Source organism: Equus asinus, chromosome 27 (assembly GCF_041296235.1).
Source record: "Equus asinus isolate D_3611 breed Donkey chromosome 27, EquAss-T2T_v2, whole genome shotgun sequence".
NCBI classification, from domain to species: Eukaryota; Metazoa; Chordata; class Mammalia; order Perissodactyla; family Equidae; genus Equus; species Equus asinus.
In genome coordinates, this window is record NC_091816.1 from 25,764,961 (window position 1) to 26,918,393 (window position 1,153,433).

General features: G+C 39.0%; 2 protein-coding genes and 2 long non-coding RNA genes across 23 annotated transcripts; 3 read left to right on the forward strand and 1 right to left on the reverse strand.

The window, feature by feature from the left end:
- The first annotated feature begins 107,160 nt into the window (after nucleotides 1-107,160).
- Nucleotides 107,161-134,056, forward strand: DCTD (dCMP deaminase). 2 transcript variants are annotated; one of them, XM_044760572.2, is made up of 6 exons: nucleotides 107,161-107,316; nucleotides 108,943-109,057; nucleotides 109,461-109,596; nucleotides 129,518-129,634; nucleotides 131,257-131,353; nucleotides 132,663-134,056. In XM_044760572.2, exons 2-6 carry the CDS (start codon nucleotides 108,950-108,952, stop codon nucleotides 132,739-132,741), a joined length of 537 nt encoding a protein of 178 aa, XP_044616507.1. In that variant the 5' UTR covers nucleotides 107,161-107,316; nucleotides 108,943-108,949; the 3' UTR covers nucleotides 132,742-134,056. The 2 variants fall into 2 exon arrangements, with proteins under 2 accessions (XP_044616507.1, XP_014694956.3); XM_014839470.3 differs by having other exon boundaries at nucleotides 107,302-107,566.
- Nucleotides 134,057-151,339: 17,283 nt separating this feature from the next.
- LOC123281407 (uncharacterized) lies at nucleotides 151,340-155,571 on the forward strand. The gene is made up of 3 exons (XR_006520865.2): nucleotides 151,340-151,760; nucleotides 153,991-154,096; nucleotides 154,850-155,571. It is a non-coding gene; the product is annotated as an uncharacterized lncRNA (long non-coding RNA).
- A 49,402-nt stretch (nucleotides 155,572-204,973) lies between these two features.
- TENM3 (teneurin transmembrane protein 3) lies at nucleotides 204,974-784,740 on the reverse strand. 19 transcript variants are annotated; one of them, XM_070499641.1, is made up of 31 exons: nucleotides 784,608-784,740; nucleotides 628,724-629,030; nucleotides 607,834-608,112; nucleotides 383,243-383,480; nucleotides 358,970-359,208; nucleotides 333,450-333,572; nucleotides 317,872-318,086; nucleotides 312,387-312,597; nucleotides 311,854-311,955; nucleotides 311,468-311,662; nucleotides 310,178-310,378; nucleotides 304,046-304,231; nucleotides 282,132-282,158; nucleotides 280,540-280,557; nucleotides 279,481-279,627; nucleotides 267,318-267,534; nucleotides 266,188-266,307; nucleotides 265,352-265,613; nucleotides 260,427-260,694; nucleotides 258,920-259,063; nucleotides 254,278-254,527; nucleotides 253,551-253,571; nucleotides 245,059-245,291; nucleotides 243,821-243,975; nucleotides 242,174-243,048; nucleotides 225,538-225,713; nucleotides 223,976-224,211; nucleotides 216,150-216,446; nucleotides 211,419-213,030; nucleotides 208,594-208,724; nucleotides 204,974-206,523 (listed from the first exon to the last, which is right to left on the reverse strand). In XM_070499641.1, exons 2-31 carry the CDS (start codon nucleotides 628,953-628,955, stop codon nucleotides 205,768-205,770), a joined length of 8,166 nt encoding a protein of 2,721 aa, XP_070355742.1. In that variant the 5' UTR covers nucleotides 628,956-629,030; nucleotides 784,608-784,740; the 3' UTR covers nucleotides 204,974-205,767. The 19 variants fall into 19 exon arrangements, with proteins under 19 accessions (XP_070355742.1, XP_070355743.1, XP_070355741.1 ...); XM_070499642.1 differs by lacking the exon at nucleotides 784,608-784,740 and adding an exon at nucleotides 784,023-784,160 and having other exon boundaries at nucleotides 245,059-245,288; XM_070499640.1 differs by lacking the exon at nucleotides 784,608-784,740 and adding an exon at nucleotides 784,023-784,160.
- On the forward strand, nucleotides 784,324-836,853 carry LOC139042252 (uncharacterized). The gene is made up of 7 exons (XR_011498760.1): nucleotides 784,324-784,450; nucleotides 804,210-804,303; nucleotides 804,459-804,562; nucleotides 809,784-809,822; nucleotides 812,888-813,057; nucleotides 835,749-836,065; nucleotides 836,157-836,853. It is a non-coding gene; the product is annotated as an uncharacterized lncRNA (long non-coding RNA).
- Nucleotides 836,854-1,153,433: the final 316,580 nt, after the last annotated feature.

The window sequence follows — 1,153,433 nt, forward strand, 5'->3', positions numbered from 1 at the left end:
TTTAGTGGGGAATGGTATTTAGAAATTAACATCTGGGCCTCAGAACTCACTGCTGTTGGAGTGTCATCCAGGCCCTCTTAGTAGACACATTTACATGTATATCTATCTATCTATCAAAAACCATGAGTTCACATGAATTCCTTCAGTTCAATCCAACACCACAGCGGTCATCCTGGTTCTGTTTCCTTTCCATCTTTGTTATCTCCCTCCTCCAACAGGGAGAAAGCTGACTTTCTTTGTCCTTAATGTATTTCTGCATTTAATCAATCCCCTGAATGTAACCCTCCTCCCAAAGCTGCCACTGAGCCCTCTTCTTCGCCCCCGCTGGCCTCCGCGCCTCACACCTGGCCCACCTCCTCACAGAGGCCTTTGTTTCCCTCTGTGGGGTCCCACACCTGGTGCTGGGCCACACCGCTGTGAGTCCTTCTCACCCCACTCAAGCGCCAGTGCCCCATACCAGGGCCCCCTGCCCCCTGAAATAATGATCACTCGTCTGATCCGGTACTGACACCCCGTGCTGGGCGGCGTCTCCATGGGGATGCCATTTTCATCCTGCTTGTTTACTCCCCACCCACACACACACTATTCTTATCGGTCTTGGGCTCTGAGACCCTACACCATGCTGCCCCTCTGTTGGGGTGCCCTCCTCACTCTGATAGGGCTCTGACTCTCCGTGCTGGCTAGGGCACCATTTCTTAAACTGTAGTGAACACAAGTGTTTCTTGATGACCATGCTAAAAATGAAGGTTGCCAGCTCCCCTCCCAGAGATTCTGATTCCATTGGCTAAAATGAGGCGTTGAAATCCACATCCTCAACAGGAACCCCAGGTGCTTCTGATGCAAGTGGTCTGAAGGACAGTTTAAGAAACTGCTTTCGTCTGACGTTACTGCAGCAAAGGATAAGCACATTTAATATTTCAACATGTATTGCAAAGTGTGTGAAAGGTTGAACCAATTTACAATCCCACCAGCAATGGTAGCAAGGCACCATCCCAAAACTTTCCATAGCTTCCCGTTGCTTTTATACGTATAAAAGCAGGTGCTTAATGAATGTTGGGTGGGTGGATGGAGGGGTGAATCCTCTTCCCTGGGCCTCAGTTTCCTTCTATAAAAGCAGGATCTTGGATTACACCAGTGTTTCCAAACTTGCCTGATGATGAACATCACCTGGAACTCTTATTTAAAATTCAGATTTGCAGGCTCATGTCTATTGCATCAGACTCTCCAGGGGAAGGCAGTGGGAATCTGTGTGTTTAATAACAATCCCGAGCTGCTCTTGGATAAGTTCTGTGTTACTCCTTTGATTAAGTGAGTTTTGTAAATATCTCTCGACTCCAAATGTTCTCTCTGGTTCTATAATATTTTAATTTTCCCTAACTATACAAGACCATATTTAATTATGAACTAACAGCCATGAACTTTAAAGGAAAAAGTTCAGGCTGTATACAGAGCAGCTATAATGCTCAGATGAGATATGAACGAATGATAGATTCAGAACACATCTTTTATATCTTTGTCAAGGCTAAATATTTCAGATTTTTTACATTTTTAAAGAGACTGCCACTGCAACGATTTAAAATATTACTAAAATGTCAAGGTTGCATATTGATACTTCTGTGCTGCTTTCTCACTGGAAATATTAAAGTGCTGGAATACTACGTAATAAAATAGAAACTTTAGACCCGAAGAAAGACCAGACTTTAAGAAAAAAATAAGCTTCTCAGTGAAAAGGAAATAAATCCAGTAGAAAACAATAATAATGATAAAAAAGGATTGAAAGTAGATCTTATGACACCACGCTAAAGGAATGATGTGTAGTTTGGAGAAGTTATGGTTAAAGGGTTTGCCACAGAGGAATGTATTGATTCTCATGGAGTGACTATTAAACTGCTGAAGATTTTCCATACTGAAATGATTTTTCTTTATGTATTCCATTGATGTATAAATCAGATTTACAAACTCTCTTAAAATTTAAAGTCATCAGGTCACTATTGGCTCTTGGATATTTTGGTCAAATAAATCTTCCGGTAAGGACTTTTTAAAAAGTTAACAGGGGCCGGCCTGGTGGTGCAGTGGGTAAGTTTGCACGTTTGGCTTCAGCAGCCTGGGGTTCGCCAGTTCAGATCCCGGGTGCGGACATGGCACTGCTTGGCAAGGCATGCTGTGGCAGGCGTCCCACATATAAAGTAGAGGAAGATGGTCACAGATGTTAGCTCAGGGCTAATCTTCCTCAAAATAAATAACTAATTAATTAAAAGTGAACAATTATTGAGCACTTACCACGGGCTAGGCATTACTCTAAATGCTTTATTTATATAGACTCATTTACTCCTGCCATCAATCCTATGGAGTATGCACTATTAGGACTCCTTTCTGAGAAGTGAGGAAACTGAGGCACAGATCATTTAACTTGTTCACCCAAGGTCACACAGCTACTAAGTGACCAAGCTGAGACTCAAACCCAAGGAGACTGACTCCAGCGCCTGTGTCCTTGGCCATATCACAGCAGAGTAGTGGTTAGTGTGGGCAATTGTTTTGAGAAGCACATTGCCTCTTTACTTTCTGTTTTCATTCAAAATTGAGTCATTATTATTAGCAAAGGTTTAGGTAGACCTTAACCAGGTTTCCCACTGTCAAAAAAAAAAGTTACAAATAAGCAAGGGGGAAGTCTAGAATGAACTCTATGATGTTAGATTAGTGTTGGAGACGTCAGTATGAACTCATGTTTAGTTTAATATAGGCAGATAGGTAGATAGATGATAGACAGATAATTAGAAATATGGGTGTATCCATAAGTTTGTATACACACAAGTATTTCTTAGTTTGTCTTCTCAGAAGGCCTAGAAATGACACCTCAGTAGCAAGGACTATGCCCAGCATCCAGATCTGGGTTTCTATTACCATTCTCCAATAAAAGGAGCCAGAGCTCCTTGGAGAAATGGCTGATTCTAGGATTAGAGCAGGGAAAATACAAGATGAGCCTGGAGGATCTTGTAGTACCAGAAAGCAAAGAAGTGCTCAGACAACAAAGGGGCACAAGAGCCAACTCTTCTGTGTTTTCGTAGATTCTGTATTTGCCTGTTTGGCCTCCAGTAATCACGGGGCCAAACCAACAGCCCGGGTTGTTTACATCTTTCTTGTGATCCAGCTTTTGTGGGTGTGTGAAAATCATATTACAAACCCTCCAACCAATCCCAAATCTATATCCCCAACCACCTCCTTTATTGAACTCTCACACAGCAAGCCAATATTTCCCCAGCTCTATATCAACCCACAGCTAGATACCAGACAACCAGGGGCAGCTCCACCGCTCAAAGCCCATGGTGGAATTATTCAAACTAACCAATCCTCAACTGTTGGCCCTGCTCTGCCTTGCCTTTCCCATGGAAACCCCAGTGAAGGCTGTAGCCTGTGCCTCCCCTCCCTCCTTCCCCTGCCTCCTGGCCCAACCTGGTGCTTCCCCCTGTGGCCTCATGTGGCATAATGTGTTCCCTTCTTTCAGAAAACGTGAGTAATAAATTCTTTTTTCAATGGCATTAGCCTCTGCTTGTTGTCACTTAGTCACCTCCATAAGTTAAAATCCCACAGGTACGTTTTAACACAATTGGCAGGATGAGCAGGGCATGCCTCTAGACTGCACTTGACTTGCTACCTGGACTCACCACACAGCGAGGGCTGCCTGGGAAGCCATGCTGGCTGCTGGGCCACTTGTGCTTTAGCTGCCCCTGCTTTATGCTGTGTCTGCCCTACGTTGCCACTGTATTCCAACCTAAACTGTAAGAGGAGCTTGAAGGCATGCGCCTCTACAGCCAATGTCACTTAGTCTTAGGCCCTGAAGTTTAGATTGGCAGTGGCCATAATTCCCTAGTTGGCCCCTTACATTGGACAGCTTGGTCCACTGGGTCAAACCTGGTTTCCCTGGTTCATACACCTAGGTTCCAGGCAGTGACCCCAAGGGTGATTAAGATAATTGGCTTATAAAGCAAAGGCTCCCCCACAAAAGGTGCTAGGAGAGGCTTCCTCCAATGAGGCTATGGAGGATGAGTCTGTTCAACGTGCCCAACTGCATTGAAGTCAGCAGTGGGCAATCGCGCTCTCTGTTGGAGTCTCTCCTCCCTTTAACCGTGTTGGCCTGCCCTTCTAGAGGGTGCCCTGGTGAAGAATCCGGGCATTGGCCCCTGGTTGTCTATAGGGATCTGCTGGCCATGGCGAGAGGCATCCTCCTCTCAGAGAACCGCAGTACCAAGTAAACATAAATGTGGTTTCAAAGGTCAATCTCTTTGTTCTTACTTGCCTTACTGCTGGGGCGATTCTGATTCATCCCTGACCCAGTGGGATAGAAGGGATCCCATCTTTGGAGACAGGTGGCTCAATGTTTAATAAAATAGGAAAACGGGAAGGAACACTGTTCTGCTCCCCCAAGACCAATGGAGGTTGCTCAACTGATTTGAGACGGCATGTCTCCTGGTCGATGTGCTTGTGCCCTTTTTGAGTACTGCTGCCTATTGACAGGCTAAGAGTCTCTTCTTTAAAATCAAATTGTCAGAAAGCAAAGAATTAAAAAAATAAAAAGCAGAGGTCACTTTTGCTCTCCTGAATGTAGACCCTGGTTCCTCTGAGGTTGACTGGGACACCCTAGAAAGGGGGACCCACTGCTCATAACAAGGCCGTGAAGGACAACCAGGAGCTTATCAGGTAAACACTCAAAGGGACAAAAGGGGGGAAACGGTTAGGGATGGACAGGAGCCAAAAAGGGGAAAAATTTTACCTGCCTAAAAGATTTTGTTTAAAAGGAAAAAAAGAGGGAGGAAAAGATTGATTCTGCTGTGGACAGGGACCTTCCCAGGGAGACCCTGCTGCTCAGAGGCATCCCCCCTCCCCGCCCCTTTTTGTCTTATCAGGCACAAACAGACACTAAAAACTGCGGCTTCAGGCAACTGAAAGCCTAAAACAGAAACAAAAGAAAAGAAAAGAGAAAGACAACAAACAAAAAAACCCCACCATGGTTATTTTGTTTTTTACCCATGGTTATTTTATTTTGATATGGGGGGAGAAAATAAAAGGTAATTAAATAAATTGTCTTTGCACACATATATAATATTTAATACAAATATGTAATAAATAAATTACATATGTATATATAATACATAACTAAATTAAAACAAAGGTCCATAATTTGACCCTATTGGATATCCAAAATTTATATAGTAAAATTTCATATACTAAATTATATGTAATAAATATATTAAAACATGTATATACTAAAAAGATTTGTATAACAAAAAGATAAAAAAGATGGTGATTGGGTTTTGCCTCTGCAGCATAAGTTCTCCATTAACTTTAGCATTTGCTAAAACGCACCGCTTGACAAAATTTCATGGACTTAATTGATACTGGGGCTCAAACCATAGTTGTACCTGGAGATCCCATAAAATGTAAATATTTTACTCCTATAATCTTCGGAAAGTAGTTAAATATAAAATAGAGAACAAAATAGATATGCCTCATTTTAACTATAGCCTTGCCAAAAGTTCCCAAAGTCATAGCTCCCATTCCCCTAAAATATTCTATATTGGGTATAGACCCTCTAACATAATAAATAATAAATTAAAAGTAAAATAAGTATTTGGCACTTAAAAAATTAGCTTGATAAAATGAGAGCCCATGGACTCCCAGCTGAAATAGTTAATAAGGCCCTGTGTAAGCTAAAACAGTCTTCAAGGACTAAAACTTATTATATGAAACCTAATTAATAACGGAGTGATTATTCCCACTTGACAGCCCAATTTTGCCCATTCTTAAATCTGGAAAAAGTTAAGTGTACCTCATGGTGGATTACTACAACCTTAATGCTGTGGTCCCATCCGTTAGGGCTCCCATACCCAATATCCAATGTTATTAAAATTACTGACACTGTTCAGTCAACAAAAGGTAAATATTTTACTCATAGATTTGGCTCACATGTTCTGTTCAGTGCCTGTTTCAACAACCTCTCAACTACGGTTCACCTCTACCTCCAAAGGGACGAAATACCTTTTCCAAACTACCTATGGGGTACCTCAACAGCCCTGCCATCAAACACAATCCGGGCAAACAAAATCTTCACTGCATCCACCTTTCTCCAGAAGCACAGGTATGACGTTACATTAACGACTTCCTCCTTCAAGGAGAGTCATTTGACACACTCATTAAGGACATACAACCCAATAATTTTTGGTCCCTTTGGATTCTGGTGGCAATATATTCCTCATTTACAAATTTTACTTCCACACTGAGGTCAACATTCACTCCCAATAGTGCCTTCTGGGACTCTTATTAATAAAACAGTCTTTGGCAACCTCTTCTCGTGCCTCCTAGAATCTCTAAACCATCTCTGATGGCCACTGGGTGCTCAAGAGCTTCTGATGCAAGAAACTGCCCCTCTCAGCCTCCTGCTGTACACTATTAAAACAACAGAAGGCTGGCTACATCCTGGGCTCTCCCCAAAACAGAGGCTCTCACAGACTTTGAGCCTGTGACTCAGCTGCCCATCATGCACTGGGTCATGGAAACAGCATCCCACAAGCTTGGCATGGCTACCAAGGTCTCCTTAAGACAGAATGGAACCAAACCTGGACCCTATGGCATATTCTACCTACAGAAGGGAGTGGCTTCCCCTGTTCTCACTTTCTTGCCAAATGTCATAGTGCTGGAAGAGGTCAACCCTCTCTCACATCTCCCACTCAAAGAGCCTCTTGGGGATTAACTGAGTGACAGCAATGGGAGTTCATGGACACTTTCAATGGCACTGCCGACCATTATGCGTGATGGAGCTCAGTGAAACACTGCTGCTTTGTGTCCCTTAGCCAGGATGTCCCTAATAAAGGATAGAACCCCAAATCAAAACTCTTGGCCAAACTTCAGTGAGTGATCTTAGCATTGGCTGCTCCAGCTAACAAATGTTTCCATCTTCACATTTATTATAAACTATCAGACCATTACCTAAAAATTGTTCTCTTTAAAGTAAAGGACTCTGCGAATCTCTCGCCTCACAGATATGCAATACATAAATCAAAATCATACATGTCTACTAAGGCCACGACACAAGCCCTTGCCAAAACACTCCTTATTCCTTTTGGAGTCACAGACATTATGGGCTCTTGGAAAGGAATTCAGGAGAAGTTTTATGCCTCTGATTGGTCCCAAATAGCCAGTTTAACTGAGGGACAATAGTCTCCTCAAACCACTCCTTTAAAAATTCTAGTCCTGCAAATAAACCCTAAATGAGTCTTTATCTTGACCCAGGGCTTAACCTATCTTTATTAATGTTCAACCTTGCTCCCAAACCATAGGAACTGGAGGAGAGAGAGAGCTTCATGCTCTCCTGGGATCCAATAACCATAGATTGTCCCACAGGCCAGACAGCTGCTCATCTGATATGGGGCCCATTTGACCTAAACCCCAAATCCACATCCCCAACCGCCTCCTTTATTCAACTCTCACACAGCAAGCCAACATTCCCTCAGCTCTATATCAACCCTAGGCCAGGTGCCAGACAACTAGGGATAGTCCCTACAGCCCAAAGCCCTCCAGAATTATTCAAACTAGCCAATCCTAAGCTGTTGGTCCTACTCTGCCTTGCCTTTCCTATGGAAACCCCAGTAAAGGCTATGGCCTATGCCTTCCATTCACTCTTGCCTCTGCTTCCTGACCAAAGCTGGTGCTTCCCCATGTGCCCTGCATGGTGTGGCATGCTGCCTTCTCTTGGGAACTGTAAGTAACAAATTCTTCTTTCAATGGCATTAGCCTCTCCATGTTGTCATTCAGTCACCTCCATAAATTAAAATCCCACAGGTACATTTTAACACACCAACCTAAAATAGTCTACAATGGCCAAAGCTGAAACCATTTGAGCCATCAAACAAATAACATAGTTTTGGATCATAACTCAAAATAAAATGTATATGAGCCCAATAATAAGGAAATGATTGAATAAATAAATAAATGCAGAGAAGGGACAATCTCCCTTACAGAAGAATTCCAAAGAATCCATGTGGTGAGTTCTCCCTCCAGGACATGAAACCTAATCCCCTCCCCTTTGAGTATGGGCTGGAGTTAGTGACTCATTTTAAAAGACCGAGTAGTAAATAATAACTTTATAGAGGAAAAACCTGGGAACACTAAGTGATCCAGGTTAACATTACTAGTGATGCCACATCGATAGCATGTACCCCTGGTGTGATGCGATGAGAAGGGCATTTTATCCTCTGGTATGCTTTCCCCAAACCCCTAACTCCAGTCTGATCATGAAAAAAACATCAGACAAGCCCAGATTGAGGGACATTCTACAAACAGGTCATGAAAGACAAGGACAGACTGAGTCCAGAGACCAGACTAGACCAGAGCAGACCGAGGAGATCTGATGACTGGGCGCTATCTGCTTGGATCCTGGAACAGAAAGGACATTGACGAAATCCAAATAGTTAGGAGTTTAGTGAACAGGGATGTACCAATGTTAATTCTTAGTTTGACAAATGTACCATGGTTTTGTAAGATTTTCACATTAGGGGAGGTTGGGTGAAGTGTGTGTGCGAATGGTCTATACTACCACTTTTCCATAAATCTAAAATCATTCCAAAGTAAAGAGTTGACTAAAAGAAAAATAGCTTTGGTAGACCTAAGACAACCTCTTTTCTGAGAGGTGAAATATCTTACTGGAACAGGAAATCAGGTGATATGAAATCTGCCTCTCTGGAGGCACCCTTAAATGTGCAGACAGTCACTGTCCTTCACAGGAGGTAGGCTGGTCTGCCTCTAGGGGAGGGGGCTGCACCATTGCTATCTCGAGATTTCTTCCAGATCTACTCTTCCAACTTCATAGGAATTCCATTTAATTCCATTCATGCAACGTTGGCTAGTAATCTATGAATGCCCAAGAAATAAACATCACTTGGACTATTTTGAAATACTGTGTATTTCCTGTGTAACAACCTTTATTGTATTATACAATCAAACCTCGTGAAATAACATTTTTTGGTACAAACAAGAATAATTAGAATTTTTTAAAACACACACACAAATCTTTAAATAGTACTAATTCTAAATCATTTTTCTTGCTTTTCTAGTTTATGTGAACTGATAATGCCTTTAAAAATCCCATATTCTTGGGCTGGTCCAGTGGCATAGCGGTTAAGTTCCCAGGCTCAGTTTTGGCAACCTAGGGTTCGCCGGTTCCATCCCAGGCTTAGACATACACACCGCTCATCAAACCATGCTGTGGTGGTGTCCCACATACAAAATTGGGGAAGACTGGCACAGATGTTAGCTCAGGGTCAATCTTCCTCACACACACACACACACACACAAATCCAATATTCCTGAATGGCTGTTTTGTGCAAGACATTGCAGTACTTTTGGTGAACTGGCAATAGTTACAGATTAAATGCTTAAAAAATACAATTCTAGGGCCGGCCCCGTGGCCAAGTGGTTAAGTTCATGTGCTCCATTTGGGCGGCCCAGGGTTTCACCGGTTCGGATCCTGGGCGTGGACATGGCACCACTCATCAGGCCATGCTGAGGCGGCATCCCACATCCCACAAGTAGAAGGACCCGCAACTGAAATATACAACTATGTACCAGGGGGTTTCGGGGAGAAAAAAGGAAAAAATTAAAAAATCTTAAAAAAAACGATTCTAAAGACCAACCACATTGAATTATTTAAGATATAAAAGTGAGGTGCATATAAAAACCTATTTGAATATGTAATGCAACACATCTGTGCACAATCCTTAGATAAAGCTTTTTTGTTTATCCTGAAAAGTTCAGTGTGATGTAGAGGAAATAAAGTCCAACTGTTCCGACAGCCAAATAGCAGATGAAACAGATGGACTCTGAACTGCCATAAGGGCCAGAAAATTCTCCCGACTCTTTTGGCTCTTGGATTGTAACTGGCATGAAAAGTCCATTTTTCTGCCACTGTGGTTGTAAGTTGCATAGCCGTATGCTTTTTTGTTCTTATATATTGGCCCATCAAAGTTTATATCATAGATAAGAGAATAATAATTTATAAAGCATTTGCTCAAAAATAAATAGGGGAGATTGAACACCATAATACTGATTTGGGCTCAATGCCCAGAGAAATCGCATATTGAGATGTTCTTGACTTAGATATACTCACTAGAGCCACATATTAACTAAATCTCTTGGTGGATTTCCATTTAACTCCGTGAAGGCAGAGAAATGTATCACAGGGCCAGTATTGATTTACACTGAACTGTAGAGCGGTTGTCCATACTACAATGATTTCGTACACAAAAATACACAAGGCAATATACAGGTGTGTTTGCAAACACACAGTTTAAAGTCATAGTCGTCCGATCACTGTTGACTTCTAAACAATCTGGCTGGTCCTTGCTTTCTGAGTGAAACAGCTACAAAGTTCACTCCTATGTTTTGCTCTGGTTTCTCAATGGAAAAAAAAAAAAGGTGTGTTGACAAGTGACAACAAAAAGTGTGTTGACAACATCCAGAGGCTTTTCCTTTAAGCAGACAGCACTCTTGGCCTCTTTTCAAAAGTCCAAGGTGCAAACTGCAAGGTGTTCCCTACAAAGGGGTGAAGCGACCTCCTACCTATTGACCAAGTCCAGATGTTGGCTCTATTTAAGGTTTTCTGGGGGTGTGAATGGCTTTGATATCCTGGCTCCACTGAGAATCAGTAACTCCCCTGGCTGTTATGTCTCAGCAAGCGCCCAGGACCAGGACCCGGAACACACAAGTGCGGGTATAAAGAGCTGTGGAAGAATTACGCAGGACAGACTAGTCCTAAGAAGGAGTGACGCCCTGAATCCCACAACCCTGGGACGTGAAAAGATGCACCTAGAGAGCTTGACCATTGTTTCAGAATCTGCTGAGTTTCTTCCCTTCTTACTTCTTTCTCTTTCAATGAACATGGAGATCATAGACAAATGCACAAATATGGAGATATGCATGTGTGCATTCCTTTTTCTCATTCCTTTTCTGGCTGTATTTCTTTAGGTGTATGTATGCCCAGGAACTCTTTTTAGGAGCTCCAGATGCAGCTACAGTAGCCCAGAGGAAAAGCCTGGACTTTGGGGATCAGAAAGATCTTGGATGGATTCCTGGCTGCACCACATACTATTTGGGTGACCCCAACAGTCACTTTACTTTGAGCGCTGATGTTCTTTTTTCTTTTGTTTTCTTTCTTTTTTTTTTTTTTTGAGGAAGATTAGCCCTGAGCTGACATCTGCTGCCAATCCTCCTATTTTTGCTGAGAAAGACTGGCCCTGAGCTAACATCTGTGCCCATCTTCCTCCACTTTCTGTATGTGGGACGCCTGCCACAGCATGGCTTGCCAAACGGTGCCATGTCTGCACCCGGGATCTGCAGCGGCGAACCCAGGGCAGCCAAAGCGGGATGCGCAAACTTAACGGTTGCACCACCGGGCACGCCCGAGCTCTGATTTTCTTATTTCTTACGTGGGAACATAAGCACTTGCCTCGTGGAATTGCACCGAGCATTGAGATAACGTGTCTACTTGCGTCCAACGTAAGGCAGCACCACCGGAATTCGTGCACTTGCCCGTCTGCTTCTTCGCCCTCTTCCAGCCTCTAACGGTCTGTCTCTCTTTACCTTCCCTCTCTTTATCTCCTTACCCCAACAGGTAATTTGCATCACCTTGGGAAGAAAGTATGTTTTAAAATATTTTGTCTATACAAGTTTCTAATTTAGAAATCTGGTGAGGTCAAACTTTCCAGTATTTCTGACAATAAATGTTTTAAAATTGTAATGGACTTTTTCTTTTTTCCCAACACTTGAGCCCTCTTACCTAAGCTGGGGTACAACCCCGCGTGGGAGCCTTGATGGAAGGCAGGAATGCCCCCAGTTAGAGAAACCAGGAAGGGAGTACAGGTGGTACGTCAACGTAGCTCAGCCAATCAGATGCTCCCAATGTGATACTGACCTGGACTCAGCCAATCAGAAGCTCCCAATGGATGTGACCGTGGGATGGGTGATTCAAAGAAGCAAGAAGGAGAAAGGCAGCCGCATCGCCCAGGTGCAGCGCTGAGGGCACGCTGTGCATGTGATGGGCCAGGCATTCAACAGTAGCCGCTGCTCTCTGCTCAGTCTTTGCAGAAGAGGCCCCCTTCACCCTCAGGCGATTTCATTCGGGCCCTCGTGGCTTCTTGTTCCAGGCAGCTCCTCTGGAGTGGGATCTAAGATGTGAAGCGTGTCTGAGACCTGTCTAGAGCCATTTCCGTCGTTTGTGCCATTGCCTTGGGAATCCCTCTCCTAGTTTAAAGGGACAGGCTCCCAAGCTTCTCTCAGGAACCCTTAGTGTCGTGTGCTGCTGGAAATTTAATTTTAGTAACCTGGTTTTATTTCTTTTCCTCTCCCTTCTTTATTTCCGTGTGTACATGTTTGTTCGCTCTGTATATGTCTTAGTATGTTTCTTTCTTCTTAGTCTTCTCATGTTCAAGTCTAACCCAGAGTCCAAAGGGGTCACAAAGTTATCTCTGATGAAAAACCAATAGAGCCCAAATCAATAGAAAATCCAGGATTAAAAGATGCTTGTACGTACCATGAATTTTAAAAATCTTTATTTGAAGCATCTAAATGCAATGTCGGATATTTTCTCACTGCCTTTTACAATACCTTCTGGGACTACAACCCCAAAGGTAAAAGCACAATTTAAATAAATGTACAGTCATAATAGAAGTAATAAATTTGAAGGCCCAATAGGGTGGTTTTCCTTGCATTTTCAACCTGAGGCATTTAAACTACCTATTTAGTTATTGTTTCTTTCCCTTTCTTCTCTAATTGCTGCACCTTGCTGCCCTAATTCACCTCACACCCCGAGAAAGCCTGCCATCAGTGTCAGCTGATGGGAAAATGCTTCTGTCCCACTTGGTACTTAGAACATCACTACTTCTTCCGGTCTCTGCTGCTGAGAGCAAACTAAGGAATCACTGACTGAAGTCCACTTTGCAGAAGCCAGGCTCACGGGATCTGCCAGCTCTGTGACCTCGGGCAGGTTCTCCCTCCGTGCCTCTGTTTCTCCATCTGGAAAAAGAAGTGATGGTTATAATAGCACCTACTTCACAGAGTTGTTGTGAGTATTAAAGGAGCTAATACATGTGAGGTGCTCATGACTTGGCCCAGTGTACAGTGTGTCCTCAGTGAGGGTTGGCTGTGGCCATTCTAATGCATATCCCTTAGTCCATCACTGAGGAATTTTCAGATCTCACAGCCTGTATGAGCTGAATTGTGAACCCCTCAAAATTCATATGTTGAAGTCCTAACCCCCAGGACCTCAGAATGTGACTGTATTTGGAGACAGAGCCTTTAAAGAAGTAATCACGGTAAAATGAGGTTATGTGGTGGACTCTAATCCAATGTGACTGGTGTCCTCATAAGAAGAGGAGGTTAGGACACAGGCACACACAGAGGAAGACCATGTGAAGACACAGGGAGAAGGTGGACTTCGACAAGCCAAGGAAAGAGACCTTCAGAAGAAGCCAACCCTGCCAACATCTTCCACTTGGACTTCTAGACTTCAGAAGATAAATTTCTGTCATTTGAGCCACCCAGCCTGTAGTGTTCTAGTGCTTTGTCATGGCAGCCCTAGCAAACTACTACATGGCCCAGTCTAAGCTCTGTCCTTGAAACTGGCTCGGTCCTTGGATCCCCTGTCCTTGAATCCTGCTGATTCTCCCCTCTCCCTGGATACTCCTCAGGCCTTCTCGGTTGGTTCCTCTGGCTCTTTCTCTGTCCCAGAAGGTAAATGTTCCCTAGATTCTTTCTCGGCATGCTTCTCTTTCTTTCTATGTTTTCTCTCAAGGGGATTATCCACTTTCACGGCTCCAACTGTGGCCTGTATACTGAAGAATTCCAAATCTGGACCTCTCCTTTCACTCCCCCTGAGATCTAACAGACTTTCCAAATGCCTGTTAGACATCTTCACAGCTTTACTTACCAATAGTCCCCCTCACCTCACCCATTGTCTTTTCATCCATACGTTTCCCTCCCTCCCTTAATGACTTTGTCTTCTTAGTGACTCAAGCTATGAAATTGCTCAACCATCCATTATTTCCTTCCCTCATCACCCCCATGTCCTCTAGCCCCATAACTCATTTTCCACAAAGTTTCTCTTACTTTTCGCCTTCTCTCCATTTCTAGTCACTACGCAGATCCAGGACTCATCATCACTGGCCTAATATTTTGCAATTCCTTCCTGATTATTTCCCCTACCTTCACTTTCAGATTGCCGTCCTTCAAGGAGTTATTTTAAACACAAATGACATTATTTTCCTCTTGAAATTTCTCAGTGGCTCTTTGTTGCTTAATTTAACAAATAAAGCCCAAATTGCTTCCATTGACATTCATGATTCATGATTTTCTATGATCTTTTAAACATTCTTCTTTTCCAACTTTAAGGGATATTTGAAAAAATTGTGGCTTTCAGAAAATCACTTTACATTGCTGCCATATCAGACTGTTTCAGAATCAGTGTAGGTTATCGATCCTGCAAATAGCAATCATTTATATTCTGCAAATATATTGCCCTGGTCTTCCGTAGATTATCAGACTTACCTTCAAAGTAGATCTCATATGGGAAATGAAACAAAGGAGAATGCTGATTTTTTTTTAAGTAAATGCTATTTTTAACTTCCTGGACCCTCATCACGTTTTATCCACATTAATCTGTAGAGCAGAGGATAATAATTTAGGTGCATACATTCCTTATTCATATTAGGCCTATTGATAAAACTTTAGGAATGAGAACAGCCCTGTGCCCACTGTTTCAAATAGTCAGTGTCCATTGCCGCTCCTTGGAAAATATCAGGAGTGCAAGACCCAAGTCCATTGCAATCAAATACATTTCCAATGAGACCAGCAACCTTTGCATAAATCTGAGCATTCTTGTGTGAAATCCTGCCTAGTAATGAAACGGCAATGGACCTCACTTCAATCTGATTCTTGGGGGCTCAAGATCCACAGGTTTCCAATGACAGACGTTCGTCAGACAGAGTTGAACCTTGGTAGAGAAGGGACGGGCTATGTGAGGAGTGTGATTTTGAAGTTTTCTGCACCTGGGAGACAAATAGAACTGCGCCAAGGATGCACCGTTAGCCACAGCGTGCACGAGAGGAGGGTCTGAACCTTCAGTGTGTGCACAGAGAAAAGAGAATTCGCAAGAAGTGATCCCAATCATTTGGAGCAAGTGCTTTAGCAATCAGCGCTGAGAAAAATGAGAGATTATAAAAAAAGGGCATATCTTTCACTTGTGTTTTCTGTCTTAAATTTGCCCAAATCTTTGTCAACACGTTCAAAGAACATTCTCTTTTACTTTCTACTTACTTGCTTTAAACTTTCAAAACTATTTTGGAATGATTCTCTAGCCTGGGCAGAGGGCAGGTTTTTTAAAAAAGGGCTTCTTTGGGGACCATTAAATATAGTTTTTAATCTGTTTCACTTGATTTTTATTTTAGTAATACCCAGAGGAATATTCATGCATGAATCAGCCTGAAACAATGAAGCTAGGAATAATTGTATTTTTGAGAAATAGGTCAGTTCACAGCTTTCTGAATGTCGGTCATCAAAGCTATTGCTATGTCACCCATTCCATGTGTTTTAAACTTGATAGTAATGGTCAGACTAGATAGTAATGTAGTTTTGGGGGGCGATTTTTGAAGAACAATGACTTCAGGTTAAAATATGTGGAGAGTGTGGGGCCAAGATTCCATCGGTAAGATAACTTCACCTGGTTTGAGAAAGCCCACATAGGTTCTTCCCATATTCTGAACACTCGACTAATGTACAGCCATACATAAAAATCCTGTCTGTGTAGACTGCCTCCTACTCCTGCCCGCCGGGTTTTACCTGGGAAACCTGGGGGGGTCACGAGATGATGCTGCCACCTGGTGGTCAATATTGGTAACTAACATTTACCCCAAACTCTTTTCTGCCGGGCATCCTACGTCCAGCTCAGTTCAGTTCTGCTCCGTGCCATAACCATTTCATTGGCCTTACATGACGGCCAGACATAGTGACACTTACTCAGAAGACAGACTTGTCTCTGGCTACTTTTCCTTTGCTTTTCACTATTTATAATTCAGTTTATTTAATCTCAAGCAACTGCTATCTTGGGAACAGACTCATTCTCGTTAATCCTCTCTGTCCTCTTTTTCTCTAAATTTTTGCTCAGTTTCCTCAGAAGTGGTTATTTCTCTTCTCCTTTTGTAGGTTCCATTTATGCACCAACAATGACACCATTCATGACAAAGCGAAAATGTTATGCTGTTAGACATTGTTCCATCAGGAAAAAGGAAATCATAAATTTTATGATTTTTCCACAAACTTCTAAAGGCCTCAAAAAGGCCCAGAGTTCCACAAGACTCTTATTGTCTTCTCATCTAATTGTGTCTACGTCATTTTTACGCTTTTCCTGAGGCAACAACGTTAAAGAAAAAGATTTATAATTTTCCCCATCCATTTCCAAATTTCTAGCAATAGTAAATGTTGCTTTTTACTAGTTTTTCATCATAAGTAGAGACCATTTCAGTTCATTATGGGTTAAGTCAGCTTCCTTGAGATTATTTGTAAACATAATCATCATTAATAAAACTGTTTTTAGATAAAGTTCATTTTGAGTTCCGAGAAGTAGCTAAAAGCTTTTGAAATGCAGTCCACCTCAACATGCAAATTTTTTATAATTAAAAAACAGATATTGGGGCCAGCTCCATGTCCTAGTGGTTAAGTTTGGCATGCTCTGCTTCAACAGCCCAGGTTTGGTTCCCACATGTGGACCTGTACAACTCATCAGTGGCCATGCTGTGGCAGTGACCCACATACAAATTAGAGGAAGACTGGCATAGATGTTGGCTCAGGGCGAATTTTCCACAGCAAAAAACAAAAACAAAAACAGATAAATGAGGAGCTGTTTTGTTTACAATATAAAAAGATTTGTTACTTTGTAGGTTAATTTATCATGGAATCTCTAAATAACATGGTCTTGCCAATGAGTTTAAATTGTGATTTGATTCTAAAACATTTAGAAATAGGGGTAGTTATAAATCCAGTGGGGGTGAACACAGAACCAGTAAGAACCAAAGAATTTGGGGAAGATTACACCATTTCAGAATTCTGTTAGATCCACTAAGTGCATAAATATCTGAAATATCGTTATTTGCAATCAAAACAATTGGGAAGGTTAATCACAATAGGGAATAGGTAGCTTTCAAATAAATTCCTAGAATTCCTGGTGGAATTGTTAAATCAAAGGGTAAGTACGTTTGTATTTTTGATAGCTATTGCCAAATTTCCCTCCGCAGAGATTAGACCAATTATGTTTCTATCATTTTTTTAAATCCCCAAAGACATCATTATTATTGGTTTATCCAGTCAGTGTTTATTAGATTTACCCAAACATTTACAATTTCCTTTGTTCTTTATTCCTTCCTCATCTCTGGCCCTCCAGATGGGATCATTTTCCTTTTTGAAAGTACGTCCTTTAGAACTTCCTGTAGTGAGTTTCTGCTGGTGGTGAACTCTCTGTTTTGTTTGTTCTGAAAATGTCTTTATTTGCCCTCCTTCCTGCCATAATTCTAGGCTGATGGTTATTTTTTCTCAGCACATGGAAAATCTCATCCTCTGTCTTCTGGCTTCCTTTGTCGCTGTTAAGAAGTCAGATCTCGGTCTGACTGTAACTCCCTCCAAGGTAATTAGTGCTTTTCCTCTGGCTGCTTTTAAGATTTTTCTCTTTGGATTTTTGAAGTAATTGTTATTGTTTTAAGATTTTCATTTGTTCTGTTTCATTTGCTGTGTCTAGATGTAGATTTTTGGTTCCTTGTTAGGATTTGATGAGCCTCTTGAATCTGTAGATTTGTCTCTTTTATCAGTTATTAGTTACTATCATTTAAAATGTTGTCTTTTACTTATTCTTTTTATCTTCTCTTTTAAGATTCTCATTAAATGTATATTAGGCCTTCTTAGTCTATTTTCTATGTCTTTTATCTTCTTTTCTATATTTTTTGTCTTCTGTGCTGCATTCTAGATAATTTCTTCTGCCCAACATCTAGCTCAGTAATTTTCTCTTCAACTCCATCTAGTCTGCTGTTAAACCATATATGAGTAATTGATTTCTGTTTTTCCATTTTAGAAGTTCTGTTTCTTTGTTAATGTAATGTCTATTGTTTCTGGTTTCCTGGAGATATTTTCAAGCTAGCTTTTGACTTCTTAATACATAAAAGTAGTTGTTCCATAGTGTGTGCCTGAGAATTCCAATATCTGAGGTGTCTGTGTGGCAGCCACGAAAATGCACCTCTCAGATCTCTGGCTGCAGGGAGCACAAATGGCTGACGGAGCCAGCAGCTGCGCTCTGATGTCCATTACCACATTCACCCAGAGGACGTATCTCCCACAGGCTGCTCCTAGCCAGTGACTGAGCACAGCAAGGACCCTTAGGGATCCTTGTTTCTGTGAGACATGGGACTCCTCTGACAGGTGACTTTGGCTTAAGGTCTCCCCATCAGGCTTGACTTTCTTAGAGCTGCATTGAAGTTAAGACTCTTCCTTCTAACTTTCCTTCCTTCCCTCTCTCCTTCACAGAGGCCAGAACTGCATTGTGATATGATCCTCCCCCACCATTCCCTATACTGCCTCCTCATTTTCCTTCACCGATATTTCCTCTAATAAATTTTTGTACGTCTAATCTTGTGTTGGTGTCTGCTTGCTGGAGGACCTAGATTAACACAAGTTGTACCAGGAATAAGCCAAGACAATAGGTGAGAAATGTGGATTGGAGGTCACTCCATGCACTGCCAAGTGGGCCAAGAGGATGCTATCCCGGTTAGTAGGTGGGGCGTGAATAGTCCCTGGCACAAAGTGGAGGCTTAACGACTAAAGAGTTCACCACTGGCGATCTGAAAAAATGCCCCAGTGAAGGGGTTGTGGTAGTGTTGCAGGCATTCAAGCACTATGAAGGGAGCCATGCCTACAAAAACAGCAAGTTGGCTGGTTACTGCTAAATTGTACTGTTGCCCTGCAGAAGCATAATGAGAAACTGAGGGCCATTAACAAGTGGTTGATGGCTAAGCCTGAGAGCCTCAGTAGTACCTTACAAAGGGGCCCTTATTTCTTGCAACGGAAGAGCAGCAAGCTGAAGACAGAGCTGTCAGAAATGTTTGTATGCTTAGTCAAGGCAGGCCTGTCACACAACGGTCATGGCCCTGTTGGAGAGAACCTGAGACTCTGAAACATGAGATGGGGACACCTGAATGAATGCCCTATGGATGCTAGCTCTGTAACTCCATCCTCCAGGCTTACCAAGGTGGTCCACCCTTCCGCAGTAAGAGTTACCACTCCTGCTATATTGGAAGACACTGCAGAGACCTTTCTCCCATAAGGCAACAGTTGTCCCACCTCGGGGGTGTGCTGCCTCCTCTCTTGGCTGCCAGGAAGATAACTAGGGTTAAATTCCAGTACAACCCAGCATGATAAGGAATGAAAGAGACCAAATACCAAAAGCACGACAAGAATTAGCCAGCATGCACTGGCAGGAGCCGGGGGAGGAGATCTGGAATTGAATTTTAAGAGTGCTCAATCAAGACTAGCGGAATGTAAGGCTGCATAAGCAATTTCTTAGGAGATAGGATTTAACATCCTGGCAAGGACTCTGGGGGATGGGGCAAACACCTTGTTGAGGTGGCTCTTAAAAGCCTGGAGAAAGGAAAGACCAATGTGAAACTAAGTGGAAATGCCTGAGTTGCCCTGGCAAATGGTAGAGTCTGAGGCAGGGGAGTGTGCTGGGATGGATAGATTTTGTGAGGCCAAAAGACCCACTAGTGGATTATGTTCTACAAGAGGGCCTGGAGGACACCCCCTTCACTGAGGCCATTGGAGGTGCACTCAAGAGAGGGGCTGGTGAGGGGTTCAGTGGCGGCTCTCCTCTGCAGGCCAGGGCCAACGGGAGGTGCTGGGTTCCTTAACAGCAGTGGAATGATGAGGACCCAAAGTAATGGAGGCTAGGTGGCAGCCCTTACACACCGGAAGCCTGGGGACTGCAGTTCCTGTGACCACCGCAAGATTAGAGGAGAGCCAAGGAGTAGTCTGCCCCACCAGGAGATAAAGAGATGGTAGAATATGTCATCCCTGGGGCAAAACAGGTGGGCAGACAACAGATTTTGCTTAATGGCTGTACCCCAGAAAAGAGGCAAGAATGGAGGAGCAAAAGGCTAAGGGTCGTCACCCCCATAAAAAGTCACAATCCCTTGCTCAGATCCCAGACCTGAGCCAAACTTCAGACCCGGAACCCGTTGACTGAAGAGGGGTCAGGCCTCTAGGAGGAAGGACTCTGCAACACTATGTCAAGCATAAATGTCAGTTCTACGATTATTTCCCCAATCTTTCCCCAGAGGGACCTACAGCCATTTATTTTGGGGGACTGAATATACAAAGGGACAATGGCCAGACCATATCTAACAATGGAACTCAGACCCACAGCAATTGACCCAGAATGATCAGGACATGGTTGATGACAGCCAACTTTTCTGATTTGGGGTTCTGTTTCCAACTCAGGACCAAATAGAGAAAGCCACATATGCACCCCAGCTAATCCCATGGCAGTCCCGTTCAGTCAACCCACATGCAGCCTCCAGTCAGACACACCTGGAGACTCCCTTCTTTTCACTATAAAGCTTTTCTCCTCCTCTGCCTGCCTTTGGGTCTCTGCCAAACCAAGTGACGGTGGCTGACTCCCTTGCTATGGTAAGCTCTGGGTAAATAGCTTCTGTTTGTTCTCATTTGGGCGGTCTTCATTTCCTTCCACAGCTTGGATGTCTGTACACCAGAGGAAGGGGAATGATCAGACATTTCTAGGACTATTGGACACATGGTCTGAGTTGACATTGATAACCCAGAGACCAAAGGGTCATCATACCCCACTCCCCCCGTTAGAGTGAGGGTTTATAGGGCCCAGGTAGTAAATGGAATTCTGGCTAAAGGCCATCCCACAGCAGTCTCGTTAGGGTGGCAGACCCACCCAGTGTCATTTACCCAGTCCCTGAGTATATGCTTGGCAGTTGGAGAAACGTCATTGGGTCTCTGGCTTGTGGAGTGAAAGCTATCAGAGTGGAGATGGCCAAGTGGAAGTCTCTGAAACTAGCCCCTCTCTCTGATCCATAGAAAAGAAAAGCATCCCACGTAAGACTACAATGATACGTTACATGGACCATATCATTTCAATGGGATAGGAGGAGCAAGAAGTCTTGGTGAGAAACACGTACTCCAGAGGTGTAAATAAAACCAGAAGATACAGAAGCCTGCCATTTGAGAGAAGTTTTTAGAGTTCAGAGGTCAGGGACATACTGGGATATCTCGTCTAAAGGAAAAGATAAATTGTCACATCCTGCCTGCCCTACCACAGAGAAGGCAGCACTCTCTCTGGTGGGCTTTGGGTTCTGGAGGCAACACATTCCACAACTAGGATTACTGCTGCATCCATATTTCGGATGGCATGAAGCCTGCCAGTGTCGAGTGGGCAGGAAAGGGCCCTGTAGCAGGTTCAGGCTCTGGTGCAAGCATCCTTACTCGTGGCCCACATGATCCAGCTGACCCCATTGAGGTGTTGGAGCTCTCAGTGGTGGGACAAGATGCAGTACACGGCTTATGGCAAGCCGCAGTGGGAGAATCACAATGCAGGCCACCGGTATTCCAGAGCAGGGCCATGTCACCCACAGCAGAGAATTATATGGTGCTTGATAATGTCCTTCCTAGTATGTTACTGGGCCTTGGTGGAGATGCAATGCTCGACTGTGGGACACTAAGTGGCCATACATCTGGAATTGCCCATATGAGCTGAGTTCTGTAGGACCCACCAAGTGATAAAGTTCAATGTGCCCATCAGTCATCTGTCATTGGATGGAAACACACATAAAGGATCAAGCCAAGAAGGACCAGAGGGCATGAGTAAGTTGCATTAGAATGGAATTATCCCAGACCCCCTGTCACCATCTCAGCTGCACCAGTGCTCCTCCTCAGGCTGGCACCTATGGTCATTTGAGGAGTACCAGAGTCCAGATGAAAGAGGGGGAAAGGCCCAAGTGTGTTTGTGGGTTAGCAGAGATGGTATGTGGGTGCAAGCTGAAAATTGAGGGTGGCTGTGTTGCAGCCACATTGAGGGACGGTCCTGAAAGCCAGTGGGCAGGGAAAACCTTCCCGATGGACAGAGATGCAAGCCAGGCACACAGTCAGCTACACTGTGTAGAAGGAAAAGTAGCCTGAGAATATACTGATTGCTGGGTAGTGGCCAGTGGCCTGAAAAGTAAAGGACAAGTGACAAGGAGATCTGGGGCAAAGGCATTTGGATGGACATAGGAGAGTGGGCACAAATTGTGAATTTTTGTATCACATATTAATGCCTACTAGAAAGCATCTATCATGGAAGAGACAATGAACAACTAAGTAGAAAAAAATGGTCAACCGGTTGATACTAGCTGGCTTTCTCCATCATGTGTCCCAGCACTGGGACATGAATGGAGGGGCCATGGTGGCAGAAACTGAGGCTATGTCTGTCCACAGCATGAACTCCCACTTACTAAGGGTGGTCTAGCTACTGCTGCCTCTGGATGTCCAACCCGTTAGCAACAGGGACCCACACTGAGCCCCTACTATGGCATTGTTCCTCGAGGAGACCAGCCAACTCTTTGGTCTGACTCCATCAGACCTCTTCCATTCTGGAAGGGCCAGCAGTTTATCTTCATGGGATACACTTACTCTGAGTATGGGTTTACCTCTCGTCTGCAGAGACTCAGTCAGCATCACTATCTGGGAGCTTACAGAATGCCTAATCGACCAGCATGGGATCCCACATGACAGTGCATCCCATCAGAGAATCTGCTTTTACGGTGATGGTGCAAGTGGGCCCAAGACTATAGGATCCATTGGTTGTATCCTATACAGCACCACCCAGAAGAAGCTGGCCTCATAGAACACTGGCTCAGCTTTCTAAAGCAGCACCTGAAGTGCCAGCTAGACTGAAACCTTCTGAAAGGATGGGGTGCCATCCTTCAGGATGTGGGGTATGCATCAAAATAGAGACCGCTATATGGTGCTGTGTCCCCAGTGGGAATGGTATGTGGGTCCAGGAACCAAGGGATAGAAGCAGGAGTGGTCACCCTTATCATCGCTCCCAGGGACCCACTGGGAAATACTATGCTTTCCATTCCTGCAACTCTGGTTTCTGCAGGGCACACTCTTGCCAGGAGACCCAGCACGGGTCTCATTGATCTATAAGTTACAGCTGTTGAAAGGGCACTTGGATTTCTTATTCCCATGGACCGTAAGGCAAGGTTATTGACAGGGGTAATTGACTCTGATCAGAAAATGAAGATATGGCTGTCTTTACATAGAGAGGGCAGAGAGAAATATGTGTGGACCCACACGATCCACTTGGGGGCATCCTGGCATTCTCTTGTCCTGTTGTAATTGTAAATGGGTCCATGCCAGAAGCTCAGCCTTAGAAGAGTGCCATTATCAAGGGCTCAGACCCCACAGGAATGAAGGTTTGGGTCACACCACCAGGTAAGCCACCAAGACCTGCTGAGATGATAGCTGAAGATGAGGCTAGTTCAGACTAGGGGAGATGAGGAGTAACAGTTCCCTGATATCAACTGCAGTGATAAGGGTGTCATGCTTTCCCTTCACCTCCTCCTTCTACGTTTCCTCTTAGAAATAAATGCCCATGGGAACCGAGGAGGAGCCACTTCTTGAACCTATATGGAGAAGTAGATTGGTCCAGTCCAAGGGTTGGTGGCTGAGAGAATACTTCTCAGAGATCTCCAGTTGTGGGGAATGTAACTGACGGACGGCCTCAGCGGCTGTGCTCTGAAATCCATCACACTGCCTGTTTGCTGCTCCCAGCTAATGACCGAGCAGGGCAGGGATACTAAGACAGGTCGATTCCTGGGAAACACAAAACTCTTCTTGATGGGCAGCTTTGGCTTGGGGATTCCTCATCAGCCTCGGCAAGCTTTCTTAGAACTGCACCTGCAGTCTAAGACTCATCCATCCAACCGTCCTTCCTTCCCTCTCATCTTCCCAGGACTCAGACCTGCATCACAGTCTGACGACTCTCCCAGCCTCCCCTGGCTTATGCTTATTCTCCCTCACAGGTGATTCCCCTATAAATCCCTTGCACATTTAATCCCGTCTTCGTGGCTGCTTCTTGGTGCAGACTAACAGACCTGTTGTTCTCACTCGTGGTGACTTACTTCCTAGTGTTCCTGGTTATCTTTGACTTAAGTTGGTCACTGTCATTAAAACGTTATTTGTGGGGTTTCCCCAGGGTCCAAGATGAAAGTTTCCTGCCAAAAGGATTTTCATTAGCTTCTTTAGCTGGGAACACCACTGGTCCAGAAGCACCTTAGATCACATTCTTGGCTTCAGGTTCCCAGGACCTTTCAGGGCTGTTTATCTGAGGCGGGGGGCATCGTTTACTTGATTTTTACCCCTTCCCTGAAAATACAGCTGTGCATCTATCCTCCCACCTTGTGCAGACCTCAGGGCTTCCATTTCTTTTCTCCTTGTTCCTTCTACTTTCAAAATGAAAATGCACATTTGGTGGGATCAGCAGATACTCTCTGGGCAAAAGCGTCCTTCATACTCCACATACCCTGCTGGGTTTCTACTTTTTCCTCCAATAATTGCATGGTGATTCCTTATTATCATGTCCTAATTAAAAAAAAATTTATTTAGCACTTTTAGTTGCCTTCAACTGGAGGGTTGGTGCAAATGGCCTAGCCCACCACTACCAGACAGCAAAGGTCTGATGTCATTGTTTGTCCATGGAAATTTAAGAATTGACTTGTCCGATTGTCAGAAAATTTCCTATTGGGTTTTATTGTTTTCCTTTTTAACTCAAAAATGTTAATTATTTATAGTTAATTAATTGCATTTATTGACATAGTTTATCAAATTTTGTGTTCACTGTTGTTTCTGGTAACTCGTGCTTTTCCTTTGGGATCAGATTTCTTTGCTGAAGTTCACCTTTCAATACTTCTTTTTTTTTTTTCCAGTAATTTCATTGAGATCATAATGGTTTATAACATTGTGTAATTTTGGATGTACATTATTATTTATCAATTTCTGAACAGACTTCATTGCTTACCCCCAGTAGTCTAATTTTTATCCATCACCATATAGATGTGCCCCTTTACCCCTTTTGCCTACCCCCCAACTCCCTTCCCCTCTGGTAACCACTAATCTGTTCTCTTTATCCATGTATTTGTTATCTTCCACATATGAGTGAAATCATGCAGTGTTTGTCTTTCTCTGTCAGGCTTATTTCACTTAACATCGTATCCTCAAGGTCCATCCATGCTGTTAACACTTCTTTTAATACATGCCTGAAAATGTCCTTAATTCACTCTCATAGTTGAGAGAAAGTTTAGCTGGGCATAAAATTGTAGCTTGATCATTCTTTTCCTTCAACCCTTTAAAGATAATCCTTTATTTTATTCCGATGTCTACCTATTCTTGCTGCCAATTTAATTATTGATCTTTTAAAAAATAATTTATCTTTCATCATTGATATCTTTTTTTTAAATGCGAATTTATTATTTTTTTTGAAGTATGCTTTTTTGATGAGGAAGATTGGCCCTGAGCTAACATCTGTTGCCAATCTTCCTCTTCTTTTTTTTCCCTTTTCTCCCCAAAGCCCCAGGACATCGTTGTATATGTTAGTTGTAGGCCATTCTAGTTCTTCTATGTGGGACGCTGCCTCAGCATGGCTTGATGAGCAATGTGTAGATCTGTGCCCAGGATCCAAACTGGCAAACCCTGGGCTGCCAAAGCAGAGCACACGAACTTAACCACTTTTCCACAGGGCCAGCCCCCACTGGTAGCTATTGACACTTACTCATTATCTTCATGTTCTCTAATTTCATTTCAGTGTGTCTTAGTGTGAATTGACACTTATCTTGCTTGTTACTCAAAGCTCACTTTTAATGTCGGGTCCCCTCACATCTTCAGTTCTGTTTTTGGCTCTTCAGATGTGTTTTCCTACTGTTCTTTCCATGTTCTTCTTCTGGAAGGTATGTTGGAGCTTCTCAGCTATCTTCTACAATTCTTAAGTGCTCTTTCTCTGTTTATCTTATCATGTATATTTTTGCAGAAGCCCCCACTTGGCTCCCCAGGCCTTCCATCCCCAACCCAAAGGTGTTTCTGGTCTTATTTTGCAGATCTGGTCTTGCAGGGATGTTGAATTGCACATTGTATTAGTTTCCTGGGCTGCCATAACAAAATGCACAGACTGGGTGACTTAACGGAAAATAGCTTTTTTTTTTTTTCAACAATTCTGGAGGCTAAAAGTCCAGGATCAAGGTGTTGGCAAGGTTGATTTCTTCTCAGGTCTCCCTCTTTGACTTTCAGACAGTCATCGTTTCCCTATGTCTTCACATAGTCTTCCCTTGTGTCTGTCTGTGTCCAAACTTCCTCTTTTCAAAAGGACATCAGTCATATTGGATTAAAGCCCATCTTAATGACCTCATTTTACCTTAATTACCTCTTTAAAGACACTATCTCCAAATATAGTCACATTCTGAGGTACTAGGGGTTAAGACTTCAACATATGAATTTTGTGGGGAACACAACTCAGCCCGCTACAAATATTTAACCCTTCTGCTTAGTCCATATTTGATGTGTTAGTCTCCTAGAGCTGCTGTAACAAATTACTTCAAACTGGGTGCCTCAAAACAACAAAAATTTATTCTCTCACAATTCTGGGGGCCAGAAGTCTGAAATCAAGGTGTCAGCAAGGCCATGCTCTCTCTCTGAAGGTTCTAGGGGAAGATGCTTCCTTGCCTTTCCAGCTTCTGGTATCTCTAGGCTTCCCTTGGTTTGCAGCAGCATCACTCCAATCTCCATCTCCATCTTCACACGGACTTCCTCAGTGTGCCTCTGTCTCTGCTCTTCTTCTTATAAGGACACCAGTCATACTGGATTAGGGCCTACACTAATGACCTCATCTTAACTTGATTACATCCGCAAAGACTCTTTCCAAATAGGGTCACATTCACAGGTATTGGGGTTAAGACTTCAATGTATCTTCATAGAGGACACGGTTTAACCCATAACACCTGGTCATTAGGGTTTCCATGACCATCTACCTCCTTAGGTCTCCAGTTTTCCCTAGGCTTGCTCCTTTCAGAAACCACAGGCGTCTCAGCCTGGCCCCAGCTTCAGCCCTGAGCCTGGCTTAGCTGCTTTACCACTCTGGAACCAACCTTCTACCTCATTGCCCTCGTCTGGGTCTGGAGCCCAACTAGCGTATTGCTTTGCAGTTCTGTTCTCTTTTTGGTCCACCACGGCGTTTTCTTGTTTTTGAGTCCAGTTTGCATTTTGGGTTTCCATTTTTATGTTTTCTCTCTCACTACTGTAAGATTTGAGAAGAGGGGTGCGTCAAAGCATGAACTCAATGTACCATCTTGACCGGGTGCGTGGTTTATGGTTTGGATGTTGATTTGTTTGTTTGCTACAGAGGGAGCCACCAGAGCTTGACCATATGCTTCCGGGAAAGGCTGAATCAAGAAAGAGAAGCTGGGGGCTGGCCCCGTGGCCGAGTGGTTGGGCTCGCGCGCTCCGCTGCGGGCGGCCCAGTGTTTCGTTGGTTCGGATCCTGGGCGCGGACATGGCACTGCTCATCGGACCACGCTGAGGCGGCGTCCCACATGCCACCACTGGAAGAACCCACAGCGAAGAATACACAACTGTGTACCGGGGGGCTTTGGGGAGAAAAAGGAAAAAATAAAATCTTTAAAAAAAAAAAAAAAAAGTTAAAAAAAAAAGTTTAAAAAAAAAGAAAGAAAGGGAAGCTGAAGGAGAAAGGAGATTGTTGGCGCACTGAGCTTCCTGAGAGAGCGGGAAGAGACGGGGTTGAGGGCATGCGGGAGGACTGCTCTCTGCGTGGAAGGGAGGAGGGGAGGGTAGCAGACCTGCACAGCTTTTAGTCTGGGTGACAGGAAGGTGAGGTGGTCCCCACACGGCGGTTATTGCTTGCCTTTATGAAGCAGACATGAGGCTCTCAGCTGAGAGGAGGAGGCGATGGGGCGAGAGGGAACAGACATTTGCAGAGAGAGGTTCTACAATAGGAGTTGACTCTTTCAATTCCTAAAAACCACTTGCATGCTGAAGTTGATTGACAAAGCATAAATGTGTAACGCTTTGAGTACTCTACAAACAAAAAGGGTTTTGAATGGCTCTGTGTTATTCATGAGAAGCAAAGATATTTCCAGCATTATTTTGACTTTTAGTAACTCTTCCAGTGATCTAACACTGGTTGTGTCTCAGAAGAGTGGCCATGGGAGAGATTTGTATTTCTTTCTATGAGCTTTCGTTGGAAGAAATTCACAAAATTGCATATAAAGGTTAGATAGCTTGAAGACTAAAATGATTTGTTTATTTCTGGTTTCTTGATTACTTTTATTTGGTTTTTAAATTTGACTTTAAATGATTTAATAATTGCTACAGAGTCAGCTTGCCTGGGAGTGAATTCTGGCTCCTCTATTTATCAGCTGTGTGAAATTGGGCAAGCAATTTGATATCTTTGTCCCTCAATTTCGTCACTTGTAACATGGGCCAACTAATAATATTTACCTCTTGGAGTTATCGTAAGGATTAAATGAGGTGATACATGCAAGGCACTTAGAACGGTGCCTGGTACCCAGCTCAGTAAAGGTTAGCTGTTTTTGTCATTTCTCTTCTTTTTTTTTTAAAGATTGGCCCTGAGCTAACATCTTTTGCCAATCTTCCTCTTTTTTTTCTCTTCTCCCCAAAGCTTGCCAGTACATAGTTGTATATTCTAGTTGTAGGTCCTTCTATTTGAGCTATGTGAATGCCACCTCAGCATGGCTTGATGAGTGGTGCCATGTCCGCTCCCAGGATCCGAACTGGTGAAACCCTGGGCCCCTGAAGCAGAGTGGGTGAACTTAACCACTTGGCCACAGGGCCGGCCTTGTCCTTGTCATTTCTAATGGTTGAAAAATATTTCACTGTATGGCAGTGTCATAATTTATTTAGCCAACTGCCTGTTGATAGATATTTAGGTTGCTTCAAATTTTTTTTTAACAAAATTTGGGAAATACATGAACATGTGAAGCAATGGGTTTTCTTATGTACTGTTAGTGGGAGCATAAATAGGTATAAATCCTTTGGAAAATAGTTGGACACCAGCCCATAAAGTTGAAGACAAACACACCATGTAACTTGCTAGTTCCACAACTAGGCATATTTCCTAGAGAAGCCGTTATGCGTCTGTGCCAGGAGATATGTATAAGAATGTGTATAGCAGCATTGTTCTTAGTAGCCCCAGTGGATAGGACCCAAATGTCCAACAACAGCAGACTGGATAAATGTGGCTGTGGAAACAAATGAACTACCACTAACGCAACCTGGGAGAAACTCATAAGCAAAAGTTTGAGCAAAAGAAGCAAATCATATCCTAAAATTCATAGGGAATCTCAAGAGACCCTGAATAGCCAAAATAATCTTGAAAAAGAACAACGTTGGAGCTTTCACACATCCTAATTTCGAAACTCACTACAAAGCTATAGTAATCAAAACAGTGTGATACTGGAATAGAAAGAGACATACAGACCAATGGAATAGAATTAAAAACCCAGAAATAAACTCTTACATATACGGTCAAATAATTTTTGATGAGGGTGCCAAGATCATTCATCGAGAAAAGGATAGTTTCTTAAGCAAACGGTCTTGAGAAAACTGGATATTCACACGCAAAAGAATGAAGATGGACCCTTACCTTACGCCATATACAAAAATTAACTAGAAGTGGATCAAAGACCCAAACGTAACACCTTAAGACTACAAAAATCTCGGAAGAAAACATAGGGGAAAAGCTTCTTGACATTCAATTTAGAGATGATTTCTTGGATATGACACCAAAAACACAAATAAAAAAATAAAAATTAGGTAAACTAGACTACATCAAATTTAAAATGATGTGCGTCAAAGGACACAAGTAACAGAGTGAAAAGGCAACTACAAAATGGGAGAAATATTTACAAATTGTATCTCTGATAAGGGGTTAATATACAGAATACACAAAAACTCCTACTACACAACTACAGAAAAGCAAATAAGCCAATTAAAAATGGAAAAAGAGCTTGAATAGATATTTCTCCAAAGAAGATATGCAAATGGCCAATAGACACATGAAAAGATGCTCAACATCATTAATCACTAGGGAAATGCAAATCAAAACCATAGTGAGCTACTGCCTCACAGCCATCAGGATGGCTACTTTTAATAAGAAAACAGATAATAACGTGTTGCAAAGGTGTGGAGAGATGAGAACCCTTCCGCACTGTTGGTGGAAATGTAAAATAGTGCAGCTGCTGTGGAAACAGTATGGCAGTTCCTCCAAAGATTAAAACTAAAACTACCAAACGATCCAGTAATTCCACTTCTAGGTATATACCCCAAAGAATTGAAAACAGGGACTTGAAGAGATATTTGTACATTCATGTGTATGTCAGTGTTATTCACAATAGTTAAGAGGTGGGAGCAATCCAAGTGTCCATCAATGGATGAGCAGGAAAACAGAATGTGGTATGTACACACAGTGGAATATTATTCAGCCTTAAAAAGTAATGAAATTCTGACACACGCTACAACATGGGTGAACCTCGAGGACTTTATACCAAGTGAAATAAGCCAGTCACTGAAGGATAAATACTGTAGGATTCCACTTATTAGAGGTACCTAGAGTAGTCAAATTCAGAGACAGGGGGCCAGCCCGGTGGCACAGTGGTTAAATGTGCACATTCTGCTTCAGCAGCCCAGGGTTGGCTGGTTCAGATCCCAGGTGCAGACATGGCATCAAGCCATGCTATGGCAGGCATCCCACACACAAAGTAGAGGAAGATGGGCACAGATGTTAGCTCAGTGCCAGTCTTCCTCAGCAAAAAGAGGAGGATTGGAGGGAGAGGTTAGCTCAAGGCTAGTCTTCCTCAAAAAAAAAAATTCACAGAGTCAAAAGTAGAATGGTGGTTCCAGGGGCTGGGAGAGTGGGGAATGAGGAATTCTCGTGTAAGAGGTACAGTTGAAGTTTTGTAAGATGAAAAGAGCTCTGTGGATGGATGGTGGTGATGACAGCATGATAATGTGATGTACTAAATGCCACTGCACGGTATGCTTAAAAATGGTTAAGAAGGTAAATTTTATGTTATGTGTTTGTTTTTACCACAATTTTAAGAAATCATAAACTAATACATACAATAAAATTCTGCTTATATGAAATCTAAAAACAGGAAAACCATGCTTTCATGGATGGTAAGACGGTAAAGAAAAGCAGGGAAGCGATTCTTAGAAAAGTCGAGGTAAACGGTTATTGTCTTTACTGGGGACAGAAAGGGACGAGGGAGGGACTTTTGGGGTGCTGCCTGTGTTCTGTTTCTTGGTCTGAGTTGTTATGTGGGTGTTTGCTTTATTACTCTAACTGTACGTATATTTTAGGTATTCTTTGTATTTGATATATTTCACAGTTAAAAAGGAAAAGAAAAAGTTTAAGGCATGTTACCACTAAAGGTTATTCAATCAGACAATACTGTGGAGAAAGCAAGTAATGGTTTGCTGGCAACCTCACAGCCTCCCGCTGAAGCAGCTCTAGGGTTTCTCCTTTCCATTCTCCCGGGTGGGTTTCGAATTGGCAGCTCTCCAGCAGCCAGCATGGCGCAAGCCTAGCCAGGCACGTGGGAGGAGGTAGAGGAAGCTGCAGGGACCACCAGCAGACCAGTCTTTGAACTGGATCTGGGACCTGATTTTTATTTCATGCCTCTTCATGACACCACTACATTCACAATTTTTCACTTGTTAAGAAGCATTAGGCAGGGGCTGGCCCCGTGGCCGAGTGGTTAAGTTCGCGCGCTCCGCTGCAGGCAGCCCAGTGTTTCGTTGGTTCAAATCCTGGGCGTGGACATGGCACTGCTCATCACACCACGCTGAGGCAGCGTCCCACATGCCACAACTAGAAGGACCCACAACGAAGAATATACAACTATGTACCGGGGGGCTTTGGGGAGAAAACGGAAAAAATAAAAAAAATCTTTAAAAAAAAAAAAAAAGAAGCATCAGGCAGGGGCCAGCCCCGTGGCTTAATGGTTGGGTTCACTGCGCTCGGCTTTGGCAGCCTGGGTTTGTAGCTTTGGATCCCAGGTGTGGACCTACACCACTTGTCAGCCATGCTGTGGCAGTGACCCACATACAAAACAGGGGAAGATTGGCACAGATGTTAGCTCAGGGTGAATCTTCCTCATCAAAAAAGTAAAAGCCTCAGGCAAAAATTTTTTTTAACTTTAATAATTCAGTTCAGTGTTGAAAAGAAAGATGTGCTTTAAAAATATCTAACTCTAAACTCTGCTTTTGGGGCTGGCCCCATGGCTGAGTGGTTAAATTTGCGCCCTCTGCTTTGGCGGCCTGGGGTTTCACTGGTTCAGATCCTGGGAGTAGACATGGCACTGCTCATCAGGCCATGCTGAGGTGGCATCCCACATAGCACAACCAGAAGGACCTACAACTACAATATTCAACTATATACTGGGGGGTTTCGGAGAGAAGAAGGAAAAAAAAAAAAGATTGGCAATAGATGTTAGCTCAGGTACCAATCTAAAAACAAAAAAAACAAAAAACCTCCCAAAAAACCAACTCTGCTTTCAAATGTTTCTGGTGACCAGCCAGGCCTCATCTGTTATCACCCACAGGAATTTGCTGACCACTCACTATGTGCCTTATCTGAGATGAGTGTGTGATCACTGTGCATGAAAAAAAAATGATGTTTAAAATATTATTCATTAGTGACCAAACAACTCTGCATTGCAAGAACTTCAAGTAAAGTATAAACAACTTCAGATTCTCTTGAGTGTGAAAGACAAGTAATATACCATATGTGTAAAGTATTTAAAGAGCTGGATTGCACCCGAGGGGTTCAGGGGGTTGGGAAGCACAATGAAAATGTCGAGAATTTGGAGATTATTGTCATAAGACATGGGGGAACAATAGAAAAAGTAAATAAGTCATGCTGTACTCATACAGTGATTACTATAGAGCAGAGCTAATGAATGAATTACAGCTACACATAGCAAACAGATGAAGCAATTCAAAGGGGAAAACAAGTCGCAGAAGAATACAGACATCCTGATTTACTTAGAAGTCCACATAAAGTTCATAAATAGGCAAAACTCTTCTGTATTGTTTAGAATGCATACATGGGGAAAGTATGAGAGCAGTGACCTGGATGGGGTGGGGGGACAAGGAAAGGCACATGGCACAGAGCTGCTCTGTGACACCCATCAGTGACTATTTCTTGACTTGGGTCCTGGTTATACCTGTTATTGTTTTATAACTGTTCATTAGATTCTATGTTTATATCTGTTATATTGCTCAAAGCAAGACTAAAAAGCACAGTGGAACAGCTCTGCATATGGCTGTTTCACTCACTGTGGGAAACATCAAGATGGCTCCCACAACAGTTTGCTAGGGTGGCTTTCCACAGAGTGGAGCAGACACATCTGAGATGCTGACTTCCATGAACTAGAGAAGCGTTTTCTTTATCTTGGTCGTAGCAAGGGCACATCAATAAGGCCGTTGGAGAATGCTCCTATACATATCTTATTGCTAAAGAAGAGATCTTCTGGAAAGCAATTTATATCTTCAGTGTGGTCAGGAGTTTGTAATATATTCCACACAAGGGATGCTTGGTTCTTGGGAAAGGCATTTGCCAGGACCTATGCCTGTAAACTGTTGGCAGTCTGCCTATCTAGTGCAGAGACATTTCTGTGAACTGTGCTGTAGTTTAAACATTCATAGTGAATCGATATTTCACAAGAGTGGCAACAAAACTCTCTCTGAAGTTGTGTCCATGTAATAAAAGGAAAAGCGTAATAGAACCTCATCAATGAAAACAATGACCTCCTTATCATTTTTGAAGGAATGAGACGTCTCACTCAGTGTAAAAGTTGTTATTAATAGTTATTTTTAAAGACTTTAATATAATTTATTTCAGTATTTAGTTAAGTCTTTTTGGCGAGAAAAGAGGTGCTTTTGATGGTATCATAGAGAGAAGCTTGATTTAAATATGATCCTGGTCAAGAAAGGAAATTTTGTGTGTGTGTGTGTGTGTGTGTGTGAGGAAGATTGTCCCTGAGCTAACATCTGTGCCAGTCTTCCCCTACTTTGTACATGGGACACTGCCACAGCATGGCTGATGAGTGGTGTGTAGGTCCAGGATCCAAACCTGTGAACCCTGAGCTGCCAAAGTGGAGTATGCGAACTTAACCCCTACACCACGAGGCTGGCCTCAGAAATTTTTGGTTTTTTTGCTGAGCAAGTTTTGCCCTGAGATAACATCTGTGCCACTCTTCCTCTATTTTGTATGTGGGTTGTCGCCACAGCATGGCCACCGACGAGTGGTGTATGTCCGTGCCTGGGAACTGAACTCAAAGTGCAGCAAACCAGTCTTCACCACTAGGCCATGGGGCCGGATCTGAGAAAGGAAAATTTTATAAAGTGAGCTGTAGATTTAAGACTTGTGTCTTGGCAGTATGGTGGACTTAATCTATTGAAAACCCAAGTCCAAAGACCCACAAATATTGGTAAAAATAGAACAAATATTCTCCAAAATGTGGAGCTAAGTGCTCAAGAAAGCAATACCCAGAACTCAAAACCAGAGCTGTGAGCACATGGTCTGAAGTGGCGACAGACAAGTGCCCCTTCGACTACAGGGCTTGGCTTGACTTTTGTGTAAGCACAAGAGATGGGGCCTTGAGCCTGCTGTGGACAGCGGTAGGAACTGAGATCCCCACATAAATCTGGAACATTTGAAAGGCAATAACCTCAAACAAAAGAGGAGATTAGGAAAAAGCCCCCGGTCCAAGCCCAAGGACACCAGTTTGTTTTCATTTCTTGGTGTGAGGCTTCCTGGACCACAATGATGTATTTACTTTAACAGACTCTTACTGAAAGAACCACTCAATTTTCATCTTCGGGAAGAAGAAAACTGCACTCAGAAGGAAAGACCAAATTACAAGAACAAATAGAAAGGAAACAATTGTATAAACTTTTGGCTAAATCTGAAAAGCACTAACTACATAAACTAATAACTGCAATAATAATGACGATTTTGAGGCTATGTAAACAGTGTTGTCACTAAACTACAGGAAAAGCTAACATATAAGGTGACAGCCATTTAAAGATGTATTTTGAAATCTTAGTGATGTTTGAGGAAAGAGTAAGGATATAGATTAACTTTGGCTTTAAGTCAAATATACATCATGAAAATTTAAACGTAACTCCTAAAAGAATAAAAGTAGAACACACAACTCACAAATGAATTGAAAATAAAAGAGAGGGATGATGAAAATGATTAATTCACTAGCAGGTGGGAAAGGAGAAATAAGAAGCAAAGAGTGGAAAGTAGCATGAAAATAAGATCGCAGCAATAACTCCAATATATCGGCAGTCCTAAAAACATAATGGATACGGTAGCAGTTAAAAATTGTATTTTAAAAATTCATGCTATATTCTGTTTACGAGGGATATACCTAAAACATAATGGCACAGAGAGGTTGAAAGAATGAAACCAAACATATACTTTCCCAAACCAAAATAGAACAAAAAAGAATAAAAGTTGTGAGCTTTAACAGTATTCGGCATCAAAGAGTTGAAGGCAAAAACCATTATTGGCGATAATAAAAATAGTTAAATCATGAATAAGGAGCAACTCTAAAAATATCATTCTGAAATTGTATGCACCTAATAACACAGCCTCAAATAGAAAGTGTGCATATTGACATACGAGTGTGAGAAATATACAAAAGCACCACTATAATGAGAGATTTTTAACACACCACTCTCTGTAATTGACAGATCAAGCAAATAAAAATTTAGAAAAGACACATAAGGTTTTAATAACACAACAAGGATGATCTAATGATTATATAAAAATCCCTATGCCCCACAGAGAATAGATATAATTTTTAGGCATACATGCAACATATTTTAGGGTTGCAAAGGAAATACCAACAATTACCAAAACATTTTTATCATATTGGCCACATTCTCTTACCTCAATGCAATTAATTTGAAATTAATAACAAATAGACAACAAAGTTTCATATTTGAGGAAATTTAAAAAAAGACTTCTGAAACATACATGTTTCTGCCCAAGAAGGGGGCCATCTGCCTGCCACGAGACATGCCAATAGTTGACAGGCAAGGAAGTAAGAGAGAAAGGGTTTTATTACAACTTACTAGCAAGGGGAAGATGGCTGACTAATGTCCAAAAGAACCATCTTACTGAACAAAGACTATGGGCCAGTTATATAGGGGGCTGGTCTCCTGGTGGAGGAGGCATCTGGTCTTAGTGCCTGATAGTCTTTTGTTTTACTGGATATGCATCAGAGACTGGAGCAACACCTTATACTCTGATCTTTCAATTGTCATTGATCATGGCTATCGGCATTGACTCTCTGCCCGAGGGTCATCACATTCCTAAGGAACTCAACAGAACAAAGTTATCATCTTAATGCAGCTGGGAGGGGCCAGAAAATCTGCAGAGCATGTCTGGGTTAGTTAATTAGAGGTCATTCAAAGTTACAATATGATTGCTTTTCTACAATATGGCTTCCCTTGTGTCAACCTTGTGTTGAGCTGGTATCATAAGGAATAAAAAAATCATAATGGAATGATAATTGCTAACAGTCATTGAACAATTACTGTGTGCCAGGCACTCTTCTATGCATTTTATGCGGATTAGCCAATTTAGTTCTCGTAACAACCCCATGATATAAGAACCATCAACATCTCCACTTTACAGAGAATGAAATTGAGGCACAGACGGATTCAATAACTTGTCCAAGAAGCAGAATCATCCTCTTTATCACAACCCCAAATTGCGTCTTCACTAAGAAAATAAGTAAGTAGGGCCAGCCCAGTGGCACAGAGGTTAAGTTCACAGACACTGCTTTGGTGGCCCGGGGTTCACCGGTTCAGATCCCAGGTGTGGACATACACATCGCTTGGCACACCGTGCTGTGGTAGGCGTCCCACTTATAAAGTAGAGGAAGATGGGCACAGATGTTAGCTCAGGGCCAGTCTTCCTCAGCAAAAAGAGGAGGATTGGCAGCAGATGTTAGCTCAGGCTAATTTTCCTCAAATAAGAAAAGAAAAGAAAAGAATAGAAAAGAAGTAGCTAGATGAATGATCATGAAAATAAAACATATAAAAATGCGTGAGGTACATCAAAAGTGGTAGTGAGTGGGAAAATTTACAAATTCTTATATCTTAGTAAAAAAAAGACAAAAATAATGAGATAAATACTTAGAGTAAACCTCAAAATAGTAGATGCAAGGAATTAAGAGAAAGCAGAAACTGATGAAACAGAAAACAGAGGAACCATAGAAAAGATGATAACATCCAAAGCGGTTTCACTACAAAAACTAGTAAAATGGAAAGGCCTGAAGCCAGAGTGAACAGGAAAAATTGAGATAAAGCCTACACACAAAACACACTAGGATGAAAATGAGAGATATTGCCAAAGAGGAAGCAGAGATTTTGAAAACCAGAACAGAATACCATTCACAAGTTAGTGCCAATAAATAGGAAAACAGATGAAATGGACAGTTTCCCCAAATAAACGTAACTTATCAAAAGGGACTCGAAAAGGAACAGAAAACCTGAACATATCAATAACCATGGAAGAATTTTATCAGTGGTTAAAAGTCAGCTCATCAATAAACTCAACCCCAGAAGTGCTAGGTGTGTGGGCCAGCCCTGTGGCTGAGTGGTTAGGTTCACACACTCTGGTTCGGCTGCCCAAGGTTTCACTGATTTGGCTCCTAGGCGTGGACATGGTACCACTCATGCAGCCTTGCTGCGGCGGTGTCCCACATAGCACAACCAGAGGCACTCACAACTAGAATCATACAACTATGTACTGGGGGGATTTGGGGAGAAGAAAAAGGGAAAAAGAAGATTGGCGACAGATGTTAGCTCAGGTGCCAATCTTAAAAAAAAAAAAAAAAAGAAGTGCTAGATGTGAAACAAATGGTTATCTGAATGACATAAAAATTCTTTTTAAATAGAAAAAGAGGAAATGCTTCCCAACTCATTTTGTGAACTAACACAGTCTTGACCAGAACAGTACAAGAAAAGAAATTTACAGGGGCCAAACCCGTGGCTGAGTGGTTAAGTTCATGTGCTCTGCTTTGGCGGCCCAGGGTTTCACTGGTTTGGATCCTGGGCACAGACATGGCACCACTCGTCAGGCCATGCTGAGGTGGCATCCCACACGCCACAAGTAGAAGGACCCACAACTAAAATATACAACTGTGTACTGGGGGGATTTAGGGAAAAAAAGCAGGGAAAAAAAAAAAGAAGAAGATTGGCAACAGTTGTTAGCTCCAGTGCTAATCTTTAAAAAGAAAAAAAAAGAAAAGAAATTTACAAAGGAATCTCATTTGCGAACATAGTTACAAAAATTCTAAATAAAATTTGGCACTCTGAGCTTCAGCAATATGTAAACAAAAGAATATATCATGAACAAGTTGGATTTATTGCAGATGCAAAGATAGTTTAAAGTTAGAAAATTGTGTTTATGTTATTTGTCACATTAACAGATTAAAAGAGAAAAAATGAGAGCATCTTGGAAAGCACAGAAATAGCATTTGATAAAATTCAACATTAGTTCATGATAACATTATATTTTTACTGAAACAGGAATAGAAAAGAACTTCCTTAGCCTATTTTTTGTTTACCAGGAAAATAAAAATCCAAAGCAAATTTGGCAACATGTCGAGTAAAGCTGAGCAGTGGGCCCACAGGTGTTTGTAGTGTAATTCCCTGGAACTTGGTCTTTGTTTGTTTTGTTTTTGGATCATTTGGATGCTAAATGGAAAAAATAATTTAGATAATAGAGGAAGTAATTATGTAGAAAATTCATAAAATTGAGACACTGATGAAAGGACACAAGATGAATGATCCCCCGAAAAAAATTAAATGAAAGAGAATAAGATGACTATTGTTGATACCACATTTTAGATGACGTCTTAGTCTGTTGGGCTGCTGTAACAGTACCACAGACTGGGTGGCTTACAAACAACAGAAATTTATTGTTCACCGTTCTAGAGGCTGGGAGGTCCAAGATGAAGATGCTGGCACATTTGATATCTTGTGAGGGCCCACTTCCCGGTTCCCAGACAGCTGTCTTTTCACTGTGTCCTCACATGGTGGAAGGGCAGAAGGGGCCTTCCTGGGGTCTCTTTTATAAGGGCACTAATTCCATTCATGAGGGCTCTGCATCTCCTAAGGGCCTCTCCTCCTGATACTATGACATTGGGCATTAGGTTTCAACTTATGAATTTTAGAGGAACAGAGACATTCAATTCGTTGCAAATGGTTAAACAATAAATATATAAATGGCTCAAAGATTTGGGAAATAGAAAAGAAGAGGCGAAAACTTATGAAGCTGGGTATAGAAAAGAAGAGGTGAAAACTTAGGAAGCGGGGTACCTCAGGGTTACTGCAAATATTCAATAAGATTGCCTTTCAACCTTGTTAGGAGAAGAAGTTAATCTTGTCAACTTGCTATTTTCCTGTTTAACCTGGGGTGTAACTCAAGGGTCACAAGGATTTATGAGCTGGTTTTACAGAATAAAGAGAATGCCTTCCAAGATCACCAGATAACCAGCCCCCAGCTGCCGTTGATGCCCAGAAGTCAGACTGCCAGGGGCTTAATCAGGAGTAAAAGAAACACAGATTACGCCTTTGTTTCTCCTAAATGCTTCCTACCACACCCCTTAGCTCTATAAAACCCAGTGCTTTCTTCTCTTGTTAAGGTGGATTTGAGAGAACCCATGCTCCCTCCTTCTTGTCTTGGTCATTTCCAATAAAACTTTCTCGAGCTCCAAGAACTCAGTCTCAGTGTTTGGCTTACTGCGCATCCAACACACGAACTTGAGAATTAAGATGTTCGGTAAGTCTTACAAGAAATACAAACAGGAGAAATAGTGAGAACAAAATAAGGTGATCTAGATGGAAAGTGGAATGAAACAGAATGGCAATTTGAATCTAGTAAAATAGATTTATGGGAGCAAGAAGTGTTCATTTTAAAAAGAATGAGGAGGGGCCAGCCTGGTGGTGCCCCGGTTAAGTTCACACATTCTGCTTCAGTGGCCTGGGGTTTGCTGGTTCGGATTCTGGGTGCAGACCTACACACTGCTTGGCAAGCCATGCTGTGGCAGGCGTCCCACATATAAAGTAGAGGAAGATGGGCATGGATGTTAGCTCAGGGACATTCTTCCTCAAAAAAAAAGAGAAAAAAAAGATGAGGATTGGCGGCAGATGTTAGCTCAGGGCTAATCTTCCTCAAAAAAAACTAAAATAAAAAATAAGAAATAAGAAATAAAAATAAATAAATACAATAAAAATAAAAAATTACAAAAAAATTAAAAGAATAAGGAAAAAAAAAACCCCATCCACCCTGATAATATATTAGACATAACACTCCCTTTAGGGGCTCAGGGTTTTTCTCCTCATCTGCGATAGAGGGCTAACTGGTGTGCTCACATCATGATTCTGTGGCCATGACGTTTTCGTGGAGTCAGAGAGCTGTCAGCTAGGCAATATTTCTAATTAGGGGTGCAGGCAGCCAACTGTTGGTTGTAATTTGGGGGCAAAAAAACCCAGATGCATTCTCCCCAAAATATCACATGCATGGCATGGCATTAGAAATTAACGTTGGTTAAAAAAATAAAGCATATGAAAATGCTTTACAAATTTTAACGTGCTCTATAGGTGGCATTACACCTAGCGAAGGTAAAGTAACACATTTTATAAGGATAAGATGTGTTAGTTTTGCAATAACACCTTATCAGGCATTAGTACGCAGCAGCCTTTATTAACGTCTTTATTCCAAAGTCTTTTTGAGTGCCTGCTAGAGATGAATGAGACAGTCTCTGCCTTGTGGAGCTTGCAGTGGTTTAGGGGTGGTTGGGTACTCATACAGAAAACCAGGCAGGTGGAGGTGAGTGCCGTGGGAGCAATAATATGTCCTATTGGGGTCAGACTTGGTCAGCAGTGGGCATCTGGGAAGGCTCTGAGGAGGAGGTGGCATCCACCTGGACCTTGAAGGACAGGGAACACTTGAATATGAAAAGATGGAAAGAGGGCTCAGACAAAAGAAGGAGTTCTCTTTCCTTTCACACAATATTTAGATAATTTGCCAGTCGTCATCCCTGCCTGGAGGAAATGGACATCGGTCAGGCACATTTGGACCAGGAGAGAAGAGGTACGAGTCTGACATGGAGAACCCCTTAGGGAACCCCGGACACATAGGATGAGCTGGAGTGCGAAGGAGGGTGCGGGTGTCCAGCTGAGTCCCTTGGTTAGGACTGTCATGGAATTCCAAGTCTCAGATCTCTGCAGTCCTTTCTTCCATCCAGCCTCTGGCAGTGTGTATGCAGGACACAAGGAGGAGTGGTACCTGTCCAGCCTCTGCCCTCCAGGCAGATGAGGATGCTGATGGCGTCAGCTTGGCTCACCACCCAGTCACCCTGTGCAAAGGAATTAATCTAATCACACGGCAACCTCCATAGCCAAAAGCAGTCTGATGTATTTGTGAATAATTTGAAAAGGCAAGCAGAAATCTTTTACTGGACTACTTCAGAATCTTTCACAATACAGAGTCCTTCATTTCCATCATCGGAGTTTATGATATCCTTCCATTTTCACACGTATGACCAGTCTCAACACTTAGGTTTCTCAGAGAGCCAGGACACCCACTTCTCCCAATCAGCACTGCGTGGTCCGTGATAGGCAGGAATTTCCAGGGTTCAGAGAGATTTCCAGTGGGAAGTTTGCCCTGAAGGACAGATTTCCCTGAAGAAGTCAGTGCTAAAGCACTGACAATAAGTTATGAACATGTACTTCAGAGATGCCTGTATTGTACAAGCCAAGGTATATAAAGGTGTTGTTGAATATGAAACTCATCAAAGGTCTTTGGTGGCTGGTGGTCCGGATCTTGTTACTCAAAGTCCTTGGACTAGCAGCAGAGCATCTCTCCATAGAAATGCAAACTCAGGACCCCTCCAGACCCAGACCCCCATTTGTACGAACATTAACCTTTGAGAAGCCCTGGCTGAGATCACCTTGAGAGGGAGCCATAAATCGCCCTACCCAATCCCCTAGTAAGGTTCCCACTAGAAGGAAGCTCATCATTAATATCTTGTTTATGCCAATATTAGCGTTGATATTAGACAGATCAAACAATATCTCAATTATTTCCCAACAATATACATGATCCCGCTAATTACACTGTTTCCCTTTAGTCCTCAGAAAAAAATGGTGAGGAAATTTAGTATATTTAAATCCAAATTAAGCTCTGGTTTGCAATAATCACACTATGAAAGTGTACTAAGTCAACACAGTGCTTCTGATTGCATGATTATTAAAAGTAAAATACTACCCTAAATGGGCCTCAGCTTGCCATATCTTATTTTCCTCATATAAGATCTTATTCATTAAATGGCTGAATGTTTGTGAATAAATATCATCCCTATTTTTAAGATCCAAAGACAGATAATTAATGAACTATACTGATAATTACCGAATTTTAATATTTATAGACATCTGTCACTTTCCATCTTAGGATAGTCTTACCATATGTGCTGCTTTCTTTTAATTCCAGTAATTAAAGTTTATGAACATATACTGTGAAAATGTAGCTGTAACATTGTCAAATTGATTATCAGGAGGCTTTCTTACTGATAAACTGTCTAGTTTAAAAGGGGAGTTATTACAAAGGTTAAACTTATCCCAGAATCTTGTTCCTCTTTTGTTAAAAAAAACTTTTGTGCACCTTTGAAGTCTCTTAAATTCAGCCTAAAAAATGCCCTACAGCTCTGGGTATGCGGCTGTACTTAGTTTGTATCTCTACTTGGTATCATTCGTTAATGTGTGACAAATCAGTAATTTGCTAGAACTTCCGCCAAAGGGAGAAAACTTTTCTCATTCGCATCTTCATTAGCTCTCCAGTTTCTCCTGAAGCACCTCTGAAGACACCACACAGGCTGAGAAAGGCCCTTCTGGCTGCTTTCATTCCCCACCAGGTGCAGCATCCGAACTGATTACAGCGTGGTTGATGTGGGTAGAGTTGATTTTCCCTTTTTGAGCTTAGCTTAAATATCTCCTCAGATTGGACTTGATTCTCCAAATTCAGATTGGATTTGAATCAGTCCTTAGGCATTACAAACACTAGACACATTTTTATTTAGGTTTTAGCAACAAAGACAACAATTTCCCAACTATTCTTGAAAAGTCTATCTCTCGATGTGGGTTAGGGAAAGGAGGTTCAATCAATCAACTGAGAGACGGAATATACAAACCAACAGTGGCCAGAACTTATGCAAAAATAGAACTTTGACTCACAACCTGCAGCCACGAGCTCAGGAAGCCAGCCTGATGTAAGTCAGACCTGGAGGAAGTCAGACGACTCTCTGGTAGCAAGGCAAGAAACCAGAGGGCAATCTCTGCTCTGTACCACTTGGTCCAAAATGGCCAGGACTTAATTAATAATTAATAGTTTCCCTAATTTTTGTTCTTGCTGTCAAGCTAGGACCAATCAGGGAAATCTCAATATGCAGCCCTAACCGATCGCATAGGATGCCCTGCTCCTACCTAGCCCACCTGCAGCTTCCCCAGCCAACAGCCTCCGACTGGGGCACGCCTGGAGCCTTCCCTTTTTTCCCTCCTCTGCCTGCCTTTGAGCTTCTGCCAAAACCAAGTGATGGCGGCTGACTCCCCTACCATAGTAAGCTCTGAATAAGCCACCTTTGCTTGTTGTCATTTGGTTGGTTTTTGTTTATTTCCACACAATCAACACATTAAGAATATATTGAGCCTCCTCTACAAATGCGCATTCTGGTGGAGGAGACAAGACCTGGACCCAAGAGAGCAGACAATCTAGTTGGGAAGCTAATACAGTGAAACAATAATGTGTAAAACTGAAGAGTTTTTGAGGGTATAGTATAAAATAATGAAGCTGATTGTCATAAACTGTGACTAATTTTTGCTATGCCATGAACTCCTTTGGGGAAAACACCATGACTATATCATTTTTAATTTTTTTAAATTAATTAATTAATTATTTTTTGAGGAAGATTAGCCCTGAGCTAACCACTGCCAATCCTCCTCTTTTTGCTGAGGAAGACTGGCCCTGAGCCAACATCCACGCCCATCTTCCTCTACTTTATATGTGGGACGCCTACCACAGCATGGCATGCCAAGCGGTGCCATGTCTGCACCCGGGATCTGAACCCACAAACCCCGGGCCACCAAAGTGGAACATGTGCACTTAACCGCTGCGCCACCAGGCCAGCCCCTGACTATATCATTTAAAACCATTCTCAGACTGGTTGAAACAGAAATGAGAAGCTACTGTCTCACAAAACTGAGATGTCCAGTTGGGTATGACTTCCGGATTGGGCTGATGGAGAGAAGAAACAGTGTCAGCAGCATTCTCTCCTCCACAGTGCTTCCTCGAGGTTGGCTCCTTTCTCTGGTGTTTACAGTGGGAACTCCTGACCCGACTTCCAGAAGTCTGGGCTTCCCCATCCCAGCTGCGAGATGCTGCAGAGGTAGATCAGGTAAGCCTCGCATCTTTGGAGCCCAAGTTCGATGGAGTGCCAGCCTTTCCTTCCCAGAAGCCTCAGCCAAGTGTCTCCATGTCCTCTTGGCTCCACTTGGGTTAAATCTGCACCTCTGAAGCTGTCAAGGGGCAAGGAAACTGGGAAATGGTGACTGGGTGGAAGCTGTACGAACCTACTCTTGCAATCAGAGGTAGGATCAGTCTCATGCATATCTCATAAATAGACTGGAACGGTTTTCCAAAGGACGTGGGGAGCAGTGCTTCCAGAATGAGAGAACATGGAGACTGGACAGCAAACATTACATGTCCTCTACAATGATTTGCATTCATTTACTCAACAAGTATTCCGAGTTGTACCTTCTTGTGCTGTTCAGACAACGTGCTGTGCTTTGGGGATTCAGATACAACATAAACCATTCCAACCACTGAGGAATTTATAATCATAGAGTGGAGGCCCACCGAGCTGGTTTCTATTAAATTTCAGGTTTTCAGGAATGGCAGCGAATTTTGACGGTTTGTTGGCTAGTTCTGCATATTAAGATGGAACATAAACCTGGAAAATATGAGGAGCTTTGTTAGCTGAAGTCTATGCTCACTATTCCGTGGGATGCTAACCCAGAAAGCCTGTCAGTCAAAGCGGTAGGACTGAGAGTTTTGACTTGGGAGATAATAGTAAATATATTCTGATTAAATTGCCTGTGACAAGTCACTGGAAATCATAAAATGGTTGTTATGGGTATGAATGAGGTTATGAAAATTGTCTAAGGACTTTGAAGTCTTGTGTGATCCTTTTCCTTTAAAATACCAGTGTACCTCAGTGTAGAGAAGCAGCCCACGCTCATCGTTGTTTTCTTCACACAGTGTGCAAAGCGGTGAGAATTTGATGATATTTTCGTATTTCACTACTTCTTTCAACACTATTGATTCAGATTGAAAGGCATCTTTTTGTCCACCAACAGTTCTCCTTGAATAAACAGTGAACACGTGGGAAAACTGTCATTTAATTGGTTAAATAATCGTTAACTAAAGAAAATACCTGTTTATGTAGCGTGAATTTTCAGAGATAAATAGAATCAAAAGCCACAGAGAATATCGTTCCTAGGCATTTAATGCACATATGCTAGGAGAAGACTGGAGCTCTGTTCCTCTGTGTGTGCATGCAACAGGAAGGAGAAATGTCTGCCAGCAGGAGGACATGGTAACAATCACTCTTTCACCTTGGCTGCCATTGATCTGGAATGATGTCCACCAGCAGACTTTGACAGAAGCATTTTGCCAAGAGTTGTTCTGTTTCCTCTTAAGCATAATATTGGTCATTAACTTCTGGGCTGGTTTTTGTCCCTTAATGGTCATGTCACTGATACCTGTTACTGTCACTACCTCTTCTTTGCCTTTAGGGATAAAATTAATCAGTTTCCTACTTTGAAAGCAATGTTTTGCTTTCATTCCAGAAAACCTTGTATGGATGCTAGGAAGGTCACTGACTGGTTTGAAAATGATGCGAAAGTTGTGATGGCTTCATGTCAATATATGACAAAATTTCAATACAGACAGTGCCACCAGGGACAAAGAGTGAATGGATCACTTGTCGAATAAAATCCATTTTTCAGATATTCACCATCATTCATCCTATTGACACTTCTCTTTTCCAATGCTTCTGTGAAACCATCACCTTCACAGACCCACTTGTCCCAGCATGCACAAATTCACATTCCTTATTTGCTCTGGAGTCTTGCGCATTATATATGTGTATGATGATGTTCTGAGTTGTGAGGTGTGTATGTTACTATTTTATTATTGTTTTTAATACTCCAATAAACCATCTTGAGCCATTAATCTACTTTTGTGAAATGGAATTAAAATGTAACATGTGAGAAAAAATGAAAAAGTGCGTTTAATTAATTAAGCAGTACCATGTAAGTGATTTGTAAGCACATAAGCCAGGAGGTAGCAGATCCTATTGACTGGATGATGCTCCCTCCAAAATGATCAGCACAGTTTATAGTCATGTGCAACCTCTAAACCCATAATATTTTTAGTGTATTAATGGCATTTCTGTGAAAATCATAGTTTATCTTACATTTAAAATGTATATGAACAAAATTGGTTTATAGCTTTTCTACTGCAGATGGCTGCAGGCTGCTTGATAGACTGCTAAGGACAACCTGTGGTCTGTGAGCCACACTGTTCTGTGGTTTCTGTCTTTCCCACCCTAGAGATTATATAAATCTCTGACTACATTAAAAAAATTTTTTTTCACAGTTTCATTTTTTTACATGTAATTCTTTAATTCTCTGGACTTTATTCTGGCATGTGAACATGTTACTGAGCAAGGGCTCAATCTGTTCCCTGCAGGATAAAAGGCCAAGCAGGCGGTGGTAGAGAAAGAACTTTATTAAGTGATGAGCTAGCTGATTGGAAGATGGCAGACTATCATCCAGAAAAAACCATCTTAAGGGGGAGGTGATTTGGAAATGACTTATATAGGGCAAACGGGGTTGGGGAGGGGGTTTAGAAATATGAGGTGATGGATGACTGCCAAATCTTGGGCACCTCTCCATAGTGGATCTGCTGAATGCAGAATTCCCGAGGAATCTAAGAAAACATCAGTTACTTCCTTATCTGGAACAGAAAGAACTGATTTGGGGAGATGACGTGAATTTTCTGCTAACTAGTTATTCTTTCTACTAGTTACAGATTAGCTTGCCTACCTGCAGTTCTAAGCGTTTTTGCAAAGCACATTGTGACAATAAGATGGTGATGGGGAGTGTGTGGCCTTAGGGGCTGAGGTTTTAAGGATCCTCTACACAGTTGTGACTTTCATATTTCTTTATGCATTGCATGTGCAAATTTGGGAGAGGTCTATGTGTTGAGCGTGGTGAATCTTCTCAGTCTGTGATGTCTAAAGTTCACACTTGATCATTTTAGCTTCTCAACGCTCCTGTGCCATTCTCAGTTGTGGGGGAGTGGGGCTGTCAGTAAGCTACTCTCTTATTAGTAGTCTTCCTGCTAGTCTGCAAAGCAAGCTCAGAAACTTTGGTTACTTTGTTTCCCATGTTCACCTTGTGGGTACAAGGAATGATTTCATCCTAATCCAGGGAAATTTTAACTCCTTCATCCTCCATTTAAAAAAGATATGAGGATCTCCCCTGCCCTCCTCCAAAAGTTAATATTATCTTAGTGTTATTTATTGAATAATTTCTATTTTCTCCACTTTTCTTTTTTTTGAGGAAGATTTGCCCTGAGCTAACATCTGCTGCCAATCCTCCTCTTTTTCGCTGAGGAAGACTGGCTCTGAGCTAACATCTGTGACCATCTTCCTCTACTTTATATGTGGGATACCTGCTACAGCATGGTTTGACAAGCGGTGCATAGGTCCACACCCGAGATCCAAAACCGGTGTACTCTGGGCCACCAAAGTAGAATGTGTGAACTTATCCACCATGCCACTGGGCTGGCCCCTCTCTACTTATTTCAAATGCCACATTTATCACACATAGTTTCTTATGTACCTTAGGCACAATTTCAAGGGCTCCATTCATATCAGCCCTGCATGTGGATCTCTCTTAACTTTCTGTTCCACTCATTGATCATTCATTGTATTCTTGCACCTGCCATGTGACTTTATGTAGGCTTAATATATTTTAATATTTAGTAGTGCGAGATCCACCTAATTTCTCTCTGATTTTGAGACTTTACTGGCTATTCTTTCCTGAGGGCTGTGTGTGTTACTTAGCGGCTTTTATTTTTGGTTTTGGTTTTTCTGCACAAGGCAATAAATAAATAAGAAGCAGTCTACATATGTGAGATTTTTTTTTTTCTTTTAGTCCTATTCTTATTATTACTATTAATGGGCAATTTTGACAAAATAAAAAGCATTATCTCATTTTTGACATCTCAGGTTCTGATAGTGCCACCAACATGAAACATTGCATAAGATCCTCTTCATATTGTGACTCTGTGTTTTCTTAGTCTGAGATGCTGAGAATAAATGAACCATGTGGCTATCATCAACTAACGCAACAGGTCAAATTTTTTCTCCAGCGGACCATGGAGATAGTGCCACACTATATGCACCAGAACAATTTTGATTCAGACTGACTGGATTTCTGGGATGCTGAAGTTGCCAACTGAAAAGTAAAAAATTTAGCCAGCCAATCAGTTTCTTTGTTTCTGTGACTCTAAGCAATCAATTTCTCACATTCTCCCTACCTACCTGACTCCCCCATGAATTAACTAACTCAGCAAGTTCAGTTTGGGCACAAGGGAGGCACAACTTTAAGGTAGCACCTTATTTAAAAACCACACTCAAAAACCTGGGGGTCTTGCTAAGCATCTGCATACTCTATGCTAGAGTGTCAGAGCAAATGTCTTAGAGATCCAGATGGTTCACGAAGCATCTCGTGATTAAGTGATCTGAAGCAAAGGACCCATCGGCGGCCTTGCATTGTTAGTAGTTAAATATGATTCAGCTTCTGTAATCAGAATTCACGAAATGCAAACCAAGCAGGTACTATGGTTTGTAGTTGTTGTGCCAATTTAGGTTTCTCTGTGGACTTCAAGAAATTTTTTTTAACGTTGTTTTATTATATTTGTAATTAGCCCTTGTGAAGAAAGGCTCTTTTAGTTTCTGCAGTGATGCATTGCCGCTTTTGTTGCAACAAATATCCATGACCCCTGGTGCCTAACCGTAAACAAGGATAGTTACCAGCCTCATTAGGAGACTAGCAGATGGCTTATAAAGTCCTTGTTGGAGTCTAAATCCATTCCCGGCTTGCAGTGCACAAATGTTTATCTTTAAACAGTATAAAATATGTCAGAAGGAGTCTGTGTTCTGTTTTCGTTAGTATTAAAGCACTCTGATCCTAACAAGAAAAATTTCTTTGATTATGCTTTTTTGTTTGTTTGCTTACTCTGTGTGAACTGATTCTCAGAATTTTTTGTGTGGCTTCTTACCTTCTAGAAGAACAAACAAAGTTTTGCCAACTCCTCACTTTTATCGTTTACTCATTCGACCCATATTTATTGGATCCTACTATGAGCCGGGTTAAACCGTTAGAAATGCAGTGATGAACATAACATAGTAGAAGCTCGATAAATGCAAGCAGAAAGAAATTCAAGTTAAAGATTAGTTTTATTTTATGTGATAATGTTCTCTGGCTAAATGGTACTTGAGCACTATTTCCTAGACGTAGAACTGTATTATTTTTGTCTGTAAACATTTCCTTTAAACTACAAAATGTTAGAAATTGGAGAGAGTACTCCATGTTAAAGACTTTTCATCGTCCAGCACATATGAAATTCTCAGTGCTATGAGTTCCCAGATAGAATAATAACAGTGAATGTTAACTGAGTACTTCCTAGGTGTCAGCACTTACCTGTGATAAGGACTTTATATTTATTACCTTGCTTAATTCTGTAAAGTCTAAACAATCCATGGGGAAGGTACTAGTTTCTCATTTTACAGATAAGACTGAAGCTTAAAAATGTTAACAAGTTGCCCAAGTTCTCCAAGGTGAAACGTGGCAGAGCCCAGATTCAAACAAAGGCGATCTGACTCTAGACACCAAACTGTTTTTAACTATTATGCATTAATCATAACAGCTTTCACATGTCGATATCCGTATGCCTACAATAGTCTGTTCCTTCCCAGCATCCTTTGGGAGACTACATTTACTAGAACTCAACCATTCAGACTTTGGAGCCAGACTGCTTGGTTCAAATCTTGGCTCTGCCATTTAAAGCTGTGTAACTTTGGGTGAGTTACTTGACCTCACTGTGCCTTGGTTTCCTCATTTAGAAACCGAAGATAATTATAACACTAACTTCATAGAGTTGACGTGAAGATTAAATGACAATACACGCACAGCACTTAAGAGAGCATGTGGCAAATAATACATGCTATTACTATACTATTAGCCATTGTTACTATTATTATCACCATTGTTATTAAAGAATCAGTTGCTCCTGCTTGAGTTCAATGTGGCTATACAGGAAGTCATGCCTGGTGTTGCTAGATATGAATTTTAAGGAGAAGATGGAAATCTAGGTTTTTTAAAATGTGAGGTCTCCCAATTTTAAAATGTCAGCACTTAATGCAAATTTTCAAAATTTCTAAATGAGTTGAAGAGATTATATCTGTGGGCCATTGTCAGCCCACCATAGTGGGTCAGTGACCTTTGGTGAAGAAATGGCAGTGAAGACCCACAGAATAAGGATCAGGGAATGCAGAAATGTGTGTGGGGAGGGTCTGAGCCCCTTGGACTAGCCCAGTGTCTAAACGGGTCGGTGGGAGACTCAGTTCCTCAGCATGCAATTGTATGGGCTTAGCCTCGTCTGACTGGCTTGGCCCACCCAGTCAAGTCAATTGCTTAAAACAAAACAAGAAGGAATTAAATGATAAAAGACAATTACAAGACTTCCATTTCCAGAAACTAAAATCGTGAAATTTTCCACAGAGAACGAGTTGCTTAGAATGAATAAACCAGTGCTGTAAGTTTCCTTGAAAATTAAAATGATCATATATTTATTTCCGTATCTATGATGGTTATACCGGAGTGTCTAGGCTCTGTCATAATCATGGTGGTCCATAAGATGATTCTTAACTATTTTAAAAATATTATCTAAAGTGAAGTTAGTTCATCTTGCCAGGTAAACCAGCGTCTGAGTCCTTCACAACCTGGCTGTGAGCGGTCAGCAGTCACCACAGAAATCACTCTGGCCTGGATTCCTGCCCTATGTCTGTTGGCTGTTCTGGTGGTACCCAGGGATGCACTCCAGCTGATACAAACAGCCTGAGATAGATGCAGGGTTTGAAAAACTCAGTAATGTTGAAGGAATATCCAAGTTAATTTAAAGAATAAATACATAAAAGGATTCATAGGATTAAGTAAGGAACACTGTGTGGTCAGAGATGTCATGGGAGGAAATAGAATGATCTGTCTGTGGGGACCACCCCTGTGCCTCCATGGTGTCCAGGAGGGATGGACATAGTTATGACTCAACAGGGAAAAACCACGCACAGTGAGTTCCAGGCTCTCTCTTCTCGCTTGGAGAATACCACGCTCAGCATTGTGTTTTTATGAATAATGACTTGTTCAATTCATTCATTTGTTAATTGCTTTAGCAAACATTTATGGATTTCCTGCTAGGTCCCAGGCACCACAGGGGGGCACTGAGGTTACATCAGTGAGCAACATACAGTTCATGCCCGCAAGCAGCTCCAGAGCTGAGGGGAGAGGCAGACGAGTGAAAACAATGCAGGGGGATGAGAACTAGAAGAGTGGAAATCAGAGGAGGCTTCATAGAGGAAGAGGCATGTATCTCCTTTACCTTGCAGTGAAGTCTGTATCTTTAACTGCAACGAGCTCGGTCTGTCCAATGAGAAGGGAGAATAGCCAGCCCTGAGAAGTCTCTTGCAGTTGGAAGACAGAACTGGAAGGAAGGATTCCCAAGGAGGTATTATAGTGGGCAGCCTGTGCTGTGCTCTCCTCCTCCGGGACAGGTCCTATGGTGACAGCGCTGTGATGCAGGACTCCGCGGGCCACGTGCTTGCCAGGGGCGCTCTTCCTGTGTACACTAGGGAGAGAGTACAGCGCTGTCCTCTCTCTCCATCCCTCTCCTCTTCCGTGAGTCTAAACTTTGTATCCTTCTCACTCCTGTCTCTTGCCCTTGAATCTCCTCTCTCTCCATCTCTCACTCACCTTTCTTCCTAGAGTAGAGCGCTTTCTTTTATTTTGGGGCTTGGGGATGGGAAATGGGCTTGTGGGGCCCCTAGTCCTGTTGCAGCTGCACTTAGCTACTCAGACTGCCATCTTCAGGAGAGGGATGGCCCTACCAGTGGATTCAGTAAGATTTCTTGCCTGTGGGAGATGAAAAAACCGGTGGCGACTCAAGAACTGAGCATAGATGCTAGATAAGCAGCTCATGAGCAGAGGAAAGTGTTTTCTCTTAGGTGTCTGGCCCAGCCTGCCTCTGTTCTGGGTGTGGAACTGGAGGGTCAGAAACACAAGTGTGCCCAGGCAGCCAAAGTGTCAAGCAATCACACTATTCCAAAGGGGAAAGGCTAAATGCGCATGTCACACTCAAAATACAATTGTGCTGACAGCAGTTGGAGAAATGAGTGGCTATTTTTGACAGAGCTGGTTCTTAAAATAGGAACGCTCACTTGCCTGGAATTGGAGGAAGACCACGGATTCACTTCAAGGTATGGTGTTTTGGCTTGCCCCCAAAATGCTGGGGTTGGGCAAGGGTGGTGGGGAGTGGTGCTCTGGCAACTAATGACTTGAGTTGGAGGGAAAACAAGAATAAAAGTCTTTGTATTCAATTTCCACTCCCTTGAAACTCACGACCCTGTGGGAGCCATACATAATTAATGATATTACCATCCAACAGGAGGACTGCAGAGATACACTAATATTGATGAATACTTTTTCTTTTTTATTGCACTTTTCGAGTATGCCAAAAAACATTAGAAGTTCATAAAAGAAAATAACTTGGCTTAATCGTGACTGATCTCATACCTAAAAATGAGGCCACGGTACCAACAGCTTTCCAGCCATCTGTGCTTTTTGGGACAGTCCCATTTTTCACTACCTGCGGTCCCAGATGTCTGGACGTTCCAGATAAACTCTTGAATTTGGAAATTGGCTTTTACCAGCAACAACGTAGTCTTGGGGGACTAAATCCCCTTTGATTCCAGAAATGCTTTGAGGAAGGAAGTAGATATTGGTGAATAAGATGCTGAATTTGTTGACTGATGAGGATTTATTATATCAAGCAACATTGATTGACCTCTTAAGCTTAAAATTTATTCCTCAAACTGTGGCTTACACAGAGCAGACTACACAATAGCTGAGCCCTTGGAAACTCATAGCTCCTACTGCTCAAGCCAAGTGTGCCGAATTTTTGCTGTTCAGAAGAAGGCAGGGTGCAAACCCCTCTATGCTCACACATTTGGGAGGGAAGTAGGTTTCCAGTCCTTTAATAAATAATTCTAGTTAGTCCCCTCAACTCCCAAATCAATAGGAAGCACAGCGAGGAGGAAGCCAGCCCCCGACAATGTTGACAGGTAGATTTGACGGAGTCCATTTGTGTGTGGCAGACACAGTTGTGCCCACCGAATAGCCCCGTGAGCCGCTGCACACTCAGCCCCACACTTAGGCAGCTACCAGGTCCAGGCAGAAGTGAAGTGGAGGAGGGTCGCTTTTGGATGAGGGGTGTAAGAGCAAGTGGGAGTTCTCCACTCTCTTCCCCCTCACCGTTCCTGGAAACCACCTGTGCAGTGGGGAAAGCCAGCAGTTTGAAGCGACCTGGTTCAATATACGGAGGACACCCCTCTGGAGAGTCAACAGGGCTCCGGTGGACTTTGTGTGAGCTGGAAGTGAACCTTGATGAAACCCTAAATCATTGACGTTTCAGGATTATTTGTTACCCAAGCTTATCATCATTACATACATTAGTAGACTGTTTATCTTTTTCTAAAGCAAACACAAACCCACAAAGCAATAAGTATGTGTGTGTCCCCATTATGTGTGAGGGGACATAACAGTGAACTCCCTCCCTGGGGGGCATTTTCTCCTTGGGAGACTCTGCCTCACCGGTCATCGTTCCTGGGGGTGCCTGAGGCACCCCAAACTGAAGGCTGGTGCAATCGAATTCGGGAATGTCTTTCACCCATCACCCACTCTTGTGGAGGAAACATCGGCTCTGATGCCAGAAACTCAAAGCAGCTTTTGATTTTTAGTGTCATTTAATCTTATCTACTTACTTCTTAAAAACAATTGTGGCTTGCTTAGTTTTAAGTACACATTAAAGTACCTTTTGTCCTTACTGGCAGATTAATATCTCTTGAAACATATCATTTGAACTAATTTCAGATGCCTCAATTTCCTCCCAAATTAGGCTGCCATGAAGCCCTATTTCTCCCATCATGAAACTACCAAAGCACCCCCATTCTTGCACCTTCATCCCCAATGGGCTAAATTTAAAAACCAACTCTGACTTTTGGGTGTAGAGGAAGCAGTGAGGGTAGACAGAGCAGAGAAAGCCACTCATCCTTGAAAGTTTCATCGGAGAGGCTTAGTTGTCGTGAAATTCTTTTGAGTGGTGCCTTGTTGGAGCCCACCCTGGGAAAGAAGGAACTCTTCCTGTTTTCCTGGGATCCTCATCATGGAACTTTAAGTAAAGAATGGTGAAACTTGACTGGGGAAGGAAAGTAGAGATAAGAGAGTGATTAATGTACTGAATTTCTCAAGTGCAAAGAAATTTCAGTGAGCTGTAAAGTTTGAGTGTGTGCGTAACATTTTACTTTCCCTTGATGTATGATTATGTTGACTAGCTCCTGAGTTTACATTTACACACCAGCTGTAGCAACAACACATTCTACACTCAGTTACAAATTAGCTTTCAGTCTAGCATATCTCCAGAAAGGGGAATAAAATCTTAAGAACACAAAATAGCTCTCATAAGCCAGAACGTTATATTTTTGACGGACACTAAAGGGAAGAGGGAGAGGTGAAACTCAAGATTTCCTAACACGATGGGCACTCATTGCTGAGATACACATCATCATTTAGTTCTCACCGCAACCCTGAAGGCAGAAATTATCCCCATTTTATAGATGAGGATGCTGAGTCTTGAGAGAATGTGGGAGTTTCCTGAATTCAGCCACTGGCCCCGCTAGGGAAGGGCGGAGCTTGCATGCCGATCCTGGTGAGCCCCATTCCAGGGTTAACTTGCTTTGTCATTCTGCCAGACGGGCCACGGGAAGGTGCCACATCACAGCTCCGTCTTCAAGTCACATCTTGTCCAAAAGGCTCTCCAAAGGAGTGAGAGCAGGCATTTTCAACAGGCGCAATAATGCCCCCAAGGGGGCAAAAATTGGTTCTTGGGAAGGGGTAGAAAGCTTATTCTGGCTATGAAGCACAAATATACATCTAGTACAAAAACAGAAATATCCAGTATTCCCATGCTATTAAAATTTCATGGAAGGGGACGATTAGGAAAAAATTGCCTAAAAAGTCTCTTTATGGGGGTGATAATGACAAAAAGGTTGAGAACAATGGGCAAGGGGAGGATGAAAATGGTTGGCTGCTGCACCCGATGTTGCTGCACTCGGTGGTCCGGGGACATCGTGAGGGAATGATCTGGAGCCCCAGGCTCTTCCTGCTCTTTCTCGCCCTTTGTGAACATGGAAGTCCAGAGAAGGCACAGACCACAGCCAGTAGGGAGAGTCTGTTGCTAGATTCAGTCCTCGACCTTTTGCTCTCTAACTTTTCCTTGGGAACGTCACTGGTGGATTTATCTCCCACACAGCAGTGGCAAAAAGGCTTCAAGGAATTGAACAGTAGCTCCTTTCCTTAAGCAGCTTGGGGACACCTGAAGTGGGAACACTCCCTCAGGCAAAGATGCAAAGACTCTCCCATCCATGCAGCCTCCAGGTCAGGGCCGCTGTGGGGCTCACCAATTGCTCTGGTGTACTTGGCACCAAGGGTGAGGTAGGTGGAAGTCTTTTCAGAAAGCGGATCTCATCTTTAGGTCTACCTAAGGATTCCTCCACCAAAGCGGGATTTGAAGCTTTACTCCTGTGAGCTCAGGGGTCTACCCTCTCACTCCTTCTGTGGAAGTGGCTGCAATGACTGAACGCGTTTGTATTACTTCCCTGCCCACAACAGAGCAGAAGGTAAGGCAGGCATCCTCCGGATTATGGTCCTGCTCAGCCGTCATTTGAAAAATTACATCCGCTGTAGTCCTAGGGACAGTTTAAGAAAAAAGGCAAACAGTGAAAACTAAAGAACAGAAATCCAGTATCTGTGCCTTCTCTGCATCGTGACAGGACACAATGTATTTTCATTAACTTTTGTCTTATCTTGAAGAAGGGAGAGGACAATTTAAGATTTCCAAACGTGAGATAAAGGAAGAGTTCTGTTAATGGTAGCAGGAAAACTATACATTTAGGTCATTCACTAACACACTTAAAAGAAAATGTCTCCAGTGACCATAAATAATTGGATTTCTTGCAGGGGGCATACAATACTTCAGATAACTCCTTTCCCCTTTTTCTGGGTTTTTGATACCTGGGAGGAGGGAGCCGGGGAGAGGCACGTAACAGTGGACGGAGGTAGATAAAAGGGAAAGATCTGACAGATGCCATTATTACTGTGTCGTATCATTTACCTCAGCCAGGAGTCACTAACATGCCAGGTCGCTCCCCGGGGTCGAGGGCAAGACGAGAAGTTTACACAGCCACGTGGGACGCTTGCTGGCCGGGGCTGTACATCAAAGTGTGACAACAAAAATGAGAAGAAGATTTGTTCGGGTACAGAGATCAAGATAACATGCTTTCCTTACAATATTCTACCCCTTCGGTGGAAGGGGTGTTTTAAATTTCAACATCAGTTCTTTCCGAGCTTTTGAGAAGGAGCAAACACAATCAAGGGCTTCGTGGCGTATCCTGTTTCTTCACGAGTGCGTTCTTAAAAGTTTCTTTCATGAGTGTCTTCCTGTGCACCAACTGCAAATTTGAAATAGAAATCTCCCTCTTTTGTATTATGATAAAATATACATAACACAAAGTTTACCATTTTAACCATTTTTAAGTGTACAGTTCTGCGGTATTAAGCATATTCACACTGTTGTGCAACCATCACCACCATCCAGCTCCAGGACTTTCATGTTTCTCAACTGAATCTCTGTCCCATTAAACACTAGCTCCCCATTCTTCTCACAACCCTCCAGCCCCTAGTAAGCACTATTCGACTTTCTGTCTCTGTTCTTTTGACTACTCTAGATACCTCATGTAAGTGGAACCATACAATACTTGTTCTTTTGTGTCTGGCTTATTTCACTTAGCATCATGACCTCAAGGTTCATCCATGTTGTAGCGTGTATCAGAATTTCGTTCCTTTTTAAGAGTAAATAATATTACATTATACATACCCTATTTTGTTTATCTATATCATCCGCTGATGGACATTTGGGTTGTTTCCATCTTTTGGCTCTTGGGAATAACGCAGCTGTGAATATTGGTGTACAAGTACCCGTTTGAGACTCCACTTTCAATTATTTTGGATATATACCCAGAAGCAGGATTGCTTGATCGCATGGTAATTCCATGGTGAATTTTTTGAGGACTCACCATGCTGTTTTCCTCCCATTCCCTATTTTGAACCTTAAACCTATGTGGCTTTTTAAATTGGGCATTCCATGCAAATATTTTTGACAGTCAAATGGTTCTGTAGACTAAATATTTTGGAGTAGGTTACACCTTCCATGATGGAGTTGATCGCCATATAGCCTCCAAACAGTAGGTACCTGCACAGTCAGATGGCAGGGGAGACAGACGCAGGCAGCACTGTTTCCCACCAGACACCCTATTTCATTGACATCAAGTCTTCAACGGTAAACCCAACGCAGCGAGAGAATGAATGTCACTAACCCAGGATGCCACTCACCACTTAGGACACTGGATTTGCAGCTGTGAGTTCTGAATTCAGTTCATCCACGCCCTGTTCCCTGAGACTTGGAGAGTGGCAGTACAGCGGGACTGAGGAGACTGAAGTGCTCGTCCTGGTCCTGTCACAAACTTAATGGATGACCTTAAAGGAAACCATCAGCCTCTCAGAGCACTGGCTTCCCTGAGGACATTTGGGCTTAAGGTTTTCTAAGTGACCTTAGAGCTTTATATCCTGTGACTGCACAGTTACTTTGATACCATGGTATTGTCAAACATTGATGACCCCTTCTAAATCTGGCTCCTTTAAAGAATCTGACCATTTTCAAAAAGCCAGTAATAATTCCTCACTTTTTGATCCTCATTACTAAAAGCTTCCTACTCGGTTATGGAGGATTTCTAGCCGCAGCAACATTTCAGTAGCTCTGTGGGGTACTTGTCGTTTGCCCATTTGCCCAGAAATGGTGAGTTCTTTTCCTGGTCTCAATTCTCCCAGCACTGAGGTCTGAAAAGCATCCTTGAAAAGAAGACACTGGGGACCTCCCAAAGGCCAGGCAGATCCAGTGGGTGTCTGTAACTGACTGCACGAAGATACCATTTTCCCTGCAGTTAAAATAAAGTTAAGTGCAGATTGTAAGATTTTACATCCACACAGAGTCACAGGTTACTTTCCCCTTAAACGTTACCGTGAGATAAATACGATTTCCCAGGTTTTTATGAAAAAGTGATTTGAATATTGGGCCTGGAGTTCCAAGTTCAAACCAGTTGTTTATTGTAGTTCTTGTTATAACAGTGCTTGAAGGCTGGCCAGAATTTCTAGGGGCCATTGGGAAAACCAGCTGATGGGAGTTTTTGATTTGCAAGAAAGAAAAACAACATAAGGGCAAAAGTGCACTTTCTTATTAGCTAAAATCTTGGCCAGGCTTCTAGCGGAAAAGGTCAGTCCTGCGAAATGTGCCATCCTCGTCCTCTGAGTCTGTGTTGGGTTCGTGTGCTCAAAATGGTAGACACCCATGGATATTTGTGTTCTGTTTGTGATGTTACTTAACTTTATGTGACTAGTAGTATGACTTCAAGCAGTCTCAAATTTCTGCAATAATTAGGAAAACCAGAAAATTAATCTGTTGCAGCATTAGGGAGGTAATGATATGATAAATAATAAAATTCCTACTACCACTATTAAGGGGGTATTGAATTGTGCTACAGTAAAATTTAAAATACAACAAAGTATATAACACATACATGTATGATTTAAAGACTAACGTTGCAACAAATCCATCACCCAAATGAAAAAATAGAACATTTCTAGTACCTTGGAAGCCCCGGTGTGTCCTTCCAGCACATCCTATTCTCTCCACCTGGAGTGGTGGCTTATAACCCTGGTTACACATTGGAGTCACCTGCATGGGCTATTTTGAACTACACTGATGCCAGTCCTGGTTACACATTAGAATGGGAGAGTCTGTATATAATATAATATAATGTAGCGTAATGTAATGTAACATAGCATAACAGGATATAATATATAATCAGTTTTGATTCTAATATACAGCTAAGGATATGTACTAAAGAGTTCTTCTCAAACCTCAATCTTTAACCTAAAGAGCTTGCTAAAATGTAGCCCTAAAGTGCTTGTACATCCTTCGTTAGGTCTCTTCCTAGGTACTTTTATATTTTTATTACTATTGTAAATGACGTCTTAACTCACTGTTGCCAGTCTATTAAAATATATTGGCTTTTGGGGCTGGCCTGGTGGCCGAGTGGTTAAGTTCGCATGCTCTGCTTGGGAGGCCCGGGGTTTTCTGGTTGGGATCCTGGGCGTGGACCTACACACCGCTCGTCAAGCCATGCTGTGGCGGCATCTCACATAGAAGAACTAGAATGACCTACAACTAGGATATACAACTATGTACTGGGGCTTTGGGGAGAAAAAAAAGAGGAAGATTGGCAACAGATGTTGGCCCAGGGCCAATCTTCCTCACTCAAAAAAACGTATATCTTAAAAAAAAAGATTTTAAAATATATTGACTTTTATAGATTGATGTTATCCAGCAAACATGCTATCCACTCTTACTAATTATGATAGTTTATCTACAGATCATTTGGTGTTTTCTATGTAGATAGTCATATCATCTTGCAGATAGTGACAATTTTGTTTCTTTCTGCCCAGTCCTTCTATATTTTCCTGTTTTCTCCTTTTCTTACTGCATGGTGAGGCCTTCCAAACAATCTTAGAGAGAAAGAGTGGTGGCAGTTATGCCTTGTTTCTGATCTTAAAGAGAATGTTTTCAACATTTCATAATTATATATGATGTTTTCTTAGGGCTTTTTTGGGAGGATGTTTTATAGAGGTTAAGGAAGTTGTTTTCTATTCTTAACTTGCTGATTTTTTATTACGAATGGACCTTGAATGTTATCAAATGATTTTTCTGCATTATTTAAATTTTCTCCAATAAAGATTTGTTACTATGGGTGAATTACATTAATTGGCCTTGAATTCTTAGGATCCACTCAATAAGATAGTTAGGTATTATCTTTCTTTTACATATTGCTACATTTGATTTGCTTATATTTTATTCAAAATTTTTATATCTATGTCAGGCTAGCCTCACAAACTCCCTTTCTCTTCTCTGGAAGAAACTGAAATGATCTGGTCCTTAAATATTTGGTAGAACTAGAATTAGTCAGTTGAGCCTAATGTTTTCTTTGTGACAAGATTTTTAAACTACAGATTTTATTTTATTAACAGGTGAGATTTTTTAGAGGGATGTGCATTCGTTTGCTAGGGCTGTGATAACAAAGTGCCACCAGCTGGGTGACAAACAATAGAGATTTACTGTCTCACAGTTCTGGAAGTTAGATGTCCTGAGATGAGGTGTTGGCAGGGTTGGTTGCTTCTGAGGTCTCTCTCCTTGTCTTGTAGATGGTGGTTTCCTCCCTGTGTTTTCACGGGGTCTTCCCGCTGTGTCTGTGTCCTGATCTCCTCTTCTTATGACACCAGTCATACTGAATAACAGGCCACCCTAATGATCTCGGTCATACTTAATTACGTCTTTAAATATCTTATCTTCCAATACATTCACATTCCAAAGTACCGAGGATTAGGACCTCAACATAGGAACTTGGGGTGGGAACACAATACAGCCCATAAGAGGATTTATCCATTTCCTCTAGGTTTTCAAATTAATTAGCCTAAATTTATTTATATCTTGTGTCCTGGTTACTCTCTCCAGCCTCTATAAATATGTCCACATGTTAATTCTTAATTAGTTTCGTGATCTCCATCTCTCTCCTTTCTCTCTTACTAATTTTACTGTTGTTTATTTTATTAATCTTATTAAACACCAAACTTTTGGCTTTGTTGATTTTCTTTTTTGCAGCTATGTTTTCTATTTCATCCATTTCTGCTTTTATACCTCTTATTTTATTCCTTCTGCTTTTGGGGACTTTTTCAGCTAAATTTTTCTACTTCATAAATTGGATGCTTAGGTCATCAAATTAAGACTTCCTTTTTTTCTAGTAAAATCATTTAAGGCTATAAATTTCTCTCTCCAGACCACTGTATCTCATATATTTTAATATGTGCTAGTTGATTATTGTACTATTCTAAATATTTTATAATTTCTGTTATGATCTCTTCTTTAAAATAGTTTAGAAATGTGTTTTGTATCTCCAAATGTATAAGGACTTTCTACTTTTTTTGTTACTGATTTTCAATGTAATTTTCTAGTGATCAAAGAACATGTTCTAAATAATACCCACCTACTGGAATTTATTAAAACTTTCTTAAAGCCTAGCATGTGGTTAATTATTTAAATGGGTAGCTGTATACTCGATGAGAATACCTATTCTTTGAGAGAGAGAGAGAGAGGCAGAGAGCACAATAGCTCCTGTTTGTCTACTGTGCTCTTCAAATTTTTCACATTATTACTGATTTTTTAAAGAACTCCTCTGTCTGCCAATTACTGAGGCACTGCTAAAATCTTCCACTGTGATAGTGGATTTGTTAATTTCTTCTTGCAGCTCTCAATTTTTTTCTTCAGGTTATTTGATACTATGTTATTAGGTGCATATCAGTTTAGAAATGTTATATCTTCCTAATGAGTAGAATCTCTGTTAAGTCAAATATATATCTGTCATTACCCAGAGTCATTTTGGTTAGTAGTTACCTGGCATATCTTTATTCATTTCTGGATTTTTAAAATTTCCATATCCTTGTGTTTTAGATAGCTCTCTTATAAATAGCATATCTTAATTTTATATATTTTAATCCAGTTTGACAATATTTGTCTTTTAACTGACAAATTTTGTTAATTTATGTATCCATCTATCTATATTTGGACATATTTCTACCATATTATTGTCTATTTTCTTTTAAACAATATTTTAAATATGGTATATTTTCTATTTCTATCGTATTATTGTCTATATTTCTATTGTACGTTATTGTGTATTTCTGCTTTTTCTTTCTCTTTCCCTCTCTTCGTTTTAAATTAATTTTTTATAATTCCATTTTTCTCTCTCTATGAATTTGAAAGTTATATTCTGTATGTATATTATTTTAGCAGTTATGACAGTTACTTCAAATGCATATTTAACAAAGTCTAAAATTAATTCCTAACTTTACCTTCTTATCAAAAAGATACAAGATCCTTGGAATGCTTTAACATGATCACCTCTTCCAACTTATATGCTGTTGCTGTCCAGAGTTTTCATTTTTCTTTTACCCTAGGAACATTACTGTCGCTATGTTTTCACTGTTTGTTTATGTTTACCCAACATTTACCAATATCTTTGTTCACTGTTCCTTGCATCTCAGACCCTTCATTTGTAATAATTTAACTTCTTCCTGAAGTAAAGTCCTCGAAATGTCCTTTAGCAAGATCATTTTAGGGGAAAACTCAGTGTCTGTTTGCCTGAAAATATCTCTGCTTTACCCCTTTTCTTGAAAGATTGTTTTGCTAAGAACATAATTCTACATTGACGGATACTTTCTCTCAGCATGTTCAAGATATGGTTCCACTGTCTTCTGGCTTCATTGTTGACACTGAGAAGTCATCAGTCTAAATGCCATTCCTGTATGGTGAACAATCTTTTCTCTCTGGTTGCTTTTATGATCTTCTCTTTTTCTTTGCTGTTCTGTAGTTTCGATTTTCCTAGGTGGGCATTGTTTTTATTTATCCTCCTTGGTTGGGTCTACTGTATCTGAGATTGGTATATTTGTAAGAATTTATGTAAAATTCAGCAATTCAATATTGTCTCTATCCTTTCTATACTCTCCTAGAATTCCAATCTCCTGAGTTATATCTTCTGAAACTAATCTAGGTCTTTTAATTTATCTTGCATATTTTCCAACTCTTGGTCTGTTCTGTATTCTGGGTTTTTCTCTGGATCTTGCTTCTGGATACGAAGATATCCAACATGTCTTATCTTCTGTTTAACTTTTCATTGAGTTTTTGGTTTCAATGATTAACTTTTATTTCTAAAAGTTCTAGAGGATTCTTTTCCAAAATTGCTGCCTATATGATTTAACATTTCCACCAGCAATATTCAGTGTCCCATCCTCATCAACACTTGGTATGGTCATATTTTTAATTTTAGCCATTCCAGTGGATGTGTAGTGGTATCTAATTGTGGTTTTCATTTACGTCTCTCTGATGACTAATGATATCAAGCATCTCTTCTTGTGCTTTTTGGCAATTCCTATACCTTGTGAGTGTGAAACACTTTTACCTATTTAAAAAAATTGTTTGATACTATTATTGAATTGTAGGAGTTCTTCATATACTCTGTATAGAATTCATTTGTCATGTATATGTATCGAAAATATTTTCTCCTGATCTGTAGTTGTCTTTTAATTTTCTTAGCTGCCTTTTGAAGTCCAGAAATTTTTGATTTTAATAAAGTCCAACTTGTCAACTTTGCTTTTGTGTTTAGTGCACCTTGTGTCCTATCTATAAAACTTTTGCCTACTTCAAAGTTATAAAGGTTTTCACCTATGTTTTCTGCTGGACAATTTATCACTTTAGTTTTTACAGTTAGATCTATGATGCATTGAAAGCTAATTTTTATGTGTGGTATGAGGTAAGGGTTAAGTTTTATTTTGTTTTCCATATACAGGCATACCTCGAAGATGTTTCAGGTTTGGTTCCAGACTGCTACAATAAAGCAAATATTGCAATAAGGTGAGACACACATTTTTTGGTTTTCTAGTGCATATAAGAGTTATATTACGTTATAGCATAATCTATTAAGTGTGTAATAGCATATGTCTAAAAAAAGTACACACCTTAATTTTAAAATACTTTATTACTAAAAAATGCTAACCATCACCTGAGGCTTCAGCGAGTTGTAATCTTTTTCTTGGTGGAGGGTCTTACTAAAAATGCAATATCTGTGAAGCACAGTAAAATGAAGCACAATAAAATGAGGTACGCCTGTAGATAACTGGTTGTTTCAACACCATTTATTGAAAAGACTATCCTTTCCTTCGTTGAATTACCTTGGTGCATTTGTCAAAAATTAATTGATCAGGGGCTGGCCCCATGGCCGAGTGGTTAAGTTCGCATGCTCTGCTTCAGTGACCCAGAGTTTTGCCAGTTCGAATCCTGAGCACCAACATGACACCACTCGTCAGGCCATGCTGAGGCAGCGTCCCACATGTCATAACTAGAAGGACCCACAACTAAAAATACACGACTATGTACTGGGGGGCTTTGGGGAGAAAAAGGAAAAATAAACTCTTGTAAAAAAATTAATTGATCATATATACATGTGGCTCTACTTTTTGGACTCTATATCTATAACATTGATCTAAATGTTTGTAATGTCTGTCCTTATACCTTAAAACCATGTTGTCTTAATTACTGTAGCTTTAAAGTAAGCCTTGAGAGCAGGTAGGGTAAGTCTTCCAATTTTTTTTTTTCCAAAGGACTTTTGGCTCTTCTATGTTTTTTCATTTCCATATGCCTTTTAGAATCAGCTGATCAGTTTCTACAAAAAAAGAGTCTCCTGGGATTTTTCTTGGTATTGTGTTTAATCTATGGATCAATTTAGGGAGAATTAACACTTTAATGGTATCCAATCCACGTACAATGTATAGCTCTCAATTTATTAAGGTCTCTAATTTTTCTCAATAGTGTTTTATAGATTTTTAATATGTGAAGATACATCTTGCATGTATCTTACTAAATTCATCCCTAAGTTTTTCATGTTTTTTTGTTATTGTAAATAGCAATATTTTAAAATTTCGTTTCTAGTTGTTTATTGTAGTATAGAAATATTATTTCTTTTGATCTATTGACATGTCCTGTAACTTTGATACATTAACTAATTAGTTGTAGCATCTTTTTTGAAAATTTCTTAGTATATGATCATGTTGCTTTCCCCTTCCAATCTATATGTTTCTTTCTTTTTTTATTTTTCGGCAAGGAATATTGTCCCTGAGTTAACATCTGCTCCAATCCTCCTCTATTTTGTATGTGTGATGCTACCACAGCATGGCTTGATGAGCGGTATTTAGGTCTGCACCCAGATTCTGAACCCAAGAACCCCGGGCCACCCACATGGAGCGCGTGAACTTACCCACTGTGCCGTCAGGCCAGCAGCTATATGTTTCTTTTTAAATTCTTGCCTTATTGCACCGGTTAGGATGTCCAGAAGAGTGCTGAATAAAAAATGGTGAGGACATTTGAGAGAGAACATCTTTGCTTGGTTCCTCATACTGGGGAAAGTTTTCAGTCTTTCATGATTAAGTATATTAGTGGTAGTGCTTTTGTAGATGCTGGACCAAATAAACTGAAAACCCCTTTCGGGATTTTCAGTGTGGCGGAACTAGCAGTTGATAACGAGACTTTACTGAGCCTTCTTCATACAGGCATACCTTGTTGTATTGCACTTGGCTTTACTGTGCTTTGCAGATAGTGTATTTTTTACAAGACACTCCACTAGTGAAAAAGAATACAAGTCACCGAAGGCTCAGATCATGGTCAGCATTTTTTAGCAATAAAGTATTTTTAAGGTATGTACTTTTTTGTAGACATAATGCTATTGCAACTTAATAACTGCAGTATAATGTAAACATAACTTTTATACACACTGGGAAATCAAAAAATTCATATGACTTGCTTTATTGCAGTATTCGCTTTATTGCAGTGGTCTTGAACCGAACCCACAATATCTCCGAGGTGTGCATGTAGTTGTACATGATAATGCTCAAATTAATAATAAGTATACAAAGTTCACACTTGAGAGTGAGGGTTATGTCATTCTTACCAAATTTTTTCATAAACCTTATTAGGTCTTAGGTTATAGAACTACTCCAATACCCTTTTAAATAAATACCTCTGGGCTGAGAGGATCTTTTTTTTTTTTTTTTTTCCTTTTTCTCCCTAAAGCCCCCTGGAACATAGTTGTATATTCTTAGTTGTGGGTCCTTCTAGTTGTGGCATGTGGGATGCTGCCTCAGCGTGGTTTGATGAGCAGTGCCATGTCCGCCCCCAGGATTCGAACCGACAAAACACTGGGCCGCCTGCAGCGGAGCGTGCGAACCTAACCACTCAGCCATGGGGCCAGCCCCTGGGCTGAGAGGATCTTGTCTGAACACAATGGAGAAGATTGTGGTGTTGACAGGGGGCAACACCAGTGAGCAGCACCATTACAACATTATTCAGCTTTGGCCTGGCATATTTTGGTCTTTTTAAGTGCTATATATTTACTTCGTTTTCAGTTTTCTCTTCTCAAGGCTAATTATGACGTTAATAATGAGTTTCTGGTGTGACACTAAGTAGTAAAGAGAACTATCTTTGCAGTCCATGCGTTTTCATGGACTTGCCTTTCACATATTACACTTCAGACAAGATTCAGGTTTTTTTTTTTTTTTTTTTTTTTTTTTTTTTTTTTTTTATTAATGTTATGATGGATTACAGGCTTGTGAAATTTCAGTTGTACATTTTTGTTAGTCATGTTGTGGGTACACCACTACCCCCTCCGTGCCCTCCCCCCACCCCCCCTTTTCCCTGGTAACCACCGATCAGATCTCCTTCTCAATATACTAATTTCCACCTATGAGTGGAGTCATATAGAGTTCGTCTTTCTCTGACTGACTTATTTCGCTTAACATAATGCCCTCGAGGTCCATCCACATTGTTGTGAATGGGCCAATTTCGTCTTTTTTTATGGCTGAGTAGTATTCCATTGTGTATATATACCACATCTTCTTTATCCAATCATCAGTTTCTGGGCATGTAGGCTGGTTCCACGTCTTGGCTATTGTAAATAATGCTGCGATGAACATAGGGGTGCAACGGACTCTTGAGATATCTGATATCAGGTTCTTAGGATAGATACCCAGTAATGGGATGGCTGGGTCATAGGGTATTTCTATTTTTAACTTTTTGAGAAATCTCCATACTGTTTTCCATAGTGGCTGTACCAGTTTGCATTCCCACCAACAGTGTATGAGGGTTCCTCTTTCTCCACAACCTCTCCAACATTTGTCGTTCTTGGTTTTGGATGTTTTTGCCAAAGATTCAGGTTTTAAAAGGAAATTTTATATAAAAAGTTGACATACAAATTGTTCCTTATACAAATTTTCCTTTACTCCTTAAAATGAAAACCAACAAAGCTATAAGGTGCGTGACTTTTCCAATGACTCTTCATTTATTGTGGAAGTTCGATTGAGTTTTGTCTTTAGCCCGAAGATGCGTAAAACACGCCCCGTGAGCGCAACATCATTTACCTTTGTTGTACTTATAGATCTTGGTTAGAGAAGCAACTGGATTTACTGAGTGTTACACAGAAGAGAAAATTATTAAATCATTGCTTGCCAGCACTCTTTCATACCTTTTCTGGAGGAAAATTGTTAATTCAGAATTTCTCTTATGGGTCTCAGAGGCTAGTAACTCATTGGATACAGAAAATGTCTTGTTTTAAATTTATATGCACGTGAAAAATCCCCTCTTAAAAAGTCTCTAGTGTGATATAACGTACAGCTTATGCAATAGCTGTAGGTAGATTTAACTATATTTATAGAGATGCACAGATATATATTGTCGGCATTCTCTACACATCTTCAAGAACTGTCCTTCTGAGGCCCATTCCCAGGGCTTTTTGTTTAGATGAAAGGAGAGATGACTCTTTGCCCTCATTGACAGTTCCCGCGATTTATGAGTTTCAGGCTAAAAATTTAGTCTAAAAAAGCAAAATGTGCCTCCTTCTCACCTGAGCATTAGACAAAACTCTAAGGCACTGAATATTTATAAGTTTTTGGAAATTGAAGAGCTATATTTGTAAACAGCTAACTGAGGATTTGGTTTTACTTTCATAATTTGGATATAGTTGGAGCTACAGATAGTTGATGGAATTCTACTGTCTGTGATAATGAAATCATGATTCAAGGTGACTGTTTATTTAGGGCACACAGGAAGAGGAGGCAAGATGGATCTTTGTTGGGTTTTTGATTTGTAACCATAAAGGTCTGCTATGAAACCATACAATGAGGCATTCATTTATGTAAAAACGTGCATCTAGCAGGAACTAATCCCTCTCTAATGTCACCTTTTTATCACAGAATGTTAATATTAGGAAATGTGGTTGCATGTGGCTGTATGTTGGACTCTGACTTTCTAAGACTTTTTTTGTCTATAAACAAATTAAAAGGATCTTAGGACCGCGATGTAATTTTAGCAGTCCTGGAAACCTTCTAGTAATAAGAATATATATTCAAAGACCTCACCCTTCTTGTATATGCTCAGATGTTTTTGAAATAGTCCATGAAAATCCTAGATAGTTTCAAAACGCGTCTGGGCATCTGCCAAATGCTGGCGGGCAAACAGGAGGTTCCTTCACTGTTTTATGACAGAAAAGGGAACATTAGGACTTCTTGTCAAGGGAAACATGCCAAATGTCCAGGTGCCAAAGGAATTAGCTCAGTCAGCTTTGTGCACATAGACCAAATCTGCCCACGGACATACAGAATTAAATAAAACAGTAGAAGAAATACCGAGAACTCGATCAATATTTACTTAACAAAGTAGATTTGCTTGGAAAAATTAACTTTAGCTGTGTTGTCACAGTAAGAGTGACAGTTCCCAGCTCTGGGTTCTGTGGGAGAACAGATAATAGGGCTGCAAATATAAGGACAGCATTCTTTGAGAGGTGCAGGTGACGCTAAAGTAGATTGGAGGTGTATGGAGCATGGCTGGGTGTCAGCCAGCCAGCTCCTTTTCCTTGTCGAGTAGCTGCTTCAAATTCTCTTGGCTTCTGAGGTGAGCTTTCCTGCTGATTAATGAACACTGGGGGCCACAGCTTCAGGTGAGAGATTTATCTCCTTGAACTACTCATTGGGTGAGAGAATGTCAGTATAGACTCTGCCATCTTAGCTGACAGGAATGGTGGAATGACAAGTCCAGGGTTAGAGACATTTTTCTTAGGCAAGTGAGAAGAAAATTGTACTCATTACTTCTCATCTCCTTTCTTTAGCAAGAGCTGAGTTACTTGAGCACACCAAATTGAGGACTGGAAAAGGCAATCCTTTGTTCACACAGTCATTTGAGAAGGTCTTTGCACTGCATCTTAGGTCTGTGTGTGGAAGCTTTTTATGGGCTGTTGACTCTAAAACTGTGAAGGCTCTGAGATGTTACCCTACTTACACAGTTACACACACACACACGCTCTAGCAGAAACACTAGACCCCTGGATCAGAGAAAAAACTACTTAGTTACAAACATTCTAGCTCCAGTTCTTAGGAGATGTATTCTAATGTATTCAAGGGTAAAAATGTCATGATGTCTGCAGTAATTTTTTTGTAACCACTTTATGAGATACTATTCACAAATTTAAAATGTTTGGGTCAATGTTTTTTAGTATATACTCCGAGTTGTGCAATCATCAAGACGATTATATTAGGACATTTTCATCACCCTCAAAAGAAAGCCTGTACCCTTTAGCTATCACACCCCAATCCCTACATCCCCAGCCCTAGGCAACCACTAACCTACTTTGTCTCCATAGACTTCCCTAGACTTGGCATTTCATGTGAGTGAAATCATACATTATGTGGTCGTTTTGTGACTGGCTTCTTTAACTTAGCATAATATTTTCAGAGTTCATCAATGTTGTAGCATGCATCAGTACATCATTCCTTTTCATTGCCAAATAATATTCCATTGTATAGCTATTATCGCATTTTGTTTCTCCATTTATCAGTTGATGGACCTTTGGGTTGTTTTCATCTTTTGACTGTTATGAATAATTCTACAATGTACATTTTTGTACAAGTTTGTAGATGGACATAGGTTTCTATTTCTCCTAGGAGTGGAATTGCAGGTGAGCGTTTTTATCATGAAACAGTGCTGGATTTTGTCCAATGCTCTTTCTGCATCTATTGAGATGGGCATGTGGTATTTGTCTTTTATTCTATTGATAAGGTATATTACATTAATTGATTTTCAGATGTTAAACCAACCTTGCATTGCTAGGATAAAACCCAGTTGGTCATAGTGTATAAACCTTTTTATACGTTGCTGAATTAGTTTGCTAGTATTTTGTTGAGAATTTATGTATCTGTATTTATAAGGAGTGTTGGTCTGTAGTCTTCTTATGATATTTTATCTGGTTTGGTATTGGAGTATTTATGGCCTCGTTGAATGACGTGGGCAGTATTCCCTCCTCTTCTACTTTTTGGAAATGTTTGTAAAGAATTGCTATTAATTCCTCTTTAAATGTTTGGTAGAATTAGCCAATGAGGTCATCTAGATCTGAGCTTTTCGTTGTGGGAAGTTTTAAAAATTTTTGTTACCAATTCAATCTCTTTATTTGTCATAGATGTATGCAGATTTTCTAATTCTTCTTGAGTCAGTTTCAATAGTTTGTCTTACTAGAAACTTGTCTATTTCATCTAAGTTATCTAATTTATACACACACAATGGTTCATAGCATTCTTTTATAATCCTTTCTATTTCTTTAAGCTTGATAGTAATATTCCCTCTTTCATTTCTAACTTTAGTAATTTGAGTCTTCTCTCTATTTCCTGGTCAATCTAGCTAAAGGGTTGTCAATTTTGTGGATCTTTTCAAAGAACCAGCTTTTGGTTTCACTGATTTTCTATTGTCCTTCTAGTCTCTATTTCATTAACTTCCACTCTAGTCTTTACCACTTCCTTCTTTATGTTTGTCTTAGGTTTAGGTTGCTCTTCTTTTTCCAATGTGTTAAGGTGGAAGTTTAGAATATTGACTTGAGATCTTTCTTCTTTTTATTTAGGCACTTGAAAATATAAATTTTCCTCTAAATACTGTTTTAACTGCATTCCATAAACCTTGGTATGTTATGTCTTCATTTCCATTCATCTCACAGTGTTTTGTAATTTCTCCTGTGTTATGGGTTGAATTGTGTCCCCCCTAACCAATTCATACATTGAAGTCCTAACCCCCTATACCTTAGAATGTGACTTTATTTGAAAATAGGGTCATTGCCAATGTAATTAATTAAGATGAGTTCATAGAGGAGTAGAATGTGCCCCTAGTTCAATGTGACTGGTGTCCTTATAAAAAGGGGAAATTTGGACACAGACACACACATGGAGAATGCCATGTGAAGACTGGAGTTGTACAGACATAAGCTGAGGAACTACCAGCAGCTGGGAGAGAAGCTTGGGATACATCCTTCTCCAGCATCTCCAGAGGGAGCATGGCCCTGCTGACACTTTGATCTTGGACTTCTAGCCTCTAGAACTGTGAGACAATAAATTTCTGTTGTTTAAACCACTCAGTTTGTAGTACTTTGTTATGACAGCCCTAGAAAACTCATAGTTTGTGATTTTTTTCTTTGACCCATTGGTTATATGAGAGTATTTTGTTTAATTTCATGTATGTGTGAGTTTCCCAAATTTCTCTCTGCTGCTCTTTTCCAGTTTCATCCTATTATGGTTTGAGAACATACTTTTTCTGATTTAAATCCTTTAAATTTACTGAAGCTTGTTTTATGGCCTAGCATATGTTCTATCCTAGAGAATGAGAGAATGTATATTCTGCGATTATTGGGTGAAGTGTTCTATGATGAATATTAGGTCTCCACTGTTTCTGATGAGAAGTAGCTGCTGATCTTATTGGGATTTCCTTGTAAGTGATAAGTTGTCTTTCATTTGCTGCTTTGAAGATGTTCTCTTTGTTTTTATCTTTCGGCATTTTTAGTATAATGTATCTGTGTGTGGATCTCTACATTTATCTACTTGGAGTTGATGGAGATTCTTGAATGTGTAGATTCATGTTTTTCATCACATCTAGGAACTTTTCAGCTGTTATTTCTTCAAATGTTTTTCCACACCTTTCTGGCTGTACTCTCCTGCTGGTACTCCCTTTATGTGTATATTGGAGCATTTAGTGGTGTTCCACATTTCTCTGAGGCTCTGTTCATTTCTCTTCCTGTGTTCTTGATTGCACTCACCTGGAGTGAGTTTTCCTCATGCTGAGCTGAAAGTGAAAAGAGAGAGTTGTGGTTCACGTGCCATAGACTCTTGCTGTTCTTACCGAATTTTGGCAGATTTTCTTGAATAAATGTTTCTTCACTTGCTGTATACCTGTAAGATAATTTTTAGAGATTTTATCTTTTTTCAATATAATTTTTAACAGTTATGCTTGCTTTACTGGGAAGTGGGTCTGCAGAGCTCCTCACATTGCCATTCTGAAAGTGGAACTCCTGCAATATACTTTTTTACAAATTTATTCTAAAAGATCGTGATAAAATATACGTAACATAAAATTTATCATTTTAACCATTTTTAAAGTGTACAGTTTAGTAGCATTAAGTACATTCACATTGTCGTGCAACCGTCCTCACCATCCATCTCCAGAACGTTTTTCATCTTGCAAAACTGAAACTCTGGGGGCCAGCCCAGTGGGGTGGTGTAGTGGTTGGGATCGCTCATTCCACTTTGGCTGACCGAGGTTCGTGGATCCATATCCTGGATGTGTACCTTCACACTGCTCATTGAGCCATGCTGAGGTGGTGTCCCACATACAAAATAGAGGAAGATTGGCACAGATGTTAGCTCATGACACTCTTCCTCAAGCAAAAAGGGGAAGATTGGCAACAGATATTAGCTGAGGGCCAATCTTCCTCACCAAAACAAAGAAACAAACAAAAAACCTGAAACTCTGTACCCATCACACAATAACTCCACATTCCTTCCTCCCTCCAGCCCCTGGCAACCACCATTCTACTTTCTATCTCAATGTATTTGACTATTCTAGGTGAAACATGTGAGTGGAATAATATATGTCGCTTTATGACTGGCTTATTTCACTTAGCATAATGTCTTCAAGGTTCATCCGTGTTGTAGCACGTGTCCATTTCCTTCTTTTTTAAGACTGAAAAAAATTTTTATTAAATGTATGTACCACATTTTGTTTATCCATTCATCTGTTGATGGACCCTTGGATTGCCTCCACCTTTTGGCTGTTGTGAATAATGCCACTATGAATATGAGTGTTCAAATATTTACTTGAGTCTCTGCTTTAAATTCTTTGGGTTATGTACCCAGAAGTGGAATTGCTGGATCATATGGGAATTTTATTTCTAATTTTTGAGAAACCTCCATACTGTTTTCCATAGTGGCTGCACCATTCTACATTCCCACCAACAGTGCACAAGGGTTCCAATTTCTCCATATCCTCACCAACACTGGTTATTCTGTTTTGTTTTTCTTTTAACTAGTCACTATCCTAATGTGGCATCTCGTTGTGGTTTTGATTTGCATAATGATTAATGATGTTAAGCATCTTTTCATGCACTTATCGGCCATTTGTATATTTTTGGAGAAATGTCTATCTAAGTCTTCTGCCCATTTAAAAATATTTTTTGATTATTGTTGCTGAGTGGTAGATGTTCTTTACATATTCTGGATATTAACCCCTTACCAGATGTTGATTTGCAAATATTTTCTCCCATTCCATGGGTTGCCTTTTCACTCTGTGGATAGTGCCACATTATGCACAAAAGTTTTAAATTTTGATATAGTACAATTTATTTTTTCTTTTGTTGCCTCAGCTTTTGGAGTCATATCCAAGAAATCATTATCTGCAATATACTTTCAAATATAAATATAGATAGGTAGGTAGAGGGGTAGATAGCTAGGCAGATAGATAGATGTTAGGCAGATAGATAGACAGATGGATAGATAGATAGATAGATAGAACCAATGTGGAAAAATGTTAGTAGCTGGTGAATCTGAGTGAAAGATATATAGGAGTTCACTGAACTGATCTCTTAATTATTTTCTAAGTTTAAAATTTTTCAAAATAAAAATTGAGGAATCATTGTAATTCATCAAGTTAAAAGAATAAAAGAGAAAACTCATAAAATCAATCAATAGATGCAGAAAAGAATTTGATAAAAGTGAAGATCCATCTATGACTTAAAAAACTTAGCAGTAAGTTGTAAAATTGATAAACCAGACAACTAACAATAAGAATTTCTGTTCATCAAAATATCTTACTAAGAGAGTTTAGGGGCTGGCCTAGTGGTGTAGTGGTTAAGTTTGCACACTCCACTTCAGCAGCCTGGGGTTTGTGGGTTTGGATCCCTGGCATGGACCTACACACGACTTGTCAAGCCTGCTGTGGTGGCATCCTGCATACAGAATGGAGGAGGATTGGCACAAGTGTTAGCTCAGAGACAATCTTCCTCAAGCAAGAAGAAGAAGATGGGCAACGGATCTTCACTCAGGGCCAATCTTCCTCACCAAATAAAAAAATAAAAATATTTGTTAAAAAAAAGAGAGAGAGTTTAAAAAGCTACAGAATATATATGCAATACATACAACTAAGGAACTCTTTCCAGAATTCAGGTAGGACTCCTACAAATCAATAAGGAAAAGATAGACAACATACCAGAAAAATGGACAAGAGTTTTGATCAGGCCGTTCACAGAAGGGGATATTTAAGGGGCTAATAAAGATATGGAAAGGTATTCAACCTCATTAGTTGTTAGGGAAATACAAATTAAAGTCACAGTGGGATACAATCGCAATCCACCAAAATGGCCAAAGTTCAAAAGGCTGACACTACCATGGGACAGCAGGGGATGTCTGGTGGCAGTGTAGATTGGTCCAGCCTTTGTGGAAGACTGGCATTATCTATTACAGTTGAATGTATCTATACATACCCTATGACCAAAAGTGTTCACTCGGAGGCAGAGACTAGACAGAAATGCACGCCATGTGTCTCAAAAGACGTTAACAATAGTGTTCTTAAAGGATTAGTCAGCCAAAACCAGCAACAACCAAAACGCTGATCAACAATAGCATGGACAAATAAATTGTGGTCTACTCCTATGATGGAATAGTATCCATGATGAAAATGAGTGAACTCTTGTTCTACATAAGAGTGTGGAGTGATCTCACAGACATATTGCTGAGTGAAAGAAGCCAAACACAAAAGAATATACATTGTAAGTCTACTTATGAGTCCATTACATGAGAATATATATATATCAGTCCATTTACATAAAATTCAAACAGAGGCAAAACAAACCTATGGTGTTAGAAATCGTCATGGTTGGTAACTTTGGGGCAGAAGGGGCAAGGTAAGGGGGTTCTGGGGAAGTGGTAATCTTCTATCGACTGGGTGGAAGTTACCTGGGTGTGTTCACTTGGTTGTAGCTTATCAAGATAAACACTTATGATTTGCACTCTATCGTGTATAATGAGCATTGCTATACCTCACGTATACTTCACACGCTACACATCAATAAAAAAGTGCTGTTTTTCAAACCTGGAACTGAGGAACTTAGCAGAGTTTTGGCTGGAAGATGCAAACCCCTGTCACTTTCAGTGACGAAAGGCTCCGCTAATTTCACCCTACAACAGCTTTAAAAATTTGGGTATTTTTTAGGAGTAAAAACTTTTAAAGGTTGAATCTGCATACCCAAAGCTATGAAATGGTGACAAATGTCATAGGTCTTCACTTTTGCTCTCACATTCGGACGCAATGATCATTGAAAAATACCTCAGATGAAGTTTCTCGTCTTCCTTACTCGTTTTTTGAATTCTGGGTTACTTTTCACATTTGCAAGTTGCCGCTAAGCACATACTAGCATTAAGTACATTAACATTCCTCAGAACAAATGTCAGAGTGAATACAAAACCTGTCCTCTTACCTAGAACATATGGTTTTAACAACAACAGTGGTAATTTTTCATGTACCAGAGATGAACAGTTTGGCTTGTCTTTTTTATGAATTCAATCTGTTCCTGGTCCCGAACCTGTAGTATGCCTCTTTCTTTCTGAATGACTCTCAAAAATGAGATGACAATCTGTAGATATTTCCTGTTACCACCAAGGGTACTAATCTTTTGGAAGACACGAGAACAGATGAAAGTATTTGGTTCTGGGAATGGAAAGTACAGATGGACAGAATCCCATTACAGTGAGCTTCCCTGGCATGTTCTATGGAGCAATTAGCCCTGGTTTCAGTGGAAAGGCTTCCTGCTAGGTCCTGAAGGGAATAAGGCAATGTGGGTTTATATTTATTCCAGAAAAACAAATATTTTATACTTATGGCTTCTTTAAATTTCAGATAGATGTCTTCTTTCGCCTAAGAGGATGATTTTCCACATCGAAGGCTAGGGCTGTGTGTGTGTCTGTGTGTGTATGTGTGTGTACACAGTATGTATCCCTTATCCTGTGACTGGAGAATAAAAGTGACTATAAATGACTATAAGTAAAAGGTGTATTGGGGTACTTATTTATTTCATTAATTTGTTTTTACAAAATATTTTAAAATCCAATTAATTTCATCTAATTTTTAATATAGCCGAAGCTACATGCCCTAAGGTTGCATGAGAGAATGCTACAAATGATAGACCAACTCATTTAAAGCAAGGTTTTGTGAAAGTACCATGGACACTGTAAAAATCGCCAGATGTCTCTAATTTTGGTAGCTGCTGTCATTAGTCAAAAGTAAACACGCATGCAAGTAAAAACACTAACAAAGACTTTTTTTTTTATAGAACTGACCAAAATATGCATGGCATACCTCCTTTTGTGGATGCTCTCAGACCTTTTAGGAGAAAGTGTATCGAAATATCACCAGATATTCTGTGTAGTTTGATCACTAGTTTTAGTCTTTAAAAGGCTCTATACGACTACTCAGACATGCAAAGAGCGTGGTTTATTTCTATAATTGATAGAGTCTTGTTCTCAAACCTTCAGCCTATGTGTGTAGTGGGCTCGTGGGAGCAGGGAGGAAGCACTTAGCCAATTACAGCTTTCTCTTCCGGTTTAAATGTGCCCGTCCAAGTAAACGCTCAGGTGTTTACTTTTTCCCCTTGCCTTCTCCTCCTCAAGATGGTGTTTGGATACAGAGAAAGACTCAACGACTTAATAGTGGCCGGGAGAGTAGGCCTCAGGTCCTCAAGGTCAGCTCCACTGAGGCTTTGCTGGCCTCAGGGTGGATGTCCCCATCACCTGTCCCTGTGCATGCTGGCGGTCACTGTGGACGCCTGTGGCTGACGAACCTGTGGTCTATTCTCTTGGTCTGGTCAGGGCCCCACCGACGTCCCTTGCTGCCTTGAGGCCGCCTCCGCTCTTGCTCCATCACTGACTGCTTAGATTCTCAATTGTTTCCACCTTCTGCCCTTGCTTCCCTCCTCTTTCCTCTCTTCCTTTCTCCCTCTTCCCTCCCTTCCTCCATTTCTCCCTCCCTTCCTTCTGTTTTCTCCTCCATGAATGTTTATTGGGTATCTGCTATGTGCCAGACACTGTATTGGGCACACGGATTCCATGCACAGCTCTAAGAGCCCTGCCTCCATGGAGCCTCCATTTTCATGAGGAGAGTCAGACAATAAGCAACAAGCAGAAGTAAATTATACAGTGTGTTCAAAGGCGGTAAGTGCTATGGGAAACATGTACAAAAAGAAAAATTAAACAGGATAAGTGGGATGAGGAGTGCCAAGATGCAGGAACGTGCGGTGTGACGTTAGAGTGGTTGGGAAAGGCAGGGGCAGCCAGGTTTGGGGGACCCAAAGCTTGTACTACTGGAGGGGCCTTGCTCCTAAGAAACAAATATAAAACTGTGAATAAAAACTTAGTCCCCAAAGTGAATATTTATTTAGAATGAGAAAAGATTACAAGAAATTACTGTCAGGTTGGAGTTATAAGTTCCTATCTTCTGACTAAACAATTTCCCAGCAGCGTTTGCATAGAAATACTTCCTAATTGTAAACCTGTGTCTGCTTCTCTACAACCACCAGGAACTGCCAGGACACGTGGGTTCATGCGAGCGATGTGTCCAGCAACTTGAGCTTCCCTAGCTTCATCCACAAATCTGCCTCTGCAGTGTGTCTCACTGAGCAAAGGAGATTTGTCCAGGATTTGAAGGAGGGGAGAGAGTTAGCCAAGAACGGAGAAGAGCGTTCCAGGAAGAAGGAACAGCTAGAGCAAATTCCATAATTGCCCTCCATCTGTGCCACAATGGCCATTCTGTTCATAAGCACTGTCGCAAGCACTGGAGTGGCAAGGAGAGAGGCTGGCTAACATCAGCTGGATGAGCGGTACCATCTGCCTGCTTGTTTAATGCCTCTTTTGGAGCAGAAGCTCCCTGATACGCAGTACCGTGCACTGGAAAGGGCTTCACACTGAGTGTCCACTTCCATAGGCTCATCCGTATGTCTCTTCCCTAGACCTCCTTGTCTCTTTCTAAACTTATCCCTTCTATGCCCTTAACAAACCAGCCTAAACCATTCACCACTGCCCAAGAGGCCACATATATACTTACCTGGACCCACTTCTCTCTCAATACAAAGGGATCACTAGGTACAGTGCCCATTGCTTTGCCCAGTGGGAGAATTTCTCCCTCATCGCTGCCTCTCAAAGCCACCTGGAAGTGGATCTGCAGAGAAGCAACAGGAGTCCATCGTTAGCTCACTTCACATACCCTGTTTACTCATCTTTGAACCAGGCCATATTTTCTTCTCAGTCAGCTGGCCGTAGCTGTGAGATGAGGGAGAGGTGACAGTGCATATATTAGTTTCCTAGGGCTGCTGTAGCAAAGTATCACAAACTGAGTGGTTTAAAACAATAGACATTGCGGTCTATACCAGGGCGCCTGGCGAACGGTGAGAATGGAGACTGAAATCCAGACAGTGAATCGGGGGGCTGCAACTACATAAACGGAGGACCTTTTTCTATTTGCACAAAGGCTAGCAGAGCTTCTGCAGGAGGAGTTGAAGGTGCACTGTTGTCATGTATTTTAGCCCTACTTTATCATGGGCAGAGCCAACGTTAAGGTAGTTTGAAGGTTAACCAAAGATTTTATGTCTTAAACATCCCAGTCACTTTGCGTCTTTGGAATCACAGTGGCATCCGGGAAACAGAAAACAAGATAGCCAAGTTAAAAGTCAGAAAGAAATTTGGAGGATAAGACTCAATAGCAACAAAAATTTCTTTCTTACACATTTTAACAACAAAAAATAAAAACAAATTTTGAAGCACATTCTTGAAAATGGGAAAGGAAGAACTTGAAAAGTTCCCAGTGTCTTGTAGCTGGAAAATGGAAATGAGTTTATAGTAATTATTATTACCAGTTGCATATATATACATTTTAGTGATATTTCCTTAATTGATTGCTGTTTCTTATCTAATATTTATTACTTATGTTGTGGGTATAAAACTACTTAGGGGGCCTCTGTGTGTATTGTTTTATTTTTCTGAACATAAAAATTCACAAGACTTTCACAAGTTTGGGTGCAACTCTTGCTCCATAATCCTGTTTTTTCTGTAAATTTTTAAGTTATCCAACTCTGTATCACCTACTATGGGGATTTTCAGGATCCTAACTCTCATGTTCAAGAAGATAACACTGTAGGTCCTATATTATTTGTGTGGGCCTTTTATCAGTGGCAATTACAGTGTGGTTTGACTCCTGTAACTGATTTCCCTTCCTTTTTCCAGCTAGCGTAGCTCAAAATTTCCACTCTTTGACATTTTTTGACTCCTACCATTTAAGATTCCTCTTTTACAACATCTCTTGTAACTGTGGCTTTCTATTTCACCAAAGCCACCAGCCAGCTGATATTTAGACTCTTGCCATAGCCTCTCCTGGCTAGTCTTCCCTACTTCAACATCTACTCTTTCCAATCTAACCTCTATATTGCACTTAGATTATTTTTCCTAAAATTCCCTTTTCATTAGTCATTACCCTGGTCAGAATTTTCAGTGGTGCCTCATCATCTCTAGTAGCAATCTCAAAACTCATTTTATTGTGTACATATCAGTAAAAGGATTTTGAACATGCACCCCTAATATATATGTATGTATTTATAAATTATACATGTGTACTGTCTATCCATATTTTTAATATTAATTGAGTTTAACTTTTAAATTTATTTTTAATTTTTAATTTTTTTTGTTGAGGAAGATTCGCCCTGAGCTAACATCTGTGCCAATCTTCCTCTATTTCGTATGTGCATCACCCCCACAGCATGGCTGCCGAGGAGTGGTGTAGTTCCGTGCCCAGGAACTGAACCCAGGTGCTGAAGCAGTGTGCACTGAACTTAACCACTAGGCCACAGGTCCGGCCCCTTTTTTATTTTTTACATAAAAATAATTATAAATGAGAGTTCCAATATTTTTCTTCTGGCATCCCAAAGGATCATTTAGTGCGATTCATTTTGGGTAACGGTGTGTAGGCAGAATATTAAAAAAATCAGAGATGGCCCAGTGGAGTGCTGTCCCACTGTCCGTGGTGCTGACCTGTTCTTGCAGACTGCGGCACAGTTGGGTCTCCTGACCTTCAGATACTGGAGATTCCTGTCTAAATTTTCCATTTATTTATGAAACAAAGGGAAACGTTATAGACTACAATATCAATAAGATTCTAGTTCCTAAGAGGGGATTCCAGAGGAATAAAGTAAAGATTCTTTGTTTTCCATGCTGAAGGAACAAAGCATCTCTTTCTCTTGGAAAGAAGCAGACTGATAATGAAAAGAAGTGGAGGGTTTAAAAAAGTCTCTATAATAGCTGAATAAGTTCATTTTTTTCTGTTGAAAAAACATAGTCAAGGAAAATGTTAAAAGAAGATTCTAATCCTCATATTTTCATAATTTTATAGCTTCATAACCAAGAATGACTGAAAACATGAGAAAGAATTGCTGTCAAAGACTGTACAGTACAATGAAGTTGTACAATGAGGTTCAAGAATATAAATGTTATCAGGCACATGAATACTGTGATTGTTGGCTATTAGAAACAAGACTGTAAATTTCTACCTTGAGGAAGATTCTGATGATCTATAAAATGTCAACGAATGTTGTCACAAATCAGTGGTTCGTATGAATCTCATAAAGATTATAGAACCTGCAGCACTTGTTATGTAAATGATGAAAGAGTATTTCTTCTCTAAATCTCCAACTAGCTACAGTTCAACTGAATGCAAATTAGAAAGCTTAGGTGAGACATAAAGTGTTGAAAGATAGTTAGGTTTCTCATACAAGTAAAAATGTATTGAGAACTTAGAAAAACAGAACAGTATTTGTTATTAATGGTTCTACCATAATGTCAACAGAGAATTTACAGTCATTATAATAACTTTCTGTAGACCATTTAAAAACTTACTTTTCCTTTCTATGGCAACAAATTTCTGGTCACTTGATACTGAGAAACATTGATGTTTGATTGTGGGTATCACCACCAACTTCAATATTACCTATAGTACTTGAATGATTTTCTTTGATGCAAGTTTTTAACATAAATTTACACTTAATAAAAGTTTGTTTGCAAATGTGCTATGCAATGACATGTGGATATAGAGTTAAAAAGGCAGAGTCTAACTCTTAGAACCTCACAATCCAGGGAAGGACACAGACAAGAAGATAAACCAGTATCACTACATTATGTTGCCTGATAGACGTATAAACAGATGAGTAGGTCAGCACATAGAGAGATCCCTTAATCAGACTGGAATAGTCTTTCCAGATGAGAATACACTTGAGCTCACTCTTTCAACGACAGTAGGAGTCAAGTAGGCAAGAAAATGGAAGAAAGTCATTCCGGAGAAAGAAAACAGTATGTGCCAAGAGGTATGAGTCAGTAGAATGAGATTTGGAAATTAAATTGGTTCACTATTGTGGCACAATGGGTGTGAATGGGAAAAAGGCAAGATCAGAAAGAGCTATGGAGAGTATTCTAAGGAGTTTGGATATTCCCCTGAGAGTAAAGAGAGGTATTAAAGGATTCTGAGCAGTAAAGGGACATACTATTATTTGCATATTAAGAAAATCCTTCTGACAATAATGTAAGGAGTAGATTCACAAATAGTCTCTAAAAGAGGAAGACAATTTTGGAATATTACAGAAATATTGAATCATTAATCAAATCGTTGAAAGTGAAGATGGAGAATAGGAGAAAAATTTTAAAGATATTTAGGCTATAGTTTCAGTCGAATATATTGAGCACTTAATTTTCGGTCAAGTGAGAGAGAGAAGTCTCAGAGTTCTCTCAACATAACCCCCAAATTTCGTGTTGGGAAATGGATATTACTTGCTAAGAAAGGAAATGCGGAAGGAAGGACATATTTGGGGGAAAGACTGTATGAGTTTTAGACATGTTCTTGAGGTGCCTATAGATCATATGAGTGGAGATGCCCAGCAGGAAGATCCATGCTTGATTTTGAAGTTTTGAAGAGCAATGTTGGCTCAAAGAAAACCTTTGGAAGTCATCAGTGATAGGTGAAACCATGAGTGGGATCCCCAGGGAGATTGTGTTGAGTGAGTGGAGAGCCAGGTCAAGTCTCCAGGGAAAGATAATATTTAAGCAGTGATTGAAGAAAGAGGAACCATAAAATGAGAATAAACTCGAGTAGACAGAGAGGTCAGAATGGCTAATAATTATGGCCATATCAGTGTACATCTTTTCTCTTGTATTCTATGATAATATCAGAGGCATTCTTCCTCATTGTGTCGGAAGCAAAGCCTGGAACCATATAGAGCAACTATTCCTGAGATTCCCCAGTGCAAAGTGAAATTTTATGCTATAGAAATGGACTCTAATATATGACTGGATCCTTTTGAGACATCATTTATAATGCCCTAATGTAACTTCTTTGTGCTTACAGGTTCAGTCGTTCAGGTTTTTATATTTGTCATAATGTCAGAAATTACCCTGGGGTGTCCAGAGAGTAGAAATACTTTGAGTATGATGGAAACATATTCAGAGTTCTCAACACTGTCACATAAACTTTGCGCCTAAATAATTGAATGAAAAAATACATTTAAAAAGGTTTAGATGCTGGTCCCATGGCTTAGTGGCTAAGTCTGGCATGCTCCACTTTGGTGGCCTGGATTTGTGGGTTCAGATCCTGGGCGCAGACCTACACCACTTGTCAGCTATGCTGTGGCAGCAACCCACATTAAAACAGAGGAAGATTGGCACAATTGTTAACTCAGGGCTAATCTTCCTCACCAAAAAAAATAATAATAATAATAAATAAAATTTTTAAAAGGTTATTCTATGAGTTAAGATGATAGCATTTTATAATAATCTCCAAAAAGAATGCTGAATCTAAATCTGGGATACTAGTTTTTCAGGGCTAAAAGACAAGTTAGCTGAAACTCAGAAAATTGTTAGGTATGGTCTTCACATGTGTGTGCATGTGTGTATGTGCTGGTTTTATGGGACATCTTCCCATTGACATATTTTGAATCTAGACTGCCTAAGAGGCAGGATGGCATCTATGAGCACTAACTGGTGCTCTCTTCTGAAAGGGATCCAAATTTTAGGTGGATGGTCTGTTCATTTCCCTTCTAGTTTCTCGAAGGGGATGCATTCTTACATCTCTTACAGCCACCCACTTAAACAAGATGTGGCTTGGCCAAAAGTCAACCAATTTTTTCACAACTAGTCAATTTGTTAGAAAATAAGTGTAGGTTTTATATCTGTGAAAAAAAGAGATAGTTGCCATAAACCACAACCCACAGGCAATGTAATAGTCCTCTCAACTTATTATTTTGGTGAAAAATTTAAAAACTACAGAAAAGTTGACAGAGTAGTACATATACCTTTCATCTAGAATCACCAATTGGTAGCATTTAGCCACATTTGCTTGATCGGTTTGTATTTGGGTAGATGTGTGTATATATTGTTTTCTTTGAACCGTTGGAAAATGTTACAGACATCACGACACATCACTCACTCCTAAATACTCTGTACTCCTAAGAATGAGGAAATCTTCCATATAGCCTTAGCACCATTGGCACACCCAAAAAGTTTAACATTGGTATAATAATATTACCTAGCCATATTTACATTTCTCCAATGGTACCTTTAATAACCAGCCTCTAATCAAGAGTCATACGTTGCATTTAGTTATCATGTCTCTTTAGTCTCCTTCAATCTAGAATAGTCGCCCACCCATTTTTTGTGTTCTTGTTGTTTATGTTCTTGAGTTCTTGTTGTTTATGACATTTATATTTTTAAAGAATCAGCCTAGTTGTCTTGTAGATTAAGCCGCAATCTGAATTTGTGTGTTATTAGTTTCCTAAAGCTGCTGTAACAAAGTATCATAAAATGGGTGGCTTAAACATGGAAATTTGTTGATTCACAGATTGGGAGGCTAGAAATCTGAGGTCAAGAAGTTGCCAGAGTCACAGTCCCTCCAAAAGCTCTAGAGGAGAATCCTTTCTTGCCTCCTCCAGCTTCCGGCGGCTCCTCGTGTTCCTTGGCTTTCATAGCCCAACTCCAATCTCTGCTTTTGTCTTCACATTTTCCCTGTGTTCTTATAAGAACACCATTCATCAGATTTGGAGTCCATGCTACTCCAGTATGACCTCATCTTAACTAATTACATATGCAAAGACCCTATTTCCAAATAAGGTCACATTCTGAGGTACAGGGGGCTAGTCCTTGAATCTATGAATTTTGGGGGAGACACAATTCAACCCCTAACAAAGTGATTGTTTCCTTACGACTGAATTAAGCTTGAAGAGCTTTGTCACAAATACTTCAGAGGTGATGTTGTGTACTTCCATCGCATCAGTTGTCCCATTATTGGGGATGCTAAGTTTGCTCACTTAGTTAAGTTGGCATCCGCCAGATTTCTTTTGTTATTAACAAGTAATCTGTGAGGGTGGGAACAAAACTGAGACAGGATTCAAGTGCAAGTCAATATTTGGAAGCTGCTCAAGAAACTCAGGTAGGGGAGGGGGAAAGTGAGACAGTAGGAAAGCAGCATAGACAGGGTGGGCATCACGCCACCATCACTGTGGGTCCTGGAGTTTAATCCCACTGGGAGTCCAGGTAGAACAGAACACCAATTCCCGCAGTGGCTTGTTGTAGGCCTGTGGGGTGGGACCGAGTTGCGTAATTCTCTGGCACTTCCACCCTCTCCTGCCTGCAGGCAGAGCTGGCTCTGGGACCAGAGAAAGCCCTCGAGCCTCTGCGCGCTTGTGCTTTACAATGTTAAGGTCAAGGGGGATGGCCAGGGCATTGATAATATCTGCTACAATGACCTTTTAAACTTTATGAGCAAGTTATAGACCTCAGCTACGTGGTCTTTGGCATACTTTTAGGAGTTTTCTTTGTACAGTGTCCATTTCACTTAATTTTGGTTTCACATTTTTATGATCTTAGGAACCAGAGTTAATAAAGGGTCCACTTCTCACACGCAACAGATTCTGGGTTATTAATAACACGGCAGGGGAGCAAGTGAAATTACTGAAGGACCAGGAGTGAATGGTGAGGAAATGCACATGGTACTGACAGCAGGTTAGGAGTGTGTCCTTAGTCCTCTCCTGCCAGGCCTGCTGCTGCCATATAGTCCACACTGGGCACAATTCTGAGCTGCAGTTGAGGCACAGGTTCTGTCAAGGACTGAATTGTCTCCCCCCAAATTCATATGCTGAAGCCTTAATTCCCAATGTGATCATATTTGGAGATGAGGCCTTTACAGACGTAATTAAGATTAAATGAGGTCATGAGGATGGAGCCCTAATTCAATATGACTGGTGTCCTCATAAGAGGAAGAGACACCAAGGATGCACATACACAGAAGGAAAGACCATGTGAGAACACGGTCAGAAGGTGGCCATCTACAAGCCAAGGAGAGATGTCTCACCAGAAACCAACCCAGCTGGCACCTTGATCTTGGACTTCCAGCCTCCAGAATGGTGAGAAATACATTTCTATTGTTTAAGCCACCTGCTCTGTGGCATTTTATTATGATATCCCCAGAAAATGAATACAGTAAAGTTTGAATTCTTTCATGCTTTGTTCTTTTTTTTTTCCTCATCTCTCTCTACATCTAACTTCTTATAACTCTCTTTGAACTTAAAGGAAGAGGTTCCTCACCTCTTTGCTCTAACTCTTTCTTCCTGCCCAGGAGATAGTTCATTCCTAAACATATCCCATTTGTTGTCTTTCCAATCCTGTAAGAAAAAAAGGGCAGGATTTAAATCATAAATAGGTATTAAATAATATTCTTTTCCTTTCCTTTTATTATCTTCATATTCTCCCTCTCCAGAGACTCTGTTCCTTCCTGACTTGAGGCGTGCAGAGAGCTCTCAGGTAAGCCTGTCAGGACAGAAGGGCAGGAGGAGGTGTGGTTGTCACCAGAAGGAAAGTGCTCTTACCATGAGTTAACTACATACATGAATCTAAAGCAGTGCTTCTCAAATAATCTTGATCCTGAATCTCTTAATCTCAAATTCATGTGGCCAATGAACAATAAGCCAATCACTGAGACATCAGGGCTTGGAGATGGAGGACGTTTTATTCAAATTGTCCAAAACAAGAAGATGGGAGGATAGATTCTTTCAAATCCATCGTCCCAAGAGAAGAAAGCAGGGGATTTTATAGAGCTAAGGGGCTTGGCAGGAGGAGTTTCATAGAAACAAAGGGGCAACCCATGTTTCTTTCACTCCAGATAAGCCGTGGGGCAATCTGACTTTGGGGCATCAATGGCAGCTAGGGACTGGTTACCTGGTGATTGTAACTTCCTTAAAGGTGTTCTCCTTCTTCTTTAAAACAAGTCCATAAATCCTTGTGACCCTTGAGTCACCCCTCAGGTTAAACAAGAAAACAGCAAATTGACAAAATTAACTTCTTTTCATCTATGTCTGTGTTGGGAACAAGGTTGAAAGGTAATTATGTTCTTATGGAATATTTATAGTAACCCTCAGGTACCTAACTTCAATCTGGAAGAAGGACCAGAGTTTTTCCAGGACAATCTATATCAGATCTCTATCTCTATCTATCTATCTATCTATTTTTTAAAGACTGGCATCTGAGCTAACATCTGTTGCCAACCTTTTTTTTCTTCTTCTTCTCCCCAAAGCCCTGCAGTACATAGTTGTATATTCTAGTTGTAGGTCCTTCTGGCTCTGCTATGTGGCATCCTGCCTCAGCATGGCTTGATGAGCGGTGCTAAGTCCATGCCAGGATCCAAACCAGAGAAACCCTGGGCTGCCAAAGTGGAGTGCACAAACTTAACCATTTGGCTATAGGGTTGGCCTCACCAGGTCTGTATTTTTGTAAAATATGATAAAAATGAATTTCTAGAAAAAATTAAAGGCATACAAAATAGAAGTCCCAAGTTTCAACAGAAAATTACTCCGTCAAATTGCTTTAAAAGTTTCTAAACAGTTATTTCCGTACTTATCACATACACTTAACAAACAGTTCAAAGACAGGCACTGGTTTACAGACCGCGCTTTGAGAACAACTCATCCAAAAGGTGGTACAAATTATTTCCTTCTTTTCTCATTGGTTCCCATGATCTCATTCAGAGTCAGCTGAGCTGTATGTCGGGAAGAACTTCTTCCCTTAGACTCTATCCTTTTTCTGTGTCTCTGCCTTCCTGCTGGAGTTCATCCTGCTAGACTTTCCTGCATGGTCAAGACCGTGGAAAATTGAGTTATTCCTGTGAGGATCTTGGGAAATACTCTGCAAGGCTTAAGTTTCTCAAATCCCTCTGACTGGAGCATCTACAAGATAAATCACTCTCTCTCTCTTGCTAAGATTGATAGCCTGGCATATTTGACTCTGTGATCACTCTCACTTTTCTGTAACTCTTTCTTCTCTCCTTCTTCATGTTAGTCTGTCCACGCACAGTCAAGACTGGCAATGTGTGAGATGAACCTGCAGTGACAGCTTTCTGGGTCCAGGAACTTCACCATCTGTAATGGTAAGCAGGAGGGCAGAGAGATTGGCAGAGATTCTTGGAGTGGAATCATCTGGAACTCTTGAAGAGGCATAGAGCCTCAAGATCTACATAATTTACTGAGATAAACCCTCCTCGGGGAAGTGTTTGTCCAGGGAGTATGCTTAGTTTATTGCCCAGTAATAAATGAAAGGTTGAAGGACAGTAATCTTTATGTGCTGGCATACTGACAGTGCATGGCCAAAGCCAAGGGGCATGGTCAGTACTTAAACTTTCCCATCGTTACCCAGGCAACAATCTTTACGCTGTCTCTCGCTTATCTTATGAGCGTACCGGTGACAATAAGCCCCTCCTGGGGTCAGCTTTGTGAGGCTGGAGTCTCCTGGAACTGTTCCAAGTGGTTTAGAATGAGCGTAAGAGGTCACCATGTCACCATGGTGTTTCTCATGCCAGCGCACTGTACCTCAGCAAGAAAACATTATATCCAACCAGGGCACCTGGTTTCTAGAAGAGGTGATGCATGAGCCATTCCTGTTCTCTTGGATGACAAACAAGGACGTTGCTCCAGGAGCAAAGGGGATCCTTTCGCATGGTCAGGAGGTAACAGATGTGGGTGAGTTGGGTCTGGGCCTAGAGGACTAACTCTGACACTAGCTGATTAAAAAAAAAACGTGGTCCCATCATTCATCTTAACTCTTGGCCTTGCCTAGGGCATGCTGAAATGTTAAAAGTTGGAAGATTCTGTGTTATTAGGCCATAGGAAATGAGTTAAGGAAAAATTCGTATTGCAGATGAAAGAAGGGATAACTAAGGACCAAATTCCTTGGGAAGGGATGAGATCTAGAAAATACATTGAAGGATTGACCTTTGATAGGAAAGGAAGCTGTTTCCTCAGTTGCTAAAGGAGGGCAAAGATAGACAGTGGTATGGGTGCAGGTAAGTTTGTAAATCTGATGGTGGGAAGGTAAGGGAGTAATCATCCAATGGCTCCTATCTTCTCAACCAAGTATAAGCCAAACAAGATAGAGGATGTGAGGAAGCCAGTAGGAAGGGAAGAAGGTTTGGGAGGAGAGAAGAGAAGGTTTTCTTGGAGACAGGACAGTAATCTTACTAGCAAAAAAGTGCTGGGTTGCTGGCTCATGAGACTTCATCTGGGGAGTGGGATCATGAATCTCAAAGTGAAGCCAATTTGCCCTATTGTGTGAATCTGGCAAAGATGAACTGCTGGGTGTAGACTTGGAGCTGGTGGGTGTCTGAGTCTGTTCAGGCAAGTGTGATGGAGGAAGAGAGAGGCTAGATGATCAAAATGATGGGCCATGGAGTCTAATCTGGAGAAGAAATGTGAAGAAAGGTGACGGCTGATGGAGATGGAGAAGTCAATGGATTTTACCTCATGATAAAGGTGAAATATGGGGGAAGTTCTTGATCAGTGTCATTGAAGATAAGAGGTTGGGGTTAGTGTTTGTAATGTTTGGGAGGCGATACAGTTTTGGCGATGTGTATACAATCTTGCAAGAGGATAACAATGATGGAGTGGGGACAAAGGTTATTCCTTGGCCATAGGAAGCCAAGGAACTGATTGGCCAGGCTCAACAGCAGTGGTCATCCATGTAGATATGGAAGCTGTCATGGAAGATAATGAAGGTAAGGGAGAGGGGCACGTGAGGGAGAGAGACCAGCTTTGTTGACGACAGCATTCAGTGGGAGGAGAAAGTGGTGCTGACAGATGCTATGAGTCTCAAGGGAGATGGGGTGTGATGGTCTGCAGTGGCAATAGCCTTTCTACGTAGGAGCTCCAGGTCAGCCTGGTTTCAGTGAAGTCAGGAAACGGGGTGAGCCTGCAAGGAGAGGCTGAGGACAGAAGGAGAGGTTAGCTTCTCACAGGGTGGAGGTTCCAGAGGGCACAGTGCGCATACACAAGTAATACGTTTGTTTTATATTATTAATACTTTTTCATTAATTAAAAAGAAATAAATGCCCATCAAAGGAAAACTAGGAAATATGGGAAAGTATAAAAAAGAAAGTAGAAGTCATTCATAATCTGACACTTCGGCAATAACCACTTGTAAATGTTTTACATCTTTCCTTTCAGTCATTTTTTCTTCCTACATGTGTGCACACAGATATATGGGTGCATGCATACACTATCCAAATTAACATCATCCAGTGTGTATGATTTTGTGTCCTAAGAAACAATATAGCATGTGGTTCAGCACACGGGCTCTGGAGTCAGTTGACCTAAGTTCTAATGCTGGCTCTGCTATTTAATGCTATGTGATCTTGGCCAAGATTCTTAAATTGCTGACTCAGTTTCCACACCTTTAAAATGGAGATAATAGTAGAAGTAACTATACCATTGGTTAATATGAGGATTAAATGAGATAATGTATATATAGCAACTTACCGCAATATCTGGCACACAGTAAGTACTCAAGAAATTTTTCTCTTTTCTTTAAGATATGAAAATTTCTCATACTATTAAATATTCTTCAAATATGGGGTTCTTTCTGGTCTTAGTATCCCATTATATTTATATACTCTATGTTCATCCCTTTTGATGACTGTACAATGTAGAAACTAAGGCAGCGTTTTATTGTGGCAGCTTCCAGAGTTGAAATGCCTGGGTTTGACTCCTAGCTCCACCATATACTTTCCACGTGACCTGGGGTGAGTTGCTTAACTTGTATAATCTCAATTTTCTAATCTGTGAAATGGGTATAATTATATTTCTCCCAAGTTGTTATGATAATTAACTGATATATGCGAAATGCTCAGTAAATCTTAGAGATGATGATGATGATGTTTCCAGATGTTGAAGATGTTTCCAAAGTATGCCAATTGCATTACTAGTTTTATATTTCTAGAAAGTGAGGTTAACTGAAAGTGTAGAATTCACCAGAGTAGGGGGCTCTCTGATCAGACAATGGACAAAATATACTGCCAGATTCTGAAAGATGCAAGTAAAATAAAACTTGTGTAGTAACAACTAATATGTCACATAATTTTTAGTAACACTCTCAAGTCAAACAAAGGGGTCAACCACTTCAAGAGGACATGTAATTTGATTACAAAGCAATGAGACAGACTCCGCAACAATCAATCTTATTATTTTTGAGTCATGTCTATAATGCTTACTCTCTTCTGGAAATAGGAAGCTTTGGTGAGCCCAACGATTATGTCATTGGATGTCAGCTTATGATGGATAAAAGGACACACGCATCTATCAATATTCTCTTTGGCTTCAAGCCTTGATAGTAAAAATATGACCTAGCATATGTCACACTGGTTTTCATGTGACCACTAAACTCAGTATTTTCCCCAGATATACTCTTCTATTTGATGACAAGTACTAATGAATTCAATGCAATATCTGTTATTGTAGGAGAAAAATCCTGGTAGATTCTCTGTTATTATCTCAGTTGATGATATAGGTCTGAATTCAAAAATGTAATTCAAATTCCTTTGAAGCTGTGTGAGATCTGTTTGCTTCATCTTCTGCTCCATGCTTGAAGCAATTAACTTTGGTTATATTAATACAATACTTTCCCATGCTGAAAGAAAAATTATTCCAACTCTGTTCAAACTTTTTTAAATCTTAAAATCATAGACCTGGGAGTATCAAAAATAGTAGTAGGTAGAAGCTAGTCAAGAGCAATATAACAAAGATATTTAAAATTGCAGCCCGCATGACACCTGTTGTTGCTAAATTAGAGGGGGTTGGGGAGTAGATTACGCTCCTTTCTCATCCTTCCTTTCATCAGTCTTTCTGTAGAAATATTGATGGAAAGGATTTGTGTCTAATGATGAAGGCTGTGTCTACATGAGGCAAGGAATTGGATTGGAGTTTTCACATTCTGCAGACCATGGTTATAGTATTCTAGAGTAGGAAAAACATTATTTGTAATGATAGATTACAAAACAACCCTACAATAGCTAAATTGAGATCAATTACATTAACTAAAGTAAGAGTACGTTTCCAAGTGGTAGGAGTAGAAAATACAAAGAGAGGAGTGAGACTATGATAAGAGCAGCTGTTGGCCACAGGGTGGAGCCCAAAGATGTGCAGGGCCCTGGACCGGTGTTCCTGTGGGGTGCCCTGCTGGACTCTTCTCTACAGAGTCCTTTGCAGAGTTCAGAAGCCTTCATGGCAGTGATTACTGTGTAAATACATTTTGTTGACCCTCGGGTCTATGATTTTTATCTGGGAGGTTTTTTCCTTTTTCTCCCTTTAAACAAAATCCAAATTGTTGCATATTTCTTGGTTTCACCTGTTTCTTCTGTTGTCACAACTTGAGGCAGGTTTTACTCCCCTGATACGTGGACGGTGGATAATGCCTTATATTTGTATAAATTTTTGACAAATGTTTACACGTATAACCCACATCAGACCTGTACCTGGCTATTCTGTGGGTGTTTAATTAACAAATATAGTGCCTTATGCTTTTCAATGCACAGGACTTCCACATCTTCTCTGAGCCTCACAGCAGCCCTGTGAAGAAAGCAGGGCAAATATTAGTGCCATTTTTCAAGGGAAGAAATTGGAACGGAAATTAAGAAGTGGGAACAGGCTCTTAAAGTTGTTGGAATAGAACTAGAATTTGACCCTTGCTGACTTCCCTTTGCCAGCTTCTCACTGTGAAGCATCCAAAACAGATCAGCAAGCTTCTGGAGCACATCACCGTCTCCCAGAAACCTCCAGGGTCTCGCTGGCCTCTGAAATAAAATTCACCCCACGCGTGGCCTTTGAGTTTCGGCAGCAGTGGTCCTTAACCGAGATCCCATGGGTTCCTGTGAGGTTTATGGATGGGTGATGGAGAACTCTCCAAAATTACATGCAAACTGTGTTTGTGAAATTTCCAGAGAGGTTTCAGAACTCCCAGCAGATTCTCAAAAGGTCCATCAAATCACCCATCACCTGGGTCAATCTTACACCTAAATCTCCTGAGGGTTTCCAGACGTCTAGTCTTTTCTCCAGTAGGAGATGCAGGTTATTAGTGAAATCCCATTATTTCAACTCCATGAGATGTTTCTTTACACTGGAACCTTATTAAAATAAATACACAAGAAATTCCTAGTCAATGGGAATGTGGAGATAAAGCCAATGCTTGGTTTCATGGAGGTATGGTGGGGGTTTCATAGAGGTATGGTGGGAGTTACTATGGTGGTTTCATAGAGGTAGCTGGATCAGATCTACAGGAAGAGGCTCAGGGCAGTCGGTATCAGTGGCTCTCAAACTTTGCGTGTGTAAGACATTCCTAGAGAGCCTGTCAAAGATTCAGATTCTGGGCCACATCCCAGACCCACTGACAGAAGCTCTGAAGGGGAGATCCTGTCATCTGTACTTTAAATGACGACCCCAGGTAACCCTGATGCCTGCCGGTAGTCTACACTAGGAGAAAAGGGGCTAGAAAGGTGCTACTGTGTCATTTCAGGACCCTGTCTTCTTATACATAAAGAAGTTTAATTTTTTTGAGAAAATTGTTATTGAAGTAAAAACTGCATACAGAAAATTGCACAGCCTAATTGAATAGCTTGATGAATTGTCACATGGGAACACACTTGTGTAATCACCATCCAGGTCAGTGAACAGAACACTGCCTGCTTCCCAAGACACCACCCTCCAGCCTCCCAGTGATGGTTCTTCTCTCTTCTCTCTAAAGGTGCCAGTAGCTTTGCCTGTTTTTTGTTTTTTTGAGGAAGATTAGCCCTTAGCTAACATCCATCGCCAATCCTCCTCTTTTTGCTGAGGAAGCCTGGCCCTGAGCTAACATCCATGCCCATCTTCCTCTACTTGATGGGTAGGATGCCGTCACAGTGTGGCTTGACAAGTGGTGTGTAGGTCCACACCCGGCATGGGAACAGGCTAACCCTGGGCCATTGAAGCAGAACATGTGAACTTAACCGCTGAGCCACTGGGCTGGCCCTGAGCTTTGCCTGTTTTTGAACTTTATACAAATGGAATCATACACATTATTTTGTGTTTGGTAGCATCAGGTTATAGAGGCCCCATCAGTTATTTTAACAGAGATAATTTAGTTTAGTAGAATGAATTACTAACTGGGTATTGGAGAGCTGAGAAGGGAAAGAGAGACACTGAGCTATCACACCTCAGCAACCTCAGCATGCAGTTACCACCTCTAGGACTGGGCAAACAATGGCAAGAAGTTGGAATTACTAAATTTAGAAGACCAAGAACAGGGCTACTGTGGAGCTGCAGCTCATGCCTCTGAGGGGATGCAATGATGAATTTTTCCATGATGGAAGAAAAACTGAAAACTGATCCAACAGATGCTCCAGGAAGGAGCAGGTCTATTTTCCTCTTCCAGCCTTGCAGTCTCCGTCCAGCACCCCCTGTTGGCAGAACCTCCAAGGAGCCAGCTAACAAAGCAGAAATGTGCTTCACGGAGTCCCAGCCCCAGCATTGCAAAGCAGAGAAAGGAAGGAGGGGCTTGAAGGTGAAAGATAACAGCGAAGTAATTGGTGAGATTCATCCATGTTACGTGTATCAATAGCTCCTTTGTTTTTATTGCTGCATAATATCTGGTTGTATGAATATCACAATTTACCATTTTCTTGTTGATGCACATTTGGATTGCTTCCATCTCTTGACTATTATGAATAATAATGAGAATGAACGTTCTTAGACGTGTTTCCTGGTACACATGTGTATAAGTTTCTGGAGTATATGCCTAAAAATGGAGTTGCTGGGCCGTGGGGGATGCATATACTCAACTTTAATGGATAAGGCCAAACAGTTGCCCAAAGTGGGTCTACCAATGGACACACCCACCAGCCAGCGTATGAGAGTAGCCAGTTCCTACATGGTCAAGTCAACTCTTGGTGCTGCTGTCAATCTTTTACGTTTTAGCCAATCCGATATGAGGATGGGGTATGTCATCGTAGTTTTTATTTTCATTTTCCTGAGGACTAATGACATTGAGTACATTTTATATGTATTTATCAGCAATTTTAATATCCTCTCCTGTGACATGTCTATTCAAGTCTCTTGTACATTTTGCTATTGGACTATCTTTTTCTAATTGATTTGTAGGAATTCTTTGTATATACAGAATATGTCTCCTGTCAGTTACATAATACACTTTTTCTTTTGTGATAACTTACCTTTCCCACTCTCTTAATGAAGAACAGAAGTTTTTAAATTTTTTTATTGTGGTAAAAAACACGTAACATTAAATTTACCATCTTAACCATTTTTAAGTTCAGTTGTGTCACTCATATTCACTTTGTTGTGCAACAGATCTCTAGAGCTTTTTCATTTTGCGACACTGAAACTCTATGCCCATTAAACACTACCTCCCCCTCCCTGGCCTCCCCAGCCCTTGGTAACCATCTTTCTAGTGTGTATTTCTATGATTTTGACTACTTTAGATACTTCATGGCAATGGAATCATACAGTGTTTGTTCTTTTGTGTCTGGCTTATTTCACCTAGCATAATGGTTCATAAGAGTCTTAATTTGAATTAAGTACAATGAATCATTTTCCCTTTATGGTTGGTACATTTCACATCTTAAGAAATCTTTTCCTAACACAGGATCATGAGGGTATTTTCTTAAATTATCTTCTGAATCTGTGTTATCTAATATAGTAGTCACTGGCCATGCATGACTATTTAACTGTAAATTAATTAAAATCAAATTAAATTTAAAATACAGAGTCTCGGTTGCACTAGTCTCATTTCAAGTGCTCAGTAGGACAATGTAGAATTACAGAATATTTTTACCATCATAGAAAGTTCTATTGGACAGCACTGATCTACAAGTTTTATTGTTTACTTTTCACATTTGGATCTGCAGTCACCTGGAATTAATTTTTGTGTATGTGTCTGGTAGTGGTCAAATTTTAATTTTTTCCATATGGACCTCCAATTAATCCAGCACTATTTATTTTTTCCCACTACTCTGCAGTTGCTAACTTAGTAATTTAGGAAGTCTCCATTTACAAGTAAGCCTGTTTATGGATTCTCTATTCTGTTCCATTAATCCATTTCTCTGCCCTCATGCCGATAAATACCACATGGTCTTAATACCATACTTTTAAAATATGTCTTGATATCTGGTAAAGCAACTCCTCCCAACTTGTTCTTCTTCAGCAATGTCTTGGCTATTATTGGACTTTTATGTGTCCATGAATAATTTTATTTCTTTAATTTTGAAACAATCTTAAACTCACAAAAATTTCAAGCACAGAACAAAGAACTATTCTTTTCTGAACTATTTGAGAGAAGGTTGCCCCATTGCTCCTGAATACTTCAGTGTATTTCTAGAAACAAGGACATCCTCCTGCAAGACCATCCCACCATCAAAATCAGGAAACGAACATTGACACATTATTACCATCTAGTCCATTATTACCATTCAAGTCTTGCCAACTGTCCCAAGGATTTAATCCAGACCCTCATATTGCATTTAGCATGTGTCTCTTTAGTCTCTATCAATCTAGAACATTCCTCAATCTTTCCTTGAGTTTTATGCCCTTGGCTCTTTCTGAAGATTACAGGCCAATTATTTTGTAGCATGTCCCCCAGTCTGGTTTTGTTCATGTTTGATCATTGTTAGATACAGGTTATATACCTTTTGCAGAAATATAACAGTAGTGATGCTGTGTTCTCCTTGAATACTCTCAAGTGGCACAAGACTTTGATTTGTGCCATTACTGGGGGCGGGGGGCGGGTGGGCAAGAACTTGATGTTGAAGGCAAAGTTGAGAGCTGGAGGGGAATGAGTGTGCTGGGCGCTGTGAAGTTTCCCACACCTTCCAGCATCTTTGTGCTTATCCCCTGGAAACGCTTGCGTGTTTGTGCATAGGGGGATCTGTGCCTGCTTCTGGATCTGTGCTTGCCTCCCGGCGAGGTGCAGAGGTGAGATTGAGGTCCTAGACTGTCCAGCACAGAGCCAGCATGGTGGGGTGGGCAGCAGTGAAGGACACAGAACTGCCTGACATGGCTGGGCAGAGAAGGCCTGAGAAGTGGCTGGTGGGGTGAGGAAGTGGTGGCCAGACATGAAGGGGCCTCTGGGCTGGGAGGAGGAAGACACAGAGTTGCTGTTGGTGGCCAAGGGGACTGTTCCATCTCAGTGGAGTCCAGTGGAGATTGATACTCACAACCAGAGACAAGAGGGGGCCATGGACCTGTGTGGGCAGATGCCAACCGAGACCAAATACCTTCCCTCCAAAGCCACATCTTTACCTTTGACCCTAAAATGTAGAAGGAGGTTTCACCTCCTGGGCAGAAGGAGGGGAAAGAGAAATGTTAAACTGACTGATTTTAAACCTGAAGTGACCAAGTCTGCATTTCTTTCGCGAGACAGTCTTAGAACCCAATGTAGAAGTTAATCTAAATTTTAGAAATAGAAGAAAATTTACTTTTTGTTTTGCTCACCTGGGTTTTGTGGCGTGAGATTGTTATTCAGACTACAAACGAGTTAATGCCTGACACCTTTGGAAGCAAGAGACCTGGATTCCTGGCGGTCTCTCTCCTAGAGGCAACTCTTGTCACGTGTATTTCCCTACTGCTAAAGGTGATTGGGGACACATTTGTAAGTTTTTTGTTTTTTTTTTTTTAAAGATTTTACTTTTTTCCTTTTTTCTCTCCAAAGCCACCCAGTACATAGTTGTATATTCTTTGTTGTGGGTCCTTCTAGTTGTGGCATGTGGGACGCTGCCTCAGCGTGGTTTGATGAGCAGTGCCATGTCCGCGCCCAGGATTCGAACCAACGAAACACAGGGCCGCCTGCAGCGGAGCGCGAGAACTTAACCACTCGGCCACGGGGCCAGCTCCCCACATTTGTAAGTTTTTAAATTTGTGTTTCCATGAGTTTCTAATGTGTTCTCTATATGATATCAAGTCTTTGAATTCAGGATCTGTGCCTCCATCTGATTTGGAAATCTCCACAAAGCCACAGTAGTCTTCCAGGAAGGGCACTGTATACATTTCCTTCTTTTTTTTTTTTGGTACATATTTCCTGAGGCCTAATTGGCTTCCCTCAATGCTTTTTTCTTCCTATCTCTGTCTTTGTCTTGGCTCTTCCTAGAGAAGTTCTCTTTTGAATTTTCTCTTTCTTAAAAAACAAATTTACTGTGGTGTTGATGGCACAAGGAAGTCTGATGTACTAAAAATGGAGGCACGACTTATGGATCCTCAATTCAGCATGGACTACAGTTGGGCTGACTTGACTGCTGATGTCGCCCCTTGCAGCCTTGTGGACTCAGATTCCATTTCCTTATCCCAGGACTCCGCAAACTCTGGCCTGTGGCCAATACAGCCCACTGCTTTTGTATGGCTTCGCTACCTGTTTTCATACAGTCCGTTGAGCTAAGACTAATTTTACATTTTTAAATGACTGAAACGAAACCAAAAGAACAATATTTTGAGACGTGAGAATTCTATTTCAGTCTCCATAAATAAAGTTATTGGAAGACAGACACTCTCGTTTGTTTACCTATTGTCCTCGACTGCTGTCACACGCTAACAGGAGGTTGAGCAGAGGCACAGATGTGACAGAGACTGGCTGGCCCTCAGAGCCTAAAATATTTCCTCTCTGGCTCCTTACAGGAAAAGTTGGTCAACCTCTGCCTTATCTGGAAAAAACCAGATAATAATTCCTATATCAGAGGGTTTTTTTGCAAGGATTCAATGAATACTAGAGAGAAAATATGGGGCTGCCCCTGGAATACACAGGGGTTTGAGATACAATTCACTCTGACCAACCTGATATGTTAATCTTTTCACATTCTCTAAAACAGTGACTTTTGCTTCCAAGATCGTTTTGAAGCACGGTCCAGAACATTTGCACAGTCCAATAGATGGATAAGATAAATGTTCTTCGTATTCTATTTAGACACACCTTTCGCTAATGAACCTCCTAGAAGTGCACAAGGATTAATTTAAACCTAAACGCTTCCCCATTAATACGATAAGCCTCTAACACACAGAGTAGAAATTACACAGCTGTTTAATAATTTATAAGTGTTTTATGGGCAGCCGCACAATAGTTGGAAAAGGTAAGTCTGCTCGTAAAAATTTCCCACGGTTCCAGAAGATGCTGATTGCAGGACAAAGCGCCCCTATCTTGCCTTTCCAAGACAACTCTCTAGTTCTGAACGCTCCCCCAAATGCCTCCGTGCCTCGGATAATTTTATGCTCATCCGGCCACTAGAGAGCACTTTGAGACTAACAAACCTTGGTCTGGGACCCAGGCTTCCTTTTGAACCCTGGTCTCCTGTGACCGAGGGGCTGTGCGCTCCATGGCTGCGCCATCTAGCTACCAGCGATGGCTTACAAATGGCTCTCAAGGCTGATGGATGCATTTTGTGAAGCTTAGTGACCTGTGGTAGTGATAATGAAGTATTCTGAAGCCCAGATAACATTTTATTCTGTCACTATGGTTTTCTGCCTCTGGTGACATCACCTCATTTGTCCTGCTTTACAGCGTCTTTCTAAGGCAAGCATTTTAGCCAGGGTCCCAGTCTGCCTATCGCTTGTTCTCTCTTCTGTCAGATTGAATTTCTCTCAAAGAGAAAATATGGCTTGATATTGATTCCAGCGCACGAGATAATTTCAGGTTCTCACTCTGCAGTTCATCCAAAGCCCTGTTTAAAATCTTGAAGAGGTTTTCCAAGGCTAAGAGGCACAGTTCAAAAGAACAGTTCTTGAATGTGTTTAAAAGACCCTTGGCGACATTTTCTGATCTTGCATCAGCAGTTTGCACCGATACCCTTTCCATTGTTATTACGACTGAACCGCATCATAGGGAGTTGTACCAGCAAGACCATCAAGTTTTGAAAAAGCTATCAAGCTTTGATGTTTTCTGGCCTATTTCTTACTGTGCTCTTAAAAATGTTTAGCTTCTGCTGAGCCAAATGTGTACCTCTAAAGGCAGATGCAGTGAAAAACTCTTCAAGCATCTCGGTTACTGCTGCAGTATCTGTACATACAGCAGGAGGATGAGATCTTGTAGTGTGCATTGTGAATGAAAAATACCAACCGTCAGCTGGGCTTCGGTCCATCAGCGCCGGAGTCCAGCTGGGGCATAGAAGGAGAATCAGGTTTCCTGACCACTGCTTACGAGCATTTCCCAGAGCCATTCCACTCTGGTCTCATTGTTTGCATCAAACAGAAACCAAAGGCATCAGTTCTAGTCCTGATCCCTAACGCAATGGAGGCATTTGTAAGAGTAGGTTTGAAGTGGATTTCTCTGATGTTTAAAAAAATCCTAAATAATTTCTCCCTCTTTTAAATGACACTTGACTTTCAAGTAAAGAATATTTCTGCATATGAAATGTCAGTTCTGTCTAATAATAACCTTGTTTAATGTGTCCCCAAAATCACTAATAGAAATTGCCACCATTTTTATCAAATGAAGTTCTTTCCTCAAGCTGGGTGCCTGGCTCGTAGAATCTGGGTGGAAAACAGTTAGAGACCGTTACAAACAAACGGATTGCTTCATAATGAAATTACACTCTAAAATGTGAACTTACTATCTCGCCTTTTGCCAACACACACCACCGGGGATGTGACACGAGAATGGCAAGGGAGGGAATATGTTATTAACAAAGACTGCCAAGAAATAGACTCCTCTGGGTTTCACAGGGAGCCTTGATATGAAATTACAAAGGAGTGGAAGGCAAAGATAAGGAGTTGACATGGAACTGTGTGCATCATTGTGGAGAGATGGTTGGTTTTCAGCAGCCAGACTTACTTTTTAGCTATCAGTCTCTAAGCCAGATCCAGGGACCTTCTTCTCCAATCCTAGAGGGGGTACGCCTTGCATGCTTTTATTTATTTAATTCATGTGATGCTTTTTGTGTGGATGAAAAGAGACTAGAACTCTATCTAAAAGGTAATGTTTATCCCAGGGACTTTAACTAGGATTGAATTAAGTAGTACAAAGCAGAAAGATCACGTACGCCTGTGTATGTGTGTATGTTCATTTGCCTGAAACTCCATGGTTCTCGGGGGCTATGGTTATGTAAGGGACAGATTAACATTTAGCATTTAGTGAATGCAAAGACATGGCACTCACTCTTCCTTGTCAGGGCTTAACCACAGCTCTGGAAACAAATTCAGATTTCTCCAGATGGGATCTTTTCCCTGCGTTGCGTAGAACTACCATTAGGGCAACTTCTAAGTCCAGGTTGAGACGGGAATAATTCTGTATGTCCGTGCAGGCTTTCATCCTTTGCATCTTGGCTATCTGGCATTTCTTTCAAAAAAGGAACTAGGAGCAAGACCTGATGGCCTAGTGGTTAAAGTCTGGCACTCTCACTGCTTCCACCGTCCCGTCATGGAACCACACAACCTATCTCTCAGGGGCCATGCTGTGGTAGCGGCTCACGTAGAAGAACTAGAACGACTTACAACTAGGAGATACAACCATGCGCTGGGGCTTTGGGGGAAAAAAAGAGGAAGATTGGCAACAGATGTTAGCTCAGGGCCAATCTTTCCCTGCAAACAAAAAAAAAGAACAGTAAAAAAAAGAAACTGGGTTATAAACAGAATATTGTACTAAATAGAAGTAATAATGAAGGGGGTAGGGGTACCAGAAAGGGCTTTTTTTTTAGGTAGAAGATACGTGCAACAAATCACAGTCTACTTTGGGACAGCTCTTTTATTGTCTTACATGGCTACTTACCCATCGAATGTTAGTTAACCTGTTATGTAGACTGAGCTTCTCTCTGGCAAAGAATCCGAAAAAGCTGATTTTTTAAAATGCTTTTTTAATGCTCCTTGAAGGCTTAGCAGAGTGCCTTCCATACAGGCTCTCAATAAACTGCTGTGATTTGATTCATAGACTCTAAGAATGGAGATGAGCAGTGTGGCATGGAAGGAATCTTACCAGATCAGCTGTGTGAACAAGAGCAAGCCAAGTAATCTTTCTGGGCCACTATTTGCTCACCCGTAAAACGAAGGGGTGGACTCGGTGATTGCTAAGGTCAGCTCTGTAAATTCTATGCTTTTAAAAAACACTCGGATCCTGAAAGTAGAACATCTTCTTGGGTTTCCGGACAAAAGAGCCCAGGGTGTATTTGTGCTTGACCTCCTACCACATCCTGACTTCCTACTCTAATGAACCCGGGTGTATTCTTCAGCGAAATGGCTCAGCTCCGGGAGCCCTTGGTGTGATTCTAACACTGTGTAGCTATTGATTTTTTCTTGCAGGATAGTGGTTACTGTAACCACCAAACTATTAAATCTCTCTCATTCTCAGAAGGATGATTTCACGAGCGTCATTCTACTCCCATTGGTTGATATGTAACTGAATCCAGGGCTAATTTGAAGATAGCATTACTGTCAAAGTATCTCGAAATGCTTCGTGGCTGACAGCTCTCTACCTTTCATCATCTCTGGGTTGTCTATCAAACACTGAGCAGACAGAGATTGGTCAACAATGGGACCTTCGGACGACTCTGACCTTGTTGCTGCCATGTTGTTCTCCATCACCCCCTGCGTCAAAGCTTAGAATTTCTTCCTGTGAACAGCATCAAAAGTTATTCTAATAGGTTAGGCTTCCTTCCTTATTTCGTTTGTTCACGCCTGTAGAAGATGACTTTTCACCTCATGGCATTGATGTCATTGTCATGGCAGGATCACAGTTGATACACTTAACACACACATACATAGTGAACTGCAATACTAAAATATTAATTTGATTCTTGCTTTCTCATTTTAGAAGTTCACCCCCAGTGAGCTCTCCAGTTAGCTGAGGGAAGGCACAGCATGTCAGGCAAGTTATGATAGCCATTAAACACCAAATACAATTTAACAGGGGTTTTCATTTGCAATGATTCTTGGGCACTTGACTTGTTACATCAGTTAAATACACACCATGAAGTGAGTAGTGACTTTGATGTCAACAAAGAATTCTATTTCCAGAACCATAATGCCTTGTTGATTACCTTTCAGTAGATTCCATGGTGACTCCAGAGAAGAGGGAAAATTTATTGAGATCGTTAATATTTCTATAAAACCAGCAATCTGACAAATTCTCTTTTGGCAGGTACTTTTGCAGAACGAGCATAAGTGACTGTTCCACATGAAGCATTATCTTTTCTTGTACAACACAAAGCTTACAGGCTGCTTGACAAATTTGAATTTTAAAAAGTAAGAGTGATTGGCACTTGGTAACTTACACAGAAATATAAAGTGGTACAAGAAAATTGCCCATTTCTTTTAGATTTACATTTTATGTATTTTGTTCTTTTCTGAAGTGATGAGACATGTAATTTCCATCCACTTCAACGGGTTATGTATGAAAGAGGCGACAAGTTCAGCTCTGTAGAGGAAAAGGAAGTTGTGGGAGAATCGACACCACAAAAAAGCACACCGCCTTCCCCGCTGCCTTCCATTCTGGTTCTAGAGATGGTTATTTGCCAGGCAAGACTCAAAGCCTAAGACTGAGATGCTACACCTCTTGAAAACAACTCTGCTTAAGCCCTTGGTTCCTGACCCATTGGCCCCAAGACCTCACTGAACAAATGTCTTTCCAAGTTCTTTAAACCCCAGGAGACGAAGGAAGCCAATAGAGAGGTAAAACTAGAGTTTAGAGACAAAGACTTTTTAGGCATTGGAGGCTCCAAAAAATTTGGCATAAAGCTATTATTGTCCATTAATTCACTCTTTAGCTGACAAACATTTATTGATATACGATAGCAAAGCACCCAGCTCTGTGCAGATGCCAAGTTCACATTTCCTCATTGACCTTCATTAAGATTTGGAAGATGTGGAATGATAAAGAAACTTGAGGGCATCAACTCATAACACAAATCCTATTTAGGAATCTTGAATTTTTTGCACGGGAATATTCTGTCATATCAGTTTGAAGTCTGTATGTGTTTCATCGAACACAAACAACTGACCTCATGCTCTAACTCACATATAAAAATTTATATATAGACAAGACCACGTACTTAATTTTTTTTCTAGAATTTTCATTGACTTTTCTTCTGGTTTCGTAGAATTCCATCCATCTACTTACTTAAGGTTTAAATAGTTTGGACCACTGCATGGAAATATAAACAATTATTCCTTCGAAAAACAGTAAAAATGGTACTTTGCTTCTAAATGCTCTTGTTGAGCTATGAAAAGAAGGTTTTGGTGCTGACGGCCACTGGATTAAGAACAAAGATATTCCAGTGGGTGACTTATCTTATACTAACATTTACTTTGTTAACAGAGCCAGCAATGAGGATAATGTATTCAGCATTTGAGAGAAGGGGGAGTAAACCCTGTGAGAGCAAGAACTGGTTATATTTCTCACTGTTGGTATTCAAAGCACCTACCACATAGAGAATAATAAAAATGATTGAATGGATGAATGTTGATTTTACAGATGAGGAAACAAAGATTCCCAGAATGTAAGTAACTTCTGAAGTTCACTTCGGTAGTAAAAGTGGAATTAGAGTTCAAAGTCTGGTTTGATTCCAAGCCTTGTGCCTTTTCTCCCACAACAAACTTGATGCACATATTAGTCACTGTCCAGACTCCATGCCTCTGTTGTAGGTTGGAAGTCACATCGTTTCCTGGGCAAGCAGAGGCATTGGGAGAAGGGTAAGGAGTATTTTGGTAGAGCAGACATCCAGGAATGCCATCAATCCACATGTGAGGTAGCCCCAGAAGCATCTTACCTTGACTTCTGTCCTTTCAGTCTGGATCCCCCACATTCGAGGTACTAAAGTATATTCCAGGTCAGACATATAAATGGAGGAGCCAGGCCAAAGCCTGGGACAACAGTCCTTACAAACACCTGATTGAGTTCATCCTTCGTGAAGCCCCCTCTCCTTGCTCTTCAGATGGCTGAAAACGTAGCCAGCCTCTGTGTCTGTGGGAGCTGGAGAAAGATCCTCAATTATAAACCAAAATACAAGGTATTAACAAGAGAGATTTAACACCTACTGTCACACTTGGAGTTAGAAGGTGTTAATGAGCAAGGTAAACCAAGGAATGCATTTTTTTCCTCCTTGGCTGCCCAGGTTTGCTGTTGGTGCAGAATCATTGAAACCTCAAGTTGTGAAACTACGAATCAGGAGGGTTTCCTGGATTATGAATGATGTCATCTTATAAGATGAGAGACTTTCAGTGAAATGCAGGAACATTCAGGGTAATGTGTTTGCAGTGAGTAGCATCCTGAATTTATTGCAGTGAGGACTGTGTGCGTTGACCAAAATGGAGAATGATGAGAAGTAGCTAAATTATGTATGACAGTCTTTACAGAGCAGAGGAAGGAAGAAAGCTTAATGATGTTGTGGTTGAAGGACCAGCGGCAATTGGTGATGTATAGGTTGGAGGTTGGTAAGAAGAGAAATGGATCTATGAAGACTCAAGGACTATAGATGAGTGTCACAAAGACCAAGCAGTGGATCTGGGAGGGGGAAGGGAAACAGGAGCTCAGCGTATAATAAATTTTAGTGGCAACAAGACAGCCAAGTAAAGTTAACTTGACATTAAAAATCATCATCTTAATCTATGTAGTGCTTTCAAGCCTGAGTCTTATCAAGGAAAAAAAAATCTATAGTTAATGATGAAGTATTTTTCCCCTTTGCTTTCCCGGCATCCACCAAATGCAGTACATAATTTAATTATTGAATCTACAGGCAGGACCATAGAGATGAAGAATGATGTGTCTGCTGTAGTGAGAAATTAGATAGAACCAACTGTTTATTCTCATCATTCTTCCTCCGTTAGGCTAAATTAATATAGTTAACAAGCTTTTGTTTGGATTAGAGGCTCAGATCTGGGATGTGCCGATCAGAGCTCATGATTGTTACAGTAGCTATTATTTATGGAGTGCTGACAGTATCCTCAAGCCCATGTGTAAAACAGAAAGAGGTTCTTTTGTCATTCTCTGGGCTGGAACCAATGTTCCATCAGACTTAGGGGCTAGATGTCTGAATAGAATAATGCAGTTCAAGAAAATCAGATTTGTTCCTTGGGGCATATGACTTCAGAAAATCACTGATGGTCTTTCCTAGTGGCCTGTGCCATGTTTTCCTGATCTTTTAAACAATGGTAACAAAATAGGCACACTTTTATAGCCGGCAGACGTTATGGGGAAATACCAAGAGGGGTGGGCACACAATGGTGGGGGTTAGGAAGGGGCAGCAGGCTTTAGCACACATCTAAGACCCTTCCACACAATTCGAGTAGAAACTGTAAGGCAGCCATGCAAAGCGCAAATGCAAATACAGCTTCGAGGCATCTGTGCTTCGAGGCACAGCCGACCCAGTTCGCTGCTCTAAACCCCTCCTGTACGAAACTGTGAAACTGCTAGGGGTCATTATTCCCCAGGGAATATTGCGACACAGCGACACAGCTGGAGCATTCCAGAGGCCAAACCCAGGTCTCCTTACTGCCTTCCCCTTTCAGTTTCACGGCACTAGACTCTTTCAGATCGTCTTTTATTCACGTTTAATATGTATTTACAGCGAGAGCTTGCAGTGGTTGAGGGCAGATCCAGGTGGGGAAAAAAACAAACACCATCAAGAACCCAAACGACCCAGCCTCAGATTTAGAGATCTGAAAAATGCAACGGTTATGAGGTCAGAGCCCTGGCAGCGGCCGCGCGCAGTCCCTCCAGGCGCCCAACCTGGGGACCACGAACGAGAGCGGCGGCGCGCGGAGCCGGGGACCCAGGGCGGCGGGGCCACCGCCAACAGCGCACAGTCAGGGGCAAACCCCAAACCGCCCACCACAGCAAAGGGGACAGCCAGCCCCGGCAGGAGTCTTTGGTGCGCTGGCCCTGAAGGTCGCCGGCCCGATCGCGGGCTGAGCGAGCTCCCTGCGCGACCGGAACAAGTAACCGGAGGCGACCTCGCCCGGGAACCCCCGCCGGGAGCGCGCCCTCCCGCCCCCTTCCCAGCGCGCGCCGCCGCCGCAGCCCGGGCCGCGCCACCTTCCGGCCCCCGGCGGCCCCGCCTCCTCTCCCGACTTCCTTCCCCTGGGCGCGGCGGGGACGGCGGCGGCGGCGGCGGCGGGGACGAGCGCCGGCCTGCAGGTCGGGGACCGGGCCCGAGGATGGGCGGGGACGGCCGTGCGAGGTCGCCGCCCGCGTGCCACGTGGCGCGGCCCGAGCGCTGGGCGCGGCGGTGCGGGGCGCCCGGCTCGCGGCCCGGGACTTGGGAGCGGCGAGCCCCGAGGATGCTCCCCTCCCGGTTAAAGCTGCTGCTGGGCAGACTGTGCGGGGCCGGGAGTGCTCGGGGAACTCGGCGGCGGACCCCGCGGCCTCCAGGAGGCTTCCTCCCCCGGTAAAGCCGAGGGAGGTGGTTCTGGGCGTCTGAAAAGAGCAGTCACTTCGGAGGCCCACGTGTAGGGTGGGGATGCGCGGTTTCCTCCCGGGATCGGAATCGACGGGTGTGGGCGGCGCCTGGGTTCTCTCCGGGTCGGTGACTAGATGCATCTCCCTGGACTAGTCCCTTTTCTGTTTCTGCAGCTGGGTTTGGGGGCTCCAGTGCCCGTTAAACCAAACCTAGGGTGGAGTCATAAGTTCCTTTACCTCCTCGCCTTCCCCTCCCCACCTCCTGTGGAGTAGCCACTTATCTGGCGCCCTGAGCGATTATGGATGCTGACCCTTAAGCTCAGTGGTAAACAGTCCCATCCCACATCGCTAACAGCCTCTCAGAATTTGGGCAACAGAATCAGTGGGGAGTCGCGGTTCGCAGTGCGGACTCGGTCACCACACCCCAGCTCTTGGCCCTGCGGCCCTGCACAGTAGCTTCAGCTTCAGGTTTAGAGCCTGAAGCTGGCGTTTTGGGAAATCCTCACTTCCTTTGCCCAGATACCTACGTCTTCTCAGGACTTCTCGGTGATCTCCGCCCTGTTCTTGTGTAGTCTTCGTTCCTTGCCCTTTGTCCGCTTCTTGAGAGGACCCCCTGAGTGGAAGCTTCAGGCCGCATCATGGGCTCTCCCTGTTGTAGAGACAGCTTGCATCTGCCAGAGAGTGAAGCCCATGTTACTCAGACCTCATCTGAGCAATAGCACTTGACACTTTTCATACTTTGTCCTCATTTGATTCAGTGCTCAGAGTTCGTAACTTCCATACCTCTGGGGAAGCTAAGGGGAAATCAGTTATTTGGTTGATGTCAGAGCTGGGACAGCTCCAAGTGGAATCCCACTGGCATGGATAATCTGTGTGGTTTAGCGGGCGTTACCTAAGTTCTCTGTCTCTAAGGTGGGATGTGACTGCCTACCTCAGGCAGAGCATGTAGGTCACCTGCAGCAGTGTCTGAAATGTTTTAGGGGATCCGTAAGTGTTCTCTTTCCCCCTCCCGCTTGTGCGGGCCCCATTTTATCAGGGTGAGAGGTCAAGGACCGAGAACAAATTGTATGGCGGGCATTTGTAGTAACTTTAAAAAAATCCTATGAGAAAGCAGTACGTAGATATAGTATTTGGGAATGTGAAGCTATACATGCCGAATCCAGACTTCAGAAATAGGAACTGAATTTTTAAATGTTTTTCTTAAGGCCAGAGCCTGGCTAGGGGCCATGTTCTATGATTTCGGATTGATAGATTTTCCTGGAATTGTCTGAGTTTGAGATCCATGGTTTCATGTGGTTGGGTTGAATTGGAAAGCAGATTTACCAGAATGCTTGTCTCAACTGCTGTTGGTTCTTTTCCTTCTAGACCCAACATGAGTGAAGTGTCCTGGAAAAAACGTGATGACTATTTGCAGTGGCCTGAGTATTTCATGGCGGTGGCCTTCCTATCGGCACAGAGAAGCAAAGATCCAAATTCACAGGTAAGTGAGTTTTATGGGAGTGTTTAGACGCTCACAGACACAGAGATACCTGCAAATGAGCCAGTTACAAAGGGAGAGACTCAGTGTATACCCGTCCACTTACATAGGCTACTCAATCTGCTGTGTTTTGTGCACCTTCGTACATGCTTTCATTTTCCTGTGTGAGAGAGTCAATTGTCACAAGCCATTGTTCACCACCTCTTGTACCCCCTCAGGGGCCACGGGTACACTTTCTTCGGCTTGTGGGAGCTGCCACAGAAAGAGGGGAGGGAGACAGCTCTTCGCACTTGCAGAAGCCGCACGCCTGTTTAGGCGGTCTGCAGGCCTCTCATTTCCTTTCCTGCCCCCTCGCTGGCAGACCAGCCACTTGCAGTCACCAGGCCTTGGGCGTATTTCCCTGTAGGTTGGAGCCTGCATCGTGAATGCAGAAAACAAGATTGTCGGGATTGGGTACAATGGAATGCCAAATGGGTGCAGCGATGACCTGTTGCCTTGGAGGAGGACAGCGGAGAATAAGCTGGATACCAAATACCCTTACGGTAGGGCGTGTTTTCTGTTCCTTTCTGCTTTAGTGGCATAGCCTCTGTGAGTGCTTAAATAAGATAGTTGGTCAGAAAGTGTCATCTCCCTTTTCAGTCATCAACAGCTGAAAAGAAAAAAAAAATCCTATTCAACGACCCCAGTTTCCACCCCCATCCCTTAAGTTCCAAGGAGAGCCAATGGATGGAAACATGGTGGTGGTCACGCTGCCTGGCCCTGAGGTCCTGGGCTCTGTGGCCTGCAGTGGGGCTGATGTGTTTCACTGGTGGCCTGCCAGGCTGTCCAATGCCAGAGAGTTGATGGCGGGCTTCCTGCAAAGGGCCACAGCCCTGGCGGAGGTAGCTGAGGAATGTGCATGGTGACTCTGCAGCTTGTTTCTTGGCTGCATGGAAGCGGAACCGGCTAAGCAAGTACTGGCCAGGGCTTTCTCTGATGAGAAGCAGGGTTCCTTCAGCCCCTCCTCCCACTGAGGGAATCTGGCTTAAGCTCGTCTCTGGGAAGCAGGGGACACTGTGAGCTGGACATCGGGAGGATGATGCGGTAGGCTCATTCTGTTCCAGGGGCCTCTGCAGTCCCAGCGTGGACCCAGGTCAGACCACAAACCAGAAGTGTGGAACTGAAAGTCCTGGCCATCTCCGGTTTTCATCTTTAAATTAGGGGAGGGTGCTTATAATTTCTTGCCTATCTGAGCCCCAAGGAGAATCACTTCAGAGATCAAATGGGAGGGACAAGCCACAGCTTCCCTTTTTCTTTTATTCCCTGGAGAACACGCAGCTGATGCCATAAAAGAGGCAAATTGGGCTGCCTATGCTGGTTGCTGATTTTTCATAAAGTTGGGACCTGTATTTACATCTGGAAATGAACAGACCGGCTCTGCTGGAAGTAAAGTAGATTAAGGCCGTCCAAATGGGAAAGGCTGTGCCTTCAGGAAACCGGGTTGAAGGCGGGATGTAAGACCTTTCTGCTTGTTGCCTCTTCCCTGGTGGGTTTTCCTTATGAAGACTTCCAAGTCTGCATTTAGCCTAATTTATATATTTTTACTAATGTTCCTGGACCTTAATCACGTTAAATAAGCCCCATAAATTTCTTTTTCAACTGCTTCAGGCCGTCTGCTCCATTTTTGAAAGAAAAAAAAAACGGTGCCTGGAGGTGGAGAAGGAATTGAGGAAGGAGAGCGGGAGACTTCAAAGCACTCGGGGTTTTCAGAGAATAAAACACAGTTTAGTGATTAAGGGGGTTTAGTAGGCAGATTAGTCCCTCTGACCTCACCCCTCGGAGGAGGAGGAAGAGCGGGATGCTGGTTGGCAGAGGGCAGAGCCGTCTGCTCAGCCTCAGCTGTGCAGCTGTGTGGAGCGTGTGAAACGAAACTTGTGCTAACGTCTTTTGGAAACTTTTTGTCATCCTGATTTTGACTCTTAAGCTTTCAGTGGTACGAAAGGAGGGAAATGATGAGTTGTTTGTAGGTGCATGCGACAGAAATTTTTCACAGTCCAGTTCACTGTCCCATCTCAGAATCACAGAAGTGAGCAGGTTGGTTGGTGATGGTCTGTGTTGAAGTGTCTGACTGCCACCATGCTTATTTCACTGCGTCAAGACAGCAAAATATTGGTCCTTGGGGGAAGCTCCGTGTGGAGCGTTTCTTAGGAGGGGTGGGTCTGTCCCACTGAGGCTGGTTGCAGAAAGATGCCAGTGGTTGGACCGGCGTAGACGGGTCCTCATTGGTCCCTGAGCTGCTCTCCCCACGGGACCTGTGCCTTCTTCCATCACTGTGAGCCGCAGGCAGATTAGTGGCAGTGACCTAGAAGCCAAAGGCTTGGCAGCAATTTGCAATCCCCCGGCTTCCCAGTGTTCTGGAAGCTCTCAAGGAGCTAGTTTTGTTTGTTCTGAGACCCTGCCTTTTGTCCAAGTTGGAGAGAGTAGCTTTCAGAGCTCCTTTCCAGAAAGAATAAAAAAAAAAAAAACCCCACGCAGGCGTTCGTCCAACTTCACTGATTGTTTCTTATTGGATGCTTGCTGAGTTTCAGGGCGCTGGTTGTCTGCGTTATTTTTCACTATCCATATGATGCCTCTAGGTTTTCAAAGCTCTTTGCCCTGACTTATCAATTATTCATTTCACATGTAGCTATGTTAGAATGTAGACAATTTTCTTTCATGAGAGTAAGCTTGTAATTTGATGTACCATAAAAGTCGCAGAAGGTATTAAATGGTTTTTAAAAGGCGGGTAGTATTACTACCGTCATAATACACATAAAGATGGGCTTTACGTCCGAATAACAGTGACTGGCTATAAACCGTACACTCCATCTTGTCTTTTCAAGGGATTTCGGGCTACAGAGAAATAAATATTTGGGTAGTCTTAGATGGAAGAGAAATGTTTAGTGATAATTGACTAAAATGCAGATTCTTTTTTTACTTCTTTTTTAAGACTTAAATGAATTTAAAAAAATAAGTGATAATGTCTGGAATTGGATAGACTTAACCCTTTCTTTCCTCGCTGACATGAGTCATGACATGAGACGTGACATGGCTGAGCTGCTTTCTCAGGCAGGATAGATTATGTATTAATCCCTGCAAAGGAGCTTTAGAGATTATCTAGAATTCTAGACCAATAATTTTCTAATTCTTTTGAGTATAGAGGGACCCTCTTAAACGTCACAAAAAATTTCCAGAACTCCTATAGAATGCTAGTTGAACTATTACTATCTTTTTTTTTTAAATTGAGGTATAATTGACATGTGACATGTTAGTTTTCGGTATACAACATAATGATTTGATATTTATATATATTGTGAAATGATTGCCACAATAATTCCAGTTGACATCTGTCGTCGTACATAGTTACAAAAATACTTTTTTTCTTTCTTTCTTTCTTTTTTTTTTTGTGGTTAGAATTTTTTTTTAATTTTTTTAATTTATTTTTTTATTAAGGTTATAAAAGTTAACATCCTTGTGAAATTACAGTTGTACATTATTATTAGTCATGTTGTAGTTACACCACTTCTCCCCTAGTGCCCTCCCCCCACCCCCCTTTCCCCTGGCAACCACCGATCAGTTCTCTTTGTCCATACGTTAACTACCACCTATAAGTGGAGTCATACTGAGTTCGTCTTTCTCTGTCTGGCTTATTTCACTCAACATAATACTCTCAAGGTCTATCCATGTTGTTGTGAATGGGACGACTTTGTCCTTTTTTATGGCTGAGTAGTATTCCATTGTATATATATATACCACAACTTCTTTATCCAATCGTCAGTTGCTGGGCACTTAGGTTGGTTCCATGCCTTGGCTATTGTGAATAATGCTGCAAGGAAGATAGGAGTGCATAGAGCTTCTGAAATTGCTGATTTCAGGTTCTTAGGATAGATACCCAGTAGTGGGATGGCTGGGTCATAAGGTATTTCTATTCTTAACTTTTTGAGGAATCTCCATACTGTTTTCCATAGTGGCAGCACCAGTTTGCATTCCCACCAACAGTGTATGAGGGTTCCCTTTTCTCCACAGCCTCTCCAACATTTGTCACTCTTGGTTTTGGATATTTTTGCCATTCTAACAGGTGTAAGGTGATATCTTAGTGTAGTTTTGATTTGCATTTCCCTGATGATTAGTGATGATGAGCACCTTTTCATGTGTCTATTGGCCATCCGTATATCTTCTTTGGAGAAATGTCTGTTCATGTCCCCTGCCCATTTTGTAATTGGGTTATTTGATTCAAAAATACTTTTTTCTTGTGATGAGAACTTTCCAGATCTTCTCTCTTAGCAACTTTCAAATATGCAATACAGTATTAATTAACTATAGTCAGGACGCTGTAGACTACATCCCCGTGACTTATTCATTTATAACTGGAAGTTTTACCTTTTGACCACCTTCACACATTTCACCCACCTGCTACCTCCTGCCCCACCTCTGGCAACCATCAGTCTGTTCTCTGTATCTGTGAGCTTGCATTAATCTAAACTTTATTAAACGGCATTCGTGTGTGCTTGGAAAGAGTGTACGCATGTGCTAGAGATGATATCTGCCCGGTCTGTGGCCCGTGCTTGGACCCCTTGTAGAACTTCAGTGGTGCCTTGGGGTTCCCCACAGGGTCTAAGCCTACCTATTTCTTTCATAGATGAGGAAATGAAGGCCCGGAAATGGTTAAGTAACTTGTATAACGCCACCTAGGCAGGGTGACGTCCCCTAATTCCAAGGTCAGTGCTCTTTGCTACCCCACTCTCTCTCTGGTGTAGGACACAGGAATTTAGCTTTTCTGAAATGTTTCTTAGATCATAGCTCAGTGGCCCATCCTCTTCTCACTTTGCACTTGTGCACACGAAGGCTTAGAGGAAGTGACTCCCAGGTGGCTCGGCGTTGGTGCCTGCACTTGGCATTGGGCACAAAGCCATTTGCACATGGTTCCCTTTAACATTTCTCTGAAGGGGAGCCTGGGAATTGTGTAAGTTTGAGTTTACCAATAACATATACAGTTTAATTCTCCTTATTAAGTCTGTGAGTTTGGAAGTCATTAGTCCTGATTGACACTTTGTGCAAAGGAGGGAAACACAGAATGCTTGTAACATAATAGGAAGCTGGAGCGTTTTCCGGGCTGTGTCTCTGGAGAGGCATCTTTAAAGGGTGTTTTTGTTCTTTCAGCCTTAGGATCAAAACTTCATGAAACTATTTGATTATAATGTAGTATTAATATGGAAAATGAGAATTCACCCTGCCAAAGAAACTGCTTTTTATCTCATCCTTTTCCTGAAAAATCTAAAAGAGAGTGTAATGTCAGTAACATAAAGTGGCAGGAAGAAGTCAGCATTATTATAGTGACACTTTTCACAGGAATGACAATTAAAAAACCAGGAAGCGGCAGATTTATCTAATTTACCATATAACAAAGCTTTGGAAGATTTTTATTTTTATGAGGGGGTGGTTGCTAAACCTCAGATGAAGTATTCAGCTGACATTTTTGGCTCCTTTCTCTCCGTGAAATTCATTAGAGTGAAGCACATTTAATCAAAATACCAATTTTATAAAATGGAGGTACAACACGCGTGGTAATTCAGATATCACTCTTTCCTTGGGTTTTTGTAACCAATTTTGATGGCTTGGTTTACAGATCAGAGAGTTGGAGTAGAATCAACTTAGTCATCCTTGAGAGCCATTGTTAAACTTCACATTTTAATGGTGCTCCCCAAGTTCATCAAACTTGCATGAGTTTTCCCGCCATGCTGTTTCCTGTTGGCCAAGGGATTTGTGGGTAAGCGTGCCTCTTTGCTTGGCCTCCTCTTCCATCCCCATCAGTCAAGAAGCCAGGATGACTTGGCCTGTTGCATCATACCTGCTCATCGTGGAAGGGACCATAGTCTTGATGTCCCAGGAATGAGTGGCAGCCAAACTCTAGATGCCTGGGGCAGAAATGGAGACGTGGGGCTCTTTCCAGAGTCGGTTCATATTTCTGCAGGAAAACTCTAAAAAGGATATAACGCTGAAGGGGAAATGCTGGACTTGATTAAGGCGAGAGTTCAGTGTGGCAACTTTAAATAGTTTTGCCAGTGTGTGGCACTGCCTCTTTAAATTTTATATTTAAATGTAATCTTTACTTTTCAGATTTAGCATATCGTTAAGCATGCATTGATGTCATTTTAGTGATTACTGAGCCATTTACCTTACCCCCTTGAACACTGACATTTTCCTGACTGCCATGCCTGTGATATATTTCTTTGGCATCCAAAAGGTTAGTCTTGAGAAGCTAATTTATCAAGAAGTTAGGAGACTGATCCTTCTAAAGCTGTGACTCCCACACAACTTGTAAGAGCTTCTTAGTAATTAAGATCAAATTTGTTCCTTCAGCCAGTTGAAATTGAATGCCCTCTGGTTTTGCTAGGCAGATCTGTGGATCTGATGATTTGCTGTTTCTCTTCCTGCAGAATTCTAATTTCACGTACAGCTTCCTGCCATCCCTCCCCTGCCTGGCCATCTGGTAGTTGTGGCCTGACAGTGGGTCTCATTAAAGACTTTTGTACAAAAGAACTAATATAATCAGTGGAAAACCTTTGCACAAGTTTGCAGGAAAGAAATTAAGATAGATTGTTTTTATGAATCAAGGGGCAAACTCAGGTTCATTGTGTGGTGTTTTAAAAAAACAAGGAGACCCAGTAGCTTATGTATGAAGCTCCCTTGAAAATTAACCAGCTTGATATAGGCGAGTTTCACTTTCAGGTATAATTGTTTATAAACAGTCTTCAGAAAAGAATAAATCATGATTTTTTTGGTTAACTTATTTGATTATTACTATATATATCTTAATGTATAGATTTTGCCTTAATTATTTTTGAAGAGCTAGAGATTACTATTTCACTATGAATATCTACAAAGGATGTATGATAACAAATAACTTCATGTTCTGAAGAGCAAATCTAGAAAAAGCTAAAATGCTCATCTATGGGATCACATCTATGCATGAAAATACACATTTTGTGTATTTTATAAAAAGTCAGTTTGCCTCATGGAAGTTTGTAATAAAGTTATAAAATAATTCAAGGTTAATGATTCCCAGGTTGATGACTAGACATGGGCTGAAATTTTTTTTTTTTTGTATTCTTCTCAACAGAAAAGATTTATTGAGAAATTAATAGCCTCAATAACATTTCAGGGCCTCATTCAACCTACTTTAGATTGTGGTAAGTGTGTAAGCACATTAATTATCTGAATGCGAATGGACATTCCTAATGAGAAGTGTAACTTCTTTCATTCTTTAAGGTTGATGAGTCTTTGCTCGGACACTGGGTTACCATGCAGGGTGGTTACAGGGAGCAGCTGAAAATGAGGGACCTCATGGTCTTTGTTCTATTGATCTATTCTGTGTCATTTATGCTGATTTTGACTGATCTTCTCTGAAATTGGCCTGAATGACTAAGGTTTCATTTTATTTTATTTTGAGGAAGATTAGCCGTGAGCTAACATCTGCCACCAATCCTTCTCTTTTTGCTGAGGAAGATTGGCCATGAGCTAACATCCCTGCCCATCTTCCTCTATTTCATATGTGGGACACCTGCCATAGCATGGCTTGATAAGCAGTGCATAGGTCCACACCTGGGATCCGAACTGGCAAACCCCAGGCCGCCAAAGCAGAGCATGCAAACTTAACTGCTATGCCACCAGGCTGGCCACTAAGGTTTTATTTTTTAATTTTTTCTTCTGCTCCCAAAGCTCCCTGGTGCGTAGTTGTATATTCTAGTTGCAGGTCCTTCTAGTTCTGCTATGTGGGATGCTGCCTCAGCATGGCTTGATGAGCGGTGCTAGGTCCGTGCCCAGGATCCTGACTGGTGAAACCCTGGGCCATGGAAGCTGAGCACATGAACTTAACCGCTCAGCCACGGGGTCGGCCCGTAAGGTTTTATTTTATTTTGAGTTTCTTTTGTCAAGAATAGCTCTTTCATAAGCTTTGTTAATACTGTTATTAAAGTAGAATTTGTGTATATTGTTTGCTTCCAGAAATATTCAATAAACCTGGTTCCTAGAGATTTTGCATATATATATATTGCTTTTTACTTTTACTTCTTAGGACTTTTGTTTTATGCTTGGGTGGGACTGTACATTCCTTTAATATGCATATTGGCTAAGAAAAGCCCCACAGTGCTTAAAACAACAATGATCAGATTCAAGTGACAGAATCCTGGACTGGCCAGCCACAGCCTGGTTCCAGGTATGGGGTGTTTATACCAGTGATTGTAGGGTTGTTTGATATCTGACTTGAAATTTATTTCTCTGTGTCTTTATGAAATAAATGATCACTGAGGACTCCTCCAGTTCTGTAATTCTAAGGAAAAATTAAACATTGTGGCTTTGATGGCCTTAGATTAGGGTGCTGATTCTAAAAGCATCCTGGGTGAAAGCTACAGAGCTGTCAAAAGCTGTTGGTGGCCGTGACACAGAGAGAATACGCATCTGTGCGTGTGGACAAATCAATCGAGAGAAATGGGCTTCATTCCCGCCCTCGTTCCAGCCCTTCAGATCTGCTCCAGTTCTAAGGTGAATGTGAACTGGATAGAGACGGTACGACAAACAGGGGGCAGTTGAAGAGTGCAAGTTAACCCACCAGTATGGGGATCAGAAGACATTGGATGACAAAAGGTTGGAGGACAGCAATGAAGAAAAAGCTCCATGTCTAAGTACAAGAAAATATCTCAATAGGGGAGGCACACTTAGAACTCTTCAGAGACAAGAGGTTATTCTAAGACCAAATAGAAAGAAAGGACTTTAGACATCTTTTGGTGAAGTGCTCAATGTGACAATGTCCATTGAAGCGTGGATCCTTGCCTGGCATCGGGAAATCCCGTGATAAATGGAGAATATTGGGAAAACGAGGGAGTTAGGCTTTGAGAATGGCCCATGTTCCCTCTGCTCGCGTTGTCGGGAGGGTAGGGACTAGCCAATTAGTGGAGGTATAAATTTTATCTCTGTGCTTCTTTCAAATGATAGATGCCATAGTAAATTTAAAATATTGAATATGATAACTGAGCATGAATTTTTTAATTCTGCAATTAAAAGACTTTGTTCAAAATGCCATTAATTTTGAGTTTAGGTGAAAAAGGGAAGCAGAATTCCTCATTGTCGTTTTCCCTTCTGCAAAGTGAGTTATAATTTTTTAGGAATTGGAATAAATACTAGTGAGTCATCCCTTCCTTTATCAGTTTGAGTTGTCTGTTGGTGATGGTGGAGTTCTCGAGTCATCTTACTTCCTTTTTAAAAATTATAACTAATTTTATAAAACATCACGTTTTTCAGAGTACGTTCACACGGAGTTGTTCATTTACTCAGCAAATACTTACAGGACGTCTATAATATGTGTTCTCTGCCAGGCAGTCTGCAGTGCTAAATAAAATATACATGGTCTCTATTTTCAAGGAGTTTGCAGACTAATAGTGTAGGAGGCAGACATCAGTGAAATAAACATATCATTGAATGTTCCTTTCTGAGGAAGTGACTTTGAAGCTGAGATCTGAAGGATTAGATGGGTCCCCACAGGTGGAGATGGGGTAGTCGGTGTCTGGGGATGCGAAGAGCATCCCACTCGCTAGGGTGAAGGCCCTCAGGCTGGAAGGCACTTGGAGCATTGTGTGCAAAGGAAAGGATTTGGCCCAAGCTTAGTGGTGAAGGCTGGAGTAGTAAGGCGAGGTGGAGGGCCTCTGGGTAGGGAGTTTGGATTTAAAAGATTACATTGGTGTATGGATTGGATTGTTCAGTTGCAAGAGTGGAAACAGGATACCAGCCATGAGGTAACTGCAGTAGACTGGGGTGAGGGGGCCGTAGAGGAGATGGGAGTGCGGGGGAAGGAGAGGACTGGGTGAATAGAGGGTACATTTTGGAGGCAGCATCAAGAGGGCTGGGTGATATGAGGTGAGGGAGGGAGATCGACTCCTCCCAAACAGGTCCAGCCTGAGCACCCAGGTTTGGGGGAAGCTCGAGGACGATTTGGACCCCTGAAGTTGAATTGTCTGTAAGAGCTCCCAGTGAAGGTGTCAGGTTGGGTATATGAGTGGGGGGAGAGGTCTAGGTTGGAGATGTCGCTATCGGCATGTTTGGCTTTTGGGTGACATCAGTGCCCTCAGAAGGGGTGAGGTGATGTAGGGAGAGTGTGCAAAGGCTGGACCCCGGCCTGATCCCTGAGAACTGCAACATGTAGAGGTTGGGTGGAGGCCAAAGGGCCTGCAAAGAAGGCGCATGACATCAGGGAACACACACAGCGAGGTTTGAAGGAGGAGGGCGTGGTCAGCCACATCAAAGGCTGCTGGGAGATCTAAGAAGATTGAACAAGCTCCATGGGGTTTGGCAACATGGCGGTTGTTGTTGACGGTGGAGCCAGTTGAAGGAAGAACAGAAGGTTAGGAAGTGGGGACAGTATATAGATATGGTTTGGAGATGTTTGTGAAGAGAGCAGAACGATAGGGTGGTGGCTCGGAGGGGAGATGGGGCCAAGAGAAACGCTTATATTGTTTGTACGAGGGGAGAATCTGTTTTTGCAGCAGACATTTGTTTGCTGATGCAAATAATCCAGTAGAGGGAGAGACTGATGAACCAGAAAGGGGGGAAGAGGCGAGGTCTGTGAGGATGTGAGAGGGGATGGCCTCCCAAGCACATTGATTAGGAGCAAGAGGAGGGACTCTGAGTGGGGGTGCAGGGCGGGCGGGTGACAGCTGGCACAAAGGTTTGTGGAGTTGCAGGTGGGGATGTGTACAACTGCAGCATCTCAGTAAAGCATGAGGCAAGGTTGTCAGCTGAAAGAGGGTGGCGAGGAGCGTGAGCAGGCTTGGACACTGGGGAGGAAGGAAGAACAGATCGAGTGGCATGGGAATGGCCAACTGGAGAAATGGCCTAGGAATCTAGGGCAGTGTCAGGGGCTCGTGGCTCATCTCAGAATCCTGCGTTGGGTCAGTGGAGCCCCGTTTTCTGTACACTGAAACAGGATCAGTGAGTTGCCTGGAGCGTGCCTGGTAGAGCCGGAATTAATTAGAACACACATCCGACTCCTGTTTCAGTGCTCAGTGCTCAGTCCCAGTTTACCCTTTAAAATCAGCTATTGACGCAAGAGGGAAGCTTTGAAGTTTTATAGTGTCTTATTTGCATGACAAAGCTGTCAAACCGTGATTCATGTTCTGTTTCTATTCGTGTTTTCTTGGTGCCTTTTAGGCATCAAACATGTATTTCACATGAACAGTAGGAATAGAGCTGGCCATGGCTCACCCATCGATGAAATGCAGGATTTCCACATCCTCCTCCTTCTGACCTGATTGTGTGCCCTGAGCACACAGGGAAGCAGTGTAATTAGAGTTCTGGGGGCTTTATTATCAATAATGGAAACACCACAGTCAGAAATCTCTTTAGCCCTAAGCACTACCATTGGGGCTAAGTGGCTCCCCTGGGTGCGCGAGCTGCTGCCAGCAGCCTTAGCAAGAGGCAGCCAGGAAGGGGGCAGGGGACAGGGACCAGACTAGCAGAGAGAGAGAAAGAAGTGTCTGTTCTCCCAGTCCAGCTGAGCTGCACCTCCCAGGACTGCCTGGTCTCGGGTGGACGACCCCCGCAGGAGAGGTTAGGGAGCACAGTCATTTATCAGGGCCGTCTGTGCTGGCCTCGTCACAGATTTTAGTCTTTGAGACGGTTCTGGGAGGTAGGGATTTTTCTCTCCATTTCGCAGGCCAGGAGGCTGAGGCTTCATAGGTGTGGAAGGTCATAGAACCAGCAGGTGGGGGAGGCAGGAACAGGGAAAGGCAGAGCTGTGGGATGGCTCCAAGAAGCAGGTGCATCCGACAAGCCCAAAGGCATTGTCCCAGGAGTGGAGATGGGAAGTGAATGCTGCCTTGCTCCCTGGGGCCTGGGCCCTCGGCAGGTGGGGTGCCCTGGGAATCGGGGCTTCACCCAGAGCCTCGGGGATCTGACTCCCTTTTAAGTGAGCGGCTCGTCTCCTTCTTCCAGACCTGGCCGGAATGCCTTTCTGCTGTCTTGTTCTTCTAGAAGAGACTCCTCTCTGGGCGCAGGGTGGTAACAGCACAGGCGCCAGACATTTTCCAGGACAGGGCTGGGTTCCTCCACATTACCACTATGACCTGTTTTTAGTTCACGTGCAAACTTACACTGTAATGACAAACGTCTCTCCGCTGGAATTGGGTGTCCCTCGATACCAGAAGGTCGTGGGGCCCAGTTACTTTGTCTTCGGGATAGAAAGGCCACTAACTGTGCATGGGGTGGGCCGGGGGCAGTGGTGTTTGAATCTCAGCACATGGAGTGGAGTGGTTGGGGTGTGGTCAGGGGAAACAGAAGTGCTGTCATCTGTCCCCTGTCCTGGCTCCCGACTCCCCCAGGTCTTCATCACAGTGAGGACCAGCAAGGGCTGAGGCTGTCTGTTCTCAGAAAACAAGCCCAGTTCTGACTGTTGGTGACAATGGCTTCATTTGCAGAGTTCTTTCTAGTTCACAGTGCTTTTTCCTACCGTTTTCCTCGCGCGCTCTTCATTGTAACCCTGTGAGATAGGGAGAGAGCTATTATTATTCCTGTCTGTAGGGGAGAGAGGCTGGGATGGGAACCTTTGTGTTGGCAGATCCCAGGGTGTAGACCCCCTTTGTTCTGAAAAGCCGTTTGGAATCCAAATACCTTTTTTCTCCAGAAATAATATTACCTGCAGGTCCCGTTCCCCATCTCCCTGCAAACGGTGCGTAACCTCTCGTTTCCTGGATTTGGGCAGCCCTTCCCTTCTCCCGTGGCCCTTCTCCTGCAGCGCTGGTAGCCTGTGCTCGGGGCTCTGGTTGTTTCTGTGTGTGGGGGTCTCCTGCCAGGCAGGGCGTGAGCTCCGAGGGGACTGGACTTCCGCTCCTGCGCCCCATATCACCTTCTGTGAGCCCTCTGCCTGGGCCCGACAGGGTTGGGAGCCAGAACTTCCCTCTGTACATCCATGGGAAACGTCTACAGTTTAGCATCATCTTCTCTCCCCGCTCCAGCCCCAGACAAAGTGATGCTTCTCTGGCCAGGATCACAGCTCTGTGTGAGGAGCCATGAGAGTGCAGTAGGCTTTGGAGGACTCCAAGAATTGTCCTCGAGGAGGCCCATGGGCAGGAGCTCTGGGGCAGAGCAGCTGGGAGCAGAGGCTGTGAAGGGCGGGCATGGTTGGCCGGGCCTGTCGGGTGGGGATTGTCTTAGAGAATGATGCACCTGTTTGTTTCTAGGTTGGTTCTCCCTCTCCCCTCCCCCACCTTTATCTCACATCCTTTGACAACTCTCATAATGAGTCGAGTTGCTACTTTATAGATAGATGAGCTAGAGGAGTAAGGTTGTTTGGGGCTAAATTCTAGCAATGTTTGCTTTGGATTTGGGGGAAAGCCATAAGAATGAGCATTTTATAACCTTTGGGGGAGGTTGGGGGGTGGCGGTAGGTTGGGGGGGCTTGGATTTAGAGGCGACTCTGTTGTTAAATTATTGACTTGAAGGACAGGTACTTTGGAGGCTGGCAGTGATATATGAGGCCCTGTCAGGGTATCTTTCAATAATTAAGAAATAAGTCGTTGAAATTCCGTTTTAGCTCCAGAAGCAGTGAACAGTTCTCTAAAGGGATCTGTTAGGACTGTGTATGTGCCCCACCCCTCAGTGGAAGTGGCCACCAGGCGTCTGTGGGGCATCGAGCACAGGGGAGGGGGTGCCTGGTGCTCCGAGAGAGAGATGTGGCCAGATTTAGTGACTGATACCTATAGGATCCCAGGAGCAAAAAATGCTTAGACCCTAATTTGAAGAAGTAATGACAAAAAGCTTTGTCATCAGAATAGAAGTGGAATATCTTATAAAAATTAATGCTGAGTTATTTTTTAAAAAGCACAGATTGGGGGCCAGCTCCATGGCCTAGTGGTTTAAGTTTGGCGCACTCCGCTCTGGCAGCCTGGGTTCGGTTCCCAGGCACGGACCTGTACCGCTTGTCAGCAGCCATGCTGTGGCAGCAACCCACGTACAACATAGAGGAAGACTGGCACAGACGTTAGCTCAGGGTGAATCTTCCAAGGCAGGGGAGAAAAAAAAGAAAGCACAGGTCAACCTTGGACTCCAGTACCCACTTTCGTGTCAATTATTAATTGCAGGGCAAAGCTTCCCACCTTTTCATTCCAGAAAGCCATGAGCAGACACTTCTTGGCTCTTGAGTCATGAGCAGACGCTTCTTGGCTCTTGAGTCCTGACCCTCTGTCTTGTCAGTGAGCCGAACTGACTGTGTGTGGCCGCACAGCCCAAGAACCTTCTCAGTCATCAATTGGGGGTAGAGAAGCGTTGGCAGTGTTGGCAGCCTGGACAGTGTTGGCAGGAGTTGGTGCAGGTCTGGGCTAAGCGGCAGCAGGTGGTTTGCATTGGCCCTCTAACGCGACCCTGACAGAGCAGCCACACCAGGCTGCCCACTGTTCGGGTCAGCCTTGGCAGAATCTCGCTCAGGCCGGAGGAAGTCATTTTCTTCAAGTAAAATCTTACACTGCTAAAAATGAGGAATTTCAAACAATCTGGGGAGTTCTTTTAACTGGAATAGAAACTTAGTTTTCCTGACTCCACATTTTATCATCATGTCCTCCTGATAGCACGTGAGGATCAGCTGAGGGTAGAGTCACCCTATTTCTGCTAAATTATTTCTGCAGCCATTAGATTTTGTGTAGCGTTATTCAGACCTATTTAAGTAACCTTAATACTACTGCCGTCTAAAATAGACATGGTATTGGTCTTACATCACATGAGGTGAGAGTCTATAAAATGTTGAATGTCTTAAACCTAACCGAGGATGGAGTATATCCTGTTAATTTGTCAAACTTCTAGAGAACCGCCTACCTGAGACAGTGGGGATTAATCAAGTCCTCGTGAGGGGGAATTTGAAAAATACAGTTTTCTAATTAGACAATCTCTTCTCAGTGGTCCAAGGTTAATGCAGTTCTGAATTCTGACAGTTCGTAATAGAAAGGGAAAAAAAAAAACCCCACAGCATATGAATTGTCTTATAATTACCTGAAACAGAGGTTCTCCTTCTGGCGATCAAGAACTTTATAAGCATTAATCTGGTATTTTCAGCATTTGATTCTTTTCCTTTTAAACAATGTCGAGAATAATTGAAGGGTTTTGTGCCGCTCTTTATGCTTATCAGATATACTTGTAGTATTTGGAGATTTCTTTTGCTTATTGCTTAGCCATAGATGAGTAATTCTAGGTAGATAGTTGGAAAATTTGTCTTTTTTTTTTTTGATAAGTTAGCTATCTTGTGAATACTTCCTAGACATGGTGTATCTTTGGAATACGTGGTCTTTATTCCTACTATGAATATAAAAACCCTGCTCATCTCAGTGGTGTAGTGGTTAAGTTCATGCGCTCTGCTTTGGCAGCCCAGGGTTCGCAGGTTCGGATCCCAGGTGCGGACCTAGCACCACTTGTCAAGCCATGCTGTGGTGGCAACCCACATACAATAGAGAAGATTGGCACAGATGTTGTTAGCTCAGCGACAATCCTCCTCAAGCAAAAAGAGGAAGATTGGCAACAGATATTAGCTCAGGGCCAATCTTCCTCGCACACACAAGAAACAAAACTGCTCATCTGGATCACTCACAGAACCACCCCTCCTTGGTTGGTTTTAGCACTTGTATGTTTGTAGCTCTTGCTGTGGGTATTCCTAGGCAACAGAATAAAAATGCTACCACTAGAAAAAGAGAAATTCATTCTTTAATTTATTGCTGTCACATATCTGTGGAATGTTTATCATAGTGAGAAGAGTTACAGAGAAGCCTCAGACCACCCAAAGAAAAGATATGAGGAACAGATGGGACATTTGGGTTAGAAATGTGGATTTCAGGGTTTTACAAACAGATCCGCTATCTGAGAATGTATGAATTCTTAAAGTCAGTGACTACAGGAGACAAAGAGTAGGATTGAACCTTGGGAAATGCCCAGAAAAGCGATAAAAAGACCCACAGAAAACTAGAAGGAGACCCCAAAGAGTCTGTGATCCTGATGGGGTTTAGAGCGGAGAGTAGTCACTCGTCAAGGGCCGGGAGAGCAGTGAATCCAGAGACAGCGACCAGAGACTTTGCGTTTAGGGGAGATGAGGCCATCCAGCATGTGTGGCAGCTGGATCTGAGCAGCTCACCAGAGCAAATTGTGCATCTCTTCCCAACCCCGTGTCGTGTTGGGAGCTTGAAATTGGCCATATGGGGCGTATTTACACCATAGAAATTGGCAGATGCTGCAAATCAGAGCTTTTTTTTTTTTTTTTTAATGGTTGTAAACATTTACTATCATTTTACAGAGGCCAACAGGTTTGCATAGAGTAGTGTTTCTCAAACTTTTTACATCGTGACCCAGCAAACATAGTTTACACCTGAAAGAGTTTTTAGGAACAGTACTTAATCTCACCATGTGGGAGGCATTCTGAGCTCTTCCCTTCTCTTTTCATCCATTTCATTAAAAAGGAAAAAAATGCTGCTTGTAACTCACTAAACTGATTTCAAGACCCACAGTTTGAAAAGTGTTGTTTTAGAGAAAACTAGAGGTTATATATGCGTTACAAAGTCAAGAGATGATTATTTAAAAAAAATGAATTTGAGTAGCAGTTCTAGACAGGACAATTTCATCTTGAAAGGAAGAAGAAAAGAGACCAAAAAGCTGAAAAGTTGGCCTCTTCAGAATGGGGAATAAGTATGCATGTGTAAAGGAGAAGAGAAATGGGGGCCAGCTCAGTGGCATCATGGTTAAGTTCTTGCACTCTGCTTTGGTGGCCAGGGGTTCATGTGTCTGAATCCTGGGTGGGGACCTACACACCACTCATCAAGCCATGCTGTGGTGTTATCCCACATACAAAATAAAGGAAGATTGACACAGATGTTAGCTCAGGGCCAATCTTCCTCACAAAAAAAAAAAAAAAAGAAGAGAAATGGAGTAGAGGGAAGCCAGTGAGTGCTATCAGGGAGTGAGAGCCGGGGCTGAGAGATGGACCTTGTCTTTGGAGATAGAGAAGACTCCTGGTCTGTTGTGGAGAGCCTGTCTTAATGAAGATCAGCCTTTCTAGAGGATGGAGGAACGAAACTGGACACATGAGGAAAAAGCTAAAAATCTTGGTATTTTAAAAATTGCTTTTATTTAGTTCGTTGGAAATGCATTTTCAGAGCCAGTGTTACCTCCTGCAGCCAGAAAGAGCACGTATGCATGCGCTTGTCAAGGGCCACACAGCTTTAGGTGGCAAAACTGGGCCTTGAACTGTGGTGCTGACTCTTGTTAGAAAGCTTTCTCCACACTTGCCCGCCAGGTGGGGAATACAAGGGGGAAGACACTCGGCCTTGTGGTTGGGCTCGCCGGGCCCCGGAGCAAGCCCGTCACCGGCCAGGCGTGCTCGCCCTTGAGTGCTCTTGGTGGCCTGAAGCAGATTCCGTAGGTCCCTGTGATTTGATCAGTGTAGACGGCCAGTTCAGGTGAAGAAGCCCTCAGACTCCGCTCTGAGTGACCGATGTTAAACACAGCGAGTGGACGGTCGTCACGGTAGTCTGCCCAGTTTCCTCTTTGAGGACAGTGTAGGGGTCTAGGTCTGAGGGGAAGCAGAGGGTCAGAGCCACAGAAGCTGGAGATCGTGCATCTCAGAGGCCAGTGCCAGGCCAGAAACGTGAAGCCTTACGGACTTTGGGATCTGCACAGACAGCGCATGGGGAGTTACAGGTGGGAGGGCCCGGGCTGAGGTGTCAGGTGCGTCCCTGGGGTGGGGTTTCTCCCCTGAACCCCCTGGGTGCAGGCTCAGGAAGCCAGTCTTAATCAGACCATGTTTGGTGGCCAAGGGGGCTCTGGGCGAGGCTGGAGAAGGCGTTTGTGGTGTCTGAAGTTGAAGGGGTGCAGGGGGAGCAGGAGAGGTCGAGTGAAGATGGAACGCTTGAGTTTTGTTTCTGTCGCTGTCTGGTTTTGAATTGGTGGGATCGGGGACCGTGAACTGCTCCTTCTAAAGAGTCTCGTGTGCCTGGCACTCGCCCTTCTTACTGCCCAGTACCTCTCATCTTTCTCTAACAAGCTTTGTATTTTTCATCTTGCGATTTTGTACTTAAGAGAAAGGAAGTCTCTTTATAATCTTGTGTGTTATTTCTATAAACCACTCTTTATACGGGGATGTCAGATGCTGCCCCAGAGAATCTGTTTCATATGGTAATTTTCATTAATGAGCCCAGACATGTAAGGTTAAATTTTGCCCCAAACTGCCTTGGATGAATTAGAGGAAGATAGTTACAGTCAATGTGACAATTTTTAGAGATTCGAAAGAGGACAATATAATAGGCGTTCCTAACAGATTCAGAAACTCTGTAGTTCTGAATATTAATACCAACACCAGCAAAAAATATTTATTAGATGGGAAAGCATATTTTTGGTATTTGAATTTGAGAGGACTTTCTGTATTTCCCAACGTCGCCATCAATAATTGGAGTCTGCATTTCCTCCTTTATTCGTTCGATAAATATTTAACACGCATCGTGTTCATGGCATCGCGTTAGACTCTGAGGGAGTTACAAAGAACCTAGGAGACTGGCCTCTGCCCTCAAGAGGAAAATAAAAGAAACAATTACATCTAATTGTTTTTAACACCCAGCAGTGTTAATCCCAGCTTGGGAACGTCCTGGTCACCAGGGAAGGTGACTACTTGCCACTAAGCGTGAGTGAGTAAGCAAGAGCCTTTCTCTTCTCTTCCCTCATCCTCCCACCCCCTTGGGGTTTATGGGCCAGTGGCTCAGGTCCCTCTGTGGCCAGTGGGGATTATTCTCTGATGGCTGTGATCTGGTTATAAACGCAGCTTTTTTTAATCTTCAGATTTTCTTATAATGGCAGACTGTTCATTCCACACACAAGTGAGACCTCCTACGTCATGGTATTCCTAAACTGAAGTGAGCACTCCCAGCGTTTCCTGGGAGGACCTGAGGTCAACTGTCTGCCTGCAGCATTGCAGAGCTGCTGCGGGACACAGGCACACATAGACAGCTGCAATTCCCCCTGAAAACGGGAGGCCTGGGCACGAAGCGGGACCAGGGTCTGTATCCTGTCTGAGCTAGAGCACGCACTCAGTAAAGGGTCATTGGCTGAGTACGTCACAGCTAAAACGTGCGAGAGCCACGAGTCCAGGCCTCTTTTCACTTAAGGCCCAACACTCCTGGAAGAAGATGTTAAGTGTGGAAGGTTGGTGGGTGGGAAAGGGTAGGGGAGACCCTTGAAAGCCCCCAGATTTATAATTCCAGGAGTTTTGTATGATTTGGACCACTGCCAGATGGTCGTTCATTAATCTGTTCAACAAACATTTATTTTAGCACTTGTGTGCATAGCATGTGTTAAGCCCCCTTGGCGTGCCAGAGGATTCTGTAAGGCATAGTTCCCTAAAGCTGTCTGCTCGGTACAATCAGGTGGGAATTTCTTTAAAAGTCCAAAACCCAGGCCACGCCCCAGACCATCACAGTCTCCAGATGTGGTGGTTTGGAAGCTCCCCGGGGGATCCCAACATGCAGACAAGTTTCTGAATCACTGCCACAAGGAGATTATGATGTGCTTTTAGAGAATGCCCCCAGAAAATTAAATGGCGATATAAGATGGTGGTGCAGCGACCTCACAAGGCAGGTAGGGATTCCAAACTCAGAGCTGTGAGGACTACCCGCTTTCTGGAGAGGAGGTGCGCCCTGTGACTTAGGTGGGGGGAGCACCTAGCTAAACGGCCTGGGAAGATGGGCTGGCTCTGACAGGTGCAGGAGAGGAGAGAGGATGCTCCCTTTAATCTTGAATTCAGGCGAGTCTGGGGCTGACCTTGGACCCCGTTTGGGGATCGTTGGTGTAGAGTAAGAACTTGACTTTCTCATTGCCATCCACCGGCTGAATATTTTTCTAATAAAAGACAAGCTGCTGATTCCCCGCTGGCGTTTTTCTTGAGTGGATGCCGGCTGAGAACCATGAGGTGCAGCAGATCCCTCGGGACAGAAATGCTTGGCTTCACTTCTTGATTCTCTTGCTCTTAAAATTGCTCCCTGCCCTCATAACGGCCACAGCGAATATTCCTGCGTGTGCATATCAACGCACAAATGAGCCATTTTATGTGGGCAGTTCCTTCCCCCAGGGTCTTGTGGAGCCGTGAGCTATGGCTCTGCTCAGGGTGGGTGACGGCACTTGACCTCGGCCCCTCCTGGTGGCTCTGGGTGCTTACAGACCGAGGGCTGCTGCCATGAACGGTTTTGCGGCTAATTGCCAACCTGTCATACGCCGTGGCCCTCATTTGATATTCTCTGTATTTTCCATTTCTAATCAAACTTCTTTTAATTGAGTCTATGATATGTTATTTCAGAGGGGCGAATGGCATGCTTCAACACTGTTAGTAAATTCCTCATGAGCTGCAATCTAAATTTTTCTTTTCTTTCTCTTTCCAACCCACAGTGTGCCATGCCGAGCTCAATGCCATTATGAACAAAAACTCGGCCGACGTGAAGGGCTGTACCATGTACGTCGCCTTGTTCCCGTGCAATGAGTGTGCTAAGCTCATCATCCAGGCAGGTAAGAACCCGCCGCTTCCATTTGTCACATTTGCGTTGCTGCCTGTTGTCAGGAGCTCGTTGCCGTCGTGTTTGATCTTCACGTGCCGTTGTTTAGATCTAACTTAATTGCACCATCAACTTTGCAAGATAGTCCCCGTGTTTTGTTTTTGAATGGTGCCAGGTATTCTCTGACTAATTGCATCCTCTGTGATTCTTAGCATGTTTTTAATTTAGTTTGCAACTTCTTAAACTGCAAGCTGCCAAAAAAAACACCACCGGCATTGCATATAATTACTGTCAATTGACTATTCTCTGACATATTGTGCATAGATTAGGGGGGAGGGAGAGAAATGAACTTCTGTCAGAAACAAGGTCAGCCGGGAGTCTGTATATGAAATTTTAATTTGTCTCTAATATATGGTACATATCTGAGGACCTAAACGTATCTTTGCATATAAATTGTCGTGAGACTCAAACGGTAGTACTCTAAGTTTTTCTTACATGACGGTTCGTATATAAATCTACACCATTGTATTCTGAATATTTCACCTTTTTCAAACTGTCACGTCTAAGATTCAGCTACATTTTAACGCCATAAAACTCCCGGCTTGAGATTTCAAGATTTATCGTGTTAGCCAGATGTGTGGTGTAAAGCAGCTGCCGCTGGATCTCTGAGCGGAAGGGGTCTGGTGGTATTGAATCAAAGGCCTCCGTCAAGGAATGTCGTGGGCTCCCTCATTGCTGGTGCCCAATCCTTCAGGAGTTTTCCTGTGCATAGAGGTGGCAGCAGGCATGTGGGAAGAGCAGTGTGTCCTGCGAGGCCAGCTTCCTGTGGTCCCTTCAGAGGCTGGTGGAGGGGCAGAGTGGGGCGTCGAGGGCCCTCCAGATTCTTGGCTCTCAGGCTAGTATTGCCTGGTAAGGCAGGAGAAGAAAACAGATCTGCTCTCCGTGGAGCTGGCTTGAATTGGTCTGCAGAGCCGTTCTTGGAAGCACGGGGTGGACTGATCTCTGATGGGTTTTTTTGAGGAAGATTAGCCTGAGCTAACATCTGCCGCCAATCTTCCTCTTTTTGCTGAGGAAGACTGGCCCTGAGCTAACATCCACGCCCATCTGCCTCTACTTTATATGTGGGATGCCTGCCACAGCATGGCTTGATGAGCGGTGCCGTGTCCCCACCCGGGATCTGAACCAGTGAACCCTGATCCACCGAAGCGGAACATGTGAACTTAACTGCTGCGCCACCGGCCAGCCCCCTGATCTCTGATTTTGCCAGCACTCTCCATGCCCCCCATTAGCCTTTTGAGTTAACAGTCGTTGCCTAGTGAATCAAGAATATTTGATTGCCTGCAGTAAAGAAAATTTGCTAATCGGATCAAGGCTTGACTGCTTGACATATTTCCACTTTGCATTTGTTAAAAAAAAAAAGATCTCTGAAGACTGGAGGGCAGATTAAATAGAACCCCTCCTTGTTGTATTCGAAAGCAGCGGATATATATTTCCGTAACTGGACACTGTGTGCACGCACACTGGGAAAAGGTGATTAATCATGAACAGTACCAGGGCCCCGTCTGCTTCTGCGTGTCTGTGGGAGTACTCTGTGCACATGTAGTAATGGGGCTTCTTCTGTTGTTGCCTTTTAAGGTATCAAAGAAGTTATTTTCATGTCTGATAAATACCATGATAGCGATGAGGCAACCGCTGCCAGGCTCTTGTTTGATATGGCTGGGGTTACCTTCAGGTAAGTCGGAAGAACTGGGAAGGGGGAGGCGGTATGAAGGGCTGATGAAGAAACATCCTCGACCTTGTCTGATGTTTCATTTCTCCTTGTGATGCCTGACTTCCACACTTGGAAGCATCTTTTTAAATGTGATGGGCTAACGATCTGAAGATTATTTTAGGGGTAGATTTTTAAGAGCAGTGACAGAAGCATCTGAAGACAGTCTGTCTAATGATTGCACTTTAATGTTAGTAGCTTTCCACGGCTTGGACTAATTATTCTAGTAGCAAGAAATTTTTAAAATTCACACGTTTTATAATGTTAACATTGAACCTTTGTAAATTTTGCAAATGTAACCACTCTGGCATAGATAATTTAGGATGAAAGTAACCTGCCAGGTTGAAACACCAGGAATGCTTTCTACAGCAATGTTTTAAATTGAGATTTGAAGTCACTTAGATTTTTATGATTATCTTTGATAGGCAAAGATTGGGAGGTGTGTTTTCCTTGCAAGTGAGTTCACCCAGCTTTGATTCATGGTGGAAACTTCTTTTGAGACTGAAAGCTTTGAAAGCAGGTCCTTCATGATATTTGTGGTCAGCAGCGAGGTTCTTATAAGCAGTAACATACCTATCTCCTATTCATCATTAGGGATGTAGGTTGTATGTAATGAATCTCTCAAACTTTTGTACCTTATGAGACTTTAAACCCAAATTACCTACATCATAATAATTAGATATTTACTATTTACTGATTTTTAAAGAATATGTTTAGTCCTCAAATATTTTCTTTTTAACTGTTTTAGAAGGCAGCTTAATAAGTAAAAAAATATATAGTGGGTTTATTGTACTTCTGTGTTTTTAGAAGACAATTTTAAAAATTACTCCTCGCTAAAGCTAGCTGTTTTTTTGCTACGTAATGTACAAGAGGCAAGAGAAAATTTACTCTTCTTTGCTTTAGAGCGATTTCCAAGTTGGCTGCAGAAATTTCCTAGAAAAGGAGATCAGTCTGGTGGGAAAACTAGTAATCGGACGTGGTGTTGTGCAGCTAACTTGTTAGAAACCCTCTGACTCCCCGATAATTCATGAACTCAGCCAGCTGAAGAACGTACGAACAAGCCACCCCACACATCTGTTTTCGTCTTAGTCTTTTCTGGCCCATGTGTCTCTCGGTATGGTGCCCTCTAATTGACTTTTATGGAGATAAAATATCAAGTGAATACCGGGAAATTTTTTCCTCCCCCTGGAAAATGTACGTTAAGCCAAAGTAAACAAATTGCTTTCACTACTCCTTGGATAATATCTTTATATGTTTTGTTTCTTATGTTTAGGAAATTCACACCAAAGTGCAGCAAGATTGTCATTGACTTTGATTCAATTAACAGCAGACCGACTCAGAAGCCTCAGTGAGTTACATCTCATTAAATCTCCAGAAGATTGGGATTATCCTGTGCTAAAAAGCTGCTAAAGCCTTTCGTCTCGCAGTTACACATAACTTTTTAATAGCCCGTGCCGCAGAGCTAGACATCTGAAGAGTATAAAATAGCCTCCGAATCTTCCTGACTGTCTCCCCTGTCACATGGAATCTGTGTCTGTTTAAAACTGTTGATTTAGAGTTTAAAATAAACGAGCCTGCCGATGGCCTGTCGCAGGGGGCTGGAGCGGGGTCCTCCCGCTCCATCCCCTGGTTTGCTGGGATTCTCGTGGCTCTGCAGAAGGGCGCAGATATCTGTTGTCCGCTGCATCTCAGAGCTGCTCTTCACTGTTACATGTGTTGGCAGGACAAATTAATAATTGTTGTCTTCCTAGCGAGAGGAACAGACACACTGATGTGAACATCTGGCCCAAATGAAGCATAGTAGTAGTGCCCTTGGGGGGGAAAAAAAAGGACCCACAGGACAATAGCGTGAAACTATTTGCTTTAAAGAGTTGAGGGAAACCCAACCCGCCCACCCAAAAAACCAGATAGGATGGCTCATCTGTCTGGACAGATGATGAGCATAACTGAATCCCAGATGCTTTCTCTGCTTCTGCTGTCCTGCTGCCCACAGGTGGTTGTCCCTCTGGGGGTGGGGAACCCCTCTTGTTTTTGCTTCTTGTTTTGGGTTTGCTGGTCACACAGAGCTCTTAGATTAGTTTATCTGAATAATGAGTTGTTCCCAGAGGAGACAGCCTGTCTCCCCTTGTCTTCCCCAAGACCATGCCCTGCTGTGGCTGCAACGGGGGTAGTCTGGCTGGGAGGAGCGGGGCATCACCTGCCTCCACCACGTGAAAGTGTGGAAGTGTGTTGCCACGCTCCTCCACACGCCAACATGGTTCATTTCCAAGGCTGCTCCACAACCACAGACTAAATGAATTCCTGTCTATAAATGAAATGAGAGGAAATTCAGCCCACCTCAAGGTGGGTTATTCCAGATCTGTCCATGATGGGAGCTCACTCGTGCTCCTGGCCATGCCTTCATTGACGCATGTCACCTTCCTAATCACTGTGATTTGGGGAATGTGTGGCTGTGCACCTTGCCTTTATTCTCATTGAATTTTTATTAAACATGCTCAGTACCTTTGTTGAGAAAATGGTTTCTTTACCCTAAAGATTATTACCGTTTTAAAGTGCTCTTATATTTTCATGAGTTTTTATTTTGTCTCTGAGGTTTTGTACTCCATGTTCTAAGACATTTTGTAATTTGGCTCCTTACCAGTATTATTAAAATCTTATTAAAATCCACCATGCTGAAGCATGTTCATTTTTATAAGATAATTATATGCTGAACTCTCCATTTCTGTCGTTTCTGTGTTGTCTTTGAAGCACGTTACATGTGTTTTAATGCTCAGAGGACAGTGTGAGATCCTGGTGCTGTGTGCTTTCCCCAGGGTGGATGGTGGAGCATCTTCATGGACTAGATTGAAGGTGTGAAGAAAGGCTATCTTACCCATCTCTCCTGTGTGCCCTGCTGCTTGTCTCACGTGCGGCCGCCTCATAGGTCCCAGGCCGCCTCCCCCCCATCACACTTCAGGCTCCCATTCTGCCTTCTCCTGCTGCGTTCTCACCTGATTCTCTTTCTAAATCTCTCTTCTTTTCTCTCCTCAATTTTTTTCTCTCTTATCTCTTCCGAACCCTTGCCTTCTATTTGCTCCAAAATGCATAAAAGGTATATAGAAGAAAGAAATCAACAAAGAAACTTAAAGATAGAAAATACAGTAGATTTTTATGTTGCTGCAAATTATGCCTTGTGTGCCCGGTTGGTAAGAAGTGTGTTATTTTTATGTCACATTTCTAAATAGGTCTAGGGCCTACTAAGCCAGTAGTGCATCTAATTTATTTAATTTTGATACTATCTTATATTTGGTCTCATTTTGTTACATTGGGTTTTGGTGAAAATTTTTTATTTCCTTTTCCCTGTTGGGAGGAGATTAACAGGGAAGGATTCTTGTTAAGAAGGAAGTATGTCCATCGACAGTGGTTGGATGGTTTATGTGGGGTGATCCTCTTGATGTGGGTACATAAGGCTTCCACATATAGACCATGTTGCTGAACGTGACTTCCTGGTGACAGCAGTGTGAGTAATTATGTCTTGGTTTCTGCTGTCGCTGGAGGAGTAGTGAAGTCTTCCTATGCAGAGAATTCTGCAGATGTCAGAGTTCCAGTTAATAGAGGTTTGTGTTGAACTAGTGCCTTTGGGAAAAGCATTCCAGAAGGAATGATTTTTCTGGAAAAGCATTCCAGAAAGGAAGGGGTTTTTCTGGAAAAGCATTCCAGAAAGGAAGGGGTTTTTCTGGAAAAGCATTCCAGAAAGGAAGGGGTTTTTCTGGAAAAGCATTCCAGAAAGGAAGGGGTTTTTCTGGAAAAGCATTCCAGAAGGAAAGAGCCATCTTTTGCCTTGCAGGCATTACTAGATGATTGTGGCAAAGGGAGGCTGTATCTGAAATGATTGTTGCTGCCTGTCATGGCTAATAAATGACAATAAGGAAACCATCTTTCACTGAACTGTTGTTAGAACAACATTTAAAAAGCAAAATTGTGAGTGAAATAGAAATTCCATTTCCCTGACGCATTTTATGCTTTTCTTCTTTTTTAAAAGTCTGCCCTTAAAGCTGCCTGAAGCCCAATAAGACCCGGCAGTGAAAGTGATCTCATATATTAACCATTTTTTCCTCAATTAAAAATGAAGCGAAATAAGGGAACATGCATAAAAAGAAAAATTGAGAAAAGCTCAAATAAAAATTCAAGCTTGGATGAACAACGATCTAAACTTCCTGTGTGCCAGGCATAGTTTTTGATCTTCCAATGTCCAGTCCGTATCCACCTGAAGATTAAAAATATTTGTGTCGAAGAATCGATTGTTGCAGAAGGGCCCGAGAATTCAGGGGAGGTAGCTTTCCTATTGGTGACATTGGTGAGAAGTTTTAATATTTATAGTTAACTTGTTTTTGTTTTTTAAAAAAAGGCTGCTCAAAAAAATGATCGTGTCAGCAAGTCATTAACCAGGAGGCCTGCCTAAGGTCAGTGGGAGGACCAGAACTCGGGGGCCAGGGCTCTGCCAACTTACCTGCAACTTACCTGCTGTCAGGTAGGTTTCCTGATGACGAGAGTTGCAGATTACCGTTGGCAGAGGCAGGCAAAGCCCAGGACTTTCTGGAGTCAGGATCACATTTAGAGGAAAAGGCTTATGTTTAGAATTGAGGGGTGCCCAGGAATTCTGAAAAGACCTTCAACGAGCCTGATTTTTCCTCCAGAACTGCTGGAGGGTCTAAAGCCATTTCATCATGAATCTATTTGAATCTCCAAATAGTAATTAAGTGTCTGCTGTGCGTCAGGTCTGTTCTCCGATGATTCCCCGTTCAGAGCTAGGGAAGACGTAGATGCCTGGATAACAGAATTGTTAGATGAAGCCCAACTTTGCCAATCTCTACTGAGCTAAGTAACGCTCTCCACCTGCCTGGGCCACGCAGGCGCAACCTGCACTTGATTTTCTCTGGGATTGAGCTGTGTCCTTTCAGTATCCTCATCCCTCTGAGTAAGGCCAGTGGGGAGAGGGCGGGCGTCAGGGGTGTCTGCAGGAGCCTGACTCTTAGTGCATTTCCAAGGTCAGATATTTTAAAACATTTTAGGGATCCTTCATTAAATTAAATTGAGTTCAGTATTTCCAAAGAAAATTCGGGGAGGCGTTCTGTCTACCACCTGCTCACCACTCAGTGGTAGAATTACTATGTGGAGCCCGCCGGTCTCACAGGCCTGGAGCCTGAAGATGGTGCCCATATTTTTGCGGCCAACTGCAAAATTTTTCTCCAGCCCTGGGCTCCCTCTTGAACCCCAGTCCATATTTTCACTTTCCTGCAGCTATTCTCTTTCTGTTTTTAAATGTATTTTTTTTCTTAGTGTGGTAAAATATATATAACATAAAATGTACCATCTTAACCATTTTTAAGTGTACAGTTCAGTGTATTAAGTAGAATCACATTGTTGTATAACCATTCCCACCATCCATCTCCAGAACTCTTTTCATCTTGCAAAACTGAAACTCTGTGCCCATTAACCAGTAACTCCGCATTTCCCCTGCCGCCTTAGCCCCTAGCAGCCACCATTCTACTTTCCATCTCTGTGAATTTGACTACTTTAGGTATCTCATATAAGTGGAATCATACAGGATTTTCTTTTTGTGACTGGCTTATTTCCCCTAGCATCATGTCTTTAAGGTTTATCCATATTGTAGCATGTGTCACAATTTTGTTCCCTTTGAAGGCTGAATAATATTCCACTGTATACCACATATTGTTTATCTGTTCATTCATTGATGGCCTCTTGGATCGTTTCCACCTTTTGGCTGCCATTTTCTTTGGAACAGTCAATCCAGCTTTACAACCTGGCGTCATCCCCATAGGCCCTGACTGCGTCCCTCCCTAAACCAGTCACTCGAACATCCTCAAGGGTTTCTCACATTTTTTTTTTTTTAAACAACCAGCCTTTCTTCGAGGCTCTTAATGTGCTTTCTTTGCCCATTCACAGTTTCTCTGCATCCTTCAAGCCTGAGCTGGGGTCCTGCCTTCTCTGTAAAGTCTCCCCAACCCTTCTTCAACTTGAAATGATCTTTTTCTTCTCTGAAATCCTGCGCCAGCTAGCATCAGCAACAATCTTTTTTGGCAATGAATCGTACACGGTTTTATGACAGCTCTTCTACTGTCTAGAACTGTTATTGAAACATTTCATTTAACTTTTCACATTGATCTCTTCCTGCTCTAACGAGATGGTTAACTCCCCAAGAGCACGTGTGGGTTTTGAGTATCTTCATACCCAGTTGCCTTCCATCCCACCCACAGGTTTCCACAACACCTTATGTGGTGGTATTTACTACACATGTTTAATATTTCCATTTAAAAATTATGAACCCGATTGCACTTTAATTCAGTGAAGTAGCTGATCAGGAGTCAACTTCCTAAATTGTATTTTCTGTGCTGATTTCCTCGTGAATGACTTAGGGAAGAAAAGGTCAGATAGAATGTAAGAGAAAGAAATCTGTTAGCATCCAGGGTTAATGGGCACATTTATCTTTGAGAGAGAAGGGCGATTACTATTTAAATGTTTTATTTTTAGCTTGTGTGTTTCAGTTAAAGCATTCTTATATATGGTTTTAAATTAGGAAGTTGGCAACAATATACGCTCTTGGCAGGACACCCAAGATGGTTTCCATTTAAAGCCAGCTGATTAGAGGATGTTTTTGACCTTTTCAGGTCTCAAATCATTGTAGAATGCTTACTGTTGCAGCGCTTCTTTATTTTAACTTTTGTTAATGAAAATTGTTACATTCTTGCTACTGTTAAAAATGCCATTTGGTCCAGGTTTTAAATGGGCATTTTGTTTTGGGATTGCTTCCTCTGCACAGCAGTGCATGGCATGCAGCCTTTTGCATTTGTTCTCCTGCCTTCTCCCCATTTTTCCTGCATAAGCAGGCATCAGTAAAGATGCAACTGTAAGTAACAGATGCCTGACTTTCAGTGGTTTAAACAAATAGCATCTTTTTCTCACATAAGTACAGAGGTAAGCATTTGCTGAAGTTGGTTCAGCTGCCCAGTGATGTCAGTAAAGATCTAAGCTTTTTTCTTTATTTTCACTTGCCTCTCTTTACTGTTATGACTTCGAGCTTGTTTTGTCAAGCTCCAGGCATCCCCATTAAATGCAAGAAGGAGGTGGGACGTGGAGTGGGCATTTTCCCTTTTGTCGGGAAAGCAGAAACTTTCCCAGAAGCTCCCGGCAAATATTCTCTTAGGTCTCATTGGCCACAGGTGGATCACATGGCCACCCTTAGCTGCAAGGGAGGCTGTCAGGGTACTTGGCATTCGAAATTCTATAGCACAAGCTGCAAGGGCGAAGGGGGTTAGTAATGACTGTTACTAATGATATTGGCTGCAGTATATACCTTGCTCAGGAAATTGTGTAACAGCCTAATTATGTAATTTCTACTCAGCTGCTGTTCACACACTAAGTATTAAAGTATTTGTTGGGTTGAAAAGTGATATCTGCTTCACAGGAATTTTGTGGACCTTTGCATTGACTTTCAAACTGCTGTGTAGAAAATCTTAGTTTCTTTGCTGGGCAGAGCTATAAAAGAGAAATATACACACACATACACACTCCATTTAAAGGTAGGAGCCTTTGGCCCCTAAATACTGTATTTCCCAAGAATAGGGATATTTTCTTATATAACCATAGTGTATTTATTGACTTGAGTAAATTTAACATTGTTACAATCCTTTAGTCACATTTCAATTTTGTCAGTTGACCCCGTAATTTTCTTTGTAGCATTTTCAGTGCAGGATCCAGTCTAGGGTTTGGTATGACATTTAGTTATCATGTCTCTTTAGCCTATTCAATCTGGAACATTTCCACAATAGCACTGCTTCTTAAGAGAGCCCCTTTCTCCTGCTGCCTAATGCTAAGATTCCTTAGAAGCATCAGTTTTCAAACTTTTTGGTCTCAGAGCCCCTTTACACTAAAAAATTATTGGGCACCCCAAAGCACTTTAGTTTATGTGGATTATCACTGTTGATATTTACCACATTAGAAATTAAAATAGAAATTTAAAAAATATTTCAATTCATTTAAAATAACAATAATAAACCCTTTACATATTAACATAACATACGTTTATGGAAAAATAACTATTTTCCAGAACAATAAAAAATATTTAGTGAAAAGAGTAGCATTGTCTTACATTTTTGCAACTCTTTTTAACGTCTGGCTTAATAAAAAACAGTTGGTTCTCATTTCTGCAAGTGCTTTCTGTCTGTTACTGTATGATAATTTGGTTAAAGACTATGAAGAAAATCCAGCTATACACAGATCCCTAGTTGGAGAAGAGAGGAGTATTTTAATAGACTTTTCAGAAAACTGTAAATGTTCTTCTTTGATCCCACACCACAACTTGATAATTGGTAGTTTCTTTAAGATTAGTTGCTATGTGAAATCTGAAACCATATCACTGAACATGTCCTGTTATCTGACATTAAAACCCATTGGTCTGTCTTGTACTTTGAGTTGATGTTTTACTCATGCACAATATTATAACATGCATCGGTCATTTGGAAAACACTGGTTCACTGACTTATGTAGATCTTCCAAATGTTGACGCACCTCCTTACCCAATAGCCCAAAATCGCTTTTGGAAGTATCACAACTGATCTCATTAGAAAAATCTTTTAAGTATTGGGAACCTGTTGAGCTCACAGTGCTAGATAACAAGTTTTCCAAAACTGTAGTTCTATCTTGAAAGCTTGAGTTTCATCATTTCGTTTTCCTCGCAGTGATAGGCTTACAGTGTTTATTTTCAAGAATGTTTGTTACATGCCCAAATCAGAGTAACCATAGTTTGTCACTCTTTCTTTCAAGTAAAAATGGTGTTCCAGAAACCAAGAGGCTAGTTCAGATTGCAACTCAAGCAACTGAGCAAGCACTTGTCCTGAAGACCCTGTTGTGCTTTGGCGCACAGCACAGGGGTCTTATGCATACCTCCCGTCTCATCCCAGGGAATGTCAAAGATTCAAGGGTCAGGATTTAGTACAATAATACTTTTTTCAGGCTTTGTCAAGGACATTCTTGAGTGAAACTGATCTTTTTCTTCTTTCTTTACTTTCTTTCTTCCTTGAGCGTGTGGTGGTGCAGATGCATGGTGGTGCCACTGCCTTGATTCGTTTGCCAGCCCTTTACCCACCACATCAGTGCAAATACAAACAGTGAAAGGACCAAGAACAACTCTGGTGTATGATGAAAATAGCATTGACCACATGGACCCCCTGAAAGAGTCCGCAGGACCCAGCTTTGAGAACTGCTGCCTTAGACGACAGTGTGGCACCAGCCTGACAGGCACCTGGAACCAGCCATTCACTGTCGGTTTTGCTCCCTTCTACTTAGGCATTTCTTGGCCTGGGTGACATTACCTGAGAAAAAAAAAAAGGATTTTTTTTAAAGAGTTGATCCTTTCCACCTCTCCTGTAACGTTCTCTCTTATAATATCATAGTGAGTAGGCAAGATATAATTAATACCACGTTAAGAGAAGAAAAAATAGACCAACTCTTGATATATACCAGGCTAGCTTGGTTTGCTGCCATTGAGCAAATGGAACCGTCTGTTAAGATTTTTGCAAATTAGAATATCACAGACTCTCTTCTTACTTGATGCCCCTTGGTTAAAATGTTAATAAGAGACAGCGAATTGAGTCAAGTCACAGCAGTATATTTCAAGAGGATGGAATGTTCCGCCCTAGTCTATCAGCCTCCCAGGCAAGCCGCTAGAAAGGTGTTCTGAGCTCCAATGAAAACTGTCCACATACGGGGCCCTTCTGGCTTCCTGCTTCCTTTTCGTTGAGTGGAGACAATAGTTTTTCCTTCTGCCTCTAGATGAGGAAGTTGGAGGCCGTCTTCGTGGTAGAGGCAGAGATTTTAATTATCTGCAGCAGCCCTAAAAGAGGCAATAAGCAACAGAGCCATCAACGCTTGAACAACACATGTCGAGGCTAATCAGCGTGGCTGGCTGGAGCCGGGACTAATGAGGCCAAGGTCACAGACTCGGCCTCGCAGCCCAGGTAGCCCGGCCATTCTCCAAACTGCCGCCCCTGCCTGGTCAGCTGCCTGGCAGATGCTCATGCCTTCTGGAAGGGGGCCAGGGAGGCATGAGCCAGCCATCGGCACGGGCTCCTTTTGTTTAAAACCAAACAAGATAAAAACAGGTTCTCTAATGTACCACCTCCTGTGATCCCTCTCTAGGAATATCAGACTTAATTATTTAAATTTAATTTGTTAGCCATTGGGTGGTTAATTTTTTATAAAACCTAATGATTTATTAGCATTCTTATAATAAGCAACATTTAATATCTATTAATGAGAGTTCAAATGGACCAGCTATTTAATTTCTTAATAAAATGAATCAGAAGAGGATTACTTAGGAGACACTCCATACTGTGAACATGTTCTCTGCATGCTTTGTGACCCTGATTCTTCCCTGTTATGAGAGGAGTCAGAAATGGAGGGGAGAATGGAGCTGATTTCAGGCTTCCCACTAGCTGCTCTGACTTCTAAGAGGGAAGCGCCAGCTTGGAGAAGGGGCAGAACGGAGTTTTCATTTAGCCCACAAAGATCACAAACTAATGCCAAAGTCCCCTGTGTCCCCTCACGTCTCTTTTCCAGTATATCCCCAGGGGTGCTGTCTGAGGCATGCCAGCCCCAGCTCACACCCAGGGCTAGTGGGAGGAAGGCTCAAACTGGCAAGAAAATGCCTGACTAAAATGCACAGAGCCGGCCCTGATATGGGTTAGAATCCTGCAGCCCTCCAATGGAGGGGCCTGAGTTCTGATCCCGGGTGCAGAACCACACCACTTGTCTGTCAGCAGCCATGCTCTGGCGGCAGCTCACACAGAAGAACTAGAAGGACCTACAACCATACACAACTATGTACTGGGGCTTGGGGTGGGGGGAGGAAGATAAAAGGAGGAAGACTGGCAACAGATGTTAGGACGAATCTTCCCCTGCAAATAAATAAATAAACAAACAAATAAATAAATAATGTGTAGATAGATAAATCCAGCCCTTCCCCACCCAAGATGAACGTTTGTCTTCACTGGCACATTTCCATTAAAGCAGCTACTAATATGTTTAAAACGGGAGGAGGCAGGGAGTCAGTTCCGAAATGCAGTTGCAGCTTGTGAAATTCAGAGGAAAGAGGTCCTGAGCAGCACTGTGACACGGGCCTCCCCTGCCCATGGCCCAAACAGGGGTCTTCAGCAAACAGCAGCAGCACCCTGATTTAAAAGCCACACAGCACGTGCTCACGGAGTATCAAGTGCGTGAGTACCGAAAGGATTCCACGTGGGGTGTGCGTCTCCCATCACAAAACCCTCCGCTTAAGTGCCGTCTGCTGGGGTGGAAGTGGAAGGACCAAAGTGCCCACGGGCGCGAAGCCCCAGCAGCACCGATGGAGACCCCGGCGCGGGGTTTGCATCCTGGAGATGCGTCTCAAAGTCGGGACAGGTCTGAGCCCGTCCGTCCAGCCCTCCGGGGAGGGGCAGCCTGCTGCCATGGAGACGCAGTTTGAGTGAAGGATTCGTTGTTTCAGCCCCCGGTGGCGGTGCCAGTGAACTCGGGGCTTCCCAATACTCAGTTCCTTTGGCCCAATTAGGAAGTCAGCTGGAGCCTCGGGCGCAGGCAGCCGTCGTACCTGCTGTCTGATGTTGTGCCAACTTGCCTTAGTGCAATCACTCCGCTGAACCGGGATGATGTTTCAATTTAGACTCCCGCTCAGTCAGGACTTTTCAGAGCCTCATTGTCTGGGAGTGGGCTTCCTGCCTGTTACCGCTCGCTCCTCCTGCCTGTCCTCTTTTGGACACGACCGTGACATTGCTCACCGGCCAAGTGAGTTGTTAGTGTCCCCGGGCTGCGGTTGGCCGGTTTCCACTCTCGCAGGAGCGACGGCGGGTTTGCAGGGGAAGATCCCAGACTCTGGCAGTGCGAGCTTGGCGCCTTGGCACTCGGAGTTCCAGACTCCTTGTGAGTCTGCGTCCGGGGGGTACCAGCATCACTGGAGGATGTTAGCTCTGGTCTGGCATCCCGGCTTTGTGCATAAGGGGCGTGCAGTGAAGGACTTAGCTGGGCTTCCGCAGCGTTAGAGGTCGAATGGGGATGAGAATGCAGGCCTCCCAACTCTGAGGCCAGTGCTCTGGCCAGGATCCTGGGCCGAGTAACGTGGGGCAAAGGGGACAGGGGCTCAAGCTGGGTCTGGAGCTAAAGCAGGCACGTGACCGCCATATTCTGCAGCCTTCCGCCTATGGCTAGATTTCCAGCCTTCCCTCTACCCTCCCATTCCTGACACTCTGGCCTTGCTGGCCTCTTTTTTTCTTTTTAATTTGTTTTTTTGCTGAGGAAGATTGGCCCTGAGCTATGTCTGTTGCTAATCTTCCTCTTTTTGCTTGAGGAAGATTGTTGCTTGGCTAACATCTGTGCCAGTCTTCCTCTGTTTTTGCATGTGGGATGAGGCCACAGTGTGGGGCTTGATGAGCGGTGTGTAGGTCTGTGCCTGGGATCTGAACCTGCAAACCCCTGCCTAGAAGCAGAACGTGCGAACTTAATGCCACCAGGCTGGCCCCTCTGTTTTGTTTCTTGAACATTCCTTCCCAGGTCAAGGCTGCTGCACTTGGTATTTCTCCTTCCTGGATGGAACCTTCCTCCCTCAGCTCTTCCCATCTGTCACTCAGCTCAAGTCTTACTCCTCAGAGAGGCCCCCACCCCTGACCACCTGCCCTCCCGGGACCCCCATCCCCCAGTTTCTATTGTAGCACCCGATTTCTTTCCATTTTTCATTATATTGTCTGTTTGCGTTTATTGTTTTCTATTTGTCTCCCCACAAGACAGCAGGGGCCAAGTCTCTCTTATTCCCAGTAGACTCCCTCGTGCCTAGAACAGGCCTTGGCTCAGGAGTGGTTCTGAATAAATAGTTGTTAAATGACTAATCGAGTGAAGAGATATACTTGGTCTATGGAGGTCTTGGTCAGAAAAGCTCTCTATGATTCAGTCAGACTCCCTTTCCTGTCTCTAAGGACCAAGGGGAAATGTTGCAGATCGAGGAGTGTTGTAAGGTTCTGCTTGTCACACACAGTGTGCTTCCTGGAGGGGGCAGCTTGGTGTCTGCCTGGCAGTGGCCACGTTGTACAGCTCCCAGGAGCACCATCCTGTGGTTTCCCTGTGAAGGATGCCCCTAAAGTTGTGCCACAGAGTGGTCCTCAGAGGCTTTCTTATCACAGAGTAGGGCTGATGGTGGTCAGGCCAGTTGCAACGGAGGCAGCCTGTAAAGTTCTGGACGCTGGACTCAGATGCTCTCCTGGGGTGGGACAGGTGCCAGGGGGACAGGTCAGCTACAGCTTTGGAGACAGGGCCAGCCCCAGAGTCAGAATCAAGTTGTGAGTGTGGACTCACAGTCGTACAGTGGTGATGGAAGGGAGGGAGGGCCACTGGTTTTCCAAGAGACAGTGCAGTGCTCAAGCAAGGGGACCAGCCCGTAGTGAGGGTGACTGGAGCTCAGAGGAGCCAGTGAGGGGCGCCCAGGAGCGAGAGATCTAAGCGGCCAGCAGGGGAGGTGTGTCAGCAGGTGACAGAGCCCCAGCCACCAGGGAACTGCCAGAGCGAAGCAGGTCACCTGTCCTCAGGGGCTGGATTGTCAGGCAGCTAACGTGATCACCAGAATTGGAAATCTAGTCACCAGAACTTGTCTGGGGCTCAGAGCTCCTCAATCCCCCTTTTAATGATCTGTCCTTAAGGGGAGAAGCCTGCCAGTGTGTCATGAAGCTTCTGCTCAGGGGAGGGAAGCCAGAAGGGCATGGACTCAGGACGCAGTCCCAGGAAGGCACGGGGGAGAGCTCCTCACAACTGAGAAGCGTGTGGAGAAAAAAATATGATCATCTAACAAACTAAATACAGTCATTCTTCACTGGAACCTTTACTTGCATTGCAGCCTTTGGAGTGGTGTGTCAAGAATGCATATCCCTCCATTTTGGGTTTTTTTTTTTTTTCAGCTAACAGTTTTTTCACAATGACACAGAAGAAAGGATTCCTAAGTTAGCTCGTTGCTCTGATCTCCTGGTGTGTGGCCTCTCATGCGGTAACCTCAGCAGGAAAACCAGAGTTCACTCTGTCCTGTGAACACCCCCTCTTCCCTTTGGATTTAAGCAAGGACACGTGAGATATCAGAGACCATCAGTAGGAAGTCTCATGAAAATTGGTCCAAAGTGTGATTTTAAATATGGCTGATGCCAAGGGTTAGGGGCAGGAAGCGGGGAAGGATGGAGCACAGGGGATTTTTAGGGCAGCGAAACTATTCTGTATGATACTACAATGTGGGTTACGCATCATCATACATGTGTCGAAACCTGTAGAATGTACAACACCAAGAGTGAACCCTAACGTAAACTATCGACTTTAGCTCATAACAGTGTATCAATATTGGATCATCAATTGTAACATGTGCCACACTAATGGAAGATGTTAATAATAGAAGAGTGTGTGTGTGTGTGTGTGTGTGTGTTGGGGAGGAATGAGGAGATAATGTGGGAACTTTCTGTACTCTCCTCTCCATTTTTCTGTAAACCTAAAACTACTCCAAGAAGTAGTCTATTAATTAAAAAAAAAAATTGTGGCTGGTGCCACAATAAACATTTTGAGTGAGAAGCCGCTCAGAAAAGTGCAAAGGGGTCAGAGAGAAAGAGTGCGGACACTTCATTTTCTTTGCAACTTTTCTTTTATTGGAGAGAACACACTGTTAGGGTGGACTCTGCTCAGGTGAGAAACCCTTCACATTTTTGCACGAAGGCAATAGCAATGAATTATGAGTTTCCCAGCGGGGAGAGGTTTACAGAGATCTGAACAAAGGCACGGAAATCACCAAAGTGAACATCAGGGTCACTTACAAATTCTATCATCTTTTTGTCTTCGGAATCTGTTTATCCCTGGATGTGACACAGCGATAAGTTAGACAGGTCTACCTTTCTAGTATATTTAAAAGAGGATCTTGGAGTCAAGAAAATGTGAAGAAAAATCTGGAAGAGGAAAGGATAGTCCTTGGTAAAATTCAGCAAAAGGACTCGACAGTGAAACAAACTAAGGGTGATAAGTAGTTTTAAGGTTGAGGAAGAAATGGAAAGAAGACAGTTATTCTTGAAGATCTGAAACAGGCCAGAACAGAGACATTTAAGGGATCAGAGCCTTGGGAAGAAAGAAGTCAAGAACAGTGCCGATCAGGATATAAGGAACTTGGTGCTGAGGGCAGGAAATCTTAGGAGAAAAAAGAGTGGTCACTCCCTCTGGGAGGACCCAATGGGCAGATGGACGGTCTGATAGCTTCTGTAATGCCTGACACGCCTCCTTTACATAACAGCGGCCCCAGGCCCATGTGCATGGCAGCATGAGTCACAATGGCCACCACATGGAAGCAACCCAAGTGTCCATTTCATAAAGATGGAAAGTAGACGGTGGTTACCAGGGGCTGAGGGTGAAGGAGAATGAGGAGTTGTTTAATGGATATAGAGTTTCAGTTTTGCAAGATGAGAAAGTTCTGGAGAATATGAATTTACTTAACACTACTGAACACTTAGAAATGATGAAGATGGTAAATTTTATATTATGTGTGTTTGACTACAATAAAAAACAAAACCAAAAACCAAAACAGCTGCGCCACCTGAGAGTGGTCACCGGGGGCCAGGTGGACAGTGAATTTTCTCGTCAGTTTGGGTGAAGTGTTGAACTGCCCCACTTGACTTAAATGCGCCCCCTTGCTCTGTCTCTCTGCAATCATTCAGTCCCTGGTAACTAACGGTTTTTTCTTTGCCCCCACCTCCAGAATTCAAAGAAGCACGTATTCAGTGTCCTGCTTTGTGCCTTGGTTCCTCCTGTGCCACTTCTCTGCCTGAGCATCCTGTTTTGTCTCGGGAGCACCTTTCCTGTTTGAGCCAGCTCCCACAGAGTGCAGTGCAGACACCCACTGTGAACACCCACTCAGCTCCCCTGGGCCTTTCACCCACGACTTGCCCAGAGGTCTTGCTCTCACGGTGCAAATATGATTGCAATGTGGCTGTGCACGCAACCCACGCCTCTCTGGACCCCGTGCTCCAGAGAATTCGAGGCAGAGCAGCGTTTCTATTATCACTTAGTAATTGGAGTTTTGTGGGCCTGGGATTACTGCTAATGGAAAGCAAATGGACTCAGAATCAAGAAATCAGCCATTGAACACCCGGCACCACCCAGTAAAGCGAAGAGGCTATTATGCCACTTTATGTGGGTAGTGATCATCATTTGCAGAAAGATTTGCAAAAACCTTACCAGCCCATAGAAATGATGCCCCGCTAGGCTTTCAAGTGGCCCTGCCCTCCTGGCCCAGAGCAGCTAAGTGGCTGCCCAGGTAGGAAGCCTTACCTAGAGTGTGGATGGCTGCCCAAGGCCCAGGTGCTCCTCCTTGGCGGCAGAGAGATTTAGTTTTGTCTTTGCTTTCTCTCTGGTACCCAAACCTCAGACAAGCTCTCTGAACCCAGAGTATTTCTGTATGCTCTTCCTTAGACTTCCTCAGCCTCATCGCCAACCACGGCCCAGAGAACAGGCGGTGACAGGACCGGGATGGGGCTGCTGTGGGCCAGGAGCCCAGAACAGCGGCTCTTGACTCAAGGAGAGAGAAGTGGCTGTAAAGAGTGACGTTTCTCAGGGTTTGCTGACCCCTGGGCTCCAGGCTAATCTTGCCCTTTCTCCTCAGTGGGGTAGTGTCAGCAATCATACATTTACATGAGGGGCCTTTTCTCCACAGATCACGCCACTCCCTTCCCGGTTGCTAAAAGGCCATTTAATATGCAGAAGCTGTGCTAGAACAGCGTTAGGTTGTGACATGAGGAAATGGAAAAAAAAAATCTGAGCCCGAACTCTGTCCTTCAGTTGTCCTCCTCTGAGAGTACTGCCGATGGCCAAGGACAGAACGGGTGTGTTGTGCCTCTTGGGCTCAGCAAACAGGAGGAACACGGAGGCCACTGAGGCTGTTTGCAAAAGACTGTCAAGGCTCACACGAGTTCTCATGTTCATGTTGGTCCGAGGGCTGGAGGGCCTTGAGTTTTCCCTCCCTGCAGCTGGCCGACTCTGGGATGCTTCCAGACAGCCTCTCGGAGGTGAGAGAGGAAGGAACATTAACTCTGCAACTTAGCCCCTAGGAAAAGTGCGTCCACTCACCGGTGACTACCTCGCTTAGCCATTAAATGTCACGGCAGCCCATGCGCACAGGAAAGAGAATCTACATCTGGCAGTAAAAAAAGGTGATGAAATGAAAGAAGTTGTGAAGTGACATTTTTTTCCAGCAGGTTTGTCATATCTCCTGCATGGAGGAAAATTGCTTTCTGTAAATCTTGGTCCAACAGAACAAAACCCCTATTTCTTTCCAGTTGGGGAGACAGCCATTCTCATCGGCATAATGAAGGTATTGTAAGCTGTGACTTTTACAAAGTCTGAGGGAAAGCAATCTGCAATCTTGGCAGATATGATCTTTCCAGGATGCACTGTGCATTTACGGCGGCGAGGGACCGCAATTAATTTATGAACGAGGACAGCGGGATGTGACCCCTTGTGCGTAGTCTGGGTGGAGCTGTCCCTGTCTGAATTTATGTTCTGGTAATTTAAAAAGATTTATATTAAGCTTTTCTTTCATTTTGAGAGTAGATTAAAATTCTAATGGAAACCATTTGTATGCATTTGTTGAACTGAATAGTATTTATGGCTATGGAAAAAAAATGCTGCAAAATTCTGCCGATAATAAAGTCAGTGAAGCAAGCATAAGTGTAAAAACAGGAAGGAAAGACTCAATAGCAACCGTACTGTATATACAAGTATAATGAGGGAGCGAAGCGAGCAGAACAGGGCTCGGATTAGGCCCCCAAATGGGATAGTTTTCCTTATTTAGCGTAAGGTTTTTATAGCCGTTTTAGGACCTCAAACCAAATTTAAATTTTGAAATAGGCCAGATCGGTCCTCGCAGACCCTATGGCCATGTCACCCTTTCTCATCATTCTTGAGCTCCCACCAGTGTCCAGACTCACGGGCAGGAAAAAATCTAAGCATCGTCTCAGAGAAAAGATGCTTATCTCAGGAAAAGAAGACGCGTCCTCCAAGAGTCCAGGGGGCAGTGAGTAAGGCACAAATCTGAGCTCAGGAGTGTCATGCGGGTGGAGGAGAGGCAGCCCTGGCACATTCTGGGCAAGACCAGGGGTGTCATAGTGCTTGGATCTGTTGATGTGCTCTAGGTACCCACATTCATTGCCATGGCCACTTGACTGGTGCGTGGACTGGAGCCACAGTGGTCACTTCCACGGTGAAGGGCGAGGCGGGTATGCCACAGCCCTGTCAGTGGCCCTTCACCTGCCGGGCAAGGAGTTTCAATGACATGATGATCTTCGAACACAACTATCCAAGAGGACAGCATCCCAGCAAAGGCAGTCAGAGCAGGCTCTCTTGCTGTCACTTTCCCCAAGGGAGAGAAGCAGGAAGCATCCTCGAGCCCCCTACCTTGCTGGAAGGGCAGAGAAATTTGGCATTCTGTCAACATCCATCTCGGAGCTGAGAGTCACCAGGAAACTCACATCTCAGGAACGGCAGCTGCGATAGCCTCTTGGAGTCAGGGAACAAAGTGTGATAGTTAACAGCCCTAAGTGAGGAGGAACGGAGATTTCCTGAGAGCCCACCTTGCTCTCTTCCTGCCTCGTTGTTTTTTCTCCCAGTTGTAAGCATGTTCTTTAACGGAGCTGCGTGGATGTCATAAAATGCCTTATGATGCATTAGAGCAGAATTGTGCATTAGCAAATTTCACAGATGCCGTGGTATTGCTGTCAACAGAAGCCTGCATGGAAAATCAGAAATATCTGAAGAAAGCATTGTCTTCTTTTAAAATTACACCAAGCCGGAAGTGCAGGAGTTCTGGCTTAGGTGTTTTCTGAGGCAAATAACATCCCTATGTGCCCAAAGCACAGGCCTCAGAGTTGGGCCACTTCTACTCTATTTCGTTCACGTCGTGTCTGGGAGGCCAGGAAATGGGTCTCTCCGGGCAGCCATGTGCCCCCGGTATCTAGCACAGTTCCTGGCACACAGTAGGTCCTCGATACCTATCTATTGAGCTAAACAAATATGTTCTAGGCCCCACAGGAGATATAACATGAGTGAGACAAGGTTCCTGACGGTAACAGGGTTGGTAGTGTCTGCACTGAGTGGGCACTCAGTTCAGGTCCTCAGCTTAAGTTTAAGTGACAAATTTTCAAGATTTACTTTCCAAATAATTGCTCTTCACCCCCAATATTAGAACAGAACTTTCTATAATTGAATGGAATTCCCGTGAACCAATTGCTAGAAGTTTTACACACTTTTGTCCTCATCGGATTCCCAAATTAATCCTAGAAAGCAGGTGACCTTATTATTATTATCACCTCATTCACAGTTGAGAGATCTAATAGCTTGCCTATTGTCATGCAACTCTAAGCGGGAGAAGTAGGATTGAAGTTCACGTTTGACCCAAGCCCGGCTCTCACTCATTCATTCCTCTGCTTGGCAACAATTCACTGGACGTCTGTGCCTGTGCTGGGTGGGGTTGGAGGTGTCACAATACATTGTCCCTGCCATCAAAAAACTCATAAACTGTTAGGGAAAGCCACCTGTAAACAAAGAATTGTCACACAGGGTGCCGAGCATTATGAGAGTGGGATATATGGAAACGCTCATGACCACAGTAACTCAACAGGAGACGTGGTAGATGATGCAAGGTTTTCCAGAGGGGGGGACTTGAACTAGTTTTGGGAAATTGAATATTTTTGTCAGGACAACACAGGAATGCTCAGGGTGGTAAAGTCTGTGCTCGAATGTCACCTCATTAGTAGGGCATCCCCGATTCCCCCATATGAAGAGCAGAGTCACACCTCCTTGTCCACAGCTCTCTCAATCCATTTTATTATTTTTTTCCCACAGCACTCAACACGTACAACATACCTCATGCGGTAGGATGAAGAGTGGTCCCCTAAAACGTCCACGTTCTAATCCTCAGAAACTATGTCTATATGAGCCTTTATGGCAAGATGGACTTTGCAGATATGATGAAGTTAAGGGTCTTGAGATGGGAAGATTATCCTGGATTATCTGGGTGGGCCTGATAGAATCACAAGAGTCCTTATAAGAGGGAGGTGGGAGCTCAAAGAGGACAGAAGATGCTCCACAGCTGGCTTTGAAGGTGGAGGAAGCCACGAGAATATGGGAAGCCATGAGTTGCCACTAGAAGCTGAAAAAGGCAAAGAAACGGATTCTCCCCTGGAGACTCCAGAAGGACCCAGTTCGGCTGACACTACTATTTTAGTCCTATCGGACTTGTTTTGGACTTCTGACCTTCAGAACCGTAAGAGAATAAATTTGTGTTGTTTTAAGCCCCTAAGTTTGTGGTAATTTGTTACAGCAGCAATAGGAAACCAGTGCACCGCATACTGACTCGTGCGTATGCTCATTACTTGTCTTCCCCCACTGGTCTATGAACTCCACGAGGCCTTGGTCTATTGTCTTGACGGTTGTATCCCCTGGCACAGAGGCTGGCACAGGAATGGCACCCCATAAGTGTCTGTTGAATGAACGAATACACAGAGAGGCGGTGCACGAAGAGGGACTTCTGTGTGGCTGACTGCCCTGGGTATGAACTGAAATGGCGGGTGGGCGTGGCTGCTTCATGAGCTGAAATGGGGAAGTGGTGGAGGGCTGGAGATGTTGGCCGGAGCTGACGCTGGAGCATTTATTCTGCCAGGGAGGAAGAAATGTTGATGGGTTTTATGTAGAATGGAGACGTGATCGTATTTGCTTCTTGCTTTTTAAGTCATTCTTAAAGCAAATTTTCCCTGTTTGTCATTAAAAATTGGGAATATAGAGAAACATGGACAAAAAAATAAAAAACACTCATAATCTCATTTCCTAGAGATAGCCACTGTTAACATTTTGGTTTAGTGCATAGGTGTGTCTTTCTCCCTTCAAAATTGGAATTATACTTTTCACACTACTTTGAAACTGACTTTTCCCCTTTAATGTGAATGTACCCATGTCATTGACTATTCTTCTAAAAACGTGGTATTTAATGACAACATAGTATTCTATCATACAACCTTAACTAAATTTATTTAACCAATTCCCTCTAATTGGAGAGTTCTTTCAATCTCTCAATATTAAATTATTATAAATAATAATAGTAGCATATAGTAGGCAGTCAATATTTGTTGAACGAATAAATGAATGAATGAATGAATCAGAGAATATTCTCATATGTAAATCTTTCTATATCTCTGTTTCTATAGGAAAAAAAAATTCTTGCAAGTGAAAGTGTTGGGTCGAAGGCTGTATTTTTTTTTAATGGGCTTCAATACATATGGCCAAATTGCCTTTCAAAAAGGTTGTAAAAATTATAACCCCACCAGTAATATATGAGTGCATAATTTCACTGCATCAATGGAGGTATTATAATTTTTAAATCCTTATTTGCATTTTAGAAAAGTTTCCATGGGGACAGGGAGGTAGTAGTTAAGGGGTCTTGTGAAGTTCAGGCAAACTGATGAGAACCTGAACTGTAGCCATGCAGGTTCTATGAGAAAGAGGACAGATCTGAGAGCTATGCAGGACGTAGATCAATAGGACTTGAATGCAAAGACTGAAAGATGTTAGAATGATCCTCAGGTTTCTGCCTTGGGTAGAGTATTGGTTAGGATTCTTTGTTGCAAGTGACAAGAAATATCTCTGACTTAATTAAGCAGGGCTTTATTGTAAGGATGAGCAGCAAGTCACAGAGTCAAAGCTAAGGCACCAGGCACTAGAAGCACTGGGATCCCAGCGCCATTCAGGGATCCAAGAGGCAGAAAGGAATGGACAATCCTTCCTCAAGACCCTTCCCTCAGGGTGTGTTGGTTTTTGTGTCACATTACTTAAGGTTCATCTTCCATGGAGATGGGTTAATCTGGTCTACTTTGGGTCAACTGTCCATCTTGTGGCCAGAAGCAGGGGCTCCACTTCATGAATAGTCCTACCAAGAAGAGAGAGGGGTCAATGCTGTTACCGGCAGACCATTTGAATAAATGCCAGGCACGTAAAAATCCATGACCGAACTACTCATATGGGGGTGCATTCATGACATCAGGAAATATGCAGGTGGAATATTCGAGACAAGTGGAGTGGTCCAGAGCTAACCAGACCATTTCTTCCTATGTTCAACAATTCCTGCTGGTGTTTCAAACTCTCTGTGAACACAGGGATAACTCCTTTCTCAGAAGAGGAGATGGGAAGGAAAGAGATAGAAAGCCCCTTTCTTGACCTTGTTGGGATCCTGGCTCAAATCGCCTTTTTCCCTTTGCCCTCTAGCTGCCAATAAACAGCCTTTACTGAACCCCATTGTGGCAGGCTTCCATATTTTATGCCCCCTCTATCATGCCACAAAGTTGTTCTGAGAGGCAGCTGCCCACCCAGAGACATTTCTTCCAGCCGCAGTTGCATTGGGATGGAGCCATATGACTTGCTTTCACCAATGGAAAAACCTGAAACAGAGACTTTTAGAAGAAGATGAGCCTTTTGCACTTTCTTTTCCCCTTTTCCTTCAATAGGAGCAGAGGGGATGTTTGAGCCACAAGATGCAAGGAGCCTGGGACCCTAAATTACCACGAGGAGAAAGCTGCATGCCGGCCAGGAAGCCCCACACTGGATTGTTATGTGAGTGAGAATCAAACTTGGAGTGTGTTACACCATTCAAATGTCGGGGTTAGTTTGTTATTGTCACTAATTAGTAACCTCATAAACACCTCTGGATACTCGTTTAATAAAGAGCTGAGCAGAATTAAATGGACAATGGGTGAAAAGGACCCCATAGGATTCCAGAGAAACATAACTCTTAAAAACATGGGAAATAATTCACTCCTAGGTGTGTACCCAGGAGAAACGAAACATACATCCACCCAAAAACTTGTACATGAATGTTCATAGCAGCATTATACATATTAGCCCCAAAGTGGAGACAACCCAAATGTCTATCAACTGATGGATAGATAAATAAAATGTGGTATATCCATATAATATTATTCGGCAATAAAGAGAAATTAAGTATGGATACATGTTATAATATGCATAAATCTTGAAAACAGTATACTAAGTGAAAGAAGTCAGTTACAAAGGACCACATATTGTAGAATTCCACTTATGTGCAATGTCCAAAATAGGCAAATCTACAGAGACAGAAATAGTGGTTGCCTGGGGCACGGGGGTGGGGGTAGGTTGGGAGGAAATGGGGAGTGACTGCTAAGGGGTATAGAGTTCTTTTTGGAGAGATGAAAATGTTCAAAGATTGATGATGGTAGTGTTTGCACAACTCTGTGAATATATTGAAAAGCACTGAATTGTACACTTTAAATAGATGAGTTGTATGGTGTGTGAACTCTATCTCAATAAAGCTATTATTTTTTTTAAAAGAGAGAAACATCGGGAATGACAACACAATGAGATCATGATAAGAGGAAGCAGCTAAACCTGACAGGTCACCTCCTCCTCTCGTTCTAGCAACCCAGCCTCTCATAAGAACAAGGAAGAGCAAAGTGACAGCTTCCAGAGCAAAGGGGAGACATCTCGCAGCTCTGAGTAGATAAGCTTAGTGCTGGCTTCACACGGAGGGGCAAGACTCCGGACTCCATAGGATAACAAAGCTTTGTTTCCAAATCAACTGTGAATATGAAGACCGAAGGAGAGCTGACCCAGGGCCCATCGCAAAAGGGTTCAGAGAGACCACAGATCTTTGCTGGCCAAAGTATTAAAAATAAAACAACAAAACCAAAGACCCTTCACAAGAAACTGAAATCACAAGAAACTGAAATGTAAAGGAGAATGACTTGAGTTTGTCAGTATCGCGAGAACTGAAAGGGGATCTGCGTTGGCTCCTGGAAGTGTATAACCAGGTTAGGAACAGTGGAGCTGAGATTAACTCAGATGCCCATCAGAGGCTCCGAATGGAAAACCATGTTGAAAAGCATAAAGTGCTCTCTGATGTGAGGCATTCTTGGGATGTGCGGAAATTATTTTCATTTGAAGGGAAAGAGAAAAACTAAGAAACAAAAGAAGCCAAAGAGCCTTTCAAATATTTTACCATGAATTCGTACTTTGAAAGGAAAATAATAAAAGTGGATTCATAATGACTGATTAAAAACATAGCCTTGTTTACTAGGGGAGATCAAAAGCTGGCAAAATTGTGGTGCCTTAATTTGGGGGGAAATTGCTTGCCCCCAGTCAACAAATGTGGGACCTCTTACCCCTTCCACTGTGAAGCATGTGGGAGCTCTGAGCCTCCCCATCCCTCTTGTGCAGGGCTGTGCACCCAGGTTTCTGAAGCCCAGGGTGGACCCCTACTGAAGACAGGCGTGTGGAACAAACTTTCTGCTTTGTGGTGTCAGCAAGTCTTAAGGAGCTCACCAAGGTCTGACTGATTCTAGAAAGGAAACCTGGAAGCTTTCTGGCAGAAGAGAAGGGCATGCAGCATTGACAGGGAATTTTAAGTTTGATGAAAGAAAGAGAAGGAGAAAGACTGGCCTTGCTCCTAATGAGCGTACGATTTTATTAGTTCTGTAGTCTTTTCTCTTGAGATGGCACCTCTTGCTGTCTTTCTTGGGGAAGCATTCCTCTGTTTTATTATGAAGGAAGGAAAGAGTACGAGGCTGGTGGGCTTTTCCATCCTCTGGCAATCTGGCAGGTCAGCATTATTTTATAAATGAGGAGACCAGGACTCGGAAATATTTATTAATTCTCCCTGGGCCTGAATTCAAACCTAGCTCTGACCTCCAAGTTCATTGTTTTTGCATCGCTCCCTGCAGCCTCCCAAGAAAAATAGCTTCCTCTTGTCCTGCTTATCCAAGAAAAATGAGTTTCCCTTGTTTCCTCTGGACGGGGAAATGGTGGGAATAAATTTACTATGTTTTAGTGGGTAATTCATGCTGCTGGCCACTGAGTTATTTTGGTAGGTCCGAGCATTCTGACTTCCAGAGACTTTTATTTATGAATTATTTTCTGGTGCAAATTAAGAGTAAAGTTGGTGTCCATCCTCTCTGGTGCGTTCAGATGCTGAAACTGGCAAAAGCTGAAGGGGGACTGAGGAATGGGATTCAAACTCACTTTTGCCCTCCTGCGTCCTTGCTGGGATAGGATGCTATGAGGTCCTTGAGATTTTTGTTGGGAACCTGGGCCTTGGGGATTACATTTCTCCAGTGGCTTTTCCAGGACTTGCGTCTGTGTTAAAACAACATAGGGTGCTGTGAGCTTGGTCACCTGGTGCTTACTTAACACAGGAAAGCCTGCTCGCTCACTAAGCCCGAGAGTGTGACCGGCAAGTCTCTTGAGTGTTTGTTCACTGTCCTTAGCCTCATCTCATGCCCTCTCTCCAGTGTGCCTGCTAATTTTTTTCTCCCCTCAGCCACGGCAACCTGCTGTTACCATAAACACATACAAAGTTTTTTTAGGGTGTGTTTTTAAGGCATGAATTCTTAAACTTTTTTTTTTTGCCCCAGCAACCATGTGGCAGTCTATGGACCCCTTTTCAGAACTATATTTTTAAACACGGGAAATAAAACACATGGGATTACAATGGAAACCAATTACATTGATATACAGTTATCAAACTGTCTTCCAAAACTCATTGTGCTAGAGTAAATACACGCTTTTTTATTGAGTTAAATAGCAAGAGCTAGCCCAAGTTTAATAACCACCATGATTTTAAGGTGGTAATGAGGGTAAATAATGTTTCAAGATATTTGTAGCAACTGGCGATGGGATATGAACAGATCTGTGATTTCTACCCAGAACAAACCACAGGAACTGCTGAAACTACCGTGGTTCGGGGCCCACGTTTATAACAAAGGGAAATGCTAAGTTTCAGCTGGAGGGTAGTGAAAATAAAGATGTAATTGTTTTCCTTCCCAAACTGAGGGTCCCTGGAATTTACAGGCCTCCCGAATTCCTGTATAAAGTGGAAGCCTAGCTTTCTTCCTTCAAGATTTTTTAGAGAAAGAATGAATTTATTATTGTTGTTCTTGTTGTTTTCTTACTTTTCAAAGTTCTTTCAATTTCCCAATTACTTGGTTTCTCTTGCTCATCTTCTCTGCAGTCTCAGAATTCCTGCCTCAGTCTTTTGAACACCTTTCCTCTCCTTTTTAAAGAGACTTTCACTTCCCTCAGTTGTGTAAACTCAGCAGGAAATCCAAAGAAACACTTGGAAAATATGCAAGCAGCAGAAGACGAGAGGGAGGAGGAGCTGATGTGTGTGTTAGGGAACCTCTCTGTAAGAGGGGGTCACGTGGTACCCGGGCACCTCCCACTAATGCATCCTCGGCTCTGCGGAGTTCCTCATCCTTGCTGACGCCTGGAGTCTGGGGTCCTCCCTCCTCTGGAGACTGGGGTCCTCCCTCCTCTGGAGAGCGGAGTCCTCCTTCCTCTGGAGTCTGCAGTCTTCCCTCCTCTGGAGTCTGGGGTCCTCCCTCCTCTGGAGACTGAGGTCCTCCTTTCTCTGGAGTCTGCAGTCTTCCCTCCTCTGGAGTCTGGAGTCCTCCCTCCTCTGGAGTCTGCAGTCTTCCCTCCTCTGGAGTCTGGAGTCCTCCCTCCTCTGGAGACTGGGGTCCTCCCTCCTCTGGAGAGCAGAGTCCTCCTTCCTCTGGAGTCTGCAGTCTTCCCTCCTCTGGAGTCTGGGGTCCTCCCTCCTCTGGAGACTGAGGTCCTCCTTTCTCTGGAGTCTGCAGTCTTCCCTCCTCTGGAGTCTGGAGTCCTCCCTCCTCTGGAGTCTGCAGTCTTCCCTCCTCTGGAGTCTGGAGTCCTCCCTCCTCTGGAGACTGGGGTCCTCCCTCCTCTGGAGTCTGGAGTCCTCCTTCCTCTGGAGACTGGGGTCCTCCCTCCTCCGGAGACTGGGGTCCTCCCTCCTCTGGAGAGCGGAGTCCTCCTTCCTCTGGAGTCTGCAGTCTTCCCTCCTCTGGAGTCTGGGGTCCTCCCTCCTCTGGAGTCTGGGGTCCTCCTTCCTCTGGAGACTGGGGTCCTCCCTCCTCTGGAGTCTGGGGTCCTCCCTTCTCTGGAGTCTGGGATCCTCCCTCCTCTGGAGTCTGGGGTCCTCCTGGCCTCTTGTGCCCCTCACCTGTGAAATCAGCAGTGGCCCCAACGTTTGCCTGTATAGACCTTTAAATAATTTTGGAACATTATGTATCTCTTCATACATTTTTAGGTAAACCGATCAAATTTTTAATTGTAAGTTTAAATCATTTAAAATGATTTATTTTCCTGCCTATTGTACATTGTCTCCCTGCTTTAAATACATATTTTATTAAAACCTTGGAGCTCTAGATTTTAGCTCATCCTATTCACGTAACCAAATGACAAAGCCACTCTTTGCAGTCACACCAATCAGCTAAATCAGACTTATTGTTTGGCAGAAGAAGTCTGAGTTCCCACAGGGACCATCTCAGTTCTGAATTTGAATCCTGACATGGCCAGGACATGGCCTCAGATGGAGAGAGAGGTGGCTGCAGGCATGTAGAGAGAGAGGTAGAGAGACGGATGGTGGGTGGAAGGGTGAGGCCGGGCCTGAAGGGTGAGGCCAGGCCTGGATTCCCTGCCTTGCCCTCAGAGCGTCCTCAGGAGCAGTGCATTCTGGAATTGTCCCTTCTTGGTGTCCTAGAGGTGTTTACACTCCAGTGTGATTCAGGATGGGTGAGAGAAAGGCCTTATTTTTGTTCACTGAGAAGACAGCTGCGCAAGGGGATGGAGTGGGGGCAAATCCCGCATAATGTTGGCATATTCCTGGACCAATCAATTTTAGGAAGCTGAGAACCTGGAAATGGATTCCCTTAAGGCTGCCCATGTCCCCTAAAAAGCCTTTGTGGGCTTCGGTTTCATTGAAGATTCGTGACATAAAGGAAGGGGCTTAGTCCCGCCTTAATTAAGCTCTTCAGGTCAGTCATGATGCAAGCTCTTTGCCCTTCCCTAGTCACCAGATAGTCATTGACAACCGACTATTGGCCAACACGGTGCTGGCTGTTGAGGGAAACCAAGTCACAGTTTCTGCCCTGTAGGCAGAGCCTGGGAAAGGAGACAGGCAAATGCAATAGCAAGGGTGGTGTGGTGGCAGGGACATGGAGCAAGGAGGAGACAAGCTCAGCTTAGGCTGGTGGCCCGGTGTGCACAGGGGGGCAGGCAGGGCTTCCTGGGGAGATGGTGTCCAGTCTGAGGGCTGAAGGCCAGGCATGGGCAAACCAGAAGAGAGAGGGAGAGGATGGGGCTATGAGAGCAGGGAACGGCTCTGCAGGCAGAGTGACCAGCCTGGACAAAGCCTGGGTGGCTGGAGCGTGAACACTGAGTAACATGATGTGCCAGCATCGGCCGGTCCAGGCAAAGAGCAGGAAATCCTAAGGCAGACTGAGTCAACTGTCTGCATGGCAGAGAAACAGGCATATCAAGGCCACACAGTAAAATGAGGGGCTAGTCTTGAATTATGATCCAGACATCTTTGCTGGAAGGCCAGAGGCGTGCCCTCTCTCCATGAGAGGTGCTATTTATTCTAGCAGTTTTTGATTTCAAGGCATTTAATTACTGTCAACTAATTACACCTCTAAAGATGCTTGAGTGCGGGTAGAGTTATCTCTGGTTCAGAGAGGAGGAATGTCAGGATCCCACAAAACAACACCGTCTGTCTCAGATGAACTCCAACTCGGGGTGTCAGGGAGCTCAGGATTTCTGCCTCTTGGTGGGGGACAATGGCCATACCTTTGTGCTCCTCTCTCAGGTCCTGCCTGATAGACACACCAGGTGCAGCCACCTTTGTGAAGAGGATGGCCTGGCCGTGGCACAACCCTGCCGCCCCCGAGAGCCGGCAGCCAGCCACCTGCCCATCAGCTGGGCGGCTGCGGCCCAGCACTTTCTTCTTTCCCTGGCTTTTCTTTTCTGAACTTGGCACAGCCAAGCCCGTCCTGGGAGGAGACTGGTCTCCCCAGAGGAGGTTAAGCTTTTTGGCTTTAGTTTTAAATACCGCTTGCTTTACTTTTTTTTTCGCTTCACAGCGATAAGTGACAATCCCACAGGTGGGATCAGCTCTTGCCAAAAGGACCAGTGTGCTCAGGCCTTGCGGAGAAGAAAGGCAGAGGGCTGACCAAGGAACTGGTCACAGGATGGGAGGCCGTCTGAGCCGCTGGTCAAGGACACAGCCTCCCGGGGAAAGCTGGGGGTCAGCGGGAAACGCTGGGGGGACACTTGGAAAGTCGTGTGCTTGCACGCAGGTCTCCAGAGCACGAGCAGCAGCAGTGGCTCTTGCCATTTTGTCTTGTAAAGGCTGTCAGCTGGCACGCAGCATGCATCTACGTTAGTTTCGGGTTTGCTGGAGCAGCTGCCTCTTGGACGAGGGTAAGACTGAGAACTGCCCAACTCCTGGTGGCTGTGCTCACCCGAGTGTGACAGTTAGAGCCACGCTCGGCCAGAACTCAGTAGTTGGCACAGGGGGCCTGGTGAGGAGGCATCCTTTTAGCCAGAAAGATGCATTTTTCTCCATTTGGCTCTGCGGTTGCAGGAGCGCGTGCACCTGCAGGCTCCTAATGTGGCTGCAGCGACACGCCTGCGGCAGGTATGAACAAGGGGTGGGGAAGAGAGATGGATGGCGGGCTCTCCCTCCTCTTGCATGCCCTTGGCTAGTCTCTGTGATGTGCTCTCAAATGGTCCTTTACCCGGTGCCTCCCAGGAGACAGGCAGGTCCTGAAATAAAATATGTCAAGCTCCCTTGTATGCCATCCTCTTTGCTAATCTTCAAGGCTTTGACAAAACATCTCGCCACACATAATGCAGAGTAGATATTCCGTAATTCCTTGGATGAGTTAGCAGATTAAAATCAGTGGTGTCGTAGGATCAGCATGCTGGCCTTGGACTCAATGTCCCAGAAAATAGGGCCACAAGAATAGGAATTTTCAATATTTTTGATGACGATGATGATTAATGCCATACCTGTGTTCTCTGAAATAAAGGATAACAGAATAGCGGAGTTTGAAAAGGAAGAATTATGTGTATTCATAAGGAAAATTGGGATGGAAAATTTGAAATCACAGCATCCTGGAAAATATACTAGCCCGGTACGATAGACTCCTCAACCTTGAAGGCCCCCAGAGGACACATGCAATTTCTTTGTCTGTCCCAATTTGTCCCTTTGTAGCAAAAAAGTGAGTGGGAATATATATTCGTTTCCTAGGCTGCCATAAGAAAATACAACAGACCAGCAGCTCAATCAACAGAAATGTATTGTCTCGTGGGTGTCGGCAGGGTTGGTTCCTTCGGAGGGCTGTGGGGAAGAAACTGGTCTATACTCTCCTCTGGCTTCTGGTGAATTGTGGGCCGTCTTTGGTGTTCCTTGGCTTGTAGACGCAGCACCCTAGTCTCTGCCTTCATCTTTACATGTCATTCTCCCTGTGTGTCTGTCTGCGTCCAAACTTCCCCCTTTTATGAGGACACCAGTCATATTGCATTAGGGGCCCACCCTTCTCCGCCATGACCTTAGCTTAAATAATTATGTCCGTCATGACTCTATTTCCAAAAAAGGTCACATTCTGAGGTACTGGGGGTGAGGACTTCAAGATATGAATTTGGGGGGGAACACAATTCAGCCCCCAACAGAGCATTTCCATAGCTTCAAGACGGGAAGAGTGAGAGAAACCCCTAATGGGAAACTGCGTGTGAGGGGCAATGAGGGAAAGGAGGGAGATGGGGAATGAAGGAAGAGAGCAAGGGGCAGCCGTGGTGGCCGGAAAAAGGAGAGCAGAGACAGCAGCATCAGAGAAGGGGGTTTGTTGCAGGCCTGCTCCCCCATGTAGTCATTCATTCATTCATTCATTCATTCCTGAGCCCCTGATGTTTGCCGGACAGAATATTAGATGGGGAGCATGAGGACCATTTCCTCCATGAGCTTCTAATTTAGCTCATTCATGTGGCTATTTAAGTTAATTGAAATTAAATAAAATCAAAAGTTCAGTTCCTCAGTCTCACTAGCCATATTTCAAGTGTGGTTTGTGGCTACTGTTTTTGTTTTGTTTTTTTCTCTTATTAGTTGTTTGTCTTTTTAATCGAGATAACATTGATTTATAAAATCCAATTTTATACATCATTGTATTTTGATTTCTGTGTAGACTACATCACATTCGCCACCCAAAGACTAATGACCATCCGTCACTGTACACATGTGCCCTGTCACCTCTTTCGCCCTCCTCCCTCCCCCTTCCCCTCTGGTAACCACCAATCTAATCTCTGTATCTGTGTGTTTGTTTGTTGTTGTTGTCTTGGTGAGGAATATTTGCTCTGAGCTAACATCTGTGCCAATCTTCCTCTATTTCCTATGTGGGTCACTGCCACAGCACACCTGGTGAGTGGTGTGTGTCTGTACCTGGGATCCCAACTCATGAACCCAGGCCACTGAAGTGGAGCACATGGTACCTAACTCTATGCCACTGGGCTGGCCCCTTGTTGTTGTTGTTGTTGTTTTTATTTTCTACTTATGAGTGAGATCATACAGTATTTGACTTTCTCCATCTGACTTATTTCACTTAGCATAATACCCTCAAGGTTGTATTCCATGTTGTTGTAAATGGCACGATTTTATCTTTTTTATGGCTGAGTAGTGTTCCATTGTGTACATATACCACATCTTCTGTATCCATTCATCCATTGATGGGCCCTTAGGTTGTTTCCAAGTCTTGGCTATTGTGAGTAACTCTGCAATGAACATGGGGTGCATGTATCTTTATGCTTTCTTGTTTTTGTGTTCTTTGGGTAACCATTTTGGACAGCACAGATATAGAACATTTCCAGCATCACAGAAAGTTCTACTGGACAGAGGATTTCCCAGGGGGACCTGGGGGACCAGGCCTGGAAGAGGCTCCCGTCACTTCTCCAGCCTCCATCTTCAGGGCATGTGGAGAGAGGTAGGAATATGAAGAAGAAATGTGACTGAAAGAAAGATGGAAATGGGTTGAAAAGAGGAAGGGTGTTCTAGGCGGGGCCACAGCTGGCCTCGAGTTCCAGCTGCAGGACGGAGCTCGTAGGGCTTAGAGATCAGCAAGGACACCCACGGAACCTGAGAATGCTGGAGGTGGTGAGTCATGGGCTAAAAGGCTGACGACAGATCAGGTGACCTTGGAGTTGGCCTTTATCTTAGAGCCCATACTGAGAAGCATTTACTCTATCATCATTATTGGTGATGCTCTGGAGATGTCCCCAGAACCTCCAGTTTGGGAAACACTGGCCCAAAGTAGAGCAGAGCAGGGGTAGTGGGCACTGTTGGCTGGTTGCTTCCCTGGGGCTAAGAGATCTGCAGTCTAGGGCTCTCCATCAGGCTGGAGGAGACACTGAGGCCCCTTCATTGCTCCTGCAAATGCTTCCAAATTGGCCAGGTTCCGAAGACAGGAATAGAAGCCAACACCACTTAAGTAAGTTAGACGGACGTTTGATGAATAATAAGGTGTCTTTCAGTAATAACATGGGTAACACGCTTTTAAGGATGGCATACAGCTATTTTGTGCATATCCAGGTGGGAGACGTCACAACAGACAAAACCTCGGGGATTATTGGGTCTCAGAAGCAGAAGTTGATGGTCAACATGGTGCAGGTATTGGCAGAAGGAGCGTCCGTGTGGCCTGGATGAACAGGGGGTGACACGGGATCACCAGGGAGCCATCCGGGGGCCGTGCAGACACAGCGGAGGTCAGGCTCGGTGACAGGACGTCATGCCGTGCTTTGCTCTCTGAATTTTAAGAGCAATAAAGTAAAACTGGAGCAAATCAAAAGCAGAAATGAACAAAGGTTACAAAGGAGTTGGAAGTTGTTTAACTCGTAAAAGAGAAATGTGAGACTTGCATATTACAGAGTCTTCTTCTCATGTATGTGAGAAGCCCTGACAAGGAGACTCCACAGCTCCCACCCCACAAAGGACAGAAGAGTTTGAGACGAGCTTCAGCTTCTGCTTGAGGAGGTACGTGAGGGGAAGAACTCTGAAGGTTGTTAACATTTTAATTAATACCCATCTCCTAGGGGCAGTTGAAGCCACAGGCTACCCAGGGGCAGGGGCTAGCCAGCACAAGGTGTGGCAATAAATATTTTTCAGTCCATAAATTGTCAGATGTTCCTTGAGATGCTCTCGTAAACCAAAAACTAAAGAGCCAAAATGAGAGGCAGTGAGGCATTTATTTGGGGATCAAAGAATTGCAGTCTGGGGAACACAGACTCAGGGCGAAACCCCAATAGTGTGCTGATTACAGGAGAGGAGCTCAGGGTTTTTATTGGAAAAAGGGAGGATGAGGTGAGAGGTATTAAAGAAGAGTTCGTTGGCACTGGACGAGGGAAGGCTAGGTTTGTACTTCAGAGCTGGCTTGAGATTCAGTCGTCAGGCAAAAGGCTAGACTTGTACTTCACTGACTGGTTAGCAATTCTGTCATCAGTGAAGTCTGCTTTCATCTGTCCTTACAAACAGGATATTCTTGTTCTTACTGACTTCTTGGAATGTTGATGGTTTGGTCCAGTTTCGGAACTTAAAAAAACAAGATGTACAAGGCAATTCCTCTGAAATGGCTGCTCCGGCTCTGTTTTAATACGGCTCCACTCGTGTCGTCTTTCACACTTTCCATCTGCGTAACCAACACCTCGCACTAGCGTGCCACCACCTCTCCCCTGGGTTGCACAGCACACCTCTCCTCCACACCCTGTGGTTCCTCCCACGTGGAGGAAGCTTAGGCGGTGTCCCTCCTGCCGCCCTCAGCTGCAGCACTGGCAGACTGTGAATTTGGGAAGCATGGACTGCATATGCTCAGCTCATCTTCACCCTTCTTCCTCTTGGGAGGGCTCCCTGCTGACCCTCCAAGGACCGTCCAGCTCTTGCCTTCCATGGGGGCAGAGGACTGACCAATTGTGGCGGTCAATATTAAGAAGCTCTTTGGCTCATTTGCCTAGCCTTGTCAACAACAAGGATGATAGCTTAGCTTCCATCTGCCACTCTACTCTTTAGTCTCAAATGATTCAGAAGTCAGGCAAGAAAGAGGCATTTTTGGGGGGAGCCCATTCAAGACTCCAGCAGCCTGGCAGCAGCAGTATCACAATGACCTCTCCACTTTTGCTTCACTGGAATCCATTTTCACTGCCTATGGGAGCTTTCCAAAATATCAAGCCCGTCATATTGCTTCTTGTCCAGAATCTGACACTGGTTTCCCATCCCAACTGGAATAAAGCTAACTGGATCTGGCCTCCTGCTGGCCTGCTCTGATGCAGGTTGCACCCCCCTTGCACTCAGGCTCCTGCTGCATGAATATCAAGGTTGATAGGGCCTTAGGGATTTGGCAGTGCCCTTCCCACTGTCTGGAATGTTCGTCATCATGCGTTCCTCTGCTTACCTCCCCAGAGGGCCTTCTCTCACCCCCTGCTCCAAACTACCACTGCCCCCACTCTTTCACAGGATCCTTTTGTTCTCCTGATGGCATACATCACTAATGACATTATCCTGTGTCCTCATTGACTTCCTCATTTATTGTCTGTCTCCCTCGCTAAGATGGATAGCCTGCCGTGAGAGCACAGATCTGGTCCCTCTCTATTCCCTTTGCATCCTCAGTGCCTGGCACAGAGTCGTCACTTAATAAATAGCTGTGCAAGGAAGGAGGGAGGGAAGTGTCAAGGAGAATCAGCACCATGTCTAGGACAAACCCCAGGAGAAGTGGGGCTTCAGACCCTGCTCACCCCCGACAACCGATCATCTCTAAAACAAGGAGTTTTCACTCTGCGTTGGGAGAGTCTTGGAAAGGCTGAAGGTCCTCTTTGAGGAGGCTCTTGCTTCTTAGGAAATGCGTGTTTTCCCGGCCCGGGGCTGGAGATATCTTTCCCCTGCCTACTCCTCGCCGGTATTTAATGCGGCAGATGAATTATTTAACCGTGCGAGCGTCCAGGGACCAAGTTTGAAGGGCAAATAAGATAACAAATGAAGCAGCGCTGTTGCATCCTTCTTTCCGCTGCTGGGGATTCTGGAGCTTTTATTTTTCTTGGGCATCTTCACTTTACCAACAGAAAGAATAAAACAAATCACATACACAAATCACACCCAGAGTCCTGCCGGAGCCACTGCAGCCAGAACGGGAGCGATTTTAAATGAGAAGATTAGAGCCGCAGCTAATGAAGCAGGAGCAAGAAACACTTGCACGGGGCTGGCAGCACCAAATGCCCCTTATCACCCTCGAAGAGCGTATTATTTTAATGTTAAACACAGTAAATTGCAAACTAGTTAAGTCACATTCAGACTCGCCTCCCCTCTGGTTGTCTGGTGACAGGCGCGTGCATTAATAAGTTTCTCCTCATTGTGAGTTTCTCAGAGCGGAGTCCCGTTTCTGCAGCCTTTATCTCCTCTGGTACCTTTCGTTGAACCATGCAATAAAGTCTCCTTTTTAAAGTACAATACATTCCCCCCAACCCTATTCTTCTGGGGCTTTTATGACTCACAATTGACAAAGGCCTCACTAATGGAAATGCAAATTTCCTACCTGTCAAAGACTGAGAATGCTTCCTGAAAACACTGGCTGGCGGGGCAGAAAGTACATTAGCATCTGCATATTTGGGAGACAAGCTGCTTCCAATGAATTTGTGGGATAATAATACTTATTTGATGCTGGGATATAAATAAAAGAGCAATGGTTAGATCTCCCACGCAGACAGGACAATTCCTTGGGAATTTCAAACTTTTTTAATCCCTTTGGTTTCGGCATATGTATTATTCAGCTTCAAATAACCTGATACTGCTTTTACAAAGGCTTTGATTTGGGGACCAGCAAGGTTGGGTCCCTGGATCTCCCCTGCTGCTTTGCAGTGTAGAACTCGGCGAAAGTCCGACTGCTGGGTGGCGACCGTGGGATTCGTCGCTTCTGAAGCCGACGTACATCTTTCTTCCTCTTGCTCATCACTGCTCTTTCTCTTCATCTTCTTCGATTGTTATTATTATTCAATCTTGTGCCGTGTGTGAGAAGAACAGCGAGTGAAACGTTGTCTTTGCCTGACATGTTAGTGGAGCGAGCTGTGGGGATGGGTCCTGAAAAGCAGAGGTGGCTGCCCACATTGGTTTGCTGGGGCTGCTGTAACAGAAACAATGTAACGGTGTAACAATCTAACAACAGAAACCCATTGTCTCCCGCTCTGGAGGCTGGAAGTGAAAAAATCAAGGTTTCCACAGCGTTGATTCTTCTGAGGGCTGTGAGGGAAGGGTCTGTTCCAAGCTTATCTCTGTGGCTTCTAGATGACCGGCTTCTCCTTGTGTCTCTTTGCATCGTCTCCCCGCTATGCCTGTCTGCGAGTCCAAATTTCTCCTTCTTCAAAGGACACAGTCGTGTTGGATTAGAGCCAACTCTAATGACCTCATGTTAACATGATGACCCCTGGAAGGACCCTATCTCCAACAAGGTCACATTCTGAGGTTAGGACTTCAACATATGAACTTGGGTCAGGGAAGGGAGCCGCCCTTTAACCCAGGATCACTGCCCATCAGGAAAGGTGCAGGGTGCTCTGATCAGCCGAGATTTCCTTCAAGAGTGGGTAGAGAAGAGAACCCAGGGGCCGTCCCATCCCTGCCCTTGGCCCCCTGCTCCCTGTCACCGCAGCCTGCCATCGAAGTGACTGAAGCTTTCCAAGGACCCAATTACGGGCTTCTCCTCAGTGGCCCAGCAGAAGTCCTAATGTTCAACACGACATTTGAATTACTTTTAAAAGGCACCCTAATCACGAAGACACTGCAGCAGAGAGCGTGACCGAAGTGGCTTTCCCCCAGAGGGCATTCTCTGTGAGAGAGGGCTGGTCCCAGGGAAGCAAGGAAGGCCAAAGCTCAGGCCTTGGAAGGGCAGTGAGGGCAGAAAGTCCCCCCGCCCTCTGTGGGCAGCAGCACATTCTGGATTTCTTCTCCCTCGCTTAGAGGTGGCAGGGCTGTGGCACACGGCTCAACGTGATGCTGCAAACAGATGGGCTGGCTTTGATGTGTTCTCGGGGCACAGGGCACCCAGGGAGTGTGACCTCAGCCAATGTGGCATCTTTTGAGGCAGAGTGATTTGTCAAAAATTTAGAGCAATGGGATAACCTGATGGAAGAAATTAACTGTATCTCATTTACTTGGCTGTGGCCTCATAAATGGGAAAGAGAGAGAGATCACCCCCCCCCCCTTTCAGTTCTGGGGTTTCTCTAAGAATTTACAGGATATTGTTATTATGATTATTGGCTTAAAACAACAGAAATTTATTGTTTCACAGTTCTGCAGTCTGCAAGTCCAAAATCAAGGTGTGGACAGTGATGCAGGCTTGGCGAGCCAAGGAGTCGAAAGAAAGATTTCTTGGACTCTTAGGTCTGGTAGTAGTGTGCCTTTATTCAGAGAATAGCATGGAGTAGCATGGGGACCAGATGCATGGGCAGGAAGAGCTGCAGCATGGGGACAGGACCCATGGGCAGTAAGAGCTGCAATGGGTTGTGGGTCAGGCTGTATTTATAACGCATAGGCATGTGAGTTGTTTCTTTACAAGACAAAGGAAAGATTATGTACAAAAAGTCATTAAAATGGTATCAGTGCAGGTGGCATCTGGTTATCGGATGGTCCTATAACTTTAGATACGAGTCAGGTTGGATCAGGTCAGGACATCCTATGCTTCTGGGAGGATGATATAGATCAGTATGTAGGGCAGGACGCCTTGGGCTTCTCTCCTTGGGGCAGCCTTGATCCTCATCAGACAGGGCCATGCTCCCTCTGAAATCTGGAGGGCAGTCCTGTCTCGCCTCTTCCTAGCTTCTGGCGGTTTGATAGCCATCTTTGATGTGACTTGGCTTGTAGATGCCTCAGCCCAAACATCCACCTTTACCTGGTGTTCTCCTGTGTTTCTATCTTCACCTGAATGTCTCCTTATAAGGGCCCAGGACATTATTTTAAAAGATCTGAGGCCAGAGTCTAGAAAAGAAATATTAATTTTATTTTTGTGAAGGAAATTAAAATGCTTTGAGGTGGGGTGAGTCTGCTCCAGTTTACCACAGTCTCCACCACTCCCTATTGCCACTCTTTTAGTTACCATCTGGTCCTGGATTTTGAGATTCTAACCTCTAAACTTCTGGGGGTGGGGACTGCTGTTTGGGGTTGGAGAGAGTGAGTGAAGGAGAGTGGTTAACTTATAGCGGGATGATGGCAGTTTATGAGAACAGCAAGCATCCGTGTCCTGCTCCCACCCAAAGCCTGAGGGCAGCAGGACCTCCCTGGGGGAGGTTACAGAGATCCCGGGGGACTGAGTGCCATGAGTGGCCTTGGCAGCCTCTGGGGAGATCTGGTGTTCACTTGGTTACAGGGGAGAGGATACAGGAGCAGAGGAGCCATGTGCTTTGGGCTTATCTGTGACGGTCTGCAAACCCAAGGAGCTAAAGACCAAAAGTCTTCTTCATGTTTTCTCGAATGCACGAATCCCAAAGCGGGGGCATCTGTCTCAGAAAAGGACTGAGACAGGAAGAAAGGGTGGGGGCCCAGCCAGCTCTATTTATATGTAACTTATTGACTTTCATCTTATAATATAGCTTTTATTATATAACACAGAATGTGCTTCTTATAATATAAAATTATATTTCCATAGGTAGAAGCACGTATTACAAAATAAATATATAAATATAGCTAAATAATATATATTTATTTCGATTTTATAATCCTGTTCCCACAGTGTGTTTACTGTGGGGAATTTTGAACCAGCCCAGAAGTAGACAGAACAGTGTGGTGATGCGTCCTCAGCACATCACGATGGCAGCAAGTCCCTCCTACTCGCTGTCTGCTCGTCTGCCTCTGCTGGACCAAGGCCTCCCAGACTTCCCACATTCACGCCCATGTTAGCTGATGAGTGACGGGTCTCCTCTTCTGGCTTGGAAGAGCCAGACACACACCACCTTCCTGAGCTCTGGGGTGAGGGCTGTCGCAGCGGCCTCTGAGGCTCAAATGGCCTCTGAGGGGCATGAATGCTGAATGGCTGCATGATTTCTGGCTTGGCTGGCCTTTGGACCTTCGCTGAGGAGGTCTCCAGGCAAAAGGCTACAGCTTTGGCAAAAAGTGAGCATTTTATTTGGATAACTGTCTCCAGCTGCCCCTGACTCTGAGGTGTGGGATCAAGACGCTGTTCTTCCTCGCTCACCTCTTCAATGGTGAACAGGTAAGAACAGCGCTAAGCCAATTTGTCCGTACTCCTTGGAAAAGATTGCTAGCATCCTACTGTTGTGGGGAATTCCCTGTCTTCCCTCCGCATCCTCCCTACCAGGGTGTGTGTTGTCACAAAAGCAAGTCTCTAGCTGATGGCTGACAAATGAACAGTTATTGGCAGGCCCAAACCAATACACCCCTGTACCTGTGGGCTGGTCAGCGTCCCTGCTCACTGCCCGTCAGGAGAGATTCACTCTGAGACACACATGAGACTCGTCTGGTGGCAGGATCAAGGAACCTTCTGGATGAATCTGGCAACAGATTCTCTGGTGACTGTTTCTGGGGTGGGAGGGAGGCACACCCAGCTCAGTCAGAATTCCAGACCTCGGTCTTGCCCCACAAGGGAGTCTGGAGGTTCACAGGCTCCCATACCCCATTCATGCAAGTGCAGAAGACCTGTTTCTAGGCAACTGCATATCCTCAACACCAGCGATTTCACAATGGAAAAATAATTGCTAAGCCCCTAAGGCCGATGAATGAACCCTACGACAACAGATTTTCACATATTGAGGTATATGGGGTAACTATTTGAGTTCAAAACTGATTTGCTTGAACTAAAAAGCCTGATTTATGGCCTATTAACATACATTGTACATCTGCTTATCCATTAAAGTAAAGAATGCACTCTCTTAAGAATGCACTCTTCCCCTCCTATGCCCTGTTGGTAGAGCCTGGATTAGTTCCTTTCCTGACATCAGGGTCATGTTGACCTGCTAATTTGCAACTGAATACCTCTTTGAAGTTTTGATGGAAATGTATCCTGGGTATGTTTAATGTATGTTCTTCTTCTTCTTTTTTTTTTTTTATGAGGAAGATTGGCTCTGAGCTAACATCTGTTGCCATGCCTATCTTCCTCTTTTTTTTTTTTCTCTCCAAAACCCCAGTACGTAGTTGTATATCCTAGTTGTGAGATGCCAACACAGCATGACTTGATGAGTGGTATGTAGGTCTGCACCCAGGATCTGAACTGGCAAACCCTGGGCTGCCAAAGCGGAGTGTGTGAACTTAACCACTCGGCCAGGGGGCTGGCCCTTGTTCTTTGTTCTAAAAAGAAATAAGACTGTCCTGAAACCTATGCTTCTCCAGAACACCTTCTAAGGCCTTCCTGGATTATAATCCTCACTCTGGCTCATAATAAACTCACCAAAATTCTCATTTATAGGTTGATTATGGATTATTTGCATCAACACCTGTGGTACAGATTTAACTAGAACATGGAGTCTCTGCCGCTAGGGGTGGACCCCTGATCATAGTCCTGACAGTGCTGACCAACTCTTCCTAGAGAGTAGAGCAAAGTTAATTCACACAGACATCTAAGCCTACTCTGCCTTTACTGAATTGTGTTAACATAAATTGTGTGCACTCTAACACCAGTACTGTGCCCAATGAAAATTTGTTGAATCAATCAATCAATCTTCCATTTCTTAAAATCAGAAGACCTTGCTCAGAGGGCCACCAAACCTGCAGAGAAGACAGAGTGGGTCATAGTGATGAGGATCAAGGCTGCCCCAGGGAGAAGCCCAAGGCGGCCTGCCCTGCATACGGATATATATCCTCCTCCCGCAAGCATAGGATGTCGTGACCTGATCTGACCTGATTCATATCCGAAGTTATATGCCCACCCAATAACCAGACCCCACCTGCACTGATACCATTTTAACGACTTTTTTATATCATCTTTCCGTTGTCTTGTAAAGAAATAACTCACATACCTATGCCTTATAAATTTAGCCCTGCCCTCAACCCATTGCAGCTCTTACTGCCCATGGGTCCTGACCCCGTGATACTCCACGCTATTCTCTGAATAAAGGAGCACTACTACCAGAACTTAAGAGTGCAAGAAATCTTTCTTTTGACTCCTCGACTCACCGAGCCCATATCAATAAGATAGATTGGGCCATGGAACAGGTGACGAGGTATCTGTGCGGGTACCTCATCTGTGGGTAGGACAGACAGACATGATAACAAGTTGTCTCTGGCAGGAAGGATGCTGATGCGGAAGAGGAGAGAACAGATTTAGCCGCTCATGGAGAACACTGCAGGAAAACACCTGGAACTCGCTTCCCACTTGTCATATGTGTCCCTTGGGAGGTCTTTCTTCAACTCTTAGACCAGGTCTCGTCACCCTGCTGGTTGTATACGAAAGCTAAATGTTGAGAAAATAAGAAGTGGAAGGACTCAGAAGAGTTCACATGGCTGGGGAGCGCAGAGCGGGTGAAGGTCCTGAAGGGAGGCAGAGAGGGAGACCGCAGGGCTGGGGCCGGCCTGGTTGGCCCTTGGTGAGGTTCTGGAAGCTCCTGTTATGGGTTGAGTTGTGTCCCCTAAAAGAAGTTATGTTGAGGTCCTCACTCCCAGTCCCTCAGCATGTGACCTTATTTGGAAATAGGGTCTTTGCAGATGTAGTCAAAGTACGATGATGCCCTATGGGTGGGTCCCTATCCAATGTGACTGGTGCCTTAGAGAAGGGAAATTGGGACACAGACACACACAGAGGGAGGAATATGTGAAGAGACATAGGGAGCACACCACGTGACTATCCGAGGGATGCTGCCAGAAGCCAGGAACATGTACCAGAAGCTGGAAGAGGCAAGGAAAGACCTCTGACAGGTTCTGAGGAAGCGGAGCCCGGCCAACACCCTGATTTCAGGCCGCTGGCCTCCAGACAGCTGAGACCATCAGTTTCTATTGTTCTAAGCCACCTGGTTTGCGATACTTGTTGAGCAGTCCTAGTAAACTAATACGCTCCCCGAGGACAGTGGGAAGCCAGGAAGGGATTTTTAGAAGGGGACTGACTGCTTCTCCGATCTGGACATTGCTAAGGAGCTACCAAGAGTCAAGGTGGTCAATTAAGACAGTGAGCCAAACTGCAAGTAATAACCTTTTATTTATTAACGTATTGTGAGGGTGTAAGCAGAAACCAGAAAGAGGAAAGCAGGGCCAGCTTGTCCAGTGCTCTGTTTCCCCCGACAGGCAAGGGTCGGGCAGATTAGTGCAAAGTTGGGGTGCGGGTGGGGATGGTTGGCTGGGAGTCGGCTCATCTTGAGCTGAGGGAGCTGGAACAAAGGGCTCCTGCCATTTTAGAGCCCCTGGGCCAAGGAGGAGGGAGGAAAGAGCTAAGTGGCTTCAAGGCCTCTGATAAGGAGGCCTTGGCCAGCTCTCCCCACCACCCCGGTAAGGAGGCCTCTGCATGGGGGTACCTGGCTGGGATACAGATATGTGTGAGAGCCTGGCTGAGGGAGGGAGGGAGACGGTCCTCGACTGCAGCTCCCTCCAGGGTCTGCCATGCGCTGGCTGTGCACTACGTCTCAGGTGGGACGGCAGCCTCCTCTTCTGGGAAGCCTGCGGGTAAAGCCGTTGCAGTTGCCTATGGTTGGGCCTGAAAGATCACATATACGATTTTGTCCTGGTGTCGGACTCCTCAAAAGTGCAGGAGAATGTTAAGGCAGGTAGACAGGAGATGTCTCCGTGGTCCAGGCAGGAAGTAAATATGATTCGGACTTGTTGGTGGCTGTGGGAGTGGAGTGAAATGCTCAAGCAGAGAGAGATTTGGGAAGTCCTAGTCTGCTGGAGCTGCCATATCACAGCACCATAGGCTGGGGAGGCTTAAACAACAGGAATTTATTTCTCACGGTTCTGGAGGCTGGAAGTCCAAGATCAAGGTACTGGCTGATCTGTTCCCCGGTGAGGTCGGCTGCTCTCTGCGTCCTCACATAGCAGAGAATGAAAGGGAATTCTGATCCTTCTTCCTCTTCTTACACTAATCTCATCATGGGAACCCCACTCTCATGACCTCTCTAACCCTAATAACCTCCCAAAGGTACCACCTGCAAATACCATCACATGGGGGTTGGGCTTCAATGTATGAACACTCACAAACATTCAGTCCACCATAGGAGGTGAAATTGACAGAGTGCGATTGATCAGATGTTTGGGTCTGGAACTCAGGACAGAGGTGTTGGTTGGAAAGAACGAGAGAAGCCACGAGCATAAAAATGGCAGTTGTCACTTCCTGAGAGACTGAATCTACAAACAGCCAGTGGCCAGACCGTATATAGAAATAGAACTCTGATCCATAGCCCACAGCCCCCTGCCCAGGAAACCAACCCATTATCTACAATAACGAGCCCAGGAAGTCAGCGTGCTATAAGTCAGACTTGTACCAAGTCAGACTGCCATCTCTAGTAACAGTCCAGGAAACCAAACAACAACCTCTGTAACAACGGGCCCAAAATGGCAGGACTTGATTAACAACTGACAGCTTCCCTAATTTTTGTCCCTGTTTCCAACTTAGGAGCAACGAGAGAAAACCAAATATGCACCCCTAACCAATCAGCCAGGAGGCCCTGCTTCTAATTAGCCCACCTGCAGCTTCCGCATACGAAGAGCCCCCAGTCAGGGTACACCTGGAGCCCTCCTCATTTTCCATTGCAGCTTTCCCACCCCTTTGCCTTGCAGTGGACACTTGCAAGTGTCACTTGCAAGTGACAGGGGCTGTCCCCTTGCTATAACAAGCTCAGAATAAATCACCGTGACCTGTTCTCATCTGGCTGGTGGTCATTTATTTCCCCCTCCCCACACTTTCCTTTTCTGTTTCGATCCTTTTTTTAAATATATTTTTATTGAGAGATAATTGACATGAAACATTGTGTAAGTTTAAGGTGCAAAGTGTGTTGACTTGATCCGTTTGTATATTGCAATATGATCGCCACTGTAGTGTTAGCTAACACCTCTATCATGTCACATACTTATCATCACTTTTTTGTGGTGAGAACAATTAAGATCCTGTCTCTTAGCAACTTTGAAGTTTACAGTATAGTATTGTTGTCTGTAATCACTACGCTGTGCACTGGATCTCTAGGGCTTACTTATTTACTGGGTATAAGCTTGTACCCTTAAACAATATCTGTCCCAATTCCCCACCCCTCAGCCACTGCTAACCACCATCCTACTCTCTATTTTTTTGATTTTGGCTTTTTTTAGATTCCACATATAAGTGATCATACAGTATTTGTCTTTCTCCGTCTGATTTACTTCTCTGAGCATAATGTCCTCAAGGTCCACTCATGTTGACTCAAATGTTAGGATGTCCTTCTTTCTCATGGCTGAATAGTATTCCATTATATATAAATACCACTTCTTCTTTCTCCAGTGACCTCTCTGATAGTTATTCCCCAGGACAGGCATGGGCATTCTTTGACTTCACTAAAAAGAGAAGTTCCCATGGCTTCTAGCTCCTAAAGCTCTGTCTCTTTCCTTGCCTCTCCATTCTCATTCTCGTTCTCTCCATTCTTGCTCACTCTTCCTACTGTCGCTTTTATTTCACCTGTTCTTCTTCCTTCTCCCTATTTCCTTTCTTCCTTTCCTCATTTCTCAGTCCTTACTTGATTAAAGGACTAAAGAACCAGAGAGGGGTTGATCACCAACCCCTGGTCAGGTGCAGCCTTGCAAGAGAGGAAGCGTGGCAGATGCCCATGCCCCTGGCAGGAGCTGGGTGACCGAAGTGGCCTTTGGTACCTCCAAATGTCTCTGGTTGTGTGGATATTGATTTTAGTTTGTAACTGTCACTTATGACTAACGTGGCTTTGGTGATGAACATGTTTTGAAGGGGAAACAAACAGGGGACAATTGACTCGTTACCGAAAATTAATTAAAACTAGACTCCAACGGTAGGGAAAGATGTCAGAATAATTTTGGACCACGGTAAAGGCGAACACAGAACGCTGGATTTAGCAGCACCTCCAATCGTCATCATAAAGGAGATTCCACACGTCCTTGTTAGTAAGTTTCAGTCAGAGGTGACTTGGCGAGACCAGATTCTTCTGGGTTCCTAAGATTCCTGCAGACGGATCAGCCAGAATCAGATTGACCTGCTTCAGCGGGGGTCTTACTTTCCCCGTCTCTTCCAAATGAGCAACAAAAGAAGAGCATCGTTGCTCTATATCACTTCAGCCTCCTCCCCCACCTGGGATATTTTTAACGTAGGTTAGTTTGGCCCAACTTCTCCATCCCTTAAAAAAGTCCTTTTAGGAGGAGCTGAAACTCGAAGTCATCTAAAACAAGATGAACAATTCTAATTTGGACTTGTCCTCTGTACCAGATCTTTCAGGAGGCTCCAGGGCCCTTGATAAATTAGTCCTGAAGCTCTAATTCCAGGAGTGATTGGAAGGGAGATCGAGAAAAACTGTTGAGAGAAGAGGAATTTGGAGAAACATTTGTTTGCCAAGGCCAAGATTTGCAACCTTTCTGAGTGAGATGTTGGCTGGCTCAGCCTGCCCTCTGGGGGTGCCTCCTGGGTGGCATTTGAGTGGGCAAAGGCAGGGCCAGGCCCCTCCTTGGAAAACATGGGGTTTCTGAAATCAGGTGTGCCTGGATTCAATTCCTGGATTTACCACTCCTGTGACACCTGCCCTCTGGCAGCTGACTTCACCTTTGTAACTTAGCTACTTCATCATAAAATGGGGGGAATCATAGCATTTACTTCACAGGCTTATTATTAAGAGGTTAAATAATAATATCCACAAAAGGCATATAGAACAATGACCCCCTTGCAACAAGTGATAAATTAAAGATATTTCCTTTCATGTCCACACAGTCTGAACAGAGCTTTACCCTCTGTCTTAGAAGGCAGGATTATGCTGTTTATTTATTCTTTAATTTATCCATTCAAGCAAAGGATTTGAGGGCCTACTATGTGCCAGGCATTGCTTTTAGTGAACAGATGGATGAGGCCCCTTCCATCATGGCACTGACGTGCCACTTGGGGAGCGGGGCAATGGACAAGCCAACACAGGAACAGACCCATCGGTTCACGTGGGGATTGTATTAGTAACAAATTACCACACAGTGGGTGGCTCGAAACAACTGAAATTTATTGTCTTAACAGTTCTGGAGTCTAAAGTCTGAGATTGGCTGAGCCGTGCTTTCTCTGAAGGCTCCAGGGGAGCAATTACTAGACCAGAGACCCAGTCTCCAGTCACTGGCAACCCTTGGTGTTCCTCAGCTTGTACGTGCATCACTCCAACCTCCGCTCCATCCTCAGGTGGCAGTCTCCCTGTGTGTCGCTGGGTCCAAATTTCCCTCTCCTCATAAGGACACAATGACATCCAGTCATTGGGTGAGGGTCCACCCTAATCCAGTATGATGTGTTCTTAACTTGATTACATCTGCAAAGACCCTTTCCAAATAAGGTCATATTCACAGGTTCTGGGTGGACGTGAATTCTGGAGGGACATCATTCAACCCAGTACAGTGAAACGAGCTACGAAGACAGGAACACCAGACACCATGGCAATGAGTAGGGGTGGGGTGACTGTTGGTGGGTGAGGATCTGGGGTGGGGATCAGAGCCCCTCTGAGAAGGTGACCTTTGAGCTCACATAGAAGGACAATAGGTGACAGCTTTGGGAGGAAATTCACTTTCTTTTCAGATAATAGGTTTTCATTCTAAGCTGTCTCCATATAGATGACGTGCTAACAACATCGACTAGGAAGCTTCAAAATCTATATGCCAATTCTCAGGTCATTTAAACAGAGTCTCCCCCAGACTAATTAAACAGAATCTCTGGGGATTGGGCCCCAACATGAGTACCTTTCAAAGCTCTCCAGTGAGAAGCCAAAATTGAGAACCCCAGTGGAACCCTGGCTGCAGAATGGAATAATCTAGATGCTCTCTATGGACATTCGCATCTCATCTCTTAATGAAAAATTACTGCCACCTGGATCCCAGGGGACTTGATGTATGGGTGGGGCCTCGGGCTTTCTCAAGCCCCCCAGATGGCCCCAATGTGCATGGACCCTGTGATTCTAGGAGGGTGCCCCAGGGTCCTAGCCCTTGACAGAGGAGTTGTGGAGGAAGGGGCTCTGAGCAGCAGGTGAGAGCCGGCGAGTGCAGCCTTCAGTGCAGGGAGCCTGGCATCTGACGCCTGCGGGTAGAGCTCAGGTTTGGGCCAGTATTTCTGTCACCTTGGGCAACCTGGTTACCCTGCTTAACCTCTTAGCCTCAGTTTTCTCATTGTGAAAGGAAAATAACCACAGTACCTGATACACAAGGTGCTGTAAAACTAAAATTCAAGAATACACAGAAAGCATTTGGCACAGCGCCTGCCGGGATAAGTCTTAGTAAATGGGAGCCTGTATGTTTAACGAAAGGCACTTGTCACCCCTCTATACTCCTGTGGAGGCCCCAGGAGCTGCAGAATCTTAGTGGGGTCTTAGCTGACCACCAGCTGGCCCCCTAGCCCAGGTGGCTGGTCCTCCAGGTTTGGGATAATGCAAGCGACAGCATTTCTGACCTTGCCAACACCAAGGAAGGCCCCAAGGCAATGATGGGTGTCAGTTGGCTGAGCCCTGGAGCCTAGAGGCAGCGTCTTCCTCCATCTTCAAATACAGCTTAAATCTAGCTTTGCTGCCCACCTATTGCTGGGGAGTCAGGCCAGCTAGGAGCACCTGTCAGCCCCCAGCCTGGCCAGCAAGACCACCTGGGTGGACCGTTCGGCCCCCAGTGAGCAGGTCAGTCCCACCCCATGAGCACAGGGAGTGACTGGGCTGTGGAGACCCCCTTTTCCGAGTCCCACAGATGGGGTGCTCCTTGAGCCACGGTGGGCCCCTGCCTTGGGACTCCAGGCCGCTTGGCCGCCAGCCTGACTCAGGGGCCAGCCTGCATCCCAGGGCTGATTCCCAGTAATGTTAATAAAGGTGAGCTGTCTTCTCCCATAGCACACCGCATCTGTCTTCATTGAAGCATGCTCTCGGTAATTTCATTGTGGGGTTTTCCATTAAAAAGTTTGATTAATTCCATAAATATTAAAATAAGACAGATAATTAGAATCCAGGTACTCACTGTTACACAAAAGCGATAAAGTCTGCACTAAATTATTATTAATAATAATAAGCACTCACATAGCACTGGTAATAAGTACAGAGAAAAACAGGCCCACCGTCCCTATTATTAATATCATTCCCCCAAGACCATTGGCAGGAGTGGCTGTAAGTCTCCCGTGTGGGGCCGGGGGAGATGCCTGCAGGCTGGGAGCCCCATTTCTGCTTGAGCTTGGGGGCTCACCTCCCTCACAGTCTCTGCTTCTAAACCTTGGAGCCAGTTTCTCCCCCTCTCTCCTGACCCACTTCCTCCAATGTCGCAGGCTGTTTGCACTTCCCGCTCTGCCTGACACAGGACGGTGGCAGTGATGGGGACAGAGGCTCATGACTTGGTCCCCGGGGTGTTTGCTCCAGAGCCAGAGCTAAATAACAGGTGTTTCCAAGCCTCTCCATAAATCATGTGGACAAGTTTAAACTATGAATCATTAAGGCAGAAGGGAGGGTAAACTGAATCGATAAATAGCAAAGTTGGGGGACACTCCCCACACACTGAGGATGAAGTACCTGTTTTGTCATTTCCGTCACAATCGTAATCGTCTCACTAATCACTTGATAGCAGACCTCCAATGTGGCCACTTTAGGGAATGAAAAAAGGCCTGTTCTTATTTCTTTTTTTCTTTTGATTTTTTCTTTTCCTCCGCAAAGCCCCAGTGCATGGTTGTATTTTCTAGTTGTGAGTCCTTCTAGTTCTTCTATGTGAGCCACTGCCACAGCATAACAACTGACAGACGAGTGGTGTGGTTCCACGCCCAGGAAACAGACCCCAGACCACCGAAGCAGAGCACACTGAATTTTAACCACTAGGTCATCAGGGCTGGCTCTGTTCTTATTTCTAATCAGAGGAACAGGACTATCCAGAATACTTTTGGTACTTTTTCCTTTTTTTTTCCAAGTACTTGTTAAAAAAAAAAAGTTCTTCTCAGCAGCTAACTGGGGAAATGGCCTGACCTTTCCATATCTGGGCTTTGATATCCAGGCTTCAGGCGGGCCTCTTTCCCTTGCTGGGGACAGGGATGGAGGGCCACTAATACACAGTTTGGACCTGGTGCCAGGGCCCACCCAGCAGAGGTGAGGGGCTCCATCTGTGCAGACAGCTGCTGTGCATTTCATTCGGCAGAAGCAGAGGTGCTGGTGGATCTTTCCCTTCTCAGAAGTTACCTGAACAGACAAGGGAACTGCTGCTCCATCTCTGACCAATACAGAATGAAGTGGACGTGATGGAAAACTTGGGAGAAAACTTTCATTTGCTTTGAGAGGTCCTAGTGGTCAGTGGGAAGGGCGCTCTTGGCTTGAGAAAGGCAGATTTTGAAAGCAGGAAGGGGACCATGACTGGGCTCTGGGTGGGAAGATGGGCAAAAACAGTGCAAGAGTAATGGCTGCACAACACTGCAAATGTGCATCATGCAGCTGAACTGTACACCTACAAATGGAAAAAATTCTGTCTTCATTTAAAATTGTGATATTTTGTTCACCAGCGACTTTTTTGCATTCATTTAGATTTTTAGAAATGTTTGCATCCAAATCATATTTATTTTGATTACTGAGTTTTTTGGCAGCCTCTTAAGTTTGCACCCTAATGCCAGCCCTGTGCTAGAGAGATGGGTGGTTCTCAAAAGTAGAGTCCTGAGGAGGAGGAGGAGGGAGACAGTGCCTACTGAAGCCAAGATCCTATTAGCTGAGGGCACTCTGAGCAGCTCAGGTTTACAGCGGATGTTTCCTAATGCAGGAAGGCGGCATCCACTCAAGGGCCAAATGATGGCCTTGTATGGGGCCTGTCTGAAGATGAATGAGTTGAGCTGGTCTGAAGGCATGAATTAAAGACCATATCAAGGGCATTAGAAGGTTCAGCAAGTGGAGCAAGATGGGGAGTGGGTCAGGAGCAGACCCACCGCTTTGGATGGCCTTTCTAGAGTGGAGGTTTGTCCACATCTGCTTTCTCTTGAAGAGAAGAATCTTCATGTGGAAAAAGGTGGAAGATGACTTGAGAAGAGCTCCAAGATTGGGGGTTAGGGGGTTGAAAGAAACTCCCGATTGTTCTAAACACGCCCTTGCCTCTTGGGAGGCAGGGAGGTGGGATGGTATGGCTTCTAGAGCCCTGGGAGCCCCAGAGAACATCCAGCTGCTGGAAGCATGGGAGGGACTGTGGGAACTGGAGTATCACCACTGAGTGTCACATGGGTCCCAGTTAAGGTCTAGGACACTCAACCTGTGTCTGTGATCATCAAGAAAGGATGGGGTAGGGACTGGCCCTGTGGCCAAGTGGTTGGGTTTGCACGCTCCTCTGCAGTGGCCTGGAGTTTCGCCAGTTCAGATCCTGGGCACTGACCTGGTGCCGCTCATCAAGCCATGTTGAGGTGGCATCCCATGTGCCACAGCTAGAAGGACCCACAACTAAGGTATACAACTGTGTACTGGGGGGCTTTGGGGAGAAGAAGGAAAAATTTTAAAAAAAGAATTGGCTAGGAGCTGGCCTGGTGGTGTAGTGGTTAAGTTTGCACGTTCTGCTTCAGCAGCCTGGGGTTTGCAGGTTCGGATCCCCAGTGTAGACCTGGCACTGCTCATCAGGCCATGCTGTGGCAGCATCTCACATAAAATAGAGGAAGATTGGCCAGATGCTAGCTCAGCAACAATCTTCCTCAAGTAAAAAGAAGAAGATTAGCAACAGATGTTAGCTCAGAGCCAATCTTCCTCACCAAAAAAAAAAAAATAATAATAATAGAATAAATAAATAAAATTTTAAAAAAAGAAAGCATGAGGTAAAGGTCAGCATGAAGTTGCCAAGGACAAATCAGGTCAGACAACCCTGCTTATTTCTAGGGTCCTTGGCCTGGTAGCTGAGAGGTGTGTGGTATGCACTGCACAGCTGAACCATCATGAGAGCTTCCTGACTCACCTCTTGTTTCCACACTTGCCCTGCTACTGGTCACTTAACTTTCTTTAAAGCACTGTCTGGAATTATCTCATTAATTTATTTACTTGTTCATTGACCATTTCATCCCCCTCCTCTGTCAATTTAAACTCCACGAGAGAAGGAACATCATCCATCTTGTTCAGTACAGTATTGTTAGCACTTAGACTAGTATCCACCACATAGTAGCAGCTCAGTAAGTATTTGGTGAATGAATGAATTCATGAATAAATGAATGAAAATCTAGATTTCAGCAAGGCTTTTGCCTAATTCTTATATACAAGATGGAGAAAGTGAACTGGAAGATGGCATGTTTATGTGGACAGTTAACTGGGTGACTGAATAAGGAGTGTTGCCCAATGGATGAAGGGGGTCTCTAACGGAATGCCACAGGGCTCTTGGCACTACCACTCAGTGTGAATGACTTGTGTTTGGGCATCATAGGATGCACTCTAACTGTGGTATTCAGAGCTGAGGTGTGGTCCCCCTGCAGGTTACCTTACTGAGCCAAGTTTAGCACAGATTGGTGACCGTTTTAAATGAGTAGGTGTCCAGAGGAGAGTGGCTGGGTGAGGAATGGGAAAAGGGCAGGCTTGATGAGGCTGGTGGCTGGTGTGGGTGGTAGTGGGCAGCCAGGACAAGCCAGACATTTGTAAAAAAGGGAATGGACTTATTCTGTGGGGCCCCAGGGGACCAAACGGGGCCCAGAGGTTGGAAGTTACAGGCATGTTTTGGGCCGGTACAAGTGATGTTCTAAGCCTCGGAGCTGGCCGGCATCGGCCCAGGAGACCTCATGGGGCTGAGAGTTCCTTATCCCTGGGGGCATCCAGAGGGCCACCCTGGCCGGGATGGGTAGAGGGACTCATGCATCCAAGAGGGGGCTCTCCAGAACCCACGGAGGTTTCTAAGTTTGGCAGGAGCCCATACCAGCTGCCACTGTCCCCACAGGATTGTCCTTGGGCCACAGCGCACCTGGTGTGCGAGGCGCCTCGGCAGATGCAGCTGCCTCGTGAACAACCTGTTTCCGACTGGAGCTACGGCGTGGGGCCCAGAGGAATGTTCGTGGCCACCCTGTGTGTTTTACCTTCTGCTTCCAGGAAAACTAGGTGAGTAAGATGGAGAAGCAGAAATCTCCGAACCGAACCTCTCTGGCTCTCCTTCTCCGTCCCCATCCCCTCTCCTCGCTCCTTCCTTTGCTGTGTTGGCTTGTTCTTATTTCAATGAACAAACTGTTTTCAAAGGACAAATGTCCAACCCAAGAACGTGAGGCTCTTTCACTCATGGGTTTAAATCTCACCAACCAGAGAATTTTCTAGATTGAGTATTCGGAGAATTTGGCTTTTGGTGAGGAGGGGGAAAATTGGGGGGCTCTGAGCAGAGTGAAGGGATCTAAAAGGGGAAAACTAAAGTTGTTTTTCACATGAGTGGTTACGGTTTTAAATGCCCGTAACCTGGGAGCCCAGATCTGGGCACTCAGGGTTCCGCAGGCAAGGGCCAGGCTGAGCTGCAATAGGGTCGCTTCTTTGCCAACAAAACTGAAGGAATCAGGTGATGGGAGACACAGGTGTGGCAAGAAGGTCACTAGCTGGGGTGGGGGGACCCTGAGCCATTTGTTTATTATTTTCCCAAGTCAGAAGATCTGTGTGTTTGTGGTCTTTATCGGGCCTCTTTAAGACTCAGTATCTCCATCTGTAAATTGGGACTGATAACAACACCTCTTTTATAGGGCTGTTGTGAGGATTACAGAGATAAGGAAAACAAGGAGCTTAGTACAAACCTGGCAGAATTTAGCGCGCAGTCAATGCCGACTGAGCGTTTCTCCAGGAAGGTAATTTGAGGAGTTTCGTGGACCGCCACCAGGGGGAGCGCTGGCCCAGTTTCTGCCTCAAGGTCCTGAGGATGCGTGCATGGTGCTCCCACAAAATGAGTGATGGTGAAGACGAGAGCGGAAGAAAGAGAAGCTGGTAGTGCTCGGAATAAACGTAGATGGGATGCCCTGGGGATCCAGGGCATTTGTAGAACCAGCTGGCAATGACTGAGGATTAATGATGCAGGCATCTCCAGGAACAGCTGGCAGCCCCACAGAGGAAGCCTGGTCTCCGGAGACCCGCGAGTTCCCAGCCTTTCTAAGCCTCTGCCACCCCCTTCCTTACAGCTCAGTGAGTAGGATGCTCACAGGGGACATCTAAAGACAACAGTGGGGTGCTCACAGAGGACATGTAAGGACAACAGAATTTTGTAGTGACCTCAATCTATAGATTTGATTTGAAATACATGTTTCCTGTGAATTATCTTTTTGTACGATGGTGTTTTGCAAGCTGCCGGCAGAAGGAAGTGTGGGGCTGTCCTGTATTTGATGCCAAATATTGGAGTCGGAGCCATTATAACCATAGCCGATGCTCAGGCATTTACCTCTCTCCCCCGCAAACCCAGGGTGCTATTCTCAGCTCTGAGCTGCTGGAGCTGGGACTCTGCAAAATGCATTTCTCCTCTGCAGGCTGACTCTTGTGAGTTCAGCCAAAACGACCCAGGGGGAGGCAGGAGCAGGGAGGGAGAAGAGAGAGGGGACTTCCTCTTTCTTGTTTGTTTACAGCTCCTGTCATTGTTGCTCCAACAGTCCTGTCCTGGTGGCAGCAGTGATTTGTTCTAGCTGCCAGCTTCCATCTATGTTCCCAGAACCAGCCTCATCATGCCTCCTTAGAGGTCCCAGCCAGCAGCAGCTGGCATCACCCTCAGCTTGGAGGTCCGCATCCCAGCTCTGTGGGGCCCCTTCTCCAAGCTTGTAGCTTTGGGTGAACCCAGCCCCTACCCACTGCTTCCCTAGCACCAGGGGGAGTAGCTGCTTCCAATTATGACCATCTTTTGTGCTTCAGTGACCCTCACCCCCTTTTTTTTGGTTCAGCCCTCCATCCCCTATGTAACCAATTCCCTATGTTAAATTCCCTCTGTTGAGGTACTGTTTCCCTGACTGGAGCCTGCTGTGGTTTTAGACTCTTATAAGGGGAAGTGGTTGTCACGAGGGTTACCTGTCTTGAGGTCAGGAGGAGATATTGGGCGTGTACAGGGTTGCAGAAGTGCTGAGAGGAGACCAGGGAAAGAGATGCAGAGAGAGATGAAGTGCACACTGACAAACTTGGCCAAGTTTGGTCATGTTGTCCAGAGCTAGAGTGGGCAAGGGTGCCTGACCAATTTTTTTTTAAAGATTGGCACCTGAGCTAACATCTGTTGCCAACCTTCTTCTTTCTTCTTTTTCTTCTTCTTCTTCTCCCCAAAGCCCCCCAGTACATAGTTGTATATTCTAGTTGTGAGTGCCTCAGGTTGTGCTATGTGGGATGCCACCTCAGCATGGCTTGATGAGTGGTGCCATGTCCATGCCCACTCACATTTCTCACACAAAGAAAAAGATGAGTAAAAGAACAAGAAAGGAGAAGAAGTGAGGATGTATCCTTACAAATGCTTCCTTCTTTTCTTTCTTTCTTATCAATATAGCAGAATAAAATATTGAGAGACTTGCTAGCTCAGGATCACCTTGAGGAGAGAGGGATTTTGAGAAAGGGAGAGAAAGAAAAAGTACTTAGGGATCCCAGGGCTCTGTGGGGAAGGCCAGGGCCGGAGAGGGGAGTCTGGACAGAGGGCAACACAGAAGCTCTGTGTTCTTAAGAGGCCAGAGGCAGAAGATGCTAAAAGTTGGAGGAGATCTGAGTGTTGGGAAGGATCTAAGCACAACTTAACTTTGAAATTTCGCCGTGGTATTGGATGGGTGGGTAAAATAGATCCATCTCTCCTCCTGGATAGAATAGATAAAAAAAGATAATAGTTCTTTTTTTAAATGGCAGATATACAATAATTTCTACCACATATTCTCTGTGAAACACCATTTGGAATTCTTCGACGTGGCGCTGGGGAGGGCTGAGGGGTGTGGGCACCTTCGGCGGCTGTTGTTTCAGCACCAGGTGCTAGGCAAGCAGTCTGATTAAACAGAGTCACTGAAGGCAGACGAGGCTTTGACTGGTGCACAGGTGGCCTTCCCTTAGATGACATTTGCTTGCCTACTGTTAAGGGACATCCAGAAGAGAAGCAAAGAAGGGAGAGTGAATAGCTTTCAGTTTTAGTCCTGGGGGAGCTCTGGGCCTCGGGGGTCCAGAGAAGGGCGGCAGCGCTGCTGGACTGGGGTCCCTTCAGCGGACCCAGGAAATGCTCTGTGCCGTGGAAAAGGCACACTAATTGCAGTCATTTAAGCAAATTGCTTACCATTTAGACCAAAGTGCTAACGGCACGGTAATGATTCTGCCTATCATTACACATGTGTCAGATGAAGTGGACTGTAAGCTTTATCTGATTACAACAATAAGTTCTCTTCCGTCTTGGGCTTTGTCAACTCAGACTTCAGTTACATTTTGCGCATGAGGCTGGCTTGTCATGGACGCCCAGGAAGGCCCCATGCAGAGGAGGGAAGGAATTGCTGAGTGGCCCACCCTGGAGCCTTTCCTGAGGCGCCCCCCTCTCCCCCATATTCGGCTTGTGACCAAGCTTCTCTCTGGGCTTCTGTTATTTGGGGTCTCACTGGTATGAGGCTATGCCAGCATCCTGAGTTACACTGTTTTTCTGGCCTGAGGACAGGCACTGCGGCATCTCAAGACTCCTCTTTCCTTTCTAGCCATTCCCTGAAGTGGCTTCTCTCCTGTGCAGGGGTCTCTCTGTGCATGGTCCTCCCTCTGGGGAGCTGAGTTGTCAGTTCCCCATCAGAGGAAGACAGTCTGTCTTGGAACAAAGTGTCCTGACTGAAGATGGGGCCCCAGTGGAGGTGCGTGCACGGATTACTCAGAAACGAGTTCCTCCTCTTTCTATTAAAATATTCTGTTAATTATGTCAGGGCCCACCAGGTTCACGTTGTGGCACTCTACAAAGATACACAAATCGTGGCACAGTAGGCTCCTGAGGCTACAATACACGCAAGGCACTGGGATGCTCAGTAGAACCTGGAAAGATCAGAGCATCTTAAGCTCTTCAAAGACCCATCCTTTGAATCTCTCCATGTGAGACAAAGCCATTTGCAGCAGCTGCATAATGGAGGACTCAAGCCTTTGAATTCCAGCTTCTCTGAAGAATCCCACGGGTGTGTAGGGGTGGGTGACTGCCTCAGGCTGGGAGGAAGCGAGCGTGTTTTGAGCCTTTAACTGAATAGGAAGAAGCTGCCATAGGTCCAGAAAATCAAGTGTTCCCTTACAGACCCAGCTGATGAGAGGATAGCCCCAGCATGGCCACTCTCATCCCTAAGAGAGGTTGCCAGGTGTCCAGGGCAGGAATGGTGCCATCTCCCCATGGCAGGTGCAGGGGGCCTCCAGACGGTGCCACCCAGCTGCTGTATCAGGCTGCCCCTGTGGCATGAGGGACACACGCCAAGTAGAGGGAGGCAGACAGGGCCCCTGAGAAAGAGCTGCCCACTGTGTGCATGCATGCGTGCTCCCATGCATGTGAGTGTGATAGTTTTAATGCAATGCATCACAGACTACTCTGCACTCTGTTATATTTATCATGGCTACCCACTCAATGGGCTCCATTAATTAATTATTGATATTAGGTATCTGCAGTGAGGGCTTCTCCACCCAGAAAGGCTCCCAATAATCAGTGAAGCCCCCCAGCCCCCAGCTCTGAAGCCTTGTGGATTTTCACAACTCCGTCCAGGCCCAGAACCCCAGACACAGGGGCCGGAGCCACCACTGTGGTGGGCTGGGTGGGCCGAGGCTGGGGCCGCGGGGATCTCAGCAGGATGCTGAGAGGCTTCTAGAGGGGACAGCCTGGGGGCTCCTCAGAAACCCTCATCTGAACCTCCTTGCTGCCACCGGTGCCCACCTCACTCCACTGGCCAGGCTCCAGCCCCCTGTCAGAGTGGAACTGGGCTGAGCCAGGGGTACACAGCCTTTAACCAGGCATCCTGCAGTGTCCACCTTTGAAGACGTTCCCTTTTCCTTGGCAGGAGCTCAGCCTCACACAGAACTTCAGAGGCAGCTTGACGAATGGGTCCCAGGCACAGGGACACTGCGCCTGGGGTTTTCTCCGGGTAGCAATGGTGGCATTGGGCTTGTTTCTGGGGCTTGAGTCTGGTGCCCTTTCTGATGGGCTCTTTGCCGGAAGAGGAGACAGGCAGCTCTGGCCTCCTCCCTCAGGCCCGACGTGCTGCTTTGGCCTTGTGGATGTTGTGAGCAGATACAGGATGCTTCTGTTTTGGTCAGTTTTATGGTCATCTGGGTCTGGACGTTTCAGCGAGGTGGGTGTGAGTGAATGCAGAGCAAATTCTCTGCTGGATCGAAGTGTCTCCCCAAACCCATGTCCACCAGGAACCTCAGAAAATTATCTTATTTGGAAATAGGGTCTTTGCATGTAATCATTACAGATGAGGTCATACTGGGTGAGGGTAGGCTCTACTCTGATGACCGGTGTCCTTAGAAGCAGAGAAAACAGGTACCCAGAGACACACAGGGAGAAGGCCGTGTGATGACAGAGGCAGAGATTGGAACGATGCTGCCACAAGCCAGGGGACGCCACGGATTGCTGGCCACTAGCAGGCCACCGCCAGGAGCTAGAAGAGGCAAGGAAAGAATTTTCCCCGAGAACCTTCAGACAGAGCACGGCCCTGCTGACACCTGCATCTCAGACTTCTATGGACCAGAACTGTTAGGTGATGAATTTCTGTTATTTAAGCCCCGCAGTGTTTGGCACTTTGTTCCGACAGCCCCAGGAAGCAAGCAGATCCTCCACCCCATTTCTCTTTCCCTCCACAGCGCTGGAGGGACGGGCATGGGTCTCAGGAAGACACACCATCAGAGTCTCCCTCAGGGGCAGACCTAGGGCTGCCAGATTTAACATACACACAACAACAACAACAACAAACAGGATATCCAGTTAAATCTGAATTTCAGAGCAACAACACATAAATCTTTTTGGTATAAGTTTGTCTTACATCTTGCATGGGACACTTACACTGACAAATTCTTCCTTGTTGACCTGAGATTCAATTTTAACTGAGCATCCTGCATTTTATCTGGCCCTCCTAACCCCCTACCCCTGCTTGGCGCCTCCCCACCCCGCCATTTCTTTGGGCCCTCGGCTCACCAAAGGGCTGGCAGGGCCTGCTCTGTTCTGCACCCATGGAAGGTCGAGGTGGTGGCCAGCCAGCCTGCACGCTGCTTCTAAACCCATCACTCTCTTCCCTCCTGGCTCCCTGCGCCCTGCCAGCAGCCTGCAGTCTGAACATCATCTCTACCAGCTGGATGCAAGTCTGGCGGGATTGGAACATACGGAGGAGGCAAGGAGGCAGCAGCCTGCCTAGGGGAGGCCTTCCAGGGGGAGGGAGCCGGGCCTGCCGGTGACGCCTGCTGAGCGCACTTGGCATCAGCCACTCCACTTTGCCTTGTTCTATGTTAAGCTGTCTTCAGTTTCCCTCCTGGGGAAGGGAGAAGGGGGGCGCTGAGGTGGGGTGTGTGGAGTGAATCAGGGGGCTCAGGAGCGGTTGGAAAACCAGAAGCCAGTTGGCGGAGTTGTCTGGAATTCTAAGGAACAGAAATTCTAAGGAACAAGAATTCTAAAGCAAAGAAGATGAGGCGTTGGGAGGAAGAACTCTGGCCGTCAGTCTGGCTGGGGGACAGGGCTCCTGAAAGGGCTCAGGGACAGGGGAAGGGGAGTCCCTGGCTGAGGGGACACAGAGGGGGCCGGGGCCTGAGCGCCTGACCAAAGCATTTGGAAGGCATCTGTAGGACGGGGTAACTGATTTGGATGTGGGGGACAAGGTGACCCAAGAACACAAGCCTGCATAACTAGGAGGACGGAGGGGCCATCTCCTAAAAATAGACCCCAGGAGGAAAAGCAGGAACAATTTGAAGCAGAGGCGCCAACCCAGCGGCATGGCGGAAATGTCCACAGGCAGAGAGAAACACCCGGGAGTTGGTCAGGTTCCAGGAGAGGATTGTGAATCCACGTGTTGTATATGCAAGAGAGCCCCCAGGTCTGTGGGAAGGGCTTCCGTCTGTCCTGGGGCTGGGACTGCCTGTGCCTGCAGCTGCTCATGGACTTACCTTCCAGCTGGAGGGGACAGGCCCTGGTCCTCAGGGCTGAGGGACAGCAGAGCCAGCCCCTCCTTCCGTGGGCGAGGGCAGGCACCATTGAGAGCAACACTCACGAGAGGGGCGTTCTGTGACTGGTAAGTGTGGTGTGGTGGGTCTGCAGGCATCACACTTGGGCCCGAAGGCACCAGAGAAAGGGGCTTTGCGAGTGGGCATCACATTCCCGATGAAGAGCAGTTCCAGAGCTCTCTGGGGTGGTTCATGCCCTGGCTCCCGGCCCAGTAGGAACAGAGTTCTGGTGAGGAAGTCTCTGGAGTGCTCTTGGACAGAAGGGTGCATCGGTTAATTAGAAAGTTCATTCTTTCACTAATTAGATAGCTCATTCATTTCCTTCGCGTTTCCATAACAAGCATTGGGTCCTGTTACCTGCCCGACACCTTGCTGGAGGCTGGCGACACAAACACGAGTGATCCCACAGGGTCTGGCATCTGGGGGTCAGGCATGGAAACCAAGAAGCAGCGCCGTTGCTATGGAGATGGAGGCCACTCGATGGGAAGGAAAGGATGCACACCCTGAATTCAAGTCCTGGCCCAGCTTCTCACGAAAGCTCCTGACCTTCAGTTTCCTCATCTGTGAAATGGGCAGATAATCAAATCTACCCTTCAGGACTGTTAGTGTTGGGTTTGAGACGCTGTCTATAAATTCCCCTGCGCAGAGTAGGCCCTCAAGGAGTTGTAGTTACTCTAGAAACCTGTGCAGAGCACAGTGGGGCCTAAAGAGCTGCCAGAGCTAATAAATTTGAGCTGAGTCTTGAAAATTGGTTGAGTTCCATGAGGAGTTTTTTATTACAAGACAGGGCCAGGAGGAGGGGGTGTGGAGCCTGGTGTCTGATCTGTCTTCCCATAACATTTATTAAGTACTTAATATTGAGCCTATTAACCTTCATATCAAATCTGGTTTAGATTTTGGAGTCGGAACTGCTTGGGTTCAAATTCTCGTTCTGGTGTCTGTGAGCTGTGTGACCTTGGACGTTGCTTCACTTTCTGGGCTTCAGATTCTGCAGCTCAAAGAGGGGGGTAATGATATATCCATCGCATAGGGATTTTTGTGAAGACGAGGCGAGATGGGGCGAACGCTGTCTAGCACGCAGTAAGCTCTACAGATGTTTCTGGGATTATGATTATTCTCCAGGGTGTACAATGGAAACACGGTGGCAGGATTCTGTAACATGGCCACAGCCCATAGCAGGCGGGGGGCCGGGCTGGGGTGCTCAGGGGGGCTGTGCCCCCTTCCTGGTACCACAGGGGTCTAGAGAAGACCCCTCTCTCTAGAAAGGTCCAGCAGTGGTCCAAGACTGAGTCCACTGAAGGGTGAAGTGTGCAGGAACTGTGAAAAGGGATGGTCTCCCTGCCATGTACCCACTTCGCACGGGGAGAGGCCACAAGAGCAGAGAGGCTGAGGACAGATCCTGAGGAAGCCCACACTGGGGACCGCAGGGGCAGGGGTGGGGGAGTAGAAGTCCGGATGCCAGAGCTGAGGAGGGTTTGAAGGAGAAGGAGCGGATGGAGAGAATCTGCGCCAAGAGGGGGAAGGAGGAAGCAGGGCTGGGAAGCAACTGCCTCGACCAGGACATCCGTTAAGCAGTGTGGCAGCAGCAGAAGGAAGAATTCCATTGTTTAGGGACACAGGTGACCCCGTGGAGGCGATGAGAGCAAGCTCCTTTTCAGGACATCTGGCCCTGGAGGGCCTGGAGGTGAGGCATGTGGAGGCAGACACAGCAGGGCCTGGTGCCAATCTGAGGGGAAAGCTGACTGTGGGGGCCGTGGGCTTGGGGGGCTGGTACCCTTACTGTCATTAAAGTGGGGAGGTGGGAGGGATTTTTTTCTTTCAAGGGCTCCAGCCCCAGGTGGAAGAATGAAGCAGTCTAATAGTCTAGTTTCTCTTGCACTTCTTGGCCGCACCTCTGTATCCGAAGGGCCAGCCTGGCTGGGACTGGTCCTTGGAGCTGGGTCTCTGCGCCCCTCGGTGCCGGTCTGTGGGAAGGAAGGAATTTAACTGGCAAAAAAAGACCCACAACTAAAAACCGTTGCAAACCATGGGACGAGGGTTCTCAAAGTTATCCTCAGGCTCCCACCCTCCACAGGGTCCCCTCTGGCTTCCTGGGGTTGAGGTGCCCAGGGATGGAGATGGGGTGACTCCATGGTGGGCCCTGGGGACATCCTCCTCCTAGTGGATGACAGCCCCTTCCTCCCGCCTCCTGGCGGGGATGAAAGAAGACCGGAAGGAACGGAGGGAGTTGGGATTTGGGCCCAGGGCCATAAGGGGGGCCCTAAGGGGGCTGTGAGGGGGTCCATGAGGGAGCCCCTTCGGGCCTGGAAGGAGGGGGTCAGTCTTAGGTCAGTCATGTCCTCAAAAGCTTCCAGCAGGCATCACCGTGCACCCCATTGCTCCATTTCAGAGAAATATAACATTTTTATCTACTAACTTTAAACAATAAAAAATGGATGCCACACTCTGCAATTTCTGGGGAAACAATGAAACCTGCCTTTCTCTCTCCCTCACCAGGCTGCCAACAGAGGAAGCGGGGAGCAAAGCCAAGAGAGGCCGGGAGGGGAAGACCCCTCCCCACCTCCAGCTGGAGCAAGCCCACAGGCCCCCCACATGATGGAGGCCCAGGGGAGCGGCGCATTTATGTCACGTGTCCTGTGTATCTCTCGTGTCCCATGTCTGACGCCCGTGGGCTCCACAGGAGCCTGTCACCTGGTACTGCTTGGCTTTGAACTGTTAATTAGCTCTTCAATAATTTAGACCATTTCTTTCTACACCAAAAATAGCTGATGTTTTAAAATTTAAAGTTTATTTTTTGAAATAAGGGCCAATTTTCCAGAGGCATTCTGGATGTTTTGCAGAACGGCAGCTACTCAGGATTTCGCAATGTGTTTGGAGCACAGGTGTGGTGGCACTTTTCTAACATGAGCATCCCTGGGGCCAGCACTGTCTCCGCACCTTGTGGGGGCCAAGGAGCTGGACCCACTTACAGCTCAGGCAGGGCACAACGCATCCCCCACACCCTGTTTGCCATGGCGCCACCAAGCAGGTCTCAGTCCAGAGAGGAGCCGGGTGAGGTGGGGCCAGTGGCCAGCCAGGCCAGGGCTCAGCACATGCAAAGGCCTAGGGGTATAAGGAGGTAGGATTTCCTGGAAAATGGGAGAAAGTCTACTTCGCTGGATTTCCGGATGTGTCCGGCATGTCCTGGCCTGGAGAGGCCAGGGATTGAGTGGAGTGGGGATCTGAAGTGGCTCGGCAACTAGGACCCTGGGCTTGAAGCCTGACTTTGGGTGCAGCAAGGTGAGTGGGAAGAGCATGGATTTTGGAGTTACGTGGACGAGGATTTCAGCCATGGCTCCCGCGGCACTAGCCATGGGTCTTGGGCCAGCTCCTGACTTGTCGGAGGTGGGAAAAGCCTTGCAGGAAGCCCAGGGGCCACGTGTTCTGGACTCCTGCCTGTGGGGCCATCCTGGACCTGCACGACTGGGATTGGTCCCAGGGATGTGCATTCTGCAGCCCTGCCCCACAGGCTGTGCCCAGTGCATGCAGGCTGCTGAATGTAGACTGGGCTTCTGACCTTGGGTTGCCCTAGGGCAGTAGGGCCAGGGGGGCTAGTCCGCAGGGCAACTCTGACCCTCGGAAGCTGGGCTCCAGGCAGCACAGCTCACACTGTGGCTGCAGCTGTGTGCTGGAGGCCATATGCTTCTCAAGCAATGAACCCAGGTGGGCGCCCTTCCAAGCTCTTGGCATCTGCTAATTCACTGACTCTCACAACAGCCCCATGGGGCCATAATCCTCAATTTATAAAAAAGGAAACTGAGCCACAGACAGGTGAAGTAACTTGCCCAAATTTATGCAGCTAGTAAGTGGCAGAGCCAGAGGACCCAGGCGGTCTGATTGGGAGCCTGGACCTTGACCCCCACCTGCACTCTTCTCTGCACAGCCTCCCCCTGGCCACTGCTCTTCAGCCTGGAGCCCCAGCTCAGGCTCCACCTCCTCCAGGAAGCCTGCCTGGCTCCCCCAGGTAGGACTGGGGTCTCTGAGTCCGTGTTCACAGCAATTGCTGCTCCATTTAGAAAGAATCTAAGTCTGCCCCAAAGAGACATGAAATCCTAGAGGATGGGGATCTTTCTTCTTTTCTGGGACCTTCCACAGTGCCTCCTCTCACAGGCAGCATGGCCTGATTCTCACTCCAACTGAAATCAGTGCAGCTGGGCCTGTGTCTGTTTTGGTTTCTTATAAGATTTAATTGGCAAAAAAGACCCACAAATGAAAACCAGTTGCAAACCACGGGATGAAGATTCTCAAAGGATCCTCAGGCTCTGGCCCTCTGCAGGGCCGCCTCTGGCTTCCTGTGGTTGAGGTGCTGAGGGATGGAGATGGGGTGACTGCATGGCAGGCCCTGCGGCCTCCTCGTCCTGGTGGATGACAGCCCCCTGCTCTCGGCTTCCTCCTGACAGCGGCCATCCTGAGGGGTCTGCACAGCTGGCAAAGCCCTCCTGATGGTCGCAGTAACTGGACAGCAGAGGACACATAACCAGGACATCCTGGAGACCCAGCACTGCCCTGATGGGGTCTAGGTGTCTCTCTCTGTCCTCACCACAGTAAGAAACTGAGGGGCAGAGATGGCAAGTCAGGCAAATAGCATGTGTGTGTATGTGTGTGTGTGTGTGTAGGTGATGGGGGTACACGAGTGTGTATGGGTGATGGTGTGTGTGTGTGAGGTGGTGGTGATGAGGGGTACACGAGTGTGTTTGGGTGATGGTGTGTGTGTATGTGTGAGGTGTGGTGTTGAGGGGTACACGAGTGTGTATGGGTGATGGGTGTGTGTGTGTGATGGTGGTGATGGGTGGTGGGGTGTGTGTGTGTGATGGTGGTGATGGGTGGTGGGGGGTGTGTGTGTGTGATGGTGGTGATGGGTGGTGGGGGGTGTGTGTGTGTGATGGTGGTGATGGGTGGTGGGGGGTGTGTGTGTGTGATGGTGGTGATGGGTGGTGGGGGGTGTGTGTGTGTGATGGTGGTGATGGGTGGTGGGGTGTGTATGTGTGATGGTGGTGATGGGTGGTGGGGTGTGTGTGTGTGATGGTGGTGATGGGTGGTGGGGGGTGTGTGTGTGTGATGGTGGTGATGGGTGATGGGGGTGTGTGTGTGTGATGGTGGTGATGGGTGGTGGGGGGTGTGTGTGTGTGATGGTGGTGATGGGTGGTGGGGGGTGTGTGTGTGTGATGGTGGTGATGGGTGGTGGGGTGTGTGTGTGTGTGTGTGATGGTGGTGATGGGTGATGGGGGTGTGTGTGTGTGATGGTGGTGATGGGTGGTGGGGTGTGTGTGTGTGTGTGTGATGGTGGTGATGGGTGGTGGGGGGTGTGTGTGTGTGATGGTGGTGATGGGTGGTGGGGGGTGTGTGTGTGTGATGGTGGTGATGGGTGGTGGGGTGTGTGTGTGTGATGGTGGTGATGGGTGGTGGGGTGTGTGTGTGTGTGTGTGTGATGGTGGTGATGGGTGGTGGGGGGTGTGTGTGTGTGATGGTGGTGATGGGTGGTGGGGGGTGTGTGTGTGTGATGGTGGTGATGGGTGGTGGGGTGTGTGTGTGTGTGTGTGTGATGGTGGTGATGGGTGGTGGGGTGTGTGTGTGTGTGTGTGTGGTGGTCTTGGTGAAGTATGTCTAGACGTGGCTGGGACAGAGGGCTCTCCACAGACCCCAGCAGCCCTTCTGGAGGGCAGAGGCCCCCTGGGCCTGTCTGGTCAGGCTGAGGGAAGTGGCTGGGGGCAGTGATTGCAGGGCTGGCCACCCAGCGGGGCTGGGCCCTGCCAGAGCTGATTATAAATCTCTGTCTGTAGCCCTAGATCAGCAGAGTGTCTCAGTCTGAATCCAGATGCCACGAGGGCTGGCAGCGGCACAGCCACACCCGAGAGGCCACAGGAGGGCGCAGTGGGGACTCCGGGGCACACAGCTCCAGGGGCCCTTAACTCTGCTCAGCTGTCAGTGGTGCTTTCAATGCTCCTTTCCAAGGCACCACAGAGCTGCCCGGCGGAGGGCCCTCCCTGGGCACTCTCCTGCCCCTGCCTGGGTCCGGCCTGTCCCCTGGGTGGCCCTGGGAGGTGTGTGGGGACTGCGACACTCGAGGGTAAGTCAGGCTAAGCCTGTCACAGTGATTTTCTCCCCCAGCAAACAGCAGCTGGGCAGAAGCTGCCAGGATCCTTGTCTTTTTTAGTTTTGCTAGGCACCATGAAAAGATTAGGCAATACCACAAACATCGGGGGTTATTATTCATGAGATCGAAATATTCTAGTCCTTTCCCTGTGCTCGGCTCTGGATTTGATGGGCCTTGCAGTGGGCCCATTCATTCATTCATTCATTCGGGCATATTCATTGCCAGGGGCTTGAGCACAGCAATGGGCCTATAGACATGGGTGGGCAGACAAAGAGGGCCCGGCGGGGTCAGGTGTCAGGGCTCCTGACAGGCAAATCCTTCTGTTCAGAATGTTTCTGTGTCTTTGAGGCTGCCAGGAGAGGGGACAAAATTGTGCACCATTGGGTGTGGATCTAAGGAACGTTGAGCCCACCACCCTTTGCCACTTTGCTCATCCATTGGGTTCCTTTTCTGGAACTGACAAAGCCCAGGGATGCTGGCTGTGGGCAGTATTCTGAAGGTGTATATTCTGTATTGTTCTGTACATGATTACAAATATTCACCCCCCAATAATCATGAACTGTTTCCACTGCCTTAGAACAGTGAGAGCTGGGGTGGGAAGGGGCTGTCATTCTCAGCTCTTTCTGGCAGGAGAAAGCGTGGGGCCTTGGCAAAGCCATGCCCGGGGGCCGTGCTCATCATTTCCCTCTCCTTTGTGAGTCTACAGTGAGAACACGCCCCTCTTCCTTTCTAGGAGGCCCTCCTAGCCTCTCAGTTTAGTGACCACAGACTCAGGCAGCAAGATGTTGAAAGAAGTCTGGATAATAACCTTAAAACAGCACAAGCTCTTTATTCTAGCTTTTTCTCCTCTCTTTCATCTCTCTCTCTCTCTCTCTCTCTCTCTCTCTCTCTGTCGTGCTCTCTCTCTCTCTCACACACCCCCCTTATGGCCACAGAAGGATGGCCATGGGAAGGAGGTGCTCAGAGGCAGAGGTTTGGGCCCACTTTCAAGATGGAGGAAATCGAGGTGCAGAGACAGTAGGCGGCCACCTCACTTGGGTCAGGCCGAGCTGGGACTGACAAGCAGTCCTCTACCGTTCCGGGTTTCTCCCAGCTCCTGGCCTCTCCAGGGAGCTGCTAATTTGATTAACCAGAGCACTAATTGGCGGAGACCACAGGGAGAGCCCTGAGTTGTGGCAAGGCTGGTCCTGTTTCCCTCTGATTTACAGGAGAGAGGAAGTCTGCTGTCCCCATCCTAACGAGCTGCAGAGTACTTGGGGGGTGGGGGGTAATCGTCTTCCAGAAATCCAGAGCCCTGGCTCCCCGTTCCCCCGCAGAGAATCTCGGTTCACTCGGACAGGGCCATGGGACGATGGGGCCATGGGGTCTGGGAGCGAGACTGGAGGCAGATTTATGAGACGGGCCCTGCACATGTGGAGGGCTGCCAGGCTGCTTAGGAGGCGAAAACTTGTGTTTTAGGGCTGGTTTCTCAGGCAGCCACCAAATACACTCACCAGTGGCAGAGTGGGAAGGAGGTGTTGACAGAGGCCCCCAGAGCCGAGCAGCCTGGCTGGAGGCCACAAGTCATTGGTGGCAGCATCAGAAGCCCAAGGGTCCTAAGATCTGGTGCCATATTCTCCTTCCAGGTTCTGCTGCCTCCCTGGTGACTCTGTATGAGAGTGTGTGTGTGTATTTCATGCCTGGCCTCTCTTTCCCCATCACTCCAGCCCCCGGGGGACAGGAGAGTAACGCCCCCTTATTGGTGAGTTGGAAGAATCCGGGCCCTCTTGGCTCACGGGGAGAACTAAGCCTGCTGCCCCGCAGGCAAGGTCTGCCTGGGGCCAGTACTGTCAGCGGAGTCCCGGGGAGGGGTGGTGGCGGGGTATCTGTCTACCTAATTTTGGCATCCAGTTAGTGGGCTGTCTTGCTTTTGGCATGAAGATACATTCTCCAACTTGGTCTTTATTGAAGGAGATTTGGCACTCAGGTGCCAACTTTGGTCTTCTTTCTCATTTCCATGAAAACTTGGGTAGGGAAAAAGAGGGCTATTTATTGGTTCCTCCCCCCCCCCCCCCCCCGCAGCCTCCAAATGACAATGGGCTCCAGCCACCAGCCATTTCCGAAGGCAGGACACCAGTTCGGGCTGCCATTGAAGAGTAGCCCCCGCCAGCTTCTCTGGGTAACAACACGGGAGCACAAGCCTGAATGGCCCATTCTTCCCTCCAGTGGCCGCTGCAAGGCTGGGGGTATGTGGGAGATGGATGCAGGAGATGGGCATCTCTACTGCGGGGGGACCGAGTGGAGGGGGCAGCAGACCCTGCTCGGGCCTCAGCTGCCTGAATCAGGAGGGAGTTCTCTCTTCCAGGCTGTCACTCTAGCACTTACTGCGAGAGCCTAGCTCCCTCAGAAATAAAATGCCACTCTGAATTTAAATGATCTGTCCTTCTGGGAAATTCTTTGGAGCGACAGGACTGTTCAAACATGAAAAGTAAAAGGGAAACAATGCGATAGTTCAGAAATCACTGTTTTCGGGGGGCTGCAGAACTCAAATAGCCCGCGGACAATTCCTGGGAGGAAGGGCCTTATTTTGATCTGCCAAGCGAGAGGAATATTGTTTGACAAAGTTTCTGCTTGACGTGAAGGGAAACCTTACGGGAGCGATTTTTGCAAGGACCAGGCCTCAGTGAGGCGGTGCATGAAGCAGAAGTAATCGTTTTACGTGTGAAACTCCGTGGGCAGAGCAGAGATGGGAAAATACGGGATAATTGGAACTGGCCTAAGCGGGGAACCGGGTAGAGGGTGGCGGGAGCTGGTGGTTTCTTTCTGGTTTCTGGTCCCGGGCGCGTCCGGTGTGGTGTCGACCACGTTCTTCACCAATGATGCGCATCACTAGGGGGCGCTAGAACCCTTCCCGAAAGTGCCTCGGAAGCCGCAATTACCTGGAGGGATGTCAGAGGATGAGCCCCTGGCCTCAAGTCCTTCTTGCCCCGGACCCTCATTGGGATTTCAGGAGGAGGAAGTGTTCTAGAGGCCCTGCCCACTGTTCTGCCAGGCATTCGCATGGCTTTTCATTCCCGCAGGAGCCAGAACCCTGGAGATGGAGAGCAAGGCAAGAGGACAGCCCCATGATGGAGGCCGACCTTGGAAAGATGCTCTTCTCTTTGCTGCCTCCCACGTGCCACTTCCCTCAGTGTTAGGCCAGCCCTGACCATTTCTCCCCTTCTGTGTCATCCCTGCATCTTCTCTCTGTTCCTCAGTGGATGTGCCAATCTTGACCCTGGAGCATAAACCCCAGGCCTGCTCTATTTTTTATTTTTTCTCTACAGGGTCCAACATGGAAATAATGTCATAGCTGAACTGAGATTTTTAAATGTGCTTATTTATAACCTTTTGTAAGTAAGCTGGGGACTAGGGACAATAGCTTCCTGTGATGTCCTGGGTAATTATTTAAAGTCCATCTGGTCTACCTACCAAGGGAGTCATACAGTTTTCCTTCTAAGCCTTAGAAAGGCACGCAGTTAGACAAGCTGAGCAGTTGCAGCCCAGACACGGGGGGAATTCTGGTGAGTGAAGAGAGGGGGGGTGAGAGAGAGAGAGAGAGAAGGGCATCATGGGTGTAGAGACAGGAGCCCAGGGGCTGATTTTTGTAGAATGTTCTGTAGGACAGGTAGACTAGAATCTCCCTATTATTAATTTTGGAGGACAAATTTGGATAAGGCAGTTTCTTCACTACATGGTCGTTAATCTCTCGTGTGATAAGAACCCCAGGTCGAGGAAAGCCTTTGGTCTCCTTCCCCACAGACTGCCACTGAGCCGTTCCATTTACAGCCTTTCAGTCACGTCAAAAACTTGTCATTTTAACTCCTTGGGTATTTATGCTCCCCTCACACCCCACTGATAAAGTTAACTTGTGAAAATTCTAAAGAATTCATGTTGACCCAGTGGACCACTTGTACATCCTGTCGGTTCTGTGCAGTGAGGTATGCCCTACAGAAACGACCATTGCGGGTGGAATTCCGGAAATCTCTGCACACATGTTAAGGAAGGTGATTTCTCCTCCTAAGTGTGGGCTGAATGCCTGTGGCCAGGGCCCAGCTCACAATTCACCCTCTAACCAGGAAGACTGCACCCGAGCCACTGTCTTGCCCTAGAAGTTGCGATTTATGCGTCTAATTTTAATTTTCCTCAGCTTAGGTCCCAGAAGGATTTATTAAATTTGCTTTGTGGAACCTATTAACTCTAAACTGAATAATGATGTTGCTCGAGGTTTAGAATCAGTTTACAGTAAATTTTCTACACACAGGACTCTAGGCATCCTATATTCCTCCATGACAGAATTTTAAGTCAGTTCGTAAATGAAAAGGTTTACTCAATTTACCTAAAAGTTATTAGTAATTAACTGACATCAAGAGACCATTGCTTGCAGAGGTGGTGAATAGCAAAGGAGAACTCTGGCAAGAGAGGGTATTCATTCTCTGGCTTAAATTGGATGGTAGAAAACTCAGATGGCTTCTCAGTACCTCTTTGGCTTAACTTTGTGGTTAAAATGGGTAATAATGATTTATAACTAATTTTTATTTTTTCTTTGACTTGGTAGGATGACCAAAGGCAGACGAAATCTAGATAAATAGCCCAACACACTCAAGTATGAAAATCGATGGTCTTTGTTTGAGAAGTCTTTTTAGAAATTATGAAGTCATTGACGTTGCAAGGCAGGGCTTCTTATCTAAGATGAGGGGGGTTGAGGAACTGGAAATATTGGCAGGCAGAGGGGAACTCGACACACATACCCGTTGGTGGGTCTGGGGCATCGTCATAGGTAGTGTTATCAAGAGACTATATGAAAGAGTGGAGGGGACTCGCTGACAGGAAATCTCTGCTCACCTTGGCTTGAGCCACTTCTGTGAACTTGGACAACTCACTCAAACTTCTCTAAGTCCCTTCTGGCTCCAACTTTTAGAATTTGATGTGTGTCATGGACCAGGGGCTGGAACCAGCTCACTCCTCTGAAGCAAAGTGGGGTAGATCTGGGTATCTGTGGAAGGTGTAAGACTGGCTATGTTGCCCTTCAAGGTTTTCCAGGGGTGGGCTCGCTCCACCCTGCAGGAGCTCAAATGGCCCCCTAGGTGGGCCGGGGCAGTTCTTGGTCCGGGGGACCCCTTCCCCCCCCCCCCCCCCCCCGCCCCGTACTCTAAGTCAGCTGTTGCGAGCCCTGCCCCAGTGGTTTGACCACACAGAGAGCATGATGTGGCTCAGTGCCTTCCCGGCTTCCTCTTTTGGATTCCTCCATTTCAGAAGCCCCTCAGACAGCTGATTTGCTGTTCAGCAGGTGAGAGAAACAGCTTTATTTGGGAGCAGGCGAGGATAAAAGGAGAAAGAAACGATGGTGAGGAGAGCCGTGGGCATGGTTAGGAGCGCATCAAAGGCGGAATTTTCTCCTCATCTTTTAAAGGGCTTGGGGGACTGCTGTCAGATTCTGAGGTGTTTAGAGTCAGGTGTGGTACTCACGTTCAGGTCCAGCCTTTGAAACCACATGCTATTAGGTCACGTGTGACGAATGTCAACAGAAGAACGCAAATCTCACAGGCTGTGGCAGCTGTACATCCCTCGCCCAGAAAATTCTTACCTATGGTGTTTTTCATGCATTTGTTCAGAATCACTTTTAAGGAAAGCAGTGGAGTAAATAAAAGGAGGAATTCACATGTGTTTTTCTGGATTTCCCCGGTTTGAGCAGGCGAAAGTCTGATTCGAGGAGAGAAAAATTAGACCAGTTTGCCAAGTGGAGTGACCTGCGTCTTGTTGGATCAACATGTTCTCAAGCTGAGGTTGTCACTACAGAGTACGTTGCTGAAGCTTGCCTTTTCAGACTAAAATCTAAGGCCTGCTAGCCTGGAATTGCTGACATAAGAATCTCCTAATCAGCCGGTCTGTATGTAGATTTAGGCATCTCCAGGAGGCTGGAAGCCTTTCAGGCCCAACCTGATTATTCTAATCAAGTGTTTTAATTAAGCAGTTATTGCCAGGATCACAGGAACAAGGTCTGCTCTTGAGTAGTAATGGGCAGTGTTTTTTTTTCTTTATTCTTCTTTACAGAGATAATGTTTGGCTTTGTGGGGGCGTATTTAATGTCTTTCTAAAGTAGGACATGGGAGAGTCCCCGTGAAGGGCACAGTGCTGAGCTGGCAGTCTGGCCAGAGGACACAACAATAAAAAACAATAAAATAAAATAAAAGATATTACCAACTGGGTTGCAGGTGAATTATCCATTTGCATCTTTCACCCTAAAACACAAAAGCAATACTGGCTAGCCCAAGATTTAAAAAAATATATAAACACACACACATTGGGTTGGCTTTTATTGGAATGCCTAGATGCAATCTATAGTCATCAAGTTATGGAAAATTCAGGTCACATATAAAGATAAGAAGGCAAATGAAAAGAACAATACAAATCAGACAAAATTTACATCTCAAAATATCATGAAAGCATTTTGACTGGCTTTGCCTAAAATACTTTGAATATCAATTTCTTTTTTGTAAGCTAATTCTTTTCATGATACTGTCCCCCCCCCCAACTCTTAGAAAAAGGTCTCTTGTTTACATATTCCCCAAGGTCACTATTTCTTGTAAAAGCATGTCCAGATCACAAGTCTTTTTAGAAAGAAATAGGCTCATTATACCTACTAACAAGACACTAATTGGGTTGATTTGACTTCATCTAAGATAAGCACCAGGAGATACTCCAAATTTGTTAGTTATCGGTGCCAGTATAAAGGGCCAGTCCATGTCGAGAAGGGGATAAGGTTATGATTTCACTTCTGTGATGTGGTACAAGCTTTTCATGGTCAATACATCAGAAACATTTCTGAGAATTCAGACTCAGAGCCTATTTCAACCAAAAGTACTTACAGCATGCTCAGCACAGTCCTGCAGAAGTTCCATCGAACAGAACTGCGGACACCTAAGTTAACAGTTAAAAAATAAAATGTAAAACAGAGCCATGTTTATGTGGTTTGAAATCTCATAGTTTTCTAAATTTGGGCTTTGTAATACTTGCCAAAGGATTCCAGGATAAAAAATATTAATGCTAATCTGTGCTTTCATTCTAATAAAATATCAGCATTCATTAGAAGATTAATTACTTCGGTATGTTCTACCAAATACACAAAGACAGTAATAGCACTGATACTGTAAATTCAGTAGCTATTTTGAAACTTTCCCAGCCAATCTGTTTAATAAACACGCCTACTGTGCAATTTAGAGTATGTGATACATACAAAGCGGTTAGAAAATTTTTTTCAATACATCACTTGAACCTTTATATTTACGACATGTTCACTTGCTATATTTTATCACCATTATACAGAGAGGAAAACAGTGTGTACTATAGCTCAATGAACTGAGAAATATTTTCTAAAAGTATTTTTGTGGCTGAATTTAGTGCTCACGAAAGAGATCTGCAAGAGCGGCTGAGCCGACGCGGAAGCGCAGATGACGGCTGTGCTCCGGCCCGCGCGCACGGGTGCAGGAGGCACGGCTGTCAGGTCACTTCCAGCTGGATCTGCCACCCACCCCGCTTCCCCGAGACAGAGCAGAGCCTGCCATTCGAACCAGCTCCCGGGATGGTTGGGTCGTGTGGGCTCACATTACAGCAGCTTTTGTCTCCCTTTTGGTCACCCGAGGGTCCAAACCCAAGACCAGCAGAGCGAGCCTGACCGTCTCCATTTGGCTCTCTCGCCACTGCTCGGTTTCTGCTATCTTTCCTAGATTTTAAGACACATGTTTGTGGTCATGACTTCATCAGATTGTTTCCTTCTCACAAGTGTTTCCCGGGCATCTGATGTGGGCTCTCGCCTCCATCATGAAATAAAGCCTCAAGGACCAGTAACAGTAAAAACCCTGTGGTTAATTACATCAGCCCCCCATCGACTTTGAGGGCCGAGAGGGCCACAGAACCCCTCCTGCCCTTTTGTTGTTGTTGTTGTTGTTCATATCTTCCGTTACATTCCACCAGCCTTAGTTTTCCACTGTGCCTCTTAGTCAATAATGGTTGAGGACACTAGCTTGATGAGAAGGAAGAGAAAAGAGCAGTTCTCTGACAAGCCACCCACCTAGGACCGCACCGTCCTATCCATCTAGTGATAGAAAGCTGCACGTTTTTTCAACCTAATACAAAAATATTAACACTTCTGGACATTATAGGCATAAGTCGTTATATCTCTACAATATAATAATTTATACTGTACAGCTATAACAGATAAAAGGTGCAATCCTTTTAAAAAAATCACACGGTTCACATGTTTTTATCATTTTATTTTTAAGTATAAACTTTTTAAACACTTTACATAAATTAACTCCTCTGAGACTAATATTTGATGTACAGTAAATTGTAATTCATATAAAAATCCATAAACAACTTGTCTCACATAATTTACAAAAAAAACCAGGGTTTCCTTTGCTTATTGGTGACAAGGATTCTACTTGCCAGTTTTTTCCCCAAGGCAAACCACGTTAGCACTGTAAAGTCCGTTAGGAAATCCCCGCGGTGGCAGAAGTCACTCGTGCCAATGTTCTTTAACAAAGCAGCACAAGGAGAGTGGCTGGGTTGTCTAGAAACAGTAATTTTGCCCCACCTTTTAAAATTAACAGAGATATAGCTCACATCCTATGCAGACTACTTCTTGTAAGCAAAGGTCGACAATTCGGGAATTTTGGAAACACTGTATGCCTTTTTACCTTAGTTAAACACAGTGCCTCAAAGGGACACGCGGCCTAGAGGAAAACGGGTAGGCCTTTTTTTCCTTTATTTTTCCTTTTAATACTTCCAGTCTCACTGAGTGCAGCGATACGCATATGTAAACATATTCTTTAAAGCCGATCACCTTTAAGGTCATTCAGAAAAAAGTTTTCTGTTTTTGTGGATTTTGTTTTAAGAGCAGTTTCATTCTCCTGGAAGGCTCTTCTGTGCCGGAGAGTCCCATTCGGATTGTGCTACAGAACACTGATCTGAGCAGAGGTGGGTGGGTTCGGCTCCGCAGCGCCCCGGCTGGGGCTGGCTCCAGCGCAGGGGGCCGCCCGCGGGGCCCGGGGGGTTACCTCTTGCCGATCTCGCTTTGTCGGAGGAACTGGATGTTGTTGGCGCTGTCGGCCAGCTCGGGGTACTGCTCCACCGAGAGTACGTAGTACCCGTCGTAGCCCTGCACCTTGCCGGCGCTCAGCAGCTGCCGCTTCTCGCCCTCCGTCCAGAGGCGCGCGCCCTCCTCGCCGTCGCGCACGCGCTGCTGCTCGCGCGCCCAGGCCCGGGCGAGCGCGCGCTGCCGCGCCTGCTCCAGGATGCGCGCCTTCTCCTCGTCCAGGGTCATGCCGTAGCGCACGTGCAGCGCCAGCGCGCCGAACTGCATCTCCACGTCGGCGAACCTGCGAGTCCTCCCGTTGACCACCGTCGTGGACTGCGACACGGTCACGTTGATGCCGTTCTCCAGGGCCTTGCGGCCGCTGGTCAGACGCAGCGTGCCCAAGTCGCTCTCGGGCGTGGTGGTCTTGATGAAGTAGTGCGTGTCCTTGCCCTCGATGGTGAAGTGCAGGTTCTCCAGGTAGAAGGCGTTGTTGAGGACGGCCGCCACCTTGATGCAGTCCTCGTTGGCGATGTTGAGCACGTTGGTCTGCACGCGGCCCTGGCTGACGGCCAGCATGACGCCCTTGCCGATCAGCGACTTGACGGTGGCGAACCACAGCCACGACTGCGCGCCGCCGCCCTTGCGCCGGCTCACCTGCACCTCTGCCATCTTCCCTAGGGACAGGAAGGCCTTGGCCTGCCTCGCCACTTGCTGCTGAACGCCGAAAATGGGCTGAAAAGCGAGCACAGAACAGGGGGCCGGTTTAGAGAACAGCTGTAGGTCTTGGCTGCCGGGCAGCCAGGCTTCCTGGCAGCGCTCCCTCTCCTGACCAAAAAACGGGGTGTTGGGGGGAGAGCGCCACGGCATTTATTAAAACCTCAAGGGGTTCTTTAGAGATGAAAAGGCTTAGAAAAGACGCTGGGGGGAGAAATGAACTCAAGATCCCCTCCCCCCAAGTTGATCCAAATGTGTTTTGAAACGTCAAAAGAGGTAACTCCATCATGGATTAGTTAAGAGCTCTTTAGTTTCTAACGTGGGCAAATATTCACGTGTTTAGCTTTTCTCTTTCAATTTCTACCTGTCCTTTTCCCAGCCCTGCCCTGTTTGGGGAGCCCAGCTTATCAGAGCCTCCATCCCAGCAGCTTTCTCCATGGGAGGCCCAGGAGGAAGCATCAAACGCAGGGAAGGATTTGAAAGCTGGGGGTGCTCGGGCCGGATCAGCGTGTCCCACGGTATGTGCTTTGAAATGTGTGCGGTTTAATTTAGGTAAACTCTGTACCCTCTCCGGGTAAACACAGTTTTCAACTGAATTTTGCCAGTGTAACTGCAGGGCCGAAATGTACAAGGATGAACGCACAGCCCGACAGCTGGAGATCAGTATTTATTACTTTAGGAAAACATTTATTTTTCCGAGACTTAGGGACAGTGGACCATCTATACTGGCAAATGTTTTAAATTGGGGGCATCTTAACTCAGCCATTTCTTATAGTACCAGATGTTTGTCTGGCCAGTGTTTCGCAAATGGAAACATCTGTTTCTTTTGCGGCAGTGAAAGAAACATTTGTTTTTCTGCACTTGGGGCAGCCTCAGTGTCTTTGCCAGCGATTCCCTAGGCTGTCCTCATGGTGCATGTCTCTTGATGGAGAACCTGAACCATATTGAAAAGACTGCCTAGGAAAAAAGCTGGCAAGTCCATTTGTATAGTCAGACTTAATTGTTTTCAGGCATGTTGGAAAGTCACACACAATTAGGACATGCTTGTTCAAATGCTTTAGGAAACTCCAGTATGTCTTCATGGTACTTTATCATGGTAGATATAGTTGCAATTAGAAATGTTAAAATGGCTCTCAGACCCTGGAAACTTGATGGGCTTTGCTTTTTAAATGTAAAGGTGACATCTGAAAAAAGGAATTGCTTTTATGTTAAGAATGAAACGTGTACCAGAAAACAGAGGTATTGGCACTGTGTACGCTCTGTGTGTGTTTTAGCCATGCTTGCCTTTTCTCTTTGTATTCATGGAAATTAAAGGAAATTGCTCAAGGTGGGGGGGAATTAATCTTTCTAAGAAACTCTGCACTCTCTTCTTATCATTATGGGGTAACCCAATTTCTTGATCTTTAATTATTCTTGCTTTAAGCTAGAAATTCTGGTGTTTTGTTGTGCATTCCTTTCTGATCTCTGACTGGTGGGAATTAAAAGTGCCATTTTCTGAAATGGCAGCTTTGCCTTTGCAATTTTCCATTCTGTTATTTCTCAGAATAGTTATAGGCTTCCTGATCTGTTATTTTCAGGAAGACTCCATAAACACCTAATTGTAGGTGGAGCCTTACCAGAGGACATTTTATTTTTAGTTTTAGTCTTTTCCCATGAAACACCGCTAATATTTTCAAAAAGTTGAACTTTGTGGCATTGTTTGTGGGCTGCTAATTTGTAATAGGAATCCCCTGCCCTCCTGTTTATTGTGTCTTTGCCTTCAGGTCCCAAGGGCCATAAATGTGTTTCATGGGGTTCTCTGTAGAAACCGTGCACTTAAAAATGAGCTTCTGCATTTTATTACCTTTTGATAATGTCTTTCCATGTTTTTATTAGCATCACTAAAAACAGATTTAAGTCTGTTTAACAGGCCCCTGGTTTGCTGAGTAGAAATGCAGAGGGAAGGTTGTTTTTCTTCCCTAAACGAGTAAAAAAATTAAAAACTGTCTTTGGTACAGTTTTCACAAAGGTAGTTGGATTAAATACGGGCAAATAAGACACAAGTAAGCCATTTATCGCCTTTTCATAGTTTTGCTTTTTGTTTCTTACCGGTATATCATCCCACTGCTGACTCTTCACAAGTTCATAAGAAGGCTCTGTTAAATCAAATTTGGGAACAGGGAATCCAGGAATAGCATTGTGCAGATGGAAGCCAAATGTCACCAGCCAGCTGTTAACATCTAGGAGAAGAATGTTCAAAATGAAAGATGTTAGAGTTATACAGTGCTTTCATAAATTTAAATTCTCACCTTAAAGAAAACCCCAAACTCACAAATAATAACCTCAAAAAGAGCACATGTTTGCCTTCATCCTACAGTTCAAACCTACTCTCTCATTTTAGACATGAAGACAATAACCTCAACTGCAGAACTATGGCAAAGGCTACAGAAAATGCAGAGTAACAGATACTCAGGCAGACCAATAAACTGTCATACGTGCTAAGTTGCATCCTGTGCTAGTCACAGGGGCGAGACACAGTAATAATGCAAAGCAACATGAAAGAGACATAGTGGTTGAAAACAAATGAAATTTGTTTTGTAGTTAGTAAAGGCTGGTCTTAAATAGAAGTTGTGTGTTGTTAGCTTTCAAAAGCGATTGCCCAAGGATATGCAGAGTTCCACAACTCATTTTCTATTAATAAAAACCCCAAATTGAGAGTATTAAAATCAACAGTTGATTCTTAATCAAAGGTGAATGCTGAAAGCTGGCAAAACTGGCCAAGGGCACAGAAGTTCTGATTACCATCAGTTATGCCTTCAAAGGCTCACTGTGCACAGGTGGAGACAAACTTTTTGGGGAGAGAACCTGGAAACCTTTAAAATGGTATTTTAAAATATTGCCATGTGACTCCAAAAGCCATTAAGCTCAGAATAAGGCTTTTATTCTATTCGGGAGGTTATAATGTTGCAGAACTACTCAGCAAGCTTGCAGCTTTATGAGTACGGTTGGGTGTAGATGATTTTATATATTAAGCACATTGCTGGAAAATTCGAAATTGCATTTCACCTAATATATTTTATGCCATTCCATCTCTCTTTTGATGTTTTTCAGAAAATGCTGCTATGGCATTCCCTGCAGTCCACGTTGCTAGGAGAGGATGAATTCAGGAGCCTTTCCGTCAGCCCCCGTCAACACCTCTTAAATAACCAGTGGTACACTGCTTGTCAGAATGATGGAAAGCCACTTGTTTCCTATTTCCGTCTCTAGGGCGCAAACTCTCACCTCATCACCAGACTGGCAGGTCCTTTGTCCAAACATCATAGGGCTATAAAACCAGTGGTAGTCTTCCTAAAAAATGGATGGGTGGTGGTGGTGGTGGTAGTGGTGAGAGATAAACCTCAAGTTCATCATGTAGGAGGGAAAATGATCCATTGTGTGTGTGTGTGTGTGTGTATAAGATTACAGAAATAATCTCCAAAAAATGTTTTGGAGAAAATTATTTCTCCTGAATGGAAGAGTATTGGGGTCAAAGGTTGTCCCCCTATGAACAATGTCTGTGTAACAGTCAAAATCAGAGGGTCTTAAGTATTGAAAAGCATGGCCTAAATAATGGGACTGGAATGCAGATGTGTGCTGGAAAACCCTGAAGGAGAATACCATAAGGGTGTTGCTGAATCAGGATGCCGAAAGAAGGGACTTACAGCTGGTTCACATGGAAGAGAGATAAGAAAAGCTTCAGGCAGTCTGGAAAAGCAGGAGGCAGATGTGAAATGAACAGGGGGCAGCATTTTGAGAGCGGTAGCAAGAACTGAGAAAATAGACATCTCGGTATGACTCAAATATCAAGCACGAAAAGAGACAGCTTGAAGGAATGTCTAATGCAAGTCAAAACAAAACAAACCCAAACCAAACCAAAATCAAAAAGAGGAAACAGGAAAGAATGTTCCTCCAGGAAACATAAATGTGGCGGAGAGGTTAATGTAGTCGTGTAATTCAGGAATGGAAGGTGGAAACAGGAAGATTCAGAATCCTTGGGGTAGAGGATGAGGGAAGAAGTCAGCTCACTAAAGGGAACTAGGGTAGTGCTTGCAAGGACCTTGTCTGTCTCACATCCTGATGGTTCTGTGGTGGCAGAAATGGGATCCAATGTTTTAGATTGGATCATGCAGTAAACTTGGAAAGATGTTAAATCTCTATCCTGAAAATTACCCCATATTGGCAGAAAAATTAGTGAGTCTCTTAGTAGTGTCGCTGTGCAACTGATGGGAGAAATTGTTCCAGTATTGTCTTGAGGTGAGAGTCATGAAGACAGAGTTAAACAAACACCTCCCAGGGATGAGATGGGGGGAGGGGGGTGGGTCACGCTGTGTTGTGTTTCACGTTGATTCCCCCATTAGAACTTTACACATGTATAAAAGAGAGAAAGAACATCACACATTTGTAAAGTCGTTACTATTTAAAGTAGAGTTGCGTATATTATTGTATTTTATACCACAAGGTAGGCATTGTTATCCCCATTTTATAGTTAAGAAACAGACTCAAAAAAACTCTGTGCCTTGTCTATAAAGCCATGCAACTTGTAGGAAAGGAGTTGGGATTAGAACTCCAACTTAGGGACTCCAGGCTCATTATGTTTTCTGTCACCCCTGTGTCACTTCCCTTCCTTAAGTGTCTGGATTCTGTATCATTTCAGAAATTGTGGCCTTGGGCACTGGCAGGCAGAGTAGGAACTAACAAACTATGTCTCAGTTTCCCTTTGTGGTTTCTCTATGGTTCCATAGAGAAATAAATGCATTTAAAAGGTTAGGCGTTTGATTTTGTGTGAGTAAAGTGTAAAGGTGAAGAAAGCCACACCAGTTCTTTTGTGTATTAATGTAATGAATAAAGTAATTCAGGACTTGGGAAGGCAAAAAAAAAAAAAAAATCATGCTTACCTGAGATGTAGTCTTTCACATCATGGATTTTGCTTGCAGGGTTGTTATTCCTAAACATATACAGGTTAAAAGGAGCTGGGTCCTTCCCAATTCTTTTCCAGATTTCTATGTCAGGCGTTGTCCATCGTCCTGCCAAAATGTCATAATCTCTTTCTCCAAAGTGGATTAATTTTGTGAGTGGGTCATACAAACCACCGTGAAATCCAATTACCAGCTGAAAGTCAATATTGGAGTCAAAATAGATTTCACCATACGCCGTGTACTGAATCTGCTTTAGCATAAGCCCATTGCTACTGAAAACAGCCAGTGGTGTCCCTGTGTTATCTGAGGCAATGTAGAATTCATCCCCACTGCTGATTTCCATGGCAAAAAGGTGTCCTTGGAGATCATAATAGAGGGAGGTAATTTCTGAACTTGAATGGTTGTAAACATGAGTAATCCTAGTGGGATAAGTTAGGTCAGCATAAAAAAACTGCAGGTGTTGTCCCAGACTGGTTTTACTAGAAACTCTCCTTCCCAGGCCATCATAACGGTAGATCACTGTCCAGCCGCTGCCTTTACTGTAAACTCGAGTTAGAAGCCCCTTGGAGCTATACTCGAAGATCTCTGTGCCTCTTTGACGCAGGAAACCATCTTCATCCAACCGATACTGAACATCACCTAGTCGAGTGATTCTGTCTCGCAGGTCATAGCGAAGAGGTGTCAAACGTGCACTATTACTTGGGTTCAGTAAATGGAGGTTTCCATTCAGATCATAGTTGTAACGCCACATGATCTTTTCATTTAGATAAACTGTTTGGAGCTGTCCATCAACATCGTATTCATAAGCATATTTGGTAGTGTTGGCAAAGGGCCCTATTTTAATCTCTCTCTTGGTTACCCGACCCATGTTATCATATTGAATTGTAATCCAGTACATGAGTGACCTGAATATCTCATATTGAATTTCCTTGATGCGGCCATGAGCATCAAAGTGCTTCGTGTAAGTCATTACGGCTGTGGAAATGATCTGGTTAATATCATAATATATAACTCCAAATTTTCCAAACTGCTCGACTTTGCCAGAAATGTCATCGAACTGATAGAGATCAATGGGCAGTGGAGTTTCATTGATGACGCCCTGCATGCTGGTCACTCGAAAGCTGTTGTCATAGCTGTAGTCAAATCTCGCATTTACCATCCCATCTTCGCTAAAGCGGAAAATCTGTCTGTCAATCAAGGGGCCAATTTGCCTGTATCTAATGGTGCAAATAAAACCATCACTCTGGAGGTTTACTGTTTTTAGGACGCCCGCTGTTTCATCATAGGTAAAACTGACTCTTGTGCTGTCATATAAAATTTCTGAGAGCCTGGTCTGCCTTCTGTACTTGAATAAGACCCTCCGACTTGTACCTAAGAAGGCCGTTTGCAGAAGCAGCCCTTCCTCATTGTAGTCTGTGATGACAGAGGCATTGCTTTCTGGGGGGTTGTATATGTTTCGGTAGTAGCCAATGGATCGGATGGTCTGCATGGTGTGGCGAGCCACGCTGGGCATGGTGATGGCGGACAGCCGGTCCCACATATCGTATTCAAAGATGTATTGCCGCTGGCTATGAAGCAGAAGAACCATGGACTGCAAAGAGAAAACGTATTGTTCTCCAATATTTGTGAACGGGGGAAGCAAAGGCAGATCTGGTGACCACAAATACACAGAAACATTTCGCTTGGGAAAATGATGTTCATTTTAATTGAGTTATCCTTGACCTTACATGTTGTTAACGATTCCCTGCCTAATTTGCTTGGATGCTTAATTGTGAGGGGTTCTGCAATTAGTGGCTCAAGATTCATAATGTGCTCCTTGTCAGGACTGTACCGTTCTCTTTGCAGGCATTCACAGACAAGTAGCAGCTTGTCAATGGATTCGCATCAGTCATAATACAAGAATGGGCAAAGCTGCTTTAAAGACAATATTTCATGGAGAAAACAGCATATGGGAAATTCAATCCCATCCATAATTAGCAATGTTTAGTAAGGTGGCTTTTCCCCCTCATTTGACTGAAGAGCCACTCAACTCATGTTTTAATTTCCAGTGTATTTAAGGGAGGAGCAAAGCATTCAAAAATATTATTTTATGAAGAAGAGTCATAAAATTAGCCAAAAATGGATAATGTGTACATCCAGCATCAACATCAACAAACACTGCCGAGTTAACCACTCGGTGAGTGAGAGCTGTAAATGCCCTGCATAGCAATATGGACCCAGGTATGCTTTTCTTTTCTTTTCTTTTTTTTTTTTTTTTGCAAATTCTTACATGGCATCAGAAATAACAATAAAATCTATATTTTGAAATTTCCTTTGGTTAAATCTGATTTGTACCTCAGGTGCTGTAAGAATGGTTTCTGGGCTACCTACCGCATTGGTGCTAAATTATGAAGTGAATAAATATATAAGTAAAAATAAGCTCTGCTTATTTTGCAGGTAATTGCAGACAGACAAAGACATTAATTTATCAGGGCGACCCAAGAGAGGATCAACCCTGAGGCTGGCTAAGTAAAGCTAATAGTAATACAGAGCACGGGCAGATTTTCTGAGGAAGCTTACTCTAAAGCCTGTTAGACCAAATGGGATGATGGCAGAACTGGGAGGATGGTCAGGTTAGGAGCCTTCCAAAGACGACTTCTTTGCTTTTGACATAGAAATACGTAATGCCTTGTCCAAGGCTCATCCTTTGTCTCCCTGTTGTCTACCATCTTCAAAAGCAGTTTGCATGACTAAGGCTTCTGTAGAATCTCCTCTGAGGGCATATCTAGGGGCAATTTGTATGCAGGCTGTGTAGTAAATTTCTTGACAGCTGTTCCTAATAGTTTGCGTTCTTCTAAGGAAGGCTTGGACTGCTGAATTCATAGGAAGTAGGACCTAGTCTCGCAATTATTTAAAATCATATCTGAAGGTAATTAGTAAAATATTTCTTGTTTTCCTATGAATGCGTTTTGGCTTAGTGAGCCTCTCCTGGCAAGGACATGGAAATAGTGTGGGTGGCTTCTAGGGATCTGCGAGAGATGCTGAGAAAGTACTTGTTGGCTTTTCCGATCCCCACTGATACGTGAAAGTGATCTCAGTTCCTGCTGGTGTCATTTCGTGACGGTGGCTCCTATCAATGACATGTTCTCTGGCTCCCTTTAAACATCTTTCAGTCACATTATGATCACCGCTATCAGTTTTGGGGGTCTGGGTATTTATATTTTTGTTCCTCTTCTCTGTGATGTACCTAATTTAAATTGGGAAGAGTGTTCCAGAATGAAGCAGTGATCCACTCCCAGTTTCTTCGGGGAGAACTTGTCTTGGGGCTTGTTAGGTTGGAGGGTGAAATATTTTGCAGGTGTCAGGATTTGTTCCCAGGAAGGTGTGTAGGGGGCTTCTGGTCTCTCAACAAACAACCACTTAGATGACTAACTGTACAGTGGGATGGTTAGTGTAGAGGGAAACTGTCATCAACAGGCATAGTCCGTAGTCTCAGGGGTGAGTCTCTTCTAAGGAGAGCAGATAAGTGGGTTTGCGAGAGGAGAGACTGACAAGTGGGGTCCTAGCTGGAAGCGTTCCAGAGTTGGAAGGCTGCCTTAAGATAGGTGGCATCCTACCGTAAACTTCGAACCTGAAACTGGTTCTCAGAAAGCATGGTCGATGTATAGGCCAACTAGAATTAGACGGGATGACTCCGGTGCACAGGGTTAGGTTGAGACCGAGGAGCTGTGAGGAGCACCTCTGATGAAGAACAAGATTGTGTGAGGCGAGCATGAGAGTGATGGGGACGTGAGTTCTTGAATGACAGAAGTCATCCTGTGTAACGTGACTAAGGGTAGAGGCAGGAACTGTTAAGCGGTGAGTTTATAAGTCAGGCTGCTGTGTGACTGGTGGTGGATGCCCTGAGGTTTGAGAGGTATCAGAACTCAAAACCGAATCATTTTCTAGCGCTAACGTTTCTCTCAAAGGCAAATGAAGCATTCCATGAATATGCTCTTTGGTGGGTTATATTTCTTAAGAAAAGAATTATAGGGGACAGTCCTTTTCCTTTGCTTTCACTTTGAAACCTCTTGGCCCCAGTCACTACTCCAAACCTCTCATCGTAGACATTAGCAGTTTGCACATGTGTAACTTTTGAGTCTCGTCGTACTGTGCACAGTTCTTCAGAAAGGGGAAAGCCTAAGCCGGGATGCTTACCTTTAATATGCAGAAGAAAGGGGAGATGCCACAGAGTACCTGAAATGTGGCTTTCTAAAAAATAGCCTTTTTTTGGTTGATAATGCATAAATAGGATCTATATGCTTTTTATGGTTATGTTGAAGCTCTGCCAGCAACAACACAAAACTGACAGCTTTCACTGTGCAAACGGAAGGCTCTTTCTTAAATGAAAGAGCTAGCACAGAGATTATTTACAAATGGCGTACCTGCTCCAGGACTAATTTGTGAATGTTGTCGATGTGTCAGCTTGGCAGGTGGACAGTGTTATTGCTTGTTTGTTTGCCACATAAATCACTTAAAAGGGGCTCAGACAGTAGAACTTAACTAAGGAGAAACTACTTTGCTAACGCAGAAATTCATCACTGCTGTACCAATGTGACTGACATATTGACACTTAGAATAAGAGTTGGATGTCAGTCACGTGCCACCGTGTTTCCCCTGTAGTGCTCTGGGTAACTGCTGAAAAATACCACTCATTGCTTCCCTGTTTTTCCCCTCTGTGTGCAGGCATACCTTTTCCAAGTATGTGTAGCTCCATGTTTTACCATCAGCAAAGACCCGAGAGACGATCCGCCCCTGGCTGTCATAATCAACTTTCTCGCTTGTAGTTCCTCTCTGGATGCTGGCAATTTGACCTGTGGATGAGTACGTGACATTGACGGCCATCAGCTTGCTGCTTGGCAGCCAGAGAGTTGGGTGCCCTGACATGTCGTAGGCGATCCTCAGTAGAAATTTACGGTGGTCATCATAGATCTTTTCTGTCTTTGTGGTTCGATCAAAGTCAACGGAAAGGAGGTTTCTGCCATTAACCTGTTACAACACAAACAAGATGATAAAATAAATCATGTGAATCCAGGACCAGTCCCTTATTACTCTTCAGCGTCCCCACTATTGTTTAAACACCATTTAGGATGATTGATTCTCTTTGTCAGTAAATTAATTTAGCAACTTCTTGGGTACAAGTGCAAGGCAGTAGATTAACTGCTCTTTTAAAAGGTTTCATTAAGCAGAAAGACAGCCTGGCATTTGTTCAAAACCTTTTCAATTAAATTTTGTAAACTTGAGCAACTGATAAGAAAAATACCAAAATGTATTTGCTTTAAAGTTTGTTCAGAAGATACGGAGGTGGTAAACATGACATCTCTGTAAATTACTCAAAGCTCCTCCCCCCATAAGACATTGGAAAATAATTGCTTTGTGGATTAATCATGGCTACATTAAATAAAACAGTGGTAAGTGTGACTCTAGCCCTTTGAAGAGCAGTTAAGTAGGAGCTGGAACCCACATTACTGTAAATTATTAATGAGTTTAAATAGCAGGAGGTTACAAACACGATCATTGCTTTTGGCCAAGTGCTGAAATGTCACACTTTTTTAGCATGCCTTTTTCTTTGATAACATCTGGTTAACTGGCAGGAACTTCAGATCCTCTACTCCGGCATCTACATGGTCTGACCACTGTGCTTAATTTACAAATCTAGCACCATGTTGTTTGTCATCGGGCCTCTGTGTGGCTCTGTGCCATGTCCTGAATCTGGGACTACATTTGGCTGTTACTATCTGTGAGCCAAGGTGTACACAAACCAGCCTTCATTACTGCAATGGAAATGTGGCCTTGGTTAAATTCTACTTTACAAACGGTCTACAGTGTTTGCAGACTGGGACCGCCCAACAGTGAGCCCAGGGCCATTCGATTCTTTGGTCTCCCACAGCACCTTTGTGGCAGTGGCGGCTTGTACATATCAAAATGCTCCTGAACTATCTGGATTGTTAAAAATTAAATGGGAAACTCTTAATTTTACATGATCATGTCTGAGCTCTAAAGAACCTTCAAAATGGACAGCTCCAGCTGATGAATTATACACACACACACCATACACACACCTATGTATGTGTAAATAAATGTGTATGTATAATATACATGTATATTTATGGAAAATCTAGGATAAAACTAGTGTGTGCATTGTGTCATTGACATCAAACAAGTCCCGGGAACAAATACTCCTTAAGCTTCAACTTTTCCAATTAGCTGTTCAAGGGGAGTATTGTGAAGTCCATGGAAAGGGAAAGATAGACGCTAAAAAGAAGTTCAAGCCTTACAGGCAAAGTGATTTGCAGGGAAAAAGCACCCCCAGAGATGATGCATAGAAAATGAGAAGGCACAGACCCGGATGGAAGTTAGGAGATCTTGATTTTTCAGTTCTGTCATTTCAGATCCAGCTGATGTAGGGGAAGAAAAACCCCACTGTACCATAGCAGGTATTGGTATGTATTGATGTGTGTGTGTGTATGCATGTATGCTCATGCATGCTGGGAGGAGGAACGCAGGAATCAAGATGCTGCTCTCATAGCCGGGAGGGCCTAGAGGCAGCCCGACTTTGGGCTTTCTCTGAATCTGTTTTGTCCATGTGTAAATAAAGAGGTTGGCTAGAGCCCCTAGCTGTGTCTTTCAGTAATGGGACATGATTCTGACCAGCCAGCTGAAGGGTCTCTGGGCGTCTGTTTTCCTGTGTGGCAATGTCTGCCTATTAGCTGCTCCCTGCCTTATGTGAATTTTGTGTAACTTTATGAGTTTAGGTTTGCAGAATGCTTTGCGTACCTTGGAACAAAGCTCCTAGCTAACGTTACAAATATATATTTGAAAGTCTGTATAAAGGTTTCATCTGATATCAAATTGACTCAGTCCTGAGGTGGCAGAATCCAGCTCTTCAGCCTGTATTTGCACAAAATCTTTGACGCCTTGAGAAGAGGTTTTGCACAGTTTCAGTGGTTTCCTAGGGCTCTTGTGTTTCTTAGATTGTGATTTAAAAGAAAAAAAAAAAACCTGACTGTTTAGGTTTGCCCTCTTTTTTCCTTCCTTAAGTTATTCCAAGCTGCGAATAGCCACGCAAGACCGACTGTGTGGTTTCCATGGACTATGAACCCACAGCATTGCCTGATCTGTTTGCATTCATCACCATTTGTATCTCACTTCCTTACTGCCTCCTTAACCCCCCTTATCTTGGCAATATTTCCTCTGGTTAGAGCATAAGAAATCTGGGCTGCAGGTCTGGTATGATTGTTTGGTTCCTGAAGGGCAAAGAGACAGGTCCGGAACCCCTGCCTGCACCCTGTACTGGGCTTCTGACTTGTTCCTTGGTTTGTGAGTATGGCTACACAACACCAAAGCATCCAGGTGAAAATCAAAGGGTGTCATTACTGTTGCCACTGTGTCAGCCGCCATACCAAACATGTCACCATATGGAAACATCTACAAGCACTGTGAGACCAAACATCTGGATAGAAGTGTACATTTTTCTTTTTATCCAGACCAACATTGTATGCAATGCTTTTCTTATGTCCTCAAACTGAAGTAATGAGGAAAGAATTAGATTGTGGCTGTGGTTTTCCCCACATTCTTAACATAAGCCAAGGTTTTAACCATTCTTTCAGTTTCCAGACACCAGCCACTGTTATTCAATATGTAAAATTCCAAAAAATACTGACAGATCTTTTGTTTTTTCTATCCCTCCTCAACATGCCCAGACTTTCTCCTTTGGGTGTCATGAACAAAGCGCAGAAGTCCAGGGACATTTCCATTCTAGTCTCACTTAACTATACCTCTATGAAATCATGGCAACTTTGCAACCTTTTTTTTGACAATCATAAAGCCCCAGCATTGTTCCATGCCCCAGTGGCCTTTTAATAAATATTTTTAATATAAAAAATATCAAGTTAAGTTGAATAGTTCATCTAAGATGAAAAACCTTCTATCGGATCATGACTATACCTCCAGCCATAGAAAAATGACTCCAAATGTTGTGTCTGGATAAGAGATCACCATGAATTCCTTTGTGATATACAGCATTTCTTTTAAGTAAGCATGGAAAATCCCCGTTTTCAAAGATCATGCCCAGCATGACTGTCATTAATCACAACAACCCTTTGATATCGGGAGGGGGGTAGTTATTTTCGTTCTGGAATACTTGAAAAACTAAGACATAAAGCACAGTAGGATTATATTCACGTATCTGGAATGTTACAGAGGGACGGGAGGAAGGGCTGGCTCATCACCCAGTACACTTGGTGACAGTATCACGACTCCCTCGTGTCCCTGTTAGAACATCAACGGGCTGCAAAGTGTTTTGTGTCTCTCCACACGGCAGCAAGTGCTGACTGCACTGTACAACCCCATCCAGGCTGTGCCACTCAGATTAAAGTGAGAACAGGACATCACACAAACGTGCCTGGCATGATAAGACTTAATTGTGCCATCACATTTATGTCTGCCTTTCAACACGCTCTTGGCTTTCAAATTTTGAGAAATTCGTTTTAAAATAATTCACTACATTTTTTTCCTTTAAGCATCTGAATTCTGGGCAAGTTCAGAAGATGAATTTTATTAGCAGAATGCCATTGTAATTTTTTGTAACTGATTTAAGGCTGGTTCCAAAGTCCAACATTGGGAAAATTTAGGAATATTTACGAAATATTATAAGAGGACAAGCAACTATTATGCATACACCTTTAAAAAAATTGTAGCTAGGAACACACGAGCTAGGGAATCGTCTCATCTTTCCTCTGCTCCACTTTCCCTCATCTCTATCACCATCTCATTTGCTTGTTATTCCTACTGTACTCGCCCCTTTTCTCAAGCATTGTTTCACAGAAAATGCTTTTCATGTTGATAGTTTCTTCTATAAATTTTCCTTTTCTACTCCTTGCTTTTAAAAAAAATTTGAAACTACTATATCTAGTGTTCTATCTATTATATCTATGTAACCTATTCTATCTGGGGTTAGGTTTTTTCTAACAGTCAAAGATTTGCAAGGATGTGCTATTCATATAGCTTCTCTCTTAGGAAGATCTACATGCAATGAAATAATCCGTATTATAAGGTTTTGTCCTTCTTTCATTCATTGAATAAATATTTGAGTGTCTGGCACATAGCTCAATTTAGGTCAATAACTTAAGAATGAAAAGAACTTTCTGCTAGGAAATAATGAAAGCTAAGAGAGGAGGTGCTCGTGTCTCAGAAAAGAGAGGGACGGAAACCGGTGGCTTTCCGGGCTGATTCGGATTGCTGCCGTGGCCTCGGGTCTCCCTCCCTTCTTGCTCCTCTCTTTTCTATTTTGGCAGACTCCAGGTCCAGTCCTTAAACCGGATTTTCATATCATCACTTTCTCCGTAGAATTTCTCTCTTAGAATCCACAGAGGAATGAAATTAGCAGCACTGGCACATCCAATCTTATCTTGAAAGTAAGAAACCCTCCCTTGCGATCTCGGCATTGTCTCTCGGAGAGCAATCACACCTATCAGCTGGAAATCTCCTTTCATTGTGACCGAACAGGCCATTTGAAATAGTATATTTTCAGAAATGTCTTGCTGAGGCATTGTGCTTCTGCTATTTAGAAAGAAACTAACACCCATAGGCATTAGTGCACTAGTCTCCTCCTCCCCAAAGGGAGGTATTTTCTTCATTTAGAATCAGGAAGAGGACCAGAGACTTCAGATTGGATTTCCCCTCTTTTCCTCCTAATTTCTTTTGATGTCTAGAAAAGCAGTGTGACAAAGAAAAAAGGATTCACTTAGACAGCTTGTCTCAAAGAAGAGCAGGCAACATGTTATGTGGTCAGTTTCTGGGCAAAGTGTTTCCCATCCTCTTCCCTCTTTTGTGCTGACATTCTCCTACCCAGGGTGCTAAATAGCTCTTTCCTAGCCACCTGTTGTGTGGGTATAAACGCCCAACGTTTGCGTTTGTGGTTGAGATTCTCTGGGTTAGGGTTAGGAAATATATAATCATGCCTTTTATTTTCAAAGTACTTTCACATTCTCATTTGATTCTGTAACAATTATGTGAAACAGAAGCAGGGTAGGGTAAATTTCATTTATCCGTAATATAGCTATATATATATATATTTATATATACACATATATATAATGTCTATGTTATAATGGCATAATTTATTTTCTAGATGATATATTATTTATATCATAATATGGATATCATGATATAGATAAGGAAAATGAGGTTTAGAGGTATTATGATTTTCCCATAAGGTTTATTATTAGTAAAAAGTGGAGCCTGATCTAGAACCTATATGTGTGTGTGTGTGTATATATATATATATATATATATATATATATATTTTATTGGTGACAAAGATTGGCCCTGAGCTAACGTCTGTGCCAATCTTCCTCTATTTTGTATGTGGGATGCTGCCACAGCATGGCTTGATGAGCAGTGTAGGTCTGCACCAGGGATCCAAACCCATGAACTGTGGGCCGCCAAAGTGGAGCGTGCAAACTTAACCACTATGCCACTGGGCTGGCCCCTAGAACCAATACTTTTTGAATTCTAGTTCAGTACTGTGTCTTCTTTGGTGTGCAGAAGGAGGAGCACAAACATGAGCAGGATCTTTGTGTGTTTTGATGAAGTAGGCCCTGTGTCTGAGAACTGGTGTGGCTCTGTGTGTGCGTGTGTACCTGTGAATATGTATACCGTGCCTGCTGTAGGAACAGTTGAGTAAGATAAAGCCTGTGAACTAGCTTCCAGTTTGCAGTGGTCCAAGGCAGCAGGGGCCCTGGGAAGAAGTATGCAGTGACAGCAGCAGATGGGGATGCAGGCAGCTACTGACTCCTCAGTTCAGTCGAAAAAAAGGCAGGAGCTGGAAATGACGCTGGCAACAGACAGAGACCCTATGAGAGTGACCTGAAACAAGTTTGAAACTTGTTTTCCTGCCCGTCACTTCAACCCTGATCTTGTTCTTCCTTCTAGTGTTCTATTGATTTTTCTTCTCACTCCTCTCAATGATGTGACGCCCCTCCAGCCTCCCCTAGTTCCTGCTGGCCGGAACTCCTGATCCAGGGGCTCTAGAGCAGGGGCATCCAGGCTCCCACAGCCTGGGGTATGCGTGAGGTGGGAGCATGAAGCACTGGTTCCAGCAGACCATGAATTTAGAGTCCCAAGCACCTGTCTTGTAATTGAAGTGGAATCAGAATATAACCTGTAAGTTGGAATATGGTCTGTGTTTGATCCACTGATTCTTTTTTCTTCATTTCTATTTCCTGGAATAGCCAGGGACAATATGTAGTGACTGTTTCTTACCCTGAAGGATTGTCCCAGATAAAGAATGTTGGCTTGTTATAATAATAATTTAACCATTTTTGGTGCAGAAAAAAGGACATTAGTGGTATGCTCCATGTTTTGTTCTCTCTCCATGAATTTAAGTAATTTTTTTTGGTCCTTCCATTCTTTTTTCTTTTCTTTTTTTGGTGTGGAAGATTAGCCCTGAGCTAACACCTGTGCCAATCTCCCTCTATTTTGTATGTGGGACGCTGCCACAACATGGCTTGATGAGTGGTGTGTAGGTCTGCACCTGAGATCTGAACCCATGAATCCCAGGCCGCCAAAGTGGAGTGTGTGAACTTAACCACTATGCCACCGGGCTGGCCCCTTAAGTAATTTTTTTTAAATGGCAAGGGATGTAATGTTAGGAATAGTTATCTACATTTATCGGATAAACTAAAATCTTTTTACTAATAGAAAGAATGAATCAGGTTCAGTTTATAGTGGTCGAAGGTGGTCTCTTGTAATCTGTGACTTAGTACTTAGTCCATGTTGTCTTTACCGAAGAGCTGTCATAAATCACGTCTTACTTTCCACATATATTTGGCCCACAATGTGAGCGGGAGAAAGAAAAACACCAACAAGGTAATGCAGAGAACATTTTGCAAAGATCAGTTACACTAGCCTAATCAGAAATATCATCACAGTCCGCATAAAAATAATGTGAGTCAATAGTGAGGAGGCAGTAATTAGGTTCTGACACTGATATTTTTCTGTATCCCAACTATACTTTAAAAATATTGAGAATGCAAAGAAAGAATCCACCTCTCCATAGCCAGCCCATCTTTTTCCATATAGATATTTATGATTTGGAAAACTGTCAATATTTAAGCCAATTCTAACTTATCCCCATGCCCGTATTAGGAAGCCATCACTCCTAACTGAGTGGGTAAAGGAAAAGTATAAGATTATTAAGATAATACTAGTAAAACAAGAATCAGTTGACGTCCAGGTGATCTGGAATTGTGCTATCGGCAATTTCCTAATTTCCCTGGGAAGAATTTATTTTTAATCATAGAAATATTGAGAAAACCTTTTCTCAAATAGTTGGCTTTTATTACGAATCATCCACTGGCTTGACGGTTGGCTATAACACATGCTCTTGGGTAAGACGCTTCACCGTGTGTGGCCCTGGACACATGAGGGTGGACAGAGACCCGCCCTCACGGACAGGTCTTCTCCACGATACAGAGAACTGGGCCGCCATCACCCACTCTCTGACACTTACTTACCCTAAGCTTTCGACCAAAGACATTGACTTTTCCTTGGGCTTGCTCTTTTCGGAATCTCCATTCCACCAAATTTTGACCGTTTTCACCAGGAAGAGTCATGTTTCTTTTGGCCACCGTTGGATTGGCTGTGCCAGCCAGGACATGTGGCTCTGTCTGGTAGTGCGAATCCAGACCGCTGGCGTAGATAATTCTAAGAGAGCCGTCGTAACCAATCTGGTAGCTGTTTCTTAACTGATCTAAAAAACAAGAAGCAGAAAACACGAACTCTTGATATGGATTAAATACTCGGTCGGCTGTGCCGTTAGAAGTGATATAAATTTCTAAAACGACTCAATTCCATTTATAAGGAAATAAAAAGTATTTAATGAAGTCTTTGTAGAAAATAAGAAAACAACTTTGATTTCCGGCATTTCATGCTGTAACATGTTTGGCTGAATATTAAAGGCAAACTTTAGGGGAATTTAAAGTCCTTCTCCACTTACAGTAGATTTCTTTTTCTCATTTGCCTGATGAAATAAATGAGGGCTCAGTCAGCTTCCATGGAATGTGCCATAAATGTTTTGCAAAGAGCCAAATATGTGCTCCTTTAGGAGGCTGATGTGTTACCTCCAAGGTCTTAGAAGACTGCCTCCCATATATGCATTCTTATATCCTTTATCAAAGATCTTTCGGAAGGATTTAATACCTATACTTGTATACCAAAAATATAAGGTGATATTCCCCCTGAAATTGACTTTAAAAAAAGGCAGTCATCTTATATTTTGTACAAAAAAACCCTCTCATATTGTGTAGGCTACTGCCTCAATTTAAAATTGTTGATTAATACAGGACCATTTGGGGAAGAAATGAATTCACACAATACTAATTTTAGATGATTGTAGAGATCACCTGACAGAACTGGTAAAAAAAAAAATGAGTCAAAGAAGTTTAACTCAGATTTAGTAATTATTCTTAGAGCTACAACCTCACCATTGCAATTGTCATTGTAAATAGGCTTTTTCAAGATTACATCAAGAAGGAATATGGCAGGCAGTTCCATTATGGAGATATTGGAAATATATGCCTATAGACTGAATGAAAAAAACAAAAGTCTAGATAGTACATAAATGAGTACTTGGTATTTGGTATAAAATTTCCAGTGACCACATCATATGCAGATTCAAATACTGCATCACACATGGATTTAGAAAATCCTCTGCCTCAAATTACCGTTCTTCCAGGGTCGTGAGGATGACATGCTCTGGAGAACGGTGGATGACTCAGAAAGGGTCTGATCATGCACGCGAAGCGTTGGAATTAAGTCACTTCATTAAACAGGAGTGAAAAAAGATACTATTTCTAGGTTAACATATTGTTTTATATATTCTGTGATTTTAAATATGTATACATTACTAAATAAACATTACATGTAGACATTAGACTATTTCATCAATATCTCTAGAGGTTTCTATTTTCCCCTTCCCTTTTCTGGTTCATCTTAGAAAACGGAGGTTGCCACATTCTATTTTGGGTGCTAGTGGTACTTTAAAATGATCAGTTGGAAACTACGCTTTTGTGTTTACCTTGAACCATGGTGTAGAAAGAGTCGATCGAGGACAAATTTGAAGTGATGCTGACATCTTCGTCTCGGCTGGAAGACTCAATGTCCACTGTGATAGCCTTGTCCATGTCTCCATGAAGGTTTGTGACCACGCCGGTTGGAAATGTAACATTTGTCAGGCGACCTTCACTGTCATAACTAAATAAAAGAGGCATTAACTTGGTGTTAACTAGAACCTGCCAGTCCTTCTTCCTTATAAATATGATAGGCAGCAATATTAGCTGCACAGATCTGGAAGAATATTTGTCTTTGCGCAAGAGCTATGCAGAGTGAGGACTTCAAACATGCTTTGAAGTAATCAAAAGCCTGTTTAATATAGAAAAACCTCACCGGTGAGAGCCAGAGTAAACAGACCAGCTCTCCATCGCAGCACATTATTCTTTGAAGTGTGACCAAAATGCTCCCACACAGCTAATTTGCTGTTTCAAAGGGAACATGTTTGCTGATATTAAATTCCTTAGTATTCCGCCATATTTTCTACAAAGTAGATTTAATTCGCTGTTACATCAGTTTTTAAAGTTTTACCAACTTACGTCCTCTAGGGCAGTGCGATGTAAATATATATATATATATATACAACTTTGTCAAAACAGTATGTGTACATACATGTATGTATTTGCATGTGTAAAACATTCTTTTAGTGCCTTGAGACATCTTCAACAAATTAATAAAATAAAGCCTTTCAACAGCTTCCTTATTTCTCAGTGATTGACATAATTTGTAATGGTAAATTGGGACTTAAATGTTGGCGGGGGTGGTGATAATCTTTCTTGTCTATACTGACGTTGTAGGAATGGGTGATATCTTGAATGATGATTTATTATGTTTGCTGAAGTGAGATGTAATATTTCCTGACATTTAATAATTATTTACTTTTTTATTATATACTTACTCTTTTTTAGCATATACATATAAAGGGAACTTACAATTTAAATGTTAACTTTTTTTTTTTAAAGATTGGCACCTGCGCTAACATCTGTTACCCATCTTTTTTTTTTTTTTCTTCTTCTCCCCAAAGCTCCCTGGTACATAGTTGTGTAATCTAGTTGTGAGTGCCTCTGCTTGTGCTATATGGGATGCTGCATCAACATGACCTGATGAGCGGTGCCATGTCTGTGCCCAGGATCTGAACCGGCGACACCCTGGGCCACTGAAGCAGAGCATGCAAACTTAACCACTCAGCCACGGGGGCTGGCCCCTAGGATATATTTTTAAAAGCTGTCCTATAATCATAAATATACATTATAGATACAACATTTTACTGAAGAATTGACTTTTTTTGTGACTTTTCTATTTGTGGTAGCACCAGAGAAAATTTCAAAACTGACATTGTGGCTTGAAGAAAGAAAAAAAAAGAAGCAAGTTCTGGATGAAAAACTAGGGACTTCGTTGGGCCAAAAATATAGTTAAGATTAGATTTCAGATTGATAAGTTGCTTCATTAATAAAAGGTCCAAGCAAAATGGAGACTTGAACTGTGTCCTACTTAAAATGAGCCCAGATGCAGAATGAGCAGAGAAAGAATCTTAGGAGTGACAGACAGAAGTTACCAGGGGAGAAAAACAGTGGGGGAGGATCCTATTAATGGGTGTAAACATGGACAAGGAGAAAAAGAGTAGAAAAAAGTACTTAAATGATATTTTGGAATAAAAAGGTAGAGGGTTTTTGGAGAGTAAAAATTAGCTTTGAAAAATGTGGTTAGTAATTAGAAGATTCCAGATAATAAAGGTAGAGAAGATTTAGCCAGGGCAATGTCATGGTGGAGATAGGCAGGAAGAAAGGAGAAAGGAGAGACAGGGGAAGTCTGTTTAGAGCCCAGGGATGAGCTGATCCCATTAATTCAGTGGAGACAATATCAGTCAGATCATGGGTTTGACCGACTTGATCTGACAGTCTGCTGTGCTGCTCGGCCAGCCGCAGGAATTAGCACTCAGAAGGGAGAAGCGAGCAATGGAGAAACGAAGAGAAAGAAAATGCACCATTAAGTGTAATCATTGTTGGGACCTACAAAAGGCAGAGCTGGAATAAAAAAGCTGACTCCTTCGCCTGCCCGCTGACCCAAATGCCCGTGGCAGATTAAGGCATCAGTGAAAGAAACGCAACACGGTTTATTGCTGTCATTGCTTTTTCGAAGCAATTATTGCTCTTGAAGAAACAAATACGCACAGGTTTACTTATACTGCAGAGAAGTTACAGAATTATCCACAAAACCCAGCTAAAGTTCAATCTTAACCCGGACATCATTCTTGCCTCACTGTACGTCTCTCACAGTATGATGGGAAGAATGTGTTAATGTGTTTTTAAGAAATTAACATCCTTCTGAATGCTCCTGTATAAAAGATAATTCAGTACTGCCTTGTCTGCCCTCCTCTCTTAGAGATGGAAAAATGAGAATATGATGTGGTTTGATGACTTGATTGGGCTCTTTTGCATCTTATGAGTGGACCACAACTGGGACTTTCATGTGCCGGACCCCAGGTCCACCAGTCTTCTGTAAATCCCAGTGCCTGATGTAAAGTGGAGCCCGCCGCTTAATGCAGACGATGCCACCTGCCAGCACTTTGCTGATTCACTCTTGCAGCTGTCACTCACCTGCCCTTTTGCGACCCTTTTGCTGGTTTATGTTTCCTGGCTCCATTCAATCTAAAGCTGGAACGTCACCTTTCTCCAGCAGCAAGCCTTTCTCCCACCTTTGCCTCTGCTCTTTCATTGGCTTACCACACATTCCCCGTCCTGCTGGGCAGGCATTTCGTATCACAGGATACTGAGCGCACTGTGATAGAGCACGGGATGCTGCGCATTCAGACGCTAACTTATTAGCCTTTGGTTCTTTGGGGAATAAACATACAAGTAACCTTTGCAGGTAGTGCAGCTAGAATGACCTAGGGTTAAGCTGGGATCTCAGTGGCCCCACTTCACAGGTTAGCCCTGCAAGTTCTGAATTTGTGCCTTCAGAGGAGTGGCTGAATCCGAGTGAAGGCACGGAGAGGGCTGAGGTGTTTGCATGAGGTGGGCCAGGAAGGCTGCTGTGATCTAAGGCGCCCAGAGCTGCTACCTAACCAGTCACTTAACAGTTTCTGAAAAAGCTTATGTGCAAGTCACAATGTGAGGCTCCTGTGGATACACAAGGATAAGAAGTCTGGCTGGGGAAAGAAGTCATACACACGAAAACTTCCTGTTGCAAAGGAGTGCCACGTGAATGGTACAGATTCCCAGAGCACTCAAGTGCAGAGAGAGGAGGTAGCGTTATGCTGGAGCAGTGAGGGAAGGGCCGCGTCAAGGTGGGGACCTAAGTCAGACTGGGAAATAGATGCAGGATTTAGACAGGCTGATAAGGCATGAGATGGCACTGCAGTCAGGAAAACAGCAAGGGTAAGGGCGTGGAGGAGTGGAGACGAAGGGCTGTGGGGAGTTCGGGGCAAAAGTGCACAAGAGGAGGGTCCATGAAGGGCCCATCAGACAGCAGAGGGAGGCCCTGGGCAGTGTCCTCACTGGGGACTGTCCGGGAGCTGAAGAAGGCTATAAAGGAAAGCTGATGTCATGGCAGCACTGATGGAGCCCAGAGGCAGGGTGACAGGGACGCGGGGAGGACTTCCTGGACTTCCCAATTTTACAAATCAGGACCAAAAAAAATCAAGGACCAACAGAGGGTTTTTAAATAAAAAGCTATCCCCCGTGACCTCCATCATTTCATAAAGAAAGGCCATTTAAATCGACCAAAGGTAGGAAGGACCGAACCTCAGGGCGAGTGCCCACTCTTTAAAAGGAATAAGTGAAGCTTTATGAAAAAATTCTCCACATCATCGTTATTTACTTTTTTCATTTCACTGTGGATCCATGAAAACTTCTTCATGGATTAGCATCTATGCCAAAAGAAATGAAAACAAGATGGATGACAGACATTAAAATTACCGGGGGGACTCTGGAGAAGGGAGTGAGAGAAAATGAGTAGTCCAAGATGACTTTTCAGGGACTTCAGAAATGGCAGGCGGACTCTTCTTCACCTCGGCAAAAGCAGAAAAGCAACGCTCCAGCAAATGGCCAACTGTCCCCTGAAGTCCTCTGACGCTGGTTCCTCAGAGAGGCCTTCCCATAGACGCCTCTGGTCATATTCTCTGCTTGTGTGCAACTTTGTGGCTCTACTTAATGTTGCTTGGCCTCGCTGGCGAACTAGCCCTGGCCAGCGTGTATATCTGAGACATAGTTTTCTGTTATTAGCTTTTTGAATTTACAATGCAATATAGGCTCCAGGGAATTTGACTAGGACATCAACTTCACGCTCTCCATTCCACTCATCTGGTCTTAGCCTCACAGCTTCAAATTCATAACACAGCACATTCTTTTTGCTCCCGGTTGACCCCTCTTCACAAAAGACTCACTGGAAAAGACAAGCTCCCTCAGGCTCTTAATGACCTTCTGCTCTTTCACTGATGAGAAGCCCTTACTTGATGTTTATCTATTTGTTCATCTTTAATTTTGATTGCGTTTTTGCCTAGACTTGCTGTTTTGGCCTCCGTGGTATATGTTTAAATCTCTTTCTAAGTTTCCTAAGCAGTGGGCTTATCAAGAAATGCCCCAGAGAGTCAGAGTGTCTGCCATTCTCAGTTGAAAATGCTGTATTCATCCTGAGCTGAAATTTTCTCTCTCTCCCCCTTATAGACGTGAAGTTCTCAACTCTTCATTTTCCCTCCATAATGTGTCTCAGATATTTATCTGCCCATTCCCGTGGTTGTCTTCGATTTTAAAACTGGTCTTTTGTCTTTCCCTGTACTCACTGACACCAAATTAATCTCCTGAAACACCAAGATTATAATACTTTTCTGCTTAAACATCTTTAGTGGCTCCTCAACTGAGAGAAAAATTGACCGACTTAGACAGTTACCCACACATGTCAATAGACTATTGATATTGCAAATTTATTCGTGTGGAAACAATTTGCAGTTCGCAAAAACTTTCTTTAAAACTCAACAGCAGGATTATCTACTGTCTTCAATACTTCCCCATAAAATGGCTTCCTTAATCAAATGTTATGTTTTTAAAATTACCTTCTGCTTTTAGGAAAAATCTGTGTAAATCAGAGCAGGGGCGTTAGAGAAGCCAGTAAACCAAAGACAAGCAGTTATAACTCTGGAGAAGTGGAGCTGTTTTCAGGGGTGGAATGTCCTTCATCCCTTGTGCTAATTGTTGGCTTATAATTCAGCCTGACACGGAATTGGTCTGTCTCAAAAATGAGAAAAACTCATGTACTTACTCATATAATGTTGGCAATGCCCTTCTCCCAAACCTTTCTTCTTTTCACCTATAGAAGAGTGAATGGGAGCCAGCTAACGGTATGTTTTATCACTGGCTGGAGAAACCAGCCTGATTTGAAAAGGCAAGACAGCAGTAGATGTTTGTTTGGGTTCCTTCTGGAGACCTCTGGATGAGATAAATGTTCAACTTTAGTCATGACTGGTGTCTTGCCCAGGGCCATCCCAGAATAAGCCTCCTCTGAGAGCTGCTTAGTGGGGGTACATCCGTTCGCTGTAAGACTTGAATCACAGTAAGGACTCCCATGAACGACTTACCTAACCTGTCTTTCTCCCTAATGTCTCCTTATATAGAGGGAGAGCCTTTTCCTCCATCTATTGGCGTTCCTTAGGTTCCAGTTTCCTTCCATAGTTTAACAGCCAGCAAAAACAAAAAATTTATCCCTCCAATCTTGCCATCTGCTATAGCAATGCTTTTTTCACAATGCTAATTTGTAACAACCTCTTCTCTGTTATTGTGGTAAAGTAGAACAAAGTTACTAACCCTATCATAACAAAAACGTATGCAGAAATCTTTCCTTGATCCTCATTCCTGATGAAGGACATGCAGAAACAGCAAAAACAGAACAGAACCTGATTTAAACTCCTAATGGTGGACGGAGTTGGAATCCTAACAGCAATAATGCGATTTGTAACACTAACAGCAAAGGAATTTGTATTCAAGTATTCCAGGAATGAATCTCAGGTTTATGTATTTTAACAACTATCTCATAGACAAATCATCATTTCTTTGAATTCAGTAGCAATGTTGTCAGTAAGAAATCCTCAAAAATCAGGTTCTGGATAGAAAATGCAAAATGCTTCCATCACGAAGGTAAGCAGAGCAATCAACCAACTCCTAAATCACGGGCTCATTTGGTACTTAGCGGACTGCTACCCACATATTACCAAAAATGACGGGAAAATGCAAAATAAGGAAGACAAGAGAAAGCATTATTTTCCATGATTTTCGTATCAAGTGCTAAGAGGATCTTGATGAGAAAGGGTGAGACTTGCATGGTGTGGGAGGCAGTTAACACTTATCTAAATTTCTTTGCTGCTGTAGCATTTCATTCAGAGGTCTTCGTGATGGGGCAAATTCTGACCAGAGCTTTGCACCCTAAAACCAGCAAGGGCAGTAGCCCGCAGTCAAGCCACTATTCTCTTTTTTCAAACACCCCAGACAACATGAGTTCAGAGGAGCACAGACAAGACAGACCTTTCCTCCTTCACCTCTGGTCCTGCCCTTTCTTTGAACATTGAGCCCAGTGATAAATGGTCACAGACGTGACATACTTTTCAAAGATGAATTCAAGAAAAGTGACCCAATGCCTCTTTCCTTACACAGTCATTACCACATCAGGGAGAAGTGACAAATTGACAAAGCCCAGCTCTGAAATTCATAGGCCTTGAGACAAAGGCATCCAAGTCAGGACATTCCAGAATTAGTTCCCTTTGGGGTTTGAAGGGTTCTACGTTAGCCATCATTAAGAGAAGGATCATAGTCAAGTCATTCTTCTTTTGTTTGTTTATTGACTGGAGAAGGCTGACAGGAATAGGACACATCTTATTTATTTGGATAACAGTTCTGGTGCAGGTCTTGAAATGCAGACTTGCTAGACAGCTGATGTCAAGGGCAATTTTTGCTCCAAAGAGTCTGTGAAGCAAGACTACGCCTGCCCGCATCCTCCTGGATTTATTCCATGGGGCCTGGATGTGCTCAGAGGACGTGCCCACCCTTTTCTTTTGTCTTCCTCTATTTTGGCACCTGTTCTGCCAGACACGGACCCCCACCCAGGAAATGGCTGTGCAGTAAGTGAGGAGAAGGAGGGATCTGGGACACTTGTGCTAAGTTGGGAAGGTTAAAAAAAAAGTAGAAAGCCTATTTGGAAAGAGAAATTTATTTATTACTATAAATTACTACCACCAGCATAATATGTTAGCTGTTATTTGATGGAAGGTATTGTTTTACAGAAACGCAATATGCCCAACTATTTTAGCAAAGGAAATTTGGGAACTTGTTAAATGTTGTTTCTTTTGGAATAAGCCTTGACAGGGGCCTATGAAAAGCTGGGGAGAAATGGCAGAATCACAGATTTTTTTAGAATAGGAAGGGATTTTTAATTACTAAGAAGCCTTTCATTTTACAGGTGAGGGTGCACAATTTTAGAGAGGTACTGTGACTTGCCCAAAGTCACACGGTTAGGAGCAAGTGACAAAATCAGGAAGGAACCCAGGTTCTGTTTCCAAATCCAGCGCTTTCTCCTGTCAGGCTGTGCTGCCCCTCAGAAGAGAGAACAAAGAGAGGACAGAAAGAAAGCAGCATCGAGGAGCTAATGAAACGTCGATGACTTGGAAAACTGGGGAGAACAGGAAGGAACTGGAAGGAAAAACAAACGCAGTAGTGAACAGATTCAGAATGGAAGGTGAAAAAATATTTAGACGAAAATGTTGTCTATTCACGAGCTTTAAGGGAGAAAATGAACACCGAGAAGGGTGAGAAGTGAGGGAAAGCAGAGGAACGGCCAAAATTGGGCAGCAAGGGAGCAAAAGGGAGCAACACAGAGATGATGTAGTGTTCAAGAGGCACAGATTTGAAGGTGTCAAAAAATTCGGCATATGGTGTCCAGTAGCAGCAAGCGGACCCTAAGGTGTTAACACGGGCACTGTCTTTATTGCTAAGCCACAGGAAACTCCAGTCTGTGAATTCACGAATTCACACATTTTTTTTCCTTTTGTAACTAGATCTTCTGCATTCCCCTTCAGTGTGATTTCATTCGGACTCATGGCTTCAGTTCTTTCCATGGTTTCACGTCCACATCTCTACAAGTGGCTTCTCCTAAGTTCGAACCAGCCATTTGCGACCACGTGCCAGAGTGTACTATGGGAACCTCAAATTCATCATTTCCAAATCCAGACTCATCCTTTGCCCCCCAACCTGCTTCTTCCCTGTATTTCCCCATCCACGTGGTCACCTAAGTGAGCAGATCGTCTTTCACCCGCCTCTCTTGCATTCAGTCACGAAGTGCTATTTCATTTCCTAATGATTAATCTACTTCTTTCTCTGTAATTTGTGCCCAACCGTGGTTCAGGTCTTCATTTCTCAACTACATTCACTATCTCCTAACTTCTCCTAACCTTCTGCTTTTCTATATGGAATCCATCCATATATTGTGGCCTGACTGACTATGTTGCTTCCCGGTAAAACTCCTTTAAGAGAGCCCTGTGTACCCAGGATGGAAGATCACCAGCCACGTCAGTACCCTCTCTGCCACCACCTCCCTCTCTAGTCTCATCTTCCTCCTTCCCCACACACATTCTATGCTTGGAGCTGCATGTTCTTTCCAACACCTGCCATGCTCCGGCTCCTGAGAAAATGCTCTCTTCTGGCCTAGAACATTCTACCTCTGTTTGCTAACCTTTTTCATACCTTTTCAAGACTAAGCTTAAAAACTAACCCCTTGGGAAGTTCCTCTTACCTTGTGCTTGTCCCCAGTGCCCAAGCTGAGTTAGGCGATCCTCCCCCAGACCCCACAGCATCTTGAACACCTGTGTCTTAGCTCCTTCCTTCCTTCTTTCCTCCCTCCCTCCCTTCCTTTCTTTCTTTCTTTGAGGAAGATTAGCCCTGAGCTAACATCTGCTGCCAATCCTCCTCTTTTTGCTGAGGAAGACTGGCCCTGAGCTAACATCCATGCCCATCTTCCTCTACTTTATATGTGGGACGCCTGCCACAGCATGGGTTGCCAAGTGGTGCCATGTCTGCACCCGGGATCCGAACCGGCGAACCCTGGGCCACCAAAGCGGAACATGCGCACTTAACCACTGTGCCACGGGACTGGCCCTCTTACCATTCTTATAGTCATTTACTTCTCTGTCTCCCCCAGTGGACTCTGAGCTCCTCGAAAGGAAGGAAGGTTCTTTTAGCTCTGCATTCTCCGGCATCTAACACCAGTACCTGGCACGTGATAAATTCTCATTGAATGAATCTGTACAAGAGTGAGTAAATGATTGCCAAGAAACTTGTGGATAAACAGGAAGCCTTGATCACCAAAGGGTGATGGCTATGAGGTTTGAAGTAATTTAATAATTTGCTAATCAGTGTGCATTTGCAACGTAACACTTAAAGACTTTCATTTTTTTTTTTAGGTGGCATAATTGCTTTTGGAAAAAGTGTCTCCCTGGGGGCTGGTGTTGCCTGGACTGGTCCCAAATGGGACTAACCACACCTGTGGGAACACCTTTGTGTTAAGGAGAATGAAGTACACTTTAAAAATTAAGTTAGAAAAACAGAACTCATTATTCCATTAATAAGGCATAATGAACTAATCTAATAGAATATGCACATATGGATATGTACATGATGATAAACTGCAGAGTGTAACCTTTCTCACGAGCTCTAAATGATAAATAACCATTGCATAAACTCATTCCTGTAGGTCTTAAAGGTTTACAGTTTAGCCATCCTGACTATTCTTTGCTTTATGGAGGAACTGTCTGATGCATTTAGATCCTCAGCCATTTTGCTCCTCTGGATTATAACATTCTTGCAATATTTCTTTTGTTACTCTAACTGATCCATCTTAAAAACATCATCACCTGTGAGTAAAGAACTTTCGTCTAATTTCAGGGAAGTCCTATGCTTGCCTTTATTAGAACTCGGTTCCTTCTTTTGTTTTCTAGAGTTTGAAATAGAATGAAGTCTTCCTTCTAGCTGATGCTTAACTAACATTCCTTAAATACTTATATTAATTAACTATTCCTTTAGATAAACCGTAAGTTTTTTCAGCTTTTGCTTTTTATACACTGTTTTTCATTAAAAGGCCACAGATGGGAAAATCTTAATTTATATAAGACTTAAAATCTTCAAGTAAAGGGAACAAAATCTAGTTTTTAGACAGAGAAACAAAGTGGTATTTCTGTACATAAACGCTTCTCAGAGGTTTTTGAGGGTCTCCCTTTAAGAAGCACAGATTTACCAAACTTTGGGATGAACTGGCGTCTAGGAAATCTGTTTTGAAGTGTGTGAGAGTGTGTTTATGAGATGTGGTATGGTGATGGATGGGAAGGATGCTCAGTGAGGAATAGGGTGGTTTGAAGCACGTGATGGTCTCCCCAAACATCTTATCCCCTTCATGGATTGCTTCGTCTAACCCTGGCAGAGAGTTCAGAAGAGAACAGTATCTCTTTAGTTCTGCATTTGCAGCCTCAAGACATTCCGAAGCCATTCCAGGATCCTGGAATATAGGCAACGGGCTTTCTCTGGGAGGCTGAGGAGTTAGGGCAGCCAGGCTGAGGGCTGCTGAGGGTGCTTTTATTTTTATATCCTAGGAATGAGCCAGAGATGCTGGCTAGTCTCTGGAGAAGACCCAATTGTTGAGCATCAGGTCTGTGACTGTAAAAAAATACAAAGTTCCCTTCCACAGCTTGTCAATGTGTAAACTTCTTGGCCCGTTACCGAACTATCCTTTCCAAGAGCCGGTGCATATAACTCAGCCTTGGGTAAATTGTTCGATAATCGCCGTGTAAGGGAAGTTGCTGACGCACACAGATGCGAGGCTCTCTGATTGTCTAATTTAGACAGTTATGTAGTTGGTTTACAGAGGAAATTCAACACTTTTGGAAGCTGCATTTACTCACTCTTGAACCATTATGGAGCAAATTAATACATCTAGAAAATTAATTTGCTAATGGAACACACGGAAAGAATTAACATAGCCTTGAAACTATCGATACGCTGCAAATTATACTGAGAAATTTTATTTTATATTATATACTGAGATATATTGAGAAAATCTGGCTAACCAATTTTTACTTTTCCTGGGATTTTTTTCTAATAATGTGAATAACATACCATTTCCCCGTTTCCCTTTCTGCTTTGAAACCTGGACAGAACTAATTATTTCTTAAAACTAGACTGCAGAAGAAAATTGGATTAAATCAAGTATTAATAAAAGTGTTGCCTTCGTCGTGTTCAGGTTAACATTTGGAATGTAGAGCAGCCACTTTATTTAGTTGCCTCCACATTTTTTGCTGCTGTCCCTGGGAATACACATTCTGGTGAAAAACTTAAAGCAAAATTATTAAACAAACAAAATAGCGAAAATGGAAATCAATCAGAGCATTTTACCAGGATTTTAAGCGATCTGCTGATAAAACCTCTTAAAAATCATTCTGAATGTCCCAAATGTTTCCTACTATGAAGAAAATAAGAAACAAAAAAAAGGAAAATAAAAGAACCAAGCACTATTTTTAGATATGTATTTATAAAACGGGCTCTTTTTGGTGAGGAAGATTGGCCCCGAGCTAACATCTGTTGTCTATCTTCTTTTTTTTTTTGTCTCCCCAAAGCCCCAGTACGTAGCCGTATATCCTAGTTGTAAGTCCTTCTAGTTCTTCTATGTGGGACGCTGTCACAGCATGGCTTGATGAGCGGTGTGTAGATCCGCGCCCAGGACCCGAACTGGTGAACTCTGGGCTGCCAAAGGGAAGTGTGCGCACTTATCCAGTTGGCCACTGGCTGGTCCCTGGGTTGTTTTGTTTTTAACACAATTTTTGGCAGAAATAACAATGAAACGTGGTTTCAGTGTTTGAGTCTTTAGGGTTGGATGTCAGAGGTCTATAATTGAAAGGTTATTCTCTCCTGTCCTAATTTTTCTAACATCAGAAGCTACTGCAGTAATACACACATAAGGAGAAGACAACACAGGACAGATGTCAGGCTGTTTAGACGTGATTCCATGTCAATGGGAATGGACACATCTTTTCTAATTTGCAGTAACTGTCATTGAGTTTTCCAAATTATCTGTGCTATCTGTACATTACTTTGCATTCGTAGCAGAGGTACTATTTACACGGCCTCTCTTTCCTCCTCTGAGACGCCTTTTTTGATACTCTCCCGGAGCATCAGCACTGACGTCAGTGGGGTCGTGGGTTTGCCAAGGGCGCAGTGTTAAGTTCGTTATAAAGCAATGGCTCAGGAGCTCATTCTGAAATTGCTAAGCTTGAATGAGGGACCAGAAAGCACCCAAATGAGAAGCCAGAGACCTACCTAAATGTGTAAAAGTTGAAACTCATTTATTTGCTCTGTAAATCTGAATATGGCTCACGAAAAATCACAGAGTCAGCTCCACAAATAGAAGGCTCCAAACATCCCGACTCCCAAGACAGGGAAACAGCCACGAACCTGGTACTGTGCATGGACGTATCAGCCAGAAGTTCCAGCTTTCTGTTCCATGTTGTCTTCTTTAACCAGACAGAGGAGCCTCTAGCTATGCCTGCACGGTTTGTATTTTATAGGGGTAAGCAAGCAGAGAACTGTGAAATGCCATTTACTATTAAATAATTTATTCTATTGCCCAATTCAATACACTGGATCTGCTCTTGTGTGCATTGAAGTGGAAGAACTGAGGTTTGGGGATGAACTTTTTTAATAATAAATTTTCAGGTGGTGAGATCTTTTTGGTCTCCCTGGAATTACTCCAGCTAAGAAATGATAGTGTGTGATAATTGTTTTTAAATGGTTTGAAGAGCAGCATGCAACAGTCTCTACAAGTGAAGGGAGTAACTAGACTTATCATAGGGTCATCACACGAGGGGACCCCTTTAGCCACTTGGACATCCTTTCTGCTGCCCAGCAAGTCAATGGAAGAGGAAGTCTGAGACAAGATGACTTATTCAATCAGTAATAAATAATTATGCGGTTCAGGAAACATATTAGTCTAACTCAGAGATTTCAAAGCTGAGTTCTAAACCATCTGATACCTACTTCATCTTCCTATCATACCATCCAGTGGCACGTCTGAGAACACTGGCCACTTCCCTAATGAATGAAAGCAGGCACATAATAACTACAAGTAACGTGGAGAGAAATTGCTGCCAAGAAGAAAATATCTCCAGTTTTTGAAATGAAGGTTCTTGTGCTTTGAAAACCATCTGTGTACCCTAAAAAGTCACCTATTTTATTGGTGACAGATAAGAATCTTAAGTTGGGAACCAGGTTTTCTTTTCCTAGGATCATCCTTTCTGATATGAGGTACAAGAATATTGCTGAACTGCATTAGCACAACATTCCAGGAGTCGTGAGAGCCACAAAAATAATTAAATAGTTTGCATTTTATAAAATACTTTTTCACATTTCATTCTGTACTCACAGCCCTACCCAGACACACTGATGATAAACTAAAGCTTGTACTAAGGAAAAAAATAATAAAATTAAAACATCTAAGTAATCTGAACTAATTCTCTTTTAAAATTTCTTTGATAGGAACTATAGCAACTGTACTTTTGTTGGTGGGTAAATTTATGGATTCCAGGTTTTTTTCCATCTGCTTCTATCCTATAAAGTTTCATCTCAAGGCTTTTTTAGACATGAGGTTAGCTAAAAAGCTGGACACATACAAATGGGAATTTGGGCTGAAAAGTTTAATTTCTCTTTGCAAGGCATTTGTGCAGAAAGATGATTATAGAGCAGGTATCTGCTCTAGGGACCGGTGTCACGAAAGTCAGAGAAAACAGGTGTTTTCCAATTGGGAATAGTGATTTTTTCCCCCCTACAATCTCACTGTGGTTTTGGTAAAACCCTGACCATTGTCAAATCTTTCACATCCCTTCTTTATGAAATTACCAAGTGCCCTTACCACATCTAAATTAGACAAATAGTACTATAAATATATGAAGGGAAATATATGTACTAGTATTCTGGGAGGTGGCCAGCCCATGCATAGCTACGAACACCAAGGAAGTCTGATAGGTATGGGGCGCCCCTGGCTGCCTCTACTGGACGCTTCACATCCAGTCATGCGTCCAAGTCAGGATGTCATAAGCATGAACTCTTGGTGAAAAGGCTCTGATGAGTAGAGATAGGGGCTGCGTTCACCCGTCAGCAGTCTCAAAATGTGCCGCTCTGTCAGAAGACAGAGAGAGCTTCTGGAGGGGCAGCCTGACAGTGACACTCCCCTCCCTTCTTTTAGGCACTTACTGTACTTTGGAATGTGTTTAAAGGTTCTTACACTTAGAAGAGGTGGGCATGTTCTTTCCCAACTAAATTATAGAATGTATGGAACGAAAAAAAGATGATTTGTCATTCTGATACGACGACTGAATTACTTAGGTTAAGCACTCTACTTTTTCTGTCTCATACTGTAATACACTGTTTTGCAAAATGCACACGTTTCTTAGAAATTTTTAAATCATGTCTTTGCTGCAAACATCTAGAGGGAAATCAACAAGAACTCTGCTTTCTAAAAGCAATATTTCTGTTAATTTTATTGGAAAAATTATTTTTTAAACACTGGTTTGTTAAACCACTATCTTATTAAATTATAACAAACACACACACATATATGCATATAATTATGAGGTTTATATTTGGTACAATATTTTAATAATACTTTTTGGAATAGTTGCCTTTACTGTAAGTTATCTAGATATGACAATAGATATACTTTAAATATGATGTGTAATGAATTTGTATTAGTAAAATATGATTATGATATATTTCAATTAATTAAAAACTTCCATTCTTTAAAACAAGGTTTGCCCATTATATTCACAAGATCAACTTGCCAACTCAACCTCTACTTTAGCCGTTGTCGATTCTTGACTAAATCTAAAATTTTTGGAGGGTGTTTGTTACTAGAGAAATGTGTCTTCTTTGTGCACCATAATTTAACAAAAGGTGAAAATCCCAAATCTGTTTATCCTATCCCACATTGCTCCACCAATGGAGTGCATCCCTTTCTCCAATTTTCCAAACTTGATTACAATTCATTTGCAGGCCATAAGCAAACCACTGTATCTGTTGCAAGCAGTTCATGTGTCCATAGTAACCCACATGATGAACTTCCGTGCAGTGTCAATTCGCAGGAACAAATAAGGACACATTCAGAAATGGCCCACAGAGCAGAGCTCGAGTCCTAGATTGTCCTAAGAATTTATTTCTCTATTTTTTCCGCTGCTTTCAACTAAACTGAAACCCTACCAATGCCACCATCATTTCCTGAAGATCTGATAATCAGAGCAGCTCTCCTGGCCAGTCTCATCTGATGGGGGCACTTTTTCTGTCCTCTTTTCTGCCTCTTTGGCAATATAGCCTGCTATCACTTTGAAAACGGTGCAAAAGAAGTGCTTTCCATTAACTTCCAATTTATTCCTTTCCTATTGCGATCCTAAAATGAGCAAATGGAATGTTAAGAGCAGAATTTTAATGTAACTCAATTGAAAAGGTTTGCTCCTCTGACAAAATCCTGCTGCTGGGGAACACTCATTTTATTACAAGGGAATCTGTCAAAAAAGAAAAGCAATTCAAGCTACAGGAGAACGAAGCTTTATGTATAAGATCCATTCCAGAAAAGTTGTACGGAAAATATTTGTATATTGGATCATTTTTTCTACTGACTTTTATTGTAATTTTAGAGGTGTGCTCCTACAGAAAATACTTCTGCTTCAGCACATCATGGAGACATCACACTAAGGAGCTCAATATTCATTTCTCAATATTCATTTGCATTTGTCAACATGCCATCTCTGTACATCTAATTTCTCCTTATGATTTGTGCAATGTTAGTGACGGGAACAGGTAATCGAAAATGATTTTACACAGGCACTCACTGCAAAGGACATATAGCATAAAAAATACAACGGCTAATTCTCCTTTCGTTCTAATCGACCTCATAAAATGTGCCTGTTCAAAGAGCACATTGCCTGGGCCACTACTCCACAGATTTAGTAGAAAGCCCTGGCTGGGTGAGTCTCATACTTTTTCATAGGCTTTTAGAGCACCCAGCAATTCCTGATTTGCTTTTAGTGGGAGGGTCTTTTCAGTGCAGTTTAGATTGTCAATAACTAACCAGAAGAACATTTGCGGTACTGATGTAATCAGCTAAGTTCACTGTAAATGGTTTTAAAGTTCCTCTTCAGTGACAGCTCCCAACACAGTCAGCTTTATCACACGCGTAAATGTTAACCCAAAGAGTTTAAGCCCCCAACCAAAGTTGGAGTACGTTTCTCAGAAGATTTGCTGCTAATGTACTAGGTCTGTATGAAGCAACACGTTCACCCTTAAGCAGAGGTAGATTTACCATGATGCTAACGAAACTTAAGCTTCAGGGTTTCCCACTTGTTTGAGTCCCTTCCAAGGTCCTGAGTCTAATTCTGTCTTCTTTTTTCAAAACGAAGGATCCAAAAACTATAAAAGCTCCAGGCCCCAAAAAACCTGGATCCCACCTCTCTTTAAGAATACATTATTATGATTTTAGATTATATTGTTATATCACAGTATTTTATAATCAGAGTAGAATTCTGATATACTTACTCAAAAAACGTTGTCCATCCAGTTTCATCGCTTTTAGTGGCTAAAAGGCCACTATTGCCATGGTAAGTAAACAAAACTAATTCTAGTCCTTGAGCGGTCATGCTTTTCAAACATCCGTTTGTTCCTATTGTCAACCATATCACTTGGTTATCTGGAGAGACCACTCGAACTGGCATCCGATTCGGGTCGCGTCTAATTCTAAGGGTATTGCCATTGCTGTCTGTCACAGCAGTAATGTCATTGTCATTGCTGTAGCTAAAATTGTACAGGTAATCACCAGTGACTAAACTTACAGTATATTGGTGAGTGCCATTGATGTCAAAGATATAAAGTTCTTGATCAGTTGGAGAGGCAACTTCATAAAAGTTCACAGAGTTAAGTGAAGGCTTATTCTTTGAAACAGCCCGGATCCGTATATTTCCTAGGTCTGCAATATACAGGGTACCATCTGGAGAAGCAGCTAGGGAGGACGGAGCATTAAGTTTGGCATCTTTGGCGTAGCCATCTCCACTCTGGTAACAGTCACAGTTGGCATCGTTTTTGCAGTCACACTCAGAAGGTATTCCAGCCACCAGGGAGATCTCCCCATCTGTTGTGACCTGCCGTATTCGGTTAATTTTCTTTTCATCGGTTTCAGTAATGTAGAGGACCCCACTGTAGGACACAGCGATGGCAGTAGCTGATTCCAGTGTCGTCTGAACTGCGTGCTTCCCCACAGAATATTCCACTCCTGGAACCTGACAGTGCATGGGCCGTCCAGCAGCAATGCGCACTTGGCGATTTTCAGTGATCTGTAAAACTACATTATTATCCAGGACATAAATGGAGTTATCCATAGGGTTAATGGCTAGGTCAGTGGGCCATTCTAGACGTACCTTAATAAAAAAGAAATGGTCTGGTTAGTCAGCTAGTGCACTGCAGTTAATTTGCTAGAAGAGTAAATTAGACCATTTGAGGAAATTACCCTTAATTTGATAAACTGTTTCAAAATTCCTTTTTGAATAGCTACAGTAAAATAAACTTAAAAATTTCGAGTGGAGACGAATATAGGAAATATTTTATTTAAGAATGCAACTTATTAAAACATTGGCAAGTTACAGCCAAATAGCAAATGAACCTGTTAGTAGTAAGTTAATAGATACCAATGAGATATGAACACATATGTTCCCGTTAGCAGTAATAACCACCAAATGTCGGGCTTTCTAGGTTAGGAATACATTAGCGTTCTATTGTGTTTTCAATCAGGCCAATAGTAAAGTTCCTAATTCTAAATATAAGCCCCTTGGGACTGATCATAGCAGGTTCATGCTACTATTTAAGGAGCTCATGCAATCAAAAGATTAGAGATTTAAGCTATTTTGTTCTTTCTGGAATATCTGCCTGCTGCTCTTTTACTGGCATTTTATTACAAATGCTTAGCATTTCTTAGTGACAATTGTTCTGTATCTCACCGAATTCATCAAACGCAGAATTATAAAAGAAAATAACTTTTTATTAGTGTCTGAGATCCATTTAAATGGAGCAGCTTTATCAGAACTACCACTACACACATATATACAGGTTAACAGGTGCCATCAGGGTCTACCGACATAGTAAATCAAGCCACTTAGAAGATAAACAAACAATTCAGCTTAATATTTTAACTACCTGGCTGATGTGCATGCTAGTGTCACAAGTTAAAGGTCTGGCTGAAGTCAGATCATTAGAGCCCAGGAGAGTTGATATGATTCCATTTTGATCAACTTTTCTGATCATGGTTCCATCAACAAAGTAGATTAATCCATTCTTATCAATTGCCATTCCTTTATCCAAGAGAAGTAAGTGTTACTAATCTTTCAAAAATGATTAATTTTGATTAAACATTTAGGCTCATCATTAAACTCAACATTTAACCCCAGGATAACATGGGTGATGGGTAGCAGCTAGGAGTGTAGATTGTGAACACACGAGGAAAAACCCAACATAAGCATTTACAACACAAATAAATGTAAAATGTAATAAAGAAATAACCCAAATTGCTAGGACTCTCTGGTTAGTGTGTGAATCATCTATGTAGTGCCCGTGTTTTAAATATAAAATTATAATGTTGTTGTCTATAAATTATAGAAACCGATCAGATTCTGTTATGCTGAACTTAGAGTAACTATGTTCTAACAAAAATAGATCTAAGCTAAGGGTAGTGTTTTGTTGACCTTGCCACAATGAAATTTGCTATTATGAATAATTCAGTACAACAAATACTTCTTTCCAGGCCTTGTTCACATAATAGTCACTAGCTATAATGAAAAAGAAAGAAAGCCTCAAACCAAGAAACACCATAATGAATGGCACAACACATGAGCAAGGAGTCAGTCCTGGCTGGTTTAAAAGCTAGAAACCTTTATCACATAGAATTTTAGCCCTTATTACCTCCAGAAATTCCTCACAGCAAGCATTTTTTTTTCCCATGGCATAGAAACAAAAGTTTAACAGCTCCAAACTGGTGAGGGCTAAGAGGGTTGCTTAGCGATGCTTTTTAAAGAGCCCTGGGATTCATTCCTGACAAAGAAATTCCAGGACAATGAAAGAATTTGGACACTTTCTTGAAGTTTAACAGGATGTGACCTGAATAATACAGAGTAGTTGCTTTATTCTTTGAAAAGTTGAAAAAATGGTATGATAATAAAAAATGCCAAGAACCCAATATTTACTGTAAAATCAACTTAGGATTTTAGCAGTTTCACGCTAAATGCCTTTTGAAAACACTAGACATGAAACAGCTTTCCAGAACACAGTTGAGGGTAAAATGTTAGACTCAGCATTAAACACAATCAGGCACTAAATGGATTTTCCACTTTTTTTTTTTTTTAATAAAAAGAAATCCAAAAATTGATAAATGCCGGTACCTTTGGGACTCATGAGTGTGGCTTCCACAGCCTTCCCTCCATCCCCACATCTGGCTTCATCAAAGGGAAGGCATTGCTCTCCTGTTCCTGCAACCACTTCAGCATTTTTAGTCAAGTCTTTTGCACCCGTGAGTGACTTGGGGCGATAAATTCTGCGGGTGTTAGTATCAGAAACATACAAATCTCCCGTGACTGGATCAGTTGCAAGGTAGTATCTATGAGCTGGGTTGCTGCTGTAAAAAAAGGATCATACATAAACATCACAAGAGGGTTACTCCTAATACATGGAGAGAAATGAAAAGCAAAATAAAACAGACCATGAGAAACGGATTATAAACTGAAATCTCCTATCAGATTGGAAAATGAACAGCATGTTTAATAATGACTTAAAAGAATTGGTAGCCATCTCTGATATGACTGTTTTCCTTCCTTGCCTGTTGCCGAGGGTTTAACAGTTTGTTAAGACAGCCATTTAAAAAATAATTACCTTTGGAAGGCAATAGGACTCTAGCCTAAAACAAAGAAGCGCGTTCTCTAAACATTTTTGGTGCAATGCAAAGCCACTAATAAATTGCCCTTGAGTAACAGACATAAAGTTTATTTCAGGGGAAGGGCGTCTCTGTGCAACTCTCCTGTGAAGTATAACATACTACTGAGTTCACTCGAACTTCATCACAGAGAATTCTCTGCTGTTTTCTCTTGCTACAAAACCAAATCAAATCAGACCCTGAAGAAATGTAGCATTGTGTCTGTCTTGCTTGTTCTATCACAACCCAGAAAGGTAATCTGATGCAGTTACAATGTTTCTCCTGAGCTATGGGGTTAAATACTAAAATGAGGTCATTCAAGGGTAGGAGACAGGCTCAGTTGGTGGCCAAGGCAACGAGTCAGAATGCTAGATCCATCAGTTTTATTTTTAAAGTTTGTAAATGAAGCTGCTCTAAAACCTGTCTATGAATTTCGTGAGATACAGATATTTGTTCACAAAACACAATGCCTCAATTTTATAAACGTAAAGTAGTGCAAGTGTAAACTATTTTATATCCCATTTCCTGTAAAAAATGGTAAGACCAACATTATCAAGGAATAAACAAATTATGACACTTGGTTGGAATTAAAAAATTAATCTCCTTACAAAAACTGAACACCACATTCTTAGAAAGTCATTTGGTACCATGTGCCAATATCGCCTTCTGAAAAAAATTCTAAAAAGAGTTTAAATGATTTGGTGTCCCAACAAAGATGTCCACTGATAAGAATCCACCAGATTCCACACTTTTGGATAACAAAATTGGTTTTACTAATTCATCCTCCTTCTTTCTCTCTCTCTCTCTCTACACATACACACACAATTATATTTTTGTTTCCATTTATTTTATATGTGAATATCTAAAATATGTAATATAAATCTACCTATATGAAAATATTTATTCTGACTAGTGGTTTAGTAGTTTTCTCATTGCTAATTAGGTTCTAATGAAACAATTCTCACTACTTAAACCTCTTCCTTTTAAGTGGGGAATATACGTATTTCATTGTTCCTGCAACATTCTGCTGTTAAAATAATAGGTTCTAGTTTCTGCTAGTGTTTGTCACATTGGTGGAAGGGCTGACCACTCATGGAGTCTGTAGGGACGTTCTGGAGCTCTGAAAAGCTCTATGGCTGTGATGTTGGCAACAGAAATACTGAGACACACAAAGGCCTGAAAACCGTCAGTTTTGGGGTCTCCTTTCCAGTCTTTCAGATCTTTTAGTGACAAGAGACAGATTAGTGCAAGAGGTCTTGAGTGTGTAAACATGTGTGAAAGGGTGAAAAGTGATATGAAGAACTCATAAAGAGGTGCAAGTCATTTGAAACAAAAACATTTCAGAATGCTGGGTTATACCAAATAATCAACTTGCCATGCTAAGTGTTATCATATCATTTTTCTAAGTTGATGCCTGAAATTTCAAATGCGGCAAAAGGCATATTGTGTTCTGTAATGCGGTGGTTGATTACTTCACCATGAAGTGAAAAGTCACATATCAATATAACATTCAGAGCAATTTCATAGCGGTTTTTGCTTTTGTTTTGTTTTTCTATAAACCGTCTGATACTGGCAGAGCTGGCCTTTCAGGTCTATATAGTTGGTGACAGAGCTGCAGTTCAATCAAGCTGGGTCTCTTTTGAAAGACATGACGTTGGAGAGACTTCTCTAGTCTTTCCTATCTCCCTGATTATATACTAATTATGAATAGTTGTATAGTTGGTTATGAATGCATACACACACACACACTTTATTTTCTTGTCATTTTATATCTATGAGCATGATCTCTGGACCAGTTTGCCTGGGGTTGAATCCTAGCTTCATTACTAACTGTGTGACCTTGGGCATGTTATCTAACTTATCTGTGCCTCAGATTCCTTATCTGTAAAGGTGCTAATAATCATATATATTTCATAGGATCTAAGAGGATTACATGAACTAATATATGGAAAATCCTTAGAACAGTGCCTAGCACATAATACATACTCAATAAGCATTAGCTGCTCTTAATATTTGCTTGTGTTCTTTCTCCTCTTACACTGCAATAGTCTTTTGCTTTGTAACTCTACACAACAGAGAAGTGCAATAATTGTAGTTAACTACAGCTTGACTTGCTTTCTGAAAATGTTAATAAGGAAAAACATTATCTAAATCTGGATAGGTTCAAATTTGTATCCTCAGTTCTCCTATTATACTATAACATCCTAAATTATTAAAACAATGCAGACCTTTCTGAAAACATCCACTCTGAATTATTTCTAGAGTAATGATGCTAAAGGAAAATGAATCATGTATGCTTTTTCACAATGTTCCTCATTTTGAGGGAAAAAAACAAGAGATTTCAAGGTGGCTGCTTGAGTAGTAGTGACATTCTTTAGCTACGGCATGAGTTTTCTTGGTGCAAAAATAACAGACTGGTTCAGGTCATAAGCTTTGCCTTTATGGGCGTTGGTTTTATTTTAGTAAGATAGTAATAACAAAATGTCCAAAGTGGTGCTTATATTTGCTATTTCCTGTCTTGAAACAACTCCTTCCTTGAAGATACAGAAATTTCTAAATCAAGCAACATATACCAATGGTTTTAAAAATGTCCATCAAATGAAAGGTCTAATTTTGCACACAACTCTATCGTCTGGAAGAAACATGTGGAGGAGCATGTGGCCCTGGAGAAAACAATTCAGCTCTGGAAATAGTCCCTCCAGAATGGTGGGAGATGAGAATTGGGTAAATTCTCTGCAGAGCAGCCTAGGCTGGCAAATTAGAGCTGGTTCTTAGATCCCAGCCTCTCTTAAATGAAAAGGGGGATCAGTACTGAAAGACCAAAAGGAAAAAAAGTGGGTGTGGAAATGTGTAGTTGACAGACTGGTGGCGGAGAAGCTCCGAGCAGTATGTGCCATGGGCCTGGGATTCAAGGACACCCAATTTAAGCAGAGAGAGTTTTCTGACAGGGTGAGCTGGTACTTGCTCTCCAAATTCCCGAAAAGCCAAAGCACTAGAGAGGCTGGTGCGGTGGTACAAAGAGAGGTGAGTGTTCAGATCCGTAATATAACTCGTGTAAAGATGTGAGCCTACGATGACTGAAAACAATTTGCCGCTGGCAGCTGGAGGGCAAGAATTTACAAAAGGCACAATTTGGGGGAATCTGTTCAAAAGGAGGAGCACAACAGCCTTTGAGATTTTCATTTCAGAAAGGTTCAAAATAACGCTCAGATTTTGATGGACAGCAGCAAAACCAAAGAAACTGAGATCAAGTTAAGAACCTTTAGTATTCTGTATCTTGCTTCTTGATGCATTCAATCGTGTAGATCATCGATTTTATCAAGCCACCTTCTCTACGGTCTTATGCAATTAGACCCAGATCCGGGGGTAAAGGCAGACTAGATTTGCTCATCCATTTTGTCATAATTCAGCCTTCTTAGATTAGAGAAACATTCACAAGGAAGAAGGTATAGAATAGATATTATCAGCACTTTTATCTTTTTAGTTGGAAATTATGCCACAGCGCTTAGAACCCAGACCATTTGAAGAAGCGTAAATTATATTTATGCTTATTTATTTTTATTTTATTAATTATATTTATATTTATGCGAAAAAGTAGGCTACCTGTTTGCCAGCTACCAAAAGACTGTTTAGATTATCATAAGCAGAACTTTGGAATGTGATATTTCTGTGCCTGCTTGATTTTTAAATATTAAGTCAATAAGAAGTGCTGAACCAATTCTTTACGATTTTGTATCTAAACTTTAATTGATTCAAATTCACAGACCTGTAATTGACACTTTCTTTGATCTTTTAATTGGTAATATAATATTCACAAAGTTGATTTTCGGTCCTACATGTTTCAGTGCCCCTTGGCTGGTATTAGTTAATTAAAGTTCTTTTATTTTGAAATTTTAAAGAATTGGAACAGGGATAAGCTAAAATTTACTACCCACAAAAAAGATTTGTTAGCAAACTAATACTATAAACATCATAGGGGGAAATATTTAGCATATCTAAGAGAAACTTATTTTTCAAGCATTTCAGAAGCTTCCTCTTATGTAAAAAACTTAATATGTTGATTGAGTAGTGTTTATATCTTTTCATTAAAATGTAGCTAGGGACTTTTATTTGATATAATATCCTGGCAGTTCTTATTAAATTTGGCATGACAGAATACTTTGAATTTTAAAATAATAAAGACTATGTGTTTTTATATTTATTTTGTTATTCAATATTTTTATTAATTATTTCCATTAGTCCAATTAATGAGGCTGTTGATAGTATGTGAAACTTGGTACGAGGACAAGAAGCATGCAGTTTTATTTTTTACTTAATCATTAACAGCTGACCACAGTGTTCATTTTTATAGGCTTAGACACATTTTTCAATTTCTTTTTCTTCCAATCACCTATTCCTAAGCCTCTCATTACTTTTATGCTAGCCAGGAAAGTGGGGATAAGGAGGAAGCCAGGCAGATCCTATCAGCCAGTAAAAGAGAGATGACATAGGTAGGCAAAAAGGAAGAGTCACCTGAAAAGAATTTTAATTTTTTAAGCTAAATGAGGAAGTTTCAATGAGCTGAAACATCTTGCTTTTGTTAAGTCAGTTTTGCTTAATTAATTATTAAGCTAACGGAATCTCTATTTTTGTCAACGATTTTTTCATCTGTTTGATGACCTGGAGTCAAAAACCTTGGATGTTTTCTACATCTTCCTCTTCCTTATCACCCGTGTACAGTGTGTCCCTTCTCTGCCCTCCTTTATTTTATTGGTCGATTTCCTTCATTGCTAGCCATCCTATTTTTGGTACCTAGTGTGGGGGATCAGAATTGGCCACCCCAAAATATGTCTCTTTGCCTTGATTGTTTTTAAGAACAAAAGACTCAAGAAATTTTGACCTTCCCTCCAACTGCCTAAAATAATTTAAGATAGAAGGCCTGTTCCAGGAAGGAGCTAACACCACAGTAATACCATAAGCTAATACCATAATACACATGTAGTGCAATGTAAAATGTGTCTCTTGGGTCACATTGTCTATAGACAGCCCAGCAAACACCTGTTTAACAAATATTTGCATTTCCATCTCCATGTAAGCTGCCTTCCTCCCCTCAGAAGTCTTCAACATCCTCCTTTGTCTTTAGCTGAAGATGGTATTTAAGGCGGCAGCTTTGGCCATTCTGGTGAGTTAGTTTTCCTTGGTTTCTCCCATGTATACACGTTATTAAACTTCGATTTTCTCCCGTTATGCTGTCTCATTTCAATTTAATTTAATCTTTCTTAGCCAGAAGGACCTAAAGAGTAGAGGAATTGTCTTCCTCCCCTACACTAGCATCTCATGGTTTCATGTAACATCTTTCTAACTAATCTTCAAGTCACACTGAACACTGATACCAGATTAATCTTCCTAAAAGGCCACTTTGAGTATACCATGATCTTGTTCAAGATCAGAAAACGGTTCCCCACTGTCTCTGTTGTCCTATAGGATAGAAGAGTAACTCCTTAGAGCATTCAAGGTCCTAAGCAATCTGACCCCAATCTGCCTTTCTCCCTGTATCTCTCCTTTTTACCAACATGAATCCCCTGCTCCACGTTCAGGTGGCTCTGATTCATCTCAGAACCTATCTTGCTTATCTCCTTCGCAGACCCCTGTAACTTGACTTGCTCTATATTCTTTCTTCATGACTGTCCTTCTCTTTCTTCTTCTTGTTCTGTTTAAGCAGACTTCATTTTTAGACCTAGGTCAAATATCACCCCTTCCGTGAAACTTTTCCTTACCACACTCCCTAGTCTCTTCCTCCACAGAATTATTCTCACGGTATAAGCCATGGACATGATTAAGCATCAAAGAACGATATGGATAATGCTATTTAGTCGGTTACATATATATCTTATTTCCCCTACTGGACTGTGAGCTCTGAGAGCACGGACTTTGCCTTATGCTACTGTTTGTCAAAGTAGTAGCACATGGTAAGTGATCAGTTAACAGTGATTTAATAAAGAGGAATACCAATATAAAACCCAAACAGTGTATTTTACATGCATGGTGCATAAAGAAAATAAAGGAGTCCAAACTTAGCCAGAATAATGTACAGAGGAGAAAGGTTAAGGAGGATCATGAGAGAGGGGTTACAACGAGTATCAGTGCCAAACACCATGAGTTAGCACATAATGAGTACACATTATAAAATATTGTTAATAATAATATAGCTCTAATTTCACAGATTTTTTTCCCCAGTGAAACAGATTATAGCTCCAAGTAATTTGTGAAATGATTGTGAAATAAATCTAGCTTGTTGCATACCCAGGGAATTATCTCATGGAAACCTAGCCATTTGGACACATAACTGGCTGCGTGGAGTAGTGGAAAGAACACACCTTTTACAGTGGTTCAAATCTCTGCTCCCCGTTTCTTAGTTATGCATCTTGGGGCAGATATGTAACCTCCTTGAGCCTCAATGACCTCATCTGGAACCCTGAAGGACTGTTGTGTGCATCTGCAATAACATATATAAAATATCTGGCGCCCTGCCTGGCATGTAATAGGCTAGCTTGTTAAAAGGCATCTGCTCTGATAGTTTTTCCTGTCTTGCCTCCAGCATTTTCACGTTTAGTTGGTGTATACATCTGTTTGTCTTTCCTCTTTTCTCCACAGTTACCAAGAGGGCAAGGCCAGAAAAATTTTGGTATTCTGCTGTGGTTTCTAATAGTAGAGCTTTGCATGCTCAATAGTCCAGAGAAACATACTGTTAATCTTAGCACGTGACTGAGCTATTAGCTGATAGTACAAGATCAACAGGGGATCTCAGGAAAATACGCCTGGTCATATTGACAGGCAACAGCCATACATCTTTCAGTAGAACTTTGCTTTTTATTTCCTAGTTGTTAATCTCCACACAACGGTTTAAATGGGTTACATTGATTTATTCATCTCAAGGATCTCATACAAAATATCACTAGTTTTTCCATCTGTTATCATTTCATTAGATATTTTAATGGCCAAACTAGATCTAGCATGTCCAGTATGTCTTGTTTTTTACTAGCTTTACTTTAAAACGTATTGCTTTTTCCCCTTTCTTGCTGTCCCGAGGAAAAATTTTCAGTCAAAAGTATCCATATAAAAGCTTTTCCTGTATCTTCCCCAGTTAAGTGTACACAGCAAATAGAAAAGGAAAAACTTTTCAATCTATATATTTGCTTCAACTGCATTCATCCTTAGCTCTGAGGAAAGTCTTTTCCTCCATAATAATATCAATGAAAACATTACTTCTTAAAACTCAAATCTGGTAACTCTCTCAACTTAGGAAAACACAGCAGTGATGAATTTACTGGGAAGTTAATAAACCTTAAGCTTTAGGGCCCCTCACTTGTATGGGTTCTAGCCAAGCCCAGTGAGGGCCCTGGCAATATGTTCACACAGTGTTACATTTTAAAAAATTTGCCAAAGTAAAATTTTTTAGATTCTTTTCCTTAAACAGAGGCCCCCAAAGTGAATAAGCTTTGGGCCCAATAAACCAGGATCTGCCCTGGCTATTGGTCAAACTAAACTTTCTTTAAACTCTACTGTGCTTCAAATTTTGTTTTGTTCAACATGGCTTAGATTGTGCAAGTCTAACTGATGTTTAGAAAATTAACTACTACTAACCTGAATGATTACACAGGTGCCCTCCGCCATATCATACATTTGAAGAATTTTTTGTTAGAGATGTTCACTATAATAATATAATAATTTTTTCCAATGAAATTTACTTTATTAACCAACTTGAAAATATTTTTCAAATTATATTGTATATATATGGCATAATATACATTGCAATATATTATATAATAATAGTGCATTTAAGCAGTTTTAATTCCTTAGATGTTCTGTGATACTGCATTTCCCCTCTCATGATGAAATGTTCTTAGAAAACAGTGTCAGAGAGTCACAGTGAAATGTAAAAAGGACATTTGAAAATACACAACAACCTTTAAGCAAGATGCTTACCTATGTCTAAAATCTTTATTTCTTGGTGGAAGCAGATAAAAAAGGTGAAAAGAAAGCAGAGTTAGAAAAGGTTTCTAAAATATAATGAGTTGAAGACTGAGATTTTAGTTATTTGTATGGAAATTGCCCACTTAAGCAGAAATAACACTGGAAATGAATTTTTTAGGCCACGGCTTATCAAATAATTTACCAAATAGGATGATTTCGATAATCACACACAAATGAACAAGGCAAAGACAACAATTTGTTACTTTATTGTCATTATTGTTCCTGGGTTAACCCAACTTGAAGATCCAATATTCTACTTGAAAGTTATAGTCTCAGTTCATTTACTATTATGCCCTGATATCGTAGGAACGTATTTCATGCTTTACTTTCAGTCACTGTGAGATAAAAGAGCAACAACCTATATCACAAGGTTATTCTAAAGACGACTAAAGGGATTTAAAAATCATAGTTCGATCCTATCGAAGCCTAGAAAATTCACTGGAATCAGTGAGACAGTTTATGTATGAGGTAACTTTACACTCTTTTGTACATTTATGCCACAATATATATGTCTTCTGCTTTTCTTAACTTTAACCAACAATCCAACTTCTTTCTAGGGAGAATTTTAAACATTGGGAAGATATATTTAAATAAATAAATTAGTACATTAGATTCAGCATTTTTTTTTATAAAGGCATGTTTAGCTTTGATTAAAATCCCCAATTAAGGAAAGACATACCTTAGTTCTAAAACACTTGTTACGTTTCCAGAAGGGAATATCCGCCGAACATAGTTGAAATCCCCTACATATAGACTGCCATCGATCCCACAAGCTAATGCAACTGGGGCCAACAGTTTATTACCGTCAGCTTGACCATTGCAACTTGGGCACGAGATGCTGCGCCTTCGTCCGTTGCCCATGATGCTACTGACGACGGGAGGCTGTTGCGAGATGAACTGGTTTTCCCCATTCCCCTTGTACAGTATACCTAGAAGAAATAAGATGCATTTTTCTCATGATAAAAAGAGTAAAGATGAAAAGTAAACACGTTCACTAGAGAGCTAACTACAATTCAGTGTCTTTTCGATTTGGACTGGGAAAGCTTTTATTTAAAGTTCTCTTGGAAAGAACTCCGTTCAATTACCTAGTATAAAGGATTATATGACAAAACATATAGGATATATATAAAAAAATGCTGTCCGTTCTGGATTTAAAGAATGTCTGGTGAAAGAAGCAACGATGAACAAGAAAAATTAAAAACCCCAGTACTCAACGTCAGTGATTCTCAAACTTGGTTCCATATTGGAACTGAATGGGGAGCTGTAAAAAATATTGAAGCTTTGAATTCACCCTGAGAGATTCTGATTTAATTGGTCTGGGGTGCAGACTTGGCACTGAGATTTTAAAAAACTCTCCAGGGGCCGGCCCCGTGGCAGTGTAGTTGTTAAGTTTGAGTGCTCCGCTTTAGTGGCCCGGGGTTTGTTGGTTCAAATCCTGGGCGTGGACCTACACACTGCTTATCAAGCCATGCTGTGGCAGGGGTCCCACATACAAAATAGAGGAGGATGGGCATGGATGTTAGCTCAGGGCTAATCTTCCTCAAACAAAACAAAACAAAACAAACTCTCCAGATGATCCCTATGTGCAACCAAATTTGAGAATTAGGCTCTACATAACGTTCTTTAGGGAAGAACAAGTTTGCCTAATTGTTAAATGATGTTAAAATACTATATATTAATCCAATTCATAAAAATGTGCATCGTAAATATGTATTTCTTCCTTATGAGTTTATCATTGATTTTAAAAAGTTAAAAATACTTCATGGAAAACAAAGTTAGAAAATATATATCAAACTTCCATTATACTACTATACTGTCAAAGAATATTCTCCTTGCTTATATTCTTGTTTGCTATAAGAATGCATATATCCACAGTTATGCAAAAATTCAAACTTTACAAAATTGTTGTGGAAGGGCAACTTATTATTTCAAGTGTACTCTGCTTTAAGGTATGAGAGTGCCAATAATTTTAAGAAGACAAAATGCCACTGCTCCATTACGATCTTCAATGAAAACCTGAGAAAAAAATTCCAAATGAATATTAAGTATTTTCATGGTTAGAAACTATATTTGAGTTGAGATTCTAAATTCATTCATTTACGATTATTACATATAGATCAATGGTTTCATTTGGTCTGATGTACACTGGGTGGTCAGCTGTTATTGTTCCATACGTATTTTGTGACACTTCTCAATGTGTTATTATCTGTATAAACTACCTGCTGTGTTGACTTTAGAGCTGTACATGTTATTCTCATTGAATGTTCTACGTTTTAAAGTGTTCTCCAAACCAGCCAATGCTTACACTTTTTAGCAAATATACTGTTAAAAAAATCAATCCCATGAAAGTACAAACAGGAAACTTGAGACAGTATTTCTTTCTCCCACTTTGGGATAATTTTCAAGTGAAGAAGAGATCAGAATAACTATGTTCCCCTTACAGCTCAGCACACTTCAGACGAATTCTGTGATTACTCTCTTAATGCTTTGCTATTTGGGTGATGTAACAATCATAGCAAATTTACAAAGGGAAGTCAGGAAAGATCAAAACAGGTTTATTCAAATTTAAGGAAAAATACTCCAAATATGGCTGGATCGTAACAACGGATGAAATGCATTTTGCCTTGAATATTCAAAGAATACATTAATGATATCTAAGATCCTTCTTTCTATGATTGCATTAGTGGACAATTACTGAACTATAATTTCCTAGAAGAGCCGGTTCTGTAATTTTCATCAGAAGAATCCTACAAGCCAGCCTACTGCTCTATTGCCCCTGATTGATTCGGTCATGACTTTGAACGATTGGTCCTCCATGATTCTCCCCCATTATTACGTCAGAGGGGAATGATGAACATTAGAGTATTTATTTCCATGTTTCAGGGTGCCTGCACAAACACCTGTCGCTGTCTACATTTTTGCCTTCTCTCCTTCCTTAATACATTTTCATAGCTTGTCCACCTTGTCATGATTACAAATCACTCTGCTTATTCAATTAGACACATGTCACTTCGAAAAGGCACTACTTGTCAAACTGTTCTTGGATAAAATCTGAAATCACAATCCGTTCACTCTGTGAATTAGGTTACCTCATATTTTAAATAACATGTTATTTAAAAATATTAAAATAACATATATTTTATAAAATAACATTTTTTGGAGGACAGAATCTTGGGTAGTCTAGTTTTTACATCTGACCTGATATTTTAATAAAAGCTAACTCTATGTACTATTCTGGTAGAGTGTGTGTGTATATGTGTGTATTTTTATTATATATACAGACACAGAATATCTACAAGTTTCTCAATCTACCCACTTACTATCCTGAGTATTGGGTATCCTAACAGTGTTGAATTACAGAGGTACGGGCTTTCCTGGAGCTCTTAGCGTGTAGTCTCCCTACTGGTTCATAATCTGCTGGGTGAAATCCTGGAGCAAACTATTATTCTCGTAATAACTAACATGCAGCTAGAGAGGTTCCCCCAGTTTTGTTTGTAAATAACTTCTGAAGGAATATATAGCGATATGTCAAACTGTGGGAAATACAATTTCAAATAATTTAATCAAGACCAGTTCCTAGGATGGCCGGCACATGGCTTTGCATTTTGAAAGACCACAATGAAGCCTCGTGTTACTAACATAACAGACTGAAACTAGCACTGCCCAGACACCGCTGATGATTAGGGATAACATACGGAGCGTCCTCCTTGGTTGGGAGTCCCACTTTTCCAAAGTGTGTGCCGCATGTGGCACTAGTCATCAGCTCTGCCCCCAATCTTCAGCGATGCAAAATGAACTACAACCTGATGTCCAGGGCACACTTGGAAATGGAGCAGAGTTTAGTACTGCCCCAAATAGGAAAGGTGGAAAGGGTCTTTCTGTTTTGTTTTTTTCTTACTATTGATTTGTTCTGTACTATTCTCTTCCGGAAGTAAAGTACCAACCAGCATTTTCAAGCCTTGGCTTGGAAATTTCCTTACATTTAGTGTATTTGCAGGTTTAACATGTATCCTCTCCAACAAAAAATTTAAAAAAAGAAAAGAATATCAAAGCAACATTAATCTGAAAAATGACCACTAATCATAGTTAAACATTTAGTCGTACTGCATGCTCAATTCAACATTCTGAATAGTCAAAAACTTCTGCGAAGTCGAAAGCCAGATTATTTTGCCAAAAATGTGAAGTCTCCTCTGGATATTTGTAAAAGGAGAGTAGAGTTACTAGCATGATGTGGTTTAGGATAGGAGGCTAGAGTGCGTTACCTTCAGGTTCAGCTTTTCTAGCTAAGTACCTATAAATTATCTGAGATGCAGCCAGCATATGGGCCAAATGTAAAGACAATAGAATTTGTTTAATATAAATAATATTCTTTATGAGATTAAGCTGGTCACATTTTGCAAGTAATTTATCTCTTTTGGTTTGTGATGCCTGAAATAAGTTTTTTCAGAGCATATTCACTTATATTATAAAAGCTACTACAAGTTATACCCTTGATTCTTGCTTTTTTCTCATTTTTTCTTTCTTGCTTTATTCATTTTTTCCTAATATTTACAAAGTCAACCCAATCTGAGTGGGAGAATACTTATTTTCTCAAATACACAGTCTAACAAGAACTGAAAAAAAAATCTAGACCTTCAGAATAGACTATCTAAGGATTAACTCTATTAGGAATATTTTGGTAGTCGCAAGGATTTTTATTTTTTCTTGACTTTTTAAAAAATCCTGGGTGAGCCTGGTGACGCAGTGGTTAAGTTCCCACGTTCCGCTTTGGCGGCCAGGGGTTTGTGGGTTCGGATCCCGGGTGCAGACCTAGCACTGCTTGTCAAGCCATGCTGTGGCAGGCGTCCCACATACAAAGTAGAGGAAGATGGGCACGGATGTTAGCTCAGGGCCAGTCTTCCTCACCAAAAAGAGGAGGATTGGCAGCAGTTAGCTCAGGGCTAATCTTCCAAAAAAGATACCCCTCCCTCCCTTTTTGATAAATCTTCCTAAAGTTTTTGGGATCAATTCACTGACTTACTGTAGAATTAGACATCCCTGGATGAATCTGTGGCAAAGACTCCCACATAGAGTCCTTTCAATGCTGCACCAAAGTCAGTCCCTTACATTCCAATGGTGAAACTATTTTGGAGATGGATATACAAAAACAGTTCATGAGAAGAATATTATGTAGTTCCACGTGAAGCTTTTATAGTTTTAAAAAATATATCTTTATTTTTTTCTTCTGATTCTAATCCTACAGCATGCATAGGATAAAACGTTGCTGCAATCTAATCAGTTTGAAGGTGAACAATATTAACTGTCTGTGAACAAGGTCTTACCATTCTGAACATCCAACACATGATGTTTATCTAACGTCCAACCACCCATGTTGGAAGCATCTAATTCATAGCCTTGTAAAATGGCGGTCCTCTTTTCCCACAGCGTCAGGTCCAAACACGACTCATACTCGTATCCGACTGACACTGGAATCAAAACAAGTCACAGTTCATCTTCTCAACTACAGGCAGAAATGCAATTTATTTTATTATTTTGATAAAACTGCTTTTTCCACAATTGTGTTCCGAGACTATATTTCCACTTATTTATGAGCAGAGTTTATTTTTTTATATGAGAAGATTTGATCATATAAAAGGTGGTTTTCTAAAAAAATGATCTCCAAACATTATTTTTGTACTGATTTAATAGAAAACTAGTATTTTTTCCCACATCACTCTTTTACAAGGGGTTCACAGCACAAAATGAAGTTCACACTGGGCAACTGGTTAAGTAATTAGATCGATCAACCAGCCCCAAATGGTGACCAGATGGTAACAACTAAAAATGATATTTGCTCCCTGAATAGCTAGAGCTGTTTAGTTTCCAAGGGTTTTAAGTTCTGGAAAATATTTACACTAAGTAAGGTCCAATAGAGCAAAAAAGATGGCCAGATTATGACATTATATTCACATGGTACTATCAAGAATGAACAGTAAAATTAGCAGTAAATTAATATGAACAAATGACAAATGAAAAGCTTCAGAGTTCACAATGAAACATGGATTTGAAAATTTAGAATAAAGTGAAGGGAGAAGGGACAATTGTCTGATTGATTTGAATTAATTCAAGTCCAAATTATATATTAATTTCAGAATAAAACGTTTATCATATTTTCAGGTAAAAGCTACCAGAACAACATACATGTTATCCTTTAGTTTTTGATGTTCTGAGCCTGAGCTTGAAGCTGTACTTTACGTATCTCACAAGTCAAACTTTGTATTGTCCAGTCGTTCAGAGAAACAACTGGTTTGACTGATGTTTTAAGACTATCCTTCTACTGAATTGACTGAACTGAATTGAATTGAATGGATTGAACTGAATTCAGTCAAAGGAGCTGACATAATTTTTGGACACAGATGTTGTCTGATATCCTGTTAAATATCATTATAAGTTGAACTTACACTTGTTGTTAGATACAGAAAACATAAAAAAGAATAAGGAAGCCAAGGAGATACTGTTATAAAGAAAAGAAGAAAAAGAAAAAAGGGACACAATAAGAAAAAACAAAACCACGAAAAAAAGGATATGACGACCTGAACTCTCATTCAGAACATTCTTCTAAGACACAATTTCAACCAGAAAAATGGACCCTTTCTCCTTTTGTCAGAGGGAACACATTCCTTTTTCCCATGGCAGATCTAAACCAACCCGCTTACTGCTTACCTACAACAACCTTACTGCCTTCCTATCTGTTCATCCATTGATTTCCATGTGTTACAATTAATTTTATGTTAGTTCTGACTTCAGGACAATTTTTTTTGATGCAGCATATATTTATATGGAACTTACCCACAGCTTCAGACAGACCATAGACCTTCTGATTATATGCATCTGTTTTATCCCATATAAAAGTATAGGCCAAGTTTGGTGAGGCAGGAAACCACTTTTGAAAGAGTCTTCCCACTACAGCTACCATAAGATGAACCTTCATTAAATTAAATGGTATAACGGACTGGGTCATGGTGATCTTGAGAACTGACTTATATCCTGCAGCTCTGGAGCTCAAGTAGGACAGTTTGAGATCTGTTCCAGGAATTGTGGTTTCTTCATGGAGTACCTAGGTTTGAATAAAGCAGAAGGTATGACTACCAGCTACGATATATTTAAAAGAAGCTAGTAGAGCAAATAAACCAAGACACCAAAGAATCACTATTCACAAATATGCAGTTGAACTATCTCATTCAATAATTAAAAAGAACTCTGCTGCCAGCCCAATTTTATTCCTCCTAAAAGCTTCATGTCATTTATTCTGAGTTAATCACACCTCGGTCGCTACTCCTCACACAGGAAACAGTGTGACTGCTCCATCAGGCTGACATGCACTGACTTGTTGGCTTAGAGTCACAGTGGATTCTCACTAACCCATCTTTCACCCCAGCCGCCCTGGAGAATTAGAGCAGACATCTGTAAGATGGTTAGCTCAGAACAGGGATGTGGTCTAGGCCAAAGATCTGGCCTACGCCAGCTGGCTCGTTTGGGGATTAAACCTATGCCCATGGCCTCGTCAGCTGACTGGTCACATCCTATAACGACAGGAATGATAACAAAAAAGACCAACACATTTGGATTAAATTGTAGCAAATTCCATTTCCATGTTGAAAGGTAATAGAACAATAGCCTACTTTCATAATTAGTTCAACATTGAGCTAGGGCTCACCACTGATTTCTGATATGATGGTAAATGAACTAATATGTTAAAGCTGTGTAAATTTCCCCCCAGAAAACAATTAGTGTATTATCGAATGCACACAAAATACATATATACTGAATTCAATATATACTTTTTGAATTAAAAGTTAATATAATTACCTGCATAAGAATGATCTCCTTTAGAAATTTGTAAAAATCATATTCTTAACTCTACAGTTTATCCATCAGTGTGACTAGCTCAATGAATTTATACTGACATAGGCAGAATATATTACGCCAAAACATTATTTTAATCATTTTGAAAAGTATATTTTATGTGGTATACAAAGTCTTTCTGAACAGTTCAGATTCAACTTACTAATACCTCTATTAGTGTGCTTAATAATAATAGCTCTTCATCAGCTTATTAAATACATTTTAAAGTGCAAGGCTATCCATGTTCAAGAACCTGCATCAAGAACTCATACTTTCTCAACTAAGAATTAAATAGCATCCTCAAAGGATTCCTCATCGTTGCCATATTAAGATTCATTATTCATACACAAAGGACTACATTTTTGTGTTAGAAAAATCTGTGAATAGTGATTCAATGTTCAGTCGTGTTTCCCCTCCCCCTCAACTCCTCTCCCATAAAACCGTTAGAAATGATGTATACCTGTCATCTCCAAATTCTAGTGAGTAGAATCCTTGATACTGAGGGCATAGCTGTCAGTTTCAATATAAACAATCACACAGTTGGAAGCAGCACAAAACAATGAACTAAGCAAATGTCCATGCTGGCATGGTGAGTCAGTGTTGCCATGAAGAGGGACGTGATGCAATGTAATAGATTAAGAAGGCATTGCTATGCTATAGCAGATTTACCAATTTATTACAGTTGGGGTTTTGCTTAACAAACACATCGAACAAATTCAACCGCAAACTGTCTAAGCGAAATAGTTTATAAACAGACAGAAACTTTTTAGAGCTCCATTGACTCAGGGAAACCATTACATTTAAGGTTGACAGTACTTCTGGAGGAGTGTAGGGTGAAAATCTAAACAGAACTCGCTGTTCTCCCACCATTGAGGTGAAACGGGTTAGTTTGAAAAATAGATCCTGTGACTCCTGAATGGCCCTGAAAATATAAGTGACGGAACCCTAAAGCATGGAATTTATTTCCTCTTAATTTATTTTCAAAATAATTTCTCATAAATTTGATAGGTTTTCTATATGTAAGGCAGTCTTTCACTAATATATATTTCCTAAGACCTTGTAGGAGGTGCTTCTCTATTTCAAAATATCAAGTGTTATTCCTAATTTTAATAACTGGTTATATTGTCTTTGTCATCAGTAACCCACTTCCATGGAACAAATATCTGTAATTTAGTTCATTAACGTATGCATCTCTCCTACGTAACTTAACTTGACCATGTTATTTTGCATTGGTGGGAAGAGTAAATCCAGCCAGAGTGGAAAAATAAACCATTAAGCCTATTTTCTTGCCAGCTGCATGATCTGCAAGCCCCATTCTCGACCCCAGTAAGCCTCCAGTTAGAAACTATGTCCTGCCAACTCTACCTTCCAAATCTCTGTCTCATCTGTTCCCTCTTCTCCATTTCCACCACCATTGTGATGGTTGGGTCCTCTCCATCTGAGCGTTGGATAAGTATGGAAATAAAGTGAGCACTAGTCTGTTCAGTGATCTCTTTGTCTCCTTCAATCAACTACGCATTTTGTTACTTGAGTTAGCTTTTGAGAAATGCTGAAAAAAGTCATTGGTCCCCTGGTTCCATATTGCCTAAAGAATTCAAGGTCTCCATTGTATGGTATTTCAGGGCCATTCATAATCTGGCCCCACTCTTTCCCCTTATATGCCCTAGATTTAAATCCTTCACCAGTTTTTATACAACATCATGTGCTTTTACCATCATGCTGTTGCTCACACATCTTCAATCTGAAACATCCTTTCAACCCTTTCTAAGGTCAACCTCCTCAGTGATGCTTTCTTTGGTTTTCTTAGGAATTGACCTCTCTTTTGAACTTCCACAGTTCTTCAACCAAATCTTGATCACATTCAGTAGGGCAGGATCCAAGTCTTATTATTCTTTTTACCCTAGTAGAGTACCTTGTACATAATAGGCTCTCAGGGAATTTTTACTAAATGTTTTATGACCAAATGATGGAATGAAAAAAAAAAATCCTTCCATGTATTCGTGGAACTGTTGACTATTTGAAATCCATTTCAATGACCTGGTTTGCTACATATGTGCCACCTATAGACAGACACTGCCTCTAGGTTAAGTCTATTTTAGGACAGGCTAAGAAGTTCAGAGTTATTGCAAGATGGACCCTGGGGAGGAAATGCTAAATTGAATAAGGTTACAATGAGTTTCTGAAAGCTTCAGCTCAAAGTCTACTTAACTGCTATGCCATAAATCATTGAGGCGTCCCTTCTGCATCACATGTGCCTGTGAGAAACTCCATATTTTGTTATCCTAGACCTTCTTGGCATATCTTTTCTAATCTCTATCGACACTCTCTCCCTACGGGATCTCATCCCATGCTCTAAGTATTTCTATAACTGCAATGTCTTGCAAATTTACATCTTTAGTTCCAACCTCTTCCCTGGACTCCACTCTTACATGTTCACTTTTCACCACTTCTACCCAAACCACCTTTGTCCAAGCCACCATCATTTCTCCTGTGGACTTCTGAGATGGCCTCCTAACTGGTGTCCTTGTTTCAACCCTTGCTCAATACAGAATATTCTCAGCATAGCAACTACAGTGATCCTTTTAAGCAGGAAATCAGTAACTATTACTGCTCTGCTTAAAAACCCCCAACAGCTTCCAATTACTCAAAGTAAAAAGTCCTTCTCTTCGCCATGGTCTTCAAGGATTTGTGAGTTGTCTACCACAGCCTTCACTCCAGCCACACCTGCCGGCCTCTTTGCCATTCCTTGAACAAGCCAAGTACAACTTCCCTTGGAGATTTTGAGCTTGCTCCTGGCTCTGCCCGGAATGTCCTTCCATTTTGGGGGTTTATTCTTTCACTTTCTTAAAGTTCCTGCTGAAACGTCCTATCAAAGAGATCTTCCTGTACTACACTTTCTAAAATTGCACCTCCATCCACTTTACCCTGCTTTAGTATTTTCAAATAAGTCATATCACAACCTGATGTATATTGTTGGCCTCTCTCTCCCCGTTAGTTGGTGAACTCCTCGAGAGCAGGCACTTTGTCTGATTGGTTTACTGCTTTGTTCCATTATAACAGTGCCTGGTGCAGAACAAGTACTCAATAAATATTTGAAGAATGAAAGTGACAAAGCTGTTATGTCCTGTTATATTTTAAAGGCTAGATATTTTTACTTAGCTATTGATGAGTAAAGTTCATTATTATTTTACCTAATGTCCTACCTTTAAGATCTGAAAGTTATTTCTAGTTGGAAACATAAAGGAAAGAAAACAATCCCCAGATATTTCAATAGATAAAATGAATAAAGTATGACTATTTTTTAAAAAGTTACGTAGCTTTTTTTTCTCTGTGGGGAACAGGGCTTTATGAACCATAAAGTATTAGAGCTTAAAACATGACGCCAAGTTTTTAAAATAATTATACCTTGAGAAAATTAATGAACATTTTCCGTTAAAAATCATTGTTTCTAAAACATTCTTGACTTACAATAATAATTAAACAGGAAGTTATTGAGAGTAAGGACCATGTACAATAGCTCTCAGTACCAATGTCAGTCAGGAAGTCAGGTTTTTATAGGCACTAAAAACTTTTTCCAATGAATGAATGAGCAAAGACATTATTAGCTTTTGAGTTTAAGCTGTTTTCTACTTGGCTGCAACTAATAAATACATACAGATATGGCCTGAATAAAAAGTATTTTGAATAGATCTTTAAGAAACAACCATATCCTACTCTAACAATACCTATTTAGTATACACACACACATCACATTCTATAGAATTATTTAGGATAGTACTGGAATTCTGCAATCCTTTTTTAAGATTCTTTGGAAACCACACGATCTGAAAATAGTTTATTTAAAAGTACTGCCTGCTAGAACATTCTACCTGTGTTTCTGGAATAATGGGACTGTCTTCAGGAGAAGATCTAAAAAAGGTGGATAAAGGTGATGACACAATGATAGGATTTGGCCTCACGAATCCACTCAGATCACAGCTGGGAATGTCATTCTCTTCTTTCTTCATGACTAGGGTATCCATCACATAAAAGACATTCCAGGGAATCCAGACAGTATGATACTGAGTGAGGAATGGGGATCGTTCAAATACCAAAGTTAGAGAAGCCCCACCGTTTGCCACCAAGTCAAACCTAAGGAAAAACAAGACATACTTAGTGAATTATTTGGATCTCATGTAACTCCCAACACTTACCTCCTTAAATTAATATGCTTTATAAAGAAAATCAACTTTTCCTCCCAAATTTTATATGAAATAGTTTCAAATCTACAGGAGTATTAAAAGAATTAGACAATGAACACCCACATACCCTTTATTTAGATTTACCAATTTATTAACATTTTCCCAAATTTGCTTGATCTATCCACCTAGCTACTCCTTTTTCAGAACCATCTGAGCTTAACTCATAGATATTATGAAATATCACCCCTAAATATTTCAACATGAATCTTCTAAGACAAAGAACACTTTCCTACAAAACCACAATATGATCCCCATGCCTTAGAAAATGAAATCAACTTTTAAAGAACCAAATGAGTATATGACTTTACATTTCTGCCACCTGTACTGTCACAGATTTCTGGAGTCTGGAAGTTGTTGCATTTCTATATTCAAGGGGATAATAAAACGTGCCGGGTGAAATAAGAACGACTAGTTTTTATACTTAAAATACTTCAAACAGAGATAGCGCATTGGGATGAACTCACATTCCATCCTGGCGGGTAATAGTATATCCATATTCTGGGTAGTGGAAAAATGAGACATTTACTCCAATAAGTGGAGTTCCATCAGCAGTTAGCACTTGGCCTCTGATGACGGATGCAAGGCTGGAGGAAGAGGAGAATAATTAGAATGAACAGCAGTCTTCTCAGGCCAACATTATCATGATTTAGAGATAATTCAACCTGAGGATACAACACCACGATCACACGCAATCAATTGTTACTCACAAAAACCAGACCTGAAATACTTGCAAGACAATGTCCCTTTTAATTAGGTATAATTCACATTCCCCAAATGCCTGGTGTTTACCCTGGGTTTTAATTCATTGCAGTCTAACTTTTGGAGAGTTATCAAGACCAATAACTTAGAGATGAATTTTTTAAATTACAAACTGTGGTTTTTTTCATAAGTCATATATCTGGTGCTTACATGAAGAAAAGTAACTTTACAATTAATTCAGAGGCAATCTGTAACTCTGCAGGGACCAAGAAGTACAAGATTTAAGTGCGTAATAAGGAACATTTGTGCACCAACTTTTGATCAACTGCTGGGCCTGACTGCATTAATGCAGTTAAATTATTGCAGACCCAGGCGTTCGGGTGTAAATCGTCTTCTTTTGCTCAGTGAGACACAAGACACCTGCTTTCACTTACTGGTTCATTTTCAAGTCATTACTGCTCCGTAAAGCACCAAACAGCTTATACAATCCGACTGCCATGCCGTTAGCAGTTCCATTACATTAGTTCATAATTTATATTATTTAGTGAGCTCTGAGAAAAAAAAAAGTGCACTTCTGTTTTGCCTTTTGGGGTCTTTTCATTGCTCCTTTTGAAACATTTTCAACTGTGCTAACAAAATCAACTAGTTAAATGAAGATTTATTGACTCCTTAATGGGATGTCCTGTTACGTCTCAGGTACTGAAATCGATAGAGTATGCGAATTATGTCAAAAATGGTTGAAATGTGAAGTTTGGTGAAGAATTTGCCGAAAGAGGAAAAACTGTATTAAAAAAAAGCACTTTCCTCAAATGCACAATCATCAGCATTTCACATAAAGTGCATATAACTGTTGATAATATCACTACAGATCTATACAAGGAAAAGACGCACTAACCTCTTATTGAAAGGGCTTTCTCCAGGTATAACATGGGTGCTATCAGATCCTATAAGAAAGCTGATTCGATCATAGAAGGATTTGGCAGCTTGCTGAGACGGTGATTGTAAGCTCTGGCTAATGATATCCTGAGGATCAGGCAGTCCACGACAGTACGGCTGGTTTTGGCAAGAACTTTGTAAACAGCAATCAGGATCCATGCAGTCAACGAGTCCATCTGTAAGAGAAATGTAAGCCAGTAAGAGAATTCCCCTTTTTATGCTGTGATGTAGGGCAAGTTTTGTTGGTTGGTTGGCGTTTTTCACATCAAATGATTCGCTCCCCCATCTGAGAGTAATTTCTACGAGGCATACTTTTTGAAACCAGATGAAATATAAATACAATACTTGCAGCTGCTTTCATAGACAGAAAATATTTGGATTGGAGATGATTGAAAAGAACCATATAATGTTGATTCTGGGTAAGAAATAAAAAATTACTGATTAGAACAATCTATCAGTGATATGAAGGAAGATGGATTAGTTGTAACTATAATTACGCAAGCCTTCATATTTTAGAGAAAACGGACCAGGAGTTATAGTAAGTGTATATGGCAAATGGATAGGTACCTACACTGGGTGAAGCTCTAAAATTTGGAAAGGGTCAGAAAACGAAAGTTGGTAAAATGAAGCAAATACAAATAAACAGTATACCGATGAGATTAGCCAAGCACCTTTCAAGGAAATAGTTCTCGCGAGGAAGGTAAACTGTGTTCCAAATAAAATCTGGCATTTCTCAAGTTTTAAACAGGAACCTGAGTCTTTAGTACGCCTGCCCTCAAATGCAGGTGTTAATAAAAATGTGGCAAATGGAAATAAGCCATAATATTGGAAATGATAAGAAACCTATCACGAAAAATTGACCTACAGTGTTAGTGACACAAAAACAGTAATGGATAGAAAGAATGTGTCAGTGCCTTCTCCAGGAACATCAGGAAGAAATTACATTCAATGGCCCATGTGAAAATTTTGTTTGAAACATATAAACCAACCTATTAGTGGATTAGAGAGGCAGGGTATGACGGCTTGATGACATCACCCCTTAAGGCCATCTTTCACTGACCAGTTGATTTCACTGACCACTGACCATATGAATTTTGATCTGCTTGGCAATTACATCTCCTAGTACAGATTAATAAAAACATTCATTTCTGAAGGCTTTAATCACTCTTGGGGGAAATGAAAAAATGGCTTTAAAATCTTCAAACCTAAATATCAGGTCTTGGTGTGACCCTATTATGACAAACTCAGCTAAAAATATCTGGTTGACCTATATGTTTTTACACAAGTGTTTTTGAATAACTTTTATTTTTAAAAGACCACACTAGCCATTTTTTTGCTTTAGGCTACCTTTATTAATAGAATCTAAGCTGGCCCTTTTATTATGTGACAGCAAACTGAGACAAAAGAAAGCAGATTAAACTGAATTACATTGCCCAGTCTAGAAGCAGGTCAACAACAAGACAGGTAATGTAAAAAACAAGATGAGGGGCTTGGCTCAGTGTCCTTAAGTCATTTTGCCCACCTGAAGAAGAATGTCTTGAACACTTGTGATTTCTGCTAACACCCATTTCCCTTGTCTGGGCAACAGCTCTTAACTTTCCCTTGGGTATCCAGCACTCCTCAACTCTCAGTCTACATGCGTATTGCCCTTCACGCTTGGCTCAGAAATGTACACGTGACCTAATTTGTCTAACCAGGGTCAATGTCAGGAACTATCTGAAGAGAGACTCTCTCCTCTCTCCACCCCTCCCCCATGCTTGGAGCTGTAAGGCTGTAAGGTTGGGGTTGCCGCGTCCATCTTGCTGCCACTACTGGAGAACCTGTCTGGGAATCGAGCCATCCCAGAAGAAGCAGAGTTAAGAGCTGGAGATAAAAAACAACAGGTCATAGTGACATCTTTGGGGTTTTTGCAATAAGCTGCACCTGACTTCCTAGGCTTTTCAGTTCTAGATGCATTGCCTTCTTTCTCACTCTTGTTTGCGTTGGATTTTCTGTCACTTGAAATCAACTGCAAGAGACTCAGTTTATCCGGCGAAAGTGACTAAAAATCTCCTCATTATTTCCCTTATAGTTGGAAAAAAAAACTTAGTAAGTGAATAATGGAATTAAATTTAAGGTGTTTGACTCTTTTTACATTAATATTTTAATTTTTCGTTGCTACAATTTCTATACTCATGAAAATGTATGAGTCGGAATTTCTGATAGTCAGATCTTATTACATATTGTTTCCTGATTATAGTTACATTTTCATGTAGATGCCTGTTACATTTTTAAAAATGAGTTATTAACTATTTGAAGCTGCATATTTACTTATTTGACAAAAATTTAAAATGATGTTTTAGGAAAATCAAATGAAACTGAGCTTTGAAACTTCATATAAATTTATCAAGATATTACTTTCTTAGCCAAAAGGCCAAGAAGATGGAAAATGTCTAAATATTTCTCAATATTTCTAGCGGAAAAAAGATGAAACTATGCTCCAGGCTTATTTTTCATGAGGATATATTATAATAATGCAATACATTGTATTTTTCCTCCATCTCTCTCAAAGAAATAGAAGCACAGTTATTAAGACTCAGATTTTTAAAGTTGTAGACAATTGACCTATTGCCCCAATATCATTTCTGGCTTCAAAAAAACAATTAAAAGAAATAAAATCCTTTCAATAACAATTTATGATTGTATGTTGAGACTTCATGAGAAAGCTTCAATATGTATTTTATGATATGTATTTTATGATATAAGTAGACACTACTTAATGGAGAAAGTGCTTCCAAATATTCTATCTTATCTCCATTAATCTTCTAAATTAAAGGTTAAAGGCTTCTTGTCCTCTTCTCCTCCCCCACAATACTCCCACAGTGTCTTCCTTTAGGCAATATGTGGTACAGTCGCCAAAGAGGAAGGCTCAAATTTAGTCATTCATCTTTGTTAGTTTATAAAAAGCAAACGTACAGCTGGTATGTAGTCTGCAGGTCATAAAACTGCAGGAGATTGACACCTTCTGAACTAATCAGTTGGAAATGCATTTTTACAAGTCTCTCTGCTAACATCAATCAGAGAAAGAATCTCATTTTCAACAGTCAAGATGCAGGGACACACTGTCTGTTATTTTTCTGCAGAGTTTATCAGTAACTTGCCCAAGCAAGTGACGGATGGTTATGAATCCTGGCTCCCTATAACTTGAAAAAATATTTTTCATTCTTTGTTTGTACTTATATAGCCAGGGCTATCCAGTACAACTAAGCTGATTACCCACTTGCCCAAATGCATACTGTAGTAAAGTTGTCTTCGTGGAATAGCTTCTCAAAATCATCGAGAGTCCATTTAAGTCTCAGGAATATTAGGTTGGCTTAAATTTATATTGGCGTAGAAGCCATCTCTAATAGAATTAACCATAAAAAAAATCTAAAGAAAATTAGAAATGTTCAAAACCACTGAATAATAATTTCAATGACCAGTTAAGAGCCTTTCTTTCTTCATTTAGGCTTTGCAATGTAAGTGGTACTTTGCTGTAAAGTAGGTAATATAGCTTCTGCTTCCATCCACTCAATCCTTAATATCATTGCTCTGATTCTCATTTTTAAACATGTTCTTGTCTTTCCTTAGGCTTTCACTGGACTTTAACAGTGGTTGGCAAACTTAACTTTGTACAGGGCCAGTTAATCAATATTTTAGGCTTCAGGGGCCTTATAGTCTCTGTTGCACCTATTCAACTCTGCCATTATAGTGCGAAAGCAGCCACAGACAAGATGGAAACGAATGGGTGTGACTGTGTTCCAGCAAAACTTTATTTACCAAAACAGGCTTTGGCCCAGGCATCATAGTTTGCCATTGTACAACGTTTCTATGCTGCCTTATTTCCTTGTCCTCTTTGAATCATTCTTGATACTTTTTCTGGCAAATTTAAATAAGACATTTTGCCACATTATTAAAACTTGTGATTCCAAGTCTTTCCTAGGTTATCCTCTATGCAGGCTTTGATGTGCTTGTCAAAACTCTCACTTTCTTCCTCTAAGTGGCTACATTTTAATTTGTTTTTCAAAATACTGACTGAATAAAAAGTCATGAACTTCCTTTTAATGAATTTTCCTTTATTTTACTCAAAAGATAATTAATGTCCACTGCCTTTCCCCACAGTATTTAGAAGCCCCTCTCCCTTATTCCAAGTCAGAAGTAGAGCTAGAAATTCTGATGTGATATTTTATTTGCAGACTTCAGAATTTTCAAAGTGTACAGGTATACCTTTCATTACTCTTTTGAGTCCTCATTCTGTAATATGCATGAAATTCATTTGTTTATTACTGAATTGGGATCATGTTTTCTGTATCTCTTGGTTTGTCTATATTGGAGCTTTCTTGGTGGCTTTAGTCTGTATATTCATATCCTTTCAATGCTAATGATTCTGGGTTGATCATTCTCCTGAACTCCAAATCCACAAACTACCTTCTAGATTATTCCACCTGGATATTATACAGCCATTGAAAACTTGACACATCTAAAACACGACACATAAAATGTTCTCTAAACATGCCATTTCTTCTCTATTTCCTATTTCAGTGAATGGTTCCACCATCTACCCACCCAGTTTCTCAAAGTAGAAACCTGAATGTCCTCCTTGACTCCTCTTCTCCCTTCCTTTCTCTCTGCACCTAATCAATCAGCAGTTCCTTCTTTTCTTCACTCCACATATCTCTTGAATCAGTCTGTTTCTTTCCATTTCACTGAAACTCACCTCAGGCCACCATGGTCGTCTCTTTACAAGATCTCAACAGTTGCTTAGTTTCCCAATTCCAGTCTTGTCCCAACTATTCATTCACTACACTTTCCTAAGAGTCCTCTTTGCAGAAATCAGATTTGATTATTTCGCTTCCCTCTCTAAAATATTTCCTTTACTTGGTCTTCACTGGCTTATGAGTAGTTAGGACTCCTTCACACAGCTTACAAAATGTTTCATGATTATTATTCCCTCTGCCTGGAGACCTCTAAGCTGCTCTCTTACTCCCCACCCCTCCCCACTCCTTCAGCACTCAGCTCAGACAAGGGTCTCAGGAAGCTCCTTGAGGGCTAATCTAGTTCACTGCTGTGTCCCCGACATCTAGTATACTGCTTGGCACCAAGTCAGCATACAAGATATTTGTTGAATGAAGGAAAGAATGAATTCAGTTCCTAGGGACTGTAAGATCTAAACAGGTCAAAATGATGTCTTAAAATCACATTAGAGATGCCACTCGTTTTCTTCTATCACCTTTTCCTTCCCTCAGACACCATGCTAATCCTTGAATTCTTGTTTCTTTTTAGTCCAATGGGTATTTTAAAATGTTCTTGATTAACTGGACATTAAGCAATCCACACAATTATAAAAAGTATCAGAAGAAAATATACAACATAGTATACATAATCTTACAAAGGGAGTCTTACTTATTTATGAAGACACACAACCCAGAATTCATGAATGAAAAGATAAACCTTATACAAATTTACCTCATATCAATTGAAAACTTCTGCACGACAAAAGAGACCACGAACAAAGTTAAAAGATAACTGAAAACTTAGGATAAAACATCTGCAACACATCTAACAAAGAATTAATAAGTTGAATAAAGAAAGGAGTCGTAAAAGTTAAAAAGGAAAAGTCAAGCAACTCAACAGAAAAAAATAGGCAAGAGAAATAAATAAGCAATTAGCAAAAGAAGAAATACAAATGGTCAAGAAACATATATAAATTATCAATCTAACTAGTAATTAGGGAAATGCAAATTAAAACCATAAAAATGGAGTCATTTTCACCTAACCGACAAAATTCATATTTTTCATTTTGTTGGACAGTTTTTTTAATGTACAATGATTATGTACAGACTACGAATGTGGGGGAAATAAAAACTCTCATAATGACAAAGTGGATAGTGGTAAAACCTACTTGGCATGGCAATTGGGCAGTAGCTATCAAATTTAAAAATTAAAATAACCCATGACCCAGCAATTTCACTTCTAAAAATCTGTCCAAAAGAAATATTTGTTCATTTACACAAAGATTTATATGCAGATACTCACACACACACAGACACACAGATTCACTACAGATTTGTCTTTATACTAAGAGCAAAAAAATAAGAAACAAATAAATTATTATTAATGTAGCCGTGGTAAAATTAATTAACACATCTTTGTTTTTATTATAAAGAATGAGATAGGTTTTATGTACTGGCACGAAAAAATCTCTAAGATATACGTTTGGGCAGAAGCAAATTTAGAACAGTACTGATCCTATTGAAGTTTAAAAACATAAATGTGCATATAAATTCCCTGAAGGAGGAGTGGAAATATGCACACCAAGTTGTTGACAGCGGCGCACTGTTTCGATAAGGAGAATGTAATATCCATGTACCATGGCTACTAACAATAACCCTCACCAGGAATGCAGAGGTTCTTAACGTGGAGATCTGTGTGACAAGGAGCCTCGCTTTTAAAGAGGTACTGTGCGATGTCATTTCTACATTCTGATGCTTGAGGTGGCAGCTGATGTTAATGAGTGTAAAATATAGGGGAGACTTTTACTTCCAGCCTATGGGGCTCTGATTTTCCTCTTAAAACTCATTCAAAAATAGCAGTAAAATCCTATGTTTCTTGGGTGCTAATGGGAAGCTACTGGGGTCCTTTGCTTCTGAGAGCATGAGCTGTACTCTTTCCTAGAATGGGATGTACTATGCTCTAAAAATTCTGTGGATAGCAAAAGGGCTCAGACTAACCTCAACCTGTCCTCAAAGAAGGATCCAGTAGGGTCTTTCAAACTAACAATAATTTTCCCCCAAATCATCATGTGCCAGGATAATATATTTTAATGCTCTGAGACTGAGTGCCCCTCTTTCTCTGATATCTGGCTTCTTTTGGGAAAAGTATTTGTGACCTATTATTCTCTCTCCCTCTCTCTCTCTCTCTCTCTCTTTCTTTCTTCCTTTCCCTCTCTCTTGCTTTTTGACCATTTTCCCCCTCTCTTCTCAGTTATGTTACTATTTTATTTAATTTTTATTTTTTAATATTTTTGGATAACACAATAGTCTCATCTTCCTGCTAGAACTTTTTAAAAATCTATTTTCAAATATTTCCTTATTTTCCATTTAGTAATCTCCAAACTCAGACCATCTCTATCCATTCATCAGACTCATTCTGATACTTACAAAAATTTCATTCATTTTTCCTCTCCTCTTCTTTACTCCTAGAACACTACTACCCTTCATTTGTATTCTTTTTCTTCCTTCCTTTCTCTCTGTCTCTCTTTCTTATTATTGTTTCTAGCTTTCTGATTTCTGAACAACCTCAGTTGAATTGTGCTTTCTTCTCTACCAGCATCAGCCTCCAAAGACTTTTTAAAAAGCCTCTTATAGGTACGTCTTCCTGACATACCCTCTGAAGTAACAATCCTATAGGACAAAGAATAACTCTGTCTACTTACAAGGAAGATGTATCATTCTTGACAGGACTTATATTTTGGCATCCCACCATTCTTGCACAAAGTTTATTATGAGGCTTAAGTCATTCTTGACCCCTCCACCATCCAATCTCCAAGAGAGGGCTTGAGTCCCACGCCTCAGGTACCCACGGGGAGCCACCCAATGGAGAACCAGACGGGGAAACAATACGTCAAAAGGAACTTTGACTAGAACTCCCTAATGAGGAGAAAGCTGGGAATATCATAACAACTACCAGAGATAATGCATTTTGTAGAAATCATCTTGTAAGTAAGTATCTTGAGTTTCTATAAAGATAGAATTGTGTCTGGCAAGCTGTTGCACTTTGATGCTTGCATAGTGGAACCTCCATATGGGGAGCTATTTAAAGTCAAGAGCCCCCTATTGAATGAGATTCCTAGTGGGTGCCCTAGGTAAAAGCAACGACGCTATAAAAGTATACAGGGAGAACTGGATGGGTGCCTTGCCAATCTGGGGTCTGGAAAGCATGTCAGGGGTTCAGAATTGGCTTTCTTGTTCTCAAAGGAGAAGGCTGTAATTTTGAGGGAAGGGGGGAGGTAGAGAATAGAAAATTCCTTCTGAAAATAATAGAAGTCTATTAGCCATATGAAATAGTTATTGGAATATATTGTCCGAAGCTAAATGCTATGGAAAGCTATTAATATTCCTATAGTAGAATCTGTTTTTCTGCCTGCCCAGCATTCATATTACTTTCTTCTGGTGTTAGAACTTCAATTTTCCTTTGCGTAGAGGAGATCCAATTCAGACCAATGAGGGTTGGGCTCAGGTCCAGGCCCCCGCCTCATGTAACCTTGGAAAAGCTGTCCTCCTTGTACCGGGGTGGTTATGCTAGTGGGTTGTAAACATAGAGCTGGTGGTGGTCATTTTGGGGAATAGATAGTCAGAGAATGGTGCCAACACAGAATAAAGCAGAGTTGACGAATCAACCAAGATTTCTGTTATCATTGTTTGAATACCTAGGTGCAGCTAGCGCTGAATTTTTCAGTTACATAAGCTAGTAATTTTTCTTTTTTAAAGCTTAAGACCATTTGAGTGGAGTTTCTATCATGTGCATCCAAAGAGACTTTCCTGATGAGAATAATGAATAGAACCTTGAAGAAGAGAAAGGGTTTTCTTGTTGAGGGGAGGTGAAAGTCTGGGGTAGAGTGGGCCGTGAGACAGAAAATTCCGATGGCTGACTGAAAAGAGGTACCCAAGGAACTAAAAACTGTGGCAGCATGGGGTAACTGTCTTAAACCTCTCTCCAGATCACACGGCATTTAATAGTGAGCGGTTCCATCTCTTCACCTGCCTTTTCTCTGATCTCAGCAACTTCACCAGCAGAGTGAGTTCTGGGAAATGAACAAGAAATGGCTCAATTTAGAGGGAGGTTGACTTGGCAGGTGAAGATGGAGTTGAAGCAGAACTATTTATAAGCCAAATCCAGGCATGTACTGTTGGTCGTTTGCTCTGAAAGCTCTCTCAACTAGAACAGGCTATCTTGTGGTCACCCCCAAAATGTCTCCCCTGTTTGGAGATGTTATCCACAATTATCTGGTCCAGTGACCATCTGTTTCTGACTTCCACTGTGTGATTTAAAAATCTACTATTCCATCGTCTGCTTTTGTCCCCGGGATCTGCTCCACCAGCCTCTGTTGGACATCCGGAGCTAGATTTCAGAAGCAGGTGAGGGAGGCATCTTGTTGATTCTACAGAGTGGGGATCTTTGTCAGGGCCTTTACTGTGGGTAAAAGATTGCCATTAGTTCTGAAAAGCTAAAGAGACCCTGTATATATGACAGCTGTTTGAGACTTAAGGCCCAATAAGGTCCAATTGAACAGGAGTTTTACTTCTTATGACTGTGTAGTATAAAGAGAGAGGCTAAAGATAAGTTCCTCCAACTTATTTTATTGATAGTCCATTCCTCCTATTTCTCATAAAGAATTCCCTTCTAAGGCTGCTTTTCCTGAAGCATTTCAGAGACATAAATGGGACGTGGGACTCCATAGGCAATTTAGTGAGATCCACATTTTGAGAATCTTTAGGCTTCGGCAGTGGAGATGGGGCAAACTGGATTTGGTAAAGAAAAGTATGTTTTAGAGTGGAAAGATGATGTTTGGTCTAAGAAAAAAATATTTAACCATTTCCCCATATGCAGCCGTCCTTTCTAAAATTTCTTAATACCTCTTTTTCAGTTTGGGGAATAGCAAGCAACTTCTTTTGTTCTTTCTTTTTTTTGTACGAAGATTGTATTCTACAAAGTTGCTCAGACTAGACCAGTAGCGATTTACATGACGTGTTTAATTTCTGAATAGGGCCATATCAACTTCTTTACCCTCTCTTCTTCCTTATTTGTTTAACGTATTAAGTCAAATTATTTAGCTACTTTCTGTCTAATTCACCATTCTGATACCAAATTTAGTTTAGACAATGATCTATAATGGTATAGTTACCATATGTCATAGAATTTCAGGTCCTGTCCTTACGTTAAACACTCTGTTCTACTGTCCTCATATAATGATAATGATATCCTTGATTGCCAAATTAGGTGTCTTGATTTGCGGTTTGGTGTGGAAAATGTTGTTTCTATACACAGAGCCATACCTGAGTTCAAAGAACCCTCAGCTTAGGGTTATAACCTTAGGCTATAAGGCAACCAGGTTACACTCTCAGGGTACAATAAAGCTGGCACTGACATTCCTTCTTAGAAGATCAACAAAATTAGGTTAGAGACAGGAATACAAATTATACGAGATAAGCAGAGAATCCACAGGAGGTCTTCCATCAGCTCAGATTTCCCCTTGGAGAGGGAAGCCTAGAGATAGCAGAGTTTCATGCTAATAAGAATAAACAAAAGGGGAACGAGGCCAATTCACAGCTGATAAATTTTGAGGAAAGGGAAAAACCTCCTCAGCTGATAACAATACTAAAGAGTTGATTAGCCCCTAAATTACTCTGCAGTTTGCTTCCCTCGGAGAGAGTCTGTAACCTCCTCGATGTAATCTCCTCTTAGTAGATGAAATCTGCAACAGATGATGGAGGAGGAAGAGATGCTCTCCTCCCTCCCTGGGCAATAGAGAACAATGGGGTCGGGGCTTCTTGGGAGAAAGTAATGAGGAAAGTTGCCATCTGGGCTGTGTTTCAGAGAGGATTAATGCTGCCATTTCTACAAAGTGCATAGTTAAGAGGAGTCAGGGGCAACAAGGTATTATTAGGCAGGAAAAGCTTCAAGGGCTAAGGACCACCTAAATCTATCAGGAGCAGAAAGAAAAACAGGCCTTAGCTCAGAATTTGTGGCTCAAGTTTCTTGATAGTCCAGGTTGAAAGAAGATAGAGAAAACACTGAACAGTCTGCTAGAAACCAAAGGGGAGAATGACAGCTCCTTGTCAGGAAGATGAGACACAAATAACAGCTGGCCTGAGAATGACTAGGCCCAGGCCAGCATGTGTGCGTATGCATGCATGTGTGTGTGCATGTGTGTTGGGGGTGATAGGGGACAGCAGGGGTTAGTCCTCTTCACTCTGCTTCCTAAAGAACAGCAGTTGGGTCTCCTCTACGTAGAAAAGAAAAGGCTGTTCAATTTTCTCCAACAACCTTCTATGATTTCAACGAGTCAAGATGAGCACTTTTGAAAGCAAAAGAAGGAAAACTGGATAATAATAGCTGGTACTTAGAACATACTATGTGTCTGGCAATACGCTGAGTACTTTACACATTCTCTCACTTAATCCTTTCAAAAATGCTTTTATTCCTATTTTATAGATGAAACCATTGAAGTTTAAGGACATCGGAATCTTGTGTAAGGTCACACACATACTACGGAGTGGAGTGAAGATCTGTCTGACCCCAAAATCTGCACTCGTAAGCCCCCCGTACTGCTGTGTGGAGGTTCCCACGAGAGCAGGTGGAATGAAGGAGTGGGTAGGGAAACACATCCTAACCCACAGAGCAGGTGACCACAGAGGCCCAGATGGGAACAAAATCCTTTCTAAAAACTCAGTCCTTAAGGTAGGACAAAATCAAACAGCTATAGGGGGCAGCTATTTCACCACTGGAGAAGTAATCAGGAGCTCTCTATTCTCTGAAAGTGAAATTGAGTAGCATGGAGGCTGTGAACAATGGGGAAAATAATTATTTCTTAACCAAGGACTTACGTTGGGTGGACTATCACAATCTTTTTAACAGGGGTAAAGTTAAGAATAAAAAGATACTGGAAGTACACCTTCAAGGGGACTATTTTCTGTTACTCTTATTTTTTCCATCCATGCCTTTCAACAGAAGAGCTTGGAAAACGCCTGGAATCTTTTGGAATGTTTACTTATTAAAATACTGCTTTAGAGCTCCCCATTCACAGGCCCTAAGATTCTCCCCGTTGTGTGAAGAACTGTCACCTGGAGGTGAGGAAAAGGAATGGAGAACAATGTACGTTATAAATTAGCTTGGTTACTGTGCCTTCTCCCTGAACGATAATAATCTTGCATTTGTTTCAGAGAAAATAGGGAGCAAAATCACTCTGTCGGCACTCATACATTTTTCAATCAATCTAATCTATGGGGATCAGATTTTGTGTGGCAACGGATAACTCTGTCCTCAGTGTAACTTATCAGCCTGTGCTCTGGCACACAGTTGTTTTCACGCTCAGCGTTTCCTACCTCCTTCATTGTCCTTGCTGTCTGTGCAGAGGGTCTCCATGGCGACATCGCACCCTGCTCCTCTCCACCCGGGCTGGCAAACACAATGCCAGCCGTTTTGGTCCAGCGTGCATCTTCCATTGCTGTTGCACAGACCAGGGCAACCCTCTGTCAAAAGAGACAAAGAAGGAAAACACAAGTGATTTGACTATCAAAAGTTTTTGCACCTAAAATAAACAGATAAGGGACACTTAGTGGGAAGAGGCCTTTATCAACAGCACAAATACTGTAATTGCACATGGATAGGAACAGCAACATAATCTAAGAAATCTAGTTCTTCTCTAAGTGGCATCTTTGATTGGCCTGACCCTTGAGACACCACTTACCTGTGCAGGACAGAAATATATGCAACGATCCACTAAGTAGCTGCAGGCCAGACAAAATTAACTTAAATTTTTTTCCTTTAGCAAAGCAACAAGGGTTGATTGGATGGTGTGAAAAAGCAGCTCAACGAGATAATTTCAGAATCCCTAGTATAGATTTTTAATCTGTTGTAAATACTACTGGTCACTCATTAGGACATGCCTTCTTTAGATCACCTTGTTGCTTTAAAAAATTCCCTCTAGATTGAAAAGGATGAAAGTGGGTACGAGGCTATGAATGATGTTAAAAAGAGAACGTTAATTTTATCTGGCCTCAGAGTTGCCGTATATTCATGTGAAATTACAGTGCATTAAATAACTGCACAAAGTATAGGCCAGTAATAATGACTATACTTTACGCCAAGAGGACATTCCTTTTCACAGAATAAGCAAAGCCCAGGAAATAGAGAAGCAGCTCAGCATCTATTCTAACAAACATCAGGATTCAGGCTGCATACGGATGGGACAGGACCGACAGGATTTCCAACTAAATGTAATAGCTGTGCGTATTTGATTACTCAGGACGGACAAAATGAAATACCATAAGGACCACAATAAAACATTGATAGACTGAACAAAAACACGGTAGTGACGTGCTTCAAGACAGAGCAAAGGGTGATATTTTGTGACAATCTCCCTAAGGCTTTTATGCTGTTACCTTTATATCCTATCTTGTCTGCTTTTATGGGCAAGGAGGGAAAATTTGGGAAACAATTAAAATAATTTAATATATCCAAAATCTGTAATTGTTTCAGTCTAACATGACATTTAAAAAAAAAAAACCAATTTTTGCCACTTTCTACTGATGATATCTGGCATGCAGCCAACATGATCTGATTGATTATGAGGATGACACTTCGGTAGATTTTGGTGTTCTTGTCTATGAGTGTGATATGACACCGACAGAAACGAAGATATAAATGCTCTAAAGTTGCTAGAATAATTAATCAGATCTCTTTGGATGGAATTATTTATAATTTGGAATAGACTATATATTAGTAAAAATACTCGCTATAGCAATTGGGGTTTGTTATACAGCTTCCTATAATTAGAATGCTATTCTTGTTTCAGTGACAAAATTTAAGGGAAAAATCTGTTTCAAGATGCCTAAGTCTGTATTAAAAGAATTATTCATATATTGGCTTCCCCTCCTCCACTGCAGAACTTGAAATGAAATATCTCAAAGAGACACTGTGTCTCTTAAGATTAGAGTTAGCAGAAGGAAGAAGATTTTGACAGTCTCTTGTGGCAGGTTAGAATGAAATCATACTTATGGATACCATCAGGTCAACATGAGATTAATTTTGCTGCTTCCTTTCTTTCAGACAATTACCGTCTGTAGTTATGGATTATTCAGTACACAAAAGGTAAATTTTCCTTATGGATGCTTTTGTTTTGTTTTGTTTTGAACAAAAAAGAAAGATTTAATTGCCCCACTGACAAAGAGGTGCAGCAGTTGACTGCGTGCACACAGAATTATTATATGAAAGCCTGGATATTGCCATGAATATTTTCATATTCTAATGAAAAGCACAAACAAGGAATAGAAAATAGGTAATTTGAGGAGAACGGGAAAGGGAATTTTCTCTTCTGAAAAAATATTTTCCACCTATTTCAACCATAACTGAAGATATGAGAATCTGCTGTTTTCTGCTGAGCAGTGTTATCATCTCTGTTTTAGAGAAGGCACAATATTTTGTAGTTTCTCAGAAAACAACAAGTTAGAATATCGCATATATTTTGAAACATTCAGAAAAAGCCAAAGACGTTTCCATTTAAGGGTGAATGAGATTTCTCTCAACATATGTAACCAGAATCATCTTTAGATTGACAATTTCTTATTCTGTGATAAGAGAGAGAACATTTGCGATACTTTAATTTAGAATTTAAAGCTCATTCGCTGAATTGCCAACAATGAAGATCTTAAAGCAAAAAAGAAAAAACAAAACCAAAAAAACACTGTAAACAAAAAACAGCAAAGGTACTGTTATCTTCAGTTTTTGGTTCCAGTGAAAACTAATGCTTTTACATAGGAATGAAATCTGTGATAACCCAAAATTATAAAAATGAGACACAGACATGTAAGTCTCTGTACTTTAAATCCAAGGGATTTCACGTAACGTAAGCCTGATTGATAATTTACAAAAGTATGCATGAAAAACAGTCTATTTTCATACCTAGTGTGATCTGACACACGATTATATATAGATATATATGTAGATATGTCAACAAAGAGCAAGGATACAGTACCTTTAACTATCTTATCCAAATAGTGAGCTTGAGAAATTAAAAAGGAGAAAAGAACAGACAGACATTTCAGAAGTGTCACATGGGACAAGGAAATTTTCAGAATTTACATGCAAATCAAGTCGCTGCAGCTGACATAAGATTCACATCACACGACAGAGATGCACTTCATATCTTCTAAAAACGCAACATATTCACGTCTTAGCAAATGGAGTCAGGATTGCAGGAAATATTCAGCATTTTCAAGAAAAGTATGCAGGCAAACTAACGCTACCTTTCAAAGACTATGTGAAATGCATCCACTCTGATGCTTCTTAAGGTTACATTTTTAATAGCTAAGCAGAACAAATGGAATCAATTCTTTATTACTAAAGAAATTTGGAAATTTACAACTATGAGATCTACAAATAAACTCTTTTTGGGGGGGATGAGAAAAAGAATTCTAATTTTTTAGTTTGCTTTTAACAAAGTAGTTTTGTTATACAACTACAACCCTAGTCACACAGTGGAAGGGCAAAAATGACGACACGGGAGCCCCCGAGGAACCATTTCTGTATGTTTTGATGCTGTCTTTCTTCAACCTGAGAGCTAAACCCACAGAAATCTTGCTTCATTCACCTTCTCTCTTGAGTTACTTGTATATTTACAAATGACCAAACTTTAATGGTTAATAAATAAGAAAAAAAGAAAGAAAGAAATTGAGAATCCTTGAGCAAATTTATTATATTATGAAAAAGGCATGTGTGAGTTCTGTAGAAAATGATTGCCCAGTAACCTTGACTACACATCAGATGGACAATGACATAGCCCATATGCAGTCCATTAGGAAATATGAACTGTTTCTTCTCAGGATTCACACTGGAGTCGGCTCTGTTTCTCACAACAGATTTGTAGGAACAGCCAGGACTAAGACTGAAGTCTTTGACTGTGCCTGTCCATTTAACCTTTCATGACATCACAACGAGGCTACAACTTTCTTCTTCTTCTTTTTTTTTGGTGAGGAAGATTCGCTCTGAGCTAACATCTTTTGCCAGTCTCCCCTCCTTTTGTTTTTGCTTGAGGAAGATTAGCCCTGAGCTAACATCCATGCCAATCTTCCTCCATTTTTTTGTATGTGGGACACCTCCACAGCACAGCTGGTGAGTGGAGTAGGTCCACGCCCAGGATCCGAACCTGTGAACCTGGGCTGCTGAAGCAGAGCATGGAACCCTTAACCACTCGGCCACGGGGCCGGGCTCCCACCTTTCTTCTTGAACAGAGACATAAAAATGTCTCTCCCTTCACTCAATGTGGAAACCTAATATATTCTTAATAAGCCTCAAATCTTCTCGCTTTGTCAAAATTCATACATATTTAATGATCTAAAATTGCTTTTCAAAGATGCTTATGTTGATTATTTTTCATTACTGACATATGCTAGTGGTAGCAGGATTCTTAACAGAATGATTTAAACCCAACTTTCAGTTGAGCCACTCAGGTCTGGTGCCCTGTCATGGGCATAAACAAAACCAGAAATGGCTTTGACACGTCTGTACCTCGGATATAAAAGGACTCGTCCCTTTGCCACAGGATTCCATTAGAGGCTTCTGAATTGCATTCAAAAGTAAGCATGTTTATAGCTAATTGACAATACATTGCAGGGGAAATTAAGGTGAAGAAGAAACAGTATTAGGCACTACTCTGAAATTACAATTTAATAAAAACAAATCTATTTTCAAGCACTAAAATAAAAATGTATTATAGTACAGCATCATTCATATAATTTCTTAATAACTCCTTCTAAGCATTACATAATCTAGTAGAGCACCATAATAGCTGGATGGATGATTTGAACATAAAAAAAAATCATTAGAAATTCTAGAGTTTCTGATTCAGATAGGGTAGTATTTCTGAGGGAATTCTTAATTTATAAAAATTAACAACATAATAACAAAATCAATCATATTTGGAGAGCAAGCCTTTTGCTTTTACATCAGGTCCACTACAGTTGACACAACCAAAATAAGAAATGTAATTAATTCTAATCTAGATTAGTAGTTTTAACGGGGGAATAAATTATTTCTAAGCCAGCCAATCCCATTACTTTAGCAAACAGAATCAATTATGCAAAAAAGTGGACTGATTACAGGTAAACGTAGGTTTGTCATTGGGTCAAGAGAACACCAAAGGTAGAGCTGAAATTAGAAAATACATTTAAAATAGACTGCAGGTCAAAATTTATATAACACTCTAAATATTAAAGATATTTAATGCAAATTTTGCAAAGAGTTAAAACCAACCAGAAGAAAAATATCTGCACTGAGAAAAAGATACCAAGATCTGTCATTTGCATTTATATCACAGGGAATAACTATTAGCTGATAACTTAAAAGTAAGAGAGAAAGGGGGAAAAATCAGCACCTATATTTTGGCCCCGAAGAGTAAAATTTTTGACCATACCACAAAAGCCTAGTTCTAAATAATGAAGAAGCTAAAAGAAGATGTTGATATATGAGGTTCAAATAATTATTAAAAATAATAATTGCAACAAAGAAAATATCATTATATAAGCTACTACAGGAAATAATCAGAAAAATGCAGGCATGTTGTAAGAAGTTATTAGGAACAATAATCGTAAAAATAATACAGAACATTTAAAAATTAATATACCTAACAATTGCTGAAATGCACATTAAGTTGAAAAAAAATCACTTGGAAAACTAACGAGTATGCTGTGACACTAAAGGAAAGTCATTCCTATTAGATCTACTAAGTTTTAAATTTGTTTTATAGAAGAAAATTCTTATAAAAATGAGTCCTAGACATATAAAATGGAGCCCTTTATAAAACTATTCTCCAGTGAAATGTTGTATTCATAAAACACTCTCCCTGGAGTTTCAATTATTTATCTTCTAAGAAGACCCATGTGGGACATAGGAGGTATTACCGTATTTCCTGTAAGACAGTGGTTCTTAATCTTTTTGGGGTCTCAGATCTCTGAGAAAACTGTTGAGAGTTATGGATTCTCCCCCCAGAAAAAATGCACCCATGTTCACAAACACAAAAGGCTCCCTTTGATTTCAGCTCTTCCATGAGCTCTGGTTCTAGAATTTGCAGACTATGAACACCTGGCTGACGTATTAACGATTCCCAAATTTCTAGCTCTGGCTCAGGTCTCTTTCTCCTGGCTGAGACCAGGTTTAGAATGACCCAGGGGACACACATGAAGTACCGTGATCCCATCCTTGCTCCCTGAGGATAATAATAAGACTTACCGCTCTAAGCGTTTTACGTTATTCTCTCATTTAATGTTCACCACAACCCGATAATATAAATACAGTTGATACGGTAAATACGATGAAGAAACTGACAAGAGGGGCAATCTGTGCAACGTCACAGGCTGTCTGGCTCCAGAGTTTGCTCATATCCACTATGTCCTGGTGGCTCTTCTTGGAGATTTAGAAACAACAACGACAAATTTTTTTTTTCCCAGTAGAAGAAACTGATGAGAGGATATCAGAAAATACTATGCAGTCATTCCTGACCTAACGTGAATTTAGGCAGACACTTCTTTCCCAAAAGCCACAGTGTAGTGCCACCATTTTTGAGATGTCGTCTACTTGGCTTCCTTGGGAAAGTGCCAGGTGGATCTACCATAAATGGCAGACTGCAGGTGAGTGCCTTTTAAATGCTAGGGCTAATTCTTGGCCTTAATTGTCTCTGTTTCAAACACATTCAGATATACAGTCATCCCTGAAAATGAAACTGACTGCTTGGGTTCAAGCCCCTGCGTGGGAGGTCCTTGGTCTACTTGCTGCTACTGGTGGGCAAAGACTCAGTGAAACTGTAGATGTGGGAGGAAGGTTCGGCTCATCAAAAATATTCGTATTACACGATTAGCCCACAAGCCTCAGTATCACCAAAGCAAATGACTAGTGCTAGATCCTTTTCACACACTGCCCTCTTGGTGCTTCTGTTTAAAAAGAATTCTTTTTCTTTTCAAGGCCCCTGTTTAGCATATTTCCCCCTTTGTGTTTTCGGGAAGGTGGGTGGAGGGGGACCCACAATGATTTGCTCTTGTCTGTACCCCTTAGTCATGGGCCTTGATTCTAAGGCCCCTTAGGAGGGAGTTTGCTCATTTACAGCCTTGTTGCACCATTTTTAATTCCTAACATGGAGAGTGGGGACAAATAGCATCTTTTTGGACATTCAACCTACATGTTGTTGCCTCATCGGCTCATCTACCAAAATTACGGGCAGCCCTCCTCCCGCCATTTCCTCTAGTCATCTGGTTCTTTCTTTTCTCTGCCCGAATCCTTCTCACGGATGAAGTCTAGGAGTACGAACACCAGGGAAAATGTAAAAGGAGAAGAGAAGAATCAAGAACTAGCTGTGATCAATTCATTTCAGTCAAGAGATTCCACGAAAATACAAGGCTTTAAAGATACATAGACACGTGACTTATGTGTAAATGTCCCCCATTAGAAACGTAAGGCCCACGGCTATGCTAATCACTGTTTTCCAATTACCCAGCTCATAAGGGATTCTTAATATCTGCTGAATAAAATGATTAAATGTAGCTTACTATCGTGGTCCTAGTATGTCCTATATGTGTTTGCAGTTTTCGAATAAACGCTGTTAATAATACAGAGGCTACCTTCTGAGTAAGAAGCATATGAGAGCAATACCTCATTGACAACATCCTTTCCCTCTCCTTCATCCATCTGTCCATCTCCTCTTGCCTAATCCATCTGTCCTAACTATACACAGCAGTATTAACAATAACTACCGTTTACTGACTGGTACTATGTGCTGACAACTATGCTAAGCATTTCACATGAATTAGGTGATTTAATTTTCACCACCCCGTGGGGTAATAGGTACTTTTATCTTCCCTTTCACGAATTTTCCATTTCCCTTTCACAAATGAAGAAACTGAGACACAGAAAATTAAAGAATTTCCTCAAGGTCAAAATGCTAACAAGTGGCAAAGCCAAAATTCCAACCAGGTAGTCTGAGGCCAAAGTCCATACACTTAATAAATAAGCTGTATTTACAACTCAGAAGAACCAGAATTGTGTGCCTGTGTAAGGTAGATTAGAAACGTCATCTGTTTTGGGATTGGTCAATGAATTTATCTGAACGAAAAAATCAGATGAAAAAAATGTGGAAATCTTTAATTCAACATTGACATTAAAGAGAAACCAGGAAGTAAGATTAAAATTCAAATTAACTTGAAATATTAATCTGTTGACACAGCCTCATAAATAAGAGTACCTTAAGTAGACTAAAGAAAGCTTTATGATAAGAACTGCTGTAACCTGTTCTAAAAATCCAGAGTTTGGAAAGCCAATTGGCAAGATATTAAAACTGAGGAATAAAACCAGGAAAAATTAAAACAGGTAGATTTGAAAAATCAAAGAACAAAGGCAGTTCAGCTGACATATATATACTGTACAAGAAAGATCTGCTGAGCAGTAGTTTCAAAGAAGGCTGCTCATTTAAAAAAGAGGTCAAAGGAATACATGAGCCTGCTTTGGGGAGGAACTGGGATATTTGGAGGTCTATATGGAACAGTATTAATTCCAAACTTGCTTTCTTTTTACTGTCAAACTGATTCTTAAAAACACAGAGAAGAAACAAAGGCAAACCAAGTTGGTTATATCTACATCAGGCAGCTCACAAGGGAAAAATACAAACAGTTTGACTGTGAATACATAGTTGCTGACGTGTTTAGTTATGAACTATTCACATTGTTTCTGAGGTCACAAAGTGTTTGCTTGGAGCATATCAAATAGTACAGTATTTTCACTGGGCTACTGAATTGACTCCTGAGTATAGCTTACACATCAGCAAACAACACAGAATCCAGAAGGCTGGAAATATTTCCCAGTTTAACTACAATAAAATCTTAGGGGCCCATCTTCCAAAGAGGATAACTCAATCAAGATGAGTACATTCTTCACTGTGGCGATTATTGCAAAGTCCTTGGAGCCGAGGACAAAGTTTTATTTAGCATTGTGTTTCATAATACTTTATAACACAGACTTAAAAAATGATTCGCATTAGTCTCTCATTAAACTTGTAAGTAGGTGTCATTCCTAGATTATTCATGTACCAGTTCCTGCAGGATGACAAAAAAGCGACAGTCTGCAAATAAGTACATATTAAACCCATTTATTCCAATCAGCAACGGTGTAAATCAGTGTGTAGGCTGCAGACCCATTGATTTGATGCTCCTTAATTGGTTCACGCTGCACTGTTTTATTACTGATTATCCCATTGTAAAGGATTACGACAGTGACATAATTTTAAACACCATAAAACAATTTACTCGAGCCTCTTAAAATATGCTCTCCCTCACTAAAGAATTCTCATTCTAAGATTAGGATAAAACATCTAAAATATTTTATCCTATTTAGGAGAGGCAATTAATTTGAATTTTAACAACTAGTAAGTGAGGTCGTACCAGTAAAAAAAAACAGTGTGTGTGTGTGTGTGTATGCACATGCGTGCACATGAGCTTGAAAGAGTTTTGGTTGCCTTAAAATTGGCAACACAGTCTTGAAAACCTACTTCAAATAAATTGTTTCTGAAAGCTTGCATATTTTATTCCTTTTATATATAGGAAATTTGGTGAAAAAAGTTATCTGTACAAATACATTGCTTCTTGCATGCACCTAGCAAGCAAAACACCATCCTTCAGTTTGGAACACTATTTATACCAGGACATTCCAAAAGAGTGAAATAATATTTTTCCTGATTTAAGTCAGCTCAGAAAAGTCTAGATTCTATGGAAAAGGTGCTTTGAGATAAACCAAAGTTTACAAAGTCAGCACTGCTGAAAAAGTGCCATTATAAGCTGCAGAGCTTTGTACAGACAACGGCTGGAATAATATTTGGTGTTTTCCTTCAGCTTGGAATTCCATGCCTTACTATAGACTCCATGTACATATGGGAGTAACAGTGGAGCACTGAGAATGCAGACAGCACGCTCGCTGACGCTGGCACGTGCACAGCCTGTGCAAAGAGACACCATTGTTTGGCGTGTGGTCCATGAGTTTGGTGGTAGTCTTTGCACACGGCATGAACATAAACATGTAGTAACACGTCTCCTTTAGATTTTTCACTCCTTGTTGGAGTTCATTGAATGACATAAGCAAAACCACCTTTTTTTTAGGATTTCCTAGATTTAAAAAAAATCAGGCATATTTTAGTACCCTGATTTGGGAATTAAACCATCCAGAGACAGCTCTCAATATTAGCAACTAAAAATCATAACACAAATTTTTTTACACTAAATGAATATTCAGATTGTTAACATTTGATACAATGAACTTGGTTATAATAATTATTAAAGTGGTGTCTTGTGGTACTAGCAAGTGAAATAGCAGGAAACCATAAAAATGATCTACAGATCTGGTCGATATCAATAAGGATAATTTCTTGCCTACCATCACTACTTTTGCCTATTCATAAAATTTAATATTTAAGAAAAATTTATAGACTAAGACATCCATAAGTATGTAACATATACCAGGTCTTCCTCTTGTCAGTTTTCTTGATGATATCAGGAAAAACAATAAAGTTGAACAGTCTTTTTAACTTATCTAAGATAAACTGTAATTTATTTTGGGAAACTCGTAGATAAACAGCTCTTTTCAAAGATGATTTATAGAGAGAGTAATTTTTCTTCATTTCCGGGCAAGAGAGAGAGTGCACAGATGTTTACCACTTGTATTTTTGGTCCTAAACTTTTCTGAGGCCTTTTTCTTTCTTCTTTGCTGAAGAAGATTAGCCCTGAGCTAACATCTATTGCCAATCTTCCTCTTTTTTTTTTTTTGCTGAGGAAGACTCACCCTGAGCTAACATCTGTGCCTAGCTCTCTCTATTTTATATGTGGGTCGCTGCCACAGCATGGCTGATGAGTGGTGTAGGTCCATGCCTGGGATCGGAACCTGCGAACCTGGGTTGTCGAAACGGAGCATGCTGAAGCTAACCACTAGGTGACGGGGCTGGCCCCATGAGGCTTTTTCATGAGCTGATTCTAGTTACACAAGTCCTCTACCCACTTCCTAAGAGTCTTTTTCAGTGGTCAATGTCTGTACACACTCATTTCAGCTGACAAAAAACTGGAGATCAATTTTAGAGGGAGGTGTGTAGAGTTTTCAATAAACAGTTTACAACTTTCTTAAATCCTTTACAGTATAAATTGATTTTCCTCAAACTGTTTTTTGTTGTTGCAATTTTTTTGTTGTTGTTATTTTTATTTTGGCAAACTATGGATCCTGTTATCAGCTATAATGCAAATTTTTCCAAATAAAAAAGTGATCTATTATTTATACATCACTGATGTCATTATTAGTGTATTTGTTTCTATGACAATTCAATCTTTTGTGACAGGTACATAGATATTAATTTTTCTTTATCACAGAAAGGAATAATTTTCACCTATTCCACTATACACATACACACAAAAACAAAAAGTAATTTAGGAGGTAGCACAGTCTAGCGCTTAAGAGTATGGGTTTGGGTTCTGGTTCTGTTACTTGCTAGCTGTGCATCCACAGAAAAGTTATGCAACCTCTTTTAGCCTGGGTTCCCTCAACGGTGATTCTGATAGCTTCTACCCGATAAGGGTGTTGTGATGATCAAATAAGATAATATACACAGAGATTTCTGCATTGTCCCTTAGCACATAGTAAAAGGTGAAAGATTTAAACGATCTGAAGAGAAACCAGAGTATACCCCTTAGTACATGGTAAACACTCAATAAATATTAGGTATTATCAATTTACCTTATTAAGAAAGACAGTTTAAAAAGGACAAACTCATGAAGTAATTGGTATCTTTCAAGAGACTATGAAGAAAGAAATCTGACTTTAAGCAAAGCATCTTGGGACTGCCAATGATCTGTTTTCATAAGCCATGAGTTCCACTCTGCCCCAGTCATGCCAAGAAAAGCCCCCTCCTGCCCCATCTCTTCGAGATAGACTCCTGTTAATGGGAACATTCTTTATATGAACTGGCTAGTTCCAAGAGTGGGGACACTCCACTTTTGTGTCAGGAAGCTTTCTTATTCTTTGTCTCACATAAACCCTTCGCTGGTGTAGACAAACAATTCTCATCAAAATGTGATTCAGCTTTTAGGAATAAAGAACACATCACAACTTGTCCTTATGTATTTTGCATTCCCTCATTAGTAATTTTATTTGAGCAAGGTAAATTAATATCATCTAAAGGAGTATAAATTTCCCTGTAAATATCTGTAAAATCTGCTCATAAATTCAGAAATACAAGTCACTTTTACAGGAACTACTTAGAAACAAAGACATTTAATTATCCTATTTTACATGCATATCCCTTTCCTTATATTACAATTTTGCCAAAAAATTTTCATTCTATTTTTCATTATGAAATGTACTGAGCAGATGTGACAATATATACTGCTAACTTTTGTGGCAGAATGCTGTAGGTTTGTGTGTCACCATTCCTAAATACAGATGGAAACCGGCCCTTGGCTGAGAAAAGCTTTCCCAGTAGCTTTTCGTCATTGCTGTGGGTGACATGTTGGTACACGCCATCGGAATTGCACATCTAGGCTTTTACTATGTGGCTTGTACCTACGCTGGCCACAGTTCAGAGGTAATGCTTTTTGGGACCAGAAAGAGTTAGGGTATGTGCAATAACCACATAGATAGTTCTCTCTCTGCTTTTTATGGCAGCTATATGGTGATTTTTTCCTTGCATACATCAGCGTATTTGAAGCGGATTACTCATATGCATAATAATCACTACTGAGGACCCATCTTAAAAGTCAAGAGTTGGAGAGTATGTGAAAAGCATTATTTTACACTTCATTGTTCATGTGGGGACTAAATAAAGAATACCTAATGCCATTAATTCACAACTAGATCACTTATGTTTAACCACATGCTTTCTATGCATACATATATAAATATTAATTCTGGATAGAACGATAATCATTCAGTATCATAACAATTAAACAGCTGTAACCTGTCTCATGTGTTAAGTGATGGAGCTGCAGGCAAGCTCCATAAGCAGATGGTCTTACCCACCCATGCTTAATGTTAAAGACTTTTTAAAAAAAGAGGTGTTGACAAATCAGAACAAGTAGGCATAGTTTTAATGCAAATCGGCCAATTTGCAATGTAGATTACCCTAAAAACTAATTTGGTGCATAGGAAAAAATTAAGCTCTGTTGTTAAAGGAAGACAGTATATTACATTTGGATATACTAGATTCCCCACCAACATAATTATTTACTAATTTCATTCAACCAACAGAGTTTAATGGAAAAGCAGCTGGCAAAGTATTCATATTTACGGACCTCCTTTGAGTGCCCCTTAATTTATCTAAGGCACATGTCTGTTAAACCCCAGAAATAATAGCCATATTTCAGACAGCTGTTTTCCAGCTTCACTAAAGAGGCACTCAAAAAGGAGAGGGTCAGTGAACCTATCATGAAGAAGAGCAATAGAAAAAAATTGGCTCTAGTCACACCATAATCTGTGAATAAAATATGTTAAATATAACCAGGGAGAAAAGCCATGGCTTTTGTACGGACTAACAAATAACCAAACTTGTATTTTAAAAACAGGTAGGTGGAAAAGGAACTCTTTTAAGATGAAAAGAGGCTATTTTCCAATTTGTCATATTCCAGAAACGACAGAGATAAATTCTGCCACTGAAAGGATACATATATACAATTGTGGCAAGCAATAATCATATTCCTTAAAATTATGGGCTTAATTCTTCCACTCATGTTAAACTGAAGGCAAAGTTCTGCCTTTTAATTTACTCCATTAAGGTAATAAGGATCTCCGCATATAATGAAAATTACTTAAAATCCATATTAACACTTGACTAGCTGGCTGCCATTCTCCAGTTACCTGGCTTGAGTCTGAGGAAGAATGTGACATATTTATAATCTGGAACTTCTTATAATCTTTCTCTTCCTTGCTAACATTGTAAAACAGCTGACAATATGTTATTTTGCACCTGGTTTCACTCCCAAATGCCTTGGATCTAAACTTCTCAATAAAAGGCTTCTGATGAACTTGGCAAGAATTGAAAGGAACATTTTTTATCTTTAGTTCTGGTTAAATTGTATATCCAGTCAATTGAGCTTTATAACCTCCTGTATCCTACATCTTGTTGGAAATTAAGGTCTTAGATGGTTTTTAAAAGATGCAAATCAATGAAATGTTCCAAATTGAAAAAGATACTCTAGTACATTATTAAAGGAACACAACATCAGGCTTTTAATACAACATAATACAAATGTGACAAGAATCTTAACTGATTCAGATATCATGTCTCTCCATAAACTGTTAAAAAACAACTTAAATTGACTTAAGATGAGAAATGAGGTTTAAGGAAGCAAAAAGGAAATCGTAGGCCTGGGCATACTCATATTTTAAAAATCTGTCACGGCATATAATATTTAATTCAAATTAACAGATTCAAAAATTTCCTTGGGAAAAATCATAATTTATAATTTTTTCCCCTAAGACACAGAGCACCTACACAGTAAATTATTCTGAAAGACTTAAAAAAAAAAAAACTGGCTAGAAAACCACTAAGTTCATGGTAGAAAATAAACACAAGACAGTAAGAAAGGAAGGAATCCGGTTTATCAAGACTAAAGAAATCAGGCCTATTTCAATAACAACTAATGACCACGAAACAATACAATTAGTATTTTCTTTTCTTTTTTTTATTTTTTTGAGGAAGATTAGCCCTGAGCTAACATCTGCTGCCAATCCTCCTCTTTTTGCTGAGGAAGACTGGCCCTGAGCTAACATCCATGCCCATCTTCCTCTACTTTATATGTGGGACGCCTACCACAGCATGGCTTGCCAAGCGTTGCCATGTCCGCACCCGGGATCGGAACTGGCGAACCCTCGGCCGCTGAAGCGGAATGTGCGCACTTAACCGCTGCACCACTGGGCTGGCCCTAGTGTTTTCTTATATATGGTTCCCATTTTAGAAAAATGACAGTGGATTTAACCCTCCATTTTTTTTTCCACAACACGGCTGCCCCGAAAGCCTGTGGGCCTTCCAGTAAGCTGAGCAGGAATAAGCTTAATTTATGGTAGCTATTGGGATTCAAGTCATACCACAGGAGGTAGATTGAACAGAAAATCTGTACAATAACTGCCATAGTATAGAACTCATTATCGTATGACTCTAAAGGATATGAGGCATTTTTCTTCTGAAGAACTCAAAATTCTCATCCTCATAAGCTATGTGTAAATCACCTAAATGGAAAGACATATGTTAAATCTGGGTCTATCCCAGAATTGAATTTTAGAAGTTCTAAAAAAATACCCCTTTTCTAAAGTAGAGAACACATTGAACATTTCCCAAACAATACAGCCCTTGCTGCGATTTCCCTCTCAGTACCACTGCTGCCACGTGGTTTCAGACTCTTCACTCAGCTTCAGGAGGCTGCCTCTGTTTTGAGTTAGGATAAATTTCCACAGGAAGACAGGACAGAGCAAAAGGGGATTCAGATCTCTGACGCCAATGGTCTACGTTGTTTATGCTATAGTTACTCCCATTCTTAGGAGTAAAGAAACTGATGCCTAGGGAAATAAATCACCAACATGAGGAGGGAACATTTATCAAGATGGCCCTTGGGACTATGAGTGTACTGAAGATCACACAGGCAATCAGGTGCAAAAGTTACGTGAAGATTCTAATCCCAACTTTCTTGAGGACTTGTCTGATTTGAAAAATGGAAAACACAATTTTTGGATGTAAGTATGTAGGATGTGGGGTATAATTCTAATGGGGCGCTTGGGACATGATGGGACTCGTACAGGCAGGTTACCAAGAAAAGGGAGGGTGCAATGCTACAAAGTTGGAGCTGCAAGCGCTTTGCAAAAAGGGAGAAGAGTCAAAATGAGTAACAACTCTGAAGCCTTATGGGATATGGATTGTCAAAGCTCGCAGAGAAGAGTGATTCAAAAACCTTGACGTGTAGTATTTAAGACCAAAATATGACAGAAACACAGTCAAACTGACCGGTTTCAAATTTAGACCACTAAATTGGTTTTGGTTGGCTGATTACTCTCTTACTCAAAAGGTTACTGAACAATGAGTGAAAGACAAATAATTTAGCTTAAAGTGTGACCTGCCATTGCTTGCAATGTTGGCTGCAACTAAATGGAACCGGTGCCTTCAGGTTCTTTTATGCTCTAATTGGTGTATGTAAAGAAAAACAACTAACACAAAAGAACAGTTTATATAGTGAAGAGAAAAACCGCCTGAAGGATAGATGAATTAAAACATCGAAATAGCTGGCTAGTTACCATCACCGCAAACAACATGCCCCCTTATGCACGCACTTCCTCATAAAAACGAAACAAAATGGAACATTGTTAAACTGACCAGTAAAATAAACATTACCTCTGTGATAGTTTAACCAATATTGGAACCGAGTAGAGAGAGCACTGACAACCTAACAAAACAGGGCCTCCATCCTGCAGGAAGGTCAGAGAAACCAGCATTGCATTTTTAAAAAAGAGGAGACTAAGTGACCTCATTTTAAAAAATACCATTTCTGAAGGGATTACAAGGGATAAAGTATTGCATATAAAACTGTGAACTGAATAAATTAGACTAAAATGAAAAAAATAATTTTGAGAGGCCCTAAATGGATACTAATGGACTCTCAAAGGAAGAAATAGACATGTAAACACCAGCCTGGTTTTCGGAACATGGGTGATACCCAGTGAGCCCTGAAGGGGGCTTCCAGCCGCTCTCTCAGGAACTGCTATCCTTTCTGTCACATCAAATTACTCAGAGTCACTGGGACTGCAGACCAGGAAGGACATTAAGAAGTTCTCTTTTTTGCACACTTCATGGGAGGTGGTTTAGCCTGTCTGGATTTTCACTGCCAACCAAGTCAGCTTCGGACACTTTCCTTCCATGAACTCCATGCCCACTGACCCCTGATGACCCACCCTTCACTGTATATGACAAATCTCAAGGCATCCATGTCCACACTGCCAGTGTGTCAGGAAGTGGAAGGGAATAGTAGGTTTGTAACCAGCACGTTTTTCTGTTGGCTAATTCCTCTGCCTAAAGACAAGACTTAGGGAAGAATCAGTCCCAGTCAATTTTTTATGAATTTCCGTCCAAATACTCTAGCAACGACAGCAGTAACAATAAGTAACATCTATATGATGTTTTCTTGGGGCCAGATACTGTTCTAAGGGTTCTTCTACTTGTTTTAAGTAATTTAATACCCCCAGCAACTCTATGAGGTAGGTACTATTTATTCCCACCTTATAGACGAGGAAACTGACACAGAGAGCTCAACTGATTTCCCCGAGATCACACAGCTATTAAGCAATAGAACTGGGAACAGAGGCAGATCCAGGTTTTGTGGGTCTGAAATTATACAACTTGGGGAGCCCTCTTTAATAAAATGAATACCAAATTATGAACACGAAATTAGGTTCAAAAGTGAGTAATTATTTAGAATGAGAAAAGAAATCACAATAAATTATAATTTTGATGCTAATAAACACCCCAAATATCAGAAAAACCATATAACACTTTTTATTAAGTGACTGACGTCTCTAATAAGTGTTTTTTTCTTATATTTTTGGGCTATATTTACTCTTTGCCTCTTTATAAGACAAAAATTTTGTAATATCTTCTATAGAGAGAATAGAAAGATAATTTAGTCTTTATTCATTGTGATTATTTAATATGATTTTCATTATTGATAGTTTAGAAAAGTCTCATTTGATTTCAAAATTTGCTATTAGTAATGTCATGTAAATTTTTGGCATTACTGTCAGATTTGGGAAGACTTTATTGTGTAATAAACTAATCAAATAGTCTTTGAATTGATGACATTCATTAACCACTTTGTTGTGATGTCCTCATAGAATATTATGAGTTTCATGTTATCTTTGTCAATATCAGTATTTCAGGTCATATAAGCAAGAAATCTTTTTCTAGAATGTTCATATGATTCAGTGATACACTGGGATGCATAACACATGAGACTTCACACACTGATGAACTCAGTTTTGCAGTACTGCGACGGGTTTGTGCCCTAAAAATATAGGAATTCTGATAAATTCCTCAAAAAAAGAAATACTCGTCAAAAAGAGAAAATTACCGTAAATTTATAATTGTTTAAGTTCCATTAGCAAGTGTATTTCTGACAGGAGAAAACTTCCATTTTGATTGGCATTTTACAACGTATCTGATGACAAGAAAAATTTTCCACAGACTAACTTCTGTTTCCATACATTTCAAACCTTATTCCTCCTCCAGTCCCTATTTACTTGTGGTGCAGGGCTTCACAGGACAAATTCATGGCTTCTTAACTCTCTGACCCTGCACTTTCATGTCACCAGGTGAGTCAGTGGGTGGCAGGAATATTCCTGGACGGCTAGCAATAACCCCCACGGACAGCAATGATTTCACACCTCATAAACATATCCAATTAAATATAAACTAAACGTACCCCAGCTCAAATTCTCCTTAACTGAATCCTCAAAGCGCCCAAGGTCACTCCAATGTCATTCTACACAAGGAAAAGTGTGCTGGAAATGAGGTTGGAGTGAAGAGAGACAAACGACTTAACTGATGTGCAAATTTCATATTAACATATGACCATGTAAATCTGTGGTCCTCTTGCAAGATGTTAAAAGGGGCCTGTGCAAGTGAGGGGCTCTGATGCTTAAGCTTCACCAGCTTCACAGTAAATTCGCCGCTGGCCTGATCAGGGACCTAGGCAGGTGGCACTAGACACCTATTTCTTAACTACTATATCACACTGACAGATGTGAATCCAAATATCTCCCAGAGTAATCATTTGCAGGTGTAACGTGGGACCCTTGTTCAGAGGGAATTATAAAGTTTGAAGAAAAATGTAAAAAGGTAGTTTCAGAATTTCTATGTTCTGTATTATTATGAATATGATTCCCAATTTGGGAACATTACAAAAGTTACAAAGAATATTGATTTTTGTGGTCTAAGTCAAGTATTTATCAGAGTGGTCATTTTTCTTTTTCAAAACTGTCACCTGTTCTTTTATTTAACAGCTGAAACACTAATCTTTTACCATCATCCTGAGATACGAATTAGAACCCGCTGCCTTGTCCACACTGGTATAGTTTCGAGTTTTCTCTCTCTTCCCCCCTATACTGTTTGGCAGATAACTCCCCAGCTGCGTGTATTTCATTTTCAATTTCTAATCTCCAGCACCCCAAAGCCCAGAGCGACCATGGTATTTAATAGAAGGATGCTGAGTACTGTATGTCTACGTTCTGTCTGAACAAACAAAGCGTGTCTTTGTGATCATTAATGATCTTGTTTCCCAATGTACTAAAGAATTAGAATAAAAACAAATAGCTGATCTTTTGTAGCTTAAAGGAATTAGGATTTCCCCTAGGCCAAATTTCCATTTGAATTGCCTGAAAGTACATGAAAATCAATGTAGCTCAATAAACAACTCGGTGTTTGAGACATTACCAGAAGAAAGGCACCACAATAGACTCCACCTTTCTTTCACCATCATTTTAAAAAGCAACACCTCTCTAACCCCCAAGCCAAACATACCAACTTCTTGTTAAGCTGTATCCATGCTGAAACTGGGTTACATTTTATAACAATGAAATGGAAATTTCATTAACTCTCTGATGCAAATTCGTTGGACAGCAGTTTTGCTTTACTTTTTTTTAAAAACTTTTTTTTTAAACTCACCCAAAACATTGTCTGGGTTGCAGTTTGTCTCATTTATACTTAAGAACAAAATTAAAACAATAATTTCCTGAACGCTATAGGCTAGGCATTATAATAAGTGATTTACATTCTAGTATTTCATTTGATTCTAACAACCCTATCAGGTACATAATATTCATATATGAAGAAACACTCAGAGAGGTTAAATGACTTGCCCAAGGTCACTCACTATGTAAATACTGCAGCAAGTGTTCAAATTCCAAAAGCCCTTAAACAGAGTATTCTGTTCCCAAATCTCATATGATAGGTATTATTACAGCTATTTTACATTTGAAAAAAAAGCCCTGAGGCTAAGAACGGTTGAGATAGAAGTTATAGTGAATAATTCACAGAACTGATTTGAAAACATGTCTTTTTTTATTTCAAAGCCCATGCTTTTTTCATTGTTACAGTGACTTTCAGAAGAAGTAGTAGTCAAATATCATAGATGAGATGCTCAATAATTGCCTAACGGACAAAGAAATGAACTAATTAACAAATGAAAAGTAATGGGAGCATGCGAAGTGCAGTATCTTACCAAATGGACCCCAAGTCATCTGAAAAAGTGAAGATGATGCCCATTTTTTAATGTCACAGGAAAAATAAAAATAAAGTTAAATGAAATTGAGAATAAAAAGGGAACCTCATGCTTAAATCCAGTAATTTTCCAAATAGAGCAGAAATGATCAATAATTAAGAAATTCTAGAATTGCAGAAGATCTCAAAGGGTCCTTCAGATAGGACACTTCTCAAGAGACTTAATCTTTTGCGATAATGGGTGGAAGGAACTTAAAAATACTCCCCTCCTAAAACACTCCTCAAACTAACAAAAAGAACAAACAAAAACTCCAATGTTTCACATTTAAGGAACTGTGGTATTGCTAAAGCTTATTGGACTGGGGATTCAAAAATTTCTTCCGGAGCTTGTTCCAAGATTTAAATATATTTTCCAGCCTGAGGTTCCTCATTATGTCTAACCAACATTTAAACACTTTAAGCACATTTTCTCCATTTCTGTCTGTGGAGAAATGGGAAACGCCAGTCAGCCTCCAGAAGACAGTTCCCCCATCTACAGAGCTCTGAGCCTTCTTTACCTTCATAACGACCCTCCAGGGTAGATAATAACCAAATGTGTTATTCGGTCTTCTCCCAGCTTTCCACTCCCTTCTGGTCACAATCTCATCTATAGCATCCAATGCTCTCAAATACAAATGGATGGCTCTGAGGCAAATTTTTTCAGCTAATGCTGAAAAGAATGGTTTTTGTGGAGGCTACAAGTTAGTAATACTCCAAATTAGAATGTATCATTGCCCAGGATATTTAGTTAGTATTGCACTTAAAAGTTATTGATTCCGGCCACAAACATCTGTTCAGCAGAGGCTGGTATGGCATCTACATTGCTTCTATGGCCAATTAACTCCAGCCACAGGCCAATAAGCTTACAGTTTCCCCCTCTTTTCCTAAGAAGAGAAGAGAGAGCCAAGCAACTGAGTTGCCTTTATGTCGTTATAGACTTTGGTTCCAGTTAAATACATTAAGAGTGAATTTATTGAATTAGGCCAAGACAGTATCTTCCAGTTCACAGATTTGACTTTGATTCACCTCAACTCTCACAATAACAGAACTGTTCAAGCTTTTTTATACAGAGTTGGCTATGCAATATTTTGATTATGCCAACTATCATTTATAAAACACAATTATATTTAATGTATTTTTAACTTGCTTTTGGATCCTCTAAATATTCTTACATCTTTCTTATCTCATGAAAAACAAAGGTAAGAACCTGAGTATGATAATCATTTGACCTTTCTGTAGGATGGTCACATACAAAGGATATTACGTTAGTTGAGCACGTACTATTAGTCTATGTTAGTAATAATTGCTGGTGCTTATTTGATGTGGTTCAATCATGTAATTTCTCTTTATTTATGAATGGGTTCGACGATCATAAATGCCTTTTTGGGGAGGAAGAGAGAAATATTTATTTTAATCATAATATTGCTAAAAGTAGATTTCCCTTTGTTTCATTTCCCATCTGCATAAAACACTAGTCAAAGTCGAACCCAAGAAAGGAGAAGGACTTGGAACAACGAACCTGCAGATGAATATGCCTAACTTGCTGAACACATGATTCATAACGAAAGAAAAATATGAACACTAACAAAAATATCAGACTGGAATCCTTTTAGGTAGGTAGGGTGCTCAGTAAATACTCTAAATTCATAACCGATTTTACTATCAAAATGCCTATGGTTTTATGAAAGCATGAACCGTTTATGAAGACAGTAAGATGACTAATGAAGAACATTCTTTGCTTTCTATTGGGAACTTTGGTTTGCTTCTAACTGTTTAATTTCTCCTCCATCTCTCTTTCAATTAACCTCCCTGTTTGTATTCAATGAGATGGCACATAATATGCAGAAAGGAAAAAAATCTTGCTGATTTATGAGTATTTTTTCATAAAGTGGCAGCTTCTTTCAGCCAAATGCGTAAGTGTTGAAATTGAGAGGAAATGCACAGAACAGTAACTATACCAAATGAGAAAACATACAGTAGTTTCCCGGGTTGTTTAATCAGTGGCTCACAAAGGCCTCTTTTAAATTGGCCCCTTAGGCATCATTGTGGACAAATACACAGGTAGTAAGTAGACAGGGGAAAAGCAATGGGGTCTTCAGATGGCAAAATTTGGAATAACCAGTTCTAACAGCATAAAGGAGCAAAACAATGATTTAAGGGTTCTCTACATCTTTTAAAAGGTTCACTTCGAAGATTTATTTTTAAATGAAGCAGGGCCTTTATTTCCACACTGTTACACATATGGAGCATAAAGGCAACAAAATAAAATGAAACAATAGAAAACGGAATTGTTAACAACCCCAGCAAGATATGTTAAATTTTAATAAAAAGACCTGCTGCTAACAAAAATCCTGCTTGTTTTCGGACAACTGAAAAGTTGTTCAGGAAGACCTCGTCTGTGGGGAACAAAGCATGTGATATCGCCAAGGTCAGCGAGGACAACAACAGAACGATTTGTTTAGTAACCATTGGTTGGCAAGTTAAATGTGCCTATGGACAACTTTATAGTATGTTTCCTTGTTTATAAGCTATATATTCACGTGTTTGTTGTACTTCCTAGGATATGTATAGTGAAATATATAACATTTTCCCCCCAGCTAGAATCAATTCACTTCTGACAGGGCATGGGGATGGTGGGGTCATAAAATACAACCAAGTATGATTAGAAGCATGTTTTTCCTGCCCTGCCTCTGCCATTCTGGTCTTTGGGTATGGAGCTGTTTGGCCATGAGGATACTGCATTGACCTCTGTATGTCCCCTGAATGATACACAAACTGTGGTTGTCAACTTTTTTCTGCCTTAAAATAGTTCACATGAACAAGTGGCAGCCATGGCCCTAGGATGCCTCTCTTAAAGAGTAGAGGAGGGGAAAGCCATATCAGAATCGTGGAGACGAGCACTGCACACACTGTGGATGCGTGCATCTGCACTTGACCTCAGTACAAGCTAGATGTTTCCCCAATTGTAGGCAGTAAGCCCACATCCAACAAGTGAGACCCTAAGGATCTTTTGCAGGTAAGAGTTGACATCACAAACTTTCTAAGTTTGCAGGGCTGACGCTTGGCTGGCATCTGGAAAGCTGGATGCTCCCTACACTGATAAGGTTATTTCGCCCACCCTAGAGCACTAAACGCGTGCTTTTCTTTGAAGAGTCTGGAATTTTGGTGGTTGTAGCTGATGAAGGGCACCTTTTTGAGCAAACCAAATAAAGACCTCTAACTATAAGTCTCAAACAGGCTTCCCTGGGCGGAAACAATGCACACGTGTTGATTCATTTCACTGCTAGAGAAAGGAGCATGCTCCACGTGACCTCTTTGGTGGGAGAGAAGGAACATAGGAAGCCTGTGCGTGGATTTCTCCAGACACTGCTTGTTGGATCTTTTCCCTTTCTGATAACTACTACAGCCAGGAGCACAACCATGCTGAGTCCAGTGAGCCCTTCCAGTGGATTGCCACATGTGGGCATGGTAGTGGGACCCTTGAAACAGATGTCAATTAGATTACAAAGAACTTAAAGTTTTGTAAAGATACAATTGTGACAATTTATAAGATGTATGTGATTTCAATTTTCCCATGAAAAAATTCCTGGCTAACCAATTCCTATAGGCAAAAAAGTGAAGTACATAATACTTACAGACGCACTGGAAGAAGACATCGTTTAAGGTATCAAGAGTGCCCCCAAAAGCTTTTACCAAATTCACCCCCGCGGACAGAAAACAATGTGGAGAAACATCGTACCTCAAATTATGAAATTTTCATAGGACTGTGCCGCTTATAATTAATATTGTACACTTTCACTGAAACGAAGTAGAAATTTATTACTTATTTTTGTTGTATTTTCTTTAATTAAATGTTTTAATTTCAGTGACTCACATAGTAAAAGGACAGACACTGAATATCTTGAAAATATGGTACTATATATGTTCTGGACACTTCTGTATCCATCTAAGTACCATTTATGTACTATCGTTGATCTTAAACACCTATTTGATTGTTTTATTTAACCAACAGATGTTCACAAGCGTCATCGTATTTTAAGAAGTATTAAGCATATAAATTTAAGAACAGCTAGACTTGTGTATTTTACTCTATTTCTTGTGGTACTACAAAATAAAGTCATAAAAAGTCATAAAAAAGTCTTTTTTAGAGACTCAAATATATAGACAAGTGCTAAGACATGTGATTGTGAAATCTACAGAAGCCAAAAAGGCCACATATCTGGACCCATTTCTTACAGTAAAAAATACTGCTGTTATGCAATGGCCATATGGAACACCAGAAAGCAAAATTCAGTGAAAGCTTATGTACAAGGAAGAAATGAAATCATCTTTCTGTGCGTCAACCTTTGTGGCCATCAAAAAACAACGAATAAAGAATTTTTATACTTCACACTTGTGACAGTCGTGCTAAAAACAACTGAATTGTCATTGTAAAACAATATCCTTATTTAAAAAGTAATTCCTTTTTAAGAAAGATGAGTGAAAATTAATTGGAAGAAATCAGCTCTTCCAAGTTGAAGAGCAGCAAACAATGCGAGCTCGTTAACCAGACGCGGAGGAGAGAGAGAGAAGGGCAGCCAGCCTACCAATGGTGCAGTGCTCTCCGTTCCATCCCTGGCTGCATTCACACTTGCCGTCTTTGCAGGTCCCGTGTTCGGCACAGCGCGGGTGGCAGGCTCTTTGATTACATGCTGGGCCCGTCCAGGCTTCTTCACAGCGACAAGTGCCCCCCATGCAAACGCCGTGGGAGCCACAGTCCACGGAACATATTTCTATACGGGGGAAAAAAGAGGCAGAGCCGGGGAGAAGAACAGAGGGGAGTGAGAAGGGGAATTAATGAGCAGAGCTACATCTTAAATTCAAGTTGGTTAAGGTGGAAAACAAAACCACGGAAAATCAATAAAGAGTATTTGTATATTAAGTACATTTCAGCCTCTATTACTAAGAATTACAAATGGCAGTTTACTTTTGTATTCATCATTTAATTTTATATGCTGCTGTAATTGTGCCTAAAATACACATGACAATTTTGTTTTAGTTTCCTGTATTATATGTGTGTGTCTATACCTACACACACACACACACGGGCTACTAACAAAGCAGAACACGATTCCTAACGAGAGGAAAATACACACACACACACACACACACACACACACACACGTATCTGAGAGCATCTTCTGGCAGCCAAGAACATATGCACACACACACACACACACCACGTTAATATAAAATTAATGAAATATTTCAGTGTCTAAGCATGTCAGGTATCTAAGAGGAGTTGGTTCCATCACTATGGCAAGAATTGAAAAGGGGTTATTTCTTATCCCACGGTTTAAATTTTTTCAATATTCAGAAACTTTCATTAAAAAGAATCTATTATAGTATGCACATTAGCTTGCTTCTGACACACAGATACGATGCTTAAACAAAAGAAATTGTTTTTCCTCTTCAGCAAATTTGTACTGTTGACCAACACAAATTGCTTAGCAAAACAATATTAGAAAATCAGTTTAATATTCTATATCACTACTGATTCTGTCATTTGAAAAACAAGGCTTTTCAATTACTAGGATTACTGAAAGGAGCGCAAGCAACTGAAGTTCTTCAACAACTGTAACCACAGGGGAGGTCTTTACAAGAAATTCACGTGTCTGAGTAACTTTTTTTCTTAAAAAGGTTTCTTAAAAGCTTTATTTAACTAGATCCAATTGAGAGAGAAAGAGAGAATGTTGAAAGGTATTTTAGTTTTTACTCTTTACACATAAAGTGAAATAAAATTAACTATCTCTTTTTTTCTAAGGGCGTAAGATTATTGTTTAGCTTTGGTTTTCTCGCAAAAATAAAAATGAACAATAAACACCTAAAATCATTTTTAAGGAACAGAAAAGGGACTACCACCTTATTTTTAAATTAAAAAATAGTAAGTGTTGTGGTAGTCACATGCTCCTATCCTCCCCATTCATTGTCCAAATGACATTTCTCAGACACAACAATTCGCTGCCTCACAGTGCTGAAAACTTTAGACACCCTCTCAAGGCCCTATTGTTGTAACATTTCTTACAAACAAGAGCTGGGACTATTCACTGGGAGAGAGTGGTATGTGCTTTTTCGGGCCACATTTTCTATCTTGTTTGAATTAAATTTTTGATTAAGAGATCCAAGATGGTTTGATTAACTTCAGAGGAATGGAACGTCAAGGCAGCTCCAGAAGAGAGAGGTTTCTTTCTGAGGCCCCCTTTTTATTCAATCTAATCAATTTTTCATTAGGATGAAGGTGTTTATCAGCATTTAGCACACTCGCTTTGAGCAAGGTGCGTCAATCTTTGTAATGAACTTATTAATTAGAGTTAATTTAATTGAAGTGGAATGGAAGGGCTAATTAATGGACGAACTGCTGATGAAGATAGAGAAAAGCTCTGTTGCTTCCAAACCTATAAACTTTCCGATGGAAAGAATTCATTTCTTCTTTTAGCAACTTAACCAAATGTTTCTTCAGGTATAAAATCTACTCTCTTATTGAATTTAGACGTTTGAAAGGCAATTCCGCAACAACAAAAGAGGTGGCTGGTAAAGTGTTTTGCTTTACGGTTTCAGTTAGTCAGAAATTCAGAATTATGCTGCTAGTAAACTTTAAGTCACCAATGTAAATGGACAATAACGTTTGGGAACTTTGAGAACTACGCAACGTGCAGATAAATGGGAGGCACACAATTCTAGACATTTTCACAAGATGAATATATGCATATTTGAGATCTTTACTAATAATTCTAAGTAAGTTTTCTGTCTTTTTGGAGCTAATAGTGAAGTTTAATGAAGTTTTTTCTCTGCTTAATTATTTTCTTCCAAAGAAGAGTACAATATTCATTATTCAACTCCATGTACTGAGAGTTTACTATGTCAGGTTTCTGTTTTGTACGGGGCAGGTACAGAGGAACGCCATGAAGACCTTTGCTCACGATGCCTAAACAGTCATTCTGCAGACAAGTAAAGTTAGATTTTCAACTAGCAAAGTAACTACATCAGCATGAAGAAAATCTGTCAAAATATGTAAAATAAATATGTGATTTTGGCAGCCAATTTAATCTTTTAATTAAATTTATCTTTTTTTGCTATTCATAGCAATATCATTTTATGAAGACTGAATTATCTTTTGAGCTATTTAATATCAATTACAAACTATCCTTTATAAAATAATTCAGTTAATGTATTAAATAACTTCATATGAAACAAAAAAGGGGCTATTTCACTATTCCTTTCTTATTTGGATAATTGTGGGAAACCAATTCGAAAGACAACATTTCTAACAAGTATTACTTTATAGATAGTATTATTGTGCCCACTTTGCCGATGGAGGCATAAGTAGGTTTACTATACAGGTAATTATACAAGTTTAATCCATAAACTTTAAATGGATTTTTTTCTGAGATGCACTTTTTACTATAGAAGATGTAAATAAAAACTCAACAGAAATAACTAAATACCTATTTTGATTTTATAAAATATATTTTTAAGAATGGAGGAAAAAACAAGTTAATGTGTTCTTTAAAATAATGCCACACACCCATGCTTGATAAAGGTTGCTTGGTGATGATTTCCTAAATCTCTTTAGAGATACATTAAAGGCCCTCTATAATCCAGCCTCCAATTTATTATGTTTTTTACTCTTATTTATCCTATACAGGTTATTTGCTCCAGCAGTCATGCATTTTCCAACAAAAGTTTCTGGTTATCCAAGCTATCTGAATCAACTAATATTTCTAGGACGCAGTAATAGACATTATAAACCTTGTCTGCCTCCAAAAATGTATGGCCAAAAGATGAGAGAGGTAGAGAGGAAGGAAGTAGGGAGGGATGGGAAGAAGGAAGCAAGGAAGGAAGGAAGGGAGGGAGGGAGGGGTGGAAGAGGAAAGGCAGGAAGGGAGGGAGGGAGGGGTGGGAAGAGGAAAGGCAGGAAGCAGAATTGAGAGAGGGAGGCAGCAAGAAAGAAAACTCATAAGTTGTCTCTTTAACTAGGACATCTACTTATGGTTCAACAGAAGTTTTCCACCAATACTACAAACTAGCCTACACAAACCTTTCTGCAGTTTGTGCTTCCAGGATTCAGGTTGCAGTAGGTGAAGAATGGCACATGAATCTAGCACGCACATCACTCAAGTTTCCCAAAATGCCAAGAAAGATTGATTTGTAAAAATTCTGTCTTTTTTTCCTTAAAATAAGCATGCTAATTAGCTACCTAGCGAGATTTCATTTAGGTTTATGCCATTGGGCTATACCAACAGAGGAAGTAATTTGCATTTCATAGATTTCACATTTGGGGAACCATATCCAATAAATACTTTTATGTGGAAGCTCCTCTGAATTGCTGAGGAATTAAGTAGGACAAACTGCACTAGCCTTTGGAATTCCACTACCACAACTGTTACGACCACCTCGGCTCCTTCTATTATCGGTTAGTACTCACTGAGTACTTACTATGTGTAAGGCACTATTCTAAGTGCTTTTCACACATTAACTCATTTACTCTCTATGACAATTGTATAAGGTAATACTATTATTACCCCCAGTTTACAGATACAGAAACTGAGGCACAGAGAAGTTACATAACTCGCCCAACATCCTACAGCTAGGGAATGGCCAGTCCAGGATCTGAACCCAGGGAGATCAGCTCCAGAGTCCCTCCAGTAAGTTAACACTTACAGTTAAATAAAGGGGTTCAAAGAAGAGGGTAACCAATCAGGGTGGGCAGGATTAAGAGTGGACGGACCCCTTCACGAATCTCGACTTTATGCAGAATGTCTTTATTTACTCAACACTGCTCATAAAATGTGTCCTTCTTCTTGCTCCTTTCTCCCCCTCCTTCCTCTCTCTGTTCTTCCCATTTCTCCTTCTCCCCCACTTTTTCTTTTCCTCCCTCTTCTCATTATTCCTCCTCTTATTCTTCTTTTCTATTATTTTTGCTCAGACAGTTTGCATCCAAACATAATTCATCCTCTTCTCTATTTCACACTCACCCTCCCACCGCCTCCCCTGCAGCCCACCTACTCCCCGAGCTTCACGTCTCCCCAGCTAACGTGCCTCATTCAGACACATTCACACGAATCCCTCTCTCCCTTGTTCCAGACTTTCAGCTCTTCTCAACAACTTCTATATTCTGTTTTTCAGCAAGTCCTGTCTATGTTTCCTTGAAAATGTCCTTCAGGTTCATCCTTTTCATTTCTGCTAACTCCAAACTAATTCACGTTCTCATCACTTGACACTTCTGGGAAAGCTCTCCACTGTCTTCCAGCCGTCAGTCTCGCTGGTCACGCTCTGACATATAATCGATACGACAGTTCTCCAAGAATACTATTCTCATCATATTAGTGGGCACATCATTATTATGAGTGAATTCTCCATTGTCTAAACCACCATTTCTAAACTGTGTCCCCCATAATTGGGCCCAACCCAATTTTTACCTCTAAATAGTTTTTCTTCACTGTCCTATGTATACATTGATATTCTCACAGTTGAATTTTTGCTAATCGTAGTGGTGGTGGTGGTGGCAGCTATATTTAGGATTTATTTTGGGCTAGGCATTATACTCAGTACATCATATGCATCAAGTCAAGCAATTCCCACAACATTTCTGTGAAGAATGTCTAATGATGAAATCCATTTTATAGATGAGCAAACTGAAGTATACAGCAATTTGCCTAAGGCTATGGAGCTATTAAGTAGGAGAGACTGGATATGAACCCAAGAATCTGATTTCAGAGTCCATGCTCTTAAGTACTTTCTAATACTGTTCCCCTAGTCAAAAAATGTTCCCCCCTCCCCAACACTAACTGCAATCTCTAATAGAGGGCAAGAAATGTTAATAAAAGTCTCCTTGAAAACTTTTAATATGCATCAAGGCAGGGTCACTCCTCCCAGTGTCAATTGAATTTAGTGTATTATTCCATGTAACACTCAATAAAATGTCAAAACGGAATGTACTGGTTTCTAAGTATTTCATGAGTGTTCACCTTATCTTCTCAATTGAACTGTAATCTTTGAGACTAGAACAGTATCTTTGCAAACTGTGTGACTAATGAGTAGGTCATGGAATTAATATCTATAAATGTATACTCTTTATTGTGATCATGTTTAGCTTTATGTTGTCAAATAATTTTTTTTTTTTTTTTAAAGATTTTATTTTTTCCTTTTTCTCCCCAAAGCCCCCCGGTACACAGTTGTATATTCTTCGTTGTGGGTTCTTCTAGTTGTGGCATGTGGGATGCTGCCTCAGCGTGGCTTGACGAGCAGTGCCATGTCCGCGCCCAGGATTCGAACCAACGAAACACTGGGCCGCCTGCAGCGGAGCGCGCAAACTTAACCACTCGGCCACGGGGCCAGCCCCTGTCAAATAATTTTTTAACTGAGGCTTCTCTGTTTATGAGATAATGTGCTTAAATTCCCAAGCTGTACACAGGCCTTGAGAGTTAAGAAGACAGAGTTCTGACACAAACAAAAGATTATTCTTTACAATAACACTAAAGGAGAAATTTTAATGACAAGATTGACCAAGCCTTGTTTCTTTTATTTTTATAAGACAACTAAATTTCATGACTTTTAATACTTATAATCACTTTAATAAAATCTATATTAAATTTAACGTGTGCTTTAAAAAACAAAATCTCTTAATCTTTAGCTCAACAATATCAAGCACTCAATTGCACTGCCTTTATTGACCTCACCATTTGAACAGTCTGGGCCAGTCCAATTAGGGTCACAAGTGCAGGATCCACTTTCTTGAAGATATGTTCCATGACCAGAGCATTGGTCTGGACACATGGTCTTTAGTATTTCGCAATTGTTGCCACCCCATCCTGGACTGCAGTGACATTCTCCATGGATACACACACCATGATTAGAACATCCAGGGTCCAGACAGTCAGCTGGTGTAAAGAAAAGAGAGCAATTTTATGATTAAATCTACAAGATAGCATACACCGTACATGCAGAACAAAGAATCAAATCTCAATCTCATTCATATGGACATTTTGGATGCTCAAACATTTACCTACCATTTTCAAGAACTTGTTACTGAAAATACAAAGAATTACACAATAAAGCATTGAGAATCATGCCATTTAGGTAAATGAGACTCTTGCAAGGATTTGTAATTTTCATGAATTACACACATATGCTCTTGAGATTTCAGACTATGGCTCTCTGTTCTGCCTAATCTGAGAATGATAAGTACTGGCTTCTCTATAACAGAATCTCTATCAGCTGACCTAATCCACAACCACTGAGTACTGACAGCTGTATGGGACCCTCAAACTGAGAAATAAATGAGTTGCATACTCGCTATCCCTCGTAATTCACTTTAATGTGCTTTAAATGATGAGATTTAATTTAGCAATTTGACTCAATAAAACTTTACACTTGTAGGGTCAATGGCCTGAAAATTTAATTCCAGAGACTTAATTGCATTACTTTGTGTGGGCAGATCAATAAAATCAATTTGATTGAAGAACAGAAATGGTGATTTCTGCTTTTTGACAAAACAATTCAACTGCACTTTACAGGATAGCATCTTGACTATGCTCATTATATACAATTCTGGAACAAACTCATGATGTCGTACTTTTTTCACTAATATATTATGTTTAATATTCTTTCTTTCTAGAGATGCCTAAATTCTAGATTTAGAAGCTGGCATCCATGTGGAAGGCTGTAACAAAAAAAATCAATAGTCCACTGTCCACTGTTGGTTTCAAAACACAAATGTTTGCTTAGCTTCTCAGAGTAAAAAAGAAGAGAATTATCCACACTACCAAAAAAGAGCAAAGGGGCTCTTTGGTCTTTGACCCTTATGTCAGTTAAAATGTCAATAGAGCAGTGCATCCATAAATATGGAAATCAAAATTACTTTCATAAGGAAGCATATAAAAGATTCATCTGCCAAACTGAAGATTACAAACATAATCTGTTTCTTTATGAGGATAACAAGAGGCTTCGGTAAATATTGACATGTTTACCTTCTTCACAATTTTCTCCTTTGTATCCTGAGTTGCAAGCACAAGAGCCCATGATACAAATCCCACGACCCCCGCACAGTGGGTCAATACACTGGGTAGTCGGCACATCACACTCGGTGCCCTTCCAGCCGCTGAAACAGAGGCAGCGGCCCTTGGAGTACTGCCCGTTGCCACTACACAACACTGGACAGGCTGCTGTGAAATAAAACACGACAGAAGAATTAACAGCCACATTTCCCATCGAGATCCTGAAAGAAAAGAGACATCGCTGGAACAAGCAGTAGGCCAGTTCCCCTCCTTTCTTTCCTGTCTTGGTAGTTTTCTGAATTACTCGTGTTCCTACAGCTTATTCATATTGGCTTAAGAAAAGCATCTAACTGGCATACCTCTTGAACAATCTGGACCTAGAAATCCTGGAAAACAATGGCAAGTTCCAGAAACACACTCTCCATTTCCATGGCAATTTCGGGGGCATTCCACCACAGACTCTGAAGAATAGAGAAAGAAGGAAGACTTGTTGCAGAGCCTGCCTCTTGCACAAGGTAAACGTTCCCATCATGTAGCCACATGTTGAAGGAGGCATGGATGGCTTGCTCCATAACCAAAAAAGGACTCACTTAGACTAGATCTTTCAAACAATAAAGCAAAGCATTGCCACTTCAAATGCAGATTTTTTAAGTGTTTCACGATGCACCATCCTCCTCCAAGATAAATTCCAAATAATATTTTCTCCCAGTGCTTCCTGGTTTTCATAGTTTGTCACATATTTATGAATAAACAATTTAAAAATATCTCTCCCATTTTCCCTCAGGCTCTAATACCCTAGGAGTCATTCAAAGTTGGTGAAGATAATTTAGTTTCTATTCAACACAGCGTTTAGGCTGCAGCCTGGAAAATATGCTTTGAAGACCGTTCTTACCTATAACAATGGTATTAAAAGACACCTGTTCCGCATTTTTCCCATCATTATAAAAAGCCAGATGCCAGATCCCGGAATCCAAGTACTGGATAAAGCCAGCCTCGTGGAGACTGACGGATCGCGCCTGTCGTCCTGCTCTTTCCGACTCCAGCAGGTTCCGCTGCTCTCGCGCAATCAACCTGCTGCCATCTAGGAGCTCGACAAAGTCGTACTGAGGATGAGGACAAGTGAAACGGCTTAGTAGGCAGAAATATCACCATTGTGGCTGCTTCTCTCTTTTCTTTTTCCAACTTTTCTCCTTTGCTCTAATAAACGAATGGTCAGAAAACAGTTCCCGACTCACAGCTCTTCTCTGCATAGCATGAAAACTACCCACGGTGCCCCACTGTTGTATTTAAACTCCACAGATCGTGTGTTCCCTGACTGGGCAACATGTTTTCCAAATCTGTTTAATTCTTATGACTGATGGAAAGTTTGATGAGTGTAGGCAGCTTGGGGATATAAACACAAATCTATAACATTCCAAACCCAGCAGCCTTATTTCAGTTACACCACTAGAAAATCAAGTCTTAAGGTCTTCTCCTTGAATTCTCAAGTGGTAACAACCACTCTTGAATACTTACTCTGTGCCAGGATTATTTCTGATCCTCACAGCAACTATTCTAGAAAGGCAATGATATCTACACTTCAAAGATGAAGGAAATGGAGGAGCTCGGGCAGGGTAGACATCTGGGAATTGAGGCAGCTGGTATGCGAACTCAAGGGCGCTTCGCTCCAGAGTTCAGGCTGTTTCCACCACTCCACGCTACCCTCTCTGTGACCCTGGTGTAACCACCCCAAGCACCACGGAAAACTCCATGGGTTTTTCACTTAGCTACGGTTAGATTAAAAACATATAACAAGATGCCTTCACATCTTTAATCAAAGTCTAAAAAATTAAACAGTGGAAGTGTTCTGAAGGGATGGCAGCAAATGTAAATATGCCCAATTATTATTATGAACTCAGTCACCATTAAACTCAATTTTTGTTTTAGTAAGATTAATCTGGAACATTGGGTAGCTAAAAGAATTTAACTGGAGAATTTAAAGACAATTAAAACTATGGAACGTGATTGGTAATAGTGGGGTAAAATTTTGTAACTAGAGATAATGCAGTGAATTTGAAAGACACTGCCAAGACTTTACAATGTAGGGTTTTGGTTTTTGTTTTTTGTTTTTTGCTGAGGAAGATTGACACTGAGCTAACATCTGTGCCCACCTTCCTCTATTTTGTATGTGGGATGCCTGCCACAGCATGGCTTGATGAGCAGTCTGTAGGTGTGTGCCCAGGATCTGAATTTGCGAGCCCTGGGCCGCCGAAGCAGAGCATGTAAGCTTAACCACTATGCCACTGGGCCAGCCCCCTAATGTAGTTTTAATAAACTTGTTAGATGACAGTTTCTTAAAAGTAGAGTAATTCAGTTTCTACAAACTCTTACCCAGTTTTGTTTTACTCCCGAGGCATGTGTTTATGGTGAAAGTATACTACAGTACTCTATATACTAATCATTAAGGTTACCACACTATATGTGTGAATCATCAATATTCTACTTTCTAATAGATTCCTTAAATGGAATTTCATCGGGGTCTATTTAAGGAAAAGTTTATTATAGGAATCCCTTAACACAGTCAAATTGGAATAAAAGGTGTTGTTGGGATTCTGAGAATCATAGTTAAATTCGTTGCCACTGTACTGATCACAGACCTCTACTGTTACTACTGGACAGAATTTAGAATATCTAATTCAGTTTCCAACACATTAAAATTTTTATTTAAATATTAAAGCATTTTTTTGTGTAGCAAAACTGCATTATAACATCACTCAGCTGAGAGAAATACACACAATTGCTTTAACTTGATTAGCATTCAAAAATTTTTTTCATTTATATCTTACAAGGATGAAAATAATGACTGGCGTGGATATTTAATCCGCAAATATTTCACTGGTGGGGCTGGCCCCATGGCATAGTGGTTAAGTCCGCTGCACTCTGCTTCGGTGGCCCGGGTTTGCAGGTTCAGATCCAGGGTGTGGACCTACACATCACTCATCAAGCCAGGCTGTGGGGGCGACCCACATACAAGATAGAGGAAGATTGGCACAGATGTTAGCTCAGGTCAAATCTTCCTCAAGGAAAAAAAGAGGAAGATTGGCAACAGATGTTAGCTCAGAGTGAATCTTCCTCACACACACACACACACAAATTCACTGGACTTGTTTTCCAAAATTATCAGAGGAAAATTAATTCAGCACTTTTGAAAGGTGCCTCATTCTCAAATAAGCCATTAATTTTCTCATCAGATTTAAATATTTATATTAGCATGGTAAAGAGACAAGAAAATGTTTCTTTTTATGGTCCTATTTCATATAAACATTTTTCTTCTCTAACATTAAACACAGTAACTGATTAATCGAAAACGGAGGAAATTTGGGGTTTTAAGTGGTCTTTCAAGCCCATACTCATAATCATACCTTTATCACAGAAATCACCCCTTGCATCACACTATGAACAATAAAATAAGGCTGGAGCGGTCAGCATGATCGTGGTGGAGGGGAGTAGCTGACAGTTGTTGAGTCTTTACCCAGTTCTAGGCTCTTCTGTAGGGGCATTTCATGCACGACTTCAGGAGGGTTATTCAAATACTTAAAGACAAGTTCCCTATTTAATGCTAAAACCATCTCTATGAAAAGTAAACAAATGATATGGAATAGAAATATTTAATAACCTTTGTTCATAGGGTGTAAAGTAATCACTTACAGGCAAACTTGAGTCTTGCTCTGTAATACCTAATCATAAGATGGAGACATGGATTCCCTGTGGGAGCCAGCCTCAGGATCTCATGCTATTTTTAGGATGAAATTCAGTCTCACCACTTTGGGGAAGCTATCATGAGACAAAGGTTATACTTGATAAAGGTATCTTGGTGGTTCATTTCTGAACAGGGAGACTATCCACAAGCTTAACTCAATTTAGATATTACGATGATGAGAATTCAGAATCTCTGAACACCGAACTGTTTTCTTAAATCAACTTTTTGGTGGTGGCATCATCTCGCTGTGTATCATTGGAATATAGAGGAGGAAGAAATTTTATAGATCATCTGATCCAACTCTTTCATTTAACAGATAGACACTGAGGTTTAGAGAAGTTAAGTGATTTGCTCAAGGTCACAAGGTTAAAAAGAGGTAGGGGTGTGTGCTTAGAACCCAAGTTTCAACTCCCCTTCTCAAACAGCCTTCATGCAAATGCGCTTAAATGATACAGTACACTATTAACTGTAGAGCGTTAAATTGCTTCCTTAGGCTTCTAACTGTCCAGGAGAATGAATTGGGCATCAGGGAGAAGAAAGTCAATTGATTTCTTGGCAACAGTCAAACGGACAGTTTTATAAAGGGTCACAAAGACTTTCAAAACTCAAGTGACTATTCTGAACGTCTGGCCAACTTTAATTATTTCAGGTTGATTTATTTAACATTCCCCAGAAACAGAGAAATGTTCAATTTGGGCTGCTTTATAGCATATTTCATGTTTAAACACTGAACTCAGAAACAGTTGTTTGCTCTGCTGATCTTGAATCAACCAGACTAAGGAACTCTAATAACTGTGGAGCTTAAGAAAATGCGTAGCCTACTTAAACACATACACCGTGGCAGAAAAGAAAAGCGGATATCACGTACATTGTGTGTAAATACCAGAAGAATTATGAGAAAACCTGGAACTACACCTTTAATTTCCCTAATCTTATATAGTATATATAACTTGCAAAGAGTCAATTCTAAATCTTTAAATAAACCTTTAAAGTATATAACACATTAGACAATTTTTTTCTGAAACTATTTTTTGGAATTTACTTTAAAGGTTACGTGCTCACTATTGTGCTTAGCTTAGAGGTATATTTCTTGAGCTACACAAAAATAATTTAATCATATAAGTGGTTCCAATGGAAAAATATTTTTTCCTATTTCACTGGACTATTGCTATAAATGCAGTTCTATCTGCTATAACTGCAGTTACAGAAACCCACTTCCATTTAAGAGAATCTGGTTATTATATCCTAGTCAGCATCACCTAAAACATGACCTGGAGTCAAATGCAACTGTAATCTAAAATTTAAAATTGGATGCTAGTACACAAGAAAAAGTATTTGATATATAAGAATTAAACATATTTAATAATTTAGATATGAAAAATGTTAAATCAAAAAAATGAATACACCAAGGCATGATATTCAAACATTTCATGGATATATAATTTATAATACAAAATCTTCCCTGATCCACAATGACATTAGAAAAAGCATGTTCAAATTTTTTTACTCATCTTTCTTTAAAGATAATCTTTTATTAGTATATGATCATCTTTTCTTTATAAGTTATATTCTTAGGTTATGGAAAAAGCATTTCTCACAAAATTACATAATATAAAAAAAGCATACATGAAAATCCTCCAGTTCTCATTTTACCAATCAAATTAAAATCAGCATGAAATTCCATGGGTAAGTAAACTGATTATCAAGTACAACTTAAGCTCATCCAATTGTCAACTTTAATTAAGCATCTATCACATTTTTTGAATTTCTGTATTTACTAATATAATAGTTGATCTTGGGAAAAGTCTGAGCTCCAATTTTATGGTAGGTAATTTAAATAATTTCTCTTAGACTTGATGGGACTTCTTGTAAATCACAATTTTCTATTTATACACCATGACCCAGTATTAGATTATGAAAAAGCCTGTGGAATTATTGATAGTGGCTCTCTATCTGTGACTGTTATTGTGAGGTGATTTTCATGCAAGCGAACTGACTTTAAAGTTCTTTGAATCTATAATATAAGGATATTTGAATTGTTTTGAGTACCACACTAATGGGATCATCCTTGGCTTTCCATGAAAACTCTGCCTTTTTATTTCAGTGTTCATCGTTTGTAGATGAGGAATCGTGGCTCGAGTTGATAAAGTTCCTATCACCATACTTATGTTTATGTCCCCATAATTTCTTTACTGGGTAAATCTGGCATCAAGTAAAAAAATACATAACACATTTTCAACAGAATGAATACATGTTTGAGACGAAAATGTTATGCATCTATTACATAAAAGGAATAAGATCATCTGAAATTATTATAGAATCTTTGCAAAACACTTGAAAACCCACGGTGTTTTACAAGGTGCTCAGATGATGTTCAATATTCATTAGGTTACTCACAAATTTTAGTACATTTCAATCAATCAATAACGCTTAAAGCAACTTGGGAAGAAAATGCTGTTCTTCCTACTCACTCAAAAACCTCAAGATAAGTGTAACCTACATTCAAAATTGTTTTCACTGTAAAAAGATCAATAGAAAATTGGTCAAACAGTTAAACAGCTGAAGTTAAGAAACAGAATAACTTTAAAGATGCAAACTAGCAGTTTTTCATTTTATTGACAACAAAGCCCACTTTTACCTGTGTATGGGAAGGTGGTAAGCCTTTTCGGCCATATACTCCAATCAATGCATCCTTCTGAAGAGAGATATTGAATTTAAGAAACTGTGGCTGATCAATAAAGAGCTGTGATCTCCAGAAGATCCCAGGAGGAACCTCTTGAATTGCTCTTCGGCCGATATCAAGTTCTCCGGAATCTATGGTGTTATTTTCTTGTGTAAATCCACCTAATTTTCCTGAATGTAAGAGATCCATTGAAGAAGAACAAAAAATTAAAAAAACAAAACAAAACCAAAAAACAAAACAGCCTTCCTTTCAAAAAGTTCTTTTCACCAAATGCTTAGACATTGCATCTCCTGAAAAGCGAAATGCTCTCATCCAACGCTCACTTGAAAAGCTTTTTTGTTAGATATTGTTGTTCAATGAATTCTGATTTAGCACATTCTTTAGGATACTTAAGTCAAAACTCTTTGAGTTTCCTTAGGTATGCCTATTACTGAAACTGTTTTCACACCTACAGTCTTTCTTGATCACTTGACACATAATTATCTTACAAATTATATGTCTTGTTATTTCTTGGGAGAGACAAAGTCTGGTACTTATCAGTCATTCTAAACATACAGAAACACTGCAAAAGTGTAAATTAAGGCAGAATGGATTATGGAAATTTCCCAATCAATCCTTACGCAAACCACAAAACCAATCAATGGCACTGATTCATGTAGTTCCCTCTAAACTACATATTAGGATGAACGAAAAATCAGATGCTGGAAGGGAGGCAGAGAAGGGGAAGTGGGGACATTATGAGGGCAAGGGAAGGAGGGGGAAGTATAAATTCTCACAAAGTTTTTGATGTAGGCTGCCACAACTTCTCCTTTCTGACCCTCATCTCACATTCACTTTCAGCCTTAGCAGGCACACGTGTATGAGCCCCTCAACCAGCTTCGACCTGCAGCAACAGAGACTCTGCTCCCCGGATCTCTGCCACCTCTTAGAGACCATCTCCTCTCTCTGTGCGAGGCCTGGTTGTAGGAAACAATCCAAGACTCCTCTTTTTTGTAATGGTGTTCCCCTCCTTCCCTCTTTGTTAAGGCTGCTTCTCAGTTATTCTGAGGGGGTTAGTGACAAAGGAGGTTTTATAATTTGCCTTAAACGGACATAAAACCACTTTGTCTCTTATTCAGAAAGGGTCCATGAAGGCTTAGGAACAGCATGAAACTGAGACAAATTACCCTCTATCAATTCAATCTTTTTAAACTCGGAAAGTTGACTTACCACTAAGTTTGTTCTTTTAGACATTAATCTGAATATTAATTCATATATCACATAATATGATATAATAGCCTCTAGAGAAGCTGTTAATTCAAAATTTAGAGGACTTAATTTCAAATCAGAGAGGTGTGAACAATTTATTTTAATGTCAGAGGAGAGCACCTTCTATCTACGAAGAGGTATTAATTTAACATTGAGTTCATTTTTGAGCGTTTACTACTAGGGACACAGAACTGCACATGATAAGACGAAATATAAACCAAAGAATAGAACCTTAGAGATTATCTACTCTGGCTTCCACGACTTCTGCTATCAAGCAATTAATTACGTGACTGGGAAGACAACACCTACAAACTAACAAATTAGATGACAACCTAAAGCAACAGAAGGTCAAGGGTCAGAGGAAGGTGACGTTACTGCAGCTGGAGGTTGAAAGACTTCCCAGAAGAGGGAAGTTCTGAGGTGAACTTGGACGGACAGGCCGGGTGAGGTTTCTGAGCCGGGTAAACATCATGATTAAAAACACGGTAATGGAGCTGGACATGTGTTAGGGTGACGGTGAGCAGAGGGATCCATCTGGCCAGAAAAGCAGTTAAGAAAACTGGATTTGGAGTCAGATAAACCAAGATCTGAATCCTGGCTCTGTCACTAACAAGCTGTGTGACCTGAAGGAATATATTAAACCTCTGATCCTAAACCTCATCTGTAAAATGGGGATAGTAATAACGCAATCACAGGACTATCCTAAGGATTACACGAGGCATCACACGTAAAGAGCCTGGCTCTCAGGAGGCAGTGAATGAATGGAAGACATTCACGGGCCTGTCATGGGAGTAACGGGAGACAAGGCTGGAAAGGAGCATGATAGCAGTTTGTGGAAAGACTTGAATGCCAAGCTGAAAAACTTGGTCTTCAAACTTCATGTTAGTGACTTTTTCATATTTTGTATTTTCAACTCTACAAAGAGCATTATTCCATCCTTCTTCCTGAAGATATATATATTTATTAGTATTATGTTACTATGCATATAATTTATGGCATTCTTAAAAAATAGCTACTTGAAGTAGACTTACTATGAGTAAATTGTATTTCAATGCCACAAAGGCATTTAACTGTTCCTCAGCTGTGTGTGTATGTGTGTGTGTGTATCAGGACAAACAATTCAAGATTACTAAGGAATATGCCTTGCGATCACAGATAAGTATGGCAGATAACCAGGTTATGGCCATTAGGGTCTAGAGTGATTCACAACAAATTCACACCTATGGAAAAGTGAAGTTTGAGGCAGAGTATGTTACTAGTAAACATTGAGATTGTTGTCTACCTGGACCCCTGCATCCTACAATGACACATGTACCATTAGTTGCAAAGGATGGCTATGGCTAAATGGAGACCCAGGAAAGATTCTGATCAAGGATATAGGGGAAATGACGTCATTATTTCAAGGATATTAAAGCACAGTAGTGTGGGAAGCCTAGAAGTGGAGAGACGAGTTAGGATACAGATGCAATCACCCAGGTATGAGGCAGGAAGAGGCTGTACAAGAAAGCCTGACAAAAATACATTATTTACAATCCCACTGCCTCTCTTCTTTTTCCCTGATAACCATAATCAAGGCAGTTAACAACCCTTCAGCTATCAGGTCTATTTTTCTTGAACTAATTCAGTAATATAAAATGCTCTGGGGAATAAAAGTTCAAAATTGGGTTATACTAATCATTGTAATTTTTCATCTATCAACTCATAAACTGTGCATCATTCATTAAAATTTTAAATATTCATTTTATGATAGTAATGCATATTCATTTTAGCAAAATTAGAACATATATTTAAATAAAAAGATAAAAAACATAATCCTACCACCCAGGGATTATTTTTGCTTCTGATCTAACCAGACGTCTTTCTTCATTCATAGAAAAATTTTAAATACCTGAGACCAACTTCTACTTTTCCTTTTGCATGCCTCTGCACAGGCACCTGTGTCATCAATTACCTGTCACTGTAAAGGTTAAGGAAGGTGAAAAAGAGAAATGAAACTAACTTTCACTGAGAACCTACGACAGGCCAGGTAGTTTCACCTATATTATCTGTGTTAAACTTCAAAACAATTCTGTGAGGTCAATATTATTTGGAGATGAGGAAACTAAAGCTCGGAGAAGTAAATTACGTGCCCAAAGTGAGTGGCAGGGTCAAGATTCAAATCTAGGTCTGCCTAATTCCAAAACAATAACGTGCTTTTTTTTTTATTTTGAGGAAAATTAGCCCTGAGCTAACATCTGCTGCCAATCCTCCTCTTTCTGCTGAAGAAGACTGGCCCTGAGCTAACATCCATGCCCATCTTCCTCCACTTTATATGTGGGACGCCTGCCACAGCATGGCTTGACAAGTGGTGCATAGGTCCATGCCCAGGATCTGAACTGGTGAACTCCGGACTGCCGAAGTGGGATGTGAGAACTTAACTGCTATGCCACGGGGCCGGCCCCCAAACAACGTGTTTTATATAATCATCAGTATAATCTTTGTTGTTTTTAAAAGTATTATTTTAAATTACTAAGTTTTAAATTTATCTATTTCATATAAAATCATATATATTAACCCATTGAACCACCTTAGAGAATCTGCTTAGCTTTCAATTTTAGGACATAAATTTATTTTTATTAGGAAGGAAGGACCAGCTTTTATAAAATAAAAACTTTTAAAAATAGACACGATGTAGGCTTAATATGGATAAATTGTATTTCAATGCCACAAAAGCACTTAATTGTTCCTCTGTGGTGTGTGTATAAAATAAAAACTGCCACGGATATTATAATATGATATTCTCTGTGTTATAATTTATAATAAATTCTTAAGTTTTTCTCTTCTGGTTGACTTCTACATGAAACTATTTTTAAAATACTGAATAAATTAGCAGTCCTTTTTCTCACTAAGATCTGTTAGCACACCTATCATATTTAAATACAGAAATGACTCATATTTAGACTCATTCATCAAGTTCATACATTTCTAAGGCTATTATACTTTATTGTTATTAACAAGTTCTACTGTTAGTATCCGAACCTTACATGATTTAATCTACTCTCTGGTGTTGATCTTATCTATTGCTGCTATAAATGGTTTCTAGCAGCATTAATAGCATACCTGTGCTTTGAGAGTTGGAAAGCATAAACTGGTGCTAATGCCAGAATTTTTTCCCAAAACATCACCTTTGCCCAAGAGCCTTAGTTTTGGAAATAGTGATCGAGTTCTGACTTCTAAGGTTTCAGGTTTCGTGGTGTCGCTTTCTCCATATACTGATTTTGAGGAGTTAAAATCTTTCTCACTGAAATGATAAGTGTGTCCACTATTATGTCAATAAGTGTATCCACTTATCCAACTAGTCCCACAGCTAATGTAACAAGTGGCTTTTTTTCAGAGAGAGGTTCTTTCATTTGTAAAGCAAAAGAACCACAGTTGACCAAACGTGTTTGAACGGGACATTGTGTGATAGTGTGATAACTGTTTTCTTGTCTCTCTGTAACAAAAAAGCCCAACTAATCATAACATCATAGACCGTCAGAGTTCAAGTGCCCAGGAGGTCATTTAGTCCAGGAGTCTTCAAAAAGAGGAGTCCAACCCCTAGGGCACACGAAGACTTTTCAGTTAGGAAAGAGGTAGACTGTTTCAAGGGAATTAACGTCTAGAACCTCAACAGTTTCCATGTGTAGACTTTCTTTACAACAGAAGGGCTTACCTATCGTAAGTGCAGAATCTTACTGTGACCCACTGTCTTGGAGCATAAAGCTTCCAGTGTGTCAAAAAAGGGCAAAATTCAAAGTATTTTTGTTGATGAAGGCTGTTTTATTCAAGACACCATAAACTCTAGGTAGGGCTTCAGTGTCTTTGAGGTAATTCTACCAAGGACCACGTATGGAGTTAAGAAGTAAAGTATTTAAGACTGTTGGCAGGTTTTGAAATCTGACCTATCAAGGGGGAGGAAGAATATTTTTGTTTAATGCCCTCATCACCCACCCCAACCACTGTCAAAAATTGCTTTTTACCTGCCAAAGAGTCTTGTGATTGCAAAGAGAATATCAACATGGTAAGAAATCTTAAAGGCAGTGACGCCTTATTTAATCTCATTGTCAAACCCATGGCAAGGATTTGTGCTTTATCTATCTCTCTGCCATCTACCTGCAGTTAGGAATTCAGAAGTGAGATTGTTGTGACAAAATGTATATTAATTCATTCCAACGGAAAAAATAAGTCAGACTTTTTCTGATGGAAAGTAAGCTTGATTTTAATGAGTACTAGCTACGCCAGTAAATTATCTAGTAGGTATTTCCCATAAATTAAATGAGCTAATTAAAGAGATACTTAAAGCATATGATAAAAGCACTCAAAAAAGATTACACTAACAAAGGTGACATAAAATGAATGATAGTTCCATTTTCCACCCCATTCTGCATATACCAGATTAAACAAAGTGCCACTAAGTAGAACGACTCACGTAATGAGAAGTATTTTGCCAAGCATTGGTGAAGCCTTTTCTGGAATACTCCACAGAAACTGAGAAACGGACAGATTCAGAAAACTGTGCAACAAATCTTTTTCAAAGTAGGTAGCTGTCAATTCTCTGCTTTCAGTAAAACTGAAGAAGAAATGTGATGCCATTGATAGCTTATAGACCACTAAACACACTTTTTGGAAATAGAAGACCATGTGATTTTTGACATATGACCAATAAAGAGTTCAAATAATTGACCAGCATCACTCTAAAAAAATCCTTCCATTCCCATCTGCATATTTTGTAGCAAGATTTCTTATATTTACATTTATCAAAAAGGAAAACAGGTATAGAATTGATATTGAATTTTGCTTTGCTCTTGCAATAAGTAATATTCACCCATGAACTCACAAGTATCTGAAAAAGTCCCCATTCATCTCATTCAGAGAGTTATTTTCAATACATTTTCACTTTTTATATTTAATAATCAAAATGTTTAACATATTTATATCATAATTAGCTTGATTTCAGTCAAATGTATACAACTAATAATTGTAAGCACAATTCAATATAGAAGAAAACAGGTTTCTTAGAACACTTAAGAGCATTATGGCCGCAGGAAATAAAATTTAATTTAAATTTGTATACATATTCAGTTTTAGGGGCACAAGAACAAAAGTCTGAGGAGGATCACTGATTTATTCTAGCTTTTCCTATGAAATATGAATCGCTCTCTCTCTCTCTCTTTTTTTTGCTGAGGAAGATTTGCCCTGAGCCAACATCTGTGCCAACCTTCCTCTATTTTGTATCTATTTTGTATTTTGTGTGAGGCCACAGCACGGCCACCAATGAGTAATGTAAGTCTGCACCCGGGAACTGAGCCCAGGCCATTGAAGTGGAGCGTGCCGATCCTAAACCACTGGGCCACGGGGCCGGCCCCTGAATCTCATTTTTAAGTGCCTGTCAACTTGTATTTGCTTCAAATTACGACACTATTTAGGATGAATTTATTTTGAATTAAAGTCTTAGGATGTGTCTTTTCTAAAAACTAGATGCAGACCTGACCTCTCATTATAATCAGTGATGGAGAGATAGAAGGACTTCACTGATTTTTCTCTGCTTAAATCCACTGAATGGGAAGCTTAGATGAATATAACAGTCCTGCTAAAGCCTCTACTGCAGATGTCAGGGGACTACCGTTTTGTGAAGGGCCTTTGTCTTTTTAAATTCCGCACTGTTGCTTTTCAAGGCACGGCCCTTCTCTGATTTGGCCAAGTCACATGTGGTCACTCCTGTTCGCATTTTCAAATGCTCCTTATTGATCGTAAACACACCTGGAAGTCAGCGAGCCACTGGCACAGTGGGATAAACTCGTAAATACTTGGACAATCTTTTCCTCTGAAGCTCATCAGTCCTCGTGGATAAAAGCCTGGACACAGATGTCTTTCATCATGTCCTGAATTCCAGAAAACTTTGGCTTCAGAGGAAATGAAAGGAGGGCCAGTCCTAGCACTCTCCGTCCTCCCTTACTGAGATCACTCCATCTTTAAACCCCCAGAGTCTGAACCTGGGAATGATCATAGGAAAAGCTAAGGTTGTCTGTAGGTTTTACTAAGAGAAAAAGGAGGAAAAATGGAGGAAAAAATAGGGCAACAGCGTGCCCTGTAGTTATTCTAAACTACAGAGCTGGTGGGTTAGAAATCAAACCAATTAAAGCCTTCCCAGAAAGGGAGAGATGGACCACATCTTCAAACACAACAGAGCATCATCTGGAAGATTTTGTGTGTGTGTGTCCTGTCGTTCCTGAATGTGGGAGCCACCAGCAGTCTTTTTACCAACTGACCGTGATTTTTCCTTTCATCAGTAAGCATGTGTCACAACAGTTTTAACGTCTTAAAATACAGCTGTCAGAACCTGAAAACATAAAGAGACCCATATACAAAGCTATTGCTATTCCTCTCCTATGCGATACCCAGTTTATATGAAAACACATCAGTAAAGTGGCATTTTTCAGATAAAACACCTTTCAAAAATTACTTTGTACTCTGAGATGTTTTATAAATAATAGTTTACCAACCCCAGACGTTATAGGGACAAAACAGAGTATTTAAAATCATACCAGTAATTAGGAGACTTGGTATCTGTTCAAAAATTATTTTGTGACATCAGAAAACCATTGAAAGTGAAACAATACTACATGTTTTGCCACGTATATCATGAATTTGCTGCCTGCATATGATGTGAGTAAAGACGCCTGTAATGATTAACAGGGAAAGGCAGAAAAGAAATACAACTGTGAAAGGCTAACTCAATCGTTGAGGGGGCGGTAAATGATAATATCACCCTCAGTCCCACAGAGGCACTAATAATTAGGACGTCAGGAAGCAAGGTTAGGCATTTATAGACGATCAATAGCCCACCCTCCAAGTCTATGACCTCACCTTGGATTCAGACCCTGACTTTGAGATCTCTGAGAGAACATGCCTTTTTATAAATAACCACATGCCATAACTTAGCATTGTGGATACACAGGGCGACATCACAAGCTACGTGAATTAAAACATACCCACCCTGCAAACATAGTTTAATGGACAAAATCAACATAGCACCAGTTGAGGAACTATTGTACATTGCAACACAAATACTACAAACAATTTTGAATAAAACTCAACGCTCTTCCAGCCCTATGAGTCCCATTTCTTCAATTCACAGGCAATCTTTATCTTGCTATAAATTCTATTTGTCTTAAATTGTCTAGTACTTGAGACAATTCATACATGAGGGACAACAATGTAAAATTTAAAAGCAATCTGAATTATTTTGTTTCAACAGGATGAATCATGTCTATGTATATATACACACACACACGAGGTTTTCAATTTGTACTCATACAAAAGGAGTTTATTTTTTGTTGCTGAGATATAATTGACATACATTATATTAGTTTCAGATGTACAACATAATGACTCAATATTTGTATATACTGCAAAATGATTACCACAATAAATCTACTTAACATCCATCACTCACATAGTTAAAATTTTTTTTCTTGTGATGAGAACTTTTAAGATCTACTCTCCTAGCAACATTCAAATACACAATACAGTATTATTAACTACAGTCACCATGCTGTACATTACCTCCCATGACTTAATTATTTTATAACTGAAAGTTTGTATAAAAAAATTTTTTTTTGATTGGAGGAGTCATTTGCCAGAGTTATACTAACCAAAATTTATGGCCTTTCATTTTTGTCTTACATTATACCATATATCTATGCTAAATTTTGGCATTTGTCTTATTGCTCCTTTCGAATACACCTGTGTTGAAATGTCTACCCATGGTACCCTCTACTTTTCCTATTGTGCATTTTCTAACTCATACTAATTGCATGCTTGATTCCTGTCTTGCCTAGCAATTCACACGCTCCGGGAACAACTGTGACTGTGTTTTCACTGTTGTGTTCTCCGAACCTTGCTCTGAACAAGGCACATGGTCTACACTCAATAAATAAACTCATGGTGAATGAGTATTATGCATTCAAAGGAAGAGCATTCAATAGGATGTGATGGATGTGACATCCTGGAATGTCCAATGTCCTAGGTTATAAGAGGCTTTAGAGGATATTATTGATGCTGATTTAAGGATCTGTCTCCTTAAGAATTTTGCTACAAGCTACAAGTACATAATCTTGAATTGTAGAAAAAATGAACTAATAATGTCTGACATGCATCAAATACTTGCCATGTTCCAATCACTCTTGTCACCCTATATGCATTATCTGATTTAAACCTCAGTACTACCCCATGAAGACACAGGAGGTTAGAGAAGGTAATTTACTTAAAGCCACCCAGTGAGTGGCAGGGCTTCAATTCTTAGTCACTATACAGCACCAACATTTGCTTTGTGTCTACTTTATGCCAGGCATTGTGTTGACTCCTTTATATACTTTATACATACTTTAGTCATACTATTTTCATTCACTCATTCAACAAATGCTTACTGGCATCTATTACTGTGCTGAGAGCTTCGGACAGAGCAGTGGAAAAATAAATACAATCTGTGCCTCATACTCTAGCAAAGAAGACATACATTAAATGGTAATAGCAATAACCACTAACATTTTTCAAGCATTTACTATATACTACACATCATTTTTAAGTATTTATGCTGAATACTCAAGATCATTCTAACTGATGAGAAAACTTAAGTACAAAGTCCCAAGTAACACAGGCATTCACGATCAGCACTAGGATAGGAAAGTATGTGGTTTGGCCTCAAGAGCCTCGATTCTTTATCTCTCTGCTATATTGTTTCAATATTACAGTATGGTGTGATTAACAGCCAGATTGTGGAGAGCCTTGTAAGTCATTTAAAGGTATCTGACCAGAATCTAGGTCACTGAAGGGGTTAGGCAGGGTATTGATATCTCAAATTTGTGTTTGAAGAATGGATCAGCAAGACGAGAGAGATATATCCCAGAAAGAAGGCGACTTCTGTAATCCAGGTGAGAGATGATAGGATCCAAGAGATATTTTGAAGTTAGAATTGACAGGACTTGGTAAGTGATTGAGTATGGGAGGTAAGAGAGTAGGAGGAGTCAAGTGTGACTCTCAGAGAACTAGAGAATGATGCCATTTCCTAATATAAAAAGCACTGAAAGAAGGCAAATAGGGAAAGAAAGATGATATGCCAATTGTGTTCTCCAAAGACGGCCACAACATCTTCCATCCCACATGCCTTATGCAAGGTGTCCCTGCCATTCCCCAGTGAAGAGGGGGAGTTTAATTCTGCTTCCTATGAATCCAGGCTGATCTTACTGCCTTTCTTGACCAAGAGGATGTGATGGAAGTGACATCCTGGAATGTCCAATGTCCTAGGTCACAAGAAGCCTTCTGTGACTTCTGTCTGGGTCTCCTGGAATGTTCCCTCTTGGGATACTCCTCTTCAGGATCAGCCACTATATTCTGAGAAGCCCAAGCCACATGGAAGGCTATGGTCAGATGCTCCATTTGACAGTCACAGGTGAGTTACAGCCAACAAATAGCATCAACTGCCAGCCATGAGAGTGAGCCACCCTAGACTCCCAGCTCAAACAGATCCAGCTGACATCTGAAAGCAATTGCATGAGAGACCCAACACAAAAATTGCCCAGTCAAGCCACAGAACCATGAGAGATGATAACAATTGTTCTTTGAAACCACCGAGTTTTGATGTGGCTTGTTATGCAATAATACGTAACTAAAGTACTTGATGGGTTTAGTTTTAGACATGTGGAGTTTGAGGTGCTTGGAACACACCCAAGTGGAGATGTTCCAAAGATACTTGGATAGATTTTATGTAGTTGATGTCTGGAGCTCAGAGAGAGATGTAGGCTGTACTTATTGATTTGGGAGCACACAGAGTGTAACATAACACACAGCACAGAGAATGTAACTGGAGTCAGGAGAGTGGATGAGAGAGCTCAAAGAGATTATATTCTGAAAAGATCAGAGTCCTGGGTAACAGCAATGTTTACGGATCAGACAGAAGAAGATAAGTCAACTAAATAAACTGAGAAGTCACTACCAAAAAGTCAGGAAGCCCAGGCAAATGTGGTATCATAGAAGCTAAAGAGAAAGAATATTTAATTAGGGGGGATAGGTTACCTATTAAATGTTACCAAGAACCTAAATACAATAGAGATTGAAGAGTATTAATTGATGCTACTGACAGAGCAATTGCTAACTCTGGAAGACCTCGGTTTCCATGAGTGGTGGTGGTAGAGGACAGTCATGAGAAAGGAGTATCACAGAGGCCGGACTGGGTAACAGGAGTAAGTGAAAGGTAAGGAAATGAATTAAGTGAATATATACACTACGTTCAAGAAGGAGGGGAGAAGAGAAAGATAGGGTGGGACTGGCGTAGGAGGTAGACTCAGGATTTTTTTTTTAAAGATGTGAGAGATTTCAGAATGTTCAAATGTTGACTGAAAGATATCAGTAGAGTGGGGAAATTCTGAAGATATAGAATGGGATCAAGAGTCCTTATGCAAAGATTAGCCTTGACTAGTGAGAAAAACGTGAAAGGATAGGTCCAGATACGCATAGGAATGGAGATTTGTTTACATGAAATTCAGAGAACTCCCTCCTAGTTTTTTGTTCAACAGAACGTAAAGCCATCTGCTGAGACAGCGGATGGACTGGAGTTTTCTGTACAGTAGGAAGGTTTGAAATAACTGTTGAGAAGTGTGGGAGCGAGAGTTGGCAAGGCAAATGTAGTAGGGCAGCCAGACTGTTGAAGTTGGTGAGCCAGGAGATGGGTATTATTATTCCTTCTTTATGTATGAGAAAATTGAGGCTCAGAGAGGTTAAGTAACTTGTTCAAGGTTACAAAGTAAATAAATGAAGGAGCTAGGATTTGAATATAAGCCTGTGTCATTCTTTCCAGGTCATTAGGCTAAAGGAATTCCTTGGTCCAGGGGAATAATTTTAGTTTCTGGAAAAAGACTGGTGTTTGAGCTAAAAACTTCATTCTTACTTCTTTCTTCATACTGCCCACTTCCATCAGGATTTCCTGAGACCCCACACTTCTGACATCTCATCTCTAAAATTTGTAGTCAAAGAAAGTCTCAAGAACAATCAGCAGAGGATCACGGGGTATAATAGGAATTCTTCTTTTCAATACTAAATACCATTTAGCAGCCTCAGTTTAGAATTAACTTAGAAGCAAGCCGGGAGTTTACTGAACCCTTAGTACCATGACTGTTCCTTAGAATTATATTTATAAAATAAGAATAAAGTAGGACCGCATAAACAAGAGTACTGCATTCAGAAGCCGTGAAGTAATTTTCTCATTATGCTTAGCACGGTAAAGTCTCCTAGTGGGCTTCGTTCAGAATTCTAAGGCTTTCATAAGGGTTGTAATCTCCTAGAATTTCTAAAAAGATGACGGGATCTGCTTCTCTGGACAGTGTATAAAACTGAAGTAGTGGGTGATGGTACATGAACATTGAGGTTTGTCACAGAGGTTTAAAAGCAGTGTTTTTAAGGTACCTCCTTTTTCCAAATAGAGTCCCCCCACCCCCACCCCCTGCACTCTAGGTCTACAAATATTTAATACATACCAAGAACATTTACTTGGAAAAACGAAATAAGAATTTCTTACAATTTAGAGTTTTTTGGGTTATCTGAGAAATAATAAAGAAGACAACAAGTGACTACTGTCTACATCACACCTCGGACAAGATCTGAGCCCAGAGACAGCCTTCCTTCCATAAAGAGAAATTCCTATGAATCTCCTAGTCCAAGTGGCAGGGGAGGGTCAGTTTTTCTCCAGGGCACTAACTCATTCTGGGGCATCTGTTATCTTACGTGGGAGGCTAGAAAGAAAGACGGTACTTGATTCACGCATACACACAGTCGCTTTCCAGGCGCCCAGAGACTGAACTCAGCGCATTCTATGAGCACGTGGGGAACTTCAGTCCCTCTTAGAGAAGGAGAATTTCAGAACAGGGCTTTTGAACCTGCGGACCACCATCCTTTCTAAACTGTGAAATTATCTGAGTGAATTTCAACTAGCATTTGTTATAAATGGGAACTACAATAAAACAGAATAGAAAATATCGGGGTGCATTTCACAAAATGAGCATGAGTACTATTTCGGGAAACATATTTCAGATATATGTGCGTATGTGTATGTGGGTGTCCATGTAACAAGTATTTCTCACGCAGTCATGGTCAATAGTTTCTCACTGTTTTATAGGACTCCAGCTCCATGGAGGTTTCTGAAGCCATATTTATATGACCTTCTTCCAAATGTCTGGGGTTCATATGATCCTAGATTGTCATAAAATTTTCTTGCAGATCTGAACTACTAAGCATGTTGACCAAGGTTACAAAGTAAATAGGTTTCCCGAAGAAGCTGGGATTTGAATAGAGGCCTATGTGAGCTGAGGAATGCTGACTAGACCGGAGGTTTTCCCTGGAAAATACCAGTACCCAGGACCCATCTGTGCGAGCACCTCTGACGTCACAGCTTTCTCAGGATCAAGCTTTTCAAGTACTGTGAAACTAATTAGCCACACTCTATTTTCATTTTAATCATAATAAGAGGTTAGGATGTTGTAAAACAAATAAAATGTCTACAATAAGCATTTTTCTCTTTAGTATAATTTCTTCAGTCTGAAAAAAAGTTCCCTACATGTGTGGTTAATAAGTGCCACTTGACCATTTTCACAGGAACCATCCACTTTAAGACACAGTCTAAATTTCAATCTATATAAACCAGAAATAAATACTCTTGATTTCTGTGTAGTTACTTGATTTGTTCATATGTGTGTTATCAGCATATAAAAAAATCAAACCATTGTTTAAAATAATTATATTTTACTTAATTGAAATTTCCCACCAACAGTTTTAATCAGGAAAGCTTTTCTTCACTTTTCTTTAATCTACTGTGCAGTGACTTCCACTGTCACCAGTTTATAGCTTTTTGGAACGTGTAGGACTTTGTATCAAAAGGCTCCATACAGGGGTGGGGGTGGGGGTGGGGATATTATTAGTATGAAAATCTAATGTCTTTTTTTTTGGTGAGGAAGATTGGCCCTGAGCTAACATCCGTGCTAATCCTCCTCTATTTTGTTTGTGGGATGCCACCACAGTGTGGTTTGATGAGTGGTGTGTAGGTCCACGCCTGGGATCTGAACCCTGGGCCGCCGAAGCGGAGTGCACAAACTTAACCACTACGTCATGGGGCCAGTCCCCAAAACCTAATGTTTTATAAAATTCCTCAGCCTCCCTAAGAAGGAAGAGAAGTGCCATAAAGTAGTATTGTTAAAACAGAAGATGGGAAAGCAAAGAACAACAACAACGAAATATGTAAAAGCATTAGTCACAGTCAATGGTTAATATAAAATGCAGCATATATATAAATATAAATAAATATATTGTATTATATTATATATAAATATATAATGCTTCCTTTTAGTCTTGCAAAGAAACTAGCCACTTGAGGATGAACACAGTTGACGCCAAAGCAGAATACAAATATGCTAGATAAGAAGAAACAAGAGGAAGAAAAGCTAGGGAAACGCTTAAAGACAAACAACACATTTATCATGTGAGAGGAAAAGGTGTCTTGATCTGGTTGCTTTGAGATATAAAGTATTAGGACATTTTGCAAAAAGTCAGAGGATGCCAAATGCCAAGACCTATATAGAGGCACACACACCTACATAAAAATAATAGACGGGTATATACAATACCATTACATGTGTATACATTTTTCTGGGTGTTTAATTTGGAAAAATGAAACACAGCATTCTCTAACCTACCTCTTAAATTCCGTTTTTAATTCAGAGCCAATTGATTTGAAAGTCTGTTAGCCCGAAGCGCAAACTTTTGAAGGTTTAGAGAATGGGCAACCAGAAGAAAGGTCAATAAATTATAATCCTTTTACGTGTTTTGCATTTAAAGCCTTTTTATAACAAAATTAATGTAGTATTCCAATTCCACATACTATTTGACTGAAGAAAGCTTAATAGACCCAAGGTAATATAAGAGATGACGCACTGAATCATAATCTATTTACAGACTCAAAATAAAATGAAATACACACTTGCAGGAAGGAAAGGTGACCTAGCCATCAAATCAGAAGGCAGAAAATCATATTATTCCTATAATAACAATGTGAATGCCAATCTTTGAAGTCAACTAATAAAAACCACTCATTAAAAAATGATATCTGTAATTCCAAACATTTTCCATCTCCCACATAAAACTGGATGTAACATGAGTAAAAATAAATTTATGGAAAAGAAGTGTTAAAAGAAAACTACGAGACACAGAATTCTTTCTCTTACCATTGTCACCAGAAGGTAATGATACAGTGTTTGTTGGCATGGTATCAGAATTCACTTTTCCATTCTCAAATGTGTCATTTTCAGTCTGCTGTAACTGCCAGTTGAGGCCAAAGAGATGCATTGCTGGGGGTGAAAAATACAAGTTGTTTAAAGATCTGCTGTTTTTAGTTACAACAGTAAATGGTAAACATGTTTATAACACGAGTCATATGTAAAGTGAAAATTTCCATGTTCCGAAACACCAAGGATAACTGCATAATAAAAATTAGAGTACAAATAGTTTCTCACACAAATGCAATTTAGGTAGCAATGCAGTGCAATATGGCAGCATTTTAATAATGATTTGCTATTACTCAGTTAATTGCTACCAGGAAACTCTTAGGAATGAATCATTATTTGCTCTGCTTTGTTCCAGTTTCACTCTTCATCATCATTTAAGTAAGTGGTAGAATGCTCTATAGCAGCATTTGCCAAGCTTACTTGACCACAGGCCACTTGCACATGCATAATACTTTGTTGCAACATCTACAGGTTCTCAAGAGACACAATGCTGTTCATTTGGATTAAATCAAAAACTAAAAACTAGTCTCACAGATGAATCTGTTGGCAGATGAAATGATCAAAATAGATTCAGATGTACAAAACATAATAATATTTGAATATCCTAAATTTAAGATGAATAATCTTCAAATTTATGACATTCAATTTAGCAATGACACAGAGGAAGCAACATGTGTATGTGTCAGGTAATTTCATGTAGAGTTTCTGATGTGGGTATTTTTTTTTTTAATCTTAATTTTATTAATTTATTAGAATTTCATTATTATTAATTTGTAAAAATTTTGTAAATGTGTTTACTAATTTTATTTAAAATATTTAGAAAATAGATAACTAGAAGACTATATAATTATACATTTATAAATGTAATTTAAAATTTTTATATATTATTATTTTTCTTAATTTATTTAAAATATTTAGAAGATTAATCACTGCCATATTAACCATTAACACTTACAAACATTCCTTTGTGTTCCACAAAATGTAGTTTAGGAATTAATACCTAAAAAGGCTAAGTTTCCCTATGGTCATATTATTATATCACAAAAGGGAATTTTTTGACATTATTTACTATATACATATTGGAATTTACCAGAGAGGTGAGGAAAGACGTATGTGTTTAAATAACATTGTTAGAGACAGTGTGATAACAACCACTGTCAAAAAGCCCTTATTAAATATCCAATATACGTAGTAACAAAACTAAATCGCACAGTATAAAGAGCCAGGGCTTCAGGTGTCGTTAAATTTTGGTTCAGTCCTCAATCTAGGATTTACAATCTTGGACAAATGATGTAATATTGTTAAACATTAGGTTTACGTAGAAAATGAAGCTGTTCAGACCTACCCTACTTAATTGACGTGAGCTTTCTAGGCACTTTATGCGAAGGATAGCTGGCACTCAGCAGGACAGCTCTTAGCATATAGGCATTCCATTTATTTATTCCGTACTTTACATCATTGAACTTTTGGAGTCACCTGACCAGATCATAGTACCTCTCAATAAACAGTCCCTCTGCCTGCAATGCTCTCCACCCACTGTAAAATACCTACTCGTTGCTCAGACAGTAAGTGTCAACTTCTGGCAGAAGCTTTCCCTCACTGGGCTCAGCATCCTCCCGACTGTGTGAGTTCACTCCTGTAACTCATTCACTTTCTACAGGGCCTGCTACCTAGTAGGTCTCAATAAATGAATTCTGTTTTCGAGGTTTTAAAATCTAAGAAAGCACTGTTAATGGATAAAAATATACTAATTTCAAGGAAAAGTTTAAAAATATAAAACAAATGCATAAATGGCTAAGAATGGAGTGCTATATCAACAGTTCATTAATGACTGCCTTAGCGTAATGCCATATGAAACATAGTTGAGTGGAAGCCCAGTAGTACTATACACAGTTGATTGAATTTTTTTTTAAAGATTTAACAGTTTGGAGATATTCTATTACCAGCCTCACATTCTCTTGTTAACAATACCTAATATAAAATCATGCTACCGTAAAAAACATACCATGAATAGATACAAACATAGTTACATCTACCCTGTAGATTTGTAACAAATGTTTATACTCATACTTCCTGCTTAAATTATAGTCTGCCGGCAATTCCTTTTAAACTCTTGACTTCTCAAGGATTAAGATACAGGTTATAGAATTCTCAAATTTACCAATTATCAACTTCTAAAGAGGTATAACTCCATACGCCATTTGCATTAAATTACGTAGTGTTTGAGTGGCATAATGTCCAGAGTTTCTAAACATTTACCACTTCATACATTCTTCAAGGTTTCAGATATTTCAGCAATTTTTGAATAAAATAATGGGAGCTAGTTCTGCACACAGTAAAAGGTTTGACAGACATACTTTGGCACAGCAACGATATATATTCCAAAAGGGTCAAAGTTTCTACACAAAATAATTTATCATCATGGTGAGCTTTTATGTACCATAAGAAGTCTTCTTCAATGATAGATTTGCTCAAATTATTGGTTTTAATAGACTTTGAGGAGGAGAGAGAACCCATGGATCGTGCACAGATGTCAAATGTTATGTTTGTGTTCAGAGAGCTATTTTATTTTTTGCCAGATGGCCAACAGCTTTATAATATATGTTTTTTATTACAAAAAATCTCAATAAAATGAGAATCCAGTTCTACTTAAGATGCTGTATAATGAGGACCATACCCAATAATATTATATCTTGTTTAACACTGCACTGAAAACAGACCCACGAGTTGTTTGGTCTTAGGAAATTACATACTTTGAAAACGTTCGCGTTTGGCATTTAGTGGAGCTCTTGACACTCAGTATGTGTAACTTAAGATTTTTACATAAATACAGAGCATTAGTGAGACTGGTTCCAAAGTTAATGAGAAAGAGACAGACAGACAGAGAGCGAGACAGAGAGAGGCAGCAAAAAGTCAAGAATGCTACAGAAATTACTGAGCACTGGTTTAATAAAACTACATGGAATGTCTTGGCAGACAAATAAAGGGAAAATTAGTGAAATAAAACACATCTGTAAATAAAGAAGGGCCAGCCCAATTCTTCAAGGCCTGAGCTGGAAAGCAGATCTGAACCCCTGGGAAAGCATTTGCTGCCGCTACTCACAAAGACTCCAATGATCCTTGGTTTACGCAGGACCTAATGGAGGGTGTGGGAAGAGCGTTAAGATGTGGCTGGGAGCTCTGTGCTCTTCGGAGGCCCTCACCCCTCTGGGCAGACAGCTTAGATGAGGAGGTATATAGGCTGGCAGCCACACCAAGCATTCTCTCAGCCACAGCTGGTGTTACAACATGGTGATGCTATCTATTTAAAAAATACAAGATTCACTGAACACTTACTATGTGTCAAGTCTTGTGCTAACGCTTCACCTGCATTATCTCATTGAATCTTCACAAAGACTCCATTGAATAGTTACTATTACTATATAGATTTTTTTCATTTTAAATCTGAGAAAACTGGGGCTTTTTGAGAGTTTAAAGTTCCCAGCAGTAAGCTGTGGACATTGACCTTAAACCCAGACCTTCGGACAACAAAGGGCGTATCGGGACACACCTCTCTATTCTACCAGAGAGCAGTGGGGCGTGAAAATCCATTCAGAAGGAAGCAAAATGTAACTTCCGTAAGGGCCACAGGCTACAGATAGTGCTTCTCCACTAGATCTAGGAAACTGAAGGCAGACACAGCATTTGGGGTGGAGGGTGGGCAAAGATATTAACAGATATTATTTGTATGTTCAGGTATTGTTCTTCCATGCAAGTACTTTTCCACTACACCATACTGTCTTAAAAGAAATTTTTTTAAATGAGTAGTTATTTAGGAGAGATGCAAATGGATTCATCTCTAGGTCTGTTTTTTTTTTCTCCCCTGAGGAAGATTTGCCCTGAGCTAACACCTACTGCCAACCTTCCTCTTTTTGTGTGTGAGCCACTGCAATATCATGGCCAGTGACAGACCAGTGGTGTAGGTCTGCACCCAGGAACCGAACCTGGGCTGCCAAAGTGGAGCATGTCGAACTTAACCACTAGCCACTGGGGATGGCCCTTAAAAGAAATTTTTGCGGTAATACGATGATGATGATGAGATCAAAAAGAGGCTATTATGGTGAACTCCAAGAGTCTGTAAAAACAACAATTGAAAAATTACACAAGTAAACACTATACTTGCATTGCATATTTTAAAGTTATAGAAATAGTATTTATGTGGATTTAATCTTTAAAAAAGTTTTGTTTCTGCTATCATGTTTCATAGGTTTACATTGCTATTTCCATGTCTTTCTAGGTGATTTTAATGAAGGGTGGCTGGATGCATATCCAAAATGTTATCCAAGGAAGAATGGAATTTGTGGATGAGAGCAATAATATCATATGTCTGTTCAGTGTGTTTTTCACCTTTTAAGATACCTTGATGTCTATTATCTTCTAATAATGTAGCGTGTGACAGGGGTCATTATCTCTGTTTAGGATGACACACAGGCAGAGAGAGGGTCAGGGACTTACCCAATGTCTTTTCAAGAGTTAGTGTATAAAGAGGACTCGTGATACCAGACCTCCGGATCCTATTTCCGGATTCCTTTCTCTACACTGTGCTGTTTTCCTACTTGTCTGAATTGTTCCAAATTAAAACTGAGCATTCACATTAAGGAAATTTTAAAAAGTGTAACACAAATTGTTAATTTATCTCTCTTTTTGACAGTAACAAATATAATCAGAAGTTGTCCATTTGTTAAAATTGGCTTGTAAACACAAGGTGTGTACCAACTACAAATGGTTATATTTTGCAAGATCATTTGTAAGTTGCCTGTTTGGAATGGGAAATCTTAGAAATGGTGATTAAGTCCCAAGTTGGTCTATAAAAGTCCATCTATATATCCAGTAGAAATATGTATACACATAGCGCCAAAAGGCATGAACAAGAATGTTTACAGAAGCATCATTTGCAATAGCCCCAAACTGGAAACAACCCAGACGTCCGCCAGCAGTAAAATGGATAAGGAAATTATAGTACAGTCAATACAATGGAATTCTATACAGCAGTGTAAATGAATGAACCACTGCCAGATGCAACAATATGGAGAAATCCCACAAGCATAATATTGAGCAAGAGAACCTAATCACAAAAAACTTGAACACTTTCTAAGTCCATATGTATAAAGTCCAAAAGCAGGTAAAATCAATTGATAGGAACAAGTCACCAAAGTGATTACCTCTAGAGAGGAGGGGGCAGGTAATGACTGGGAGAATCCAAAGGGAGCTTCTGGAATGCTGGTAATGTTCTATTTTTCTATGCCGTGTTCCACTGATGTGTCCACTTATGATCTGTATACTTTCCTAAATGTACATTACACTTAAATTTAAACATTTATTTAAAGGTAGTCCATCTAACACATAGCATAGCTAAAGAATGTATGATTCCACCTTCCCTAAACCCTCCCTGCAGGTGCTTTTCTCTCCAAAGCTCCCAGGTGTTCCTTCCCATAAGGTTGCAGGTGAGGCGATTATGACAGCCTGTGTGTGTTATAGCCCTCCTAAGAGAACTAGCATAAATGCATATGCAGAGTAAGGACTCAGTACAGAAGAATGGCAAATGACTCCATCGGGTGGGAGGAAAAGAGAAGAGTGAGGAAAGGCCTCCTTCAGTGCAAATCTTGGGTGTGAAAGGAGAGCAATATGAATAAACAAATTCATGTATTGTGTTAATGACTGTCAGCCTATGGCCTCCCCAGATTGATGTGTAGTCTAAATTATGACTTCTCTTGGTGAGGATGTGGAGAAACTGGAACCCTTGTGCACTGCTGGTGACATTGCAAAATGGCACAGCCACTATGGAAAACAATATGGCAGCTCCTCAAAAAAGTAAAAATAGAACTACCATATGGTCCAGAATCTCACTTCTGGATATATACCCAAAAGAACTGAAAGCAGAATCTCGAAAAGATATTTCCACACTCATGTTCATAACAGTACTATTCACAATAGTCCAGAGGTGGAAGCAACCCAGATGTCCATCAACGGAAGAATGGATAAACAAAATGTGGTATATCCATATAACGGAATATTATTCAGTCTTAAAAAGGAAGAAAACCTTGTCACATGCTATAACCTGGATGAACTTTCAGGACACTATGTTAAGTGAAATAAGCCAGTCAAAAAAAAAAGACAAATATTATATGATTTCCCTTATATAGGGTACCTAAAGTAGTCAAATTCATAGAGACAGAAAGTAGAACGGAGGTTACAAGGGGCTAGGGGTAGGACGGAAATTGGGAATTGTTGTTTAATGGGTACAGAGTTTCAGTCTGCAGGATGAAAAAATTCTAGAGGTCTGTTGTACAACAATGTGAATATACTTAACACTACTGAATTGTGCACCCAAAAATGGTTAAGATGATAAATTTTATGTTATGTGTTTCTTACCACAATTAAAAAAAACCCAACTGTTATGACTAGTCACTCTGCAGAAAAGCCTTGTTGTTAAGATGAAGAAATGTGGCTCTGTCAGAGATTGAATAACCCACCCCACAGAGTACGGAGGGATCAGCATCTGACTGATCACACACTGAAGGTTCTGTTTGGCCCTCCTACTTAAGCATGTTTATCAATGATTTGGATGAAGATATAAAAAACAATGCTATCAAAATGCGCAGATTACACACAACTCTGAGGGATGGTATAAATAACATGCTCAATTACAGAATCAGCGTTTTAAAAGGTCTCTTCATTCTGATTTCCTTCAAATTATTATCCAATTTCTCTCCTTCCCTTTACTGCCATATATCTCAAAAGAAGAGACCACGTCTTGTTTCTACTTCAGCACATACTCCTTATTTCCTCCTCATTTTGACACATATTCCTAATTATTGTACTAAAACCTCTCTCTCAATGGTTATGGGTGATCTCTTGAATTGCCACATCTAGTAGCCCCTTATCAATGTTCACCTCGTTTATGTTTCAATAGTATTTGGCATCACTAGCCATACATCCTTAATACTTAATCCTCCTCTGATAATTCTCCTGGGTTCTCTGAGCTCTCTGACTGCAGCTTCTCAGTTGTCTTCACCGAATGCTTGTGTGGAAGTCATAAGGGCCATTCACACGTATTCCAGCTCTTCTGGACATGCACAGTTCTTCAGGAAAGGGTAGGGTTACCCTTCCTTGCTCCTCTGAAGTCTTATGACTTTGCTCTGGACAATGAAATGTGGGCAGACATAGTGTGTCCCACTTCTGGGAGGAAGCTTTAAGAATCAATAAGTAATTTGTTGCTTTTCCATGCAGTGATCACAGAAACATGCTGAGTGGCGATTCTGTTAGTCTGGATCCTCGGGTGAGCATAACTCCCTTGCCATCCTACACTGAACACTTAGCTTAAGCAAGAAACAAACCATCATGTTAAGCACTGCAGTAGGTAGCCTCTAAAATGGCCTCAAATAACCCATGCCTCCTAGTATTCATGCCCTTGTATCATTCCCTCCTCTTGAGTGTAGGCTTGATTTAGCGACTTGCTTATAATGGAAACAAGATGGCGGAAATGATGGAATGTCACTTCTGAGACTAGGTTATAAAAGACTGCGGCTTCCATTTTGGTTGCTCTACCTCGTTTGGATTGCTTTCTATGAGGGAAACCAGCAGGCAGATCATGAGGCAGCACTGTGGAGAAGCCCATATGGTGAGAGACTGAGGCTTCCCAAAAATCACGTGAGTGGAGTTGGAAGCAGATTTTCCCCCAGCCCCAGCTGAGCCTTCAGATGAGACCGAAGCCCCAGTCTACAGGTTGTCTGCAACCTTAAAGACCTAGAGCCAGAGGCACTCAGCTAAGTTCGGCCTAGATTTACGGCCTACAGAAATTGTGAGATAATAAGTGTTTGTTGTTTCAAGTGGCTAAATTTTGGGGTAATTTGTGAAGGTGCACTAAAGGCACGAATAACTAGTAAAGCCATTGAGATTTTTAGGGTCATTTTTACCATTTTAAAACCTAGTCCCTCCTGACTTATACAACTTTTCCCCCATGTATCTCCCAAATGTAGACATTCACCAAAGTGCTTCCTTGACCTCCCTTTATTCTTCATCTGCTTTTATGACTTCAACTTTCAATTCCATGTGGATGGGTAACTTTCAAATACGTATGCCTAATACTGACTTCTTTTCTCACTGACCCACACTTTGGACTTTACATTTTCTCACTAGACATACTAGAAATCCTGTGAGTACCTCAAACTTTACTAAGGACAGAATAAATTGTCTCTATCCTCATAATTTCTTTGCTTTCCAGGTTTGTTTCCCTGCTCATGATACTTCTTTAGCCTGGGCAATGAAGGCATATGGCCATGGGTTGAGTCACGGTTCTAACAACCACTAACTAAGTGGCCCTGGGTAATTACTTAACCTCTGAAATTCCCAGTTTTCTCACCTATTAAATAGGAGTTATAAGAGTACCTATTTTATAAGTCTGCTGTAAAACTAAATAAGATGATGTATACAAAGCCCTCAGATTTGTGCCAACACTCAATAGAATGTTAGCCACCATTACTGGTCACCAGAATTGTAAACCCTGTCTCTTTAACTTCTCTTCCTCCCCCAAATTCCCATCCCATCAATTGCTAAATACAGTAATCTCTCTCCTAATTGCATTTGTTTTGTTTTCAGCATCGCTCCTCTATTCTAGGACCTCACTTAAAGTTTTTTTAATTCAGTTTTCATTTTCTCCAAGTTATAAATGCACACAGTTTTACAAAGCTTGTTAAGGCAAAGAGTCCTTAACTCACTCATCTGATTTTCCCACTCCTTAGACAAAACCATTCTCATGGGGCTGGCCCTGTGGCCAAGTGATTAAGTGTGCATGCTCTGCTTTGGGGCCCAGGGTTTCGCAGCTTCGAATCCTGGGCGCAGACATGACACTGCTCGTCAAGCCATGCTGAGGCGGCATCCCACATGCCACAACTAGAAGGACCCACAACTAAAAATACACAACTACGTACCGGGGGGCTTTGGGAGAAAAAGAAAAAAATAAAATCTTTAAAAAAAAACAAAAGTAAAGACAAAAATCCATTCTTGTTTCTTTGGGCTGGATCTTTTGCTATTTCCCTCCTTAGGTCTGCATAACACTCATAGTGCTACTTTCTTGGTCTTTTGGTTTTAGGCATTACCAGCTGAAATCGAGTTTGGAAGAGACCTTCATTACTCTTAATTAGTTTTCCTCTCCTCCATTTCAATGCACACATAGTTCCCAGAGTTACCTTCCCAGAAAGCATCTCTGATAATGGTCTTCCGCTAGCAGGCATCTCCTGTATACCTCCTACTACTTCCTCTCATAGACCCCAGCTGGCCAGATTTGATCGCCAACCATTTAAACCATGCCCTGAATTTTCCTGCTTCCATGCCTTTGTTCCTACAATTCCTAGTTTCTGGGATGCTTCCCCCCAATTCTGCCTGATGAAATCTCACCAACGCCTTAAAGTCTAGTTCAAATGACATTTCTTCATGAAGGCTTCCTGGAATTAATAACTATGCTGACTGGCCACAGCAGTGTATTATTTCTTCTGAAACATTCCACCTTACATTTGAATAAACTTTTTACTTTCTGGAGTGTGAGGAATAGGGCATTGTAAGAGAAGTAGAAATGGATCTTTGTGGCTAGGGGGTAAAAAGAGGTAGTTTGACAGGAAGGAGAAAGGGGAGTTTGGGAGGAAATGGAATGAATGTATATGATTTTAGCTATGGAAAAATGAGAGAGGACAGTTAAAGGAAAGTTTAACATATAATTCAGCTTTTTCAATATTTTGCTTAGATTTGATCTTAGAGGCCTAGATCTCTGTAGCTGAACTGCTTCTCGGGGCACAGAGGTGACTAACAGAGAATCTGAGACTGTTGACATCAGAAGAAGCCTTGGAGGGCACCTCGAATAATTCCTCCCTTCTTCTCCAAGCGGGAGAACATAGATTTCCAAGATGGTTCCCAGTCAGTCAGAACCCTTTTAAACTAGTTGTAATATCTGACATTTGTCATCTACAAAATTGATAAGCACACTCTTTATACCATCACCCAGGTCAATGATAAAAAAAAATTATAATGGTATCAACTCTGGGAGTGACTCACATGGATGTGAAGCCATCAATCACTGTGGCAACCTATGTTACTAATAGCCAAATCGTCTACTCTCGACCACATTCTTTTAGGTTGTCTTGTGATATTCTTAGACTGTAACCAATTTTAAGATATTTAAAACTAAAATATTTCTTCTATAATTCAAAAGCATTCATTCTACCACTTCTTAATCTTATTTTTGTAGGCCTTCCCAGTATATGTTAAGAAAAGAACCTCATCAATTGAAATAACTTTGAGACAATAGGCAAGTAAAAATCTATTAGTGAAATGTTGTGAAGAAATTTTCTTTCAGGCTCAAAGACCATTCCAGTGAGCGAAATTACAGCACACATTCCTTTTGTTTTTCAGGGCTGATGGAGATGAAAGGAATCCATAGTATTATAATTATTTCACTTCTTCCCCATAGAAAAAAGAGGCCATGCCATTGTTTTTAACCAATATATGTTGGTTCGATACTTAAAAGCCAGCATGTGGAACATTTGAAACCACAATGTGTAATTAAGGAAAATTATATACCACCAAGTAGCAAATTCAGTGCCATTTTTAGTTCCATGTTGAGAGAAAAGGTGCCAAATGTTGATCTTGTCTCTGGAGACCATGCCACTGAAGTTATCACAGCTACTATTATTTCCACTGGCATGCCTATGTTCTCAAATACTGCCAAATATGGATGGGAAGGAGGGGTGGTGACAGCTGGTGACATGGTCCAGCAATCTGCCAGAACCTTGGAGCAGATTATAGGGGATTTTGTGAAGCGAACACAGAAGCAAGCACCCTTGCCATCAGAAACCTAAACGTAGCTTATGCCACCAGAACCCTGAAGAGCACACTCTGAGATTTTGGCAACTTAGAGTTTAGTTCTTAGCATGCCTGCCATTATCGGCTAAATGCTGTTTAATATTACAAGGTCAAGCAAAAACTCTCACAAAGACAAAAAAGTATGAGATAATATGAGAACCAGAATCTGGCAAGAAAAACTGACTTAAAAAAGATCATCCTGAAAATGTCTGCAGTTCAGCTTTGTTTAGCCTCCCAAGCCTTGGAAATTCATCTAAGCAAGCTAAGGTCTAAAGTTTCTCTTTCTTGTAATTCACCTCACATCCATCATGGTACATTTTTCCCAAAAATAATCTTTCTAAGAAAGATTCATTAAGAACATGTTATCAGAAGTTGCAGGAAAAGAAAATCAGAACCTGACCTTTCATAGCTAAGTGCACAGTTTCAACACACTGTCTGCGGCGTCTTGTGGAGCTTTTTGTTTATATAAAAGAGACCTGGGTCCCATTCTCCATTCTGGCTCAAACAGGCTGTGGAACTTTGGCAAGCCACTGGGCCTCCATGAGAATTAGATCTCTCATTTACACGAAAATTTGCAAGGTTTGCACTAGATGATCTGTAAGGTCTCTTCCAGATTTATATTCCATGATATGTCAAGATATTTTAAAATATAAATATTTAGGCTAAATCATTGAGCGTAGGAAAAAACATCTGGCATCAATAAGGTATCAACGTAATAGAACACCAATGTTGTTGTTCCTTTGTTTTTATTTCAAAATAAAATAAAATTGCATGGGGTCAGACTATCATTTTGAGCATACGATTCCCTGGGTATCAAAAGGGAAGTTTCCTCATTTTATGTTTCAATTTCATGAATATATAAATATATTCGATGCACATGTGCAATGATTAGATTTTACAGAAAAAGAAAAATACTTTAAATATAGGGCAACGATTTGACTTGAGACGTGCTTCCAGAGTGCAACCAAGTTTTCAGCGTAAAATGAAAGCATCTCTTGTGAAGTGTGCCGTTTGTAACTTGGACCCCTACTGGTCTAAACTGTCATTAGGAATACATAGTTTTCCATAAATTAGCTTTTGTTTTGGATTTCCTGCTGTGTTCATATACATGTTGACAGAATGTGTTAGGCAATATTTTGGCACTCTAATCCATTATTATTTGTTATTAACTTTTAAGACTGATATTATTTCAACAGTCTATACCTTGCTGACCCAAATATTGTCATTTTAAAATCAATACTTCTTTTGAAAGCTCTCATATTAATATGCACTCAAGTTGTCATTAAGAAAAAGAGAATTGGGGGCCAGCTCTGTCATGTAGTGGTCAAGTCCAGTGTGCTCTGCTTTGGCAGCCCAGGATCGCGGGTTTGGATCTTGGGTGCAGACCTATACCACTTGTCAGCCATGCTGTGGTGGCGATCCACATACGAAACAGAGGAAGATTGGCACAGATGTTAGGGCTAATCTTCCTCAAGCAAAAAACGAGTAAGGTTGGCAACAGAGGTTAGCTCAGAGCAAATCTTCCTCATCAAAAATAAAAAAAAGAATTATCCCAACTTTAGGATATTTTAATATTCAAAGCAACTAACACTTGATGTAGCAAGTTCCTCTGAGAATTATAAGATAACATACTGAAATCATAGGCTTTATGAACTATGGGTTTTTAGAGGGGAGGAGGAAAGGCAGTAAGGAGTGGCTGCTGATATTTTCTATTTCTATGCTGTGTATTTTTCCTTTCTATCCCTTTTTGGCATTATGTCATTCTTGGAAAGCAGAATCACATTGGCTATCAAAATGTCTTGATGAGACTAAATAACGATTTAGTTATGTAGGTTTGCTTCTGCCAGAATACTTGGTTCATATTTTTTATAATATAAATACTATAAATTATATTATGCATTAATATTAAAGAATTCTAATTTTAAATTTCACTGCATTTTCTTCTTTCTTAACTATGTAGATTCAGTGTAATATATCTAAGGATGCTGCTTAGGAAATAGTAATTCCAGCTGCCCCCCCCCACAGCCAATGGTGAAGCGGACAGAGGCTTATGAAAATCAAGCTGTTGTTTGTGTCACCAGGGGAATTAAGTCAGGATTTCTAAAACAGACTGTTTGCCTAATGTTTCATTAGTTTCCTCTTGTTTCCAAGTTCTGTTCTCCGAATGAAAGCAGCATTCATTCTCCAATCTAATGGAAAGAACAAAGTGTTCACCATCACGATTAGCTGCCCAAAGGGGCCAGTCATTATCAATAAGCTAGAGAATCTTTGAGGTAACAGTTGACAACATTAAAGAATACAGTCAGAGGATCTATTTCAAGAACATTCAAAATATAGAACGAAATCATTTACATGATTTGTAGCCTATTCCCTGCTTGCCAAAATACTGAGTTTGCTGTTATCATGAAACGTATGTGACAGAGGACTCATTAGCGACAGTTATTAGCAGTTTTGCCATTGAAACCCCATGGATCTACTCATTATTCAAAGGCTTCTTGTACTGACTTAGTTTTCATCTGGATTCCTTTCTTCCACAATAGCTTTAAGAGCTATAGTCTACTTTTATGTAACAAATGGGTATGTTTGTTAATGAGCTACCTGAGCACAAAATTTTTTCTTGGTTTGTTTGGACTTTTTGAAAAAGTAGTAGAATAGACCTGAAAATTACAATTCTTTGAAATTTTAAGACACTTTAATCATTATTATTCAAAGATCCAACTATTAGGGATATGGAGATTCTTAGAGGAAGGGTGGTCTATTAAAATATGGCAAAATCTAGAAAAACATCCCCTTCAAAACATCCCCTTCAATAACAGTCCACTTCTCCTCCAAGAGGTTACATTTGAGAGAGATAATATGATCTGTGAGTGTGTGTGTGTGGTTGTCAAGTGGCAACTTCAAACAAAATCAATGACCCTTCAGGAATCTAGGCACAACTACCTCCTGTAGTTTGTTGTTCATCATTCATTCATCAACAAAAACTGAGACAGTGTCATCTTATCAAGTCCTGTTGCACGTGAGCAGCAGACCACTTCACCATTTCTGGTACCTAGTAGGTAACGGTAACTTTCACAGATCCTATCAGCCCTCCTTGACCATCTCATCTCCCCAGGCAGGGTGGGAAAAGGTCCTAGGACGGCAGTGTTCCAGCTGCTCCCCATTAATCTGGGCTCACTTGGAGGGCAGTTTTCCTTAGTTATGAATGTAACTATTATTAATGGATATTCATGAAGCATTTGTGGATTCGTTTCAAAGCAAAATACAAAGGAAGTTGTCCTCTCTGATCCACAGGAGACTTGTTCACACTGTCAACTTGCTTCTGTATTTGGTGGTCTCAGTCTCCTTTCCTAAAAATAAATGGCCCACTTTCCCACTTTAAACATGTATTGCTTCTCTACCTGCGATGCTTTTCTAAGATCATAAAGAATTTCTTTGAAGAAGTAAAAAGTACCTAAAAATGTCTTCACTCTAAAAAAAGAAAATAATGGTAAAAGTTGGGATTATTTAAAATGATTGAGATAATATGGTTAAGTTTTATGTACAAATTCTATGCAACCCACATAGGCTCATTAACTACATCACACAGTTAGCTTGTTAAAACTACAAATTTAGTTAATGAAAAGATTAAAAATCTACAACGATAGTAAAAGACCCAATGAACATGACCTACAGCATTTTCAGTCCCCACAGCAGTGATTTCTATATTTTTTTAAATGTGCTTATCACTTTTATGATATAATTGTGAACTTTCTATGGTATTATTATTTTATAAATAAATATTTTTATATTTATATATTTAAATTATTTTTTACTTGAAATTATTGACAAAAACTTAAATACTTTTATTTTAAAATGAAATTTTATAGCATTATCTTAAAGGAAAAATCAGTATATCTTGATACAAATAGAAGGCAACAACAACAATAAATGGAGTAAACTGTAAACACTGCTATTACAATCTATGCAGAAATTATTGCCAGCAAAATTGTTCATTTGTGAAAGAAGTGTTAAAGACAGGTGTCACGACATGCTAACATCTTCTGAGATTTCCTCATGACATAATCAGATACAAGCAAGTGAGAATTCTAAAGGGAATAAATTCCTCATTTTGTCACTCGATCTTATTTATTCTCCTAAGTACCACCCATAAATTCTCAAATTGTATGAGAAACAATGCCCTATGATATAATGGGGAAAAGTTCTGGGCTCAAAATAAGGAGACATGGTTATGGTCCCTGTTTTAAGACTTACTGGCTTTAACACCAGACAAGCCACTGATTCTCTGGGCCTAAGATTTTTCTTCCTAAAAATTGTGGATAATAATATTCGATTTACTAGGTTGTTATAAGGAATAATAATAGCAGCTAAAATTAACTGAGCACTTGTATTTTATCAGGCACATTCGTTATTTTATTAGATATTCCCAAGAGCTGTACTATTACTAATCCTGTTTACAGGGATGAGGAAACTCTCGTTTATGGAGGGTAAGCACCCTGCTCAAGATTACATTGCTACTAAGTGACCGAGTTGGGACACAGACTCAAATCTTACTGCTTTGAAGGTCTGTACTTATAAACAACGTTATAAAAATATAATGTAATGCGATTTGAAAATCTGACATTACGTTTTCCCATATAAGATGATAAGATCATTGTGGTAAAGATTATGTCTTACTCATCTTTGTGAACTCAGTGATCAGGAGGGATATTCAATAATTGCTAAGTTGAATGGATTTAATTGACTGTGATATTGGAAATAATTAAAAGGAAATGCCTGTGAAAAACAAATAAAAATCTGCAAGATGCAAAACTACTTGCATCATTTTTTCTCAGAGCAAAGGGCCCCACTTTCTAGAATCACATCCAGTAATCTTCTAGGTAGCCTTGAACACCCTTCTCTCGCCCTGGGAAATGCAGGACAACACGGGAAAGGCTTCTTCTCTTTTAGGGACGGAAGGAGGCTTACTGAAAGTGGTAAAGGGGAGAAAAAGTTCACTAGTGGAGGAGGAAGCAGAAAGGATCTGCCTATGGTCAAAATATTAGGGAGAAATGACAACCCCAGCATAGAGCCAGCCAACGCTATGCCAAGCTTGCTGATGGAGAAAGCCACCAGCAGAGAAGCCTTAGTTCCCTCTTTGGAAACTGGAGAAGTCACCAGTGGTGAAACCTAAAACGTAAAGGAAAGACTGAAAGTTCTTATCTTTAAAAACACTACATGTTTTCTCAGAAGAATCTTAGTACTATACAAAAGCTAAAAAATGTAATTGCTCTTTGAATGATATGTGCTTAAAATGCACAATAGAAGGCTCCCAAAGTAATGTCCTTTCCACTTCTGGGACCAACTCAGTAACAGAAATTGGACACACCGACTTCTTGGGTTGTCATATGCAGAGCAACATGATCTTTACCCCTTAACAACCTTTGAAATACAGGAAACACACACATTTTAAAAATTTCTTCAAAATAGATTAATAGGGTATTCATGAATGTTTGTAAGGAACCCAGAGATATCATTTCTTTTAACAGTTTTAAAACTATTTTCTGGGTATACATTACAAATAAAATTCTTAAAGCATGCATGTATGTAGTCTAAAATTAAGGGAAAGGAACAATCAGAAACAGACTATAAATTCTTGTGGCAATTTAAAACCTAGTTACCCAAAATTTCCAGAGTAACATTTCTTTCTACTTCTAGACATTAACTACAAAAAGGGTTCTAGACTAACTAAACAAAGAAAACCAATGAACATCATAATTTTTTTTTCTCAAATGCATCTAGATTTTATCTTTATTATATCACAATATACTGGTTTTAATATTTCTGAGAATTGATTTTTTTGGGCCACATTTAGGTTTATGTGGTAACATAAAATTTGTCCTTCTGTCAGCATTCGTCAAAACACATAATCCTAGTTATTGTTCTGGTTTTATCAGAAAAACCTTTCTCTAATGCTCAAACTCAATAAGTTCTGCCTTTTCTGTACTCTCCCAGTCACCTACATTTCTCCTTTTTGAATAGTCATGATGACTATAATTCGGTGCTCAGTGTTTGCATTCTCTAAGGTATAATCTCTAAGGGGGCAAGGACTGTGTTATCTTGTTCATTGTTGTACCTTTTATATTGTCTCAATAAATAAATGTTGTCATTCAATAAATAAATGTTGAATGAATGATGGATGGAGGGAGGAATGGTCACTTCCTCTTCTGGTGTTACATTACTAAGTCATTAAGGAAGAAAGCGTGGAATCATTTTTAAGGGAGAAGGACAAGGTGTAAGTAGTCTGTAGACATTGTAAGATTATGTAGGAACACTAAACTAGAAGAGTCTATAAACATTTGAACTTTATTTTATCTGTTATATTCTAGGACGAGATCTCTGTTTGAATATAGATTCAATGGAACTTAAAAGTCTTATGCTGAATTTATTCCTAACCTTCCCAGCAATCTATCGAGTTTTTTTTTAACCTTATACTTGCCAATTACTTTTCCTTTCACTCTTCTGTACGTAGACATTTCTCTCGGAACACACTGCTCTCAGCAGCACTAATGCAGAAGCAAATGACATATGCAACACCAATTAAATATTTATGCAATGTAGCACCGAAATGGTAAATATTGTATTATGCTTTCCACTTGTCATTAGTCAGGAGACGTTGCTACATTCTGCAGAACTGATAGCCTAAAACAGAGAAAACAGCACCGTATTTCACAGACAAGATATTTATGTTGGGCACAAACCAGAGTTTAGCTGGCTTTAAAGGTATTTCTTACTGTCGTCGTCCTTGAATGTTTTTCAAGTCAGAGAGATGCTTATATTTGAATGGTAAAATCAGTCTGTTTAAATATAGTATTTCTCATATATTATTTACTTTAGCTGACCTCATAGCAAGCTAAGAGTAGAATAAATTATTTCGGGGGAGAAGGGGAGTGGCATACTTCCTACATTTGTATAATTTCTTGAATTTGGTAGTGATTTCTTTTTTATGTATAGTAATAAATATTAGGATAAACTCAAAACTAAACATTTTTACGTTGTGCTAACAAAAAATTTATGATGTCAAAAAAATTGAGTGTATAATATAGAACTTTTTCCCACTTTAGGTTCAATTCAGAAGTCATTGATATGATTATACAGAGTTGGCTTAGAATGAACTGAATTTTAAGTGACCTCGCAATCTTTTCTAAGTTTCTACATGATATGCTAGACATAGAAAACTAACATTTTCTACAAATTATTAGAGTTTATATTGAAAGTCAGGACAGATTACCAACATGACAAGATAGCCAAGTTTTCTGTGGGTGCTGGAGGAGCATAGATATATACATATGAAAGCACAATTTTACCCATACAAGTGCCTAGAAAATAAGGAAAAAACACAACTACCTAGAATGGGTTTTTAGTAGATTTTCTCCTTTTTGAATTTATAGATTTAGAGTACTGTAGCAATATGCTTTACCATCTTACTATTTTTCTCCTCTCCTCGAGGTAAACTATTTTATTCTGAGCCTTCATTCATCATTGAATCAGGTTTAAATATGTCCTTAATTTCATGTATCCAAGAATAAAAAATACTGATATACTCATTTAAAATTTTTAGTTTGCAATTTTCAATCCTCTAAAATATAGGCAATATATTTTTTCCACAGCGTGATGAAAGCACATTAGTATTAAAATGCTACCATTCCATCTCGGACAAAATGCATTTTCTGAATGTAATGCAACTAGGAGTTAAAGGCAGAAGCTGTAGTGAAAACTGCTGTATAATTCATTGCCTGGCTGTGTTCTATAACCTAATAAAACAGCACTTTTATTACAAAGACATGTCCAAAAAGAAAAAAGAATGTCACAACACATTTTATTTTGCCATATATATTTAAATGGTTGGTTTTTCATGAGGCATAAAGGGCTGCTGTATTTTTCCTTCTGACCCTGAGTCGTGCATATATGTATAGCTAGTACCATAATCAATTTCAAGGTACACAGAGAGGTAAAAATGTTCGTAAAATGCAAACAGACACAGAAGTAGGACAGATAACTGCTATGGAATCATAACCGCAATGAACCTGGATTCGACTGGTTATGTTTTGCTAGATCTAGGGAATGCTTATGTTGTTAAACAGCCTTTTTAGCAGACATATGACAACATCTATTTTAGGAATCAGTTGGTAGCAGCTGTTCAAAGGAAATAAATAACTACATAGGTATTTTTTTAAATGAAAAGGAATATTGAAAATGCAAGTACTTCTTTGGTTAGCAGTATATGTCAGGAGTTCATAAGAAAAACAATGCTGAGGTATTTCTTGTCATTGGGAAATGAGTTAACAAACTAGTCCCTTAAAAGTTCAGACTTTTGTGGAAAAAAAATTAGGGAGAGTTTGGAGGGAAATGGGAAGTGACTGTTAAAGGAACACAGGGTTTCTTCTTTGGCAATGATGGAAATGTTCTAAAATTGATTGTAGTGATCGCTGCAAAACTGTGTGAATATACTAAACACCATTGAATTGTATACTTTAAATGGGTGAACTGTATGATATATGAATTATATCTCAATAAAGCTGTTCTAAAAAAAGACTGTTGTCAAATGAATTACTGGTTGGGATAAACTGGCTAAAAATTGAAAAAATGTGCTAGTATAATATAATTTGCTAAGATTTTTATTTTCTCTAGTTTTCCTTAAATTTAAAGAAACACGTGCAAATACTTTTAAGGTGCTACTCTACAAGGAAATTATTTGAATTTTCAGAGCCTGCCTAGCAGTATATAGAAATACTAAGGAGGTTAAATGCCCATAATGGTGTTTGACTTGACTTTGCTGCAGGTTTTACTGGTGTTAACATAATAATTTCAATATTTATATTGATTTGTATTTAATAACGTTTCAATAACGTTTCTGCTTTATGATAAGATTTCTGGGCATGTTTCTATGTGTACAACATCAAAATTTCAGGTTATCTCCCATCCAGGAAAAAAGAGTCTTCTGTGAGAAAAGAACAAGAAGACTCCTACTCATTCCATAAGTGTGAACAGGTGCAGAAGTAACAGTAACTAACAGGCTCGCTCTTTTTATCCATTCTTTGGTGAACAATGGCTAGCTACAGCCCATCTTTATATTGTTCTAATTTTAGGAGAGAAAAAAATAAGATGAGTAAATTAGGGCCCAGAAAAAGTGGGACAGGTAAAAAATGATAGGTCTGTATCACTAAGTATTATCATTGAACTCAACATTTGTGTTTAGGAATCAGTAGAATTTCCATTATGTAAAGACACACCAACTTAAAGACTAATGCATTAGAGATGGATTTTAATCGGGAGCGCAGCAATCTAAAGAAAATCCTACTGTGACTCTGCTGAAAAGAAGCTGCCATCGGTACCTGCTCGGATATTTAAGAGTTAGGACATGACAAATCATGGCACACTTATTCTATTATGTATCAGCTATAGCTTCTCAGTTCTGCTCACTCCTCTATCCCAACAGGGCCTCATGGTCTCCCACTCAGACTAGTTTTCTAACAGGTTGTCTAAACTTGCACCGTCCAAATGGCAGCTACTAGCCCCATGTGGCTGTTCGAGTTTAAATTAATTAACAATAATAAAATTTAAACTCCAGTTCCTTAGTGGCACTAGCCTCATTTCAAGGGCTCAATGGCTATTGTGTCTAGTGGCCACTGAACTGGACAGTGCAGACAGAACGTTTCTATCATCGAATATAACATTTGACAGCACTGGCCTACAGCCTTGCTACTCCAAGCATGGTCTAGGACCACAGCCGCACCACCTGGGAGCCTGTTTGAAATACAGGCTCTCGGTTCTCACTTCAGATCTGCTGAATCAGAACATGCATTTTAACAAGATCCCCAGGGGAGTCTCAGGCACATTAAAGTTTGAAAAGCACAAGTCTGGACTTCATTTCTTCATATTACGTGTTCCGGAATGTCACTAAAGCAATCTTTTAAAAACATAAATGTGACTCTTTTTCATTGCTATGCTTTAATTTCTTCGATTTCTTTCCCATTTTCAGTTCTTCCAAAAACCTCATGAGAGTCAATATAGTGTAACGGGGCCCTTGATAGTTTCCAGGACAGCCTCTATCATTTACTGGCTGTCTGACTTTAGGCGAGGTGCCTCTCTAAGTGATAGATTCCTATTTGTTAAATGGAGATAATAACTCATAGAGTTGTTGTGAAAATTATATGAGATAATTCATACACAGATTTGAACACAATGCCTAGCACACCATGAGCACTCTACACGAATTGCTGTAGACAGCTCACGTTTCCTCCTTTCCATGCCTTGGATGACCTCTTCTCAAGGTGATCGCCCACTAACCATTTTGACATCAAACCTACTAAACTGAACTGCTCTTCATCTTTCAAGCATCCTCTGCTAGATCAAGTCTTTCTCCAACATCTTCAGAAGGTATTTTCCTTCTTTTCTTCTCTATTTTTTGCCATATGGATCAAGCTGCTATGAAAGTATGCTCTATTAAACGTGTTTGCATACATGTCTTTATCACTCGACGATGAGCTTCTAGAATGATGAGCTAATTCGATCTCCCAACATTTGAGTATCCAGAAAAATGTTGACCTAAAAATTGTTACTGAAAACCACAAAAGTACCAGAAGAAAATTTAAGGAAATTTTAAAAAATAATACTTAGAATAAATAAGGACTTTATAGGTACCCCATGAAAATCAGAAATTATAAAAAAATTGATAAATTTGATTATTTAAAAAATTCTATATGGTTTATGGCAAAATGACTTTGAACAAAGTTACTATTAAATTGGAAAAATATATAACACATATGACAAATGATTCATATCCTTAATAAACAAACACTTGCAAATCAAAAAAAAAAAGGAGAAAAGCCTCAGTAGAAAAATGGGGGGAAACTAGCTATTCACACACACAAAAAGAAATACAAATGGTCAATAAGTATATGAAAAGATATTCAGCACTACTAGTACTAAATGAAAACAACAATAAAATGTTTTAACCTAAGAAACTGGCAAGGGTTAAAAATATTGATAATAAGTTACACTGGTAGTTGTGTAAACTAAGGGTAATTTGGCCATGGTTTGCAAAATTCGAAACATTTCTACCCTTTGGCCCAGGAAATTTCTTTCAAAGAATTTATTCTGATCAAAAATTTGATCAGCTGAACACACATGCATGCACACACAGACACACACACTTACACGTACAAGAAAATAGTCAGTGCATTTTTGGGAACTGTTAATTAAAAATAGCTGCTATGGAGGCCAGCCCCGTGGCTAAGAGGTTAAGTTCGTGTGCTCTGCTTCCGCGGCCCAGGGTTTCACAGGTTCAGATCCTGGGCACTGACACGGCACCATTCATCAAGCCATGCTGAGGTGGCATCCCATGTAGCAGAACTAGAAGGACGTACAACTGGAATATACAACTATGTACTGGGGGGGCAGTGGGAAGAAGAGGAATGAAAATAAAGAAGATTGGCAACAGATATTAGCTCAGGGCCAACCTTTGAAAAAAAATAGCCACTATGATGTTCAAACACTTATGATGTTTAAGGAATGATAAGTGGGAGAGCCTGGTACAAAATGTATTTAAGAATATGGAACTCTAGGTATATGGATGCATGGAAAAATATCTGGAAGGATACAGACCAAAAAGTGAAGGGTGGTTACCTAAGCAAAAAGTTATCAATGACAATGGGAATTAATTTTCACTTTTTTTTGGCCTTTCTTTATTCTCTGAAATTTATATAGGAATAGGAAAAACAAACAGCAAAGCCTGTAACTACACCCCCCCCCCCTTTCAGAAGTTATTCACCTTGACTATCCTGTGATAACTTTATCTTAGAGAAGAGACACATTAATGCTACATTCTCATAACTTCTCATGACCTTACTGGAAGGTGAGAATGAAAATTCTAGGATAGAAATAATTCCTCAAGCTTTTTATTTTACTTATTTCTTAAGGCTTTGACTTCATATTGACAGTCAATGTGAGACAAGGGGACCTCAAAGGAAACGGAAAAAAAAAAGTTTAAGGATGGCTGCACTTCTGTTAAAGGTTGTAAGGTCAATCTGATGATGACATTGGTCTCCCCATTGATTGGGGAGTTTATCAGACTGATCTAGCTGGACAGGCAAGTGGTCCTTTTCTCCCTCTCTGCTTTACAGCACACTCAATAGACAAGGACAAGCTTTCCTGAGAGAAGTGGCCTATTATTTTTTTCAAGGGTAAAGGCAGTACCTTCAGTCTTCAATCTTTTCAGTCTGAAAAGATTCCTCATGCTTCCTGAGGAACAAATGAAATCTCTTACCTGATTTAAACAAAAAAATCATTGCGTTAATCTGGTAGTGACATAAGCACAGGAAGACTGGTGAAAATTCTAACCACATTTGTGCTTAAGGAAAGCAATAAAAGTATGAGATAATTCTTTGTTGACAGAAGTAATTTTTGCCAGATAACTCTTGGATTGTATTGCCTTAACTGGCAGCACAATAACTAGATTGTAACAAAAGTTCAACAAATATCTGTTGAACTGACAAGAGTACGTGAGTATATTAATTATGTAATTTGTGAAAGATAAAATCAAAGGGAGAAGATACGATAGTGGTATTGGTAGGAATAAAGGAGGATACTAACCTATTAAACAGCAAAAAACAGGAAATTTGAAAAAAAGGAACATTTTGAGTTTTTACTTAGAAGTCTGATCCTCAATGATATTCGGTAATGGATCCTTGAAAAGAGTACAAGTCTCATGAATAATAGTGACCTAATCTCATACGAAAATGCTTTTTTTCCTGCTAGTCACACAACGTAAATAAAATGAAAGAGTACCATTGCTGATATTCAAAATACTTAACAATGGGTACAACACAGGCAGTTACAATCAGAAAGGACGTCTGACAACATATCAACAACACAGACATTGAATTCCAGCCCCGAATAGTATTTATCTATCTATTTGGCATGTACTCTAGTAAAAAAAAAAAAATCCCCTACAAATACATATGCTTAATGTATTATATCCCATTTATGACTGGTGCCTTTTGGAATCACTTAAAATTCTTTAGCTGCACACTGCTGACAGATACAAAGAATTTACACAGCTAACTAGAAGAGATTCTCTTGATGGCTGGATATTTGCTAGCTGAATACTAGAAATCTGTCTCTGAATTCTGATTTTTGTTGTGGTGATATTCCTCATTTACCTTGAGGGTTATGAGACAGCATAGCATTGATTATTAGTGTTTGATCTTGGCCAAGTGACATCCCTTTTGGCAGCTGGTTTGACCATTTTTACAAGAAGGGAGTTAACTTAGATTGAAAAATTACAAAAAGGCTTCATCTTGCTCTCGTCTCTGATGGACAGTGGCTAGATGAGGTGCTGTGTGAAGCACGTAAGGAGGATAATGAGGCTGTAGCCAGGGTCAGTGGGAAAGAGTGTCCTGGTTTATTAGCGATGTCTGCGATGGTCAAAGAATCGGCAGTACCAGTACATAAGTCGCCATCCCCGACTCGATTATCTCGAAAGTTCCTTCACGCTCTAAAATTCTATTTTTCTCTTAAAAAGAATTGTGACTTGAAATGGTTATTTCACTTTCCAAAGTACACAGTTTATAACTAAGGAGTATTATGGCTAATGATAGAACTGGCTCACTGCAAAGGCATCATACCATTGTATATACCGCTCTGTAATACTCTTACTCAGCGACAGAATTTCATGGCGCATCACAAATCGCTTTGTAAATTTGAGGACGCATCACTGGCTGCTGTTCTTGTTGCATAACCCGCACAGCCTGTGATTTGTCCCAGTGGACACCACTAGTATTTCCATGTGGTAGGCCTTTCCCTACACTTACAAGGAAATCAAAATCTGATGTGGTCATTTCAGACATTTTAAAAAGCAATTTCCAATAGTTTGAATGCTCATATATGTTCTGAAATGGTTAAATAAAAGGAAAATTTACAACTTCTATTAGCAGCTTCCATCATTGGGTTACTAGTAAATGAAAAACATGATCAATACTACATCAGAAAAGCTGAAAAATCCACATATATGAATGAGGATGCAACCTGTTCATTGTTTTATGGATGCGCAGTTCTCTGGAGAGCGTTCCTGAGTGCACGCTGATGGTCCTGAGTGGTGAGTTTTACATTTAGATAGCTGAGTTGGCTGAAAGACGTGTAATATCACAAGCAGCAGAGAGCTCCCTATTGACTATGCACTGAAGGAGATTCCTGCACAGTGTTCATTCCTGCAAGTGCATGAATTATTCTGCGTCCATGACATGTCCTAGAGTTACCCACGTTTCGTGAGGGATAAGTCAAACACAAAAGTACACCGTAGTCTGTGTCCAGGAATATACCTTGTTCTTCATGCAAATGCAGCTTTTCTATTTACCTAATTTGCTGAGAATTACATAAAATACCCTGTGATTTATAATGTCTCATTACCAACCCCTTCCCTAGAAAATATGAACTCATAGTATACCTTTTCACCAAATAGATAAAGCCAACAAAACAACAATATAACATCCCGATTTACAAACAGAATAATTCTGGAAATTTGTTCTTACCTATAAAATAGGATAGGAGTATTGCCAGGAGCACTGAGACCCCTACAGCGCACAGGGCAGTACATTTCCAGCTACAGTACTTTGAAGATTTCTTGAATTTAAAAGCACTTCTTGATAGGGTGTTTCTAGGTAGTGGCCGAGTGGGCGGCGAATAAACAGAACCAGATGCCATCGTGTATCCTGGGGTTGCAGTACTGAACAGTGGCGTTGTCCCTGTTCCTGTTTTGAATAGGAAATGCCTGTGGAACGGGAGAATATCATTATAAGATGCAAATACGTTAAAAATGTGAGAGACAGAGACAGCTACGCATCAGTTCTCCTCTCCTTCTGTCTCTCTCTTTTAATCATTGACCTCATATAATTAAAAAAAATTAGAAATTAAGGAAATATTTGAACCAAAAAAACCCAACTCATAAAAATGACTCTGATGAAAGAGCCTGATTTGTCTTGTCTAGAGCAGTATTTATGCATACAAACGATCACTGTCCCTTCAAGTAGAGATCTTGAGAGACTACAAAGTTATTCTAATCATACCATTTCCAGTGCAAAACCATTTTGGAACTTCCCTTTGTGAATTGCCTTAAGAACATCTTCACATTCCACTTAAGAAAACAAATCTGACTACTTTGTCGTTACATGTGAACTTACTGCTATGTGAGAAGATATACTCATATAAACACAAGTATGCATGATCACGCTGGTGGTCTGCAGACTGACTTATCTTCTGGATGCCCATGGAAACATTCCAATCCTAGCCTGCTCCCCCACTAGTAAGTACCATCAAGCTTGGCCACAGGCAGCTGGTCAGTTCTCAAGAGATGCAAACTAATTTTATTTTTAGCTTCTGTCAAACACAACAGGAAGGCAAATCTGCTGGAGGGGAGAGAAAGGGAGGAATCACAGAACACTTTCTAAAATCAACCTAAACAAATGAAGGGGTCAGTGAAGCGGGTTTTAGATCAAATATAGAAAGATTTCCTAACAACTGAGCTGTACAACAGGGGAGCAAACTGCCTCTAAAGTTGTATGCTGTCTTACTTCCAAAATGTTTAAACAGAAACAATGATCAGATGACAAAACTATTGTCTTAGGAATTCTTCAGGAAAGATGGCTACTTTCAAGATTCCTATTAACAATAAAAGTCTCCAAATTTTAAAAAAAGGGCCATGTTTGTCATGGTTTACATTTCACACTATGCTGGCAATTTATAGTGTATTGAGTGTGTGTCTTAACATGTATGCTTATCCTTCTTAATAACACGTTCGATGAAATCAACAGAGGGTTCTCTCTCTTTCATATTCATGAAATTGTAGGAATCCTGGAATATTCCACCGTGGTACAGTACAGTCTTTACACAAGACGATTTTAGATGGTACACAGCTGAATATTTTTAATTTTAACATTCAAGTACTTACTTTAACGTGCATTAGAAAATAGATTAATGTATCAAACAAGTTAAGGGGTGACAAGGACAGAACTTGGAAGCTAGACTGCTAAGGTTCAGGTCCTGCTTTACTACTTACTAGGTATGTGTGCTTGCGCACGTTCCTTAATCTCTCTCTGTGTTTTGGTTTCTTAATCTGTAAAATGGGGACAACAGTACTACCTATTTCGCAGGGCTTGTTATGAGACTTAAATGAGTTAGCATTTACTGTGAAGTGCTTGGAATATAGTAAGCACAACATAATGATAAATAAAAGAGGATCAAACTCATGATTTTATGTATACAATTGGTTAGGAAAGGCTAACCAGGTAGTTAAGTTACAAAGAGTCCACTTACAGAGAATTGCTGTGAACAATAATGTAGCTCATGTACAGACACGGAAAAGTCATGAAAGTCTGCCTAACAGAGGGATGGGGAAAGAATTCCGGATGAGAAATCAGAAGATCTGGGTTTGAGTTCCTGGTCTATCATTTCCTAGTTATGTGATCCTAGGAAGCCTCAGGTTTTTGTTTTATTTTTTATTTTTTCATCAACAAAATGGAGCTAACGATTTACTAATCACACAGGGTTGTAAACCAGTTAATGTATCTAAAAATGCTTTGTTGACCACGAAATTAGAACAGATGCAAATGATAAGTTACTACTTCTATAAATTATACTAGCAAGTGATTGTGAATCCCTTTTTCCCCATACAACTACTTTATAAAGCAAATTTCAACATTTAGAGTCTGAATTAAGTGGTATGTTGGAAGCAGCATTTTTAGTGCCAATTACCATATTCAACTCAGCATGGTGTCAAAGAATGTGAGCTCTGGAACCAGACTGTCTGGTTCAAATCCAGACGTCACCTATAATTAGTGGGATGATGTTTGGTAAGTTACTCAGATTTTCTGTGTCTTGGTTAATCATCTGTAAGATGGGAATAATAAAACCTATTATATATATAATATATATATAGTCATTTTATGAGGATTAAATGAAGTAACATATATGATGTGTTTATATTAGCATCCAACACAAGCTAAATGCTCAATAATGCATTAGGTATTTTTCTTCCCAAATTCATTTATTGGAATCTATATTCCAAAAGACCAAAAATTGTCATCTGAAGACTTTAAAATCCCAATTCAAAATGTAATACCCTCAAAACCGGTGCACACAAGGGGCTGGCCCCATGACCGAGTGGCTAAGTTCGTGCGCTTTGCTTTGATGGCCCAGGGTTTCGCCAGTTCAGATCCTGGGTGCGGACCTAGCACCACTCATCAAGCCACGCTGAGGCGGCATCCCACTTGCCACAACTAGAAGGACCCACAAGTGAAATATACAACTATGTACCGGAGTGCTTTGGGGAGAAGAAGAAAAAACAAAATAAATAAAATCTTAAAAAAAAAAAAACCCAATGCATACAAAACGAATTGGCTGGTTTACAAATTTGATATTGGTGATCCACACACTGGCATGTACTCTGGATGAGAAAATGGACTGTATCATGTCAAGGAGAAACCTGATCCTTGGGACGAGGTGCAGCAACCTTTTCCTATGAATGACCAGAGTGTGAATATTTTAGGCTTTTCTGGCCAGACCATCCCAACTCTGCTGTTATATCATGACAGCACCCATAAATGTTGAGTGTGACTGATTCAAATAAAACTTTATTTATGGACATAGAAATCTTAATTTCATATAATTTTCCCATGTCATGAAATATTCTTTTCACTTTTTTTGACCACTTAAAGATGTAAAAACCGTTCTTAGCTCAAGATCACCACAAAAACAGGTGACAGGCTGGATTTGGCCTGTGAACTGCAGTTGACCCCCTGATCTAGATTCTCACTTTTTTTAGGATTATACATGAAGAGTGAGCAAGAGGCTCACACGCATAGTGACAGAGTGTTCCCTCCACACCATCGGCAAGGATTAAAAAAAGCATTCGGAAGGACGCATATCCACTCCTCTTGGGGAAGATGAAGGGAAGGCTGGACAGACAGATGCACCTGGAGGAAGATCCTACTAAAGCCCTGGTCCCTCTGCTCTCCATCATATCATCAAGCTCAGTTCCTTCAAAGAGCTTATTATCATCAGTTCTTGTTTATTTGTTTACTTGTGTGGCAGGTCAAATTTTTTAAATACTATTTCAAGTGTGCTTTTTCTCCCTGAAAATTTTCCCCTTTCTGTCTTTGCTCCACCTCAACTCTCTCAATTCCAGCAGCTGTTTTATCTCATTGCCTCCAGGTGAGATGAGACAAGATGAGAAGTCGAAATAGCCAGAGTGTCTTGCTGGTTTCCTAAAGCCCAGTCTACTGGATGAAATGGAGTGGACTGGGGTAGAACCATAATGTTTGGGAGAAATACGGTGTGAGATAAAAAGGAGTTTCCCTCCAGCCTAGGAGAATACCTTCAGCTGGGAGCAAGACGAGAACCAGAGGGATGCTGATGAGAGCAGAGGATTCAATAGGTCCCAGAGAAAGAAGCCTGCCCTCTGCTTTGCAGGCAGCACCCCTGGGGAGGTGGCAAGTCTCCAGAGAAGTCTGAGGTGCTCTCTGCTACTTCCACGCCAAGCTTGAGGGTACTTGAAGGTATAGAAATAGCAGAGAGCTATGTGAAGAAGCTACACACACACAAACAAGCAGCATTTGAACAGCAACCAGTATGTAGGCCTATGGCCAATGACAGAGTCTCTTGCCTAAGTCTTAGGTACCCTGAAGAACCTCTGAGGGAGAAGTAGAAACAGAAGATTTGGGATACAGCCAAAGTGTTTGAAATAAATAGACTATAGGAGAAAAAGACTCCTCTTGGACTACAGAATTTTCTTATTAAGAGGGAGCTGGATGGGAATGGATGAGGGCAGAAGATTCACTGTGCCTCAGGGACAGAGGGCCTGTTCCTGGCTCCCCTGGTGGGGTGCTGGAGAATAGAGGCTACACAGTGAATCAGGGCACCTGAGAGCAGAGAAATCTGCGCCTTAAATCTCAGACAGAGACCTGCAGAGGATCCCAAAGAGAAAGCTGATGCCTGGAGTGTCTAGGTGATGCAGTTAGAGACAGTCTCCCTAAGATTCCTGCGCCTCAGCGTCATCTGTAAGAAGCAGAATTACTTCTATGGCTTCAAGGGTAGCAGAGAAATGGTAGAGTGTTCCACTGGACCTGAAGGGGCCACACACATAGAACGCAAGGCTCTCTCAGCAATAACACGGCAACTAACAGTGAACACACAGACAGCAGGAAAGCTCAGCATCAGGTGGAAAAGACTCAGGTGGAGAAGACTGCAGCCCAGGTGCTCCCTGCTGTGCTCACAGTATCATCATGAAGCGGGCGGAGGAGGAGAGGGAGAGACCCAAATGACCTGAGGAAAGTTCCTAGGAATGAGAGTTTCAAATAAAACAGACAGAAATGTAAAAACATAAAGTTATCTAGATACTAAGCTGATGGGTAAGAATGCTGTATCCACTGCATAAATTTATTGTCTGTCTTCTCCCATTGGAATGTAAACTCCATGAAATCTTATTCACCTCTAAGTATTTTCATGACTTAGAAAGTTCCTGGCACACAGCAGTTGCTCAATAAATATTGTAAAATAAATGAAATGGTGACCATTGTGCCAACACGCAAATTGAGTCTCAGAGAAATTACGTACCTTGGACAAGGACCCATGGCTAACAAATAAATAAACTAGTAGAACAAAAATAAATAAATAAAAGTTGGAGGATATAGGGACCAAAATAAAAAGCATCCACGGAAAATGTGTTATAGCTTTGTTCAGAGTGGTTTGGGTCATTTCTCAATGGGAAATGGGATTTGAACCTGAGCCTATGGGACTCTAAAGATTACGATCTTAGCCTCGACACTAAAAACATGAACCTACTGTGTGCAAGACCATGAGCCAGACAACTGCCAACCTCAAATTAGACACATCTGGGGCCGGCCCGGTGGTACAGTTGTTAAGTGCGCACGTTCTGCTTCAGTGGCCCAGGGTTCACTTGTTTGGATCCCAGGTGCGGACACGGCACCGCTTGGCAAAGCAATGCTGTGGTAGGCATCCCACATATAGAGTAGAGGAAGATGGGCACGGATGTTAGCTCAGGGCCAGTCTTCCTCAGCAAAAAGAGGAGGATTGTCAGCAGATGTTAGCTCAGGGCTAATCTTCTTAACAAAACCCCAAAATTAGACACATCTGTGTCAATTTTCAAATCTGTGATATCAATACATGGTGTCCATCAGCTTTGGTCCTGCTGGCAAAGAACTCTCTTAAGAACTAGGCTTGAGGGGCCGGCTCCGTGGCCTAGTGGTTAAGTTCGTGTGCTCCGCTGCGGAGGCCCAGGGTTCGGATCCTGGGCACGGACATGGCACTGCTCGTCAGGCCATGTTGAGGTGGCGTCCCACATCCCACAACTAGAAGGAACTGCAACTAAGATATACAACTGTGTACGGGGGGGTTTGGGGAGATAAAGCAGAAAAAAAAAAGATTGGCAAGAGTTGTTAGCCCAGGTGCCAATCTTTAAGAGGAAAAAAAAAAAAAAGAACTAGGCTTGAATTGCTATGAAATTATTCTTCTTAGAGCAAAAAGAAACTCTGACATATTGTTGAAAACAAAGATGTAATATTCAAAAATACATTATTTATCAATATTAGTGGAACTTAAGACCTCTTTACCTTGAAAGAGTTTCTAACTACGTAATACACAAATTTACTTTTGTTGCTGCAAGAGAAAATAGAATTCAATTCTATTTTTTGGGCCCCGGACTTCAAATCTCAGAAGTACATTTCCCCTTCTTGTCTACATGACTACTCATTTCAGAGGGGCATCAAATTTGTGCCTCGGAGATAAATGTGTATAATAAATACAAAAACATTATAAAACATTGAAAGAGAAGCCAAATCACCAGTGTACTATATTTTAAAATCACTGGTTTTCAATATTTTTAGATGGCTTTCTAATAAAAGTATAGAAAGAATTTGTAAAGATTGTTTAAATTGATGTATTTTGAAACCATTTACAAACAAATGGCGTCACTCATGTGAGAATGATTCCTTTAGGTAAAATTAGGCCTCAAAGTAGATGTGCTAAAACACACATGTAAAAACCTCTTAGACATTAACTAGAATAGCAGAAAAGGGCCATGTCAACATACTTTCTATAGAGAAGAACATCTGGTTTCTGATTTAGCAGGAATTTGTTAATTTTTAGGTTCAGACAGGATGCCTTCTTTCCAAAGGCAACGATGTCCTTTCCATTGCAACACAGAAAATATAAAACACTGACGAGTGTATACTGTGACTAATGTAATAGCTTTAAGCCCAGGACTTTGTTTTAACTGTTTCAAGTTCCAACACAATGCTTAGTTTATGTCTAGAGTTCTACAAATATTTACTGAATCAACAGATAAATGAATATTTAAATTTAGCTATATGAAAAGTATACAACGTCTTTCTATATGAGAAAATTATTTAACACCTAATTCTCTCCAAGGCACATATTTCTGTGTCATTACAGTCTTTTCCCATCCTGTGACTCTTTGCCAGGTCATGCAGCCTTGGGAATATGCTTCTCACGTACAAAAAAGTCTGCAAAAATTACTATCAAAAACATATGGTTTTGACCTGGCATCCACATGCGGTTTGTAGAATAAAGGCAGAAATTTTCTTTACTTCTCAGACCATATTTGGGAATGAAAAAAGTGAATCCTGTGAGAATATTCCCCATTGTATTCAGCAATAAAGCAGCAGAACCAGCAGCGGCTTCTTTTTAACACAGAGGACACTGGCGCAGGCTGATTCAGTTCTGATGTTTCTAATGATGCCCTGCGTGATGCCTGCTTCCAGTTCCTCAGCTATCTGTGCCACCGTTTTCACTCTGGTGATGAACTAGAGAGGCACACTTGAAGAGAGACTATCAGACACCGAGACAAGGAAAATCAATTTCAAAGCCCAAAAGACAGCTGGTGCAGAAGGTCACTGAACACTAACAGTTGCTTTGTGGCTTTGGAATCTTGAGGGGGATTCTATTAACAACAACAACAACCGGACAAGAACTGTGGAACTGCCCTGCATCATTAACTGTAAGGCCAGGTAGCAACGGAAGCATAAATGGGAAGGATTACTCTCCATTAAGCACAATTAATAGTTGCTCGTTTTCCTTCTTAAGTTGAAAGATGTGTTTCTTTGTTGATCTGCCCTAAGACCAACCTTTTCATTGCTGCTTCCATCTTCTGTTCTAGCTTCTATTTCTAACCAATTCTGTGATGTGTCTTTCTCTGGGTCATGTCACAAATTTAAAATTAGTAGGGACAAAGACTGAATCTACTCATCTTTCTTGCTGTCCCCATTCCTGCCTTTTGGTCACTGTTAGCAACTCTATCTTTTAGGGCTCTCTAACTGACGGACATAGGGGTAATTTTCAATTACTCGTCTATCCTGCCTGCCCCTTCCTCCCACCCGCTGTTCAACTGTCATAGCATCTTGCATCTTTCCTTTACAGCATTTCTTTCTTTCTTCTTTTTTTTTTTTGCTCGGGTGCAGAAGGTCTTCTGAGTTCTTATACCTCAACTTCCTCTTTTTAATCTATTCTGTGGAGGCAGAGAAGAGGCAAAAGTAACATTCTCATTTCAAATTTTCTTCTACTCTCAGATGAAATGTCATGTTTTAAATACTGGACCCGCACAGCACACCGAATCACTTCTATATGTCCAGTCATCATTTTTACCTACTCTTATCTCAGGCCACTCACAATTGCTTCTCACAATTTGTTTTGCTTTTTCACTCCATCTCTTAGATTGTATGCTTTATTCCTTAGTAACTTTACTTTGGGTTGATTTTGTCTTCCAAAATAATAACCACAAAACTTACTATCATAAGATTTTCAGTGGAGAAATAATCAGATTTTTTGAGTAAATTTAAATGTGCCTTTCTATATTATACCATATATAATATTAATATATCAGTGCTCATCGAAAAAGATCCTAACATCAAGTACAAAATTAAATAAGTTCTAATATATAATTAAATTATAAGCTTACAAGGGTCACCAGGAAACAAATGAGTTCATACTAATCTTTTGTTCAGGAGGTTAACAGAATCATGTTATTCTTCTCATATCAAGAACATGGTTTAATAAGTTGGAAATGATACAGACCAAAATGAAAAGCATCCCTGGAAAATGTGTTAGAGGATCATTCAAAGCGGTTTGAGTCATTTCCTCAATGGGACATTAAAATAGAAAATAAAGTTAAAAAGAAAGCGTGCAACCACTGAATGAAATTTTAATTAGATTAACTTCATAATTGGTTATCTTCATAGAAAATAGATTTTTTTCTTCCATGTTTTATACAGTGTTAAAAACCTTTTTAGAGAGTAACAAATAGAGCAAATGATTAGAATAAAACGTGTAGTAGCGTTCTGTTTCTGTCCCAAAGGTGCAGCTGGAGCCTTTTATTAGAGACAGACACCTGGAAAAATATTTCTATTGTATATAACCTATTATATCTTAATACAGCACAGGAAATGTTGATGCCTTCTTCCTCTTCTTATAGTCTCTATTGAACAAGAGAGTGATTTACATCAAACTAAGTGCGAACTGTTTGAATAAAACGTTTTGATGTCCTGCCTTCTACTTATGTTTCTAGGCAAATCAATAAAACATTTACCTAGACTATAGATTGCCTGATTCAAATTAGATGCTCTGATTTCAAAGACAATGCACCAATGAGAAGAAAGATTGCCTATACTTGGCAAAATTTACCACCTTTTCAGAATCTGAAGTTCTCACTTAAGAGCTAAGGAAAGTTTAAGCTACAGGTTCCTTTTCCTTCTGGCAAAATATAACTTCCTGGATTTAAGAGGCTTATCAAAGGTCTCACAAGATTTCCTCAACATCAAACGACTCTTCCAAAATGACATTTTCAGATCTAAAGCAAATGAATCCCACACTTATGGATTAAATTTACCTGGAAATATATGAAGGCTAAAATTAACTACTGAGTTCAAAATAGCTTTAGTCACTTGATGATGTCAAAACAATGGACAGTTTGCCTAAAATTCATTTAAGATAAAGTACTTCTTAAAAATTGTCAAAATATACATTTAATTACTATGTGTTATCTTCCTTCCATATTGCCCATTATCTATCTCATTTAATTATCTGTAGTCTGTAACTGAGAGTATATTTACTAAATCTGGAGGAATTAAAAGAGCCCAAAATATTTGTCAGTATATACTTGAAAGAAACGATATACCTGAAAGATGATACTAACTACTGTCCAAGCATTTGAACACTTAAAACCTGTGCTTCATTATCACAGTCTTTAGAATTTTCACTATCAAGCTCTGAATTTTAAATTCCAAAGCGAACTGGATTACCTACTAAAGGTGTATTTAGCAATGTGTTTATAACTGATTAAAAGGCTGAAAAGGCAGGTTATTTAAAGGATGTGTTTTAGAGAGTGACGCAAGGAAACAGAAAATTTCTGGCAGCTATTGAACAGAAAACGAAAGCAAGAAAGCCCATATAAGAAATTACCTGTTCTTACTCAAGCAAGGCTGGGTTCCTGTTTGTTTTCCTTACCGTTTAGCAACTGATTCTCAACAGATATCCAGAGACATCTAGTACAATTACTTACTGTACCTAGCTACTTGGAAAGAAATCTCCATCAGTCGAACATGATGGCCCTCAGAGCTCTGTAAGATTCCAGAACTAAGAGATTGCAGAGGCTGCTAAGAATTTTCAGGGATAAGCCCACCCACACTAGCATCTGCATAAGACTGCAAAAGGTATTCTGCAGTCACTTATCTTTCACATGAAAACAGTTCAACCAGACTAATTATGGAAGCACAGGTTTTGGTAGGGCCCCGTGAACTTATGTAGTTGAGGGTTAGGCCACCAATTTGAGCAGAAAGGTACTTAGAGACCATTCCATGCATTAAAGCAATGGTTCTCAATCTTTAGCTTGCATCAGAGTCCCTCGGAGGGCTTGTTAAAACAGCATGCCGGAACCCCAGGAGAGGATGTTGCTGGTCCAGGGACCACACATTGAGAACCACTGCAATAAGGTATCGGCATATTCGTTTCTTAGCTTCAGTTGAACTTCAGGACTCTCATTAAGTTTGTAGAGCAAATCAGAAAATCAATTCAAAAGACTCTTACTTCAAAGGTCACCGTTGGTAGCTCACATCAAGTAGCTAATTTAGAACAAATGGAATTTGTGCAATACCAGGCTCAATCCTTCTGACCTCAGGATCAGCTGGCTTAAACATTTTTCATTGTTTTATGTCATCTCACTCTTAATTTTTACTTCCAACATCTCCCTTTACTATTCATCCCTTTCAAATTCATCTATTTGTTAAAAAATTGCTTCCCTCATCCTTGCTAACCTCATTGCAATTTTTAAGCACAGTCACGTGCCTCATGATGACCTTTGGATTACGGATGGATGGCGTACAACAGTGGTCCCTGGTGGTCCCAGAAGATTAGTACCATATAGCCTAGGTGTGGAATAGGCTATGCCATCTAGGTTTGTGTACGTACACGCCATGATGTCCACACAACGACAAAATCACCTTACGACGCATTTCTCAGAATGCGTCCCCATCCTCAGGTGATGCATGACTGTATCTGCCATGTATATTGGCCTTTACTTTACCTCTAAATGAGACAGCAGCTTCTGTTCTCTTTTGATCCTTTTCTGTTTCTGACAGTATCTGTATTTCCAGGTGCTGATAAAACTTTCACCAACATACTATCCTATTGCATAAGTACCTTCTTTACAAGGTTCTCTTTCCTTTTCTCTTTGAACTTAATACTTGGATTGGTGAATCATGTAGCAGTCTAGTTGATAATTCACCTTGGGTATTTACAACTTTCCAAAAGGTTTCACTACTTTCTTCATACAGAGAATGCTATTTTCTCTATTCTTAAACTTCCTGGCTGGAGTAATTTTTATATAGTATTCTTTTTACCTCTAAAAACTTTGCTTCAATTTATTACCTCTATTAAAATTTATATAGGAAAGAAAGAGCTACTTCTAATCCTTTTCTTTCTCTATTAGCAGACACTTCTGGAAACCTCAATTCTAAATATTTCTAAAGCACCGTGAGCGCACGCACATACATACACATACATAAATATAACCTTATCTCTTTACACAACTGCTATTTTGAGGAGAAGGAAAAGAGATAAAAATATTTTCATGCACAACAGGCCTTCTTCCTAACTTGTCTCCTTCTTAGAAGCTGCTGAGGACAAAGTAGTGACAATCAAGGCGATGTTCCTAGTACTGGCCAGGGTGGACGCATAACCACACCCTGACAAAGGTTGCAGCAGCGGTGGCTTCTGATGTACAAAGCAACGTGATAAAAAAAATTCTCTTACTGAAGTTTAGAGGGAGCAGAATTCCAACATGATTGGAAAAACAATCCCACACTGAATCCTCATTATTACGGTTGAAGAGAAAGTGTTTTCTTTCATCCTTGAGATATTATTTTAAAACATGCTTTCAAGGGTGGGGGCAGGAGAACCTGGTAGAGTACTTAAGTGGTATGAGGAAAGTACAAAGTATTTGGAGGACTAGTTTCTAATTAACTTCTTCAATAACCACTGTGGTTCCAGTAGTTACCTACTGAAGCTATAATTAAGAATAAAAATTCACATATGGGATCTAAAAACTGAAAAGACTTGTCTTACAGATTGATAAAAAGATGAACCAGCTAAGAATAATAAAATTTACTTAGAGTGAGTCAATAATAAACTAAACTTCAAAATTTTTCTCCTTGCATTTTAATAATTTAACCTCTGCTAACTTTTAAATAGGATGAGTCTAGAAAAGCCGTATGTGTGCATGTGTGTATGTGTGTGCAAATTTTCTAAGAATTGGCCAAGGTTTGTTCAAAATGGATTCGTTCTTTTGCTTCTAATATAAAGGTATTATTACTGTAAATTTAATTGGAACTGTTTTACAGTAAGTAATATATTATGTACCCTTGAATTGCAAAAAGAGAATATTTTAGACTTCTACTAATTAAAATGCCTCTTCTTTTATTACCTTTAAATTAATTATGGTATGCACTTTAAAGAAAAATATTTTAAATAAGAAAATTAAACATCTCCCAAGTAGTAATCAACATGAGAATGTAAATTACATATTTTGACATGAAAACAAAAGAAAAAATATGTAATGATTCTGGCTGTGATACAGTGAGTTAGTAAGACTGATAAACTACTTCTTCATGCTGATAGCATGTTGCGGTCTCAAATCTATTACACTTTTGAATTGATGTGCTATTATCTTTGGACAACTTTCACACCAGGAGGTGATCCCAGCAAGAAAAATGTCTTAAATGAAAAGCTTATAAACAAGATACGTTTCACTGTTGTTACCTGAATTAATATGAGCTATTAGTGGTTGTACAAAAAGCAGTTCGAGACGAAAATTGTTTTTGATATTTTGCAAAAAAATTTTGCAATATAAATGTATTAATAATGCTACATTTTAGCACCTGCCTCTGTATCAATTTATAATTATATTGAATATACAAACATGTTCACAGTAAGTCCAGCATTATATGTTAATTGATGTCTGAAGATTGGGAGGCAAAATTCTAGACAGTATTAAGGTGATTTGTGGGAAATATATTTTAGTGAATTCTTTACCATCTTTCACATTTACTTTTCTGTCTTAAGTGAGAGACTTATATGATATAAAATTTAAGTATAACGATAGCTGTGTAAAATATATAAGGCTACGACAGGAAGCACAATATTTTTATTATGACTTATTTTAACTTAGACATGTCTATAACCGAGCACCAAATCATATTACAGAGTTTGTTTGAGAGTATTAAGAAGTGAACAACAGGATTAAATATGCAGAATTTTTTTACCACTATCGAGAAGGCTAAAATAGGTTAACAGCCTTTGTTTCACATTTTAGTTATTTTACTGGTAAAACCATGGCATCAAACTCACAAATCTATATTAGACATTTTCTTACACGTTTTAAGATGTCAATTACACCTACTGTTGGCAGTTATTACATACTAAATATATTAAAATTAAAATGGAAATGAAAAAGAACATCTTAAAATTCCTATGTGGTATTTGAACAAGAGTTAATCTATTTAATTATTAATTCACTTAATTATTGATGGCCATCTATGCTTAAAATTGTTCAGCGAAGTTCTTTCTATAAATCTGAGAAGTGTGATCTAGATAAACAGAAGAATTCCAGGTAGAGATGTAAACTGATGAAGAGTACAAGAATTTCAGGGTTGTAAGAGATCTTGAAGGTATCCTAATCAATAAGACGTGTGAAAGTGAACAAGAAGTACTTAACAAAACAAAACAGAAAACAACCCGTCCAACGAGTAGAAAGCAGTTTAAATGAAGCTCACTGAGCACTTATCCATTGTGTGCAAAGAAAATATTACCTAATTTAAACTTCACAAAATCCCTGTGTGTGTGTATCAGAATATCTACTTTTTTTTTTTAAAGATTGGCACCAGAGCTAACAACTGTTGCCAATCTTTTTTTTTTTCCCTGCTTTATCTCCCCAACCGCCCCCCCCCCACCCGCGTACATAGTTGTATATCTTAGTTGCAGGTCCGTCCAGTTGTGGGACGTGGGACGACGCCTCAATGTGCCCTAACGAGCAGTGCCATGTCCGCGCCTAGGATCCGAACCCTGGGCCACCACAGCAGAACGCGCGAACTTAACCACTCAGCCACGGAGCTGGCCCCCAGAAAATCTACTTTTTAAGATGAGGAAACTGAGGCTTCTTTTGTCAAAATTTATATAGGGGCAAAGCCAGGTCTTTTTGGGCCTAAAGATTATGTTCTTAACCAATTACGTAACATAGTAGTAGTGTCTATATAAGGTATGTATCTTAACTTGTGTATAAAACAAACTTTTATTTATATTTATGTCCTATCTAAAAAATTAGAAAGACACTAAGCATTTATAATATTCAACACACTGATGATAGTGGAGCCTCCAATCAGTCCTTTTGTTAGAAAGTCACTAATGTCTGTGAGGTCTCCTGAGAGAAGTGTAAGGGTTTGCCAGGTAGAGGAGTTGATAGCCATGCCCCCATCTTTTAGTTTTTGCAGCTTGTGTGATTAATTAAACACAATATTCTTCACAATACTTTGGGATGAGTTGTACAGTGATCTTGAAAATCTTTTTTAACCACAAAAAAGTTAGCCAGATGGCTCATGGCAAAGAAGCCAAAAGAGTTATAATCCTTAAAAATGAGTTAAATATATAAAAAAAGAAGAGTCTCAATTTGCTGACCATGTCTGTGATGACAAGCCGCTGTCAGTAGTATGCTATCGAGAATATATTTCTGAAAAAATCATTAATCTGCCCCTTCAAGGTAAAGGCAGTATTCAAGAATGACTAAGAAAGCACTATTTCTCAAAAGAAACTCTTAGTCCAGAGAGAATATTTTTAAAACTTACATTTGGAAATATTCCCATCAATATATGATTTTGTTGCCAAGAACAATGATTGTCATCTCTAACAATTTTCCCTTTTCTAAACTGCTTAAAAGTCTGCAAAACATGGTATTTTAATGGGTTTTGTCCTTGTTTATTTAAAAACGTGAAAATGCAACAACTTCCAATTAGTTTGCTAGAATATCAGAGAAATTAGCCAAAATTCAACAGATACTGAACGATCTCACTTACATGTGGAATCTAAAAAAGCTGAACTTGTAGAACCAGAGAGTAGAATGATGGTTGCTGGGGCCAGGGACTCGGGGTGGGGAAATGGGGAAATACTGCTCTTTCAGCCATAAGGTGAATAATATTATAGAATAATTATAGAGTAATAATGCTGGGGATCCAACGTACACCCTGGTGATTATAGTTAATAATACTGTATTGTATACTTGAAATTTGCTAACAGAGTAGATCTTGAGTGTTCTCACCACACACACACAACAAAGGTTAACTATATGAGATGATGGATGTGTTAATTAACTCGATTGTAGCAATCATTTCACAATGCATATATATTGAATCATCATGCTGTACACCTTAAAAAAATCACATTGTATAATCTAAATACATATAATTTTTATTTTTCAAAGAGAAGTTTATATAATTGTTAGACAGGATTGAAAAATGTTTAAGGTATGAATAATATTTGATACATAACTCATAAATTTATATTTAAAAAATAAATAATTTATTAAACGAACAAAATTACTTAATAGTTTGAAATAAAATAATTTTAGGATATTATTTATTTCATTTCATCCTTTAAATTTTTAGTTTTATATATGCATGATGATGTGCATAAGATTAGTACATTGCTACATCTGTAAAATTTAATAAATACATATATTTTGGGACTGAGTGCTTTCTTCCCCCCTTTCAGATGTAGTAAAAAAAAGTCTGGAGAAACTACCAGAAGAAAAAGTAATGAATTTAGAGTCTTGGACCTGAGGTCCAGCTGAGTGCTGCCACTAACCAGTCATATGACCCAGCTTACTCAATCTCAATGGGCCTTAAAAAGAAGGTAAGGGTAGATAATCCCTAAGATTAATTTCAATGCTGAGATTTGTTCTGGAATATGGGCCATCTTGATCAAAAGACGTCACAACATCTCCAGGTCCTCTATAACAAATGTGAGTTTTTCATAGTGGTACACTGTTAAGACTTTCATAACCATCTGCTGAATGAATGAATGCATCCAGGCTTTATTGGATGAAACACCACTACCCCACAACTATCTCAGATAATTTCCTCCCCATAGTATCACTGTTGCCTTTTTCTAAAACAAATCCTTTCTTTGAAAATTTACTTCATGGCTTATCTCCTCCAGGACGTCACCCCAGTTAAATTGAGAACATAGTGATTTTCTCACAATAAAAAAATACCTATCTCCAAAGCTGAAAAAACTATCTAATTGTACACAAAAATGAATCAACATGTAAGTTCCTGGCAGCTTTCATTGCCTTTACCAAGTCTTACTGCTGTGGTAGTTGTCAATTACCTTTGTAAATACTAAATCAATTATTTTACTTTTAAATTGGCAAAAGAAAGAAAAGCAAAGAAACAAAAGTGCCAGGTACTTTACAGAGGACATTTCACTGAATCCTTATAAAATCTTTTTGCAGTATTATCACACTCATTTTATATGGAAAAAAACAAGATGGAAATGTATGAGTAATCCGCCCATGGTTACACAGCTAGTAGGATGTTGAGATTTTAAGCCAGCTCTGTCTGTCCCCAAACCAATGCATTTTCTAGTGCGCCACGACCAGAGAGAAGTAATGCTGATTACATTAGTGTGGGGTGTGTAATTGGGACCGGATCACTTCTGGGAGCAGTATTTTAAGCGGTTCAGAATAGGAGGTTAGATGCTAAGAAATCATCAAGAGGCTCATAGTAGAATCAGAGGGGTGAGCAAATGGAATTTATTAAGCTTACTTGGTTAATCACATGCCCAAGAATTTAATCTTATGGGCTAAGAAAGGGTTCTGAGAATGGTGTAACGGCAAACAGGCTTACCTCAGGTTTGAAATTAAAGGAGAAAGAAAGAAAATGGGCAAAACTATGTCAAGGCAAAATGAAGAAACACAGGAAAAGATAAGCAAATATCTTTGAGGGGTATATATTAATTGGTGATAAACCAGAGGATGAAATTTTAGAGAAAAGCATACAGTTTTAAAATTGGACAAAAATTAATTCTAGGACGAGATAAAACCACCATGTAGTAACGACGTTAAGTAGAACTCATACACACAAACTCGCACACGCACTTCTCAAGGAAAGAGGACTAAAACGCATTTTCAACGACAATATTAATGAAGAGCAAAAGAATAAAAGAAAGACCTCACAAAGCAGTCGCTGAGGAAGAGGAAGAGGGATGCCTCAAAATGAACAGTCATATTCAGAAAAAGATAATGATGAAAGCACAGTCATTAGCTATGACCAGAGTAACGGCATAAATGACCTTTTACTTTGATCCTGTTCAGCGAAGTGACTAGAAGTGTGTTAGAAGTAATTAAGAATTCATTTCCCTAGGTACTATGGAAATTAAGGTTACCATATATGAATATTTTATACAGATTGCTGGTTATCCAAAACCAAACATTATCAGAGTATCTGGTATTTGCAATTTGTTGGAATTATGCTCTCCAAAATCATTTAAGCAAATGATTAATGCACACTTTCTTGGTGTCTTAATTGCTATTAAAAAGAAACTAGTTCACGTCAATTAAACAAAATAACACTCCTACTCTATTGCACAGTGCCTTCATCAGGCTCAAAAGACACCTAAGGCTTTAAACACCTTAAATAAAACTGGGGTCTAACTTCTGACTGATGTGGAGACAATGCATCTATCAAGGCTTTTACTCATTCATTCCAAACATTTAATACTTTAGTTAATTAAATGTTTCAAGGATATGAATAGTTGCCTTTCATTATAATTTGAAGATTTCTTTTTTCTTCTCAAGAACAAAATTAACAGGCTTGGGATTCCTATCTGCAAAAATTTGCCTACTTTTTGTTGAATGACAGGAATAGTGAAAAAACGAAGAGATTTTATTCCGGTAAAATTATGGTGTAGGCTTGGCCTACCTAACACATAAAGATAAATTAGACATAAAAATTCCAGTTAAGACAAATATTTTCCCTATCTACTGGAGAGAAGAGAGCTACTAAATGATAAAAGACATTTGTTCAACTGTTAACCAACGAGGTTATTTTATCTATGCAATGGTTGTTATTATTACTCGATCATAATTTAAAAAATATTTCTGGAGCGCATATCATGTGCTAGGTGCTTTATTTACAATATTTCATTTAATACAGCACTATGTTGAGTAGGTACTATTATTGCATTGGAATGGACCTCAGGTTTAAATAATTTGCAGATGACTACATAGATAGTTAAATGATGGAGCCAGGGTTAAAAACCAGGTCTATCTGACTGCAAAGCGCATGCTCGTCTCATGATGCTAAACTGTGTTTGTATCCCCGCTAGAGCCACTAGGTTTTACTCAGGAATATCTTCCAATATTGACTTAATGACCTTCCTTTTGGAGCTATCAGTCCACAGGCCACTTTCTCATTTTAATTAATGGCATGATGCCTGCTAAACAACCAAATGGAGACTGTAGCATTACAACTGGTTAATAATAATCTCATATTAAAAAATCATGCTTTTGCTTTCACTTATCTTCGTAATCATCTTTGAATCTTTATCTTGTACTTTAGAATGAGCTCTCTGTTACAGTGTAAGAGAATGGTTTTGGAACCCAAATTATAATGCTGCTGGAGACACATGGATATTCATTCTTTGAGTAAATTCAGGACCAAATTTTATCTTTGTTTTACATTTTTAGTGAATACATGATTTACCTTGATATCTAACATTTTACACTTAAAAAATTAAATTTGAAAAATGTACAACTGAAATCTCACAAGGTTGTAATCTATCATAACATTAATAAAGAAAAAATCACACACAAAAAAAATTAAATTTGAACTTCTTGAAAAAGACTTCATTCAATATATGTTCCTCTCTTGATGTTATGAGAAGAAAATAAAGACAAATATTTTATGTATTATTTTAGGAGTTATGTATTTTGGTGGCCAACAGAAGCTTTTTCTGTGATGGGGTTGACAAAAGATTAAATATTTGCTACAAGTTGGCAATAGAAACTAGAAATGTTCAAGCTGATAGTCATATCTGTATTCAACCAATGGCAGCTTTTCCACTGCCTCTCTCACTTCATCTCTACCGTTTTTCTTTTTCTTTAAGGAAGATTAGCCCTGAGCTAACATCTAGCACCAATCCTCCTCTTTTTGCGGAGGAAGGCCGGCCCTGAGCTAACATCCGTGCCCATCTTTCTCTATTTTATATGTGGGACGCCTACCACAGCATTGCTTGCTAAGCAGTGTGTAGGTCCGTACCTGGGATCCGAACTGGCGAACCCCGGGCTGCCAAAGTGGAATGTGTGCACTTAACCACTGTGCCACCAGGCTGGCCCCTCACTTCATCTCTATCTTATTATACATTTTATGTATAAGATAACTTAAAAGCAACTTTACTCTTGGGAATAAAACTTAGTAGGGTAACCATATGTCCCTGTTAGCTCAGGACAGCCTCGATTTATGCCTGCAATTCCAGAGTAACTCTTCATATTCCCCTTTCTCGCTCAAATTGTCCCAGTTTGATGATAAATTGCATAGTCATCATAGAGTGTAGGCACTGAATTAGGATCACAATAGCTTCCTCCATTATCCTCCTTTCACTGAGCCAAAGTTTTTAAGCCTCAAATTGAAATGAGCCTTAAACATAAACACCTCCTGGCAAATCCTTACATGTCCCTCTTCCTCTTATTCTTACAAATGCACAGATATGCCAGCACAGGCCTTTTAAGAAATACCATAAGTTATTAAAGGTGAAATATTTCAAGAGATCTAGATTCCAATTGATTTTTACTATTCATTACTATGTAATCTTAGATGAATTTACCAGGGTTTTTTTTGTTGTCGTTTGTTTTTAACAAATGGAGATGGCGAGACTCTCAAAAATTAATTAAGAATTTCTTAGCCTAAGCCCAGATCCAATTTTGAAGTTTGTATTCAGTAACCTTAGCTTCTTCATTTCTGCATCTCTTTCCCATATTCTGTGATATTCTCTTTCCCCACAGCTGCCTGTGGATCTCCCCAAATTACCTTTAATGAAAGGATATGGCACCAGTCAGTAAACTTAAGACAATAGATTACCTTCCCAGGGATATTTTACTTAAAGCTCTATCTTTAATTATGGAGGATCTTACTACTTACTACCTTTCTAAAGGTAGTTGGTTATCAGCACGCAGGCGGAGGTACAGTTTTTCAACCGGGAAAGCTTTTCCCTGGTACTATAAGGCCGCAATGTGTAGGCTGTTGCCTAGACTTCTAATAGGCAAGGCTGACTTAGATCCGATGCTCAGATGATTGTCTTGCCTTTCCCTGGAACCATTTAGAGTGAAGACAAAAGAGGGGGAAGAAAAGAAGAATACCTTAGATTAGTAAATAATACTTCTGCCTACGTATTTTATTTTTTTAAAGATGCAGAATTGATCTCCCATTAAAGCAGCCCAGGATGTCTCGATATTTAAATTAAAAACGCAATAATAAAGAGGTAATTTAATATGCAATGTCATACATTAATAATTAGCAAAGCATTACTGAACTACAAGGTAAAAAGCTACGGGAACATAACTAATGAACTATCAATGCCAGAGTGGACTTCATAATAAAACCAGACTTTAATAAATCTTTTATTAAATGGCTACAAATGAACCATTTGGTTAACATCTAATAGGTAACTACTAAGCTGCTTAATTCACATATATAAATGAGGAACTTGCAGGCGGTTAACTTTACAATCCTGAAGGTCAGGGCTTCTCCATGAGTGCCCGTTCCACACCTTTAAGTGCTGCCGCCTTAATGGGTCAAGTCTAAGCTTTGCCTCAGCTGCTCTATATTCTGGCAGCAGCTATTATTATGCACTGAAGCAGCTGAAGTATAAAATAAACAAAAGATGAGCTACAGGCTATCAAACGCCCTAAAAGTGAATACAAAGTATACGAAATAGTGAGCTCAAAGAAACGGAATTTTAAGGAAAACTCTAGGCAAGTATTGGTATTGTATCTAGGCACGGATTGTTATTTATAGGAGATGATGAGATAAGAATATAAACTGCAAACGCTTATTTGGATCTTGATGTGGCTCCAGATCTGAAACTCGAGATTATAGACCAGAACTGCTCTATTTACTGAGTAGAAACATACAGTACACAATAATATTGATTGTCTCCAGCAGCAGCAAATGTTAAATTCATTAGAGAAAGGAAATAAACATTTTTATGAAAGCAAGAAACTGCTGGCGAAAAAAAAAAAAGAAGCTTTTTAATAAATCAACATGAAAGTACACTGAAACAGGACAAGGTAGAAAACCTTTTATGTCTTCTCTGCCAATTCACATAAACCATAAGTCTACAAATTACTGAGATTTTCATGGGTTATTACGTGCCAAATTGTAACCAACTATATCAATATACGCTGAAACGAGAAGAGGGGAGGAGACAAAGAGAAAGAAATAGCGATTCTTATCTACACATAACTGAATTTCATACTTTATAGCGCATCCTCCTTAAACGGCAGCTTCAGAAAAGTGAGCCTTGGTAAAAGGCGTATATGTATAAATAGAAATAATTGGCAAAGATGAAAGTACACACTAGATGAAAAACTAGTTAAAGGCAGACACAAAGTCTGGATAAAGTTGTTAATATAGCTGAAGCTGAGCCTGAGAATCATACTCAATAGGGAGCCTTAACTAAAAAAGGAAAAATCAATGATAAATAAGACTGGTTCTTCACCTTGAGAGCTCCAGCCAAGTGAGACTATTAAAGAAACCACAGCAGTACTGTGCCCGTCCAGTGTGAGACTGTCACTTCGCTGCCTAGGCTGATTCACCAGGTACCTGCAAGTTGAAATGCCACTTGCTCTTTTGATTAGCACTATTACAAGATGTGAACGTTGGAAAATGAGAAAATAACAAAACTATACTACAGATTAAAATTTTTTAGCATGATATACATCTTTTAGATTATTTTTTATATAAATGTGAGATAATATCAACTGGTAGATTTTCTTCCCACATCAATTCATAAAACTATAAAATGTAATTCCATTGACGGTTCACTAATGGCACCACTTTGAAATAGAATTTCAAACAGGATTGCTTTGAAATCGCCCTGAGAGTGATTTCTTACATGGTCTGAATATAGAGAAAGCAGCTACAATTTCACATATAGCTACAATGAGTTGTCCTCAAACAGCTACTTTCCTTTCTAACTTCCCAGCAACCGAAATTCATTAGCACAATATGAGGAATGAAAAGAACACATTTTTCCCCAAAATGATTGCAAATCAATACTATAAGACACAGCTTCAAGGAATACCAACTCTCCTATTGACACTCACAGTTTTTCAAGCTTTGGTGCTTTACAACATCCTTAAAATTAAACACGTTTCTGATGACTCAACTTGACACATTTCATAAATATCTGTCAAAACAATTATTGTCAACTACAATGCAATTATCCATATTCAATCTGATGACTCAACTGGAAAATTACTTTTTTCCTAATAAAATTTTTCCAAATGACAATAGTAAATCAGTGTTGATTAGTTGTTCAGTGTGTGCTAATTAATTACACTGGGTAAATTTAGCTCTGTGCTAATAACCTTAGGGAAAAAGATCTGTGTACACGACTCTTTGTCTTAAGTGAAGAAATGTGCTGTTTGCCTACTCCTCGTGTACTTCCTATCTTCAATAATACAAAATAAACAATAAAACTCAACTACTCTTGGCTGACACTACAGATAAAAAGACAAGAGTTCTTTGGAATCTTGTCCTTAGGTCAAGAGAAAAGACAAGACAGGAAGATTTTTATTGTTGACAACTAACTGTGAGGACTCCTGCTAGCTCATCCTCAGGGCAGAACTGGTTTAAAAAAACAGCAATTTTTCATTGTGAGACCCAGAAGCTAATTTAAATGCTAGCATTAGCCAGCGGCTCTACAGCGCAGGGCATTTTGGGGGACAGTCTCTCAGAGGTCCAGAATCTTCTATTTTCTGGCTTTTACACGTGGTGATGATTTTTTTCTCTGAGCCTAATGGAAGTTCAGGGCAGGGAAGAAATAAATACTAAAAGGAATGTTAGGGGAACTTTGCTGCAAGGCTGCCAATAGGAGACCAATGCGGTAGGACACCATAATCTTTGCTTGTGCAAGACATGATACAAAGGAGACGTTGACTGGTGAGGTTCTGCCCAAATAGAGGAGGTAAACTTTTTTGTACCTGGAGACATTTAAAAATGAAATGGATGAGCTCAAAACAGCTCTTCTTGATCTATACTTTTGTATGAACAGGTTGCCACCTGTGGGCCAGCCTGTGTTAGAAGTCATAATTTAAGAACCTCATTGCAACACCAGCAGGTGTACAGAGAAAGAGCATTAAGCTGGTGAGGCCTCTGGAAGAGAAGACCGAGAGAAGCCCATGGGCCATCATGTAGAAACGGGGTGAAATTATTTTACACTGTTACATATTACCAGTTGCAGGATTACAGCTAGAGGATGGAAGTTTCAGGAACGGAGATTTAAATTCATTGTAAGGAAAAATTTCCTAATAGAATTGTCTGAGAGTGAATGGAATGTCTTGAGAAATAATGCTAGAAGGAACTTCAGAGAGTAGGTCCCTCCTCCCTCATATTACAAGAAACTAAAATATCTTTAACAAATGGTCATCTGACTTGGGCTGAAGTACCACACTTGGGAGTCCACTACGATTTTATGATGTAATGGACAAAATGTCATTTGTGAAAGCAGTTGATGTCTAGGACCAAGCAGATGCTAAATATGTTCATTGAACCACGGGACAGGGAATCACATTTTACATCTCCATCCTTTTCTCCACATGCCTAACAATTTGTAGACAACAGGAAAAAAACAGCAGTAAGGAAAATTTTCACTGAAGCCATTCATTCTCATCTCTTGTAGGCTAGGAAATGTGCGAAAAGGATGGGCAACTTCATTGCCCCACCAATTAAAAAAGTAGCAATAACCTGGAACTGCTCTTAGAGAAGACAAAACACAGAGTATATGAGTATGATAAACTTCTCTTAGTGAGAAAAGGGTTGGACTAGTTTATCTTTCAATTTTAGATGTTAAAAAAACATGGTTTGTTGACTACGGTAGAATATGCATCTTCTGTGCAGGTACGTTCTGTGGTCCTAACAATCAAAGGACCTTACAGTCTCATACATAGGCGTTACCTGCTTTCCAGTGGTACATTACTGCCAAGGACCCAGCTGTCCTGCAGCTGGACGGACTCGGGTGTGGTTTGCAGCTCGGCGGGCAAAGCAGCCGGCGGGGCCGGACTCTGGTTCCTTCTATTGGTCAGAGAGTTTCTATTGAGAGAAGTGATGGATGGATGATGCTGTGCAGAGTGCTGCTTATGGGAAGGTGGCAAAGGCTGCAAGGTGGACTGGCCTTGGTTGTTTGCAGGTTGCTCTGAAAAAAGAAAAGAAAACATTTTATACATATATATATATACACACATATGTGTACATACATATCTATACACACTACCAATTTCCTGGGGATTCACTGTAGATAAATTAGAATTAAAAACTGCATATAAATCCATAACCTAATACATTTGCATATTATTCTATTAAGCGAGTGTTCGGTGACATTCTCTAAGAGCAAGTTTACCCTTGACACACAAAGTTCTAATTAATATACAACAGATGGTAAAATTGCTTTTGGTTTTAATTTGTTTCAGATTTTTTTTTCATCTGGTTTTATTAACACCTACAGAAAACAGCATCTGACAGCTCCCCTAATGTGCCTTTAGATTTCAGCTTTTTTTAACAAACCAACCCTGAAATTAAATGGGTAATTTCGGTAGAACACGAAGGTTTTCGAAATGCATATAATCCCTATAATTATTTAATGGAGTTTTTTTAAGCTTTATTTAACTGCAATAAATTATTACAAGCTAGTTGCTAAACAGCAGTAGACTAGTTTAGTGCATTTCAAATAAGGCAGATCTGCACTATGATCCTCTAATAGACGCTAAGTATTCTTTAGCAGAAGGTCACTCTGTGAAGCAGATGTTGTTTCATGGATATTTAACAGACTGAGTCACATCTGATTACAACGTCAGAAGACTCATATACTTAATGACCGTTACATCCATTAGAACACACACAGAACAGATTTTCCAATTTCACAGTAGTATGCAGTATAACTACATTTTGCAGTAAGTCATAGATGACCAGAGCGACTCATGCCACGATGTCAGTGGTAGAAATATTGTGTTCTAAACCAGAATCATAAGGGATTCAGCAACTTCAAAATATAAACACGATGCTAGGCTGTAATCATGGAAAAATTCCCTAAAGCTAATAAGTCATAAGTTAAAATTCACAAATTAATGTAACATCTGAGACCGACTTTTCAATCTCATTACCTAGCTTTGGACATGCTAGAATTCACAAATACTACATTTTAGCAAACAGAGGGATGACTCCTTAATTTAATGCTAAACTTATTATGGTTCCACACACATAAGATGTCAATTTTTGACTAAATGCAGTTCGAAGTGCAATATAATTTTAAAGTGATGTATTAAATCATGCTATTAATACAAATGCACATATTAAAAGAGAATAGGAAACACAGGGACTATCTTTCATCTACAATGTGAACTCCAGCGGTGATTATTAAGCCAAATAATATAGTCTAGCATGTAATCTGGTTGCATGAAATGAATACATGATATGTAATAGTTTGAATATATATTATCAAATGTCTTTACAGGGTACAACAATTAAGTAACTCCTCCCATAGCATATAATATCAGTAATTACTGCATATCGCTAATGGTCTGTAATAATCCATATCATATCATTTGACAACTAACAATTTCTCACTCTTGAAATGAGGTACAGAGACAGCACCTAAATATATGAAATAAAGCTGCTTAAAGAAGTCTCTATTCCTGAAGATCCCCAAACTAGAAACTACAGAAATCTTGCTTGGTCCATTGCGTTGGTGCTCCTGAAAAATTATGAGTATCTAAATCTCAGTTAAATTGAAATTAGTCTTTGAGGGAATGGCAGGGTTAAAACAGTATATATAGTTTTAATTGTGCTAGAAAAAAGAAACAGTTTAAAATTCATGGACGATTTATTATTTGGGTGTCATATAATTAATTAGCTTTGTCTTCCCCAGCATCAGTGCATATGATTAGAATCTCTATGGATGTCTTTACGGAATATTTCAAGAAGCTGCTTACAGGATGATATAACAAGCTACACTTAGAGGACCTAGAGTAGGTTGACGTCAATGGAATGGAAACAAAGAGAAAAACATTTCAAAGGGAAAGTATTAAGATTGTGCCTAAATAGAAGTAGAGGGATGGATCAGATGACTCCATGTTTTTGAGCATGGGTCCATGAAAGAATGGTATTATATTATACATATACTGTAGAGAATAAATAATATATTAGATATTACACTGTGGAGAGGAAAGAGCAGTATAGCAGAAGTCAGAACACCCAATTTAATTCCTAACTCTGTCAGGCATCATGATAGTGAGCCTCAGTTTTATCATCTGTAATGTGGGAAATAATACTGCATCATCTATGTATTAGTGCAATCTAAGAATTCAATGAAATGCACTCATTCATTCATTTACGCATGTACTTAGTCATTCATCCCACAAACATTTGTCAAGCCTCTGTGTTCCAAGGATACACTAAGTCAATAACAGCTGAAAGCATTGGGTAAATGGTAAAGCATTATGGATATTAAGATTGTTATTGAAAATTAAATGATTCTAAGATCTCTTATCATCATATATTTCCATATATTGAATTTAAGGTTCTTAGGCTTAAATCAAAACATAAACAGTGGGGAAAAAACTGCCCTTTAAGGCTTCAAAAATAATTTAGTGCTGCTGTGGCTTTCTCTAGGTTCACTCATCCATTTAGCAAGTATTTATTGAGAACTTACAATGGACAAGACATCATGCAAAAATCTAGGCTTTTTCCAGTTATCCTTCCAGGTTATTTCTGCACAGTGTGTTCTGTCTGCTGGGACCTCTTTTGATTTGACTACACAAGCAGGAGGGTTAGCAACAAAACAAATCCAGATGATGAAAGCTAGGCTCGATCTAAAATTTGATGGAACAGAATAAGTGCAGAGTCTGAGTGAGATGGGATGGATGCCCAGAAACTTAAATTCTGCAGCAGACCACAAAGAGAAGCAAAATGCAGGATTCAGCTGGAGGTCAACGCGAGTTCTAGAAAATCGGGCTCATGGGATGTAAGGAGTAGTTGGAGTATGTATTTATCTATATCAACTTATTCAAGATAGAATAAGTATAAAAGTGTAATGAGATATGGTAAAATTAAGCATAGCAAGAAAAGAAGATACAATAAAAGAAAACTGAAAGGAAGAAAGATAAGATAAAACCAGATATGAGGTGAGTGGAAAAAATGCCTGATGTGTACTCCCTACATTTTAAAAATAGGACACAAATCTGGCTCCAGCTTATCTAGTTTCCAACACAAAGAGGGAAACATGATTTGTTACATGATTTGGAGTGTTTTTAAGATCAAAAAGTTTGCTTAAGAAAAGTATAACTGGTATTGAGAATAGAGAGAAATTCTCTTTTAAGTCCTCGTGGAAAGAACAACTGAATATCTGGGGAAAGTTTCATGACCCAGGTGCAAAATGGACACAAGGACAGAGAGAACAGAGTCTAGGCTTGGAGACTAGCTCTTAGAGTCTAACACAGGTGGGCAGATCCACACAAAAACAACCAAAATTTCAACTGTACCCTTTGTTTACGCTAATCCATTGATTCAGGCTTTGCATAGACTTGAGAAAAAGTTCTGGATGTAATGACTGAGTTATAGACAGGACAATTAGACTTCACAGAGTCACCAGGTTTAACGTTCCCCAAACGTGGCTCTGAACATGTCGTTTTACTCCTGGAAAACTCCAAATGGCTTCCTGCTGCCTATTAAACACTAAAGGTGAGTTCTACAGCTTGCTACATCCCCACACCTTTCCATTTACGCACAGCTGCTTCTACCCGGAAAGACGTTTTCCTCCATCTTTCTGTATCCAAATCCTATGGATTTCAAGCTCTAAGATAGATGACATCTCTTCTGTTTTCTTCAAGTAGAAATCAGTTATTTCTTCTCTGAGTCTCCTTAGAGTATTTTATCTGTTCCTTTTTCATGGCTCTTTTCATTTTTCCCTCTGTGTTACAACTAATTTTATAGGTCTCATGTTCCCTGATAGACTCTCTATGGGGAGGGTTCGTGTCTAATTCACCTTTGAACCCCTAAGGGCCACACAAGGATACTCAATGAATGTTGAATGAACGACTATTTATGAAGAATTCAACGAAGAGAGTGTTGAAGTGGTAAAAAGTGGAGCCCACCCATACTGCCTTTAATTGCAGGGCAATTTGCAAACATGTCTTATTTCCCCAACTAAATTCTTAGATCCTGAAAGGCAGGGACTCTAACTTAAATTTCTTTGGATTTTTCTGTGCCTTCAGTAAGCTTGTACTTCAAAGACTCCTAAAAATGTGCTGAATGATTGGTGACATTTATGCAATAATAGCACCTTGGGGGGTCATCTCATCCAGGAAGGGTACCATGTCACTCACCCCAGAAACTGGTTTTTAGGAATATTTCTTTGGGACTAGAACAGATGTTCCTATATTTAAAATCTACCTTTTAAGATGTGTAAATAGCGGAAAGATTATGTAAAATACATAAGAATACATAAAATATAAACATACAAGATAGGAAACAATATATAAAATACATATCATAGCTTACCAAACACAGTATATTTTCCTTGTATTTTAAAGCTGATGATTAGAAATGCTCCCAATTAGGTATTTTAGAAAAGGTGCAAGTTATTTTTTTCAAAATATTCTTCCCAACTTTTTTAAAAAAACTAAAATTCTTGGCACCATGCTTACTAGAAATTATGTATTACACCCAAACAGAATCTTTACTCAGTTCATTCCTTCATGTCTTTCTTTTTTCAAGTTCCTACTGCTCATATAAGTTTCATGACAGCCTAATAGTTGCTTGCTTTCATTTGATAAATCGAACAAAAATTATAGCAAATATTTTTTAAAATGAACATTATATTACTAATAAATATTAGATAAAAAAGATTTTATTCCTTTTGCTCAGTCCTTCGCCACCAATCTCTTCAAGAGTGTCATGTAAATCTGTCACATTAAACCTATTAGCATGGGGTCATAACTTGGATCATGACATACATTGACTAAGGAGTACTGACTATTAGACCAGGAAAGGGTTAAGAGCCACAGAAGCACAGGGTAGACAGCAGTTTAAGCAACTTATAAAACCCCAATTCCAAGCAAATGTAAGGCATATTGATTGAGCTCTGCCTGGGGCAGAAGAGAAACTTCTGATGACTTTTCCTGGCGTGCAACTCTGCTGGGATCAATCAGTGAGGTGAAAGGCAACATAGAGACAAATGACAATAAACACGAGATATTTATTTTTCATGGGATATTTATTTTTCACTGGGATATTTTCTTGAATAAGTTTCGTCTCTCTCTGAGCTTCATTTATTTTATGTGCTTATTTAAAGGATCTAAAAGATATAGTGCCTGATGTACAGTAAGTGCTAAATGGTTACTTATTAATGGTAGACAGAAACAACTCCCTTCAGGGCAGAAGATCACAAGGAAAAACAAAGTAATTGAAGAGCCTTGCCAGCAACTAATACCATTATCACGAGACGTAAGAACACATAATCAAATATGTCTGAAGAGGAAATGTTCTTCCTTTATCAGGTGAGAAATAAGAATCAGAAACATCATAGGAATCAAAAATAAACTAATGTCTTGCTAGTTCCCATGGAAGAGGGAATTTGATCTTATAGTCAGGAAGTCAGGTTGAGTCTTTTTCCCATCTTTAGTAAGACCACAGAATCATGTCAAGAATTAAAAAAAAAAAGGAACACGTGTTTTGAACATATCTGGGCATATTTGCTGGTTTGAATTATTATTTTTTTAATTAAAAGCCACTCCTGGCAGCTTCCAGATTGCTCTGTGGGATTCAGCTCCAGCTTTTCTCTAGTTTACAGTCTTGAGCTGTGGTCTTCGGGGAGCAGAGTGGAAATGGACTTTCCAACAGGAAAGCTGGGAGAGAAAATAATACCTGCTGGGAGATAAAAATATCTTTGTGGAGTGTACGTCTACATTTGTGTGTGTGTCTCTGTTCAGGTGGGAGGAATTGAAAGGAGCCTGTGAGATGAGAGGTGAGGAGGAGAATGGGGCTGGCACTGGCTTTGAGCAGGGAGCCCCCCACAGCTACTCTGACTGCTTTGTCCCACCCACTTCCTTCACTATTCTGTCCTCTTCCTTCCCTGGATCTCAGTTGTGGACTGGCTGCAAACTTCCCCAGGGAAGAAATACTCTAATTTGGAAGGCAGATAGAAGCTAGGGGTTGACAACTGTGCAGCGTTAAAATAATTGTTTGCAATTTGAGTAAAGTCTGAGACAAAAGACAAATGGTAGGGGGAGGGATCAAGAGAAGACGCTGGAGGGAAAGTGGGAGGGGGAAAGAGGAAAGAGGCAGAAGGAGAGGATGAGAAAGAGAGAGAAACACAAAAGAACACAAACTTTTTTTTTCTTTTTGATGAGGAAGATCGTCCCTGAGCTAACATCTGTGCCAATCTTCTTCCATTTAGTACGTGGGGTGCTGCCGCAGCATGGCTTGACAAGCAGTGTGTAGGTCTGCACCTTGGATCTGTGCCTGCAAACCCCAGGCCACCCAAGCGGAGCGTATGAACTTAACCACTATGCCACCAGGATGGCCCAGAGCAGAAACATTTTTGACTTTACCAAAGGAGGAGAGGAAAGAGACAGAGGGAGAGGATGAGACACACAGAGAGAGAAACACAAAAGCACTGAAACATTTTTAACTTAACCAAACTGCTAGAGAACTCCAAGAAGCACTGTTACCTAAAACTCCTACGAGGATTCATCATTCATCTGCCTATGTCTTGCATCCTCTTAAATACTAACAACACCAAGCTAGATAAACCAACAAACTCCGGTTCTGGCTCTCTAACAGTTTACGACATGTTACATAGACCATGTTGGACTAGACAAACATTTAGAAGGAGCCAAGCCCCCTCACTGGTGATTAGCAAAGACAGTGACGTTTCTCTATCACAAACTTTATTCATTCTCACTTCAGTGCCTGGCTATATCTTTACCTTCTCCTACCTGTCTCAAAGAAAACAAGTTTTCTTCAAAACTGATGTCTTTCTTACAAGAGGTCACCAAAAGAAAGCATATAAAGCTCTTTTTGTTGTTGTGTATTTTATTAGCATATTTGTTTTAACTACAGTGACTAGAGCTTGGAGTGAATGCTCTCAGAACAAAGACCAAATCATACTTAGCTTTTCAGTTTGAAAATCCCAATCAAATTCTTGGACTTAGTTTCATCTTCTGTCCCCTTATTAACTAACTCAGTGGCCTTTTGGAAATCGCATTCTCTTGATCTTCTAATGGTAAATTTGGGCCACAATGCCTCCTCATCTGTCTACATTTCAGGAGCTATTAGGAAAGGTGTATTATAAACTTTTTATGACCCTGAAAATAGGAAGTTATATATGAACATGTTTCGTTTGCTCAGAAAATCTCATAGATTGCAGACAATTAGTTGTCATTACTTCCCCATGAAGAAAAAAATTAACTGGCAAGAATTTTCCTTATAAATGGAGAATATTTGAGTTAAGGAAATACATGTTTTTAGTCCTACCACAACTTTGCAGAGCTCATATTAGAGCAAATATATTTACATATTTAGGGTACTTTCTTCTCTCTTTTCCCACCTGCCCCCCCAAACACTATATTATTAAGATGACCACTTAAAATGGTATAATGGAAATTGTAAAAGAAAGACCTCGTCTCACTTAGAAAATCATTTTCACATAAACATGTTCCTTAAGTTATTTTACCCAATGGTTCTCACACAAGCCAAGTGTTTGGAAGTGAATTGTCCATTTATACACCTCTGTAAGCCTCTAGTTAAAATATGGCACTGTGTAAAAATTCTAACCACAAATTGTCTGTCACTTAAACATTTCAGACAGTTGAATGCAAATCAAATGAAAACAAAAAATTTGCTTTTAAAAATCATAACATAGTATATAAGTAAATAATACTGCTCTTATCAATTCGTCATCAGACAATTGATTGTAAGGCTATTTACATAAAGACGTCTGGGTATGGAAAACCTTAGAGATAAATGGGAAGATGTAAAAGGAAGACTTGTACTGCCCAGAGGGTATTATTTAAGTGAGCACGGATGAACTGATTTACCGCACTTACTGAGTTAGTGAGAATTTGGTTTAATGTCTTTAAGGTCATTCTTTGAAATATTAGAAGAAATCATCAAGGTATGAATCTTTAAATCTTTGCATTCTTTTTTCTTTGAGAGTCTACTGTGCTTTCTATTTCAAGCAATGTGGCAACCTAGATTATCGGTCAGCTCCCTTTCTATAAAATATCCAGAATCCCTGGGTAAAATATAATAAATACCTTTTGGATTAATTCATTTAGTATATCTATCGACTGTCTAACTCTTGCCAGGCTCTGTTCCAGGCACTGAGGATACAGCAGTGAACAGAACAGCCAACAATCTCAGCCCACCAGTGGAACTTACACTTTATGTTAATATATCTGAACTGAAAAGAACGGATGGGCCAGAAACAAAGGGGAGAGAAAAAATGTTGAGAGCATGTGAGCTGACACTGTAGTTCCCTGAGGAGATTTGCCAGTCTCTGTAATCATTTTGCTGTACAAGAAAAGTCAGGAGATAATGCCTCCGTTTTTACTGAGATCCCTACATATGGCCCAGATCCTGGAAGTGCCACACTCTCAGCCTACGAGTAGACTTCAAAAGACTTCTCATTGCAAAGGGAACAATGAGGAATCGTGCTGTGCTGTTTTAAGCCCTGGATGGGGAAGAAAACAACTCCTGAAAAATTTAAACACTGGCCTGGGCTTCCCTGTGGTTGAAGTATGAGGTTGAAACTTATACTATCAATGCAGTCCTGGAACACCAAGCCAAGAAATTAATATTAAAAGTGGTCCTGGGTCAGCAATGCTCCCCCCTGAGGCACCCAGCAGCAGCAAATGCAAACTTCTTGAGAAGAATATGGTCTCAACCAACATCACATAGGATTTCCATAGATGAAACCCTACTTTCAATGAATTTACAGTCTAAAATTACAAAATTTAAGAGGGAACAATCCACGTCAGCTAACATCTACAGACAAAATAAACAGTGGGACTTTATCTCCCCAAAAACTTCAGATAATATAACCATCAGATAAAACTATAAGTATGTTTAAAACGATTAAAGACTTACTAGAAATTAAAAACATAGAAATCAGACACCATGAAAAAAGAAGAGGCTGTTTAAAAAAAGTAGAATGTATATAAATAAGAAAAATGCAGTCATTGAAATTAGAAACATTTTGGATGGTTTACACAGTATATTAGACACAATTGTAGGGAGTACCAGTGGATTGGAAAAGAGATCTGGGAAAATCACTCAGATGACAGCAGAAAGAGCAAGAGTGCTTAAATATAAAAGAGACAAAAGATAAAGACAAAAAAGATAGAATGAGAAAGCTCAATATACATCTAGTAAGAGTTCCAGAAGGCAAGAATCGAGTTTTCTTTAGAGCTACTTATCCAGCTTTCTCTAAAGTTCCTAATACCATGCTTATGGCTGTCAAACTATACAGAACACCAAGTTACTCATCTCTGTCTCATTTCATAAGAATTATCCCTGCTGCTCTCTTTTTTGTTACACGATAACAGCTTTTTTGGTTGTCTTATTTAAAAGGTAACTTCTCTTGAATGGCAGTAACTTCTCTTTGAAGATATTCTGGCTCCTATGGATTCTAAGATATTCTTTAACTACTAAAAGTATACAGTTATCTAAAATGTCAAGCACCCTAACCAATTTCAGTGAGTGGAAACAAATGTAAATTGCTTGTTAAAGCAGTTCATCTTTTAATGTAGTTAACACTAGAAATGCCACAGACATGATCCTCTATGGAATTCTGAGTTTTGCATAATCATTTCTTACAGAAACATAGGTAAAACTGATCAATTATACAAGCACAGAAAACTGGATAAAAAATACCTTTAAATTGTCTCACTATATGCTTCAGGATATTCTTCTACCCATTTTAAAATATTTTACCCGAGAGTGTAAGCAAAAAAAGGAAGAAGCTGTCCCAATCTTGACAATGAAGAATTGCTGACATACAATCAATAAACACTTCTCTCCTCTCTCATTACCTTATGAGCATTTGATTTTAGTGCAATTATATTTTATTGACTTTCAATGGAATATATGACACGATATAAATAAAGTACATATTTATAATATGGATAAAGACAGGCTAGAAGGCAACTAACAGCTACTACTATGTGACAAGTGGCTCATAAAGAATAAGAGCAAAGCAAATATTGCAAAAAAACACAGAATCTGCTGTGCTTTTCAGATAACATACTCTTATCACAAAGAATATGTCTGGTATGGAGGAAATAGTACTAGAAAAGGAAACAGGAGACAAAGGGTTAAACACTTGCTTTAACTAACTAAACATAACCACACACAAACCACTTAACCTCCGAGCCTCAATTTCTCTCCCCTGTAAAAAAAATAGCTGTGGGGAGCTAGGCTGAGGTAATGCAATGAATTATAAAGCCTTTTAGCTTTAAAATTCTCTTTATTTTAGGTAATACATAATATTTTCTTGAAACATATTAGCTTATGTTATAAATATTAAAAATTTAAAGTATTTTTTAAAAACCATCCTATTATTTTACATTACAAATATAAAACATTTTAGGGACATTTAGTAAAAAATTACTTTACTTTAAATATAAATATTATGAAACCTCTACCATAAACTCATGTCATAAATACCCTACCATATTGTCTTATGTTATAAATAGTAAGAATAATATTTTCATTATTAAAATAAACAATCTATATTACCTTATGTTGTAACTAGTAACATCTTAAGGTACATATAGTGAAAATCATTTTTTATCAAATTTAAATTTATTTCAGAGTTCAATATTAAAATTGTTTGCGAAAATAACTATGTAAAAAGTCAGCGTGCAACTTTCAAACTTAAAAAGAAAACCGACCTGTTTTTTAAAAATTATGACAATGATAGTACATTTTAAAAATTATAATCAATCAATTTTATGAAAAAGAGATTCAGCCTACTTTATATGAACCTTTTCCCGATTTTTAAATTTTAAATATTTCAGCAACTACAGAAAGTACCCCACAACCTTGCTGATATTGTTTCCCCCAAAATATTAACTCTGCCATTGATTTTTTCCCTAGCATATTATTTGATGTTACATTTATTATGTGCAGTTTGAGTCCATATTATCTGTACATGTCTTACATGGAAATAGAACCCAATTTTCAAAGTTTCCTTCCAATCATATAATGGCCTCTAGGCAGAAATGTGTGTTATCACAAACATTAAATATTATGTAGATACAAGAGACTTCAGTGGAACCTACTACATCCTTCCCATTCTTGGTACGGGCAATGAGGGTGATGTGCTAAATGGAAACCGTGCAATGATGCTCTTTGATTAAAAGCGAAATAGAGTTTTAGTTTAAGATGACATACGCATACCTGTCTTTGTCATTAACAATTTCAATATAACTTTTGCGTGTGTGCATAAAACCTTCTTCCCAATACACATTTTTCTGTTGCTTCAATGACTGAGCACCACCAGAAAGCAGAATGGCACAGTGAAAAGAATGCTAAATATGAGACATATTATGAAAACCAATATCAATATGAGATCATGTATATGAAAGTGCTCTGTAAACTGCAAAGTACTATAGAAATGTGAGGTACTATTATTATTGTCTGGGAGATTAATGATGTGCAATTTCTAAGGCTTTGCTGTGCCTTTTAAAAATAGTAGTGAGTAAGATTTGTTGAGGCTGGAATCCTGCGTCTTTCTACAGGATGTTAACTGCCACGAGAAACCTTTCTCTCAAAACAGAGGTTCAAAGAGAAGCAGAAGAGTAAGATATTCTTTCACAGATCTTCTGATCTTTTATTTCATGAGTCTACACATATGTTAGTGCCAGTTTATTAAACTTTTCCATAGAAGAGGTAAATGAGCATTGGATTTACAGTGGAAAAGTGTAAAAAAGACCTGGTGTATTAGTCTGCTCGGGCGGCCATAACAAATTACTATAGATTAGGTGACTTAAACAACAGAAATTTATTTTCTCACAGTTCTAGAGGCTGGAAGTCCCAGAGGAAGGTCCTGCAGAATCAGTTTCCGGTGAGGGTTCTCTTCTCAGCTTACAGATGGCTGCCATCCCTCTGTGTGCTCACAAGCTGGAGAGGGAGCTAGTTTGCTGGTATCTCTTTTTATAAGGACCCTAATCTTATCCAATCAAGGCCTCCCTCTTATGATCTCATTTAATCTTAATTACTTCTCTAGAGTTCCCATCTCCAAATATAGTCACATGGCTGGGGGGGGGGGGGGGGTGAGGGCTTCAACATATACATTTTGGGGAAAACAAACATTCAGTCCATAACACCTGGGTTCAAGCTCCCTGTCTAAAATTTAGTAATTGTATAACTTGAGTGAATCAATTTCATATTCATAATCAATTTCAAATTCTCTGATTCCCCATCTGTAATATGGTAGTAAAATTCACTCCTGTAAAGAAGTGCTATGAGGACTAAAGGAGATAATGTATATTAAAGTATTTTTATAAACTGTGAAGTGCTATTTTAATGTAAATAAAAGACTTTTCCCGTTTATTCAAATAAAGCAATAAAAAAATTTTTCCAAACTTTTTTTGGCCAAAGAAGATTTTTATGTATGAGTATGCCCACAAGATAATTTTTTTTCTACAGGGAGGTCTTTAAACACATTCTATTTTCATTTCTAAATTTATAAAGCCTAATATACACCTAATTATTTTTCAACACTATCTCTTAATATCATTCAGAGTGTTTACTTAGGCTAATGTTTCACTAGAGTAAAAAATGGAAAGAATGTACATTCTTACAGAAATAATTCCCTGTGTATGCAGGGTAACTGGCTAAAATTTGCTTCAATCCTGTATACTGAACTCATACTTTTAAGAACTGAATTTGTATTCTTCACACTTAAAGCAACACACTAGAAAATGATGCTCCCACCAAAATGTGAAAATGTAAAGATGAATGAAACAACTTTATGTTTTATGGCATTTACTTTGAAAATCTGATTAAGATAGATGTCTTTAGCTCATAATTCTTCAATGTCACGTTGTCATAGTTCCCATCAGCAAGATGTTTTAAAGGCTTTCGATTAATATTGCATGCCAGAACTGAAATTACATCCTTTGTCGTTTAGTTCTTAATGGTGCAAGTGATATCTATCAAGTAGTGTTTTATGAAGCGTGTGTGATTTTTACTGCAGGCTGTTTTCACAAATCTTTTTCAGGTTTCAGAAAGACTGCTTAGGGTTTATAATAAATATGCCCTGTTGAAAATCATGATGATTCTTAAAAGTGAGGTAAGACTTGTATTATTAGAATTTACTTATCAATAAAAAAATCTTCTACTTGCATCTGTTGCATTCCTACATAGTCTTGAATATATTTGCTGTTACGTAACTTGTAACTTACTTTATTATAACACATGCAAAATATGTACGAAATATACACAGCTCATAAAGCCTCATCAGTAAGCATGTGCATTATCTGCCTATTAAGGAAAACAGGTTGTATGTGGATATAGTATACACTAACTATTGAATGCTGACTCAGTTTGTGCTGCAAAAGTATATGTTTTATTTTTAAATATAATTATTAATGTATTTTTCAGAGGGATCTAGTGTCCTGAAATTAATTCTAAATTTTTGAAACTCAAACACATCAAATACAAGTCATTTTCATTTATTAAAGACCCAAAGTCAACAGAATCTCACTTACTTATAAATTAGGAGGATACAAGTGAAAAAAAAAAAGACAATTCTTATATTTGATTTTTTTTGCTTTGAACATAAACCAACATATTTAGGTCCTGGCTCTATCAGTAATATATTCTACTCTTTCAGTCTTAGTTCCCTTTATCTATAAAATTAGGGAGACAGATTATGATTTCTGAGGTCTTTTTTTCCAGTTAAAAAAAATTCCATATTTCTGTAGTGTTTCGTGTGTGTGTGTGTGTTTGTAAACATACACATACAGTTTAAAGCTTTGGTTGCTGATTTTGAGTCTCACATGCTGTTCTGCTCTATCACTTTGTATTTTACAAAATATAAATCTACTCAAGATAAAACAGCTGATCAAAAACATCATACAGGACAATGACAAGGGGCTTATTCTGGGATATGTCTCTCTTGGGTCATATCTCCACAGCTGATGTGAGATGAAGCTGGCTACGTCTCTCCTGAGTTAGCTGTGGTCTTTAGAGATCTCACAGACATGTGGCTTTTGCCAACTATATGTCTATTATAAAAGAGAATAAAAATATTAACATTAAGCTTGACATTCTTATCCAGTGCTGCCCTGCATATTCATCTGGTTTGGATAAATGCACACTTAAAATTAGAGTCTACTTATCTGGTTCTAGACATAAAGGAATAATGCACATGGAAAAGGTTTTTCAAATTCTAATTCCCCATGGCGGATCACTGCAATTCTCATTAATTCTATAAGCAAGAGCTTGCCTCTCCTTCCATGTTTACTTGAATTTTTTTGCTGTATGTGGTTCACTGAAGGAATAGCAATAGTTCACTTTAAAAACATTCTCTCCATTAGCTAGAATCGATTTTTTAAAGCATTCCAACATGTCCATATCCAGTCTATAACAATTCTTTTAACCCCTGATATTCAAAATACTGTGTGCTCTTCATTAAAACCAAACAAAATAAAGAACTACATATTTTTTCTCTATTTTGACTTTTTGCTAGCTCTAAGGAAATTGGTTTACTGAGCAATTATAGAAAGGAGTTACTAAAAATCTAAAAGGGAGTTACTAAAAATCTAGGCTTGATGCAACTTTATAAATCCTAAATGCAAAAGGGGGGGCAGAATGCGGGGGAGGAATCCACAAGGGAAATTTACACTCATTAAAGCTTATTAAACTCATTATGCCATGTGCTCAACATACATTATTTTATTTACTCTCACATACACCTTAAGCTGTTGGTATTTATTCCTATTTTACAAGAGAGGAAAAAAAAGTTCCAGGAAATTGAGAACTCTGACAATGGTTACAGAACATGACCCCAAAGCTTTACGTACTAATTTATATAGGGATAATTATTATTGTCGTTTTGTTTCAGCATGTTTTCAAGAAGAAAATGAAGAGGGAACGTTAGCCGTAACAAAGCACTGTAGAAATTCAATTTTAAATTGAAGAAAAGCACACGTTATTTTGAATCTAGGGTCAGAGTGCCCTCTAGGAAAGGCCAGCGTGGGGAGCACAACCCCTCAGCGGTAACAGAAGGCTTCTGTTACTATAGGGAAACTAAGTTGCATTTTAAATACGGAACACAGATGAAAAAGTAATTTGGATGTTATTTTCCAGTTTTCTAAAGAGTTTAACATTTTTTAGTATGTGGGCGGTGTTTTGTCTCAATTTTTAATTTTCTGAAGCCAGTTCATCTCTTTCTCATGATAAGGAAGAAAAATGTATTATAGAGTAAAGAAATCTGTAAAAGTAGTGATTACAAATGTGTGTGTGTGTGTGTGTATATATATATATATATATGAGATCTTAGATATTATTCCTTTTCTCATCTTGGGATTGGCAGGTTTTTTACAAACTCACAATAGTTGCTAATGTAAGCATAAAATACTTTTCCTAGCGTTCTTAAGGGATTACCGGAGTTATCAAATCAAACAATACTACAAAGCACAATCCCATAGGCTCATCTTTGATTATCACCACAATTTACAGACAAATATTTGAGACAGCATTATTAAAAGTTAATGGGCTTCTGCTTTATAAAGAACTATTAACTCTTTAATTTCTTACTTTGCCATGTTGACATTTTTGTGAGGGCATCCAGACAGGATTAATTTCATACATTATATTCAAAACAAAATAATATCTGCTTCCCATATAATATTCTTACTTCTTACCTATTATGTTAGAATGACAGGCAATTTTAATTTGTTAACCTTACGCATGTTATACAAACAAAATATTACAAAAGAATAAAAGTATAATTTATATTAACATGTTTAGTAATTGACTTTTTGTATGTCAATGAAATTGGAGGTAACACACGTTACATATATAATTTGACTTAAAAACAGTCACCAAAATCAAGTGACAAAGACAGATGCCACTAAACGATTACTCAAGCAAAGGAGAAGGTATTTTAACAAAGAATACTAATTAACTTTGAAACAATGAAGATCGCGAAATCCAAGTTATACACAACACATTACTGCACACATAAAAATAAAAAGCGACCTCAGAGACACTCTTTACATTCAAAAATGTCTCAGACATAATTAGCAATCAAAGCTGAATACGAGGTTGAGCGGTAAACATTTTGCCCTGGCACGGAGTTAAAGCAGGTAAGTTTGTGGAAGAGGCTGTGATGTCTGCCATGACTTCATTCATGCTTGTTGCTCACACAGACTAGCATATTGAAGACACTTTCTGATTTCAAGGCAAGTCAGAAATATGAAGATTTATAACCGGGCAGATCTAATGGAGCTGTCAAAAAGGGACGTTATACTCCCAATGAAACAGCCACGTCATGATCTAGTTTCCATCCACTTTGAAAAAGAAAAACACTGTGTGAAGAACCCTGCAAATGTTGTTGGTAAAAGAGACTCACAATAAAAGAGGAAGGCAAAGAAAAAAACGGAGTTTGGAAGGGTTATTTCTTCAAAGAATTACAGCTGAGGTCAGAGATAATGTGGTGCACAAGGAGACAGTGGATTTGGTATAGTACCTTCCTCTAAGAGCTTCATTCCTCTTTCATTTAGAATACAGAAGAGAGTCAGAACCAGAAAAAAGACAAGGAAAGAACCAAGCTTCCAAAATAGCATTACACTCCATTATTAATGGTGTCACGCTAAGACGAATGACAGCTCTCAAAAGAGTACTTTTGTCTCTCCTTACTTCCATTAAACTCTATGCTTAAAAGTGAATTTGAACCTCTTTTTTAAAGCAGAAAAAACCATCAAGACTGATTAAGATTTGATTTTTGTCCTTTACTGGCCCTGGAGTGTAGTTACATCCTATTTAAAGCAAGAGAAACAGCAGCACCAAAAACAAACTTCAACATTGTGCAATTTTCTCAAAAGAATCAAGATTTCAGCCTCTGCCCCTCTGCCTTCTCACAGGTAAATGAGTTCCCAGGATGTCTCTTCCTTGGCAGCCGGCATCCATCCATTAAATTTGAAATGAGAATTACAACAAAATTATACTAGTCAGAATGTTTCAATGAACGTTCTTTATACCAGAGTGCCATAACCACCTTGCTTTAAAATAAACTAATGTGATTTTGAAAGATCAGAGTAAAGGATGATGTCTGAAAATTCATCTAGATAGCACATCCACATCAGGGGAAAAAAAGAGTTTTCAAATCTGTGGATACAATTTTTAAAATCCAGTGTAGCCAACGTAACGTCATTATTATTCTAAAACACTTTAACGGGAAACATATTGCTTGTCTTCTCTATGTGCATTGTCAATCTGTTCAAAAGTCAGTTCATCCTCCTCCTTCTGTACACTCTGCCGATCCATATCTTCTTTCTCGACCATTTCTCTTTTCCACTGAAATCACCATTTTCTACTCAAAAGTTTGGTGATATTTTTGACTCGCACTCTCTTTGATCTTTTATGTCAAATCAAGTTTATTTTGAGTTTACTCAAAATGTACCTTGGTTGTGGCCCCGCCCCTGGATTCCCACTGCCTCGCCCTATCTAGACCCTTATACTCCCTCCCTCTCTACCTCTCGTTTATTAAATAAAAACCCTTGTCTGCTGACTAGGTATACACCCTGTGAAAAATGGTATGCTGACACCTGTGCCTAATGACTCTCTCCACTACAATCCGTCCTGCATACAACCGACAAATTTGTCTTCATAAATTTATTCTCGTTTTTGAAGCAACAATTGGTTGCTGCCAAGCCACAAGTTCAAATTTTATTTACCCAATAATATTCAAGTACTGTGGAGATACAGAAGGAGAAGACAGGTTTATTGGCCTAAAGGAGCTTAAGCTCTTCTTGGATAGGACTTATCCATCCGAAAGCAGCCAGAAGACAAATCTCCGGCAAATGCACACAAAACAAGCAAAAACACTCTAACATAGTACGAGGAAAGCGAATAAGGAAACATTTGCTCTGTGCTGGGGTTAGTTTGGAAAGCTTAAGGTGTAGGCTAACCTTTAGCTAAACTTTGAAAGGAGAAGCAAAGATTAGGAAAGTCAAAGAGGCGATCAGAGAGAAGACTGGAAATGAGTAGGACACTGGTTTGGAAAGCAAGTTAAGAGAGATAATTCCAGATAGGCCAAGTGGGGCTAATTGATGACTTTAAACTCCAAATGGAAGCATTTGTACTTGACTTGGTAGGCCATGTAGAAGTTCCTTCAAAGGGATGTATTATGAGAAAGTAAGTTAGAGGAAGATCAACCTGGGTGCTCTTCCAGGTACAAGGATCTTGTAGCAGCAATTTAGGCTGTGACGTGAGGACCATCTTTCTAAGCATGGGAGCTGACTAGATTCATTTGGTAATGGTTCATTCATTCATTCCACAAATATTTACTGCACACCTACCATAGCATGAGCAATATATTAGTTAAAAAAATAATAAATTAAGTTTTAGTTATGTTGGTAATGGTTCAGAAATGTTGACATATGAGGATATTTTGGGGAGATATCTTATAGGTTGCAGAGTATTTGAGGAATCGTAAAGATAGTTGAAACTGGAAAAAAGAAGAGCTATTTGTATTTATGTGCATGATAATCATAGCTATTAATTTTAAAACAAAATATATTCCCTAAGGGCTGGCCCAATAGTGCAGTGGTTAAGTTCACACACTTCACTTCAGTGGCCTGGGGTTCGTGGATTTGCATCTCGGGTGCAGACCTACACACTGCTCATCAAGCCATGCTGTGGTGGCATCCCACATACAAAATAGAGGAAGATTGGTATAGATGTTAGCTCAGTGACAATCTTCCTCAAGCCAAAAAGAGGAAGATTGGCAACAGATGTTAGCTCAAGGCTGGTGTTGCTCACCAAAAAAAAAAAAAAATATATATATATATATATATATATTCCCAAAATTTACATTATTTTCTCCCAGATTCATTAAATTTTGTATGTTGTTAATATAGTAGATCCACTTGACTGTTGGTTACTCCACTGCTATTTCTGAATGCTATTACTGAATGGTTTGAAATTCTTTTAGAAATTCATTCCTTCATCATAGCAATACTACAGAAGAGAGGATTTTCATTGAAACCCTCACCATCTTTAGAAATGCCTTCTGGGCTGATATCCCATCCAATTCCAAGGAGTAAAACACAATTATCTCCGTCATTTACTCAGTCATTCATGTTTTGTTTTAACACATATACACTGAACTCCTACAGTATTTCAGGTACTTGCCAAGTACTAGTAATTGAATAATGAGTTAAACAGAAACTTTCCTGTCCTTTTGGAGCTTCCATTGTGTCTGACTCCAAAGGACTTTTTCTACTAAACTTAACTTCCCTCCTACTCTTGAGTATACAGACATAGAAAGAGATCAAATATTTTTTGTTGTTAGTATCCTTGAGTTGATTCTGACTCGTAGCGCCCCTGCGTACAGCAGAGTGGAACCCTGGCCGGTCTTTTTGCACCATCCTCTCATTTTCCAGCGCTATATCAGACATGCTCCACTGCTACTTGCAGGGTTTTCAGGGCTAATTTTTTCGGAAGTGTGTGGCCAGGTCCCTCTTCATAGTTTGTCTTAGTCTGGGAGTTTCACTGAAACCTGTCCGCCATGGGTGACCCTGCTGGTATTTGAAATACTGAAGGCAAAGCTTTCAGCAACATGCAGCCACCACAGTATGACAACTGACAAACAGGTGGTGTGGTTCCCCGTCTGGAAACAAACCCAGACCACAGTAGTGAGAGCATCAAATCTTAACCACTAGACCACCAGGGCTGGCTGATCAAATATTATCCGCTAAGTAATCCGAGTGATGAAATACGCTCAATTCTGAAAGATTCAAACAGGGCTTTTCTGATAAGATATTGCTTATCATGAGGAATGCATATTTCAGGCAGAGAAGTTTTCAGGACAGCTGGGAAAGATGCAAAAACATGAAGGTGAGATGGAGCACAATGAAGCAAGAGTTCAGATTGCCTAGAGCATAAAGGTGGACGTCGGGATTGGGCAGGAGAAAGGCAAAAGAGACAGGAAATGAAGTTGGGAAGATGGGGAGGAAAAGATTTTGATGGGCCTCGCCTTGGGTCTTGACTACATAATTTGCATATTATTGTACTAGCAACAGGGAGCTGCTGACTGGTTTTAAGCAAATGAATGACAAGGTCAGAGATGCCTTTTAAGATTACTCCAGCAGCAGCACGGAGGATGGAGGTGGAGCGTATGTGTGTGTGTCTGTGTTGTGTTTGAGTGAGTGCTGAGTGATGAGAGTTAGTAGATACCCGCAGTAAATATTTGTATTGAGTATATAAACAAAAGCTCTGGAAATGGGGATAAACGTATGGTGAGATTCAAGACATAATTAAGAGGTACAATAAACTGATTACCTTTATCAACAGACTAAATGAAGGGTAAGGTAAAAGGGAGGGGCACGCAGAGAGTTTTAAAGTATTTTCAGAAATATCTTTCATCTTTTAAAAGTACTTAAAAATCATGAGATCTCATCCTATTAATCCTATTTGGCTCCAAGCATGCTAATCATTCTGGAAATCTATACAGGATTGGCTTCTATTTCTGCTAAATTGGGGTTACTGCAAATTTTCTTTATTTCTCGCCAGTGCCTTGTAGGGTTTGTTTTGCCTCCTCTTTTAAATTGCAAAGTCTATCTTTATTTGTAACACTTCGCAGCACTGAGTGAAAACAATACATATGTCTTTCTAAAGCAAATTCTTTTCTTTTTTATTCCCTATTCAAGGTGTTCCACAAGCCACTCACCTTAAAAACAGATGAAGAAACAGAAGGAAAAAGAAACATACTGGGAGAAAGAAATTTGGTATTGACGGGGAACTGAAGCTGATTTCTTAAAACTATGTTCATGACGGGGCAGGGGGGAGAGAGAGCAGAAGTTAACAAAAAAACCTACTGAATAAATTTCAAAATCTTGCATAGAGGATTTTCTTCATCATGTGAAACATAAGCCTGAGTGCACTCTTATCTAAAGTTGAATTCCGGTTAGGTAACGCCTTATCACATCTTGAAAATAAGAGCAACTGAACACAGCATAAACCCGCCCAGAGGATGTTCAAAACTCTTGGACACGATGGATAAAAACAAGGGAAAGCACAAAAAAAATGGCTCTTTTTCAACTTAGAACCATACTCTCTTTTAACTGATTACTATTCGTGTTTAGAGATAAGAATTTTAGGAAATTCCATACTATTTCTTCCTTTAATATCGTGCTCTGTCTAAAAATGAGTTCTCACTTTTCTAAGACAAAGAACTTTAAATTAAGGATTTTTTTACTTTCCCAAGACAAATAACTTTAACTTATTTTTATTTCCCAAAACAGAGAAACATGATACCTAGTAGCGCTCTGTCGAATATCTAACACAAATGAAAGTGTATTTGTGTATCTTATGTAGAAAGTTATGCAAATTAAGAAAATTATGAAAACAGAGAGAAGCTGCAAATTACAGCATTATAAATACATAACAAGCTTTTGTTACCACTTGTCTTTTCTGGAAGGTAGTAGCAGACAGATTCCTAAACGCTTGTGTCTATTTTTAAACCAGAGGTCTGCAAACTACAAGCCCGCTACCACGCGTTTTTGTAAATACAGTTTCAAAGGAACACAGTCTTGCCCATCCGTTTACCTTTGACCGCTTCTGCACACAACAATGGATTTGAATAGTTGCTGCCTGAGGCCCCCGCAAAAGCCTAAAATATTTACTGTCTGGCTCTTTTAGAAAAAGTTTGCCAACCAGTATCTCTTTTTAATTGAAAATTTTATTGAGGTGATTGTAGATTCACATGCAGTTTTAGGAAATAATACAGAAAGATCCGGGTATGCTTACTCAGTTTCCCCAATGGTAACATCTTGCAAAACTAATACCAGGATATTGACATTGATATAATCCAACTTTCTTATCAGATTTCCCCAGTTTCACTTGTATGTCTGGTGTGTGCATATTTGTTCTATACAATTCTACTACATGTCTATGCTGACCAGCTTTAAACATAAACTTATTAATTCCTTCCTCAATAATAAGGGAGTTTCCTTACCATTTGTTCAGAAGGTAAAAAATGTGGTTATGAAACCAAAACTATAAAACTAGGAAGCTCGTGTTAGCTTCAAGTTTAGCATAAACTAGGGAAATAACCTGGGTAAAGATAGCCTGACTTAAGGCCTATCTGTAAAGTCATCTTAAAAAAAGCAAACATATGCTCTATGTCGGTGAGCAGAATTTACCATCTGCAGTTGCATTCCAAAGATTTTCCTTTTTGAAAAAAAAAAATAAGTTTTACTGAGAAGCTCATGTCCTCACTACCAAATCTTTTGGGGAGGGAGGGTTTGCAGGGCAGTGGCAGGGTCGGGGAAGAGAAAACGGAACAAAAATGTAATGAAATTTAGGTGTATTAATAGGTTATTTGTCATTTAAAATTAATGTTTCATCTATATGTATCATTTGAAATTATTATCGGAAAGGCAAAAATAATATATTTTACTATACGTTCAATTTGAGTTAAAATATCTAGATAGCACCTGCAAATGTCTCAATGCAATGCTTTAACATTTTAAATAATTATTCATATAATGGCTCAGGAGAATTCATTTGCTTAAAGATGCTGCCTTCATTTCTAAAGCAAGGAAAAAATAAAGCAGAAGTTTCATAAATACAATTTAGTAGAGATGGCAATAAATAAATGCATGAAGTAATGCATACCAAATGAAAATAATCCAGAGTCAACCCTTCCTATGAGTATCCTTTCTGGAATAAAGTGGAGAATAAATTAATGAATAAATAAATGATAAATAATAAAGCTGCGGTAAATTGCAATTCTGATAACAGTAGAAATCCACATGTTATGGGGATCAATTTGACATGACTACTCATTTAAAAAGATTGAAAAAAGGCATACGAAACAATATAAATTTCTAGCCTCACACAACCAAACTAAATTGTCAAGTTTGTTATAATAATAAATTATGAGACTTTGGATAAACTGTGAGAAAGCACTCGGAGTCATAAATGGAGACAGCAGCATGTTCAAAAACTAAGCATTTTGGTGAAATACTTTTCTGGGAGGCTGGCCCGGTGGCATAGTGGTTAAGTTCGAGTGACCTGTTTTGGTGGCCCAGGGTTGCTGGTTTGCATCCTGGGCATGGACCCACACACCACTCATCAAGCCATGCAGTGGTGGCATCCCACATAAAGCAGAGCAAGAGTGCCACAGATGTTAGCTCAGTGACAATCTTCCTCAAGCAAAAAGAGGAAGAATGGCAACAGATGTTAGCTCAGGGCCAGTCTTCCTCACACAAAAACATTTAAAAGTAAAATAGAATAAAATACTTTTCTGTGCTTGAAATGAAATGGAAAATAGTTTAAGCTAAAAGCCTTTAAGAAGAATTCGTTTTAGTTGTTGGTATTTTATTGGAGTTAATCCATTAAGTTTTATTCCTGAACAACAATACATGCTTTCAGCTCTAAAAAATAAGTAGTAATAAATAATGACAAATGTGAAAAGAATTTCTGCTAAAGTACAATCATTTCAATGAAGTGTGAAATATGAATCTCAGTATTTTTCCTTATTAATAAATAAAACATTATAACATTTGCAAATATCTGGAAACAAACTATAAATAAGCTTTTTTTTAATATTAAATCACACAGAAAATTTAATTCCGATATAAAGTTTCAGTACTCCCCTGGCTATATCTGCTTTCCGAGTACCCATCTCAAATCCTTGAGAAAATCTTCAGAAATTTTAACAAATAAACTTCTTTGAAGTCATAAATATTTGTGGCATTCATTCAATGTGGGAAAAGGCTAAAACACAAATATACTGGATTTTCACTAATTCTTTTCACTTTTATTATATCCTTCTTTCTTTCTCTAAATAGTGATTTCTGATGATGTGACATAATTTCATCATCATATTATTGTGATGTTCTCCTAAAAATATGATTGAGGGGCCGGCCCCGTGGCTGAGTGGTTAAATTTGCGCCCTCTGCTTCGGTGGCCCAGGGTTTCGCCAGTTCGGATCCTGGGCGCGGACATGGCACTGCTCATCAGGCCATGCTGACGTAGAGTCCCACATGCCAAAACTAGAAGGACCCACAACTAAAAATATATAACTATGTACCGGGGGGCTTTGGGGAGAAAAAGGAAAAATAAAAATCTTAAATATATATATATATATATATATATATATATATATGTGGTTGAGACTTGATTCCCGTGTCAAAAAAGCTTATTTAAATGTTTATTCAGAGGAATATACTTACAAACTTGTCAAAACGCTTTACTGAAATTTATTCAAAATGAATGTCTTAAATTGATTTGATAAATTTATGTGTCAATATCAGAAACATGTTTAGTTCATTAGTGAGCATATACACTCCTTTTTGGTTATATTACAAAAAGTCTCATTATTCAGGTGAGTCCTACTTGAATCTCAGTAATACTGAGTTACAAGCAATGTCTTTGGAATCTGGTCAACTTGGGTTTGACCCTCTGACTAATGCAGGAAATGTGGATAAACAGCTGCTACCTCTGGAAGTTCAAGGAGAATGAAATTCAATGAAATAATACCTGGCACAATTTGAAATTGATAGTAGATGATCAATAAATGATCGTTTTTATTACTGTTTGACCTAAGCAAAATCAGCAAAGCCACCCCTCAGAACAGAGATGAAATATATGAAGCCCTCATTACTTCGCCTCCCATTCCCTTACGGCCACCGTAGGTCTGTTACCTTGACTGATATTATTAATGTATATGGCGCTCTCGACGCCCAAAATTTCTCAAAATCCTAAATCGGGCAGCTACTAACAATGAATCTGAGTTAGTACATGAATGTAAGCTTCTTTGTCAAACCCAGGGGCAACCATTTCCACTGTCTTTTAAAGCCACTAAAAAGAAGTTTCTTTAGCCTGAATACTTCTGATTTTGTTTTTTCTTCTTAGCTCTAAATAGAAGTGATTGAGATATCAATTTGGTAAAATTTAGGAAGAGTTACAGGTCACTGAAAATAGGGATACCCATCTGCAAAGAGGTAGGCTTCTCAACACTGACCACATCATTAAGGTCAACTCTCTTACTGGAATTATTCAAGGGTACTGCATTTCTGAAAGTACTACTAATTAAACATAGACCTGTGCCTGGGATTACCACGATGGTGCTAGATTAAGTGACTCAGTGCACCGAAGTATGTTATTGCTATCGTTGGCACTTAAATATGCTCCTCCAGATTGACAGCTACTTATGGGTGGCTGAAAAGACCAATTTGATAGATAAGCAACTGTCTTTACAACAACGTTCTCATTTTAAGACTAAGCTTTGGTTTGTGGCTGTTTATAAAAATGCTGTTGTGTGCAAATCTGCCACTCATGCCAGAGTCGGTCCAAAGTCTTTGTTTTAAAGCAGGTCACATCATTCCTAATTGCTGTATGCCAGGATGGTGTTTGGTTTTTGTTTCATAGCAATTTATAATTATGTCACATTGTCTGAAATTTTGCAGTCTGGTGTGTTAATTATATACATTGGGGAAAAATACACATTCTTAAAATGCTCATACCAATCGTTTCTGACAAAGTTATTTTTCAGTGGAACTTCATATTGTCTGGAAACATAGATCGTATTACCAAAATTCCCATATTACCAGGAAAATCTAACCCAAGTAACTAGAATTCTCAGTTAACTCTTATTTTTCTTATCCTTCATATTTTAAAAGAGAAGCAAATGCAAAGAAAACAAAGTATGATTTATAAATATTAAAAAAATACATGAATAGAGCCTGTCCTTGTGATAATACAGATTCATCTTCATAATCTGTGCCTTTACACTTCTAAGACAGTAAGTACAATGACAGGTTATTATTTATTGAGTACTTACTACCAGCTCTGTCCTTTACACGTATTTGTTTGGAACTGTTTTATAAAATGTTATAGATTTTGTAATTTTGCACTTAGTTAAGAATCATTCCCCAAAAATGAATCTTGCCATTTTTGATTACTGTATTCCAGATTAGTCTGTCAGTTCTTAGAACAAATGATGATTATGGTACACAGCATTTTTGCAATGTGACAGGATAAGCACATTCCTCGCCACTTACAGAACCCAAACTATGACTTGTTCATTGGCCCTTCTCAAATTTCTAAATCATTTAGAACCACCACTGGTGTGGGTTTGAATCCTAGTTCTACCACTTCCTAGCTGATTGATATTTGACAAAGTTAACAACCTCTCTGGTCTTAATTTCTTACACGTTTGTAGACATTAAAATGATTTAATATATGACAAGTGCCTGGAACTCAATATGTGGTATTATTCTCTTTCTTCCTAAACCCCTTACAAATCTGTGGTTTTTTCCCCGCACTTTCTCTAATGTGGTAGATAGCATACCATCCCAACCCATATTATCCAAGTCAGAAATCTCAGAGCAATCTTCGATTCGTACTCCTGCCTCATCCTTGCCCCACCAAATGTAATCACAAACCCAGGCCAGTCAATTCCAGCTTAAGAAAGAGCTCTTGAATTTTACTGCACCTCTTTCCCTACTGCCATTGTCCCAGTCCAGGCATCTATCATCTTTTGCCTCAATTACGGCAAAGGTTTAACTTATCTCCATGCCTCAAGGCCAGCACTGTCCGAAAGAAGATAATGTGAACCATGTATGTGTCTGTAAATTTTCTAGAAGTCAAAGAAAGCAAAAAAGAAACAAGTGGAGTTTCTGTTAATAATACATTCTGTTTAACCCAATATATCCCACCTGTACCTTCTCCTCCTAGTAAAATTTGATTTATTCTTTAAGGCAAAGTTCAAACCTCACCTCTCCTGAGAAGACGCCCAGACAGACACCAACACCCTGGACTCCATCTGTCTCCCTGTCTTCCTAACTAGCGGTTATCTAATTTATTTGCCCCTAATCACAAAGTTATGCCAACTGGTTCTTAGCAGCAGTCATACTGTCTGCTTCAGGCGGGCCCTCACTTCTGCTCATCAATGCTGTGTTTTCTCTTGTTGACTTCCTGTCACGTTCCTTGAAGGAGCTGTTCTAAGCTTTTTCTCATCTTCCAATCTAATCACTCATGCATCAAACTCAGGAAAGGACTTTGGTATCTTCCTTTTCTAAGAAGATTTGAGCCACTGCATTTGAGTTCTCACATTTTCCTTCCTGTTTCTCTTAGAATCTCACAATACATGCTCACGCCTTTTTATTATGAATGTTTTTATTGAGGTATAATTAACATAAAGTGCACAGATCTTAAATGTTTAGTTTGATGAGTCTGGCAATGGTGTACACCCAACTAAGTACCACCCAAAAGAAGTTATTATTTCCTTCACCCAGAAAGTTCCCTTGTGCCCTTTTCCAGGTAATTCCCTTCCTGCTCACGCCTTTTTATTATGAATGTTTTTATTGAGGTATAATTAACATAAAGTGCACAGATCTTAAATGTTTAGTTTGATGAGTCTGGCAATGGTGTACACCCAACTAAGTACCACCCAAAAGAAGTTATTATTTCCTTCACCCAGAAAGTTCCCTTGTGCCCTTTTCCAGGTAATTCCCTTCCTCCTCCCCCCACCCTCACTCCAGGCAACCACTCTCTGATGTCTGTCATCACGTATATATTTTTGTGTGTGTTCTTACATTACGTAGTTGGAATCATACAGTATGTACTCTTTCATGTCTTGCTTCTTTTGCTTAACATAATGTTTTCGAGATGTATTCATAGTGTTGTGAATAGCAGTGGTTTGTTCTTTACTGTTTAATAATATTCACTTGTATGAATATACCACAATCTATTCCCGTTGATGGATATTAGAGTTGTTTCCAGTTTTAGATTATTATGAATGCGGCTACTATAAACATTTTTGTACAAGTCTTTTTTGGTAAATATCTAAGAGTGCAATTACTGGGTCAGATGGTAGATGTTTAGCTTTGTAAACAGCTGTCAAACAGTTCTCCAAGGTGTCTGTGCCATACTATATCCTCATTAGTGGTGTAAGAGAGCTCCAGTTGCTTTAGATCCTTTCCGATATTTGGTGTCATCAGTCTCTTTGACTTTAGCGGAGTAAGGTTACTCAGATTTTCTTGGTCTTAAGACACTCCCAACAATTCCAAAGAAAAGGCAGCCCTCCTCTTTGTTACTCTACTTTTATTCTTGATCTAAGCTTCTCCAACCTACTTTCAGATACCTCTTCATCAATTATTTCCTCTCTTCTGCAGCTTCTGGTGTTCCTCTTCCCTTGCCTTCCAACTCACACTGTTGAGCTTAAAATATGGTGAGAAGTAAGGGCTGAATCAAGGTGATTAGTTATGGGATGCTAGGCAATAATCCAGGTGAGGAATGACGGTGGCTTATAAGAATGTGATAGTGCTAGAGGTGGTGAAAAGTGGGAAATTCTGAATGTAGCTTGAAGACAGAGCTGACAGGATTTGCTGATGAATTAGATGCACATGACTCCCATAACTGCATCTACAGCCCTTATCCTCTTTCCAAAGCTCTACTGCTTACTTCTGAAACTTAATAGGACAATACCGAATTCACATCTTTCCCTTAAAACCCACTCTTCAACTTTACTAGTTCTTTTGATTCAATCCATTCTTTCAAGAAATATATTTGAGTACTTACTGTGTATGTGCCAGGCACTGCTCTAGGCATTTGGGCTACTCCTGTGAACAGAGTAAGCCTCTGTCTTTCTGAGGATTACATTATTTTGGGGAAAGACAGTAAATAACAAAGATAATTAAAAAGTAAATTATATGGTAACTTAGTGGGCAATAAGTGCTTTGGAAAAAAAGAGTAGGGTAGGGGGACTCCAGAGAGTGGAGCGGGGGAATGAGTTGCCATTTTAAACAAGGACGTTGGGGTAAGCCTCATTGAGCAAAGACTGAATGAAGGATTTGAGAAAGTTAAACAGGGAGAAATCTGGTTGAAGAGTGTTCCAAGTAAGGACTAATAAGTATAAATGCACGCCTGGTATATTCCAGGAAGAGGAAGGAGATCAACGTACTTGGAGTGGCACAAAAGGGGGGAAGAAGAAGAGGAGAGGATGTTCAGAGATAACAGGAGCCAGACCACATGGGACTTTGTATCCATTATAAAGATGAGTTGTACTCTGAGTGAAAGGGGGAGCCAGTGGAGAGTTTTGAGGAGATAAGTGGCATAATCTAACTTATACTTTAAAAGAATCACTCTGGCCACTGTGTTGCGAACAAATGGGGAGGGGTGTCAAAGGTGAAAGCAAAAAGGCCAGACAGGAATCTACAGAAATCCAGGCGCGAGATGATGGTAGCTAAGGCTAGCATGATAGCAGTATAGATGATAGGAAATTGTTGGATTCTGAACATATTTTGACAATAGAGCCAAGCTACTAAAACTTTTAATATACAAGTCATTCTATCACCAAAAAAGGGTAAACAAATCTTTAAAAGCATCTTCCATTTTGAGCTCTAATACCAAATTTAGATTTCAAGCGCATAGACTATATTGTGTCTCTTACATTTACCTCTTCATTTAAAAGTTATTATTATTTTATTTCCCTTTCCATGTACCCTTTGTGGTATGGAGTAATGTAGGCTTCATTTCTTTTATACACCTTTAGGGGAAAAAACTTTCATCACAGTAAAGAAGAATATGGCCTTTCTAAGTTTTAAAATATATCACTATATATTGTGATATATGTATATATCACTATATATATCATTAAATTGAATCTTGAAAGTAGTGAAATACTATAGAAAAGAACAGTGTCCAGGTAAGAAGTTTATTGTACATCTGCTATAAAAAGATTTCAAAATTTTCACTTCCACTATTTGAGAAAATAACTTTAGATCCAAAATTTGTTAATTGTGCAGACATGAGAACATATTCCAAACAGAATATATCTTTGTAAAATCATATTGGTAGCCTAACTTCAAAGGCAGAGCATCCATTTTGCCAAATGGAAGAGCTCACAAGCTAGCTGCATGGTCTGCCTATTTGACACAGTACCTTATGGTCTGGGAGAAGGAAGCAATAAACCTAACACCAGCATGATAATTCAGTATTGTGATCCATTGGAAGTAGTCAAGATTTGATTTTCATAATCAGTCATTCATATAGTGTCTCTTGGCAAAGGGCCAAAGGTCTATGCATTGGTTTAGCTTGGTTCATTCCCTGAGCTGTGTGTTACACCAGGTTAGGACTTTATTCCATGGTTACAAAGGTCACGAAGCCAACAACGAGGAGACCCTCCACATAATTAAAGCCTTTGATTAGGATGCACAACTCATGGCAAATGTGTCTCTGGCAACACTGCCAAATCATGTTACAAACAGAGAAAATCTGTTCACTTTTCTAAATTTGTTTTTCACTGACTCCCAATATCACACGGACACTAAAACATCTTTGACTCAGCAATACAAATGACAAAAGCAAACATGTACAGAGGCCAAGGCAAAGAAGCCCTGGGGTATCTCAGCATCCATCCAAGTAACACATAATTGGTAGCAGAGGTCATTCTCAGAGGCATGATGAAATCAGAGAAAGACACCCTGTCTGACCTTTCATAGAACATTTCAGAAGCAAAACAATCAAATGAGGAATGCTTTCAATAACAATGGTGTACAAAGTAAATGAGTTCCTTTGATCAGAGTGGTGGAACTAGGTAACCGAATCCTCCACAAGCTATTGAAATATGCAATAATTAAAAGGCCTTCAAGTTTACTTCAACAGCTGGTCTTAAGCTGAAAAAGATGATAGAATTCAATCCTACATACTAATGATTATTTAACAGATGTGAAAATCCCACTATTTTTTCTTTCTCTCTTCCTTCTTAAAGAATGCCAAGAAGAATTTTCTTTAAAGCAGAAAACTCTAGATGTCTCATCCATTTATATATGCAAGCAGGAAATGTGTTTTCTGAGTGTTTTACTTAATAATCTGGATGCCTAAAAGGCCACTATATACACAGACACTGATTTAAGATAGAAAGTTTGAAAACATACTGATAAAGGACAATTGGTACGAGAGACAAAGATTTCAAAGGTACATAATAATTTAAAACCATTTCTTGAGATATTTGGCTCTATATCTTTCTTTAAAAAATTCTATTGTTGAATAACCAACATGCTTACAACACTTCTTTATACCCTTGAAGAAACCTTAAAATCACTGCTTCTGAATAATAATTCTAAGAAATTCAACTATAGAAAATTCTTGATCATTTGTGATAACTGAGTATGGATATGATGAAAATCACTTATTAATTTAGTTTATAGCTTCAATCTTCACAGCCAAAACATCTATTATCAGAGAAGAATTAACTGATTTATTACTTTCCCAGCTTTTTTGGTTTTATTATCTTGGAGGCAAAAAGAAAAAGTCTAGACAGTATGATAAATAAGCAAAAGTAGGTGGTAATCAAAACTATGATTTCGCCAGGAATATCTCCTATAATTCAGTCTTATTCCTTTAGGATGCACACTTTATAAATTGTGCAATATAGTGTCTTTACTAATGATATAACTAAACATATTAATGAAGGCTTATCACTTCATTCTAGTGATGGCCTAATTATATATGAATACTAACGAAAACTGGAACTTTTCACTCACTGTGGGTAAAAACTCAACCCGAATGGGAAATGTTTCAGATACAGGAGATAAATAAGATTGCACATATTCACTTAAGATATTTAAACTGTAATGCTGGAATGCGCTGTTCAAAAACAACAGATATTAAAGCAGAGAGAGAGAATAAACATAGATTTAAAAATTACACTGGTGTAGAAATATTTGACATTTCTTTAAAGCTAAAAGAAGATAGAAACAGATGTGATATCATTGCAGGAGCTACTACAGATCACCTACCAGATGGAAGACACGTATTGATGCCTTCCTTTACAGATTATAAAACTGGGACCAAAGCAATATTGCAATGACAGGGCACTTTACCCATTCATTAACTCATGAGACAAGCGAGTATTAAATGTTTACTATGTGTCAAGAATTATTGTGTCTCGGGGATACAGGAACAAAAACCAGGAAGGAACTGGGGTTGCCCAGCCTGGTGAAGAGAAGAATTGAGGTGGCAAGGCAGACATTCTTATATTTGTTGAAAGATCGTTGTTTAAAAGAAAGACTGGGCTCACTTTGCATGAAAGTTAAAGGGAGGCATTCAGCAGAGCCATAGGAAGGAACTTTCCAACACTTACAGCTGGCTAGAAAAAGGACAAGCCGCCTCCTCAAATAGCTAATCCCTATCCAAGGGTTCAGGAAAAGGTTGAAAAATCGCACACCAGGGATTCTCTAAAAAAGATTCCTGAGCTATGGGTGGGGTTGCCTGTGAGGCTCTTTCAATTCTAAGGCCCTCATGATTATATGATCCAAGCAATGTGTTAGTAAAAGCAATTGATGTGAAAAATGTATCGGAGGGAATGAACAGCAGCCAGGAAGGAGATGGGAGAAGTTGAAACATGAAGCCATGAAGACCAGAATGAAGGAGATACTACCCGGAATGAAACGATGGACACAAGCTATTTCAATGGAAAAATTCATCCAAAAAGTAACCTGGGAAATGCTCTTTACTCAATAAGGGCTTAAAGAAACACTAGGTATGGTGAAGACATTTGTAATAGCTTCTTTCCTAGCACATGCCTTATACACCAAAGACACTGATTACATGTTTGTCTCTCTTTGTTTTTTTTCTAAGGAAGATTGGCCCTGAGCTACATCTGTGCCAATCTTCCTCTGTTTTATGTGGGATCCTGCTATAGCATGGCTTGATGAGTGGTGCTACGTCTGTGCCCAGGATCCAAACCTGTGAACCTCAGGCCGCTGAAGCAGAGCACGCTAACTTAACCACTATGCCACCAGGCTGGCCCCTATCACTCATTTTTTCTTACTTGTCCAAGACCAAAGATACTTAGGATTTGTGTGAATGACTTCGCTTCTTCATCTGTTACAATGGGGGTAATAGCAACGCCCTAGCTACGTCATAGTATTGTAATAAGGATCACTGATATGAAACTTATGGAAGTAGTTAATTTTTTATTTAAAGGAGATGATTACTATTTTTAAAATATTATAGAATTATATATCGTAAAAAGTGAGGTCTTCCCTTCCCCTCTCTAATCCTAAATTCTGAAGATAACCAGTTGTACCAGAGTAATAACAATCAAGGTTCCCCACCATCACCACCACTGCCTTCTTCCCTTGGATCCTTCTTCATATTTTGTGAGTACGTAATGCCTTAGGAAAAAGTTGTTAAAGCAAAAACAGAGTATAATCAAATAAATTCTTGATTTTTGCATTTCAAAAGCTTAGACTTAAGCAAGAAACAGAAGGTTCCTGGAAGAATTCTTGGGTACTCAGTGCTAATTTTTCTAGCACCCACCCCGCAACCCTCATAGTACTTGATTAAGATTGCATGATTGAAGGAGAAGAAAATTAAGCAAAGTGTTGATGTGTTGAGAAGGAGCCCTGCTCGATGCTCGCTGCCCCCAACAAGTTGGATACAATAATAGAAACAAAAGATGGACCGAAGAATAGCAAGATTTTACCCCTTTCCCAGCATGGTGAAGTAGCATGAGAATAAAGATAGCTGTGTAGTGTGTTTAGGCAGATGAAATTGAGAGAACCTCAAAGAGACAACCGATTCCTGCCCCCAATCCCCACTATGCCTGATGTGACATATGGGGTAGCCATATATTTTCTGTAAATCAAAGGGCCATGGGAATCACTGAGAGAGGGCCAGAATTTTAAAAGGTCTTGTGATTAGTATGGACTTATGAGGCAGCAGTGATTTTAACAGACTCATGAGCAAAAAGATACTGATAGGTTTCAATGGATGAAATGTGCAAGAAAACCAGATGCTTCTCATTATGTTGGTCAACCCAGGCTGCTATAACAAAATACCACGGACTGGGTGGCTTACACAACAGACACTTATTTCTCACAGTTCTGGAGACTGGGAAGTCCAAGATCAAGATGCCAGCCAATCTGATTCCTGGCGAGGATCCTCTTCCTGGCTTGTAGACGGACACCTTCTCGTTCTGTTCTTACATAGTGGAGAGAGTGCTCTGGGTTGTCTCCTCCTTCTTTTAAGGGCTCTGATCCCATTATGAGGGCTCCATCATGAGAGCTCCATCCCTATGACCCCATCTAAACCTAAATATCTCCCAAAAGCCTTATCTCCAAATACCATCACATTGGGATTAGGGCTTCAACACAAATTTTGGAGGACGTAATTCAATCCACAGCACTCATCATAATGTCACATTAATATAAACCTATTCTTAGGATGGGATTAGGAAATTGGTAAGAAATCCTGATTTGACTATGTCTATCTGAAGAGTTTCCACCATCTGATGGAACGGGGGCTGAAGATTAACTTATTTTATTTAAAACAATAAAGACAGCATGTTTCTTATATAGCCTAAGTTTGCCTAGACACACACACGGATTTTTTGAAAATGCAATCAGTCTTCATATTTAGTTTAGCAAATTGCTGTTTTATCTACTCCACGACACAGCATAGGTATCTTTTCAAGTTAGTGTGTATATATTTATACATACACATGCACACAAATACACAAACACACTCTTGTTTATATACATATATATATACACAATATTCCTTACACATACTTTTTACAGTTTTTTTTTTTTTTAAGGAAGATTTGCCCTCAGCTAACATCTGTTGCCAATCTTCCTCTACTTTCTATATGGGTCACTGCCACAGCATGGCTGATGAGTGGTGTAGGTCTGTACCTGGTATCCAAATCTGTGAATCCGGGCCACCAAAGTGGAGCGCACTGAACTTAACCACTATACCATGGGGCCAGCCCTTTACAGTTCTTTTTAAAATAACAATTGAATAGTATTATTACATAGCATAGATTCCCTTTTGATGAGTTCTGAGATTGCTTCTAAGGTCCACCTACTACTTAGACTTCTATTCAGTTATATAACTATTTCTATCGGATACATCCAGAGAAATGAGACACTGTGTCATAGCTTACCCACATAAACAATTTTGATAGGTACTGATAAAAAACTTTCTCATTAAAATGTTTATTTTTTCTTCATAAGAATATTACATGTTCAGTATAAAAACTCGGAAAAACAGAACTATAGAAAAATAAAGAAAACTAGGAAAAGAAAAAAACAAAATCTATCCATAATCCATATACCCAGAGGGAGTTTGGTTTATTTCTTTCCTGTCTTTTTTCTTATACAAATACAGTCAAAACTGAGATCATCCTATATAGCTCTGTTTTGCTATTTTCCATGTATCATCCTGTCATGAGCATCTTCCTATGTCATTAAACATTTGGAAGCATTTTTTTCAGTTGTAAAGAACTATGATGATATGAGCTAATTTTTAAAAATACTTTTACTTAAGTATCATTAATGTACTATAAAATTTTTAATTTTGAAATTTGAGTTCATAAATTCAACAATTTTAAATAAACCTACAGAGTTTTACAACCATCAGCCAATCCAGTTTCTACCTAGGTTGTTTTGAGTCTATCTCCTGATGTCCCATTTGTTCATTAAGTATAATTGTTAAATCCTCTTTGGCTCTTAAATGTGCCAACCACTTCTCTTTCCATTTGTAGAGTGACAGCAAGAGCCAGAAGACACAACCAGTTGGAAGAGTCCTCCAAATTAAACTATGCTTTCTGAATATGGGCCCAGATCTTTGCACAAAAATGGAAAGATAGATGCACCCTATCCTTTACTATTTTCTAAATAAATATATATATGTCTGTCAACACTCAGATTTTATATCAAATGGAGAGACTATCTCTAAAACACTGTCTTCTCTGACAAGTTGTATCTTTACCCATTTACTTTTCCTCTGTAATGCTGTTTTTTTTTTTTAATAAAGTTGTTTAATATTTTCTTTTCCCTCTCTCTTTCACCCGAGCAGGCGATGTTCATTTATGATGCCCTACTGCCTGGTTTCCCTTGTGGCGCCATCAGAGCTGCTACTATATATGTGGTGCCGGCCCTTGGGAATTGGAGAAGCAGCATGAAACAGATGTGATACTTGTCAGTTTTATTCCTGCTGCTCCCGAGAAGGAAGTCCTTTGTTCAAGAACAGAGCAGGCATGACCACCCACTGATGGCATTAACCAGTAGGAAAGAACACGTGAAACTGCGTTCGCTTCCCTGGATATCTCTCTTCCCCAGCAGAGTGGCTGCATTAGCTTCACTCTGCTGCTTCTGCTGGCATTACTGGGAAAGTCACTGTTTGCAGGAGAAGCACACAGGAAGGAACTCCAGGGAAGAACCAAAATTTTGAAATATTAAATGGTTGAATCACCTTCAAATGGAATCCATTCTCAATTTAATGTTAAAGAATAAATTTGAGAAAAAAATGTGGACTATGTATTATTATTCCAATTTCCTTTCCATGGTTCAGTTTTTTAGCTTTTCTCTTTTGATTTTTAACAAATAGAAGTGTGTGTGTGTGAATATATGTGATTGTGTATGTTTGCATTAAATATTCCTGCAATCTTAATTCTAATAGCTTTGTGCACTGCGATGTTGCCAGGATTAAGCTCTGTGTGTGTGTGTGTGTGTGTATTGTACTGTATGGTATTGTGAGGACAGTTACTCTTGACAGAATGTATGAGAATTCCCAATTCTCCATTTCTCACATCAAATGTCAATCAAAGCATGTGTTTTAAAGTAATTCTGAATGAAATAAAGCTTAAAGTTACCAGTGGAGTGAAAAAACTTTGGGAAAAGAATACAGCAATGCATGAGCATTAAAAAAATCAACAGAAAATTGTAAAGTTTATTATAGGGTACTTGCATAAGGTGCACATTTTTCTTCTCAATTCAGGGCTATCATGTTGCCATTTTCTGGCTTTGTTATTACTAAGTAATGCTAGAAAGGCAGGTAAATATGTTCAAGGGAACAAAAGTTTGAATTCTAAATAGAACAAAGGATCTTTTGATTAGTGGTTACTATTTTATTGTAATTAAACAAAAGTAGCTTGATCTGAGTAAGGACCAAAGAACAAGGAGCTCCTCATTTCTATGGCAACAAGGAAAATTACTCCTTTCAGAGGTTTTAGGGAACTCTTTGCATTATACCACTTTTGACAAATTTAATTTACATAATTAAATCCAGCGTGCTGTATTATTCTCAGAATTAATTAATATACACAAATATATAAACTGCTTTTAAGATATAAGTTAAGGTGAGCACCACAAAATCTTTTCCCTGGATTGACACAAGGGTTGATTTTCAAAATATAAAACTAAGATATGAAGAAAAAAAGAAATAAAGAGAACAAAATAGAAAATGTAGAGAGTAATGTTAAATAAAGAATAATCTTACTAGATTGGTCACAGCTGACTCTGGAGAATTACGATGCCAACTGAATGGCATTAAGTTCCAGCCTCAATGATTATGCCTTAAATAACCATAAGGGTGGATCAGCATGGGCATTTGGATTATTCTTACACATTATAATTTTCGATATGATACTTGTCTCTAGTGAAACTATCAATTTTACCCCCTCTAGAATTAGAACATCTCAAATAAGGAAACATTAGGCTTTAATGCTCCTCTGGAAGAAGCATAAAAACTGATTCATATCTAATGACAAATCAGAACAAGGGGTCTGAGAGCTGACACTACAGAAATACAGAATTATTGTTTACATTAGGAGAAATACTTTAACGTGTGCCATTTTGTACCGTATTTATAATAAGATTAAAACTGTTCTCTTTTTCTTCTTTACTGAAGAACGAACGGCTACAGAGGCTTTTTATGAATTTACATGCCCAATCCACTTCCTCTTTCTCTATTGATGTACAGTATCTTTTAAGAAACAACATCTTTCAGCACTGCCGTTTTTATCACCTTCGCGTAGAGTGCCTGCTGGCAAATCAACAGCATGTCAGAAATGGGTGAGGAGCATGAAGATATACAAGTGTGAATTTCACGAAGCCTGATGCTCCTACCATGCCATATATTTTTGCCCACTAAAACACTCTAAGTACTTAGCTTCAACACCCCATGTTGTGCATCTCATCCCAGTAGCAATTACAGCTAGAGTCCAGCTGTAAAAACGTGATGGAGATGCTGTGCAGATTCAAAGAACCAAAAGCACAATTCATTAGGAGCGCTTCACTTGTTTTCTGAAGTGTTTTTGCTACAGGCACGGACTGACAGGGCAGGGTCATTCCCAGTCTTCTCTCTTCTACACTTGAGGGCAAACTAGTGAAAAGTAACCCAGAAACTCAAGATTACCTCAGATGCCATTTAAACCCTTCCTCAATACATTAAAGGGAAATCAGATCATAGCCAGAGAAGAAAGCATGTAAGGTAAAGAGGGAAAGCCTACCAAGCATATCTACAAGCTCTCTCTCTTTCTAACTACTCTGGAAAAGTGGAATCAATCCTATCAAGCCAGGAGTAAACTAGGATTGCAACTCAGCAATGGGCGGGCAAACTCCTGTGGAAATTTTGAGAGTTATATATATTTACTCAGAAAGAAGTGTAAATATGTGTGATTGTGGTGCAGATATTCAGGCAGAAGTGTTTCTGATGCAGGTGATGCATTTTTCTGCTCAAGCATACCTGAGGGACACCATCAATTCAGAAGTGATTCTCGTTCTCAGCTGGGTGGTGACACTGCAGCAGCTGGAGGTTGGTGGGGAGAGCAGAGGTGCGTGCAAGGGTGGGGGCAAGAGTGAGTACGCATGTGTCTGTCCAGGGGTGCAGTTAGGATCTGTAAGGTGAAGAAAGGGAGAGTGTATAGTTTGAACTCCAACTCCCATAATTTGGTGCCCTGTGGCTTCTCTTTGAGCATCGCTGAATGGAGACCGTATGCAGATTAAACAGAGCAGGGGACAAATCCATCAGTAAGGAAGACTATTAACACACGGATTAATAAGGTTTTGCCCAGGGTTCTTTGTGAATGATGGCTCATTTGTTAGCTTAAATAAGACTCTAGTCCTTTATTAAAGGACTTGAAAATATCTATAAAGTACTGAAACTTGAAAATATCAATAAAGAGCTGAGCCCTCCCTTATCTAACAAAATGTGAAAAATAAACACAATTGCAGAAATTCAAATATATTATAATTTACTCATAGACAATAATAACTTTCATGAAGCTCGGAGTATTAGTTCACACAAACAAGTGATGAGAGCTGACATATGAACAGTAAATAGGGGCCCAGTTAATAAATGCGCTAATCATTTTGTGCAGTTTTGATAATATCCATTAGAAATTTGCAGTTTGATCTCGCTAGTATAAACAGAATTGATTTATGAACAGATAATCATTAGAGAGAATGCTGAGTGGAAATGAGAAAAGCTATTTCATTTACATTTTACATGAGATTTTATAATTTTGTTTTAAGGTTCTCCCCCCTCAAAAAACAAAAAAAAAAAACAGATACAGAATGTAGGAATCCTGTAGAAAGGAGATAATGTCTGGTAACCATATTTAACCATCCTTAGCACATATTAGATGTATGATAAAATTTGGCTGCAGGAATAAATGCTAACCTAACGGGCAGCCCCCTTGCTTTTCTCTGCCTGTCTTCTGGGAACCCAGAGGAAGAAAAGGAACACAATGCACGTGCATCTTCTCCCAGTTCAGTATGAGTCCTATTTTGTATGTCTACCAGTCATGTCTTTCTCTGCCTATTCTTTATATAATAACATGGGGTTAGTCTGGTCAACACTTCATCCTAAAGGCATGGGTCATCCTCATTTCAATGTTTGCCTTGCAATGTAATGCACATACTTATGATTTGTCAAATTAATTCCACAAAGTGTTGGCTGTAGAAGAGTGAGAAGGGGGAGGAGATATTTGAAAACGGAGGACCCGGAACTTCAATACTTGAGTAAGTAAAAACTTTTAGAGATAAGTTGCTGTTCTCCAAATAAAAAGCTTTTAGCAGTTCTTTAGAAAAGAAAAAAATTTATTTTTTAAATAGCACAATTCATGCCTATGAATGCTAATGATCAAATGATTTCACTAATTACTTTGCTGCATTCAATTTGGAAGAGTGTGCATAGTTGAGTTTGTAATGCAATAAACTATGCCTGAATGGTCTGTTTACTCCAGTGAAAGTTACAAGGAAAACTCCTTTTTTTCCTTAAAGGACTTGTCTCTTTGAAATGCACAAAGTGGCAAAAAGCCAAGGGAAGCTGGTGCTTAAGCAACCAAGACTGAGCAGTGCCTGTGTGCATTTCAATCTCAGCCAACCGAAGTAAATGTTATTGGAGCTTTTGTGCTGTAAAATTGCTGCTTTCATGCCCACTGCATCCGACAATAGGAATCCTTGGTCTACTAGGAAGCAGGGAGGTTGTTGTGCCTTCTAGCCAGATTTCTACATTCCTAAGAAACGGCTGCAGAAGTGGGCTAAAACTGCTGCTGCTCTTAATGGACTAGGAACAATGAGACTCCAGTCAGTGGTCCATCTAGACTGGGAAAGACACTAAACAGAAAAAAATGTATTATCATTTTCTCTTGCATTAAGCATTGGGACCTGGAGAGCTATCCTTTCAGAATAACTCTTAAGCTTTGTAAAGAAAAAAAAATTTAATTTGAGAGGGTACTGAGTTAATGAATTAAATTTTAAAATTAAACTTTCAGAAAATTATAAAAATATTACACTTTACAAGTCATAAAATCAAGATCAATAAATACATTATTGCGTTTTGAAGGATAACAATTTAAAATCCATATAATACCTGTAAGTTAATATCTGCATTTGTTTTTCTGGAGATAATGAATTTTCCTTGACATGCTTTTGACTTGTATGGCTGCTTAGTTCATATTAATATTTTATTTATTAGAATATTCATTCAATGCTCATTTCCTGGGCACCTACTATGAATTAGACATGAAATTTCATTTCTAATGTTGTAGTTTTAAATGTATTTTAAGCCTCAAATCTATGTTTAAGCCTCAAGCCATACAGATAAATTTTTTCCTTAAAAACATTGAAAATAATTTTTTAAAGCATCCATTGCTACTAGCAAGCAACTAAGTTTTTTTCCAAATTATACTAACAATGTCTACCACATAAGCATGATATTTTAAATAAGACTTAAATAGTGTTACAGTTAACGAAGGAACAAGAGTGAAACAACATTTCTTGATTTAAAAAGAAACTTTATGATAGGTTGTCAGTGGTTACAACATGCAGTTAAATTTATACCTGATATCAAAAAAGAATTGTGCTGAACAATACAGAATGATTTAGAATCACTTCCCTCATTTGGTCATAGACTAATCCTATTAGAATGGTTTGTGATGTTAATTATGCCCTTACTTTGCATTCACCGTACATTTTCAGTGTGTACTCACATGGCCATTAACGTGAGCTAAGTAAGTAACCACATTCACTGCTTTTTTTGGAAGCCCGGGGATATTATGGCATTGTACGCTTGAGGCATAAAAAATAAAGAGACTACAATCGTTCTGCCTCCCTATTCTCTCTTTTCCTTAACCTTTTAAGCTGTTCATGCTTCGGCTTTAGAAAGAGTGAAGAAAAAGAGAAATGTAAATCATCAAAAAGGAAAAAGGAAGCTTAAAAGGAAAAGGAGAGAAGGGGAAATAGAATGAAAGCCACACAAAGACAAACGAGACACTGTTCGTGGTCTCCCAAGTACTCATGATATTATAAAGTGGGCTTTGTTTCAGAATTCTTTGGATTATTTTTCTTTCCATAGTTTTTAGATAGATCTGCATTTTAACTGCCACTTAATAATCCTATGACCTTGGGCAAGTTATTTAACCTCTCCATGCCACAGATTCTTCATCTGGAAAACAGGGTTAATGCTATCAACTCCTCAGGGCTACGAACATTAAATTAAATATTATACACACACCCACATCCACCCCCACCCCCACCACCACACTGCCTCGCAACTGGCTTGCTCAAAGTAGGCATCCAAGAGTAAATGTTAGTTTCATCTCCCTCTTTTCCCGATGCATTTACATTACCGACATGTGACAAAAGTCACCAACGCTAATTCACATACATGTAAAATAGCAAGCCTTACATTTCTCAAATCAATAATGTTTTTTAAAATAACTCTTATTTGAAAGAGTAAAGAAACATGAAAATTAATCATCATGTTGAGTGTTTAAATGTTAGATTAAGAATTAAGCTGGTCTTCCTAATTACCCCTCTAATTACGGCCGTTTCTGAATTTTTTTTTTTTTTACTCCACATAATCTTTCTTTTGACTTCACATTTCAGAGTAGCCTAAATAAAACATGAACTGGTACCAAGAGTAGTACAGATATGCTTTTAGCTTCAAGTATCTGTATACAGCTTTTGGGGAGCAAGTTTCTAGATCCTAACCTAGTTGATATTTGGAGATAATTTTGTCCTTGTAAGTGTATTTTTTTTTTTAAATCTGAGTAGACATCACTTCCACTATAGAATCAATTATGCCCTTTCTAGATTCTTTCGGATCTCACATTTTCTCATTACATGTTAATGAGACTGTATCTTTGGATATCTTCACGTCTCTAGTACGTATACTTTTCCCAGGTTAGTCCATCCCGGGAGATAGTCTCCTCGCGGAAGGAAGCATTTATCATTCCTAACCTCTTCATCTGCGAAAAGGTTGAAGTCATTCTTACAGAAAGATATGCAGTTAATAATAGAGGTATAGAGGACACTTTTCTCTGAAAGCTAAGAAGCCCAAATTCAGAGGGGACATAATTGGTCTTACCTCTATCATTAAGACAAAAAAGGGAGAAAACCATAATTCTTGGAAAAAATATGAATTACAAGGATAACGTAGTTCAATGAAGTGTTCAACCGCACTATAAAAATTTTCACAAGTCAATGGTCAGATGTGATGAGGACAGTAATTTCCTCTTGGCAAAAATTGGGACACTTAGTTAAACTGAGCAAATACATATTTTTCATATATTGCAAAAACAGTACAAAGGGCTTTGGCATTGCGACTGAGGAATAAAAACACAAAAGCAAAGATTAATCAAATCAGAGATCAAGAAGAGATTTTTAAAAATTGGCTAGTCATCAGAAAACTTTTGTTATGTTTAAAATGTTTCTTTACTCTCCCAGAGCATGAGGAGAAGAAAAATGCATAGCTTTTTACCTAAGGGAAATTCACCTTCCCAGGCTAATTTCTTGTCAGGGACCACAGAGGTACATACATTAGTGCCTAAGATTGGCCATAAGTAATATGATACAGAAGGTTTTTACGAGGGAAAAATTGAGATACCTTCCTAAGCATATTATGAATATTAGATTTCAGTGGCTGTATGGTAAGGGAGTAGACGTAAAATTGTTCAGTTGGCAAAGAGGAAAGATTGAGTAAAGGGGTCTTGTGCTTTGAGGAAATTTGGCACCTGAAGTGAAAGGATTTAAAAATCAGAGGCTTTGAAATAAGTTAAATCACAAAGCAGATGACTCTAACTCTCCCTTTTCTTTGAAGGTTGAGATCCTAACCCAAGTTATCAAGCTGTTATAATTTGAAAAAGCCAACAGCAAGAATGCCTTTCAATTCCAAATGAGAAGCATTAACTCTTCAGCATACATGTTCCCTAGCAATAGGTAACTGAGCAAAGGAATGAGAAACTATTGAAAAATAAACTGTAATCACTCAAGGATCGAAGTCTTACCTGTAAGTTTGTCCACAGTAAATGAGTTTCAATTTTCTAAATGATTTATGATGATGAAAGTGAATTAGGATGTACTTCTTATAACGGGGCTGGCCTTGCTGTGACTGTCTGTTTTTTATTGATTCAATGTCTTGTATGTCCTGGAACCAATGTTCCCTCTAGTGTATGTTCTCTCTAGTGAAGCTCTGTAATTTTCTGAAGAACTATAGAGAACTTTGAACATCCTTCTGCAGTTGATTCCTAAATTCAGTCAAGATTCAATTTGGGGAAACAAAAGATATTTTATGTAATTTAAAAATATCCTTTAAAAATGTCTGGAGTACATTCATTATAGGACTCACATTAAAATAATTCACTTGGTCTTAAACCTTCAACTCTAACCTAAATATCTCATTCTATAATTTAATCCACTTTTTCCTTTTCCCACCTTTTTGTCAACATTAGGACCAGATGGTCACCAACCATTACATCTTTAAAAACAAATAATACATCTCCTTAGCTTTCTCTCCTCTGTATTAATTCAATTCTCTTGCTTTTTCACAAGGATTTCATTTTCTATTCCTCTAATTAGCTTGGTGGCCCTCAGAAGACTCTTCAAGTTTCAGAATAGTGCAGCAAAACTGAATTCTGATAAAGCTCCAACCAATGCAAAATAAAATATTTCAACCTCACATAGCTAGACTGAGAGAGCCTTGAGAGTAGGAACCAAGCCTTGTACATCTTTGCAGTATCTGAAACACAGCAGGTGTTCCATAAATGATGAATTAATGGGTCAGCCATCCTTGGAACTCAAAATGTCACCCACTCCTAGAAAGCAAACCAAGAGTTATTTTTTGTGTTATTTTCAAGCGATGGTGGGGGAAAAGAAAAACACTAACACAGGAAAAACTGCTGCCAAGGCCCAAGCTGATGAACACTCTCATCACTCCCAAATGTCACATATCATTTAACTTTAAATACAGTAAAAGATGCAAGCTTAGAATACTTGTGCATGATTATCAAATTTTACTAGTCTGCATAATGAGCAGGGGGTCACATTAAGTAAAACAGTAATGATATTCTGAGTGTCTTATTAAATTATATTTACATTATTAATTTTATCCTTATATTAAGAATTATTATTCCTCTCCTTTTGTACACTTTATAATAGAGTCAATGCCCTTTATCAGTACATTTCTAATCATCAGTTTGAAAAGTTATTTCTTTATGCAAATTCACTTAGTTGAACATGTACTTGTACAGTTTATATAGTTGCCCTGTAATCCCTGCTCTTAAATTTTTATGAAAATGATTATTAGCATGAACAGAATACTGTCAGAGTCAGAAAAGTTTAGCTTGAGAGCTCTGTTTCAAACAAGAATGGGTAGCTTTAATAAGTCTTTGTCTTAATGAGGAGGGAAGGAGGTGCAATCATATATAAAGATCTTTTAACAGATACAACTTAAACCACTTCCCAACTGGCTTACCTTTGAAGCACTGCTCAACCTGCAGTAGAAGTTGAAATGAACATCTTTCTTTCCTAGTTCCAGCAGGTCAAGACATGTTTTCATTCAACAAACACTTATTGAGTAACTACTCTCCGTTAAGCACTATCTTAGGTGTTTGGGTTACAAAAATAGACACTTTTTATTTTAACCTCAAATAGTCCACATGAAGAAAGGGGCAGATTGATAGGAATAGAAGATCCTCCATATACCCCTAGTCTTAGAGGTATTAATAACCTGCCTCTAGTGATGAAAATCCAGGAAATGTGAAATAAACATTTTAAGCAAGCTTCAGAGGCTATGAAAGCCAGAATAAGGTTTCACAGAGCAAACTCAAGAACAAATGCACCAGATGTCGAAATTACGAACATCTGCAAAAAATGTTACCACCTGAGAGAAAAGACACAGATTAATCAGAGCAGGAAAGAGAATAAGGAAATAGAAGTTATTTCAGGGACTGTGACCGCAGTTTTTGGTTTCAGTAAATAGAGAGAAGCTATAGTTTAGCAATACATGATATTATTCTGTGGACTAGCCCTCAACAAACAGGCCAGTAGGTACAGCTACTTTTCATTTATTTGTGAACCAAGGTATACTCAAATTCTCAAATTCTGTACTTAAACTTACAAACCCATTTACATACATGCATACATACATACATACATACATATGACCACAGGAGCTATTCTAGGAATTGCTATTATCTGTTATGAATCCCACGTTAACACTTTATGCTGACTTTTTAACTTGAAGGTTCTAAATCATTTTACGGCCATCTTAAATAATGTTTAAAAGTTACTCTCTGTAAAACAAAAGGTATTGGATTTGAGTAGAAGTTTTATAAGACTTTTAACTATTTTCATATACAAGTAAGATTCCAATGCATAATTGTAACCCTAAAGGTTCCTACTTTGATTCCCCACTACATATTAAAAAAGCAAATTGTGGGGCCAGCCTGGTGGCACAGTAGTTAAGTTCACACACTCCACTTCGGTAGCCCGGGGTTCACGGGTTCAGATCCTGGGTGCAGACTTACACATTACTCATCAAGCCATGCTGTGGCAGTGACTCACATACAAAATAGAAGAAGAGTGACCCAGATGTTAGCTCGGGGACAATCTTCCTCACCAAAAAAAAAAGAAACAAAAACAAATTGCAATTCCTAAAGGAACCCCAAATTTCTTATTTTCTTTGCCTAGATAGATTTCTCTCTAGTGGGACAAAATTACAAGGAGGAAAAAGCAGATTTATAATTAGACTGCAAAGCTTCTTCCAGAACCCTCCTTCTATCTGTCCTTAATGCCCTAAGGTTTTTAGCCATCCTTGACAGATTACAAGTATCCTATGTTTCTTTATACGATCTGAAAGACTAACTCTTCTAAAGAAGAATTCACAATGTTTTAAAAAGAAAACACTTCTGAAAGGATCTCAAAGGTGAAGAAAATTAAGCAAAGAAAATACTTCAAAAGCAGGCTCTTCAGTGAGAAGTGCTGAGCCTGGCAGCATGACTCCAACAATGGGTGGGCTTCTGTGGTTCCCAGATGCTGACAAGCCTAACATTTGCCTTCCAATTCTCCACAAGAACTCGCCTCACACTATTCCTAATCCGAGAAACACTAGAAGTTAAGTACTTAAAGAGTTCTGAAATCCCGCAAGATGAGCTGGAAAACTCAAACAACACACTCCTACTTATCCACAGGGATTTTTATGCTATTACAGACTTCATCCTAGAATGGTAACTACTCTACTCATCTTTTATCGGAAAAGAACTCAAAGAAAATGCTTTATTTTTAAAACACGACTTTCCACATCATGAATTTGCCTTTGAACAGAATTAATTCTTTGAAGGAACTTTTTTGGTCTATAATTACTATGCTGACATTTTACTTGATTGTAACACACACACACACTCTTCCCATCTCTCTCTCTCACACACACACTTACACACACAAACCAGAATGAGACATAGTTCTGGGAGAATTAAAATTTTCTGGAATGTCACTGGACATACTAGAATTATGTCTGGGATAGCCATTTTAAACTTCTATCCTTCCTTGCCTATTCTCTTAGTCATTTAGGTAAGTTATTGCTGGGTTGCAAAGTAGAAGAGAAAAAAATCACGTCATCCCTGTTTTTCACTTTGAAAAGCAAATGACAGGTCCTTTAGAAATTATCACAGAGCAATCATGAAAATAAGAGTCTAGTTACTGTCGTGGGGGACAGGGGTGGGGTGAGAAGGGGAGACAGACAGCCTAAGAACAGAATAAGAATAAGTGAGAGAAGGATTTCAGGAGTGCCAATGCTTCCTTTTAAGAACAAAGTTGGTAACTGATAGTGACTGCTGTGTTAAGAAAGATTCCAAGGCTGCCAGGATCCATTATTGATATCTATTATAAAAGCATTCAAGGCATACATGTTAACACATTTGCCACACAACTGCTATCTCCGGAGTAAAACATCTAAATCAGGTGACTAACCAAAGAATGCCAGAATCAACAGGCCCACCCACCCGCACAGAAGTGCCCTTTCCCCAGCAGAGTTGCAGGGGCCCGAAGGTCAGTGTGCACCTTGTTTTTCATTCCAGAGTGTTAGCAACCTGTGTTGGAGTTCTTAGAGTCTGTGTTCTAAATATGGGCATTCTTCAAGTTCCTAAAACTCGTGTGTCTACAGTAAGGACTGTGCATCTGAAAGTATCTCATACTTTCCTAAAAATGAGAAAAATCTGGGTTTGGACTAGAGGAAGTAAGTCTGAATGGTGAGTCATGGTTGGTCTCTTTTTCTATTCCAATCAGATATGAGAAGAGAAATGTTTTTGAGGGAGATGGCCAAAAAATGGCTTAAAAAAGAAAACAGCTCAAGGCTAGCCCTGTGGCATAGTGGTTAAGTTTGGTGTGTTCCACTTTGGTGGCTGGGTTCACGGGTTCGGACCCCGGGAGCAGACCTACACCACTGGTCAGCCATGCTTTGGCGGCAGCCCACATATAAAAAAAGAGGAAGATTGGCACTGATGTTAGCTCAGGATGAATCTTCCTCAGCAAAATCAATAAACAAAAAATAAAAATAAAAACAAAGATAGTTTAAATTTTTTAAAAAAGAAAACTGCTTATGTGGCATTTATTTCTTCTCAGTCCCTTAATATCTATAATTACAAAATATCTCTAGGAAATTTTATATAAAGAGATATAAAGTAACAAGTTTAAAATAAGATTTTGGTTTCTTACACGACATGAAAAATAGAGAATTTAGTCAAACTATGAGCAAGCTGTCATCTTCTTGCCATGCAATGGAATTCCATTGGAAATGGGATCAATCCACATTAGATAGGCACTGGTGGCGTACTCAGCATTGGCATCAAAACAGCCTGGATGAAACCAGCACTTAGCAACCGCCTCTGGTTGTCATGGAGATTAGATAATGGAAGAAGGGAATGTGTATGTTCAATAACTGATAAACCAGATAAAGAAGATGATATGGAAGGAATAGGTGAAAAAAATGAAAAAAACAGAATATGGCTTAGGATATCATATAAAGGAACGTGCATGGGCTCACTATTTTAGTTTGAAGAGATGTTATTCATTAGCAGTAATGAATTCACATTCATGATAACATATAAACAATTTATCAAACAGTTAAAACACACAATGAGAAAAAGTCACCATAATATAGTTCAGAAATAAATCTATAAAACCTTGTACTCTACTTTCTATTAACAGCAAACCCAAGAAATCTAAAATTAAGAGCTCACGGCATGTTGTGGGCCGAGAAGGGAGAGGTGTTTGCAAAGCAAACACATCCACCCGCATCGTTTCTCTGCTTCACCATAATTCCCTGTTCGACTAAACAAATAGGCAGATGTAGGTAGCTACAGGTCAACATCCCTGCTTGCTCATGAGAATTAATCACATGAGGCAGATCAGGAAATAGAAGAGGAGATATTTATTTTGTAAAAACACGTTCCAGATTTAGAAAACCAACACATTGGATTAATTCAGCAAGGATCACACAGATCAGATTTTACAAATATAAACACGTTGCAAAGCTCCAGTGAAGGCTTTCATTCACATGTATTCAGAGATATACAGATTTCAATATGCATCCTTTTTAAGTGATTCCTGCTAACACTGGAGGAAGGGACATATGTAGAACCTTTTCAAAAACAGAGACCTCTTGGACATCCTTCTGATTACCCATTTTCTGAATATTCTGTGGACAAATTAAATCTCTGGTAGACTTCTCTATTGCTTTGCACATTTCCATACGGTTTCAGTTGCCTGGATAGTGTAGGTTTTCAGAGAATAAAAACTGATTTTAATTAACTGAAGCAAAACACAAATAAATAGGTAAATGTTCTATTTGTTCAAGGATTCAACAAATATTTATAGAGCACCCACTGTGTTCCCGGTGGGGTGCAAAGTACCAGGTGAACAGTAGTGAACACAACAGACATGGCCTCTCCTACCACGAGCTTTCAATTTTTCTAGAAAGAAAAACAAATAATAACAAGGAAACAAATAAATTAATAGAATTGCTATGAACAGAAATAAAAAGGACAAAGTAAGGGACTAAAAGTGGTGGGCCCCACTTAGACACAGTAGTGAGGGAAAGTTTCCCACTCACGTGGAGCTGACATTAAGCCGAGATCTAAAGACAGAGAAAGAGACGCTATTCCAAGCCAGAGGGGGGAATTCTAGGAAGAGGAATCCGACCATGCAACAGTGTTAGGGAGGGAAACCTTACTAAGTTTTAAGACCAAAAGGAGGTCAGAGGGCAGGGGCAAAAGTAGAACAAGACAAAACTGACAGGTAGCCAAAGGCCAGGTTGTGTAGGGTCTTGTAGGCCATGGGGGGTTTTGAGCAGGGTACAACTAAAAAGTGGCTTTTGATTTGAAAAATATTCTGGCTGCCAGAAACCAAGCCAAGAGGCAACTGTAGTGGTCCAGGCAAGAGATGATAGTAAGTGGCTCAGACCTGGGTGAGTGCAGTGGGGCTGAAGACAAAATTGGCAGATTTGAGATGTAGTATGGAGGTGCTAGCAACAGTTCATCGATACATCATTAATCAAAAATATGCATACATTAATAAGTTCATACAAACCAAAAAGGCATATTTCCATGCAAACCATAGGGCATCAAATAAATCAATTGACTTTTTTGGCTGTCTTAACAATGTTTTTCCATTTTATTTAATCATATGACAGAATCAGAGCTGCGCAACTGTAAAAGTGGATGACATCTTAGACATCATCCTGGCTAAAAACACACCTGTTTTATGAGGGGCGGCAACTTTCCATTACTTTTTATTTCTTCAGCGATGTGGAGTAAAAGGAAATCCCTGAGGGGAACTTAGTCAAAAGAGATCTAGCATGGAAGCTTTTGGTATCTACCACTGGATTCTGATGTACTGGCTGAGAGCTCCTGATCTGCCCCAACTCTTGTTCAGGTAAGAAAACTGATGCCCAGAAGGGTTAAGAGATTTGCTGACATCCACCCAGATAAAAACTAATCATACATTAAGTAAAAGCAATCTCATCTACACCCACAGCTTCAATTATCATCCATATAGTGATCACTTTAAAATTTATATCTATAGCCCTGACGTTTCCCGGGACCTACTCAGCTATATATCTAACCGCTTATCTGATATCTCCACTCGGATGCTGCAAAATGCCTCAAACTCAGTATATTCAAAATAACTCGTACTTTCCCCCAGTCTCCACACTTGGTTCTTTTCTACTATACCCCATGTCAGAAAATGGCACCATTATCCATCCTTCTGTGCAAATCATAAATGTAGGTGGCATCTTGGAAAGCTCCTTTTCCCTCGCTCTTATATCCAATCTACATTGCTATCTTCTCATAAATATTTTCCAAAATCCACCTACTTATCTTCATCTCCTGGCAGTCACCAATTTGTTCTTCTATATTACGGTCAAAATAACAATTCAAAATACTAATCAGGTCACACCCTTCGAAGCCCCAGCACTCTTTAGCGGTTTTTGGCTAAAGGGCCAAATCCTTATACAGAGCTGACCATCGCATTATGCTCCCCTTTGCTGTGTTCTAGACACAATGAGCATCTCTCAGTTCCTCTAGTGTGTCATCCTTCCTCCTGCTACCTCTGCATGCGCTACGCCTTACCTGTAATTCTCCTCTTTCCCCCGCTCCTCTGTCCCCATTTGTGTCCTACTTAAATCTCAGCATAGGTAACAGCTCTCCAGGAAGCCCTATCTCAGTGGTGACTTTACATTTATTTGTGTGGTCACTGCCTTATTGAATTATAAGCACCTCAAGGTATGGGGCCCTGGTCTGGATTTGCTTACTGTTGTATTCTCAGCACTTAGCAAAATGCCTCATGTCTCGAGGCACTCCATAAAGACTTGTTAACACAATTGCTTCATCAAACTCTTCCTGGGCAGATTCTGGCAAAATCACTGCATTCCTGTCCATTACAGTCTATTGCTCCAATCTGCCAAATAAGGGATATGCATCTACCTGTCTGACACGTGAATTTAAAAAAATACTAACAGTTTATACTGGACCAATTAACTTCCATATTTTAACATTCAAGTGTCAGGCACTACCCGTATTTTTACACTTGTTTAAAAAGAACAGTCAAAAGCAAATGGAAAGTGCTTAAGAAGCCTCACTTAATGAAAGATAGTTAAGCCATTGGGAAGATTACAAATAATGCACTCTCTAAAATTGTGGTCAGTGAGCGGCAAGATGAGTCAACTCTCTTCCACAGACAAATACATGTCAGTTCGCATCTGTTCACATTCAGAGAACAGTACTGGGCACTGAGAAACTGAAGAAGACACTGCAGCATACAACCTAACAGAGACAGGGACACATACAGATCCACAGACATCCAATACAAAGTCAAGATCAAGTAACCAGTCATAGATAGATAATTAAACACAAGTGGAAAATTTAGAATTACTAGAGGCAATGGGATTACACTGGGACAGATAACACACAAGAAAAGTTTTGAACAAAGGCGAAAAATGGTCTAATGTTGAGGAGAAAGAAGACATTTTGCGTGTGTGGAAAGGGTTTCCAAGTGCAGAGGCCAAGAAACAGGAGACAGCAAAGTGCCTGAGTAGAGAATGGTAAATAAAGGGTTTACTTGATTGAAGTTGAAAATTTGGTTTAGGGAGGAATGGACCATGAAAGCAGAAAGATGAAGTCGCTGGTGCAAAGAATTGGTAAAAGGCTTCAAAGTACATAATTGGAAGATTGAACTAGACAAGAGAGAGACCTTACATAGAAGAGAAAGAGACCAGGGATATTTCTATCGTGAGAACTCATGTCCTGCAGTCACAGATCTTGTTTCATGGTGAACTGTATGAGCCCTGCTGAAAACTGATTTAAGAAACCACCACGGACACACTTTGGTTTATGTAAGAGTCCCACAGGATGCTCAGAGAATGCAAGAAGGATGAGACAGGAAAGGTCTAGAAACAAGACGTGATATTCTGAGAATAAAGAAATGGCAGATTTCTATCAGAGCTTCTATAACATGACCCATACTGCACTTCTTAGTCATCCCTGTTTCTTCCTATGGGCTTCCAACTATGTTTTTCAAACCTAGTTAATTGTATTTATGTCTTTCCTTCTTCAGAACACTCTTTCAGAGTATCCAGCTTGTCGATCTCTTGCTGACTATCAGGATTTTAGTGAATAATCATTGAACACATAAAACATAAGCAAGCAGGGAAAAAAACCTCGTTGATATTCAGCGAAAGAGTAGTTAAGATATTCCACTTAATAAACAAATGAAATATCTGATGGTTTTATGAGTTAAACCTTAGCTTTCTGAGACCAGGAGAGGCAAGAGACGAAATTTTCAAGCAGATGGGGTAAGAAGTTCTGACTTCACAGGGACGCTGAGAGCTGGCCGAGCCAGGCTCCCTGCTAAGGAAGGAAGCCTAAAAGAACACGACAAGTTTCTGCGCGCACAGGGGTCTTCGAAGGCGTCAGAGCAGGAAAGCAGGGGAGTCCAGCCTGCAGGTGAGCAGCAGTCACTTGTGCTTATTTCTTCAGCAAGTAGGTGGTTTGTTCTTGGCAGGAGGAAAGAAAAAAAAAAGTATCTGCTTTCCCTGGCAGCCAGGATTTCTTCCTCTGACCCATTTGTGAGCTGTCATCAGCCACTAAGAACCCTCACCGGGTTTCTAACTGGAATTTCACTGCAGTACAAAGCAAGGCATGCATCTTGGCAGCTATTCTGCTCAGATGCCCAGCAGAGGCATTCGCTGTGACAGTCCCATTCAGTGGACCTGCGGCCCTACTGTTAGAACATGGCCACACCGATAGAAGGAAGACTTGAGAAGCTATTTGGATGTTAATTCTATAAGAATGGCTTATAAACCTCAATCACGTTTTCCCTGGACAGTGCCACTTGACACTGTTGCCCCAATGTAATTACAAATTACAAATTTGATCTAGCCAGAAGAAAAGCTTGCTGTAAACAGGAAGTAAAGGCAGTAACAATAATAAGAGAAACAACAAGAGTTGACACATGCAAATCTAATGTAAATAAACATACATCATGTTTGTCTGTGGTATGTATCTACACATAAGACAGAATTCTTCATCGTTGTGAGGTCAATACGCTATTTTAGAAAAGTTGATAATAATAACAAATACTTGTATGGGGGTTATTGTGCGCCAGTCACCGTTCCAAGCGTTTTACACATGTTAACATATTTTAACTCATTTAAGTCCACATTAGTTCTGAGAGGTAGGCACTATTATTATTATTAACATATAATAATATATAACATAATTCATTAGGGATCAAGTGTCATTGCAATAAAAATTCTTTGTGAAAAAGTGTAAAGACTCTTAAGCATAAATCTTTGGTCTATATATTTGAAGAAAGATGTGCTAAAACAAAATAAAACAGCAACAAGAACAAATAACATCTCCTCTGTTCAAATCCTGGCCTAAGTATTCTGCTATAGAGTCCATGAGAAGAAGACAATAATCATAATACTTCTTTTTAAAAATAGAAATACCAGGGGCTGGCCCCGTGGCCGAGTGGTTAGGTTCGCACGCTCCGCTGCAGGCGGCCCGGTGTTTCGTTGGTTTGAATCCTGGGCGCGGACATGGCACTGCTCATCAAACCACGCTGAGGCAGCGTCCCACATGCCACAACGAGAAGAACCCACAACGAAGAATACACAACTATGTACCGGGGGGCTTTGGGGAGAAAAAGGAAAAAATAAAAAATCTTTAAAAAAAAAAAAAAAAGAAATACCAATAAGAATTTCAGGGCAAATATCAAAATTCACCCAAATACGTACATGGAGGATAGTTAGAAAATAGTAAGTACCCCGTCCCACTGAGAATTTATTTTCCGTAGGAAAGGTGAAAGCTTTTCTATTTGAAACGCTCCAGGATTTCCCTAGGCAGGGCTAATAACCTAAAGAAAATTTATAACTTGGTTGCTGTTTTCTTATAATACTCTACGCTGTCCTTTCCAGATACATATATTAAGAGGCTAATGGGCTAATTTGAGGAGAAGAGAGCAAGTTACAATGCCACAGCAATCCTGACTCTGTAACTATATCAAATAAGTTTGCTATAAAACAAAAATCATCCGCCAAATTTGGACATGCTTAGACAAGTGAGCAACATTGTTATCCCAGGGACTACACAGTAAATGAGGAAAAAGGATGCATTTTGTTCTCCAGCATGTCTCTAAGACTAAACTATTGTGAAATCAATGATTGTTCCCATTTCTACTTTTAATTAATTCAGTTACAATTAGAAAACATAATCTGGTCACACTTTCCAAACCAACATTTCTCAGTATTCTCCCAGTCACGCTCTCTGTTGTGCTTGGTACAAAACCTGACTTTTGTATTCTGTTCTCTATCTAGGGTGATCATATAATTTATCATCCAAACTGGACAACTTCTGAGAGTGAAAGATGGTGTTATTAGTAATTATGCCAGGGTCACAGGTGTCAATGGGCACTGTCAGGAAAAGCAGCATGCATGCTGACTTTATTGTCCCCAAGACACTTACACACTATCGTCCTTCTCCAACATCTCACGTTTACTTTGAACTTTTACTGTTCTCTCCTTGCCTTCCATGTAAACAGAACCCATTTCCAATCCTGCCCTCATGCAAGGACAAAAGATTTGAACTGAATACCTGCTCAACCACTTACTACGTAATCCTGGGCAAATTATTCAATCTCTCGAGAACGTGTGTTCTGGAATCCCGTAGAATTGAACTCTATCTCCATCCCTTATTTTCTCTTTATCCTTGGGTAATTTACTTAATATTTCTAAACAATAGGTTCTCCGTCTATAAAAGGGGGCTTTGGGGGCAGAATGTATACAATAATGGCCTCCAGTGATCAACTGTTAACCACACATAATACTGGTCTACATTGTGTACAGACACTAGTTTTCTCTCTCCAACTAGGTTTAAAAACTCAGCAAATTTAAACCACAGTATATTGCTGATCTGCTGTCTCCCTATTTTTCCAGTCTTGCTCTCTGCTTTGCATGTGACGTTCAGCCACGACAAACTACGACAGTACCACCAGCCCTCCGCCCTCCATCATTTTTCTCAACTTTGTGCCTTCTCTTGTCCTCTCTGGTAGAAACGCCACTGTCCCAGGATGACTCCTATTCATGCTGTGTAGGATTCAGCTCAGCCTCATCTCCTGCAGGTGATTTTCTCTGACTCCTTCCTCGCTGGGTGAGGTCTCCCTCTCCGACCTTTCTAAGCAGCTGGCCGTATTCCTGTTACTACACTTTTACAGGTGCAGTGGTATTATGATGTTATCATTAACATCTCCCCAACCAAACTTCAAGTTCTTTGATGCTTTTTACTCATCCCTGTATTCTTAAGAGTACACAGCACACAGCTGGCTCACTAAGTATCTACTGAATAAATGACTGAGCGAGCCCGTCATACATTACTTTTGTACCACTCAAAGCACTTAACACAATGTTACACAAAGAGTGACCACTCGGTAAACACTTAGTGGCTCGTAGATTATCACACCATGACATATCAATGAAAGACAACCTTTTATGTGAAAAATCTAGTACTTCAGAAGTCAAGTAGTCTTTCCACGTGAGTGGTAATGATTTTCCCAAGCGCCATGGAAAAATATTTGAGTTAGAGATGTAATTTTAAGAAGTGACTGCAGGTCCCTATTCATGAGAAAGTAAGGATCACTCCTGAATAACTACAAGGTGTATTAGAATGAGGGTAAAAACACGTCCGCGGGGGGACTGATAAGCATACATTATATAAAGGTAGGATTCCTGCCCACACACAAGTGTACCTGCTGCAATACCATGAGACATAATTCTCTTCGGTGCTCAAACACAAAGGGAGGCACATTAGTGTGATTCCTTAATACCAAGATCATAATCAGGGAATCATTTGCGCCCTTGGAAAATAATGCCCTTCTTGTGCCCTGTGTAAGATGTATTTATTATCCCCATCAGATTTATTGTCTATGTTATATAGAGAATACCAATAACTTAAATCCCCTTAGAAGGATTCTGAGTGAACCCACCCAACTTTCCATTGAACTTATAGGGTCTACTAAAAATAAAGAACTGTAGCCAATATTTCACAATGACAATAATAGGAGGGAAACATTTAATATAATGAGACTGATCAGATAGTAAGCAGGTAGTAAACTGCTCAGTCTGTTGGTGCGTTATTAACTCTTTCCGGTCACTTGGGTAACATTTTGAGTACTGTACTAAAAGAGGTAATTTACTAAATGGTACCCCATGGCTAGAAAGAGTTAATGTGGTAATCAAAAATGAGCAATTTACTTCTCATCAACTAATCAAGCTCAGTAAAATTTTTATTAAAATGCCTCTGATACTGTTCAACTGAAATTTTAATTGAAAAAATGAAAGCCATTTAGCTGAAAATACAGTAGGGTAGATATTACAACCGATTAATCCAAGAAAACTAATGGTACAGCTAACTGAAGAAAGACAATAATAAAACAACAACTGTTACGGCAATTATTACACCAACACCAATGCCAACGTCTATTATGTGCCAGTCACAATTCGAGGTATTGTATGTATCTCATTGAATCTTCAAAATGGCAGGTTTTATGATCAGAAATGCAGGTAAAGAGAGTTCCTAAGTAGCTGAGCCATGACAAGAAGCCAGGTTTGTCAGACATCACAGTCCATGATTATTTTATTATAAGCTAGACTGCTTCCCAATACATAGAGACAAGAATTTAGCTTACTAGCCAGCCAAATGACCTGGAATATGTTGGAAGCCGTTTATTAAGCAAATGCCCATTCCAGAGAAATTCTGATTAGTCTCAGTGCCAACAATGCTTGTATTTATCCTGGGCTTTGGCCTGTGTACAAAAAAGAGTTAACACAGCAGGCCTGAGACGGCTATCCTTAGAAAGGCCTGCTAGCGTGCTTGGCCCTTGGCTGGCATCTGGGAACTCAGATTTCAGGAGAGTTCCCACCACTCCGGGACTGATAGCAGTGGCTCACCGCGCCTGAGCTGTTTTATATAAATAGTGTGGCTGATGCCGAATACCTGCATTCCTTCTGAGTCTGGAATTTTGGTGCATGCTAAGCAGACGGTGACTTCGTGACTAGCCCCTAGTAAAAACCCTGGGCACTGAGTCTCTAATGAGCCTCCCCGGTAGACAACATTTCGCACGTGTTGTCGTCCCTCAGTGACACAGGAATTTAGGTGTGCCCCCTCTGACTCCACTAGCAGAGGACTCTGGGAAGCTTTGCCTGGTTTCCTCTGGACTTCACCCAAGTGCCTCTGCCCTTTGTTGATTTTACTTTGGGTCCTTTGATTGTAAGAAATCTTAGGTGCCGGTATGACTACAGATGGAGTCCTGTGAGTCCTCCTAGCAAATCATCTAACCTGGGGGTGGTCCTGGGGACACCGACCTAGTCTGTTTGTACTTTATGGTCACTGTGAATACAAATAACTAACATTGCTTTCCATAAAGGCTTTTAGAATGTAAAAAGTCAAGATCTGTAGCACAACCAGAGCAAGAGTTTGGGTCTTTACAATTTGCACATTTTAGCATTTTAATTTCATTTCATAGTCCATTTTTTGTCTCTATTACTGTCTTTTTATTTGCTTTTGGACCTAATTTTGTCCTTTTCCCGTTTTTTTTTTTTTTTTGGTGAGGAAGATTGGCCCTGAGCTAACATCTGTGCCAATCTTCCTCTACTTTCTATGTGAGATGCCACCACAGCATGGCTTGATAAGCAATGTGTAGGCCTGCACCTAGGCGTGAACAAGCAAACCCCAGGCTGCCAAAGCAGAGTGCTTGAACCTAACCACTACGCCACTGGGCCAGCCCCTAGACCTAATTTTTTGACAGCTAAAAATAATTTTGGTTAGCTTTGTAATAATAAAATAATAGCGAACATTTCTCATCCAATGTCTCAGAAGCCTTTCTCACAGGTAACTACTCCTCCTTGACACGCATTCCTCCCTTGGCTTCCCCGAGAGCGCAGTCTCCTTGTTTTCCTCTTACCCCATCTCCTTCACTGGTCAGTTCGCCTCTAACCACTCTCAGAGCTTGGTTCTGAGATCACTTTTTTCCCCTCTATCTACACTTTCTCTTTAGATGTTCTCCTCCAACTGCTTTGAGCTCCAGACTAAAATTCACTTATCCACTGGATCTCTCTTTTGGATTTCTAATGCACATCTTAAACTTGGGATGTCCAAATCCATCAAAACTCCTTGATTTTCACCTCTCCCAGCCGCATCCCACCTGCGCTCCCCCAGTCTTTCATATCTCAGTAAACAGCACCAGATTCCACTGAGTATGCAAGCCAAAAATCTGGGACTCATTTTTGATTCTTTCCTTTGCCTCAACCTCTGCAGAGAATCCACGGTCTTGCCAATTGTACCTCCAAAACAGATCCACTTCTCTACATCTATCCTCTATACCAGTGGTTCTTAACAGGGACAATTTTGTGACCCAGGAGACATTTGACAATGTCTGGAGATATTTCTGGTTGTCACAACCAGGAAGGTGCAATTGGCATCTAATAGGTAGAGGTCAGAGATGCTGTTAAACATCATACAATGCGCAGGATGACCCCCTCAATGAATACTTGTGTGGCTCAAAATGTCACCAGTGCTAAGGTTGAGGAACCCTGCTCGGGACCAAGCAATCCAGACTACCACAACCTTTACTGGCGTCTGCTTTTTGTTTACTCATTCTGTGTCTATTTTGTGTATCCTCCTACACTACCATCAACCCTGTCTGGAACAAGACAGGGTATAAGTAAAATTAAATACTATAAGTGGGAAAGGGGAAGTTCAGCTAAAATCCATAATGTTTCTAAAAGCAATACATTGGAGAAGTAGCCTGTTGAAAAAGTATAACATGAATAAAATTTAGATAAGTTTCAATGACAAAAAGAAAATATGAGGTTGCTCTTCTAATTCCTTTGAGTAATATTTTTTTCCACATGGACCAAAAAGAAAAAATTGAAAAAAGTCACTAAATCTGAGATGATTATGTTTGTGAACCTATAACGCAATTTTAAAATGGAAGAAATTTCTCACTGATCAGTCTGAAATTCTCAGTTATCTCAAAAGTAATTTTCCTTTACTGGCTGATATTAGGATATCTTGACACATTTATACTAAACACATAAAAACCTACTGATACATAGAATTTCGCAAATGCTTAAAACAATGTTTCTCTCTCTCTCATTGCAGTCTAATTTAGATGACTGGCATCTTTACAGATGTCTACTCATCGTACCTACCACATTGTATGGTAACTGTTGACTTACTTTTCTCCCTAACCATACCATAAGCCATGAGTGTGGGGCCAGTGGCTAATACAAATTCATATTCAGAACACTTGGCCCATAAGTTGGTGTTGAACAAACATTTATTAAACAGACATATAAATGAACAAATGGACAAATGAAGGAACGAATAGATGGATAGGAAAGAGGGACCGCTCACTGGTAACGGCAAGGAAAGGTTCTGGTATGCCTTTGGTACTATCTAGGCTCCTGAAACAAATGGGGTGGAGAAGGAAAAACGTATATGACTCTAGCAGAAAGAAAGAAGATTGAAACGGGACCTAAAATCTCATCCTGGATCCACGACGCGAGATAAACATTAAAAGTTCGTGGAGTATAGCAGACAGAAAAAGAGACCCGTTTTTTCAGAATAATTGTCTCTATCACACCCTCACAAACTCCTAAGTGAGAAGAAGGTTAAGGCTTAGTAACAGGAGAAATACAGACATGCTGGGCAATTGTATACACTTGGAAGTGCACCACCATTTACCTATAAAACACAAAATAAGCCATAAAGATAACCTTTTTAAGACCACATGATATTTAAATTTTGGTTCATTTTAGGGTTCCTCCCTAGAACACCAACCTTCCTATTGCTCATCTCCATCCCTCTCAACTCCTTTCCAGTTCGATTATGGCACTGACCCCAATATGTCATGTGCTTCCCCCTTCTATATGAAAATACCGGAAACTAGAATCCACCCTGAAATCACTTCAAAATTATAGGAATAGAAATTGGCAAGCTCAGGAGCCAAGGTGAGTTCCAGCTGCAAGCACAGCAATCAGAAAAGTTTGTCACTGAGGCTAAACACCGATGCAGTTTAACAGTGCACAGTCACACACTCAGTACTCAGGGTACAGAGTAAACACGAGCCCTGGACTGCTATCATCAAAGTAGCATCCTTTAAGCAATCTAAATTCACAATCTGAATGATTCATACTGCTTCAAGATTGGCATGTTTGAGAATTAACACATAATTTACTATCATAAATCATTATTGTAATAAAAGAAACATTTTGGTATGAATAAGTGGGACCCCCATTTATCCTCAGCTCCTGGGTTAAGGTCTTTGCTGATAAATAAATAGTTCTTTCGTTTTTTCCCCAAATGCATAAATAGATCAGAGAAACAGTCTATCTTTTTCTTCAGAATTTTGTGATTTCATTAAATCACTTACAATGTTTCTATAATTGCCTTTATTGAAACAATTCTAGGAGGCAGCACTGGAGAAACACTTGCGGGCTACAGAGACTGTGATATTAGATGGCGAGTAGGAGTTTTTAAATCTTGCTAAGTTTTGAAGATGGATTTTCAACTTAAGAATACAGGAAATTAGGGTGGGAAGGGGTCTTGAAACATCCTTGACCTAACTCCTTATACATAGGTGAAGATATCAATGCTTAGAGAGGTTAAGCCTCCTACCCAAATTCACGTAACTACTGTATTTCCTCTGTGTGTGACATCATGGATTGTAATGTCAATCATCCATTTAATTACACCTCTTATGGGGTAAAATTCTATATTAAATGTACACAGTTTTTTTTTTAATACCAACAGGTAATAGTTCCCTTTAATCCATGTACAGTCACACGTAGCTTAGTGAGAAGGATATGCTCTGAGAAATGCATCATTAGGTGATTTTGCCGTTGTGCAACATCACAGAGTGTACTTACACAAACCTAGATGGTAGAGCCTGCTACACACCTAAGCTCTATGGGACTAATCTTATGGGACCACCATCAGATATGCAGTCTTCACTTGACCGAAAGGTCATTATACGGCACAGGACTGTCATTAAATACCATTTTTTGCATTAGTAACATAATCACAAGCCTTCTCATTTAAAGTCAAATGATTCTTCGGAATCACGTGGAGCATCTGTAATGAGCACAGCACCATGGTAACAACCAAGTCACACTTTACTCTCCTACCTGGCAGCAAGCAAGTTTCCTCTGACATCAATTAAAAAAAAATACATCCCAATTTCAGAAAGTTAAAACAAAACACAACAAAAGTGTTTCAAAATTGAAGGAAGTAACGTAGGTAATAGCAAAGATATGACAAGAAGCTGTTTCCTTACTTCCGACCCGCTGTATCACCTCCTTTGACTGTTAACTATTTTTGACTCCTTTAATTGAAATATTTGCTTTCAAATCTAACACTACAGACAACACAATATATCTCTAAAGAAAAACAATATAATTATCCAAATGTCATTTGTCAGAATGTATTATACACACTAGCAGATTTCACGTATGATCAGGAGCTCAGAAAAAATCAGTGGACTCAGGAAGGAGGAAAAAGGGCTAATTAGTCTCAAGAAGATGAAAGACAGACAAGTGATCACTTCAACAACGTTACACATAGTCGTGATTATAAAGTCAGGACTATCACCAGATAGATCCACAATCTCAAGGTCAATCAAACGTAGTTCAACATGTCAGCAAGCGAAGGGCAACTACCTGTATGTTATATGAAAAAGATGTGCTGCCATGTTGAATGTTAGAAAGTAAAATAGTTGACGGCAATAAGCAGCTATTGAGGTTTCCTTGTAAATTAGTTCAATTCATTCATTCCTTCACTCAAATGGATTCACTGTTCGAGGATCTGGGAAGAGAGAGGTGAGTAAGAGTTACAGCTCTACCTTCAGGGAATTTACACTCTAGTGAGGGTGTAGACAAAATGATTGTCTTCCTTCTCACTATTTCCTTCTCTCTTTCATTTCCTGTAACTTGAATGCACTAACTACCATGTCTGGTATGCAGTCCTACTAAGAAGAGAGAGTTATGTGTCTGATTTAGGCAAAAGGAAGCGAAAAGAGGGGGAATGCCAAACAACTGGACCAAACCTACAGAGCTACTGGGAGGACCGTGACCCACAATGGGATAGTGAACAGGACAGTCCACTTTAAAAGAGATGGTCAGAGACTGCCTCTGCCACGTGTAGAGACGCACCAGAAAGAGGGAGATGCGACAGGAAAGGTGTCAGGCATTGACAACCGGGGAAAATAAGCCAAATCAATCATGAATCATTCAGTGTTTTTCCTGATTATGTTCTCTCACTTGGCTCTAACATTTTCCATATTCTTTATCAAAATGTCTTTCATTTATTTGGAAATCTCACTGGCTTCATTTTGAATATGGCAGGTCACCCAAGCTAACAATTTATGTTGTTAAATGATAAAGAGTTGAGTAATTTTAGATTTATAAACTTTTGTAGGATGGCGAGAAGGACACAGTGAATTATGAGCATGGAGGCAGAGGAGAGTGCGATGATGTGGGACAATTATAGGTAACAGAAATTCCTCAATGTAACTGATACAAGGCAGATGCTAGTGGGATCAGAGGACATAAATACAGTTCATAAATATAAAGACTCCCTTATAGAAGTATTACATTCTTATTCAAATAGATATGCTTTGCTTCATAAGAAATTGATTTTTGGAAAGTACAAAGCAGAGAAAGTATAGTGTGATGGAAAGTGGTTGGTCTTTGAAGTCAGACAGACTATGAATTCTATGTTTTGGTAGCTATTATTGTATGATTTTGGGCTAATCATCTAACCATTCTAAATCTCCATGTTCCAATCTCTAAAATTGGAGATAATAATGCATATCCAACAGCATGCTTGTAATAGTTAACTTTAACTTTATATCTGGAGCCAGTAGCTGCTATAGTTTGTTTTTAATTTAAAAATTACATATTTAAGATACTATGGGCATCTGCTTTGTAAAGTAACCTTATGGTCAATTCTTTTGTAAGTTTTATGACCGACACATTTGTTCTTTACTCAAGTCAGAGGCAGAGTCAAGTAGTGGAAAGTAGAGTTAGGATCCAGGAGAAACGGACACTAGTACCTAGCTATGCGACTCTGTAAATTAGGAGCCTCTCCTGGATCTTCAGGGCTTCTTTGCATGTTGTTTGATTCCTTCTCATTTTAAGATTTTAAAAAAAATTTTTTTTCCTTTTTCTCCCTAAAGCCCCCCGCTACATAGTTGTATATTTTTAGGTACGGGTCCTTCTAGTTGTGGCATGTGGGATGCCGCCTCAGCATGGCCTGATGAGCAGTGCCATGTCCGAGCCCAGGATCTGAACGGGAGAAACCCTGGGCCGCCAAAGCAGGGTGTGTGAACTTAACCACTTGGCCACGGGGCCGGCCCCTGATTCCTTCTCATTTTAAATTCTATGACTCCAACTGTGGATTCACAAACACTGGTTCGGTTTTCAAAGAGATTCATCAGTGTGGTGGATATTAAGTCATTATTCTGAATGCACTGAAAGATGTTATTCTGATTCTCAATGCAAGATTTTCGACGTCACCATTTGAAATGATAACATATTCAAGTACTTGGCAAATAATAAATTGCCTAATTTGCTTTTGCTTCCCTGTTGTGAGCATGTTCTTCTTCCTCTTGTCCAAATAAACCTAAGTAACTACTGCCTCTTAACCAGCTGGAACTGTAAACACAAAAGGAGGATGGCTTCACCCAAGTTATAGGAAAGTGATGGATAACAGAAGTAGGAGGAAGAAAGGATATGAAAGGGACAGCAGCCAACAGTTAGATTTCTAGGTTTTCTAGCTCCTTTTATTTCTGTGGCAAATTCTTCCCTCTAAACTGGTTATATTCCTTTGTAGTATGCTATGATACATTTGAGGAAAGTAAATACCCTATAGAATACCACATGATATAAAAGAAAGTAATAAAATAAAGTGTCTTGTTTCTCTTCTCTCCAATTATCCAGTTTGTCTCTCATTCTAAGAATTAGACTGAGAATCTTAAATGAGAAAGTAGGGAGGGTTGGCTCAAATCCTGCCCCATCCAAGACAGGCGTGCTATAAGTGACACATAAAGTGTCAAGCAAAAACCAAAGCCAACCACAAAAGACCTCAGAAGATACACTGTTACTAACACAAACATTTTCAGATTGTCCAAAACTTCCTCTTGGGGAATACAATTTGCCATAATTTTTAATACTTCAATGAAGAAACGATCGATTATGTTAAGTTGTCATGGCATGGCATGGCATGGCATGGCATGGCAATTATTTTCTCTTCTCAGTACCCACTAATTTACTATGAGAACAGGGAATGGGAGGTTGTCCCACCCATCACATAGTGAATAAAGGAAACTTACCTATTCCAAAAGAGCTATAATTGGTTAAGACAGCTGAGGACAAAGCAGAAATAATTACTTGGTTGACAGGGTGAAAGCAGAAAGGAGAACTAGTGAGCCTTGATCAGAATTACAGCCTTGAGCCAAGAGCATTCTTCCTTTGATCTACGCGTATGTGGTCTGGATTAAGATTGGAAATCTTAATTAAGTCTTATTCAAAATGCACCTAAAAATGGAATAATAGGCTCAATGAATAAATAATACAAAATTATTTAAACTTGATTTCCCCCATGTATAAAATATTCCTAGCCACAAATTCTTGATAGCTAATCTGAGTTAGAACTTCAGAGAAGTCTCTTTTCTGAATGATTTTTCTAGAGAGTATAACTTAAGACTGTCTTCTCTTTGATCTAAGTCACTTGCTATGAAAAATTCTTTTGTGAACATGGAAGGACAATCTTGACTCTAATGAATCAGAGACAAGCAAGAAAAAGATTAAATTTTTTGGCTCATAACTTTCATGGTTAAGAATTATTATTATCTAGTTTAGAAAACAAACTATGTGCTAAAATAAAATAAAATAAAAAAATCCCATGGGGGCAGCAACATTCAGAATGCTTTTTTAAGGCATTAAAAGGAATAAGGAATTATCTTAAAAATAAGTGAATGCATTTAAATATTGCTATATTATTCATTAAATTAGAAAGAAGTGATGATTATGCTTTTAATTGCAAGCCTATTTTATGTTCCCGACCCCCATTTGCTACCCAACCTGTAGGAGCTGGCACTGGATTTCTCTCTCTGCTGGAGACTGTAGCCTTCTGCAGCCAACCTGTGGCGACAGTTATCTCTTAATTAAAACTCTACATGCAAATATAGCGGTATTAAAAAGCGCTGTTGCAAAAGCACACACAAAGCATGATAATTTATAACTGTACAATCCTTTTCATCTAATGTTTTAATACCGAAGACAACCACTCAAGCCAGTGTGAAACTTTCCCTGAGGAAAAATCTGCATAGCCAATTCTTTATACATATATTAAAGGATAAGACAGTATAGATCTCCCCATCGTCATGCCATTTCTCTGAAGAATGGTGAGTTGTGTGTCCCTGCAAGAGATAACGCTTTGAAATATGTGAAACGTTCTACAGCGTGCACGACACTTCCTTTCGTAACTGATGATGACCCATTTAACCTTGAATTGTGAAATATACTTTCTGAGTTTTAGATACTTCAAGTGCTAATGAACTGTCATTACCTTTCTGATGTAAATCTGAAATAAAAAATGGAAGCCACCTTTAACACGCTTTTGTACAGTTATTATTTATGTACCAAAGGAGTACATCACTTTGACATATATTTGAACTTGGAGATTTTCTATTATTCCCAAGAAAGCTAAGAGCAAAAAAATTCTATAAAGCTGCAATAGCAAGGGAATTCACCAGGTTATCAATTACCATTAGAAAAAATAATTAGAACTATGGCCCAGGAGAGAAGGAAAGAGCTGATGTATGAATTCCATGGTACTATAATTATTTTTCTTTTAAGCCATTTTGTTATAAAAATAATAAATCACACACGCTCTAGAAGACACAGGTCTATACTAACTTGTCCAAAACTGAGTCATAACGAAGGAAATTCACTTCTAGGGAGAAAAGTTTGTTTACTTTGAAATGTCAACATCTGCTGTGGAATAAAAAGCAGGAGCAAACTGTTACGCTGGCTCATACATTTAGCAGGAATAATTTAACGCACAACTTTTTGTGTTTGCTTTTTGAAAAAGCTAGCCTACAAAACAAGCTACTCTCAGCTAAATTCAGAAATAAATACTCAAAGTTAGTAATATATATTCTGAAATCAAAGTAATATGAAATGTTTTAATTTGAGGGTAAAACATCCTAAAAACACTAAGGTAATCTCTACACACCAAAGAATTGGATCTTCCTGTGGTGGAAACGAACCTCCTGGTACACAGACTGGATTTACTACTATAATTGACTGTTTTTTTTTTTTTTATATTAATGTTATGATAGATTACAACCTTGTGAGATTTCAGTTGTACATTTTTGTTAGTCATGTTAGTCACCTCCCCCTCTGTGCCCTCCCCCCACCCCCCCTTTTCCCTGGTAACCACCGATCAGATCTCCTTATCAATATACTAACTTCCACCTATGAGTGGAGTCATATAGAGTTCGTCTTTCTCTGACTGGCTTATTTCGCTTAACATAATACCCTCGAGGTCCATCCACGTTGCTGTGAATGGGCCAATTTTGTCTTTTTTTATGGCTGAGTAGTATTCCATTGTGTATATATACCACATCTTCTTTATCCAATCATCAGTTTCTGGGCATGTAGGTTGGTTCCACATCTTGGCTATTGTAAATAATGCTGCGATGAACATAGGGGTGCAACGGACTCTTGAGATTTCTGATTTCAGGTTCTTAGGATAGATACCCAGTAATGGGATGGCTGGGTCATAGCGTATTTCTATTTTTAACTTTTTGAGAAATCTCCATACTGTGTTCCATAGTGGCTGTACCAGTTTGCATTCCCACCAACAGTGTATGAGGGTTCCTTTTTCTCCACAACCTCTCCAACATTTGTCGCTCTTGGTTTTGGATGTTTTTGCCAGATTGACTGTTTTCTTAATTTCATTTTCACATGTTTTGTTGCTAGGATATAGAAATACAATTGATTTTTGTATATTTTTCTTGTGCCTCATGACCTTGTTCAATTCTTACTAGTTCTAGAAAATTTTGTAAAGATTCCTTAAGATTTTCTACACACAAAATCACGTAGTCTGCAAAGATTTAGTTCTTTCTTTCCTATCTGAGTGCCTGTAATTTCTTTTCCTTGCAAACTTCATTTTAAAAGAATTATCTCTAAAGTGGTTATTTAGTCAATTCTATACATACCTGGTACTAACTGCTAGCATTAGCAGCCAAAGTCGACTATAGCCAGCATCTCTTGCCCATCTATACCTCTTGAATACATTCTAGAAAAAATTTACAAGCAATCCTATAAACATTGGGGACTACTTAGAAATTTCAGAAACACAGTTTTATTTTTTTCCAAATGACATAATTCATAAAAATGTAAAGCTTCAGGCCCTGGTGAGTTTCCTTTCTGTGTTGAACACTCTCTCTAATGTAATACTGAGTCATCTTTTAATTTTTCTTGTAGAGATTTTTCAGGAGAGGTATTGTTTTGAAGCAGAAAGTACATGGGTTTTGGAGAGAACAGATTCAGAGTCACAAAGACAAGGGATTGTATTTCAGCTCCTTCACTTAAGAAACGGAACATCTCGGGGCTGGCCGGTGGTGCAGGAGTTAGGTTTGCATGTACTGCTTTGGAGGCCCAGGGTTCGCCAGTTCAGATCCCGGGTATGGACCTATGCACTGCTTTTCAAGACACATGAGGGCAGGTGCCCCATATATAAAGTAGAGGAAGATGGGTATGGATGTTAGCTGAGGGCCAGTCTTCCTCAGCAAAAAAAAGAACAAAAAAGAAAAAAGAAATGGAACATCTCAGGCAAACTTCATTTTTTTGAGGAAGATTAGCCTTAAGCTAACATCTACTGCGAATCCTCCTCCTTTTGCTGAGGAAGACTGGCCCTGAGCTAACATCCGTGCCCATCTTCCTCTACTTTATGTGTGGGATGCCTACCACACCATGCTTGCTAAGCGCTGCCATGTCCACACCCGGGATCGGAACCGGCGAACCTCAGGAGGCTGAAGCAGAACATGCGCACTTAACCACTGTGCCACCAGGCGGCCTCCCAGGCAAACATTTTAAACTCTCCTGGGGTTTCTTTCTCTTGCCCTACAAATGTTTCTTGATATATTAGAATAAACTGTGGAGGGAGAGAAAATTTATACCTTAAAAATAGCAGAAGGGGTCCAGCCCCATGGCTGAGTGGTTAAGTTCATGAGCTCTGCTTCAGTGGCCCAGGGTTTCGCCAGTTTGAATCCTGGGTGTGGACATGGCACCTGCTCATCAGGCCATGCTGAGGTGGCATCCCACATGCCACAACTAGAAGAACCCACAACTAACTAGGGGGCTTTGGGAGAAAAAGGAAAAATAAAATCTTTAAAAAAAAATAGCAGAAGAACAATGCATAAAAAATCTTAACAATGGCTATTTCTGGGTAGTGGAATGGGAGTTTTGTTTTGTTTCTTGTTTGTTAAATTCTCCTTTCCCCAATAGAAATGTATGTGAGTCACATATATAATTTTAATTTTTTTAGTAACCACATAAAAAAAGTAAAAAGAAACAGGTAAAATTAATTTTAATGATATAGTTTATTTAATCTAATTTATCCAAAAGATCATGGACTCAACATACAAAAAGAATTGATATATTCACATTCTTTTTTTGGCACTGAAGGTCCAAAATCCACTGTTTATTTCATACTTACAGTTCATCTCAGCTCAGCTTAGCCACATTTCAAGTTCTCAATCGCCAAAAGTGGCTAAGGGATGCCACCCTAGACAGTGCGATGGACAGACTGGGAAGGAAGTTGGGTAAGTTTTAAACTTTTAACTCTTAGTTTTTCCAAAAAACTTGCAGTGAGAATTAGAGAAAACTTTCAGTAAAATGCCCAGTACACAGCAGGTACTAAATAAATGGTAGTTTCTACTAGTTGCTTTTCTGAATAGGTTTGGAACTCTCATGCAGTGTTTCATTTTATTCTCTGTGTTACCATATTAGTTTTCTATCGCAGAATAACAAATTACCATTTAATGTTAGCTGTTTAAGACAACAAATTAATTATCTCACGGTTTCTGTGGATCAAGATGGTCCAGGCACGGATTAGCCGGGTTCTCTACTTAGGATCTCAGCAGGCTGAAATCAAGGTGTCAGCCAAGATCTTCTCACTGGAGCTCAAGGTCCCATCCAAGCATATCTAGGTTGCTGGCAGAATTCATTTCCTTGCAGCTACAGAATGGAGGCCCTTGGCCCCTAGGGGTCACCTCTCTCCACAGGAATTCACAAACACGGCTGTTGGCTTTTTTCTTGAGGCTTACTGGAGAGCATCTGCTGGACCTCATCTCTTTCAAGAGCTCTCCTCCTTAGATAAGGCCCATCCAAGATAATCCTCCATTAGATTAATGCATAGTCAACTGATTAGGGACCTTAACTACATCTCCAAAATCCCTTTGCCATATAATGTAAGATAATCACAGGAGTGATATTCCATCATATTCACAGATTCCATTCATGCTCATGGGGAGAAGTTGACACAGAAGGTGTACACCAAAGGGCAGAATCCTGAGCATCATCTTAGAATTCTGCCTAACAGTCACCTTCTAGTGTACTGACTAATGTTTCCTGATAATTTGAGTGCTTCCAGTGTACCTGATTTAAGCTATATTTCCACAGATTTTTATTACTGTGAGGCACCAGTAACAGTGAATGCTCTCTTGCCCTTTTTTTAAGACCTAGGTCTTTGCATCTGAATTGGATGCTTCCAAGCCTTCAAAATCAAAAACAACTTGAAAAGAGAAGAAACAGAAAATCAAGTAAAAGAGGATCTGGGGCCTCTTCATCAAACCAGGGTATTGGTGAAATCATAAGAGGCAGGTCACTAGTCTGGACGTGGAGAGGCTTACCTGTATTTATCTCCATGTAGATTAACATGTAGTTTCTCTCATAAGTTACATACTTCTAAATGTGTCCTATGTGCATTCATAGGAATTCAAATTTTCAGGGTACTAAGGATATTTGCGGCATATACTTTGAAATGACTGACGACAAATGTTACGTTTAGGTACACAAATAAAGTGTAAAAACTCGCTGAACATCAGTCTCTTCTCCTGGAACTATGCTGACTCAGTCTATTATGTTATGATGAACTTTGTTTCTTTAAATAGAGTAGCAGACTACAGAAAAGAGGAGGAAGACTGCTGGATTCCAATGTACTGCGAAGCTCGGAGATTTCTAACAATGATGACACTGTGGAAGCTTTTTCCCTATTTTTAAATTATGGTTCCGGCAGTTTCCAGAAGTTTGTCCAATTTATATTTTTTACACTCTTCTTGGCTGGGCTGGAATATATCTTTGCTTCTGGCTGCATGTTAAAGTGACGAAAGAAGTTCTTTAAAAATGCGGAGTTTTGTTCCCTTCCCTTTTTTCTTTTAAAAACGTAAGAATCATTTTACCTGTCTCATATTTTAAAATCCAGTAAGAATTACCTGTCTGGAAAGTCTTCTTTTTCTGATATAAAATGCACTCTTTTTTCTAACTCCGAAGAGGATGAACCCAGAGAAAACGGGAGCTCGCTTCTCAGGTGTTTTCCTGTGATACACATTAATCCTATATAACGTTTTTCATCTGCTTACACATCACAGACTTCATGAAGTAACGCTCAGAGAGCCCTGCGAAACCTTCCTATCACTAATACATAATAGGGAAAGCGCAGCCACTTCTAAAAAGTTCATAATAACTTTGAAAAAGAACCCTGGTAAAAAGTCCACTTGGCCACATTGGGACTTAGGCTGATGATGCCCCAAGGCTCCCTGAAACGTGCTGTTTTAAGCAAATTTGACAGCAGTGTTTGGGCAGATCTAATCATAATAACCGCAATACTACAGCCTTATATTTATTTATTTTACTTATTAAGGTATCTCCACACTTACTATCTCATTCAATAATTTTCACTATCCTGTCAGATACCAAGCACAGTTATTTTCAGTCCCATTTAAAGATGAGACTGACTCGCTTGAGGAGGTACATCACAGAACTGTAGCTCCTGACTCACAATCCAGTGGTATTTCCCACCAGCTCACATTTGTTCCTTCATTATTCCATTCTCCCACAACAAAGCAGGTGCAGATTCTCAGCCAACCCTATGCCTAGGATCCCAGCTGCCCAATGGAATGCTTAAATTTGTGGTGGAATGAATAGCGTCCTGTTAGATTTTTGCATTGAGTCAACAATTAGCTTTTTGCTCTAGCATGACCCTGGTAAATCTTTACAATGGAGATTAATGCAGGGTGTAAGTGCATTTACTACCGAATGGCATCTTAAAGCTGTATGTAGTATCACAAAATGCCTTTGTTTAAAACCAGGAAAAGTTTACACAGCAGGTTCTAGTTAAAACTTTTAAGCTAGTATTAGATTAGATTTTTACTTTAACACAGATAAAAAGATTACAAACTCACAGAATTGTAAATAACTTCCAGTAGTAATTTACCATTTCTTCTAGGTGACTGATTTCTCAATCATTCAAAATATGTATTAAAAATGTATTTCAGGGGCTGGCCCAGTGTGTAGTGGTTAAGTTCGTGCACTCCCCTTCAGAGGCCCAGGGTTCGCTAGTTCGGATCCTGGGTGTGGACCCACACATTGCTTGTCAAGCCATGCTGCAGCAGCAGCCCACATAGAAAGAACTAGAAGGACTTACAACTAGGATATACAACTATGTACTGGGGCTTTGGAGAAAAAAAAAATGTATTTCAGAAAGTCTACAAAATCTTCATGAAACCTCATTCCTACGCTTCACAGGGTTTATATTCATCGAGACCCTCCAAACCAGTTTATATCCAAGGAATTATATGTACATTATTAATAAAATATGTAAATGTGTCTATATTTATATACACATACATTCAAATATATATTAATTTAACCACACTACTTTTTCGTCTTTCTTAATCTGCGGCCATAGCTATTCTATGATTCTTGCTGTTAGTTTCTAGGTTGTCCATTTCTAAGCTTAATAACTGAAATGGTTGCAATCCTATTTCAGTTATTCCTATTATTTTTTCACCTAATGGTCACTTTCCTCTGTTTCCTCTTAAACTCTTTAAATTCCCTTTTCAAAAAATTCAGCAAACATTTATTCTCTAACACGCATCCCTACCATACAAACCAGGGTGTTTAAAAGATTTCACTTGAATCCTTTTTTGGCCCCTCTTAGTTATCACCATTCATATATATAAATAGTTGAACTATTATGTTAGTAGTATATTTTATACACAATTATATATTATTATTATAGATATAGTATATTTTCCCCTTTAAGAACAAACTCTCTGAAACAGAAGTCTAACTTCGTTGCTTGTCTAACTCCCATTCCTTTTTTCCATCCATTGCATGCTACTGAAATTGTTTTCTCATTTGCCCCCAGTGACGTCTCAGATTACAAATCCAGCCTTGTTTTTCTTCATACTCTTTGGCCTCGTCAGCATTTGACACTGCTGATTATTCCCTCCTTTCTTGGTTTCTCAACATGACTTTACTGACTCGACTATATACTATTCTTTCCCAGTTTCTTTTCTTGCCTCCTTTGCCTCTACCAGCTTTAGAATTTTTAACTGTTTGGTATTCCATAGAGTTAGAATCTGGGAAATTTTCTTGCTCGCCACCTTGACCCTTAGAAAATGTCCCACAGGTTCAACTCACATCAGTGTATTTATGACTTTAAAATATCTTCAAGTGTAAGTTTCTTTTATGCTCCAAACCAGTGTTTTCCAAAGAATGGGCTGTGACCTTTTAGTAGTTCATGAATTCAATTTGGTAGCTTACAACACACACTTAAAAATGAAAAAAAAATGGGCGGCGTAAACAGAAACTATCAGAGTGTGTTACACAAAGAAAGGGGTACTGTTTTGTGAAATATGAGATCATATCTTTGTGTAGGGTCAGATGTAAAATGCATTTGTTACTGTGTGTCATGGTTATAAAAGATTCAAAACTATTGTGCAGGGACACATTGTTATAACTGCCTACTAGATATTTCCATGTGGATGTCTTTCGTACCTTACTCCACAAGTTCCAGACCAAATTCATTATCTTTCCCCCTCAAAACAACTTCTTCTAGTTTATCCCTTCTCAGAGTTACTATCATTAAGCTAGAAATCTGTCAGTAATCATCCGCTCCTTCCATTGCCTTATTCCTCACATCCTATCATCATCAAAACCTGTAATTTTGATTCCTAAACGTCTCTCTTCCTCTCTATCCTCATTTTCACTGCTCTCATTTACGCCCACAATGTCTTATTTTAAAACAGAGAGTACTAATAGAAAATCTGAGGTATAGTAAGGCCAACAGACAGGAGATGATTATAACTGAAAAGACAGCTTGTCCCTCACAGTTCCCAAAAGGAGGGGGCATTCCGCACCACACGGGACCACCCACGTGGGGCCAGAAGGGGAAGCTCCAGAGTCAGTCAGGAGGTAGAGTGGGGAGAGGAAACTGAGGGCAGTAGCCTTTGTGGTGGTTTCTGCAGGAAGGAATGGACAAGGGAAGGCAAACAGGCTGAAGATTGCCTAGAGTGAATAATTTCAGTCGGTCTGGGGCATAGGGGCTGTCCCTAGCCACTTGGTATCTGGCCTGGGGGTGACTAGGGCAGGGGGTTAATGGCTCAGAGTGTGAGAGCCTGATAAAGAAGCTGGTTGAGGTGAGAGTTCTGGATTGGTTGGTTTGCATCTGAAAAAAGTACTTCAGAGCCAGGTGTTTACTATTTCTAGGAATTGGCTACCCCTGGGAGGCACAGCCCCTCCGGGGTAGGCAAGGCCCACATGTCAAAGCATCAGAATACAGAAAATAAAAGACATTGTTAATTCACATCCACCACTGTCACCTAAATTTCTGTGATAATGATCTAATCTATCTCCCTATTATCATATTCTTTTACTACGAATTCTCTTTCTAAAAAGCTAGATTCAACCACAGATTTATATAAAAACATTAAGTCAGGCCCCCAGCACCTAGAGAACGAAATCCAAAGATTTTTTCCATTTAAGATCTTTAAATAGCTAGCACCTAAATTCTTTTCTAGCCTCTTCTCCCACCTTGCTCTGCAAATCAACGGAAAGGAAAACAATAATTCCATAATTCTATCACTAACATATCAAACTGTTTTCCATTTTCTATGTGTGTTCCCTTCTAATTCTTTACGAAGTGTAAATTTAATTTTTCCAGGCTTTTAAAAAAGACAGCTCCAATTTTGTGTTTCAGTTTTCTGGCATCAACTTGCATGATGTTAATACGGTTTTTGTTATTTATCTTTTTTTTTAAAAAAGAGTTTTAAATTTGTTTCCTTTTTCTCCCCAAAGCCCCCTGGTACATAGTTGTATATTCTTCGTTGTGGATCCTTCTAGCTGTGGCATGTGGGACGCTGCCTCAGCCTGGTTTGATGAGCAGTGCCATGTCGGCGCCCAGGATTTGAACCAAAGAAACACAGGGCCGCCTGCAGCGGAGCACGTGAACTCAACCACTCAGCCACGGGGCCAGCCCCCTGTTATTTATCTTTTAAGAGCAGGAAAACTTTGCAGCAAGTCAGTCCACCACGTGCTACAAAATCGCTCTGTACAGTCAGATACACAGACTGTTTCCAAGGTTTGAAGTACGGCATCTGTGACCTATCCTATCTCACTTCTTCTTTTGCTTGGATTATTCAAAAAGAATGCTAAATGTTAATACCGGGCCAACTAGAATAGACACACTTACGATTTTTGACTCAAAATTCCAAAATGCATCTGGCATCATGATATCATGTTCTGGTCCTCCAGAGTTTCACTCAATACATATTGACAAGTCCTATGTACCCAAACAGTGCTAGTACAGATAAATAACCTGCACACTATTTCCCCTTTTTTTCTGCTTTATCTCTCCACACCCCCCCCGTGCACAGTTGTATATCTTAGTTGCAGGTCCTTCTAGTTGTGGGATGTGGGACGCCACCTCAATGTGGCCTGACGAGCGGTGCCATGTCTGCGCCCAGGATCCGAACCCTGGGCCGCCGCAGCGGAGCATGCGATCTTAACCACTCGGCCACGGAGCCGGCCCTGACACGCTATTTGTATCTTCAAGGACCAGACACACCACTGTATTGCTGTACACTATTAGTGTAGCAATTTTACAGCAACCCTAAAAAGGTTACATTGTTTCATTTTACAGATTAGGAAAGTGAGGCTGATGGAGCTTAATTACTCGCCCAACTAAACAGAGGCAGTTCATAGACCAGGTTACAACAATCTTGACACCACTCCTAACATTCTTGGAGTATTTTTCTTTTCATAAAGGTAATAACAATATTTGCTTTTTCACATAGGCAAAGTAATAATGAAGTCTTTTAGAAGTCTCTAAAGTAACTAACGCCATCTTGATTACATCAAATATTTCAATATCTTCTGATGCTCCTAATGGTGATATTTGATCACTTCTATCTGTATTAGTAAGGTAACGTGAACTGCTGTAACAGATAAACTCTGAAATAGTAGTGGTGTAACATAATGAACGTTTTCTTTTTCATTCTAGTATTAGCCCAATGCTGGTGTTCAGTAGGGTGGCCTTCTGTGTGATGCCTCACAAACCTTGGCTCCTTCCATCTTGTGACTCTGTCATCTTCTAGGATCCTTGAAGTCCTTTGCTTTTGGCAAGTAGATGGAAAAAGGGAGCATGGGGAAGGCACACCTTTGGCCTGGAGCATCACTTCTGCTCACGTTGCATTGCAGACAACTAGTCGCACATCCGTATCTAGATGTCAACGGGTGGGGGAGGGCTGGGAAAGACAGACTTGGCCAGGAGGACAGGAGAATTGGTTCTGGAGAACACGTGACAGTCTCTGCCATTTCTTCCTTTACTTGAACTATCACAGGAGACGAGAGAGGTAATGGTTAAGAGCCGTTGGTGTTGATGGCTGATCTACCTGGGTTGGAATCTTGTTGGCCACAATATGAACTTGGGCTGGTTACCTAAGCTTACTTAGTTTCATTTTCTAATAGTTTAGTTTCTTCTTCTAATGATACTTAACTCCTAGATGATGGGGAGATTAATGATACAATGCATGGAAAGCACTTTAAAAGGATCAGGCACTTGCTAACTGATCGATAAATATTAACTTTTTTTTTTTGAGGAAGATTAGTCTTGAGCTAACATCTGCTGCCAATGCTCCTCTTTTTTGCTGAGGAAGACTGGCCCTGAGCTAACATCTGTGCCGATCTTCCTCTACTTTATATGTGGGACGCCTGCCACAGCATGGCTTGATGAGTGGTGCCATGTCTGCTGTCCACACCCGGGATCTGAACCAGCGAACCCCGGGCCGCCAAAGCAGAACGTGCGAACTTAGCCGCTGCACCACTGGGCCAGCCCCAAATATTAACTTTTTTCTACCCCAATCCTTCAGAGGTCATATGTCACTTATTTCTATGCTCATAGTTTCTTTTTATCTTTCAAGGTTGGAGTTAAAAAAAAAAAACAAAACCTAAACAACTTAAGAACATATGTTCCTGCTTTTTTATCCACATAGAAGTGCTATATTGTCAAAATTGCAGTGAGAATGAAAATCAGAAAATGAAAAAAGAGCACAGAGATAAAAGGAGAACACAGACTGAGGTAGATAAGTAAATAAAACTCCATTCTATACTGACGTGCTCTTCAGAAATCTCCCCTGAAGAAAGCTGAAGTTAAATGTATTCTCAATATTCATCTTTTTAGTTGAAGCAGAAAAGTTTAATCAATTTTAATAGCTTGAGATTCTCAACATAATTCTAAGAAATGACCAATTTAATTATTGTTACTGCCGCCATGATTTTATGAAATGTAAGCTCTGCAGAGCACAGTAAGTATATACCTACATCTAATCACGTGTCTGCATGTTTAGGACAGAGCTACGCACAGTGGGTTGGTTTAAAAGACTCCAAACACATTTATTTATATTAATTTATGGAATAGTTTCTATCTTTCCATAAAGCATTGTTTGGTCTTGGATTTCATTTTATCTGAATTACAACCTAATAAGTTAGCCTGTTGCTGTTATGAATGCTGACAGAAGACATGAGACTCCTGGGCCAGAGGCAAAAGACTCTATTATTTACGGCACAGCAAGCAGCATGAGTATCAGCATGTGTGTTCATTCCCCTGGTGCCCAAGTCCCATGGGCCCAAATGGATGCTGTGTACACAGTGGGTTTGTGTCATAGCTGAGGAACACCGAGCTTGGGGAATCCATTGTTTTATAGTAAGCAGTAAAAAAGCCTACTCTTGGTTAATACTGCCTCCCTCAAGGTTTTTTGCTATAAACACAAGCTTGAGAAATGGTCTGGGTAAAGAGCAGTCAGGGCCTTACATTTTGGCACAGCCAGCAAGAATGTGCAGGGCTGCCCAGGGCTCATGGAAGATGACCTCTCCTAAAAAGGATGCGACATGGCTCACAAGAAGACAAAATATATAAGAAGATTTAAAAATTAGAAGAAATTGCTGCAAAAGAGAAGCATTATAATCAAGATTATGCTGTAGGGAAAGTTAATACATAGAAATGGGTATCAGAGATTCTCTGCAATTAATAAATGAAGATCGGCCAATAACTCAGCCCCACACCTCCGAGTGGTAAAGAACAAACAGGGAAATGTCAGTTAAGACTCACATTATCCATAAGTCAAGTATAATTAAATGCTAAATTGATGCTACAAATAAAATGTACAAGAGAATTTAACAGCCCAGGATTATCAATGAGAACTGGAAGAATCAGAAAATTAATCAATCCTTGAAGTTGATCCCTAAAGGATAAAGAGGATTTCAAAATTGAGGGTTACAGCAAAAGTTCTTTTAGGCAAGTGGGACATGAAATAATCATAAGGGGAAAGGGACGAGCAGAAGCAAAGGGGTTTGTCTTCAGAGTAAGAAAATAAGATTGGAGAGTCAGAGGGAGTCTAAATCAAGAAAGGCTGAGGGGCCAACCCAGTTGCTTAGCAGTTGGGTGCGCACGTTCTGCTTCGGTGGCCCAGGGTTCGCCGGTTCGGATCCTGGGTGTGGACATGGCACCGCTTGGCAAGCCATGCTGTGGTAGGTGTCCCACATATAAAGTGGAGGAAAATGGGCACGGATGTTAGCTCAGGGCCAGTCTTCCTCAGCAAAAAGAGGAGGATTGGCAGTAGATGTTAGCTCAGAGCTAATCGTCCTCAAAAGAAAACAAAAAAAGAAAGGCTGAGACCGAGAGAAAGACTTAGTTGCAATGGAGAAGAAAAAAGGCCACTTTTGTAATTTTTTAAGCAAGACATTGATTGCCAAAGCAATATTTAAGCTAGATTAATATGATCTCTTTATCAGAAAAAACAAAAATAAATCAACCAAAGGAACTGGCTATGATAGTAGCAATGAACTAGAGATCAAAAGATAGGAGCAATAATTTGAAGAAAATTTTATAGGATTTGGTAAAGACACAACTAAGATCTTAACCGGCAGATTTGTATTTTGGTTTCAAATGTTTACATCTTCTGGTTCAGATTCAGAAATGTTCTCAGATCTGAAGCACAAACTATATCTGTATCTCTCTAAGTTAAGTATTTTATTTTCCATCCCCTCACTGATCTAATTCTATCCTTCTCATTTTTACACATGGCATTTGTTCAAGAGAGGCACTCAGTTCTTCTGACAACAATTACTGAAATGAATTACATGTGAAAATAAAATTCTATGTCGTAGTTTCCTCCAGACATCTTAGAAAATATCTTAGAAAAGAGGGAAATAATCATTTGGTTTGCATGTATTACTTGAACATCAAATAAATGTGCAAGAAGGACAGTTAATAAAACATTGATGAAACAAAGCCAGTATTATAAAGTAATTATTATATTATTCTTGTTGAGAAAGGCAAAACAGCTTAAAACAGCCCTTGGACCTCCCACAAGAATCTATAACGAGAAATTATAAAGAAAAAAGGTGGAACCATGGAAATGGAGTTAAACACATCTGAGGATACAGTGACTATTCCTTGCTCTGAGTACCTGGCTCACTGTCAGAGAGGTAATTTTCATTAAAGTCAGTGAGAGGTACATTTGTACTGGACTGCAGGATGAGCGCCTACACGCATCACTAAAACACAAAGGATCCCAGCTAGATTATCACAGTCATCTGCATCCATGTGCATTAGAGTGGATATGGTAAATAACCGATAATTCTGTCCAATCGAGTCACATCACAATTTACATGTGCATCAGAAGCCAACGTTAGGGAATTAACAATAAATAATTATTGACTGCTACTTCATACTGCCACAGTTTTATAAGCAAGAGAAAATTTACTAGACGTTGATGTCTCATTATAGCTGGCATGTAATTTATTTCTCTGTTGGAGTTGAGTTTTTCCACTGTTTCTGTCCATGCAGAGAAAATGTTCCTACCTAAGAAACCAATACAAGAACACAGGTAGGAAGCTGGAAAGCTTAATTGAAAGTCTAAGTTAGGATGTCACTTGGACTCACAGAAAAGAAGAAAAGACCCCATTTCATCATTGCTTATTAAACTGCACAAAATCTGACAGTTAACTTTATACTGATTAGTATACAGTATAGCAATATACAGTGTATCATAATATACTAATATATATTAGAAGAAAAGGATCCCATTACATCATTTTTATTCAACTATGTGTCATGGCAAAGTAAACTAATTAGCTATAAAGAAAGATAAATATTTCATGAATTTCATGAAGTTCAAATAATAATGAGAGTGATAATTTTTACAAAATGGTCTTTCAGTAGTTGTTGACAGCAGGTCAAGGTTAAGGTAGCTATGCCTAATCTATGACTATCATATTATTGGTGTTTAATTGAAAACTGAGATTAACACCACCATAATCACAAAGGAGAAAACTCTTAGAGGAATAGTTATTTTAATGAAAGCGATATAACACTTTGAAAATTCCCAAATGAAAGAAACCATTCCTTGTAAATATCTGAAACCAGGGTCCATAGACCCAACCTACAAAATAGTTGTAACCGAGAAAATGCAAGCTGGCCCTTCAAAGACCATCAACAACAACAATAATAATGATGGCTAACATTTATTGTATATTTACTGTGAGCCAGGCATTGCTGATGTTATTATATATGACGTCTCATCCTTATAGTAATTCAGTGAGATAAGTAGTACTAATCCTCATTTTACACAGAGAAAACTGAGGCCTGGTGAGGTTAAATCAACTGTTTCAGGTCACTCAGCTATTTAGTGACAGAACCAGGGTTCCAACACAGGAAATCTGATGCCACAGCCTAGCATTAACCACTCAGTGGGCAGGAACCATCCGCTCCAGGATACACGGAAGCACAAAGCCCCAGGACCAAACTGGAATTTAAGACACAAATTATATTCACAATACACATATATGAAATAATCAATGGACAATATAACACAAAGATATGAATATTAAAGCATGACGCTTCCAAGACAATTTCTCATATTTCTATTTGCAATTTTCTGTCAAAGGAAAAGATGATAACTATACAGAAGACATTTAAAGAAATGGATTTGGAAGCACTATATTTCAAAAGTAAAAATTTCCCAGATATCTGATTAAATATTTGGCAGAGACTCCTTCCCAAAATTAAATTTGAAACCTCTGCCTCCAAAAATTTTCCCAGAAAAACAGTGCATACTGATAATTTACTATGTTCTCCCTTCTGTGGAAAATACTCTCTTTCAGCATCACGCTTTAACAGCTTTCTGGACAAGACTGAATTAAGAAAATCCAACACTTACGCATTGATTTATAGAAAAAGTCGAAGCAACTGCCTATGAAGAATGACCCCTGAAAATGAAACTAAGCAGTTGATTCCATTCAGAAATATGTAAGTCCACAGTAACTGATTTTTAAAGACACTTGGCAATGAGTTTCTGGAACAGGAAAAAGTCACAAGGGCACAAGTACTTGAATTAGAAAGAAAAAAGAAGACAGCAAAGCTGATCAATTTTCAGAGATCTTGAGAGCTAATGTTATACAGACTAACTTCAATTTTTAGACATAATGATAGAAGACAAAAAGACAAAAGAAAAATTCTAGCATTAATTCTATAGACTTTACATTTTGAATAAGTCATTCTTCCTTTATTATATCTAATTTTAGGGTGCTTTTTTTCTTAGTGGTAACCTAAAAACTTAAGACGAATGGAGAATAGCTTTTCAATTTCAGATGTTGATTCCAGCGTGTCTCTTAGGACTGTGACCTACTTTAGAGCTCTACTTTTTGCAATATGCAACCTGACTTCAAAAGAGGTTTTACGGATCACGAATATGACAGATAAAGATGTTCCACAGTATTTGCCTATGAAGATTAAACACAGATAACCTTAACCAGCCCATATTCACTACCGTCAGGCTAATAAAGGCCAGCCATCTTTCAGGCATGAAGAACCATTGAACCAACTGATTAAGTACTGTCAAATACAGTTAGGGAAATTCAAAAAGAAGTCTTGGAGTCGTTCGATGGAAGGTTTCGGGATCGAGCTCCAAAATCACTTCTTTCATACTCCTTTAACTGTGATCATTCTTTTACTTTAATCTTTTATGTACAAAGCTATTAGTTAATTTAATAAAACCTACTTTTCAAACTTGTGGAGTACGCGTACTTATGTTATATCCCAACTAGAATTTAAAATATTTGAGACCAGGCATTCAGCTTTTGATTATCTCTCACTTTAGCACAACACATAATATAGAGAGGTATAAATCCTACCACATACACACACACACCAGACAAATCTCATTAAATAATGAAGGCAGAGAAGAATAGCCTAACATTTTTAAGCACCCACCATGTGCCAAGCCAGTGCTTGAATCTTTTGAATCTTTATATACACTATTTCCTCTTATTATTATTTCCCTCTGTTATCTAGATGTTATTACACCCATTTTCCAGATGGGGAAATTTAGCCTAAGGTGAAGACAAGATTAAACTTCAGGTTTTCTGATTCCTAAATATATACTCTTTCAACCATACCCTCTTATCTCTAAACATTGAAAACATTTCAAATGTAACAGGTTTCTAAAAACGAAAAAGCAACCGAAGGGCCTTAATGGTTATCAGCATATGCATCTACTTCAGACTCACGTGAAGCTCATGCTGACTGACTGGTAAGCGACGTGCTGGCAACACTCCATCAGGATTTTTCCTTGACTCTGTCCTCCTGAGGTCTTAGTAATTTCTGCCCCTTTCTAGACCAGAGCTGTTGCATTTATCTTCATTAGCAAACATCTTAGGTCTCTTCCATTTGTAAAAATCTGGGGTTTTACTATGCGAGGCATCATCTTTTAAGTTTATTGCATTTTTAGCATCTACCTTTCCCGAGAGAAACGTAATGCTTTGGTTTAATAAGAAGAAACTTGAAGCCGGCCTCCCGCTACCTTGTCATGTAAGGCTTGTTTCAGTGAGCACATGATGACAAGGCTGACAAAGGAATGATTTATGTCGAGTCAGTGAGAATGTCACAAAGAAACAGAAAGTAAGATTTGGAGTATAAAAATAAAAGCAGAAGAGGCAATAAGAGGTACAGCAATAAGGGAAAGAGATTTATTTAAAAAAAAAAACAAACATATAATCATTTAGACACTTAAATAAGTATTTTCCTTCCAAAGGAAGCATCCTGAAACGTGATCAGGCATTTTTGAGATCGATATCACACAATTTTAGGTGTGATATAGATTTTCATCTTTGCAGAATGGATTTTATTTTTGGAAATAAACACACATTATTTGAAGTAAAAAAATGCTAGAGAATGTAAATGTTCATACTAAGTTAACATCGCCTAATTAGAAATAAGAGGCTGGTACATAATAACACGACAGTTTAAATGTGGCCTGTAAGCTGATTCTAAAGGTAATTCTACAGGAGTTTCAAAATGTTTTGATCAATATTGATGATATTGATATAAGCTTATGGCTCCCTTCACAGTCAACAAATAAGTATTAGGATGTTCCAAAAATACTGACCACAAGTTTCATAAATCTCATACATGAATAACAGGAATAAGACCACCATCACAACATTCACTATGCTGAACTGGAAAAAAATACATAACAGCAGGATACTTGACTATGTGTAATACGGTGACTCAGGCCGGGGAAATTATAAGCAGTGAGGGAAAAACAATGCATGAAGAACCCACTGAAACCCAGTCAAAAGCAATGATGAATAACTGCTAGGAAATAATTGTAGCTGACAGACAGGCCGGCATATAGCTACAAGGCGTGGAGTTGCTTTTGCATTTATAATGTTAGAAATCATGCCCAAAACAGCAAACAGGTCCTGTGAATACAGATCACAATATCACATGTATTCAGAAGAAAAATGCTCTTGATCACAGATTGGCCTCTTCATTCACACCTGCACAGAACTAATGCACTTTCAAGTAGGGTGACTACTATATTACTTTTTTAAATGAAGGACAAACAAGAATCATTTATCACCAACCAAAATGTATCCTGTAATAGTTACTCTGTTAAGCAATTTCTTTCTCCATCTTTTGAGAACCTAACTCTAGGTGACCTTTACTTTAAAAAAAAAAACCAATCAAATCTGTAGCTGGTAGGTAGTTTGTATGAAAACCAGCACATTAAATCAAGTCTTTTCTTTATTTAATAAATATTTAAGAAGTCAGATTTCCAGTCAAGGATGGTCAATTTGATAAAAACTATTTATCTCCTCTCCCTTCACAGATTTTAAAAAATAACAGTGAAATAAAATCACAAAGTCAAGGAGAATGGAAGCAGATACACCAGTGGATGAGTGATTTCAACAAACTGTTGAACGATGCAAATCAGCCCGAGATGTGGTAAAGGACTGAGAAGGATGGGGAGCTCTAAGGTGAAGAGGGCAACTCTGGATATTTACAATAGTATTTTTGAGCACTTCCTGTGTGTCAGGCACTGTTTTAGGCACTGAGTAAACAGCAATGCACAAAAGAGAAAATTTCTGCCCTCATGGAGCCTAGAGATATTCTAGTTGGGGAAGACAGTTAATTGCAAAAATAAACATGCACATTATACGTCAGATGGTATGAAGTGCTATGGAGAAATCAGGGAAGGGGAACAGGAAGTGGGAGAGCAATGAAACGTTACACAGGGTGGAGTTAGAGAAGGCAGCACAGAGATGATTCTTTGAACAAAGACTTGAAGGAACTGCAGGAGAAGTCATGTGATGTCTGGGAAGTACACTTTCCCTGGCCTCATCGCCTTCCCCTGATATACTGATTTTGGGTTTGGCTTTGTGACCGGCTTTGACCTATAGAATATGAACTAATGCAAGGTGTGTCACATCCAAGCAGAAACTTTAAATGCACTTGCCAGGTTTGGCTCTGTCCTCCGTTGAGTGTTTTCTCTCTACCATGAACCTTGTACCCCCGACAGATTACCTAGACTTAAAATGAGATATGTGGAGCTGAGCCCAGCCAGTCCCAGGACAGCCAGTGCCGACCTGCAACCCTCAAGTAACACAAGTAATTAAAATTTTGGAACTGTTTGCTGCGGCACTGTAAAAATAGTAAGTGCATTCTAGGCAGAGGGAATACGCAATGCAAAGGCCCTGAGGCAGGAGTACGCCTAACCTATATAAGAAACAGCAAAGGGACAGGGAAATTGGAGAGGAGTAAGTGAGGGGAAGAGTCTGAATCCACTGAGACAATGAGAAGAAAGGTGATTCAGTCTTTATCACCCTGGAGAAGATAAAGACTGGGAAGTCCTAGGTAAGAGAAATGGCAGAGGAGACCTTTGAGACAGAACACTGGGAAGAGCCTAAATAACCAGTTGATTCCCAGCCCCATCCCATGTAAAGAATCCTAGCAGCCAAAGGTCTACACGCTCCCCAACCCCAACCCTAAGCAGGAAACTAGAGGTATATTCTCCGGAGAAAGAGAACGGGGAAGACTTTGGGACTTGAGGGCACCAGACATGATGGAAGGCAGAGGTGAGATGGAGAGTTAAAACAAAAATGAATTACAGCTCTAAAGAACTGTTGGACCAACAATTCCTTTTCTCAATCTCTATGCAGAAAGATTCGCAGCTGGGTTGTCTAACCCCAGGACAAGAGAGTAGCAGATTCTTTCAAGGAGAAATAGACCAGCTTCAGATCAAGATGTTCACATACAGACATTTGAAAAAAAAAAAAAAATGAGTTCCACCCCAACATAACACAGTGAAGTCCACTAGTTAAAACCTCCAACTCATGTATCTTAGTCAGTTTGGGATGCTCTATCAAAAATCCCATAGACCGGGTGGTTTAAACAACAGAAACTCATCTCTCACAGTCCTGGAGGCTGGCAGTCCAAGATGAAGGTGTTGGCAGGTCCAGTACCTTGTCCGCTGAGAGCTCACATCCTGGTTTGCAGATGGCCATCTTCTTGTTGGACTCTCACATAGAGGAGAGCAGAGAGAGATATCTCATGGCTCCTCTTATTTTTATAAGTACACTAATCCCGTCATGAGGTCCCCATCCTTAAGAACTAATCTAACCCTAATTTCCTCCCAAAGGCCCCATCTTCAAATAACATCAGGTTGAGGGTTAGGATTTCACCATACGAATTTTGAGGGAACACAAGCATTTTCAGTCCATAATACCACACCTGCAGAGCTTCCAATTAGCCCTCAGTACCTCACAATTTAACACATATGAATAACCGAGGATGGCCTGAAAAAAAAATCCTAGCATGAATGGAAGAGACCAAAATAAACGGATAACGCAGGGAACAAAAAACATTATAATGAACATCCCCAAATTTTAACATTCAGAGTTAAAAGAAGATACTACATCCAAATACAAAACAGTATGCTATGATAAATAAGTAATCAAAAAATATGAAAGAGCTCTTGGAAATTAAAAATGATGTCAAAATAAAAGAAAATTCAACAGAAGGATCAGAAGCAGAGGCTGAGAAATCTCTGAGAATGTAGAACAGAAAACCTGACAGGCAGAAAATATGAAAGAAGAGAGAAGAAAACCGGAGAAATCAACAAAGGAGGTTCAATAGCCAGTGAATAGGAAATCTAGACAGAGAAAACTGTGAAATGGAAGGTAGGAAATTATCAAAGAAATACCCTAAGAAATTTACCATAACAGAGGACATGAGTCCCTAAACATAAAGGACCCATGGAGGAACAGGTACAATGAAGGAAATACACACACACACCCCACCCCCCAAGTCACATCATCATGAAACGCCATAACTCCGGAAACAAAATTAATATCCTAAAAGCTTCCTTCAGGTACAGGGTGGGGTACAAACTGAATATAATCAAAGAAGAATGAGAGTGGCAATGGAGGTCTCAACAACAATAGCGGATAGCAGAAAACAATGGAGCAACGTCTTCACAATTCTGAGAGCAAATAATTTTCAACTGAGAATTCTATACACACTATCACACAAATGTGAAGGCAGAGAAAAGGACATGTTTGTAAGATATGTAAGGACTCAGACAATTTACTTTCCTGTACTGGATCTTAGGACCTTGAGAACATGCTCCAGTGAAAGAAGAAAAAATAAAGAGCTGTATAGGAGAATAAATATAATCAGCATACGGTTCCAAGGTTAACAATATATACTTAACGACTAAATTTAAATTAGTCGTAAAATAATATTGGAAGAATGGAGGAAAAAATAAGCAGACAAACAGCAAGAGAGATGCATCCTCATGTCATAAGATGTCAACAGATATCTAAAATTGATTAACTAAGAAATAATGCTATATTATTTAGTAGCATGGATTTAACCATCAAATAAACAGCTAAAAGAGTAGCTGCTTCTGGATACGGAAATGGGGTGGGTGACAGATTACCATTCTTCACGATGGGGCTTTCAGTACTACTGAATTTTTAATTATGTACCTAAATTACTTCAATTAAAAAAAAATTATGAAAGAACAAATACGCTAAAATATGACCCAACTCACTCTTGCAAAGCCCCACTGTTAATATTACCTACTGGATATTTATAAAGTCTGGGTAAATCACCCTATTAATGTACCTAAGATGTCATGTAACAATGAAATAAATTGCAAAGGTTAATAATATGTGATAAAGTGTTAAACAAAAATCCTTTTAGATATAACTTTATTTTTTAAAATCTCACTATCTCCTTCAAATCGAGTTTTTCTCTTTTCATTTTTCCTTTTTTTCATTGTCTATTTATTGATAGATTTAATGTTGACGATCAGTATGGCTGTGTTAGGCACTGAACGACACATAGCAAGGACCACTCTTGAACTAAAGAAACCTGCATTATTTGGCTCTTAGTACCTAATTAAGCAAGACAAATATTTGCTTGGCATAAAGTTTTTGAAGTGATAAGAGTGGATTAAATCACCTGATGACTAGTGTTGCATGGCTTTCTCTTCACTTTTTACTTACATAAACAGTAAGTGCTCAGTGTTCTAAAAAAGAAGAGTCAAATAAATCAAAAGACAAAAGAAATAAAATTTCTCCAACTCTCTCCACCCAAAAATATAGATGGTTATCACTTAAGGTGGAGTCTTTCAGACTTTTCCTATTCAAATATACATGGTGTATACACTGAATAGGAACATACTATATGTGCTCGTCTTTAACTCATTTTTCCTACTTAATGTATCTTAAATTCTTTCAGTAATTACCAGCGTTCATATAGCTCTAAATCAGTACTTCAAAGATTACAGGATGTTAAACTGTGTACTTTAAAAAATCCCTTATTGTTGGTTACGGAGGTTGGTTTTTTTTTTTTTTTTGACATTACAAACAATGCTGCTAAATGTTCTTATACACACACACTCTTCCAAATTATTTACTTAGAATTCCAAATACAAATTGCTAAACCAAATAATATATGCTTAAAAAAGCTTCAAACATGTATTGCTAAATTGTGCTCCTTAAACTGTTCCCCGGGAAACACTCTCCCCAGAAGTGTATGATAGTGGCATTAGTAAGCTTTTAAGATCTTTGCCAATGTGAAAAATAAAATATGATATCTCACTGTTCCTTTCATTAAGTTCCATGAATCATTAATAATGCCAAGCATGTTTTTCATGGTTCTTAGCAATCCATGTCACCTTTCATACGTTTCCCATTTTTCTACCGTCTTTTTTATTGATTTTTAAGAGCTTTTTATATATTAAGAATATCAATCCTTTGTCACATTTATAAATAATTAACTCATTTATTTGTATCTTTCTAAAGCTTCTTTTTCACATTTAGTCTCTAGATGGAGAGTTTGTAATGAAAATTTAATGCTTTCTTGTCAGTACATAAGCTATTTTGAATAGTGTAAAGTGAGATACCATTGACTCACGTCTTTGATAATTAGCAAGTGAAACATATGACTGAGAATGGCTGTTATATTAACTCAGGTCCACTGATGTGTCTGTAAGAAGGTAGCAGGAAGAGAACATCAGTCAATCACAATCACTCCTCTGCTGTTTGAGGTCCCTTTTTTCCTAGTTGATAAACCTAGTTGGCACAAGATTTTCAGCATCAACCATAATTCAGAGACCAGAAAGGGAAAAAGAAAAAAAAAGGAAGTAGCCTCTAAATCTAGTTTCAGGAGTCAAAATTAAAAATAAGTGCTAGGACTGGCTCACGAAGAATTATTTAAGGTTGTACTAGCTTACTCCTTGGCCTCTAGGTAAAAAAACACATGGATGTGGCTGGAAGGAGGAAGGAGGAATGGATTATGGAAAAGGAAGGGTCAATATAACACACGCCAAGTTTACAGTATAAACAAGATGAAAGTAAGTTATAACCATGTAAGAATCTCCTTTAATTTTTTATACAGTTGGTAACATACATTCTTTAAGATGGTCTTTGGAACATGACACCTACTCAGTATTTACAATAATTCAATAATTCATTGATAAGCTCCAGATATTTACTCGAGCTCACTTTATGATGTCTCAACTAGTCAAGTATTTACTTCCTGGATTCCACGCTTCTTGTAGCAGCTTCTGACACAGACCAGAACTCCTTCTGACACTTAGGAACAATATTTTGATGGTTATGTAAACCAGAAGTCATATAAGTGCCTTATTTAAAAAATTATTTTTCACTCTTTTGGATTCTGGCCCTGTTGCTATTTCAAGAGGTACATGGTGGAAAAAGCTTTTCTAAGATTCCCTTTAAAAAAACATAGATTCTTTGTGATGACATTTGTTACCCCAGGTTTATTTATCCAGCATTAGTATAGTCTGTAAAAGTTTTAAACAAGAAAATAATATATCTTGGGAGATGGGTAGTAGAGATTTTAGGAGTTGCGAATCTGGCCTGTGTTTGGGTTTATACAATTTTCAGTTAGTAAACTCTATTAAACTGTATATCTCATCAGTAGCTGTCTAATTCTTTTAGTTCCTAGGTGTTGTGATCAATGAGAGTGCTAGAACTTCTTAATAGTGGAGGCTTCAGCAGTTGTCTTCAACATACATTTGCACTGCAAAGGAAAAACTCTATACTTTTATTTTTAAGCTTCTACAAGAGTTATACTACAAAGCACCCACAAGTTCTGGTAAATACTTAATGTTACTTAAGACAAAACCACTACTTAGCTCTTTGAGGAAACTTGCCTATGGCAAAGTTTAATACAGACGTCACTTTATAAACCATCCTGTGCATTGTATTGAAATCTAGAATTTTTTAAAAATGTCTTTTAATAAAGTCCTGAGAAATTAATTTTTAATAGAATTTGCGGGTGTCTAGGAAGCCACTGAAAAAGGTAATGGGAAGAAAAGTTTCAGCAAGATTTTGCCCAATTTGGTACCATCTCAGGGAAATATAAAGAGAGTGACCAGAAGGGATCATGACACTATTAACGGGGCATGCAGAACAGCATAAATATTCCACAGTGTATCGACATTTCCCAAGAAGTGAGAACAAATGATGAGGAGCAGTTTTCCTAACAGCCCTTAATTTCTGAGCTCAACTTAATGTGTGTCAATTATCATCATCAACATCAAAATCACTTACATCCTGGTGCTTAACCAGACATTACAGAAAGAGATTACATGAGTCAGCACGTTCCTTCTAAGAAGCTTACGTTTTGGATCTATTTTGGTCCCACAGACTCTGGACTGAGAACCTCAACTCTTATGACTACGAGGTGTCACGTGCGGATGAAGATAACAAACACACACAACAGACACAAAACCCTCTTTAATTCTGAACAGGAAAAGCATCATATGCATTGAAGCCTAAAATCAGCTTTAAACCATTCCTTTTTCACTTTTCATGAGCCTGAGTTTTCATTACTCAACTATTGATACATAGTATCTTTACCAAGATTCCTTTTCTGGAAGAGTTACATGTGCAGAGTTTTTTTGAATTCCTCCCTTATCTATACACATCCACCTTTAAATGTCTCCTTCCGAGTGCTTTTTATGAAGAACAAAACCTGACTTACTGCTAATGAACGGATACAACCGGTAACTGGGTCTAATTGTACGAGAAGCATAAAATTGCCACCAGTTTTTTAAAAGTTGGGTTACCTATGGTTATTAGTCTTTTAATATTAGAAATGTAATTCCAGAGTACAGTGCCTGTTTGAATTCATTAGGAAAACTGCCACTTGTGCGAACATTCAATTTCATACCTTTAACCACTAAACCGCTAGGTGAGACTCCATATTTTTAAGAAATCAGTTTTAAAAAGGTATTAAAAGACATACTTAAATCCAAAGAACTTTCATTTTGTTATTTAGTATCCCACCAAAAATAAACTTCTAGAATTTAGTGAGGTTGAAAATATTTTAAAATATCTGTAAATACGCTGCTTCCAGTACACTTCAGTAGAACATGGAACTGCTTTTGGAAAACCTAGAGCTCAAAGATACTTGTTAATTCTTTAACGTTACTACGTCTACATTTTTTCTTGATTCTGTTCTATCCCACAGCATACCTCCTTAGAAAATCCAGAAAACATTCAGGATGTTTTGATCTGAGTATAAAAATTGGCCATTATTATTAATGATCTCAGCTACTTGTCTGCGCAATAAAAAATCTCTTCTAGTTATCTCAGGAACTGCTTCAGATCCTAACACAGCTAGCCTCAATTTGTCCTATCTTACATAGAGATAGGTTTTTATGATAAATCATAAAGCAGACTCAGAAGGCGCTATTTTGTGACAATAAGTAGTCATGCTTACATTCTTAAGAGTTTCAACTGTAACAGATTTTTAATGAAGCTACAATTGAGAAGAAAACAAAATAACTAAAAGCAAGTAGCTATGCATGCACTAAAATTTACGACGACTATAACAAGCAGAAATCAATCAAATTTCTCACCAGAACAACCTCTGTTTTCTTACAAAGCACAAAATCACTTGAGTTGAACAGACACCAAATACTAACCCAAGACACACACATCAACTAATTAAAGGCTGATTTTCCACAACAGGAAAAAAAAGTTCCTGTTTATAGGTGACTAAAGGCATTTTTTTTTCCTCTGAGAAAAATGTACTCTTTATGTGCCTTGAATAAATTCCTGTACATCATTTGTGTAAAAGGGGGGAAGGAGAAAGCAGGCAAAATAACATTCGCAGTCCCTAAATAAATTAGCTCTGTTTAAAAGGGCAAGACTAATTCACTGCATTTATGGTGGCTTCCATTAAGCTGGAACAGTAACATTAAACCACTTCAAACTACTGGCAGAATATCAGTAGACCAAGACCAGTGTGACCGGCCCTTCTAAAAACAGGGTCTGGACGTACACCCAAACTTTAATTCCATCATGCAATAAGAAAATGCTGAATAAATTAACTTTTTCAAAGGGCCATTATACCTTTGTTCCTCGTTACAGATCTCATTACAGACTGTCTTTATAATGCTCACCTGACAATCTCATGTAAAATGCTTAGCTTCTAAGGTCAGTCTAAATAAGAGAACAATTCTCCTATTTATAGCAAAGGATGAACTTTTCTCATTGAGATGTTGAAGCAGCTAACCCCTGAGTTTAATGTAATTAGGGAAGGGATATTCAATTTACAGTATCCACAAGTAATGATAATTAAATTGATCCAAAAAAGCTGTTGGTAAGCATAAGATACCTTTGTAATTACATCCTGTTTGCAAAATGACTTTCGTACTGTGAACTTAAAGCATTTCAGCAAATGAAGGCCAATACACATAAAACGAAAACTACAGTAGCTTAAAAGCTAGGCTGTTTAACATAATGAGCACCACTACCAGAGGGAAATCTCAAAAACATTCTATAACTCACCACGACAGCCTATGCTCTCTCCTTTCCTCTCACAAACATCCATTAAAAATATGCAACATAGTCTTCATTTTTCACCCAATTCTTCATTAACAGTCTTTTTTTTTTTTCACTTTTAAAGGAAACTAAAGAACCAGTTCTTCTTATTTGTCTACTATTAAAGTGGCTGGTCAGAAGCTTCAGTTTTGGGTTTATTTGAAAGAACAGACGAGAGCTATGAATATGAAACCGTTTTCCCCGTGAGTCCTGAGGATTAGCTGGGTCAGCATTCCACCAGGACCAAGGTGAAAAATAAACAAATAACCATGTTCACAGCAGCTACAGTGATCAGTCTCTGGAAAATTATTCAGGCATTATGAGAAAGACGATATTAAACGCTGCCACTTGCAGCTTCACGGCTCTCTGAATATTCGCATTAGAAAAGGGCTGAGCACTTAAGGGGTATCAACAGAGAGCTTGCCCATCTGAGCATCTTCCATTAAGTTTTTGTCTTAAAGGAGGAAGGCGGGAACCTCTGCTTGACAGGCAAAAGGCTTGTCATAATTCATTAACATCACAGCTTTGCTCAGGTTTCCTTCAATGAGCCACGCAAGAAGCCTAGGAAAAAGTGCTGAGCGCACAACTTCCTCAAAGATGCTGCTGTAATAAACTTGGTACCACTTGGTCCTGCTGCACTAGAGGCTCAAGACCTTCCACAGTACTTCCTAGGAGCAAGGTGATCCAGTAAACCTCATCTCACCAATGTTTAAAGCAACAATTTCGATATCAAACTCCAAAAGGATAAGTAAGAGAAATAATTTAAAACACTCCCAAAGCATGGAAGTTAAAAAGTCCCTAGGACTATTAAAGTATGCCTTCGAGCAAAACACAAATATAATGTATTAAGTGGAGGAAAAGATGACCCCTCTTAAAAAAAAACAACAGAAATTGGAAAAAACAGAATTCTCAATATTGCTGTTTCTCTTGACAAAATTATTTCAAGGGAGTGCATAGAAATATCAATTCTACATCATTTCAACTAAATGAGCAATTTAACATGAAATGAATTCTCTAACAAAAACCAGTCAGTGTTATCCATCATGTATCCAGAACAGAATAACCAGTACACTGGTTTCTTTTCATCTTCCTCCCCCAGTTCCCTGCTGAACACACTGAAGAACTAGGAATCTGCTTAAGTATTTACTCTTTGCTTTCATTTACACGGCAAAAAAAATAGGAAATTAGAAAAGAGAAGAGTCATAGACCCATTTGCAAAGCAGCACAGTAGCACCAACGGTTACAGAAAAGGTTACAGCAAAAGAAGAATATTGTACAGACCCACATTCCAGTTTTATTAATTTTACTTTATTAATTTAAAAAATAAATGAAAAGTTATCTGTTTATTGATATGATCAAAACATACAACTTAGCTAACATACTAAAGATGGATGGTTTATACATTTTTAAACGTCAATCTCATTTTTACAATTCTAGTAAACGTGATCTTGGTTAGCGAACCAATTATAGAATTCTTTTTCATAATTGTTATTATTTTAACTTGGTCTTAAACTCTAAATATGATAATATCTATTATTTAAAGTGCATGAAATCAAGACTTAGCATTAATGTACATAATGATCATAAAATGAAGGTACAATCTGACTGAACAGAAATCAATAATGGTATTTAATGACTTCATGAGGAAAATAAATGACCCTCGCACCCTTAATGGATTAATGTCAGTTATGAGCAACACAACATCACATAATGCTGACACAGTCTCACTCAAAGTGGTATCACTTTTCATAGGAGTGCCTTAAACCCTTATCAGAGGAAATTGTGTTTTAATGCTATTTCCGATGTCATTTTTGAGAGGATTTTTACAATCCCATTTCATAAAGCATAAAGCATGCTCTGAATTGTTACAAGGAGCTTTTGTCATTGGCACATGTGCTAGGTCACCCTTGGAAAGCTTTCCAACAAAATGAAATCCTAAATATATAAAAAGGATAACAACTTATAATATTACTCAAACAACTGCTTTATTGTTGCTTGTCTTCTTTGACTACATACTTCCTTAACGTTAACTCCAGCATGTTCCTTTTGTTTTTTCCCGGAAATAAGGATAGAAGTCTATGCTCCATATATACGCATTGTGGCCAATTCCACAACGTAAAACACATGTGCTTCACACACACTTATAAACTGCCTGATGATTAAAGTATATATAAAAGAAGGCCTCGCCAATAAACTGAGACACAGCTATTAATTTGTAAAGTCATTACATTTTCTAGGAAGTTCACGCCAGGATGAATTTTTCTTTTCTTCTAAGAACTCACTGTCCTTCTTAAGAAGGAAGAATGTCAGATCTCATCTCCTTAGGACATAAAATTTTAGGAAAATATAAACCACTCCTTTTCATCTCCTCAAAAGACACTAAAATACCCAGTCTTACAGTATGATTTGTAGATCGTTTGTTTTTTGCCTGTAAAAAAAAAAAATGCTGACTATTGTGAAATAAAGATTTAATAAATAAGCAATATTTTGAATGTTTAATTTCTTTTGAGTATTTGAAACCAATATCAATAGGAATAACAATATTTTGATGCTGTAACTCAGGTTATTATTATTTTCTCCAGGATAATTTAAAATTCATTTCTGTCTGATTCAGCAGTCATTGAGCAAAACTTCCAGTAACCTCTCTGAAGATTTGGCACAGATAAGAAGTTCAGAATAGGAACAAATGTGCAATGATGTACAAAAGCTACTACCGTTATTTCTAAAAATAGCAGGGTTTCAGGCTTTCAGTGGCTTAGGTTTCTCATGAAACAAAACTGAAAAATTCTTAAGATAGAACCAGGAAGCTGTAGCTAAAGATTCCTGACTGACATGAATATTACTTCCTTTATCCCAAAGGATATAATAACTTCTCAGGCAAATGTAGCATCATAATTAGTTATAATTGACTTTGTCTTTTAATTTTTAAGGCAATCTATAAATTATGGATTGTTGTGTCAACTGGCAGACAGTTTTTGACACCGCACCGTATATCTCATTACTGTAATCAAAACCAAGTTCCTTATCAGGATAACTTCACAGTCTGCTAGATTTTAAAATCATTTCAGGAAACGTTAGCTCTATATTACTGAGGCACACTGCACAATTTTAACATATGCTGTCATAATTCTAATATGGCTTCAAATACTATAAAAACTTGTAGTACCATTAGGAATTAGAGGAGAATTACTAGAAATACAAGCTTTTAAGGAGATACTCTACCCTTATGGTCCCTTGTTTTGAGAACCACACTATCTGGGCTACCTCTTTTCTGCTCTCTACTCTGCCCCCCGCCCATCTTCTTCTTTCAGCTCATCACACCTGCTGGGAAGATGCAGGCCACTGACATTCCTCTGAAATTAATGGAATGCTAGCATGGACCTGTGCTCAGCCCCTCAGCAGGTGCACTCTACCTGGGACACTGGGAATCAGTGAAGCAACTGAAAGGGAAGGATTTATTTCCCTCTTTCCAATTACCGTTCCGCATCCCAAGTCCTTCCTTCTTACTTTACACCAACGTCCGTGACAGCACCTGCTGACAGTGTAATGCAGTACAACCGCACGCTGCCCCACGTCAGAAGTGGATTCTGTAGGTGTCCCACGTTAAAATCTATGGTAAACAACTTAAAGCTAGGAAAAAGTACTCCCCTGAGACTTCTTATAATTAACTGAACATAATTCACCTTTAAAAGAAAAGATTGGGGGAAAAACATAACACGATTTCACTAACGTGTTTCACAAATTTCAATGAAAATCCTTGAACAATTTGAAAATACTACCTGTCACTTTAACATTAACGAAATACACTGATGAAAATATAAATACTCTACATAACAAAAACGAACACAGTACCATGTTGTATGAGTTAATCTGAAAAAAAAAATCAGAATTTGAGATTAAGTTATACGAGGATATGAAACATAATCAAAATAATACACAAGAATGTCAGTTCATCAAAACGCTTACGGCTCATGTTTGATTATAAGTTGTAACAACTTTTTCATATATATAAAAAATATGAAATATAGACTTATATATATAAATTTCACTGCAACTTTTTAATGTAATGAAATTAAGCAGATAGAGTGCTGTTCAACAATATTTAGCAGGGCTGGCCCGCTGGCGTCGTGGTTAAGTTTACATTCTCTGCTTCGACGGCCCAGGGTTTGCGGGATCCTGGGTGTCCACCTACACACCACTCATCAAGCCATGCTGTGGTGGCATCCCACATAGAAGACTAGAAGGACGTACAACGAGGATATACAACTATGCACTGGGGCTTTGAGGAAAAGAAAAAAAAAGAGGAAGATTGGCAACAGATGCTAGCTCAGAGCCATATTCCTCGCCAAAAAGCATGAAAACAAAAAAAAAAGATACGATGTCCTTACAGCGTGATTTCACCCGCAGATCATCAGTCATTGACTTCTTTAAAAAAAAAACAAACCGCAACATTTGGTGACATTTGGATAGTGAAATTCATTCACTTATCTGACAAACATCCTATGCGCCACAAACTGAACCAGGATAAATAAATATCCCTCTAAGTTTACATAAAATCTTTGTCCTATAATCATTTTTTGAAGGTAGTTTATTGCCTTAAAATTTACTTTGTTGATTAAAAAAAGTACTGACCACATTGTGTTCAAAGAAAAACCTCATCATAAATTTTTCTTTGCTAAACAGTATTTAAAACCAAGAGCAGGCTTACGAGCCTCACAGCAGAGGTCCGTCAAATTTAAAATTCTTGCTGATTTGCTCGAGTGTTTTGAGGTAATAGATGTGAGGTACTACACACATCTGCATACATTAAATTCTTTCTCTTATTTCTCAAAATTGTGCCTGTATCTCTTATGTGCCCTATTCTAGGAAGTCAAGAGGAAAGACAAGAAAAACACAAGTAGGCATAAAGCTAACACTGTGGTGGGTAGAAAAGGTTCAGAAAACAGCGTTGGCAGCTCAGCAACAATTTCGAGTGCTGGAGCTCCAAGGCCAGGAACTAACAAGTTTAAGCTTAGCAGGATGCCTAAGACACCACTAGAGCTGCCAAGGAGTCCTTTCATTTGTGCCTAAAAGCAATCTCAGAAACCCATCATTCACAAAATCATTTTAAATGAATTTTTGGAGCAATTCTTTGGTATGAGTAAATAATGGAGATATTTAACTTCATATAACACTCTGAACCCAACTCATCCCATTTACTGTTCCACGAAACCAAAAATTATAACCTGAACGTATACCAGTTTTTTTCCCTGTAATCTGTCATCTTTATGCACCAACTATGATATGACTCACTGTTTGGTGAGCTCTTGACTCACAAAGCTCAGTAAAGGACAGCACTAGGGATGCTGGATAGCAGCACTTTCCCTCACCAGTGCAAAAATAGAAAAGCACAGGGGGAGGCCCAGTGCTGTAGTGGTTATGTTTGTCTGCTCCACTTTGGAGGCCTGGGGTTTGCAGGTTCGGATCCCAGGCCCAGCCCCAGCACCGCTCGTCAGGCCATGCTGTGGTGCATCCCACATAAAATAGAGGAGGACTGGCACAGATGTTAGCTCAGGGCCAATCTTCCTCAAGCAAAAAGAGGAAGATCGGCAACAGATGTTAGCTCAGGGCCAATCTTTCTCACAAAAAAAAAAGAAAGAAAAGAAAAGCATTTTAAACATAATACTAAGTACTTTATATGGGTAAGATGCAGAAATTAAGCAGAGTAACCTAAGTAACTCCTATCAATATCGGGTGGTTATCATGATTATTTAATCACGACAAAAATAAAGCTGTATTAGATCTTTAATGACCACTGTTATGTATTAATGAAATATTTGAATATTCACAAGTATTCAAAAGGACAAGTATTTCACATAACAATATAATAATTATAAAGATAATTATATAAATATAAAGATACGCTCGGTTCACAGTCTGCTGTGTAAAAATGGAAGTGCGGGAATGGTTTATCAATTTCTAAATAGGACAGAGGGCAGCAGCAAGTGACCTCTAAATAACAGTGTGAGAACCAACAGCAAAACCAAACCACCCCAGAACGTTATACTCTGACACGAGAGCCTGGATTAGCTAACACCTTATATACCCCTCTCTTAGGTAACATAAGAAGGAAAAAAAAAGAGAGCGATGTTATTGCAGAGGAAAAAAATGAGGTTTACTTAAAGTGAAGGCCATCATTATTGTGTTCACTGCATTTTTCAGGGGGAAAAAATATATTTGGAATCTTTGCCCAACTAGCATTGTAGATTTGCTGTTTGAAAAGTTTACCAACAAATAAGGATGCACAAAGCTGGGGATAAAGGCAATAAAGATACTCTACAATGAGCTCATCTAATAACGCTGTTGCAGACTTTCCATAAGACTAATCTGTTAAAATAATGACTAAATGTAAACGTCTTGAACTTTTGAAATATTTGTGGTATTTATTATATTGAAAATCATAGTGTTTAATAAATAACAGGGACCATAGAGAGCACCTACTTTAACCTCCTCATTTCACAGATGATAAAGAAAGAAAACAAACCTGATCCAAGGCTACACAGCTAGCTAGTGGCAAAGGTAAGTTGACCCCCACCCTCCCTAGTGTATCTTACAAACAGATTCCAAAATAACTACGGTTTGCAATGCACCGCTACAATTAATTTCTTCAATGGCATCCCACTGCTTACAGGAAAGTTCAAGTTCTTTTTTTATTAAAGATGGCACCTGAGCTGACATCTGTTGCCAATCTTTTTTTTTTTTTTTTTTTGCTGAGGAAGATGTACCCTGAGCTAACATCTGTCGCCAATCTTTCTCTTTTTTTGCTTTTTATATGAGCCACCAATACAGCATGGTCATTGACAGACGTGTAGTGTGGGTCTGCACCTGGAAACTGAACCTGGGCCACTGAAGTAGAGGGCACTGAACTCAACCACCGGGGCTGGCTCCCAAATTCTTAATCCCGAGTTCAAGGTCCTCCATGATCTGGTCCCCAAACTTACTTCCCAGTAAGTTCAAACCAAACTGAACTACTCACTAGCTCCCTGAACCTTTCTGTGAGGTGCTTTATCGCATGTTTGGAATTCTCTTCTCCTTTCTCCAGATGTCTAAATCCTTCACACCTTTGAAACACGTCTCCACTAAAGTCTTTCCTGATCTTCCTGGCTAAGCATATTGTTCTCTCAAACAGAATGTGGGCTTTACCCTCTGATACAGTTTACCATTTCCTACTTCGTATTATATTACATATATGTTTTGAGCTTCCCCACTACACTCTAACTTCTGTAAAGGCAACATCTATTCAATCTATTCAACCCATCTGTCAGAATAAAGAGATGTATCAGACCATATCATTCCCAGTTTAAACCCAAACCGCTTACCAAAACCTTCCACATCCGACATGATTTATTCCCTTCCTTCTTCTCCCACCTCACTCCATACCATCCTCTGCCTTGCTCACTATTCTGCAGCCCCACTGGCTTCCTTTCTGACCTTTAACAACACCAAGACCTCTTCTCATTCCAGGCTTCTACGTAGGTTCCTCCCTCCTGCTCCCAACATCCCTTTCCCAGATCTTTGCTTGGCTGGTCCATTCTCATCTTTCAGGTCAAATGTCACATCCTCCCAGAGGACCACCCTACCCAAAGATGAGTCCTGCAGTTACTCTCTATTGCATCATTTGTTCAATTCTTTCACTGTCTCATGCCCCTCCATTATCGTGGTTTATTACTTCTTACAGTAGTTACTTCTCTATTATCTGATCGCAGAACCGGAATATAAATTCCATTATGACAGGAACTTACCTTGTCTTGTTCAATGATAAATTCCCAATAACTAGCACAGAGCAGGCACACAGAGACTGTGTGTTGAATACATGAATTAATGAATTTTTCTCTTGGCATTGTACTTCATATTATTATCAGTGCTAAAAATATTTGTGAAAGGAAGAGAAAGGAAGGAGTAAGTCAATCACTCTAGTTTCCCACCTTCCATTATGGTGCATTTTCTATTACATATGGTTGCTTTCCTATAAAATATCCAATGACTAAAAACACTTATCAAATTGTATTTTAAAGCTTATTAGAAAAATATACAAATAAATTTTTATAAAACTCCAAAATCAGAAAGAAAAGGGGAAATCAGGAAAGAAAGGAAGGAAGGAAAGGAAGGAGGGAGGGAGGGAGGGAAGGAAGGAAGAAAAAGAAAGAAAGGAAGCAAGGAAGGAGGGAGGGAGGGAGGGAGGGAGGAAGGAGGCAACGCTTTGCTTAGGGAGCATACATGTAGTTATCTTTACTACAAAAGAATTTTGGATAATTTGTAAGTGGTAAGCCAAGGTTTTGTGAAATTATGTTAGTCTGTTACATGTGACGAGAAAACCATCAATCATTCCAACAGCACGGTGTTCTTACTAACGCTAAACTCAATAAAGGTTGGTTTTTCTTTCTATTAAAGTCTAAATATTTTATACATGCCCACATGTGACTTGGCATATTCTCCCCAACTCTGCAAGTTCACACAGACCCCGAATGCTTAATTTACTACTAAAATAACCAAGGGTTATCTCACAGTTCACAAAAAGACACAATCCTGGTTTAGCAATTTCGACTCCACACCACTTTAAGGCATGGTAGTATTTATCTAGTAGAAATAATCACCAAAGTGTAGCTTTCGAGATCATGTAAACACAAAAAATTAGAGAATGACTTTAATTATTTTGAAAGGCTACATTTTCCCTTTGTTTATTAGAGCACATTATAAAACATAATGCCTTTCATAAAGTTTCACTCTTTCAAAACAAAATTGTAGCTCCAAAAGTCAACTAAATATGTTTACTTGCTGATTTTAGAATCTCCTTTTCCCTTTAAAATGAAAGGAAAAACACAAAATGATCTTTTAACCATTGAACAAAATTTTTGCAATTAGAGTCATTTAAAAGTAAAAATGAAATGAACCATTTTTGTTCAGCAGTTGCAAAGTATGTCAGGCCCAATTCCTTCACTTCCTCACCTCTTGCTACCTCCCCATCCTCCCACCCCACCCCCAACCCCACCCCAGGCTTCTGTCCCTAGCATTCTTCCAGAACTTTTAAATTATTAATACTTCATGGTTTCATATAAACGTAATTACATTACATATTACATATCTCTCTTTATACAGTCTCTATTTCAGATCCTTCAATTAAAATGAAAACCTTCTTCTTGAAATAGTTTCTGTCCTAGTATTCCGTAACATTGACTGTTCCAGCTAACCCCTCTCATCTCCGACTTCCTTCCCCCATATTCATGAACCACCTATTTCTCGCTTCCCCTTGAATTCATGTTTTACTTCATTTCTTTCCTCGGTTCGATTCCTCATAAGCCTTCCTATGAAAGGTATAAGAATAACATACAATTGACATCCCAGACTTGGCCAGGCTCTCTCACGTTGTATCTAGTATCTGTATTTGTGCACAGAATGAATTTATTTAGATAACTAACCAATGCATAAAACAGAAGCTCCTTATTCCTCGCTATAATTAGTAGTCCATCCTCTGGAGTGACACTATCTAAAAAAAACTCCCTTTTTCATCATGGAAATTAAACACCTCACTAAATCATGCCACTTTGTTTTCTCTTGTCAGTATTTTCTAGAACCCTCTTCGATTTGGACAGCCACTGCTCTAATGACTTCAAGCCTTGACTCCTTTTTTGTCGACCTAACTCTGGTCTACCAGTCCAAACTTTTTCAACAACGACCCCTTTAAGTCATAAACTCCATTTCTTTGTACTTGTGCACACATTCTCTCCCATCTATTTCAGATGTGTTTGCCATCACCTGGAAGCAATTAATCCTTACTGTTTTTATGTCCTCGCTTTTGTCCCCTTATCCAAAACACACTCACGTCCTCATCACAATGTTCATCTTCACTCCCTTCAAGGCCTCGCTTAAAACTCACTCCTGCCATATGTAATTTCCGATTTCCATCTACTATATTCGAGAATTCCTGTTACATTCTTCCCAACAAGGTAAAGGCTGTTTGCACTACAATAAATTATATCACTGTATTTAATAAATACTTATGGGACACCTACTATGTGTATCTATTAAAATCTGAAAATAAACGTTTGAACAAGTCCCTTGAATCTCGTTTAGGTCTCACTTTAAAAATATCTCAAGCCTTTACTATGTGGGTATGTTACCTATAGGAACGCCTTGAGGGCAGAGAAAAATCTTATTTTACATTTTGTAAAACACACGTCTAGCCAGCATGCTTAGCATAAAAAGGGATGCTTATTAAATTGCACTGGCTAATCAAATTTTTTTCCAGTGGTATATTTAATGAGTATACTAAGAGTCCAAATAATGAAACCAGAGTCTTTACTAATTATGTTGCCCATGCCTAACATACACTATTTCGTATTACGAAAATGAAATTACTCTACGCGCTATTCTCGCTCAAAAATTACAGTTTTTAAACTGCACGACCTTGATACATGATAGTTAAATACAGTTAATCCATTATCTATGGTAATTCAAAGTAATAAAAAAAGATAAATACACAAAATAATAACAATAATAATAAGCACCACTTACAATTAAAAGGCACTTTACATTTTATTAGGAGCTTTCGCTACAGATACTCTGCCATCAAATGAAAGGAATACAAAATTATATTACGACCCTGGTTTGCAGCAGCCATCAAAAGAGCTTTCTATGGCTGTTTCTCTTTTACATTATATCTCATACCCTAGAGATGCTTCAAATTCGAGAAACCATGTGTAACAATCAGGAAGTTAAAGGAAATGTCCACTGTGGATTTCCTTTAACATTGCTGACACTCGAAACAGAGTTAGGATCCAGGGGGAGGTGTGCCCCAGATAAACGACAGAGAGAAAGAGAATAAGACGGAGGGAATGCGCCTGACCGTGGAATACATTTTTCTTTTGTTTTGTTTGGCCTGGAACTGATTTCTTCCTAGGTTAACTAACCACCCCCATCTACGACCTCAAGGGACTAGATTGGTCTTGAAACAATTTTAGGAATTTCAAATTTCTTGAGGACACAGTGGTGTACACCGACAGCCATCTGCATGAAGGTTAGCCCCTTCAAATAAGACAAGCCTGGAGCTCAGCTGGATCACCCTGATCCACCTGGCTGAGAAGGGAGGATGCGCGGTCCAGGCTGAAACTCTGCGCTCTCCTGAAAAAAAAGTGCAGCATATGAGAGTTCTTCTATCCTGTTTTTTCAGTGGCTTTTGTGATCCCAGACCCTACAAACAATTTTTATTATCACGATTATTGTTGATTTACTTTGATCAGCCTAATTCTTTTTGAGAGTAGCTGTTCATTACATGAGAATTGCGATAACTATTTTAGCTTACTTCTATCAGTGATTGATAGCTGTGAACCCAAAACTTCATGCTCCTCCTTCCTAGGACGGAGGTGTCTCAGGGACACAGCCACCCATAGAGAGCCAGTTTTCATAGAGTTCCATGCTCCCCCCGTAACTCAGGAGTTTATTACAGCAGCAAAGGTTCCCTATGGGGATGTCTCACAAAAAATAAAATAATTCTTAAAAATGAAATGCAACAAAGTAAAACTGTGTCCTTTCTTAAATTCAGTTTTAAAAGTTTATTAAAAATGGTTTGAAAAAGCCTTAAATGGCTGCTTAGAAATCCTTCAATGGCTTTCCATCAGCCTCAAGATCAAGTCCAAACATGTCAGTTCGGCTTACAAGGGCCTTTATGATCAACCTCGCTACCTCTCCAGCCTCATCTCTGGTCATTCTCCCTTCACACCCTGAACTGGAACAATTTCCAGCTCCGTGCAGTTCCCCCACGCTCCCTCCACGCTCCAGCTTTGCACCTGCTATTTCTTCCGAGAAACCAACACCACACACACATCCTCACCCCTGCCTCCCTTCTCTTCGTGGTCTAGGTCTCAGCTCAAATGTGATTTCCTCCAGCTAGTCTCTCTGGAGTCCTCTAAGGCAGGTCAGGTGCCCACCGTCTGTGTCCACACTGAATCCTGTGGGATTCACTGTCTTAATTTGTGTCACTATAAAAGTTCCCATTTACTTGATTATATTTATGGATAGATGTAAAGACCTTGAGAAAAGGAACTTTGTTTTCCTACAATATATCCCAGTGGCTCACGCAGTACCCAACACCAGCAGTTACTCAAAAAAAATACTTAATACACTAAAATACTGTTTGTTAAATTTACTTCCAAAGAATCAACAAGTCACATCAAATTACATCTCACTTTTGGGCGTCTATGTTCACTGTTTACCTCTAGAGCCAATTATCAAATATTGAAAACTTTAGTGATATTCTTGTGAAACACTTATTAATAGTTAACTTGATTAAACTTACTGTATGCTTGGTCAGGCCTGAAACTGAGTGTGATTGCATGTTATTGGATAGATCTGTTGGATTTACACATGATACTTTTTTGTTTGTTTTGAGCTATGAAGAAACTAATTTGTGAAATCATCTGAAATGTTAATTTCCATAAAGTTGTCAGTAGGCAAAGGGGCCTCTATCACTTTCATTTTTAAGATTAACCAATTAATACTCTTTAGGATACAAACAAAGCATTAAGAAATACTTCTTACAAGTCTAATATCAGTAGTTCTGGTGATACATTTGTAATTAAGGGAAAAAACGTTATGTACACTTATGCTGCTCCTAAAAACATAAATGTGGACAACGTTATGAAAGCTATTTGCATATCCATTATCAGAAAATACTGAATTACATCCTATACCAAAATATTTTCTGAGTCTGAGAGGAGAATCGTTATACTTTTATTTATAGCACATGTAAATAAAATATTTTCAAAAGTGTTTGAATTATTAACATAGAAAACCATGAAAAAACAGAGTATCTAAAATAAAAGTTTTACTTATCTTTTTAAGTTGAAATAAAACATAAAACTTCTAACTTATGGCTTAAAACAGGGTATTTGTGGCAGTTAGATAACTTAATTTATCACTATATGTGAAATGATAATAATTGTATTATTATCAACTGTGCTGAATTAAGACAGTTAATTTTGTCTTGTAATTTGTTAAATAATAGCTCAAAGATAATATAAACTCTAGTAGCTTTCAAGATCATTAAATGTGAACCACACAACTATCTATAACTCTAATAAAAAGCAATTTGCAAAAATTTTAATACATTTTAAATTGGCTACCAAATCCAGAAATAATAAATGATAGATTTTATCACTATCATTTCCTTCAAAAAAATCGATATTTCCTAAATCATCATGATCTACAAAATTTTAATAAACGTTCTCATACGTAGGTACACAATCAGTTAAAAGGAATCCTATTCAAAGGGCGATTTATACCAATTAACTTTTAAAACTTTCTTTCATTCTCACTATGCATGAAAAATAACCAAATGGGAAAAAACAAGATAAAATATTGTCACCGTTTTTTCAGTTGTGAAGCGAAAACAAGTCAACAAAGCCTTTCAGCTTCTGTGGAAATGGTTCACTCCACCAAGATGAGAAGTAGTTGGGTAATGATGGAGCACGTAAACCCTTACAGCACACAGCCTGGGTTCAAATTCCTGCCCCACAACTCACTAGCTATGTGACCTTAAACCCAGCTACTTAATCTCTTTGTACTTCAGTTTCCTGTAAAATAGGGGATAAAAATACTACCTATTTTATAGGGTTGCTGTAAGGATTAAATACATTAATCTATGCAGAGCCCTCAGAACAGTACGCATGATGTTTCCTGCCGTCATCCCTTATCTTCTACTACATGTCAGGCATTGTGCTAAACACCAGAAGGAAACTGCCAGCCAGACAAGCACGGTCTCGACTCTCATGACGTTCTCAACAGGCACACTAATGGATATGCTGACAGTGATTTCATATTGCTATACCTTTCCAGGTATACCTCATTGTCCAAGCATATGGGATGTTCCTGACTAGGGCACATGACACTGCTCCTTTTCTTATTGATAGTTCTGTCCTTAATTTCCAGAAACAATGGTCAGATCACCTCCATCCGAACTGGGGTCTAAATGGTGCCGGTATTAAGAAAACTAAGTTGCTTGATCCCTTAGGCTTATTACCTTATACATATGGCTACAAACTAACACCAAGCAACCGGTTGGCAACTGCCCTTCAACATGGCATAAAGTGCTGGTATTAAATACAGGCTCTGGAAAATCTGTTACACACACACACTCTAGTCCACATAGACTAATTATTCCTATCATCCCCTATTTCTACTGCAAAGACGTATTTCTAAAGCTGCATGGAGACGACTGCAAAGCTATTATTCCACTTAAAATGTCATCACTGGATAAAGCAAGTAAACAATTTTGTATTTTGGGGACTACACATATAACATGCATTAACGAGTCCTGCTTTAAAGCTTGAACATGAAATTGTGGTGATGTACTCATTCATAAAGGAAAAGTCACCTAAAGAACAAAGAAGTACTTTTATTTTTTCTGTATGGGTTCCTAAAATAATGTAAGAATTTGGATAATAGTCTTAGTTTCAATGAAAACTTTAAGTATACGACACGTAGAAAGCTAAAACAAATTCAAAAATATTGACTTTAGAGATGAACCTAAAATCCTAATGTGATTCATATATTGAAGATCCACACTAGTAACTGCTTCCTTGGATCCTTTTTACTTCAATATAATGACCTCCTTTAAGTACACTGTAATATGTTACAAAGAAGGCATCCTATGGGAGAAGACCGTAAAAATAGATCACATTCCTGTATAATAGCTGCTTGTGGTTTCTGAAAGGAACTGACATGAATATGCAGTCTCAAATAATGCACATCTCTCAGAGGCAACGCTACCCTGCCACGGACAAGATAATGGCCCATATGTAGATATTTTCACAGGTTAGCCACGAAAATCATACTAAAACTGCGAAAGGGTAAAAAAGACAGACTTTATTTTCTCTTCTTCTAATCTAAAATGTAGTGCAGATTCTGTTCTGCAATGCCAAGATTTAATCATATTAATATTTCAAAAATAATATGTGCAGGATTAGACCTAAGCATAACACTTTAAAAAAATCACAGTGGTGGTACCTTCACATTATATTCTGTCCACGATGGTGGAAGAAAAATAAAATCAATCTGTATTATTATGTTCATAAGAATACACAATAAATCTACAATATGGACTCACGCATATTAATAACTGAGTTTACTTTATGATTATTTTGAAAGGAGCCACAAACTCAAAAGCATTATTGTTACAAAAAAATGTGTACTTATAGTAAAGTAATAATGCCCCTCCCAAAACAATTTTTCAACGAGTATTCTAGTTCAGTATGTCCCAATGAAAACTACCTAATTTATATTGTTTTTTATGTTATAGATATATTCTATAGACATATTCTAGTAGTTCAAGTATAATATGTAATAAAATTCAGCTTATAAATGATGGCTTTTGTTTTTAAGTTAATAGATAAATACTAAAGTATACTTTTAATTCACACTACATTTTAAAATTATTTCATTAAGATATCTGCATTAAGAAATCCGCTTTTACTAAAATGTTTTGCCAGTGTCCAAGAGAAATTTGCTTCTTTGGTGTTTTCTATCTCATCAAAAGAACCAAGGAGGGGAGAGAACAAACAACTAAAGAAAATACCATCTCTCAAATTTTGATATAAAGTCAAAAAAATCACTGAATTATTGTTAGAACTAAATTATAATTCTATTTTAAAATAGAAGACAATATCATTTAAAAAATATCCAACATAAGTACAAAGTGAAGGATTTACCCAGGATAATGAATCTTTAGCACAAAAATTTGCTTAAAGACTACAAAAAGCAAACCTGAGCAATACTTATTGAATATCAGGAAGTCAAGGAGAAGAAGAGAAATTTGTCTTTTTTATTGTTAAAAAGTGCAAGAGAAAGAAAAGCTATTTAAATTTTAGCTTTATATCAGGATTTTTGTCTGTTTGTTTATTGTTACAACATTTAAAACTTGATTTGGAAAATCTGGGCCTCCCTCAGAAAATATTTTTCGTCTATTTCAAACTACATTTAAATCTTGATGTAGAAGATCTTAGCCTCTCCTGGAATTATTTTTCAGAGTTTATGTTATAAATACTCAATTATTTACTTTGATGAAATAAAATTTCTAAACTCAAAGTTTAGGAAATGGACAATTTTTAAAGGTGATTATATTAAAACAAACAAAAAACACTCTTCAAAAAGACTAATATTTAACAGAAAGAAAAAGAAATTATCTACTTGTGCCTTTCAAAATCAGTAAAACGAGGGCCGGGCTGGTGGCGCAGCAGTTAAGTTCACACGTGCTGCTTTGGTGGCCCGGAGCTCGCCAGTTCAGATTCCGGATGTGGACATGGCACTGCTTGGCAAGCCATGCTGTGGTAGGAGTCCCACATATAAAGTGGAGGAAGATGGGCACAAATGTTAGCTCAGGGCCAGTCTTCCTCAGCAAAAAGAGGAGGATTGGCAGCAGATGTTAGCTCAGGGCTAATCTTCCTCAAAAAAAATCAGTAGAATGACTCAGTATGCATCTCAAAATCACTCCCTGAATACTCAATTCTCCCTTTTCTGAAATAATTACCTAAAAAGGTGTCAGCTGAGATCTGACATACTAAAACCATACTTTAGTCATTGCTCAGGAATTCATTTCGCATCTGGAAATCCACCTCACAAATCCAGAGTTAAAATAAGAAGCCTAAGAAAATTTCACAAAATATTTCAGTATTTGATTTTTCAAAAATGTAAAAGAAAAATAAAAATGACACGACTAATTGTTCATTAAATAGTTTCCTAACATTTTCAAAGAGACACATTTCCAAATACAATTAGAACCCAAATTTTAACTTTTCCTCTTTAGTGACAGAGTCTTTTAAATTTAAATATACATATATTTTTAAAGCAAGTTTGTTACTATATTAGTTACTTAAGGCTTGCAAATAAACTTAAAAACGGTGTCTCAAAAATGCTGCTTTCACACTACAGGGGAAGGTAAATTGTAATTTTGAAAAATACCATTAGGAAAGTGGCCTGCTGTACTTCCAGTAAATTTCAGCAAAGAACTACACCAACAGCATCCTACAGCTTCCCGTTGTGAAAAGCTTTATTTTGAGAGACTGGGAAAGTGAAACTTAGGATGTTTTGTCAAATTACTTAAAACTCTGGATTTCACCTAAGATTTTACTTGTTCAATTATTATTGGTTTTTGTTTTATTTTTAGTACCAATTTCACAAAGAAGCTTAGCGTGACCAAAATAAGTGAACCTTCTACATAGCTTGGAGGTAAAAAAATGGGATGGCTTGAAAATCACTTTAAAAATTCTGCAATAATACAGACCATAATTTCTCAAAACAGAATAACTACTGATACAATTTTTGAAAACATATTGGAATACTTGCTGTTGTTATCAATCATATCCAATGAAGAGTAGAATGTGGATTCCATTAAAAAATCACTATTCTTTGCTTTTCTCTCTTTATATTTATTTTCTAAATGTGCAGGCAAAGCTCAGGGAAAAGACTTTTCATAACTCCATACATTCACTTATCTTTAAAGAATTAATGTCAATAACATCATAAAACAGTTTGTTACGTATTGGAAATCTTAAATCAATATATTCGTATTTCCACCACAACAAAGTGATACCCCATTTAGAGATAAAAACATTTACTTCTAATTTTGAAGCCATATAGAATTCTCCACAGGATGAAAAATGACAAAAAACAATTTATCAGTAGACACATAAAGTCAACCTATTTCTTTCAAGCTTGGACTCCTGTGTTTCTTTATAAAGAATGAGAGTACTGTAAAAATAATATTTTCAGCACTACAAATGAGGATTATCACCTTAATTTCTCAAGAAATGCCTCCCTCAATGGTTTCCTCAAACACTCAAATCCCAGCTTAATAAAAACAAATGGCATTCCTCATTTCTTCAAAATTGCACATTTGATATCATAAGCTTTGCTTTTTTAAACAACACACTAACACTTTCAAATTTAGTAATTAAGCATTCACAAGCCCGAGTTTAGGCTGTATTGTTCTGGGGATGATGGTCTGACTATGATAAATACATTTATAACATTCAACCTAATGAATCTGAATAAGTAAAAATAAAATAAATAGGAAGGTAAGTTAAAGTAATATAAAAGCATAGGCTGATTAATGCCTAGAAGTGGTCTTTGGTATTTCATCATAGGACCAAATAAATCATAAATGTGTGTTATCACTGGAGAATTTTAACATTTCCATCACTCAGTAATTCTATCCACTTCTGAGTTAGAAAGCAGTAACAGTCAAAATCAGAGACTTTTAGCTTTTAAAGCTAAGAGAGTACATTTTTGTGTCCAACAAAAAACTAAACTGGAGACTTACTTATTAAGTTATTGAAAAATATGGATAAGTACTGGGCTCCAAAGTACTTGAATTACTGAACCTTTTACTTTCTAACTCCAATGTCCAATAAAATTGAAAAACATTTCGAAGACAAAGATTCCTTCGAGTGAAATATGCTAATAAATAAAATGTGCCAAATAAGAATTCATCCAAGAAAATTCAGTCAACAACCATCAACCATAAAGGTTTGCAATTCCTAAAATAAACCTCCACGTTAATAAAACGAAAAGGGTATTTTAAACCACAAATTTCTAGAAAATCTGCATGATTAAATAACATTTTGTCTAGAATCATAACTAACGATACTACTAAAAAAAGGGAAGATTTTAAATTACAATCTATGAAAATAGACAAATTTTACTCAGGTTTGTATATTTCCTTTCCAGTTGAAAAGCAGAGATGTAGATAAACTGTTCAGGGTTGACAGTCTGGAGCAATGGTACAAAAGCTTAAAAAAAGGCTACCATGACGTTCATTAACATCAATTTTGTTACTGCCCTCTAGCGGCAGAGAGTCAGGCCACTGCATGAAGACAGCCTAGGATCAGGAAGGCACATGATGAGGGCTATAAAAAGATCTTGAAAAACAGAACAGTAAAATTTTATGCCATACTTCTTTCAAGAGATTAATTATTAAACAAAAGAAAACTCTATATATGAAAGTCGAATTTTACTTGCTAAAAAAAAATTATAAGAACTACGTGAACAGCATGAATAAGATCACATTGTACATAAACCATTAAATACAGCGAGTGTTTAAACGGCACTAAAACAGCTAATCAAAAAATTAAAAATTCAGTAAACCTTTTCTATATCACAGTAGAGAATATTTGACTAATTCTTTAACTTTACTAGACTGGATTTTAGACCATAGAGGGAAGTTTACAAAAGTTACTTTTAATGTTCTCAAAAATTCCAAATTCTAAATAAAAATGGTAAGGTATTTAAATTCCACAGAACCAATGAAACTAAATTAATAGTCAGATCTGTTCATGAAAGACATTTTACAAAGTAAATTTTTGGAAACAGTTATTACCATCTATAAAATTTGCAATTGGTGTACTATAAAAGTGTATAAATTTCAGACTAAACTAACTTTTTTCTGTTTTTTATCAAATTAGTGATCTCCAAATATTTTCCAGAACATCTGCATAACTGTATTCACTGTTTTTTGCTTTATTTTTCAATATTCATTTTCTATAATCACAAATAATGATTTTATTAGAAGGACATAAAATACTTTCTTTAATTTATGATTACTGAAAGTAGATCTGCAAAATAAACTAGTAGATGAACTGATCTTTCGTATCTCAGATACAAGATTTATTAAATAGCTTTGCCATATTAAAAAAAAGTGTAATCTTGGAAATGTATGTAGTTTATTCACATAACTTGTCTTAGAGGAAAATCACCAAATGCAAAGGAGAAAAGTCTCAAAAAAAGGGGAAAAAAATGATAGGGGCGGGCCTGATGGCTCAGCAGTTGAGTTTGCACGTTCTGCTTCAGTGGTTCACCAGTTCGGATCCTGGGTGCGGACATGACACCCAGGGTTGGCTGGTTCGGATCCTGGTGTGGACACGGCACCTCTTGGCACGTCATGCTGTGGTAGGCATCCCACATATAGAGTAGAGGAAGGTGGGCATGGATGTTAGCTCAGGGTCAGTCTTCTTCAGCAAAAAGAGGAGGATTGGTAGCACATGTTAGCTCAGAGCTAATCTTCCTCGGGAAAAAAAAATGATAAACCGTGACAGAAAAGCTACTGTAGGAGGGATACCAGAGGCAGGTGGGAAAAGCCCTAACCAGACCTCTTCCTTTCCATTTCCAACTTTCAGCAACTCTGTGACCCTAGGAAATAAACTGTGGCTTGGTTGTTTTTGTTAGTTTTTACACAGTGTAAGTAATGGCTGCAAACCGTGACCACCAGGCTCCTCTTTCTAGGGATCTCAATACATGTTGAAGGCTGACTGCGCCCACACTTCCTTCTGGGCCCAAACCCGTCAGTCAGTCAGTTCACTAGGCTCCTACACAGATGGTGGCACAATCCTCACCCAGCCATCTAGTCATTCCAAAGGTTCCACAGGGTAACGTGTTTAAGGGTTTTCATCAAATGGAAGATTGTGAATGAAAAGGAACATTTTAAAAGCATTGCCTTTAGCAATTCTACCAATAAACACAGCAGACCAGGACACTACTAAAAAAGTCTTTAAAGAATATTCACTATAGCAAAATCCTCAAAATTAATATCTGAAGTAAAGAATATCTCACAGAAATATTTCTGTCTCACCTCTGTTGTGCTACAGATAGCATCTGTCCTCTGGCGCGGGAAGTTTTTGAGCAGTTCAACCCAAGAGTCACTCCAGTTGAACTCAAAGACATGTTCCGAAATGGAACAAGACTGTTTTCGATAAACATTATTTTCTGGTTGCAAATTTTCTAAGAAGTTTGCCAGAATTAAGAAATTAAGGCCACACAGCTCTATAACAACTAACTTATTTACAACTAGTCTTTGAGAAGAAGCATTAGAAATCAGTCATCAATCAAATCCAGACAGCGAAGAAAGACTAATGAAAGGAAAGGAAATGAAGAATGAGGAGCTGAAAGAGCCAAGACACATCAAGGACGACGTTGCTCTCTCTTTACACAAATTTTGACAGACTAATTTAATTTCCATCTGAAGTTCACTAGTATATATCACATTTAAAAAGAATTTAAGAGTAAGGAAGAAAAGGGAGTGCTCTAACTATCATGTAATTGGCTTTCTTGACCCCACAGACACTCAGTGTAGCCCCTCATCAAAAACATAAAACAATAAAAATATCCATAATAAATTTTGCTAATCTATTTTCTCCTACATCTTACACTAATTAAACACATGAACTCATAAATGTGATATCTGAAGAAGTGTGGTTATAGAAATAGTGTCTGTCTGAAACAGCTTCAACTTTACAAAGTGGACATGAGTAGCCTTCCTGAAGAATGAAGCAAGCGTCAGAGACAATGCAGTAAGGACCTCCCGTGAGACGAGAGGATGGCTGCTACTCTCCAGCCTCTCCTGTGGAGAATATAATCTCGTCACTTTAAAACAGCTCATCTTCAAGACCACAAACTCCATCCTGGGAAGTGTTCAGCTTCACTGTCAGACCTAAAAGTTCAATTCTGCAGCTTATTCAGAGGTATTGAAGGAAAGCGGGAGTAAATTCGGAGAGATTAGTAAATTAACAAATTAGCACAATGAAAACTTAAGAAATTAAATACATATATACACACACACATACACAAAACGTGTGTGTGGTTTATAAACCTTGAAAGAATACAATAGGCTACTGAAATTTTATGCCTCTCTTCATCTTAACAAACAACATTTTCTAACTCTTAAAAAAAATTTAATGTTAAAAACATACATTCCTCCAGGATCAAAGAAATCAGCAAGCCGGTCAAAAACCTTACTTCTTCACCAGCTTTTTCTCCTCACTAAGCCCAAATACTTAAACTTAATGCCATACACATGAAGCACTGCCAAATCACCTGTTTTTACTGACAGGATACCGAAAAAATAAACAAACTTGTTTTCTAAATCTGAAAACAGGGAGCAAAAATAAAGGTTGAGTAAAGACTAAAATGGCTTTAGATACAGGCATTCATTTTAAACACCCACTAAAAATCTCTGAGGAGTTTCAGTATCAAATGAGACTTCACTTAATCAAGCAGAGGTCACTTTGGAATGAGGCAAGCAATACCACCAGGGACTTATTTTGGAATGGTAAACGCCATTTTTAGAAAGTAAAGGGGCTACACTTAGGGCCTCCCCACAAAAGCTATTCTAAGTAATTTACACAAAATGGTACCATCCCTCGTATTCCACTTAAGCAGGAAGATATGCAAACGTACAAGACAGGAACACAGAATGCAAATTTTGAATAGGACGGTACCTACAAAGCTTCAATTCTCTTTTGGAATCCAATTATCACAGTCACTTGAGAGATACTGAATTATTATTTATCCAATAAAGACGGAGATGGACACATCTGAGTGATCGTTCAATAGAGACAGATATTAAAACCATCTGCGACTACAGAAAGGTAAAACGTCTGATGAATTAGTCAGCGAAGATGAAATCCCAGAGTGTGGGCTTGCTACTACTTGTCATTTACACAAGTTAAATTTATGAACAGAATAAAGAACTATGCATATGGATGCAGAAGAGATGTTAGGGTTTCTAATGATATAAGCCACCAAAGTATCAATCTTTTAAGAACCGCAAAATACTTTCTAAATTTCCTCTGGTACTATGGCATTTCAGTCTAACGTTAAACATACAAAAACGTATGCTCTATCATGAATATATTTGTTCTCTATAACTTCCACCAAGTAATTTTATTGACTAAACTTTCAGAAAACTAGAGCAAAAAAAGGACCAGTTTTAAATAAGTCATATACATAAATAGTAGAGAAACCCATTCTCCATCCCATTGTCCAGGATTTTGTATTTACAAAATTTGAAAACCACTGATATATTTTTAAAAGAACAGAATTTTCTTAATAAGCAACTTTTGAATAAGATGATAACTGAAGCACAGGTCTCGAACGGTCTCCCCATCCTCTTCCTCTCCTAGCAACAAGTGAAATGACTAAATGACATAAAACCAGGCAATACACTAGCACTAAAGGAGCCTATCGCATTACAAAAACAGGGTAGGAATTTCAGCTAGATTCACTGAAGCTGTGACCGGTTAGAAGGAAGATACTTTCAATGAATTTGCACTGCTCATCCTGAGAAACCTCTGCAGAATTAAAGGATTTATATAAGGGAAATCCTCATGAAATATGGCTAACACCACCTCTTGTGAAGAACTGAGGTGTGTAGATGCGGGAAGGCCTAGGATAAATGGGACAATGTGACTTGCAACCCATCCTGCACGTGAGGACCAACAGTGTTAGGAAGCAGGTACCACGGAAAGGTTAAAGGTAAAGCTGCAGGCACGGACAAAGCAGGAAAAAAGTTCAGTTAAAAAGACAGCAGGTGACACAAGATTAATATCAGATAAGATAGTATTTATGATAGAAAAAGCACTGCTTTGGATAAAAAAGGATCTATTAAGGATGCGATCTACAATGAAGAAAGAGTAGGCATGAACTCTATGTATTAAATAAAGCAAAATGGTAAGAAACTCATTAAAAAAGGAACAGAAACAAAACAACAGTGAAAGACTTTAAATAAGTTAACAAGTCTTTCAAAGACATGAAAGAGCCAACAGGCTTAAAAAGATACTGAGGATTTCAACCAGTGATTCTCACTCAGGGACAGTGCTACTTGCCTGAGAATGTCTGGAAAAGGGATGTGAGGAGGGGGAGCCGTTGAGTTGCCACAAAGTCTGTTTAGAATCTAAGGGCAAGAGTCAGGAACACCAGGTACCCTAAAACACTAAAACGCAAGGGACAGTTCCTCAAAAAGAGGAACTGCCCCATCCACAATGCTAAACAGTGCCGAAGTTGAATTATACTCATTCATCTAAATAATTAACAAATTCGAATGGGGCTTAACCAAATTCTGATACTGACAAACAAAGAATATACTTTTTGGGCCGGCCCGGTGGCACAGCGGTTAAATGCACACATTCTGCTTCAGCAGCCTGGGATTCACCGGTTCGGATCCCGGGTGTGAACATGGCACCACTTGCCAAGCCATGCCGTGGCAGGCATCCCACATATAAAGTAGAGGAAGATGGGCACGGATGTTAGCTCAGGGCCAGTCTTCCTCAGCAAAAAGAGGGGGATTGGCAGCAGATGTTAGCTCAGGGCTAATCTTCCTCAAAAAAAAAAGAAGAGTATACTTTTTAAGAATACTTACGATCAATCATAATAATATATTACATATTAGACTGATGGTCTTCAGGTTGTGGGATCTGTAATCCTGAGAGTAAGGAAAACCATTCTAAGGGGTATGTGTGCCTGAATAGTGTAAAAGAGTGAGTTTCAGGTCTTAATATTGATTTGCTTGAAGAGGCACCTATAGAAGAGATCTTTCTTTCTTAATTTCACTCTAAAAAAGAATGGTAACTATCCAAAAACCTACCATGGGGCAATGCCCCAAAATAAACACTCTAGGGCAGCAAACCAAAGAACAATGAACAGTTAAACTGTTGCCCAATAAAAGAGGGCATTGCAACACACATTATTCCATTTCATTAAGAAATGCACTTCCAATTGAATTTTATCTTTTATGATCAATAATTTTTGTTAGAATGTGCACATTTGGTTTTGGACCAAGTATGTACCAATTATAATCATATTAACTCAAAACTGAAATTTTGTTTCCAGTTCTTAGAACCTTGTAGCCCTAGGAAATTTTCTAAATTTAAATTTTCATTTATATATGGCTGCAAATAAAGGACTTTCAAGAATAAAAGTAAATTGTATTAAAATAAAATAGGGGAAGTAGAATGAAAATACAAGTCTCAAAGAGAACATGGAATAATGTAAAATATCCCACTGTCAAAGAGTTTCTTAATTTACTTGTAAATAAATGATGGTGAGCATAAAATTACGATGACATTTATTACTTATTTATTATTATTAATGGACATTTAAAAATTGTGATGTAACAGTTTTATTAAAAATGTCAATATTTGTCATACATTGAAAATCCTTTGCAACTATTTTTACTTGTAATGAAAAACATTAGATTTTAACTAAAATGTGTGAGGGATATTTAACCAAAATTCTTTTAGTGAGAAGGTAGGCAAAAAGTCTGAAGACCACTGTAAAAAGTGCAAAGAAAATCTCAAGAAATTCTTAAAAAGCTAACACTCTGGGGCAGGCCCTGTGGCGCAGCAGTTAAGTTCGTGTGTTCTGCTTCAGCGGCCTGAGGTTTGCCAGTTCAGATCCCAGTCGGACCTACCTGTTGTTTATCAAGCCATGCTGTGGCAGGTGTCCCACATATAAAGTAGAGGAAGATGGGCACAGATGTTAGCTCAGGGCCAATCTTCCTCAGCAAAAAGTGGAGGATTGGGGGTGATGTTAGCTCAGGGCTAATCATTCTCAAAAAAAAAGCTAAGATTCTTCAAGACACATTATCTGATTTCAATGAATTAAACCTAGAAAAATATAATCTGCAGTCACAAAATGTGCACAGGATAATGAATTAAAAAAGAACACCCACATATGGAATGAAGACAAGGCTGTATTCAGCTGCACATTAATAGCCATAATTATGTCCAAGGAAAACAGGCAAAGGGAGATTAATTAAATTAGAGCACAGGTTACTAATTAGAAAAGGGAAAAAAAGAATAATAAATTAAGGCAATAAGGTTTGAAAAAATATTTAAGAGACCAACTGCTAGTCTAATCAAGAAAAAAATAGAAAACACAAAAACAGAAACTTTAGCATAAGAAAAAGGCAGTTACAGTTACATTTAGGGAGAATAACAGAAAAAGTTCAAGGTGCTGGAAAGAATGGAGAACTAGGTTATAGCCTCCACTCTATAATTTACTCACAAGGCAAAAGACTCTCAAAATTGCTAACACTAAAAAGGTCACTCAAGAAATGTACCTATTTACCCTCACCCCCACATGGGTTTCTTTAGTAATTAAACTACTTTTTTTTTTTAAGATTTTATTTTTTTCCTTTTTTCCCCAAAACCCCCAGGTACATAGTTGTATATTCTTCGTTGTGGGTCCTTCTAGTTGTGGCATGTGGGATGCCACCTCAGCGTGGCTTGATGAGCAGTGCCATGTCCGTACCCAGGACTTCAAATGATGAAACACAGGGCCGCCTGCAGCGGAGTGCTCAAACTTAACCACTCGGCCACAGGGCCAGACCCTAAACTACTTTTTTTTTAACTTTGGGAGAAAGTTTAATTTGAAATAGTGATAGAGAAGGAGAGTCCAGAAAAATGTGTTTCACTAAAATGAAATGACTATCTTCATCACACCTGGTTACAATAAAGATTTAATAAAGTTTTAAAATACAAGTGGACTTCTGAATATAACTTTTAAGAAAATGGGCAAATAAGACATACGATGCCCTGTGATATCATAAGGAATACTGCATAATGATCTGTTCATCTATGATTATCTCAATTACATTTTTATTTCTTAAGAAGTACTCATTTTTATAATCTACTTAATTTATAATAATAGACAAAAGTAATAATATGCTTATTTTTATATATATGAGAAAGATAATCATATAGATACAATATATAGTGGCATATCTACTCTCCTAACAAGGGAAGGCCACTTTAAAATGTTTTTAGACAATCTGAATGTTCTTATATTATCTCCATTACAGTCAAGATTTTATTATACTGAGGATAATTAAGTATGTGTTAGCTTATCTTTATTTTCTTCCCCCTGGCTGTCCAGCTTTTGGTCATCTCACTGCTCATTAAAATTTCCACAAGAAAATGGTCAGGGAAAAATGCAAATAAAATTCAAGGCAAGTATAATTTTATACTTATTGACAGATATGGTAAATTCTGTTACTGGAAGATTTCTATACAAAAAAAAAATACCAATCTCCATTTAAATCACTTAAAAAATTGTCCCAAATCTAATTTACTTAAAGCCCTGTAATCATCTTATTCAAATTAAAAAGTTTCAGTGCCAAGCAACCAAATGTATTGTCATTTACCTGGGATCATGAGGAGTTTCGCTTTGAGACTAGTTCTCTAAAGACTTCAAGCTTCAAAAAATCTCAGAACTGACCCATTCCAGTGAAGACGAGTTGTGAGAGCCTTCTGCATAACAGACACACACCAGAGCAAACCTCTAATGGCAAACTCCAGCCTGGAGTTTACGGAAGCTCCAAAGCTCGGTAGTCCTTACCAAGGTATTTTATTTTCACTCCCAGCAAGATCAACCAAGGATCCTTTCAATTTCCTAGGACCTTTTTCCCTCCTTTTAGGAGGCATTAAGGTTTGTCATTCTCTTTCCTTTCCCCACTTTGAAATTATCTACATACATCCTATTCTATGATCTGGCACAGGAAGCAGTAAGGTTGGAGTACAGATATGCCGCAGCCCTGGCATTCAGAACTGAGAAGGAGTATGATGGTGCCGTTCTTATGTTACACTGTGGGTTAAAGAGGATTTTGTGGATTACCCTGGGAAACTACAGGATGGTGAGGAAATCCTTTCTGAGTTCCAAGCAAACTTTCAAAATAGAGATTTACATAAATTGGGGGTTGCCTTTATCTGTTTCCTTTAAATAGTTTTTGATCATCAAATTTACAACACAGCATTTACAGATTATTCTCACTAGTGAATAAATAACTCACTTAGGACAGTAGAGTCAGATAAACGACTTTAGGGCCCAGCAGGAAACTAGTTCCTACAGTATATAAAAAACTTCCATACTTTTTAATGATGACCTTACCCAAGGGATAAGTTAGCACTCATGGCCACTTGAGATTCTTTCCAACTCTACAATTCTATTATTCATCTCTAAAAATGGCTCAGTCCCAGCTGGATATTTTGTAATTAAAAAATTCAAATTTATAAGAACTCTTCCAAATGTCCTGGGATATCTGACACAACAGAAAAAAAAATTACTAAAATAACTCCCTCATAGTTTATGTTATAAAGCAGGATTTTACACACGTTACACAGACTAGAAAGATAGTTATTTTATTTCCTCTAAGGCTGATGCCATTATGTTGGTACAATAGTGAGATTACTGGGTAAGAATCCAGAACTAGCTTCTAGTTCTCTTTCTACCAATATTTACTTATGTCCACAGTCAAATTTCTTAAATTCTTGGGTCTTAATTTTCTCATGATCTTGCTGAGTCCTTCACTACCTAGAGTTAAATAATTCTTTTGAACCTTAACACATGAAATATGAATTAGGTGAATTGAAAATGTGGCAACTAATGCTTTAATTTTATTTTTCTACTGCAAAATTATGAAACTGGGACATATGGTAGCAGAGCTTAATACTACACAAAACAGAGATATGAAATCTCAGCTCGTTTCTTTATTCTGTTTTTAAGAATTCATTTATTCAGAAACTCAGATGCTTATCAACGATATTTAAGAATAAAAATTACTTATTAGGAACAGTGGGTCGATTGGAGATTTTCACAAATAAACACAAACTTTTAAAAATCCGTTGATGACCCTTCTGGCTAACTACGTAAAAGAAATCCTAAAATCATCTCATTATCACTGATTTACTGATCTTTGTTTTAAATCACTTATTTTAGACATCCGTATTGGGATTCGTTTTTTACCTCAAAGTAATTGGCCAATAGTTTAAAACATCGATAAATTAGTGACTACTATTACTGGAAACAGAGAAGAAATAATGTTAATAGGCTAATTAAAACATACACACACGCACACATACACACGGGATTGGTTTGTTTTCAATTTACTTAAAGCCTCCTGGGAAATAATTAAAGAACTGTGGGTACAAAGCCTAATAGAGTACTGGAGGGAGATATACTAAAATTAATATAACAAGTTGGGTTATTTATTCCTAAACAAATTAACATAACTAAAAAAGTAAATCATAAAGAAGGGATGTTTTATTTTCATCATTAGGAAAACTGCCATCCATGTAGGTACAGACAAAGAACACAGTTCTCATCAATCCTAATGTACACTTGAAAAGACGGATGTTTCATGTCAGTTTAAATAAAAGTACAACGGAAGAATTTCAGAGTTGAAAAAAATCTCTGAGATCTTCTATTCCAAACCAATCCTTTTTAAAGGTCTTTTGAGTGATTACCTAGGATTTTGTTATCCAACTCAATTAAGCAGCTGGCAGCCGGGCACAGGCTAGAGGCCACATCTCTGGCATCAAGCACAGGACCTCTTGTCCTGATTCTAGATGGTCCCAGGTAAAGCAGAAATCTGACCACTCTCAAATACACTGGGGATCCTAACTCTATCAAGCTAACAAAGTAACTTTTGTTTTGGAAAAAGTGTGGGAAACTAGGTCTTTCACGAATAAATAATGGTGAAACATGTTTATGCCTTGTATTGGTTGTCTCTGAGCTGACAGCATTTTTAAACTGGCAAAAGTTTTTCATAAATTTAATAACTATTAGCATTATTAGGAATTTAAATTCTGCAGGTCAGATCATCACCTCTTCCCCTTCCTCCTGGGCATCCTGAGGAATAAATTCCATAGGTAAGACTTGGGTCTCCCCACCTTCCTTAGAAAGCAGTATATTGCAAGTTCATTTCAAGTGAAAATGGTATAAATTCACATAAGAGAGGAAGTAAACTGGGGCATATTCCACCATTTCGTGAAGAAGGAGCACCCAACCCAAATTCTCCCAGGCCAGTCATTTTTGGAATATTCTGCATGGAAAAATATTCTGCGATAAGATTCAGATGTACTTTCATACAACAAAATATACTTATTTTAGAAAATCTGTCAAAGATTTGTTTAAAGTTCATATTATTTTATTAAAATCAATTATAATTGTGAATGGTATATAAACAGGAAAGGAGGAAAAGGTTTGCCATTTAAAATATATCCCCTCTCCACTGACCAACTCCTGGATGGACATTAAGAAGTCCTGGGCAAGTCACACCTGGGAAAGACGTACTTCAGAAAGGTGGTAGTTGAGACGCGCACTTTCTTCACATAGTAAAAATATCCTACTAGTTGAACAGAAAGCTGACTGACTATCCAAGAATGTAAGAGCATGTTCTCTTACGTCTGAATGAGAAATCTCAGTAGATGACTCCCATGGATAAGCACTGCAAAATATCTGACTGGCAGGAAGTCCCTGATTCAGAACCCATTCCCATTCTCTACTCCCCATCCCTCAAAAAAGGCACAGTCCAGGGGCCAGCCCAGTGGCACAGTGTTTGGGTTCACACGTTCTGCTTCGGTGGCCCGGGGTTTGCCAGTTTGGATCCCAGGTGCGGACCTATGCACCACTGGGCAAGCCATGCTGCGGCAGGCGTCCTACATATAAAGTAGAGGAAGACGGGCATGGATGTTAGCTCAGGGCCAGTCTTCCTCAGCACAGAAAGAGGAGGACTGGTGGCGGATGTTAGCTCAGAGCTAAGCTTCCTCAAAAAAAAAAAAAAGGCACAGTCCACCCTAAAACTTCAATTATAAGACTGGATATTGACAGGGTGCATGTTCATAGAGAAAGATCTGAACTTAATATTATACCTCACATAAGTACTCTCCTCCTGATAGAGGCCCTAAAGCAGAACTATAAGCTAGGTACAGCGTGAGCACTGTGGCCTTTCCCTTGTCTGTAGCTTCCTAGTCCACCACCCTGAAAGGGCCTTTCCCAGATCTAATTAACCAACAGCTGCTCTCAGGAAAGGATCTCATCCATCACTCCTTAGGAATATAACACTTTAGACTTCAGTGTTATCATTTATTGTCTTGAAAGATGATGACGAACCTCTTGAAATTCCTGGCCTAGACAGATACCTCTTCATTCTCACAGAGAAATATTTTGTGTGTTGATTAAAATATAGTTGATTTTTAAAAGCTATTTTCTGGTACAGGTGGATATTTCAACTTAAATTGAAAGCCAAGGGTAATTTTTTAAATAAATTACAAATAAGCCTTGTTGACAATCATAAAGATAATTTATCACATCACTTCTTTTTTTTCATTAAAAAATAGATTATAAGTTTAAAACTCATAGGGAAATTGAGAGGTAACAGACCACACCTACATAAAGTTTATCATAACTAATGTGTACAGCATACTCTATGATGCTAAATCTACAACCAAGAAATTTATAACTATATTCTCTGAGTGCTACAGCTGTAGCATGGCAGTCTCAATTGTTTTTTGTTTCTTTCTAATTTTTCAAATTCTGAAAATAAAAACGTATAAAAACTAAATTTTAATTTTCCCTATGATTGAATAGCAAACATCCAAAATTCTATGGACCTCTTACTGGAAATTTTCATATGTGAGGTTCAGAAGAAAAGAAGCATACGTCAGTTTGGGCAGACAAAATATCTTAAAAAGAATAGGAGTATGAAGGCGTGAACGCTCAGTTCTAACTTATCTAAACCCACTAATGAATGGGAAAGCAAAAAACTGAGGACAGCAAAGAAAACTATTTTTTACCTGCTTCTTCTATACTATTTCAAAATTGCATGGCTTTTCAACATTCATGTCACCCAGAACCTCAGAAGGTGGCCTTAGTTAGAAATTAGGTCTTTGCAGACAAAATTAGTGAAGGTGAAGTCACACTGGATTTGGATGGGCCCTGAACCCAATGACTGGTATCCTTATAAGATGAATAAATAATAAGATGAGGAAAGGATATCCAGAGCCATGGGGAGAAGACTACCGCATGAAGACAAAGGCAGAGACTGGAGTGATGAAGCTCCAAGCCAAGGAACGCCTGGGCCACCAGAAGCTGCCTCAAGGAGGCGAGGAAGAACTCTTCCCTGGGGCCTTCAGAGGGAGCATGGCCCGCTGACACCTTGATTTCAGACTTCCAGCCTCCAAAACTGTGAGAGAATCAATTTCTGTTGCTTGAAGTCACTCAGTTGGCCGTGATTTCTTACAGTAGCCCTATATATACTCAAACGCCTAAGAAACCAGCCAATGAAGAATCGCATCCTTCTTCAGTCAGTACATGCTTTGTTTTGTCCTGTTTTCATCCATTCTTTGGTGATTTACACTAAAATTTGAACTAAGCCATCAGCCTAACAGCTCAACACTGTCACTCAAAACGGCACTGTATTTTGATTGCAATCTTCAATATGATTTGGTCCATGTTTAGTAAAGTTTAATATAGAAATGAGACCTGGATCTACCTTTGCTCCTAATAGAATAAACAGAACAATTAAATATTCTTAATAAAAATTTAAAAATAAAACCCATTTTATTTCTACAAGAAACTGGTCAATATTTATTGAAATATTGTAAGCACTATAGTGTTATAAGAACTATTATTTTATTTCTTACTACACTATATACTTATTAGTGAACTACTTACACCTTGTGTTAATAAAGCTCTGACGTCAAACACATAGTAGGTACTCCATAAATATTTATTAAATTAAATACTCTAGTAGTGTCCTATTTTTATAAATAGCTGAGGAAAGTGATTTCCGATTTCCTAAGACTTTGGCAAAAACATTTGTTTGTCTTCAAAAACATTTTAGTGTTTTATTTTAGAACTTTTACAAATTTTACCATGCTCAAGCTCTTTCCTTAAAAAAGGCTTAACTATTAGAAAATAACTTTAATGGGTTATGTAGATATTTTACTAATTTTCCTAACAGTTATTAATCGATATGTCTTTCCTCTGCTCTACGCTCCAAAACACCTCAATGACATTATCAGAAATTCTGTCTCTAAAATACGTCAAAGGACCTTCAAAGATTAAAACCTAGTTAATTCAGGGAGTAAGCGCCAAAAGAAAAAACACACTTAGGGGGGTAATACTGAGTATCAGGGGGAGGAGGAGCATATTCAAAAAGCTTCTCATTCAACAAACCAAAAAATACAAATATATTAAAATTACTTACATACAAAATAATATTAAACGGTTATAATCTAATATGGTTATAAGGTAAAAACTAGCACAATACAGAATTACGGTTCTCTCACAGAATCTATCTGAAAGCATGTATTTCTCTGAAAGTCTAAAAGTTTTTATTCTGTAATTTTATAACTTATAAAATTCTAAATCACTATTTTCTAGAATTACATATTACTGCCATATTCAGCATAAGCCTGGGGTCATATTTTAGTACTATTAATTCATTTTGAGATTAAATGAATTGTAAAATTTTCTTTAAAAAGTTTTAAGTCCGGGCGGCGGCCGGCCCGGTGGTGCAGCCGTTAAGTGCGCACGTTCCGCTTCAGGGGCCTGGGGTTCGCTGGTTCGGATCCCGGGTGCGGACATGACACAGCTTGGCAAGCCATGCTGTGGTAGGCATCCCACATATAAAGTAGAGGAAGATGGGCACAGATGTTAGCTCAGGGCCAGTCTTCCTCACCAAAAAGAGGAGGATTGGTGGCAGATGTTAGCTCAGGGCTAATCTTCCTCAAAAAAAAAAAATTTTTTTAAAGTTTTAAGCCTGGAAAGTTATAGTAATATCAGGACTTCTTTGAATCATAGATGAATATTTCATATTTTGGAGAAACTCAGTATTTCATGAGTACAGTATTTCTAGCTTTTATCCTTTCAACTGTGAGGAAAACATCTCTAGATCTAAAGGTTAGTAATTCTCTGACAATTATAAATGTTTATAAAAGTGTGGCAATTTCTTGGTCTATTTAAGAACATTTATTTCTTAGTATTTTATTAATCATAGTAAGAGTCTCTGTTACATTTAATGAATAACACTTTCTTCAGGGAAAGAAATTATAACAAAAAACTTAAATAAGAGATACTTGGACTACAAGTACTCCATCAGTTGCGCTATTCTACTAAAATAACGCAATACGTGGACAACAGATGCAATGACTAACATTCCTACCGAGTAAAGCTCAGACAATAACAGTGGGTCATCTCATAGCTTCTGCAATGGTTTCACACACTCATTCTCTTTATGTGACATCTTATTTCAAGGTGGTCTCACAGAATCAGAGAGAATAACACTATGAATATTTTTCCTTTTGCTTTTAAATTGCAAAATGATAAACTAGTTATTTAAATTCAAGGCTACTGCTTCGAGCAGAGAGCTAGAAAACCCTTAAAAATTTCATTTCACTATTGTTTGAACTATTGCAAAATTATCAAATAAGTTTTAAGTGGTCCTTTTCCAACCTAACAAAAGTACTTTTCACTGTATGTTTTTAACTTCTCAAGAGCGTGAACTAAACGACAGACTTGAAGGTTGGGCAGTCAGTCAACAAACTTCTCTGCTCAGACAAAGGTGTTTGGAGCACATGTGTTCTGGCAGAGAAGGGCTGCTGAAAAATGAAATAAGCAAACAACCAAAACCCCAAAGACAAGACATAGGCTCTGACCTTGAGTTTGGCATCCAAAAGAAGTGATAGAATAAATAATTTACCTAATTATATCTGTATGTGAAACAAACAAGAGCTCAGAGGAGGATCTAAGGAGTATGGAAGATACGAGGTAGTGTGCACTCATTTGCTGGAAGAAATGAGTTCAGAAGTTAAGATAAGAGTTGACAAGGAGGAAAGAAGCAGCTATGGTAAGAGAAATGAGCCATAGGACAACTGAGCACATCACAGTCAAAAGAACCCCAAACTGGGGGTCAGCTGCAATTTTTAGTATTGGATCTGTCACTATCAGCTGTGTAAACTCAGAAAAGTCACCTAATATTTTTGGATCCTGGAGTCCTCATGCATTCAATTCAACAAGCATTCACTGAGCACCCCTGTGTGCCAGGCACTGTTCTAAGCTCTGAGGATACCAAAGTGAATGGAAGTTCCTGCCTTTGCGAAGCATACACTGATAAATTGTAAAATTTAAGAAACTGAAGAGGAAGTCATGAAAGGAAAATAATATTAGAAAAGTCCATTGTCGGTTTCTCTACTTCTACTGTCCCCCTCCGATAATTCATCCACCAGAGGGATCTCCCCCCCACACACATTCTGCCACTGTGTTCTATGCCAAACCCCCAGCGGATCCCAAATGAACCTCTAAACTCTTTTATTTGCGATTCAAGGTCCTCCCTGTCCTGGTTCACCAACCTTTCTAGCCATATCTTCCAAAATTCTCTTTCACGAACTTCATGCTCTAAGCGGGTTATTTGGTATCTTCTCAAATACACTTCACACGTACCAATTTTTACAACTTTGCAGACGTGCCTCCCCCTGCCCGGACTGCCTTCTCTCTGTCACTTCTCCACAATCCTACGCCTCCTGCCATCAGGCTCAAATACTTCCTTGACAAGACACTTTGATTTTCTGAGCAGGAGAGAGAGAAGATCAAGCTGATCCCCAAGAATCACAGTTTGCCTCTTTGGATTGAAGAGGAAAGTTAAAGGCGGGGAAGCTAGTAAGGAGGGTGTAACAAATGGCGATTGTGATTGTATTATAATAGATAGATCCCAAAAACATCTGGTTAGTAGAATCAGCACCTTCTGATTACTGATTAAGTATACATACAGACGGGAAGAAATCAGTCTACACAGACTGAAAATTATTTGACTATGATTAAGGATGATAAAGAGCATACCAGGTGGCACACAGTAGGTTTTCCACAAACGCTGAGTAAATTCACTTTTTAAAATTTATGAACTGATTTTCCTTGAGAAATCAGTAAATTCCTAAAATGCGCCATAGTTAAATATTAGATACTGATTTCTAATTTTATAGCTAGAGAAAAATTTGCTACAATAATCATGAGTGGGTACAATGACTTCAACTCAGTGATTACTGGGTTAAAAAAATATCATTTTAATATACGGAACGGGCCTGTCCTTAACGATGAAGGGGTTGTGATATACAGTACGTACAGAACAGTATCATAAATGGTTGTTAATGTTAGATCTCCTCCTTTATTTAAAAGAAATGAAATGTTACAGAAAGAGATAAACACCACTGTCACTGCTCCCATCTCTCTCTCCTTTTCCTTTCCTCCCGCCCGTTCGCAGACAACCACTAATATGTAATTGGTGTATATTCTTCTCAGGCATAGAAGTGTAGTTTTTTACTGTGTACTTTAGCTTGCCGCCTGGACTATTTCAGCCTACAGTCAAAGCACACTTATTTTTGTGGCTGACGGATATTTTGGCCATGCGAATCAGACTCTGAGACATTTTTTATTGCATTCTGATTGGCTAAGTCATAAAAAAAATAAGTGTAACAGAAGAATTCTCCTAAACCGAGCAGTCTAACACATACGGAATTTTATTCTTGGTGAACGTAAGAAACAGAGAAATAATTCAATATCGTGTCTCAAATCGACCTTTATTCAATTCTAAGGTCCTCTGTCCTGGGGTCATGATGGCCATCTACTGTTTTATCACAGAGCACGGAACTAGTTCTCTCTGTTTCGGAGTGTTTCCACTTCCACACCGCAGAGATTAATACAATCTTCCAGCGGCCTCCTTGCAATGCGGTGCCTCATTAGAGTTTAAAGTACACCCTAGGCATTCGGAGGGAGACATCTTGTTATCGCTAATTGAGATATTCCTGGAAATAGGGGCTTGAGAAGAATTTTATAAAATACACACCAGAAGATGTTTTTCAAATAAAAAGATACTATCAACTTTCTTTCTCCATAAATACACTTTAAACACCTCTACTATTTCATTCTGCCCATGCTCTGCCTCAGTTGAGGTGGAAAGATAGTGTAAGTTTACAATTCTAATGCCTAGCTCTTGAGAAACTGAGGCGCTACTGAAATAAATATTATTAATAAGTATTTTAATAAACCAGGTGTTTATACCAATATCTGACCATGACAGTAAATGATTTTTTTCAATTTATAAAAGACCTGGCACCTTAAATCCCCATTCCTAACTGGAAGCATCAAATTAAAGACGGAGCTGAGCTTTCTATGTGAAATGTAATATGCACGAATTTAAATATACTTTAAAGAAATCAAACATATTATCATACACTCACGGACCTCAGTAGTTTAAAAGAAGTCTAAGAATCATTTAAAGATTTTTTTTATTTTTTCCATTTTCTCCCCAAAGCCCCCCGGTACATAGTTGTATATTCTTCGTTGTGGGTCCTTCTAGTTGTGGCATGTGGGATGCTGCCTCAGTGTGGTTTGATGAGCAGTGCCATGTCTGGATTCGAACCAACGAAACACTGGGCTGCCTGCAGCGGAGCACGCGAACTTAACCACTCATCCATGGGGCCAGCCCCTAAAAGTCTAAAAATCATTTAAAATAAACAACTGTACATTTAAAAAGTTTTAGTTTCTAAATTTCCAAATTTAATTGTTCTGCCCATTAAGGACAACGTCTGGGTTCAGTCTTTAGTCTTGACATGTGGAAGGGGCTATCATGTAATGTCACTCAACTCTTAAAAATACTAGAATTCATCCAGATGACTATTCCTGCCTTCAAAGAGCCATCTCAGGAGGGGTCACCTTTTCAGATGATGCTGTCATTTCTCAGCCTAACACTGATATTTCTCTTTAGAAAAGGTTTCATAGGAAATACTTAACTGTGGTAAATACTCTCTCTCTCTGAGTATAGATCCATTTTTCTGAAATAGCCAAATGTTGGTTAGTCAAGCCTGTGAAGGAAGGTAAACAATCAAAGTAGCCTACTTGGTATTTGATCAAAATGAGACAATAACTATTTTTATCTGTGTCTTGCAAGTGAACTCAATTTCAAAAGAGACGTTTCAAAAGTTTTGGTCAGGCCGGCCCGGTGGCGCAGCAGTTACGTTGTCACGTTCCGCTTTGGTGGCCCAGGGTTCACTGGTTTGGATCCCGGCTGCGGACATGGCACCACTTGGCACGCCATGCTGTGGCAGGCGTCCCACATATAAAGTAGAGGAAGACAGGCATGGATGCTAGCTCAGGGCCAGTCTGCCTCAGCAAAAAGAGGAGGATTGGCAGCAGATGTTAGCTCAGGGCTAATCTTTCTCAAAAAAAAAAAGTTTGGGTTAAAGTACTATGACAGAACACAGGAATAGTAATAATCTATTCACATGAGGACAACCACCCTCATTTTCAGAATCTCCATTACAACCAAAGATCAAATGTAGCATGCATACAGATTAACCATCTCCATGGAAGCTGGTGAGTAAGGGTCCTCCTTTCGCAGAGTTCCTCTGCCTGGGGATGCTTTCTCTTCTTATTCCTTAGGCAAGCTCAATTAACAAAAAAGCCAGCCTAAAGAGCCCCAACTTCCCTAACTAAGGACACCTTCACAAAAAATGCAAATATATGATGCACAAGCGAAGCAGGACATGTACATAACAAGCAGCTAATCCAGTAGCACAAAATGTAAACATTTATTATATATTTCACTGTACATGCTATCTTTTAGGACCATTTTCAGTCTGATTATTTTTTCAAGAATTTTGAATCAACTGCAGAACTTCTGTAGAGCCTCTAAAAGAATCCCTATTGTTTGAAGCCATTGATCTGGTTTACTTCCCTCCTTTACAGGTACAGCTCAAAGTCAAGTGACTTTTCCAAAGTCACACCACCAGATAACAGTCTGAATATTAATTTACTTGACTTCCTAAGCAGAAGTTCTCAGCAGATAAAATTATAAATAAACAAGACCACTGAGAGATTAGCCTTGGGCACAAAGGAGTAAACACAGACATAATTTATCATTTTGCCAGGTTCAATAAATACCATTGTGATGTGTTAACAGCCTGTAATAGTGAAGGCATTAGGCATCAATTAAATAAACAAACCATTAATTAGGGAACAGAAGTGTCAATAAGGCATAATCTACTAATTTCCTAATCAATGATGCTAATCATTGCTGGATATTAAACAGGGAATGGATCTTAGCCATACCATAGATGATCATTTATGATCGTGGTCCTCTAAAAACAAATCTAAATAAGATTAAAAACAAAATCAGAGTACAATACTAAACACATATTCCCTCAGTAAGCACGTTGATAAATTACATGATTTGTCTTGAATAAATATGGAAATACTTATAACACTCAATGGCTACAATATTTACGAAAGGTTGTCTACTAGCATATTTCTATTCTACAACAGTAAAGAGAACTTACACGGAAAGCAAAGTTAGGACTAAAGTCGAAACAAAACCTAACTCGACACAAACTGGAGGCAGAACTCCATAATGAAGAAGGAAATAAACTTGAGATTAGGACCCACCTTCTTCTGCACATTAGCAGTTGAATAACCTTATGCAAATTAATGTCTTTAAGCCTCAGTTTTCCCTTCTACAAAATAGGGGGTAAGAATATTTACTTCCTAAACTGCCTGCTACATATCAGGTGTTTTAACATGTCATAATAATTGTTTTTAATGGAAAAAGTGGACTGGAAGTCAGGGGCTCTGAGGCCCAGTTACTTCTTCTTTTTTTAAGATTTTATTTTTCCTTTTTCTCCTCAAAGCCCCCTGGTACATAGTTGCATATTTTTAGTTGTGGGTCCTTCTAGTTGTGGCCTGTGGGACACTGCCTCAGCATGGCTTGATGAGCGGTGCCATGTCCACGCCCAGGATCCGAACCAGCGAAACCCTGGGACACTGAAGCAGAAACTTAACCCCTCGGCCATGGGGCTGGAGCCCCGGTTTCTTCTCAACAGAGGGATGTGGTGTTCTCCTGCCATTCCCAAGGGAGAAAGGAGTCTGTCTTGGGTATATGCTTCCTCTTTTACTAGCAGCTTTCTTAACTCTTTGACGCCTCAGTTTCCCCATCTTTAAAATGGAGATTATAAGAGTGCTTAACTTCACTCCATGAGTTGTTCTGAAGATGAGATGAGATAGTACCTACATAAGAGGTTTAGCAAAGAGACCAGCATTTAGTAAATACTTAATAAATGTTAGCTGTTAGTAGGCCTTGCTTCTCCACTTACAAAATGTGTAGTCTGGATTAGGTGATCTTGAAGATTCTCTTTGGTTCTGAAAATTTCTAACTCTATTCATTTTGATAGGAGAAGTTAGTAAAATTGGTCTTTAAAATTTTGTGAGTTTTTTGTTCCTAAGGTCAATGAAGATGGGGCGAGAGTAGAAATATGGAAATACGGAGTTTCTGTTCTGTTCTTTCAGCACTCCCTGTCTCTTAACCTCTTGGGAATAAAAACAGTGAATGTGTACTGGTTCTTGCTCCAAATTATCGTATTAAAGAACATATTTTCCCTACTTCGGTCACCCAAAAGAGAGTCTCATTAGATGTTTATCAGCTAAAAACAAATTAGAATCACATATCTCTTCAACAATGTGTTTAAGTTTCAAATGTATCTATGCATGAAACCTTTGCATAATTTTTTTCTTACTCGAATTTAGTGTTCTGATTCATTGAAATACCAGCTTCTTTTAAAAATCGAAAATTAACATTTTGCTTCACCTAAACACCTACTACCTAATTGGAACTCAGCTGCCCAAAAATCTCACCTGACCAGAAATGCACAGAAACGGAAACATTAGGCCAAAAAGGCTTCTGAGAGGCCAACCCTAACGAAGCTAACAAAATTAGCCCTGAGAATAGTCTTTGCTTAGAACCCGTCTGTTGCTATTTTATGCACAAATTAAAAAAATAACAATGAACTACCTTTAGCTGTTTGATGACAGAGTAATAAGTGAAAGTTGACAGCATGACAAGAGAAGATAATGAAAACCTTTATCTTAAAAACTATACCTGTACTTGAACTGCACATGTAATTAAAAATTCTAACAAGAAGGAGCATGATATCTAGAACAGGTCTGGAGTCACACAGTACCGCATTCAGATCATTGCTTCCCCACTAAATACCTGGGTAACCTTGAATTGACTTAACCTAAGTAATCATTTTCCCATCAGCAAAATGGAGAAATCCCTTCTAAAAGGAATGCTGTGAGAATAAAATGAAATGATACATAAAAAACATTTTGCATAGTTTAAGGGCTCAAAAATGATAGATAATAGTAATATTAAGCATTGTCATATGGAGCCCTTAACAGCTTCTCAGTAAATTATTATATTGTAACAGAACAAAGTAACTGATGTTCATAATGACGCTCTTCCATTACCAAGAAGTTAAATTATATTTAATATACTCATTCAGTAAGGATTCAACACTTACGGAATAACTATTTTCTCACCATTGTGCTTAGTGCTGGTATGTAAAGATGACTAAGACACAGTTGTGACCTGAAAGAACTTGTCCCACTATGAGGGGAGAGAGAATTGTAAACAAATGATTACAATACAATGTGTTAAGTGCTGTAACAGAAACCTTTGCCGGATGCTGTAGAAGTAGAGAGGGAGTAGCCAGCTCTGCCTGGAGCAATGAGTAAAGGTTTCAGGGAAGAAATACTGTGCAAGCAGACTCATGAAAGATTTGTGAGAGGGTAAGAAAACGTCTAACTATCTGCAACTATGTGAAAATGTTGAAGCATGCTCCATGGGTGGAAAGAAGGTAAGCAGAAAAGAGAAATGGAGGTAGGGGTGGGACCATGAAGGGTCTGAGAAAACATACTAAGGAATTTGGACTTATCTGAAGGACATAACAAAGATTTTATGCAGGGATGTGCCATGCTCATAATTATGATTCAGAATGCCCTATGATGATAGTGGAGAGTCTGGATTAAAGAAGACACAGAAGGCAGGGAAACCAGGTTAGAAGGCTGAAGAAATAGACTTAAGTATGAGATGAAAAGAGCCTGAACTTGGGCCCTGATGGCGGGCACAGACTGGCAGAAGTGGGGCGGTGCAGGGGGCGGGGTGGTAATTCATTTTAAAGATATTTCAATTCAGTACGTTTGTATTTTAAATAAAAAGTTCTTAAAGGAATAAATCCTTTGAGATCAAGAAAATTTGACTCTCCTTATGGAACTATTTTTGGTGTTCTTGAGTTCCTTAGATTTTAGTGTTACATGATTCATAGTACGATGATAGGGCAATATCTCTGATAAGGTCTGAAATAATACTCTAGGTATTTTGATAATGGGCCAAGTTTTTTCTTTCTTATGATAAGAGTTGTACTTAGTACTGATTAATTGCAATAAAAAAGAATTCAGTAAAAGGTAAAGCATACACTAAACTCCAATCAGTAACGTTTGACAGTTCTGCCTAGGAAAACAAAAATCTCATATGCAGCACAGAATTGCTTTAAGTAGAGTTTCCAAAAAGGTTAGATCTTGCACTGTGTTTAAGAAAACTCTGCCTATTACTGAACAATATTTGTTCAAATATTTAAGCAAGAATTCCATTTTAATGGAGTTGATATAAAATACATCACAAGGAAAATCTTGGCCATAAAGTTAAGAAATCTAAACTATAAATCTTTTGGTTTTGTTTTCACTTTTTAAGGGAAGCAATGACTCTGGAACAGCAGCAACAGAACTACTAAAACTTGAATAACCTTCAAGTCAACAGACTCAGGCACTTGTTAAAACAAACATTATTCCCACTGCTGAAATTGAGGTTGGCAAGTCTCTCCTCTTAATAGCTTAAAAACCATTTGAAAAGTAGCAGAATAGCAGCTTCTTTGCAGAGAGACTCATCATCATCATTAAAAGATCCTTAAAAGCAAATACAGAATGGTCAGCCAGCCCGATCACCTTAATTTTTAATGAAGGAATACCTCCGCATATATCAATGTATGAAACAGACTTATGAAGGAAAATCTACTATCATTAAAAAGAAACTCATTTTAATTTTCACCTTCACTCGGATCATCTACAGAGGAAATAGTATTTGAAAACACAAGGAAGGAAATATGATAAAGCGGTATATAAAAACCTGTCAGTGATAAAACAAGCAGAGGTGGCCGTCATAAAATAGCCAAATGGCTTTTTCCACCTCCATCAAGGTCACTTTACTGATGATGGGCTCAATAGGATGATAATGCATTTAACCACTTTCCTTGCGTCTGACTTCGACCTCACGAATCCAAATGGCCTTGTTTAACTACTCTGGCCTTTCAGCATTTCTCTGAACAAAGATAATTAAGGAGATGGACTGCCCCCTACTATCACAGGAATTGAAAGACAAATAAACTTTTAAGAGCACAGCCAGGTGTCTACTCCACTAAGACAGAACTTTTAAGCAGGAGGTAAAATGAAATAACGGTTAAATAATTATAAAAGGTTAACAATGTTAAAGTTGTTATATAGGGTAATTTTGTTTTATTTAAAAGAAAAAGCATAAAAAGAGTTCCTGAGTTCATTTTACAGCTCTCTAGACAGCACGTTCTCTCTCCGCCTGCAGGAAATAGCTTAAGACTATGGAAAAAAAGGTGCTGTGCAGAAACGAACATGAAAAAAATTCATTAGAACTCCCATAGATCATTTTAGTTTAAAAAAATTTTAGGTTAATATATATAAATAGAAAAACCGAGTGTTTTTCTAATTAGTCATTTTGGTATGCTCCATAATCCATTCTACCTTCTAAATGCACGAAACAAGGCATTAACGTGAAACAGCATTTCAAATTAAGAGAGTGGAATAATAACACTTAAGAGAGAAACTCTTTTTCTTTTAAATACTATTGCATGTGGTTTCCCAAATCTAACTATTCTTTAGATGGGATGCGCCCTCAAACACCTGTGCGTACTTTTTAATTCTTCTCTTGTGAAATGAATTTACCATCAGTAACATCTATGGCATAAATTATTTCTGGGATACTAAAGGGGTAGTTGTTTTCACCCTATTGTAGCAAAAATTAAGAGCAGATATTTCAAAACTTAAACACACAGGATTAGTAACTGAACATCTGGGTTTATAAGGAAAATCAACATACAAAGACCAAGTTTAAAACAAGTGCTTTCTTAAATATTAAAATATATACCATTTCAAACTTACTAAAAATATATATAATCAAATAATTTCTAAAGATACAATTGTTATTCTCTATGGGGAAAAACAAATTTTGACACGTCAAAAAACAACCACCACATTCCAAATACCTAAACTGAGACTTCAATTCAGGTTAAAAGGTCTTAGACATAAATGAGCATTACAATAACTTTTCATTTTAGACAAAACTACAATAAGAGTCATACAAATTTCATTTATTTTATATAATCTATTACTATAGAAATCTGTAATGCCAAACAGTCTGATAAATCTAAACACAATGAACTTCTAATGTAAAACATCTCCTTTAGAAGAAAGAATTAAGTGTTATTTTTGCTTTAAAAGATTCAGTGTTTGAGGATAGGAATCGCTTCGTATATGATTATAGCCAAAATAGCACTTAGGGTTGATAACTTAAGATCGATATTCATACGCTTTAGACTTGTCCAGATCAATGCGATATAGCAAAAATCTTGCTAATAATTCTAACCTAAACCTCTGGGACCTCTCTTGCTCCTCTCTCCTAGTCCTCTAACAGGCCCTTATCCTTCTATACCTCTCTCTCTGCAGAGAAGTTTCACAACTTCTATTTGTGACTGCTGTTCTATTAGCTAAGAATCAGCAAGGTCCCTGGAAGATTTAACTAATTAAACATCCTAATAGTTGTGGCTTAGGTTTTTCTCCATAACTATATGGAAGTTCTGGTCTAACCCAGAAGGGGACAGCTTACTTGATGCTCAGAAAAACACTCCTGCCCCTAATTTACTTATTTACCTTCTCACTTTGATATATTACTGTATCTCCTTCATGGTACCAAATTCACAACATCCAAACATCCTTAAGAAAGGATATCCTACTCTCAAAGTTTCGGTGCTAAAGCACTCATATCTAAGATAAGATGGAATAATTACAGCCATATTTTAGTTTAAACTGCACATCTGTATATATGTGTATATACATATATATATCTGCGCAAAGACAGAGTAAGAAATCCATAGTAAAGCAATAATATACTATATGGGTGTAAAATTTAAACTTTTAAAATAAGGGAAAGGTTAATAAAAAATTACTCATTCAGATAAAAATTAAAACAAATACACTGTCCTATATTTAGCACTTACATTTAGATTGTTAGAAAGGGGGTGTGTGAAAAATTTTATTCACAACTGTTGAGTTAAAGAAGTCTAGAAAACAAAATAAATTATAAACATAAAGAGACTGATGTCCCAAAGCTCAATCTCTTAATTGCTGATCAGAGCTCAAAATAGATCTTTTTTCCTCCACTAATTGAATGAGTCTTGTTAAACCTTTTGAAATGCACTTTAGAAAATGCAAGAATACAGCTTAGAACAGGTTCTTTAATTTGGGTCATTTTCTGTTACTTGCAGTAGTGACGGGTGCTTAGCAACCCCTGTTCTGGTGGCCCTTTTAAGGAAATGAATACCTGGAATACAGCATTTTAATCTATTTTATGGCATTAATTATCAAGATCGCTGTATGTAGACAGTTCCTCCTTTGCCACTTTCCTACATTATGCGAGAAAGGAGTCGTGTGATAAATTGAATGTATTACTTCAGATGACAGAGGATCCTGTGCACTCCCCTACCAGGCAAACAAAAGTAAGGACATAAAACTAACAGTAAATAGAAGCCACGGAAAGGGTTACTTGAATGTTTAGACAAGGATCTTACCCTGAAAATCAGTGTTCAGACAATTCCAAGAGTCCACGTTACATCACTTTTCTTTTTCTAAATCTTTGAAGAGAATTCAGTTCTATTATCCCGCATCCTAGGCCACTGATATCTAAGAAATGTGACGCCACACAGCCAAAAGGTAGTTAGATTTTATTCGGTCGTAAAGATTTGCTGAATATTTTAAACATTAATTTATAAACCAGGACTTTTACTTGAGAAATGTAACAAGAAGATCATTTAAATTGTGACCAAGTTAGTCACTTCATATTTATTCGAAGGTTACTCAAATGATCAACTCGCAGGAAGACAAGGAAACAATGTAAATAAGGAGCTACCCAGAAGTTTTTAAGAAATCAGACTGCCATGTTAGACTCTGTAAATACGCCCATTCACATCTTACTAATAATTACTACAACAGGTTTAAGAAACTAGTAATTAAAAATATCTGGAAGACCGCTATTTTTTTCTGATCTCAATTATCACTGTTAAAAGTACAACTCTTCTAACTTTTTCCTCATAATCACACAATTCATTTTAGATTTCACGTCCTGAAGAAGGCAGGCGCCCCTCTAACATATCACCATTCTTCTCTATCTTCACGGCTAATAAGAGAGCAAGTGACTCCCTCTTTGTCAGAATGTATCCTAATTTCAGTCTTTAATGGCCAATTTTTAAAAGCTTTTCACACAGCCTCCAAAGATGAGAAAGGAACCAGGTGAACAACCTGCAGCCACATTCTGTAAGTTTCAGCCTACCGGTTAATACATACTTACCATCTCTTTAAATTAAACATACTTTATCCTTGATTTCAAATTTATCCTCACATTGTGTAAATCACAGTGTAAAATGGGATAACACCCAAATTTCTCGGGTTTTTTAACCTCTTAAAACAGATGGCCTCTGCTTGGGGTTTGGGGGTTTTGAACACTACAGTTGCATTTTAATGCCGAGGAATCCGCTGGAAAAAAAAACCACAATGTGTGGCACAGGCACTAGACGCTGCACTGAAATATTCTACTGAGAGGCTGGCTTAGTAAATTAGCTGTATTTCTAAAATGCCTTCCCTGGATATTTTCAATCCTTTCTCAAGGACTACTTTAACAATTAGCACACAGAGGTCTCTGGATGGCTCTTTGAAACATTTAAAACCAGAGAACAAAAGGTTTATTTTAAAAATGAAAACCTTGGCTTGTACAACTCCAGACGTGAATCTGCTTTCAATTACTGAAAGTATTTCCACTTCAGTGGAAGGGGATCAAATCTTCAACTACACCATCTTAAGGCACTGAATTTGATTATATTAGGCTTTCAGAAGACAGAATGACTTTGTGACACAGGCACATATATTCTGTACATATCATTTATGAGATATTCCAGAGAGATAGAGACGCCAGCCACGGGAGAGGGAGGAAATGGGACTTCTCATTCTCAAAGCTGCCAAGGATCTCTGCTTTATTTTATTAAAATACACACATAAATGGTCAAATGATTTTTACTTTAATAGGTAGCGCACAAGTTTTTCCAAATCCTTCCCAACTATTTATCCACGGGAGTAATCTGCATGGCAACACGACGGTAAAGTTGGATTTCTTTTAGAGACTCCGCTCTAGAAAACCCTCTCCTGACAAAAATCACACCCTAAGTATTTTGCAGGAGAAAAACTGCCCTTTCCATCAGCAAGATTAATTTGTAGCTTTTTCCCCCATTCAGCAATTAGTATGATGGATTTTAGTTCATGGAACCAAAGGGCTGATTCACTTAAGCTCAATGCAGATTTTCAAACCTATCAGACACAAATGATCCCAAATCACTCCCAACGAATTCAAGATACACCGCAAAAGTCACAGGATGCTGGGGAAAAGCCTGACCTCACGGATTAGGACTGTATACCCCTCGCAAAATAATCCACCTAATTAAAAATCCCGGGAACAAAAGACTCGGTCCTCCCCGCGGCTACCTGCACCACTCCGAGGGACGAAGAGTCCTCGAGAAAGTTCAGCCTTTACCGCTTCCAAATCCTGAAATCTGGTCCCTCAGGGGTTAAAAAGCCACCTCATTTCAGATGCTAATGTGGCCTCGGCCCCGGTGCCCAGCGGCTCGGAGCCTCCTCCCCTTCCGACTGCACCGGGATGCCCAGCGGGGCCGCCGCCGCCGCCGCCTGGCCCCGAGCGCGAGCCAGCCACCCCGCCGGAGGAGCCGCGAGGACCGCGCGCCGCCCGCCGCCCGCGCCCCGGCCGGGCCCCGCCGCCGCCGCCGCTCACCCACCTCGCCGCGGCGCGCCCTCGCTGTGGCCGTGCGGAGCCGAGCCCGGCGCTGCCAAGTTGCCTGGGTCTGGAGCGTATCATGTTACAGCGCCGGGCTCGGGGCTCCGGCTGCGAGCGGCAGCCAGACATGATAGGCTGAGGCTCCTCTGTTTACACCCGGCCGCCGAGGGGGCGGCGGCGGCGCTTAACCCCTTCGCGCCGGGCCCGGCCGCCGCCGCCCCGCCAGCCCCGCGCCCCGGCGGCCGCCGCCTCCTGGCCGCCCCCCCTTGCACACACACACACGCACACGGACACGCACGCCGGGGGCATTTTCACATCCATGCCCCTAACGAAGAGGGCGAAAACTGCCCCCCCCCCAAGCTGGTTACAGACACGCTTGATAGACCCCGATCGAGGGTATTACCCACAAACACACGCAGACCCTCAAACATCAGTATTCCATAATGTGCTTTTCCAACTTGCTGTCGATTTTGCAAAATAGGTTTTCTCCAGAAGCACTACTTTCCCGGGCGCACAAAAGAACCTCTTTCCCAGCCCATGAATGAATCCCGACCCCGCGTCTGCCACCATTCATGCCTCCCGCAGTTGAGATGTTTACTTAATCCCAGCCAGAAGGATGGCCAGACGCCCCTCGGCTCTGCGAAACGGAGTGCCCTGGCTCCCCGGATGCGCTGCCCCGGCAAGATGAGCAGACGGGGATCTTGGAGGCGGGAGTGGTCGCCGATGGGGGCCCGGAGTCGAGCGCCGGCGGGCGGGCGCTGCGTGGGTGTGGGTGTCGCCTGTGATCGCGGTGGGGACCGGCTCAGCCCGGCTCGCCCCCGGCCTCGGCTCCCGAGGCTCGGCCCCTTGCGTCGGCCCCGGGGCCGATCGGACCGCGGCGGGGGCTGCTCTGCGCCCCGCTGGTTCTCCTTGCTCTTTCAGACCCCCATTAATGGGAGAGCCGGGCCTGCACCCGGGGGAGGGAAGAAGGTCCCTGGGGCTGGAGGCGTGTGTTCAAGCGGTCTGAGCTAACTCTAAATGATGTGCCAGGACTGGACACCCCTGATCTGGACTAGCTAATGTGGTGTTCTAACTAGCTTTACTTTTAAATAAAAGATATTGCAATATTGCAGCACTTAAATTTTTATTTTAAAAATTGTCTTTTCTCCCTCCAGATTCACTTTTATCATTATTTTTGCATTGCCTCCAGTTCAACGTCCCTCCTTCCCTTAATTTCTCTTCTAGAACATTCCATCTTTTTCCGCGTCTTCCTCTATTAAACTGAGAATTGAATGAATGAATGTTCATGAATGTTTAGATTCACCAGTGTTTTCTTCCAGTTCCTCCACATCCCTCAAGGGTTTTATAAATAAGCGAGAAAAAACAAGAAGCACTTTACATTACAATACTAATATCAATTCAATCAACATTTCTTTATATCATTAGCTGTCATTCCACATTTTAACTATCGTCTAAACATAGACAAAACAAACCAAAAAATGAACTCTACTTTAAGAAAGGAAGGATCAGTGTTCTCCATTTGTCAATAAGATCCAGTAAAGGCTGTATTCTCTCCTCTTTCCCATGATTCAACAGTAATTTTTTTTTCCTCTTTAGCATACTGCCTTTACTCTGACTTGTCACTTTTTACATCTGTTGCTACAACAATGTGAATACGGCTCATCCAACTCTTGGTAGGTACTTTTCCTTCTTAATTTTCATTACCATCTAACACATCCATCATCATATATGGAAATGTCTGATGTTACTCGGTGTTTAAGCAAAGTTTCTATACCTCAGTGATCTTTTCTTTCCATAACAATGGCTCTTCTAAAACGGTGACTCACAAACACATTCTATCACAACATGATTATCACACCATCCTGTCTATTCTTCCCTGAATGATCAATATGTTCACCCTTTAATTAGCACATTATTAAGATCTCATAGAAATGATTTAAATAGTCCTTTGACACAGTCTAAATTTTGAAGTTATTTCAGGGTTTTGAAATTCTGTTTAGTGGAACTGGGTCAAAAATAGAACAATAGATATTTTGTGGGGCACTGGGAGACTTCTAAGTTCTTAAGCAAATACCTTCCTAAGTCATAACATTTTGAAAATGATCATTTCACGGATCATTGTAATGTGTGCGACTCTTCTGGGGGTGGAGGTTTCCTGAAGTAATTGCAAATAAACACCATATAACTATTTAGGCCAGAATATGAAGAAGGCATTGTGCAATTGGAATCTTAGAAAAATTAAATAGGTAGAACATTGCCCAGTTAGAATTTGCTAGGCCCCGGGGGGGCTTGTCTGTGCTTCAGATATGTACCCCTGGAATTTTGAAGACACAAGATAGCAGATCAGGATTTGGAGTAGGACATTGGAAAGATGAACACTCTAATGGAAGAATGAAAGGTTTTAAAATCTTAAATCACTGTTTGGGTCAAGATGAATCTCAAGAAGACTGATATTTGGCATGCTCATTTCCCCAGATAAATGCTATGTAAATTGGTCACTGATTGATAGCATTTATTAAAATTCCAATTTAAAATGCTAATTAAGCACTGCACATCTATGAATATCAAATACAGGTTAGGTAAATTTTTCGGTTGGACTCTATTGGAATATTCTACGTGTATATCTCGTTGTACCTTTTCTGAATACAAAACTAATTATTTTCACATTGGACAAAGACAATATCCCTTGAGAATAATCAAGGGCTTACTTTGAACACAGCTGAGCAGCAGCAGCAACAGCCCATGGGGAACTAGAGGGAGAGACGTGGTTTTAAACAGTGTCTATCACTGCAAAGCGAAGGATGGTTTCCACGGATATCTTCCCAAGAAAGGACACAAGGTTTTGTGGCCACACCCATCCACGCATTAAATCACTGCCATGATTTAAATATAGGAGTCCTCTATAGAGTTCTACAGAGACGTATAATAAGGCACACATTAAATTTCTATTTTAGTCTACTATAGTTTGCCATATTGACGATGTCAGGGATAATTAGCATTATGGCTACTGCCTTCTATAACTTAAGCATTTCTTCTCTAAGATCTGCAGAATTCCCCGAAGTTCCATGAGCAGACACTATCAAATATGTGGAATTATGTGGCTATTTTATGTTCTGAATAAATAACCACATGGAATCATACTTGTGCTATTAAATAAATTTTACTTATAACTGAATTCAGTTCTTTAGGCATAAAAGCCTAATGACTACACACCACAAGGAAGATTTTTAAAAATGCATGAAGCAAACCGAATCAAAGCAAATTGTATTTAAAGAAAAAAAAAGTCCACAAGTGAGCTGTTACTTCCAACTGGCACCAACTTGCTTGCATATGAAGAGTTCTTCTGACCTCTCTCTGCTTAGGCCAAAAACCTTGAGGAAAAAATCAGAGTTTAACCAAAACTGGAATGATTACCTTTCCTGCTAATGATTAAGCAGCAAATCCATATTGTCAGAGGTGCTGATACAAAATCAAAATCGAACGATTTTAGCTGTGCTAAGTCTATGACAATGATAAAAACTAACATTGAGCTTCTCCTTCGACTGTCACAGTATTGGGCATTTGACACATACCATTTTTACTCATTCTTTAAGCCCCCATGATAAAGTAATACTATTCCATTTTACAGATGAGGAAACTAGAATTTCAAAGAGGTTAATAATGGGCCACAAAGTTACAAGTGCCTGAGCTTAAACCCAGCCCCAGGTCCAGAGTCTGTGCTTAAGCCATTTCATCAACTACTTAGCAACAACCCAGTAGTTAAAACTGGTAGTAGAAATATAGTTCACTTTCTAAATCAAATATGCCATGATAGGCCAGACCAAAGATTTGAAAATACGATACTCAATTTTCAAAATTGATAATTTGTAGATATGGGAGGGGGAAAAAAGAGGCACAGCCGCTGATTTCTGTTGTGTTTTGAAATTACCTTAAGAGTTAGGGTAACAAGTAGTGCGCATATTAGTATTCTCTGCAAGCTGGAATCTTGTAGAAGAATGAAAGAGTTAATAAACACTCCTGAACACCTGATTTAGGGATTGGCATAGGTCAATATATATCTGTCACTCTAGAATTCGATCTCTGTTAAAAATTACACATTTATTTATAAAGATTTGTTCTTTTTCAAATAACAAATAGTCAAAGAAACTGTTTATGTCACCAAAATTACAGTGCACTATAAATTGGTACATTAATAATTGTACAATCACTTTAGTTACCTGCTATGAATAAAATTTTAGAGTTTATCTTCTGTTTTGCAAAGTGTTCTTTTGTCAGTAGCCCAAAAGTCTCTAACAGCTATGTGGACTCTGTTATAAGCTGACATAATACTGTATTTAAAGCCATATTTCTGGGTTCTTTTTCCAATAAAGTTCAATTATCATTTACACTGGAACAAAAATAAAGGTTTGAAAACAAAGCCTTGTAATAAAAGCCAATTCATAATTTTTCACAGATGTCTACATTAAATCTGAAAGGCGAGCATAATATCTAGGTTATTCTTTGATTTAACCTCCAGAAAAATCTACCCACAATATAGCAATTTATTTCACAACTCTCTGAAATGACCCACATCCTAAGTCATTTCTAAAAGGTAGGTTCTCTTCTTTATTTTTAAAGGTGTTAAATTATTTCACCAAAACCAGAAATGCCTTCTGAAATATGATACTTGGTGAAGACCTAAGGCTCTTTTTTTAAATCTCCAATCATTGTTGTGTGTCAAAAGACCCTGTTCTTCTCTCTGTCCTAATTCGGGTGACCTTGGGCAGGAGCGTGCTGGGTCCTCCAGAGCCTGGGCAGGCAGGGAGGAGAAGGAAGCAGAGTCTGGGCGTGTGTGAGGAGGTCTGGACTCTTTGCAGGGGGCAATCAAGCAATGCACTGTATCCAAAAGGCTTAGTGAGCCTCAGCTCTGTGCTGGCAAAGATCCAGGTGGGAGGGAAGGGAGTGGGGAAGGGAGATGATTCCTCCCTAGTGGTGAGAACAGGAGGAGGGCAGGAGGGCAGAGCTTCAGGAGAAATCCAGATGGCCAGCAAGAGTTAGCAGGGGGTACGTATGCCAGGAAGCAGGTACGTGGTAAGAGCTGAGGGCTCAAGTCAAGCCACCAGGGGTCCAAAGGCATGGAAGAAGGGAGTCTGCAGTAGAGTAACCATGACCAGGAAAGCACAGAAGGGGCCAAGATCGAGGGAGTACTACTCATCTCTGGGACATGGGACACAAGGTCTACAGCAGCAAGACTAATTCCCAAGGCCACCCAGGGATGGCAGTGTTTGTCCACGCGTGGCAACTTACTGGGGTTCAACTTATTTTTAGGTTTTGAAAATACGAATGCATTGTGGGGGGGGGGTCCTTTGAATGTATTCTTTGACAGTCCATGTTTAAGAAATGTAAAGGTGATTGATACAAACGATAGACTTGTAATGCTTAGGGAGCAATTTCTTCAATCTGGACTATTGGTTTCCAACCGTCATTCCATTCACCCAACCCCAAAGCATATTTTAGTGTTAGTTCTCAAGAACACGTTTTTCAGTTAAATGTCAGAAAGCAAGGCAATTTATCTTTGAAATTCAATATATTACTATAAATACTTTGTTTTGTTGGTTTAGATGCCAAGAATTAGTTGTTCATTGATGGCTAGTGAGGAAGTGATGTTGTCAGGTGGGTAGTTGTCTATAAAGACAATAGCTATCCATAGGTCAAATCCTTTATGCAATAGACAGAACACAGAATTCACACAAATGTCTATATTCACCTTTTAAAATAGGTAATATCAAAATTTTCAAAAGAATCCATATGTATTAAGATCATTTTTGCAAAGAGTTTACTTAACATGCCTTTTTTGACAAAGGAATCTGGATAGTCAATAATGTATTAATTTCAGGTGTTTTCATGACATAGTCACATGCAATATGTTTTTAGTCATTTTTTTTCTATTTTGCGAGCATATATTATGTCTATGCACATATTTTTATATGCCATTTTGGATCTAAGTACATGCTTAATACCTCTGCTTTTTACCTGGGCAATTCCTGCTTGTTCATGACTTGGCTTGGAAGCCAGTTCCTCGATTTAGCCTTCCCGGTCCACTAAAAATAGTTTAAAGGCCCCCCTTTTGAGTTCCCATTGAACTCCGTAAATATCCTTTTCTACCATTCATCACGCTGTATTCTGCTGTCTGTTCTACTCATCTGTAGCTCTTCCCAGACCATAACCACAGGAGAGCAGGGACCGTTTCTTTGCTGATTCCCCAGCATTTAGCATAGAGTCTTGCACAAAGGAGACACTAATTAAATACTGGTTTGGGGATGGGTAGATGGATGGATCATTGGAAATGAATAGTCGGTACTAAAGAAACTGCTTGTTAATTCCAGCAATTCGATCATTTGTATTTATCACACTATTCTATAATTATTTGGCTTTCTCTCTGTCTCTCTTACACACACACACACACACACACACACACACACACACCCCTCTAACCTAACCCAATCTCACATAACCAGCTTTTCGAGGGCAGAGACTGTGACCTTAAGGCACCTAGCACCATTGATAGTTTGAGGTCACTATTTTTTAAAGCTATAAATGTATACTTTTTCATTATAAAATCACAGAATTATCAAATTGGACATAAATTTAATACATGATCTAATTTGGTCATATCCTTCTGGATCCCCAGACACAGATGAATCTATTTGTTTAAAAAAAAAAGCCCTGGGGCCGGCCCGTGGCCGAGGGGCTAAGTTCGCGCGCTCTGCTTCGGTGGTTGGCCCAGGGTTGCACTGGTTGGGATCCTGGGTGCGGAGATGGCACCGCTCATCAGGCCACGCTGAGGTGGCGTCCCACATGCCACAACTAGAAGGACCCACAACTAAAATATGCAACTTTGTACTGGGGGGATTATGGGGAGAAAAAGCAGAAAGAAAAAAAAAGATTAGCAACAGTCGTTAGCTCAGGTGCCAATCTTTAAAAAAAAAAGCCCTACCATGACATGTCCATTTCAGGTAATACATTACAATGTTTAAAATTGTTTACCGAGGGCAATTCTATTTTGAGAATCACTAACTTAAATCTCTAACACCACAATTTATGCCCAAATGCTCTTGTTCAATCTTCAGTAGAAACGAAGAACAGCTGGTCACCATTTTGTCAACAAAGACTCTTCGTGAACTTGAAGATGATTATTCTTAAATCTTCCCTTAAGATCCACATTGTCATGCTAAATAATCTCAATTATTATTAATTTTATTTTACCATTTCCTCATGGCTCTAATTTTCTCCTCTTTCATCACCTTAATGTCTCTTCTCTGAACCTCCTTAGTAGGATGTGTGGGGCTGGAGCTGAGAACCACAACCTCTGGGTTATCAGGCTCTAGATTTAGAGATCTAGACCCAAGAAGAAAGTTCTATGAGGAGACAAACATAAAGGAAATAGAGTGAAGCAAGCATTTCATTGAGTCTCTCTCTTTAAATATGCTAGCAAGGAGTTTAGAGATGGAAAGAAGGAATTTCGCTCTGTAGTGTTCATTTACTAACACATTCCATCACTGTGGTATTTATGAAAGTAGATGAGATGAGAGGCAATAAGTAAACTAAGAAAGCAAAGGGCCAAGTCTGAGTCTTGGGGGGTGCTTAGGTACAGAGGTCACGAACAGGAAGTTCAGGCACCAAGGGAGACAGAAGGCGAAGTCTAGGAAACTGGAGAGAATCAGCAGTTACCAACAAAGAACCCAGAAGGGAGGTTTCAAGAACTGAGGCACGGAATGAGGCGGGTGATGGTTAACATAGCTATATGTCACCGATTAATACTTATGATGAGCGAAGTAAAGCTCTTGAAATTGGCAGGAAGAAGCAATTTGTGACCTAAAGGGGAGTAACTTCTAGCAGAGCAATGGGGTGAATGTCAGGTTTAATGGGGGTTGACAAGCCAGTAGATGGTGGGGAAACGGAGACAGCTAGTGTACAAACCAGGTTTTTTCTTCAAAAATTTTAGATTTGAATTTGACTCACATTTATGGAATGCCTATCATGGGCCTGAAGCACCCTAGGTACTTTCACATGAAATGCCTTCTTTAATCCTCACAGGGCAAGACTAGTTTAAAACTAGTGTAGAAAACAGCATTTCCATTATTTAAAATACTCTGTAGGGAAAAATATACTGGTTCTTTTAGGCAAATTTCTACCTGGGGTCTGTCTCAGTCTGTAAAAAGCAAGTGCGCTTAGGGTCTTGCTACGGGCAACTTCAGCAGCTTAAGGGAAATCATGCAAAGACACACATTAAGTACTATATGACAAGAAATGAGTTCTCTAGAAAGGGAGTTGGGGATACAGTAAAAAACAGGTGGAGACAGGCTGTCAGGTAAGGAAAACCCCAAGTGTAGTGTATCTAGTCCTGCGGGCTTTCAGCTTCTGAGAGATAGCAAGCTTTAGGGACTGTGTCTTTCTTTTAGGAGAACTCCTGCAAAGGCAATTAGGTCTTTCAAAAGATCTGGAATAATTGAAAGGCAAAATATGGGCATCTATTTAATTGATGCTAAGCAAGGTGGATATAAACTCCTAAGGCCATGACAGACAAAAGACTGACCACTAAGGCAAGTGTCCAGGTAAAGATTTTGACACCAGACTCTACAGGTGTTTCAGAGCCTACTATCCTAAGTGGCAATTTGACTTTGAAATAGAAACCACTGTGAAAATGTGTAGAGCTGTATGTTATTTTGGGCCAAAGTCCTTGGCAAGGTCTTCAAGTAAAGGTTTGCACAATGTGATCATTCAAATGAATTTTAAAGATTAAGGCAGAACAAGTTAGACTATTTTAGAATTAATTTCATAATATTACTCATTAGATCAATATATCATTGTGTCACTTTAACTACAGAGTCTAAGATAGCTTTAGCTCAGATGATATAAGCAGCCAGAATAAGCAGCCAGGCTCTCATAGTTAGGTACAAGTCTGTGTTGAATACCTGTATCTTTATTGGTTGTATTCTAGAAAGGATGTTGGGTAAATTTCCCTTCAAGGAATTTCTGGCAGGGTTTCAGAAGGATGGTTGGAATGAGGAATTTTCTAACTGGAAAAGAGCAGTTAGATTAGATCGTGATTAACAGCAATTTATGATTAGTGAGACAGGTCCTAAATTATAGCTAGGCATTTATTCCATAAAAAGCTTATTCTACGGCTTCGTGATTATTTCTAGCAATTTTAATAAAAACATACAGTGTCATAATCAGTGTCAGGAAAATTCATGGCTGTAATCCAGATCAGCAGGTATTTTTTTTGTCTACGCACTGGATTACTTAACTAGGCACCAGTGAAACTGATGATAAAATGTGCTCCCTGCAAAATAGAAGAACAGAAAAGGAACGAGGTAACCTCAACAGTTTGAACATTGAATCTGGCCCACCCTTCAGGGATTTCTCCGCTTCTCCACAAATTCTCTAGGAATCAGGAAATCTGAGATCTGGACACGGCTCTTCTTTTGATTGGCTGTGTGACCTTGCTAAGTCTTAACTTATCTGGGTCTCAATTTTTCCCTCTGTAAAAAAGAAATCTCTCAGGTCTTCTGAATCCTTTAAATGGCCGCGCAGGAGTTTCTTCCAGTTTCTTTAATGTCTTAGGGTAATGGTTTTCAGCTACTGGATATTTAAATTAACTCTTTTTCTCCATGATTTTCTTTTTCCACCCTGGTTTCCCGCTGTCCTGACTGTTTTGTTGCCTGCCCTCCCATTGTCAATTTACAGATGAAGCTTTTATTTGTTTAGTTTGAGGAATGAGGTAAAGGGCCCACTCAGTCATTTCCAAATGTTGACTTCCTAATGCAGATGTGATTTAGAAAACAGCTCTTTTCAACTTTATTCTACTCTACAGATGAACATTCCATTTGTTAAGATACTTGCTACACTGCAATGCATGTAGGAGGTGAGAAGTTCTTTCCTTCATAAGAATAGCATTGGTGACTTTTTAGAAGCCCAGAGAGGTAATAAGCAATGCGTGAACTATAGTGGTATGTGGTTGTTATCAGATTGTTGGTGGCAATCATGTGTGTTTATCCTTCCTAACTAGGTTTTACATATATTGTAAGGTCTCTCTCTTCTAATGCCTCTGGAGCCTGTCAACAACTTCAAGTGAGGTAGAGGTCAGTGTTCTATAAATAGGATGCTCTTGGTCAGTGTCGTTAGAACACACCATCAGTTTCCTGCCTGAAGAGATCACACAGCATCACCAAATGTTAGGACTCAACGGAAACTTAGAGCTCATTGCTCAGTCCCCTTGCCTTCTTGCAGGGCAGCTGGTGGGTGATCCTAAAGACAGACATCTCTCCTATTTATTAGTGATCCTAAATATCATTAACATGACACTCCTCCATACTCCTTTAAGCAAAGAAGTAGAGGGGTGATATGATCTGCCTAAAGGCATCTGTTAGAGCAAACGAACCACTGTCAATAGAAAATTAGAATCCCTGTGACCTTCATAGTCGAACATGAAACTGCCCAGCCCCCTCTGGTTGATGTGATATGTAATTAATATCCTTGTAACTAGCAGGGGGAAAAAAAAAAACTACTCTTCCTGAGCCTAGAATCGGAATGCTTATAATTTTCCACTTCTTTTTTTATTTCTAAAGGATCAAAAACACTTTCCAAAGAGTAAAATACAAATCCATATTCAATTTTCCTCCAATTATAAAGAAATAAACCAACTTCAGGTCTTTCTTATATCTGTACTGACTGTGAATTCGCTGCTTTTTGACTCTCGTGAGAGAATAACTAAAGATCATCCTCCTCTGCAGAGACAGCAACTACATAGGCCTAAAAAGGGAATATTTGAAAATTCTCAAATTCATTCTTCTGCCTTTTTCCCTATCCTATTTCAAATCAATTTCCTATTTTCTCACATTCCTCCTGCCTGGCAGCTGCTCCTTCTGGGCCTTTATCTGGCCCGAGGAAGACGGGCAGGCAAGCAGTTGCCTGTTCGCTGAGCCAGCCCTGTTCCCATGCTGGAGACAGAATGTCTAATCTCCATATTACTAGCAGCATCCAATTGCCCCCGTCTGAAAAAGCATCTTAGCGCTTGGGTCCACAGGCTGGGGGCCCCTGTCTTTCTTTTCCAAGGGAATTAAAACTTTTTTTCTTGGAATAAAAACTCATTGAAAAACAATAACAATAACCAATTCACAAGTCAAGTCACTAAAGAAAAAAAGTTCACCTGCAGTATCAACACTGAAGATGGAAGGAGTCATGTAAGAAATACTGCATTTGCAGACCGTCTGAAGCAATACAACTGAAGGAAAATGGCGTTCTGTGGTGGTCTGGCAGGGAGAATCGACTCTCCTGAACAAAACCAGAACTTCCATAAAACCGTGGAACTGGAGAGATCACCAGCAAAGATCATGAAGACACCCCCCCTTTGCCCCCAGAACAGACAGCTACTTAAGTGGAAATGGCATCTAGCATTCTTGATGTGTTTAACTTTGCATCAGACCCTTCTTGGTAGATATCCCGAACTATATTTTTATAGACTTCGAAGATGTCAACAAAAGAACAACTTGCATCCTAGCAATTGCCATGGAAGTGCCCCACATCTTTTCTCTATCATTGTTTTATTGCTCCCTGCCAAAGGGATGTGCTCAGGCCATGAGTTCAGCTGCTGTGGCTGCTCCTCGCCTCCCCTGTAGTGGTCCAGCCCAGCAAAGATGATTGACCGTCACTCTTGGTAAGGATTACTGAGTCCGCTCTTTCAGTCTTTCCAAATGGGTGTCTAAGTCTTGTTTTCTCTTGTAGTGTGTAGCAAAAGAAAATTATCGTCTGGTCTAATCTCTGGGATATAGTTTTATAAGCTCAAGGGGAAAAGGAGGGGAAAAAAGCAAGTTTAAAAATAAAATATACTGATATACTATTCTTCTGTTTTAATTCTATGAAGCATAATCATAAAGTTCTACATACAGTACAACCTACATATTTCCCGAAACCAGGTCCCTCTTCTGATTTTTCCTTTTTCCCTCAAAGTCCTCACCATTCTCATGGTCATCTCCTTCCCTTCTCCTTACCACGTCCAGTCCGACGTAGCTGTAACACTTCTATTTTCACAAGTACCTCTTGCATCCAAGCTTTTTTATTTCCTCAGAAACTACCCTACTTCTAAATCTCATTACATCTATCCCAGATAAGTCAATAGCCAACTACACGGTCTCTGCATTCCCACTCCAATCCATATTCCAGTCCAACATTCCTAATGGCTTATTTGTAAATGCTCCTCCCATGCTTAAAGCCTCATTGGTTCCCTATTGAGTACAGAATAAACTCAACCCTCAGCCTATTAGCTAAGATGACCATTCTCATCTTATCTCACACTTGACAGTATGATTTTTCTCAAATATACTCCTACCCTTTCCTGCCACTGTGTGCATTACATTGCTCCCTCTGCCTAGATGTCCTTTGTCTCCCTTCCACCCGCTTTCTCTCTCTCCCTCTCTCCCCCTTTTCTTCTCTCTGACTTCCATAATCTTTGCCATGCCTCAAGGCCCAATTCACAAATTATGTTATTCCATGATTTCAACTACCAGTCAGGCTTATATCCAATCACTTGATGTCTTCAGTAAGATGACCTACAGGCAGCATCTTAAAATGCAACATGTTCAAAGCTAAAATAATCATCCTCCAAAACTTATATCTCTTCCTGCATCCCCTGTGTCAGTGAGCAAAACCTCTGTATTCATCCAAACACTCAAGAAAGAAACCTGCATGTCATTGTTTTCTCTTTTATAAGCGCTGTTTTATCAGTGCTGATATCTCTCTTATCAGCACCCCACTCCTCACGTCAAATCAATCCCTAGGCCCTCCACCGTATCCACTATTTTCATCACCATAGTCACTGCCTTCATTAATGCAGTCATCCTTTTTCACTTGGATGCAATATTATACATGCCTCTATTCTTGCCTTCCTCCAACACGTTCTTCATATGACATTGAAAAAAATCTTTCAAACAGACAAATATAATCATATCAGTTTCCTGACTGAAAGATTTGAGATGGCTCCCCATTGCCATTAAGATAATATCCGAACTCCTTGGTAGGGTTTATAAGGTCCTTTGTGACCTAGCCTCCTCTTGTAGTTTTTACTCCAGCTGTGGTTTCTGGCACTTTGCACAGGATATTCCTTCTCTTCGGAATAGCATCCCCCCTTGGTTAACTTCTATTTGTCCTTCATGTCTCAACTTGGATGGCTCCTTTTCCTGTCCTGAAAGCTTTTCTGTCCCCTCATGGCTAGATGCCACTTGGTTATTGCACATATCCACTATGTTAAGAAAACATAACAATCACAGCACTTACTACATTCTATGTATTGCCTTAAAAATACTTCGTTATAAAACATGGTTGATTGAATGAATGAATGAATATGCAAAACACTTAACCTAACTACATCTCTAAGCAAAGACTTTTGTACGTTAGAGAAAATTATAAGAAAAATCTATCAAAATGTGTACAAATCTAGGTGGATGCCCAACAAAGTAATAAACATAAAACACATTTTGGGGGCCGGCCCGGTGGTGCAGCAGTTAAATGCACACGTTCTGCTTCAGCGGCCCAGGGTTCGCTGGTTCGGATCCCGGGAGCGGACATGACACCGCTTGTCAAGCCATGCTGTGGTGGGCATCCCACATATAAAGTAGAGGAACATGGGCATGGATGTTAGCTCAGGGCCAGGCTTCCTCAGCAAAAAGAGGAGGATTGGCAGCAAATGTTAGCTCAGGGCTAATCTTCCTCAAAAAACCCACATTTTGAATTCAAATCTACCTTAAATATTCTTTTACTCAATTTATCTATCCTTTGGCATTTAGTGTCTTTTTCTTCTCAAAGCCTTCCTTGACCAATTAGTTGACATCAGTGGCTTCCTCTCCGTGTTCCCCTGGCTCTTCATTTCTGATTGTATTACAGCACAATTCCCAGTGCTTGCTGTGGCTGTCTTATAGGCAATTTTAATGCAACATGTTTAAAGTCAAATATATCACGTCACCCTCACCCCTAAAGCCATTCCTCCCTCTTGTCTTTCGTATTTCAATTCATTTAGCTCTCCATCGAGTTCACCAAGGTAGACGTTTCAATTCTTTCCTTCTACACAAACACAAAATCCATCACTATATCCTGTTGCTTCTACTCCTTCAATAGGTTTTGAATCTCGTTCTTCCTTTTCTGTTCATGGAACCACTGTGCAGATCTGGAGCCTCGTCATCTTGTGACTGGATTTTTGTAGTATCCTAAATCTTCTCTCCCTCCTCTTTCTCTCACCTCATCAGTACGCCCTTTCCATTGCTACCAAAGTTATCTTTTAAAAATACAAACCAGCTCATGTCTCTGCTTTGTTTTCTACAAAGCCAAATTTAACTTCCTTAGCAGGATACCTGAGTACTTTTATATTCAGACCTGGCCTTCCTTTTTAATCTTCATCTGCTGCCTTTCTTCAATCCACCCTAGGATCTTTCTTTACAAAATGAGCTACCTACTGCTCCTCAAGCACACTTGGCCTAATAACATTCTTCTACACATTAACTACCAAATCAAATGTTTCCTCTACCCGCTACCTTTTGTTACCCTCCAGACCAAAAACCATAGCTGCATCATATACCTCTGTGATAGCACTGCATTGAGGCATGACGGGCGGAGACGTTAGAGAGGCCTGAGTTCAAATTCTGCCTCTTCCACTTACTAGACGCGTGATCTTGGAGAAATTACTTGATGTTTTTGAGCTTCAAGTATGTAAGTAAAACAGGAATAACATAATACCTGTGTCATTAGATTGTTGTGAAAATTAAATGAGAGTTTATGAAACATACCTATCATTGTGCTGAAATATGGTAGGACTCAAAGGCAGGGTTCATATTTTATCCATCATTCAAGCCCCCATAGTACTTAGGATGTGTAACACTGACTAAATGTTGGTTTACCTGAATTGAATTTGTGGCAAATTTTGAATTACCATGATTAATACAACAGTACCTGTTAGATGATCATCTGATTCTACAGTAATAAAGATTTAGAAATTTCCCAAACATCAAAACTAATCATTTGAATTTGATGTGAATTGTTAAGGAAAAATGGTTTTACTCCTTGGTACTAACAGAAATGTTAAATTCAATTAATCACTTTAGGTGATAAATGATTAAGAAACTAATATTGGATCTAAAGAATTTAAAATATAGGTGTGATATAAGTAAAAACAAGTACTTAAGCATTTCTATTTTTATTATACTCATCTAATCACATAGAGAAGAAATAGCTTATGCAAATTATGTACATGCATATAACTAAATTTCATACTCAAATGTAATACAATTAAGCATTGATTTAATACTCATAAAATTAGACAATTTTGATGGACACAAATAAAAATTAAAGTTATTTTTTAATATCCAACACCGCCAAATAATGCTTAACAGCCCTATGATATTATGGAATTGGAAAAGAATTTAGAGACAGAAGTGATACCTTATTTTTGACACAAATTGTGTGTGAATTGGCAAATATTCTTTGAGTCTGGAAGATGCAAAGACTATTCTCCTGTTTGTGGAATATTAATAGTCATAAAATCCCCAAATACATTTCACCAAAGAAAATAACGGAGTTGGTTAGAGTCTTTAGAAAGAAGTTGCCTCAGGATCTGTTGGGTCAAAAGATAGAATATATTTCCTAGCACTGGGAAATATTGGACCTTGCTCCCTAGAACACATATATTTGCACACAGATTAAACAGCATTTATCCATTATGCTTCCTGGAACAGGAAAGCACTTATATCAGCACAATTCCCTTAATAAGAATTAGTTACCATCAGAGACATAAAAATAACAAAACAAATTATTCTCCTTATAACTTTGTTTGGTATTATTTACTTCCTCTTGGAGAAATTAAAATATTGTGCTAGAAAAATTTAGTAAAATAAAATATTTTCTGAATGCATATTTTAAAAAAATGTCTTTTTATTCAAATGCAAGCATTTACGATAAAATATATAGTCTGTACCAGTCACACAAAGCCTTCCAAAGGCCCCTTTTTTTAGATTCTCTGCTTGGCTTCATGGTATTGCTCCTGTAACTCTGGCTCTAACTGACTGATGGAATCAGTAGCTGACCCAAAGAAAGCCAACTATTGGCAGGGCCAGCATCCATAAAATGGTCTGTCATGATTGCTGTGCCCCAAGTGCTCACTCTCTACAGTAGATGGAGACTAGCCTCCACTGATCAGATGCTTTCTTTGGGAAGCTGGATCTGGAGATAAAATGGGAGGACACCAGTCAGCAGTGGTGGGAGAAGCAGAAGCAGAGAACACGTGACTAACTGGGTAACTACAGCTAGGTAGCAATGGGTATCTCTTTATGCTCCCTCCACTTCCTTGAAACCTGCCTGAAGAGTTGCTGATGTGTGATTGACATATGTTTCTTCCAGCCTTATTGAAATGGGTTTCTGTTTTTCTCTTTCTTTGCCAAATGTCTTTATAAGAATTTCTAATCACCTAGGTAACCTGAGTAACTCTAAATCATTACATTCCAAAAGCACCTAATATAGTATCCATCAGCATTCTGAATCCAGCTTGGTTTTCTCCATACCTTTGGTTAATTAATATTTACTCACAAACACTGAGCTTATAAGAAAGTTCTTTTGAAAAACGTGTGGTATTGATAGCAAATACATTAGCATGCTTTTTTTTTTTATTGCCAAAATGTTTTGAATAATCATTTGTCAATCACATTTTCCTTTTGTGGGAACAGAAAGGTCAGCAAGTTGGCAAAAAAAAAAAAAGTGACAGCTCTGGATAGGGTTTTGGTAGGTGGGATAAAAAGTCACTTCTCATGTACACAGCTGCGTGTAATGAATGCAACATGTTTGAGGCCTATTCTTGGATCAGTTCCCCTACATTTTAAACTCAACTTTTCTTGGCAAGGTTTCTGGGGCCATACTGTGTATGTGTCTGAATTCTTTCAGCCAAAACCTCTTAATATGAAAATTCAGCAGTATTGCGTTTTGTGTAGATGTCATGACTCAAAATCCAGTCTGTTTTATGTACCATATGACTCAGGATTGACCTCTGTATTACTATAGGCTTATTTTTAGCACAAAGTGATATTTATCTATGTCATTTTCAATAGCCATAGATAAAGATGGGCACATATATTATCCTATAGGCTTACACTTTACAAGGAATATATATGGAAGGAAAGCATTTTTAAGTGAATTAACAGAAAATACATATAACTCAAACCACAGCCTGACTTTTACCTTGATGAGTAACAATTCTGTTGCAGAAAAGAGAGCCAAGAAGTTCCATCCTGGAGAATCCAGCTTCCTCTCTCTCCCAAAGGATAAGTTCCTCTCAAAATACGACCACCTCTCCCCAAAACAAACAAAAGCTCCCTCTTGCTTCTGTAAAGTTTTGCCTCTGTATTCTGGAATTAAAACTCTATTTTAAAAAACAAATTTTCAGAAAAATTGCAAAAGTGGTTTCAATCATTAGTATATTTGAAGGTCCCCTTGTAAAAATCAAAACAAAACTAAACAAAAGTAACAACACAGGTGTTGTTAAGTGAGTATCAGTAAAAAATTGACTATTTTTCCAAGCGAAAAAAAATCACAATAATGTTTTAAGTTAAAATTTATGAATCTGGGGCCAGCCCAGTGGCGCGGCAGTTAAGTTTGCGTGTTCCGTTTCAGCAGCCTGGGGTTCACCAGTTCAGATCCCAGGTGCGGACCTGTGCACTGCTTGTCAAGCCATGCTGTGGCTGGCATCCCACATATAAAGTAGAGGAAGACGGGCATGGATGTTAGCTCAGGGCCAGTCTTCCTCAGCAAAAAAAAAGGGGAGGATTGGTGGCAGATGTGAGCTCAGGGCTAATCTTCCTCCAATAAATAAATAAATAGATAAGTTAATTAATTTATTTTTTTAAAAATTATGAATCTGAAAAGTCTTATTGAGTAGGCCTCCAGAAGTCACTCAGCACATAAAGAATTTGAATATCAAACCCAACATTAACACAAAAAGATTTTCAAAATAAGCTAGAAATCATGAACAGATGCCTCAGCATGGAAGAAAATTAGAAATACAAATATGCAAAATTGAAAGGCAAATATTTTGGAAACATGTTTGGAAATTCAATATTTTTCAAAAGATAATGAACATGGAAGTATTATATCTTCTATCTGAGAGATTGGGAATTATTCTATAAATTCAACAATTAGTCATATTTTATTAAATTATACTTGTTAAAGTATTAACTCTAGGTTCAAAATCACATAAAGTTTAAAAATACTCATCAGATCAGATAATGGAATAATAACAGGTTAATACAATATTAGTTAAGGAAAATGATCTGGGCCTTAAAGATATTTAGGACATTGAAATAAGGACTAAATATTCTGAAATGCAATTAGTTTACCACAAAATACTTAATGACTAAATTAATCCCTAATTGGTTTTAACTTTTGATAAAAATATGGTTCTAATTGTCCAGGGTCATTTAACAGAGCAATCAAGATGATTAAAAAATCATTAATTCATGTTTTTCTTCATATTTCTGCAGAGATTGCGTAAGTGTCGATCATGGAATGACAGTCCTCAGTCAGCATCTTTGGTGGGTGTCTTCACTGTCTTCAGCTTGTCTCCTTGATTTTATAATTTTTTTAGGATAGCGTATGTGTTCTTCATTAGTTTTTTGAAGTCAAAGGTTTGAAACTAGATAGAATATTGCATTTTCAGTGGTTCTCCAATATGGAAGTATAGAAGGAGCTATCCATGCATACAATTACTCTCAAGTAAATGCATTATTTGTCACTGTAAAATACTGTAAAATATCCATGAGAACTGAACTTAGGGTCCATGTGTACATATTGGCACTGCTTAAAGTCAAAAAAGACATTTACTTCCAAACCAAATTATGTTTGGAACCTTTTAGAAAAAAATGTATAATAAACCATTGTAGGAATCCTAATATGTTCAATTTCCACTTTGAGTGTTTCTGATTCAACTTTCAGTTGCAAATTCAGAGGAGTACATTCAGCAAAAGAAGGCAATATATATTGTTAAAAAGAATGGAAGCACAAGGTTTCAGAGATTAACCAGGGATCAATCTGATCATGACTAACCATCCTTGTGGGCAGTTGGAAACATCTGTGTTTCATCAGAAACTGCAGAAAATGCAGTGCATACCACAATGGAAAAATATCCTCCATCCTCTCTCCCTTTTTAATGGAATGTTTTACCAAGATTTGTTTTATATGTTTGACAGAAAATAAATTACTCAGATATAGGAGATTATCTGAAGATTTGTGATCCTTACAGAGGAGGTTAATATGAGTTAGACAAGATCAGCATTTAGGATATGTAAGAAATACAAATGCTTCCAGTAGTTGTCTTAAGCAAGCAGAATAACTGGGGTTTTTTGACTTTTTTTTTTTGAGAAATAAAAACAACAAACGTCTTCCTTGATGGCTCCAGAGACTATAATTGACTTCAATATAATCCCCCAAATTTTACAAAATGTATTTACTTTCTGAAGACATCATTTAAATAGCACAACAGCTAGTGTGGAGTGAAAAATAAAAAGTTAATGAGTTAGATGGTTATTTCCTTGGATGATTTTCTTCATTAATGAAAGTAAAATAATGTAAGAAAGGGATATTCTCAAAAAATCTGAAAATAAGGATCAATGTGCAAGCACTAAATTTTGCCGAGATATCTCAGAAATCTTTCTGATCTATATTATGCCATATTATCAAAAAGAATAGTCAGTTTTTACATAATATTTCTGTATTCATTTGGGGCACACTTAGTGAGGTTAAATACAGTTTATACGAGATAATGTCAGCAAAAACTTAATTTAATTAGCTCACAAAACTGGCACTTTTCTCTACCTTACTACTCTTTCCTCTTTTTAATTCCTCTAAACCTCAATTGTTTAAAAAAATAACAAATGTATGGGTGGGGGGAGGAGGATGTTGATACCCTATCTTGCCCCTAGCAAACATACTTTTCTGTGAAATTGACTTAAAAAGAGGTCAATTTAGTTTATTTTAGGAAAGTTATATGATTTTTCGTCCATGCATTATTTCTTTTAAGGGTAGTAACATGGCAAGATTTGTGCAAAATCTTCAGATGAAACATGTGCTTTGAACATTCTTACGTGAAATTTTTTTGTTCATGTACATTTCTTAAAAATTAGGTGCACACCAGAGATGACAGCAATTAAATAGTCAAAATGAAAAAGAAAGCGTAAAAAAACATCAAGAGGGAAATCAATTTGCTTCCATGTTTGCTTTCTAAGGGGTAAATGCTGGAAAGGGTGACTTTAACTAAAAGGCTCAAATCTGAGAAAGATGAAGACCCAAATTGCCGTTAAAGATTTATTAACGTATTTTAACACGCAAATTTATAAGAAACATTCCATTTATATTTTTGCTTTTTCACTTTTTCAAAAGAGCTCTAACTGAATTGCCACTTTTAATGTGGTTTTTGAAATTTTACTTAGCTCTTTCTATTTAAGAGAATTGCAACCAAAGAAAATATTGGAAAAATTGGTCCAGCCATTATGTGAAATACAATGAATGACTATTCTTAGCTTATTTAGCTATAGGGTTTCTTTTTCATAAGTTTTATTTTAACGCTCATATACCCTTACGACTGAAAACTACTTTTACAAAAATATATTTGTGAGTCACTGATAATCCTGCCTTAAGTTTTCCTTGAGTAACAGAACATAGTAAGATAAAGTGATAGAATCGTTAAATACTTTTTTTCCATTAATTACAATCTGGTAAAAGAAAGACTAAAGTTAATGTAAGATATATGTTTAATATTCACTGAACCTAAGCGAAAACTAAGAAACATCTAAATATATTTCCACATGCCTTATAAGTAGCCCATTAGAATATATTAAAACTATTTTAAATCTTAAGATATGGCTTATCAGCAACTGCCAAAAAAGATTCTCTCAAAATTAAACACATTATTCTTATGGTTGATAATAAACAGGTGTTTCTTGTTTCTTGTTTTAAAAATAAATGGGCCATCTTGGAGTTTGGGCTATTAACATACAAAGCTTTGCATATCTTTTAGAAAACAAGAGTATTTTGTAGTGGTATTGTTCCCCACCTATTGACGATTCCTAATTTTCAGTTTGCTATTTCACCAGGCCTTGCTGACTCCATTTTTAAAGTCTGTGGAATGAGCACAATTTTTCAGAACATACATCCTTAACACAGGACATTGCCAAACAGTCTGAAAGAATAAAGCAGCCATATTGACCACAGCTGTGAAAACTTTTACATTATGGACTTCAGATAGTCAGAGCTATTTGAGACTAAACTTTAACTTCTGCAAATATAAGGTGACCTGGAAGAAAGTGTTTTAAAGATGTGAAGGAGTCACCGATATTTTCTTTTCCGGCCCCTCCCCACCTCTCATCCCAAAGTCCAAAAGAGAAAATACTTTACTCAACCTGAGAAGAACTCTGGAAATAAAATGACAGGAAAGGAAATTTTAAAAAATTCATACACACACACACACACACACACACACACACACACACACACGAGAACAAAGGAAACAGGAAATGCGAGGACAACAAATAAGAGAGGCCAGGAAATTCTGGAAGGTAGAAAACAAATGAACAAGTGCTAACTTGTGAGGCGGAGTGAGGGACGTTAAAGCCCAAGGGCCAGCAGAAAAGAAAACCAGTCAAGGGCCAGCAGATTCCTGCTCCAGAACCTCAGGAAGGAACGGGAAAGAGACCCATTTCGTGTGTGGAGAATTAATTTTTAAAGTCATCTTATTGATCACACCTTAAAAACTCCTGCCATTTATTTTGCAAATATAGTAAAAAAGAATTCAGAAACCTAGTCAAATTACTGAGGCAGTATCACTTTGAGGTTAGGAACGAGGACTATCGAGGGAGACCGACAGCCGCCTACTACGTCTGTGATCTCTGCAATTTCACTTTCTGTGCCTTAGTTGCATTATTTGTAAAACGGGGATGACAACAATAATACCCACTTTATGGAGTTGCTCTAAGTATTAAATGAGTTCATACGTATGTGCTATGCTTAGAACGGTGCATGGCAATTGACGGTGATTATTTTTTAATAAAGCTGTGAGAACTGTACTATGAGCAGTAAAAATTAAAAAAAAAATTTTTTTGGTCCACATACATGTAGCACATTCTTTCCCAAGAAAGTTGATCCCAATATGCAGGGAAACAATGGCAAGTCGATTCTAATTTCAAGTTCTTGCTTCAGAAGGGAGGCTTTCCGGGTCTCCACTAAATCTGGAGAGAATTCTTAAATTGGTTTCCTGGGACCTTCTCTGCTCGGTGATGCCCTAATTTACACCTCATAATTCGCAGCCTGCACGTGAGGCATTCTTGAACAGTCTGAACCGAAAAGAAATTCTTATCATAATTAATTTTTAAGGCAGCAGGGACTTGCTTATGAGGTTACCTGAAGCCAACAACAGAAGCAGCAATGTCAGTGTGACAACAGGTCACAATAACGCGGTTACGCCTTCCATGTCACCACTGAATTAACGTGCTTGGTTTTAAAAGATGCAACTTCATTTCATGATGCCATTTTCAAAGGATGACAGCCTATTGCTTGCTTGGCTTTAGTAGCTTCTAACATTACCGTTTACAGTCTTTTAAAAGGAGTAAAAAAAAAGTGTAGCTATTCATTGATAAATAAGCACCTTTATTGGATTATAAAAATTTGCATGCCTTCAGAAGTGTTTTATGACAGAGGAGCACATTTGCATTACAAATAGTTTTTACACAGACAAAAAGGAAGAGTGAGCTTGGAGACAGGGATATTTTACCCGAAGCATTTAAGAAGTTATCTTAAAACTGTTTCTTCCTAACCGCTGTGGGATTCATTTCCCTGGGCAATTGCCTAACAACAGAGGAGCAGAGTTGCAAAGCTGGCATTTAAATTTGACCTTCAACCAATGATAATCCAGAATGCTGAGCTCCAGGAGGAACCTGGGAATTCCATTCTGGTCCCCGAGGTCACGGTTGGGAGGACTTCAGCTGGCTGGTTTAAACCAAGTTAAGTTGCTAATCAAGAAATGAATATTCCCTGCTGATTAGAAAGAGCTTTGATTGTTTCTTCTTCCTTTTTTCATAGCTCGTTTCATTTTATTTTCTCTTGTTTTAAAAGGATCCTAATAAGCATAAAAATAGAACTGATCCGTATGAATGCGAGAGCAGAAATCTGAGTTTTCTTTGATTCTCTCTTTGTCACATTTTGCTTTCTTGCTTGCTCTCATTGCGCTGAACAGGAAGATAGTTATGGCCAGAGGCTAAACATTGACTAATAGAAGTCCTCTCTTCTGGATTCTTTTGGAAATGCTCAGAGGGTATACAGCAAGAAATGGGAATTAAGACTACACACCTCTTATTTATTTTATCTTTCAAAGTCATACACAAAGCATGAGAAGGGGAGAAATTTTGGTCTAGAGGGAAGAGTATATTGTGCCGGGACTTAAGTTTATTCTTAGTCTGGCCACTAGTTTAGGTAAGTGACATTGTATACTCACTAATCTGTATGCTATCACTTTGGGAATAATATCTTTCCTGTCTACTTTTTCTCAATGTGATCGGCAGTGAGGACACCATGAAATAATAAAGATGGTGGTGATGAAGGTGAAGATGAAGATGGGTGAGGATGATGGAGATAGATACAACAGCTCACAGAAATTTGGATTTTAATTAGTCTAACAATGAAACTTTTATTCCAAAATGTCACTTCTGCGATGACATTGCATGCATTTCAGAATTACCTTCTGAAAGCTATTCTGCAAGCTGTCCAGAGATGAAATTTTTCCAATCTCTGGAATAACTAGATTTACTTCTATGGCACTCAACTTTTTTTTTTTCTTGCACTTACATCAATTCCCGGCCATCAGGACAACTAAGGAAATGTCTTCCAAAATGGAGCAACGTGTAGGACATAAGAAGATTTCTTACCTTTCCCTACTGTGCTGTGTCTTCTAAGTGGGTCAAATAAAAAACAGAATTTCAAACTGTTGATTTATTATTGGATTGCTATTATGGCTCTAACCCAGCACTTCTTTATAACAGCCTTACGTAAGTTTGGTATATATCCATTTATCAAGCCTCGCATGAGTGTTAATTGTGTACAATCATATCCACAAGATTCTGCCCCCAAAGCAGCCACAGTTAAACTAAAGTTTTCCTTTAATTGCTCTGAGCCTAATTTCTTTCAATTGAATTATCTCAATCAGGTTTACCATAATTGTACCTATGCTCCACTTTTTGATTTTATAAAGGCTCTGGAAACTTCCAGACAAAATTCATCATTTCACAGAAGAGTCCCACAGGTCCTGCTTCTCAAATTAGTGGCCGTATGTGGCAATATAAATCTTCACTAGTATAGTACACGTGTGTGTCTGTGTGTCTGTTTGAGAGAGAGAGGGAATGAGATATGTAGGAATGGATATTCTGCATGGATGATTGGAGTCAGTCATGTAGCAATCCAGTTGACAGTGCCTGAACCCAGTCAACTACAGTCCAGTATTAATTCATTTCATGGCCACAAATAGATTAAATTAAAGGAAGATCTCATCCATCTTAGAACTGCAGAATACCTGTCTCTCAAAACACCAAAGTCACATTTGTGAGAATTAGAAATCCATTCAAACTAGGAGGCTGCATAGCAAATTGAGCAACATTGTAACAATCAGACAGCCTTGCTCAAATCCTGTGTCTACCACTTATTAGATGGATCCAAATGGACACATGCCTTAACCTTTCTTTTTTTTTTAAAGATTTTATTTTTTTCCTTTTTCTCCCCCAAAGCCCCTCCGGTACATAGTTGTATATTCTTCGTTGTGGGTCCTTCTAGTTGTGGCATGTGGGACACTGCCTCAGCGTGGTTTGATGAGCAGTGCCATGTCTGCGCCCAGGATTCGAACCAACGAAACACTGGGCCGCCTGCAGCGGAGCACGTGAACTTAACCACTCGGCCACAGGGCCAGCCCCTGCCTTGACCTTTCTTAACCTGAGTTTCTCTCATCTGAAAAATGGGGATAATAATAGTATTTACTTCACAGGGTTTATGTAACAGTTAAATAAGATCATCAACAACGTATGTTTAGCACAGAGCCAGCACAATGTGCTAGGAAGTATTTATTTGCTATGATTAATAATAAAAATCTTAAACAATTGCATACACAGAAGGTCCTTGTAACTCAGAATTGTCAGCATTGATTTGAAGACTAATTTTCCAAAATCATCTTTTAAAATCCTCTTCTGTGTCTATCTCCTTGTGACTTCCGTGCATCACCCCGAGGACAAAATGTGAGGCAGATGTGAGGCCTGTGAGAGGCCATGCATTGCCCTTGGCTGGACAGGTCACATCGCTCTTAGGACTTGTCTCAGATTGCCATCCTTTAACTTCTTACGTCCTCAGTTCCCCATGAGTCCTCAACCCTGGAACTCGGTGATAGAATCCTCTGTCACCACCCCCAATAATCATTCAGGTTTGCTAATCTGATTTCTGTGTCTGCGAACCCCTAGCAAATCCCAGAAATGCTCTTTCCCAATAAGCAGAGAACATTATTAATTCTGTGGCTAAACAGATGATGTTTACTGGAGAACCAGCTATTTGTGGCTGTTTTCTAGCGCCTTTGACTTGTTGTCCTCACTTGTTATTTGAAAATAAAAATGCAATTGCACCTACAAGAACTGCCCCGCTTTACCCAGCAGCCTCACCATCTACGGCAATCTCAACATACTACACATTTGGATTGAAATGTTTTCCTACTTTTCTGGCCTGCTTTTGTTCACCCATATTTTCAAAAACATCTGTTCCCAAGGCAAATCTTAGAGCATTTTCGTTTATATGCTAGCACCTGCACAGATAAATGTTTTGGAAATAATAATATCCCAATTCATTTTTATTACAATTTAGGGCCAAATTTGGGATATTTTTTTCAAAATTAGGAATATTAAATCCCACAAATCTTCAGGCATGAATTCAACTTTTGAAACGTAAATCTTCGTTTTGGAGAGATGTACAGATATCAAACATTTAGTTAAAATGTGAAAAATGTCCTCAATCATTTCCAACGAGCTATGTTAAAAACAGAAACAAAACATCAGAATGATCGACTCTTCCTGGTTTTTCCTTTGACTGTGGCCTACAGGATGGCTTTTCAACTCTTCACTAAACTTAAGTGAAAATATAACTATCATTTAGAAAAAAAAACTAAACCTCTCTTTTTTGTCCTGATCTATATTTTGCCTGTTTTTCTTGATCCTTAAGGAGGCCTATATGACAATTTTTTTCCCTCAAAGTGATTTTTAGGCTTTTATTGGATAACAAGTCATTGCTGGCATCACTTATTTTTAGCTATGGGAACGATATTTTATGAACACTTTTTCTATCATTGTTCTACACGTTGACATTGGCAACCTACAAAAAAAGGAATGCAAGCAAAATATACACACACATATGCAACATAAGGATATACCATTCACAATAGTAAAACGATTGGATAACCTTTTGCATTGGTGATAATTGTTTTTATATTTGATTATTGAGAAACCATTATACATTAAAATGTTACATATTATAGATCAATGAGAGTCAAAAATCACAAAATCAAAGATTTATTCACTATGATTGTTTTCCATTCTGTGTACTATATAGGCATGGAGATTCACTGCCTCAGAATTAAGTATTTTGTCATTGACATTAACAACATGCTGAGTGACAAAATCTTGATCAAAACATAAAATTGATGCAGACAGTAATGTAGACAATGTATGACTAAGATTTTTAAAAAACTGTATTGCAAGCTTCAGCGTTTCTTGATCAATAAAATCGTTTCTATGTGATTAGCAAGGAAGAGCACTTATGAGAGCATGCTTTGCATAACTGTATAGACAGATTTATTATTTCACAACAAATTCTATCTAGAAATAATTTTGTTACAGTTACTTTGGGAAATCAGTTGTGACCTTAGAAACAGTACGGACTTGGTCACATTGCATATATTCAATGATCTGATTTAAACCATGAGTTATTAACCTCAACTGAACTCAGGAGTAAAATCTCATAAATAGCTTGAAAAAATGTAGTGAATCAGAAGAAATGTTAAACTGAAATAAAAACAATCATGAGACAGCCAGATCATGAAAAATTGCTTGATTCAAAGAACTTTTAAAGGTTAGAGCTCTATTAGAGGTTTAAAAAAAAGAAAGCAATATGAGAGGAAAAATACAGGGAAGAAAAAAGATTAATAAGCTCGCTGCCTAACTTTTTGTTTTATTAGGATCATTTTTTTCTAAGAGGTTACCATTTTTGCAGCTGGTCAGAAGTATCACGTTCCTTGATGTCTCAAAAGGTTTTATATGACTAAGCTTAACCATACTTCAACTTGAATAACATATTAAGCAGCTGTTGAAAATAAAAATGCATTATGGATGTTTGAATGGGGGCACCAATGAGAGGAAGGCAGCTTCTCTTGGGGTGTGAATTAGACTACTCATTTCCTATAATATTCAAATTTTCACAAACATTATAGCAACTCACCATAGGGACTGTGAAACAGAGGCTCCAGGTGCTTTTTAGTTGAGACAATTTCTTAGTACTTTTACAAGTATGGTTAAAAGTTTTATTTTTAATTAATTTAACATATGGTATGTTGGAAAGGTAGGGGACTGGATTTATTGTAAGGTGTCTCAGGATGATATGCATGTGAAACAACTCCTTTTAAATGACTCCAAGTGCCTTAGTATAATTGCACTATATAATGTGAAAAAAACCCCATATTAGATATGACTAAAAAACCTGTATCTAAATTATACATCAATTTTTACCTGGAAATAATTTTTAAAAATTTCAAAAGCAACAACTTCTTTTATCTTCATGTATTTTAAGTTTTTCTAATTTTTTTGGCATATTGGCAACTTAGTATACTTAAAATATCTGCGTATGATTATTTATTCACTGTCATATACGAAAACAGGTAGATGATACCTCTATGCTAATGAACCTTATTTTACACCAGTTTAAAATTTTCATATGCAATTTTTTTTGTTTCCATCTTTGTCTGTTTTTCTTTTCACGCCAAATGAATAAATGAATACATGAAAGTTGATTTCTAGTAAAAAGAAATGTTCAAACCTGGCTGCCAGTCAAAGGGTTCATGTATAACATGATCAATGTATATTAGTTCTTTCCAATTTCAGAGCAAAATAATTTCAGAGTACTAATTTTGGTCATAACATTATATATTTCTTAAAGACAGGAAAGTCAAACTGACTTCCTTCCCACTGCCAAAAAATCTATAGCACATTTCCGACATTTGAAATGCTACATTCTCTTTTGGAATCAAAGACAGTGCCAGAATGATGAGACAACCAAGCTTTCAAATGTGCTATGAGGCTTGAAAATCGCTGTGGTCAGAAAGCACAGTTAAAGAGGCAAGGAAAAGCTGACCTTTCCTCTCCCTCTTGTTAAAGATCCATCTGAAATCCATAGGCTTATAGAAAAAATAGACTTAATGGGCATTCAAATATTTTGAAATGCTATGCTGATTAATAGCGTGTCACCAATTAGTGATCAAGGCAAGAAATTTACCCACTAGTTTAGACAATGACAAAGGTTGAAAACTATCAAAGTCACACAAATAAAATCACTGAAAAGCTGAAAATTGTTTTAATCTTTCACTCACAGTAACAGAAGATTTTAAAAATTAGATGGAAAGTTGATATCTATTCTGTACCTTTTTCTTCTCTATGTGAATTTGTTCTCTACATTTATCCGTTCGGGTGTGTGTGTGTTCTGAATAATTATTTCATATACTATGTAAACAGCAAAGCTTTACATAGCCCCACAATAGATCTCTGGGCAATTTTATAAGGATTTCTTTGACATATTTCAACAGGTTAGTTCAGTATTATACACATTCTAAATGAACTACAGTTCTATGCAAGCACAGAACCAGAATTCTTATTTTACAGAATTACTTCAAACCATTGCTTCAAACCCAAACTGCTATGGTAGTTTTTGGAAATGTAGTTGCATGCTTGTTAAAAATAAAGCTCATTTTTCTTTCCTCATGCATGCACGTGATGAAATAACTGATTATTAAAACCAAACTTTTCTGCAAAGCATAGTATTTTTTCCATACTGCTTATAAAAAAGGTAGATTTCATTGAACTCTTCTTTAAAAAAATTAATTCAGCACTATTAACTTCTAAAGAAATTTCAAGTACTCTGCAAAATTAAACAACATACGCAATAGGGATAATTTTTGACAGAACTACAGGGAACAGAGAGCATGGACTTCTAGCAAAATAAATCTTGCTTTGGTCTGGTCTAATATCAAAAAAATCCAATCACCACAAGTAGGCACAAAATTTGACTAGGAGTTTCTTAGCAACGATACCAAAAACGAAAATGTTAAGTGACATAGTTTCCACTTTTTGAAGGAAGAAATCAAATTTATTCGCAAGGATAAATTTTTCTAGGAACTAAACTTAGGAAGAAATATATTGTATGAGCTTTGTGTGTTTAAGATTATGAACAAAATCTTCAGCAGTGATCTTACAACTTCTATGATTCTCTCACTATGCTAATATATTCCAACCATAGCACACTTTTGTGCTAACAGAGTAAGTTACATTCAAATGACATTATTACCTACTTGATTGAAGAGATTTATTATAATTAGTGCTAGCAGGACTGAGTTCCCAACCTGGCTGAAAGCTCACAAGGGCAGGAAGTGTCTTGGACCTACATCCCTTGAAAGTGTTTATTAAATGAGAGATTATTCACCCACTTCCATTAGGAGCTTGAATGAAATACCATGAATGGCAGTTTAGCTGGGAATAGAAATCACTTATTTTTCTTCTGCACTTCAAAAGCATTTTGAAAAAATCTTTTGCTTTGTATTATTGCTCATGAAAGGACTTCTGTTTGAGAGCTGTTCCTTTGAAGGTAACCTGTCTTTCCTCTTAGGTTACTCTAGTATTTTTCTCTCTATCCCTAATGTTCTGTATTTTCTTACCAAAGGTGTCTTTCTTTTCTTCCTGCTCTGTGCATGGTATGTACATTCAGTCAGAGGATTCATGTCAACCTTCAGTTCTAGAAAATCCTTAGCCTTTATCTCTATGAACACTGCTTCTCTTCTATTTCATTCATCCTCTTTCTGATGCTCCTATAACTTGTATTTTGTAGCCTATTATTTTATCCTCCATGTTTCTTATTTGTTCCTTCATATTTTTGTCAATTTATTTCTCTATGCTCTCTACTGGTTGAATTTCCTAATACTACCTTCCAGTTCACTAATTTTTTCCAGCTATGTTCTAAATAGAGTTTATCTTATCTATTAATGTCTGTAAGAGCCATTTGTTCAGCATTGTTAATGGTACTTTTTCATGTACTCTGCTCTTTTTTCCTTTTTGTCTATTTTGTTCTCATGGTTTCTTACTCATTATGGATGTTATTCCTTCCCTTATCACTTTGAGGATAATAAATATACTTATTTAAAACTATTTTCACTTGATGTGCAGTGAGCTCATCTCCCACACATTGATTTCACTGGCTTTCTTAGCATTACTTTTACTTATAGATTTTGGGATTTTGATTTGTGTACTCATTTTGATTATTTTATATATTCTCTGTCCTTCTTTCTTCATTTCTCTCTCCCTGTTGGACAGTATTTCAGTTGCCTGCACCCAGCCCCCTGCACCTCCAGTCCAGAACCAGATCAACACCTTGGAGCTCTTGTTCTGCCATGAAACTGGAGATATTATGCATCTGGTCTTCAAGTCAGGGCATATCTTGGCTCAGGTCTTGGCCAGCCGGCTGTGTCTGCTTCATCCAGTTACCCCCAGATACTCAGCTTTCCAGGGAGCAGTTGACAGACCTTTTTTCCCAGCATCCTTTCACTACTTTTTGGCTCCAGCTCCGTCCCTGGTTTCAAGCAAAGAGGCTGGCTCGGGTCCAGGCCTTTGATGGGGCACTGTTAGCCCTTGTCATTCTGTAGCAAACAAACTCCTGCCTGCTTCTGATTGCTTTTCTACCCAGACTTCAGTAGATCCACACTCCAGCTTCACTCACTGGCATATTTCTGTTATTTTTCTCAGCTACAGAGAAATTTAATTTGTTTGTGATTACAGATATGTCTTTAAATGTTTTCCTTTTTATATTTGATCTACCAGTTTGGTGTTTAGAACCAAGGAGGCAGTAGGGAGTGTCTGAGAGTGGGGAGGGTGGAGGTGATAGTATGAACACACAATGCCAGCTTCACAGGAAATCTTCCTCGTCTTCGCAACTACAATGTCCACCTGTGAACAAAATGCATACTAGGAATGATGTCTCCTCTTGGAGTCTGAATTTAGGAGAAGAAACAGCCCCAGCCCCTCGTGTCCTCCATTAGCTAAACCAAGGACTCCAGAGCACTTGCATTGGAATCATCTGCAACACTCATTTAAAATGCACATTCTTGGGCGCCTCTCCAGATTTCCCATATGGAAGTAGCTGGGGGTGGGAGCCCAGGAGTTTGCATTTTTTTAACTGCACTTTGGCTGTTTCTTTTGCAAAGTGAAATTTTCAGCATCCATGCCTGCCCAGCAACCTTCGAATTGTAAAATCCTGTTTCTAAGAATCTCCCACGTGCTCTCTCATTTGATCCCAAGAGGGACAGTCAGGGTGTTTAACACCAAGATCAACTGCACTTTTGACTTTACACAGGAAAGTAAACACTTTTAGTCAAAAACCCTCCACAAAGTGTCTTAAAAGCAAGAAAGTATGCTAAAATAGTTATCTTGTTAGTTCCGATCAAGAAATTGCTTTCTGTGTAAACACCACGGTGCCTACCTGGTGACTGACAAGCCATCGTGAGGCTGGAGAGTGAGGAAAGCTATGAGGGACAGGCTTTAGATAACGGCTCTTGAGCACTGGAGCGGGGCTTAGGGAGAAGTCCATGTATGGGAGCTTACAGCTGATGAGGACTCACAGGAGGCTAGAGCCCCATGTAACGCCCCCCTTCACACCTGTCTTTGAGCACGCTGAAGCAATGAAGAGGGAAGAAATGTGAGGCAAATAATAAAAAACAATGACAGACCCTCATCCCATGTGCCTTAATGCACAAGTGGAATACAAGTGGAATACACTTTAAGGAAAAAAGGAGAAAATAGTCACAATATACTTTAGTTCAAATAGAGTGAATGAGAAAGATGTTTTCATCTCTCCCACTAGTAATGCAATATGTATGTCAAAAATAAAGGGTGAAGCTTATACCCAAATATTTCCATAACCTGGGAAAAGTTTTCTTTTTCATTTTTGTTTCTGTGCTTTTCATTTGTGGTCCTCATTTTTTTTTTCAAAGATTGGCACCTGAGCTAACCTTTGCTACCAGTCTTCTTTTCTTCTTCTTCTCCCAAAAGCACCACCCCCCCCCCACCACCACCACCACCCCGCTAGTAACTAGTTGTATATTCTAGCTGTGAGTGCTTCTGGTTGTGCTATGTGGGATGCTGCCTCAGCACGGCCTGATGAGTGGTGCCACATCCGCACCCAGGATCCGAACCAGTGAAACGCTGGGCCGCCAAAGCACAGCACGCAAATTTAACTGTTCAGCCATGAGCCGGCCCCCGTGGTCCACATTTTTAAGACAACGTCTCATCTTCATCCTTGCTCTGCTGTGAGCCGCTCCTTACTGCTTCTTAATTTTCATGTGGCACTGATGCTCAGAGGGTTCCAAGTAGAAATTGAGTCCCAATAATTATAACAATGTGTTGTAACTGGAAAGTCACAAAATTATCTTACATCCAAAAAAAACCGGCCTTTAAAAAATCTGTGTGGCAACATGCCAGCTGAGAGTTAATCATTAGCAAGGCCCAGCAAAGAGAAATATTGCATTCCTCTAAAGACAGAGGGAAAGCCCACTCCCGCCTCTCAAGATTCCGTTGCCCTATTCACAGCTGCCATGGCGTCCGGACGTGAGTACAGTCAAGACCACACACACCGCTAGGTTAGGTCTTTCTGAGTACGCCACACCAACATCAGAACAAGAAAATTAGAGTGTTGCTTGATTAACGATTATACACTTGACCATGTCATTATTACTGCCATCTTCATTATTGACATTTTTCCAGCACCCATGGCTTTTAGTGTTCTGTAATTAGCTGCTGTAGAGATTGTAAACGTAAGGATATAATCTAACATAAACTTAAAATCCTAAAACGCAATATGGTGATCATACACGTTTCTGAGGACATGTCAATAATCAAAGACAATGTCCATTTTTTTGCAGCTCATAATATTCTCCTTATGACATTGTTCTTGGGATAGCTTCAAATATATAAAACAAACAAGCTCTCTTCTTGTCAGTATCTATCCATGAATTACCCATGTAAGTGGATGGCTGGACAGAGGCCTCATCTTCCAATTCTGAAGAACTGGAAGTGACTAACAAGATCCTACCCCAATGCACACGTGGAAAAGGGGTGCTGTTACTTGTGCTGTGGAATATCTAGCCCTGTGCTGGATCTGCGCCCAACAGGGAAAAAGAATGCAGCCAGAGCTCCTGGGGCTATTTCACTTAAAATGAGACCAGGAGGACTCTGTCTTGGCTGCTGGGATGAAAAGAAATATGCTGCCTGTAACTTAAACTGGAATAGGAAGTGTATTTTCTTACAGAAATTGTATTATACAGAAGTATTGTATTTTTCATTTTTTTTAGGACCCTGTGTGTCTCCTGAGAGATGACCCCAGAGGGATGCCAGGTGCCCTCATCAGCTAAAAGACAGCCTTGTGGCTGGGAGGGAGACCAAAAATGTTCTGATGGGGTAATTTGGCATGGCCCTTACCGGGAGAGAAAGGGTCTCTAGAAAAGACTCTGCAACGTTGAAAGTGGATGTTGCTAAGGGCCACATCTATTTGCTCTGCCTCCCTACTTTTCTTGTGTTTATCTCATTTGTCAGAGTGCCCCAGCACGGAGGAAGCAAGGTCTAGTTATTTGAAACCTTGGCCTGCTGTGTTTACCTGCATCCTTGCATGGCCTCAGTTATCAGGAACCTGCCTCTGCTGCTTTGCTGGGTGGACCTAGTACACAACCAAGACCGAGGTTTCTATTCTTTACATAACACTGCTAACTCAACAGAAAAGAGGCTGCTAAAAAGCACACAGGTCCCCTCACATGCTACTTTTTTTTTTTTTTTTGAGGAAGATTAGCCCTAGGCTAACATCTACCACCAATTTTTCTCTTTTTGTTGAGGAAGATTGGCCCTGAGCTAACATCTGTGCCCATCCTCCTCTATTTTATATGTGGGACGCTGCCACAGTGTGGTTTGACAAGCGGTGCTAGGAATACCCCCAGGATCAGAACCTGTGCAACCCAGGCTGACCAAGCGGAGTGTGCAAACCTAACTGCTAAGCCACCAGGCAACCCCATACATTTTTTGGAGTACTTCATCATGAATAACACAGGCCAGGAGACGGGGGTTCTTGAGGAAGAAAGCTTCTTGAATGAATGGATAAATTCTATTTCATCCGTACTGAAGCCACTGAATTTAAGGAGAAAAGAGTGCAATACAAAAGATGATTCTTTATTTTAAACTTTTCAATTGGGCAAGTTCAATTTGATGTTTAAAAAAGAGCCAAAGTGTTATGTGATGTTAGCCAACCATAGCTAGCAGCCTTATCTCTCATTCCTTGTCATCCCACATTTACCACGCTCTCATGTCAAGAATTCTTTTGCTTTTTCCTTTTCAAGGAGGGGGCCCTTTTGTCCACAGAAGATGAATATTTGCTGTTGGTTCTGAGGTTTTCTCTAGGAGAACATGATCTCTCCAGTCAATGAGATTTCAAACCCTTATCCCAAACTTCCCGGAATATGGTCTATATTTCTGCCTGCATTTTATTTACATTGTATTGTCATAGAAGAAAGTGTCTACTAAGGAATTTGGAGGAAAGGGCCTCTGGGGGGAATGGTTGATAAATTGGTGTCTTTTTTTTGTGGAATTGGGAAGAAAAAGCTTAAATACAACTCAGTTAATCTTTATCTCTGTTCTTGCAATGATTTACTAACAACAGGACCTGAAAAGGAAAACTCCCTGGTCAATACCCTATCTCCTACCGCACACTGGGGTGTTAGGTTACAGCCCTGCTTGCCTCTTTCCCATGGTGAGTTTATGATTATACTTCTAGATGGCTCTTACTAAGACAGCAAGTCAGGATTAGAGACGAATTCATCTGTGAAGAAAGAAATGACAGGCACCCTTGAACTCAGAAGTTCAGGTTTATAAAAACGGGCAGGAGTTTGCCATAAACACTTGAGGAAATCTCCAGCTTATTTATATTATTATGTGTATATCAATTCCGAAAGGGATTTTTAATGCATTGGTATTACCATTCTAGTGCTTGTTAATACTTTTGACAAAATAGAAGAAAGATCTGGGCCTGCAGAATGAGTTTCCTAAGAGAGCATAAAGCAGCAAAGGTATTATGGAAACCAGGTCATTTGCTAATGATCTATTGGGATGTCTCTTTTAAATGATGCAATATATTTTGAACAAATGTCAATTTTATTATTGAAACGTTTAAAATTCAGAATCATTCTTTATAGCTTTAATATGTTCAGTCCTGAGTCTTTCTTCTTACTGAAGGTCAGTATGTAACAACATTCATTCATTCATTCACTCAACAAATGCTGAAGGTCCCAGGTTCTAACACCAATGTCATTCAGGTTACAATGTTATAAAAAGTAACAAACAATGTGACATTTTCTTTCTTGTTGGAATGACATTATTTAAAAAGATCTGAACTACTTACTACTAGCTTTTTCTTCATAGAGGTTTCAAGGGTCAAACTTCCCTGTAATATGTTATTTTGACGTATTTTGATAAATTTAGTTGCTGTTAAATGAAGCAGCTGACCCTAAGAATCTCGATTCATCTTTAAATGAATATATCTTGGTTTTATTAAAATTCAACCTAAAAGGGTAGGATCTAACCTAGAAGTAAAAAAATTAGTTTCCTGAATTGATAACCAAAAGTTATTGATTCCTTCTCATGTTATTGATTTATTTTATGTGAGACTGGTTTTCGTTAGAACTCTGTCCACTGGAACTGGATTGAGATATTCACGGCATGAGTATAAAGCAGTAAAACTGATTTCCAAAGGCCACATATCAAAAATCAATCCTCTTATTTCAGAGTCACACCATGGATAGAAAGTTCTTCAAATTACCTCCTTATAATTCTAATCAGTACAAATGGAATGAAAGCAAACAAAATTCTGGATGTAAAGGTTATCATTCTTTCATTTCCCACCGTACATCTAAGTTTGTTTCATTGCCTTCCTTGGTCCTAAAAATTTGAAGATGACACATCTGCTTGTCACGAACACAACAAGAATTAAATGTCTGAAATGTAATTAATCAAACATCATTTCAGTCTATTTTTGTTAGTGGAAATAGAGGCAAAAATTAAAACGTGCTTTCGCAAATTTACTTTTTAACGTTAAAGCACTGTCTGACATTTCTCTCTCCGTAGGCTCTTGAGGAAGTTAGTGAATCTGACGTTCAGAAAGCAGTAACAAGTAACCCTTAAAGCATCACATTATTTTTAGAGTAAGAATGGTCCTTCTTCATCATCTGAAAACTTTTACAGGTGAAGGAACTGAGGAAAGATAATCATGCCAAAGGGCAGCTTCAACCACCGGTATATGTCAAGTTCGTTAAGGACGATGTTCCTTGTCCCTTCGCCATCTCCTTAAGGGTCTAAGTTAGTTCCATGCACTCAACATGCATTCACTCCATTCCTATTAAGTGCACAATCTCTAGATATTCTCTCATCTTTACACAAAGAGGAAGGTGATGAGAGAGCTGGGGAGGATGTGAGCCCTCGGGCTGACTATCCAGCCTCACCTTAGTCACACAACGTTAACTGTGAGGACAACCGGAGACATTCCAGAGAGCAGACCGGAGTGGGCGGGACATCAGAAGGCTGGAAGCTGATTTTAACCTTATGGGAGACCAGGTGGAATTTGCAGGAAAGTAGAGGTCAATGGAGACTTTTGGTGGGAAGTACGGGGGAACCACATCTACTACCATCTCCAGGCCTGAGTGCTGGGCTTGCTTCCTCAAACACTTACCAAAAAGCCAGGTCAGAAGTTAATGAAAATAGTGCCACATTAAAATAAACTTCACGAGCAGCAATGTTCAGCTGCCTTCCTGAGTTCTCTATTCCATTTATGAAGAGCACTGCCTTCTACGAGAAAGGGTCAGCACCAACTGGTGACGATGAAAAGCCTTCACGGAGAGTCCAATTAGATTCTGCGCCTCCAGCTTGGCCTCAGCTCCCAGCACTGGGGCACATCTCTCAGGCTCCTTTGATGGGCACTGTATATTCTAATCAACAGTAAGCTTACATCGATGGGATTTCCTATGTGTCATCCTGCTTCAATATAATATAATAGAACACATTAATTAATAAATGTGCTTTATTTACACGCTGCGGTTTGGGGCCTCTTGAACTCAGAATTCAGAGTTAGGAAGCACGCGCTTCACATTAGCAAAGCCCTGACATTTTTAATCAGTCTGGCTGCACTGCCTGCATACACAATGCGTCAACATGAGAAAGTGGAAATACTGTCTTTGCAGCTTCTAGTTCTCAGTGCTCTGATTAGGCATACACTGTCAACTTTATTTGTACTTGATCCATAAAAAGAGTCGCATCGTTGATATTCCCTTCCAATTCTGGCAAGCTTTATTGATGGCTTAGATGTCTCAGTTCGTTTTGTTTCTATTAAAAACCCAAATTTGTTTTTTAAAGGGATGAATTACCTCACTTTGCAGGTGTAGTTTTTCATATTCCAAAATAATATTTCTCACCTTGGGAAAGATTCAGATCTAACACTCTCTGTTAACCATTCATAGATTTTCGCGTTCAGGTTACACACTGAAAAACCGTTAAGAACTTTATCTTTAATAGTCTTCATGACATCTTACTGCACTGAAGAATGGAAGGATTGTGGTTATTCTTATTTTACTGGAAGAGAAGGGGAAGCAAATTTCAGGAATTTTTTTTTATCAGATTGTATTGATAGTGATTGGAAAAATGATCTAGTAAATTCTTAAGCACAAGTATAAGCCCAAGTTTTTATCACCAATTAAGAAAATAATCTTTATGCAAAAAGAACCTGCTCTTCAACTGTATTCTGTTTTGCAAAGGTATCCTGTTGTCCCACTGGGGGTAAGAATATGCCTATTTTAGCAAAGATCTACCACTACTTCTAGAAAAACAGAGGAAAGCTAATCTTCTCCGAAGAATAGATAATACTTAAACATAATTTAGTCTGACGTTTCAACTCCATTTCCCTCTCCCATTCATCAGCATGTCTCTAACTGCCTAAAATTCTTCAAGACAAAACATAATGTGGGGTGTATGCTATTCTTGCCTTAGTACTTAGAGTTAAGATACAGGGCGTCATGCCTGTGGCAAATTACAAGAAACAGCAGTCAGCGGCCTTCTAAAACAGATGCACAATCTTTTATTTATTAGAGGCCTTTTGATTGTTACAGCTGTACCATCATTATATTCCAAAATAATTCCTTATGCTCTGTTTGTTTGAACTATGAAAGTATAGTTATTGCGCCTTTTGTAAAAATGTCTTACTGGAGAAATCATATTCTTGACCGACCAACCTTGGGACTTCAGTACATTTCACTTGACTGAACTGCCTTCTTTGCCCCACTGTGTCTGAATGATAGGAATATTGAACAGCCTGGCTTCAGAAATACTTGGGATTATACTTGTGTCATATCTTTGGAACAAAATATATATGTGACTGAAGCAAGAATCTAAAAACCCAAAAATAATTTTGGAATAATTGAACTGTGACCAAAGATATCTAAGAGACAAACCGGCTTTGGGACAGAAATACATTTCCATCATGATGATATGTTTCTTTTTATTCTCAAATCACAGTTGTCATAGAAATGACAAAAAAATCCTTTCATTGAAGAAAAAGTTATGTTTTAAATAAATTTCATATTTTAGGGCTTGGTTGTCTTTTCAATTATACTCAAATATCATGTAGCTTACAAATATTTGAGTTGTCTCCTGAAACACTCATTTGGTCCACCAAAATTTATTAATATAATTTCTCGCCTACTTCTTTGTCACATCATAATTGTGGGATAAGAAAATCCTAGGAAAGAGCAGCCAACAGGAAGTTTTACCCACATAAAAATTCCGATGAAAACCAAACCAACTCCCTGACCCTCCCAAAAAAGAGGTGAAGTATATTAAATTTTCTTTTAAGCTCACTGGAAAATTTTCACTACGTCCACTTTGGTTTATTTTGGGCCATGGATGTGCACGTGTTTATTTTTATGGCTGGTTATGTCTATGTTGGCTCAGAAAACAGACTACTGGACTAACGTCAGGCAAAAGCACAGAGCTTTGAAGAGCTGCACTGACTTTGTTTTTCTTGTAATAGCTGCCAGTTAGTATATAAGGTTTTGAGGCATGTGGAATGACTGTATAAAAGTCATTGAGGGAGAACACATTTTTGCAAAGATAGTATTTTGCCTGTTAAGTTAGAAACAATTGCAATAAAACTCTTTTCCCCTATAGTTTTGAATATAATATTCGAGAATAGCAATGGAAAGGACCCGTGCATTTGGACACTCCAGTAGTGAGCGAAGTGAGCAGCTATTGAGTTCAGAGTTGGCGACCTGGCCATCACCTGAACTAAGGGCAGTTCTCAAATTGCCCTTCATGCAGTGTAGGAAATGCCAACGGGTGTGTGAGAACCAGTGTTCCACACCGTCCCATGGTTTGGGCATCTCTTCCATTTACAACCTCTGACCATTTGTCTTTGTTAATCAATATATGTAAACTCTGTTTAGTACAGATAAGCAGAGTTATGGTGAAGCGCGTTGGTAAATAGATAAAGTGATCTCAAAGTGGAAATGGTAATAGATGGGCCACACTATCTCCTTCCCATCCACTTCCTTATCCATTCCTTATTAAGTTTTCATCTGTATTTGGAAATAATGGACAACAGAATAAAGAAAACAATAAATTTAAATGTTAAGGAATTCCTTTAAAATTTTAACCCCCAATAGCATAGAAACCAACTCTGCTATGCTCAGTCATTAAAGGAAATCTTTAGGTCTGTGGAAGTTTATAACAGATATATGCAAGAGAAATTGACATTATAAAATAATAAAATATGCGACTAAGTGTCTCACTTAATATTCTTACTCATCTGTGGCCCTGAAAAAAAATTGAAAACCACTTTGATAAAACAGATGTTGAATGGTCTCAGTGGAAAATGACTGAAGGCTTGCACCATGTAATTATTATAAAATACCACACATCTGGTACAAAGTTTGGCCTTATATCAAAAGTCATTTAGGACAAAATGAGCAAGGAGGCTTCTGGCCTCATGAAAGTCTGAGCTTGAAGTTTATAGAATGATTTCAACTTTATGCTAAGTTCTCTCTTTACTAAAATATAATTTATTTCATGGAGGAATAGTCAGTTTTTCCTAACCACCAAACGAATAATTAGGACATTAAAACTAAACAACTGCGAGCCATTATTTCAAAGAAAATAAAGCAATGTAAAATTGTACAAAGCAATCTGGTTCCATGGGAAAAATAATGAAAGGATGGAGAACATTTACAAATGACCTTTTCATTCATAAAAAGCTAATGTCTCAGAGGAACTCTGGAATAACTTGCATATGAGTTTATCACTAATCCATCATCAGGAAAAAACTCCAAGCTGAGAGAGGACCCTGCTAATGTATTCTGAGTCCACTGGAGCAGAAGCAGGAATGCTCTGGCTGTAATATTTCTCTCCATCGCTACAGCCATCTGCCCGTCATGGGTCACATCCACTACGTACCATCAGCAGAGAGTTGCTCCGCATTTATATTTATCAAAAAGTCAAATCTTGAAGCTGGTAATTCTTGCTTTCTTTCTACCCTGAAAGTGCAGTGTGAGTCCTACATTAACCTGATAAATAAAAATAACAGGATATTACCACATGACCCCTTCTAAATAAACATCTCTCAAAAGAAGCAGTGATTTCATAGTGGAAAAAAGAAAAACTTACAGGAACAAAATATCCTAGTAAAAATGAATCAGAAAACTCTCGGAGCTCTCCTAATTAGAAAAACAGAGCTTAAAAATATGTTTGTGTTGTGAATTTTTTTAAGATTCATTTCAAATACATGATTTTGCTATTTATTATACTTTGTTAGACGGCTAAATTGTTACAAGTTTATGCATCTTCTGAATTTTATTTTTCTCATCCACAAAGATGTTATATCTTAAAAATAACTTTAATGTTATATGTAATATGCTAGCTTTACAATATCAACAGTACTTGGAAATAAATGAAATGTGCCTTATTTAGCCAACATGCAGGGTTTTATCGATATACAAACAGAAAAATGTCATGTAATGAGATGATTAAGAAAAACATGAGCTTTGTGTCTTAAAGGTTATCCATTTTAGGTTACAGTAATTGATCCCAGTCACTTCAAATGTTTAAAACATTCCAAACCCTCAGCCAAATGTTGAAGAAAGAACTCTGCCAGAATTTCAGTAGAGAAAATTTTAGAAGGCTGTTCAAATCCAAAGAAAAGGAAAAATATATATTATTGCTGAAAGTTGTACGTGTGTTCTGCTTTCCAATGAAAACCATAGCCAAATAAGCTTTCATTAAATTGGAACAAGATGACAAATACTAAAGCTGAAAATGCATACAGTAAATCGAAACATTAAACATTACATAAGGTCTCTAATGTGTAACAAAAAAAATGGAGACCGAAAATAAAAGAAAATATTTTCAATATCTTAACAGCTGTCTCCTTTTCCCCCAAGACACACAAGGAAAATAGGTAACGGCCTTTGAAACCAAACTTCAGTTTTTAAAAAAGCAAAAAAGGAATGGTGGTTAATTCATAAGTTTCACTACTAAGATGCTACAAAGGTAGGAATATTTATAGTTGCAAACACAGCCTGTCTGAGGACCCTTTTACTGTAGTCAGGTGAAGTGACAGAGTGTCAGAGACTCACTTGCCATCAACTTCACCTTCACAACAATAACACGTTGTATATAAAACTGCAAACTGGCAGGCAAGCAAGGATCTTACTGCATAGCAGTTTGGGGTACGTTTTCCATCTTCTGTGAAGGTTATAACAAAAACCGAACAAGCAGTGCATTGTACAGCTCAAATGGGCCATGACATAACACAGAGATTGCAGGGGGCACTTGTTTTGTCTTAGTCTGGAGGTGCAAACAGATTTGCAAAATTTTCTTCCGACCAGGTAGTTGGAATAGCACCAATTGCTGATGCAAAGAAAACTCAAGCTAATTTTTGCACCCCAAAATACAGACTTGTAAATAAATTGCACCAGTTACGGAGCACACTGCTGACTGTCACAGCGTAATGCTAATTCCAAAGGAACCAGTGTTACTACCTTTTACCCAGTCGCTTTCATTCTAAGGAAATACTGAACGTGTTTAGAATTCAGTGAAGAGGTTCTACGAAGAAATATAGTCTTGGCTATTTTAAAGATGAAAAAAAAAATTACCAGCTTGAGTATTCTAAAATAGTGTCTGCACTCATTCCTATCCAAAATATTTTACTGAAAAATTTACTCCTAACACTCGTATTTTAATCAAGATGTGAATCTGTCATTTGAGGTCTACTAATTCCTTTAGGTACCACTCAGCTGTCACAGGTTGTGTGTGATGATTTATAAACTTATTAGTCAATGCATCTGAAAGCTGAAATGGTCTTCAAAAAGTGCATGAGATAGCCCACCAGGCTGAGAGGACCTGTATTTGTCCATCACAAAACCAAGTCCAGGACTGTGCATAGTGTAAATATAAGTAGGCAATTAATAAATACTTGCTGCATCATGCTGAGTGGATTGAACTGAACTGAACTGAATTGAATTGAATTGAACTGAAGAGCTGACAACTATCCATTTTAACTCCCAAATGCTAGGCCAAGTCTTTGGGTTTATTCTGTATTGGATCCAAGGAGTTGCCATGTTTAAAGAGGAGTTTACCAAATGCTTTCTGATGCTAATGTAATGATTTCTTTTTATCCTAAAGAAAGAAACCTAGCTCTCGCCACAGATGTGTTTCGTTGAATTGACTATTAGCTCAATAAAAACGGAAAATGTAACATTTTACTCTTCCTCCAACTTTCCATGGCTTTGAAAACCACATCTCAAGTCTTCACCAATCAAGTATGTAGACAGATTTTATTCAACTCCTCTTTGCACGTGGTTCATTCCTAGGAACTCAGCATAGTGAGTTAGAAAGACATAACTATGACACAGTTTCATGTCTCTTTGATCCTCCCCTCTCATAGTCAATCAAGTTTAAGTCAGCCAGTACAAATTGGGCAGTTAGTTAGTCAACAACCACTAAATTTCTACTATGTGTGGTGAGAGAGAGCAATATATGGAGGAAAGCTGTGGTAATTGTGCAGGAACCACAATAATCCCAGGAGAGGGGTGTGTGTGTGTGTGTGTGTGTGCCCCTGTCCCTGTACTCTCTCCCTCCTCAAACAATAGGCATGTGATCCACAGCCTAATTCCTGTCCAGGATCTGGAATCAATCTCCTCCTTAGTAAAAAGGAACTCAATATCCTCTAGTTTAATTCATGGAGGATTCTGTGCCCTCTACGCTAGGTCCAACCTTGTGGTTCGCTTTATAGTAAATGGGCTTCTGCCAACTCCTGTGTCAAAGGGTCCCTGTAACTGGAGTCACTTATTTGAACTTCTGTTTTCATAGGCTGTCCAGGGCACCAATTTCTCCAGGACTAAAAGTCCTTCTCTAGTATGGAGTGCCAGACTTTCCTAGAACAGAGAACTGAAGCCTGCTTACACAGATTGCCATCTGTAAGAACCTAAAGGAAATCACAGCTGGGCCTGGCCTATAGTTCCACTTGATAATTATTAACCCACAGAAGTCGAGCACAAATTTGGACAGTAGTTCTCAAAGGGTAGGCCCCAGAGCAGCAGCGGCAGCATGAGCAGCTTCTCAAGCCTGCCTCAGACCCATGGAATCAGAGACTCAGGGGATGGGCTCAGCTTGAAAACCTCCTGGGGGATTCTCACGCTCACTGAAGTCTGAAAACATCAATTTAAGGGAGGATTTTGTGAAGAATCTGTGTTTGAACTCCAGCTCCACAGCTTGCTACTGTAATATCCTGGGCAAGTGCTATTCTAACCTTTCTCAGCCCTGGATAACTCACCCCTACACAGTGGAGATAAAATGTACACCATCAGGTCAGTACAAATGCTTCACATGGGCTCCGGCACACAGTCAGTGTTCAATTATGTTGTCCACCCCTGGACTCTCCAACCATTGCCTCGTTCTGCTCACGCCCCATTACCTCTTGTCTGGTATTTTTTATGTCAAAACTACCTGTTACTTGTCTTCATATTCTGTTTGCATTTTCTTTCTTGAATGGAGCAAGTGTCTTGGCGGATCTAGGTTCCTGTTCAGACCCATCTAGGTTTTCCCCTTTCTTACAGAGCTAACTCTTCCATTCTTTCCTTCTGGCTGTGGCATGTGGGATGCACCTCAGCATGGCTTGATGAGCGGTGCCATGTCCGCGCCCAGGATTCGAACCAGGGAATCCCTGGGTCGCTGAAGCAGAGCACCAGAACTTAACCACTCGGCCACGGGGTTGGCCCCCTCTTCCATTCTTAATTCATAACATATAATGATGTGTGCAGTTGTATTTGATTACATGCAAGATTTCAGGATTCCTTTATTATTAATCTTATGATTTTTCATTTGTATATTGACTGGAAGGATTTGTTTCTTTCATAAAACCCTACCTAAAGTAGGTTGGATTCAAAAGAAGTCATGGACAAGTACAAAATCTTTTTTATTTAAAAACATCCAAATAAAAGATTTTACAGAAAACTCATAATCAATCTGAAATAATTTATGTCAATCAAAAATGCACAATAATTATAATAGCTATTTTTGCTTGCTTACCTTGTGCTGGCCAGTTATTTTATTTAAGAATCACAACTATCCTGTGAAGGAGATATGTTAGCCCCATTTTAATGATAAAGAGACTGAGGCACAGAGGCTGTTAATAAGTAGATGAAATTCTCATAGCCGTTAAGTGGCAGGCATAGAATTCAAACTCAGAACTGTCTGACTCCAAAGACCGTATTTTTATTCTGCCTCTCAAAATACTGGGCTTCATCATAATATGAAACTTTACTTAGACATTCACGCTGCACAAAGATGTGGATAAATTGGAAGGAAGCCAGAGATAAATCCAGGTGATGAAAGGAAGAGAATGGATGACTTATGAGAAAATGAGAAAAATCCAAACGTGCTCAGGTCGAGGAAAAAAATGAAAAATGACAAAATTGTTTATAGAGCAAAATGGGATTATTATAATGATTTAAAATAGCATAACCTAGGGAGAATGAATGGACTGGTTCTAAGAAAAGAAAATTTTAGGCCAAATCAGCCCCTTCCTTAACCACCCCAAAACAATTTCACCTTGAAGAACTTGTGGATTTTAGCAACTTCAGAAAGGAGTGAAAAATTATCATCTGACTGCATTTCAGATGATCCAGACAAATGGGAAATAAAATAATTCTGCAGAGGCAGAGAGAAACTGAATGACCCCTTGGTTCTCGTCAAACTTTAATTTTTATATTTTATAAATAAAACATTTTTAGTTTTTAAAAGTGTATGCATTTATCCATCAAGCCTCTTGGGTCTTGTGGCTAAATAATGCATTTTTAACCTTTAATGTTTTCATTTCCCTTTTAATAGGCTTAGGATGTAAGCAACCCCCAAAATGTGTGAGGAGAGCAACAACTGAACTAAATATTTTAAGCATAATCTCTCAGGCTAAAAGGAGGTTTGAATATTCTTGGTCTAACTAGACTTATTCAACAATGTATTAATTTAGCACTTTCATTCTGCCTATTTAGCTAAGAGGGCAAAATTTTACCCAAAGTGATTTTTATTTTTTAATCCTCTGTGAATTAACACTTCCCCAAAGCATTTTGAATCTTTTCAAATTTATTTTTATTTTTGCAGTAACAAACATTGGGGTTGCGATTCCATGTTGGAAGTTTCTAGCCAAATCTGCTAATGGGTTAATTTTTCTGAAAGAACCAGGCTGTACAGAAGGGTCAATGTTATTCCCAAAATGCTTAGTATATCCATTTGTTTCAGAAGTGTCATATCAGGGAGAAATCAATGTGTTAAGAATTGTCTGATAATATTGTTGAGGGATTAATCTCACAGACCAGATCATCAGCACGATTATCTTTGGCATTCTGTGTGCACACAGTTCCATTTTAAGCATGAAAAGCTTTCTAATGCCAAACTAGGAGAGCCTATATATTGAATGATCTGCCAGTATTCAATATTTAATCCTGCAATTGAAACCACTAAAGGGATAGAGCAAAGTAACAAGATGAATGAATCGTGACCTCAAACTTGCAAAAAGACAACCCAAACAATTTATCTTTCTGGCCTGGACGGCATTTTTTATCCAATATTCCTATCACTTCTCCTCAGTCTGGGAATTGTAGATTGATCAATGCCACATTAGCAAATACTTCAAATGAGAGCTGGGAATCTAGGCAATCCATTGCTTATGCTTTAAGAATATTCTAGTTCAATTTAGTTTGGCTGAAATCAAGAACTCATAATTAAAATTCAATTTGATTTTCTAGACTACATTTTTAAGCAAACTTAGAAAGGACGACACAAAATAATCCAGTGTCTGTGGAAAATGAAATATATAATTGGTTAAAACAAAAAACTTAGAACTTCTTGCCTCAGAGCTTACACAGAATTCTTTAAAACTGTACAGCTCTCAAATGCAATAAAATCACACTTGAGTTATTAAGAGGAGAAATTCCAGCCCAATTCGTTAGTTAATTGCTTATTACCACATCACTTCAGCATGAGATCCTATGTTTTTCATAAGCTAAGTGGGGTCAACCTGATGTATATGTGGTCAATGCTAATTCATGTAACTTGCCCTCTGTATGTATGTATGTTTCAATCGTGCAACGTCAGTTTTGCTTTTATAGTTAAGTGGGGGGAGGGGAGCAGGGGGTAGATAAATGTGTTCTTCCCTCTTGTTAATGAAAAACATTCTCAGATTTCTTCTCTAGAGAAATAAATATAAACACAAACTAGGCAGCAAGAGAAACCAGTGGATTGTTCCACAAGAAGTTAGAAGCCAAACTCAGCTCTTGTAGATAACTTAGATGCCATGGGGACCTTCCTAATAACTGTACTGTAGGTTTTGAAATAGCCCGAGGGTGGTGTTCATTTTGTTCTATTACTAAATTTTCTTTTGATTCACCACACGCTACCTACAGACTATTCTTCGGTAGGATTACAACTATAAAATCATAATTATTCTCTGCTCTTTTGTGTGGTTTCTGATCAGTGAATAAGAACTCTAAATGACTTGTGTGTCATAACATCATGCTGGCCACATTTCAGTTGGTATCTATTATATCCAATAGTTTTGAGATATGGAAGGAAATTGTTAATGCATATTAGAGGCATCATTATTATTATGAACATGACAGCAATCCTCTGTGATAAAGTGTCATTGACTTCCTGCCAGCTCTCATGGATTGGTGACATTTTGTTAACCAGTCTACTAAAAAAATCTATAACAGGATATTAGATGGTATTTAAAAATAATATCAAAGCAGGGGATCAAGTTAAAGGAATCTTACATCCTAAAAAATGATAACCACAAAGTCCATTAGCCGTGTTTGTCAATGTCTACTCTGTATAATTTAATTATTGTGTTTATTATGAAATTTGAAGATAAAAAATTATCTTTTGGAAGTATATATATGTTAAAAAGTTACACTTGTGGAATGATAATGTCTATATTTGATTATATAATATTTGCATACATTTTTAACTATCTCATTTTTTTGGCTCTCTAGTTTTCTATATGTTATTCTTCTCCCATTCTTATTTTATTTTTATGTATGTCTACAGATGCATATATTTATGGCTTGTGAATAGAGGCAGGACCAGTCAAAGTATCTGGCTTTTTGTTTTTAAAATAGTACCAATCCATCAAGTTTTTATTTAAGCAATACAGTTCTCTTAGATGACAGGTAATGAACTAAACACTCTCTTTCCTAATGACTTGTCAACAAGTGCAGGAAAATAAGTGGAAGTAGGATTTGGATGTAAAGATTTAAGTAAACTAATGTGTCACTTAAAAAGATGTTTTCTGGGGCCGGCCCAGTGGCTCAGCGGTTAAGTTCTCACGTTCCGCTTCTCGGCGGCCCAGGGTTTGCCAGTTCGAATCCTGGGTGCGGACATGGCACCGCTTAGCAAAAGCCGTGCTGCGGTAGGCGTCCCATGTATAAAATAGAGGATGTTAGCTCAGGGCCAGTCTTCCTCAGCAAAAAGAGGAAGATTGGCAGTAGTTAGCTCAGGGCTGATCTTCCTCAAAAAAAAAAAAGACGTTTTCTGTTAGTTATTTTTAACGATGTGCTACATAGATAGGGTGATGGAAATGGATCTCATAAAGGGGAAATGTCTGATAGTATCTTTTATCCCACAAAGACAAACTGCCATTGATTGTGCTTTACTTTCTTTCTCCATTGGATCTTTCACTTCAGCCTACGTACACTCACAAATCTCACCAATCCTTAAAAAATAAATTTCTATCCTTATTTAGTTCCTCTCCCTTCAATTCTGTACCCCAAATAACTCTTCTCATTCACTATTAAACTTCATTTAAAAATAGCCAGGACGGGGGCTTGCCTGTGGCCTAATGATTAAATTTGGCATGGTCCACCTCTGTGGCCCAGGTTCGGTTGCTGGAGGCAGACCCACACCACTCGTTGGCAGCCATGCAGTGGCAGCAACCCACATGCAAAATAGAGGAAGACTGGCACAGATGTTAGCTCAGGGACAATCTTCCTCAAGCAAAAAGAGGAAGATTGGCAACGGATGTTAACTCAAGGTGAATTGTCCTCAGAAAAAAAAAAAAAAGCCAGGACAGCTTCTTGTAGTTTCTCATAGCATCCTTACTTTTCTCCTGCATTTGGAAGACTCTTTTCCTCAAGAAATTAATGTCTCTCAACTTATCTGACAAAGTACTATCCTTAGTCTGTCCCTATTTCTCTACAGTTATTCATCTGTCTCTTTTTCTATTTTCACCTTCATCTCCAAATGTAGGTATCCCTCTAGGTTTGGTGGCTTTATCCTCTGTCTCCTTCCATCTGTTCTCAGTGCTCCCCCCGGATCAATAACTCAGGGCTCCACAGCTTCAACTGTCATCCCAAGTCTACGTTCACAACCCCCATCTCCCTCCTGAGCACCAGCTCTGCCTTTCCAGAAATGCTGGTTATGGCTCAGTGGCTGGACGTACCACGTAGCCAAACACATATTTCAAGTTACACATAATTAAACCCATTAAAGTTACATTGGAGTGTGAGCTCACCATTTATTTCATCTTGCAGAAATGATCTCGAGTTGGGTGGTAAAGTGAAAGATGGTGAGTGAGTCAATATTACTGTTTCACAGTTCAAGCTATTCAACAGATTTCGGTTTCTCCCTTTCCCCACTGATACCAGACGTGTTAATGCCTCTTATTAATTACCTCACCTCTGTATGGTAGAGCAGGTGGCTATAATGAAGGAAAGCAGCCTTGAGGAAGAATTACCCTTAACTGTTTAAATCCCATAGCCCTTATACTGAAAATGTGATTTTTTAAAAAACTTGAGATAAAAGAACATAATAGATAAAAAAGCCATCCAATTTGGTATATCAGTAACTTGAGAATACTTGTAGTTGAATTATAAGTAAAGTTAACTAAAAGCAGGGAAAACTCTAGTCAGATTCTATTCTCTGGAGCATCCTTTTTAAAATTAAGGAATAAAACATTTGAGCAATTTGCCCAGCTTATGCCTGAAATTGCTTTAAATTAAATATAATGCCATATATCCTCATTGTACCTCAAAAGTCAGTTTTTTGTCCATTTTGTAGAGGAAGAAGCCAATGAAAAAAAAAAGATAAGTTCAGAAACATAGAGGAAATTTCTATTGAGTTAGTCAATAAACATTTATTAAGTGACAACTGTATGCAGGGCAGCGCCAATTATTTCTTCCATGTAGATGGTCTCCCAGTCTTTTATGCTTGTCATTTATAAACAGAGTAAACAGTGTATATGGTGCATTGTGATTGACCTTTGAATAAAAGATGCTACAAGCTGGATAATCATTAAATGCCATTAAATTTATTGAATCTGCTCAGTTACTGAAAATGAATGCTGCCTTTAATTGTACATTAGTCTGGGTCGTGAGGCAACATGGCTGCATCATCATTTCCAACAGCTCTGCAGCTGGCTTCTCATGATGTAGGCTTCCTAAGTGCAGAGGCCAGATTGTCCATTTAGGGTCCAACAGTGAGCTCTCAATAACGGTTTGATGAAAAAAAAGGAAAAGTGGTGTGAGTCCTCTTGGAATCTCTAAGACATCTGGGTTTGGCTTTACCTTCTAAGATTTATTAGATTTACAACTTTGTATAAGTTAGTTAAGTTCTCCGGGCCTCAGCTTTCCAATCTGTAAAAGGAGATTCTATCTTCCTCCTTAGCTATGGGCATGGTCCTGAGCTCATCATGGTCAAATAATACAAATGAAAATATTCTGTAAACTGAAGAAGAGCTCACAAAGGCAAATATTATTTTTATTATTAGCCTAACATAGAAGTCTCTAAAAATAATTTATTTTTCACATTAAAATAAATTTCACGAAGTTTTGAAAACATCATTAAGAAATGATATGCAATTAAGAAAGGGACAAGAAAGATGGAAAAGAAGGATTAGAGCATAGAATTAACAGCTATTCTCTTAAATTTTATTAAATGAATAAGCATCTACCTTATGCAGGAGATTGTGCTGGGCTGTACAGGAACTATCAGGATAATAAGGCAGTGGACATCACGGCCCTCCGGTCCAGTAATGGGCCAGAGTTAACGATGATCATCAAAGTAGGATACGTGTGTGTCATCAAGAAGTCAAAAAAGGCCAAAGTGATGTCCATTCTGAAGAGGATCAACAAAAGCCTTGTGGTAAAAAGTCACTTTTGAGATAGTCTATAAACATGGACAAGATTTCAAAGGCATGGAGGCACAGGGACAGTATGTGCTTCAGGCTGAAGGAAACGCATGTGGAAGGGCACAGAGGTGAGAGGGTGCCAGGAGTACAACATCACTGGAGCAGACAGACTATTCAGGAAAGTCAGAACATGCTGCAACCACACTTTCCTGTCATTACATTGCTGACTATCTTGTAGATCAGGGCATCTTGTTAGCAAGCTCAAAGCTGATATCGCAGTGCCACTTTACAAAGCTGATCATTTTCTGCTGCTCTCCAACCAGGTAAACCAACAAGAGCTCTCAGAGGACTCCTTGGCAACAACAACAACAGAAAGGCCATCACTCTCTTCGAGAATGTGCTTCTGCTAAGTTCTTCATATTTATAATGTTCTGTAACTCAACAGCACCACACAGATAAAGCCCAGAGGAAATGTTGCAGTTAATAAATTATTAAGATGCTTTCCTTTCAGACATCAGCACTGGGCAGTACAAAGACTTGCCATGGTCTGTCAAATGCAAACGGATCTGTAAATCTCAAAAAAAACGAATTATCTGAGCTAAGGAACAGCTGGCCCTGCAGATCCCATAGCCCACCTGGGACCCCCTTACTGCAGCCTGTCACTCTTAAAGAGTTTAATGCTAATACAGTCAATGAAACATAAAACCAGACTGAGGGAGGTGGACTATGGGCACCCTCAAAGGATTTATCTTATGCTTCGTAAAATGACCTTTAAAGAGTTATCTACTGAAACGCAGCTTTGAAACTACAGCGTTGGGCTCACACAGAAATAACTTAATTGGTATTGGTGACTTGTTTATAATATGATACATAGTTAAACAAATTTCTACTTTGTCATATTCCCCGTTCGATAGTTAAATTTCAGAGTTCTTTGCTTGTGCAATATCCATTGAGCTAAAATCACTCATTCTTAAAATTATTACATGTAATTTTTTTTCCCCGACAGGTAAACTGGCTTCAAAATTACTTTAGCTCCATTTTGAAGTCTAATTTCTATGGCCTGGCCATGGTTCCTTAACCTCTTTCTTCCCTGTAGCAAACGTAAATTGGCTCACTTTGCAGAAATGGCTACAACAGGGGTCTGCTTTGATAAGTTGTTTGAATGTGTAGTTTCTGAGAAGAGTTTGTAGGACAGGTGGGAAGGCCAGCTGGTTGGGGGATCGGATTAGTTGAAACACAAAACTAGTCCTTTCATCTCGCCTTGCTCCCTTCCTGACATGGGCAACGGTACTTACAGTCAAGATGAAAAGTTGGAAAACATCCCAGTTTCATTTAAATGGGAACGGAGATTTGACATGTTAATGATGTGGGATGTATTAAGAACAGCATCTTCCTTCCCTCTTCATTTATGACTTTAGACATTTCTATAGGGATGTCACAATACAATTTACGTTTGAATTTCAGTTATGAAAGGGACTGGATTTAATAACACTGATTGGGGACTGTAGCACAAAGGAAGCTCTTAAAGCAACCCCTACCTAGGGCGCCATCTTCATCCATCTTGGTGCTGGTTATCAGTCTGCTCTTGTTGCAGGGTCAACTACTTCTGGTCATGGATTCCTAAGCCTTTCAAAATGGTTCTCGGGTTTGTGATACAGATAAATGTTTCCAAGAAATTGGGGTGGCTAGAGAGTGTCACATTCAATTTCATTTATGATCTAAACTTTAGATTCAAAAGCATGATAATACAACAAAGTAACAGCAAATTTCCAGATGTTCTATGAACTTAATCTTCTACCTAATGTCCCAGAAAAAAATTACATTTAAAATAATAAGTGTGTTGCTAAGTTAATAGGATAGGTGTAGATTCTGTAGACACTTGAAAGTCAGGCACAGCATTTCACACTTATAGTGTGAGAGAATAAGGAATAGTTAAAAGTTGCTGTGTATGGGGCAGGCCTGGCGGTGTAGTGGTTAAGTTCACGTGCTTTGCTTCTGTGGCCCAGGATTCACGGGTTCAGATCCCGGGTGCAGACCTAGAACCACTCGTCAAGCCATGGTGTCGTGGCGTCCCACATAAAATAGAGGAAGACCGGCACAGATGTTAGCTCAGTGACAATCTTCCTCAAGCAAAAAGAAGAAAATTGGCAATAGATGTTAGCTCAGGGCCAATCTTCCTCACCAAAAACAAAAACAAATAAAACTTGCTTTGTAAACTCCTGCAAAATACCTTACTTGCTGAAGCCTCAAATCTTTATCTATTAAATGTGGTTAACACTCAAACATACTTTGCAAGATTGTTTTGAGGCTTAGATGAGATAAAATATCAAAAGAGTTAACGTAGCTTAGTGCACAGAACTGCTCAATAAATATTATCACTTTATGATTGTTATTATCATCAGAAGATTGTTTTTCAGGAAAATAACAATGGAAACAGGTTTGAGGAAGCTTGATATGGCCACAGCAGAGCATGAGAGGGAAGACAGTCAAGCTAGGGAGAAGAGGTAGGAAGCGGTTCCTGGATTCCAGAGAAGCGGTGATAGATCTCTGAGCTGGGGTGAGAGCAACTGGAATGGACCAGAGGAGATAACCAACAACAAAAGGAAAAAGCAAGCCAGGATATCCAGGTAGATGAAAACACCATAATTCCCAAGAGTTAATAAGCTGCTCATAATTGTGAAAGTCTATTCTCCATTCGGGCAAACAGATATATACATATGTTTACATACTTGCTTAAACATAGTGAGGAGAAAAATCCCAAAGCAAGATGAATTGTTGTGTTTTTTTGTTTCCAATTATCATCCCTTAGAACTTAAGAGTGCTATTTTATATATCCTTCTTTCTCTTCAAAACACAAACACTTCAAACTATCATAAGGTAAAAATCCTATTCTCCTGTGTTAACAGTACTCAGACTTTCTTGATAGAGTCTCTTGTGAGAACCCATTCTTGGGAGAGGTTCCGACTATTCACAATTATTACAGCTTCAAATCATACTACTATGTTTACTAAAATTTTTAAGCCAAAGGCACCAGGACATTTTTGTGAATTCTGATGGATTGAATGACTGATTTTTCTCCAAACAGCAACTCCTTGTGTTCAGTATTCACTTTCTCTTTCTTACATTCTAAGTCAATAAATAGTGAGATTTTGCCATTTATGACATAATAAAGTGATGTTAACTTATTCTAGAATAGAGCTTTCATCTTTTTAAGGTAAATAGTACTTTCCCTAGGTACAGGATCAAAGGTGACACAATTTTTAAAATGCAATTTGGATATCACTTCAGTTACTTTAGAAGAATGCCATTGAAAAAAATGATAATATGGATGATAAGTTTTTATTTCCAGAGAAAAAACTGTATCTCATGAAATAATGTAAAAACATACACTTGTCATCTACTGATAGTTTTAAGAATTTATCTTAGAGGTAGAAAAAAGATAGACAAATTCATAAAAATCTCAATTTTTTTACATTTCACCTCCTATTTATTATATTTTTATTTTAAAAACAACTTTTAACAAAGTCCCTACCAACTACTGTACTAAGTATTGTAATGGATTTTTTGTGGAATAGAGTAATAGCAATGTGTTATTTTTATAAGATGCACAACAAAACTTCCATTTGCCTGATTTACCTTGTGAGATTCCTCGCCTTTACAATGACACGTTCTCCACTCAGCATTCTCTTGATTTAATGTTTGGATGAAATCGTACAATTACACATTCTCAATTCAACATTCTCTTGATTTAATGTTTCAGTGAATTCGGCATTTCACTTTGAAAAGCAGAAGGATTTTTCTTTCCCGGCTGCTTGATGATGCGTTTGTGCTTACGACAATGGGGCCGGCTAAATAATTTAATATATGTACAAATGAGTCTAAGGCTGAAGAACCGTTTGCTACACTTATCACGAGGCCCTTTTCTTTGGGGTTGTTGATTTATCTTTTAAATTCCCTTGCTCTGAGGCCAGAATACTAACTTTTTCAACAGAAAATCTGTAAAATTTTTCTGTAGGCGATGGGGATTATTCAGCTTCGAGATGCAACACCGGGTCTTAAGCACTTGTAGCCAAATAAGGGGGTTGGAAAAGAAATGTGGAATGTGGGCAGGAGGGAATAAAAGGGAGCAAGAAAGGGAAGTCATGAAAAGAGTCTGAAAAAAAGAAGAGCAATTAGAGGAGGGAGCTCGCAGGAAGTCTCAGAGACAAGGGACGGCCGCAGTAAGAGGAGAAGCAGTATTTTTGGAAAACAGTGAATATCCACTCTCTTCTCATCTATTATGTTGCTGGCACTACCGCAAAGAAAACACAAATATTTCAATATCGGTGGTGTTTTTAAAAGCCAATGGAAAGGAGCGAAAGCAGCACATTTATTCTACTTATTTTCTAGCTGTTCAAAGGCTACTTTAGTACCAGTTGTTTTGGGGGCAATGCATAGAATAAATGCATTTCTTTGTTTACACCCTTTGTTTGTAAACACACATAACAATAAAATTCTTCAACGACACCTACCTGCATTTACTCTGCAATCTCCTCTCAAAGTAACGGTACTAAATGAAGAACAGTTTATACTTTCAAGAGAAAAAATTGAACGGCACAAGACGTTTTTAAAGAAGACTTTGCCAATTTTTCTGAGGATAAACACATTAACTCCCTTCCCTTATAATTTTGGCTCTGAAGAAAATGTCACATGTGAGTCGTATATGTTTCTCCGTTTGATAAAATCTACTTCACAGGGTGAGTGTGAAAGATATGAGCATCATTATTGAGCCATTTTCCAAGGCTCTTCTCAAACCCCTTCCCTACACAGTATCCATCTTGAGTGAAACCTGAAGGCCAGACCTCCCAAGCCCCAGGAGGATGGTGGAGGGAGCATGCAAATATGAAGCGAACAGAGGGTGGGAGAGATGGAAGTGGGCTTAGATGTACATACCGTCTGTGCACAGAAATGGTCCTGCCACTGGGAGAGCCATAATTAGCTGAATTTTATACACAAGTTCTTAGAACACAACTTGATGCCTGTCACACTGACAAAGACCTCCCCCGCCCACCTTCACCAAACTTTCATCAGGCTCTTCTGAGCCCTCCACCCTCTCTTATCCTTGCTATCCACAGCCCAGTTTTAGCAAGAATCTTGCTATGCCAGTTCAGAGAGGATGCTCCCCCTTCCATAACTGATTAAACTCCTCATCTTCCACCTTTGATGTAAAAGTCCTTGGCCTGCCTTCAGTAAGAACCCTGTTAAGTCAGCTTAGCAAGAATCCTCCTACCCTCGATGTCCCCTCTTAGCAATTTTCCATCCACCGACCGCGCCCCCCGCCCATGCCCATGCCCCTACCTGCTCCTTGGCTATAAATCCCTACTTGTTACTTTCAGAGTTGAACCCAACATTGCGACAATTTGACACCTTTGGCGATAGTCCTGAATAAAGTCTTCCTCACCCTTTTAACGAGTGTCAGGATAATTTTTTCTTTAACAACAATTGTATGTGGTCCAGACTATGGTTTCTAGAAAAGGAACTGGAGCAGTAAAAACCATAGCAAGGGTGATAGGCATGGTAGATGGCTTGACCTGAAAATCAGGGGTCAAGATGCCACCTGGGTCTGGCATCAGGTCACCTGTAGAGGGTACGCTCACGTGCCAGAAGTGTGACCAAGGCAAAGAGTTTGTGAAAAGGGGTTTTTAAAGATCAGATGAATTTGGGGCTTAGGGCTTCCTCCTCTGCCTGCTTTTTGATGCTCAGAGTTGATCTGGCTGAGGGATGAGGCTGACATCCAGGATCACAGGGGTCTAGAATCTGAGAGACAGCCTTAGCACCAAAGACGTGAAACCTAAGAAGGAGACGGCAGCAGGAGTTGGCACCCCCACGATGAGTTTGGAAAATGAATATACCACCAGAGGAAGAAAGTCCCTCTAAATGCTTCTTGCATAAGTCCTTCGCCCCCAACATGAATGAGAACGGGGCTGAGGTTGGCTGGGAATGACATTGCTCAGCTGAGCTATTTTGAATGTGAAACATGCAACAAAATGACTGGGTGTAATTTGAAAATATCCAAAAAACACGAAGAAGTGAAAAAATATCAGACAATCCAAGTCAGTTCAATTAATCAGCCTTCTCGTTTAATGTGATTAAAACCAAGATACATGACTAATGCACAGTTTCTTTGAGAATTCGCTCCTTTTTTCCTCTTATAAATGATGAGGAAAACAGTCTAAGCTAATAAGAATCAATTCAGATTTCATTCTCTATCTACTTGCATCTAAATATGATCTTATCTTTAGCAACAAAATTCTTGGCTCTCTTAAGTGGCTATAGATAGCCAATTAAATCCACATATTTAACAAACTATCACACCAATTCCTTCTTCAATAAATCTTATCAGAGCCTTATCCTATGAGGTTTCTCTGCTATCATTACTCCCAAGGCAAAATGCATATTCTAAATCTAATCTTGCAATGTCAAAAATATTCACTCACACCTATACATCTTGGCAAAAAATGAGCAAAATATGAGCAACAGCACTTCTTCCCTTTGGATTAATAATACTCAGCCTTTCATTAAGAAAACAATAACTACAGAACCTTATGTGGAGTTTTCTCTCTCTATTCAAATCTCCAATCCTAAAAAAAAAAAAAGTCAATGGGGCTCTTCTTCCCCCAAATCATTAGTTTCCTTTAATGGTTACAGATCTTTTTTCATCCCAGTACCTAACTCAACCTAATGCCTGAGTCTTTTGTCTTCATCCCATGGTCCCTCAACCTTACATGCTGACAGAGATATAACTGGAGTGGCCAGGGAGCTAGGAATACTCACTGGGGATCAATTTATCTTTGGCAAGGGAATTAACTAATAGGTTTTTTTTTCTGTCTCTAATTTCTGTGATTTCCCTTTGTCAAGGGGATTCCCAGACCAATTCTTTCCTCGCTGTCAAAAGCACCTGCTCCCACTCGTCAGCTCAGCACGGGTCGGGCCCTCTAACAGCTGTCTCATCCCGTCCCTGGCCAGAGCACACCCCTGTCCCAGGGGCCACATCACTCGAGAGGCTCCAGCACAAGGAGACTTCTGGTCAACATCGGTCCTTTGCTGAGCATGGAGGCAAGAGTGGTCGCTCATCCCACAAGCTCAGCTGCCCTGTCATCAACTTCCTCCATGCTCTGGGGGCCAAACTAGAGGAGGTTCGATATGAGGTCAGGAAGGCAGAGAGGGCATGTGGTAGAGAGTTTCGAGAAGATTTTACTAAATTATTCTGGGATGTCAGCCAAAGCCTGGGTTAACCTCGGTTGCGTCACTGCTAAACTAATCACCCCCCCTGCTGAAATGGGAAAGCAAGACGTGGCCTTAGCTAAATTTCAGGAAACTGGTGAGTTTTGTGAGATGCATACATCTTCACAGTTGATAGAGATTTAAAACAATAATTTTGAATATCTTTTCTTCTAGTAGTTTATTTTTTATATGTAGCTCAAGGTGTCGGTCTTGATCTGATCAAAACTGATCAATATCATCAGCAGCACATGTGTATGCCAAGCACAAGCCTAATTCTGACATAGTAGAACATGCATGCAGTAATTATACATCATTTATGAATTCAGTTGAAATCCACACATATTTATTGCATGCTTACTCAATGCCAGGGACTGGGCTAGGGTTTGGGGATGTAACAGGAAGCAAGGTGGCCTTGGTACCTGTTCTCATGGAGTTTCTGGTCTAAGGTAATCCTTTCATACAGTTCCTCTCTTCCCTTGCCCTCACTCTAGTTGAACTTAACTAGTCCTTGGGGAATTACTCCACTATTCCTCTTCTTGAAACAGCCAACACGCACTGAGTACTGACTGTACCCCAAGCACTCTGATAACACTGTACGTGAATCATCTCATTTACTCTGCTCAACCATGTTATGAAGTAGGTGCTGTTATTAACCCACTTATAGACGAGGAAATGGAGACATGGAGAGATGAAGAAAACTGTCTAAAGCCAGCGAGCTAGTTAGTGGCGGAACTGGAGCATGGGACCAAGCAGTCTTGCTCTAGAGCGAGATTCTAACCACTATACTCTCCAGTGACACAAACTTCTTACACATCCCTCTGTCATTCAGCTTCTCCTTCCTGACCCTACACTCCCAGACTATATATATACTAAAACATGGCTCTGATCAAGTCATTCTCCTCCTCAGATAACTTGAGTGATTCTTTACTAATTATTGAATTATATAAAAAGGTCTCAGACTAGCCTGACAAGCCCTGTTCACTCTTTCTTTAAGCTACTTTTGCAATCTTCTGGCTACCCTCTATGGGGGGGGCACATACCCAGGAGCTCAGCCTATTCACTTTTTCCCCAAAAGAGCTCGCTTCCCCTTGCCCCATTTTTGCCCCATTTTTATGCTTTTCCTTTTTCCTGAATTGCCCTTCCAGCCTCTGGACACGTGCCATCCCTTTCCTTGGATTTTTTAAATGAAAGTCAAATGGATGCTCTATCTTCCTGCTTAAAATCACCAAAAGCTTTGCGGGTGCCTAGTAATGCATGTACCTTCTGCTGTGCGCGCAGTTATTTGTCGAATCTCAGGGGAAACAGTGTGTTTGAATGTGGAGCTGGGTTCTGAAATCAGATTGGCCTGCGATCCATTCCAGCTCTTGGAATTTTTAGCTCTGGGATCGTAGGCAAGTTGGATCGTGTCTCTCTCCCTGTTCAAAATCCTTTCATGGCCTCCCATTGCAATTTGGGGGGAAAAAAAATTCTGGAGTCCAACATGATTTTCTAAAAATTCAAATTCCTTTAAAATCCAAACTCTACAAAGCCCAAGCTTCCTCTCCCACCATACTTCATGAGTCACTGCATTCTTCTTGACCAGGAAGTTACCCTTCAGCAGCCTGCTTTCCGTTTCCCATATGCTCCAGCAAGCTCTTGCATTGCTCAGGCCTTCACAGTGCTTACATCCTACCTGTAACATCTCCCGCTGTCATCTGACTTGCTTATTGGGATCCCTCAGCTTTAAATTTGTCAGTTTTTCCAAGAAGACTTCCTTGACTATTTGATCCAAAGATGTCTCTCCCTTCTCCACCTGGGTCCTGCCTCTCACGGAAGCCAGCTCCTCTCCTTAAGCGTGGTGTGATTTCTTGTTTGTGGTTTACTTGTGTAAGGTCTGTTTTCCCCAGCAGCCTTGTAAGCTCCCATAAAGACAGGGACCATCTCTGTTTGGTTCATCACAGTATCTCGCGTGCTCTGCACCGTAGCACATGTGGATGCTCAAGATGGACAAGCAGAGCTAGAGCTCTCTGCACCTCAATTTCCTTATTTGTAAAATAGGGATAACAATAAACCAAGGTCACCACTTTTAAGAAGCTGAGCACATATCCACACAGAGTAGGGACCCGATAATTGTCAGCTAACCCCACTTCCACTTTCCAACCATAGTCCCCCCAGGGGACCTGCCTTCTCTCTGTATCCTCCACACAACCCAGCACAGTCCTTTGAGTATCGTGGGCACCCATCAACGTTTCCTTTAATTGAATTAAGCTACACCATTTGAAATCATAGTTTTTCATTTCTGTCAAATTTGCTCAATTTGACTCACATACAGAGATTTGCCTCTCCATGATCATACGATAAAACATCCACTCACACTTTGCTGTCGTGATCAAGTTGGGTATACACACAGGAGTGTAAAATAACAATATGCTAGCGTCACGAGGCTCTCTCACTTTCACACATTGTGAAGAATTCTCCTTGGGAAATTTTCCTCCTAATTAAAATGTTAAAATCATATACATACATCATCATATATTTACATGATTTGTTATATACATGATTTGCTTTATATATATATTGTACCACAAACAAGCAAAGATTTAAATATCTGGATTAAAAAATAAACTGTGGTCATATTCAAATTCAAAAGTTAACTGTTGAATGATATTTAATCGTTGAACAAAGAGAGTTTGAGAATTTTTGCAAAGTAGGTCAAGTGCAGGATTCCTGAACAGGAACACCATTATTTCAATCTCATTGTACAGATCATTAACACACCGTCTGGAAAACAGAGGAGATACTAAACTTCAAATGTTTAGCTTGCGTGGCCATTTAATTTAATACCCAAACCAAGCTATTTTCAAGAGTGAAAGGAGGCAGTGTTGATTATATTGGGACAACAGACATCAACCTGGATTGTTCAGGGTTGATATCTTGTGTTCTGGATTTGTGAATCAGCATAATATAATATCAGCATAATATCTGATTCACCCCAGGTGAGGTTCACAGAAAAAAAAAAAAAAAGTAATTTGACCAAAAAACAACCCCAGCACAGTGAAGGAGAGAGTCTGACGCCCACCCCTGCAGTGTCAGAGCACCGATGGGGTTCAGCCAGCTCCCAGCTGCGCCATGTTGCTGTTCCAAGGCTTTGGGGCTCCCAACGCGACCCTTTATCATCTCCCCAAACAAATCTCCGCTTATGTCTGAATTTGTATTTTCAAAACATGTCAGCTCCTTACATTTATTGCATTTGAAATGATATTTAAAACTGAGGTAAATAATTTAAAGAGAAAATATCTTTATTTTAGGGCTTGAAATAAATATCTTTAAATATAATGCAATCAGGTAGATATTTTTGCAATGCTTAGTGACATTAATGTGGCGATACTGAGTAACTGCTGACAATTAGTCAGAAGATGGAGCAGAGGTCTTGTGAGAAAATTACTCCCAGGTGACAAAATATTGAAAATTCAATTATACTCTGTTTATTATAGGCTTACATTAGCAACTATATTCCTAAAAAGACCTTGATAATAAACAAATTAATGGGAACACAGGGGAGTCCTTTTAGAAATATTTTTTCTCCTTATAGTATTCTACAATATTGATTTCTAAAGTGCTCCAAATGACAGTGTTAAGCTTGCTAAAGAAAATTTTTAACATAAATTACATGTATAAGAACATACGATATATTAAAGTACTCAAGAGTATGAACATAATTTTAATATATAATGACAATGTGCAATAAATTTAATGTTTAAAATTTCAAGTTATGCAAGTGTATAAATCTCTTAGGGAAGAAAATCTAGTGAATGCAAATAAGAAGAAACCATAATAAGGGATGCATAAATGGTCTGGATCCTAATTAAAACAGTATGTCATGGAAGTCAATACATTCATTCTCCTTTTCACAAATCTGGATTAAAAAACATCCACAACAGGGGCCAGCCTGGTGGCACAGTGGTTAAGTTTGCACGTTCCGCTTCGGCAGCCCAGGTTCACTGGTTTAGGCCTACCCACCGTTTGTCAAACCATACTGTGGCAGGCATCTCACATATAAAATAGAGGAAGATGGGCATGGATGTTAGCTCAGGGCCAATCTTCCTCAAGAAAAAAAAAGAAAGAAAGAGGAGGATTGGTGGCAGATGTTAGCTCAGGGCTAACCGTCCTCAAAAAAAAAAAAAAAACCCACAACATAAAACTCTTTGTAAAAATACTTTTACAGGTCAGAGTATACAAATATTTATTTTTCCAACAAGAAGATCAACATGTTTGTCTGCATAGAGCTAAGTTTTTCCATTTATTTTTCCCAGCTTTTTCTGACATTATGCCTAATTCAATGGACACTTCACTGATTCATTCAGTTGTTGAAAAAATTTAATTGGGCACTTACTTTGGGTGTAGTCCTAATGATACACAATCTAGATTTAGATTAGGAATAGCTTTAGAAGACTAGCTCCTCTTCTGTAGACATTTATGATCCCAGCATAGCAAAAATAAGACAGATACATAGATAACTTCAAAATAATGTAGCAAGTGTAAAATATCATGGGAGACCTAGGGCGAATAGACACTATGGGAATTTAGAGGCAGGCCAGCTTGGTTACGCTTTGGTTATAAGGAGGACTAAAAGCAAGAGGTACTTAAGTGGAGCCTTGAAAGATGGGCAGAATTTTGATGTGTCAAGAACAGCTGGGAGGATATTTCAGATTGTCAGCACGGCATGATCAAGGCAAAGATGCAAGAAAGAACATGGTTTAATAATAAAGAAAAGTCCATTATAATGTCTTCTCAAGGAAAGAAGAGAAAGATAAGGTTATCTGGTGTTTAAATAACAGGAAAGATAAGCTTGGAGAATTTAAGTCTTCCTAAGAAGGTTGATGCAACTTCCGTCCTGTCGTCTCTGGTGAACAGATAATTTTCGGAGCCAGGAATCAAGAAAAATAGAGGAAAGAAATAAAAATTCCTGGATGAAAGAAAAGAACAAAAGAAGGGCAAAAATTTGAATGAAGTAATATAAATGCTCCCTGTATACGAGAGACTAAGAACAACTATGAAATAAATAAATAGTTTGAATTTGATGAAAGTATATGGCAGCGGAAACGTTTCAAGCAGGGAAGTAAGACAGAGTAATAAGCTTGAAATTTTGGAAGTGGTTTGGAAATGGTAAGTGGGAAGAAAAAATAGAAAATTGAGCTCTACTTTGGCAAATCATTTTGATTGCCATGATGAAAAATATATAATGCAAGTCATGTGAGTTCATGTTTTAAAAACATTTTATCGCAGTTTAAGTTTAGAACACTTGTTTTAAAAACTTCCATTGTGACAGAGAGAGAGTATGTTTAGTTCATGATGCGTATCTGCAGCTTTAGATGGCAATATGATTTTAAGGAGGAAGAGGAATAGAGAGATATCAAAGAAGCGTTAGGAGGACAACAAAGAAAAAGTAGAATTCAAAATCAAATATAACTCAGATTCAGTCTATGAAACAAAAAAGATTTAGTGACCCTATTAGTAAAAAACTCATTTCACTAAGGGGCTAAGGGTCAGAAGAAAAAAGGGACAACTGAATGATGTATTGCCTGAAATAATGATGCAGAATTATTATTGCTGCAAAATTAATGCAGAAACATTAAAAAAGACAAATATGTGACTAAAGAGGTCTGAAATGCACAAATGACTTTGGTTCAAATTAGAGTTATTTCTAAAATCCTATACTATACTCTCAAGTAGGTCTTGTTTGTCAGCTTTGTAGATCCTGAAGAGTCAGGAATAATGCCTTGGCTCCGTTTGTTGAATGAATAAATGAAAAACAAAGTAAGCAAAACTTGGATAATGAAGTAACTGGAAAGAGAGAATCAAAGAGAAGCTGAGAGAATTGAGAGAAGCTTCCCCATTCCTCTCAATGGAGAAGTCATGATGCCAGGGGCTCCCAAAACTGGCTCCCGTGAGCTGGCAGAAAGCAGTGCCCTGCAGGGCTTGCTCAGAGCCTTCCAGGGAAAGGTGGATAAACTTGTCCAGGAAGACGGGGGTCAAATAAAAGCCAGAGCAGGCTGCCTGGTGGGCCCTCTGCATAACCCAGCAAGGGCTTTCTTTGTCTTAGTTTTGAAGATGCAAAGAAAAATAAAACCTCCTCTCCAGGAAGCAATAGAAGCTACTGAAAGTGAGAGATGCCATCGTCCTTTACAGGGGGTGGTGATCCAAGAGGTGACAGTATATAACATCGACAGGACACTCAAATTGGAGACTGATGTACTGATTTAATAATCAATGAAGCCAGTAATGACGGGATTTGGTCCACATTAATGTTCCTTCAAACTGGATTATTTTTTCGTTCAGCGTGGGACAGATCACCATTATTTATTATAAAAACGCAAAATTTGAGGACTTGTATTTGTAGTTACTCTTATGAGCTATCTTAAAATGGATCACAAATGCTCACATCTTTTGCATGTCTCTTGTAAGTTTTACCACTATAAAAACCCCTATCTGTTTTACTGATTAAATATCTGTTTGCAAACAAAATACTCTTAGAAGAATTATTTTCCAGGTGAACTATGGGAGAAAGAGAAATAATTAAAACACATTTAAAGTATAATAAAACAATTTGAAGTTATTAATGACAGAAACTACTCTGAGTGCTCCTTAAAAATTTGTAAAGATGTCAGTGTCATACTTAATATAGAAAATATGCAAAGTATAGTTAAAAGAAACAGACTACTGGTTTATGTTTTTCACAACATAATGAGTCTGTTGACAGTACGTATATTGCCGTTATTTATAATCCCATAGTGACAAGAAAATGTCACCAATTCTTGGCTACAATGACAGAACACAATTTATTCCTAATGATTTATACCTATTAGGAAAAAGAAGTAGGCTACCAAAAGACAGCTACCACCCTATTCCCTCATAGTAGTTTTCTAACGGGAAGTATATTTGCAAAGGATAACAAGTTATTCTTGTTAATGAGAGTTTGCATAATTTACCTATATAACACCTTCAGCTACAAACTAAAATAAGATACTCTAAGGTATATTTTTAAAACACATATAACTGAAATATTATGTTTGGGAGCAGGCTTTCATCAACTCACATATTGTATTCCTTTTTAAACTCAGATCTCTTTAAAGCTGCATTGACCTTTAGACTGTGGGAAATAAGATTTGAAAAGCTACTAAGTCAATCCTTCAAATAGATACTTACTGCTTCTCCTGGCCTATTAAAAATTGCAAGTTGAAAGAAACATGTATTTGAACACCCCAGTTACAAAGAAATTTAGAGTGATTACATGAGAGAAGAGAAAAGAGGCAGAGGGGCTGATAATTACAAGGAGGATAAAAAATTAGACATTATAATACAATTTTAAGAGATTAGTCACATTAGAGGATGTGAGAAGAGAGTTATAAGAAAATTCTAATCTAGTAATCTACAGTGATCTGGGAAATGAGAGTTTTATGGAAAATTCTAAGGAAATCTCAAATTCAAATTACAAAGAAATTTATGAAGAAGCCAGAGGAAGGGAAAAGCAACAAGTAATGGATTTTTTTAACGGTTAATGGTAACATCACGATAACCCTTAGATAAGAGTTGAATAAAAGGGCCCCAAAAGGGGATGCAACTATTGAAAACATCTTTTGAGGACAGACGCTCTGCTTTTTAACATACTGTCGATATACGTCATAGGCACTGAAAATAACTCTGAGCAGAAATGTGGTGTTAGTATCATTAAAATGGCGAGAGAAAGTGTGTGTGTGTGTGTGTCTGTGTGTGTGTTATGAGGTCCCCAGAAACTAAAAACACAGGATGAACTGGAAAAAAGCTTAGTGGCTAATGAAAATAGTTGGGGTTAGGAGGTAGGATCAATTTATCAAGGAATGAATATTGGGCCTAAGTAGTTTTGAGAAAAGAAGTATAACAATCTTGCTTCTCAACTCTAAGAAGGATTATGACATGAAGCTGAGGCCCCAAATTTCTCTACTTCATACTAAGGACTTAGGATAAAAATCAGGAAAAATTTCTAATTAAACACAGATACAGGTAAATTCAGAAAAATCATGATATTAGTTCCATCGTGTCTGCCTGGGCTACCTTACAGAGAAGAGAACTAACATTTCACAAGGTGGCTGTCAGACTCATGATTATGATATTCAATTATCGGGCAGGTCCTTCAGCAACAGAAAGCAGAACTGACTTGCAAAGATCATTTGCCCTAGGAACAAGCTGATAATCACATGAACACGCTTCCAGTGAAACGACAACCTGAACCAGATTGCGTCTGAGAGCCTGCAGCATCTCAAGAAAGACACAGATAATAGTACATGGGGCAATATGAGGTAGGAAGGATTCACGTATGGACATCAAGAACGAGCATGGTCAAAACAAAACGGTATGTCCCAAACCAAATTTTCCTCTTTGAAAAGTACATTGAAGAGGAAGAGAAAAATTATTGACTATTTTTTGTTTGTTAAAACTGGCTTGGGGCCAGCCTAGTGGCATAGTGGTTAAGTTCTTGCACTCTGCTTTGGTGGCCTAGGGTTCGCGGGTTCAGATCCCGAGGGCAGAACTACACACCACTCATCAAGGCACACTGTGGTTGCATTCCACATACAAAATAGAGGAAGACTGGCACATATGTTAGCTCAGGGACAATCTTCCTCAAGCAAAAAGAGGAGGATTGGCAACAGATGTTAGCTCAGAACCAATCTTCCTCACCAAAAACAAAACAAAACAAAAACTGGCTTGATTATCTTTTAAAACAAGATTGATTGAAATATTTAGGTAATGTTAGTTATTTTTCTATTCATCTATTAAACTTTGAGGACCTACTTGCTGGGTATGGTAAGGTATTCACCAAAATATTTCTTCCTGAATATCACTACTGAGCAAATTTTCTAAACTTATATAACAAAATATCATAGAATTTTCAATGTTTACTAGATCAAAATCTTAGCACTGGAACAAATGCATTTTAGGAATCTGAAATGACTGAGTAACATAAATGGGACGTTACTCAATACAAAACAAAAGATAACAAAAATTTCTAGGCAATAAAGTACATTGTATTCATTTAAGGTCATAGTTCCATTCTTCGCAGATGTAACATTTATAAGAGACATACACAGAAGCAAAGGAAACTTCGATTATGTCTGCCCCATGTAAACAATGAATTTAATTTTTCTTGCTACTTGAGGTGGTTTATGAGATTTTCAGGCTTCATATCTTTGCTGGGCCTATCCTAACCCAATATAAGTTCCCTCTCTAAGGAAATCCTCAAGAGAAAACTTTGCAATATTAACTTTGTCATGTTAACCAAAGATAAAATAATGCATTTAAAAAGTTATTTAATAAGAAGTCACAGCTTGAAGAGACTCAGACCCAAAGACACTGGGTAAACGGTCCAGGGTAAAACGATGAGTTAACGATAGAACCAGAAGAAGAAACCAGATCTCTTCACTCTGCTCAAGTGTCCTTCCCTCTGGGCCTATGAAACTCTCCTCTTCATACGGTAGGATTGCATCTTAACCTAAGAAGCATGAAACAAGTTCACCTACACGGAAGCTCAGGGTGACATGGAAGACGTTGAAATTTATAAGGCTCTTTCCTTCTCTTTGAAAAGTAAATGATCTGAGGGGACTTACACCCTACTGTCTGGATAACAAGGGCTTCCACACCATAATAGGTAGTGTGTCATAGGGGGTTTTGGAATGAGGCAGTGGCTTTAAATCCTGGCTTTGTCATTTAGTGTCTGTGTGACTCTAGCAAGACATTTCAATTCGCTAAGTCTTAGTGTTCTTTCCTCTGTAAAACAGGGATAACAGTACTAAGCTCAGAGTGTGCTAGATTGGATGGAATAGGTGCTCAATAAAACCCAAATCTCTATCTTTTTCTCTGCTTCTATCTCTATCAGCTTCTACTCTGCCATCTGGATTCCCTTATAGTGATTTTTCTAAAGAACCACAATAACAACAATGTTCATATTCAAAATCTTAGCACTGGGAAGGTCGCTGTTATAAAATGACTGTTTTCAGAATGCTTTGGTGCAGTACTGACACTTTCCATGGGAAGTCAAAGAATTTTGGAGAGAATACCAACTGTGTCATAAAGGAATGACGTCTTAATAGCAGGACCAGAATGGGTTGGCGTAAGAGGACTTTTGTGGGTGAAAATTTCTAATTGAAATAGGCTGAGAAATGTATTTCATGAAAAGGGTCAATCTAACCTCTCACCCTTTCTGATATCTCTTCAGGAAAAGAAATCTTGGCTGACAGCTGTCAACTATTGACAACAGCTTGAAATGTGGGAGAAGTAGCCAGGACCTATTGGCATATATATGGGCAATATTCTGATCCTTGAAGTACAAACTTTCACCTTCAAATAGATTCTTTTTCATCACTTTTTATACCTTTAGAGATCAATCTTGGAGTAGATAGGTAAAAATATGACAACACTCTAAAAAACGCTGAAGTCTATGCTCCCCTTCTGACCATCTGTGCTAATCTCTTAATATTTTGAGATAAAATAATAAGCGCACTCAATGTGCTAATGGTGAAACCAGGAAGTTAACATCTAGACCCTTACAGATGCAAACATGGAGAATGAGAGCTACTGGAATTTAAGTCCTGTCTCTACAGCGTTGAAGGGGCCACTGGCCCAGTGTCAGGGCACCTGCTGGGCCTTTATCGAGCCCTCCAGACCTCAACCATCTCCACTTAAAATCTTAATGAGGACTGAGCCGCACAGGGGGAAGGGGAATACGGTTTACTGTTAATAACCTTGCAGCCTCCTTCCTTGCTCCATCCTGGTGCAGATCCCTGTGTTCTCCGGCAGTTCATGTGGAAAATCTATCAGTTGCAAAACCCTCATTTTGGCTGTGGTGAGGATAAATACAGAGTCAAGAGTACAGGAAATCTATTTTATGTTGTGATCGTTTTGAGATTTGGCAGGAAGCACTAAAATGTACAGGGATAAGATATTCTCAGACTCTGCTCTTCAATTGCTAATGTTCTTGCTCAAGTAGCAAATTAGTGCATCTTAGAGTCGAGGAGTACACGGCAGTCAACTGGAATATCACAACGTGGTCTTCCTGTTGGGTACTGAATGATAACTGAATGCCGTGTTCTCGGGGATGACTCCGGTCTTGTTCTCTAATAAAACCATTACATATTCCTTTAAAGCCACACTTTTCATTTTCGATACCATCTTTTATATACAGTTTACTATGCCACAAACTGCAATGTGAATTCTCCTATACTATGACTTTATGCAATTGTGCAAGTATCAATCTATTTTAACTATCTTTCTGCGGCCTTTCCTTTTTTTCTACTACAGCAACATTTTCCCAGGTTCTGCACTCAAAACCTTGGAGCCCTCTTTGGCTTCGTACTCTTTCTCTGTCATATTACCACTACAACTTATTCCTTCCTCGAGTCACAATAACACCTTCCTGGTTCAGATGGGGCCTTGGCCCATCCATTCCAAGTTCACCTTGATATAGTCCATTCATCAAACCCCAGCTTTGCTTTCGGACATGGACTGGACAGACACCACCCAGAGATAATCTCAGACCTTTCAGCACGACGTTCGGAGTTCTTCATAAGTGGATTCCATTTAACTGCCAACTTTAACTTCCATTGCTTCCCAAGAGGATTCTTGCAGATTGGGTGGCCTCCCTAAAAGGCTCCATCATTTCCCCTTGTTGCTTCCAAGCATTTCTTTAAGTTGTCCCGACTGAAAGCATGCACCGCTCTTCTGCTACATTTATCCATATTTTACAACCTTCAAAGTCCCGTGGAAATTCTGCAAAATCTTTTCTGAATCTTCCTTGCTTTTCTCAGTGTGCAGTTTACCAATATTTTTCATCTAGTTGCTTTGTCTTCTAATTGTTTCCTCTTTGTAAAGCCCTGTATCTCCAAGTCTATAACCTTGACAGCAAGGATATATTTTATTCCTTAAGAACATCTCTCAAAATATTTAATATGAGGATGTTCACAAAATACGTGCATAATACATCCCGACTTTTTGCGAGATTAATGCTTTATTTTTTAATGAAAAATAGATCTCAATAATTGCTCCTGACATTATCTGTAACTTCCATAAGCCTATTTAAGTCTGTTTTTCTACTGCCACAGTTTTTGCAATGCCTAAAGTTTACATATTACATTGCTAGTGCTAATTGTGGATTCCTGAAAACGTTTATTTTTAGTTAGGATTCTAGATCTCTCAGAAACTCCCAAACCTTAATTTGGTACCTAAAAACTACTAATTATATACGATATTTCACAAATCTTATCCCACTTCTTTGCAAAGATTTAATAGCACAAATTTTTATTAATGTCTCATAGCTGAAATTTAAGTAGATTAGTATATATTTATTAGACATGAAGCATTCTCTAATTAAATTAAATGACGTTTACAAAAGCAAATTATGTGAAGAAAATCAATTTAAATTCCTATACCACAGACTACATTAAAAAAATCAGATAGGAGCCAGCCCAGTGGTGTAGTAGTTAAGCTTGCGTGGTGTGCTTCAGCAGCCTGGGGTTCACAGATTCAGATCCCGGGCTGGACCTACACACCACTCATCAAGCCATGTTTTGGCAGCACACTGTATACAAAATAGAGGAAGATCGGCACAGATGTTAGCTCAGCAAAACTCTTCCTCAAGCAAAAAGAGAAAGATTGGTAACAGATGTTAACTCAGGGCCAATCTTTCTTAGCAAAAAAAAAAAAAAAAAAAAAAATCAGATAGATTAAATGTAAAAAAAAGAGAAAGAATATATAAAAATGATGAAAATATAAATGATTACTTGCTCTAGGGGTAAAGTCAATATTTTTGACATTATGCTCATTAAAGTGGACATTATGACATAAAGTCAGCATAAAAAAGCCAAAAGTAAATAACATAATTAACTTGACTATGTTTTAAAGTTTCTAAAATATTCTTTTTCTTTTTTGAGGAAGATTAGCTCTGAGCTAAGTGCTGCCAATCCTCCTTCTTTTGCTGAGGAAGACTGGCCCTAAGCTAACATCCATGCCCATCTTTCTCTACTTTATACATGGGACGCCCACCACAGCATGGCTTGCCAAGCAGTGCCATGTCCACACTGGGGATCTGAAATGGCGGACCCCGTGCCGCTGAAGTGGAACGTGCAAACTTAACTGCTGAGCCACTGGGCCGGCCCCTCTAAAACATTCTTTACATCGAAAATAACAAACAAAATTAAACTGAGGAAAATATTTGCAAAAGATTAATATCTAAATATTTTAAAGCAGCTAAAGGGTTATTAAGGTTTTTCTTATATGAAACCACTTGCAATTCAATAACAAAAAATATGGATATGGATATCTATATCTCCTGCATCTTTTCCAACAGGCCATGGATTGATGGAAAGAGAGTTACCTCCCACCACTATGACTGCCAACTTTAAATTTTTAATCTATTTAATAAGGCTGCAGAAACTTTGTGGAAATGAATTTGCTACTCCAAGCTGGAGTAAATACAGATTTTCTTGGCACCTAGAATCTCTAATAAGACGTGTGCAGCTGTTTTGAGCAAGGTGCTGTCCTGCCAGACTTGAGGACTTTACTTGTGTGCTGTGCCTCAGCTCTTTTATACTTGGAGTTGATATCATTATTCATCACGATTGCGGAACTTACACATATATCTATGAGCAGAAGGTCTGCATTAAAGGAGATGTTTATACATATCACGTCCTACTGCAACCCAACCTCTCTCCTCAAGACCACAAGTACACAAGGGGAAAAAAGCACAGTCAGTGTCCTGGTGTCCTTGAATTCCACCTCTCCCTTCAGTTTCCTTAGGTCCGGGAAGACACATTTCTTCATATGCTCCAACAGAATAACGGAGCAAGGGCATGAATTGGCAATTCACAAAAGAAGAAATACGAACCGCACACACACATATATGAGAATATATTCAATCTATTGATCCAAAGACTATAAATTACAACAATAGTAAGATACTATGTTTCATCCATCAAGTTGCCAAAATTTTAAAACACGGCAACATTTGTTGTCAATGGCATGTGGAAAAAACCAACTTTTTTATACTGCTAGTGGGAGTGTAAATTGACACAAGTTTTTTTTCAGGGCATTCTGCCAAGGTGTATCAAAAGCTTTAAATTGTACATACCCTTTGGCTCTGAGAGTCCACTTCCCAGAATTTATCCTAAGGTAGTAACAGAATTAACCATAGAGATTTAACCACCAGGATACTTATCACAACACAATTTATAGTAGTGAAAATTCAAACAGCCAAGATGTCCAAAAGTAGTGGATACGGTAAACAAATTACTATAAGTCAGAGCATGGAAAAGTATTATGTTGCAGAAGGATATCTAATAACATGAGGAAACTTGGGTCAAAACAGAAATTGCAATTTTAATTAAAAAAGAATAGAAGCGTAAATCCCAAAATAGGAGCTAGTCAATATTATCCATTTGTTTCTCTGTGTTGTCTAATGAACATGTAATGCCAAGTAATTAAAAGAGATAAATTAAAGTCATGAATTTAAACACATAATATTTTATACTTAAATTTGTTTAATCTAAAATTCCATTTTTACCACGTTTGTCATTTTACTTGGGTTATTGAGAGTACAATGCAAATAATAACTGAATGCTTTAAAAATTCTAATGATAGGGGGCCAGCCCCAAGGTCGAGTGGTTAAAGTTCCATGCATTCCACTTCGGCAGCCCAGGATCTCAGGTTTGGATCCTGGGCACGGACCTACTCCATTCATCAGCATTCATCAGCCATGCTGTGGCGGCATCTCACATACAAAACAGAGGAAGACTGGCATAGATGTTAGCTCAGGACTAATCTTCCTCAAGCGAAAAAAGAGCAAGATTGGCAAGGGATGTTAGCTCAGGGTGAATCTTTCTCACCAAAAAAGAAAAAAAAAATTTCTAATAATTATCTGAAGACTTAAACTCTTTAAAATAGGTTCACTGAAACAATTTGGCTCACCCATAAGCACATTTTGTACCCTACAATCTATACAACGAACTCCAGTCACAGTAAATGAAACACAATCCATTGCAAGGGAATGTTTCATGCTTGTTTTCTGCAGCAACTGACATTTCATTCAAGCACTTTCAAATCCCCTAGGAATCTCCATCTGCTGTATCTCAAAATTTTAAGATCTCTCTTTAACACCCCATAAAAACCAGTTGGAAGGGCAAGCCCACTTCCTACTGATTACTTTGATATTAACCAATCAAGACAAATAATTTATTCAGTTTAGTCTGAATAATCATTTCACAAAGTGACAATTTTCCAAATTTCACTATGCAAATACTGATAACTACCATTCTAGCTTTTTATAGCCTATTTCTATCTCTCTTGAACATATCACTTGTGATACAGTTTTTTGGTCCCTTTTTGTGTATTTAAAAAAATTAATGTTTGATAATGCCTCAAGAGTGTTCATTAATAATCAAATCTGATTATATAATTTTGTTCATAAACATGCATTTTGGGCTTTTCTGTTGTTTTTTGTCTTTCTTTTTTCTTTGCTGAGGAAGATTAGCCCTGAACTAACATCTGTGCCAAACTTCCTCCACTTTATATGTGGGTTGCTGCCACAGCATGGCCGATGAGTGGTGTAGGTCCACACCTGGGATCCGAACCTGTGAACCTGGGCCACTGAAGTGGAGTGCACCGAAGTTAACCACTATGCCACCGGGCCAGCCTCAATGTTCATTTTGTTTTAAGCAAAAAAAATTTAAATTTAATATAGGTGGTGCAAAACCATGTAGCAGTTACTCAAGTGGAAACACTTATTTTCGAGCTATGAATTTAATCCTTAGGGTAAAGATCGTACACACACAGACATCTATATAGGTATACATGTATATAGGTGTGTGTATGATCCATACATAAATATACACTTAATTATTCATACCCATCTATTTATTTATTATATATCTATACATAGATCACACAAACACACACACAAATCAAGGACGAAGGAAAGGAAATAAGAAATTACCTTTGTATCTGGAGTAGTACTGAGAGCAATCCTGTTAAGTTCAGGCTTTAAAGTTGATAACTCCCTGTGTTCCATTAGATTTTGGGTGTGCCTTACCTTTTTTTTCCCACAATTTTACAGAACTATTTTAAATAAAATAAGTTTAAATAAGAACATACTTTCTCCCAAACATTTTGATGACATGGACTCTCACTGCATCAAATATCATCAATTTATACTACACTGACATTTGCTATGATTTTAATCAATATTAGACAGATACGTTGTAAGATGAACAGGATCTTAAAAAGATAAAAAGTTTTGAGGAAGTCATAGTGACATGAGTTTACATTCCAAGGATCCCTCTGTTCTGATTCCTCAGAGGCAAGACTCTATCACTTTTCCCCTTAATCTCCTCTTTTTCACATTCTCATTACTGTGTCGCTCCTTTCCTTGTAGAAATGCTGAAATGTCTCCCCATATAAAAACGTCCCCGCCCCTATATTTACCCAGAGTTACCCGTCTAGCTCCCTCCTTTCTTATGTGAGCATTGGAAAGAATAATCTACACTTGCTGGTGCCATATTTTAGCTTTCTGTTCATCTCTCTACCAGCTACAGCAACTTGACTGCCACACTCACTGCAGAGAGATCACTGTCCTCCTGTGTGATCCAAAGGATATCTTTGGCGCTTAATTTAGGAGAACTTTGGAAGCTTTTGACTCTGCTGAACATGCCCTGTCTCTCTTGTCTCCTGTGAACTGATCTTGTTTGGTTTTCTTTTTGTCTCTCCGGAAAATCTCTCTCTTTCATTGGTCTTCTAGATCCTTCTTCTATACCCTTATGCTAAATTTTATCTCAGGATTTTATCTTCAGTCTTCTTTTCTCATTCTATTTGCTTTTGGGGAGATGTTTAATTCTACCCCATGGCTTTAATGCAACCATATAAACCATAAAGTAAATATTTCTAAACAAAATCTAATTGAATTTGCCTATATATAATTGCTTAATAGGTTACTGAACTTTGATGTCCCAAAGACATCTCGGATATAACTTATCCTTGTCTGAATTACTGACTTTACCACAAACAATATACTTTAACCTCCAACTTTGATTATACCATCACTCACCCAGTCTTCCATGTTAGAGGGTCTTTTTAAATGTCTTCCTTCTCCGTAACCCCAAAGTAATGAGTTAATCCTTAAGTCTTGATTCTATTTGAATTAGTCTGCCTTTCCTTTCTGGTTCTTGGTTCAAACTTTCATATTTTCTCACTTTGATAATTACAATACTATCTGACTGGCCCGTTTGTCAAAGAAGTTTGACCTCTAAGTCCATTATGCATTCACTCAGCAAAAGCTCCAGTTCTGGGTTCAGGCATTGGGTGAGATCAGCACAGAGATACAATGGGGAACAAGGCCACACCCACACAGAGCTTACTCCCCGTGGGAGAGTCAACATTCTACACTGCTTTCAGGGTATTTCACAAAACGTAAATATGACAGTAAAATACCGCTGCATGAAAGTCCTTCAGAGCATTCCCCTACAGGAAAAAGAACAAATTCCTTAGCATGGCCCTGAAGGCCCGTTGTGCTTTGGTCTGGCGCTGCTCATGCAGCCTCAGCTCTCATCCTTCATCTACACACCCTCTGTTTCAGGCACCAAACAGCCTGTGGCTCTCATAACACTCCCCAGAGATTTTACACCGTCTCCTTTGCTGCTTTGTCTACATGTTGAATTGCTACACACCCTTTAAGCCTGTGTTCCAGTCCACCTCGTTCCTCCTTAGTGAAACATTCTCTTCCCTCCTGCCCCAATTCCCAGTTGGCAACAACGTGCCCTGTGCTGTCACTGACCTTGCATGTTGTGTTGTAATACCACTTACCACATTAAAATACAATCACAACATCTACTTGCCTGTTTGCCTAACCAGCCTGTGAGTTTCTAGAAGTCAGAGACTATGTCTTACTCATTTTTGTTTTTCCTGCACCTGGTACAATACTCAGAATTTATTATTCATTGAAGACACAGTTGATACACTAAATAAGAAATCAAGTCAAAAAGTCACATCTAAACTTTATTCAGTTTTCAGGGGTTTTTTTTGTTTTTTTTTTCCTGCTTTTTCTCCCCAGATCCCCTTGGTACATAGCTGTGTATCTTAGCTGTGGGTCCTTCTAGTTGTGGAATGTGGGACGCCGCCTCAACATGGCCTAATGAGAGATGTCTGCACCAGGGATCTGAACCAGCGAAACCCCGGGCTGCCGAAGTAGAGTGTGCGAACTTAACCTCTCGGCCACGGGGCTGGCCCCCAGTTTTCAGTTTCTATGTGACTTAAAATAATACTTAAGGTCAAGATACTATTCATAACACATCTTTAATTGCCCTTTTCTCAACTTGATATGCATTCACATCCATTTTAATAAGCATTCAAAAAGCGTTTACATTTAGTTTATGTACAGTCTATTCATTATGGAAAACTATTTCAAGTTAATTGATAAATATAAGAGAATTCCAATATAGTGAAACCATCATTCAAACTACTCAGTAAATAATGTATAAGATTTTCACATTTAAATTTGTGTATATATGTAATGTTAATAAACAGAATTACATGACTTAAGAGAATATTCTTTAAATACTACCCAAAAAATCAGTTAGTTGCTCTTCAAACACTTGAATACCCTCAGAATGGCAAATAAACTAAGGTTCTATGGCTCTAACACTTACTTTTTCTATTTCAGTGATAATTACATCAATAAACCTGATTCAGCATCGGCTGCTGTTCAATTCATTAATTAAAACAATTTTACTGCTACCACTGTGATTTTTCAAGGATATGAAAAACACATTCAAAAATCAAAATAGCACACATCATCAGTTTTGATATGTGCATAGTATGCTTTACTTTGATTTCAACACTATAATTAAAAGAACATTTAGAATTTAAACAGAGACAGTATATACTCTATATACTTTGAACAGAAATACTTAGAACACAAGTTGAGTTTTGTAGAAATGGCAGTATTCACGTGAAGAGTAACAAACTGCCAAGAGGTCCCAAAAATCCTCTTAGAATGGAAAATATAAATGTGTATAATTCTTAAGTGATAACAACAATGGTAGTGGACTTTATAGTCTTCTTAACTCCAGCTTCATAATACTAAATTTGAGAAAAATGTATTCAAATCATAACTTATTGTGCTCAAGTGACTTGTAACATATCCATGAAGTGAATATATGTCATCCTTAAATGAAATATGGAAGGTTTTGCTAAAAGAATGACAAGTCGCTATTTAAACTATAAATGTATACATATCCAGGCAATGTAACTATTTCTATATGTTGGAAAATATTCGATTGTATTTTACAAAGCAGCACTTTAATTCTGAGCTTGATTTAGTAAGCACACAACATTATTACTTTTGCTATTTTTGACATCCCACAGCACCTAAAACATAAAATATAATTTACTACAGTAGGACATGCCAGAATTGACCATTACATGCCAGAAGAAGGCCAATAATAGAATTTATATTCAAGTTATAGTTTAGTATGTGTAATAGAACCTCATAAAATTAGAATAATACTGAAATACCATTTATTTCTTACAGCAACAGAACTCCATTTTAATTCTCACAATCAATTTCCAAAGTAGGCTGAAAGGTTCGTGGATATAGTTGAAGGAATGGAATTAGACTAGTCAGGCAAAATAATACAGCTCTCTTCAAATTATCTTCAGAAAACTCAAATATTATCCTCTTTGTGAAAAGAGCCAGGAGAGAAATGACATCTGCGTCATCGCTGGGAGCATCGCAAGTATAGGACATAACAGGGTACCCCAATGCCACTGGCAGTTTCTCCCAAACTGTTCCAGGATTTAACTGGTAATAGAATAGCTACAAGTCTTTCCATTTCCGTTGTCTCACCTATAGGAGGTTGCTCAGAAAGAGAAGAAATTGCACTGCCCACTCTTTCAGGGAACATACTCTGCCTGACATGGTAAATTGAATTGCAAAATAGCTAAGGTTCTCTGTTGAGAGACTGATGTAAATGTTATCACTACAATAGGTTATCAAAGTGGTTCAAGGGGTATACTTTTTTCCTTTTAAAGTACAATAACTTGACTTTTAGACTTTCTTTGTCCACACAGAACATAGACTTAAAAGACTGTTTCAAATGACGAGTAAATGGGTTCTTTGAAGTGTTTTAGCTGTGCAAAGCAGCGTCTGTTACACCTAAACATATTGCACTTTAATCTTATGCCCTCTTTGTGAGCCAAACTGGCCCTTAATACTTTAGTATCATGCACAATTAGTGTGGCATTCGTGAAGTCCTACAACAGGTATATTGCTAAGACCCCAAGTGGGAAATAAAGTCTTCCAGGAATGATTTATTTTATTGTGTGAACTGACGAGCATCAGTTAAATTGCCTTTTAATTGACTGGCTGCCTAAGTAACATGCCTTTGAGGAGAAGACTACTTTTGAAATTTCCGTTGGCCAGGAGGGGAAGGAGCATACCTAAGTCTTTGAAGTCTACAGTCATCAGACTAATTATCAGCACCATTCAATGTACATTCATTTAATTACAATAAATTAAAAAGGATGTGGAATTTTGGAGAAAAATAAAAGAGCCAATAAATGGTGACAGAAATTCCAGACTATGCAAATTATCAGTGTCTTTCCTGGGGGAGACCACTGGTTCTCTCTCATCTTGCCAAATAAGCTAACACTTGACTAACAGAGAGGGAGAGTACGAGGAGGAAGGGAGAAGGAAGGGACACACACTTATTCGGAACTCACTAGATGCCAGGCACTGTTCTAAGCACATTATATGACTGAACTCACTTAATCCTCATTTATATACAATCCTATAAGGACTATATACTATTTACTATTTTCTCTATTTTACCCCTGAGACGGAAGCCCAGGAATGTTAAGTAGCTTGGCCAAGGTCATGCCACTGGGAGGTAGGGGAGCCAATTCAAGCTCAGGTGGTGTGCCCCCCAACAACAGATTCTCTACTATTGTCCTCAATATTGGCTCTCGAGGTCCCGAATCACGATGAGGTAGAAGAGGAGTGCCAACTCCTCCTGGTCTAATGTCAAAGGTCATCGCTTTCCAAGGGGCCCAAGAGGTCACGGAGACAGGGAGAAGGAGCAAGATGAGGACCTTCCATAGGAGGGCACCACGTCTCCAGAACTAGCAGTACAACTGACAAAGAAGTAGGCAGAGATGGAAAAGTTGGGAACCCAAGCTTTGGGTGACCCAGGAGCAAACAGTTGCGGGGGTTGAATGGGAGGATTCAAACCCTGACCGGTGTGATTCTGAATCCAGTCATCTTTCGTGAGACCACACTGCTGGATGACAAAGGATAATAGACGCTTGGCTTCTTCTGGGAAAAGATGCACAAGCAAACATTTTTAAAGCTTAAAGGTTGATGTTTTGATAAAAAATTCCTTTGTTCCTGACATTTAAATAGATATTTGGAATTGAGATCAGATTACCTGCAAAGCTGGAGAGCGGGAATGCAGTCAGGGGTCTTTTAACAATACATCAGAGACAGGAGCATCGCCTAAGACAATCCAGAGCACACTGGTAATTTTACCTTTGATTAGGGCATCTCATCACATTTATTTTCTAACTTCTTAACAGCTTACTAGGACTGCTGCTCTGAGGTGGCCACAAGCCACCGCCCCTCTGGTATTTGCCCTGGCGCACGGCAGTTGACTTAGAACCAGGAAGACAACCACAGCAATCAATGCGTGTCAAAAGCAAGTACTTCTCCCATACTCTTAACTTGGGACAAGATTAACATTTGGAATTCCATATGAAACTCAATATACTGTAAAAAATTTTTTTCCTCAAAATGCTTTTTAACTTCAAATTCCCCTGGTTGGTGAAGAGTTAGTTTTGCAAAAGAATAAATTTTATCACTTGTTTTGAATCTCTGCTAACATGGAGACGTGTGACATGGTCCGAATGTTCTTTTACTCTCGCGGGAGGCACGGGCCATCAAAATTTCATTAGCCTCACAGCAGTTCTAGCGCCTTCTTAACTTGAACTGTTGGCCTCTTTATCAATAAATAAATGAAATCTAATTCCTTTTAGCGTCTAAACTCTTCTTTGAAGTTATAACTAGACCATCAGGCACTCAGCTTGCATAATTTTACAAATGTTGAATGTTTTCTGGGGAAAACAGCCTTATTCACAGTTATTTCAAATGATGAAAACAGTCAACGAAAATTCCCATGCTCAACAGATGAAAACAAGTCAGTGTCTGGTTCCTAAATTAGTTTCATTTTGGTGAGTTATTTTACACATGTCCTTCTTGTTTCGACCTATAGTGATACAATAGAACATCCAAGGGCACATTTCAAACTAGTACACGAATGAATAAAATTAGACAATTAGAATAATTGAAAGTCAAAGGAAAATATTACTGGAAAATCAATAGTTTTTCAAAGTTAGAGCAATTAAAAATATCCAAAGAAGGTAAAATCGAGTTATTTTAGTGATTTTACATTAGAAATATTTGACCAGAAGTAGTAATAATAGTGTAAATATGTAATAGTTTTGAGGACATTGTTTATAAAAGTGTTAAAAGACCATGTGTACAATTATAAATTTTAGTTTTTACTATAACCCAGCTTAAGATAAAATTTTATATATGCGAAAAAAATCCTTGATACTCTAATTCCACAATTCAAAATTATAAGGTCTGCTAAATAGCTCAGAAACTTATGCTTCCACCCTAGATCTTAATGCAATTCATTACTTTAAATGGAATCTTGCTCCGTCTGACTAATCACTGAAAATTCAGAACAAATAAGTTAACGGGAAACCTTCCTATGGACACACATATTAACTCTATGCAATAGCCAGTATTCAGTATGAGGTCATATCTATTTTATTCTCTCTTTTGTTTTCTTCCTTAAAGTGACCTCAATGGGAGTTCTTCAACCATCAAAATGTTGTTTAAGAAAACAACCACAGCCAAACCTCAGGGAAAGAGGAAACACAAGTTGAAGTCATCACTTGCCCAGCTCAACAAACATCGTTTTTGACACTTTACACTCTTAACTTGGCTGACCTGTTTACTCTCAACAAATGCTACCAAATGTTCTGAATTTCAAAGCAAAGCCCTGGACGCTCTCTTCTTCTCTCTCTTCATTCTGCTTCATAACAACCACTTGGAGAAATGAAAGAGCGCATCTTTTCTTGCCTTTCCATCACTCTAAGAACGGGGCGTAGGAGAATCCTGGGGAAAGGAGGTCCTCCTCTAGCTACTAATAATCCATGCAGATGGAGAGGGCCAGGGGGTGAGCAACTCAGGGGTCTTCCTCCTCTCCTCCCAATCATTTGGATATTTTATACTGTTAACTAAATGTTGCAAAGTTTGTAGTTTTATATTTTCTGAAAAGAAAAAAGTGGCATATATTTGGGAATTCACCGTGAGACAGTTTTAGCAGATGTACAATTTAAAAAATAATAAAATTAGTTCATATTTTACCAATACAGATACAATAACAAGATACACTTGTTATTAGAGAGAGAAAGAGATGCTACAAAGGTTGTGGGTGGAAAGGGCAAGATGCTCTGATGTGAAAAAATATTTAAGAGATATGGCTATGGACAATCTACAATGCAGATAATCAGACCTGAATGCATTATTCTGCCGCATTCTACTCTTCTCTTTTCTATACCAGCATAAATTTTATCACACATTTTCAGAAAATCAAATGCCAAATGCTACATTTCAACATAACCATTGTACCTGCTGTCAAAGATGCCAATGGATGAGAAACAAAGTTTATGCTAAGTTTTATGTATTTAAAGTTAGGGACTTCTGAATCCACACTGAAAACTGATATAAACACAGGTTTTATGGAGGTGAATGGATTAGCTCAGGAAATGTTGGCAGCCTGATTCTAAAACTCATTTTGTCAGAAGGAACTGCCCTTGTTTCCTCTTTTGGGTTGGAATAAAGCCAGCCTCCACCAAGAAGTGACATGTCCAAAATGAAATATCGAGTGCTTATTATTAACTGATCTTGACTTTGGTTTAATGCACTAATGTAATCTACAGAAGATAAGGTGTTGTTTCAGTTGGTTTAAATTAGTCTTTTTTTTTTTTCATGAATAGAAAGGAATCTAGTAATAAGCCGTGGGAAGCACTAGGTACCACCTCCTACTGTGACTTAGCTGAAACTGAAAGCTGACAATAGACCTGCTTTCCTATTACAGAGCCATGCTGACAAAGTTGCTCAATAAATTATAAAAATGAAACATCGTTGGTAAAACAACCATTTTTCTTTCCAAATGTCATGCAATTCTTCCATTTTAATTTTCTCTTTGCTCCTTGATGCATCGCACACACATAGCATTAATAACTAGATTGAAGTGGCAAGCGCACTGTTAATATTAAATGCTGAAGGAGAAATGTCTTTTTGGTGTCTGGTGCATCTATGCTGATGCTCCAATTCTTCTTAGAAGCAGCATTGACTAAAAATTAAATTTTCTTTTAAATATCTTATTGCATATAAATTAACTGTTTTTATTATCCTGCACTAGTAATGGGAAAAAAAAGTCCCAAGAATTTATAAAGACATTTTTCTTCAATATGTAAAGCTGCTATTTGGATATCCTAAAATCCAATTTTTGTGCTTGAATTTAATTGCATAGTAATCCAATCCAGAAAACACATCAAAGTCCCAACTCCCCCTCTTTACCAAGCTTTCAATTGCTCTCATCAACTGGTAAGTTTAAAGCATGATCAAATTTGTTCTTCAATCACTTGAGCCCTGCTAATAAACTATTCTGTGTGCTCACTCATCCATTCTAAGATTCTGCAGCTTCTTTGAGATATCTTCAAGAGGAATCTACAAAGACATCTTTGATTGCAAACTGGCTCTGGGGTAAACTTCATCACCACGAGCTTTGCAGCTCCACCGAGGATAACAGGTGACATGGTCCAAGATAAGTCAAAGCTGATCTGTTTTGTTTTCCTGTACATGATTAAACTGTTTTTCAAAACTATAGCTAACACATCATAGACCACTTGCATAATTTAACAACAATCTGATGTCAAAAATTGATTTTTTTCCAGGAAAAAGGAAAGCATTATTCAAGGACATTTCTTGAATTCTACTGCGTTAAACAAAAAGAAAGGAAGAAGAAAGGAAGAAGAAAGAAAGAGAAAGAAGGACAGGAGGAAGGAAGATAGGAAGAAAAACATGCCCGCATAGTCAATCAAAACAGACAGAAGCACTGAACGCCATTATAAAGCAAAAAATGAAACTTACCGCTCTCACTGTCCGACTTGTTTTCGTGCTCCGTATCTGTCAGGGTGAGGGCTGAGTTGGACCGACTTGACAGGCAGGAGCTGCGGCCTGATTTGACCCCCCTGCCCCAAAGTCTCATGGCATGCTCTGGGGACATCACTGCTTCATTTTCAGTATCAGCATCTGACCCTGCACTGATAGAGTAACCTCTGTGAGGGAGCCCCATTTCCGCACAAAATGCCAGTCCTCTTCGAGTTGCTGGTTCACAAACTCCTAACTGCCTTAGGGTAAAATTCTGTCCTAATTAGGGGGAAAAAGAGATAACAGCTAGTGAGTATATGTTTAGCTTTAGTTTTTCTTTTCTTCTTTTATTTTTTAAAGAAAATCTTCCTAAAATAAATACTCAAGAATTCAGGTTTTTCAGCTATCAGCACCAGGTGTTTACATTAGCATCGTAGGGCACACGGTCAAATGGACGCAATTATGGGAGCGGGGGTGGGGCTGCTCCATTGACTTGCCACACACCCCAGCTTTGAGCTCCTTTGTCAATTATTTAAGCCCAGAAGCACCTTCCAGAGAGACGGGCAAGTAAAACAGCACAGACCATGAAAACTCAACCCAGAGAAAGGGTTAGCTATCAGCGATAGAATTTTGTTTAGCAGACTTGTGAAGCAATAGACATCGTCAGATTATTTCCTGTGTCCTGGCTCCAGTCCTAAGGGATAGGATTTTGCACCAAGATGTCACTTCTTTGGAACAGAAAATATTTCCCTCAAGAATAAGTTACTTGTTATCTTCCCACCTTAACTCAACAACCAATATAAACATGCATTGTGTGTGTGTGTGTGTGTGTGTGTGTATAACACACTAAACTCTGGAGTGTAACTTTGGAGTATAATCTTGAAAATTTGCAGACCTCTGACTTTCTAGATTGTTTGCCTTAATAAACACCTGGAAACATCTGTATTGATCAGAGCAAATCCATTTTTGCAAATAAAGTGCACTCTAAAAATAAAGTGGGAGTATTATGTATTTAAAAATTAATGATAAAATCAAGTTCTCTGACAAATAAATGGCTGTGAACTCTGCAGGCCTTTACTAATAAATTGAGCATAATAAAACTCATGACACCGCAATAACTTAAAGCAAAAGTGTTTAAATTAGGTGACACTTTAAAATGACTGCTGTTATTAATGACTTTTCCAATCCTGTATTTATTCCTGAAATTTCACATATGTTTTATGATACTATGAGTGAGAAGAGAGAGAAAAATGTATGCTTGTAGGATGTATATTTATATATATGGCTCTTCCATTTCTTGCCTCTTGTTGGCATGGTGGAGTCTGAGATTTATGGACCAACCAGAATCAAAATACATGCAAAGAATACTAGTATACAAACAGTGATTCAAATGCTACCACATAATACCAACCTTGTAAGAATATTAAGCATTTATATTATTCATAGTTTTCATTGTTTTACTTCTATCTCTAAATCTATGAACATTTCAAAGTTAATTGGCTGGTATGAGAAATGACATACATCATATTTTTTAAAAGAGGGTTTTATAAATTATTTGGGATAATAACATGTTGAGTCTTCTAGAAAATGAGTCAAACATAAGGCACAATATAGTAAATATTTGGCTGTAAAGATATTAGCACCCTCGAGGCCTCTGCACATTTTAACTGGTTTGGTTAATTGCTTTATTGCTGTGGTCATATCAGAAGTTGGAATCAGCTTTATCTGGTCAGACTTCCAAATGGATCCTGACAACGACACTCATAAAGAATGAAAATCTGTTCCTACAATTAGCTACAAATCAAACTGTGCTTATCAGAGAGATGTGAATAAGTATCTGAACCAAAAAGTATGTCAAGAAAAAAAAGAAAAGGAAGTAGCTCAAAAAAAAGAAAAAAAAAAAAGAAGAGATAAAAAGGAAGAAAGAGCTCATTGAACAGTGAGAAAGAGGGCAAACTTGAGAAGGTAAGAAATCCAGGAAAAAAGGCAATGTCATGGGCAGTTAACGGAATAGCAGTGGAAGAGCTTACGTATTGTTATTTTTATATCACATTTAAAATAGAAAGGGGAAAAAAGGGTCTAAAACAGTTAAATATTACCATCAAACATGCTGATTTTTCAAAATAAGAATATGAAATAATTTTTAAAAGGTGAAAATGAATGATAAGATCCTCTGCATCTTTCTTCTATTTTGGGAGGTGCCCACATTGGAGAATAAAAATAAGAGAGACGTTAAAAGATAGTAAGAACTCCCTTTCTAATCTCTGAAATGTAACTGGAAACATTTTCCACGTTATTGACTTTTCATACTGTTGCCACCTCGATGCGAACATCTTTGAGGTGAATGACGGCAGAAAACTGCCATCTTTATTATTTGGTATCCGGGTATGTAAACACAGTTCACTTTCCAAATCAATATTCATTGAATTGATACGTGTATCCCAAACTCCTTGAACCTCTGACGCCGTGAAATCATTGTCTCATAATAATTCAAAACTCTTAAGGGCTATTTCTGAAATGCAGTGGAAAGCAAGCACAAGTGGAGGACCGCGGGTAGATTTCCGTACTGAATTAAAAGGTTGCTTTTGTTTCCTCCAGGAAAGAACGCTAAACTTGACCTCTGATGGACCTAAGTTAAAACCACGTACTAGCTCTGTTCAAGTCACTTTAGCATTCTGTTTTTTCATCTTTCAGGACTATCATGACTCGGTTTAAGAGCTGCTTTATGTAAGTGTGACCGGCATAAAGAAAGGCTAAATGAAAAATGGCTTAACGAAATAAACACTTGACAAATGTAATTAATAATCTAGAGAGCTGGTTAATTTGAGAGTGGGGAGAGGAACATTTTCAAATAATTTTAGAATGGCCACAGCACCACCAAAGTGGATCTTTATTTTTCCTTCATTCAAAAATTTCTCTACCCTAGGCCTGCCTCAGGGCTTCAAATTCTGTTGTTGTCAGTTCTCCTCTTTAGTTAAGGATTCTTGCTTGTAGGATCCCTCGTTCTAATGCCAACAATCCTAAACTAGAATAAATTAGTCTATTAGATTATTCCTCACAATCTAGCAATGTCTAGCAAGATGGGGTATACTTATGGAAAAGATACACAATTTTGACAAACAGAGGGAAGATGGACAGAAGAAAGGTCCCTGACTGGGAGAAGGGACTGTTGGCTGAGTTATCATGGAGGTGGGGGGTTGGGCAGGGTGGGCTTTCAGGGGGTAGGTGTGAGGGCTTTAAGGCAATGTAGAGAAGTGGGAAGAAAAAGGCAGAAAAAAGGCAGCAAAGATGCTTCTGGAACCAGGCTAAAAACTTGACCTTCTTGCCTAAAGGCAACTTTGGCTTCAAGTAACATGAAAGAGATAAGGCTACATAGATTCTTATTTTCCATGGTTTCTTCACATTGTGTTCCTTGCAATGGTTCCAACACCATTACTTTAATTTCTTTCTTTGCCCTTTAAAATCCTCCTATTAATTCTGTTTGGCTGAGACTGGTGAAATAAGTATTTACCTCCTGTGCACTGAATTTTGGTAACCTTTCTCAGCAGGGTCATCAACAGCATTTCCCATTACAATTTGAAATAGTACCAGAACAATAAATTGTAGCAAGAATAAAGTATACCTGAGGATGAAATTCATTGTGATTAAAAGGCAGGGTTAGCTTGGGTTAGATTAGGCATTTTTGTTTTATGACACCCATAAATTTGAAAAATCTATAGAAGAAAACTGAATGAACACAACCTAGGCAGGTTGTAGCATTTAAAAAGCTCACATTTTAAAAAACGAGTGAGGGTATGTGACAGAGTGAAAAGGACTGCATTAGAACAGATACTTCGAGTGAGGTTAGCACACAGCACATCTACCTCTTTAAAAAAGAAGGGGATTGGAAAAACGGGTTAGCTATTTGGTCTTTTTCTCACATGGCGTCTAGAACCTAGTTAGAGCAGGGAGGGATTTCTCAAAGCTGCAATGCACAGTCATGCTCACCAAGAAGCAAGATATCAACTATCTCTGTGTGAGTTGAAAAGAAAAAGACTCAACATGAGGAACCAGTCTCTGAGTGACAAAGGGTGACTACGTCACCCAGGGGGAGGGTGGTCCAGTATTCTCTCCCTTCCCATGTCCAGATTTCTCAGTCTAGATTTTTCTTTCTCCCTCACTTGTTTGTTCTTTTTGAAAAAACAGTTTTATTGATATATAATTCACAAACCATACAACGCACCCATTTAAAGTGTACAATTCAATGTTTTTTAGTATATACCTTGTGGTGTGCAACTATCACCACAATCAATTTTAGAACCTTTTTATCACCCCGAAAGAAACTTTGCACCAGTTATCAGTCACTCCCCATTTCTCCTCTTATTCTGCCTCCCGCCATAGCCCCTAGGCAACCACTAATCTACTTCCTGTCTCTATAGATTTGCCTATTCTGGACTTTTCAAAGAAAAGAGATCCTAGAATACACGTCCTTTTGTGTCTGGCTTCTTTCATCAGCATAGGGATTTCAAGGTTCATCCATACTGCAGCACGTATCAGTACTTCCTTCCATTTTATGGCTGAATAGCATTCCATTGTATGAACAGACCACATTTTATTTATCCAATCATCACTTAATGGCCATTTGAGTTGTTCCCACTTTTTGCCTATTATGAAATGCTGCTATGAACATTTGTGTACAAGTTTTTACATAGATACATGTTTTCATTTCTCTTGAGTATATCCTTATGAAAGGCATTGCTGGGTCATATAGGAACTCTATGTTTAACCTCTTGAGGAACTACCAGCCTGTTTTCCACAGTGGCTGCACCATTTTACATTCCCATCAGCAGTGTGTGAGGGGTCTAATTTCTGCATAGCCTCACCAGAATTTGTTATTATCCGTTGATTCTCTTTTATATCACACTGCAAGTTTGCGATGAGGAGTTGGAATATAGGTCATTGGTATTGAAATCTGGGGAATAAATCAAAAATCATTGTTCTCTTAAAAAGTAGTTGATTCTGTGAGCCTGCTATGTGAATTCATTCTTGCTTTATTCTATCATTTTTTTCTTTGCCTTCTGTTACTCTGCTTTAGTACTTACTCGAAAGCAGTTTTCTATTAAGATTAAAAGTACTCTTTAGCTCAAAAAGTCTGCTTTTGAGACTACATCCTATGGAAATAAAATTGCTTGATCTTAAACGTACATGTACAAACAATTTTACTATGGCATTCTTGCAAAAATTAGAATAAATGGGCTGTTTACCAGCAAGGGAATGGCTGAATAAATTATATATCCCATGGGTGGAACATTATGTGGCTAGTATAAATAATGAATTTGGACCTATATCTTCAGATCTGGAGAGAAGCCCATTATATATATTTTAAGCAAAAAAATACAAGTTGCTGAGTAGCGTGTATAGTATGGTCCCATTGGAAACTAAGAAAGAGGGCCAATGGATTATATAAGTGCTTATGGCTTTTGAGCATGAATAAAAGCGAGGAAGGCTCCATAACTTGTATAATGGATCATTTAGAAGGAGTTGTAAGAGAAGCAAATTAGTAAGTTTCTATTTTCTAGTTGTGAATTTTTATTTTGCATAATAATTTCATTAATTAAAACTAAAGAAAAATTAAAGTCTATCTTCTTTTTAAAAGAACAAATATATTTTCTTGATTTGCTGTTTTATAGAGTCTATTCAATAATTACAGGTACTTAATTTATTACCTTCTCTTGAGAAGCTGGGCTGTAAATGTTCCTCGTTCATTGTAAAGAAATGAAGTTATGTAAGAAATACGGGAGCACAGTTTTTCTATCATTTCAATTCTTCCTTTTCCCTTCATCATATACGGATTTATTTTAAAAAAAGTAACCACTCATTTCTTCTATAGTAGCAACCCCCCAAATTGAGTAAGTATGGGAAATGGATAGAAGAATCAATATAAATTTAATACACAGAAATAAAATAATCTATAACTGTCTTCAAGTATTTTCCTTGGTTGTTCTGAGCTTGGATGCAATGATCTATTCTCAGACGTGGAGTGACATTTTCCAAGGGTAGAACATTACCCAAAACTACAAATTGGGCAAATATTTCTTATTTGATGCTTATGGAATTAGTGTCACCCCCATCTTAGCTGGAGTTCCCCCTTTTGCTGTATTTGCAAAATAATAAGATAAGAAGATCACACAGTAATAGAAATGTATGTAACTTTTTTCCCTTTGAGTCCTAATGCATATGTCATGGGACACTCCAAACACTTTAACCTTTTTAAGATTGTCACTGTTTGAACAGAATACCCACTCTCGAACATGCAACAGAAATTTCAATGAGAGTGTAAATCTTCACGTATAAGGCCCTACATTTTAAAAACTCGCTTAAAATCCCACTAAATACTTTAACTCCCCGTACCCCATTTTACTGTGTATGTAAAATGCAAGTATCTCTTCAAGTGCATGGTCAGTTTATCTGTTAATATGATATTAACATCCATAACTGATAAGAATTCATCCAATACTAATATTCTCAAATTCTGAGAGGACAGAGAAAATGATCATGGTACACTATACTTAAAAGTCAATTTATTACTCAAAACACAAGTCTAATGGAAGCCACTGCAGGGTGCCCCCCAGCGTTCATCCTGAACTGAGCTGTGAAGGTACGTTCTGTTAATGCACATGTAAAACTGAGGCTCTAGGGTGAATTTGACGAGAAGGGAAAACCTCAAGTATATTTGTAAGCAGAGAGAGCAGGATTAGAATGAATGGCCCCAGAGAATACGTGTTTTCTTCCAGCTAAGCTTTGTGAAGCCTCTAGCGGAGGAGAGACATATGGATATTGATGAGAAGGATTGGTGGCTCAAAGGAGAAAAATTAGGTTATGAGTCGGCTGACTTGTCCAGAAACAGCATCTTCTTAAGCACGTATCATGAAGGATTTATACCTCCAACTGCAAAACAGTGCAAGTCTGATGTTAGCGACCATTTGTAATTAGAGAAATAACTTTAAAATTAGTTTTTATCAAAAGCATTCTGAAAATGAATCTGCTTCTTGCTTTTACTTAGTAATTATTTCTTTAGAACAATCCAAGACCCAGTGATAATATGCCTACAACATATCTGCTGGGATCTGATAGTCAAACTGCAGTAGGTATTGGTATAAATATGCATACGGTTTGGTATGGAGCAGCGGGGGTTCAGTAATTGTGACTGAAGCGGCACCACAGTGATTCATAATGTGGATCCAAAATTGGCAACGTGGCAAGGAACTGGATACAAGTTTAGCAGTAAGCCGGAGGCTCAAGACATCAGACCAATAAAGGGCGAGTGGGAAGGGGGGGGGGCGAGGATTACCCCGACTGTGTCCGGAGGAGGGCTATAAACTACATCTATCTGCTCACACCTTCTGGAAGGTAATCTACAAAGCAGGTGGGCCGCCAGGGCTGAAAGAAGCCCTTGCCTACTTAACAGTCCAAATTAGTTAACAATCAGTTAAGCAGGGGAGCTGAAAGAGGGAGCTAAGAGGAAAACATTAACATGAAACAATGATAAACCGGGGCTATTTAACTTGTGTCTTTAAGTACAGAAATTTAAGGTTGAGTAAACATGGCCATCTAAATCCCTTAATCCCGCCGCTGACATTTATAGTGACTGAGGAGGATTAATCATTTTGATCTCCAAATGAATCATTTTAAGTAGTTAATATTTAAAAGTAATAAACTTCAGAGTTGTAGTAATTAGCCTGGTGGATCTGATTCAGGCTCCAGGTTTTTGTCTTTCTTTACAAAACCCTATTCTCACAAAGAAAAAGTTTTCCCAGCACCAGTAAGTATTTCAGAAAACGTGAAAAAGGGTTTCAGATTCCTTTCGTGTTTGTCTGATGACAGAGGTGAGGAGGAACACTGGGGAAATGAAAAGTTTGGGGTATAACTGGAAATTCACAGCAGCATTAAGCGCTGAACGGTAAGACCGTCTGGTAATATTTCTTTTGAAAGAAGGATCAGTTCCCATTATTCACTATAATGGCATCCAAGACTAAACTAAATCTCAGTCTTTAAAATTAGAAGCATTTTGCTCTTGGCTCTCAAATCTTCCTCTTTCACAATTTCCAACATGGCTGCACGTTTAATATATTTTCAGAATGCAGAAAATACAAATAAATAAAATAAAAAGAAGAAGAAGAAAAAAAGTCATGCGTTCCATTTCCTTCCAAAGCAGGAGAAAATGGTATAGAAAGACACATAATGAGTATCTTAAAGGAATTAAATTAAAACTAATTTTACATCTGCCCAATGCTATGTGACATTCCAAGAGGAGATGCATAACCTTGATGTTCTATGTTTAAGAAATATGAATTTAATTCTTTTGACCTATCTGGAACAAACAATATGTAGAAATATTTAAAAATTATTTATCACTTTAGTAATATTCTAGTAATAAAACTGCCCCAAAGAGCAATCTATATCTAAGAGCCAAAAATGGGCCTATTTTAATTTGGAAATTGATGAAAATATTTTAAAGTCATGGTCCCATCTATATGTCACCAATGCTTCATTCTCTCCCTCAGCACAATCCTAGATAGGTTGTAGATGCTCTTATTTTAACGGACAAAATGTCGTTATCCAGCAAAACATTGTAGTGCGATGGCAGTGGAGGTTTTTAAGAGGATTGTGGTTACGGTTCAGTAGAGACAATGTAACTCTGCCCCAGCACCAAATGAAATCTCGCTCTGGCCAAAGCTGGATGAAAGTGAGAACACAGACCCAAAACTTGCCATATTTAAGTACACTTGTTTGAATACACCTAATTTTTGTTTTTTAAAATTATTACTGCTTAGGTAAATTTTATATTCAGTGAAATACACAAATCTTAAGTGGACACTTGAGTGAGTTTTAATAAATGTATCCACTATGAACCCAAACCAAAATATGGCACATCTCCATCACACCTACAAAATTCTCACCTCTCCTGCTGTCAATCTGCACCCCTCCCCCCCCCCCAGGCAGCCACTGTTCTGATTTCTTTGAATATAGATTAGTTTTGTCTGTTCTCAAACTTTATATAAATGGAGTCAGATAGTACGTACTCTGGATTCTTTTGCTTAATGGAATGTTTTTGAAATTCTTCCACATTGTTGCATGAATCTATTGCATGAACATACTGCAATTTGTAACATCCATTCACTTCATGATTCTAGTTCAGCCTATTATGAATAAACTGCTACGAAGATAAGTTTTCATTTGTTTTGGGCAAATACTTAGGATATGAACTGCTGGGCCAAGGCGAGATGGTATTTTTAACTTGAAAGAAGAAATTGTCAAAGAGTTTCTAAAGAAATTGTGCCATTTTACATTTTGCACTCCCATAGACAATGTATGAGAGTTGTTCCACATTCGCACCAGTATTTGGTGCTGTGGTTCTTTTCAATTTTAGCCATTCTAGTGGGTGAGTGGTTTTAATTTTCAGTTCTGATGTTGAGCACTTTTTTGTGTGCTTATTAGACATCTGCATGTCTTTTCCATGTAGTTTCTATTAAGAATTTTGTCCTTTTAAAAATTGCATTGTTTATCTTTTTGTTCTTGATTTATAGGAACTCTTTATATATTCTGCATACAAGTTATTTGTCATATATATGTATATATATATATATATATATATATATAAAATTTTCTCTCAGATTGTGGCTTGCCTTTTCATTTTCTTAAAAGTATTTTCAGATAAGTAGAAGTTTTCATTTTGATGAAGTCTAATTTATCCATTTTTCTTTTATACTTAGTCTTTTTTAAGATTTCTCTAAGCTAGCTATGCCTACCCCAAGGTTGCAAGCATATTCAAGAACATGTTTAGCTTTTTCCTGTGGTTTTCTAGAAAGGTTTGGTGTTTTTGTGGAAGTTAGAAAGGTGAAGGAATAGCAAAAGATTGGATTTAACTCTGGATATTTCTGGCTCTAGAACTCACTAGCTGTTCACTGAGGGAACATTTCAATAAGTCTTAGCTTCAGTTTCCCTCATCTATAAAACAGACTTAGGAGATCTCAAAGATCTCCCAACCATATAAGTCTACACAGAGGCAGAAGGAAGGCAGTACGATGGAACATGAAACAAAACTGAGAACGATAGCATCAAGAATCCAAGGAGGAGGAGATAGAAGAGAGAAGAGAAAAGGGTAAAAGTATAAGTCCCAAGGGTTAAAATTTCCTTTAGTGCCAAGGACTTTTGGTTTATATTTCATCCCTAAAGCAAATCAGAAACTCTGTGCCTTGCTCCTGCATTACATACCATGTCTGGAGTTGATCCTGAATTGAAAACCAACCATCAGGACAGCATGGACATTAACAAGCTGTATCTGTCTGTCTGGAAAGATGCTTTTCCTCCCCACTCAGCAAAGTATAGAACCAACCTGCTGTAGTTCCAACTCCGGGGTTATTTTTGCCCTTGCCCTTTGGTGATTAAAAATTGGCAGACTTTCTCTCATAGCCCTACTCTCTAAATACAACCTCTGTTAATGTTTTGCCTCTTCCTCCTCCCTCCCTCCCTCCTTTCCTTCTTTTCTCCCTCTCTTTCTTTCTTTCATAATTCTATGAATAGATTTTTGTTGTGTTTATTTCACATACTTCTTATGAGTTTTTGAGTAAAGCAATTCATAAATTGCTCTTTTCTTCTTCTTTTTTTTGCTGCTTCCTAAGCCAAAACTCCACAATTGTACAGAAAGTCCTCACTTTAGGAATGTACTATGTTTAGAAGTTGACGTGCATCAGTATATGTTTTCCCATGAAAACAACACATAGGAAGTCAGGATGGAACATGCAAGTGCATGAAGTCATCTGTAGCTGAAGAAATGGATTAACAGCACTCTACAGCATGACTTCCATGTATGTCTCTTGGAGAAGAAGTGTTCAGAATTCCAACCAGGGAAACCTCTCACTACGGTAGCCTCTCCCATTAATTTTCTGCTGACCAAGCTAGGAGCAACTTCCTAAGCAAACCACTGGTGGTCACCTGGCACGTGAACGCTCAATGAGGGAAGCCAGGATAGGACCTGTGCAGTGGGGCTACAGGAACTGGAATTAGCTACTGCCTTCCTCAGACCAATAAGAAAACTGATTACCTTTTCATATGTTTACCAACCATTTGAATTTGCTCTTCCGTGAATTGTCTATTCAAGTCATTTTTCCCATTGGGTTGTTTGTCTTTCTCTTTTTAATTTGTAGAAGTCACCCTTAGTATATTATGCATAGAAACCTTAGATCTTTCACATGGATTGTAAATATGTTTCTTGTTGTAATAATTTTGTTTATGGTATTTTTATTTACATATAAAAGGTTTTAAATTAAAAAAATAATCATTTAAGCCTTTTCTTCTGGGTTTTCTGTTCTCTTAGAATGGTTTCCCTCTTCTTGGGGTGTACAAACAGTCCCCCGGGCAGGCTGTGTGGATTCACAACCACTTTTTCCTTGCCTGCCTCTGTTATAAAAGCTGGAAAGCAAAAATAGTAAATGTTCCCTCTTCTCCTGCAGCTAAGCATAGCCAAGGATAACAGTTCTGAAAAAAGAGATGTAGCAAGAAGTCTCTGAGGAGTGAAAGGAAATAGTCCAATGTAGAGAAAGCCTTCTCACTTTGCTTTTATTCTTATTTCAACCAGGAATATGAAAATGCAGCAAACTTCTGGGGATCCAGGGGAGAAAGGCCACACGCTGAGAATGGCAGAGCAAAGAAAGATAGAGGGAACCTGGGTCCTTGATGGCATCTTTGAAGCCTGGCTGGCCTACCTCTGGACTTCTTGTAAGAAAATAACGTTGTTAGGTGTTTAAGCCATTGCTTTGGGAGCTTTCTGCTACTCAGGGATCAAGTCATCCCTGGTCTTTGCAGGCTCTCGAATTAACGTCTAGAATTCGTATTGCTTTATTTTTTACATTTGTCTTTAATCCATCTTAATTTATTTTTGAATATGTTGAGAGATATGGGTCCAATTTTATATTCTTCCAGATGGATGACCAGTGGTGCCAGTCCATTTACCAAATCCCACTGAATAGAAAAATCATTTTTGTTTTATGTTAAATTTCCCTATACATTAGTAGGATTTATTTCTGAAATTTTCGTCTATTCCACTGATTGACTGGCCTTTATTTATGCCAGTATTATGTAGATGTTAATACAGGGGCTTCATCGTATTTTTAAAAATATATATTAAGGGCATTTTATCTTCACTATTTGCCTTTTAAATATATTTTTGGCTATTTTCAGACATTTATTCTTCCACATGAGTTTTAAGATCATTTTCTCTAATTAAAAATAAGCCTTGACTTCTAATAAATAAGTACTTATTTTGGGAGAAATATTCTTATGATATCAGCCTTCCGATCTAAAAACATTGACTGTCTTTATATTTATTCAGATCCTGTTTTACACCTTTCAGTAATATTTTATAGATCCCTTTATATCAGGTCCCAGACCACTCTTGTAACATGTATTTCAAAGAATTTTATAGTGTTTGTTGCCATTAGGATAGGAATTTTTTATGACTTCCAAACTTGGCCAATTATTGCTTAATAATTACTTAAAAATACTATATAACATGAGTTAGACAGTTTTCTAAGCAGTTTACATACATTAACTCATTTTCTTCTCAAACAAACTACAGATTGAAAACTACAGCACAATCTACGTAGAAGAAAATTGAAGGCCAGAGAAATGAAGTAATTTGTCCAGGCAAGTTTATTTGGCCAAAATTAGGTCACTTGCCACTCAGCTAATGAATGGCAGATCTGGGACTCAAACACAGAGCATCTCTTAACTATTATGCTAGCCTACCTGTGATGTCTATATATATATACCCTATATTCATCCAAGGACCAATTTTCAACTATTCAACTACTTCTTTTCAAACTATTTTTTTAAATTTCTAGAGACACATGGATTTTGTACATATACAATCAATCATGTATTTAACAAAAGTGCTAATTTTAACTTTTCCCAAAACATATGTCAATTGTTTAATTTTCTTCTCTCACTGCAATTGCTAAAATGTCAAAACAATTTGAATAGTCATTGTGACAGTAGGTAAGCCTTTCTTATTTCCTAATTTTAAGTGAATGGGTCTTAGGATCTCACCAGTTAGAAGGCTGTTTAATTTTTTTGATTGATGATCCTACATATGACTAACATATTTAAGTGTTTTTTATTCTTGTTTTACTTAGTGAGTTCTATTTTATTCTTTTATGTATTTATTTATTTTTTGAGGAAGATTAGCCCTGAGCTAACTACTGCCAATCCTCCTCTTTTTGCTGAGGAAGACTGGCCCTGAGCTAACATCCATGCCCATCTTCCTCTACTTTATACGTGGGACGCCTACAACAGCATGGCTTTTGCCAAGCGGTGCCATGTCCGCACCCGGGATCTGAACTGGCGAACCCTGGGCCGCCGAGAAGTGGAACGTGTGAACTTAACCGCTGCACCACTGGGTCGGCCATTGTGAGTTCTATTTTAATAAGGAATGGTTTCCAAATTTTATCCCAAACCTTTTCATCATCTATTGATAAGATCACGATTTTCTACTTTGATTTATTAATCTAATTATGCTAATAGATTTCCTAACAGTGAAAAATCTTTGCATTATCACCAAAGATTAGTAACCACTTGGTTATTAATTTGGTCTAGCCTATCCTTCTTATATATTGCTAGATTCTTATACGCAAATAGTTATTTAGAATTTTTACAGATATACTGAGAAGAAATTTTGGTCTAGATGGCTTCTTTTTTGTACAATTTTAATTGTGTTTTTTATTAAGGTTATGCCAACTCTATAATATGAATTTTAGTGCTTTCCATCTTTTTCTTTTTTTGAAGTTGAATAGCTTTTGGAACACTGGACTTAGTTGCACTTTGAAGGTTACATAAAATTCACCTAGGACCTGATGATCTGGTACTTTTAAATGGTGCCTCTTTTAATCACCTGTCTCATCTCTTATGAGATAATCGGTTTTGACGAGTTTTCTCCATGTTTTGAAATAATTTGGGGTTAATCATATTTTGCTAAGAAAAAAAATTCCCTTAGATTTAAAAGATTTGTTGCTTAGAATAGTTCGTTTCAGTTTTACCATGTCTTCTGTATCTCTCCTTATTTTCTCCTCATTAACCAGGATCCTCTAGGGCTTTCTGGTTTCTTAGTGTTTTTGAAGAATCAGCTTTTTGTTTGTTTTTAATTTCAGTTTTCTCTTGATTATCCACCTCTTTCTATCTCCCTTCAGTTTCTTTTTCTCTGATATTTTACTCATTTATTAAGATGTGTAAATTCCTTTTTGTGGGTCTTTATTCTTTAATATATTGCTTAACAATATATCTTTCCTATGATTATGGTTTTCACTGTCTCCCATAAATTTTGAAAACAGAGCTTTCTTTTCATTGCTTTCTACTGCTTCTCATCATAATCTAGGGATGTCATACCCATGGGGGAAAAGGACTTTTGGGTATTTACATTTGTGTTATTTATTTCTATTTTTACTAATTTATATGACCAAATGCTTTGTCTTGTAAAGTCTCTATTTGATTTTTTTTAATGTTTCTTTTTGTGGCCAAATGCTTAATTGGTTTCTACAACTATTCCATGGAAATATGAAAAATTGTACACTTCTATCTGACAATTATAAATTTCTGTATATATATATCTTAGCTGAAATTTTAATTAATATTGTATAATTACTGTCCCATTTTTGTCTTTTAGATCTGTTTCTGAAGGAGGCAAACCAAAATATTCCACGATAAATGTATTTTTAAAACTTTTCTAATAGCTTTTGCTTTATAAATTTAGCTATTATATTGTTTAATGTATGCAATTTATCAGTATTTATTCTCCTGTACAGTGTGTTTTATCATTTATCAATGGTCTTCTTTATCCTCTTTAGTGTTCTAATCGTAAATTCCACCTTTCCTAATATTAATGCTGCCATTCCCGCTTTCTCTTGGTTTGTATTTACCTGGTATTTCTTTATCTGCCTCTTTATTTTCAAACATTTTTTGCCATTTTAAGTCTGTTTCTTATAAATACCAATAACTTTATAAACCAACTGAATAGTTTCTATTTGTGTCAAAACTCAGTGCTTTTACATTTCCTGTAATACGTAATATAGCAGATTTGACTTCCTCCATTTTGTTTTATGATTATTCATGATTTTACTCCTCTCCTCTTTTTCCTCGGAGCTGTTTTTGCTAAATTGATCAGATACTATTCATTCCCCTTTTCCCCCTGCTAATTAGGTAGGCCTATTGTGCTTTTTCCATTCCCACTAATGATTACCTTCCATTTCCTGACATTCATATTCAAATACATGTTTTTCATTCTTATATGAATGCAAGATAGCAATTATTTCCCCCCACTCAAGCTCTGCTCCGTAACTGCTCCCTGCCTCTCCCTCTTCAGGTGGGATCCTGGAACACTCTAACTTTCCCTGTCTCTTTCCTCCAACTACTGGATTTTGCTGAGATAGGTAAGGAGCTTCCCTTCTAGCCATTTTCAAGGCTTCCCTTGTAGTGTTGCTCACCCATTTCTAGTTTCTCTGTCATCATCATGTGGGATTTAACAGCCTATATACTGCCAAGTTGATCACTCATTACTGTTTCTTCTCCTCTTCACAGGTAGTCATTCTGACTCCATTGGTATTACTTCCTGAGTATTTCCTTAGACGGTGCACATTGGTGATACAGCCTCTGAATCTTTGCATGTCCTCAAATATCTTGCATTTGCTCTGAGAGATGAATGATATCTTCTCTGCCTATAGCATCCCTGGGTTGTAGTTTTTTCTCTTAGTAGATGTTATTCCATTGTCTTCCAGTTTTCATTGTTACAGATGAGAAATTCATTAGTCTTATTTTTGTTTCTTTTCTGAGTAACAAGAAAAGTAACTTCTTTTTTCTCTCTAGAATCTTGTAAACTATCTTTACCCATAAAGTTAAAGAATTTCTCTAGGATGTGCTTAGGGGTGTGTGTGTATGTGTTTTCTTCTTAGTTTTACTTGCAACTTTATTTTCTGTGTTGAGTTATTTCCTCTACTTGGTTTTCAAAACCATTAATGTGGATTTTAACAACAACCACCATCTCTCCTTCACCTAATCGATTACAAAATTTTTAAGTTTGTAAATTATGGCTTTTCCCCGCAGCATTTGGTTGTCATTGTGGGTTTTCTTGTTGTTGCTTTTCTCTTTCGGTCCTTAGATTTCTGTAAGTGCTCTTACTAGAAATATTTGATTTTGGTTCATGTTTTCCTCTCTCATAACCATTGCTCATTTTCATTAGCAGCTTCCTGATCTGTTTCCTGATCTGTTTGTTTTGCATCCTATCCCTGTTCCTGCATGTGGCATGCTGTCAAGCATGGTGTTGCTTTCCTGGGGTGCCTTAAGTGGGAAGTCCTGTTAGACTCTAGGGACAAGCCTTTCTACACCCTGGTTTCCTTAGAGGGCATTCTCACAATGTCAGGGTGGAGAAAATGCGCTTGGTTAGGTCCCCCCCAGCTCCTGAGAGGCCAAGGAAACCAGCTGCTCCTGCAAGGCAACACTCACTCAAGTAAGGGCCATGGGAGAGGGAGGTCAGCATCTCTCTGGCACCACAAAGTCACAGCATTATTTCTGATCTTCACCCCATTCTGAGCTCTCATCTGGGCCAAAGGGGAAAAGAGTCTGCATCAACTTTGTCCTTCAGGACCCTAATAGAGTTCCAGATCTCATTTGTACCCTTGGTCACCGCTCAGCTCAGACGAGGTAAGGAGTTGGCTGGGAGATGAGTGGGTGAGGCGTCATTCAAGTCACCATCATGCTGGAATCCTGGACACATATTTACAGCAAAACTCAGACTGCTCCTCTAATGTCCTTTTGTTTCACAAAAGAGGGTTATCCTTGGTAAGGAGATGGTCTAGCATCTGGACTATTCGGATGAAAGATGGACTGGGCCTTATAAGGGAGGTGCAGCATGAGAAATCAGGGTGTGAGGATCTCCTTTCTCACAAACTACACTTGAACTGGCCTCGGACCAGCAACGTCATGAGGTGAGAAGGCAAATTCCAGAGCAGTGATGAGGAAAGAGGAGAGTTTCTGGGCCTGGAAGCCCACGGTGAGGGAAGACCCAAGGCGAGTCACACTGAGAGTCCATCAGTGAGTGCCCGTCTTTGTCAATCTGCCTTCTTCCTTCCCTTCTCTTCTTTGCAAATTTACTCTCTATTTTGATTTCAGGTATGTATAAACATAGACATAATGCTATCTGTTTTTCAAATTTTAAAACAGATAAACTTCCTCGCCATTGCCCTTTGATAGATGAAGAATAAATGATGGGTTTTCATTTTAAAATTCTGAAATTCACAACCCCAACACTGATTACTGACTAAGTGGTAAACATTTTGGTTTAAGACTCTCTCAGAGGTCTTCTTTACAGGCTTACGGTTCTGTGAAACAAAAGCGTTCTTATTTCCAGACATCACCTCATTTCAAAATTCACCCTCATGGCTAAATTCTTTGTTGAAGTTGATAAGCATTCTCGTTTGGTCAAGAACACTACCAGTGATGGACATAGCACAGAGAAAAAAGATCTTTTATTTTATCACTTTTCTAAAACTGTGGGATGATCTTATGCAGCTGTTTCATAAGAAATGTGTCTCAGACCTGATGGGATAAATTCTCTTCAAAGATGAATCAAAGAAAATAGTATCCAAGAATGCAAAACAAGCCATTGTGACCCTAACCCTGTCACACCTACAGAGAGCTCCACAGCTGTTAAAAGAGTAATGATTTCCATCACCAATAAACCACATGCAGAGATTGAAAAGGAGCGAGAGAAAGAGATCTATGTGAGATCCAGGCAAATTACACATGACTGTGAAAACGAAATCATCCTCAGCTTTACAGTGTCTAAATATAACACGTAATTAACAATAGTCATCTGCCAGTTAGCAAAGCCATAAAAATGATTAAAATCAAGTTTGATAATAGGCCATAAAAATTGGCAGATAAAAATAAAAATATTATATTTCTAGATTTGAATTCTCCATGGAATTGCATTAACGGGGTCGCTACCTGTTCCTTCCTCCAGCTGAAGCTGCAGTTTCCTGTGTCATTCAGAGAATAAGTGGATGGAGGGCTGACAAGTTGTTTTAAAACTCCATGGACAAGCTAAATTAGCATGATTCTTTGGAATTGTTTCAAAGATCTTTGGCTACCATTAATATTTTTCATCTTTCATTTTTATTATGTGTATGATGTCAGGAGCTGTGGCAGGCAGCACATTTTGTCAATTAAATAATTAATCCCACAGCATAACAGTCAGTGAGGAAAAATTGACATTTGTCAGGTTCAAAGAAAATGAAAGCCTAGGAGGATTTTTCATTAGGCTTGCTCGAGAAGAACATAATCTGATAGCAGACTTTTTGTGTTCACTTCTCTCCACCATCTACTGCTCCCGCTAAAACATTCCCCACATTCGAACCACAGGGATGAAAAAGTACTTGCAATACTTCCTGTTCCCTCATCCTCTTCCACCCAATCACAAAATCATGTCAATTTTATTTCCTAAATATGTCTCCAGTCTCTTCATTTCTCTCTATCCACATCATCAAAATTGGCTAAAATTCACTCCAATAAACCAAAGGGCAATGATTACCCTGAACTGCCTGTTTTCTGCTTTGGCAATTGCACAGAGGTTAGAATCTCGCAAGCTATGGGCAGACTGGCCTGGGTTCAGGTCCCAGCTTAGCTCTCGCCAGCTACGGGAACTCAGGCCTCTCCAAACTTGACTGTCTCAATGTGTGAAAGGAGGATGCCATTGGGACCTCCCTCATGAGGTGACTGTGAGGGTTAAGTGATAGTGTCCATAACCTGCTTATTAGCACATTGACCGGAGCACGGTAGGGAATCAGTGCACGTTAGCCAAAAGTACTAGTCCATCCCATTTATGTTTTTAGTACATTCTGATTTATGACACATCAAGTGAATTGCAGCACCATCATGCAGCACACTTTCGCTTTTCCTTCCACTTCTGCTCTTAAACCTCTCTCACTCCCCAATTCAGGTGCTCCCAAAAAGAGCCCTCCACCTGCCACCTTGTTCGCTCTCTCTTTCCTATACCTCCTTCGTTCTCCCATCCTTGGCTTGCAAGGAGCTGAGTAATAGTACTGTTTGGTCCCCTAAGAACATTGGTTCCAGGGCTTCCACAGATGGTATCGCCATGTCATCAACAACAGTCTGCACTGGATTAACGCTGCCTAGGAGGTGAAAATTTCAGCTCGCTATTTTTAACCTGTTTAAGCATCCTCCGCTCTGCCAAGATGAAATGCTTGCTTGGGGTGGAGATGAGCCTGCTCAGCGCATCGTGCCACATGTGCTGCTTTTTTCTCCTAATAGTATTCCACAATGTATTTGTTTTCCAATAGGGCACTAAACAGCTATTTTTGTTACAAAAAGCGAGACTTCACACTGGGTTTGGAATCCATGCATTTCTGCAGTACCTACTATTTTTTAAATTGGTGAAAGATGTACCCTGGTAATCTATGTCAGCTGTGTAGACAATATAAAAGAAAAAAATCAGGTTTAGAATTATCATACACTGTACAATCAACTAAAGTCCCTTCACTTACAAAGAGTACATATGTCAAATGTATATTCTATATCTTCCCTTACAAATGGGATTGAAAAGGTTAAGCTATTTTGTCTCCTTTCATAAAATTTGATACCTGTAATTAGGAGGGCATGCTTTAGGGGAAAAAAAATCTCTCTTTAGCAAATCAAATGAGTCTTCTTTGACGTAAACTGGTTTGGGTGAGTGAACGCTATTTCAGTGTAGTTAGGATGACTGTCCACAATGCAGAAAAGAAAAGAACCATGGAAAATTTTCAAACTTTCTAATGATTTCTTGCACCGTCACCTTTTCTTAAATTTGTTTCTGCTCAATATCAGATTGTCAGTCACAGTGTCTGTAAGCAGACTGCACAAGGCCGTATAAGGTAAGGCTGTAAGATGAATATATTCTTTATTTTTGAAGTTTTATTTATTTTTCCTTGTTTTCTGATTAAATTAGCTAAGGGATGCTAAGCTCTATGGGAATTGACAGTGCCACACAAAAGTAAGAGGATTTTATCTTTATTAGGAGTAATCTTACCCACATCTCAAGACTGTATTAGAAGAAACAAAATATAACCATGTATGCCTAATTTAAAATAAGCTACTGTTTCAAAGTGTGGAAATCAGTAGGTTTAGGATTGTGAAGAAAAGTTGCAGAAGTCATTATTCCACTGGTAGAATATGCAGGCAGAAAACAGAGTGTAAAAATGTTCAACAAATATATGTGAATGACCAAGCCATAATGGATTATATTACAGGAAACTAGGATGTTTTAAGGTATAAACTTATTGTCCTAGATTGCCTACAAGAGAGAAAATGGAACCCTGTCATGGCAGGCTCTTGTATAAAGAGACAGACACAGACGGGCTGGAGAGATCATGAGATGATCCAGAATAAGAATTCTTACTTCCTTACAAGGGAAAGATGAATTTCCTCACCAACAGTTCCTGTTCTCCTTGCACCAGTTTTAACTCTAGAAACAATGTCTCTGAGGACCTTCATGAGACTGCAAGGGAGCTCTAGGGCCCTGGGTTTCAAGTTTATGCCCAAACACTTGGCCATGTGCAGAATCACAAATCTCACTTATAAAATGTGGAGTTGTGGAACGATTCTCGACCTGTGTTGGTACCTGTGCCTGGGGTCAATATGCCTGTAGGTGGCTTTCTACTTCTAATCAAGAATATTATGTTATTATCTAATATCTCAAAATCTGCATCAGAGGATAGGACATCAAACTAAGAATACAGTCATGTCACCTTGAGGGACACCTACAAATTAATACCATTTGAGTATGCCTTGTTTTCCTAGAATGATGACCTACCTTGTCTGGTGTACTCATCTGCTTCTCTGTGAACCAAATCCTTTACTCTGTTTCCATAAAGCAGCCGTGAGGAGTCATGATCAAAAGCTTTCAAGGTTTCACTGGAACTGTACGACTTCTGCGTAGGTACCCTACACTCCTCATTGTCTGCTGAGGAATTGGTATACCGCCGTTCTTTTTCTCGTCTGCTCTTGGTCAGGGAGCAATAAGGCCTCCGTTCTTTCACATCCATACTTCATTCCTTCTGTGTGCACATCAGTCCTGGCTGTTACAAATTACGCTCAGGGATCAATTCTCATTGGCCTCTCTGTAAAGATAAAAGGGTTGCATGATGTCAGCATAACACTCATCTAAAAACTGACTACTCTGCATCCTTCTCAATCTGGAGAATGGTGGAAAGTAACAGTATTGCCTATCTAGAAGCTCGCTTTTAACAATAAATGAAAATTTGTGAAATCAATATAAAATATCCTCTATTACCAGGAGTTGAGGCACACTTTCTGCTAATTTTTCACATTAATACAAAAAAAAAAAATTTAAGCTCAAGCTCAGATTTCACTACAGAAACCAGCTAAAAGTTGGCTTCAATATGTTTGGGAAATTTTCCACAATGGGAAAGTTTTCTCTTGCAGCATTTTCTCCATTTGCAAGTAAATTCCTTTTCTTTTCCTTACAAAAACCTATACTATTTTTATTTCTCTTTCAATTTGTTTTAAAAGAGCAGGAGCAAACTGAGAGCTTCTTAGGGAGGAAACTTTGTCAAAAGCACTGAACATTTTATTATTTTTTACAAAGACTTTTCCTTCAGAGGGCACGATTTTCATGTTTTAAGACCCTAAATGTCTTCAATTGTGGAAAAAGCTGGTCCTTCTCTCATACTCTCTCCTTAAAATGCATTTTCCTCTCTAGAAAATGAATTTAGTCAGCACTTTCCTGATATTTAAGGCAATTCAAGTGGCTAATTTGATGGGGTAGTTTCTAGCAACTGCCAGTAGCAAGAATAAGTTAGAAGGAGCAAAGAGAATTGTGTTTCTTTGCTTAGCAACTCTCTTTTTCTTGAATTTGCTGAATTGACAGGGGTGAAGGAGGGCAGAAAAGGCTCTGCTACCTAAAATATGGGGCCTACTTGCCAGGAGCTGACTTGCATTTTAAATGGTCCCCTTCTGTCTTTTTTCTTTCTCATTTTGTTTTTCCTTTTAATCTGAAGGTCCCTGAAGACGTGTCTTCAGCCATCAGTGTTTTCCCCCACCCCACTCCTTCTTTCCTAAATTCATTTTTTGTTGGAGTGATTCCATAATCAACTTGAGACAAACGATTCCCAGTGGCCCCAGGTCTTCTCTTCGGTTCCACATCCTCAGGGCTGTGACTTCTATTTAGATATTTTCTTCCGCATAGCGTCCCTCTCCCGAAGGGTCTCTCTCTCTCTCTCTTCATCCTTGGCTCTTGTTATACACATCACACTACTCTTTAATGTGCTTCCAACGTGGAGTCTTGTAGCCGATGCTGATTCTCCCATGGCGGCTCCGCTTACAACTATGCTGTCAACAAGTCCTGATTCTTTCTGAGCAATATTATTACTCCATACCGCTCCTTTCTAACTATTGCCTTCCAGCCAGCTATAAGAATGGTGAGACTCTCTGAGCTGGATTGATCAGAGTTCAAAAGCCTCATGTGCTTGGAAACGTTTGGACTCTCCTACTGCTACCTCTTCAATCAAACTACTTCCTCCCCTACGCATTTTGCCAATAAAGGTTACCTCACATGGCGTTCCAAATCTCTCTGCTATGGAATTGAGCTGGGCTGTTAAAAGTAGTTACTAATATTTTAGTTTGGTTGCTGAAATGTATTTTGACTTCTTACCTTTTTCTTCTTTTCCGTGCATCATAAAAAAAGAAAAAAAAAAGCTAGTATTTTTCATGACCCCTTCTAACTCATCACTCCATTATTCTCTTTACAAATTCTTCCAATAGCTCTTAATAGAAATTGGATTTCTCTTTCAGTTTAAGACAGTAAATAACTTCAAGGTATGGTGATGGAGACTATTTTTATACGACAGAGTTAAACAACAACACACCAGTTCACTCTTTTTATTCCAACAAACAAAAGTTACTTTAGATAAATATTCATTGAATGACTATGAAGTGTATTTGTCTCTCTTCTGTGCACTGAGGATACACCACTGAATAAAACAATGTTCCTGCCCTCATGGAGCAGACAGTTAGTGGAGGGAAAAAGTACATTCTTTCTAACAGAGTGAAGAAATATGTCTGAGTTCAAGGAAAATCTTGTTTCCAAAACAGTTTTGATCTCTTTGGAGGAAAGGCCATATAGACTCTCATAACTAAATGATCATCAAACAGCTTTTAATTGACCAGAAAAATATTATAATTTAAGGATTTTTAGTTGGGATTTGAAATCATTATGAAAGTTCCATTTCTTGCCCTAAGTTGACACCTATTTTAGAATAAATGTTGCCATATATACACACATAAGCATTTTTATACTTTAAAAATGGACTGATTGAAGCCTAGGGAAATTGTTTTCTTCTCTGCAGCAGTCTTGCTTCAATTAGTTAGAACAGGCATTGGTCCACCAGCCAAATCTGCCCCAACACCTGTTTTTGTATATAAAGTTTTACTGGAACACAGCACAAGCATTTATTTATGTACAGTCTTGGCTGTGTTCATGCTACAAAGACAGAGTTGAATGGTTGCAACAAAGACCATAGTGGGTGGAATTGTGTCTCCCAAAAGGATATGTTGAAATCTTAACCCGTAATACCTATGAATGTGACCTTATCTGGAAATATAGTCTTTATAGAGGTAATTAAGTTAAGAGGAGGTCATACTGGATTAGGGCATGCTCTAAATCCAATGACCGGTGTCTTTGTAAGAGACAGGAAAGGGAGATTTATGGAGACACACAGACACAAAGAAAAGAAGGCTATGCGAGGACGCAGGCAGAGATTGGAATGATGTAGCGACAAGCCAAGGAATGCCAAGGGTTGCTGGCATGGGACAGATTCTTCCCTAGAACTTCAGAGGGAGCATGGCCCTGCCAACACCTTGATTTCACACTTCTCACCTCTAGAACTGAAAGAATAAATTTTTGGTGTTTTAAGCCACCAAGTTTATGGTAATTTGTTGTTGCAGCCATAGGAATCTTACAGAGATCTTCTGGCCTGTAAAGTCTAAACTATTTGCTGTAGTAGTTTATCACAGTAATATGAACATACATCATCACTATTAAAGATGCATCCTTGTGGTGATGTTACCAATGTTTATAAGTCAGTACCAATTAAATGAGTAATAAAAAGATAACTTTAGGTATTCTTGAGCTTTATAGAACATCTCTAGCAGCAAATATCTGAGTTTTCTTTATTTGTGAAGCAATTCTAAAGTGCCACGATAAATCAAACTATAATATTCAAATATACTATCAAAGAAAAAGACATTTTGATCTTAGAGAATCCACACACAAAAAAAGTCCTTTGCATGTGTCTTTCTATTTTTGTATATAGTTCAGACTCTTCGCGGATTTACTCTTCACTGTAATGTTTGCAACTCCTGATAGGCTTCTGATCGAAGTCAATGAGTTCAATATGACTTCAAAAGGCGGTTTGCTGGGTTATCGCCTGCACTCAAGGCTGAAGATGAGAGGTTGAAAGATGCAGCTGCTTAATTCACACTAAATTCTAGAAGCACTTCCACGGTGACTGCACAGTGCTACACAAGGAAGAGGGTCACAGTGTGCAAAGGCAGCACACAGCACTTAAAGAGTTGACCAAAAACTTGATTGAACTGGCTACAGGAAATACATATCAATATCAAACTGATTTGTTAATTTTCATTAGCTCCTTAAAAAACAGCTCAGTTACTAACTATAGCACTCCTTGGGAAAACCCAGCTGGTCTTAAAGCAAATTGCATTACTTAGTTATTTGTTTTTACTCAATATGTTGCAAAGTATTTGACTGAAGGAATGAATGAGCAGGCAGTCCTTGTCTTCTGGACACTAGACTTAGGGTGATCGTAGCCTCTATTTCAGATATATTATTTAAACACGCTTTGAAACTTGACCGGAAAACTTAACAACATTATTATGTTGTTTCATAAAATGTTCCTAATTCCAAAGAAACATTTTTTAAATCTTTAAAATGTAATCTGATTTTAATTGGAGTTTGTATATCTTTAAAGCCCTTGACACCAATGGTTACAATTTATCAGGCCTATAATAAACATCTCTAAAATAATCTATACTTCTAAAGTTCCATGAGCTTATGTGTCTGTCTAGCAACCAAAATAAAAACAAATATCTGAACCCAAAGAATTAAATAACCTGTTGGTCAAACTCACTTCTGCTTCCATTGTATTTATTTTCTGAAAGACTTACAAATTCCTGAGTGCTACCTTAAATATTTTCTGCCTAGATTGTCCTCTTATCTTTATAATAGTTTGGAAAAGCTCACCCAAAAGAATAAGCAGATTTCAGAGAAACATTAACTAACCCCAACATGTTTTTGATTATAGATCTAAATTAAGTTCTTTGTAGAAAACACCAAGAAATTTTTGCCTTTTGTTACTCACAATTCATATTTTCCCTAATAAGTTAGTATTTATGATTTATTACCACTTATGTTAATCAAACATTAAATACAACTTTGCACACCATAAGAATTTCAAAGTGTTTTCTTTATGAATAGCTAGATTAATGTCACTTAATCTCAAGAGGAAATCAATTGCTATTGTTCATTTTAAAGAAAATTTTGTTTCCTGAGGCAAATTTACAAATCAAAGAATCGAAATAATTAAGTACAAAAATAAAATCATATTATGGTGATTTATCTTTGTAATGCTAAATTCAAGCATAACTGAAATTTGAGCTTAGAGTTTCAAACAGAAAACTGCAAATGAATTTAGCTATCGTGTTTAGGCACAAAGTTAAAACACAAAATTGTCTAAGGAAAGGTAGGGAAAGGGGAGTCTACTATGGGTAACAAAAGTGATGCTTGGTGAGAAGACACAGGTACAGTGAAAAACAAATATAGTGAATAATTAGTGGTTAAGAAGGTTAAAACAACGAAGGAAATAAAGAGAACATTTGATAGCAATAATTAATAAGAAGCCAACTTCTCCTTCCAGCCAAGATGGAGTAACAGGACCTGGGTTTATCCAACTGTCTAAAATAGCAACAACAACAAAATAGACAAAATACATGAAACAAGGTTTTCAAGACACTGCCATGAAGCAATGAAAGGTAGCTGAACGTAAGAAGTGGGAAACAACTAGCTGAGCCCTTGAATCTCCCTGCTCATTGCCTTGAGAGAGTTTCTAGGCTACAGCACAGGGAGGAGGAACCCAGGAAGAGCCCAGCAGACTCCTTAAGCTAAAGAGACAGAGCTGAAAGTCTGGTAGAACAGATGGTAAGAATTTGCAGGACAAATTGCTGCAGAGAAGAGAGCTGCATGGAGAAGGAACTCTGGAGGTCTGCAGAGGGTCCTTCTTTTGTATGCAGCAGAGTACTGAGCAGTGCATATGTGTGAGGAGACTACTGGAGGCCAGAGAACGAACGATTTGAAAGGTTTATAGCAGGGTTTCTCAACTTCAGCACTACTGACATTTAAGATGGAAAAGTTCCCTTTTTTGGAGGCTATTGTACAGTAGGATGGTTAGCAGCATTCTTAGCCTCTATCCATTAGATACTAGTAGCAGCTCCAGTCATGACACTAAAAAATACCTTCAGATATTACCAAATGTCCACTGGGGGCAAAAATGCCCTTCTAAGGCACTACTGAATTACAGGGAACAGTATACAGAGCTCATACAAGGCCAAGAATAGTGTATATTCCCACCAGCCAGACTGGAAAAACCTTATAATTTATTAGGCAATGTGCTTAGAAAGGTCTTGCCTCATTTGTAGGGAAATAATTAGCACTAGACTAAACATGGTTCTGGTCTCACATAAAAAATCTTAAAACCAAGACCAGACAGGATCAAATCATTTCCAAGTAGCTTAATTGTCCCATAACAAAGCTCCAGAATATTATAGGAATACAAAAATACCTAGCACTCAACAAGGTAAAATTCACAATGTCTGTCATCTAATCAAAGATTACGTGGAATGCCAAGAAGCAGGAAAATAATGGGGAGAAAAATCAATCAGTTGAAACTGACTCAGAACTGACATAGGCATCAGAATTAATAAAGGACATGAAAATAGCTATTATAACTATACTCCATATGTCCAAAAAATTAAATGGAGACATGGAAGAGCTGAAAAGAAGACCCAAATCAAACTTCCAGAGATGAAAACTACCATGTTTGAGATGAAAAATACACTGGATGGGATTAACAACAGGTTAGACATTGCAGAAGAAAAAGTTAAAGAACTTAAAGATATAGTAATAGAAAGTATACAAAATGAAGTACAGAGAAAGAGAATAAATAAATAAATACATCATGAGTGAGATGTGATACGACTTCAAGAGGCCAATATAGATTTAACTGGAGTCCCTGAAGGAAACGACAGAGAAGAGTGAAGAAAAAAATTTTGAAAAAATAATAACAGAAAAATTCTCAAATATGATAAACACTTTGAACCCACAGAGCCCAGAAGCTGAACAAACCCCAAGCACAGAAAATGTAATGAAATTTACACGAGGCATTTGATTATGATTAAAATTGTTCAAAGCCAATAATAGAGAATGTCTTAAAAGCGGACCCAGGAAAAAGGCACGTTACATCCAGAGTTTCTCACTGGAAATAATGTAATCAAGAAGTCAGTAGCAAAACATCTTTAAAGTATTGAAAGAAAAAAATGTCACCCTAGAATTTCTATAGCCAGTGAAAATACCTCTCAAAAATGAAGGTGAAATAACTACCTTTTCAGACATATACAAGTTGATCACCTCCATTACAAGAAATGTAATGGGAGAAGAAAATGACATCAGATAGAAAGACGGATCTACACAAAGGAAGGAACAGTGCTTAGAAGTGGTAGCTACATGGTTAAATATATATCTTTTTTTATTACCTAAATCTCTTTAAGAAATAGATGACTGTTTAAACAAAAATCATAACAATGTATTGTGGATTTTATAACGTGTGTAAGTAAAATGTATTGCAACAGTAGCATAAAGGAAGGGATGGGGAAACAGAAGTAAACTATAGTAAGGTTTTTATTCCATACGTGAAGTAGCATAATACCATCTCAAGGTAGACTGTTATACTAAAGCTGTATACTTTAAACCCTAAAGCAACCACTAAAATAACAAAACAAAGAGTTATAGTTAATAAGCCAACAAAAGAAATAACGGAATCACAAAAAATACTCAACTAATCCAAAGAAGGTAGGAAAAAAGGAACAAAGAACATACGGACAAGTCAAATACAAACAGCAAAATGATAGACATAAATCTAATTAGGACAATAATCACATTAAATGTAAACAGTCTAAACGCCCCACAAAATGCAGAGATTTTCAGATTGGATAAAAAATATATATGTGCTGCTTCCAAGAAACACACTTAAGTATAAAGACACAAATAGGTTAAAAGTAAATGGATGGAAAAAGAGAAACCTGATCGTATCAATAATCACATTAAAGATAAAAATAGGTGATGTACACACACCAGTTAAAAAGCAGAGGTTGTCAGACTGGATGAAAAAGCAAGGTGGAGCAGTTGCAGGTTCACCAGCAGCAATTCAAAAGAAGGCAGCGGATCTACATGCATTGACATGGAATTGAGCACAAAGCACAGTGATGGTCAATTCGTTTATTCATTCACCATACATGTCAGGCATGGCGAGAGGCACTGGGAAAGGAGAAACGGACAAGACATAGTCTCTACCCTCTCTCAGTCTGAAAAGGGTGAGAGAGAGAGGTTAAATAATTAATCACACAAATAAATATACAATTAAAAATGTAACAAATGCTGCAAAACATTGCAAGTTGCTAAGAGAGAGACTAGGAGGTGGGGTCTAATTGAGAGTGGGAGCCAAAAGAAGACCTCTCTTAAATGACATTTAGGTTGAGACCCACAGGATAAACAGAATTTAGCTTGGTCACAAGTATGTGTGTCACAGGGAAAGGGCTGACAGTAGAACAGTTCAGGCTGAGAGAAGAATGCGTTCGGACAGTCACTTGGAAGCAGGGAAGAGCTTGATGGACAAATGCCAGTAGGGCAGGGCAATGAGTGAGGAGAGATGAGGCCAGAGGGAACTCAAGGGCCAGAAGCCGAGCTTCATAGGACAGGCTAAGCAGGTTCATTCAGATTCCACCAATAATGGATGACCATTCGAGAGTCTTAAATAGGGCGTTGACATGATTCATCAGATTGACAGCTTGGGAAGATCCTCCTGGCTGAAGTGTGGAGATCTGGAGCAGAAACAGGAACACTTGGCAGATTTTTGCAGAAGTCCAGGCAAGAGAATGACAACCTGGACTAGGGAGGATGAAATGGCAGTAGAGATTTAGAGAAGCGGATGGATATGAGAGAGACAGGTGGCATCAGCAAGGCTTGTGATGGGCTGAAATGAGAATGAGGAATTGAGAGCGACTACCAGGTTGCCGGCTTGAGCAGACGGGCGAACAGGGCCATCTACTGAGACAGAGGGAATAGAAGGCCAGCCCTCAGCACTATTTAATGCACACTCCCAATTCTTGCTTTTCTTTCACTTAAAACATGTATTAAGCGGTAATATTTAAAGAAACTAGAAAATACAGGGAAGTGCCAAAAACAGTCATTAAACTTATTGCCCTCAATATTTTAGTGTTCACCTTTTCAGACCTTTTCTATGTGTGTGTGTGTATGAATATATGTACATCATATATATATTTAATATAGATGATCTTGTAACCCGTTTTTACTTAACATATTGTGAACATTTTCACGTGAGTAAAGATATATTTATGTCTTTAATTAAAAAATAATAAATAGGAAGCTTACTATTTTTAAACTCAAAACTGTTCTTCACGCTTTAGCAAAGATAGCAAATATGCAAACAGATAATGAAACAAACAGGAGCAATACTAAAATAGCTCCTGCATAAGTGTGAATACTGGAAAATTTTTAATTGAAAAATATATAGAACAGTGCCTTAGGCTATAAGGGAAGTGGCTTAAATCTGATCAAATCATTAAAAATTCTTTCAAAATTCTTTATATGTGGAAGGAAACAGAAACTGGAAATGATCAAAAACGAAAAAAATATGGATAATGAGACTAAATTACCCAAGAATGTAATGTGGGAATATATTCTATGATTTAAAACCAAATAAAGCAATTCCCTTGCAGAGTTTGAAATTAAAAGTGATTCTGTTTTTCCTGATAAATATTACAAACAATAGTAATATAATATAACGGTAATATATATTAACATAGTTATATAGTCTGTGATTGCAAGGGCATGAGTAACTGGAGGGAGAAGGCCATAATCTCCATACTTTATGTAGATGGGAAAAGGCACTTTAGCATCCAATACAGCCGAGCCAAAGACAGCTTTCCTACCCTGCAGACCTTTAGGGTAAAGTGTAAATAATATCTCTTAATTTGTCTGCTTGCCCAGATCAACCAATATCCATCATATCTAGTTAAGCATTTTTATGATGGTTTAAACCAGAACCCTGAGCACAGAGGCCGCCACTTTATTCACCTGTGCTTCAGCATGAGCCAGGCCTTTGACGATTTAGACAGTAATACTATCTGGTTCAGAGAGAAAATCATGGAAACAGCTATGTATCATATAGACGGTACTGTGTTATCCAAATGGCCTCAAATATACACTAGGTAAAAAACAACCAAATAGACCACAATCACTCCACGTATTGTTCTGATTGAACTGGCTCATGGATTGTCAGTGAACAAGCAAGCCATAGTCAAATACACAATAATAAAAATAATCTCCAGTTGTTAAATACTTTTTCATGCTAGGTATTTTACACATGGCATTTCTATTTCTAACAACAGCTCATCAAGTTTGTGCGACTTACCAGTTTTACAAATGAGGAAATGTGAGAAATTAATAAAAATATTCAAGTCAGACAACCAGTGAGTGGCTAGGTTGGGGCTTACACTCCCATTTGGTGCTCTTCCATTTACTTCTTTGAAAAGTTGCCAAATCATAAGACCTGTGTAGCATCAACTCCAAATTCAAACCTTTAGTCATAACAAGAGAAAAATAAGCGAGTCTTCTAGATGGGTTAAAAACAACTACAGCTCGCTATATCATAAAAGTGACTCAAAGGGGCTGGCCCCGTGGCCGAGTGGTTAAGTTCGCGCGCTCCGCTGCAGGCGGCCCAGTGTTTCGTCGGTTCGAATCCTGGGCGCGGACATGGCAGTGCTCGTCAGACCACGCTGAGGCAGCGTCCCACATGCCACAACTAGAAGAACCCACAACGAAGAATACACAACTATGTACCGGGGGGCTTTGGGGAGAAAAAGGAAAAAATAAAATCTTTAAAAAAAAAAAAAAAAAAAGTGACTCAAAGGTGGGTATTACAGACCTAGTGACACTTGGGAATGCTGTATGCAACTGGAGGAGCTTCTTAAATGAACACAATATTATTTCCCTAAGTGCTAGGCGTATTCCTTTCTTTAAGAGTGGACATAAAAGCTCCTTGATGAATTATTAATTTAAATCTTGATTATTTATTGAGTGCTTAAAATATGCCAGGTACTTTACATATATGACCTCGCTTAATCCTCATGGCAACCTTGCTAGGTAAGAATTATAAAGCTCATTTTCACCTGCGAGAACTGAGGCCCAGTGAGATTAACTGGCTTGTCCAAGGACACAGAGTCAGGAAGTAGCCAAGCGGAATTTGAACACATTTCATTTTAATTCCAAATCTGTACTCTTAACCACTAGACTATAGTTCTAAACCTTAGGACAAAAAGGGGATACAAGCAATAAAAAAACCAAACAAATAAGGAAAAAGTTAAAAACAGAGCAAGAGAGGGAAATGACAGTAGACTTTGATAAACTGTGTCAGGATGTCAGGAGATCCAGTACTAAAAAAGTCAACAAAGGTTGTCATATTGAAAATACCATGATAATTAAATTTGCAGAGATCACAGTACTGGGGAGGCAGAAAGTAATGCCAAGTGAAATTCAAGCAAGGAGTAAGAAAGGTGGAAAACTCAAGACCAAGTTAAAAAGATAAAATACATTGGAAACATTTTCAAGCTTCTTCTTTAGGGAAAAGACAATTTAGAAAGAACTAAATGATACCTCATTGTGATATTATGTTTCAGAAGAGGACACAGTTACAATTCCCTTTGCTCGTCTCCTATCCCATGTGGTTTAGTTATCAAAGGAGAGAGGCTCTTTTCCATCCTGGCCATCATGGTCATACACATTTTTTTTGTATGCCCCATATTTCCCTGAATAGACGCTCCTCTCCCATGTTGATTTCCCAGGGTTCGGCTGGAGAAGACCCCAATCCTGGGATTGAGGAACTGTCTGCACAGAATCTCAGTCACTGGTTCAGGAATGGACACATGACCTAACTCAGTAAAGTCAGCTTCGGGACATGTGATAAAACTATTGGGAATGCGCCTACTCAAAACCTGTGAACTTGGAGTTGCTAATTTGGGAAGATGAAGACAAGACGTGGAGCTTGTTTACATTTTTGCCACTGTAGGGGAGGAAGATATTTCCTCTACCGGCTCTGGGTTCTTCTGGCCGGAGAATGAATTAAATTCACATAACATAGAATAACAGGAGAAAATTAAACAAAGCTTTATAACATGTATACATGGGAGAGTCTCAGGCAACCTGAGCAACTTGCCAAAATGGCCGAAGCCACCAGCTTAAATATCATCATCAGGTAAAGACAAAGGAGGATGTTGGGGATGGGGGGAGTTAGTTACAGGAGGTTACCAGACAAGTACAGTAAACAAGAGTAAGATTATTATGCAGATTTAAGTCCTTGCCTTCTGCACTGATTAAGAGTTTCTAGAGATACGGTCATCCCCCCTTCTTCCTGGTACAGAGAGGGAGACACCTTTACAGATGGAGATTTCTCTTACAAATGTAAATGTCTTTTAACAAAGGGTAAGTAAATTCTACTTTTCAGTTTCTTTCCTGTCTGCAGTCTTTAAAAGTAACTAGCTCAAAATAAACCTCATGCCAGAGACATATCTTGGGGTGGCCAATTCCAGTCCCCCACACCACCATGTGGAAAAAGCCTGCCTATCATTGATGTCTACATAGAAGAAAGACCTTAGAGAGAAAGAAATATGGTTTTGAATCAACAAATTCTTATCTTGATTTTTCAACCAAAAAAACCTACACTAATACAGCTAGGGTGGAAATATAGGACAGGTTTTGATCTCACAGATCTATGTCAAAAGTCTAGCTCCACTATTTACAATTTATGTGACTTATAACCTTGGATGGGCTAAGATTTGGTTTCCTGTATCTCATTCTCTAAAATGCATGTGACAATATCTTTCCTATGAAGATAGTATGAAGATTAAATGAGATACAGTTTTAAAAGCATTTAGCACAGCAATCGGCACATAACATAACATCTACTTGATAAGGGCCAGTTATTATAATTAAATTCAAAAACATTGTCCAGTGTCCAACAACAGTGTCATGTCATTAAGCTTATCTGAGGATGCTGGGATGGGAAATACATATGAAAGTCCAATCCAATAAGAACTGAGAGCAAGGGGTTTTATATCTGTCGTGAAATTGGCATTTTGCTAAAATGTTTGAATGGAATTTGGGTTTTGAATTTTTACGAGCATATTCAGAAATACTAGGTTATCAAATGAAAAAAATAGCCCCCAGACCAATAATTTCAAAGTGATTTCATCTATAATGTTATCCAAATATTTATGTCTTGGTGGTAGAAAGCAGGAGGCAAACACGAAGGACTTTCAAGAGAAGTGATGAAATTGATTAAGAGTCTCTAGACTGAAGGACCTATGTGGGGTTTATTTTAGTAACAACTAGGTGGAGACCTGATAACTACCCACAAGTATGTGGAGAATAAAGGATAAGTGCAGTTATCCATGCCTCCCTAACCCACAGGCAAAATTACTGTAATAAATATATCCTCTGTCTACTGTCCATCAGATAGTTTTCATCTCAGTCTGAAAAGCACCAAACCAGCCAAATGGCACCTCTTCACAGACCCCTGGAGAGCAGGAAATTCTGGTTCAGTGCTGGAGGTGAGGGTCTCGCTCAAGGGAGAGTCCCACACCTCACTTCCTCCTTGAAGTGGTGAAGCTCTAAGGGGATATTGGACAATCCCAGAGTTGCCTTAGGGTTCAAAATGCGTTGGAGTTCAATCCCAGCGTTTGATTTGCTCAAGGAACTATGGAAACCCTCTTAGTTTGCTGTGGATACAATAGGGGCTGGGTCAGGTCTGGACTCAGTTCCTATGGGTACAGGAAAAAGCGCCAATGTTTTCATAGCCGGTATGGCATGCAGTCACTGCACTTTAGAGGATTCAATTCTCTTTAATATTTTTCTTCTTTGGTGTTTATTGTTTGTTTTAAAATGAATTTTAGTGCAACACTATCAGGACAGATAAATATGCTTGACTTATAGGCTCAAATAGTAATATAATGTTTTGTCATTTCAAGTTTAGTCACACACCTTAAAGTGCATACATATAATACATTCAAGTATTATAACTTTGTATAAATGCTGTCAAATAGTCAAGCAAAGATAGGAAAAGTGTACCCCATTAGTCAGCTGTTCCAGACTTCCTGAATGTTCTATATCATAAAGACAAATGTGCATAATTTATAATGTTTACAAAAATTGTACGAGTCAGGTACATGTGGCCCGACCCAGGCCTACCTTGTCAGAGGCACCTGCTGAGGGGTGAGTGGGGTCTGTAATCCAGCCCACGCTCTGTTGTTGCCCAGCCCAGAGCCCCATGAGGAAGGAGGTTGTGTCTGCTTAAAGGAGGCCGCTTTCAATAATTAGCACAAAGTCTCCGGAGTAAGTGGCCCAATCAAAAAAATGTTTTTCACACTGTGACTAGTGGTAGTTATAAGCCGAGGCACAGGATTAAAAAGGGCCTATGCAGCAGACAAAAGTGTTGTCTTCTCAGATGTCTGCTGAAGTAGGACTCTTTCAGAGCTCTTCCTGACCACAAAAGGGCAGTGCAAGCGAGAGTGTTCCAACAGGTACAGGGAGAAATTCCATTTCCTTGGTTTCCCATTGACTGCCTGCCAACTAGAGAAGCTGGACTTTTGCCACCGTATTTCATACCTTGATGATGTATTCTAGACAATTGTTAAAAACCGCACTTTCAAGGTAAGCTAGTAAATTGTGGCTACTCAATAAATATTAAACCGCAACAACAATTTGGAGTAAGTCAATTTGGTCTGTGTTTCTTGAAAGAAAGTCATTACTAAAATGCAGTAGTCACTGTTGAGAAAATATGATCTAATTTTGGCTACTGTGGCTTTGCATTAAAATAATTTAACTGGCTATTCATCTCATTACAAAATAGTTATGATATCAGTTAATAGTCATAGTTATAATCCATATGCCAGGAGGATTTTAAAATTAATTTGGATGGAGCACTAAGGAAAGGACTTTAATTTATGAAGACACCTTCCTCAGGTGAGTGTTACTGGACTTTTCCATCACCTTCCCAACTGGACATTAGCATTTCTGTCCTAGTCTAAGGGCAGCATTTCAGGAGGTGTATTATTTTAATACTCATTTAATTTTTGGTCCCTCTACTTCTAGCTACCGGTAGGGGGCCAATTAGCACTGATTACAATAATTATTTTGCATAATGGATACCTGTCACCTGTGAACTCGACTGAGACTACTAACCCAATTTCATGTGGGTAACCCAACAGTAATAACTACTAGTTATTATTAGTCTAGATTGTATTCCTTCTCCTCTGCCCCTCCCTCTTCCGCCTTTGCAATCACCATCATCCTCTGTGTATATGTATGACATGGCAATCCCACTTTGGAAAGAAGAAATCGTGAACGTAAAGATATCCATGGTTATTTCCGGAAAATAGCCACATTTCATTGGCTTATTTCTACAGTATACGGTAGTAAACATGTAATGTGGAATATATTTTAATTGCTGTGATGTAAATGAGACTTTGGGGTCATGTTACAGAGTGTTAACTGAAAGATCCAGCTATGACTTGAGCATGCCTGCAGGCCTTTTAAATTGTTATGGGAAATTGCAGCTTTCAATTGAGTAGTTTCAACACTGAGCTCCCCTAAGGCTTATTACAGTTTGGCAACATGATGCCAATTTCAACTAATGTACCTAATGCTTTTTTCCTCTCATACTTTATCTACAGAACCTCTCTAGTATGCACAACTTGAAAACCATGAAACACGAGGCACATAAAGAACTGCGTAGTTGAGGCAACTTCCCACGATGTTATTGGCAGAAGTCCTCAGGCACTACAGGACCGCACTCAGACGGGGTTCAGAAAATCATGAGTATCAAAATATTGGTCCAATAATAATAAATAGAAGTAAATAGAAAATATCGCAATTATTATAATTTAATTTCCCATTAAAATATTTTGTTTGCAACTCTTCATAAGAAATGCATCTAGGTAATTCAAGAAAGATTCAAGTAGTAAATGTCTAGAAGATTAACTCATGATAGTAAGATACTTACAATTATAAACATCATCATATATGCTCTGATAGTAAGTTGGCTGTGAAAACCTGGTTCCTTGAGTATGAACCACTAAAAACAGAAATTGTATCTCAAATGTAAGCATGGCTTACTGTCATATGAGGGGGCAGACAAGGGGACTCTCTTTCTTCTTGGGTACAGGAAGTAGATTTATGTAACTTCTTGGCGCTGAAGGGAATAAGGTGAGCCAGATTCCCCACTCCCTGAGTAGACTGAGCCTGACACTGCCAGACCCTCAGCTCACGATATAGCTGAGCAGACAGTGCAGAATCCTTCACAGCGAGGGCAAGAGATGTGCCCACAGTTGCTGTTGTTGGTTCTGCTTTACTCATTCCCCAAATGGCTCGGATCAGATCTGACCACTTTGGTCATGTCTGTAGAGCTTGGGGAGCCAATAATAACATTATAAGAATTCCTTTCCCTCCTACTCTTACCAAACTGCAGAACATCTAGGATGGCAGCCATTTTCTTCAAAGTCCTCCAACAAAAGGCACGAGGAGTAAGCACCAGTCACCAAATTGCCATTGGGCATTTCTGCGAGGCCCTCTACAAATGACTTGGTTTGGACATTTAACATTCTGATGGGAGTTATCCTTCTATCCAGGCAAGGCAGAAATGCAGAAAAGAGCAGCTTTGCAGAAGCAAAGGAGTGTAACCGGGGAACAGAACTGGGGCACGAATCTGAAGACCCTAGTTAAAAAATTGTAGTTAAAGAGGATAAATTATGCCCAAAATGTCTTTAAAGTGAATACCGTCAAAATACAGATTCTGAATAAGAAAACTCTTCCATATCCCTGAGGATGGCTCACTGAAGAATGTTTTATTGGTCTGATCACACCTAATTTTCCAGTTCAGCAAATTCTCCACAACACTGTTCCTGGCATACTTTGAAATACTAAACATTTTGGGGGCACGTTGAAAGAGTAAAAGACTCAAAACAACGTTGAAAAGTCATCCTCAATTACAATGCGATTATTCCTACAGGAAATCAATGCCTTACAATGTCAATAAAGGCATACAAGCATCTCTGTCAAACACACTCTTCATTCCCAGGCCCTCAGGACTTGTTATTTGGTAACAGTCCGTTGCTTTTTGAGTAGAGCTGTTTATTGGCCCTATCATATCCTCTTCATACTTTTAAGGCAGGAGGCTCACATGTTTCAATGAAATGTAATAGTTCCTGGGGCTGGCCTGCCAATGTGATACTCAGGTGCTAACCAAGACTACCATGTTCAAACCAGCACAGCTCAGCTTTCTGGATGCTGGATCCCATCAACCTCTGTCTTCTTGGTGCAGTCAAAAAACCTTGACAAATTCATCTCAGTCTGGCGGCACCCCTTATTCACGTGCAACACACGAATAAGCTAAAGCACAGTGGTTGAAAACTACTGTTGGACGATAACAGATCTGATCACCCCCACAGGTTCTCTGGTCTGTGTCTGTGTGAACGAGTTTTAAGCTCTGTCATTCCTGCTCCCCATTGACACTATTTTGGTGTTAACAGTTGAGAAGTGGGAGAGCTCCAGTTGTAACTGTAGTTCCGCTGTGGCATCATTTTCTGCTCCACTACTCCTTCAAAACTCAGTCACCACATCCCTGAGACCCTCTGTGATGTTATCTACCTTTGTGTCTTGCACATAGTAGGGCTTCAATAGTCAGTAATATTTCCTGATTTATATGAACTTTGATGTCCCCCAAACCCCAAATGAGACAATAGAGCTGATTTTAATAGAAAAATAAAGTATCTTAAAAGAGAAAAGATAATATAATACTGTCTTCAGGGCAACTCTCACTTGTCACTACTAGATTTAGTTGATTTGCTTTTGTGTATTTTTCTTTTCGCTATCCCCAACAGAGCCTTCATGCTCTATTTCAGATTTTCCTCTTGAATAATAGGAACGTGATGACCTAGCAAGGAAGTTATTATCACAAAATCATGCTGTGACATTCATATGTCTCCGTGACTCCTATTATGGTAAAATTTATGTCTGGAAAAATAATGATTGTACAGAATATTCTCATTATAATCATGCAATATAAAAACAAAGGGAGAAAGCCTCAAATAAAAAATTAAACCATTAAAAATTACAATATACAATTAACCTAAGGATTCTACAGCCCTGGGTTGTGTCAAAGGTTGCCAAATAGAGGGGCCAGCCCAGTGGCACAGCAGTTAAGTGCGCACGTTTCACTTCGCCAGCCTAGGGTTTGCAGGTTTGGATCCCGGGTGTGGACATGGCACTGCTTGGCAAGCCATGCTGTGGTAGGCGTCCCACATATAAGGTAGAGGAAGATGGGTACGGATGTTAGCTCAGGGCCAGTTTGCTCAGCAAAAGGAGGAGGATTGGTGGTGGATGTTAGCTCAGGGCTAATCTTCCTCAAAAAAAAAAAAAGAGTTGCCAAAGAGAGACTAAAAGAAGTTTAATGGACATAGCCAAAATTCATTGCGCACTCATTAAATGTTAATTTTTCATGCATAATCTCATGTAATTTCTACAACAAACTTATGAGGCGGGTTATTTTATTAACTTGCTTTTTACAGATAAACAAAGCTAGACTCAGAGAAATGAAGTAACTCACTCAAGGTCACACAATGCTAAGTAGCAGCCAGGGCTCAACCCCAGATCTGCATGACATAAAAATCTGTGCATTGGACCATGACTTTATGTTGTCTATTAGGGCAGGTACATGCAGTACATTAGGTAAGAGAAAATGGTGGATAATATCAATTCTCGTGTTTTACCGTGAAAGTTTTTAAGGCAAAGACGATCATCTGCAGAAGTAACAGAAATATTACTCTTACGTCACAATATTGTTCAGTGGGGCGTTGGTAAAATCCTGACATCTGATAGCACCCAGCGGGGCAATCAGTCGGTGGTGTGTCCCAGCATAGTAACCAACGTGGGAAATCACGGAGTTGAAAGGGCCAATGCTCAAACATTAGAGCTGGTGCAAACCATTTCAGCTATTAATTTTCACACTAAGTAGTATGGAAAGTACACATACTAATTTCAATAAGGTATGTTTAAATGAAAAACAAATTCTCCCCGTGGATCATGGCAGAGTTTACGAGAGAAGCAGATTCATGAGTGAAGTTAAGATAGGTTCCCATCACCGAGAAGGCCGCAATTCACATAACTAATCACCCATAAAACCTATTACAAACAAACACTAAGAAAAATTCAAAAAGCATATAAGAGTGATGAAATTTCCACCTCAATGACTGATAAAGTGAGATATATCAAAAATCAACTGAGCTGGAAAAATGACACACTGTGAAGAGGTGCTTAGGATGATATGTGGTCAGGAGCCTCCATTAGTCAAAGTGATGACTCTCAATACATGGATATTGCAGGTCCTCATACCTGGAAGCTCTGTTCTTAATGACAGAAGTCTGTCTTCTCACGGAGAAATGAGAAAGAACGCTTCCAAAGCCAGCACTCTCAGGGAAAAATGGCTTGTGGGATGAACAGCTCTCAATTCGAACCGAAAAAAAAGCCATGGCTATCCTTCCATTTCAGAATTAGATAAAATACAAATTTATCACATGATCTTTAGATATTGTTTTCAGAACCAGGTTCTTGGCTTCAGGTTTTATATCTTCTTTTACCATTGCTTTGGGCCAACCGTAATTAATAATATTTCTATTTAACTTTTTAGGGAAAAGACCTTCAGTTTTGCTAAAGGGAGAATATGGCAGAGATAAAAAAGAAAACTAGCTGTCACAGATTACCAAATATCCTATGCTATATATCTTACTTTTCAAACTCTCAGGAAAGCAGAGCTGCCTCCTGTATGGCGGTAGACGCTCCACAAAAGTTCGTTGAATAAACATGTGACTGAGAGGACAGCGCACAAAGAATAAAACAGAGAACTGCTTTTACGTCCAGATCACAGCAGCATCTTTAAAAGGACCTTCACCTTCCACGGGCGTCAAGATAAAACTAAGATGCTAACTCTCACTTCACTAAGGAAAGACTATTCAAATCGTACACATGAAAAAAAGGTAGAGGGGCATTAAAATGGGAAAAGTCCAAGAGAACCTGTTTATGGAAGAATTCTAACAAAGATTCCTTTTTTTTTTAGATAGATTTTCTTCTATGCTAAATTGTTGGCAAAATAATCATTTTCCTCTAGCAAAACAAATTAAGTAATGCAGGCAGGCTAAGATACTTGGCTGGTACGGCTGATGAAACAACTTACTGGTTTTTAAAAGAAAAATGTATCAGTCAAGTGAGTTCTTTTAGGCCAGCCTTCTTTTTCTGTATATTGACGCCCCAAGGGCACATTAATGTGCACTGAGGATGCACAGCGATTTGAAACTTACCCTGATGCAGAACTGTACCTACTGACTGTTTATCTTTCTCCGTATAGACCCAAACAACACCCTGTCTTTATAGTTGTATGCTACACTTATTCTCAGTGCTATAGTGCGGCCAGGTTGTCACTGAAACAGGCAAATTGCATTTTATGGCTGTGTATGCTCAACTTCCTCTTCCCAGTGTATTCATTCTGTCACTTCAAAAGAAGCATCATTTTTTTTTTAAAAAAAACCGTGTCATCTGCAAAAAGCCAGCGGTGTGTTCTATTGTAGATAGTGTCACAAGGGGCTCCCCTCTCCTCTGACGCTTCCAGGAGTGGGGATTTTCAAGATGCTTTTAAGTGTACATTTCTTTTTCATTTAATTGATTATTCATGAGTTAAAAATAATTAAAGAAAAAAATCTGAAATTGACAGTGATATTTTTCTTGCTAACCTCAATTAACTTCAGCCTTCCTTCTAAATCTCATCATACTACCTGTCAAAATTGTACCTTGTGCTGAATGGGGGGGAAATGAAGGCTAGTAATAAAGGGAGAAAGATATTATATTCGTAGGTATTAATTTTAAAAATACAAACCATTTCATACAGACAAAGCTCAGAGAAATTCAAAGTTTGGCTGCAATTTTAGGTAAAGGAAGGGAGAAATTTGGGGGGCACACAAAGAGGTGATGGAATGGTGGAAGCCTTAGTTGCACAAGATAGATTCTTCCAGATTGAAAAGGTCCTGCCAAAGTGAGCAGCTTTTATGAAAGTCAAAGGAAATATAGGAAATATGTGTGTGGCTTATTAATCATCCTCACTACTGAGGCTTAATATGTAAAAGATGCAGCCCTCTTCATTTTTCTTTCAAATGTCTATTTTATTTTTCTTCATAAAGGATAGCTTTATAATTCAAAGGCAACAGAGAAATAATAAATAAAAGGAATCCTTTTTTTTCTGTATAAAACAGAGGTAGGCTGGAAATGCCAGGCAAGAGAGATCAAAGGTCATTTCCACGCAAACTGAAGTCAATTATTTTGAAATCTATCATTAAATTGAATTGTTTATGAAATGAAAAGTCTGTCATCATGTTTCCAGCCTCTTTCAAAGTTTCATGGTTTTGCAGAAGTCTAGGAAGAGCTTGGGGACAGTGGGGAAGCCTCAGCTTTCTGAATGTCATGCGTGCGGAATGGAAGCTCTAGAAATTACTCATGGCAAACACACCAAACTAGCCAGAGAATTCTATAGCTGACGAAGTAAAACATAAAGATTCCCCTTTATGTACACACATGACACTTCAACTAAAAACTATAAAATTAATATATTATTGACCTATGTACGTAGTAGCAAATGTAAGATGGCAAAAAATGATCTCGACTTCAGGAGAGTTGATTCTCTCCTCCCTTCTCGAAGACCAAAGGTAGGCATAAGCCGTCTGACTATGTGTCCACTTACCTGTCAGTATGAAAATTCTCAAGGTGTGTAATTCTACTGTCAGATCTGTGACCTGGGAATACGTATCCAATACCTGAATGTCTTTATTTGTTAAAACGTGGGGCATCAGATCCCATAAATTCAAAATATAGAAAAGATTAAGTCAAGGTAATTTCTCTTCCCTTTTCAACCATATGGACCTAGAAGGCAATTGTCACTTTCAGTAGATGTTTCCTCCCTCCCTTCCTCTCTCCCCCTTCCCTTCCCTCCTCTCTCTTCCTCCCTTCCTCCCTCCTCCCATCTCTCCTTCCCTCCCTTCCTCCCTCCCCTCTCTCTTCTGTCCTTCTTTCTCTTTCTCCCTTCCTCCCATCCCTCCCTCCTTCCCCGCCTTCCCCTCCCTCCCTCCCTCCCTCCCTCTCTTCCTTCCCTCCCTCCCTCCTCACCCCCTCTCTCCTTCCTTCCTTCCTTGTTTCAGAAAGGAAGGAAACTATTTTGGTAAACAATGGCCTACTTGAATACAGCAAGTCTTCTGCAGGGTCCATGTCAATATAGACAATAGTCACCCTGCTTGCAGTGTAATGGAAGGCACACCCTAATAGCACAGCGAGCCTGGCTTTTTCCAACCCTCCCTGCCACCACACAGTCCTTTACATCCTCAGTCATCAGTCATTTTTCAGTCATGTGACCACAGCAGGCAACTTAATTTACTTCTCTTCTCTAAAATGGGGGATAATAACATCTTGCCTTTCTGGAAGTAAAGGGTTGGTTTAAATTATCCTGAGTTTCCTGCTAACTCTAAGATCTATAATTTAGAGATTTCTCAAAGACAGGGAGTGCTCGTTCCTAATTTCTACGACCTTGATACACAAGAAAATGTCAACCTTCCTGTATAACATGAGCAAAGATAACCAGCATTGTGTCATCATCTGCTTTTCTTTTTTTAAAATTTTATTGTTTCTGTATCTTGTACTCCAAAATAAAATAACGACAAACCAGTATTCTTCAATTAGAGTAATACAGGCTGCCTTTTCCCTTCCCTCGATTGTTCCATATTGATTCAGCGAAATTGTAAGAGGTAAAGCTTTACGTTAGCATTTCAAAAAGGGGCCAATAAAGAAGACTCTGTGAATTTCAAACCTAGCTTTACAAAGAGATGTACAAATGCCCTTGCTTGAATCTTTTTCATTTTTCAACAAAGTGGATGCTAATAACTAGGAGAAACTAGTTCAATAGAAAATTTGCCACAGATTAATAGGTAATCTGGGGATTTTAACGCCCGATTATTCTTTCAGTCCTGAATGAAGCCCAGCCAGTGGTTTCCAACCACTCCTGTCTCTCAGCTTCACTTCTCAATCTCCAAAAGTCTACTCTGCCACCGGCCAGTCCACCGTCTCTTTCTTTAATGTGCTTCAACCGTTGGAGCTTCATTTTTTCCAGCCTCCACTTTGATATTTCTTCCTTTCAATCCTTTGATTCCCATAGGCGCCTTTCTACCTTGCTATTAATTCCAAGACTGCACTTTCCCAAACACTCTTTACATCTCTTAGTCTGAGGTCTTTTTCATTCAATGTGTTACTGAAAGTTTCGTTTCTGTGTACTATCAACTTCCTTCTAACAGAAGAATAAAAGCTAACACACGAAAACGCACATCCTAGGTTAATGGAAAGAAGGGTCTCAACAGGAAAACACGTGATTTGGCAAAATGTGCCCCATTTAGGTGAGATATTCCAACCAACAGTGGTTCAAATACTTGTATTTGGAGAAGGAATCTACTGGACAGTTCCTCTCCCCGAGAAGTCTTGGTGTGTGTGCCATGGTGTTCCAGGCCCTTCTGAGAAGTTTCTTGCTCGTTCATATATTTATTCATTCAGCAACTATTTTTCAAAGACCTATTATGTGCCAGGCATTGTGCTAGGTCCTAGAGCTAGAATGGTGAGGAACAGAGACATGCTGTCCTCATGGAACTTTTAGTTCAGTGGGGAAAATAGACAAACAAATAAACAAGCAAATAAGTTATTATAAATTGGGATAGGTGCTATGAAAACCTCAGGTCATTAAAATGCAGAATAATGAGGTGAGTATGTGTGGTGGAGTGGATGACTCTCTCTGAAGGAGGTGATGTTTAATCTGAGACAGAGAGGATGAAAAACACTCCTGTATACAGGCTGAAAGGCGGGGCACTGAGTGATCAAGGGCCTGGGGAGAAGGGATGGCCCAGGCTCTGTGTGGGAGCAGCATGGGCCATGGGAGCAGAAAGGGGGCCGAGAAAGACCTTGAGCCCGAGTGGGAAGGAGCAACAGATGCAGAGAGAGGAAATGAGTCACTCAAGCTGCCACTGAGTCCTGGGCCTGGGGCAGAGTAACTAATGTTATGCTGGTATAGCTGGGGGCCCTCCAGGACCAGTTCAACTGACTCCATCTTATCTGCAGAGTGATTAAGAATTGCCTTTCAGAAAACTTGCAAAATCTGCATAGCCAGAGCATGCACAGAAGAAGAAATTTTGACCTGAAATGATCACGGAACCAAAGATTATCCTCCCCATGGAACCAAAAGACCAGGATAGACCAGAACTTAAAAGTTGGATTCTTATCATAATTGAGGGGTCCCTCATCCAGGAAGATCTGGTTTTAAAATTCCTTCCTCATCTCTTCATAAATATTTAGAACCCTACCATAAAAGTTTAGAACTTCATCATAAAAGTATAGAACCTCATCAGAAATGTTTAGAACCTCACCATAAATGCTTGAAGCCCACCAATCAAAAGCTGTCTGACCAGTGTTTCTGCATGCCAGCCTGTTTTCCCTAACCTCTTAAATTTCACCCCAAATCCTAAATTGAGGAGACAGATCTGAGGGCGCACGTCTCCTGTCTCCCCACCCATCGAGCTAGCAGAATAAAGCTTATTTCTCCCCAAAAAGCTGATGCCGTAATTAATTGGCTTTTTTTATGAGCATCTGGCAAGAGAACCCCAATTTTGTGTGGTAACAATGGAATCTTGGATATTCACAAATAACCTTCCAGCTCTCTCTAAGGCCTGGCTGCCCTGAGGTCTGTTTTCTCTACTCCCCTTGCATCACACAATAAACCATATTTAATGAGGCAATCTGTCCCTATCTGGACTTGCCACCTAAAAGAGCTTAAATGACACAGATAGGGAGCTTCAACACTACGAAGAGCTATTCTTGGTATATGGCTAACATATGGTCTTGGGAATTCAGAGAGATGTATCCTGAAACAAAGCAGCTTGGTGGGGCTGGGACATTGAGGATCAGAGGATGCTTTTCGTCTTTTCTTCTAAGAGGTAATGAAGAAGAGATCAGAAACCATGGGATGGAGAAGTGCTGTTTTCATCTTGCATTGTGGAAAGGAAGGAGAGAAATAAAATAATCCATTCATTCAAAAGCACCACCTTTACTTCAAAGATCAAGACAATTCAGAGAAGAACTGATTTATCTCAATTATCTGTTACCTTAATAATTGTGCAAATTCCTTATTTCAGTATTGAGCCAAACCATATGAAATCGACAATATTCTACTATTACTGATCTAGAAAAATGGCCATGTCACATGGTTCCACAAATACAATCTAATGGCTGACCACTGATAAACATGACTTGGTTTTCAGTTCTGACCCCAGCTAGATTCCCTGAATTTGAGTTCTTCACCAGAAGAGAGGAGAACAGAAAGGAATCTGGCTTGTATTGACGGCCACCGCATGCCGTGCATAGCGCTAGTGCTCTCTAAGAACTACCTTATTTATGTCTCATAATGAGGTAAACAATATTAAGGGCATTTTACAGCTAAGGAAATGGAGATTCAACGAGATTATGAAATATTGTGTAAAACGAGAATACATGATCCATCTTCCCTCACTTACACCGGTCACTGATTTCTTGTTCCTCTTTTATCTTCTTTCCCTTCCAAATAAATGGAAGTTTTTATTTCCCAGGAGGCTATTCCATCAAAATCAGAACTAAACAAAGAAATATAGCACAAAAAATTACGGGCAAATTAGCACAAGCAATTTGTTTTTAAAAAATGAGATGTTTTGTTTTAATCCAATAATATTTTTAAGAAGCGTTTTTGGGGGGCTGGCCCCGTGGCTGAGTGGTTAAGTTCAGGAGTTCCACTTTGGGGGCCCAGGGTTTCACCGGTTCAGATCCTGGGCGCAGACATGGCGCCGCTCATCAGGCCATGCCGAGGCAGCATCCCACATAGCACAACCAGAAGGACCTACAACTAAAATATACAACTATGTACTGGGGGGCGTTGGGGAGAAGAAAAAGAAGAAGAAGAAAAAAGATTGGCAACAGATGTTAGCTCAGGTGACAAATTAAAAAAAAAAAACGTGTTTTTGGTAAAGAGTCAGTAAGACATCATAAGCAAATGCAGCAATTTAAATAAGTAGACTCCTTGGCCATACAGCAGTGCCAAATATATTAACTGATCCAAAATAGGAAGTGTAGATTTGAACTATAAGTCTATGCAATCTAGAAACTCTGGTGACACCTTCTCATCTGACAACTTCCAATAGTTACAGACAATTTAGCATCTAGTAATTCTCTTGGTAGATCAAGGATTGCTCTGATTATAAACATATCTGGTTCAGAAACTCCTTGTGTGATGTATGGCTGGCAAATAAACCAAAATTACCCGTAGGCTTCGAGTACAATTGAAAAAAAAAATCCCTCAATGATTTATTTTGCATCTTTATCAAGAAAAATCAGCTTCGATCAGATACTCTAAAAGAGCTTTCATATATTTAATAGTGCAACCAATATATGGGGTAAAATAAAATATAACAGGATATCGATAATTTCATAATAATTAAAAAATTTATTACATGTATGCATGAACCCAAATCACTTAAGAAGGATAACCCTATTTTGCTTTTCCCCAGCTGGTCAGTTCTCCCACTTTAATTTTCAGACCCTGACAGATAAAATATCCATGGTAAACAGTTATGTCCTCCCTTGTGAATGCCTTGTCCAGATGTCATACTTATTTCTCCCATGAAGCAAAACATAAAGATAAAAACTCAAATAGCATATGAAATGAAAAATAACCGGATGAAAGGTTTAATCACAATTTTTACTGCTTCCCGTTGTATTATTTGTTTTGCTTTTGCATGTAAGCTCTGCTTTTTGAAGCCTTACTGTATTAATATTGCTGTTTTTGCTATAAGAGTTATGATCTTAAAATATAAGGGCTAGAAAAGTCCATACCCCACTGGTTTCCCTATGTATTCCTGAGTGAATGCAACACTATGTCTTATATCATCAATAACATACATCACTTTTTCTTATCATTCCAGGAAACTTAATTAATTTAAATACTATAGGAATGTATGTAAAAGAAGTTTGTATTCACATAAAATAATTCTCTTAATCTATCACTCAAAATCAAATGAAAAATGCCAATTCCTTGTTAATACCAAAGGGTAGCCCCTGCCCCCATCCCACCTCAACATGTTAAAAATATAGGACCTTTGGGGCCAGCCTGGTGGCCAAGTGGTTAAGTTTCTGTGCTCTGCTTCCGTGGCCCAGGGTTTCACCAGTTCGGATCCTGGGCACGAACCTAGTACTACTCATCAAGCCATGCTGAGGCGGCATCCCACACAGCAGAGCCAGAAGGACCTACAACTAGAATATACAACAATGTACTGGGGGGCTTTGGGGATAAGAAGAAGTAAAATTGTATATATATATACATATACATATATTGTATATATATACATATATATATATAGAGGACCTTTAAATGCACTAAAAACAAGAAAAGATGCAAAGAGTATGAATCAGCATCACAAAATTATAGCAAAAGAAAGAGTTGCATCAAGAAAGGACTTTCACAAAACAATCAATAATGGGCATATAAATTATGCTTGTCCATATTCTTATTTTCAGGAATTCTGAGTCATGTCTTAAAAAAAGAAGAGCCCATACATTTTTAGGTTGTGTCTATCCATGGCAATCCCATGTTTGATGGGAAACGATAAGAACATTGGGCATTCTTGGTCAATGCAGGGCAGTGGTCAGTAATAGCAGCTTTTGGGTTGGATTCCCAGAGCATTTCCTTAATTTCAATCTTGCTGGAATGTACTACCTCACTTCTAGCTCAGGGGCATTGGGGAACAAAACAGTCTTTATGTCTCTTCACAGAGAGGGCCACAGTAAGACGCTCCCAGGGGGACTTTCAAAGCTGCTTCTATCCCAGACTCTCACTTTGGTCAACTTCTGCCCCATGTCAATTCAGGGCTGGGACACAAATGCCTCTATCTTTCCCATTTAAAAAACAGAATCTGTTTAGAGAATAAAATTAGAGTGAAAAACCCAGAATGAACGTTAAATGTTTCAGGACAGCCTCTGTGGCTGCTGAGGGGGTAGGCCTAGAAATCTTATAATTTTATCACTAGGAATCCTTGGGCTTTCTCCACTTGAGGCTGATTCTAAGAAAAGAACGTACTTCACAACCATGGCTAGAGTTTCACAGTATTAGTAGAAACCCTCTTCTCAAACAATGACATTTTTTTTTAACTCCGCCAACCATCAGAGGCAGAGGGGCTGGGACGGAGATGGTGAGCATCTGCAATGCCGACTCCAATACTTTAAACTCCTTGGTGGAGGAAAGCCTTAGGTTAACCCAGGCCTGTGATGGCCTAGGAAGCAGGGAGCACAGGAAAACCCCAAGGTCCCCAAATATCTCCCCACACACTCCACGAACTGTCCAGGCATTTGGGTTAACAAGCTCCTCTTTTAAAATGCAAATGTCCCCAGGAGGGTTATGCCTCATTCATACCTCAGTGCGAATTAGTTTAATTAGATAATCAGATCTAATTAATTGAGGGCTCAGGGAAAGAGAGTTTTGATTGAGGTGGGCCAAAGGGAGGAGAAATTTGGAAGGGACTCAGGGTGGGGGCCTGTGAAGAAAGAACTAGGAGGCCGCATGAGGAGAGGGGGCTACAGGGCGTTAGAATCCAGATAGGGAAGCGCAGAGGAGGCCGGCAAACGGTGTCCACTGTTGGTTTTGTCCAGGGTCTTAGGGCACCAGAATACCACTGCAATTCATCATCATTCTCTTGCCCCTTGGTTAAAGGCATCAGGATTCATCAGAAGATGCAAGACTCATCTTTCCCTAGTCTGAACTCATTGGGGCTGGCCAACTTTCATATCTCAAGAAAAGAAGAAAGAGGAGGAGGAAGAGAAAGGGGAAGAGAGATGCAGCCTTCCACCGTCTGTACTCTAAGTGGGTCCTGAACTGCTCCCTCCAGATATACCTGGATAGAAGTTACAGTCCACTCGCTCAGCTCCTAAAGCCACGTATACTGTGACAACTGATCCCTCTTCTTGCGGCTGCCATTGTTTACCGAGTCTGATTTGGCTGGAGGTTCCAGCTGAATCCTCCAAAGATGCCCAGGGGGCCAGTATAGTAGAATGGTTAGCAGACCAGGTTCACAACCTGACCATGGAATTTACTTGCTGCGAGGTCTTAAGAAAATTACTTAAGTTCAATGAACCCGGATCCCCGACTGCATGGTGCCCTCTCCCACCTCTCGGTCTCTGAACATGTTGTGCCCTGAGTTTGGAATACTTTGTCTCACCTCTTCCCTTACTTAACTCCTCTTTACCCCTTAGCTCTAAGTTACAATGTCCCTTCTTGGGGAGACCTTGGAGTAACACTCCAGGCCCATGTGGGCCTCCAGTGTGCTCCCTTAACACGCGTTGCACTGGCATGTCCCACGAGTTGTTTATTCATCTGGATCCTCAAGTCCATCGTAATTTCTTTAAGAACAAAGAGCAAACCACCTGTGCGTTGTATTCCCCAAACCTAGCACATAGCAAGTGCTCAATGCTTCTTTTCAGAGACGGAGAAAGAGAGAAAAGATTTTCAAAGCATGAAGCATTCACCCATAGGGCCAAGCAGATCTGTGATCTCAAAGGAACTGTGACAAAGACATGTCTGTCTGAATTGGTGGCTGATGTAGATACATCCTTTTCTAACAATACGGATAATAGCCACAGAATACTAACATTTTGTAACACCGGAAAAATAGAACAAAAAATATTGTAGGAAAACACCTCCACTAGTTGGCTGGATCCTAAGGGACCAAAATCTGACTCTGTGGGACATGCAGTTTTATTACCAAGATGTGCACTTTTCATTTTGTAAAGGTGAATTTTACATGGAAAATATTCCCAAATGTGTGTAAGTAAGGTGGAATACCAGGGACAGGAGGCTCCACAATGCCACACTGAACTCCCGTGCCTCTCGGAAATGGCTCTCTGGTTTCGAGTTTCTCTCAGCTGAGTTGCAGCTATCAATATGCCCACCTTCTAATATCTCACATTCTTACAAAAAATCTCTACAGCCTCCTATTTTTCTCATTAAAAGCAATATAACGGTGCCAAATTGTTCTTTAGCATTGTCATTTGTTCCATAAACAACAGAAGGCACTCATATGGCAAAAACAGCTTTTTCATGGGCTGAAAAAGGAAAAGACAAGCAGAAAAAAAATGTTTTGGGGAAAACTTTTTTATGGACCCTCATCTGAGACGTCCAAGTTTTAATAAGATTACTAAGAAAATCATTCCAGGGAAGAATGATATAAATGTGACTCACAGAATATAATTAGAGCCTCCTGCCCACGTCTTCTCAGTGCCATATAAACAGCTGAGTTTGGAACCAAAGAGCGCCTGGAGAGAACATTCCAGGTGAACACAGCCTCTCTGGGCTGTCTTTATGTGGGTGGCATCTCGGTGTCCTGCACTCTGCTTTTTGATCTCTGGGGCTGTGTTCATCCATCATATCCTTGGAGAAGACACCAGGATGAGGGAAGGATGTAAATTCTGAAGTCAGACTGGCCTTGCTTTCAATTTTGATTCTGACCATCCACTAGCTGTGTGACCTGGGGCAGCTTATATGATCTCTCTGAGGCTGCTTTTGCAACTATAAAATAGGGATGGTAAGATCACCAAGGCTCACTGCAGGCTGTGAGGAATACATGAAGGAACAGGTACAGGCATCCAGCACTGGGTCGGACACGCAACAGACACTCTCACAACTCAAATCCATGTTGACTTCTGATTCTTGTCCCTTATTTCCTATGATCTCCTGGCATTTAATCTCTGTGCTGTTCTATCATTGTTCTCTCCCCATGACTTGATATCCCAAAATGACCCTTTCATCTTTGTCTCCTGGCCTCCAAGCTGCCTTTGGAGAGCTTCTTTCAGGAGGCTCCGTAAGATAACCTGCAGTCAGGGACCAATGGCATTGAGGGACACACCTGCAGGTGTTCACCTGTGGGAGCCTGTCAGAGAGTTAGCCAGCATATGGGAGCATTCCTCAGACAGTCAAAGTGATGATGTATTCACCTTTCTATTACTTACTGGTCAGTCTAAGATTCTGTTAATATTAGCCTTTTTTGGACTTAAAACTAGAAAAAATATTCCCAAATTTAGTTTGGTTGCTGACTGTATTACCTCTAGTGGCGGTTCTAGGAATTCCAGAGACAAATTAGTAGCAGTTGTCCCAAGGACATGGAATATTTAAGCAATTGCCCACAGTTTCAGGACTCAGAAGCCAGGCTCTGTTGCTGGGATGAGGTTTCTGGAGCTGTCCCGGCTAGCAGCAGTAGGCGAGGATGTAGGTAACGCAGTAGCCGATTGTACATTCATTCAGTTAATAAGCATTATTGCACACTTACCATATGTCAGGCCCTGCGCTTGGATCTGGGGATATAGATGAATAAGACATTGTCCTTCCTGCTTAGTTCACAGTCATTTCAGAGATACAAACAAGTAACCAGTCAGTTAAAATACAGAGCGATTAACTACCAAGAAGAAAGACACTTCAGAGAAGCCTTCTCAGAGAAGAGGGCCCCTGGATGGCATCCTGAAGAAAGGGTAGGAGTTAGCCAGGCTGGAAGGGTGTCCCACACAGAGGAAGGATGTACCGGGGGTCAGGGGGAGATAGAATTACAAGTCAGGGGAGGAGAAGCCCAAGTTCTTGTGGGGCCTGGAATGTAATCTTCAGGGTGGAGAGATGAGGCTGAAAGGGGACGTGAGCAACCAGGCAATGAAGCAACTTGGTCGCCACGCTGGGGAGTTTGGGTTCTATTCTGAAAATAGTGGGAAACTAAATTCTCCCATTAAATTATAAGCTTCGACAAGGCCAGGATTATGAATTTATTTGCAATCGTACACCCCGGAACCTCACCTAGAAGATTCTCAAATAATGTTTATTGAACTAAATTGTTGAATGGGTTGATTTCTGAATTGATCTCATTGACTTGTAAAAGGGAAATATATATATATATATATATATATATGATCTTATTTTTCCTAAAAAACTTTAACACTTGAATGAACTTTCCCCTCAATAAGATGTAGTTAGAAATATATTTGTATGACACAAATTAAATTCCTGCTGTTACATTTGGCCATGTTATACTAGACAGCTGCAACATGTTGTACTTGCAAAGAGCTGGGAGACCTCTTTAACAGGCAGTGTGGCAGAGCATCATGGTCCTCACTCAGCAGAGGTGAGGACATTCAGAAATCAAAAGCAGGCACAGGCCTTTAAGACAGAGCAAGTCTTAGAGATCTAGTCGTTTATTTAAATCACAAAATTTGTCCATGCCCCTTGACAAAACATGTATGTGTATTTTGATACGAATCTCTGAAAATGAGTTGCCAGTTAAATTACTAAACACATTCTCACCCACTTCCTCTCAATTTTTTTCTTCTCTTGATTATATGTGATGGACTTGAACATAAGGACTTTCTATACTCGGCTGTACCACCCTGTGCTCCAGGCCGATGCTAGAAAAAGCTGGTTCTTTGGAGTCAGATTTCAATTCCTGTTTTTTCTATTAAACAGCTGTATGAGCTTGGGTAAGTCACTCCACTCTGAAGTCAACTTCATCACCTATAAATTGAAGCTAGTAGGACCTATTCTGTTTAATCTTTCTATGCAATGCTTGACACGCAGTGGTTGGTGCTACACTGCTGAATAAATCCATCTATCCCATCATTCACTTGTTACCTGAGAGTCCACCAAGGGCCAGACACCTTTCTAGGTGCCAGAATAGAGTGATGAACAAGACAGACAAAATCCCTGCCCCCATGGAACTTGTATGAAAACAGTAAACAGGTAAACAAATAATGGATACAGCAATTCCAGGAAGGAGAGGTACTTTGAAGAAAATAAAAAGGGTAAGGGGAAATAAAGGGATTTTGTTGAGAGAAGGAGCAATCACTTTACTTAGGTTGGTCAGGAAAAACATTTCTTAGGAATTGATATTTGAACTGATGAGCTGATTCCTTCATTAGGGAGGAAAAGAAAGAGGTGGACATGAAGATGCGGGGGAAAGGTGTTTCAAGTGGAAAGAAGAGCAAATGCAAATTCTCTAAGATAGCAAAGCTTGGCGCATTACAGACATAAGCAGAGAGCCTGTGTGGCTGAAGCATGAAGAATGAGTGGGGAGTAGAGAATGATGAGGATAGAGGGCTGGACCAGGGCCATATCACATCAGGCACTACACATAAGAAGTGTGAATTTTATTTTAATGGCAATGGGAAGTCACTGGTGAGGTTCAGGCTAGATTGTGCTGTGATCTGATTTATGTTTCAAAAAGATCCCCCTGGCTGCTAAGTGTAGAGTGGACCATAGGACTAGGAGGAAGGGAGTGGGGCAAGATGGGCAGTAAGCAGAACATTCGAGAGTCAGTGCTACTGGTCTGGGTGAGCGATGGTGCTGGTCAGTGAGCAAAATGAGTGGGGTTTTCCTTGTTGTCTGGAATTTACCACAGGGGACAAAAGCTGAGGGCAAAGAAGGATTGAGTGCTCCACATTCTGGGAAGAGCAGTCAACAACTGGGGCCAAACTCTGTTTCCCTGGGCTTAGGAAGAAGTAGACCTGTTCTCAACAGTCACGCCCCCACAACCTTCTGCATCTACACAAAGGGTTAGGCAGGAGAGGACAGAAGACATGGTGGGATCCATCAGTGTCATGGAGATGTAGATTGTGGTGAGAATCTTCTTCATCTCAACCCTACACCAAAAGCTGAGAAGGCTCTGTTAGAGATAGGGGTGCTGGCAAGAAGTGGAGAAGGCATTCCAATGGCTGGTTGAACACCTACCTGGGGACTCATCTGATTGGCTGATCTACCCTAAGATTATTTGAGGAGGAGAAAAGAGAACTGCAGAGGATGGCAAGTCAAGTGAAAGGCAGAGCATAGAGCAGCCTGCATTCCCACTGTCCCTGTGACTAAGACACAGCTATCTTCCATTGGTCACTAGGTTGTGATGGAAGGTAGCTGGACTTAAGCTACCTTGCCAGTACCCTGGGCAACAGCCAGCAAGAAGCCTGCCCTCCAGTTTAGGGATCCCAGAAGCAAGGGGCTGTGAGGTCAGCTGCCAGTCATAAGAGCTGAGAAGAGGTTCTGGGTGAAGAGCTCAAGCCAGAATGGATCTCCCATATCAGAAGACCGCGCTGTGAGGAGGCCCAGCAAAGTGTCCCCCAGAGAGACAGCAGCCCAGGAAGATTATCAACTGTCAGTTGTTGTTAGCAAGAGAAACATCAAAACCCATCCAAGAGGATGGAAATTTCACCCATTTCATAAATAGTCAGGAGAGAGAAGCAGAATTTTCTGAATTTCAATCCCTACAAATTAGTATTTAAAGGTCTTTTTTTTTTTTTTTTTTTAATGGTTAGTGGCTTTGGTTGAACCTTGGTCCATCTCTGAAAACATCAATTTCTCTGAGAACAGGGGTGGAGCTCCTCTGTTGGCTCCACAGACACATCCCTTCACAATTCCATGCTCTGCCCAGGCTGAGTGCACCACTTGCCTTACCTCTCCACATCTTCCCATTTCCCAAAGACGGCTCTATGGCTGCCTCCTTCAAGCAGCCTTTCCCAACTACTTTGGCTTAAAATGATCAGCTCCCTCATTAACTTCTTAGAGCTCTTCATTCTAGAAATACTGACCTGTAATCGCATGTCGCTTTAAAATGCAGCTGATAACTTCTGAAGGGGAAGAACCTGGTCTTATACTGTCACTTACGTACCCCATAGTGCCAGGCACATGGGAGAGCCTAAATAAATATGAGTGGGATATAAACACCAAACAGTACATCTTTGCAAAAATAAATAAACAAATAAATAAGAAACATATCCAGAAAACAAAATTGTGGTTAAAATTGATACAAAGACTAATTTCTGGTACTGAATTCTATCACAAATTGACATGCTCACCAAATTTCCCAAATATTACAAATAAGCATTAACCTAGGTATAATGAATTTTCCCCTCATCGAAAATCAAATATTATTTACGCTTAACCCAAAGCCTGTATTTAAACCACAAGGAAGAAATACAGTAATACCAAGGAGCTGAGAACTAGCAACTCAAGAGTAACCCTTAACCCTGAGATGGAAGTTAACAGTTGGCTGTATTTCTTTAGAAGCCTCTGAATTAAAAAAATACATATTTTGTACCAATAGTTGACGAACAAAAGCCCTGAGATTTAAGATGAGGAGAATATTTATCATTTCCCAAGTAGCTTCCTCACTAAAGATAAGTTCTTATATTTAAATCTACAAAAGTCATTTAGTTTAAAGATTACGAGTCCTGTTTGGATGAGCTAAGCGTGTAGTCTGCTCCAGCCCCAACATACCTGGAAATCAAAGCACGGGGACACAGAACAAACTATTTTCTAACAGAAAACGATTTATTGTTCCTGATCATATTTTCTGTCTGATATAAAAATGGTCTAATTATTTGATTAAGTGGATTCATGGGAGTTTTTTTTTTTTTTGCTTATTGCTTAGACGGTTTTCTCTACAACAAAGTGATAGACTTTTTTTGAAACTAAATTTAGTAATTGGAATCTAATATATATTCAGTGAGGATGTCATGGTGAATCCAGAGACTGAGGAGATAACTACTATTGAAACGGATGAAAACAGTGATCAAGATTATTTTGTAAGCGAAGGTTTGATCGTTCTTCTCCAATGAAACACCATCATTTGAACCTCTTCTATGTATGCTAATAAAAACACTGCATAGAGAGAAGGATACAGAATTTAAAAATAGACTTCGCACCAAAAAACATGCTTATTCTAAATTTAGAAGAGAATCTGGAACACTGGGGCATGATACGTTTTATTGAAATGCTTATTCTGATTATTATTGGTAGAGATATAAGATTTGGGCCCAAACCAATTGATAGTTTTTTAGGAGGACTGAGGCAATGCATAAATATTTTAGCCATTTATTCCATAAGTAAAATGATTTTTGACATTATAAGTCAATCTTTATGAAATGCATTAAAATAGGAAAAAATGACATTTTATAATATGCAGTAAATATTATTAAAATGTCTTTCTTCAAGTCTTGACATTTAAAGTAATTCTGATGTTAAATTTTAATTCTATACACAGGCACCACACAGTTCTTTAGATATGTCATGGAAATTTTAAAATGCCATCAATATTATTATGATTTTTTGAGGGAGAAATAGAAATATTTTTCAGTTTGGAAAAAAAAAATCCCTAAATGAACTATAAAGGAACCTCTAAAAAAATACTACTTAAGCCCATAAAGTTAAAAGTGTCTGGTAAACTTTAAAATAATCAAAACTTAATATAATAACTAATTTTAAATAAAGGCTACCTCCATAGATTCCAGATAAATGAATAAAAAAGATGACAAAAGCAAAGCAGTTTTTATCTGAAATTGCTAAAATTGTAAAATGCTACATGGTTATTATCTTATGAACCTCATTTTTAAAAACTGCAATTAATAATTATGTGGAGAATGCTCTCTTTTAGGCCTAAAATCTTATTCAACCTGTTATTAATAAGATGAGATCATTTACATAAAATGTGCAACTCCCTTGGAGCTCAGAGGTTCTGCTATGTCACCGAGGGAATCGACTCCCCAGACAATTATGCTGAAACAGCAAATCCTCTCCCTAGAGTGTCTTTGTTCCTGTACTCTGCATTTCCAAAAATCTACTACGCTAAATATTAACTTGTGCCTCTTTGACCCAGATTCCCAAAAAGCTATCAAACAGGCGAAAGGATTCTTCATGGGGTCCACACCACCCAAATTCCCAAAGATGGTTTTAAGAAAAAGATTCCTTTGATGTTTAATAGAATCAGACATTTGGACTAAAACAGTCCTGTCTCTCTCCTCGATTGCCGCCACCACTGCTAACAATTATAAGCTTTCAGAGCTCTGAATAATTCACAGTCTCATCTGTTCTACTCAGTGTAAAGACAACGTTGAGAATACAAGGTCACTTTTTTTCCTCCCCAACTACTGACTTTTCCAACCCGACACCAGTCTGATTGCATGATCCACCTCGTGTTTGACACGCTTCCCCTGACAGCTTCTTAACAGCTTCTTAGTCTATTTAGCTCAGGGTATGAAAGATAATAAGGGTGCAGTGGAGCGTCAGATTTCTTCCACAGTAATAAACACAGGTTCAGTGTTTTCCCCTCATTTTTCCTCAATACACTTAAAGCACCATAGCATCACCTTCTATTGTAAGGTTGACCAATAGCAACCCACAAATATACACAAAATACCAGGCTGCCTGGATGTTAATGGTATTTTCCACACAACACACATCTTTGAAAAATCAAAATTACTATAAGCTGTTTATGAGAGATTAACACCTGTGACTATGCCCCTCTGGGGTCATCTGGAAAATCTGGCAAATTTAGAGCCACGCAACCTATAATCTTGGAGCAGAAAGGAAACTGGCAAGCTGGCCACGCTTAAACTTCATTCACTCATTTTCATCTGAAGGTGATACCAGTCAGAGGAGAGAGGCAAGTTTTTGTAACCCTGAAATAAAACTTTAACCTTAAGTGTTCAATTATTTTTTTTAACTTTAATTAAACTCTCTCATGTCTTATAAATTCAGACTTTATAAAGGGGAAATATTTTTCAAGTTCTTAAAAGGTAAAAGCCATATAATAAACACTTTAGGCAGAAAAACTATACTACAAAGTGATGTTGAGGTAACACACACATCTCACGTCAAGGCTGCAGTTCCACAAGCTGTCAAAACATCTGCACTCACAGAAGTCTCTGGGGTAATATTTCTTAGAGTGTTTAAAAATAATTTAATTTATTTTATTTATTTATTTAATTTTATTTTTTTCCTTTTTCTCCCCAAAGCCCCCCGGTACATAGTTGTATGTTCTTCGTTGTGGGTTCTTCTAGTTGTGGCATGTGGGACGCCGCCTCAGCGTGGTTTGATGAGCAGTGCCATGTCCGCGCCCAGGATTCGAACCAACGAAACACTGGGCCGCCTGCAGCGGAGCGGGCGAACTTAACCGCTCGGCCACGGGGCCAGCCCCTTATTTTTAATATATTGAGAAAGATTTCAAATATACTCAAAAAACAGGACAACAAACTCCCATATACCCATCACCAACATTCAGAAATGATCCTCCCATTCTTTCTTTTTTTCTCAAGTATTGCAAAGCAGATCTCAGATAGCCTTTCATTTCACCACATATACCTCAGTATCGAAGCGTTCATTTGCTTTTCTTCACTCTTGTTAACTTTGGAGCACCCAAATTGACGGACGCAATTTCTTAGTCTGAATCATTCAGGAGTTAGAAGGAAATGCTCCAGGTTAGTTCTAATACTCCATCTTCAGAGGGAACCGGAATAAAGACACATATTTATCTTTACACTGGAAAGTCTATTGAGAATTAAGGACAACTTGATAAAGAACTTGTGCATCTAAATTAGTCCAAAAAAGTATGTTCATACAGCACGACTGTTTTTTAATGTCATCTGACTTGAGACCATGCAGAATGACTAAAAATGGGTCATTCATAACAACATAACAATGACAAATAATTGCAACAAAGTAAGGTACACATGATATGGAAAGAAAGCTTCCCCACTTTTTAACCACCATCTTAACTTCATTCAATTTAATATGAAGAATTTTATTTTGTACATGCTTTATATTATTTACATTTTTTACAAGGATGGACTTGTAAAATTATTATTCGATTAAAAATAATTTTTTTAAAGAAAAAAAGGAAAAGGAGATTTGCTGTTGCTATTTAAATGTTCTTTAAAATGCAATAAATATCCAAACCTATTAAAATAGGAAACACACAGCTTTATCATACATGCAAATACCAGGCAGTATTTTCACTGTTATAAATTGTCAGTACATTATCAAAGTGGAAGGAATTCTATTTTATTCTTTGTTTAAAATAATAGTTCATGCAATATATTACTGATGTAAGCATATACCAGGAGATATTTGACTATGAATTTTTATTCAGTTTCTTTTATAGTTTTATGACAGAAATTTCAGGTTCCAGACAAAGAAAGGAACATTGGTACTCCACACCTACTTTCACTTCCTGATGACAGATAAGCACTTTCGATTGTCGTATTTACACGTAATTAACACAATGAAACTACTCTTCAAAAAAACAATGCAAACCTCAGGATAGAAGGGTAACTAAAATTTTACCTTTGCTTTTTAACACAGCACATGAAGACAAAGAACATACTAATATAACAGAGAAGTCAGAGAACTCAATATAAAAACATCAATCCTGACTAAACTTGTCGAAATAATTTAGTAGTGACCTTGAAGATGCCTGTTCCTCCTACAGTTTAGGGATGGACATGCCCATAGGAAGGGGACTGTGTTGCAAGACCTCTTGACGTCTCAACCAAGTCTACTAGTATTTGAGTTATAAAGCATTTTATAAATGCTACCTTAAAGCCATATTTTTCACGATTTTTTAAAAGCTGGCAAAAATTAAAACTTGGTTGCTGGATAATAATTAGCACACTCCCAATAAGAATTAAATTTTAAAATGACAATGTATTATTATAACATCTTGTAAGTTTGGCACATTAGAGTTATAATTAAATACGTTGGTTTCTGTTTCTGTGTAGGAAAATATTCAAGGGGAACAGAGAATCTAATAGTATTGTTTTCTTTTCAATGTTGGGCTATATTCAATCTAATATTGAAAGAGTTTCTAATGGCCAAAAGATCTTTGGGAAAAAAAGAGGTCTTATTTTTTGTTCATGTCCAATCTATGAAAATATCTTCAAATACATCTGTTATTAAAGTGACAGTTACGTAGACAAGTGGTAACAAAATGCATGCTATTATAGTATTAAATTTTTCTAAATTACAGGAAGCCCTACCAAAACTGTTCCACTTAATCATTAAAGACAGGGTGAGCATGTGTGTCTGTTGGCCTGGGATGGTCCCTATTAAAGAAAAAAAATTATAGTTTTATAAGTTAAAGATACAAAAGATATGAAAGACTAGGAGTCAATTTCTTACTCAATGAGATTTTTGCTTTATTAAAAAGGAATAGGAGAAATATGTGGGAGGAATCACCCAAGGCAGATGAGCAGCTGAAATTATCGGATAGTGCTGCCTACCCCTCCTTTCTCCCAGAACTGTGTAAGTTTAGACATAAAAGAGGTGTCTGGTCTAATGGTTTACAAACACTGCTCCTTGAGGCTCCTGGGAGGATCTCTCAGAGGTGCCTTAGGAGTTACTGGACAAAGAGGCAGCACTTCTACTCCCATTTAAGAAAGCCCCTCCACTCTTATCTGTTTTACATCACATTTCCAAAGGTTCTGTGGCTAAAAAAGTTTGAAGATCCCCCCTTTTATACACGCTGCCCAAGAAGTCAAATTACAAGCCCATTGGACCCGCTAGATTCATGGCACAGTGGGAGCCAGCACAGATGCGTCCTGGACAGGGCTCATTTTTCCAAATCCTGCTGACTCATGGCCTTGTCTCGCTGCCGAAATAATGCTTCTGATGCACACCATGAAAGCAAGAAAAAAAAAGTTTATTTTTATGCAATGAATCAGGTTCGTGTTTGCTAAGAATAGATTTTCCATAAAAATAGAAATTATCTGTTCTAAAATTTTTGTTGAGAAGAACGCCATTCTATGTGAGTAAGAGAAAAATGGCCAATGTTCCTCTTTTCTCCTTTATTCAAGAATATTAAACTTCAGTGAACACAACTTCTGGTGGATATGAGGGACTGATTAGAAGCAGCAGCCCTCTCCCCAAAAAATTTAAACACATAGAAATGATGAATAAAATACAAGTTTTACAGTAAGTAAAATTGAGATATATATATATATATGTATATATAGACACACACACACACATATATACGGCCAACTTCGAAAACAGAATAGGAAAACCTCCAAGGACTAGATACACAGAGGGACTCAAAGCCCAGATGAAAAGCAGACAGTAGAGCTGAACGGCCTGAAGTCTCCGACTGGACTGGATGTTCACCTGAAGGCCCAGTTTAATGGATGGGGGTTTTGGTACCTGCCCTGAGGCTGGGAGCTGGAGGGATGGATCTGCTCTGTGCCTGAACCTATGTAGTGAAAAAGACTGTCCCATCTCTGAGAAGGTGACTGGGAAAAATTCCACCTATGGTCCCATGGGCTGAGCATAGAGATGCTCAGGTCACAGGTGGAAAAAAAGAGTCTTCTAGAGAGAGAAGAACTTGGAGTCTCTGTGATGTGCAGGTGTCAAGACTACATATTTACAACCTTGTGAACCCTCGACTGAGACATTAAATAGAAACGTGTATGAAACCGCTAGAGCTGAGCTGAAGCAAATGCAGAAGCAATGCTTTGGGACACTGCAGGCAGCCAGACCTCTGGGGATCCAGCTGAAGATGAGTTCACAGTAAAAAATGACAAAGCATGTGGGGAAAATGACTGCTAGAAGGATCCACGATGGGCAGAAATCATACTCTGAGAAGCACGGAGAAATGGAAGAATACAAAAGAAAATTTAAAAGAAAAGAAAAAGAAAGCAGAGGCTGCATACATGGCCCATAAACATTATATACATCCTTACTTTCTGCTCTCATTTTCTTTTATACATTTAATAATTATGTAAACATGAGTGTCTGTCTTTATAGATTGTTAGCTTTTTGAAGCAAGTCTTCAATGGCGGCTTATTCATTTATCTACTCTCATGGCACAGTAGCAAGCATTGCACATGGGAACACAGGCAATGCTATCAAAATATCATATATACGTAACGGATTTCATTGCACTTGTACGGTATGAAGAGTGCTGATCCATATTTCATCCTACAGATGATACCAATGTAATTTCAACTGAGTGTGTTGTAAGCAATAACTCTCTATATATGCACACACACACATCTATACACACATATATATGTATAATCTGTCATATTCAACAGAAATATTTTTAAAGCCCACCCAGAAAAAAAGAAACAAATATGTGGCTTTGATGAAAGAGCTAAAGCAAATAAGGAAACTGGAGATCATTAAAGAAAAGGCAGTAATTTTAGTAACTGATGTGGGTTTTCTTAGCCTAGCTGAGCATCTTTAAATTGTTGGTTTGTGCAGCGTGGTAAGCGATCCTTCCTGGATCTTAGGTTTTGTACCAGATCCATGCATGGGGCCCTCTGCCCCACCTGGTGTGCTCTCCCCTCTCTGCTCTTCAAGCCCATCCTCGGTACTTGGAGGCCCCCAGGGCTTGATCATAGCCACCCCTTCTGTGACACTTACTGACTGTGTTGTTCCTTTTAGCCCAAAACAGAGAGCCAGCAGGCCGTGACATAGGGGTTTGCCTTAAATCTCTTTTTATCCCCCAAATCTACACTAGCACCATGTTGCACACAGTTGGTGCTCAACCAATTTTCATCTCTATTGATGACATGCCAGCTCGACTGTATGAGCTTGTGGCATTAAATTAATCAAATCATGAAATGTCACCGAGGGATGGAGCTTATTCCAGTTCCTCCTTTCTGCACACTAAGGACTTCTGGCACTGGGAGGGGTCAAAGAATAATCCATCCAGTGGAGCACGTGGCTCCCAGGCGTGTGTCTCATTTCCTTTAGAAGAGCCACCTTCCTCATTATCATAACAAAAGCTAATGTTTATTGGGGGTTCATCATAGCTCATGTACAAATCAACCCCAAGAAATGGTTCTTCATCTTATCCCCATTTTACCAATGAGGAAACAGAAATTCAAAGAGGTTAAGTAAGGTCACCCCGCTAATACGAGTTTCTTATTGGCAGTTAATTACTCCTCTGTCTTTTCTGCATGGAAAAATATAAATGGCAAAAGAGAAGGAAGAAGATTGAGGCCGGGCAGAGGAGAACCACAGTTACAGGGCTGGAGGCGGAGGGTGGTCCCGCCAGCTACCTGCATACCCTCTCCCTGAGATGTGAACATTATTTAAGTACTTCTGCACCACTGTTTCAATAGAGGGCTTCGTCTGAAAAGTTCCTCAGGTACCTAGAATTTAAAATTGCCTGCTGAGTAGCATTTATCAATAGAGCTGGACCACTTGGTAAAATCAAGAAAAAATAGTGATTTTACTGGCAACTAGAGCAGTTTTGCTTTTAGTAATTGGACACGTTCTAGAACTGGGACTCTTTCCTATTTTGTCATCCCTTCATAAGGCAACACTGTACTGCTCAGATAACTCATTTGTCCCTGGGAGATGCTGAGCCAAACGGCTCTGTACTATTATGAGTGAAGAGTAGCTATAAAAATAAACAATAATAACAACACTCCTTTTTCTGAACAGAAAGCCTATTATTCTGTCTACCTTCGAGCAACCCACACCCCAAAATGTAATGTATAATTTTGCTTTTTAACAGTTGCCATATTAGAGAGTGCTTGAAAATACCCGATTTCCTTGCAACAGATGGAAAGGAAAACAATAAAAGAATTAAAAAAAAAAACAAAAAAAACCCAAAAAACCCCTCTACCTCTAAGAACATACTTGCCTAACATAAGGTTTCTCTGAAATGAGATATTTTCACCTCAGGAAAATCTGTGGATTTGGTTAACATTGCTATCTAATCTTGTTTTGAATATTCAACGTAAACTAATTCCACCAAACCCGATCCTATTCTGACCACATTGCAGAATTTCTAAATCTATTATTGCCTGGTTTATGCTTTCTCTTTAAACATTCCCAAGTAACAGGACCTGACCTCACAGAAAAGCTATGTTTTAATATTTCCATTTTATTTTCAAGTCAGGACATTTTGTTCAGACACAGACATGAAAGGCCACTGCCAAGTGGGTCTTTTATAAATGCTTCTTGCTCCTTCCATACTATTCTTCATAGTAATGAAAATGAAATTAACACAGCTCCTGCTGTTTAACAAGGTGGCACAGTAAACAACACAGAATTAAGTTCCTTTAATTTTATTTAGGAGACTTTATGCATAGCAGAGAGAGATCAAAATTTGCCAAGTGGAAAGGTCTATATATAAAGGTCTCTATATACATACAGAGTAAATACACTAAATATGTCCCTTTGAAAGATAAGAACAATGTAAACAATGGAAGATCAGATAAGCCAAGAAAATTTAGCTGACAAGTTTCATTAAAACATTATTTTCCCTAGGCGAATAACACACTGAAGTGCTGTACATTATTTTCAAGAATTGGGCAGCAGTGTTTAAAAATATGGCAATGCTTAATTCACATTCAGTGGGAAATACCTTTGACAATTTTACTGAAAATCTGTTTACAGCAATATTTACTGGCTCTTGGCATTTAAGCACATCCTCGTCAGAGAGGGTAGCATTCTAGTCAAAGGTCTGAGGAAATCTTGTGCTCTTTTCAACACACTTATCACAAATGTTTATCTCAGAGAGGGCTAGGGGCGAATAGCCTGAAGAACGTTCTACCCTTTTCAAGGCTAAAACAGGACGTCACGTATGCTTACCTGATAACTATTTAAGTTTACTTGAATTCTACTCTTTTCACTCGATAAAAGGTCAATGAGGGACATCTGGTTTTGACCATAAAGGGCAAAACACTCTTGAGCCCTATGTTTAAATGAGAAATGATGTGTCCACTTGGTAACGCCGGCCTTTCTGTTGCAGGACCACAGGGAAGACCCTCTCTCTTAGGGTCTCTGGGCTACTTGGGCCTCTGCCTGGAAGACCCCCTCCCAGCTCCCTGCAAAGCTGGAAACCTCTTGTTATTCTGGCCTCAGTACACATTCACCTCCTCAGAGAGGCCTTGCTTAATCAGCCAATTTAAGTACCTTCCTTATTACTCTAACACACAACAACTTTTAAAAAATAGCTCTTACTACCCTCTGAAATTATCTTTTTTTTTTTTAAATTGGCACCTGAGCTAACAACTGTTGCATCTGTTGCCAATCTTTTTTTTTTTCTGCTTTATCTCCCCAAACCCCACCCCTCCCCCCCCCCACATAGTTGTAGATCTTAGTTGTGGGTCCTTCTAGTTGTGGCATGTGGGACGCTGCCTCAATGTGACCTGACGAGCAGTGCCATGTCCGTACCCAGGATCCGAACCCTGGGCCGCCGCAGCAGAGCGCGTGAGCTTAACCTCTCGGCCACGGGGCCGGCCCCTGAAATTATCTTGTTCTCTTATCTGCTTACTTCTTTATTACCCCAGTAAGATACAAGTTTCATAAGAACAAGGACCTGATTTCCACTTTATTCCCAGGGCCTGGACCAGTGCTTGCCACACTGGAGATGTGCAGTGCAAATCTGTGAATGAATGCATGTCATGTTGAAAAAGTCCAGCAATATTTTCACAAATCTTGGTTGGCTGGGGATGCAATTACAAGACAGCAGGTGCTGGGAACAAAAGGAATGACACAGTCCCTGCCCTTGAAGAGCTTCTAGGCCGTACGTGAAGGGTCTAACAAATTCCTAGTCTCACGTCCTGCACATGCTGCTCTTCAGTCTTTCCTGCTCAACAGGGACGATGTCCAAGCACGGTCCTCAAACCAGGTTCCGGGCAGCTGGCACACGGGGGAACTCTTTGCCATTCCACCAGATGACAATGAAAACCAACCAACGAATCAACAATCGCATAAATAAAAATACTGAAGAAGCAATGAAATAAGGGACCACTTGACAAACTCTGAAACAGTCCTTTCGTCTCAAGACATCTTGCATATTATTTGTACTCAAAAAGTAATCATTATTTTGCAAGTTTCAGAACAAAAGTACAATGTCAAAAAACTTTGCCTTTAATTTCATAGAAGTTCTCTGTTCTCAAAGCTCATTTACATTTCAAAAACAAAGGTTCTGTGCACAGGACGCCGCAGTTAAGCAAGTCGGCCTCAGGCGACCTCGCTAGGAGGTGGGAAAGGCAGGACAAATGACCCCAGTCAACCTCACCCTCCTAACTTGCCTTTTTTCTCTCTCAAAACAGGTCCTCTCTCTACTTTGTCTCTGCATAATCATCCCTGAAGGTGGCAAATGTGTCAGTCATCTTCTTGGTTGCAATGTCAAGGAATCTATCACTTCTGAGTTCTTAGGGATCGGTATGTATCAGGGATCCTATCTTCTCAGGATGGGCTCCTTTCTCCTTTCTGAAGACGTTTGGGGTGCAAATTATGCCTCTTTGTCCTTGCCCTTATCAGGAGCTTTCTTTATGACACTATTAACTAAAAAGAAGTAGAAGGCTACGATTTAAAAACCAAGTCTAGCTTGTGTGAATTACGTATCCACCAACTCAAAACATTTTCTTAGTCCAGCTTTCCCCAGAAGTTTATTCTCATGTTACTAACATTATGTCAGCCTTTTCTACTTTCTTTGGAGACTGTTTCCACATTCTTCCTGATTCAGATTGCCCTTCTCACTCATTCTGGCCCCTAGCAAGACTGTCCCCTAAACATTTCCTTCACATTGTTGTTGATTCTTTCCCTTGCTCTAACAGGTCCACCTTTGGAGGAAAGAACACCTGTATGTACACTTGAGAAGCTACTATTCTTATTTAAAGCATTAATAGGAGAAACATCCTTCCTAGAAAGATAACTATTTTTATGCTTTCATCTTTAGAATACAAAGCTCCTTAAGTAAATTTAAACCAAAATATTTTTGTAAAGCTCAAATTTCCAAATTGGCATTCCTTTGCATTTCTCAATTTACACAGTCCCTTTGTCAGTGGGAAACCAGGTATTCACTGCTTTAAACTGCCTTGCATTGAATGTGGCCTCGTCCTCAAGTCTGAATAGGGTAAGCCAAGCTCTTGGAGTGTTTTCGGCCCGATGTTTCTTTAATTGTTTTGCACCTGCCTTCTAACAGAATGTACACATTTTTTCCCCCTTAAAATCAACGTGTACTATTGAAATGTGGTACAATCAATAACACCTTCCTGGAAGATATTTAAGAGAATAAAGACATCTGGTTTAAAGGAAACAAAGGAGGGACTTGTACCCACATCAGGTTATTGATTCACTCACAGGAGTAAAGAATAGAGCATTCTGGCTGGACTTATTGGGGCGAGCTCCTCTGCCTGAATTATCCGTCTTTCAAAAATCTGCCAGGTAGAGTTGGGAAATGGAAAATGCTCATTTTCTGGAAATTATCTCAAGTCTAAAAATAAGAACACTGGAGGCAAACCCACCTGGGTTCAAACCTCCAGCTATACCATTCATTAGAAATGAAACCACAGGCAAGTCTGCACTCTCTCAGCCACCCTTTCCTCTGCTGCACAACAGGATAATGATCGCACTTCTCTCTCTTAGGGCTGCCTAGCACGTGGTCCATGGTCAGTAAGTGTTAGTTATATTGTTATTATTATGTCCAGATCATAATCCTGTTTTCATCAAAGGATACTGAACTCTACACTCTTCTGTGTCTCCATCCTGACCACAGCCACCTTCATTTCTGACCTGATCACGGTCCTCCTCAACCTTCCCAACTCACAATTAATCATTTTTTACAAATTTAAAACAGGCCTTGTCATTCCCCAGTTTAAAACCCTTCCAGGCCCTACAGGAGCTGCCGCTGCCTCCAACCTCCATTCTTGCCATCTCTCTTTCCTCAGTGGGAGCCAGCCTCACTGTGCTCTTCTCTGTTAGGAATGCTCTCCCCCTCGTCCTCAGCATGGCTGGCTCCTCCTCATCCTTCATGCCGCAGCTACCTACAAGTCTCTGACACTTGCCATCCCTGCATCTGAAGGAACTCGCCCTCCTCAGTTATTCTCTCTCATAGTGCTCTGTTTATCTCACTCACAGCACTTATCAGAAGCTGAAATCATTTAATAATGCACGTTCTTGTATATTGACTTTTCCCCTCCCTAGACTATAAACTCTAAGAGGGCAGGGACAATGTCTGTGTTGTTCACTCTCAGAGCCCCAGGAGCTCAATAGATATTCACCAAATAAACAGTCAGGTTTACCATTATATATAGTAATCATTAAAGTAGTTTTGTCCTTAGAGACTACATATAGTGCTTAAATGGCTTGCCTGTATAGGAGAATATTGATCTAAGACTGATAAGACTTTTGAGTTTTTAGATATTTGTTATAGCCCTTCTGTTTCTGCCCTTACTGTCAGAGAGGGTCAGTCTTAGGTTTTGTATATTGGCCTCCAGCAGAGTTGCCCTAGTCTCACTTTATTTGGTTCTTTACCTGGTGAATCTGGTGCAAGTCTATTATCACCATGTCTAAGCATGTGATAAATCACCTTTGCAGAGTGATTTCAATGAAAAGCAGAGTTTTTCAATGAGCAACGCATATTGGAAATGCCTTATGGGTTTACGGCATTTGCGGAAATATTTTTTTATCCTGCTGGGTCATTTCTTTTGCTAATTTCCTGATCCTTGGCTGAATTACAGTGTTGTGTCTTCAGATTAGTAATGTACAGATAAATGAGTTCTTATCATGGGAATGAATGTGAACTAAATATCTTAGTCTACCCAATCTTTGCAAAAATAAGTCTATTCAATAAAGAACAAGACTCCACCTTGACTGGATTTATGAATAAATGAGTAGACCCCAGTTTTTGGTTATGTTCAGCATGCAGTAATTCATCCTGTATTTTTATATCTTTGTTGACAAGACTCTGAAAATCAACGACATCTAATCAGCTTAAACCGATCTCATGGTCACAAAGACTCAGCGAGGGCAGAGCTGCCTTCCACGCTCATACATCCTCAGCGAATTTACCTGGTAAATCCCCACTGCATCTGTTCCTACAGAAAAAAAATTAAAAAGAAAAAAGCATCTCAGAGCTGAGATTAGACTTTTAGACCCTCCTGAGCGATAATCCTCACTCCGACATTGACTTTCTTTGTGGGGTTTGGCAAATCAGTTTTCTCCTCTATAATACAGGGATAATAATGCTTTAGTCAAATGGATGCTGTGAGAATTAATTACTATTCTACAATTTATTGAAGATGGGAAGGCCTGTAAAAATATTGCTCCTGCTTATAGGATTGAAGTCCAAAGACAAAGCCATCACACATAGGGACAAAATCAAAACATCTCCAAATCCACACTGTTTCCTTCTCTCACAGTGTCCTCCATCTTAACTCAGGTGAAAAGGAGGCAAAACAATTTTCAAGGACATGTCCTTTCCTTCTGCGACAAGAATTGAAATGCACCACTGGACCCACCTGTGCATGATGTGCTGTGCCTCCTCCAACGCGCGATGGAAAGATGGAAAGGTCTTATTTACAAGAGTTGCAAGCGGAAAAAAAAAAGAGATCTGTTGTTGCCTATGCAATTCTCTTGACCCTGAACCAGGGTCTTTCTGAATCAATGGATGCCCTAAAGGCTAAATTTCAGGGGAAGGTCTTTTCAGCAGCATTTAGGGAGGGGGTGGTAAGACTTTGAACTGTCAAGAAAGAAGAACAAGTCTTTCTGTAAGGTGATAACTAACTGGTTATAAAGATTGAGCCCGGTTTTAAGGAAACATGATCGGTTATAATAAACTCTAAGAGCCCACAAGATGCTGGCTATCTTAGCATGAGGAATTTCTAAATGAGAAAAGAGAACACAAGCCTTGTAGGGATTATGGAAAGGAGAGACTTGATTTTGTCCCCAAACCAAAATAAAGCAAAAGCATGAAAAAACTACCTATGATCCGTGTGTGTGCTAAGCTTATTTTTACAGAAATGTCAATCGACACAGGATCCACTACTCAGGCTGCAGAGGGATAACAAAATTTTCAGAGAGGTTTAAGAGCAGTGCCACAGAGATTGCAATTTTGAAGTAGCCTCTAAGAATATGAAGAATTAAGAATATTCTGACTGTAGAATCCGTGTCTTTAGAGGGTCCAGATGGTAAGCAGAACTGAATATAACCAATAGAGCTCTACATGAGCATCTTCTGAAAGTGGGATTACAGGTATAAGACTTGGGCTACTGTACGTGTCCTTCTATCCTGGTCCCCCAAGTCATTCATTCGTTCATTTTAACCTAAGATAAGTTGGGTGCACGTTTCCTTAGAGAAAGGGTATGGATTAGATAATCTTCAAGATTCCCTTCAATTTTATTATTCAAGGATCAGTCCTCCTTAGTTTCAAACCTTAGATGGGGAGTGAGAGAAAGGCAATCAGGGGAGAGAGTGACCAAAGTCTGTCTGATTTTACGTATGTAAGGGGGAGAGGGCCTGTACTGTGAGGATCTTGGCGCCTGGCTCCTCTGCTGATATTTCCTCTCAGGGATGCTCTGTGTCTTTCTCTTACTCCCTCCTTTAATCACTCAATGGCATTTAGAGAGTAACTGCCATGCCCCAGACTTCAATTTTCCCTTTGTCAACTGTCCCAGTACTTTCACATTTATACTTTGTGAAAATAAGTCCTTTTCCTCTAACTTCTTCCTCTACGCTATTTTCTTGCCCCTGGAGATGTCTGAACCTTCTTCCAGATTTAGTGGTCAGGGCTGTGACATGCCAATTCAGGGGTGCCTCACCCGTCAGTGCTCAGATTCCTTACTCACAGGAAAATGGCTGCAGATCAACACAAATACTGCCATATGGCTATACACAGATGAAGGTAATGATAATCTCTCAAATCTGTAAAAACAATTAGCATTACCAACTTTGTCCACTTCAAGATTTCTGTATTAATACCGTGAGTTCTTTGCATTAAAAAAAATAATAAAGGCGAGTGAAGTTTGAATATATTTATTGTCTCTGTAGAGTAAGTAAGTAGCTTGTGACATTTTAATAAAATTTCCTAATTAAACCCTTTAAATTTCATTTACTTGTGTCATTTAGTTATTATAAATGCCATGTAGCCAAGAGATTATCTGGTGTGGTATTTAATTGCTGTAAAAAATGCAGTTCTCCATGACTTGTCTTCATGTGTATCAGTCGCCTGTAAGCAGAGGATTCCAGCCTCTCTCCTTTCCTTTTTTACAAAGGATGCATTGATTCCAAACCAACATCAGGTGGTTGGCTTGTGATCTTGGCGATTTTTATTCAGAAAAGAATTAGGTAATTAGAGCAATTTGGGGATGCTCTGAATCAACCATGGAGGTGCTCAAATGGGCCTTTTCTCTGGCCTTGGTGGAGGGCTGGCTAAAACAACCCATCGTGATCTGGGAGCGCATAAGCAATAGAGTTATAATACATGCTATGATGGCACAGGAAATGTACTACGTAATTACACATGTCAGATGATGCTCCGATGTTTAAACCAACATCCTGGCACCTAAGGATTGGTCAGTGGGAGTGCCACCGAAGTGGTGTTGGTGGGGACTGTCCCCAAATTGGACAGTGCTGTTCTTGTCATGGCTTCTCTGGAACAAATCTTTGCAAGTAGTCTTCAAAGCTAATATATTCTCTTACTTTCCCTATCGTCTCTGAGAAAAACCATCATTGACTAAAAGTAAATTTGTTATTTGAGAAACCTAAAAGTTTAGACTTAAGTCACGTGAATAAGGTGTGTAACTGACAACACTGAGGTATGGCCATTGAGTAATTACATTCATTAAATGGAGTTCCTGAGCATCACCTAACCTGGTGTGACAGAGAAGACTGTCACGGTCACAATGCTGGAACAGCCATAACTTCCCAAAGGTGATAATTCTCTGAAGGGCAATATTCATTTTAGTTCTGAGTTCTGGAAGGTTTTGCTTAAAAAACACTCAGATTTTTACAATTATAACTTACTAGATGTCAATATTGAAAGTCCAGTTCAGTGCCTTGACTTTACTGCATACTCAATACATGTTTATTGAATGAATAAGTGACTATTTTAAAAATGCATGACTTAAGCTTTAGATCCCTTATGATCCAGTAACTGATAATTTTTTAGCATTATCAATATTGTATTTTGAGTTCAGCATCTTGATTTGCTTTTCTATGTTGTAAATAATACGTAAGAATAATTCACCCATTTGTCAGAGAAAGTTACACCTACTTAACGGGCAATTCTATGAATAAGAAAAAACTATTATTTGAAAAGTATGATTTTTTTTAGCAGCACCATTCCAGAGTTGGGGGTAAATTGTCAAAAACTTACAAGAATATTTTTAAAAAGCTGTTATTACAGATAGTCCCCCCCAATTATATAATTCCTAGAATATCTTAACACTATTTAGTAGGCAACAAATTTATGATGGTAGGTTATCAAGTTAGCTATATGGAACTTCTTGCTTTAACACTGATTGGCCTGCTCTCTTTCATATTACTCGTCAACATAGTAGAAAAAAAGGAACTCAAAAAATAACTTTCTTAAAATACACATAAAAATTTCTTTAAAAATTTGGAAGTGGCGAAATGTTCCATAAATTATCTGTAGAAAGCAAGCATCATAGTCAGATTCCATCACCTTATCCTACGGTCAGGATCTCCAGGGTCAGAGCACACACACAGCAGAACACGCATACACATACTCAGCAGAACAGACCCCCCCCCCACACACACTCATAGGCAGCTCAACTCTCTTACCAAGCATTACTTTTCTCAAATATTTCTTTGCCATTTTCTAGTTTGAAGTGCCATTGAAATGCGAAAAATACAACTAGCTTTTATAGACAAACATACCTGGCTTTTCTAATTACTAAGACATTTAAAAGCTATTTGTTATTCTCCAAAACAAATCCAAAGCCAACAAAAAGCACAGCACTGCAGAAACACTTTTCAACACAACCGGGAGGGTAGGAAGGGTTTCAATACGGAGTTTCTGGAGCCATTTCCAAACAACGAAAGCTTTGTCCTTCCCAGATTGATGTTTATGTAACAAACGCTCGCTGGGAAGAGGAGAGGGGCGGGTTGCTTCGTTAGAACCACCTCTCTAAAATCCTGACATTAGTTTAATAGGCAGTCACAGCATGGTCTGCTACAAGAAAGACTTTGTAAGACGGTTGTAAAACTCGAAGATCTGCTTTTTACATGGTGGGACTGAAGTCTGTAACACATGCACAGTTACAAGTCTCAAGGTGAAACTCAGGAAGCAATGGAAATATCTTATTCTGACTTCTTACATAACAATACCTTTTTCTTTGAATTGCAAATTAGCCCTTGGCCAGTTTTCTTTTTGGCTGTATTTTTTGAGGGGGAAAAATGGCTTTTCTGCAAACACCAAGCGATTGAAAGTATGCGGTCATTGGACACCCAAATGAAAAATGTAGTGCGTATTTGTACCGATGGTGTTCTTTTTACACAGTTGGAAGATACAGAAATTGAATCTGCTTTTGCCCATGAGTTTTCCCTTTGGATTAATTGTCCAATGAAGTCATTATAAATCACTTTAAATATTTCATGTAAAATATTTGGTAAGGTTTAGCAAACAACTTATTTATCATTAAGCTCATAAACCAGAATAATACATGTAGTAGGATTCCATTCAGATTGAAAAATACATACATACATACACATGTTTGTAAATGCATAGAAAGGGCTGGAAGCATATACTACACACTATATGCATTATTCTATATACTTCGTACATTTGTTTATAGACTATATATTTTATATACTAATGTATATACTATACACTATGTATATTTTTCTTTTACATTTATACTATTTACTCCTGAATTCTGCAAATATTTTACAATCAGGTTATATTAATATGTTGCGCATGTAGTGAAAACAATAAAATAAAGGGCAATAAAATTCATTGGTGGGTGAGGGAATGGAGTACAATATAAATGGCAAAGTCTTATTCCTTTTCCACTGGATGCAGCACGGTATAAAAGGTAGTAATTTGGGGAGCAGATGAACAAGTGTGCATCTCAATTCTGTCATGTGATAGTTTTATGACCTTATGCACGTTACATATTTTCTCTGAATCTAAACTTCTCATCAATAAAATGAGGGTAGTGATAGCCATCTCCAAGGGCTGTTACTAAACAAGACAGCATCCACAGGAAATCCAGTGGGGTCTTTTTGGTCTTGGTGGTTGTGGTCCCTTTCTTTCACCAGTCACAACTCACCCGGGGTTTCTGCAAGTCAGTTAAAGCCATGGAAATGGGCCCTTGGGCAGTGTTAATGCGTAGCACACTATGTCCTCTAGACGCTCCCACTGCTGCCACCTCAAATACTCTAATCTCAGAATTCACTTTTGTTAGTTTGCTTTTTTGCCACAGACTAATCGTTTTAGAGACATTATTGGCATGGTCCCTTCCAAAGAGTCATTATCCACAATATCCTCTAAAGTTTGGAGGACGATCATGATCAGATCCATGAGTGTGCCTTACATTGCACCATTGTGCAACTTGCCAAAAAAATACACGTGTATAACATATATATGCAGATATAGGTATGTATACACACACGTTACATTTGAGTGCAGACATTACCATTAAGCGGAGGTTCTCAAAGTGTGGCCCCAGATTAGGGGGCTCAACATTGCCTGGGAACTTGTTAGAATTGCACATTCTTGAACCCCAGCCCAAATTTACCAAATCGGAGTGTGAGGTGGGCCCCAGCACCCTTTACCAGCCCTTCAAATGATTCTGCTGCAAGCGAAAGTTTGAGAACTGCTGCCAAATGTAATAACCACTATGCCCCATGGTAGCTACACACTGCAAGTTACCCTTGAATATATTCGAACCTTTTTTTGACACCATTTCTACTCCAAGGGAGCTCTGCGTGAAGCTGAGAAGAAAATTGCACTCGGGGGGGGGGGTAGCTTTTTTTTATATATATATATAGAGAGAGAGAGAGAGAGAGTTATTTTTAAAGCAGTGTTTGAAAGAAGAAAAGAGTAAGCTAAAAAGAATAATCCAACAGAACTTGGCCTACAACTATTTCCATTTAATTTGGCTTTATATCGGGCTATATTATAAATGGAAATGCTCCAACTGCAGCTAAAATTTTGTTCTATATGGAACTGAGAATATCAAAATCCGTAAGAATTTTTAAATAACACCTGAAAAAAAAATCTACAGTTGCTATGCTATGGTCTTTCTTCAGACAGGTGAGTCAAAGACCAAAGGCCACGTAATAAGAGGAAAGCAGAAAAGCAAAGTTACAAAGAATTATGTTACCAACTCCTAAAAACCGGTTTAAGATTCTTCATGGGCACTATTTTAAAATTTTGAAAGTCGGAGGAGCTTAAGGAGCAGATGAATGCATTTTCAGTTCAAAGTTTTATATAAGGGAGGCAGTGGCAAACATACAATTGAAAAATTTTTACCTCTCATATATACAGTTTGCAATGTGGTCCTCAGCTTCAGTACACGGCTGGGTGGTTTTGTTAGTTCAAAAGAAAGTCTTTAAATCATTAAGTTGTTCCTAAGCAGTGTATCATCTGTCACTCACACCTTATGTGGAAACAGCCCCACCTTTAAGATAGGCTGAAATGGAACCCATAATATATTCTAATTTGATCCATTCTTCTTTACAGCTATGGCCAAAGGGGAAAAAGACAATTATCTCGTGCATTTTATTCTTATAACTTTTGAGTTGAAATAATTTAGAAGTATCAGAATAACCTCGAGAAGTCCTAGAAGGGAAGAAGCATTGGTTTCCCCATCATTTGTGGGATACCTGGAACCTACACGGATGTCTAGTGAGAGTGCAGAGCGGTGAGGGCCCTGTGCTAGAGTCCCGGGGCGCTCAACATGGCTTTAACGGGCACTGCAGGAACATGGACACTCATGTCTTCTAAGGGAATAAATCAAGTGATCGAATGATGCAGAAAGAACAGGGAAGAGGAACTCATAAGGGATTTAAGAGACGTGAGAGTCAAGACACGGTATAGTGCAGGTTAAACCTACCTGACACTTTTAGAGTACACCCTTTCGGTACTTCCATCTTACCATTTAGGGGAAAAAAAATCGTTAACAGTGGAAAACCCTGATTTTAGAACTGGCTGTGAAAGAACTCATCTGATCAGTCTAATTCTCTGGACCCATCCTCTCGCACAAACTCAGAAGCACAACTGTGGCAGGCTAGGTAACCTCCAAGGCAAAAATCCCTCTGGCTGCTGCCACTTGTCCTAGGGACACACTCACTGTTGTTCCGTGGAACACGGGCTTTCTTGGGAGTCCCCACAATTCCACACTAACCCCTGAATCAGACCAGACCTGCTGACTGTCCAGCACTTACTTGCTAAAGACCCTTGCATGAAACGTAGGCAATTCTGGAGGCTCAGAGTCTCCGTGGAAAAGTATAAACTATAAAATTCTCTCCAAGTTTTGATGTAATGTCTTTTCCAATACAATGCTGGGTGAGTAAACAGGAAGGTGGGCAGGGCCTTGTGCAGGTCCGAGGTTAATGACCTTATCACAATAAACTCTTTTCTTCCATTGTTGATCAGCTTGCTTCCTAAACACAGTTAACGATCTCTTCTATTAAACGTTTGAAAATGTTTATGAGGTTTGTGTTTTGGGGGTACATTATGAGGATGGGTTTATAGAGCTCCTATAGACTCAAACTGTCTTAGGGGATTTCCCCAATAGAAGAGCCATAGATCTGGCTAAAACACAGAAGGGGAAAATCAATAGGGTCCCAGGAGGCTGTCATCCTTGCCAAATGGGACAAAAATTAAGCTCTAAAATTTAAATTATGTACAACTCCTGAAGTTTAGGGTAAAAACTAGTTCCTCTGTGCTGCACTCAAATTTGAGATGGTTTCCAATTTTCAGAGAAGTATTCAGTCTTTCGTTAAATGCGTCCTGATTAAACTGCCTTAGAAACAATGTCACTGCTCATATTTAAATATACACATAGAATTTGTAAATACAACCCCCAAATCCAGAGTGTTTAGTTCACTGTTTTTTGCTGACTCTCACAGCTTCAATCTTATTTCATCGGAGCGACCAGTATTGATATATTTGGTATATTATCTTCACTACTGGTGGCATTGTTTTAGTTACGTATCTCTGGAAATGTGAAACTGAGGACACAAACACTATATGATAGCTGAAATCCAAATGTTAAAGAAAATAGTAGGTTGTGGCCAAAGAAATAAAAGGCTTTTTACACATGTCTGAATTCCTCCAGTTTAATATGTTTGAATGAAAAAAATTTGCACTTCAAAAGGATTACCACTTTCAGTGTAACATCCACCTAAATCAGGGAAATTCTGCTCTGTTAACCAAAGCTTTCTGGTACTTATAAAGACCTGAAAGGATAAGAAATCTTCCAGCCTTCCTCAAGGCATCCATACTTGAACAGGGCTAAAGACCGGAAGAATGACTTTCCAATTCATTTTTTTTGTCGACTGATATTTTTGTGAAATATTCTTATCTTATTCGCTTTCAAAAATTTTTAAATGAGAATTTCTTTTCTATCATGTTTTAAAGCTTCAATAACTACAAAAAAAAAGTTCTCAAGAAACGAGAGAGAACAAGGGCTGAAGGTGGTATAGCCCAGAGGGTCATCTGGGGGCAGTAAGAAGCCATCAAAATCCATCACTGTCTTTATCCAGCCTGCATATTCCTGTGATTTCAAACATTTAGCACAATCCTTTGTCTTAGAACACACATGTAAACTTTACATCAAGGTATGAAGCCTTGGATTTTTGTCTCATGACAAAACGTGCCCCACCAGACAGAACATGTTTTGGCATCAAAAAACTGATGTCCACTACAATCCAATAGTTAAATATATGATTACTCCTTTTCCATACATGATAAAAACGAGAGAGAATGGCTGAAAGAAGAGTGGAGGGCCCTTGCACTGAGATTCCCGTCTGACACAAGGAAACAGAGATGCACTGGAAGCAAACATAATTGTACAAAATTTCTACATCAGTTTCAAAGTTAGCCAAGTGAACTGTCATTTCCATAAAAGTGTTTTCTTTCAGAAAAGTTTACTCGTTGCTATAAACTATATTTTTCTAAAAGCCATTTACTGGGTTTGTGCAATCTACTATCTCAATGTTGAGGCAAATGTCATGTCATCTTCAATCCCTCTTGTAAGTATTAACTTTGTTTAAACAAAACAGATTAGATAACGGTGATTAATCTTGAAAATTAAAAGTTCGCTTCCATTTAGAAAGATAGTATCATTTACTTTTCAGAGAGCCAGAAGATTGTGGGGAGGAAAAGATGGAAGGCAACTTAAGAAAACAAATATAAGGGGGATCTCCAGCTTTTTGTTATCAATTAAATGTTTCTTTGTCTAAGATACTGGAATTATGCCCTCAATGTAAAGTGGTCTACTTAGCCTGAAGCCTGAGAAATTTTGAATAATCTCATCAACTTCTCTGTATAATTTTTACTGAGAATAATGGATCAACAAGAAGGCAATGCTTTTGGATGTCCACAGGCCATATTTAACCCTAAAATGAAACATGTGACACAAGAGAGATAAAAGGTTTGTAAAAAAAAAAAAAAATCACTTCATCTTTCCTAAGGTAACAAGGGGTCTGGAGGCAGTGTTGATGAGGAAGGATGGCTCAGGGTTCATATACAGAGGAATCTGGGTCCAAATTCTCGATTGATGAATTCTGTGACTTCAGACATCTCACCTACAAGAAGAACCTGAGTTTCCTCATCTGCCAAACAAAGGGTAACTATTGTCCCAAATTGAAAGGACTGCTGTGGTGTGATTAAATAGACACACAGTAAAGCTCCTGGCACTTAATAGACACCAAATGAATGCCATTTTGCGTCCTTTGATGAGCCAGGTGTCATTTTCCGTATAAAATTTCTCAGTGAAAGTACTGAGCACAATGGTATCCCAGAGCCTTTTTATAGGAATTACGTCAATTTAAACATGCAGGTGAATTCTAGGAGTAGGATAAGCCTCTAACTAACAGCGATCTTAAAAATAACAATAGTAGGAACTCTGAAGGTCTAAGAAGACTTTAGTGGAAAAATACCTTATTTAAAAGTCAGTGGCTCAATAAATAGAAAGCTGGTAGTTATGTTTATTGCACTCTTTATTTTAATATTCATGTATTTTAAGTATGCTGATTTGCCAACTGCACGCTAAATCACATCGGTTATTTACATTTTTTTCCCTTCCAAATCTCCATGAAAGCAATTTCTACTTTCACAGCAGTATACATCTGATGGAGAGATTTTAGAGGTCTTAAAAGCTTTGCACTTCTTATTTGTTTGACATGTAAGGAGCCTGATAAAAGAAAGTTGTGTCTACACTTAAATAAGAGCGATTGACTAGTCTGGACGTGTGACATTATAAGCAATCACTTATTTTAATTCAAATGCAGGTATTCAAATTAATGTACTGAAATGAATAAAATAAGTCAGTATAGTTGATGGGTCTCATTCACAGTGACCAAGAATTTTATGTTCTGTACACATCTTAACTCAGTTTGAGAGAGCATCTTTACACGTAAGGTAGAAACTACGGCAGCATATATCACAAACATAAAAAGATTTCTCCCATTAAAGAAGATAAAACTTCTGCCTTGGAGGAAAAATAGGATTCTAGTGATTACTAAACAATCAATCATCTCATTTTATATCTTAAATTCAGAGTGGTAAAATGGCAACTCTAATTATACTGGAAAAGAAGGTTTACCTAGCCTGGGAAAGCATAGCAGAAATTTCATTTTCTCCCCACACCCTTCCATGTTAACAGTAAAAGACAGCTTCCCAGGAGGACTTCCTAGTGGAAGGGCTTGTTCTGTTCCCAGACTGATATCCCTGGAGAAGAGCCACCTGGAAACCCAAACCACCCAAAGGCAGCCATTTAATTAAGGCCACGGATCCCGTCAGATGAAAATATCTTTGTGACTATGGACATCGAGAAGAAACTCTCTTGATTTGATAGAAGAAGTCCTCATTACCCTGAGCAAATCTTCTGCTCTGTTTTAGGGACCCTTAGATATTTAAAACAATCAAATGTAAACAAACCCTTGTTTGTAGACCAGAGTATTACACCCAACTGAAAATGCGGCACTATTTAAGTCTGTACTGGAATTAAGTGGGAGTTGATGTAGGCAACAATACCATTGAGTCGTCCCATGTTTAATATCCTGGAGACTACATGACAATTTCTACAACTGTGAATGTTTTTCTGTCAATAGACACATTAAAGTCCTTATTTTAAAAGGTTAAATCTTCAATAATCTGGAAAACAGCCAGAATGACTAACTGCTTTATAGGTTTTAAAAAGTTTATGTTTCACTTTACTAGCTGGCAATCATTCACATACAAAAATTTTTCAAGCAGGCTCTGACAGCCTCATGGTTAAAGTTTGGTGCTCTCACTGCTTCCGCAGCCTGGTTTTGGTTCCCTGGCACGGAACCACACCATTCGTCTCTCAGTAGCCGTGCTGTGGTGGCAGCTCACAGAGAAGAACTAAAAGGACTTACAACGAGAATATACAACAATGTACTGAGGGAGAGAAAAAAGAAAAAAAAACAGAGGAAGATTAGCAATAGATGTTAGCTCAGGGCAAATCTTCCCAGCAAAAATAAGTAAATAAATAAGTAAATAAATGAGGTTTCCCTTTATTAATTAAAAAAATTTTTTTTTTCATTTGTCCAAACCTGAACCAAATTCATTAGCAATTTCCCTACCAACAGGCAGTAGACTGAAGTGGAAAGTGTGGGGTCTGGGAAAGGAAAACTTGGGTTCAAAATCTGATTTTATCCTTTAAGAACTGTGTCCCCTTAGGCAAGTTATGCAACCTTTCTGTTTCTCTTTCTATTCAATTTCCTCATCTGTCAAATGGGATAATAATGACAACAGGGTTGGGGAATAAAAAAGATGAAACATTTGAGAAAGGACTAGAACAGTGCCAGGCACATAGTAGTTTGTAAATATATTATTTTCAAAAATGAATTCAACACGTTTATAAAAATGGATCACAATTGCTCAAAATATTTGTAACTCCTTTCTATCAGATTCATCTCACAGGGCCCCTCCACGGTGCCCTCATTGGGAGAAGTGGACATTTCCCACTCCATTGTATGACTTGCTTTGGCCAAGATGTGAGCAGACGTGATAGAATCTTCGTCCAAGTAGAAGTGTTAAGAGCCATTGCTTGGTCCGCCATTACTCTTTTTCTCGGCCACAAAAGCAGCAAGTCTGAGGTAATGGTTTCTCCTTCTGGTATGAAGACAACACAGAGTAGAGCGCAGGCAACCCATGTAACTCATGTAACATGAGTCAAAAAATAAACCTTTGTTGTTGTAAGCCACAAGATTTTGTTGTTGTGTATTACCATAGCATAACTCAGCAAAAGTTCACCAGTTAATAGAAAGACATGATTGCTCGGTGCTAGGCAGCTGTGGTACACTGAGACAAGCACTGGACTTGAAGTCAGAAAACCTAAATTCAACTTCCATCTGGCTGTGTGACCTGGGTCATTGCAGGGCCTCATCTCTACCATGCTACAGCCTTGGGGCAGTGGGGCAGAGCATGGATCCCACCAATTACTAGCTCGTAGTCATGGGCAAGTGATTTTCTCTCTCTGTCTCCATTTCTTCATCTGCAAAATGGGGATAATAATATCTACCTCACCGAGTTGCTATGAAAATTGAAGGAGTTAATAATACATGTAAGATTTTCACAGGAGTACCCAGCACATGAAACACTCAGTGTTAATTATATTGGTGTTTTATTGTTATTGTTATTATTATTATTATTACATTTTTTCCATAGGTTTTGGGGGCTTAAAAGTGATAGTGTTTGTGAAAGTACTTTGCAAACTATAAAGCACTTGATACAGGGATATACGATTGGAATAAATAGCTCTTTCATCATCTCATCCACGACCCTTTAGTGGTTATGAGGAATTCTATATGAGCAGGATCTTTATCTGCTGTTTCATTATTGTATGCCAAGCCTTCCAACGCTTCCTGGCACACAGCAGGCTAGTAAATATTTGTTGAATTAACAAAGGAAAATCAAGGTCTCCTTTATAATCCATTCAATGCCAATGCTATTTTTAAATTATATTCTTACTGAATGAGTCTCAGTCAGTTCCATAAATCAAAGCTTCCTATACTTATTTCAGGTACTGGGTCCATTGAACTATCTACTTAAATTATCCAACTTACTAGATCTATGTTGAATAAAAATACCACGTCATCACTTCTCAGTAGAGATCAGAATAATTGGGGCTCCACATTAGAAGAATCACCTTAACGAATGTACTGCAGTAATGTCTTTGATCAATGTACAATAGCGTACATGCACATTTTTTATATTCTGAATTATGAGACTAGTCTAAGAATTTGAACGTTTTTTCTTTGACATTAAGGCTCAGACTATTGAAATTATACTTTTTTTTAAAAGGGGGTGACAGTATATTTTAAAAGCAAATATTCACTGAAATATAATGAATAAAATAGGAAATTTGTTTCATATGTGTTTGATTAAAAGCCTTTGAAAACCTCACATTGAAAGGCCGAATTATCAGCACATCCCCTGTAAGTTCAATAATATTGTCCATGTTATTACCAAACAGCAATGGTGTTACTGGACCTAGTGGTTTAGGCAACAGAGAGTTCACACTGGGTGGCCTTGAGGAACAAAAGTCTAACAGTGCATTTGTTACTGTTTGGAAAGTTATTTTTAAGATTCCCACCAAAGTTAACAATTCTTTTTCCAAATAAAATTTTTTGAGTACTGAAAATAAGTCTGGTTTTACTCATATCATTGAATTATAAAGTCTTAGAATTAGGTGTGCTCTTAAACGCTCAAAGACATTTTTCATGCTTCTCCTTCCCAAAGTCTTACCTTTTCAAGATAACTATCTCCAGTTCCATTTACTATTTCCACATGGCTTGTTAGAAATAGAATCTTCTCAGCGTTTTTGTGTTCAGCCTGCTATGTCCACGCTTGCTGAAGCACTGAAGGCCTGAGCAGCACAGAGTGAAATGCATCCTCTTCCCTTTCCAACATCATATCTAACCATGTTCTCCTTGCTCACTATATTCCAGCTGATACTTTCTCTTCTTCAAAAACACCATTTTTTTTTCAATCTGTGAGTCTTCACATTTGCCCTTCTCTCTGTCTTCCCATAGCCTCTCACATGGCTGGTTCTTTCTCATCCTTCAGTCTTCAACATACAAATCAACCCCTCAGAGAGGCATCCCTCATGATGCTAACTAAATCAGTTAATCCTTAATAATAATAATGCTAACTAATTAGTTAGTTAGACTCCTCTACCCTAGTCACTATCTTATATCTGCTCTATTTCCTATTTAACACTTAACATTATCTGAACTTATCCTGGTTTTTTTTCAGTTATTTATTGGTAGTTTCCTTCCTAGAAAGGAAGTTGATCCCTACACTGCGAGAGCCTAGAACAGTGTACGGCAAATGGAAGGAGGAAAGGGCAGGAGGGAACTGCTCCTGCTCTGGACCCTATATGGATCCATGTCGCTGTATTTTTTATGAATACAGTCAAGATTGCACAAGTTTTCCGGAGGTCAGACCACAGGTGGTATTCCACCTATCTAAGGTCAACAGAACTGTGTCTTTTTCACATAAGGACGAGACACATTCTTACACAACATGATTGTGCTGTTGAATTTTAGGAGGAAGACGGGAATCTCTGGATTCAGCCCACTCTTCTAGCTCCTTTCTGATCCTCTTATCCAACACTATTATCTTTACCTACTTCCCGTTAACAAAGACTTTGATAATTACACCATACACATCCTGGAAAACAAATACATTTCCACCTCATGTACTCTTTCACAGGCTAGGCATGCATTGTGTCTACTTATAGACACGATGTGTGACATATAATCTATGTTGACATAGATTAACTATATCTAAAATGCTATTCTAGGGAGTTAAAGTGGGTGACAACATGAGTCTGATCCATAAGCACTAGTTTTTTCCCTCTTGTTTCTACATCTTCTTCTTCTTTTTAAATTCTTTCTTCCCTACACCTGGTAGTAAACCCTGCTGGTGATCGTGGGGTTAAATAATTCGCCGACATCTAGACTACTGGGTATCATGTCAATGAGACAACTTCCAGGAACCTCAGGCCAAAACCACATATCCATAAGGTGCTCCCTCTGCTATAGCTGTTGATTGCCTTTGTTTGTTTAACATGAGAGACAAATTAGCTTGTAGCATATTTGTCATTCTTTGCAGAACCAGGGAGAACACACAAGGAAAGGAGGTACTAGGAACTACAGAGTGAGTCTCCCTCCAATAAAATGTCATACTGGTATTGAGCAGAAGTCAGAAACCGCTTTCCCCAAATTCTTGGACTTATTAACTACCACAAATCTATAAAATCAATATGGACAGTTATTATTCTACTCATTTTATTGATTAGTGATGGAAAAGTTAAGAAACTAGCTCAGAGACCTAAAGCAAATTCAGCGTTGTGATGTCAACTGTTGTGATGACATCACAACAGCAGCCTCCTGATCCCTTTCTCCCATGCATGGCTGGCTCCAGATTGGTGTCAGTTTTCTGATCTATGGCCATGTCACATATTGACATCCTGGGATACCTATTTCAAATAGATTCTAGCAGACACCACAGTTGTCACATAAATCTGAAGAGTCTAAATAGCATCTGGATTGCCACAGTTCAAAAATACCTCAGTTGCTAAACAGAGAAATAGATTGGGCCACCGCACTGTCTTCATTTAGGAGATGTGACAGAATTTGAAGAAAAGTGCTGCAAGCTGGAAAAGCAATGGAAAATCAAAACGAAATTTACAATCTCAATAGACATGTGTGATTTACTCTCGAGACCACCTGAAAAGCAATATGTGACACAAATAAACAACAACAACAAAGGAATGAAGATCAGATAAATTCCTTTCCACTTTCCCTTTTACTTTCCTGATGAAGCTGGAGCATGTTACATCACAGGAGAGGAAGCAAAGTTGCTAGGGCTTACTCTCTCAAGAGAACTCTGCTGCTGGAAACAATTGTGTCTGTTCCTTGAAACAGTTTTTAGGAACAAAGGCCACAGATTAAGTAAACTCATCCAATGACCCATTTCTGAATAAAAAGAGAGCGATTTCAGCATGCCACAGACTGTCAATATCCCTGAAGCAATTGACCTCTGCTCATTAAACAAACAATAGCGTAAAAGTCAGTGGCTTGTTTTGTGATTTTTGGTTTTTTTCATGGTTCCAAAGCCTTTGCCTCATTCTCCAAACACTCAAAAGTATCATATCATTTAAGGGAATTAAACGCATTCGTTGATTATAGAATGTAGACATTAAAATAGAAAGTGATTCTGGAAATTTAATTTTGTGAAGAAACGCAAGATGTCCGTTAATTTAATTAGAACATAAATAATGTCGAGCATAGTTAATAAAGTTCAATATGATTTGATTTGCAACAAGATATATTAATGTGAGAAGCGAAATGTGCAACTTCTCAGAAAATTGTGAAGTAGTAAAAGTTTCCTCAACAGTTTATACGTATTGTTGGGCTACACAAAAATTGATCTTCTCTACATACGTTATCCACTGTGGGAGTAACGCAAATTCACAACAGGCACAATGAAGCTCCTGGAATACTGGAGGGAGGAGCTTGTGAACTGAGTACTCCAGGAGACCACGTCTTTCTCTTCATATTCTCCTTTTCTCCAACACTCTAAGAGCCAGGTCAATTGCCTAGGATTACATATTTTACAATCACAGAATGGAAAGCAAATACACCATTAGCTAACCCAGAGGCCATGTAAATAATTGCAATTGAATGTAAAGAACAGTGATTTGCATCCCCCTCAATTTCCCATAAAACTCTCATAATGAGTAGCCCTGAACTGTTCCAACACATACAGCTGGTTCAAACAATTCCATAGGTCAAGACAGTAAAATTTTTAAAAAGTTAAGTCAGCCCAAAGCAAACCAGTTAAAATTATTTTTTGGTTGTCTTGACCACCACAATGCTCTAATACCCCTGGTTATATATTAAAATAGAAAAGACAAATGAGTTCATTCTTGAGAAGGTCTTTCAGTTTGCACATGGAGAAGACAGTCAGCCATGAGCGGCTTGCCTTTCTTTCATTTCCTCATCCAAGTTCTGGAACTTCAGCAATAAAAGGAAAATCAACATTTGAAGTCATCAGGAATATATTTTAAATTATTTTGCTGATGTGAACATCAACTTTACATTTTACATAAGGAACCATACATAACTTGCTGGATTAGTTAACAGCATTTTTGACATGTACTCCATTTTAAACATCTTGAACCACTCTTTTTTTGGCTTCCATGCCCCTGTACTACCCAAGCATTCCCCCTACATCTTTGGTTACTTCTCAGTCTCCTTTTAGACTTGTCTTGCCCTAGCCAGCATTCCAATTTTTCAAGACTCTATCCTCTCCTCTTCCCACCCTCTCCTCTTACTCTGAACTATCTCATCCATGCCCTCAATTCCCATCTACATAGAGATAACTCAACAATTTAGTTTATCCTTAGTTCAGACTTCTCCTCCAACCTCCAGATGTATCTAAAGGCCTACTTGACATATATCCTTGGACATCTCAAAGACATCTCAAACTCAGCATATGTGAAGTTGAATTCATAGCAGCCTCCCATCACATAGCCTGCTTGGAGTGTTTCCTCTCTCAGTTACCATCACTCAGTTATACAAGTCAGAAATCTAAGGGTTATCTTCGTTACCTCCCTCTCTTACTCTTCACTTCTATTACATCATCAACTCTTGTCAATTTTATCACCTAAAGATTTCTTCAACTGCCACTTTTTTTCATCTGCCACAATTACTACTCAGATACAAGCCACCGTAATCTCTCACCCGGATGACTGGGGCGTTAGGATCAGGGTAGGATTCAGAAAAAGTGGTCAAGCAGGAAGACCAAGAAAATTTGAAGAAGGCAAAGTGATGGAAAGGTCATGTGGCCAACAGTGGGAAAATATACTAGATTGGGACTGAAAAGAGATCATTTGATTTAGAAATTAAGATCACTGGTGACCTCTGAGAGTCACTTCAGAAGAGATGTAGATGTGGAGGTGTGATTGCAATGGGAATGCAACAACAAAGTATGAAATATTCTTTCTAGAAAGTAGCTACTAAGGGAATGAGAAAGTGGTTTCAGCGGGAGGCAATGTTGAAGGATTTCTTTTTGATTTTGCTTCCTTCTCCCCAAAGCCCCAGTACATATTTGTATATCATAGTTGCAGATCATTCTAGTTCTTCTATGTGGGATGCCACTACAGCATGGCTTGAGGAGCCCTGTGTAGGTCTGTGCCCAGGATCCAAACCAGTGAACCCCAGGCCACTGAAGCAGAGCGCGTGAACTTAAGCACTCAGACATGGGACCAGCACCCAAAAGTATGTTTTTAAAAGGATGATTGAGACGTGCATTTTATAACCTGACTGGGAACAAAAAGGGATAAGGAAGCCACTGAAGATATGAGAGTAGAGCAAGAATTAATAGAGCAAGGATCCAGAGGAAGCAGAAGGAATCCCACTCAGTGCACGGGAAGATGGACCATCACTAAACAGAAAAATGGCCAAAGAGCTATCTTTTTTTGGTAAACTAGAGAGAAATAGAGTAAATACGTGATGACGTTCATTTCTTAGTGAATTAGAAGGAAGCATTATTAGAAATGGAAAAGAAAGTGGTTAGAAGAGATCAAAGTGTTTAGATAATGAATCAATTCAACAAATATTTATTGAGTGTCTACTGTGAGCTGAGCACTGGGAAGCCAGTAGTAAACCAGAGAGAAGCCACCACTATCCTCATGAAGATTCCAGCTCTCCTGGGGTTGAGATTTCAGCATACGCATTAAAACGCCAAGGATGGGGGTAGATTAAGGGAACCGTGTAGAAAGAAAATCTTCAAATCAGATGCCAAAAGCCACAAAGAACTCAAGGGGGTGATCTTGAGGTTGGTGCATGATGATGGGAAGTGGGCTTCAAAAGAGGAGATTTTGGATGCAGGCCAGTAGAACAATAGTGTAAATGAGACAGGGACAATGCAACACTGTCCACAGGGCTCGGAGGCTAAATCTGAAGGGACATAACGGGGTCTGATTTCAAAGCCATGTAATGTGGTATTCATAAAATAAATAGGCAAACGAGCAGGCTGTTGAGTTGCATTCTATATGAGGTATTTATGTACCTCCACCCAAGGCTCTATGAATGCAGAGGGAAACCCAAGAAGCTGCCCCCATGGGGAATGTCACCAAGGGTTCTTCCCCCTTCTCTGCTCACATGGGCTTCGAGGCCAGGCCAGGCAGGGGGAGGTGCTGGGATCTGATGATAATCATGCACCTGTCCAAAGCTCACAGAAGACAACTTGAAGAAAAGTGGAGGCATTTTCACTCCGAGATCAGTATGCTGATGACACATGGTCTACTCCTCCCCTTTTATCTCTAATCCTGACACTGCAATTTCACAATTTATTCAGCGTCTGAGGGGCCCCACAGGCAACTGGGATCAAAGCGAGCCCGAAAAGGATTAATCCAGATAAGACAGAGGTTATGATGATAGTCAGGAGAAAATATTTAAAGAATGTGGTGAGCGTGCTTCTGTGTTTCTCATATAAACATATCTTTCTCCTGCTTCTACGGTTACTTCTGGCATCTCAGTTGATCTTGGTTGATGTCCATGACATGACAAGCCTGACGCAAGCTGGCCTATTTATAGTCCTAACCTTAGAGTCAGTGACAGACTAAATACGAAGTGACTCTCGCTTTGGAATTTCTTGGTGGCTGTGGCTGACCAGGGTCTCGTTAAATAAAGTGTTTAAGGCAACAGACAATATCCATTTTTTCCCCCAGGAAAGTTCCCTCCCTGAAGTTATCAGCAAAGCAAGAAATACTACTCAACTTCAGTAGTATACTTCTTCTATATACTTCTTCAGTTGCATACTCTACAACTGTTACTATACTATTGGTTTTTCCCAACCATTTTAATTAACGTTGTTGTGAAATTGCTTCTGAGTCTATTTCTCTGAGAAGTTGTTTTAGAAAGCCAAAATGTGTCAAGCAATCTAAAATTAATTACCCTATTTTTACACTTTGAAAATAGCAAACTATTCATCAATTTTGGGGTTTTCTTTAGCATCAGATATGTGTAATGATTTTTTCCATTAAAGGCTTTTCATGATTATTTAGGATACAACATTACTATAAGCAAAAACATTAGATATTATTTTCCTTCCTCTTTATTTCATGCGGAGCGTCAGCAATGTTATTTTATTCCTCTCCTGTCTCTGTCTCTATTTGGTTTTAGATCTTTTCCATCTAATTTTCAACTTAGATCTCTTTCAAGGAGAAAACTCCACAGAGTAAATCACTTTTTTTTCTGCAAGATAAACTTAACTCTTGAGGGAACCGCTTATTCGTATGACATAAATATCAAAGATTTTGCAGCATACTACATGTTAGAGTGTAGTATTTTAATAAGCTTTTGCCAACTTTTAGAAACTAACAAAATATAATTTATTAATAATGGAAAGAATTCAGCAAATTGAACATTGAAAAGAGCAGGAGCTGTAATACTACAAAGGACTAGAATCAAGCTTTTAAAAAACTACATACATCTTAGAACATTCTAAGAGAGATTTTTTTTTTTTACAGAGATCATTTATCCCTAAGAAAGAGCTGTTCAAAAATTATGATCTCAGCTCTTTATCTCTGTCTCTCTTTTCTCCTGTTTGCTTCTGGCATAGAAAGACTCAGACGTTAGTACGAGTCACTGGAGTAGGTGAGTGAATAAAAAAGAAGAGGAGAAAAATTACTTGTGTTTTCATTTTTAAAAAATTTTAATAATTTTTCATAATGCTGTCATCACCATTGTCTAATGTTATAATAGTTTAAAGTTACAAATGAAAAGATGATTCAATGCTGACACATAGGTCGGATCTCAACTATACACCAACAATAATGGAAACATTCATTCACTTATTTATTCACTTAATACACAGTTATTGAGCACTGCTGTCTGCCAGTCGCTGTCCTAGGCCCTAAGGGATTCAGCAGAGAGCAGAAATCTCTGCCCTGATGGCACGCACATGCTAGCAAGGGATTCAGATCAACGCGGGATGAACACATACAAGAATTTCAGAGAGTGCTAAGGAAGTAAAGCAAGATGAGGACACTGGCTGGCAGCACAGGGAAGGACTCTGAGCACTGTATTTGAGCTGAGACCTAAAAGATGATAAGGAGCCAGCCATGCAAAATTGGGGAGAAAACGTTCTGGTCAAAGGGAAGAGTAATGACAAAGGTCTTAAGGGAAGATTGAGCTTGACTTGTTCCAGTTCTTAATATTCCTCCTTTGATACTCAGTTGTTGGAAAATGTTTGGGAAGTCACTCTGATTTGGAATCCTGACATGGCTGGGGAGAATCCGGGGTTCCCAGGCTCCCATTCTGAGGATAAAGCAGCTAAGAAACAAAGAAGGGAAGGGCATATTTATAATTTGGGACCTTGTGACTGTTCCTTCACTCCCACATTCATTCACTCATTTATTTATTCATTTCCCCAACTTATTTAAAAAGGAATCCTATTAACCAAGCTACCCATAGTCTTATCATGTGGAAGACAAAAGAAATCTACATATTCCAATTGTGGTAAGTAGTATTTCCAGACATATCTGTCATTTCTTGGTCTGAATGCCATAGGCTACACTTGGAAATTTTCCAAAATTCCTTTGGGATTCTCCTACAGCTCCACAGTCTCTTATGTGCATTCAAAAACCCAGAAAGCTCTGGAAACAGAATGAAGGAAACTCATTTGGTGACAAAACAACCTGTACTGCCTTATATTCTTAATTCATCTCACTAAGTTGGAATATTCATGAATTTTGTGGAAGAAATGTTAATGTGTTTATTGTCAGACATGGCCCTAGACTTCATTAATTGTGTTATATACTAGACAATACATCCACCATATTAGTTTTCTAAAATACAAAAATCCTGAATTTGGAAGGAGTTTTGGCTAAAGGATTCTACAAGGGTCCACAGGTTCAATATTGTATCCAGAATACACAGCAAGGTCAATGGGCACTGCCACCGCTTTATTTATGATGATTAAAATTATACCACTCCATGTCTGGATGCCTGTGTCTGTCTGCTACAATTTCAAACTCCTCCGGACTCCACGTTTTACTTCATCAAAAAGATTTCTTGCTTCATACCAGAATGACCTTGTTAAAACATTTTCACATATAAATGATTTAACAGAAACATTTTACATGTAAATTTCACATAAAATTATTTAAAGTCTACACTGGGAAAAATACATTTGTATGGTCCATTATACAATCCCATGAAAGAGAAGCAACTGCCTCGGGATAAACATATCATGAAAGGAAATCAGGCATTGCACATAGCTGAAGTAACTGTTTATGAGAATTAATGTCCATATTATGAATAGGCAGATGGTCTATTTAACCAAACATATTATAGTTTGTCATTTCTTATCAACTGCACAGATTCGGGAGTAATGAGAGCGACAGCAGGCAGATTTGCAGGCAACCGTCCATCAGGAAGCATTCCTCAAACATGCTGTTCCAGAAGTGTTAATTTCAGCAATATGACGTCTTGTTCAGTGTAAAGCATGGAGCTCTAGATAATTACACATCACTTGCTTGGTATCTTTAAACAACAGCTACAAAATCTCAGTAAATTTTTGCTCTCTGAGAAAACAATAGATACCATGTTGAAGCTTACGGATTGCTTAAAGGATTGAATTAAAAGGGATTCTGCCATGTTTCTTCCTTCACTCTACTCACAAACCATCTCTCCCTAAGATTTATTAACACAATGAGCCAAGATAAATGCAAATTTGATTGGGTCACTAGGCTGTATCAAACCCGTCAATGCTTCTCTTTGCCCTTGGGATAAAGTTCCCCTAAAAAGTAAGCTCCAGCAGGATAGGAAATATTTTAGACCATTTGGTTCACTGCTTTATTTTCGGTGACTAGAGCAGTGTGTGCACGTAAAAGGTGCTCAACAATTATTTCTGGAATGGTCCTATCCATGAAACAGTCCCTGAATTAGCCCCGGCCACCTTTTCCCCTACCTGGTGGTGGGGCCCTGACCAGCTCCCTTTGCCTAGGACATCTTTCTCACAACCCATGTCCCTCTTCATCCCTCATGTTTGCCCATCCCAGTCACCGAGGTCTTCCTTGAAATCCAAAACCAGGTTCGCTTCCTGTGTTACCACTTCCTGCTTTATTCTTTAAGCTTCCCTTCTGAAATATTCAGGACATTTGCAAATACTTATTCAATATCTGATTTCCCCACAAAACAGTCAGCTTGATGAGGACAGGGGCCATGCCGATCTTGGCTTCCTCTGTCTGTCAGCACATAGTGGGAGCTCAACACACATGTGCTGAATGAATGAAAGCATGGGTAGGGCTTCAACCTCCCTCCTTGAGCCAGGGCTTGTGCATCTCCCGCGGATCAGTGTTCTGTACGTTTGCCCTTAAGAGATGGCTCCTGTGCATGTGGATGCTTAGTTCCAGGGCAGCCACCCTCTCTCTGCAAGTTTGCTCTCTGTACTCTTACCCCAAACCCTGCAGCACACTGAGGACAGTTCTTTTACGCTGTAGAGACTGCAGAATGCTCAGCATTCAGAATCCGTGTATAAGTCACTAGATGACATCTCTCTTCACTGACACTGAAGATTTGCACGTTACAGTCTTCCCAAAGAACCACCCCTCGGAAGGTGGATTTTTGCTGCAAGGTCCTTACAAAGACCTTGCATAACCACACATATTTTGAGATATTTGAGATCACAGACATGGAGAACATTTTTAGCCTATTAATATTTTTTCCCTATAAATGCCCATATGCTTTCAATTCAGACTCATTACTAAGCCCCAGAGGCATCTTAGAGCTATAATAAGCACAGGTGTTTGTTGCCAACAAGTGTGGTACTTGCCCCCAGGGATATTCACAAAATGAGGGCCACTGGCCTCCAGTGAGGTCATGAGCTGGTGGGGGGAGGGCAGGGAGGGAGTAACTGAATAGAGGTTTTCTGTAGCAGCAGGTGAAGTCTTTCTCATTGCCCTCCACACCAGCATCATGATTATTCTCTGCTTAGCTCACAATGTCCTTCCCGTGCCTGCTCTCTACGCATCCTTTAAAACTCAGCCCATGCACATTTTACCTCCTCCAGGAAGTCTTCTCGATTCCATCTTCCTGCAAGCTTGTTTTTCCTACTCAGTTCCTGCAACACTCTGCATAGTATCTCTATCAGCAGCCTTATGAGTCTCCATTAGAATTATCTCTGTGAGCCTGACTCACTCACTCTTTCTTGAAAATAAAGACTGTCCTATTTATATTTCTAACTCCAACATTTAGCACGGTATGTGGCACACAGTAGACTTGTTGGTAGGAAGAATGAAGGAATATTCTTGCTGAATTTACTTCCCATGAAAATTGCTTGCAGCGAGGCACGGGGCAGCAGGCAGCGCTGTGAGTAAGGAGGGAACTGCGCTCTGCAGGGCTGTTCCTCATAAAATGTGGGCCACTGGCTCTGAGTGGGCGGACACGACTTTGTGGACAGTAAGCCTGTCTTCTCACCTCTAAGACAAAGACTGACTTGGGAAGTCCAAGAGTTGTTAATGCAGGAAGAACTGACAGGTCCTGGGAACAAAGAGGCAGGCTTTCCCAGGGAAAGACGTTTCTGCATTTGTCAGAAACCCTAAACCAGATCTGCCCCTGTGGCTACTCAGACTAATAAGAGGACTCAACCACCCATGTCACAACTCCCCATGTTAAAAGGGAAGCGGTGACAATGAAATCAGAGGGCTGGAAAACTAGAAAAGCTGAAAAGTGTAAACAGTGACTTAACCAAGACGAAACAACAGCTCCAGATAGTTGAAGCAAAAGCCAGGTTACATCCAAGAGAATGTGAGAGATTTCTACCAGGTATTGTATACATGCAGCTTCTTCTGAAGTGGAAGATGATGGTCTCCCCAACTTTGTTTGCTCAGTGGAAAAAACTGGGAGTATCCTGTCACCTAGGATGTTGGTCTTTGGTGGAAGAATCTACCCAAAGTCATCTTGGTAAGTTGGGAAGACAGTACTGGAATATCTGTTGAAGATAAACTATGCCGGTGACCTGACCATGCGTCAAATATACAGCCAGAGAAGTAATGAAATATATGCTAGAGAAAGAACCCAAAATGTTGTGAATTTTAAATAGTTTCCAGAATGTTCTCTGCCATAGGAAGCATAAAATTTCAAATGTATACCCTACTGCCAAAAAAGTATTAAATACAGGCGGTCTGCAACTTATGAACAGGTTGCATTTCAGAAGTTTGTTTTTGAGGCAGTCGTGTGAGAATTTGGAATGTGCATTTCCCACTGAAATTGTACCTACATGGCAGTCATTTTCCCAAGTCAAATTAACCCATCATGCACTTGGAGTGTTGTGTGCCTGGCGAGCCAGGAACCAGCCAGTGTAGAACAATGCCACTGTGGGAATGTGTTGGGGGGGTTCCACTCAGGATCCTCACATTTTCTCCTGTTGAAGAACTAGTGGGAGGCAGCAGGGGATCAGGCCTTGGGTCCTCCTACTCCTGTTTTGCTAAGCAGTAAAGGGAAGGATGCCTCAGGCTTAAGGTCACTAGTAGCAGTTTCCGGTGTGGTGACTTACGTGGGTGATTTGGAGGAGCTGTCACGCTTGCGTATGGAGGCACTTCTCCGTCAGCAGATCCCTCTTCCATACACTTCTGAGACTATAATGTCTATATATGTCCTTAATGACTGACCAACAAGAGTTTACTAGATGCACAAAATAGGTACACAATAGACATTTTGTTGACGTTTTTATAAATCTGGTCTGATAATAGTGATGGCAGGCCTGGGGTATCTCTCCCCTTTCCTCCTTGACTTTGCTCAGTCTGCAGTGAAGGTGGGGACTCCTTCCTGGACCAACACTGGGGCCAGGTGAGAAGCGAGAGCTAGAGTTCTGAATAAAAGTGGAATTTTCAGCCAGAAAGGAGGAGAGTCAGGAAGCCAAATGCCTGAATGGACATTTGTACATAAGCTACAAATAATTAATTTCCCTAAGAGCACAAAACAACAACAACAACAACAACAAAAGTCTAGAGATACCTGTAGTGTGGGGAATAAGAACCCTGAATTCTCCCGAAGAACTACTGTAAGCTTAGGGAAGTGATTTTAAATGCATATCACAGACACATACAAAAAAATATGCAAACCAGGCAGGACTCTGGCCAATTTCAACTCGAAGGTGCTTTCCAGCTATTATTTTTTTCTCCTGCAGACTCATCTCACACTCAGATCTTTAGGAATTGTTGGGAGAGGCTGGGTATCATTCAATAACTCTCTGGGAGTCTGCTGGTGTCCCCAGCCCCAGGGCATCCGAGGCTTGGAATGTTAGTGATGTACAAGCATATCAGCTGTTCCAGGAGACCAGCACTGGTACAAAAAGCACAATGTTGTTGGCAACCTCCAGCTGCACGTTACTGCTATTCTAGGAGAAGAGCCACCCCTGAAACAGCTGAGAGAGCCTCATGGAGTGAGAGCCAGGCACATTCCTGCCCTGGGCATCACCCTTTGGCCAAAACCTCCCTCTATGGCTGCTCTCCACTTTTTAAGGTTGTGAGTAGCTGCCTATGAAACAGAAACCTGAGCAACTGGACACAGAGGTACTGAGTGGAATGTACTCAAGAAAAATCTTATCACAAAGCTGGGCTCACCCACATTTAATAATAGACACGATTATGAATGCCAGAAGAGGTTGTGGGCCCCAAAATAACTACCCTTTTTATTTTTTCACCTAGGGTCATCTCAGTTGATAATAAATGCTCACCTGACTCAGCTCCAGCTTCCAAGGCCAGTACCTTGCTGTCGAGTGAGGATATGATCACAACGAGTCAGGACCTCTCCTTGGGTAATAGTCTGGAGAGCCACACATTCAGTGAGCAAAAACAATAATGAAGAGAACAAAGAAAGAGGATGGAGGTTGGGGAATTGAAATCTGAAAAACATTTCTGGGATCTTCTGGGAAGAAAGAAGTACTATAAGAAGAAAACAGGAAGTGATTTAGGGGCTCTTCTTACCCTGCAATGGAAACCAACTCTCTCCTTCCTCCAGCATAGAACAGCCTCGAGTTTTGGACTGGAAGCCAGTGTCAGAGACCCCCAGGTCTGGTCCAGGAAAGACACTCATGGGTCAGGGCAATCCCAAGGCAGGACTAAACCCTCTCCTTTGCTGAGAATCGGCCTCTTCACTTGCTACGATTATGGAAGAGCAGGATGTAGAAGCGGGGAATGTATAGTCTGAGGAACCATGTTTCATATGGCTGTTGTTTTCATAACACAAATTTAAAAATATAAAATAATTAAAACTACAGAAAATAAAGCTCAAAAACATTTCCCTCTCTGATAAGGGTGTGCAAAAAGCAGGATGGGAAAACCTTCGTTCAAGAAAGTAGGATACCCTCCTTGGTGGAGGTGGGTGAGGTGGAAAGGGGAAAGCTGTGAGTGGAAGCACAGCACAGATGATCTCTCCCTCCTGGAGTGCCTGCTCCATTACAGCAGTGACTGTCCGTTTGGGTCACTGCTCTACTGCAAGCACCGAGAAAAGAGCTTGTCACGTAGTGGGTATGCCAATAAATATTTTCCTAATCAGAGTTAATCAGGGTTCAGAGGGAAGGCCTATAAAGGATGGAAGAAATGTTGTCACCTCCCCATCCTTGGTTCACCTGCTCCATAGCTAGAGGTAGTGGACCAGGATTCAGAAGAATGACTTTGGAGGTCTCTTCTGACTGAGATTTGCTAGAATGCTTGGCTGGGCTGGGTGTGAGGAGCTTGGCGGATGTGTGCAGGGGCATTTTGCGTTCCATGGGGCTGTGCTTGGAGCTGGCACCACGCCCCTGAGTGGTAGTTATTCAGAGATCAGGTACACTGTGTTCTTTATCCCAGTTTCTGGGAAGCATTTTTTTTTTAGTAGCTCCAAGCAAGCAGGGGACATGAAGTTTCTCTGTCTGCTTATATCTAATTAACGTTCAGCGAGTCTCTGGCTATTTAAAATAAGGAAATAATGCATATTTATTCACACATGCTTTGAGATCTGTGGATAAAAATGCTATATTACTACTAACCACAATGAATGCACATACTTTAAATATAATTATCAATTACCAGCTACCACCTGTTGAGATAACTAACTACAGCGCCTTTAAACACCATCTTTCCAAATTTTAGAACTGAAAACATTCTTCAGTGTTATATGCACTATATTCAACCAATTCATTAAGGAAATTCTTTGTTACTCTTATTATGACTTATGTATCAGCAAGAGAAATGGAAATTAAGCCACATGAATGACTAAAATGCCTGAGGACCTATAGCTAGAGCCCGATCTTCCAAAGTCATCTCTCCAAATGCCTCTGAGATGCATTTAATGGTATCTATATGGTCTAAGGTCATATTGCTGCATTTTAAAAACAAAATTTTGCCCGCTTGGCAAATCAAATATTAAATGGTTAAGATGCATACAAAGTAAGACACATTTTTATAAAAACAAAGCCCCTTGTGCAAATCAGTTCATAAACCATGCATAAATAGAAGGTATTATGTTACCCTTTCCCCACTCGGGACTATAGATTGCAGCTAAAACCATAAGACTCTGCTTCTAGATGGGCAATTATTACAGGGTTTTTATTCTTCAAAAGCTATTAACATTTTTATAGCATAAGCAAAGTTATTACAAAGCACCTCTAAAATGTGAAGAATGATTTTCCTGAAACTCCTCCCAAATCCTCGCCTCAACATAAGGCACTCTATTTGTTTACTGAAAAGGAAAAAAAAAAAAAAAACGAGTAAGTAGGTTAAAGCTGAAATAAAAATGCTGCTGGCACAAAGCCAAGGGAGTCCCAGTGAAACACCACAGTTCTGTTCTCCACAGCGTATTTTCTAAAGTGCAAGGAAACAGATAGAAAACAAATATACTCGGGTGTTTAAGTCATCATCAACATTATTAAAAACGTATTTACAGTCCGACCCATGTGGCTGCAAGGCTCCAAGCCAGTGGGTGCTCAGGGCAGCCAGGGTCATCCATCCGTCCAGCCGAGTGTAGCTTGGCAGTGGCCTCTGGAACACGCACACTGTGGCCTGTCTCTACCACAGAACTCAAAGCTTCTCCACAACAAAGGACATGATGGCAGTGCCTTCACGCTCAAGTCTACAAGGGCATTTCATCTTTCAGAATAAGACAAAGGTAGAAATCCTATCACAATACTAGGAGTGCAGGATGAATTTCTGAAATCGGCTCCCGTGCCTCAAAAGCTTGAGAGTTCATCCTAAGAAGAGTCTGCGAGTACAAGAACATGTTCTCTTTGCATTCTTAACGAATTTTCTTGACGCCGTGTTGTCACAAAGTGAAGAGACGCCTGATAACTAGATAATTTATCTAGGTAAGACACCAATTAGCAGTGACAAGGCTGACTTGGGTTCTCACGCTCTTCTTTGAACTGTAGGCCCTGACATGTGGCTGCAGAGGCACCAGGAGAGAAATCAATACAGTGGGCTCTGAAGGGAAATATCTATTCTTAAAGACTGAGTTGTCCAATTTCCAACAGGCAAGCTTTGAGTTACAGATTTTAGAGCTGCGATGGATCTTAAATAACACAACGTCCACCTTCATTTTATTTGTGAGAAAACTTAAATGCAGGGTTGAAAAAGAAAGTGATTTGCTCGAAGTTAGAAGGTGCCTTTTTGCAACTCCACCCATTCTCATAGACTACTGAGATAGTCACCTCACCCTTAGTATGCTTTCCTTTAAAGAAAATTTCAAAAGCCCTGAACCTCAGGGCTAATGTAACAAGAAAAAGTAGATTTAAAAGTGCTGAAAAGGAATTTTCTATGGGGACAAGAGTGGTTTGGACATGTGACTACTTTTTTCTTTGCCCTGAAGCCATGAAAAAAGGAATATTTTGAAAGGACAACAAAATTGGAAAAAAAAGAAAAGAAGTGCACACACACACAAAGGAAAATTAGGCTGAAGCTAGGCTCCTTAGTAGCTAGTTTCACAGAAACCACGGCTTCTCCCCCAAAGATCAGTGGCTAGGAGTAGAAACTGGAGAGATTATTCACAGGGAAGGTTCAGGAAAGATCGCGGAGCTCTAATTGTGTGGCCAATAATGGCCACAGTGCTATTCCACTGACAGTGGACATTGGCCAATAACCAAGGTGATCATTGCCATCAGGGAAGGGCTTGAGGCCTTGAAAGCCCAGGTATTGGGACCACAAAGTCATAGGGACCTATGGTCCTATGGTTATGTGTGGGCCTCCAAGCTACCAGGACAAGGCAGCTGTTTACTCACAGACTGGGAAAGCGCAGCTCTGACAAACCAATGGGGAAAGCAGACAAAGAGGACTGCACTGCCAACTAACTCTTTGAGGTCACAGGAGAGATATCGAGCTCACCAAATGCAAAGCGGGAAAGTTTAAAGAAAAAGTCATTACATCCCTCTTATGCAATAACTGAATTTACAAACTCAAAGAGAGAGAGATGAATGGAAGATAACAGACTAACAGCAGCAGGAGGAGTTACGGCAGAAAGGAGGAGTTAAGACAGAAAGCTTTAAACTGCCATTATGTAACTGCAGGAAGATGCTAGTAACCCCTGCAGAGATGCATTATGTCCAAAGACTGTACTCGGTCATTGCAGTAGAGAAATCCAGCACGGAAACAAGGTGGAGGGTGGCTCTGCTCAATAGAAAAGGCTTACAACTCAGCCTCTCCATCCTTCATTCACAAAATAGGGCTTGATGATTTTCAAGATTCACAGCTGCATTTTCTATAATGCAGTTACTTGCATATTTATATACATATATTATCTAAGCTTGTTCATAATTGGCTTGGTTGCAGTCTATTTTAGTGTTATTTTCGTTTTTCTCAATTAATGTCATTGTTCTTGACGAACCAAGTTAAGGAAGCCTATTTGGGCATTGTTGAAATAGAAACTCATTAAATTCCATTAGTCATCTTTCTTGTACAATTTTGGAGCCTAAATTGAGGCAATCAAGAATAAAATAGGTCCCTTGCCCTTGGACTCATGAATCCTTCAAGAGCTGGCTCTCAATACATTCCTTTTCCCCTTAGCAAGGTGTGCCAGGAATTTGGTCTTATTATTATTTTTTTCCTTCAACGGGCTCCCACCTTCTCTACTTCTCCAGTTTCCTTTCCTTGGCCGGGCTATGGAGTATGACATGCTACCCAGCTTTCCTGTTTTTCCTGTCTCTAGAAATATGCACATAGACCTTTTTCATATAAGGACGGTACTTGCCAACGAGGAAATAGATGGAATAACAAAACCACAAACAAGAGCAAGTTATAAAGGCTCCAGTATGTTACAAAATACTCAGAGTAACTGTCCTTGGTCTCTATTTCCTGATGATTGCTTTCTTAGATGCTATTTCAAGGCCTCTGTTAAATGGTGCCTGAGCTGAGCTGCTTACGTCTGTGATGGTGGATTTAAAAGTTGCCACTGTTGAAATCTGGCAACTGCTGAGCCCTGTGAGGCCCTGTGTTCTCATCTTCACTCCAGGCACAGCCCACCCCTTTGTGAGACTCATGGATGCCTGAGGTCAGGTAATTCTCTTTCCTGACCCCTGAAGCTTTTCCTGTGGGGTACAATGCAGCTCCTCACTGATGCTGGAGACAGCTCACATCTCCTTAGTTGGCCCTTTTAAATTCTACGATTATCTGTGGTCCCTTTGCAGATGGAAGACCTTTCCTTCAGAGTTCCCCAAGACTCTCCCTCTGGGCCTCAGATCATTTTGTTAATCTCCAGGTGTCCACTCCACTGTTCATTGACTTCTCCATGGTTCCCCCCTCAGAGGGTCCTAACCATTCCATACACTATAGCCCCAGTTCCCTATCTACCACGTAATTCACCTTTGAAAAGTCCAGGTACCAGTCACTGGGGCGGCTTCTATCTTTCAGTGAAGCTTGCCAGTTTTGTCTTTGGTTCTCTTTAAACACTGTGACCACCCCATTTTGAAAGTCGGCCTCCAAGGGTCTCATGCCTCCAGCTAACATTCTGGCTTCCAGAGATAGGCCCCATTTCATCTCTCCAGTACATTGATCTTTTCCATGTTTAGAAGTCCCTATCTCTGTGATGAATCCAAATAAGATCCATGCTCAGAGGCCATTTCAATGCTAGATATATCCTGAGACCGAAAACCATGATAACTGCTGTCATGCACTAAGTATGCAAACAGGTTACACCAGGCACTGAGCTACATGATTCCCAGAGTTTGTTTCATCTAATCCACAAAACAAACCCATTTTCAATCCCATCTTTAGGCGAAGAACGTCAGGATAGAGAGGTAAAGTAACTTGTGCAAGTTCTCAGAACTAGTAAGGATGTCTGACTCCAAAGCTAATGGTCTTAATTTTCACGCTCCACTGCCTTCCTAAAGAAATAAGCAAGCCCAGCAGGATGTGGGTTATTATGAGCTGTGCTCATATCTCCTAACATCTCCCTGGGTCTCACCTGGGGCCAGGAAGTGGTTTGTTTATATCGACAACTTTACAACCTAAAAATTTAAATAGAGATTTTTAAATAAAAATAATTTTAAAACTAAAACGCAAAAATTGATATACACAAGTTTCACCCTTGAAAGCGGGGATTATTTTGCTGGGAGGATTACATTTGATGGAGTCTTCTAGGCTATGAGGTACATAAACAACTGTTACACAATTGATGCCAGGGAAAGAATTTTCTCCCTTTTGAGAATTCCAGCCAGAAATATAGGGCCTGGATACTCTCCGGGTAAAAATAGCAAGCCAGGAGTTCCTTTTCCCTACATTGTCTCATTATGCTGCTTTTCTTCTTGTTCAGGAGAATACTCAGCAAGAAAAAGAACAGATATACTACCTAAAGGATCTCATATGCCTAACAGAAATAAAAATCATGAGAAGTGGGTGCCTCATCTTTCAATTAAAATATTAAAGAAATTTATCCAAGGATACTTAAAATCTTTTAGAAAGAGGCTTGATTTACGAGTTGATAATATGTATCGTGGAGTACATAAATTTCGTCATGCTATCATCATTTCTCAGAAAAAATTCGCTCAAGTTTTGGATTCGAAAAGAGGGTAATCTTGGAAGGATGTTTTAACCATCTTTCTTCCATTGCCTCCAGTCAGACACAGTCACAACAGATCACTTTAATTGGATTGAAATGATCTGTTGGACATTCTGCTGCTTCTATTAACACTTTGAGGGCAATCCCTTAGCTGCCAAGTGGTATACAGAAGTACTAATAATTTACCAGTCAATTCAATTTCTTTTTTTTTTTTTACCAATCTATCTCCATTTGTGGCAGTGTCCTACGACTACACTCACACACACTTCCCCAAACATACGCACTGAATATTATAGAAACATCTAGTGCACAGGACAATATTATAGAAACATCCAGTGCAACTCTGAAGATTTATTCATGGCACCTAAGCTCTCTGAGCCTCTCTTTTTCCGTTTATAAGAAGAAGATAATACTTGCTAACTTCTTAAAAGGGCTTTTTGTTTTTAGGAACAAATGAGGTCATGTCAGGTGTGTTAATGCTTCCTGTAAATTGTAAGGTGTAAGCATTAATAAAACATACACATTTATCATTATTATTATTATTATTCAACTGATTTCACTGCTCTGTTCTATGCCAGCATAGGCCGGGCAGGAAAGTTTCATTAAAATGTAGTATACAGGGGCCAGCCAGGTGGTGTAGTGGTTAAGTTCATGTACTCTGCTTTGGCGGCCCGGGATTTGTGGGTTGGAATACTGGGTGCAGACCTACACACGGCTCATCAAGCCATGCTGAGGTGGCGTCCCACATACAAAATAGAGGAAGATTGGCATAGATGTTAGCTCAGCGACAATTCTTCCTCAAGCAAAAAGAGGAAGATTGGGAACAGATGTTAGCTCAGGGCCAATCTTCCTCAAAAAAAAAAAAATACTATGTAATTAAAATAATCTATAACATATTTTTGCTATGTTCTAAATCGAGTACTGATTTTATGTACACATTCCCTTTCTTGGGCTATTCTTCTCTTTCCGAAATCAATTTTGAGGGAAAAAGACGTGACTCGCTGTGGCAGATGAGACAGGAGTAGAACTATATACTGGCACGGAAAGGGATATTCATAGGAATTAACTTGTTTTTACCAAAACAAGGAAGGTATTATGCTCTTTCCACCTAATTTTCCCCTGCTATCCTCTCCTAAGTATTTTTCCCATTCTTCTCTCTCTCTCTTTCTCTCTTTCCCATTGACTGGAAAGGTGCTGAATGCATAGAAACATGGCTCGGATGGTCAAAATCCCCTTCCCATTTCTGGAGACCAAGCTGTTTTCATCAACCAGTGCTGTGAGGTCCAGAAGATAAATAATGCCTGACCCTCTCCAAAGGATGACTTGGTCCAGAAGATCTCTTAGGGGCGGGCTTGTAGTCACTGTGGGCTAGACCAGGAGCAGGCCCCTTCATCAGGACTCTCAGAACATCCAAATTCATGCTTTCATTTCAGGATATGTCTCCAGGCAGACATGGAATCATGGCTGACCATCCTCCCGTTCTACTGTAGACTATAATGATTTAAGAAAAAAGTAAAGAGCTAAAAGTTAGACAGAAAAATGGGAAAAATATAGAAAGAAGTTCTTAATAAACAAAAAAATATGTAACCTACCCCTAAAAATGAAAGCTCATCAGGACTTGTGATGTATTTTCTCTTTAGAGGAAATATACCCACTTTGCAATGATGAAATACTATCCAAGGTCCAATACTAGTTTCCTTTACTCATCCTTCAGATATGTCTGTGTTCATGCCCCCCATACTCCCAAATATATATGACTGGGAAAAGGAGAAACAAACCAGGAAGCAAACACTCGTAGTCACAAACACACACACAGAAACACTGACCAATTCCCTAGATATGAGTTTTTGGCTGGTTTGGAATGTGGGGAGGAAGGAGTTAAAGGAAATCTGTTGATAGCATATGTGCAGATACTTCTGCACATTTCGATGAGTTTTAAAGACCTGCATGCTTCACTGACTATTGTTAAAAACATACTGAATTGGTTATGACAACCTGTGGGTTAGTTTACACCACAGTCTAAAAATTGGGAAATTCAGTTTAGAAATTTGATCAATATTCATGCCATCTCACATCGTAATTCAACTGGCAAAAATGCAGTAGAAAATTCCCCAGGGCAATCCTGAAGAACAACTTACATTCTGGTGGTTTAACATGTGTAAACCTCCTGCTTGGAATCACTGATGGGGGCTCATAGAAGCCTTGAACTGTAACAAGGCCTTCCAGGTGATTCACTGGAGGGGTTAACTGTGCTAGAGCAGAAATGAGCAAATTAAAGTGAATATGCCAAGGCAAAAAACTCAAGACGCTTTTTTTTTTTTAAACTCTCTACGAGAACTCTCCCCCAAAAGCATAAAGAACTGTCAAAATAGGATCTTGCTTAAAATGCAAAAGGTATTTTCAAAGCCAGGATGACATTTGCATACAATATGTGCTGAAGGCTGATGATACGCCGAAAATGTCTTACTCGTAGATTGAGTCTATATGACATCAAATGTCAGGAGGAAAAAAAAAAAAGGATTTAAAATTTTACATTTAAAAATATTTCCTTGATGCCTTTCTCTCATTAATTTAAACACTGACCTGAATGTTAAACTTATATGTGGCTTCATGGCCTCTAAAAACGGAGCCTGTATTGAACGGTTGCTGAATGTGTATTAGTTACTTACACAATACCACATTTGAAAACAGCAACTCATATAGCTAGAAACGTTAGGATGCCAGCATCACCGTGATTTCAGCTCTGGCATTTTTATTCTAAAATACTCTCCCATGTGGCCCACCACCAGAGTTTGGGTTGTGGCCACCTTCTATTGCTTCTTAGATTCTCTCTTCATTTGGGGACAGCAACAGAGTGCTAAGGCCACTTTTCTAAAGTTCAATTTCAATAAAGTTTCTGGTCTTTAAAAAATAAATGTCATGGCAAATCCTTAAAAAGATCAAATATTCTAATATTATTCACCCGATTTCTCTGAGCTTAAAGTGGCTAACTTCTGGCAGGGGGCCCTTAGAGAGAAAATTGCATGTTTACTGCATGTAACAAAGACACAGTGTCCTTTTATTTTCCCCTCTTATTTTGATAAAATCAGTGCAAATGAAATCAATAACTGTTTAAAAATGTTAACATTTTTCTGCAGCAGCGTAACTGGATTTGAGCTAAGGTACTTAAGCACAGACAGAACAATCATGCCTTTCATTGGGAATTCGAAGTAACTTGACATGCATAAATCTTCATTATTTTTGATTAAGTGAAGGGGTAAAACAAAACTCTGCTAAAAGAGACACAGATAGAGGCTAAAGCCCTCTGAAGAACTATCGTTCTGCTAGTTTGGGTGGATAAAATCCACTGACATGATTTTCCTAATGAGCAAAGACGTCTTTCTCAGTCTCTTACACTGGAGCTCAAAACTTGTTCTAAATAACATTTACAACATAATACAATAATTTCCCAAGAATAAAAAGAAGAAAACTATTCTTTATATGATGACCTTCATATAGCTGTACATTATTGTTTTACATCGCACACTATTCACTCTCAGTTACTAAAGGAAAACTGAAAAATGGAAAATTATGGTCTTGGCAAACACATAAAATGTATACTGTACCATCTGCTAGCTATTAGGTAATTATAAAAAGGATCATGTAATGTAATCATGAAACTACTATTTTTACCTAATCTTTTGACTTGTAAGTAAATATTTCTACCTGTCAAGTGATCTCTGGCTAGCTGGTAGTGTGAACCTTCTCCACTGTCAGTCTATGGGGATGCTGGCTCCAGTGTGGTCCTCCCACATTTGGACAGTGCTTGGAATGGCAGCATGCTGCATGATCCGAAGAGATTGGAGGAAGAAGAGAAGGGAGAGGAAAAGATCCCACTGTCAGGGCCCTGAACTGTTCAACACTGGAGAGCTGAGTCGAGTCACTACTCTTCTTCATCAAGCAGACTTTCTACAAGCCACCAAAACGGAAGATGCTCCGAAGGACCAAAGGATGTGTATCCAGAGTTCTGTTTTCATTTAACATGGCCAAATTTTAAGGTTGAGCCGTGCAAAATGTTTTCCAGGAAATAGAAAAAGCCAGTGTATACAGAGGCATATTAAGTGTTCTGTCTAAAGTACAAAAAATCTTGACAAATAATATAAAAAAGATTTTCCAAATCAGAGGTTTCTTTCTTTCTTTTTTTCTTTTAGGAGAGTGAGCAGACTTCCCCATTAGACTGACTGACAGCGAAGCTTGATAAATGTCAATTTGCATGAGTTTGCAATGTAAACTGAAACAATTATTTTAGACCATCACTTGGATATTTTAAAATTAGATTTTAAAGGAGCGAAATCACATGTGTTTCCTTAGGTTGGATTTTAACTGCCACCATTCGAAGCTTTCAGATTTTAACTCTTACTATGCGGTTTTGAGCAAATGTATTTGTTGATAATATTGGAACTAATAGAAATGAATTATTTTTCTTCATTTTCACTTAGTTCCTATTCAAAATATATCATTGTTCCTAAAAGCTACATTGCCAGATATTACACACGTGTAAACAAAATAAATTTTAACACAATCTTTGAACATCTTCTTATTGATATCAATAACGCTTTCACACTACTCAAGGCAGCGGTAATATCAAGTTTACACGATTTTTTCTTCTGCTGCTTTCTATTTGCAAATATATTAGGTGCTGCCTCAATGTATTTAACAATTAAAAGTAAGGAAGGGTCAGGGCTGGTCCCATGGCCGAGTAGTTAAGCTCACACGCTCTGCTTCAGTGGCCCAGGGTTCCACAGGTTTGGATCCTGGGCGCAGACCCTAGCACCACTCATCAAGCTATGCTGAGGCGGTGTCCTACGTAGCAGAACCAGAAGGACCTACAACTGGAATATACAACTATGTACTGGAGGGCTTTGGGGAGAAGAAAAAAAAAAAAGAGGATTGGCAAGAGATGTTACCTCAGGGCCAATCTTTTAAAAAAAGTAGGGGAGGGTTAAATTAATGATCATTCATTAATTAGGTTGTATGATGTGAAATTGCCAATATTTGACCTTTTTTTTTTTGGTGAGGGATATTGGCCCTGAGCTAACATCTGTGCCCATCTTCCTCTATTTTGTATGTGGGACGTCACCACAGCATGGCTTGATGAGTCATGTGTAAGTCCACACCTGGGTCCTGAACCTGGGAACCCCGGTGCCTTGAAGTGGAGCACATGAACTTAACCACTATGCTACTGGGCTGGCCCCTATTTGACCGTTTTTTGACCTACCAAAATGGCAATCTCATATGGCTTAATCTAATTTGGTAGAATGTTATGTATGGAGCAGGAAAGGTCACGGGCTTTGAAGTCACTTATTGCACAAATTTAAGCTATTTACTTAGCCTATCTAAGCCTCAACTTCCTCCTTTATAAAATAGGGATTATTACTCATCAGGGTCATCAGGTAATTTAAGTAAGATAATGTATGAATTTGCACAATGACTAACACCTAGTAAGCTATCATAAATTTTTGTAAAAACTGGAAGAGCAATAGTTGCCTATATAACACAATCATAACTACAGTTAAAATATCTTTAAAAGATTATGGAGTTCACCAAAACATGAAACACAAGCCTAAGATTATAGCAGTGATGATGTGAAACTCTCAAGGTGTCTTCTCTCACCATTGCACGGAGTGTACAGGGTGGCAGTTCAAAACACAGACTTCAGGGTCAGATATTTTTAGATTGGGGATCCTGCTCTGCTGTTTATACCTATGCAAATTTGGGCAACTAACTTGGTCGTCTATAAAATAAGACTTATTACATGTAAGAAAATGCACCTAAAGCACTTAGAACATTGCCTGCCATACAGAAAGCACTAAATAAATTTTGCCTGGTACTTAAGTTTTCTTTATTCTTATCATGATGTCGGTCTCACCCAAGTCCTTTACTGGCAGCTGAACTCAAAGGAAATAATTTTATCTCCACAGACATGCTTTCCATATTTAATTAAATCTTTATTTTTCTCAGGCAGAATACCTTTCTCTTTATGGGGCTTTAATACTTGTGAAATTATTATTCAACGTTTTTATGCCACAAAGATACAAAGATAATCTTAAAAGGAAATCCTAAATAATATCACAAAATAGAAGTAGTCATACTGTGCATATCACTCTGGATGCATATATGCATCTGGACTGTCTGGATCCAAGTCTCAGTTCTACGACGTGTTGGCTCTGAAGCCTTGGGGAAATTATTTAATACCTCTGGGCCTCAGATTCCTCATTTGGGTATAATAACATCACCCATCTCATAGGAGTGTTATGAGGTTTTAAGGAATTTATACATGCAAAGTTCTTAGAACAAGCACTTGACAGACAGTACATACTCAATGCATGTTAGTTTTTCTTACCATAGGTACTAGTTAGGCACATTCATTAAACAATTTTCTTTAAAAATACTCAGAAACAGGGCTGGCCCCATGGCCGAGTGGCTAAGTTTGCATACTCCAATTTGGTGGCCCAGGGTTCACTGGTTTGGATCCTGGGTGCAGACTTATGCACCGCTCATCAAGCGGCGGCATCCCACGTAGAAGAACTAGAAGGACTTACAACTAGGATATACAGCTATGCACTGGGGCTTTGGAGAAAAAAAAAGAAATAGTTTAAAAATACTCAGACACATGCCACAGTCATATTTAATATAAACTTCAGGTACTTTGGTCTAAGATGGTGAATCACACAGAGCCTGCTATCTTTGCTGTGGCAGTGCTATTCATTTAATCACCTGGCAGAAAAGTTATGGGTAAAAATGCTGGTGAAATAAAAAAAATGTACTTATATATTGATTACGGCATTTACATGAGAAATGGTTTGAATCACGCTCATTTTCACTCTGTAAACACTTTGGTGACAAAGATGGTCAGTGGAGTTCTGTAATGGAATACAAGCCTGCCATCGTTCCAGAAAAGACTGGAATTGGTTACAGGATTTTAAGTATGTCAGCATTGTCCGAACACCGTGGCTAGATGTTATTATTAAGAGGAATCATCAGTCAGTTCAGCCTTTACTGAACACCCACTACATGCCAGACACAATGGCAGGAGCTAGCAATTCAAGAGTAGTTAAGAAAGATACGGTCTACTCTTAGATTCTGGTAAATATTGTCTAAAATACAACATTCCTCTCAATGTACATCCCCTCGTTTCAAAGGGTGTGAGGCTCACATCCTATTCAGGAAAGATTGATGATGGAGGTGGAGTAGCCAAATGGACAGGGAAATGATATGCACCAGACTATAACTAACGCCTGGATGACTTATGCTTTTCAGGAATGGCCACAGCTATCAAAGGACAGCCAGAAGGCATGGCGTCAACAATATTTCTGTCTCCTTCGTGGATGTCGTCTGACCCAGCTGGAATCACACATTTTGAGGCCTGTGTGCTGGCCATCGTTTCTGTTTTGTAAACACAAGGACACGTATAAGCAGAATTTCCATTGTTTTGTAATGATTACGTGTGGATTGTTCACTGGCCTTTGTAGACATCAACTAGGAAAAAAAAAATCAAGGAAGAAAGGATTTGGGGCCAAGACTAGGAAATTGTCCATAGACTCTGACACAGTGGGCAGGATGGAGCAGCATCCTTTACTTCAGCTCTGCCTTTCCTTCCTCATGCAACATTAGGTGTTCATTTCCGTATAACGTTTTATTACTTCCAAAAGTGAGTTTTAAGAGGGGATTCCCAGAGACAGGAGAACGCTTACCGTAGAAAGGTATCCAGAGATCGATGGAATTTGAGAACTGATTTCAAGTCACAAGAGACAGTAAGTGAAATAGTGTCCTTTGCAGTCAAAGATGACTCTGTTTAATTAAATTCATTTGTAGTTAGAGTAGACTAGGGCTATGACGTTATCAGTACCTAAGAATGCATTGTAGATTTTCCTAATTTATCCACATTCTTGAGATCAAAACAAATACATTAATTTTCTACTATATCACCCTTTAACTGGTGATGTGGTGTGGATAAAAAGGCCTGTGTATGAACAACAATCTCCCCAGGAATTCCAGGAAAAGCCGTTGCCACTTCTGTGCCCTAGGCCTATAGAATCTATAGATTTCCGTGACCCTACAGTCTACAGATAACTTGATTCAAGTGTTCAGCTCCATGACTGCTACTGTTATAAAAGAATATATGAAGATATTTTCAATTCATTTTGATTGGCTTGATGAAGCTGGGCAATTCTTCCTTTTTTGTTGTTTTAAATCATGGAGGTTGAAAAACAGCACCCTTTTTAAAGCAAAGCAACAACCCACGTTGGACTCCACAGAACACCTCCAGCTGACCTCGACTGCATCTTTCTTTGAAACTAAACGAGCAAAGTGGTCATTTAGTCCGCGAAGAGAGAGCCTGCCACAATTCAGTTCTAACGGCCTCATTTTGGAGGCATCATATTTTCTTTTTTTCCTTAATAAAGATTGAGTCAGTCGCTTGCACAACGCTTGTCCTCTAATGACATTTGTTCTAAGGAGTCAACTGGACTAACTGCTTGTCCTTGCCTACTATTAAAGCTCTTGAAAATCCCATTTACAACCCTGCAGCCCCCGTGACAAGGCTGGCTCTCTGCACGGCGTTTGCACTCCGGTTCAGAGCCATTTCTTCCAAAGTTTCTGATGTGTTCTTTTACTGCAGTTTCCCGCCTGTAATCATGATAAATGATTACGGTCTTGCAGACACCTTCCTTATCTCTAGCTGGAATTTCATTTGGGTACCGCGATTTAGTTAAAGGGTGATATAGTAGAAAATTAATGTATTTGTTTTGATCTCAAGAATGTGGATAAATTAGGAAAATCTACAATGCATTCTTAGGTACTGATAACGTCATAGCCCTAGTCTACTCTAACTACAAATGAATTTAATTATAAGAAAGATTGCCTTTTAGTCATAAACATTATTATGTTAACAATATAATCACTGTCAAAATGTAAGTGCCTTAGTTACATCATTTCTGCTAAATCTTCTAAAAATGTAGAGAGAACTACCCAGACTTCATCAGGGGTGTTTTGAAAAATAAATAAGATAATAAATAGAATTTAAGCTCCTGAAAGTGATGGTTGAGTATGGACATCCAAAAACATACTACTAAATATGTATTTTTGATCAAGAAGGGAAAGTAATTAAGTGTTCATATCTTAAGCTATGATATCCATTCAACTTTTCAAATTTTTGAAGGATATAGCTAAACTACAGGTCAGATTCAGACTAATAAAATCTACTGGTTATGTTACACCTAAATTTATTTCACTTTCTTGACAATCACAGTGTAAGCACATATTTAAGAAACATTAGGGGTCAAGGAATTAGAATTCTATCTCTTATTTCCAACAAGTGATGTATTATAGTTCCCTAAGACATTCAAATTTTCACGTAGATTTAAACCCTAGTTACCTAAACCGCACATATTTCTGCCTCTCATTTAAGAAAAGCTGCATTTCTTATCTCTAGACAATAGCCAAAAAATATAGACTAATTTTTAAATTCTATTATTGTAGTGGGCTTGGTTTGTTGCTTAGAATTTTTGGCATGCACACAGAGCTTAAGATGCAGTGTTTCTATTACTGAGATGACATTAAATATGCCTCCATATTGGTTGTACTGCGCTGTTTAGTAACTCGTTCTAATGAGACATTCACAAACAGCGCTTAACAGGCAATAAATCACCATTGCATTGAATTGAATCGCGATAATAATTAAGCACATTCAAAACAGCCATTTTTTTATGAATTATGGAAAGCCTACCTTAATTTCTTTATATCTTTTGGGGTATAATAGCTTTATTCTGCAGACAAAAATAGTTGTCACCAAATCTTTACCAGGACAATTAGAAAAAAGGATGACTAAATCACGATGGAATGTATTAGCGGGTGGGATGGTAATTCACATAATTTTTTTTTCAGTATTTCTTTTTATCCCATGTTTTATTACTTATATATAACATTCGAACTGACTCATAGGTTACATGATATTCTGAAATATGGTGCAACTACCAGACTAAATGCACTTTGCTTTATTCTATTACTTAATACGTTCTTAGAAGTTCTTTAGAAGCTTAACAGAATATCCACTTATAATAGGACTGCCAATTACAAGGAAGATCTGGTTTTTCTGAAGTAGGAAAGAGTCATCCAACTAAACTTACAGACAAATGCTTTTAACTGCCGATCAACATGTAAATCCTTTGGTGGAATGCTAGTGTGCTTAAAATCTGTAACATCAGGCCAAAATAGAGGGAATAGTAGAACAGACAGGGTGTTGAGGTTCATAATGTGGTCCCAACATCGGTCTTAATTTCTTTCATTCTTTGAGTAAAGAAAAAAATTGCCTCCTATTGTCTGCACTGCATTGTGCCTCTTCGGCATTTTCAGTCACCCAAGACAAAGATAAAGAACATCTATTTGTGACCGGTGATCTTTTGTACCGCTAGTTCTATCTTTGGAAAGTCAAAATTGATTTTCTTCCACTTGTCACACTAAAATCTCAACTCTGTCCCTTCTGTTACACTCTCAAAGAGTTCAGTGGTATGGGGATCAAAGGATTAGGAAGCCGCAGCTTTCAGGGAAGCAAGCAGCATGAGAAGACTTTGTGGCGACAGTTCTGAGCATTTTATGTAAGCAATCTATTTCAGCTTCAGAGGAAGCGCAGGCTAAGTGGGTGAACAACATGTAAAGTGCTCACTTGACATAAGTTTTTTTTTTTTTTTAAGTAGTTGAGATAAAGAGAGCTTCCAATGGCTGACCTTTTATTATTAGTCAGAGCCCTGAGTACTTCAGCAGAGGTGGCCGACAGGCATCTGCAGGGACTCCAATAGTATTCTTACTATTGGTGCAATATTTGCATCTGTGGCACTCTCTTTTAAGTTGTTTGTTCCACTCACTGCCTGATGCTCCGGGCTTCCGATTTCTATCTTCGGAAACAGTGTGGAAGCCATGTGGTGGTCAAGTCTGGACTTTAACTGCAAAGGAGCACATCACTGCATGCGGCCAGGGAGCCAGGCACAATCCAGCATGGGTTTTGGTTTTGCTTGAAAAATGTACAAACATTTTATAAACGTTATGAAAGAGATAAGGGAATCCTTATGTGTTTATATCTCCCTTTCCATGTCTTAAAGTATTCTAATGATGAGAATAAAAAAATATTTATTCATAGCAGTTGAGAGATATGGATGGGGTTTGGTTAATTGTACATTTTAATTTAATAAATATATACTAGAGCTGTCACTGGCTATATTTCATACGGACTAGGCTCTCTGCTACATGCTTTACATATAAAAACCCATTTAATTCTAGCAACAAACCCTTTAGGAATTATTCTATCCCCAATTAACAGATGAATAAACTGAGGCCCTGCAAGAATTAAAGAATTTGTGCAAAGCTGCATTGTACATAAAGGATTAGTTTTCAAAGAATTAAAAACAATAACAACTAAATGTATTTAAAATAAAATAAACTTCCTTTGGTAAATCGCAAAGTACTTCAATAGTGTGTACTCCTTCTGCCTCAACATGATGAAATTCAATGGTTTCAGAATTACAAAAAAATTAATTTTACTACACTTTCTTGCAAGGATTCTGGATCTTTTAAAAAATTAGTAGGGTGAATTATTAGATAACGATTTTTTGTAGGTGGCAGTAGATTTGATTTCTGAATAATCTACCAAGTCTTAAGTGGTGAACATTGAGGGTTTATTTTAATGTACACATCAAATTTCTTTTCAAATTCAGTATTAGAATAGAGCCTATATTTTAGACATATTTCTGTATATAATCAAGCAACTTTCAATGGAAAAGGGAGCCACTGCATAAATATAAGACATACTGTAGTGGTTAATATTTAATTATGGCATAATTAATCACAGAAGCTCATACGAATCTGATTTATTAGCGTTCTCCCCAAAATGCCATCTTTGATTTCTACCAGAAAACAAAAAGACACAAGTATAAAAAATAATGCATGCACCGTATTTATACTTCTTGTAAACAAGAGCCACATCTTTCGTTCATGGGGTCAAAGAGTTTTATGAATATTATCTTTACTCATAAAAAGAATCCTGGTTCTTGTCTTCATTCCAGGGAGAGAAAGTCACTTGAAGAGGAGCAGTGCTACTGTGCCTTATGCCCTGTTTTGATGACATGAGACTCTGAGGATGAGATTCTAAATCCAGAAGAGATAATGAGGGACAGTAATAGCGGCAGGGCCCACGTTGACTGTGGTTTGTCGTGTGTGATTTGCTCCATATCCCCTACTCATTGAAGGTTACCCACAGAGGAAGAGGATGACTTAAAGACACGGAGCGATGGCACTCCTGTGCTCATGGAGAGTCAAACAAACGAGTGACCACAGCCAGAGGAGACACCCGAAGCACAAACTCAGTCTTTCTCTTCCTGGCAAGGTCATCCTTTCCGCTAAGAACCAAAATCTCTGCAGGGAGGGTATCTAGATTGAGGGAGAGTGCGAATGAAATCAGATGCAGGCAGAGTATGAGTTGAGTATGGAGAAGGGATGGGGGAAAGAGTGACAAGATCTGCTCGGTAGGATAAAGGTTTAATCAGTTTGGGGATTGGTGGGAAATAAGTTTAGAAACATAGACCCTGTTACCAACAAGGTAATAGGGAGCCTTAGTAGGTATTAGAGCTTCTTATCCAGGTCTCATCAACTGAGAAATAGAGATCTGGTCCTGGATCTCACATTCTTTTGAGTACTTAATAGACATCAGCACTCCCAGGGGCTGATATGTTCATATGTTCAAATCCTTCAGATTCCATCTACCTCTCAGAGCCCTAGGATCTTGCCCTGTGCCAGGGCCTATTCATCTCCTATACTCCGAAGCCCAGTCAATACTCCCTTCAAGTGGTATAAGATATATTTTCAAAATGACTAACAGTGTCTGAAGAACTGACCTATGGGACCAGGTAACATTTCTTTCAAGGATCTTCCCCAGCTATACTATGAAGAGTATTAACAAAGGAGAGGTATTTGGTGGGGGGAAGAAGGTTTGCCAGCAGTGTCAAATGACAGGTAGAGGTTTAAGATAACAAAGACTGAGGATTTGAAAGAGTAGTCTTGGCAGTTTTGGGGTGTGGTTTTGATAGAATGATGAGGACAAGAACTATAATGTAGAAGGATGGGAAAAGCATACTGGTGGTAGATGCAATGACCACGGAGGGCACATTTGACACATCTAGCTTTGAATGGCAGTAACGGGATGGTAGCTGGAGTGCAGCACTCAAAATATTATTTATTTTTTAAAGAGGGAAGTTGAGCCTATCTGAAGGCTGAAGGGAGGAAGTCTGTGGAAAGTGAAGGTGGATTTCCCAAAGATGGTGGATAGACTTTGCCAACTAAACCAACATTGCAAGAGCAGCAGGGAAAGACCAAATCAGATGAGCCTGAGAATCTGCAGCGAGGCCCAAGGATCTGCATGTTTAATAAATCAACTCAGTGGGGCTGGCCCAATGGCACAGCAGTTAAGTCCGCATGTTCTGCTTCAGCGCCCCGGGGTTCGCCAGTTCAGTTCCCTGGTGAGGGCCTACACACCGCTTGTCAAGCCATGCTGTGGTAGGCGTCCCACATATAAAATAGAGGAATTTGGGCATGGATGTTAGCTCAGGGCCAGTCTTCCTCAGCAAAAAGAGGAGGATTGGCAGCAGATGTTAGCTCAGGGCTAATCTTTCTCAAAAAAAGAAAAAGTCAAATAAATAAACAAATCAACTCAGTGATGTGCCATCAGATGGCCCTAAGACCACACTTTGAGAAAAACCACCTTATAGAAGGTGTCAACAGACTATCATCTTGTGGCCAAATTCAGCCTGTTGCCTGCTTTTGTATGGCTCTTGAGCTAAGAATGGTTTTTACAGCCAGACGTTGCAATAGTTTTGATGCTAGAGAATGCTGAATTTGAACCTCAGTTAAGCAACATGCTAACTCCTCCCCCCAAAAGAATCCATTCTTGTCATTGGTAGACCTGTATTACAAAGAGTGCACTCTATTATTAAATTTTGAATTTTTTCAAAAAAAATTTGTGGGGGCTGGCCCGGTGATGCAGCGGTTAAGTGCGCACATTCTGCTTCTCGGCAGTCTGGGGTTTGCTGGTTTGGATCCCGGGTGCGGACACGGCACTGCTTGGCACGCCATGCTGTGGTAGACATCCCACATATAAAGTACAGGAAGATGGGCACGATGTTAGCTCAGGGCCAGGCTTCCTCAGCAAAAAGAGGAGGACTGGCAGTAGTTAGCTCAGGGCTAATCTTCCTCAAAAAAAAAAAAAAAAAATTGTGGAAATGTGTTTTCTCTCTTGTTGAGTACCTACACGCTATCCTTGATTTGGACTCCTGGCACACAAAGCCTAAAATATTTACTAATTGGCGCTTTACAGGAATAGTGTGCTGACGCCTGCCTTAGAGTCTTGATGAGAAGTAACTTTACTCCCCAGACCAGAGAACCACAGGCAGATTTGATGTTAGGTACCTTCAGATTTGGCATCTGACTTCTTTACAATGTGTTTGCTGCAAGATTATCCAATGCTTTTTATTTTGAAAAGGCAAGTTCCTTTACTTCTCACAAATATTTAACATCATAAAGCATTCATAAAGTACAAAGTCTGTTGCTAGAAAAAGGCATGTTAGACATTAACTCTGTGCTTAAGCAGCTTGCATTATTCAAAAATGCCTGCAGTAGACAGGGGAAGGCCAACTTTCCTTTGCATGGCTTACATTTTTCAAGCTCGTGAAACCAACAGAAACATTTTGGGAAAACACACTAATATCCTACTACCAGGATATTTTCTTCCAAATCACGGTAGCATCAGCATTTTTAACCAGATGAACATTTGGAAATAGCTTAAGAGCAACCACTTAAAATGTTGGGGAGGGATTTCAAGCACAGCTGTGAGGCCTTTTACAAAGAAAGGAGGTGCCAAAGGCAAAACTTTGGGTAGAATACAAGACCAAAGATGACATTTTCTTTTGTTATTATTTTTCTAAAGCTTCAGTGCATGGCTGTGTACCCTAGTTGTTAGTTTAGTTTTCTATGTGAGCTACCCCCACAGTATGACAACGGCCGGAAAACGAACGTGGGCCGTGGTGGTGAGAGCTCTGAATCTTAACCACTAGACCACCAGGACTGGCTCTAAAGATGACATTTTAATATGACGACAATAAGAAATTCCTCTTTTGTAGAAAACTAGCATATTTAGGGACCCTACAGTTAAGACGTTTAAACCGCTTCTAATCATATGTTCCTAATCTTTAGCATATTGAGAAATCTTTCAGACACCCCAATCTGCTTTAATAATGATTCTTAGAAAGGTTAAAGGAACTTCTAAGTTATTTTTTAATATTCCCTATGTGATGTGTAAGTTACTTATATGGCAGCTTCAATCTGTAACACACACTTCCAAGAAAAGCACCAGGAGAATCAGCTATGATTTCAGCAAGAGCTCTGCCCCTCCACAGATCTTTCTGTAGGGGTTGGGAAAGCTCACCTTGAACCAAGAGCGTAAACGTTGGAATACTGTTTATATAAAGCACTTAAGTTAAACATGAAGTAAACACCTTAATTTGTAGGTATAAAAGGCTCCCAGTTTAGTTATAAAATATGACACACCAAGTGAACCTCGAGCTGCTTAAATAAGCGTTTTCCATTTTTTCCAGCAGGCTGAACTATGAAAAGCAACATAGAGGACATTCTCCCCCTGGAAGATAATCACTTTTATTGTTGCCAGGTCAAAGATTCAGATTCCACGCAGCAACCTCTGACTAAAGAACAGCGAGTCCTTTCAGGTCAGAAGGTCCAATATGCAGCCCCCTCAGAAGCATAGCATAATAGTCCTGAAATAACAAGCCAACATGGAGCTTTCTTAATTTGCTCGGCTGGATTCCTGTAATAAGTACTTAACCACTGCAGACTCTGGGCAGCTCAGCAGACATCAACAAGACCATTTGCCAGATGATTTAGCAAACAAATTTCTGTGAGTCTCACACTCAGGTTGAGTGCATAACATCAGAACACATGTAGGGACTTAGAGATAATAATAGTAGAGAGAGGTGTTTTATGAATTAAAAAAAAAGAGAGAGATTGAGAATTTTAAAGTCTAGAGAACTTGGACAGGTATGCCAGATTCTCTCGGAAAGAAGCTCCCCAAATGAATACTCCGTAACGCCTGCTAATTTTTTACTCCTTGAGCAAATCACCTGAAATTGACTTCTTGGGAAAAGAGAAAGGACAAAGGAATCTGGAATTGACTGCTAGGGAAGGAAGAAAAGAGCAGAAATCGCTTGATTTTTGAGCCCTAGGAACTGACATTCAGCAAGTATAGAACATGAACAGTTCTCAACAAATATTTGTTGAATGAATGAATCCAAGTCTATGACACGTAGGGGAAATAGACCCGTCATAAAGAACGCCAGCAGAATTCTCAATAAATAATGGGGGTTAGGAACGAGGGGGAAGACATTCATAACGGAATCACTCTCTAGCGTCAGGAATTCAAGACTCGAACATAGGCAGAGGGAGACATTTTCCTGAATCACCAGAAGCAGCCTCCTGCCTCTATCCTCACAGGACTAGACTATAATAGAATCTGAGATGCTTCTAAGTGGGGAGAGCCGGAGTGGTAGAAGCACTTACCATTTTAAGAGTAAGGGCAATCCTGAGGCTCTGTGAGGAGAGCAATGAACATCAAAACAGGAAAACAAAACTGAGAATGGACAGGACTGTGCTTGACTCATCTGTCCTGTGCTGGGCATTAGGAGCCCAGGTACCCTGTTCTGAGGACGGAGGGTGATTACTCCATCACTTTAGTTACCGTTAGATTACACTCTGTTTTCCAAGGTAACATTTGCAAACACAAATGTGGACATTTTAAATGTGAAAAATGTAAGCAACCATTTTTATTAGATCCCATGTTAGTTTAGCCAATTATTATTCTTTTCCATTTTATGCATTCCTCCTTTCAGGGAATTGTCTAAATTAATGAGTTGCTTTTATGTCTTTTGGCCAGCCTAAGAGAATAAAGCACCCAATGGTTGATAAGAGGCAGTCCACATTCAAAAGTGAAGCACGACTTCTCAGTATTAATTGTCAGTTCACTTAACTTATTAATATTCTGCCTAAGGTACTTTAACTACCTGCAAACTTAGGAAGAGAGCTTCCGAACCCAACACGAGTCAAGAGCATCCACATCCACTCCACAGAGACTCCCCTAAGCTTCCAGGGCAAAAATTTACATAGGGGGGCCATAGCAGTCAAATGTGAGAAGAAGAGTTTATAAATAAATAAATAAACAAATAAATAAAACTGTTCATGGCGTTGTCTACATGCAAATGATGTGCCAAGGGCACAATGAAAGGGAAGTGAAGCTTCAGAATGAGTCAGGTTGCCAGATGTAGCCTGGTGATTTGGGGAGGCCCAGGGGAGCACCCTTGAGGAGAAAAGCTAGGTGTAAATCAGTCATAGAAATGCTCCACTGCACCGGGGGGGCCCCAAGGAAATATATTCACAGCGAATTAAGAGCAGGGTGCCAAGGCCCCGGGACCAGCTGCACCAAGAGAGCGGTCTGTCAGATGCACACGTGAGAGGTGGACCCAAAAAGGGAGGGCATCCAGTGAGTCATCCAGAGGCCCCAATTTTTAGAAGTGATAGTACAAATAGTGAGGTGAGCAAATTCGATTATTGATTAACTAAATGTAAAGAACCATTTAGCTTATGTGAACTGTTTTAGCTAGGAGAGTCATATTCACGAAGGGAGGAGCGGTTGTGAAATTTACATGGTTGGGAAGAGGATGTGAGCAGAAAAGGGATGGGAGAGTTTAAATTTGTTTTTTTAAGCCTTGGCTAATGTGTGCTTTCAGAGTCACAGCTTAAGTTGGCATTAAATGATCAAATGAGCATTAGAGAATTATTTGCAAACTGTATTTTACTGTCGATGGGGTTATTTTAAATTCAGAAAAGCTAAAGAGGATGAATAAGAGTGTGAATCTTATGGGACCTTGAATCAGCTGATCCACAGCTGCAGAAACTGGAAAGTCACAAAGCTTGCTGGGAAATGGGGAACAATATAAGACCATTTGAATATCTTATGTGAATTTATTTTTTAGAGAAATCTTTCACCAGTTGGTTTAATGCAAACATATATGTTTGTATAAAGAAAGAGTAAAGCTGTAATTTTAATTAAACAGAGGAGTTGGCTTCCTTTTGTCTTTTTAAAATCCTCTCAATTTGCATTTAATTATTATTTTTCATGCAAGTGAATTTAACACTTGACTTCTGTATAATCGTTGGAGGAAAAGGTTTTCAGGAATCTGCAGAGCCATTTAATGTGTCTCTTAGTAAAATAATGGCCAGGAAAGTAAACGTGTGAATGGAAAGACCGTGATGTGTTGATTATGCTGAGTCATTGTGCAGAACAGATTGCGTGACACAATGATTGAGATAACCTGCGTTGAAAGAAAGGGTGAATTGAAGACACAGGTGTGTGCACAGTGTCTAATACAATTCTGCAAGGAAGCTCAAATGTGACCACATATTTATTTCAAGTGTATTTCCACGATAAACTCATTTTGAATTATTCACTCTTTGCCAAAAGAAAACACCAAACAAATCTATTATGAATTAATTCGGACTATATGTTTTCACAGGTTTTCAACTACCATACACACTTAAAATAATGGTCTTAAACACTTTGAAAATATTTTAACTCTTATATGAGCCTAGAGATAACACCCCTTCAGTCAGCATTGTAGTAACACCATTCGAAATCTGTATCAGACTGAATCCATTATCCCTCATACTACAGCCAGCTGTCCCTGTTTTCCTTATTTTTTGTAATCATAATGAGGCTCAAAACCTCATCAGACTCTTTGACTCTTTTCTTTCTATTGTCTCCCACAGCCAACTGATTACTGAGCCCAGTTGATTTTACTCCATCAATCCCTATGCCCTCTATTCATTACCATGAGCAATAAGATGCTTCATTAGTGTTTAACGTTGATAGCAACAGTTCTGAACTACCTCCCTTCTTGAATCCATTTTGTACCTTGGATGAAATTAATTTTCTTGAAACATTACTCTTTTTCTGTCATTCCCCTGCTCCAAAACTTTTAATGACCCCAGGAGGTCTTCTGGGCTTCCACCATGTTCAGGAGGAGGCGTAAGGCCATATGCCTGAGCAATGGTGAAATTTAGCAGCAGATGTCCTTCTGGAGGGGCTATGAGGCTGTGCCCAAGACGAGAGGCCACCTGCCAAAGACACTCCACTGGAGCAAGAACTGCCCCAAACCCCTCCAGTGCAGCCACCAGAGCCCTCGGTCTCAGGCTAGGGAGGGAGAGAGTTTGGAAAGAGGGCGGAGGAAAGCATAGCAACCTGGGGAATGTGAGATCTGAAGAGCAACCTCTGCTTAGAGCCAAGTCTGTTGGCTTAAACTCTTGGCCCCAGAAACAGGAGCTCCAGTTTCCCAACTGCCTGTGTCATTTATTGAAGACCTTAAGGCAGCTCTCAGGGCTCCAGAAATCACGAGGCACTCTTTGCCCTCCGCCGTTCTTTGGAAGTTTCCTTCCACTGTCTTCCCTTCTACCACTGTGCAAGGCTGGGGGCTGGGGTGGAGGAAGCCAACACTCAATCTCTTTCTCTTCAATGCCCTAAACATTAACCATGCTTAGGCAAATCTACCCATCATCTTGAAGTGGGGGGTATGAGTTTATGTTATATAAAGGTTAAATGGGGGGAGGAGAAGGGACAAAACTTTATATTTGGATACATTTTAATAATGATGCCATTGTGTCCCAAAGCTTAGGGAAGTCATGCAGGCTTTCCACCTACCCTCTTCTTCCAACCCTCTTGACATTTCACTTCATGGCCCATGCCCTACATGCCCAGTCTCTCTGGATCTGCCACCTGCACTTCCTGTTTGCCTGCTTGGCAGTGGGTTTGGTTTAGTCCATCAGCATTCTCTCTCAGTCACCTTCAACTCCATGCCCCATTCCCAGGTAGCGTCCAGGGCCACAAGTGAGATGATAGAATCTGACACTTAGATTTTTAAAAGTACAGTTCACACACCTTAGTTGTGCATTCAAAGTTCACCAGGAACTTCCAACCCCTTTAAATAAATTTTAGTTCCCTCTTCTTCCCCTCAGGTACCCAAGTTTCTGTCAAATAGAGCTATAATGTCCCATGCTTTCAAATTCACTTGGATCCTTTAGCTGGAACAGTCTCTGGGTCTGATTCCACGTTTAACCTACCACATTGAACACACGGACTAGCATAGACAATTGTTTCTTTTGATGAATGAATGAATGGGTTCCATATAAACCAAGTATTTTTGTCTACATATTGTAAATCGTGGTCCAGTTTATTTTCTATGATTATAAAAGAGCTTTGCAGACTGTACAGATACAGCAATCCAGGCTGGCATTTCCACCAAAACGTCTTTAAATGCATAGTTATTATTCTGTTCCCTAAAAGGCCCTTTAGCACTTCCACAAAATTTTAGTACTTAAATTAATAAGATAGTATGCCTGATGTTGACAAACCTAAGTCCATGTTTTGTTATTTGGAGGCTGTGTGTTCTGAAATAAATCCATTATAAAAGAGCCCTAGGGATGAGAAACGCTGCGTGTTGTTTCAACAGAAGGAATGCTTCCTGGAGCACAGCTCTCCTCTCCAGACTTCCAACTCCCAACCTTGGGAACAATTTTGGACCACCCTCCCGCCGCCCATGTTGACCAGCTGTTGCCCCTCACTCCTGGATCTTCTTGGGTCCTTCCTTTAGTCCCCACTTGGCCCCACATTCAGCCCTCGAGCACTTGCTCACAAGCCCTGTCCCCACGTCCTACTTTGGATAAGCCTCTCTGGTTGACCTCAGCCCTCCCCCTTGTACACTGTCCTGGAGTATTTACCCTCCGCTCACAGATCCTGTTCTGTCAAACAGCATCAGTCATGCCCATGTCTCAGGAATGTCAATCTTCATTGAAAATGTGTCAGTTTTACTAACATACACACTGAGATAGCTTAATTCAGCTCCATTGTTATCAGCTAACTGTTTGTTTTTCCTTAGAAATTGGAGATGCTTTTTTACTCCCCCCCAAAACAAGCTGTAATGAGTATAGATTTAAGATATTCCTTGAGTAAGAAACTAAAATGCCTCCAAATAAGGGGGCTTGAAAGATACTTTTTCTAATGTACTATTTGGTTATCTAAAGTTGTGACTGTCTCTTCTTTAACTACAAAAGGAACTCTCACTTCTCAGGTTATTCTTCTCCTTGGCTGGTTCTGTCTGTATGGACTGCTGACGACATAACCATTAACATTCCCATATGGAATTCAGGACACTGTGTGCAGTTTTAATTTTTCTCCATCAGTCTGTCTGTGTCCTTCTAACCTTCCACGCCAGGAGCAAATTTTCTATAATATGTGTTCTTCCTTATAGGCTAAGCATAGAGTACAAAAAAAAAAAAGAGCATCCTTCTGTAGAGAAGAACTTAGCCAAGGACACTGTGCTCCATCTTTATGATGAAATACATATTTCCCATTAAAAGGCAAATCTGTCATTTTCAAAGGTTGAATTGGATGTACTTTAAAAATAATTCCAGCTGGTTAAAATGAGAGCATTGAAGAAAGCTCAGTAAGAATGTTCTCTTGGTCTGTAGTATTTTCATTTTCCTGAAGTGTGAATTGGATATATTTTCTTTTATTTTAAACCCTTTCTTCTCAGTGTTTGGTTCTGAGTTAGTGGAATAAGTTTTAAAGATGAATTGGGCTCAATAATAGTATTTTTAATACTTAAAGTTTCTATTTTTGTGCTATATTTCTAGCAAAAAGAACTGGCCCATTTGAACTGATCCTTTTCTATATTATACAAGAAATGTTGATATTTTCCTACATTGTTCTGTCCCATATGTATCATTTCTAGACCTTTTATAGCTCTTTCTTTGAAATGTTTGTCTGTTTAATATAATTTTTTTTTCATAAACTAAATGTCTAATTACTTCCTGGGAAAACCCAAGCAAAGTATAGCTTAAAAGATGCAATGCTGTTCTGTGAAGCCAGCTACGTTCATGTTATATACATACATTTATACACACACTAGTGCTACAGAGCCAGCAATTTGAGATTTGCACCTGGATTTTCACACCTGTATTAAATTTGGATGCTGAGCTATTATGTTTTCCAATGAAACAAACAGAAATACAAACACACACACTTTTCCACAAATTTTCAACTCATTTAAAGTTATGTCTATGCAAGTTTAATTTTCCTTACTAACCACCAATGCTTTTTGCTACTAAGATACTGAACAATGAAAGTACAATAGTCCTGATTAACCACCATCATTAACCACACTGGTTCTTCCTAGGTTTATGTCAATGTTTCTACTGGATAGCTTTCTCTGTTGTGACCCAACGCTTTCTAAACTATGCTTAAATTATTTGTACAAATCTTACTAATAGACACCTTCATGTAGTTTGCAAAATGAGATCAAAGCAGAAGGAAGCAAGGGCCCATCATCTTTCTTGACATGTAAGGAGCCTTTTGTGGTTATGATTTGACTTTGGTTTCTTCCTGTTGGATTTTACTCCCACTCTGCCCTTCCCTCCAGCTCCTCTCCCATTTCCATTTGTGCCTTTACAATGTGGCTCAGACTGTGGTTTTATCTCTCTCTCAAATGCCGCTTTTATCACTACTCCTTTTCTTCCTTTTTCTCTGTCCTTCATCACTGAGTCTTCGGTCTCTACGTAGCCTGGGCCTGACTCAGCAGCTGAGACAGCCCACAGCCAACTCTGCATTGCCAGACACCTGTCTGCCTTTGTCGCATGTACTCATTTCCACCACCATTGACTTTCCTCACCAGCTTCCTTCTAAGCGTCCATCACCCAGGGCCACAAGTCACTTAAGTTTTGTGCTGTTAGCCCTTTCTCCTCTCACCAGAGTGGCAGGCTATCAGCAGCATTCACGCTTCACACCAACACCTGAAAGGGTTGGTTGGGTCTTGAAGCCAACCCATGCCCACACGTCAGCCTCTCTGGCTTTGGCACGTACCTGGTGTGCTTCCTTCTTTTTGCCTTGAGTTCACATATGGCCTCACCTTACCTTGCCCTCACTCAATGCACTTCTTCCCTCGGGAAAAGTATCTGGTTACCTGCTTAAAGTAATACACACTAAGGTATAAATTACCGATAAATGAAGCCATCTCTACAGGAACTCCTTTTGGGAGTTTACTAGTGCCAATAAATCTCTCATCTGTGGAAAGCATTGTGGAATAGCGTTAGCTCTCTGAGCTCGGGAATCTGCTCCAGGCCTTCCCACTGACTCTTATCTCCCAGTCAAATAGGAAAACAGGTTTCACAAACCAGCACTGCATTTCTGAGAAGCTGTGAGCCCCCACTGAAAGGCCACTTCAGATTATATACAAGTAGGGAGCTGCTCTAAATCTGTTACATTAAATAATTAAAGGTACTGTCATTATTTCAGTCACTTATATGCAAAAGATACTTACTCTTGCTACAGTATACATTTACAGCCCTTTACTGTTTTTTTTTTTGTATTATCTAGCTGCAACTTATTATTTCCTATGCCATGCCATGGTGGGATAATTATTTATTGAGTATTTATTAAGTAATCAAAGCAGTGGTTTGGAAACTTTTCTTTATCCTCTGAATAATATCCTCTGTGGTGAAATGAACTCTTAGAAGGAAAAAAGCAGAACTGCTCTTGTTGAATTTGGGGTGCAGCCCCCAGAATACAACTGGCTATTCCCTATTCCAGACTGTCTGTGGCTGGAGAAGGTCTTGGGACATGGTTTTTAACCCACTGCTATAGAAGATACTAAGTAGTAAGAGTATCAACCACAGGCATTGACGTCAGATGTGAACAACTTACTCAGGGCCATCAATCTAACAAATGTTAAACCCTGAACGCCTACACCTTCAGTGTAATTCTGTTAAAAATCTTGTAGAAAACAAAAATAATAAAATAGTGCTTGCCATTTATATAGGAAATAGATTCACAAATAAAGTAATAGTAGGTGGAATCGAAAAACAACTGGAAGGAGTTTAAACTGTCAAATTATAACATGTTACCACTAATTGCAATATCGGTTCTGAGGATGGAAAAAAGGGAGTGAAAGTAGAGAAGGTAAAAAAGGACTTCTTGAGGGGTCAGGTGTTGAGTTCCTTCTCCTACGAAGATGACCAGAACTGAAAGGTACCATTTCACGGGGACAGAATAGGAAATACAAAGGCCCAGGGCAAGTATGCTATTTGTTTGAAAGGAGTGATGCTCCACAGGGTTTGGGTTTTGGTACAGAGATGTGAGACTAACAAAGTACGACAGTCTTAAAAACTTCCTGTCTGTTCCTTTGAAATGTCTAGGAGAGGATACAAAAAAGAAAAAGAAAAAAATGTCTTCAATGATCAGAAGTCTTCTTAAAAAGTAAAGGTAGAGCTAAAAGGAACTACTGGAAATCTTTAGCAGAACCAGAAACAAACCCTCTATTCTTTCTCCACAATCATCCCTAGTCACTTTAGCACACCTGAGGACTCAAGCCCAGATGGAGCTTTCCAGCCAGAGAGTGTGAAGACGGTGAAAACAGAGATGGAGAAGGGGAGGGGCCTAGTGTTAAGGACCAGGCTTACCTCCTGTTACCCTGGAACCTGCTCATATTGATGGGGGGATGCTCAGACTTCCCATTTGGCTTATTTCCTGCCTCCCAAATAAGATCTGGCAACAGTGAATTACTGACCTTCTGAATTGGTAATCCCACACTGATTTTCTGGATGCTACCCTGCCAATTTGTCCTGCACCTGGACACGCTACAGTTCTTCCTGAACCATCTGAACGTTACATCTACTAAACAGATGATCTTCAGCAACTCTATGCAAAAAGCTTTTACTCTGGCTCTGATCCTCATGGGGGAGAGACTTGGGGAAATAGTGGTGTGGTACCTACCATAGGCCAAGTAAATTCACTCCTCCCAGGGGATGGCATGGGAACGAAAGCTCTGTGCTCTCTTTCAGGAATAATTCTTAGGGGACTCCAAGGAGAGAGATACCAGAGAAGTGGAGCCCAAAGACGACTGACTGTTAGCTCTTTTCTGGAGTTCAATCCAAGATAAGCTTTCTTTCTAGGGCAGTTAATCTTGGCCCTGAAAAGAAGTTGCCAGAAGGATTATTGATTTCAAAGCTACAAGCTGCTTGCAGGAATTGAGGCCTAGCCAGGGCCTCGGGTAGGTTTTCAAGGTTAGAAATTTTTCCGAGAATATAATGGAGAGCCATGATTTTCTTCACAAATAATAATAATTAGTGTCTGAAGTTAAGCGAGTTAACGATAACAAATGCAAATCTTTTATTTTTTTGACATTTGCATCTCTTTTTAAATGTCTTTGCACAGCATATTGACAAATTAATTTAGGGTTATGATTAGTCATTAATATTCAGAACGTAGTGAAGCTGTATTTATACTGTTATTTCAAGGGTTTTAAAAATATTTGTTAAAAGCCATGCTTTAGTGTGTCATGGTACTTTAAAATATTCTCCCTTATCCACTTCAAGGGGACCAGTTGACCATCCGACCCTCACCAGCAATCAAGGCCCCCCCCTTCAGAAGGGAGCCATGGTAGACATGTCAGTTTGGAGGAAAAGGCATCTTCTATGGGGCTTTCCTTGCAAATCAAACCCCTCTAGGAGATGGAGAGTACCATAATAAGGGATGCATCACAGATGGCTCATCTTATACTGACCCCCCTCAAAAAGGGACAAAATTTCTCCTCCGTGGCTTGTTTGAATGAAACTATTATAAAGAAGACCTTCTGAATATAGAAGTGTGCCCGTGTAATTGTATTGGTTACCTTCTATTTCATTTGCCTTGCAGTTACAACCACAGTCTGATGTGGCCCTATCTATTATGTCTGAATACTTCCAGGGTGAAAAATAAATTTCACCACAACAGAAAACTTTTAGAAAAAACATGCATAACCAGTCTAACCTTTAAAGGTCACTCAGGAACTAAAATCTTTATTTGAATTCATTATGAAATCAATGGAACCTTTGGTTAAGATTCACGTAATTATAAATAACACAGAAGACCACAAGGAGAAAAAAATGTTGAAGTCATAAATCTTTCATAACTTCTGAAACTTCACTTCTCACTATCACCTGGTTCCATTTCGACACCCAAGAAAGACCATTGTAGATTATTTAGTCCGGCTAGCTGGCATGCTGCCTAAGCTTTTAGGCATTAAGAAAAGATCATATAATCTGTCTTTTGATATTTTGGTTCATGTTTTTCAGCATGTTTGTGTCTTTGCCAAGGAATACATACTGAGTCAAAATCCTTTTCTTAACATGCACCGTGGACGAAGTTATAGGTAAACTGAAAGCATGGTGAAGAGACACTTCTCTTTCTTAAAAGACATAGCAAGTCCTAGTTTCAGAATATATTCTGGTAACTCTACAAATTCCATTCCTGTAAATACCAGTGGTTTGGCAAGGTTTCGAGCATCAGCATACACCAGCAGGAATGCCACAGCGATTTTCACTGGCGTTCGGGTTAGTTACCCCATCAGAAGCCTCGCTTAACAATTCTGTGCAGAAACAACGAGGACAAAAAGCTGCTTGGATCAAGGAGACCATTTGATTTGCCTGCACTAATAAGTGTCATAAATTATTCACAGAACTTCAAAGTCTCCAAACTGGTGAAGTACACCAGGGCAAAAGTAGAATTTGTTTGTTTATTATCAATTATTTACACAGTATGTTTTACAACATCAGATGTGTAGAAACGGCATCATCTTGAGGAATGGCGTACAATAAGAAGTATATCATGTTAATTCCTTGAAAGCGTAACACGGGCCATCCAGTTGGAGAGGCCATTTGATGCAGTATTTATAAACATTTCAATAACAATTTCAATAATTCTAAAACTCTTAAATGAATTCTGAAATATATATCAATTTATACTATCTCGGTAAGTGAGAATCCACGCACATACAATTTCTTGCCTAACTATAATAAGCGGCTTTCAAATCTATGATAAAATGCTAACTCCGAAATAAAACAGAATTTTTGCTCAACTAATAAAATATTTGTAACACGGGGTCACACACAATAGATGAACCAAATCTGGATCTACCCAAATAGGTCAGCCAAAAAATAAGCATGTCAATCTTTTTAATCAAGCCAGCACTTCAAATCTAATGTAGTAATTATAGATGAAAATGTTGCTCAGATTAACAGCTACACCCCTGGGATGTATGGAATGTGTGCCAGGATGCTGTTGTTTTTAATATGCCCCTGGTCAAATGTGGTAAACTTCACACTTTTAACCAGTGCTGTTTGTAATAGATTGAACGAAACAGGCCCACAAAAGAATCAATAAATGTAAAGACTGGAAAGAATTAGAGAGGCTCGCAGACTTGTACCTATTGTCTGGGGGAATTAGATGTCAGTTTGAGTATTATAACTGACAAAGGTTTCCGAGCTTTAATTTACTAGAACATATAATGGGCAAAGGAGAGGCTGGGAAACATAGTCAGTCTGAATACATTATTTAACAAACACTTTAATGAATGTTACACACTTTTTATACTCTTGACATAGTCCCCCATTCATTTTTCAGAACCTTGTTTATCAATGAAACACACTTCTCTAAAACAGCCTTCTCCTTGGTTTCTTAAATTCCAAACCCACGATGGTATACTTAATGCCCAATAATAGACTCATGGGAACACACAATGCTTACCTTAATGTTTGATGAAAGAAGGAGTGGAAACCCTATTGCTAACGCTCAGCAAGCAAACAAAACATGATAACGACAGGAGGATTAGCTGAGCAATTCCCCGTTCAGTACATATGCCTAAATAGAACAAGGTTTCGCAGGAATTTTCATCTCCTCTTTTATTTTTCTAGCAACAGAGAAAAGTTTAGGAAAGCTCTGTGGCTGGCATACAGAAGAAAGATCCAGTGCCTTTTTATTTATTTACTTATTCTTTTTTTTTTTTTTTACCTAAATCCTTAGACTTAACTGTGCTTAGCTCACGAAGCAGTTGTTCAGCCCTTATATACACCTCAGATGCAATTTAGATAGGTTGCGTCCTCTCCACTTATCTTGGTAAAGGAGAAAACATTCCATTAATCAAAAACTAACGCATAAACACCCTTGGGAATAAATGGGAACCACATTGCAAAGTGAGAATTAGTGTTTTCTGTAAAACATGAAAAAAATGATATGTCAGAAAACTAACCAAAGTATCCAAACAGTAATCAACATGTTGCAGGCCAAAAATTACTGGAGTCTCTGCTGACTTGCGCTGTATGCCAGTTAGTAATGAAAGACACAAATCTTACTGCAGGAAATAGCCCTGTTTGCGGTTCACACTGCTCTAACCTGACTTACAGCAAATATCAACAAACTGATTAATAAACAGATATTTAAAGAAGTGCCAACGACCCAGACCTTTGAAGAGGCAGTGGGAGACACAAAGATGGCCCTTGTCTTCAAAGAGCTTACAATCTAATAAAATGTTTTTCAGGTACTCTAAAATAGGGATTAAGAACTTTTTTATGTAAAAAGCCAGATAATAATTAGGCTCTGTGGCCACAAAGCTCTGTCACAACCATTCAACTCTGCCGCTGTCACACAAAAGCAGCCCAGACGAGATGTATACAAATGCAGGTGGCTGTGTTCCAGTAAAACTATTTATGGACGCTAAAATTTAAATTTCAGATAATTTTCCCATGTCATGAAATATTATTATTCTTATAATGTCTTTTCATCTATTTAAAAATGCAAAAAATCATTCTTAGCACATGGGCCATACAAAACAGTTGGTGGGCCTGACTGGACCTGCCAACCACAGTCTGCTGAACCTTCTTCTAAAATAATCATGTAATAAATACCACCATGATTTATTGGCTCATACAACCACAAAATTCAAACTGTAATCAATCAGGGATGCAAAAGTAGATTAGATATAGTCTCTAATCTAAAACGCAGTTACAATCTATTTGAAGACAACACCATTATTCCAGTGGCAACCTTGAAATGAAAGCCCAAGACAAATAAAGCTTCGGATCTTTGATGGAGAGCAGAGTTCCCGGCACGTGGTAAGAGGATTGAGGGTAAAATGCAGCACCAGAGGCTGGAAATCCATATTGATTTCAACTGAAACTGTGAAGCATTTATTGGCAAATATGATATGAAGGGAAACCAGCAGGCTCTGTTCCTAAGACCTAGGTTTTGAAGCATCCTAAAAGGAAAAACGAATACTTATTTCAAGAATTCTCCATAAAACCATCTGCACTAAGTTTAGCAACTGAGATATAACACGTGCAGGGGAAGGAGACCTCCAATGGGATGCTCTGTCAAGACATTTTCAAGGAGGCAGCATCTGAGACCATCTTGTAATCACCGGTGTTCACTTGAGGGGAAATGGTGAAAAGAGACATTCTAAGCAGAGGCAAGAGCCTGACAAAAGGCAAAGGAGCGGGAAGCAGTTTGCAGGGGTCAAGGAGAACTCAGAGGACCTCAAGGGATGTGTTGGTAGTAGACAAGAAATAAGGAGGGACTCATGTTAAAGAAGGATTTGAATGTTACCTTGAAAAATCTGGACTTAATTTTTATGCAAATAAATGCCAAGAATTTCAAGATCTTATTATACAAATGAAATTTCAGTAAAGCTGAAATCTTCCTTATAACCCAAGTTCAATACTCTAATCATAAAATGAAAATTTTCATAAAATAATTTAAGACCATACACTTATTTCTAAAATCCTGCCACTGCCCTGAATAAAAATCAACTTGACTTTCATACCACAGGATTAAAATGGTTGAGCAGGCTATCTGTGGATTTTGGAATAAGGCCCAGCACAGAGCAGGTGTTCAATAAATAGGTAAATAATTTCATATTATCTTTCAGATCCATGCCAATGTCAGGCAAATAAAGTATAAATTTGAAGTTTAAGAGACACTCAATTTTTTCTTCATTATAATATGAAAATTTGAGACCCTCCAATACATTCCCCCACCTCCGTTTTCAATGGATTATTTGTGTGGACAAAATGTGAATGATAAGAGGGTAATTTCACTGATGATAAATAACCCTTAAATTTTTTCAATGAAAAGTTTCATTGAGTAAGACATGGCACATGGAAAAATAAAGTTAGAGCTTAGAAACAATCCCAACATTTAAACTTGACACTTCCAGGTAAATTCAGTTCTCAAATATCCACTCGTCTTTTAATTGTCATCAGAGCATAGTTATAAATGGATTATTGGCTTCAGTTGCCCTGTGAACCTTGTTACAGCACTGTGCTATGACGAACCACAAGAAATGAGATGCTTAGGGAATATCCAATTATAACTCCACTGAATGAGGGGTCAGAAATTCCACTTGTGTCCAGGTGTTGTTACAGCAAGATTTGAGAGGTCAGGTACACATAAAAAAGTGTGAATATTTGTTCAAATATTTGTGTGCTGATTTTTGACACCATTTTCTGTAGTTATCAGAGTTACTGATACTCTCAGAGCTGCCCTAGAAATACTTAAGAATGTCTGTACTGTCAGAGAAAATTAATTTAGGAAGTATTTGTTGAGCCCTTTCTAGGGGTCTAGAATTAATGTTTGGGGGAAAAAAAATTAGGACCAAAATGAGGAAATAAAAAGTTTCTTTTTCTTTAAATTTGCAACTACACCCAATTTTTATTAATAAATGTATATGCATACAATGATGTATTTACAGACAACAAAAGAATGTGATGCAGAACTCAAAATATAATATTTATCAATCTTCCCATCTCATTAGTCATTTTTTTCGTGATTTTTTAAAGGAAAGAAACCACAAAACAGTTTCTGAGAATAAAGTCTTAAAAAAACAGAAAACATTCTAAGGGTAAAACCCACAAAACTGTACTTCCAGACATGTAGATGCCTGCCTTACCCACTCATAAATTTGGCTCCAAGTAAGTGAGAGAATTCTGGATGGAGGGGACTTTAGCACCGCTCAATTCTCAGTAAGGCCCCCCTGGTGGCCTGGTCTATGTGTAGGCTATATGAGCACACTCGTGCAGGCTGGCACGAGCACGCACAAACACACACACACACACACACACACACTTACTGATTTATAGGCATGACTAATTATGCTTCTTCAAAAACTGCAGTCCACACCCTTCTGGAAGTATTCCAGACCACCAAACGCACCAACTTTTGAGACGAGTGGGGGTGAATTGCAACCATGTTTATGCAGGTATCCACCTAGAAAATCCCTAGCAATGAGCCTGGAATGAACCTAAGACTTTGTGCCACACACAAAATCGGTCTTCTCACCTCCAGGTCACATGTGGCACAGTCTCCAGGTCTGGTTTTCTGATGGGTCTTTTCTCTCACCTTTTGACTTTCTTATGTACTTTCATCTAACAAGTATACAGCTTTGTGTGTCTGGTTGTGCTGTAATAATATGGGTGTGGTATTTAGAGTTAAAATCTCCTACTCATTATCCAGTCTATGCATCATAGAATTTTTTTTGTATGAGACAAAAGTGTAAAGCATTGATGTACTGGTGACATTTGAGCAATCACACCCACTTAATCCAGAGAAATCTCACCAAGCTAGAGTTACACAGTCTTCCAGCCCAAGGAGAAGGAGGGCCACCAAGAATCACACACCCAGGTCACCTGTTACACTCTGTCATGTGAAAAACCACATGAACGACACCGACATCTCACAATAAATTTTAGTGGGTGTAAAACATACATAATAGAACTGTATTAATTTTAATATTTTGAGTTTCAAACATCAAAAAATTCTCAATTTACTTTCATTCACTCTAAGTCTTAACAGCTTTTACTTAAATATGCTTTACTGTATAAATATTTAAGGGACTCTTAATTATAGTACAGTTTTTAAAAAGATGCTGAATTATAATCAACTAAGTTAAAGTTGCACATTGACATGACATATAGACATGTGACAAGCAAAGTGGACATGAGTAATCAGAAAATATTCATTGCACATCTAGAACACTGAGCAGGGCCAGATGCTTTGGAGAAGACCGGTGGCCTTGCCCCAAGGGGGTCTAATTATTAGAGAACTCACATTGTACCATATCATGCCTCCCCCTTTGCAACTACTTAGAGTTTCAACACGCTGACCATCTGATACTATCAAGTCATTATACTTCATTTCTTACCACTTTTACTTTTATTGACTCAGTTCGTTATATGCAAAAGCACAGCAGCTCACAAAATCATATTCAACCCAATTCAAAGTATCTACCTCTAGCATTCTTTGCAACATGTAAGTGAGACCCACTACACTAGGTTACACATCTCTAGGGGACATGCACAAGATTTTACCAGGGCATTAAGTGTCCTGAGAGATACTGAGCCATTTCTGGGTGTTTAACTTGATGTCATAGGACAACCTGAATACTAACAAGAATCTTGAGATATCCTGAGATTTTAAAAGAGGCATCCAGTCATCTGATCTACAAATGTGGAAACTGAGGCCCCGTGAGTTTAATTGATTGAGCTAAGATCACAAATTTAGCAACAAATTTTGAGTTAGAATGCAATTTTTCTGACTCTCAAAAAGCACTCGTTTTACTTATCTAAGTTTTAAAATACCTATAACAAATAATATAAGGCAGAATGAAAAAATATATATATACACATATATACTACACATAATATATAATATATATATATAAAATATGTGCTTACACTTGGCTGTATCTCATTTTACCTCCCCTAAATTATTGAGACTATCACAATTGTATAGTTTTTTTTTTCAGGAAAGGATTCTCCCAAGCTAACACCTGTTGCCAATCTTCCTCTTTTTTTTTCTTCTCCCCAAAGACCCAGGGCATGGTTGTATATCCTGATTGTAAGTCCTTCTAGTTCTTCTATGTGAGTTGCCACCACAGCATGGCTGCTCACAGATGAGTGGTGTGGTTCCGTGACCTGGAAAGGAATGTGGGCCACCAAAGCGGTGACAACACTGAGCCTTAACCACTAAGCACTAGGCCATCAGGGCTGGCTCCACCATTGTATTTTGAAACAAACTTTCAGAGTTAAACATTTAAGTATTGTATCACAGTACCAAAAAGTCTTAGAAACACAAGCTTAATTTTGGTGCTGTTTCACATAGATTGCTGTTAACATGCCACAAGCTGTAGACGCTTAAAAATACTGTTTAATTTTCTTTAATCCATTTCGTTTTATGGATCTAAAATGGCCATCCGACAATAATACAGCAGTTTCCATAAGGAATAAATTGTTACTGCTTGACAAAAAACTCTTTTTATGCTAGAAGAGGGAAATATAAAAATGTCTCTTTCATATAATTATATTAAAAAATGTGTTAGTATGTTCTCTCATATTACAGCTGTTAGAGAGTTTTTTTAAGCCACTGACTTAAGAGCTTTCCTTTCCTTCCTCATTTTTTCCTAATTAATTTCTGTTCAACCAAAGAATTCTTTCCTTTTATGGCCTCTGCTATCATAACTGCACCTTCATAAAAGGAGCAAGCCCATTTCTGAGCTCTACTCTTCAAAAAAAAAGGGTCAGGAATGGTAAAAAAAAATCTTTCTAAGGAGGGTACTTTCCCATTTAGGTGTTATTCTTCACTTGGGGAGAGTTGACAAATAATTATTATCCTCTACAAAAATTTAAATTTTCTGCTACTCAGAAAGGGACAGTGTTCATACACAGAAATACAGCCTTTTCAGATACAGGTTCCCCCACTATCAGAAAGCAGAGTGTTCCTCTGAAACCTTTCCTAAGCCAAAAGGGGCATAAATTGAAGATGCAATTACCATTAATTTACATGAGAAAATTTTTTTAGCATCCAAGACCCAAAATATAATCTACCAAAATAAATGGAGATAAAGCACAGATGCTCACAGACACAGTTCAAAGCTGGATGCTGAGTTGCTGAGTGTAGTTCCCGGGGAAGCAGAGTGGAGGCGCCACTCTCGCTGCTGGCCGTGGTGCTGCCTCCACAATGGCTTGCTGTAAAACCAACCCTGGAAGCTGTCTTCGCTTTTCCTCTTCTGATTTCATTGGGTTAGTGAAAACAGCTATTAATGTAGGTCTTTCCTAAAGGTGAAGTGGTGCAAAGCAAACTTTCGGATAGTGTGGGAAACCTGTATTAACAGCTTCACAAACTTGGTCCTATAGCGAAGCTTCTGCTATGAATAAATTTACTGCATGAGTTCTGACAAAAGTCGTGCTTTTGTTTATAATTGTTACAGTGTTTTAAAAAAAGAATTAGAATGTTGTTTTTCTTCTAAAGATCTCTGTTCTTGTGTTTCCTCATAGTTATTCTAGATTTTGTTTACACTTGAAATATCCAGAATTAATGACGTTTCCTTATGTACTTTGCAAAGTTTACAGACCGTTATTTTTAATCTCTTTTTTCTTTTTATGCTTTGAACAACTGCTTTCCTTTTTCAAAAATAAGGGAGGAAAGTCTGTTTAATTAAATAATATAGCCAAACAACTGCTCTTTTAACACGGCAATTGCTCCACTATTAAAAAAAAAAAAAGGCAAGGCATAAAACTCAACTAATTAAATTTATTAAAGATCTGAAGAAGCAGTGTTATCTCTGCCAATCCCTCCTACCTCCACCCTCACACCAACTGCCTGAATATTAGAAAATCTGGAGAAAGGAGATGCCTAGCACAAATTATTCAACACGGTAGAATTCTGTATAAATATCTATAATATTTATGAGATACATTAGTGTATTTCTTACCCAAGCTATTTGAGTTCATATAAATAGAATTTGTTAAAAAACCATCTCACTGACATGAATTGGCACTCAATTATGACAAACGTAGTGATCAGTTTTGATAAAGAATAAATTGGCTGTTTCGGGATCTATTCATTCTGTGCATGTGGACACGGTTTAGTTTTACCTCTTAGGAAATAATATGTAATAAATGTAACAAATTCCAGTGAAGTAAGTAATCTGTTATTAAAAACAAGCAAGTCGTCTTCTATCATTAAAAACGTAAGCCCATTGTCCTTCAGTATAAATTTAATGGCACTGATCAATAAATATTAGCAGTTATTGTTTGAAACAGGCAAATTTTGTAAAAAAAATATTTAAACAATTACACATTTCAAAAGTGGTTATATATATCAATTTCATCCAAATATTATCTCTTGCACTCATAAACCTACTAACTTTCTCTATCTTTTAACAGATACTAACAAAATGTTAATCTGAGTGTTTCATCTCCTTTGGACTGTCTACATACACCCACACACACATGCACACGGAAGCATGGGTGTGCACACACATGCAGGAAACTGATCATCATAATACTTGAGGTCAAAAATATCATTTAACAAAGAGAGTTTTTCTTTCCTTTTAATTAATTGTGTCATTTCCCCATTTCAGCTTCCACACATAAAGGAAGCCTAACTATGTGCTTACAATTATAGTTCAGGCCAGAATCCATTACTTTAATTATCTTACAATGAGCAGAGAAATCTAATGTATGGTAAATGTAGCTCTCTTAATAGGAAAGCAGATTTTAAAGGCATTTTCATTTTCAAATAAGATGGACATACTAAAGTCAGGGTTTTGTATTTTTTATACACAACTGGTATTTCATTTTGAATTACTTGAGCACATTGCAAAGTGTATGCACTGTAACAAGAGGTCAAGTTTCACTCAGTGAATCGATTCAATATGAGAAGCAGAAATTTCCACAGAGGGAAGGAAATTGCCTTAAAGTCAGTTGGCATCATTTTGTTTCAGCGTCTTGCTCTGAGTGGTGGGACCAAATGCATACAGGGCTCTGTGCTACTTTGAAGAGCTCCAGGCTTGAAGGGCTGGTAGAAACGGTAATGATGGAATTATAACTGACGAGCTCTTGGTCGGGTAAGACTACTCAAAATAGACTAACAAGATAGCAATGGCTAAAACGCCTTTGTTGTCTACGTAAGAATGAAGTTGTTATTTTTTTTTCTTTTTTAGTTCTTCACTCAAATGCTGACCTCAAATTCAGAAAAGCCAAAGATTCAGTGTGACTCACACTTCCTTTGATCAGGTTCCCAATATAGTCTAAATAACAGATCATTGTAAAGGATATGTAAAACAGTTTCTGTTCAAACAGTGATAAGTGTTGGAAAAGAGCTCTCTGTTTATGCTACAGTGCCATCAACTTAAAACTTTGTTCAACTGCTGATCAGAAGCCAAAGATGGCACTGAAGTTAATGGAACTGAGAAAATAGGTTAGATTGCTTGGATGACTAGAAAAATTTAAGAAAAGAGTAAACGAAATGATTTTAAAACTGATGGAAGATACCCCAAGCCATACTGGCCACCCTCCTTTGACAGCTTCTGTCCTCCTTCCAAAAATCTGAATACAATGATGGTTTTCACATGATCATAACAAAATAATTCTAAATCAAGAAAGAAAAGAGACTCATTTTGCTATTCCTCAAAACCATATCATTTGTTCTCTGGGAGGATTGGCCAGGTAGTTCATTTAAATTTCCCCCCAAATAAGACAAAAAATACTGGCTTATATACGACAAATAATAGAAATAGCCTGGCTCTGTTTATTTTGAAAAGGATTGCTTAAATTTTAAAACACACTTTAATACTTTCAGGCACTAAAAACTTGCATTGAAGCCATAAGAAACCCATTCTTTTTCTAAAAGATACTCAACCGTGAGTCTCTTTAGAGTTGTGATTATATTATCAGCAAAATCAAATACATTTTACTAAATTCTTATGTCTGTGATACAATGGTCAGTTTTAGAGGTTTTTGGTGCTTTCGTGTGATTTTTATCTTGCTTCTACATCAAATCATAAACTCTGTAAGGAAAGAAACATCTCATTAACTCCCCAGTGGCCCAGTAGAGTGATTTGCATACTCAATAAAAGGATTTGATTAACTTCTTTCCCAGAAATTTCAGTCTTAGAAACCTAAAGATCTACTGGGAATGAACTTGTAATAACCTTCTAGTAGAGCCTGTTCAAATATCTTTGTTGTACAAAAATATTCTGCTTGTCTAACCTAAAGCACTGTTGCTGTAATTTCGAACTTTTTCTTATAATACCGAACTTTTTGAAGTTGAGGAATCAAACCGCTGGTCAGCATTTTACAAACTTTATAAAACATTTATTTTGGAATAATTAAATAGACCGAACTACCACTCTTTATACCAAGATGAAAACTTATACCTATTGGGTTTTTTATATAAATGTAGCAAACTACATTTTTAGTTTTAATGTAGAACATATTTTCAACTTTACTAAACTCAAATATTAGAGGATATTTATGTTTGATATTTATGTGCTACCAAAGATCAAGTAAACTAGAACACTTGAAGGAAAAAAATACATATAAAATAAATGCATGTTGTATTAATATGATATGATCTAGATAAGGTTTGCTGCTTTTTCACAAATAACTCCCACAATCTTGGCATGTTTCTGCTGGGGACAGTTCTGTAAATATGCACATGGTTTAGGACATGGTAAAAATGAAAATGCTGATCAAAAATGGACATATGTTATCTGGTCTCTTGGTATGTTAAATTACAGCTGAAATAACTGGAAAAGAAGGAGAGGAAATTATCCTTTCCTAAGTCATTCCTTATCATTCATTCTTGAAGACTTCCCTTGAGTTCATGCGAGCAGAAATTATTTCTACCAAAGTAGTCCTTGGTTTTGCAACTGCATATTAATGAACTATGATCAAGGTCTTTTCGTCAAGCAAGAAATATGAACAAGGACCTCTATCTCCATCCTTTTGGAGCATGAAAGCACTGAACCCTTTAAATAATTGGTTAAAAACAATGCAACATTTTCTGTGTGGCTTTTGTGGTGATTAAGGTGGCTCTCAATATTTCCCAGGAAATTCTGGTCCTCTAAAACGCAGTTCTAATCTTTGAAAATCTAATTTCACCCTTAATTTTATGCAACTCCATATTTTTTCAGGTGTTAATATAAGTTAACTCTTCAAGTTTCATCTAATATTCTCATCAAATTGATGGAGAGTCCTCCTAATTGGAATAAAGATTCGGTCCTGTAAACATGTTTAATTCATTTTATCTTATTTTTCCATACATTACAAAAATTAACCAAGTATTTAATTCAAATGCCACAGTTTTTTGGCTTTTCCTATAGTGATTACTATTATCTCCTTTTTAGTCTTTTGAAGTGAAAACACTTTGGAGAAACAATAAGTCACACATCATGAGGTAAATTGCTTCTAGTTTGGTTTAAGTTAAACATGTCGAGTTTAGAAATCTGATTGCACCACTGAGTTCTTTTTTTAACATTAAGCTACTCATTTAACTCCTCAAAATGTTAATAATGATACTTATACAGATGAAAAATCTTGGAAGAAAATATTTAGCTAGATTATAATTAGTAAAATTGCAGAATACAGAGACTGTCTTTGCAATGAGTCCTGGTTTGCATGGGAGTAAGAGAAGTACTACAAAGTCAAATGAAGTAACTAAATACTTGGTTAGAAACACCCAGATGGCTCAAACCCAACAGTGACTTTGTCCATTAAAGTATTATGAAGTCTAATATGTTAGCATAATGAATCACAATATATGTGGTTTTAAGTTATTTCATTCTAGATCATGCTTATTTGAGTTCAATCTTTTTTTCTAATTAGAGTAATTTAATTAAAAAGAAATGTATGTAAGGGTGAAAAAAGATTAGTCCTGGGTCTTCTTTAGCTATCATAATAGATTAGTGGTATATTGGGTTTAAATGATATTGCATGTTTGTTTGCAATGTTTGGATAATTTAAAAAATAAGTGATTTAACATAATCAATCCTGTGCCTCACAGGTTCTTTTTACACATACAATCTTACTTCATCCTCCCAACCATCCCAGCAGGCAGGCATTTCACGAAGGTGGAGACTGAGGCTCATAGAAGTTATCTGCTTAAAAACACACAACTGAGGGGCCAGCCAGGTGGTGCAGCAGTTAAGTGTGCACGTTCCACTTCAGTGGCCGGGGGTTCACTGGTTCAGATCCCGGGTGCAGACCTACACACTGCTTGTCAAGCCATGCTGTGGCAGGCGTCCCACAAATAAAATAGAGGAAGATGGGCACGGGTGTTAGCTCAGGGCCAGTCCTCCTCAGGAAAAAGAGGAGGATTGGCAGCAGATGTTAGCTCAGGGCTAATCTTCCTCAAAACAAACAAACAAAAACCAAAACACATAACTGATAGATAGTAGGGCTGAGCTTAGAACCCAGGGAGTCTAGGTTCAGACTCCTACTCTTGCTCATCACTGCTTCAGTAAGCTCATACTGTTGCCATTTGAAAGAACTAGATCTCCAAGGGACGCGTAGAATCTGATAAATAATCCTGCCAGCGTAGAAACGCCTGTGTGCCTATACCTGAACCATTCCAAGGACTTTCCACAACGGAATTTTCTATTAGGGCAATCTTATTTTTAGTGACCATCCATTTTTCCATTTAGCACCCTTATTCCACCTCCTAGAACTTTGATACTGACACCAAGAAATCCTTGCCTTCATGTTTTCGGTGCTTTATCAGCCCAAACTTATTCTCTCCTTCACACAGGACAAAATTTGATATTTAAAAGTTTGAGCTTAGAAATAAGTGACCAGAAGATTTTAGATCTAAGTGACCAGGAGATATTAACATTTTAATAGGGAGTAGTTCATTCACGCAAAATAGGAAGGAAATTCTATTGGGATAATTTAGGCATCACAGATTAATAGAAGCGACTCTTGAAGGAAGGAGCTGCCCTTCAAATGATATCAGATCCAAAAACATCTGCCCTTTGTTAGAACCAAGTCTAACATTTTCCTACCCTTTTTTATTGCTGACATAGGAGAGTATAACTATCCAATTGGAAAGGGCAATATTTTCCATCAGCAGCAATTCCTCAAAAGGAGAAACAATTTTACAAACGTATGTTAGGATTTCCTGCTATCAGTCAGATAACTGTTTACATCTGAGCACAGAAACATGGGACCACTGATTTATGTTTTAAAGTCAAAGGACATGTTACCTATTAAATCCTTAAAAGACATTTTTCACAACCAAATAAAACAAGCAAAACATCAGCCAAAATCATAACGGGGCATTTACAACTGATCTATTTCTAATGAAATATTATTGGTGATTGATTATGATTACACTATATTTTTACACTTGTCATATGTAAAACGACAATAAAGCAACACTGAATGTAAATAGTCTGGCACAATCTGATACGTATGTTGTAAACAGTGGCCTTGAATTTACAAAGCTGATCCACACATAAATGAAGTAACTCTTTGAACTGAACGGTCTTGAAAATCAGTTAACTATTTTTTTAAGTAAACACTTACCACAAGGTCAAACTGTTTGGAATTTTATATTATATTGTGGAATTTCCTTCCAGAATATTACATTCTGTTACTTTACATTTTTCTTAACAGGTCTGATTAACTTTATGAAAAGGTGGTCAAATACTGACCATATTAGAGCCTTGGTTTTGATCTCCTCACTAATACTGGTTTTGTTAAGAAGCTGAGCTCTGTGGCTCCCGCAGAGAAAAAAGAGGAAAACAATTAAAGACTCCCACAGGAGGCCCCATCTTTCAGCAGAAGATTTGGGGAACATTCTCATTCATATCCAGCCACAGTCAAATGCCTTTTAAGGGTGTTAGTTTAGTGAGCCATAGCAGGGTTTCAGTTTTCTATTATTTCTTATTGTTAGGTTCAAGGTTCAAGGGGAATAGTAGAGAAGAAATGACACTGTTCTGATGAGGACATGTATGCAGAATACTTGATTGCAATTCCTGAGAAAGTTGTTTCATTCTTTCAGAGTCTCAGTTGCCTTTTTGCTTTATTTGGTTGCTGGGTTTTGATTTGTTTTAAGGTCACAAAGCCGGCTCATTCAGATATCCATGTGGACAAAAAAAAGCGAGGTTCTCTCTAGTAAAATTTACAAAAATTCATCAAGAAGACTTCTGAGGCCAGATGCGAGCCAGGAAGTAAACAGATAAAATAAATAAAATAAAACTGAATGAATTGATGTGATTTGTGAAGGGGGAGAGCAATGAGATTTGATTAAAATGAAAGAAAGCTCAATTAAATGTTTTTTTAACCAATGTAATTCCTAATAAAAATATTTTCAGAAAAAATGACTGTTATCAAGAAGCACAATAAAAAGTAATGTTACATGCATACTGAATAATATGGAAATAAAAAGTCCTGGCCATTTATTCACATAGAATGACTTCACGAAATGTATCCAACTTAAAGAAGTATAAAAAATGCTCTCTTTACTATATAGCATCTGGAGATGCTATAAAGGAAGACGAGAAGATTTAATCATTGCATAAATGTATGCTAAAGAAAGATGTCAAAGTAGGATTTCAAAAAGATAACAGCAGATAAACATCACATTAACTCTACTCTTGGGGAAAAACACAGAGACAAGCAACGCAGACACATGGGTGAGATTATCATCGTCCATAAATATGTAACTAAATATCAACATTTTCAAGTTCAAGTCATCTGGCAGAAGCCAAGGAAAAACAAGCATTAAAATGGGATGAACAAAACTTAACTTCTCAAAGCGGCATTTCCTAATTCAAAGTTCACATTATTTTAAGAAGAAAATCCTTCAATATATTTTTTTACCCTGAAAGCAGGTTTTATTTAAATTCCTAGTGTGCATGCAACTGCAACTATTAAGGACTTCAGTCCCACAAATACTTAAGCAAATACTTAAAACAAGCTGTAATTTAGTGAAGTGGATTCCTGCCTGTAATACAAAGCCGATTCCATCTAACCTTCTGGGGAAGAACACAAAAGTGGCTCTGAATGTGAAGTCTGAAAAAAAATGACAAAGGTTAGGGTTTCTTGACTAAGCCACAGACATATTCAAAACTCATGGAGAAGTCTTAAAGGAGCATCTCATGCCATAATATTAAACCTGACATTGTATTTTAAAAATAAACAATATTTAGAAGACAAAGGTCACATTAAAAGCTTCGTATTTCACACATATGTATTCACACACAAAGATGCTTTTTGAACCTGAAAGTTGAATCAAAGGATGAAGTGAACGTATTCTGTGAAACGGAAGTGACTATTTCAGAGCAGAAAGCACTTTTGAGGTTTGTGACATGTTTTGTTACTCTGTTATATAAATTATGATAATATATTTTATAGTACGGAAATGTTTAAGAATAGACATTGATATTTTGAGTTCCTGTTCTATTACATGTTGTTATAAAGTATACAGTATTTATTCTGAAATTGGGATACAGCAGTTGAATTAAGAGATACCCCTGCAGACTTTTTTTTAATTCCAGCTGTGGGAGAGAGGGATATTTTTACATTAATTCAAAGCAAAAACAAGACCCTGCACTGCCGCCTCACTCTGGTGTGGGTTCATCTTGGCCATACATTCCAAGTGAGTTTAAATGAACTGGCATTATGTAAATAGGCATTGCAGAATAAAAGGCAGCTCTCGTGTATTAATCCAAAGCCTGGGGTGCTTTTAGAGCAGGCTGGAGACAATCCCAGACACCTGGCTTTTGAAAGACCACCAAGAGAATAAGTAAAAGGGGTCCTTAAAAGCATTTTGAAATTAAATCTAACTAAAATACAAGATTTAGATACGGCTTTGCTCAGCAATTTTAAAAGTTTATTTTAGTTATTTAATACAAAAAATTCTCACCTTAAGATACTAAACTGTTCTTCAGTCTGTGAATACTTAAGAATTAAAATCGTAGGAAGGACTCGGGTGAAAACAAATGATTTCACTTATTGCTCTAAAATATATACTCTGGTATATTTCCTTCATTTCAATACTGACTTTTGCTTTTAAAGATTTAGAATTGAAAATTTACAGATGTGTATAGATGAAGTATTATAACCACATCACCTGTGTAAGAAGCTGATATATAGAAATTAATTAGAAAAAATTTTAGAATGTCTAATTTGTCCCAGGATAAAATACTTATTCATTTGTTTGGGAAAAGATGGAAGCCTTACAGATACTATATGAAAATGATTATGAAGTGGTTTTATTTTTTTTCTAACAAACAATTAAGTAACGAGTTCAACTTGTGAATTTTTTTAAACCGTTTCATTAAAATATTCCATAGCTTCACAATTACTGTTATTAAACTTAGAAGGGAAACGCACATATTATGAGAAATTAGAAAGCCTCAAAAAAGAGAATTCCTGGACATGTAAGACAAGGATTTTATGCAGACTTAGTACATATCTTTGTAGGTTCATATTTCTTTAATTCCATTCGACTTTTCCTTGGGGGATGGCTACTGTCACATTGTTTGAATCACTACGAAAGCCACCGAGAAGATCAACAGTGTTGTGAAGGTAATGATCTTTCACTGGCCTCGCAGGAGCTGGTTGTAAAATTTATAAGGAAAGTTCTATCCCTGGCCTACATAATTTTTTGGCGAGGCAGTAGAAATTGATGCCATCTATCTAACAGAATAAAAGTGGACAATTTAGTTATCTGAATGTTCTCAGCAGCTACAAATCTTGGAGACATTTTGGATTATTAAAGGCACAGAAGTTTAAGTTATGGATGTGCAATGTGATCGTCTACGTATTCGGTAGTTGATATGTATTAAATATGATGCTCTGTTTTGTAGAATAAAACATAATTACAAAATACCATTCCTGCCCGTGAGGTGCTTACAGTCTCTTAGAAAGATACATACATTTTGCATACATAAAACACTTAAACAGTGTTTTTACAGGAGCTAACTCTTATCAGAGCAAAAAATTTATACCAAAATGTAAAAATATTGTACAGAAGTCTTTTGCCCATAGATTAAATCCTATGACTTCTCTGGAGTAGCATACTTGTTGGCTCATTTGAACCTCAAAACTTTCAGCAAGAATCATCAATTTAAGTAGTTTTGAGAATACAGCGAAAGAAAACACACACGACAAATAGTCTATAACTTTAAAAGAGAAAATTCCATTTTTATTTTAATTGTGATTCAAAGATCATTTTGAAATCACCTAATCTGAGAATTTTCAGGGTGGTTTCACAGCAGAAATTTCCCCCAAATACAGTGAATGAGGGGTATCAGGTTGGCGGATGCCAAAGGACAGCAGGTGGAGACAGCCTGGAGACAGGATTCTCTGAGTGGGCCTGTGCATGATGCTGAGTGGGAGCTCCATATACAGCTGGGCAGAAGAATTTGTAAGATATTTTCTAGAGTGAGAAAACGAAAGGGTTTGGGACTATTCCATCTGGCTCAATTCTGGGTCATCCTAAATGCACGTTAAAAACAATTAAACTTATCATTGGGTCTCAGTATCTTAATATACTAATACAATGGCAACACCTCATACAAGGTAAAGGGAAACAATGAGTCTTTATTAAAACCACCTGACCAGTAGCACTGGCCACACTGGATGAACACAGAATAGAGGCCTCTGCTCCTGGCTTGACCCCACGGGGCTTCTCATGGGCCTCATTTCACTCATAATTGATTCTCATAGGTCACCTGTTCTTGAAAGTAACTTTAAACTAATCATCTCTAAAATTCTAACATCTCTCCTGCCCATTTCATAAGGCTTGAATAAAATAGTATATCGAATTTTGAAAATACATGAAAAGAGTTCTGCCAACTATAAAACATTATTTAAACGTCAGTGATTATTTTAACAAATAATTACAAGTTTACTTTAGAACTTGTGATTCTAAAAATATATGCACTTTCAAACCAAAGAATATTCTAGGTATTTACTTACGCAATAATACTACTAATAATTAATACTCATTGAGTGTTAACTAAATGCCAGGCATGATTTTAATGTCTTCACATGTATAAACACTTTAAGCCTCACTATAAAGCAATGAAGTAAATACTATTATTATCTTCACTTTCAAGAAGACGACAGTAAGCCACAGAGAGTAGGAAACTTGCCCAAAGTCACACAGGCAAGCCTGATGGAGCTGTAATTCACACATAGGTAGTTGCCTTTCGGAGGCCACACTCTTAACCACTATGCTTTACCTCCTCTTAAGTGTGTCATTTACAGAATCCTTCATTGTCTTAACATCACCTATTACACATGTACTGGAAACCAGGCCCTATGCTAGGCATCGTGTCTTTTGTGTATGAAGATGCTGGTCTAAGAGTACGTGGTCATAGAGAATATTTGTCCTGCACATTGAGTAAGACCCAACTCATTAACTAAAACATCTAAATCACTTAAGGCACAGTTAATTTTGATCAAATAAGTCATTACACCGTGTAACACAAAATGATTGAAGCCATCATACAGCAATTCAATAACTGTTGGACAGGGAGCTATTTCAATTGTGTAGACCAAACCCTACTCTCAGAGCCACTGGCCATCACCCCAGCGTTCCATAAGCACCCATGGGCACCCAAGTGCACAAGGCATGCAAAAGCATACTGGCTTCAGATGATAAACCGACTTTTCAAATTTAGGGGCTCTGCAGACCAACTCCACTGGCTCTCCCAACACTGCCCTCATGAAGACAAACTGGGATGCACCTTACAGAAGCAATCATCACCAATGGACATAGCATTCTAGCATCATCTGTCCTACCACCAGGAGAAAAACGGACAATAAAACAGAAACGCGAAGCTTTCCTGTGCTGTCATTGTCTCTTCGGCAGAGGAAAAAGTGGGAGGGTCTTCTCTCAAGTTATTTTCAGATGTTTTAAATAGGCCATACTCCTATGGGCCTCTTTATTCTGGTGGCATTTCTGCACGAGTGCTCTGAGGGATTTTGTCTTGATTTGCGAACTGTGCAGTGGAGTAATGAAAAGAAGGGCATTTTTAAAAAAACAGGTATGAAATATTTCTGTGTGTTCACTAGCATACAGACTTTTGCAGTTTGCAAATACATATATTAAATTATATATAACATATATTTATTAGATAGTATATATAAATATGTATATTTAAATTAGGCAGACCAGGGGCTTGGCAGCAAAGCAGTTAAGTTCACATGCTCTGCCTCGGTGGCCCAGGGTTCGCCAGTTCGGATCCTAGGCTCGGACCTACACACTGCTCATCAAGCCATGCTGAGGTGGTGTCCCACACAAAAGAACTAGAAGGACATACCACTAGGATGTACAACTATGTACTGGGGCTTTGGGGAGAAAATCTAAAAAGCAAAAAGAGGAAGATTGGCGACAGATGTTAGCTCAGGGCCAATCTTAAAAAAAAAACAAAATAAAATAAATTAGGCAGATCAGAGACCTGAGGTAATAAAGATAAAAAACAAAACAAAACAAAACAAAAACCTGCCTAAAGTGTGAGCATCAGTAACTCAATATAGCTTCAGGGCTTGGCCAGCTGCCAATGACATTCTCCTCTTTTTCTTTTTTGGTGAGGAAGACTAGCCCTGAACGCACATATATTGCCAATTTTCCTCTTTTTGCTTCAGGAAGATTATCCCTGAGCTGACACCTGTGCCAATCATCTTCTATTTTGTATGTGGGATCCCAGCAAAGCATGGCTTGATGAGTCGTGCTAGGTCCACACCCAGGATCCGAACCTTTGAACCCCAGGCCCCTGAAATGCAGCATATGCACTTAAGGACTATGCCAGCAGGCCGGCCCCACCAATGACATTCTTAAAAAAAAATACCACAGTAGGTTATGAGGAGTCACTAATAAAATTAATTTTTAACATGGTGAAAAGATAAAATATATGTGCTCATGTTATCTGCCTTAAAATGCATTTTCTGAAACAGTGTCAGGTGCCAGCTTCTTCCTAGACAAACATCATCCTCACACCTTGCAAATCCAGGGAATAGATTGCAAGTTCATTAAACTGTTTGTTGTCTTTAAAGGTTTTTTTTTTTCTACTTACAGATAGTGTGTAACAAATTAAATATCCAATTGAAATAATGAAAATGTCAATACTTGTAATAAAACTTTTCTAAAAAAAAGAAATTAAAAAATGAAAATGAGTGGAATGAAAATTTTTTTTTTTTTCCCTCCCTTTAGACTTTCTTTCAATTAGAAAGGAGACCAAACTTAAATTATAGCTACCAATTAATTTTTCTGCTCTGGAAAGTGAAATAAGCATCTTTCATTAAATTGGATATTAAAGCTCATTGGTTATACAAGGAACCTCCAGATTAATGGACTAGAGTTCTCCAGTTTCAATTATTTTCTCTACTTCCTAATATCAGTTCGACTGCCCCCTTCTCCCTCGAGGGGCTCAATCTGACTTTTCCTGCTCCTAGGTATTTAACTGACTCTTTCCACTCCTGTGGGTCACTCAGGTAACCTGAGCTTGAGGGGTACAACCTCCTTATTAAAATGTATGTGTGTGTGTGTATGAATTAGTAGCTAAGAAGGCTTTCTTTAGATGAAATTAGAGGAAGATAAAAAGGGGCCGGCCCAGTGGCGCAGAGGTTAAGTTCGCACGTTCTGCTTCTCAGAGCCCCGGGGTTCGCTGGTTTGGATCCCGGGTGCGGACATGGCACTGCTTGGCAAAAACCATGCTGTGGTAGGCGTCCCACATATAAAGTAGAGGAAGATGGGTACGGATGTTAGCTCAGGGCAGTCTTCCTCAGCAAAAAGAGGAGGATTGGCAGTAGTTAGCTCAGGGCTAATCTTCCAAAAAAAGAAGAAAAAAAGAATACAGAAAGAATGCCAGCTATGAAATGAAAGTAGGCAGCTATCCAAAGCTTGGACATTGCAGCCGTATACAATTACATATGTGTTTCAAGAATCCCAAAAGAATAAAGAGGAAAAATAAGGAATCCATTCTGATTTAATATTGTGTAAAAATTAAATTTCTAATAGATGACCTCTAAGTTTGCTTTTATTTTCATGAACTTATTAATTTAGGAAACAATTCTTACTCTTATAGATCCTACCTTTAGTATCAAAATTTATTTAGTTAATGGATCAAGAGAAATTTCCTGAGACAACATAATTTGGTCATCAAGATAAACTAGATACACAGACGAGAGTCTCTGAGTAAATTTTGGGGAAAAACAATTTTTTAGTTACCAATTTGCATAAAGCCTGTATGTATTTAAATAGGTAACTATAATATATTCTTAATCAAACATAGCAATTTTTTTCTATTTAGTACCAACAAACAAGCCATACGAAAGTCAACATTTCTAAGACAGAACGTTAAACATCTTCATCAGTACTCCAGACACACTAAGGAAAACTTTCATATAAGAATTGGTCTAAACATTTATCCACACATTATTTGTAAATCTCCTGTAGATATGCCACTTGTTAAGTTGTCACCTTCCTCTTACGGTTGGATCTGTGTAAAAAGCTGTATACGTGATTTCCCTATATTTCCCATATTCCACATCTCATTTTCCCTCATTGTGTCCTTGAGTCCCCAGGCAGGCGATGCCATTTCCTCCTAAACAAGTGTAAAGGTTCTCACCCAACCTTCATTCTTCAGAGCCTTTCAATACTACCTGTCAATCTTCCTATTTTGAAACTTTCTGGTCACACGGCCACTGTCCGTGCACACGGCCTGGACACTTTTCCAAAGTCCGTCAACTTGACTTCCACTCCCATGACGGGCTCCTCACGGAAGGCTTTGCTCAAATTTTAGTCATCAGGCCTTTGCTTTTGTCTCTTTCCAGGCATATTTTCTCTCAGGGTTTAACTAGGACCTTCTCCTAAATGCATATCACCCAAAATTCTCATGTATTTTCCACAAACTGTTGTCATGAATCCTCAGATCCTACTGGATTCTTACTCTGATGTCTCACTGTCACCATAAAAACATAAGGGCAGGAGCTACACACCTCAGAGCTGTAAGTGTGCAAGGGCTGTCTCTGAGGTGCTGAATCCTTATGTGCACGACACATAGTCAACAGTGGGTGACTAAAAGAATATTTTAAGAGCTGCTTGTCATTCTCCACTCTCACAGGATAGGAACATGAGAGTTAGAGACTCAGATTGGGAATAGAAATAGGTTTGTTTTTTAAAATTTACTCTCACGACCCAAGGCAAAATCTAAGAATCTTCTGTGGATTCTTCCTTTTCGCTCATGTTCACATAGTCACAAAGTCTAGTCAACTGTTCATGTTTATTCACATTGGTATGCAGGACGGAATTTTTAAATTTACTCCACATCAGGAAAATTCATTCCTTAATATCACAGTAGAGATTCTACAGATTCTCTCAGGGTTCAGGTAAAATACTCACCAAAACACTATATATATATTTTTGGCAAGGAAGATTGGCCCCAAGATAACATATGTGCCAATCTTCCTCTACTTTATATGCGGGACACCACCACAGCACGGCTTAGTGAGTGGTGTGTAGGTCTACACCCAGGATCTGAACCAGTGAACCCTGGGCTGCCAAAGCAGAGTATGTGAACTTAACCACTACACCACCAGGCCAGCCCCTGTTTATATAGTTTAATACAAGATCTTTACCACCCTGTATGTTTATGGATGGCAGTATCCACCAAGATATTTTATTTCTCGTTGTTCCTAATGTAGGTCTTTGTACAGAGTAGGACTCAATCGGTAACTTACTAAATTTATGAATACATAATTTTAAATTTACCCAGTAACGTTATGATTATAGTTTCTCAGTTTTTTAGGTACCTTGATTGCCAGTACTCAAAGTAATGAATAAAAAAATTTTGGACACAGGGTTATTCCCCAGTAGAAATTGGTAAACTGATCGTGGATTTGTTAAACAGTATCTTGTGCATTTGGTTCCACAGCCAGCGAACTGATGAAGTCAAATTTCTATAAGGTTGATGACCAAACTAAGACTAGATGGTAACTATACTCAGAAACAGCCTAAAGCAATAATCCAACTTTATCATTTATTAAATCTCTCTCATTTTGTCCCTAATTATATATTACTTTGTATTACTAACTTTCACAGGCATGTCTTATCTTACTGTGAAGACCGCCCAGTGTTTGAGGGTCTCCCTCTTTGTATTCTTTCCATCTTCCTTCAGATCTGATACTGTGAACCCACTAGGTCTGCAGTAAATACTTCTTGAATACACATTCAGCATTAATGCCAGATCGACACAGGGTTATATAATTCTACATAAATAAATACAAACTCAAATTTATAAAAACTGAACTGATATCCTATGTAAAAGACGTGTGTATCACCACAGACATTTCACAAAGATCTAAATAAATATTTATAATGGTATACCATAAAAGCCAATTTAGATGTCTCAGTTAATATTTTTAATTATGTCAGTTCATGAATATTTTATTTCAAATCACTTCTTTCTCCTTGCCACATGGAACTGATCATAACATAAGACCTCTTTTGAAGTCAAAATAGACCCTTTACTAATAAAGAAGAATGAAGAAGAAAAAAATATTACCAAAGAAATAGAAAATTTAAACCTAAGTTCTGCTTATAAAAATCAGTTAGTAAGCTATAAAGATTCATTTTAAACTATTTAATAGCCTTGTGATAGCAACGTAACCACTTTTACTAAGACTACCGTCTTTACAATACACACTATTTATTTAACTTTTCATTTTTTATCTAAATATTTTGAAGTCAGACAAATGGTGAGAAACGCTATCTTCGATGTGGAAACACACTTGCTCCTGAACTGTGTTGTGGACAACAGATCATCTGGGCTGTAAATTTTAAGTTAAAAGTAACAATAAATTTGGGGGGAAAAAGGTGCTAAATATAATTTTAAAAATAGAAATGAGACAGCACTTGGGTCATACAAGAAAGAATAAAGAGGATTCATATTCGAGAAAGGGATTGAAAGAAGCAGGAAAATACCAAAAGCAATTATCACTGGCCCCCCACTCAGTCTTGGACTCTGATAGACTGCATAAATACAACAGTCTCTGTGTAACTCAGAGAGACGTCACATTTTTAAATTTATTAAATTTACTAATTTAAAAAGTCAGTGTAGATTTATTTATATACTGTATTTTGTGTAATTGTTTTGTTGGGCTGAACACTACTTTGTATCCTGTTGGAAGCAGGCAACGCTTACATGTAAAATTTTTAAACACGTCAGAACTCAATGAACTAAAGGTAATTTTCAAATTTATTAATAAAATGTCCTTGATTTGTAAAGAGTGTGTCACCCCTGACGCTCCTTCTACTATAGATTTCACAAGAATAACATTAAATTTTGTCATGCAGAATTACAGATGATACATTTCAAAAAGTAAGAAACATCAAAAGTCACATTAGATTGCTTTATATTTAATAAGAAAAAACACTTTAAAACATTTTACATGACACATGTACGTCATCACTGGAATTTTATTCAGCCACTTAACATTTTCCATAATTTATCTAATGAAATTAGCTAATGTGATTTTATTATTGCTATTTCTGTTATAAATCTTACAGAGGTTTTTTTTGTTGTTGTTTAAACTTGGAAAAAGATCGAAATGCTTGCAGATTTCAGATTGCTATTAGATGTAATAATTATACACTAAACTAATTACCACTAAACCAAAACCTGACTTACAACTAATTAAATTTTATTACATCAACATAGAGCATAGACTTTCAATTTAACACAGGGTGCAACCATAAACGCAAGAGTCTATCAGCCTGTGTATTTATTTCAAGGAAAATGTCTAGGTCAGATTTATAAAGTTTGAACTTGGCAGGGTTTGCAGACTAATTTGTCAGTTTCACAAATCTACTAATTTGCCAACTTCTAAGGAAAGAGAAAGGTGCTACTTGCAAAGTGAACACACTGGATTAGCCAAATAATTCACATAATAGCCAAATGCATATTGTATAAAGATTACCATGTTAGGGAAAATAATATGAAATTCAAAGAAGAAGTCACTTATTTTCAGTTCAGACATGGCATTTTATTTGCAACATCACTTATTCTGAGATTACCAATATGCAACACTGCTGAGTCTTGGTTTCTTTCATGTAAAATAGAAATAAAAACACGCAAGTTATCTTAGAGGAATGCAAGCAGCATGAAATACAGAGTCTTTAGCTGAGATGAAAGTGCCCATTTGTTGACTGTTTAAGGAACCAATGCGAGTGCAATGCAGTACTCATCTCAAAATAGTGGATACAGAATCTCCATTTATTTTTCATGAAACTACATTTAAATTTATCATTCGTGACAATTGGAAAGTGTAAGAGATTCACTTTATAAACTTTAATTCTATAAAAAATGTTTACTTTCTACCAGATGGTAAGATTAAATTACATAAACACCGTCAGCAAGTTGAATCCTCAGATGTATTCATTCCCACCACAGAAGCTTCAAACCCTGTCTATAATTTTGTTACTGATGTGTGCAAACAGCTGTAGCTGACAGAGCTACATGTTATATATGTCAGCTTTAAAGGATTAAACCTTCTTAACCCCCAACAGAGAGGTCTTTTGCTGTTAACAAACGCTTGTGTAAATTACACTGAAAGTTATTTCAGTAAAGATATCTAACCCAAGATATTTGATAAGCAAAATGGTCAAGAATCAAAAGTTTTCATTATTACTGGAAATTCTGTTTGATTGGGGTGAAAGAAAGATTTTTAAATGCACAGCATTTTCTGATAATAAATAGAACTTCTCTAAAAAGTGCCTCACATATATCTTCATTAATATTTTAGATGGCAGTAAATTATATATTTTTCTCTTCAGAAGAATTCAATCTGTCTCAAGAGACTATTTTTTTTCCTAGTGCAGATTTTATTTGAATTTTTTTGAGAATCCTGGTGTCTCTTCTATTAGAGTTTAAAATTATCTTTACAATAAATGTTCAAAACCAATAGTAGAATCAGCAGGGTCTTCCGAAATGCTACACTGCAAATTTTGTACTCAGTTAATCTATCTAAGGGAACAGAATTAACCAACCTAACTAGCTGGATGGCAGGCTTCAAAATCACTTGATTTATGAATTAATCTAATCTAATTAATTTTCAAGAAGCATTGATTAATGGCAGTCAAATGTACAGACCTTTGGAAATCAAATTCATCAACACAAAAGTATATCTATATGTGTACTTTTTTGGTTTATATTATATACACACACACAAACACACACACTTTTTTCCCCCATATAATTCTCATTTTTTAACTTTAATCACTATGGGCTATGTGAATGACTTTTAAGCCTATGTATATGTAAACAAATGTTCTGAAAAAGAGGGCCAATATAATAAATAATTTTACTCAGTGTTCTTTTTTCAGAACATATAATAAATGAAAAATGGCCCACATAAATGAAAAGATAAAATGGGCTGAATTGATTAGCAGTGCTAAAAGAGGTATCAGCTTAGAGAAGAAAATTCAACACAAATTACCAAAATTAGAGCAAGCTCTTTCCCATATAATTTGTATTACATTTAAAGTCACATTTTAAACTATTACATACAACATATTGACATTATGAAGATGTCTTTTTTGTTTTTTTGGTTAGTCACAACAATATACTAACAACAGAGACATTTATTGATACTGAAAGAGATATGTAAGATGATGTGGTTAATTTCATGTGTGGCTTCTGAATCTAGTCTCTTTAATTTATGATTGTATGTAACTCACCTATCTCTGAGAGGCGTGACAGCATGAATGGAAAGTCAAGCTTGCCCTTTGTTCTAAATATCATTATAATAATATCCAAATTTAACGCAGTGACTGATATTCTATATCATACAAGTGTAGCTCTCCAAAGAAAATAATAATTCATTTCTTTGAAAGACATAGGTAAGCACAAGAATTCTTTTTTCCTGAGTATGTCACTCTCATTCTTTATCAAATTTTACTACTGTGATATACTTCCTGAATTTAATTATACACTTGGATTCTGAATTAGCATAATCAATGCATTGAAGCAAGACATTTAACAGAGAAATGAAGTTAAGCTACTATTTAATAAAAAAGAAAATACTTATTTCAACTTTCTGTTGTTCACTCACCTTTCTACTAATTATGTGAAATATATACCTTTAAGCCTCATTGAATGAAACAAACTGTTTATATTTTTTAAAAGGAAAAACAACATCCTTTTTGATAAACGTCTTCATTTTGTACTACCAGATGTCTTTCTGTATCCTCTCATGCTTTCTGATTTTATTTTTATAAGTGTGAGAACAGTGAAAATGCCAGCCATTGTAATCAGTCAGCTTGAGCCCCTGCAAGGATTACACAGAGAGATGGTATCTTCGTGGTTTTTCATAAGTACTGAACTTGAAGTACACTTAGCTTCTTGGGATCCACAGCAAACCATGGAACACACCAAAGCTCACATTCGATTAGCTCCACGTTATAGTTAGCTCACTTTCATAATCCCATTTTAAATCCAACACACAGTAGCATCCACAAAACAAACTTAGCCAAAGTTCTAAATATAGCTTGCCTTTTCTCTTTACCTTTATGATGTTCTAAGTCTTAAAGAAACTAGAATTTAACAATTGTAATAAATAATTGCACATGAGTAAACACCTGGACTTTTTAAGAGGGCAGCAGGAATTTGGTTAGAAATAAATTTCAAAATCCATCATAAAGCTACTCAAAATATTACTTCCATACTATGGGCGTTTTTGCTATATATTTTGTGGTTTGGGGTGAATTGCCACAAAGAATCCCCTGGCAGCTGCAAAATGATGGCAAAATCTGCTCCAGTCGATGATGCCACTAATAAGGATATTTTGAGATCCATCCATGCTGAAGTGCGGTGACTCTGAGGTGTCATCCTTCCATTTCATGGCAGAAACAGGCCAAGGAAGGAGGTGCCTCTCCCCTCCTCCTCAGTTATACCATCAGCACTGAAACCCATAAGAGCGACTTTAGAAAAAGGTGTTCTGAATTATCTGCCTTCTTATTTTCCCATAGAAAGTAGCAACTGTGCCTAAAGAAACTGTGTTTTAAAACATGCTATTTCACTACGCCTGTGGGAAAATATCCTTTCAAAACAAACACACTAAATCTGGTGATCTTTACTAACGGGACAGTGGAGTAACTGGGTCAATAAACGTATGCATACATTTAAGAAATTGCTTTTATGCCTGTCCCTGCCCCACTCGAAAAGAATGAGTAAAAGGGGTTTATCAGTGTGTATTTTAGGTTTCTATTCAATGTGCTGCACGCTACAACAATGGAACAAAATCTTAAAGGAGTGCACAGCGGCTGTATAGATAATTCCTAAAAGTCTCAGAGATCCTGACGGAAAGTTGGTTTTCTAAGTAGCATAAGGAGACATTTGACCAGGCTGCTCCTCCAAGTTGAAGACTGGCCATGTGTATCTGGACCTCAGTTGACCACGTGACTCAAGACAGCTCACTGGTGGGTCAGGAATAAGGTGGAGTAGATAAGAAAAATTTGCTGGTATGTCCAACTCTAGAAGCAGCCACAAACCAGAGTTGGTTTATAAAGATTGATCTTGCTTATTAAATGTTAAGTCTTTGCACAGTGACAGGTGGACATCAGTCAAATAAAAGAAAATTATAAAGTCACTTCTCAGGTGTCAGCAACTTCCTAAATATAATGCATAATCTCAGCCGTAATGGATCTTACAATAGAGGAATGGAAATCTAAAATAGTGAAATAACTCTTGACCGTATAAGGCAGCTCCACTGCATGCTACTAAGTCCTAAGGAAAAACGAGGGATCCGCGAGTTTCTCTGGAGGAGACGGTGCTTGAGATGGGACTTGAAGGGTGATTAGATTTACACCAGTGGGTTCCCAAATCCGACCGTGTGTGAGCAACCTAGGAGGCTTTTTAAAGTTACTGATCATAACCACATCCCGACTTCAGAGATTTTGAATTGGACTAGGGTGAAATCCTGGCACCGGTATTTTCTGAGAGCTCCCCAGGTGATTCTAAGGTATAGCCAGGCTTGAAAAGTATCAAATAAAGGGTAGATGGGAATATACCACTTTCCGAAATGAGAAAGAACAGAATAGTAATAATAGAATGACACATCTTTCACCTTCAAAGATGGATAAAATCTTTTGGGGGAAAAAAGAATACAGGGACTCTAGAACTAGTAGTCTGAAGTCAGGTTTCAGAATCCGGGGTCTTCCATTCATTTGTTTATTTAACCAATTGGTATTTATCAAGAATTATGTATGAGGTGCTATGTTATGTTATTGATAAAGCAAAGATTTTATCAATTTGGTTGGTTGCATTGTCACAAAACCAAGGTCCCCAGCGTATGGGCTTTACAATTAAGTGGAAAAGAAAGACATAATGAGTTTCGTATTATGTATTGTTTTAAACAAAGGATGATATGATTCTTGTTGCATACATAAAAGGTAACTCTGGCTGTGATGTGGAGAATGAGTTGGAGATGGGTCCAGACTGAAAGCCAATGGATCGGCGAGGAAGCTACTGTGGAAGTCCAGTCCAGGAGTCACGGGAATTGGATTAGCATGGCAGTGGTGGAGACAAAAGAAATATACGGTTTTGAGAGGTGTTTAGAAAGTAAAATAAAAAGAACCTAGACATTGTGATGAAGTGGATATAGGATTCATGCAAGATTTCCAGGTTAATAACTTGATGGATAGCCACATCATTCACTGAGTTTGGACCCATTGGGAGAGGCTGGGGTTTTCATGGAAAGATCACAGGCTCAGATCACATGTTAGCTTTAGAAGCCTTTGAGACATCCAAAAGCATATGTTAAATGGTTCAATACACCTAAGATGACCAGAGAGATCTGTTGGTCCTGGACTATCCCAGTTTATGTTAGTTGTGCCGGCATCCTGCTGTTTAGCGCCCACTTTCACTCTCAAATTATCCCTATTTGGATGATAAATTATAAGATACCCCTCAATATAAACATCTTGAGCTAAGAGGAGAAGTTTCGAGTGGAATATTTATGAACTGTCTGCCTATGGGTGAACAGTGAAGCCATGGGAATCTATGACATCACGAGGGTTGGGAGAGTGGACACAATGAGAAGGTAGGAGGTGTAAGGGCTAGTTTCTGAGGAGCTCCAGCATTTGCGGGCCAACTAGAAGAGGACAAGACACTAACGCAGTAAAGAGGGAGCAGCTAAGAAGCAAGGAAAGGCGTGAGAAGTGTCACAGGGCAAAGGGAAGCAACAGCTTCATGAGGAATGCTGCTGAGATCAAATGCAAGGATGACCAACAAGCAGTGGGCACAGCTGCAGATTCATTCCAGCCTCAGTTTTGTCCCTCTGTGAAATAATGTGCTTCACCTATATGATCTTTAAATTCCTTCTTACTCTTAGAAACCAATTCTAATAAACTAAAAGACAGTGCAGGATGAGGTCAACGATACACAGATCTAAATGCTATAGTATGTGAGCAAGAGAGAGAGAGGATCAATTCTACTGAGAGAATTGGGAACAATTTCACAGAGAATGTTTAACCTGACACAGAAAGGGGAAGACTAGTCCTGTGCTTGGGGAAACAGTGAGTAAATCGACCCATGTGAAGCACACTGTGCAAGAGTGACCCACTGGGAGGTGGGGTTAGCGGGACCTTGGGTAGACCATGAAGAATATACCCCGACTATCAGGCTAAGAAGTTTGGGCTTCATCCCATAGAAAAGGGGAGCCACTGTGAGTTTATGAGGAGAGTGACATGATCACATCAGGATCTTAGTAAGAATTCTCTCTGGGGGCAATCTAGAAAAATGGATTGGAGAGATGAGAGACTAGTGGCAGGAAGCCAGAAGTCAGGAGACATCTAGAGTAGTCAAGATGAGGGATGATGAGGACCCAAATTAGGAAACTGGCAGTGAGGATGAAGAGGACGGGTGGGTGCAGACACTCAGCAAAGGGAGACTCGGCAGAGCTGGATGACCATTAGATGGGAGTAGTGAGGAATGGGGCTGTCTTGAAGATGGCTCTTAAACTTCTAGAATATGTGATCAAAGAGGATGATCCTGCAAATACAGAAGGGGCAGCTTTGCTCCTCAAGCCCGAAAGAAAAGTGATCAAGAATACTGTCTTGGAAACGACGAAGTTGAGGTGATGTGGAACTAATTCCACCCTGCACCTTCCTTTCTCTTTCTCAAGTTCCCATGGAGTATACAGTTCGTGCTACATCTTGAGATTCAGTTCCAGCTCTACGTTATTAGTCCTGCTGTCTAATGATATGTTTCTTTGGGACTTCTAAAATATACATCTTTATTTTTACACCCTTTGCTCACAGAGCCTAAACCAATTTTGGACTCATAACAGCTGCTTAATAAATGATAACTTGACAAAGACATTAGAGCTGAAAAGAACACAAGAGCCTACCTTCCACTGCAGCCAACTAACATTTCACAGACAAATGTTTAAAATTTGCTTTTCAGCAAAACAGTAAGAAATCCACTGGACTAACTAATAGGCTAGTGGATATGTTTTGTATCATACATTTTTTAAAGAAACAAACAAGATATACCCAAATGCTAAGTAATTCCGTTAATAAAATAGAAATATTTTTTACTATATTCAAGTTTGTTTTATAATTATTTGTACTTAATATATCAATATATTTATATTTAGGCAGAACATTTTCATGGAAAATTTCCTGGAATTTCGAAATATTGTGATTTAAATAGTATATTTATTTTTTTACTTAATTAAAAGTAAGATTCCAGGTGACGGCCCAAATAACAAGAAGAAACTCTATAACTGCTTTGTGGTTATTCTTACCTAATTTAGAGAGCTAATGTTGCAGGAGTGTGATGCTCAAGAAGTGTGTGTCACATACATACACATGCACACATTATTTATCACTCACTACATCCTGACGCCACGTAAGCTCTCTCCATGGTTAGCCCATTTCATCTTCACAATCAGCCCAAAAGAGAGTATGTTAGCATCTCAATTTTTTGAAGGTTAAAGTAACCAAGATGCACTGTTGGGACTTGAATTTTGGTCTCCAAATTTGACTCCAAAACCACATGAAGCTATACTAGTTAGCATGTCATTCACGATAAGGTGCCACTGACAACCACTCCAATGACTGAAGCCACTATCACTGTGGTATCTACGGTGTGCAGGGCACCGTGCCAGGCTCCTGGCAACCACAGCAATGTCGCCAGCCATTTTTACCAATCGCATTATTCAGATGAAGAAACGAGGCTCAGAGATAGAGTGGCTTTACCCAAGGTCACACAGCAAATCAATGACAGAAGTAGGATTTGAGCAGACTTCTCTAGTCCCAGAGCCCACAGTCACCTCAAAAGAAGGAAAAACAGTATGCCAAGGGAATTTTGGCGTTCTTTTCATTCCATTAATGTAATGGGTATGACCTAAGGCAATATGTCATGTCTAACTTGGGATTTTTCTTTCTTATAGAATTTAGTATCTGGATTCAGATAATATTCAAATACTAGTAAAAAAATATGTGAGCTGTAGCTTGCTCCTGGAGTTTCCCCCAAATGATAGTGTATTAAGGGTGTCAAGAGCCTAGCATATTCAGTCCCTGATGGGAAGAAGATGGAGATAAGGGGAGATGGATCTGAAGTCGTTGGTGAAAGGGCGAAAGGAGGCCATGTCTGCTACTGTCACTTAACCCTTACCTGCCTTGGCATGACTAATGCTTACAAGGCTTGCTGGCAGCCTGGGTTTCTGTTTTAAAGCAGGAAAAAGTATACTGCAAACTGAAAACATTTTCTTCTCCAAAATGGGTAGAAGAGGATGACATTTAAGATAATCCACAATCTGGACCCAAGCTTTCTCTCCAAACTCATCACAGATTTCTCCATGGGGGGATCCTGTGCTCCAGCCCTACTGCTCACCCACGGTCTCCCGAACACATAACGCAGATCTCTGCATCTAAATCACAGGTTGCAAACTGGTGGCCCACTGCCAAACCCAGCCTGCAGACCTGTTTTGTTTTATCTGTGTGTTTTGTGTGTGTGTGTGTGTGTTTTTAATGAGCCAACATTCAAAAATCTAGAGATTTCACATAATTCATATTCTGGCATTTCTTGAAAAATCTCACAATCTGGCAACATTGGTTCACCTCCACATGGCAACAACCAGTCTAGAGGTGAGATGTGGTGTCCCCTTTGGATGAAGACTGTGCCCTTTAGTTCACGGTCCCCATCATCCCGTGTGTCTCTGACGCTGAGGCTATGTCAACATCATTTATTATCAAACTTGCTCCATTGTTTTTCTAATAGTAAAGAAACACTTCTCTGCACCCATGTCTCTTTCAAAACTGCAAAAATGAAAGACAAAGAGAACCAGTTATTTTAAGAAATATGAGAGAACATAAATCTGTGTAGAAGGATGTGCAAATAACCTGGCCAATTTCATTCGCCTATGTTACCTGCCGGCATTGTTTTTATCTGTTCACGAATTTGGATTTACTATTCTCTCCGTTGCTCATTCTGTTTCCCCTTACCTCTCCACGTCAGCTCCTGTCTTTTTCTAGAGATCTATAGTCTACAGCCATATTTTTGGTTCTCATCTAAATGCTGACAACTCCTTGTTGGCACTACATATTTCACATGAATTGTAGGCCATCTTAAAATAACAGATTCATACACTTTTAGAACTGGAGTGGTCCTAGGCGATGACCTAAGTCTAGAGGCCACAAACCTTTTGTAGAAAGGACCTATTTTCTAGCAAGGACACTTGACACTGATGTAGACTGAAGGAAGATTTCATTCTCACATCAATTATTTGCTGATGAACTCCTCAGGGCCAGGCACTGTGCTAGAAGCTGAGGCTGCACTGAAAACAGGGAAGAAGGCTCTTTGCCTTCACAGGGTTTTTATGGGCAAGCGACATCAACATTCTGCCAAGTTATTCCACAGGGAAGGAGGCAAATGGTCAATCTTTGTTCTTCCCAGGTCACTGGTTTCCAATGCCCCATCATCTTGTTGGGCGTCTATGGCGATGCATGCGTGGAGCGGAGAAGTGTAAGGCGCATGTTCTGATTCACTTGGCTATCTATCCTTTTAAACATTTGTGAGCCCCAGGGCACTTCTGATGTTTGTTAGCGGTTACCGCCTCAGGTCCTCTCAATGTCCCATAGAGTTTCAAGGCACTGCTAGTGTCTGTATGCCACTTCTAATGCTAGAAGCCTTAGTTTTTGGACTCCCTCCAGTTCTCTGGCATTTCAAAGATCCATGGGCTATGTGAGTACCATTTGACCAAAGTAGTCATTCTTCCATTACCTCTTTTGGCTTTCTTAATAACCTTAATGACTGTCAGTAATCTTTTATATCAGGCCTCAACTAGAAGTGAGAAATTCCTAGGGGTCTGAGGTCACGTCTTATTTCCTCTAAACTTCCCCAGAACACAGTCCCTTGGACATAGAACATTGACCAATGTGGGGTCTGATTTAGATGACTTGGGAGAGGGAAAACGCCTGTGTAAATAAGGTGCACCCTAAAAATAAAGATAGACCTTCAAATCAGGGCAGAGCTTTATGACATTTAGATGGCCTCATAATTTTTATAGGTTCAACAGCAGTGGTTCACTATTAGCTTCTAATATACTAAATATAAAAGGGGGAAATTTTCAAGTTTTGACTGGCCAGTTGGAACATTTCTTCCACTGAACAATTCTCAAAACCTTCCCCAAAACTAAAGCATTTTTCATATTTTGGCCCCACATTTTGAACACACAATCATATGTTTACAGAAAAATGATATACTATATACAGGTCTATCTTCTCCAAAATAAGCCTGATCTATCCGACCCCTCTTCCTGCCTTCCTGCACACCAAAGAATTTTCATCGGGCAACAGATATTCTCTAGAATCTCAAATAAGAAGAAAACAAAAATAATTGGGTTTCTATGCAACATCTTTGTAGGTACTGAACTCAATAATTTTCTACACTTTTCTAATCTCAGAAAGTACTTTTTCTTATTCCTAGAGATAGCCAGTCTTACTGTAGACAGAGATGGGGAAAATGCTGATATTATAAAAGATATTAAAAATAAAAAAGACAGGCTGTCCTTAAAAGCTGACAAATTTAACACTTCATAAGGTTTATATATAGCTAGAGTTTCCAATTTTGTTCTAGAAATAGTATTCATGCAAGTAAATATGTTGAATTTTCTCCAAATTTCTAAATTTTCTAAATTTCTAAAATTCTCTAAATTTTCTACAGGGTGAAAACACTATACATTTGTTAAGGGCCCACATGACATCGTTCTCCAACTTAGTGCACCAAAATAAATGCAAGGGATTCATAAATTTCTCTCTGCAATATCATATTCTAATGGAGTTTTTTTAAGAGGGAAAAAAACTATCATATTCTGTTTGGAGTTTAAATCATGACGATCACTGTAAAAAATGACCCATAGAAATGTGTAACGACTTGATTCACGGGCCCTTAACTCCATAAAAATGTACTGGTTCTGGAGAAATTACTGAATTCTCGGTGATTTTTATTGCTCCGTATCAGTGAAGCCAAAGTTGTGTTTTAATCTTTGCAATTCTTCGTAATAACCAGTGACATAATGATCTGATGATTTGAAAACTAACAGAATCATCCACAGACCTATACATGGCACAGTTCTGCTCTCCATTAACCTTCCTTTTTCAACGTTTATAGGAAGCGAGGTGCACAAAACACATGTATTTGTAATTACATTTCCAAAAAAAAAAAATAATCCTCAAACAGCTGTGGAGACAGCAAAGATTAGAATCTGATAGTGGCTTAGAATAATGAAGAAGGGGATTGTCAGGGTTCAGCTACAGAGCTGATGAAAGATAGAAGGAAAACCTGCTCTGCAAAGTTCTAAATCTGTGTTACTTTTATACATGAAATTAAAACACATATAGTCTAAGAATTAGAAATAGGAAACATAAAGACTAATGTTTTTCGATCAGATGATTATTTAAAAATGTATTAAACCTTGTGTTTTAATAGTAATAAATTGAAAACTTGGACAATAGTTACATGAACTATTTTAAGGTCTGCTTTAAATTCTTCTTCTAAAGATCTCATAAAGTAATTGAAACTTGGTTACACCTAGCTAGTTTCTAGGTAGTATTGTTTATTTTTTGACTTCTTATTTATACCAACTATAAAAGTCTAGAATCGTTCATGAAAGTTTGAATAATCAATTGCCATACTAAAGTGATCATAAAAAATAATGTTTTAAAATAGTTTCCTTATAAATATTTTCAACTTAATATTTAAGAATAGAAAACAATTTTTTAGATTCATATATCTTTCACAGTGGAGATATACACATACGTGTGTACAAGATTCTAAGAGGATAATAACTCAGAAGAGGAATATGAACCTTATAAAGAGCCATCTTTTGAAGTTTATAGTATGCTTCAATGAATACACATAGAAAAACCTGTATTATTTGAATTGTAAAAAAATTACTTAATTCTTCACTTAGCAATTTCTATACTCTTTTTAGAGTATATTTTGCTACTCTTTTTAGACTTTAAGAAGCCAGTAGTAGCCTCAGAAATAAGAATCCATTTACTAAGATAAATTGTCTATAATAAATTATGCTCTTTATGTGGCATCACTTGCATTTTACAACTAAGATGTCTTAATTAACAAATATTTGATATTTGGTATTTTAATAGGATGAATTGTCTTCTACATGATTGACATTGACTAAATGAAAACTGATACTAACTATAAGTACAGTTAGTTGTCCAGTCTGATCACTCAATTTTTAATATATTTCTTTGGCCAAAATAAGCTCTCGTTAGAACCTAACACACATTTTTATCAAACTCTTAACGCTTTGCAAGAAATTGGTCATTCTAAATGGGAAGATAATCACATAACAGAATATCTTTTCTTTTTTGTTTTAAATCCATGACCAAAGCATGCTATAACATGCTCACTATTTTACATAAATGTCCAGAGAAAATTCAGTAACCTTCCTAATATGCGATGGCTTCATTTTTACATGCTATTCTTTCTTTCTGAAGTTGCTCTCAATGCTACTAACACGGAAAATCTTACAAAGAACTTCAATCAGGCCACAGACCCAGCAGACTTCACTGGCTGGGCAAACCACTTAAGGGACCGAGTTACCTGCAATAATCAATTCACTGGTCGTCTGCTATAAACGGAAAAGCATCCTTCAAAACTTTTCTGGTTTCCTTATCTTGCATCAAATTATTAACCTCTGGATTTTAGGAGTTGAATCTATTAATGCCTGACATACGTACTGAGACTAAAACTCTACATAAATATTAGATTTAGGAAAGGAACCAATTAACTTTTAAAGGAATTGAAATGATGGCCAAGCTATTCTAGTGCTACTTGATAAAACTATTGTGTAATAGATTCTGGGATCACAGAATTAGGGGAGAATGCATAATCCCTCATCAAAGAGTGGCAGCTTATCCACAAAGCTTCCTGTCCCCGATGGGACATTCTTTTAAAAGTAATAACGAGGACTTAAAAACTATGTAACACTCTTCCACCAAAATTAGCCATTTATGCCAACGATTCTTAATCCTAAAAGAACCAGAACCTCACCCAGAAAGCCTTGAGATACTTTCCTTCGGGAAAAAAAAAATGCATAATGTGCACTAATAACTTACATCTATTCCTAAATCAAATGGTTACGTTCCAGACTTAAAATTAAATGATCAAATACACCCTTGAAGGTAAGTTTTTTTAAAAAAAGGTGAAAACAAAATAATAAAAAATCAAACAGTCCCTAAAAGGCTGACAATAACAATTTCCAAGACTGAGAGCTACTAATACTTTGCTTTCTTCCACATTTAAATTTTTCAAAGTGAACTGTAGCCCTTTCAAAGCTCAAGTGGCAATTACACAACCAATTCATATACCTTATATCGCACTTAAATGAAAAGCGTGATACACTAATGATTTGTGTTACGTAATTCCCATTAACCCTTGCTGATGGCTAAATATAAAATTCACCAAACTTGATATGCTGAAATTCCTATCTGAAGTACAACGCAGTTTTTAAAAGCCACTTTCATCAGATGGCGTGAGGAGAATTAACTGATGGCATCTCATAAAGCAAGCATGGACTTCTCTCCTTCAGATCTCTCGTTTGTCAAAGATATCAAACACCTGCAGAGTGGCATGGAACTATTTTATTGGAAGGCGCAGATTTCATATAAAACTTGAAGAAAACGAGATTAGACTTCTGTCATGGCCATACTGACTGAGGGTCGACCCAACTTGCTAACATCATACTTAAATGAATGCAAGGTTATACGAATTTTATTGAGATTCCTTTAAATCAGAATATCAGTAAATGATTTACCTTAAAACATAAGATCTATTTTACAAATACATTCATGCTGTGTGACCTAAGGATAATAACATGAATACATCACTCATCTTTTATTTTTGTAATAAATACCTTTTTGGTTATCTGTGTGGATGTTGCATACATATGTATTAATAACATTCTCGAAGTGTCAAGATTGTGTAAAATGGGATATTCATTAAAGTACTTTTATGATTTCTAGAACACCATTTATCTAACCATCTTAATTCTTTTTAGGTTTCTTTAAAAACTTAGATTGGAGTTAGTCTAAGTTTTGATTGCTAACATTTTTAAATTCCTTAACCATGGACTATAGAGCATATTATCTATATAATCAAAAATCCGAGGTTCTGTTTAGTGGAAACATATAAAAGCTCAAAGCCATAAGTGTAAATAATTTAAATTATTAAGCAAGATTTATATACATCATTAGTAAAATAATATTTGGATTTAAAAAAATATATAATGAGGAATTTTCTGTTTGAGACTGCATTTTTAACCAGAACACATTGTGCTTCAAATCCTTACACGAATAATTTAAAAAATAAATGTTTTAAAAATTACATCCTTTGCAATGATTTATTTTCCTTCAAAGTTATAACACTACACATATACTCTACCGCCTAATATCATACAATTTAAAATACAGAAAATTGTATCATGATCAAAACACAGGATAGAAAACATTAAAGAAGCATTTCTCTTTAGAAAAGTATGGATTCAAAGTCCTTGCCACTCATGCAGTTTTTAAAATTAGTCACAATTAAGGGAAAAAATTCTTATTGGCAAATCAACATAACATGCCAACATTGTTTATAAAAATTTTGTAATGCCAAAGTGTTCTTATTCAGAGATTGTATATTTGAGGGCAAAAGCAATCACTAAAAAAAATTTGCTTTACTTAATTTTTTAACCACATGAAATACAGAATAGAGTAGTCTATTCATATTTGGCAAAAAAAAAAAAGTTATACGGAAGCATAAAAATTACTCTGAAAGTGAGGATTCAATTCTGTTTTGACAGGTACACCTTACCTACAAGTAATAACTTTAATTTTCATTTATATTGAAATTTATTTTAAATGTTAAATATGCTAGCACCTTCATGGGAGAAAGATAAATTGAAAATTAAAGTAGAAATAGCAACTTAGAAATATATTATAGACAGAAAATGTCTGTTCTGTTTTAATTTGAAGGAAAATAACTTGGCAGAGTTCTCTTCAACCTTCACCCCTTTCTGAACCCAAATTCATGGAAGGCAACAAACACATTCTCTTCTTCCAAGAAGCTGTGATTATTTTCAAAAGTTTTCTAATTCTTTTGGGATGTTTCTTAAAGTATTAGCGAACACGAAGAGGATTAATATTTCAGTTATTTTGATTATTTCATGCTTTTCTCCCACTATTATTGATGCTATGATAAAATTCAGCAACATCACTGAATGTCTTCTTTTTGTGACAATCAAGAGATAAAATAAGGCTGTTTATACTACAGCTTTTATTCCTTTATGATATTAAAGTAAGTCACTTTTACATATTTATTTAAATTACTAGATTAGTTATTTGCAGTATTTTTTGCCTATATTTATTATTCTCATAATTACACAAAATGAAAGTGAAAAATGTTTACATTTTCAAATATTCATTTCATTTTGCTTATAAATACAGAAAAATGTAATAAGACTGTTCAAGATGCTTTTTTTTGTTCTTCAGAGGAAAAAAGTCACAGATTTGTTCTTCAAGAACTATAGGACTGACAGCTTTCTTTAGCTGGAAGTTATTATAAATTCTGAAAGAAATAAAATTTACAGCTGTCTTCTCCTGGTTTTCATAATTATTTTAAATGACAAGCCCTGTGCCAGCTATTTTTTTTTAGCTATTTAAAAGAACAAGTCCCTTGCCAATTTTTTCCACCTACATGTTGACAAATTCCAAATTCTCTGATAAAAGTATTAGCATAGATGTTACACTTTAAAAGAACATTTGGTAGACTGAGAATAAACAATAAGTATACTGTTCGGTAGGTTCGATTTTATGATTACCGAAATAAACATATCCCAATATTAACATATTTGCATGTGCTTCATGCAAACTCATTAACATATTTCATGCATTTCTTGTAAATTAAATTAAAGTAATTTCAATCCTGTCTTATCACTCTCTGCATAACATACCTTCCAGTGTGTAATCCAAGTACATTAGCTCTCCTAAGACACCACTCCAGTACAGAAGCCAAATGCTGGACCCGACAGGGATACTGGAGTTGCTCTCGAGGAAGTAAGGTCCTCTTCTTTGGAAACGCCCCTGTTATCAAAAAGACATCGCACCTCCTCACTCAGATAGGGGGCCCACGACTCTAATTAGAAAATATTCGTTGAGCTAAACTTAACTCGAGATGAAAGAATCCATTCTCCAAAAAAACAGCTTTTCTTTTTTTTCTGGGGAAAGTGGGGACCACAAATTCACATCATCCTACTATTCAGAAGTGTTTCAGAATCTGACTGAAGGAAGACAGTCATTACCAAGCTGTTATTTCTCCCTAAATTATGGCAACCTGAAGAGGAATGATCACAATAATTCTGCCAAGTGTAAATAATAATGGAAGAAATGACAGAATGACTAAAATATATTGATTATGAGCCTTATCTTCAAAGATAAGCGATCTTGGATGTTACCTCCTAAGTAATCTTTTAAAACAATCAGTGTTTTTTTAAAAGTCTGTATATAAATTTTATAATGATAAAATTATAAGTTGGTGTTCAGTCTCATATACAAAGTATACCTATAAAATACAGCTGTTAATACATTTTCTTTTCTTCATCAATATGAAGAACCAGATATAATATTTGGAATTTCTTGGACTAATTTTTAAAAATGATAATGTTCATATTCTCACGCAGGAATCTAAAACGCACATACTGATAAGTGAAAAAATTTAGAAGTTAATTTTCTTCTGCACTTAATTAACTTGAATGACCAAACTTGCCCTTTATAAACTGTTTTTCCTATCAAACACACCGCTGCCCACAGAAAATGCTCAAAGGACCATCACTCTTTACAAAAGATATTTGTATTCATATTCTCTCCTCTTCCTCTTGCCCACTTCTCTCTCTCTCTGTATTGCCTTTTGGTTTTGAGGCAAAGATCCTGTAGACTCAGTTATAAAACAGCTGATTATTATTAAATAATACGATCCTTCCCCTGGCCCCAGGGTAAACCAAATCACATTCTCCCCACTCCCCCCCCAAATTGTCTAATAGAAGTAAAAAGTATTCCACGATACTCGAAAACACTTAACAAAGAGCACCCCACAATAACTTTTATGTAATTGAACATGAAAATACAAGTGTGAATATATGTACTTGTTTTTCTCCAAACACTTCATTTCCAAAAGGAATAATCTCTTTTTTGCACACTCCAGAGTAAGCCAGAGGACTATAAATGTGGGGAAAATGATTTTTAAACTGCCACATCTCCATAAGCGATGATCAACTCCTTAATATACAAAAAAGAATGTAAGCATAGTTTGGTAACACAATACTTTGCATTCTACATATGCTCACATCAGACTCATCTATTAGCTCATCGAAGTCATGGAACTCAGTTAAGACTGCCACCTATCACAAACTAGTTTGAAAAGTCAGTGCCACCCCATTGCTACTCTTCTAAGACTGCAAGGATATCGATAGGGCAGTAACGTCTCCTTTTTATTATTTTTATTATACGATATACGATATGGTTTGAATCATTTACTTGTATGACTTATGAGTATGTTCTATGATACAGACCTTAATTTGCACAGTGAGTTATTTAAAGGAGAAAGAAGCAGGTTTGAGTAGATTACCATCTTTTAAGAGAATTCTGTGTAGCTGTTCTAACGACCCAGTCACCTAATCAAAGCCATAAAAAAAATTATCCAAATTCTTCCAAATGAATGAATCCTATTGTCGTTTTGGTGTATGAAACATCTACATGTCTTAGAGCACCTTTCTGCATTTTGATAGTTTGTAATTCTAACAGTTGGCTAAAATAACACTTTGAAATGGAATGTTAAGTGCATTAGATTCCTGCTTAAAATTGTTTTAAATGAATGTTTTTACTGGAAAAACACTAATTCAATGTAAATAATCAACCATTATAGAGAAGAAAATTAAAATATAATAAATATATTTCCTACCAAGTCTTTTCTTCTGGAAAACAAAAAACAATGTCACTGTGGGAACTTTATATGCACTAGAAAGCAGACACATCTTTATTTAAAAATCCTATACACTAAGGCTATACTAGAATACATATCTATCTTAATCTTATATTCTATGCTTTTCATATTTCATTTTGTTGAGACTACCAGCATGGAGCACAGCAAGCAATGCAATATGGACAGCCCAATAAAATCTTAACGTGGTCTTTCAGAAGAGCATAAAAAGCTGATAAAGCTGAGGCCGACTAGACACAATTAAGAAACAAATGCAAACATCACAGTAAGGACTACAACGTTAATTTACCATCTTTCCAGGTTTCCAAAGAGGATAAAGAATTAACTCCCCATGCTTTAACTTTCTTTGTCAGCATTATCTCTACCACCTTGTTAAATAAGATTATAACACACACACAAGATGTAGATCTCTAATTCCAAGAAATCCTCCCAAACTCAACCAGAATGTTGATATAAACAAAAAAGGAAATAACCTCGATGTCTAATGTTTACCATTTATGACTCAAAAGACCATAAAATCCTTTGATGCACAAGAAAATGCACCTTGAGGCATATTGTATTGGGGGAGAAAAGGCTATTTTAGTCAAAAATGTATTAATAAATTGCTTCCTCATGCTTTATGTAATTCTTAGAGAAGGTTCAAATTAAGTCCCCAAAACGATGTTTTAATTATGAGAAGCAATATTTTGAAACTCACACGAGCTATCACACTTGTTTGGAAACAAATGACTTCTCAAGATGTAGAAGTATTCCTATCCATCACCAACAAGTTAATTCCACATAATAAGGCAGGTTTGGACGCAAACTGATCCATTGTGGAATGCTGTATCTAAAATTGATTACAACAGCACTCAAAATGAATGTAGCCCTCCAAACCACTTCTTTGCTCAGAAACATTAATCTCAATTAGAAGGAGAGCCTCATAATGGTAATGCTTAGTATAAAAAAGTATGAGATAAATCAGTTTTTATAAGACACAACAATTAATCAGTTTTCAAACTAAGTTTTTTATGTTTTTTTAAGCACAAAATTTCCATCAGGGCTCTTAAAACACTTGATATCTCCAAAATTAGTTTTAAATGTGTTCTAAAAGAAGCTTATGAGACATAATTTTTAATACTTAGTTGTTGAAACTTTTAAGTAGCATTGCTTTATTGTGCTAGCTCTTCTGCATGCTTCTTTATTCTGAATGCCTGTTACATTCCTCTCTGGACTATCATTTCACTTTATTTTAAAACAAATATGAGCACTCATGTTAACTAAAAATTCAAAGGGATGTATAATTGGTTGCGGATCAGAGCAAAAGTTTGATTGCAAATTACTGTACCCTGTGCCAATGTTCTCAAAGTGAGGTATGTCCTTAAAGTCAAAATGGACATTCGACTATCAAATAAAACATTGGGGAGATAAGCAACGTGTAATTGAACATGCTTAACAGGTTTCTAGAGCATATCTTCAAGAAAAGGGCTGACAATTCATTAATGCTGCTGAATACACTGATTTATGCAAGTATAATACCTTGATGACAGTCCTCAGCCACCCAGAAATCAGATTTTTAAAGGGTGAAATAAAGTTTAATAGAAAGGAGGTAATGTATTTATTAAAATAATCAATATTAATAAACTAATAAAGCTATCTTTATGGCACTTTTATGCCAGACTATGACCATCAGCCGGACTTATTTCTTACCCACTCTAGGATAAACTTCAGCATTTCCAAACATACTTTTACAGTTATTGCAAAACATCACTTTTTATACACCAAGCTCAAAGTTGATCAAGTATTTCTGATACGTCATTCTGCTCACAATGATACCCACACACTTTTATCTGGTTTCTTATTTGCTTGACTCTTGACAAAGAGAATAATTACTCTTGGCTCTCAGAAGCAAAGCTAAGAAAGACTAGCTTGAACTTGCTAACTGGATTATTATTGTTTAGCTAGGTTTTCTTCCCGAATATATTTAAAACTTTTCACTCTATGGAGGTGCTTTCTTCTATTCAAAGATAAGCATCCTTATCTTTCTTTGTCTTCACCCTAATAAAGCAGGTTCCCTTTGCTAACCAAAAGACTCCTGACACGCCTACAAGATCAGGGTAAGAAAAGCCTCTATAATTTACCTAAAACATTTCCTTCTAGAAAATAAACACAGCCATGCAAAATGATTCAATTCAGAAAAATAACTAGTCACAATTCTACTATAAACTTAATCTGCTTTATTTTAAATAAGCAATCCTCATTAGGGTAGATAGTCTCTGTCTCTGGGTTGCTAACATTAATGCTATTGGCACAGGATAATAAAATATTTTTCAGATACATAAGCACTGGCATGGTTATTAGATATAAATACATTTTTCGTAAAAATAGTAGAGTATATGTAAAAATATATTTGTCTTACTCAAAGGAACTACTTTTTCTCCTAATATATATTCTTTTAAAAATTATCTAAAATAAAATATATTTTCTGCTTGGAAAAAATAGTACATTTGAGTAAGAGGAATATTGAAATTCATGTAGGAAAAAAGGCAAAATTGTTAAGGAAAATGCAACAGGAAGAGAGATACAATCCTGAAATACACAATAGAATAACTAAACTCATTATAAACCCGTATCTTTGAAGAATTTAGGAATAATTTGTGAATGCCATGACATTTTAAAGTAGGATTAGCAAGTCTTATTACTGAACTAACCTCTCACTCTTAGAGCAAGAATTAAATATTTGCTCTGCATTTAGAATCACGAATCGAAAGTTTCAAGGCTGTTACACAAATTTCATATATCAGGAAATACAAGCTAGAAGTTTTAGATAATTAAGACTGTATTAAGAAAGGCACAAAGCAAGATCGTCGGTGTATTTGTAAAATCTTTTGTTTCAACTGAAATATTAAAATCTATAATGAATTTTAATTATACGATTACTCTTAATTCTAAACTCTGTTCCTAATATACTAGAAAGATTACAAATACTTCTCCAGGTAGGCAATTGGGAGGGGGGACTGTGCATCCTTTTTTAAAGAAATTCACAAAACGAATCAAATGAGTAAGTTCTGTAAGTTGCAATACCACCTTTTGGGGTACTCTTCCAAGCTTTGCAAAGATGCCAGTCCTGTCTTTTTTTTCCTTTTGACAACAGAAGGGAAAGGTAATGCCAGAACATATTTCTATTTCCAGTGAAAAGACCACCCAGTGGATTCTGCCAGAGCCTACAAATGTTTGACAAATACATTGTCAGAAGATAAGAAATAGAGTGTTATGAGGAGGCAGTCCTGTTCTCGGGGATCCCAGCTGCCTGGGGCCCTGGAAAAAGTGCTTACACAGCTCTCACTCTTTCAATTCCATTGCACTTAGCCAAAAATACCTGGAAACTTTTCTCCAGCTTTCAATTATAATGACTTCAGAAAACAAATGTATTTGCTGTATTACACGGTCGAAATGTTTGCTACCCTTTCTCCGCACTAAGAATTAGTAGCAGGTTACCATTTCAACTACCTTAAAGGTGAGGCAGTAAGAATGGAATTCAAACCGCATAATAAGGTGCTCAGCAGAGATCAGACAACCTACCTTAATCTAACACATTTGAAGCTCTTTCTAATCGGTTGCTAAACAGCATACTGACTTAGATTGAGTTGCAGACTCGTAAATCTGTAATTTTTTAAATGCCCAGTTCCGGATATGCGTTTATTTCCAGCCCCATCCAGAGTTTCCAGATCAAGTTTCAGTCGAGATCCACCACTCCCCACACCACCCCATCCCCTCGTCTCCTTCCTTCGCTCCTTCCCAACTTGGCTCCCCGGTAGTTGGAGAAGCCTCGTTTCCACTTCCCCAGAAAGTGGTGACATCCCAGGGCTTCCCGCTCACTGGAAGCCCCCCAGGATCCTGTCAGACACCTTCTCAAAGGACGCGGCCCCCCACCACAAAACTGGGGATCACCCCGACCAGAGCGAGACAGGCTGGCGTCCCTGCCCCCACTGAGCGCCCAGCCTCTGGGCTGCCTTTCTCGGGGAACCCGGGAGCCCGGGGCTCCCTGGAACGGGGGTGCGGTGCCCAGCTCCTCCGGCAAGAAGCACCGGCGAAGTTCCCACCTGAGCTGGCAGCCAGAGGTGTCAGACGCGAGGGAGGGGCGGGGACCAGGAGGCCGGGGACCAGGAGGCCAGACTCGGGGAGCGCCTGCACGCCGAGGAGATGCTCCCGGGCCACCGGGGCTGGCCAACTTGCGGCCGCCTCCTAGAGCAGCTCGGAGAAACGCGCCGCCGTCCGAGCTGGCTCCTGCCTGCCCTCCCGCCCGCCCCCCGCTCCCGGCCCCGCGGCCCGGGCACTAGGACCCCAGAAAGGAAGGAGGGCGCGCCGGCGGCGGCGCCGCACTTACCGCGCTCGGCTCGCCCGCGCCGCCGGCTCGCTACCCGGCCGCAGCCGCCGCGTCCACCCGAGCAGCGCGCACACAGAGCACTTGGCTAAATTCAAAGGAGCCGGGCGCGGGGGAGGGGGCCCCGCCGAAGCAGCGGAGTGGGGGAGCCGGGGGGGATGTAGGGAGGGGGGAGAACAGCAAGTGTTACAACTTCCTTCCCTGCCCACCGCCCGGCCGCGGCGGCGAGGGACGCGGCGAGGGGAGGGAAGCGCGCGCGGAGCGCCAATGAGTTCACTTTCTTTTTCTCCCCCGCGCTCTCCCCCTCTCCCTTCCCGCCGGCCCCCTCCAGCCTCCTCCTCGGCTGCCGAGGCCCGGCCGGAGTTTTCGGTTCTCGGCCTGGGCGCGGGAGGATGGAGGCGGTGAGGGAGGAGGAAGAGGAAGAGGAGAAGGTGAGGAGGCGAGCAGGGCGCTGTGCCAGGGACCAGCATCCAGACCTTAATTGTGAGACGGGGGACGCGCCAGGCCGAGTGTGCCCGAGACCAGGCGCGTACACGTGTCCGTGTGTGTGCGAGTGTGTGAGAGAGAGAGGCGAGGAGAGGAGCCTACCATGCGCTTCCCCCAGTGCAGATCGCGGGAAGGCCCAATCACAGGGCGCGCTGGACCTGGCTGTGAGCATTTATAATCCTTGACTCCTCCGCTCCGCCACTTGTCAAGATGACAGGTACTTTATTTCTTTTTCTTCTTTATTCAAAAAAAAAAAAAAAAAAAGAGAGAGAGAGAGAGAGATTCCCCGTTTACTGCCTTTTTCTGTCAAATGGGATTTGCCGGACTGAACCACGTCCGCCGCCCCTCCTTCCTTCCCTCCTCCCGGCCGCGTCGGGGACGGGAAAGCACCGAGGCTCCCATGCTGTGACCAATCAGGGCATCTACTACTCTCGCCGTGATTTAGGGGTCATCCATGAATAACACTTCACGCTGATGAATGGCTCTTGCCGGCTTTCGGCTCCGGTGAGGGGTCTCCGCGCCGCTGATTGCAAACACTAACGAACTTACAGCGCCATTTGAAATTCACACGCACCAACAAAGTGCGGGGGTACGTGCGCGGGGGTCTGTCGCTTTCTTCTCCCGGTGGCGGGGAGGAGGGGGAGGGGGCGGGTAATTGCTTTGGACCTAAGTGGAAACACTTCTCTGTGTAATCAAACCTCTAACCTTCTTAGAAAACTACTTTTCTTGATCTTCCGTAGGGTGGGCATTTCAGGTCAGCTGAGTCACCCGAGGAGGTGGGAGTGCAAGACACTGCCGGGAAGATGGATCCCGGGGCAGAAGGGTGTAATTAAGGATTTCCACCCCCCGCTGGGTGGCCCGTCCTTTACAGAACCTCTGAAAGTGACCTGCGCCCTCCCTTCCTGAGTGTCCTCACGTCCGAGACTGAAAAGCGCAAATGACCTTCGGACAGGGGAGGGGCTCTAAACGCTCAGACTTCTTTACAAGCCCGGACTGGGCCCTGTCGTAGAACAAGTGTCCCCCCCTCGAGTTCAAGCACCAGGACCTCCTACACGCGCGCACTGGCCAGGGACGGACCCCGGAGTCCTCTCCAGGGCTCCACACCCCACAGTTGCTCTCCTCTGTCTCCGTTGTCCCCTCAGATTAGTCCCCGAACGCTACCCCTGCCTTGGCTTGGTTTGCTGCAGGAGGAAAATAGAAGTTTACTGCTTTCCACCAGACACTGTCACTTTCTACTTAAGTTCCCTCCGAAACTCCCGCTCTGGATCCCCAGCCCCAACGCCCCCAGGCGTGAAGAGAGACCGCCAGGGTAATGTGAAGTTCTAGAGGCTCCGGAGTTTTGGAAGACCCAACCGGGGTCTTTCGCGGAGCGGCTCTCTGGCTCTGCAGCCCCTGGAACCTGCAGGCACCTTTCGGTTCCGGGACCCAGCTGCGGCCAGGCTGAGGCGTGCGCACTTGGGACGGACAAGCGAGCGTGGCTCCTCTTGGGGCGCCCGTGCGTACCCACCCTGGGGGGTAGCTGAGAATGAGCGTCCCGGGCCGCCGCAGACCTGTCCTTGGAAGCGTGGCAGAGAGACTAGTGCGCTCCGAGCCTTCTCATTCCACCTGCCACTCTCAACTTCAGAGCAGAGGATTCCACCGCCCTGCCCCTAACCTGACTCGGACCGGAAGGAAATACACTTGCCTTGTAACCACAGATCAAGAAACAGAGTAAGCACTCGGAAAACCAGAGCAATACCTCCCAGGAGAGCCTGAGCCTTTATGATAGAGTTTCTCCAAAGTTTGGGATAGAACTGACAAGGAGAATACCTGAACTTGACTTAGTGTGCCCACTCCCACAGTCTGAGTTCCCAAAGTTGCTGAGAGACCCAGCGCGCTGCAGCGCCTCAAGAAGGAGCGGTAATACGAGAGCAACACGACCCAGCTCCCGGGGCGCCTGAGACGCTGAACACGACGCGCGCATCTTCAGGGGAGGAATCTAGGGTCGCCCTGGGGTGGATCAGTCTCCTTCCTACCACGTGTATTTCACACTTGAAAAAAAATAAGGTGGCAAGGTCACATTAATTATTATCTCCCTCTCATCCTAGCGATTCTGATTTTCTTAAGACAACTTGTCAATTATGAAGGTATGCCCCAGATATTCCATGACAGCCACACAAACTGCTTAAAATTTGCATCCCTGACATGAACATAAGGAAGCTTGAAGGGTATTTCATTAATCACGTTTGTGGCCCAGTTCCCACAAAAACACTTTGCGTTTCAAACTTTTCTAAGTATGTAGGTAACACTCCTCCTTGCTCTTTCGTACTTTGCTATCTAAGAATACACAAAAAAGAGAAAAGACAGTCTCCTTGATCTTAAAGAGGCCGGAACGGAAGATCTAAATTGCTGGTAGAACAAGTGGGAGTTGGGGTGAAGGGGGTGCGCGGCATATTTTTTCTTTTCAGCTCTTTTTTCTAGAACCCTCATTATAGCTAACGCTGGTAATAAGCGTAGGAAACAATAGAACTCATAAAATTTAGAAATGGTAATAAATCTTGGAGCCTGTCGCTAGCCCAGCTCCCTGTTAGGTGATTGCCAAAGTTTTTCAGAATGTGATGCTGAGCATTCGCACTAATTGGATGCAGTATAGACAAAATACTCTAGAACTCATTAATTCTGTCCTGTGCACTTTGTGCCAGGCTGTCGCTGGTGGACAAAGCGCGCAGGTGTCCTTCTCCATGACAACCTGTGTGAGGCAAGCCCGCCATCAAGGCAGTTTATGTGTAAGTTTGGGGCTTCGTGGTTTTTTCCCCCTCCCTAACAAAGAAGTTCCATCATTTGAGGCTATTAGGAAAAGCTGATGTTGTGCGGTGCCAAACGATACCACGCGCTTTCTCCTCCAAATGCATCCCTGGAAAGCAGACAGGCAGCTTGCTACGTGACCATCAGGCTTTTTGCCTCGCTAAGCTGTTGTCATGGGAGGGCAGGGAGGGTGGGTAGCTCACGCCGTGCCCTGGGCTGCAATAAAAATTCGAGCGGGAGAAGAAATGCAAGACGTTGCTGTCTGTTTTGCAAACCGCTGGCCGCTCGCTGCAAACTCCGCCGGGCGCTGCTGGTGACTTTGCCGTGTTAACGCAGCCGGTCGTGCACGGGATAATGGGACCGAGCTGGCGGCATCGCCCTCCCGTGGGGCCCTCTTGTCACACTGATACGCAGTTCTCCGAAAAAAAAAAAAACGTTGCCGAGCTCCCCTCGAAGCCCCCACTCTCACCCCTGGAAATGCAAGCCTGCGGCCTTTGCAAGCCTCTAAAAAGTGCTCCGGAGGAAGATAATGGCTGGAACCTCCAGATTCACTTTGGGGTTAGGCGCGTGAGGGCAGAGGTGGGGTGGGAGAGGGACAGGCTCTTGGCCTGCTGCTCAGGCAGAGCCAACAACACCTTGCTCAGCCGCTCCATCAGCTCCCCACCTCAACCCAGCGTCACTCTCCCGCTCCCCACCTGAAGGTGATGCTTATCCATTTTGGTGAGCATCACGTGCTCCTTCCCTGGAGGCTGTTGTCTGGGGGCTGTCAGTTTTCTCCTCCTGTCCTAAGGATCCAGCCTGGGGCTGAACGGGCTGGGTGACAGATGTTCCCGCCTCCCTCCCGTGGGGAGCAGCTGGTACCCCAGCCACTTCCTCCGTTTACGCGCGACTGTTTCGGGAACGCAGCAGGGGGGCATCGGGTCAGGCAGGTGTGGGGCTCTCCAAGGAAGCTCGTGGACACCCCTTGACTTCATCATAGGTATTCTCCGGACTTACTACATCTGCTCTAGCAAACTGAGGCAGGAGTGGCCCCGCTACGGGGCTCCAATCGAGAGCTGCAGGGGCCGCGATCTGTCCCACTCATGGGGCTCTAGGCGCTGAGAAAGAAGAGAGGAAATGGGGAGCCAGAGCTTGGGGAACTAGACCTTCTGGCCCCGCCTCTGAAAAGATCAGCAAAGCCCGTAATCCATATACATCCAAAAGGAGGTTATGTCTCAACTGAGAACAAGAAGTAACTGATGGGCTGCTTAAAACTGAGGCTGAACCCTGGTAGTCAAGGGAGGAAAACCGAGTTCTAGGCTCCTGGAGTTTGGCAGTTAAACAAATCACTTTGCATGTAGCAAGCAATTAATCTGGAACAATTTCCAGCGCTAGAACTTAACTTGCAGAAGTCTCTCCAGTAGCTCTAAAGTTCTTATCAGGTGTTTGGTTTTGTTTTGTTTTTTTTTTTTTTCTCTTGAAAAAATAAGTTAACTTATTTCCCTCGGCTGTTAGACTGAGGGCAATGCCAAAACAAATATTCTAATTCGATCACTGACAAAGTCATAAAATGAAATGACTGTTTGTAGTGGAAAATATGCTTTCATTACCTTAATTAAAGCAAGATAGGCCTTTTTCGACGCACAGGCATTTTGGAACCACCAAAGTGAACCGGCGATCAGACAGACCAACCTTTAAATGGGACCACGCTTTTCCAGTACATTAGTTTGTGTTCCACTGCATAAACCTAGCCTACCCATGGCTCTGACCCCTGAAACCACAGTTGTGGAGCACAGCCCAACTGCTGACTTGGTTTCGCTCGAGCCACATAAAAGACCCGGTTCCGCGAAGGATTTTGAACACAGAGGCATCTTTTCACATGTGACCCTTTTCATTGTGGTTTAACTCCGTAGATGTGTTTTAGACCTGCTACATTATGCCACACTAAAAGATGCAACTTTTATAATTAATAGTTATCATGGAGTGCCTTTTAAAATCTGTCATATTTTCTATAAACAACTTTTTTACTATGTAATCTATATACTATAGTTAAAGTACAGAGTACATAGTGTATTTAAGGTATAATATATAGTATATTTAAGGTAGGCACTAGCTGCTAGCAATGTTCATCATAAATTAATGACACAGGACAATTTTGTTAATAAGACAATGTCCTTGGCACATTGGCTATTTCAAGATCTGGCCTATAAATTAACTTATAAACATAGGTTAAAAAAAATAGGCATCTAATGACTATAATTCAGTATCAGACCCATTGAATTTTCCTCATGTCCCAGAAGTGCCCTACTCTGTTTTCCCCTTGCTGACTCCTTAATCTAGAATGTTATGTACTCTCAGCCTCTGGAACACCTACTTATTAAAGCACGTATTCATGACACAGTGCTTCCACTGTATTTTCCGCATGGAATAAATGATGGTGCTGTGTTTTGTATGGGCCTTTCCCAATAGCGGAGAGCACTGGAGCTCCAGTAAATGACCTTACTCTTCTTTAAACCCACAGGGTCTAGCACACAGGGTTGTCATATAGGAGATGCTCAATAAATGGTTGTTGAATGAATGAATGAATACACAAAATATTTTCATTGTATTCAAGTCATTCTGACTTTCTTTTTAAAAAGGATATGTCATAGATAAAACCAACTTGAAAATATATTTATTAAGTATGCTTTTCTACTTTTCTGCTCATCAGTTTTTTAATGGCACGTGGTTTAAAAATTCTAGTCATAAAAGCAAGTCATGTCAATTCACTCTGAACTTGGTTGACTTTTCTCCAAAACATAATTTGAAGTAAAGACAAACCTGATGGGAAAAGGCAAAGAGACCAAATTTTGTTTCCCTCTTTTTTAGTAAGACATAGCATTTACTGAAATTTGGGAAAATTGGTAGTAAGCGCCTACTAAATAAATGCAGCCACTGTAAGTATTTTCTATGAAATATGACTTTTATCTATGAAACCTTTAGTTTTCCCAATTTCCTCTAGATGTTTAATGGTAAGAAGTGGAGAGGCTGAGATGACTGCTTTTTATTTCTTCAAGACAAGGGTTCAGCTGGTATTGGGGAAACAATCTCTGTTTGTTCCTCTCCACTCAGGAGGACTGTTTCTAATTGATCTGGCATGGAATTTAGTTGGAGATGTGTATGTTGCAACCCAAGCGCAGAGCCTGTATGCTTTGTAAAGTGATAACCATATGGGCCTTATTTGAAACATTTGTGGATTTTCGACATTAACCTGGGTTAAATTGAGCTATAAATTCAACTCAAATGTATATGTCCTGACAAATTCATCATCACTTTGGATGGATTCAATCCACGCTCCCCTCAGATTAATAAAGATGATGACCGCTTATCGCAAATGCAAAGGTTCCCCGTGATAAAGTACCATAATGTTGTACTTTGCACTGTTTAAATGCAAATTGCCCATATTAAGCAGACATTTTCTACTGTTATCACTTTCAGTAGAATGGAAATGTTTAAAAATGATCTCTGGGTAAAGGAAAGGATATATAGTCAAATCTATTTCCTCTTACACTATTTTCAAGTGCACTTCGCCATCATGATGAAGATTTAATTAAGCAAGCTCAGCTAAGCTGAAAAGCCAAGCGGCTGGAAGTTACTACTTATGGAAACGTATTCAGGACTTACACAAAATAATTTATTTACCATTCTTCCTATAGGGATCTGAGGAATCACTGAAGGTTAAAAATACAACAGAATTCTCCAGCTCCCTTCTGTATTTCTGAATATCAAATTTAGAGCTTACACTTTGTTAGAGACAATAGTACTAAGTTATGGATGTTGATGGTCCTTCCCTTGCAGTTTTAAATTGCCTTGAAAAGATACAGTTTCTTTAATTAAAAAAGCTGCACAGAACTAATCCCCTAGCTGAAAAAAGAAAAGTTTTAAGCAATCTCTTTCTGCTCCGAGAGAGAAAGGCAGACAATACCATAACAGATCAGAAACATAAGCTATAGTGTGCGGCCAGGAACACAGCAGGGAACTGAATACTGCTCCGACTGTGTCATTTTTTAATCCCCCATCCCAGTTTTCCCCGTCTGACCTCATGCTGAGATGAAGTTATCACAGAAGACAGCTTTACTCTCACCAATGAATCCAACCCTGGATCTGTATTATCCTTAGCAGATCAAAACACCGCTTTCATCAAATAGCATTATCTGCATAAAAGGCATGCAATTGCCCGATAATTTCACCCAAACTATGCTATTCATTTAAAGGACAAGAAGAGAAATGTAATTCATTCCTTTTGGGGGGGTGGCAGAGATGGGTGCGACTTGGGGAGAGGCAGAGGCTGGAGAAGCCAACTTACCCCCTTCACTCATGGGAACATTTCTGTTTTTAACACAAATCCCAAGAAGGGGTCCATTTAAAAGTCCCCCTACTCCTGCGCTTTAAGATTAATTGTTGGAGCAATTTGGTTCAGTTTGAGTGACAAAAGTATAAGTTGTGTAGAAAACTGGCAGTGAGAAATTACAAAGCTTGCTGATGTCATTAGCCATGCTTCCCTGAACCCCAATAAAAACATCATATCCAGTAAAATTCGAGAAGCATAAGAATTAGCTGAACAATTGGATGAAGTTTAACACAACATGGTATTGGGGTGGGGGGCGGTGTTCTTACTGGAAGATCTTTCTATCCATTCTGAGAAGTTTGAATCCTTAGATTGGAAAGACAAAAACCTATTCCACAATTTCGAGTTGATACTTTGAAGAATGTTTAAGAACTCTTAGGAGTAAAGACTATTTTTTTTTATGATTTAGAAAATGCTTTAGCCTCCTCCAGATTTTCTCTTCCATTTTATGTTTAATCAGGGTTCTCATTTGCATTGTAGATTGTATAAAATGTTATAATGGGCTCCCTTTAATGGATCCTAACTCCTTGTTGAATGACATCACTTGTTTTGTTCAAGGTATCATGATAGGTTAGAGCAATCAGACAAAACCATTTGTGTCAAGTAAATGGAATTACTAAGAAGTACTAAAACTCTGTGTGGGGGTGGCTGACCTATTAGGTAGATGTTAATATCCTTATAATATGTATTACTCACCATCATTTTAATGATTTAGCTTGAAAATGTAAACCATTTGCTCAGAGTAAAGAATTTACTTTGAAAACTGACTTCGTAAGAAGCCCAGCTTACTCCCCACCCTTCCATCATCCAGACAAAAACTACAGCCAAAAATGTGTAGGACAAACAATCAGAATTGCTTGAGAAAAGAACAACATTAACATGATTCAAATCAGAGGCTAGGAACACTCCTGGGAAGTCACAGGACAGGTGAAGGGGCAAGAATTTTTCCCTTGAAAGAAGGACACTGATTCTACACGAAATTAATCATAGCATTATTACTTGTCATCATTGGCATTGTAATTACATGTATGTATTCTCTAAAGCATTTAAGTGTGATTCATAAATAGGTATTTTTTCTATACCAAGTTCCTGAAACTACAACTCAATACTGAAGTGTTCTGAGGCTCAAAGTCTGCGTGGATCTGTGGTCTGCTCAGTAGTAAAGTTCACATTCATGCTTCCAAAATATAGCTTCATGACATACAAATTACCTTAAATTTAATGTGATTAAGCATTAAACTATGGTATTTCCTTGAATTTAATGACAGTACTATTTTCATGTCAAACTTGATTACAAGAACCAGCTTTCAGAGCGAACTGTTTAAAATCCCAAATCATTAACAGATCATTTAGGATTCCGTCTCAAAAAACTTCTTGTCTGTGAAATATCAGCTAGAGACACGCAGGCAGAGAGGTGAGTTTCACATTTTGCCTACAAATGTGTATGTGACTAATTGTGGAAGAAGCCACATTTCTGTCTGAAAGTGTTGGGAAAGAAAAGCTGTTTACGTCATCAATCCTCCTGCTCCTCTCAACACACACACCTACGACTCGATTCATGTTCAGACACTATTTTCTCAAAATAGCAAAGCATATCGCAGACCATTGTACCCATTGGCAATGGAGATGTGAGACAAACGACTTCCTTAGGACTTTAGAAAATTTAAGTACGGCACGGGATTTACATATTTCATTCTTTACTCTTACTCGGAGCCCTGTGTTTAACTCAGAATTGATTTCTCTAAGAGATTGAAACTGGATCATTCGTAAATCCAGATTTCAGAAGTAAATTAGATCACAGTCACATGAGCTTGCGTCTGGAAATCTAAGTAATCGTCTTTGTGGGAATTGTTTAAAGATGACACCGGAAATACCACTGCTCTCCAGCAAAAGCTTACCAAATGGGCAGGAAAATGTATTTCTAACAACATCTTAGTATTCTCGTGACTGAAGCTTCGGTGCCCTTTGCTTATACGACATTAAGACAGCAAAGCCTAGTTTGCTCTGTACTGTGATAAATTCCTAAGAGGAGAGTTGTAGATTAAAGCCACGAAATGCCTAAAGGACTCAGATTGGAATAAAGCAAGTTCTGACACACCATGTGATCTGATTTTTATTCTCTCTGATGAAGATATAGCTCTGGGGTTTGCTCAGTTTAGGGAAAAGTGTAAGGAGCCAGGCATTTCTCTGGCAGACTGGGAGAAAGAAGAGTCTGGGCTGGGCAGGGGAAGCATCCAGATTTCTCTTTCTGTTTACCTAACACTTCTTTCCTAGCCCTCACCTCCAAATCCAGCACTTTTAATCCACAAAATCTATGAAAGACCAGGATGTACCTTCCCCTCTTTTATCCTTGGATAAGATATCTAGGAGGAAAAAAAAAAGTAGGCCATGAGAAGATTATGAGCTAAGAGTTTATAAAGAGGGAGGAAATTGGCAGAGAGAGAATCTGAGTGTGGGGAGAGGGAAGGGAGACCAAGCTTAAACTGAGGATAAACTCCTAGGATGCTGGAAGGAAGACAGTGCAGGTGAGACTGAGGTTAGAGTCCTGGTTTAATGCTCCTGGTTTAATACAGTCTGCATTCATCTTCAGTCTCCATTTACACTGAGGAGTGAGTGCTGGAATCTTGCCTCAAGAGTTTACAGTGCCACTTAGAAACTAGATTTGAATCAGACCATGGTACAATTAATACTTATTTTCAAACTTGCTAGAAGTCAATCTTTATTATATTTTGAAGAAGATTTTGATAATTAAGAGGTTCTATATTAAAATTTGAAGATAATCTTGATAATACACAGGCTGACAAAATCAGACCAATGTTTCCCTAATTGTGACGTTTGGACCACTTGTATCAGAACCACTGGGGGTGCTTAATAACATGCACATTCCTGGGCCCTACCTCAGCTCTATGGAGTCAGAACGTCCAAGCATGGAACCAATACATCAGCATTTTTAACAAGCCTTCCAGAGCATTCCTATGTACAGGGAAGTTTGAGAAGCATTGCTAAATATTTTGCATACGGCAAATAGATTTTTCCGTTTTTATCATTAGCCTATTAAAGAGAAGTTGTTGCAAATAAATCCAATTGAATCATTTTCAAAAGTGACACATTCCCATTTAAGGAAGAAAATAAAATTCACAAGATGAAGAGGGTGAGATTATCTGAAGAAATTTCAGGTGAAAATTCAGTGACACTTCAAATTTAGATTTTGAATCATTCTTTCTAAGAGTAGTAAAATTGGTAAGTTGTGAATTGAGATAGCATTTTCTATGTATCTTAATAGTTGGATTACTGGGTACAAATTTTTGCTGACTATATTGTTCAATAGTATTTGTATGATTCTAAAATTGCCTAGGTTTTGAATGAACCTTTAAATATGTATTATTTCTGCTTATTATCAGAAATCAAAGAATTCTTTGTGTGAAATGGAGTAGGAACTGACTCAACATGTATAGCTTTTAACAGAAATCGAGAATAAATATATCCAAAAAATTAAGAGCTTTATTGGGAAGCCAAGCATTCACAGATCAGCATCTCATGCTATTTCTAGGATGGTTTTCAGAAGTATTGTTCATGCAGAAAGCACTTAAATTTTTTAACATAAAGCATTACCTCTACCCTGCCATCATCACTTCCTTCTTTTACAATTGTCTCTGAAAGATGTGACTTTTAACAAAGTACTATTATTATAAGTAAGGATGTGAGCCTGTTTTCCCTTACATTACAAATTTCAAGTCCTTATTATGAATAGTCGGAAGAACATTCAAATAAGTCTTTCTCTATTGTCTTCACTGTTACAATTACCACTAGTATGCTTAGTGCTCACTCCGCTACCCCACCTCCCCCTGACTGACCTCACCTGCATATGTTCTTTCCTGCAGACGATGTGCTCAGCACATAACACGCTTTATCTGGTATAATCCTCATAAGAACTTCAAAAATAGTTACTATTATTTCCCCCATTTTAAAAATGAGTAAATTGGAAAGTAAGCAATTTGTCCAATGTAAGTGGAAGAGCCAGGATTAGTAACTCTGATTCCAGAGCCCAAACACTTCACAATGACACATAATTCCTCCTTATCAGAAACAGGAGGAATAGAACCAGTTTGGATCATAAATTAGTTTACATTTTATACGCGTATAGAAAACACGCACGCACAAATGTACAAAGTTGAGCTTAATGAAAGAGAAACGCCTCTTGAAAAACAATAACACACAGCTAATGAGCATTCCACAGAGAAAATTTTTTGTTGCTTAAGTCTGTTTTTGAGAAAATTTAGTTATTTTACGACGTAAAAAAAATGCGCTTGACAAGACTTTAGGTCCCGTCCTACAGCAAGATTATTCATCTTTCTGTATTTTCTGGGTTGTATAGATTCACAATCAAATTGCCCCAAAGGTAACATATTTTAAAATTCCTTTATCTATTTCTCTAAATGAAATTACTGCAACTATCAGCACATATTTTAAAAGGATGGTTGAAAGCTAAACTTGCAGACGATTCCAGCTCCAGGATGGTGGTTCTCTCTTCAATGACTAGTCTATGCAGAACAGAGTTAACTCACTGTTTTAAGAACTGGATATAGTTTTGGGATGATAAACATTTGTGACTCTGATGAAAAATTTCCAGGAAGGCTGTAGCTGCTCCAATGGCCTTTACCTTTTAGAAGTTGGTAATGCTTTCTAAAGGACTAGGAAAGTTAAGCATAGTGAATTGTAAACTTGCTGCTATTTGAAATTACAAATCATTGAAAAACTATCCATGAGAACACCTTAGGGAGCCAATGTGGATAATAATGGTCTATGTGTGGTTGCAAAACAATAATGAACTTGTGTAATCAATTGTTCTGAATAGCAGTAGATCACAGTGGGAGGAAAAATACAGATCCTTATTAACCCCTTGTGCATTCTGTGACTTTCCATTCTTGTGACTTTTGGTTTCCTTTTATATTTAATCATGCAGTGACAGATTAACCCTAAAATTATTACCCATAACTCTTCCTAGAGGCAGAATTTAATATAAGTAACCGAAACTGGAATAGAAAATAAACCTATTATTTTTGCTTCTTTGTGGAGACGATGTATTACGATGGGAGAGTTTTTTAGAAAAGACTTAGTCAAAGAACAGATTCATATTCATAAATCAGAAGAGACGTGAACTAAGGCCTGATCTCACTTTATTAATTTTGGTTATCTTCATAACGGATGCGTATCAGTACAGATAAACATATTTTGTCATGATCTGTAATGACCGATAAACTATTATATGATTGATTGTGCTGGGCACATTAATTTTACGTGTATGGGCATGCCATATGTCCAGGGTTAAATTGTAGAAAACAATTCTTCTGTTTGCTCTTCACTCCCCCAACCCCTACCACCTTAGATTTTATATGTATGTCAACCTAGTTCATATTAAAGAGAGCTATTGAAAGGATCAGATTAGTTTATAAAGACGATCAGGGAGAGAAATTCACTTGATACACCAAGGATCACTATCATCATCAACAAACTGAACTGTTTGTCAAAGAACAATTTCTTTTCATCTTGGGTTAAATGCGTCACATAAGAAGCAACAGAGAGTCCTCTCTTTATCTGCTTATTTTCATGAGATGTTGTGACAATCAAATGAGACAGCATTTTTAAATTTTAAAGGATGATACAGAGTTTATTATCTTTCATTTATTTAACCAATTACTGTTCTTCCAGTTCAACTCAGGTAGTAATAACCAAAATAAGTATAAAATATTTTAGTGATAGGCTTAATGTGATAATTTGTGTGAAGCGATGCTACAATCTTTCAGCGCTGTCTTAATTTTAAACATTTATTTAATGCCATCTGCACAGATCTAAAGATGCAAAAAAAAAGAAAAACCGTACAGGATGGATAAACTGGTTCTGTCTTCTTGTGGTGATATATTATGTTGAGCCATTCGTGCTCATTCAACAACTACTTCTTTTAATTAGTGATGAAAATGTGTAAGCTGACTGAATTTAATGTCTTGGACTAAGGAAGGAGACTTCTCAAAAAATGGCCTACAAGGCCTTAATTTATGACACTATTACTCAAACACATAGTACAACATTTTAGTGACTGGTAACACTGTGTGACTGAGTATTAATCAGCTATAAAAAGAAATGTGATTTGTATGTGTGTGAGTTGGATCCATTTAATCTTACTAATGTTGATCTGCTATGGATTATCTTTTTTGATATAAAATTTTGGTAAGAATCCCACTAATGGAATTTTTTCACATTTATCTAGAAAAACTGATTTGCAGTTTAGTATTTTAATGCACTTAAACCCTTACCTGGAAGTGCCATCATTTCTTTAATTTTGATACCTAAATTGTCCCCAAATATAAAATTCTAGATTTCAACTGAATTGTACGTTATGTTTGTAATTATGATTTCTCAGTCCACTCTCTCTCTCTGAAGTGCATTTAAGAAAAAAGTCTGTTTTGCCTAAATTTAGAAAAATAATACCATCTAATGTGGAGCAGTGAACTATTCTGATAATGGTTTTATTTCTTTGCAATATTATGAGTAGGTTAGAAACTTTACAATAGGAACAATAGTAGTTTACTCAATATAGATTTTTATATTTGGAGATAACCACACATATACATGTATATCCATGTGTGTGTATCTATTTGTGTGTACAGATAGATAGATAGATAGATGCATATGTGTCTATATTTACATATATGCATATCTCGTAGTATAGTTTGCCTTTGTTTTAAAATAAACTAAGCTAACACAGTCCCTTGGGGGCATATAATCTTAAGGAAGACGCTTTAGAAATGCCACACTTTTGGTGGTGAACATGATGCAGTCTATACAGAAGTCAAAATATAGTGATATATACCTGAAATTTACATAATGTTATAAACCAATGTGACCTCACTAAAAAAAAGAAAGATAGTGAATGAATATATATATGTATACGACTATATATGAACAAATATATATCTGGCTTATTCATATATATATATACATACACATATATGTGTACACACACGTAAACACACATATCAATCACTAGACCATTTTTTTGAACTGATTTTCACTGAAAATTGTATCAAAGTTTTTCATGTCATTAATTATTTTCGTAAAACATGATTTTGAATAAAGTATGCAGTTTTCTCTCAAAAAATACACAGTTAAGAATCCACCTTCTTTTTCTTAATTTGCTATTTTCCTAATACATATTTATACCTATAAAAGAATTAGTGCAACGTAGAAAACTTTCAGTCTAATTTCTTTATCTAGCTCAGTTGTCTAAAGGCTTATCTGACAATATGAAGTATGTTACTAACCTTTGTGTTGGATCCACTCTTTGATTACCTTTTTTCAGTTCTCTCTCCTTTTCTACCGAGAGCTTCTAATTTCTGGGATGTTTCTGAGTGGTGATATATTGCACTCTTTCAAACAAGGTGGTTCTGTTGACGTATTTGGTAATTTCAGTTACTCCATTTTGTAACTTTTTGATCATCTACTATATTACAGTTTTTGAATTTTAGATTCCTCATTCAGGAAGTAAGAATTCTGAAGTGTGAATTCTGATTACTATTTGACAACACAGATTTGTGATACTCCTAAAATACTTACTTCCGTATTTTCCTCTTCTTTGTATTACCCATTATGGAATATAAGTAGATTTCCACATGTGTAACAGAAATATTCTAAGCCGAATAGACTTAGGTCCTAGCTCAAATTATTTATGCTTAACACAGTTTATCCACTGCTTGCTGCTTTTGTTGACTATTTACTTTGGCAAAATTTTGTTCACATGGTATTTATTACGTGAATTCAAAATGAATTGAGAGTTATATACTCTGTGGAATGCTAGCCGTCTGTCACCTGGGAATGTAACCCTTATTCTCAGTTTTTCTGCATGCTTTGTTGCCACCGATCTTTCTGGGTAAACTTAAATTAAGGCGTTTTCCTCCCTCATGACCTCTTGCAACTTTTTAGTAATGTGAATAATTGTAATGACAGACTTAATTTGAGTATGAAAATATGAGGGAAAAAAGTCATTACATTTAACTCAAATTAACTGTTAATTTTGTGAAACTGGATAGTAAGAGCAAACCGAATTTTCTAATGTCAAATAAAAGCTAATTTCTTGAGTTGAGTTTTTCAAGGGTTTGATATAGTGCAAGGGATGAATTCAAAAGTAACAATTTTATTTGATGATAAATTAGAAGAATAAAATATTCAATTCAAAGCATATATATACACATACATATATGTATGTATACTTTAAATAAAGATTTCCAATATTCTCAAATTTACTAGATAGATTCTTATAGTTATACCACAGGGTCATAACTCATTTTGGATACACAGAAAGAGAAAAATAAGTTAATATTGAGTTATTCTCCTAAAGAAAACTTGAATCTCAATAGGGAAAAAGGAACAATTACAGGGCTATTTAAAATCGTTGAAAAAGAAAAAAGTACACCAAAACTCAAATTTTATTAATAACTCCTCTGCTAGTAGCATAACTACAGACAATACTAAAAAATGCCTACATAAAAAAAAGGAATAAACAGGTAACATCCATTATAATAGGAAAATGAATTACCACATAAAATACGGCTTTTGAGAGTTTTCTACAGATTTTATGAAAAAATAAGTAAAGCATTCTTAATAATATCATTTGGGAATGTAGACTGATGAACTATATTATAAAACATTACTATAATACTAAACAAACCAATAATTCTTCATATTATACATTATTGGTTTCAAGTCACCATAATATATAAACTAACTTTCTGCTTAAAGCTACTTAAACTTTCTAAAAACAAATTATTTTTTTCACCTAAAGCAAATATTCATTTAATAACTTATAGTTGATTTATTTATTCTATGTATCCTGCCTAATTTGTATTCAATTTCCTTAATATTCAAATGTGGTCACAGTAAAATATACTTTAGCAAAAGAAAATGGACAAAGAAAAACAAGAACATAGCAGTTTTTCCACCCCAAGTTACTATCCTTTTCTGAATATCCTAGTTTGCATGCTATATAGACTATACAATATTTAAAACAAAATTTCAAATGCATTGCTTACTTGATGACTTCGTTTTTGAAACCGAGTATTTCAGTAAACTTTGTCCTGCTTCAAGAGAACAGAGCTCCATTTAAAAAGGCAGTGAATGGTTTCAGCATGATCTTTTCCTTTATGTTTTATTTAAAATGTTAATGGAGTAAATCCACAATTCACATAATTTATTTCGAAACACTTTTGTTCAGAATAATGCATTGTGAGAACAGTGATATACAGGCAAGTTTCCTTCAAGAACATGCATCAGTTCAGCTCCCTTTTGAAGCATATTGCAAATGCCCTCTAACAGGGCACAGCAACATAACATAAATCATCTTATATGAAAAATTAACATGACATCAAATATTTATAAATATTAATGTGTATGTTAATATAACCAAAGCTGTAACAAACAATCATAACCTTGCCAAGTTTCCTAGGACAGGCGCCGCTGATAATGATATCCATTATGTCGGGAGGAACGCACAATTATGAAAGTTATATACAGGATGCTATGTTCTTAGTTGCTTTTAGATTTACCCATTAAACGTCTACCTTATATATCATATTCACCCTTTATGCACACATTCTTAGGAAACAGAAAGGCAGTTCAGGTGAATAGGTAGTTTTTAAATCATTGTTATTTAATCATTTATATGAAAAGTCTCTGATTTTTCATACAACTTTATGCATCATTGGAGTATATCGTATCCTACGAATAAATTCACTTGGATTGATCACATTAATATGTGTTCAACACCACATACGCGTTTAAAGGTATGCATGCTACACCGTGGTCAAGAAAGCCACCCTTGGCAAAGATGGGTTGGTGATTTGGGGCTCTGAAATGTAATATGCTGTGTGATCTCTACTCTGCCCAGGAAATCTCTTTCAAAGTGTCCATGCTGAGAACGGGGTGGGAGTGGGTAGTTCTTGGGTTTGCTGGCACTCAGGGGAGCCAAGTCCATAGGTAGAGTTTTTGATCAGACCCTACGGGGCCCACAGGTCATAGATGGTCAGCCAGGCAAAGTTTTGTTTCGAGTTTCAGCACTGTTGGCAGGTACGGTTAATTTAGTCAATGGACGTTAAAACAACGTGACTTCAGACAAGAGGAAGAAAAGGGCCACCATTTTATCTATGTGCGTAACGTGCTGGCTCAGGTAAATGAGGTTTGGAATCTAATGGGTTTTCATGGGCAAAGCAAGAAGGTAACTTTGTATGAGGACAAACATACTTTTGGATTGAAGATGTTTGTTTCCCTGAAAAATACCTCAGTAAGAAGCCTCCTGAATCCCCTTCCTGCCCCCAAACCTGCTCCCAACTTAGTACACTCTTCATCTTAAAGCACCAACTTCTATTTCCAGTATGACTCCTGAGTATTACAACAGACTCTGCTTTTGCGGTGTTGGATGCTGGAAAGAATCTGCTCTATGTTGCTTATGGTGGGGATGGGTTTACCCATGGGTATGGTGGAGAATTGTGAACGGTATTTCCATTTTAAAGTTTTTTGTCCTTCTCCTGGATGTAGGGTTGAGTTTGGGCGTTTTGATTCTGGATAATTCAACTTATTTTACTCTCTGAAAAACTAAATATGGAACGAGTAATGTCTCAAGTGGCCAAAATATGTCACCCGAAAATATCTTCCAATTAGAGATTCATTTTATTGCAAATCTTTAAAAAATATAATTGACTTTAGATGAGATGTTAAGCCTAACACACGCTTTAATGCTAATTATTTTAGTTAGATAAGAGATCAGTACTTAAGTGATATGATTCTTAACTGAGTCAGAATTTTGAAGGGAATGCAAAGAAAAAGGGTGAATTTGCAGACTAGACACTACTTTGTTACTTGTTAATTTAAATATGTATTCTGGACATAGTCTTTCAGATCCCCCAAAATATGTTACCGTATTTTGCGATCGGCAATTTAACCTCTCATCCATATTATTGTATTATCTATTTTTAGCCATTATCTAAAACATGTAGTTATTTCTTCCATCTTAAAAAAACAGCCTTATCTTGATTTCCCTGCCAGCTGCGACCTCTTTTAAATTTAATTAATTAATTTAGTTTTGCTCCCTCTGTAGGAAAAGTCCTTAAAGGTTGCCCATGCTAGATGTCTCCAAATGCTCTACGTCTGCCCATCTTCCTTAAATCCAATCAAACTTTCATCCCTGCCATTCCACAGAAACCACTCCAGTCAAGGTGGCCAAAGATCTCCACGTTACTAAATCCCAAGGTCAATTCTCAGTCTTCATTTGACTTGAATCCATCAGCAGCGTTTATACAGTTTATCGCTTCACTCTTCTTGGTACACTTTCCTTCACGTGAATTTCAGGACACCAGAGTCTCCTGATTTTTGCATTTCACTAGCTATTCCTTTCAGGCTCCTTCACTGACTCATATTCCCAATCTTTTAATTTGGGAATATCCCAGGGCTCAGTCCTTGTTCCTTTTTCTTTATCTTTCTAGACTCATTCCCTTGGTGAACTCTTCACTCTCAAAGCTTTAGCACCATTTATATGCTGACATCTCCCATTTTGATATTTCCTGTTCAGATCTCTCTCTCTCCTTAAATTCAGATTCATACATGCAGTTATCTATGTAACATTTCTATTTGGTTGCCTAAATAGGTAATTTCAAATAAATATGTGCAAAACACAACTCTTGAACTCTAAAATCCACTCCTTCTGCAGTCTTTCCCATCGCAGTCAATGGCTGCTCCAACGCTTTCAGTTAGTCTAGCCAAAATCCTTGGTGGTCATATTGGACTCTTCTCTTTTTCTCACTCCTCTACTCTAACCTACCAGGAAATACTTTTTAGCTCTACTTTAAAAATACATTCAGAATCGGAACTATTCTCCACTTCCATCATTATTATGCTCAGCTACAATCACCTTTTGCCAAATGTTTGCAATAGCCTCCTAACTCTTCTCCCTGTATCTACACTCGCCCCTTTCCTGTCTATTCTCAACCCAGCAACCAGAGAGAACCTTCTAAAATATAAGTCAGACAGTGTCATGCCTTTGCTCAAAATCCTGCCATGCTTCTACCTGTCACTCAGCTCAAAAGCCATAATCCATATAATGACTTCTGAGGGCCTGTTACCACTTTGACCTTAACTTCTAGAACTCTCCTTCTTTTTCATTTCACTCTAGGCACACTAATTTCTTTGCTGGTCCTTAACCACACCAGGCATGCTTGGCACTAGGCATTTCACTTGCTCAGAACCCTTATGACTGACTCCCTCACTTCTTTGTATCACTTCCTTGAAGTCTTTATTCAAAGTTCTTTTTCTCAATGAGGTTTAATTAGACTGCCCTATTTAAAGTTGCAAATGACTCTTCCCCCAACCACTGGCACTCTTGATTTCACATACCCTGCTCTTGTGTATATATTCTTTTCACAGCTATCACTACTTTATAACATTCTAGATAATTTGCCTATTTGTTATATGTATGTATATACACACATTTTTTTCTTTCTTTCTTTTTTTAGGTCACCCCCACAAGAATGTAAGGTTTATGAGGATAGAGATCTTTGTTATGTTTGCTAATGTATCCCAAACATCCAGAATGGAGGCTGGCACAAAGTAGGTATATAATACATATTCTTTGAATCAATCAATCATTATTGTAGGAGCTAAAGGGGATGGTAATAAATAGGGGGCAACAAAGTAGGAGAGTTTGGGAAGGGAAGTGAGAGTGTAATACACAAAAATAACTTGCTGATTCTTAATTTTTCTAGACAGAAAATCCTACTACTATTTGCCAGTGTCTGAGTTAAGATTGAAGAACTTGTCTGATAGACTCACAGCCTTAACTCCTTACATCGAATCCCAGTCTCCTCAGGTAGATAGACCTTCTACAGCCTCCCCTGCTCACCTCCTCGTCTTCTCATTCAGTGCCTGAACCTCCCTTCAAGGGATGGGGCAAAGACAAAGAAGGGAGAGGGGTGTGTGTTTGTGTGTGTGTGCATTTGTGTAGTAAGGTAAAAACTGACTGAACTCACAAACTGTAGATTACATTTATCTAAAAATGAAGTGGTGACCTATGGTTTTCAGCCTGGCATGAAAGGAACTTAGATGTCTTCATTGCATCCTAACAATAAGTAAACAGTTAAGCAAATTGAAAAATCAACTTTTCTTAGATCTGTCAGAGAAGTGAGGTCATAGGGCAATCGACTGCCCCCAAATTTGGAGAGAGAGACAGGCAATTACAGAGAATCAAAACTTACCAGAGCAGAAACACCAACAGAAAGCTCTGAGGGAACCAGGCTGGGGTGGGAAAACCTGAACTGTAATTGATGACTTGCTGGAGGATCAGTGTGGACAAGTCTGAGAGTGAAAAACTCCAGGGGCCCAATCATGGGAGGGGGACACACTTTTGTGAGTTTTACCTGCAGGAGCTCTACTGTTTCTTCGCAGGGAATGTTGGAGAGAAATCCCTTTTTGCTTCTGTCAGACGGAGGACAAAAAGAACCATTTGGAAATATACTAGAGAATTCTGTTCTTCTTAATAAAGCCTGCCCTCAGGAGAAACCGTTTTACTAGAGTCTAACCTGTTGGGGTTGTATCAGAGCCTAACTGACCTGGCGGAAGGGAAACACACAGCTCTATTCCCCTCCAGCCTTCCATGTGGGGGAAGGGAAATACACAAGCCCAGCCCCCTCTTGCCATCCTGTCCCATCTAAGGTGGGGAGTCGGGGGTGTGGTGGTGGGACTGAGAAGCATTGGTGGAGTTGACAGTCCAGGGTCACAGATGCAGCAAAACACTGAGATCTAATAATAAGATTATAAAATGCTTCCCCTTCCCCCAACACCTTACGGTTATATTACTAAAGGCCTATATTCCCAGTACATTATGTCTGCCTTTCAACCAAAAGTTGCAAAGCATGTGAAAAGGCAAAGATGAAGATATTGGCAAGCATCAGAACCAGAGTCAGAATGGCAGGAACGTTGGAATTATCAGACCAGGAATTTAAAAGAACACCTCTGATTAATACACTAAGAGCTTTAATGGAAAAAATAGACAACATGCAGGAACAGATTGATAGCGTAACAGAGAGATGGAAATTCTAAGAATCAAAAGGAAATGGTAGAGGTTAAAAATGCTAGAACAGAAATGAAGAATGTCTCTGATGGGCTCATGAGTAGATGGGACACGAGTGAGGAAAGAATCTCTGAGCTCGAGGATATGACAATAGGAACTTCTAAAACTGAAAATCAAAGGGAAAAAAGACTGAAAAAAAGACAACAAAATATCCAAGGACTGTGGAATGACTACAAAAAGTGTAATGTATGTGTAATTTGGAATACCAGAAGGAAAAGAAAGACAGAAAGGAACGGAAGCAGTATTTGAAGCAATAGTGACTGAGAATTTCCTGAAATTAATATCAGACACCAAATCTCAGATCCAGGAAACACAGAAAACATAACTTTCCAGAAAAACCGTACCTGGGCATATCATATTCAAACTTCAGAAAATCAAAGATAAAGAAAAAATATTGAAAGAAGCCAGAGGAAAAAACACCTTACTTCTAGTGGAGCAAAGACAAGAATCACATCCAACTTTTCCTCAGAAACCGTGCAACCAAAGTTAACGTATTGAGAGAAAAAACCACCAACCTAGAATTTTGTACCCTGTGAAATTGTCCTTCAAAATTGGAAGAGAAATAAAAACTTTTTCAGGCCAAGAAAAATTGAAGGAATTTGTTGCCAGTAGATCTGCCGTTTGGAAATGTTAAAAGAAATTTTTCAGGGAGAAGGAAAATGATATAGGTCAGCAACTCAGATCTATATAAAGAAAGGAAGAACACTGAAAGAGAAATAAGTGAAGTGTAAATGAAACATTTTACATTTCCTATTCTTAATTGATTTAACAGAACAGTTTGTTAAAAGTAATAATAGCGGGGCTGGCCTTGTGGCACAGTGGTTAAGTGCACATATTTTGCTTCGGCTGCCCGGGGTTCGCCAGTTCAGATCCTGGGTGTGGACATGGCACCGCTTGGCAAGCCATGCTGTGGTAGGCGTCCCACATATAAAGTAGAGGAAGATGGTCACAGATGTTAGCTCAGGGCCAGTCTTCCTCAGCAAAAAGAGGAAGGTTGGCAGCAGATGTTAGCTCAGGGCTGATCTTTCTCAACAAAACAAAACAAAAACAAAGTAATAGTAGCAACAATGTATTCAATTGTGAATGCATGTCTTATATATAATACACATATATTTATATATTATTATATATAACATTATTTATATTTTTATTTATTATATATATACATATCTTTATGTATAAATGAAATGAATAACAACAATGATATAAGGGACAGGACAGGAGAGGAATTAGGAATATTTTGTTATTATAAAGTACCTGTACTACCAGTGAAGTGCTATTCTGTTATTTGAAAGTATACTTGGATTAGCTGGAAATGTTTATTGCAAACTCTAGGGAAACTACTGAAAAAAGTAAAATGAGGGGCCAGGCCGGTGGCATAGTGGTTAAGTTCATGTGCTCTGCTTCAGCAGCCCAGAGTTTATAGGTTCAGATCCCAGGTATGGACCTAGCACCATTCGTCAAGCCATGCTTTGGCAATATCCCACATACAAAGCGGAGGAAGATTGGTACAGATGTAGTCTTCCTCACCAAAATAAATAAATAAATAAATAAATAGAAAGACATATAAGTGATATGCTAAGAAAAGAGAGAATATGAGGTCATATAGAATGCTCAATTAAAACCACAAACGGCAGAAAAAATATGGAAGACAAAAATAGGAACAAAGAACAAGGACAACAAATAGAAAACAGTAACAAACATGTTAGATATTATTCCAACTATACCAATAATCACCTTAACTATCAATTAATGGTCTAAATACACCAATTAAAAGACAGAGATTGTCACAATAAATCAAAAAACAAGACCTAACTACATGTTGTCTACAAGAAACCCACTTTAAATATAAAGACACATATAGCTTAGAAGTCAATGGGTGGTGAAAGATATACCATGCTAACACTAATTAAAAGAAAACAGGAATAGATATTTTAACTTTAGACAGAGCAGATTTCAGAGCAAGGAAACTTATCAGGACTAAAGAGGGGCATTACATAATGATAAAGGTGTCAATACTTTGAAAACAGGCCCAGATAGGTTCACTGGTGAATTCTATCAAACTCTTATGAAGAAGTTATACCAACTCTCTACACTCTCTTCCAGAAGGTGATCCATGAAAGAAATAATTGATAAGCTGGGCTTCATTAAAATTAAAACCTTCTGCTCTGTGAAAGACAATGTCAAGAGAATGAGAACTCAAGACACAGACTTGGAGAAAATATTTGCAAAACACAAATTTGATAAAAGACTGTTATCTAAAACATAGAAAGAACTCTAGAAACTCAACAATAAGAAAATGAAGAGCCAGCCCTGATGACCTAGTGGTTAAAGTTCGGTGCTCTCACCCCTTCGGCAGCCCTGGTTTGTTCCCCAGTTGCAGAACCACACCACCCATCTGTCAGTAGCCATGCTGTGGCAGTGGCTCACCTAGAAGAACTAGAAGGACTTACAACTAGGATATACAACCATACACTGGGGCTCAGGGGAGGGAAACAAAAGAACAACTGGGGTAAAAAATGGGCAAGAAAAGGGGAAGATTGGCAAGAGATATTAGTTCAGGGTGAATCTTTCTTAGGCAAAAAGAAAAAGGAAAATGAACAACCAGGGTGAAAACGGGCAAAAACCTGAACAAATGCCTCACCAAAGAAGATATACAGATAGCAAATAAGCATATTAAAAGATGCTCCATATCATAAGTCCTCACGTAATGACAGATTAAAACAGTGAGATACACACCTGTTAGAATGTCAAAATCTAGAACACTGACAACAGCAAGTGCTGGCAAGGATGTGGAGCAAGAACTCTCATTCATTGCTGGTGGGAATGCAAAATGGTACAGCCACTTTGGAAGACAGTTTGGAGATTTCTTGCAAAACTAAACATGTTTGTACCATGTGATCCAGCAAATCACACTCCTTGGTATTTATCCAAGAGCTGAAAAGTCATGTCACACAAAAACCTGCATGCAAACATTTATAGCAGCTTTATTTATAACTGCCAAAACTTGGAAACAACCAAGATGTCCTTCAGTAGGAAGTGAATAAATAAACAGTGGTACATCTAGACAATGGAATATTAATCAGCACTATCAAAAAATGAACTATCTCATCAAGAAACGAGCTATCAACCCATGAAAAGACGTGGAGGAAACACACGTATATATTACTAAGTGAAGAAGCCAATCTGAAAAGGGTACATACTGTATGATTCCAATGATAGAAATTTCTGGAAAAGGCAAAACTTTGGAGACAGTAAAAAGATTAGTGGTTGCCATGTGTTGCGGGGAGGGAAAGATGATAGGCCAAGCACAGAAAGTTTTTACGGCAGTGAAACTATACTGTGCAATACTACAATGGTGGATACATGTCATTATACGTTTGTCAAAACCCATAGACTATACACCACCAAGAATATGCCTTAACATAAACTATGGACTTTGGGTGATAATTATGTGTCAAGGTAGGCTCAGTGGTTGTAGCAAATATATCACTCTGGTGAAGTATGCTGATAGTGGGGGAGATTGTACCTGCTTGGGGACACAAGGTACTGGGAACTCTCTGTACTTTCTGCTTAATTTTGGTGTCAATCTAAAACTGCTCTGAAAAGTAAAGTTTATTAATTAAAAAACGACCAACTAAGTAGTAACTTGGGGCAAATCTTTTATTTTTCTGGGCCTCCGTCTCTTCATTGATAAAATATGAGTGTTGGACTAGATCAATATGTTTCAATCCAAATGATAGCATGGACCTGAGAAGTATACGGAGAGAAGGAAACCAAGCTACAGCCAGGGGGGAGGTGTGGAGCAAGGAGTGAGTAAGAGAAAAATAAAAAATTGCCTTGCCAGCCTGAAAAGTTTGATATGGAAAACATTGAACTGGATATCTGCTTTAATTCAATTGAGTTATCAAACTTTATCAAATGTGTTCTTAGCCTAGAATTCTCTTTTTCTCATTCCCAGGCTTGGTGAAGCCGACTTCTCATTGAGTCCAGGATCAAGGTACCCCTATGGCACTTAGCTAATATCCCAACTATTATACTTGTCACATTGAGCCTGGTACATAAAGGACATCCAAAGAGGGATTGTTGAATGAATGAATGAACTATAATTACTTCGTATATTTAACCTTCTACCTGTAGTTTGTCAGCTTTTCAAGGGTAGAGGCCCCCAAGTCTTATAATTTTTCCATTTCCAGCACCCAGGACAGGATTTAAAATAACAAGTACCCAATGATAGTTTCTTAAATGATGAGAATATAAATATAGAAGAAACTGGCAACGATGGGGAGAGCTGGGGGGCTTGTGGATTCTGTTCGTGCAGTACCTATATAAAAGTAAAAAGGGTACCTATAGACACATTAAGCATAATTTTATGTGTATATGTTGCATATATTTCATGGCAAAATGAGGATTTAGCTCACTAAGTGCCCATCTAGCTCTGAATCTACTAAACACACGCTCATATAAATTTTACATCATAGACAATTTATATTATTTACACATCAATTATATACTGTATATGTGTACACACATATACAGAAATAGATTTCAAGGAAAACATTTTATATATGCATACATTATATAAACAATCTTCAGTGTCCATTCATTAGACTTTTCCCTTCCCTGATCCTATCCCAAATTAAACCTTCCTATGTGGAAATCAACTGTATAGCAATTTGGACTGTGATCAAGAAAAAAAGAGGATGGAGGAGGAGAAGGAGGAGGAGGAATTATTTTGGGGGGTCTAAATAGGTGTTCACAAGCACTCAGGCTAAATTCTATGCATTTCACTTATACAAACGTCTAAAATTCTATCTCAGCAACCACTTTTACTTTGTGTGTACTTCTAACAAACTTGATTATATGGGTTTGAAATGTGTAATGGTTTAGACACAGAAAATCAGAAAGTCTACCTACAGGCATTGAAAAGAATAATGCTGACCAGAAATGATATTAACAGTAGACGGAGGTCCTCAAAAAAGAGGGGTTGTCTGGCATCAGTTAATATAAAGGGGAAATATCTGGACATTCTTCAGTATCTTTCAAGAAAGCCATTGTACAATATTTATAATGATGATCCTGTGTCATTAGAAAAAGGTTCGATTGTGGGTATAAATCAGAATATTCTGGTTAAGAAGTTTGGAAACTTCATATGGATAAAGCCCCATCAAAACGGTTAAAAGTAGTAAGAGTGAATCATCTTCTGATGTTTCCAGAGTAACTCAATGTTCATTAATTCTCTCTCCCTTCCTTCCCTTTTCCTCTCAGTCCTCCTCTCATTTCCTCTCTCATTCTCCCTCCCTCTTCTCCCCTACACACACACACACACACACACACACACACACACACTTGATTTTATTTATAATACCTATTAGGTGTTTGGCTTGTTTTAGACACACTTTGCAACCATGGTGTGCTTATATTTTAAGAAAATCCAGATATAATAAAGTTTTACTTCCTTGAAAGAAATCTAACATTTTCATTTATATATTAAAAGATGCACTGGTGTATATTCATTATGCATTTAAGTCCAGTCAACTCTCAATTATCTCTGGTAATAGAGAGTAAGGACAGAATGAACAGATGAAATCTATTTCTAGTCCCCAAACACAACTTTCAATCTCCTCTCTGTGAGTTCTTTACAAGGTAGCAAATACTTCCTTTCCCCCTCTTTGTAGACTCAATTGTGGAATGACCTTAAGAAAAACAACCCAAGACAGAAAAAGAAGCAAACACAGGATGATCTTAAATCCTTTCCTAAAATTAAGATAACAAATGAAATTTTTAATGACCTATCAAAGAAAACAAACTGGGATGATTTTTCAAATATTGTCCCTGGAAGCGTGGGTCACTTCCCAATAAAACAGTTGATTGCCCTTTATTAAACTGCACCATCTATTCTGCAAACCATTTAATCATTTTAGAAGCCAGCTTCTTATAAGATAAGCATAAATGTGCCTTAACCTTGAGAATAGCAGCTAGGTTTAAAATGTGAATGATATCTTTATACATTTTATTATCCACAGATGAGGAGGACAAGTAAGACTTTATTTAACAACCCTGTTAAACACAGAATTTAACAAAGTCTTACAAACATGTCATCCAGACAGTCAGCGTCATAACAGGTTTCCGAGCTGTTCCTTAACTAGCAATAAGATTGACCTTTTAGTAAGTGTGAACAGCATTTATCTAACAAGGAATCAATATCGAGCTGAAACTCCAAGCTCTTAACAGCTAATCCTAAAGAACACCACTCAGTGGAGATTCTGGGATGGTGATTAGCATAAATGCAAAAATGAAAAGATCATGTAAAGAAATGTGTTCAAATCTGTATACTGTTTTTATATTTGATATTTATTGAACATCAAGGAAAGTGGGAACCAGAACTTGAGTATTGTTTTTTCTCCCTAGAAAAGCTGCATTAAATAAAGAGTAAAATAAACTCCTTTTAGATACATAGAAACGAACACTATAATTTAACACCTCTTGTGCTGTAGGTTGTCAATAGTCATTGATTACTTTCTTTGTGAAGAGCCAATGGAATCTTATAAACTAGCATTAACTTTGATGTTACAAAGGGTCAGAATATTTTGAAACACTATTACTGATGCTGCCTTTTTTTTAAAAAAAAATTCATCTGAAGAACTGAGTCAGATGAGTGTTGTGTAAAAAACTCTGTGTTCCTGAGGAAGGGAGGGAAGAGGGGCCAGTCTGTGAATGTGGCTTTGAGAAACTGCTTCCAAAGGGAGGACAAGACAGCCCAGCTGGGGTGGAGGTTCAAACTCTATCTCTGGTCACATCAATAGTCAAATATTTGGAAGAAAGGAGAAAAATGTAGTAATTTTATTGATATAAGAATAGAAGAAAGAGAAAGAGGTATGACATTGTAGACCATGGATAGAATTTTTCTGGCTTTATAGACAGAACTTTTAGAACTGAAAAAAATATGTTATTTGTGGCCCAGCCTGGGGTCTATATCCTCCGGGAGATAAGCTGAATTAAATGTTAATTCTATTTAGAACAGATTGCTAACTGGTTCTTCCTCTGTTACTCCACCTTCCTGAGGCTGTCTGTTACAGCAAAGAGAACTTGGATCTTCTGGCCTATCCTGAGTGATGCCCAGACGTCTTCCATTGGGAACACTTCCAAACTCATTTTACAAAGCCAGCATTATATTGGTACCAAAGCCAGATAAAGATGATATAAGAAAAGAAAACTATAGTCCAATATCCCTGGTGAGTATAAATGCAAAGATTCTCAGCAAAATACTAGCAAACCGAACTCAACAGCACATTAAAAGGATCATATACCATCATATACCTGGGATGCAATGATGGTTCAACATACACAAATCAATAAAACATCATATTAATAGAATAAAACATTAAAATTATATGATCATCTCAATAGGTCCAGAAAAAGCAATTGACAGAATTCAACATCTTTTTATGATAAAAATTCTCAACAAATTGGGTATAGAAGGAACGTACCTTAACATAATAAAGGCCATATATGACAAGCCCCTAGGTACCATCATACTCAATGATGAAAAGTTGACAGATTTTCCTCTAAGATCAGGAACAAAACAAGTGTGTCCACTTTCACCTCTCCTATTCAACATAGTGCTGGAATTTGTAACCAGAAAAATCAGCCAAGGAAAAGAAATAAAAGGCATCCAGATCAGAAAGAAAGAAGTAAAACTGTCTCTATTTGTAAATGACATGATATTCTATACAGAAAATCCTAAAGGCTCTACCAAAAAATTGTTAGAACTAATAAACCATTTCAGTAAAATTTCAGGATACAAAATCAGCATGCAAAAATCAATTGTGTTCTTATATACTAACAACAAACTTTCTGAAATTTTTTTTTTAAAAAATCCCATTCACAGTAGCATCAAAAACAATAAAACACTAAGGAACAAATTTAACCAAGTAGGTGAGATTTTGTATACTGAAAACTATAAGGTTGATGAAAAAATTGAAGAAGACACAAATAAATGGAAAGGCATCCTATGTTCATGGATTGGAAGAATTAATATTGTTAAAATGTCTATACTATACAAAGTTATCTGTAGAGTCAATTCAAGTGCTATCAAAATTTCAACGGCATTTTTTACAGAAATAGAAAAAACAATCCTGAATTTGTATGGAACAACAAAAGACCCTGAATAGCCAAAGCAATCTTGAGAAAGAAGAACAACGCTGTAGGCATCACCCTTCCTGATTTCAAACTATAATACAAAGCTATAGTAGTCAAAACAGTGTGGTACTCGTATAAAACATACACATAGACCAATAAAACAGAATCAAGAGACCAGAAATAAACCCACATATATGTAGTCAACTAATATTTGACAAGGGAGTCAAGAGTACTCAATGGGAAAAAGGTAGTCTTTTCAATAAATGGTGGTGTGAAACTGTATATCCACATGCAAAGAATTAAGATGGATCCCTACCTTACATCACTCAAAAAAGTTAACTCAAAATGGATTAAAGACTTAAAAGCAAGACCTGAAATCATAAAACTCCTAGAAGAAAATATAGGGAAAAAGCTCTTTGACATTGGTCCTGGCAATGATATTTTGGATGACTCCAAAAGCAGAAATAAATAAGTGGGACTACATCAAACTAAAAAGCTTTGGCACAGCAAAAGAATCAGTGGAATGAAAAGGTAAACTATAGAATGGGAGAAAATATTTGCAAATCATATATCTAATAAGGGGTTAATAACCAAAACACATAAGGAACTCATACAACTCAATAGCAAAAAACCCAAATAATCTGATTAAAAAATAGGCAAAGGACCTAAATAGATATTTTTCCAAAGAAGATATACAAATGGCCAACAGGGACATGAAAAAGTGCTCAACATCACTAATCATCAGGGAAATGTAAATCAAAACCACAGTGAGATATCACCTCACACCTGTTAGAATGGCTATCTCCAAAAAGACAAGAAATAAGTGCTGACAAGGATGTGGAGAAAAGGGAACCCCTGTGCACTGTTGGGGGAAATGTCATACAGCCACTATGGAAAACAGGATGGGAGTTCCTAAAAAAAATGAATAGAAGTACCATACGATTCAGCTATTCCACTTCTGGGTATTTATCTGAAGGAAATGAAAACACTAACTTTAAAACGTATCTGCACCCCTATATTCATTGTAGCATTACTTACAATAGCCAAGGTATGGAAACAACCTAAGTGTCCATCAGCGGAGGAGTGAGCAAAGAAAATGTGGCATCTATATACAATGGAATATTATTCAGCCATAGAAAAGAAGGAAATCTTACTATTTGCAAAAACATGGGTGGACCCTGAGGATATTATTCTAAATGAAATAAGTGAGACAGAGAAAGACAAATACTATATGATCTCATTTATATGTGAAATCTACAAAAACTGAACTAATAGAAACAGACAGTAGTTTGGTGGTTGCCAGAGGTAGGGTGGGTATTGGGGAAAATGAGTGACAGTGATCTAAGGATAAAAAATGTTAGTTATAAAGTGAAAAAGCTTTGGGGATACCATGTATAACATCATGGTGATTATGGTTAACACTACTATATTATGCACTTGAAAGTTGCTATGAGTTGATCGTAAAAATTCTCATCACAGACACACACAAAAGATAACGATGTGAGGTGATGGATGTGTTTAACCTTATTGTGGTAATCATTTTGCACTATATACATATATCAAATCATTCACTCTGTACACCATAAAATTACACAATGTTATATGTCAATTACATCTCAAAAAAGCTACAAAAAAATATCTTCCCTCAAGAGAAGAAAACGAATTCCCTGCAACTGCCTCCTTGAAATGGGAAACTGGCTTTAGGAGATGGAAGTGGCATCCCAAAGGTATTTTAGGAAAAACTCCTCTGTCATCTGTCCATAGAAGCATAGATATTTTGGGGCCAACGTTTGTCTCAAAGTTATCTTTCTATTACACGTGCATCTGTAAACACTTTCTGTTCTTGAATATAAACATCCTTATTCAAGTGAGTAGATGTCCTTTAAAAAGGTGTTCTGCATTTGGCTTTCAAGAATCTGGCCTTTCTAGACAAAAAGGCACCAAAGGAGTTCCTATGATTGATCATGTCTATGATCATGTCTATGAATTAAAAGGCCTTTGTGAGTGCGACCATTAGAGTTTATTGCTTCTGGGAGCCGAATACTACCAAGTGTGTGAAGAGAAGCTGGCATTAGTGCCTGAGCAATAAAAGTCTCTAAATGCTGATTTACCTGTCAGACTAAATTGGCTCTGAAAGAATGCTAATTAAAAAAAAGAAAACTTGTAAATACAGATTTAGAGTCCTTTTATTCCAAAATTTTAATAGAAATCTGTACAATTTTCACATGAAACTATGAGGAAAATTACACATAACCACTCATATCCCATTATTGGTGACATATTTTAGTTTAGATTATAAAAAATTGAGAATGCATACAAAAGATTACACGGAAGCTTTCAATATACTAACAATATCACTTTCTCTTCTTAGCTGGTTAAGGGGCCCCAAATTGTATGTGTTCACAAAATCAGTCTAAAAGTTATTTACTCTAAATAGGTTATAATGGTCTTGGAGTTGCTCTAGTTGGGATTATCTATTTAGTCCTCAGATTCAGCCCCGTCTCTTCAGGCAAGCCTAAATCTAAATTATGCCAAATTGCTGGGTGTCTATTCAGTCTTTTCATGTCTTTAGAGAATTCCACTATTTTAATTGGAAAGCACATCAGAAGTCAGATTAAATCACATATGGGAAGTTTTGTCTTATTATCATCAATCCCCCTGCCAAAACTGAAAACCTCGTTCCTTAATTCTGGATTAGCCTATTAAGATCCTAAAAGAGCTGCTCAGATACCTATATTCTTTAAGAAGGATCAGCAAAATTTTTCTCTAAAAGGCTATACGGTAAATATATTTGGCTTTGCAGGCCATAGGATCTCTATAGCAGCTATTCAACTCTATAGCAGCATGAAAATGTTATAGGTAAGACACATATGAGCAGAACGTAGTTGCGTTCCAATGAAATTTTATTCATGGCCACCGAAATTTGAATTGCATATAATTTTTACATGTCATGAAATATTCTTCTTTTTTTCCCCCCACCACTTAAAAATGTGAAATATATTCTTATCTCACGGGCTGTATAAAAACAGGGGGCAGGCAAGATTTGGCACACAGGCCATAATGACAAACCCTGTTCTTGACGAGGCGGTTACAATGATTTCTAAGCCTCATCCACCCATTTTATTTTAGAGGAGAGGTTATTAATTTTGATTCACTTTCCTTTGTAAATCATCAACACGTTTCATAGGGCATTTTCCGTAACAAGGTCTGGAGGACAAGGGGAAAAATAAAGTCAGACCTCAGGACAGTGTCCCAACTTCAGTCACATAACCAAGGCAGCTGAGCGGTGCAGGTGTGGTCCTGTTCTGGGCTCCGTTACTGTGGACTCACCTGGGAAGCATAGTGTTTATAGTGTTTCCTTCCTCAACTTGTCTTTATGCTGAAATGCATTGATTTTCTTATTGGTTCTTTCATTCAACACTTTAATTAATTTGGTTGCTTTCATAGCATATGAGGTTAAGTGTAGTATTTTTCTCTCTGTCATAGCAAGAATGAATCAGTATCTGAAACTATTTGTTGACATTGTCCAAATCTCACTGATTCTATATAAATAATTATAGCATAATCGCAATATCTGCATCTGATATGAAATACTTCTTTATCAAAATGTTGGTGTAAGCGTCCAAATTTCGACTTTCTAATAGATATTTTGTAGAATTGAGGCCTAGTATGCTGACTATGTAGACTAATTTTACATTCTAGCTACATATTTGGTGTGCTAATGATCTAGAAATGCTGGTAGACAATAACATACTTTAGGTTTAAGAAGTTGAGTTAAATATGATCATTAATATACTTTTTTAATGATAAATCTTCTATTTCATCATGCTAATATAAAAACAAGGTACGAATATTCCTAAGTTAAAATTATTAATAATGAAAGTCTCTAAGTTGCTTAATAAACAGAACATAAGATCATATTTTGAGTTTTGTGAGTAGTTATAATTTCTACCCTGTGTGCTTTCCTAGTTTTCTCATTAACCCATTTTGTCTAGCAATTGTCCAGTATATTTGGAATTATTTGCTTCCATGATCCACTCCCTACCCCCATACTAGCCTACAAGCTCTTGCAAGGGAGGGAATATGTCTTATTTATCTTGTATTCCCAGGAATGAGCAAAACACCTAAAGTAGTGTAAGGACTCAACACATTTTTGCAGAATGAGTGAATTGCATTATCTCGTGAATCAACCTGTTTGGATTACTTACAAGGCTATCTCATATTTCCCTCTTCTACCTTTTTATAGAGGAAACAGTGATCCTGATTCAGTTGCTTTGGCCTAAGAGCCTCCATGAAAGGAAGGAAAAATCCCATATATTTGAAGTTCTCTTATTAGTGCCTTAGGATCAAAACATCATAATATAGATGTTTTGAAAGATCTAAATGTGAATTGCCACAACCTTAGATGCTTTAGCAGCAGACAAAAAGTTTTCTGTAACTTCTCATGAGCCTGTGGGTAACAGCAACTTGTGAACAGCTGAGAGCCTGGGGTAGTGGCGGGACACCCATTCAAGCTGGGTATTTGTTGAAGCCGCAAATGAGGCTCCGAGCTGGCAGGTCTGAATAGAGATTCCAGCTATTGTAGGGAATAAAAAGTTATGTCACTTGTTTTACTGGTACTATATATGAGGTGCTTCTCTGATTGTGATAAAGTACAGAAAATGTCAAAACAAAGTTAAAGTGACTTTAAGAACCTTGATTTATGCTCCTTGAAAATGCTAAGCATTTTATTGTATTGCACTTACCTATCTAAAAAATGGGTAAAGTAACAATTTAAATATTCCAAGGGCTGTGAAACTATTTGGAAATAAGTCCTTTAGTTATACAGTGGCTCTAACTGAACGTGTCTCTTGAAGTTAAGCATCATAAGGAAAAAACCTAAGCCTACTCAGTAAATCAAGAAACTTCCTATCAGATTTTCTTCAAGTCCCTCAGAAAACGCCATTAACAGAAAAAAAGGAAATCCTTTTTAAAGTGCCTGCCCTTCTTTAAAAGGCTGTGACTTTGCTGACTTCGTGGATGGACTTATCTTTCATTGGAGTAACAAGCTGTGAGACTCCAAAGGACCGGTGTCACTGGTTTTTGTTCAGTAAGGAAAGGTCCATACAGTAGAATATATTTCAGACAACTGCAAACTGGATGGAGCAGGATGAGAGTCTGAGGTGAGCTGAGAAGGGCAGTCAGAGCCTCTGCTCTACGTGAGCAAATGTCAGCCTCATCCTTGCGGGTGTATTGTAGCGGGGTCCCCCATTTGCACCTCTTCTCTCTCACTCCCAGCTTTCATCCTGGAATGTTAGCTCACTTTTGGTGTCCCATGAGCTGGATTATGGTTTTATTTCTGTGCATAGTAGGCCAACTCTTGCAGTTTCTCACAGCTAATACTAATGCTAACAGTGATGCTAATACTAATAATGATACTAATCCTAATAGTAATAGTAATACTAGCTAACACTGATACTAACAAACTTTTACATAGCACTCACCATGTGCCAAGCTTCAAAGGTGCTCAGATTTGGATCTGATATTTGATATGTTTATCACATAATCCTGAAAACTCTAAAAGACCTGTTTTAGGTCTTGGCTCATGGATTGGCACCACACTGAAGAAACAATCTGAGCAAACTTCTCACCAGCCTCAAGCAAAAGGCTCAGCCATAGGAAAGTTGTTTTTGATGGCCAGAGTGTTTTTCCCACAGGCAAAATTCTGACTGCTGAGGAAAGATGGAGGTTAGCTTTTGGAAGGGTGTCTCAAAGGGTAGGTATGTAGCAAAGAGTGTAACCTTGCCCTAGAAGAAGTTTACCCTTAGCCTTGGAGGGAATCTTGGTTTGCCCAGGGGCCTTGGTCAGTTAGTAACAATGTGTCAGATAGTAACAATGTCAGTTAGTAACAATGCAGTCAGATAGTAACAATGTGATTTAGGGGGAGAGCTTTGGGTAAGAGACCTAGAGACTGAGATCAACCATGCGGTCAAGGTCAATCCATCAATCAATCATACCTACACAATGGAGCGCCAATAAAAACGTTGAATACTGAGGCTTGGGTGACCTTCCCTGGTTGGCAACACCCCACATGTACTGTCAGACTTCAATGCTGGGAAAGTAATGTGTCCTGACCCCACGTGGAAAGGACCACAAAAGCTCTGTGTTGGTCCTTCCCCAGCCTCTGCCTTATGCACTTATTCCCTTGGTTGATTTTAATCTGTATCCTTTCCCTGTAATAAACCAGAACTGTGAGTATAACAGTTTTCAATGAGTTCTGTGAGTCCTTCCAGTAAATTACCAAACCCAGTGGTTTGGGGAACGCCCCTGAATGTGCAATTGGTGCCAGAAGTAAGGGTGGTCTTGAGTCAGTTGTTCCGTCTAAACTTTGTAGTTGGCCAAAACTTGTCACAGTGGGCCCAGATTCATCCTCCAGAATCAGAATTCCCTGGGGTGACTGTTTAAAATGCAGCTTCCCAATACCATTCAAACCTCCTGAATCAGAAGTGGCGGAGGTTGGGAAACTGCATTATTAGCAAGTTTCCCTGGTGATTCTTAGGCTCTCTGAAGTACCACTGGTCTAGAGAATAAAGACCCCAATCTTAGAAGAAATTAACCTGACCAGCTACAAAATATATGCCAGAGGATCTGGAGAAGTAATTCCAGCATCTTTACCTGTTCAGTTTTCCAGGTAATATGAGGGCTTGGAAAATAATCCAATGTGTTAAAGAAGAGCCAAAAGTGATGACTCTGGATGGTCATCAGGAAGGCTCCAGCGAGGATTTACTCTTTCTCAGTTCTCCAGCTTTTCACAGAAAAGGATGATGATCACTTGCCAGGTCCTAGAAAGGAGACGCCTACAAGGTGTCGTGGTGGGATTCACCAAAGGAAAGGAGAGGTAGCAGGACCCTGTTTAAAAGGATCGTGTTGAGTAATACGCACCAGGTCTCACTTGGATTTCTGGTTTCCAGTCTGAAGTCATGTTTCCCACTGGGATACACTGGTTCAGGAAAGAATTGGGGTTCAAGCCAGTGATGTGCTGACCCTGGCTCACAACTTTTGTTTGGGAGCTGATTGTGTGTCTCTCTCTCCAATCTCAAGTTCAGTGACATCACATGGTAGGTTGACATTGGTGAGGGCGGGAGTATTTACACCATAGAAATAGGCAAACTGTACAAATCAGGCCCCAACCCTACTGGTTGCTAAATATTTACCAGCACTTTACTGGTTCAAGCCCAAGCTGGTGCCAAAGGGAGATTTTGACATTTTCTCATCCTTTTACCTGCATTGAATAAGAGAGCTGTGATTTACATTCAAAAACCTGGATCTGACTCCAGAAGAATGCAGAGTGTAATATCTGCAAACAAAAAGGACACAGGATACAAGACAGGTCATTTGCATATCTATATCAATCTCTGGAGGATGAGGTTCATCTCAATTTTATGAGTGCCATTTGGATATCAAGTACTATTTGTCACTCAGTATTCATATGATTGCTATTATAATGGTACAGTCATAATGGTTTAAAAAGAGCCTTAACAGTCAGGCTTTGATTTCCAAAGGGGGAGTTTTTCTGAAGTTGCTTGAAGGGAATTCCTTTATTTTGGCTTTGCTGTCAGCAGAGAAAAGGGACTACTCTGGGGATGGATAAGTGGTAGGTACCTTTGGACGGCAGGTCTTTGCGAGTTGGGTTTTGTCTCACGGTGAAGGGGTATGTGAGCCATGAGTCGTAGGTTCACTGGCATTCCCTTCTAGTTTATCTTTCATTGTAACGTAAAAATCTGAGTTAAGAAATTTCATTATCGGGGCAATTGATTGAATTCAAAGCTAATGCTGTCAGAGAAAAGTAAAATTCTTTTTTCCTGCACTAAATTATTAAGATCTTATAAGTAAAATGAAAGAAAAATTGATTTCTGCCTTTATTCTTACCAAATTTTAGTATTTAAAATATTTATCCAATGTCCTTGGGCAATATTAAAAGTGTGTCTTAGTTGGGTTTACATTCATATTTGTATGTCCAGGAACTTTTTAGATGGAGCCTGCTTCTTACAGACTGTACAGATTTATATATACTTATAAAAATTTTGTTAGTATCAGTTGTGCAAAATTTTTATCTTAGTCTCTTATCCCTCATGAAACATTTTTTTAGAAGTGGGTCAACTTTTAGGCTTGTAAAAAGGAGATTAATTTTGGAAATTCCTTGTTTTAACGGAAAGAACAAAACTGGTCACAACTTTTCATAAAGCTAATCCGCTTTAATACTGTCTCCTTAAATTGCCGCTCCTAATATGATTTTCTGGTGTAAAAGATAATGCAGCTGAAAGGATCAGGAACATTTATTGAGCACTTACTGAGTGCGAGATGCTCTCCTAAGTACTTGATGTGCTTTATCTCATTTAATCCTCCCACTAGCCCAGGAGATAAGCACGGTGTTGAGCCCAGTTTACAGATAAAGACACTGCAGTTTGAAGAGGCTAAGAAACTGGCCAAGGTCAAACAGATTCTGAGAGGCAGAGGCAGGGCTCTCCCAGACAGTCTGATACCCAAGGCTGTGCTCTTAACTCTCTTCCTATTAGGTCTCAGACTCAGACAGTACAGAGCAAGGGAAGATCCCAGAATTGATTCACCAGGTACACGTGATTCTGAAACAATTTTAGCACAATTTGAGGAGTTCCTAGAAAAGAGCTCTTCTGTATCATTTGAGAAATGAGATTAAATTCCTAAGAAGAGCATCTTGAGTCTTGGCCGTGATGTTAGATGGGACATCCCAATACTCAGTATCAAGCTTTGTCTCCTAATCATTGCTGGTAATTGACTGATTCATGGATCAATTGAACAAGTCTAGCAGATCAATTACATCATTCTCATGGAATTTCCAATCTTGTGAGGACACACAAAAGGATAACTCCCAATACAAGACAGCCTGATTGCCATGATCATGACTGGTTTTGCCACTCAGGGCAGCCATAGTCTTGGCTCTATCATTCTTTAAATAAACTGCTGGAGCCTCCCATGCTCTTACTAGCTAGAAGTTCAATCTCCTCCTGCAGCCCACTCCCTGGTGTTCTCTTAAAGCTTTGGGCTCCTACACAGGTCTCAGCTATGTCCCACTGAGAGTTGCAGCCACCTTAGCTCGTATTCATGTGTTCAGTGTCAGATATTGTTCCTGAGTGCATGGCACTATAGCAGTGTTGTTGGACCCAAAGAGACTTTCAGCCTCAGCTGTACAGGCTGTATGGTCTCTGTTGCAACTATTCAAATCTGCCATTGTAGCACAAAAGTAGCCATAGACGACATGTAAACGATGGGCATGGCTGTGTGCCAATAAAACTTTATTTAGGGACACTGAAAGTTGAATTCCATGTAAGTTTAACATGTCACAAAATATTATCCTTCTTTTGTATTTTTCTAACCATTTAAAAATGTCAAAACCATTCTTAGCTCAGGGGTCATAAACAAATAGATGATGTGGCTGGATATGGCCTGAGGGCTGTAGTTTGTCTACCCTTGGTCTAGATCCTTCTCTCATTCACATTCATATTTTCCAACATAGGGGATATTTAGTGGTTTAACTAGTGATCATGTTTTGGGTCTTGTTGGGCTCTGATGTTGAATTGCTTGAGTTTGAATTCTAGATTCCAGCACGTATTAGTTGCATAAACTAAAGTAAGCTATTCAAATTTTCTGAGCTTCATTTTTTCTTACGTAAAATGAAGTTAGAGTTAATATCTAATTCCACGGGTTGATGCGAGAATCAAACAAGATATGATGGTGTTAAGGTGGCACATAGTAAACATTTACTCAGTAAGTATTAGCTGTGATATTGGTGATGATCTCAGAGCTCTCAAACACGGCTACGACACATAAAGTAGGCCAGGAGAGAAGGGCCTTGGTCTATTTTGTTCATTGCTATAGTACATGGTATTCGGTACTTAATTAAGTGTATGTTGAATGAATGTATAGATCCTCAGTTCTTTCACCTGTGTAGGGTGGAAGAGACTCATGCAACAAAGCACAGTGACCTAGATTTACGGAACTCCAGGTTATTGCTCTCTCAGAAGGGGTCTGCGGGCAGGGCAAGTACTCAAACCATCATGTTCTGGTCTATAATCATGACTAATATCCACGGATCATCTAATATAACAGGGAAGAGGGAAGAAACACTTCAGAGGATGGAGCCTAGGGAGGTGTAGAGGGGGTAGAGTGGTTGACATTGAGAGAAAGAACTTGTTTTAGGAGGAGGAGAAGTCACAGTGCGACAGAAAGCTGCTCTAAGGGCTTTTCAAGGTTTAAAATCCCTTCCCCATAGAGTAAAACAGAGACACAGAAAACACGCAAATCAAAAGCTGGGCTCGATAAATTATTATAAGGCGAACACCATCCAGGTCAAGAAAGAGAATGCTGTCAGCCACCTAAGAGCCTCTTCTATGTGACTCATGCCAAAAGTAAGCCCCTGCCTCCTGCCATAAGTAACTGTTATCCTGCTTTTACAGTAACCTCTTCCTTGGGTTTCTCTTTTTATAGTTTTTAGCCTCCTAATGTGCATTCCTATTGAAGAACTTGGGCTGTTTAACATGGAGAGCCTCCCACAGTCTGCGTTTTGCTGATTTGATACTCTTGGTGCAGTTCAACATGTTCCTCTGCTGTTTGAATTTCCTGCAAGTTGGCGGCTGAATCCAGAGACTGGATCAGACCCAGGTTTGATCCCTTTGGCAAGACTCAAGGTGTCTTTATATACTCCAGTGTTCCTTCTAGTTTAGTCATCATTTCCATAATGGTTTTTGGCAAGACTCTATGAGGCACAAACGTCTGGTTCTCTCACTTTTTGTGATCTTAGCAGCCATTGATACTAAATGTCCATATACACTCATTCACGAAATCTGCAAAAATAGTGATATTCTAATTCTATCATTTCCTTTTCATTTATTAGTTGGAATACTTACATACATAGACACTTCCCTTCATCTACTATTTGGCTCCTCAGTGGATTCCTTCCCTTTATTTACCATCTTTTAAGATTATAAATTGATTCCCTATCTTCTGAAGATATCCAATGCTTTCTTTAAAAATATATCATTACGAACTCATGAACTTAAACAAATTGTATGGATTTATATCTATTGCAATGATTATCGTTATTGAAGTTCAATGTGCCCAGTCTTTGGCCAGTAGAGGTCTCTTTGCTGGCTCTTGAAATCTTTTGTTACGACCTTAATAGTCTTTCACAGGTTCTTTGCTACTTCTTAATATAGACGTTTCAGGTTCACCTTGTATATTTCTTGCTCCAAACATGGAATTCACCATTTCTCCCAGAAATCCTAATTTCTTTTAATGAGAAAGGATATTCGAGGCTACAAGCTGCCAAGAGATGCTCATTGCTACTAGGTTGATCACTGTCTCTAGTTCTTTTAAGCTCAAAGATCTAGGAAATATATATATACATTTAACAATAAAATATTTTATGAATTCATATTTATGTTTTACTTCAAACTTGAGATTATAGAGCTTGAACTCATCAATATCTCTTCCTTTCTTCCATAGCTGCCTCTCTATTACGTTTTCCTGTTTTTTAATACTTTGAATTTCAATTCTTAAGGACATAGGAAATGATAGAATTAGAAAAACCCATAATTACACATTTGTTTTTACCTCAAATTATACATACAACAGTCTCAAAACAACAGTATAAATATCATCACCAATGTGATTACTGAGAACGTAAAGATTCTTTTGTATCTGTTCTCCTCATTCTCCCCCCATTTGTTAATAATTGTGTTACATCTGCATTGTCAGAGCATATAACTATTACATAATATACTCTCTACCTTTTACCCCTCAATTCCTCTTACTTTTATGAGTAAATATATATTTAATGCTCACCACCAGCCCTTAAGCTAATGTCTCTCTAGCCATACACTCCTCTCCACTAGCTTCTTCAGGAAGGGCTCATGGGAACAATATTTCTTGAGTTTTTGCATGTTGATAACAGTTTAACTGTGCCCTTTATTCTTGAAAGTCACTTTTGCTAGCTATCAAATCCTTGGCTCACACTTTCTTCCCTTGAATATTTTAAATATGTTACTCTGTTTTCTTCTGGCATAAAGCATTGCTGTTGAAAAGTCTGATGATAATCTAATTTTCTTTTCCTCATAAGTCATGAAGTTTTTTTTCCTGATACCCAAAGGATTTTTTCTTTATATTTGCAGTCTAGTAATTTTACTAGATTATGTTTTGATATTGGTCATTCTGGAGTCTCAGGAATGAAGTGTGCATTTTTAACATGTAGTTCTCAATCATTATTTCAGGGGACTTTTCTTGAGTTATCGTTTTTAGTATTGACTCTGTTTTCTCGTTTTGGTTTCCTTCTTCCGAGATTCGTATTAACCATTTGTTTAATTTCCTTTTCTTTCCTTCGATATGGATCATCTTCCCTTGAACCCCTTTACTCCATTTCTTCATTTCTCTTTGATGTTTAAAAATTCCTCTTTTTCACTTTCTATTTCTCTTGAGACGTTATCTATGGTGTCTCTAAGCTCTGGTGTTCCTTCTGGTTTAGTCTTCATTTCTAAAGTGATTTTTACTTTACTTTATAATTCTTTCCTAAAGTCTGTCACCTCATTTCTGAGATTTTCTAATTTTGGTTCATGTTGCACTTTCACATATTGTATCATTTTCTTAATGTCTTTAGCTCGTTTTGAAATAGTAGGTTACTGTTTTGATGTCTTTTGAGGACACATCTTTCTAGTGTGCTTTCATTGTTGGCGTGCTATTGTTCTCTTCTTTTTCTCATCGTAATGTTGTATGGGATTTGACTTCCATACTTTTCTGTTATTCATTTCCATACGAAATTAGTTTTCTTGAACTTTAAGAATGCGGCGGGATTCAGGGAAGCTTTTCCTGTTTCACAGAGCTCCCTCTTCTGATGCTTTCTGTAAAAGTGCGGTGGCTGGCTTCCTGAGATTTTCTGGCTCTCTTCTTCTCCTACCTTTGGTCTGGATTTTCCCTGGACTTCATCTCTATTGTCCCTGTCCTGCTCACTGTTGACGCCACTCCCAGCAATTTCTGCTCTGTAGTGGGCCCAGGGCTCATTATAAGTTCTGTAGGTCCTAAGCCTTTGTGGGTTCCTTCCTCCATCAAAAATGTTAAAAATATATTTTACAACCATGTGGACAGAAAGATGAATATATTAAAACACTTTTTTTGACCTAAAAGTGAACTTTTTTCCTTCTGACTTTAAAAGAAATTTAAACCTTCCTTGAGGCCCTACAAGGACAGTGGACCCCAGGCATTGTGGAGATCGTGCCTGATGGATAACCTGGTCTGGAGGGGCCCTGTGCTAGAAAAGTGCCTCCTGGTCATTTTTGAGCATTGCTAGTGCCTGCACCGCCCAACCCCTTCTGGCCTTTGTGAGTCTTTTGCAATCACTTGGTACTGGATTGTGCAAAACTCTCCCCATTCAGGCGCTCTTCTCAAACTGGTCCACCATGCTTTCAGTGAATACAAGTTGGCATGTTGGTCACAACGGGGACTCATGTTCTCAGGTTCCTTCGATGCCACCCTCTCACCTCGCTCTGCGTCCTCCTACACGGACGTTGCTACCAGGCAGTTCTTTGGGTATTGGTGGTCTGTCTCCACCTTCTCGTATTTTGGTTTGTGTAGAATACCTTTGTTGGCAAATGTTGTCTGGGGATCTTTTCTTGAAGAAGAAGATTAGCACTGAGCTAACATCTGCCGCTAATCCTCCTCTTCCTGCTGAGGAAGACTGGCCCTGAGCTAACATCCGCACCCTTCTTCCTCCACTCTACATGTGGGACACGTGCCACAGTGAGGCCTGCCAAGCAGTTCTTTAGATCCACACCTGGGATCCGAACCAGCGAACCCCAGGTTGTGGAAGCGGAATGTGCGAACTTAACCCCTGTGCCACTGGGCCGGCCCCTATCTGGGGATTTTTGGTTTTGTTATGGAGCTGTTGTATCTGCTCTTATGTTTGGATTTACAGAGACTGAAAAACTGTGCTGCTGCTGCCATCTTCCTTTCTAAGAGCTCTTTTTTAAATTTATATACTTGACACACAATATCATATTAGCCTCAGGTGTACAACATAATGATTCGATATTTGTGTGTATTGCAAAATGATCACCACAATAAGTCTAGTTAAGATCTGTCACCATACATAATTAAATAATTTTTTCTTGGGATGAGAACTTTTAAGATTTACTCTCTTAGCAACTTTCAAATATGCAAAACAATAATATAAACTATAGTCACCATGCTGCAGAGTCATCACGCTTGCATCTCCATGACTTATTTTTTTATAACTGGAAGTTGGTACCCTTTGACTGGACTGTACTGTTCCTGCTGCCATCTTCCTTTCTAAGAGCATTTAATAAACTTCCATTCTCAATAATTCAGGAGAACTTCTTTACTTGTCGCATAAGTCCAAAGTACGATCCTACTGCTCCCGAATATGCATTCTTTTTAAAAATTCTAACAGTAAAGGCTTGGTTTGGAGGTAACTAGCATACTTTATGATAAAAGTATCTTTGAAATGGTTATGGGAGAGTAAGCATTGATTCTTACATTGGAGTGATATTTTTTAGAGATCTTGGCTTTCCTAATCCATAGAGGGGCATTAAGAGATAAGGGTGAGGTAAAGATGGAGAGACATTTTTCTTTAAAGATTGGCCCTGAGCTATCATCTGTTGCCAATCTTCTTTTTTTTTTCTTGTCCCCAAAGCCCCCCAGTACATAGTTGTATATTCTAGTTGTAAGTCCTTCTAGTTGTGGCATGTGGGACGCCGCCTGAGCATGGCCTGATGAGCAGTGCCGTGTCTGCACCCAGGATCCGAACCAGTGAAACCCTGGGCTGCCCAAGCACAGCGCATGAACTTAACCACTTGGCCACTGGTCCGGCCCCCGAGATGAGAGATAATTTTGAAGTTGGGCTATTTTGGCAGAGATCCAGCTTCTGAATACACGGTGGACAAGGGGTGGGATCCTTAGAAAGGCTTGATGAACCAGATACACTGTATAGACTTTGAATTTTGCCTGTCAACCAAACCGCAGAGTGTCCTACGTACTTGAAAAGCCTCTATCTAGACCAGAGGTTCTCCCCTTTAACCTCAACTTGTATTGATTTATCTTAATAAATATTTTGGCCTGACTGAAGATAGCATTTCCACTCCTGGGAGTTTGAATGGTGGTTGCCTAAAACACCCGGCAGGCAGGAAAAGTCTCACAATGTGCAGATGCCAGCTTGTTCTTGATGTTTTCTGCCTCCTCAAAAATGCAGTAAATCTGTTTAACTCTACCAACTGCCAGGCCAAATGATTGATGCGGAACTGTAAACCTGCCATAAGTCGTCTTTTAAAGAACAAAATCCAGTCTGGGCAAGTTATTTCAGACACAAACGTGTGCTGGTTATTTACCTATTGTCTCTAGGCCTCAAGTCCACTCTTCTGTACTCTGCTTTGCGATGCTAGGGCTGAGAGTCTGCAAACTACATTTCCCACACTCCCTTGCACTTGGCTTCCTGTAAGCTTCTGCAAGTGGTAGACAATTGGAAAGCAAGAGGAAGGAAAAAAACCTTCCTTTCTGTTCCCAGACCCCAATAGCAACACCCTAGTAGCAGAAGAAAGATAAGGCTCCAGCCTCCAGTGTCCTTTGGCAATGTTGGTACCAGCTCTGCTATGCCCCTGGGAGGTACCATCACCAGTCATCCCACCCTTTGCTGGTCAAACCACCACCGCACCTGTTCACCTCAGAGGTGTGAGCACCAGGCCTGCAGGGTCCCTTCTTTCAGGTTCTACCTTACGGAAATCTCAGCCCTTTCCTTTAGGACCTCTGGCCAAGGGTTGCAAGCTACCTACCGCAGTTACTGTTCCCTGGGCGACATCAGCCCTAGGCTTGTATTTGTTTCCAGTGGCTACTGATATTTAGTTTACCTCAGCATCCCTTCTGTGCTCTTTCACCCTTCCAACTAGTTCTTGGTATGAACTTTCTTCAGTTCTAATTACCTAGCATGGTTTTTGTCTTTCTGGCTGGTTATTTGAACTTGTTTTGAAAGATCTACTGGTTTTTGAGCTGCTTTTCTCAAATTGGTCTACTGAACTTTCCAGTGAATACATGTCAGTATGTTGGCTGTAAGGGAGGGCTCGCAGCTTTCTTTTTATTGAGTGGGAATTATGTTTTTCACTTTTCTCTATTCTGAAGTTTGGTCAACTATACACGCTTAATGAGAGCTTTTAAATACGTATATCTGAATACTAAATTTGTTATTACGAGGGGAAATTATAATTTTATAACGCAATACTATTAAAGCATCTAATATAGTCAAACCATTATTCTTAGAAAATTAAATTGAGGACAACAATGCTATTTCAAAAGTAGGACTAAAGCATTAGAAGACAAAACCTAGGAAGAAAGATGAAATAAACTCTTATTATTTCTCTAAAGAAGACAGAAAGATGTTTAATACTAAAATTACGAAGGATTTTATGGAAGATAATCAATAGCTATTCTATATGTCTATCTTGGGATGGCACATGACTGCGTTTCCACCACTGAGTGGGGAATAAGAGACTGAATAACAATGGGTTCCACGTAGCGAAGGCTGTTAGTAAAATTAACCAATAAGAAAGACTGGGGATCTCATTCTCTGAATACATATACACACACACACACACATATACACATTTATACTGAAAAAATATACTGGAAAATATATGTATATATTTCTTGTCTGCCTTGGCTGAGTTACTGGAGTCCTGCCAAGGGCAGGAATAACCTGCTAACCTCTGTATGGCTTTCTCAGGTTTTCAGACTGTACTTTCAAGAATTTATGATCTCCTTAGCTTTATTCACTCCTAGCTCTTGTTTTGTTGGTGAAAAGCATACCCAGGGATCTTTATTCAGTTGGAGGGCCTGCTAATTGATTTAAAAAAAAATGCATTTTGTCCCTGGTCACTAATTGACTGATGGAACAGCTGTTGGTCTGACAAAAACCAGGCGGAAAAGCAGTTCCCACTATGGGGTGGTCTGTTGCTAAACCTTATTGCTTTTGCCTGTCCATTGCAAAAGCACCCCCGTATATACTCTCAGAGATTGGGGTAGTGTTTTATTCAAAACACAGTCTCTAGAATAATGTCACCTTGTGCAATCATTAGGTGAAGGTAAATTAACCTTAGATATTACATAAAGAATTTAAAGTTTGTTGTCATTGAGCAGTTTTAAGAGTTTAAAGCATAAGCCTGATCATCAAATAAATAATTCTTCATATACTGAAAATCTTAAACTTTAATGAGATTTCAGTTGGTTAATAATGAAAACGATTTTTTTGTTGTAGCATAGAATCAGATGGACTGAGTCAATATTGCCTTTATGAATATGACAGCACATTAAAAGCATTAAATTTTACTATGAAGTAGTAAACTGTATTTTTCTCAAATATACTTATAGCTAATACTATATAGCATTGATTTATATTTGGTAGCATTGACTAACAACTCTTAATAATAAATGTGATGCTAGATAAATAGATAAATGCAATACTTATTTATAAAACTAAAACTTCTTTTACAAGTAATATCAAATTGAAGAGTAGGATTACAAATTAAGTGGATATTATGGTATGTTGGACATCATGGGGTGAACTAAAACCAGAATCCTAGCATCTTGAAGTAACAGAGCGATTATGTATATTTTTTAATAGCCTTAGGAGTAAGAAGCCGAAAAATTTTGTTTTCTGCAGTATTAGAGAAAGAGTCTGAAAGTTTTAAAAAAGTCAATAAAGGCTCAATAGGCATTAGCCTCTTGCAAATTACTGTGACTAGCAGGGAGCGAAGGTCAACATTGGTCTTAGTTGATGGCGAGTTGACTTTCGGTTTCTTTTGAGTTACTGTGGTACAACCTATAGAATAGGATGCATGTTGGGGTGACCCAGACTAATCTAGGAAAGTCTGTTTTTCTCTCATGGTTTTTTCCACCTCTAGGTAAGCTGTGACCAGATCAGGTGTCAGGAGACCTGGTTTCTGGTCGTGACTCATATACGCCGTAGCTAACTCATGTAACCTTGACAGAGCTGTCTAAAGTCCCTGCACCTAAGCTTACCTGTTTGAAAAGAGCTCTTTCTCTCTCTCTCCTTTTATATTAAAGATTGTGGCTTTAATTACTTTTAAAGCAGTGAATACTGTCATTCAAATGCATTCTTACAGAGAAGCCCAACGTATTGGTAAATCAAACACATTGAAGTGGACTTTCTCTGTTGAAGGGATGGAGGGACCCTGTGAGCCCTAATCACTGCCTGTGTCCCTTTATCTGCCCTCCTGCCTCTTGGTAGCCCTTGGGGTGCTTGAAGAAACCCCTAGGTGACAAGGCATATACTTTGAAGACCATAGGGTCAAATGATCGATATGGTTTCTTTCAACTATCAGATAGTTAATCAGTTTTAACCTGAATTTCATCCAGAAAACCCTATGGTTCTTTTCATACTCATAACAAAAGTCACTTGTAAACATAAGGTTTAAAGTCTTCAATATCAACCCATTATAGAAAAATTCAATATATGTTTTGTCTGGATCCATTGGAGTAAAATTATTTTTAAAAATGTGTAAATACACATATATCTTCAGGTATGTGTCTATGACTACAGGGGGAGAGAAGGTGATAATAAGATCATATAAAACAGTTCAGAATCTGACAATGCAATTCAATTCAGTTCCATTCAATGAGCATTTATGGAGCACCTGTGGTGTAGACGCCACTGTGAAAAACCATATATAAGGGTCCCAAGGGTTGCAAAGATGAACGACAGGCTCTTTCCTCAATTTATTTTTGAAGCATTCCCTGTTCAGAGATTTTAACTTTTTAATACATATTAAGTATAAGAAGTGTAAGGTACCTAGGGAAAAATCGGCTCACAAATCAATAAATAAATGTCATTGAATAGGTCAAACATCTTGTGGCCATGTATGGGCAGGGTGTACAAGGGTCAAGTAAAACTGTCCCCGAATGGAGAGCTATTTGTCCTTCTTGTTTATTAATGTCGATCCATCTATACTAATGGATTTAGCATGAAAGGAAGTAAGGTGGGGGTCGGGAAGTGCGAGTCACTAAATCTCAGACTTCCATCCTTCATTAATATTAATGCTGTCTTCAACCAGTGCATGTTGGCACAACACGGCCTAAAAGCTTAATACAAGAAAAATGTTCTGATGCTTCCTTAGCATATATTCATTGACATCAAGCACCAAATGGTCTCATATTACATCATATGCCTTCATTTTTATCCAATGAAGAGGCGGTTCCTTTCACTACGAGGTGGTCACAGTCACTATTTTGTGTGTTCCCCCCAAAAGTGCACAATTTTAGTTTTTAGACAATTGTCCCATCTATTGACCCACAATAACCTTGAATGAAAGCAGACTTAGCTTGTAGGAATTAACTTATTTTGTAAATCGGCAAAAAATAAGCATTTCTTTTAATCGGTACATTTTCATTCATATTCTTTGAATTCAATCATGGGAACCATAACTCTGTAGCCTATGAGCACCGGACAGCCCAGGGAGAGGAGGAAGTTCAGAATGGGTTTGAGTGATTAGCCGGGAGGGTTTGTGATCATATCTATGCTGGGTTAGCAATTCTTTCTGAATTTCTCTATGAAACACAAGTTAAAGAAAAAAATGGGGGCCGGCCCCATGGCCGAGTGGTTAAGTTCTAGAGCTCTGCTTCAGCGGCCCAGGATTCACCAGTTCAGTCCTGGGCGGGGACCTACACACCGCTCATCAAGCCATGCTGTGACAGCGTCCCACATAGAAGAACTAGAATGACGTACAACTAGGATATACGGCTACGTACTGGGGCTTTGGGGAGAAAAAAAAGAGGATTGGCAACAGATGTTACCTCAGGGCCAATCTTACCAAAAAAAAAAAAAGAAAGAAAAAAAAGAAAAACATGTTATATTTCTTCCTTACACCAAATACACTTGGGTAGAACTCAAAATATTCACTTGCAAAGTTAGAATAATCTTAGAAATAAAGAATCAAGGCCCACAGAGGTTAAAGGACTTGTTCAAAAATACTCAGTGAGTAACTGGCAAAGTTAGTACCTCCCAAGGCCTTCTGCCTCTCAGTCTTTATATTCAGAAGATGTTTTGTAAATTCCCCAGAGCCATAATCTGTGATTTAGGGACCCATTTTACCTTTGAGAGTGCTCAAACCAAAAACAAAACAAAAGAGTAAGAAGGTTTTTGTACCGATAACCTAACTCTCCTGCAGAGTCCTGCTGCATCTTACCTTCAATCTACCGTTCAATCTTCCTCACTCAACAGCTGACTCAAACATAGCTGATGCCAGAAATAAAGCAGAAAACTAAGAGAAAACACTTTCCTATAGAAAGCCCATAAAATGAATGGGAAAGAAAACTGATGAATGTATTTCCTATCTTTCTCCACTCCTCTTCCTCGGCCCCAGCTTGCTTCTCCCTTTCGTCAGGCAATACTAAAAGGCCTGTGCGTGATGGTGGGTAGACACAGGCGTCAAGAAGAGACACGGAAGGTGCAGATTTTTCTTTTCTTTTTAGTAGTAGAGGATGTTTAGAATTTGCAAATGTTCATCGTTGGGTGATGGTGTCTTGGTGAGCTTCCTGCAGGGCTGGGGCTGTGCGAGTGGTGTGTTAATTTGCGCAGTGTCTGGGCAAGGCCCTGTTTGGGTGTGTCCCAGTCTGGGTGTGACTGTAGACGGGCTTCTTTGGAGGCCTGAGCCAGGGTCAGGCCAGGAGCTGGGAAGCAAAAGTCAATTCTTGCTCTGAGTCCCATTTTAATAGTCTAATATTTACATCTAAATGTTTCCTGACAAACAAACAAAACCTCCCAACCAGCCTAACTTTTAATGCCAGCCTGTTTCAAAGGAAGAACAGAGGAACTCCTTCTATTCTACTTATGCTATTAAAATTTACAAGCTCTTATTTAGATTTCACATTTCCACTTGGAGCAATTCCTCAAAGTTAAAGAGAAACGTTTGCTAACTATGATGGAGGTTAGAAAGAGCTGGTGGATGATTTTCAAGATTCATAATTCTTTTTACTTCTAGGGGATACAAGCAAGTAAAGAATAAAAAGAGAAATGGTTTTTAATACTGGGTAGAAAAATGCACTATATATGTACAAAACATACGCTTGGTTTGAGTTAGTATTTACATGCTTCGTAAGCTCAAATAATATATGTTTTTCATTATTTTAGTAAAATTAAAGAATGGGCATTCAAGCTATCTTTAAATTTTCATATTGCTCACGCTAGTTTAATCCTGCCAGATCATTTTGCTATAATAAATTCCTACACGAATATTGTACAGATACTAAAAGACATTGCAATATTCTTCTTTTAAACGTGAATTGAAGAAAAAAATGTTAATAGATAGTTGCATTTTTATGTTAGCCATTATTAGGATTTACTAATGAGAAGTTGACATGCTATTTGCTATTGCCTTCCCATATTACATATTATAAAATGTTTTTCTACATTATAGGAGTTAATTGCACAACGTGAAAGAAAATCCTTTGCAATTTCGCGTGATTTATGGGCCTGCCACTGGTGGTAGGGTGTGGGGGAACTTTGGCTTTTGTAAACTTGTTGGGGGAAAGGATGTGTGAAAATTTGAGGAAGCCCAATTAGAGAAAGGCTCTGAGAAAAATTTTTAAAAATCTATCCTGCTGAGCGGCAGGCATTTTTTCTGGATGACAAATGTCTGGAGTTCTCAGTTTTACAAAAAAAGAGCGCTCACCCCTGGCCTCTTCTCCTTTTGTCGTGTAGGTAACCTAAGCTGTGGAAAAAGAGACCATCTGGAAAGAATGCTGTGGTTTCACAGAGCCAACATTATTCTCTCCCCCTCTCCTCTTCCTCTTTCTTTATGGATGGCAACAGTGTTCAGATGACAGGTTCTGGAACCTTGTCTTAGGAGATAAATCCTCAGGCAGTTACCGTGTCTTGGTATTTTGGATGTTTCTGTGCCTTTTGTCATACGCTTAAGGAGGCCTATGGGCTCTTTGTGACCTGCTGGGCTTCAAGAAGTCTTTTATCTTCCACTCAGTTTTAATTGAAGAATTTATGGGATTTTGCAGTGTTGGGAGGTAAGTTAGACATAAATGCCTTGTGATTTATATGTGAATGATTTTTCATTGTGTATCGACATAAATCTTATGAGTACGCTACACTTCACAGGTATCTTGGTCAGCTGGAGAAATTCTTCACCAGTTTTCCTTGTAAGTGAGAAAGAAGGCACATTCTTCATGTTATGAAGGATACGATATACTTAGACTTTATCATGCTATCACTTCACTAGCGTTCTCACCTTCAATGGCATCTTTTAATTGTTTCAGGTGAAAAAACAAGGTTTATCAAGGAGAAATATAGGAAATTTGTAGCTTTCATTATCCTAAAAGACATATAATATTTTAGCCAGTTGGTGGCAGTGGGAAAACCATCCTGAGAAATAAATCTGTGAGTGAACGCGACTGATTTTAAAAGGCATCTGCTTGACAAGAACCAAATGAACACTATCTCTAAAAAACCAATCTGAAGGCAAAACAGACTTGTTAGTGTGATTATTAAAACAATTGCCACCTTCTGGTGTAAAGTGATGTCAACAGTGAACAATCAAGTAATGCCCTTTGCTTTGGTACAGTCAAGCACTCAAAGCTACCGTGAAATAGGATCGGACGGGACCTTTCATTTCATATGAGAATTAATTCTCTAAATGCAGTGGAGAGGAGGCAGCTTCCCCCCCAGCCCCCAGCAAGCAGCTCGAAACAAGTCTGCGGGAAGCCATATTTTTTTCTTACTCATTTCTTAGTGTGTGCATGTATACGTTACCAAGTATTATGGCAATTCATGTATTCTTTACATGTAGTTCCACCCGAAAAGAAAAAAAAAAAAGGGAGAATTTTTCCAAAGGTTTTATAACACAAAAGAATGACAGATCTACGTGTAAATTGTTTACTAAGGATTGAATGACAGGCCACATTGCTTCAGTCACTCACAAGATTTCCAGCTGCTTTGGCATTCTCTGGAAGGAGCACAGCTCCGTTCTGGGCTTACTGCAGATGTCCCCACAAAGAGCCATGCACGTGTAATTTGTGGCAAACCTCAGTTATGAAGACTTTCCGCTCTTCTCGACAAAGTTAAGCTAGTAGCCATACAAGAAAGAAACACCACATACATTCAGTTATCGAATACCCTGCACTGTGTGTTTAAAAGTATTTTGAAAGTAACAATTCTACAGCATGGTACCTTGGATTTAAGAATTTTCTGACCTTAAATGGATTCAAAGTAAGGAAACAAGTATTATGTGATTTTATATGTAAATTTCTGTCTTTCGCATTTCACAAAATTGTCCTGTGTCTCAAATCTGTTAATAATGCCTTTAATTTGGGGCCGGCCCGGTGGCGCAGCGGTTAAGTTCGCACTTTCCGCTTCTCGGCGGCCCGGGGTTCGCTGGTTCGGATCCCGGGTGCGGACATGGCACTGCTTGGCAGCCATGCTGTGGTAGGCGTCCCACGTATAAACTAGAGGAAGATGGGCACGGATGTTAGCTCAGAGCCAGGCTTCCTCAGCAAAAAGAGAAGGACTGGCAGTAGTTAGCTGAGGGCTAATATTCCTCCAAAAAAAAAATAAAAAAAATAATGCCTTTAATTTGTAAAATTCCACACATTGACCACTTTGTGAGCTTCTACAGTTGACAAAGCAAAAACAAGACTAAGAAAAAAGTTTCAAAGATTAGGTGATCAATAACACATTTCTTCTCCATCAGATTATTTTTTCCATGGACAAAATTCCTGTTTGATTTTTCAATTATTCAAAATGTCAGAATGATAGATATAAGAGAGTAACCAACTAACTAGGGACATCGCTGCCTAATAATATTCAATGTAAAGATTCAGAAAGATGCTTCATGATGAATTCAACTTTCCCCTGTTCTGCCTTATTAGGGTTCTCCCAATTTGACCCAATGCAAACCTATTACTTAATATCTATCTAACAGTAAAATTGCATAAATGTTCACTAGTACAATAGAAGCTAAATGAGCAGTTTCGGATAATTTAATTAAGTTGTAGGTCTTCTAATATAATTCTGTAAGTATGTGAACTTTTAACTTGTGTTAACTCAATTTCCTTATGCTTTCATTTACCATTTGTTGGGGACATTACAGTGATTAGCCGAAGTCCTTCCAGCTCCTAATGTTCTCCATAAATTTTGATTTAAATTGACTGTCACTTTCTCACTACAATAAAGTAGGTATTTGACATCTCAAAAAAGAGAACCGGTCTAGTATATTACACCGTCAAGAAGTGGAACTTTTTTCCTCTATCGCACAAAATCCATATAAAATACACCTTAATAAAGGCCATTAAGATTAGTCAGAAGGAAGTGGGTTGAGGACTACATATTCATAGACATGTTTATACTTTAGAATTTCTTGAAAAAATAGGCTCCTGTGTGCCCTTGGTATTGAAAACACACATGATCTCATGTTCCCATCTAATTGTCCTATGTTCAGTGGCTCTCGGGGTCTAGTTGTTGAATTTGTCAGCATTCAGGAGCCTTCGGTAGTAAGATAGGCCAGCAGCTGCTGCTAGACTTCCGTTGAGGTCAGAGGCAGGACTTGGCCAAGGGGGTTACACTCAGATGCATCTCTCACACTTTCTCAGCTCAAATAACTAAAGCAGCAAATTATGTAATTGTACTTTGGACATTTTCAATGAATATATATATTTTTTAGCACAGTCCTAAAAAGAGTAAAATTATGTTGCCCCAAATACACATTTACCCCAAACTCTCTGTAGTGCCAAGAAACTGACTCAGTCAATAAAGTTTTGTGATCACCAGTTACTGCCCTTGAAGTTACCTGGATATTCCCCAAATGGAAGCTTCCGTTCAGTGTCTGGAGTGAACAAAAACATTCAGGAATGGTAACGGGTATGTTTTCCAGGGTCAGTGCTGGAATTTCTACACTGGATGGATCAAGAGTCTGTGGGCAGCCAGAACTGCTTAAAAGTATCAGGAAGGCTGTGAGATAATCACATGCGAGGGGCGGGGGGGCGGGGAGGGGTCCGTCCCTCTGGCTAACAGTTGCCAATAAAACCACTCATTTTATCATGTGTTTGGCATGCATCTTCATGAGAGACAGCCATCCTGAAAGCACTTTTTGTCCCCAAAATGTAACATTCTATTGTGGAACCTTCCTGGCACCTATTCAGGATGAATATAACCTTTTTTTTTTGGTGTGAAAGATTGGCCCTGAGGTAACACCTCTTGCCAATTTTCCTCTTTTTGCTTGAGGGAGATTTTCCCTGAGCCAACATCTGTGTCAATCCTCCCCTATTTTGTATGTGGGACACTGCCTAGCATGGCTTGATGAGCAGTGTGTAGTTCTACTCCTGGGATCCGAACCTGCGAACCCTGGGCTGCTGAAGCAAGGCATGTGAATTTAACCACCATGCCACTGGGCCGGCCCCTAAGATGAACATAACTTTAAGTGATAGTAAGGTTAACTAATGTTTATTGGGAGCTTCCTACGCACGAAACGTTTTTTAAACATATTTTTCCTCTGTTTGTACAATACCTCTAGAGTTAGTGACTATTAAGATCCTGTTCTATAAATGGGACACCTGAGTTGTGGTGGGATTAATTAAATTACCAAAGGTAGCAAAGCAAGCCCAATGTTGAAGTCAGTGTTCTTAGCCATTACACTAAATTGGCCTTGTTATAGCCATGTTTCACCTACTGGATGGCAATATAGTAAGGCTCCATGTATATTTACGAATATTGAATGTTATATCTTAAGATACATGCTTCCATGTAACATAAGTGGTGCATGATTGTAAGAAATTTAGATGACACAGGTAATCCAAAAGAAGAAAATAAAAATTGTTACTAATTTCACCACCTAGAGATTGCTACTTTTAAGATTTTACTTTATATTCTTCAAGTCCTTTTCTATACCTGTTTGAAGAATAAGAATTTAATGATACTGAGCATGTTCTTTTATAACCTAATATTTGATTTAATAATTTATCATGAACATCTTCCAGTGTCTTGACTTATATTTTGATAATACCTTTTTAAATGGCTGTGTACTTGAATATTTTGATTTTGAGAGAAGTCAAGGTACATCATTTTACAGCACCCAGTCTCAACCTGAATTTCACATGTGGTCTCGGGTTGAACTATTGCCACATCTTATTTCTAGAGAATTTTAAAATAAGGGTTGTGCAGAAGTGAGAGGTGGTCAGGATATTTCAAGAAAAATGCTGCATGTGCACACACATGGAGACTCACTGTTCGAGCTTACATTTCTCTTCTTTGGTACCTCTGTTCGGTAAAGACAAGGGAATATTTTGCACGTAACAGTTTTGTGGATGGGTACTCCTAGGCAAAGGGGTAAAATAATTGGCTAACCATGAAGTGGTATGAAGCTTGGGAGTGAAGGGTAAAGGACTCTTGACCCGTAATTGAAAGCCTTGGTCACTCCAGTTTCCTTTGTTTTCTGTCCTGACTGTGCCTGAGGGTGAAGGATGAAGTGACATCTTCACTGAGGCCTTCCTGGTCAAATGCAATCAGATTGATCGAAAGCTCTCAGAGAACTAGACACAACTCTACCTGGGCAGCACACACTGGCCAGAGAAATGACTGATAAAGAGTCACTCTGCACTCTCACAGGACAACCACTTCAACATCTCATTTCAAACTGCAATGAGTGAAGGTGGTTTTTGAATTATGTATTAAACTCAGCTTCCAAATATAGCCTTGGTTGAGCATTTCAGCTAAATGTCTCCGAAACATCAATGTCCGCAAATCACAGCTCTTGCTGTCTATTTGCTGGTCCGGTTGTCATTTCCTATTAATGTTCTATTCTTGACTCTGGTGTTCTTGCACCCAACATGGAACCTTCAATGTTAAACCACCCTCCATCTCCTTGCTCTTCCTTCTTGAGCCACAAAAGCTGCCAAGATCTCCAATTCTCTTCAAAGCACATGAACTCTGTCTGCGATTGTGATGAAAGCACAGATTGGTCCTCATCGTCTGGTGGGGAACACTTAGCTCTATCAACTTTTCCCCAGTATCAAAGCCTCGGTTATTCTCTCACCAATAATCACTAATGGAAGTCGTGTTGCTCACTGCAATCTTCAGATTCATCAAAATCAGCGTTCAAAATACTCCCTGGGGACTTAGCTGCTGGTGTCAAGGGCAGGTCTTGGCACCTGAACCTCTTTTTCAACTATCTTTCCTCCAGCACAGCCCTCCCCACTCCTACCCCCTCTTCCACTCATTTCTACAACAGATAATTAATACCAACCAAGTCTTGTTAAAGTTGCCTCCTAAACTCCTACGAAGCTGTTCCTCCCTCTCCATTTCTGGTGCTCTTCACCACCTAGCTCTGGCCACACTCATCTCTTACTTGGATTCTGCAATAGCACAGCAACTGGTCTCCACACACTGATGCAGTGCCCCTCAAATCAGTCATCCACAGTAATCACAGGGATCTTTTTAAAACAATGTCAATGTGGTCATGTTAAAATCTTTACGTGACCTCTGACTAGGATATCCACGCATCCCACTTTGCTAGAACTGTACCAGCTTTTGCTTATTGTCATGATTAACAATGCCAGCCCCGGTGGTCTAGTGGTTAAGATTCGTTGCTCTCATCGCCGCTGCCCAGGGTTGTTTCCCGGTCGGGGAACCACACCACCCCTCTGTTGGTTGTCATATTGTGGTGGCTGCTTGTTGCTCTGCTGCTGAAAGCTATGCCACTGGGATTTCAAATACCAGTAGAGTCACCCATGGTAGACAGGTTTCAGTGGAGCTTCCAGACTAAGACAGATTAGGAAGAAGGACTTGGCTGCCCACTTCCAAAAAAAAAAATAAATGGCCAAGAAAACCCTACAAAAAGCAGTGCAGCATTATCTGATAGAGCACTGGAAGGTGAGAGGATGGTGCAAAAAGACCAGGCAGGGTTCTGCTCTGCTGTACGCAGGGTCGCCAAGAGTTGGAATCCATTCGACAGCACTAACAACAACAACAAATGATTAATAATGCGTCTTTCACTCTCAAGATTGCTCTACTTTAGAGATTAAATTATATGGTCGTATGACCTTCCCTCCCCCTGGCCTCTCTCTAGCTCTGTAGCTACAGCTACATTGCCCTAGCCATTCCTGGGATGTGCCATGTTCCCTTCCACCCAGGATCTATGTTCATGCTGTGCCGTCTTTCTGGAATGTTTTTCAAATCCTCTTTCCCTTCTATCTAAGGTCTATTCATTCTTCAGATCCCACTAGAAAACAAGCTCTAGGAAGGCAGGAACTTCAGTCTCTTCAGATCACGACTGTATTCCAAGCGCTTAGAATACTGCCTGTCACATGATAGGCACTGAACAGATATTGGCTGATAAGTGAATCTTGACTCAAGCATTACTCCTTCAAGGAAGATGTCCCTGCCCTTCCTTCTCTCCTCTTTTCCAGGATTTGTTCGATTTCTGTATGAAATGTTATCTATAAACCATGCATTTTATTTCAGAGCATTTATCTCAGTTCCAGATCATACAATCATTAGTTCACTAGACTTTGACTTTGATGTAAGTGAGGACCCTTTCCATTTGGCTTATTTTTGTGTCTGCATCATATACCATATTGATCTAAACGTATGCGTTGAATGAATAAATGAATGAACACTATGACAACAGCACCATATTAGGCATTTTAGCAATTCTGCGGAAAATTAGATATGGTCTTATTCTGTAGAAGCTTACAATTTATTAGAGAGAGAGAAAAGACAAAAATATGCAAGTAGGTGGTAATACAAGATGATAGACTGACTCAGAATTTCAGAACAAATGACCCTGGAAATTAAATAGATCAACCCTAACTCATCAAGGCAGCATTAAATGATGCTCAGAGTCACCTGGGGTATATAACAAGGTGTGGAAAGGTTCAGAGGTGGAAAATACTGCTGTGCCATTGGGTGTCAGGGAAAGACATGGAAGAAGTAAACTTGCATTGAATTTTGAAAGATTCATTGTCTAACAAATATATGTTAAGTATCCATTATATAACAACAAGACTGAGCCACAGTCCTTGCCTAAGTAGATTAAGGGTTGGCAAACTATGGCCCCCGGGCCAAAGCTGGCCATCTGTTTTTGCAAATAAAGCTTTATGGGAACATGGTCACACCCATTTGTTTACACCTTCTCTGTGGGCAGTTTGGCATCACAATAGCAGAGCTGAGTAGTTGCCATGGAGATCTTGTGGCTCGCAAAATGCAAAGTATTTACTATTTGGCCCTTTCCAGCACAGGTTTGCTAACTGTTGAGTTAAACTCTCAGGGCTGAGTGGGGGAGACAGCCATAAAACACCAAAAATTGTATGAGATATGGGCTGAGAAGAGACACACCAGAGACTTCACAGGAGAATACTTGAAGAAATGCTTAATTCGTCAGGAAAGGGAGGCCAGAAGTCTGAGGGATGTCTGAAGGATCGGATGATCAGTAGGAATTTGATTCTAAAGAAATAAGAAGGAACAAGAGGATACACCAAGAACTGAGGGGAGAATGCAGGAATGAAGGAATCTTATTTGGAGGGAAATATACACAACTCTGTTTGGACCACAGGTTCCCATTGGGAAGTACGGCGTGAAAACTTCATTGCGTGAGGCCAGGGGAAATAAATGGACAGCCTTGAGTGTAAGGCTGAAACATTTGAAATTCACCATGAAGGCAATGGGAAGACTTTGAAGGCTCTTGTCCAAGGCAATGATGTGAAAAAGGGGAATAGATTTTTAGACTGAATCTGATGACGTGGAACAGGAAAGAATCCAGGAGACCACAGAGCCAATCTGTTGAAGAAGATAGAAGAAATTGGAGACCTGAGAGCAAATTTAGGCACAGACAGGTCTTTCTTCATCTGCATTGTGTTTGAACATTTAAAAAAATTAGCTGTCCATATTTATGAAGGATATTTTACAGAAAAATCTAGATTTCTACGATTTCTTAAAATATCAGAGCATCTGGCAACAGTGGGCCTGCAATCTTGCATGGCAGCAGTGCACTGGAGCTGCGCTTGTTGTGTGCAGTTGGCCAGAGCAGACCCCATTTAATCACATAACATCACCCCTGTAGGCATTGGAATTTGTGGCCTATTATGCCATAATCTGGACATAAAGTTTGAAAAAGTCTTTAATTGGAATGGAGCCAATATGTTCACCTTTCTTTTCCTGCCCTGAACTTTTAGTAGACTGTTTTTTCTGGAGCTTTCTGAAGATCCACTTCCTTCATTTTTAAACAGTGGGGATTTTTTTGTGTGTTTTAGACTCTTAATTGGAGTGTGATAGATCTTGGAGGTGAATATCTGCCTTGAGGTTAAGACCTCTGATTTAATTCCGTTGTGGCATGTCTTTTTCTTCCTCATTAATTTCTCACAGACCACATCTTACCTGCAAACCAAACATTCTGACCCCCTCCCCTCACTTCCTAATATTCTAGTTTCCATTTATTCCTTCTTGCTTAAAGAACCACAACAGCTTTTGTTTATGCTTTTCAGTAGTTTTATTTTTAATTCTTCCTCAAACAAAAACTGTTTCTTCCAAGAAAGTTTTTTAAGAGGGTAGCTTGTGTTACATTCTCAAGAGGGTTCTTTAAAATTCTTCACAGTGTTTTTCTTCCTTCGCCTGGCTGTTAAAAATAGGCTACAATGCATTTCAATATAACTCTTGATGATATGCCATTCCAAGGGAAAGAAATGCTATAAATGGCAGTTAATCTGTTTGCACTCCTGGTGAGCTGGGGTACTTCCCCGTTACCCCTCCCTGGGACACTGAACGTACTGTTGACACACTGCCCCCTAAGTAGGGAGCAGACCCCATGCTAGATTCTGCTGAGCAAGCGTTAGAAACACACATCCATGTGTAAAGCCTGGTTGCGATCTGGTTACATGTGTTTTATGTTTCAAGAAAAATGATTTGGCACTTGAAAAGCAGTTCAGGCCAGAATTCTGTGTCAAAAGCAGTCTATAACAGAGCTGGGACCCTGCCAAAAGATTTAAAAACTAATTTTTAGTGTTTTATAAAAAAATACATATTATACTATTGAGTACCAAAAACTTAGGGCAAGGTCTTATTCTAGTTGGACTAGGCCAGCCACAATCCTAATTCTGTGACTAACTTTCCCTTGCCTTGTCTGCAAAATGAAGGGGTTAACGTAGATGATCCCAAGCTGCTTTTGTGCCAACTCTGTGAGTTAAGAGATGGATGGTGGGGCTGTGCCTGTCCATAGGGAATCTAGGTTTTCATGATGCCTGAGCCAAATTGCATGGACTAAGAAGCTGGTGAAAGCCCCAATTTCTCCCTGGGGTAAGAGTTGAGATGGGGCAAGACTGAGTGGTTATACAGAAAGCCAGTGTGATGAAGTGAAAAAAGTGGAGGCTTTCCCTTCAGACAGACTAAGGTCCTCATTCGAGTTCTTCAACCTCGTGGCTGTTTACTCAATGTCTCTGCCTTTGGTTTCTTCTGCAAAAGAGGCTAATACCTATTATATTAGGTGGCTTTTGCTGCCAAGACAAAACACCATAGACTGGAGGCTTAAACAACAGAAATTAACTTTCTTACAGTTCTGGAGGCTGGAAGTCTAAGATCAAAGTGCCATCAGGGTTGGTTTCTGGTAAGGCCTTCCTTCCTGGCTCGCAGATGGCCACTGTGTCCTCATGTGGCGTTTCCTTTGTGCATGTGCAAGAGAGAAAGATCTCTGGTGTCTCCTCCTCTTCACAGAAGGACACCAGTCCTTTGGGATCGGGCCCCACCCTTATGATCACATTTAACCTTAATTACCTCCCTAAAGGCCCTATGTCCAGGTACAGTCCCAGTGGGCGTTAGGGCTTCAGCATATGGATTTTAGGGGGACACTATTTGGTCCCTAACACCTCTGTTATAGGGTCCTTGTGAAGATGAGACAGAGTAAAATGAGAGGACATATGCAAAACCCTGACAGAGTTCCCGACCCACCACAGAGCCCTATTCAGAACCACATATACAACCCAAACAGTGGACTCCCTTAAGACAGGGTTCCGACCTCCTTGTAGACTTAATTCAAGAAAAAGATTAAGCAGCAATTGATAAATTTGAAGTTCACTACGTAAAATACCTGATTGTGTCTACAGTAGGTGTATATTTCTTTAATATTGTTTCAAATAATTTCTTCATTTATTATCAATAATTAGAAATTGATTTAGTTTCTAGACTTCATTCAGTTTTCTAGGTCGAGCAAAACTGATTGGGTAGACAGAGGCTGCCGTGTGCCTACCCCTTCGGAGTAAGCATCATTTGCTTCCACAGCTAGTACTCTATAATCAGGCACCAACTGATTGTTGTCCACATCACGGGGAAGTGTTGCCAGATCGTCAGCTCATCCAAGGCCTGCTACTTGATTTTATGAACAACGTCTATGCTATTGTTTCCCAGGAGAAATAGTGGAAATAATAGAAAGACCAGTATATATATATACATCATCATATATTAGGGCATATCAGTATATATCTATCTTGTATCTATATCTGTATCTATATAAAGAGAGACAGACAGAAAGACAGCCAGAGACAGCCAGAGACAGAGCAAGAGAGATCCTAGATGGGCTTGATAGTTGAAAAGTACCCCAATGGCAGTTAAACAGTAAGGAATATCCTCATAAAAAAAGAGGCATCAAGACAAGACAATTGGGTAGCCAGAAATGTGTTCAAACTGTGATGGATAATCAAGCATTGATAGCATTATCTATCATTTTTGCTGAAATGAGCTTCTAATGAATAAGAAAATTTTTCTGCAATGTGTTGACACTGGCTCAAACCTTAATGTTCTTTTGGCTTCTAGATAATTTTTAAAAATCTTTTGAATATGATTTTAAGTTTCTGCAGCTGTAAAACCACATTAAAGAAGCCTTGAAGTCTAACGATTGTCCAAAAAAGAGAAATGATTAAGAAGAAATATCAAGGAGAGTGTTCACTCTTTAAGTCTGGAATAACGAGACGGGATAGAGAGAAGATCCAGGCACACTTTGACTCTGCTATAAATATGCATGATTAGGCAGGATCCAGGAGGTGGCTGAGCAGGTATGAGAATAATTACAATTGTTTACATATGGAGATGCCTGAGCTTTTCTTAAATAACTCTGAAACTCTATCTTCGGTGTAGATTTATTAGTACCGAGCAATGTGTCAGGCACTGGGTAAAATGAGAACATGTTTTGAAAGTAAAATAGCCATATACATTAATATATCAATATTCTTAAATAGTACGCTTTTCCTGAATTTATATTTGCATGGAATTTTGTTTTTTCTCTTGCGAAAAAGGGGCCAATGCTTTGCCCAATTGAAATTTCAGTAGCTGGCTTTGAAAGAGGGTCCTGAGGTTTGTGGGTTCATTTCAGAGGGGAGCTAGACCCCTGGCTGGAATGAAAGGGAAAGGAGGTGTGAGGTTCAAGTCCTTGGAAGAAGCAGAGAGCAAACAATTTCAACAAAAGCAATGGATGGGGAATTGTCTTGAAGGAACCGAGAGTGGGTTCAGGAAGTGGTGAATAGAAACAGTGGAAAGGTACCCCCAAGTCATAGCATGGGAGTACGCTGTGGGGTATCTGTACCTGAATCTGTGACCAGAGTTGATCTTCTAGATAGCACATTCCACAATTTTTGGAATTAAGAGAAATACGCATCATTTCTCAGAACATAATTGAATACCAACTATATTTTATTAACCTGAATTCTTCTCCATCTTTGGATCTTAGATTTTAGTATGACTGACATATTTCAATGATTTAAAGTACTTTTCTTGTTTCCTATTTTTATTCTGTGTATATAAGTATTCTCAATCTTCAATTCAATATCTTCTGTTTGTCGGGCAACATCAGAGACTGTGGAGCTATGCAAACACACATAAGATGCTTTGTCTATGCATAAAGCATTTCGAGTCTGGGGGGAATGGATATGAGCATAAGTGATAACAGTATATTGTCCCTGCCCACAGCTGTCGCTTGCCTTCCACTGGTGTTTGCACGCTGCAAATCAGTCATACAGAATTCCTGTCAGTCCCATGATATATTGGGCCACCTCATACCTCTGTATCTCCACTCAGTCTGCAGCCTCTGCCTAGAAACATTCTTAGCTTCCTTCTTGCCTTAATAAACTCTTATTTAACACTCAACTCAAATATGACCTCGGGGAGGCCTTCTCTGACATCCCAGTTTGATGTCAATGATCCTAAATATCATGCTGTGTTATTATAATGCCTTGCATTACAATGGTCTATTTAACTGGCTGTCTTTATCATAAAGAAGAAGGGGCAGAACCACCTTCTTTATCTGTAGTCCTAGTGTCTAGTAAGTAGGTATAGGAAGCTTTTCAAGATTTCTGAGCAGTGGGAGGGCTGTCATGACCGGGTTCTCTGATCTCTTATGTGTGCAAACGAGTGTGTGTATGTGTGTGTGTTGGGTATATGAATGCATGTACTGTATGCATTTTCCTGAGGCATATCCCAGGTTTTGGAAATAAGAAGAAACAACTAACATTTACGTGGTGTGAAACACCCCTGGCAAACCTTGACTATAAAAAGTTTGCACACGAGGCTAAGTCTGGTCAAGGGACAAGGAAACAAAGATGAGGTACATATCCAAGTCGAGGGCCTCAAAAGGAGGCATCAGTGATATGTGGCAGAAGGGGGCTGGGAGGAATTTCTGGAAATTTGGTTCTAATCATGTTCTTCCTGTTAGTCTCCTCCAATGACAGGAAGCAAGATAGAGGCCTGACAAGGAGTGTCCCGAAAAGGGTTGAATTCATTTTATGATGTTATGATACAAAATAAGGTAATATAGCATCAAAATGCTGTCCAGTGGCATGGTGATCTTTTAATGCCATAAATGAAACTGTAATATTCAGCTCCCTATGAAACAAATTATACTTTTGCTGCCTTATTCATTATTCTCTTTTCTCAAAGTTACCCCTGCAAATTCTTTCAATCCATTTTTCACTTTGCCTATCACTGGAACTATTACTGTTCCACGATGGAACTGGTTATGTCGCTTCATGACCTTTAACTGCATTCATGAAGCTGTTTTTTTCCTTCCTCTTGTACTGAATTATAAATCGAGAAGTTTTTCTAACTCTGTAATTTATTTCATTTTGTGATGCTTTCTTTTCTATCATATTCTTCTAATTTCTAAATCCATTTTCCATGTAGAGGCTTGTATAAAATCTAACACCTATTAATTTATATCGATTTACATTTATTTCAGTATAGGATAAAATGTTCATTTTTAATATTTGTACTCATAGATAATGCATATCATCAAGTTTCAATGTAAATCATTAATACATTTATTTATCTTTACCAAACGCCTTCATGTTTATAGATTATGACTCAAATATTTTGTAAGATTCATTAAAATGCATCACCAGAAATGTGTTTTTATTTATAATATCTTTGCGCATATGTGTGGGTAAGAAAGATCCGCTACCAAAATATTTTAGGAAACCTTAGACTAAAAAGGGAAGTAAAGTTCATACTCTTATTCAAAAGTTAATTAAATATTCTTTTGAGAATATAAAACTGGAAGCTATTTTCATCAAGTAAGGAAAAATACTACATTTCTTGAATTTTTTTTCATTTATCAGTTTCATTTAGACGGTTTAATTGCTATAATGAAAATTTTCCTTAATTTTCATCCTAGGGACCAAAAGACGTTTATTGCTTAGTAGAAGCAATCTAGGTTTTAAAAAATGTGATTCGTAATGAAACTCCACATGGAGATAGTACTTGTTTTCTAACTTTAAAAGATAAAGATTCTCTATTCTCATTATTCTCAAGAACGAGGAGCTTCTTACAAAGCCCCATTGCCATCCTCAAACTCTTAATTTTGCAGCCATGGGACAAATGGTACCTTTAGGTGAAAACAAACCTGGATGTCTTCGCCCAGCTCCCCCTCCCAGCAGAAAGTCCTTTAGAAAGGTCTTTTTATTCTACTGGCAGAAGTTTGGTGGAACAAAGTAGACTTTGGGGTTAGACAGAAGAACATTTAAATCACCTCTCTGCTCCCCACCAACTATAGAACTGGAGGGAGTCTCTGAGCCTCCGCTTCTGTGTAAAGTGGGGATGTTGTCACTGCCAACCTTAAGGAATTGTCTCAGGAATAATATACCGAGCATGGGGCTTGATGCAGAAGGTGCTCCAGAAACTGCTAGCTCCCTTTCCTGGCAGATAGTACAGTCCACGAACAGTGTAAATAATTTTAGCTAAAATCGTAGTAATGTAACTGAGCAGAAAAAAATGACCCTAAAAAAGCAGTCCTAGATAAAGAAATCAGACTGTCAGTTAATGGAAGCACAAACTTTTTAAACATAATTAAAACACATTTAAAAGTAAGTAGATTAAAATCGTCCTACACTGCAGAGACCACGAATGGTTAGTCCCTAAGCAGAGCGACGGAGTCTCACCACATCGGAAAGGCCTTGGAGAAATCACCAAGACTCCAGCAACGGAGAGTCGGCTCCATCTCAGGAGGCGGAACTAGGTTTCTCCAGGTAACTTAGAGCTCTTAAAAGCCCACCAGGGGCTTCCTCTATCCTTTGCAACTCCTGGGACATAATCCAGACAGGAAGATTCTTTCTTAATTATTGCTTTGGGTCGTATCTTCCAAAGCTTTGGTCAGACACATTGTAAGTTGATGATACTGCTACAGTAGCTTTTTGTGTCGGCCTCAAACTCAGTGTAAATACATGTAATAATGTCTTGGTAGCCTTCCCTGAGATACACTGAATCCCCTGGAGGTTGGGGGCTGACTCGTTTACAGCCATAAATAAGCTGCTGAAGTCTGATGAGCCCAGCACTGTCAGGTTCCTTAGCAAACACTCCATTCATCTAAGATGGTCCCTGCAACAGATGCCATATCTGGCTTCTGCGGTTGTATTTCAGCATCACTCAACAACAAAGATAAGGTAATATCTCTAAGAGTTCCTGGATGGACCGCTGCCAGGCTCTCATCACTGAAGTCTTACTCTCCTTCTTTTCAGGTCAGAAGGGCTGCAAATGTGAAGGGAGGACAGAGGACAGAGGAAGAAAGACAGAAGGGACACTTGGACGGATCAAAGATAAGGAGGCTCCCAGAGCAGAGAGAGCCACTGTAGTTTCCAGCAGAGCCTTGGTTGGTGAAAGGGAATGTCAAAGTGCCACTGAAAACTGTGGCTGGTTCTGCTGTGTCCTCTGCATTCAAGCTTATATTTTTATTATAATCTTTATTCTAACATGTGCAAAAAATAAACAAATAAAATTTAAATGAGACCTAGACAGGGAGTCAGGGCTTTCTCTGTCTCTGTTCTTGAATCTGTTTCCTAATAAGTTTGTCTAAAGTCACAAATCTTGGCTGTGGTGGAACCCAGACCAGAATCTAAATCTCCTTATTATTATTGTTGCTATTACTAGTTACTAGTTATTACTAGTTATTGCTAGTTACTATTTATAGAATGCTTATTATTTTCTTTGCAGGATACTAAGTACGTTGTATACATAAAGACATTTTGCTTGACTTGAATAGGCATTTGTCCAAAGATGATATACAAATGGCCAACAAGCACGTGAAAAGATTTTCAACATCATTAGTTATTAGGGAAATGCAAATGAAAACCACAATAAGAAATCACTTTACACACACTATAATGGCCGTAATACAAAAAATGGGGGGAAAACGTGTGAGTGTGGATGTGGAGAAAGTGGAACCCTGTGCCTTGCTGGTGGGAGTATAAAATGGTATAAGCTGCTGTGGGAAAGTTTGTCTGTGTTCAAAAGTTAAACGTAGAATTAGCATATGACCCAGCAATTCCACTCCTAAGTATATACTCCCCAAACTGAAAACAGATAAACAAGTACTTGTACACAAATGTTCATTGCAGCCTTATTCATAATAGCTAAAAGGGAGCAAACAACTTGAATGTTCATTAACAGATGAGTAGATAAACAAAATGTGCTCCATCCATTCAATGGAATATTATTTAGCCTAAAAAGCAATGAAATACCTATACATGCTGCAGTGTGGATAAACTTCCAAAACATTATGCTCGGTAAAAGAAACAAAGGTCACAAGATGTATGACTTCATTTATATGAAATATCAAGAATTCATATGTTCTAGATATTTCCAGAAATATGGGGTTGGGGGGAGGGGAGTAGGAGGAATTACTGCTTAATGGGTACTGAGTTTTCTTTTGGGGTGATGAAAATGCTTTGGAACTTGATAGAAGTGGTGGCTGCACAACATTATGAATGTCCTAAATGATATTGAATTGTTCGCTTTAAAAGGGTTAATTTTACGTTAATGTGAATTTCACCTCAATTAAAAAGCGTTTGAAATCATTGAATCCCTGTGAAAAACCTGTGATGTGGGCACGATTGCCCCCACTTTGCAGATGATTGAAGTATTCTTTCCACTGAGACACATAGTATTTTCAGCAGAGGAAATGTGGCATTATATTTAGGATGGGACTTTATAAATGATGGAAAATATAGGAATATACCTTTTGAGGAAGCCGTAAAATGACCACTACATGCTAGTCAGTTTTAGCGAATGCTTGCTACCAAGTCCTATTAGTGTGTTGGTTGGAATCATAGTCCTGGCCAACCGGGCTGAATGCCACCCTCCCTGTCAGTCTGCAGTGAATTAGCAAGAAAAATGGTTTGGAAGCAGAGAGGGGGAAAAAGGCGAAGGCATGTCCTGCTTCATCCTCCTATGAGCTACAGAATCTTCTGGTCACTATTTAGTTTCAGAGGGATGCTGGATGTGTGTGAGGGAGGGAGAAACCCAGGAAAGGAAGTTGGAGGGAAATTTCTGCACAAACAGGTGCGAGGAGCTCAGCTCCAGCTTTGCTCTCCTCACCTACCCTCATTTGCAAACATGTATCTCAAAAAGACACACCATGAAGGTTCAGTTTCTGTTTTTCTGCAGCGCTTGTTACATAAATAATAAGACAAAGACTTCAGTGGGTAGAAGGTTTTTTGCAAGGAGTTAGCTCCAACCAAAATAGCAGAGTGATATTTTCTTTTGCAAATCCTCCTGTTCTGTCCCCACTTCTACGCCTAAGGCAGACCTGCTTCACTTCCTGTCTTGTCAGCCATAATGGCCTCTGTTTTCCAGTCTCCCCCCAAGGCAAGGAATTCACCCTGCCGTGGTCACCAGGTTTTCACGATATCCCCTCTCTATTCAAAAATTCTGAGAGGGTCTCTGATGGTTACTCAATGAAGCCAAATTTCTTAGTCTAACTTTCAGCGTTGTCTACTACTGTTTAGACTCATTTCCCAACAGTGAAGCCAAATTTGACCTTTTCTACTTTTTTTAAAATAATACTATTAGCTAATAGCTAACATTTGTTGAAGGCTTATGCCAGGTCCAATGCTAAGTACTTTACATACATTATCTCATTTAAATTTTATAATGCCCAGCAAGCCAGATTTTGTTCAAGTAAGGAAACTGAGACCAGAGAGAGTAAATAAATTACATAACTGGTGAAGGTCAGAGGCAGGATTTGAACCCAGGTCTGTGTGATGTCAAAACCCATGGTTGGCACCTGAGCTAACATCTGTTGCCTATCTCTCTCTCTCTCTTTTTTCTTCTTCCTCTCCCCAAAGCCCTGCAGTACATAGTTGTATATTCTAGCTATAGGTCCCTCTGGTTGTGCTATGTGGGATGCCGCCTCATCATGGCTTGATGAATGGTGCCATATCCGTGCCCAGGATCTGAACTGGCAAAACCCTGGGCCACCGAAGTGGAGCGTGTGAACCCAACCCCTTGGCCACGAAGCTGGCCCCTAGGTACTTGTCTTGATTTTGTGTTTTACTTTCCTGTTTTTGTAACTTCTGCTCCTGCATTCTATCCCTAATGCCAGTTCCAAGAATGGCTTCCTACACTCTCTTCTGCTTTTCTCCAACTAACATCCCTGACCCTCGGGGCTGGAAGGGTCTTCTCTTCCTTTGAACTCACATAGGAGAGCCAATGTTTTCTGGCTGTTGCTGGCACTTATCTTCTCCTAGTTCTAATCAGCACACTACTAATTCGATAATAGTGCTAAGGAGGGCAGAGACCATGTCTGATACTTGTATCTCTGACCTCATCTAGCACAATACCTTGTTCACACTAGGTGTTCAATAATTTTTTGTTCAAAAGTTCTTACAGAATACCTTCCAGGAAAATATTTTTTTTATAGAGAGTTGCTTGTTAAAAGTTCTTCATAAAATTGGATTTTATCTTTGCCATCTTTTACTAAATGTAACTTTTTGATATTTTAGGAGCCTTAAATAAATAAAGTGAACATTAGTGAAATATCTTAATTTTAACATATGACTAAAGTGCTTAAAATATTAAGTGCTAAAACTTGTTTTTATCCAAGTGCTTACTTGAACCAACATTGAGACTAAAGGGAAAAGAAATTACTCTTTTAAAATCTGTTACTTTAAACCTCTTATTCTCATGAGTTTCATGATAGGTCTATATAGAGAAATTAATTTCCAGAATAGTCAGCATAACTGGTAAAAAATGCAAGCATAAACTACCATGCACTTTTTCCTTTGTGTGACTTCTGCATATTTCAATATTCAGATCATCACCTTTAAGGTGTTCAAATTCACCAGCTGTAAGAATACCTATCAGATCCTAGAGCAGTGCTAAAAATAGCCTGGTGTTATTGAAAATAAATGAATCAGCACATTCTTCGCTGAATTGTTTTCTCATGTGGCTTATACTCCTTAACTAACTTTTTCTTTGTGATTGTTCATTTATCATATCAAAAGTTTTTTGGACATCTGCTTCTTTAAGTACAAAAGCACAGCCTTGTTGAAAATGTTCAGTAGAAAAATAAAATAACTCTCTGGTCTGGATTTATAAAAGCAAGCGATTAATGGGGCTAGTTCCTGTGGGTTTAGCTAAAGATCTTTCTTTGTTTTTTAAGATATAAAGGAAGTCATCTGATTTTCAATGTCAGTGTAGTCTGTTTACCAATAAAATTTCACTTACAAAGAGCTAATAACACTAAACTTCAAAAAGCCCTTCTGCTTAGTTTTGACCAGAGGATATTCTTCATAGAGCGCATCTCAAAATCTCTTGGAGTCCAAAGTGTCTATGCAAAACCATTAATCTCAGAATGTGTCTAAACACCAACCTTGAGACAGGCTGCAATTTACCGTTCTCTGTGACAGGCAAATAGCTAGGGGAGTTCTGTCATTTAACCCCAATGCTTTCTCTGGTAGTCAGGGTAAGAAAGGTTTTTTTATACTGCCTTGTCATAAAAAGACTACAGAATCCATCAACACGGTATAACTTTACATATAAAAGTAATACTCTGCATAGATATTTCAGTCATCATGTGAAAAATAAACAAGACAGTCTTTAAATCAATGTCACTCCCAAGGAATCAGCCTGGACATGTATTGACTGATTTTATAGCTAAAATAGACAATATATGTAAATTTGACTGCTCTATTTTGACATGGATGCTTTTGGCTATATCTTTAACCTGTGTACACAAATACCGAATTGTGAAGGAGTCTCATGTACCAAAGCTGGGCTTGTCCTCTCTATAGGTGCTCAGACATCCTTACCTGAAACTAAGTGCTTAGTTATGGGATTCGTTTTCGAAAAATGCAAGTTAGCCTGAAAATCTGGCATATACTACCATATGTTAATAGTCCCAGGGAAGTGGATTGAAAAGTGTAGCTAAATGTGTATGCTGAAATGCGTACCCAAAAATATGTATAGTTTTTAGAAATTTGCCAAAAAGATTAAAAGCTCCAACAATGTACTTTTTTAAAAAAATTTATTTTATTGTGGTAAGAACATTGAACAGAAGATTGACCTTCTTGACAAATTTTTAAGTGTACAATACAATACTGTTATTATAGATACAATCAAATATCTAATTTTGTTTTTTACTTTCAAAGCACACATGAATATAAGGAAGTGGCGAGACAGTTGGCACTGATTTTGCATAACCCTATGCCAATTACTAAGTAAATACAAATGTGGGTGCTTTGGGGAGCATTTCATAAGTCTTTGCAGGAGGGTGTAATCACATTAGCCTCTCATCATGTACTGCAATAGGACCTATTTGTACAGGATTGAGAGTAATCAAAACTGATGTGTGAAATTCACACAAGGTCTAAAGTGACAGCTCAGGAAAAAAAAACACAACAACTGAGAAGTCTTTTAAATAACTTTGTAGTTTTTAAAAAATGATTGAAGGCAGAAGCGCACCAAGATGGAAAAGAGAGCAGGTAGACGAAGCAAATGCACCTGGCCCCAGACTGTGCCTGTGACAGCCAAAGGCTCGCACATCACCTGAAGGGTCTGCCTTTCCATCTTCGGGTCATTGTTTTCCACTGGGAGCCCATCTCCCCATCAGTGGCAATCTGAAAGCTGAACAAGGCACTAGACGTGGCCGAGATAAGTCAAAGGACAAAAATCAGCTCCAATACCATCTCAAACCCTTCCCTTGAAAGAGTCCTGGTCAGCAACTCAGAGCAACTCAGTTGTAGGCAGTTTGTAAAAAATGAGAATTTTATTGAGTCAGCCAAGTGCAGCCTGATCTGGTGAGTTTCATCTGATGGACAAAATTGGCACCACATCCTGAAACTTCAGAGACAGGTGACATATTGAGATATGTAACAAATTTATTTGATCCTCAAAAATGAGCTAACGAATATATTTCAATGTCCGATATTGCAAGTGCCACCTATTCGAGGTAACGCATTTTCATGTCTAGGCAACATATGCTCCCTAATTTCTAGGTATATGTGACATAATATTTCAAGTCATTGTCTGCAGATTTTAATTCCCTAGCAAGTGAGCATCAGAAACATTCATCTGGCTTACATCAGCAATTATGTAATTATCTCTCTTAGCTTTGTGATATTTTACAATTCACCTTTAGTTTGTGTATGCTTGCATGCATGTGTGTGTGTGTATGTGTGTAGCAAGTTGGACTTCTAAAACTTGGGATTTGCTATAGAAAATGTGTTTAGGTGATGGTTCTAGGTAACCCATATAGTATTCCTAAGAAAATACCATAGTACTTGTATTTGGAATATTTTCCTCAAAACGAATGTGTGCGTTTGTGCGCAATACCTTACACTTTGAGTTGATCTTCCCTTCCAATAGAGTACCAAAACATTTGTTTCTAGTTTTTGTACAATTATCTTAAATTTGTTTTAGAAATATTATTGAAACAGAAAAGCAACATTAGCAAGAAGAATTTGTGATTCACTTTGTGCATTTTAGTAAAACTGGTTAGGAATTTTGGCATTGATTTTTTTAGGTAATAGGTTCTTTTCAAATATTGTAATGATTCAAATCTTTTTGATAAGGGCAAGGCAAAGCTTAAAGAAATCAATATGATAATAAGCGTACTAAAGCTTATTGTTCTTGAAAATTGAGGATCATGAATTGAAGACATATGGGTTACAATTATGTCTGTAGCACGAAGGTTGCATTTAGTTGCTTATAAAATGGACCAAGTTTTCAGTTTGCATCTTTTACCACTGTTGCTGATCCTGCGTACACTTCCCAGCATGCACTGCCTGTCTCTTCACACTCTTTTGGCCTTAATCCTGCCCCAGACACTCAGCCTCTGATTCTAGATACTATTTCTGACCTCTTTTCACTTAGCCAACTCTAGCTTCCCAGAAAAAAAGCAAAGAAAAGCTATGATTTCTTTCTCAAAATTTTTGTTTTAGCTCCTTCAAAAATAGAAAAAAACCTATTTCAAATTTCTATCATCTGTCTTTATAATAGTCCAGAGCACCTTAACAATCATTTTACTTCTTCAAAGATTAAAAGTCTCCTTCATCAATGGAAAGGAAAATTTTAATAATCACAGATTAGGAATTTTAAATAGTTTCTGGGGAATGAAAAACTAAAAGTCAGTTTGGTAGCAAGGTGGATTTACTTCTTAGAGATTTAGATAGAATTGAAGAGCTGAATCACAGATATATAAAGGTATTAGAAATAGGATATGTTTATCATTTTTACTATAGTTCTCTCTTCTTTATAAAAAAAGTTGCAAGAGCACATTTGTGGTGACCAATTTACCTTCATATTCAAGGTAAAGGACCTTTTTTCCATATCTGGGGCCAGTTTTACTGTATTCCTGGCAAGAATCTAAAAACCAAACCTGAGTTTTATTAACTATATTTAGTAAAGTGCTAAACTGAGTAAAATAAAGTAGTGTCAACACATGACCTAAAATCCTTTTGGCTTTTGGACTCTTTTCTAACTAAATTTTGCATTTCAAAAAATGCAGTTCGTATGCCACTGGAGACAGTTTCCAGGATGGAAACACAGCATATCTCTTGATTCTCACATGTAATTCACTGGTAGCCATACAACTATCTATAGCCCCAGAACTTGCCTCCTTTGGAGATAAAACCAAATGTATTCCAGTGGAATTGCGTGCTTGCTTTAAAAAAAAGCAAACATAAACATCCTTCTTGTATGATTAAAAGGATCCATGGAGGTTATTTTTGAGAAGTATTACTTTCCCAATAAATTAAGAATTAGCAAAGCCCGAAGCCCTTATCACCTGTTCTCTGACTTTATTATGCATGCAATCCAATCCTGCACTCCAGTTAAGACGGCTCTTTTCAATATTTAACATAGCCAATGACATACATATCTTTAAAAACGGATTTTTAAAAAAACGATTAATCTGCTCTAGCCCTTAAAACTTGAGGCCATTATCTGGGATACAAAGGTGCTAAATTTCTTGGCAGAAATCTTCCAAGGGGATTTCCAGCTTGCCTTAGACTCCTTTGAGTCCTTCTCATTATGTTTCACTTTATTCCAAACTGTCTGATCACCTAATGAGGTTGGTCAGTGTGCAAACAGGGAAAGAACCACAGGATCAACCAGAGGTCAAATGAGAGACATGGGTCCAGGTAGATAGAACCTCTTCACTTTCTTTCTTTCTGCAGCTCCTCTCAATTTCCCCCCCACCCCATCCCAGAGAAATTTCTCTCCTTGAACCTTAAAATATTTGATTTCTCTAGTGTCCATGCCCAGCCTCTGAGGTATGTCCTTTATTCTCCTTGAGGATCCATGCCTCCTCCACACACTTATCATCCAATGCATTGTGTAAAGCGAATGCCCAGCAGTAGATTTTCAAATGAAAGATAAAGTGTTGGGCATCTGAGTGTTTGCAGGTGCTGGTGTCAGTACCTGGAATGCCTCCTGTTGACAATGATGGCTATCGCTGGGGGCATCCAAGATCTCTATTCTGAGCAGTCTTCAGAAATCAGCCGTGTCTGATTGTTCTTTCAGATCAAACAAACCAGGAAGACAAAGTCAGCTGAGCATATTCTTTCACTCTGCCCTTTGTGGTTAAAAGGGGGAGGAATCCCACTAGGACCCCAAACTCAGTTTTAGATATCACCAAACTTTTGTAAGAATTGCTTTTCTTCTTCCCAATCCCTTCCTCCTGCGACCCCCTCACTGTCAGTTCACTGATGGGGTTGAATGAAGTATCTTTGCTTCTCTAACGTCTGTTCTCTGCTGCTAAGAATTAACTGAGGACAACACACACAAACGAAATTAAAGGACATTTGCTGTTTTTAGAGGATATGGCATGCTACCTGCATTTAGCTCCGAAAAAGATAATTTCCCTTTCTTAAAAAGAATACTTGCAAACTTTCCAATATCATTCTTGGAGCTCACGTTGTGGAGCCTGTTTAAAGGTTGCTTATGTAAGGCAAAATGCAAAACCCTTCAGTTTGCTCTCAGAGGCAGGCAGGTGACAGGGGCACCAGCCTGAGCCAGGCTGTTTTACCAGGAGCTAACTCTATTGCTGATAAGTGATCTTCTGAAGACGGAAGATGTGGCAAAGTGCCTGCCATTGAAAACAGCAAGGAAAATAACAGTGTAGTTGGCATGCTTCTTAAAAGGTATTTCTTCGTGGACACAGGAAGTCATTTTCCATCAAATTGGAACGTGACATAATGTAAAGTGTCAGAGACATTGTTAAAAAACAAACAAATTGGAATTGAGCTGTGTATAGAGAGTCTTAGATCTCTCAGTCAGTCTCACATATTAAGACGGTCGAACATGCAGAGCTTATAAATTCTCCTGTTGGAGAGATTTTTGGAGAATTTCACAAAACTCAGTGGGATCTTGGTGGGGACACTGACATTTACCACTGAGTTCTTTAATGACAGCTAAACAAGAGAACACCACTCCTAATTTACTCAAGTAGAACTCAATATCATAACAAGGCAATTGCAGAACACTGTTCTTTTATGAAACCAATTTTCGTGCTATGACTTTTAACTCTTTTTTTTTTAACAGTGACTTCGATTTGCTTCCCAAAGCCTGTGTTCTTATCCTGTGTCTGAGTTTTCTTAGATAACTATTCTATTTTCCTTCCTCCAACACTTTTTGCTATCAGTAATCATATATATATTTTACATACACATAACTAATATATTTTAAAATTTGTGTAACACGTGTCCCAGTTCAGCATCTCAACTTAAGTCATATTCATTTATAGCTCCTGCCCATGTACCACTGGACCTATGTCCTTATGACTTACAAAGTGGAAAAAAGTGTATCACTTCTCAATCCTACAAGAGAGCCCAGTGTCATGCCACTTCTGTAGTCGGCAAAGAAAGTTGAATAAACGATCAGGCAATTAGCAGTGTTGACTGTGGAAGGAGTGGAATTGGGGGCACATTACCTGCCAGCCCCATAAGGAAAGCTCCGCCACCTCTGCTGGGTGTTGAGTCCACTCTGCTAGACCACCTTGTGGAATGTTGATGGGTGTGGAGTAGTGAATGTAGAGAGGCAAGGGTCATCCTTGACTGCCATGGGGGACTTCAAATCAAATGGGAATTTGACATGCATGCTGCCTTCAAGGGAGGTGAGATAAATGATTTTAGTCTGAGGCAGAAAGTGAGACACATCACAAGATGGGGACAGAGAGGGTACATGGGAATTCAAGGCAGTAAGTTCTGTTTCCAACTGGGGGCCAGAGTGGGTAGGTTGGCGGTGAGCCAAAGCATCATGGCCACAGACTGGAAGGCGGAGTACTCCTGCCTCAGAGTCACGTGTGTTGCCCCTTTCCCTGGACCGCTCTTCCTCTCACATAGTTTTAGTTCTCAGCTTTAATGGCATCTCCCCAGAGTTGCCCATGACTCCACCTTCTAAGTAAGAGTCTCCTGTTATTCTCTGTCGTAGGATCCTATTACTGTCCCTCTTAACAATACATTACACTTTGAGTATTTAATTAACTTACTTGTTTTATATAAGCTGTTGCTGAAGAATTTAAACGCCACAAGTGACCTTGGCTCTCTTGGTCACCTCTGTATTCCCAGCACTGAACATGTTGCCTGACACTTAGAAGACATGTAACAAATATTTGTGGAATAGGAGAGTGAATGAATCAGACGGACTGGGTCATATGGAGGTGTGTGGAGGTGGGGGCAGGAGGAGAGAGGGAAAGTCTGTTCTTGGCAGAGCAAATGGTGAGAGTTTCTTATAGAGTCAAGAAAATGGTTTAGCTCGGCTGAGGCATGTGGAAGATGGAAATGAATAATGAGAAAAAAACTTGAAAAGATAAATTAAGGTCAGAATGCTGGGCTATACACTTTGCACTTTACTCTTAGGTAACTGATAGTTTTTGAGTAGGAGACTGATATTATTGCCCCGAGATCATCTTATGTCTTCAACTGTCTACAGACTTTGAAGGAAGAGTATGTCTTTGCTTTAACTGCATCTTGTGTTGAAGCTATGATCTTTTGACCAGACCCATGGACCTCAGAGAGAGAGGGTTGGAGCTGTCAGGGGCCTTGGATTTTAGCTGAAATGAGTTCCGATGACCTGCTGAGTCCTACAGTGTGAAAGTTCACATCAGGCCAAGCCCAGCATCTCAGATCATTTCAAGTCAACAGATTAAATGCCTCTAGGGTGTGCTCAGCCCTGTGGTGAAATACAAAATAAATCAAAAGCAGGGTTCCCCTGCCTTAAAGAGCAGGAGAGAGCTGTCTCTGATGGAATTGCTCTAAGTGACCTCCCAACTGGAAGGTGTGCAAGGGAATCAGGCAAAGCTCAGGCACACAGGACCTCTTCCTAAAGAGTGCTCTTGATGAAGTCACTTGGCCACTCTGGGATCCAGGAAATAGTTTTGTCACACCGTAGACCCCTATGGCTGTGTGCCTGTCCTGGGCCAAACCCAGAGAGGCAGCATGAAAGAGCCCTGGATGAGGAGGCAGCTGCCCAGGGCTCTAGATCTGTCACTAAGAAACCATGTCTCATTGGGTAAGTCATTTCAGTGATCAGAATACTTATGATTCCAAAAAATTGGGCGTTTGTTAATTCATCAACTGTTCATTACACGTCCACTAAGCGCCAAGCACTGTGCTGAAGGAACCCCAACTTGCCTGGGCTCATATGAGAAACAAATGAGAGAAGGGATGGGAAATATGTTCTCCAACCCTAAATCCCCATACAGTGTGAATCCTTTTAGGTGGGTAGGAGAGCCTGCAAGGCTGCCAGAAGCAGCCTGGGGGTGTTATGTATTTCCTGGTCATAGAAAATCCTGCTAAAACACCATCTTTAAATCAGGTCTTTGAGAGCTAAAATACAATGAAATATACAAACATAGAAGTTCATTAAATTTCAAAGACACTTATAAAAATCTATTTGTATTATAATATCCTAATGGAACCAGTCTGATAGCCCTGTATAAAAATATTTGTTTGGGAAAAGAAGTTCATATGCCCATTCTTGGTGTACAGAAGCACATTGCTTCCAATGCACCCCTGGCCATAAAAGCAGGTCCTTCTGTCCCCATTTCCCATCTGCCATGACCATGGGTGACTCAGAGGCCCAGAATAGAGAACCCAGCAGGGGGAAGGCTGAGCAGGGTGGGGAAGTATGGTGCCATCGGGTCTGGGGTAAGGGTGAATGCAGGAGCTCTGAGGTGAAGATCTGAGGGAAAGCATTGATGGGGAAGGAAGCACATGGATAGCAGGTGTGAAAAGGAGAAGAAAATGTAAATCCTTGCTCCCAATAAACAGGCAGCAATGGGTGTCAAGCCATCAACATCACAGCTGGCCCTTGAGAAATGATGCTTCTAAATTTAGCTTTAATGCTGGCCACTATTGTCTGGAAGCCCGTTTTCAGCCTTTTGACTGGGAGCTCAGCTTGCCCACTTCTGCAGCCCAGCAGAGTCCCCATTCTGGGCTTATCTATCTCCTCCTTCTCTCCTCCATCTCTTTGACAATTTTCTTTTGCTTCTGATAACATAAGCGAAATCTAGCTGGGTTCTCTGATTGTCTAACTGAGGTACCTATTCTTCATAAGGGGTATATAAATAGATCAAGCATCTCCAAGCAGAACCTTCATTGTTTCTGGAGCTTGCAATTAGTGACTTAAGGAGGAATACAAGCCAACGCCAAGATTTCCCACCTTCGTAATACTGACATTTTAGGTTGGGTAACTCTTTGTTGTAGGGGGTCATCCTGTACATCATAGGATGCTGAAGCCATATTCCTGGCCTTTACCCGCTGGATGCCAGTAGTACCCCTCTTCCCAAGTTTTGATAAGCAAAACCGTCTCCTGATCTTGCCAAATGTCCCTTGAGGGCCACAACTGTCCCCAGTAGAGAACATTGACCTAAGCAAATAAATAGGAACAACCATTTAGGGTAACCCTCCGTGCTTTATCTCTGATATGACGTTTTGATGAGGTAAGTAAATTATTCCAATGATCTTAAGTACTTAAAGTATTTAAACTTCAAAATCTTGAACTACCTAATTGTGTTATACAGGGTGACCTTTACTATAACTACAAATTCTTTGCACAGACTATACCACATTCGTTCCTCAGAAGCAGGCACTTAGAAAATATTTGTTAAGTGAATAAATGACGCTCTCTAAGAATAGGGAAATGCTTCATTTGCTTTTAACTCTGGTCCAATGAGTCTTCAAAAACGCCTCTTTCTACAATATTAATTGCCATACTAAGAGCAGATGTGAACTAAGGACACGAGAGAACGTGGGCATTTTACATCCCTCTACTGGCCACTCTAATCTCTAGTGGCTGAAGGTGATCCCTGGAGGCCATTTAACATTCCTGTGACAAATGCTTTAAACAATAGAATTGTCTTTAAGAAACTCTGGCCTAATCTCCTTCTTCCTCTTAATTCCCGTGGCATGTCATGTGGACCTCTGTGGTATCATGAATCACTTTACTTGACATGTTTTGCTTATGACTTATTTCCCTCAACAGACTGAGAGCTCTTTGTGGGTCGGACACACGTCTGATGCATTTTTTGCATCGCTCCTATGGCCCAGCAAAATGCCACACAAAAATAAACAAAGATGTTTTTAAGGATGTACCCTTGTCTTTGAGGATTCAATTTCTCCCTTAAGCCAATTTTCTCAAACACAGTCCAGACAAAGCCTGCCCTTTTCAATGTCTGAGTTTAACATTTTTAGTCTAAAAGGACCAACGCCAAGTCCTTCATTGTTCCTGATCTACACAGGATACTCCTCAAGAGGTATTTACGTGTAATCATGGATCTCACACACATATTAAGGACAAAGAAACATCATTTAAACTAAGATGCGGTCTTCTAGTACTGACGCTCAAATCCTTCGTAGATTTTCCTTTTTCCTCTTAAGTAGTAATCAGATCTTTCTTTGAGCGCTACTTCACCTTGATTTTGAGATTTGGCATTTAATATAATTGAGATCTTAAAAATCCATCGAGAGAGCAAGAATGTGGCTCACATAAGTGAGAGACTTTATACGCAAGTGCTTTGCACACTGAACTTCCCAGCTGAATCTAATGGGTGGTGTTTGACTGCGAATGGAGGACATAGGAGGGGATTCCAAGAGACACCGTGTTGCTGACCACTCTGAAGAGAAGAATAGTTAAAGTGCTTTCTCCGCCCACCTCCCACTGTCCCTTTCCAGGATAGAGGAAAGGAACTCTTCAAACTGGCTACAAAACTATACTAAGATAGGTCTTGAGGTCAAAATCTCATACAAAGGAGGGAGTACTGATCCAGGATTTTCTTTGCACACCTCATTCTTCGGATAAAGGCCTATTGCACTTTGTATAAATCTACTCTAAAGTCACGCTCGCACCAAAGAACTTTTGTTCATAAAGTGTGTCAATGGTAAGTAACTGAACAGAGGGAAAGATGATAGGTGGATCTATAGCTGGACGTATAAATAGACGCACACAGAAACCAGCACATAAATTGCCAGTCCGCACCAGAGAAACTCGCCTTGAGCAGCTCCGAGAAACACCAGCTGATGGCTGACTCCCCCATGCTATGTAGGTCAGAAGGATATGAGAACCAACTACACAAAAAAACTACAACAAAATGTACCCTCGTCGGTCCTAAGGAGTTACATAAAGCTCCCCTAATTGACCACATCAGAGGAGAGTTTGAACTTGCATGAAAACAACTTACCATTCCTGGTGATAATACCATTTACAATGAGGTTTCACTCTAAGTGCTCAAGAAGAATAGAAGTGGTATTTTTAAATAAATATGCTGCAACATGCAGGCAGTGTTTTCAAAAGCATTACCTGCTCCTCTCAGAAAGTTAGGTTGCTGCTCTGCTGGAAAAGTAAGATTGGCTCCTATGAAATTTTTTTCAATAAACAGTGTCTGAGAGGGATTTTTTTGTCACTTGAATGGTATATGTGTAAAAAGAAAAAAGTTTCCTTTATAGAGGTACAAAAAATATCTTTTACCCTGTGCATGCTATTCAAAGTCAGCTTTGTTAATTCAACTCAGTTTTATTATGTTCTCAAGTTGATTTTTTTTTTGACAACTGACTCTTCCAAAAATTTGCTGTAGTGGAACAATTTATCACTATTAGTCTCATCTGGATGTTACAAATCACCAAGGGGGGGAACTTATCTGGTGATATCTATGTATTTGGATAAAACAAATATCACAAAATCTGTGAACTTAGGAAATACCATACTCAGAGGAACCAGCAAATAGAAAAAAGGGCCAGAAGTAGGCAGAAATTTGTGAAGTCAACATTTTACTTTGATATGAACTTTTACTTGTAATGCTTACTAATTAAAAATACTTTGTTATTAGGTAACAATCCCTTTCTGGACAATCATATTTTATCAGAGTTTAGTATCCATCACCATCTGAATTCTGGAATATCTAAATTTGTAGAAAAAGGGACTTGGCTAAAATTTGGAGGAGGACCTATGAAAAGGTATTTTTAGCTTATAACATTCAAAATGATTAAATGAATTCTCATATGAACAACTATTGTTGAATTTTCAGGGGATGCTGAAGGAGTTTAGTTAGGTAATATCTGAATAGCACCACAATCTCATAGAGACTATTCCTTGGGGGCCACAGTTGGCTGCATGCATTGCTGGGCTCATTTAGTGTGACATTTCTTTTATGGTCAGGCTCACAAAGCAAGAAATAAGCCAGCTATGGAAAACTATGCCTCATAAATAATTTCATAATTGTAAAGGCTGTTCGTCAAAGGATCTCAAAGCAGCTTTCTTCTAATCAGGCTCAGTCTGGAGACAGACACAGCAGAAGGATGAGAGGAAGGCGCACTAAAGAAATGTTGAAATCCAAAAACGGTCAAAGTCAAAGAATTCTGAGTGGCTGCCTCCACACAAGGCTAAGGGTATCAGTCTCAGTTATTAGAAACCATCCCCAAGATCCTAGAAGAGAGACCACCTAGTATACTATTTCCTAGGACAATGGTTCATTTATTCATCCACTCAACAATACTTACAGCATTTCCACTATGTACTTGACGCACAGTTCTCTGCCAGCACCAGGGACAGAGCAACAAACAGAATAATTTCCGTCTTTTTAGTTGTGGAGTCCTCTGAAGCTAGACACAGAAGCTTAGCTTTTTGGCTATCCATTCTAACCCTCCGATTTATCAGGCTTATTTACTTCTGTAATCCTCCATAAAGCAGAGTTTTCTATTCAGAACCCAACAAGAAAGATGACTTCGAGAGAACTCTGGCAATTGGCTACATTTCCTGGAGGTAAAACTTTCAACACTCATCGCGCCTCCCTAAATCTTCTCATAGCAGTGTGATTGGAGAGGTGGAATGTGGCTTGCTTGAATTGTGGCTGCCTTATCAAAAAAGAAAAAATTCTCAGCATTGCCTGTTTCCATTCTCTCTTCCACCCATCAAGTTTAGGATTTCATCCCTTCTCTGTCAATAAATATGATAAACTATAAGAACATTGGAAATATTGGCACCCTATTCGTTAACTAATGGCTCTTAGGAAAGGAAAGTCAAAATAGAAACCTGTTATAGAACATGGTGCTCTTGTGAAATAATTACCCCAAATAATAGTCATAGGCACAATTTATTGAGTATTATATAAACAAGTACCTTAGTATATTAATCAAATTTTGTCTTCATAAAATAATAGTACGGAGATTTATTATTCCCATTTTACAGATTAGGAAACTGGGAAGTGAGAAATTAATTAATAGTGCCAAGTTTTCAAAGTTAGAAAGTGATAGAATAAGAATTTAAACCTAGGTTCATTAGTTCCACGGACCATGTTATCTTCATTACATCAAACTGCATCCTATGTAATGTTGTTTTTATTTATTTATTTACTGATTAGAACACTGAAGGCAAAAAGGTACCACCTATTAGAAAAAAAACTGTCCACGGAATCCCTGAGGAAACATTTTCTGATTCCTGAGTTATAAAGAGAAGATTTGCTCCTCTGCCTTTAGCCATCTTGCTTTGTTCCTCTCCTCTTTGTTCTCCGTGGATGGTAAAGGCTAGTTTTTCAAATGGTTACCAGTGAGCTGGGCCCCCTGCTGGGAAGCAAGTGGTTTGGTCTCAGACAGCCAGTGGGAAGTTTTTGAGGGATATCTCTTCATTCTAGGCTGTGCATTTCCACAGCCTTGGCTCTTACCACAATACAGAGGACACCTGCAGTCCCCTGGGGCCAGGACCTTGGGGACAGAGGGCACTGGGCCAAGAATAAACCCTTCGGGGTGCAGGACACATCTCAGCACAGCGACAGCTATCCACGGTGTTCTGCAAGGATCCTGCTTTCCATCTGTGCAAATCTGGCTGCATGAAGACTCAGGCCCAGGGCCCAGGCCATGCCCCTGTGTGGAAAGCTATTCGTCATATCATCGCACAGTGCGGTCCCTGTCCAGGTCCAAGGATAATTACACTGTAGCTTTTTTAAGGGCCTTGAAATAGCTAGATACTTTAACGCTATGAGAGCAATGCTTTGTATCTGATATCAGATCAAACTAAAATAATAAACTTCGGAATGGTGTTTTTAAATGTCTTAAAGTGAATTTGCCAGTGACCTCTCTGCATTAAAGTTATTTCTGCCATTTCTTCACTATCCCTGGGACAGCCCCAAGAAATCCATTTTGTTCGCTCTCTAACTTCTTAATCTAGAGCAAATTGCTATTCGATTTTAATTCACAATTTAAAAAAAGCAGTGACCTAAAAAAGGGAAAATTTTTTCTAAACATCTTGTCTTTGGCTCCTATTTTCCTATAGGTTATATACATTAGTAAGAGAATCTGTTTATGCCCCTTAGGATTTTTCTTTTAATTGAGGCAAAGTGTCACCTTGGCCAAATGACAGAATACAGATGCGGATGTCATACTCAGAGATCCCCTCGTAAAGAGTCAGTTGCGAACATGAAGTGAAAGCTCCCAGTCAGCCTGAACACTCCATCGGGCACAGATTTCCCAAAAATCTGAAGTCAGACTGGCAGCTTCAGAAAGCTCAATCATTCTTTTGCACAATTCAGGCCAACAGGAGACCTTGAACCACACTACTTATGTCCAGGCTCAGAGATAACCCCGCTTCTTCAGGAGGAAGGGACTAAGAAGCATCGTGAAAAATTACCCCAGTATCTCACAAATTTAAAACCGTAACTTCTCTCTTGCACCAAATGCTATGTCTGCAAAACATCAAAACACCCAGATGAAAAGTAGAATCTGTAGTCGGCCACCCTGATTTTTGCTCCACAAAACAACAAACAGAGCCACTTATAATCATCAGGGTGGCTTACGATGTTTTTTGACATTGTTAATTTATGCTGTTTCTTTCATCTCATTTAATTCGTTGATTATTCACCAAATAGCGATGCAATTAGCTTCCAATGCCAGTGGAGGCAGTGAGGGACTGCTCATTTTGAGCATTATGTCACTTCTTAGCTTTTCCCTTTCTCTTTTAGTCATTGTGGATCTACCAAGAAAAAAAATTCATACAAGTTAAAGGTTTTGCACTCTTGAGTTCAAGTTTATAAAGGCCTGGAAAAGTGTGGCGCTTCCTGACAGAACATGACGGCCTTGGCTTATCTGTGGATTTCGATTATTTATGCTATTCTTTCTCTCCACTTCTAGAACAGACCACCCAACATTTTACACGTTTTCCATTCTTCCTACCGTCTCTTTTATACAATGGCAGGATTCTGTACCATGGGAATTGTGTGATATTTAGCTCTAGGTGCCACGTTTTGCAACACATCATTTTGTAATTTTTTAAATTTAGGAAACATTCTGAGTATTTGTTAGGCTCAGTTAAAATATCTGGGTAACCTTAGGAAATAGAAAGTACATTTACAATCACACTGAAAAATATCAGCTAAAGCATCTGCCCTAAAAGCGTGCTCATTATGTCTGGTCTCAATCAGAACAGGCAAACTCTAGAAATCTTCCTAGAAAACAGCATGGAGAGACTCTTTCAGAGTTGTGTTGTTTTGTTCTTGTTTGGGTGTTTTTCCTGGGTTAGAAAATGTGTAGTTGTTTTGCCTGGTTAAGGAAGAGTTTGGAGGTATGTGGACGATAACTTGTTTCTTCATCAAGATAGACGCTTATATGTTTTTAAGGCCGCAGCCTGCCGACAGAGCAGCAACTGTCCACGTGAAAAGTTATCATTCAATGCGTATCTCAGAGGAGCACTAAGACATTCAAGTTTATATATTAGCTATTAAAGACACAATGGTTGTCCTAGAGCATCTCCCAGTATGGGAAGAGTGCTTTTCATGAATTGACAAGAGAAGAGTTTGAAGAGAGGGTACTTAAAAGACAGGGGGAGGTTGACATGCTTTATTACAGTGGTATTCATAGAAAGAGCTTTTTCTAAGGTGAAATGCTGGAGATCTGAAGGAATCCCATCGACAGTGGGTTTCAGAGAGCCAAGTATTGCTTTTGCACCGAACATTGAGTTATATTTTTATAGGAGAAAATACATAAGTGATTAGCTTTCAGTTTAGAGTGTCTGAAATTAGGTGTGTGGCTCCCATTAGTAGTAAGTGTTCCTGGAATACTTCAATGACAATGTATCCTAAAAAGTTAATTTCTTTGAAGTCTATAAAACTATACAGATAGGCTTTTTACAGTGTGTACCTTTGTCGTGATTCATATTTGAATGAAAAGAAAAGTCAGGAGGAGGACTGGAGGAAAATATCAGCAAAGCAATTTAGATAAATCACTTCTTATTCATGCTTTATAGATTGCACATACATTTCCAGGGTCTTTGTTTCCGTAGACTGTGCAAAATATGCTAAAATTCTTAGAGAGGATCTTAAAAGACCAGTTACTGAGGAAATTCACGATGGTAAATTATAAGTCTATTTTGTATTGACTGTTTTATCTTAATGGCAAAATCTCACCATTACCTAAATCGAGATCAAGGGAGAGTGATATCGTGCATGTACGAGATGATACATAACACAGCCATTCTTTCCAGATTAAGTTTTGATTAATTACTCACTTAGTATGTAAGAAAGTGTGTGTGTTTACACAAGAACTTTTGTTAAAGGATTTCAGTATCAATTTTCTCTGAGACACCCCTAGGGAAAAAGTAAAAAGTATGCGCCTGCGAGGAGCATTAAAGGAAAACAATAGTGGTTGTTACTATTTTATCTAGCAATTAAACCACAATTTTATTGTTAAAAAAAAAATCTTCTGTCTTATCTTTGCCCTTCTGTAAACTGAAAAGCGAGAAACTCTTCTGCAAGTACTGAATTTGTGTCAACTTTAATGTGGGGAAAAAATTTACTTGTTTTAGCTAGATATAAATTAATTCAAATCTAGCAACCTAAATATAAAATTCTATTAGTGACACAATCATAGCTATTGTCACAGACTCTACAGATGTAGGCACTTAACCTCTCAACTTTTTGCAATGATTTTTTTCTCATCTTAAAATAGAACAGTCCATTGTCTTTGAATGAGTGGCATCAAAAAGAAATATGTTCAAGCAACTCGAGCTTTCTGATATAAAAATGCTACCATTCTTACATATTTGTATTTCATAATTATTTCATAATCTGGAAAAGCCCTTTTCTCCACGGGAAATTTTGACTGAATTTTGTATTACAAGAAGAAACAAACCATCAATCAGAAGGCAAAGAAACTCAAAGAACTCAACCCATTAAGCCAAACGAGTCAGGTACTTTTCGAATGATTTACTCCAGGAGACTGAATCTTGTAGGCACACTACCGTATGCACGGCCTGAGCGGGACACTTCTAAGATTCTCTGTTTTAAATTCTTTTATAGCTTCCTGGGAGAAGACACTTTTCATTTTCTGGAAAGCCCTCAGAATATGGTTTTAAATGAATCTGTTCCCAAGGTTCAAAAGTTTTAAATTACTAGACCATGGGTACCATTGAGAAAACGCACTGAGCTATATCAAGGAGAGAAAAAAATAACCAGGTACAAGTTTAATTCTCTAAGGTTGCCATGTAAGTGCTGAGGAGAAAGGATTAAGACTCCCTGAGAACAAGAGGACTCCCCAAAAAATCGCTTCCAAGAGCACATACACACGCTCCATGATCCACTCTATTTGGTTCCCTTTCTCTTGGAAGGAAATTCTCTATGGGTAAAAAAAAAGAGATCTTATATTTTAGAATGTCTTCATTCATCTAATTTTCCAGCAAAAAGAAAAGGCTGTAGAAATGCCTTTGCTTTCATGTTATCAGAAAGAGTATGAAAATCAGATTAATTACACTTTTCACAATCATTTACCTACGGCTAATTCGCGGATGTCAACTGCATAAGTAATGAGCTATAAAGTGCACCGCAGCTTAGTGAAAGTCTCTTATTTTGTCAAAACAAAGACGTTATATATTTTAAGAAGGCTTTTTGTTTCATCTGGTAGATCTGGAGACATTTTAGTCCCGGGGACTTACCTTCCCTTCTTCTTTGAAGAGTTCTTTAGTTCTCTTGCTTGCACAGAAATTGTAAATCACTTTGCCTTAGAAAAGCAGGAACTCTGGAAGAAAATAAATGAAATATATAAGCTAGAAGAAAACGTGATCTGATGTTTTCTATGAATAATTTCAGTTCTGAAACTCTTTAAAAATTGAGATGCACTATAGCAAGGAATTACTGCTGATTTATAACTATTAAACAGAAAAAATTATTAATAATCATAAAAAGAGTTTGTGGCCACCCTAGCAGTGTGTTAAGCTAACCTTTACTTCAAGTGTCCATGTAGAGTCTTTCTGCTTTTTTTCCAGTAGTAAAAGCATGAAATGTATATGGCTTATTTATCTTTATGAAGCGTGAAATGTGTGTGAATTTGTCTGAGACCTGCTACCTTTCCGTCTTCTTTAAAGCCCCACCCATCTCTGCCCTGGTTACTAATTCTGTTTACACATTATGGTAATTAGATTAAAGGTAGGAGATATTTTATGTCACCTTGTATCTCTAGAGCTCAAGATTATGTTTACTTCAGTGTGAATTTATAAGTATTCGTTTCTAATTCTGTGGAAGGAAAAAAATGCCTGAGTTCCTTGTTTTTTTTGCATTTGACTCAGTCATTTCAAACAGCAATCGCAGCTAAAATGAATCCCTTCCCTGAGTTTCTCATTTTAGCGCTGTAATCCTTTGCTGTGGTTTTCAAGTGTCAAACAATGAGTCCAGTTCTCTCTGTTCCTTTTCTTTCCCTCCTTCTTACCCCGCAGTAAGAAAGAAAAAACAAAAATGAAAATAAACAAACAAAGCATAGAGGATGTAAGACAGGCAAAGAGAAGTCAGAGATGACTTTTAGGTTTTGAACCTTGTTGACTACGAGATAATTGATGTAATTATCTGAAGAAGAGAAATGAAGAGAAAGAACTTGTTTTTCAGAAAGCTGGTGTCTCTGTTTTTTCAGACATACTGAGGGGCCAGATCAATGTCTGGTTAATATATTGGCTGAAAATGTTGCGTTATAGGGTTTGGAGTCGTGGAGTAGACATCACTCTCCACGGGGATGGGGAGAAGCTGACCTACACTTGAAATATCTACATGCAGGGTGTTGGGGAAAGAAGAAGAGACAGAACTATTGGAGGACGAGGAAGGGAATCAGGGTCAAGGAGTCACACTGGAGGCCACAGAGAGAGTGTTTGGAGAAGAAATAATTGGTCAACAGTGTTAAATGCTACAAGTAGGTCTGAAAGGATGAGAACTGTCTGAAGATCATAGGATTTGATTTTGGAAAACACTTGTGACTTCTGAAATAGATATTTTGGTCAGAGAGAGGGTACAAAAGCCAGCTAACAGGAGGAGGAAAGCTAGATCACGATGAGAAGAGAAAAAAAGTGTGGAAGAGTTGAGGGAACTGTTCGCTTTTTCTTTCCTCCCCAAAGCCCTAGTACATGGTTGTATATCTTAGTTGTAAGTCATTCTAGTTCTATGTGAGCTGCTGCCACAGCATGGCAACTGACACACAGGGGTGTGGTTCCGGGACCCAACCCCGGCTGTCAAAGCGGTGAGTGCCAAACTTTATCCACTAGGCCATCAGGGCTGGCAGTGGAATTGTTTTCTTGGTAGTAATTTTGCTGTGGTTCTTGAGGATGAATCAACCGGAGCATGCCAATGAAATGGAAGTAAAAATCAATGACAAGGGAAAGGCAGCAGACGGCAGAGGAAGATGAGGTGGGGTAGAGGTGGGTGCAAGTGCGTGACAGTGATTAGGATGAAGGGTGGGTGGGGAGCTGGCTGTAAGGGAGGAGAGCAGCCATTTTATTTGAGGCAGGAAGGAGGAGGTCACTTGTTAAGATGCACCTAGGTGGAGTGGATGACTCGAGAAACTGTGAAATGTGAATAAGGACCGAAGAGGCTGCTTGGGCAATATGATTAAGTGTTAAAAATAAATTAACACAAAAGGTCAAGTAGGAACACAGTGAGACTGAAGAGGATGGGTTTACTCTGGACTTTGTTGGGAGATTTTCTTGATTTTCCTAAGAAACTCTGTGTGAGCCACCAGCTGAGAAAATAAAAGGTGAAGCTAACCCAAGGTTGGGATCTGCTTGGCAAAAGCTCAAGGAGGCACACAAGACATAGAAAAGAGTAAGGAGACGGATGACTTTGGAGATTGGGCTGGATGTTTCAACTGGTTGACTAAGCCATTCCTTCTCTCCCTCCCTCCTTCTCTTCCTTCATTCCATTCTTCCTTGAGTTATTTACTCAACAGATTTTACTGAGAGCTTTCTTTCTTCCATACGTTGCACTAGGCACCAAATAGGACGGGGTAAGTGGCTCTGAGGTCAAGAATTTGTGGAGAAGATGAGGTCACTTCCTAGTACTTAGTTTTTTCACTACAATCCTGTCAGCAACACTCATCTATCCTAGGCTCGCTCTCTCTATACGAGTGTCATATGTTATTTATATAATGTGTGTGAATATCACTATACGTATATCTATAATAGCAGCATTCATGTTTGTCTATTCTCTCACATTAATTCATCTGGTCTTTTCACACAGTGGGTACCTGATATAGGATACTATATATACGTCCTCAGTATTTTCATTTTAAAGCTTTCATACTCCTTCAGACTGACTGCTGTGTTTCTAAGGATGCTGTTTGGCAACAGTGCTGCTGTGCACAGCAAATAAGCGCTATGGATGAACCCAAATGAAGGGAGCTTTCTACAAAATATCAAGGGCTAGGGGGAGAATGATGAGGCATCCTGAAATTGGAAATGGTCTCTTCAGCAGGGAAAAGTAATTCAACTCTGGTATGTGGTAATCTATGCCCACAGATCAGTATTCCTTTATTGAAAGAAAAAAATAAAATCATCATTTAACCAAGAAAATAGGATTCAAACTTCTTATGGAATTCGTGTTCCAGCCACTGCGCACTGGAAAGAAAATGAGCAGTGCAGTAAATGCTTTAGTGTTCTGAGTACAGGGGCCTTCAAACGGCTCCTGAAAACCCAAGGTTTGGAGGAGGTGTTCCAGGGTTTCTAGAAAGTTGGATTTGAATTTCATCTTTTAAAATGTATATTTTAGAGACCGGCCTGGTGGTGCAGTGGTTAAGTTCACACATTCTGCTCTGGCCACCTGGGGTTCACTGGTTCGGGTCTGGGGCACGGACCTATGCACTGCTCCTCAAGCCATGCTGTGGCAGGCATCCCAGATAAAATAGAGGAAGATGGGCACAAATGTTAGCTCAGGGCCAGTTTCCTCAGCAAAAAAAAAGGAGGATTGGTGGCAGATGTTAGCTCAGGGCTAATCTTCCTTAAAAATAAAATAAAATGTGTATTTTAGAGGCTGGCCTGGTGGTGCAGCAGTTAGGTTCGCACGTTCTGCTTCAGCAGCCTGGGGTTCACCAGTTCGGATCCTGGGTGCAGAGATGGCACCGCTTGGCAAGTCATGCTGTGACAGGCATCCCACATATAAAGTAGAGGAAGATGGGCATGGATGTTAGCTCAGGGCCAGTCTTCCCCAGGGAAAAGAGAAGGATTGGAAGCAGATGTTAGCTCAGGGCTAATCTTCCTCATAAAAATAAAATAAAATAAAATGTATATTTTAGCTTTTTGCAGATATTCAAGAAGTTTAGAGGTCTGCATTGGTCTTGCACTCAAGTCTGTGTGGATCTTTTCACACGTAACTGTTGATGCGTGAGCTTGACTATAGCACCTATGTAACTTCTTAGCGCCAGGCGGGGCTCAGGCCTCCACTCTGACACCACCCTCGATGCTCTCACAGCACCTGCAGCTTCGGGCTGCTGTTCCTCTTGGTGCTACTTGTCCAACTCACCTGTATAAGTCACTGAAAATGCAGGTTCTGAAACCAACTGCCTGTGAATGAACCCAGCTCTCCCACATAACCGCTGTGCCTGGAGCGAGATGCTCAATCTCTCTATGCCTTGGTTCTTCATCTTTAAAATGGGAATAAAATGAAACTTTCTCATGGGTTTTTTATGAAGATAAACTGAGCTAAGTATTTGTAAAGCACTTAGAATGTTTGTGAATATTTTAAAATACTTTTTAATTCTAAATTATAATTTATACTTCTATGCTAAAAGAAAATAGTTTTGTCCTAGTCAGCTGAAATTATTGTTTCTAAGCCTAGGGACAGAATCTTGACTGGCAATAGGAAATTTTAAATAGATATTTTTCAAAGGATTTTGGAGATTGATTGGATTCAAAATGAAATTAGTCATATTGCTTGAGAATGAACTAACTTCTCAATTACTATAGTCCACCCAGAAATAAACAATACAGGATGGGACTGTTTTGAAAATGCAAAATCAGGTAAAATGGAGAAAGGATAACAATGATTTTATGCCATGAGGTTTCATCTTTACGGTGATTAAATTTTTTTAAAATCCTCAATGTCTCTATGTAGTGAATATATCCTATACTCCCCACCAAGTTTCAATTTTATCTTGAAACAAAGCACAGTAAGCATAACAATAATGCATATTCTTTCTGTGTAAATTGATTAACTTAACACCGTAGGAAAAAATATATGCAAACAAAATTTAAATATGCCAATGAAAATAGACAAACAACATCATTGAAAGAAAGTTGCCGTCTTGCTCTCGAGGTGGCAGCTGACTCCTGCAGAAAAATTATTAAGCCCCATTCTGCTGTTACAAGACACTTATCTACTATGAAAATACAATTGCAATAAATGTTTGGTAATATAGTCTGGAGAAGAATCTAAAACTGTACTTACAATATATTTGATAAAGAAGTTTGCAGATGGAGATGGTTTGAATTATTTACAGTTCAACAGAATGAGAGTATAGATATACAGAAATCTATTCTATCATTATTAACAAAAATACATAGCATATAAAAGCAGGAGACATTTTAGGAGATTAGAGCAGTTTTTAAAACAATATGAAATAAGCTGGCAACAATACAGCGAGGTCTGTTTTGAAAAACCATTTCAAAAACCAAATTTGTTAAAACCATTTCAAAAACCAAATTGAGCTTTTTATAAAGAACAGCAGCAAGATAAACAAGTTAGTTCAATAACGTTGTGGCTGAGATCTATTAAGGACTTTTTTTCTAATCAGCATTAATAGCATTTTTTTGGTCTCACTTGCCAAGAGTGGTGGCTCCTATCCTAACTCCTTTAAAAATTCGTTCAGTGGTCTTTGCATGCGAAAGGGTAAAACTAGCTAATTGAAACGCCAGTTTCTTATTTATATATTCATTTGTTCAGCAAATATGATTGTGTACATATTATGTGTCAGGCACTGTTTTAGGTTTTAGGGATATAAAGATGAGCAAAAGCAGACATAGCCTTTGGCCTCAAGCAGCTGAGACAATCAAATTGTCACACAACGACAGCTGTGTATATACAATAATGGTGTTACAAGACCACATGGCAGAAAGACCAAGGAGGCCCAGAGAAGGCTCATTGAAGAAGTTCACAGGATTTACCTGGGCGCAATGAAGCTAGAGTGAGAAATGCGAGTGGAGAACCTTCTAGACAGAGGGCATATCTTGTCCAAAGGCTCTGGGATGGAAGGGAGAATGGTGGGTTTGAAGAACTGAGCAAGTCCAGTGCTGCAGCTCAGAGCCGTGGGCGCAAGCTCCTGTGTGAAGCAGGAGGCTGGGGTGTCAGGAAGGGGCCAGACTGGACAGCACATGGTGGCGCACATTCAGGATTTTAATTTTTCTCCTGAGACCAATGGAAAGCTTTGAAGGGATTTAAGCAGGAGACGTATCTGTGACTTGAGAGTACTATCACTATGGCTCAAAGACCCACTGGGAACTATTGTAATAGCCATAACAGAAGTAAGAGAAACAGAAATGAGATGCCTGTGCGGATGGAGAGCATTAAAACGATTCAGGTGAAATTTAGGAAGTAAGATTAACAATAGTCAATAGATAATGTCCTATACATGTTGAATGTGCAGAATTTTCAGAGCTCTGTTAATTCTACTGGTTCCAGAATTTATGTTCTCATGAATTCCAAAGTGTCAAAAACTAGTTTGTTGCCTGTCTTGAGGATAAATGCTAGTATTAAAATGGCAAGTGAGACCAAAAGATGACGTTGATTCTGCTGATTAACATAACATTACTTACATACTTCTCAGTTACAACTTCATTGAAATAATTTGTTTATCTTGCTAATATTTCTTAGAACAAACTCAATCTGCCAGATTGCGTTGCGTTACCACGCTTTCAATTGCACGTAAAGCAGCAGTAATGAAATTTAAACTTTGGACTCAACATGCAAAACAAAATAATTTAAATAACAAATCAAATGTCGAACTATTTCAGATAGAAAGAAATCTTCAGGTTTTGTGATATTTGAGACTTTGTTAAATATCATAGTGTTACAAGATGTATTTGAAAGATGTTTTCTGCTGAACAATGAAGTCAAAATTTAAACTATGTCCGGAACCTGTTAACCGACTCCCTCCAACCTGAATATTGATTGAATATAAAGAATGTGAGCAGTTGGATATTATAAATGATCTAACCAAATCTCAATTTTCTACTACCCATCTTTGAAACTTCAGTTAGTTTTTTGAATACTTAAAAGTTAAACCTATTCAATTCCAGTATATTTCCTTTTTTTACCACTCTCCTTTTCATACAAATAAAAAGTTAATATGAAGACTTTTTAAATGTTACATGTGCATCTCATAGTTTTACTAATAAAAATAACAGATCATTTTATAAATGTTCCATGAAGATGTAGCTACTTTAAGTCATTTTTGAAAGAAGGCAGAGCATAGATAAAACTATACACAGTAGTTCCTCCCTTGTCTAAGTTCCCCCCTTGTCTCTTTCCATGGTTCCAGTTACTTGCAGTCAACCACAGTCAGAAAAAATTAAATGGAAAATTCCAGAAATAAACAAATCACAAGTTTTAAATTGCGTGCCATTCTGAGTAGCAAGATGGAATCTCCCCCCCAGCCTACTCCATCCCCCCCAGGTCGTGAATCATCCCTTTGTCCAGCAGATCCACACTGTATATGCTCCCACCCCTTTGTCACTTAGTAGCCCTCTTGATAGTCAGATTGACTGCGGCGGTATCACAGTGCTTGTGTTCAAGTGACCTTTATTTCACTTAACAATGGCCTCAAAGCACAAGAGTAGCGATGCTGGCAATTCGGATACCCTGAAGAGAAGCTGTGAAGAGCTTCTTTTAAGTAAAAAGGTGAAAGTTCTCAACTCAATGAGGAAAGAAAAAAATCCTCTGCTGAGGTTGCTAAAACCTATGGTAACTTTTATGACAGTCTAGTGTTATAATTGTTCTATTTTATTTTTAGTTATGGTTGTGAATCTCTTCCTGTGCCTAATTTATAAATTGAACCTTATCATGGGTGTGTGTGTATAGGAAAAAACATAGTGTATGTAGGATTCAGCTCTATCCATGGTTTCAGGCATCCACTGGGGGTCTTGGACCATATTCCTCACAGATAAGGGGCAAATACAGTACATAAATATGTACAACAAACAACCATCAAGATCTATCCCACTCACACAACAGGCAGCAAATATTGCATACTTTCATGCAATATACTTAAATACTTTCATACTTAAATACTTTCATAATTACCTAAGTTGCTACAGTGTTTTAGCTTTACCGTCCTCTCCTCCACCCCCATTATTGAACTTTTGCTAGATAGATGTTTTCAGTATAAACAAAAAAAATTCACCTTCTTGTAAGCAAAACAAGTACAAAATACAATGTCTGTCTTATTTATTTACTTATTTTTGTAAAGAAGTATTTTAGCCTCTTAAGGAAAAAGATTTCTCTTAGAATCCTGACTCTGCATTTTCTTTCTGACCAATAGTTAAGCTTTTGAATGCGGCTTTTCTCCCAAATCTGTACTTTGCATTTAATATTTTTATTTATTATTAACAACACATTTAAAAAATGAAATGTATGATCACAAGTACATTATTGTAATGTTCTCTTACAATGGAATAAAATAACTTGACAGTGCATTAGCAGTAAAGAACTAGCCCCTCTATGGAAAGTGCCTATATTTTAGACTCATGTAGCTCCATGACCTCCACGGGGCCTGGAATTCTTCTAAATTATTTTAGTATCAATACATCATATTCACGAGAGTACGACAACAAAGGGATCACAATTAGGATGGATACTGGTACAGATGCTCTCTTATACTACCACAAATTATATAAATGAGAAACACATTTCTTTGATCTTTAAAAATAAGCTTCCTTTGTGGCTTATTGTCCACAAAATACTCGCCCATCACGAAATGTTTAAAACAAACACACAAACAAATGCACAAGCCTTTCCACCAGATTCGAGGTGGAACCTGCTGAGATACAATTTTCCATGCGCAGGGGGCCAATGATCGGTCGCACACACTTAAACTCACTGTTGCCATAAACCAGAAGGGGTCAGTCAGACATCCCTCCCCACGATATAATCTATGTTCAAAATTTGTCTGATCATCAGGGTAGTTCTATCTCTTTTTTGATAAAAAAACCAAATGTGTCTGTATCCAGGAGGGGAGGAAAAAGCTATCATAATTCTACGGAGGCAAATTTCAAAGCAAATGGTCTCGAGTCAATATTTACCCTCTCCCCATATTCTCAGATTCATCAAGCTTAACAAATATAAAATACTTAAAAATAAATAGCAGCAACCAGAAATCCCAAGTTTTGAAAAATCACAAAGCTGTTCAGTGTCTTTAAATGCCTCCGTGATGTGTCGAGTGGATCATTGTTATTGGTAAGTGGAAATTGGGGGAAAAAAGTTTAAAAAAGGAACGTTTTCTTACTTAAATAAATAGAAGTCAAGAAGAACTTTCATGCCATGGTTTCAGTGCCATTTCAAAGCTTCAAATAAGCTAAAACAAATAAGCCATCCACTCATTTTGACCTAGATTACTGTTTAAACAAGGGTACATATTCCTAATTTACATGAAAAGCAATTAGTCCTACTGTTGACAGCACTGTGAAAAATGCGTCTGCTTAGGGTAAGCTTTTGTATTTGAAAAAAAATAAGCTGGAAGAGTTTTTCCCCCTCAGCCACTATCCACTTTGGGCTAGAAATGCTATTAAAAATTTTAAACTGGTTTGAGTAAAGATTATTATTACCATTACACATGTTTAGAGTATGTTTAAGGTTATTTTCTGATTCAAACTTAGAACCCAAATTTTGACATTTCATGATGATGTTTGATATTTAAGAAATGGCTAGAAAGTGACAGAATTTTTTTTCCTTCTCTAGAATGCTTTGCGAAAAAGCTAGGCTTTGAAATACAAAGGAAAAAATGAATTAGGAAAACCATGGTAGGAATTTTATTCACATTTACATTTACTCATATTTATTAAAATATAAATTTGTTAGCCTGAACATTTTTTTAGACTATGTTTATTTTTCTGTAGAGATAAATTTTTAGCACTTCAGTAAATGGCTCTTTTGGAAATTTTTTTCTGGTTAGAAAGATGGTATATGTTCTTTTCAATACATAAACATTTAAGGGAGAAAGTAAGAGATTGGCCACTTTTAACACTTTGATATTACATTTTCCTGCTTAAATTTATTCATTTGCTAAATATTCATTGTTCACTTATCATCTGTCAGAATATTCCTAAGTGAGGGGACACACTTGTTTCTAAGGCAACCTCCAATCTCGCCCTCATAGAGTAAGAAGTCTAGAAGACCATGAAATCGATGGATAAATACATTATAATTACAAATTTTGATACGCTCGTTCATGGAAAAGAATGATGTTCTATGGAAGGGTATAACAGAGGTCTGTTCTAATTTTGCGTGTGTTTTAAAGATTTCCTGGGGAAGTTTGAATGAGATATGACAAATAACAAGAAGTACTTCGGTGAAGTGGGAAGTGAAGAGGAAGAGAAAAGCACGTGTAAGGCGTTGGAACAGGAGGCTGCTGGTGTGGCCGAGAACTGGCAGGACTGACTGGCAAGGAGGATATGGTGCCTGGTGAGGCTGGATTCCTGGGTAGAAGCCTGATCTCATAGGCTTGAGACCCACTGTGAACATTACTTATGTTTGTTATCCTGGGAGAGATGGAAACCCACTGGTGAATTTTTAAGTTGGGAAGTGACATGATTCAACTCAACTCATCACTTTGAACGATCACTTCTAAAGCACAATAAATATGTTTAAGATATTCCCGAAGCTTCATGAAACACAAGTTTCATGGCAAGTGGAAGGTATGGATACTTCTCTTATGGAGCTGGTTAGGGATTCTTGGCTCTGTGCAATGATAAAAACCGTCCAGTTTGTTAGCTCCCGTCAGGCCACTGAGTCTTATGCCACAAAGTAGAAAAACTCAACTAAGTCTTTTTTCTTTTATCTTTTTGGAGGAAGATTAGCCCTGAGCCAACATCCGCCACCAATGCTCCTCTTTTTTTGCTGAGGAAGATTGGCCCTGAGCTAACATCCATGCCCATTTTCCTCTACTTTATATGTGGGAGGCCTGCTAAAGCATGGCTTGACAAGCCCTGCACAGGTCCTCACCTGGGCTCTGAACCCCTGAACCATGGGCTGCTGAAGCAGAGTGGCCCATGCACCACCATTAACCACTGCACTAGCGGGCTGGCCCCCGAAGTCCTCTTTCTACTATAATATTTCCAAGAGAAATGAGGTCAAGACTAAGGTCAATTTTGGTTTGGAGGTACAATGTCTAGTCTGTTTAATTTTTGTCTTACATTGTTTTTATCCTTTCACAACAGAAGTGGTACATGCAAGCGAGATGTTTCAGTGAAAAGCATTGTGGGAACTGGTCTAAGCAGTTGAATTGGGGATATGGAAACTTAGTGAAGGGGCCGACCTGGTGACATAGTGGTTAAGTTTGTGTGCTCCGCTTTGGCAGCCTGGGGTTTGCAGGTTCAGATCCCAGGTGCGGACCTAGCACCACACCTCAAACCATGCTGTGGCAGCATCCCACATAAAATAAAGGAAGATGGGCACAGATGTTGGCCCAGTGACAATCTCCCTCAAGCAAAAAGAGGAAGATTGGCAACAGATCTTAGCTCAGGGCCAATCTTCCTCACACAAAAAAAACCCAAAGAAAAAAACAGTGAAGTGAAAACACTGTATGTACAGCAAAGGGAGAAATGTCCACGTGATGACCTGTAGTTAGTCCACAGCATCTCTCTAATTCCTCTTGCAGAACACAAGAAGCAGAGGACAAGAGGGAGCTTTTGCTAGAGGCACTAGAACCAAAGACCCTGTTCACATGTGCTGGCAGGATAGGGCGAGCATGCCTTAGAGGGGATTTGCTATTTTTACATTCAGTTCCACCCGAATTTGGAGAGAGGGAGGGCAGACCTCCAAATTGGGGGTGCGGTTGCTACCAGTACCACAACAGGATGCTGTGTAGCCAAAGGAACACCAAATATCCACGAAAGGGATTACATCGTGAGCATAGTTTGAAACACGCAAAGGGAAATATTATTATTGTCATTAGCGAGGTAATCGGCTCAGGCAAAGGGACAACTGAATCCAAATTAGGCAGTTCCATGAGCTGGTTTCAGGCAGACCTCCCTGAGATCCGGCTTTGACAGGGTTTCAGGATTTGTTCTCTGTCATCTTGGGAGAGCGTAGATGTTTGTACCATGGTCTGGACACTGCCACTTACTCATTGGGCCATCCTGGGAAACTTTCTTTGTCTTTTACAATGAAAATAGGTGTAAAATCCTGACAGGATTGCTGTAGAGTTAAATGAGATCATGCACAATAGCTGGTACGAGGGGATCGCTTAGCAAATGTTAGCTATTATCATATCTCAAACTCTGTGGTAAAATGTGATTTCTCTGTTTTTTGGTTTATTCACCCGTGCAATAGGAAACGCCAAACTGTTCAATGGATCTTATTCATAAAGCCTATAAAGAGTCTTGAAGGGGATGTCACTTTATCAATGTGAAGTATTCTGAAAAATACAACGGAAGATTTCAGCTAAGCTAGATAAATATTACTATCCTCATTCCATAAAGGTCAGAGCGATGCAGCGAACTGGAGTAACTCATCAAAGAATGTCAGAGTTTGGGATTAGCATGTGGGCTTTCCCAGCTCCTACGAAGACTGCAAGACAAAGGCTCTCTGAAGCAAAAAATCCCGATCCATTCAAATCATTTCAAACGTTCCAGATAATTACAACTCAGCCAATTCTTTTTTTTCCATTCAGCTCACATCTCTGAATTAAACAAATAGTTGAGAAAAAAGAAACACTACAAGTTTGTGCGACTGCGGGATTGGCGAATCAGGATGGACGATTGTAGAGGATGGAAGGCTCAAGATTCTCTTTGCATCAATTTACAAGGTGACCAGGAGAAGTGAGTAAGTCAATCTCATACTGTGTAAATTAATTAATATTGAAAACCAAAAGAATCATCCCCGACTAGAAGAGAAAGAAACAATAATTTAGCTGGGTGTACACACCAAATAACTACTCCTTCAGAATTAGATGTTCCCTGACTCCAAATATTCACATCATTTCCAGCTCTAGGGAAATATACAACACTCTTTCCTGCCTCACCATAAATTTCTTGCAGTGTGCATTATCATCTGATATAATATCATAAGCTCCTTACTTTGCTCAGAAGCTTTAAGACCTTTGTTCTGTTTTTCTCTTCCTCTAAAGACATCACAAATAAATCACAAAGCATGCCTTAGTTTGTAAAAGAGTGAGAGAAAATCATCTTAGTCAATCTTTCTGAAAACGTTCATGAGCTCCTAAGAAGTTCTGCTTGGGGTGCTGATATAAGTCTGTTATGCAAGTTAATACTATGACAATTTACAGGATTCTGTCACTCTCTTCATGTGGTCCTCATGCAAAGCATGTAATAACTAGAAGAAAAATTCCTTAAAAAACCTGCATCATTTTACTGTATGCAACTACATTTCTTAGGTTCTTATCTAAATAAGTTGTGTGTGTGTATCTGATTTTATAATGTTGGCACAAATGAAATTATTAATAAAGAGTTTAGAGTGAAGACATGATTCTCAGAAGTCATATTCTCCTGTCAAAACAGACCAGGCTAAATGTTGCATACAAGTATAAACAGTGTTACCTCTACAGCATTCATCTTAATTAAGACGTAAAATTCAGCCTAGGAAAAAGTCTATTTTACTATATACACCAGCAAGCTACTTTTCACTAGTGAGATCAAAACAAACAAACCTCCGGCCAGGTTCAGTCTCTTGGTCTCAGACCTACACCACTTGTTGGCGGCCATGCTGTGGCTGTGACCCACATATAAAATACAACTTTGCTTCTTCAAGCAAAAAGAGGATTGGCAACAGATGTTACCTCAGGGTGACTCTTCCTCAGCAAAACAAACAACAAACAAAAAAAACCCAAGAAAACCCCAAACAAACAAACCTCTCAACCAATTCATGTTTATAACCCACCAAATTTCTTGCTTTGCTCATACCTGTATTTTGGCAGGACAGGGTGAAGCAGAGCTTAATCAGCAGTGACAGCCACAGCTGGGACGTGACGGGACTGGACGAGGATGGCAACAGAGAACACTGGCCAGAGGGGGTGTGAGGGTGGAGGGGCGTGGGGTGGGGGTGGGGCAGGACCAGCCCCCAGGGAAATTGGCTAAAGACAGTTAAATCTGAAACTTGTTTGGTGGCCTATATCTAAAATCCACAAAACGCCTGCATTTGCATATCATCTTGTCTATGTTTGAAATATGTATTAATTATAAGGCAAACGAGGAGGGGAAATTTGGAGGATTTTATGACTTTTGGTAGGAAAATTCTTTATAAAATCTAGGAAAAATATGAAATGGCACAAATTACAAATGCTAGGTTTATATTTTAAGTTCTTTTGAACTGTAGGTTAATTTATATATCAACAATAAAAATGATTATAATTTTTTTTACGTAAAATCAATCAATGCTGGAGGAATGATTTAAAATGAACACTAGTAACAAATTTCAAGATAATTTAAAAAATGAGAGAAAGCATCCAATTTTTATATGCTCATGCCCTATGTTCATTGGCAAAGAAATAACTTTCAGTTTAGGATGTTATTATTTAACAATATTGTGGGTATACTTTGCACCCAATCATATATTTCTAGTGCTCTGTTAAGCAAATAGAAGTTGTCTGTGGAGAATGTTAGAGATATAAGCTTGACCGGTGGATCTTATCACATTCTGGTTACGCCTCAATCCTGTGATTGCTCTGCTCTCAAAAGACCCCTGAAGCCAAGGGTTTTCTCATAGACCACAAAGACCAGGCTCAAGACCTTCTTGGCAGACATCAACGGGGATGAGTATAGAGCAGCTGTGAAACTCGCCTTTATAAATACGGTGTTAAGTAAAAATCTGAAAACAAAATCATGCCATGCTAACAAGGAAGTGAAAGCAAATGTTGTGTTCCTGGGAGACAACTTAGAATTAAGCACATTTCTGTAAATGGGGCAAAAAGTTTGACTTGATCAGATAACCTCAAGTACCTAGGCTGTAGCACCAAAATCTTGAGAAATTCCAGGTAATAGGGAAAAAAATAGAAAAATGGATATAATAATATTTTGCTTTCTATAGCACATTTCTGAACAGTACTTTATTTATCTCAGTCATCCATATAATACCACATTAAAGGATAAATGTTTCCAAAACAGGAGAAAAAAAGACACCCCACATTAAATTGAGTCGTCAGAGAGGCATTTTAAGTGGCTGAAAATATCAGGTTCCCAAAATAATCAATGAGGACGAACTGATTTGTGAAACTGTTCATTGATACAAACCTAAGAATATCCAAGATTTTTGGAGAGTGAACTCTATGTTTTTAAGATAACAAAGGTTTTCTCTAATATACTAGAGACAAAATACGATTAAAATGGTTACCTTAAAATTATGATTTAAAAAATGTAAAACAACGAGATTCCTGGGGTTTTTGAACACCTGCACAAGAAATGACTGTGTTTGGTGATAACTGCCATTTTATGAAATCTAGTAGAAAGCCCAAATGGAGAAAAACAAAGATGTTCAGGATGCTATTTTTAAGTGTGACTTTTCTTTTTTCCCCTGCTATTAACATTCTAACAAGAGGGAAGGGGATTCAAGGACTAGAAGACCACCTGGCTGCCATTATGCAGGGTTCAGTCCTCAGTCATTGTTGACAAGTGAACAGCCCTTGCAGGAGGGTGGGGGCAGCTGGAGTGGTCCCAGAGGAGCCCTGGGTTCACACACAAGCACCCAGACAGCTCCCGGCATCAGCTAACACTGTAAAGTTTGCCCTGAACACTGGTTGTAGTGACAAAGTAGAAAGAAAAAGTAGAGTGGAATTAATTCCCTTAAACTCCCTTTTAAAAATGGGATATGTCCGGTGTCCCTTAGTTTAAAATCCTAAGTCTCATTTTGATTATTTGTAAGCATACTTCCACTAATACTGGACTTTTCTTTTACAGCAAATACACCCGGGATTGGCTTGTTTGGCTTGATGAACTTTACCATTAATTAAACATTTTGTTAATCTCTCTGCGTGTCAGTTGGAGAGGTTGACCCCTTGGAGATGGGTCTTTGGTTCCAGGACCTGCTCTCTGGAGCTCAGAGATTCTGTGAAGACTCCTGCTCCCGGTGCACCTCATTAGGACCGGCTGCCTGGGGTTTAGTGAGGCTGAACACCTCCCCAGTGCCCCATCCGTGCTGCGACAACCTATTTGTTTTGTTTCTCATCTCAGGATCCGCTTGCTCCTGTCTTCCAACGTGACAATTAGCTCATTTAATAAATGTAATTTAGTCTAATGTGCTGCTGTGAGCAAACTGTAGGAGGGGCCCTATTGTCACCTCTAAGTTCTTTGCTGCTAGCATCCTCTTTTCCTTATAAAAACCTCAATTTTCATAATTAATTTCTGGACCTCGACTTCCAAAATGGCAAATAAATGCCATTTTCTGAGCCAGTTTAGACTGACTGATGGTGCCTGATGGCTATGGTGAGGACAGTGACGTCTAGGCTAGGCTTTGTGGGAAAGTGCTTCAAGGTTGATTAGTGATGTCTCCATAGGTCAAGAATGTTTGCCACGTACTTGCTGACCCTGCTGTAGTTAACAGAGCAGGAGGTTAAGGGTAGGTAGCTGTCTAGTGTGTTAGCATATTAGCTCACAATTTTACTAATTTTAGGGTAACTACGTTTTTCAAAATGATAGATAAGAATATTTTGCTCACAGAGAAAGGTTAGGGCTTTCATTAAAATGAAAATATAATTTTATCAGCCAGCCCCAGTGGCCTAGGGGTTAAATTCAACATGCTCCGCTTTGGTGGCCTGGGTTTGGTTCCTGGGTGTGTATCTACACCACTCCGTTAGCAGCCATGCTGTGCTGGTGGCCCACATACTAAAACGTAGAGGAAGATTGGTATGAATGTTAGCTTCCTCAGCAAAAAAAAAAATTAAAAAATAAAAAAAAAATATATATATACAATTAGACAAAATTTGACTTATACTGGCCAAATTCAGAGTCCTCAGCTACTTGTTTCTATGTCATTCTTAGATGCTGATCCAACAGATGCTCCCTGAGCTTCATAGCTTTTCTTCCCAGAGGAGTTTCTCTCAGTTCTAGACTGGTCCCTATGAATCCTATAATGGCTGACTTTAGCATCAGAGGAGAAAGGGAGGCCAAGAGTAAAGTGGGCCAGAGGGAACAAGGGATGAGAGGGAGAAATAAAATTATACCAGAACAAGGAAACATGTTCAACGAATCCAAAGAAATGAAACTGATTTTCTTCTGCAACTGGAAGCTTCTCTCTGATGGCAATTGCAACATGCATTGAACAAAAGCAATATGGACTGTTAAGACAAGGGCCTCCCAAGGGAGCCAGTTTGGAGAAGGACACTTAGTTGATTGTATGAACTCTAGCATATCTCCTGGGAAAAAAATCAGTGTTATTACTGCTGTCATGAATTGGATCCTCATACATTATTTCAAAAAAGAAATGAAAATTTGCAAATCAGATATCTGATAAGGGGTTATTATCCAAACTATATAAGGCACTCATACAACTCAATAGGAAAAAAATAAAAAGAGCTAATTTAAAAATGGGCAGAAGATCTGACTAGACATTTTTTCCAAGGAAGTCATACAGATGGCCAACAGGTACATGAAAAGATGGTCAGCATCAGTAATCATCAAGGAAATGCGAATCAAAACCACAATGAGCTATCACCTCATGCCTGTTGGAAGGGCTATTATCTAAAAGATGAGAGATAACAAGTGTTGGTGAGGATGTGGAGAAAAGGGTATCCTGGTGCATTATTGGTGGGAATGTAAATTAGTGCAGCCATGATGGAAAACAGTATAGAGCTTCCTCAAAAAATTAAAAATAGAACTACCACAGGGGCTGGCCTAGTGACATAGTGGTCAAGTTTGTGTGCTCCACTTTGGCGGTCTGGGGTTTGCAGGTTCGGATCCCAGGCGCAGACCTACATACTGCTCATCAAGCCATACTGTGGTGGCATCTCACATACAAAATAGAGGAAGACTGGCACACATGTTAGCTCAGGGCCAATCTTCCTCAGCAAAGAAAAAAAAATAAAAACAAACAAACAAAAAACAAGATCATAGATACAGAGAACAGATTTGTGGTTACCAGAGGTGGGAGGTGGGCAAAATGGGTAAAAGGAGTCAAAAAAGCACAAACTTCTGGTTATAAGACAAATAAGTCATGGGGATGTAATGTATAGCATGGTGACTATAGTTAACAATACTGTATTGTGTATTTGAAAGTTGGTAAGAAAGTACATCTTAAAACTCATCACAAGAAAAAAAAGATTTTGCAACTATGTATGGTGATGGATGTTAACCAGACTTACTGGGGTGATCCTTTCACAATATATACAAATATCAAATCATTATGTCATACACCTGAAACTAACATAATGTTATATGTCAATTATACCTTAATTAAGAAAAATGAAGAAAAACCCCAAACCCAACAAACCCCCAAAGCTCCATTTTAGTAAGAGCAGCAATGTGGTATAAGGCCAAGCCCTGGGCTCAAGGATGACATGGAAAGTCTTTGGATGCAGTTTCGGAATCAAACATGTCCATCTGTCTCGTTGCATGCCCACCATTCATTCAAGAAGAAAAGAGGCGCATTTTGATATGATGGACCAGTAAATGGGTGGGAGGGTTATCCGGGAGGCAGGAATGCCTAAAATACTATAAAGGTGTAAGATGAAACTGCTCTGATGAGATGCTGATGCTGAAAGAAGAAACGGTGTCTGCTTGCTGCAGACAAAGATGTGAAACAAAGCACCAACCAAAATAAAACAGATTATTTGGATCTTCATAAGAAGTTACTACAGTGGTCCTATATCTCCTTACAGTTATTCCCAGTATTCCCTAAAGCCAATGAACCTTCTCCATATTCCCTGAATCTTCTAAGAATACTCTCCGGGCTGGTAGGAGAACCACAGCTGTAGCTGTTCTGGCAGTGGTTATTCTAACGCTGACCTAAAGTGAGCACGAATGTTTCACAGGGGGTAAGAAATTACTAAAAACCTAAAAATGATCCAAAAAGTGTTATCCAGCACATAGTCCTGGGCATGGCCTATGAAATTTGGATTCATTTCTCTCTTGTTTTTTCTTAAGTTTTAGTAAAGTTTTTAGTTTCCGTGCCTCTAATGGCCATGACAAGTCAGATAATTCCACCATTCTTTACGTCCATTCCTTTGGTACAGGCTGCATGGTCTTCTGGGAATGCATTCTTCCTACGCCCCAGAACTATATTGCTCTTTGCTGAAACATGAGCCGACTTCTGAAGGATAAGGAAAAATTAATTATTGAATGGTTAGTGAAGATTTGTGTAGAAAAGTCCAGAAGAGGGAAAGCACTAAAGCAAGAGACAGTGTCCTAAGAGTATGAGATTGAAAAAGGCTAGGGTGATTGTTCTGATTAACTAATGCTACGTTAACAAATCACTCACTCAATTAACGGCATAAAACAACCACTTGTTATGCTCGCAGATTCTAAGGGTCAAGAATTTGGACAGGACACAGCAGGGATGGCTCAGCTCTCTTCTATGATCTCTGGGGCCTTAACTGGTAGATCTGCATGTTGGAGACTAGAATAGTCTGAAGACTTGTCATTCATATGTTTGTTGCCCTCAGGCCTTGGTTCCTTTCTATCTAGGCCTTTCTGTGACGTCTCTTTGGATGGGCTAGGTCTGGCTTTCCTCACAACATAGTGATTCATTTCCCAAAGCACGTGCCCCCAGATGAGTAGCCAGTTCGGAGCTATCTTCCTTTAAAATGACCTAGCCTTGAAAGTCATACAGCATCACTTCTGCCTTAATCTGTTGTTTGCAGCAGTCATAAGCCTGCTCAGGTTCAAAGGAAAGATGAAGACTCTACGTCTTGATAGAGAAGGGCAAGGTTCTAGAACAGCATGGGTCTAGAGACAGTATCATGGCTATTTTTGGAAAATACAATGCAATGAAGTGCAGGAGCCAATGGGAAAGATGCTTAAAATGAAGCTGGTGAGGTAGGCAAGGATCAGATTATTCAGAATATTGTATATTATGTTTATGAATGTTGGTCCAAAGCATATGGAAAGTCATTAAGAAGTTTAAGCATGGGAATACCAAATTATGGTTTGCTGCAGCAGAGAGAATGGACTAGAAAGAAGCAAAATTGGGTGTGAGGAGTCCTGTTAGGAAACTAACATGATAAACAAGTCAAGATATAGGGGAATTTGGACCACATTTGTGGCAAGAAATAGGGAGAAGTGAACGGATTTAAGAAATATATGAGGTAAAATCAAGTGTATCTAGATATGGGGAGTGAGAGAGGGGATGGTATCAAAAATGACTCCCAATATTTGGGCTGTGCACCTATGAGCATGGTGGTGTCTATCACCAAGGGAGGGAAAATTGGAAGAATATCAGAATTTGAAGGGGAAGATCGTGGGCTCTGTATTGACCTTCAGAGAGATATGAATGGATGTGTCCAAGTGTGCAGCTGAACACCTGGGGCTTGACTTCCAAGGAAAGGTCAGGGCTGGAGACAGGCCTTCGAGTCATCCAAGTATCGATGGTAAGTGTAGCCGCTAACATGGATAAGATTTTTCTGAGAGAGTGTAAACATTTAATACAGAATGTTGGTTGAATATAGAAAGGAAGACAATTCTGCAAAGTGGCTAGAGAAGATGCAGCAGAGAAATTCGAGGGAAACTGAAGAGAGTGGTCTCATACAAGCCAAGGGAAGCAGTGCTGGAGGAGGTCACTGCTGATGGTTAGAAAGCACCTCAGAGTTTCCATCAGATGAGGTCTAACCGTGTTCATTGAATTGAATGACTTCTGGGATGAAGACAACTTCTTAGCATGAGGTACAGGGATTTGCTTAATGAACTAAAATGCTTTGTTGCTGTTTTGAATTTTTTAATATTTTACATTAAAAATAAAACAAGAATTACAAAAAAGATATGAACTTCAGAAAGTATAATATAATATTGAGCTATATAAAATACAATATTATTTATTCTACTACAGGCACCAGAAAATAAGAGAGAGAATGTTTCAATGTAGAGTTGAAGATCAGGCCTTTTCTCAGGAACATAATCCATACTAGATTTTTCCTTGAAAAGTCAGATTTTGATTATTTTAACCTACAACACTTTTTATAACACATAAGTTGATAATTATTATTAAACTAAAAATTCCTATATATGTTGGAATATGCATAATTATGTATGTAACATGTATGAACATATATCTTTCAATCATATTCTGATAATTTCTCTAAAGCACATTTCTATTTCCAATTGGTCAATTCTTAATATATTTACATATATATGTGTATATGCATATTTTTGTATGCATGCAGAGGGACTATTAAGCATAACGTGAATGTTTTCTTTTTCAGAATGAAACTCAATTCCTAAATTAAAGAGAAAGATAAAGTAATAATTCAATATGCCTTTATAAAACGCTATATTTTATCAAGACTAGAATATTTTTAACACAAGCTAACCACAATACGGCTACAGATCCAATATTCCTCATATCTATTTACTTACAAAAATGAATGTGCTTTTTTACTGGCATTAAAATAATGAGAATAAGAAAACAGGTTAAGTTTTAAAAGGTCTGATTTCTTTTTTCAGCGTTCATGAGTGGATTAACTAAATAAAACCATGTGTTACGTTTAAAATGCTTGTCAGAACAGCAAACATATGCATTGGGAAATATTTTTCAAACTCAGAGACCTATAAGGTTAAAAGTAATTTCAGGAGAATTACACATAGCAATCAAAGGGTGTAGGTTTGTAAATCTAATCATTGCTTCACACGAAGTTGGAACAGTTGCCATATGTATTGACTGATAAATGTTAGTGGGATATAATTGCCTTTATCAACCTCAAGTACACAATGACCGAATAACAAGAAAACAAAGTCAACATGTCAATTGTGCACACAATTACCACAGCAATGTGTCTCCTTTGAAATAAAAATAAAAAATCTAATCATTTGGGAAAACCTACAATCTTGTCCAAATTTTAAAAATATCCTTGTAATTAATTATGAGATATTTTGTCAAAAATGATTAATATGTAAATATGTTTATTTAATTCTAAGCTGATGACCCATGGGTATAATATATTAGGTCTAATTTTATTTCTAAAGCCTTATGTTGAGTTATGTAACTTCACAGAATTTGGAAGGAAGCACTGGTTGCATGCTTAGATCACAGAATTCTAAACTATAAGAAAATGTTGGGGGGCCGGTCTGGTGGTGCAGTGGTTAAGTTTGCACATTCTGCTTCTCAGCGGCCCTGGGTTTGCAAGTTCAGATTCTGGGTGCAGACATGGCACTGCTTGGCAAGCCATGCTGTGGTAGGTGTCCCACATATAAAGTAGAGGAAGATAGGCATGGATGTTAGCTTGGGGCCAGTCTTCCTCAGCAAAAAGAGGAGGATTGGGAGTAGTAGTTAGCTCAGGGCTAATCTTCCTCAAAAAAAAAAAAAAAAAAGAAAGAAAGAAAATGTTGGTAGCCCATCTGATTACATTAATTTATATATAGTGTTTTCTTCCAAGAACCCTGATAAGATGGACATGAAATATAATTGTAATTAGAGAGATGCTGAGCTATGAGAAAGGAAATGTGGGTACTTAGTCATGAAGAATACCTGCTGGTTCCCAGGTAGAGTTGGTGCTTAACTGACTTGCATGCTGTGTATCTACTATTTGTATTTACAGAATTACTCATTGTTCAAATCACTAGTGGCCATTCAATTAAAAAAAATAACCAATATATCTCACTAGAATAAGTATAATATGTCAATTGATCTCACAACAAAGTTTACACAAAAAAATGAAGTCCGTTGACATTGGAGTCAGACTCAGTATAATGGTCTATGGAACAAGAAAGGCAAAGTCAAGAGGCAAGGCCAATACGAGTGTTTGTAAGAAGGCTGGGTATTAGGGGATGACAGTAAAGCCAAGGGTTGGTTGCTTTAGGGACAAGCATCCAAGAGCATGGATGTAAGGATAGAGCCTCAGGAAGGATGAGCGGCCAACGACCTACAGGTATGAAGAGCAAAAAGCCCCAATTCAAAGCCCATTACTGATAATCAGCGACGAGTCTTTACCTAAAGGGAGAAGCCCGTTCTCCCTCGATTATCTGAACCCCTGATCTTCATCGACTCAGACTTGTTTCACGCATAGCTTCCTACATCTCAGCATCAGTGAAATATCAGGAAATGAGCTGATGTAAACATCCTTTCCTTCTCAGTGGAAAACTTGTGTCTATTTTAAAAGAGCTTCTTTCTGGCAGAGATCGAACATAAATGGTGTTGAGGTTGCTTTTCGAGACATTTACATATTTTTCCTAATATAAAAGGAAATGTGATTAACTTTTCTCCTCAGTAAGCTCAAAACCAAGGCGGGCAAGACAACAAGTTCAACTGGAATTTGGGACAACATCAATGACATTAAGAGCCTTTTAAAAACTTCCTTTATTAGTATGTGAAAAGCTTATAGTATTATAAACTTAATTCAGCTTCCTGTGCTGTATGATCTATGGAATTGATAAAGTCACAATCATTGAGCCAATTGGCTTGATCTAACTAGCATTTTTTTTCCTTCATTTCAGAAATACTCCAGGTCCTGTATATAGAATAAAACTCAACTAATCAGTCTTAGAAAAAGGCTACTTTTCTCTTTTTACATGCTGCTTATCTCCTTGAATTTCTAATGAGTATAAACATATATACTAACATCCTTTTAAGGAACTCAGCGCACTGCAAAGATATACGACTGAATTCCTTAAGTGCGTAAGTTGTTCCTCACAGACTTGCCATGATGCTTATATTTTTTTCAGAAGAGGCAAGTGGAGAAAGTAGTAGTTGACAGAGCTATAATTTACTAAGTGGTACCCTATTGGTCTGAAAGAGTCATTATCGCCCCTAAAAGAAACAACCCTCACATAGGAAGTTTTGGTTTCCTATCTTGTTTGGTTAGTTCCTGCACAGTAACTTGGTGTGATATATTACATCCAAGCCAAGGCAGGTTCCCCGTAATAGCTGGAGAAACTGAAGCCGAGAAAAGTTCACTCACATCCAGCATCTACGCATACATAGAGAGCAAGAAACAGAGACCACTTCTTTTTATGCCAAGACAAATGATAGTTTCAAAAGACCACACACACTTGCGAACTATGTTATTTTGTTTCTTCTCTGGGCAGCCATTTTAATAGTTTTAAAAAAATATATATTCAAAAACACCAAGACCCATTAAGCTAGAGAAAATATTTTATATTTGATACCTAATGCTGAACTGCTTGACCACAAACAGGTTATATAACAGGACGAGAAAGAAAAATACTGTACGAGCTCTCTTATATGTGGAATCTAAAAAAAAATGAAAGAAACCAAGCTCATAGATACAGAGAACAGAGTGGTAGTTGTAAGAGGCAGGCAGTGGGGGATGGGAGAAATGGGTGAACTGTTTTTGGGGGGGTGTGTGTGTGCGTGTTTTTTAGTTTAAATAAATTGATTAAAATTTTTTTTTTTAAAGCCATTTATAGTCATTCAGATAAACAGGTTCTGGAGTTCACAGAAAGGGTCTACAAGGAAAAGAAAAGAGATTCCAATAATTTTGAAGTTGTGCTCTAGATAACAGTGTTCTTTCTAGTGACAGCAAGCAGGACACAGAAGCAAGAGCCAAGATGTTCTCTTCAGTTACCAGGCCTCCAAGTTCACCTGGAACAAGGGAGGAGTCTCAGACCTGGACCTCTGCCTCCTGTTCCCTTCCCATTTTGATTACATCACACTGCCTCCAAAGTCATGCACTACGCTGTTCTTCTAGAACACTGGGGCTGGCAGGAAGATTGATCAAAGGCACTTCTAAGGATTTAACATAATCAGGCTTTCAACGTTACAGGCTTCTCCCTTTGGATTCCCATAGCGTTTGATTTTTTTTTTTTTTTTTTTTAAACTTGACCACAGGGACTAGGACCCTGGACTGAATCAAGACTCTAAGGATTAGTAACTACAGAAAGTTTGGTAATTTGCTTCACCTCTCTCAGCCTCAGTTTCCTCATCTGTAAAATGGGGCTAAACATTCACTGCATAGCAGTGTTGAGAAATTGAAGAGGATTCTCATGAATCTCTTAAAGAGTGCCTGGCGAAAAAAAGTCAATGCTTTCTCCAAGACATTATAATTAATCCTGCTTGAGCACATGTGTGTGTTGCATGTTAGACTATAAACTTTAGGAGGGCAAAGATTTTGCCTTTTGTTCCCCATCTGGCACCCCCTAGGTGCAAAGTGCTATAGGTGCAGTACAGGTGTGTGTGGTGGTTGCTAATGTCAGCTTTGACATCAAATGTACCAGAGGATGAAGACTCTATCTTGGCTCCATTACCTATAAGGCAATTATTTTTTTGAGGAAGATTGGCCCTGAGCTAACATCTGCCACCAATCCTCCTCTTTTTGCTGAGGGAGATTGGGCCTGAGCTAACATCTGTGCCCATCTTCTTCTATTTTGTATGTGGGATGCCTGCCACAGCATGGCTTGATGAGCACTGTGTAGGTCCGTGCCCAGGATTGGAACCGGTAAACCCTGGGACGCTGAAGCAAAGTGCGTGAACTTAACGGTTACGCCACCTGGCCGGCACCCTTTCTTTTCTTTTCTTTTTTTTTTTTTTTAACACTGACACACACAAAAATAAATAGCAGGATGAAAGTGAGACAGTTCAGATAGGAGTTTAAATGCAAACACCCTGGTGGGTAGTGGTGGTGATGGTACTTAAACTTTAGAACAAGTAAGATTTTCTGGTTCGTTCTATTGCATGAATTATTAAAAAAAAAAATAAAAGAAAGAAAGAAAGAAAGAAAACTGCCTTCCTTTGCTTTGGTCAGTCCTCAGACCACTTGATTAATTCTTCAAAACATTCCCGACATTGCTCTTGCTTTTAACTTTCACGTTCAGAATTATTATTTTAGCCTTTCTCATTATATAATCAGTCCCCCTTCAATTTACTCTCCCTAATCAAGGCAAATTAATGGTCTTTGGGACTGAAGAGAGAGCTCTAGAAGAGTCTAACTTATCATTGATTTCTTTTATGCTTTTTCCCAATCCAGCAAATGATAACCTTTCTAGCCTTCCCAGATCGGCTGTAGACTTGTTTTCTTAGAGGAAGCAAAAATATTTTAGACATTTAAAATACATCCTTTCTTATGTATTTATTCTAATGCCTATGTTTGTATCGGTCTAAACATTTTAAGTGTGGCCTATGACCAAGCAGGCACTAATGCCTGGACCTTGTGGGTTCATCATCAATAACCCATTGAACCAAATATCTCTGACAGCACTATCGCCTCCAAGCAAGAGCAAACGCTTGATAACGTGAAAGAGATAAGTGGAGACCACCTTATAAATATGAGACATGGTCAGATAAAGGAGAATCCTCCCCTGGAAGGTGATTTTACCGTCTGAGGACAGTTTCCTTTGTAAAGACAGGTTCTCAATTCTTGGGGAGGACTGATTTTGGGCCAGAGAAAGGCTGTGGTGTTCAAGGAAGTCCCGGTGGTATAATTTTAGCTTTTGCAGAATTTTCCATTGCTTATTTTCAGCGCTATTGCTATTTCATCATTTCAATGATTGCTCCCCCAACACTGACTGACAATTTTATTGGATGCAGAAGGGGCTGAGCTGGATTATATTTCACTGAGCAGTTACACAGCCTGTGTAAAAACAGTCTTTGGAAATGAAATAATCTCATCGAATTGACGGCAGTAGAAGTCGAATGATAAAACCAGTTGGTATGAGGTAAACAACCCAAAGCTAAAGCACAAAATTTCCACAAATTAAAGCTCTGAAGTCTGTAGATGATAACTGCCATCAAACGGATTAAAATAACTATGGATTAAACGTTTTGCAGGTTTGGAAGTTACGGAGTTTCTTATTTTATATTTAACATAAAGGTTAAACTCATTAAATACTTAATAAGCATAAAGTTTCTGGAAGTTAATGAATGGCTGCACTTTTCTGTAATGAATTTATATCAAAATTGGAGGACCCAGTTTGAGGTTGGAAATGAATTTCTCATTATGTCCTATCCCGAATAAAGCATTGTTCCATTAGAGTTTCCACAATAACAAAACGTCTTTAGTAGACTTTACTGTCATCTAGACATAAAGATGGGTTGCATTTTGTAGAGGGATGTAGGCTATTTTTATACTGAAGAATACTGGAGGTTTTCTCCTCATTCGACTTCTGACGTTTCTAATGACATTTGGTATCTCATGCCATATTGTCATTATCACACGCTAATAATACAAATTCATGTTATTTCCGGAATGTTATGACACTGACTCTACTCCGTGGAAGTGCTGTATTCTCATTGCTTCACAAATGTGGTATATGTGTAACATTCTTTCTCATCGCCACAAAGTCACCTACAGAGTCAGTGGCAGAGCAGGCTCTCCTGCACCCTCCAGAGAGTGGATGGTGCAAATGGCTCAGAGCAGGTAATACTTAAGCCAACCTCAGAAGTTCGCCTGTCTGTCCTGATTCCTTTGCACTGTCTATTCCAAGACAACTTACCATGCCCTCGAGCACCTAGCTATTCTGATGCCCTGACTTTTTCTTTTCATGCTCATCTTGTCATTCAAAAAGTCTCTTTTCAGTAGAATGGAACAGTAAATGAAATCAAGCATATCCCGTAACAGGAGGATGAGAGACAAGATTGTTGGTGCTAGGAAAATCTAGCAATTGTTACAGGGGCTCAAAATCTGGGATTAAAGGGAAGGACTCAGGAAATGAAAACCAAGTCTGCAGGAACCAGAATAGCGACTAGCATTTAACCATGAGCCAAGAGGTCTGCTAGCTGCTTTCCATGTAGTATTTCTAATTCTTCCAGAAGTGAAGGATGTTCATTATGACCACCCTACATTTGAAAACACTGAACTTCAGAGAGGTTAAATGCCTTTCCTGAGTTCACAGAACTAATAACTGTTGGAGCTGCGACTCTAACCAGGACAGTCTGATAAAAAGCCTACATTCTAAGCAGTGTGTTATGCTGCTTCAAGATACCTCTAAGGGCCCAAGTCTTTTTCACAATAAAGAAGGCAAAAGTACAGTTGCTGGAACTGGGGTGGGAAGTTCTAACAAGAGTAGGTTAATGATGATTGAGTGGCTGGTGAGTTTATGCTATTCCTCTGAGCTCACATTGGGGAATGGATCTCAACATCTAGGGTGGAGCTGTGTTGGCAGCTCTGTCTTAAGTAGTCTCCTAAAACCTTGGCAATGGAGGAGCTACTGAGTAGGGCATCAGGCAGTTAATTACAAACCATAGATAGGAGAAAGCTTATCCAGTTATGCTATTTAGGTACTGTTTGATCTTAATACCTGGCTAGGGTCTAGGGGAAACAATGCCTCTCTCTTGGATATCTTGGATATCTTGAGAATGGGGATGGATTTAGGCACAGGAGAAAACAAAGTGTAATTGCTCAGCTTTTTGAGCTTCCTACTCTTATTCTTTCAGTTTATTCAATATTGGCCTCTGTAGATGATGTTCATCTAAATACTCGTTGTAGGAATGATCCCTCTTAGGTTGGCAAGTCTCAATTAACAACTGGGTCACTCTCAATTAACACACGGGTCAGTTAGCAATCATCCACTAATAAAAACTTTTGCATTCTGTGCATGATGTTAAAAAAGGCCATAAATTTGAAAATGACAATGAGTCTCATTAGATGTTCAGAATAAAAGAAAATCCATTATATCTTCCACAGGTCTTCAGTGATTGAAAGAATTTTGGTGGCGAACAGCAGTACTCTTTAAAGAACGGTTGCAGAAACCAGTTGTCTGTATTTTGGCCAGCAATTCCTTTAACTATGGGAATCTTCAAGGATCTTCTTGCCCTAATGAAATTGGGAAATCCTATATAACTTTTCAAGTAAAAGACAAAGCAGAATTCCTATGAAAAATTAATGTTTAAAGAAGATTATAAACCTTGTTCTTGCAGCAATAAAAGTTGTTTGACTTTAAGCTCTCTCGAGTACTTGAAATACCTGAGTTCCTTTTTATTAGTCAGTCTTAAAAATAAATTCCTCTGGAGTAGGTGAGGGTTACTGTCTCCATTTTACAGATAAACAAACTGAGGAACAGAGAGCTTATGACTTATTTTGTGTCACATAATACATCTCCAACACAGCTTGTGCTAAAATTCCAAGCAAGGCATCTTTTGGGCTGTGGATTATTTCAGTGAGAGGCTCTATCACTGACGTTACCTCCACACTTTTGGCAAACACCCATCAATCCTATTTCTCTCTTGCCTGGCATTTTGATAGAGCCTTTCACGAAATGGGACAGAAGTTCAACAGAGAGCCCTACAACTAGGCGTCTGTGTTTCCCATGAGAGGATATGAGGCCAAGAATAACCTCACGATATTAAGCATAAACCTTCATCTTGACAGCACTTCAGGAACATTAAGCAAGTACATGTATGCACATACTCGTCCACCCCATTTAGGTGGTCCACGTTTTTCTTCTCACTTGATAGGCATCCCACTTGCACAGGCAGCCTCCCACTTACTTACCAAGGACTGAATTGCAAAATAAGCCATCAAGATAAAACGGCCACTGTCACCTTTGCTCCACCTGACAGCAATAAAGGACCAGCTATTTAGAAATCAAATGGAAATGTTTGATAATTCGTGGTGTTTGAAGTGGAATAAGTGAAAACAACTGGAAAAGTATGGTAAGGCTGATGTGTGTAGTAAGTGTGACTTATCTCTAACATTATGCCCAGCCTGTCTCCAAAGTCTGTATCCAGCTCTATGCTATATTTTTTATTTCACTGTCATAACGGCTAAAATTCCATCAGATAACGATTTCTTTGCAACAATACTTACAAAGGAGACTTACAGGACCACCAGTCATCTATCCATTGTATGTTACCCCATCACAACCCAGTCCTCAGAAGAGCCAGTCCAAACCACCCCTTCCCATGTCTTCCCTCTCCGTGAGCACCATCACCATAAACCCATTTCTTAGACCACAGATCTAGTGGCCATTCTTGATCTCATACCCAATGCATCCTCAAGTCCTGTTAATTCCTGTTTATTCTTCTCCAGAATGCACCCAACCCTGAACACTTCTAAGTGCCATAGAGTAACTTTGATCCAAGTCACAGTGTCTCTCAGCTTGATTTTTCCACTCACTTCTGAACTGTGCCCTAGTCCATACTCCACTCGGCAGACAGAATGATGAGGAAAAAGTAAACCAAATCAAGCAAGCATCTCTTCCCTAAAACCACTCCCATGGCAAACAGACTCCTCTCCCCTACACCCTGTTTCCTCCAGTTCCTTTCTTCCCCCACCACTCTCCCTATCCCCACCGGTCACCACACCCTTTTATTTTCTGCATAACTGACCCCTCGCTGTCTGCTTATTTGTGTCTAGGCTCAACTTTCTTCCCCTAGAAGAATGTAACCCTAAAGGCAGGGATTTTGTATTTTTATCACAGCATCCCTGGTTTTTGTAATGGGGCCTGGTGCTCAATAACCAGTGGTCAACTACTGTCACAGTGCTTTCTTCCTAACACCCAGCTATGATCAGCCACTCTGCATTATTGAGTTTGTCTAAGGAAGAAGAGAATCCACTTTTGAGTCTGGAGCTCTTTAGGAAGGAAAAGAAAGCCTGATGAGGTGTCACTGTGGGGACCAAACACTGTCTAAGTCCACAGAGACATTTGGGGCCTTCGAGAAGAGATAGTAGCTTTCTCGGATGAATCCTAGCTATTTTGAAATCTGGGCCACATCCGACTTAAGGATGAAGGATCAGGCTTTGAATCCTGAAATAGATGACTACTTCATCATCTATAAAGTGGACATAATTATGCTATCTGTCTCATAGGATTGTAAATGGGAATAAAATCCTGAACAAAGAGGCTAATCTATAGCAAGTGCTCAGTTAAAAAAAACTCTCCTACCCCCGCCCCCCACAAACGCAGATGATTGCTTTTAGAATTCAATTATATTTGGGGTTAATTAAGCTTAAGCCCACAATTTAAAATAGTTTCTATGGGAAATTATATTCCGAAACAACCAACTCCCATATAAATGTCTTTTGGAATACAACCTGGTTGCAATTTGAGAATTACTTGTAACAACAAATATCTGTGCTTACATTTTGTTACCAAGCCGCTTCTATGTATACATTTGCTCCCAGTCCTATTATTCCAGTGCTCATCCCATTGTTACCGAACAATTGACGTAGAGTGTATGTTCACTGCACAAATGAGGCAAAGGCAGATGTGTAATTCATCCTATTTTTCTTAGAAACAAGAAACTAAATATAAACAAGAGTAATTCAATCCCAATGAACAGTAATCACTATGCTTTATAATACAACTGAGACAAAAGGAATACAGAAAAACTTGTTACATTCAAATTGCATCTAAAAGGCTTATGTGATAGGCTGTGAAGGACCGTTATATCCTAATTTATTCTAGTTTCTTTTATTTACTCTGTTTTTTTGTTAGCTAAACATTCTTGCTTGCGAAAGCCGCTTTAATCTTGGAGACTAACAGTTAAAAAGGATGAAGCACGCAATTGAGTTTTTGCTTCTTTCAATTTTGTTGATTTCTTAATTATTTCTTGTCGTTACTTGAAAATGTGTAATTTACAGATCTTATCAATACAACTATTGACTGTCGCCAGAAAACAATTCAAGCCTTGGAGAGTACAAATTGAGTTTACCAAAAAACAAAGCAAAAACAAAAAAAAATCAAAAGCTGGTTTTTCAGGGAGCTACTATAACTATTCTGTAATACTGTCCAGAGAGTATGTCTTTTTATTAACAGACACATAGATATATGAAGAAATATGTTTCTTTAGGTTGAGAATAAAATAATGTATGTATACCATATGACATGTAAAATAATTACGTATTTTAACAACATTCTAATTGTATTTCCTTCCTATTCAAAAATATCTGAATAATTTAATTATTATTTATTTTTGGTGAGGAAGGTTCACCCTGAGCTAATATCCATTGCCACTCTTCCTCTTTTTTGTATGTGAGATGCCTCCACAGCCTGGTCGATGAGTGCAGTAGGTGCCTGCTCAGGATCCGAACTGTCGACCTGGGTGGCTAAAGTGGAGTGTACTGAACTTTACTCACTCGGCCATGGGGCCGGCTCCTGGATAATTTAACTTTCACTCCCTTGATTATCTCCTTTACCACCCAACTCGCACTTTTTAAATGGGAAATTTCCTGAAAGAAACTAATCTGATAATTATTTTATTGCTTATTGTAAAACAATGCACTTCCGATTTTAAATAAATCCAATGATTTTATTATAATCTTACAGTTGTAAAATTACATGGTTTTACATGGTTTATTTCCTGATGACAGCATAATTATATTAAATAATTGAAAAATAAGCTAAGAACGGGAAATGATTGTACGTATATAATGACTATCTTTCTTGTTGTAAAGACATATATACCAACTTGGAGCTAAATATATTTATCAAATGGAGAAAAAAAGCAAACCCACTCTTAATATTTCCCCTACTTTCTCTAAGTTTCATTTGAGAATGCTGCTGAACCTTCTAAATTACTTGTACAAAAGAAATTCTGTCCTCTGGGTTCCAACAGACAAAATTTTTAATTATATGTTTTGCTCTTTGCATATATGTAATTATTTTCCTTTATACGAATTCAGTGTTAGAAAGTTTTACAGGTAAGATAACCAATAATAATAATTAATAAAATTATTTTAATAGGTCAGCTTTAAGGAAATATCTTTAAAGTTTGAAGCATGAGACATAATTGGGTACAGGAAATAAAAGAGTTTCTTATTTTGTATGCCTCCTGGCTTAGTGCAAAACTCTGGCATAGATTCATGGTAATTCTTATGACTGCTTTGAGGAGTCACAAATGACTGTGTTTCTGAAATCAGTTCATTAGTTTATCTAATTTGTTATGTCCATACAGAAATGCCTTGCCACAGCAGAAACAGTGAAGCTGTACTTTCATATTTAACTACTAATTAATTGGTGAGAATTCAAGTTGCTCGCGACTACTATAACAGCAGTGTAGTTTTTGTGTTTGATAAACTACATCACCTAATATTTGGAAGAAAGATGCTATTTAAGTGGATAAGTCCAGCTTATCGGAGTATGCTGACCCCTTAATAGGAGCACAATGAGTGAAGTTAGCATCTGCACCTCCGAAATAAAAACTTAACATCAACATGCCTATTAACAAAATGAGAAAAAAACTAATTAAAGCAAATTAGCCTAATGTGCACATGCTGGATAAGATAGATTACTTCTAAAAATCCGAGAAGATAATGGTACCCATATGGGATATGTTTTTGGCATTTTTCATATAAATTGGACAGTTTTAGAGGATAAATATGGTACAAAAGTCCTTACAAGCAATTATATCTTTCCAATGCTGGTGGCTGACATCATAAAAGTATAATTTTAATTGCTATTAATTGCATTAAGTCTACTGTTATTGAATACTTAATGCCATCCTTGACAGTGGTACTAATTTATATACTTTAATGAAGCTTCATGGTAGAAGTTTGGAATTATGGAGCTACTTAAACTATGTCTTAAATAGTACATTTTATCTGTCAAGAAGTTTTAGGAAAAAAAGCATTTCACTGGATATTTTTTCTTTTAAAACAGGTTTGCATTTCCTCTGCTTTTCTTTTTGTGATAAAGAGATGTTGCTAGTTTTTTTGTAAGATAATTTTTGAAAAATGCTCCTAGTAATGTTTACTCCACATTTGAAACAGCTGCTGGCTCCTGAGTGTGTCATGTATGGAAATATACCTGATAAAAAATCAGAATTATGAACCTCCAAAATTTAGCTGCCATAATTTCAGGCACTCGATCTTCTTCAGAAGAAAGTAGTCATTCATAACATAAAGAAGGTAACGAGACACAGAGTAAATAATAAGTACCATAAAAAGCAGAAAAGATTTTGAATAGGCAACAAGATGAATAGCTGTATCGACACCGCATCTTTCAGTTGGCATTTGTAGTAATGTTTCTAGTACCACTAGTAACCGGAGGTCGCCACTGTTAGTGTGATTTGCATTATTAAATTATGAGAGATTCATTCATCTCAATCAGCGCTAGTTTCAATATTTGTGAATTAGTAATCTGCCTGGTTGCACTAATGGGAGAATGCATCCATTATTGCCTTTTCAATTTGTTTTCATGTTCGTTTACTAACAACATGCTATTTGAAATGGTAAAGACACCATACACGAGATAAATTGAGTGCAAGAGAAGTCTTTGGTCTCAGATACTGAGACTTTTGATAAATTTTAGCCTGTTATTTCTGCTCAGACAGGCATGCTTAACAAAGTGAAGAGGCACAAACGTCAGGTAAAATATGCCATGTACTTTTATATGCCCTATCTATTTTTTCCTATAATTAAAGTGATGAACACACAGCGTTTGGTAATAATGAAGCTAGATTTCCTTTTGAGAATTTTTTAAAGGTTTAGCAAAGTCAGTTTCAGCCTGTTGCCTTTTGGTAAAATATCTTTGCTCAAATTTCCCCAGGGACATCTGTGTAAAAGGCTGGATTGTGAGGGGGGAAGGCTGAGGATTTTAGAAATCTTACGAAACTTTCAATTTCCTTAGGCTCAGCTTCCTACTGCCTATGAAAATAGGAGTTGGGCTGAGATCTCTGGAAATGGAGTCCTGTCTTTCCACTACAGCATCATGGCTGTCGGCAGAAGTAACCCCTTCAATGCCACCTTGCCCATTTTCCTCCTCAGCCTAACTTTGAAGGCTATTTTAGATTTCAATCTCTTTATTCACTCTTTCACGCTGAGAATGTCAACCAATTAGTGCTACTCTACGTAATGCTTTTCACGAGACTGACACTAGTCCGTAAGGAATTAGACCGAGACCACCAACCCATTTCATATGGGCCAATGAGTAGCCATTGGACAGTGACAAGTTTTGATCCCAACCTGCATCTGGGTTCAAACCAATTACTTAACGGCGACAGGTTCCATACCACTCGATTAAGCCTGTGTGTCATTCAGGGACCCAGATTAATTAAAACAACAACTAGGCGGAAACCTTTTACATAACTTATTTCCAGTGCTCTGCCCACCATGGTCACTGAAATGGAAAAGGCGAGCTGGTGCGAATCCAGATTGAAGCTGAGAGTGAAGACTGGCTTTCTCAGTTTTTGCTCCCGTCTGCTGGTAGAAGAGGAAAAGGGTCAGTCTAAGCTGAAAGAGGAGATAGAAAATATTTTCTCAATTTTTTATTAAGAAAAAAATCAGAGGAGGAATTTTTCTTATTGTGTGAAAAAGTATTTTGTAGAATAATTCATTTAATTTATGTGTACTTTTGCCTTAAAATTATTTTCTAATTATGAAAGCAATTAAGTATGGTTAATTGTAAATCTGGTTTCCGTAAATCTGTTGGCTGGAATGTGGTATTCATCTATTCGACCTGACTGAGGACTGTGGTTCGCTATTCAAGGAATTAGAAAAATAACTTTAGCCACGGGAACTCAGACTGAAGCACAAATTCTAAGAATTGTATACTGAGTTACACGCATGCAGTCTATTCTGGGTTACTCTGAACTCACTTACTTCAGAAGAGTAGACATTTCCAATGATATTTGTATTGGTTCAGTTGTTTGATGGCTATATATCCAAGAATACTTAAGCTACTTTGTTAATTATACTGTATGGTTAGGCTGGGTGAAGATTTCATAGCATACTTTAAAAGTATCTTTGATAGAATATGTACTTTTATAGAGGAAATACGTACAAGCTTAAAAGAACCTACTTTTTTGTCACTGTTTAGCACTATACATTGCATACTAAATAAGATATTTGCATGTGTAATAAGCAGTAGTTAGCTCTGATTAGACTCTGAAAATATTGGTAATTTAGCAACAAACTATTTTTATATGTACAATAAGGCACAACTTCTCCTACTTGACTCAGTTAGCCTGGTTTTAGCAAGTGTGTTACTATATCTGAAACTAATAATACCACATTTCTAGTAAAAATATTTATCTACATCTCACATTATATCTAATTAAGATCGACTTACTCCTCAGTTATTCCAGTCACTTATTTGTTGATTTTTCAGATGCAAGCATCACAAAATAGGTGTCGGTGGGATGGATCCATTCATTCAGAACATTCTGGCAGGTTAACACCAATAGCTGCATGCAAGTAGATTGGTAATAGCTAATGATCAGAGTAGTTAACATACACTGATTGATGATGTGATATTCCTTTCATTTGATGTGCACAGACAGCCAGTTTGACATAACATTAATCTTTTTACATCAATGATCCTGTAAAATTCAGGAAAAATTAAAAGAAAGCAAGCTGATTAAACTGAGATGTTCTATGATTTCAAGATCCAAGGATATCACTGGCATATTGGAATCATCCTTTTGAAAGCAGTTAGTTTAAGTAGCTTTACAGACATGCTCGAGGAAATTTCTAAAGATTGTTCAGCAGCTTGTAAACCAGTGTTTATCCAATCCACACTTGCTCACAGGCACTTTATCCTTACTACCTCACTCTGTATGCCTAGGGCGAAAGGCATTTTTGCCAATAGCTGAAGCTAGCTCTCCTCCAAACACAGTTTCCATGAAAACGCCATCTCTACTCTTCTTCCATCCCCTGCCCCCGTGTTCTACTTTTCTCTGATCTCCTTGAGGGCAAGAACATAGCCTATCTAAGTCAGCACAGTGCCTGGAACATAACTGCCTCCCAGTAAATGGTTATTAAATTAATAAACAAGAGAATGGGATCTAGGGCTCCTAAGGTCAGGATTTAGAATCTCAAAAAAGACAGTAAAGGCAAGATGTCTTAATCACTAAGGGGGGCTCCATTGGGCAAGAAATACCTTCAAATTCGAAAATTTGATGTGTCTAATCCCATGATACTGATATGTCTTTGGCAGGGAGTGGGCGGGGGCGGGGGGTGGGCGCACCGCACAAAGAAGTACAATTTGCAAGGAATCGCAACTGTCCTGAAACCCACAGGGAGCAGCCCTGTGTCTTGTGGCACAAAAAGGGAAGAAAGAAGAGTGGAGAAGGTACTTCAGTTCAGTACCGGTAAACTTGTCCCAATGTCCTCAAGAGAAGGCACTGTAAAGATAAGAAAAGACTCCCTTTCGGATGCCTAATAAATAATTATACCCATGGCAAGGAGAGCAGAATTGTACGACCTTGGGCAAGTTACTTAACATATCTGTATTTCGATTCCTTCACTCATAAACAGGGAGTAATTATGATACCACTTTAGAAGGAGATTGTGGGATTAAGTGAATAATTTCATGCACAGTATTTAGAACAGAGCATGGTACATAGTCTGCATTCAATTAATGTTAGATAATATTATTATCATTAAAGCATCATCATCATCAAGCTCATCTTGCGCCAAAGAAAAGGTGGCAATGAGGACAATAGTCCTGTTCCTGGCTTCGTCTCTCGCTGCCTGGTTTTTGCAGCCTGCATTAGGCAAAGGCCGAGGAACTGGAAGGAGCTGTTGGTGAATGAAAGCCCCAAATAGGTGCATAACCACAGCTTAGTGGAGGATTAGAAAAAGTGATAGGTAAGGGGTTGCTCAGAGAGGAGGATGATTAAAAATGGAAAGATTTAAGATGATATATTATATTATGTGGAAAGAACTAGGCTATGATAATGATGGCACAGCAGGAAATATGATACAGGCAAAATAAAATAAAGCGAAAGGAATTTGAGAACATTGGGAAGTTCAAGAAGTAAAAAGATACGAGAGGGAAGGCAGGAGTTAGATGAAACGAGATATGGAGGCTGCAGAGGTACCCGGGGCATGTGGACAAGAAGCAAGGGAGAGATCCTATTTCTTTTGGAAATTGGGCTGGCAGTTTTAATTTCTTTTGACCCTCATTTGAAAAAAAATCCATTTCCTTGTTTAACCCCCTACCCCATTTAATTACTAACCTACCCAGGATTCCATTTCTCGCTTGTGCCCTTGTCTTCCTCCAGCTCAGCATCCTTCTTCTCTCCAATGATATCATCCTATGTTCCTCCTATGTTTGTTTTCCAATGCCTTAACCCCTGAGTTTCTCCTTCTGCCCTTATTACGTTTGCTGGAACGTTGTCACTCATCCAGAGAAAAAAGATTTCTTTTTTTTTTTGGCTCAGCACAATTAAGCCAAAGGAAACGAGAAATGTGTACTTCAGCTATGACATTTTCCTTATGCTGTTGTCTGACGGAAACTTAGAGAAATAACTAAACCAAAAGGTGATTCTGCTGGAGTTTTGCATTTTAAATGGCAAGCTGAAGGACAGCACTGGATGCATATTTATAGTGGGGTTCTAGTTATTCAGGTTTCAATTGTGATCTGTGGCCAAGTGGATCAAGTGAATAATGGTTAAGGCTGTGTAAAAGGATTGTCAACCAGAGACCCTGGGAAGCACATTTCCGTTTGAATTTGTATCAAACTGAGAAAAAGATTGTTTAGTCCCACAGTTAGGTGTAGAGTAGGATGAAGAGGGGGAACAGACTTTTATCCTTTTCTCAGGGGCTCCATTGGTTATTCTTCTTATCGGATTCCCTTACACAGTTGCAGAGGAAGCTTTGTTCATGATTCCTGATTGCCAGGGACTTGGGACCGTGGAAAGAGTGGGACATCTGGAGTCAGACAGTCTAGATTCAAATCCTGTGTTTGCCACTTCCTAACTCTATGACCTTGGTAAGAGAATAGATGGCGACATGGCCAGAAGAGTAGATTGAGGACAAGAGCAAAACAGGAAACACTAGAAGTGAGCCAGGTTTAGGCCAGAATTTAATGAGTTTTGTTTTGGGATGAGTTGGTTTTGAAATTCTGCTGGGACTTCAAGGAAGATATGTTATAATCAGAGATATGGATTTACGGGTCACGACACTGTAAAAGCTTTAGAAGAAAATAAAATATACCCATTCTCCTGTCATTGCACCATAACCGCTGTTCATGTTTTGGTGAACTTCTTTATAGCATTTATTCATTTTTTCCCACTAAATACTATGCAATAAATACCTCTCTGTATCTACATATTTATATCTATGTCATTATTTAATGGTTGTGTATATTTTCCTATGTTCCCTATTATGGATATTTTGATGCTCTAGGTTTGATTTCCAAGAAAACATACAGTGGGAGAACATAGGTGATAAGAGAAATGAGAGTGAGCTGTGAAGGATGGTAGGAAGAAGACACTTGGAGAAAGATGGACAACAAACCTCCCATAGGGCTGTGGGTCAGAGCGATGAAAGTTTAGAGAATATTGAAGAGGAGTAATGGAGGCTGATATCAAGGAAAAGCTCTCTTTGATTTGGAGATGAGGATGCTATTAATGGTCTTCAGAAAAGAGTTGAGGTTGGGGTTAGGAACAAAGGAGCTCCTGAAATGTTAGTGGTAATAGAACCAAGCTGGACCACTGCGAAGAGACTAAACATGACAGAGAAATGGGATATCGATGAGGCAAAAGGGTGGGAAATGCAGGATGGGGTGGGGTCAAGGAGACACAAAAAAGTCTGAGAGCAGTGGGGACATTTTGTTCTTCAAGAGAAAAAGGAAAGAGAACCGAGCTGAAATGAACAGTTTTGAAGCGCAGAAGAGGAAAGATGAGGGGAATCTGCTGGCTTCATCTTGTCAGTGCAACAGGAAGTGGACATAAAAGGCTGGCAGAGATTAGGTGAGTGGAAGAGCCACTCTGAACAAGGTTTTAGGTAGTCAACAGACGTGGGAACCAATGGCCATTCAGCCAGGGAGAGTCCTGATAGGATAATGTGAATTTGTAGCCTATCCAATCAGAGCATTTTGACTTTGTCTAGCGGGTCTTGTCAAGGATTTGGATAGAGCCGGAACTACTGGCTCAGTCCTAGATTGAGCTGTGTGAAAAGTGGACAAAAGAGGAAAGCAAGTAATTAGAGGCAGGTGAGGAGAGACAAATGGGGACCCTACCTAGAAGACTGATTTTAAAAACTGCCATTATATCACACTGAAAAGTTGTAAAATAGATAAATGATGGAGTATTATTCACATTATAAAAGGATTCTTTATGTTACGGAAAAACCCATGCCTGGTTTCTTTCCAATTCTCATTGCTTATTTAAAATACAATTTGCCTGACAAAAATTCAATTTGCAGGCATTTTTCTGGGACACTCCTATTATCCCCAGTGAGGTTTACTCCCATGGTTCTGCTTATGCAAAAATTAAAGCAAAAGTGGGCAGTGAGCAGACTTAAGGACTTCACAGATCATCAGTTTCTTTGCCGGCTCTGCAGATGTGGTTTTCCATGAGCCGTTTAAACTCTGATCCATTCCCCTCATTCATAAAACCAAGAGAATAATCTCTGCCTATTTCTGAGATGAGGATTATTTTACCGAGTGGTGATTAATGACCTGATATCAGTGAGGCAGTCTCGGCCCCTTGCAGATAAAAAGTCCGTGTCCAGATATTCCTATATTAGTTCATTGTTTTTCCTCCATGGGAATTGCAGTCGATTTGCTCCAATAAAGGCTTGGGATGTTTCCAGGGGGCAGGGGCCTGTGACGTTCTGGGGGCATGGAATTTTGAAATGTATTTGATTTTTTCTTTTATGAGTGTTACCGTGTAAAATGATACAATTATAATTTTTTTTTCTGTAGTGAAATTTTTCATAGCAGCAAAGAACGTATTTTATGTATTAAAATATTGCTACACTTGTGAAAGAAATAAGCTACAATTCAGGGGAAGAACGAGGATATGTAAGAATGAATGAGCAGCTCTCCTTTCTCTTTTCTTAAAGATCGGATCTGATGTCTTCCCATTAATAGCAGTCACTATTGGCCAGGGCAACAATTGTATAGTAACCGTGTTTTCCCCCAGCATAATTCTATTTCTCTGTTCTTCTGTTTATAAAGCTTCAGCCTGATCGTCTTTCTAGTGAATTATTTTTACTTTCACACAGCAGTGTACACATTTAGGGTCCAAACCATTTCTTTATTTTAAAGGCACGTACACATGACTCCTTTATAGACAGAAAGCAATCCAGAAAAAGCCTATGAGATTTTGGCATTTCTTTTAAATTTCATGCCTAGGTGCATTATCGTCATAGTAATCCCAAATATTGTTACTCCATAATTTAATAGAGATTACTTTGCTTTAGTGCTGTTCTGCCCCTTTTGGCTTTAGGTTAATGGACAAATAATATATGGTTTAAAATCCTTTGCAAAAGGTTTTTTCAAATACACAATGAAGTGAAATGCATATACACATATAATGTGAGCAAATAATACTGAATACTTGATTCAAAGCAAGCTAGAATAACTCACACAAATTCTAGAAAGGAAAAAAGAAAGTCACTTTTTCTTTCTTTGTGCAAATGTCTAAAAAATCTACAAAACAGAAAATAATACCATTTCCGCCCTTATTTATCTTACAGGACTATTAGAGGCATCCATTTTCTATCAATTGCTTTGGATTTCATGGTTAAAGGAACATGCAGATATGACATATGCTCCAATAATTTTGGTGCATGCATTTATTTACTCGTATTTGTATCAAATACAACATGTGAGCAATAGAATGAGTCAAAAGGAGAGAATGGTGGCCCAAGGGCTGTCAGGAGCGAAGTGATGCTGTGTAAGTGTTCTGAGATCAGAGGAAAATGCAAAGAACCGAGGAGGATTAAAGAAACACCAGGAAGCTTTAGGAGACTCATAGAAAAAAGGGCCAGAGAAAGAAGTGGGGGTGGGAAGAATGAGTGTAGCAACGGGGAGCATTATTCTACCACCAGAAAGACAGGATCACACTTAAAATATGTAAGAATTTATACTCGTAGAGACTAGGATAGTCAGAGTGAAAAAATTATTTCTCTTTTCAAGAAGTAGAGGTCAAGGGGGCTTCTTATCATCTGTTTTAAAAACACTTCATTGGTTTTTTTCACTGCACAGATATAGAGTACAAAGATTTGGGATTTTGAGAAGAGTTCATTATATTAAAACTGAATTCAGCTGTGTTCTGTATTTCCGTATAATATTTTTTTAAGTAGATACAAAGAATAAACGTTATTTTAGCTCCAAAAAATCAATCCCAGTGGATAGTAAATGGAAATAGAATATTATGTAGGAAATATAATTGATAACAGAAAAGGGTTTAAAAAATTGAATCCTCTAATATTACAATCTCTGCTTATATTCATAACTGTGCTTAATATGTCCGTTGAAAAGGTAAAAGAAGCTTTGAGCTAAATAGGGAGACAAAATTTACTAAGGAACTGTGAGACTTAGCAACCCCAGAAGTTCTAAGCAAATGGATAAAATATTAATAAAAATGATCACACATTTCTGTGGCTGAGGTAGAAGATGTTGATTGTGAATATAGCCACTTGAGATGTATAAGCAATTATATACTAAGCCTTGGATTTCAGTCATCCTGGGAAAAGATACGATTATCTTGGCAGTTAAAAGCTATGGCGAAAATGTATCCTATAAAATCTCGTGTTTTACGTGCACTTGTTCATTTGTCGATATCCCTTCCCTTAGGTCATAAGTTCTTTTCTCTCTTCCTATAACTACTGTCCACGGTGCTGGGCATATAACACGCAGACAGAATTTTTCAAAAATGTAATACCTACTCAGATGCTTCTGTTGACATTTGAGAATTTCTGGATATGTACACTTATGCCATTTGGCTGAGAATGACTTGGCACTGATTCACGTGTGAATGTCTTCCGATTCTTATAGTCTTTATTAAACAGCATTGTGTTAAAGTGTTCTGGCATGCTGAGAGGTAAAATACAAACATTTATACAAATCTACAGAATGACCTCTTCCAGAGCGGAAATAAAGACTGTTGCCAAATCTACTCGTTTCTCCGTATCACTTCAACCCTGTAAACCCCAGACCTTCAGGTAACAAAGGTGAAACTAAAATAAAGCAGTTTGCTTCAGCAAATCAGGGAACCTAAGTTTATTTCTTGCAACATCTTTTCTTTTAGCCCTATGAAAACAGATTACCAGAGGAAAATGTGGCAGTAGGTGCATATTTTTTAAATGAAAGAAATTGTTCCCCAGAACTTTTCAATAAGAGAAAGCATGTGACCTCCTTTCTGTGAGACCCACAGTACAGTAAACAATTGAATCCATATTCAGCCAGATGCTTCCAGTGTGTAAATTACTCCCTGGGTAAATGTTAGGCACTTTTGGAGCCGCATTAACTCTTTCAGGCTTCGAGTATGCAATTTAGTAAATTACTGCTGCCTGTACTTAATGGTGCTCCAGGGACCGAAAAAGATTAATGTAACTCCAGAAGTGCCTAAGTTCCTCTCAGGGAGAGCATCTGACTGAACGGAAGGAGCTCGTGTCTAATCATTCTTTGTAAAAGGAGGTATTCTTCAAAATTCTTTGAAACAGAGTTACCTTCGTTTTCAATATTGCACGTTCCCTCCCCAAAGCGTACATACTAAGAACCTGAAATTTTATTTATTTTTTTCCTATTGGAGGCAAAGTTTATTTTTGGAAAAGTTTTCCCTGACCCCTTTCTCTGGAAAAAAAAAAAATCACAGTAGCTATTAGTTCTCGTTCAACGTGGTCTTTTTGTCATTTTGGCACAGCTGATTTCATTCTGCTTAATCGCGGCTCTGAAATCCGCTCCTCTGAAATCATCCCTTACTGCTTTCCTATTACTTCGCTGATAGCCATCGTCTTTCTTTCATATTGTTTTCTCTTCTGTTCCCACTGATGTTTATTATGGACCCCAGCTTGGCTCCCTCCTGGTATCTATACCCACAGGGCTTTATTGATCTCTGCCAGGTTCATGGTCTTAGGTGGGTGTGATCTGCTCCTCCAGGCAACCATCCACTGCCCCCTTTCTACTGCCTCAAATTCAATTGAGTCTATGGGTTATCTGAAATTGGGTGTCTTACCTACCAGTTCAGTACATAATGAAAACACATGGAGCCCATCGCACGGATCAACTACTCACATCTCATCTTCTCCAGCCACAGGGCATCTGTCAGAAGCCTGGAGTAGTTACCACCCTGATACTGATAAACTTTCCTTTCCTCATGAAGCCAGTTGGTCAAGGACTTGCCACCTTTTCTAACTATTTTTTTTTGGTTAATCCTCGTGATAGCCTCTTGTGAATTTTCCCACTCTTCTTTATTCACTGTCACTTTGGGCTATTTTTATTGACTCCCTTTTTATGCCCAATGATAAATTCTCACTTTGCCTATCCATTTTCCCAAAAACCTGCTAAAGTTAAGCTTCTTCCTGATGGAAATGGAAGTGATTTGATAGTTCTTCTTTCCTGTCTATTTTGATGAAAAACTTGTCTCTCTACACAGAATTATGTATATAAAAAGTTTATATAAAATTCATGTAATCTATCTATGATCTTTTGTCTTTAATGCCTCTATGTTTTGATATCAATAGAGTTGAATGTTCATGTTGACTTGTATTATGTAAATTTTTAAAGTACAAAGATTATACCTGTTATGTTTTAATAACAGTCATTCATTGTATAGGTCCTTAAGTCCCTCTGCTGAGCCTAACTTTATTTGAGGTACCCAAAAGGAAATAGGAGAATCAAAATGTGCATAAAATATTAGAAGTAAAAGAATGCATAAATTGGTTAGTTCACCTAATAAAGAAATTGGTATTAAATTGCATGTATTTTGAAGAGGACAGAATAGCATATCAGCTATAGGGATGAGAGAATACTTCATGAAAAGATTTGGGACTTGAGTGAGATTCGGACAGACAGAGTAGAGGAACAGATCATAAAAGGTCACAGGGACAGTGGGAGGAGGAGACATGCTGGAGTCAAAATAAATGTGGGCCATTAAATAAATGTGTTTGGATATGAAATTTATTTCACAGGTGTAATTTTGTTCCAGCCCTCACCTAGGCTGTCCTTGCACACCCCATTTTCCCAGGTGACCCCGCACCCTGGAGGAGGAAGTCTGGAATGTGGGAGAGATGAGTTATCTGGAAGACAACCTTTCCCCTCAAGGGGGCCTGTGACCCTCCGGAGGAGACCACCATCTATCTGACAGATAACTTAACCAACATATACGGAGACCAAGTTACCCTGGGGCGGAAATTATTGCCTTTGACACTGGGAAACTGATACTCCCTCCCCCACCCTTTTTAAATGCAAGACTCGATCCTTTCAGCCAAAGAAGTTGCCACTATTGAGGGGAACCTGGTAAGATAGACCTGGGACCTCTAGAGAAACGCTTTCTAGTTTCTGTTTGTGGCCAAGGCAACTTTCTCCAAAAAACCAGCTTTCCATCTGTCTGGCTTTCTAAGTCCCTTCCGGATCACAGGTTGTAACTAGTGGACCTGCTAGCCCCGTAGAACCCCAGCCGTAATTTTCAGTAAACTCATCATTTGCCCTGAGTCAGAAGTGGAAAAAGAAAAAGAAAGAAAAAGAGAATTGAGAGAGAGAGAGAACCACCTCAGTTTAAGTGCTGCGTCGGCTGTATCTAACTGTGTGGTACTGAGCAAGTCATTTGACTTCTCTGAGCCTCAGTTTTCTTAGAGTGAACCAGTTGCCATGTCTGTCTCACAGAGTGAAGGGCTGAGTGAGAGGAAGGGTGTAAGGTGCACACTGTACATTGCTCAGGGGCTGTGCCAATGCTGAGCATCATTATTTGGCCAAAACCCTGACAAACAACGCTGGTCCCCATGCAAGCAACTCCAGTCCCTCCTAAGCCAAATGTTCTCTCTCTCTCAAACCCTCTGTGCACGAGAGAGCTGTGTGGCTAGGATAAAGGTTTTACTGCCTCTCTCAGATTTTCGCTTTCTATATACTTTTCCTCTCTATGAAGTGTTTTACTTCAGCCATAATTTTTTTTCTGCTTTAGAAAGCCAATAAGAATTAATCAATCAATAATTGCATTGATGGGGAAAAAACTAATAAAAGGAGAACCATAACAGGACTTGAACTTAATAACTTTGAAATATAAAGGGGAGGCTTTATCCATGGGAATTTACAGATATTATTTGGCCACCAGACGGCTTCCATATTTCTTCATTACTGCAATACAAACATAAGAAATACGGAGAAAAAAACTCTATATAAGTGCTATAAATTTCGAGCTGAATTCCCTAGTCTATACCATGGTAGTCATCCAAGGACTTTTTTTTATAAAATCAGGCTTAATTTAGTGCGTATTTTGCTTCTTCAACAAAAAATGTGAACTAGTTATGTTAAAAAAATCCACAAATATTTGCACTATTTCTCCTTTTACAAATAAGATAACTATCACTTTTTTGTTTCATAAAGTAATCTACAGTTTTCAGTCTCCCTGATTCCAAATATTAAATTTTGTAACCCCTCACTCATTGTGTCATTCTCGACAGTCTTCTTATAGCCTTTTAAACAAAAAGAGGGACCACGACTCATGCTTCCCTCCTCTATTTCTGGTCCTTTATCACATACTTTTGTATATTTCAGACAGTGATGTGTCCTTTTGCTGTTAATTCCCACCCGAACCTTCCATATAGGCTTTGTATTCTTTTGTCCCTTTACAAAAGAAAAGTCAGTCAGTAAATTCCCTTTCCTCCTTTAAGAAAACCTGTCAGCATGACCCCTTCACTTACGAGCTAGTCCTTCCATATCCTGGTTCTGCCAGTAACTAGTTGTGAGAAGTTGGGCAAGTCACTGGATTTCTCCAAGCCTCAGTTCCCTTCACATATAAAACAACTCAAGGAGATGATGCCACTGGCCCCTTCTAGCCCTAAACCTTTATGATTCTATTTTCATTGGTTTAATTTTCTCTTTCAACTACTTTAAAATGATTCATTCGATCCACCTCAACTCTCCATCATTATTCTTCTAGCCTTCATGTTCCACCTGTGCTCATAGAACTTGTTAAAACTATTTTCTTCTCTTCACTGCGGCTTTCCTTTGAATAACTTGGACTCTTCATAATCAACGGGAAAGGTCTGGCCCTCGCAGTCGTGCTCCTTGCCTTTCCCATTGTCTTTGACGCTGATTGTTCTCAGTTTCAATCTTTTTCGACCAGGGCCTTGCGAACATTTTTCTATTCTGATTCTCTCTGATTACTTTTTTCAGCAGGAACTTTAAACAGATATTCATGGTCATCCCCACCGCTGATGGTAAGGGTACAGAAGAAAAGAATCAGCGGTAGTGAGGTGAGAGAGAAGGAAACTCATTTTTCTTCTTGGTCCCCCTACAAAACCTAGACCAGGTGCTCTCTTTTTGCTGAGAAAGACAGTCTCAAATAGCCGGGCTTTCCCATCTTATACACAGGTGCCTGGGGCCCTCTTATGGTTCTCTCTTATTGTTTTCACGTTTACGTGACAACTTATCTTCTCAAAACTTCATTTCCTATTTAGTAAAACATCTGTAACGCAGCTTTTCAAAACTGTCTCTCCATTTTTCCAAATGATCAGTTCCCCTAATTAGATTAATTAACCTATGCTAATGCTAAGGCAAGAGTCACATTCAATGTGATACCATAGAAACAGGGTGGCCTTGAATGCAGAAAATCTTACGCTCAAATCCTGATACTTAGGAGCGGCGTGTCTTTTATCAAGTTTACTTAATTAGCAGGCAATGCTAGAGTGTTTGTTATGTGCCACGACTATTCACAGAACTTTAAAAATAATTCATTTATATTTTTAGAGGTTTAATTTATCTAATCCTTATAACAATCCTATAAAGTAGATACTGTCACCATTTAACGGTCGAGGAAACTGAGGAACAGAGAGGTAAAATATCTTCCACAAGATTGCAGAGCTAGTGAGGGAATAGAATGGGAATTTGAACTCATGCTCTTAAGCACAATTCCATTCTGCCTCTCTCTCCCTCTCTGAGTTGGAGCTGGTGCATCTGGACAAATGAGGATATCATTTGCTTTGTCGTCTTGTTGTAGGAATTAGGGATAATGTGTATATAACAGGGAGCACAGTATCTGCTCCAGAATTAGCTCCCAATTTATGGCAAATAATATCTCCCTTGTTCTTTCTCTTATTGCACACTCTTTTTCAATCATTGTTGCTGCTTCCTTTTCTTCTCTCTTATTTTAACTTGAAAGTGTCAAGGGGCTTGGTCCTTAGCTCAGCCTTTGTCTCATTCAGGATGATGACTTTAAACACTTTGCATCTATATACTGACAACTCCCAAATTCATATCTTTAGTCCAGACTCATCTCCTGAGCTTTTATTCATGTTTATATAATTGCGTACTTGAGATGACCACTTGATTTCTAAGAAACATCTCAAAGTGACTACATCCAAATCTGTTCCACCCACAGCCTTCCACTTCTCAGTTGATAGCAACTCCATCCTTTCCGTTATTCAGTGCAAAACTCTTGAATTCATCCTGTTATGGGTAGGATTGTGTCTTCTAAAAGCTGTTGAAGTCCTACTCCCTAATCCCCATGAATGTGAGCTTATTTGGATGTACAGTCTTTGCAGATGATCAAGTTAAAACGAGATCATCAGAATGAGCCCTATTCCAATATGGTTAATGTCCTTATAGAAAGGGAAATTTGGACACAGAGAGACATGCACAGAGGGAAGACAATGTGAAGACACAGGTACAAGCCATCTACAAGCCAAGGAATGCTTGAAGATATCATAAGCTAGGAGAGCGACATGGAACAGATTCTGCCTCACAGCTATCAGAAGGAACCAACCCCACTGACACCTTGATCTTAGACTTCCAGCCTCCAGAAGTGAAAGATGTTGATTTCCCGTTGTTTAGGCCACCTGGTTTGTGCTACTTTGTTATGGCGGCCCTAGGAAACGAACACAGCCTTCATTTCTCCCTTTGTCTTACATTCCACAATCTTTCAGCTCGTCACGTTGGTTCTACCTTCTGTATAGACCCACAATTGGACTCCTTCTCATCCCCCTTTGCCACCACTGTGCCTGAACTCCCTCACCTCTCGCTGGATCACTGCAACAGCCTCCCAACTAGTCTCTCTTACATCCTACTTTCCACAGAGGAGCAGAGTGATACTCTGAAAACAGAAGTGAGACCATGTCTCTTACTTTGGCTGAAAACTGACCAGTGTTTTTCACTGGTATTAATTTATTCCACTCCAGCAAAATGCCAACACTCTTACAATAGCCAAGAGACCCTAGGTGATCTAACCCCCAACCCTTTTATTTCTCTGACCTCATCTCTGCTCTCCCTCTTGCTCACTCTGCTTTGGGCACATGGACTCATTTTTGTTACTTGAACATGTCAAGCATGCTCCTGCCTTACGGCCTTCAAGAGAACCTGCCTCATCCCTCCCAGTTGTGTGGCATTCATGTTGAGGCTATGCTCCTGCCCAACCATGACGGCGCAAGGCAGGAGTTTCAGAGCAAGCCCATTTCCTCTGCACGTGTGACTCCTCTAGCACACAGTTTTTGCTTAGGGGCTCCCCATGGGTCTGTCTGAAACTTCCTCTGAGCTGCAGTACAGTCTGAGGTTCTTGTTAACCAAGATTCCTTCCTTCCCTCTCTCCCTTCACAGGTATCAGCTCAGCGTTGGGGTTTGAAGGCTCTCCCTCCCTCCTCCTGCCTAGTATCACTTTAATTCTGCACAAGCATTTCCCACTTTGTTCTTGCTGTTTCCTCTACCCAGAATGCTTGTCCTCTAGTTACCTGCTAGGCTAACTCCAGTCTCTCCTTCAAGCCTTTGCTTAAACATCACCTTCTTATTGAGGTTTACCCTGATCTCCACTTACACAGCATCCTGCCTCCACCTTCCCTGCTCTGATCTTTCTGCTGAGCTCTACTTTTTACTTTTTTCTACTCATCACGTTCTAACTTGTTGTCTTTTACTTACTAGTCATGTTTCATGTTGGTTCTCTATACCCTTCAGTAGAATGTGGGAATCTTCATCTTTTGTTCACTGATGTAGCCCAGGACCGAACCAGTGCTGGCAAATTAAAAACATTTTGAAATGGATATCTTGCAGTTATTTGTATATATATTTAGGACTCTACTGCATATGCTGTAAGAGGAAGAATCTAAAAAACAAATTACTATTCTTTCAGTGATGTCAGGTTTTTTATTTTGATGTTGCTCCATTACTGTCAATGTTATAACACGTAACAGCTCTGACTGTACATCTTTATAGTCCATTTATAGCTTTCAATTCCAGTTTTGTCCATAAAATGTTACTCCACCTGGGGTACTAATGGGCTGGATTCATACCTTAAGGTCTGCTTAACACTTCCTCTGTAGTCAGGGATGCTTTTTTTGGAGAAGCTAAGTTCCGATTTTGTAGAGAGCAGGTGAATCAATTAATGTGTATAATAATGTGTAATGAATATGAATGTTAATCCCCAGACTCAGTTGATCCTAGAATACTGCCTTTCCTTATTTTCTGTACATCATCTGAATTCAGCACATGATATCCCTGGGGAGATTCAGTCTAAGTCAAGATTGGGTTAAGGCCCTGGGTCTTACAATACAGTAAGGTGCTGGTGAGTTTGCCACCATCCCTGGGCACCGGTCTCAGATACTGACCCAGACCACATGGTCTTCTTACATCTTGGGTCTCGGTGACATGGAGTTTGAGAATTTTTAGAGAGACGAGTTCAGCCTCCCTAAAAGGGAGAAATAAGTCCCGTTTTAATAGAATATCTTAAAATGTAAAATGCCAAACTTAGTTTAAAAACAAATATAGTTTCTTCACAGCTGGAACATGGATAGAAGTTGGGGAAGCAGAGACAGAGAAAGCATTCTGAGTAAGAAATGATGATGAGATTCTGCATGGTTCATGGTCCACAGGAGACCGGCTCAACTAGAGTGATGGGAGAGGAGGTGAGATGGGGAACCTGGCATTAGGTGAGTGCCCTTGAGTGCCAGTCAGAGAAGCTTGGGTTGACCCATGGGCAGTAAGAATGCTCTGTAAAATTGTGGTCTAGGAAAGGGACATGCGTGTACATGTGTTTTAGGAAGGCTGATGTTGCACTGGGGTGCGCTGTGTAGACCAAATGGCAGACGACTGGAATCATCCAGATGGAGGGGAGCAGAGCTTGAAGATAAAAGGCAGATTGGAGATACCTGATAAGGCACTTGAGCAGACTGAAATAGGAAATAAAGAAGGGGGATCAGCATGAGTCACAATAAGGGCGTGACACTGGAGGGTGAGGAAAAGAGTGCTCCCATGTGTAGACGTGGAGAACAACAAATGGGGAAAGCTTTTTCAGAGACTCACTCCCTATAGATAGGCACCACACTACTTGTTGTTGTTGTTACTATTATTGGTCTATGACCAAAGATTTTGTGATTTAAGCCAAGGAAGTTGTAAACCAAGTATGTTTGTAAAAAGTGAAAGAATCGTACTGCTTGACCTGTATCCCTTTAGGCAGCCACTGTCCCTATGCTGGGTTTCTTACCGCCCCTGCCCCTGTCTGCCTGAGGGCTTCGCCTGGCTGCAGGGTGTGGCAGGAGAATGTGATGGGCAGGCCAAAAAAGCTTTGGCATTAATGCACCTTGGGTAGCCCTCAACCAATGACAGATGGGAAGTGATGGATAAATATTCCAGCTTCCTTGCCCCTTGGGTGGGACAACTGGGCAGTGTTGCACACAGTCTCTGAGAGGTCCCCTGTTGGATTCTGTGCCAGTCACCCACAGTACCTGAGGTAGTCAAGTGGATCTCCTCTTTAACAGACTTCTGTTCCCTTCTTCCTTTCTCTGTCTCACTTTTCACTTCCCTCTGAGAGCTTCTTGGGATCACTTCTCAATTAAACCCCTCAAATCTTGCCTCAGGGACTGTTTCTAGGGGAACCCAGGCCAAAAGACAACCGTCCATTTCAAATACCTACACACAGTTCCGTGACAGCCAGATCCCAGTAGCACAGAAGCCAAGCCTCTCTGGACCTGCTCAGGGCCAGGCGGCACACCTTCCGTCTTCCAGGACATTAGCCTGGGAATGCCTTAAACCAGTTTTCCCCAAATCATCTTATTTTTACATCTGATAGCTCACTTAACCCTCTAGTCATTGCTTTCGTTTTTGGTGGGGGTTAAAAGGGAGGGCCTGACACCCAAATAACTTTTGTTTCTGGTTTTAAAATGGGGAGGCTTGCCAGACAGGGTCCTGCGGGTGGCTTTCTTCCTAGTGTGTCCCTCCAGGACACCCCTGGGACGGTCAGAGTCAAATTTTATAATTGGGTTTCACTGAGTAAGTCCCTACTTCCTTCTCGGTTTAAGGATTTCCGCACTGGGCCTTGCCCTTGGGGATGGGCAACAAGTAAAGGTAAAATGATAGAGTTGGCTGGAAATAATAGTAAATAACACAAGAGGTGAACACAGGGATGAAGCACTTATTATTTTAAAAGCCACCATATCTGCTATTTCTGTTAACCTTTGCTAACTCCATCAGATATTTATGACCTCAATTGCATGCAAATTGCCATGAATTTTTCCAGATAGGCTGCATCATGATTTTGGATGAGGATAATATTTTCTGGTTTTCTTTCTCTTTCTCACTCTCTCTTCTTCCTCCCTCCATCGTTGTTTGTTTACTTCTTTAATAAATATGTTTTGAGTGCTTACTGCTTGCCAGGCATCGAGCTAGGTGCAGGGGATAATGTCACCAACAGAAGCAGAATTGACCTCTGTCCTCATGGGGCTCGATCTCTTCTTTCCAAAACCTTTCCCAATCTAAAAATATTGACTGTTGTATTGGATTATAAATGCTCATTCTATGACAGTCTTTTTTATCTCCTGAATATCATTTAAAAATCATCAATAATGAAACTGTAGCACTAAAAAAATCTTCGCCACCCCCAATCTTTTGGCATTTATTGTAGGATAGGATACATATTTGCAGCTCACAAAATGTAGTGTTTCTTTTTATTTATTTTAAATTCTCCAAATGTATGGTAAAGAGCAAACATAGAGTCATTCTTCTGGTCAAAGGGATGCTGGAAAACCGTGGTTTGAGCAGCCAGCGTCAGACAAAGTCAAGGAACGAAGAGAAAAAATGCAAGCAGGGAGGAGATAAAGGAGAGCCCACGGGGCTGCTGTAACTCTGATTAAGTGGGCCCCTGAAACAACTTGAAAATGTAGACTTTAAAAGATATATCATATGATCACATAGAGGAAGTGGTTATGAATCGCCCATGGTGGAAAAATTCTCAAGGAGAGTTCTAAAAACTACTTGATGTTAAGCAGATGCATTACCTTTCGGATTGAACCACAGGAAGTAAAAGTTTTAAGATGATAGACAAAAGAGTATTTTTTTCTTTTATCTTGATAGTTTGGATAAAGTTTTTATAAAAAAAATTCTAAGGTCAGCAATGATAATAGTTTTAGGTAGTTTAAAATGCTTAATTTTACTGCTGGACAGCCTTTAATACTAGTCACCTAATTTGCCACGGAAATTGACAGTAAATGCCCCTTAATTATAATTTGGTTTTACATATATTGGAAATTTCATAAATAGTAATATTTATTTATGTATTTTTAATGCCTATTCTTATTTAAATGACTACCTGTAATTTAGCTTTATGAATCAATAAAAGACAGAATTTGTGCCTAGAAGAATACTACTTAGCTTTTATAATAAACAAGTATTTGAGATGAAGGGTGTTCTCTGAAAGCTATCAATGACGGCTCAGAGATTTGCTTTCTGAAATTATTCTTTAGTGGAACAAATGAAGAGCTGTCTTTGAAAGTTATTTCATAATTAAAATCAGGCACAAAGAAACTCAATTCTATTTATTTCTCTAATCGTTGTTTACCTGAATCTTGCTAATAAGTAAAGAACACAGCTTAATTTATCTTTAATTTAAATCAGGTAACACATTAACAAATTAAATACGGAGTTTCTTAATTGTTTCTTGTCAGGTGGTATCCAAACTTGCAAAATGTTTACCCACCTGGGTGAGATTTCTGCAAAGTGAGAAATAGACCTTCCACTTTAATATAATTACCGAAATAATAGCATCTTACTTGGTTTGGTGCTTACCGATTTATTATGTATTTTAACACCATAGATCTCCACATCTCTGTTGTGAAACATTGGGAGTTTTAATTCAGAAAATGTGACTTATTTTGTATATTTAGGTATTTGGAACACATTCCTATTCATTTGCATTCTAGAATCTTTTATGTTAAACAGAAAAGATAGCTATCTCAGTTAATGCTTGTGGTATGTGTTGTACATGAAAATGTCACCTGTCATGCATTTTGTGGTGGCAACAAGTTGAGAAAGACCGAGGAAGCACACACTACAATATTTTATGGTCAGTACATATCAATATTCCAATTTTAAAGGGGAAGGCCCAGAAACTCAGAGATAACTTAATTCATGTCACATGATAGGAAAAGGGTTAAACTAGAATTTCCCAATTAGTTAACATAAGATCTTTGAAAGACTCAAAATATTTGCCAGAATTGACATAAAATATATATTACTTTAATAATTTTTCATAATAAAGGTCAAGTTTCCATGTGATTATTAATAAACATCAATTTTAGTCGATATTTATAACATGTTTAGCAGTAGAACAATATACTTAATTAGATTTTCTGGATTCTGTAACTTTTCATTCTTTGTTTTAAGCGAAAAAATTTATAGACTAATGGCAAGTTTTATATATGCACATGTATATATGTGTGTGTATGTAATGATTCCAATTTTTTTAATTGCAGTAAGAACAGTTATAGGAAGAGGACATAGACATCTACTTCTGAAAAAAGTTGGCCATGAAAATCATATCAATAACAGAGGAGCGCTGTCTGATATAACCCCGAAATGTGAGAGGATGGCACAAAAAAGAGTGGGCAGGGTTCCACTCTGCTGTACACAGGGGCGCTAGGACTCAGAATTGACCCCATGGCACTAACAACCAACAGGGACAATTAACATGAGATCTACTGTCTTAACAAAATTTTAAGTGTATAACACAGTATTCTTAACTACAGGCCCAATGTTGTACAGCCGATTTCTAGAACTTAATCATCTTACATATCTAAAATTTTATACCCATTGAATTGAGAAAAAAAAAAACTCTGAAGTAGTAAGAGTGATTGCTTGTGAGTGGTATGATTATTGGCCATTTTTATTCTAATTTAAAAAAATTTCTGTATTCTCTGTGGTTTTCTTTTCAGGTAACTGCAGTATTACATTTTAGATGATCTTCATCAATTAGCTATTTTTTTTTAATGAACCAAGACAAAAATGCTTGAAGCAAACCAGGAAAGAAAGGAGAGAGAGGGGTTCTGTTCTTTGCTTCCGACTGTTGGCAGAGAAATCATCATAGGTTAAGAGATTCCTAACCCAGAGGTCTCTACCATTCCTCCACAGCAGATGACCCTCACCTGGCAACAGCCAATGACAAACAAGTCCCAAATATCCATTCTGAATTTAGATGTCCTGCCTTAAGGCTCACCCACATCTGGATAGGACCTATCGGCAAAGCCCAACCCTGAAACTTGCCAGCCAAGAAAGGTGATACAGGTTCTGGGCAACTGCTTTCACCTGCAGATGCTGAAGGAAGCTTTAGTCCAGGAGAGGTCTCCATAAAGTATGGGAACAAGAGGTCTCAGCCCAGGCAAATAGATGGCTCAGGTGAGCGAAGTGGTCAGATACCCTCCATCCATCCTTATGGATTGAGAGACAGAGGAACCAAATGGTCCTCTGGTACCCAGAATACCAGGACCTGAAGGAAATCTGTCAGCATGTAGCAAGGTTCAAACCAATGAACTAGAATTTAGGAGCAGAACACCAGTCCCTGTGAAGGAACTGGTGAGGATAAGGTACAGTCTTGTCTATGGAGAGGATGAGTTTGAGCTTTACAACAAGGCAAAAGCCCATTATGTCAAGTGAGGTGCTTGGACAGGGCAAGCCATCAGCCAAGACTGGTTAAATCTTGTTGACCTGAGGCGAGAATTAGGCTTAGAGGTAGAACTGAGCCACCCCAGCCTTATAGCGGCTCTGAGTAGGAAGAACCTTACCTCTCCTTATTTACTGAGCAGCAATTAAAAACTCTCTTAGGTCTGAGTTTGTGCTGTATCACCGGGAAATGTTTTAGAGATTTTGAACTGGCTTATTTCTCCTAGGGAGAAATCATTAGCATGTGGCAAAGTCCAAGCTAGCAACGAAAAGTGATGACAGGCAAGCAAATGCGCTCTCTCCCACGGAAAGCCAGTATGGAAAAGGCAGAAGATGTTGTTTAAAGACTAGATTTGCTTTATGGTAAAAAGAAACTTAATGGGCTTTTAATTGGTTCTAGGAATTGGATATTCTCTAAAAGTAATAGTAACTAACATTTATTAGGTCATTTGTTGAGTATCCTCCACAATCTAGGCATTGCTCTGGATATGATATGTACATAATTTATAGCCCCTGCAATAATGCTGGAAAGTTAATATTATAATCTCAATTTACAGAAAAGGAAAGTGGGTAAGGTCACATGGCAGGCAGGTGGCTGGCTGAACCAATATTTAAATCCCATTTGCTCTATCTCCAAAGGCTGTACTGTCAGTTACACTGCTTTTAGTATCTTACATAAGACTGCAAGGGAAAGAGACAGAGAAGGAAAGAGACATAGACAGAGAGACAGACAGAGAGAGAAAGGGAAAAGGAGAGACAGAAATTCAGTCTTCACAGGGAGTTCCATAAGGGCCAGGGAAACAACATCGTGTTCCTCACTCTAATAAGTGGCACAGGTGGGTCCAAGAAGAGCCTTCATCAGTCAAGTAAAGATAATGTTTTGCTACTATTGTGTCTAGTGGCACAGTAGAGTTGGGAGTCAATTTACTAGCTATTGTGTAAAGGGCCTTGCACATTTAAAAGATGGGCTTATTTTTATTTTCTCAGAGATTAGGTTGGTGTGAGTCCACAATGTCTTCAAATTATATTTGAAACAAGCGTTTATTTCATTTTCTGAGCCTTTACTAATTCTTGGCCAGAACCTTACATTTGCCCTTGGCCTTCTGGGAGATAAGCTTATTTCAGCTCACATTTTATTCTCCTGGATCGACTTTATTTGGAGAAGACAGAAGACACCAAGTAAAGTCTTGAATGGATTTTTCAGCCTTCTGCCTGCTTGGCTTTTATATAAAGTGAGAAATAGGCTCAACATTAGCTGTGGCCTTCTGAGATAATCTAATAGAGAAAATCTGTGGAGAGCTTGCAGAGCAACTTCATAATATTAAGTAAAGAAAAATACTCCGCCATATGGCCTTCTACCAAATATCTAGAGGAAAGACTTATGACTCGGGCATGATTTTTTTTTATCCCCACCATCCAAAATCGAATGACACAGAGATCATTTCGATATCTGTTGAAGAATCTCCTTGCCTAACTCACTCTCCTCAGCATCTACTGATGCTAAGACTGATTAGAATCTAAGACTCTAGGTGGGACAACGGGTAAGCTGCAACAGAGACTACATAGCAGCATCTGTAGGAATTTCTTTAAAAAAAAATTCTGAGCCTCATCAAGAAATAAATGGCATTAAAAAGGAAAGGACATCATTACAGAACACAAAAGACAGGAGGAAAAAAAACGTGCCACATGCCTCTTGTATGGATCCTGACTTAAAGAAACTATAAAGAGACATTTTTGAGATAATCAGAGAAATTTCCATACAGATTAAATGTCAGCTGATATTAGGCACTAATTTTCTGTAAGGTGTGGTAATGGCGTGGGGGTATTATAAAAACAACCAACCAAGTAAAGCAATGATTAAGTGTCCTTATCCAGGAGAGCTTTATTCTGAAGCATTTGTAGATGAGATGATTTGCTTTACAGTAATTCAGCAATAAATAGATAATAAATCAATCATGTGGAGGGAATAAATGAAACAAGATTGGCAAAATGTATGCTCTACTTTGGTATATGCTTGAGAATGTCCATAATAAAAGTTAAAACCTTCAGGGCTTTTATTGACTTCTTCAAAGTACCCACTCCTCTGAAAGTCCTGTGGCTTCTTATCCCCGGAGATAGTCAGGAAAATGAAGGATTAAGGGTTGAGGATGTGACTTCCCGTGATCGCTGTTTTCTTTTTTAGGAAGAAGTAACATTTCACTTTTTCCTCCAACTGCAAGCGTTGATTATGACCTGTTTACCTCTGTAAATGAATTAATTCTCAGAGTTTTGGAATTAACTTTTTATAAGTTCAAACTTGGATCGGGAAATATTTAAAACATTTAACAGAAAATGTCAGATTTTTCCGTTTGAGAATTTTATTTTTAACTTTTATGTTCTGACTATAACCTCTCTAAGAACCACTGTTCACATGGTTCACTGCTTAGAGACTTAGATTGTTAGGAAAAAGCCTGAAGGTCATTTATGCAGGTATCACATTGAACTTTTTCATGAACGGGGTCCTGCTTTCCAAACTCCACAGATCAATGTAAACCTTATTCTATGTTATCTTTCTCTATCCATTGTAATTTTCACATTGTTTTCTCAATGTTTGTCCCTGTATCTATGTTTACTCTCTCATCTGTGGCAAATGCATGTTTTATAGCTGAGTTCCTGCTGGTGCTTGTCATATGTTGACAATATTCGGCAGAGTCACAGTATACAAATAACATCATACAGATGAGAAGAAGAAAAGAACTCCATGAACATATTCCCAATTTGATATCAGAACGACTATTTTTTTCTAGCCACATTAAAAAACTTAGAGTGTTGGGGGGATGAAGCGAGGAAGAACAGAATCGAGGAGGGATGGCCTGGTTAGGAGGAAGCGATGTTACTGTCCTATACAGACACACGAATGACAAAAGAAAAAAACACAGCAAGACTTTTCTTCAAACAGAATGTGTATGAAAAAGCTCATTCAAGCTAGAGTCATCTGGCACACACAAACAAAAGTAGCTCCCACCAGACAGATATAGTAGATTATTGGAGATTGAAGTTCTGAGAGCCTTGTAAAATCACTCCTCATCTTTCTGACACCCTAAGTCCGTTTCTTACTGTGTTGGTGGATTGGCCATTTCCTGAGAGACTGTGGCTGGGTGCAATTGGAGCAAATCCCTCTGTGGCCACCACCTCAGGCAAGAGATATTTCTATTTTCTACAACCATCCATCCAGTCAAAGGCCCTAATCAGTCTATTTTTTTCCCAAGGTACATATCACGCCCTTTAATCTTTGGAGGTCTTTTAGGAGAGACCTCATAAAATCAAAAGGTCGTTGCTTTAATCTGAATCGATTCAATGGAAAATTTCAAAAGAGGTCAGCTTTCCCCTGGCTTTCTTGGATTTAGTGTCTTTTTCTTACATTGAGTATAAAACACCCCATAAAACATAACAGAAGAGGGAATTAGGCACTTGGCTTTGACCCACATCTTTTAGAGGTCATCTTCCTAGTGTTAACTATCCAAAATTAATTACTCATAACACATCGAGCTCTTTATAAATTCCTTGTGAATACCTAAAGTGATCATTTTTCTTTGCACCTACTTATACAACAAGCATCCGTTAAGTTTTAATTATCTCTTCTCACCAAGCCTTTCATCTTCGTAGTCTATCCACTGCTAGAGGCCTTTAAAGATGGAGACTGGGTTTAATATATACAGTTCATGAAGGACTTACTTTGGGCCATAGAGGTTCAGAGCCTGTTGATTGAAGGTATGAGGCCAACACACTCCTCCTATGCACAAAAATTCCAATTCTCTCTGAACTCAAATTACTATATTTTCTTAGGGAATCAGGGCCAAATTTGGCCTGCAGTATGTCCTACCCTTCTAGATTAGAAACTAGATGATGAGATCAAAGTTTAAAAACAGCTTTCTTTGTTCTTTGGGGCAAATTCAGCTTTGAAATTTAACCAAAAATATTGCTGTGTGCAGTCACTGGCTCTAAAGAATTACACAAAAGACTAAAAAAGAGAGAAAGAATGAGAGACAGGGAAGTTTAGAAAACCAAAATATACAATTAGAACCTTTTTTATATTCAACTAGTCATTGATTTAGTTTAATATATTACTTGTCTTACTGAAATATAGTATTGTTTTGAATTTTATTTGTTTATAGCTACTGAAAGATTGGGCTCCCCATCTGTTCCAGACAGCTCTTGAACAAGTGGTATGGCCAAATCTAATTATTTCTCTTGCTACGGCGGTAATATGCTGTATCTTCAGAAGAAATCGATTCTAAAATGTATTCAAAGAAACCAGCTCACAATCCATGTCAAAGCACTCAATAAAATAAACTTGCCTGTCTGGAAAGTCTTGAGATACATTATAAATCAAGGGTTGGAGTAAAAGGGTAGAAGTGCTGTCCTTTGAGTGGCTGTGACAATTCCATATCAAAGAAAATCACTAATCGTTCAATAGGTAGCTATAGATTCATTTAGAAAATCTTTATGTACCATTTATTTAGTTTTATTTCATTTTCTTTAGTCAATGTGTTGATAAGGAAATTGATATTTGAGTACTGGTATTTGAATTTTGAGATTCCAAAAATCTGGCAAGAAAAAAGTGCCTCTTATTTTAAGCATCACTTGAGTGACTTAGATACAATTCGCTGTGACTGTGAGCTTTACGTTGAGGCAGAGAGCAAGCAGCTAATTGTGTGTGTGTGTGTGTGTTTAAAAGCGATCACCAGGCAATATAACTTAGGCTGGTTTGTTTTACCACATGGAAGATAATGGGCTCTTAAGCAGTACAGCTGGATATTGTTTGGCATCAATACAACGTGTGTTATCCAAACCAAATTCCTTTCCTTAATCCATTCAGCTGGGAAGCAAACTTTCCTGCATAATATCTACCACAAGCAACAGATACAACAATACCCAAACTGCTCCCACCCTCAGGTTGACACCCATTGCACTTCGTTGCATGAAACAGATAAGACAGATGCTAAGTCACAGAACAAAAGCAGAGGGCTCAAACCTGCTTACCCATCTCACAAGTACTTTACCCAACTATTTGCTGTTCATAAAATCCTGGAATTTGGATTTTGGCTGACATTTTCAAACTTCATTTATATGATAAAAATGATTTGGATGCATTAAAATTAGAGTGGGAGAGGCAATTAGAATAACTTAAAATACAGTACGAGTATTTTATTTTAGATTCCTTGCTTATGTTTATTTTATTTTAGTTGGATATACATATAGATTGGAATACTACCTCAGTATAATTTAACCTACCTCTGACCTTGTCTCTCTGTAAGTGACAATACAGTTATTGTAAAAATCACAATCTAACCATGTCACTAGATTAGTGTTTTTCTTCCTTTCTTCTTCTTTCTCTCCCTTTCTCTCTCTCTCTCTCAACCTCTTCTGGGTTTTACTTTAGTATTTTCACTTACACTGAATAAGCATTTTGGCTTAAAATTTATATTTTATCTTTCCAAGACCAATACTAATAGGTCATCATTGTCAAAGGAAAGTGAAATTCAGCAGCTGGAGGCTGATAGTGGGGCAAGCAAGATTTTTACTCTTTCAAAGCAGTTGTCTGGATGCTGTATGAACCAACCTTTTGAAATATTCCAAATATTTTATAGAAAATCCTAGGGAGACAATGTATGTTTATTGTTCAGATATCCTGAAAACCATTTTTAAAAAATATATACATATATATTTTTGGAGTTGAGGAAGATTGGCCCTGAGCTAACATCTGTGCCAATTTTCCTCTATTTTGTATGTGGGTTGTCGCCACAGCACGACTTGATGAGTGGTGTAGGTCTGCACCCTGGATCCAAACCCACAGGCTTGGCCCCCAAGTGGAGTGCACCAAACCCAACCACTATTCCACCCAGCTGGTCCCTAAAAATGTATTTTTAAATGACATTTGGTAACTTGAAAAATAAGGTCGTCCTTTCCTCCACCCAAATTTCTGAGTGCAATGATCCAAAGTCATTTTAAATGATAGAATAATAAAAAGCACTGTATAAAACAACTGAAAATAGTAGCCCCTGAAGTCTGGCACAGGTGTGGTACTTTACCTTTTTCCTTTATTTTGCTCAGCACCAGCATAGAAGTGGGGACACGAGTTGATAGCAAGCATCAGGCAGCCTTAAGCAATGTGCACAGTGGTTCCAATTATTTTAAGGTGGTATGTGCCCATGGATAATTGCTCACACATTTACTTATTCCTAATTTGGGTCTCACTGTTCCTAAGTAGCTTCATCATACCCACTCCGAGCAGGCCTTTTGGACCCCTGGGCTATATCAGACATCCAAAGTCATCTGTTCACTAGTGCAGAGTTACCATTAGCAATCTGCAATGGCTGTCACAGAGCTGTGTGATCAGCAGGTGGTATTCTGCATGACCAGGGTTGCTGGAGAGATAACGCAAAAATAATCTTCTGGGAGAAATAAAAGAAAATATGTAATGAAATCAGTACTCTAAAAAAATACGTGCTCAAGTAAGCTTAAAAGCCCATTTATTATACTTCTGTTCTAAAAAGTATATATAATCATTTTATGAGCAGTTGATGACTTGAAACCAAGACGGTCTGTTACGGTTATAGTATACACGGAATTATAGATGTTGGGAGATTTCTCCATTGTTCTACCAGAGAATATCAACCCTCTTTATTTAAAGGCCAGTGTATCCCCAGGCAAATTGAGTTTCCATGCTCAGCTGATTCAGAGCCCATTTTAAGCAAAGGCTGCCGACTATGTCAAAATGTATACTGATTTTGGGATATACATGGATTTCCACAGGACGAACTGAAATCACCAGTCTCAATCCATTTGTGACTTGACTTAGATTTAAACTTGCCCTCAAGAAATAGCTAGCTGGTAGATAAGTGGCTGAAATATTTCACATAGAGATAGCTTTCTCCTTACCCTTTAGTATTCTGATCAGGAGTCACTAAAATTATCTTGAAAAATTGGAAAAAAATATGCCCTATTATCGAAAGAATTCATTACATTAGGATAGGGCAAAACAGCATACTTACAATCAACAGTACCATTTTGAGTAATTTGTTCTTTTTGACATTTTCTAAAAGAATAGCTTTCTCTACATTAATGCTGAATAAATGGAAAGAGTATGAAGTACAAGAATATACACAAATTGCATTTTAATTCCTATTTTTTCTTTAAAAAGATGTCAAAGATAAATCTAAATGTGGTTTAAATACACACTTTGCTTCAAATGTTTAGGAAATGATGCCTAACACAGAGAAAAATAAAGCCATTAATTTTCCATTTGCATAACTTGCTCTTGAACTTTATTTGACATTTCTCATTTGCTTTGGCGATATAAAGTCCAAAATTCCAGGTTAAAGGATGTAAGCGCTAGGTTTTGTTTTGATTTTGCATTTTTAGGGAATAGGCACTTATTTGCCTTATTGTTCATTTTATGTGGACAATTTAAGTACTAACTTAAGTTGTATGTGGCTATTACATCTATTACCTACCCCAATTCCATATATTTCTACTTCTGAAAGCTTAAAAAAATCTATTTGGACTATTATACATGAGAATATATCACCAACAACCTGAATTAAAATTTTTTTCTTTCAACTTTTTGTTAGTATGTAAGTCCTGCCTCCCACACGAAAAGAAAAAAATGAAAAGGCACCGTGTAGGATGCTCATATGCAGGTGATGTACTCGCAAAGCTGGATACCTTTTGTTGCTTTAATGGAACCCCGAATTTATTGAATTCACTAACTGAATTCAAAGTTACGAATATCATTCTATTCCTTTCTCTCTTCCTCTCAGTTCCCTCCCTAGTTCTCGCCTTCTCCCTTTCCTTTCTTCAAATGCATTGGGCAACTCATATTGTTAACAGAGATGATCTCGGATGCTGGAGCCACATTATTAAAACAGAGGCTGCCTCCACCTTCGGGGAATTAGCTATTCAGTGAGAGAGATGGAGAGTCAACAGATACTCATAGATGCCTACAATTGCAAAGTGTGATAAGAGCCAGGACAAAAATCTCTGGGACAAGGACTGAGTACACTGGGACACCCAATTTAGATGAAGAGTGGAAGAAAGCCTTCCCTAAAGAAGTGACATTCGCGCTTAGCATATTGTTACCCAATAACAACCACAGTGTTTTTGAGCATATAATATGTGTAGGATTCTATACTCAGTTCTGAAGTTAAGATTGATAACAATAACCCAAAACACCCCAAAAAACCAAAAACCAAAAAAACCCACCAAAGCCCAAAACAAAGCAAAACATGCAAAGCTTTAATTCCTACCCTCAAGGAGCTTTATGGTTAAACTTGTGCATTACAATTATTTTAATGAATGAATGCACTGTTTCTAGAAGCACAGTTTTTCAAAATACCTTCTTATACATTCTCCCACTTAATCATGCATTAACTCTGTGTACTGAATATGTAATTCCTTTATTTAATAAATATTGCTTGATTTTCTACTCTGTGTCATAACATGTATTCTGCTAGATTCTGGGAATATGATTCTGATAGAGAGTCTGTCTCTGGCTTCTATAATGTACAATCTAGTAGACACGCAAAAGGAATGAATATCCTGGGTGCCAACTTTTCTCTTGAGGATAAACTCAGGGTGGTTTGGAGCACATGGGAGGGCCGTGCATCTCTGGCTTGAGGAGATGGCAGGGGAGACATCTCAAGAGGCAGTTACCAGCACACTGGTATTCTCCGTGAGCAGAAACTGAAACTCGTAACTGTTAGAGGGCCTCCCCAACTGCAAACATCTTGAGAATTTTACAAAATTATTTAAAAATCAAGTATTATTGTGGGCCAGCCCGGTGGAGCAGTGGTTGGGTTTGTATGCTCCACTTCAGCAGCCTGGGGTTTCCGGGTTTAAATCCTGGGAGCAGACCTATGCACCTCTCATTGAGCCATGCTGTGGTGGCATCCCTCATAAAAAATAGAGGAAGATTGGCACAGATGTTAGCATAGGGCAATCTTCCTCAAGCAAAAAGAAGATTGGCAACGGATGTTAGCTTAGTGACAATCTTCCTCACCAAAAAAAAAAAAAGTATTATTTACTCAGATCATTACTGTATTATAGATATAGTTAAGCTAATCTTAATTTAGAACAATATTCATATTCCAGTTTATGTAATTTTGCAAGCTACCAGGTAGCTAGAAAGGCTAACTCAATGTTTGATGATAGAGTCCTTAAAAATGCTCAGAAAGACCTGTAAACCCGTCATTTAATTTATCTTTGAACTTTTTTTCCGACTTTTTCTGCAGGTGTACTTAATCATCTCTGCAGTATTGGTGGAGACGGAATCAGAACAGCAAAGATCGTGTCACCATATTCAGGAATGAAAGAAGACAATTTTCATTGAAAATTCTTATTTTAAGTATAACTTACCTTTCCTAATAGCATAAGAGAAAGCCCAAAGCGTGCAAAAGTCTTTAGCTCAATGGATTTTACTTAAGAGTTCCAAAAAAGAAAGTTAATGTCTTCTAAAAGACTTCATAATATGATAGGAAAAATTATCAGGAGATAATTAGGAGAAAATGGTGTTACAATCCCAGAAGAAAATTACATCTTATAAGAGATCCAGAAATTCAGCACGATCTTATCTTGATTTAGAATCCCAGTTGGGATTGGCATTTTTGCAAGGCATTAAAACTAGAACGATTAGTGCATGGAGCCACAAGGCTGACTTCGTCGATCATTCTCCATCAAAACCCACATTTTTAAATAAGAGTACACCACTGGACTCAAATTCAATGGTTTCCCAGAGACCAATTTTTGCTGTCAGATGTTAATAAAGTAGTGTCAGCATAGTTGGATGATTTAGATGTGCTTGGATTGTTAGGATGTTCAGAGTGGTTCATCCCCATTGTAAATGACAGACGTTCACAGCAATGATAAATGTTTCCCGTCGCTGATATACGGGCACATTTAAATTATGTTGCATTACTGTTCCGTCTCTTTAAACAAGAAGGAAATTAAGCTTCAAGTTTAATTAAACATTATTTTAAAAATTGGGTTTTGGTATATAAAATTCACCCTGTGATTCTTCCAAGTTCTTTCCTTGAGAAAATAGATTGCACGTTTCATTGGGATTTGACCTTAATTAATCCTGTACTTTGTGATCCACCTCGTTGCTGAAATAGTCTTATCAAAAGGAATGCAAGCTATGGGCTAAGATAACAATCGGTCATTAACTTCTGTGCGTGATGTTGGCTGTGGTCCATGGGCATGGAATCCAAAACCCATTGTACACAGTAATGTCCAGGGCTTAGTGCTCTATGGCCGCGAGACAAAATAAACTATGCAGAACAGCATCTTTACACAGTCCACGTGGATTTACACTACAGCAAACGGTCTGAAACATTCATAATGCACCATGTGCCTTGGCATCTAGTCCTGCCGTGTCAGATTACACAGGGGGTAGGTGATTCCAGCAATGCCAACCTCAGTAAATAGGCAAAAAATACTCTTTCCAAATACCATTATTTTAGTAAGAATGATTCACAAACTTATGCTATCATTTAACATTTAAAAGAAACTGACGTTTTCTTTCTGCTGTTTCAGATATTATCCTAGAGCAGTAGTTCTTACTGACATGACTGTCTTCTAAATAAGAAAAGGGTTTGAATGAATAAATATTTGTGGCCTGTTGATCTGAAATGTATGTAGTCCAGATAAATATAACACATCTGTAGGACTATTCATAAAGCAAATGTCCTAGCATCTGAAATCTACTATGTAGTGTAGCTTTTTGGGGGCCTGGACACTTAGCGTCTCCTCAACACGTGTTTAACTTTGGGAATCTGAGGAATGCCATGTGATGAGTTCTTTGCATTGGTGCAATCAACCAAAGAAATATCCTGCAAGCTCCTGGCACAGCAGTGGTGAGCCTATATTTTTCAGCACTCTTTTCAGATTCAAGATGACTTTTCTGATCTTTGAATACTTTTCATTCACCTAACATTTATTGAATACCTACTATGTTCTGGGTACTCTTCTACATTTCTTGGAATACAGCGGTGAACTAAATGAAAAAAAAACATCTGCCCTCATGGGACATAGATTAAAAAGGTGTGGATACACCATGAAAGATGGGCACACAACTTTTGTCATGGGGGCCCACTGGAAATGGAAGACACTTATATGATATTATCATAATATGAATTGTTGTTCTTGTATTTTAGTTACGTAGTGATACTGATTCTTGATATATAATACCGTCTTGTTTTGTTCCTTTCATTGTAGTCTCCTTGGACGTTATTTTAGACTGCATCATTGCAATAGCCTCCCAATCTGGTACCACTTAACCCGTTCCTGACTCAAACTCACTTTGAAAATCAATTTGATTAAAGAGTTAATTATTCAGTGGTGAGTACACAAGATAACTCTGAAGTAATCTTCTTAAAACATTCATCTTAGCATGGAAACCCTTAGTGAAGTGGTTCCCTACCACCTACCAATTCAAGGTAATCTGCTGAATCTAGCATTCAAGCCCCTTCCTAATCTGTACCCCTATGCCCTTTTCAAACACTTGTTCTCCCACTCCCCACATCATATTTTATCTTGTATTCAGACTGTCTTTTACATCATCAGCCTCCTTGCCCCACGCTTAGTGCCGTCTCTATTAATTCTACTGCAGAAACCCTCTCAGGTTGATAAGGGGACTTCAAGACTTGGTACTGGGTATCCTTCTGCCTGGAATGGTCTTCTAGATATTTTCCTGGTTTATCCTATCTTTTCAAGTGTGGTCCCAAATGTCACTTGTTTAGAGTGGCCTGGGTCTCAGGCTCACATCAATTCAATTAGGTATAATCTCTGTAATAGGGAGGGGCAAGGAAGGAGGTGAGAAAAGAAACTAGAAATGTTTGCAAAAAAACTAAATTCTGCCTTCTCCTCCCCTAATGGGATAATCAGTAGAAGTCTCCTTATCTGGAAATTTGAGTAATAAGAATTTCTCCAAATCTTGTATTTATTAATGTCCTAGGATAAGAAAACTGTGACTTTAGCGTTTTGCCTACTCAAACCCTGTGAGATAAATTGCTCAGTTGATAGTTAAGGAGATTAAAAAAAAAGTCTCATCCAATATTTATCTGCAATGTTTAAACTAAAAATATCAACCTAAGAAATAGAGCCATACATATGTGATCAATTGAGTTTTGACAAAGCTGCCAAGGTAATTCAATGGGAAAAGAATATTCTTTTCAATAGAGTGCTTGAAAAACTGTTTATCTATATGGAAAAAAAGTGTTTCTAGACCCTAACCACAAACTATAAACAAAAATTAACTCAAAACATATTACAGAAATAAACATTAAATTCAAATGATAAAACTTCTGGAAGGAAACAGAAAATCTTCACGACTTTGGGATAAGTAAATATTTCTTAGGACACAAAAATACAAAACTATAAAAGAAAACAAATTGGACTTTATCAAAATTAATATTCACCAAAATTAATCATAGGACAATGAAAAATCAACCCACTGACAAAGTACTATCCAGAATATATAATAAATATTTTCAACTCACTAATAAAAGACAAACAATTTTTTATTGTTTGTTGTTTATTGTCCTTTTTTAGGGCAAAAAATGTGAATGGACACTTGCAAATAAAAATATAAAGTAAGAACATTAAAAAAAGCTCAATATCATTAGTCATCAGAGAAAAGCAAATTAAAGCCATAATGAGACATCGCTGCACACCATTAGAAAGGCTAAAATTAAGAAGACTAACCATACCATACTATACTAACTATACTAACCAAGTGTTGCTGAGGATGTGGAGCCAGTAGAACTCTCAGATTGCTGGTGGGAATTTAAAGTGGTATAACCAACTCAGAAAAGAGTTTTCCAGTTTCTGATAAAGTTAATATATGCTTATCATATGACTCAGTAATTCCACCTCTCAGTATTTACCTGAGAGAAATGGTAATATATGTCCTTACAAGGACTTGTACACAAAGATCATAGCAGCTTTATTCACAATAGTTTAAACTGAAAACAACTCGATATCCACAAATAAGTAAAAGGATAAACAAATTGTGTTATATGTATTCAGTGGGATAATACTCAGCATTAGAAAGGAATGAACTACCAATATATGCAACTACATGGGCACAAAAGTATATATGGTATAAGCCTACTTAAATGATATTCTAGAAAACACTAATCTATTGTAACAGAAGGCAAATCAATGGCTGTCTAGGAGCAGAGTTGGGTAGGATGGGCTAGAAAAGGTCACAAGAAAACTTTTTGGGGTGATGAAAATGTTCTCTAGCTTGATTGTGGTAGTGTATACCACATTTATACACTAGGTATAAATTCATTGAAATAGACACTTAAATGAGTGAATTTTATTGCATGTAAATTATACCGCAATAAAGTTGAATAAAAAGTTAAAAAAATTCAAACCTGAATTTATATTGCTAATCATGGTTTATAAAACTTTTTCACATACGTTATTTTCTATGTATGTAGAGCTAAATACAAATAGATATTGTTGGCATTAGGCTGTATCCATTGACCTAGGAAGACGCCTTGGGCAACAAGATATGATGGTGGTGGGGAAGGTGTGATGCATGCTCACGCATGTATATAAGGGAATGTGGGTATTAAACATCTTCCCTCTGTATTCATGTGCTTAAGTATGGTGCCCTGACCTCTACAAACATGATGATGATCATCATCATGATCACTCAAACCACACACAATGATAAGAGCATCCACCTCATGGGTAACATTGAGAATTAAATTTAATAGCATATATAGTGTGTTTAGGACAGTACCAGCAATTAGTCAATACACAGTAAGTGGTAACTACCATCGTTAATCCAATATCACCCATTATACTTCAGTATCTTCATATGTAAATAAAGAAATAAATAAAATCTTCCTTTCAGGGTCATTGTGTGAATCAAATGAGTTCAAAAGAGTTATTTATGAGAAGTCACTAGCATTAGTGGCCCCATTAGGCCATGGCCAGTACGACTGTTGAAGCTATGTACCCGTAACCCAGGACAAAGAGGCCTTTTCAGTTAGTAGGAAAACTCTAGGGTGCTGATGAGGTCTCTTCCCTGGCTGAGAGGTAAAAGTTAATACAGTAAGAGCCCTGCTTTGGACTCCCCGGCCTGGCTGTTCACTTTGTGCAAGCTCAATTGACTCCCAAACTTGAGGTCCTTCTCTAAGAAAAGTTAGGGAGCCTTGTCTACACACTTGTATCTTGATCTCAAATATCCTTTGCACTGCTTGTTGGCTGAGTTGGAAGTAACCCAAAGTGCAAACAACTTAAGCCAAGTCTGAGTCATTATTCCTTTTCAATCCTTTGTAGGATGGCCTAGCTCAAAGCCTAATGAAACTTTGTCTTTCTTCCCTTCCTGGTATCAGTGTCCACCATTTTGGCTCCTCATTCTCTGCCTGTGAAGAGCCTACTCTCTGGAACATGAGAACATAATTTAATTGCTGCTGCTCTGAATTTTCTTTGCTTAATGTGTTGTACAGTAATTCAATTACCAGCAGCAGATATGGAGAAGACTTTCTCAGTGTATCCATTCACTTAGAAGAGAAAGAAGAAATTGAATTTCCAAGTCTACCTAAAATGGAGTATGGCTATGCAACAATTTCCAGATAAGGCTCTTATTCATTACAGAAACAAAGCAAGCAAAACCTCTATGATTTAGAAGAAGTAGGGAGGAAAAGGAGGAGGAGGAGAAGAAGAAGAAGAAAAAGGCTCTAATTTAGAAACACACCGTAATTCACTTCCAAAAGAAAGGCAACACAAATAGCTTTATAACAATATAAGAGTATTTCCACAGATCACATCCCTTTGAAAGTTTGCTTTACTCATGATAGGCATTATGACAAGGATGGAATAAACCACAGTTCTTTATAAAGTCTAATTCTGTAACTATAATAACACACAATATATTATGGTAATATTGTAGGCTTTCAATTAAGTATTTTTTTTTTTTCTGCCTGAAGAAGATTTTCCCTGAGCTAACGTCTGTACTAATCTTCCTCTATTTTGTATGTGGAACTCTGCCACAGCATGGCTTGATGAGTGATGTGTAGGTCTGCACCTGGGATCTGAAACCATGAACCCTGGGCCTCTGAAGTGGAGCAGGTGAATTTAACTGCTACACCACCAAGCTGGTCCCTCAAATAAGCATTTTTAAGAACACAAAATATATTCTACTAGACAAGGAGGAAGCATCAAAAGCCCTGCAAAATATAAAAAAGATTTCTCACCCCTTGAACAATTTTCCCATAAGTTTACAGCATATCATCGCATTTCTCTGAACTACTAAAATCATAACAGGTGCCCTCTCTCTTCTTTCAGATACTTTCTCTCTCTGATTTCCTCTCTTGCTTATTTCCTACTCTATATGATTGTAATTAACATAAGAAAAGCACATAAAAGTTTGATGATAAAAATGTACTTTTTATTACCACAATGAACAAAATGCAGTTAGGTGTGAATAGTTAATACACACCCTGTTTAAGCTTGAATGTGCCCATCTCCATGCTCAGAAAAGCAGAGGGGCACTGGGTACTAGAGAGCAATTCAAAATGCTGTAGGCTGCCACAGTGCTGAGTGTTGATTTCAAATATGGACTTTGTCATTCCTCCTTTATTTTGACTGCAGAATGAACTGCAAGTCTTAATGCCAGCTGACAACTACACGGTACTCACCCACTAAGTGTCAACCTCTGTCAACATGTCACACACAAAAACTGGTAGGTTGCATAAATCAGGTCTGTACACTCATGCTAAAGCTCCTGTTTCTAGCACTTCTGATATATGCTATCTATAATACTGATTCTTTTCTCTTTGCAACTCTGATATTGAGACCAGTCTAGGGATAACAAAAATTAAAAAGAGGGCCTCATCTATATGCAAGTTTTTGTTCAGTGAACTTGGAATGGAAAAAAATGTGTGTGTGCTTCAAGTAAGATATTTAAGAATAAAAAGCATTGATTGTAAAAGATAGTTTTAAACATCCAATGTGGGAACTAATACAGAAATCTGGGAAAGTAATGTTATTCAAATTAGGATATGCAAAGCTGACCTATGGCTATATCGTCTTACATAATCTCTTAATGTAGTATGGAGAAATCCTCAGATGCTTGAGAAAATGGGTTCACTGTCTGTTTGTAACTGAGAATGAATACAATGAATTCCCAGTTACCACAACAATACTTTACTTCATTCCCTCAAGAAACTTTTGTTGAGTATGTCCTATGTTTTGGGCACTGTCCAGGGTGCTGGGTCAGCAGGGGAAACCCAGACAGAGTGACCTCACGGAGCTTATAGTCAACAAGGGGGCAGAGAGTTGCATTAATAAATGTATACTTGTTATGGTATTGTGTCCTGTGGAGCAAAATATAACGAGGAAAGGCGGAAGAAGGACAGGAGATGGGAGGGAGGTTGCCATTTCATATAGGACAGGCAGGAGAATGGCAACTGGAAAGGCCTTGAGGCCAGAGATCACTTAGTGTGTCCACAGAACCCCAAGGAGGCAGTGTGGCTTGAGGGAAGTGACTGAGAGAGAACACTGAAGGATGTGAGTTCAGGGAGTGTATGGGGGAGGGTGGGGCCCACTTTGAGGACCACTGCAAAGCTTTCACTATGAACGAATAGCCAGCCATTGAAGGGGATAAGGAGAGAGTGACAGTCTTTGACTTTCATGTTAAAAGGGATATTCTGGCCTTTACATCATGGCTTAGGGTCCAAGTCATGGCTATTTCAATAATCCGGGGGAGACACACATGGACTTGGACCAGGGTGGTAGAGATGCAGGTGAAGAAAAGTGGTCTGACTTTAAATTTATTTTAAGGAAAATACTAGAATTTGCAGAGGGATCAGAAATGGGCCATGTGACAAAGACAGAAGAAAAGGATGGCCCTCGGTTTTCAGCTTTATTCATAAGCCAAACTCCAACAGCAGTTCTTTTCTGATCCCTCATCTTCTACCTTCAAGGCAAGCGTGAATAAAAGGGCCCGGAAAGCTGACCCTCTTGCAGTGGTGTATTAAGAAGATGATGGACAGAGCACATCTACTGCCTAGAAATAAATCGAGTTTGTATTTAATTCACTTGAGAAATTGTTCATGAACAGTTACCCTTATGTACATTCTGCATGTAATGCTGACAAGTTCAATTTCGGCTTGGGTTAATGGCCACATAAATGTCTTTTACACGAGTTAAGGTTGCTTGGAGGCAGGAATGATTTCTCATTTTTTTTCTCATGTTTTGCATTGCTAGATAGGTTTTTTCAAACTTGCTGTTTAAGGTCTAGCCTCCCCTTCATCCTGGCGGGTAAATCTAATTAACATTAATGAGCATTCTATGCGCGTATTGACAGCATAATAGACCTTTTAGGATGGTCCCTCCCCTCTTGCACTACCACTCCGCCACTGGATACTAGCTGATTATTTCATTAGGCAGCAATACAAATCCAGGCAGGAGAACACACACTTTGTGGAAATTAAATCGGAAAATCTGCATCCATCCACACTTTCACTTGTATTAAGGTGAAGAGAGTAGGGCGGTCCGTCACAGCCACCAGAGAACCTAGTTCTCTTGAGAGGAAAGCTTTGATAAAGATAATTTTGCCAGTTTATCCAGTGTTATGTGCTTACCTATGGTTGTTTAGAAAAATTGACAGTGTGCATTACATCTAATTCTAATTTTCATCGTAAGCAAAATGGTAGAGAATTGAAGGAAACGTCAATAAGGCCTGGGTGATGTCTTAGGCTTTGCACTTATAATTAACAGAGGGGTGAGATGTATTACAAATCGATGAAACAACTACTGGAATTATATGGGCATTAGTATGCACTCTAGAAATAAAATTTGAGTATGAGATTTGCTTTTTTAAGATAACCATTTAGTAACTGCCTCCATCCGCTGATGAATGTGTGCAAGCATTTCTTTATTCTTAAGACTATAAGACATTGAATTCACTTTACCCCTGTTTATTGTATTAAAATGTTCTGTATATGATTAAGAGAAGTATTGTAGTCTTTATTTTTTTCCCCTGTGAATCAAATTTAGCAAATGAAGAACTTCATATTCTCCTTAAGTGTATTTTGGAGCAGTCATAGAAGTTGAAATAAATTGATGTATGGTTGGAGGCAGATTAGTGGTACTGGTTATATTTTTCAAGCTTCAGTTCCCAAATAGAACCGTGCCTCCCTGAGCAGTCAGGTATTATCAAAGTGAGTGCTCACTTTCCTTGAATAAGGCTGGCTCAGAAAAGAAGTTGGAAGTGTGAATTTATTTCTTTTTCTTTCCAAAACTTGAGAGGTTGTGAGTCTTGTGGAAAAAAGTGTGATATACTAGAAATATTGAAAGCTGGCAGGTTTGTCTGAATCTAAACTTTTCGTCTTTTGGGTGGCATCAGTTAAATCCATCAGTTAAGAGAGCTTGACCCATTTAGCCATGCAACAGCTAAACCCTTAATCCTAACAGATTCATTTTTCAGTTCAGATCTTGCCACTGATACCGCACTAATTCAGACTCAAAGGTCAACACGTTGCAGCGAAAAGGGCTTTTTTTTTTTTCCTCCTGAGAACTTTGGGAGCAAAGACTTCCCTATCAAAACGGGTGCAAATGTCTCTAAGACCTCATTATTTTCTATTTTATTTATTGACTCAATATTGTTATAATTTTATAGATAGCATTTTCCCCAAATACATCATGAAATGTTTAATATATGAAGGAAATGGTAATACCGCTCAGCATTCTCATAGCTTTCTCAACAATCTTTAAAAATATGAATGAGTTAATACAAAGGTAAATGTGAATAATGGAAACAGATTGTAGATGCCCCAGTGCGCACACAGGTCTTTGAACCAAAAATGCTCACAGAAAATGTCTAGTTTGTGGGTCATAAAACTTGGCTATTAAAACAGTAGAAGTTTGTCTTTTCTAATGAAATAAAATTTTTCAATAGAAGACGCACTGAATTCTTTATTTTTTTTTTAAGGCGGAATAGACTCCATCACAAGTGTGTGATAATACCTCCCTGTGAGTCTCCGTCAATTTATTATTGGAAAGTGTGTTCACATACACTGTCTGCTATGCTTCCCACAATGTATTCACATTTATTGCCTCTGTGCTTGACTTACAGTAGACACCTAATAAACCGTTCTTGTGAAAATAAATAATCATCTTGCAGGTAGGACAGTTCTCAATAAGCCCATTTCGTAGATGAAGAAATTGAAGCTCAGAGCATCTTAATGAATTTTCTGAAGTCACAAGACAGTAAGTGATTTACACAGCATTTGAACTCAGTGTTTCTGATGCCAACTATGATGCTCATTATGATTAATATACAATAAAAGAATTATGAGTTAGAGTCCAATATTTTCCCCCACACATGGATATAGTTAGATGTATGAACCATGGGATGGATTTTATATGAGATTTCTTCTGACTTGATGACCCTTTTTCATACCTACTGTTTTCTCAGAATAAATCATAAATGGATGTAACAAAATTCCCTTATAAAACACTATTCATTTAGAATGGAGCTCCAGTATTTCCTTTTTTCTTCTTGTATTTCTGTATTTTAAAAATTATTACCTGCCAACTATGTACAAGCCACAAAACAAGGGCCTACTTGCTTTCGACCCAGAGGCAGAGTTAAGAATATACACGAATAATAGCTATAATATAAATCTGAATGTGATGTGTAATGAGAAATGTTTGGGCATATCGCTGCAGTCATTCAGAGGTGTGTAGAGCCAGTCTCAAGTGGTCAGAGAAGGTGTTGATGAAGGAGATGTCATTCAAGCCAGGTCTTGAAAGACGAGTAGATTTTGATAACAGAGATGTAGGGAATCTTCTTCTATCGTATTACCAAAAGGTAAAAAGAAAGATAACATCCATCTTTGGCTACAGTGTACTTTTATATGGGCATTTTTATGCATAGTTGATGTGAGTGTAACTTGAGGTAGTCTTTTGGAGGGAAATTTAGCAGTAGCTGATAAAAATTAAAATACGTATAACCTAGCAATTTCTTTTTCAGCATTTATTTTAGAAGTATACTCCTACGTATGTTGAGGGTGTTTACCGCATTATAGTTTGTAATGGTAAACAATAAACATGACCTAATTTTCCTTTAATAGGTGACAGTCAAGTAAACTGAATTATTCCAAAGAATGAATGTGTACAATGTTGAATTATTTTTAAGAAAAACAGGGAAAACCCCAAGTTATAGATCCATGGGGACCCATTCGTATATATGAAATAAAAACACTATCATAAGATAGCTTTTTAGTGGAGTGTCCTTTTGATCATTATATACTGCCCCTCTTTGTCTCTTTCAAGATAGCTTCTTAAACAATGATAACAAAATATGTATATAGAATCTTCTAGACTATGTGGGCATGTGTACATGTGTGAAAGTATACATAGGTACAGGAAAAATGTCTGATGTTTACCAACTGAAGTGATTACATTGGTTACCTTTGGCAAAAAGTTAAGAACTGTTTTGTTTGTACTGGGATTTAATTTTTTTACAGATATTATGTATGTATTTTATAGGTAAAGAAATATAAAATAAAAGTCAGTGCTCTGTCAACATGAGAATAAAATTTAACTGCTTTGTTTCATCGACCCAATTGATTCCACTCTGCCCTCTTTCCTGCTCCTATTACCCAACATATAAGCAGTTTTGACTAAGTTACCTGATTGTGGAAATTGTACAGGAGAAGTCTCTGTGGAGCAATCAGAACTAAAATTGAAGATAGCAGGACCAGACTATGGCCAGATTGAGCTACATTTGTAGCTTAGGCTCTTATCACTTAAATATTCTCATGCCAATTCAGTGTGAAGGAGGAAAGAGAAACCTTTTCAGCCATCATACCCTCTCTATGTCCCCAAAGGCTCCAAGCTGCCATCTTGTTCTTCAGACAAAAATAGACATCTTCCCTGTTTATTTACTGTTCTCTGTGCTGTTCTGAATTATTTTAATTCTCTTCTTCCCATGATTCTCAGGCAGTTTTGCCCATTTTGCTAGGAATATTTACTGCCTATTCAGGTTAGCTAATCACCCCATTCTTAATCCCTAATTGTAAATTTAGCTGCCTTCTATGCCTTAAACATCCTTCCAAAGCACGAAGCTGCTTATCTTTCACCATTCAAACAAGTCATTCAATTTCCCTTTCTCAAAATTATTTCCTTCCCAAACTGGAAGTGAAATGGTAATTTCCCTTTGATTTCATCACATTAAGGTTGCTATCAGCAGGGGAATAAATGTGAAAACTCTCTTAACAACAATATATTATCTCAAATTGACGACAGTGTCTTCCCTGAGATGCAAACATGTTTCAGTCATCTGACAAACAAACAGGCAGTTTAATAATGGGGTTCCATGAGGGATTTTGCAATAAGTCTTCTATTTTGGGTGGAAGAGGAAGGAGAGAAGTCATTATTGATATGTAGGTTTTGGGAAGAGATGGCAGCAAAGACAGGATAGCGTCTATCCTGCACTGGGACCCAGATTCTGTCTGCAAACCCTTAGGAGGCTGGGTTCTCAGCATTAAGTCAAATGGATGTTAATGTGAAGGTCACCACGAGCCATGGGGGCATCAAAAACACAGTGCAACACAGAGTGGGGAGTCAAGCATTGTCCCCACCTCAGAAAAGAACATGATGGCTCTCGTATGTCATTAACCATCAATATGGCTAGTCATAGGGCAGAACTGAAGAATCATTTTATATCTCTCTGATGCCTAGAAAGAAATGGGGCATGCCCAATAGACAGACTGGACAAAGTCCTGTGGGATCGAGTTTATTAGTGAGCATAAGAGAGACAGAACTTGGGACTCTCAGAAATTTGAGGAGCATTTTAGAGGAGGTTGAGGTTCTGTGTGATGAGATAGAGAAAAGATGTATAATTTGAGTCATTTATTGTTACCCCATCCACAGCCACAGGCTGTGGACCCTGGAGAAACTTGTTATAGTAAATACTCGAATAATTGGGATGATAGCTCCTTCAGAGTGTCAGCTGATCAGGCTGTGAGGAAGCTGAACTACAGCTGAATATCAATTATAAAGCCTTTACATATTTGTTCGGTTGTTTCTACAGTCTGTGAAATGGTAGTTTTCAACATTTAACTCCAGATTCTGGCAGGCAAAGAGTTATTCCAAAGAATGCCCAGAATCTGTTTAGGCACCAAAGAAATAGATTAAATAAATAGATTTAATTAATAATGGCTTGCATACACCACTATTTTCCCCATACACATTGAATTTGCACTGAAGTGACAGTTCATCTATCACAGTTACTGAATTCATAGTAAATTTTTGTCCATAAGGGTTTTCATAACCAATTAATGCTACAAGAATCATCTTTAGAGTCAGAGATAATTTTTGACAAGATTTTGGAAAGCTCTGAATGAACCCAATCTCCTGGTCTAATCTTTGCTTGCAATCTGATTGGCTAAGAGCTGGAAATAATTTACAAGTAGGGACAACCCAGGGCAGATCTTATGTTTTTTTCCTTCTCCAGCTTTATTGAGGTATAATTGACAAATAAAATTGAAATGTATTTTAAATGTACATCATGATTTGATGTATACATACAGTGTGAAATGATTCTCACAGTCCAGTTAATTAACACACCCATCACCTCACAGTTACTTTTTTTATGTGAGAATGCTTAAGATCTACTCTCAGCAGAGTAGATCAGGTATGTAATGTAGTGTTATCAACTACATTCATCAAGCTATACATTAGATCCTCAGAACTCATAACTGAAAGTTTGCACAGGACAGGTCTTTTAAGATGAGTTTTTAAGGTAAGGCAAACACAACACCCACCTCTAGGTATCACTGAGAACCTTGGACATTAATCTTTAAATATTCTATGCTTAAATACACAGTGTTTTACAATTTACTCAGGATCCAGGAACTACACAACTTTCAGTAAGTGGGAGAGCCTGCACACCAAAACACTTACTTTGCTCTAGAAACTATATTTGTTGACGTTAAACAAAAATTCATCCAAAAGATGTTTTACTCCCCAAATATTTGAATGACTATTCTTACAGATATAATCTCTGTGACTCTGAACATGCCAAGATTTTCTTCACAATTTCTAGAAAATAAGTGCCAACATCAACATTATTAACCTATTTTCAAAGGTATAAACAAATGTTTTTTTATTGTGATTACATTTTGAAGTGCCTAGAACTAATTAAAATGTAAGTAACTATAATCCTAAATACCTTCACAATGTGTATTTTATTTTACATCAGAATGAGTACATGAAATTGACTTTCAGACTTAAAAATAGTTTTTTCCCATTCTATCTTATTTCAGGAAACAAAATAATCTAAACAGACTTTAAGATAATCCCATGTGATTTTGAATAATTTAATGGCCAAATATTTTTCCAAGTCTTTCATCCTCTGGGGTAGTGTTTTTCCTTTGAGTTCCGTATCTAATTGCAATAAATGACAAGATGAATTATGCGTAAGAAGAATAAGAAAATTCAATATATGATGTTTGATATTTGGTTGATACACATCCATATAGCTGTACTGGTAGTTAAAATACTGAAAGTCTTGGGTATTGGCTGTTAAATAGCCACCATCCTTGTCCCTCCCCCAGGATCTCAGATGTCCCTACAACCTAGAAATTAAGGGGTGCTTCATGCACTAATGCTTTAGGTCCTCGGGAGGCCTGCAGTTCCTTGTCACATAGATAGTTAAGTATCAACACTGACTCCACGAAGCATCTTTAGCAACTTCTAACTCCAAACAGATAGGAATTTTGGATAAAAGCTAACCACAAATTTAAAAAATAAGCCACAACAACATAGCTCAAAAGAAAGAATGGGAAATTCCTAGGTAAAAGAAATGAAAAAGAACTTAGTGTGCCACCAAAGGTCTTGGGGAGTATCACACACAGATTGGTACCTAGAGACTGAGGTGTGACTGTCCATTGGAGGACACGTCTTCTACGGGCCCTGTGTCCTCACACGGGAAGGGAAAAGGAACCAAAATCACTGCCTGAAGCAGGCCACTGGAAAGACTGCCCCTTTGTGAAAAACAGTCTAGAAAACTTTTGCCCATTCTCCAGGAAAGAGGCAAAGAAGTCTGTTGTTCTGGTATTCTGGTGGAAAATCTCCTGTGAGAATTTTTAACTCCAAGCATCTTCAAAGTACAGGTGTGAGGATCAGATTTAAAATATTTACTCCGGGTATGGAAATTCCAATTCCCAATCCATGGGACATGAATAGAAAAACTCACCTCAGACCTGTGAAGCCACTGGAGCCATAAGGGAAACAAAGGCAAAACCGAATCTGTGAAATCACTTCCACAGCCCAGGCAAAAGGGACATCCTCATTCTTAATAACCACACAACAAGAACGACAAAACTATCAATGGTTAAAGGGAATCATACACAACGAGGGGGAGTGATTAGATGTAAGGGAAAGGAGAATTAGCATCTCAAGTAATTGAGATAATAGAATGTTAAGAAAGAAAGTGGAAACTAATTTTGTTTAAAATAACCAAAGTAATAAAACAAATAGTAGAAAGAACACACCAATCTACAAAAAGAATGAGTGGATCTAAAACACCAAATAAAACCTTTGTAAGTGAAAACTATAGTCACTGAAATAAAAAGTAAATGAGTTTAATAGCAGATCAGGCAACAGGTAGAGAGAACTGTAATTTAAAAGATATATTTAAGGAAATCATCCACAATGCAGCAGAGGGAAACAAAAAAACGATGAAATAGATGAAATAGAGCCTAAGAGATTCAGAAACTTCCAGTAAAAGTTCTGGAAAGAGAGTAGAGAATGAGGAAGAGGTGATATTTGAGTGTAATGGTTATGGATATCCCAGAATTTATAGAAATAAATTCGCAGATGATAGAAGTTAAGATTGACGTGGGGATATACACAATGCATAGTCTCATACACGCCTGGTGGGAGTGTAAATTTTTCAAATTCCTTTGAGAGGTTATTTGCAATGTGTAAATTTCTGATTCTGCCTCCCATTCCCAATCATGCAGTCTTTTGAATCTTAGGCAGTAGTAACTTCATCGTTCCAGTTATCCAGGCCAATAACCATGATTTCTCTCTTTCTCACACCCGGTATCCAACCTATGTGGAAATTTGGATGGGTCTATCTTCGAAATACATCCAGAATGGGTCCACTTCCCAATGCCAGCACTGCTGCCTTCCACCTTTTGTGATCCCATCAACTTTTGCCTGGATTACTGTAATGCCCTCCTCATAGATTTCTCTAATTCCACCTTATTTTCAACAGGAGCAGCCTAAGTGAATTTTTTAAAATAAGACTTACATCATGCTGCCCCTCTGCTCAAAACCCTCCATTGGCTCCCCATTTCACTCAGACTAAATGCCAACCCTTCAGATGACCTGTTAAGGAAGATATCTCCCTGACCTCCTCTTTGATGGCCTGTTCATGCCATGGAGACTGGCCTTGGAAGTTGGCTACCACAGGGCCTTTGCATCTTTCCTCTGATATCCACATGGTCCACTCCTTCACCTCCTTCAAGTCTTTGCATAAATGTCACTTTTTCAATGAGGCCACCCCATATCAAATTGCAGCCTATTCTCGATTTCCTATACCTTGCTTTATTTTTCTATAGTACTTACCATTTTCTGAAATACTATATAGTTTATTTATTATAATCATTACTTATTAACTGTCTTCCCCTATCAAGATGTGTGCTGTACTGGACAGGGATTTTTTATTCAGTAGAGCACTATACAACATATAGTAAACACTCATTAGATGATTGATTGAATCAATGAGTTTAGAGAAGCTAAATATGTGCACACCATATAACCCAGTTTAGAGGACATCTGTATTTTCCCATGTATTTAAAATACTTCTTTAGTAAAGCTAATTTAAATTTCATAAGTTAAAAAACATTAGTGTTCAGATCATGAAGATGAGGGGGCCCTGGCACCATTTATTTTAATTTCCAACTCCGCATTATAAAAAACAAAACAACTTGTGTATTCAGGGATATTATATTTTAACTGAGTGTATTTCAAAATTATTATTATCAATTCTTTTGACAGCTTCCTTTCAAAATAGTGTAACAAAAAATTCTAAGACATCTAAGCTAGAACATTAAGAACATTCACAGAAGACGTGCGACTCTGCTTAAATTCCTACAGTTATCAATGCTTCTCTCCACTTAGTCAATTGCTTGACACTACATTTTGAAAGTGTTCATTATTGAGGTCAAGGCAAAAGGAAGGCATATTTAGAATATAATTTAAAGCATTAAGATGAAATACTGGCTGTTGAAGAACACTAGCTTTAATAAATTGATAAAATCAAACCAAGACTGTCAAAGATTCACCATAGAGGAAGCAGTTTGTACTTCTCTGCCTTGGGGTTGTGTAATCAAACTGAGCTCTCCACTCACCCTGGGTCCAGCCACGTGCTATGCTCGCTCTCTCTTCTGGCCCCTAAATAGACACTATCCCCTTTCTCTCAGCTCAGCTGAGATGGCTGGAGCTCTTAAAAACTAAGGGAAGAAAATGGAGAAATAAACAGATCCCATAAGAAGTACAAAACAATTTTGCTTTTAGAGTATTAGTTTCCGTTTTTACTCTCTCCGTGGCTTACGGGCACTCCTGACTATACTAAAAGCCTGAAAGATTAACTAGGGCTACTGCTCTTTCTCTGGGATTCTTATTGACATCTTCCTGGCCTGTTCCCCATGGAGAACATTACTTCAAAACCTCCAGGAGCTTTTCCGAGGAATCCTGCCACCTTTTTGGCATACAAACTAGCCTTCTCTAGAGCACACTCAAGTGGCTGATACCGGAAATGAGCTCCCCAGACCCCTATCCAGGGACACACGACTTCTCTCCTGCAGGGCTGGGCTTAAGACCATATCTTAGTAAAACAAAACACCATAAGGTGCACAAGACAACAACAACAACAACAATAAGAGGGTTTTTCTTTCTTTCATGGGCAGAAACATAGAATTTTTTACACTTTAAGTGTGGAAATGCACAAGATTATTGTTATAATTACTATTGTGAACTTCATTTACATCATGCCTCTCTTTTTCTTCTATCATTTATTAACCCCTAGAAAATAGAGTTGTCTGTACAGCATATTCTAAAAATGCAGACTGAGGCAAAAGAATTCTGTTCTTTAGTGCTAACATAGAGTTTAGAGCAAAAAACTAGGACAATGTACCATTTATGCTTTATATTGCAGTAGGACTTTGAGCCTTTTCCAACAGTCCTTTCACAAAATTGACAGATTAGTCTTCCTATTAAAAGGGCCTTTTCTCTGGGTGCCAGACCTTGTTCTTAGGGTTGAAATATCTCCTTAGCTCTTTTTGGCTACCACAGTGGTGTTTCAGTGCTGAATAAAATTACAAATTGTGTACCTGATTCTCCAGGGCACAGAAAAGTCTCAAAAGGCGTGAAATGGGCACAAGGGAGGATGTTTGTTATTCCTAAATAGACCTTATGTGAATCCATGGACCCATGGACATTTCTATCAGGTTGTACATTGCAGAGAGAAAGATGCATCAGCTCGGGAAATATGGGTTCTAGGCTTGCATCAGCTGCTAAGGAGCCCGGTCACTTTAATAACGGACAAAGGAAAGTAAACGGATAATAATAGTTACCATCTATTGAGTGTTTATAAGTGTTTGGTATACACTACTTCTAACCCACTCACCTATTCTGCAAAGTAGGAATTATTATCCCTTTTTTAAAATGAGGACATTGAAGGACAGTACAGAGACTAATTAATTTGCCCAGCTAATAAGAGATGTGGTTAGAATTAGAATCTAGATCTTTCTAGTTCCAAAGGGTATGATTTTCTGGAATAGCGTGATGTGCCCCAAATCCCTTTACTTTCTACATCTTAGTTTTCCCATCTATATGATGAAGATTTTGGACAACATGATATCTAAGGCTCCTTCTAGCTATAAAATGTTAGGAAATTTGGAATATAAGCATAGCTTTGTGAGGCAGCAAACATCAATTGAAGCTAGTTTAATTCTACATCGGCATCTACTTGGATTTTTTTACAACCAGAGCCAAATTCTGGTAGGAACTGGAAGTTGACAGGGTGAGACTGTGTTGTATGTGGCCCAGCTGCTCACCTCAGTGGCATTGCAACACAGGAAGGGCCTGTGGAGAGTTGAACGGAATATGCAGGAGACAATTCAAAGGTGCCCTTTCAAGCTCACCTGAGAACCACATCTTAAGTGAGGTCCTGGGCTTTTCACCGGGGATGGAGGCAAAGAAGAAGTTCCTTTAAATTGCCACTTCTGGAGAAAGGTGACTGGGACACCTGAGAAGCCGGGTTTAGGACTGAAGGTCACATTTACATTTATCAGAGTTCACAGTCCTTTTCCTCCAAGCTTGTTTTATGGTCTTAAGAACTAAATTTATAATAAGGAATCCAAGAAATTTCTCCGTTCTTATAGTAGGGCCAAGATATAAAAGAAACAACTCCAGAGCCAGAGAAACAGGCCCAGAAGAGAGGCATTAGCGAAAAGGCCTCCCCCCAGTAAGGATCATTTCTGCCCTCATGTTCTTTATTTCTCTCACGATTGTTCCCCACATCTGATCCACATATCCTGTTCAGTGTTTTTCCAACACATTTGTAGAATTCTTCCACTTCTATCTTCACTTTTCCTATCCTAGTCTAAGCCACCATTATCCTGGATGTCCTGCTTCCAATCGTCCCATCCTAGGAACCATTGTCCTATGGAAAGCAAAGTAATGCTCTCTTGCTTAAAGACCATTAATGGTTTCCCAACACACTTAGAATAAAAAACAAACTGTTTCTCTTGGCTTAGGAGGCCCTCCATGGTATGGAAAGTCCACCTTGCCAGCCTCATCTCAGGCCACCTCAGCTTTTCAGTCACATCGGCCTTCTTTCTGTTCTTTGGATGGTCCAGGTTCTTTCCACCATCAGAGCTTTGCATGGTTAGTCCGTCTTCTTGGAACGCTCTTAGTCTGCTTTCCCCATGGCTGCCTCCTTTGTATCCTACAGATCTCAGGTTAAATGGCACGTCTTCAGAAAGGTATATTCTAACCAGCCTGAGGAATAAGATGCCCTTCCCCCACAGTTATCTCTTTATAGCAACAAACTGCTGCTTTCTTCATAGTACTTATTGTAAATTGTTTTATTATTTATGAGCTCTGTGGGGGCAGGGACAATTTTTGCCTTTTTACCTGGAGCTTAGCATGGGCCACAATGCTGATACTGCCTGCCACCCTCCTCTTCTGTTGGGCTCACACGGCCTTCTCCTTGGGTCTTGGTTTAAAAATTGCTTTCATAGTGAGCTCTTCCCTGACTTCAGACTAAGTCAGATCCCCTGTTCTCTGTTTCCATAGTCCCCTGGACGATCTTTGCCATAACACTCATCACATCTCATGGTCATAACTGCTTGAGCTTGGCCTCTCTGCTAGCCTCTCAAACTATTGTCGGTAGTGACAATCACTGTCTTGTTCACTCCCAGATCACTGGCACCAACATTGTATGTGACACAGAGTAAGAAATCTGGAAATGATTAACAGAAAGAAACGGTCATTGAGAGAGAGTGTGGGGCTGGGAGAAAGAAGTAAAGCATTCACAATTTTTACAAAGCGATCAACTAACTTACAAATTAACTAACTAATTAATTCAAATATTGCCTGTTGATGGCCACTTTCACACCCTGAGGCTTAGGCATATGGGATACAGCACTAAGCAACATTTATTTAGTCACACAATAGTATCTGCTTATACGTATTTATTGAGCACGTACTATGTGCCAGGCCTGAGTTACATGCTGAGGACATGAACAAGGATATGATATAGTCGGGAGAAGAGACATGTTTATGAATATTTATGCTGAGGCAAATGGGATAAGTGGCATATGAATGGTATAAAGCAAATGTATTTAGAACTCAGAGGTGGGCAGATCTGGAAAGAGGCTGCCCTGAAAATAGTGTTTGTCTTAGTCTTGAAGGATGGGGAAGATTTCTATAAGGCCAGATGTTGACAGAGTGCATTCCAAGAAAATGTAAAGGTTCCCGTGCAGAGGAGGGAAAACCTGACATGGGCAATGAGGACTGGCTGGGATGGGGAGTTTTGCAGACTGCCGGGAGGGGGATAAGAGTGGAAGGGCAGATGATGGCACTGGATGCTGGAGTGCCCTGCATGCCGAGGTGAGCGCACGGGATTGTATCAATGGGGGGAAACTTTTAGCAGGTTTGAGTTTGAGGGGTGGCCTGATGGTGGGTGCTTTAGGAGATAAATCTGGTAGTGGATCCCTGTAACTGGGCAGGGAGAGAGACTAGATTGCATTTGCGAGGCTTAATATTTAGGCATAAATTGTCAAGGGCACGCTCTAGAAAATAGTAACCAGAATGGAAAAGAAAAGAAGAATGAGTAGAGATTTTGCAAAGGAGGGACTGGTAGACTATGGTGGCTTATAGCTCTTGGGACAGAGCTCAGAGCTAGAGGGAGAGATAAAAGGAATACAATATTAATAGCTCACGTTGAGGTCAAAGCACTGTTCTCTGGGCTTTCACATATTACTCCATTTAACTCTCACACTAACTTCATAAGCCGGGTAGTATTATTATCTCCGCTTCTACTGACAGGGAAGTCGAAGTACAGACAGGTTTCATGACTTGTCCAACGTCACGTTGCTTCCTAATTAAACATTTGCTAGTGAGAATGTGTAGTACAAAAGGTTGTTCCCTTTTTCTATGCATCTACCGCGTGGAGAAGTCATAATATTTCTGTGACTGCTTTCTTATTTATAAAATGACACTAATAATTCTACAAATTTCTTTTCTGGGAATACTAGTGCATTTTAAGAACAATTATAAATACTTGTCACTCCACAGAGATACAGGTGTTATCGTTAATAAATTGTCTTTGATTTATCCTTCATTTTACATATCTTGACAATCCCAATAAAACAAATAGGAAATGAAATGTTGATAAAGTGACTGCGAGTCTCTTAATTCACTGAGTAAAACTCACGTGCAATTCAGACGTTTTCCCCAAAGATAAGGGCAGTCCCTTCACAGACTTCAGAGAAAGGAAACAGCACACAACAGAGCCTTTTCTGGTTAACCGAAATACAGAATTTAAGCAAATTAAATTGATTTAAACTAGCATTACGTTAACCTACAACAAATAGGTTTTTAACATTTAAAAAAATCAGCCTATTATTTCTGATGTTTATTTTTCTTCAAAGTAAAATCAAAGCGAATTAAAATGTAAAATTTAGTTCCTTCTGTAGTGACACTTGAACATCAAGGTCTTAATAAGTTTCGAAAACAAAAATCCCACTAGCCTTATATCATTAGCGATCAGAAGATGGTTTTCTTCTTTATCTTTAGAGTTTAAAAAAAGAAGAAAAGAAAAAGAAAGAATTTACCTTGTGTAACTTCTTTCTGATAAATTATTTTAAAATTTGAAGCTATGCTAAAAATTTTTTTTAACCTTGGTTTCTCTTTTATTTACTGTGTTTTATAGTAGACAAATCATTTATTTTCTCATTCAACTGCCATCCATAACAATAATTTAAAACCAGCTAATAAACATTATGGTTTGTTAGAATTGCTACCGATTAAATCTTAAGTGTCTAATACATACAAATATAAACAGAATGTAATTAGAGCTATTTAAAGAACCCATTTTTAACTTAGATTAACCATACTTTCCATTTGCCAAGGATAAACACTCATAAATGAAACCCATTGCTGAGCAAGAAGCAATTACTTCAGTTTAAAATATTAATATGCACCGCCTTTTAAAAAGCCATGGAAAATCATTTATGTACTACACGGTACAGGCTCAAGTCATACCCAAAAGAAAGAATGGGATAGCATTCTGCGTCTTAATCGAGAAGCAATCAACTGAGGTATAGCGTGTCCTTACCCTTTATGAGGCCCATTAAACTCTTTGCTTCAATTAGTGCAGATTTCCAACATAATATTCCCATATATGTTTAAGTGTGATTTAAAACCACACATACACACTCTCAGAAGGAAAGGAAAGGAGAACTTAACTGTTGAAAAATCAACTTAATCAACCTATTTCTAGGAATAATTGAGACGTTTATAATCTAAACTAATAACTGATTTGAGCATATAAAATATAGACAGTCTAGAAGAGAAGAAAATGCAAACAGCCCACACATCTTCATTGCACATTTATTGTCTAAAAATACACACATGGTATACTGAGCCCGATGGAATCAACTAACTAATCAATTCCACAGTATTTTTGGTGACATCAGTAGGCTGAATAAAAAGCTTGGTTTGGGCTAGAATTATATTCAGTGCTACTATGAGTTAACCACAGGTCAAGTCTGGTTACAATGAGCACCATTATACAAAATGCTTCTGAGCTTGTCCCAAAAGTCCTCAGAATAGGGCTTTGTTGATTTCATCACAGTGACACCACTAATGGAAGAGCCCAGACAGACCTATTAACCCTTGGGTGCTTGAGACAGATACAATCTTTGGAATCTTTGGTTAGGTCTCTGAATACAAAGTGATGCTGAGTGGGGATGTGAGCATTTTCAATATCAGAAGACGAAAACCCATAGAACAGACTTGCTCCATTAACATGTCTACCTATGACCGTGAGTGTAATTGGAGTACTAGTTTAAAATGGGACGCATTTTATTCGTTACGATCAATTTTCAATGTTGATGAATTTAGTAGATGGCAGTTATGGTGATAGGTCTTGAATTGTAAATAAAATTTATGTTTTTAGGATTTTATCTTTTGATTCAATTTAGAAAGTTACAATCAATTATTTTTATTCTGAAATGTGGAAAGCTCCATTTTCACTAAAGGTCTGAAGTGCAACAGCTTCAAGGGCTGGGAGAAAAACATCTTAGCTGGGTGATTTTATGGTTGGCCTTAGGCAAAATCACCAAGCAAGGGACATTTGTATTTGATGCCAGTCCCAATTCTCTTCAATGATCTTCTCTTCTATCCTGGTAAATGTAAGTTTCCCAGGGCCCTTTGGGTTCCTGAATGTACCCCATCCCCACCACACAGACACTTTTTATGTTACTTTGTATAGGCCTCTATTCTCAACAGAACTCACCGCTATTACCCTTCTCTTTTTTATTTTCTGATTTAGTATTTCCTCTCTCTTTTACCTCTTCTGCCTGATACTATCTCATCTAAAAAATGAATTCCTATGAATCCAATAATAAGGACCAATGATTAATGTTTCATCCATGGTACATAATATACTTGTGTTTACAGAAGCTTCCTGAATAATTCCTAACCCAAAGCAGTGTTTCTAATGGTAGAAATTTCAGGTTGGTTGAGAGGAAATATTGAACTTCGAAGCCCTTTCAAAACACACTGTATAGGTGGCTGCACATTCCACGGAACTTTTCGAGCCAGTCATGTGTCTTTCCTTAGTTATCTTTAAGTGACAGTTATGTTTAAGGTCATGTGACTGTGGCTTACAGCTATTTCATGCCAAAATAAGGCTTTTTTTTTTTTTGAGGAAGATTAGCCCTGAGCTAACTACTGCCAATCCTCCTCTTTTTGCTGAGGAAAACTGGCCCTGAGCTAACATCTGTGCCTATCTTCCTGTATTTTATACATGGAATGCCTACGACAGCATGGCTTTTGCCAAGCGGTGCCATGTCTGAACCTGGGATCCGAACCTGCAAACCTTGGGCTGCCGAGAAGCAGAACTTGCGAACCTAACTGCTGCACCACTGGGCAGGCCCCCCAAAATCAGGCTTTTAAAAAACTTTCAATAAAAATTCAAAATAGTGATCTTACTAAACAACCACATTATCTTTCCCAATTTCCGGAAACACAGAAGATTTAAGTGACTGAATTTTTGACTGTTTAGCCTCTTGATTGGAGTAACTCGAAAACTGCAACAGTAGAAGAGCTCATTTAGGAATATAATGACAGGTGTGTGTCTAGCCCCTTCTCCAGTGCCATGTACCCCAACACAAAAGGAGATGGTAAATGTGTTGCTTTGCTAAACATAATGTGGACCAGAGTGCTACCAAGACTAACTTGAAACAGAGACATTACTATTAGCACCTCAAGGAGTGACTAAGTTGTGCCCCATAACTTTATAAAATTTTATAACTCATCAACTAAATAGCTTGAATTAGTTGACTTTATTGTTTGGCAAATGCTTGACAGCCAATAGATTTAATACATTGTTAATTATCCTATTTTCCTTAAAATAGTATTTTCATTTTTATAACCAAGAATATTTAGAGGCTAATTAGAAATCTGGTAATGTGAATTGTAAATTATGTGTAATTACAATAAAACTACTGAAGAATAACACATATTACTTATAAATTGTAACACTGTGATAAATTAAAGCAATTACAGGTAAACCAATAATGTGCCTTAATTAAGTAGTTATGAATGAGAATTTGTGCTTTGCATTTACAATAACCTATAAGGTTGGGGATGGCATTCATAGTTTGTGCAGAAATCGATTGCGCTCTGCTGTGATACTCTGCTAAGAATAACTTCCAAGTTCATTACTGTCATTATGCCATTATCATGTAAAAACACCCAGGATTGTTAAATGTAAAGTGTGCTGACAACCAATCAACCATGCCTCTTAATATAATTATAATTATGTCACTATCTCTTCTTATACCTTTATGAATCTGAGAAAAAGTCCATATTTCCACAAGTCTTCAATATTGGTTGCAAAGGAGTAGAAGATGCTTTGTCACAAGTTTATTGAAAATACTATTGTATTTGACAGTAATAAGGCTATCCATCCTCATAATTATCTTACTGCAGCCTGCCATTTATAAGATTAGAGCAATAATTTTTATATTGCCACATCTATTTATTGCATTATATATTGTTATAATGTTGAGGTAACTTTGATACGTCCAAGTTGCAATCAATGTCACAGGATAAATAGACAAGAGACCCAAAGATCAGCTTCCTGCCCTTAATTCAAGTCATATGTATTTGTGTGGGTGTTCCCACAGGTCTCTGAAGGAGAAAAAACTAATGTAAGTTGGTGAAAGGGGAGGAGTTGGAAGGTTAAGATGACAAGAACTTGCTGATCTGAATTTAAAATATCTTGGAACTTATTTTAAAGATGAATATTTAAAGGATGAGGACCAACAAACAAGTCAGAAGAGGATTCTGACTTATGCAGGTATATACATGTTATTAATTTGTTTTGAGGCATTAAAAGTTAAGGTTCTCTAAAAATTAAGTAATATTTAGCCTAGTAACATAAGAGAATTCCAAATATAGTATTTTGAATACTCTTGCATGGTATTCCCAACTAGGGAAAGCCAGGTGTCTGGTAGAGACCAGACATGTCAGTGATGATTATAGGGTCAGAGATTTTACCCTCCTTGCAAGCTCGTAAGTTAGCCTATTAATGTTTCAGGGAAGCTGGCAGAAGATACAAGATGCCCGGGTCAGACACAAAGAACTTTGTCACTCAAAGCATGGCAAGCAGCATGAGCATCATCATATTTGTGTTGGTTTCCCTGCAAGGGGGTGACACAGAAGGGCCCAGATGGATTCTATGCACACAGTGGGTTTGCACTGCAGCTGAGGCACACTGAGCTTGGGGAATCCATTGTTTTTATAGCAAGCAGCAAGTAAATCTGCCCTTTGTTTCAGAGGCAGACATTACATCATCTCTCAAGGTTGCTCTCTGTAAACATGACTCTGAGAAATGGCCCCAGTAAAGAGCAGTCAGGGATTTGCATTCTTGACAAACTCAGCAAGATGTGTAGGAGTCCAAGAGACCTATGGAGGACTGGCTTTCCCAACAATCAGCACAAACGTATTCAGGAGTTTGATGTATGACTATGTAGAAAGACAGCCTTCATCCACTGGTTTCAAGTTCAAAACGCTGTTCCCAGGACCAAGATCACCTCCGTGTATTTAGCTAGATATTATTCAAAATGACATAAGAAAATTCTGGGGAGAGCTATCCTTTGATATGCCTCTTCTCTGTACTGCTCTTCAAATGATCTATTTCTAGTCTGTCATTTGTCTTGAACTATCCACTCATGTCATTTCCTTTCCTTGAATCCTTTTATTGAAATGGTAGTTTAACATGTATCTTCACATCCTGATTTACTTGTATACTTAATTGTAGAGGCTGATAACGGGCTTGATAGGCATTTTATACACATTTTTTAAAGAGAAAGCGAAACACATGAAGACGTAAGGTTTTTTTTTTTTTAAAGATTTTATTTTTTCCTTTTTCTCCTCAAAGCCCCCCGGTACATAGTTGTATATTCTTTGTTGTGGGTTCTTCTAGTTGTGGCATGTGGGACGCTGCCTCAGCGTGGTTCGACGAGCAGTGTCATGTCCGCGCCCAGGATTCAAACCAACGACGAAACACTGGGCCGCCTGCAGCGGAGCGCGCGAACTTAACCCCTCGGCCACGGGGCCAGCCCCCAAGATGTAAGGTATTTTTATCCTCACATCCAGAGCCAACCTCTAGCTTTTAGTTATGCAGAGTGATCCATTGTAATATTTGGGCAATGGGGCCACAATTTGATGTGCCCACAGACTTCACAAGGTTCAAACTTTAAAGTCACTGTCATCAGTGCCCAGCACTTTTCCAATCCTTTCTCCTCTTTCGTGAAAATTTTGTTGTCCTTCTGCAAGGCACAGTGATCTCTTTTCTTTGAACTAATTTTCTGTAGTCCATGATGAACAGCCTGGCTATTCCCTGGTGCCAAATCTCATGTTGTGTATCTTCATTGAATGAGCAGGACTAGGGAGGGCGCCGAAAGAAAACAACTTTGTTATTTCCCTCTCCTGCCACCTTTCAACCTACTTTCAACAAGCTGTATTTCCAGGCCTTGGGGTGAAATCTCAAGTAATCTTGTACCTTTTATGATTACTCTCAGGTAAAAAATAAATAGTCCCTTACGTGTGGCTTTAAACGTTGAATTCAGTGTAAAATCAAAACCTCAGATCTATCTAATTTACTTTTCCCAAGACACACACACACACACCCAGGACCTCTCTTAAATTGGAAACCTAAAGCGGAGAAGGAGGATTACAAGACTCCTTCCTCCTTCCACCCCATCTCTCTCCCCAGCTTCCAGCTGACCCCCTTCTGCTGGGAAGGCTCCCATTGATGGCATGCAGGTCACTCCTAATTCAGCTCTTGCTACTTGTGTTGGCCACTAGATTGGTCACTCCCATGCCCCTTAAACTTTAGACTTCTAGAAAAAGTCAGACATCAGTCTCTGCGTTCCTCAGACACCAGGAGACACACATTAAACTTTTTGGTTTGGCTGTCCTTGAGTTCCTCGCAATTGGATTAAGAGTACGGAAAAAACACTCCAGTCCCCAGTATCATGGATCCACAGCTCACCAACTTCCCAAAGGAATTCTTAACCTCTCTGAGCTGACCAGTCTTCAGTTTCTCTTTTGTACCCTTCAGGTGGCTGGGCACCTATAGCACTGGTTTTAGTTAGTTAGGGTTTTTTGGCGAGGAGGTATCTCGTCTGAAACTTCAATACAAGCAGAAGAAACACATTTATTATCCTATTAAAACTGTGTTTGCGTATTTAATTATTTATATAAAAATTATTTATTTCTTAACCCCTTGCAAGCTTCTTGAGAAAGCAGGGACCACTTCTTGTACTTCTCTTTTTGATTGATGGGTTGGACTTGTCAATTTATATGCCCTCAGGAGAGAGGGGTCATAGGAATGTAGGAACGAATGAAACTGCTGGATAGGAGGAAATAAAGAGTGTTGAGGGTCCCTTTTTTTTTTTTTTAAAGAAGCTAGGAATCTTGAATTTGATGAAACTGATTAATTTATTAACAAGAGTGAATAGACACATTAAAGTCATGTCTGCACAAAGCCAAAATAATCAGTACATTTAATTTAATATGAAAAAAATTCCTTGCTTATTGGGAATAAGGAGAAGAATAATTAAATGTTTCACTTTTAAACTTGTGGTTAAGCTTAAATTGATTTAAATAATTGGAATCTACCTAACAAACTTTTTTTCAGCTGAAAAAATAATCCTGAGCACTATGATCATGAAGGGGTTAATTTATTCTTTTCCTACTGTTTAAGTTATGAAAAATTTTTTAAAAATATGTTTACCTTCTGTTTCAAGAAAGTCAGTTTCTAAGTAAACAGTGTCTCAACAGTTTGAATTGTTCCAACTGTTCTCTAAAAGTTGACAAAAAGCTATTAAATATTTATCATCTTATATTGTGTTATTTACTGTTATGATGAATATGCAAATTTTATTAATGCTATTCAGAAAGCCATGAAAAAATTATACTTCATGAATGAAAAATTAAATGTAACTAGCTAGTTATTTGAAAAAATGTTAACCCACAAATAAAACACATTGGTGTTTCATGTGGGTAAATAAGGCCATGCAAGATCTTAGAGAGAAGGAACTGATGAAAGTGAGGAATAGAAAAGTAGCCGAAGAAAATATTTAATATTTGCAGGATAGCAAAATAAAGAAATTGTCCAGATGTGTGAGGAAAGATACTGAGACCCTGAGTAGCCGGAGGCGCTGAGAGCTCTTCCTTTACTAAGGGCAGTGGGAGGGGCGCACAGTGTAGGGGAGCTTGCAGTGGGGGGCGGAATTAAAGTGGGGGAGTGCGCAGTCGGGGGTGAGGGCAGTGGTGTTGGTGCAGGACTTCCCTCCAGCCCTGATAAGGATGCTTTCTTCCTACTGCCGTGAAGTATTGCTCCCTGCCTGCCCGTGAAGACTCTACCTCCAGGATATAGATGAGAAAAAGGACAATTATATTTCATTGAATACTTACAATTGGAAAGTTTCTGGATTTCATTAAGGGTAAAACAAAAAAACGGATGCCTTTAAAATTAATACATGTTATGTGCTATAGATAACTGATGTAGTGCCACTGGGCTATTTCAGTTGATTTCCCCTTACCCTACTCAACTTTTCTTTTTCCCATACTCACCACCTTCAAATACACGATATAATAAACTTAGATACACTGTTTACTTTTAATTTTCTGCATCTTTCTGCAAAAGAAAAGTAAGTTCCACAAAAGTAGAGGTCTTTGTTTCTTTAGTTCACCGACGTTTATAAAGCACCCAGAAGAGTGGTGGGCACACAGTAGGTCCTCAATAAACATCTGTAGAACGTTCTGTAAAGAATATGTAGGAGAAAAGGAATTGCAATATTGCGAGATATTTTAGAAGACCGGAAAAAGGATTTCTTCAAAATCAGGGAAGGTGAGAAAATAATGGAACTGGTTAAAGATTTTTTGAGGCCTCTCAAATTATTTAAACATAATCTATCCAATAAATCTCCAAGACTTGTTGCTTCAACTATTAAAATATCTCTTAAATGTACCTCTCTTTTTCTCTTTGTATCACATTTTCAATCACCCTTTTTCTGGCATTTCAAAAATGTTCTTGTCCTTACATCAAATAAATCATCTCCAATAATTCATAGTCTTAAACCGATTTATGTATTACTTTCTTGGGTTAAATCTGGGGGTTTTACACAGTCCCTGCTTTTACAGAATTTATAATTTAATTTTGGATACAGGCATTAAGTAAGTAATGACCCAAATATCTATAGAATTACAGTTGTAATTTGGTGTTGGAAAAGATAGTTTGCCGTGAGTGTAGAACTGGAGGAACTAATCTAGCCTAGAATCTCAGAGAAGAATCTCTTCCTGAGGAAGTGATATGTAAGATAAGCTTTGAGAGAGAGAGAGAGAAAGAGAGAGAGAGAGAGACAGAGAGTGTGTGTGTGTGTGTGTGTGTGTGTGTGTGGCATTTCCCAAGGGAAGAGGTACAGAGAGTCTTTCAGAGGGAACCAGAATTGCTAAAACCCTGAGGTGGAGGAGCAGAGCATCATGAGTTATAACTGGCGTGCTAGGTGGAAAGCAGATGACGTGTGACTATGAGGGTCCTGAGATGGACCTTAAACTTCATTCTTACACCAAGGAGAAACTATGAAAGAATTTTATTCAGTGAAGAAGCTTGATCCAATCTATAAAATCACACTGGCTGCACTGGAGTTTTCTTTAAGCCTCAATGGCTCCCTATTGACTGCTGAGTACAGATCTGAGTGTCATGTTAGCCTGTAATTTAAAATTGTACACCCTAGTCCTTGATTGTTTTGTTTTTTTACTATTTATTTATTATGGTTACATTGGTTACAACATTATATAAATTTCACTTGTACATCATTATATTTTGATTTCTGTGTAGACTACATCGTGTTCACCAATCAAAGCTCTAATTGCCATCCGTCACCATACACATGTGCCCTTTTACACCTTTTGCCCTCTCCCCACCCCCTTCCCCTATGGTAATCACTAGTCTATTCTCATTTCTATGTGTTTGCTGCCATTGTTGTTTTATCTTCCACATATGAGTGAAATCATATGGTATTTGGCTTTCACTGTCTGGCTTATTTCACTTAACCTAATGCCCTCAAGGTCCACCCATGTTGTCGCATGTGGCAAGGTTTCATCTTTTCCATGGCTGAGTAGTATTCCATAGTCTTTGCTTTTAATCCTGGCCTTTTCCTGTGATACATGCTGGACTAGTCTGGCTCCCAGAATCACCTGCCTGCCCCTCACAGTCTTTCTTCCATGTTTTCTTCCCTCCCTCCCTCCCCTTCCTTTCTTACGGAATGTCTCTTCTACCCAAGTGCTTTTCATAGAATATGTCCCACATATATTTTTAGGTTCAGATCAATTACTGGCTCATCTTCGTTTTTGTTTGAATCACTCTTATGGCATATATGTTTTACCTCATGGTATAGTGATTTTGTTTATATCTAAGCTCCATTAAAGTATCTTTTTCTAAGGACTGTGCCTAATTTTGTTTTGATACTTTGTAGGAAATTCACAGTACTGAGCATTAATAGCATATGCTTCATGAATATTCATAAAATAAATCAACTAATACGTTCTTCCTGAATCTAAGAGAAAGTGCTAGAAACATTCAGAAGATTATTGCAGACCTCAGAACATAAGAGGGGCCTTGTCTTTCTAGGTCCAAAGTGGTGAATATAGTAGAATAAAACCTGATTATCTTCATATAAGCAGCATTCTGGCTTCACTTATCTCAAACATCCCAGACTCATTACAGGTTATTTTAATTCTGTCTCCTAACAATCTAAAACACCTTCCTCTCCTGATACCCTAGTATGGCCCCTAACCAATGCCAATTTCTGTATTTTCATGGACAGAATATAAGCCTTGGAGGAATCAGCCCTGAGTTCAAATTTTAGCTCTGTGACTATAACCAGGTTTTAAAACTCTGAAGGTTGGTCCTATCATCTGTAAATAGACAGGTTACAAGGCTTGCAATAATAAATAATGAGCACAGGTATGTAAGCACTTATTCCAGGACCCGATTCGTAGAAGAGGTTCAATAATCATCATTTCATTTATGGTCTCCTGTCCATGTCCCCTGGTTCGGGCAAAAATATGCCTCATTTTCTTTCCATGTTTCACTCCAGCATCTGTGTTATTTATGATACATCCTGATTTTTTTAGGATATAGCTCCCTTAATTATCGCTTCCTTCCTCTCTCTTCACATCAGCAGTCTCTCCCCTTTCCTTATTACGCTGTTGCACCCTCAAGCATGCTCAGCTCTCCCCATTCCCTAACATCTTGCGTTTTAGTAGCTATTTATGCATTCCTTCCTTCAGTCATTCAAAAGCAATGAAAAATAACATACTTGGACAATGCTAGGTGCTGGGACTCTAAGAATGAATATAACACCGTTTTAAATTTTATACCACAGTAGGAGAGACAAGATGCATAAACAAATCGTTGTTTAGTGAATGTGATATAATTATACCTTCGGGACCCCTGAAAAGTTGGATGGAAGCATTGAGGCAAGGAATCAGTTCTACCTGGAGGATCCTGGTGGCTTCACACGAGAGGAGACAACTGAGGTAGGTCGCGAGGCTCTTGGTAGGCATTGGAGGGTATTCTGTTTTGAAGAATCAGCATTAGCAACGGTAAAAAGTATAAAAAGGTAGGACTTCTTAAAGAAGGGCAAACAGCATAGAGTTGATTTCAGCAAATGGTGTTGGCTGGGTGTGGCCCCAGTTGGAAGAGCCTTGAAGTCTGTAGGCATTGGGAGCCATCGAAAAATTTTAACCAAAGAAGTGCTATCACTAAATTTGGATTTTAGAAAGATATCTTTGGATAGAAAGAAGGATGGTTGAAAAGGGAAAGGTTCTATGTAGGAAGCCCAGTTGAGAGGTTGTTGCAATAGACCAGGTTCAGACGCTGCCTCGCTTTTACTCCCACCATTATCTTAAACTGCTCCATTGATCACTGATCACCAGTTACAGCCTGCAGACCCAATTCAACCGTCCTTTCTTAGTCCCCAACCTTCTCTGTTCACAGGATGTTTTATACCTTGAACCATTTCCTTCTCCTCACATCTCCTGTCTGTCTTGGAATCTGTGTTACGACATGATCCTAATTATCCTTGCAGCTCTTTCTTTCCGTGATTCCTTGCCTGGTTCTTCTTGCTCCTATGAGACTGATGCTCATTCTGGTCCATTTTCTTATCCTCTCTGTGTTATCCTGCATATATTCCTACCCTCATTCATGTGTCCATGCCTCATTTCTAAGCAGAGTAAAATCTATTCTAAACATATAATCCCAGTCCTGTTACTGCTTTTGAGCTCCATTTATACATTCCCAAATGTCTGTGGATATTTCTACATAGCTCCACCAACTCATTGACTTCCACATGTAAATCTCCTTCAAACTCATGTTTGCTTGTGTCTTCTCTAACAGTGCCACCTTTCCTCTTGTCTGTCAAGTTGAGGTTCAACAGCATTTTCTGAGCTCTACGCCTTATTCGTCTCCTCTCTCTTGCACCAACCATAATGTGTCATGCTGCCTCTCCTAAGCAATATTCTTCAAACATTCATTCTTTTCCATCCCCACTGCTACTGTTCTAGTTCAGGCTTTTATCACCCAGATTATTGTAAGAGGCTCGGTTCAGAACTCCCCCTTTCCAAACCACTTTGAAATGATTACAAGAGTAATCTTCCAAAAGTACCATTATAATCACATCGTATCCTGGATCAAAATATTGAATGACTCTTAATATCTTCTAAATAAAATGTAAACTCCTTGGCCTGAAAGCCCCCAAACCTTTTCAGCCTGATCTCTTACTATATTTCCTATGCTTGAGCCATTCTGGACTGCAACCTGTCTCCTGGGAAATATCTTGAGCTTTTTCACTTCTATAGCATTGCTTTTGTTATTTCCTTTATCTTTTCAAACATCATTAACATCTGTGAAAAACCTAGTGCTCTTCAGGGTTCAGTATGAGTATCTTCTTCTCAATAGATCGTCTATGAACCCCTCAGTTGAACAGTCTGTTCCTCTCATCTTTATACGCGGAGCTGTACTTACTCTCTTGACCCATATCACATTTATTGCATACTGCTCCATATTAGAGAAATTTGTGTATGGACATCATGTCCTCATCTAGATTTGAAGCTCATGAGGGAAGCACTTATCAGGCCTCAAGATGCAAATTCCTAATGAAGTTCCTAACATGCAAATTTATTCAACTAGGCGTTCTCTGTCCCTTGACTTTTCCTCTTCGTGTACCTCCCTGGAAGTTCTGATGTGGGACTTGAGCTAGTATCTTTGGTGCTCAGAATCACCTTAGCTTATGCCATAGCTTTCCAAAAGACAGCTTTTGTGACTAGAGGACCTTGGTGGCCTTGGGCCACCCCCATCTCCGTTCTCATTAGAGTTCTAAGTTACCTGAGTTTGCAGATAGTACCTCTGGTATGTGATCCTGGAATATAGCTGAGGTACAAACACTCTGTGCCTTTCTTGGGTTTCAGCAAAGTGCCTTATTCAAGGTAGGCCATAAATATTTGCTGAATGACTAACAATTGGTCTAATCCAGTTGATTTCTATGCCACAGGTATTTTTAGGTTATTTGTGTATTTTAATACACATAATTATCGAACCATCGGCAAGTCTTTTCTTCCCATTTTAATGGCTCATTACCTGCTATAGCATGTTCTACCCTGGTTTATATAAGAACAGCTGTGTCTACTATATTCCTGTAAATCATTGCTGTCCATTTTCATAAGGATATTAGACTCAGCAAATATATGTCATGTGGATTTTCATGTGCCAGCCTCCGAACATCACAGAAACTTCCCAGAGCCAGAGATAACCGCACTGAATCAGCTGTTCCCAAATTTTCTTTTAACCACTGCTCAAATTAGATATCTATGGGCTCCCCTCAGAGTCCAATCCCAGGCTGCCAGCTGCTCCAGATGTAAGAGGCCTTTATAGCCTTCAAACACATTTTATCTGTCATCATTTTCATCAACAGGAATATCTTTCTCTTTATTCTCTCTCATAGAACCTGGTAAACAAGGAAAGAGAAAAGCTTGGCTTTATTGTAACTCCAAAGAGATCAGTCTGTGGGGGAAAAAAGAAGCCCAGTGTGTCTTTCTTTGCATTTCTTTCTATGTAGCTCCTCAAAGGCTTATCAACCACCAACCTTAATCCATTTGTTGAGGACACCCAATTTTCCAAATGACCTTTTCTTTGGAATTCACTGCAAATTCAGCTTGAGGAGATATACAGAGATGAAGGATGCAGAGGAATAAGTTCTAATTTTGTCTCTACACACTAATCAAGCGTTCTTACTGAATGCCCTCCTATTTTATCTGTAAAATGGGCAGTGATTTTGAAAGGTTTAAAGATGAAAAATGATTAAAAAGCATCTTTTCAAATAAAATAAGCTGCAAACAAATTTTTTATACCTTTTGATCCCAATCATAGGGCTAGGATATGCTCAATGAAGTTTGCTAGATATTAGTAAAACAATATTCATTGCAGCACAGTTCATTACAGGAAGCAACTAGAAGTAGCTAAGGGGCCAATTAAAAGAGTGCTGGATGGAAATTGTGGAATATCCATATAATGGGATAGCATGAAGTCAATCTTTAACAGTCACGTGGTTTTGTGTGGCTTATAAGGAAATATTCCCAAGAAGTGGTATTAAGAATAAAAAGCAAGGTAGAGAGCCCTTATACAGCATATTATACAGTGCAAATAAAAAAAGAGTATGTGTGCACATTTGCTGGGATATGCATAGACATTCCGAACTAAAACATGAAACTGATAAAATGACCAATTTTGGGTAGAATAACTGGGGAGAGGGAGGTGTCACCTAAGTTACACATTTCTACCTTTGTCCATGTTTTATTTTCTTGTAAAAATAGCAGCAAGTATTATATGAATAGTGCAATAATCGGACATTTTGATTTTCTTTTGTATGTGTTTGTTAAAGAAACTAATACATATCATCTAAAAATATGTAAGAAATTTTGTAAAGTTTCCCTGGGTATATTGACATAAAAGATTGGTTTATTATACATAGAACATCAAAATTCAGTAGCAGACTCTAAGAAATTGAGTCTAGAGGGTGTGCTGCTTGTAGCAAGGTGCCATTGAGCAGGTTAATGCTATGAACTGTAATGAGGAGAGTATTCACGCAGTAAGTTTTCATTGAGCACCTATTTTTTTCCCTTTGTCCTCAAAAGCTTAGTTTTTAGGCAAAAAGGGATTAGAAAGCATTTCCTTGTTCTTGGCATTATACTACTTTTTAAAATCTAAAGATTATTACTACATGATGTATGAATAAACATAGCATAGTATGGGAACAATCTCTCCAGTGGTGCTAAACTGTGTATGCAGAGCTGGGATAATTGGAGCAGAGTTGCAGGAATATGCAACCTGGAAGAGGCCTCAGAGTCTGCCATCCGAGTTGTCTGAGAAGGCATTTGGACCCAGGGAATTTCGATGATTTGCCCGAAGTGAACCAGAGGGGCTGACTAGGGACTATAGCTCTGATCATCCCATTTCAGTGTAACGTTTTGTCCATGGCAGCATATGTTCTGCAGTCAAGTTGAGTCACTAGCTAATTTTCAAAAAGTTAAGTTTTGAGATGCATCATTAAAGAAAGTGAGTGACACCACTAATGAGCTATGATATGAATCATATGTCTGGCATTGTGATAAGTTACACACCTGATTTAGTCCCTACAATAGCTGGATATGATATTTATTTGACGAATAAGAAAATTCAGAGATTAAATAATTTATACAAAGCACAATTTATAGATAGCAGAACTCGAATTTAAAGTCATGTCTGACTCACCTCGTTGTTTATAGTCTCAACAATATGAGCAAATATACATAGTGGGAATGAATAAGGTGTGTAGAGAAAATAGCCAGTTGAAGGCTTGTTAAAGTAGTAGAAACAAATTCTTCCAGGTACTAGAGACAAGACAGTAAGAAGTGAGTTCAGAAAGGGAAGGCAGAAGTCAAGTTGGAAAATCAAGGAGATTAAAATTTCCCACATACTCTGTTGAGCTAGTCTATAAATGTGATATTTGAATAGTCTTATACTGGTAACTAAATAGTGGGAGTATTAATAAAAACATCTACACTTCACTTGTACGTGTTTTCCCACAGATCCAATCTGTAATCCACTTTGAGGTTAATGGCTCTGTCTCTGAGTTCTATCTAGTTTGCTCACCTTTCAAGGGTCAGACCCACAGCTGTGATAACCTAATTTATCACCTTTACTGTGTAACACTATCTTTTACTCTAAACTGAAAATTAAAATCTCTGCAAACCCCATAGAATGCATATTAAAATATCATGGATAGGATGAAAACACATTTTTGCATAATGACAGGTTTAATTTTGTTTATCCTGTTAGCATCTATTCTTGAAACCCAGAAATTTCCTATTTATGCTCCTAAATTCAGAATAGTCTAAAATGTCATTTTTATGATTCCTTATATTAGAGTCCTTAAAATTAAAAACATTCATCAGAAAATGGCTGTCTTCAAAATATATTGTCCAATATGGAATGTAAATATTAAATTTAAATATTTTAAAATTAAATTATTATTTAATTTGCAATTGCATGAGCACAGTGCATTTGGGCTATGTGGGTGGACAGATCTGTTCATGGGCAGAAATATGTGCCCTGACATCACATTAAAAGCCACAAACCAAAGCCTTCAGCTATTGGACTGAGGATAGGGATGTTGTTGAAAGCCAGGGAGAAACCATTATTGCCAGACATTTCAAATCAGCTCTTAAGAATTGGAAGTAACTTCCAAAAATATGGGCACATTGAATTTTCAAATCTGCCTCCATACCACCAAAAAAATGAGAATCAACTCAGTTTTTCAGCATAAAACCTGTAAATAAGTCCAAGGAAGGAAGAAATAAGCAAATACAGTCGCTTGCACCCCCGGGTATGAAATCAAAACATACAAACAAAGATTTTATTTAAAAATAGAACTTGCATGGCTTAATGCTGTCCTCCTAAAATGTAGTTACAGCCAAGAGCCTGAAAACACATATTATCTTAATACGATAGTAAGAGAATCATTCTGTGCAAGAATTCTGTGATTCTTTGATTTTATGTAAATTTCAAATATTTTATATGATGCCAATTCTAGTTTCAAATTAAGAAAAATTTCTTTAAATGTGTGGAGCACCTCATGCTTTTCAGAGCATTACATGTAACTCATTATTTTACTGGAAACTTGCAATATTGATGTAAGTATCTTTCTACACAAAGTGCCTTTCAGAGGCTGTTCAAATTCCACTTGTTTTCTGATTCTGTCTCTGACTGCCCCAGGTGGGAATAATTTTCTTTCCTCTGAAGCCTTCTGGGGTTGATGATCTCGTATGGCATTGACATTGTCTTGTGTTATCATTTCCTTCCTGATGACATAGCTCTGAGTTGTCTCTTCCTTATCTTCTCTCCCCATCCCTGCCCCACTTCTCACCCCTCAACTATAATACTTGGCACAGAACTTTGGCCAGGATGTACAACCAGGGTGTCTGTGGGCTGAACATGGCCTACAGATATGCTTTGTATGGTCTCTAGTGCTTGACAGTGTTTCATCAACATTTAAAACTTTGGGAAATTTCATTTGAAAATCTGAATTTCTAGTTTCTTTTGAGGAAGTAGAAGATCTGAGAACTCTGGGTCCACATTCTTTCATGGCAACAATTGGCTAGGGCGAAGTGGTGGCTTCCTCCTTCAGGATGTGCACATGTGCTCCAACTGGTGTTGTCCTTCCTGCTCCCTGGTGAAACCCTACTTTGAAGCATCATCATGAATTCATAACTGCCTTCGTTTTTTGTGGCAGAGAAATATTTATCTGTGCCCAGGTCTCTAACTAAAGTGAGTTGACAACGGAAAGCAAGAAGGCCACTGGATGGTTTCCAATCTGTAGCCCTCATTCTCGATATGGATTGACTTTTGTGTTAATGTATGAAACTTATGAGCATATAGTCTGTGCAGCCTTGGGTAGCCTTGGCTACCCATTTTACCTATTTTATCCCCCTTTTATCCCTTATTAACCATGAAGCCCGTACTTCTGTTCTCTTATCTCAAAAGTGGAAGTAATCCCAGGTAATTTTCTTTTGAGGATTAAGTAAGGTAAATAAACAACAAATACTTAGCACATTATCTGCAACATAGTAAGCACATAGTAAATGATAAATGTTATTACTATCCTTAACATATTAAAGCTAGGAAATTCTTTTGAACTGAGCTCTCACACAAGACCTCAGTAGCACAGGTTAGATTCACCCTGTTGGCTAGAACTCATGAATTAATATTGCAAGTCAGGGGCTGGTCCTGTGGCTGAGAGGTTAAGTTCGTGCACTCTGCTTTGGTGGCCTAGGGTTTGCTGGTTTGGATCCTGGGCACGGACCTACACACCACTCATCAAGCCACACTGTGGCAGCATCCCACATAGAAGAACTAGAATGACCTACAACTAAGATACACAAATATGCACTGGGACTTTGGGGAGAAAAAAAAGAGGAAGATTGGCAACAGATGTTAGCTAGGGCTAATCTTAAAAAAATACTGCAAATCATTCATTTAATATATATTTATTATATGTCTACTATGTACCTGATACTGTTCTAGATATTTGGTATTCATACTGTAAACAAAGCAGACGTAGTCCTTGCTCTAATGGAGCTTACATACTGGGGGGGGATGCAATAAATAAATACTAAAAAACACATATATAATATTATACTAGGAACAATATGTATTATAAAAAGTAAGGTAAGGCAAAGGAAGCAAGGAAAAATGGGGGCATGCACTGTTTTATATAGGATGGACTAAAGAGGCAATATTCAAGCAGAGACATGAATAAAGTGAGGGAGACAGCCACGCAAGCACTTGAAGGGAGAGCATTCCTGGCAGCAGGTGGAGTCCCTGAAGTGGAGCATGCTGGGTGCTGTGATCAATGCCGAGGAGGCAAGGGAGTGAGCGATGGAGAGTGGGAGACTTTTCTAGGAGCCACATCATACTGGGTCTTGTAGGCCATGTGTTAACACTGGTTCGAAATGTGATCAGAAAACCCTGCAGTATTTTAATTGCTTAATTTACATGATCTACTTCGTCCTAAAAGGCTGCTATGTGGATGATAGGCTGTGGGGAAGCATGAGATCAGTCAGCAAGGTGCTGCTATAGACCGTGTGAGGGATGATGGAGGTTTGGACTAGAGGTGGTGGCAGTGGAGGATGTGAGATGGTCAGATTATTAGGGGAGCAGGCTTAGCTGGTGGATGTGGGGTGTATGCAAAAGAAAAGACCAATGATGACTCTTAGGTTTTTGACCTAAGAAACTGGCTGGATAGTGGTAAGATTTATTGAGATTTAGAACACTGGAAGAGTGTCAAGTGTGTAAGTGCAGGTGGGAGTGGCTCTCAAGAGTTCAGTTGTAGCCAGGTTAAGTTTAGACGCCTAAAGAGCATCTGAGAGGAGAGGTTGAATAGACAGTTCTGTGTAAGTGTGGACTTCAAGGGAGAGATTGGGGCTGGAGACATCAATTTGGAAATCATTATCTTATAGAGATGGCGCTTAAAGCCATGGAATTGGTTGAAATCATCAAGGACTTGAGTGTAGAATGAAAAAGAAGAGACAGGAGGTTTGAGCCCTGGGTTACTCAAACGCTTAGTGGTCAGACCAAAAATGAGGATTCATCAAAGGAGAAGAGGAGTGGCTGGTGCAGTAGAAGGAAAACCAGGAGTGTCGTGGCCATCAGCTGGGCCACAGATTGTGTTCATACCCTGATAGGCATGGAAGGCAGCTTGTTCTCCAAATTATGTATTTTTAGACCAACAGCAGTTTAGGTATGGAAGGACCTTAGCAGTAATTTTTTGCGATTCCTTCAGTTTACAAAAGTGGATTCTGAGACATGGGGAAGTTAATGACCCAAAGTCATGCAGGAATTGGTTTTAGTTGATTAAGGCTGATGCTTTCAGTTGGAGAGATGACAGACTGGGCCAGAGGCAAGTATCCCATAATGAAGTTGGAATTATCAGCCGCTCCTCTCTCTGGTCAGGAAAGGGAGTGACCAGGAATGGTCTCAGGCATCTGATGTTGATCCTTTTAAGCTCAGACACGCTGTTTCCTGATGATCAGCCTTTGAAAACTCTCATGAAGCCCTTTTAGCATGTGTGACACAATTCCACACACTGGTAAGCCACAGAGTCAGAAGATAAATGTTCTCTCTTCCAAAATTTTTGCTGTTCTAATTGGTGGATGAGTTGAACAATCTATGACAAGCACACATTTTCACGTAAAATCTAATTCTGAAGTTAGGTTTTTAAAAATTCAGAAATTAAGTAGATCCTAAAGCAATGTGGATGTTTCCTTAAGAGAGTGCAGTGAATAGGACCACCAGCAAAGGGCTTGGCATCCAATTAACATTTACTGAGTAAATTAATGCCTTCTGCTTGTTCTCAGTAAGAGACCACTAATGGGATAATGCAACCAAACTGTGAAAGGACACAAGGAGTTTTCCAAGAATTTCAAATTAAGAAGCTATATTCGTGCAGATGACGCTGAGATTAATACCTATTGTAAAACAGAATGTTCTTAAATATTCTATGATGAGTGACTATGTTCAGTTAATCTTCATTCTCTCGCATCATATCATGTGAAAATCCCTCTGTCCTCCTGGAGCACAGACTTCAGCTATCTCAATGTGTGAACACCTGGGTAATATAGCAGTGATGTTAGGCTCAGAAGCCAATGATGCTGACAGAAATTGAGTGTGACCACATTTGGGGATCACTTTTTAGTATTTTAATAATTTTTATTCTCCTCACGCTCTCTCTCTTTTTTTTTTTTTTTTTGCCATTGTTGCTCTTTACATTAAAGTCCATTCAATTTTTAGTTATGACACACCAGGAACCCCTCTTTCTCACATTGGAGAATGCCTTTAAAAATGTGGCCATAAAATCTTTGTTAGTCCCTGAACATCAAGCAGATCTAAACTGTCAAAAAGGAAGGAAGAAGTGAAACATCTGGGACTTTAAAAAATGACAGCATATCCAAATTATGGCTGGATGTGTGTACATACCCTCACACGTTTACCTCTTTATCTACAACATATGGACTTACAGATTTTTATGCCAAGCCATACGTTTCTGTCTGGCATCTCATCTGGCTCAAATTTGATTAAAACTATCCAGTCCTGTAGTGTGATTCTTTGTTGCATATTATCTAAATCATATGAGTGAGAATTCCCAGGAGAGCAAACTAAAAAAAAAAAAAAAGAACTGCTATCCTGATCCTTTTGCAGTTTGTTTGTGGGGAGTGAAGGACGTGAAAGCTTGCTGGAAACATAAAAATTCACTTTGTGATAATAATTGGATGACTCTGCTATAACCAGTATGTTTGGTGGTATTTTATATTTTAATTCATGACTTTACGCTAAACAAGATCCCAAAGTGGGAAAACAGTATGGTAAAATTCTATGATTTTAAATATAGCGGGCAGCTGGAAGGAGAGTGTAAACGCGTGTGCTGATGTGAGGGGTGTGTAAGGAGCTTTCAGCTGTGAGTATTTTGGATCATTATCTGCAAATCATATAGAGCACATACCGTGGGAGAAAGATCATAGGGCTTGTAGACTCTCACCACGTATTGGGTAAATTCCATGGGAAATCTCTAAAATAATTCTTGTAGCCAGGATGAGAGGCTTTTTAAAGAACTGGTTTGGCTAGTGTTGATTCCTTTTCCTTTTGTTTGGGAGATCAAATATTGAATTTAGCCTCAAAAGTGGATCACATTCTGGGTGGCCCCAGCAGAAAGTCTGAAGAGGTGTGTGTGTATGCGTGTGGGTTTTCTGGCAGCAAAGGAATTTTAAAATTTGTTCCCCAGATTCTAAAGAGGGTGGCACAGACAGCAGATGGAGTCACTCAATAAATAAACTCACCAGGTCACTTCAGCCACGGGATTCCATCCCATCCTATAATTTTGATTCATCATTACGGATAAATTAATATATTTTTGGAACAGAGGTAGAATACATACATGACCCCTCACAACATTACGAGTTTCTTGGTTATAGAAAGGCTGTGATTTTGGGGAGAATCTTAGTGTCAGATTCCTCCTGTCTCTCGTGATCATTGGGATGGTGTCCTGCAAGTCAGCATCCTTGGTCTCCACTTTGTACCTCAAAATTGGGCTCCAATCTGAATTGTGTGCTCAGACAAGAGTTGTTGCCCTGTTCTCCTAGCAGAATATCACTCTCTGAGCCAGCGTTAATGCACCCCAGGCAAGGTGCTCATCATGACCTGTCTGCCATTTTGAAGTGTTAGAGTCAAACACTATTTATACTTGGAATGAATGTCCACAGAGGTGCTCTCTACTAGATGGAATATACACTACTCTGATGGTACTGTGTATTTATATATGCTAAAATAAAAATGTGGGCAAATACAATATTGTCATCTCAAATTTTATTCCAATTGTTTTTCTACCATTCTGCTGAGCAATAGAGATATCTAGAAAATGACTTAATTATCAGACTGTAAAAATGCCAATCCTAGTGTTGCTTTGAGGGACTCTGATACCTTTAATTTTTGCTCTTCTTTCTTCTAAACTATCATCATATATAAAGAGTTTACTGGGGGGCTGGCCCACTGGCTGGCGTAGTGGTTGAGTTCACATCCTCCCCTTCAGCAGCCTGGGGTTTGTGGGTTTCGATCCTAGGCGTGGACCCACTCATCGCTCATCAAGCCATGCTGCAGCAGCATCCCACATACAGAAAATAGAGGAAGGCTGCCACAGATGTTAGCTCAGCCACAATCTTCCTCAAGCAAAAAAGAGGAAGATTGGCAACTGATGTTAGCACAGGGCCAATCTTCCTCAACAAACAAACAAGCAAACAAACAAAGAGTTTGCTGGTTATTTTTCCAAATTAGTGAAAGTGACATTTCATTGTGCTGTCAGACGTGTTAGGAGAGGGCTTTGAATGAAACTCCAACACCAGAGAAATGAGAAATAACTGATGGTCTATAAAAAGGGAACTATTTGAAAGAAAATTAAAAATAAGAAAGCCTACTTGCCTTGGAGAATCTGATGGAGTGGAGTGTGTGTGCCTACACGGGCAGGTGCACAAAAACTCAGGCAGAAATAGATGCACACTCAGTGGGGTGATTTGCCACTTGAGAGAGAATAAAGAAACTAGCAACATCCAGACGTGATAGTTCTGTTCCCAATGAGACTACTGGCAGCTTTGGTCCTCCAGGGGAAAGGAAGGGAGCACACCTCTCTTGTGCTGAAATCACAGAGGAGAAGGACTGAAGCTTATTCTTTGTTGTACTTCACACTGAGTGCTTTACACAGAGCAGAAGCCCAATTAATGCTTGTGGAATTGAATTTATTGAATTGCACTGAAGGGAAAAGAGGACTCAAGGGACCTGAAGACTTCAAGAGTATATTGCAAGAGGGTCAGTTTCAAGTAGAGACAGAAATTTTAAATCTCTGGATTTGTCTGTTGGGAACTGGAGATATATATCTCGAATGGGAAACAAATAACAAACATACATATTGGAACTACTGAACATTTGGCCATTGTTGATGACATGCCATAGACTATTTATATAAAAAATAAGAAAGGATATACAAATTTTTAATTGTAACATTATTTTAATATGTTTTGAGCCAAAATGTATTTCTTTTCCTTTAGAATTTTATGAATTTTTGAAAGATGAAAACCCAGTAAAGTGCTGGAAAATGGCATATTTTTCAGTTAGTTAATCAAGACTCCTAATGGAAAAAGTTTATCCACTAAATTTGAAGTTTAAGTTAAGCTATATTTAAATTTGAATTAATCTAAAAAGCCAAAGTATTTTTGGCATTGGCAACAGAAGCTTTTTAAAAATGTTCTTGTAAATCAATGAAGATTTAAGATTTTCTTCAGATTTTGAAGATACACTCATATCTGGGTTATAATGAAGTGTGAAAAATTTCATCATGAAAATTGTTATTATCATGAAATTATGAGTGTGGAGAACTCTCTGCTAAATTAATTACAGCAGTAAATACTATAACCAATATAAGATGAAATGTTGACAAATTTGTTCTAAAATTAAAAAAATAAATAAAAGGTCAGTGGGAAAAACGAGTTTTATTTCAACAGTGAAACACTCAGGATAGTTGACGAGATACTGTTAGAATCCTATATTAAAAAATAAAGAACTGAATAAAATTGGTTTAAAAAGTTTAGTTGCTTTTCTTTTCTTTTTTGTATAAAACGTACCATGTATTTTTCTTTCTGTGTTTCTCTTATTCCTGTAGTTCTTAAATACTCCTTCGTTTTTTGTACCTGTAAGCAGGTAACTACAGAAACAAAATAGAATTTCTCTACCTAAGTCTTAAGAACACAAAGATAATATGTTTCTCAATATTCGATTTGTTTTCTTCTCAGGTATCAAGCTGACCTGGGACTAGTCTTCTGACAAATCTAGTAATTTTAGTTTAAAAAAATCAAAAATTGTTGGGAGATAGACAGGGACAGTATTAAAAGTAACCTACAAAATCTTGACAAGATTTCTAGTCATTTTTCTCTGAGAAAACACTTATCCAAATAACTTCTATTACTTTTATATCAAATCTTTGAAAATATCCTATAAATATTTAAACATGTAGCAAACAAAAGTCTCTCTTAAAATGACTAATCTGGTGAAGTAAATATGTGGCTGCATCATTTTTTTTTTTTTGTAAACTCTCCCCGTAGAAGAGATTCTTTTCAATTAAAAAATAAAACAATAATTAAATGATACATTAAAAATTATCTGATAATCTAGTGACTGCGTTTTCATTTCAGCTGAATGTACTTTCCTTTGAATCAGTAATCAACAAAATAAAAGAAGTAATTGAAGTATCTTCAAAACACTACATTTATTGAAAAAATGTGGATGAAATATATTTAGTGGTGACCATTTTGAAATATTATTACAAGCTGAAAGTTGGGGCACTTGGAACTGCAAATGCATGACAGATGAAAAATATTAAAGGAAGATTACCACAAACGATATTTCCCCAATAGAAATTTAAGAAGGGATCTGGTCTGACGTTGTATGAGTTAAAAAGAAACCCGTAGACGTCTTAATTAAGAAAGAAGAACGCGAGGGAGCTTACTGAGTTAGAAGAGCTTGGGTTTGCTTATTAGAACATACAGCAATGTAGATTTCAGTGGGACTAGATAATATTTTAGCAGACTATGAAAACTTGCATAAGCAAAGATGACAGGTCCTAGACTCTTCATTTTCCTTTATTTCATGTTAATATTAAGAGGAAGTTTAATGAAAAAATAAAGCATCAACAGACTTTAGATGTAAATATAGCAGAGATGAGCAAAAATATAGAATAAAACAGTGAAAAACCCAATCACCAATTGGGTAACTATTGTATTATCCTTTGACAAAACTACCACAAACTACCATAAAGCAGGTTATGTGTGTGTGTGTGTGTTCAACTACAGATATAGTGGCTTCTCAACTACTGCTTTTCCAAAGATTATATTTAAAACAGGTGGTGAAGTACCACTAAACTATTTTTAGCATGAACTGATCCTTTTCCATTTTCTCTTTTCAATGAAGTTGGATTGCACGAAGTGAATAAAGCTGCTTTACTTGATCTTGTCAGCCTACGGCCGATGAAGGAGAAATTTCTAACGGCATCTACGTCATTGACTGCAGTTGTCAGAGAAATAGAAGTGTTGGAGAGTCACTTGGCTGCTAAGTTGCTCTAAAACAATGACAGTTTTGGTGAGTATTTTGACAGAAAAAGAATGCATAAGGGCCGAGTAAGTCTTTTAAGCCCATTTTTGATGGAAGCATAACCATATACTTAGTGAATAAGGTAAAAAAAAGACAAAAGAGTAGGAAAAAAGAATGAATAAATTTCATGATCAGGATGATGCTGAAAGCATTAGAAAATGCCAACATTGATACAGTTCTTAAATATGTTCTTTATACATATGTGTAAGTATGGTTGGCCAGCGCAGAAATATTCCTTGCCCGGTAGTGCTTCTGCAAATGCTTGAAGTTGACAGAAGATAAAGCTCAATATTTCCAGTGATCTCCTGTATTTCCAGATTTAGAAGCAGATGATAAGCTTTTTGAATCCAAGTCCTTGATTAAAGTTATGAATTTTGTTCTTGAAGCACAAGCAAAGCTGAGAGAAAACTAAGATGCTTCTAAATTTTAACTTAGTATCAGGAATGCCAAGTCTAAAAATGGAAGTGTTCTACCTTTGGTTAGTATGAAATTAGTTCAGAAGAGACTCATGGATACAGTCACTTGTAAATAAGTTCCTGGAGACATTTAGCCAAGAAGAATGATGGGAGAGCTCTTCTTCTCACTAATGACACATTTCATGCTCTTTAGTGTTCTTCATATCTACGTCAAAGCTGAAATAAATGAGCTACAGTTAAAAAATGGGGCACATCTTGGAAGATGCCGGGAAGAATCCTTGCACTTAAACATTTCATCTGTGCTACAATAATTTATTTGAAATGCTGAATTCTGTACGTTGAGATTCTAGGCTCCAGATTTGCGGACAGAACTAGTAAAAAAAGTAGTTAGCCAGCTTTGAAATTGGCAGGCTGGAAGAAAGAAGGAGCTATGAGCCTAAAGTGAAACCCTGTCGAGGAGTTGGGACTTTTCAGGAATGGACTATCAGGGTGAAAAAATGAGATTCGTTTTTAGGGCTGTGAAGGATAACAAAACTCCCCAGATGAGTAACAGGAATTTGAATTTCTGAAAGATTACTTCCAGGAAGAATGTCTTCCCCAGTGTGGAGCAGTACCTTGGGTTTTCTTATATTGGTGCTCAACAGTTGAAACTCATCCTGAAGCAGGTCTGTGACTCTGCCAATTACTACAACTAGGCAGAGCCTTTGGGGATTAATCAGAACCCAGTTACATGGAAGAGGAAGAGAAGTAACATGCAGGCTGAGGCTAGCAAAGGGCCCAGTAAGCTGGGATCTATTTAAAGCCAGCACTCCTTTAGCAAACCTAACCCAGCCGCTGTGGTAGCAAAGAAAAAGGAGCTGCAAACCATAAGTCCTATGAAATACATCCCAGTGTCTAATAAACTCATCTACTTTTAAAGAGACAGCCCCAGCATCTTTGCCCCTTTGTAAGAATCTTCATTCTTCACGTATGCATATTTAGTGTGTTCCATGGTTCCAGAACGTCCACACTTAATATTTTCCCATCTGGCTTTGAGATACATCTGAGAAAAAGTTGGAGCTGCCATTTTGCAACATGCAAAGCAGAAGCTAAATTTCAATTATCAGAAATATCAGGATGTTTTTGAGAACATCGTTCTCCACTTTGGTAAAACTTTTCTGTTCTTTTAAAAATTCCTTCCATGATATCTCACAAACACGAATTTTAATTTTAAAAGGGATCATGATGAGCTTATTCAACACTTTCATTTCACAGGCAATGAAATGGATGTCTAGAGGGATTAAGTGACTTGCCTTAGGTCATTTTCATAAAAATGAAAAAAACCAGTCTTGAACTAATTCTCTAGCTTTTAGATTGGGAGGAAAAAAAAAAAAGACCATTTCTTTATTCACTTCCTAACAAATCACTCACTCTTCTCCCCCAGTTAAAGCTTGCTCTCTTCTAAAGCTCCACATTCCCCTGATCCAGAACTTGACCTTAAGTGGAGGGAGGAGGGAAGCCTATTGAAGAGTATGCTCTTTAAATATAGTGCTTACATTTTAAACACAAAAGGAATAGTGGAAGAAAAAGCAATTGGTAGGAGGAAAGTCAAAGGTATAGAACAGACTTTTGCTAATTGGGACATGATTAAATAAAATCAATGAAAGTTTGAGCTGAGGAGAGAGGGGAGAGACAGAGAGAAGGCGTACATAAAGAACACAGTCAGAGAAAGTTGCATAGATATGAGTCAAACATTGGATGGCTGGGAAGATGAGTACGTATTTAAACCTTGTGATGCAACTATGTGTGCTGAGTCATTGTTTACAAATGGAATAGCCAGTAATAAATTAATTGGTTGGGATTATATTTACAGTTTGATTCAGAAGGAAATTTATTATTTTGCTCATAGAATGACATAAGCATTTTTAGATGGTCAAATTCGTAAAAATGCTAATTGTGTTTAGGCCCTCACTAAAAGACACAAAGTAGCCAACTGACACATACTTGTAAAACGCAACCACATTATTTCCACTGACAGGGAATGAAATCAAACACAGTTAATAAGTATTTATTAATTTAACAGTTCATGTTAATGTGTGAAACCCAACCTCTTGCTTACTAGAACGAAATGAATGCGTTATTAGAAATTACATTATAGGTCAAGCAGAAGATAGCCCTACACAATATTCTTGCTGAATAAATAAATAACTACTTGTAGATTGACTTTCTAAAGGAGACATCAATTGAAGCAAGTGATTAAAGTTGACAATGGAATTGTACAAATGACCCTAATTAATGAATTTTCTAATCTTTTTCATGTTTATGGACATTAGCTCCTGTTTGCCCACTGTGTGCATAAATATGCATGCGTTACAACTAGGGCACCCATAATTGGATGCAAATGATGCTCAGGTACCTATTCTGTGGCATCTGTGTATTCTGACATATCATTCTATCTTAAGCTGGGGAAAGTTCTACTTTCCCCTCTCTCTTTTTTTTCACTGTCACTGACTTGGCGACCGTTGACTTGGCAAAGCCCCTAACCAGATTCCAGATAAAAACCAACCATCTGCAAAACATCAAATCTTCTGAAGCTTTGGATTAAGGATTCTAACCTTAAAAAAAAAAGTTTGACTTCCAAACACCCCTTCTCTTTGTAAATAGGATAAACTGATGGCTGTTTTGCTCACATTCCCTGACAGTAGTAAGATATGTCACTCTTCAAATAAGTTCTTACTTGCTGGTTACCTTTTGATGGGCTTACCGGCTGCCAGCAAATAATGGATAACTATTTTGGTGATGCTGGTCATTCCAGGCCTATAAATGAGAATGTCCCTGTGTGGAGTCTGAGCATGACAGGCAGGTCTCCATGGCATGGACATTTGACAGAATTAGAACTATCTTAATGCTTTCGTCTGTCTCCTCAGCTCTCATATATTTAGGGTATAAAGTGCTATTTCTCAACGTGATGACCAGTCTACATATGGGCTTAACTTAAAAGGTGATATTACGCCAATAGAAACATTGTAATTGGTAATAACACCATTGTCTCATAGTCAATTAACTAAGATCAGCTCATTAGCCAAAACCATTAGAAGTTCATTGTGGATGTCAGGTTTTCAGGTTCATAAACTATCCTTCCTTCTGATCTGATGGAACTCAATTTTTTTAACTTCTCAAAGATGTGTACAGAATTAATGAGCCCGCTTTTTTCCTCCTACATGTAAAACATTATATGTTATGTTTGATGCTTGTTTGTTGGTATTTTTATGAGCAATAAAAATGCTTTGCTCCATGTGTAACACTCTACAACACATATTTTAAAAATGTGTGGGAAAAATTATAAATTACTTCAAAAGTTTGAGTGAAACAGCAGGAGGATTATGTATTGTGTGAGACTGCCTTGTGTTGCTAAAACATTTTAACCTGTTGCTGTGTTTTCTTATTCCTATTAAGCATTTATCAAGCCTAATACAAATCAAGTGTAGAAATATGCCCAGATACTAACAAAAGTATTATCTTTTCATATTCACAACAACATTTCCTTTGGGATTAGTAGTTTCATAAAATCACAAATATAAATGTCAATGAATTTTATATTATAGAGACAAAATTGCATAGGCAAAAATCTCTGCATTCATTGATACCCAATTAGGAACCCACAAAATATTTGATGGGTCCTAAGAGGAATGGGGAGGGAGATGGAGGTAGATAATGTCTGTCTTCATATTTTTTCAAATGTCTCCTGCATGTCTATAATCCATTAACTATATTATTGTGGGATAACGTTCAGGTCTACTGTACAGTTGTACAATTTTTGTGGGCAGAAAACTCGAAATGAATTCAGAGTGTGGTTTAATGAATAGGACCACAGTTGTTCTATATATTTGCTTAGAGTTACATGAGAATGTAGACATTAATTCTTACGTTTATAGAACATCTTTTTGTCATTTGAAATTCATTTTTATTCAGTCTTTTTCATTTAAGCATGCTTCAATGTATTTATAATAAATGAGAGTACATATAAACCTTCCAGAACATCTCTGGGAATACGGAATTATATTAATAACACTCTTAATGTCATTTATTTGACATGGGATCTGATTATGCCATTAAAGACCTAGTTCCGCTGATACTCACACAGGGATTAGAAATAACTGAATTGGGGAAACATCCCAGAAACTAGGAATAGTTATTTTTAAATTCAATGGTAGAATTCACAGTTTTAAAATGGTACAATTCACAGTTCCTCCTCTTCAGGAATGTTAAATCTTGTTTGAGCGGAAATTCATATACTCATGATAAATTAGAAAACAATTTGGAAGCAATCTATAAAATGTATAGAGAGTTTCAGCCTGTATATGTCATTCTGAGGCAATTCAGAACATGAGAAAAAGCTCTGTGGGCTGGTGTTAGTTCAGGCAAACTTCATGGAGTGGGCAAATCTTGTGAGTGTTAAAGATGTGCAGGATTATTATTGGTAGAGAGAGAGGAGAGAAGAACAGAATCAAAAGTAAATGTGAACATTTCAGGGTTCAAAATTGGCTATGAATGTTGAACAGAGGCAAGAAGCTCTAAGTGGAACATTGTAAGACTGAAAAGGTAAAATGGGATCAGTTCATATGGGCCCTTAATGCTGGATTGAAGATTTTAAATTTGTCCGATATTCAGAAAGAAGTCAGCGTAGATTTCTGACAAAGAGAATACATAGTAAAAGTGACTCTGTTACTAACCTGGATAACAGGCATGAAATAAAGTGGTTGGACACTCAGAAATTAGTCAATTATTAAAAACGGGAAATGAGAAATATGATGATGGTCCAAATTGGAGTAATAGTAACATGACATGAAAAAGAAGAAGCAAACGTGAAACCGCATGAAGAATGTATACTTAGTGGCTAAACGGGTATGAGATGAGAGACGGAATAAAGCTCACTTCAAATTATGCACCTCAGGGAACCAGGGTAGCCTGGGAGACATGAATGAAAAGGGGAAGTTAGACCAGAGATTCATTTTTGATGATACATACACTCAAGCTTGACTTCACAAACTTGACTACCCCATTGGACACGTTCTGTGAATGACTGGAAATAAATTAAGGATAAAGATTTGAGCAGAAACTGCAGGATTTATAATAAGCACATAGGTGATCATTGAGATGGCTAGATTAGATGAACAATCTAAGGAACTGGATAAAGAAAAAAGTAGAGAGCCAGAATGGAACCTTTGGGAATTCCATAAAAGACAACTGGTAGAGAGAGAAGGAAAAAAGGAAACAAAAATTGTGGGGAGCCAAGGAAGAGATTATTAAAAAGAGGGATCATAGTGTCAAAAGCTGCAGTGTTGGAGGATGCTGACTATCAGGAAAGGCCATCTGGATTTAAGATTCCTTATTTGTTCTACAGGGGTTGTAAAATCTTAGCTTAAAAGGGCTGATGGGGGAGGGGATCATTTAGCACAAATGTTAGTTTCTTAAGATGGCAAGGTTTCAATTTATATTTTAGATGCATTTAGATTAAGGAATGAATAACCAACTCCTCGGTTTGTTTCTTACTGGAATTTAGCAGTTCAGCTGAACTAATTTAAGTTTTTAAGCTTATGAACAGCTGCAACTTTGTATTTAAATTTCATCTGCTCTCTGTCCTACTTAATGTTCCAGTAACAATCCATCTTACTTTCAAGTCTGACAATTTCATAAGGCTATTGACCACCCACAGAGAGTATGCCTTCAAAAGGGAAAGCCCTTTAAGAGCTGTGTTGAGTGAAGCAAAAACGCTTAGATTGTAGTCAATACTATTAGAACTGAACTGGGATAAGAGTGCAGTGATTCAGAAGAATTAGTTCCATTATTTTTACTGATGCTTCAGGAAAGCGATAGCATCCAGGAAAACAGTAGAATTTAGAGCATTGTGGTGGTCATTGGGATATCATGCTCTATAGTTGAGCATTCCCGTTACAGAATTTCAGTGAAAGTGCAGTTAAACACGTAGATCTGAAAACTGCACCAACTCTTCCGACACTGAAGATTTTCCAGATAAATGGTTCAAGTTCCTTTAAGTAAGAATAATGTGCAGGACCATATTCTGCTTGGTTTATAATAAAGACTTCTGATAAGAATTGATTTTATTCTAATAGTAGAATGGGACATGGGTTAGTCTAACACATTAGAATAAATAGCTTGAGTTTAATCATCTTAAATGCAAGAATGAAAAAAACCACAATAATGAATATTGACATTTAGAAACCTCTTAATATCAACATAAGTCTTGTATAGAAGAGACTGAGATTATAACTGATGTTTTTTTCTTCTTCCCACTGAAAAGCGTTGTATGTGGTCTTTCTTTGAAAATCTGATTCCTACCCATAAATATTTCTAAATTGGAAGAGAGCTCCTTTAAATTAAGTCTGTTCCTGAAGTGACCCATATCTGGCCATCAAGTAACCTGTATCAGGTAGTGCCACATGTTCACAATCAACCCCAGCATGCACCCTTTGGGCTGATAACTAAAATGTGACAATTCTGATAATTAAGCCACCTAAAGCCAGAGGCTGATGTCTTGCATTAATTCAAAACAGCTTCAGGTGAAATTCAGCGCCCTATCCAATTACTGGAGACATGGCTATGTACATTCTCAACCACGTTGGCGTGGCTCTCCTCAGATACACTAAACCCGATATCTGACAAAAACTGTAATTTAAACAAACAAAGGGGTTAGTGGATGGAATGTAGCCTGTTTAATCTATGAGTTCCTCCGAAGACTTCTCTTGATTAGCAAGGCTGAGTAGGTCAGAGGATGACATTTTCCAATCAACCTATCATTTACAGAGAAATGATATTTTCCTGGATCGTTCATTAAGAGCTAGTGGAGTTCAAATTTTGAGTTTATACAGAAAATCCCAATTAATTAAAATAATGAAGAAAAATAAAGGCAAATTGCTTTTATACTGTGGTACAGTTTTAACATTTTATGCATAGACTGCATTGGTAGTAAAGGTAGCGAAGGATTTCAGTACACTTCCCAAAATTCAACCAGAAAATTCTGTAATAAAAAGATTATAGTTTTATGTATCTTTGTATGATTATAGTTTTATGTATCTTTATTGTTCAAAAACTAGCATAGGCATGAGGAATATCACTAATTTTAGGATAAATTTCTAATTATTACCTATTCAATTAAATTGTTCACACCTGTTCCCCACCACCAGTACTGTTATGATTAAGAGCATTGGTTGTATGCCAACAAGTACCCCAAATGCATACCATGGAAAGACAGTGAATTTGATTTGACCTGAATTTGTCTTTTTCATGGGCTGTCTAAAAATTTATGTACACACCTGGGCTCTATCAGGGAGTAAGGCTGAGAAATAACAGGCTAAAGTTGAGCCTTATTTGGGAAGCTGTTTAGGATTATTGTGTGATTTTGATGGTTTGCCTTTTTCTCACATGTACCTGTATAGTGTATATATCACACGCGTGAAATAGTTAAAAATCAAATCTCCTAGGTCGTCCAATCAACGGAGGATGACTAATAGTTTAAAAGAGAAACAGTGATTTGAATTCAAGATTTTCGTAACATGTGGTAGCATTTTCTAGGTCATTCCCAACTTTCATCTCATCTTCAAAAAGCCAAAGGGTATAAAATTATCGAGTGAATCCCAGAGTCTGAGAGACTGACCAGAGAGTGTGCAAAACAGAGACATTGTTTTGGGTTATTAGCACTGGACTTGGAATTTTGTGGTCAATTATACTGAAGGAAAGAAAATGTAAGGAGAAATACTTTGAGCAGTTGCAGGCATGATTTAAGGCGTGATTCAAGGAAACATCCATTCCAGTGCCAATTGGATAGAAGGACATGGAACAAGAAGGATACTGAAGAAAAGTAAAATGACAAAAGAGAAACTGTATAGGACGATGATAGACCTGTAGCCATCCAGTTTAAAGAGTATCATAAATTTCCTACTGAAGAGAAACTGGAAATATTCATTAGACACATAATGTCTCTTATGCAATATATCATTATGCTTATGGTAACCTAGTAAACCATATTTAGTTATTAATCCATTCTGTATATTTCAATTTTCTTTTCTGGCTGTAAGATGTCCAGTTTTTAAAAAAGTCACTTAGATACATGTAAAGACAGCTATTTTTTTATTTATTTAATTTTTTAATTTTTTTTGGGAGGAAGATTAGCCCTCAGCTAACTACGGCCAGTCCTCCTTTTTTTGCTGGGGAAGCCTGGCTGGCTCTGAGCTAACATCCGTGCCCATCTTCCTCTAGTTTATACGTGGGACGCCTACCACAGCATGGCTGCCAAGCAGCGCCATGTCCGCACCCGGGATCCGAACCAGCGAACCCCAGGCCGCCGAGAAGCGGAACGTGCGAACTTAACCGCTGCGCCACCGGGCCGGCCCCCCTAAAGACAGCTATTTAAATTGGGTAGACCCAACCGCAATGGAAGCTCAGAGTCTGGTATCCACAACGGACAGTCTAGTTTCACAGTGTCCACTATAACTGAGTCTTTTAGACTGGTGCTTAGCGTAAATAAGGTGAGTAAGGAGAAAAACTTTTTAAAGTGTCCTGTTTAAGAACTCATGAAATAAAACAGCAAAGTATTTAAAGTATTTGCTGGGTTCTTATGTGCCAAATTTCTTCAAGGTAGCTATTTTCTCTAGCTTCCAGATTTTATTTATGTTGGCTCAATGGAAAACTTTCCTCATGATAAAGGACAGTCAAGCAGGTGTCAGGCACTAAGAATAATGTCAGATATTAGTTACCCAATTTAGAAATATCACTGAATTAAAACTGAATTAAACTGAATTAAAACTGATCATTAACCAAAAGTTTATTAGTAAAGCGTAACATCAAATTAAACTGGTAACAATGTAAGATTTTTAAACCAGATTTTTTGATTACTTTGAAGTTTTAATTTGAATATGAAATGAAGGCATGTGGAATCAGAAAAAATATCTAAGAGATTTTCCTTACGAATGATAATGGATAGCTGAATATTAAGTACATGTCCATAATGTACTTGATTTGTATCACATATATTAATCGGATGTATAGAGTACATATGTCATTAAGTATTAACACTGTAAATTAAAGAATCCAAGAAAAATCCAAGAATCCAGAGAAAAATCAAAACTTGAATGATTTAATTAATGCATTTTCATGTATTGGATTAATATTTCTGTCAAAAAAATTAGAATATATTTGTGTTTAATTTAATATCTAGCTACTTTCAAAATTATTAGCAAAACATAATGAGGCAAAAGTTGTAGGAAAAAATGCTACAAGAAATTTCTCTAGCAGGTTGCTTTATTGAAATATTCATATAAAAGAAGACTTGGCTCAAAAACATACATGAAGGGCTTCAGTTTCAAATCCACATTTAGAACAATAACAAGCTTATTTTCATTAAGTTTGTTCTTCAAGTATTTTCTCGAAGAAGGGCTCAGTGAAAATATATGTCATAGTAGTATGTTAGCATGTTATAAAATATGAATACACCTAAGAAGAAAAATACTCCACAGGCAGTATTTAATTTTTGAATTAGGATTCAACGAATATTTTACAGTTTCAACTTGATGAAGACATTGTTATTTGATACAAGCCTTGGTCCCTATGCATTATTTTTACATAAAAATAAAATGGAGCCCTAGCTACAGGACTGATTTTTTTTTCATATTCAAATAAAGGTCATGTTGCTTAAATTCTAATCAATGGTTTAAAAATCTTGAACCTCCATGTTGTTTGAACTTTGTGGTGTTTCTTAGACTGTAGGAATGAGATGAGCAAAACTCCTGGACATTCTCAGTAGGCAAACAGCTTTTCAGATCAAGGGGAAAAAACTTGCAATGCTTGTAAATTACACAAAGGGCAACATGGAGATATTTGATAATTGTACTGATCAAAAAGGAGAAGGAAGATGTAACATGAAACACCTTTAATACCAAGATCTAGAAAGTTTGGAATTTTAAAAAATAGAAAAACAAAAATAGGATTTTAATCTTTTTCTATAAAAAGCCATAGGAGACTAGCTTCCAATGGAACTGCTGAGTGTGTTACATTGTGATATAACAAGAAATATGTTATTTGCTCTTTGTCCCTGCTTCTTGGCACCAAGCTCCTAAAACTCTTGTAATTTCCTGAGTGATACAGGTGAGAGGAGCATCTTTTGTGATTCACAATAAGCCCATTTCACCCTATCTAAGTTCACGTTAGTAAGATATCTGGTTGCTAAAGGCCCCTAGATAGCTTCAGGGTGGGAGCTGGTTCCCCGGGGAACCAACTTTGTGATTAGAGGGTTGGAACTTTCTTCCACAGCCCTCAACCTCTAGGAAGAGAGGAGGTGCTGGGGATTGAGTTAATCACTGACAGTCAGTGATTTAATCAACCATGCCTCTGTAATAGAACCTCCATAAAAACCCTAAACAATAGTGTTTGGAAAGCTTCCAGGTTAGTGAATGTGTCCATGTGCTGGGAGGGTGGCACACCCCAATCTCCCCTGGGACAGAAGCTCTTGCACTCTGAACCATTCTATGTCTTACCTGCTATACCTCATCATCTGGCTGTTCATTTGGATCCTTTATAATATCCTTTATAATAAACTACTAATAGTAAGTGGTGTTTCCCTGACTTCTGTGAGCCAATATAGCAAACGATCAAATCTGAGAAGAGAGTCATGGGAAACCCCGATTTGTAGCCAAGTCGGACAGTAGTGTGGGTAATCTAGGGACCCACTACTTATGATTGGCATCTGAAGTGGGAGGAAGTCTTGGGGGACTGAGCCCTTAACCTGTGGGGTTTACACGAACTCTAGATGGTTGGTGTCAGAATTGAATTAAGTTGTAGGGCACCCAGTTGCTATCTGCAGAGAATTGGAGAATTGTTTGGTGTGGAAAACCCACAAATTTGGTGTCAGAAGTGTTGTGAGTAGAGAAACAGTGTTTTCTTTTAAAGTCAAATGATAATAGATAAGAAAATAGTATCAAAGTAAAACCTGGCTGTAAACAAAGTAATTGAGACAGTGATTTAATTGTAGGGGTATTTAAGAGATCAGTAGGTGTCATCTTAGAATCTTTTGCTAGTATTTTGACAACTCAAGAAACAGAGAAGAAATCTTAAGACTGTTTTTAGCAAAAGGATACAATGGAATATTAGCCATAAAAAGAAATGAAATTTTGATACATGCTACAACATGGATGAGCCTTGAAAAAAGTACGCTAAGTGAAATAAACCAGGCAAAAAAAGAACAAATATTGCATGATTCTGCTTATATGAGGTACAAAGACTATGGGAATTCTTAGAGACAGAAAGTAGAATATAGGTTACTAGGGGTTGGGGGAGGGGAGATGGAAAGTTATTGCTTAATGGGTACAGAGTTCCTGTTTGGAATGATGAAAAAGTTCTGGAAATAGTGGTGATGCTTATGCAATGTTGTGAATTTAAATACCACTGTATTGTACACTTCAAAGCAGTTAAAAAGGTAAATTTTATATTATGCGCATTTACCACAATAAAAAATAAAGAAGCAAATTTTTTAAAAGAAATGGAAAACTCTCTGTAATTATAGTCAGTTAGTTAACCTTGTTATTCCTCTATTCAAGACAGGAGACCTTGAGCTAACTGGGCTGGTCAAATAACTACTTGGTTATCTGGGAGGCAAATTTCTATAAGATGTCCAGTTGGTAGATAAACTTATCAGTATGCTGTGAAAAACTAATCAATTCATCTCGAAGGCAGTGTAAATAATGAGAATAGTTCCACAGGATTTTGTCTGGAGAACACAACTATTTAATGTGTTTATCAAAATGTGTTATTTCCCCCGAGGGACCAGTATGCTTCCTTCTCTCCATTAATGAGAACCTTATAACTGAATACGCTCCCATTTATTTCCTCTGGCTATCAGAAAGCTCAAACGAAATATGATGCTCAGCGACTAGACTTGTCTTATGATTGGCATATTTATATTCTCTTTGTCCCTGATACTAATCTTCTGTCTCTATTTATAGTTTATTATTTCACTATAGGTTTTTAAAAAATGGATATTGTCTCAAATTCTTTGTGAAAAGAGACAGGCTGTAAAAAATAACAAGGTAAAAATAGTTTGATCAGTGGCATGAAATCTAATATTATGAGTATACTCATTATGTTTGCAGAGAGTGCCTAACACGGATGAATTGATGAACCTCTCCTCAATTCTACTAAATACACACCTACACACACACACACACACACACACACACACAGGTTCTTAGTACAAATTTCTGTGTTGATTCCTTTGGTCTACCCTTGGGGAGCTTACAATTTGGTCAGAGAATCAGGCATTTCACTCATCATTTGAAATGTTAGATGAACTAGACCTGTTACTAAACAAACAAACAGATTAGTTGCAAAAAAGATAATAGTCAATAACCACACTGCTTATGAATACAAAATGAAACACAAAACAAGCCATAACCTTGAATAGAATCAAAATCTCCAGGAATATGTATATTTTTAAAAAGACCTAAGATCATAATTTAAAAATTGTTGATTAACAGTGTGCATGGCAGGCCACTGTTAGTTTGACTTCTGTGGTTGTTTTTAAATCATTCCGTACCCTGTTTCTCTGCTTTTCTTAGTCAGACCTTTTGAGAGCTCTTTCAATCTGACATTTTAAGTCATTACGTCTATGCTCGTGACTCCAAGCTATATCTACTATTTTCAACTTTATCCGCCTATTGGACCAATTTGGAAGAAAGTATTGGACTAGGTCAGCGAATTATTAAATTATCCCTTAAGCCCTTTCCAACAAGAGAAGTCTATAATAATATGGAAACACAAAATTTTAGAATTAGAGGAGAACTTACAAATAATTGGTTCTAATCCTCTAATTTTACAAATGAGGTCTCTGATGCTGCACCAAGGGGATATAACCAGCGAGGGCTCAAGTCGGGATGATAATCCAAGTCTTTTGCCCCTCACCTTTATTTTCCCAGCTGGACTATGACGGACTTGGGAATGGGCACCATAGTTTACGCATCTTCAAACTCCAATTCCAAGAAGAGGCCTAGATGACAGACTATACACAGGCCCCAGTGTTAGGAATATTTCTCCAGTCTGCAATACTTAAATTGAAATTCCAACACAGAGAAAATAAAGCCTCACCCCTTTCATTTCTCATTGAGCATTTCTTTTCTGCAGAAGCCCGAGAGTACACAAAGTGATAAGGAACAAATGTAATGAATGAATTCCCAGCACACATGTAGAGGAATAATTAATCCATTTGCTTCTCATTCTGATTCTGTCCCTCCCTTAAAATTTATTATTAGGATTGAGCAGATGCCCTCTACAAAGGGTTTTCCTCCTAATGAAGTTGGAGCCTGGAGAGTCAGAGCGCGGCAGCCTAGCTCTGCAGGCAAACAGGGGGGCGGCCGAAGTCCTTGAAAACATATGTTCTTTCAACTAAAACCTTGAACTTCCAGAATTAACTCAAAATTACACTGGAGTATTTTTACCCTGCAATTTTTGACTTTCTGGAATGTCTGCATGTTTTCCCCTCAATCAAAAGTGTACAAAATCACAGAAGTTACATGAATGTGAGGAATAATTTAAAAGATAATAATTCTCATTGGGAAGAATGTCATCACCAGCCTGAAACTAAAAATCAGGCTAATTTTATGGTCTAGATGCCCAGCAAGGAGATGAATATATTAATCATTTAGGCTTATATGTTACAATTCCTGCAATCACTTCATTTGGCCGCCAAAGCTAGAAAACCAGGCAGGCCAAGGGTTAACATCTGGCATAGCGAGTTTTTGGAATTGTCTCGGTCACAGCTCTGCAAATCTTCAGGAAACACACTCAGTCCCAGTTATATTTCACTGACTTGTCACAATTTCAATATGTTCCACTAATGCTAATAAAAGAAAATCAAAATAAGCTAAGGTGGGGGTCAAAAATTAAGATCAAGTGAATACATTTCAGGACCTAGAATAATGCTTTGTACATAATATGTGGTCAATAAATATTCCCCCTCTCTTTCTGGCTTCAAATATCATTTTTCCTTGGTATAACATATTTTTTCATCCATCTTGTCTGTCTTATGGACTAATGTATTTAAATTTATTCTCTTTCAATTCTTTTTTTAACTTTTCCCTGTTAATTACTTCCACCAAATTTCCTTCCTCTTATTGGTGTCAGTTTCAAAAAATGTGTGAGAAGTAGCATAATCAATTGAATCATTATACCTGCCTCTATAAATGATTTTTTAAATTCCCTATCCCCAAACAGTATCCTCAACTGCACTACTACTTTAAACAGATGGTTAGGAAATAAAGGCTCTGGGGAATATGGAACAGAAGAAGAGCCAAGTCATCCCCAAATGAGGAGATTAGGAAGACTTTCACATCTGAGATTTCTCCTAGAATTCTAACTTCTAATCCAAAGTTATCATACACTAGCTCAATGAGTTATGCTCATTACATACCCCAGTTAGGTAAAATGACCGAATAACAAGGTGAAATAAACAAGGACAGAAGAATTGATCTGACCCTAGCCTGTACTAGACCCATTTGGGCTGCTGCTAGAAGTTGGCTGTAGGAGGAGCTGTGCTCAGTGCTTTGTAGATTTTACTGACTTTGGCAAAAGATGAAGGACTTGTCATTTGCCAGCTAAACTGGAACTCCTTCATGAGTTTCTGAGAATCTTTTACTAAAGCAAGGGTACATATTTTATTTCCTAATATGCTTTCAAAGTCTGGGAGACAAATCTCACTAAAGTTTTATTCAGCACCTACTAAGTACCAGGCACCGTTCTAGTTGCTGCCAATTTTCCTAACATTCTATGATCTCATATTACTGTTTTCTTTCTAGTATCTTACTAAAAATTGAGTAATAAACTAGGATTCACTGTTTATTTTTAAATGATAAAAATTAACTTAAAATAATATTTTAAATAATCAGAATGATAAACTAATTGTCACCGATGAAATTATAATCACATTTTAATTCCCCAGTGCTTTTTGTTTGTTTAAAAAATGTTTTAAAACATTTTCAGTGGCAATTCTTAATAGTTGCATAATATGTGAAATTTTAAGTAATTTCCAATCATTTAATCTACCATATATTTCTTAGAAGCCAGGAATTTCATCTCCATTTTAAAAATAAATAAGACCAGAATCCTTTATGCAGCTTATCATTGGATATCAAACTTGCTAACTTCCTTAGTTGGAAAGGAGAGGAGGAGAGGAAGGTGCCTTTGGCTGCATAGGTCAGGAATCAACATGAGGCATCGTTTAACAACGTTTCAATTATGAAGTGAATGAATAATATTATGAAGTCTCATGAAAATTATAATAAATTATTTCAGAGAACAGGAAGGGCAATGCAAATGAAAATCCCATAATATTTATCCCATCCCCATTGACTATGCAAGAGTCGAATTTTGAAAAATTAACTTAGACACACTAAAAAGAAGTTCACCTATTTTATTTTTAACATCCAATCTGAGCATGTGCAAAAAAAAACCGAACACCTACTTTTTCTTCACTTCAGTATGTGCATGCTTGCAGGTGCCGATACGTGACAGATCACCCTGGAATGTGCAGTCAACTCAGCTCCACGGCCACGAGTGTGTCTACGAATTTTATCAGAGAGAATACGACTAACAGGGCTCTGCTACAAATCACAGGAATCACATCTGGGGTTTCTACACCGTGCTCTCTAACGCCAAATGAGTTAGATGAGGATGGGATATTTTAAAGAAAAAGTAAGATTTATCTCGTTAACTATTGTTATCACTGTACACTAAAATTTAAAAACGTCTTTACAAATTTAAATGGCGCTGCAGATATGAAGTGCATCCCCATGAGAATAGGTCACAAACAGGGTCAGTAATTTCTCACCTGTTTTCCAAGTTGGCAGCGATTTCTCTCCACTGCGATTCTACCATCTCTCAATTTTACCTAATTTCTAATAGAGTGTACATATTGCTGGGAGACATGGAGAATTTACATTCCCCAAAACCAGTTAAGAGGGTCATTGAAAACATTTTTACTGTGATTGGAGGTAATCTCTTTCACTGAAAATCCCTCAGAGAATTTCTGTTTTGCCTGTAATGTGCAAAGACAGTAGTTCATTGTATGGATTGTACTGAATATTGTTCTTTTGAATTTGGGTCACTAGACAGTGTTGATATCTGTAGGTGGCCCACATATTTCTGCACATGTAATAGGTAAACAGTCATAGTCTTACTCTCCCTTACCAGAGAGGTGTTTAATGGGATAACACACAGTGCCACGGAGCTGCCCAATACAGGCATCCTGTTTTCATCCAAGACTAAGTGAGGAGCTGATTCTTAACTCTGAAAAGGGAGTAGACCTTCCATCAGGCTGATGGGAAATGCAGCCTGCGACTGATGGCAACACAGATGGCAGGCTCATAGACAGAAAGCACTCAGAAGAGATAGATAGAGCCATCCCCTTTTAAGAAGCAAACAAGGAAGTCGACAAATGATAAAATATTAGAAGAAAAAAGCTTTCTCAAGACTGCATTTGAGGTATGCACTCAGCACATACAAATGTGGAAATAAAAAATCATCTACAAATAACAAGAATCATAAATAAAACAGCATCCCTGAGCAGAATGATGTGCTACACTGAGAAAACGATCAGCAGAGAAGGTCAATTCAGAGAGATGTAAATTTTGATTAGACCAGACTATCCTTAACATACTGCTAAGAATTCTCTCCGATTCCTTAGTTTAGTTTCCTTCCTCTCTTCTCCTCAACTTCTTTTCCCTCCCTTCTCATCTCCTTTCCTCTTTCTATTTTTTTAATCAACCTAACCACACAAACTGTTACCTACATACCTATCTATCTATCCATCCACACAAATATAAGGACACACACCCTTGCATAAGTTAACCACACTGCCAGATATATCTATCCTTCTCATTCTAGATTTAGTCATTTTCAATGAAATTTTTCATGATCTTCACAGAATTGGATCTTCACAGAACTAGAATGTATGGAGCCTACCTGAGCATTGGAATAACATTTCTGGTGCCTAGAATAGATCAACCAGTAAGCAATACCCCTTATATGAGGATATAATGAGAGCCAGTCTCATTTTGATTTACTAATGCTCCAGTTTGCACCACGGACATTAAAAATGTTCAGGAGGAATGACAGAATCTGCTGTACGCTTACCCAGCCTCCAATGTCTCCTTCCTCTTTATAACAAAACCAAACCCTCACTTTAGTCTAGGCAGTCACGCACCCATCTAGAAGACCACATTTGCCGTAGATGTGCTTATGTGACTACTTTTTGGCCATTGGTATACAAGCAAAGTAAAGTTTTACTTCCTTGAAGCCTCCTTACAGGAAAGGCTGGCATCTTTCTTTGTCTCTTCCACTTGTTGTAGGCCTGAGAGAGAGATGTGACGACTGGAGCTCTAGCTGCTATATTGGACCTGATCCAATACCACAAGGGTAGAGTAGTAAAGGGCTAGAAAAAGCCTTGATGACATCATGCAGCTGCCATAACTTGGGACTTACTTTAAGTGAGAACATAAATCCCTGTACATCTAAGTCACAATTTTTTGGCAATCTCTGACTTGTGGGTGACCATAAATACTAACTAACAGAGTAGGTAAAACTAAATATGAAAAACTAAATAAAGTACTTATCAACAGAGTTTTGATGCTTCTGCTTTTTCGATTAGTATGGCACCAAATACAGCTATAAAGAAGAAAATCATCTGTTCCAACTTGTTTTTTTTTTTTTTGTACCGTTTTTTTCACATCCAACGTAGGTTGCTTAGATTTAATAAAAAATTATATTGCATTTAAATTTGTTACTATTCAATAGTATTTTAATCATGAATAACTGTCATGCATTAATTTCATTCCTTAACTCAAATCCCACTTCACTGTGAACTCTCAGAGGAAGAAACGTTTTTTTCTCACTTCTCTAAACTCCAACAGCACTTACATATACTACCCTTTTGGCATGTATTTTTTAAATTTATTTAACTAGATTGCAAACTCATAGAAGACAAGATCTTTGTATTTCACCCAGCTCTTAGGCAAATGATTTATATACAATGGGTCTTAAATAAGTGTTTATTGATATTTATGATTATTTCTATATCTTGCGTAAAATACATTTTTCCATTAAATCTGAGCAAGGGTAGTATTATTATGAATAATGTAATTATTCCTTTGTCTTTATTTTATCTCTTTTCTTCACAGTTCCAGTTACTTCCAAAAGAAGAAATATAAAGGTCGAAAATATATGACCTTGTAAACGAAGGAGAATAAAATCTATGAATATCTGAAATCCTCAAACTTTTAAATGCTATTAATAAAGACATCAAAATTCTGTTTAAGATACTTTGCATATCTAATGTTCTTAACAAAACATGCATTTCAAGCAGAAGTTTTAAGGGTTTTAAATCACAGATTTTCACAGCATTTCCTTCCGGCAGCTGATGAAAATTGGATAATATACAATCAGAACACTTTTTCTACACATTTTAAATTGATTGAAAAATAGAAACAGATTTAACATTCCAAAAAACACATTTGCAACCGTTATATAAAAATGGTCTGATCTGATTTAGTAGATTCTAGGTATAGAAACTTAGAGCTGACAGCATTCTTTGGGATGTTTTAAAACAGAGGGAACGTATTACAGCACCCAAGCTGCTACTGTCTCAAAATAAGTGCCTCTGACTAACAGTTTGAATCTTCTACAGGGACTATCATAAAAGAAAACCTTCCGCTTAATGAGAGGTGTTCTCTGTGTGTCATTGTAGGTACGCGTCTGACATTAAATAGGTTATGAATAGTGTCTAAGATAAATGCATAAAAATAATACGTTGCTGAACAGCAGATATATAGAAATACAACACATTTGCATAAAATTTGAAAGTTCAACATTTCTTACCATTTTCAATATGATATATAACTTGGGGATTGAAAAATAACTAGGTAACTATTCAAGTTGTCAGGTTGCATTAACTGGGTGTATATTCAAAGAAAATAAATAGTGAATAAGACTGCTTGCCTTACATCATGTTTACTAAGCTATCTAGGCATTGACTACATGGCCAGAAATGCAGTCCAGAGAACATGATACCCTTAAATAAGAGGAGTCATATTTATGGCCAGAGATACCAAATTTAGTCTCAAACGCTGTTTTATTTAATCAATTCATTCTTTTGCTAAATGTAAGAAAATCTAGGACATTTCTCTCTGCATAAATGATTTTCCTGTAGGGTGTTTGGGCATATCCAAGTTATTATGTGTTTTTTTAGAAGGTCAGGTCATGATAGCTAAACTATAAATGGCTGTCAGAGGAACTGAGGACAGAGGTTCAAGAAATAAGAACATGTCTTAACTTCTCCTCTCCTGAATACCTCAATGCCTTTGACCATTCACACTTTCATCAGGCCAAGACACTGGATCCAAGTGTCCGTGGAGTTAATCCAACCAACCATGGCTTGTAAGAGCAATTTGCTGTCATTTGACAATAAAAATTCTTCTAAAAAGGGAGAAATCTTTGAGTAAATAGAATACATTTTTCCTTTGTAAGAAATACCTTAACAAAAAGTATGATTTGTGTTGCACAGCTTATTTCTCAAAACAGATTTTGACTACATTGAAACATTTCAAAGTGCTATCAAATGGAGAGGTAGGTTGTACGCAGACTTACAAATTGGTAAAGAAAAAATATATTCTTAAAAAGAAATAACACTATTAAATTTGGAAAAGGTAAACTGAAGGTTAAAAATGATTGCATATTGAAGACGAAGTTGGATCTTACAGGATTCTCAAACTAAAAATCATTATGATTAATACTTATAAATAGAGTAGCCAGGAAATTTATTGACAAAACTAGAATATTTTTGAGAGTCAAATGGGGAGCTATTAATAATAGGTATTAACTGGGACAATGTTAGCAAAACCAGGAAATGTGTTGACTGTATTTACAAGAGGTGGGGGGACAATATTTAGCTAGAAATGAACATGATGAGATGTCCTTTAACTCTACCAAAATGAAGACACAGATTCATTGCAATTATTTTGTCTATCACTAAAAATTGTGATGAATCATAAGAGCTTCCACACATGGCCATGATGGAATAACTGGCCCTGGACCCACTGTCCCACCCTAAACAAGAACAAAGCCAAAGAGAATATATGAGACAGCTGTTTGGAGGTAATGGACAATAGGCAATGGAGGACCATGATCTTGGAGAGAAGGGAAACATGTGAAGGGAACTCCATATCTGTCCTGGCTTCCTGCCTTGTGGCTGTGTCTAGAATGCATAAAGGGAAGCAAAGCCAAAGTAGAGCACTGTGTTATCATTAAACAGAGAGGCAGACTTCAGGGCTGCAGAAGCATCTGGAATTTGCATGGTAGGGTACTAGAAAGGAGTATGCTGCAGGGTAGGGGGTAGGAATATGGAGGAGTGGAAATCCACATGGAGATTCTCTGTGGGTCATCGGCTGAGGCTTGGGTTGTATATATGGAAGGCAAGACTGTATGTGATTGAGTAGAGAATGGCTATTTGTTGTGAGGCTGAGAGCTAACATCTTTCTTTATCTCTTTTATTTATGGTCATGCAGGAAGGAAAGATGTTGAAGCCAGCTAAGGCTGAGTGGTAAGAATTTGTTAAACATCTCAAAGCACTGAGTTGTGAGTAATGATGAAGTCCCAGTGTAAGGGATATGCTCGAAGGCAGAGGACAAAATGGAGATATATCCACCCTAACAAAAAATAGTATCATTCTGACAGTTTTAAAATGATCCATCTTAATTTAACTGCCTGCCAGAAAAAAATTCAACACCATTTAAAGGAAGACAATATAACCAGATTCCATGATTCTGTAGAACAAATCATCAACAATGTCCAGTGTACAATTAAAATTTGTGAGAAATAAGGAGCCAGCACTGTGGCCAAGTGATTAGGTTTGCATGCTCCTCTTTGGCCACCTGTGGTTCACCAGTTCAGAGCCTGGGTGTGGGCCTGCATACTGCTCATCAAGCCATGCTGTGGTGGCACCTCACATAGAAGAACTAGAATGACCTACAATTAGGATATACAGTTATGTCCTGGGGCTTTGAGGAGCAAAAAAAAAGAGGAAGATTGGCAACAGATGTTAGCACAGGGCAAATCTTCCTCACCAAAAAGCATACTTAAAAAAAACTTACTAGAAATGAGAAAAAGCAGAAAAATGTGACACATAATCAAGAGAAAAATCAAGCAATCAAAACATATTCCAAATAGTTTAGATGTTAAAATTAGCAGGCAGGAACCTTAAAACAGCTATTATAAAGATACTCAAGGACTTAAAGGAAAATAAGAACATAATGATTGAACAGATGAGACACTCTCAGTAATGAATAGAATATCTAGAATGGAAAAGTAAAGTATCTGAAGGGAAAATTCACTGGATGGGTTTGGCAGAATATTGGAGACCGAAGAAGAAAGTGTCAGTAAACTTGAAAAAAGATTAAAAGATATTACCCAATCTCAAGAATAGAGAGAGAGAAAAAAAATAAAAAAAAATTAACAGATACCCATAGGCCATAAAAAATCAACCTTAAACTAAAGCTCACATGTTATACAAAAACTAACTCAAAATGGATCAGAGACTTAAAGGTGAAATGTAAAACTAGAACATTTTTACAATAAACCAGAGGAGAAAAATCTTAGCGACCTAAAACTGGTGAAGAATTCTCTCTTGACCCTTATAGCATTATCCATAAAAGGGAAAGTTGATAAATTTGACCTCATAAAAATTAAAAACATTTGCTTTGTGAAAGACTCTTTAAAGAGGATTACAGAAAATATTTTCAAATCACATATCCAACAAAGGACTTGTGTCTTGAACATATTGAGTACTCTCAGAACTCAGCTTTAAAAAAACAAATAATCTAGGGGCCAGCGTGGTGGTGTAGCGGTTAAGTTCACACACTCTGCTTTGGTGGACCAGGGTTCGCAGGTTCAAATCCTGGGGACAGATCTATGCACTGCTTAGCAAGCCATGCTGTGGCAGTGCCCCCCAAAAAAGTAGAGGAAGATGGGTACAGATGTTAGCTCAGGGCCAATCTTCTCAGCAAGAAACGAGAGGATTGGTGGTGGATGTTAGCTCACGGCTCATCTTCCTCAAAAAAAAAAAAAAAACCCTAAACAATCTGATAACAAATTGGGAAGAAGACATGAACAAACATTTCACCAAAGAGCAACATGTCTGGAAGATAAGCACATGAAAACATATTCACTATCATTAGCTATTTGGGAAACGCAAATGAAAATCACAATGAAATATCACTATACACCTATGAGAATGGCTAAAAAGAAAAAGATATTGATACCACCAAAGGATAGGAAGGATGTAAAGGAAATGGATCATTCATACATTGCTAATTGGAATGTAAAATACAACAGCTGCTCTGGAAAGTAGCTTCATAGTTACTTTTAAAACTAACCATGCACATACCAGACACCCTATCAATTGCACTCTTAGGGTTTACCCCAGAAAAATGGAAGTGTATTTTCATGCCAAATATGTGCATGTCCACAAATGTTCATAGTAACTCTGATTATTTCCAAACTGGAGACTACCTTTCAGTGGGTGAATGGTTAACCAAATTGTGGTACAGTCATAACACGAAATACTACTCAGCAGTAAAAGGAACGAACTCTTGATACATACAACAACTTGGATGAATCTCAAAAGCAATATGGTAAGTTAAAAAAAACCCCAGTCTTAACAGATTGCATAGTATATACTTCCATTTATATAACATTCTTTAGATAACAAAATTATAGAGATGGAATACAGACTAGTTGTTGCCAAGGGTTAGGGATGGGGAGGATGGGTATGGCTGTCAGTGGGTAGAATGAAGGATCCTTGTATTGATGGTACAATTCTGTATATTGGTTGTAGTGGTAGTCGTACAAAGCTGTACATGTGATAAAGTTGCACACAACTACTACTACACACACACACACACAAATGAGTGTATATATAACTTGTGAATGAGTAAACTGTGTGGACTGTACCAATACCAATTTCCTAGCTCTGATACTGTGGTATAGTTCTGCAAGATGTAAATACTGGGCAAGGCTGGGTGAAGGCTTCACAAGACCTCCCTGGACATTTCTTTTAAACTTACTCTGAAAGTATAATTATTTCAAAATTTAAAAAAGTTAAAAAAAAATGAACACAACCTTAGTGACCTATGGGAAAATATGAAGTGGTCTAAGATACATTTAACTAGAGTCCAGAGGAGAGAGAGAAAAATACTTGAAAATAAGAAAAAATATTTAGCAAATTAAAAATCAATCTTTAGATCCAAGAAGCTCAGCAAAAACCATGAAGAAAGAAAAAAAAAAGCATACCTAGTCACATAATGGCTGAAAACCAGGGATAAAGAGAAAATCTTGAAATCATCCAGAGAGTAAAAGACTCATTATATGTAAGGCAGTGGTTCTTAACTGGGGAAAATTTGTCCCCTGGAGAAATCTGGCAATTTCTGGAGAGATATTTGATTTTCATAACTGGGGATGGGAGTAGGGTGCTAATGGTAACTAGATGGTAGAGGTCAGAAATCCTGCTAAACATCCTACAATACATAAGAAAGCCACCTACAACAAAGAATTATATGTCTCAAAATATAAAAATTGCTAAGCTGAGAAATCTCGATAGAAGGGAATAACAATACAAATGATGGCCAACTTCACATCAGAAACAGTGGAAGCCAGAAGACAATTAAATGACACCTTTAAAGTGAGGGAAGCCAGAATTCTATGGATTCAGAATTCTGTCCAGTAAAAACTATCCTTTCAATGGATTAACATAAAGGCTTTCAGATAAACGAAAGCTGAGAGAATTTGTCACTAGCAAACCTGCACTGCCAGAAATGCTACAAAAATATCTTCAGGCTGAAGGGAAATGATACCAGATGGAAACTTGATCTATGGGAGGCAATGAAGAACGCGGGAAATGGTAAATACATAGGGATATATATATATATAAATAAATATAAATACACATATGTATATATAAACTCTTTTTCCTTCTCAGTGTTAGGAGTTGAATTGTGTCTCCAAAAATTCATGTGTTGAAGTGCTAACCCCTAGTACCTGTAAATGTGACCTCATTTGGAAATAGGGTCTTTGGGTCTTTGCAGATGTAGTAGTGTTATGATGAGATCATTAGGGTGGATCCTAATCCAATAAGACTGACATCCTTATGAAAAGGGGAATTTGGGTGCAGACGTGTATCTACAGAGGAAGAACGCCATGTGAAGACTGGAGCTGTGCTGTCCCAGCTAAGGAACTACCAGAAGTTAGGAGACAGGCCGAGAACAGAGCCTTCCTCAGCACCTACTGAGGGAGCACAGCCCTGCCAACACCTTGACCTGGGACTTCTAGCCTCCAGAACTGTGAAACAATGAATTTCTGCTGTTTAAGCCACTCAGTTGTTACTTTGTTACAGCAAGACTAGCAAACTACTACTCTTAGTTTTTTTTAAACAACTGACTGTTTAAAGCAAAAATAAGGATATTATATTTTAGCATCTTAACGTGTGTAGAATTAAAATGGATGATAAGAAGAGCACAAAAATAAGAGCAGAGATGTAAGTCTACTGTTGTGAGGTTTTAAAATATTATGTGAAGTGTACTCAGTAAACCATGATAAGTAAAGACTGCATATTATAACTATTACATTAGGTACAACTAAAGAGCCGGAATGGAAGAATTAAAATCGATATTGAAAGAAAATTTGATTAACTCCAAAATAAAGCAGGAAAGGAGGAAATAGGGGAATCAAAAACAGGTGCAATTAATAGTAAGATTGCAGACTTAAAATGTGTCGTTAATTATATTAAATGCAATGAGCTAAACACTCCAATTATAAGGCGGACCACACAATGTGCAAGAACTAAATATACACCATCTCAATAAATTCTTCTTTACGAGATATGGAAAGATTGAAAGCAAAAGACTGGAAAAAGATATACCATGAAAACAATAGGCGAAGTTAGATGATGTGGCTTTATCAATATCAGACAAAGCAGATGCGAAGACAAAGAGTGTTGCTGGAGTAAAGGAGAGATATTTCATAACAATAAGAGAGTTAATTCATTAAGAACTTATAACAACCCTAACATAGGTACGTGTGTATACACCTAATAACAGAGCTTCAAAAATGTGCAAAGCAAATGTTGACGGAATAAAAGAAATCGATAAATCCACATTCATAGTTACAGTTTTTAACACCTCTCTCTCAGCATTTTATAGAATAAGCAGATATAAAATTGTTAGGATAAAGAAGATTTCAGCCATGTGATCAGCCAAATTAAATAAATTGATATTTATATAACACCACTGCCAACAACTTCATAGTACGTATTTGTTTCAGATGCACTTGGAACATTCACCAAGACAGATTTCATGCTGATGCTGGGCTACAAAATAAAATGTCTCAATAAATTTCAAAAGATAGAAATCTCACAAAATATGTCTCTAATGACAGTGGAATTAAATTAGAAATTCGTAAGAATAAGAGATCTAGAAAAATCTTTAAATTTGGAATTAAAACACCATTACCTCTAAATAATGCACAGTGAAAGAATAAATCATAAGGGAAACTATAAAATATTTTCAACTTAATTACAATGACAACATCTTGAATAAAAATTTGCAGGATGCAGCTAAAGCAATGACTCAGGGAAAATTGGTAGCATTAGAAATACTTATATTTAAAGAGAAGAAAGTCTTAAAGCTAATAATCTACATTACTGCCTTAAGTATCTGGAAAAAGAAAATCAAATTAAAACCAAAGTAAGAAGAAGACAGGAAATAGTAAGAATAAGAGCAAAAATCAGTTAAATTAAAAAACAGAAAAAAGAATAAAGAAAATTAACAAATTCTAAAGTTGGAACTTTGAAAGACTAATAAAATTAATGGACCTCAGGAAAACTGATGAAGAAAAAATATTGAAAACACAAATTGCCAATATCAGGAAAAACAGAAGGAATGTGGCCACAGCTCAGACAGAAATTTAAAGGAAAATAAAGGAATATTATGAACACATGTGGGAATATGCTTGACAACTTAAATAAATATGTTGAAAATCCCAATTTACCAAAATTAACAGAAAAAAATGAAAATGTGAATAACTCTATATATTTCAAAGAATTGAATTTGTAATTAAAATCTTCCCACTAAGTAAACTCCAAGCCATGATGGATTCTCTGGTGAAGTCTATCAAAATTTTATGGATAAATAAATCTACGCAGGTTATTTAAGAAAAGACAGGAGAAGGAAGTACTTAAATACTTCCTAGCTCATTTAATGAGGCCAGCAGTATCCTGATAATAAAGCCTGACAAAAATATTTCAAGAAAAGAAAATCGGAGACCAATTTTCCTCCAGAATATAAACTTAAGTAAGTTTTATTAGCAAAATATTATCAAGTCAAATCCAGGATTACATAAAATGGCCTTTCATTACAACCAAATGGGGGTTTATCCCAGGAATGCAAGATGGGTTTAGCACTTAAAAGATCAATTTAATCCACCAAATTATCAGAAAAGGAAGAAAGATTGTACAATCATTTCAATATGTGCAGGAAGAAAGGCTTTTGACAAAATTCAACACCTATTCATCATAAAAAGCAATTAAACTAGAAATAGACAAAACTTCCTTAGTCTGAAAGACATCTACAAAAAGCCTACAGTTAACGTCATCCTTAATGATAAAACATTGAGCACTTTCCTTCTGAGATCAGGAACAAGGTAAAGATGTCTGTTCTCTCCACTCACATTCAACATTGTTCAGGTAGTCTAGTTAGTACAACAGGAAAGAGAAAGACATAAAAGGCATAACTGGAAAGGTGAAGTAAAATTCTTTATTCATAGACAAGATGACTGTGTACCTAAAAATCCAAAGAACCTAAGGAAAAAAACTACTATAAGTAATAAGCAAATCTGAATGATTGCAAGATGCAAGGTCAATACGTAAAACATCAATTGTATTTCTACAAACTGGCAGCAAACAACGAAATGGGAAATGGAAAACTTTAAATTCAGTTTATAGTAGCATAAAAAAGATAAAATACTTAAGAATAAGCTTAAAAGATGTGTGAGAGCTCTACACTGAAAAGCACAATCAATGGAAAAAGGAGATGAACAAAAGGAGAGAGTTACCATGTTCACGGACTGCAAGACTCCAAATCGTTATAAAACTCATTTTTCTTCAAATTGAACGACAGACTCAGTGTAATCTCAATCAAAATGCTAACAGGATTTTGGGTAGAAACAGAATAGTTGATTCTAAAATATGTATGGAAATGTAAAGAATCTAAAGCAGCTAAAACAATCACAAAACAAGGACACAGTTGGAGGACTTACATGATCTGATTTCAAGACTGCAGTGTTCAAGATAGTGTGGTTTTGGTAAAGGGGTAATTGAGTAGATCAGTGAAATAGAGGAAACAGTTCAGAAATAGACATATATATCAACTGATTTTCACAAAAGTGCCAAAATTATTCAATATGGAAATGAATTATTTTTCAATAAACCGTGCTGAAATAATTGCATAAAAATGTGAAAAAAAGCATCTCAACTCCTACTTCAAACCATGCACAAAAAATTAGTCCAAGATCATCTTAGACTCAAATGTAAGATAAGAACCAAAACTATAAAGATTTTCAAACTTGTTCTTGGCAAATATTTCTTAGGACACAGAAAGCACTAACCATAAAAGAACAAAATTGACCAAATAGACTTCATCAAAATAAAAACACCTATTTATCAAACTACATAGTTAACAAAATAGACAAGGCACAGACTGAGTGAAAATATTCATAGTACGTAAAATCTGACAAAGGTCTTACATCTAAAATATACTTTAGAAATTCCCACAAATCAGGAAACACACCTAATGGGCAAAAGACTCAAAAAGACACTTCGACCAAAGAAGATATGTGAATGGCTAAAGCACATGAAAATATGCTCATCTCTTTAATCATAAGGGTAATGCAAATTAAAGCCACAAAGAGTCACAAGAAAAGCTAAACCCAGAAGACTAATAACATCAAATGTTGGTGAAGATTTGGGACAAATAGAGCTCTCATCCATTTCTGGTGGGAGTGTAAAATGGGACAAAGGCTCTGAAGTGTTAGACACTTTGTTACAAGTTTACACACACAGCTGTCCTATGACCCAGAAATTCCACTTCTCTGTATTATTCGAAGAGAAATGAATACATACATACAAAGACTCCTACAAAAATGTTTGCCACGGCTTTATTCACAATATCTAAAACTTGGAAACAACCAAAATGTCCAATGGGAAAATGACAAAAAAAATTGTGGCATATTAATTTGATGGACAACTACTAGTATTCAGCAGTAAAAATAGTATGAACACCTGTTACACTCAACAGGGATGAAACTCAAAAACATTGTACTGAATGAGAGAAGCCAGAAGCAAAAAGGCACACATTGTCTGATTATATTTAAATGAAGTTCCAGGACGGGCAAAACTAATCTCCTTGATAGAAATCAGAACAGTGGTTTTCTATGGAAGGGGGCAGTGGTGGTTACGGATTGATCCCATCTTTGTTACGGAAAGAACTCCTTGTTTTCCACCCTCATGCATATTAGTAACTGAATGGAATATATTCCAAGTAGCTATTTTTGTAATTCCCAACCTTTTTAAAAGTTGGGATATTGTCAAATATCTTTTAATACCAATTTTAATGTTCCAACTCGTTAAGTGATTTATAACATACATATTCTTTAAGATTAATAGAAACCCACTGAATAGCTTGAAATAAAAGTTGATGAGGAATATTACTTTGTTTTCTTGTATGCAAAATTCACATAATTAAAGACGATGAAGGACATGTTCAAGAACAGGTTGAGGTGATGTAGGTATACGGAGGACCACAGGTCTCTCTAAACTGGAGTGTATCCTAAAATTTAGGAGCAAAGTCAAGAAGTTTACTGGGTAACAGATGAATAACCTATAATGGACCAGATTAGACAAAAATATCACACTGTGATTTGCAGATCATTAATGGTAAATGTAAAGAGATTTGGGTGACAAATTATTTTTAAGAAAGGCATCAGTTGCCCTAAAATGAAAATTACTAAAGTAGGCTGAGAAGTCATACTATTTAATATAATATTCAATAACAGTATAAAATAAATTGGGGAGCAACATTTTTTGGGGGGAAATTTAGGATGGGTAGAAACTCTAATACCTTTCTCTTCAAGATCTTGATCAATAAGATACTATCTAGATCACTAAGTGGAGCATTTGAAATGTTAGGGTTTAATTGCATTTCTTGGGAAGATGCCTAAAAATTAACAGAGATTAATAGGTTCTTTGTAAGGCCTGCTCCAGAGTGGATACCTGGAAAGGCAGTTCTCTCTCTTGAAATAAATAAATGCGATCCCATTTCTCATTTATTATGCTAAATACAATAAAGCCTTTAACAAATGTATTAAGCCTTTAGCTCATCTAAGTGTACCTCTATCTATTTTCTTGCTTCGTTTGAGAAACCATGCAGAATCTTCATCCTATGTTAATTACCAATTTAATCAGTCAACGCCACAAGAAAATCTTTTGCTCTAATTATAAAAGACAGTTGCTGCAAACATTTGACGTGATGAATACCTTTCCTGAACTTGGGCAGGCTATAATTTATGAAGCACAAGCATGAGGAAAAAAACCGGAGTAGAGTGCTTAATCAGCAGTGACCCTCAATTAAAACAGGTGATATTTGCTGGGTTTAAGAAGAAAAGCAATCCGACTCCAATTAGCTGTCAAATCATCTGGCAAAACAGCTGTTACGTAAATAGAAAATCATTTGGCCTTCCTGCTCACTTTTTCAATTCCGTCTTTATTTTTAAGTCGTTTAAAAAGATAGTCCCTCCATTCACATACAATTTAAAAACAGGAGATCCTAATCTGCAGTGTTACAAATCATGGCTGTAATTAACTTTGATGGGGCTGAGAAAGAGTGGTGGGGGTGGTGTGAGAAGGGGCACGAGGGTGGGAGGGATCTATTGGGGTGCTGGTAGCACTCTGTTTCTTAACTGGGTGCTGTCACATGGATGTGCTCACTCAGTGGAAATTCATCAAGCACTTATAAGCTGCACATTTTTCTGAATGTTACACTTAAAAAAATTTACCCCAAAATATAAATTCCTCCCAGAAATATATGGAATCACTTCAGCATTGTGTCAAAATTGAAAGGCTTTATGCCAATGTCTATAAAAAAAACAACTTTCTTGAAAACTTTCCTCATCAAGTCCCTCTAATCACCAAGAAAACATGCCAGAATATTTAAAAAATTTATGAAATCGGGCTTCAAACAAAATAGAGGCGCAAACATTTGCTTTCTGATTACAATCAGATTTAAAATTTAAATGCTACTCACCCAAAAGGAGTATTCTCTCTGAATTTGGTGGCAGGTTGCTCATTAGAGTTGCCAAGCAAAGAAGCTGGTTACGGTACAGCCCTGGAGAAACAGTACAAATAGAAAAATTGCTATACTATAAGGTATTTATTTTACTATAACTGTATATATCAATACACTATAATGTATTTACCTACATAACTATAGTGTGATGACTCATTCTCTTAATCATTCATGTAACAAGCAATTGCTAAGTATCTTTGCATGTACCAGGTGGTGTGGGAGATTTGTAGATATATAATGCATAATTCCTCAAAGAAATTAGGTAAATAAAGAAGTATAATAAGCATACCAAACTGGTGAGTGCCATAACAGAGGCATACATCAGATGCTGTGGGACTCAGGAGGCAGAAGAGGCTGCTTCCAAGAGGAAGATTGAGTAAAGCTTTATGGAGGAGTTGGGGCTTAAGCTGAGGCTGAAGGATGAGTATGATCTCTTACAGACAGTTCCAGCAGGAGGTGGAACAGGGAAGAATGGATGGGGAGGGCCATCTGAGTAAACGGGACAAAATGACCAAGGTACAGAATGTGAACCTGATGGAAAAGTGGGGGAGCTGAATGCATTTCAGTTTCAGTGGGGGATGTTTTCAGAGGATTTGGAATGCAGGTAAAACTTTGGGGCTCCAGGTTGAGTCACTTGTAATGTTCCAGGCGCTATGCTAGACCCAGGGATACGGCAGTGAATAAGAAAGACCTGAGCCTGGCCCTCGCGATGCTCTCAGTTCATCAGGACAAACTAATACAAAGGATTAAAACAATGCTTGAAAAAGAGTAGAGGTTTCTTTGCGAGTCTGCAGCAGAGGAAACAATCTGCTCCAAGGGTCAGAGGTAAAAAATGACGAACCTCAGGGAAGTGATCATTAAAGCAATGAAGTTAGCTGAGATCGCTGAGGTGGGTGGAGAAGGCGGAAGGAGAGGAAGGGGAGGAAGAGGAACAAGAAGAAGGAGGGAGAGGAGGAGGAGGAGAAGAAGAAGGAAGAAGAAGAGGAAGAATATATAAAGAGGGAGGGATCCAGGCAGGCTCACTCACATTTAGAAGAAAGAAAGAAGCAGGCGAGGAAGCAACTAGAGAGGAGTAAGGAGGCTCAGTAAAATTGGATGAAAGACAAGTGAGAAATATTTTACGGAGGAGGCTGTGCTCGAGAGCAGAATGCTTTCACATCAGGGTTACTAATGAAGAAAGGTCATTTCTTTTGTTTGTTGATTTGGTTAGGTGCAAGGTATTCACATTAATGATGAAAATTGTGGGGATCTGGGGCCTGACCTGATATTCAGCCATTACACGCAAACCTCAGTGCCAATTTGTACAGCCAATATCTGTATTTGTGCCTGTGCCATACCAGTTGTTAAAAATTTTGCAAATCACCCTGGATGAGGGCATAATCTGCTCTGGTACGTAGTTATTTCCATGCAATGACTCTCAGATTTTTTTTTAGCATATCAAGGGGCTCTGCAGGTGATTAAGTTCAGTGTATCAGGGGTCCTTGCAAGGGATTAAAGTGTTTCTTCCTCCATCCAGGTTACTCTTCCCTTACGATTTGGAGATGTCTGGACATGGAACCCCCTAGAGACAGTCATGAAGTGACGAGAGTTCACGTTTATGGAGAGCAAGCGTATTCGCACTATTCTAAGGGCTTTAAGAGCGTTAACTCACTGGATCTCCACAGCAAAGATATAAGGCAGGCACTATTTCTATCCAAATTTTACAGATGAGGTAACTGAAAATGAGAACATTTAAGGAATTTACCAAAGGCCACCCTTCACAAAGCCAGCTCTTATCAGTGCTTTTTCTCCTGTCACAGTCAGAATACTGCTAATTCTCAACTGAGCTTCAACTCCCATATTATGGTGACATCCTGGGGTGCACTGGAGCATCTTGAGCTGGAGCAAGTAGGGTGTGGACTCCTGTGACATTTGCTCATATTTTATAACTTGATGAGAAATGTGGAATTTTTACGTTGTTGTGGAACACACACAGGCATCAGGCACTTAAACCATAAAGCATTATGCATTATGTTTCTTCAATTCCTGGTTATCAGATGTCCCACTGAGAGCCTGGGGAGGTGGGGTGGATGGTACATGGTGCCATGGCAGAAGGTGACAGTGGGGACAAGCCAATTCCCAAAGTCAGGTTTAGGGACTCAGCGGTCATTTGTGATTCTAGAGACTGCATTTATAGGAGAACGGTGAATACACACACTGATGAGCTTTCTGGAGTCAATCCCTGGGGTTTTACAAATCAGCACCTGTTGCTTGGAGCTGGAGAATTTCTGTGTCCTGTATACTTGACTACTGGAAATGGTTGGGAGAGGAAAACATTGGTTTCACTGCATTTGGAATTCCAAACTGAAGCAACTTAAATGCATTTCCTTGTGGAAATGTGTGGGTCTGGTTCCACAGTCGTATTGGTAAAATATTCTTTTCTAATTATCTTACTGGCTCTGTAGGCTTTTGTATTCTGGCTCAGGAACCTAGTCACATTATCTAATATTATTTTATAAGAGAAATTTCTACAACAAAATATTTCTCTGAGAAAATATATTCCATATTTTCCAGTTTATTTATTCATTCAAAAATATTTATTGAACGTCAGCTATATGCCTGGCACTGTATTAAATAGACTGTTTATTCTATAGTCAGCAAAAACAAATATGGTGACTAGCCTAAACACATTTCCAATGACCAAGTTGAAAAGATGCTTTAAAATACAATTACTATTCTAGCTGAAGATTGCCTATTTTTCCCTAAAACTGACCTTCTGTTACTTAAGAGAGGACTGGGCAGCAAAGAAGGAAGTGAACCCGTGTGAATGTAGCACATGTCAGTGTCAGCCACCGGCCGATGTTTCACGCACGTAAATTCCCTCCATCCCCACAGCGATGCCGTAAGGTGGGTGATCCTCTCCCTGATTTGAGCCCAGTTTGGTTGACTCTCAGGAACACACTTTCTCTACTAGACCACGTTGCCTCTCCAGAGATGAGAATTTTTGTCTGCCGCTCTGCCCCTAACTTGAACTCTTGAGTAGCAGTCTAATTATCTCTGTCAGTTTCCTTTTTCATAAAGATTCCTTTATTATACCCCGGAAGGGTATCACTGGCTCTTTATAACTAGTGGCCAGCATTCAGATAGTCTGAGATGTTGGCTAAGCACGTTTGAAGGAGAGTTGACTGTATGTGCTTGCTTTCTTCTGGGAAACGCAAATATATATATTCTAATATTAGTGACAATTGCCATTAAAATTTGCAACGTGATTTTCATTGATTCAAACACCATAATAGAGCATTATCAGTTAAGAGGCCTGCCAATATCAAGATAAACATAATAGGTTTTGATTGTAATTGTTTAACCTTGATATACTGATAGTGTCTATACTTCATTGCTTATAATCATATAATTTTAGAGAATATACTAATTATTTACTTAAATAGTTACAGCACTTAGTATCACTGGTGAACCATAGTTCTCTTTCCTGAAATGCAGGCTCTCTATCAGAGGGATCTTGAACATTAAGCAATGATACAGGGCTTAACTTTCCTGGGGTTCATAGGTTAAAATAAATCATTAAAATAGATCATTCCTAAAGTTATCAACTGTAATTATGTAGTTTCAGTGACTTCTCAGTCTTTGAAATTTATAGAATTTTTATTAAGTGAAATTATATGCCAACAAAACAACCAAAGGCCGCATCTCTAACATAAATAACAATAGTGAAGAAGTTGGCTTGACTGTTGAGTCCGTCCAAATGAAGGGCTAGACTCCCACACAGCTGATCACCACACAGTTAATCACAAGGGTGGCAGAAACTTCTAGACTGAATGTGACTTGGGGTATTTAACTACAGTTTATAGTTAACAGCCTAGATTTCTTGAAAATTACAGAAGCTAGAAATAGCATGTTAATTTATGGGGAGTAATTACTTAAGGGTGCTACTGAGTTTAGCCATGCAATCAAGATTATGGTTTCCAAATATCAAGTGAATTAAAATAATCATTTACTATTAACTTTACTCTTGCAAAAACTATTTTTGGCTTTCAGTAATTTTATACCCCTTGCAAATATTTAGAAAATAGATATAGAGATTTAAAGAAAATGGATATAGTATATAACTTAGAGTGATACATATTCTGTGCAGGTTTATAAACAGTGGTAACCAACTGACTACCTAAAATGACCTTAAACTGATGAATTTCAATGTTCATAGACATATATTTTTCTCCATTCTGAGGTTTTTCCAATCAAGTCTACTTAAATATATATTTGGGAGGATTCTGATAAGAATCATAATACAAATGGAAGAAGAGCGAAGTGACCAGATTTCCAAAGCTCTACAAACCCAGGGACGTGGATCATATCTGAAGATCCAAGGGAAAAAGTGCCTGTGATGAAAATAGACAGAGTGGAAAAAAACAGTTATTTCTGTCAGTGCCAAAAAGCTTAGAGAGTCACTGATTAAGGTCACGGCCAATTTTATCAATGAGGAAAGTGCTTTAGCAAGGCTTCAACTCCTCATTTTTACCATCCTCTGTGTAGGCATGTGAACGATGTTACTGTCAGGGTGTCCATGATCAAACACAAAGGGCATTCAGGGTCATCTAGACTAGAGTGTTTTAAGCAGAAAACCTAGTGTCTAAACCTCACTCTGAATAATGCGTTGTATGTCTTCCTGCTGCCTTGTCTCCTTCATGGCCAACAATAAAAGAGAAGAAGAAGAAAGAAGGAAAGAAAAAATAACCAACAACTACAGTCACATTTGTCTTTGGCTTCCCTGGAAATGAAATCTAAAACGTCCAGGGGGCTGGCCCTATGGCCTAGTGGTTAAGTTCAGTGCACTCCACTTCAGCAGCCCAGGTTCCGTTCCCAGGCGTGGACCTGCACCACTCCTTGGCAGCCACGTTGTGGTGGCAACCCACATACAAAATAGAGGAAGATGGGCAGAGATGTTAGCTCAGGGTGAATCTTCTTCAAGCAAAAAGAGGACGATTGGCAGTGGATGTTAGCTCAGGGCGAATCTTCCTCAACAACAACAAAAAAAGTCTGAAAGGTTCAGGACAAAACTTTATTTCAAAGATTTGTAAGTAGAATAACAATAACTACTGACAACAGCCAATAAAATCTAAATCTCATGCTCTGAGCTGATATCCAAACAACACATTACTAGTCAACAGCCAAACATAGCATACCTGATAGCTCAGGTGAAGTTTATTAAATCATTTTCCTATCTGTAAGCTCCACATCAGGGTGAAAGATGTGTGTACATCCACTCTGGGAGTAGTTGAATAATGTAATTGGGAATTATAACAGGACAAAAAAAATAGCGTTTTCACATTAGAACACACTTGAAATTACATTGCACAGATAGCTTGACATGTTCAGACAAGCAGATGTCATCGGAGTCCTAATTAAGTCATAAAATCAACTCATTGTAGAACAATAAATGGAGGATGTAGCCCACGGATTTGGCACTGATGATTGAAAGTCCTGGGAAAAGGAGGATGCCCTCTGAAAAATACTGGACCTAAACGGCTAAGGGCAATTCAACCACAGAAAGCTTTGGTTAAGGAATCTCTGAACATTGGGATTCCCCATCTGGAATATTAGGGCTCCAATATCTCAGTGCCCAAACCTTTAGGGGCAGTTTACCCATCATCCTGAATCATCCCTGGTAAGTCCTCATCCTGTCAGACCTCCCCTAATTTTATTTGACTCGGATCTGTATCTTGGCTGATCTGACCACTGACTACATTGCTGCTAACTCTAGTTGTTCCCTGTCTTGGTTCCTCAGTTTGTGGCCTAATAAGGGCCTGATTATAAGGTGTCTTTTGCAGGGTCAGACAGATCTCCGTGGCTTACTGAGATACAACTTTCTCTCTGTCTTTATTCCTCTCTTTTTCTTTCTTTCTCTTTTTTTGGTAGCCTGGGGTTTTCAACTTTGTAGTCATTAGCACACAAGAGAAGAAGGATGAAAATGCAACTTCTAGCTGGGAACAGCCTCAGACCCCGTCAGCTCATTATCAGTGAGCTGATGCTGGGGCCCTAAAGCTCAAAGAACGCCCTATGGCCTTCTGTGGAACTTCAAAGTTCAGCCTGATGGACTGAGAACTCATCTTTGACTCTTACAGTTGAATAATATACAATTTCATAGGGGCTAATGGATACTCAGTAGTATTTGCTGAGTTTCTAGAAGGTACTATTCATAAACTAATATTAGCATGTCACCAGAATTAACTGAGAACTCTAAATCAGGTTATTCCATAAAGACATCTGACTGTAGTTCAATGCTTGGGAACCTTGCAATACTCCTGCTATTCATGTTCACATGAAAATTGTTAGAATTCCTGAAATCTGGGGAGGCATATGTCGTTATTACTGCTCTTTTGAATTGGTCGTGGTTGCAGGCAAATGTATATGAATTAACGTATTTGAAACACTACTATTAGATTTAATATTTATTCACCATTTGGTTTTGTTGTGTAGTTGTTGTGTTGGCAACATGTTGATGGTGATTTGGGTCCTCCTCAAGTATTTTTCATTATGGGGTCATTTTCCTCTAGAAAGTAGAAATACATTGATATATATATAAATCCCTAAGTGAACCATGATCAAAAGTTTCGAGAACCACTGCCATAATAGGATGGAAGTCAGGACAGAAAACTTTTTATGAGCAGGGACCTAAAACAACAACTCTTGGCTGTGGTCAGGTACTTGTAGATGCTCGGATCCAGGAGAAGGGCTTAGGGGGCTAGGTACCCAAGGAATGGATGTCACGGACAGGCAATCACTTGACAGGCTTGCCCAGGGTCAGCCTTGTTTGTACATCACAGAGCATCTGAATTCATTTCAATTTTGCCTCTTATTCAGGTATCCTGAGAACCATTAGCTTTTTTGCCCATAATTTGTTTTTGCCTAACATTACTAGAAATTCATTTTCTACTCAGAATGTAAATTATGTTTCCTATTTGTCCTCAAACCAATGCAGCATTTCTTTATGCTTTCTATGCATGATATTTACCGTGTCTGTGACATTTTTATTTAGTAGTCAGTATTAATAAATCTTCATGAAAGTAACAGAGTCATTGTGATTTTGTTAAAAATGCATTGCCTACAGTTCTTTGAAGAAGTATGAATGTTCAGCTAAAAAGACAAACAATCAAAGAAAGGAACAAACACTGTCATGGAAGCAATAGAATTCATCTTTGCATTGGTGACATTAATACATTGAGCTGACCTGTTAATTTTTTTCTGACCTCCATTCTGTTCAGTTTCTTCGAGTATGAAACTAGGGTTAAAGTAGTATTTAAAAAAAAATCCATCTAGGCAAGAATGTATATAAATCAGCCTATAAATACAGCTGTACAGTTTTCCACAAAAATATCAGAAACTTACCAACATTTTCTATGACATATTTCTGAGACACATTCTTCACATGAACATTTCTCCTGATGTCTCAGCTAAATTTCTTTTGTTTGGATCTGTACTTATCCCTATTGATAACTTCAATGGCAACTGGGATATTCTTTACTTCTTATGGGACATACTAGTTTATAAACAAAATTAATCTATGAATTCCTTTTCATGTTTCTATGTTTTATCCTTCTGGAAACAATGCTCTATTGCTCCAAACTGGATATGCCAGCTCAGTCATCAAAATAATCAAGTAACAATAATAAAAGAAATATAATACAGTTTTATATATACTATAATGAAGCAAAATTTAAAACTACTTATATCTTTTTTATTCCATTTTAACTGAGAAAATATATGTAAAAAGTTATCTATTACAGTACTTAGTGCATCATAAGGCCTGAAGAAAATGTTTTGCTTTGACCCCATTTTGACTCACTTTTCACAGTAGTTTGGTCCATGACAAAGTTTGGCGTATATTTTTTTTGTGTAGGGAGGCATTTCTGTGCATGAAATTGAAGGAAGCTTGGATGGGGTGAGAAAAAGAAAACAGTGATATTGGTACAAAGAGATAGAAAAGGAAAATTGACAATATTTTTTAGTGTATTATCAGACAAAATGAAATGATTTGCTGGAAATTTATATGTTTTACTGCACTTCCTAAGAAATATAGTCGTATATGGCAAAATGGTATTAGTTGTGGTCTTCTATGATCCTAAGCTCTTTTCCATGCTGTATTCCTATTCTAGTATTTGTAGAAGACTTTGTGTGTGTGTGTGTGTGTGTGTGTGTGTGTATAGAGAAGTTGTGTAATTAAAAGACTTGCCATGCTCTTTTTAAAGCTGAATTAATATCCACTTTCTCTTTAAAGAAGCTTCTTAAAGGGCTCTGCTTTTAAACACCTTATCAAATAAGATCACTTCCTACAAAAAACGTCTTAAACATTAACATGAAATGTAACAGTTTTCATCCCAAAGATAAATTAATATTGAAGAGGTGAGCATGGATCAGAAGAGTGGATCAGGGATTCAACTTGTGGTCAGGTTTTTCATAGAAGCCCAAAGCAAAGACTACAGAAATCATAATGGCAAAATTCTACAAATTAGTCTTCATAGTGACAATGAAATTCCTCTATAATTATCAGATGTTAATAGAGAAACCCATACAAAGGATAATTTCACAATAAAGTCACTGCTTTATTTAACTATAGGGGCAGGTAGGTCAAAAGGACAAGAGGAGAAAGAGAAGTAAAACAAAAGAAAAGGATTCATGGTACAAAATATATTCTGCCATTAAGCCATTGTTAAACTAACCAAATAAAACTGTTTGTGATGTTAAATAGTATCAATAAATTTACTAATGTGGGTATATTATAGAATAAAGACATTTTGACAAGTCATAGACACAGGAAGTATTAGGGGCATGGGAAAAAAAGGAATAAATAAGTAGTGAGTGAAATACTCAGCAAGTTCCAGCCCTGCTTGGAATATTGTCTACATAATGAATATTTCAGGTGCATCTTGAGATCCTTACATTTTTCAAAGACAAGTAGACAAGATGCATTTTACAGCTGTTAAAGACTTCTGATTGCCATACATGTTGAAAGACTGCCTCAAGATTGAAAGGCGGAATGTTCCTCAAAAGCCATAGCTATGAAATATTTATTCCACCTTCTTTCGTAGAAAAGAATGAGTTGACTCTGTGACATAAATCTCTACTAATAATACCAACAAAATTACATGTCTTCTGTTAAACAATTATTCTTAGAAGGTGAACCAGGTCTTATTTGTTGGAGATGATCAGAGTAGAATAATGCAAGTATTGTTTACAGTGTTCTTGTGAAAGATAATAATGTATTTTCAAGCATTATAGCACAGGGGATGTAAGGTATGATAAAGACTTCTTAAGAAAGACAATGCCGGATGAATTTTGTCCGGAGATTGTTTTGTTTATTTCTTTTTAATTTCACAATTACATTTTTGTCGATATCACACCCTCTGCCGTGAGACCCTTTTGTGAGTAAAAACGCTGTAGCTATACCTACGAGTATACTTTTTATTAAGCAAGGCAAAGACTCATGTGCCTCCAAATATTGCTCAAATCTCCAAAGCCAGCTGAATAAATAAACATGATGTGATCTTTAGCCTAAAAGTCTGCAAATGACTCCATATGAAGTAAAAAAAAAAAAAAAAAAGAAAGAAAGAAAGAAAGGAGGAAAAAAACTGTGATTCCTTCTAAGTATTTCTTGGAGCCAATGATCAGCAGTTTTGTTTAAGTTCTGGGACCCCTGAGCCTCCATAAAAATAACTTTGAAATATTATATTATGTGTGAAAATTTTACACACACGCACATTTATAATCAGCAGGCAGGCCGTCTGCCCTTCCTCAACCTCATAATCAACCATAGTACCTACTCAAACATGGAAAAAAGAAAAGATTCAGAGCTCTAAAGCACATAATCTTAGCGCCATTTAGAACCATGTGTATTTCTGAAATCCTCTATTACTGCAGACCTCTTGGTTGTATTTTCTATGGAATTGTCTGTTTCTCATTATCAAAGTCTAAAGAAATTTGATACAGTCATGTAACACTTGGCAAAGGAGTGTTAGAAAAATGCATTCCAAAGTGTTCAGCTTATCTTTTCTTTCCAAAGCAGTAACTACTGTCTGACTTTCCTCCTCTGCAGAAGCCAATTGGGAGGGTGAAGCAAAAAAATAGAACCAGAGTAAATGAAGCAATGGCCCCGTGCCTGAATCAATCAGAGACATCAGCTTTTAAACAATGAATTGTAGTTAACAGGCCCTAGGGCAACATTAACATGGAGAATTCTTACTCTGTAAAGTCACCTTTTGCTTGTAGAATGTGTACCATGCCATTCTTTGAACCCAGTTTGCCAGAATAAGGTGATGAGGGCAAAGTCTGAGGTTTGCAATGCCTGTAACTGCAGTGACCAGATCGCTACTGGTCTCAGTAAACTGGGTTACAAACTCCCAGGGATGGTCTGCGGTACGTTGGACTCTTTAAGATGGCTGGACCTCAGGGACGACATGCTGTCCTTCCTCAAGAGTGAAGATGTTGGAGAAAAGAAAGTCTGGGGGAAAATTGCAAATAGTATCTTCAAAGGAAGTATGCCTTATTCCAACAGGTGTTTATTTCTGCCCACGTGAGTCAGTTAAGCTATTCAGCTATGACACAAATAGTGTTCAGACAACTCTAGCTGCACATCTGATCAATTAAGACAGAACTCTGTTTTTGCAATTCAAGCTTTTAAAAAGCATTATAGTTAAAATACACAGCAAAGACATGCTGGGATAATTGGTTGTCAAAGTACATTGGTACCACTGAGTAGTCTTAAAATAGCAGGAAATGCAACTGAATACTGGAAAGGAAATCACTATTTCACTTTTTCAAATAAAACATATCGCACCTCTGAGTTCACAATGGGATATTTGCTGAGAGCCTGTAATTAACTCATAATGATGAGAACCACAGCAATAAACATTTCCTTAGCAAAACATTCACTTGTTTTCATAATTTCCTACTCTTTTCCTATTTGCTTGTCAGTTTTTAGTTAGCTTGTCACTATTAATCAAGAAAGGAATGGAGAAAAGGGCGAATAATTTTTCTAGAAGGGGCATATTCATTTTAATTATATAGAAAGAACACTTCTTGATAAAAACCAGCACATCATCAGAGAGTTCACACAGTCTCAGCACAAATGAGGGGGATTTTTGACATATTCATAAAATTCTTTTACTTTGAAAACCCAGAACAACAAAATCAAGATGCCTCTCAACTCCAGGAGTCCTGGAGCAGCTGCTTCCTGATTCGGCTCCCTCCTGTCTTCGTGCGCACAGCTGTTGGAACAATCTTCCCAAATACCTTCTCATCATGTCCTTCTTTTCTCAAAATCCTTCAATAGCTGCTCCCTACCAACAGTACAAAGTCCACACTCCTTGGCCAGGCATTAAGCCCCTCCACAATCTGGTTCCAATTTTCTTTTCTTGCCTCATTTCCCACTATTCTCTTATAATGTAGTGGCCCACGTGAATTCTCTGCTCTGGTTTACTCAAGTGCCTTTGAAAAGACTGTAGGCTTTCTTCTTTTCCTGTTATTTTCCTAAGCTGGTCACTGCCTGGGCTGTTCCCTTCCTCCATCCCTTGGCTTTAGGCAGACACACCCTTAAACGCTGCTCCGGACCACAGCATACACTGTCATGTGTGATGACCTGTTCTACAAATGCATCTTGGCTCTGTGTGAGATTGCAAACTCCATGTGAGCAGTGAACATGTATCTCATACTTTGTATCTGCCACTATTTTTTTTTTTTTGGTGAGGAAGATTGGCCCTGAGCTAACATCTATTGCCAATCTTCCTCTTTTTGCTGGAGGAAGATTGTCACTGGGCTAACATCTCTGCTAAACTTCCTCTATTTTATATGTGGGATGCCACCACAGCACCGCTTGATGAGTGATGGGTAGGGCTGCGCCTGGGATCCAAACCTGTGAACCCCGGGCTGCCAAAGCAGAGTGCACAAACTTAATAACTACACCACCCAGCTGGCCCCAGTATCCCACCATTTTTGGCACAGTGTCTTGCATAGTATGGAGGCACTCAGCTACTGATTGATAGAACAATTGTTACTATAATACACAAAGCATTAGATCAGTGTCTGATTTGTCTCACCAGTGTAATTTAGAAACAGCTGGGTTATTACCAAAAAGTAAAAATTTTCCCCCAAAATTTCTTTATAACCTCCCCAAAGTAAGAGTAAGGCAGAGAGTGAAGCACATAAATCTTGTAAAGTATTTGGGCTGACTTTGTGAAAAATCGAAATCTAAATGGAATTTATTGTATATTAGAAATGTACGCCCCAATTAAATAATTCTAACAAATGTAAATAATAAAAAATTAAAAAAAATACATTAGGTGTTCAAAAGTAATTGAATGCACCATGCAATCAAAATTACTGGGTCCAGTTTCGGCTCCTGGTATGATGGCCTGGCTTGGTTACAACTATCTAACTGGGTTCATTGCTTCCCTAACTTTTGTCCTTCTGCCATCTATTCCTCTTAGAGCAGACAGAACCATATTTCTCTAATAAAAATCACATCATGTCACTCCTCTGCTTCAACCCTGCCAGTGGCTTCCTCATCACACCTGAATAAAATCCAATCTCTTTCCATGATTTACAAGCCCTGTTGCTCACTCTCATCCCCCACCATGCCTCCACTCGCCCCCCAGCCTCCAGCTGCCCTGGCCTGCTCTCTGCTCCTCTGTCTTTCCATATACTCTTTCCTCGTACCAAATGCTCTGCCCTTGATATTTCCCTGGCTGGTTCCTTATGTTCATTCTCAAACATTTGTCCTCAATAAGGCCTTTCTTACCACCAAATCTAAATTCAATGGCTCCCACTTCCTCGTTATAGTTTCTATTGCATCAACTTATTTAAAAAAATAGCCCCTAGTAGTATCTGAAACAATCTTATTTATTTAGTTGTTTGCTTGCCTATGTTTCTCTCTTTCCCCTAGAAATAAATACCATTACTCCACTAGAAGTAAACGCCACTGAGCCACAGATCTTGTCGATTTTGATCATTGTATCCCCAGAAAATTGCTTGGTATGGAGCATGTGGTCAATAAATATTTGTCAAATGAATAAACTTGCCTAAAGTCGCACAGCTAGTAAGGGACAGAACTAGCCCTAAAACCCAAGTTGGTCTGTCTCTATACCAACATGGTGCTGCCTCCCACTCTGTCCAGGGCTGACTGTGCCACAGACATCTACATCACCGTCCTTGTTGCTGAGCTCTAACTTGCTCTGGCATGTACAGAGCAGAGGAAGCCTGAGATCCAAGATAAAGACACCAGGGAACGTCAGTATGTCTCTCTGTCCAGGGAGAGCAGCCTGCCCCCAACAACCTGACAGAACTGTGACCCAGACCTTATCTCACACTGGGAAAGTCTTCACGGAAGGACCAGCTGGAGGGGCAATCGTCTCTTATTGATGGGGTCACTTATAAGTTTCCTAGAAACAACTCAGCATTTGTCCCCAATGGATAAGGCACAGAGAATGGACAGAACCGGTAGAAAGGGGAACATCTCTGTGAAGTACACCGTAGAAGTGAAACCAATGCCATGTGCTCACTAATTAGATATTGAAGAGAAGAGGCAAAGGCAACAAAAAGTCACAAAACAGATTGACTGGGACGATGATGGTGGCACTGACAGAGCTAGGACAGTTGGAAAGGAGAGGGGGCTTAGTGGATGAAGTCAGCAATGATTCTCAGCCTTGTTTTAGATTTATTGGTCTCAGCATATTATTGGTGCTTATAAAAGATTTGCCCATTGTCCTCACTTCCTTTGCGAAATGCATGTTCTTTAGGAGGAAGGAGAAAATTGAGGTCAAGAGAGCTAAATTCCTTAAGGTCTGGGACCATGTCTTTCTCTTTCTTCCTCCTCTGTTCTTTTCTTTTCCCTTACTTTCTTTCTGTTCCTTTCTCATCTTCTTTCTTCCTTCTTCCTCTCTTCCTCTTTTTTTCTTTTTTTGTAGCCGCCGATTTACAACTACTCATACAGTAAACACTCCGTAAATGCTAGTCACATAAAGATCCCAAAAGCAAAACTTAACTAAATTTTATATCTTAAATACTATTCTGGTTCCAAGGAGTTTTGTATGAAGAATGATGACCTTAAGATCAAATAGATCTGCCTCCTACACTTCTTAACTCTATGATCTCAGGAAATTATGATTCACTTTCCTCACTTGAAAAATGAGGCTAAACAAACCTCTGTAGGGTTCTTGTGAGAGTTATGAAAAAATAATGTACTTGGGACATTTAGCAGGATGCTTGAGTCATAACTGATGCTTAATAAATGATAATCCTTAATAGTATTCATTTTCAATTTTACCTGCTTTGTGTTGCTTTCTCTCTTTCTTTCTTTTTTTGGTGAGGAAGATTGGCCCTAAGCTAACATCTGTTGCCAAGCTTCCTCTTCTTTTTTTCTTTTTCTCCGCAAAGACCCAATACATAGTTGAATATCCTAGTTGAAAGTCCTTTTAGTGTGTAAGTCTTTCTATGTGTGATGCTGCCACAGCATGGCTTGATGAGCTCTGTGTAGGTCCATGCCCAGGATCCCAAGTGGTGAACCCTGAGCCACAAAAGCAGAGTGAGAGAACTTAACTGCTATGCCACCAGGCAGGCCCCTGTGTTGGTTTTTTGAGAATTCCTATGTAAGTTTAGAGAAGCATATGTCACACTCAAACTTGAACTAGTAATTTTACCTTATCTTTATCAGAAAACGTCTCTTAAGTGTTTAATTACATGTAATATTTTGAAAGTAAAACTATAAAGTTAAGGAGTAATATTACTACTACCAAACTTTATTGAAAACACCAAGAAAGCGTACAGTGTACAATAACACGATGACAAGTTCAACGTTAAATTTTACTTCAACCTACTTCTGTTGGCCAATTGATGCAAATATTATTTTTTCTCTCCAAAAAGAATATTACATCAATGTTATCTCACAGAATGAAATTGAACTCAGGGCTCATGTTTATTTCCTGTTGTATTTGTCTACATTAGCTTGTCTATCCCAACCAAAGTACATACCCAACAAATTATTGCAGTTCCTTGGTAAAGAGGCAAAAGTAGAAAAGGCAGCCTTTTCAAAAAAATTCAGTCTTTTCTACATTCAAATCAAATTTCCATTCTAGCTAAAGTATAATCTAGAGTCTATAATGTGAATCTGAGAAGGCAGCCTTTTGGGGACAAAGTTTTCCTGATATAAGTTCATCGTTAGCTAGCGTTGACATTGACCATCTTGTGAGCTTTAACAAATGACGACTAACTTCAAAATTAGAGAACTATTATATAATAATACCATAGGGATTGACTCATTGGGTCCTACTGACTCAAAATTATTTGAAATGTTAAATGTGTTGGAAAAAGAATAATGAAACACCACCGGCTCAGACAAAGGCATGCAAATTATGCTTCCTGTTACAGAGATTGTTTTAAAGATGTAAATGCCTATTATGTCATGATTCTGCAACAATTTATTTGCAATTTAACAGCATAGTAAAGTCAAACATTACCATTTATTGCCAATTGGAAAGAGACAAAAAATGGGAAACTCTGTGTCTAGGGAGGGATTCCGTAGTTTGGCACATTTGCTGGTTCTTAAATTAAACTGCTTTTCTGAGCGAGTTTGCCTTTGGGTGTGTGGTAGCCCAATGTTCTTCTGACTAATTTGGATTGCTTGAGGGCATGGAATCATTGACTGGTTCCATTCATGAACAGCAGATGATGCATGACAAAGCTGTGATGCGCTTAGGAGAAAGTTCTCTGGGAAGAGCTGTGCTATACCAGAGGGGGTTTGATAAAACTTCCATCCACGCTACGAATTGTAGACATTGATTTGAAATAAATTGTGACTGATGATCAGTCGATGACGATTTCCATAATCATTATGCCGTCAGTAATTTATCAAGGTAATGATATTTGTGTCCCTGATGTCACATTCATCCTGTACGGAGGGACTGAAGAACATGCTGTGATTTTTAAAAGCCCTTATTAAGAACCGACTGGTTGTGTTATACTTCCAACCGTAAAGTAATCAGTGGGAGAGCTAAAAGTGAATAAAACATTCAAAAAATCCTGCTAGGTTTGTAATAAAATTCTTTTGACAAAACCTTCTATGGCACGAAGGTAGACATCTTATGCTTATAGCATTTTAATTGAATCTCCCTTATCAAGATTGTTCAGTGTAGTTTGCCAATATGTTTTGGAAAGAGAGATGGCAGCATGCTGAGGAAAGCAATCTGCCAAAGAACTTCCTCTTAACCCTCCTGGACCATTTTTTTTCCCAGTATACTTTCCTTCCCTTTCAGATTGTAGTTATTTCTTCACAACCGCGATTTTCAGCCTGTGTATAGTCAACAGGTACACCCATATCTGCATTTACTCCTGGTAGACACAAAACTGATGAACAACATTCCCATCCTTATTCAGAAAAAACGCCAATGACATTAAACACTAAATGTCATAAGTATCTCTTCACCAAAAGTGAAAGTGAGCTGAGAAAGTCAACGACGGTGATATAATTAACAAAATTAACAAACGTGTTTTGAGATTGCCATTATAAAATGAATTACGATTAGATTGCAAATGTTATAGGATCACTTATATTTTCATGGAAGACGGTTTCAATACATATAACTTAATATAGTTTCAAGAATTTCACGAATAATTCCAGTTTAGCAACTTAAAAGTTTAAGCAAGTTAATGTAAAGCAAAGTACTTTGATTGGAATAAAAGAATAGAGTATTTAAGATATCTGTTTTAAAAACTCTATCTACCGAGTTCATGGACATGGGTTCCTAACAGATCATGCACATAACGCACGCCCACGTGGTCTATATTCAAAGATCAAGTCATCAAAAGAGTTAGTTGACATTGAGTACGTAAACATCAATTTTTCCAGATGTTAAACAGTGTGTAGATAAAACCATAGTTGTTATCTACAAACTTCCGTTGGTTTTTGAAACATTTCCCTCTTTACCAGTCTGAAATAGTCACTATGGCCCTATGATCTCAACTCTTGATGTATTTGTATCCCGTCTGGCTTGAGTTCCTGGCTTCATTGGTAGGAATGAACTCCTTCATTGGCAAAATGAATTTTACAACTTATTGTGGTAAAATATACATAACATAAAATTTGCTATTTTAACCATTTTAAGGGTCTAATTTAATGGCATTCGCTACATTCACAATGTTCTGCAACCATCACCTCTATCTCCAACTTCATTACTTTGAAGCTGTTAATTATCTTCAGTTTGTCCCCTGTAGAGTAGGAATGATGACTACAGTAGCAACCTTGTATTGTTTTTCTCAGAAATAGGTGAGATGATATGTGCAAAGCTTGTCTGGTACATGTGAAGTGCTGAAATACATGCTCCATATTTGAGCCATTTTCTTCTAATGTTGACATTAACTCTGGTTTGGTTTTTTTGTGAGGAAGCTGGTCCCTGAGCCAACATCTGTGCCAATTGTCCTCTACTTTGTAGATGGGATGCTGCCACAGCATGGCTTGATGATTGGTGTGTAGGTCCGTGCCCAGGATCCGAACCTGCGAACCCCAGGCCGCTGAAGCGGAGTGTGCAAACTTAACCACTATGCCACCCGGCTGGCCCCAAGACTAACTCTTTTCAGAGCAAAAATAATTATTGGAACATTTCATTAGAAGTGTAATGTAACACTGGAACATTACAGTAGAAAAATTCACATTTATTTTATAGAAAATACTATATGCAACAAACGCTTCCACAAACATCAAACTAGAACCTTACCATAAAACGCTGTGTAACAAAACAAAATAGGTCTTGTTTTCTGATTTTACAAATGAGAAAAGTGAACATTAGAAAGCTTAAATCATTTACCCAAGGTCCCACAGCCAATGAGCGGTGGAGTTAGGAACCATATCTAGCTCTTAGCACCTAGGAGGGGCACGGTCACAAATGTTTGTTGAATAAATGAATAAATTCAAACAACTTAGGGTTTCTGCGCTTAAGTTCTCTACTCCTTCCACCACACGACACTGACTGAGTCATCATCTAACTTATTTATCTCCAGCCTTTCTTCAGCTCTCCCATTTGCCAGGACCCTCTCTTGTAAGGTCTCCAGGACTAACTGTAAAAAGCCTGAGGACTAACTGTGCGCTCTTGCTTCTTTTAAATCTTTGAAGTTGACTTTTTGCTCTCTGTCCGATTGGAAAGGAGTGCCCTGGGTAATTCAAGCTTGGATTCTGAGTTTGACAGTCTGCTCAACAGGCAGGCTAGTGGCCTTAGAGATTGTCTTCAATCTTTGGCCCAGGCTTTCATCGTGTATGTAGAAGGTGTCTGTCAAGGGACACAACTTTGGAGACTCAAAAAGCTCTCTAATGGATTTATATTTTATATACCTACAGGCTTCAGAGCAAGGTTTAGAATTCAGAGGATGAAGAAAGGGTACTGACTCCACCCTATAGTGATGTTTTCCTAAGTACATCTTGTTTAGTTAGGTAAATATTTCTTTTCCTTAATATGGATCTGTTCTTCTTTTTGAAAATTATTGTTCGTCCCTGAGTGGTGTGTGTGTGTGTGTGTGTGTGTGTTTGACTTAATTCTTACTTGTTGGAATACCAGGAAAAGGAGAGGGCCTATCTATCCTATAGAGTGGAAGGGAGAACTTTTAAGGGAAAAGAATTGAAATGACAAAACCCTTTCAAAGTTGTTTTATTATACTTGGAATGCTGAAACTCACCTTGGGCGATCCTATGAAGTCATCCATCCCACTCTCTCAAGGCTCATTTCTGGACTGGATAACTTGGACTTTGGGACATGAACCACTACAGTTGATTGTGTTCTGTGGGTTGCACTGTGGGAGTGTTGGGAGGGTGGGGAGAAAGAATGCTAATGTGAGTTAGACCCTCTGGATAGTAGGTGGATTTGCCTTAAAGGGAGCTAGAATGTCATATTATGGTAGTTTGTAAAAGGAAGTACTCTCTGAGAGGAGAGTGGATCTCAGACAGAGGCACAAGGCCAGGAACTAAGTGTACCCTTGTAGTGGGGAAGGAGGCTGACACTTGGCTCTCATCTATAGAATTGGTATCTCTTTTTTGTTGACTTTTTTTTTTGGTGAGGAAGATAGGTCCTGAGTTAACATCTGTTGCCAATCTTCCCCTTTTTGCTTGAAGAAGATTGTCCCTGAGCTAACATCTGTGCCAATCTTCCTCTAATTTTTTGTATGTGGGACACTGCCACAGTGTGGCTTGATGAGTGGTGTGTAGGTCCACACCCAGGATCAGAACTCATGAACCCAGGGCTGCCCAAGTGGAGCAGATGAACTTAACCAATATGCCACTGGGCCGGCTCCTAGAATTAGTATCTCTTTGATACCAAGATCAACTCAGTGGTCCATGGATCACATGCACTGGAATGACCTGGGAGTGAAAATGCAGCTTACCACATTCCTATTACTGTTTTTCATTCCAGGTTCATCTCGTCTGCTCTCTCCTGCAGCAGCTAACCAGACCACTCGAGATGAAACTGCTACTTCCAGTGGCAATATAATTTGGAAACTAAATAATTTTGGATGTGTGGAATGGAGTAAAGCAGAGAAATTGAAGATAGGCAATATACTTAAGAACTATTTCAAAAGATAGGTAACTTGGGCTATGTTTTAAAAACATTAAAAAAATAAAGGATGATTTATTAGAGCAATAGGGAAAATTTCTAAGGCAAATATTTTACCTATTATATTTTGAAGTGTGATGTTAAAATTCAAGATGTAGGACATATAATGCATGTCACAGATGCAGCAGTAACTCACCCATTTAAAAAAAATTTAAGGAGAATATGTATATAGTCACGCAGAGAATATTTTTTATTACAGTAACATGGTTTCAGATTTGTAAGCACTATAAATTCTTAAAAATTCTCAATATAACAAGTATTACTATACTGTAGAAATATGCATTTTTGTTAAACTTTGAAAACAAGTTTTGAGAAATATAAGCTTCCTATGCAGCTTTTTCAAACAAATGCCATTTAAAAATATTTTAAATGTCATTTGAAAAAAGTAAATACCAAAATTTATTTCTAGACACATTTGATACAAAAATGTACCAAGTTTCCATTAAAAGCATATAAGATGATTTATTCTGTGCTATTAAAATTTATCTCTTGTTAATCAAGCCATATTGACTAACCAAATATGGTTAAAGCTGTTGGAAACATATTTGTAATTTTTACTTAAATGAAGAAAGGGTTACAGGAGGCAAGAAAACATGAGAATTAGGACTAAGAGGAGAGTGGAAAGAAGGAAAATAAAAATAAAAATTAAAAGAGATCATTAAGGAAGAAATCACAAACTGACAAACTGGAGAAATATGGGAAAGAGAAGGAGGAGGGAGAGAGAGAGAGACAGAGAGGGAGAGAGAGAGGAGACAAGGAAGAGAGGGGAAAGAGGGAGAGAGGGAGAGAAAGGGAGATAGGAAGAGAGATGGAGAGAGAGAGAGATGGAGAGAGAGAGAGAAGGCAAGAAAGGAGAAAGGGGAATGAAATCTTCAAATGTATATTTCATTAATGAAATGATGAGAGAGAGAGAGAGGGAGAGACAGATACTGTTAATTCCAATATGCAGGCAAGCCAAAAAAGCAGCTAATCCTTGCCAACCCTTTTTCCTCTTAAAGAAGAGTAACGCTTACTTCAGTTTCATGCAAGTCATGGCAAAACTACAGAAATTATCTTTGTGTCTGTCAACAGATCATAATGGGTATTTCAGAATTTTAAAAGATAATTCAGAAAAATTCCAACAATGTCTGTGTAATGTCATACAAAAGGACCTGGGGAAACTCAACATACATCAACTGGAAGGATGACACCATATTCCATTAGCTTGCTTTTGCTTTGACTTTTTAAGTGGCTTTTAAAAACATTTTTGAATTTTTAAACACATTAAAGAAACACTATAATGCTTTTTAGTGTGAGTATGTAAAGTACATTTTTTTTTTCTGCAGCATAATTGAAATCTAATTAATCACTTTCTCCAGAGATTTTCTTTTTTTCAAAGACAACTGTTGTAACAACAATAGAAAAATGATTTTGTGCATCACCCCTGAAAATGTTTCAGTTGGGGCAACAATATAATTTTGTGAAAGCTTGTACACACTCTTATTAGTTAGGTTTACACAATTTACGAAATAAGTTAACAGCCCAGCTGAGATGCCTGTGAACTCCCACATCTTTCTCAGGTCAGGCATTGTTTCTGTTTCTTTTAAAAGAGGAAACTGATTTATCAGTTATTTCAATTATACGGATTTCTTTTCCATGCATGACTTAGGGAAATAAGGTTCCCCTGTTAGTCATAGTCTCAAATATTAAGTATTTTTTCTCATGATTGTTTTAGTGCTGATTTAATTATTGAAGTTGCTCCTTACTATGGCTGAAATGTGAATGCTTGGTTGTACTGTTTATGAGTGAACTGTAAATTTTAGTGCCAAATAGTTATTTTCTGCTTAGCCATCTGGAGCTCACAAAAACAAATGGATGTGTGGGTTGTTCTATACGTTCAAGTCAGTTGACTCATAAAGGAATCTGCAATCCTCCTCTTGGAACCATGTCATCAGCTCATGTAATCCCTCACAGGAGCTGGTACTCATCTCCCACCATTCCTGTATCCAAGAGGTTCAGGGCTCCCTGTGTTCTTCCAGGTTCTCAAAACCGTATTTTGCTTTTGAAAAATTGGCCTTGGAGATTCATGGCTGACATTAATTCGTCAGGTCAGTGTTTTCCATTGTAAACATATTTTTGTGTCCCTCATTTTTTTTTCCTCCTTAAGCAGGTTTATTCTTTTGGATTTGGGTATTTCCAATGTTTTCTATATTAATTCTCTTATGATCACCAATAATACTGGTAATAAATGAATCTAAAAAGCCTTGGTATTTGTTTTGCTAGGAACGCCAACCAAATGTTGGGGTTGATTTCATGACTGACGTATGCCATGGAAAGGACTCAGCTTTTCATTTCTGTACTGTGTCAGTGCAGGGGTGTTAGAACAGTGTTTTTGGATAAATAATAGCTGAGTTATACATAGGGCACCCATTCCCCTCCATGTAGTACTGCAACAAGGCCATTCATGAAAACATTAACGTGAAATTTTCTATAAAATCCCGTTTATGTTGTGTTTCATTGATACGATTTGAAGGACTTTCATTCTACTCGTGGCTTCATCATCAACCATCTTACACCAAGCTTCTCCAGGTCTCCCTTTCCTCATTTGTAAAATAAGAGTCACTAAATTGTCTATAAATCTCCTAGCTTAAATGGTAGCTCTATAAGAGCCCTGTATCCTGGGATATGGACTTAGGGCATCATAGGAGGACACTACAGACATTGGCAGCTTTTGTTCTTTCTTTCTTTCTTTCTTTCTTTTTTTTTTAAATTGGCACCTGAGCTAACAACTGTTGCCAATCTTTTTTTTCTTTCTGCTTTTTCTTCCCCAATTCCCCCAGTACACAGTTGTATATTCTAGATGTGGGTCCTTCTAGTTGTGGCATGTGGGATGCCACCTCAGCATGGCTTGATGAGCAGTGCCATGTCTGTGCCCAGGATCCGAACCACCGAAACCCTGGGTTGCTGAGGCAGAGCGTGTGAACATAACCACTCAGCCATCGGGCTGACCCCATCTTTTGTTCTTTACTAATGTACTTCAGTTTTGAGATTTTAAATTCCATATTTCTAAAAACAGGATTGTATGGGTGCATCTATTGGCAGTAGAGGAGATAAATTTCACAATTTTAAAGCACTCATATGTTCCATATAGTTTTGTGCATCCAATTAACAACAATGCTTGAAAAATATCTGAAACTACTAAGTCCAGTTTCAAATAATATCTGTTTTATAAATGAGGACTAATAGTGTGAATTTTGGTCATTTCAATCATAAAAAGAAAAGGTCTCCAATTACACAAATACTGGAATAGAACTTTCTGGCTTAAAAATTACTGTCTAACATAGGATTTCTTTCAAGTTTACTTATGAATAATTTTTGAAAGAAATCTTATTTTGGGCTCTAATTTGTTTTTGCATTCTTCACTTATCAATTTATTTTTAAATAAGAACACAACATTATCTTAACCAATTTTTTCAGTTACTATGTTATTGTTAGTTATAGGCACGCTGTCATACAGCAGATCTCTAGATCTTATTCATCTTGACTAACTGAAAGTTTAAGCCCATTGATTAGAAACTCTTCATTCCCCCTCCTCCAGCCCCTAGCACCACTATTTCACTCTTTGATTCTATGAATTTGACTGTTTTAGATACCTATATAAGTGGAATCACCCAGTATTTGTCTTTCTGTGACTGGCTTAACTAGGATTAAGTTACATAATTCCTCATGTTTCATCCATATTGTCATATATTGCAGAATTTCTGAGCGCTAGTTTTCAAGCTCGGGAACTTAATAGTCTTGGTTCATATTATATATGTGTGTGTATACATGCATATAATACATATATATATGATAGATATACTGATATATACATATGTATATATCAGTATATCTATCAGATATAGTGTATATATACTGCTAGTGTGTCCTATAGTATATTCTATATGTATATATGTGTAGATGCAGTATATCTGTTTCAAAATATATATTTTCTTTATATATTATATAATGCATAATTTTGTTTATATGTTACATAATCAGTATATCTATAAATATGTACATCTCATTTACCTCTTCTATATATGTAATTATTAACATATATCATAATCAACACTAACGATTAATTCATACAATAGTGGGGGAAGGATAAAAACTAACTGCAAAGATTTGGGTTACTAAATGGATTTAGCTTTTTTGTAAAAAAAAAAATATGGATCACGGAAAGCACATGAGTAGAGTTGGGTGGGGACGGATGGAAGAGAAACCAATGCAAATGATACCTACTCAAATTAAAGTGATCCCTCAACCTTTCATTGGATTATGGCACAGTGTCTATTTTTGCTTAAAAGAAGAGACTGAACCTAAATAGTAAGGAGGTTTACCCTTGTCCTTTCTAAATTTAACTAGTGAAAACTTCCTTAATGCTAAAGGTTTAGGTAGGTAAAGCTGTGAAATTACTAATTCGCTTGTATTCCCTGTTATAATGCTTACCATACGGATAGGATTTTCATATCTAAAGTATATCCATATGGAAATTCTGGAGCCATGAATTTCCTCCTGATGTCGCAACTAAGCTTCCAGCTGCTGCTGTTCTGAAAACAGCATTGTCTCACCACGGGACAGCAAGGACACTGCAAACCCCACTGTTGCTGCACCTCGGGATGCTGGACCTAGGGGAGGACAGGGCAGCTCTTATTTTTGCTGCAGTGAATAAACTTAGTCTTCATTTTAGCTGTCATTTTGGTTAATATAGTGACTACTTTTTCAAGGGTTAATTTCATAGCTTACACTTTGTCAGTTGCATATTTAAGTACACTTGGGCACTATAATATTAACTATGGTCCATGTTTCACAAACATCAGAATCACTGGTGGGCATAGTCATAATGCAGATTCCTGGGCTTGGAGCAAAGATCCTGAGCGGGGTTTCTCCTCACCCCCAGCATCTAGTACTAAGTCTAACACACAGTGGTCAGTCAACAGATATTTTTTCAGAGCACGAATTTCTGAACACTAAAGAATAAGAACCATTACTTTATAGTAAAGAAAAAAACCAAAGTGAGCAGGTGCAAGCCCAGGCAAAATGATCTTGCTATTAATAATAATCTTCAAAAAATGGGACCAAAATAATTCAAAGGAAATTCCTACTAAATCTTTAAATTGAGTCAATGGGAAAATTGAATTCATTTGATAATAGTCTGCCCTGGAGACAGTCTTATAAAGACAGAAAGTATTTCATTAAACAATCTAGAAGTTTTCTCAGCAGCACTCCCACAGAGAAGTTCAAATCTTTAGCAATGTTCTATAATTTCCCAAAGCTAAGTTTTAGAAAAAAAGGGTAAGACAGCATTTAACGATTTCAAAGTATTTGGACACATGTTTATTTTTTTATTATTTATAGACAAACTCCAAGTGACTCAAGAATTTTGGACAATAAATAGTTCTGACATTTTAAAATTATTCATAGAAAACCATATAGTCAGGGAAGAAGTAAGAACAGCAGGAATGAGAAATTGAAATATAGTAAAGAAAAAAAATAGAAGGAAAACTACTTTAAATATCCCAAAATGAACGACATAGTGGAGAAAGAGAGCATGCTTATGAGATAGAGTTTGTAAAGAGTTTTCAGAAATGAAAGAAAACGTTAGTATAAATAGGAATAACCAGACTCTGAAAGTTTGTAAGCAAGAAATGAAGAAAGATGCAATATGCTGGTAGGACCGAATGAGAAGCTCAAAATAATTCTTCCCTGAGAGAAGCTGATTTGCCCTCTTCTAGTGTGAATAGGGATCAAGGACACAGGATGAAATCTGTAGTAATGATTAATGTATCTTTGTAGTCAACTCAGGGAACGGTTTATCTTTAGTGTGGGACCAACTAAATTTCTTGCTGACGCAAGTCCTGTTTTTTTCGGGATAGAGCATTAATAAATGTATGAATCCAAGCAAGTCTTACCATTTGGTCCTAAGACCAAGCAGGTGCAGATTCTATAACTGGATCTCTGTACTCACCCGTACACTTGATAGAGAAGGATGTAAGGTAAGTGTCATAGACAAGGAGGATGCCCAAACACTTAATTTTATGTTAAAATTTTGCATGTATATTTATATATGTATATGTGTGTATGTATATATGACAGATACATGATATATATTTCCTTCCCCATCCACTAACATTTTAGTCTAAAAAAATACAGAGATTTATCCAGAAGATTTTATATTCTAACATTTAAAACAAGCACTACAGCGATGAGTAGATGTAAAAACTTTAAGTACATGTGTTCTATAGATTTCCTGCTTAATAGCAAAATTTGGACCAAATTATCTCTCACTGTCATCACTAGCACTTCATAATTGAAATGCAAATTCTATTTTATTGCTATCTAGCTTCAGTACAGCCTTTCAAATACTCATGGTAAAATATTTAAAAATTCTGCTTACCAAAAAATAGTTCCAAATTTTGAAAAGGAAAGGATAGAATACATTTCTTAGAACATAACTCCCAAAACAAAGTCAATGTAGTAGTGTATTTAATTGACTTACTCTATAATCATTCAAATTTATAAACAATGTAGACGACTTATTGATCCCCAATAATTAAATATCACATTGCATGAATAACAAATGATATAAAATATGCAAAATAATAGTACATTAGCCTAAATAACACTAATAAATTGCAAAGCTTAGCATGAAATTGAAAATCACTAATGGAACACGGTGCAGTGTGCTCATGCAACAAGCAGAGACTCATACATAATGTAAGAGTACAACTGTTAGCAGCCGGCTCAGCGAGGACGATATAACTGTGGTTTTATGGACAGGCTGGATTGATCTGGGAAGTGGTTCCTGAGGAGATTCCACTTACCCCGAAGAGGATCTTGGGAGAGTGTCATGATTTTCCATCTGCATCGGAAACTTTTCTTGTTAGATAACCTGTCTTCTTTACACCAAATTTTATGAGTTGACAAAAATAGAATTAACCTGAGGAACTTATATGAAGTCACTAGCAACCATGATCATTTAACCTGGGGTTTTCTTCTATGACATATTTCCATTTAGTGTTCAAGTTCTATGTGCTGTAATTGAAAAAAATCATTCATCTCCTTCACTCTGCAGATACCACCCAAGGTGATGAAGGCTAAAAATATGCCTAAAAGATAAGATTCATCTTCTTAGCATATTGGAACCTCATCCTGACAAGATTTAATATCACACAGAAGTTAGGATATGACAGGGGCTACCTTGGACCCTATTCAAGGAAAATGAGTTATTGAACATATTAGAAGGAGCTTGTTAGGACTATGGTTCAACCCCAAGTTGGTCCCCAGGCATGGAGATTGATGATAACATTATTAAGTAAAGCTCTAGTGTTTTCTACTTTCGTTTTTACCTTAATATCACCTCTAAATTTAATTGGTATTTCAAAAGAGAATATAGTTTGAATTTGAACATTTTGTATCTAAAGGTGAGTATAAGGATGAGAGTTTGAAGGTGAAATGAAGTTGTCGAAAGTCATAAAGCTGCTACTAATTTCAAGATAAAAATAAATTGCGTTACTGAAGGAGAAGCTTAGCTAATACAACAGAGAATATAATAACGAGTTCACCTAATATAGTGCCTAAAAGTGAAGAGATTTTAGTCAAAGCAACTTAGAGAAGATGGAATCTGTTTGTAATGGAACACTCTGGAGATGAGGAGTAAGTAAAAATAGAGTTTTGTCCTTCACTCATTTCTATCCTCGATGCTTCATTTATGAGCTTTCTTCTGGATTATGATCCCCTAGGCTCACTTAGGAATTAGGAAAGATGCAAGTGGTATTCCATGTCCATCTTTTATATTGTCTATGATAATGTTAGTCATCAATACCATCAATACAAACAATTTCAATGTTAGCATTTCCTTCCTCAAAGAAGAGAATTTGAAGCCTACTTAATACCATGCTATGGAACTCAGCTTAGAGATATCTGGACTTTGTTTATCACAAAACAATTATGATTATGCTCAGGTGACCTCTTAACATCTTAAGCTAATTGACCCAGCTACGGAATGCTCAGTCAGAGAACACCTGCTTCATGCATATGATTTGCTACTATGGAGCATTAAATAGTAAATGGATTCACCAAAAGGGAGTTGCAGAGAAATATTTATGATGTGGTGCAAATATTAAGTTTTAAGAGATTGTTGTAAAACTCATATATGGGGAATTGGTTAGTTATGCGCTTAAATCATACTGCTCAAAAAGCTTGTTATAAGAATAAACCAAGAGAATGAATCAAACAAATTGATATAGAAAAAGATGCTTAAAATAGAACAGAGGCTTAAAATAAAATAGAAATTAATGAAATAAAAGTATAATATGACCACTGGTAAAGGGGTAGAAGTAGCTTGTTTCCCCTTTGATTTTTATGAATAATAAAAATAAAAATAATATTTAAAATTCTTGTTGGCTTTCAATTCTAGAAGATCACGGATGATCCTACTTAGTTATTATTTGATTATTTTTCTTAGCTATTATTTCATGATTTTTGTAATTTTAAAATTATTACATTTGACTAGGCTTTTTACTTAGTAACAAATTTTTATAAATGTTATCAGCAGAATATATTCTTTTAATGTTGCTTATAAGCAACAGTCTCCAACTCAGAAAAACCTTTATAAATAAAGATTAGTAAACATATCTGTAGATATAAAAGATAAACAAAAAACCCACATATATCACTAAATTTCATTTAATGCATTGAAAATTAAGGCTACTTTATCTATAACAATCCTTTTTGATTTGATTTGAATCTTTAGGTTTCATCAGTTAATAAACTCAGATCGTCTACTGCTAACATTCAAGGGGCCTCATTTTTATAGATATCAATTTTTGCATTCTTTCCATGGTGAGTGGCACATACACTTAATTGATACACTGATGGAATTTTTTTGGCTCTCTAAAGAAGGAAGCCCCCAAATCAGCTTTATGCTACATTTTCTCTATATACAAAATAAATGGACGAAGGAAATGACAGGAGTATAGCATTATTGCTTTAAGTAACATTTATAAACTCTATTTCGAATGCGGGAGTATTAAAGAATATTTAAAGAAGTAAACATATAAAAGAATTGAAACACTAGGAAAATACTATAAAGAAAGGGAAGTATGTAAGTGCTAGAAAAATAAACACATAAAACAAAATCTGTATTTCTAAAACAAAATTTAGCATGTGATTCTCAAACTTTATGATACTTGCAAACAAAGAGCACTATTTATTTAAAAATGGAGATTATAGGCATCACTAAAGGGATTCTGATTGAGCAGGTCTGAGGAGGGGCCTGAAAATACATATTTTTAATGACTCTCTCAAGATGCTCTGATGCAGCTGACCCTTGAACACACTTTGAGAAATGCAATGCTAACATGTGAATACTTATACAAAGAGGAGGTATTGCAAATTGCTGTCTCCTGAATTTTAACTTGTTTAAGATACACAATATTCTTGATCTTTAGTAGGAAAAGAGTCTCTCTCTCTCTAAGATATAAAGTGTCAAATAGTAGATGATAATTACAGATATAAAGATACTCAACTTAAAATACATACACTTCAGCCCTAGATAAACATATTTACATACCATAACAATCTGTTACAATTCTAGTTTTATTTAAAGGCTCTCCAAATTTAGAATAGAAACTGATTGAATTAAGATGCTCGTTAAACTACAAAACACTGACATTATCTAAGACAACATGGACTCAGAAAATTTAAAAAATAGCAAAAATAGAAAACAAAGAAATGACGTCTTTTTCACATAAAGTTATTGCAGAAAATAGTCAGAGTAGGGATTGAGTGAAAGTGAGAACCAGAAATGTAGGCAAAGCATTAAAGCATGCTTTTGCCTTGGGGAGCATATGTCTAAATTGTAATCTTGGGATTTGTGTTCTCATAGCCTCTGGAAGCAGAGGGATTCAAAGGCTAAGACTAACGTGAAGTGTAGACTTTAATGGGAGAACTTCTCCCTCTCCATAAACCTAGACCTAAAGCTCTACATCTTTAGCAGAAGAGGAAGTGGAAAATAACTCCCTGCCCAGAAGACTGTAAGAAAAATTTCTGTACATCATACCTTAGAATTAAGCAGGAGCAGGGTTGGAAATTTCTCCTGGTCCTTCAAAATTATAAGCCAGACCTCACTAATGTTTGCAGCCTGAATATCCACAATTCATAATTTTGAGGCTGACTCAAAAACCTCAAAACGAGAATTTAGTTTAGAATAGATCCAGAGTAGTAGTATTCCAGTAGCAAATATAATCATTCTGGAGAGATCCAGCTTATTCCAATTTTCAGAGAATAATTACAGATTTTAAAAAATTGTTCACTATCCAAAAAGTAAAAACAACAAACAGAAAAAACACAAAACATATAATGAAAATGAGACATCATAATCAAGATCTAGTTGAAGTAACAGATAGCAGTTTTGGATCCCTAAAGTGTTCAGGAATTTGAATTGGCCTCAGAATATAAAATAGTGTATGCTTAAAATGTCTCAAGAAATCAAAAACTATGAAGAAAAGAATTCAACATTAAACATGCAACAATTGAAATGAAAAATTCAGTTGATGAGTTTAACGATAGTTTAGACACATCTGAAGAGAGAGTAGGTGACTTGGAAGATAGAAGTGAAGAATTTACATATATGTATATTTTAAAAATCCATCCGTGAGCCACAAGGCAGTAAAAATATGAAAGAGAGGTATAGAGATATTGAGGATAGAGAGAGAAGGTCTAAAATAATTCTTATTGAAGTTTCAGAAGAAGAGGAAGAGAGAGAAGGTGGATGAGGCGATGTTTGAAGAGATAATGGCTCAGCATTTTTCAAACTTACTGGAAAGATATCAATCCATCGATTCCAGAATTCCAATGAATTATAAGAAGAGTTAATAAGAAGAAATCTATATCTAGACATGTCATAGTGAAACTGTAAGATACCAAAGACAAGGAGAAGATCTTACATGTAGCCATAGAGAAAAGACAACCTAATTTCTCAGGAGCAAGAGTTAGAGTAAGAATTTTCATCAGAAACAACAGACTAAAGAAGACAGTGATATAATATCTTTACAGTACAAGAGAAAAAAACTCAAAAGATTCTCAATCTAAAATTCTAGTTTTTGAAAAAACTGAGATGAAACAAATATTTCCAAAAAAAAAAAAAAACTGGGAGAGTTTGTTTACTATCCATATACTGTCAACAAAAGAAATTCTAGGGTCTGGCCTGGTGGCGTAGTGGTTAAGTTTGTGTGTTCCACTTTGGTGGCCCGGGGTTCACAGGTTCTGATCCTGGGCTTAGACCTAGCACTGCTCGTCAAGCCATGCTGTGGTGGTGTCCCACGTAAAGTAGAGGAAGATTGGCACAGAAGTTAGCTCAGCAACAATCTTCCTCAAGCAAAAGGAGGAAGATTGGCAACAGATGTTAGCTCAGGGTCAATATTCCTCACACACACACAAAAGTAATTCTAAAAGTATATGCATTTGTGTGTGTATACATATATGTATTATATAGCTACATATATATATGTATGATTATATATTCATACATGTGTATATATATTCATATATATATACACACATATATACATGGATACATACAGAGAAAGAAAGAAATGCTAACAAGTGGTAAATCTGCGATGGATATATGGGAGTTCTTTGCATTATATTTACATCTTCCTATAGGTTTGAGTTATTTTAAAGCAAAAAATTAAAAAAAAGACAAAAAGTAATTAAAATGACAATAAAACTCTCCCTCATATATTTAGAAATTAAGAAACATACTTCAAAATAACTTGTGGACGAAAAAGGAAATTATAATGAAAATTAGGAAAAAGTTAGAAATGAACAAAAATGACATTACCAAATTTCATCATCTATTTATCCAAACTTGTGGAATGCAGTTGAAGAACATGTAGAGGGAAATTTATAGTCTTAAAGGTTTACACTTGAAAAGATGAAACACCAAGAACTAATGAGTCAAACATGCATTTGTAAGAAGTTAGAAACAGAACAACAAAACAAGAGAAAACATAAAGACGTCAATGAAAATAAGACCAGAAATAATGAAATTAAAAAATATCAAAATAGAGAATTAATAAACTCCTCAATTTTTTCTTTGAAAAGACTAATAAAATGCCAAACTTCTGGGTTTTTTTCAGGAGAAAAAACTCAAAGAGAAATAAGTAACATCAAAATAAATAAATAAGAATGCTATAAATTTTAGATACACATGAATAAATTTTTGGCAATAAATTCAACAATTCATAAAATGAGCAAATTCTTAAAATATAATTCATCAAACTAACCTGAGAAAGAATAGAAAACTTAATAATACTGTTAAGCCTGTAAGAAATTTAATCTGCAGTTGAAAATCTTCTCACCAATAAAACTCCAGACCTAGTCTTTTATACAAATTTGTTCTACAACACATTCAATAACAAATAGGACCTATCCTATACAAAGTACTCCAGAATATAGAAAAAGAGGGAAAATTCTCAAACCCATTTTACGAAGCTAGCATATCCACGATGCCAAAATCTAACAAAAAAGTACAATACATGTTCAGTTTCACTCATGAATGTAGGCACAAAAGGATCCAGTTATTTACAGAAATATAACTCTTATGACAAAGTGGAGTTATTTTAAAGATGCAAGTGTAGCAGAGGCTTCGAACATTCACTCATATCAGGTTCCCCACTCACCTTCAGTGCATGGCAGACCCATACAAGTGGTTCAGGCAAAAGGGCTGTGGGCAGAAATGACATGAGCCACTCTGGCCTAGAGCACTTAATTGCCAAAGAAAGACGTTTTGATGCTCTGCTCCTGTGCTATGGTGATCGTGGAATCACGTGTCTAGATAGTCTGTCCATTAGCTCAGGTCCTGGAATGACTAATATAAGCATAGGCCCCTTGTGAAAACCTGTTGGACAAGTAGCAATTATTGTTTTAACTGAGATTTTGAGGATGCTTATTAATGCAGCACAGCCTAACCTACAATGCCTGATAAAATATGGTTGATTTAACATTAGAAAAGCTACTAATGTGATTCACCACATTCACAGATTAAGGAAAAAAATAATAAAATTAGTAGATGTGAAAAAATTCTGTGATAAAATTCACTATCCATTCATGATAAAAACTTAAAAACTTGGAATAGAAGTACTTTTAAAAAGGACAGTATCATACAAAATAGTGAAATATTGAAAATATTATTTTTGAGGCCACTTTTAAAGGGTGGTTACCAATACCACTTCCATTCAACATTATATTGGAGGCTGTAGACAGTCCAGTAAGACAAGAAAGAAAAACTAGTTTAAAAATTGGAAAGGAAAAAACAAAACTGTTCCTATTAACAAATGATATGATAGTCTATATATCTTCAAATATAAAAATAAACCATTAGAACTAACAGGAGATTTTACTAAGGTTGCCATAAAGTGAATTATTATACAAAATCCTCTGCATTTTTTATACTCCAGTAAACACAACATAAATTTAAAATGTGTTATTCACAACAGCATCAAAACATACAGTTCTTAAGAATAAGTACAACAAAATATGTGCAAGACTGTTATGGAAAAATTACACAACTTCATTGAAAGGTATTGAAACTGTCCTAAATAAATGTAGAGTTAGACTATGTTCATGGATTAGTACATTCAGTGTCTTAAAGATTCAAATTGAACTGTGGATTTAGTTTAAACTCCCCTATCCCAAAGAAGGGCATTTTTTATTCTATAACTTGACAAACCAATTCAAAAAAGTATATGGAAGTACAAAATTCCAAGAATAGCTAAGAAACCTTGCAAAAGAACAGGGTCGGGGAACCGGCTCCACCAGGTATCCTGAAGCTAGAGTTCTAATGCATTGTGATATTGGCACAAGTTTACCAATGGAACACAACAATATCCAAGAATCAGAGCCGTACACAGATGAACAGCTGATAAATGTCAAGGTGGCATTAGAAATCAACGAGGAAAAGATAGACTTGTCAATACATGACACTATGATAAGTGACTCATGGAAAAAGAATTGGACCCATTCTTTATACATAGCACATATAATTCAATTCCTGATTGATGAAAGACCTAAATGTATGTGTGCCATATATTATTTAAAAAATTTAAATGCCTGTGGTGCATTAAACCAGGTCTGGAACTGGAGGTAGGAGTGAGAAGTGATATATGTGCGTAAAATTATAAATGACCATTATTTCATTTTAAATATGGACAAGTATGTCCAGTCATCCAATAAGAATATAAGTATTGTGACTGGAATTAGTATTACGCAGAGAACTTTTAAAGGGGAGGTGGGGTATGCATGTATGAAACAGTTTAAAAACCTGACAGTAATGGTGTTGGAAAAGATTCTGGGAAAAAAAAGATGAATGAGAATCAATTTTGTCCTTAAGGGCTTCACAGTCCATCAGATAATACTCAAGTGGCTTAATCGGCTGTTTTTATCATCACTGCCATCCACATCCTCCCTGCTGGCTAAAGCTGTGTAGAAAGAGGAGACAGTCAAATGTAGTTACAAAGGTCAAAAAGACCACGGATTTGGGATGATCCAGAATAGATCCCTGAAAATATAACCTCCCACAGAACACTGTTTGATGAAAAAAAATGTATCCATTGTTCTGAATTCTTAATTAGACAATTAACCACGTGTAATTACTGGCTACTGAATAGGATAACTTGTAGTATCTATATCAATTACATGCACATCCTTTTAATTCTTTTAATTATATACCTTAATGGTCTTACTACTGATAACTAGAAAACAACAAGCTTTAGTAAACATGCAAGCCTCATCACGTTCTTCATTAAATAATTGGAGTATTAGATCATTAGATCTGTCAAATTTTAGCTGAATATACAAGAAACTTTCCTGAATCACAGGAAAACAGGCTTAAACTCATCCTAAGCAACCTGGAACTGATTACATTGGTCACCAACAGTGGTTGACTTTGCCCATCACTTATAGTAAGTCGTCTTTCTTTGATCACTGGAGCCTCATTATTCATATAATTACTGTAATCATTATGACACTAATGACTGTTGAAGTCTAAATGTGTGAAATTAATTCACTAACAAGTGTAAATATGCGTCCATGAAAGGACAGTATACAAAATGGAAAATGAAGCTTTGGTATTCTGTTAAAAATGAGAAATTGGCACCAAAATCAGAATACCGGTAGGGTATACGCATGATCAGGGAATATAACCATAGTGTGACCATGGTTAGATAAATTTATTTATAATTGATCCATATGGGAGTGAATACTCAGAGTATATATAATTCTTCTCTAATGGACTAAATTTGGAAATCTACTTTAGTTTCTTGAGTCCAAAATAAATTAATTCATAAAGGTGACCTAATGGTTGACACATTTTAGAATTTGAGGGTAACCTGACTGTGACAAGCCACCCCACTGATCACCAGTGTTTTTTCAACTGATCTTACTGGCTTGCTGGGTGTCCCCTTTCTCCTCCACAGTTCCGTGTCTGTCCTTCGTGAAGCAGAATACTCTGTCAAAAAGGACACTTTTTTTTTTAATCATTAAAGAACTTTCTATGTTGATTTCTGTTTAGGTAAGTATCAAATTTCTAGTCTATCTGAACCTCCTAGGATTGAAAAATGGCACTTGAAAATTAAGAATAGGAATAAGAAATCCTTTTCTTTAGAGCTTTTATTTAAAAAAAACAAGCTATTTCTAGACCAACCTCCAAAATCTGTCCCCAACAGGATAGCAGAGGGATGGTAAGTGGCCCCTGTTCTCTGTTAAAGGATAGCCAGCTGCCTGACATTTTAGTCCACCTCACAAAGAGCGGCTGGTGCATGAATGCCTGACAGGATCACTTACAAGTTGGCTGAGAGGCCAACTCTTCCCCCGACTCCATGCCAGGGCTGAGGGCAGGAACTTGAGCTTGTCCTGGGGAGGTGGGATCCCAGGTGCAGGTGTGTACCAGCTGGAGGCTGCTTGTATGCCAGTTGGCGCCTATGAGTCCAGATACACACTTGCTGTGAATCTGAGCCTTCCTGCCTCCCGACTCCCTTACTTGGGAAGCCCCCTGGAATACTGGTGATTAGGCCCATATTTAAAATGGTTTGTGACTGACAGGCCAGGAAAACAAGGCATTTGAAGTGGCAGCACAACTCTTCTTTATGGATTTAGTCCAATGAGTTGGGCATCTCTCTTTAGTCTAAAACAAACATGACACGGGAATATGTTATTGAAAATGCCATATGTCTGAGTTGTAGAATAAAACATTTGATTCAATAAGAATTTGTCAAGCAAGTACCATGAGTGAGACCATAGGGCAAATGCAATGGGCAATAAAAATCTCCTTCCATTCTTCCTTCCTTGTTTGTTTCAGCAAATTTATTTTGCCTTGTGCATCTAGTTTTCCTCCTCCTGCATCCATGAATCTAAAATGCACATCAGGGGGTAATACAATTGGAGTTTTACTTAAAATGTTCAAAGCAAACTTAAAAAAAATCTTGTACTTTAACATTCTCCCAGTTGCAGTTGCCTTAATTAGTTAAAATTTCAAACCAAGATTTAATAAGTTCTCAACCAGGTGCCAGGGGCTGTGTTAGGAATCAAGTAGTTAAAGATGAGAGGACGACACCCCTTGCCCTTGAGAAGCAAAGAGCTTCCAGAGGAAAGAGACATAGAACCAAGTCATTCCAATATAATTTCATACATGGGTCAATGCAAGTTGTTAAGAACCTCACTAACTGTGTCAGGGAGAGGAAGAAACAGTTTCCAAAAGAAAGAGAGAGGCGTAGAGGAGCAGGGAGAGGAAATGAGATGAGTGGAGGTGTAAAAGCAGAGATTTTCCCTCCCAGTTAAAGGGGTGAATGTGTCATGCTCGAATGTAAAAGAAATGAGAGTTAGGAAGGTTGGGGCCCTATTTGAAGGGCCTGGCAAGCTTGTAGAAGAGTTTGATTTTATCCTGAAGACAACTAGGAACTGAGCAGAGGTTTTAAGCATGGGAGTGACTCAGATTTCTTTTTTTCCTCTTTTAGTAAGATAACAGATTTTTAGGGCAATGTGGAGAGAATGGGGGCAGAGTCCTCATAGGGAGCTACCACAATCGCCCATTTGAGCAATAATAAGTGGAAGCTGAGTTAAAGCCGTGGCTGTAGGATTGGAGAGGACAAGGAAGGAAGAGGAAAGGGATTCTGCAGCGAGGATAGATGGTCAACTGCTTGAAGCAGGAGGGACAAGGAGGGAGGGAGAGGCCAGCTCTCATAATCTCTCCTGGAGTTATCACCTCGATGACCAGGAACTTTATTCTTACCAATCAGCACTCTCTTTTGATCTCATTTAAGTCTTTTTTGAGTTTTCTGGAGAAATGGGAAACAACGACTCAGCATTCTCATTAAGACCTGTTGAATAAAGACATGCATTGCATCTATTTTTAACCTTCTCCTGTCTAGATTCTACAATCTCAATTCTTTGAAGCCTAGACTATTTTATTAATTTTGTTTTACTCTTTGTCTCTCATTGTTTTTCGTTTATCAGCATCTGTTTTCCAAACATCCAGGTCACAGTTGGAGGAATTCTCTCTCCTACTGGTTTGGAAGATTCTTCATTTTTTGGAGAACCGATCCTTGCACAGATTGGACGATGGAAGGAACATTATTGATTGCTCACTGGGGATCTGTCCCTCGCTTCAGGCACTTGCCCTCCCTCTGTGCAACTCAGGTGCCTCAGGCTGTGCCACCCTGTCCCCTCCAGCCCTCAGCCTGCCCCAGAGGCTGTCCCATGATGTAAAAGTAATCCCATTCCGATGGCTAGTGGTTGGTCAAGATCCACGTGCATGAGAGGAGGTTTTCTAGGGCAGTTGGGAAAGTTTGTCCTTGCTACTCTGAGAGAAATAGCTGAAGTGATTCTCTCAGTGTTTCTATAGAGGATACTTCTGAGTCATGGAGGGAGATATGTCACAGATAGGAAGCCTAGAATTAGCCAGCCCACTCCTGGCCTAAGGAAGAGGCTGGTTTATGGAAGCAGGGAGAGCTAAGAAGATGGCTGAAAAATGTACCCAGAGCTAGTAGGCTAACAGAACACTGGAACCCCATCCTTGCTTACAGCTGCCATCTTGGCAAATCAATGAGTTTTCTTATGCTTTAAGCCAGCAGGCAGCTGAAAGAAGCCGCACTCTGGCACATTATATTCTCGTTAACACACTGACGTCAGATTTCATTTTTTTTTTTTAAACAAAGACCACGTTGTAAGGCTGCTATTTCATGTAAGTTTCAGGTTGTTTATAGATGTATTTTAAGCCACGGTGTGCTCAGTGCTCTGGCACCCACTGTGGAGAACACAAATGAACTGGAAAAGCCACCGTCTCTACTTTCAGTTCCTCATGTCGTTTGGAAGACAAGAAGCACAAATATCATACACTATACACTTTGCACAAAGCACAGGACAGTTCACAGCTGCTCAGAGATGAAGGGATTGGTGTGGTGGGCTCCGCTCTGGAAGGCTGGGTTGAATTCGGACAGTGGGATACTGGATGCCGTCTCCGTGAAGGAAGGAATAGGAACAAAGGCATGTTCTGTTTTTGAGGCAGTTACGAGGTGGACTTGTCTGGGACGGGATCTACCACTGGGGGACCATCAGAAATAAGGTTGAGGGTCCTGAAAGCCAGGCAGAGAGGTGAAGGCATGGTGTGTGCAGAGAATAGACAAATGTACACAAAGTTTTCCTCCCATATAATTGCCAGTCATTTCCTATTGTTTCTCCGAAGTCCTCTATACCATGAACGACTTGATAGCAGGAGCTGGGGCTTAGTCCCCTTAATACATAGGTACACATTTGTGTCCATCACCCACGCTTCATGCAGTGTCCATGCACAGTGTGCTGGATCAACGCTGGGATCCTTTTGGACCCTTAGTTTATCGCTCCTGGTAAATAACTTCTCATCCATTGTAATAGCATCTTAGCAGCCCCTATTTTATCCTTTTTGTAACTGATTAAGTATTGGTTTGTTTCAAGACAGAATCTGCTCTTGACAAAGCTTTGCCCTTCCTTACCCAAGGTCCTGGAACTGATGTGCTTGAAAGCAGATTTCATATTTCCCCATATTTTTCAAAATAAGAAATTAAGATTAGTGGTCTTTGAAAAAGACTGGGGTATCTTAATTTAATTTTTTTGCAGAGCAGAGACAATATTCATTTATGTAGAGTCTTTTATTACTCAAAAATCAGTTTTACTGGCACATTAGGCACACGTTAATTGAAACGATGGGTTAACGTTTCAAGGGTCAAAGAACTGATGGCAACAATATTAAATAATAAGCCATTTCACTTTTCTAACTTCTGTAGCAGAAAATCAAACCAGAGAAATGAAAATTCTATGACTATCAAAAATGGACTTATTAGAACTACACCTGCAGATGACAAAATGGCCTCTTACTTTTAGCAATCCTTAAACTTAAGCTGGAAAAAAGTAGAGAATTTAATCATAGATTCTTAGAATTTGTAGAGTGCAAGGGATTAGAATGAGAAAATTTTCTCTGTCAAAAATAAATCCATTTTTAAACAATATGAGAAAGAAAAAAGGTTATTTCTTATTTATCTTTCATTTATAGTTATTGGAAAAACATTTTCATAGATCTTGAAAAACTTGTTTTTGGGGGGAAAAGGGGGAAGGTTTTAAAGATGACTTTTAAGCATAGTATTTATTCCCATTAGGCTAATGTCTAATTGAGATTGTATGTGAATGAGAAGTTAGAGGAAAAAATCCCCGAGACTTTAGGCACAAAGTTAGTGAAATGTCATTCTGAAACTGGAAATAGTAAAAATTCTAATTGGGGCAGGTAAGCTTAACAGCTGCAGGAATGGGCTTCCCTGGGGAAACTGGGATGATGGGGCCAGCCCCCCAGGAGTCTTTCCAGGACTATCCAGTATTTAGAGATTTCAGTCATTTGGGAAGGACGAAGTTATTAAACATGTGCTACGTGTTTACTATGTGCCAGACACTGTGCAAGGCATTTTATATAACGTGATCTAATTCAATGCTTATCTCTTTACTCTGGAGTGATGCTATTTTTCCTCATTTATAGGTGAGAAAACTAAGGTTAGAGAGAGTGAGAGAACAAGACATAAGCTGGATGCCACAGTTCTTGTAGAAAACAGCTACAATGAAAAAACCCACCATATGAGTGTAGCACTGTTGGAAAGTTCGTATAGACAGCTTTCCTCAGAGACCAAGATGCTGCTCAACATTCTCCATAGCACCTTCTGCTCACATCTTAGAGAACTTGACCCTGGTGTCTGATAGAGAACTTGACCTTGGTGTCTGAATTATCAGCATACTTTTCTTTCTCCCACTATGTCCTCAAAGGTAAAGACCTGTGTCTTGCTCCCAACGGGCCCTAGAAGCACACTTCAAGACGATGAGCCAAGTGCACGTACTTTACTTAGGAGGGGAAAGAACCCCCAGAAGGTAAGGAAGAGAATGTCACCAGTAATAGGTGCATTATCAAAGCAGCTATCACTGTGAGTGACTGGAGCTTACTCATGCTGGGGACACTCAGGGAGTTGACGTCAAACAAACAAGCCAGAGTTATCTCCTCTTCCCACTGGGTGTTGATGAAATGTTGCTCTTGTGTGGTGAGGAATGTGGGTGCTGGCATTTGGAAGTGGGGAAGACAGAAAGACTAGTGTGTACTGAATTGGTAAAATGGAGAGGATAGAGTGGGCCCATCAATATCTGCTACAAAATCCTTCACACCCAGCATGGAACCTATTGCATCATAGGTATGCAGCAAACATTTGTCGAGTGAGATTGTCATTCTGATTTATCAATCAATATTTTGTGCATCTGGCTAGAGTGAGTTAGTCCTCCTAAACATGATCAACTTTAGGCCAATTGGTAAAACTGAGTTTCTAGAGGCCGGCCTGGTGGCATAGTGGTTAAGTGTGCATGCTCCACTTTGGTGGTCTGGGGTTCACTGGTTCAGACCCTGGGTGCAGACCTACACTCTGCTCATCAAGCCATGCTGGTCTATGAGATGAATGAGGAAGGAGAAAAGTGTCTAGATGACCTTGGCTGGGGGGAGATGCTGCACCTCTCTGCATGCGCGGAGACTAGGTGGTGTCGCTCCATGGTGGCTCTTTGAGGGGCAGGGTGGAATCATGGGAAGACAAGGTGATTGGAATTAGAAGTCCCAGGTTCAAGCTTTGTTTTGTCAGTTACTAGTGTGCAATCCTGGGCAAGAAACATGAACTCTTTGAGCCTTAATTTCTGCATTCATTAAATAGGATAATGAGGGCTACCTCATTGGGATATTTTGAGGATTCATGCAAATATTGGGCTTTATAAACTATAAAACGCTATACCAATACCATTAGTATTGGAAGAAATGAGAAGGGATGCTGTTTAGTATCTTCCAAATACTAAAGAAAACCAAAAGGGCTTTCCTGGTGTCGGAGCCTTTGCTCTGGACCATCCAGAAAGTCATTCATCAGGATGGGCGGACAGGACTCAGCACTTATGGCAGGGGCACATCAAAGACTATATGATGGCAGGAGCAGCTTTTTCTCTTGAACCCAAGTCATTAATCAAGAGAATACAAAGATTTGGTTTAGTCAGAGAAAACAGCTCTGCCCTTTCTTTTCCCATAAAGAAAGTTCAAGGCAGAGATCTAAGTTCCTAGAAACCAGTTTCTAAGCAAGTGGCACTCTCTTCCCTTTTGGAAGGCTGACTGGGCGCATAAATACCAAAGTTGATATCCTTTACAGAGAAGTAAAAGAAAGAGATCTCTTTGTTCTTTTAATGAATTGGTTCTTATTACTGTTTCAAACATAAAGCTTGTCTTCTTGTCTTCCCTTGTCTTCATGAATGAAAACAATCTACGTGCGAAGAGCCAGTCTGCTGGGCAGCACTGACTCACACATTCGCTCTCTCTACAAAAGACTTGATTGCCTTGTTAGGTCTTGTCCCTTCTCTAATTATTTTATTGGGGTTGCTCTCATTACCTAGTTCATATTTCCTCCTCCCTGGGGTGAGGTCTCCATCAGCGGGGGTTCCTCCACCAGCGGCAGAGCCCGGAGAGGTGTAGGTCACCCTGCTGGTCCTCCCCGAAGAGGTAATCATCGACGTGATGTTCTGTTTGCAGATAGTGATGGTTAGAGAGGCTAGAGTTTTAGAAAGCATTGTTCCAACTGCATTATTCTTTGTAGGGGAGAGCACGTCAACCACGAATTGGTTGTGCTAAGTGGGTGTTTTACAGGAAAAAAGTGCTATTCCAGTGCAAGAAAAGCTTCTGTGGGAGATACTTTGCTTCCGTGGGACCTACTCTGGTGGAACAGGGAGTAGCATTTGCTTCTGGCTCTGCAGAGCGCTCCCAGCTGTATGCAAATAAGAATGGAGCTGAACTTGAACTCGACACGGTTTACTCCTCCTTTACAAACAGGGCACAAATAATCCGACAAAAGATTGTATTGGAAGAGTCACCAATACTGATCTTAAAATGTTTTCGTGGTTTCATAGGGTCCTAGGACGCCTGTCAATTAGTGCTAACAGACACAATCTGCCTGGGAGACTGAGAGCAGCTTTTCGATTTCCGTGGGGCTCTCCTATACATGACCTTGTTTATCTTGTTTGTTTTGGCCCCAAATCTTGGAAGCTAAAGAAGAGAGGTACTACTGTGATTCCTGTTTTACAGGAATCGCCTGCCCAATGTTACCCAGCTAGGAGATGACAAAAAAAGGATCAAAGCCAGGCCTCTTGATTCCAAATTTTATGCCATTTCTCCAACATCCACTTCTATCCTGGGAAAGAAGAGGGATGTCTAAGAGTGGCTGAAATCCTCCATTTTCAGTGGGGATGAACAATAGAATTTGTGAATTTTATCTTCCTCTAGGGCAGTGGTTCTTAACCCTGGGTACACATTAAAATCATCTGGGGAGTTTTTAAACAATACCTTTGCTGAGACCTCCCCCTAAACCAATTAAGTCCAACTCTCTTGGGGTGCGCCTAGGCATCTGTATTTTTCAAAAGCTCCCTGGGTGATTCTAATGTGTAGCTAGGGCTAAGATTCGCTGCTTTAGAGTAATAATCAACAAAACACTGATTGCATTTTTCCGCTCTTAAACCACTTTGGGACTGTAGTAATGAAAAATCCTAATAGTGACTTTGCTGGCAGCCTCAGAAAACAGGCCTGGCCTTGGTCCTTAGTAGGCATTCGAATTTATCTAGCGATTGGCTGACAGATGAGATGGTAACGAAACGCTTTTACTGACTGGATCTGTAAGAGCAGAGCTGTCAATCCAGAAACTTTGTGAGATAAATTACATTTTGATCCCTTCCCAAGTTTTAATTATGTTACTTTAGTAGTTTTACTACCGATGACCAGAAAATTAGCACGTGTCATTGATAGTGCTATCAACACATAACCATCCCTTTTCTTTATTAAATAACCATGGTTGGTTTCTCCCCTCCTTATTATTTTTTCAAATAATTGTGCAAAACTTTATTCCTTTCAAGGTTAACTTAGTAATTAGCTTTTCTGTACAGCCCGTTCTTTGGGAAATGCTATCGAATTAACATTTCATAGAAATAAGTATATATAACTGGAATGCTTTTGTGTGTCTTTAAAAATCAACCTATTACTGACAAATTTGTGCTGGATATTTACACTACATGAAAAATTCCCTTTCTGATACTTTAATTGTTTCTCTTGTATGGAACTCAGCTTACTTCCCCTCTATCAATCCCTGTGAGAAGTTTTGGGGTTGCAAATATGTATATGCTATGAAGATATTAGAGATGCTGTGATGCAGATATCAAAAAGTAGGAGCGAAGATAGAAAGACTTCAGGGAGGAACAGATTTTTCACTGAGTCTGTGTGAGCCATTTCTTAATAAAAAAATACTTCCATCTTGAATCTCCAACTACCATATTCATCGAGTTCTAAGGTATATGTTTTCCACATTTTGTGCAAAAAATAGGAAGTTTATGAATCTTTTTGTTCTTTTGCAAGCACTTATTATGTTAACTACAAGTTTTGTAATTGAAAGTGTTTTACTGTCAATAAAATATGGTATCACAGTTGCTGAATTAGATTTCCTTTCTGAACTTTATCAAATATCTAAACACCAAGTTAATAACACCTTTCCAATCTCCTTCACTTGATACTAAAACTTGGAATACCTTTCCAAATTCTTGTACATCAATTTCTAGAATGATAAAATGGTGGATAAACAGCTGATATAGTTTCCTCATATTTCTGGAGAAAAAAATATTATCAACCAATCTGAATCTTTTTTCTTTCTTTCTTTCTTTTTTTTTTTTTGCTGAGGAAGATTTGCCCTGAGCTAACATCTGCTGCCAATCTTTCCTTTTTTGTACGTGAGCTGCTGCCACAGCATGGCCACTAACAGATGAGTGGTAGAGGTCTGCAACCAGGAACCGAACCCAGGCAAATGAAATGGAGCATGCCGAAGTTAACCACTAGGCCACCAGGGCTAGCCCCTCAACTAATCTGAATCTTTTAAAATACTAGTTTCCTAGTGCTAGTAGAAACACTACAAATTCTTATGCTAATGACACATAGGAATACATACTATTTAGCCCATTGGAGCCTTTACTGAGAATTGAATTAAAAATGTGACAGGTAACCCATAACTTTACATAACTATCAATTAAATGGACTCTAGGTATCCAGTGACTCAATCTGTCCTCGAATGTCATTTAGTGCCCAGTGGTCTTGATGCATTGTAATCTAGTGGCCTGAAATAATGAATGTACCTCCCTAAGCAATCTACTTTCTGTCAGAGCGTGGCTAGGGCACTGAAGAGAATAGAGTCCAGAGAGTTAGAGGATCATTTTTCATTAATTTTGATACTTTTCCCATTGTTACAGGTGTTTTGAATATTAAGTCCTGGCCTGCTCAGCAACTCATGTGTTATGATTTAGCCATTTTTCACTTTTCTCCCTCATGACATATAAAAATGGAAAGCTATGACATTTAAGTGTATATACTTTTCTGGGCTTAGAAGCAGACAGTTGGGGTGGTTGTGTTATACTGTGCTACGTTATATTCAAAAACTGTTTGCTGAGAGAAATCTCCTCGCAATGTGCCTATTGGGCTAATATCCTTTCAGCACTATTAATAGATTATGTGATTAGACAAATATGACAAAGCCCTAGACAGAAGTCCTTTGTAAGACTAAGGAGTAACTCAAGAGGAACTCTTGACTTGAAATGTCTTCATATATTTGTACCTTTGTAAGATGCAACAATCTTTAAAAGGATGTTTCTCCCCGTACACAAAAGCCATCACTTCAACAGCCTTTGATTAATTTGAGCTCAATCAAGGGCAGATGAGATAGCTGCCATTTAGTGAGCCAAAGCAATCCAATGCCAACTGCAATAAACCTATCAAGCTGTCATCGAGTCAAGCTGTGAGAAAGACGACGACGATTACATGCAATAGTTTCCTTCAGTGGTTTCATAATTTCAATTTTTTGTTACATTTCCAGATTTCCAATAGTTATAGTAAGAATGCTCTAGTAGAGAAATCTTTTCCCCAGGGGTTACTATCAACAACTTAGTGTATTGGTTTTTTTCCCCATCATTGATTCAAGGATAGAAGCTCATCAGGCAAGAAATATTGTGATTACAAGTCGTATATAAATTATTTAAAGAGGTTCAGCCAATCAAAACAGAGATCTAAGGGACCATTTTCCTCTTATGCCTTTGAACTCCTACTCAAAAAGCAAATTTCTGATTCATAGAATAGTTTTGAAGTTATTTCAAAAAGGCCATTCTTTTGGATGGGAGGAGGGTCCCAATATGAATGGTTCACATACTTCAGCAATAACTCTTTTCCGACAACTTTACAAAGAAAGAGAGAGAGGCGGGGAAAGACACGAAAATAGCAACAAGGAGCGGAGGAAGGGCGCGGAAGGAGACAGCGACAGAAGGCAAGGCAGGGGATTCAGGCCTCTTCTGGACAAAAGAAGATTTGTGTTTTGGTGCTTCCTTACTCCTTCCTTGGTACTTCCTTACTTACTCCAGCTTTGGCTAAAGAAAGTAATAACTGTTGAATAATCTGTTACTCAAACACTCATTCAATAGCCAGTTTTCAGTCTTGCTTTCCAACGGAGACATTTAGCCCTCGTGTGGAAAGTCACTATCATGCTTGAATTCATACTTGAATATCACTCCATAGGAAACAAAATGCTAATCACTTCTCATCTGCCTCCATGAATCCTTCCAGTGCATTCTGAGATTTTTCTTTCTTCTTCTTTTTTCGCATTTCTTAGAGGGTAGACCTTTTGCCTCACTACGTACAATTATATGTCAATGCTGATTGAACTAATAATCATAGGATACCTCACTTTAGATAGAATTTGGGAAATTATATCTTCTTTAATTATTTAGGAGAGCTAGTACTTCCTCTTTTATTTCTAAAATTAAACAGCGAAAACCTAGGGCTTCCCAAAAGCTAGCAAAGTTTTCCTCCAAAATTGCCAATACGAGATGCCTTACATTTATAAGTGCATTGAAAATGACTGCCTCTCCTCAAAGAACATTCTGCAAGTGTCAGATGTACTTCTCATCCATTAAGTAGGATAGTCAAGACACAAACCTGGATCTCTTGACTCATAGCATCACTGAAAAAGTAAAAAAAAATAGATTAAGCCACCATTCTGAACAATATGGAGAATGAATAGACTAGTTTGATAGATAAAGCTTTTATTTATACCTCAGTTTTTGTAAGGGGCCAACTCAACCAGTATATTGAGTTTTGAAACTACAAAAAAGTAAGGATTACAAATATTAATGACACTCAATCTCCCTTTATATAAATCCCTTCCCTTTAAAAGCTTATAATAGACTGTAAAATCCCCCATTTTTGTGACTCCAACTTCAAATACTTCACTAAAAAAAAAAAGCCCAATCAATTATGCAGTCTCTATGGCAAAGTTTGAGGATTTTAAAGTATTGAAAAGAAACACGAGGGAATAAACTCACTATTAAGGCATTCAGCTTGGCAAGTGATTTCTCCCTTTTCCTTTATCAGCTTAGGGTTTTTATTTCACTGTGTGAGCAAATTTCCACTGACAAGTAATTTTTGGAGAATAGCCAGACGTGAGGGGTGGGGGGAGGGAGAAAGATCTCCTACGATATCAAAGACCTGAAAAAAAAATAAAAAGCAACTGATGGAGTGACATTTGTGGTTTCAAAAATAATACACCTTCTCCAGTTTCCTGTTCAATTACCAAAGAAAAGCTCTCTTGGTTTTCGGCTCTCATTATATAATGAGATGTATAGACTAATTCTGACCTAAATACTTTACTGTATGAGATGTAGCAAAAGAATTCTGACCCGCAAGTTCACTTAAATGATAGAAACATTATCTATTGTTGCCCTGTGCTTTCAACAATTCTCCCGATGGTATTACTACTGTGTAACTGAGTAGAAATAGAACCAAAAAAGAAAAAGACTTGCACGTCAGAGTAGCCTATGCAGAAATTCTGAAGGGCTACACATGTGCGAGTTACTATGATTATCCATTGATGTTTGGACCAACTCTTCTGAGTCACACATAGTAGGCCTTCAAGAGATGTATTTCATCACATTGACTTATTATTGCAGTCTCTGTGTCTCTATGAATTATTTTGGTTTCAACATATGTGTGCTACTCCATTTAAGCTCTCTGTACAACAGCTGTATAAACTTCTCTCCTGAGGAAACCACATCTTGGCAAATTGAACAAGGCTGCTGCAAACAGGTAAACTGTGCCATATCCTCATTTATTCATTCAATTTGTAAATATTTACTCAGTGTTCACTAGTACTGAGCACTCTGCTAGGTGCTGTGGCATTTCAAAGAATAATTAAGACAGAGTTGTGTCTTTAAGGAATCTAATTATAGATCAAAGATTATAATGAAAGATATAAAATGAGAACTGTGACAAGATGCCACAGGGAATTCAAAGGGAGAAGAGATTATTTCCTGCTAGCAGAATCTTGGAGGACTCTAGGAACACGCAGCATTTCAGCCAGGACTGGAAGAGTGGGAAAGGGAAAGGGAATTCTTGGATACTAGCTGGTTGAGATGTGGTGAGTAAAGTTATCGAAAGAAGAAATCACAGAATTTGTTCAAAGAACAGAAGGATGTCCAGTTTGGCCATCGTGGGAGATGAGAGAAGGGAAGTTATAGGAGACGTAACTACAACCAGTGCTCTAAATACTACCAACTATGGGTGGCTGGAGTGGATCCACCTGAATTTGCTCAGGGAATATTATATGTGATTATCAGAACCGCCCAACATGGACACCTGAAACAAAGATGACAACATGGCTCTTTATATTCCATTTTTCCTTAAAGTTTTTAAACATGCACGTATATCTGACTAGGTTTGGAATTTAGGTTATGTTGAATAAAGTATAAAATTCTACAGAAAGGAAGAATCAAAAAAGACAATGATATAAAATACATAAGTGAAAAACATCATTCACTGAACCACATGTGCTGACACTGGCATTCTAGCAAAAGTTAAACTAATAAAAAAAAAAAGGCCCAAACTTGTTCACTATCTCTGGCCCATAAGGGAAATTGTTCCGTAGAACAACACCCCAAGGTCTCCATTAGAACGTGAAAATATTTACAGCAGCGGTGCTTCTGCTATGGGATCGCATGTTTTCCCTGCAAATATTTAACTTATGCTTTTGAGAGTCATGGCACATGATGTAAAGAAAACAGTATGATCAAAGCTGTTGTTGAGGGGTAAGTGCATTTTGTCTCAAACTACTGTTTTTAGAATGTTTCTAGTTCAATACGCCTATTACCACTAATCATTGCAACTGAGGAAATAGGAATTTTTTTTATACTTAAGCTACTGTGAAAGTGTATGCTGACATAAAAATAGCCCAAATTATTGGAGTTTTTTACTTTTTAATTTAACAATATTAAAATGTGTTTACCCTATTGGTCAAAAATTAAGCCAAGTTGTTTTAGGAAATAAGTTACTTGACCAGTGGAGGAGACTCTGCCCCAACCATTCTATCTGGAAAACACAGCCAAGGATTGTGATGTCAGAGTTATGAGCTGTTTCCAGTCTTCTTCTCTAGATGCCTCACACTCCTGCTGGACAGCTTCCAAGCATCACAACGCTGCAGAGCCACACATCTACTGGGCACAGACTCAAACACAGGTAAAACCCATTTTAAGAAATGTGCTTTATATAAAAACTTATTCGCTAAAGAATTGCATTCGCTAATGGATATTCTTCAGTATTACTATTAGTAGATGCTGGAGAACTTAAAACAACACAGAATTTTACTCCAAATCCTGTTTGTGTTGATAAAAATTACAAGGACCCTAGTTATTTCTAGATGGCATATGTGATTCTCCAGGGAAAATTACAAACGATCCTACTAGAGGGTCAATGAGATTATGGTCTATCTTTTCTCAGTGTTTAGGGAAGGGCACTGGAAAAGACTGCCTTCTCTTTGCTTGTGTTCTCCCTCCCTTTCCAGGGCTGAATTATATTGAATAAGAAATGGGACTCCCATTGTTTCTATGGAAGTTCTAATCAACTCGTTTTATTCACTCATGTGGCATTAGTAGTTGGATATCATTTTGGATGGGTCTAGACAGATTTGAAGTAGAAGGAACTTGAGAATGAACAGACCCATCATTTAGAGGAGGTTGTTTGGATAGATCTAGAAGGTAGGCTCCAGGAGGCAAGGCCACTGGGTGTGCAACTGACATCAGAAGAAACCTTGTGGTAGGTGAAAACAAGAGGTACAGCAATGTAGGGGGGTAATTGGTGTGGAGAGGGCAAGTGGAACTCCAGAAGCAGGTGGGTGGCAATAAAGGGAAGTTCTAGTAACAGGTATCTGGGACCTAACCATGGGCACAGAAGTTTAAGAGGCAAGAGTAACATATTAGTCAGGGTTGGACCAGAGAAACAGAAAAGTAGGAGATATATATATATAAAAAGATTTGTTGCAAGGAATGGGCTTATGTGACTTTGGGAGGTGGCTAAGCAAGTCCAAAATCCGCAGGGCAGGCCATCAAGAAGGGAATTTCCAAGCACAAGCTGAAGGTGCAGTCTACTGGTAGAATTTCTTCTTCAGGGAAGCCTCAAGTCTGCTTTCAACTGATGAATCAGGCTCACCCAGATCATCTAGGATAATCACCCTGATTTAAAATAGATGATTATGGACTGCAATCACATCTACAAAATACCTTCGCAGTAACACCTAGATCAATGTTTGAATGAATGGTATCACAACTGAAGTCTGGAGAACTAAGAAAAGCAAGGTGGAATATTCCAATCTTGGAGGAATAGCGTAACTAAGCTAAAGTAGGAAATAATGTAGGACTTTTAGTAAGTCTGTTGAGTCATGATAAGTTATTGGGGCTAGGAAATGAGGAAGATAATTTGGTAGAAGAAAAGTCAAAGATCAGATATTGCAACCAAAGGGACCAGCAACGGACCACTACAAAGGTGCTGGACTTCACAAAACCCCTGCCAAAACCAAAGGAGGTTTGCTCCCTAAGTCTTCGTCTCTAGTTGTGGTTTACAAAGTATAGTCTGTGAGGGTCAGGAGACCTTTAGGAGTGGGGCAGTAGTTCTTAACGAGGGGCAATTTTGCACACCCCTTCCAAAGGACATTTGATAATGATCGGAGACATTTTTGATTGTCACAAATTGAGGGAGGTAGCTACTAGTGGCATTTAATAGGTAGAGACCAGGGTTGTTGATGAAACTTCCTACAATGCACATTACAGCCCCCAAAACAAAGAATTATCCAGCCTCAAATGTCAATAGTGCCAAGGTTGAGAAATCCTGGAAGAGAGTGATGCATATAGGCAGAATATACTTGATATTCAGTCTAATTCCTAATTTTTATACAACTACTGACTACCTACAGAGGTTGTGTGGAAGAGAGAAGATGAGGAGAAAAGAAGCAGCTCTGTATTTTCTCTGGAGGCAGCATGGCATACGGAAGGAACATATAGGAAGGAGCATGAATTTGGAGGAAGTCCTAAGTTCAAAGCCAACTCTGACATCCACCTCCAGTGTGCACCTTGGGCAAGATGCTTAATGTCTTGTAGCCTCAATTTACTTATCTATAAAATTAGGACAATACATATCTCATAGGGTTATTGAGAATATCGTGATACCACCAGATAAATGTACTTTTACCCCAAGAAAACCTTCAGACAGCTATGACAAAAATCCAGTCAACAGAGGATAAGACCATAAATTAAACAATGCTACTACTAATGTGGAGAAGGGATTCGATTTTAGAAATATTTCTGAGAATCTACAAGACTTGTTGGCTCAGTGGATGGGGAAGAAAGGAGAAGAGGACTAAGGATGACTACAGTGGATGAATGATGTTACCATGACTGAGATATGAAATCCACAAGGAGGATCCAGTTTGTGGAGGAAGATTATGAGTTCAGCTTCAGACATGTACTGTCTTGGGGGCTTTCAGGACAGCTGGATGGAGATACAGTGGGGATATTTATGGTTTACAAGTCACTTTCACATATATTGCTCCATTTAAACTTGGATCCTCATAACAGCCTGGGGAAAGGCAGGCTTCATTACCTATATTTTCTAGATGAGGAAGCTGAGGCTCAGAGGGGCGAAGTGAATTATTCAAGACCACAAAGACTGCAGGGGGTGGAGTTTTGTCTTGACTCTAATTCACAATAGTATGATTTTAAAAAGGAAAGTGCCAGGTACGATAAGTAGAAAACGAGTGGCGGGATAAGGGCTAGTTTTTGTTGGTTTGTCTGGGAGGGCTTTCACCTGCTCCTCAAGGGTTGCAGAGGGTTGGGAAAGGTGGAGCATTCAGGTGAGGGTTCTGACGATGGGACCAGCCAGCTGCCTTGTGATGTCAGGACATAGGCTATGTTGTGGACTGGTGGGGACACCGTGAGTGGAAATGTCTTATAGATCTTTAACTACATGAACGAAAGGGCTGAGAGAAACTTGAAACCAAAATACGAACAGGCATTGCCAACTCAAAAAAAAAAAAAAATTTGCAATGAAGGTAAGTCTTCTGTGAAATGATAATGCAAATCAAAAGAAAGATATGGATGAACAAATTTTATCTATAACTTTTTAGGAACACATTTACTGAGACACATTTTAAAGTTCGGAACATTGATGTTATTTCATTCCAATAGCAACGTGAAGCATCCTGTTCTGAGGAAGATCTTCGAAAAGGCTGGGTTTTCATAGGTTTGTTTCTCATAGTTGTAATGTGTCTGAAGTCTTAGTTTTGGCCTTGAGACACATATTCATAAATGCACTAAAGAAACAAATTGGATTTTTAATTTGGATTTTATGAATCTGAATTTCTGGAATTTTCAATTAAGCAAGCCCCACCTTCTGCCTAGTTCTTGGGCGAATGACAGCCTTTGGTATCCCAGGTGTGTGGTCAGAAGATCTCTCCCTACTGGATGGAACACTTCAAGACTTCAAGCCCCTCTTCCAAGAAGAGATGGACTATCTTTCTAATCATCTTCCATGTTCTTCTGACATCTTCACTATTCAAGTTTACTGAATTTTGGGATCAATTAGGTAATTTTCATTTTGCTGGTGTTATCATTTATTTCCTCTATGCCATGGTTGAATTTTGCATTCTTTTAACATCATTTTAATCCAATCCCTTCTGCCATAATGTCCGGTTATGCCTCTTCAATATTCTAACCTTAAGTAGATATATTTCTCACTTTCTCTTTCTTATTTTCCCTCAACAGGCTCTTGAGGGCTTTCTCTATTTTATAGGTCTTTTCAGGATTTAATTATACTTTATACTCTGTGTTTTTCATTTCATTAGCGCCAGTCTTTGTCTTCTTTTTCTTACGTCCTTTTACTTTGTGCTTTTGTTCTAAGTGTTGCATGTCTGTCTTTAAGTTCTTCCTCCCTCCTGTCTCTCACTCCTTCCTTCTTACCTATATTTCTTCCCTCCCTCTCTCCCATCTTTCTTCCTTCCCTCCTTCCATTTTTTTGTCTTTTCTTTTCTGCTTCTCCTCTGAATACAGATGTTGCTAGGTCCCAAATGTTTCATGGTGGGAATAGGACCAAGATTTTTTTTGGCAGGAGTCATCTTTTTGTAAATTGTTTTATAATCTATGACCAGAGAAAGTTGCCTGTAAAATCTCTTCTTCGACAAATCTATTAAGGCTTTTTTTTTTTTTTAAACCAAACTATGGACTTTTAAAATAGTTTCATGTATACACACTCATACACACACACACACACACACACAAATCTATTTTCTATTTGAGTATCTATTGAATAAAACTTATTGATTGTATTGTTCAATTCTTCTATGTCCTTACGTTTTCTACTTGATCTTTCAACTCAGAAAGAGGTATATTAAAAATGCCCACAAAATTTATGTTTTTATCAAGTTCTCCTCGCATTTCATTCTTTTTCTTTATTTGCTAACAGTTTTGGTTCAAATTGGTTTATGGCTAGTATATTTTCTTTGTAAGTATTGCCTTTTAGAATAGTATAACATATTGTATCGTTTTATAATGCTGTCCATCTTAAAGTCCACTCTTTTTCATACACCATTAATATTACCATTCTTGCTTTTTAAAAAATTTTATGTCTTGTATAGATTTCCTTCTCTTTATTTTCAAATTCCTTTATCACTCTGTTTTAAAAGTAAGTAGTGTAAAGCTGAATTTGGTTTTGTAACCTTCTCTAAAGTCTCTGCCTTTTAGTGTGAGATGTTCTTTTATGCACGTTTAGTGTAATAATGGAAATTCCTGACTTTGTCCCTTCCGTTTCCCTTTGTGCTATTATATTTTTACTTTGCATTTCTTCTTCCTCACTTTTTCAAGTTTCCTCAAGTTATTTTCTTCCCCAAGTTTTTCCTTATTAATTGAAAGTCCCACTCTAATTTTCTATTCCCTTAAAGATTGGCTTCCCTTCCCCAACACGCATTCATATCCATGTTTATCCACCATTATTTGAAAACAAGATCCTAACTACCCCCTTGCCTCCCTCTGCCTCCATAAGATGAGACGTGGAGAATACTTTCTCTTTCTGCCTTTCTTCCCTTCCCTGCACCTCTTTCCCCTAGGGAAGACATTGGGAATCACTGCTTCCCACCCCCAAATTGTAGGTGTTATTGAATTTTTTTCATATTTCTTTCTTACATTGATTCCCTTTTCCTTTTCTGGAATACCGCTTACCGGCATTTTGGTCTTCTGGATTTCATTTCCTGGTCTTTTATCTTTTTCCTCATGTTTTCATTTGTGTATGTTGGATCTGGGCTTAGAATAAAAACATCTTTAAGTCCACTAATTTAGATCTCAATGCTCCTTTCTCTTCTGCAATTAATGAATGGATTTTTAAGTCATAAAATTCATGTGTGTTTTATGTTTTGTTGTTTTTATAACTGTGCTCCATTCTTAACTGCTCATAGTACTCTTAAATACTCACACTGTTTAAGTATTTAAATACTCACACTCAGAGTTGTGGTCTCTCTCATCCAAGAGTTCTGTTTTCCTGGACACCAATGCTGTGTTCACCCCCTCTCTCCTCCAACATACAAGAGTATGTGATTATTTTTTAATTTGTCAGCTCATTGAGGCTTAGCTATGTTGAAGGAGACACTCAGTAGTGGCTGTCCTTCAAGAGGTATAAGGTGGATTATTATCTACCGAGGTGAGTTTGGAGCAGCAGAAGGTGGCCACTACTCCCCCCCAGGTGTACTCACTATCTCCGTGCCTTGGGAGTATGCAGTGGGCCCCTCCTTGGTTTGTTGGGACCAGGAAGGCTATTTTGTGTAATTTGTCTACCTTAAGGCTGATCATGGAGAGCCAAACTCCTTCACATCCCTTAAGTTCTGTTCCAAGATCAAGGCATGCTGATATTCGTATCCAGGTTCTCACCTGACTTCTGTGGAAGAAGATCCCACCTCGGCTCTCTTCCAGGGCCCCAAACCTTAATGATACCCATGTATCCACAAGCCAGCATCCACTGGACATAGGAAAGGCAGAGAAACTGGCATTCAGAGTGGAGAGAAAGTGAAACGTTTAGGCCCAGTCACTATCTCCCAGAGCCCTTTTTATGTGATCCTTTTGAAAACATACCTAAAAGTGATCTTTCAAAAAGATCTTTTGTTTGGGTTGATTTCTCTGTAAATATAAGTTACCAGCACAACTAATTTTTACTAAATAAGGGCTGAAGTAGCATCAGGCAGATATAAATTATCAGTTAAAATTTTCCTAGAGGTAAAAGCAGCAATTGAAAAACTAATAAGATAATGTTTTATTCATGTTAGTTTGCTCATTCTTAGAACAATGACCTGAAATTCTCTATAAATACTCTAGGATATTGAAAAAAAATTACTGTTTCTACAATTTTTATCATATCTCAAAGCTTAATAAAAGGCATCAGCTCTAACAAAAATTTTCAGGACACTTTAATTTAGCCGAATTGGTTGGTCCGATTGGTGTCATTTTGAACTAGGTCTCTTAGTTTCTAGTAACTAGAATAGAAAAAGAAAAAAAAAAAAAAAGAAACAAACAAAAAATATGTTCACTCCAGAAAGACACACTATTTTTAAGAGGAGAGAAATCAACCATCATCCAAAGGCAGTATTTGTCCTAAACATTAAACATTCATGTTTAACCCCCCTCACACTAGTTTTCTGAAGACCTACAGGAACTCAGTCCAGATATTTACAACAATAAAATCCACGTTATCCTCAGGCCTACTTAACTCATAACTCATTTTCTTGACTTTGAAAGTACTTTCAGAACTCTTGCATAAGTTTATTCCAAAAGAACTTTTTGACCAAAATGTTGGAACCAGTGTATCGAGAAAGATACAGCCTTAATTATCACTTCCATGGGGCATAATTGAGAAGAACTATATGATGAATTTTTCAATGCTATCTGAAACAGGTATACATAACACATGTAACAGTAAATGTGTGAGAAATATTCACAAGATACATAAATAAGAATAATTAGAAAGAAAGGTATTCAACTCTTAGGGTAGAAAAATAGCCTGTCAAGTGATTCTTTCAATTTTGAAGGCTGTTATCTCTAAAATATTCTGTAGTGCATATGCATATAGTTATAGGAGGACATTTGGTTTGGCAGACAAATTGCTTGAGTCAAAATAATTCAACCTACTCCAAATTTCCTAACTGCTTGCTGCATATCTCCATATGGTGCTTCTGCCAACCACCCAAAATCAACTGATCTAAATTGGACACATTTTCTTCTATCCTCTCTTTCCTTATAACTCATCCTTCCTCTAGCAGTCTCTTTATATATTGATATTTCTATGTAGTTCCCTAAGCTGGAAAAGCTGGAAACCCATCTCCTCTTTCTGCATATCTTAATTCCAACCACACTGCACCACTTGCCTGTCCCTGAACGTTCTAGGTTCCTGGATTTTCGTATATTGTTCTTTTAACCTGAGACTTCCCCAAGAAAATTTTACTTGAGAAAATACTGCTCCTTCTTCAAGGCTTATTTCCAATGCCACTGCCCCTGGGTTGGTATTCTTGAGTTTCCTAATCAGAATCAATAATTCTATCCCCTGCACTTACATGAATCCTTGTTTATGTATTATGTATTATATAACTTTCTTTCTGTCTGCATCTTGTTCTTGTCACATGTACATATCTGTCTCTTGTGGGATCCTAAGCTGTAGTGTCTAGGGGTTGGGTCCCAATGATCTTTGGATTCTCAAAGTCTAAGTGCAGGGCCTTATATGAAGAACATAATAATCGACAAGAATATTTGTTGACTCTAAACCTATAATAGCACAGACATACTTTTTTTCTGAAATCTAGAATCTGTAGGTAAGAATTCTAGTAATTTTGGATTTTTAAAACAGAAGAGGAAGGAGACTTAGATTTGTTCATTATTCACTGAATGCCAGATACGTCAGAAACCTACTTTCTTGTTTCTTTTGCAACAACCTTGCCTAGCTGTCATCTTCATTCTCACTCCATAGTTGCAGATACTGAGGTTCAGAGGCTAAGTAATTTGCCAAAGGTCAAATAACTAGTAAGTGAAAAAAGTGATTATGAACTTGCTTCTGTTTGACTTTAGTGAGCACTGCTTTTCTACTGCCCTCCAGAACCATGAATTCTGTGCTTGTTTCCTTGTACATGAAATGGCCTCCTTTCCCATCCACTCTGAGAGGAGTAATGGAGTCCTTGTGATTTATTTACCTTTTCTTGAAACCTCACTGTATTAGTTTCTTATTGCTGCTGTAACAAATTATCACAAATTTAGTGGCTCAAAACAACACAGATTTATTTTCTTACAGTTCTGGAAGTCTGAAGTCCAAAATGCTCATTTTGTCAGCAAGGCTGATTCCATATGGAGGCTCCAGGGGCATTCTGTTCCTGGCCCCTTCCAGCCTCTGGAGGATCATGGTCACTGCTTCTGTCCTCACATAACCTGCTGCGGCCTTTGACTTTCCTGCCTCCCTTTTATAAGAACCCTTGTAATTATCCTGGGCCCACTGGGATAATCCAGGGTCATCTCCCCATCTCAAAATTCTGAATTTGATCACATCTGCAAAGTCCCTTTTGCCATATAAGGTAACATTTACAGATTCTGGGGACCAGGTGTTGGATAACTTTGGGGGTCATTATTCAACCTACCACACCTCTATAACTGAACCATGTATCAGTAAAAGAAGATCTTTCTTCAGTGTAGCAGCACAGGAACCTAACTGGTCAATAATGGCGTTGAACCAGGAATTTCCAACTCTGTAAGGAGCACAATGAAACACACAATTGAACCAAATGGCCACAAACAGAGACACTTGTTTAAACAGACACCTGAACCCTGGATAATTGTGAAATGTACACCTAAGTACTATTGACTCTGTAAAATTCAAAATCATCTTGATGCTACTCATGGCATATAAGTGGTCAAAAAACTCCATAGTTATTATGATTTAGAAAATAAAATTTAGGTTATTTAATCCCCTTTGCCGTGTAGTAGTGCTTTTTGAATTTAAATAAATGTCCTGTGGTCAAAATTCCCCACATCGGTGCTCACTTTTCCTGTAAGTACATGCATTGTATTTCTCACTTTGCCTCCTACCCATCTGAATGGTAAAATGGCTCTCTTTAATTTCTTTCTTTGTTTGCTTCTTCAAGTGAACTAATCATTGGAGCCACTCATGAGATAGACTGGCGGTTAAAAGACTCCAGTGTCAAGATGTTCTTATCAGTCACATCAACAGTAACTTTCAGATTGAATAGTTCTCTGGTTTATGTCAAATCTTTGGCGTGGATTCTTCTTGTCCTTCATAAAATAGAAATTGCTTACATGCTAATGCAAACTATCTCATCCAATTGTTCACCCATCTTATCTAGCATATCCTCTACCTGTTAGTGAGAAAAGATGATGGGGGCATATTATCCTGTTGCTGATGAAGGCCCATTAGCCTTGCAAAGCAAATATACCCCCTTGAGCGCATCCACTATGCGATTGTAATAGAATTCCATTTTGTGGTTTGTGGAAAAAAAGTGTTTTAGAGCCAATCGACATGTGTTTTCAAATTTCATACCAATATACACTCAGCTTCCGAGCTGCTCACTTGCAAGCTGGCATGTATCCCACTTTCACATGCAATTTCTTTATGAATTGAAGGGAATATATAGGCAGGCATCTAGCTGTTTAGGAAAATAAATTTATGTATTTTGAGCATGTGCCTTTCTGTGGATGCAGGACAAAATATATATGTAGACGTCTCAGACCAATGGTATGGCTTTATTTTTGAAGATAGATTATAGAACGTAATGTTCTTCTTCATTCCTCCCAATCTGAATGTTTCTATTAATTTTATTTTTGCTATTTAAATACTACTCTGCTCCATAATCAGTAATATAATGACCTATCTAAAACGTCATATGTCATCAAACTATTTGGTAGCACAAATCTATTTAAGACCCATTATTTAGTGACAGCAGTGTATACCTGAATAAACAAACTTCATTATCTATAAGCTCAAATCCACAAACATCTGTGAATGAAGATGTAGCATATTGATTTTGCTATGGTCCTTCACTGTAATGTAGGTGGCAGTACATCAGCTTACAATTTCAATGGTCTGCTGCAGTTTAGAAATAAAAAATCATTATCTGGAAACCTCTCAAACCAACAGAAATGTAATCAATTTTTTATCTGTGGTTAGGGACTGGAAGTCAGTGGTGGATTTTCTGTTCTCAATGCTCTCGTCCTCTTGTTAAAATATTTAGGGAGCTCCCATGGGAAATACTATACCTAGATTGAACCTGTTTACATTAGGAAGTGAAAAATCTGCTCTTTGGGTCCCGTTAGCCACAAGCGCATCCTCATCTCATAGAGTCACTTCCCCCCGGGGGATTATGGGGAATATCTCTCCTCCAGTTCTTGAACACCCTCCTACTGCATGACTGATGCCACAGGGGCTCACTCCTTCAACCCTGATTATTATTGAATTCAACATACAGATTTACATGGGTAACTTTAACTCCCATTCAGGTGGGGACATCCTAATTTGACATCAAGCAGTATTCCCAATAATATTCTTTTGTTGGTTATGGAAGAAAAACAGTTTTATACTGGAAAATATGATAGACGTGTTCCCAGGATTGATAACACATGCCTTAGGTAAGTAGCCATTACATTTAAGAAATTATTTCTTTTTAATTTTTGTTTACTCATTCAGCTACATTTGTTGAGGATATGCTATTGTTTAAACATAGTTGAAGTGACAGAAGGATGATGAAGTTAAGTCCTCTCCTATCCAGGAGTTTGTAATTTATCTAGTAAGAGGGAAGAGACATGCTCACAAATAACTATAATGCAGGGCAGAAGATAACAAATGCCATAATAGAGTCATAAATAAAGAACTGCCCGTCTTGTGGGATGGGATAACTTCAGAGACAGAAAGGCTACCAGAGACAGCTTCATGAAAGAGGGGCCATTTGTGATGAAATAAGTGATCCCTGAATAATCACTGAGTGAGGACCTACACTGTGTGTCTGGCAGTGGTGGACGGGAGAGAGTCCAGCAGGGAAGAAAGAACTTAAAGACAACTTTACACAAAAATTAATAAATTACAAATACAATAAGTCTATGGGGAAGCACAGGGTTTGTTGAGTGCATAGAACCAGAAGCCCAAAGTTGAGGATTCTCTGATTATGTGGTATTGAAGTTGGACGTGGGAGAGTCAGAAGTAGAGTGGAGTCGGGGAGGAAAGGATGGGCAGAATTAAGTTCCGGTGTGTCCCATGACACATGTACAGGGATGACTGCCATGGTCATGCAAACACAGCTCCCTGGGGCTTCAGTGAATTGTGGGATTCACAACTAGGCATAAGAATTTATAGGTCTGGAAAGCGGGACTGAAGAGGGAAAAAGTGAACTGGGTACCAACCATAGGAAGGGCATTAAACCAGGTTCTTGACATATATTACCTTATTTAGTCTACAATGTTCTTATTTTACAGATGATAGAAATAAGGACCCAAAAAGTCAAATCATTTCCCTAAAATAATACCACAGGTATGTGATGGTTCCACTGAAATAATTAGAGGGTATCTGATATTAGGCTGGGTTATGGCAGGGAATCTGAATCTGGGTGGAGTCATTCCTATTTTACTGAAAAAGAGATGTAAAGAGATTAGGCTAGTTTTCCAAAGATGGAGAGCTGGACAGACATAGAGTCAGGATTAGAAACTTTATTCAGATAATTTTACGTCAATGTAAATGTCATCAATGAAAATTGGAGAAAGGAAACCAGATGTGAGAGGGTTTAAAAATGGAATCTTCGGACTCCATACTGCTTCAGAATTAAGCCCCAAATCCATCAAACTCCAAAGCAGAGCTTCCCCAAGGGTCTGCTTTGAATGGATTGCATATGCACAACGAGGTATTTATCATCTCAGCCCTCGGAGCAGAGAGACGTAGATGGATATTAACACACACACACACACACACACACACACAAAGGGTTTCTTTGTTTGTGAGGATCAACTGAATATTGAGAACATAGAACCTCTGAACAGAACCTCAGACCATGTGGGCCAGTCTGGGGATCAGGAACATCTTCCTTGAGGCTACGACCTTTCAGAGATGGCAGCAGAATTAGAGAGAAGCATATGTTTTTGAAGATACGTAGGAGGATGGAGAAGTGCGGGAGCAGAAGAGAGGGACAAAAATCCAGCCGAGTGGAGTGGCGACTGGGGAGGGATGAGAAAAAACTTTCCCGAGAATTTGTCACAGGCTCCCCTGGCTATAGCCTGACCTCTGTTTTTGACTTCTCTTACCCCAAAGAGCAGTTAAAGTGGTCTTAATTTGTCGCAAATACACCCAACACCCTCCATGATTCTGCCTTTCCTCAGTTTGCTTCAGCCTCCCTGGAATTGCCTTTCCCTCCATATCGCATTAAAAAGTGTTCTTTATTCTGAGTCCCAGATGAAACGTCACTTCCTCCACAAATCTTACCTAATTGGAAGTAATTTCTCCCTTCCTCTCTTCATTATGTGTGCCTCAACTTTAATGATCCACCTACCTCTATCTGAACATTTACCACATTTTCCCCTTTCTTTTTTATTGGTGTGTCTGTTTCCCTCTGACAGTGCTGGATAGAGCAGATCTCGTGTCGTTTCTATCTATGCCAAAACTTGCAACAAGTTGGAGCAAGACTACAGCAGTATTTTATTTTGGCTCTGTTAAAATTTTTGGATTATTTGCCAAATAATTCCACATAAAAATCCAGGTTTCCAATTTCTCTGGGGAAACAAAGCCTCGGCCATCAGCTGGAGTAGGGGTCTACTCTCTGAGCTCCCACCTCACCGCTTCTTCTTGTCTGTAAATTTACATTGGCCCCTGGAGGCATTGAATTTGGGACACTGGTCGATGAAACTCCTACTGAATTTAACAAAGTCTAATCAACAATCGTGTGTTGGGGGGCTGGCCTGGTAGTGTAGTGATTAAGTTTGTGCTTCCATGGCCCGGGGTTCACAGGTTCAGATCCCAGGCATGGACCTAGCATGGCTTGTAAAGGCACACTCTGGTGGCATCCCACATACAAAGTAGAGGAAGATCAGCAACAGATGTTAGCTCAGGCCCAATCTTCCTCACAAAAACAAACAAACAAAAAAAACCCCAAAACCCCAAAGCTGTGTTGAATTACTTAATCCAGGACTGATTGCTTAGGTCATCTGAGGTAAGATTTGTCCAATATTACTTTGAAGTTGTTATCTCAGGTAAATGGTCTTGCCATTAACAAGAGGGAGGGAGGCATGGAGGCATAAATCTAACAAGACCTCTTTGTCCTTAGTCTAAACTTCAATTTCTGAATAAAGAAATATAAACTTAGGTGAGGAAGAAACAGAAGGTTGGGTAAATTTTTGATTGAATGAGCATAGTTTGCTTTTTTTGTAATTTTTGGATGTATGTCTACATGAAGCCAGCCCTAGAGGTCTAGTGGTTAAGGTTTAGGGCACTCGGCGCAGCAGCAGCCCAGGTCCATTTCTTGGTCAGGGAACCACACCACCCACCTGTCGGTTGTCATACTGTGGCAACTGCATGTTGCTTGTGATGCAGAAAGCCATGCCACTGGTATTTCAAATGCCAGAATGGCCACTCATGGTGCACAGACTTCAGCAGAACTTCCATAGTAGACAGGCTAGGAAGAAGGACCTGGTCACCCACTTCCAAAAATATTGGCCATGAAAACCCTATGAATAGCTGTGGAGCTTTGGCTGATGTGCTGTGCACAGGGTAGCTAGGAGTCAGAATCAACTTGATGGCACTAACAACAAAGTAAACACGAGGGAGGAAGTTGAATTCTGACTGATAGAGACTGTCCTGTAGACGTTGGGTCCAGTAGAGTTAGCATGGCCTACACACTTGGTACTGTTTAACAGCTAGAATCTGGTGCCAGTGCATACAATAACTGGTTTTAGTGATGTAAAATTGACAGTTTGGAATTCTTCCTAACACATATCTGTAAGGATGAAATAAGAATATATCATTCTTAATTCCTTGGGTGCCAATGTCATAAAAGAACCTCTGTTTTAATAATACACTCATCCAAATGATTGAAATTTAACACCGTCCATCGGTGGATGAGAAAGGTAAAAATAGCACCCCCTACAATGGAGTAAAATACCAGAAGGAATTAAAGTAACTTCGTTGACTTACTGTGTATTAAGCACACTTTCCTCTGTTAAAAGATAAATTGAGTCATATTAAATTTTTAAGAGTTTATTTGAACAAAAATCGATTTGAATTGCTTCAGCGCCAAATCGGAAGTTGTTAGGAGTGCTCCACAGACAGGAAGTAGGGCAAGGACTTTTAGAGAGAAGATACAGAAGCAAAGCAGGGAAATTATTTGATTGGCTGTGGCTTAAGCATTTGCCTTCTTTGGAAAAACCTCCTTGGCTGTTTGTGACTGGTTGTCCTTAGGTCTTGATTTCTTAACCTTGAGGTGTTACAGGTTTGGGTTTTGGTTTACTTACATAGTTGCTAAGGCATTAGAACCACCTCAGTCTACTGGCTTCCTTGTTTAATTAATTTAACACCTCCCTGCATAAAATGGAATTTGAGGCTTATAAATCATGTTTTTGAATCCTTGGGAATATTGGTGTTTTCTAAAAATGGAACTATTAAGAGTTCAGACAATAAAAACAGGTAGCTAAAGCATTTGACTGCTCACAAAGGTATAAACAGGTAATTGAATTCAAAAGACAAAACAAATCAACAAAGTGTGAGCACTTCACGGACAAGGCAGAGACCAGGGGAAAAACGCATCAAGATAGAGTCTCAAAAAAAAATCAAAAGTTAAAACATGTTTGAGTTTTTGATCACGGAAAATTTGGAGTTTACCTTCAAACTCAAATCTCGTATTCAAAAAATAAGCCATTCCAACTTCTAATCTAAACACCTAATTTTTTTTGTCATCTTAGACTCTATTTCTTGGCTCCAAAAACTATGATCATGATAACAAGTATTCTGTTACAAAGAACCTTCTATGGACACAACAGATTTTATGGGCTAGAGGGGATTTCAGTGAGTGCAAAGTTATGGCAAAATCTTTATATCCTGTGAGGTTACATAATTCTTTCCGTAACATCCGAGCTGCAGACATTTATATAACTTGTCCAGCTTCAGCACTGTCTCAGAGTTCATCTGGAAGGAACACAATGGCTGTAATAGTACCCATTATGGCCACTATTCTTCTCAATTTTAAAGGCACAGTGAAATCGTGGGGATGAAGCTGTGCCTTGATTGGCTGTTAAATTGCAATCGATGAAAAGTATTTGTGCCATAATTTTACAACCAAGCAAGAACTGGCCATCCTGGTGGTAAGTCAGCATGTACATACCATCAAAACTAAAGTGTCTCACTTGGATAACTGAACTGAATGTTCTTTAAGACAACAGGGTACAATAGAAGTTACATTAAAAAAAAATCTGGGCATTTTTCTGCCACCTGGTTAAAAAGAAATAACAGATGAACAAGGACAAAGTCTAAATAAGAATGGTGACTTGTCTCTAAATTACAGCTGAGTTGTATCAAGTTATAAAGGAAAATCATTGCTCCTCTTCGCTTTCAATCTACCAGTAGGTGAAAGTGGCAAAGGGCCAGATAGCAAATATTTTAGGCTTTATGGGCCGTATATGGGCACTGCTGCATATTCTTTTTTGTTTTTTTTACAACCCTTTAAAAATGTAAAAACCAGGCATACAAAAGCCTCATGGCTGCAATTTGCAGACCCTGGATTTATATGAATGCTTGCAGTTGTGAATTTTAATAAAAGTCTCTTTTGATCTCCTGTCCACCACCTGCAGCCAGCCCTGGTGGTCCAGTGGTTAAGATTCTGTGCTCTCACCACCATGGCCTGGGTTCCTTTCCTGGTCAGGGAACCACTCCACCCATCTGTCTGTTGTCACACTGTGGTGGCTTCATGTTGCTGTGATGCTGAAAGCTGTGCCACTGGGATTTCAAATACCAGCAGGGTCACCCATGGTGGACAGGTTTCAGTGGAGCTTCCAGACTAAGACAGACTAGGAAGACGGACCTGGCCATCACTTCCGAAAAGATTGGCCATAGGACCCTATGAATAGCAAAGGAGCATTGTCTGATATAACACCAGAAGGGGAGAGGATGGCTCAAAAAGACCAGGCACGGTTCCCCTCTGCTGTACACAGTGGCACTAGGAGTCAGAGTTGATGGACAGCACTAATAGCAACACCACCATCTGCCCCCATCCATCTGGAGCAATGATCTGGAGGGTATCTCTAGTTTTTAGACTCCTGCTTAGAAACAGTACTCAGGGCTATCTGTGTGAAGCATGGCTGGAAAATAAATGCAGGCAATGGTACTTTTCCTATTGCGCATATCTGCAGACTTTCTTGGCTTTGCAGAACCTGTCGCTGTATATCTCTGTCTCCGAGTGTTGTAAAGGGTCTTAGAGAAAACACAACAAATAGAAAAAAGCTCTCTTCCCAAAAGCCCCAAAAAAGGCAGGGAACACTCATTTCCAGACACACACACACATCACTTAATCACTCCTAATGACTGCATGCCAAGCCAGCCTGTCTACTATGACGATTACTTTGTTGTCCTAAAGAGCACTATTGGAAGCCACGCTTCACTGTCACCTTGAACTATTTCTTCTGCCCTCTCAGCTCCTTCCCAACTCACCATCACACAATTACTTGGATATCTTGCTGTCATTTTCTCTTTGGCAGCAGTTACATGGCAAGAGGCATCTTTTCTGTGTCGCTCCATTGTTGCCACATTCTGGAAATGCCATCTTGTATTTAACATTCAAGGAACCACTCACATTTTATTCACAATGATGAGAGGTAGAAGGTAGCATTTATTGAGTACATACTGTATGCTAGGTACTGTTCTAAGTGCGTTATATAAATAACTCATTTAATCTGCAAGACAATCCTAAGAGGTAGGTACTACTATTATTTCCTTTTTGTTTTGTTTTGTGTTTTGAGGAAGATTAGACCTGAGCTAACTGCTGCCAATCCTCCTCTTTTTTTCTTTCGTTGAGGAAGACTAGCCCTGAGCTAACATCCGTGCCCATCTTCCTCTACTTTATATGTGGTATGCCTGCCACAGCATGGCTTTTGCCAAGAGGTGCCTTGTCCGCACCCGGGATCCGAACCAGCGAACCCCGGGCCACCGTAGCGGAACATGCACACTTAACCACTGCGCCACCAAGCCGGCCCCTATTATTTCCTTTTTACAGAGAAAGAAAGTGAGGGGCAGGGAGTCAATCACAGTCCCTTGAATTGTTCTCTCTATGCCATATTGTAGGTAAGCAATTCTAAGTTCAAAGGAATTTCTTATTTCCTCTAAGCCCAAAGTGTACTCTTATTGGGCTAGCGTTTTTGTATGATTGTTTCCAAAATGGTTTTGGCCATAACTTATTCAACTGGTGATGATGGGACAGTCTACATAGATTATACAGATATCTTGGTTATATCATTAGATGGTCTTGAGTTTGCAAACAGGTGGCTCCCATCTGAATCTAGCCCACCTGGTATTATTGTTGCTGTTGTTTTTAATAACTTAGTTGCTAACATTGAAAAATATCTGTATTCCACAGGAAAATCTTAATTTTTGGCTCTTGTTGAAGCATCAGAAGATCTGGCAATCCTTCCCTTATATTTAAGAAGAGCAATCACTGGCTCCATCAGCTACCTTCATCCCGCGCAAGCGCTTTCCAGTTTGCTTGTCTCCAGAGACCACTCCACTCATTGGCATTGTCTGCCTGGCTCCTGAGGCGCTTTGAATTTGCAATTCCTAATAGACATACTGCTTCTGACTTCTTCACCCAAATAGAGCACTTTGTGTTGTCATCCTTCTGGAAAGGAAGACTCCATAGACCTAGTCAAAGCATGCCCTGTTGGAGACTTATATCCTAGTAGTGTAATTTAATAAACTCCTCGTGCTTTCCTTTGGATTCATCTATTATTATCTCAGGCATTTACAGCTAAGGAAGCATTTGGCAGTGACTTAATGTTTTGAATAGCTGTGTCAGCTTCCTTACAGCTTACACGACTCAGGGAATACATATCTGCAGATATTTTCTGGTATGTTTTATGGAAGTTTATAAAAGTAATTGTCAGAAACGATCACGCTTTGATGAAATAAATATGCTATTGAGGAACTAGGTACACAATTTAAATATGGCATGAATAATTTGTTAGCATATCTGTCAACCAATTTCAATAGCTTTAAATTGTGGATACGTTTGTGGAAGCACCATCCTATTTTGCAAATGTGACAGCAATAGCTGTTTCCTGAATGTATTTGTCATTATTTTCTACATTGTTTTATGCCAATCACATTTACCGCAAACTGCTTATTACTTTATTGCTGAAAATGGCAACATGTATTTATTTAGCTTTTTATTTTAGAATCAGCAGGCTATCACTCGCTTTATTAATCAGATCCAACCTTGAGGATTATAGCCACTGGTTTCAAGTTCATCTAATTGCTGCTGCTCAGAAACTGAGGAATCAGTAATGCACTTATACCATCTCCCTCGAGGAATTATCATTCCTAAGGATGTTATGTCTGCTTTTGGGAAAAGAGAGTCTTCCAATTTATATATATATTTTTTCTATTGAAAATAGCGCATAAGTGGCTTTCTGAATTTTGTTTCAGGGGGTTCTCCCTGTGAACAGAATCAGGCTGACCTTTCTCTATGCATCATATCTTCTTCCTCTCATTCTCACTATTCAGAAAGGTTTTCTTTTCTTGTATTTCCAGGGATCTCCCGGGCAGGCACTGTTACATTTGTTATAAAATTAAAACTACATTTGTTAACTCACACACCATTGTTTTTATTAGCCCAGCAGAAAAGTCAATATTTCTAATTTGTTGCCTCTGGATTTATGCCAGTTTTGATGTATAATAACAGTCCAAACAAGGGAACATAATATACAGTAACCCAAATCTATAAAGAAGGGAAATGAAAGTCAAAATAATAAAAAAATTACTTGGGAACCAGAATGTGAAGCAATCTGAAACAGCAGTTACATCAGCCTGAATTGATTCTTGACTTTCGAAAAGGAAGGCACCCTAAAACATGTAGAATTCAGAAGAGAAGGCGGATATTTGAGTCTCCTTTCCTGTGGAACGCACGAGGATCTTTTTGCAAACACTGTGATGCTATCCCAGTTGCGCTGGGAGAAGCTCAATGTAAAGCCGGGAAAGTTGGAACCCAACTTCAGCTTCACCTCTTACATGACTCAAACTGCTTCCCTTTGCTGTGCCTCACTTTCCTTGTTTGTGAAATGAGGGGTTGGTTGCGATTTAGCTCTTGTACTGTCAGCTCCTAAGTTCCGATTCCTAAGGGGATAAAACCAAACCTATAGACACACTCCTATTTTAATATTGCTTTAACATATTCCTTTCAAGAAAGGAAAGAAAATGGAAAAGAAAGAGAATAAGTAGTGGTAAAAGACAACAATGAGAATTGCTGAAAAATGTCGATTCTATCATCCATTTCCCCTACTTCTTTTGTGAACCACAAAAATCTCCCAGAGAAAATACTTAGAGAAAGCTGGTTTCAAATTTATCCCCATAGTCCCAAAACATAAGTAGGGTTATCACTGGTAGTTCTACCTTTTATCAAAATATTAGCAAAGCTACCCTATGCTTATGCTAAAGAGAAGTCCCCATTGTAGAAAATAACGTATGACAATGACAGAACACTGTATGCCAGCTCTTCCTAGTACCACCTCATTAAAAGTAAATGATTCCTGCAAAACCTATGGCAATGAGTTGAAAACACATATCCAGACTCTTCAGATATGATGTGTCTTCTTTCTTGTTTCCAGTTTGTTCCGCAGATTTTACTTGTTAATGCCTATGAACTAACGACAAGGCTAAAATTTGTTGTATATATGATGGTGGGGGACACACAGGCGGTGAGTGTCAGTTAAATATATATTTATATACAGACATGTATATGTTTTGTTGAAGGACTGAATTAGTCAAGCCAATGGAGTCTAACATACTAAACCAGAAGTCAAAAACAACCAGAGGGAAAAGCAGACGAAGGAGAAGGTGGGTTAGCTTGGAACAAAGGGCAAGAAGACAGTGGCCTCATGAGTTCTCTGAGGAATCCAAAACTCCTTCTCTATCCTCCTGGGATGTCCCTTTGCCATTATGCACTCAGCCCTTTTTCTTTGCTGCAGTTCAACACTGTGAAAGGAATGTTGACCATGGTAAGCGATGGGGTCACATTAACAGCAGCAAGGTAAGTTTCATAGACTTCTTTTAGGATTGGGAGGAAGGGAGCAGTAAAAAAGAGGAAAAAAAGATAAAAACACAATGGTATGAAGAAAAGGAGAGTGCACATATTTTGAGATAGTAAAAGCCCATGGGACTGGGCATTACGTCGCCCCGGATGGGGAGGGCCTCACACTCTGGCTCAAGTAGGGAGATCGCTGCAGACAGAGCAGGGCCTCCAGCTCTCCCAAGAATAGAGAAGGGGCCTGTGGGACTCCTCCTTCCACTGTCATCTAAGTTAAACTAACCCTTAAACTAAAACAGCATAACTACTGAAAATTATTCAATGAGAATACAAAGGACATTTTCCAAATTTGCCGTTATATGACATAAAAACTCCTTAAGATTTAAAAGTGCATTCATATATCTGGGTAAGACTAAATGAAGTGGTCTTATCTGAGTGGCCCTTTAGAATGAAGGATAAATATCTCAGCTGTGGTTGAAAATTTACACCCAATGTCATTGGTCTAGATAGCTTCCAAATTGCTCATATCCTTGGCTTACAAACTTGCTCCCACAGTTTGACCAGGCTGCATCATATTTGACCCCTCTCTTAGCCCTCATGGTCAAGTACTTAAGTAATCCTGTTGATTTAGTTCTACGTGACTTCCCACTCTTCTAGTGCAGGAATTCGTGTCCTTTCTTCAAACCTATTCCAATAGCCATCTGTGCTGTTCCCTCTGCCCAGAAGCTCTTCAGGTCAATCTCCACATGCCTAAGTCCTATATAACTTTCAAGGCCCTCCTCAAATATAGTCGCATCCATTATTCCCGATGAACCCCGAGCTGAAAGTAACCATTCTTCCCCTGAACACCACAAATTTTCATTTGTGCCTTTCCTGCGGTATTTAGCCCTTTCTCCCTTGCATTATTAATTACGAATGTGTCCTCTAGTTAGAGGAGGGCACTTGTCTGATTCATTTGTTGGATCTGCTTTGCTTAAATCCTGAACATAGTGACTGCCTAATACATTTCTGATGCATTCAGAAACATGCATTTCTATAAGGAATACATTATAGAAATTACAGACTATAAGGAGTACATGTGACAATAATAAATTGGAACTCACTGTTGTTTCTAATATTAACGTACTTCTGCTTCTCAGTTCTCTCTCTCTCTCTGTTGCTGGCATCTGTACCTCTCTGTCACCCATCATGACATTAAACCATTTCTGACTCCCATTTCTTTCAAAGCCCATATCCAGTCAATTGCCAAATACTCTCAATTCCATTCTATTCCCTTTCTTTCCCATATTCAGCTCTCTATCATCTCTTGTCTGGCTACTACAAAGACCTCCTACTGGGTCTCCTTCCGTCTATGTTTTGCCTTTTGGATTCAGCCTCTGTGTAGGTACCAAAGTGATTGATCTATAACACGGACCTAACCCATGTTATATCCAGGCTGTATTTTCCCCATGGTTTTAGATGGCATGTAATACCCTCTTTGAATGGTACCTTGCCTACCTCTCCTGGTCCAAATTCCATTCTTTTCCCATGTACTGTGCTGTTTATTACCTTGATAGTTTCCTCACATTTTCCTCTGTTTTGAATGCCTGACAACACACGGCCTACGTGTGGCTAACTTCTATTCATTCTTTAAGAGTCTCACCTTCTACAAAGCTATTCCTGCATACCTTCACTCCACCATTCCTCAAGACTTTAGACTCCCGTAAGGTCCTCTCATCATGACTTCCCTGTACACATCTCCGCCACTGCATATACTCCATTTAGTATAATTACTTGCCTGGAAGTCTGTCTCTGAGCTCTTTGAGGGTATGCTTATGTCTTTGAATACCTAAGACTTAGTGCAGCACCTATTACACAATGGGTGCTCGGTAAAGGTTTGCTGAATGAATCTTAATATGATATTGTATGAATATAAGTTATCTATATAGTGGCAATAAAACATGACTTTTAGAATTGGGAACCAGCAAAAACTAATAAAACTAACCTAAAACAATTAAAGAGTAGACTAAATTAATCTGGGTCAGACAAGCCTCACTGAAGTTGTTGGCATTTGAAGTATGTGAGGTAGTGGCAGGTGGACAGGGAAGGGACAACTGAGACCCGAAAGGTAGACAGGGACCAGGCTGTGGTCACCACAGGATTTTAAATAGGAAGTGGCATGCCAGGTTTGCATTTTATTCGGATTGCTCTGGTACGTTTTTGGAAGATAGCTCTACAGAGGAAAGACTAGAAGCAGAAAGATCCATTGAGAGATGCCAGCAGCATTGAGTCAAGAAATGGTGAATGCCTCAATCAGAGTAGGGGTAGTAGGGAAGAGAAAAGGCTTGGGTTTGAGACATATCTAGGAGTAAAATTGATGGGAATTGTTGATTTGGGAAATGAGGTATTTATTTATTATTGGTCTTTTGAGTTAGCAGTTGGGGAACATTTGTTTTTACCATTGACATGACCAAGTTGCATCAACACTTGACGGAGGCTCAGTAACTCAGCCACTGGCATTACTTATTCCCCATGAGTGTTGAGTGGATGCAACATACATCACACAACTCTTCAGTTAGGCCGAAGTGAACACTGAAAGACAATGAAAATAACCAGTGGCTAGCATGCAAGGGTAGTAATGACTTTCTGCCTAAATAAATGATCAGAATAATCAACTATACAAGGAATTACAGGTTATTGATAGTTTAGGTGTTAATTATAGAATGGTTTTCCAACCCAAATTGCCTTGTACACTGGTAAATGAGTTTCTTCAGGGAGCCCCTGGACAGATCTAGTATAGATTTGGGGTGGGGATGAGAATCACAGCCTGTGAAGAGTTGTTCTGAAGTATCTCGAACCACTACTTGCATGTCATTGGGGATGATTTTTAGATTTCAGCTCCTAAATGTGATTTTCTGATAACGACAAAATTTCCTTTATCCAACTGGATCTAGACAGAACAAGAATATTCTTCAAAGTTCCACATAAATAAAGAAGGAAACTACCATTTGGGCACATATTTTGAGAGTAACTAAAAACATTGACTCAAGATATGTAGCATAGAAGGCAAGGGGGTTGTGGAGTGTGAAGGATGTTGCCAAGTTTATTTTTGATGCTGCTTTTGTATTTACATCCAAATAACTCAAAATGTTTTTGGATGTTGCCAGGTGTTAGTGTGGAAACACTAAAACAATGGGAGGTATATAAAGTAATAAAAAAGAACTATGGGACCAGTCCTAATCGTAATCTAAATAATGGGAGATACAATAAAACAAATGAACTGAAAAGACTGAAAATATTCAACAGCATTTCAATGGAAAGAGGCAAGTATTACATTTTCTAAAATGATGTGAGCTTTTCCTGATTCAGATACTAATGCAAGCACAGCATTTTCCTCTTTGTATGTATGGGAAAGCCAGCCCTTTTGAGAGTTAGAATAGCTTTCAAGACTCCTGATTTAAATTTCAAACTCTTGATCATAGCTGGGGAGCAAAGGTTTTTATCTTGGAATTGAAAATTGAGTTCTTTAGCTCTATACCAAGTGATAATATTAAGCATTTTGTTGTATCCACCGTACAAGGCAAGTTCCCCACTGTGCCTTCAAAGCCACAGTGAATGAACCATGTTTGGATTTACTTATCAGGAAGAGACATTTAGAAAGACAATGCACTTGTCCTCCAAGACTGAGGCTCCTGATGCTTTTAGATAGGCCTGCGGAGAGCTGCAAAATGGGCCCGAAAATCAGGCTGACATGGTTGCTTAACAAGCTTCACTATGCTCGGTGGGCTCAGCGAGGTTTTGTGGTGTCCCCCACAGGGCTGCTGATGGCAGCCATCATAATTAGAACACATGAATCAAAAACACCAGGTGAAGATTTTCCCTTAGAAGAAAGAAAAAGCAGATGGAGGGAATTACCATGCCCTTTGACTGTTAAGCTCTTTCATGCAGCTGGATCGCCTGCCCGCTCTGGCTGCATGAATGAGTCTGGAGAGCAGTTTACAGAAGTCTCGCCCTTCCTACAACCAAGCTTCAAAGTGGCAAAGGGAGCAGAAAATCTCTTCCTTGTCAATTCACTGGAAGAAGTAAAACCTCAGCCTTTCTCCCACCATTTGGTAGAACAGGTAACAGTGTTTGTCTTAATTTTTATTTTTAACGTGGAAAATGACTTGGCAATCTTGTCACAGCAAGGAAACCTCTATAACCTTAAGCGATATGACCTTGAAAGAGATTTGCTGACTTTAATATGACTGGATTTTTTCCAACCTTTATGGGCTCTTGATTTTAAAATCTGCCTAAGAAAAGCGCTGCCAGGAAAGCTGTTATTATAAAGATGTTTCTCAATAGGGAGAAGTGGGTTAATTGCAAGCTCTCCAGTAAAATAAAGGAGAGTTTTGAAAACAAGTGCAGAATTGACAAAATGTACCACATTGCTCTTATGGGAAAAACAAGGAGGGAGAAACATTTGAAATGGCAAAATGTCTAACATAAATAGATGCTATAAAACTTGTTGGAAGAGAGCATAAAAGACTTCAGATTACTCATAAACAATTGCATTTCTGACCTTGATATGAATACAGAAATCCATTAACAATCAAATTTTCAAATAAAATTGTATACTAAAAATTATGTATTTTTTTCTCTATCAATTTATGTTGACAGGATCTAGTTTAACACCACAATCTAGACTTATTTATGTTTTTATCTTCTTTTCCAAGATATTGCTTTTGAGATTTAGTAAACGTAATTTACAAGGAAGAGCTGAACAGTAAATTGTAAATTTGATGAGAGGATTTCCTTATGGCGTTATATGACTTTTATTGAAATTTAAATTCCACATTTGGGGGCCAATATAAAAGCTTCAAAGTATACAAGAATTTTTGTTTCCCTATTTATAAGCAGTTCAAGTGTTTTTCTTCTAACAAAGTTCATCTTAAGGGTACTTCCCTGATCTTAACAACTTTAAGCAAAAAAACACTTCATTGTTGTATCCATAACTTAAATGAAAACAACCTCATTTAATATAATAATGGGAATGATTTCAGATTATTTTGAAAGTAAGCTTTTATATCTGAATGTGTTTAATATATGTAAGCCAAAATGCAGTAGGCAACACTACCCAGAAACACTGTTATCATATAGACTAATAGAGATCTTTACTGAATCCATCAAAGAAATTACAGAGAAAATTGCATTTCTGTCCACATGCCCCAAGAGTGGCAGTCCCTGGAGGACACAGGCCTTAATTTTGCCTATTAAGTAAATGAGTATTCTTGAGAATCCAAAGAGTCAAGCAAAAATACAACAGTGCCCATTGCCTACTTCTATTTTAGTACCAGTCAGACTAGACATTTCTCTGTCTGATTTGAGCTTCATTTGGAAGCAATTAACTATTTTGTATTAGATATAATAAGGGTCTCTAGCGCATGGACCACATTTGCCTGCATCAGTTGCTCAAGGCTTAATTGAGTAAAATTGCATTACACTCAGCATAGTTCCAGATGATAACCAATTCCTTATTGCTCAATGCTGTTACCTCTCTCATGTCTTAAAGTATATCGGGCAGGTGAAGAGAGTAGGGGGTAAAAGGTAGGCCCAGATTGCTAACGACTTTTATTTTTATTCTACTTTTCTGAAATTTATATGTGAGCCTCAAAATGGCCAGAAGTCACATTAAGCAAAATACTTGACACATTGTTTACAGATACTATTCCAGACACCCAACTTTGTCTTCATGTTTCATTTTGAAAAATCACGATTTTTATTTCCTCTTTGTAAATCTCTTTTTGCTATTATAAGCAAAATCAAAGGATGGTAGAAACTTCAAAAATTATTTTAAATTTCCATTATTTCATGAAGAGGGAAAATATGAATCATTTAAAAGAATTTATAAAGGGTACCTTGTAAATGTGGCTATAAAAATGATAAAGACTCGGGAACAAAGAGAGCAGAAACTTGAGTAGCTGAGAGAAAGCCATGTTTCTTGCAAACAACTATGCTGAAGACATGATTCTTTTCTTCAAGGTGATTTCCCCACTATGCAGCTTGTCTAGTTTATCCAGCTCCTAAGCTTTAAAACTGGTCATTCTCGGTTGACTCTCCACCCAGGGAAACTGGTTCACTCCCTTCTCAGGGTTTCCAGTGTCTTTTGTACATGTCCCTGTAAGAGCATTTATCATGTGACCACGCGCTCATCTTTTACATAGTTGTGTCTACAGCTAGACTCTTAGTTGCTAGAGGACAGGAGCCAGGTTTATTCATATTTAAACCCCAGGACCAAGTAAAGGATTTAACACAAAGTAAGCCTGAAAAGGTAACTTGCCTCTAAATATCACTAGAAATTCCCACTGAGGAATATTCTCAATAAGGGCTGCGGATGGCTTCCCTGTGCCCACTCCATGAGCACGGGTTAAGAAGAATACACTCCAGTCCAGGAGCATTTCTTGATACTGGAAGCCTCTGAGTGTTTAACTGTCCTTGCCTGAAAATGTTAAGAATTAACTAAGAAAACCTCATTCTCCCGAGCCTAGATTGAAATGTCTGTGATGAGATGGATGAGCTTCCTTCCATTATCTTCGCTTCTCTGTTAAGAAATTTCTTGTTTGTTTCTATTCATAAGCAGTAAATTCTCCGCATATATGGCCATTCCCATCCTTAACGACAGGAGTCATACTTTGTAACTTCCACAGTCTTGACTTAACAAATGATAACTTATAATATGTACGATGCAATTAATTATTGTTAGAGTTTGCTTCTAAAAAGCACCACATTGCAGACACAATCTTGAGAATGTTCTTTGGAATGACTTTCCATTTAATGCGTAGTGAAGCAAATTGTTTTCCCTCAGTGGAATAAAGCGAGCTACTTTATAAACCATCCCGCCAGCATTCCAACAGCGTTCAGGCCTTGCCTGTACTTCTAAACACCCAAATTAGTAACAGTTGGAGTTTGCCAGAGGTGGAGCTTGTGGCTTTCATTCTGCTATGTGCCAAAGAGATATGATACGGTCAAAATGAAAAGATCAGAGACATTTTCTTCATGGTAGCAAGAAAGTACAGTGAGGCAGTGTTGGTGATAGAGCCAGACGGTATCGGTTTTGATCCTGGCTCCTCCCTTCCTAACTGTGTTTCCTCGGGCAAACTTCCCATTCATAAAATTGGGGTATTAATTGCAACCTGTCTCATCGGGTTGTTGTGAGGATTAAATAAGGAGACCTGTGTAAAGTGTTTGGATCAGTGCTTGCCATCTAGCGAGTTCTCTTTAAGTGGTTGCCATAATGATAAGGAAGAAAATAAAAGATCTATCATTCATTTAGCTCTTCTTCTCCAACACAGTGCTAAGTACTTAGCATACGCTATTAATAATAATCACCCAAGATCAGAGGAGAATAAGGGGACAATAAGGATTCAGATTCAGGTCTACACAGCTCCCTGGTTAGGTCTTTCTTTAACTTAAAGGGGATGTGAGAGCTTCCCACGTGGGAAAGGTCATTCTTATTTGTTACAACATGACCAAGAGTGAAAGCACTTTTTGGCCAATGGGCAGCTGAATGCAGATTTTGCCCCTCACATTTTTGTGACATATTATGGTTGTCACAAAGTACAAGGGCTATTGGAATGGGACTGTGCAAAGCAGGCCATATTTGTGTAGCTAAGTGTTTAAAGTTTGTAAGTACCAAAGCTAATAATTATTAGCAGATTTTTTTCTCTTTTAGATAGAAGATTTCTCTGAAAATTCAACTGGTGTCCCATTTTCCCCCTCGTGCTTCTCATGGTTTGGCATAAGTATGGAATCATGAAATGATACGATGACATCAGATATAGTTTTTCTTTTTCATCTCCTTACTTTTTAATTACCATTTCTTATGGTTTGACAGAAGTATGGAATCACAAAGGTGATGGAATGATATCAGACGTAGTTTACTCCTTACACTCAGGAGGGCTTCTATCCCTCATGGCATTAGTTTATATTCAGGCGTTTTTCCACATGTATGTGATATGTATCCATGTTCTCCATATGTATCCTTGTTAAGGCAAATTGTTCCTCCACTACCAGAATAAGACACTTGTAAGACTATTCCACTTTACTCAGAAACAAAACGTGTGTGTGTGTGTGTGTGATATGTGCACATATTTGTACATATTAACTATGATAATATATGTCAATTTAAGACCAAATTTGAGTCAAGTTTTGTCGGTATACCACAGTTGGCTTATCTCTTTGTGGATCCTGAACAAAGCCCAGTAGAACATTAGCAAACAGTTTGAACCTACCAGTGACCTGCTGGGGCAGGCGGGGCCTGACCTCAACCCCTGGCCCTACCACAGGATTGGCATATCATGCCTTCTGGTTTCCTTTATTTAGCTTTCTAAAATGCTTCCTTTAGCTTCCGATAAGCTAACTTATATATTACCATCTATCCTTGGATCTGATTATCATTGTTTCCTGCCTTCCCACATACCATTCAAAATATTATCTCCTGCCCCCACTTCAGATGTATCCCCTAATTCAATATTCAGCTCAGAACTCACCTCTCCTCTTATGCATTTTTTGACTAATTCCTCTTCACTTTTGTCACTCGGCACTTGGGCACATCCTCTCTGCATTTCCATACTCATTTTATGCTTTATCATGAAGTGTTATAAATACATTTATTTGTACTTTCATTAAATTATTTCAGGATTGCATGTCATTGCATGTTTTAAGTTTCTAAAGGCTAGAGGACGTCTTTCAAATCTATCTTAAAACTATTTATCTCCCACACCTTAGAGCTCATTATGACATTCCTCACACACTCAGCAATAAGTGTTAGTGGAATAAACTTAAAAATGGTTACGCAGCAATGGAACAGAGTATGTGTATTTTCTAATTGTAGATTATCACATTGGGAGGATGGTCTCTTGGCCTAAAATGAGATAGCCCTCATCAGAAACTGGCAGGAAATGTTTACCTAGAATAAGGAAAGGGAACAATTCTCCCCTTTAAAAATTTTTTTTGAGAGACTGAAATTCAAACGACAATGAATTTGATGCCCAGGAATATACAGGAGGAAATAATGAGAAGGGACAAAACATAAATAATTGGAAAGCTTTCCAGTTCATTTGACAAGCCTAGAATAACTATAAAACAAAAACCCAAGAGAGAGAAAAACAAACCTGAAAACTATTCACCAGTGTCACTTGTGAATCTAAGATGGAGAAACCATAAATAAAATATTAGCAAGTTGCATTCAACAATATACTGAAAAAAATGTTATGATTAAATAGGTTTTCTTGCAGGAATGCAGGAAGAGTGAAAATTAAGATATTCTACTAATGTATCATGTTGTGGAGTGTAGGTCAAAAATAACATGATTATTTTTATGGATACTGAATAAGCCTTTGATAAAACTCATCACTCATTTCTGAGTGAAATCAAAAGAAAAACTCTGTAAACATGAAGAAGAAACATTCCTTAAGTAATAAAGAGCATGTTTCAGAAAACAACAGTTCACTTAGTAGTAAAGTAATAGAACTATTCCTATTAGAGTAAAAAATAAGATAAGAATGGCTATTATTGCAGCCATTGTTCCTCATCCATTCCGGGTGTACTGGCTGGAGCAATTGAATAATAAAAGTAAATTTGAAGTACAAATATTGAAACATAATATGTCAGATTACATTTTTGAAAATACTATGATTTTATACTTAAAGAATCATCTGGAAAACCGTTAGAAAAATGAGCTAGCCAAATTCACTTTTAATGTACTAAAAATAATAATTGATTAGAAAATAAATTGGAAAAAGGGGACTCATTCACAGTAGCGACAATAACCACCACCACAAACCTAGTTATCTAGGAATAACCTTAAAAATGATGCCAGATAAAGCTATACATATTTTTTGGTTCTTAATATTTGATATTTTAAAGAGATAAACTCCAATTAATCTAAAAAGTAAATGCAGCCCTGAGAAAATTTTAATAGAACACTTGTAGGGAGTGAATAAAGATACCATGATTCTAAAATTCATCTGGAAGAGGACCTACACAACAATAGCCACAAAAAATAAGAAGAATGCAAATGTGGAGGGAATAAATTCCCTTACTGAATTTTAAAATATGTTATGGAGACACAGTGAACAGAGCAGTGTGGTATTGTCACAGGAATTGATACTAAAGTACAAACGAAAACAGAGTAATCGAAAGAGAAGAGTATAATAGGCATTTGTGGTATGGTGCAGAGTATATTTTAAATTAGACAGGTAGAACACTTCCTTTCATGATTTACAAAATTCTATAAATAACTGTTGAAGATTTAAATGGATAATCTAATAAAATCAAAATTATAATATAAAATTGAAAATACATGCCAAAGAACCAGCATTGATAGAAGAGTGTAGAACTCTCTATTCAGAAGATGTACCCCAGTGTGCTGACTTTATATTGTGTTAACTGGGCTGACCTGGAACTACACTATCCAGCATTCACTTCCCTGTACAGTTCGGGTTTAGAATTGGCTAAAAGGGGAAAGTGATCAAGATTTGGAAGGTGAGAGTCAAACATCGCCTTTACTCTCTAAAGTGCATCACGGTCAGGGGCAGTGAGAACAGACGCAAAGGTGCAGGTGCATTCCAGCTTGTCCTTCTCCCCAGCTCCCTGTCCAGTTCTTCTCTCAAGTGCTGGCCCTGCTGACCAATGCCACACCGGGCCCACCACCAGATGCATAAATAAAGCCTCGGTAGATGTTTACCCCTGTCTTTTCTGCAGACCCACTCCAGCAGCTGGACAGGGCTGGCTAATGCTCCCGCTGCCCCCTGCTTCTCCTTCAATTATGAAACATCTAGTTCCCATAAAAGCTCCTTCTTGCATAATACTTATAGTGCTTCTGCTTCTCCGATTGAACCCTGACTCTGCACCCAGGACAAACATCCACCAACTTGGGGTTGGAATTCCTAGGAGGAGCTCTTGGATAAAAATATAAAGTTTACAGGAACAGAGGTAATTTTATTCAGAGAAATGGATGCTGCTTGCATGAACTGGATTTCTTCTCACATTTCTTTCTCCAGTGAGAATTGTGAGCTAAACTTCATGATCCAGCTGAAAGCAAAGATTCTGATGAGGCTTTTCCTGCCTTGCTAAGGATGTCTGAGCAGAGGAAGAAAAGACTTATTTCGGGATCCAATCCTGACTTTCAAGTCAAAACTGACTAATGAAGTGGAAGCAATGGAACTCTGAGAAAGTGGCCGTTTCATCACAAAGACACTGAGTCAAGCCAAAGAAACAGTGCAGGAGTAGATGTGTGGCCCAAATGACAGAAAAGCTTTTTATTTTTAATCAGATACAAGGTTGATTAGCTTTCCTGTTCTGAGTCCGAAGGACAGATCGAAGAAGAGGAAACTTTCAAAAATGGAATTCTTATAATAAAATTTTCAACATGAGACATTTCTTACAATACAATTACTAATATGAATATAAGTGCCTGTACATTAGTGAATATTGATTTAAACTAAGAATAAGAAAATCTTTTGGGGGCCAGCCCAGTGGCTGAGTGGTTAAGTTCACATGCTCTGCTTTGGTAGCCAAGGGTTTGCTGGTTTGGATCCCGGGCCCAGACCTAGCACTGCTCGTCAGGCCATGCTGAGGCAGCATCCACATAGCAGAAGTAGAAGGATCTATAATTAGAATATGCAACTATGTACTGGGGGCCTTTTGGGAGAGGAAGAAGAAAAAATAAAAAAGATAGGCAACAGATGTTAGCTCAAGGCCAATCTTAAAAAGGAAAACAAAAAAAGAAAAACTTGTTAGGTAGGTGGCTGTGATTTGTGAAGAAGGCATTAGATTTGAGGCCATCCTTTTCCTGCCTTTGAGGGTCAGTGGGATTTTTAGCAATTCACTTAATTTCGAGGAAACTCAGATTCCACACCTGTAAATAAGAGAGTAATGTCTCTATTGTGAAAATTTTGTCAGTGTTGAGTTAGGTAATTTATGGCGCAACACTTTAAAATTGTGCCATAAGCTTTATAAACAAGTGCTATTAAAGAAAACATCTAAATACAGGATGTAAGCTGTAAAAAGAGATTATTTTTCATGGATTTATCATCGGTTTTAATGAAAAAATTAAATGCAGTTCTCATAATAGTACCTGATATATAATAAAAATTTAATATACATTGTCGAGTGAATGTCGTTTTTTCTTTTGGTTTGGCCCCTGTGCAGAAATGGATTATTTTAGAGAGAGCTTAGTTCCAGCATAAGTGAAGAGGAAGTTGAACTGTTATATTATAAGCCAAGTCTCCTGTCCCAAATGAGTTGTGTTTTAGGGTACAAAGATAATTTACCAGGGAAATGATGTATCAGCCCCTGGTAGTCTCTGAGGAACCCTGGGGAACCAGACAGCTGCTAGATGAGGGGACACGGAGCAACTGTCATGATTTTCAAAAGTGGGAAGGAGGAGGATTCCACAAGTGACAGACGCCAGTTTGACATAAATCATTCAAAAATTTCAAATTTCTATATGATATCATTAAAGTATATTCAGTGATTTCTACGTGATCAAAGCAATTAATAATAGGAATCAGCATATGTGCACCCAAAATAATCAAGGAGTTATCAAGGGTAGAATCTAACTGATTTTTAAAAATCAAGGATCTGGCAAAGTCTTGCAAAGTAATCTCGGTGACAACAGGGAGGAGATAGAGGCCGGGCAATCAAATGGTGAAGGTGAACTTGCAACTGTGCAAATGACCAAACTCCAAACCGGGATCTAGTGATGGTTCAGTATCCAGTTGTGGAGAGGAATCCACAGCCTATTGGACTTTGTTGTCAGCCCTTTCTGTTTGATGGTTTATAACAACTTGACAGAAAACATAGTTGGTCTGTTGATTCATTTTCCCAATATCACTAAGCCAAATGAGGTAATTAATATTATGTGAGCAATCCAGGATCTAAAATGATATCAACCAGCTGAGATTTGGGGCTGTAAACAATAGGATGAAATTTAATTGGAATACATATAAATTCCTCTCCTTAAATACAAGAAACCCACCCCAAAACAAATACTAGAACCACATCCATAAAGCAACAGAAACAACCACAGAAACAACTGTATATAGTAAGGTGGGGGAAAGGGGTTCCTAAAAAGGATTTAATAAGAGTTGTTGTGGAGGAAAAATCAGAGGTTTAAGTTGATGACATATTCAGTACAATCAGGGTGATGTGCCAGCTACAGAAGCTCATGTGACCTCATCTGCCCTGATAGAAGCTCGATGTCATGAATGAGGAGAGCCACGGTCCTACGCTGGTGAAGCTCTGCCCAGTCTCCTAGCACAGTCTACAGGACTTAGTCCAGACAATGGATGAATTGATATGGGGTTGAGGACCTCAGCTGAAGGACTTGCAGATTTTTAGCACATAGTAGGTGTATATATACACAGTCACAGGGATCCCTTGAGACTAAAACTAATAAATTATAATAATTAAGTGGAGGCAGATCTCATTTTAACTTAGAGAACTTTCTAACAATTGGAATTGTCCCAAATTGAAGTAGATTATTGACTCAGGAACCACTGAGGCTCACTCCAAGCAAAGAGAAGCTCAATGCTAATTCATTTGTTGAAGACGCTGAAGAGGAGATTCAAGCTGGGAGTTGGACAGGACACGCTCCAAATGCCTCTTACAATTGATCCTTACAGTTGTCATCCGGTTTCACGATTATTCAAAGTACTTTGAAAAGTTAAAGAGTATCAGTTAAAATCAAGATCTAATAATGATAGAAATCTACTAGAAAACATGCACTCATAATAAACACAACAGACTACACTTTACTGTGGTATAGAAGTCTTTGTTTCAGAGTCATGACTAAGTACAAATCGCTAATTCAGTACTGGTAGAGTGGAGAGTGGAACAATTCAAAACTGAGAGTTTTAACCTCGTGACCGAGAACAGAAGGCAACTTAAATTTGTGAGGCCTCTCCTACAGCATTTATGTATGAGAAGTTTGGACCACATGGCCTTTAAGGTAAATTTCAACTCTCAGTTCTATAAATTTATAACTTGGCCTGGCCTAAAAGATACTGAACTCCTTGCTATCAACTGTAGCAAATACTAATAGGATTCAGGGATATAGAAATAGGAGCATATTCTAGAAAGCAATGACTCTTACTATACTGTTATTGGTTTGTCCTTAAGAGTTCCATAACTGATTTGAGACTTCACTAAGCAAAGTGAAAAGGATAATTCGAGTCTACCTGATATTGAAGCAAAAAAGGAGATACTCCTTGGACTAAGGAATTTTTAAGGAAAGGTTAAGGAGCTGAGATTTAACCTGAAGAAGCAAAATCTGGGTGAGTGCTTTGGGACAATAATCAGGTACTCAGAGGAAATCATGTGGGTGCTGGTGAGCAGATGTTTTCTGTGTTGGATGAGAGCAGAAGTGAAATGGATTTAGAGGAAAGTGGAAGTGGTGGGTTTTTTTTGGATGCCCAATGTCCCTAAGTGTCCTGAGATAATGAAATATGTTACCAGGGAATGTTGACTAATCTACTTATCTGAAGGTTTTAAGAAAAATTGCAGGGCATTCTCGGCCAGATGTAAGTGCAGTCCTACATGACCCCGTGGTCTATTCTACTGTATTAACATATAATAAGGTAAAAATTCAAATAACGCATGGAACCCAAAGAAGGTCCATCTTGAAAAATAACCAAAGTTTGTGGTATACTGCCTGACGACGTTATGATTTCATTTGGTTTTTTAAAATATATTCTTCAGGACACTAATTGTCTAGTTCTAGACTCTGAGAAGTGGTTTGCTCCTCTGAAAGTCAGGACTGAATATATTTTTACATAAGTAGAAAACCAGGAGTTACAGTGATAAACTTTCTACATTCCTCAATGAAATTACACTACATGAAGTTGCTTCTGCATTTTAATTTCCATAACACATTGAGAATTTTTAAAAATCAGGGGCCAGCCCCGTGGCCAAGTTGTTAAGTTCGCCCACTTCACTTTGGCCACCCAGGGTTTTGCTGGTTCGGATCCTGGGCACGGACATGGCACTGCTCATTGGGTCATGCTGAGGTGGGGTCCCATATGGCACAAACAGAGGCACTCACAACTAGAATATACAACTATGTACCAGGGGCATTATTGGGGAGAAGAAAAAGAAAAAAAAAAGATTGGCAACAGACGTTAGCACAGGTGCCAATCTTAAAAAAAAAAAAGAATTTTTATAAATCAAAGTATTTTATCAGTTACTCTCACATATTTAGGAAAGGAGCTAGAGGGGTATTATATAATTTTTTTCTATTAGCTCATATGATTTAAGAGTGTTTTCTATTTTCAGAATTACTATTTGGTACAGTTAGATCATAAATTACTTTCTTTGCATAATATTTGTTATACAGTAGGTATTATGCCATTTACTTAATATGATCTTAAAACAGAGTTTCAGTACCTATGTTAAAATGTCCTCTACATTTGAATGTTGGTTATGCTTTCTTGCCTTAAAGAAAGAAATTCTTTCAGAACATTAGCCCAGATGTCTGGGGCAGGAACAGCTTTTGACTAAGGCAACTGAACTATCTTTACAATTTGAGAGAACAGTTTGGTAAGCAATTCTTCCTGCTGTACACCAAAACCTTGCTTCCCAAAATGGCCTCCTTGGGCTTGGCAGCATGGGTATCACCAGGAGCTTATTAGAAATGCAGAATTTCAGACCTACTGACACAGAATCTGGGTTTAAAAAGGACATCTAGTTGATTGATATGCACATTTAAGTTTTAGAAGCATTATGTGAGCAGAGAAGAGTTTGTTCCCAATCAAAGAAGGTCAGAGATGCAGAGTGTGCCTGCCGGGCATCTCTGAGGAGAAGGCAGGGCTGTATTTTCCCACAAGGGGGATTGATATATTCCCATCATTGACATTGGCCCCCTATGATTGTGACTCTCACATGACAGCCTCTCATGTAGTTAGGATGCACCTTAACCAAGCTTGCTTGTCTTCACCCATTGGGAACCACTGGCCTAGAGAATAGAGTCCAAATTACATATAACATGTATTATAAAATATAGTGTGTAATGATTACATTTCCAGTTGTATCATCTATTACATTTTGACTTACATATCTTCCTGACATCCCTACACACTCCATTCCCACGAGATCACTCAACATACCTTATGTTTCTCATCTATGTGCCTTGCTCATATCTTTTCTCCTTATGGAATTCTTTTCTTCCTCTCTATTTCTGTGGAAATTCTTCACATCTTTAAAGCCACACATTAAAGTTTGTTGCCACCACAAAACCTTTCCTCATCAGAATTAGTCACATCCTACCAGGCACTCCCATAACATATTGTTCTCTACATGTGCATTGTTTAAAGCTTTGAAATCCCAGGCACCTTAATTGAGTACTCGCTTCTTACTGGATCTGTGATCTTGGACAAATTTCTAATCAATTGGATCCTTAGTTTTATCATCTGTTAAATAGTGATAACAATAGTATCTTCTTCATGGGATTACTGTAAGAATTAAAAGAGATAATGTGTATAAACTGTTAACCCAGTGCATTGCACCGGGTAAGTTCTCAATAGATAATTGCTATTAATGGTAATAAGAATTCTCTCAAGCTTTGATGCAGTGACACAATGTCAGATAGAGTGTTTGTTGGGATATGTGTGTATATTTTTCATCACACTACATTGTAAATTTCTTGAGTGTGAAGATAAAACCATATCTATCTTTGAACTTCCTCACTCAAAATAATACTGGCAAGTGTTAGTCTTACCACAATTGATTGCATCTAACCACAATTTTTTCTGTTGTAACGTAAGTCAATTTGTTATTTCATTTTCAAAAATTTTATGAATAATTGTTCTCTGCAAATTATTTTTTCATACATGTAAACCCTCAATCTTCTCTTCTACGTGGTAATTTTTGAAACTTTTCCGAAAGGTCTTTTCTCTAAATATCACAACTATGTTTATGGATCTTCCCTCCAAGATCTCTCTGCATCCCCAAGTTACACATTCAAGAATTAGATTTATTAGGTTATACTGTTTCCACTCTAAGTGGGCATCACCACTCAGTGTTCTGATGTGTCTTGTGGCTTCTTAATGCAACTGCATTTTTGTTTTCCAAAATTGTACCACAATGCTGATGTACAAATTCGTAAATATTAAGGACAGATGGCATGTTTTCCCTTAAGTTTAGGCGCTATAAGTTTAATAGACATTGATTAACTCAAAAATTATGAATATACTCTCCCCAAAAGGGGTATACTAGATGATCAGACAAGTAACAGTAACATCCACCTCCTCCCACAAATTACGGCTGTGAATAAAGAAGTTTTGACTGTACTTCCTTCCCAAAATAATTAATTGAAAATGGAAAAAAAATCCAATGAATTAGATATTAGAGGCCACACAGAAATGATATGAGCCACTTTAACTATTATACCTGGATATTAATACCCCTGGTAGGTTTATGCAGATATTTAACATTTTAATCCATTGATGAATTACCAGATTTTAGACTCAGAAAATGTTTTAATAATAATTACAAGTAATTTTTATTAAATGCTAGCTATAGGTTAAATGCTTAACAGGTTTATATTATTTAACTCTGTGAGAGAGAAACTATTATTATTTCCCTTTTGCAGACAATGACACTGAGGTTTGGAGAGGTAAAGTACACAAGGTCACACACTTAGAAAGTGGCTTAGCCAGGATAAAACCCAGATTGTGTGATTCTAATGTCTAAATATTAAACAGAACAATTTCTCCTTTGTATGTGAAAACTAAACCCAGAGTACTTACTATCCAAGATTGTATAATTTGTTAGTGATGGGCTAAGGCTTAACTTAAGTCACATGACTACCAGCCCTTTGCTTTTTCCAGGAGATTCTTCACAAGAGTTGAATTAGGTTGTTTGCATTAATACCTTTTAAAGACAATGACTAATGCTGACTTAAACGAACTCCTCAAAATGGTGGCTCCTCTATAAAACCCAATCAAAGTACTATCAATTTCATAGTGAAATTCACATATCAAAAAGCTTAGACAAGCACCCCTTGCTAAAACAGGAAAAAGCACTTGAAAACACGAGCTAAGTTATAATGAAGGTCATTTTCTTTATAGCTTTCAAACATTCACAACAAAACAATTTTCTAAGTCATGATTAATATAAGAAACGAACAGGAAATGGAAATAAAGTAAATAAAAGAGATGGCAAGATGGGTCTCATCTTCCTTAGACAGTTTATGTTTTCATGTTGTTCTTATATTTTAATTGCCTGTAAGATTGTGAAGACATCTACACCCATAAATATTTTATGTCTCCTGCTATCACAACATCATAAATCATTAGACATTTGTGTCTTTGATAGGAATGTTGCCCATGTAATAAAAGCATACTTATGAATAATTTTGGTTGGATGGAAAAAGGCATGGTATTTTGTAATATAAATTGCTAGTGATATTGTAACATAATATGTTGCTAATGAGGTAAAACCCCTAAAAATTCTATGATTAATATGGCGTTTAATTTATCTAGAGTTTGGTTCATCCAGAAAGTCCTTCTTACTGCTAAATAATTACATTTTTGCCTTTAAAGCATCAGAAATATTTTTCTACTAAAACTAATGAGCAAAGAGTCTGAATGTTTTAGACAGGATTGTTTTAACCCATAACAAATAAAATAAAACTGTAAAGCAGAGTTTCTCATCTTTGGCACTATTAATGTTTTAGGTTAGATAAGTTATTGTGCTGAGGAGCTGTTTGTGAATTGTGGGACCCATAGCACCAATACTGGCCTCTAGTCACTAGAATCAGTAGCACACAGAATTCCCCCCTTGTGACAACCAAAAATGTCTCCAGGCATTGGGAATATCCCTGCGGCACAACATTGCCCCTTGTTGAGAACTGCTGCTTTAAAATAATAGCCTAGCAGGTCAAATAATTGTACTTTACGTTCTTTATCCAAAACTCTGCTAAATGATCTTCAGATTGACTAGTTTTTGATATTCCAGTCTGCATGTCAATAGACCAGAGTTTAAATGACCTTTTCCAGACTTTCCAATTGAATGAGTAGTTGTCATCTGCATTGCGGTTGAAATTATTTGTCAATATGCATTTATTTACATTTATAATCTGTCACACACATAAATTTTTCTTAAATCTGAGGATGCCTAATCATTTTCATGGATTCTTTCACATGCATTTATTTCTCTTAATCTTCCTAATTAGATCAATATGATTTTCCCCTTCTCATTTAAATCAATAGAGTATATAAAAATATGCCTTGAAGATAAGCAGTTCTGGAATTATTTCCAAATCAACATTTTCTTGAAAAATGAATGCCTAGCCCAGTGCTTCTCAAAAGTGTAGCCCATAGACCACTTGTTGCAGAATTTCCTAACATACTTGTTAATATTATAGATTATTCGTCCTCTCCCGGACCATTTGAGTGAGACTCTCTGGAACAGGATCCAGTGTTGCAAAGCTTAACAAACTCCACACATTCCATAGTTACGGACATAGGCCATAGAAACAAGAAAAGCAATGAATTTCTGAAATTATTCATTCAGTGGAAATTATAGCGTATCTATTCTTTTTGGACCCAATTTGATTCTAACTTATATCTTAGCCACTTTATATTCAGTGATAATAAACACTCAAGATCTTTCACTAGAATTTACCAAATTTTAAGATAGCTGACCCTTAGTAAGCCTGCTCCTTTGTAGGTAACTTAACTAAAAGGCTTTATTGATCTGCTTGAGCTAACCGATGAATAATAACTTAATTTCTTGTCTATGGAAATTTATGCAATTGACTTACATTAAACCAATAATTACCTTTTATTTAAAAATACTCGTTGGAAAATTCAAAGAAACTAAGAATGCAAAGATCCAACACCTGTGGTTTCTCTTTCCATGTCACTTTTCCAATTTTAAGATATTTCAAACAATCATTCACCAAACTCAGTTTTGCTAACTGTAATTTTAATTTTCATATAAAAATTTAAAAATACATAATATTTTAATGCATGAGTGGCCCCACTCATCTCTCTTAAGTAAAAGAACAAGACAATAATTACTGCCTCACACCCAAACCCAAGAACTTCTAGATGGCTCTTTGAAAGAGTGAGAGAGAGAGAGATCTTTCATTTTTCCAAGTTCAGAAACATAGACTCTTAAATACCACAATGATTTGCAAAAATTCCAGGTAGTTACATAGTCTTTTTGCTACCACTGGTGAAAATAATAAAGAGGAGACATAAATTTTAATCCAGTAGGGCAGTGACAAAACCAAAGTAAAAAAAAATCTATACAGACTAAATGTGAGAATATACAATGCTTTAATATCATTCTTCATTCTATGTTGCCAAACTCATTTTAGTCTTAGTTCTATAATTAAATATATTAAACGTTCAACATCAATTTATTGTTGACGTTTCCTCAGCTACTTTTTGGTTGTAGGAAACTACTCTTCTAGTAGATTTGTAAGGATGGGCTTATGAGTACAGATTCTTCGAGTTCTTATACATTTAGGACTCTTTTTCTATAGTCTTAATACTTCAAGTTTTGTCTAGATATAAAATCCTTTCTCATACTTTTTTCTTTGAGTTAGTTGAAAATGTTGCTCTTGAGAAATATGGTGCTGTCTGAATATCTATTACTTGTATCCCTATAAACAATTTCATCTCTGTGCCTGGAGGCTCTGAGGATTTTTTTTTTTGGTCTTTAAAGTCTATGCTAGAATATGTCTTAGAGTTGATTGTTTCATGGCAATTTTCCCAGGCACATGGTGAGCCCTTTCAATGTAGTAGGCTTCAGGTTCTTTGAATTTTCAGGAAAGTCCTTTTGAATTATAGTTTTAAATATTAGCTCTGTTCTACTACAGGTATACCTTGGAGATATTGTGGGTTTGGCTCCAGACCACCGCAATAAAGTGAATATGACAATAAAGTGAGTTACACAAATTTTTTGGTTTCCCAGTGCATATACATGTTATATGTAGTCTATTAAGTGTGCAATAACATTATGTCTAAACAAATGATGTGCAGACTTTAATTAAAAAATACTTTATTGCTAAAAAAAGCTAATCATGATCGGAGCCTTCAGTGAGTCATAATCTTTGTGGGTGGAGGGTCGTGCCTCCATGGCTGCTGACTGATCAGGGCGGTGGTTGCTACAGGTTGGGGCGGCTGTGGCAACTTCTTAAAATAAGACAACAATGAAGTTTGTGCACTGATCGACTCTTCCTTTCACAAACGATTTGTCTGTTGCATGCGATGCTGTTTGATAGCATTTTACCCACAGTGGAACTTCTTTCAAAATTGGAGTCAGTCCTCTCAAACTCTGCCCCTTCTTTATCAACTAAGTCTATGTAATATTTTAAATCCTTTGTTGTCATTTATCTTTATAGCGTCTTCACCAGGAGTAGATTTCATCTCAAGAAACCACTTTCTTTGGTCATCCCTAAGAAGCGACTCTTCATCTGTTAAAGTTTTATCACGAGATTGTAGCAATTCAGTCACATCTTCAGGTTCCACTTATAAGGTCTCTGCTGTTTCCACCACATCTGCAGTTACTTCCTCCACTGATATCTTGAACCCCTCAAAGCCATCCTTGAGAGTTAGAATCAACTTCTTCCAAACTCCTGTTAATATTGTTATATTAACCTCCTCCCATGAATTACGAATATTCTTAATGGCATCTAGAATGGTGAATCCTTTCCAGAATGTTTTCAACTTACTTTGCCCAGATCCATCAGAGGAATCATTATCTATGGCAGCTATAGTCTTACGAAATGTATTTCTCAAATAATAAGACTTGAAAGTTGAAATTACTCCTTGATCCATGGACTGCAGAATGGATGTTGTGTTCACAGGCATGAAAACAACATTAATCTCATCGTACATTTCTGTCAGAGCTCTTGGGTGACCAGGTGCATTGTCAACGAGCAGTATTATTTTGAAAGGAATCTTTTTTTCTGAGCAGTAGGTCTCAACAATGGGCTTAAAATATTCAGTAAACCATGTTGTAAACAGATGTGCTGTCATCCAGACTTTGTTGTTCCATTTATAGAGCACAGGCAGAGTAGATTGAGCATCATTCTTAAGGGCCCTAGGATTTTCAGAATGGTAAATGAGCATTGGCTTCAACTTAAAGTCACCTGCTGCATTAGCCCCTCACAAGAGAGTCAGTCTGTCCTTTGACGCTTTGAAGCCAGGCATTGACTTCTCTCTAGCTGTTATAATTCTAGATGACATCTTTTTCCAATGGAAGGCTGTTTTGTCTATATTGAAAATCTGTTGTTGGGTGTAGCCCCCTCATTAGCTATCTTCTCTAGATCTTCTGGAGAACTCGCTGCAGCGTCTCCAGCAGCACTGGCTGCTTCACCTGCGCTTTCATGTTCTGGAGACGCTTCTTTCCTTCAACCTCATGCACCATCCTCTGCTGGCTTCAAACTTTCCTTCTGCAGCTTCCTCACCTCTCTCACCTTCATAGGATTGAAGGGAGTCAGGGCCTTGCTCTGGATTAGGCTTTGGTTTAAGGGAATGTTGTGGCTGGTTTGATCTCCTATCCAGACCACTACAACTTTCTCCATATCAATGATAAAGGCTGCTTCACTTTTTTATCATTTGTGTGTTCACTGGACTAGCACATTTAATTTCCTTCAAGAACTTTTCCTTTGCAGTCACAACTTGACCAACTGTTTGGTGCAAGAGGCCTAGGTCTCAGCCTATCTCGGCTTTTGATGTGCTTTCCTTACTAAGCGTAATCATTTCTAGCTTGTGAATTTAAAGTGAGAGGCGTGCTACTCTTTCACTTGAACACTTAGGGGCCACTGTAGGGTTATTGATTGGCCTAATTTCAATATTGTTGGGTCTCAGGGAATAAAGATGCCCAAGGAGAGGGAGAGAGATGAGGGAACAGCTGATCGGTGGAGTAGTCAGAACGCACACAACATTGATCAATTAAGTTCACTATCTTATACGGGTACAGTTCGTGGTGCCCTGAAACAAATATAATAGTAACATCAAAGATCACCATAACAAATATAATAACAATGAAAAGTTTGAAATACTGAGAGAATTACCAAAATGTGACACAGAGAATGAAGTGAGCAAATGCTGTTGGAAAAACGGCACCAAGAGACTTGCTCCATACAGGGCTGCCACAAACCTTCAATTTGTAAAAAATGCAATGTCCTCAAAGGAAAATAAACTGAAGCACAATAAAATGAAGTATGGCCATATTTTATTTATCTTATTCGGGTCCTCCAGTTACATGTATATTGAACTACTTTGCCTACCTTCCATTTCAGTTACTTTCTCTCTGACACCTTTTTCTTATTCTTTATTTCAACTTTATTCTGTTGGTTACTTTCCTGCCTGCCTTTGATGTCCCTTATTTGATTTTCATTTGAATATTTTCTCCCTAAGGCACCTAGTAAATTATTCCTTATTTCTAAGATGGTTTTGTTTTTCTTTTCAAAATATTTCCTGAATTTAATCAACTTTCAATGCATTTTTTTCCATTTCTAGCTTTAATTTTTGAATGTCTTTTTTTATTTTATTTTATTTTTTTTGAGGAAGATTAGTCCTGAGCTTACATCTGCCACCAATCCTCCTCTTTTTGCTGAGGAAGACTGGCCCTGAGCTAACATCCGTGCCCATCTTCCTCTACTTTATATGTGGGATGCCTGCCACAGCACGGCTTGACAAGCAGTACATAGGTTCACACCTGGGATCTGAACTGGTGAACCCTAGCCCGCTGAAGTGGAACGTGTGAACTTAACCACTGCACCACCAGGCTGGCCCCAAATTTTTGAATTTCTGATTCCAGTTTTAAAAACATCTCCAAGTTCTTGGGTGATGATCTTAAATGCAAAGCGGAATGTTGTGTTAACAATTCTCCTCTGCTTTGTGGTTGTTTTTCATCAGCTGTATCATTTTGATTCACATTGTCTGTTTTCCCCTGTAAGCAGCTTTGTAGGGAGTTTTCTTTGCATACCTAGTGCCCTCATGGCAGGGTTCCTAGTTCAAGGGCACCCTCTTCTGTCAATTTAGTGTTTGTTTGGTTTTTCTTTTAATGTATGTTTCTGAGGAATTGTTCTTTCTCCTCTGACTTCCTTAAGTTCCATTCTTCTGAGGGGACTACACGTATTTCTATTTATCTCATATTCTCTCAGAAGACATGCATCTTCAAGGCTGCCACCTCCGCTCTGCTCCCTCTCTGTAGGTGCTGCTGTGAACGACCACGTTCCAGACCTGTGTTTACTGTTTTGGCACTAATATTGGATTTTCTGGAGGGTGATTTTGTCTGTGCTGCTTCTCTTTCCAGTGGAGTCCTTTATGCCCTACCTCCCGTATTCTCTGTATCCACCAGCTTGTGGCAATGGCAGGAGTTCTGTTAGGATTTGATATTTACTTCTGCCTGTCTCCCAATAATGCAAAAGCCACGAGTAAAAGATGGTTTTATTTGCTTGCTTTCATGTGTTTTTCTTTTAATCAGATTTATGGAGATCCAGGCAGCTGCTCAGATCTTTGAGTGGGTGAGAGTTTTACAATGAGGAGGTAGCACACCCCTGAAGTCTAGGCCTGGTGGTGCATCCTGTAGTAAAAATGAGGGATCCCCATGCAGAGAAACTTAAAAGCACCACTGTACGCAGGATTATATTTTGCATTCTTCTTTCTGATATAAACTAGGCGGATCGCTGTTCTTAATTCAGAAGGAAAACCACCCTTTAGCAAAGTCTTCGTGTCCTTCTCCTCTGCTTCCTGCAGATCCAGTATTTTTCAGTTATCCACATAATATAACATTTTATAAATCCCAAACGCAGATAAGTACATTAACGCTACATTAGCCCCCCTTCTACACTGTACTATTTCTTTAAATCACGGCAAATAACAACAGAAACAAAGCATATATTTTTCTTTCTCAACCTTGTCCCTCCAAGATCGCAGCTGCACTTCATTTTGGCAGTGATGTTTGGGGCTTCATCTGAACATAATTTCACATCCTCTGCAATACAAGTGTATATCTATTGTGTCTCATTATTGATGTGCTTTTCAACTCTCATTGATGAGTGAAGGAGAGCCGGAGAGTATATTATGATGACTCCACTTTGGAGCAGCTGGCTATTTTTTCCCCAAAGTCATTGAAAACAGTTTGCTTCTTCTTGAATCAACATTTGTGAAGTCACCTTAAATAACGTCTTTCTTTCTGTAACAACCTATTGAGTTTTTCTTTTTTTATTCTTCATTCACAGGATCAGAGATTCATGAAAGGCTGTTCTAGTAATCATTAATATCAATGTGGTAATTTTATGAAATTTAGTTCCTTTCAAATGAGCAAGAAAGCAATGATTTTTATGAAGTAAGAAATAATCTCATTTTTCTCATTATCTTACTCAAAGGGTTTCACATCGCAGACCCGATTTTTATGTTTATACACATGTCAACTTTACACGTAATACATAATAAACATTTCCCAAGAGATCAGCCCTCACAATCAAATAAAAAAGATCTGTGCAAAGTAAAGCGTAGTGCTACATAACAAAATAAAAATTTATTTGGGAAAACATAAAGCTTGGGCACATCTTTCTGAACCAAGTAGTATAGGATAAATTAAAAAACTGCTAATTCTGTTTTTCCTTAAAAAGAATGACCTAAATAGGGGGAGAAGAGCCAAGATGGCGCCGTGAGTAGTCCTCTTTGTCTCTCGCCCTTCGAGTCTACAATTATTTGGACACTTATCGCTTGACAAAGGATATCCAGACAGAATCTCAGGACGTCTGAGACACCCACGCGACTATACATCGGAAGGCGGATGGACTTTCCTCCGGGAGGATGTGGAAATAGGTGAAAACTCTCCGACCCCGACGGGAAGCCTAGTACCCGCAAGCGGCTTTCTTCCAACGGACGCCCCCAGAGGATCGACACACATCTAGGGCAGGAGCGAGAACACAACAGAGGAGCGACAGTGGAAACAGGTGACCAGAACCCTACCTAAACCCCCTGCAATTACTCCTAAATGCAGAGGGAAACTTTGGAGTTGCACACCTGAGCCCGCGGGGAGAGTCTCTCCCCGCCATTGGCGGGGAGACCCAGCCTGGTGCTCGGGGCGCCCGGAGGGTCCCAGAGAGAGACACGGAGGGCACGGAGATCTCCCAGCTGCCGTTGCCCGCCCCGTGGGACTAGGGATTGCCGGAGATCTCGGAGAGGACCGGGTCCGGGGGAACTTTCAAAGGCCGGTTCTGCGACCCGGAGGGGAAGCGCCGGAGCTCCGCCAGGCAGCAGACAAAACTCTCTGTCTGCCATTAGCAGAGGGGCCACGCCCAGCATTCACGGCTCCGGCAGAGGCCTGGAGAGAAGCCCTGAGGGCGGGGCGACCCCCAGCTGCCATTGCCCGCCCCGTGGGACTAGGGATTGCCGGAGATCTCGGAGAGGACCGGGGCGGGGGGAACTTTCAAAGGCCGGTTCTGCGACCCGGAGGGGAAGCGCCGGAGCTCCGCCTGGGCAGCAGACAAAACTCTCTGTCTGCTGTTAGCAGAGGGGCCACGCTGAGCATTCACGGCTCCGGGAGAGGCCCGGAGAGAATCCCAGAGGGCGGGGCGACCCCCAGCTGCCGTTGCCCACCCCGTGAGGCTAGGGATTGCTGGAGATCTCAGAGAGGACTGGGGCTGGAGAGAGTTCCGGAGACCCAGCTTAGTAGCCTAGGGGGAAACCCTACAGGCTCACAGCAGCCTTAGGGAAAGCCTCTGCACAGCACCAGTAGAAGGCACCCAGCCGCCAGCCACAAGGCTGGAAGACCCCAGGGCAAAAGCAGCATAGCTAGGTGTACTAACCACAGACTGTAGAAGATGCCAATAGCTCTCCTGCGACCCATAGAGGACAAGTGAGATTTGGTGGGTGCCGACAGCAACGGAGCGACAAATATAAGTGATCCCACCCCTGGCCGCTGGAAAAGCCCATAACACCGTTGCAGACCCCAAGGAGAGAGCACATCTAGGTGGGCTGCAACAGTAGGCACCTGCAGCCTGAAGCCCCCCTGTGACGGCCCCCACGGCAGAGGAGGGAATCCAAAGGGCCACTGTGGCTACGAAGAGGGGCCCAGGCCCAGTTAGCAACTACGGACAGGGTTCCTGGTTGGTGAAGTATAAACAGCTGCTCCCCCCACCGCAGCAGCTGAAACAAGTGAAAGGAGCAACTAAACTCTATCTCCATGCGGAGGCACAAATCAACAACATCAAGCAATATGAAAAAATACATTAAATCTCCAGAACAGAAAGAAAGCAACAAATACACAGAAAACAATCCCAAAGAAAATGAGATATATAACCTAAATGACGATGACTTCAAAACAGCCATCATTAAGATTCTCAATGAGTTAAGAGAGAATTCTGACCGACAACTCAACGAGTTCAGGAGCTATGTCACAAAAGAGTTTGATACGATAAAGAAGAACCAAACAGAAATATTGGAAATGAAGAACACAATAGAGGAGATTAAGAAAAATCTAGATGCTCTGAACAGTAGGGCCGATAATATGGAGGAAAGAATTAGCAATTTGGAAGACGGCAATATAGAATTGTTGCAGGCAGAGGAGGAGAGAGAAGCAAGACTTAAAAGATATGAAGAAACTCTCCGAGAATTATCAGACACAATTAGGAGATGCAACGTAAGGATTATAGGTATACCAGAGGGAGAAGAGAAGGAGAAAGGGGCAGAAAACCTATTCAAAGAAATAATGGCTGAGAACTTCCCAAATCTGGTGAGGGAGATGGATCTTCAGGTGACAGAAGCCAATAGATCTCCAAACTTTATCAATTCAAGAAGACCAACTCCACGGCATATAGTAGTGAAGCTAGCAAAAGTCAACGACAAGGAGAAAATATTAAGGACAGCCAGGCAAAAGAAACTAACCTACAAAGGAACCCCCATCAGACTATCAGCAGATTTCTCAGCAGAAACTTTACAGGCTAGAAGAGAGTGGAATGATATATTCAAAAATCTGAAGGACAAAAATCTACAGCCGAGAATTCTCTACCCAGCGAAAATATCCTTCAAATACGATGGAGAAATAAAAACTTTCCCAGATAAACAAAAATTAAGGGAGTTCATTGCCACAAAACCTCCTCTTCAGGAAATCCTCAGGAAAACCCTCATTCCTGAAAAATCCAAAAAAGGAAAGGGGCTACAAAACCAAGAGCAGAGGAGATAAGTAGAAGGACAACAACAGAGAGTAGCAGCTCTACATCAGAACAGATTAAACCATGGGACGAGAAACAAAGGAAACTGAAGAAAACCGGAAAACAAGACACAAAATGGGAGTGGTAGGCCCCCACGTCTCAATAATCACTCTAAATGTAAATGGACTGAACTCCCCAATCAAAAGACACAGAGTGGCAGGATGGATCAAAGAACAAGATCCAACAATATGCTGCCTCCAGGAAACACACCTCAGCCCCAAAGACAAACACAGACTCAGAGTGAAGGGATGGAGAACAATACTCCAAGCTAATAATGAACAAAAGAAAGCAGGTGTCGCTATACTAATATCAGACAAGGTAGATTTCAAAGCAAAACAGATAAAGAAAGATAAAGAGGGACAGTATATAATGATAAAAGGGACTCTCCACCAAGAAGACATAACACTTATAAATATATACGCACCCAACACAGGAGCACCAAAATTTGTAAAGCAACTCTTAATAGAACTAAAAGAAGACATCAACAACAATACAATAATAGTAGGGGACCTCAACACACCATTAACACCAATGGACAGAACATCCAGACAGAAAATCAACAAGGAAATAATAGAATTAAATGAAAAATTAGACCAGATGGACTTAATAGATATATATAGAACACTTCATCCAAAAACAGCAGGTTACACATTCTTCTCGAGTGCACATGGAACATTCTCAAGGATTGACCATATTTTGGGAACCAAAGCAAACATCAACAAATACAAGAGAGTTGAAATAATATCAAGCATCTTTTCTGATCATAGCGCTATTAAACTAGAAATCAACTACAAGAAAAAAGCAGAGAAAGGTGCAAAAATGTGGAGACTAAACAACACGCTTCTCAACAAACAATGGATCATTGAAGAAATTAAAGAAGAAATCAAATATTATCTGGAGACAAATGAAAATGAGAACACGACATACCAAATCATTTGGGATGCAGCAAAAGCAGTCCTAAGAGGGAACTTCATCGCAATACAGGCTCACCTCACTAAACAAGAAAAAGCTCACGTAAGCAACCTCAAACGACACCTAACGGAACTAGAAAAAGAAGAACAAACAAAGCCCAGAGTCAGTAGAAGGAGGGAAATAATAAAAATAAGAGCAGAAATAAATGATATTGAAACAAAAAAGACAATAGAAAGGATCAATGAAACAAAGAGTTGGTTCTTCGAAAGAATTAACAAAATTGACAAACCCCTAGCCAGACTCACCAAGAAAAGAAGAGAGAAAGCGCAAATTAATAAAATCAGGAATGACAGAGGAGAAATCACAACAGATACCAATGAAATACAAGAGATCATAAGAGAATACTATGAAAAACTATATGCCAACAAATTGAACAACTTGGAAGAAATGGACAAATTCCTAGACTCCTACAATCTCCCCAAACTGAATCAGGAAGAAATGGAGAATCTGAATAGACCAATCACAAGTAAGGAAATAGAAACGGTAATCAAAAACCTCCCCAAAAACAAGAGTCCAGGACCAGACGGCTTCTCTGGAGAATTCTACCAAACATTCAAAGAAGACTTAATACCTATTCTCCTCAAACTGTTCCAGAAAATTGAGAAAGATGGAGAACTCCCTAACACATTCTATGAAGCCAACATCACTCTGATCCCCAAACCTGACAAGGACAACACAAAGAAGGAGAACTACAGGCCGATATCACTGATGAACATAGATGCAAAAATCCTCAACAAAATTTTGGCAAACCGATTACAGCAATACATCAAAAAGATTATACACCAGGATCAAGTGGGATTTATACCAGGGACACAGGGATGGTTCAACATCCGCAAGTCAATCAACGTGATACACTACATCAACAAAATGAAAAACAAAAACCACATGATCATCTCAATAGACGCAGAGAAAGCATTCGACAAGATCCAACACCCATTTATGATAAAAACCCTCAGTAAAATGGGTATAGAAGGAAAGTACCTCAACATAATAAAGGCCATATATGATAGACCCACAGCCAACATCATACTCAATGGACAAAAGCTGAAAGCCATCCCTCTGAGGACAGGAACAAGACAAGGGTGCCCACTTTCACCACTCCTATTCAACATAGTACTGGAGGTGCTGGCCAGAGCAATTCGGCAGGAAAAAAAAATAAAAGGAATCCAAATAGGTAACGAAGAAGTAAAACTCGCGTTGTTTGCAGACGACATGATCTTATACATAGAAAACCCCAAAGAATCCACAGAAAAACTATTAGAAATAATCAACAACTACAGCAAAGTAGCAGGGTATAAAATTAACGTGCATAAATCAGTAGCATTTCTATACACTAACAATAAACTAACAGAAAAAGAACTCAAGAACTCTATCCCATTCACAATCGCAACGAAAAGAATAAAATACCTTGGGATAAACTTAACCAAGGAAGTGAAGGATCTATACAATGAAAACTACAAGACTTTCTTGAAAGAAATAGGCGATGACATAAAGAGATGGAAAAACATTCCTTGCACATGGATTGGAAGAATAAACATAGTTAAAATGTCCATACTACCTAAAGCAATATACAGATTCAATGCTATCCCAATCAGAATCCCAAGAACATTCTTCACAGAAATTGAACAAACAATCCTAAAATTCATATGGGGGAACAAAAGACCACGAATTGCTAAAGCAATCCTGAGCAAGAAAAACAAAGCCGGCGGAATCACAATCCCCGATTTCAAAACATACTACAAAGCTACAGTGATCAAAACAGCATGGTACTGGTACAAAAACAGGTCCACAGATCAATGGAACAGAACTGAAAGCCCAGAGATAAAACCACACATCTATGGACAGCTAATCTTCGACAAAGGAGCAGAGGGCCTACAATGGAGAAAAGAAAGTCTCTTCAACAAATGGTGCTGGGAAAACTGGACAGCCACATGCAAAAGACTGAAAATCGACCATTCTTTTTCACCACACACCAAAATAAACTCAAAATGGATCAAAGACCTAAAGATTAGGCCTGAGACAATAAGTCTTTTGGAAGAGAATATAGGCAGTACACTCTTTGACATCAGTTTCAAAAGAATCTTTTCGGACACTGTAACTCCTCAGTTGAGGGAAACAATAGAAAGAATAAACAAATGGGACTTCATCAGACTAAAGAGCTTCTTCAAGGCAAGGGAAAACAGAATTGAAACAAAAAAACAGCTCACTAATTGGGAAAAAATATTTACAAGCCACTTATCCGACAAAGGGTTAATCTCCATAATATACAAAGAACTCACACTGCTTAACAACAAAAAAACAAACAACCCGATCAAAAAATGGGCAGAGGACATGAACAGACATTTCTCAAAAGAAGATATGAATATGGCCAATAGACACATGAAAAGATGTTCATCATCGCTAATCATCAGGGAAATGCAAATCAAAACTACACTAAGATATCACCTTACCCCCGTTAGATTGGCAAAAACATCCAAAACCAAGAACGACAAATGTTGGAGAGGTTGTGGAGAAAGAGGAACCCTCATACACTGTTGGTGGGAATGCAAACTGGTACAGCCACTGTGGAAAACAGTATGGAGATTTCTCAAAAAGTTAAAAATAGAAATACCCTATGACCCAGCCATCCCATTACTGGGTATCTATCCTAAGAACCTGATATCAGAAATCTCAAGAGTCCGTTGCACCCCTATGTTCATCGCAGCATTATTTACAATAGCCAAGACGTGGAACCAGCCTACATGCCCAGAAACTGATGATTGGATAAAGAAGATGTGGTATATATACACAATGGAATACTACTCAGCCATAAAAAAAGACGAAATTGGCCCATTCACAACAATGTGGATGGACCTCGAGGGCATTATGTTAAGCGAAATAAGTCAGTCAGAGAAAGACGAACTCTATATGACTCCACTCATAGGTGGAAATTAGTATATTGAGAAGGAGATCTGAACGGTGGTTACCAGGGAAAAGGGGGGGTGGGGGGAGGGTACGGAGGGGGAAGTGGTGTACCCACAACATGACTAACAAAAATGTACAACTGAAATTTCACAAGCTTGTAATCCATCATAACATTAATAAAAAAAAAAAAAAAAAAGAATGACCTAAATAAATTTAAATTGGCAAATTATTCTTAAGAAGCATGATAACTCTGGACCATGTCCAAAGCCACATATTTACATTCATTCTCTAATAATTCATAAAGATTTTAGATAGACAAGTATAAAATAACCATCTGCTCATGGAATAACTGTAGAATAATTCTTGCATTTATGTGGAGAATATAAATAAATTGCAGTGGATTTACCAACCACATTACCCAGAAGATTACCGGATAAAGTATCAACTCTAAAATAATTACTCAATGCTTAGACATCCTGAAATTAATGTTCTTTTTTTGATTATTGTTATTCTTAAATAAAACCATTGAAATTGCTATTGCTTACAGTTCCTTGATAGGATAATGTGTGTCACGATGTCATACTTTGTTTTGTGAGGAAGACCGGCCCTGAGCTAACATCTGTTGCCAACCTTCCTCTTTTTGCTTGAGGAAGATTGTTCCCAAGCTAACATCTGTGCCAATCTTCCTCCACTTTGTATGTGGGGTGCTGCCACAGCATGGCTTGATGAGTGGTGCATAGGTCTGTGCCCAGGATCTGAACCCACAAACCTTGGGCCGCCAGAGCAGAGTGCGCGAACCTAACCGCTATGGTACCGGGCCACCCCCACGAAGTCATACTTTTTGAAAGGATGTAACATGCAATTAAATGTAAGCAGGTAAATCAAAGCAACGTATGAGAAGGACTTCAGAGATTTGCCAGCCATTAAGGCACAACAGTTGTAAGGCACATCTCTCTTCTCTTGTTTCTCTTTCTTAATGTATGTTTTATAATTACTAGGACATTTTAAATTTGTTAATACAATATGAAATTTTTTCGTTTGTAAAAAAGACATGACAAATGAAACCTTAATTTGAATTTTCCGCTTGAAAAATCTTTCTTTTATAGGAGCAGAATGTTATAATATAGCCCTGAGTCAAATTAGAATTGTTCCACTACATGTGTACTGTTCTATAAGCAAAGAAAAGGAATAATAACAATTATTCATTTATATTTTTCAGCTGGACAAATCAGCTCTAGGCAACAAATGTTGGTTCTATAGAAAGTCATAATCAAAATGATCTATAACAGTTCTGCCAATGTGTATGTCAACATCTCTCTGTGCTCATGAAAGTTTTCACAATTTAATAAGAACCCAAATTAAAGTTCCCAAATTAAACATTCCTAGAATAGACAGTAACCTGATTTTGCCAAATAATTTTGACTCTGGCTTTGAATTAACTTGAGTCAGTGCTAAAAGGGATATTAATCATCTAGGGTAGGGGCTGTCAAACGTTCTCTGTAAAGGGCCAGATTGTAAATATTTCAGGCTTTGCAGAGCATACGGTCTTTTGGAACCAGTCAGCTCTGAAGCTGTAACAAACGACGCAGAGGACAACATAGGTGACAGGTGTGGCCGCATTCAAACTTTACTTAGGGACAATGAAACTTGAATTTCATATAATTTTCACATCACAAAGTATTTTCTTTCCATTTTTTTCAATCACACAAAAATGTAAAAACAAATCTTAGCTCATGGGCTACATAAAAACAGGTGATGAGTCATATTTGGCCCAAGGGTTGTAGTTTGCTGACCTCTTATCTAGGAAATTATACTAATTATTTTGTAAGCATTGGATAAATATGTTGATTATGGTGATGAAGAAGAAGATGGTTAACATAATGATGATGAAAATGACTAAGAAAATAATTGGAGGGAACACTGGAGACAATGTCATGCATTTATCATTTCCAATGTGGAGTTCAGATGTCTTGAATTTCTTGACTTCATGCTACAATTCCTTTAGAGAATTTTCTTTTTGTGGGGGTGGGTGAGGTGAGGAAGATTGGCCCTGAGCCATCTGTTGGCAATCATCCTCTTTTTGCTGAGGAAGATTGGCCCTGAGCTAATATCTGTATCAGTCTTAATTTCTATGTGGGACGCCACCACAGCATGGCTTGATGAGCAGTGTGTAGGTCTGAGCCCAGGATACGAACCCGTGAACCCCCAGGCTGCCGAAATGGAGCGTGTGAATTTACCCACTATGCCACTGGTGGGCCCCAGAAGTTTCTAATTTTTTTGTTGCAGTATTTTAGTTCTCCACAGGAGTCCACCTTTCTCCTTGGGTAACAAAGGACATGTCTATATTCATATCAAATATCAACAGTCGTCCTCATTCATAATCATCATCTATATGCCAAGATATTGTAACAGAAAGTATTTTATATTTCTCATATTTGTTCCACAAGTTTTCAATCATATTTCTTCCACTCAATGAATTCTCTTCCACTGAAAGTTGAATACATGCTGCTAATAAATATAGTTAATTCAATTTTCTAAGCTACCGCTGTCTCTAATATATATATTGTAAGGTAGAGCTGTCTATCTATCTGTGATTGTACCTGAAATTTCCCCAGATAATAATCCCTTCCCTACTTGAATGCAAACACAACCAGAGAACTAAAACCTAACCAAGAATTTGGCACAATGTCTAGCCATGGCCTTTCTCCAGTTGCTGTACTCTACTGGTGGTTGAATCAAGTTGCAAAAGTCACTGTAAGGAAGAGCTCTGGACAATGGAGTGAATATTTACATCATTTTGCAGTAGTAGCCTGCCCAGCTGTGATGCTGTAAAAAAAGACACTAGGTTTTTTGTCCCTCCCTGCTCTTCACCCCAGAGTTAGGGAAGCTGGACTTCAGCTAAAGTTAAAATCTTAGCACCGTCATTAGTTGGGCCTAAAATAGACCTAACCTTGTTCCCTAAGGCAAAAATAGTCATCCCCAATCTCTTGCTGCTAAGACAGAGTCTGCAAACCATGGCATGTTCAACTCATGTTGACCTTTCCTAACAGAGAGGATGATGCATTAAACATCAGTGCCCCAAGAAACACTTGGGAGGGCGGAGGAGAGGAGTCGGGGAAAATCTGGGTGATATTTAAACGAATACATGTATGCTGTAGACCCTTTGCCTCATTGATTCGTTGGAGAATTTACCTCGTGCTATTACACGCGTGGCAGTGAGTGCACTGTCTGGAACCATGAAGTCTAGTTCTGTTACTAACCACCTGAGCTCCATTCTTAGGAACTTCCACCCATTACACCAGAAGATACTTCACATTTCATATCACTTCAAAATGACCTTGGAGGTATTTTCAAACTGTGTGCTCTCACAGGATTGTGAGAAAAACTTCATAGTGAACTCTGATACCAACTGGAGGGGCCCGTATTCCTCAGGTATGCTGGTAAAAAGATTGTCTTATGAGAATTTACCATCCAACAATCCCAAGTGGACTAGCGAACGGCCACTGCAACTCACCTGATAACAATGAAAAGAAAGATACTATTACGAAGAATCATAATATTCTGGAAGTATTTTCTTGAATTGATACTTAAGATGATGGATGACTTATTTTCCAAATGTCACAAATATATTGAACAGTTAGACTCATGCTTTAAATTTATACCCTATAGGCCGGAGAAGGTACTAGGCATTTAAGATCGATTCTCTCTAATCTTCCCCCAAACCTAGAAATATGGCATAAATACCCAGTGCTCAGGAATACTTTACAAGGAGCAGCATGTAATTGAAAGCATTTTAGTAAATCATGTATAGACTGTGAGGATTTTCTTAAACATAATTGTGAGTGAAGGGCATAATAAAATTGCTATAATATGATTTTGGTTTTAAAAAACAACTTTTAGAGGTGACCTTAGAACTACATGTCCATTTTTAGTTATACAAATTTAGTGGAATATGGTTGTGGGAAGAAGAAGACCACTTTGAATCAGGCTTCAAAATGACCTTTATTTTTCTAGTAATTCATTATTAATAATAAAGACTTAAGAAAATAGGAGATATCTCTCCATTTTGGCTCAGTATGAACCGTGGCACACAAATTACCAGAGCCTGTCCCATTGTGCACAAATAAGTGAGCCAGCAGTCCATGCAACACTGCACATTTGTTTATGTTGGAATTCGTTCCTAAATGTCACAACTCTCACTTGCTATTTGCTTTATATGGCAGTGATGAGAGATGATTTCTCTCTCCTGTATGAATACATTTTTTATTTTAGCCATCAATAACCATGACAATGACAATATACTGTAAGACTGATAATGATGAGGTTTTTCTCCAACCAGCTTAGTATAATTGATAGGAAAAATAAAAAGATCAATAAAGCTGTGCACTCTTGACTAAGCAACTGATGATATAGAGATGATGAGAGTGATTTGGTTAAAATATGAACAACTAAACTGATTATGAATGACATTTTATAGACCAAATTTACCAAAATAATTATTCAGCATATACACACACATGCACACACACACACATTTATGTATATATGGATCTCTCTCTCAAAATACACGATGAAAGAAAAAAATCAAGAAATCCACATGAGTCAAAACCTTGGGTAAAGAAGGTAGTGACATGTTAGAAGAGACAGTCACCAACCGTATGATGGACAATCATGGGCCAGCAAATCATAAGGACTAAATAGCTAATTGGTCAAATTTACCATATCTTATTTGTCATAACCTTCTTGATAGTGACGAGGAAGCCCCACCTCCTACCTTGAAGCTATAAAGTGACTTCTGGAATAGGACTGATTAAAATTTCTAGGTCACCATCTCACTATCATACCATAATGGATCCAACTTAGGAGAAATTAAACTACAAATAATACATACTTACAAAGGTCTAAAATGAATTCGGCGTTAACAGTGGGAAATTATCCAACCACGGTCTATTAAATTCAACATAGATATACCTAAGTGACTAGATCAGAACAAATAAAGGGAATTAGGGAGAATATTTAGAAATTTTATTAGTAATTTAAAAACAATAGAGTAGTGAGTGAAAAGTGTCATGTATTAAGGGACATAATTATGGCAGATTTAATTCCTAGATGATCTTTAATCTTAGTTTGGGGATACTTTTTGGATCCCAGAATTAACTACAATAGGTTTTCAAATCAACAGGTAGAAGGTTTTTTGGAGGAAAGGGAGATCTTTTGTCAAGGACTTTTGGTTTTACTAGATCATGGTCATAAAATATTATCCGTAAATCTCCGTGTTTTGGAATTTGTTACAGCTTGTTTTGATCAATTCATGAATAGTTTTACATTTTTTTCATGGAATAAAAGAAAAATATGTATTCTCTGTAGGTAGCATGATATGTAAGAATCTTAAGACCACAGGCCCTGGAGCCAGACCAGCTGGGTTAAAGCCTACTCTGTCTCTTTCCACCATGTGCAAGTTACCTGTCCAGTTTGAGGCTCAGTTTCCTTATCTGTAAAAGGCTGTTATGAGGATTACATGAATTAATATGTTGAACCCTGGGACAGTACCTAGCACATAATAAGCATGATGTAGTTGTTTATTAAATATCTATTTTACCCACCCCCTGTCTATCCATATCCATATACAATATGCACAAATCTGCTGATTGTGTTATTCAGATCCTTGCTTTTTCCACTCAATTACAACTCTTTCAGAATTTTACAAACCAAGTTTCCATTATCATTTGGTTTTATCCAATTGTATTTCTGGAAGTTTTTGCATCATGTATTCCACAGCTGTGTTGCCTGATACAAAAAAGTTTCATTCTTCATTTTCTTGTGACTATAAAGTTTTCTACTTCCATAATACCCTTTTTGTTTGGCTGAATGGTTATAGACTTGATTCCACTTTAGATGATATTGATAAGGCAACTCCAACTTTCTTTTTCTTTTACATTTACTAGACACATCTCGATTTTGATGATAATTTTAAACATTATTTAACAATTGTATGTTAGGATACTCTCTTTACAAGCAATTGAAGTTTGTCTTTCATCCCAATTTGAAAATCTTTGGTCTCTATTGGAACACTGCCACTCACATTTATTGTCACATAACTGATTTGATCCCATCCCTTCCTTGAATAAACTATTACCTGATATTATACACTGCGTGGTTTTTCTCATTTTTCTCATTCTGAGTTTTGCTGGGTTCATCAAATTTTTTAATTCATTTTGTATTCTCCATTTACTTCCCCCAAGAATGACAGTTCTGCCAGGCAACTCTATATGCAGGGGACTTTAAATGGTTAAATGTAGTTCAGATATTTAAGAGCTACTGGTAGAAGATTTTATATCAAAGAATGAAAACAAGATGAAACATTTAAACAATTTTTGCATGTTATGAGCTTTTTGTTTTAAACAATGGAGAGAGTTTGTATTGATTTTTAAATGTGTTTCCCAAAATAGAAATTTGGTAGAAAACACAGTTGGTTTTTTAAAAAATTTACTTCTTTAAGAGTGGAATTCAGGAAAGTGGTGGACATTTTTTTCACAAAACACTAAAAACAAGAGGAAACAGAACCTCATGTCACTAAATGCAATCGCTCGGTGAGAACAGATTTAGGTGGTGGCTTTTAGTAATCTTTTCTGATTAATGACATGAGACAAAAGCAGGCTGGCTGTCAAATACTTACAAGCCTGCACTTAGCTCAAAGTTGGGCATACAAAACTCATGGTGACTCTTTTATTTATTAATCTATTTTGTTCCGTAAGGTATAATTATCCAGTAAACACGTCATCTTAACACGGCTTAAAAAGCTAATTAGTATACGTCCTTTGGAAAACCTCAAACATTCTGGTCCTTCCAATTGTTCTATACAATTGCCACTCTGCTAAAAGTTCCCAGGCTGAAAAAATGGAAATCTTTCCAAATATTCATAGAAGACTCTGATCTGCATTCCCTCTTCACATTATCTGTAGACGTCGTCATTTGAAAATTAAATACATTAAAAAAGTTAAGTACATTAGTGGTTAGAGATCCTTGTTAAGCCGGGAACGCTTCCCCTCTCCCCTAAACATGTACAAAATCTTTAAAATGTCTTCACACCACAGGTCCTTCTGTTCTTTATCCAATAAACGTCCCCAAAGAAGCTCATTGGGAGGTAAATGAATGCAACAGATTCCCATTATGCATTTTTATTCAAGTTCGTCTATTGTCACATTCTGGAGAACACTTGAGAAGTAGGCTGGGGAGCTGGAGTGAAAACAGTAGCGAGCTGTCACTGGTGTAGCTTGTCATTGTTCCACAGACCAAAGGCAGACTGTCACAATAAACAGCATTTATTCCTTTCATATTTGTGGCTTTGGGCTGGAGAAGGGGAGGTGTCACTGGTCGTAATTGTAGAACACATAAATAATAATGGTAGCGTGCAAATCATAGATCAAAGAAAACAGAGGGAGATGGCAGTGATGAAGGGAAGAAAATAAATGCTTCCAGCACAAGCTAATTTACTACTCTTTAAAAAAAAATGTTCTCCATCCTCCCAGTAAAAGTGAAATGATTTTGTTTGCCTCTTCAGCTGCAGGTAAGGAAGACAAAACTTCTAAATCATAGGTCTTATGAATTATTTTTAGGCACATAAGTATGTGTAGATGGTTTTTCATTCAAGAGATATTGTATAAATTCATAGTCATTACTTTTACTAACTAGATGTAAGTGGTAACCACTTTGCTTGCTGTAACCATTATTGTGCTGAGCACACCAGCTTGGTAAAGCCTAGAGTAATGCACACGTGAGGTCTTTCACGGGATGTTGCTTAGAGAGAAACATTGATTTTAGAAGCTGAGAATCCCTAGTTTATATTACACCTGGATGATCTGACCTCATCAGAGGTAAGACACCTAACACCCTAAAGACTGCAGACTTGAATTACACTTTCTCTGTTAGACTCCGCCAAACAAGAAAAATATGACAGAGTGCAATGCTAAAATTGAGCCTGTGTGTGACAGGAAGACCGTGGGCAGCCTTCAGGTTCCCTTCAACCTATGGAAGCTCAACGGGAGAACTCCCACAGGATGACAGAGGCTGAGAAACTCTCCCTATGTTATTACAACGTTGAAAGGTTTCTCATTCACTGCTGGTGCAAAGTGTCTATTGTGGCTTCTAATCAAAACCTGTGAAACCACATGGGTGTAAAGTAATTTTTTTTTCAACTTTTCAAGAAACTGGTGACAATGCTAAGTTCACTGTTTTAGCTTTGGGTGTGAAGTATTTCACCCTATTTGTGATGGCAGGTTTACATCTGTGCTGTAACCCATTCTTCCAGCAACATAATTGGAACTAGATTTCACACATGGACAGGCTTTATCTTTATGGATTGCATATGATCACTCCAAACACAAAATATGATAAACTACACATGGATTCCATGTTAGTATATGAGTACTAGCACTCCATGTGGGTTATGTGAGGATTGGTTAATGCTTTTCCAAAGAAAGTAGGCTTTGTGATAATGTGGAAAGTTGACAATATGCAGAGCACAAGAAGAGCTGGCAGTCCTGATCATTGTAGCGGAATGCCCTAGACAGCAACAGTAACCTAAAGTTTCCTGTGAAGACATCTTGGCCATCAGCATTTGAGTCGTCAGGTTGAAAACTTTGCTGGTTGTTATCCTCAACGTTTGCTTTTGTACAGCGGTTTTGACAGTTGCACTGCTCACAGCAAACTGCCACCGTCATTTGTTCTGCTTCAGTGCCACACGACTGTCACAGCCTGTCATGAGGCAAGAAGGCTCGAAACCTAACCCCACACGACAGGGTTTAATCATTCCCATTACTCCTGTTGCCTGCACAGGCCACCTTGAAGCACACAGCGTGCAATTTTACCCTTCCAACAGCGCTTGCTTCATAGGCTTCCATTTTTTAAAAAAATTGAGTGATAAGCTACATTGTTTTGATGAGAAAAAAAATCAAGGAAATTTATTTACTAAAGAAATAACAGTGAAATTGATCAATCATGAACCACACCAAGACGAGATTGCAGCTGCCTTTCCCTCCTCTTTGGGTTATAGCTGCTTTTCTCCTTATTTATGCTGCTGGGCAGGAAGAGCAGTTACACTTCTTTTGTTTCACTGGGAGAACGAGGCAGAAGAGAATTGCTTATTTCTTGATTCGAGGAAGCATTGGGGAAAAGACGTTAGCAACTTTCCTCCAAGTCACCCTTTGTTGGTGATGGCTTTACATCCATTGCCTTACTTTTCCTGATCTGTGAAGTAAGGAGAACGCCACAGAGGCCCACACTGAGGAGGATTTAGATATTTCGTACGTCAACACCTATTTCCCAAGAAAGGTCTCTCGACTGCAGCTGATGAGGTGACAGACACTGGAGATTACAATTAGTCTGGTTTTTGCTCACTAAAATGAGAGACTGCAATCAGGGGCCGTATTCCTCCACCACAGAGGAGAGAAATCCAGGCAGTCTTGTCAACACTGCTAGTGTAGAACTCATCAAGATCCAACAAACATTGATCCACCATTTACGATCACACAGATTTGTCTATCCTCAAAACAATGCTCAGAGAATGGGTAGGGCAGAGAGCAACATCGCACAGGATAAAGCCACAGGATGTTATGCATTGATGTCACTTGGCCACACTAGCTGTAGTATCTCACTTGTAATATTTGTTTGGGTTAAAAGTTGCTCGATTTTGGCCAAATACACTGATTTAAGAAAAGGAATGTAAAGAATTGGTCTGATTTCTGAACGGCTGCTTCCACTTTTTATGATGTCTAGACTCAAGCCATCTAGCACAGTGCATGTACTCAAAGTTTTTAATTGGCTAATTCAAACTTCTTAGTATTTAAAGATATTGTTGATTTATGACTAGAAAAGAATCTGAGTTCTTTTCTTACAATCGTGTTATCCTGGGAAAATAATTCTTCATTTATATTTTATTGAGTAAAAAATGTAAGACTATAAAAAAGGAAAGCACCTTCATGAAGCTAATATATTTTTTTTTTGAGTAAGATTAGCCCTGAGCTAACTACTGCCAACCCTCCTCTTTATTGAGGAAGACTGGCCCGGAGTTAACATCCATGCCCATCTTCCTCTACTTTATACGTGGGACGCCTACCGCAGCATGGCTTTTGCCAAGCGGTGCCATGTCCGCACCCAAGATCCAAACCGGCGAATCCCGGGCTGCGGAGAAGTGGAATGTGTGCACTTAACCGCTGCACCACTGGGCTGGCCCCCCTAATACTTTCAAAAGTTTGAAAAGCTCACAATTAAAAAAAAATAATGAGCTGAATACTCTGCAAATAACTGAACTGTGGAAAACTACGTTTAAGATTAGGAGGAATTTTTTTCCGCTTTTAATTAGCATCAGAATAAAAAGCAATACATAGGGTCCTGCCTGGTGGGAGCAGCAGTTAAGTTCACATGTTCCACTTTGGTGGCCCAGGGTTCGCCATTTGGGAGCTCGGGTGCGGACCTACACACCGCTTGTCAAGCTATGCTGTGGCAGGCATCCCACATAAAAGGTAGAGGAAGATGGGCATGGATATTAGCTCAGAGCCAGTCTTCCTCAGCAAAAAGAAAGAGGAGGATTGGTGGCAGATGTTAGCTCAGGGCTAATCTTCCTCAAAGAAAAAAAAAGCAATACACAAAGCCTGGTGTCTGGGATGTGTGGAAAGGCCAAGAACGTCATCACCCTCATTTACTGGCACCTTAGTAATAGGATTGTCCAGACAACTGTCACTGAGCTGAACCTGAAATTTGAGGTGGGAGAAACCAGGATGCACTCTCTGGCAGCCAGAAGACCTCCAGGTTCGCACTTGAGAGCTGACTTTCTGAAACCTAAGAAAATACATGACCTTGATAATGCCTTTGGAAATAACAGAAATCAAGGGTAGACTAATCCCTTGGCTCATACAATGACATTTTAGTTTTCTGGGGGCAGCAGTTTAGATTAAGAATCTTGGCTAATAATGGAATAGAAATGTCAGACATAGATTGCTATGGAACAATGAGAAACTCCTTAAAATTTTTCAATTCCAAAATAAAAATCATGACTGTAGTCATGCCTTCCTGCCATCCACAGACCTCCAGAATACGGCCCTGCCTATTTTTCCAGCTTTTCTCCAACCACCTCCCAATCGCAGTCTTCATGTTTTATCCAGATTGGCTTCATAATTATTTATTAAACATGTCTGACAATCCCATGGTTAGTCCTTCATTAACGCCACTTCCAATTGGAACGCCCTTCCCTTCATTACCATTTGAAACGTTATCCATCTTTGGAAGGCAGATTTCACAATTTTTCTTATCCCTGAAATATTTTCTCATTTCTCCACTCAGATAGGTTCTCCCTCTGTTAAACTTCTCAACCACGATATTTGCACTTTTCTTACAAAAATAGGTTACTTTGCATCTGTTTTCTTCCATTATATTATAAGCAGTTTGAGAGCAAGATTGTGTGATTTTATATATATATAATATAAAATACATACATGTACATGTGGGTATGTATATATATATTCATGTAGATAGACAGTATACTACAATCATGATTTTTATTTCAGAATACACACACAAACACACACACACATATGCATGCAAATCCTTGAGAATATAAAACACAGTACTGGCAAGTAGTAGGCATTCAACAAATGACAAATTGTTGTCATCCTTCTATTTTATTAAAACTAGCACAGATAACTTCAACTTTGCTTTTGCCAAAGATGCTATTGTGATTGTTGGTTTGGTTACTAGATTGAAGATTTATGATTAGTAAACTGATTTACAGACTAACAGATAGCTTAAATATCAGGCTACATAATTATACCTATAAAAAGTGTTTTACAAGAAACATACTTGTCAATTTTGTATGGTTGCTTCCTTTCCCCAATGTCACTTCACTACATAAAAGAATCGAGCCTCACTAAACCCCCAAATTTCATTATCTGAAGAGCTTTCCCCAGTGTCGCCTGCTGGCCCAGGAACCGCAGTCCATCATTTTGATGAGCACACGCTTAACATAGCGCCTCCTTTGTACCTAGTACCGTGTGTTGGTGTGACATGCAGGGAAATCTCTTAGCCTCTCTGCCATCTGCTCGTTCAAAGTCAAAAATAAACAAAACTACACGCAGATAATAATCAGAGCCTAAAACATTTCTTTTGGGACCTAAAATCGTGTAAGAGGCCACTAATGTACCCCACAGTATCATCTTAACAGAGTCTCTTTGCTGTCAGTTGCAAAGGGAAGTCAGTTTGAGTAATCAACAAGCCATCTAAATGTGAGAAAAATGGCTCAAGCCCAAGCATCAACCTGTACAAATATTTTTATACCCTGAACTCAGGATAAATCCATCTCTTTTTTTCACTTTTGTAAAACAACTGTGGGTATTATCCAAAAATAGCTGACTGTTAAGTAGACAGCTAGCCAGATCTATAATGCTCCATGCGGACTCTGGCTGTTGCGTCTCCATCTGGACAGCCTGCTGCCTGCCTGTTTTGAATTATGGAGAGCTGGGAGGGAAATCCAAGAGATAAGGATTCAATGGCATAGGTTGCCTCTGCTCTTGCTTTCATGGGGGAGATAGTTTTCTCTTTTATGCTCGACAGTGGCTGATTATATAGGATCCCAACCAACCTTCTCACTTTCAAAGCATTTCTGTGTGAGGAACACCTGACCTAGAGTTCACTGAGTACCAGGTGCAGATCTGATTACCTTCAGGTGTCCTAATGCTATTCGTACACAAGTATTTTAGTTCTTTCCTGCCCTTTGTGTCTTATTTTTTTACACTTCAAAACTTGGGGATTCTTCTTTCCTTTAAACAAACAGTATAACACTTATTAAGCGGAGAAATGCATTTCGGATGAAGCAGGAACACACACTCCCGCGTCAGATGTTAGCTTTCAGCTATGAACTCTAAATCTCTACCGCATGAGTGGCAGCAGGTGAAGGTTTTAAACTCTTTCCAGCAGATGGAAGAAGTCTTGTCACTTATTAAATTGCCACTGAGCTATTTTTAGTTTCTTATTGTTTTCAGTACTCTTTTTTTTTTCTTGGTTATATTATATGCCATGATTTTAAAAGATAGAATATTTTTTTCTATTTTGGAAGCAAAAAATACAAATTTCTAGCAACTGTTGACTTTATTTTTTCATAATTTTACTCTCTGCTCTGTGTTCTTTATGCAGCAAGGGTTTGAGAAAATGAAACTAAGTATGTTGTTAATTCTCACTCCAAAAAATAAAATGACACCATTGTAGCAGGAGATGATAAGTATTGCCTTCTCTATTTTGGTCTTCATTGATACCTACATTCCACTTTAAATCCAAACGTAGTAGCAAGGAAGCTCAACAACTTCCATGACTAACGACCTTGTCAGAAATGAGGACTCATGTGCTTTCCAGTGAGCTGCGATGGTGGAGGGAATCATCACGGGGGTCATAGTCTGAGATTGTGAGTGTCCAAAACAACAGCCTGTCCAGGAAATAAATTAGGAATATGAGTCCAGGTTGCTGCTTTTAAGCCAAAGGCCTTCAAAACAGCAACTCTGGTGAAGAAAATTGAAAGAGAAAGCAGGAAAGGGATAGGAAATGAGATAGGAATCAAGTTGTTGAATTACAAAATCATGTAGGTACACCTAGTCTAAAGAGGTGTGCTCAGGCACGTGCAAAAAAGTTTTGATGCTAGCTTTGTGTCTTCTTTTCTATCTGTCCCTCATTTACAGGTTAGTATGTTTTTTCCCCAAAAGATCTTGACAGAAGTACTCAATCATAACTCCTAACCCCACTACAATGCTCAAACAATGGGTGAAACCAAGCCATCTACATGGACTAAAACTAAACTTGGGTGAGAGAAAAGGATGGCTCCTGCTCTGTGGCTGTGATCGTACAGTCCTTTCGGTAGAGTTGACTGTTGGTTCTTGACGTGATGAGGCCCGCGCTCATGTCTGTTACTTCTGTAGTTGTGCTTCTGAAAATGCATAATGGGTTCTGGAGCAGAAAGGTGGTACATAACAACACACAAGGGGAAAGCTCTTAGAATGGGCAGTGGAAGAAATTAAATAGTCTTACATCACAGACTAGGAAAATGGGAAAACTTTTCCTTAGAAGACCTTAGTGATGTCTAAATTCAATTTAAAAAATATTCTCACTTCAGCAGGAGAAAATATGGTTCACTGGAAATAATTTTGGTTTTCAAATCATAGTCTTGGGTTAAAAGACTGGACTCATCACTTAGTTACTGAGGATCTCTGTGAGCCTCCCTTTCTTGCACTTAATATTTGATCCTGCAATGTTACTGTGAGCCTTAAATGATGTTGAATCCCCAGCATCGAGCTTCTCACAAAATTAGTACTAATAATTTATCCTAATAAACATAAATCTATAAAAATCAATTTTGATCATCCTGTTGAGTGGTATGTGACCAGCTGAAACGTTGATGTGCTGCCTGTTTGAATAAGCTTATAGACCAAAACAACCACCAACTGGTGAAAGGATTGTTTTCACAAATTATTACATTCTAAAATATCTTGAAATAATTATGTCTCTGCAGAAGTAGATGCAGCCTAAGTCAACGGCATGCTAGTATAAAAATTAAAACAAAATAATTGATTACCCATTTCTAAAAATGTATAGGTGTTCCTCATTTACCCAATCACATATTGACCCTTGTTGAAAGCCAATGGCATAATTTTACATCATGGTCCTCTAAAGATAATTCTATGGGTGGCTGTTATGCTGTTAAAAAACCACCTGTCATATGGGTTACCAAAAACTGACCCAACAAAGCTTGGAGAAGGACTGAAAGAAAGTTGTGGTCTCGCATACAAAGAATTTTGGAGTAAAATCCTATTGAGCTATAATTCCAGAAATGGATTAGTCGGAGCCACTGAGTAGAAAAGTCAATCCTGCCCGATTCAGTTAAACAGAAACAAGAACAAGTGCTGAAAATGGTTTTATTTAATTGTCATAATAGACCTATGGACCTATTACAAGTGATAGAGTGGGTAAAACCATTAAGTACTGAAGATAAATCTTTCTTTGGCTTTCCCCACCTTTTTCATCATTTAAGATACATATGAGGCACCAAATAAGACATGGTCTATTCTTACCTAAAGAACTCATAATTCTGCTCCCTTTTCTTAGGGTTCTTCTACCCCTGACTATGAAAAAAAGTATGCTTTCCAGCCACCTTTTAGAAGCTAAGGACCAGTCACAGTAACACGTTGCCCAAATTTCAGGACTGGAAACTTTCTCTTCTCATATCCACTGAAACCTTTCTTTCTTATGTCTCATGTTCTCTCTGCTTTCTGTTATGGACAAAAGCAAATAAATGCACCAAATCTATTAGTTTAGCAAATAGATAAACTAAGGGATTAATAACTGATAACTAGGTTCCACATCATTGACTTGGGAGAGGTTTTATTTATTTATTTAATCTTTTTTTGAGGAAGATTAGCCATGAGCTAACATCCGCCACCAGTTCTCCTGTTTTTGCTGAGGAAGATTAGCCCTGAGCTAACACTCATGCCCACCTTCCTCTATATGTGGGACGCCTGCCACAGCATGGCTTGAAAACTGGTGCGTAGGTCTGCACCCAGGATCCAAACTGGTGAACCCTGGGCTGCCAAAGCGGAATGTGAGATCTTAACCCCTGTGCCCGCGGCCAGCCCTGGGAGAGGTATTATTCTAATCAGGAACTATTCAAGACACAAACATTAATCCAGAGGAGTAAATAATGAGTGGTGCTTTAATAAGACAGGAAGGGACATATTTTGGGCAGGTAGGTATTTCTGGAGCCCTTTAAAAATACTTTATATTTTATCTGTATATTAAGCTATCTCTGGTTATCACAGTTACAAAAAGAGGTCAAATTTGATGATAAAGTGCATTAATTTAAAGAAGAACCTGAGACAAAATTAATGGTCTCAGGTTCTAATATGTAACTTTCATCTTGCGATATTCACAAAAGAAGCCAAACTTGTTAACACATCAACCATCTTAAAAGTATACAATATTGGCTGTAAAAGCACAAAAATATAATATCTTAAAAAAGAAAAAGTCTTTTGAAACACTGCTAGCCAGAGTGCGGATGAAAAGCAACTGGACTTTTTCTTTATTACAAACACACACTGGCCCTCAAACATTTTTCTTTTGAATGGGCAGAAATGAATTTTCTTTTTTAAAAAAGTAGTATTTCAAACAATGTGTTTTCTTGTGATAAGAGATGGGTTTTAATGTCTTTACAAAAGAGGACCTTCCAAATGACATGTTGGGGGAAAGTGTTAAGATTACAGATCACACTGGTTTTAAAAGGACCGCAAATTCTGGAAAATTCCTCCACCCTTTACCAAGTTCTTTCAGGGAAATGCATTTTTTTTTCTAGGAGATTTATGTTGAAGTTATTTGTTAGCACTGCTTTGTGAAGAAAAAAAGCCAAAAAGGACCCCCTTAAAATTTCTCAAAACATAGCTCTCACCATTATTTTTTATTATTAAAGGAGGAAAAGTCAAATTAATGTATCATCTTCCCAGGAATCTCCTCTATAAAAATACTTTCGAGAGAGTAATCATTTATGAAGCCAACTTTACTATATTTCCCTTCCAAATTTTTCCCCAAAATAAATGGTTTCTTTCAGCCTCTTTTTTTTTTTCCCTTCAGCCTCTTGATCTTACAGTATAATGGTAGATATCCTCTAGCAGAGAATGTGAGAAATATATTCAACCTGTATTTCTTGTTTTGCAAAATTATTTGAAAAATATTTTAGAATTGTTCTATAATGTTCTAGAGTTAAATTACAGTGTAATAATTTATGCACGGTGTATGCTGTGACACCTGGCCCACGGCCTCTTGTCTAACAATACACTAGACAAGAATTATTACTCCATAATTCACACCCTGTCATGTCTTATTGCTTAATTAAAGCACAACCTTCCTCTACATGACAAGCAATTGGACTGTTAACATTATAGATGATTATCCAACCTAGCATATTTTATTTTTACAACTTACTCTTCTTATGTATACAGGATGCTCATTTCAGATACACCTACCTCGGAAAATATGAAAAGTCTGTTTCTTTACTTGCCTTCTGGTTATTGTACAAATTGCCACTCACAAAAACATAGGCAAAATATCAGATGTCAGGAATTAGTAATTTAGATATTGAAATAAGAGTCCAATATCTATAAAACAAATTAATGTATCAGTTTGGTGGCCTCTGACTGTAACAGTTTCTTTTCTCTGTTCTCCTACTATTGAGCAAGTAAACACTAAGGACAATGCATATGTACTTATAAATGTACGTAAATAAAACAATGTGTAGGGCCTATATAAGAAAACCTTAAAACTCTACTGAAGAACTTAGAAGAGACTAAGCAACTGACAAAACTCAGCACGCACATGAATAAGAATATCGTACAGCACAAAGGTATTGATTTTTCTGAAATTCGTATATGAATTTAATAATTCAATAAAAATTTAAAAACCAACAGCATTTTTTTAACATGACAAAAGTGATGCCAAAGATTTTAGGTTAAAAAAATAAATATTCAAAAATTGCTAGGGGCTGGCCAGGTGGAATAGCAGTAAGTTTGCACACTCTGCTTCCATGGCCTGGGGTTTGCCGGTTCGGATCCCAAGTGCGAACCTACCCTCCCCTTGTCAAACCATGCTGTGGTGGCATCCCACATAAAATAGAAGAAGATTGGCACAGATGTTAGCTCAGGGCCAATCTTCCTCAGCACAAAAGAGGAGGATTGACAACAGATGTTAGCTCAGGGCTAATCTTCCTCACAGACACACACACGAAATTGCTAGAAGAATCCTCAGGGAGGTGGAAAGAAAGCAATGAGCATCACCTACTGCCTAGTTATTTTTATAACTGCATGTAAGTCTACAATGATCATATATATATAAAACAAATTTTATATATAAATAAACAAATTTTAAATGCACATGCCCTTTGATGCACTGATGGTAATTTACTTCAGGAATACAACAGCAAAATTTCTCAAATATATATGCATATATATATATATATATATATATATACATATGTATATATATATATACACACACACCCACAGATACATTACAGCATTGTTTGTAATAGAGAAAAATTGGAAACAACTAAAAAGTATATCAATGGAAAAACATACTGACTAAATGAATTTTCTCGCATCCATGAGGAAGCAGCTGTTAAGAAGAATGAGGCAAATATCTTTGTGCCAAAATACATCACAATTAGGGGGAAAAAAAGCAATGTGTAAAACAATAGGTGTAAATATCTCTTTTGTATAAGTAAAAAAATTAGCCAATCATTAGAGAGGTAGGTCAAAGGAGCTAAGTGTGATGGTAAGAGAGAGGCAAATAGGTTGGTATGTAGAGAAAGGCTTATGCGGGATCCATCTTCCAAACCTCTTGGGCTTTGAGTAGGGACAGTCTTGATCCTGCTCCATCTGGCAGTCTCCCATCATGCCATTTCTTGCCAATGTACTTTTCCTCTACCCTGGAACCAAAGGGGCAGGAGAGTGTCAAGTGCCCCGTAATTGCCCAGCTGGGGAATGGCACATCAGATACCCACAAACCTGTCAGTAGTGCTCTTGTTTGCTCCCTCCCTTGGCTTTGAGGGTGGGAGGCAAAGCAAACCCACTCTTGCCCTTCCTTAGAGGCACCTAAGTAAGGACAGGCTTAGGTGTATATAGATAGAGCAAGAGAAGTAGATAAATAGCTATACATAAAGAGTTTAGAGCCAAAGAAAAGATGTTCCTATCTTTCCTTATTACTACTGACAGACCATTGTCCTCAATGACCCCATCTTTGCATCACACATCACTAGATTATATCACCCTTTTCAGCTACTCCTTGTAAACCCACCCCTAGGACACTCACCTGCATTGCTTGGAGATTTTCTACTTTAGTTTACTCTCACTCTTTCCAGCATTACTCCTGTCAAAAGTCTGGGTGATTTGAATATCTGTAGTGCTCCTTCCAATATCCAAGTCTCTTAATCTTGAGCTCTAAGGTTCCTGTACTCTTTTTAATGTGTTTTAATCAGTCACCAACATGGTCACAATCTGGACATTTTTCATTATAAATGACTGAAATCTCTCCATTATCTCAATTTGAAGCATCCCATTTTTTAGCACCCACTTCCTCCTCATTCCAGCTCATTTCCTAGAAGATGAAACCTCATTCTACAACCGTGCTTACAATCCTTTGAACCTCACACCACCCCCTCACGTTCTTGCTTGTCCAGGTTAAATTCCACAATCCTATATGATAATCACCCCCTTGCATACACCATCATCTCATATGCCCCACTTGAGTTTCTTAATATTCCTTTGGCAAAACTCCAACCACTGTTAAACTCAACTCTCTGCCTCCTTCATTCCTGTACTTACATAGTTGAATGTGTTGAATAAAACCACACAATCACGTGGGCTGGCCTTAGCCTAAATTCGTGACCACCAACCTCCATGGCATTTTTGTGCTTCCAGGTTATCATATTATTTCCCCACTCTATTCATTCCCTGTCTCCATCACTATTTCACACACTTTCCTCTACCTTCGAATCTCCTCCACCATCCTCAGGCTCAGCGGATGACCTTGCTTCTATGACATTGAAATGAAATGGAGAAGCTAGAAGAGATCTTTCGCAAGCACTCTCCCCACCTACTCACCTGTTGGTGTTTGTGCTTTTTCTATGCCAGTTTCTCTCCTACGGCTCATCCCTCCGCCTTTGCATAAGGCCTGATCCCCTCTCACTTACCTATGGAGATCTCCAGCAGTTCTCTCTCTTGCTTGTATCATCAGTTTCTCCCTACTGATTAAATCATTTTCAGCAAATATGAAACATACTGTTGTTCTTGTCTTAAAAAAAAAAACAGTGTTCTCCCCTCTTCTACCTATAGCTACCGTCTAAATCTTTTTATTCCCATTTACAGCAAAATTCCTTCAAAGAGTAGTCTGTACAGATTGCTTCCAATTTCTCTCCTCTCATTCTCTTGAGCCAATGTCAATTAGACTGTCTCTCCTACCACGCCACCAATGACCCAATGGTCCTAATCCAATACAATCTTCAGGTTCCTGGACATAAGGACAGCATTTTACAAAATGGCTTCCACTTGGCTTTCAGGAAACCATCCTTTTCTGGTTTCCTCCCTCTTCATTGGCTACTCCTCAGAATCCTGACTTCTTAATGTTGGGGTACCCACGTCTAAGCCCTGGATCCTCTTTTCTTCTCTACCCACATCACTCCATTAGTGATTTCACTCAGTCAGGTGATTTTAAATATCATCTGTATGCTGGGAATTCCTAAATTCCTACCTCTAACCATGACCTAAACTACAGAATCTTATGTTAGGCTGTTTACCTGACATTTCCAACTGAACATCTAAATGGGTCCAAAACAGAACCCTACCAACTTTTTCCTACTAGTCTTCCCCATCTTAATAAATTAAAACTCCATCCTTCTAGTTGCTCAGACCAAAAACTTTGGAGTCATCTTTGGCTCTTCTTAGTCTCTCATCTCAGACCCAATCCTTTAGCAAATTCTGTCAGTACTACCTTCAGAATGTATTTGGGACATAAAACCACACATCACCACTGCCTCCTCTACCATTGTGGTCCAAGCCACCATCATCTCTTGCCTGGGTCATTAAAATAATCTCCTAACTAGTGTCCCTGCTTCTGCCCTTTCTCTTTTCTAGTCTATTCTCAACATGGCAACGAGGGTCGTCCTTTTAAAAGAAACATCAAAGCATCTTATCTCTCTATTCAACATGATCCAATATTCTACATCCAGACAAAAATCCTTTAAAAGCTTCCCCTGTTACATTCCCCTCTTTAGATTAAAAGCTAAAATCTCTTAGTAGCCTGGAGCTGTCTGTCTCTGTGGTTCCCCTCCTGCCCATTCTAGCTCTATTAGTCCTTTTGTGTGACATCCCTCTCCTAAGAGGGTCTTTCCTCGTAGCCTTTGCACATGCTGTTCTCTCTATCTGGTGCTCTTTGCCCAGCCATCTGCAGGCTTCCTCTCTCTCCTCCTGCAAGGCTTTGCTCAGCTATCACTTTCTCAATCAGACCTTCCTTATTTACAAAAGCATTTCAAATCATCCTCCACTGTTTTATTTTTTTCCATAGTATTTACCTCTCTCTCTCACACATACACACACTTACTCACAGATATCTTCTTATTATTCTGTTTCTCCTCAGAAGAATATAAGCTCCATGAGGGCCAGGATTGTTAAAAATCTGTTTTGCTTACGGTCACAACCCTAGCACCAAAAACAGTGTTTGGTACATAGAAAACCCTGAAAAAGTATTTGTTGAGTGAACGTACAAATGATACATAGATATTTAAGGGATATGCATTTCTATGGAAGAAATATTAAGAAATTGTAACTAGTAATTATTTTAAAGAGGAGAGGCTTTTGTAAATGTCTCTGTTTTGTTTTCCTAACCATGTACATCATTAGATTTTGTGATTTAAAATTACAACAGAAATTGTATTGGCATTGATATTACAGGATATTATAGGACTTTTGTTGTTTCTTTTCTATACCCTTCTGTTTTTTTAAAAAAGGTAACACATTTTATTTTAAATAAATCCGCATAGTATTTAAAATTGTTATTAAGGTTACAAGCAAGCATTTAACCCAGAGATCAAACAGTAGTGGAATAATGAATCGCCCAGCTATCTGAACAGTCCCAAATCTAACAAATTATATGAATTCTAAATGAAGAAATAGTATGATAAGCCTATCAAATGACCAAAGCAATAATTATTATGATAAATGTCCTGTTTTGAAGACCAGAGAAACGTTTACTGAGGTTTTATCGCACAGTACGATAGTAGAGGGTGACCCACGCTCTCTTGCTATGTTCGTTCATGTATCAACTAATAATAGTATGATTGTGATGCAATGTGGCAATTGGAAGCTTGGATCTGAGAGTCCATGTTTAGAAACAGATTAGAGTAAGAGCTGATTGTATTAGCTTGAGTGATAGCCTATTAGATTAATGGTTCCATTCGAGACAGGGTGGCCCTGGCTTGTCGTAGTGCTGACTGTGCTGCATTTCGTAATGACTTATGGTCTTCCGGCAGGCCTCAGCACTTTGATTACCCAACATATATGAAGAAAAAGGTTGATACTAATTCAGGCACATTTTACCAATTTAAACCCAAGAGTTATTGTCAATGTAGTATTGTTAAAAGTATGCTGAGTTTTCTGTTAACTGCATTAGAAATATGTGAATTCAAGCAGAATTATTTCCTAATTTATGAACATGTGGTTACTTTTTCTCCTAATAAATATTTCTACAGTATGAGACTAATGAAGCACACAGTGACACTGCTGCTTCATGATTATTAAATGCATAAATTCTCAAGAAATATGAATAGAGTTAGGTCATTTCAAGCATAATTTCAGAGAAAACCACCTCACGTACCACACCTTACTTCGCACATAATAAATGATGAAGGAATGTGGTATGAACACATAATTACAGAAAATCAAAATAAACATGTAAGTTTTTGAGGCACGCGTTTCACGCTCATTACACCTAAATAATTTTTTAAACGGAAAATGTTATATTACTTATAGTTCAATGGCCTTGGTGCATTATGTTTGGATATTGTTAGCCACCAAATAATAAAAGGATCTTACAGCAAAGAGGTTGTTCTATTTTTATTCCATTTCAGTCAAAGCGAGATAGTCTTGATGTTAAAAGCACTTTATATTTTTTACGAGATTATCAGCTCAGGATTTTCTGATCTCTCTCAATTTTTCTCCACTTCAGGTTTTCTCACAGGTAATAATAAAGCTATTTTGATAGAAATGTAGCCATCTTATGATTTTCTTTTTAAGTGGGGCTCCAGATTTTCGCAATTTGAAACAGTAGGCACAGCAAAGTGTGCTGGAGTGGAAAGAGAGAAAGTGTGGGAGTGATGTGTTCCTGAATTTTTCAGAATCCCAAGTCTTGAAAGAATTCTCTTTGATTTTTGTTACTCGGACATGGTGGTTCCCCTAAATATTTTCTGAATGCAGCCCTGCTTCCTTCTATCTCTCTTTTTCAACTTTTGCTAGTACATATTTCTTAGAATGCTTAGGTCTGGTACTTTATTATTCCTAAAACTGACCGCAGTGTTCCTCTGTTTTGGTATTTTTTCCTTTTGTTCTCACAATTTGCTTCTTCACTTCTATTCATTTTGATGTATCACTTTTATCCTTAATACCTTCTTAATCTAGTTTTCTTGGTGGTCTTCATTATTTTACTTTCGCCTTTCAAAATTTTACATGGTAAAACTCAAGCCCTATTTATGTTTTGTCTGAATAATATATATATTTTTGTGATATATTTAAGTAAATTATTTAATATCCTGAAATTTCCCTATTATTCATGTTTTCCATGAAACAATGGGTTTTCATAATAGTTAAGGCATTTAAAAAAAATCTGTGACTAAAAACTTTAAGAAATAAATGAGAATATTTAATATGGCATTAAATATTGCCTTCATTTTGGGCAAATAGCCCTGTCTCTGAATTTTATTTTAGGCTAATCAACCACCTAGATGATACCAAATAGCTTGTTAGAGTTCACGAAAATTGGGGCCTCGGAGTACCTATAAATTTCTTTCAGAATAAAATAAACATAAAAGAAATATTTTAGTATGGCCTTTGGTGAGGCTGGGGATTAGGTAGGTGTATTTACAATTAGGTGAAGTCCTGAAAACTAAACTCAAGGACTAACACTGGATTTGATTTCAAATAATACCTCCATAGCATATGCCTTAGTTGCTATGCAACACAATTTAATATCAACAAATGATGCCAAGTGACTTTTGCATACTGTAATTGTCTTGCAAGTTCTGCTGCTTGAGAATTTCATAGAGATTGTGGTTATTTAAACTTAAGTGGCTATGTTAAAATGCTAATTTTTATAATTAAAAAAAAAGAACGACAACACAAAACCTGCGTCTTGAAACTGAAGAAAAGAATGGCCTTCTGTGACAATAAATGTGCAACAGTCTGGAAAGTTTCTCTTCCACTCTTTGGGAGAGCATAGAACATATTGAAACAACTTTTTATGCTGGTCTACTCACCTAGCTTCTCTGATGAGTTGGCTGTGGAGAGCCTACATAGAGGCAGGGCTCAATTAGTGTAATTTATGTATCCTTGGACGTCAATCATTCCTGTTGAGAGGTGGGACTCATAAGCTCTCAGTGCATTAATTAAGAGCTCATCTCAGCAGAGCCATCTTTCTACCTAAGGACCAAAAAGAAAGTTTTAATTAGATTTTTAAAAGCAAGTATGTCCTATATGGAAGCAAGTATAGTTCTTCAGGTGGTATGTGAGGCGACAACTGGAAGGGGATATTTCAAACACTACAAAGGGCACCAGTTTTCAATCATCGTGATGTTATATGTAAGAGGGGAGCATCAGTCCCAAACATTGGTTTCAGCTCTTGGACAGTCACTGCATGGAAACAGAACTGAAGTTTTGGCTGTGTTGTTTCGTTGCCAACATCATTACTGGACCCCTGTCTAATTATTGATGCAGAGCTGATGCTGATCAAGTGCAATTATAATGTTGAGGACAGACAGCATTTTCTCTGATGGCTGGCTTTTGGTTCCAGGCTAGCTTCTGAGTAAACATGCACTGGGCAATACAATGCAAGGTCAGCAAAAGGGAAGGAGGGAACTTGCACAACACATCAATTTCACTGGTTCAGTGATGGAGGGAGTGTGCTGTTGCTGGCTAACCTAAAAATACAGGGACTTGAGAGAGGTAGGAACTAGCTGGGATCACGGGTGTCAGCTGCTTGAGAGAGGCTGTTCTCCTGGAATGGCTTGTGTGGGGCCATCAAACATACTCCTTAGGGCTCACTTGGGAAATAATAGATACATTATTGATTAAAATATTTATAAATTAAGGGAGGGAAACAAATTTTAAAAGCTAGTTCAGATTCTAGAAGGGAAATATATCTACTAATAGCTATTAACCCCTTTTCCTCCATAATTAAGGCGGGAGGGGTCAGACTGCATGCTTGGGAGGTAAAAAAACCAGGTTGCCAACGTCAAGGAAAAAGCAAATAGCGAAAACAAAAGAAAAAAACCCCCTAAACAATAGAAACACTGCAATATGTCTTAGAAATAATGACTACATTACCAAACATAAACATTCAAAAAAATCAGCTCCAGAAAAAAAGTAGAGATGCCAAATTTCTGCTTTTGGAAAGGTTATAGACAATGTGGAAATACAAACCCAAGCACAAAATAAGTGATGTCATAATTAAAGGGTGTTTCTAACAGGCAGGACTGGCACAGTGGGAAGATGCTTCAGAAAGCAAGGAAAACTCTCTCCCTGGCTCAGCCCAACAGAAGGTGTGTTCCAGTGTTTCTCATTGCTATTATACTTCATTCTGTTTTTCTAAGGGAGAGGGTTTAGGCAATCCAGCTACTGTATACACTATAAATTTACCACCTAACTCGCATACTTGACATGTACTGAATAACAGCAACAAACCTGACAAAAGAAACTATAGACTGTAAAGGTATATGGTTTGTGGAGTATGTTTCTAAATGATAGCGTACAATGAAAACATTACTATATAGACAATTTGTCAGAAGAATAAAGCTGGAAGATTGTAACCCATCATTTATGTTAATGTTCATAAAGATAGTTTACAATCCTTTCTCTGCTCCTTCCCCTTGCATATTTTCCCAGCTATTTTGTCTCATTTATTGTGCTACGTGTTTACTGTATCATACATATAGTAGTACTCCCCAGACGCAAGTTGGCAATTGTGCTGGTTACACCAATCTTGTGTGCCTGTTTAATTTACCTAATACAACATCCTGCCTTGGACTACCATTTTTGTGTCCTTTGATGCATCTCTTTATTTGCATTTAAGCCAGGGCATATTACAAGGTCAAATTACCTCTTGGGATTATTGTCCTCAAGAATGTCTAAATGCCAATATTAATATACACAGTTTTGTGTTTTATGATTACATGCAATTTGTTTACTTCAGGAATCTCTTTGTTTTCCAAGCTATGTTTAAATAATCTTTATAATAGACTGAAGAGGAAACATGCTAAAATTAATGGATATTTAGTTTGGTTGTTTTCAAAGGAGAACAACATCATGGTGTGCCTTTCCATGGGTTGTCGGTTTGGTTTTTTTCTTGAAGACGTTACACTTAGTTTTGTGATCTGAAGGCTCCTTCCAGTGACATTGACATGGCCACTCTGTTACACGTTTCCTGTCAGTTCCTATGGGCCATGTTGCTTGATTGGAGCATGACAGAAGGAACAGACTTCCGAATAAGCAGTACATTTTTGTTCTTTGAGTCAAAGATATGAATTTTGTTACTGTTTAATTTGCAGCTTCAAAAGAACCCAACTTTAGGATTTGGGGGTAAAAATAAGCCTTTTCCTGAATGAAAATTTTCTTCTTTTTCTATATTAAATTGTTACAATTTACGGGGAACTTTTGAGGTCAGCTAAAGCAGAAGGCCAGCTCAAATTAGAACTGGAACAAGGTATGCATACCAGACTTTGTGATTTGCTCTGAAATTGGTGGCAATGGTGCCATGGCATTCCAAGCCAGATAACTTAGTGTGCATTTGGAGAATGCGGCTCATGGAAGACCTGGGTTCATATTCTGCCCCACCCCTATCATAGGAAATCACATTGTTTCTTGAAGATTCTTATAGTTTGTAACTCTACTAGAGCCTTGCCTTAGCCCAAGACTCTCATCTCCCCAGAAAGTGCTTCTGTGTTACCAGCAGCCATGACGGCAGCTGCAGAGCATTAAAGTATACGGTACTATTTCTTTCCCTAACGTTTTGAGGAGTTTCCGCTAGTTCCTGGCGATATGGCAGGGGTCGTTATTATGTATCAACTTGATGAACTGGGGCTTGATAAAAAAAAGTGAACGCTCATAGTCACATCACAGAGGCTTAATCTGTTTCAATTCAAATTTTAATTTGTTCAGTATTTAAGACTATCCTAATTGGAGTTGATATTATCTTTTTAATGGTATTTGAGTGTATACACTCATATGAAGCTATGTGGTTCTGCAAAATACTTAGAATTCATCTTCTTATAAAATAGTTTTTATCAGATGGACCAGCAAATTCTTTTGAACATTTAGCTGATTCACTGAGTAAAATCAGTCAAGGTAGTATATATTAATTTGCCACATTTCTATACTCATGGGACTTATATCCAAAGGCAAACTATATTGAAGCTGTAGATAACATGACCCAGTTCTTATGTTGTCTTATCACTGGTGATTAAGTGTGAAAGAGCAGCTTTATTGTCTGACCTCTTCTACTCTTTTTGAGAAATTATATTAGAAGGAGTAGAAATTCCTTTTTAGAGTATACTGTGAGAAAAAGTATGGACACTAAATTAGAACATTCTGTTCAGAAACACATGTAGCATTAATAGCATTAACTGAGACTTCCAGCAGTCTCTAAATGACAAAAACACCAACTTGGAGTTCATTTTATAATTCAGATTGGCAATTGCAAAATGCATTATCAGAGATTTTCGTATGTTTATTAATGTGATCTCATACAAGAAACTTTGCAGATGCTAATTCAACCCAGTCACGCCAAGGGAAGCGAAACCGAAGCTAGCCTCTTAGAAGGTGGAGGTTTGGGGAATGGAACTCCTTTAGAGCTCTGCAAAATCTACTTGTTTAGACAGATTTTTTTCCTAAGCTGTGGAGGAGAGATGTCTGGTTGGGTTATCAGTCTTTTATCTTTGATGTTTTATTATTTAGTTTTAATGCTGAAATATTTTATTGTACATGAGCCTAGAGGTTTTTGGCTTTGATATGTTTATAAGACAGAATAATAAATAAATGATGATTTAGTCCAATACTGATGTCAGGATTGTAGTAAGTCTCATATTTTTTAAACCCCAATTCTGACTGAGGAAAAATGATTAGTTTCTGGTTATTTTCTTGACATTTGAATTATTAGGAGGAGAACAGCTCTCAAGTTTTATGGACATTAGGGTACGTAAGTGATGTCAAGTAATGTCTACTTGTATTGAATGTTTCAAGTACCAAATTGTTCTCTTGTAGCTCTTCCACAAATTTATTAATAATGGAGGGGCCAAGAATTAATATACTCTATTAACATGTTCTAATGTAATTTTTGAATTAAAGATCAAACAGCTATAATATAAAGTTTGGCAGTTAATGAAACTACTCAAATACATTATGGATGAGGCCACAGTGGTGAAAAACAGTAGAGGAAATCTATATTTATTTATTTTTTTAAACAATAAGTTATCTTCACATAGCCTGCTCTTTGCATTTTAATGTAGATTTTCTATGTGGGCATATTAGCATACTTTACCCATAGCTGTTAATTGCATCTATATTAATTTAAACGATTTTCTTTTAAAGAGGATTGAGTGGAGAATTTTTTAATATTGAACAAATACTCAATATTTCCAAATAATCTTGTAAATGTTATGACATTCAGAAAGATTCACGTTTATCACGCTGTTTCCTAAAGGTTCCTGTAGAAACTATACACAGCTTATTTTTAAAAGAGTTTTGGATTATTCTATAGTCCATTTCCACTCTCCACCAACTGTTAGGGCTTATATCTCCATTTCTCAATAACTCAAAGAAACGAGAAAAATACTAGAGACATTTGTTTTCAGTGATCTGGAAAATCTTGAGACTTAGGATCATATTTAGCCAGTTATATTTTCATATAAAATATGAACCACTTTGGAATTTGGTCTCCTGCAGTTAACACCATCTAAATAACAAATCTATGATCAAATATATATACACAGATACATGAATGCATGTGTTTAAGGCCAAATAAAAAATCTTCGACATCTTCCATTGTTAGTACTGAGAAATATGTGTATGTGGTGGTGATGTTCTGTGGTGGTGATGTTGGAAGAGTAAATGATACTTGACTGGTTTATTCACACATGTATTTATTCAGTGAATTTGTATTGAGCCCCCCAATAAGCGCCAAGCACTATGCTCTGTTCCGGGGATAAAATAATCAGCAAAACAGATGAGGGTCCTGCCTTCAGTAAGCTTCCATTTTAGTAAATATATGGATATAGTGGTTATCTCAAACCTCAATGCATTTACCCATTCAGTCTCCACATTTGTCTATTTTTATGCCATAGCATCCTGATACTATTATCATTTCAGTGATGTTCACCTTCCAAAAACATTTGAAAACATAATTTGTGTTGAAGTCTGATTTGCCACATAAGATGATTGAAAAAGCAATTCTAAATTACTTCTAGGCATTCAGTATAAAGGGAAATTTTCAAAGATACGTTTATGACTTAATAATTAAATCTGGGTGAACATGCCTGCTGGGGACTTCTGCAATAATAAAATAGAATGGCAGCTTCCCAGCTGCAAACAAAGAACTTTTCTTTCAAAGATCTGAGTCATAGCATATTAGTATTTAACAGATTTTGCATTTTTTTAACCACATAATGTCAGAATTTCATGGTAAGAGTCTTAAATAATTATTCGAGCACAATCCAAAAGGTTCTGAAAAACAAAGAATGGGAAGCAAATACTCAACAACATAACCAATCCTGGGATGCTAAGTAACTGAAACAGTAAGATCTGGTTGCTTTGATCCCAATTCTGGAGCCTCTCCTTTCCTTACCTCTATGCCCGCTAAGATACTCAGAGACTCAAGTCTTTTTCTGCCTTCTACAGCCTGGTCCACAACTTGTAACAGCATCCCAATAATTACAAGTGATGCCCACAAGAGGAAATGGCTGTCTGGGGACAGTATTACTGTCGACCCACAGACCTCAAAGTACTCGTTTTATCAAAAGCTAAAAACAGGAGAGCATAAGAGTATGTGTGAATCAGCATCTTCTCCTGAGACTTCGTGAATGCAGTAATCCATTTCTTGATAAAATGATCACAGAAAAGATGACACTAGTCTATAGAGATAAGCAACAGCTGGGATTATAAAGATATGTACGCTTTCCAAGGGTTTCGAAGATATAGTCTAAATTGATTATAGAGAAGGTTTTGGAAAATAACTCTATTTTAAGGTCACATTTTTACATAAATATATTTCGGAAGATTGGACTTATTTGCACATGTATATCTATCAACATTTATCTATTTATCTATCTTCAGAAGTCAAAGAAAAGTAAAGTTCTACCTTCCCTCCATGGTAACTGCAACTTGAAGACGTTAATATAATGATTCTAACTCCAGAAGTCCAAGGACAAAAACGCAACTGCCAGTCTTCATCTGCATTTTCAGGCCATATAAAATCACACCACTTTAGAGTATTCTCTGAACAGTTAGGCAATTCTAATTTGTATCCATTCTCCTCCTTCATTTCCTTCTCAATAAATAATGGATAAAGCAACAACGGGTCTTTGCTGACTTTTTAATTCTTCTAATATACAAAAATTATCTCCTGGAAATAAATTAACGTCTACACAATAGTCTGCAAATGGTTCGAAAGTCATTTGGTGGTTCTTAAGATGCTCCCTGTGTTATATTTTATTTTTGAGCCGATTAATCACTCCACTTATCTCCCTCCTCTCTCCCCACCTCAAAACACAAGCTCTGTCACATGGAGGTGGAGACTCATTCCGTTATTTTTGCTCCTTATTTTTTGGTTTGCTATCCAATTTTCTGTTAATTGGAACCAACTGACATCTCAACAGTGCAAATGCAAATATTATGCAAATCTCAAATGGAAGACTCTTTTTACTGGAAACACAGTAGAGAACTATGTGAATATAATAACTGTACTAATTACAACCTACAACCTATCTGATTCATGGACAGGGTATTCCGGATAAGTGGATTTTCAAAATAATGGCTGCTTAGCTCTTTAGGAATCTTTATACTTTTATCTTTTTTGTTTGGAATGTTAGAAAAAATGAAGGAATCGCATACTTCTGCATATTAAGAAACTCATAGGAAATAGAATTAAAATAGCTGGAATTAAGTGACTAGAGGGAAACCTCTAGACGTAGTGAAGTGGGTGAGACTTTGTCCTTTCGGTAAATGGCTTCAGAATCCTGTTTTGGTGTGCTATTCCTCCCGGGGTCATTTCTAAGTTCTACAGCCATTTCTTGCCGAGGTCAGCGGTGTGCTTCTTTCCTACCACACATCTCTCCTATTCTTTTATCCCTTCTCCCACCACCCATCCGATCAATTCTCAGTCAATTGCCATTGCTGTTGGGTTTCCTCCTTCAGATTGTAATTAAAGCAAGTTGGAAGAATAACTGGGGAAACCTGACCACTAATTTGATGCCTGATAAGTAAAATATATGCAGAGAATCTTTTTTCTTGGCCTCCTATTCTTTTTCTTTTCCCATTTAATTTTAGATTCCTTCTGCCTTTGAGGTTTTTATGTAAGTTAGACATTGATATATAAATAAAATCCAGTCTGGCCATATCCCATTAATCTTATATGTTCCCTGAAGTTATAGAACCTCCTTCGGGGCCCAGGGAGGTAAGACCATTGGAACAATCATTTTCAGTGTAAAGTTTATTTATCATAATGTTCATCTGTCTCTTAACTACTTTGTTGATGTATTGTACAGTGGACTGCGGGACTTAGACATTATTTTATTTCGTATATGTATGCCCAGCAGAGAGAACTGGGCACACAGTTCCTTTCAATCAGCTACTCTTAGAAAACCAAGTTTATGTGACAAAAGCATTAAATTAAAACATGCTAAATTAAAACGACACACTATCTTACATAGAGTAGGCATTCAATAACTACTTATTGAATTGAACTGAACCTTACAAAATATACTCCCTTCTCAAAAATGTTAACTCACATGTTAAAAGGAATCTTCATTAAAATTAAAACTAAGCAGGGATTCCTATAAATAGCATATGTGTCTATTTCATAAAGTAATAAAGAACTTTAAAAGTATTGATCTGTCCTGATTTTTTGAACATATCTCATATGGTGTTCTTTTCTCCCCCATCACAAAATGGATCTAATCTGAGTAAAGAAACAACAGGCTCTAAATTGTGATTCTGGCAGATTATTTGTACAACAGTGATTCAAATACTCATAATGTGTATCAAACGTATGCTTTTATCTGGGTGGTCTACAACTCAAAACTGAGAACAGGATTTTTATAATCTTTATCCAGTCTTCAGATATGCCCATTTTGCATACTGAAAACTGTTGTTGAGGAACAGTCAAATAAATCAATCTTACCTTGTTAAACACAGACACAGAGCATGTGTCACATTTTTCCTTTGGTGCCTGAATAGCTTCAATCTCACCACTTAATCTTGGAAGTTGCATTAGGCACACGTACAAGGTTTACTAGAAGCCTCTTAAAAATTTACCGTGTAATTACAGTCTGTGGCTTCCATATTGCTTACAAGATTTAGGTCATATTAAACAATAAAGGTATAAAAACTATCTAAGTAATACATTTTCTATGAGTCCTGAGAAATTATAAAAACAAAGCAAAGGAACAAAAATCTATTGTGGCAGACTGCTACTTTCCCCCCTACTTCTTCCAAATCTATTGTTCTTATCTTCCTGGGGCCACAGCTATCCAGCCAGAAAATAATATTCCAGTCTCTCTTGGAGGTGATGAAGCCCTAAATCTCCTAGTCTCTCTGCTTCTCCCTGAGTCTGATGCCTTGACCTTCATGCCCAGGATACAGCCCCAAGATAGGGACCCCAGTGAGAAATGCGCTCATCCCCTCCCTCAGGGCCGATTCCATGTGACAACCATAACTCCTTGGAATGCCAGCCACACTGTTCTGAGGCATCGCAGAGCATCACCTCAAGAGAGGACAAAGCAGGGACCTGCCATCCCTTCCCTCACTCCATGGCACAAGATTTTGGGACTGCAAAAACGTGTATCTATATTTTTATATTGGGAGGAAGGGAGTAGAAAAGAAAGCAGCCACTATACTGAGCCCGACTCAGTGGCAGCTTCTTGTTCCATAGGGTCAAGGAAGACTTTGAGGAAATAAAAGTGATTTGGAAAAAAGAAAAAAGAAAAAAGCACGGGGCCAGCCCAGCGGTTAAGTTCACATATTCTGCTTTGGTGGCCTAGGATTCGCAGGTTCGGATCGAGGATGCGGACCTATGCACCACTTGTCAAGCCATGCTGTGGCAGGCATCCCACATATAAAGCAGAGGAAGATGGGCACAGATGTTAGCTCAGTGCCAGTCTTCCTCAGCAAAAAAGAGGAGGATTGGTGGCAATTGTTAACTCAGAGCTAATCTTCCTCAAAAAAAAAAAAAAAAAGCACATTCAATAAAGCACGTAGAATAAGCACATTAAATTTAAAAAAGCCCATTAAATTCAGGCTAATGGAATGTGAGCAATCTTGTTTCCCTGGACTTTTGCCACTGGCCGGAAGACAGACACAGCAGTGACCCTGCTCTGACTACACAGATGAAAAGAACCCCTTTGTGGGCCTGCAGAGGAACAAGATGGAGGCACTTGGTTCCCTGAATGACTGATGGAGAAGAGGCACTTGTCACACGAAAGAGGAACACATCCTGTACGATTTAAGTTATGGTGCTTTGGATTTCTTTGGTAGTTTAACTTAACATTTACCCTAACACTTCTGTTAACGGCCACAAAAGTTTCTTTTATAACGCAAAGCAAAGAAAAATAACCTGATGCCATTTTCAGACTCCTCTGAGAGACGCATTAAGAGCTTTCATTTTTTTAGAGCGCCTTCCTGTTAATAAGGGCTTCCCTTCCACTTCATTCTTTGCTTTGTTCTTCACAGGTAGGACAGGAGGAGGGCGGAGCAGCCATTACGACTTCCTCTCTGAGTAATGGTGAGTGGCCAGCTAGAGTGTGTTACTCTCCTTCCGCTGTTCAGACAACCTCTATGACTCCTACCTATTTTCTGAGGCCCAGACCAAATGCCACCTCTTCCAGAAACAATATTTTGACTTTTTCAACTAGATTTTTCTCCTTTTTCTGAACACCCACACAGTTGTCTCTGTACGGGGGGGACTTTCCAGCATTTATTATAATTGCATATATACTTTGTCCCCCATTAAAATGTAACGTTCCTCAGTGACAGATTTACATCTGATTTGTTTTGCAGAATTCACAATGTTTTCCGTGTACTTTTATTTGCATGTAAATATATGTTGGTTGTAACAGTGAATGAATAAATTCTCATTTATTAAATTATAAAACTGTGCTTATTATGCTTAAGGAAATAGTATAATAATGTCTCTTGGATGTAAAAAACATTTTACAGTAATATAGAAGCCATACAAACTAATGATGTTTTCTTTTTGCCATTCAATTTAGACACAACTAAATGATACAAATATAAGATGAGAGGAGTAATTTTCTTTTAAATTGAACAACATCCTTTCTTTTCAACTGTTTCTGGGTAAAATTTTTAAAAGGCAAGAATATGACTCTACTATAAACTCTAGCTATAATATATAGTTAATCACATAAAGATCAGGCTGATCTGATTTTTGTAGGAAAATCTATAAGCAATTTTAAAAATCATGTCTGATATTTACTCAGTGGATATCTTATTTACCAGGCTTTGTAAGATCAAATCCTCTATCACAGACCAAATTAAGGCATAGTAGATTCTTGATTGATTCTGAAGTTAACATTAGGACCAGCTGTCAAATCTGTGAGTTTTCAGTTGATCCTTATTAGCTAGGTCCCAGTCTAATCAGAACACGGAGATACATATATAATTTTTAAACTTGTCCTTAATACTTAAAAGTTTGGGAACCAGAAAGAGAAGTCTCAAATAGACTTGGTAATGCAGTTATAGATTTTATGTTCTCAGTTCTCAAGTGCTCTTATGTGAACATAATCTATTAAATCTGACAATAAAATATGGTAAATATTTTTCTCTCTCTAATATTCTAAATGCTACCTTCCACTGAGGCCAAATAAATTCATGCTCTTAAATATATTATGTGAATTGGATCATATTACATTGTGAAATCATCAAATTATTTTTTTTCAAATTTTTTTCTTATACTTGGGAGACTGGAAGAACATAAATTTGACATTCAGTAGCAATATTTCATGGCCATGTGAATTTATGCAAGTTACTTAACCTCTCTGAACCACAGTTTCTATATCCTTGAAGATTGGAATGATGATACGTACATACAGTGTTAGTATTAAGAGTAGATGTAAAATTGTATGTGAAACACACGTTATAGGATCTGGAACAGCAGATATTATCTTTAAAGTCCTTGGATAGCTCTACGAGGTGGAAAGGAAAATTGGTGTTATTCCATTCACTTCACCTCTCCAGAGACTTTATTTAGCCTGTAGTGGATAGTTAAAATTATGTAATTTTTACTCTTGAATGATAAAATATATTCTGTATTTTTTATAAAATTTGGTAATTTTGTCAAATATATTTATATTTCTATAATATATAATATGAATGAATAAATAATTTTATTTTGAAATGAATATATACTTAAAAAATTTTAATTCTCTCTCTCTCATTCTCTCTTAGCATTATGCTTCCTTTCTTTCTTTCTTGATCCTTTCCCGTTAGCACCTAAACACTATTAAGTATCTATGTTTTTATGAAAGGCAAATAAAAACAACTGCAGTCCTTCTTTTGAGACTTGACATTCAAAATATTAAGCTTTTCCCCAGAAGTATCGTCATTAAAATACTGTGGTACTGGTGTTAGGGTTGAATTAATTGGTGAATGAAACACAATAGGTAGTTTTGAACTACATTTCAGCCTTTAATAATCACAAGCCATCACAAGCCAAAGGACAAAGAATTAATCACTTAAAAATGGTTTTGAAAATCTGGCTTTGAGAAAAGGAAAAAGTAAGCTGTATCCTTATTTTGCAATTTCAAATGGATTAAGAAGTTGAATGTAAAAAATCCAAATAAAGAAATAAAGTAGATTTCAGAGAAAGATGGCAATTTATGACACCCCCTAAAACATCAGTAAAAACACATTTACATCATAAACCCACCACAATAGGAAGAGTGAGGGAGAAAAGATTAGCAAAAGAATTTTGGATGCTAAAAAGCAAAGGATGAGTAGTAATAAATTTAATAAATCTTGGGACGCTGAAACCTAAGCTGACATTGGGAAAGCTATGAAGAAATCCTAATTTGTGTTTCACCAGGGTCCGAGTCTGGAGATTTACTCTCTAGAGAGTAAAACACAGGATTTCTAGACTAGGGGCACAAGACACAGTAGAAGACAGAGTTACTACTCACCAAACAGGAATTAAGGAAATTGATATATGTACTGAATGCTGAGACTACTTCTGTCCACCTCATCCCTTTCTCCACTCCCTGAAAACTGTCAATCTAGCATTTACCCTCCAGATAGAACAATAATAGAGGATTTTTTGAGGATTCTGACGTACCCAAGAAGAAACACCAATATTACCTGAAGTCAAATAGCAAAAAAAAAAAGCAGCCAGATCTCTGCAGAGCCAAGTTCAAAGTCAACTCATGCTACCTAAATGAGTAAAATTTCCATTTAGTATTTTAGTCCCCAACTTTTAAATATGAACAACCAACCAACCAAAGATGACTAGAAATCTAAAGAAGCTTTTAATTTAAAAGGTGAAGATACAAAAAATAACCAAAAAACCAAAATCAAACAGTCACTGTGCAGGGAGAAGAAAGTTTAAAATATGTTAATTTTCTCACAGAGATAAGAGAAGATATTTCATACATGAAATAAAAAGAGGATGTTGCTAAAAACAAGATATGTTTAGAAAACAAAGTGATTTTGGAAACTAAAAACCTAACAGTGGAAATGAAAAACTCAGTAGAATACTGGAAGATAATTTTGAGATGATCTAAGATAGAAATTAAGCAATGAAATATTAGAGAATCAGCCAAGGAGGTACAATCCCTAGAAAGAAAGAATAAGGAAAATTGATAAGAAGTAACCATTAGTAAGCCAGAAACTGTGAAAAGCTTGGGATTTCACTATACTTGAAAGGTAATAAGCTACCCTGCCAAAAAGTGTAAAGATATATTGACAGATGACACAGTAGTCTTGCATCAGAGATACAAATCATTTATTACTCATAGCAAAGCAACAGTTTGAACAGCATCTTGTGTTGGTTCCCTATGTCCCAATCCCCACAGAGTGACACAACGAGGGCTGAATTTTACCTACGTTTGCAGTGTGATGCACCACTGGAGAGGCATCCTAAGTTTTAAAACTATGAGTTTTTATAGGCTGCTGCCACATCTGCTCATTCTTCCTTCCAGGAAGAGAGAGATTATACATTACCCTTGAATGTAAGCAAATCCCTCAGAAATAAGTAGAAGGCTTTATCTTTACTACTCTGAAACGTCTCTTGGAACACATATCTCTAAATCTCTCCGGAGGATGCACTGTCTCTAGTTTCCAAGCCTGTTTACTAATTAAAAATGCCCTTTGCTTAGAACGCTCAGACTATGTAGGTCTGGGCTCTGAGAAATCATGGAAAATTGTCTTCCAACCATCATCAAAAAATAATTCAATAAAATTTCCAGAGCCCACTTAGTCTTCAGCCCACTAGATGAACATAGACCTTTCCCAGGGCACATTGCTGAAACTTCAGAACTTGTAGACAAGCCACAATTTCAACAAGCTTTCATTTCCAAGAGATAAAAATAGATAATATACGAAGTCAGAATGACTTTTGACTTCTTACCTGTAACACTGGAAACTAGAAGACAATGGAACACTGCCTTCAAAATTCTGAAGGAAAAATATCTCCAAGGTAGACTTCTATACCCAGCCAAGTAAACCATAACTAAGTGTGGAATCAAGATTTTTCAGATATTCAATGAAAATAAAAATTTTGCCTTCCATGTTCCTTTT

What these genes read in the sequence shown, in the direction of transcription:
- TENM3 (XM_070499641.1), bottom strand. Translation starts at nt 628,955, where the DNA reads ATGGATGTGAAAGAACGGAGGCCTTATTGCTCCCTGACCAAGAGCAGA. An exon ending in ACAAGTGTTTTAGAACTAAG is followed by an intron (nt 253,572 to 254,277) that starts GTATGTCTTTCC and finishes GCTTCCACCAAG; the next exon opens with AAATAAAGATTTTAGACATA. An exon ending in TCTTTGGTCGAAAGCTTAGG is followed by an intron (nt 216,447 to 223,975) that starts GTAAGTAAGTGT and finishes GTGTTGTAACAG; the next exon opens with GTTAATGGCAGAAACCTCCT.
- DCTD (XM_014839470.3), top strand. Translation starts at nt 107,337, where the DNA reads ATGGGCGGGGACGGCCGTGCGAGGTCGCCGCCCGCGTGCCACGTGGCG. An exon ending in CCAGGAGGCTTCCTCCCCCG is followed by an intron (nt 107,567 to 108,942) that starts GTAAAGCCGAGG and finishes TTTTCCTTCTAG; the next exon opens with ACCCAACATGAGTGAAGTGT. An exon ending in GCAAAGATCCAAATTCACAG is followed by an intron (nt 109,058 to 109,460) that starts GTAAGTGAGTTT and finishes ATTTCCCTGTAG; the next exon opens with GTTGGAGCCTGCATCGTGAA.